A 1,083,014-nucleotide genomic window follows, 5' to 3' on the forward strand; every position below is an offset into this window, starting at 1 on the left:
TAATAATACCAGGCATTGTTTCTGATGATTGGGATATGAAAATAGTTGATTCTATGATGACTGAATTGCATTATTATACTGTATTTGAAAACGAAGATGTTTATCAATCTAAAGAAAATTATTGTGATATGTTTAGCTATAATTATTATGGGCACCCTTTTATACACAGAGCAAGTAGTCCCAAAACTGTTTTTAACTATACACAGTGGGAACATTTTCCGACTCCACCACAAGGGAGTTCAAAACGTATTCTGAAAAGTTTACATATTTTTCTGGGCATGATGTTAAAAATGCTGAGTCGTATTATTTTAAATTGGCACCTATGGAAAACATACGCATATTCTTGACAAATACGAAATTTATATATTTGGGTTCCTTTGTTTCCGGGTTGACTATAGAAGGCTATGAATATTGGCTGAAGTCAATTGACTTAAAAAATGTTGGGGGAACTAGACATTGGCAAATAAGGGGGAAGGAAGCTTTATTCAAAGCATGCCTGATACCTGTACAAATGATATTCTTAAATGAAACAGTACAACAAACAAGTTGTCTAGGCTTAGCAAAGATCAAAGAATTAAACACGCCCAGTATACCTGCCCTGCAAAATTCTATAAACGGCAAAAATATACAAATGCAACTGAAGATCAGCTCGACAAATGGTTCCAGAATGGTACATTTAATGTTTCGCTGACACGTACAGGCGGGTGGTTATTGTGGCCAGTAGATACCAATGGGTGTCACAAACATTTCATGAACTCCTTGGGGGGGGTTTAGAGCGAATAGGCCGCACCCTTGCTATATATCATCTGAACATGCCGGTATAGTAACAACATATAGGGGGTCATTCTGACCCCGGCGGGCGGCAGGAGCCGCCCGCCTGGCGGGAACCGCCGAATGACCGCACCGCTGTCAAAAGACCGCGGCGGCCATTCTAGCTTTCCCGCTGGGTGACCACCAGAAGGCCGCCCGCCGGCCCAGTGGGAAACCCCCTTCAACAATGAAGCCGGCTCCGAATGGAGCCGGCGGAGTTGAAGGGGTGCGACGGGTGCAGTGGCACCCGTCGCGATTTTCAGTGTCTGCAAAGCAGACACTGAAAATCTTTATGGGGCCCTGTTAGGGGGCCCCTGCACTGCCCATGCCAGTGGCATGGGCAGTGCAGGGGCCCCCAGGGGCCCCACGACACCCGTTCCCGCCATCCTGTTCCTGGCGGGAAAAACCCCCAGGAACAGGATGGCGGGAAGGGGGTCGGAATCCCCATGGCGCTTGATTCCCTGGGCCAGGGGTAAACCGGCGGGAAACCGCCGGTTGCCCTTTTCTGACCGCGGCTTTACCGCCGCGGTCAGAATGGCCCAGGAAGCACCGCCAGCCTGTTGGCGGTGCTTCCGCGGTATGACCGCCAGGGTCAGAATGACCCCCATAGTGTAGGGAAACTATGCCAGCAATCGTTAAGAACTTCCTCACTAAGGGGGTCATTCCGACTCCGGCGGGCGCCGCCTGCCAGGCGGAGACCGCCAAAAGACCGCACCGCGGTCAAATGACCGCGGCGGTCATTCTGACTTTCCCGCTGGGCCGGCGGGCGATCTCCAAAAGATCGCCCGCCGGCCCAGCGGGAAAGCCCCTGCAAAGAGGAAGCCGGCTCCGAATGGAGCCGGCGGATTTGCAGGGGTGCGACGGGTGCAGTGGCACCCGTCGCGATTTTCAGTGCAAAGCAGACACTGAAAATCTTTGTGGGGCCCTGTTAGGGGGCCCCTGCACTGCCCATGCCAGGATGGCGGTAAGGGGGTCGGAAGCAGCGCCGCCATGGAGGATTCCCTGGGCCAGGGGTAAACCGGCGGGAAACCGCTGGTTCCCCTTTTCTGACCGCGGCTTTACCACCGCGGTCAGAATGGCCCAGGAAGCAACGCCAGCCTGTTGGCGGTGCTTCCGCGGTCGGCGGGTCAGAATGACCCCCTAAATGGGGTTAGAGAACACCTCAGTCTCCTGTCCAATAATACTGATTTACAGGACTTCCTATTAGGCCCCAGAAAACATTGTAGAAAGCGTTTCTTATATGAAGTACATAATGAAATTTGAAAGCTTTCCCAACAAGAAGCAGCTGCCCGGTTAAGGCAAATAGACCAGGAAAAATTAAAAAAAGCATTAGCTGTCATGGATAATGGGATTAATACCCTGTCCGACCAAATATACACTTTTAATAACATTGGGGGTCATTCTGACCCTGGCGGCCGGTGGCCGCCAGGGCCACCGACCACAGGAGCACCGCCAACAGGCTGGCGGTGCTCCCACGAGCATTCTGACCGCGGCGGTTCAGCCGCGGTCAGAAGTGGAAAGTCGGCGGTCTCCCGCCGACTTCCCGCTGCTCGGGGGAATCCTCCATGGCGGCGGAGCGCGCTCCGCCGCCATGGGGATTCTGACACCCCCTACCGCCATCCTGTTCCTGGCGGGTCTCCCGGCAGGAACAGGATGGCGGTAGGGGGTGCCGCGGGGCCCCTGGGGGCCCCTGCAGTGCCCATGCCAATGGCATGGGCACTGGCATGGGCACTGCAGGGGCCCCCGTAAGAGGGCTCCACTGTGTATTTCAGTGTCTGCAATGCAGACACTGAAATACGCGACGGGTGCAAACTGCACCCGTCGCACCCCTGCAACTGCGCCGGCTCAATTCTGAGCCGGCGTCCTCGTTGCAGGGGCATTTCCTCTGGGCCGGCGGGCGCTCTTTTGGAGAGCGCCCGCCGGCCCAGAGGAAATGTCTGAATGGCCGTCGCGGTCTTTTGACCGCGGTGCGGTCATTTGGCGGCTCCCTCCAGGCGGGCGGCTCCCGCCGCCCGCCGGGCTCAGAATGAGCCCCATTGTCTCTTCTGCTATAGACTATGTACAGATATGTCTGTCTTACACCACGGACAGAGTCAGCTAAGGTCCATTATGCAGTTAGGTTGGACACTTCAAACACTGAAGGCAGGTCGCGTTCCCTGGCAGCATGTCAGCGCAAAAAAAATATTTTCTTCCTTTTATTTAACGTGACAACAAAAGCTAATGGCTAAGAAAGAAGCGACTTATGTAATGTTAAACATCGAGAATTTGGAACAATTGCCTTTTACTCTGGCCGAAATACCATCTGCTGAAAGGTTAATACGCTTGGTCATCAATCTGACTATTTCCACACTTCAGATTACCTCTTGTTTAAAACACATTCCAGTGGGCAGATATGAAAGGCTAGGAGATAGTTACATCCATGAGGTGTGGGAGCTTCCCTTCTCGTAAAAATGTCTCGGTGGCATGAAAGAGGTCTTTTTTAGCGGTAGTGAATGCAAGACTTTAGTCAGCCATTTCGATGGTTTGTAAACAGCTGTCTTTGCATGGGGCGTGTAACGCTTCTGCAGCAAATTTAGCTTGTAATCTGAAGGGAGTTCCTGTCCCCTTGATTAGACCTACGTTCCAGGTGCTTTCAAACGGCAGCGATGTTCTCCTCAATGGTGAAGACTGTTGTGGGATGCAAGCCAGATTATTTTTTGTTGCTTCGATCTTTAAGATTGTTACATGCTGCGGGAACGTACTGTTTCCTCCTACTAAAATAAAAGAGGTAGCAGACATTTGGCCTCACATTGCTACTTCTAATGTGAATTTTGACAAGTTGAGCAGACTCAAGGCTTTATTGTTTCAGAAGCATGTGGCCCTTACATCTGCACGCGAGACCTACGCACTTCAGGTGGCAAGGTCATCAGCAGAGATACAGTCCCTTTTAAGTACCAACTTTGCGAGACACTTTGGGTGCGTCCAGTACTACTGGAATCGCAAAAATGTTAAGGCTGTTCATTCTAGTTTCGTTCACACCTTCTCCTCCATATTCGGTTTAATACCATCAAGCATTCATAAAATTTTCTCCAGTATTTTCAGGGGATTTCTCAAATTTTTTTGCTATAATTGTTTGCATTTTGCTGTTGCGATTTTTTATGCGCAATGACTGTCCCGCCGCAACAAGGAGGAATGAAAGCGCTCTCATCAGTGCAGCTGTGTCATGAACGCATGATGCAGTATTTTGGAGCAACACTCCTGGAGCAATTGGAGTTTGACTGGTCTCTGTCATTCAGACCAGTTATACATTGTGTGTGTTAACGCGTCCCGTCTTAGATAGTTTACTTACACGGGGACTCGTTTTAGGCCAATGAACCTTTTGATCCTGATTGGAGACTCCTTAGGACGAGGTATCTATTCAGCATTTCAATCATTAAATCAATAACCTCATCATTATTCACAATAACAAATCAATCAAGTTAGTTAATAACATTAATAATAATTAAAACACAACATGACCTCTCAGCCATGAATAACCACACAACTTTAGTAAGATTTAGGATATTTATTACCTATTTGTTACACTCTACTAGCAAGTTTATTAGTCTCAATACTAGCAAACACATCACCAACGTTACAATATGGCAACTTGAATAAGACTTTATCAATGCAAAGATCATGAACATTAGAACAAAACACGACGTCAACATGAATCAACTTTACAGAGTATCATTAGCACATTATTCAACAAAGCAAAGATCTAGTCATTTGTCTATTTGCATCCGTTTTGGTGAATTCCTTAACTAACCTCTAATTAGCATCGGCATGTTGGGCTCATGCAAAACAATTTAGCAACACAAATTTGGAAACCATCTAACTATGGTCTCTATCAAAAGAGCAGTTGGTACCTAGAAAGAAAAGGCAAACAGACAATTACAATTTCATTATCATATAGTTACCCTCCGTAACGGGTCAGCATAGAGAGTCAGTCTTCGTCCTCAGGACATCAGTGGATTTGCCATCAGCCAGGTCCGAACAGCAAAGTCTCAGCAGGGTAGGGCAAAAGGCTCTTCCCTCATAAGGAGGAGAAGTAAGTATTGGGCAAGGCAAGGAAGGTGAGGATGGTTTGAAGAAGCAAACAGCCAAGACAGAGTCTCTCAAAGTAGCAAGATAATGACAAGTAGTGGCATCAAGGTGGCGAGGAAGAATGCCGATTTCTTCTTGTGTTACGTCGTTATATTGAATCTGGCTAACAAGTCTCTAATATCCAATTGGGCAATATTTGGTGCATCGTTATCTCTGTCCAATGATCCATCGCTCACTTTACTAGAATTTTCACCTCAGACAGTTCTCACATAGTTTATTGGCTCCTGTAATTGACGTCTTCAACGGGTAGAATGTCAGGTAAGAAAAGTTACACTTGTCGCTCCAGTCAGCAGTTCCATTGTCTTCCCTAGTACAGTCGACCTTGCACCTGTTGCAAATTACACTGTTGCATTCGGCAAGAATGTCTCCTTGAGCAAGTCGGGTCTCATGAGGAAGAATTTACTACGGTTACACACACATCTCTAGCTTCTGGAAAAGTACAGTTTCATGTCCTTCAGGAAGACAGCACATTGCACGTTAGGAAACCATATTTAATATGAGACCAGGCCGCTAAGCCCAGACCCTTGCTAACTAAGGCCTAGTGATGAATTTAGCAAAACCTTAACATGTAATCCTTAATGCTAATCCAAAAACATACATTAGTACATTATTAATTCATTATTAGTCAATTTCATTAATCATCGTATACATTGGTGGCCACTCCCCGTGGCTACATTTCAAACGCATACATTAGTAGCATATTAATACATTTTCTATGCAGTCTCATTATACATTTTTTTGCAAGCTTTTCATGTTAATATTGAATATAAAAGCTACATGTGAAGCCCGTGTTTCGGTGCCTCTGGTGCTCTTTCGAATACGCACTGGAAGTCTGTCTTTCTACGCAGCACTTGCTTTCATTGGACGCTGATCTGTTGATGTTCTCGCTGAGGGCTCATTACCAGACATGCGCGTTGAGGTTACGTTTGCTACGGGAAGCTACTTATGAGTTGCCCTTCCTGGAGGATGTGGCTCTTAACTCATCTATGGAACACAACTGCTCCTTGGTCATTCTTGGCGATGCCCTTCCAACTTTAACATCTGCCGAAGTGGAAGATTTCCTGTCCTCTATGGTTCCGGAATCAATTGGAAATTAAAAAAAATAACTTTGACTCTTGAAATTCGTTCTTTTTATGCCATGTGTACATGTTTTAAATTGTCCTTTATATGCTTCTGTGTCCCTTCGACTTGTCATGATTGACATACATTTTTTTATTACATATATGTCTTAGGTTGAGCTTTTTAGTAGCAATTTTATATCTAACTAGGCTTTGAACCACCTTCAACCGATGAGGGGAGGGTGTTGTGTAGCCATTTTAGCTATAGCTTCATGAACGTTATTTTAACACACTAGGCCATGCTGCTGTGCACTCTTACTTAGATATATTTTATTCAGCTTTATTTTATTATTGTTACAATAGCCACTTTTAGGGTCTTGTTTTATTTTCTGTTTATCTAACTGTTTTGCCTAGGCCAGCACTCTGTTCTCAAACAAGACATTCTTGCTCACTCTGTGCTTCTTCCAAGGCTACAGCAAGATAGGTTGGCAATGAACGTGGTATAAGTTTAGTCTCCAATATTCGTAGAAAACAGGTATCCTCACGCAGGGACATTTTCTTAGAACATCAGCTGTTTTATTATAAAAACACTTCCTTGTCCCTTAGACGTTAAAGGGAGATTCCAGCCAGAGAACCACGAGTGTATGCTGATTGCCGAATGCTTTGCTACAGCTGTTTTGCAGACTTCAGGCCTTTGCTCAGGTATGGGGGATAATGTCTTCCCAGGGGAACCTGAAGGGCAGAATTACAGCTAAACACGCTGTGCTCTATCATAGCCGAGGTAGAAATTAGTCTATTGACTGTAGTGACAATATGGTAGCGTTATTATTATGCTTCGTTTCCTTGTCACAATGTTAATACTGTCATGCTGTGTCGTCCTGGCTATTGCAGCTCACTCTTTGCTATCTAGGATGCAGTTGCTTCATTAAAATCATTATTAAAACATATACTGTCTCTGTTTGTCATTGTATACAGTATATGAGAATAATGTAATTGAGAGAAACGGATGAGACCTGAGTGACCACGGCTTCCATGAGAAACCAATTATGTCATGTGCTCGGCTGCCCAGTCATCCCTGCCCTCGGGTAGAAGTGAGGCACTGCTAGTTAGCCGGAGCAAAACCTAGTTTAGAGCAACAGGTGTCACCTGCAGTGGGTAAGACTTAGGCCCTCATTACAACATTGGTGGTAACTAACGCCTATCACCACGGCAACCAACATACCGCCGCCGTGGCTACCAGCCATCTAAGCATATCATGACCGCCGACGGTATACCGCCAGAATGCTGGCGAAACACCGGCGACGGTCATGGCGGCGGACGGTGGTAAGGTGGCACTACTGACAGCAGCACCGCCACGCCAGCAAAACACCGCCGACCGTATCATGTCCAATGATATGGCCTGGTGGTGTTTTGCTGGCGGACGCTGCTGCTGGAAGCAGTGCCGCGGACCGTCACCAGCCAGAGGACCCCCTGCAAGCCGGTAAGTCGGTTTTTCCTACTGGAGAGGGGGTGTTGTGTGTATGTGGGGGGGGCGTGTGTATGTTTTGGAATGCGTGCATGTGGATGTGAGTCACATTGGATGCATGCGTGAATGAGTGATTGTGAGTGTTGTGTGTTGTGAATGCATGTGTGTTACAAGGTATGTTGGTGTGTGTTGCGGTGTGTGGGTATGTATGTGTGCATGCGTGGGTGGTGGTGGGTATGTGTGTGTGCATGTGTGTATATGGGTGCGTGTGCGGGTGTATGTGTGTGTGGGGGCAGGAGTCTGGTAAGAATCAAAGGGCACACAATACAGGTGATGAAGGGGATGGGTGGGGGATGACTCTGGGGATGGGGAGGGGCGGGGGAGACCCCTATCAGTGCCAGGGAAGTGAGTCTCTTGGCACCCGTGGCTTTGGTGATCTTCACAGAAGAGCGCCAAAGTGGTAATGAGGGCCTTAATCTCTCCATGCCTGTAAAGTGCTCTGACAGCTTCTTTGGGTTTAAAGTAACAAACCGAATCAGAAAAGAAGTTCTGAAACCAAAGTGGATGAACACAGTTCTTGGGCCTTGGGACACTGATAAGAGTAAACACACGAGGAACAAGCATTGGCAAATGCAAGAAATAGTGCTATAGTCAATAGAAACGTAAGTGGCACACACAGGAACCAATGAAAAGGAAGAAAAGCCAGGGGACGGGATGCCCCTTTTAAGATTTATATTAAATACAATAGATTTCCCAAGCACAGCACAAGTGCTGTGCAGATTAAACCTAAAAAATTACGCAGCATGGCACTGCAAACCAGCTTGCTGCACCATGCTGCGTCATTAGGAAAGTGCAGGGATGCACCATATTTGCAGCAATACAACACAGCCATGTGCTTTCCTCTGTGCTGGTGCACAATTGGCTGCCTAGTACCAATGCAGGCACCCTTGCACCATGATGTAAGGGGACCTGTGATGCAGGGATGATGGTTTATGTGCAGGAAGGGACCCCTTCCTGCACATAAACAATCATAAATTGCGTTTTCTATGTGTGCTGCAGAATGCAGCATACATAGAAAGAGCAAAAAACAAGGATAAGTAAAGGTGTTTCTCCTTGTTGTGCCACTTTTACGCAACCCCTGGGGTAGCATAGGAATATGATGCATTCCTGGATTGGTAAATCTGGGATATACGGAACACCTCTTTTACATAGAGTTATGTGTGAAAGAGGGCCATATTTACAAGGCCATGAAAAGCCATGCAAGGTGACTTTAGGTGGCCTTGTAAATGTATGCGGACACACTGTGCCGCTGGAGCATCACACTGTTTTCATTAACATGGCATTTTTTTTACTGAGTCAGTGTGATGCCTTATAAGGAAGTGCATTATTTAGAGTGCCTTCAATATGTTTTAATATCAACAAGTGTGCATTTTTCTGTTGTAACTCTTCTAGCGCTTATTACCCCTATTGTTAGAAATGGGGTCTTTGGTTGGCAGCCAGGTTGCCCCCTGTCCAAGCAAGGACCCTCACTCTAGTAAGGTTAAAAGTGATTCACCCTCAGCTAACCCCTGCTTACCCCTTTGGTAGCTTGGCACGAGCAGTAGGCTTAAGTTCAGAGTGCTAGGTGTAAAGTATTTTATACCAACACACACAGTACCTTAATGAAAACACTACAAAATGACACAGCACAGGTTTAGAAAAATAGAAAATATTAATCTTAACAAAACAAGACCAAAATGACAAAAAATCCACAGTACACAAGTCAAGTTATCACTAAAAATGCAAAAGATTCTTCGTGTAATTTTAAACAAACACTAATGCTGTTAGCATGAAAATGTACCTTGGGTGCATCAAAAATAACCCTGCACGGGCAAGTGTGCGTGAAAAAGGGCTTGCAATGTGTCAATTTCACTCACTCACAAGACCTTGCGTTGTTTCTCCTTTATTCAGGTCAGCGTGAGTCATTTCTTCTCTCCGCAGCAATGTGTCGATCCGGTCAGCACTCTCGGGTCCGGGCAGGCCTTGCATTGTTTTTACCCACCCAGTGGTGTTTGCGTCAGAAATCCAGCAATGATCCAAAAACTATGCAGCGCGGGCTGCAATCTCACAAGCCTCCGTCAGCGATGCTGTGCGTCATTTCTCCAGCCCCGTCGATCTTCAGGTCGTGTTTCAGGTGAACGTCGATTTTCAACCACGAAGCCATCAGCATGTACATTTTTCAGCCACAGATCAGAGTTGTGTCGATCTTTTGTCCACACGGCGTTCGGTGCATGGATTTCTCACTCTTGGGCTGCCAGCTTCTCCTTTCAGGGTCCCAGGAACTGGATGGGCACCACTTGGCAGAGTAGGAGTCTCTCCAGAGACTCCAGGTGCTGGCAGAGACAAGCCTTTGCTGTCCCTGAGACTTCAAACAACAGGAGACAAGCTCTAAATCAAGCCCTTGGAGATCTTCACAAGAAGGAAGGCAACACAAAGTCCAGTCTTTGTCCTCTAGCATAGGCAGAAGCAGCAACTGCAGGATAGCTCCACAAAGCACAGTCACAGGCAGGGCAGCTCTTCTTCCTCAGCTCTTCAGCTCTTCTCCGAGCAGAGGTTCCTCTTGGTTTCCAGAAGTGTTCTAAAGTCTGTGGTTTTGGGTGCCCTTCTTACACCCATTTTCTCCTTTGAAGTAGGCCTACTTCAAATCAAAGTCTCTCTTGATTGTGAAAACCTGCCTTGCCCAGGCCAGGCCCCAGACACTCGCCATGGGGTCGAAGACTGCATTGTGTGAAGGCAGGCACAGCCCGTTCAGGTGTGAGTGACCACTGCCCCCTCCCTTCTAGCACAGATGGCTCATCAGGAAATACAGACTTTGTGTCACTGTCTAGTGAGAGGTGCTACCAGCCCAACTGTCAAAATGACCCAGACAAGGAATCCACAAACAGGCAGAGTCACACAAATGGTTTAAGCAAGAAAATGTTCACTTTCTAAAAGTGGCATTTTCAAACACACAATCTTAAAATCAAATTTACTAAAAGATGTATTTTTAAATTGTGAGCTCAGAGACCCCAAACTCTACATATCTATCCGCTTCCAAAGGGAATCTACACTTTAATCATATTTAAAGGTAGCCCCCATGATAACCTATGAGAGGGACAGGCCTTGCAACAGTGAAAAACAAATTTAGCAGTATTTAACTGTCAGGACATATAAAACACATTACTATATGTCCTACCTTAACCATACACTGCACCCTGTCCTTGAGGCTACCTAGGGCCTACCTTAGGGGTGCCTTACATGTAATAAAAGGGAAGGTTTAAGCCAGGCAAGTCGGTACACTTGCCAATTTGAATTTACAGTTAAAACTGCCCACACAGACACTGCAGTGGCAGGTCTGAGCTCTGTTTACAGAGCTACCAAGGCGGGTGGCACAACCAGTGCTGCAGGCCCACTAGTAGCATTTGATTGACAGGCCATGGGCACCTCTAGTGCACTGTACTAGGGACTTACTAGTAAATCAAATATGCCAATCATGGATAAACCGATTAACCATACAATTTGCACAGAGAGCATATGCACTTTAGCACTGGTTAGCAGTGGTAAAGTGCTCAGAGTTCAAAAGCCAACAGCAACAGGTCAGAAAAAATAGGAGGCAGGAGGCAAAAAGATTGGGGATGACCCTGCAAAAGGGCAAATTCCATCACCTATGCAATACTTTATAGCGCTTGTCTACAAATTGTTAGTTTCCTGCTACTAACGGAAATATCAAATGATGGTTGTAAAGGAGTGCTGTCCCGCTAAAAACATAATTCACATCTTGCTATAGTGGTGCAAATGTAAAATTTTATCATCGGCTGATAATTTGTTCTCCTCATTTTAAGCTTGAACCCCTACCCATTTCTTTTTGTGACTGTCCAAAATATAGCTTGTGGTTCTTTTCAGTGGTAAACTTGCAGAGGACTGCGATTGCAGCGTCAGAAGACCGTCATTAGAACTTTGACTAGTTGAGAGCTTTGCTAGTTATAACATTTGTCAATACCCTTGCAGTTTTTTTTTTTTCTTCTTTTATTCAGGTAAATAGCTGTTTAAAAATATAATTTCACCAATAAAATTAAGTGGTGAACAACGACGTGTCAGCAAAACTCAGAGGCTTACCCAAAACACCTGGAACAGTGACTTGCTCTCAGAGTAGAGTTTTGAAAGTCATTGCTTTAACTGGAATTATTGTATCACAATTAGATGAAAGCCACCTTGTACTGTGCACTAGAATTTTCAATTGAGCTTGATAGGCAGACTATTTGAGTTGCCCCTTTGCACTGCCAAGTTGCCAACTAATGGAGCATCAAGACCACAACTGGATAAATGGAAGATATGTTTAACCCAGCTGTAGATGTCACTTTCAGTGTAGCCACATGGACATTGTTGGAGATATTAACACGTTAGAGTTTGTAAACCTATGTAAGCCATATTGTAATGAAAAGTGTGGTTGTTTACAACAACTGACATGGTTGACAAAGCTGAAACCAAAGAAGTAGCTGCAAGGTTTGCTTCAGCCAATGATGTGCTGCCAACGTTTTTAGGGTCGAGCCTGCGAGTGCATGCACTAGCACATGTGTATCACTAACAAGACGCTTTTGTAGTTAGAAAAGGGTTTTGTGCCTTCCCGTGGCTTACCATTTGGTGGCTCGCAATGCACTCTTCTTTACATCCTCGTAATTCGTCACTGAAGGCCATATCATCATTTCCGTACGAGGAGCAAGGACCAAGCACTGATTGATTCAACTTAATCAGTACCCGTCCACTGCCCCCACCATAAATGTGGTACTATTTTCTTCTTTTAACTTCTAATGCCCTGCAAACAGAAGATGTGTGAGTAGCAAAAATGTGCCCAGCAGGACAAACAAAACTGCAAAGTTGTATTTTCAATAGTTAACGTTTTTTTATTTTGACAAGTCTTCTTTTCACAATTAACACTCATGTTTTTTTTTCTTCTAGTGCCCTGCAAACTGAAGTAGCATGACTTGCAAAAACGTGCCCAGCAGGACAAAAATGAACCCAAAAGGTAGTATTATCTATATTTAACTTTTTTATATTTCCAAGCTTTCTTTTCTCACTTTGCACTCATGTTCTGTTTTGTCTCATGGATGCTGTTCCCAAAAGATGATTATTATCTTGTTCTAAAGATCGCAAAGCAACATTGTTTCTTACTTATGTGTAATTTTCGAAATTATGCCTTAACACACAATTGTGCAGTAATCCAATCTGCCCCACTCGAATCCAATCCGCCAGACTCCAATCCAAATGACTCACCCCAATCCACTCCAGTCCACCACACTCCAATCCTCCCAACCCACCCCACTTCAACCTGCCTCACTCCAATCCAAAACAATCTGCTCCACTCCAATCCATAACAACTGCCCGCTCCATTACAGCAATTCAAAACAATCTGCCCCACTCCAATCCAAAAAACTCTGCTCCACCCCAATCCAAAACAATCAGCCTACTGCAATCCAAAACAATCTGCCCCACTCCAATCCAAAGCATTCTGCCCCACTCCAATCCAAAATAATCTGCCCCACTCCAACCCAAAACAGTGTGCCTCACTTCAATCTGTCTTGATCCAATCCAAAACAATCTGCCCCACTCTAAAACCATCTGCCCCACTCCAAACAGCCACACTCCAGTCCAGTCCAAAACAGCATGCCCCACTCTGATCCAAATAAATCTCTAAAAACAAGTAAATCTTTGGGAGTAGCTATATAACATTCAGGTGATCACTGGGCTACTGAATAGCAGACAAATTATAGGTAAAGACCCTCAAAGGTTGGTTCTGGACACCATGGTATCCATCCGCCTCACAGGGCAGACTGCGCTGTTCAATACAGCCGGGAAACTATGGAAACAGTAATGATGGACAAGCAGCCATGGAAATGGTTCAGGCCCCATGGTGGCCCATCCTGACAAATCCCATAGTTCGAAAATGGCATAGGTGAATAAATAATACCTTCATGTGAGTCTTCATTTTCTGCTGGACGGGTTTGCATAAGCCGCAAAGGACCTTTCACCAGTGCCACCTAACAGGGGCTCATTGGTTTCTCCTTGTTTGTTAAAAAAATCCTCCACCAGCAAAAATGCTTGGTGGCTGCTGCTGCAAGACTGCATCATATTCAAGGCGTGCTGTATCCCCTACAAGAAGACACGGTCACTGTACTTCCCCTTCTGGCATAACAACATATAATATTAAGAGCCTCAAAAAGACACGGAGATACCAACAGTTATGTTTAAAGATTGTAGGTAAGAAAGGAGAAAGACTTTCTCAAGCTATGCATCAAGAATTTAAAATAGAATACTATCATGTACTAAGTGCACCCCCCATATTACCCCACCCCTACCCAAATTAAAGAAAATATAAAATATATTATTTCTTGTGGACTAATGACATGATGTGTGGCAAAACAAAACAAGTAGCTGAGAGGACCACTGCACTCCCTCACTGCTTTCAACACAGAAATACCTTCTCTCCGATGCATCGCTGACGTCAGAGCAGGAGATGGCTTTGAGGACTTAGGCCCTCATTATGAGTCTGGTGGTCTTGAGACCACCAGACTCATGGTGGTGGTCGGGCCGCTGAGTTTATGGCGGTCCAACCTCCACATTACGACCGCCGACACGGCCAGGTTGCCATGAGCTGGTTGTAATCCACAAGGGCAGCACTGCAAACAGTGCTGCCCTCTGGATTACGAGTTCCCATACCACCAGCCTTTCATGGTGGTTCCACTGCCAGGGAAAGGCTGGCAGAAGGGGTGCCCCCATGCACCACCCCGTCGCACATTCCACTGCCCGCCGCACCGCCACATTGCCGCTGGCTCGATTACGAACTGGCTGCAATGTTAAGGCCCTGCAGTGAACTCCAAATAGGGCCGGCGGTGTTTGGACCGCACATGCGATCTCTCGGTGGTATGAGACAACAAAGAAGCACTGTAGTCGGTCCCTACTGGTGCCCCCGGGGCACTGTAAAGTGCACACTCGATCGGAGCAAAGGAATGCACAAAAACATAATCACCCGGACTCCAGAGTGCTGAAGGAGCAACTGTGGTGCACCGTGCTAATCAAATAAAAGGTGTGTGATGTTGAAACATGAAAGCGGCACTTTGATAGGATTTACAGGCGTGTTTTACTCTTGCTTGAAATGGAAAGGCAGGAGGAGGAGCTGTGTGTAAGGAGAGCTTTCCCATGGAGGAAGAAGGAAAGGCTTGGAATGCACAGCAAATGTGACCAGGTAAGATTAATATTTACAGCCCTGTTTACAGCAGAGCTCAGAAAGACGAGCACTCCTCTCAAGTGCTCCAGATGAAAGATCAAAGTAGTCCTTGAACACATCCTAAAATGGTGAACAGTGTATTTAGTTAGTTGTTGGTCTGATCTTCTGGGAGGAGACAAAAAAGAAAAAAAGTGGGACAAAGAGTAAGATTACCCAGTAGCAAGCAAGGATTTTTAAAGGACATTGGCAGAAACAAATCACAATGACTGGGTGGAGCTGAACCTCACAAACCATCCTCAACACGCCGCTAAGCGAGAGCGCATGCGCTGCCTAGGCTCATCCTAAAAATCAGCCCCACTACAACCCAAAACAATCTGCCTCAATCCAATCTGTCCTAGTACAAACTAAAACAATCTGCCCCATTCCGACCTCCCCACTACAAGCTAACACAATCTGCCACTGCAATCCAAAGCAATCTGCCCCACTCCAATATGCCCCATTTCACTCCAAAACAAGCTGTCCCACTCCACTCCAAAACATTCTGCCCCACACCAATCCAAAACAATCTTTACTTCTCTAATCTAAAACAATCTGCTCACTCCAATCTGAAACAATCTGCTCCACTCATATCCTCCTCCAATCTACTCTGCCCCACTCTAATCCGCCCCACTCCAATCCAGTCCACCTCACCATGATCCACCACAACTCATCTGCCTCACTCCAATCCACCCCATTCCAATCCGCCCCACCCCAATACAAAACAATCTGAGCTGTTCCAATCCAAAACAAACTCTCACTCCAATCCAAAACAATCTGCCCCACTCCAATCTGTCCCACTCCAATTGAAAACAATCTGCCTGCTCCATTCCAAAACAGTCTGCCCCACTTCAATCCAAACATTCCAATGCAAAATATTCTGCCTCACTCCAGGCTGCCCCACTCCAATTTAAAACAATGTGCCTCACTCCAGTCCAGAGCAATCCGCCCCACTCTAATCCACAACAATCTGCCCTACTCCAGTTCCAGTCCAAAACAATCTGCCCCACTCCAATACAAAAAAATATGCCCCACTCCAATCCACAACAATCTCTCCCACTAAAAACAACCTACCCCAAACCAATCTGCCTCGCTCCAATCTGCCCTACCCACTCCTAACCAAAACAATCTTCCCCACTGCAGAACAATCTGCCCCACTCCAATCAGCCACACTCAACTCCAGTCTCCCACACTCCAGCCCAACCCACTGCACTCCAATCCACTCATTCCCACTCCAACCCAGTTCATCACACTCCAATACTCCCAACCCTCCCACACTAAGTTGCCCTACTTCATTCCAAAATACCCTGACCCACTTCAATCCAAAACACTCTGTCACACTTCAGTCTAAAACCCTCTGCCCCATTCCAGTCCAAAACAATATGCCCTTCTTCTCCAGTATACAGTCTATCAGGCTCTAAAAATGTTGATTGTGACTAAAGTACATTATACTAACCCTTGTACTCTATAGAACAATCAATTTAAATGTTAAAATGCCTTCCAAAATTTTAAAATCCCAAAACAGAAGATTTTGTTTGGAGAGTTAAATGGTAAATCAAGGGATACTCTTGCTGAACGAACCATAAATTTCATAAAGAGGGGTTTCAACAATTTTTTCCTCAGTAGCAGCAAAGTGGGACAAACAAGACATGCTTTAGATCTAGATCAGTTAGACACAAATCACAGACATTCGAAGTGACACACCATTTATGAGTTAGACCCTTTAACGCCAGTATATTCAATCTTAATAATACACACAGACGCCTCACCCCATGGTTAAATAAAGTTGCATTTTTAAAAAAATAGTGAAATTAATCAAAACATCAATCTCTGCTTTTGGCTACCAAGCTTTAGGTCTGACTGATAACTTTTGCGCTATGTGGCATCCTTTAAGCACATTTTCAGCAGTGGTTGTGATAACACAAGAATTGTAAGGAGATCTAACTTCAGCAATTCTAAAGCATATTAAAATATTCTGAAAAACAGTGATTTTTCTCTCTGTGTGACAAAAACCTCTTTAGAATTGAGGTGCCTTAACGAAGATGCATCACTGTGAAATAAACAAAAGGCCCTCCAAATCACCCCTGCTAGGCATCTTGATACCAAACTCCAACCTTAAGCTCCCAGTGGATGCCAGAGTGTTGCAGGAAACCAAGCGTCTTAAAATTTGCCCTTCAGTTCTGTTCAGTCTGCTACATTTGTAAGTTTCACCACATATAACAATGTGGCGGGGATCTCCGCTTGGTAGACTGTCAGAAGGTGAACAAAGTGACACCTGTCAACAGCCTTGTAAAGTTCCCCTAATCCCAATGCTTGAGATCAAGCCTTACCCATGTCATTTGATATATGCTCAGAATCACTGAGGAAGCTTGTCATAATTTTCCCCAAAAACCAATAGGATTTTACTTGCTCTAGCATTTGGGGCGCACAAACTATGAAAAATATTTTTTTATGTGTTTTTCCCTAAACAATACACTACATGTGATTTTGTGGCATTTATCTTCAAATGATGCTGGTCAACGTAACAGTTAAGGACTGCCAGATGAGTATTCAGTCCTTTCGAAGTGAGATCAATGACTACAATGTCATCTGCATACAACAAACAGATCACCGAACGTCCTCCAATACTAAGCACAAAACCATCACTTTTCGATAAGTCAGTTGGCAAATCATAAATATACAATGAAAACAAAAACGGAGCCAATAGACACCCATAATGTAATCCATTTTTTGTTGAAATTTCAGTTGAAAAACCCGGTCACCACACATCAAAACTTGCACCATGTGGAAGAACGGAAGTCCATTATAAAATGTAACAAATTAGCTGGCATGCCTAAGTTGAGTAGCTTCTTCCACAAGATCAGGTGATCCATTTTGTCGAAGGCTGTTCAAAAGTCCATCACGGCAGCATAGACAATTGCACCCCAAATCATTACATATTTTTCATTTATTAACTGCAACGCTAAGATCTAGAGAATTATGACCCTTCCCAAAGCCGGACTGTTCCAACGGAAGGATCAAATGGCTCTCTGCCACAGTCTTCAGATGCCCTGATAAACTTTTAGCAAAACCTTACCAACAGCATCTAATATGGCCATTTGCAGATAATTTTCAGGGGCAGATCTCTCTCCCTGCTTATATAGAGGAATTATTACACTCCCAACTCATGACAACGGCACTATGGCAGTTAAATAGCAATAATCAAATACATGATGTAGGATCTTTTCCCAAAGCGTTGGTTCCTGCCTAATCACTGAGATTTGGACCTCATCGGGGCCCATTGCTCCCGAGGCCCACAGGGCCCCGATAAATGCCTCAACCTCAACTACTGAAGAGGACCATAGATGTCAATATCAGCATTACACTCACGCAAGATATCCTTTTTGCCAGATCGATATAAACGTTTTCCACATACAAGGAGAGAATATAACCTCTCCACGTTGCCTCATCTCTCGGAGGGGTGAAGGAACACTTCACAATCCACATCATTCAGAGATAATCACTTAGTATTTGCAAGATTTTTTTAACAGAGCAGCATTTTACAGATCAATCCATCTCCGCTCAACAATCTCCTTTCTTATGCCTGCATTCAACAGCCCTCTTCTCCTTTTTAACAGCAAAATCATTCTACCCCTTTCCTTTGAGAATGTGATACATTGTTGGCTTGTTAACCTGTTAATTATCTTATTCAAGAATAACACTGAAGGGCATGTTCTCTTATAGGATGGCCTAGGGCATACTGACTGATTACCCTTTACTATATTGCCCATAAACTCAGAGAAACAAAAGAGTGTGTCCCTACTCCAATCATCAATAAACAAAAAGGCCCTTTCAAGACATTTTTTTAAATGAGTTATTTTTTAAGGGACCCAACAAGTTCTTCCTGTATTCTTATTAAAATTAGTTTCTAGGCCATCACAGTTCTAGGCATCTACAGCTGACAGGCTCACCTTTAATGAGAGGGCAAGGATCTTATGATCACTAAGTGAGGAGTCGAAAACTATCAAATCCTCAGCAAATTGAGCTACAGTATAAGAAGCAACAAAACAATCAATTATGGAACCTCCTCGCTGGGATTTATGAATAGAATGGGCTGGTGAATCCAAAATAAATCTCCCGTTTAGAATCATGTAGCCATATTCCCTCATACAGTTTAAAAGAGTATATCCCCTTTTGCCTGTTCTAACAATTGGTGGAAACAATAAAGGGGGATATTAAAAACAGGTCCCCTCTCTGCATCCCAAAATAAAGTAATAGAGTGATTAGGCATTTTACAATTTAGGTCAGCCACTAACAACACGTCTCATTCTCTCTCATTCATCTCAATCGATGTGATGAAATTAAACACATCAGTTATAATTTTATCATTGCACTTATCTGGAGGAATATATACATTCACCACTAACAGAGGAACTCCTCTACCACCCTCTACAAGAGGCTTAGGGGCATATTTATACTCCGTTTGCGCCGAATTTGCGTCGTTTTTTTCGACGCAAAACTAACTCCATATTTATACTTTGGCGTTAGACGCGTCTAGCGCCAAAGTTCATGGAGTTAGCGTCATTTTTTGGCGTGAACACCTTCCTTGCGTTAATGAGATGCAAGGTAGGCGTTCCCGTCTTAAAAAATTACTCCCAGGCATGTGCGTGGTATTTATACTCCCGGGCAAAAATGACGCCCGGGAGTGGGCGGGGCAAAAAAACCCGCATTTGCGCCTCTTTTTAACGCCTGGGTCAGGCGTTAAGGGACCTGTGGGCTCAGAATGAGCCCAGAGGTGCCCTCCCCTGCCCCCAGGGACACCCCCTGCCACCCTTGCCCACCCCAGGAGGACACCCAAGGATGGAGGGACCCATCTCAGGGAAGAAAAGGTAAGTTGTGGTAAGTATTTTTTTTACTTTTTTTTTGTGGCATAGAGGGGCCTGATTTGTGCCCCCCTACATGCCACTATGCCCAATGACCATGCCCAGGGGACAGAAGTCCCCTGGGCATGGCCATTCGGCAAGGGGGCATGACTCCTGTCTTTGCTAAGACAGGAGTCATGTTAATGGGGGATGGGCGCCAAAAAAAAATGGCGCAAATCGGGTTAAGACGATTTTTTTGCCTCAACCTGACTTGCCCCATTTTGAGACGCCCATACGCCATTTTCCCCTACGCCGGCGCTGCCTGGTGTACGTGGTTTTTTTTCATGCACACCAGACAGCGCCGGTCGGCTAACGCCGGCTAACGCCATTCTATAAATACGGCGCCCGCATGGTGCTTCAGAATGGCGTTAGCCGGCGCTAATTTTTTTGACGCTAGACTGCGTTAGCGCAATTTAGCGTCAAAAAGTATAAATACGGGCCTTAAACTTTAGTACCTGATAGAGATTAGACAGGGCTAGAAAAATGTTCATATTCCTATTTTAACTTATTACTCAAAAGAATGGCAACTCCCCCTTTTGTGCAACCTTTTTTAGAGGGCCGCGCATTGCAGCACAATACAGTATAAACTGGACAAAAAAATGAGCTGTACACCAGGTATCCTGGATGCAGAATAAATCAGCACGCAGAGTTCTTAGAAAATCTAATTTTTCATTTGAATTCACAATTCCTGCTGCATTCCAGGAAACCACTCTAAAATGATTACTAGTGGCCAGAGAGTGGTGGGTATGCCCTCGCCTGAGTACTATTTAATGCTTCAGCTAACCAACACTATTTCTCCTGTTCGTCCTCCTCCTGAAGAGAGAAGGAGGGTGTATCACCCGACCCCAAGTATTTTACTTATCTCTCACCATTTGAAATAAAAACATTCAGATTTTTTAAAATGGAAGTAGATTGATCACGCATAAGGCTCAACAAACCCTCACACAATGGCAGACCTGGAAAAGCAACATGGCCACTAGGGGAAGACGTTTCATTCCACACTGGGATTATGTCTAAACCTCTACATTGCAGCTGATCACACTTTTATCAAATTTAATTTGCACCAACTTTAGAATAAAATCAAACTAGTGTCTTCAATACTAGGGCATGTGCTAAATGTACACAATAAATATCTTTACTTTGTATCAACTTTAGATTTTCAATATCTCTAAAACAAGATAATTGGAATGAGTGGTTCATAATAAAATCAGATTTGAATAATGCAATAACATCAAGACATACAGGACCTCCTTTTGACCCTTGCTGTCACCAGACCACCAGGGTCACGGTCGGACCACCGCCAAAGAGGTGGTGTGATCGGGACATTACAACTGTGACAAAAGATCCTCGGTCAAACCGCCGGCACTGCCACTTTTTGACCGCCAGACGGTCTGGTGGTGCCGGTGGTCCCAATCCACCATGGCAGCGCTGCAAGCAGAGCTGCCCTGGGGATTATGACCCCTCTCTCCGCCGGTGTTTACATGGTGGTTTGACCACCATGTAAATGCTGGTGGAGATGGGATGCCGGTGGCCCCGGGGGGGCCTGCACTGCCCATGCACTTGGCATGGGCAGTGCGGAGGCCCCCCTGGCCAGCCCCACCGCACAAATCGCTGTCTACTTTGCAGACAGTAATTTGCATGATGGTTGCTGGGGCGCCCGACACACAACAGCATTGCCGCCAGCCATTTTACAAGCCGGCATCAATGTTGTTGTGCGTTTCCCGCTAGGCCAGCAGGAAACTCATAATAGGGCCAGCGGGAAGAAGACCGCACTGGTGGTCTCCTGACCTGCAGGAGTTTGGCAGTCAGCCTTTTCCACCCACCAAACTCCTAATGAGGGCCATAGTGTCAGCGACCCCAAAAGAAAACTTTTCACTCTGCTGATGATGTGAATGAGGGTTAAATGACTCAATATTTGGATTAGCAACAACAGGGGCAGCAACAAAAGTATCAGCACTAGGATTCAATGATGAGGTTGCCACCAATCTGTCCTAGTCCAATCTTAAACTATCAATCTACTCCATTCTAAAACAGTCTGCCCCACTTCAATCCAAAACACTCTGCCCCACTCCAATCCAAAACAACGTTGTCTCACTCTTTTCTGCCCCACTCCAATCCAAAACAATCTGCCCCACTCTAATCTAAAGCAGTCTCCCCCACTCCAACCTTCCCTACTCCAATCCAAAACAATCTACCCACTTCAATCCGAAACAATCTGCCCCCACTCCAATCCAATCCGCCCCACTCCTATTGAACCCACTCCAATAAGTCCACCTCACCACAACCCACCCCAGTCCAATCTGCCCCACTTCAATTCACCCAACTCCAGTCCACCCCACTCCAATCTGCCTGACTCCAATCCAAAACAATTTGCCTCACTTCAATCCAAAACAATCAGTCCTATTCCATTCTAAAACAGTCTACCCCACTTCAATCCAAAACCATCTGCTCTACTCCAATCTAAAACAATATGCCCCACTACAATCCAAAAAACCTTCCTCACTCCCTTCTGTCCTAGTACAAACCAAAAATTCTGCCCCACTTCGACCTCCCCACTCCCATACAAAACAATCTGCCACTGTAAATCAAAGCATTCTAACTCACTCAAATCTACTCCTCTTCAATCCAAAACAATCAGCCCCACTCCAATCCAAAACAATCTGTCACCTCTTCAATCTGCCCCACACCATTCCAAAACAATCTGCCCACTCCAATCCAAAGCAATGTGCCCCACTCCAATCTGCCCCACTCCAATCCGAGCAATCTGCCCTACTCCAATATGCCCCACTCCAATCCAAAACAAACTGCCTGCTCCAATCCAAAACAATCAGCCCCACTCCATTCCAAAATGATCTGCCCCACACCATTCCAAAACAATCTGCCCACTCCAATCCAAAGCAATGTGCCCCACTCCAATCTGCCCCACTCCGATCCAAAACAATCTGCCCCACTCCAATCCAAAGCAATCTGCCCTACTCCAATATGTCCCACTCCAATCCAAAACAATCTGCCTACTCCAATACAAAACAATCAGCCCGCTCCATTCCAAAACTATCTGCCACACTCCAATACGAAACAATCTGCCCTACTCCAATCTACCCCACTCCAAACCACCACATTCCAATGTAACCCATTCCACCCCACTCCAGTCCAACCCACCCCACTCCAATCCAGCTCACCCCAATCCACTCTGAACCAATCCACCCACTCCAATCCACCCACCTCTCACTGGTCCATGCCAACTCCAGTCCAATCCACCTAAAACCATCCCAGTCAAATCCAGTTCACATTAATCCACCACACTCCAATCCAATACATCCCACTCCACTTTAATCTACTGCACTCCACACCAATCTAATCCACTCCAATCCAATTCATTCCCCTCCAGTCCAATCCTCCCCCAATCCAATCCACCCCTCAATTCAACCCAATCAATCCAATCCACCTCACTCCATTACTCTTCACCCCCTCCATTCTTCTCCACCCCACTCCAGTCCACCCTACTCCAATCCAATTCACCCCACTCAACCCATCTCACCCTGCACCAATCCAGTCCTCCCTTTCTCAATGTATTCCAGCTCACTCCAATCCACCTTACAACACCTCAATCCAATTCAACCCACGCCACACCAATCCAATCCATCCCACTCCAATCCATTCCACCCCACCGAGTCCACCTCACCCCATTTAAGCCCACCCCACTTCAATCCACTTCGCCCCATCCACTCCACCCCACTCTAATTCAATCCTACCCACTCTAATTCAATCCACCCCACTCTACTCCAGCCCACCCCACTCTATTTCACTCCACCCCTCTTTATTCCAAACCATCCCATACCACTTCACTCTACTCCAACCCACCACACTCTACCCCAATCAAACTCTACCCTAATCAAATACACATCACCCCGTTCAGTCCACCCCACTCCAATCCACTCCAGTTCATCCCACTCCAATCCAGTCCACCTTAACCCACCCCACTCCAGTGCAATACAATGTACCTTAATTCACCCCACTCTTGTCCAATCCACCCCATTCCAAACCACCTTAATCCAACCCACCCATACCCACACCAAATCAATCCATTCAACACCAATCCATTTCACCCCACACCAATTCAATCCACCTTACACCAATTAAATACACCTCAATCCAATCAACTACACTCAAACAAAGCCCCTACTCCATTCCAATCCACCCCACTCTAATCCAATTCAGCCCACTCCAGTCCAGTCCACCCCACTCCAGTTAAATCCACTACAATCCACCTTACTCAAATCCAGTCCACTCCAATCCAATCCAGCCCACTCCAAAAATCCATCCCCCTCCAAAAATCCATTCCCCTCCAATCCTCCTCATCCCACTGCAATCCGCCCCACCCCACTACAATCCATCCCACCCCAATACAGTCCACTTCAATCCAATTCAATCCACCCCAGTCCAATCCACCCCAATACATTCCACCCAAACCAGTCCACCCTACTCAATTCAATCCACTCCACCCACTCCATTCCACTCCAATCCACTCAATTCCACCCGACTCCATTCCACTTCAGTCCAATCCACTCCACTCCAGTCTAATCCAGTCCAATCCACCTCATGCCAGTCCAATTCACCTCACTTCAATCCACTCCATCCTAATCCAATCCACTCAACCTCACCCCAATCTACCCCACTCCAGTCTACTCACCTCAATTAAGCCCAGTCAACCCCACTCCAATCCACCCCACTTCACTTCAATCCACCCCACTCTACCCAATTCAATCCACACCATTCCAATTCATCCACTCAACTTCAGTCTAATCCACTCCACAATCCACTCTAGTCCAGTCCAACCCACTCCAGTCCACCCTATTCCAATAAAATAAATTCAATCCATCACACTGCAGTCCATTCCAACCCTCCCCACTCCAGTCCATTCTAATCCGCCCCACGCCAATTCACCCCCCTTAAAACCAACTCAATCCAATCTAACCCAACCCAGTTCTAACACTTCACTCCAATCCACCTCACCCCATTTGCAACCACCCCACTCCAATCCACCTCACTCCATTCAATCCACCCCACTACCTCAGTCCACTCCAACCCACTTCACCCTATTTCACCCCACACCTCTTCACACCATGACACTCTGCCACTGAACCATTGAACTTTACTCTTCCCCACTCAAATCTGTGACACTCTACTCCCCCTACTATACTCTACAACATTCTACTCCCCCACTAAACTCTACAACACTCCACACCACTAACTTTTAGCCATGCTCTACAACAGCCACACTTATGTACAACAAAGCAAAACATATTGTCAAAGCCAATAGAGCTTCTATAGACCTATTGGCTTTGCCAGTGCTTGTTTTTAAATATCCCCCAGCCCTGCTCCTCCATTTCTCCCTCACCCCTTCCCACTCACTATCCCACTTTCATGCACCTTCACCCCATAACTAAGTATAGGCTTCACTGCAGAGACCTAATGTCTTAGAGAAAGCTTGGCCTACACAAGTAGAACTAAACTCCTGCTCCAGGATGGGAAATGTTTTAGTGACCATGTGTGTATTGAAGACTACTACTTGAATTTTAGTCCAAGCTCTAACTGCGCATTAATATACTATAATTGTAATTGCATCTGGGCCTTGCAACCATATTGCCTTATACTTAGAAAAATACTTCTCTATTTCTTCTTCATTCACAGTGAAATCAGTTGTTATTATGGTGTGTAAATTAAGTTTAATTTCTGTCAATACTTCATCAGGTTGGTAGGTCCAGATTTACTATGCGTCATGCCTGTGATCATGCGGTACTAAGCAATACCAAGCATCTTGAAGCCCCATTAACCGCCTCAGACCACAGTGACAAATCAACTTTCATCTTTAAAAGCTATTGGAGCTGAAAAATGACTCTGGTCCTTTATCCAAATCCTTTTGAGCCATTACTTTGCTAATTTATGCAAGTGGCATGGCTGAGTTAGGCACTGTAAAAAAAAACTAACGTTTTGGATCAAATCCAGATTTACTAAAATAGGGAGATGCATATTTGACTCGAATTCAAGCATAAAAAACAGGTGCAGGCAAGACGTCAAGCGGTACATAGCCTGACATGACTGAATGTAAAGTGTCCTTTACCATGAAGCATACATCTTACATATTTGATATCTTTGCTACACGTAGGAACTTGTACTGGAGGGTTTACCTAGAGGGTTTACCTCCAGTTCAAAGCCTACGCTAGACCGTTCAGACTCGCTTCGCACAGTGTGAGTGAGGGTTTGTGTTATGAAGAACAGACAACTATAGCGCAAGCACAACTTGAGTGGCGTCATCAGCAGACGACTCTTACTAAACCAGGTACTGCACTTTTGTTGGCCTTTGGTGTAAGACAACAAAGCAATTTTTCACTGAGAACTCCCTTGCATGAAGGAGAGTAAATCAGGACCCAGGACTTTATACAGACCAGAAAAATAATCCCCCACTTCCTATTAGTGTAGCTTTTTCTGAATCTTATTTCTAGCAGATCTGGCACCAAGGTGCCAAAAAGCTTTCAAATTACAGTTTGATAATGCCTCACGCTTTTTTTTTAGAATTGTTTAAACATTTAGGGAGATTTGTATTTGCATAATTCCTCACTTACCATGAGGAGTTAATATATGGGTTGAAGCCATTTCGGCTGTGAAAATGCACCCCCCTCACCCCTAGATTATTTATAAAAGTCACATTATGAACCCCTGTTAGTCAATTCTTTAATTTAATTTAACTGACATACTGCTGCATGTAATCACAATTTGTTTAAACACAAACAAGAGCTTTGTGTTTAGGCAACCTGTCAGATTGTTAATCAAATTAACAAGTCAACAGTGGTTTGTACCCCTCTCTGAATAAGGTCCATAACTTTCAAGCATCTATGATATGTGCAAAAGCAACATGTAGGCAGTAGTCGAACCTTTGTTTCCAGATCCATGTTTGAGCACATGTCAAAGAAGCCATAACAGTGGCTCCAATTAATCAAAATCGTTGTGGAATCAGAACAGGCATCACGCAGGTTCTATCCCCAAATGACATTCCAGGAAGTGATATAAACAACCTTTGACACTTTTGACAGAACAGACAGGCACGTGTACCCTTGGTTTTAAACAACCTTTATCGAAAATTGAAGAAGGCCTATCCTCCATAAATAATTTTTGAGTTCTGCCACAAAAACCGAGTTACTGAAACTTTCCTAAAGCTAAATCCAGATTTACTTAAAAAAGAAAAAGTCAGCAGGCAGAATACGTTTTATCATAGTGGTTGCGAGCGCCACCCCAGGGTTTGCGATAATAAGCCTGAGACCTAGAAACTGCACTGCGCATTGAACCGGAACAAAGAGTGTTTGTTTAACTTGTACTGTCAGTGCAAATGTACTTCTTGCTGTGGTCGACCTTAAAATTGTATTTGCCCGACACTGGTCCAATCTTGCCCAGAACCAATTTATGCGATCGAGCTCAGTGCCTTTAAAACACAACTTGTGTTCAATAACTAAATATATTGCGTCAGTTTTAGATATTATCATTTTTAAAATTTTAAGACCTATGCCTATTTTAGGATTTTTCTCATGCTTTATATCCTATCTCGGCCTCATGTGTCTAGTTAGTGGTGAGTAAACAGCAAGCATTGCACACATGTGGCAGAAAATTTCTGATGGGCTGTGGGAAAATATGTGCCCTCGAGGGGGCCTAAAACATCTGGATTAATTAGGAAAAAGTTCATCTAAGGGGCTACAACTCTTTCACCAACAAACTAGTAGAGCTCTCTTAAAGATTTTCTAAATTTTTAGTGTGGGTAAGTTTGCTATTTTGTAGTCAACCTAGAAGTGATGTCACTTATATAACTAAAATGTATACTTAGTTAAGCAATCACTTAGAACACATTTCAGGAATTAAAGTAACATCTGTTTTAATTTAGTGGTTAACTGCTTCTGTTACTGGAGTATGTATTTCCGGTTGTCTGGCCGCAGCTATTTCGCGGAGTCATTTTACCACATTAGGGAAATGAGAATTCCATGTAAAAGAAAAGAGTCGTTTCTCATGAAAAGAAGCTAGTCAATGTTTTTCTGGTCGGTTAACATCCAATAAGAAAACTGATTGTGGGTAAAAAACACTTCCAAAAAGAGTGAATCAGAAAGCGGCACTACACGGTCACAGAGTAATACATATTATGAGCAGTATCAACTACATCTTGTTTTTGATCTGCAGGGGCATAGCTTGTTTGGGGTAGGGTGAGCTTCAGATGTCCCAACAATCACGCTATGACGTCTGGTAAACCATATTTTATGAGAAACGGGACATGAGTGGTGTAAAAGAGAGAGGAGTGAGGATTTTTAGGGTAACTAAAATGCAATATTTTTCAAACTAATCAACATTTTTGTAGGCCTTCAAAACACAGACGAGGGAGAGTGTGTGTGTTCTGTCAGTGAGGGCATATAAAAATCACAGGTGAAATCCGACAGACATTTCATATTACCGAACTGAAAACACTTGCATCCAACTGTAACACCCAACCGCCCCCCCCCCCCACCTCCACCCCTCCTACGGAGCCACGCCCCCATGTGCCTGATCCCCATTTCTGTGGCCGCTTAACGGTATTCTTAATATAAGGCCGGTGCTTCTATGATGAGGTAAAGCAGTACCTTCAGTACAACACCTACTCGAAGTATCAAATTACTACAAAGGACCAAAATAGCCTGGATTGATAGTTCAGATGTGATCAGACTGGATGTGATTAAATAAAAGTTTTCACTGTTTGCCCAATAACGCATCTTTAAACAGGTGTGCCAGGCGCAACCAGGAACTGTTTGCCCTCTTCCTAGTAATCCGCTGCCCCGAGGGCAGTCACATACTTGGGCTGCCTTTGTGGGAATACTCCTTAGTAGTTTGAACCAGTCGCTCTGTCTTTCCCTGTGTAGGCAGCACCCCTGCACTTAAAAGAAGGGAAAGAGATCCCTTGCAGGCAGGTACAATAAATGACTACACCTGCCTACAGAAGAGTGTATAGAGGGCCCATGGATCTGGGGGAACACTCTAGGGGCACACTGACTGTGTGTCATTTTTTTGTGGCACACGATCAGTGTACCTCCTGATGGCCTCTTTGCTTCTGCACTCACATCCATAATAGAGCGCAGCACAGTTGGAGTGTGTCTTTTAAAAGCAATATTAACATGAAAAGCTTGCAATATATTGTGTGATGAGCTGCATAGAAAATGTGTTAATGTGGAAAATAATGCACATGAAATGTGTCCACGGGGAGTGGCTACCAATGTATACGAAGACTAATGAAAGTTATTAATGCTGAATTAATTATGTACTAATGTTTGAATTTATAGTAGCATATCATAATTAGAGTCATGTATTAGGAGTTTGCTCATCAATCATTAGGCCATAATTTAGCAAGGGTCTGGGCCTAGCTGCCTGGTCTCATATTAAACTCCATTTTTCTAATGTGCATTGTGCTGTTTTCCTGAAGGACATAAAGCTGTTCTTTTCCAGAAGTTATGAGTGTAGCCGTAGTAAATTCTTTCTCATGAGACTCGACTTGCTCAAGGAGACATTCTTGTTGAATGCAACAGTGTAATTCTTAACAGGTGCAAGGCTGCCTGGAGTGGGAGAAAACAATAGAGCCACTGACTGGAGCGTAAAGTGTAACTTTTCTTACCTGACATTCCAACCGATGAAGACGTCAATAGCATGGGCCAATCAACGACATGACAACTGTGTTTTGTGGAAAATTCTAGTGAAGTGCGTGGAGAATTATTGGACAGAGATAACGATGCACCAATTTATTATCCAATGAGGCATAAGGAGTAAATTAGGCAGTTTTGATTTAACCGCATGATCTGAGGAGAAATCGGACATTCCACTCCAAGCGATCCTTTGCCATTCTACTGAGCCATTTTGGGCCATTCCTTTGAGACTTTGCCGTTTATTCGTTCTGATACTCTAAATCATCCTTTACTTATTCCTTTACCTGATACTTACTTCTCCTCCATATGAGGGAAGCTCTCGTTCCTTAGCTACGCCATACTGAGACTTTGCCCCGTCCTATCTTTGCTGATGATGAAAACAACTGATGTCCTGAGGACGAAGACTGACGCTGTTTGCTAATCTGTTGGATGGGTAACTATCTGATGCAAAATTGTAATTGTCTGTTTGCCTTTTCTTTCTAGGTACCAATTGCTCTTTGGATAGAGGCCACAGTTAGATGTTTTCCAAATTTGTGTTTGCTAAAATTGTTTTGCATGAAGCCCAACATGCTGATGCTAATTAGAGGTTAGTTAAGGTGTTCACAAATATCCCACGCAAATAGACAAATGACTGAGTTCTTGCTTTGTTGAATCATGCACTACTGAGACTTTGCTAAGTTGCTCTTATTGATGACGTGTTAATACTGAATTAATATTCTCTATGCATTGATAAATTGCATTCTAATTGCAAATCTAAAGAGTTACAAATGAGATGAATTGCTAAAGAGATTAACAGAATTGACATTAGATTGTAACTAATAGGGGAATAAATATCCTAACACTTAACTAAATTGGTGTGGTTATTCATGACTGAAAGGTCCTGGTGTGTTCAAATTATTGACTCTCATTAAAGGTTATTGATTAGCTTGATGATTAGTTATTGCGATTGTTATTGAGATATTGATCTATTGATCTATTGATTTGTGATGTCAAAAGACATCTCGTACCTTAATTTCTCCTTGTTACTTCCTCTTTCTATGTGCGCTGCATTCTGCCTCCAGCGGTTGTTTTTTGTGCAGGAAGGTGCCCCTTGACTGCACAAAAGCAATCCTGGATGCAAAGCAAGCACCCTTGCATCATGGTGCAAGAGTGCCTGCGTTGGCGCTATACTGACAAAAGGGCACGAGCGCAGGGAAAAACGCAGGAATACACCGTATTGACTTAAAATGGCTCCTTCCTGCCCTTTCCCTGTCACGCAGCACAATAAGGTGACTTGCTCCGCTGCACTGACAAACTTGTGAATAAGCCCCTTAGCATTTATCTTCAGCACAGTGTAGGAAGGCCATTTCTTAGAAACATTGCAGAAGGAAGTAAAGTAAATTAATATTTGAGCCTATCTCTTCGGAAAATAAACATTTTAAAAATACGTCAAGCTTTTAAGGATGACTAAGTCCATGCCACCTTATTCCTAAAAGAGCAGCTCACCCACATCAACAGTTGCACCATAAAATAGCAGAATATATTAAATAAATAGCAAATTAGTGACAAAAAGTTTTGAAACTGCTACATTTCATCTTGCCTTGAAAGTAAACAGAACTAGGTAAGATAAACAGCTTTCAAAGTATACTGTAAGAAGATATTTAGAACACGAAAGTGTACATCCAGAGGCTAGAAGGGACATTGATTTCACTTCAGCGCAACCAGGGATGGAGAAGGAAGGGCTGACAAAAAGAAATGATCTTCCATCTTGAGCAGGTTAGTACTGAGATATCTGCTATTCTTCACACATGATATCCTTGGTAGATCGTGGGGATTATCTGTTTGTGTTTTTCTGTTAGCAGCCTCAATCAGAGGCCGTTTGTGAAACCAATGTTTGGTGCAAGATGTTTTCCCCGATTTCAGATTCAGAATCAAGTGAAAAAATGCACTTGGTTTCAGTACTTCCCAGAGGTGTTTAGGTGCTTAATATTTCTGATGACCTCGGAAGGAGGGGCTAGAGGTCTTGAAGAAGTGGAATCACTGCTCTTTGGCTTGATGCCATTGGGCATGAGAAAGTATCTGTGAACCATCCAAGTCAAGTAATTCCCATCGTCAAGGCTTTGAGTCTGCATCTCAAATTGCTCCAGGAGCATCAATTTTAGGCTGGATTCTATTGTATTCTAGGATATCTGTTGGGCTCTGTGGCTTTACGTTATGGTTTATATTTACTAAGATGTTGTGCCTTGTTTGCATCACAAATGTGGTGCAAATAAATGCAAAATATTTTTTCCCAATGTGCTGGTAAAAAACTTGAAAGTAATGCAAAGCAGTGTATAGTGCTGCTTTGCTTTATTTAGCACCAATGGGCATTCCATGGGTGGTGCATGGATGTTCCCATGAAACCTCCTAATGATTTTGACGCAAAAACCTATTTCTAAAAAAAAGTAGGCAGGGTTTTGCGTCACAAAATAACACCTATTTCAAATAAGCACTATCATGGAGAAATGCTCTTTTATCTCCTTTCTTTTCTGACTCTGCATGTGTGCTGCACTTTACAGCATACATACAAAATAGGAAAAGTTTTAAAGTTAGTTGAAGGATTGCATTGTACTGGGAGGCACACAGAAACTCTTGCATTATTGTGCTAAGGCATGTACATGGCACACAAAGATGGGAAAATAGCAACATATCTTTGTAAATATGGTGTTCTCCTGCTCTCTTCTTCTCATGCAGTGCAGCACATCATTTTTAGCTGCTGCACTGTGCTACATGAAACTTTGGTTAATATAACCCTAATTCCTCTATCTGGGAATTGAGAGACAGTGGCATATTTATACTTGTTTTGCTCTGAATTTGCTTCATTTTTTTTAATGCAAATTTGGTGCAAAATTAACTCCATATTTATACTTTGACGCTGGACCCATCTAGTGCCAAATTTATGGAGTTAAAGTCATTTTTTGGACGTGGAAACCTACTTTGAGTCAATGAGATGCAAAGTAGGCATTCCCGAGCAAAAAATCACTCTATGGCCTTAGCGTCATATTTATCCCCATGCTAAAATCACGCATGGGGCAGGAGGGGTCAAATAATGGTGCAAAGCTTGCTTTGCACCATTATTTAACACCTGGGTCAGGGCAGGCTTTAGGGGACCAGTGTGCCGATTTCCATGGTGGAACACCATGGACTAAGCCCACAGGTGCTCTCCCCAGGCCCTCCCCAGGCCCCAAGGACACCTCCTCCCACACCAGAGGTACAGGTAAGTACAGGTAAGTAGTTCCTTTTTTTTTAAAGTGCCAATGGGGCCCCTGAAATGGCCCCCCCTACATGGCACTGGGTGCAATGGCCATGCCCAGGGGACCCTGGTCCCCTGTGCTGGACATTGGTGTGGTGGGCATGACTCCCGTCTTTTCTAAGACAGGAGTTATGTGGTATGGATGGTTTTGCATCAGAAAATGATGCTAGGCTGGTTAGAGTCTTTTTTTTTTACTCTAACCTGCCTAACATCATTTTTTGGTGCAAAACCCCCTTCTTCCATACCGCCAGCCCCTCCCGGCTAACATCATTTGTTTTACGCTAGCCTACCCTTTGCACCGGCTTGCACCATTCCATAAATATGGTGCTTGGCTGGTGCCCAGAAATGGTGAAAGCTGGTGATAAACCTTTTGGTGCAAAACTGCTTTAGTGCAGTTTTGCAACAAAAATATAAATCAGGGCCTTAGTTCCTTTGCTGGCTTCAATTCCTATTTTTGAATCCTTTTTTATTGTTGTGTGGCATCTATGTGGTAGGTTTTCAATGTCTGTTCCATGCCATGTTTGTGGATTCATGTCCCTGATGTTGCTGTTGTGGTAACATTTCATTATTGGTGTTACATGTAAATTCTACCCCTACACTGGCTAATTGTCTAGGTGTAAGTAAACAGGCCATCAGTTATATGGCCTCCACAAGTAATTGGTCCACATTTGCACTCCACTGGGAATCAAACACCCTATTGTAGACCTTCACCCTCTCAGGGAAGCAGAGCGGAGTAGTCAAAGGTCTACTCAAGGAAGGTGTGTGAGCTAGCAATCACCACTCGCTGACACACAGTAATAACACTCAATAAATAATTGTCCAGTGTGCTTTTTCTATAGAAAAGTAAAAGTACATTTATTAGTCAATGCTACATAGTAATTTACAAATATACATAAGTCTGGTGGAAATACCTCTGAAGACATTGCATAATCATCTCTGACACCCAAAGGGTCGTACAAACACATTAGAAAAAGTATATTGACTTGGTCAAAGGTATTTTGATCACAAAACATGTATCTATAAACGTCACCACTAAAGGGCACTGTACAGCATGCACCTTTCCATTGACACCTTCAGCCACATTAACTGTTACCACAGACTTGGTCCCTAAAGGGTGCTGCACTCCCATATGTAGAACACATGCCGCAGCCAGAGAACTGGTTGAAGAAAATCGTGGGTTGGTCCTTCTTTTGGTTACCCTGTAAATTTAGGGTCAGTTCTCTCTTGAAAGAGCTCCTCGGCCCCTTGGGGAAAGTTGCGATGCTTCTGCAATTCCTCCGCACTTTTCTGGGGTCACCACAAGCAGCAGATATGATTTAGTAAGTTTGAAGTCCTACAGGGCATTATGGGATGCTCCTCTGGAGCACTGAATATTTTATTAGCAGTTCTCCTGCTAAGCGGATGACTTAGCCTTGGTAATAGGCATATATTATGGAATTTGTAACTTTAAAGAATAATGTCTCCTTCTGGGCTTTCCTTGTGTTGGATCTCCAGATTTCATGGTTGGTAGTACATTCTGCCAACCATTATTTCCCTTTTTGACTCAACGTTCATAGATGTTTGCACTGGGAGGTATTCAGTTCCATGCATTTTTTATGTCATGTTTGTGTTTCAGAGAGCTACGAGGTCGCAGCTCATAATGTTTCCAGTTGTGTTTATTGTTGTTTATCCTCCTACATCCAATGGCTGTGATTGTGATCAGTGACACTCCCCTTCTTCTTCCAAACATTCTTGTCATGGCCATCCTCTTCTTCTACCAAACATTCTTGTCCTTCAGGTATGGAGAGTCTTTCTCTGGGAACATGACTTTGTGGATGATGTTTGGATTACCTTTCAATTTACTATGTTTTAGCGTTGCTGAGAGAAGCGCAGTACATAAAGAACGTTACAAATGGCAGTTTAAAAGTAACAACAAATTGGTGAGCACTGAATATTGTGAATGAAAGGCAAGACACACATTACAGTTAAGGTGCAATACATGCAAACTTTGAAGTAAATAGAGGAATTCGGCGGTGTAGCTTCTTCCCCAGCCCGGAAGCTTACAAATGAGTACGCCACACCTAGAGCTCTGTAGCAGACATCTTTACCCTTCAACATACTATTGTGCTCAGCTTCCATTGCGTTATAACTTTCGGAGCTACACCTTAACCTCTCATCAGATGACGTAATTCCTGTCTAGAGTCCACACAGGACCACAAGGGTCCTACTGTGCATGATATCAAAGACACTACATCTCTCTCTTTGTTAAATAAAAAGTACAAGCAACACTAGCATCATATTTCCTCAATGAGTCACTGAGGCACGTGCACTAGTCTGCCAGATTGGGTGGTATGAAGTAGTTGAGATCCACTGTCATTATGCATCAATGACATAGGCTCAGATGTGCGATCTGGACGTTCAGGCAGGGTTACCTCGCAGGAGCTGACGAACATTAAGGTAGGTGTAAAAAGTGCGATGAGTCCCGTGTGCTGGATTTTCCGGAATGATGAGCTGTCACCATGTGTCCTTTGCACATCATGACCCTCAAAAGGTCAATAGCAAATTGAGTGTCTGTTTTCCCCTTCTGTTTCTGTTTGACCAGTGCCCAGTCCCCTTTTGCAAAGACTGTTTGCTGGGCGAATCAGCACTGATAGCCATGTGCTTTCATTTTGCACTTTTGAGAAGTATCAGTGACACAAACCTGATCAGCATTTATCAATTGGTCTGATGTCGATTGTGGTACTTTGGTTCCGCTGGCTCTCCCAAATAGCAAACTGACAGGGCAATCACCAATTGTTGGGCGAGGAGTTAATTGTTAGGCATGAAGGGCTTGCCATTGGGCTTGGTTTAGATTGATTCTCCCCATTGATGCTCACTGGATTACCCTCTTGAGGGGTTCCCATAAATTGTTTAAGAAACTGGGGATGCCCCACGCTGCAAAGATGTCATCAAGCCCCTCAATTACTTTATCATGGGTTGCCCATTTTCTAGAGGCTTAAAGGAATCAACTGCAACTCTCTTCCAGGCATGAGCAGAAAGGTCAGATATTGTCAATGGATGCGGCGCCACCTTAGGGGATAAACAATTACAAAGGTGGCATGCTTTTACTTTCTCTCAACTTGTTTATCTAGGCGAGGGAACCCCTCTTGGTCTCATACTGCTCTTTTGGTGGTTTCAATGCCATGATGTCCTTCATGGGCTAACTCAATGACTGTCTCAAATTCTAAGGTATGAAAATTACTGAGCCTCTCAATATGATACCCCCTTGAGTGACAGATAGCTCATCATGTCCATTTCTGCATTTTTGGAATTCAACATCATCAGCAAAATGTCGAATGCTTTTCTGCCAGGTTTGCATGTTAATGAGGTTTTTGAAGATGAGCATGTCTTAATCTACTTTGGCAGCAGAATGGCTTGCTGGACCTCAAAATAAAGTTGAGCTGTCTTGGATGTTGAACTGTGGTGATGTAGCAGCACTCGTGAAAAGTAATCTGCAGGGTTTTTGACTTTCCGCGGCTTGTGTACAATTATGTAGTCATTCTCTTGCAGTCTTGCATCATAGCTTTCTGGTTTCCAAAGACAGTGAGCAAAGTCTGGTAGTCTGCAATTATAGTGAAAGATTTACTATTTAAAACCCATGAAAATGTTTGCAGGCTCAGACTACAGCCAGACTCTCCTTCTCCAGCTGAGAAAAAGGTGTTTCAGTTTCAAGAGGCTTCCACTGGCATAGGCCAAAATGTGCCTCTGGGTATTTGGATGGCAATTCTGTTGAGCAAAGATTGCCCCCACCCCCACTTTGCATCTACTGTGATCTCAATATGTATCTTGGGGTCAAAATAAGCCATTTCTGTTGCATTCTCAATTGCATATAACTCAAATGAAGTAAAAAGTGTGTATATACAAGAATACTTTCTGCAGGCAAGTAATCACACAAGGAAATGTGCAATGCATCAACAGTGAATGTATATAAAAGCTAAATAATCAAGATTTAAAATGCTTCACCAATGGGGTTTTCTTCATCTTCCTCGCCAGCCAGACTGGAGAACACTTGATCAGCCAAAGCAGAAGATCTAATTGGGGTCACAAATGAGATCCTGGGCAGCGCGTCCACTCCACATGAAAACATTCTCAGCCTTGTGCACTCATATCTAGTCCGCATCCCCCATAACATGTTCTAGCACGGTATGACCCTGTTCTGGTGAGCAGGGAAAAAACTGTTCTGTGTGGAAAACAGGTTTTGTGTGGAAAAACATCTGTGCTGCCCTGCAACCATAGCAGGGCACAAAATGGAATTACTCACACCAAATGGAGTTGCTGGTGAAACATGGAGTTGGTGGTTAAATACACACAGCATTACACTCCACCTTTTGACCACTGACTCTCATAGTATACTGGTTTTAAATCAACTTTTTTTGGGGGGTCGAAGCATAGTTATTAGATTAGGTATGTAGTGTTCACAGAAACATAGCATTACTATGATACAAAGCACCATGATTATGTGACCTAAAATAGAATGAAACTGACCAAGATATGGAATCCACCCAAAGAACCAGTCCCACTACCCTTTATCTACATCTTGTTTTACCCCCTTTACCAATTCATGCAAGTCTCCAATGTGAGACTGAATGGATTTAGAGTGGTCAGACAAGTTAAAACAACACATTCCTTCAAAATCTGAACATCCATGATTATGTTTCAAAAGCAGATAATCTATCTATCTGGAGTACAGCCTTTCTAGTACCTCACATATCTAGTAATAATTCTGCTAATACAACAGATAGATGGTTAATGTTTTTGACCAATAATCATGCTAGTTTGTTAAAAACATGAGTGTTATAAACAGCTAATCCTGGAACTCCCACTATAGACAGATCTACGCTTACATATTCTGCTTTAGATAATAGAACTATTTCAGAGTCACAAGCTTTACTAAGTTGTACTGTTTCCCTTGTATTTGTGTAATGGAAACATCATAAGTCCTAGCACATGGTCCTCCAGTTATATTTGCAGGGATATGTGATATTCCTACAAGAAAATAACCATCCAACTGGTAATTTAATATGCTTAATATGACTAGCATCAGACACTACAGCTTTGCAAAACAAGATATTATTTACATTTGTACATGTTTTGTCAGATCGTCTCTCACATAGCACTTGTTGTTCCCATGCGATTTCTCGAGGGGGAACCGTTGTCGCTTCGAGGTGCATTTGAGCGGACTTCACAATCTTTTTGGTGTCACATGTTAGATTATAACAAATGTCGCCCCTGGTGACATTGTAAGAAATGATGTGTGTTAGGCTGTTCCATTTATCATTGGTAGTTTCTTGACTAAACTGACAATATACATAGAGGGATAGATGAGTTAGTTCATCACTTTCTTCCACAGCCTCATCAGCTTTGGTATCATTGAATATTTGCAGCAAAATACTAGCAGGAGTCAGGATTGGCAACTAGGCAGGTGAAAATGACATTGGTGTTGCTTTTCATATTCATCATGCAAAAATCCAAGTTGTTTAGCACACTTTACGCTAGGTAGATCCAGATGTTTCCCGGCCGGCGCAGCACTGGTGTCGATTGGAGCTGCTAGTCAGTCATTTCTGAGCTGTGGCTTTCAGTCCCTCCCAACCCCACTCGGACACGCCCAAAGATGCTCCACCGACCACAGTCAGCACAAAGGCACCTCGTATTATGGTCTGTAAAAGAGACAAGTATGATCATTCTTGCAAATAACAATTATCATCTGGTACATGTTCCCATTTTTCTTGTCCTGGTTTCATGACTGACAGAATGTTATCTTTTCCTTTGGTGATGATTTCTACTGTTTCATGGAGACGATTTGTGGATTATAACCACACCTTAGCAACGGGATTCTGAGCAGTGGATCCAAAGCCTCCCTCCCCTCACACTGCAAGAAGGGCTGGGGCAGTATCCTTTATAACTATTTCTCCATTCACTGGAATGATCACAATTTGTGCTGTTCTATCTCCAGGTTGTATTATCAAATTAGCATCTCCACTGTTCAGAAATATCACTTTAATTTCGCCTTGGTAGTCTGCATCGATCACGCCCCCCAAGACCTGAATACTCTTGAGTGCCAGCCCAGATCAAGGAACAATCAATCTGAAATACTCTGGGGGAATTTGTATCCCAACTCTTGTGTCAATGAGTACTAGATCTCATGGTTTCAATTTGTACATGTTCAACGCATGCAAATCAAGACCTGCTGATTCTGGTGTTGCTCAGTATGGAGCTAATGCTCCTGGCTTTGTCTCCCAAATTGTAATAGTATTAGTTGCCACATGAGGTTGTATCTGTAATGCTGGGGTCAACATTAGCATCAAAGGGGTTTCTGCATTTGTCAAAGGTCTATTGTTCAGTATTTGCAATGCTTCATTTAAATGATCTCTCCAGTTTTTCAGTGATCCATCTGGTAACTTACGTAATTGAGATTTCAACAATCCATTCATTCTCTCAATCAATCCTGCAGCTTGTGGGTAATGTGGAATATGACAAATCCACTCCATATTGTGATGTGAACAGTAGTCTTGCACCAACGTACCTTTGAAATGTGATCCGTAATCACTTTGGATCTGGAGTGGAACTCCATAGAACAATATCAACAAGACTAGTGTCTTCATTGTATTGAACTGAGTAGCACTTTTACATGGAAATGTGATTAGATAGCCAGAATGAGTATCCACACCCTGCAGGTGCATTGGCACCCGTGACTGTTCGGCTCTGGCCTAATGTAATCAATCTGCCATAACTTCCCCTGCAACTTTACTCTTCCCTACTGACCTCTGACAGTTTGTGGGACAGATCTTTGTTGTGTGTGTTGACAAATAGGTCTCTGAATTATAACCTTTTTCATCACATCTAGGGGAAAGTGCACCCCTCTAATATGTGCCCACCTGTTAGTGGCCTTCTCTCCCAGGTGTCCACATTTTTGGTGATCCCATTTAGCTATCCCCACCAAGTCAGAATCCTGTGTCGCCATTTCTGCTTCCCAGATTTTGACGTTTTTGTCTGCGAAGGAATCAAACCATTGTTCTAGTGAGTTAGTGTAGTGGGACAATGGGCATCTACATGATATACAGTAATCATACTTTGCTCTAGCATTTCCCAAACTTCCTGCCACAATTCTTTTCCCCACACCTCTTGAGAATGTATTTGCCAGTTGTATGCATGCAACATAGGAAGCCAGGCGGCTAGCCCATTGGCAGCAGAATCAGTATAAATGTGACATTTCCCAGGTAATTCTTATTTTAATGCTTGGTATACAGCATACAATTCTGCGTACTAACTAATTTTCCCTTCTCCACTAGTGAAAAGCAGCCTTTTGGTTATGGGATTATATGACACTGCCTTCCAATGTCTTTTGGCCCCACATACTTTGCTGAACCATAAGTAAACCTCACATGCTTCTTATCCTCAGGGGACAAGGACTTGAATGGCTCATCCACCTCACTGGTGATTCTTTTACCTCTGGTACTTCCTGTAACATCTCTTCATCTTGCACGGGGACCTGTGCCACTTTTTCATGCAGGGCCATGGTTCCTGCTGGTCACACTGGGGCCCTGTCCTGTATGTACCGTTTCCACTTAATGATACTTGCTTTCTGTGCATGTCCTATTCTGTGAGTTTTGTGTGAACTCATCACCCACTGCATTATTGGGATCTCGGGCCTCAGAATCACACTATGCCCTGTTGTCATCTGCTCGGTATCCACCAGAGCCCCATAACACACCCGTAACTGCTTTTCAAATGAAGTGTACTGCTCACCAGCATCGGGCAACTTCTTAGTTCAAAATCCTAGTGGCACTCTCTGTCTTCCCTGTTTTAGCAACATACTCCAGTTTGCGTATTTCGCCTGGATTGTCACATGCAACTCAATAACTCCCTCCTATACTGGCCACAAGTCTAAAGCACATTGAATCATCTCCTTTGTCAATTCAAATGCACACTGCTGCTGCTCTCCCCATTCAAACTCCTGTTTCTTTTGAGTCATTTTGTACAAAGGGGCCAAATTCTGAGTCAAGTGAGGGATATCCTGATTCCAAAAGCCAAACAATCCAATGCATCACTGAGTTTCCTCCTTATTACGGTGTGTGGCAAATTCCAGTATCTTTTGTCTTACCTGAGGTAAAACCTCCCTATGTCCCCAATTCCATTAAATTCCTAGAAACTTCACATTTTTTGAGGATCCCTGCATTTTGTCTGGATTTATCACCCACCCTTTGCAAATGTTCCACAACCCTGTCCGATTGAGTCTGCACCTGTTCTTGTGTTTCTCCCTGAATCATCACATCATCAACATAATGAGACAGTTACACCCCTGGAATGACAGGTACTTCATTGAGGTGTTCTTTTACCAGCTGGTAACAGATTGTGGGGCTCTGCACATACCTCATAGGCAATTTTAATGGTTTAAATTGTCTCTCATTCCACAAGAACGAAAATTGCTCTTAATTCTCAGGGGCCAATGGTATACTGAAAAAAGCATTGGCAATTTTAATTGTCGCATACCAGGTCCCTTTGTGTCTCTGTATTTTTTCAATCAAAGTGATGGTGTCTGGGATGGCGGCAGTCAAAGGGGATATATGTTTGTTCAATTTGCAATAATTGAATGTCATTCTCTAGCTTCCATCAGGCTTGTGCAAAGGGCCACACAGGATTATTCCAAACAGTGGTGACCTGGGCCACCACCCCTGCTTCTACCAGATCCTGTATGATCTTACTTATCTCCTCATGCCCTACTGGAATCCTGTACTGCTTTAAGTGAACCACCTTGATGGCTAGGGGAACCCTTACTGGGGGTATCTTCAAATGACCCACCCTCACTTCTGCCGCTGAGAGATATCTCTTAGATCCGAATTGATGACACGGTTCATCTAAATATAAAGTCATTCCCTTTAGTATGTCAATTCCAAGAATATATTCAAAGAGGGGCACTATCATGACAGTATATTCTCTTTTTGGAGCTCTCCCTCTTCTCATTTGAACCTTGGTTTGCACAGCAGAGGTGTTCTTTCCGCCCAACACTGTGATGGTTGTGGTGCTGGCCTGTGAAATTTTTCAGATTTCCATATATCAACGAAGCCTCTGCTCCAGTGTCCATATGGGCCCTGACCTTTTGGACATCTCAATTTTTCCAATACATTTCTAAATCAACATGGGGTCTATTATCCTTGCAAGGCCTCCCCTGGACCGGAGTTTGGCCTATTTCCTAATCTGATTTGAACCCGCTGACTTTTGCCCAGGTTGTCAGGATATATACTTTCATATCTGTGAGGAGATTCCTCTCTTTCCCTGTTCTCCGCAGTCAACCAATCAGTGTCTAGATCTTCCTCCTCCTTCACTTTTGGGGAATCATTTTTCTCCCTCTTCTCTTCTTCCTCCTGCATCTCTGACTTGCCCTGACTCGCCCTTTTATTAGCCTGCTTATTCACCTTCCTGCTCCCCTCCTTTCTGTCCAGCCCTCGCTTGCAATACATCTCCCACATACCCTTGGTATCTATCCCATCTATCTGTTCTTTTTTTGACACCATCCTTCAGCAAGGCCATAAACATATCTCTCCTAACCCTGTTATTTCTGTGCGCCCTTCAGACCGGAAGTCACTTTCATGTTTCATCCACTCTCACAACTCTCCCAACTCACAGACTGCCTTAAGTACATCTTTCAATATGTGTTTTGTCTGGTTAATTAGCCGAGTCATTATCACTTGCTTGTAAGCTGGGGGATCTAACCAAATTATTCTGTTTCGCACTGACTCCATCAGTGGTGCATCCAACAAATTGTGAGCCTCATTCAGAATGATAGCAGTTTTCATACTTTCTTCTGTAAATTCTCTTCATAGCATCTCTCAATGTTTACCAGGGTTTATCATTTGGTGCCCAGTCTGACTCTGTATGATATTTATTATTACACCCTATAACTGCTAAGTTCAACAAATTAGTCGCTCTATCATCCTCATAACCCTTAAATTGCTCTTGTATAATGGGGTCAGTGCTAAAGGTACAAAACTTCCTTGCATCTTCCACATCCAACGTCACTCCAGAAGCTGTTGTGTCAAACAATCGCACCATCTATTTAAGCAACGCTCCCCCAGGGTTTTAACAAAACCTATCTATAATGTAATTTATTTCTTGTTGAGAATAATCTTCTAGGGAGTGCATCTCAACTTGTATAAAGGGGTCAGTGCTAAAGGTACAAAACTTCCTTGCATCTCCCACATCCAACGTCACTCCAGAAGCTATTATGTCAAACAATCGCACCATCTATGTAAGCAACGCTCCCCCAGGGTTTTGACAAAACCTATCTATAATGTAATTTATTTCTTGTTGAGAATAATCTTCTAGGGAGTGCATCTCAACACCCTCACCCCTGGATTTTGTGGGGTGCTTTGTATTTTCCATCTAAATATAGGCTGTGCACGAAACACTCTCTGTTCGTCTGACTCACCCTGACCACCACTATTCTAGCAACACTCTTTCCCGTGCTCTGAAAACTCTGAAGAATCCCAGATATTACCATCCCATTCATCAGAGTTCCAATCTAACCCTGCTGTTTTAGCAATAGCTAAATAAACTTTTCCCTTATTAACTCTTAACTGCCTTTTCTTGTATTCATACTGTGTCACACGTACTGCAGCTCTTTCATCTACAGTTTGGTACGTGTCAAATTTATCCTGTAACAATTTATTCTGATATGATAACATTGTGAAGGTATTCTCACTTTCCACTAGCTTCTTTTTTTAACTGGCCATATTCCTGTTCTAACTGAACACATTTCTCACATTTCTCTCATTTTACAATACGCACATATAAAGACCCAGCGTCTCTGACCTGAAATAGTAAATTATTTTCCTTTTTCTAACGGCACTTTCTGCAAACAAGCTAATACATTTGCTTGCTCAGCTTCTGCTAAACACAGATCCCAATTCTCACTCAAACCAGCACCATAAGCCCACTCATGTGCAAGTACATTGGAAGGAACTTTTTTCCAATCCAGTATTTCACTTGGCATCTGGGAAACTGCCTTTGTCTTTTTGCCAAGCATTTTTTCACTTTTTAATCTTTTAATTTGTAATCCTGCAAGTGACGCCAATTTGTATTGCTTTTGCACCAACTAGGAGGAAACAATGCCAAAGAATGCAGCACTCTTAATCTGAGTAATGAATTTATTAAGGCACTTCCCAGATATCAAAGAAAAGGCACAAAAATATATGAAGAAAAGCATATATCTCAAATGAAGTAAAATGTGTGTAAGTACAAGAATAATCACAGCAGTTAAGCAATCACAGAAGGAAATGTGCAATGCATTAACTGTGAATATATATATATATATAAGCTAAATAATCAAGAATTAAAATGCATCACCATTGGAGTTCTCTTCATTTTCCTCACCAGCCAGACTGGAGAACCCTTGATCAGCCAAGGCAGGAGACCCAGTTGGGAGCACAAGTAAAATCCTGGACAGCGCAGGTACTCCACAGGTGAGTTCCTTTCCTAGCACCAAGTCTCTCTGTCTTTTATACCTTAAAACAAGCTCAAGGAGAGATTTCTTGAAAAAAAAACTCATTTATGAAATAAAATGTGCTTCGTCTGCATAGAAAACACAAAAGAGAGCTAGCCAGGCTCCCCATGCTTATTTCTGAGGCAGAGCCGTACAGTCCTCTAATGAAAACATTTTCAGCCTTGTGCACTCTTACCTAGTCCGAATCCCCCATAATATGTTCCAGCATGGTATGACCCTCTTCTGGTAAGCAGGAAAAACCTGTTCTATGTGGAAAACAAGTTTTGTGTGGAAAAACATCCATGCTGCTCTGCAACCGTAGCAGGGCACAAAATATATTCACCCACACCAAATGGAGTCAATGGTCAAACATGGAGTTGGTGGTTAAATACACACAGCATTACACTGTGATTGCATTCAGGAGACCTCTGGAATGGAACATTCCACTTTGTTAAGTCTCTCAGTGGGGCACTCCATGTAGTAAAGTCACAAATTAACCGTGAGCAATAACTGGCCAAGGATGATCGTAGCGTGATTACATCTTTTGGGGGGACAGGTAGATGACAGTGCTTGCTTCTTAGCCTGGTCAGGAGTCATTCCTCATCAGAGAATATGTGCCCAATGAATTTAAGTGTGGTTTTGTGAAACTTACGCTTTGCTGCATTCAGAACGAGACCTGCATCAGCAAGTAATTGGCACACTTGTGTAAGTGCCTTGTCCTGTTCCTTTTGTGTTGCCCCAAATACCGTTATGAGATCAATGTAATTGAAAGCATGCATAACAGGATGAACAACTTGGTGAATAACATCCTGAAATATCTCTGCAGCCAAAGATATTCCAAAACTCAGTCTTTTGTATCCGAGCAAACCAACATGAGTGGAAAAAGTACTAATGTACATACAGTTCTTTTCCAGCTCGAGTTGATGGCATCCTTTGTTCAGGTCAAGATGAGAGAAGACTTTGGCTCCCTTCAGCGGCATGATCATGTCCGCTATGTGGGGACCAGTGTGTCTTTCTTTCTTGATTGCTTTGTTGGCTTTGCACATATCAACAGATATCCACACTGTACCTCCACTGTCCTTTTTTTAGCACCACAACTGCGGGTCAAACCCACAGCGTAGGACTGGTGGAGCATTCAAAGATGTGATGCTTCAACAGTGTTTCTATTATTTATTTATTTTTAACAGCTGCTTGTAAGTTGTGAGAAAACAGGGCTGATTGCAGAGGCCCCCTAACTTTTTGCCCCCATTTTCCACTTTTTGCTGGTGTTTTATTGACTCTGATGGTGCCCTGGGTACTGCTAACCAGTCCCAGGGCCTGTGCTCTCTATAAAAAGGATATGCAAATTAGGCTAATTATAATTGGCTAAGTTAACCTACCTATAAGTCCCTAGTATATGGAAGGGCATGTAGGTTTAGGGACCACAGCATAGGTGGTGCACACCTAGGTGCACTGCTGAGGTGCCCAGTGTCATTTTAAAGGCAGGCCTGCCTTGCTGGCTGCTTTTAAATTAAAGTTATATGCAAATTCGACTTTGGAATTAAAAGTAGTTCCAAAGTCTTAAACTACCTTATTTTTACATATAAGTCACCCCTAAGGTGTGCCCTATGTGCCCCTGGGGCTGGGAGCCATGTAACTATAAGCAGGGACTTTATAAAAATAGATTTATAAACCCTGGTGAGGTAAAAACAGCCAAATTCGTTTTTCCCTCATTGAAGTAAATGGCCTTCATAGGCTAGAATGGGGAGACTTTATTTTAAATTTTAAAGTCTCCTTAAATGTTGCATACCAAGAATTTGGTATCAAATTAATTGTTGTAATAAATCCCACAACTTCCAGTTGTGGGATTTAATATAACTTGTTCAGGTAAAGAGTTTTAGACTTTACCTAAAAAGTTGCCAATTTCAGCCCTGCATTGTTTTTGCTGCTGTGCTCTGATTGGCCAGCCTGCAGCAGCTTAGTCAAAGCTGCCTTGATGAGGTGTGAAGTGGCCTGGCTTCACACAAAGGAATGTGCTTGGGGGAGAGAATCTCCCCTCAGCAGATGGTGAGGCAGGAAGGGGGAGGGCTGCCAAACTGGTCTTCAAAGGCAGAGAAGGACATTTGGAGCAACCAGCAACACCCCCACATCCTGCAACCCCAGACAACTAGGTGCCCCCTTGATTAGATTAGGAGAGGGCAGGAGAGGGGTGTGTTTATGATTTTTAGCCACACCAGTGGGTGGGCTCAGCCAGATGTAACCTCCAAAAATCAGATTCAGCCATTTTGGATTTTTAGAGAATGTTGCCTTTTGGGATGGATTTTTGCCACACTTCCCAGGAAGTAGTCATCACAGGGGGACGACCCTGTACCTGATTGGAGAACCAGGACCCCCCTGCTTTTCACCCAGGAGCAAGGATAAAACTGGCAGACCTGCCCCCACACCTCAGATCCCCACCAGATTTCAACAAGAAAAGAACTAAAGGAGAAGAAGGACTGCCCTGCTGGACCCCTGGCCTGCACCTGGAACCTGCACTCAGAAGGACTGCACCAGCTGCACACTTGGGCTTCACCACAAGAAGGACTTTGCCTGGCTTCAACTGGTTCAAGGAGGGACTCCGTGTTTGCTACAGGTGAAAAATTGCTAACCAGAGTCCCCTGCACCAACTCCTGAAGAAAGCGACCAGCTGACCACTGCCCAGTGGCCAAAAAGGAGTTTGCGCCAGGTGCATTCTGGGAGTTGTAGTCCGCACCCCCCAATGACCATCTCAGAACTTCTGGACCCTTGGGGTGAGCTGTGGACCCCAAAAGAACCTTAAAAGAACATCTGGGTGAAGCCCCAGAAGTTTGGAGAAGATTTGAGAATTTTTGTAAAAAAGCTCCATAGAGGGACCGACCCGCCGTGGAAATTCTAGCCGGCTTGCCTCAACCGCGACCCGGCCTGACTTGGTGGTTCGTCCCGGTAAAGAAAAATATCCGAAAAAGAGACTAAGTCCGAAGGTAAAAGGTTGACCGGGACCTCCCAGCCATCGTATCCGAGAAGGGCTCCATGGACGTCGGATCAAGATCCAGGTTTACCCCGGTCGAAGGATTTTCACCTCGAAAAAACGACTAAGTCCGAAGGTAAAAATCTCCACCGAGGAATCCAGCATCGCGTATCCGGAGAAGGGCTCCAGGAGGTCGGATAGGACTGGCAGGTTCGTCCCGCTGAAGAAAATCTTCAAAATAAAGACTAAGTCAGAAGGTAACTTTTTAACCGAGGCCTCCCGCGACCTGTAGCCGAGCAGGGCTCCATCGCGGTCGGCCTGAAACTTTGACTTTGCCCCGGTCGAGGTGCAACCAGATGACCCAATTGGCGCTTTTTGTTTCTAAGCGCTAGAAAAATAATAATTCTTTAAAAATTCATATCTCCGGTTCCCTTTATCCGATTTTATTCATTTTTGTGTCATTTTAAAGATAAAAATATAAACTATTTTTCTAAATTGGTTTTGGATTTTTAAACTGTTTCCTGTGTTTTATTTAATTACTGTTTTGTGATATTTGAATGCTTTACACATTGTCTCCTAAGTTAAGCCTTGACGCTCGTTGCCAAGCTACCAAGGGTTGAGCTGGGGCTAATTTACTGAGACCTAACTGGACCTAAGTGGAGGTTAGTGGCTTGTTGCTAGGTGTAGGTACCTACCTACCCTTACCAATAACCCATTTTCCAACATTTTTGGTGGCAGCGGTGGGATCCTGTACTTGTGTTCAGTATCACGTTACAGTTTTGAGTAAAACAAATTAAAAATCCTTTAAATTGTCTTAGTGCAAAAATTGTTTTAAAAAAAAAAAATATATATATTTTACATTTTGAATTTGGATTAATTTCTATTATTGAATTTTTGTAATTTATAAAAATTATTGTTTCCAATTTTTGCAAAAAGTTTTTGTTGACACAAAACCAGGGAACCATGGAGCTTGATCTGGCTAGCCTACCCACACTGACAGTAGTCCAGCTTAGGGGGTTGTGTATTGAAAGAGGGTTGCCTGCAACCACTGATCTCAGGAAGCAAATCCTGATGAAATCCCTGACAGCATGGGCTGAGGCCCAAGAGGTAGACTCAGAGGAAGCTCCAGAGGAGGGAGAAAAAGGGGAGGATGCTAGCTCTAACCACTCAGGGGAGGGAAGGCATCTGAGCCTAAGTGAGGATGAGGAAGAACGGTCCTCAGTAAATACAGTCACTAGGGGCAGATCCAAAGCTAGTGGTGGGAAGGGGGTCCTTTCAGGAGGAGAGAACCCATCCATCAGAGAAAGAGAGCTGGAGGCCCAGCTAGCATACATAGCTTTGGAGGCAGACAAGCTGGCCCTAGAAAAGAAAAAGTGGGCAAAGAAAGAGAAAAGAGATGGTGGCAGCGACAGAGAAGTTGAGGTGTCCATGGGTGGGGGAGTTTGCCCCAGATTACCAAAGGGGGTGGTTCCTGCCTATGTAGTGGGGGATGACATAGATAAGTGGCTGGGGGCCTTTGAGAGGGCCCTCCAGATGAGGAGAGTCAAGCCTCAGTACTGGGGTTCACTTCTTTGGGAGTTAGTTCCCAACTCTGGGAGGGATAGGCTCCTAACCATGAGTGGGGAGGATGCAGACTCATACCCCAGTATGAAGAGTTGCTTGACTAAAAAGTTTGGTCTGACCCCAGAGCAGTATAGGATCAAGTTTAGGGACACCCAAAAGACAAGCACCCAGTCCTGGGTGGACTTTGTAGACACCTCACTTAAGGCACTAGAGGGCTGGATTATTGGTAACAAAGTAAATACTTATGAGGGGTTATACAATCTGATCATGAGAGAGCACATCTCGACCAATTGTACCCAAGAAAGGTTACGCCAGCATCTAGTGGACTCTAAGCAGACCAACCCTAGAGAGCTAGGGGAGGCAGCTGATGAGTGGTTGAGAACCAGGGTGGTTGTCAAGTCCCAGGGGGGGAGACTCCAAGAAGGGGGGGTCAGGTCCCCAAAAACCTAAGGAGGGAGGTGGTAAGCCCACCACAGAGACTCCCTCAGTACCCCAGAACCCTAAGAAGGAGGAGACTAAATCCCACTCCCACTCTGACAAGCAGAGACAGGGAGACCCAGGGTTAAAAAAGCTCTTGGACAGTAGGGCTTGCTTTGACTGTCAGCAGACAGGTCACTTCAGAGGAGATGCAGCCTGTCCAAAGAAGGTGGTTAGCACTGGGCTGTCCAGTGTAGCCATAGAGGAGGACTCCTCAGATGATGAAGTCCTCCTAGCATTGAGCTGGGAGACAGGACCAGATGGTAAGCTGGTGATCCCTGAGGGTGGGAGTAGGCACTTCCACCACATTCAAGTGAATGGGATCCCTACCACTGGCCTGAGAGACACCTGTGCCAGTCACACTATAGTGAGTGACCGGTTAGTGACCCCAGACATGTATGTCCCAGGAGAGACAAGGAAAGTCAGGATAGCCACAGGGGAGGTCACCACCAAACCTGTAGCCATAGTGCCCCTAGAGAGGGAGGGTATCCTTGACTGGTTTAGGGTGGTAGTCAGTGCTGACCTCCCCCTATATTGTATCCTGGGCAATGACCTCCCAGAGGTGGGTCTGGTCCCAGATGGGGCGGTCGCCCAGGGCGCCCCCCCAACCCAAAGTCCTGGGGAGTCAGTCCCTACAGTTAGGAGACAGGGGTCCCCAAGAAAAGGAAAGAAGAAAAGGAAAGGTAGGCCACTCTTAAAGAGAGTTCCAGGGAGCCAAAGGCCTTCTGCCCCAGTAGGGGGGAAGCCCAGAGTTGGCACTGGTGAGGCCTCCCCTGACCCCAAGGAAGTCCTGAGTAGTCAGGCAGCTGTCCAGATGCTGGGTGTTGCCCCTGCACTGACAGAAGGCAGAGTGGAAGGAGGGTGTCTGCCACATGAGGTGGTAGCCCCCCACTCTAGACAGCAAGGGAGGTGCCAGGACCCCACAATGGCCCCTAAAGCAGCTCGGCCACCTGTCAGTGGAGAGCTTAGGGTGTGGTTCTGGGTACTGACAGCTGTCAGTAGCCTCTGCTGGGTGCTAGCCTTCCTGGCAGCACTGTACCTGACCTGGGAGGCAGACCCCAGGGCCAATAGCAAAGTAGGCCCCCTGACCCTATTGGTCATGGTGGGGTTGCTCAAGTGTTGGGTGACCTCTTTGGGTAAGCTAGGTGTTGCCCTAGCAAAGTTAGGAGTAGGGGAGGTGGGCACCTCACTACCCAAGTTGGCAGAGAGAGAGGAGGAAGACCCCCCTAGAGGGAGGTTTCAGTTTGAGATGGGTCCTTTCACTGTTGGGATGGCTTCACTACCCAGAGGGAGTGACCCTGACAGGAGGATGTAAGGCAGAGTAGGCCCTGCAAAGGGACAGCCAGTTTTCTTCACTGTCTTCCTCGCCTAACAAGCCAGGAAGACTCTCCCAGGGTTGGGCTGAGTCTCCTGGGCGTGTGGGCTGGGGGGGGGGGGGCTTGTGTGAGAAAACAGGGCTGATTGCAGAGGCCCCCTAACTTTTTGCCCCCATTTTCCAATTTTTGCTGGTGTTTTATTGACTCTGATGGTGCCCTGGGTACTGCTAACCAGTCCCAGGGCCTGTGCTCTGTATAAAAAGGATATGCAAATTAGGCTAATTATAATTGGCTAAGTTAACCTACCTATAAGTCCCTAGTATATGGTAGGGCATGTAGGTTTAGGGACCACAGCATAGGTGGTGCACACCTAGGTGCACTGCTGAGGTGCCCAGTGTCATTTTAAAAGCAGGCCTGCCTTGCTGGCTGCTTTTAAATTAAAGTTATATGCAAATTCGACTTTGGAATTAAAAGTAGTTCCAAAGTCTTAAACTACCTTATTTTTACATATAAGTCACCCCTAAGGTGTGCCCTATGTGCCCCTAGGGCTGGGTGCCATGTAACTATAAGCAGGGACTTTATAAAAATAGATTTATCAACCCTGGTGAGGTAAAAACAGCCAAATTCGTTTTTCCCTCATTGAAGTAAATGGCCTTCATAGGCTAGAATGGGGAGACTTTATTTTAAATTTTAAAGTCTCCTTAAATGTTGCATACCAAGAATTTGGTATCAAATTAATTGTTGTAATAAATCCCACAACTTCCAGTTGTGGGATTTAATATAACTTGTTCAGGTAAAGAGTTTTAGACTTTACCTAAAAAGTTGCCAATTTCAGCCCTGCATTGTTTTTGCTGCTGTGCTCTGATTGGCCAGCCTGCAGCAGCTTAGTCAAAGCTGCCTTGATGAGGTGTGAAGTGGCCTGGCTTCACACAAAGGAATGTGCTTGGGGGAGAGAATCTCCCCTCAGCAGATGGTGAGGCAGGAAGGGGGAGGGCTGCCAAACTGGTCTTCAAAGGCAGAGAAGGACATTTGGAGCAACCAGCAACACCCCCACATCCTGCAACCCCAGACAACTAGGTGCCCCCTTGATTAGATTAGGAGAGGGCAGGAGAGGGGTGTGTTTATGATTTTTAGCCACACCAGTGGGTGGGCTCAGCCAGATGTAACCTCCAAAAATCAGATTCAGCCATGTTGGATTTTTAGAGAATGTTGCCTTTTGGGATGGATTTTGGCCACACTTCCCAGGAAGTAGTCATCACAGGGGGACGACCCTGTACCTGATTGGAGAACCAGGACCCCCCTGCTTTTCACCCAGGAGCAAGGATAAAACTGGCAGACCTGCCCCCACACCTCAGATCCCCACCAGATTTCAACAAGAAAAGAACTAAAGGAGAAGAAGGACTGCCCTGCTGGACCCCTGGCCTGCACCTGGAACCTGCACTCAGAAGGACTGCACCAGCTGCACACTTGGGCTTCACCACAAGAAGGACTTTGCCTGGCTTCAACTGGTTCAAGGAGGGACTCCCTGTTTGCTACAGGTGAAAAATTGCTAACCAGAGTCCCCTGCACCAACTCCTGAAGAAAGCGACCAGCTGACCACTGCCCAGTGGCCAAAAAGGACTTTGCGCCAGGTGCATTCTGGGAGTTGTAGTCCGCACCCCCCAAGGACCATCTCAGAACTTCTGGACCCTTGGGGTGAGCTGTGGACCCCAAAAGAACCTTAAAAGAACATCTGGGTGAAGCCCCAGAAGTTTGGAGAAGATTTGAGAATTTTTGTAAAAAAGCTCTATAGAGGGACCGACCCGCCGCGGAAATTCTAGCCGGCTTGCCTCAACCGCGACCCGGCCTGACTTGGTGGTTCGTCCCGGTAAAGAAAAATCTCCGAAAAAGAGACTAAGTCCGAAGGTAAAAGGTTGACCGGGACCTCCCAGCCATCGTATCCGAGAAGGGCTCCATGGACGTCGGATCAAGATCCAGGTTTACCCCGGTCGAAGGATTTTCACCTCGAAAAAACGACTAAGTCCGAAGGTAAAAATCTCCACCGAGGAATCCAGCATCGCGTATCCGGAGAAGGGCTCCAGGAGGTCGGATAGGACTGGCAGGTTCGTCCCGCTGAAGAAAATCTTCAAAATAAAGACTAAGTCAGAAGGTAACTTTTTAACCGAGGCCTCCCGCGACCTGTAGCCGAGCAGGGCTCCATCGCGGTCGGCCTGAAACTTTGACTTTGCCCCGGTCGAGGTGCAACCAGATGACCCGATTGGCGCTTTTTGTTTCTAAGCGCTAGAAAAAAATAATTCTTAAAAAATTCATATCTCCGGTTCCCTTTATCCGATTTTATTCATTTTTGTGTCATTTTAAAGATAAAAATATAAACTATTTTTATAAATTGGTTTTGGATTTTTAAACTGTTTCCTGTGTTTTATTTAATTACTGTTTTGTGATATTTGAATGCTTTACACATTGTCTCCTAAGTTAAGCCTTGACGCTCGTTGCCAAGCTACCAAGGGTTGAGCTGGGGCTAATTTACTGAGACCTAACTGGACCTAAGTGGAGGTTAGTGGCTTGTTGCTAGGTGTAGGTACCTACCTGCCCTTACCAATAACCCATTTTCCAACAAAAGCAACTCTGCCGTACCATTGGGCAAAAGGGTGAATGTCCTCATTAATATGAAGTTGCACTTTCATTTTCTTGAGTCTTCCGAAGGCACGAAACAATGACAGGAACTGATTCATAATTTCAGCCTGAGCATGGATGTTGTAGTTGAGAGATATCTTTGCCATGTCAGCAGCAGTGGCAAAGCTAAGTAGGCATGCAATAGATGAAGTTCCTGGAAGGAAATTAATTAGCATTTGCATTGCTTTATGTTGCAAGGTTGCTGTAAATTACCCTTGACTCTGCAATGGTTTAGAAGCAACCCAAGTGTATAGCTTTGTGCTTGAAGGAGAAAGGCATGCCACAGGAGACAGACTGTTGAACTTTTCTACTGGCATAATGTTAATCAATGCTCCACTATCTATAATGAATGTTATGGGGCTACTGTTCATCTTTAGTATAATTTTAGGATAGTGTCCAAATGTTTTATTTCACTTCTTTTGGTTATTCTTTTTACCTTTTGATCTCCTTTGCAAGCAGCAATTCCCACATGTGCATTGCTTTCCATAATCAATATCATCAACGTACATCGGTCTTCTTTGTTGGTGCTTGATAATGACGTTGAAGAGCCTTTATATGATGACCTAGACGGTGATCGGCTGTGCATGGTTTCTACTTGTCGTAACTGATGTTGCCTTTTGGCATTATTGGTGAGGCGAGGACGCTTCTGGAATCTTTTGGCATCCATTTTCTCTTCACGCTGTGATGCATTTGGTTTCTCTTTCGCTTTGGCGACCATTATGAAGTAGTTTTCTTTCCCGCAGTTTTTGCATGTCTGTCCTGTGGCTGGACATTTACCTTAATGGGGAAATGAAAACCCACAATAGAAGCAAAGGGTTTTCTTCTTCTGTGAAGTCGTCTTGTGTGCATCTATTTTGTGCTAATGCTTTCTTTTCATGATCAATGCTGATTCATTATGCACTGTTCCTGCTTCCATATCAGTAGCTTGTCAATCTGGTCACTTTTCTGTCCTTGGAGCCATTAACATTTTCTCTAAACTGAGTGGCTCCCTCAACATGTGTCTTTTGAAGGAATCTGAAAGGCAGACATTAGTAACTCTGAGACGCATGGCTTTTTCATACTTAAAGTTACAGAACTTACAGTGTTTAAGAAGTGTATCAACTTTCTCAATAAATCCATTGTTAACCACATCAGATTACGCAATTCCTGTCTAGAGACCACCCAGGACCGCGAGTGTCCTGGCACATATTATATCAAAGAAACTACAAGCCTGACAATTTTGAAGTCCCATCAATGTACTTTCAGGACCCATTTGATTCATGAAAGTGAATGAATCAAACATAGCTGTGTGGCAACATCATTTTATATTTCTATTATTTTAGCATATTTCTCTTCACTATGATTATTAGGGGAATTAGAAATGTTATTCTTATTGTTGTTCTGTGGGGTTTTCATTAGGTTAAATGGGTCCTGTAGTCATGGTTATTGTGAGGAAAGGGGTGTATTATATGGTGTGGTTGTGCAACCTTGCCACGAAATACACTCACTTACTGACTTGGATCCAGTCAGGCTCATTTGATAAAGGTTAGTTCAACCCTAATGGTAACTGTGGCTTCGAGCATTTAGGCTTAAACAGAGGAATAAGTGTAAAGCATATAGAAGTGCCAAATTAATTAATTAAAAAGTCACGCAACATAAAAGAAACCCACTACCAATTTATAAAAAATAGATCTTATTTTTATTAATTTTTAGATACCAAAATGAACAAAATTCACTGGAGGGTTCCTCAGATATGAATTTTTATAAATCATAACTCACAGCTTTTCGCTCAAAAACTCGAACAAGTATTGGTAACTGCAAAATTTTGAAACTTTGTAAAACTTGTAATTTAAAGAGTTGTGTTCAGCTACTCCAGCCTTCTTTGGGTGACCAAAGCCAATAGTAGGACGGTCATGGGAGTCAATGAGGAGTAGTAGGAAAGTAACTTTGGCACCAAAGCAGTCTGAACTCTAGTTCCAGGATCTATGGGTGAATTGCCATAGACTTTGATGAATGGTCTTGATGCAAGGCATACTAAAGATGCTGTAAGATGCAGAGGCTGCCATGAGGTCGACAGGAGTCTTCCTGGGGACACTCTTTGGTCCACGGTCCAGGTAGCAAATTTAGCTACAGGGGCCAATGTCACCCAAAGTCCTCTTTGGTCCAGCAAAAGTCTATTTACCACTAGGCTACTGGTCCCCAGTGACAGCAAAACCAGGGGTTTCCTTTGGTGAAGGCTAGTGTCCATCTTGGGCAGCCAAACTGACTCTTGCAGTTCCAGCAGACTCTGGTGTAACTTTTGAACATTGAGATTTCGTTGTCTGGGCTGCACATTGGTGGTCAGTGGCAATCAGGCAATTGTGCTTCTTGACTGGCCAGAGCGTGCTTCTTCAGTTTTTGTGGCCCTATTGCTGTAACAGGAAGTCAGCCAACGGACTCTTAGAGTTCACCTCTTATGTCTGGGGCTCCTGGAGCAACTTTTCAATGAGTCAGGTACCACAGACACTATCCTCTCTTTGCTAGCCCAGTGATTAGCTGGTACAGTCCAGCAGTCGGTGCAGCTTCTCTTACCAGGTCATGGAACTGTAGGGTTGTCCCTCTTCAGTCCTCTCTCTAGTCCAGATGTGATCTGAGGTATGGGTGCCCGGGGTGCCATGTTTATGCCCAGAAAGTGCCGTCAGGGATGGAGTGCTCACCAGCCAATTGGTTATCGGGACCCTCCCCACCTAATGGTGACTTCATGCAATGTGTGCCATCTAGCTATCTCAGAGTGCATTATGCTGCCAGTCACAAGATGGCAGAATCCCTCTCTCAATGTGTAGAGCTTGGTAGCTCTCCCTAGTGGTGTGGCTACCTGAGAGCTTCACACTCACAGAAAACCTGGTTTGGCTACTGGTCTCTTCTCTCTGTCCATGATGCCAACAGGCCTACCTAAAATAAAAGCAGCCCCTCTCATGTGTGTTCACCATTTGCCCTTCAAAGGTGGCTTACCCTTTGAAGCTCACATTTTGGGCTTGCCCCCAGTTTGGCTTCCTGCCAGGGAGAGGTGGCACCTTTTCCAACGGCATACCTCTATTGTTTGTACTACTGGGAGTTGTTCACATTTCTCCTCAGGAGGGCAGACAGCTGTTTTGTGACCAAGATCTGCCAGTGGCCACAGGAAGACTTAGGCAACAATTTGCAACTTTCTAAAAGTTGCATTTCTTAAAATGTAGCATTAAAATCAACTTGGGCACCAAGTTATGTTTAATGTAATGATTAGTTTGATACCTTGAAGTATGAACTTTAGTTGTCTCATTCAGAAGTTAGCACAGGTGAGTTGTCAGTGTGTAAAGCTGAACTTGCCAATGGGGATACTAATATTTCAACAATAAAAGCGACAATGTGGGGATTTACTGTTAGAACATAGAAAAATACATGTCCAACTCTTTACTGTACAGCACACGGTCCGAGGACACAATAAGACTCCTGTAGGGGTGACTGATATATATTCGAGAGGGGATTTGGCTTTTTCATTAGTTTCAATGGCAAAGTCAACTTAGAAGTTTAAAACGCCTCTACCAGTCTGCAGTGGCAGTCTGGGAGACATGTTTTCACATTGCTACATCCAGGGTAGCACAATAGGTGCTGTAAACATGGTGGGGCACTTTAACTTACAGGCCTTGGGTACAATTGCCACAATATGTTAGGGACTGATATGGAAGTAATGTTATACCAATTGGGTGTAAGGCAGTCAAATATATACTTTGTAGGGTCAGGACACTGGCAGTGAGTTCTGGTTTACAGGCCTCAGTACACTCTCAAAGTAAAAAAACACAGCAGCATCAGTACAAACCTTTGAGAGTGATCATGCAAAAAGAGGAATTTCCTTGCAGTCATTATGTGTCCCATTTGGATGGCCTGTGTCACGCTTGGAATCTTAGGTGGTTGATTAGTGAAGCCTACTGGTCTAACTCAATGAAATAAGGACTTGGACATGAAGGAAATGTGATGTGGTAACTGCTAAATCGCATATAGATAATATGAATGACTATCATGCCCTATTCTACCTTACCACAGTAATCATGGCTCCCATTCAGGTAATAGGCACAACTCACAGGATCAGGTTTTGCTTGGTTTGGTAGGAGCCTCAAAGTCAGACCACTTTCATAGGCATTGCAAGGGGAACCAGGACAGTTTAGTAAAGTGGTTTCACCCTGTAAATTAACGATGTGCTCCCATTAAAATTACATAAGGACTCTGAAGAGGAAGAAGAAGATTAGGAGTAATGATTACATCTATTTAACGGGACAATTAATAAGAAGGACGATTCTACAGTGACCTATTTGAATGGATGGACTTCAAGTGAAATTCATTTGGTATGTCTGATCTGCATTTCCTTATAAATCTCCAATCTAAATTTGGCAGTATTCCGCTATAACCCTAAAATATATTACTGTGATGTAATGCATTTCAAGGTGGGCTCAAGGCAAAAGTCATAATAAACATGAAGTTGATTTTACCTAACCATGTCTGCCATGCGAGAAGAAAATTAAAATGTGTCCCACACTAAGGAAAAAACTCTCCTTGTGTTTAGAGAAAACAAAATTCTGTTTTGGGATATAGTTTTCCGTAAACCAAAAAAGTTTGCCAGGCGGGTTCTTTAACCATAAAGACCACGCAGCAAACCTGCAATTTGATTCACAGCATAGAGATCCACACTGGACGGTTGGGGATCTGTAAATAGCGGGGGTCTCCTCTACTCTGGTGGTCTGGCACAATGTATGCCAGTTTCTAAGTGCCTCCTTTAGTACTGACTTGATAACCAAGTGGGGTGGGGGAAACTCGATCACTGATTAATCACAATATTCTGTTTCATGTTTCTTTTTTTTATAAAACCTGAGTGGATCCAATGGATTCTTAACAGCATTAGTCAAGCAGGTCTATTTATAGGCGAATAGGAGCACAACAGATGGTTCAGTAATAGTCATCCCAGTCCAAACGCTTCAGAAAAAAGATGTGTATTCAAATGTTTATTCGATTTTCTGAGATCCATCTTGATCTTAACATGCAATAGAAGTGAGCTTCAAAGTGTAAAATCAATCCTTCAAACCATTTGTGTCAACACACGGCCAGTGTAAGACTGTAACGCTAGGCTGACTTTCGAGCCTTTTTTCTGCAGTGGGTAGAAAAAGAGGTTATAGGGCTCTCTAAAGAGAGAAAAAGTTAAGCCTTCCTAGGAATCAGCACAAGGGTGCACAGTGTGCAACAGAAGGTGGGGGTTTCTTAACCATCATAAACTCTCTGAATAGATGTGGACAAGAAGTCTAAGGTTTAAACTCAAGAGACTGTGGGGCGAGTCTGAGTACTGTAAATACAGTAATTGAAGAGACAACAAATTATCAATAACCTGCCCAGAGTTGTGTATACAATACGTTTAATATTAACTTACACATTGAATATATTTATAGTTTAAGCAAGGAGGGATCAAATGGGAATTACACAACACATTTCCAAACAAGATGGTATACTGGGTCAGGGCTCTGATTGCGAAAATGACAACCTGAAGTAGGAGCTCTAAACACAAGCAGTTGAGTTGTAAAGACTAAACACAACAGATTATTAATGAAAACACCACTAGCTAACAATTATAAAATGATCATTAACAGCTCTACGCCTTTAATGTCATAATGCTTAATGTTCTGCTCTCAGTCAGGCAACACCATTGTTTCCCATAATGGCCTGGCAGCTGGTAAACCAAATGTGGCATACAGAAATATGTATTGCTCTAAACTGATCAAGTCTCATAATTGTTTGCTTTTCATGTATGTTGTATTTACAAATTATTTCAATAAACATTATTTGAACCCAACCCTGTTGATATAGATACAGTTCACTAAATGGAGGATAGAAAATACATTCCCACCCAATACTATGCATTTCTCAAATTACTTTAGATGTTTTCCATATTAGATGTTTCCAAACATAGATTTATGGTAATTAACAGCAAACGCAAGAGTTGCAGTATCACAGTTACCTGCTTGACAAGGGAACAGTATCTCAAAGTTTGTACTCACACATGGGGGCAATTGCCAGGGTGCCAATGGATTCCCCTGGGCAACAGCCCAAGAGCTCATAGGGCTCAGAGTGGACATCAAAGGTCTCAAGACATCACTAGCTGGCTAGTCAATCAGGTGCTAGACCACCTTGCTTAGCAAGGTCAAGAAAGCAATAATGTAAGTGATAACAATAATAGAAGGGGTGAAAAGAGGGATGTGCCCACCCGAGTTTGCTTTCTAAAGTACATTTGCAGGATCAATCTCATGGGCAACCCCTTGCGGTTGCTGGTTTTGGTCCAAGATGCTCAGCAGCTACTGTTGTCATTGAGGTCAAATGGATTGTGCCTCACATATGTCATGTGATGAGGAGCTCAACAGGCTAAGGTCTTTATCCGTCTCCCTGTAGATACATGACTCCTTGGAGGTATCTAGGGGCTTCTGCATGGATGATAGCAATGAAAAGGCTTGCAAAAAATAGCTATGACATTGGCTAGTCCTAGCATGAAGGAAGTTGGAAGAACTCACACTTTAAATACTGAAGACAGTTCCGCAGTATGATCTGATCAGGTTCCAATTCAGAAGCAGTTCAGTGCACTGCCAAGGAAGCTCTGGTTTATATACACAAATGAAGCCAGAAGACAACAGACCAGTATCTGGTCAGTACACATGCATCTTTACAATGCAAGGCACATGTCTGATAGAATATCAATGACAAAAATATTGTGTGGACAGAATATCGTGTCAAACATATAGAGGGCCAAAATACTGGGAAGGTAAGTTCAAATAGGTAAGTATTACTATCTTAAGTCCACTTCTACGCACCTTGAAGATATCTATATATATATATATATATAATCAAGGTATGTATATGGTAGTTAAGTATAGTTTGCTTTCTCATAGATACCTTCACAATATTTTTGTCCTCAATATTCTTGACACAATATTTTGTCCACATACCTACAAAGGTGCCAGCCAGTGAGGCATGTGTCATTTTTCAAACCTAGGAGAAGAATTTGGGGGGTCAGGGGCCTCTATCTACATGCAGAGCTCCTATTAAACCCTCTGGGCGTATGGGATTGTTCTGTATGGCAGCACTCGCCCTCCATCCTTTGATGATAATTCTTATATTCTGACAAATGTTTGCAGACTTTTATGAGGAATTCGTACTTAGTAAAACCGAGAATGCTCACAGTCCAGTAAAATAATTGTTACGCCCTATTATTTTTGCAAGGGGTCATGACAATGATAGCTGCACTTTGATATTCTCAAACAAAAGAAATATAGACACAGGAGGGGCTCCAAGTTGCCTCCAGTGGCATACAGAGCTCCTGGGTGAGTCTGGAGGTGGGCCCCTCCATGTACTGTGCATGTGGGCCCCCTCAAGTTTCATTACACCACTGGTTGACTCATTCCTACAGGCTTATACAGAGAAGAATAAGCCTGAAGACAGCTAAGAGCTGCTGCGCACAACAAAACACGAAAATCAGCTTGTCTACAACTGAGAATACGTTGGGCAGGAAAATATTGTTTTTTGTTAAAAAAAAAACAAAGGCACATATTTATACTTTTTTTAACACCGCATTTGCGTCGTTTTTTGACGCAAAATCGGCGCAAACTTCCAAAATACAATTGTATTTTGGAAGTTTGTGCCGATTTTGCGTCAAAAAATGACGCAAATGTGGCGTTAAAAAAGTATAAATAAGGGCCAAAGTATTTTTCTCTCGCCTACTGGAGACCTCAATAGAGTATGTCATAGGAGCTGGTGCATGAGAGGAAAATCATCGGGGCAAGGGTGATTTAGTTATGAGTCTGCAGTGAGGAAACGATCCCTCCCGAGCCATTTGCTTCCAGACAAGCAACTCACCAAAAACTGTTTGCTAGAAAAGTACATGGTGGAGGATGGGTTGTCTGAAGAAAACACTGCTTAACTTGAGAAACAACATTATGTATGTTAGGTACATGGCTGAATGTCTGTAAGTGTGCAACCTTCTGGACTCCAAAGTTTTTAATCCTCTGCAGTTTTCCAAATGCGGAGTCTGGGAGACCTAAAACAAGCATTTCACAATACCCAATATGAAAGAGCACATTGAAGGCAGGCAACAACATAAGAATTACATTTCTAAAGCAGAATAGTGAAGTATTTCCCAATAAATTAAGTGTGTGGATACAATAGGAGGATACCAAGTTAATTTGGGTATTTAAGGAAATATCCTTCTCAAAACGGTGCCCTTGGATTTAACCTTAGATTCCTCGTCCAGAAGGTTTCTTAAAGTGGAGAGCCATAGTGTGTCTTTTCAATTATGTTTCTGATTAAAAACTAAGGGGTGGGGTTCCGAGATGGCACGCCTTGCCTAAGCTCCTTGCCTGGGGCTCCCGATCATGCCTGACAACACTGCTGCCAAATAGGGGTTGTGGAGCTGGTGCTTGGCAGCCCATGTTTCCTGATTGCCGAAGGTCACACCGACAGAGGCCATAACCACTGCAACACTCATGCGGGAGGTCAGCACTGAATGCTCTTGTCTGGTCTCCCGCATTAATTGAGATTGGGGTGGCATCTCCTCTCTCTCCCTCCTGTCGTGCTGGGTCGAGGCTGCCTGTCCTCTTTGTATGTTCCATGCCGGGTGCCCCTAGCAGCTGCTGGGGCTCTATCTGCACCCAAGTGAGAAACAACATCAAGAAGGGTGAATAATTTCTGGCATCACATTATTATCGTCACACACCTGGATGACTACCTAGGGCCTGACAGACTTGGAGCCTGTTGCTGGTGCGGAACAGCCAGGGGGCACGCAGGGCATCATCAAAGAACAAAACCCTGTGGTCCTCCTCAATTGAAGATATGCTGGCCAGCACCAAAGCATCCAAGGATGGCAGCCCGGCAGAGGCCTGAGCTGAGTCCCCACTAGATGATAGCACAGCCTCATTTGATCTGTCTTCACCAGCTGTAAAACGGGACATCCAATCCCTCCTTCAAAAAATGAGAAAATATATTACAGCCAACCCCATGAACTTCACAAAGGCCCTTAAAGAGTTGGACCAGTCGGTAAAAGTAGTCGAAACTCACCTCGACCTGATTATGGCCACAGTGGCACAGCAGGACCAGGGGCAGGTTGCTCTGACGAAGAGGGTCGAGGCTCTTGAATCTCACCAACACACCATGGCTGATATCTTGGAAGACCATGAGAATCGAGTTTACCGGAATAACATCCAGATCAGAGACAGAAGTGCCTCTGTCGTGAATGCTGAACTTGAGGGTTTTTTGTGCAAGCTTTGTTTCACCATATTCTTCAGGACACTAATGGAAAGGACTTGGTCCTAGATCACACTCATCACGTCTTTTCTGCTTATTAACATCGGAATGGGCTCACACATGATGAACTTACCAGAGTAAATTTTTAGCAGGTCAAAGAGGAAATTTTAAGAGTGTCATGAAACGAGATACCATCTCTTTTTTGGGGCCGATACCCTAACACTCTTTCAAGATATCTCCTTTCAAACCCTGCGCAGAAGACATGAATTAAAAGATGTGCTGTCTCATCTGTGCTACAGGAAAATCCTTTACCGATGGGGATTTCCACTGCGTCTTGTCTTCACTATCGACAGCAAAGAAGTTGCAGTGCAATCACCAGACAAAGCTCGATTCTTGTTGATGATGGTGGTGGATGTTTCCTACACCTTAAGCTCTTCCAGAGTGACTGCATGGCAGCAAATTCCACTAACTACCAGAGATCCTTTAAGAATCCCAGCCAATGGCATGACCAAAAGCTTGACCTGCCTCAAATGGGGAATGATTAACCTTTGTTGGACTCTTGTCCATTGCAAGGGCTGGTCCTATTTTGCAGGTCCGTGGTGTCAACCAACTAACAGACTATATTGGACATTAGAGTTATCTGTATATGGTCATTGGTGATTAGTGCACAGGCCTTCACAAACTTGCTTTCACTGATCCAGGGTCTAAACTTCTCTTTACGGCAGACACAGCATAGATGCACAATGGTCCCTGCAAGTCACTGAAGGCAATACGAGGCCACGGTCAGATCCCTTATTCCGTGAAAGGGGGGTATTATGACACTAATTCTTCACATTTAAAGGATACTCCAATTAAACATACTCTTCTTGAATGTCCAAGGGCTTAACTCCATCAATGAAGTGGAAAGCACTCCTGAAATGGCTCCACACCAAAGATGTAGACATTGTCATGATCCAAGAAGCAGACCTTTCTTCTGACACTAAGAGGCTCCACTCATACTGGTTCCTGCTTCAGTTCCTTGTGGCTATCTCTACTAAGACCAAGGGAGTGGCCCTTCTTTTTAAGCGGGCCTGCTCATAACTGTGGACCAGAGTTATATGGGGACGGAGGGTAGACCGGTGCACTTGAGAGCCCAAAGGGGCACAAGCATTGTCATGTTTTTTTCTATCAATGGCCCTAATGACAATAGAGAAGAATTCTATGGTTCTCTGCTCCCCCTCATAGCAAACTTTACCGGGGGGACCTAAATATTGGGGGTAACTTCAACTCAGTAGTGAATTCGGATGTAGGTCACTCAATGGTGCACTACAACACATTCCCTGTACCCACAGCACTGACTCAAGATATATTAGATTTAAAGTTGCTAGATATCTGGAGGGAAACCCATGGTGGTGAGAGGGATTATACCTTCTATGCCAATGTACACAAAATCTACATGAGGATTGTTTTTTTTCTTATCTCCCAATCTTTCCAGGCTAGAATTGTAAGCCTCTATAGCAGGAGTCTCCATCCTGTCAGTCTTGAGCTACCAGTAGCTCCCAGGCCCCTTCAGAGTAGCTCATAGCCTGAAGATCACTTTTAAATAAGCACAGGTCACATAGTTCCTTTTAAAGTTAAGGAAAGACTGTGTTTATTTTACATTATTATCATCAGGCTGCAGATACGAGGGCCTAATAAGGAGCAGTGTTGGAGTCAGATGTATGACCCAGGGCACCCAGGTGAAGGATGGAAGCACTAAGGTATTTCACTCTTAAATAAAAGTTCTTTCCAACTCAGTACTGGAGGCAAGAACAAAATGATGCTTCTCAATGTTTTTAAATCAGAGAAAATGAAAATGAAAAATTACCTTTTATTCAAGTTAACTTTTATTGTTCTCATTTTTTTTCAAAGTGCTGCCTTTACAAATAGCGGGTCTTTTCCTCCCAGTGACCAGCAGAGCACTGTCATATTTATAACTGAAAAATACAGTCATTTTTTAAATGGGAGAAATTTAAAGTGCAGAAAAATGTTCCACATTATGAAAATGTATACACTTAAAATGTTTCCCATTTAAAAAAAATGGCTGTATGTGTTATACATGTAACAGTTCCATATGTGGCAAAAGTTATGTCCTGTGCCACAAGTACATTCGACACAGGCTCTTAGTTACCCATACACATATATTCCATTCTTAAGCACACATTCCTACATCCCCAAAGAACCATGCTCCCACTAACACACATGGCATCCCTGTAATAGAGGCCCTAGTGAAAGAATTTTGTTCATACCAAAGTATCTGGCTTGATGGGCATTAGGCTTAAAGTCAATGAAGCTGGACTTGAGGGTGTCTGGTAACAAAGCACAAGCTGTTTAGCCTTCGGTAGCTCACAATGAGTTCCACTGATCAGAAGGAGCTCATGCTACAGAAAAGGTTGGAAACCCCTGCTCTATAGGGATACAGACACTGTTGGATCAGGCACTGGTTTTTCTCCTCCTCAACATAGGTGCTGTTCCTCAAAGTGGGGGCCCAACATGGTCAGTCAATCAGTCAGTAAATATTCGGTTAAAACCCATAAAAGAATACAATTTCATCATCAAATTCTGCATTACGTAGATCACAATATAGTTAAGAGCAATACGCAGCAATTAAATGTGAGACATTTTGCTAATGATCCATGTGCAAATATGCAAAAAGCAGCAATCAATGGTAACATTGTGCAACCAGGATAATAAATCATAGTGTGATTTGTGCTTACTGATCATTATAATCACTCTCAAAATGATACTCTCTAAAATTTCAGAAGAGAGACCTCAAGACCATCCTGCACAATCCGCTAGGGTTAACATTAAATAACAAATAAAATGAATAAAAATGATGGTAAGGTAAGATCACATACCACTATACAACTCATACATAAATCCATGCAGGTCATGTAGATAGTTAAAACATTAAAAGCATTATTTTTGGCCTGACTGTACAAGTTTCAAAAAGCTTTGTCTCCTATCTCTTTTGGAAAGAAAACTTAATGTAGCAAAATAGGCTATTTGCCCAGCAGGTTGTGCAGCCTTCCTGCAGCCGCAATAATTCTTAAAAATAAAACATAAGGCACACCACATCAGATTCTAGCAATTGTAAGAAAAATAAAGCATGTCTGCATCTTCTGATATTGAGTAATCTCAGCAGAAGAATTAATATGCATTTCTTTGATGCTCTGTTTAATTCACAAGAGAAAAAGAAATGTAACAGAGACTGTGTAGACACAGAGTCACATGGGCAGGGAACCACATCCTTGTCACAGTAAGCTTCTATTGGGTAGAAGACCAGCAAATGGGCAATAGTAAGGCAGAATCTAACCAGGTAGTACCTTTGGTGACTCTGAAAGATATTTAACTCTTAAATAAAAGTTCTTGCCAACTCAGTATTGGAGGCAAGAACAAAATGATGCCTAGTGATCTTTATAAGGTTCTCTAAATATTGCAGACCAATTTCTATTTGACATATTGAGGTAGGTACACTTGCGGGAAGTCAAAGCAATCTGCACAAAAAAGTATTTTTATTGATCTGTAATTGTGCAATGTCACAATCTCCTCAGATGCCTGTACCAAATGAAGCAACCAAAACACATTTTTCCTCTTAAATTTTAATTATTGCCTCTAAAGGCGATGAGCCCAGTTTAGCAGCAAACTTGAATATTGCAGCCATTGACTGTTCAAACTGAAAACTCCTGACTCTCGCCAGATGTTCCAAGTACTATTATTATTGAAAGACACCCCCAAGAATGTGAAGGACGACACACAGGATAATTTGGTACCACTAACATAGAACGCCCTCCGCTTACTCACCAGTGGCCACAGACCACAGTAAAAGATTTTGATTTGTTAGTGTTCAATCCCAATCCATCCATAAACATTGCTTAATTGTCCAATAACTTTTGCAGGATTATCCTGGTTCTAGACAATAGAATGTATTATTGGCTTGCAAAAGTACCAGTGGGTGCTTAGTTCCCACCCTTGGTGGATCAGCCTCAATTTTTAGCAATGATGGCGCAAGAACATTAATATAGAGACTGAATAAGAAGGGGACATGATACAGCCTTGTCTGACACCCAGCCTGTACTTAATGGGAGGAGTGCACTCTCCATTCGATCCATATCTGATACAATCCTCTACGTTCTTGTGAAGTTTAGAGAGTAGGTACACAATTTCAGGAAGCTCTCCAATCACCAACACCTTCCTCCATAGCCTCCCTCTCTCAACACTGTCAAATACAGAACTGAGGTCCATGAAGGCAAGGTGTAGGCACCCCCCCTTTACTATCACAAACTGACTGACCAAAAGGTAGAGGTTCAGGCATTGATCTTAGGTTCCAAGGCCTTGACTGAAACCATACTGTACATTCTATAAGATACCATTCTCAGCAGTCCACGCCTCTAACCGATCCAGTATGATTCTACCCAACACTTTAGCAAAAGAATCTGTAAGTGAAATAGAGTGGTAACAGAATGGTTTGGCTCAATCCCCCTTCTTGAAAATTAAAACAAGTATCGCAATCAACCATGATTTGGGTGGGCCTGCTGTAAGTACACCACATAGCACATTTACTAGTAATGGTGCTCAAAGATCAGGATTGTTTTTGAAGTTTTTGAAGAGACCATTCCGGGCTCCATCTGAGCTAGGAGCTTTGTTGCTGGGGCTCCGTTCCACGGCTGAGATAACTTATTTTAGGATAATAGGTGGAAAACCTTCTTCCCCTGCAGTTGCGGTTCTTTTCACAATACTAAAGGCAGCATCTGCCACTGCTTTAGATTCATCAACCGTGGTGAAATGTGTCACCCACAGATGTGAAGGTATAGTCACATCGAGGCTTGCGCTACGGCCAGTTTAAAAAAAAGAAGAGTTAATAGTTCTCCAAATCAAAGACACCTCATTATCACCTCATCATTTAACACTAACCTTGCGTAACGGCTCTCATGTCTCCTGTCTTATCCCTTCTTTCTTGACCTTGATGTCATCTGTATTGTGCACCCAGTATAGCATTACTTCCTCAGTGTCTCTTGGTAACCTTTTTATGGCCCTGATTAAGAGGCCATGCGCTTGGGAGCAGGACCTGTCAAACTACTGTCTTTGCTTTGGCTCCCCTTGAAATGGTAGTGGCATGAAAAGACCAGAGCGGCCTGGCTCCGGCATGTAGGTACCCCCCATGGTATTCCCTTTGGAGTGAGTGTGACAACAAGGGAAACCCCCCCCCCCTGGCACTAGCCAGACCAGAGGCAAATCGCCCCCATCTCCGGGGTCTACCTCACCGTGAACTACCTGTTCAGGTAGGCCATGCACTATTCACTTTGAGCACCCTACTTATTACGTGTGCTCCGACCCTGACGAATGCCCCTGACCTACCAGCACTCAGTGAGGGCAGAAACATGTTGGTCTTGTCTGTTTCTTTTTAGACTCCAAGAGACATTATTCTCTAACGAGCCTTTCCCCTAAGTTTTAGTCTTACCAACATGCACCACCATTAAAACTAGCAACAGCTACTGGTGACATGTTCGGTAATTTTATTATTCACCCCGTCTGGATCACTGTAACTATCCAGTCAGTTTAAATTTCAGCACTCCCTCTGGTTCTTTTAACCAAGAGGTTGAGTCCGCCCGAGTAGTATCTTCTTACTTGGGTGGGGCTAGGTGGTCAAATGATGAAGCAAGACACTATTATGTGTGTGAGACCACCTAGTCCGTAGAGGAAACTCCCCACTACTCCTGTAGAACAACACAGCACCCCCTTGCTTGGACATTTTCCAACCATGATTTTCCCGCTTCAGGATCCAAAGCAACCTAACTGATACCGGGCACTGAATAAAGACTAACCCAGTTCTACCCTCAGTTCCTACTACCCCACACCTTTAGTGATTATATGAAAAGATATGCTGCAGATTTACTGATTTCACTGCAGCCCCCCACAATGCTTAATGAAACGTCTTTGTCTCCCAGGCAAACCTTGAAATGTTCATTACTTTTACCCAACAGATGAGTCATCAGAACCGCAGTATCAAAATCCACCCATTTCCAATGGATACCTTTGTTCTTAGTACATTCAGTAACGTGGGCAACATGTGTTTGTTGGAGTTGAGATGCACGTAAAAATAGGGAGAAAACTAAGGAGTTATGGTCACTCATGTAACACTGGGCAATAGTAAAGTTAGAGACCTTTTTGCCCAACCCTTTTGAAATACAATGAAATCGATAAGGCTGCCAGTACCCTTCCCCATAAAAGTAACTTGATTGATAACATCAGCCTGAACTAGATCCATTGTGAGACCTGGAGCCTGTGGGGACACAATTCTGTTCAATGCATCTCCACATGACCCACATAGAAATGGTTTACAGTTGACAACTGAAGTCCCATCCCCATATCGCTACAAAATCTCCCTAAAAGCTATCTATCACCACAATCAGCGCTGTCTCAAGTGAGTTTACCAATGAGGTATTCCTGTAATTTGAGTTACCATGATAGAAATTAATCAAAACAATAAGCAGTGAAGCAGCAAAGGAAAGACCAATTATCTGAAAATAAGGAGAATTTAAAAAAAGCTTTGCTTACCATGGCTCGAGAGAAACAGAGACTAGAGTTAGCGGATCTCCGCTATGATGACCAGATGTTGATGGAATGGCCCATGGCGTAATGAAGTAAAACCCATTAACATGCAAGATGCAGCACAACTTTGTCTCCTGTAAGCATGCAATATGACAATTCGTGATCACATTGATCCAATTGGCATTGTCCAGCTTGCTTGAAATGACAGCAGTATTCCAGAAGAGCAAATTGAGATCAGACATAGGGGACATAATCAATGTTTTATAGGTTGGGGCTTCTCTACTGTGTACTATATGAGCAGGGGTTTACTAGTCAATCTGCTTTGAAATTTTAGCAGACCGCATGTCACCATTATCTGCATTCGTATTAGTGTATTGCAGCTGTGGGTATTGAAAAATGACGTTGCGCGGTTGTACTCAGCTTTGTATAGGGATAGCTTGCCAGGGAGTTAAGGCCTATGGCCATTGAAGCCCTGCTGGCCTCCCAACTTATCCAGCCATGGTCTTGTTCATGCAAAGTCTAATTTCCTGCACCAGATAGTGCTTTATTGTATTCAAGTCAGTGAACCTGTGCTATACGGTTGTATCGATTATAGGTCAGCATGGTAAATGGTCTAAACTCAGGGGATAGCGGTGAAACTGGTTTGTAAAGAACGGCAGAATTTAGCCTTTAGAATTAACCTAGAGGGACAGCCTGTATATTGTACTTGTGTGCCAGAATGAGACAGACTGCAACAAAAACCCTACTGTCTGTGAGTCTCTAAAGTTGACAACTACACAGTCCCCTTTCTCTCTTTTTGGGCTATGGCCTATCCAGTCCATTCTGAAAGCTGCAATTATGTCTGTAGGGAACATCACAGTTAGGGTTCCTAAGCATTGAGCCCAACTGATGAACAACTTTATTTTAGTTGAAGATCATCCTCTAGTAAATTTGGTTGCAGAGCTGGTACATTTTTTTAGCACAACCATGAGCGGGTGTTGCTTCAGGAGGGAACTGCAGGGTTATAGGGTTCAAATTTGCACAAACAGGGTTGTCTTTTTTGGGTAAATTGATACCACGGCCATTAATAGGTGGGGGAACTTATCCTTTCTGATATTGGCAGACATTTCTTAAATTGCTTGATTATGTGGATCAGGTAACTTCCTTTGTGTCTGTAACTTTCTGCTGGTTCCCCACAGTTTCAATATCAACCTTGCTGTTAAGTACGCCTTGAACTTTCCCTGAACGCCCATGCCTTGTGTGGTCAAGAAAGTTATGGGCTATCTGTAAAAAGAACTCCTCAATGCCATTTCTATGCCTTTAAGTGTGGCAATTATGGGAATGAGCAGTGTTGAAATCACACCTTCAATACATTTAATGTTCTCACTGGTAAGAATATTCTTATCACTCCCTGTATTTAAAACTTCTTGCAGTAAAAAATCGGAAGCTGAGTGGCTGCTATCTCAGAGAGTATTTTTCACCTGCTTGTTTGACTTCTTGTTGACTGAGGGTTTGTTCCTAGATCCAGGATTTACCTGTTGTGCAGTATCTTTCTTCTTCCACGATCACCAAGGGAAACAAAGGGATTATTGGGCACATTCTCCTGCTTCCCTGTATGCACTCTACACCTATGTGAGCTGGCAAGGAATCTGGAGCATGGTCGCTGGCCAGGGCCATTGATAGACGCTTCTTTGTAGCTTCCAGTCTCTCCTCCACGCATTCAATTTCAGAATTAATTGTGCCCATAGCTGTCTTCAGGAGGCTAGTTATTGAAGCAGATGATGGGTCTTCTTTGGAGGACAGAGATTATAAAGCAGACTTTATCTTACCCTTTCTCTTTTGTAGATCGATGGTGTTCTTTAAGACAAGATTGGGAGTGCAATCAATTAGAAGCAGCCAGGCCAAGAGATGTGTCCTAGCTCAGCCTAGTTCAGCCACAGACGGGCACATATGGGTCTGCTCTTGGCCAGGTTTTGGCCCGGGCACAGCCGGGCACGTCTTACGATGTGAGGAAAGGAGTTGTGCTACATGCATAGTCATCTGCCCCTCCTTCTCCACAGGGTCAATTAGGAGCAGTGCAGCCTGGGCAATGTAGCACCCAGCACCAACAACAAAAACTCAGCACGTCCCCACATGGTATATCAATGAGGTAATCTTCCGCAACCTGACACCGCGTGACTCATTCCGAGAAGTCTTAGAACACTATTTTCTAGAAAATTACACCCGTGTGGCATCTTGTACTATGCGATGGGTTGCTGCCAAGGCAGTGCTGAAATGAGAGCTAATAGCCCATACAGCATTCTTCATTACCCTGGCTCAAGCCAAGAAGGCTTAGGACTTAGAGGCTTGTCTTTCCCTTCTTGAAGCCAGCCACAAAACCAGGGGCTCATCTAATGTCTATAGAGAATTACGGCAAGTTCAGGGGGAGTTAGAACAACTTTATATAACTGATGTGGGACAGAAGTTGTTGTATGTCAACAAGAAATATTTTCAGAAAGGGGATAAAGCTGGTAGGCTGCTGGCCTATAAATGAAGACAGAAACAGATGAGGAATCACATTTCCTCTATAAAGGATGAAGCAGGGGTAACAAGCCCAGACACCCCCGGCATCCTTGATCTCTACATGTCTATTTACTTATAGTTATACCAAGCGCAACACCAAGCTAGTGATAGTCAGGAACCATATCTCTGAGATTTGACTTTACCCCTTCTTGGTCCTGAGCTACATCAGGAATTGGGGACCCTATAATGCCAGGAGAAGTGTGGGCCAATTAAAAGCTAATAAGGCACCAGGGCCAGGTAGATTCTCAGTGTCCTTTTGTAGGGCATATTGTGATGTATTAGTAGAGCCCCCATAGTTCTTTAATCCTTTTCTAACCACCAAAACAGTGATGCCATCTATGAAAGTATCCATTGTTACACTCCTACTGAAAATGGAGAAGGATCCCACGGCAGTTCCTCTTATCCACCTTTTGCACTGCTGTACTTTTATTTTAAAATCTTTACTTCCATTTTGGCTTCCCACCTACACTCAATCTGGCCATTGCTGTTGTCCAGCAGTCAGTCCAGTTTTTTACTAAATAGGCAAGCTCTGGACAATGTGCGCTTAGCTGTGAAGTAATCTGGTAGAAGGGGCAACACTATGACGATCTTTCTCCTGTTAGACATAAAGAAATCCTTTGATTGAGTGGACTGGCAGTTCCTCAATGCCATCCTCTCAAATCCCAGGTTAGGCCCCTCCATGATAGCATGATAGCTTTCATATTAGCCAACTACAACGCCCTGGTGTCACGCATCAAGGTCAATGGCGCTCTATCTCCCCCGATTCCCCTTTATGGGGGCACCGAAACAGGGGTGCCCGTTTTCCTCACTAATATTTGTGCTTACAGTAGAGCTCCTGCTTCATCACCTAGAAAAAATGCCAGAGGTTCAGAAGCTTACAGTGGAGCTCCTGGTTCATCACCTAGAAATTATTCAAGAGGTTCAGAAGATTGAGGTCGATGGTGAGCACTACAAACTTGTCATATTAGCTGATGATGTTTTGTGTTTTCCGAGCTACCTGACACCTCTCTTCTCTTCACTTTCCTTGCCGAACTCCAACGGTTTGAGGCTGTCTCCGTGTTCCACATTATATATGTGAAATCCATGAGGATAGGGTTGGCGGGCCCCACTAATACATGCCAACACTTACATTCTGCTTCCAGACTGAGATGGAAAGCTGCCTTGCTATGCTACCTGGGTATTTTCCTTACTAATACCAATTCCACACTATACCACTATAATACACCACAAGTGTTGGACACTCTCCTGAAGGACCTCTACCGCTGGGGAAGGCTTGAAATATCATGGTTGAGTTGAATTAACTGCATAAAAATGGATTATCTACCTGGACATCCAGCCTGCCCATATAAATTCCCAAGGAGGTTATCTCCACAATCCAAAAGCAATTACTCCAATTTGTTTTGATTAATTTTGCTCCTACAGTAGCTCAACCCACACTTTATAAAAGAATGCTTAATGGAGGGCTAGGCTTCCCAAATATTATGCACTACATCCGTGCAGCCCAGCTGCAATCAACGCACAACTGGAATCATCTTCGGTACACTAAACCTTGGGCTCTTTTTTAACAGAGATGTGTCCCAACCCCTCTACTTTATGTTAAATGGATGAAGCCCCGAGATCGTTTCCCATCAACAATACAAAGTGGCTTAGGGGATAGGCAAGGTGCTGCTTTAAGGGTTGGATTGCCAAGAAATCTTAGGCCCTCTGAAACCAAAACCACCCTTGAAGGAGCGTCACAAAATGTTCTCATAGGCATAACTATGATTTGCTGATGCAGCAAAAGTAGGTTCCTGGCTAATATGTCAGACATTGACATGCTGCGATATTTAATTATTTCTCACCAAAAGTGCCTTTAAATAACCAGCACTGGCAATGCCAATAGGCTTGGGATTGAAGAAGCAAAGCACTATAGAATAATACTGATGTAGGCTAAAAGGCCAGGTGATAATTGCACTATCAATCCAACCTAAACATCCATGTAGGTTAATGATTGCCCTCCTTCCATCTGTGCTGCAGATGAGAGGAAAAACACCAGAAATTATCTAGTTCTGTAAGACACTTTAATAGCATTACAGTGTCATGTGTGTGCCCTTGAAAGATCAAGCTCCTGATTAAATAAACAAAATGGTCACAATTGTATGGAGAGCCCCCTTCTACTGATCCTCAAACTCTGTCCACAGCTGTGATGTCAAGCCAGGCCATTAAAATATTTAGAAAACAAGTTGTAAAAAGATCAACTCGCCCCACAATTGAAAACTGTTTGGTAATGAACCCCCTCACCGCCCCTCTAAGACACAAGAAGCAACCCCTATGCTATGGTCGAGGAGTGTCACCCCACTGACGAAAGCAGAAAAATAAAGGGATAATAAAAGTATTTAATTATGCCTTCATTTTACTGCCTTTATACGACAGGGCGGGGCCAGCCGCCACCGCGTAAAGTGGAGGAGGAGTGGTATGTGCGCTCCTAAGTGCGCATTTCAGTTTGGCCAGCCATCTGAGAAACTCTCTACCCGGCTCTTTTCACAGCCAGGTGGAGACCAAGCGCAGTACCCCACACCCTCCCGGAGCGTCATTTCTGCCCGCTCAGGCCAATTGCAGCACTTCTTTCATGCTGTGTAACAGCATCAGACAAGCATCGTCATTGGTTGGGAGGGAAACACACAAGGCGAGGTAGCTGGCAGGAGCAGCAGATCGCAGAGGGGCAGGTAAGTCTATTTTAATTATATTTATATTTGCCCCACGGTCCACCTGCTCCGTGCGCTGCCCATCCTTTCCTGGCAGCTGCTGCAACTGAAAAACATAGCAGTGGGTCAGACATTGTGTCGACTAAATCTAACATCTTGCGGTTTTTAAAACATTCTCCAAGGACACTCTTAGCTTCCAGTCCAGACCAGATCATCGTCTCCCATGTGCCACCGCCTATGCACGGCGTACTCTGATGCATCTAGCTAGTGCGCTGTATGAGCAAATAAAGTACAGAAATGAGCAAATAACTACCTACTGCTGTCCAGTCTTTGGGTCTTTCTAATCAGGTCTTGTACCTGAACACTGTTTGGTGCCTTGACTTCTGTATGATTAAACAGTTGTTAGTGATCATGATTTTGGAAAGCATCACTGCGCTAAACTACCAAAGAAAGAAATACGTAATCCTGGCTTTAATGGGTGAATTGCACTTAATTTACTAACTTCATTGTCGATGTGTATTGTATCCAGGGCTTCAACCTGAAGAAGGTCAGTGGATTGGCACATGTCCACCACTTCATTTTCATCATCAAACCTACGAATAAGGTAAATATTTGGATACCAATGAAACCTTCCACCATGCTAGAGCAAACAACACCCTGTGTGGTTGTTAATCTCTTTCTGTGTGTCAAAGGGTTGCTAAATACACAAAAGTGGAGCCAGACAGTGTACCCTGGATAAATGTGGTGACAGCACTGGCATCATTGTTGTTTGCTTGTTTTGGCATTTATCCCAATAGATTTTCTGCAAAACAAACTGCTGAACAACTTTGATTCTCACACCCAAGGTTTAATGTCTGTGAATAACTCCATGGCAATTATTCGATTAGTATTACAAAAACAAACTTGAAACCGGTATCAAATGTTTATGAGGTCTCTTTAGCCAAATAAACTTTCCAGTTGTCCAGGGGCCAGACTACAGAGATTACAGCACTACTGGTGCAATTCTGCACCAACATTTGCACTGTTTGACCATGGCCAAAAAACATGTTTTCCAGTTCAGTACAAATGTTTCTGCAAAATCGTTGTTTCCCATTGTGCCTATAACATTTTGTATTGGTGACTTTGGACCTGATTTAGATCTTGACGGAGGGGAACACTCCATCACAAACTTGACAGATATCCCATCCGCAGTATTACGATTCCATTATATCCTATGGAGATCATAATATGGTGGACAGGATATCCATCACGTTTGTGATTGAATATTCCACCCGCCTAGATCTAATCTGGCCTTTAGTCTGGTGTATATACTTTAAAACCTAATCTCTTTCAGATATTTTCAATTTTTTTTGTTATTTTGTACTTGTTGGCAAATGGTCATTGCACTTAAGTCAATAATCTATAAAAGTGAAATTAGTATTCCTCCGATTGTGCTATATCTTTTCAACCCTTAACTCTGTAGGCACCTAGGCACCTAGCCTGCCATTTCCCTGTGGTTTCCAGTTCCTGCTTGTTCCACCCTGATTCAGTTTGACCAAGTGACACCACCACTACCCAGGTTTTCCCACTCAGGAAACACTCTACTGAAATCTGGCGCCTCCCCAACAGCAACACACTTGGCTTTCTCTTCCTGATCAAAACATGGCTCAACTCAGCCTCCAACCCAGATATCCCCACAGCAGCCATCCCACCTGCCTACAAAATCATACACAAGGACCAAACCCACAAACCAGGTGGAGGACTCGCGATCATCTACAAAAACACGATTGACTGCACCAGCTCCACAGATTCAGACAACAACCTTATAGACCACACCTACTTCAAAATACCAACGGTCTACAAAGCCATCCTAAAGAGAACCCTTGCCTACTGTTCCCCTGGAATTCTGCAACCACATCAGAGACTTCATCACTCCCCTCCTCATCAGATCAACTAACTACATCCTCCTCAGGGACCTTAATTTCCATCTGGAAGACACCACAGACCCCAACTCACTGGCCCTCCTAGGCACCCTCAGCAATCTCAGACTCACCAAACTCACCCAGGACCAACCCACACAGCAGGCAATACCCTCAACCTTAGTTTGTCCTTCAACAACAGGATCACTGACATGACCCCGCTCACATGGTCCAACCGCTACATCACAAGTTTCAACATACCCGCCTACCAATCCACCCCATCAGAAAAATCCAAAGCTTCATCAAGACACTGGAGCAAAATATCTGAAAGAAAACTGTACCAAGACCCTAAATGAATGTCCATCCAATCACAATGGGAACCTCAATGTCGATGCCAAACTCTTCAATAAATGGCTCACCGACTGCATCAACACACCTCTCCCACCAGAAACAATACCTCCAAAAACAACAAATGACCCAGCTAGTACATGAACAACCTCGGGGAGTCCAAGCACCACTGCAAACAACTTGAGAGAAAATTAAGAAAATGGAGTGTTGACAAAAACACCACTGCAAGATTCACATAAAAAGCTGCCCTCAACCTCTACCACCAACTACAAGACACAGAGAAAAAGGCCCTGACTCTCAGCCCCAACAATGCCAAAGAACTCTTCCCCATCGTCAAGGAATTCTCCAACCTCACAGCTGCCCAAAACAACACCATCCCATCCCAAGCACTCTGCAATGACCTCTCAAACTTCTTTGAACTGAAGATTGCCAATATCTACAACATATTCAACTCTCAGCATGTCAACACAAATGCCCATTAGGATACCTCAAGCATTGTCAAACAGCATCTAAGTACCATGGAAGCCCTCTCGAATAAAGACACCATTGTTCGATGAATACCATTAACTCAGGAACCTCCCTCAGACCCATGGTCTCACTTCATATACAACCTTGAAAGAAGCATCATCTCCCCTGCGCTCACTACTATCATCAACACCTCCATAACCACTGCCACCTTCCTATGTTGCTGGAAAAATGCAGAAGTCAACGCCCTATTCAAGAAACCAACAGCAGACCCCAACACCCTCAGGAACTACAGACCCATCTCGCTTCTGCCTTTTCCAGATAAAGTCATGGAGAAAGTTATCAGTACCCATCTCACAGACCACCTAGAACTCCATCAACTCCATCAACTCCTAGTCAGCTCCCAATCTGGCTTTCGCACCAACCACAGCACAGAAACAGCCTTCATTGTGGCCACCGATAACATCAGAAGCATCCTGGACTGGACTGAGGTTAAACAGCTGGGCACATTCCTCTCGACCTCTCCACACCACTCAATATGATCTTCCATAACTCACTCATCAGAAAGCTTCAGCACTTGGGTATCTGCGGACCGGCCCTCAAGTGGATATCATCCCTCCTCATGAACAGAACTCAATGAGTTAGACTTCTCCCCTTCACTCCCCAACCCAAAAAACTCATCTGTGGAGTCCCTGAAGGATTGTCGTGCAACATTCTTCAATATCTACATAACGCCCCTCACAGACATTATTAGAGCCCATGAAATCAACATAGTATCCTACGATGACAACACACAGCTCATCCTCTCCATTTCCCATTCAACCAAAACTGCCAAAGCAAATTTTACCAACTGCATGGGCAATGTTGCTGCTTGGATGAAAAGCAACGGCGTCCATCTAAACACAGACAAAACGAGGTACTTATTTTTGGCAAGAACCACTTGCCGTAGGACACCTCTTGAAGGCCCACTGAACTTGGCCCCCCCACCCACCCCTGTGGAACATGCCAAGAACCTCAGGATCATCCTGGCCACCAACCTTTCCATGAGGAGACAGAACACCATCACCTCATCATGCTTCCACATCCTGCAAATGCTACGAAGCTTTTCAAGTGGATCTCACTTAACACTACATGAAATCACCCGACTCTTATCACAAGTAGACTTGACTACAGAAATGCTCTCTAACTCCAAATCACCCAGAACGCTGCTGCCAGTCTCATCCTGAACATCCAGATAAATTACCACATCTCAACAATCTCCACTGGCTCCCAGTCCAGGAAAGATGTAAGTTCAAGCTACTCACCCACACCTACAAAGCTCTCCACAACACCAGTCTAGCGTACTTAAACCACTGCCTCAACTTCTACCAACACACCATACGCCATTGATCTGCATCCCAGGCAAGGCCACACCTTCCTTGCATTAACACAACCAGAAGCAGAGGACGCTCCTTCTCACACCTTGCAGCCAAGACCTGGAATGACTTCCTTCAACACCTCAGAACCTTCTTTTCCCTCATGGACTTCCGAAGGAACCTCAAGACATGGCTCTTCCAGATGAAATAGGCATGATCTCCTCTTCCCCCCTCAAGCCTGCCTCACTCAGCACCTGGATACCCTCAGGGGTGATCAGCCACGCTCTACAAATTCACATAACATAACCGTTAGAAATTGGGTCTCTAGTTGGCAGAGGTATGCACCCTTGTCCATGTAGGGACCACAATCCTAGTCAGTGTAAGTCACAACACAACTCAAATTATCCTGTGCTCACCCTCTGGTAGCTTGATACAGAGCAGGCAGGCTTAATTTAAAAGGCAATGTGTAATTATTTGTGCAATAACTCATCCAGTAACATAGTGAAAACACCATAAAAATACAACACACCGGTTTAGAATAATAGCTAATATTTATTTGAATAAAATAAGGTCAAAATGATGAAAATCCAATGTACACAAGCAAAGTTATACGTTTTTAAAGATTAAATCCCACTAAAGCACTTAGAAACAAAATAGCTGCAACTGGGGCCATCACAGTGTCATTGACGGAGTCGTTCCCAATAATCCGATGCCACAGGCACTGGTCACGGAGTTGCACGGACCCCCAGGCACAGTACCTTTGAACACGAAGAATCAAAGATGTTGCATGGAGTCGTGGAGGTAATGTGTCGCTGGAGCCGGTGCAGCGCCAGTCCCTTATGGCGAGGCATGGGAGGCGAGGCATCGGTTCCATCTGGTTGCAGAGGGAGCTGGTACGGCATTGGTGTTGAGGCATGGGTTCCTTGACTCGGCAGGGTCAATAGATCCAGTCGGTCAAGACATGATGTGTTGACATCACAGTGTCGCAATCACACTACGGGACATCAGTGGTGTCGCAGCGTCATCAGACTTGCTTTGCAGGCTGCAGTCGTTGAATGCAGCAAGGACCTTGGAGCCGTAGCTGGCAGCGGTGTGGCATTGGGCAGCAGCGGCAGTGCTGGAGTCACTGAAATCGGTACTGGAGTTGCTGAAGTCGGTGGACTACCTTGAAGCTAGTAGGTGGAGTCTTTTTTGGCCCTGAGACTTCAGAACAGGAGGCAACCTCAATCCAACCCCTTGGAGAGCATTTTTGATCAGAATCTACCACTTAAAAGTATATGAGGGACGTTCTAATGCCAGTCTATGAGAGAAGCAGGCCTCTCAGTAGTGGAAAACAAGTTTTTGAGCTGTTCACTACCAGGACATGTAAAACACATAAGTACATGTCCTGCCTTTTACTTGCATAGCACCCTGCCCTATGGATTATTTGGGGCCTACTTTAGGGGTGACGTGTAGAAAAAGGGGAGTTTAAGGCTTAGCAAATAGTTTTAAATGCCAAGTCGAAGTGGCATTGAAACTGCACACACAGGCCTTGCAATGGCAGGCCTGGGACATGGTTAAGGGGCTACTTATGTGGGTGGCACAATCAGTGCTGCAGGCCTAGTAGTAGCATTTACTGGGGATTTACAGCTAAATAAATATGCCATTTGGGTAGGAACCAATGTTAACATGTTTAGGGGAGAGAACACATGCACTTTAGCAATGTTCAGTTGTGGTAAAGTGTGCAGAGTTCTAAAACCAGCACAAATAGGGTCGGACAAATGGAGGGAGGCAGGCAAATAAATTGGGGATGACAACCCTAAGGCTGTCAGGTCTAACAATAACATAACATTACATATCACGCCCCGGACAGAAGTACTTAACCTAAGTTATATGTTACTTAATTAAGCATTGGGCTCATCTAATTTGCCATGCAAAATATCAAAGTAACAGCCCATAGTGGTACTAAACTCGATATTCAGTTTATTGTAAATACAATGAAAATAGCATGTAGAAACAATGCTAGCACCGATTTTTCTGCATGTACTTGTGGCTTATGTAATGCCGTATTACCATAGTCATCTAAGTAATAGTAAAAATGTGCAGTAACAACCAAATTGCTCATAGCTGGCCATCTCTATATGAAAATGGCAGTCCTATAATGGATGTTTACCTTTGTGGAAATCTAATTTAACCTTTTAGACATGGTTTCTAATGGATCTAATTGTGGTATACGACTTTTCAGTCATTGGGCTATATATGATCATTGGAGAAAAAAAACGAAGGACACTATACTTGTTATATAAGAACACAAACTGAAACTAAAAGACTTCATCACTTGAATTCCATATTTAGGTTTTGCCTTTTGTGCACATGCATGTACTGTCAGCAAAAGCAATTGTAAAAAACCTTAAAAACTAGTTTAGTGCCCACCTAATATTTATCCATACTTACGATTGGTTGGCTTCCAGTTCACTCTGCTTTGCTTGCTTCTCACTCGTCACACCTCCTTCTTCCTGCCAGCTTTCACCTCCTCCTTCAGTCTTCTCCGTACTTGTGTCCAGGCCATGGACCCAGAACAGCTTCCTGTTTGCGGACAATGTCCTTCCACTGGCCACGTGCTGCTCTAGGTCCTTTTTTTAACCCTTGGCCATGCACTTTTATAGAGTGCATGGCCATGTATGGTCTTCCCCACCTTATTTTTCTCCTCACTCCCCTGCCGACTGTTTACCCACCAACACCCAACCATCCGTTCCCCTACATGCTCCGCCAGCTGCTTCCCCCAACCCCCTGTCCGTTTTCCCACTCTGTTTTCCCACCACCCCATCTATTTTCCCCCACCCCTGTCCATTTTGCCCCCACCTCGGTCCATCTAGCCCCCTACCCATTTTGCCCCCCTCCTGCTCAATAAGTGAGCACGGACGGGAGAACGTCGTAAACTCCACCAGCATAGTGGAATTTTTCGCCCACCCCTAATGTGCTCCCTGAAGAGTTGGAGCCAGTTTAGTGTCACTGGTGCAGTTCAGCGAATGACCCATGTACAAGGACGAAGAGACCCATGGACTGTAAAGTGACCCTCTGGGAGCGATTGCCATGACTACGGTAGAATCAGCTTAGATGACCCGTGCGATGACTATGAATGTAACAAAATACTCTCAGTTTTAGCTGCAAGGCATAGTTGCATTCCTGGAATTCGTTTTTTATCCCCAGCTAGAAAGGCAGTTCCATCCAGAGTAATGCCATTTCAAGTAGTACATGCTAGAATACTGCCTGCTTCCAGCATGATGCGAGTAATCAAATTAGCTCAGAGGGTTAGTGCACTGCTGTTTTAGCTGTAGTGTATGTACCCTCACTCTCCGTTTCCCCACTGCTGTTCGTTTCCCTCTACCCATGGGTCCGTTTTCACCTCACTGGTGTAACGAAACTGGAGGGGTCCTCTACAAAGATCATGAAGAAGGGCCCTCCTCTGGACTCACTCAGGCCCGGTGCTGTGCTGAGAGGGCCCCCTGGAGCCTTGCCCCACGCCCTCTAACCCCCGCACCACGGGAGTTTTGGGGTCCTTTGTTTCACCACCTGTCCATTTCAACCCACTGCCGTCATTTTTGCCCCCATCCCACTGCTTCCGTCCTCCCCACCCCTCTGCAGTGGCATAACAAAATCTGAGTGAGCCCCCTACAAGGTATGCCGAAGGGGGCACCCACACTCACATCAGTAGGGGCTGAGGGGGGCAATTCCAGTAAGAACAAGCCTGTCCCCGTGCTGCTACGGCCACCTCTGTTACACGACTACCCACTGTCCATTTTTTTCCAACCACCCTTTGTGTTGCTTAACCCCCCCCCCCCCAACTCACACACACACTGTTTATTCACATATTGCACAGCAGTATGAGCTGCTATGTAACATGTCTTAGAAAAAGAAAAAAACACCGTAACACGGTCAACACAGGCCACGTCATAAGGATATTTTTTTAACTGTAAGCCATGTTGTACGGCATTTAGCACTGATGTGCAACGTCTCAAAAACATTGACAAAACCAATAGCTATTGCAAAGGGGAAATCTGTTGGCTTTGCTAATGCTTGTTCTAAAAGAATTTGCCCAAATGGTCACATACCACTGCAAGGCATATCGTAAAGACTGGCGCCTTTGTTGGCATTTACATTTGCTGCCCATAGACTGAGTCACGGCCCACAAAGTCTCAGCAAAAGAGGCCTCGTCAATCAACTGCAGCCCTGCGATTACTGACTCCTCCCACTAATAATTACAGGTCAGGTTCTTGTAATGCAGGTCAATTTCACACACAGTAGAGTCATTCATAAAACTGCAACCTAAATGGAGTCTCGTTTTGAAACTGAAGTCTAAATGGGGACTAACTCTGAGTGATGAATGAGCGATGCAAAAGTGTTCCATGACATTAAAATTGTCCCTTATTTATGGCGATATTGGGGCCTTCCAGCGCGGTCGGTACTAGAAGAGAGAGATCGCGTTGATGCTACAGAGTTAATCCATACTATTACACAATACATATTGTGCTTGTTAACTTACTACTAATATACATGTTGGTACAAAAATATGCAAATACCATGATAAATGAAATAATTAAAAGTTGCGTGAAGCCATTCCCAAATTTTATTTTGTGTAACAGGAAGTTCTACCACTATGTTGCAGATTACTCGCATTCAGTACTGTTTGCCAGAATTACAACTTTCTTGTGCAATAGGCGATGTACAAGCGAGTTTATGTGAAGGCGCACATTGTTTATTAAGTGATCTTGGTCTCAATCTGTGTTTTCCTCCCTGTCTGTTCTTTCCCTATGGGTAGTTAATGTTATGTCAACGCACTTCTTCTTTTTTATAAAGTGTATATGGCCAAAGCTTTTTGTGTGCTTCAGTAGCTGGTTGTTTGTGGCTTTTATCACTGTCATTATACATATTCTGCAACCTCTAGTTTTTAGCAATCAGTAAAAGAAAAGGTAATTAAAGACAATTCAATAATTCAGATTAAATGAAGTGGCCCTGTCATCCTTTATTTGGTTCTCAGTAAATTTTCAAATATTTAATAACTCATCAAAGTAAAAAAGTTGGGGATGTCTATCTCTCCCCACCCCGCTATGATTAAGTTTGAATGGCACCTCTCAAGCAATGCAAGCACTGCCATCTGAATAGGTATCTGCTACAATTACCCAATGTCGCTCATTTTATGACCCGAAGGTAAGCGTCCTAGGTCCCTCGTGAGCCTGTATAGGAGATGCTTGTATCATGCCATGTGATATACCCAGTCCATAAAGGCCCTGATTAGGGACCAACAGGGGTCACTGCAGTGTCCATTTCCAGATGCCACTATCAGACAAATATAAGTGCGAGCAACCTATCGCCATCCTGCTGGGAAACTACTAATAACCAATATTGTATTTGAATACGGGTTATGGCTCCTCTAGTAGGAAATGTCCTGCAACTGATCACAGAGTAGAATAAAGGGGAAGCCTAAGAATCCATGGACATAACATAGCACACCAACCCACAAATAGAAATGAAGGTCAGTGTTGGCAACAGGAACCAGGCATTCCCAAAACACCATTCAATAATGGTGCCGCCGACCAGGAAAGACATCGCTAACATCCATAGCATTGTCCACTATGTTGGCAGATTAGCACCCCAGAGGCAGAGCACCAAACCATACACAAAACTGTTTAGAGCAGGGCTCTCCAGACTGTTAATCGTGCAGAAGAAGGCAACCGTTATGAAGGACACTGGATCGGTAGAAAGGGGCAGGGAAAAGTCCGACCATTCAGGCAGCAGATTTAATGATAATTTATTTGGTTGCCTTATCTAATGATATTGGGTCCTGGGCATTTGCGAAAATGTCAGTAGCTCATGGAGGAGGTGCAAATGATCGCATCATGAGTATCCCCCTCTTTGAGTAAGGAATAGCATTTCCTCATCCATAGTGCCACACAATTTCCAAATCCATTTCCTCTAAAAAATCTCCCTGCTCTGGATCCATGAGCCATTGCACCCTCGTGACTTGTAGGACAGTATCCCCAGCAGTCAAGTAGAAACTAAAAGTAAATATACTGCTGTGCAAACAATTATACTGGGTCCGGAGTTAGGGAAGACGTCGGATTATGATTATGGGGATTCTTTTTACACTGTGCAGAGTTAGGGATTAAGTAGAATTGTAATCATGAGGATTGAAACTGGGTTTGTTGTGTTAGGTACTGTGTAGCTTGCGATCATTAGAACTGTCCCTGGGTGTGTTGTGGCCACTAAAATGCTATTGTTGCCATCACAGGGATTGGTCTTGGAGTTTGCTGTAGTCAGAGAGGACTAGCATTGTGATCATAGTGAATGTATTTGGGGTCTGTTTGTGTAAAGAGGGATTCGGATCAATATAGAGATGTAAGACTGTGATCATGGGAATGTTTTTTGGTATGTGCTCAGCTGCGGCTCCTCACTGCTTCAGAGCCAGCAGCTGAAAATTAAAACAATATTTTATTATTTTATTTTTCAGCTGCTGGCTCAACATGTGTAGCATGTGCAGGGTGGGGCGGGAACTGTGCCTTGGAAGGAGGGAGAAAGAGCGGAGTGCACTTAAGTGCACATGTCTGCTTGGCCAGCCATCTTAGGCCGGCCAAACGGACATTGACATTTAGGTTTCTCCAACCCAGCTGAATTTGACAGCTGGGTTAGAGAAATAGCACAGACTTCCTGTGCCTGAGCGAGCGGTAAACCAGCCCGCTCAGGCCAATCTCAACACTGCTTTCATGCTTAGTAATTGCATGAGAGCAGTGTGGGGATTTCACAGGGAGTCTCTGATGCTGTCCCAGGGACTGCTTGGACTAGGAAGCAGACGAGCGCGAGGCGGCTGGCATCACCAGGTATGTCTTTTTTTAAAATTATTGAATCCCCTTGCGCTCCTCCTCTGGTACCGCCCCCGCCCACTCCACCCAACCCACTACTTTTAAGTTTTGCTGTGAGTACAGAGGAGGTTATGTTTTGCTTGCAAGAATTTCATGGGATTTGTTGGGGTTACAAGGAGGTTGGTTTGGCGTGAAAAACGAATGCCTGTTTTGGTAAACCTTACACCTTCGGTTTATCCAAGTGACATCCATGTGCTGTATGCTGTTTTTTATTACGATTTTTAGAAGGGTAGCTCACAAAAGAAAAGAAAGTATTGTTGTCATAAAAAAAAAGAAGAAAAGGCAATAATACAACGAAAAAAGAAGATACAAAATGGGCTGATATCCAAATCAATCCATGTTTTTTGACATGCGGAATGGGTTGCTTGACAACATATCAATAAGAAAAATTATGAGATACAAAAGTATTGTGGTCAAAACATCGTAGGTAATAGTAAAGTAAAATGCTAAAGGAAACAGTGAAGTAAATTAGGTGATCCAAGCAGTGCATGCTTGTGCAAGAATGTGGCGGGTGTCCACGTGTATCAATCCCCAAAGGCCACCTTCCCTGAAACATAAGGTGATGTCTTGCATGGAAGTGGAACATGTGCCCTTGTAATCTGTTACTGGCTCCGTGAGCCTCTGGATAAGTTGCTTTTCCCACACTGTCACCATGTGTAGGTCACAATGGTTATGCCCTGTAATTTGTGTTTGAATATGACGCAATTGCCACCTAGCTTTTAATTCTAAGGAATTTAATTATGACGAAGTTCTGTCTATGGTAGTGCAGAATAGACTAAGCTGCTAAAAGGGCCTAGGTGGCTGCTGCAAAACTGTGGAACAGCGTGCCCCAAAAATTGCAAGAGGAAAGATATTTTCCAAACTTATGAAAACAGTCAAATGCATAGCACTACCATGGTTCGCAGTAAATGGTTTAAGTCGGATGGTATTGAAAGAACGATGGCTAAAACTATTTGTTAGACCCAAAAGCACCACCAGTTAACTTTTGCACGTAATAAATAGAAAAAATGAATACATGAATGGATGAATAAATAAATAAATATAATGGGTTCCAATACTATGCATTTTACACAGGCCTGAGAGACGCAGCAAAAGCAACATACCGAATACAGGCACCTTTAGATCCTAAAGCTACCTTTAGACTGTTGGCGCATACACCATGCGGGTTAGGAAACTCTGGGGCAATTTATGAAAAGTGGACCTGCACCCAGTACAGTGCCACTTTCCATGCTTCACTTAGCGCCCCCTACCGTCACCATGTGTGCATCGTATTTAAAATACAGTGCACTGTGGAGCCAGGGTAGGGGGCAACAGTGTCAGAATCTTTATTGCTATTGATGTGCTGTTCAAGGTTAGGTCCAAAATTTGGGGGTTACCCTGAACAGAATACACGGGGGCCCATTGTAACCAATGGTGTACCCCCTTTTAACGCTTGCTCTGAGCAGCTGCTAAAAATGCTGAAAAAATGGCGCAAAGAAATTTAAAAGATTTATTTTTGCAGTTTTTTCAGCCCTCTTAATGGGGGGACGCCCCCCTTTGCATACATTATGCCTGGCGCAGGCATATTGTGGCACAAGGGGCTACAAACTTTGTAAATCTGGTGCAGTGATTTTGGCCTCGTTGGGCCACATTAGTGTAAAAAATTACTCTAATGCGGCGCAAGGATGTGCTAGGGGCCCTTAAATCTGGGCCTCTGAGCCACTGAAAGTCCCTTTTGTAGTTATATATATTTAATTTGCAAACACACTTCTGAAGCACCTCTTAATTGCAACACATTACACAAATCAGAAGAACATTGGCTAAACCGGGGGGGGGGGGGGGGGGGGGGGGGGGAGGATGGGGGGGGGGAGCCTCTGCCTACCTTTGTTTCCGAATATAACTAGGAAAATATTTACACTGATCTTTGTTGCTAGAGTTGCAGGCACCACAAGACAAGATTGACACCGGAAGTTGGTTTGGTTTGATGTGGAGCTAAGGAAATTTAAATGAAAGCTTGTGAAGTCGGGGCAGATGGCCAAGGTTATTCTTTCTACTAATGCCGTCGATGATACATAAAGATGTTCTAGTCATAAACCATAAGCATTTGGTCAAGTTTCACTTTCTGAATGACATTCCCAGCCTGGGCAAACCCACGCAAAACATACTTCCTCTTTTGATGCACATTAGAGAAGTGACGCTACAACCGCAAGCTTCTCTCCGAAACTCATTGTGAATGACGGCAGTTCATGGTTCTACCGTGTGATGCAATTCTGAGTGTAATAAATTACCAAGACTTCCAATAAGCAACTAATGAAAACTCCTTGGCTGTTGCAAACAACTACCATGTAATTCAGATAACAGCAAAAACTTTTAATAAAAAAACGAACAAGGGAAGGATCAATATCTGCAAAAATTGCAAGTGAAAGAAGATTTGATATTTTAGGTCGGAATGAAGTTGTAAATCTGCCAACTTCATTCATTTGTTTAACCATCAAAAACTTTTCTCTCAAACCCAGGAAGTCACTGCCCGCCCACAAACTATCATGTAATCTACTGGTATTTCAACACAGTGGGTTTAGGAAATGAGTTCAAAGAAAATGAACACATTTGCCCATTGTAGCTGAACTGCGTGACGAAATCGTCCTTTCTAGGAATGCCACAAGATGATGGCAAAATTAAGAATCATTTCTAAGAAACGTGTTTAGGTTTTGATATTCAAATACCCTTCATGAGATCACATGTTCTGTATAGTACTATAAACACTGAACATTGATTGTGAGGACAGATCCAATGCACCTTGTCCACTTCATCCCATTAGAATGTTGTTAAAAAGTGAATGTTTAATTTCTAGTGAGCAATGTTTTTTTCTAATCTACAATTAAATGGTGCATGCCTATCCTCTGTCTTACTGTGAACATCTTGCTGACTTTAGTTAGGTAGATTTTCACCTTTAATAGATAAAGGTTCTTTAATAAATGTTTGTGCACTAAAATCACAGGATACCAGCAGAGACAATTCGCATCTTTGAGCCCCAAACACATTTGACCACGTGTTAAGCCTGATAACGCGTCCAGCCCTTATAAATTTCTTGTACCTGGACACGTTGGAGGTCGGTGAACCTTTTAGCCGAGTTGGGCTCTCCTCATCCTAGAATAGTCAAATTGCTTAAACCAATAATCAATAACTATTGTAATCGATATCCAATACTCTATTTCTAGGTCAGAATAATACATTAGGGATCAATAACCGTCGGTATTTTGACGCAACATGACCTTTCAGTCATGAATAACCACACCAGTTTATTAAAAGTTAATGAGTTTATTTCCCTATATTAACAAAGCTAAAACAATATATATGAGTCTCAAAATCAAATGATATATGTATACGAACATTGCTAGCTGTCCATAATGGCGGAAGAAACGCAATCTACGCAAAATCTGAATTATAATACACTCGGTTACGGCAATACAAATCACTAATATGAGTAATTGAATTTGACTAATTGCATACATCGGTCAGCATGACAAGATTTCAATTCAACATGGTGCGTCAAGTGCATACCTCGACTAACCTCTAATTAGCATTGGCATGTGGGGCTTCATGCAAAACGAATTTAGTCAACACAAATTTGGAAAACTTCTAGCTTAGGCCCTATCAAAATAGCAGTTGGTGCCTAAGAAGGAAAACACAATGCATAATACAATTATCCTTTCATAATTACCAAATACAATCAGCATACAAGGAAAGTCTTCGTCCTTCAGGTACCGGTTCGATCAGCATGGGGCAGATTTCAAAGGGGCAGAGTTAAGGGCAAGTTTCCTTGCAGCAGCAAGGAGAATGGGACAAAGTTACTGCATGGGCAAGATGGGGCAATTTTAAAGTTAAAGTCTCTATGGTGAGAATTCTTAAAGTCTCTTTCTCTGGAATAGATAAAAGGGCATCAAGATGTCGTCCAAGATGGCGTTTGGCATTTGGCTTCAGAATGGCATCAAGGAAAAATGGCCGACTTCTCTTTGTCCGGTGGGTTTAAGTAAGAAACATTCCAAATTCTGCAGGGTCTTCCATTGGAGGGTTCATAGGGTGACTTCAATTTGACCAATGAATAGTGTCTTTCTCCTAGTACTCATTTATGCATACATTGTCCTTGGAGCCTTGGAACACAAGTTGCAACAAAGTTTGCCAATTATTTCGGTATCAGTACTTTTATTGTCCATACCTGCAGAGACTGACCTTGTATCAAAGGGGATGAGACCGGCCTAGCACGAAACCTTGGAGATAAGTGTATTAGTCATCTTCTCTGGAAAAATACAGAATAAGTCCTTTTCGTTAATAAAAGTGAAAAACACGCAGTTAAATTTGAGGCCAGGCGACTAGGCCAAAGCCTCTACTAAATTTAAGCTAAGCATAAAACAGTTTCAACAAGAAATCATAGCCCATATTTGCAATTATGACGGATTACTACATTTTTAAATTCTTCATGATTAATTAAGCGCGTTTATAATAATGGCGAACTTCTCCGAGGGCACAATTTCCCACGTACATTATTTTCTTTACTAAAATCACACTACATTATACGATTTTGGTTACATGATATATGAATATATGTTGGTCCTTCTTTTTCTGCGTCATCAATCCCTCCTCTGATGACTAATTATGTCATCACATCAAATCTACCCACAAATTTTATTCCATTAAAATTCTGTTTTAGTAATTTGGCACTTCAGTCAATTCCCTCTTCCTTTTTGTTCCCTTTGATTTTTCTCTGTATATTTCTATCATTTTATTTTATTCTTTCTCTTCTCTTTTCCTTTTGTTTCTTTTTTCAATATTTTAATAGATTTCCATATTCCCGAAATACCTAATAAACAAATTAATACTATTAATATTCCTTTTACTATTTTCAGTAACAATCCATTCCAAATGTTGCGGAGCCAATTATCCACCGAAGCAAATCCTTTTCCAACCTTCTCCCATACTCCTGGTTCTTTCAATTCTTTCAAATCTGTACTTTCGGTAGTTAAATTTGTAAACATTTTTCTAATTTGCCCGCTGTTGTCCGGAATATAAGTACAACAGTGACGTGTACCAAGCATTTTGCAAACGCTGCCATCCTTTGCTAAAAGAATGTCTAAGGCACGCCGATTTTGAAGAGTCATAGCTTTTTCTGCAGCAAGTTCAGCATCCATCAGGATTATAGCTCCTGAGAATTTTGTCAGCATGTTATCCACAATAGTAGACAACTTTCGTATTTTAATTGAATTCAATATGACTCCCACTGAAGAAATCATTGCTCCAAATTTATCTCCTATCACACCAGAAGCTGTCTCCCTTTTCTAGTCTTTTATCGGTTTAGCAGCTTTGTCTCAAAATTGGTTTCAAAGTCAATCAAGTTTAGCAATGTCTTAGCTGGTTTCAAAAGTCAAAAGTCAATCAGGTTGTTAATGTCTTATTCGATAATGTTCATGTAATTTTCACTTCTCAAGTGCCAAAGTGAAGTTCTGCTTCTTCATTCTCAAGAATGAGGGATAGGAATTCTTCTGACCAATCGTTAGTGGCTATGTATGCCCACTCCGGACCAGAATATCTTCTGCTCGGTATTCTTTTCCTTTTCAATTTTGCATCTCCTTTTGATTCTCTCTCTCTGGTACTTTCTTCTTTGGCCGGGTCTTTCTCTTCACTTGGTGTTGTTATTGCGACAGACACTTCTTTTCTCTTCTCTTTCAACTTCGGCCCTTCACTTTCGTTTAACATTTCTCTAGTCCTTAACTTCACTGGCGATATGCTTTGTCTCCGTTTCACACTGTTTTCACCTGATGGACCTGCAACTGGTTCTGGAAGAGTTTGAACAGTTTCACTCTGTCCTGTCTTGTCTTCTCCCTCTAGGAGGTCAATTAGGTTCTCCTTTTCCCTTCCTGTATCGTCTGCTTCTGTTCAGGCTCTCCTGCTCCTTCACCTGTCGCAGGCTCTTTGTCACCTTCAGGACCTTCGTCACTTCCTGAGGCTTCTCCTAGGTCCTCCTCAAATGAATCAGTTGTTTCTTCCTCAGAAAATATCTCTCCCTCCTCTATTTCTGCTTGTTCGCCTCCAGGTTCTCTTTGTTCTGTCTCGGTGCCTGGTACTTTCTTGTCAGTCACTGGCGATTTAAGCGCTTCAACTTCCTCTTCTGTGTGGCACGTCACCCTTTTCGTGTGACTGGCATGAATCCAGTTGGAAACTCCAGCACATTTCACAGCGGTGGTAGTTGTCAGAATAACTTGGAAAGGTCCTTTCCAACGGGGTTCCAGGCACGACTTCCACACGTGCCTCTTTATCACGACCCAGTCACCTGCTTTCAGCGCGTGTCCTGGACCTTGGATCGGTGGCAAGGTGGTTGCCTCCACCTGGTGAGAAAAAGAGCGCACCACATCAGCTAGACCTTTGCAGTAGTCCAACACCATATCATCTGTAATATTCAAAAGAGCATTTGCAGGAACTGCTGGAAGTCTCCTGGCTCTGCCCATGAGGATTTAATGCGGGGACAGTCCAGTTTTCCTATCAGGGGTGTTTCTCATTGACATTAACACCAAGGGCAATGCGTCAGGTCATTTTAAGTTTGTTGATGCACATATTTTCGCCATCCTCGACTTCAATGTGCCATTCATTTGCTCCACTAGTCCTGATGCTTCAGGGCGGTAGCTACAATGCAATTTTTGCTCAATGTTCAGCCCTGCACACAGTAATTTTATTACTTAGTTATTGAAGTGACTTCCCCTATCTGATTCTAAGGAGATCGGGAATCCGAAACGTGGTATTAGTTCTCTCAAGAGTAATTTTGCAACTGTGAGACTGTCATTTCTGCGTGTAGGGTATGCTTCAATCCAGTGACTAAAAATACACACAATCACCAACACATACTTCAAGCCTCCATGCACAGGCATTTCAATAAAATCCATTTGCATCCTGCTGAATGGACCTCCTGCCCTTCCAATGTGGCTCAAATTTACTACTGTTCCTTTCCCTGCGTTCATTTGTTGGCAAATGACGCAACAATGGCAAACTGCTTCAGCAACTTGACGGAATTTGGGATTAAACCAATCAATTTTGAATAGTCTAACCATGGCATCCCTTCCAAGATGGGCTCGTCCATGGTACAATCTGGCTAACTGTGTCAAAAGACTGTTTGGCAGAACCAATCTCCCTTCACTTGAAACCCACAAATCATCTAGTTTCTTTACGCATTGTGATTTGGTGCATGAGAGTGTCTCATCTTCACTAACATCGTTCTGTAAGGACTTTCATTCATTGATTGTATCTACAACCTTTAGAGCAAAAGCTTCACTTGGTTCAAGTTCTGGCTCATTTATCAAGTTCCACTCATCTCTGAGCAATATACAGTTCAATGCACAAAACCTTGCAACTTGATCCGCATATCCATTTCCCAAAGAAACATAGGCCCTCATTCCGACCCTGGCGGTTTCAAACCGCCAGGGTGGAGGGCAGAGGAAGCACCGCCAACAGGCTGGCGGGGCTTCCCGGGCCATTCTGACCGCGGCGGTAAAGCTGCGGTCAGAAAAGGGGAACCGCCGGTTTTCCCCTGGCCCAGGGAATCCTCCATGGCGGCGCTGCTTGCAGCGCCGCCATGGGGATTCCGACCCCCTTCCTGCCAGCCTGTTCCTGGCTCTTTACACCGCCAGGAAGAGGCTGGCGGGAACGGGTGTCGTGGGGCCCCTGGGGGCCCCTGCACTGCCCATGCCACTGGCATGGGCAGTGCGGGTGCCCCCTAACAGGGCCCCACAAGGATTTTCAGTGTCTGCTTTGCAGACACTGAAAATCGCGACGGGTGCCACTGCACCCATCGCACCCCTGCAAATCCGCCGGCTCCATTCGGAGCCGGCTTCCTCTTTGCAGGGGCTTTCCCGCTGGGCCGGCGGGCGATCTTTTGGAGATCGCCCGCCTGCCCAGCGGGAAAGTTGTAATGACCCCCGCGGTCATTTGACCGCGGTGCGGTCTTTTGGAGGTTTCCGCCCGGCGGGCGGCGCCCGCCGGGGTCGGAATGACCCCCATAGTCTTGTGATTTCGAGTGTGCACTGCATTTTACCACTGCTACTTCTCCTGGTAACTGGATGGCATGTAACAATTCTCTTATTCTTTCACCATTTTTCATTGATGATCCTGAAGAGGTCATGAAGCCTCTTTGTGACCACAACTGTCCAAAGTCATGCACTATTCCAAATCCGTACTGACTGTCAGTGTAAATAGTGACTTTCATTAATGCGGAAAGTTGGCAAGCTCTAGTAAGTGCTACCAGTTCCGCTACTTGTGCAGAGTAAACTCTTTGAAGCCAAGATGCTTCCAGAACACCTGTTATTGTACATACAGCATATCCTGCTTTCAATATTCCTAATGCATCTCTTAAACATGACCCATCAACAAAAATAACTTGATCGTTTTCTTCCAGTCGGGTGTCTTTGATGTCAGGTCTTGGTTTTGTGCAAAATTCAGTCACCTGAAGACAGTCGTGCTCGATGTCTTCAGCGTTCTCAATTTCGACATTTTCACTGGGAAACAAGGTTGCTGGATTCAACATAGTGCACCTTTTCAGCTGCACCTTAGGTGAACCCAAAATTATTGTCTCGTACCTTGTAAGCCTGGCACCGGTAATGTGCTGTGTTCGTGAACGTGTCAAAAGTATCTCAACTGAGTGAGGGACCATAACTGTTAAAGGATGTCCCATCACTATTCCTTCACTCTGGTTTAGACTGATACCAACTGCTGCTACCGCTGGCAAGCACCCTGGCAGTGTTGCTGCGACCGGATCCAAAGTAGCTGAAAAATATGCTACTGATCTGTTTACGCCACCATGGGCTTGAGTCAAGACAGACAAGGAACATGCATCACGTTCATGACAAAACAATGTAAAAGACTTTGTGTAATCAGGCATACCTAAGGCTGGAGCCCTGCACATGCATTCCTTCAATTCAATAAAAGCATCCATCTCATCTCCTTTCAGCTCTATTTCATCCAGCGCATCCTTCTGGGTCAGTTTCAACAAAGGTTTGGCTAGAGTTGAAAAATTGGGAATCCATTGGCGACAGTAGCTCACCATTCCCAAAAACTTTCTCACCTCTCTTCTCGTTTTCGGTGGACTCATTTGAAGCACACTTGTTATTCTCTCTTTCATAATTCTTCTCGACCCTTTCTCTCTTTGGTTACCCAAATATTTCACTTTCTTCTGGCAGAACTGTAATTTTGAAGGGGACACTTTGTGTCCGTTCCTTCCCAAATGGTTCAATAGGGCAATGGTATCAGCTGTACAGTCACTTTCTGTCTTGGATGCGATGAGCAAATCGTCAATGTACTGTACCAAGGTTGATTCAAATGGTAATTCTAATGATTCCAAATCTTTCTTTAGAATCTGATTGAAAATTGATGGTGACTCCGAAAACCCTTGAGGAATTCGACACCAACTCTAGACTCTGTCTAGGAATTTGAAACAAAAGAGAAATTGGCTGTCCTCATGAAGAGGCACAGAAAAGAATGCTTGTGACAAGTCGATGACTGAGAACCACTCAGCATCACAGGGAACTTGAAACATTATCACAGCTGGATTTGGTACCACCGGACAACATTTGACTATTATGTCATTTATTTTCCTCAAATCCTGAACAATCCGGACCTTTCCACTCGGTTTTATTAGTCCCATGATTGGTGAATTACATGGACTACTTAACACTTCTTTTAGTACTCCCTGTTTTACAAACTCATCAAGGAGTTGGGCTACTTTCATGAGGGCGTCTTGTGCCATATGGTATTGTGGTGTCTGGGGAAAATTCACATTGGGTTTTACGGTCACTTTCACTGGTTCTATTCCTTTGACCAATCCTACTTCTTTCCCTGTCATATCCCACACTGCCTTTCCAACTGTTTCCTGTAACTCAGCAGGAATATCTGCTTCAGTGAGCATTGGATAAAGAGTAACCAAGGGATACTCTTCATCGACAGTTTCCACTTCGTCCCCTCCTACACTGTCCTCTTCTTCCCATCACTGTTTGTCTGAATTTTAATTCCATCATTTGAACACATAATCGAGCATCCCAATTTATATAATAGATCTCTCCCTAATAGTGATATCGGGCTTGAGTCACACACCACAAATTTATGTGACCCTTGATAGTTACCAATTCTGACTTGCACTGGATCTGTGATTGGGTTTGTCAGGTACCTATTTGCTACTCCCACTACTTGAACTGTTCTCCCTGAAAGTGGCAAATCTGGTACTTCGATGCTTCTGACTGTAGAGCGTATAGCTCTGGTGTCAACCAAGAACGAAACACGGTGACCCATAACTCTTCCTTCCACATGCGGACCCTTTTGATCAACTTCCAAGAATGCTGCAAGCATACAATTTCCCTCCTCATCTGAACTTTCACTCTCCCACGCATCGTTTATTCCGTTCTCATTGTGTAACGGGAACTGGTGTACTGTGTCATTTTGGTTCATTCCTTGACCCGCGACCTGTTGAGGAAGCATTACTTGTTGCTGATTCATTGGTGCTAAGGGTATTTGCATTTGCTGATTAGGTACCATAGGGAACTGCTGTTGCATTGGCTGCAACTGTGCCATTTGTGCACGGGGCATTTGCACCTGCTGCGGTTGTATGGGTTGTAAACCCTGTATCTGATTTACATTTTTTTGAAAATTGGGATTTGGACCTCTCAATTTCGGTCCTCTCATATTCTGAAATGCATTGACATCATTGTTTTGCTGACCTACACCTTCCTGCACCATCATTGGGCACTCCCGTTTCCAATGCCCGATGATTCCGCACGTGTGACTTGGCATCACCTTCTTCATTGCCTGTATACCATTCGGAATCATAACAGTATTTAAATCAGGAGCATTATTTACAAAACCTCCACGGCCTCTGCCTCTCATTTGTGGCTGAAACATAGCAATTCCCTGCTGTTGCTGCTGCGGCAACTGCTGTTGAAAACCTTGTAAACCTTGCAAACCTGTCTGAGCTGCTCTGAGCTGCATCACCTTTTCTTTCAACCTTTTCTGCTTTGTCTCAATCTCATCACTGCAGTATTTTGCATAATTCAACACCTCATCAATCGACTTTGACTGCCAACAAATCAAATGCATTTTAATCATCTGGCTGATCTCGGGTCTCAACCCTTCCACAAATCTGAACACAAAATGGAGCATGTCCTTTGCCTCAATCGTTTCCGTGCCCCTGTAATTTTTAAACGCTTTCAACAATCTCTCATAGTATGCATGTATTGACTCTTTAACTTCTTGTGCCGTTCTGTCAATCCTCTGCCAATCCACATTTTTCGACGCAACCTTTGTTTTCAAGTGCTCAATCACCTTATGGTATAAACTCATTACCGTAGGTGATGGTGCACCAGTGTCCCTATCTCTTTCTGGTTCACATGTTGGCCAACCTACAGCCCTTTTACAATCTTCCCACAAATCTGCCGGAACCACAATTTCGAATAAGGTGTTCAGGTCTTCCCAAAGACATTTTGCGAGTTTCAGAAATCTATCTGTTTGTTGATACCACTCGATCGGTTTCTCTCTTAATTTAGGGAAATCATCCGTAAAGGATTGAATATCGCACCTGTGCCATGGTACATGCACAAGTTTTCCCCCTGCTGTTTCTCTCATTGGCAACATGGTTATCAGATCGTCGTTCTGTTGTGCCCTTTCACTCCGATCTGGGGTACTTTCTTTCTTTTTGTCCTTTTTCTTAACCCATCTACTTTCCCACATGTCTAGACATCTCCAGACCTGCGCGCTCTGCAGTATCTCCTTAATGTGTGTTTTCATCCCTGCAGATCTCATGTGTTCAAAATCTTTTGTTTCAAATCTAGCCTGTAACTTCTGCTCAAGTGTTTAGTCTTACCTATATCGATCTCGTTTCTGTCTGCAATTTCTTGTAACTTCTTATATATGCTGCTTACTTCTCTTGTAATCCTAGGGCACACGTATTTCAGCTCTTCTTCGGTGTATGATTCTAACCTGTTCAGACCCATCGTTCCCTCTACTAGTTCATCTGCTTCCATGCCCAATCTTATTTTATTCAGGTATTCTTCTCCCTTCCCGCTGGGTGTACTCTGTGGGGAGTTCAGGCTGTTGAACCATTGTGTTAGCTGTTGTGCGTTCAGTCCCATCAATGTTGCACTTACATCAACTGCTACTGATGGTTGCTGTAACACTTCAGTTTTTGAAGTTAGCGGTACTATTAGTGGTGGATTTGACCTTACCACAGTTGACGGAGCACAAATTGGAATTGGGCTAAATTCCGACAAAGACCCAGATCCATTTGGCAGTGTTCCTACCGGAGTCGTTCCTGGAGTGTTTTCTATGCATCTTCTCCCTGTCTCGCTTTGTGTCAGTACCCCCTGATCGCATACGTTTGGGTTTGCCTGTATATACAAATGCACTGGTGGACCCACAGTGATAGGCAGAGATATTGCATCTGGATTCTGTCTGTTCCCCGAATTCTGTGGCATGTTAATCCCCACATTATGGTTCATCATTGCTGGCATACCTAACTGGCTCTCTGCTACTCGAGTGTACCTCGGCACTTCTTGTACCTGGTTTTGAGGCATCAAAATTTGTGTTGATTCGGCTTGAATCAATGTCGGTCTTTGATAATTCTGTCCTCCCTGCGCTATTAAATCAGAAGTCATTCCCAGATTGTGCTCATCACAACAGCGCCTGATAATTATCGACAGGATTCAATTTAGGCACGTCAGAATATATCCTCTGAATTTGCGGTATTTGTGGTGCAAAGGGCATATCGGAACTGCTCTGCCTCTGTGATATTCTCAAATTCGGTGTCACATTACCTTGTATTGGTTCTGGAGGGGCAGTACTAATGCTTGAGCCATTTTCACTTTCCACATATGGTGGCGGGCGATCATTTAGCAATTGTATAATGAATTCCTCATCGTCTGACTTGTCTGATCTTTTCGAATTTCTGTTGTTTTCTCTATCTCTGGACTGACTCCTGTTTGTTTTATATGTAGCTTTCCTTCCTTCCGTCTCTGCTTCATCAGTAATTGCTGGAAACAATTTTATTCCCTGCAGTACGTCTGATCTCCAAACCTTTTGTGTGCTATCCCATCTAGCATCCGCTAGTGTCTTTTCTACTTTTCTTATTCTTGTCTCAAATTTCTTTTGTTGTTGGTTTCTAGCTATTAGCTCCCAAATTGCAAATGCCTCAAACTGTGCTGGTCTTGGAGGTACTTTCATGTCGTATAGCGCGAATCTTAGATTCTCCAAAACCCTTAGATTAAATGACACATGGATAGGGAACGCTACACTTCCATGTTTTTCTGTTAATTTGCACCATTGCTTTAGCCAAAGACATGGTGCGACACCCTTTTCTTCAATCACGATGTAAGCTGGTGTACCCTCAGGCGGTGTTTCTTCTCCTACATTTGCTTTAATATATACGTCTCCCCTCAAGGCACTCTTAAATGCTTTGAAAAATTTAATCTTTCCGTCTTTTATTTTTCAAAAATATGTAATCAATAAGTGACTTTAATTCCCGGAATACTCTTCGCTTGCCTTTCCCCACCAATTGCGCTTCACGGACTGCGTCCAATCCGTGCGCGACCCTTCTCACCAACCAGCCTATCCCAGCGCGGCTCCTAGTGACGTCACACTCACACACTGCGGCTGACAAAGTCCTGCGGCTTGTCCTCCTTCATTCAGCTTCAGTCAAAACTAATTTCCGCAATATATCGCGAGCACTAACCAAAAAGAAGAAAACAAATCTGTCGGTTTACTACAGGAAGGGTAATACAATCGCTTCAGAAACCTTAGGGATTTTTCACTAGCCTCTGCAGTTATTCCATCTTTCTCGGTTTCCCGCTCTCGCAAGCAAAATTTGACCCAAAAACTTTACTCTCAACTGATCAATGAACTATTCTAGTGCACCTTAGAATTCGTCAAATCTCAAAGTCGAACATTTTCTTTCATTCCTCAATATTTATACTGACTCGTTGACCAAGCCCGATCAACCTATTAAACCGAATAGATTACAACATCAATCAAGTGTCTCATACACTTTTCAACATACTCCGGAGTCTCTTGACCTCGCAGGGCCCGTCTCAACATCAACAACCACGTGGACAATTTTTCCTGCACAAAGCGCTACACACATGTGAAGTTCGACGACTTCCCTACTCTCACACTTTGGAGTAACACTCCTCTAAAATCTTTTAATTGGTGTTCGTAACCCCCTAAAATCTTCACTAACTTCTCAATTAATCTGCGGCAATTAGCTGTGCAAGCGCAAAACCCTAACTTCTCTCATACCGTCACTAGAAACGCCGGAAACATTCTCACACCTCCATTTCCTCCATTCGCAAGCTCTGAGATTCCGGGAAAGTCATTGGGGATTTAGGGCATCATCATCTCTCCAACTTGTTTTATCAAAGAAAATTCTAACTTAACTCCGTCTATTGTTCGGATGGGGTCCCAAAGGTCGAAACCATCAATCTCTGCTACCATCTACTGATAACGCGTGTACCTGGACACCTTGGTGGTCGGTGAACCTTTTAGCCGAGTTGGGCTCTCCTCATCCTAGAATATTCGAATCGCTTAAACCAATAATCAATAACTATTGTAATCGATATCCAATACTCTATTTCTAGGTCAGAACAATACATTAGGGATCAATAACAGTCGGTATTTTGACGCAACATGACCTTTCAGTCATGAATAACTACACCAGTTTATTAAAAGTTAATGAGTTTATTTCCCTATATTAACAAAGCTAAAACAATATATATGAGTCTCAAAATCAAATGATATATGTATACGAACATTACTAGCTGTCCATAACGGCGGAAGAAAAGCAAACTACGCAAAATCTGAATTATAATACACTCGGTTACGGCAATACAAATCACTAATATGAGTAATTGAATTTGACTAATTGCATACATTGGTCAGCATGACAAGATTTCAATTCAATATGGTGCGTCAAGTGCATACCTCGACTAACCTCTAATTAGCATTGGCATGTGGGGCTTCATGCAAAATGAATTTAGTCAACACAAATTTGGAAAACTTCTAGCTTAGGCCCTATCAAAATAGCAGTTGGTACCTAAGAAGGAAAACACAATGCATAATACAATTATCCTTTCATAATTACCAAATACAATCAGCATACAAGGAAAGTCTTCGTCCTTCAGGTACCGGTTCGATCCGCATGGGGCAGATTTCAAAGGGGCAGAGTTAAGGGCAAGTTTCCTTGCAGCAGCAAGGAGAATGGGACAAAGTTACTGCATGGGCAAGACGGGGCAATTTTAAAGTTAAAGTCTCTAGGGTCGGAATTCTTAACGTCTCTTTCTCTGGAATAGAGAAAAGGGCATCAAGATGTCGTCCAAGATGGCGTTTGGCATTTGGCTTCAGAATGGCATCAAGGAAAAATGGCTGACTTCTCTTTGTCCGGTGGGTTTAAGTAAGAAACATTCCAAATTCTGCAGGGTCTTCCATTGGAGGGTTCATAGGGTGGCTTCAATTTGACCAATGAATAGTGTCTTTCTCCTAGTACTCATTTATGCATACATTGTCCTTGGAGCCTTGGAACACAAGTTGCAACAAAGTTTTCCAATTATTCCGGTATCAGTACTTTTATTGTCCGCACCTGCAGAGACTGACATTGTATCAAAGGGGATGAGACCAGCCTAGCACGAAACCTTGGAGATAAGTGTATTAGTCATCTTCCACTGGAAAAATACAGAATAAGTCCTTTTCGTTAATAAAAGTGAAAACCACGCAGTTAAATTTGAGGCCAGGCGACTAGGCCAAAGCCTCTACTAAATTTAAGCTAAGCATAAAACAGTTTCAACAAGAAATCATAGCCCATACTTGCAATTATGACGGATTACTACATTTTTCAATTCTTCATGATTAATTAAGCTCGTTTATAATAATGGCGAACTACTCCGAGGGCACAATTTCCCACGTACATTATTTTCTTTACTAAAATCACACTACATTATACGATTTTGGTTACATGATATATGAATATATGTTGGTCCTTCTTTTTCTGCGTCATCAAGCCTAAGTCTTTCCACAGACTCCTGTTTGGTGACTAGGCCAGAGGTAGGGGAATGAATGGAAACCACAGAAAGTAAACAATTACTACTCTGTGTACATTCTGTCTCGGGCACTGGCGTCATGACCACTGGGACCAGGAGTAGTAGGAGCGGACAGTGGGGCACCAAAAAACAAGCCTGGGGTATCAGCTGATTCCTATGGCTGCTCCTCACTGATGGATTTTATTAACATTCGAAAATAAATATTACTAACACTCCAGTGGGGTTTGTGTTTCATGAAGACAAAACCACAGAACCAACTGGAATTGTTGGTCTTTGTGACCACAGCCCCAGTCTTGGAGTAATGTACTGTCCTTCACTTCCTGCCTATACACATATGTGTATATAACAAGTATAACAATTTGTGACAAAATCACAACCATTAGATCATGAAAACCTATATTAGATGTTCACAATATGTGCAAAGAGAGATAGCGATCTGGGGTACGGAGACTACGAATTTATGGAAGGAACCTGTCCAGTAACCTGCCTGTTCTAGGGGTTCTTTCATGCCCCCTGACTGATAATTATGGTAACCAAACTGAAAGAACATCATGACATGGCCTCTTCTAGCGTTACTGGGAGGTCCAAACTTCATGTTTGGGTTTGCCTGGCCCATACGCCCCCCTTTCCCTACACCACCCGCTAGAACCGGGCCTGAGTACTATGGTAATATATCATCTGTAAATAAGCTGGGAGGTTTACAAAATATGATAAAACTCCTATCAAAATGATCGAGCTTATTTAAATGTAAGAAAAATATAGTTATTTAATTGATTCCATATGTACTTAATTCTATTTTTTATGCATTTTTTTAAACATTTTTTTGTATAGATCTGCCACAACTAGAAAATTGCTTTAAGGTACGTGGCAAGGGTCGCTGCCCTGTGGGCAAGATTGTTTTGTATATTTCGCCCCCCCGGGGCTATATAGGCCATGTTTTTGGCCGAGCTTGCGCCCGGGGGGGAGTCGAAACCCACTAAGCCCCAGGGATTGGTGTGTGTTTGTGTGTGTGTGTGGGTGTTTGTGTGTTTTTTGTATCCTGGGGGTACCCCTTGGGCAATGGTTGCCCTCCCAAAAGGGACATGGGCACATGACTGATTGCCATTTCGGCCCCCCTTGTGGGCAGATCGATAGGCCTATTTTTTTTTTAGGCCCATCTGCCCCAAGGGTGGGGGGAAACAGCCACCAAGATGCAAGGGATTTTTTTTCTTTGTTTTTTTGTGTTGGAGGGTTGCCCCCTTTGGCAAGGGCCGCACCCCCAAAGGGGGCACAGAACTGTTGGCCATTTCTGCCCCCCTTGGGGGCAGATCGGCCTATTTTTTTAGGCCCATCTGCCACCAATGGGGGCAGAAACCACTAGACACCAAAGAAAAATTCAAAATGTTTGTTGGAGGGGTGTTTGTCAACTAGCAAAGTATTTGCATTTGTGAATCCACTTAGGCACCAGGGATTTTGTGTATGTGTGTTTGTGTTCTGTGTGGGGGCAGCCTGTTTGGCAAGGGCCGCGCCCCAAAGGGGGCATATTACTGATAGCCATTTCTGCCTCCTTTGGGGGCAGATTAGCCTATTATTTAGGCCCATCTTCCCCCAAGGGGGGGAAGAAGCCACCAAGACACCAGGGATTTTTATAAGTTTTGTACTTTTTTGTGTGGGAGGGCGGTCCCATGGGCAAGGGTCACCCACCCAATGGGGCAATCAACTGTTGGGCATTTCTGCACCCCTTGGGGGAAGATCGGCCTATTTTTTGTGGGCCCATCTGCCACCAATGGGGGCAGAAACCACCAGACACAAAAGAAAATTTCTAAGTGTTTGGTGGAGGGTTGTTTATCAACTAGCAAAGTATTTGCATTTGTGATTATAACAGTTTATTTCTCCTTTTTGTTCTACTTCAAAGCTTTTGCTTTCTTTGCTGTGGCTCCTTGCGGTTTTGGCAGTGGTTGACCTGCAGTTTGCGTAGTTGCATGTTTTAGGTAAAAAACAAAAAAAAAACAACTCCAAAAGAGTATTGTTGCCATGCATGAATGACATGTTTGTAGGTGGTGCACTAAATGCAGGATTGTGTGTGAAATTGTCCTTAGATTTGTGGACAATGATATTTGTGCTGTCTTATGTCTAATTTCTTTTCTTTTATTCTTTTTAGTGGGATATCATTGGTGATTGCTGTGTCTGTGCAGAGTAGTTGCTGGTGAGTCTAGCTTTTTCAGGCAAGTGAGTGGTGTAGTTTTTTAGTACAAAATTATTTGTGATAAAGCCACACTTTGTTTCTTACTTATTTTAGGCAGTGCTGGTTGTTGTTGGCACATTTGTAAAGTTACACTTCTTAGAAAGGATCATGGCTAGCCGCAGAGTCACCGCTCAGCAGGTTGTTGGTATGCTTTTTGAGTCGTCTTCTGATCATGATTGTGAGACTGACTGCACCTGAGGCAGAGGAGGAAGTGAGAGATTCTGACAGTGAATTTTCTGTCTGGGAGGGATCTTCTCATGAGGAAGCCTCTCTCAGTGCAGATGAAGGGCCTGTTTTAGAGGAGGGCACTGCTGTGCCAATTGTGCTACAGTCTGGAGCTGAAAGGTTTCCCATTTGGAAGACCTGAACTCTGGGACATGGAGATGCCAGAGTTGCCTGCCTTTACTGATCTTCTAGGGTGTAAAGTGAATACAGAAAACTTTTTGCCTGTCAATTTCTTTCAGTTGTTTATGGACGATGTATTTTTGGAAGAGATTGTTGAGCACACTAATTTGTATGTGGAGCAGTATTTGAGGGACAACGCTGCCAGACTTAGGCCACAGTCTAGAGCTGCCCAGTGAATTCCCACAAATCTGGAAGCGTTGAAAAAGTTCTTGGGTTTGACTTTTTTGATGGGGTTGATAAGGAAGCCTTCACTGGCTTCTTATTGGTCTACTAGTCCCTTGATGGCAACAGCTACATTTCCTGAAACCATGACTCGTAATCAGTATTTGCTTCTTCTTCGGATGCTGCATTTTGTTGACAATGCTTTAGCCTTGCCACAAGATCACCCTGATTATGACCGTCTTTTTAAGATAAGGCCTGTCCCTGATCATTTTGTAGATACGTTTTCAGAGGTCTATGTTCCAGGGAAAGAAATATCTGTAGATGAGACTTTGTTCCTGTTCAAGGGGTGTTTGGTTTTTAAGCAGTACATTCCTAGAAAGAGGGCACATTATGGAATAAAGAACTATATGCTGTTTGAAAGTAGTACAGGATATGTGTATAATTTCTGGGTCTTCACTGGTAGGGATTCCAGTATTGACCCCCCTGGTTGTCTGCCCAGTTTTGGATTTAGTGAGAAAATTGTGTGGGAACTTGATAGACGACTGTTGAACAGAGGTCACCATTTTTAAGTAGATAACTTCTACACTGGAGTGCAGTTGTTCAAGGAATTGTTCAGAGTGGACACTTGCTTGTGGCACAATCCGTTCTAACCAGAAAGGCTCTTGAAGGGAACTTGTCTGTAAAAAACTTGAGAGGGGGCAGTGCCTTGCATAATAATGAGCAGCTAGCTCTGAAATTTGTAGACAGGAGGGATGTGTACATGCTGACTACCATCCATGACGAGCGTACTTCCCCTGTGACTGTTTGGGGTCAGGTTGCCGATGTGCGCAAACCTGCGTGCATTTTGGACTACAATAAGCACATGGGTGGTGTTGATAGAGTAGATCAGATGTTGGAACCTTACAGTGCTGTTCGAAAGTCTTACGTTTGTTAAAAAAAAAATGCCTATACATCTCTTCCATTTAGCAACTTTTATTTCTTTTATTGTGTTCAAGGATTGTTCCCCTGAGTCAAGGGTGAAATTTGTTAAATTTCAGAGTCAGTGATAGAGAGCCTTATTGTGGTGCAACAGGCAGGAGTTCCTAAAGAAGCAGTGATGGAGGATGTGGCTTGATTGAAAGATCACAATTTTCCTGATCACATTCCTCCCACTCCCAAAAAAGACCTTCCCACGAAGAAATGTAGAGTCTGTGCCTGAAAAGGTATCTGGAGGGAGACTCGTATGTACTGCCCTGATTGTCCTTCAAAGCCTGGGCTGTGTGTGGCCAGCTGTTTCAGGAGTTACCACACCCAAAAGTATTTTTGGGAACTATAGTGAGCGTATACTGCCTATTTTATATTTTAATATGTTCAGATTCACGGTTGGCATTACTGTCATGTATTTAGTTAGATCTTTTGTAGTTTTGTACTTATTTATAATTAGCTAGTGGTTTCTTTGTTGTTTAAAAAAAAGTGATGGCGGTGTGCATGGAGTAGTGCTTGGCTGGTGGTGTGCGCGGCGTTTGGCTGGCGGTGTGAGTGGAGTAGTGCTTCACTGGTGGTGTAAATAGTGACGTGCTGTTGGCCACTACAACACACTGCTGGCCAAACGCCAGTTCACAGACTCCCATCAGCTAATGTGATTGCTGTATCAGGCATGTGGTCGTATGAAAGTGATGGGCCCTTGAATGGCGCTGTCTGTTGATACGAGTGTTGTAATGTGCTGGGCCAGCGGCTGGCAGCGTGAATGGTCTTGTGCATGTCATGTACGAAAGGTGTGTGCATGGACTGTAAAGTGGTTGGTTCCTTGTTGCGGCTTTGAGGCTGTGAGGCATGGGTTCCGTTTTTGGCCTGTCACTTATTAACAGTGCATCTCATTTTTGTGAAATCTCTTGTTAATAAAATGTGATCTACTGAACCATCACTCACCCTTGTGCCAAATCCAACCAGTATGTGTGATAAAAATGAAAACAAAAAACTGCTCCGCTGTAATCAGGTGTCAAAGCACACCTGTGACATGCTAGGTGTCTCAGGTGGGACTCCGGTGATGAAGCATGCCATTAACTTGGTTGGTGGGTGAGGGGTCTTTTTAACATAACCTAAGGGCATTTGTTTTCACAATTGTAGTGTTTGGAACATCACAGAAGAACGTAGACACATCAAAATGATCTATTAAAAACTACCTGTTTTTCCAGGAGGGGTTGGGCACTTGCATTTTTGGTCCTAAGTGCGGCGGTCATCTAGGGAAACCTACCAAACCCAGACATTTTTTAAAACTAGACACCAGTGTTTTTGCCAAATGTTGAGGTTTGCAACAGATTCTGGGTAACAGAACCTGGCAAGTGCCCGACAAGTCACCACATTCTGAATTCCCCTAGGTGTCTAGTTTTAAAAAATATATAGTTTTGTTAGGATTCCCTAGGTGCCGGCTGAGCTAGAGGCCAAAATCCACAGCTAGGCAGTTTGCAAAAAACAGGTCAGTTTTCTTTGGTAAAATGTGATGTGTCCATGTTGTGTTTTGGGGCATTTCCTGTCACGGGCACTAGGCCTACCCATACAAGTGAGGTACCATTTTTATTGGGAGACCTGGGGGAGTGCTGGGTAGAAGGAAGTTTGTGGATCCCCTCAGATTCCAGAACTTTCCATCACTGAAATGTGGGTAAAAGGTGTTTTTTTGCCAAATGTTGAGGTTTGCAAAGGATTCTGGGTAACAGAACCTGGCAAGAGCCCCAGAAGTCAACCCATTCTGAATTCCCCAAGGTGTCTTGTTTTAAAAAATGTATAGGTTTGCTAGGTTTCCCTAGGTGCCGGCTAAGCTAGAGGCCAAAACCCAGAGATAGGCACTTTGCAAAAAACAGGTCAATTTTCTTTCGGAAAATGTGATGTTTCCATTTTGTGTTTTGGGCATTTCCTGTCGCAGGCAGTAGGCCTACCAACACAAGTGAGGTGCCATTTTCATCGGAAGACCTGGAGGAACGCTGCGTAGAAGGAAGTTTGTGGCTCCCCTCAGTTTCCAGAACTTTGCAGCACCAAAATGTGAGGAAAAAGTGGTTATTTTGCCAAATTTTGAGGTTTGCTAACGATTCTGGGTAATAGAACCTGGTGAGAGCCCTACAAGTCACCCCATTCTGGCTTCCCCTAGGTGTCTAGTTTTAAAAAATGTATAGGTTTTCTAGGTTTCCCTAAGTGCCAACTGAACTAGAGTACACAATCCACAGCTAGGAACTTTGCAAAAAACATGTCTGTTTTCTTTAGGAAAATGTGATGTGTCCATGTTGTGTTTTGGGGCATTTCCTGTTGCGGGTAGTTAGCCTAACCACCCAAGTGAGGTACCATTTTTATCAGAAGACTTGGGGAAATGCTTGGTAGAAGGAAGTTTGTGGCTCCCCTCAGACTCCATAACTTAACAGCACCGAAATGTGAGGAAAAAGTGTTTTCTAAATCTTGAGGTTTGCAGCGGATTCTGGGTAACAGGACCTGGTGAGAGCCCAACAAGTAACTCCATCCTGGATTCCTCTAGGTGTCCACGTTTCAAAAATGCACAGGTTTGGTAGGTTTCCCTAGGTGCCCACTGTGCTAGAGGCTAAAATCCACAGCTAGGTACTTTCCCAAAAAAACGTCAGATTTCAATGTAAAAATGTTATGTGTCCATGTTGCGTTTCCTGACGCGGGCTTAAGGCCTACTTACGCAAGTGAGGTACCATTTCTATGGGTAGACTTGAGGGAACACATAATAGCAGAACAAGTGTTATTGCCCCTTGTCTTTCTCTACACCTTTTCCTTCCAATTGTAAGACAGTGTGTAAAAAAGACGTCTATTTGAGAAATGCCCTGTAATTCACATGCTAGTTTGGGCACCCAGAATTTTCCAGCAGGAAAAAGTTACAGAGTAAAATGTGGAGAGAAATTGATATTTTTTTGACCTCAATTTCAATTTAGTTTTATTTCAGCTGTTATTTTCTGGAGGAAAACCTTATAGGATCTACACAAATGCCCCTTGCTGAATTTAGAATGTTGTCTACTTTTCAGAAAAGTTTAGCTGTCCGGTATCCAGCATTGGTTTCAAGTCCATTTCTGTCACAAACTGGAAGGAGGCTAAAAGCACAACAAATAGTAAACATGGGGTATGCCCCAGTAAAATGCCCAAATTGTGTTGAAAAATGTGGTTTTCTGATTCAAGTCTGCCTGTTTCTGAAAGCTGAGAAGATGGTGATTGTAGCATAGCAAACCCTTTGTTGGTGCCATTTCAGGGGAAAAAACATGCTTTCTTCTGCAGCACTATTTTCCCTTTTTTTTAAAAAATGACATTTTTGCAGTATTTTGGCTAATTTCTTGGTCTCCTCCAGGGGAACCCACAAACTCTGGGTATCTCCAAAATTCCTAGGATGTTGGAAAAAAGGACACAAATTTGGCATGGATAGCTTATGTGGACAAAACGTTATGAGGGCCTAACCACAAACTGCCCCAAATAGCCAAAAAAAAAGGCCTGGCACCTGATGGGGAAAAAGGCTGGCAGCAAAGGGGCTAAAATCTGCAGATTATGGCCCTCATTCTGACCCTGGCGGTCTTTGACCGCCAGGGCGGAGGACCGCGGGAGCACCGCCGACAAGCCGGCGGTGCTTCAATGGGGATTCCGACCGCGGCGGTAAAGCCGCGGTCGGACCGGCACCACTGGCGGGGTCCCGCCAGTGTACCGCGGCCCCATTGAATCCTCCGCGGCGGCGCAGCTTGCTGCACCGCCGCGGGGATTCTGACCCCCCCTACCGCCATCCAGATCCCGGCGGTCGGACCGCCGAGATCCGGATGGCGGTAGGGGGGGTCGCGGGGCCCCTGGGGGCCCCTGCAGTGCCCATGCCACTGGCATGGGCATTGCAGGGGCCCCCGTAAGAGGGCCCCTACATGTATTTCACTGTCTGCTGCGCAGACAGTGAAATACGCGACGGGTGCAACTGCACCCGTCGCACAGCTTCCACTCCGCCGGCTCGATTCCGAGCCGGCTTCATCGTGGAAGCCTCTTTCCCGCTGGGCTGGCTGGCGGTCTGAAGGAGACCGCCCGCCAGCCCAGCGGGAAAGTCAGAATTACCGCTGCGGTCTTTCGACCGCGGAACGGTAACCTGACGGCGGGACTTTGGCGGGCGGCGGAGGCCGCCCGCCAAGGTCAGAATGAGGGCCTATGTGGCAAATACATAATTTTGCAGAAATGCAAAAAACACAGCAGAATCTCACAATTCCAGTGGTGCTGCATACAAGAAGTGCAGAGAGAAAAACTGTAGGATGCCAACTTGTTTTTAATACACAAACAATGTGATTACCTGTAAATTAACTGCACAAATATTTCAACATATATCAGCAGTTAGGAAAGTGCAAATGAAGCACATTTTGTTTTGTAATTCTGAAGTGTGAAGGAAACAATGATTTCAATAGGATCAACAGGAATCTTGGTGATTCACAAATGATACAATTGCATTTTATTGTAATGCAGCATTTGACTTACTGCACCATGTATGTCACTGAAGCTCTTATGTTCATGGGCAGCAAGCTACACCACATAAAAGGGTGTGTGGGGGGAAGCGTGTTGTCTTTGTTTTCTGGTCCTATTTGAGAAGTGTTTCCATGTTGTGCATATTGACCCCTGAGTTGCGATTATCATATTATGGGATGCAGCATGTAGCAGTGTGGTGGATGATGAGGTGTCAGAGAAACAGAAGTGTAGTTTATGGTTTTTCAGTACGCAGACAGCTTTGAAAACCGCTGCAGGTCCCTTTGTGATATTTCTTATTATTATAGTCTGCTTAGATAGTTACTGTACTGGTTTCTATCATCCCTTATCTGTGTGTCATTGTGAGATGTAAAGAAGTGGTCATAATGTATATATATTTGGAACTTGCGGTTGTAGGCTAGATTAAAGTCTTAAGATTGACCCACAGTGTGTGACAGATCTCTTCAATTATTCCATGCCTGTTCGTATAGTGATGGATGGTTTATTGGCTGCACAGTACTGGTGATAAACAACCCTTATATCAGATATGTCTTATTTAAGTATAAGAGGTGTAAGTTACAGTTGGCTGCAGACCTGTGTTATGGTATTAATATTAATGTGGGCCAGAAATGTCATATATGAAATTACATGGCTATGTAATATCCCGGCCCCAATCGGTGACTCCCCCTTAACTTACCTACCTATCAAAGTAGTTTGCTGGTTGGATTGTTTACACTGTGTATTGTAAATTGAAGATTGAGCTTCAGGGTGTGGCTGTCTTTAAGGCTGCTGAATGTGTGGTGCTGTAGTTGTTTTGGAAATACCCATGTTTTCAACTGTCTTCTGAAGAGTATATCCTCCTATATGTTTTGAATGTTGGCTGGTAGTGAGCCCCAGAGCTTGGCACATTGTACTGAAAAACAGTGCTTCCTACGGATTTCTTATGGTAAGGTGGTATAATGATAAGTGGAGAAGTCTGGAGCAGAGTTTCCTGTTTTCTTTGTATTGCTTGAATTTAGCTTGTAGGTATGATGGTCCTTTTACTTGGAGGCTCTGTGGATAATGCAAAGTGCCTTGAACATTGCCTTTCTTGCTATATGTGGCCAGTGGAGTGATTGCAAGACTGTAATTATATTTTCCCTTAATTGAAGGTGGAGAAGAAGTCTTGCAGCAGCATTTTGGATGAATTGTAGTTTGTGTATGATGAATGTGGGTGCGCCAGGGTATAGGCTGTTGGCATACTCACGCTTGGATACTACGAGTGTGAGGTTGGCTTGCAGTTTCTTTTGGCATCCAAGGTATGGGAGGATGCAACTTAATGTTTTCATTGTGTAAAAGTACTCTGTTTGATATTATTAACATGTGGTATCGTAAATAGGTCTGACTCCAAGGTTACTCCTAGGTTTCTGACTTCTCTTGATATTGTTGATGGGGCCTCGTGTTCCTTAGGCCATATAGAGGTAGGATGGCATTTTTGTCATTGTTGGCTGGCCACATTCTCTGTCTTTACAGTCCTTAATTTTTGATGATTATTCATCATCCATGTGTTTATCGCCCTAAGGCAGTCAATCAAGTTTTAAATTGTAGCGGTCTTCAAGGCCGCCCATTTTTAGAATTATTTGGGTGTCATCTGCATAGTTGTAACAGGTGAAATTGAGTTATTTATTCAGGATTGGTAAGGAGATTGGGTAGATGTTGAATAAGAGATCATAATATGGACATCTGAGGGATGCCACGGTGTTGTGTGTGAGGAGCCTATGTGAAAAGTGGTACCAACACTAATTCAAAGTCACAGCTGAGAGGCCAAGAATTCAATGGGCATTAGCTGAACTCCATCTCACCTCTCACATATGGTATGTCAAACAAGAATTTGCTATGGTAAAATATTAAACTATACAGGACATTGAGTCATGTTGTTCTTAAGCCATCAACTTTCATGATCTTTCCTATTCCTGATACATAAGTGGTTGTAAGTATCTTAACCTACAAACCATTCAGAAGCAATGTCCGATCAGGAAATTCCAGATCTCAATATGAAATAGTGCTTTCATTAGCCTGTTGTATTTGACACAGCAGTGACTCCTGAGGGATAGATTCTGTATATTTGCTTTAACAATAACACATCAAATATTATTGTGCTAGCATTGCACCTATTCCACATAATTCATTTTACTTAAATAATATTAATCATCAGACTCTGTAGAATATACACCTTTTTACACCACAATTACAAATCAACAAGACTCTCTTGAGCAACAATATAATGGACAAATAAACATCCATGAATGTGTGATGTCTAATCCTCTGTACAGTGTCCTTACATGCAAATATTTTACAAGTGATGACCAAATATAATGTCTATCTATAGTTCTTGTCCATCATACCAGGTAGTCCAGCACGAAGACACCATTCGCCTTTGTCCAAAGAAGAGCTCTATTGTACTATGGACTACAGGCTGATGGTCTTGTCGTAGTTGAACTCTTGTCTAGGCAAGACTGCTGGTTTAGGGATGACAGCACTTTTGTTTGTAGGTGACTAGGCCTATCCTACAACAAGTCACAACTGTCGGCCCAACCTTTCCGGTTCACAAGCAGTACCTCGCCAAAAACCCAAACAGTGAAAGGTGATTTGTGGCAACCTTTACGCATGGACTCAAGAGTGCGACATCTCAGGGGAGTTGTTGTTATACTGAGATTATCCTTTTCTCACATGAGCAACATGTCTCAGTCACACCTAGGAAATGAAGGAGATGCAGTAATGTTTTCAATAGGTTTTATTAACAAGACTGCAATCTACTTCTTTCATGGGCTGAAAAGATTAGGATAATGAGCAACGCAAGAAACAGAATTGTAAATATAAGAGTCATGAACGCAAAGACCCCCACCATCTTGCAATAACATGAGATGTAAAATAGATGAGAAATTAACCCTAAAACCTTAGCATGATGAACCTAATCTCTAACCTAAAGAGAGCTAGGTGTATTAAACCTAATCTGCCAGTACCATGTCCAAGGGAAGAGCCCCCCAACCATCATTACCTTGGAAGGAGGTCTCTAGATCATACTCCATGGTGACATGAAGGCTGGGTCTGCATCAAGGCGATGTGTAGCAAAGATAGCGTCAATGGCTTCTGGTAGGAATCCCTCTGGTAATCTTGTCTGTGTGAAATATATTTATACAGATCTTATAGGACCCCTAACGCAGGTATGTGCCCAAACAATATATAAGAAGGTATGTTTGGGGCGGCAATTATATAAAGAATTTCCTGAAAAGGTACACTATGTTACTGTCACAGGAAAGTGGGAAAGTACATGATATAAATACCTACATATCTAATTTATCTTTGACGGTGATAGTGACGCCTTTACACAGTGGCACTGATATGGTGAAACTAAAACATCTCTTTAACTATAAACATGGCAGCCACCTTCAAAGAAATAATTAAATAAATGTGCTAAAACAGAGGAAGCTAAGTAGGTTAAAAGTCACTATGTAACGGGGGCACAGGCCTTCAAGCCGGAAGGCTAAGCTGAACTCCTGATTCCCATTAAAACTAAATAGGATCCACTACACCCTCCCCATTGCTGGAACAAGTATGACTTCATAATGATGATGCCAGAGAAAGTGAATGAAACCAAGCTAAAATGCTTTGGACTAAAACAACCTAAAAGCATATTAAATAATGACAAAAAACTTGTTAAAAAATAGCTAAAACATACAAAGATACACAATGTCGATCATGACAAGCACAGCACGCCAACGTTGGAGGCAATGTTTGGCAAAAAACTTTGAAACTTTACAATAGGCCGGTGGTCAAATTTATGCGACAATAGTCATGATCTTGAAGAATGTCTTCAAAGCCATCAAAAGGAAAGGCCTTCAGGAAAGAAACCACATCGTTAGATGTTATATCAATGACAGGGTTGGAGACGGATCCACAGAGCAGCAGTGCGCAGCAGTCTCAGGCTCAGGATCTCCCATGAAAGCAGCACCATCCAAAGTGCCCAAAGGAGCAGACAGTCCACCAACGGCAGCTTGTAAGTTGCATCGCAAATCAGCCTCAGTCTCATGGGGCACAACTGTGAATGAACCCTCATCGGGAACATCATCAGTTTTTTGTCCACAGGAGGCACTGTCAGAACAGCAAGGCACGCCGAAGGTAGATGTTCATACAGGCACCAGGTGCAATGAAAGACTGGTTGCACACACCCTAGGACTGGTCAGAATGACAACGACCAATCATGCTCCAATTCTTCCAGCAACAGAGCGGCAAAGAACTGTACAATGTGATCATGACACTGTTGGGCTGGTGGGAGTAGCTCCATCACTCCACTTTGCTGGGAAGGCACAACCATTGCGTATCAAGAACAACAGCAGCAGTATCCCACAGATCAATGCCAAAGTCACAGGAGAGCTGCCAAACACACTGGAAAAGAGTGAAGGCATAGCTGATGGAATGACTCCGAAGACGCTCTGGAAGATGGACACAAATCTAGACCGACACCCTTAAAGAAGTACACAATCTCCGTAGTGCTCGAAGCGTTGAATATTCTGGATACCAGCTCTCCAAAGTGCTTGGGGAACTTGGTATTTAATAGGGATTGTATCTCAGCTGATGATCTCGCTATGTGGAGAGCATACATCTCTCTAGCCGATGTCAATGCAACTTGTTTCTGGAACAGTAGCACCTTCAGGGGGAGATTTATACTTTTTGTCGCAAAACTGTGCAAATGCAATTTTGCGTCAAAAAGTTTCACGCTGTCTAGCGCCATTTTTTAACGCCACCCGGGTGTCATATTTATACTATGATGCTGGGTGGCGCTAAGAATCGGTTAGAGTCATTGTTCCTGACGCTAACCATTGCACCTTGTCATAAGACAAAATAACATTAACGCAGGAAAAATGACTCCAATCCGGTTTATGACATGTAAACATGTCACATAACGGAAATGCGCCATTTTTGCCCGCAATAGCATCAAAAACCAACACTAACGGAGAAATCAGTGCAAAGGAGAGGCAAGATGAATCAACAAAGCCAGGAGAGACCCCAGGGAGAACTGAGAGAACCAGTAACCAGCCAGGAGGACATTGACAAGACCCAGGGGAGAGACAAGAAAAAGAGGAAGTGTCGCTTCAGCGCATAGGAGCATGAAATACTGGGGAGAGAGGTGAAGGAGCACCAACATCAACTCTTCATCACCTCTAAATTGCCAATTGGAAGGAGAGAGGCAATTTGGCAGCAGATTTTGGACAAGATTAACAGTGTGGCAGAGGTCAGGAGAACTGTCATTGAGTGCAAGAAACGCTGGCAGGACTGCAAGCGGAGGACAAAGGTGAAAATGGCAAGGAACAGGAAGGCAGCACTGTAGACCGGAGGTGGGAGTCCAGCACCACAAGAGGACCTGGACGACATAGAGGAGATGGTTGCATCGGTCATCCTGGAGGAAATCGTCACTGGTATGGCAGGACAGAGCAGACTACCAGGAAACAACATATATGCAGGGTAAGTTGCATGGCGGACAAAAATGCCAAAATGTCAAGTGCAAGAAGGGGGAGGCACATAGCTACCACACAATGCATGTTAGCCCTGCAAATCAGGCAGTGGAAAGGGCAAGGAGGAAGGGCATGGGACCCCCTGCACTACCCATGCCAGGTGCATGTGCTGTTCAGGGGCATCCAGGGGCACAGCACAACACAACACCAACAACCTTTGCATGGGGGTACACAGCCATGCCAAGGCTGGTGGAAATACTGAAGAAGACCGGGAGGGTAGGGTAGAATGTAATAGTGGCTGATGTCACAGGACAGCTGGTATTGTCAGAATGTAAACTGTAGGAAAATGCCCAGTGTCAGGCCACTGGCCCAAGGGGCATTCCCCATTGACAACATTTGCCATTACTACCGGTGCTGTTGGCACTGGTCAATTAGGAAATGGCAGTTAGGTGCCCATATAACAAACACACTTGAAATGAGGGTTCAGTATGACTATGTGATCAATCCCCATCAATCCCTATCCAAGTGCAACTCCTGTCAACTGGTCATCTCCATAGACTCAAAACCATCAGGCACTGTCACATACATAATGATGTACATAGCAGTAATCTCATACCCATGCTGGCCATCCCTGGGTTTAGCCCTGTGCCCGTGTCACATTAGCTGCAATGGCACCATGCCACATCTCAGGTATGATAGTGCAAAGACAACTGCATTGCGGGGGAGGACATATGTGTGTAGGAAGGCGAACACACCCGCACAGTCACAAGAGAAAACAGAACTCTGCCAGGTCCATCAGTGCAATGCAATGTAGCACACATACGCAAACATCAACATAAGGAACTAGCAATGGTAAGAAATGCATTGTCTCCTGGCAAAGCAATGCATGGGGTGGTGCTAGGTCTCAGCACCGCATAGGTGTATGTATAAAATGAAAGACTGGGACAGGGCCATATTGTGATGTGTGGTACTGTGGCATCAGCACACCAACACTCATTGCAAGGCCTCACCATGCAAATGGAAGCAAAGGGAGGGTTGATGAGCACATAAAGCTGGCAATCCACAAATTTGACAGAACCCACAAGTAGAAGATGTGACGCAGACAATTGCGCAAACTGTCCTTCACCACATGTGACATGCAGGTGGGGCATAGGGCTGAGAGACTGCCAACAATAAGGACAGGAACAATGCATGGGAACCAAGATGACAATGTACCACCAATAGGAAGTCAGTGACGTCACATTACAACTGCCACAACACAGACACACTAATTGTGCAATATCTCATTGCAGAGGACGATGGATCTCCTGTGGATCTTCCTGTCCTGGACTACCCTGATGACCTGGATGGCCAGCTGACAACCATCAGCCAGGAAACCCTCCAAGATGTCCTGGGAACCCTCCAGATACTACCTCCAGTCGCAAGGAGGAGCACCCATGTAGCAGCCATCCCAGAGGACCCACTCACTATCCCAATAGTACGACCTGCCAGCTCAAACTAAGCTGAGGACTCTGATGACACAGGGACCACCTTTGAGAGGACAGCAGTGGGAGTCCAGCAGGAGCCGGCCAAGGAGGTGCGGGTGGGGATGCAAACTATGGCAGCCAGCCTTGAGAGTATGCGCATGTGCATCATAACGGCCACTGAACAGACAGCAGCCAAACAAGGCACACAATCCCCACTGCATGGAGTCCAACAGTGTGTGAGGGACCTAACCACTGCCGTGAGGGAGTTGCCACAACACCTGCCCTCCCAATCTTGCTGCTGCATGCATGACAACAAGCAGGACTCCATGCACCGGGAACTAGCCTCTCTCAGGGCAGACAGGGCTGCCTACCACAGGGATGTTGCTGCCATACTCAATAATCAGCAGCTCCTTCTTGCTACAGTGATGCCATATGTAGTTCCACGGATGGCAGGTGCCGGGAATTTGGTGTCCACTTCTCCAACCACTGAAGCGTGTGTACACCCCTCTACCCCACCACCACCACCATCAAGGGCAGAGGAGACAACACACACATCAAAGGATGAAGATGTGGAACAGATCATCTTCACCTGTAGGAGTACCTGGTAGCATCAGACCATGCCACATGGGCAGTGATTTCCCTTTGTCCTGTACTTGACAACATGCCAGTGATGCTACAGTTGGTGACATGCACTCTTTACCGACACACTATTAACCTTTCCACTATGGACTGCAATTGTCTCTCACTACTCCATTGGCAATTCATGTTCCCCTGCACTGAATGACACTTCACCCCAGCATGTCCAATTACATGACCCTCAACCCTGCACTTGTGTTGTGTCACAATAAAATGGTTTACACAATGGGGGTCACAGACCTGGATAATTTAAATATTGCACTACAGCGCTTCAAAATAACCAGCACCTACACAACTACTTTGTCTCTGTGTAATGCGACACATCTACTTTGCTGGAGATTTGTGATGCGTGTAACATGTCTATAGTCACAGAGTGTCAGTACAAGAGTGCATAAATATTGTGGGCAGATATCTATGCACAAGGTACCTACATGATGAACGTCAATGCTGGCCACATCCCCTACAAGCAAGACACTGTGTATGTGACATTTGTTTAACACATATATTCCTCACCCACTACATACAGCAGGAATGGCTATGTAAGAGTGCTCGGCCAATAACATCAGCTGGGAGTACAAGTGCAACACATTGGTGTGAAATAGTTATTCTTGACCTCATCTGAATTTGGCACTGCTCAGTTTAGCAGTGTTGACATTAAATCAGGCTGCAGCCAGACGTCCCACAGTGCCCAACATTTTGACACAGGGACCCAAACAATGACAGCTTAAAAAGCACACCTACCTGTCCAATACATGGGAACCATAGTCACCTTGAGTGGTGAGTACATTAGATGGCAGATGCATGGAGAAGTGGATTTGTTGTAGCTGCCAATGTGACAGCTCAGTTGCAAGTGGGAATTAACATGTCAAGAGAGGGCTCTGGATGCAGGATGGATTCCCCAGGCCAACAGATATTTGGCACTGTACACTCATGCAGAGACCCTAAGCCCCAGGCATATGACACATGCAGTAAGGGAGTACCCACAGTTTTATTATATATGCAGAAATCTGAACTCAAAACTATGTTAAATAACTATACTAACCTAATCTATCCTACCTATACATTACCCACAACTGGCCCTAACTACCCTATGCTAAGCTTACTTACCACATTTAACAACACACTTTAAACATTGGTCCCCCACCCCCCTTATATCACGAGACACATGCAGGACAACATATACTAACCTAAACAGATACTATCTAATCCAAAAAAGTATATATTTTTTATTTTTTATATTATTTTTTTATACACAAATGCCCCAACATTAAACCCCACCCACCCACAAACTAACATGTAATAATATGAAAACCCACCCCAAATCTACTTATCATATCTAAACAACTACCCTACTCTAACCTATCACTAAACCATTTAAACCCACTACAAAACACGATGAAGAATGAGGATGGAGGGGACTGAACTCGGGGTGAAGGGAGGCATCAGTTCAGAGGTTGGCCCTCTTGAGTGTCCTCTTGATGGCCTTCTGTCTCTTTGTATTGCGGTCCACCTCCTTCTGTAGGTTATCCAGCTTTTTGAGGACCTGTTTCATGTCCCTCTGGAGCTCCTTTATTGATGACATGTCCATTGCAGCAGGGGTGGTGGGCTGTGGTGCTGATGTTGATGGTGCTGCAGGTGGGGCAGATGTGACGGTGGCAGCTTTGGTCCCCTGTGTAGTTGTGGTGCTCGGTCCACTCTTTGTGGCCAATGCAGGTCCCCCTTGGCTGAATACCCGCCAGTGGCTCACTCTTTTCGATAGCGTTGTGTCATCTTGTGGTACCCACACTCCACATCCAATATGTGGCGTTATCGCACTGCCCTATTCTGGAACACCCTGAGTTCAGCAACATCCATATTGGCAGCTGTAAAATTGAGACAGGAAACTATCAGTGTCATCATTGTGTGATGTATGTACAGATGATACGCTAACACCCTGCCTCGATTTACACATACACTCCGAATCACAGTCCAGATAATACAATGTTCCTGATGAATATAATGGCAACGCTGCCTACCCATCATGTCATTGACACCAAAGCAAAACTCAACAAGATTTGGATCAAATAAAGTAATCTGTGCATTGGGTTAGTGCAATGTGTCACAGTGCAAAGGCAGAAACTACTTCACATGGGCCAGGCCCACTAATCTTCATCATCTGAGTTAACTTCAAAGCACATATAACCAGTGACTAGTAGATGTAATTGGGAGTATGGTATGCAGTTGCTAATTATAAGGGGTCAGTGTTGATTGGGACACATGCAAGCCTGAATGAGATGAATGTCATCTACACTGTGACCATCACATCTACCTACATATATGTTGTTCCCTTATCCCAGTGCCTCAGGGGGGGTGCGCATGCAATACATCATCACAACTGTTGAGGTCAACCACAAAGGCATGTCCCTTATACATGGATTTAGGGAGTGGAACACATGTGAGGAGGGCTGCCACCTAGGAATAGGGTATCCATAGGTCATTCACATCTACATTCATGTGTCCCGGTGTGGACACCCATCAACACCTGATCTGCCAACACAATTCCCATAACACCCACATTGATGCCAGCACACATCTGGCCTTGACCTTCATGCACGCCTATTACATACCACATAAGTGTCACGTAATGGAGTACAACTTATGAGGCTACATGCTGGGGGACAGTTACACATCCAGTACTACATATGCATTACAATACAGGGATGCACCAATTTGTGTGGAGAACTGGTGCATCACTGTGTTGTGAGAATGACTGTATGTCCCAGTGCCAATATAATGACACTGGTGCACTTCCAAGACACATGTGGGCCTACATGTGGCTACTAATCACCTTGTTCACAAGACTCCCAAGATATGACTCTGCTTGTGAATGGGTAACCCTTGCTTGGGACACAATGTCACCACCCAGCCTACTTAGATATCTGATCATGAGGCAGCTCATCATATCTTGTAATGAGTGCAACACACAAGAGTCACTCACACAACAGCCACAATCACTACACAGGACAGACATTGTCACACTTACTGGATACATCTGGGTCCCGAAATCTTGCCACTTCTCCGATGGCATAGGGGGCAGGCCCACCTGTAAGACATGGAGGGAAATATATGCTCAATGTCATATCACTGTACATACGAGTGGACAACATATCACAGCATGTAACTACGTGTAACATTAAGCTAGTGATCCTGCATGAAAAGAGTACAACAGACATACCACTGCAAACTCACATTGACACTGACGCTCTGGTGATTGAGAGCCACAAATCTGCACACATGCACTGGGCCTAGCAATCATGTGGTGCTAAACCCTACAACAACCATATGTGCCTAATCCATTCAAGATAGTACTCAATGGCATGATTTGTATTTGGGTGAAAAATTCCATGGCACTTCCCTGGTGCACTGCAGTAAAAGTGACTCAGGTATTGTGGCTTGTGGATAAAGGTATCCTGAGTTACTGTGTGATGGACATGTGGCTCAATTTTCAGTCTGCAATAATCATGCGTTCAGTGGTCCGTGACAGATGTGGCACAATTGTATATTGGTTACAAATGCCCCATTGGCAGTGTCCCCTAAGGCGGGTATGCCCCCTTTGCCAACATAATGGCAGGGATCATGTGTGTGTAATGATGACAATGTAGCGCTAAACATGGATTTCCCACTTTGCTGTCAGGATCCAGTGAAATATGGTATGCTGACGGTGTCTTACCTGATCATCATTGACAGAATGCATGGACACAGGTGTTGCCATGGCACCTGAAATGTGTGACTAACGGCCAGATGTATGAAGATCAGGTTTTGTGAGTCGCAAATCAGAAAACCTGATGTTCAACACTGTCAATGACACTGTTTGCAATTCGCAATGGGGTAGCAAATGACCTACCTCATGAATATTCATGAGGTAGGTATCAATTTGCAAATCTATTGTGAATGGCGGCACTCACAGGGATGGTGGCCTGCTGGGTCAGCAGACTGCCATGTCTGTGACTGCTTTTAAATAAAGCAGTATTTATTTATTTTAAATGCAGCCAGTTTTCATTAAAGGTAAACGGAATGCATATCAAAAACAAAAATGATAACTTTTCTTTTCATTTTTTCAGAGCAGGCAGTGGTCCGTGGGACCACTGCTTGCTCCGAACCAATGTTTTTGCTTGCATTCACAAAGGGTAAGGGGTCCCATAGGGACCCTTTCTCTTTTGCAAATGGGTTAGCACCAGCTTGAAACTGATGCTAACTGCAGTTGTTTTGTGACGGCATTGGCGGTCACAAAACGATCATACACCGGACTGCGACTCGCAATTAGGAAGGGAAAGCCCCTTCCTAAATGCGACTCGCATACCCTTTTTGTGATTCAGTAATGTGATTGCGGAATGGCAAAATTGGGTTTGTGCATTGGAAAAAGCTTTTTTCTCGTCGCAAACGGCCCAATTCTGCAAACTGAGCCATTTGCAACGATAAAAAAGAGCTTCGTACATGTGGCCCTAAGTGATAGTGGTACATGACTCAACAAACCTCTGACCTGCATTGTTATCATGCACAGACATCTGGACTCCATCTCAGTACTGGGACACTAACACTTCATTCTGGTTGCATTCAACGTGGCCACAAACATTGCATGCAGCACGCCAACACATCTGCTCATTTCACTCAGGTGCATTCTACTTTATTGTACACATAAGTCAATGTGATCCTCACCAACAGGGCCACCGATCACCACACCCAGGTGGTCCAGCAGATCCTGCTCTCTGGCCACCAGGTCAGCCAAGCAATGCTTTAGCTGTTGCTCATTCCGGCTGGCATGGTACACCCTCTTCAGGTGGTGGAGCACCTTGCCCCACCGCAGCCACCTCGCCTCTGTGTGACACCCCTGTATCACCCTGCCACCCATCTCGAGCATCATGGGTAGGAAGTGGCACACCAGCCCCACAAAGCCCCCAAACTCCTCCTCCCCATCTGTGTCACCCTCGTCCTTCCTGACATGTCCCTCAACCACAATTTCAAACAGTAAATATTGAAAAAAAAAGAAAAGAAATGAGAATAAAGGAAACTTACTACCCAAACTTAAGAAACCCAACTAACCCAACTAATCTAACACCCAGACAGACACCCGACATTACAAATACAATATGAAACACAGTAAACTACACAAAATCACATACACTGGTACAAGTAACAAACAGATTTCATGACAGACACAACAAGAGAGACACCACAAGATACAGTATTTGCAATCAACACACCAGCAACACCGAGACGCAGCCACACAGTCAACAAATGCACAGACTGTAAAGTGAAAGTGAAAGTACACCCACTGTACCATGCTGTAAACAGGATTTTCTATTACATCACTTCCTGTCCCTTGTGACACGTTTTATGTTATGCGTGTATTTTTTTTGACGCAATCCGATATTGGCATGAATATTTTCGACGCATTACCTACATGTGCGGGAATATACAACGCACTACCTGTATACTTCAATTTCACTGGATATCCGAATGAGTGTGGTGCGCAGGTGGAATTCACACTATGGGCCCATGTATGGGTAGTTTGCGTTTGCGGGTGTTTTCGACGCATTAGCGTAAATTTATTTGACTCTATCTGTGATTGCGTGATTTTCTAATATTTAACATGGATGCACCCTGTATCAACATGAAGATAGGATGGTATGGCATGCAGTGTGTAATATAGTGTATGGCCAAACGTGGTAGAACATGCAACTTTGTGATTTGCGTGTGAATGGTCTGTAACAATGATGTGTGTGTTTCTGAAGGAATGGCATGCAATACTTCGGACGTAATGCAAATGTATGAATGTGTGCCAAATGTGTATCTACATTTGATGGCAGTCAGTGATCTACAACAGTCATGGTATGTGTTTGTAAAATGTGTTGACTCATGTGATGTGTGTAGTTGTTTCACTTAGGAGACATTACATTTCAGACAACAAACACAACTCAGGCATCATTGAGGATGGTTGATGGGTGCTACGTAGGATATGTTACCCCTCATATGTCACTAATTGTTGGTTATGAGTTAATTATGACTTGTGTGTGGACTACACAAATGTCTGACATGTCTACATGTTTGGTACGTACTGTGTTTTAAACACTGTGCCTAAATTCCACCCATAAACTGTTTTGTACACTACAGTTTGACTCATTACAATTAGCTATGTTACTTGTGTTGCTGTGGTGGACCTGCTGCCGTAGCTGCATGTGTTCACATATTTTCAGATGTGCATTCCACAGAAGTGGCCAGTCCAAGAGTGTGGGCATGTGTACCCTGTGTCAGGATTGGGCTCCATGGCAGTGGTAAGACTAATTTCCAGGGATGGACTGCACAGGGCACTTGTTGTAAACATTGCTTGTCATACCTGGGACAATCATGCTATCCATTGTCACAAATGATGCCCTTCTTGTCACTCAAGCTCCTTGCAGACATTGCAAGTGTCAGGAGTCTGTTCATACATTCCTGTACTTCTGACATTTCACATCCACTGCCTCATGTATGGGGCCCTTTGTTACCTCATGATTGGAGATGTCATAGTTGTGTGTCATGTGCTACAGTTGACCATGTTGGCAACGTGCATGTGACTCATGTGTTGTGGTCCCTTGATTGTGTCCTTTATTTGTGACATTCAAGAGATGAGTCTTTTTGTTCTGTGTGTGATGGTTGCTATACAATCATACGCATCACATGTGATGTTGCATCAGAAGTAGTCAGATTTGTATTTGTAACATGCTCCCTGGGGTAATACTCACATTGCTAAGGTACATGTGATGGAGAATGAAGACACCAGAGCAGGATTGTGTGATCAAGTAAGGTGTTGATTTACATATCTGAACAAGGTGTGTAGAGTGACTATAAAGTGAAAAGGTTGTGTACAATGTGCTTTCTGGGGCACATTCCTGCAGCTGTGTTCTGCTGCTCCCCCTCATTTTCCCTGCCACCATCCTCCTCCTCCTCCTCCTCCTCAGGCAATTATTGGTCTGATTCATATAATGGGATGTTCATCCTCACACAAATGTTGTGAAAGGTAGCACAGGTCAGTATTATTTTACATAAAATGTGTGGGGCATATAAGAGGCTGCCTCCTGGCACCAGGCACCAGAATATGGACTTCAGGATGCCAAAAGTCCTTTCCACAATGGTGCATGTCCTCCGATGTGCCTCATTATAGGCACACTTTGCTGCTGTGCTTGGGTTGGGGAATGGGGTCATGATCCATGGCTGGATCCCATAACCCTGATCCACTGCAAAAGATAATAGGAGTGAGTATTTTGTTAGAGCTTGCAACAGGAATGTCATGTAGCATGGCAGTTGATATCTTGTATTGTCTGTGACTCATATGTGTTTGTGGTATGGTGTGAGTTCTTGGGCTTCTGTGCGGTCTTCTCAGCACTGGGTTGTTTGACATGACGACTTGTGTTTGGCTCATTGACATGGGATTTATGATTTGGTTTCCTAACTGTTGGTCAGTATGTATGTACCATGTGTTGTGTAGTGTCCTATATGTATCAGTGTGCTTTCACTGGAGGGGACATGATACATCCACACACACAATGGGTTCAGATGTGGTGGTAACATGGTTGCACTACATGGCCTGGATATCCCATCCATTTAGACATATGTCATTGCAGATGAAATGCAACACTGAGGCCCTTTGAATTGGGTATTTGACAATGCACAACATATCTCCATAAGTTGGCAACACTGAGCTGTTCAGTATTGACAATGCACGATTGGCCCATGTGTGACTTGTTTTTAGGCAAGCCTTTGTTGTTCCCTCTGCCAGTCGCTCATGTTCAATCGTGCACCTACACCACCGAACTTGCTCCAGGGAACCTGGCCGACTGCCTTGTGGAGGTGGATGTATCTATGCAGGAAGGGCCATCTCCCTGTACATATGCTATTTTGGTGGACAATTGGCTCTTTCAGTGTGTGCAGCAGTGTGCAGTTTGCATTGGTGGCACATCAATATGAGTCATAGCACAGTCCACTTCCTTATGACAACCTGCAAACAGCATCCCAGGAGCTGTGTATGATGTTGGGACTGCCTCAGTATTTCCCTGTCACCTACCTGTTGGTCTGTAATGTTCTTGTGTGTGTTTTCCTTAAGTAGTGGTGTGTTTGTCTCATTTTAATGCCTGCCCTGACTCAGGTGTTAAAATTTGACGCAAATCGGGGTTAGCGTCATTTTTTGGGTCCGCCTCCCACCCTTGCGTCATTTTGCCCTGTTGGATAAATATGGCGCTAGGGTGTTTGAGTCTTTTTTTGAACGGGAATGCCTACCTTGCATCTCATTGACGCAAGGTGGTTTCATGCATCCTTAAAATGACGTTAACTCCACATTTTTGACGCTAGACGGATCTAGCGTCAAACTATGGGTATGGAGTTAAGCTTGCGCTGAATTTGCAAAAACAAATGACGCAGATCCGGCACAAACAGAGTAGAAACAGGGGCCTCAGTCTGCTCAGCTTGTCATAATCTACATTAGTAGTATCAATGTGAGGCCACATTTCTGCTACTCTTATTGCTTCTGTGGGGGGGAATAAAACATGTCCGCAACACGTTACGATCTTAGAGACTGAAATTGCATAGGCAATTCCTGGTCTCATACCACAACAGCTTGTTCATTCAGGACCACATAACTTCCATTCAAAAGTACATGAAATGCTGGATGAATCAAAGGGATGGGAGTACCCTTCAGAAGGCAGGCCAACTTTGCGTCCCCCTCATTGCAAAGGTCATGAAGGGACACCTGTTTGCAAATCATTGAATGACTAACAGGAGTCTCACATTCACTTCCACAAAGAAAGACCTCTGTTTCGCCATTCAGACATTTATATTCAAAGGGAAACTTCCACTCTTCTTTAATATAGCTGTCGTCTAGTCCCTCATATCTGTCCACGGCAAGATGTTTCAAGCATTTCAAAAAATAAAAGGTGGAAATGGGCAGATTTATAATTCCATGTACGAGCCATACTGTCAATGGACTTTCTGCAACTGGTAAAAGTCAACTTTTCTAGCTTTTCTATGTGAAGCATGGTGAAACTCGCTTCCCTTTTAGCCATTGTCTGTTGTTCCCTGGATAAATTAAAAGCAGCAAAAATGTCACTGCTATACTTCCATGGAACGTGGCCATTTTTCAGAATCTGTAATGTTCAACCTAACTGCATTATGGAACGCAGCTGACTTTGTCCATGGTGTAAAAAGGGCATGTCATTGTAAATATTGTCTATTGCAGATTGTACTATGGGGTCATTATGACCCCGGCGGTCGGTGATAATGTGGCAGTAGTACCGCCAACAGGCTGGCGGTACATACCACCACATTATGAGATTGGTGGGTTGGCTGCACGGGGCTGCACCAGCCCTAGACTTGGAGATGAAACTAATGCGTAACTGTGATGCAGTCTCCTCAATAATGCTAAGTAACATTAAAGGGGAACTGTAGCATTGGCTATATGCTAGTGGCTCCGAGAGATTCCACACCTAGAACAGGAGAAACAGCTCCCGAAAATAATTTCCAATACCTATACCAGTATAGGATGGGATCATTTGGGAGCCAAGCCAAAAACGCCTGAAATACAGGGTGCCACCCCTAAGGAAGGTGTCAAACAAGCACAGGAGGGTTCTAAAAAGCTCTGGGATTAAAAAAAGCTAATTAAAGACAGACAAAGTCAGAGAGCTGATTCTCCACACCTGGAGAACTCCGAAAGGAAATATAATCTCACAAATATAGAAAATAGAAAAGCCCCTGACAGATATACTGATTCACGTCCCTCTTGCTTCTTTCAGGATGCACCGGATAGACGTAGCGAGAGAGTGGGCCTGTCAGGGCGACGTCCTGACTACGTGAAACAGAAGAAAGACTCACCACAGTCTTCAGACAAAAAAAGAAGATAATTCTTCACAACAAAAGCCACAGTTTAAAAAGAAAAAGGTGCCAACACTGTCAATTAAAAATGTCAGTGTACTTGAGAACATTGCTGAAGAACAAAACGTGGGCAGTGACACTGCGAGACAGTGTGGCAGAGGTCACGATATGTCACCAGAGTCTGAAAGATCATCTGGATGCAACAGCAACTAGCGACTTAACTGCAGTTGAGACTGCAGATGGGTGTGTTCTCCCACCCGACAGGGTTTGTGATTTAAATATCCAAATTGAGCGAGACATAGAGCGCACCATTAGTGTGATATTCTGGGATTAACTTAGTTGTGATATCCTATTGTCTGAAAGGGGCTGGGCACCTGAGCACGTCTGTAAGGTCCCACATGGGGAAGATGTCATTTTGCCCTCATTCTCTGATCTTGTTCCAGAGGCGGTAAAACAAGCCTACACTGTCAACTGGGTTTTTGCACAAGCACCTGCAATATACTGCAACCATGTAGGTTGGGACAAGGATTCTCCTTACCATATAATACCCATTAGGTCTACACCTCAGCCACAATATCCTGTTAAACACTAAGCCAAAGCTCCATTGAGGGAGATCCTCATTCAGCTTGAGTATCAGGGAGTAATTGAGGCCTGTGTCTCTCCAATGAATAACCCATTATTCCACGTTGAAAAACCTGACTATTCATACAGAGTAGTCTTAGAATGCAGACACTTAAACAGTCATACTCACACATACGCAATACAAAATTCACACAGCCCAGCACTAATTAACAACATAGTACGTAAAAAATACAAAACAACCTTGGAAATCTCCAATGTTTTTTTCTGCCAGAACTTAGCACACAAAGGTCGTGACCTGAGTGCATTCTCATTTGGCTCACAAAAACGCTTCTGTCGTCTGCCCCAGGGCTACAGGAATAGCCCAGGACTATTTTCAGCTCATGTAACATCAATACTGCAAGATATTGATTTTGAGGCGTTGTCTTATGTGGATGACATCAATCTCACAGATGACAACCTCAACATTCATCTTGCCAGGGTTGATCAGATCATTCTAGGATTCGCAGCCCTTGGTTACAAATGTAATTTTAGGAAAAATAAAATAGCCTTTCTCAGCGTGTTGTTCCTGGGATGCAAGCTATCAAACGAGGGTAAAAGCCTGGCTCTGCACTTTTTTAGAAAAATGTACTCTACCCTAGCCACCAAATACTATCAAGAAACTGCATTCTTTACTTGGTTTCTTTAACTTTGGCAGAACTTATATTCCTGACTATGCACAATGCATCAAGCCACTCTATGACTTAATACGCCCTGATTTTTCCAGCAGACACTGGAGAGTAGAACACACTTGCATCCTTAGAGAATTACAACAGGACATGCTAGAAGCAAAACACTTGCACACCCATGACAACAAAACTAATTTGATCATCAGAATAATTGCTGGTGCCATTGGGTTCACATATGTCACCTTTAATGAAAGCAACACGGTACCCATAGCATATAAATTACATTTATATTACAATGCAGAACATCGCTTTGCACCCACAGAAAAAATTCTGACTGCTGTACAGATGGCTGTCATCAAGGAGAGACCAGGGGCGTGGCTACGCAGGCAAGATGTCGGACGTATAGTCCGAGAGCTCTGGCGGGGCCTATAATTATCCGCTCATAAGGACCCCTGCTCCGGAGCTGCCGGCGCAGCAACCGCGTGCCTAAGCGGTGGGAGGACAGTTGCAGAGCGCGCCGGGGGCTAAGCTGCCCCAGAGAGACAGTTAAACCTGAGAAGCGCGACGCGCGCCCGGAGTCTTCGTGAGCGAGCCGGGGACTCGGGTAGCTGTAAGGCGCGGCGAACCGCGGGCTGCAGCTGTGGGGCGCCACGGAGGGCGCCGGTACCTGTTTTGCTAGGGCCCCCCTGGTTCCAGCAGGAGGGGGCCCAAGACACCTGGAGACAGCGACGCCGGGAGCGGTGCAGGAGCGGAGGACCGCGAGGGAGAGCGGCAGTGTCTCCCTGTCCTCAAGGCCCAGACAACGATGTTATCCAGTGAGGGGGGCCCAGCCCGAGCCTTCTTCGGCATCAGCTGAGACATTAGCGCCAGGTACTCGGTTAGCCGCGAGGCGCGGCGAACCGCGGGCTGCGGCTCTGAGGCACCACGGAGGGGTCCGGTACCTGTTTCGCAGGGACCCCCCTGGTGCTGGCGGAGGGGGGCCCGAGTCGCCTGGAGACAGCGACGCCGGGAGCGGATGCAGGAGCGGGGAGCGGCGGACCGTGAGGGAGAGCGGCAGTGCCTCCCTGTGCTCAAGTCCAAGAAAACAAGGTGAGCCAGTGAAGGGGGGCAAGCCTGAGCCTTCTTCAGAGTCAGCTAAGAAATCAAAGCTGGTGAGCGGTGTGGCTGGGCCCTGCATCGGCCGGAAGGGTAGGAAGGCTGGGCGGTAACGCGGTCCAGGCAGTGAGACCAGGCCTTAAGGAGACTAGCAGGATGGCGCCTCTGCGGGGCCAGGAGCGGTGAGGAAATACCCATAGAAAGCAGGTGCGGAGGAGGAGACCACGCAAACGTGCCAAGGAGGCAGGAGGAGAGCCCGGTATGAGTTCTCCCTCCCAACAGATTGGAGTGAGGGTCCGGGGCTTGACAGCAGGGGGTGGTACTGTGCCCCTCCTCCGGGACATACAGAGGTGGCAGCGGAGGGCTGGGGTGACTTGAGGGTGCTCCCCCGAACCCTGAAGAGCGGGATGCGGTCCTGAAAGTGGGCTAGGAACATGGACTGTGCCTGTGGGCCACGAGCGGAGGATCTCTGTGGTGCTGTCCCCTCGTCCCTCGGTGCTATTGTATTTTGCATGTCGACTTCGGCTCCCAGCCCATGGCAGGGAGGAGGAGGATATCGCCCAAAAAGGGGCTGTGGCGAGCGGACCGCACGAGAAGAAGAGGCCCCATAGAACTCTGAAGTACGGCATGGGCCCTGTTGGAAGAATGTAGTGGCTTGAATGGACCTACGGGGTAGTGCCCCTAACTGAGGAGTACAGGTCACCCAGTTGGGCATCACGAGGTCGATCGGGGACAGGTGGCAACCGCAATGAGGTGAGCAGCGACTGTGGGCTAGGGGATTGACACAGTCCACGGTAAAAGTACACGTCAGAACAGAAGCCCCAGGGGAAGGTGGACTAGGGACAGACTACAGCAGCAGAGAGCCGGGTTACCGCTCTCCCAGCACCCATGAACACAAGACGCCGCCGCGGAGAGAAGAGAATGGACCGCCCAACAGCCAGTGAAAAGAAAAAAGAAGAAATGCAGCACATGGCGCAGCCCTCAGTGCAGGACACCTTGGACAGAATTTTAGGAGCTATAGCGGACACAAAAACCACCCTCCAGCGTGACATAAATCAGGTCGCAGTAGAGGTTGGCCTCCTCAGAGCGGACCACCAAAAATTAGCAGACAGGGTCAAGGACACGGAGACCACGTTAACAGACATAGGGGGTCATTCCAACCTTGGCGGTAAAAGGCGCTTACCGCCGTGCAGAAGACCGCCAGAACACCACCGCGGTAAACCGCCATGGCCATTCTGACCCACAACAGGCAAACCGCCAAAATACAGACATCCACAAAAGTCCACCACACCAAAGGGCAGCGGGAAACTGGCGATGACCAAACCTCCACCGTCACGTCAACAGAAATACGCCCATGCTATCACGACCCACGAATCCACGCGGCGGTCTTTCAACCGCGGTATTCCATTGGCGGTACACACCGCCGCGCTCAAAATACACACACTGCTACAAAACACCGCCACATTGGACAATTCGAAATACGCACACCTGATACACATACAAACACCACTCCCACACACCCAACACAACATAAAACACACACCCACATCACCCACAAACCTCCACTCCAACAGATTCGTGAACACGCACAGAGAAAAGAGATCCGAGCACCCAGACGCGCATTTAACTGTCACCCAGTAACATTACCACGCACTTCACACAACACACCAATACACATCACCACACTTAGCACCACACAATCCACCCCACACATCACCCACACCACCCCTTGGCACCGCAAAGACACCCCAGGTTTTCTGAGGATGAACTCAGGGTCATGGTGGAGGAAATTCTATGGGTAGAGCCACAGCTCTTCGGGACACAGGTGCAGCACACCACCATTGCCAGGAAGATGGAGCTATGGAGCAGAATAGTCGATAGGGTCAACGCTGTGGGACAGCACCCAAGAAATAGGGACGACATCAGGAAGCGGTGGAACGACCTACGAGGGAAGGTGCGTTCAATGGTATCCAGGCACAACATCGCGGTGCAGCGGACTGGCGGCGGACCCCCACCTCCTCCCCCAGAATTTACAACATGGGAGGAGCAGGTCTAGGCGATCCTGCATCCTGAGGGCCTCGCAGGAGTATCTGGAGGAATGGACTCTGGTAAGTCTCATCTTCACTACTTCATCCCCCCCCCCACCCCACCAGCATGCCAACTCATACCCCCACCCTCACCCCCATCACACCTACTCCTTGCAAATGTCTCACCACCACAACCCACCCATCCCAACACCAAGCCCTGCATGCGACCACAAAGCATGGACACCCATCACCAAAGCATGCCCACTGCACATACCCATCCCCCCCCAAACCACCGTCACAAAAGCCCCCACACAGGAATGCAAGCACTGGGGTACACGGGCACCCACCCATTGCACGCTATGGCACACACAGATGCAATAACCATACTTTTACACCCCTGCAGGACCCGAACGCCACGTCACCGCGCAGGAGGGTCCACAAATGTCCACTCCACCCCCAGAAGAGGCCTACAGTGATGACAGCACCTCTGTCGACCTGGATCTAGATTACCAGCCCGGCCCATAGGGGACCTCGGGACAGTCGGTTCTTCTCAGACAGCCACAGGCCACAGCAGGCCTTCCCCCCTCTGGGAACACCAGCACAGCACCCACCCAGCGGGCCCATACCTCTGTCCCAGGGACACGTCAATCAGCGGTGTGTCCACCACTACAGGGAACCCAGGCCAACCCACCACCCCAACAACAACAGGGACCTGGGGGCAGTGGTAGTGGGCACACAGTCCAGGGGACAGAGGACCAGGGAAACAGGGGAACTGGGAGGGCTGCTGTGCGACAGGGGGGGGGACAGGCCCAGGGAACCCACTCTCCACGAGGCCCTCACCTCCATCATGGGAGCCTACCATCATTCCCAGGAGACGATGGCGACGGTACTGGGCAGGTTTCAGGAGATCCAGCTCCTGCAGGAGGAACAGTATATGGGGTTCAGGGAGGAACTACGAAACATCAGTTCCGCCCTGGGCACCATCGTAGGGGCTCTGAATCAGGTAGTCACCACATTGCGGGACACTGTAGCACCACAAAGGGCCCCTGACACTAGCATGGACCAAGAACTGCCTACCACCTCTGCCGGCGCGAGTGGACAGGAGGCCCCGCCACAGGACCAACAGGCCACCAGCACCCCACCCCCTGCAGAAGGAGAACCACCCCGAAAGCGGTCCCTGAGATCCAGGAAGAAGACAGAGTAAGATGCCAAGACCCCCGCCAGGAAAGGATACCTCCCTGATTGTCATCCCACTGTCCCACATTGTCACCCTGTCCATCCTTAAACTGCCCCTGCTCCACTTTCCACAGGCATTTGGACAATGCACCTGTGATACTAATAGTCTGGACTCTGCCATGGACATTCCTCCACCATCACCCCTCACCGATTTGCAACCGCCCACCAATATAGAGCACTGTAATGAACACAGTTATTGCACAAAACAATCTGGAGTCTGGCTGTGATTTTGAACAAATGTATTAGACATGACCGTGCCAAAATGCTTATTTACATTGTGATGACAACATACCACTCTCACACAGCTGTAGTCCATGGGGAAACAAGGCAGATGTCACGCATTGGGGCCCACATCTCTGAAATCGGAAGGGAAATTCACAACTCAGTTACCATACACTGGGGGAAAAGATCAGAGAGTAGAGAGGTAGTAGTCTTTAAGTAAATGTAATATGCCTGTGTGGATTCTTACCTGTGTGTCATTGAAAATACTGCTGTATTACTGTGTTCCTGTTGTCTATGTCATCCTCTTCGGCTTCCTCGTCTTCACTCTTCACAGGCTCCAGAGCTGCTACAACACAACAATCTGGACCATCCTCCTGCAGAAAAGGCACCTGGTGTCACAAAGCCAGGTTGTGAAGCATACAGCAGGCCACGATGATCTGGCACACCTTCTTTGGTGAGTAGAATAGGGATCCTCCTGTCATATGGAGGCACCTGAACCTGGCCTTCAGGAGGCAAAAGGTTCGCTCGATCACCCTCCTTGTTCGCCCATGGGCCTCATTGTAGCGCTCCTCAGCCCTTGTCCTGGGATTCCTCACTGGGGTCAGTAGCCATGACAGGTTGGGGTAACCAGAGTCACCAATTAGCCACACACAGTGCCTCTGGAATTGACCCATCATGTAAGGGATGCTGCTATTCCGCATGATGTACGCGTCATGCACTGACCCAGGGAACTTGGCATTAACATGGGAGATGTACTGGTCAGCCAAACACACCATCTGTACATTCATGGAATGATAACTCTTCCTGTTCCTGTACACCTGTTCACTCCTGCTGGGGGGGACCAAAGCAACATGTGTCCCATCAATGGCACCTATGACGTTGGGGATGTGTCCAAGGGCATAGAAATCACCCTTCACTGTAGGCAAATCCCCCACCTCAGGGAAAACGATGTAGCTCCGCATGTGTTTCAGCAGGGCAGACAACACTCTGGACAACACCTTGGAAAACATAGGCTGGGACATCCCTGATGATATGGCCACTGTTGTTTGAAATGACCCACTTGCAAAGAAATGGAGTACTGACAGAACCTGCACTAGAGGGGGGATCCCTGTGGGTTGGCGGATTGGTGACATCAGGTCTGGCTCCAGCTGGGCACACAGTTCCTGAATAGTGGCTCGGTCAAGCCTGTATGTCAGTATGACCTGTCTTTCCTCCATTGTCGACAGGTCCACCAGCGGTCTGTACACCGGAAGATTCCTCCATCTCCTCGCATGTCTCAGCGGACGGTGCCTATGAAGGACAACAGCGAGCACAGAGTCAATCAACTCACAGGTACGTAACCACAGCTTGCACAGATCACGATTCCCAATGCATTGAATGGCTTGTATGAGTGTTGATGCAAGGCCTAGGTATGTGTGACGCAGTAGAAACTAAGCCATGTGGGCCCTTGAAATGGCAGCTGCCTGACCTATGAAGTGCGACAATGGGATGTGAGGTAATTGCGCTGGCGTGGCACACCGTGGCGGTAGGCGGTCGAAGACCGCGGCGCAAAGCAGCATTGGTTAACATTGAACCCTATGGGTCTCAGGAGCCAATGACGATGTGCGCCGGCGGTCGCGGTACGCACCGCCGCGGTACGCACCGCCACGGGCGTGACCGCCATTTTCTATCTGCCTAATCACTCGATACCTGATCTTCGACAGGAGAGGACCTTCACTGCAAGTGCTGCTGTGACCTCGTTCTGGAAGAGACAATGGCTCATGCTACTGGGGAAAGGGCCCCTGCCTTCACTGCTCAGGAATTGGAGAAACTTGTGGATGGGGTCCTCCCCTAGTATGCGCTACTCTGCGGTCCTCCAGACCAACAGGTAAGTACACTGGGACCATGCTTTGTGGGCAATGCCTGTGTTGAGTGGGGTGGATGAAAGATGGTGGGGAGGGGAGCGATTGAGGCATGCATCAAACGACGGATGAGAGCATGTGCCACATGGCAAGGGTAGGGATGGGGGGCCACTCACATTGAGCATGCAGTAGGTGATGACTATTTTTCTCCCCCTGTACATGTCACATAGGTCAGCGCCCACCAGAAGATCGATATTTGGCGTGCCATCGCCAAGGACGTCCGGACCCTGGGGGTCCACCACAGACGGGGCACCCACTGCCGGAAGAGATGGGAGGACATCCGACGCTGGAGCAGGAAGAGGGCGGAGGCTCAGCTGGGGATGGCCTCCCAACGTGGGAGGGGTGCCAGTCGGACTTTGACCCCCCTGATGTCCCGGATCCTGGCGGTGGCCTACCCCGATTTGGATGGGCGCGTGAGAACATCACAGCAGACACAAGGGGGTAAGTACACTCTAATCCTGGTGACTTTGCGCGCAGTGGAGGTGTCTGGGTGGGGGAGGAGGGCTGTGGGTATCCCTAGGCCTGGGCGATTTCTGTAGGCTAGGCCCCTCCGAAAGGCATGGCCCTGTGCCCCCGCCCCCCACCTCTGTAGGGTGCCAAGTACAGCTATTCATGGCCCTGTGTCATCTATGTGTGCAGATGTCGTCCATAGGCTTGTAGGCCATGTCCCACGATTGAGTAGTGGACCCCAAGTGTGCGGCGTAGTGCCGGGGGCTTCTGTGTCTGTCCTGTCCGCCAACGGTGTCGCCAATGCATGCACTCAACATGTCTTTATTTCCCCCCCCTCTTTTTTGTGGTCTTCCTGTTCATGTGTGCATTAGCATCATCAGGCGGAGGAGAAGTGGCATCGGAGCACGAGGGAGCTGCATCCCACATGGCAATGGAGGGCCATGCAACGGACTCGGAATTCACCAGTGGGACGGAGGTCGAGGGGAGCTCCACAGCGGGGACTCGTGCAGATATCAGTGACACGGACTCGTCCTCTGAAGGGAGCTCCCTTGTGGTGGCGGCAACATCTGTGCCCCCGCAACAACAGGTACAGCCGCCACCCACCGCACCAGCACCGCCCTCCCAGCAGCCCCTCAGCGTTTGCCCCGTGCCCGCTCACCCAGGAAGGTGGGCATCTCCTTCGCCCCAGGCACCTCAGGCCCTGCCCCAGTCACCCCTGCTGCCCTCAGTGAGGAGGTCATTGACCTCCTGAGGACGCTCACTGTTGGGCAGTCCACCATTTTGAATGCCATCCAGGGTGTCGAAAGAGAGGTGCACCAGAGTAATGCATACCTGGAGGGCATTCATTCTGGTCAGGCTGCCCTTCAGCGATCATTCAACACTCTGGCCTCAGCACTGATGGCAGCCATTGTCCCTGTCTCTAGCCTCCCCCCTCCAACTTCCTCCACCCATACCCTATCACCTGTACCTCTGCCTTTCCCAGACACACAATCAGACCAGCCTGCACACACCTCAACACCCAAGGGAAGCTCAGCCAGACATAAGCACCACACATCACACAAGCATTCACACAAGCAACATCCACATACAGACATACCAACACCCACTGCCTCCACTGTGTCCCCCTCCTCCTCGTCTCCCTCCTCCCTCCCTGTGACGTCTCCACTCACACCTGCATGCACAACATCTTCAGCCACTACGTCCATCACCAGCACACACACCAGAACCCCCTGCACACGTGCAGTCACCACCCCCACTACCATCTACACGTCCCCTGTGTCCTCTCCCAGTGTGTCTGTCACCCCCTCTTCCATGATACACAAACGCAGGCAGCCACCCACCCAACAGCCATCCACCTCACGACAGCCTCTAGCCCAAGCACCTGCACCCAAAGACACCAGACTTAAAACTCCTACAACCACAACCTCTTCCTCCACTCCCATACCCACTACACCTACCCGTCCCACTGCTCCTAAAAAGCTTTTCCTGTCCAAACTTAACCTCTTCCCAACAACTCCCCCACCCTGTCCATGTCATAGGACTCCAGTCAGCACCTCAGCCACCACAAAACCGGGCCCTGTCATGACAGTCTGCCATGGACTGTGGAGTCCCCCACCCTCAAGGGCAGCCAGTTCAGTATGGAGCCAAAGCACGGGCAGCCCACCCCCGGAGAAGCATCCGAAGATAGGCAGTGGCCGGCGCGAGAGGGTGAAAACACCAGGGACTAAAACCCCTACCATGGCTCCGGCAGGAAGTGTGGAGCCAGCTGGCACACCGCCCAAGGTGGTGAAGGGCCACAGGCGAACAGGGAAGGCTGGGAAGGGCAGCACACCCGACAAGACCACCATCAGCCCAGCTGGCCAGGAGTGCCCCGCCAGCCCCATCCCAGGTGGGCAGGAGGACACCAACAGGCCCTTCATCTCAAGCACCGCTGAACTGGGCACCGCCGTCTCAAGCACCGCTGAACTGGGCCCTTCATCTGAAGCACCGCTGCACTGGGCACCGCCGTCTCAAGCACCGCTGAACTGGGCACCGCCGTCTCAAGCACCGCTGAACTGGGCCCTTCATCTCAAGCACCGCTGAACTGGGCACCGCCGTCTCAAGCACCGCTGAACTGGGCCCTTCATCTCAAGCACCGCTGAACTGGGCACTGCCGTCTCAAGCACCGCTGAACTGGGCCCTTCATCTCAAGCACCGCTGAACTGGGCCCTTCATCTCAAGCACCGCTGAACTGGGCACCACCGTCTCAAGCACCGCTGAACTGGGCCCTTCATCTCAAGCACCGCTGAACTGGGCACCGCCGTCTCAAGCACCACTGAACTGGGCCCTTCATCTCAAGCACTGCTGAACTGGGCCCTTCATCTCAAGCACCGCTGAACTGGGCACCGCCGTCTCAAGCACTGCTGAACTGGGCACCGCCGTCTCAAGCACCGCTGAACTGGGCACCGCCGTCTCAAGCACCGCTGGCCCATTAGCGGCAGGGGTAGGCCCGCATCTGTGTCGGGCAGGGCTGCACGGAGCACTCTGGGCACCAGTCCCCCTCCAGAACCAGTGGAGACTGTTATCCACTTGTGAGACTGTGGCTTTGCACTCCCCAGGATGGTAGTGTGGGCAACCCACCCACTGTAGAGACTTGAGAGACTGTGGCTTTGCACTCCCCAGGATGTAACAGTGGGCAGGCCGCCCACTGTCTGGACTTGTGAGACTGTGGCTTTGCACTCCCCAGGATTGAACAGTGGCCATGGAGGCCCCTCGTGGATCTGGCGTCGTGGACTCATCTGGCTGAGGTGCCCCCTCTTCCCTTCCCCCTGAGGTGCCTGTAGTTTTGCTATCTGATGCCCCTGCAGTGTTCTCTCCATTGGAGTCAGGTATCCTGTGTGGGCTTTGCCCATGTGATTTGGGCCCAGTGGTCCACGGACAATGCCTGCTACAATGCTCGGACTTGTACATTTATGTATATTAGAATTTTTGATGTGTTATATATTTTTAAGCCAGTAATACAATTTATTTCCAATGTTTAGAATCATTTCCTTTTGTCTTTGCATTCTTCTGGGGGGTTTGGGGGGGGTAACTGTGATGTATTGCTATGCATTGATGTGTGTGTTGTAGTGGGTGAGGGTGGGGGTGGGTGTGTCGCGTATGTGTGTCCACGTAATTTTTTCCCCTCCCCTGTGTCGTAGGTGCAGTACTCACCGTTGTCTTCTGCGCCGGCGTTCGTGCTCTTGGTAGAGGAGCAGAAAGACTATCGCTGGGAGGATGTGGAGTTCGGGTTCCATGCTGTCCAGATTCCTCGTGGGGTGTATGGAGGTGAGCGTTTTCCGTTCGAAATGGCTGTTTCTGCCATGTTTTTATCGGCGGAGCTACCGCCCCGGAAAAGGTGGCGGATTGGTAGGTTGTGATAGGGTGGGCGGTACTTTGACTCCCGCCTGTCTGTTGGCGGGGACCGCCGCGCTGTTTCTTTGTCCCGCCGTGGCGGGCGGTGTGTTGATGTGGCTGTCTCTGTTGGCGGTTTCCGCCAGGGTCGGAATTCCATTTTTTTTACCGCCAGCCTGTTTGCGGTTTGGCCGCAGGTTTAACACCGACTGCCAGAGTTGGAATGACCACCTTAGTCCTGAGACAAAAGGACGTGGAGGCCACCATGTTGCACCTCACAGAGAGAGTAACGCGATTAGAGCAGAGGGCAGAAGATGCTGAGGGGAGAAACAGAAGGAACAATGTGCGAGTGGTGGGCCTACCGGAAGGAGCAGAGGGCACGAATATGGTTGAATATCTGGAGGAATGGATGCGTATGACTGTAGCCCGGGGCGCCTGACGCCGTTCTTTGCCCTAGAGAGGGTGCACCGGGTCCCAGCGAGGTCCCCAGTGCCGGGGAGACCGCCCAGAGTAGTAATAGAACGCCTACTACATTACAGAGACAGGGACATCCTTCTCCAGAGGGCCAGGGAGGCCGGCCCTTATAGGGTGGACAATAGAGAAGTGACTCTCTTCCCGGATTTCACCATTAAGGTTCAAATCAGAAGATCCTCCTTCCTGGCGGTGAAGAGGGCGCTGAGGGAGGAGGGAATACAGTACTCGCTCCTCTCCCGGCCAGACTGAGGGTGATGACAGAGGGCAAGTCCACGTTTTTTCAAAATCCTGAAGAAGCTTGGGAGTGGTTGGAGGCCCGGGGGGATGGGGGAGACGGGATGGGGTGCCAGATGGGGCCCTCCCCCGCCCTTATGGGTGTGGGGGGTGGCGGCGCCGGACCCACCCCCGTACGGAACCGTCACAATCCCAGAAAGACCTAGGCAAGAAGGAGGCCTTGAGGGCTGCGGCAATGATGGGCAAGGAGCCCTCCTCAAAGAGAACCGAAGACATTGAGTCGGATGACACTTCGGCATCATCCGTTGAGGACCCTAATGACTCAGAGGGCCTCCCAAAAGTGACCCCGCAGATGAACTGGGGTGAACAAGGTGCCGGCGAGCTTCGGGGCGGGGTGCACAACATGGGAGTTTGGCCCCAACGGACATATAATCACCCCCCTGACCAGTTTCTCATCCAGTCAGGTGGAATGGCGAGAACTAATAGTAATAGTTGGTGCATGTTATTTGATTGCTTGATTTTTATGGGCAGCCTACAGTTAGGGAGGCGCCCTGGGGAGGGGGAGTTGGGGTTATTTATGTTTAAAGTTAGATAGTGCCAGTGGAAATTAGGTTACACACATGAGGGTGGTGGGAACACGCAGAGCAGAGGCGAGGCCAGCGAGAACAGGTGGGATCCGCATTTGCTACAGAACATACCCAAATATCTGACTATAATCTTTTAACATGGAACGTACGGGGTATGGGCTCGCCTGCAAAAAGACATAGAATACTATCTCACTTATAGAGGAGGGGCATACATGTAGCAATGCTCCAAGAAACACACTTGACTGCGAACGAGGTTGATAAGCTTAGACGCAGATGGCGGGGGCAGGTATTAGCCACTAAGTACTTGCCATATGCAAGAGGTGCACTAATATGGATCTGAGCGGGCGTGCCCTTTGAGGCGATATCCATAGACATAGACAAAGAAGGTAGATTCGTAGTGGTGGAGGGGAGGCTCCACGGGGTCCCAATAATCATAGGAAGCGTTTATGCCCCCAACCAAGATCAGGCCCCCTTCCTGCAATGTCTTTCGAGTCATGTTACCCTCCAGCAACATGGGGAACTATTACTAGGAGGAGACTTTAACAGTGTCTTGGATGTAGACCTGGACCGTTCCTCACCCCCACTACAGGGAGCACTGACGCATAAAACTGCCAAGAAAGTGAGAGAGTGGGTGGAGGACTGGGGAATGGTAGACATATGGCGTGAACAACACCCGCACGATAAGGACTACTCGTTCTACTCTGCCCTGCATCAAATACACACTAGAATTGATAGGGTGGTGTGCACGCCTGGGGTGGCGAGAAATATAACTCACTCTGAATACCTAGTGCGCACCATCTCGGATCATAATCCGCTATTAGTAAAATGGAGGGCAACAGTGGACAGACCCCCTATACCGCTCTGGAGAATGTCCCCGACAGCGGTGGAAGACCAGGCATTTAGAGAGGCACTCCGATCTCACCTAACTGACCAAATTAACATAAATAAGGGGTCGACCTCCTCCAGAGGGGTTGAATGGAAGCCACTGAAAGTAGCGACGAGGGGCTTTAGCAGAAGCCAGACGATTGGCATAAAGCGGACTTTAGATCGAGAACTAATTAAGATAGAGAAGACGATACATAAATGGGAAAAAAGGGAGCAAAGAAGTGCACATGAACAGGAGGAATACGAGCAGGTGATGAAGTCCCACTCACAGGTGGAAGAACAACTTTGCTGCCACTGCTTTCTGAGACACCTGGCCTCAGTACAGTCGGAAGAAGGGAGATCGGGAAAGATGCTAGCCTGGCTGGTAAGGCCGGGTGGTGAGAGAGCGTCCATAGTAAGCGTACGGGACATGAAAGGAGACCATAGATTTAGCCCCGGCCCTATAAATGATGCTTAAAGAGTACTACACATTTATGTATAGCGAACCAGGAGAACTAGATGAGGATAGATTGAGGATGTTCCTGCGGCCACTTCCTCTGCCGACGCTGACCAGTGAAGACTGTGAAGGGCTGGGGGGCCCGGTGACCACGTAGGAGGTGCTGGAGGCGATTTCCCATCTGGCCCCAGGGAAGACACCGGGAACTGATGGGTTACCAATGGACTTCTATAATAAATACTCTAAGTTATTGGCCCCACAGCTAGTGGACCTCTATGCGGACGCATTACACCACAGCCTACTCCCGGACACACTTAGGAATGCGGTGGTGATACCTTTACCTAAGACCAAAATGGACGGAGCAACGGTTACTAACTTTAGGCCACTCTCAATGTTAAATAGCGACTTTAAAATCCTTAGTAAAATATTGGCTAACCGACTGCTTCTGTACATACCTACCCTAGTACACGAAGACCAAAATGTGTTTGTACCGAACCGTAGCACGCCACTTAATCTTAGGCGTCTCTTCGCTATTCTACAAATGCCAGAAGTAGTGAAGCCCTCTGAAAGAACGCTGCTAGCAATAGATTTTGAGAAAGCCTTTGATTCAATCCGCTGGGACTACCTGAGGACAGTAATGTTAAAACTGGCCATGGGAACTAAGTGGGTGGAATGGGTGGACCTATTCTATACAGCTCTACAGGCAAGAGTGAGGATGGGGAAAACCATCTCAAGTCCCTATCCCATATATAGGGGAACTAGGCAGGGATGCACCCTGTCGCCGCTGCTATTCGCCTTGGCCATCGAGCCCCTGGCTGCACATATAAGAATGGAGGGCGTGGGCAGAGGAGTGAAATGGGGAGGAATCAAACATAACATTCCACTATACGCGGGCGACATCCTAATATATCTCAGAGACATGAACACTGGGTTGCCTTGGGCACTACAGGCACTGGATTGTTTTGGAGACTTCTCGGGCCTACACCTCAACAGAGGCAAAACATATGTTTTCCCGATAACAAAAGGTAGTGCCCAACCCTCTACATTCCCGTAGGCTGTGGTGTGGTCACCTAACACATTTAAGTATCTGGGGATACAGGTGTTTCACGACCTGCGGGACCTGCGCGACCGAAACCTAGGCAAAGCGTTTGGCTCCCTCAGAGCATCAGTGGGATTTTGGAGATCACTGAAGCTATCCACAATGGCTAGGATATCGTTCTCAAAAATGATTATGCTACCTCGCCTCCTTTACTATTTCGCCAACCTACCAGTGCGGATTCCGGCGTCGTGGTTTAAAGAGTTGAATACGCTACTAAGGGATCTGGTATGGGATGGGGGCAGGCGCCGTACAGCCCAATCGATCCTATGTAGACGAACAAGCGAGGGGGGGCTGGGAGTCCCGAACTTCGAAGTATACTACCTAGCATGCCAACTACAGTGGGCCGCCAGATGGTTCCAGGGGGCAAGGAGATACTAGCAGCCATGATGAGCCAGAAGATTAAGCCACAAGAAATGAGCGCGCTGACGAAAGTGGTGTTGCACTGCTGGAAGAAGTGTATACAACGAACGGGTGAGGGGAAGCCTATTCCCCTGCATTGCCGCTAGGTACACTGAGAGTAGAAACGACGACAGAGAGCTGGGTGGACTCTGACCTGGGGGCATGGACGAAAGCCAGAATGGTGACATTAGAAGACCTATTTAACGGAGGGGTAATGAGCACCTTCGCCGATCTAACAAACGACAAAAGGGTCCCCAGAGGGCAGTTTCTCATGCTTCAGAGAATCACTCATATTGTACGGGAGCACTGGGCAACGATAAACACGGAACCCACCACACACCGGGCGTTACACCTGTTACTGACGGCAGGGGCAGACACCCACCTAATCACCAAAATATACAAAACGCTAACCGATGACACATTAGACCAGCTAAGACCACTAAGGGATAGATGGGAAGGGTCCATAGCACGAGAGCTATCAGGCACGGAGTGGAGGAGGTTATTGGCGTACCCCAAGATAGTGTCAAGGGAAACACGTCTGAGATATATTCAATACAATTACACATACAGGACATACCTTACCCCACAACGCCTATTCCAGATATACGGAGGTACCCCCATGGGATGCCCCAAATGCGGAGCTATGGATGCCTGCCTTGACCATATGATCTGGCAGTGCCCAGAGATCCAAGCGGGGTGGGAAACGGTAGTGAAGGACCTGGAGAAACTACTGGGAATGACTATACCGCAGACGCCGGCGGTGTGTCTGCTGGGCTTGAAGTCGGGGCTAAAAATAGGGAAGGTACAGGAGCGCTTCATGGACATTACACTAGTACTACTGTATACAGGAGACTCATAGCCATGGGCTGGAAATCACCTAGGAGCCCGAACATGACGGACTGGAGGCACGATGTACTGAAGTGGGCAGGAGCTGAACTACAGGTCCTAAAGAGTGAGGAGGCTAGAGGCCTGTGTAAGAGCCCCGGAATGGGAGGAGGTCTTGATAAAATGGAGGCGAATAGTGTTGGGCGAAGACAGCGACACAGGAGAATAGAACTGACAGCTCAGCCAGATAGCGCGGATGACAGAGGGTCGAACCCACAATAGTTATCGATAGAAAGGAAGACGGACAAGGGGGGCAGACAGTTACTGAAACATGGAAAAGGCGCAATAAGGGATGGTCATAAAGGGAAAAGTAGATGAGCAACAAAGGGATAAATAGGCGACCCAGTACACATGAAAGGACCACTGGGTATTGGACTAGATCTAACCAACCCAGAGGCAGTGTCCCACCGCAACCCAACACACAATTAGCTCACAGAGAACCATGGCACCATCACGTTTGAAGTTAATTTTTTGGTTTTTCTTTCAGTTTTATTCCATTGTTGGTGTGTGAACTGAGGCTTATTTGAGCATTGCAGCAGATTGACAGCGATATATGAGCAATTAGGAAGCAACACTTATACAAAAAAAAAAAAGGCATGGGTACGGAACCACAGTATCAGAATAAGATCAAGTGCAATGCAGGAGGGTACGGTTAATGACTGGAGGTAATTGAAATAAAGTAAGTCATTCGACTGCCGTCAAAAAAAACATAATAATAATCAAGGAGAGACCACTTGCCCAAGGTAAACACATTATTGTCGTTACCCCAGTGCCAGCCTTAGAGGCCGTCACCAAAGCAAGCGTTCCCAATGCTAAAGCATTACACCCACCCTGGATTCAATGGACAACATCCCTGACTGCCATCGATGTTGATTACATCTTTGACCCAAAACTTCAGACACAAGAATTTCTCCAATACGAACAGAAGTACCTCGCACCTCTAGACATCTTGCCACTTGACAGATACCATACTGTCATTTACACTGATGGTTCAGCACAACAAACCGTAGGTACTAAACATCAATTCTCAGCTGCTTGCGCAGCCGGGAGCTGAGTGATGAACGATGGTATACTCCACCCTCACCATACCTACATGCAACCCTGGGGGACTGCACAGCTCAGCTGGCTGAACTTAAAGCTCTTATCTTAGTGCTAGAACATACGGATCCAGGATAACTCAATCTGATTGTCTGTGATTCATACTACAGTGTCCAGTCCTACAATGATTATCTTAATAATTGGCAAATGAATGGTTTCAGAGACTCCAAAGGGAACACCATAAAGCACAGAACTCTGTGGGGCAGGATGGCTGATCTTAAGGATAGGCTACCAAGTGCTGATGGGCCACCAACATGTAGGGGTACACGTTATTGGCAACACTTTGGCTGATGAAGCAGCCAAATCCGCAATAGCTACTGATTCTGTTGCTGCAGTGACTCATTCTCAGAGGAGACTGAATAATGAAATTTTGGCTGCCGTGAAAGCTTCAGCTGAAGGTAAGCCTCTCCCAAAAGCATACCCTACAAAATATTCACACCATATCAGTGCACAGAATGCTGCTTATGCAACACTTCCTGGGGTTGGAGATTAAGTGATCCCCACCCAAGACCAGAGATTAGATCTACTAAAAGAAGCGCATGAGGGTGTCGCCTCTGCACATGCTGGTGTTTCAGCCACAATAACACTCTTACAGAGACGCTTCGGGTGGCCAGGTCTATACAAACAGACCAAGCAATATGTCCTTTGGGGTGACATCTGCCAGCAGATTAAGGGCTCAAACATCAAACGCCCTCCGCAGACATCCCTCTTAGTGTCCAATGTGGTTCCCTAAAACCTGATGGTGCATTTAAATACATCTTAGTCACTGTAGATTCTTGCTCTAGATTCCTGTAGGTATGGCCTCAGTGGTTGGCTGATGTTCGAACTGTTATAAAAGACTTGCTGATTGTTATTGGTGCATATGCAGCTGCAGCATGCCATTCAGACCAGTGCCCTGCTTTTGCCTCTAAGGCATTAAGGGACACCATGGGGACGATGGGTGTTGAACTCCATTTCTCCTCACCCTACCATCCCGAGGTAAATTTGCTTGTGGAGAGGAGGAATCGAGATCTAAAGCAGTCCTTAACAGCTAGAGTATTAGCTTCTGGTTGCAGCTGGCTTCATCACCTATATGGGGTCCGGAGAGCACAGAATAAACTTCCAAGAAGGTCCTTGGGAGGACGCACTCCATATGAGGTTCTCTTTGGGATACCTATATATGTGCCTGATCTAGATGGCCCAGGTTTGGTGGCAGCAGATACACATTTTGACATAAATGAACGTCTCACTGTCTTAAAGGAGCATCAGCAATTTCATGATGACAAATCATCTGCCAGTGCTGCCATATTAGGAATGAGGGATTTGCCAACAACTTCTACAGGCTGGATTCATATAATTGGGATCTGGTTCATCAGAAAATCGCTGTGAAGAAGGAATTCAGCCCATCATACAGAGCACCAGTCTAAGCCCTGGGAATACAAGGAACCAGAACTGACATCCTACCACTGCTGCCTGGTTCCAAAGCAAAAAGATTTGGCTCCATTGACAACATCAAACTCGTACCCCATGTGGCACAGTCATCCACTGAGGGCAAGCACATTGTAAGAGTTCTATGTTTTTCCTGTGGTCCCATATGGGGAAACACAGCTTCCAGCTGATTCGTTTTCTGGGCTATCCAGAACTGGATTTTCTCTCGTTGGGTGGGCACATTGCCCATGATAGAATGTACTGTTTGTGGATTAATTCCAGAAGTAGTCAATTGGTATCCAGCAGGTGCTGGTGGTGCTGGACGCACTGGTGTAGTGTTCAGAGTTCACATTATGAACTGAACAAGTTGTCTATATAATGTTACTAGCTCAATGTATAGATTGTGCAGATCTGCTGCCTGCATGTTTTGTACACCGAGTGAGGTGTATATGTGGCAAACATAGGCCACGTTGATCCTTCATTACCTAAGGGACCTAATCTCATGGGTTGAATTATGTGTGGTAGGGCGCCATTAAACCAGTTGTGGTGTTCTTGATAAGTGATCGGAATTTCAAGATACAGGTATGCATGATATCGTTGTGGTACGTTTGCAATTCTGTATGTGTGGAATGTGAATGATCTAGTGTCCTCCTAAGGAAAGGTGACCCGAGAGTAGAATGTTTCTGTTTGGTAAGCTTCACTAGATTCTACGATAAATGTGACATCCCCGCCCTCTTCTGTTGAACCATGCGCTACTAGGTGTAATGTTGATGCTTGTTTGGCATTCTCGGGAATGTTTATAGTGTTAGCTATATTGTGTAACGGGTAAAGAGATGGAACAGAAAGTGAAGAAAAAGTCCTTTTAATAGTTCGAGCTCAAACAACCTACAGCCTGATTAGGTGTTCCCTGTTCAGCTTAGGAGAATTTTCCCCAAGACCACGGACGTCTCCGTATAATGGAACTTAGGGTACCTGTTGTGTGTCAGACTGAGATACTCAGGACATCTGTAAATTATTGCCTAAACACCATCGTTTGTGACGGCATGTCCTAGTTGGACACTTGAAGAGCTCTCTTGTACTATGGACTACAGGCTGATGGTCTTGTCATAGTTGGACTCTTGCTCTAGGCAAGACTGCTGGTTTAGGGATGACAGCACTTTTGTTTGTTGGTGACTAGGCCAATCCTACAACAAGTCACAACTGTCGGCCCAACCCTCCGAGCTCACAAGCAGTACCTCACCAAAAACCCAACCAGTAAAAGGTGATTTGTGGCAGACTTTACGCATGGACTCAAGAGTGCGACATCTCAGGGGAGTCGTGGTTAGATGGAGATTACCCTTTTCTCACATGAGCAACATGTCTGAATCACACAAAGGCAATGAAGGAGATGCAGTAATGTTTTCAATAGGTTTTATTAACAAGACTGCAATCTACTGTAAATTGCATGGGCTGCAATAATTAGGATAATGAACAATGCAAGAAACAGAATTGTAAAAACGAGAGTCATGAACACAAAGACCCCACCATTTTGCAATAACATGAGATGTAAAATATATGTGAAATGAACCCTAATACCCTAATATGATGAACCTAATCTCTGACCTAAAGGGAGCTGGGTGTGTCAAAACTAATCTGCCAGTACCATGTCCATGGAAAGAGCCCCCTTAACCTCATTACCTTGTAATGAGGTCTCTAGATCAGACTCTGTGGTTGCATAAAGGCTGGGTCTGCATCAAGGCGGTCCCCCACCTCCTCCTCCACAACTAACAACATGGGAGGAGCAAGTCTTGGCAATACTACATCCTGAGGACCTGGCAGGAGTAGCAGGAGAACTGGACTCTGGTAAGTCAAATCTTTACTTCTCCCCCCTCTATCAATCCAGGCTCTGGCCTCCTCCCTGATGGCAGCCATTGTTTCTGTCTGTAGCCTCCCCCCTCCAGCTTACTCTGCCCAGTCCCATTCCCCTCAACCCCATCCTATCCCAAGCACAAATTCAGACCAGCATGCACCCAAGACAACACACAGGAGTGGCTCAGGCAAACACAAGCACCACACATCATCCCACAGGCACTCACACAAACACCATCCAGATGCAGACACACCAACATCCACTGCCTCCACTGTGTCCCCCTCCTCCTCCTCGTCCACCTCCCTCCCAGTAGCATCTCCACTCACACCTGCATGCTCTACATCCACATCCACTGCCTCCATCACCATCACGCCTATCACCACACACCCCTCACTGGCATTCACCACCCCCACATCCATGCACACATCCCTTGTGTCCTCTCCCACTGTGTCTGTGCCCCCTCCTCCCAAAGTACACAAACGCAAGCACTCAGACACCCAACAGCCATCCACCTCACAACAGCATCCAGCCCATGGACCTGCACCCAAACACAGCAGACAGACGCCCCCAACAACCACACCCTCTTCCTCCTCTCCCAAACCTTCACCCTCCTCTCACCCCAGTGTCCCTTGGAAGCTTTTCCTCTCCACCGTTGAACTCTTCCCTACCCCCCACCCCATGCTTCACGTTGGGCCAGGGTGGTCAGAACCGAGGCTAGCAACTCAACCACCCAGTCCACGACCACAGTAGTGTCGGCAGCTACTGCAGGTGTGAGAGGCTCCAAGGAAACACCCATCAGCACTGGCGGTGTGCCTGCACCAGATGCCAGGGCAAGGGCAAGGATGCACCACCAGCTTACAAGGGCAAGGGCAAGGATGCGCCACCAGCTTACAAGGGCAAGGAGGCACCACCAGATGGCAAGGGCAAGGATGCACCACCAGCTTACAAGGGGAAGGGCAAAGGGCCTGCAGCTGTAGGCAGGAAGGACAGGACACCTAGTGCTGGGACTGATTCTGAGCCCCCACCACCAACCATGGTGGTTCAGCCGTCTGAGGCTGAAGCGGAAGGGCTGGAGCCTCCCCCCACCACTGACATCCCCGACACAGGCACCGCCACCGGCCCCGCCACCAACACTGCTGCCAGCAGCCCCAGTGGCCAGCCGTCCGAGGCTTCAGCAGAAGGACTGGAGCTTCCCCCCACCACTGGCATCCCTGATACCAGCACCGTCAACAGCACCGCCACCTGCACCACCACCAGCACTGCTGCCAGAAGCAGCAGCCCCAGTGGTCAGCCACCCACTTGAGAGACTGTGGCCTTGCACTCCCCAGGACCAAGCAGTGGGCAAACCACCCACTAGAGAGACTGTGGCCTTGCACTCCCCAGGACCAAGCAGTGGGCAAACCACATACTAGAGAGACTGTGGCCTTGCACTCCCCAGGACCAAGCACAGTGCATGTTGCCCCCTCCAGGACCAAGCACAGGGCATGTTGCCCCCTACCATCTTCCGGCTGGGGTGCCCCCGTTCCCCCTCTCCCTGAGGTGCCTGTGTATTTTCGACCTGATGCCCCTGCAGTGTTCTCTCCGTGGTGATGCAGGAGTCAAGTGGGGCCTTGGCCTATGTGATGTGGCTCTGTGGCCCACAGACATTATGGACTGGGCAGTGTCCCTCCATTTGTATATCTGTAAATACAGTTTTGATTTTTGAGGACTTATTTTTAGTATTTTATCTTATTACACTCACTTTAATCACTTCCTTTTGTCCTTGCATTATTCCTGAGCGGTACAGGATGGATGTGTAATGTTGTTGCATCTGTTTGTGTGTATGGTGTGGGGGAGGGGGGTTGTGTGTGTGTGGCACTCTCTTTTTCCTCCCCCCTTCCTTGTGTGCTAGGAGGCAGTACTCACCGTGGTCATCTTCGCCCTCATTGGTATTCATGATGTAGGAGGAGGTAGACCAGCATGGGGAACACCTGAAGTTCGGGCTCCATGGTGGCGTGGTTTTTCCCTGAGTGTCCAGCAGTGAGTCCATTGCCTTCTGTGTTCTGTTTCTGCTGTGCTTTTGATGTCGTTGGTACCACCCCGGAAAAGGTGGCAGATAGGCCTGTTGTAATATTGTGGGCGGTACATTGTCTTCCACCTGGCTGTTGGCGGTTACCGCCACGGTGCTTGTTGCTACCGCCATGGCTGTCAGTGTGTTAAAGTGGCTGTCTGTGTCGGCGGTGTTACTAACGCTTTATCACCGACTGCCAGGGTTGTAATGATGGCCACAGTTATATATACATATACACATATAGAGATAGATAGATAGATAGATAGATAGATAGATAGATAGATAGATAGATAGATTTTCAAGGTACGTAGGTGTGGAGCTAGTAAGAGTAAATCTATCCTTCCCTATATGAACTTACCTTTCGATATTCTATCCTTGATATTCTTATATCATGGTATGCTGGGGGTCGATATTTAGTAGTACAACCAGTATTTGGTAAAGTATGCACCTATAGAATCCATTGTTAATGTTTGGTCAGAGAAAAGGGCCATGCCCCCCTAAAAACATACCGCTGGCTACGTGCCTGGCCGCCCTTAGCAAAATGCACATTCAATGCTGTAGCAGCCCACACACTGCAACTAACAAGTGTCCTTAACAGAAGTCATATGTTGCTTTCTTGGATTTGCGCCCTTCCAAATCCTTAAAAGAGGTAGTTGCATCTTCTAAAATCTTATTTTTATATACTGTTTTATATGGCATTAGTTCCAAAAGCGGGTAGTCATCTAACCTTTCAAATAAGAACATTTTTAAAATGCTCTCTATAACATACAATCGTTTCCGTGCATAAACAAAAACATGCCCATAACAATATAAGATTAAACAAAAAAAATAGTTTCAATGGGAATAACCAAATCAATAGAATCCGCTAGGTAACGTGCTACGCATGTCTGGTTACTTCCTCTATCCACCGTGAGTAACAATGGGAATTCCACCTTTCTGAACACGTCCATTGAGCGCGGTTATCACGGTCTATTCAGAGTGGCAAATACTGGTGCCCGAGCGGATGTTGTGCAAAGGCTGCCACTGTTGCGTCTTGCCGGAAGTAGGCCACAGCTTTTCCCCTTGTAAAACCATAACTACTCATCGCGCTTGGCAAGAATCGTGCGAAGAGCAGAAGTGCAAAATCATGTTTCCTTAATGTCAAAAATACAGCAATCCACCCACGCAAAACAGCGTTGTTGCTACAAAATGTTGATTCCTAAAATATCTCAGAAGTTACTCCCCCACCCAATGAATTTTACAGAAAACATTGTATGCGGCTCTAACATGATGTGTACTCTACCTCGTGACATTAATGAGCATAGTCTTACTAAGGAAATCTTGCCATTGAGATTAGTTCCAAATCTGGTATTTTGAAACCTTCATCTGCGAGTGCCAGTGTTGTAGAAAGTATGCTGAGGGTGTAATGGGCATTTGTACTACCTTTTTCCACGCCCTGAGTATTTTGGTATTAGAGGGGTGGACGCAGACACTTGTGCTGCCCCTTCTGTAATACAGATCCTATGGTAGGAAGCCAAGAAGGCATGGCCTGTTTTGTATGGTGGCACAGTTTCCATGCAAATGAGCAAATCCATTGTTTTTATTCTGACTCTGTATTAAAGATGCGGGCGCTTAGGCTAAGAGACAGCCTGGCATGGCACTAATTGCACCACTTAGCAGTGGCGCACAATTAGTGCACCTCCAACACTGCCCCTTGGGAACTAAGCACTAGGGTCCCAGGTATGACCCAAGCATCTCACTGCAGCTAGGCACAATCACTCATGTTTGCCACCTGCAGAGGGTCCTCAGCGCCAATATCAAATGCAAGGTGTGTTGCCACCTGGATTGAAAGGTGATGGGCGGTTTCAAAGACCAGGTCCACCTTTGACCCATGTGCTGGTGCAAATTCGCACCTGCATTGGGCAGAGCATTTAGGGGCATGGTTACAAGCCCCTAGCGCCTCCTTGCACCACATTACTGTCACTTTTTTCAGGCTAATGCGGCGTTAAGGAGACATTTTTGCTGCGCCATATTTGCGACCCCTTGCACCATATTATGCTTGCACCAGGCATAAGGTATGCAAGGGAGTGTTCCGGCGCTGGGAGTCCCGAAAAAATGGTGACGCCATTTTTTCCATCATTTTTAACCCCAGCTCAGAGCATTCTAACAGAAGTATTGTAAAACCAACATGATCTTGCAACTATCTATTATACCCATCTTCTGTAGCATATTAAAGTACAAAAACCGCGATAGTTTATTGAGAGGATTAAGCAAATTAAACATTGTATTTCATTATGTAACTACGTTATAGTAGTTCTTTATTTGTCATTCTCACCTAAAACACTGCTGGGGATTTTTATGTTGCAGTGGTGCTATGATTAAAATAAAGGAAATAGTGTGACGTAGATCACAGGTTTGCTGCTATCAAGTACATACGAGTTCATTCCGACAATCCTCCTGACCTGTGACGTATTTTGAGTCACCAGCGCGCTTCAAAACTCAAAGCCAACGCAATGTGCTGGGAGCTCGTGCTTTCGACCACTTACGCTCCGCTTCGCTCCTGCCTTGAGCCGCCACAAAGCAGGAAGGAAAGTCAGGCATCAAGTGCTCATGACTGTTTTCAATAAAAGTAGGATTTAGCAGCTAAACCTAACCACTTCAAAGTGCCTTTGCCACCTTCTGGTCACCAGCATACTTTAAACTAACAGATACGAAATCTCCAGAAGTCCCATTACATATTTTGGGAATCTGCAGACTTTTGGTGCTCAGACAAAATTAAAGAAATAATTTTCAAATGTGTTCTTGACGATCAGTGCTAATGGTGTGCACGCTTTCGCTGAGCGTAAATTGACGATAGTATCGAAAGGCAAGAGTTCCAGTCATGGTTACTTCATTATCTGTAAAAGTTGCTACTAATTCTTGTGAACCTATATAATGCATTTGCAACAAGTGCCGTCTGTGATGTGCAAAAAAAACTCAGAGGTTCGAGAACCTTCTACAGATTTATGTGTGTAAACTGGAAACCCCAAATTCCAGTCGCACCACCGACCTAATTTGATTTCAATTACATTCCGTTCTATTGGAAGTGGTTATTTTAAAATCCTGGCATGGATCTTGCCTTCTTGGACATACGTTGGACACCCTTGGTTTAATAGCTGATGTATTGCTTCAGGCTGTCCACAGGTTCTGTAAACATCTTTGTTCCTGTCTCAACTTGCTTGATTTCATGTCATGCCTCAGTTCTCGGTGCTGTTAGTTAGGACAGATCTTCAGGGCAGTGCTGTAAACCAAGCTGCCCTGTATTTACGATACACTTATGGTCAAGGTCACTGGAATTATGCTGTTGGGAGGACCAAATTAGGGAGCAGAGTTGACTAAATTATGTGGCAAAAGAAGGGAGGTTACGCAGCATAGTCATGGCCCCTGGAATTATGTGATTGTGCAGCTGCAGCGTTCATCGCATAGTTATAGATCTGCAGTTTTTGTCACATAATCCATCACCTGCTGGGTAATCTGCAGATTTTAACCAAAAAATGTGTTTCTACCTCAAACGGTTTAAAAGTTTCCAAAACACAGTGTCACAAGTTGCTGAAAACACAGCAACACTGGTTGAAACGCAGTGGAAGGCCCTTTGTAAATGTTGACTGGTCACCTTTCTGTTGCTTATTGCTATATTTCGGTGTTCAGATGGTACTAATGAGGTGCAACAAATGGCCAGACAGTGTTAGTAGATGTAAAATTGACAACATAATGAAGTAATACTCTCACAAAATGTGCCACATTACTCTGCATAAGTTTCCTTTTCTGGCTGCTTAATTTACTCAACCCTGCTCCATAATGTAACCTCCTCCTGCTTCATAATTCCAGTGGCCCTCATCATAATACACATATTAACAAGGCCTGGGCAAAGCTTCCACCTCAGTAGTACCAGTTTAGCATCAAAATACAACAATAAGAAACAGGAAGGTGACCAGTCAACCTTTGCAAATGGCCTTCCACTTCATGCAACCTGTCGCCACATTTTCATAAACGTTTGATGTGTTGGAGCTAAAAACAATCTTTTGTTAAAATCTGCATATTATGCTGCAGATGATGGACTGTTTAGCAAATGTTTGTAAATCATAATTATGCTGAACATGCCACAACCACAGAATCACATAATTCCAGTGGCCCTGGACTATGTTTTATGTAGCTGCACATTAGGTTAGCAAAGCCTATCCCTGACAGTGCCACTCGTCATTCAGGGGTGCTTGAGGTACAGTTTTGTTCCGACAGCTTTGCTAGTAGGTGACGTAGATCTTCAAATGTAGGAACAAGCTAGATGCTTAGTGCCAGAAAGACCCAAACATTCTTCCCTCACCATGATGCCTCTCTCTTTAATGATGGGAAATACAATGTCCAGATGTTGCAAGCACCCCTTACTTTTAAGTGACCTTCAGTAAGGCAACGTGGCCTCTGATCACTAAAGCTGGTTGTCTCTATAGTTTATTTCTTTATATGTTCTTCTATACTGAATGTTTAGAACCTAAATGCTGTGCCAAGGTTATTTTACAAGGAACAATGGAACTGAGTGATGGATGTTTATTATTGAAGCATTGTTTCTAAGAGAGATGTTGAGTTAAAAAAAGGGTTGAAAAGTTGTTACAGTTAAGTGTTGAAATGAGATAAAAAACAATATTTAAAAAGTAAAGAAACACTGAAATTCATCATACTTTAGTGAACTAACTATAACTTGCACCCCATCACGCACTGCTTATAACCTGACATATTACATCATTCAATACATGTTAAATGACATCAAGCATGACATTACTGATGAACTTACTAAATATGTCATCCATGACATTGGTATTCATATTATCCCAAAGACCATTACATAGCTTTAAAAAACAAAGTTGGTAGTAAAGGGCCTATAGTGATAATCAGCATATAATTACTGTGTGTCTGTATGTTTATAGAAGTAGGTGTGTGTGTGTGTGTGCATGTAGAAAGGTATATGGTGCACAGTTTACCAGACAGTAATGTTTTGAGTGTAAGCCTGAAAGCTGTACTCCCTGTTAAACAATGTAAAGGATGAGCACACCTGATGTGAGTTGCAGAGGGCATGTTTCAAAGTAGATTGTGTCAAATCCTCTTGCAGAAGTATCATGAGAAAATCAAAAGCTTTTGTTCACAATAGATTATTCACCAGTGAATGTGTAAGCATGCGCCCATCTTAAATAGTTGTTATATAGTGTTATAAACAAATGTATGCAAATAGGACGTTTATAACGAGTAGATGTTTCTTTCCATAATTTCACTGAAGATTTTGAGGCATTGCAGATTGTTTAATAATGTTGAATGTAGGGGTGACCCACTTAGAAATGGTTTAACCCAGAGTGTGAATATAAGCATGGCTCTAATTTTGTATGCCATTGGGCTTATCTCAAGAATGTGTATATCAGAGGAGAATGCATTTCTCTAATTCCTTGCCTATGGGGTCGCTCCCCCTGCGTGACATTGGCGCAAAAAAAAAGATCCCCAGTGCCTAGTTGTTTCTGCCCCCCTTGGGGGAAGATTGACCTAAAATCGGCCGATTTGCCCCCCAAGGGGAGCGACCCTTGCCTAATGGGTCGCTCCCCATCTCTAAAAAAAAAAAAAAAAAAAAAAAAAATTTTTTTGCCCTGGCCCCTAGAGGTTTCTGCCCCCCCTGGGGTCAGATCGGCCTAATAACAATAGGCCGATCTGCCCCCGAGGGGGGCAGAAATGGCCTAAAATTAATTTGACCCCGCCCCCCCAAACTCCCTCTGGGGAGCGACCCTTGCCTACGGGGTCGCTCCCCTTGCGTGATATTGGCGCAAAAAAAAAATCCCCGGTGCCTAGTTGTTTCTGCCCCCCTTGGGGGCAGATTGACCTAAAATCCGCTGATCTTCCCCCAAGGGTGGCAGAACTGGTCTAAATACAATTTGCCCCCGAGGGGAACGACCCTTGCCTAATGGGTCGCTCCCCATCTCTAAAAAAACAAACAAACAAAAAAAAAAAATTTTTTTTTGGGCCTGGCGCCTAGAGGTTTCTGCACCCCCTGGGGGCAGATCGGCCTAATAACAATGGGCCGATCTGCCCCCAGGGGAGGCAGAAATGGCCTAAAATAAATTTGCCCCCCCACCTCCCCACCCCCCTGGGGAGCGACCCTTGCCTACGGGGTCACTCCCCTTGCGTGACGTTGGCGCAAAAAAAAAGATCCCTGGTGCCTAGTGGTTTCTGCCCCCCCTTGGGGGCAGATTGACCCAAAATCCGCCGACCTGCTTCCAAGGGAGGCAGAAATGGCCTAAATACAATTTGCCCCTCCAGGGGAGCGACCCTTGCCTAAGGGGTCGCTCCCCATCTGTAAAACAACAACAACAAAAAATCCCCAGTGCCTAGTGGTTTCTGCCCCCCCTTGGGGGCAGATTGGCCTAATTATAATAGGCTGATCTGCCCCCCAGGGGGGCAGAAATGTCCTAAAATAAATTTACCCCCCAGGGGAACGACCCTTGCCTAAGGGGTCGCTCCCTTTGCGTGAAATTCGCGGAAAAAAAAAACCTCCCTGGTGTCTAGTGGTTTCTGTCCCCCTTGGGGCAGATTGGCCTCATAAAAATAGGCCAATCTGCCCCCATGGGGGGCAGAAATGGCCTAAATATAATTTGCCCCCTAGGGGGCCTAAAATTAATTTGACCCCGCCCCCCCAAACTCCCTCTGGGGAGCGACCCTTGCCTACGGGGTCGCTCCCCTTGCGTGATATTGGCGCAAAAAAAAAATCCCCGGTGCCTAGTTGTTTCTGCCCCCCTTGGGGGCAGATTGACCTAAAATCCGCTGATCTTCCCCCAAGGGTGGCAGAACTGGTCTAAATACAATTTGCCCCCGAGGGGAACGACCCTTGCCTAATGGGTCGCTCCCCATCTCTAAAAAAACAAACAAACAAAAAAAAAAAATTTTTTTTTGGGCCTGGCGCCTAGAGGTTTCTGCACCCCCTGGGGGCAGATCGGCCTAATAACAATGGGCCGATCTGCCCCCAGGGGAGGCAGAAATGGCCTAAAATAAATTTGCCCCCCCACCTCCCCACCCCCCTGGGGAGCGACCCTTGCCTACGGGGTCACTCCCCTTGCGTGACGTTGGCGCAAAAAAAAAGATCCCTGGTGCCTAGTGGTTTCTGCCCCCCCTTGGGGGCAGATTGACCCAAAATCCGCCGACCTGCTTCCAAGGGAGGCAGAAATGGCCTAAATACAATTTGCCCCTCCAGGGGAGCGACCCTTGCCTAAGGGGTCGCTCCCCATCTGTAAAACAACAACAACAAAAAATCCCCAGTGCCTAGTGGTTTCTGCCCCCCCTTGGGGGCAGATTGGCCTAATTATAATAGGCTGATCTGCCCCCCAGGGGGGCAGAAATGGCCTAAAATAAATTTACCCCCCAGGGGAACGACCCTTGCCTAAGGGGTCGCTCCCTTTGCGTGAAATTCGCGGAAAAAAAAAACCTCCCTGGTGTCTAGTGGTTTCTGTCCCCCTTGGGGCAGATTGGCCTCATAAAAATAGGCCAATCTGCCCCCATGGGGGGCAGAAATGGCCTAAATATAATTTGCCCCCTAGGGGAGCGACCCTTGCCTAAGGGGTCGCTCCCCACCTCAAAAATACAAAAAAAAAAAAAAAAAAATAAAAAAAAAAAAATGCTCCCTGGTGCCTAGAGGTTTCTGCCCCCCCTGGGGGCAGATCGGCCTAATTATAGGCCGATCTGCCCCCAGGGGGGACAGAAAAGGCCTTTAAAAAAAATGCCCCCCCTGGGAGCGACCCTTGCCCAAGGGGTCGCTCCCTCATGCCAATTTCATTAACAAAAAAAAAATCCCTGGTGTCTAGTGGGCGTTTTAGCAGCCGGATTGCTTGCAATCCGGCTGCTAAAACGCTGAGAGAGACTTCAAAGGGAAGGAAATAACTTCCCTTCCCTTTGAAGTCTCTCGGCCTCCTCCACCTGATCGGAAGAGAAATGCTTTTGCATTTCTCTTCCGATCCAGCGCGATGGGAGGAGGCCTTGTGACAATCAGAGCGCGATCGCGCGCTGACGTCACGGGGGGTGGCGGGCTCGGGGTGTAAGGGGAAGGGCTTCCCCTTCCATCCCTGCCTTGGGGGGTTGGGGGGGAACCCCAAAGAGGGAGCGCTAGCTGGGCCCAGAAGGGGTTAAGAGGATGATAGCATTAATGTTTATGTTTATTTTTTTATGTTTATATCATGCATACAGTGCAGACCTGCCAAACAGGGCTTTTCAACACTAATTAAGAGTGTTTGTAATTGGGTTATTAGATGAGGGAGGTGAGAACCCACCCAAAATAATAATCCCAATCCTTGTCAGGGTGAACCACAAACATCACTCAATAAACACGTGCTAAACCTCTGGTAGCATGGCACAAAGCAGTCAGGCTTAATTTAGAGGTATGTGAATAGTATTTTTGCAGCACACAAACAGCAATAAAGACATGGAATATCCCAAACCAATTTACATAAATACATTTTAATAAAAACAATGACAAAAACAAGTATTTAAGGTTTAAGGTAATAATAGTGCTAAGAGGGATAAAGTGCCAACTAGGGGTATCTGGTCATGCTGGACTGGGGCAAGTCACAAGTTCAGGTCAACCATGTTGGAGTGCAGGCTGGATAAAGGACCAAGTTCATCCTGCTGGAATTTTACCTTCTGACTTTGGTGCAATTTCTTCGTGGTGTTGCTTTGCGAAGCTGTGCATTGCTTTGCATTGGTTTTGGTGAAACTTTCAGTCGGAAGCTGAGCAGCAAGTCTTTGAGGGATTTAGCACCACTCGTCATCAGATCCTATGAAGTTTTCAGTTGGATCTGCTTGGTGTGACTATGGGGTTCTGCATCATTAAACATCAGATGCAATGAAGGCTTTGGGTAGGAGCTGCGCTGCTCTGCAGGGCTCAACATTGCTCAGCATTGGATCTGATGAAGCTTTCATTCAAGATCTGCGTGGTGGGCATCTGTGTCACTCTATGTCGAATCCAGTGAAGCCTTCAATTAGAAGCTCTGCGGGGCTATGTAGTACTCTGCATCTGATCTGATGAAAACTTCTGTTAGGTAGGGAGAAGTGCACTCTCGCTCCAGTTAAGGGTCTAAGATCTTGAGGGCAGGAGGAAATGCCTCTGGAATGTGCTGTATCCATGTAGTTCAAATGGAAGGCCAGCCAGCTGACTCTTGGAGTCACTTCTGGGGTACTGGGTTCAAGACAAACGACCCCACTCTTCCTTCAGACTTCATACAGCAGGGCAGACCTCCTTCTGAGCTTTCCTACATTCAGATGTGTTCTGATCTCAGGTTTTGAGGATGCCACTTTTAAACCCAGTGCCAGCGTGTGGGTGGGGGACACCCCTTTGTCTAACTTTAAACCTGGTTCTTTTCGGTTCTCCTCCTTCCCCTGGAATTGGCTCCATCTTATCTAGTGAAACCAAGGACCATGCCCAAGTAGTGAGCTGCATCTGACAGTGCCAGTGAAAGCTAGGCCTCTTCTGAAGTTAGGAAGTGGCTGCATTCAGCCCCCAGGTTGCTCTTGAAGTGCAGAACAGAGGCCCCGATGCTCTCCAACCATCCTTTCAAGAAGACCCATACATCCCCACAACCAGGTCCTTTGTTTGAGAACAATAGACATCACACCACTGCAGAGTCATTAACAGGCAGATGACCCTGGGTAATTGTTGAAAGGCACAATTGGCTTACACAGGATAGTGCCAACTTTGTAAAATAGGCATTTTCAAAACAGTAATTTAAAATCTGACTTGACCATGAGGTTCGATTTTGAATTACTATGAAACTAAGCCCTTGAATCATTTTTCTAGTTAATCCCAAACTAGGATTATACATGATAAGGTTTTAAAATGTAATCCAGTGCTTCTCTGTGGGTTAGTAAGCCTTACCCCAATGAAAAATGACTTTCGAAGTGTTTCACTACCCGGATATGTCAAACGTAAGGACACATGTCCTATTTTGTAAATACTGTGCCACATGAGCATTTAAGGCTATCTTGGGGTGGTTTATAAGCACTAACAATTATGTTGTAGAACTCGCAAAAGGTTTGTTTTGCCAGCTCAAAATGGCAGGCCTTAGACATGAGGCACAATGAGAGCTGTAGTCACGAGTAGCACTTCATTTACAGGCCCTGGGTACATGCAGTACCATATACTGGGTGCTTATAAGTAAAGTAAATGTGCCAATCATGCGTATACCAATTTTACCATGTTTGGAAGGGAGAGCACAAGCACTTTACCAATTGTTAGCAGGAGTAAAGTATGCAGAGTCCTATTCCAATGAAAACAGATATTCAAAAATATGGTGGTGAAGGCAAAAGTCTGAGGTGATCGTGCAGACATTGCAAATTTTTGGTATGACCCCCACCCAACTAAAAGCTAGTGTAGAATAATCAATACCTTGATTGGTTAGCAGGAGGAAAGTGTGCAGAGTCCTGCAGCCAACGAAAACAGATACAGCAAAAAATATTTTTATAAAGGCAGACAGGGCAAATTTTCAACATGGCCCCCACCTAGCCAAAAGCTAAGTAGAATAATTGATACCTTGATAGACTTCCCTGCTCTGGTGAAAGAAAATGGACAATTTGCCTCATCTGCTGTGCCAGTTGTCTGTACTATGCCCTTCTAAACCTAACTTTACCCCTCTGTCACACTCCGTCCTAGTGACTGCATCTGTGGACCACATCAGTGAGGCTCCTGATCTTAGTTTGCTCACAGATGCCTTCCAGGAGTCAGACGGTATCACCATGGTCAACATGGTGATGTGGCCCATTCCATACCTTTAGTTCAGACTTCTGTTCCCAATCCAGGAAAAACTCTGCCCATAAGGTGAACAACCAACTGAGGCCTGTGACGGTTGTCAGTGTCATTAGAAAGGCTTTGGGCCTTCCACTGCCAGGTGGAGGCTCCAACCTGGGACCTTTGGCAAGCCTCACTTCCAGCCTTTGGACTGGCACGGAGCCCTACTTCCTCCTGAGGCTTTTCTGACCTCTTAGGTTTCTCAGGCTAGGGGCAACAGCCTCGGGTGATGGGCACCCTACTTACACTCTTTCTCCTGCAACCTCAGTGGTGGTATCCTGAGACTGGCCTCTCAGTCTAGGGCCTGTACCCTGAGGCTGAACAGATGCCTGGCAATTCAGAACTTCCTGGGGGAACTACAACCTCCTCAAGAGTGACACCCTTTGTCTTGCATGGGTCTGTCAGGTGCAGGTCTCCTTTTTTCTGTCTCGGCGATAGCACAAATAGTAGCTCCAGGCCATAAGTGGCTTTTACCAGGGTTCGTCTTGGGGTTCTCTTCTCCCAGATCAGGTAACCCTTGACCCACAGTTCCAGCCACTGTGGATTTCCTCCACCTCCTACCCATTGCCCTCCATCTGGGCCCTCATATGCCCTGGTTGGGAGCAGTATCCCCAGAACCCTGAGCTTTCGGGGCACCCTGGGTAGCCTCTGCATTCAGCTCTTTTATCACTGTTGGTGGTTCATTTCTCAGGATGAAGTCAGTAGTTATCTGGGGACTGAAAATGACCATCACTTGGGTCACCATCCCTCCCCATTCTAGAGACACCTGAGCCATAGGGCAGGCAAAGTCCTGCTTATGTGCCTGGGTCACTTTGCTTACATGTCCTGGAATGAACTGTTCTGGTGAAACTATCCTTTCTATTACCATGGTCCTACTGGCATAGGTATCACTTGGAGCAGTAAGAAGAACCCCATTCACAGTGGCCTGGTGGAAATGATGACTGCCACCCTCAGAGATCACCAGCTTACCTCCCGGGGCACTCCCCAACTAATGAACACCAAGGTATGCTCTACCCTCTGCTCATGTGGATAACCTCCCCCAACTCCACATTCGCCCATCCTGTGGAGTTCCCACCAGTGAATGTTTTCTTGCATCCCATTGCCTGTGCCCTAACTGGAAACAGTCAAAGCACTTGTACTTGAAAAAAGGTGCCCACCAGTACTCCCTCCTTTAGTCTCAGAAGGGACATGGGAATCCTCCCCCAACACACAGGCTATTTAGGGACCCTTTTGGAACTTGTTGCTTGACCCTGGACCTCCCCTTCAAGATACTGAGGGTGATATGAACCACCCTTCTTGGCATCACTCCCAGGTACCTTATTGTGGGCCCTGGGACTCAGCCAGAGGTCCGCTTACTTTGCAAGCTCTCTGGGTACAGTGAGCTTGGAATCAACTAGGTGTTGGCCCAGCTCTGGAAAACAATTACTGAACATGTGCTCTATTATGAAATGATTTTACAGCTCATCTTAGTTACCCACTTTACTGCTCTCCACCAATTATCCAGTGCCTTGCTGTACTACTCCAAGAAATCTACCCAGGACAGGTTAGTCAGCTTCTGACTGTCTCTAAGCTTTACTCTTCTGGGGTAAGACCATATTTCACAACCAGGATTTCTTTTATCAAGGCATACTTCACCCAATCTCCCTTTCCAAGGGCAAGTAGTGTATTCCTACCTGAACTGAGCATATGTTCCTACAGACCAGCCCCCTAACCTTCCTCAGAGACTCAGTGCATCTCTACGCCCACCACATCAACCTCAAACCATTTATTAATATCACCCCCACCAAAAAGCCTGGCACCAGGACGTTTGGTGTATGGATACATTTACTTTCTTTAGCACTCCATTGTCGCTACCACTATTATCACTGGACCCTGTTGCCTTTAAGTCCAGCTCTTTTTAATTCTCTTCAACAGTCAAGAAGGTTTTTTTCTCCTCCAAGGTCAACCTTTCTCCGCTAGGGACCTGGCAGTGGATGCCTCCTCTATGGCCATCTCTCATTTTTTTTTTTCTTCAGCTCACAGTTTCAGTTTTTCAAGCTGCGGTTTTGACTCTCTCTCAGCTTTCCTGTCTTCCAACCCTTCAGGGGTCAGCACTGCTCCCTGCTCTTGATCTGGCTGAAGACATTGTAAGAGGCTGGCTCAGTATATGGTGTACACCTATAGGTGAATCACCTTGTACTGAGTCCAGGCAACCCTTAGTGATAGTGTAAGAGGTTCTAGATAGAGCTCTCAAAGGGTAGCTGCAGAGAGAAGCTAAGGCTTATCCAGAGGGTGTAAAGCAGTTGCAAATACCACACAGGTCAGTCAGCGATGTAGAAACAAGAAAGAACCACACCTGTGTTAGAAAAATACAGTGGTATTTACAAATACTAAACTAACTTTGGTATATGTCCTAATCGGAGATGTGAACATACAGGAACAGACTCAGAAATAGACAAGTACAGGCATAAAATAACATTGCCCCCAATGGGGAGGTCGAATCATAGACTAAGTAATGGAATGTGAAAATCATTACCAACCCATACTGCCACCCAAAGACCCTCAGAACTAGAGAAGCACTAGAACACAAAAGGTAAGTTGATAGGATTCCCCAGGCATCTGTGTGCAGAGACGATTACCAGGGCTAGGTGTCCATGGCATACCATGGGGAGGCTGCCGTTGGAGTTTTCAAGTTTTAGGAACGCTCCCAGAGGACCCTGCAGAAACCCATTGGGACAAGGAAAGTTCAAGAGTGCCCCAACCCATGGATACCCAGAGAAGGGGAGTACCTACACCAGGGAGCCCAGGTGCATAGGGTGAATTTGTGTCTGAAACGCCATTGAAGTCAATGGGAGCCTTGGTTGTCTAGCTGCTGTCATGACCCGTGGACCAAGTCAGTGGAACCCATGCATAGATTCCAGAAGAAGAGGACCTAAGTTAAGAGGGGACAGAGTCCAGACCACCTGGAGGTGCCCAGGCCGTGCAGGAGGGCAATGTCCACCCTTCTTGGTAATGCTTTCCTGTTCGATGGTGGTTGAAGAACTGCAACGCAACTGTGGAGTCCAGGCAATGCAGGAAGATCCCAGGAGATGTCCACAAGCTGTCCCATGCCAGTTGTTGGATTGCAGAGGGGTCAGTAGTCAGCAGAACCACCAACAAGCCTTGGCAAATGCATGAAAGCATTGCATGGAGTGTTGCAGGACTTGGGGACCAGCAAGGTCCAGGAGTCTCAGCCTTTGCAAGTAAATCAGGGCCAGCCTTCAGGAAGCAGGTGAGCCAGTAGGAATCATTGAAGCCCCAAGGAGGACCCTCTGGCAGCAGGCACATGGAGTCGCAGGGACGCCCCAGCAGCACAGGAAAGATGGATTCCCATATCGCAGGAGTTGCAGAGAGGATGTTGTTCTTGGAGCTGTGGCGTGCTAGAGGCTGGGGCTTCTTGTAGCTAGGAGGGCTGAAGAGCCAACAAGCCTTGGCTATGACAAACAGATGCGGTGTGCAGGGGTTCTGGCCAAACAGCTACAGTGAGGAACCCAGATTTCTCAGATGCAAGGAAGACAGGTCAGACCTCTGGAGAGCCACAGAACTACTACCTGTGTTGTAGAGGCTAGAAGAGTCCATGGGACAGCAGGATACACAAACCAGTCATCATCGCTGAGGTGCCTGCGGATGCAGGGGAGTGACTCCACTCAAAGGGAGATTCCTTCTTGCTTTCCTAAGTGCAGACAGGGTCCTTGTGACTCTGGAGGATGCATGACCGCGGAGGTTGTAGAATTCCTGCAGAACTTGGAAATAAAGTTGCAGTAAGGGCTCTCCTGCTGTTTACACTCTTGCTCTCAGTTTCAGTGAAGACCAGCAGCGGTTCAGGTGTCCAGGTTGCAGAAGTGTCTTACAGCGGGCCTTCAGACACTTCCAGAGATGGATCCACAGACGAATATAGGGTCCCAACCTCAGGGGAGCTCTTAAGTAATCCATGAAGGGGATTGGACACTTTCTGCAGTGACCCACCTATCAGGGGGTGTTAGGGACGTCATCCAGCTGGACTAACCAGTCAGTTGCTCCCAGGGGCCTCTGCTCATCCTATTTCCAAGATGGCAAAATCAAGTGGCCACCTGGTAGAGCTCTGGGCACCTCCCTAAGGGAGGAGCTGGACAGGGGGGTGGTCTCTCCCCTGTCCTTGGTGTGGTTTCGCACCAGAGCGAGAGCCGGGGGCTTCTGCACTGAAGTAAACCGGTTTATGCAAGGCAAGCCATACTACACCTGCTGCACCACATTGAGCCACAAATCACAGCCAGCCTGCAGACCCCACACAGTATACCACCTGTGACAAAGCTGCTAGCTGTCAGGTACATGCTGGCAAGTGGCTCATCTCAAACAACGGGTGCTCTGGTTGTTGGTGTGTCACAGCCGTCATTCTCTGTGTTCCTGCCAAAGGTGTGAGATGCAATAATCTCCCTGACACCCCACCACATCAGCTTCCCCAACACCCAGCAAAGGTAGCAGGAGATAAAACAGGGGTTCTACCAATTTCATGGCTGCCCGCATGTGCTTGGTGCAATTGACTGCACCCATGTCCGACTTGTGCCACCTGCAGCAATAGAGCACTTATACTGAAATTGCAAGCACACACATTCCATTAATGTGCAGGCCATAGTGGACCACAGGGGACTATTCACAAGCCTTTTGGCAAAGTATCCTGGGAGTGTCCATGACACCTTCATATTCCGGCACAGCAGGATCAACAAACACTTCCAGTATGGACAATATGGAAATGGTCTACTTGTGGGTAAGTCAACAAACCTGGCAATATACACACAACACACCAACCCTGTAGGACACACAAGACATACACCACTTCAAAAACACATGGCCAGGGTAACACAGATGTGCAAGTAAAAAACACAAATGCACCATGCTGCAGTACAGCACAATTAGTGCACACTACAAACACATTCTCCCACATGTAGGTAACACACCCTCAACTTGACAGGTGAAGGACAGGTGCAGATATGTACCCTTTGCCAACAGAAGAAATACACAAACCACTACAAGTGCCCACAGGTTGCTTACTACGTACACTTCACAAACAGTACACCAAACAAAGAATAGCGCACCAATGTCAATGGCATACACCATGGTCATGTTATGTAAATATCACATAGGCGCAGATCTCTCAAATAATGTCGTGCAAGTCACTGCCAGAACAAACATCAAATGCCAGCCAACTAGTGCCAATACCAACTACATCTCATCAACACATACTTTACTTACCTGTAGTGTGCATATACATCTGCCTGACGCATTGTGTCACACACATAGGAATACAAAATCAATGCTCATCACATACCATGTGCCAGATTTGTGAGAAGTGGCATTGCACCTTCTGTAGTGCCACCTCACATGCACCACTTACTGACCCACAACACCATCATGTCAGTACCATAAACAATAAATGGCCCACCACGGGGCAGAGTCTCTGTTAGACAGTGCAGATCATGGATGCCATAGTGGTACCCAATAGTAGTAATTAGGACATCACTGACCTTACATGCACTATGCCAAGGGACACATTTGCTCAGTAGCTGAACTCCATCCCATAGCCTGCACTGTGCATGTGTTGACAGTATAAATGCTGAAACATGTTTTGAAAGATAGGAGAGACACTGGTAGTAATGTTGATCATCCTGAAACAATGGGATACACACTCTTGGACACCTGTTTGCTGGCATAAACATAAGCTGCCACTCAGGATCACTAAGGGACCTATGTATGAGCCCCTAGTGCTATTGTCATGGCCTGCACTGTATGTATAAGTTGGCGGATGACCACTCTTGTGACTCGAAGCCACAGTGCAAATACGTCACCCTCCCACACAGCACTTAGAGTGGAAGGGACATGCAATGTGTGTTGCTGCAGGTCTGTCAACACAAGATACATAGCATGATGATGCTGACTCAGATATAGGTGTCACCTAAAACCTGAGATAGTGCCAACATCAAACACCACCCCAGGGGTGCCGTTTGCAGGTTGCAATACGGAACTAGACAGTGAATTGAACTTATATGAATGTGCAATCCAATGCATGCTGCATACTGCTGCACACATAGAAAGAGCCAATTGTCCATCAAACAACATATGTATAGGGAGGTGTCCCTTCCTGCACAGATATATGATGATGCTGGAGATGGGGGGGCCAGGTCAGCCAGGGCTACCGGACCGAGGCCAGGTGGCTTCGGTGGGCAAGGTGCTCCACCACCTGAAGAGGGTCTACAAGAGCACCAGGAATGAGCACCAGCTCAAGCATCGCTGGGCAGATCTGGTGACCAGGGAGCAGGATCTGCTCGATCATCTTGGTGTCGAGGTCGGTGGACCTGTTGGTGAGTCTCCCATTGGCATGCTATTTACTGTTCACTGCTCTTGAGCAGATGTGTTGGAGTGCTGCATGCAAAGCTTGTGGACAGGTTGCATGCAACCACAATGAAGTGTAACTGCGACAGTCTAGACATGGAGTTCACATGTCCTACCATTATACCAATGCAGGTCAAATGTCTGGTGAGTCAAGCACAACCATCACAAAATCACACATTTCAGGGGCAACAGCGACACCTGTGCCCTGGCATAGTGTTGTGTATGATACGCCAAGGCACTGCCAGCCTACCATACTTCCCTGAATTGTGTCAACAAAGTTTGGACAATGCATGTATAGTGCAACTTTGTCATCATTTCATGCACATGATCCCTGCCCCTCCCATTATGTCAGCAAAGGGGGCTTACCCGCCTTAGGGGAAAATGTAAATGGGTCATTTGATACCATCAGACAACTTTGCCACATCAGTCATGGATCACTCAACGCATGGTCATTGCAGACTTATAATTGAGCCGCATATCTATCACAAAGTGCCTCTGGGTGCCTTCCTGGACAAGCTTGAGTACCTGAGTCAAATGTCTTGCAAAGCACTAGGGTAGTGTTGTGTATTTGTTATACAACTCCCCCTTATACCATGGAGTTCCATCTTCTATAGATTGTCCACATATGGTTGTTGCAGGGTGTAGCACTACATGAGTCTCTGCCCCAGTGTAAGTGTACAGATGTGTGTCTCTTACACACCTGAGTGTCTGTGTCATCATGTGTTCGTAGTGGTGTGTTTGTTGCACTGTTTTACACTAGGATAACTAGCTCACTCCTCTAAAATAGTACACACTAAAATTTGTTGTCCACTAGTAGTGACTGTGATATGACACTAAGCATGGTTTTCCATTCATATGTTGCAGGTGAACCTGCCCTCTACACGATCAGCGAAGTGGCGCCATTTGAGGACCCAGATGTATCCAGTAAGTGTGATAATGTGTGAAGTAATCCAGGGTTTGGTGTGAGTCATGTGTGTTGCATACAATGCTAGATGTGATAAGCTGTCAAATTATCAGATATCAAAGTAGGCTGGATGGTGACATAATGTCCGATTGAAAGGATCCCCATGCACCACCAGAGGGTCACATCTTGTGAGACTCGTGGTGCTCAATGGCCAGCATCTTGTAAACAAGGTGATGACAAGCCACATGTAGGGTCATATTTGACTAAGAAGTGCAATGATGTGAGAATATTGGCAGTGGGGCACTCCATCATTCTCACAGCACAGGGGTGCACCTTTTTGAACCCAATTTGGTGCATCCCTGTATTGTCATGAATATGGAAGACTGGGCTGGCAATTGCCCCGCAGCATGGCACTCCATATTTTGCACTCCATGTATGTAATACTGATGTGGAATGTGATTGGCGTGCATGCAGGTCAAGGCCAAACGTGTGCTAGCATGGAAGGGGGTGTGTAAGGAATAGTATTGGCAGATCAGGTATTGATAGGTGGCTACACCTGGACACATGAATGTAGATGAGATCGACCAATGGATGCCAGCTTCCTAGTTGACCAGGACAGTTGAGATGATGGATTGCATGGCCATCCCCCCTTAGGCCCAGGGAGAGAGGAATACCAAATTTGTAGGTAGATGTGATGTTCACAGTGTAGGTGACTGTCATATTGATCAGGCTTGCATGTGTACCTATCAGCACGGATCCCTTATGGTTACCAACAGCATCCCATCCTCCCAATAACATGTTCAAGTTTACGCTGCCTTTGCTTTATTACATATTACGCAGAAGCAATGCACACATCGATCTGTGTGGGTCATAATCTTGTTTTGCGTCGCTTTGGTGTCAACGAAATGATGCTAAGGCAGCGTTGTCGTTACATTTATCAGGGCTATTGTCTTTTCTGGAATGTGAGTTGGAGTGCATGTGTAATTAGATGTAGAGTGTAAGCTAATAATCTGTACAAACTCCACACAATGCTGACACTGATGGTTGCCTGTCTCCATTTAACAGCTGCCAACATGACAAATGAGGAACTGCGTGCTTTCCAAAAGAGGGCAGTCCGCTACCGCCATATCCTGGCAGTGGAATCTGGGTTCCGGAGAATGGCTCGCCACTATTGTGCTGAGAGATCAACTGGGAGTGGCGGGAATTCACACAAGAGGGCCCCACACTGGCAGTGGCAACACAGAAGAGACCAAGCTCCACAGCAGTGCAGGCGGGGCCAGTTGCCACCACTTCAAAACACCCACAACTGCCACAGCTTCGACCTTGGTACAACAGCCCACACCACCTGCTGCCATGGACCCTAAAATGCTACAGGGTCTGCAGAGGGACGTTTCCCTTGTGTTGCAACGGTTGGACAGGTTGGAGAAGGAGGTGGCTGCCAGCACAAAGAGCCTCAAATACATCAGAAAAACCCTCAAGAAGGCCAAACTTTAAGTGGGATCAGTCCTGTCACCATCAAGTTCTGTCCCCTCCCTCCTCAATTTTATTCATGTTTTATAGTAGGTTTTAGGAGGTTAGTGTTAGGTTAGTGTAGGTATGTAGTTTAGATGGGATAAGTGGATTTGGGGGGAGGTTACTTTTTACAAGATAATTGGTGGGTGGGTGGGTGGGGGGTCATGTTGGGGTATACATGTGAGTAAAAAAAAAGGAAGAAAAGAAAAAGAAAAATACAGAAAAATATATATTTGTTTAGATTTAGTTAGTAGATGTGTAGTATAGGTACATGTTGTCCTGCATGTGTCTCGTAACTTAAGGGGGGGGGGGAGGCGAAATGTGTGGTGTTAAAATTGTTAGGTAGGTTTAGCATAGGGTAGTTAGCATTAGTTGTTGGTTAAGTATAGTTAGAATAGGTTAGTTTAGGTTAGGATAGGTTTTCTTGATTTATTTAGTTTAGTTACATACTTAATAAACATTTTGGGTACTCCTTTACTTTTTGTGTCATATGCTTGTGTCTCAGGGTCTTCCCATGGCTGCACAGTAGAAAACTGTGTGTAGGCCTAGAGATTCCGTCCTGCCTCCAAATTCCTCTCTTGACATGTTCATCACCTGTTTACAACTGAACTGTCGCATTGGCAGCAACAACACATCTACTTGTCCATGCATCTGCCATCCAGTGTACCCACCACTCAAAGTGACTATGTTTACTTTGTATTGGACAGGTAGGTGTGGTAATTCAGTAGTCAGTGTTAGGGTCCTGTGTAGGAATGTTGGGCACTGTGGCACATCTGACAACATCATACATTTAAAATCTAACCTGCTAAACGGACCAGTGGCAATTACAGATGAGGTTCAGTACCTCTGTATCACACCAATGTGTTCTACTAGTACTCCCAGTCGACGATATTGCCCGAGAACTGTTTCACAGCCATTCCTGACATGTACTGAGCGAAGCATACATGTGTTCTACATTTTTGACATACTCAGTGAATTGCTTGTAGGGGATAAGACCAGCATTGACATTTTTCTTGTAGGAACCTTGCTTGTAGATATGTGCTCCCATATTTCTACTCTCTTGTACTGACACTCTGTGACTAATGACATGGTTACACACATCACAATTCCTAAGCATAGTAGATGTGTCACAATACACAAAGACATGCAGCTTGTGTAGCAGATATTTATGTACAAGTGTCGTAGTACAATATCTACAATGTCCAGGTCAGTGACCCCATTAGTGAAACCCATACAATTGTGACACAACACAAGTCCAGGGTTGAGGGACATGTCAAGGGACATGCATGGGTAAAGTGTCATTAAGTGCGGAGGAACATGATTTGGCAATTTGTAGGTGAGAGACAATGACAGTCCATAGCAGACAGGTCAACAGTGTGTCTTCGAAGAGTGGACATATCCAACTGTGCTAACACTGGCATGATTTCAAGCACAGGACAAAGGAAAACACTGCCCATGTGGCATGGGCTGGTGATACCAGGAACTCTTACGGGTGAAGATGATCTGTTCCACATCTTTATCCTCTGATGTATGTGGTGTCTGCTCTGCCCTTGATGGTGGTGGTGGGGAGGTAGAGGGGGCCACACACACTTCAGTGGTTTGAGATGTGCAGTCCCAATTCCTAGCAGCTGCCATCTGTGACACTACATATGGCATCACTGTAGCAAGGAGGAACTGTTGTTTTCTTAGTATAGAGGCAACATGCCGTGGTAGGTAGCCATGTCTGCCCTGAGAGAGACCAGTTCCCGGTGCATGGAGTCCATCTTGTTTTCAAGCACACTGCTGTAAGTTTGGGAGGGCAGTTGTTGTGGCCTCTCCCTCATGGCAGCAGCCATGTCCCTCAGACACTGCTGGACTCCATGCAGTGGGGTGTGTGTGCCTCATTTGGCTGCAGTCTTTTCATTGGCTGTGACGAGGCATGTGCGCCTACCCTCTAGGCTGGCTGCCACAGTCTTTATCCGCACCTCCTTGGCCAGCTCCCGCTGGACTCCTACCACTGTCTTCTCAAAGCTGGTCCCTGGGACCTCGGAGTCCTCAGCTGTGTTGGTGCTGGCAGGTTGTACTAATGGGGTGTTGGGTGGAGCATCTGGGATGGCTGCTACATCAATTGTCCTCCTTGCGTCTGGAGGTGGTGTCTGGAGGGATACGAGGACTTCTTGGAGGGTCTCTTGGCTGATGGTTGTCAGCTGGTCATCCAGGTCATTCGGTAACTCCACGACAGGCAGATCAGCAGGAGAGCAATCATCCTCTGCAATGAGATGGTGTAAAATCCAATCATTATGTGTTGTAGCAGTTGACATGTCATGTCACTGACTTGCTATTGACGGCTCATTGTCATCTTACTTCCCAGATATTGTTCCTGTACATCATGGTTGCAGTCTATCAGCCCTTTGCCTCACCTGAGTGTCACATGAGGGGCAGCTCAGGTGGCACAATTGGCGGCGTTATATCTACTAGGTCTGATGTATATCCTTTATGTGGCTTGACACCATCTTGTTATGGTCAACCCTCCCTATGCATCCATTTGCATGGTAGGGCCTTGTAATGGGTGCTGCAGTAGTCAAGCCACAGCACCACACATGGCAATATGCCCCTGTCCCAGTCTTACATATTTCACATACACCCGTGCGGTACTGAAACCTTGCACCACCCCAGGGATGGCATTTCCAGGACACTATGCTATTGTTTCCTTTGATAGTTCCTCATGTTGATGTATGTGCATGTGTGCTACATTGCACAGCACAAATGGGCCTAGCAGATTTCCATTTCATCTTCTGTCTGTGCTGGAAGGTGTGCCTTCCTCCACAACTATGATCTCCCCCTCAATGCAGTCATCCTTATACTATGATCCAAGAGATGCAGCATAGTGGCAGTGCAGCTAAATTGACACAGGCATAGGGGTAGACCCAGGGATGGGCAGCATGGGTATCATTTTTTTATTTGTACATCATTTTGTAGATGACAGTGCCTGATGGTAACTTAGTTCATGGATATAACCAATTAACTGGAGTTGAACTTAGGTCAGGGCCTTGAGCTTGTTTGATGGTGATTTTACAGATAGTCATAATGGTCCCTCATTACAAGTGCAGCAGTACTATGACTACCTGACTGCCATTGTCTAAATGACCACCCCCAACAGCGCAGGTGGTGATGGCACATGCTGTCAATGGGGAATGCCCCATGGGCCAGTGGCCAGGCACTGGCAGGTTTCTAGCAGCTTACAGACTGGCAATGCCACCTGTCTTGTGAGACAAGACCAGTATTACGATCAACGCTCCCCTCCAGGTCTGTTCCTGCTTTTGCACCAGCCTTTGCATGGCGGTGAAACCCCCATGCAAAGGTTGGTGGTGATGTGGTGTGGTGTGCCCCTGGGTGCCCCTGCGCAACCCATGCACCTGGCATGGGCAGTTCAGGGGGTCCCATGCCTTGCCCCTTTGCCCTTTCCGCTGCCTGATTTGAAGGGCTAAGTGCAAGCATGTCCTGTCACACTCAATGCACCCCAAGACTGGCACTGACTATATTTGATCCATCAACAATGTTGTATTGAGTGCCCCACAGAGCTACCATGAGCAGACAGATTTCCACCCGCCATCCCATAGTGTGACTCATAATGTCATCCGCAAAGGGGTACACTGCACTGGCAGTCTTACAAACACCAGACTAGCCCATGCACAATCTCCCGCCCGTCACTGTGGAACACCATTATGTTCACAGTCATACACCATGTGTTGTATGTGTGTGTTTATTTCACCATTCCGATGTGTCTCACATGGTTGTGTCAGGGTAGTTGTGGGCTCAGCCTGTAACTGTTGTGACTTACAGTTTGCTATTTGTGGTACATATTTTCTGTAGTGGCACATTTCTGTTCAGCATCAAGATGTGTAGTTCCACACTACACCAGTTTTGTTGTTCTGGGTAGTGGCATGTTCCCAGTGATACAGGACCAGCCAGCTATTTCCCCAGCGCCTGCTCAGATTATTTTTCCCTGCACCCAGGGGGCATCCTCACTGCATGATGAAATGGTGGCTGCCTTATGTAGATGTGTTGTCAATGTGCGGGGTGGTGGTGCTACCGGCAGATGCCTGAGTACTGTTGGGATGGTTGCAATGAATTGTGTGCTGTGAGGTGCAGCACACATGTGTTTGGGCAATGAGTCAAGGCAGTTGCAAGGTGTTACTGCAAGGGACACCACCATCACGTAACCCCAGGAATGGTACTGACTGACTACCTCGTCTCTGAAGTCTTGGTTGTGTTGGTAGGGTTAATATGACTATATGCAAGGGATGTTGTGATGACACAACCAGGGGCACAACCATTATACATGCCATCTATCCCATCTGCTGCATGTGTACATGTAGGTATTTAGGCCTGGTGTTTGACATATGTCCAGGTTGTGTATGTGTTGTGGTGCATGGCACTTACAAGGCCTAGGTACATGTGTAGCTTACGTCAGCATGGTGCAGCTTGCTTCATGTGCAATGTGTCCCTCTGCGCTCCTTTGACATGTATTGTGTGAGTCCTATGTGCCTCCCTCTTCTTGCACTTGACAATTTAGCATTAATTTCCCCATTGCAACTTACCCTGCATTTGTGGTGATTCCTGGTATTCTGTGCTATCCTGTCCTGCGATTCCAGTGACCAGTTCCTCCAGGATGACCCCTGCAACCATCTCCTCCATCTCGTCCAAGTCTTCTTGTGGTGCTGGACTACCACCTCCAGTTTGCAGAGCTTCCTTCCTGTTCCTTGCCATTTTGAAATTTGTCATTCGCTTACAATCATGCCAGCGTTTCTTGCACTCTGTTATGGTTCTCTTCACCTCTGCCACACTGTTAATCTTGTCTCCTATCTGCTGCCAGATTGCCTCTCTACTGCCAATTGGCAAATTGGAGGTGACGAAGAGTTGATGTTGATGCTCCGTCACCTCTTTCACCAGTATTTTGTGCTCCTCCGCACTGAAACAACACTTTCTCTTATTCATCTCCCTCCCCTGGGTCTTGCTTGTGTCCTCCTGGCTGGTTCCTGATTGATTGGGGTCACCCTAGGGTCTCTCCTAGCTTTCTGGCTCCATTTTGCCTCTCCTTTGCACTGGTTTCTCCGTAAGCGTCTGTATTTGGTGCTAATGCAGGTAAAAATTATGCATTTCTGTTTTGCAACATGTTTACGTGTCGTAAAACGGGTTAGAGTCATTTTTCCAGCGTTAACGTCATTTTGCCTTACGACAGGGCGCAATGGTTAACGTCAAAATTTTTTACTCTAACCCATTTTTAGCACCACCCAGCGTCTTAGTATAAATATGATGCCCGGGTGACCTTAAAAAATGTCACTAGCCAGCGCTAAACTTTAAACGTTAGCGCAGTTTTGCATCAAAAAGTATAAATCTGGCCCCTGGTTCTAAAAGAGAGGTGATCACACTTCTCCTCTACAGGAAATCCTTCGTTCTGCCTTCCCCTGCCCAAATTAGGCTCAGCACCAGGAGGGCAGAACAGTGTCTGGGGTCAGCAGCAGCACAGGCTGGCATGCAGACCCTGCAAGGATGTACAGGCAGACATGGGGGATCGCCTAGGGACCCTCCCTCCAAAGTACACGGTATCATGCACCTAGCACTGGAATTGGTGTAGTTGCATGATTCCAACATGTTTGATACCAAACATGACTAGGTTTAGTGAAGTCACTATGTAGTTGGACAACTCGTGTTGACCACCCTCTACTATATGCTTCAAAATGGTTTGCCCACATGTACAAAGCCCAGCAAATTGAGTCTGGGGCTTGTAGGGGCACCTCTGCTCATGCAGGGGTGCCCTCACACTTAGAACCATGCAGCCTGCCCTTGGGCTGACGGGCCTACCTTAGGGGTGACTTACAGTGTTAGAGTACACTCACCATGATTTAAGGCAGTCCTTATATCTGGAATTAAAGGTGCATGCACTATTTCACACAGACTGCAATGGCAGACCTGTAGTCACAGTTTGCATGGGCTCCCATGAATGGCATAATACATGCTGCAGCCCCTGGGGTCCCCTGGTGTACCAATGACCTGGGAACCTAAGTACCATATACTAGGGACTTACAGGGTACACCAGTATGTCAATTGCAGGTGTAAATACTCTTGCCAACTAAATTTAGGGAAACAACACTGACACTCAGGTCCTGGTTAGCAGGTTTTCAGTGTACTACAGTTTAAACACAGTGACACCAGGAAAAAAGTGGGGGTAACTGTGTCAGAAAGGTGCTACTTTCCTACAGACCTCACTTCTGTGGGCCATCCTCCTTCCTCTGACTCTGAAGAAATGGCCAGGATATTCTCTCCCTCCTCCTCTATTTCATCCTACCCTTCTAAATCATCATCATCCTCTTTTTCCTGTAATGTAGACTGCAACATGCAGACCTCTTCCTAGGCTCTGAGGGCTATCTGTTAATCCAGTTTCCTGGAACCTGTTGCTAGCTCCAGCCCCCTCTCCTAGCACAACTGCTTCAGCTCTGCCACAGAGAAGCCTTCATTGGTGCATAGATCTCTCTCCATTCTTGCAAAAATCACACGTGCAAAGTTGAGGCAGGAATTCATATTGGAAAAAGGAAAAAATGCCCAATTAAAAAATGTTAACTTAGAGACAATTTGTAAAGTATTTATGAGCACAAAAACAGTAATAAAGTGAAAACAAAATACATGAAAAATCCCAAACTAATTGAGATAAATAGAGAATATTTTCATAAATGAAATGACAACGAAATGACAAAAAATCTAAACAGGAGAACAGGAGTTATGATTGTTTGAAGTTTGCTATAGAAATAGCACAAAGAGGTGCAAAGTGGGTATCTGGTCAAACTGGATGGGGGCAAAGTCACAAGTTTAGGCCGACATCTAAAGAGCATGGGCTAGATACAAGATAAAGTTCATCCTGCTGGAAGTTTTGCCTTCTGGCTTTGGTGTGAGGTCTGCATAATGTTGCAGAGCTCTGTGTTGGCTTGAGTGAAACTTTCAGTTTGTAGTTTCGCAGCGCATCTTTGCAAGGCTCTGCATCACTTGTCATTGAATCTGATGAAGCTTTCAGTCAGGATCCTGTGTGGTGTGGCTTTGCAGGGGTTTGTGTCACTCAGCTACAAAGCTTGGGCCAGACACTAAACCAAGTTCACCCTACTGGAAGCTTTACCTTCCGACTTCGGTGCAAGGTCTGGTTGGCATTGAGGAGCTATGCTTTGGCTTTAGTGAAGCTCTCAGTTGATAGTTGCATGGCATTTCTTTGCAGGGCTCTGCATCACTTGTCATCGGATCTGATGAAGCTGTCAGTCTGGATCTTGTGCCTCATGGCTTTGCAGGGCTCCGTGTCACTAAGCGTCAGATCCAATGAAGCCTTTGGATAGGTAGTGGCTCGGGGTCCCTCTGCATCAACTCCAGTGAAGCTTTCAGTTGGGATCTGCACAGTGTGGCTCTGCGAGGTTCTGCATTGCTGAACACAGGATCTGGTGGTCTTTGATGAAAAGCTGTGCTGCTCTGCACGGCTCTGTGCCAGGTATGTTGAAACCTTCACATAGTCAGGGAGAAGTGCACTCTCGCTCCAGCCAAGGGTCCATCACTTTGAGAACAGTATTTGGGGTCTGGACTCAGTGCCAAAGGCCAGCAGAGGGACCAGGTCAGGTTGGGTCTGCTCATCTGGAAAGCAGGGAGGGCTTTTGGAACTTGTTGTATCCCTGTAGTTCAAACAAGCCCTTGTAGTCACTTCTGGGGCCTCGGTTCGAGGCACGCAGATCCAGACTTCCACAAGGCTTTATCCTGGCTTCAGACAGTAGGGCAATCCTTCTTCTTAGTCTTCACGAGCCAACGAGTGTTCTGATTTCAGGCTCTGGGGATGCCAGTTTTGTACACAGTGCCAGGCTCTGGATAGGGGACACACATTTGTTCAACTTTAAAACTGGATATGGTCAGTTCTTTTTCTTCCCCTAGGTTTGACTCCAGCATGTCTAGTGAAACAAAGGGCAGGCAGGGCCTGGTGTGACCTTTATTTGCCAGTGACAGGATAGGCCTCTTCTGAAAACAGAAAGGGGCAGGGTGACCCTGCAGGCAGGGCAAATTTCCTACAAAGGGCCAAGGAACAAAGCCTTGCTAAGAACCAAGTTTGTAACTGTTTTCTAAAAACTGCTTTGCTCAAGCAATGATCAAGCAATGATCAAGCGTGGTGCGGTAACGAATAGGGAAAATGAGATAACGAACAGTGTTTTGGAGTGCGTTGGAGGTTTAAAAAGTAGGAGACCCACTATAGTCTGTGAGGACATTTTGGGGCATATTTAAGAGCCTCTAGCGCCACCTTAGCACTACCATAGCGTCATTTTGTGTACACTAAGGCAGTGCTAAAGTGTTTTTTTCCCATGCCATATTTCCAAAGTTGCGCAATGCATGCATTGCACCACTTTGTAAACCCTTGCACCACATTATGCCTGCACCAGGCATAATGTATGAAATGAGGGCATTCCTGCGCTATGAGGCCCGCAAAATGGTGGAGTGAAATTTAACAGATTTCACTGCTCTATTTTTGGCATCGTTTTTCATGCCTGCTCAGAGCAGGCGTTAAAATAACGCTCCAATAGAAAACTATGGGCCTCCTTGCACTTTGCTACACTAGCATCAAACTTTTTGATGCTAGTGTAGCAAATCGCTACAATAGCGTCAAAACTTTTTACGCTATTGTGATAACGACCGCCATGGTGCATTGTATTATTAATATGGCGCAAACCATGGTGTTGTTAGGTGCCAGTGGGGGGTCGCAGAAAAAGTGGCGCATCAGAGCTGATGCGCCATTTTTTCTTAAATATGGGCCTTTGTTTGTTACATGGGTAAATACCAGGAATAAGAGGGTAACATCCGCTAAACATGAGTGAATTAGCAGCCAGAGGTTAGGTACAATATTGTTTGATTGGTGATAGAAAATTGGGCACAGTCATGGCTTTTTGGATTACTTCAAGTCCCCAAAGCCTATTGCGTTCTGTCACACTAGGTGGATGATGTCACAGTGGTGTCATCAGTGATGTCATTTGAAATGTCATCAGTGATCACATCAATGGTGGCATTCAACAAGTCATGAATCATGTAATATGTGAAATATGTGACATCATAGGCAGAAGTAATTCATGTAGGCGTAATATATAGCTAGTTCACTAAATTATAACTGGTATTTGTAATTTTCAGTGAATTTCCGGCATTTTTTAAGGAAGTAAAAGATTATTACCATATCGTATTATAATGTTACTAACATTTTTTCATACCGAATATAATGTGCATATGAATTACACAGTGCAACTATGTAACTTATAGTTCACACTCGATTTACATTGAAAATGAATTTTATTGTTTTGCTTAAAGTGCTTATATCTTTGGAAAAGTTGGACAGATCTACCAAGTACAGGGATGTCAAGGTTCATTGAGAGCTGATAAGGCGGCACACCTTTCATCGTATACAACCACACAATTACTTTATACATCCTCACACCAACCAACCTACTACCAACCATAAATCTTCCCACAAATTCCCCATTTCACATATATGCACTCGTTTGCCCCTCCCCTGCCAACACATGACAACATACCCACCACCATACATCCAGACTTCCAACATCAAATAACTCTTTCATATTTTCCTTACAAAAAAACACACCTCTGAAATGCATTGAAAAAAACGCATATAAAAGACGTTCCTGTTCGTGTAGTGCATTGACGCAAAATAAGCCTTATAATTTAAATAAAATAATCACGGTTAAAGTGGTTTTATGTTTCAGATACAAAACCTTAAGACGCATGAGATATGTCAGTTCTGCTACACTACAAAATCCATAATTAGTGCAAATCAACCTATAACGTAGTTCACAAAAGTGTTCGGTTTGGACAGACGTTTTATCCTTTCATGCCATTTTTATATAATTCATTTTTGTGAAGGGTCACTTTTGCTTTTTTTGCAAACATATGCAGCCACTTTGAGATGACGACATTTTTTTTTTATTATTACATTTACAATTCGAATGTTTTTTGCAATTATTTGCAAAAAAACAAATACAACTTTGCAGGTTGTCCAAGGCCGGATCTACTTTGCCAATGCTCGTAAATTGATGATCTCGGTCGCCTTCTCTTAGTGTATGCCCCATTTCCATTTTGGGTGTTCCGCTGCTTTGTTTCTAAGAGGGCAAGTAGATATAGGGAACGGAATAGATCACCAAGTTCACGCATTGCACGTATAGGTCGCTTTGTCTATGAAGCGCTCCACTGGAAAAATTAAATTGTCTTGAACATGAATCTATGGCACCTTTGTTGGCCTGGCATAGTATTCACTGACGAGCTTTTGTAATTTACACTAAACCAAATTCCAGTTGCGGGAGGCTGTGATTAGAAGTATTATTCACAGAAAAATGGCCAGACTTTAAATTTCTATTGCAATTCATTGAATAATACATTTTTTGGCAGAGGCTGCAGCCTGTGAATTATGGACCCTGGTTCGAATCCTGTCTCGGCTCAGCATCATCTAGTTCTGTGTAAACTATTTTGTTTCCCTGTGCCTAAAGTAAAAGCGCACCATATTCTGGTGATATTAAGGGCCATATTTATACTTTTTGTCGCAAAACTGCGCTAACGCAGTTTAGCGGCAAAAATATTGCCTGTTGTGCGTGAAAAAAAAACACGTACACCAGGCAGCGCCGGCGTAGGGAAAAATGGTGTTTGGGCGTCCAAAAATGGGGCAAGTCAGGCTGAGGCAAAAAAAACGTCTTAACCCGATTTGCGCCATTTTTTTTTGGCGTCCAGACGCCATTAACATGACTCCTGTCTTAGCAAAGACAGGAGTCATGCCCCCTTGCCCAATGGCCATGCCCAGGGGACTTCTGTCCCCTGGGCATGGTCATTGGGCATAGTGGCATGTAGGGGGGCACAAATCAGGCCCCCCTATGCCAAAAAAATAAAATAAAAAAAATACTTACCACAACTTACCTTTTCTTCCCTGGGGTGGGTCCCTCCATCCTTGGGTGTCCTCCTGGGGTGGGCAAGGGTGGCAGGGGGTGTCCCTGGGGGCTTGGGAGGGCACCTCTGGGCTCATTCTGAGCCCACAGGTCCCTTAACGCCTGCCCTGACCCAGGCGCTAAAATCCGGCGCAAATGCGAGTTTTTTAGTCCCGCCCACTCCCGGGCGTCATTTTTGCCCGGGAGTATAAATCCGACGCAATAGCATCGGAGTCATTTTTTAAGACGGGAACGCCTACCTTGCATATCATTAACGCAAGGAAGGTGTTCACGCAAAAAAATGACGCTCATTCCTCATACTTTGGCGCTAGACGCGTTTAACGCCAAAGTACAAATATGGCGTTAGTTTTGCGCCGAATTTGCATCGAAAAAAACAACGCAAATTTGGCGCAAACGGAGTATAAATATGCCCCATTGTATTTTGTAGGTTTGCGCCGTTTTGCGTCAAAAAGCGGCGCAAATGCGACGCTAAAAAAAGTATAAATACGGGCCTTAATGTGTGTTTTTTGTGCAGGATAGGTCTGAAAATGCACTCCGCATGGTGGGATATTCGCATTTCGGATAACGATCATCCAATCTACGAGAGTTCTTCTTCACCCCAGCTTTCTGGCTCCCTTCCTTCCCCTCTCATCCGTGCAGTCTTTAGTCTCTCATGTCCTCCCCCGAGCACTTTAAAATGATCCCAGAGTGGTATAAAACACTACAAAAGCAACCGACATAACATTACCATAGAGCAAGTGGAATAAATAGTTCGAAGGAACAATTATTTCAAGTAGATTTCTCTGATGAACATTCATACAACATCCCTCAGACAGATAAGAGGACCGACTTGATGAAACATGCTACAGTGCGCTAAAAGGGTCATTGCAGAGGTCAAGTGTGGGGTACTGAGAACAATATTCTCAGCCATCTTTAGCTACGTTATCTTTAGGCTGCAATGTATGCAATGTTGTTTACTGTGTCTGCCAGTGGCTTTACACGACTGGAGTCCTTCCTCTCCTCGACTATATATATAATCAAGGCTGACTTTTATTTTCTTCTGGTCTCAGAAGAACACAATCCCACATGCACTGGCAGACAGCCAAGCAGTTCCCAGCAGTTCCGTTTGCAAGAATGGGAGGGTACTAGGGGACAGGGGAGATGTGGGTGGCGCATTCTACTCAGAACGTGGCTTCAAAGCACATTCACCGATAGCTCAACTAAGACAATTAGATGTAAATAAACAATGGTGCAGGGCCTAGACTGCAGTGCCTCTCTGAAGCCCATATAGATGGATCACCTGCCAACCTGTGCAAACAAGTTACATTTTCGTGCCTTCAATCAATCCGTGAATCAATCAAAAATTTATAAAGCGCACAGCTACTCAAGATGTTCTGGCGCTGAGGATCTTATATGCATATTCTCACACAATAGACACCGAAAAACTGTCTAAAAAAGGCAGGTTTTAAGAGCACTCCTGAACCAGTTTTCCTCCCTCAATGCACGCAAGTCCAAAGGGAGAGCATTCCAAGTCGTGGAGCAGGGTAGAAGAAGGGACGGACCATCTCATTTTTTCCCCATAGTTCTCGTTGGCTGAGCCAACCCCACATCAGAAGAGCGCTGGGTTCTAGCCAGGTGGTATTGGATGATCCTTGCGAAGAAATAGTTAGGGCCTATCTGATAAAAAGCTTTGCTTAGGATTTTAAACTGGATTCTTTCCTTCATATGGAGCCAATGTAGGTTCTTTAAATTTTAAAAAGGATGAATGGCATTCTGCTTAGGGATTTTTAATAGCATCCTCGCAGTAGGGTCATGAACCATCTATAACCTCCTCAACAGAAAGGCTCTGAGGCCCAGATAAAGTGCATTAGCGTAGTCAAGATGTGAGGTGATGAGGCCATCTATCACTGTTTTTTGGGCCTGAAAAGGGAGGAGATACAAACATTTTTTACCAATTTTAGAGGAGCCCGAAACAGGAGCCTCAAACATTCACTACCTGTGGACCTAAGGATATCTGGCAGTCAATTCTAACCCCTAAATTACAGACTACCGTCACTAGAGAGGGAGGTGGAGAAATACACCTTGGCCAACACTCCCTATCCCAAGTGGGTGGAGGTGAGTCAAATAACAGAATCTCAGTTTTGCTGACATTGCATTGTAAGTTACTAGCCTACTTTCACTGAAAGATGGTCGTCAGACAGCTCCTAAACAGCCTAAGGGCATCCAGTGAGTTGTTATCCGTAGTGAGGAGAAGATGTGTATCATCAGCATTATATCACCATCAGAATGAGCATCAGCCTTACCTACTATAAAAATTGCCATAATGAGGACACAAAGAAGTAGTATTAAAGAATTGCATATTCATTTTCTGTGCTGTGACTGATAATCGAATGAAGAGTTTTAGTTTGATATGAATCAATACAGCACCAATAAGTGATTTTGACATGTTGCGGCCAACATCCCCGCTGGGCCGGGGATGTCCAAATGGGCACCGCATTGGCGGCCGCATGGCGGTTACAGCTTGGTGGGCGGCGGTAGCCGCCCGCCAATTTTGTAATGACCCCCTAAGTGATTTTCTCAGAATCACAAGATGTTGAGCCGAGGCAGGGACTGGACCCTTGCTCTGCAGCTTTTTCAAGGGTACCTAGGGTAAAGGCATGTATGGGAGGTTGGGGTCCAGTAGCTGCATTAGGGTTTAAAAATCCTGGGGTTTAATCCAAGGTTTCGCATTTGGCCATGAAATATGATCAGGTACATTTCAGTTTATCTCTCCCCCAACACAGTTTCCTCACCTGCTGGACCTGCGTCACGCTAAGGGGGTTATTACAACTTTGGAGGAGGTGTTAATCCGTCCCAAATGTGACGGATATACCACCAGCCGTATCACGACACCCCATACCGCCATTCTGTTCCCGGCGGCCAAAACCGCCAGGAACAGGATGGCGGTATGGGGGTCGGAATCCCCATGGCGGCGCAGCAAGCTGCGCCGCCATGGAGGATTCCCCAGGGCAGCGGGAAACCGGCGGTACACCGCCGGTTTTCCGTTTCTGACCGCGGCTGTACCGCCGCAGTCAGAATGCCCATGGGAGCACAGCCAGCCTGTTGGCGGTGCTCCCGCGGTCGTTGGCCCTGGCGGATTTTACCGCCAGGGTCAGAATGACCCTCTAAGTCTTTTTCCATAAAAATGCCAGTTCCACTTGTATGACGTAAACATTCATCACGTGATGGATACAGTTAGCTGAGCTTGCCCGTGAGTTATGTACCAGTGATTTATGGAATAGGGCCATCTATTTGATGACATTTTAAAGAGTATTGATGTGGCAGGTTTGGCAAGAAAAGAAAGCAATGACCGGGCACGTGGTCCCCCTTTGGACCAATGACCTCTGAACCCAGACAAGCGTTGCTTCCTGTTTCCAAGCTGTGCAGTTCATGCACTAACTCGAAGATGTCCCACTGCAAACTATGCACCCCAAGCGGCATATTTACATTTAAAAGAGGAGCACGACTCTGTTCTATGCTTGTGTGCAATGTGTATGGCTCTAGCTACTCAACAGTGATGTTTTGATTTTCTTTTGACATGATCTTTTTTTGGCACCCAGATGTCAGTCGCCATATTAGTGAGGTCAGAGAGCATTGTGCCATTATGCGTTCCAGTATTGGAATGAAGGGTACTCAATGACACGCACAGTGTGTGTTCAAATGTATTCATGTAAACGTGGTGCACTGAAAGTGCACTTATAAGTAGAAATGTAGATAAGTAATGTGCAAGTCACATGTATGCAATTTTATTCAAATGCATTGGTATTATGATGTCTTAGTTAAACAACATTTTCACAGTTATTCTTCATTTTGAGAAATGCAGGTATAATCATGTATTCAAATGTACACTAAGGCCCATATTTATACTTTTTTAGCGCCACGTTTGCGTCGTTTTTTGACGCAAAATCGGCGCAAACTTACAAAATACAATTGTATTTTGTAAGTTTGCGTCGATTTTGCGTAAAAAAAACGGCGCTAACGCGGCGCTAAAAAAGTATAAATATGGGCCTAAGTTTTATGTTAAGTTGGCTGGAGTTAAGGCCTGAAATGTGTTTCGTGTTTAACTTTCAAAGTGGAATCTTGTTCCCGTTGCATATTTTTTTGTTTGCAGGTACGTCTGCACAAGTCCCTAGTTAATGAAGAGCTTATTGTTAGTTGTAAAGAGATATGGGAAGACAGGTTTCCAAGGACGGGAAACGTTAACGAGGAGCTGCGAAGAAGAACTCCCCTCTGGATTCCTGGACACAGAAGTAATCCAAGGTCATCCTGATGCTTGGACCGAGAGATGACTAAAGTCTAATGAGAGCTGCCATTTACAACTGTGCACAGACTTTGGAAATTTACTGGCATTGACATTGGCTACCTAAGGTACTGCAGATATTGAAGTGGTGTACAGTTAGTTAGAGGTTCAGATTCCATTTGCCCTTTCACTAGAGTGGACCTTTAGAGACTTAGGCCCAGATTTATGAAAAAGTGGCGCATCAGCTCTCATGTGCCACTTTTTCTGCACCCTCCCCCCCACCAGCCCCCAACGACACCTTGGTTGTGCCGTATTTAACATACAGTGCACCATGGCAGTAGTTAGAACAATAGCGTAAACATTTTTGAGGCTATTGTGGTGCTTTGTTACACTAGCGTCAAAAGTTTGCCACTAGTATAGAAAAGTGCAATGAGGCCCATTGATTTAAATAGGTGCGTCATTTTAACACCTGCTCTGAGCTGGCACTAAAAATGACAGAAAAAATGGCACAGTGAAATCTGATAAATTTCACGGTGCCATTTTATCGGGCCTCCTAGCGCTAGAACACCCCCTTGCATACATTATGTGTGGCGCAAGCATAATGTGGCGCAAGGGGTTACAAAGTGGCGCAATGCATGCACTGGGCCACTTTGTAAATATGGCATGGGGAAATGCCACCTTAACACCACATTTGCGTAAAAAAAAGACGCAAATGTGGCGCAAGGTGGCGCTAGGGGCTTCTTAAATCTGGCCCTTGGAGAGCTACAGACCTCTTTCGCCTTTGCTTTGGCTAACATGGATTTATGCTATGCATATATCTCTTTCAGAACTTACACTAAGGTTTCTGTGATGCTGACACTTTTGATTCATTTTCCATTTCAGTAAATTGGAGAATTCCTTAGATTTTCTTGTAGCTTATCAGAGTAGTTAGATTTGTTTAGATTTAATGGCTATACAGGGAAATCAAAGCTTGGATTTTGAACACCAAGGTGCTCATTCTGAGTTTGGCGGTCATTACCGAAGATCGCCGTGCAAACGGCAGCTGATACTCCACCAGCGATGGCCGCCACATTACGAGTGACCCACACAACACCACCAAAAATAGACCGAAAAAACAACACCGTCAGCCCAAACGACGGTATGAAGTAGGCGGCTGGATCACCACCACCGCCACGCCGAAAAAATTCCGCCCACCAAATTCCGAGTCACAAATCAGTATCATGGAAACCAACATGGCGGTAATACATTGGCGGTCCAAACTGCAGTGGGAAAAAAATAGCCACCACAGCATCAACACTGCACCAGATGGAATAACACCAATAACAACACCTGAAACACATACACACACCTGTCCACAGCACTACAAAACACACCCCCACACATTCCCAGAACCCTTTGCAAATAGAAACCCGACAGAGTGAGAGAAGAGCACACTGATAGGAGGCCCTGCACCTAGATACCACAGACACCATCATACTAACCACGCATCACACAATACACCACTGCACACAAACACCACAGAGCACTGCACATACCATTACACATATTCACAACTACAAACAGCACACCCAGAATCCCTGCACACCATACACCCCCACCTACAACACAACCACCATGGCACCACAAAAAAACCCAGATGCACAGAAGAGGAGCTTAGGGTAATGGTCGGAGAAATAGTCAAAGTGGAGCAGCGACTGTTTGGCGCACTGGTACAGCAGACATCCATAGCCCAGAAGAATGACTTATGGCAGAGGATAGTCAACAGGGTGAATGCAGTGGGGAACCATCCACACAAAGGGAGGACATTAGGAACAGGTGGAACAACCTTAGGGGGAAGGTACGGGCCATGGCTTCCAGGAACCAAGTAGCCATCATGAGGACTGGTGGAGGACCCCACCACCTCCCCCAGAAATGGCACAGTGGGAGGAGATGGATCTGGCCATACTACATCCGGAAGGGCTGACGGGAATTGCTACTAGACTGGACACTGGTAAGTCCACTGTACTCACAGGCCACCATTACCCTGTGCACAGCATGTACCCCCACCACCTTCTCACCCCCTCAAACCACCTGAATGTGCACAAACCCACTATTGGCCCTATACCCACCCTTGCATGCCACAGCGCCCCACTGACGCCATTCTCTCACAGCCCCACCTAGTGCATGTATGCCTCACACAGCAGAAAGTACCACAACTACCACAATGCAACACTCCCTACCCTTGCCAGACTGCTCCGTCCATATCACATCTCTGCAATTGCACGTTAAAACATGTCACACCCCATCACCAATATGTGGTAGGAATGCATATCAGTACATGACAATGACAGTAGCAAGACAAATGTAAACTGTACTCCAAAATAGGACCATTGCGACCTTCCACTGATGGGAACACAAGCAGTGGTCTGGAAACTGTCATTGGCAATACTGCCCTGCAAATACAGTGAATGAGGGAATACAGCCATTTGTGTCACTGCTACAATACCATCATCTGACACAATACTTCTCATCCCACAGGGCTCCTAAGCACTGACACACAGCAGAGGAGCCCAGTGACAGGAGGCCCAGGCCTGGATGCAGCACCAATAGAGGAGGATTCACTTTCAAGTCTGGATTCGGACAACAAACCTGGCCAATCAGGCATGAGTGGTCAATCCACCACCACCAGCCTCACCCTGCCCACAACTCAAACCACCTCCCCTGTGGCAGCCAGTGCACAGCAGAGCCCACCTTCACATACCTGTGTCCCAAGGTCACATCAATCATCAGTGTGCCCCACAGGACAGGGGCAGGAGTCAACGGTGCAAACCCAAGACAATGACCGGTCCTGATGTCAGTTGGAGGGGTCACACTGCACCAGGGACACAGGCATAGGGGGCAAGGGCAAGTGGGAGGCGTATCGTGGGACAAGGGATGAGGCAGGATCAAGACACGACTTGCCAAGATGCCGTCTCCAGAGTCCTAGGAACCTATCAGCAAACCCAGGACCAGTTGGGCCAGATGCAAGGTGACCTTGCAGGACACACAAAGGCTGCAGGAGGAATACCACCAGGAGGCCAGGCAGCAGTGGCAGGCACACAATGCCACCATGGCCTCCATATTTGAGGAGTTCAAAGAACTCAACTGCATCCTGCGGACATTCTCCACCCAACAGCAGGCCCCATCCAGTAGTCAGTCAACACCACTGCCCTCAACATCAGCACCTGCTACTGGAATGGAGGCACAGCAGGAGAACCCACAGGGCACCAGCACCCCTACCCCTGCAGCTGAGTCCCCCCGTAAAAGAGGTCAGCCATCCAGACATCCTGCAGAACCTCAGGCCAAGATCAATCCCCCCACCAGGAGTTAACCCCAATTCTGAAATGTAACCCTTGTGTGCCACTGTTACACCCTGTTGGCTATCCAATACCAAGGTCACATCATTCAGAGGAAAATGGACACAGGACCTATGAACCCAACAGCTGGACCACCCACTCTGATCATCACCTAGAACATTACCCCACTCTTCTGGACAGTGAAATTCTACACTAAATAAACACCTATTATCACAAATCATGGTGCATGTCTCTTTATTGTTTGCATTGCCAAATTTGTTACAGAGCAACAAAGGAATACACATGTCTGCACAACAATAATGTCAAAGTTACTGATGTAGTGGGATACTCCAGCAGGTGTGTAAGTACATCCATGTTGTTTTAACATCCACTGTCAACTATGCCAACAGGCAAATCAGCAAGCAGACTGCAAACAGATATGTCACCTGAAGAGGGAAAATACATGGAGTGAGGCACAATGTTGTAAGGAATGTAATCCACAGTCATACATCAATAGCAGTTGAACACAAACACAGGATGAGTGTCCCAGGAGCTATGTTACACCATATGTAAGGGTCTGCATTGGCATTCACTCACGTGTGGGACAGAAAAGATGAAACATAGGTAACATCCTCAATTGCACAACTCCGTGAGTAGTCAGGAACAGGTACTTGACACACAGCAGATGACAATGCATGACGTGCCTACGCAGCAGGACAAGACTGATAAGTCCCCCTAACATATGCCCAAACAGGCAGCCTGAGGACCCTAAACCTCTAGTACAACTCGAAGGTTGTACCGCAATGGCACCAGCATTCCACAAATGAACTTAGCAGCTGTGCATTTCCACTACCTCTCATGGTGAGCCAGCCTATTTTCAAGGTCGTTAACCAATATGTAAGACTCTAGTCCCCACACATACTTTGATGCATGCAAATGCTGGCTACAGATTGGTTTCAGCAGTACATCTCCCATGCGCAGATGATATGTAATGCAGACATACCTGTACATCAAGGAAAGTAGGTACAAATCATGTCAGTCCTGTTGTCATATGCCTCATTCTCGTCAACCTCCCCCTCAGCATCAGAGTCACCGGCCACAACCACTGCTCCAGCATTAATGTCCCCCGCCTCCAATAGTGGGATGTGCCTCCTGAGGACCAGATTATGAAGCATGCAGCATGCAACAATGATCTTGCACACTTTCCCTGGATTGTGCTTTAGGGCACCACCAGACACATGTAGACAACAAAATGTGTCTTTCAAGCGAACGAAAGTCCGTTCAATCACACGCCTCGTCTGGCCATATGCCTCATTGTATCTGTTCTCCCCTAATGTAGTTGGATGTCTCACAGGTGTCAGGAGCCAGGGCAGATTGGGGTATCTGGAGTCACTGTGTGATAAAGGAAACATGGCCATAGGTAACATTGCTAGGCAGAGTGCTGACTGTGTCATGAGGGGTATAAATGTCTGACATGCAGAGCAGTACACACACCTATGAGCCAGGCCCTTTCTCCCTGTAGCTGTGACATCATTGCAGAGAAACTGCTGTTCCTCAGGATGTAGGAATCATGTACTGATCCAGGGAATCTAGCGTTCATGTGTAATGTATTGGTCTGCAAGACACACCACTTGTACATTGAGTGAATATGTACTTTTCCTGTTTCTGTAGACCTGTTCATTGATCCTCGGAGGTACAAGGGCAATGTGAGTCCCATCAATGGCCCCAATTACATGTGGGACATTTAGATGTTGTAGAAGGCTGCTTTTACAGTGGTAAAATCTGGAGGTAGTGGGAACCTAATGTACCTGTGCGCATGCTTGAGTAGGGCATCCAGCACATCCTGCAACACCTTACAGAACTTGTGCTGCGAAAACCCTGTAGCCAGTCCCACTGTCACCTGAAAAGGGCCACTCGCCAGGAAATGCAAGACTGACAACACCTGGACTGTTGGAGGGATGGCATGGGGATTCCTCAAACCCGACAGGATGTCTGGCTTCAACGGGTGACCAGTTTCTTAATGCACAAATGGTTTAGTTGAGAGGTCATGATGATGTGGCGCTCTTCCATGGTTTCAAGATCTACGAGTGGCCTGTAAATTGGTGCATTCCTCATCACTCCATTGTGGCCAAATCTGTGCGGCAACACAAACAACAATCCTGCAATCTCTCACAATATAGGCTATTCAGTATGACACACAACAGTCAGTATGTAATAGTCATGCAAGTTGCCTGTCATGTTGTGGGAGTACACATTACTCCACCCTCCATACCAAACCAGACGATGGCACATAATTCCTGTGGGAATGGACGTATACAGGACATGTACACCTACACCTTCCCTGTGTTCCACTATACTGATCATATATGCTGACAATTGTTGTGACAAGTGTGGAAATGTCACTAGACATGCACTACATGTGTCTATATTTACCATGTCAGACCTGAAGTATGTATTTGTGACGACATGTAGGTAGTTACGCTGTGTAAACTCAGGAGAGCAATGTCACAGACTAAAATGGCATCCGCGTGTCCAGCATGCATTGGACTGCTGGAAGTGACTTCATTCGGCAGAAGTCATCATGGAGTGTGGTCTGAACTGCTGTGCAACTCCTCATTGGTTAACATTGATGTCAATGGGAGACTGGGACCAATGACGATCACCGCTGGCGGTGACGGTCATGACCGCTGCGGTTGTAACCGCCATTTTGTATGGGACAGCTCACTTGACTACTGGCATTTGGGATAGACAGACCTCCACTTTGTGTGCTGCTGTGTCCTGTTTCTTGGAGCAACGATGGCACGCACTGCAGGGGAAAGGACCCCAGCCTTCTCAACAGAGGAGCTGGAGAAACTTGTGGAAGGGGTCCTACCCTTGTATGGGTGGTTGTACGGAGCTCCAGGACAACAGGTCACTACAACGTCCTTTGTCCCACATGTTGAGCGGTGTTTTACGATGTATGTGTGCACATTGCCATGTCATAACTGATCAGATGTGTAGCATGCACATGATATGTGTGGGATGTTGCCAGTGTGCATGAGCAGTGTTTGTTGTGTGTCGCCAAAGCTTACTGCTGGATTGGTATCATTTACATCATGTCCCGCCTTTTCTCACTGTTTCCCATTCAGGTCAGCGCCTACCAGAAGAAAGTGTTGTGGTGAGCAATTGCCAAGGAAGTGTGGACCCTGGGGGTCAATTGCTGGCAGAGAACCCACTGCAGGAAGCGGTGGGAGGACCTGCAACGCTGGGCCCGGAAGACCACAGAGGCCCAGCTGGGGACGGTCTCCCAAGGTGGGAGGGGTGCACGTCAGACCCTAACCCCCCTAATGGCCCGCATGTACTGTAGTAGAATGAAGTGGTCATGATGGCACTGTATATGGGTAATGACAGGCATGTTAAGTAAAGGTTGCAGTTGCATCACTTCCTACATCAATGGATCTTCTGTACCATATGTACTACTCTCCTTCCTGTCAGTTAGTTAGTGTCCTGAGTCCTTTTCTGCTTAGATTAGTATCATCCTGTTATGGATGACATGTGGTTGGGTGTTGTCCTGGGCTTGATTCTAGGAGTAGTCATTTTGGCATTAATGGGCATGTAGTTGTCTGCAAGCAGGAGTTTGGTCTGCAGGGTTGAGATGGGTTTGGACATAGCTTGCATGACTCTGTTTGGGAATAATTGCTAATTGGTCTATTGTCTCGCAGGCAGGTGTGTGGGTTCTAATATTATCCTCCCTTTCTGTTTCTACCACCCTCTTTTTCTCTCTCCTCCTCTGTCTATGTGTGCATTAGCATCATTTGGCGAGGGAGGAAGGGCACTGGCGAGTGGGGATGCAACAGTCCACGGGACCCAGGAGGCGGTCAGCAGTGAAGCCGAGGGGACCAGTGGGACAGAGGGCGAGGGGAGCACCACAGGGGAGGCTGGAGCTACCACAGCATCCGATTCAGATGCCGCCTCCGTTGGCAGCTCCCTGGCAGTGGCGGACCTTTCTGGTACCACACCAACACCATTGTTGTCCGCCATCCCCTTTACAAGCATCACCCTCCCTGTTACACCCCACCCAGTTGCCCATGCCCGCTCACCCAGGAGGGTGGGCATTTCCTTTGCCTCAGGCACCTCTACACCTGCCCCAGTCAGCCCAGCTGCCCTCAGTGAGGAGGCTATTGACCTCCTGAAGTCCATCTCTGTGGAGCAGACAACAATTGTGAATGCCGTCCAGGGACTGGCATCCCAGATGCAGCAGACAAATGCGTTCCTGGAAGGCATTCACGGTGCCTTGTCTGGCCTACAGAGATTGTTTCAGGTTCTGGCCTCCTCGTTGACGGCAGCCAGTGTCCCTCCATATTCCGTCCCCCCTCCAGCTACCTGTTCCCAATCCATGAGCCCTCTCCCTACACCCGTCCATGGGACACCTACAGAAAAGGTGCGCAAAGACAGACATGGGCATTTCAAACATTCACACAGGCATGCACACACACAACACACATCTGTAGACACAAAAACAGACACTTCTCCCACCACCTCCTCCCGTACAGTCACATCTCCACTCCACTCCATACCTGCCAGCACTGCACTGGTGTTTTCCCTGCTCCTCCACCCAGCAAAAAATCCACCCCTTCCAGTGCCAAGGCCACCCCTCCCAAGCCTGAGCTGAAACGTGCCCCTTCCACATCCAAGCCTCCCCCACCACTTCACACCCCTGAGGTGCCTGCCTGTCCCATTGCTGACCCTATAAAGTGGGCGGCCTATTTTCAATCAGGAGTCAAGTTGGGCCCATATTAATGGACAATGTGACCTGCTGAAGTGGACACTGGACTTGCCATTGGCACATTTTGTATATAGTTTATTTATTGTTTGACTACAACTGCCCACATTGCTGTGGTTAAAAAACAATGCAGCTATACAGAAGGGACAGATATAGTATATATCCTTCTCTCAACAGTGAAATTATTAATTAATCGCTGGAAATAATTTTTATTATTTCATATTCTTCTTTTTTTATTTATGTTTATCTCTCTTTCTATCACACTCTTAATTAACAACATAAAACATACAAAAAACATCTACATATATAACTATGCACATTTCTGTCCGCTGTACATATGCTACTTGGCATTTAAAGTTCTTAAAAGTCTTAACAACACTTTCAAATCATTAGTTCTTAAAAATGTCTGCTGCTAAACCTTTTCCAGGTGCGCAGTCTTTTTAGATGAGGTAGTGCTCTTTAGTACTGCCTTTTTTAAGAAGATCGTACTAAACGATTACAAAGCCTAATCCGAGATAAAACAGATGAAGCACTGAGAGAAGGGTGGATCTGTAAAAAGGAGTATGAATTTTTAAATCAAAGCAATACACGTACACCTCTTATCTACATTCTCCCTAAGATTCATAAAGATCTAGAGAACCCTCCAGATAGACCCATAATTTCTGCTTGCGGATCAATTCTAGAACCTCTAGCACAATATGTTGATATCTTTTTGAAACCTATGGTGTGGGCCACACAGGCATATGTACGAGATTCTATGCATAAGATAAACACACTCAAGGGTAGTGCATTTGATGAACAAACACAGGTGCGCGTTACACTCGATATTGAGGCCCTATACACAAACATTCCACAAGATGAAGCATTGGAAGTCATGAGGATATGTGTAGATGTTTCTTGTATGTTTTATGTTGTTAATTAAGAGTGTGAGAGAAAGGGAGATAAACATAAATAAAAAAAGAAGAATATGAAATAATAAAAATTATTTCCAGTGATTAATTAATAATTTCACTGTTGAACAAAAGGATATATACTATGGCGGTCATTCTGACCGCGGCGGGCGGCAGTCGCCGCCCGCCATGCGGTCACCGCCGAATGACCGCCCCGCGGTCAAAAGACCGCGGCGGCCATTCCAACTTTCCCGCTGGGCTGGCGGGCGCCCTCCAAAAGAGCGCCCGCCGGCCCTGCGGGAAAGCCCCTGCAACAATGAAGCCGGCTCCGAATGGAGCCGGCGGAGTTGCAGGGGTGCGACGGGTGCAGTGGCACCCGTCGCGATTTTCACTGTCTGCTAAGCAGACAGTGAAAATCTTTGTGGGGCCCTGTTAGGGGGCCCCTCCACTGCCCATGCCAGTGGCATGGGCAGTGCAGGGGCCCCCAGGGGCCCCACGACACCCGTTCCCGCCATCCTGGTTCTGGCGGTGAAAACCGCCAAAAACAGGCTGGCGGGAAGGGGGTCGGAATCCCCATGGCGGCGCTGCAAGCAGCGCCGCCATGGAGGATTCCCTGGGCCAGGGGAAAACCGGCGGGAAACCGCCGGTTCCCCTTTTCTGACCGCGGCTTTACCGCCGCGGTCAGAATAGCCCAGGAAGCACCGCCAGCCTGTTGGCGGTGCTTCCGCTGCCCTCCGCCCTGGCGGTCAGAGACCTCCAGGGTTGGAATGAGGGCCTATATCTGTCCCTTCTGTATAGCTGCATTGTTGTTTGGTTATATGGCCCATATACAGAGGGGTTACAAGGGTCTCCCTAGATGGTATAGATGTTAATTTTCGCACCTCTTGATGCAAGGATTCAGTAATGTAAAGCAAGTACTAAGCTTTCAGCTGAGGTAATGTTTTTAGTGTATTGATTGATTGGTCTCTCTTTGTCCCACCCTCTACTTTGCCCAGGGTAATTATGGCAGAGCCATACACAGTAAGTTACACTGAAGCACAGATAAATCAACTATTAGGTCATCCCTCGCTCCTGAGTGGAGAACAATCAATACTAGATCCTCTGAATGTAGACAAGATTGAAAAATTAAAACAATTAAAAAAGAAAAACATCAAAACCCAACTTCACACACAGGTACTTTTAGAAGGCTTAAAATATAATACCATCCCTACAGGCTTACAAATCCAGAACGTACCAGTTATTTTTGTTCTAGACAAGACATACTTATTTCATTTTAGTGGAGTGGGCACTAAATGTTCACGGGATTGGTTGGCACTCTCTATAGAAACAGCGTTGAGAATAAGTGAAGCTGAATTTAAGAAAATTGAATTGTTAGAATTAGAAATTGCTCAGGACCAAGCAATTCAAGATGTGAAACTACTATTAGAAGCAACAAACAAAACCATACTTTATTTCAAAACACGTACGGTGAATCAAAAAACAACGAACGTGGCCAGAGATATAAAGAATTTCAAAATAGAAGAAGTGTACCCTTATTTGAAGGAAGATTTCTATAGATTCAATAACCCAAGCAATTTGAATTTACCATTCCAAACAAGATCAAGATGAAGGTTTATTACTTTTTCGGATACATCTTCCAATTCTGAGCAAGAACATTTGATAGGGTCAAGCTCTGGTTCACAGTATTCTATAACTCGACTTTTCTTTAATAGAGGTGGTCGTAGAGGAAGAGGAAGTGCTCCGAGAGGGACATCTCAATACCAAGAACAAGGTAGGGGTCATTTTTTAGAACTAGGAGAGTTTTGAACAAGGAAAAGAAAGTACAGAAGATAGATAATATGGGTAATCAGTCAAAAGTGATTATTCCCATATACAATTTGTCTAATTACAAACTTTCAGATATAGAATGTTCCGTATAAAATAAAGGTCTCTCCTTAGTACCTGCTAAAATACAAGATCCCGTTGATTCCAAGACAGAAATCTTACAGTTCTTGCATAAAGTTAGATTGAAAGCATTTTTTCGTGAGCCATTGGAAGATATAGCACCCACTACCAGAGAACTAAATGTGAGTGGTTTACAATTAAAATCTACATTTTACCCAGAAACAAACAGTACGCCAGTAGAAATCTAGATTTTTGAGGATGTGGTTCTAAGGGAATTTGATACATTGAACAACAAATTTATTTTCTTCAAGCAGAATTGTACAAATGAAGAAAAGAAGGCTATTGAAAAATTATCCCACAATGCGAACATTATCATTGAACCAGCAGATATGGTAGGACGAATTGTAGTATGGGACAAATACAAATACGAAGGTGAGATAATGCGACAGCTTAGCAAGAGAGAACATTATCGGCTTATTATGGAAGATCCTACTAAACGATTACAAAGCCTAATCAGAGATAAAACAGATGAGGAACTGAGAGAAGGGTGGATCTGTCAAAAGGAGTATGAACTTTTAAATCAAAGCAAGACACGTACACCTCTTATCTACATTCTCCCTAAGATTCATAAAGATCTAGAGAACCCTCCAGATAGACCCATAATTTCTGCTTGCGGATCAATTCTAGAACCTCTAGCATGATATGCTGATACCTTTTTGAAACCTATGGTTTGGGCCACGCAGGCATATGTAGTGCATTTGATGAACAAACACAGGTGCTCGTTATACTAGATAATGAGGCCCTATACACAAACATTCCACAAGATGAAGCATTGGAAGTCATGAGGATATTCCTGGAAAATAGAGATTTACCACATAGAGTTCCATTGTCATTTATCTTGGCCTTGGCAGGACTATGGGGGTTATTCCAACTTTGGAGGAAGTGGTAATCCGTCCCAAAAGTGACGGTAAAGTGACGGATATACCACCAGCCGTATTACGAGTCCATTATATCCTATGGAACTCGTAATACGGCTGGTGGTAAATCCGTCACATTTGGGACGGATTACCACCTCCTCCAAAGTTGGAATAACCCCCTATGTCTTAAGAATATTTTTTTCACATTTGGGAGAGATTTGTATTTACAAATCCAAGGTGTAGCGATGGGTTGCAGCTTCGCCCCAAAAATTGTGAATCTAGTGATGGATAGCTTTGAAAAAAGGTGGGTGTACGATAGATATAACCCGTTTCAAAAACAAGTAAAAAAATGGGTAAGATATTTTTACGATATCTTTATGATATGGGAAGGTGATGTTGAGTCATTGTCAACCTTCCATGAATGGATCAATCATTGTACACCAGATTTAAAATTTACAATGACATCCAATCTTAGACGAATCAATTTTTTAGATCTATGAATTGAGTCAAAAGAGAGCCGTATTGAGGTTAACTTATACAAGAAACTCACAGATAGAAATACTTTATTACATTTTTCTAGCTACCATCCACGGAACCTAAAAGAAAACTTACCATACAGACAGTTTCTGAGGATCCGCAGAAACTGTAATAATAAGTAAGACTACTTTAACAATGCAGAGAATTTGGTTACTAGACTGCTATAGAGAGGATACCCTAGAAAAATTGTGAAAGGAGCATGCAAGAGGGCTTGGTACACTCAGAGAGAATGTTTACTTACTCCAAGAGAAAAGAAAAAGGACATTCCTCTCACTTGTGTGTTGACGTATCACCCTAAAGCCAACAGGATTAAGCCCATTATAGAAAAAAAAAATTGGAAAATACTGCATCCATTAGGGATACAGAAACCTTTATTTTAGATTAAAAGAGGACATAACATATGGGATTCCTTGGTACACGCCTCTCTCCCTGGTGTGAAAAAGCGTAAAAACTATCTTAGAGAAATGTTGGATCTTCCTCTACTGATTGGTCACTTTAAATGTAATAACTGCATAGCATGTAAATACACAGAGAATACTAAGAACATAGAAGTGAATGGAAAAATACATCAACAACTTCGTTTCTCAAATTGCAATACAAGAAATGTCATTTATTGTATCAAATGTCCTTGTATGTTATTATGTATAGGACAGACAGTGCAACCAATGAAAGCGAGGATTCTACAACATATGTCAAGGATCAGATGTGAAGTACGGGGTGCAACAATGGTAGAGCATTACATAGGAAAAGGTCATAAAGATGAAGATATATAGTGGTCCGTTTTGTATGTAGCAGAAGCGACACAAGCATCAAATAAGTGTATGTCTATGTTAGACAGAATTTAGGCGAGATTGATTGAAAAATATGGCACAGCGAGATGAGGTTTGAATGACTGCAACAAAATGTGGGCTTTGATTGGTCAATAACAAGTAAAAGGTTTCTTGATACAGCTTAAATAACTTTTTATTTATGAGCCAACATGCACCAGTAAGATCTAGGGATAAAGTGAGGCCTGATATGTCCATCTATATATGAGCAGAGAGGTAAAAAGTGTCATTACATTATATAGAGATATGGCAAGATGGCTGCCAAAAAAACAGTTAATTAAGTGACTTATAAAGGGTATAGCCCTTTCACATATCAGCTTATAGTGAAGGATAAGCTCATGTATTAGCAGAGAATAGATGTATCTGAGAAGCGTTAGATTGTGCAAGTTTAATGGAAGAGGGTTAGAGATTCTAGCCAAATGTGAAGACGTGATAAAAAGATTAGATTGGAGGCATGGGTTTATAACGTTCAGACATATTATTTAAAGTAATGATGATCACGAACATTCTATAAAGTATGAGAAATGAATGATATCAGTTTTGAGGGTTCCATCATTGCACCGTTAGACATTCAAAGAAGGCCACCACCGAACTAGGATATCAAGTCATACAGGAAGGGAGGAGTTATCTCTTCGAACTTGATAGGAGCGGTTCATTTGAAAGGACTCTGAAACATAGAATACATGCTTACGGAAGAAGCGAGAGGCTGCCTCACAAGCTTTTTCTTTCACTCGATAGAAGTGAACCATTTGTATGGACGCTCAAATACGGAATACACGCTGGCGGTTGAAGGTTGAGGCCGCCTAGCGAGAAGATAGGTTTTGAACAATCTTACATCAAATGCAAAATGTAAGTTGAAGATGTTATTGGTGTTATGTATAATTCCACGAAGAGACAGTGAATATGAAATGATGATGTTGACATTTTTTGGTTACCCATCGATAACACTGTGAACAACGGGCTAATTGTACAATGACATTCGTGATGCTTGAAATCGCGTGAAAGTAATAACGACTCTTTGGATACAAGTTTTAAGGTCAGACAAGAAGCATGTGCATGACTAAATGAAATACAATAAGGGGCACACGTAAAAGTGGTGAAATATGAGGCACTGGGTTATAATGCATGCACCAATTGGGTGTTTTTTGTGGTTTCTAAAAAGAGTGATACTACAATAAATCACTAATAAGTACATAGATAATGAAATGTACATGGCAGAGATCCCCTGGGGTGAATTCAAAATTGTTTGTGGTGATTTAAGGTGCTTATGAGATAATAGTGGACAGGGTTTGTAAGGACCCTGGTGGTAATGTTGGATATGGCTTTGAGGCATTTAGAATTAGGGAGTAATATGTTGTAATATTGTACATATAGGCACTGTTTCCGATGTCCTGAGGAGGCCAGAAGTTGAAAGGCCGAAACGCGTCGACTATTTATCAGAGGAGTTTTGTGTTAATTGGTGAATGAAGGAGAAGAATAAACAGGACAGTACCGCACATTGCCATCAGGAACTAAGGGCCAGATGTAGCAACGTCCTCCCGTGATGCTCATTCCCAAATTGCGAGTCAGTACCGACTCGCAATTTGGGAATGCGACTCGCAAATAGGAAGGGGTGTTCCCTTCCTATTTGCGACTCGCATCGCAATTCAGACTTGCTTTGTGACCGCGAATGCGGTCGCAAAGCAACTTGCAGTTACCACCAGTGTCACCCATGGGACCTCTTCCCCTTTGTGAATGTCGACAAAAATATTTTTTTAGAGCAGGCAGTGGTCCTATGGACCACTGCCTACTCTGAAAAAACGAAACCAAATGGTTTCGGTATTTTTTCCATTTTGCAAATCGTTTTCCTTTATGGAAAACAGGCTGCAAAATGGAGAAAAAAAAATGCTTTATTTAAAAAGCAGTCACAGACATGGAGGTCTGCTGACTACAGCAGGCCACCATCCCTGTGAGTGCCGGGACTCGCTATGGGGTCGCAAAAAGCGACCCACCTCATTAATATTAATGAGGTGGGTCTTTGCGACCCCATAGTGAGTCGCAAAAGGTGTCTGAGACACCGTTCTGCATATGCTTTTGAGAGACTGAAATTGGGAGTCACACTGACTCGCAATTTCAGACTCGCAAAAGCATATCTTGCTACATCTGGCCCTAATATCCTTAAAAAAGGTGGTACTAAAGAGCACTACCTCATCTAGAAGGACTGCGCACCTGGAAAATGTTTCGCAGCGGATATTTTTAAGAACTAATGATTGGAAAGTGTTGCTGTAAAATACTTTTTAGAACTTTAAATGCCAAGTGGCACATGTACAGTGGACAGACGTGTGCATAGTTATATGTGTAGATGTTTTTTGTATGTTTTATGGTTTTAATTAAGAGTGTGAGAGAAAGAGAGGTAAACATAAATTAAAAAAGAAGAATATGAAATAAAAAAAAATCTTTCCAGCGATTAATTAATGATTTCACTGTTGAACAAAAGGATATATACTATATCTGTCCCTTCTGTATAGCTGTATTGTTGTTTGTTTATATGGGCCATACAGAGGGGTTACAAGGGCCTCCCTAGATGATATACACATTGCTGTGGTTGGCAAGATAAGATGTTTGTCCTGGTTTCCTTCTACCTGGTGGTGTGACATCTGTGTGCAAAGGTGTGTGAGGTCTGTGTGTGGATTGTTTCTGTGTTGTTGCATGCGCTTGCTAGATGGTTTGGGCCATGGGGATGTTGTGATGTGTGTCTGCTTGCTTGTGTGTTTGTATGGGGTGTTGTGTGCGTCCGTGTGTCTAGTGCTGCATGTGTGTATTTCCTTGATTGTTGGTTGCACGTGTTGTTTCACCTGTATGATTGTTTGGATGTGTGTTCACAGCTATTGATTGTGTGTCATTGCTACATGGAGTTCATGGTGTGTGTGTGTATTTGTGGTGTGGCACAACGTGCCTGTCTGTGCCAGCGTTGAGGTGTTTGTGGGGTAGTTGTCATTGTGTGGTTGTGAGGTGTGTTGGTGGTGTTGTTGTGCGTTGTGCTGTATGTTTGGCACGTATCTGCATGGCTTTGTGTGTGTATTGGGTATTTGGCATTGATGTATGTTGTGTGTGCGTGTGTGTGGCCTTCACTGTGTGTGTGAGGTATGTGTGTTCTGTGTGGGAGTGTATCACTGCCATTTCCTTTCTCTCTGTGCTAGGTATACTTACGGTTGTCGTCTTCGTCATTGTCGGTGGTCCTGAAGGTGTATGGCGAGGATCAACGCTGGGAAGATTAGCGGTTCATTTGCCATAGCAGCCGCGGTGGCGTCTCTGTGCCTGGAGGTGTGGGTTTCCTTTTGTACATTCTGTGTCCGCCAGGTTTTTCATGGCGGTAAGGCCCCACCAGATATCCTGGTGGAGTGGTTATTCGGAATATGCTGCCGCCTGCCTGAAGTTGCCTTCCCCCGGCTGATGCTGCTCGTCAGCGGTGGCGGTGCTGGCAGTGAGTTGTCTTTATTGCGTTGGGTTCACCGCCTTACTCGTTATTTGGCGGCCTGCACCACCACCCTGCCGGTGGTCACAAGACCGCCATCTGCGTAGCAGTTCGGTTACAGACACACTCGAAATGAGCACCCAAGTGTTGTTTCTCATCTTTCGGATTACCACTAATGAGACTCTGGTATGCCTTATGAGTCCATGAGTTAATTTGATTGGACGCTATAACTCATCTTTGGTGATTCTGTACTTATATATTATGGGGCATATTCATACCCCATTTGCGCCGAATTTGCGTCATTTTTTTAAGCGAATTCAGTGCAAAACTAACTCCATATTTATATTTTGACGCTAGACCTGTCTAACATCAAAATACTGGAGTTTGCACCATTTTTTAGATGCATCAATGAGATGCAAGGTAGGCATTCCTAACTGAAAAATTGTGCTAACCCCAGGGCCCCATATTTATCCCTGTGCTAATATGACATACGGGTGGGAGGAGGGCTACTTTGCACCATTATTTAACACCTGGGTCAGACCAGGCGTTAAGGGACCTGTGGAACCATTTACATGGTTGAACACCATGGAATGGGCCCACAGGTGCCCTCCTCAAGCCCCAGGAACACTCACAACAGAGGGACACCGGAGGATGGGGAACCCCATCTCAGATAAGTAGCGTGAGTATAGGTAAGCAATTATTTATTTTTTATAATTAAAGTGCCATCGGGGGCCCAACTTGGGGCCAACTGCATGGCACAGGGTGCAGTGGCCATGTCCAGGGGACACTGGTCCCCTTTTCTGGCCTTTGGGGTGGTGGGCATGACTCCTGTCTTTTCTAAAACAGGAGTCCTGTGGTATGGATGGTTTTGCGTCAGAAAATGACGCTAGGCTGGTTAGAGTAATCTTTTTTTGCTCTAAGCAGCCTAATGTCATTTTTTGGTGCAAAACCCCCTTCTCCCATACCGCCAGCCCCTCCCGCCTAACATCATTTTTTTTACGGTAGCCCACCTTTTGCACCGGCTTGCGCCATTCCATAAATATGGTGCCCAGGAATGGTGCAAGCCGATGCTAAACTTTTTGGTGCAAAACTGCGTTAGTGCAGTTTTGCACCAAAAGGTATAAATATGCCCCTCAGTTGTTTAGACTCATTTACACAAGTCTTGCTTTGAACTTGTAATAAAGCTTTGGAACTTTGCTTTCACCTCCAAGATTCAATGTGTGGCCAAATGGGTTGCACCGTAAATTGATTGGGATTGATTTAATGTATCTCTCCTTGCCCCTCGGAACTCCTAAAAAGGATTCATCTGAACTAGACAATTCGTGAATGGGCCAAATGCCGGATCAGCCGCATATAGGCGACTTGGCAGCGCCATCCCTTTGTCGCTGTAGTGACTTTCTGGTTGCTTATTTGTAATGCCATAATGCATATGTTCACTGTTTCCTGGACATTGTGACGTATTGTGCCGTCTTCTTATCCAAACAGCATGTTCATTTTATTTTTAATTTGATACACCCCTCCTCTTGCACATGAATGACTCGCCTTTTAAACGAGTGGAATAAAATAACTTTAAAAATGCTGATGGCAACGGAAATGTGGAGAGACGCACGTACATTGGTCTCGTGCTCCTGACTGCAACATGCGCCCTGCTCAAATGGAATGTTTCATATGTCGTTTCTTATGTTTTCGTTCTCTCTTTCTTGTAATCCTGTACTTTTTTTTATATAATTTCCTGCATCCTGTTCTCAACAACCACAGGAATGGCACTGTGCCAGTTCCTGTTGCATATGTAGTGTGATGACGTAATGTTGTCACCGAGCAATGTAACATTTATGAGCCAGTGGTGTTGTGCCACCTAATGGAGAAAGTTAGAAATGTCACCAAACTCCAATAAATAATTTTATTCGCTAGTTATCTACATTTCTATTAATAGTGTAGTCGATATGATATGAAAAAAAACATTGTTCTGGTGAATATTCTATTTGAAGAGTTACATATGGTTTCTACTGGATCCAGTTGTTATATATGAATTTGTCGAAATTGTAATCATCTTTGTCCAGTAACGTGAAGTGAAAAACAAATATTATCTTGAACCATAACTTTATCTCTCTAAGTATCTTATATTTCCGATTTAGAGGCTTCCTATCGTCGCTTTTACTCTTTCTAAGAATTTGTGCTATTAACACTTCTTATATAGAGGCTTCCCGCCCTTCGTTTTATTAAATGAGTTTATTTCCCAGTTTATATGTAGTAATCCGTCTGGCACAGCTTGCTTTACTAGGCCAAGGACCCGCAGATGCTCCTTATACCCTGTCATTTCTCGATTAAGGAAACAAAATGTACTTTCTAACTACCTTGCCCAACAAAAATGTAGTCAAATCACCTTCGCATGTTCCTAAATTAGGGCCCTGATTCCGAGTTTGTCGGAATCCACGTGCTTTACATCACACCAGATAAATAACAATGCCCTGCGGTATGTAATTTATCAGGCATTATAAATAGTCACTTATTATGTGATTTTAGGGAATTACTTAGATTTTGGTGTTTAGAGCACCAGAATTTGCGTGGTTCAGTAAATACAAAACACTTTTCCCTGCTAAATTCTAAGCAGATTTGACGTGCTGAAATTTAATGAAGAGTGGAATATTTAAGGCACCGCGTAATTAACGGATGAGGGAAATACCATTCAACTCGGATTTTTGTTCCCTCAGCGAAAAGGGCTTTACGGAGAGATCAGAAAACTCCAACCAACCCATAATCAGGGCCTAGGTGTCAGGGAACTAAATAGTTGATCCAGACACCTGGGGCCTTTCCCATGACTAGCATAACATATTTTGTGTATGGGTATAATTCTACCGAAAAGGCTTTTTGATCACTTTGGGGTTTATTTTATCTTCACATGAAAACAGCTGTATTTGGTGGAAATCATTGATACCAGAACTTAAGAAATGGCTCAAAATGGCCAAACATGGCTAGTTTTCAAATGTTTCGTCTTTTAATTATTTAAATAACTTGAACTACTTCTGTGAAGGTTATTCTTGGGAAAACTGTTTATAGCTCCTTTCAGTTCTCAGTCTCTCTGAAAAAAGTATAAAAACACACAAATAAATTAGCTTTTACATACAGTAACACCCCGAACTCTGAATTTCTTGCTACCTATCCATACTTTCACATATGGAACTTTATACAATGCAATTTTCTATCTCTTTATTATTTTCCTTGTACTTGTATATCCTTTCTATGTAGTTATGTATCTATATATTGATTATATTACTCCTGATGTATAAAGAAAAAAAGCCTTCAACTCCCTCCAGTATACTATTTTATGTCTCTTCCTATACCTCTCTCATAATATCCTCTACCTCCACTCCCTGGTTCAACCCAAACCTCACTCTACAACGATGCACTCCCTAAGACCCTTTATTGACTCTTTCCTCCCCTATCCCTCCCTGACTAACCCCAAACCTCATTTTACTATTACGATCTCCAAAGTAATACGTCCTGGACTCTTTTGTCCTGTATCCCACCTTTGACTCATCAGAAACTTCATTTTACTACTATGATCTCCCTAATAACCCTTTCTACACTCTCCCCTCCTCTGTCCCTCCTTTGACTCACCCCAAACCTCATCTAACTAATATGATCTCCCAAATAACACCATCTACTCTCTTCCCTCCTCTATCCCCCCCTTTATCCTATTCAATCAAACTAATAGACTCACAAGTCCACCGCTCAAATTAACCACTTATATTTCCCTATACTAATCCCCCACTAATATTTTGGGTTCCAGAGTAGTGTGCTACTCACTGAGAAGCACTTCAATGCCTTATCAGAAGTAGCAAGCACTATATTATTGCAGTTACAAATCCAATTTGCTGCCAGTCGCCCGCCAACTCACAACTCTTCAAATCATTTATAAACATCCTCCACCATTTCATGGATGACATCACTAATTGCTCAGCTAAGGCTGTTCCTATAATACTCTTTCTGAGGGTACACACACAGCAGTCACAAAGATGACATCCTTGCAACAACAAAAAATTACCCCCTAGTATGCTACAGGCATTGATGATAAGAAAGTACCTAGAGTACGGAAAACAGTGATATACAGCGCAGATGAGATTGCGGTCTCTTTATCTAACTATATTTCTTGCAGAAATTACCTAGAGCTTCTGCTTTCTAGGTGCTACATATAGCTGATTGGATTTTTACAGCTAGATCCATGCAAAGGGCCTGAGTGGTATTTATGAGAGAGCTTCTAGGGACATTGTCTAAAAAGCCCCCTTCAATTCAACTGACAACCATAATTTCTCTTCCCAGCATCTCAGCACTTTCTCCACTCATGGAATTCAGTCTTCCCATGCATGGTCACAGCTGTGGCAGGTGTCTTCCCTAAACATCACGAGCTGTGAGGTGCGGCTCCTCCGCCAGCAACAGCAGCTGCAAACCCTTTACTACAAAACGATAATAAACTGTGTTAATTATCGTTTTGTAGTAAAAGGGGGGTGGGGGGGGGGGGCAAGGGCTGTGACCAGCACTGAGGGCGAGTGCATAGCACTCTTCCTCATTGCTTATGTATGTTTGGCCGCCCGTCTCGGGCTGGCAACTGGCCATGTGCACTGTGCTCTCTCCAGCACGGCACTGTGTTGCCGGGCTGGAGAGAGCAGGCACAGGCTCCGAGTCTGCCTGGGAGCGCCCTGGTGTGAGCTGAGTCAGGATTGGCCACAGAGCAGGCTGGAAGCCTTTGCCTGCAGCAGACGAGCGGTGCGGTGGTGGCGGCAGCAGCAGCGGCGACAATGCAGGTAAGTGATTTTTTTTGTTTAAATAATTCCCCCCTCCTTGCTCCGCCCCTACAATGCACCGCGAGCCGCTCCTGCTAGCTGTGCCTTTCCGGTGCCAACACTTCTTCTCTTCAAAATGTGTGCTAAAGAGAGGCATAGTGGGGTCAGGAAGACACAGATGCACCGAACCTCTGCATCCCACGGTTTGTGACAACTGTGATAAGTATAGGATGCTGAAAGGTAAGATGAGACCCTTTTATCATTAGCTGCCCTCTTCTCCTAAGCAGTGCTTCTTCCTTCCCCATTGCGTTATTCTCTGACCTTCATCAGGGCTGTCAAGACATCCTCGTGTCAACTCTTGTAAACTTGTAAAACTGTAGGTCATGAGCCATTAGAAGAGTGCCCTTCATCTCTTTTATCCACCACTGGACCCCTTCCTGCCCCTCCATTGCATGGCTCTTCTTTAGTGACTGGACTCTGCTAAGAGACAGTGTCGAAAGTCCTTCTTTCCAAAGCTAGCGTTTGGGGGAGTGATCATATCCAGGAATAGGTCTTCTTCATCCAGATTTGTGTCTTATAGTTCGACATGTCCCTTGACTGGTGATTTCCTTTGGTATTTAAAATGCCATAGAGAATTCAGAAATCCCACTCTTATATAAACCCCTCCCACCTCACTGCATGCTGTTCTGTTCCTACTCCCTGGAGAGACTGTCTCTGATGTACAGTCTGGAGTGCACTTTGGCACAGCCATAGCGCCGAGACACAGAAACTATCTGCAGGCGGCATGACCCTGAGTTGTGTAAGACTCTGAAGAAAGAGCAGTGCAGAGTCTCAGAGTGTAAGCCAGCATCTCTATATATGCCATGAGCAGAGGAAATAACAGTAGGGGCAGGGAACCCAGTAGGACATCTGTTCTAGTTCTTAACACTTTTTGCTGAGAGTATTTGTCAGGAACTCGCTTGCCTACCTACTGGAGGCTTTTTACATGGAAAAGATGAGTGACTAACAACGGCCATCATGCTCCTTCCTGGTATGATGAAGTAGAACAGCCAGGAGCTGACTCTCTTGTCTTCTGCCCCGCCTCCTGCTGGTAGTGACTTCAAATGCTTTATCATGGTGCGCAGTCACGGTCGAATCGAAGAAAAAAGACTTCCTTTGTTATTGGACCTAACTTTGACCTACCCTTCTTGAGACACCTGTCATGAAATCTCCTCATCAGACATCTATGTTCCTGGGGGACTGCACAGTGCAACTATTGTACGTGAGTCAACAGAGGAAAGTGTGCCCAACCAGCTACATTCCTTTGAAACGAAACAATGAAGATGTTGTCATGGCAATCCACTATGTTGAGAAGTTGTTAGCCTTTTTGCGAACAGACTTGGAACCCCCATATGACTCCACTGAGTGTTCCCATGCAACCACCCATTGGTTTTGACACACATACCAATCTACAAATAATTGTAGACTGGAATTTGCACCAAAATCCTGTTTTTCCTTGAGGCAGGCAAAACAAGGAGAAATATTGTTAATTCTCCTAGTTTTTCCCTCTTTTCAAGTATGCTGCATTATACCGCACACATATAGAGTGTGAAAAGTCTTAAAGCATAGTTTTTGTGCTGAAAGGGACTTCTTTCTGTATAACAATGATGCTTACCACAACACACACATATTTGCCGTAATGGTGCAAGGGCGCCTGCATTGGTACATGGCAGCCAAACGTGCTCCAGCACAGGGAATGAGCAGAGCAGCACCACATCTTGGTAGATATGTCAGTGTTCTGCTCTCTCCCGCTCATGCAACACAGCGTGGCAACTTTACATTCCACGCTGTGTCGTGTGATCTTTTTAATCAGTCTGACCTATCATTTTCAGGAAAATTACACAAGCAGAAAATCTATCTTTTTCAACAAGCCCTCCCGCAGACCAGTAATAGCCACCAGTTCAAGAAACATGGTCTGTGCGCACAGGAAACCTACAGAGTTTGTTTCTCCTTGTGTTTTTTCGAGTCAAGGTTGCAAGATCCTTAACTAAGGGCCAGATGTATCAAACGAATTTGCATTCGCAAACGGTGTGAATCACTAAATTTGGCCATTTGCGAATGCAAAAACATGGTCTGCGATGCCTGAAAGGCATTCGCAGACCAAAAATAAGGAATCGCAAAAATAGCGATTTTTAGCGTTGCGACTTGGTTTTGCGTGTCGCATTTCGCATCTCGCACTTTGTGACATGAAATACCGAATCGCAATTAGCGATTCGGTATTTCAAGTCGGAAATTGCGAGGCGCAAAATGCGACTCGCAAAACCAAGTCGCAATTCGATGCATTGAAAAATTGCAAATTGCGATTTTTCCCAGAATGGCCTTTTGCACATGCAAATTACCACTAAGTGAAACCAGGTGTTAACCAGGTGCAACCTATATAAAGAGGCCCAGAATGCCTCAGACTCTTTTCCACAATGGCTGCACTCTATGTCATGGCGAGGAGAATGAGGATCTTGGCAGGTTTGAGGAGAGGGAGGAGGAGCAGGAGTGCATTTTCAGAGTGCGCATTACCCTTTCTGACCAGACTGAGGAGGAGATATATGAGAAGTACAGGTTGAGCTCAGCAATGATACTGGACCTGATAGCTGAGCTACAACCCATACTGCAGCGCACAACACATAGGACTAATAGCATACCCACCTATGTGCAGGTATTATGCTCCTTCCACCTACTTTGCCTCAGGGAGCTATCAAGGGGTCATAGCAGCAGCTGGAGGAGTATCACAGAGTGCACTCTCTAGATTTTTCACTGCATTTATCAACGCCATGCTGAGTAGGATACACCAGTACATCAGATTCCCCATACCCCACAGGAAATACAGCAGACAAAAATAGATTTCTACCAGATAGCACAGTTCCCCCACGTCCTAGGTGCCATAGATGGGACACATGTTGTAATCTGTCCACCATTGGCCACAGAGTATGTGTACCGCAACCGTAAATACCAACATTCAATGAATATATAGGTGATATGCAATGCCTCCTACATCATAACTGATCTCGTGGCCAGGTACCCAGGGAGCACACATGATTCATACATCTTTTGCCACAGCGGCATTCACACAAGACTGCTAGCTGGGGAGTTTGGTGAAGGATATCTACTAGGTATTGTCCCTCTGTACACTGGTGCATTGATGGCGTTGTGATGTCAGATGGCTCACTTACTCATTATATCCTCTGTTCCTTCCAGGAGACAGTGCCTATGCAGTGCGTACCTACATAATGACGCCCTACCTCAACCCTACAACACCAGCAGAACGGAGGTACAATGCAGCACACAGGGCAACCCGCAATGTGGTGGAGCGTACCTTTGGGCTGCTGAAGAGTCGCTTCCGGTGCGTCCACAAAAGTGGAGGGGCACTACAGTACAGCCCAGAGACGACATGTAGAATAGTGGCCACATGTGCAATCCTGCACAATATAGCTACCACCAGGGGCATACCTGTGGAAATATCTGATTCAGACTCTGATGAGGATGATGATCCCATACCCCCCCTACAGCCAGCAGACAGGACCAGTGCAGCAGAGGGCAGGCAAAGGCGTGCAGACATCATGCACAACCATTTCAGATGTAAGTAATGACAACACAACTTCACTGACGTGTACTGGTAGTTAGAACATTTATTACCTTAACGTCAGGTAACATAAGTTTCACTAGCAGAAAAAATAAAATAATATGTGTCTTAAAATAAGCAGATAACAGTATCTCACTATTGAATCATATTTTACTGTATCACACAATAAGCTAACAGTCCCCTGTGGCCATTACAGTCACTTTCTACGGCCACGCAAGCCAGTCGAGTGCGCAGTGGCCTCACTGGCACCTCTGTTATCGGCCTTACTGGCAGTGCTGTGCCTGGCACTGCGATGTCTAGGATCAGTGGTGAGCACTGCTACGCTGCTGAGGCTAGATGTGTCCTCAGGCTCCCCTAGTCCCAGTTCACTGGGTGTAGCGGAGCAGTTACCCAGCATATTATCCAGCACATTAGTGATCTGAACTAGTCCCTGTGCCACATCCCTACTGCTGTGCGCTGCCTCCACCTGTGCGGCCACAGCACGCTGTGATATGAGGGCTGTTGAAGTAGCGAGGCGATTGACCGAGTGACAGAATCCATCAAACATGCCCATAAAACGCCTCTCCTGCCTGCGGTGGCTGACTCTGTCGTGCAGCAGCTCTGTGCACAGTTCCCTCACTGCAATTGTCAGCTCCCTGGTGTTCTCAGAAGCTGTGATCTGTCCCTCATGCAGTTTTGTGATGTTGGAATTAAGGCACTCCAACTGCCGATGCAGCCCCCCATGATGGCATTGTGTGCCTGCATCTACCTTTGTATTGCTGATATTTTCCTGTTTTGCAGGTGCTGCTGTTTCAGCATAGCGGATTCCAGGCCACCGAAGACTGATGGGCCCTCTCCTGCTTACATGTGCTGTGCGCCTGCATACTGAGGCCTCCTGCGGGGTGTTGAGTTTCGCTGGGGCTGGGACTCCTGCATAACAGTGGATCTGCCGTCTGGGGAATGTGTGTGGCCGTCATCCCGCATGTCGTCTGAGTCCTGGCTCAATTCGGGTAGCGGTACAGCCCTAGCCCTGGGTCTGATAGGCGCAATATTCAGTGGCTCACTGGTGTTTGAGTCTGATGCAGGGTGGGTTTCGGCATCCCCCACAATGGCACTTGCAGATGCTGCTGGGCCTGGGCCACCTGCAACGACAATGTGCAGCATGTCAGTTATGTATGTATCACCAAAGGTTACACAATGGTAATAAATGTACTGTTACATCATATCACTATGTAGTGGGTGTTGTGTTCTTCTGGGTGTCGCTCTGCCTAATTACATTCTAAGTGCTACTTTCAGCTCTGGGTTGTGGACTACCACTCCCACAAGGCATTGTTGTGCCGCTTCTAAGATGTGGAATGGACTACTTCTCACAATTCTTTGCATTACTTGCTAATTCCTAAGGGGAATTTGTACATACACATATGGGGTTACATTTCAATATTGCCCTTACCTTTACTGGTGCTCGGTGTGCCGGATGTGTCTTTGTCAGTGACCCCACTGACAGCTTCTGGGAGGAGTGTCGACTCCACCAGGTCTGCGATCGGGGTGGAGGGTGTCTCGGTGGATGGTCCACCTCCTGTGCTCCTTGCCTCCTTTAGTTGTCTTGCCACCCTCTCTTTGGCACGGGAACGCAGGTCGTACCACCTCTTTTTGATCTGCTCCACTGAGCGCTGTGCAACTCCCACAGCGCAGATTTTTGTTTGAATGTCTGCCCAGAGTCTGCGCTTCTCACTCTCAGGGACCTGGAGTGAGCTCTTTCCAAACAGATGGTCATGGCTCCTCACCACCTCCTCATTGAGCACCTCCTGTTCCTGCTCACTGAACTTGGGTTTTCTTTTCCTCTCTCCCTTCTTCTTTCCCTGTGCAGAGGTTTCCATGGTGATGTGCAGTCCTGCCTTGTTCACAGACTTACTCCCTGTGGCTGGGCTGTGTCTCTCTTATTGCTCTTTGGGTGTGGCACCTGCAAACTGCCTGGGATGACTCACTTCCTCCTTGTGATGTCAACAGGCTCTGCCAGGTGTGCGTTCTCGCAATTTGCGATTTTTAATTACCGAATCGCACATTTTTTGTGGTTCAGTATTTGGGCCTCGCAAACCACAAATAGCAATTTTTAAGAAATCGCTATTTCCGAATCGCAAATATGTTACATAGCATATTGCGACTCAGAAATAGCGATTTCTTAAAAATCGCTATTTGCGATTCGCAGAGGGCTTTCTTCATACATCTGGCCCTAAATGTCCACACTATTTGACTTGATTTTCAAAACCAGAGAACACAGGGCTGACTGATAGTATTTTATTTTGATATCCTACATCCACATTGAATATGGTTCTCCTAGTAAATGGAACAAAATATACTGGAACTTATTAATTTAAGAGACTGGACCTGGGACATGGCAGAGTTCAGTTCAGTGTTCAGTTCAGTCGTTCAGGAGAACACTGGCAACTCTCAAACCACCCTTTTTGTAAGACAAACTGTTTTATTATATGCAGTCTTACTTCCTTTAAGGAAAAAGGCCTAAATTTAAAAAAGAGCATCTTTATTTGAAAACTGTCAGACATGGAGGTTTTGTGATCCTTACAGGCCACCAACCCTGTGATCGTGCCCAAACCGAATGAGCCACAATTGTGGCCTATCTGATGAATATTTCTGAGGCATGTCAGATTGTGACTCAATCCAATTCCCAATTTTGGGAACCAACCAATTAGTGCATAGTTCAGTTTACTTCTGGCCTACAGTTCAGACTTTGTGAATTATTTGATGCAGATTTGTTTTCTTCCCCAAATCATGTTTCCCCATGTATTTAGTCTGAATAAAAGCACATATATTGTTGCTAGACCACATTTTCGAAGCTCATGGGCAAGGGTCGCACAGAATTTGGCAGATGTTCTTATTTTGAAGGTTTTGTTGTCGGACAGAGACACTCATTGGTTTAGGAAAGGAGACTGCTGTGTGTTAATAAGCAACTTGCAATGGCAATACAAATAATTAGTGTAAAAGGGAAACTTTGATTCTGGTGGAGTTTAAAAGCATCTGATTTCTGATATCCTAGTTACATTTTTACCAGCCTATATAATGACATAACGAAAAGTGACATCATATGGCAATGGCATCACACGAGGTGACATGATATGACTTGCCAAGGCAACAACATAATAGGAATGATGTCACATAAATTGACCTTCAGGGAAGTGAAACAAATATACTGGTAGTTGTTAATTTAAGTGACTGGACCTGGGACCATGGCAAATTTCAGTTCAGTCTTCAGTTTAGTGATCCAGGGTACTACAGACAATTCGCAAACAGCCTTTTTTTAAAATAAAAATGTTTTATTAGACGCAGACCAGTTACCTTTAAGGAAAGTGGTCTACATTTTTACAAAAGTAATGTTATCTTTACCTAAAAACTGTCAGACATGGTGGTCTGTTGACCCTTACAGGCCACCAACCCTGTGATTGTGTCCAAACTGATTGAGTCACAATTTATGACCTTTCAATGAATATTTATGAGGTAGGTTGGGTTGCAATTCAATACGATTTGGAATTTTGTAAACCAACCTCTTACATCATGGGTTGGTTTGTAAAATTCTAAACTGGTCACATAAAACACTGGTTACAAATTGAGAACAGTTTTTAGCAATCAGTTTATAGTACTTTTGGCACTTTGTGAATTATTTGATGCAGAAGTTTTTCTCCCCCAAATCATGCTTATATATTATATATATTTGGTACCATGCAATTACATATTAGGCCCCTAGGAATGGGAATATAAATGTGGCCAGAGAATTACTGTGCACAATTCGGCACCATGTTCTCTCTTTACAGGGCTTTAACACTCCCATTTACTACATGCTTCTAGAAGGTGCTAAATGGGAGCAGGTACTTCTCTGTGGGGTGGGAGTGCAGGGAGGGCTCAAAGACGTCTTGGATACCAAACTCATATAGAATGGGAGAGGCCCAGAAGGTGTTCCACCATCACCATCAAGTTGTTGCAGTTGTTCCTGTGGGAAAGAGAGTGGGTCAAGAGGGTAAATGTCAGTTCTTTCCCCTTAAGTAGGGAGCTTCAGGTTCCACAGTTTACTCCAGGGATGAAACGCAGCAGGATTTCTTGAAGTTGACCAGGAAACTTAGGATGTGGAAGAGTTTAATGGTTGAGTCCAGGTGTTCGGACAGGTGTCTGGTAGATCAATGCGATAGAATAATGCCATTTGGAAAATTATGAAACAAATACCTTGGAACTTACCAAGTACAATCACCACACACAATACTTTGGTAAAACACCATTAGGCTGAACATAGGTTGAAGGAAAGACAATTAAACTTCTATATTTGATGTTTCCATTAGATTTTTAGAGAGTTTAGAAAGGGTCGATGTTGCTTGCAGATAGAAATGGGAAAATAAACATTCTTCCAGTCAAGTTTGGCCAGCCAATTTCTGAGAAGAGGAATGTCTGATGGAAGATGGATTCCTTCCATCCTGAAATGTTGACAGATTACCCAGTGTTGAATGGAGGATAAGTGATCTGAGTTATTTTTTTCTTTCTGTACTTGAGAACAACACCATTTATGAAGCCACCTTCAAAGTAGGCCTGAGCAATGGCACTGTTTGGAGACATTTTTAAGACTTCTTTCTCTACTAAGGAGGGTTCTTCAGGAAAAAGACGATAGGGAGAGGGTGTTTGTACTGATGGAGAAAATACCATAAGTCTGTGATAAATGGTTTGTAGAATCCTGGGATCAAAGGTATGGACTGATTATTGGGAAAGAATTGAACAGAACAACCCCCAATGCATAGGAGGAGGAAAGAAGAAGACTTACCTTGTTTATTTTGGGAGGAGAGTTGCTTGAATCCATGATTCAAGCCTCGGGTTGGGTGGCTTCCTTGAAGATGAAGTTTGACATTCAGGTGAGAAGGACCTCTGTAATATATTTGGAAGACTAGACATGTGAAGAATTGAACATTTCCTTGGCCTGAATGGCACCCCGAAGATCATGACTGAGGAAAAAATGTGAGATTTGTAGACAATTCTTCTTATGTTGGACTGCGCACTATCCAATGAAATTAAGGAGAAGATGCAATTATATAATACTTTAATTAACTTATTGCAAAAGAGGAGGCAGCCATAAAGGCCAGTAATGGGTTCAACAGAGAGTTTGGTGATCTTGAGATCAAGACAAAGCAAGATGACTCAGCATCTCTCTGTACTAGATGGAAGCGTGACCATCGCCAAGGCAAACGAGGGTGCATTGACCCCAGTCATGTACACCTTCAAGTGTTGTTTTACCGGAGAAAGTGGCATTCTGCTCAAGAGCAGCCAAGGGGCATATAAGAGGACCAGAAATATTGTGGATGCAATCCTGACTGTGCTGAAGGCATGTTGGACATCTCAGCCGGATCTCATTCAGAGTGCTGCTGGAGTGGCATGGGGTAATGGTTAATCTCACGGGTGGCACATATTTTGCCAGTGATGGAGCAGTAAGGGAATTTATATAAAAAAGTACTGTAAGCTGATTTCTCTAAGAGGAGGCCATTCAATTGCAAGCAAAGTGGGAGGAAGGGAGCCAGTCTTCAGAGTTTACGGTGTCTTATCTTGGAGAAGTCAAACATAAGTTCTGCCAGTAGATCAAGAATAGTGGCTGATGACCAAAGGAACAGATGTAGGTTTATCAACAGCATCTTGAGGGTCAGCACCAAACTCATCATTATCACTGCTAGTGAGTAAATAGTGGGAAGAGGTGTCACACTCATCAGCAGTAATATCCTCATTGTCCTCTCCAATTTGGAGCTCCGTAGAGCCTGGGACATCTTCCATGATCCAGTGCCTTGGTTTCTCCTAGAATGTTGTGCTGGAAGTTGACACCCCCTTTACCTGAGGAAAGGCCTCGCTTAAGTGTTTGTGCTTATAGTGATCTTTACCGTGGTTAGCTGTAGTAAATTTGGAAAGGGGTGACTTTTGAAGGTTACAACATGACAAGGTACCGGAAAAGGAAGAATGCTAATCAAACACTAAATTATCTAGGGTCAGAGAGGACCTGATATAGATATTATACTCATTATTTGCCTTGCTGGAGATGGCTTTGGGGGAACGGGAAGAAAGAGTAAAAGAGTCCCTGTTACAGCCCTCATCAGAGGCATTATTAATCCCAAAGTTGGAAGTGGGTGCCCTGTAAGGCTGAGATAAAGCACAACATAATAGTGCTGTAGGTTCTTTCTCCTATAATTTAATTTCTTACTATATAGTTCTCTGGAATGTTAATGCCACAATTTCACATTTTCCTCTCTCTTTTTTATTTTTATTGTGTAAGAAAGCACCTCTTGCATTTATTAATTGGACGTTATTAAGGTCCTTCATACTTGTCTAGAAAGGCAGGCTGACAATTACGTAATTACGTAGAAAGAGCAGAGAAGGGTAGCCACTGCAACCACAATCTGCAGCCTACTGCCAACGCAGCCACCCTTCCGCCATTGAGCGAGGGTGTCTGTGTTACAGGCAGGATTGTTTTTGTGCAGCACACATAGAAAAAGAAAACAACAAGGAGAAATAACAATATTTCTCCTTGTTGCCCCTCTGATAGTAAGGCATACAATTACGACACATACCCAGGTCTATCACTGTTGGTAAATATAGAAATGTTTAGAATATTTAGGTGGATGTGTGGGAATACCCATGCAATACCCCCATTATGTAGAGTTACGCAAGGCAGCAACTTGCGCTGCCTTCCGTTACTCCAGATTTACTAAGGCGTGCGAGCTGGCCTTGCATGGCTTGGTAAATCTCATTCTAGGTTTTGCATTGCCCTGCGTCCACTTGCGTAGCACAATGGCAATGCGAAACTTCTATAAATCTGAGCCCTTAGTAGAATTAGGGAAAGGTCAGAGGTTGTCTTTCCACCAATGCAGGCCCCACAAATGAGGCTGGTTGCTATCCAGTAGAACATCCATCTTATTTCCATTCAGTTTTATATATTTTTTCCTGATCTATCTTAAACCTCAGCCAGGCATGAGCTGAAAATTAGCAACCTTGTGCTATTTTTTGCATGGTACCACACAATAATCTGTGCGCCGTGTGCATACGAGAACAAAGTCAGACTCTAATGATCTTATATTAAATATGTGTTGCGATGTAACATTGGATTTAGTGGTTTCTGTATGTCTCAGGTCATATTGTGCAGTCCATCGATATATAGTCATCTATGTTACTGGTATTGATGGCTCTATTAGGTGGTTCATTGTACTGCCTACTTCTGCCAAATGGTAAAATTGGAAGTTGGATAATCCCCACCCACCTTGCCAACAGGGTTGCTGTAATGATACATGTGATCACCTGGGCCTTTTAAATCGGCATATAAAACCCACCACTACCACGTGTAGCCTCGCAAACTATGAATTCCTAAAGTAGATTGGGACATCTCTCAAAGGTTAGCGAGTCTTTGCCATGATAATCATCCTGATTAGGTTAAAATGTCCAATTACGTTCAAGCCAAATTACCCTAATTTTTTCAGAAGCCTGACACATTCCCACGCCATTGGCTCATACATCACTCCTTTAAACATTCAGATCAACTAGCCAATTAAATATGCCAATCTTTTTATTGCTTTCACATTATCTATATTAAGTTGATCAGTGTACAAAACTTGTGTCTTCACTTCTCAAAATGTAATTTATGTTCGTAAGCGCATCCATATTCCTATGCCTTTTCTCCCTTCTATTGCTTCAGCGGGATAAATTCCACAAATGAACACATCATATATCTGAATCACTTTTTACTTTTTTACCTCACTCTCCCAGTTCTCTTTCTCTCTCCCCTAACTCCCTGCCACCCCCACCCCATCCCTTAATCTCCTGCAACACATGCACCTTGGTGCATTCTCCTCCCAGCATGATGAGAAGACCATCACAGCCCCAAGAATGAAAATGTTCTCCTGTATTCTGTCAGGAATATGTGTTTTACAATTGATCATAAGGGCCCTTGTTTCTTTAATTAATATGCTGACAACACCCTAAGCAATAGCCTTAGACCAATATTATTATGTTAAATTAAGGTGAAACCTTTATTCACAGTACCCATGTATCTTTCTTAAATTATATAATAAAACCAACTATTTGCTCTTAAACTTATTTCTCCTTTTTTCTCATTTTTATACTTTTTTATTCTTCTTCCCTACAGCACTGGTCGGTGGCGTTAGCCAAGACCTTTTGATGTTACTGAAATTAAGTGTTTGTGCACGAACAAGCACGTTTGTCTGTGTGCGCTTGTGTATAACAAAAACAATACCTTTTCAGGCTTAGCATGTCACATAAATTATGCAAAAAAGTAGCAGAGAACTCTAGATAGTTTCAAAGTCTAGGTGCAGAGCAGTTCATTTCAGTTCAGTTCACCTTTATTCGATTATTAAAAATATAATCATAAAAGAGCAATCATCACATTAAAATACACTGTAGCTTCTCAGCTAAATTCATAAAAGAATTACAAATTAAAAAATTCACAGAATTGTGCCACCGCATGGCATTTTTAAAAGAGGCTCTACAGAAAAACACACACTAGGATCAGATAGATAATAAAATGCCTTTCTACATTGTCGGAAGTCCTGAATTCTTAAAATAGGAAATACACATTTACATCTAAAAGGTTCAAAGTATTAGCAAAAGAGGTTAAATTGCATCAACGTCTTTAAGGAGTTTCCATCACATGGACACGTTGAAATAGATTTTGTATCATATTGTCCCAAAAGGAAACAAAGTCTGCATCTGATAGAACCCAATTGGAACCTAGTCAGAAGTGATATTCCCTATACACTTTTGACCTGTGAAAGATAAGGTTTGATACCCTCACACATCTTAAACATAATATAAATTCTCATTGATGGTTTACCCAGTTCCTTCATCTCTCTAGCAGCAGATGCAAGCCTCAAAAACCCTTTCTTAACAAGACTTATCTCTCTTTTAGCCAGCAAATGTGGGGATAAATGTTGCTCCTGTCTTCCTAAAGTTTCTGTGATACTCCTGATGTAACTTCACTATGTAATTTTGTGGTTGTGCCTCAAGTCACAAGATAAGCAATCAGTAATAATTTCCTGATTAAAATCAGTGTGTGCATTCCCACAGACCATAATTCAGAGGAGAAGTGGTGCAAGCCTGATGCTGTCTTCTACATAACTTAACTTAAGCCCAATTCTTCATGCAAAAAACAGGGACTACCTGGTCAATCACCAAGCAGATGCCTACAGAAGTAATTCTCCTCTTGCTGTAGGCTTGAGCAGTCCCAATACCCCAAGATAGGTGCCCCACAGGTCAGAATCGGTAAGCATTTAAGATTGTACACTGCCAATAAAGAGAGGACCAGTTTATAACGACTCTAGATGCCAACCCAAACAATGCAGCCACAGAGTGGTTTAAGTGGAAGCAGTGTATTGAAATACAGGGCTGCCAGCTGCTACGGGAATCAGAAGTGACACACAAGTAAAAATACTCACTAACCCGCCCAATATTTTGTTCTTTAATCACATGAGTCCAGTTTTACATGAGTGCTTTCCACGCATCATGTAATGCATCTTTGAGTTTACTTCCAAATCTAGGTCATCCATATATATAACAAAAGCATCTATAAGACATTACAAGCCATTTGGAGTACATGAGAGCAGGACTGAATCATCGACGTAAAGTAAAGCTGGGACAAATATCTCTTTCATTTTGGGAAGTTCCTTACCCTGTTTGACTATAAAGGAGTACAGCCCATTAATATATTTTTTTTTAAATGGGGGCTAAAACACAGCCCTGGCAAACACCCCTAGACAAGCTAAAAGATTCAGTGCACTCACCCTTCACACCATACCTAACTGATGCACTGACCCGCTTTCATGGCCTGTAAAAACTACTGAGTGGGGCAAACCTAGCTTGGATAAATGCACCAGAGTTTAGAACGATTTATTCTGGGACACCCATACTGCACAAAGTTAAGAATGTTATTTTTTAGGTCCAGTCCTCAATCCTGTGTAAAACTATGGCCCTCATTACGACCCTGGCGGTGAGTGATAAAGTGGCAGTAATACCGCCAAGAGGCTGGCGTAAAGTACCACCAAATTATGACCATGGCGGTGATTACTCCCATATACAGCCAATGTACCACACCAACCGCCACGGCGGAAACAACAGTCACCACAGCGGTAGCCAGCATCAGCCAGGCAGGAGACAAAGTATCCCCCACCATATTAAGACACTGCAAACTGCCACCTTTTACGGGGCGGTACCAATGCCAACAAAACCCTGGCAGAAACAGAGCTCAGAAGTGAAAGGACTCACTATTGGAGACACAGGGAGGAACCACGCCGCCATGGAACCTGAACTGCAAGCTTCCCGATGATCTTCTATGTCATGCTCCACCTGGAACACCAACTCCGACGAAGACGATGATGGTGAGTACAGCCGCCTAGCACACAAGGGAGGGTTGGAACAAAATGAGAGTGACACACATACGCACAACACACACCTGACACACACACACCATACACACAACCAGCTGCACATGTAAACCAATAGCACATGACACACAGCATTATAAAACACGGACCACAATGCTGGAGTAATGACAATGTCTTAGCATTGCAAAATCCACCAGATGAACCAAATATATATAAATGTCCATAAAGGGCCGATGCCCAGTCCAAAGTCATGAGGGCACATAAGGCCACAGTCCAAGGCCCAACCTGTTTCCTGACACAGTTGGAGAGAACACTGCAGGGGCATCAATTTGCAAGTGGGAAGGTACCTCAGGGGGATGGGGGGGCTCCTCAGCCGAATACAGGAACATACCCACTGGTTCTGGATGGGGCAACATGCCCATTGCTTTGGCCTGGGGAGTGCAAGGCCACAGTCTCTCAAGTGGGTGACTTGCCCACTGGTTTTGGAGGGGGCAACATGCTCATTGCTTTGTCCTGGGGAGTGCAAGGCTACAGTCTCTCAAGTGGGTGACTTGCCCACTGGTTCTGGAGAGTGCAACATGCTCATTGGTTTGTCCTGGGGAGTGCAAGGCCACAGTCTCGCAAGTGGGTGACTTGCCCACTGGTTTTGGAGGGGGCAACATGCCTATTGTTTTGTCCTGGGGAGTGCAAGGCCACAGTCTCTGGAGTAGGTGACTTGCCCACTGGTCCTGGAGGGGGCAGCCCGCGCAGCAGCCCCTGGAGGGTGGCCTACATGGCGTCCGCCGGCAGTGACGGCTGCACTGTTGGAGGAGCCTCCTGGGCTGGGCCTGAACTCCATGATGGCTGCACTTCCACAGCTGGCGGTGGGGGCCTGTGACAGCTGGTGGTGGTGTTAGCCTGACAGCTTCCGCTGGCGTAGAGTGCCTCGTCTCCTCCTGTCCATGGGTTGTGGATCCCTTACCCTTCCTGGCCCTCTCTGCCTGGTGGTGCAGGCTCCTTCCCCTTCTTCACAGCTGTGCAGGCCCCTTCCCCTTCTTCACAGCTGGTGCAAGCTCCTTCCCCTTCTTCACAGCCGGTGCAGGCTCCTTCCCCTTCTTCACAGCTCGTGCAGGACTCTTTACACTCTTCCCTGTTGGTGCAGAACTCTTCCCCTTCTTCCCTGGTGGTGCTGGCTCCTTCCCCTTCTATGTTGTAGGTCTGGTGTCCTTACCACCACGAGTAGGTGGTGCTACCACTGTCCCCGTGGACTGTTCGGCTGAGGTGCTGGGCTGTGTCCTTGGTACCCTGCCCATACGTGCGTGACAGGGGGAGGGGTAAGGAAGAGGTTAAGTTGGGAAAGGAAAAGCTTTTTAGGGGTGTTGGGGCGGGAGGAGGGAGGAGTAATGGGAGTGGAGGATGAGGAAGTGGTTGTTGGAGGTATATGTCTGCTGGATTTGGGTGCAGGTGCATGGGCTGTATGCTGTATGCTGATGTGAGGTGGATGGCTGTTGGGTGCCTGAGTGCTTGCGTTTGTGTCCCTTGTGTCCCTTGGCAGAGACGGTGGGAGAGGACACAGGGGACAGTTGCATGGTTGTTGTGGAGGTGTCTGCCAGTGAGGTGTGTGTTCTGCTTGGTGTGGTAATGTTGATAGTGAATGTAGATGTAGTGCATGCAGGTGTGAGTGTGGACATGACTGGGAGGGAGGTGGATGAGGAGAAGGGGGAGACAGTGGAGGCAGTGGATGTTGTCATGTCTGCAACTGTATGGTGTTTGTGTGAGTGCCTGTGGGATGAACTGTGGTGCTTTTGTTTGCCTGTGCCACTCTTGTGTGTTGTGTTGTGTGCATGCTCGTCTGTATGTGCCTGGGATGGGTTGGGGTTGAGGGGAGTCGGACTGGAAGTGGTAGTTGGAGGGGGGACAGTAGAAATAGGGACAATGGCTGCCATCAGAGAGGAGGCCAAAGCCTGAATCGATCACTGTTGGGCCGCCAATCCACTGTGAATGCCCTCCAGGATTGCATTGCATTGCTGCATCTCGGGTGCCAGCCCCTGGATGGCATTCACAATGGTTTACTGCCCAACAGAGATGGATCTCAGGAGGTCAATAGCCTCCTCACTCAGGGCAGCAGGGCTCACTGGGGCAGGACCAGAGGTGCCTGGGGCATAGGAGATGCCCACCCTCCTGGGTGAGCGGGCACGGACAACTCGTTGAGTGGCTACTGGGAGGGCAGTGCTGGTACGGGGTGGCGGCTGTACCTGCAGCTGGGGTGGTCATAAAGGTGTCCGCCACCACCAGGGAGCTCCCATCAGAGGAGGTATCAGAGTCTGTATTTTCCCCTCCAGTCTTCACCTTGGTGCTCCTCTTACCCTCCATCTCACTGGTTATCTCGTCGTCAGTGGACTGTGCCTCCAGGGTCCTCTGGGATGAAGCTCCCTCTGTCGCCGGTGCCGCTGCTCCTCTGCCAGGTGATGTTAATGCACACAAGGACAGGATGACAAAACAAGAAAGGGGGGGAGAGAGACAAAGGATACACTGGGTTAATGACTGCACCAACACCACCGTTGGCGTACACAGCACCCTCACACACAGGGAACAGACCTACACAATATGCATTGCACTATCAGTGATATGGCTAGTCACCAAGGCATGATGAAGAGCACACACCACCAACTGCAGCACACCTGGGACCCACACAGCCCTGCCTAAAAGTGACTACTGACAAGCTAGGTTACCTGTATTTACCATGCAACCATTACCCTTCAGAGGACCTATGCTGCAATGTCTGGCCTGGCCTTAGGGGCACCCACTAACACACAACCACCACCCGGATAGCACCCCACTAGCCAAAATCTGTAATGATACCCATTGTACTCTCCCCCTTGTGACTGTTGTGATTCCCTCAAGCACCCATCCAGCTCAGGGTACACCACTGCCAGTATGCGGAACACCAGGGGGCCAGGGTCCGATGGGCACCCCTTCCTCATTGGGAGGCCATCCCCAGCTGGGCCTCCGCGGTCGTCCGTGCCCAGCATCTCAGGTCCTCCCACTGTTTCCAACAGTGGGTGCTCCACCTGCCATAGACCCCCAGGATCCGCACCTCCTTGGTGATGGCACGCCATATTCCCTTTTGATGGGCACTGACCTGCAGAGGCAATAAAGACAGGAGAACATGATTAAAATAACAGTCCTGGCTGTCACACACATGGCCCACCATACCTGTTTCCATCACCACTGGCACACACATTGCTCAGCGCACGACATGTACGCCACCAACAGATAATCCCCCCACACAATGCCTTCACACAAATCTCCATGTATCCATGCCACATGCATCGTGCCCACAGTATACTCACCTGTTGGTCTGGAGGCCCATACAGCAGTCTGTACTGGGGTAGGACCCCATCCACCTGTCCCTTTCCCCTGTCACACAGGCCATGGTAGGTTCCAGACACAGGTCACAGCAGCATATGCAGTGTAGGTCTTCTCCTGGTCAAGGTCAGGAAACAAGTGAGGAATGATTTAGAAAATGGCAGACACGTCCGCAGCGGTGTAAACCGTCACCGCCGGCGTACATCCCCATTGGACACTGTACTCCATATGGCCCAATATTATCCAATGAGGTTCACGACCGCCTACCGCCAGGACGCTCAATGTCGGCGGAATAACCTCACTTCCACCTGTCTCTCCACACAGGACAGGCGGTCGCCATTTCGGGGGGGGGTGGACAGGCCTATCGATAATTGCTGCATCACAGGATAAATAGGCACGTATTTTGGAATTTATACTGTCCCAATACATAATTGCACAATGTAGACTGCTGTTGTGGTTTAGTTGTTCAAATTGTGACAGTCTACTCACTCTTGTGTCCCTGAGATACCTACCACTGCAAATGAATAGGAGATGGAGACATACCCCCATGTACAGACCCCCGGTAGACTTAGCTACACTGGAGGATAGGCACATTATACTCACCTGTAGACTGGACCGGGCCACAATCACAGAGCTGTGTGCCCAGTTGGAGCCTGATCTGATATCAGCTTTCCGTCATCCCACTTGGATCCTCCCTCTTGTGCAAGTTCTATCAGTGCTCCATTTACTGGCAACTAGTTCTTTCCAAGCGACAGAAGGCTTGGCAGCAGGAATGTAGCAGCCAATGTTCTCAATCATGCCTGCAAGAGCCTTGTCTGCCCTGGTAAAACACATGTGCAGCTACATTGCTTTCTCCCAGGTGGAAGACTTAGCCACTGTGAAGGCTGGATTCTATGCAAGGGGACATATCCCCAATATTATTGGGGCAATTGACGGGACACATATTGCCTTTGTCCCCCGACCGCCAGAATGAACAGGTGTACAGGAATCGTAAATGTTTCCACTCCATGAATGTGCAGATGGTGTGCCTGGCAGGCAGTACATCTCCCACGTCAAGGCTAAATATCCTGGATCGGTGCATGATGCCTTTGTCCTGAGGAATAGCAGCATCCCAAATGTGATGGGCCAACTACAGAGGCACAGGGTGTGGCTTATAGGTGAGCCTTGGTCCACACCCGTTGTATGTTAGTGTATACTTCTGATGTTAACCTAATAGGATAGTGTGTGGCTAAATGTTGTCCCTCAATGCCTGCAGGTGACTCTGGCTACCCAAACCTATTGTGGCTGCTGACCCCTGTGAGGAATGCCAGGACAAGGGCTGAAGAACGTTATTATGAGGCACATGGGCAAACCAGAAGGATCATTGAGAGGACCTTTGTCCTCCTGAAGGCGAGGTTCAGGTGCCTCCATCTGACAGGTGGATCCCTGTGCTACTCCCCGAGAAGGTCTGTCAGATAGTAGTGGCATGCTGCATGTTGCACAACCTGGCCCTCAGACTCCATGTACCTTTTCTGCAGGAGGAGGTGACTGGAGATGCCCCTGTGGCAGCAGTGACCCTGAGGACAGTGACGATGAAGAGGCAGAGGTTGAGGTTGTGGACAACAGAACATCAGTTATCCATCAATGCTTCCAATGAGACACATGACTTCACATTTCTATGACTATTGGTGTATTTTGTGTGGCAATGACATGCTGGCATTACCCACTTGTTACCTCTACTTACTGTCACTTATGGATTAGCATTTTACAGATGTTGGTGATATGACAACAATGTCCTGATGTGATCACTACAGCCAGCCACAGGTCATTCTTTCTATGCTCTCACTATGTACAGTTCATTGTAATGGATGTAGCTGTTTCCATCATTACAAATTTTCAATACAAGAAAAACTAGTAGTCACATTTTTTCCAATGGTGTTCATTGTAATGCTAAGAAATAGGGGGTAAAGTGCAATGGAATGGGGTGATGATGGAGGAAAGTCCAGGGTATTGTTCCAGTCTGTTTGTAGCACAGGTGCAGTGTCCAAGGTGCCATGGGAAGGAGAGCACTGGCAGTTCAAGGTGGACAAGGTGACTGAGTCTTATTTCCTGGCGCTGGCCTTGGCAAATGTCTCTGGCTTCTGTCTGGGTTGCAGAGAACGTTTGCAGGGTGGTTCACCTTCTGCAGGGGGAGGGGTGCTGGTGGCCTGTGGGTCCTGTGGCTGGGAATCCTGGCCACTAGCGGCAGCGGAAGTGGAGGGCTGTTCAGTTGACTGGCTAGTGGTAGGGGCCCGCTGATGTGCTGTTGCCTCCCTCATGATGTTGGCCATGTCTGCCAGCACCCCTGCTATGGAGATCAGGGTGTTGTTAATGGCCTGCAAGTCCTCCCTGATCGCCAGATACTGTCCCTCCTGCAGCTGCCTTTTCTCCTGCACATTGTCTAGGATCTGGCCCATCGTATCCTGGGAATGTTGGTAGGCTCCCAGGATCTCGGAGAGTGCCTCCTGGAGAGTCGGTTATCTGGTCCTGTCCTCCCCCTGGAGCACAGCAGTCCTCCCAGTTTCCCTGTCGGCCTGTGCCCCTGTCCCTTGAACGGTGTGCCCACTGCCACTGACCCCAGGTCCCTGATTGTCTTGGGTATGAGGTGTGGCCTGGGGTCCCTGTACAGGTGGGCACACTGCTGATTGACGTGCCCTAGGGACAGAGGATTGGGTACGCTGGGCGGGCGCTGTGGTGTTGGTTCCTGATGGGGGAGGCTCTGTGGTGGCCTGTGTCTGGGCTTGGGGGACCAGCTGTCCAGTGGCCCCTGATGGGCTAAGGTAGGTCATCCAGATCCAGAAGTCCAGAGTTACTGTCATCAATGGGGGCCTCTTCTATTGAGGGACTGGATAGGGGTGGCACCTCCTCTCCACTGACATTGGCTAGGGTACCTGTGGGGATGTAAGTGATGTATTATGCTTCAAGTGTATGTCATTTGTACGTCCCTAGCTTCCCCTCTATGGTTGGTGTTGCCCTGCCAGCCTTTGCTTGTGTATTGTGATGTATTGTGGGATTGTTAGTTTCCCTATGCTGTGCATGCTTTAGTGATGGGTGTCCATGCAGGGCTGGGAGGGGTGCCCATGCATTGGCATGGAATGCAGGGCTTGGCATTGGGGTTAGTGAGATGTGTAGGTGCAGTGTGTGAGATGGATTGGAGTGATGGGAGTGAGACTATGGGTGTGAGATGGCATGCAGGTGTTGGGGAGGTGATAGGTAGTAAATATTGACTTACCAGTGTCCAGTCCTCCGGCTACTCCAGCGAGTCCCTCAGGATGCAGTATTGCCAGTACTTGCTCCTCCCATGTTGTGAGCTGTGGGGGAGGAGGTGGGGGTCCACCGCCAGTTCTCTGTATGACGAGCTGGTGTCTTGCTGCTAGGTGTCTCCCGTAGGTCATTCCATCTCTTCCTGATATCGTCCCTTGTGCTTGGGTGCTGTCCCACAGCGTTGACCCTGCCCACGGTTCTCCGCCATAGCCCCATCTTCCTTGCTATAGATATCTGCTGAACTTGTGCTCCAAAGAGCTGTGGCTCTGCCCTGACAATTTCCTCCACCATGACCCTAAACGCCTCCTCAGTGAAACGGGGGTGCCTTTGTGGTGCCATGGGTGTTGTGTGAAGTGTGTTGGTGAGGGTGTTTTGGATAATGTGGTGGGGTGTGTGATGTGGAGTGCATGAGGGGTGTTTGGTTGTAAGTGGTATGTGTGTCTAGTTGTCTCTGTGCTCTTCTTCTCAGTCTCCTGGTGGCAATTGGTGTTCGTAAGGGGTTGTGGGTAATGTGGGTGTGTGTTTTATAGTTGTGTGGTGTGTGTATGGGTGTCAGGTGTGTGTATTTGGTATAGGCCAATGTTGTGTTGTTTTGTTTGTGAGTGTCCATTCTGAGCGCTGCGGTATGAACCACCAATAGTTTACTGCCTTTGAATGTCTGCTGTGGTGGTTCGTGGGTCGTAATGTGATGGGCATTGCTTTGTTGGCGTAACAGTATGGGTTTTGTTACCGCCACTTTATCGCTGACATTTGGGCTGGCTGATTTGTGTATGTGGCTGTATTCCTACAGATTGGAGTGTGTGTCATAATACGGTGAACAGATATCCGCCACTGCGGTGGTGTGTTGGCGGCAGTCAGCGTGGCGGTAAGCGGGGTTTACCCCCAATGTCATAATGAGGGCCAATATGCCGCACAATCTTTACTATTAAATCCCGCAGAGAGAGTGGTCTGAAACACTGGGGGTCCTTCCTGTTATTTTTCTTAAAAACCAGTACTATACAAGCCGTTTGCCATGAGGCTGGTATTTTCTGAGATACTGCGTCATTAATAACATTGGCAATAATGGAATCTCACAGAGGGACGTTCTCTCTACAGAGGTCCATCTGTGCCCCATCTGGGCCCAGTGGCTTTTTGGAACAACTAACTAGAATGGTCACTGTGACCCAGTGGTTAATTTGTAAATAAAAACATGCTGGTGCCCAAAGCTCCTCTGAAACACGCAGCTGCTGCAATTAAACGTGGGAGCACAGAATACTGAGGCAGCATAAGCCGAAAGCCATCTCTGGCCTTTTTAATCTACTTATAGCAACTCCTGCCTCTTCAGCTCACTCTTGCAGTTTTCTGCTTTCTCCCTGGGTGATGCTTTTCCTTCTTTCTCTTCCTCTTCTTTCCCATATGTGTCTTTTGCTCGCAACGCCTTATGAAGAAAACTAAGCTCAGGCCCTCAAAAATAGGTGCTGGTGTCCCGCACTGGAAACCACTGGCTCAAATTCAGCCCTGCTGTGAGCACTTCAAAGTCAAATCTAATCTCCAGGGGGAGCGGTGGAGCAGCATCCATTGCAGTCTTTCCAGGATTTTCCCAAAAGGAGTAAATCGGCTTAAAAAAGATCCATCCATTCCTCAGGGCTAATATTGGACCAAAATCCCTCTATTATAGTGCCCCTTTATTTACAATCCCCCAGAATCTCGAGGTTCTTTTTCTGTACATACTTGAACAAGATTCTCCCACATTTCAGCCTTAATCCTGTATTTCCTACTTCTAAGGGATTATTTGTATTCCCACCTGGCAGCTGCTTCCAGCAACTTGTTCCTGGACTTAGAGTGAAGAGCTAGATGTAACCTTTTATTTGCAGCTCTACATGTATTATCAAGTCATCCTGCGTAAAAGCTCCTTGCTGATCTGCGCTTACTCTTAATAAGATCTCTAACAGAATTATTCAGCTTCCCAAAGGCTGATAGGATTTTAGGTAGTGGGGGGTTATCTGCTAATAGGTATTCAAAAATCAGGAATACATTGGATCCCACCTACTCATCACTAACTCACCCTAAGCCCATTATCCTTTATACTCAAATCTGTCTGCCTTAGGGGCTTGTATGATTGTCTACTATCAGGAAGATCAAGAACAATTCTATAGGTTTATGATCACTATGCTCATTAGCACTTGCCCCCCCCAAGAGAGAACCAACCAACCCAAAACCTCATTAATAAAAGTATAGTGAATAAATGTGCCTTGACCCGGACCCACCAAGATGGGCGTCTGTTTAAATAGGGTACCTGGAATTTCAATAGTATTGACTCCCCCTGCAATCAACAGCCTGAGTATACAATTGGTTATCCGTAACCTCAAATATGTTATTCATAGTGGTATTGGTGCCTATTTTAGCAATAAAATCTCCACCTATAATGGCATGAAATTAATTAGATACGCCAAGTGATCTATGCCTTAAAATAGTCAGAATCTAAAATAAAATATCAATTTGACAACCTAACTCACAGACTGAATTACAAGAAATAATAATGAAAAAAAATAAAATTATTAATAAAAATAACCCAAAGAATTAATGTCCCTTGGTGGTTGCAAGAAATTTGAACAAAGCTAAAAACTTTTAAACATGAATCATTGTCACCAGCCTCCCACCCCCTATGCTGTATGACCAGCTGTAACAATAGTGGGAACAGAAAAACTCTAATAGCTATCTCAGATAATATCTTCAAGTGTTCAAGTTTCTTGTAACATCAAATGTACTCATTACAGTTCAGATTTTGTAGCTTTGACTGATAGCCATCAACATTCCAGCAAACTAAATCAAACAGAGTGTGAACTATTAACAGTGACCAGGAGCAAGGACCTTCTATGACTCTCAGACGGGTTATGGTTAGATAAAGGTTAGTTCGTTTTCTCTAAGCCCAAGAGGGCAAAGAATCTGGTGTTAAAAAAGTGATCAACCATCCTACATCCTGTTGTTGAACAGTATTCGCTGGGGTACAGGCTCCTTCCTATGTTGTAAAAGTTTACAGAAAAAACCCCAGCGGAACAAGATTTATGTTCTTGGTCATTTGGCTCTGTCATTTGAAAGAGAAAATCAGGCTGCGAGCTAAACTTGAATGTCAACAATTTATAACAATAAAATCCTCTTACCTGAAGAACTCATCCATCTAACACTTCTGACAAATAGGATATCCTTAAATTCCATGACATGAAAATCGTGTTTAGACTTAACCAAAAACAAATTCTCATACAAACAGACTCCTCCAGCTTGAGACACCGAGGGATCGGAGTAGGCACTCTTTCGATATGCAGAAGGTGTAACATTAAAAGGTCCAGGGTCCATTATCTGAGCCGGCCCAGTCTGGATGGCTACATCATTAGCTGGCTCTGCTAGTACAGGTACAGTGCTGGTTGGCCCTGCCTCTTCTTTATTAGATCTAATAAAGGATTTAAAAAAAGTTGACTCCATGGTCCTCAGCCTCTCCAGCAAAGGGGCCACACTGGCCTTAATAATTACCTTAAATTGTTCAAGTAGCTGGTCCAAAATAGGTTTCATATTTTCATTAAGAGTAATCCCAGTGGCCTCAAGATCTACATGGGCTGAGGGATCATGCCCCCACATGGCTTACTATCTTGCTGAAGAGTAACAGGGGCAGTCAAACATTCACCAATCTCAAAGGAAAGACGCTGTTCTGTGAGATCTATCTCCTTAGAGACCAACCCTTCTGCTCTGGCAAAGAAAGGGTTCAGAGTGGTACTATGGGACTCTCAATAGCTTTTATCATGGTCTTTGACCCTTGTCATCCTTTTCTTTCCTATTGGAACTTTGATTTGATGCCATGAAGCCTCCTGTGGCAAGAAATATACCAATCCCACAGAGCACATTAATATATTAGCCAATCTGAGAAGAATTACTCTAACAGACATGATCCAGTTGGGGTTCAGGCATAAAAAAGAACGATGTCAAAGTAAGAAATAATGCCGCTTACCGCCTTGAATTTCCAAAACTTGGGCCAAGAGAAATGTCCCAGCTCAGCCTCTTCTGGCCGATGATGGGCAAAGATGGGCCTGCTCTTGGCCCTGTCTTTGCCCGGGCATGTGCCCAGGGTAGGTGTCACACTGCGAGACTCAGATGACTTTTAAACACCCGCCGGTGCGATAACAAGTTGCTGCCATCTCTGGACCTTAGGGAGTTATAGGGCAGGTAGTCCAGGCCCCCAGCAGTAGTAGCGGTTAAGTGTCAGTGCTCCCATTGCTGCAGGACTCTCAGCTGCCTCTTAAGCACCCACCGGTGCAATAACAAGTTGTGCCACCTCCCAACCACAGGGAGTTATGGGTCAGGTAGTCCAGGCCTTCTCAAGTAGTAGCAGGTAACTGTCAGCCCTCCCCATTCTGCAGGACTCTCAGCTGCCTTTTATGCACCCTCAGTGCAATAAAGAGTTGCAGCAGCCTCCCGACCACAGGGAGTTACATGGGACGTAGTCCAGGCACCCATCAGTAGTAGCAAGTAAGTGTCAGAGCTCCCCGTTTTGCAAGACTTTCAGCTGCCTTTTGAGCACCCACTGATGCAATCACAAGCTGTGGCCACCTCCTGACCACAGGGAGTTATGGGGCAGGTATTCCATGCCCCCAGCAGTAGTAGCAGATAAATGTCAGCCCTCCCCACTCTGTGCAACTTTCCACTGCTTTTTTTAAGTACCCACTGGTGTGAGAAACGAGAAGCGCCCACCACTCGACCACAGGGAGTCATGGGGCTGGTAGTCCAGGCCCCCAGCAGTAGTAGCAGTTAAATGTCAGCGCTCCCTATTCTGTGAGACTCTCATCTGCATTTTAAGCACCCACCGGTGAGATAATGAGTTGCGGCTACCTCCCGACCACAGGAAGATATGGGGCAGTTAGTCCAGGCCCCCAGCAGTAGTAGCAGGTAAGTGTCAGTGCTTCTATATATAGCACCCTACAACCCCAACAATACTGTGAATCTTCTCACCTCCAATGTCTGCTTTTCTAGCAAATTTTTAAAGCATAGGATTAGCACAGTGCCATCTATGCCAAGCTAGAATGGGGAAAGGTCTTGCTCCATTTCTGTAGCAAATTCTTTAAGCATGGGATTAGTACTGTTCTATCCACACCAAACTGTAAAATGACAAAAACCTTTTATCACTCCAGGCACAGTATTACAGCTTTGGAATGGTAGAATACCATCCAAGTCAACCTGGCATGAATAAAAGCAACACCTAAAGTGTTTCACTATCATTATAGCTCTTCAGAGAGGTTTAGCTTTGTCCAGACACACGGGAATACCCTCTATGAGTCGAAATAATGCAGCACTCTAAACCTGAAAGGGTATTGTTTTGACTTATACTGACTGCTCCCTTGTCTCTGGACAAAGATATACCTCTCTCAAGCGCTATAATGATGGCACACCTCAATGCTGATAGCGTGAAAAAGTTATTTAGCAGCAAATGACCTTACACATTTGTGCGATAACTCACCTTGCTCAAGGAATGGGTAGTAGCAGTGAAGAAAGACTATTTAAAGTCCTAGTGTGCTCAAAATAGAAAGAGCACTATGGCACAGGAGGAAAAATTAATTATGCATAGCACCATCTTAAAAGAGGAAACTGACATCGTATTGTACAAAATGCAAAGATAATCACCTGCAGCAATTAATTATGTTACTAATGCCCTTAGTTAACTTGACATATAAATCCAGAAGTTACTGAGTAAACAGCATAGTAGGTATGAGTACTATCTTCAGCTAACACCAACAATAATGCCGGCTCCTATGTTGCGGCCTCATCCCCGCTGGGCCGGCGGGCGCAATGTCGTAATGGGGGCCGCGGGAGTGCGGCCGCATTGGCGGCCGCAGGGCGTTTATCACTTACCGCCGCCTGCCAATGTCGTAATGACCCCCTATGTTTTTTATAGCATGAGCTGGGATGAAATTTAACTTGTGCCTTTCTTTCATTGGTGTTATTTGTGTTCACATCAGCTCCTCGCCAATTTATGGAATGATATACTTGAGACAATAAAAATATTTTTGTCTTCTGTTTTGTGCTTTTTTAATATTTTCGCAAATATTTGCTTTGCTTGAACCTAGCTAGGACAAAATGCAGGGAGCCAACAATTCCCAGATTTAGTTATGGTCCGCACTAGATGAGTTTCTTGGTTAAGAAAATGTACAAAATATGATACAAGTGTTTTGTCCCCAAGAGGCAATGGAGCCTGGTGCAGAGTTCTAGTCTCAGCTTTTTTTACTGTATTATAATTTGACTATTTCTCTCTTCAGCAGAAGTATAAAGCTGGAGTTTCAGGAGCTATTGTGATTGCACAAAGGCTTGCAATACCTTCATCCCCTGAGCAAAGTAGAAGAAGAGTAAACCCCTTCAAATGGCAGTAGGAAACATGGCTTTGTAACAGTAGATAGCTGCTGATTCAAGGAAAGATTGCTATAAATAAATCATAACATCTCTGACAGCAGTAACTGTCTTTCAAATGACTGGGGCGAAAGCCAAAGGCTCATATCCACTGCTGGAATGGGAAAACATTTTGGGCCTTATTACAACTTTGGAGGACGGTGTTAATCCGTCCCAAATGTGACGGATACACCACCTACCGTATTACGAGTTCTATAGGATATAATAGACTCGTAATACAGGTAATACGGGTAATACGGGTAAAACCCGCCAGGAACAGGATGGCGGGAACGGGTGTCGTGGGGCCAATGGCATGGGCAGTGCAGGGGCCCCCTAACAGGGCCCCACAAAGATTTTCACTGTCTGCTACTGCACCCGTCGCACCCCTGCAACTCCGCCGGCTCCATTCGGAGCTGGCTTCCTCGTTGCAGGGGCTATCCCGCGGGGCCGGCGGGCGATCTTCTGTCAAAATGACCCCCGCGGTCTATTGAGGTTACTTACTTAGTCGCAAAGAGGTTTCAATTTAAAATATCTTACAGAGTCAAGGCACTTACTGCATAGATCAATGTGTATCCAGCAATTTTGAGGAAACTATAATGGTGGTAAGACAACTCTGTTGGAGAACACACCTCTGGGACAGGTCTGTGTTATGTCGAGTCACAGTTTTGACTCATAATGGAGCATAGAAGGTTAACGTACCCGCTCCAAAGCACATTGTGTAGAATGCAGATCACATATGTGTACTTTATTTTGATAGGTAAGTGGCCTACGATCATTTTTTTACTTTCAGTTCATAAGTCGCAAGCCTTATGATGTAGCACAGTGATCTATTTACCAGCAACAAGGAGCTGAATGTGAAGTGTATGTCATGGGTTTAGATCCTTATCATCTTTTTCTCAGTATATTGTTATTGTAAGATTGCAAAGAAGGATTCCTTCAGGAAGTATTGACACCTACAATGACTGCTTTATGCTTCAAATACTGACTTTGTGCTTCTCCTGACCATTCACTTTTAACATTAAAAGTCAACATGTATAGATGATATGTAACTTCTTAACCTTATAACAATCATTGTCCTATTTAGCACTTCCTGTACACTAATTTACACAATTGTATGATTTATTGTGTCTCCATGTGTGATGTAAGGTGCTCTCACACACTACACTGGGATGAGTAGTAGCACTATAAAAGAATTAAATAAGAAAAATAGTATTTACCATTTAAATCAATATATGTGTAATTATTCATATAGACTGACAAATATTATATTCTTACGGTGAAAGCACATTTCTTACGATGGGAGCGGAGCAAAGTTAAAAACCTGCCTCTAAATCATGGTTTCTCTTACATTGGCACTTACGTATTAGACCCCAGATGGTTCTTGGCCAGGATGATACTTGAAAAAAAGGAGGACTTAAAGCCCTTTAAAAAGGGTATTTGATTTGGGCCTAGCTGGATGCTAAATTAAGAGAGCCCCATCACTGCCTGCAGGTTGCTGCTACAAATACAATGCAGACAACGTGCTGACACTGCAGGATTATCTCCAGGTATCAGAAAACAAACCCAGGACTCATTCAGCATGTTCCTCTGGTGTAGTGTTGTGTGTGTTGTTAATGACGGGACCCTTTTGGCTCCTGATGGACTCCATAGAAATGTGACGTAAGTGTTAGATATTGGTGAAGTAAATGCAGGTTTAGAATGTTGAGTTTGCAGTTACTCACCGGCAATTAAAGACATGTAATACTTACTCCATGTGTGGTGTAGTCATTAGTGGGTACCCAGGCTGGTAAAGATGCTACAACTGGTGACAAGATAGGGGATAAGTAACCCAAAGTTCAACAGTACTCTCCCAGGGATCTTGCCATGGTCCAAGCAAACTGCTTGTGTGTGCCATATGTGCTTCAGTTGAAGTGTGGAATCGCCGTTTGACATATTAGGAGTCAAAGGGCAACTCCAGCCGGTGTGAAGCACTTAAAAATAATGAAAGCTTCACTGACAGTCTAGTCTTCGCTTGCCAAGAACCTGCTGGCAAAACCGTAAAGAGAGGTACCGCGTTACATCGCAACATAAAAACTATACATCATACAGAGTGATAAGGCTGAAGGAGGATACAACCAGGTTTTGAAAGTGAGCAAACAGCGACAGCAAATTGCAAGATAATTTTGTGATTAGAAGCACTGTGAGGTAGAGATCAACCAGGTGGCAAAAAGCACAAAAAAGCGCCTGAAAAAGAACAATTAAGATAAAAGAAACAGTCATCTGCTTACCTGAACCAACTAAAGAGAGTCATCATACCACAGAACTGGGTGAAGTGGCCCAAGGAGATATGTTCAGGGTTGTGCTTATGGAGCCATCCACACCCAAAGCGACATGCCACCAAAGTTGCTGAGTGACAGCTCACAACAACTCCAGAGGGCTCAAGAGAAGTGAAGGGCTCCAACGGAGACAAGAAAGAGGTCACAGTTCCACAGACTGTCCAAGAAGACCCAGAGGCCAGCACATCACCGGGCCTTAAAGATTGCATGGAGGAAGGGGGACGTAGTGGACAGCAGACCGGATTGGAGAGGACTCAATTCTCAGTGTCAGCCCATCCCAAGAACAGTTATAATGCCACTGCCTTCTTGAAACCACCACCACAATTGGATACTGCCAAAAAGCTGAATACAAGCAATTGATGGACTGCTTGGATGGAGACATTTGATTATTTCATTGATGCTTTAGCAGAAAGAGATAATAAGAAGATTACCAAATAGTTTAAGAATCTTGCTGGTGAAGTTGTAAAAGAAGTCATAAGGAAAATACTGGGAGCTGACAAAGTTAAATGCCGTCAAAGAATCCTTGAATCTCAAATTCAATCCAATGCCATATGTAGATCATGAAAGGTACATTTTTAGTCAAGAATGACAGAGAGTTGGTGAAACCATAGACAAATTTATTGAGGGACCTGATACGATCATCAAACACTGTAAGTTCAATGAATTGAATGATGAGGAAGTGATATGTCTCAGCGGGGATGTGGGCCGCAACATGGGAGACGGCTCCAAATGGAGCCGGCGGTGTTGCGACCGTGCGACGGGTGCAGTTGCACCCGTCGCGCTTTTCACTGTCTGCATAGCAGACAGTGAAAAGCCGCATGGCGCCCTGTCAGGGGGCCCCACGACTCCCCGTACCGCCAGCCTTTTCCTGGCGGTTCAGACCACCAGAAAAAGGCTGGCGGTTGGGGACTCATAATCCCCTGGGCAGCGCTACCGCCGCGGTCGTAATATGCCAGGAAGCACCGCCAGCCTGTTGGCGGTGCTTCCGTCGAAACAGCCCTGGCGGTCTTGGACCGCCAGGGTTGTAATGACCCCCTAAGGCCCATATTTGTACTTTTGTAGCGCTGCATTTGTGCTGCTTTTTGACGAAAAAGCGGCGCAAACTTACAAAATGCAATTGTATTTTGTAAGTTTGCGCTGCTTTTGTGTAAAAAAATGACGCAAATGCGTTGCTAAAAAAAGTATAAATATGGGCCTAAGTTTCAGTGTGTCATCAGCTGCAGAGCATTTTTAAGATGTCATTTGATGTATGATACAGCCTGTTATGAATGCTTTCAACTATAGTGATGACATATTCGTTTTTGGAGCTACACAGAAGCAGCATGATAAAACTCTCAAACAAGTGTATTGTAAACTTGATGGTGCATGTTTAACTTTGAATACTGAGAAATGGGAATTCCATAAGACAAAGCTAAAGTTCTTTGGCCATAGCTTTTCTGATGGGGGCATGACACCCGATCCAGCTGAAGTGCAAGCATTGTCAACTGACAGTCCTCTACAAGACATTTCCATGTTAAGCTCATTCCTTGGCATGGTCAGTTACTGTTCCAGATACATACAAGATTTTGCCACCGTGAGTGCTCCATTGAGAGACTTGACAAAAAAAAGTTTCATTTCATTGTTAACAGGAATGTGAGCAACGTTTTAAGAGAATCAACCAAGCTTTCGAGAACACTACTGAAATGGCATATATTAATCCAAAGCTTCATACTGATTTTGCTGATGCAAGCATAGTCAGGTTTGGTGCAATCCTTGAACCGCACAGCAGACACCAAAATGCTTGAATAAATCTACTGTGGCATTTGCAAGCAAAAGATTGTCCCAAAATGAGGCCCTCATTTCAAGAACGGCGGTAAAAACCGCCTAACGCCACAGCGACAGCCGCCAAAAGACCGTCGCCACGGCTACCAGCCGTCTGCCATTTTATGTCCACAACTGGATTTCCACCACAAGAATGGCAGAAATGCAGATATGGCGATACTAGCGGATGGTGGTAAGGTGGCGCTGCCACCACCAGCAGCGCCACACCAGTAGACCGCCGCAAGCCGTATCAAGACACATGATACGGCTTGGCGGTGTTCTTCTGGTGGGTACTGCTGGCTTTAGCAGCGCCTCGTCCCATCTCCTGCCGGAGGACCCCCTGGATCCAGGTAAGCCAGGCCTCCGACAGGGGAGGGAGCAGGGGGTGTTGTGTCTGTGTGTGTGGGGGGGTGTGAATGTATGTGTGTGCATGACTGCAGGTGTATTTTGAGTGTTGAATGCGTGTGTGCATGTACGGACGTGTGAGTGCCTGTATTTTGTGAAATGTGAATGCATGTCTGTGTGTATGATTGGAAGTGTGTGCGGATGTGTCTGCGATTGGATGTACCATCCAATGGCGGTCGAAGTGGTACATTGGCATGTTGGCTTCAGCCAACCCGCCAATGTCATAACGTGGCGGTAAGTAGCGCCAGCCTGTTGGCGGTACTTACTGCCACATTATCGCTGACCGCCGGGGTCTTAATGACCCCCTGAATGTGTTTATTCACAACCTGAGAAAGAAAGTTTAGCAGTGGTGTGGGCTTGTGAACATTCCATGTATTCTTGTAAGGAAAGCTTCATAAACTTGTGACAGATCATCAAGCACTGTTGACCGACTTTGGCAATCCAAAGATCAAAATGCCTCCTCGCATTGAATGTTGGGGTCTACGATTGCAAGAATACAACTATACAATTGTGCAACGTCCAGGGAAAGATCTTCTCCAGAGTGCCTATACAATGTTGAGGTATCCCTTCTAAGACGACTAAATCCTACATAAATTTCATTGTGAAATCAAACACACCAGCTGCCGTTTAGTTGGAGCAAATTGTCGCTGCCACAAGTCAAGATAGTGACATGTTAAAATTGAAAGAAATTATTGGAACCAGCACACTCGACCTCTTGCCAGTGACAGTGAATACCAGAAGTTTAAAAATGTCATAAATGAACTGACCAAGACTCAAGAGGGAATCATCAAGAAAGTGTAAGTCTGATGCTCCATTCAATGCTGCACTATTCCAAGTCATAACCATCAAAGGACACATGATGACTGCCCAACATCCTGGGAAGTCCATTACATGAGATTCTTCACATTTCCAACATGTAGGTCACCACTCATCAGATACTGAAGTCAACATAGAGACTGGTTCTGAAAGGACAATTCAAAACCCCCTGACTGCTGTTACTCCTGCATCATCAACGTAGATCATGTATACCTCTATTGCACGTTTCCAGTCCCAGAAAGTGGGGCATGTGGGATAAGTAATCAGGGCACCATGAGTAAAGAACCAAGGGCCAGATGTAGTAACCGTTTTGCATGGCACAAACTGCGAAAATCGCAGTTTGCGCCATGCAAAACGGCCATCACTATGCAGATTCCCATTTTGCGAGTCGGTACCGATAATGGGAATGCGACTCGCAAATAGGAAGGGGTGTTCCCTTCCTATTTGCGACTCGCACCGCGATGCAGAATTGCTTTGTGACCGCGAACACGGTCACAAAGCAATTCGCAGTTACCACCAGTGTCACACTGGTGGTAACCAATTCTCAAAAGGGAAGGGGTCCCCATTGGACCCCTTCCCCTTTGTGAATGTCGCTATAAATGTTTTTCAGAGCAGGCAGTGGTCCAATGGACCACTGCCTACTCTGAAAAAAACGAAACCAAATGGTTTCGTAATTTTTTTGTATTGCAACTCGTTTTCCTTTAAGGAAAATGGGCTGCAATACAAAAAAAAAACTGCTTTATTGAAAAAGCAGTCACAGACATGGAGGTCTGCTGTCTCCTGCAGGCCACCATCCCTGTGAGTGCAGGGAATCTCAATGGGGTCGCAAAATGCGACCCACCTCACTAATATTAATGAGGTGGGTCTTTGCGACCCCCTTGAGATTCGCAGAAGGTGTCTGAGACACCATTCTGCATACGATTTTGCGAATCGGAAATTGCGAGTCGCACCAACTCGCAATTTCCGATTCGCAAAATCTTTTTTTGCTACATCTGGCCCTATGTGTATATATTTGTAAAAATCTTTTTTTTTATTTAACATAGGGGAAATGTGGTGTTGTGTGAGTTATTAATGACAGAAACTGTTTGGCTCCTGATGGACTTTGTAGAACCATGATGTAGGCGTGGTGAAGGAAATGCAGGTCTGGAATGTTGAGTTTGCAGCGATACACAGACAAATACTGTAAAGACATGTAATACCCAGCTTCGTGTGTGGCATAGACATTGGTGGGTACCCAGGGTTGGGGAGGCACTACACCTGGGATGTCCGGATTCCAGATCCATCCCAGAAAAGTCTGGCAAAACTGTGATCCAGCAGGGTCCCTCTACTTTCCAACGTTGCTCATATCTTTTTAGATAATATCGCTGGGAATAAACACAACCTCCGACTTGAATGAATTGCAATTCAAAAAGCTATTTTTTATCCATTTGTCCACAATTTCGAGTGCTAACGGAAATAGGCTAGTTACACTTAAATCCCCCCCTTGTGGATAGCTGACCATGTGTGACTTGAGTATGGTTAAGAATGAATTGTTGTTCAGAACGGAGTGACATGATGTCTCTGATAGTGTTAACTTAGAGGATCTGAAGTCTAGAGTGTTCTAGCAGACTTCATTCTGTACAATAACAGTGGCCTTAAAGGCGGTTCTTTTATAAATAGGAAACCAAATGTAGTTGTCTCAAAGTGGATGAAACATGATTGAATCACTTTAAACCTACAAATAGATCCCTTACATCATTCTGAATAAGATGGGGCAGGTTATGAGCTTTACTGGGTGCCGATAATCAGGCATCATGTCCTTTGTCTAGCTTGATTGAACCAAGGTTTTGACTACAGGAATGTAGATATGTCTGTCAATAAATAGGAGATGGCAATTCAGCAGCTTCAGTTGGTGAGAATAGGGGTGGGCAACTTTAGAAGAATGGGTGTAAAGTGCCAAGAGGGAATGTAAACAAATACCCAATTTGTGAAATGATGAAGTGCAGTGTTGAACCGTCCGAGAGGGCAATCAGGCAGTGCCCGATGGGCTGGTCTGACAGACAATTGTGGGCCAGATTTTTTAGCAGTTGTGGGACAGTTTTATGTCCAGCATGGCCAGTTTTTACTGTTGATTTTCCCAATATCACCACTTTTTAGATATTAGGTTCGCTAATTGGGGCCAGTTTTATTTTAGTATCTATTTATTTTCTCAGTCTCACCCTGATGAAGTGAGAGTGGGTGGAGGGCCTATCATTGAGGATCAATGAAGGTCTTCCACAGTCAAGTCTTGGTAAGTTAGGAGTGGTTGGTTTTAGTTGTATTCATCTTTATATATTTTGTCAACATCCACCAAGGGGGTAAGGGCATGATGCCTGTTAAGAGCAAAGTCCTACCCTTGTTTTGATTTGTGTGATAATCAAATAATGAGTTGACTGTCAGTGACATACATGTAGAATGTTACCCCATATCGGGGAAGGGTTTGGATGTATATGTTAAGTAAGGGGAGATAATTAATCCACGCTGGACAGCAGAATTGAGCAATTTTAATTGCAATGAATACAAGGAATTCCGAACAATTGTTGATGCTTGGACAGACATGAGATGAGCCCTTTTAGAACTGTTCCTTAGACAATTAAATCCACCTTCATACATAAATTACTCAATATAGAAACTACATCTAGTTCTGTACTTCTACCTCATTTTAAGCTGGCTTTGTAGAAGTATGGTAAGTTGTTTTGTTCCAGAACATCTGGAAGAGGAATTAGGATCAATATTTCCAGGAGCTTGGACACCCAAGGGAGGAAAGAGTTAGGTCAGAAATTTTTCAAATCAGAAGGATTTGTAGTAGCCAAAAACTAATGTCTGCATCATTTTTCTTGGGCATACTTCTAGAAGTGCACCTGTGGGTCGTTTTTTGTGAATGGTATCTAATAAAAGAATTTCTGTAATATGTAAGATTTTGTCAACAGTAACTAGGGAATTTGTAATATGAGTTAGGGTATTGCTTCAGGTTTAACTGGTAGTGGCCTCTGGCTTATGCTCTGATTATAAGTTATGCAAAGCAAAATTAATGCATGCTTCTATGCATTAATTTCATTGCTCATAATTATGCGATATTTTATTTTTCTTAGCCGGGTCTTACTGGGTGTGGAAGAACTAAACACAATTTCTCTATAAAATAAATCTTGCCTGCTAGAAAAAATGTCCCCCCTTCCCTCTTCCAGTGGCGGCTACTCTGCCATGGTGGAGGAGGGTCACCCCCACCCCACCAGCAGCAATCGCTGCAAAGCCTTTCACAAGGATGCCACGCCCTTGTGAAAGTGGGGGGCATTGGGGATGACGAGCAGAGGGTAGTGCACTGTGCACTCCCATCAAAGCGCATGTGTGTGTGGCCGGCCATCTTGGGCCGGCTAAACACACATGCACACAGGGCTCTCTCCAGCCCAGCAACACGGTTGTCGGGCTGGAGAGAGCCTGCACAGGCACTCAGTCTGCCTGGGGGTGCCCTGGCTGGGCGCTCCCAGCCAGTCCTGATACTGCTCTGAGGAGCATCAGGATTGGGCACAGGGGCTGTGTTTGCCTGGCCCAGAGACGACGCAGGATCGGCGGCGTGCGGCAGGGAGGTAAGTTTAAACATTTTTTTTTTATGTTATCAATTCCACCCTCCGTGCGCTGCCTACCCCCAGTAATTCCTGCGAGCCGCGACTGGCCTCTCTTACTCCCCTGATGGCCCCTGTCTCACTCCCTAATGACCCACCCACAGGCCAGAACCCAGCAGGCCACAGGCCAAGAGCAGGTGGTAAATATAAACAGTGAAACTGCAGGTAATAGGGGATTCCTTGCGGCTTGTGGTTTTAGGATTGGAAAAATTGACCCCACATGCAAATCCCCTATTTCATGGGGTCCTACTCATAATTGCATGGTACTGATTTTTTTTTTTACTGGGCATTAACAGCAAAAAACATAATGTGCAAATCTGTGTCAGGGTCTGAATATAATAGCTAATGGTGCACTTCCGTCTAATAATTTCTAATTTATTTTAGGTTTTGCTTGGAAAGAGTTCTGTCCTCCAGGGGCTGGAGGATGGAACCAATGAAGTTTGAACAGCAGTCGTCATATTCAATTCCCCTGCTTTCCTGAAGAAATCTTTAGCCAAATTAGAAGCTTTACATAAGTGCTGAGAGTGATATATCATTTTAGCTATCTTTAGTTATTTATTATATATTTTTTGCTTTCATTCAGCATAGTGTTTTTACGTCTTGTTGCATAATTTATTCCATTTCCTTTCCAGTTGGCCTGCTTCTAATCTGCTTTTATTCAATTCTTTAATGAACCAGGAAGTCCGTTTTGCTCCACAGATTTTATTTGCTCTTTGTAGTGAAATGGTGGCGTCTTGTGGCATCAGCAACAATGCACACAGCCACAAGGAGCTCTTCAACATCGTGAAGGAACTCTCCAACCCCAGCTCCAACGACATCCTGCCATCTCAAGACCTCTGTGACTCCCTAGCCTCCTACTTCTACTGCAAGATTGCAGACATCCACAAAAGCTTCAGCACCTAGACACCCCCAGCAACCACCAACACCACAGATTCACCTCTGACCAACCTCCTGCTCTCCTGGACCCCCATCAACAACAACAACACTATTGAAATCATGATCACTATCCACTCTGGCACACCATCTGACCCCTACCCTCACCACATCCTCAACAAAGCAAGCTCCGTCATCGCACCCCAACTATGGAAGATCATTAACAGCTCCTTTGAGTCTGCCACCTTCCCGGAGAGCTAGAAACACGCCAAGATCAACGCCCTCCTCAAAAAACCCAAGACGGACCCAAAGGACCTCAAGAACTTCCGGTCAATCTCCCTGCTCCCCTTCCCGGCAAAGGTCATCAAGAAGGCCGTCAACAGACAACTAACCTGCTTCCTCGAGGAGAACTGCACCCTGGACCCTTCCAATCCGGATTTCGCTGCAATCACAGTACCGAAACTGCCCTCATCTACGTCTCTGATGACATCAGAACCATACTGGACAACGGCGAAACCGCAGCCCTCATCCTCCTGGACCTCTCAGCCGCGTTCAACACCGTCTGCCACCACACCCTACGCTCACGCCTCAGCAATGCAGGAATCTGCGACAGAGCCCTGGACTAGGTCACCTACTTTCTCACCGGCAGAACCCAGAGAGTACGCCTCCCCCCATTCCGCTTGGAGGCCACCGAAATCATCTGCGGCATACCCCAGGGCTCGTCCCTGAGCCCGGCCCTCTTCAACGTCTACATGGCCCCGCTCGATAACACCGCCCGATCCCACAACCTCAACATCATCTCATACGCCGACGACACCCAGCTGATCCTCTCCCTCACCAAGGACTCCGCCAAGACCAAACTCCACGAAGGAATGAAGGCCATCGCTGAATGGATGAATAACAGCTGCCTCAAACTCAATTCCCTCAAGACGTAAGTCCTCCTCTTCTGCTCCACTCCCTCTGCATGGGATTACTCCTGGTGGCCTGCCTTTCTCGGAGCCACTCCGACTCCCGCCGACCAAGCATGCAATCTAGATTCATCTTGGATTCCTCATTATCCATGACCCAGCAAGTCAACACGATCTCCTCCTGCTTCAACCCCCTCCGCATGCTCCGAAAGATCTACAAATGGATCCCCACCGAAACCAGAACAACAAGCACCCAAGCCCTCGTAAACAGCAAACTGGACTACAGCAATGCCCTCTACACAGGAACAAACTCCAGAAGAGGCTGCAACGCATCCAGAACGCCTCCGCAGGCCTCATCCTTTACATCCCCTGCCACTGCAACATCACAGGCCATCTGAGAGACCTGCACTGGATTCCAGTCAACAAGAGAATCCCCTTCAGACTCCTCACCCATGCTCACAAAGTACTGCACAACACCGGACCAGAATACCTCAATAGACGGCTCCCCTTCTACAACCTGAACCGGCATCTCGGCTCCGCCAACCTCGACCCCACAACCACCCTACGCATCTGTAGAATTACAACCAGCAGCAGATCATTCTCGCACCTCGCCGCAAAGACGTGGAACACTCTTCCCACTCACTTGTGTCAGACCAAAGACCTCCTTACCTTCAGGAAACTTCTCAAGACCTGGCTGTGCGAGCAGAGGCAGCACCCCCCCCCCCCCCCACCTCAGCGCCTTGAGACCCTCACAGGTGAGTAGTGTGGTTTACAAATTTCAGATTGATTGAATGGCATGACTGTAGATCAATTTTTTTCCAGACTTTTAGGAATTATGTTTTTCCTGAAATGTCTTTATCAAGACATTTATAGGACAGAAAAATGGATTTCAAAGAATAATTGTGCAAAGGTGCTATTTCATCCAATGCTTTCTTTATGAGATTGTAATAATGGATTCAACTATAGTTACTGGGCCTGGAATCAAGCTGCATAAAAAGTATGTAAAACATAACTAAGGTTATCAACAATTACATCCTTCTATTGACATGGGTTAACCGTGCTGCCTTGTTGATTAATAAATTACAAAGATTGCAGGACAGTGACAAACGAAGACAGCAGGGATGAAAATGAACCCCCAAGAGTAGGATAAAGACATAGGGTCTGATTTACAGTTTGGCGGATGGATTACTCTGTCACAAATGTGATGGATATCCCATCTGCTGTATTACAATTCCCATAGAATATAATGGGATTGTAATACGGTGGGCAGGATATCCATCACATTTGTGATGGAGTGACCCCATCCACCAAACTCTAAATCAGGCCCAAAGTGTAGGTCAGTGGAAGAAGGATGCATGAGGTGAATTCAATACTAAGAGCATGATTTAGATCTTTGTGGAATCGGTCCCACCGTCTGATTTCCCCCTCTCTAGTTAGATGTTGGTGGTTCCATTGGTGAATGTCCAGCGACAAACCACTGTCACCACCAGGCTTGTACCTCCGTGTCAATGATGTCATAGGCAAAAGCGGCTGGCGGCAGGACTCCAGCCAGTTTTCCTGCCAGACCAATCACAATGTGCCTTCCCGTCAACTTAACTGTGGCGGCTAAACCTCCATGCCTGAGTTTGCGGATTGGGAGGTATATAAGCACCAAAATTACCTTTTATCAACTTTCTTCATTTCCTGCCACCATGAACCCAATCATACAAGTCCTACCTTTTCTGCTGCTACTGGACCATGACAAAAATCAACCCCATTGTCTCTGGAACCGAAGGTGAGTGACTGTTTTACCTGTAATCATCGGGATTGTCTGTGTACATTAGTTCTGGACTCGTGCATGTTTAAAAAATACGCACAAGCAATAGTGCAATGATGTCAATTCATATGTGTGCAATGTGGTAGTTAGAAAAACGTATAGAAACACACATCGATATATCATTGACACTCACCAGTCTGGTGCTAACTGTCTTCATGCCAATGGAGACCTAAACAAAATGTCACATCAATCCCTAAATCAAAATGTGTCCATATAGGCATTTGTGATCATATTTCATAAAGTGCCATATCATATACATAAACAGTACACATCATTGTAACTACAGAAATCCAATATAATGTAGGTAGGGGTCCTGTCACCTGCTTTGACCAGTATCCTGGCTCCCAGAGGTTGGTAACAGCAGCAAAAGTGGAAGAGTTGTATTTGGCTGCAGTGTTAGGAGGCAAGTGGGCTTTTTCGAGATGCTGCATACAAGTACACGGCACACGTGATCCGCGGCTGAGACAGACACAGCCAATGGTTTTGTGCGTAGCCATCACACGCATTAGCCTATGGCTGTGTCCATCATGGAGTACTACATCTTTTATGCAGTCAGCCGCTGCAGACAGCCGTCTGACTGCCAATGGCCTGACGTCAAGGTCAAGCGCCCTCCAATTTAGGATGTGAAAAAGTGTATTTTTAAGTGTAATGTGAGTCACCACCCCTCAAAATGGTGGCTAGTTTGTTTACAAATTAAAGATACATACAGCACTGTTATTTTTGAAGTTTTACACGTTAAAGTTCTAAATGGTTACTGCGTTTAACTTCTATAGTGATGCAATGTATTTTATACTTCTATATAAAATAAATATGTGTAAATAATACATTTCAAATGTATTATTTACACATTAATATTTAAAAAATCAGACGTGTAAAAAAATGTTATTCGAAGTTGCAACATAACATAAATATTATGTGTACATATATGCCACAAAAAGATATGTATTATTCCAAAAACTTGCGATGTGTATTGATTATCTAAGATTCTAGGGCCATTTTAAGTAAGAATTTGTTTTTCTTAAATGTAGACATATGAACCCGGGGGGGTGGTAGAAGATGACAGCCTCAAGTTTTCAGACTTTTTTCCAGACTTTGCCACTATGGAGGAAAGGAATATCACAAAAAAAATCAAATTGAACTGGCAAACAATTCTGGATTAATGTCACCAGCTGGAGCCTGATGTTCTGCCTCACAATAAAAATACAACAGCAATAACACCAAAAGTGAAAATCAATACTTCATTTTGTGGCCACAGGATCTTTCAAGTACACTGTGGCAGTATCTAGAGGCATGTCACAAACAACTTTCAAAAGTGTTCTACAAAAATTCCTTTCTTCATTGAACAGACACATCAACAGCATCTTCCAGTTTCCATGTCATTAGGATTTTGCCAATGTGAAGGGAGATTTTAATACTTTAGGTGGTATACCACTTGTGGTTGGAGCAACTGATGGCACAAATATTGCCTTGGTGCCACCACACACCCTGGAACAGGTGTACAACAATCCGAAGAACTTCCATTCAATCAATGTGCAAGTTGTCTGCTTACCTGATTTGTACATCTCAAGTGAGTGTGCCCATTTCCCAGGGTCAACACATGATTCCTTTGTATTACGCTACAGCACCATACCCCTGCAAATGTCACACCTTGGACCTGAGGGAGCCTGGCTTGTTGGTAAGCACAAAATGACATGAGGACCATTTGCCTTATTCACAGCTTTGCTCATTATATTTTTAAATTTCATATAGGAGACTCAGCTTGTCCTAACCGACCATGGCTGTTAGCACCGCTGAAGAATCCAACAACGCCAGGGAAAGTCTGCTTCAATGAGGACCATGGAAGAACATTGAGGCCAGTGGGGTGGGCTTTTGTGCTCCTGAGGGCCAGATTTAAATGTTTGGACAAGACCGGTGGAGCCTTCCTCTACTCACCTGATTAGGTGTGTCAAATCACAGTTGCCTGCTGTATATTACACAACATTGTCATGCAACGGGACATCCCAATTATAGCAGAGGATGGAGACCATGAAGAGCACTGGGTGAGGATGTTTAAGTGCCAAATGAAGATGACAGTGGTGAAGAGGAAGGAACTGACATACATCAAGATGTTATTGGAAATGTCTTTACCTGACTAACTGTAAGTTTACCTTTACATATTGCCACATCAAATGTCAGAACAACTTGTAACATAGTGAACATATCAGTCTGTGATAGTAATTTAGTAGTAATGGTTAGTTCAGGAAAGTTCAAGACAAAGATGTTTGTTGATCAAAGTGCTCATACATTGACTACTGTGTTTATTGACATTGATTATTTTTGCTTGTGCTAAATATAAGTGTCCACCTAACGTATCATTTGAGTCAATAGTCTTACATGAAATAATACATTTTCCATTGTTATTCTGTTTTAGGATCCTTCGCCATGTCATCTTCATTGGGCTATTTCAAAGTTGTGACATTTGCAGTGATATGTTGTTGTTGAAAGTACAAAGAGAGGTTGATCCTATGACAGACATACACTTTGGATGTACAGATCGTGTACAGAGACAATTTGCACAGTGATTGAATTTGTGTTACTAGCAGCGTTAAAGACATAGGGTAGCCTGTGCCTGAACTCTGGGGTTGCTGGACCTTTGTTTTTGCTTTTTCATTGCCCACTCGCTTATTCAAATTAACGTGCTGCAGTGCGCTTAAGCCAAGCCCCCCTGCCACACCCCCCTTGGATGGCGGCCTACATAAAGGGCTCCATATTGTGTCCGCTGGCCTTGCGGCTTTAGGAGAACCCACTTACTTTCTTTGTAGGCAGCTTGGCTGCCATATTTTGGGAGGTGCTTGGCTCCCTCACTTGGCTATGGGTGCTATACTTGAAGGATGTTCCCTTCTTTTAAAATTCTGTTTATGTGTTTTAACCTTCTCACCTTTATGTGTTACCATTAAAGTTCAAGGCACAGGGTAGCCTGCGTCTGAACTCTGGGGTTGCTAGGCCCTCGTTTGTGCTTTTTCATTGCCCACTCACTTATTCTGACTAACACGCTGCAGAGCGCTTAAGCCACACCCCCCTTGGATGGAAGCCTACATCAAGGGCTCCGTGTGCGGACGTGCGCAGCGGTCAAGCTGCTGGTGCAAGGCAAGCCCGTCTGCGCTCAGACCACACCTAGGGTCATACCCCTAGCCATATTAGTAAAGACTCTCATCTCATAGCTTACTGTAGACATGAATTGCTGGCACGGAATCTTGGTAAGAGGTCTGACTGCCCGGTCTTGGATCTTGCTACCTTCCTCCACCGATGGTATCTGCCAATGTCAAGTATGTGGCCAGTAGCCTCTAACGTGGGTCATGTCACCTCAGCCTCATGTACCCATCGGCCAAAATATAGCAGTAGTGTTACTCCTACAGGAAATAAACTATCAGTTGCTCTAGTCAACGCCAGATCCCTGGTTAGGCACAGCACTGAGTTCCTCTTATTTATGGACAAGCATATGCCCGCTGTTGTCTTTATTACAGAAACATGGGCTGATTCCTCTTCTACTCCTGATATCCTAGCGGCCACCCCGGAGGGTTACACAATTTTTAGGCAAGAGAGAGGACCTAAACGGGGTGACATAGCCATTATGTACCGAGAGGACTTAAAGATTAACTGCAGCCCAATCCCCTCCCCATATTGCGAAGCAGTTTCCTTTAAGATCGAAGTTACAAAAAAAAAAATCCTTTAATGGCAAGCTTATTTACCGGCCACCTGGCCCGAGGCATATGTTTGCACAGGAGAGTGGCAGCCTTCTCGAGGCTAACATTCCAGCCACTGATTTTATGGTCTTAGGAGATTTTAATTTTCACCTGGGGAAACAGCTTGACAAGGACACTGCTTCCTTGCTCCAGACTATGTCAGGCCTGGGCCCCTCGCAGAGGGTAGACGTCTCTATCCATTAGGCAGGGCATACCCTGGATTGGACACTTTTGAAGACCACCGAGAAAATCAGGGCATCACTTGACCAAGGCCATAGCCCAGCCTTCATCCTTCTCAATTTATTAGCAGCCTTTGACACAGTTAATCACAGGCTACTGATGGATCATTTAGCCTTTATTGGGGTCACAAGCAAAGCCTGGAAATTGCTGAATTATTTTCTCCTTCGCAAAGAACAGACTGTTCGACTAGGCAAATTCGTCTCCCAGCCTCTCTCCTTCCCTTGTGGGGTCCTTCAGGGGTCCTCACTGAGCCCCACACTATTTAATACATATGTCGCCTCTTTAGCAAATCTGATAAAACATTTTGGATTCTCTCTTACTTCCTCTGCAGACAACACTCACATTTTCATCTCTCTTGTATATCAACAAAGGGAACAGATTTTGAAACTGCCTTCAGGGGGTTGACTTGTGGATGAACAAAAACTATCTGAAACTTAATGCAGGGAAGACTGAGGTCCTATTGTTTGGTACCCACACCTCCTTTTGGACACCTAACTGGTGGCCACAGGACATGAGTCCTCTTCCCAAACCAGTTAAAAAAAACAAGAACTTGGGAGTCCTAATTCATGACAAACTGAGTACTAACCATCACATCAACTCTGTAAACTCCTCCGCATTCTGAATGCTGAGGTCTTAGAAAAAGATTTTCCCTTTCATCCCAGCTAACCTTAAAAAACAGTGGTCAAATCATTAGTCATGGACAAACGTGACTACTGTAACACTCTCCTTCTCACAACTCATCAATTCCTTCTGACCAAACTCAAATCCTGCAAAATGCAGCCACTAGACTCTTACTTCAGATCCCAAAACATCACTCAGTGTCTGAACCCATGAATAAGCTGCATTGACTTCCTATAAGGCAGAGAATCACCTTCAAGACACTGTGTATCATGTATAAGGCACTTCACAGCTCGGGTCCAGATTTTCTAAAACATTGTTTCAAATGGTACACCTCAGCCAGACCCCTACGTTCGAGAATGGCCAAACTTGCTGTCACCCCAGGTTGAAAAGGCCGACCTGGGGCGGTAGGAGTCTGACACTGAGGACTACTAAAGCCTGGAACGACTTACCCCAATATATCAAAGACTCTCCAAACCTCCTAGCTTTTAGGAAGGCCCTGAAAACCAGGCAGTTTAAGTCCTCCTAATAACACTCGGGACCCTACATTGCCATTTAAGCTCAGCGCCAAGACACCTTCGGGAATTTAAGCACTCTACAAAACCTATTAACGTTACATAGATTTAACATACTTGAGAGATTGTATTACATCTGTTTTCTGTTGGATGTTACCACCAAGGCAATATTTGCTGCTTAACTTACTCCAACCACATGTGTATGCCAAGCCATAGCATACTGATCTCCCTTTAAATTAGCTAAATCTTTTTGATTTAAGTGTATGAAGCTGTTGATGTGTCTCATCATTGTAGAAATAACTTTTTATAGCAGACCACTGAAGCTTGGTTGTGGCATTCCTCCAGATACTGCCACAGTACATTATAATGATCATGTGGCCACAAAATGCAGTAATTCCATGATTTGACTATTGGTGTATTTGAATTCCTATTGTGAGGCAGGATGTCAGGCTCCAGCTGATGGCATGAATACACAACAGTTTGCCTATTTAATTTGTTTATTTGGATTACTAACCTCGTCTTCCATGGTGGCAAGGTCTAGACTAATTGGGTTATGCATGGTTTGACAAAAATTTCTATATTTTGGACAAAGTTTTGTTACAAATGTATGACACCAATACATTGAGATTTCTGGGTTTTTTAAACTGTTTTTCAAATGGGAAATGGATAACCTAATGGTTAAATCTTAGTTTTGTTTGCATCTAATTTTTTAATAGTTTTTTTACAAATGATTGAGGAAGGAAGGCATAAAAAAGGATATACAACAATAAATACAACATCAGTCTTTGAATTTGTGTTATGTGATTGTTTTAATTAACACAAAATAACTAAAAATAGTTTGAAACAAAGAACTAAAGGAAAATGAAAACAAATGAAGTCCATAACGGTGGTTGGAACTATTTTTGATGAGCTAAGATTGTTAGACGCTCAATGTACATATTACAACTGTCCTCAAAAAAGTAACTGGAGTAATTTAGGTTCAGCATCTCTTGGAGGTGGTGCTGAAGGTCTTACCATTTGCTCTTGGTGGTCCGGATGAACATCCCTTCTGGGGGGTCCCCAGATGCAGTTACTGGGGTGGGTAGAGCAGTTTCCTTTTGTGTTAGGACCTCCCTGTCTATGGCTAAGGCAGATGTATTTTGTCATGATGTTGAAGGACCACAGACAGAAGTAGATGGTACAGGAAAAGCCCTGCACATATTTTGGTATATAACACACATCACCCAATTCAGGAGCCCAAATTGGTGTTTAGATTTCCCATCTCACAATTGTGCTCCTTCTGCAATTGCTTCATCTCCCAGAGCTCTATTAGGACCTGGCCCATCATGTCTAGGGACTTCTGTAATGCTCCCACGACTAAGTCTATAATGGTCTGGGTGACAGTTATTCCAGTGGCCTCACTTTTCTGGGCCACAAATTCCCTCCCATGGCCCATAACCCCACTACCCTGTGCCCTTGAGGCAGTGTGTCCCATCCCACTGGGTCCTGACACAACAGGAGGTGGTGGTGGTGGTTGATCAATAGCAGCCAGGACTTGGGGTGCACAATGGTTGTAATATTTCTCTGGACACAGGAAGCGGCGGTATCCTCAGGCTGAGGTGTTGTTGCAGCTGGGGTGAGAGGTGCAGGTGTGAGCCAAGTGAGACTCACAGGAGCTGTCTCCACAGACAGACCAGATGGACCAGGCAGCTGCAGGAGTAGTGTCCTCACTGAAGGCTTGATCCTTGTCTAGAGTGGAGGTGTTTTTATTTGCAGATGGTGGTCCCCTGGCTCTGGATGGTGGTCCCCTGGCTCTGGGTGTTGGACATAATAGGAAATACAAACAATAGGAAATTAAAAGTCTGGATTGTACCTGAAATATATATTCAGCTACAAATGGAGCAAACTAAAAGTAAACATATGATTAATGGGATGCCTAGGCCTTTGTGTGATTTGTTTGTACATTACAGATGCAAGTTAATTTACACAAATACAAATTTAAAAAAAAATGTTGAAGAGATGTCCTTAAATGAAAATGGCCATTTTGAAAGTGTCCATTACATGTACCAGACAACATGAGAACTAAACAATTCTTAGGCCTGGTAGGCTAAAAACAGACTATAGTACAACTTATTTAAATTAATGGCATTGGTCATCATATGAACGCTGTAAAGTAAATTGTGTATCAATAATACTTACATTCAGCGTGCCACAGAACATGATTGGAAATCTTTGATTTAACAGACTATGGATTATGAATGCAATTACATCAGTTCAGTGGAGTAAAAAGAAGGTGGCAACATACTAGATCAACACAACAAACACATTTTCATACATAACATGAAATGGTGATTGGCAAGTGCATAACACTTTGACGTATATGCAAACATGGAAGAAAAGAGAGGTTGAGCAACATCGTATTGCACTAATTTTTTCCAGAGACAAAAACAGGGCATCATGGCTCCGCATTGGCTGCCAATTATCTCTCGGTAAAACCTGGATTCCTCCTCCCTGCCATAGTGAGTAAAACTAATATCTAGTGCCCATAAGGTTGGTGAAAAATAAAAAGAAATGAGAGAAAAGAAAAAATGAACAAAGAGATGGCAAGAAAGAAATTGCCAGACTCCTGAGTGGCAAAATCAGCAGCACAATGGTGTTCTGCAGTGGAATGGCAAAGGGTCATGGTCTGAAATGGAGTGTGTTTTATATTGTGGTTTGCATGTGTTCACAATTGCCCAATATATTTCAGTTTTGTTCTGCTAGCATCCATGCAATAGCCACAGCCATAGATACTACAATGCTAAACGTGTTCCACAATGGACTCCCACCGTCAGGGGCCTGCAGCTCCTACACTGCCAGCAGGACTGTGAGATCTAAATATGGTTGGCACAATCCTGCTGTCCGATGGAGACAGAGTGCTATACGCCAGCATTGGAGTCTAGCCCCGTCGACAGCCGGATACCGCTTGTGCAACAGAGTACACTCCGTTGACGCAGACAGAGGTTCAACAGCCATAGATCTAAATATGGCTATCGAACTCTGTCAGCTTGATGGAGTACTTGGGTCCACCACCACTGCGGATTGGCGGTAGTCCTGCCAAGATCTAAATCAGGCCCTAAGTAGTCTTGGTATTGACACTCATGGTATTCAACAGTACCAGCCGCAGGCCATAAAAAATGTGTTCCTCAATAATATCATCATTATTATTATCATCATCATTATGTTTATTAATATTATTATTATTATTATTATTATTATTAACATTATTATTAACATTATTTTTATTATTGTTGTTGTTATTATCAGTTTGATTCAATTTAAATTCATTTAATTCAATGTAGAAATCAAACACTGATTACACCTGGGGCACTTTGCCTTGCCTATAGTCCTCGAGAGAAGTTATTTTTAAACTTCTAAAATGACAATGCAAGCTGGTAATGTTATATTAAATGATCACAAAAAAAGAAACGTTTATCTGCTGTGGATCCTTCCTATCCTTGCGGATGGCAAGCGGCGTAATGCCTTCAGCTTTGAAGTAGCAAACAAAACCTGGAGTCTGAATTGAAAGAAAATTGACAGGATAATTTGTCTTATATTACCATCTAGTGGTAATGTTCAATATATGTGTTTTGTCAAATTGTGCTCTAAACGTGTTCTGTGCCGAGAGAACGTTTCTTCTGTTAAGTGAAAAGCATGTAGCAGAACAATATAATCATGGTCCGGGGACCCGGGGCTGGGTGGAGAGAAGTACAAGGTTGGGCTTAAACCCAAGTTCTATTTCAGTGAGTAGAGTAGCTGCTCCATCTTCTCACTCAGGCCCATATTTATACTTTTTGACGCTAAACTGCGCTAACGCAGTTTAGCGTCAAAAAGTTTTGCGCCGTCTAACGCCATTCTGAAGCGCCATGCGGGCGCCGTATTTATGGAATGGCGTTAGACGGCGCAATCAGACCGGCGCTGCCTGGTTTGCGTGGGAAAAAACCACGTAGACCAGACAGCGCCGGCGTAGGGGGAAAATGGCGCATGGGCGTCTTAAAATGGGGCAAGTCAGGTTACGTCGAAAAAATCGTCTTAACCCGACTTGCGCCATTTTTTAACGACGCCCATCCCCCATCAACATGACTCCTATCATTGTAAAGATAGGAGTCATGCCCCCTTGCCCAATGGCCATGCCCAGGGGACTTCTGTCCCCTGGGCATGGTCATTGGGCATAGTGGCATGTAGGGGGGCACAAATAAGGCCCCCCTATGCCACCAAAAAAAAATATAAAAAATAAAAAATTATACTTACCTGAACTTACCTGAATGTCCCTGGGGTGGGTCCCTCCATCCTTGGGGGTCCTCCTGGGGTGGGCAAGGGTGGCAGGGGGGGTCCCTGGGGGCATGGGAGGGCACCTGTGGGCTCATTTTGAGCCCACAGGCCCCTTAACGCCTGCCCTGAGCAGGCGTTAAAAAGTGGCGCAAATGCGCCGTTTTTTGCCACGCCAACTCCCGGGCGTCTCTTTTGCCCGGGAGTATAAATACCACGTAAAGGCCTGGGAGTCATTTTTTAGACGGGAACGCCTCCCTTGCATATCATTAACGCAAGGAAGGGGTTCACGCTAAAAAATGACGCACATTCCAGGAACTTTGGCGCTATTCGCCTCTAACGCCATAGTATAAATATGGCGTTAGTTGGCGTTAGTTTTGCGTCGAAATTGCGTCAAAAAAAACGACGCAATTTCGGCGCAAACGGAGTATAAATATGGCCCTCAATTTCTTAGAAAAAAAATACACTGCCCTGGTAACAGAACCGTTATAAATAATATAGTATGTTTTGCTTCCACTAATATTAAAGTTATAAAAAATGATAATAAAAAGTAAAAAGGTCCCGGTGCAGTCGAGTTCAATTAAACATATCTATTCAACTGAGGAGTTGTAACTGAGGACCAATTTCCAGGTTTCCCCTGTGTCGGAAATGCCTTGCCTTTACTTCAGTTTATGCCTCATTTGCTAAATACCAGTATTTCATAAGAGCAAAAATATAGGTAATATTAACATGGGGCGCTCAGATTCCTCTTACATAATATAAAGGATAAGGTACATTATAAAGATATTGCAAGTCACGGAGGAGTTCCATAAGCATGTAAGGAACAAGGCCAAAAGCCATTATACATACGGTTATGGAACTCCGAGGTGACTTGCAATATCCTTATCATATATGCCAGGGCTACTTTATTCCATATAATACATGGTTACACCATCACCTTTCCCACAAACTACTTAGAACCTTGGTGTGGAGCTCTTTCATATGAAAGAGCAAGCATGTTTGAAAACATGAAAAATAAAAATGAAATCCCTACTGCAAAATTAAACACATCAAAAACCTGTTAGGTTTTTGTCGCAAAACAGATATTAGAAACAGATCACATCAGAATACTTTATTATATGATAAATTAAATTCTTTACAATTTTTAGAACTTATGGGAACTAGACCAATAAAACACATTATACTTCAAACCAGTAATAGCATAATTCGTCTGAGATTAAAATAGCGCTGCCAAAGCTCTTTAGGGAAGGATTAAAATGGAAGACCTAGAGAAATGGGACAGAGGAAATTTAGCTTTAGGAAAAAGATAGGAAAAGAAAAGGGTGCAAAATAAGCAATAACGTGCAGTATCCCATGTGGATACAAACTGAAATGATCCAGTGCTCGCAGGGTTCAGTAAGTATAGAAAGTTCTTATGGGTCAGAACAATGGGGTTGAGTCCCTGGTAACAAATGGCGGCCATTGGTGCTGTTTTCAACCAATTCCCAGGCAGTGTGACCCCTTAAGCTCCTCCTTTATATATTGTTATAGGAAGCTGATATATTTGCCAATTTTCACCAGTTCTAACGTCTCTGTGAGGGTGAGCGCAAGCCTTGTGGCCTTATTGTAAGTTTTTGTTCCATTCGCAAGAAAGTGTGCTTTTAATAATGTACGTCGAACATTCAGGAGTGCCGCGCAGCACCATAATAGGGGATCAAAGGATTCATACTTGTAAGAACAAAGTCTACAGTTAGAAGTTTTAATGAGTGACTGCCAGTTGGGGTTTACTTCTCTTGTTTGTAGGTCCATTAGCCATGCAAACATTATTTGTTTCAGGCATGCTTTCTGAAGGGCGGAACTGAGGTAGGGTCTGAGGCAGTCTGGTGGAGCTTTGGCATACGGTTGCCACACTGCTAGCAATAGTTTGTATTTACAAAGTTACAAAGTTTATCCATATCACTTGACTTGGACAGTGAATAAGCTGTAGACTGTCCAACACCGTCTAGTCGATTTGAAAGGTGGCAATGGATCTCTGAAAATATAGCTACCTGGGGCTCCCTACATGGGTGACTATGCTCTGGAAAATGGCTTTCAACGTGTAGGGTGAGGCCTTTTTGGTCCTATAGTAATAATTTACGTAGGACGCCACACTTGCCCATGCTTGGGCCTCAAGGCCAAATTCCAGCCTTATTAAGCAACTCCAGAGGTATGTGTTTAGTCTGAAGACCAGTTTGAATGCTTTAAACTGATACTTGTCCATGGAGTTGACTAGTTGGCCTGAATGTGCTTCATAGCCATACCTGAACACTGGTAGGAGGGTTGCTGCTATTGCTCACCTTATCGGGGTAGTAGAAGGGTTTTCCAGAGCTTTATTTAATTTGCACATTCCAGTTATGATTTCTTCCACCTTTGTTGCAGTTTGTGCAACATGCTTTTTGGCTCCTCCTTTAGTTGATACCAAAACACCTTGGTGGTTGTAACTATTAGAAACAGTTTAATACAAATCAACTTTTTTTTTAAAACAGAAAGAATAAAACTAAAACCTCTAGTGCAAAATTAAGCACATCAATAACATGTTAGATATTTGTTGAAAGCAAATATTAAAAACAGTTTGACACAAGTTAGTTTAAAAAAAAAAAAAGCTGCAGTAGCTCAGAATGTTTTGACACATGCAGAAAGATTCTGGCTTTTCTCTATCTAAGGAGGACAAAAAATAAATATATTCTCTCTGCTTCTCATTGTAAGCTATTTAAATAGAGCAAAAGAAAGAAAAGCAGCATTCTATTTCCATTGCTTTGAACAGCTGCTTCAATTATGCTCCATGACCTGACCTGCATTTCACCTCGGCTGGTGGCTCTGGAAACAGGCATTGTGACATCAGAACTCGACTGTTATAACTAATAACAATAGAGTTCTGGCATCCTTTCTTTATAATCAGCGACTGAGTGCACCACTAATCGACAGTATAAAGAAGTTAGAGATGTGCATTTAGACAGGGATTACAGAATCCCATTTATTATATTGGGATATATTCAATTTGCACCATCTGTTGAGTCAAAAAAATGTTGACGCAAATTCAGCACAAACCTAACACCATATTTATACTTTGACACCAACCCTGCGAACGTCAAACTTTAGCAGTGTGCGTCATTTTCTGGATGCGTGAAACCGCCTTGCATTACTGACATGCAAGGTAGGCATTCCCATCCAAAAAATTACTTTAAGGCATGTGCACCTTATTTATACTCCTGCGTCATTTTGATGCACAGAAGGGGGCGGGCCTTAAAAAATGGCACCCAGCCTCATTTGCGCCGTTTTTTAATGCCTGGGTGAGGGCAGGCGTTAAGGGACTTGTGGGCTCATTTTCATGGTCTCTGACCAGAAGTCCCCTGGGAATGGCCATTGGTCACGGGGGCATGACTCCTGTCTTTCCTAAGACAGGAGTCATTTCAATGGGGGTTGTGTGCCAAAAAATGGCGCAGGTCCGGTTAGAGCCATGATTTTTTACTCTAACGTGACTTGCACCATTTTTAGAGGCACAATCCCCATTCTTCCCTTCACCTGCGTTGCCCGGTTAGAGTCATTTTTTAAAACTTTAACAAGGCAGCAGCACTGGCTAACGTCAATCCATAAATAAGGCGCCTGCCTGCCGTGTTGGAATGGCGTTAGCCGGCAGTAACTTTTTTTACGCAAACCAGCGCTTGCGCTGGTTTGCGTCAAAAAGTATAAATATGGGCCTAAGTCCTTTTCCTCCTCTGGACTTTGTCACTTAAGCAAATTCTCATCACCATTTCTCACCTTCGCTGTCCTCTGGCACTATGATCACGTCCAGTCTATGTCACTATCTAGTTCATACTTGCTCCTTGCTAAAACATTTCACTGAGATTCCTGATGTTATCTTAGAAGCCAACTTTGTTCTTTTCATCACAAAGACCTGGCTCAGTGATAGCTCTATAAGCCTCTTCTATGTAAGATATAAAATGTTAACTGCCCCCATGAACTAGGTGCAGGCATTGCTATCATGTCTAGCTATATACTCTCTGTGGTCCCAGTATCTTTTGCCGAAAAGTCTTCTCTTTCATATAGATGTCTCCGCCTAAACATCTTGTACAAGCACTGTCATCTATTGACCCCTGGAGTCGGATCTTGAAATCTGTTCATGTTGTTAACATCTTATTTCCCTTTGGTCTCGAAGCCTCAAATATTTTTCTTCTTGCAATGTTAGTATTTGGATCAAGGGCATTCCGCACCATAGTACACTCACTCGCTGAACTCTTGCCAAGTTCTTGGTCTCTGAGTCCGTCGCTGTCCCTACTCATCAGTCTGACCTTTTATGGAAGCCTGTTTTCTCCCTCCCTGATCCCATTACTACCTTCCCGCCTCAGCCACATGCTTAAAGGAAATACTTTGGTGAACCTTTAGTATAAGTGTTCACTCTAACTCATCTAAGGTGAAAGGGTTTCCTTCTCTTCCAATGTCAGCAGAAGCTGGAAACGTCAGTTTTAAAGCGTTCTCATCTATACTGACCACATTTATTTCTGCCATGACTAATTTGCTGGACTTTATTATGCTGCTAACTTTGGCTTCTGGATCGCCTTTGTTGTAGACTGTCTAGCTCATCTCAAAACTCTTCACAGTTTAACAACATAATTTTTTTTAAAGCCAATTTAGTTCCTGATATGCTCCAGGATAGTCCCAAAACCTGATACCGAAGACCTTCACGGTTGATTCTCTGCATCACCGTGAATCTTTGGCAAATTGTACAGGACCAGCTCAAAATACCCTCATCCTTCACTTCCCCCAGGATAGTCAATATTTAATTTTAAGATCCGGAATCGTTGTTTTGATAGGTTTGCAGTTGGAGGTGGAATTAGATAACTGATGCATACTTTCTTGTCTATACTTGCTCATTTCCTGAAGGACTTTGGCATCCCTTTCATCCGCTGGCATGATATAAAACTTTTGTTTATCAGGCCATTCGGGACTAGCTTTTCTTTCTTTATTATGTTATACATTGAGGAGTCCCTGTAAGCTTTCTTATCGCCTTTGGTATCAGATTCTCAAAAGCCCATACCACCTTCGCCACAGTGGGTGACACAGGGTTAAACGAAGAAGGGGGCATAGGTCCATGGTATCTTGTCGACTTACATTCTGGGTATTCTGAAAGAACATTTTAAGCTTGATTAAGAGGGTGGTAAATGGCTCCTTATTGTAGGCACTTTCAGGGCATATGCTGCTTTTGGCTGAAAACATAGCTGCATTTGTTGACATATCTAAATTAAGCATAGCACGAGATCACATACATAACAGCACAATTTAAATATAATATGGCACATCACAGCAAAACCATTAAAACTGAACAGAACATATCAACATTCCATGCCACAGTCCAAATGTGCACAAAGATTCTTGACACATGCTATTTCCTCCAGAATACTGTTTTCATAACACAGTGGTAAAAAGGTGTTTAGAGCAAGCACAGCTTTATTAGCGCCAGTCAAAATTGTTTTGTGATCTGGCCAGAAGCCTCAATTCCGAGCTCCTGTTGCTCACTTTACGTGATACACCAGTGCAGTGGTCTTTAAACTGTGGGGGAGGGGAGGACACCCCAACGGTACCTCAAATTATCCCTGGGGATCAGCAGGAGTGCCAGGCTCTGGCCAAGAGAAGCATTATTCTAAGAACAAGGCTTTGTTTTAAGTTGAAAAAAAAGAGCAGCAGAAAACCGCACTTTAATGGGCCATCACTAACGTGTTTTGTCATTTATATCCAAGCTGGGGGTACGTGTCAAAAGGGAAGGGACCACAATTACGCTTCAAAACCCCCACTCCCACTTCTGATAAACACACTGTGTATACTTTCACATGACCAGATTAGTATGATTGGTATTGTGCATTTGATTACATTTTTAAAACAGTAACAGAGCTTAAGTTCACTGTTTAACCCCTTGGGTACCTAGGACATAACGGTTACGTTCTCATTTGCACCGCTCGGGTGCCGAGGACGTAACCACACCACTTAGGCACCAGGGATTGGTGTGTGTGTATCTGTGTGCTTTGTTTGGGGGGGCAGCCCCTTGGGCAAGGGTCAATCCCCCTGAGGACACAGAACTGTGGCCTGTCTGCCCCCAACGGGGGCAGAAAGCCCACCAGAGACCAGGGAAGATTTTTTTTCCAAAAAAGAGGATGCGGGTATAGCCATTATCCCACCCCAAATAAATGGGGCCAAAGTTGTTCTGCCGACCGGTGGGTAGATGGGGCAATTACCCCTGATGCACTCCCAGGGGGGAGGGCAGAAAGCCTACTAGGTGCCAGGGAATTTTTAAAAAAAATAGTGGTGTGGTGGCTACCAACCAGTATGGGCATGGTTATGCCCCCACCCCAACTGAATGGTGTAACAGTCTTTCAGCTCTTCTCCTCACACTAAAACATCTTATCCCACAGCAAGCAAGAGGATATTTGATTATTTTGGGTTTTTGTTTTACATTTGGGCCATGAGAGCTTGTCTAACTCTAAAAATCGTCCCACTTGGAATGGTGAGGGCTGCACTTTTTGGACTTTGGGATGCTGCCATGTAGAAAAATCCACAAGACCTAGACACATCTGAAAACTAAACATCTGGGTGATTCCAGGGAGGTGTGCTTCACATACACCCCGCACAATACCCTTACGCATAATGCCCTGCAAACCTCCAACTTTGCTGGAAATCACACATTTTTCCCACATATTTGTGATGGAACCTTCCGGAATCTGCAGGAATCCACAAAAATCCTACCACCCAGCATCTATACCTCTGCCCCACTTGTCAGCCTAAAAACTTTTTTTTTCAAACTGCCCTTTAGGACCCGCTTTGGTTCCCCCTCATTTTTGACATATTTTTGGCTCTTCCCTGTCATAGGCACTTGGCCCACATACACAAGTGAGGTATCATTTTTACCGGGAGATTGAGGGTAACATTGGGTGGTAGCAAATTTGTGCCGGTGGGGTGATCCCACACAGAAATGCGGGAAAAATATCATTTTGTAGCTACATTTGAGGTTTTCTGAGGATTCTGGGAAAGAAAACACTAGGGAATCCATGCAAGTTACACCTCCCTGGATTCCCTTGGTTGTATAGTTTTCAGAAATATTTGGGTTTTGTAGGGTTCCATAGATGGCTGCAGAGCCCAGGAGCAAAAACACAGGTGCCCCCGCAAAAACAGGTAGTTTTGTATTTGATAATTTTGATGTGTCCACATAGTGTTTTGGGGAATTTTCTTTCGGGGGAACTAGGCCTACCCACACAAGTAAGGTACCAACTTTATTGAGAGACTTGGGGGAACGCTGGGTGGAAGGAAATTTGTGGCTCCTCTCAGATTTCAGAACTTTCTGTCACCGAAATGTGAGGAAAAAGTGTATTTTTTTGCCAAATGTTGTGATTTGCTAAGGATTCTGGGTATCGAAACCTGGTGAGAGCTTCACAAGTCACCCCATCCTGGATTCCCCTAGGTGTCTAGTTTAAAAAAATGCATAGGTTTGGTAGGTTTCCCTAGGTGCCCGCTGAGCTAGAGGCCAAAATCCACAGCTAGGCACTTTGCAAAAAAACAGCCTGGTTTCTTTGGGAAAAAGTGATGTGTACACGTTGTGTTTTGGGGCATTTCCTGTTGCGGGCACCAGGCCTACCCACACAAGTGAGGTACCATTTTTATCTAGAGACTTGGAGGAACGCTGGGGTGAAGGAAATTTGTGGCTCCTCTTAAATTCCAGAACTTTCTGTCACCGAAATGTGAGGAAAAAGTGTTTTGTTTTTGCCAAATTTTGAGGTTTGTAAGGATTCTGGGTAACAGAACCTGGTGAGACCCCCACAAGTCACCCCATCTTGGATTTCACCTCGGTGTCTAGTTTTAAAAAATGCACAGGTTTGGTAGGTTTCCCTAAGTGCCGGCTGAGCAAGAGGCCAAAATCCACAGCTAGGCCCTTTTAAAAAAACAGCTCCATTTTCTATGGGAAAATGTGATGTGTCCACATTGTGTTTTGGGGTATTTAATGTCACAGGCACTAGGCCTACCCACACAAGTAAGGTACCAACTTTATTGAGAGACTTGGGGGAACGCTGGGTGGAAGGAAATTTGTGGCTCCTCTCAGATTTCAGAACTTTCTGTCACCGAAATGTGAGGAAAAAGTGTATTTTTTTGCCAAATTTTGTGATTTGCTAAGAATTCTGGGTGACGGAACCTGGTGAGAGCTTCACAAGTCACCCCATCCTGGATTCCCCTAGGTGTCTAGTTTTAAAAAATGCATAGGTTTGGTAGGTTTCCCTAGGTGCCCGCTGAGCTAGAGGCCAAAATCCACAGCTAGGCACTTTGCAAAAAAACAGCCTGTTTTCTTTGGGAAAATGTGATGTGTACACGTTGTGTTTTGGGGCATTTCCTGTTGCGGGCACCAGGCCTACCCATACAAGTGAGGTACCATTTTTATCTGGAGACTTGGGGGAACGCTGGGGTGAAGGAAATTTGTGGCTCCTCTTAAATTCCAGAACTTTCTGTCACCAACATGTGAGGAAAAAGTGTTTTGTTTTTGCAAAATTTTGAGGTTTGTAAGGATTCTGGGTAACAGAACGTGGTGAGACCCCCACAAGTCACCCCATCTTGGATTTCACCTCAGTGTCTAGTTTTAAAAAAATGCACAGGTTTGGTAGGTTTCCCTAGGTGCTGGCTGAGCAAGAGGCCAAAATCCACAGCTAGGCACTTTTCAAAAAACAGCTCCATTTTCTTTGGGAAAATGTGATGTGTCCACATTGTGTTTTGGGGCATTTAATGTCACGGGCACTAGGCCTACCCACACAAGTAAGGTACCAACTTTATTGAGAGTCTTGGAGGAACGCTGGGTGGAAGGACATTTGTGGCTCCTCTCAGATTTCAGAACTTTCTGTCACCGAAATGTGAGGAAAAAGTGTCTTTTTTTGCCAAATTTTGTGATTTGCAAAGGATTCTGGGTAACAGAACCTGGTGAGAGCTTCACAAGTCACCCCATCCCGGATTCCCGTAGGTGTCTAGTTTTAAGAAATACATAAGTTTGGTAGGTTTCCCTAGGTGCCCGCTGAGATAGAGGCCAAAATCCACAGTTAGGCACTTTGCAAAAAACACTTCAGATTTCAATGTAAAAATGTGATGTGTCCATGTTGCGTTTCATGTCGCAGGCAGTAGGCCTACACACACAAGTGAGGTACCATTTTTATCAGAAGACTTGGGGGACAACAGAATAGAAGAACAAGTGTTATTGCCCCTTGTCTTTCTCAACATTTCCTCCTTCCAAATGTAAGACAGTGTGTAAAAATGACATCTATTTGAGAAATGCACTGTAATTCACATGCTAATATGGGGACCCCGGAATTCAGAGATGTGCAAATAACCACTGCTTCTCAACACCTTATCTTGTGCCCATTTTGGAAATACAAAGGTTTTCTTGATACCTATTTTTCACTCTTTATATTTCAGAAAATGAATTGCTGTTTACCCGGTATGGAATGAAAATCCATTGCAAGGTGCAGCTCATTTTTTGGCTCTGGGTACCTAGAGTTCTTGGTGAATCTATAAGCCCTATATATCCCTGCAACCAAAAGAGTCCAGCAGATGTAACGCATATTGCTTTTAAAAATCTGACATCGCAGGAAAATGTTACAGGGTAAAACGTGGAGAAAAATGGCTGTTTTTTTCACGTAAATGTCAATATTTTTTATTGCAGCTGTTATTTTCTGTAGGAAAACCTTGTAGGATCTACACAAATGACCCCTTGGTGAATTCAGAAATGTGTCTACTTTTCAGAAATGTTTAGCTTTCTGGGATCCAACATTGGTTTCACACCCATTTCTGTCACTAACTGGAAGGAGGCTAAAAGCACAAAAAATAGTAAAAATGGGGTATTTCCCAGTAAAATGCCGAAATTGTGTTGAAAAATTTGGTTTTCTGATTCAAGTCTGCCTGTTCCTGAAAGCTGTGGAGATGGTGATTTTAGCACTGCAAACCCTTGAAAATGTCATTTTCAGGGAAAAACCACAAGCCTTCTTCTGCAGCCCTTTTCCCCATTTTTTTTTAAAACAACATTTTCATTGTATTTTGGCTAATTTCTTGGTCTCCTTCAGGGGAATCCACAAACTCTGGGTACCTCTATTGTCACGTAGGCTCTCATTATTCGAATGAGACTACTGGATTTGAGCAGCAGAATCGCCTGCGATGTGGGGAACTGAGTCTGACCCACTACAGGTTATACCCGTCGGCCTAATCCGGGTTTTTGCTCCAGCTAACTAGCAGTGCCTCATCTCTACCCGAGAGCAGGGATGATTGCGCAGCCGAGCGCATGACACAATTGACTCCTCAGGGAAATCGTGGTCACTCAGATCATATCCGTTTCTCTTGGTTATATTAATCACACATATACAAGGACAAGCAGAGGCAGTATATGTTTCAATAAGATTTTAATGAAGCAACTGCACCTTAGATAATAAAGCATGTACTGCAATAATCAGGACGATAAAGCATGACAGGATTAAAATTGTGACAAGGAGAGTAAAGCATAGAAATAACGCTACCATATTGTCACTAGAGTCAATAGACTAATTCCTACCTAGGCTATATTAGAGCACAGCATGTTAAGCTCTAGTTCTGCCCTTCAGGTTCCCCTGGGAAGACATCATCCCCCATACCTGAGCAAAGGCCTGAAGTCTGCATAACCAGCTGTAGCGAAGCATTCAGCAATCAGCGTACAGTTGTGGTCATCTGGCTGGAATCTCCCTCTAATGTGTATGGGACAGGAAAGTGTTTTTATATAACAGCTGATGTTCTAAGAAAATGTCCCTACGTAAGTATGTGTATGTTTCCATGAATACCAGAGACAAAGCGTTACCACGTTTACCGGCAACCTATCTTACTGCAGACTTGAGAAAGGCACAGAGTGAAAGAAATGTCTTGTTTAAGAACACAGTGCTGGCTTAGGCATAGGCCAGCTATATATAGAAAAATAAAACAAGCAAATGTGGCTATTGTTAAAATAATAAAGCTGAATAACATATATCTAGGTTAAAGTGCACAGCGGCAGGCCTAGTGTGCTAAAATAACGTTCATGGAGCTATAACTAAAATGGCTACACAACACTAAAATCTCTAGGACGTTGGAAAAAAAGGATGCAAATTTGGTATGGATAGCTTATGTGGACAAAAAGTTATGAGGGCCTAAGCACGAACTGCCCCAGATAGCCAAAAAAAGGCCTGCCATGAATTTTTTTTCCACTGGGCGGGTGCAGCATTAAAACGCTTGAAGACCACTGCACCAGCTGAGTTTAAGCTTTAAATGAGTCTGCAATAACCAATATGTTAATTAATTGTATGCCTGTTATTTGCTTGTGCTTCAAGAGCTCACAAGGAAAAATGCTCACAAAGAACCAAAACATGCAGTTATAATGACAACATGGCAGTGTTTAAGTTGAGCCGGTGGTTACCGGTGGGGGCCACCAGCACTCATTTTTGGTGACCAGCACTTATGTTTCTACATCAGACACTTACCCAGAGTAAGAGAGGGAAAAACAAAGTGGAAAGACTGCCATAAAAGGAGAAATCAGAAACCTGCAAGAGTGAGGTGAAGGGGCAGGGGGTGTCTGGTAGGGGATTAAAGAGGCATAAGGTGGACTGGGTCTTCATTAAGATTGTGGGATGTGAACTTCAGAGTTCCCAACAATCATGCTAGCATATCGTTTTAAAATACATTGCATGAGAGGCAGTGCATAAGGGGGCTTTAATGGAAGTGTTTATTATTAGAAGTACTTAAAACAACATTTTTAAAACTAACCAACAATTTTTAAGGCCTCCAAAACAAAGATGAGAGAATGAGCGTGTGTGTGTTTTGTCTGTGTGTATGTAAAAACCCCAGGTGAAATCCGACAGACATCACCATACCCAAATGAAAGCACTTGTACCCAACTATTTACTACAGAATACATTTTTAGTGCCGTGTAATTCCCCAAATACCTCCTTGAAGCTTTGCACCCGGATGTGAATTTCAGAGACGCAGCCTTGACAATGGAAGCACTGACATTTACTTGCAGCGGCCACAAGGTTCTGAGCAGAGGTTTGGACACTGGCACTCTTTCTTTTACACATTAAGGGCCTCATTTACAAGAAACTGAAACTGACACATCGGCTCCTATTGGCCCCGAAGCATCAGATTTCTTGAGCTTCCCAATGATTCCTTAACAACGCTATGGATGTGCTGTATTTACTATACAGAGCTCCATGACGCACTTTTTCATAGATGAGTCAGAAATTCTGACTCATCTTTGGCGATAAACTGACACATTTTTGGACTTGTGTCAAAAAAATGATGCTCCTCCAGCAATGCAAGGAAGGCTCTGATTGACAAAAGTTTGGCACAGTGAAGTTGCAGAATGACTCAGTGAAATGCTGTAAATTTCACGGAGTCAGTTCTGCGTGACTTTTTGCCTGGAAACGCCTACCTTGCATACATTATACCTGGTGCAAGTATAATGTGACGGAAGGGTTTACAAACTTTGGGCCCAATGCAACAATTTGTAAATCTGGAGCAGTATAAAGCACAGTGTAGCCTCGCCGCTGCATCAGAAAGTGACACAATGGTGGTGCAAAGTCATTGTAACTTAGGCCCTAAGTACTGCAATACGGTTGCCTTATTGTGCCCCATGCTGGATAAAGTAAATACATGCACAACGAACCATTGCAATATCATTAATAGATTTCCGTTAAACTGATGCATGGACGGTTTAATGGTTACGTGGGAGCATGCATTATAGCTGACATTTAAAAAAATACTTTGTATATGCAATAACATGCAACATTTCAATCTCGCATGAGTAAACAAAAATAACTCCTTCTACTGCAAAGAAAATGCAGGACAGCCTAGAACCACAGATCTAGCCATCACATTTCCATAATAGATGCTTCCACTCTTTCACAATACACCTATACAGCATCACAAAACCTTGGGAGACACTGCAGGTCAAATCTACAGCCAGTGCACTATAGTGACACTCTACACATGAACAGCAGTTCTATAGAGCTGTGACTCTTTAGTCTTAAATGTCCTCCCAATCACCAACAAAATACACCAATTCTCCACTTAATTTAATTAAAGGGAAAATGGGGAGGGTACAGGGCCGAATAGGCCTTTTATTGCATCATGCATTTCCCTGGTGGGCTGGAGCCCCTGGAAGCCTATTTAGGGCCACTACTGGTGCCTTTGTCACTTTTCCTAGGTTCCTGATGTTGATTGCAGCATGCAAAGGGGGAGGGAGGGCTTTAACAGAGAGAGGGAGGTGGAGAGAAGGAGTGAGAAGAGAGAATCAAGATTGTGATAGAGAGAATGGATGGAAAGAGAGACGAGGGTCACTCCTGGGGGTCTGACTGCCATACTATGACCCTGAAGGGCGGACTGCCAGTTGACCGCCGCCACCGCCAAAAACATGGTTCCGGCAGTCGGAGTTGTGGCTCCCCGTGCTGATCAGCCTTTTCTGTCAGCATTTTGATGGCATGGGTCACACCCATGAAAAGGCTGGTGGAAAGACAGTGCTGGGGCCCTTGTCGTGGGCATTGCAGGGGCCCCCTTGCCTGCACCCTTGGAATGTGCACTGTCTACTACGGAAGACAGTGAGCATGTTGAGGGTTCTGGGGGCCCTCTCTGTGAGAGAGATTTGGCCTCCGCTCCATGAGGAGCCTTGGCTCCATGAGGAACCTCCTATTATATAGGTTTCTGACGGTCAGCCCCGTGGACATATCGTGATAGGGCTGAAAGGGAGACCGCCAGCTCGCGGCGGTCTCCTCTCCACTGGGTTGGCAGGCCAGCAGTTGGCCCGCCAACCTCGTAATGAGGCCCAAAGTGAGGAAAGTGGGTCTGGTTTGAACATTTCTGCTTTGTTGCATTTGGTTCAACGTTCCAGCCAACGGTGGGTCAATAACTAAGCCAGTTGTTTAACTGCCTTACTTGAAATGAAATAAACCCCTATTGAAGACAGCTGTCTTGTTGGAAGGAGACAGAAATTGATTTTAGGTTTCTGTTGTGTCTGTCTAGCGAGTGCCTGACCTGCCAGTTCGGGCTGCATTGTTGTTACTGAGACACAAGTCTGATTTGAATTTGGCTGGTCCCTGTCTGGGGAGGTATAGTGGATAGCCTTACAGCAAGTACACAGAGAGCGCTACCACTTCACTCCTCTGCATCTGCCCATCTTTTTTTCCTGCATTGTTGTTGCCCCCTAGGGTGTCTGTTGATCCACGGATGAGTGCACAGCCAGGGCTTATGCTATTTTTCTGATGCACTACAAGCACCAGACAGTGGTTTCCAGTGCTTGGCAACAGCACTTATGATAGTCTGCCACATGGTGGTGCTCTTTGTCTTATTTAGAAATGAGCACAACAACAGTTGTTTGTCAATTTTGTATATCTTAAAATGACTAATACCTGCTCCTAAAGCCATTCCTATATCTTTGGGGGCCTGAAAAAGTCTGAATTGTCACATTTGAAAGAGTGTAATGCTTAGTAGTTGTTTTGGTATTGTCAATGGAAGCAATGGCAGGTGCAATGGGTGGTGCAAACTGCAGTGGACTCCGGACAAGGGACCAGCTCTTTTTTCACAAATGCAGCACTGGCACCAACTCTGGTCCATTCTCTCCCACTCTGTTTATAACAGAAAATGAGAATCTGGTGATTGCAGTGACACTAGACATATTCAGACCACAGCATGAGGAAATCCCCACTACCAGTAATGCCCAAAATGCATTTCCAAGTGAGCCCCTTCATCAAGGGGCTTTATTGCACACCACATGCCAAACTCCTTGGTTATACTCCGACTTGATACAAACGTCTTCTCCGACTCCACAAGTGAAAATCATGTGTACATGACTATGGTGGTAATTATGACCTTGGCGGTCAGGTTACCGCCACACCAGCGATAATTACAGGCAAATAATGACCAGGGGCAGGGTGGTGGGGTGGGTGTTGGTGTTGCTGCTTCTCACTGGGAGGGGGCTCCTAGCCCACTGGTTCTGGAGGGGGCTCCTTGCCCACTGGTTACTGAGGGGGCTCCTAGCCCACTGGTTCTCAAAGGGACCCTTGCCCACTGGTTCTAGAGGGGGCTCCTTGTCTGCTGGTTACTGAGGGGGCTCATTGTCTGCTGGTTACTGAGGGGGCTCCTTGCCCACTGGTTACTGACGGGGCTCCTTGCCCAATGGTTACTAAGGGGGCTCCTTTGCCCAGTGGTTCTGTAGGGGGGTCCTTGCCCTCTGGTGATGGAGGGGGCTCCTTACCCTCTGGTGATGGAGGGGGCTCCTTACCCACTGGTTCTTGAGGGGGGACCCTGCCCTCTGGTGATGGAGGGAGCTCCCTGCCCACTGGTTCTGGAGGGGGGTCCTTAGCCACTGGTTCTTGAGGGGGCTCCTTGCCCTCAGTTTTGGGAGGGGCCTCCTTGGGCTTAGTTTTGGCAGGGGGCTAGTTGTGCTTAGTCTTGGTAGGGACCACCTTGTCAGGGCCTCCCTGGGCTTAGTTTTTGTAGGGGCCTCCTTGACTTGGTCTCTGGAGGGGCCTCCTTGGCCTTGGTCTTGGGAGGGGTCTCCTTGGCCCTTGGCTTTGGAGGTGGCTCCATGGTCTTGGTTGTCTGTTTGGGAGGAGGCGGCACTTTAGCCCTCCGTTTTGGGGGTGGAGGAGTGTCCTTGGGGTGGGCAGCCGGCGTCGCACTCATGTGCCCCCTAGTGGCAGCTGGAGACTTTGGGGGTGGTACAATGTCAGACTGGGTGCTTGAGGTACTGGGCTGGGGGTGGGACCTTCCTTATCTGGGCAAGATGGGGGGATGGAAGAGGTGAAGGCGGGAAAGGAAAAGCTTCTTAGGGCCAATGGGGTGGGATGTGGGAGAAGGGATGGGAGTGGAGGTAAAAGGACTGGTTGTAGGAGGAGGAGGTGTGCTAGACTTGGGTGCAGGTACATGGACAGAGTTTGTGTGTGAGGTGGATGGCTGTTTCGGGTCTGAGTGCGAGCATTTGTGTGTCTTTGGAGGGGGGCAGACAGGGTGGGGGAGGACAAACAGGATGTGTGGATGGATGTTGTGGTGGTGTCTGCAAGTGAGGTGGGTGTGCTGCATGATGTGGTGATGGTGGGGGTGGTGACTGCACATGTGGTGTGTGGGATGCATGTCTGGGGGACTGCTGTTGTGGTGACTGTGGGCAAGGCTGTGTAGGTGGCAGGTTCAGGGACTGTTGATGCAGTGCATGCATGTGTGAGTGCGGATGTGGCTGGAAGGGAGGAGGAGGGGGAGACAGTGGAGGCAGTGGATGTGTGTTGATCTGTGTGTTGGCTATGCAAGTGTTTGTGGATGGAAGTTTGCTGCCTGTGTTTGTCTATGCAAGTCTTGTGATGTTTTGTGTGTATGCATGTCTGAATGTGTGCGTGGGATGGGTTGGAGGTGAGGTGACTGAGACTGGGAAGTGGTAGTTGGAGGGAGAACGGAAGAAACAGGGACACCGGCTGCCATCAGTGAAGAGGCCAGAGCCTGAAACGATCTCTGTAGGGCCACCAATCCACTGTGAATGCCCTCCAGGAAGGCATTGTATTGCTGCATCTGGGATACCAGCCCCTGGATGGCATGCACTATGGTTGACTGCCTTACAGAGATGGATCTCAGGAGATCAATAGCCTTCTTACTAAAGGCAGCAGGGCTGACTGGGGAAGGGTCTGGGGTGCCTGGGGTGCCTGGGGCGAAGGAGATGCCCACTGTGCTGGGTGAGAGCAGGCACAGGCAACTCAGTGGGGGCTACTGGAAGGGCGGTGATGGTGCAGGGGTGGCGGTAGAATCTGTAGCTGGGGTGGTCCCAGAGGGGTCCACCACCACCAGGGAGCTCCCATCTGAGGAGGAATCCGAGTCAGTGGTATCAGCTCCTGTCCCCACCTTGGTGCTCCCCTTGCCCTCCGTCCCACTGGTCCCCTCGGCGTGGTGGACTCTGCCTCCTGGGTCCTGTGGGCTGCAGCTCCCTCACTCGTCGGTGCCTCTGCTCCTTCGACTGATGATGCTAATGCACACATGGACAGGATGCCAAAGGGAGAGAGAGGGGGGGAAAGAAAGGGAGCGCAGGGTCCATCACAGCACCAACAGCACAGATGGCATTCACATCACTGTCACACACTGAGACTGAGAATGGGCACTATGGCCCACACTGGCATTCCATTGACCAAGTACCACAGCAGGCAGGAGCCAAACACTGCGACCTACACACCCACTGGGACCTACTAAGCCCTCTCTGCCATGGAAAGCCAGCTACCTAGCTATCAAAAACATACATTTCACCCTATTAACCTAAGCTGGACCATGCAGCAATGTCTAAACTGGCATATTGGGGCATCCACTGACTAGTACCCTGCACCCAAATCCCATGCGAGGCTACAGAGATGGTTGCCAACACACTGTACTCACCCCCTTGTGGCTGCTGTGATGCCCTCAAGCGCCCATCCAGCTCTGGGTAGGCCACCACCACAATGCAGGCCATCTGGGGGGTCAGGTTCCGACGGGCACCCCTCCCTCATTGGGAGGCCGTCCCCAGCTGGGCCTCCGCTGTCTTCCAGGCCCAGCGTCTCAGGTCCTCCCAAGGTTTCCTTCAGCGGGTGCTCTGCCTGCTATAGACCTCCAGGGTCCGCAGGTCCTTGGCGATGGCATGCCACAACTCCTTCTTCTGATGGGCGTGACCTGCAGAGGAAACACAAACAATGGGACACCATGAACTAGACAATCCAGCCTGTCACACATATGGCCTACAAACTGCATTTGCCCCTCATCTGGCACACACATGACCCGTACCCCTGTATTAACACTGCCACCAGCCATACCCCCCAAATGACACACTGCTAGCACACTCATACATCTACATGCAGCCATGTTGCATGCAACATACCCATGATGTACTCACCTGTTGGTCTGGAGGCCCATACAACTGCCCAAACAGGGGTAGGACCCCATTCACAAGCCTCTAAATCCTCCGACATGAAGGCTGGGGCCCTTTCCCCTGTTGCACATGACATGGCAGGTTCCAGACACAGGTCACAGCAGCACACGCAGTGGAGATGTCCTGTGGAAAGTCAGGAATCAAGTGAAGTGGTAGAAATAAAATGGCAGTCTCATCCGCGGCGGTGAACACCGTCACCGCCGGCATTGATCACCATTGCTTTCCATACTCCATAGAGGGTCATGTTAGCCAATGAGGAATTGCACGGCGTTGCAGACCCCTTCCTGCCATGGCGTGAACGCCTGCGGAGTGAGGTCACTTCCACCTGTCCCTGCATACAGGACAGGCGGTTGCCCTTTTCTAATGCTAGTACACACGTACAGATTAATAACGGTTCATTGTAGTCAATGTACTCACCTATACAATTCCAGTGTCACACATACAAGCATGTTCTGTGTACACTGCTATAGTGTGTTTATGGTTCCTGTTGTCACTCCCTTCCTACTTTTGGGTCCCTTAGGTACCAACCACTGTGGAGGAATAGGAGGAGAAGGCAAGCACCCGTGTACAGACCCCTTGTGGACTTGGCTACACTGGAGGACAGGCACATCATACTCACCTATCGTCTGAACAGGGCCACAATTACAGAGCTATGTGCACAATTGGAGCCTGATCTGCTGCTAGCTATGTGTTGCACAACAGTAATACCCCCTCTTGTTCAGGTACTCTCAGTGCTCCATTTCCTGGGAACTGTCTCTTTCCATGTGACAGTGGGCTTGGCTGCAGGAATGTCACAGCCAATGTTCTCTATTGTGCTTGCAAGGATTCTGTCTGCCTTGCTCAATCACATGTGCAGCTACATCACATTCCCCCAGGTAGATGATTTACCCACTGTGAAGGCTGGATTCTATGCAATGGGACATATACCACACGTAATTGGGGCCATTGACTGGACCCTTATTGCCTTAGTCCTCCCCAGGGCCAATGAACAAGTGTACAGGAATAGGAAGAGTTTCCACTCACTCAATGTCCAGATGGTGTGCCTTGCTGACCAGTACATCTCCCACGTCACTGCCAAGTATCCTGGGTCGGTGCATGATGCCTTTGTCCTGAGGAATAGCAGTGTCCCACAGCTGATGGCACAACTACAGAGGCATAGACTGTGGCTTATAGGTGAGCCTGAGTCCTCACCCAATGGATGTCAGTGTATACCTTCAGGAGTCATACCCCATGTCATTGTGCAGGGCTAATTTGTGTCCCTCACTTCTTTGCGGTGATTCTGACTACCCAAACCTGTCCAGGCTCCTGACCCCTGTTAGGAATCCAAGAACAGGTGCTGAGAATAGGTACAATGATGCTCATGGGTGTACCAGAAAGATTGTTGAAAGGACCTTCGGGCTCCTGAAGGATAGGATCCGGTGCCTCCATCTGACAGGTGGATCCCTATGCTACTGCCCTGAGAAGGGCTGCAGTATTGTTGTTGTGTGCTGCATGCTGCACAATTTGGCCCTCAGGCGGCATGTGCGCTATCTGCTGGAGGAGCAGGGTGACAATGCAGCCGTGACAGCAGTGGACATTGAGGACAGTGAGGAGCAGGAAGAGGAGGAGGATGTGGACAACAGGACACATATGATCCAGAAGTACTTCCAATGACACTCAGGTAAGACTGTTGAACTAAATATTCCTCCATTTCAGTGTTGTGCTGTGTGGCTGTAGCATAATGCTAGTCAGTACCTTTGCATCTCACCTAACTATCACCTATGCCTTCCCTTATTGAAGATGTTGCTGTGGTTATAACAGTGTAATGCTGTGATGTGTACAGACTGCTGAGACACATTTGTAGGATGGATCAACATATGACTGGACATTTACACAGGATCATGCAGTTCATTACAGTTCATCACATTGTACATTACCTTCAGATAAAGCACTATTACTCAAGTTGTATCCAAGGGTGTTTATTAAAAATGTGTATACAATGCAAAGTGCAGTAGAGTGGGGTTATGGTTGGGAATACTCCAGTGTAGTGGGCCAGTCTGTTTGTAGCACAGGCCCAGTGTCCAAAGGGCCATAGGAAGGGGAGCACTGGCAGTTCAGAGTGGACAAGGTGACACAGTGGAACACCATGGGGACATTCAGGAGGGGTTCATTTACTGGCAGTGGTCTTGGTCTTGACAACTGTCTCTGGTGCATGTCTGGGTCGCAGGGACCGTTTGCGGGGTGGTTCACCTCCTGCAGGGGAAGGGGTGCTGGTGGCCTGTGGATCCTGTGGCAAGGCCTCCTGTCCATTAGCTGCAGCAGATGTGGAGGGCTGGTCAGTACACTGGCTAGTGGAAGGGGCCCGCTGGTGTGCTGTATAGTCCCTCATGATGTTGGCCATATCACCCAGCACCCTTTCTTGATCTCCTGGTGGTGTTCCTCCTGCAGCCGCGTGTTATCCTGCATGATGTTTATCACCTGACCCATCTTGTCCTGGGATTGTTGTTGAGCCCCCAGGACATTGGTGAGTGCCCCCTGGACAGTTGGTTCCCTGGGCCTGTCCTCCCCCTGGTGCACAGCTGTCCTCCAACCATCCTTTGCTCCCTGTGCATGTGTCTCCTGAATGGTGTGCCCACTGACCCCAGGAACCTCATTGTCTTGCCTGTGAGGTGGGGACTGGGGTCCCTGTACAGGTGGGCACACTACTGATTGACGTGTCCTGGGACAGAGGTCTGGGCACGTTGGGCGGCTGCTGTGGTGTTGGATTTTGAGGGGGGAGGCTCTGAGTGGGCTGGGTGTGGGCTGGGGTAGCCAACTGACAAGTGGTCCCTGATGGGCCAGGAAGTTTATCCAGATCCAGAGCTCCAGAGTTGTTGTCATCACTAAGGGCATCTTCTGGTGGGGGACTGGGTAGCCGTGGCACCTTCTCGCCGCTGTGATTGGCTGGGGCACCTGTGAGGATGTAAGTTGTGTATTATGCTACATGTCTGTGACATATTCTGCATCAGTAGCTTCCTCTATACTATTGCTGTTGCCCTGCCACTTTTGTTTGTGTATGGTGATGGATTGTGGGATTGTTAGTTCTCTATGTTGTGCATGCATTGATGATGGGGGCGTACACGCAGGGCTGGAAGGGATGTGCATGCAGTGGGTATGGCATGCAGGGCTTGACATTTAGGTTTGTTAATTGTGGTGGTGCACTGTGTGGGATGGAGTGGGGTGGTGGGTGTCAGGGTGAGGGGTGGTGATGGCCTACAGGTATGGGGGAGTGATAGGTAGTAATTGTTGACTCACCAGTGTCCAGTCCTCCGGCTACTCCAGTGAGACCGTCAGGATGCAGGATTGCCAAGCCTTACTCCTCCCATACTGTCAGCTGTGGGGGAGGAGGTGGGGGTCCACCACCAGTACTCTATATGGCGAGATGGTGCCTAGCTGCAATGGAACGCACCTTCCCCCATAGCTTGTTCTACCTCTTTATGTCGTCCCTTGTGCGTGGTTGTAGTCCCAGGGTGTTCACCCTATCTACGATCCTCCACCATAGCTCCATCTTCCTGGCAATGGATATCTGCTGGACCTGTGCTCCAAACAGCTGTGGCTCTACTCTGACTATTTCCTCAACCATGACCCACAACTCCTCATTGGTGAAACTGGGGTGCCTTTGTGTGGACATGGGTGTTTCGGTGGTGTGTGTAGGTTGGGCAGAGGGTGATGTGTGATGTGGTGGGGTGTGTGGTGCATGTGGGATAAATAGGTAGTTGTGATATGTGTGTGCAGTTCTCTTTTGTATTAGTGTTGCAAAGTGTAGCAGTCTTGTCGTGTTAGAAAAGGATTGTGGGTGATGTGGGTGTGTGTTTTATAGTGCTGTTAGTGGGTGGGTGGGGTTTGTGTATTTGTGTAAGGTGTGGGTTTTTTCTTCTAGCCAATGTTGTCTTCTTTTGTATTTGGGTGGCCATATCCGCCGTGGCGGTGTTCACTGCCAATTGTTTACCGTGGTTGAATGTCCACTGTGGTGATTTGCGGGTCATTATTTGGAGGGCGTAGTATTGGTGGCATAACGGTATGGGTGGTTGTCCAATAGTTTATCATGTTAAGTGGGTCTGGCAGATTTGTGCTTGTGGCTGTTTTCTGTCAGTTTTGTGTGTATGTGTCATATTCTGGTGGACGGATGTTCTCCTCCGGGGCGCTATGTTGGTGGCAGTCACCGCAGTCGTATTCAATATTCACCGCCAATGTCATAATGAGGACCTATGTGTAAAACACTATTTATAGATGATTGATGAAAGGGCTCACCCTGACCTGCTCTAGGGCATTACTGGAACAGATTTGGGATGAAGAATATGCGTGCTTAAATTCATTTATACAAAACTGGAATAGCAGTCTCCTTTGCATGCTTCCACACCCTATGCATGCTCTGCAAAATCTTCAGATGGCTCCGAATTGACACCAGAAAGACTGCCACACAGGCCCTTGTCACCAGCAGATGGGACTATGGGAACACTCTCTACGTAGTAATCACCACACGTCTAATGAAGAGACTACAAACAATACAGAGGTCAGCAGCAAGATTTATCCACTACCTCCCCAGAAGGACCACATCACACCCGACCTCAAGAAGCTACATTGGCTCCTGATCCAGAAAATGTGCCATTTCAACATGTTGACCCACGAATACAAAGCCCTACACAACATTGAACTAACATACATCAACAAGCGCATTACCTTCCACCAACAAACCAGACACCTACGATCTGCCTCCCTCTTCCTCACAGAAATCCCGGATCTGCAGAGCCAACAGCAGAGAACGCTTCTTCTCTCATCTGGCAGCCAGAGCCTGGATCAACCTCTAATATCGATATAGGTGCACTGTTCCACAAGAGAGAGAGAAACAAGAAAACTAATCAAGTTTAGAAGTGGCGAATCTATACTGAGTATTCTTAGGAGGGCCCTCAAGCACCCACTTGGGTGACAGGTATCATCATCGGGCTTACTCCTCGCCAGACTGGTGCTGCAATGAATACCTGGCGGGCCTCCCAGCATTCTGGGTGGCACTCAGCCATTGTAAAATTGCTAACAACAAGGGTCTGGGAAAGAAACTGAATAAGAAACGGAGAGTGTAGAAAGAGAAAAAAAACTCTTAAAATTAGCTCTGAACCTGAGCCATTATTTTAATGCGATAGAAATTGGGTTCAGGCCAAGATTAAAAACAAAAATATAAGAGTGTTACTGGAAATAATGTACCGTTACACTCTATAATCAGGGAAGGTAGTTCACCTAATCCTACATGGTCAACATGTTTCGCGTCTATGGTTGGTCACAAAGTGATCCAGTGACGCTTCTTCAGGACCCACGAAAAAAGCCTTTGGTTATTAAACTACTTCTCCTATGTGTCAGTAATTAATCAAGTGCACATAAAGTCACTTACAGAGTAGAAGACAGAGTATGTCTAAGTCAGTTGGTCAGTACAGTCGCCCTGCATATAATCAAAAAGACACGGAACAATTAGTGTCTGTGGTCAACACAGAAAAAACACAATTAAAAACAATTATAGTGACAACCACCCTTAATCAGTGTATAATAAATAGAGATAAAAAGGTTTTGCGATGCTTACCATCCCATATTAGAGATTGGGCTCCCTAGGTCTGCGCTAGCATCAACCAAGGAGAACGAACTAGATAAAGATAATAATGATATGTAATAATGTAGAACCGCATAGTAGTACATGGAGACATGGTGTCGGACAAGTCTGAGTATTTCCGTCTGAATTATATTACTGAGTTCGATATTAGACACACTTGTGCACAGAGATGTATATGTACACATTTATAGTGTTTGTTAAAAAGCAGTTACATGGAAAAGAGTGTGTTCTAATGCACTTGGTGGCAATGTCTCTGACCTTGAAGGTGTTACTCCTATTAGCTGCACAATCATCTCAGAAGTAGGTTACCCTGTAAATAGTTTGGGGTCATATTGCCAAAAAAAACACATAGCAAACACACACCTATTTTATCTTGGCCCTTAATGACCTGTTGTACAAATAGTGTATGCTAAAAATGCCCCAGGAGGGCCTCATGCATATTGCCACACGTCCATTCTTTATTCTGAATGGGAAAACATAGTATATAACAAAGTGTAACAGGATCTAAATAAATCATGGTGGTCGCCCGGTAAAAGTAGAGGCACCATGAAAGTAATAAAGCAAACAGCGTGAGAGATAGATGGTCTCTTATGCTCGGAAGACACAACAAATATCGCCCGTAATCCCTTGCTTACTTCGTTTGATCCTCAGTTCGTCAGGAAACCTGCCCCCTGCCGCGCGCCTGTAGACGGCGTGTTGATGCGGTAGGGGGTTATTTAGGCTCGCGCTGTATAGCGCGAACAACCCGGAACAAACCAGCTGGTTGTTCCGGGTACTGGAAATAGAGAAAGGACTAACGTCTCAGCGGCCATCTTAAGGAGTCAAAAGACATCGAGTGATTGTCACATGTTGCTATTCCTGTCCAGGCATCAAAAAAGGGGAGGGGGAGGTGGGTTTGGGGGGTTACTATGGGGGCCATGTTTTATTAACAAAAAAGGTGACAAATGGATATAAAGACCATATAATGGGGCTAAAATGGCGAAGTAACCAGAGGCACCCTTTCTTTATATTGGAAAAACAACAATTCAAAAATAATTCAGCAATGAAAATTCATTCATATCATAATAAAAAAAGAAGTAAATCATCCATGTTGAAGAAAAAATATATATCGCCCGATCTGTTAGAATCTCTTAACTGGTTGTTTTAAAGATGCATTTCAATTAGGTATAGAAAAACTGGTAACTGTCAATCTGTCAAAGTTAAACGTAATGTAACTGGAATATAAGGACCCTTGCTCTTTCAAAAAATTAAGGTGTTAATAAATTCCAAGGTATGTCATCATTCAGTCCTTCTTTATGGGTTTTCAATCGGAAAACCCATCTCTGTTCGGTCTTGAATAAATAGTTTGGGTTGTTGCTGTCATATCTGGGTACTTGTAGTACTATCCACCACATATGCCGTGTTTTGCATCCAAAAAATGTGCACTCAGCTTTGTGGTAATGCGGGAGCATCTGATATTGCTCCGGTGTTCATTAATGCGTAATTTTACTGGACGAGTAGTCATTCCGATGTATTTTAAGTTGCAAGGACAGGATACACTGTCGTGTATTACAATTAGTGTGTTTGTTCAGATGCCAAATCCCGAAATGGTTAAGGTCAATGCTGTCTAAGCGTTTAGTGAGGGGACAGACATTACATGTGCCACATGGGTGGTGACCCATCACTGGAGGTAAATTCCATAATGTAGTTTGTTTCTGTGTCTCGTTGGGCATACGAGGGCGAGTATGAACAAGTAGGTCTCATATGTTTGTTGACCTTTTGAAAGCAAAAAGAGGTTTTGGAATTACCGTTCCACCACTCTGTAGTATGTTCCATCGTTTATTGATTAATTTTTTGATGGTATTGGACAATGGAGTGAAAGTAGAGACGCACGTCAGACGTGTTTCCGGATCTTTAGGTGTTGAAGTTAACAGAGCCTCCCTATGATTGTTGCGAGCTCTTTTATAAGCAGAGTTAATAATCTTGTTCAGATAGTGTCGATCCTGTAATTTATGTTTCAAATCAGGGGATTGAATATCAAAGGTTTGGGTAGTGCTACAATTCCGCCGTAACCTCAAAAATTGCCCAAATGGAAGATTATCCCGCAATGCTTTTGGGTGATGACTGTTGTACACAAGTAAACTGTTACGATCAGTGCTCTTATGAAAAGTAGTGGTGGTAAGTATGCCATTATCAATTTTAATCACCAGATCCAGGAATGATACTTGTGTGAGAGATGAGTGGGCAGTGAATCTCAGGAATGGGTCCAGAGAATTGATCCAAATAGTGAATTCGTCAATTTCATCATAAGGACCATTCCAGATAATGAGAATGTCATCAATGTACCTCTTCCATAAAGAAATCTTATTATGGAATGGATTGGATGTTTGTAATATAAAGAGTTTCTCAAAATTATACATATACAAACATGCCAGACTAGGGGCAAAAGTGCTTCCCATTGATGTCCCTTGAATTTGGTGAAATAGAGAATCTTCAAATTGGAAGAAATTGTTTTTCATTGCTAGAGTAGCTATAAAGTGGACTGGGGTAGAGGATGTCCATGTACTAGCAAGTAGGGCGGATTCCACTACTTGTAAGGTCGAGTCCTGTGGAATGTTCGTGTATAAAGCTTCCACGTCAAGTGTAATGAGGGCTTTTGCTTCATTAGATAAGTTGGTGTTCTCAATCAGGTTAAGAACATGAGTCGTGTCCTTCAAAAAAGTGCTTGATTCTTTTACCAGTGGTTGAAGGAAGAAGTCACAAAATACGGAGAGGGGTTCTAGAACAGATCCAATGCCTGATACAATGGGTCGCCCAGGAGGTGGGAGAGTCCCTTTGTGTATTTTCGGCAGGCAATAGAAGTATGGAGTCCTAGGATGTGTAGTATCTAGGAACTCGGCTTCCTTAGGGGAGATCCATGTGTTGTTCCTAGCCTCTTCTATCATATTTCTGATTGTTTTCTGTAAATCTGCAGTAGGGTCATGAGTCAAGTGGGCATAGTGAATTCTGTCGCTTAAAAGTCGTAGGCACTCCAGTCTATAATCTTCGGTGTTCATAATCACGATCGCTCCCCCCTTGTCAGCTGGTTTGATAATGATTGATTGATTAGAGGCTAGATCTTTCAGAGCCTTCTTCTCAATGGCAGGTAAATTCATGAACGGTCTGCTGGGACAAATGGTGTCTAAATCTGCCATGACAGCTTTTTCGAAAGTCAACACCTCGACAGGGAGGGAATGTGTGGGGGGAATGAAAGTGGATGTTTTTTTAAGGCCCGTATCATTGTTCCCAGAGAAAACCGGCCTATCTAAGAAGAAAAAATGAAGGCGTATTTTCCTGAAAAATTGCGCAAGTTCACAGTTAAGACGAAAGGGGTCTTCAGAAGGAGTAGGGACGAAGCCCAAGCCTTTGTTCAGGGCTGAAAATTCATCAATAGAGAGATTTCTGTTGGAAAGATTAACCACTAAGCTCTCGGTGGAGGAGGGGTTTTGCCCTGACTTCGGGTAACCATTTGAGGTTCTTCTCTGTTCCAGTGGACCCGTCTGCCTCTGCCTCTCCTTCTTCCTCTTCCTCTGCCCTGGCCGCGGCCTAAAAAAGGTACATAGGGTGGCATAGGGCGAGGTTGGAAGAAGGGGTAAGGTGGTTGCCAAAAAAGAGGTTGGTTGGGGGGGTATGGTGGTTGGTTATACATGGGTGGGTGGTTGTATATGGGTGGTTGCATCCCGTCATCAGTGCTCCATCCATCGGATGAAGAACTGTTGCTATAATTGCGAGTTTTTCTATTGGAAGTTGTAGAGTCATCAGATGAACGAGACTGTGTATCTGTATCGTAGTCCTCCTTAATATAAGGGTAGACTTTCTCACGATCGAATCTCCTAATGTCTTTCTGTAATTTTGTTTTTTTTTGCTGAGTTAAAAACTCCCTCATCTCATTCAGTTCTGTGTTGATTTCAAGAAGACGGCTTTTAAAAGAAGACAGAGTTATCGTTGTTTTTATAGTGCTTTCAATGCAGGTGATCTGTATCATAATAGATTCGGCCAGCCGCTTTGAAGCATTGATGATTAATACTAGCCAATCTCTGGTGCATTTCCAAGCGATCTGTGCCCAGTCTTTTCTGAATGCCAGATCGTGTAGAAAGATCCTGAGTATATTGGCAACCAAGAGACCGTTGGGAGCAATATTTGCTCTCAGATATTCTGTCATTATCGTGCCGTGCATGACAGTTTTAATTAAGTCGCGTTTGAGAGAGAAGAGTTTATCCCAGTCTTCTTTTAGACTACCTGTGGGATTGGCCCCATCATTATCAAGTATTGATGGAGCTTGTAGGATCGCAGAAACCGCCTCGTCATCGAAACTCAGGCCTTGGAAATTGTCCATGGTCCGATAGTGTAGAAGACAGGAATTGAAAGAAGGGGGTCTATTTATTCAGACTCGTATATAAGTCCCACAGCGAAGCTGCTGTGCTAAACTCTATAAACAAAAGTGGGGACTGGGAGATTACTGGTCCAGTGCACAGTCTCCCAAAATAAACCTATAATATCGATATAGGTGCACTGTTCCACAAGAGAGAGAGAAACAAGAAAACTAATCAAGTTTAGAAGTGGCGAATCTATACTGAGTATTCTTAGGAGGGCCCTCAAGCACCCACTTGGGTGACAGGTATCATCATCGGGCTTACTCCTCGCCAGACTGGTGCTGCAATGCCTGGCGGGCCTCCCAGCATTCTGGGTGGCACTCAGCCATTGTAAAATTGCTAACAACAAGGGTCTGGGAAAGAAACTGAATAAGAAACGGAGAGTGTAGAAAGAGAAACAAAACTCTTAAACTTAGCTCTGAACCTGAGCCATTATTTTAATGCGATAGAAATTGGGTTCAGGCCAAGATTAAAAACAAAAATATAAGAGTGTTACTGGAAATAATGTACCGTTACACTCTATAATCAGGGAAGGTAGTTCACCTAATCCTACATGGTCAACATGTTTCGCGTCTATGGTTGGTCACAAAGTGATCCAGTGACGCTTCTTCAGGACCCACGAAAAAAGCCTTTGGTTATTAAACTACTTCTCCTATGTGTCAGTAATTAATCAAGTGCACATAAAGTCACTTACAGAGTAGAAGACAGAGTATGTCTAAGTCAGTTGGTCAGTACAGTCGCCCTGCATATAATCAAAAAGACACGGAACAATTAGTGCCAGTGGTCAACACAGAAAAAACACAATTAAAAACAATTATAGTGACAACCACCCTTAATCAGTGTATAATAAATAGAGATAAAAAGGTTTTGCGATGCTTACCATCCCATATTAGAGATTGGGCTCCCTAGGTCTGCGCTAGCATCAACCAAGGAGAACGAACTAGATAAAGATAATAATGATATGTAATAATGTAGAACCGCATAGTAGTACATGGAGACATGGTGTCGGACAAGTCTGAGTATTTCCGTCTGAATTATATTACTGAGTTCGATATTAGACACACTTGTGCACAGAGATGTATATGTACACATTTATAGTGTTTGTTAAAAAGCAGTTACATGGAAAAGAGTGTGTTCTAATGCACTTGGTGGCAATGTCTCTGACCTTGAAGGTGTTACTGCTATTAGCTGCACAATCATCTCAGAAGTAGGTTACCCTGTAAATATTTAGGGGTCATATTGCCAAAAAACACACATAGCAAACACACACCTATTTTATCTTGGCCCTTAATGACCTGTTATACAAATAGTGTATGCTAAAAATGCCCCAGGAGGGCCTCATGCATATTGCCACACGTCCATTCTTTATTCTGAATGGGAAAACATAGTATATAACAAAGTGTAACAGGATCTAAATAAATCATGGTGGTCGCCCGGTAAAAGTAGAGGCACCATGAAAGTAATAAAGCAAACAGCGTGAGAGATAGATGGTCTCTTATGCTCGGAAGACACAACAAATATCGCCCGTAATCCCTTGCTTACTTCGTTTGATCCTCGGTTCGTCAGGAAACCTGCCCCCTGCCGCGCGCCTGTAGATGGCGTGTTGATGCGGTAGGGGGTTATTTAGGCTCGCGCTGTATAGCGCGAACAACCCGGAACAAACCAGCTGGTTGGAAATAGAGAAAGGACTAACGTCTCAGCGGCCATCTTAAGGAGTCAAAAGACATCGAGTGATTGTCACATGTTGCTATTCCTGTCCGGGCATCAAAAAAGGGGAGGGGGAGGTGGGTAATTGTGTAAAGTTGATAGATGCAAATCATAACCTATCTACATAGTCAATATTTGACACATCATTATGTTTTAAAATATATAGCTCAGGGATTTTTCAGGGCTACCGCAAAAACAAATTAAAACTATTTATCCATCTTCCTGCATATTAAAATGCCTTATCCAGAGACGCAAACACATAAATGAGAGTAAGCTATTCTGCACTGACCAAATATATTGATCACACTCAGAATATAACCATATTGCAATCATAGTATTCTTACACACACATTTATTGTTAATAAATATTCAAACGTTCCATTTGTTTGCTAAATAATAATGTGTAGAATTGCCTGCTTCCATCAGGTAGAAGTGAGCACTGCACATCTCCAGGAGAACATTCATGGCTGACATGAATGTGGGCTTAGACTATACTAAGATAAACATAAGGTTTGTTTCTTAGGTGTACAAATAGAATAGATAACACCAGCATGAGTACATCTACAAAAGAATGTAAGTGCAAATGTGTCTGTAATCTCAACAAAAAGGTACTTTACGCTTACTGGTTCTATAGCTCTAATATGAAGCTTAATATGCTCCGGGCTCACGATCTGTTTGCCATCATGTATATTCTAATGATTTTCCTTATAAATTATGCATTCTGGCATTCTTGCATATATTAGTGTAATGTACATCTTTTTCACTCAGCTAAATGTATGGTCCTGTCTGTGTGTGTGTATGTGTCATCTTGGAAATATTTTAGATCATCCACAGGTATAAGTGCAAAGTTCCATTCTTCATATTTTACAGATTATGATCTAAAATGTGATATGCATGTTTGTAATCTCCCGTTTACAAAGCTGTTCAGCTCAGATCTGGCAATGCATATTCAAGTCTTATCACTAGAAGTGGTGTTACTATCTTACATTATGTGTTAATCAGTGATATTACCTTTTAATTGCTGACCGGATTATTAGCTCTGGCTCATTTGGGTATGCTGGACATCAGTGCCTCCATACAGGTACCAGTATTTATAAGGGAGAAATTTTATGGATAAAACATTGTTGATGTGATAGATTCCTAGAAGCCAGGTCAGTTTAAAATTCCACATCTAAGCTGGAGTATCTGGGGCATAGCGTGGTGTTAATGCAATGATAAAAGCCAGCAGCAGTAGTTCGGTTAGGATACAGTATTAATGCTGGACGAGGGCACCTGAAGAAAAGATAGGTAGCAACTTGTAATCGTAAGGGCACCACAGGTCTGTTCAGTGCGCTTTTCCTGTTAATTGCCACTGTTCTTTTGCTGGCAATAGCCTGTGACTGAATTGCAATGTAGTACAGTGATAATTCCATTATAGACTCAAATCTGCATAAAAGTGAAAACTTTGATAAACTGATTATTGCTAATCTGTACAGATATGAGAGGCTTTTAACTGAGGAACAGGATCAAGAATGCATCATCAGTGTTATTCAATTACTTTGTTCCATTTGTGTGAGAAACACATGCAGATACGCCATGCTAAGATAACTTTTTTTAAAGGATGTCATGTGGTGAATTATTTGGCTGATCATTTCACGTTTGGTGTTACCTCTGAAATGTATACTTAGGTTGGTAATATTTAGAGAATAATTTCTTTTTTATTTCAATATAGTTTATTGAGTTGGACATAAAGAGAGTAAACAACACAAAGTATAAAAATAACAATGAGAAAGCTCTGGGACGCAAGGAACATGAGCAAATAATTCATGAGTCATCTGGATATGTTTGATGGCATGCATGAAGATACAGATTCGAGTTATGCAAAGTATCATTACAAAGATATTATAATCAGCTTCATTGTATTGACTCCCAAGAGTTGAAAGCAGCATAAAAGTGAGTAAAAATTAGAAATCAAGAGTGGTAGGCTGCCAATTAAATTCTACAGTCAGAGAGTAATATGATAAAAGAACCAATCAAATAAGGACTTGACCACTTCTTAAATTTGGATGGGTCATGTTAGAAAATTGAATCTGAGACGATTTGCAGGGATAATGATTAAACTATTAGAGAGAAACAGTGTGAGTAGTGTGTATTCTATTATCTACCTTGGCATATGTTTTCTACATAATGATCTAATTTCTACCAAATTGAACATCTAGCGGCAAACCATGGGGATTGTTGCAATGTTATGCTATCTGCACGTCTAATAAATGATACCATTTCCACCATGTGGGATCTGAGATATTTTTTGTTAATTTACGTTTACATAGAATTCTTGTAATACCTAGCCTACACATAAGGTCGATCAGTTGCGCATTCATTCTAGGCAAGTTAGCAATGACTGGTGACACTTGTGATGAATGCCACGGAGAAGTTTATTTGGAAGCTATATGTGATATATCTGAATATTTGCGTAATTCTTTTAACAGTACCACATCTCCAATCTCTTTATTGTGTTCTGGGACATAAGGTGTCATTTATTTAGTCAGTTTCTCAGAACTTTCTATGTAACAGCATAAATGTAGTTGGGCGAGAACAGGGGATATTTTTTTCTACAAGGGTTTCCCAAATTTAGCCCTGCTTGATATGAGGTTCCTTCTCCTGCTAAGGTGAAGTCCCTTCTCTGTGCACATTTGACTGTGTTACTGTAATACGTTTTCTATTGGGATGGGGAGAATACAATATACGTTTTAGACCACACAACCCTGTTTTTGGAGTCTTACTGTGAAATTGTGGCCCAATAGATCTATAACTGTGTTTGTTTGCTTGGAAAGAGGTCCCTTTAATTTCAGAAAGTTATAAAATTCAGGCTTGCTTAGATTGAAACTACACCTCACATTAGCAAATGTGCTTTGGTAATTTTTGCTACGAAGGTGTTTAAACCAATGAATGCCTTTCATGACCCAGTCATCTTAGATTACAGTGGATCTTTCAATGTATTTATTTTTTAAGAGGGGTCCAAGAGTTTTTATTCTATTTTTTAATTTACAATCTGTTATCAAGAGGGTGTATTGTTGTTTAACAGGGCCATTTCTGAGTGTTTTGGGTTGTATCCATATATTGAGAGAAGGTTTTCCAGTAATGTTTTTTACTTCCAGCCAATGTGGTTGGTTAGGGATCTCCGAGGTAAACCAAAGTGCATTTGTTGAAAGGTGGCTTCAGAAGTTTTGTTTTTATGTGTTTTGAAATTACAGTTTATGGATTTGTATTCATATGGACAAAAATAACATATTTTATAGTAATTTGTTTGCAGGGTAGTGTTCAATGGTGGGTTGATGGGTTATCTTCTTATCTTTAATAGCCGCTTCTTCTGGGTGGACGTGGTGCAGTGGCTACCAACAGTCCCTCAGAAAATAGCCAACAACCCAGGTAAGTATAAAGTAAAAATAATACAGTACTTGTTGAAGGGTGGGTCAGAAGTAAGGTTTTAAAGTTTGTTTTTTATGTGTTTTGAAATGATTTATTGATTTTGTATTCATATGAATAAAAACAATATCTTTCATAGTCTTTTAGTTGAGGGGTTTGATGGTGGGTGTCTGAGTTCTCTTCATTCTTATTATCTTCTATAACCTCTTGGCCTACCAATAGTCCCTCGGAAAACAACCAAAAACCCAGGTAAGTGTAAGATTAAAAATAATATACAGGACTAACATCACTTCAAAGTATGGTTCCACCTAAACTCTTGGGGAATATATTCCAGTCCTGTTCCAAATTGTTTTTTTCCTTCCTATCCCTTATTCTGTGTTTGAGGGGAGTCTTTCTGATATCAAGTGACAGAATCCCTCAAGTAGGCTCCCTTCTCATTTTGGCATCTTTATGAGCCGTCAAAAATAGCATGCCTCGGTCTTTTGTTGGTCTCTATCAGATTAGTGCAAACAAAGGAAGATGTTAACTCACAGGTTTACTAGGGTTGTAGGCTGACCTGGGAATAAGGGCTGATGTCTAGTAATTCTTGTTACTTGCAACCAGAGGTGAAGTAATCCCTATTACGCTACTTCTTTGGACCATCAGGATGCTTGGTTAAGGACAATTCACCTCATCAAAAGTAAAAACAGAAAAAAATGAACTGAAATACAAATCTTGAAACTCTTTTTCTGCTCTCTTCACCCTCACTTCCTTTCTATATTATCTCATCTGGATTGCCACAGTCCAGCTAATCGTTGCTTTTCCTTAGTTTTTCCCCAGCCCATCATGACCAAATCCCATTTCCCTTTCTTTTCTTTTCTCCTCTTGACGCTGTAAACTTTCTGATTCTAGGGTTTCTTGAGGCCAAACTGCTCACCAGCAGGAAGTCTCAAGTTCAAGTAAGTGATTTTCCTCCTCCCTATCCTGCACTCTCCCACAGCATCCTGTTTGAAAAGGAAGGTTGTTTGGAAGTATTTGAAATCTGCTATACTGGTGCATTTTTGAATTTTTGGCAAGGTGGAGCTTTCAAAATCTTAGTAGGGTTTCTTCCCCTTCCATAAAAAGTTGTTGATTAGGATGTAAAACTAAATGTTTGGATGCACCACCTAGTATCATTTTGATTAGGGAGTCACTCAATGATATTACCATCATTTGTATCATTTCCACTTTCCCACACAATGGAAAGAATGTAGGGAACCATCTTTCAAGAAGAGCTGAGGTTTTCTGTAATGGTTTTTATTCATTATGCTGTACTGATTTCAATACGTAATAGGTAAATTCTATACCTAAGTTGCTTTTTGGACAATTGGTTGTCATGCCAGTCAGGTATTACCTAGGATTTCTCATAAGCAGAGGATATTTAAAGGTCTGACTTCTGACTTCTCTTTGTTTAGATAGCTAAAAAAGATGGCAGCCCAGTCTTGTTCCTTGTTCTAGAGAGAAAGTCTTTGATATGGCACCTTTAGTTCTGACCTCGGCTTCAGGATCACTGTACAAGGTCATGACCATTACTTAGGTCAAGTCTATGGAGGACAGCTCAAAGGAACTGCTGTGAAATCTTGTCAAGGGCCTTTTCCACATTCAGGTCTATGTCTGAATAGCCTTGTATTGTCAAAAGGCGATCTTTTCTTCATAAAGCCAGTTTGTGCTAGGGCAGTTAGGTTTGGGAGGAATTGTTCTAATCTCTTTGCAGGAACTTTGACATATATTTTGTAGTGCATGTTTATGAGGGACATAGCTTTAAATGTTTCATTTGTGTAGGGTCTCAACCTTCTTTACGTATCGCAATAATCAACAACTCTGCTGTTGAACCTCTAATCTCACCTGTTTCCTCAAAATAGTGGAACAGATCAAGGAGGGGAACTTTAACGAGATTTTAGAAGATTTTATTGAATTGAGCTAGGAACCCATTCAGGACCCGAGCTTTCCTTACTTTAAGATACTCTACATCTTCGAAGACTTCTTCAGTGTGGATTGGGCTATTGGGCAGAGGGAAGCTTGAGGTGTGCAAGATATTATTCGCAGAGCCCCGTGTTTATCTTTAGGTGTTCGGTGTATAAATCTGTATACAATGCTTTGAATGTTTTTGCTGTCTGTTGTACCTTGGTGTTTATTATGATGAATTTATCTCCTATTGTAAGGAAATTATTGGTTGATTTTGTATGTTTTAGGTAAGATGCTAATGTTATGCCAGTTTTGTTTGCTTAGCAGAGTCTTACAAACTTGTGCTTAGTGATCCAGAGTCCAACTCTTGAACTTAATATTTATTACACTATTTTTTTCTATTCATACCTTGCTTCTTGTGTAATGACTCTAATAAGCCATTACTTTTGGATTATCTGAACTGAATTTCTACTTATTTAATTTCAGTATCAAGATTTGTATTAACCTCTTTATCATTTTAAAGTTTTAAATCAATTAACACTCCTCTGATAGTTACTCCAAATGCATCCCAAAAACAGTGGGGGCAAACAAGACATGGTATGCTCAGAAAAATAGTTTTTAACTGCCTTTCTAAGGGCTTCAACACTCTCTTCAACTTTTAAAGTGTTTTCATTCATTTTCCAACACTTACACTTATTGGGTGTTCTTTTTGCATCTCATTCTAATAAGATGGATACACAAGCATGATCCAAAACTAGAATTGGTTCTATCTGTGAATCCTCTAATGTAAGCAAGCAGGGTCCGGAGGATAATTAATAATTGATTCTGGAGTGCAATTGTTGTTGGAAGGATAGGAAAGTTAATTTGCTTGTGCCAAAGTTTTGTAAACACCATTCATGTCTCAGATCAAGACTTTCACATAGATGGCATTTTTATTAATTTGTGTGCTTTTAAAGGATGGAATTTGCATTTTGAGAGAATATCAAGGGCACCTTAAATAAGGCAAGTGGAAGTCACCCCCTAAAAAATGACCGGGAGTCATGTGCGAACAAGCTCACTTTTATATTCAGTCTTGACCAAAATGCTGGATCATCACCACTGAGAGAATATATAGATTCCATAAAACTCCATGTCAGCGTTACAAAGTATAGAAATAATCCATCTGCCCTCCTCATCAATTCCAGGAGTGATTACATACAGTTTTTATTTTTTTGGTAACATTGTAATTATTACATTTTTATTTGCAGTAGAACAGTTTCCTTCTTACCCAGACATGTATTAGTGACATGGATTCTTCCTCACTTATTTTTGTTTCTTGAAGGAATATAATGCAGCAAATTTTCAGCTTCTAAACTTGTTTTATGAAAATGTCATCTTTTTTTACCAGATATTTAATACGTTTAGCATTGACTGCTATCACTTGGTTTATGTTGTTTCTGCTAAATGTTGAGGTGCACAGATATAGGGGGTCATTCTGACCCTGGCGGTAATTACCGCCATGGCGGAGGTCGGCGGTAGCACCGCCAACAGGCTGGCGGTGCACCGCTGGGCATTCTGACTGCGGCGGTTCAGCCGCGGCCAGAAACGGAAAGTCGGCGGTGTACCGCCGACTTCCCGCTGCCCTTGAGAATCCTCCATGGCGGCGGAGCGCGCTCCGCCGCCATGGGGATTCTGACACCCCCTACCGCCATCCTGTTCCTGGCAGGTCTCCCGCCAGGAACAGGATGGCGGTAGGGGGTGCCGCGGGGCCCCTGGGGGCCCCTGCAGTGCCCATGCCAATGGCATGGGCACTGCAGGGGCCCCCGTAAGAGGGCCCCACGAAGAATTTCAGTGTCTGCTTTGCAGACACTGAAATTCGCGACGGGTGCAACTGCACCCGTCGCACCTTCCCACTCTGCCGGCTCCATTCTGAGCCGGCGTCCTCGTGGGAAGGGTGTTTCCCGCTGGGCTGGCGGGCGGACTTTCGGCGGTCGCCCGCCAGCCCAGTGGGAAACCCAGAATGACCGCCGCGGTCTTTTGACCGCGGTACGGTCTTCTGGCGGTTCCCGCTTGGCGGGCGGCTACCGCCGCCCGCCAAGCTTAGAATCACCCCCATAGTGTTTTGTGTGTTGTTTATAATAATTGGAGGATGCTGACCGATATTTATTACGTTTTAGGCCACATTTTAATGGTAACATTGTATGATAAAGGACTAATATGGTATTGTATGAAATTCAAAAGTGGTATGGCATCATACAGCCTAAACAAGGAAGTTAGCAGACAAACAAGGAGAAGAAAAATAATAAAGAAAAAGCACCAACCCAAAACCCTAGTATTTCTTTCACATTCCCCCCACCACCATCCCTTTGACATGGTAACTGTAAAGCACGTAGAGCATGAAGGATATGGTGTCCTCTTTCAAAAACACTCAAGCAGATAGTTAGATTGATGATTTTATCAAAAGATAGACAGTTGCCTAGCAAGATTATAATAGTTTTCACTATGAACCTTGAGTGCACTAAGCATGCTGCTCAGAAACTGCACCTATGTCAGATGCCAAATAAACTGCACATACAATGGATCCAACAAACCACTCTCAGATTCCATCTATCGAGGATTACTAGATTGCATTTACATTAACATGTATTACTCTTGCAAACTACCCAACCATAACCTGTTGTATTCTGAACTTTATAGAAAGCTACTGTCTAGGCTACCTTGGAACCAAGTAAATGTTCCATAGGTGAAACTTTCTCAATAGGCTTGTTGGAGAGCTTACTAGACATCCAAATTAGACAAACATTCATTAAGTAATTAGAACAGACTAAGCCACATTGGCAGAGCTAGGCTCCGATTCAGATTCCGAAATGTTATTGAGAACCTCAGACAGGTCACTGTGGTCTAGGAAAGCATATACCTTTCCTTTTAAGGTAAATCTAAATTTTGCAGGGCCTACAAATGGAACATGATTCATGTTTATTAGTCTTGGTCTGAGGGCTCGATAGCCCTTTTGTGTGAGGAGAGTGTCCTTGGATTAATCCAGTGCTATGTTGATTCTCAAGCCTTCTGATAATAATTGTATGTTATGAAGTAAACAGAGCTTAATTCGAGCCAGTGGTTCCTGATAGGGGGGCACACATTTGTGAGGCCTGGCACTCATTTTTACTTATTAAGCATTACTCAAGACCAAGAGAGGAAAAACACATGAAGGGGAAAGAAGAAGGAACACAAAGACGGAAAAAAATAAAGGGAGAAAGCAGGGACCTGCAAGAGTGAGATAAAGGGGAATGGGATGTCTGGGTGGGGGGGGGGGGGGGTGTTGGCCAACAGGGCCAAGATGGCGGACACTTTCTAAGTGAGCTCCAAGATGCAGCCCCCTTATCTAACAAAATTCTAGACATCAACTGACCCATCGGGCACCTGAGCGAATGGTGCTGCTTTGAACTAAGCGGATCACCATCGTACACAGCCTCGACTCAGACATTTTACCTCCAGGAGGCGTGCTACGACTGGTGTGATCAGATGTGGCCTGCACATGGGAGGCAGGCTACTCCTGCTGCTGCTTGCATTAACCAGAGAGTTGTGACTGTCTGCAGTGCGGCCCTGCCCAGGTTTTTCACCACAGGTGAACATTAGTAGTCTCTCCTGGAGTCGGACCATCAGCGGAGGCGACTTGGAGCATGAGGCCAGCCCTCCCGGGGTCTGGCCTACTTGGTGAGGGCCTGTGGCAGAGGGGCTGCTGCAGAGTGTGGCAGTGGAAGTGAGAGGTACTGAGGGGGCTCCTCTGTAAGGAATCAGGGAGCCCCTCATGTCTACCAGACGTTTGTGATGCACAGGGGAGCTTGAGCCCTATCCCATACCAGGGAGGTTGTGCCTCTGCCGTGGGTGGGTGGCCCGGAGTCATATCGGGCCCAGGCCTTCTCAGCACCTACCCTTCCACCCTAATGCAACTGAGTGCCATTGCCAACCACGTGCAGGCTAAAGCTGCACTTTGAGCATGCAGATGCTGTCAGAAATCTGAGGACTGGCTGGACGCCTTAGTTCGCAGATCCTGAGGGGGAGTATTGGAGTTATAATTACTGGTCAGTAATATTCCTTGGTTGCTGTCCTCTCCCTTCTGATCGGCTAGCCCCTAATCTGATAAACAGTTGCACAATCTCTGACTCTTGGGCAAGAGTGAGTATACTGTCACAGTCATGGTGCCCTAGACATGAAGCACTATAATCGGTGGCTACTCCACCACTGCATAGAGCTGCAAAACGGACATTATGCCAAGTCCAGACCTGCCCGCCCACCTATGTAGAGGCCCCACAACTAGACTCCTCACAGCCAGGTTCCCTCTATTTGTGCACTGTATGGTGGGGTAACTCTCAGGGCCTTCGAAGGTCACAAGCGCGGTGAGTGAGTCGTCTCTCATCAAATACTTGCTAAAGCGTTCCTTACAATCCACATCTGGTAAAACTCGATCACTTGCAAATTACACAACGTTGGTGCCCTTCTTTCCCACTGCCAGTCCTGTCTCAACTGGATTTGCTGTCAGAGCCCCACCTCTACTAGGCAGTCTTGGAGTACATTTGTCAACAATGGGCCACTCACATAGCAACGCACAAGGCCCAGCGGCGTATCAGTTGGCGGCCTCCTCCACTGCTGGAATGGGCAGCACACCAGAGATGTGTCCACCCCAATCAATGTCTCTAGAAAATAAATTTGACATTGTACTGGCTGCAATAGGGCAATTCAGAGTATCATTAGAAGCTAAAATTGACAGTGTGGCCTTTGATTTGACATTACAACATGCGGACCACCGCAAGCTAGCTGACAGAGTCGCGTTAGCAGAGCAAACCCTCATGAGCCTCCAATCGCAGACCAGCAATGCAGCCTCTTCCCTACAATCATTGCAAGATAATGTAAGAATTCTGGAGCTGAGAGCTGAAGAAGGAGAAGGGAGCTCAAGATCGAATATCATTCGTGCAGTGGATTTACTGGAGAATACAGAGGGACAGGAAGCAACACAAAACATTGTGCGCTGGCTGAGAGACCTTCATCCCCCACAAGCACTGTTACAATACTTTACCATTGAACTAGCACAACAGGTCCCAACTAGGAAGCCCCCAACTGGTGGTGGCCGTCGCCCTGGACACATACACCCCACATGCCAGTGGATCTTCTCCATCAGGCATATCTATGATTGAAGGAAAGACTGGTAACCACTGCCGTCAGTGCCGAACTGGTGGAGGTCGGCCTATTGCACCTAAATCAACACCAAACCTGGAGGAGATTATAACAGAACGCTGGGAGGCGCAGCAGTATGCTGCAACCATTGCAGATAAAACCCATCTATCTGGGTCTAAGAACAATGTGCTTCACTCCTCCAGCGATGAAAGCTCAGTGCCAACCTGGGCTTCTCCTACTGAGTCGGGCAACCCCCTGAGGTTGCCCCACAAACAGCAGATTATATCATATAGCCCCTTCCTTACCTTGCAGTGTCAACTGAATGCTTGCATAATGTTGCATGCAAACTTTGTCTGAAGTGGACTTTTCTAACCAAAAACCGTGTGCCTAAAGTGCTGTTTGTTCACCCAGTACCTTACTATCACTGCAGCAACGAAGTGGTGGGGTGAAGCAGCTGTTTATCTCCCCAGAATCGTATATCTTAGTATCTTAGTCCGTTGATGCTCTGTATAGTCAGTAATTTGGGTTCTGCATTATTAATACCTTTTGTCTCCTCCCCGGATCCATAGTATTTGAGTGAGACTGTTCCACGTTCGACACTCGCTGGTTTGGGTGGGCACTCAGTTGGTGTACTGCTCATATGGTTTTACCTGTTTTACATTTGTTTGCTGTTTGTTACATGCACTATCATGCACACGATAACCATATCCTCTGCTTTACTCCTCATCCCCCCTGCAACTCCGTCATCATGCACCGACACAGGGTTCTTGCCACACGACATGGTGCACCCTTTCAATACCGACTATCACTGTCATGGCATTCATTAAGGCGTTGACATGGAATGTTCGTGGAATCCACACTCCCAAGCGCAGATATGCCATTTATTCATAGTTCCGGAGACATTCCATTAATATTGCCTTTCTTCAGGAATCCCACCTGACTCACCAAGAAGCCTCTAGGTTTGACAAGGGCAAGTACATGCCACTTGTTACTCCTCATACTCCCACGAGGTGATTCTCTTAATTATGTCAGTCACTCAATTTGCTCAGATGAAGTGAAGGCTGCTATGTGTCCTTCAGAGGGAGATTGGCCGGCGGTCATATCCTCCTGAGAGGCATCTATGCCCCGAACGTGGACCTTTCCTGTAGTCGCTTCACAAAATCTCTCACACTGGAGTGAAATTCCATGGCTTCTCAGTGCGATTTTAACTGTGTGAATGACATAGCATTGGATCGCTGCTTTCCTCCGCGCCTCACACTGTCACCTCTTCTAACGCCCGCACATTGCGTGATTGGCTCCACAACTGGGACTTAGTAGACATCTGGGCCCATATTTATACTTTTTGACGCAAAACTGCGCTAACGCAGTTTTGCGTCAAAAAAATTTGCGCCGGCTAACGCCATTCTGAAGCACCATGCAGGCGCCGTATTTATTGAATGACGTTAGCCGGCGTTAGCCGCCGGCGCCGTCTGGTGTGCGTTAAAAAAAACGACGTACACCAGGCAGCGCCGGCGTAGGGGGATATGGGGCTTGGGCATCAAGAAATGGGGCAAGTCAGGTTGAGGCAATTTTTTCGCCTCAACCCGATTTGCGCCATTTTTTTTCACTCCCAACCCCCAAAGAAATGACTCCTGTCTTATCAAAGACAGGAGTCATGCCCCCTTGCCCAATGGCCATGCCCAGGGGACATCTGTCCCCTGGGCATGGTCATTGGGCATAGTGGCATGTAGGGGGGCACAAATCAGGCCCCCCTATGCCACAATTTTTTTTTTTTTTTAAACACTTACCTGAACTTACCTTAATGTCCCTGGGATGGGTCCCTCCAGCCTTGGGTGTCCTCCTGGGGTGGGCAAGGGTGACAGGGGGTGTCCCTGGGGGCATGGGAGGGCACCTCTGGGCTGCCTCAGAGCCCACAGGTCCCTTAACGCCTGCCTTTTGCAGGCGCTAAAAAACGGCGCAAAAGCGGCCGTACGTCATTTTTTTTGACCCGCCCACTCCCGGGCGTGAATTTTGCCCGGGAGTATAAATCCGACGCACATGCCTCGGAGTCGATTTTTTAGACGGGAATGCCTACCTTGCATATAATTAACGCAAAGTAGGTGTCCACGCTAAAAAATGACGCTAACTCCATGGACTTTGGCGCTAGACGCGTCTAACGCCAAAGTATAAATATGGAGTTAGTTTTGCGTCAAAATTGCGTCAAAAAAAACAACGCAATTCCGGCACAAACGGAGTATAAATATGCCCCCTGGTGTCATCTCAATGAAACTTCCACAATCTACTCATACAATTCAGCACCATACTCTCTACATGTGAGGATTGACAGGCTGGTGTGCACACATAGGCGGTCATTCCAACCGCGGCGGGCGGCGGTAGCCGCCCGAGATGCGGTAACCGCCATATGGCCGCTCCGCGGTCAAAAGACCGCTGGGGCCATTTCAACTTTCCCGCTGGGCCGGCGGGCGCTAGCCAAGTTAGCGCCCGCCGGCCCAGCGGGAAAGGGGCCTGCAACACTGAAGCCGGCTACGAATGGAGCCGGCGGTGTTGCAGGTGTGCGACGGGTACAGTTGCACCTGTCGCGCTTTTCACTGTCTGCTAGGCAGACAGTGAAAAGCAGGCTGGGGACCTGTTAGGGGGCCCCTGCACTGCCCATGCCAGTGGCATGGGCAGTGCAGGGGCCCCCAGGGGCCCCAGGACACCCGTTCCCGCCATCCTGTTCCTGGCGGTGAAAACCGCCAGGAACAGGCTGGCGGGAAGGGGGTCGGAATCAAGCAAGCAGCGCCGCCATGGAGGATTAGCCCAGTCTATTGGCTAATAGATATAACTCCTTATATTGCTCAACTATGATATCCACATCAGAGGATATTTCCTCCAATCTATCCACTATAACCCTTTCTTCCATCACCAGGGACCAGCAAGAGGAGCTGGACAGCCCGATCACACCCCTTGGAATACATGAGGCCATATGGACGCTGGTGACAAGTAAGACCCCGGACCCTGATGGCCTTCTGGCAGAGTTCTATAAAGCCTATGCCACACTGTTAACATCCTGACTGCACTCACTATTTGCTGAAGCATTGGACGCATCTAGGCTTCCAGCATCCCTAAATGAGAGGCTCCTTGTATCTTTACCAAAGGCTAAAAAGACCCCATAGCCTTGTGCTCCTATCGCCCATTGGCGCTATTAAATACAGATAATGAAATCTTGGAATAAGTGTTGGAGGAGTGCCTGTCCCCATTGGTGCTAAGCTTAATGCACTCTGATCAAAACGGTTTTGTGCCAGCCAGGAACACATCACTTAATCTGCAACGCTTCCTTCGTATAATGGAGTACGTCCCGGAGAAGTGGCCAAGGGCAGGATGTCTGGTCCTTGATCTAGAACAGGCGATCGACTCCTTGGAGTGGGAGTATCTATTTTCAATCCTCCATCAATATGGGTTTGGGGAAAGATTCTTGAAACTCATCAGCCTGCTATGCACATCACCTTCAGCCAGGGTGAGGTTAGGCCTGCTGATTTCAGATCCCATTCAAGTGGGTAGAGGCACACGTCAGGGATGCCCACTGCCACTGCTACTTTTTCCATTGGCAGTGGAACCCCTGGTGGCCCTCCTTCAAGAGCTGGGTTGTGACTGGGGTATACCTCTCGGAGGCAGTGTTCATGCTGTCTCACTTTACGCAGATGACCTCCTGGTGTACTTGAGGGGTACTTCAACGATCCCCAAATCGATCACTTTTGCCTTGCACCAGTTCGCTGAACTATCGGGACTAAAGTTTAATTGGGCAAAATCTTGCATATTTCCACTCTCCCAACATGTCCTGAGCCCTGATTCATCTCCCCTAGCGGTGCTCTTGGTCTGGCAGCCACACACATTCTGATATTTGGGCCGGCAAATATATCATGCATTGTTGGATTTGCTTGAAGGCAATCTGATACGTGCCAAGATGACCTTCTGGTAGACTTTGCCCTTCTCAATGGCAGGCAGGGTGGTGCTACTAAAAATGGTAGCCCTGCCCTGGCTCCTATATTACTTTGCTAACTTACCGTTGTATATCCGCACTTCCTTCTTCTGATCACTTGAAAAGGTCACAAGATGCTTTGTGTGGGTCAACTCCAAATGTCGCGTGGCACTTAGTAAACTGTACCAGCCTGTGGATGCAGGGGGTCTACCTATCCCTAATTTTTAACATTATTATTTAGCATCCCAGCTCAGTGGATAGTGAGATGGCTTGCCATAAGGCAGCTCGCAGAAACAGCCACATTGCTGCCAGCCTGGACCCATGATGGTGTGCTACAGCTGTCCCACACCTGTAATTGTCCTATTCTACTTCAGATAACCCAACTACTTGTGGTGTACTGATGCTTTAAGCGTAGTTTGTGTATCACCAAGTAGGTCATGCCTTACGCTCCAGCTCTGGTGTTGCAGGGTACACCACGGGCAAGGTGCTTCACTACAGCAACAGAGCCGACCCCGTGGGAGGAGGTGGGGTGCTGACAGTGGGAAATCCGTAGGAGAAGACGCTTATCATCCAACACACTGGCAGCAACAACAGGTCTACTCCCCGGGCATTTTTTGTTGCACGTCTCCCTTATTGATGCATTGCTGTGGCAGTGGGGCAGATCTCTAGCAAATCACCTATGCGCCTAACCATGCAATGCCTCCATGTCATGGGCCTGGGTCGACATTTAGGCACATATTTATACTTTTTTAGCGCCGAATTTGCGTAGTTTTTTGACGCAAAAGCAGCGCAAACATCAAAATACAATTGTACTTTGGAAGTTTGCGACGATTTTGCGTAAAAAAACGACGCAAATGCGGCGCTAAAAAAGTATAACTATGGGCCTTAGTGTGTTGGCTCTCTAGCTTGCTACGCACACACACGCACCATCACTTGCGTCCTTACGCGAGAAGTTGGAGTTGAATCTTACTCGTCCTTGCTATGATAAAGAGTGGTCTATTATATTGCAGAACCCCACTTATGCCCCGTAAAATGTGCGATTCCAGTTAATTTAGTTGTATATTGTGCATAGGGCATACCTCCCCTTTTTCACTATCAACAGGTACTTCAGCACCTCGAACGTCACCTGTCCACGCTGTGAATTGGTTGATGCAGAAATAGTGCATCTACTATGGGCCTGTTCGTACTTGCAGTCATATTGGGATGGGGTAGTGCATCATCTAGTGTATTGTACAGTCAGAATTAGGCCTGTACACCAGAAGCAAGAGACATAAACTCACATCTCGCTCTATCGATCTGGGACTGCTCCTAGCTAAGCGCTTGATCACATGCAGGTGTAAGTCACAGGATCCTCCACATTTGATGGCATGGCTTTGTTCATTCATGGCCACAAGCCGAAAGTGTGGCACTGCGGCATGAGGATACCATGGGACTATACAGGCAACCTATGGCTGGCGGGTGGGATGCTATAATGGTGGGCCTTCACACAGACTTCTCTGGTGCATCAGAACCGAATGACTCATGGCCGTCCACCACCACTATAGTTTAAAGGGGGGCACTAATATAAATTCTTCCTTATTCACCTACAATGCTCTCTGACATACGCTGGCGCTCCCTGCGTTACACCTGGGTGTTTTCTGTTATGTACTACTTAGATTATACAAATCCATTTCTATGCTACAGTAGAGGATAGCAATGTAAAGTAGCATGTTTGTTATATTTATGTTTCTACCTCTACAAATTAGGAATAGATCATTTGTAATGTTTCCGTTATACACACAAACTCCTGTATGTTGTTTATGTAACTTAGGGCCAGATGTAGGAAGAATAGATTTTGCGACTCGGAAATTGCGAGTCGCACCGACTCGTAATTTCCGAGTCGCAAAATCATATGCAGAATGGTGTCTCAGACACCTTCTGCGAATCGCAAGGGGGTCGCAAAGATCCACCTCATTAATATTAATGAGGTGGGTCACAATTTGCGACCCCCTTGCGATTCCCTGCACTCACAGGGATGGTGGCCTGCTGGAGACAGCAGACCTCCATGTCTGTGACTGCTTTTTTAATAAAGCAGTCTTTATTTTTTTGTATTGCAGCCCGTTTTCCTTAATGGAAAACGAGTTGCAATACAAAAGAAAAAATGAAACCATTTGGTTTTGTATTTTCAGAGTAGGCTGCCCTGAAAAAATATTTATGGCGACATTCACAATGCGAATCAGTTAGCACCCACTTGACATGGGTGCTAACTGCGAATTGCTATGCGAGCGCGTTCACAGTCACAAAGCAATTCTGCATCGCAGTGCGAATTGGAAATAGGAAGGGAACACCCATTCGTATTTGCGAGTCGCATTCCCATTTTGCGAGTCGGAACCGACTCACAAAATGGGATTGTGCATCGCGATGCGCGTTTTGCATGGCGCAAACTGCGAATTTCGCAGTTTGCGCCATGCAAAACACTTCGTACATCTGGCCCTAGATGCTGTACACCTATCCCTTCACTGGTAGATCTGCTTGGAATTGCTGTATGATTTAATTACCGCTCTGTGGAGTTATCCACTGCTTAGTAAGTGTAATCGGGTGGATGCAGGCACCTTGAACGGTACATGCACCTGAAACTGTTGCCTTATGCCCTGTTACTACTCACCAAGGCACAGAGTGTACATGTCAATTTCATACTGATATTGTACGGTATGTAAACAGATTTGAACAAAATAAAGGGGAATGGGGTGTCTGGTAGTGGATTAAAGAGGCATGAGATGGATTGGAGACTATGGGGGTCATTACGACCCCGGAGGTCGGTGGTATAGTGGAGGTATTACCGCCAACAGGCTGGCGGTACCTACCACTACTATTATGACATTGGCGGTTTGGCCAAAGCCAAACCGCCAAGTCAATACACTGACCGCCACTGCGGTAACTAGGCCACCCATGGCATTTTGACCCTGCCCACCGCCATGGTTTCAGTGGTTTCTGTACCGCCACTGAAACCATGGCGGTAGGCACTATCAGTGCCAGGGAATTTCTTCCCTGGCACTGATAGGGGTCTCCCCCACCCGCTACCCCTCCCCAGAGTCTCCCCCCACCCTCCCCCTCCCTCACCCGACCCCCTCACATATTTACACACATACACGCACATACATACACACCCATACACACAGGTGATACACATATTCACCCACACATTCATACATTCATACACACTCACAGCAACACTCACGAACATACATCCAGGCACACACACAATCTCATGACACAACATGCACATACACTCACACCCACTCATGCACACACGCATTACACATGCATGCACGCATTCACACACAGTCACACACACCCCCACACATGCACACAACACCCTTCACCACCCTCTCCTGTCGGAGAACCCAACTTACCTGCTTGCAGGGGGTCCTCGGGCAGGAGACGGGATGCTGCGCTGCTGCCAGCAGCAGCGTCTGCCAGCAAAACACCGCCAGGCCGTATCATGGAAAATGATACGGTAGGTGGTGTTTTGCTGGTGTGGCGCTGCCGCTGGCAGCAGCACCATCTTACTGCTTTCCACCGCCATGACTGTAGACAGAATTCCGCCAGCCTTCTGGTGGAATTCTGTCTACGGTCGTAATGCCATGGACAGTCGGTAGCCACGGCGACGGTATGATGGCGGCCGTCGCCATGGCGGTAGGCGGCATTTGCCGCCAAGGTCCAAATGAGGGCCTGTGTATGTATATGGTGCAGTGCTTCCAAGCACTGCTTTGGACACTCTCACTCATTGTTTTCAAACTAAGCACTGGGAGTATCTAGTTCAGGATAGCTTCTATGAATTAGAATCAAGAGAGTTCTCCATACTATGGCTCTTGAGCCTTTGGCATGCTGAGGTTTATGGTTAGATACTCTAATTCACAGCCCTTTGTAAAGCTGAACCCAAGTGCTTTCACAAACCCATTTTCCAGGAAACTTAAGCATGACTCGGTCTCACTTACAACTCCCTCTGACATATCAAAGATTCTCAAATTCCACTCTATGGTTGCAGTCTTCCAGCTTGGATATGTATCACTGTAGAGTATAAGATTTGGACTTAGCGATGGAGATTTGACCTTCACTTCAGAGTCTTCTGCGTTATTTTTCCTGATTTTTACTTCTGAGATCATTTCTGTATTCAGATTAATGTCATTACATAACCCACCAATGTCAGCTTGCATCAAATCTTTATTGATTTTGATACTCAATGTTAGTTTATACACCATCAATAGCTTTTTAAGGTTCCTTCTCATTGTGTGGTATCAGTGAATCCAGTTTGGATGGTTCTACTTTAGTGACTTTTAGGCTAGATTTTTGTTCTTTCTCCACAACATTGTATTTACTGACCATTAGGCTCTGATTGTTTTTTTAAAATTGTAACTATAGATCTGCGGAGTACGAGATACACATGTAATTTCTGATTGTAGAGTCATTTGACTAGAGTTGCTATAGCAGTCACATGGTTACATACCAATCACTGTGTTGGAATAGAGTAACCAATTTCCTAGCCACGTGCATAATCGTGTCTAGTTAGATGCTTTGTGTTCAGGCTTCTGATGATACACATTGAGGCTGTTTCCTGCTTAGATCATCCTAATGAGGGTATATAGGGAGATTGTCCCCATTGCAGTATTAATTATATCATACTGCAAAGAGAACAACTACCAATGATACAGGGTTTATTGACTTCAAGCAAAATTGCATAGAGAATGTCCCTTTGAGCCGGGGGAAACTGAACTATGGATCTCAAAGTAAGGAGAGCAGATGATGTATAGGGCCTGAAGATATAACCATTTCCTCTATCGTTCATGGGAAACTTTGCAGAAAACCCTCACTGAGAGGTGGGACTGCACTCACTCTGGGGATAATGTACAATTAGGTCACAAATGGAGGACCAATGGCCAACGGAGAAATCTTTTTAATAATTAAAAACTTAGGGGCCAGATGTAGCAAGGCATTAGCGCCTCGCAAACGGCGAAAAATGCCGTTTGCGAGGCGCTAATGCCGCACGCGATGCAGAAACGCATTTTGCGAGTCGGAACCGACTCGCAAAATGCTTTTCCGACTCGCAAATAGGAAGGGGTGTTGCCTTCCTATTTGCGACTCGCACCGCGATGTAAGTTGATTTGCGACCGCGAAAGCGGTCGCAAATCAACTCGCAGTTGCCATCCACTTGAAGTCGATGGTAACTCATTCGCAAAGGGGAAGGGGTCTCCATGGGACCCCTTCCTCTTTGTGAATGATCACAAAATTATTTTTTCAGAGCAGGCAGTGGTCCTATGGACCACTGCCTACTCTGAAAAAAAACGAAACAAAAGGTTTCGGTATTTTTTTCTATGTGCAGCTCGTTTTCTTTTAAGGAAAACGGGCTGCAGATAGAAAAAAAAACACTGCTTTATTTAAAAGCAGTCACGGACATGGTGGTCTGCTGTCTCCAGCAGGCCACCATCCCCGTGAGTGCCCAGACTCGCTATGGGGTCGCAAACTGCGACCCACCTCATTAATATTAATGAGATGGGTCTTTGCGACCCCATAGCGAGTCGCAGAAGGTGTCTGAGACACCTTTCTGCATAGCAAATTGCGAGTTGCAATTTGCGAGTCGCTCGGACTCGCAAATTGCAAGTCGCAATTTGCTGTCTACCTACATCTGCCCCTTAAGTCGTTCAGCAGGAAGTGAGAGTGCCTCATTACCTGAGGGAGGAAGCCAATAATAAAATGGACGTCTCAACATTATTAATAGTTAATAAGTACTTGTGTGTGGTCCCTGAGTGCACTTAGAGGTCCAGCCCCACTTTGAGCACCCCAGTATGTTTTTTACAAATCCCCTTGTAAATAAGGCCCAGTACATTCTCCTTGGCTATTGAATAAGCACAGGTTTGAACCAGCCTTGGCCGTAAAAAGAGACACACATGCCCCATTAAGCTCCCACAACTTACCGGGGATAATGCGTATCAGGTAGTTATTAAATCTTACCCAATAGTGTCAAGAATACATGTTATGTGGTTGTTGATTAACGGAACACCTTTCTCTGAAGGCACAAATGCACACACAAGTGTAGGAAGGTACCCACTTTTTGACATGTTACCCTCAATTTCTGCCTGATGTCAGTGTGTTGTGACTGTGTCACTGGGATCCTGCTAGCCAGTACCCCAGTGCTTATGTTTTTTGGCCTGCTTATCAGTATGTTTCACTGTTTTTGAAAGTATCCTTGACTGTGTCACTGGAGTCCTGCTAACCAGCACCCCAGTGCTTATGCTTTCTCTCCTCTCAAATTGATCACTACATGCTAGTAACCCAGTATTTCATCCCAAATTGGCATACTGGTGAAACATACTGACAAGGAGGCCAAAAACCATAAGCACTGGGGTCCTGGCTAGCAGGATCCCAGTGACACAGTCAAAACACAATGACAATTCTCTATTCTCTTCCTCCCAGCTCATATATATGAACATTAACAAAATCTCTAGACAGAATTTAAGAGTTTACTAAACTATGCACATGTGTACCTGCTCATAATGGTCATAATATTCTAGTCTGCTGCTTACCACTGGGCAAGACCACTCATTGTTTCTATTTTGTCAGTGTTCTATGAATACGCTAATAGTGCAGTACTGATGTGACCCTGTTGTAGACTGTTTGTCCCTTCTGGGATGTCTGAAGCTAGTCTCTTCCTGACAAACTCTTGCACAGACCTTATATATTATTTCTTAATATTATTATGAAAAAATGAGCCCTGTAATATGTGATGTTAGGTATAAATGAAAGAGGGTGGATTCCTTTGCACATCCATGTAAACATATTTAGACCTATTGACACACTATATTATGTAGTTTGGTTTAGAGTACTACAAAATGTTCTGCAAAATGCTATACACAAACCTATATTCAGATTTTACACCTCTTCAGTTCGTATCTTTTTCTTTGCACTTCTAACATCGCTACAGCCAAAAAGGGACCGAAAATGTTAGTAAATTACTCTAGCTCAGAGCTGAAGAAAGTCCAGGATTCCACATGGCCAACCACTGGGTACTGCAATGCCGTACCATAAAAATCAATGGAGTTAGGTTCTTAAAACAAAACCTCTTAGGAAATTATTTTCAAATCAAATAAAATACAATATAGGGGGACGTTCCATATACTTTGCCATAGGGAGATCTCCATCACAGTGGCAGAGATCGCCACATGTGAAAGTATAGGGAAATAAAAAAAACAAAGCACTCTTTGGACCTATGGAAGAAGGACAGCACCTTCCTTTTGAGACCTATGAGGAGAACTGAAGGGCTAGGCCTGTTCCCACTTGTACTTAATCCGGGTCGATCAGTCCCAGGAGGAAGGGTTCCAGCCTATTGGCAAGTATCTTAGTATATATTTTAGTGTCAGTATTCTAGAGTGCTATAGGGCGATATGAGGAGCAAACAGACAAATCCTTGCACGGTTTCGGAATTAAAATGGCAGTTGCAACAGCCCCCTCACCTCTTCGTGGAAGAAACTGCAGCCGCCAAATATGGATTTTGACGCCCGAGAGGTGGAGGAGTCCTGAGCCCCCACCTCGTTGGACCCACTTACTCAGGCCTACATGGATACCTTTCTTAGTGAACTGCAAGTTGAAATTTGATGTCTCAGGGCAGACTTCAAATTTTGTGTCCATGACCTCGGACGGTACATGGACGGTTTGAGAGAGAGGGTTATTGACATGGAGCTAGCCCAGCGGAAAAGTCACATCAACATTGAAGCCGGCCCATAATAGAGCCGTGGCAATGTTGATGTGCAGCGGGTGCAGCAGCACCCGTCGCGCAATTGCATGATGGGGCTGTGCCTGGGGGCCCCTGCACTGCCCATGCCAAGTTCATGGGCAGTGCAGGGGCCCCCAGGGGCACCCCGAGTCCCCCTTACCACCAGCCTTTCCATGGCGGTGTTTACCGCCATGGACAGGCTGGCAGTTGGGGATTATGAACGCCCGGCGGAAGCCTGGCGGTATAGTGGAGGGACCGGTGGTATGACTGTGGCAAATTTGCCACAGTCATAATACGCTGGCGGAACACCGCCAGCCTGTTGGTGATGTTACCGCCAGTGTTCCGCCCACCGCCAGGGTCGTAATGAGGGCCTAAGTCTACAAAGGACACACAATTCAACTGTATCAATTCCTGGCGCTTCCACCCTGCGATGTCATAGAGACTTTCGCCCCATCACAAATAAACTCTGAGAACTCAACATCAGATATCAATGGAGTCACCCGTTTGCCCTTACCTTCATGTGGGAGGGCAAGCTAAAAACCCTCTGCTCTTTGGAAGAACCTCAACGCCTTCTGAACATACATACTGCCTCCTGAGAGGTGGGTCCTTCTCATTCTGCTGCTCCGGAACAATCACCTCAACGGCTCGTGGAGCTTCCAAGAGACACAGAAATCGGCAAGCATGTGAATCCAAGAATGACATTATTCAGCATTTGCATAACAAGGCCACCTCCCCAGTACCTTTGGCCTTGGAAACAAACTCCTGAGGAATTGGGGCATCCTTTACAGTGCCCAGGTCATGGGGCCATCTGAGGGCACCCATAAGTGAACGCTACCCTGAGCACTGACTGCCATCGTGGCCTGCTCCATTTGGGGACCACAAGGAGGTTCCACTCTCCGTTACCTGCTCTCTTTGCTGTAAGCACCAGGACTGGCAGTCATGCGGCCCATCCCCGAGTCACCCCTCTATCATTGCCAAAATGGGTGTCAACCCCCCAATGTGACTCTCAATCTCTCTTAATCCCCACCACATTGGGTCCCTGGGAGGCTGAGAGTGATCATAGACTCACCATTGTCGCCAGCATGCTTCCCTGTTCCAGACATGCTGGGAGTGACTTCCCTTGGATGGCCAACGCTATCCAGCGCCGACCCCACACATTTCTGGTCACACTGTTTAGGCCACGTTGGCCTGTTGTGAATGCTGTTTTTACTATGCACTACCCTCTGTCTGCACCACAGGATTCCCTGAGCGTATGATCCCTCCTCATTCCCTGTGAATGCCGCGTTGCACACCTGCCCACTGTCCACTGGGCAATGAGACCTCAATTTAACCGGTTCTGTGCCGCGGACATAATGGTTACGTCCTGCAGCACAGTGCTCGTGTGCCCAGGGCGTAACCATTACGTCTTGGGCACAGAGCTCAGAGGGAGCGCTAGCGCTCCCTCTGTGGTCTTCCCTCCCACCCCCCAAAGGCAGGGATGGAAGGGGAAGCCCTTCCCCTTTCACCCCCGAACCCCCCAGTGACGTCTGATGACGTCAGCGCACAACATCAGAGGCCACTTCCCTATCGTGATCGGAAGAGCAATGCAAAGCACACATTTTTCCCACGTTTTTGTGATGGAACCTTCCAGAGTCTGCAGGAATCCACAAAATTCCTACCACCCAGCATTGTCTAATCTATACCGATAAAAATTCTGCTGCATTTGTCAGCCTAAAAATGTTTTTTTGCAAACTGTCCTTTTGGACCCCCTTTGGTTCCCACTAAGTATTGACATGTTTTTGGCTCTTCCATTTCACAAGCACTTGGCCCACCTACACAAATGAGGTATCATTTTTACCAGGAGACTGAGGGGAACGTTGAGTGGTATAAAATTTGTCCCAGTGCGGTAATCCCACACAGAAATGTTGGAAAAATTTGACTTTTTAGCTAAATTTGAGGTTTGCTGGGGATTCTGGGTAAGAAAACACTGGGGGATCCACGCAAGTCATACCTCTCTGGACTCCCTCGGGTGTCTAGTTTTCAGAAATGTCTGGGTTTGGTAGGTTTCCCTAGATGGCTGCTGAGCCCAGGACCAAAAATGCAGGTGCCCCCCGCAAAAACTGGTAGTTTTGTTTTTGATAATTTTGATGGTGTTTTGGGGCATTTTCTTTTGCGGGCAGTAGGCCTACCCACAAATGTGAGGTGCCATTTTTATCGGGAGACTTGGGGGAACACTGGGTGGGAGGAAATTTGTGGCTCTTCTCTGATTCCAGAACTTTCTGTCACTGAAATGAGAGAAAAAAGTGTTTTGGGTCCAAATTTTTAGATTTGCAAAGGATTCTGGGTAAGAGAACCTGATCTGAGCCCCACAAGTAACCCCATCTTGGATTCCCCTAGGTGTCTAGTTTTCAAAACTACACAGGTTTGCTAGGTTTCCCTAGGTGCCGGCTGAGCTACAGGCCAAAATCCACAGCTAGACACTTTGTAAAAAACACCTCAGTTTTCTGTGGAAAAATGCGATGTGTCCACGTTGTGGTTTGGGCCATTTCCTTTCGCGGGCACTAGGCCTACCCACACAAGTGAGGTACCATTTTTATCGGGAGACTTGGGGGAACGTTGGGTGGAAGGAAATTTGTGGCTCCTGTCAGATTCCAGAACTTTCTGTCACCGAAATGAGAGGAAAAAGTGTTTTTTTGGCAAAATTTTGAGGTTTGCAAAGAATTCTGGGTAACAGAACCTGGTCAGAGCCCCACAAGTCACCCCATCTTGGCTTCCCCGAGGTGTCTAGTTTTCAAAACTGCACAGGTTTGCTAGGTTTCTCTAGGTGCCGGCTGAGCTACAGGCCAAAATCCACAGCAAGACACTTTGTAAAAAAAACACCTCTGTTTTCTGTGGAAAAATGTGATGTGTCCACGTTGTGTTTTGGGTCATTTCCTTTCGCGGGCGCTAGGCTTACCCATACAAGTGAGATACCATTTTTATCGAGAGACTTGGGGGAATACTGGATGGAAGACAATTTGTGGCTTCTCTCAGATTCCAGAACTTTCTGAAACCAAAATGAGAGGAAAAAGTGTTTTTTGGGCCAAATGTTGAGGTTTGCAAAGGATTCTGGGTAACAGAACCCGGTCAGAGCCCAACAAGTCACCACATCTTGGATTCCCCTAGGTGTCTAGTTTTCAAAAATGCACTGGTTTGCTAGGTTTACCTAGGTGCCGGCTGAGCTACAGGCCAAAATCCACAGGTAGGCATTTTGTAAAAAAACACCTTTGTTTTCTGTGAAAAAATGTGATGTGCCCATGTTGTGTTTTGGGCCATTTCCTTTCGTGGGTGCTAGTCCTAACCACACAAGTGAGGTACCATTTTTATTGGGAGACTTGGGGGAACGCTGGGTGGAAGGACATTTGTGGCTCCTCTCAGATTCCAGAACTTTCTGTCACCGCAATGAGAGGAAAAAGTGTTTTTTTGGCCAAATTTTGAGGTGTGCAAAGGATTCTGGGTAACAGAACCTGGTCAGAGCCCCACAAGTCACCCCATCTTGGATTCCTCTAGGTGTCTAGTTTTCAAACATTTGCTGGTTTGCTAGGTTTCCCCAAGTGCCGGCTGAGCTAGAGGCCAAAATCCACAGGTAGGCACTTTGTAAAAAACACCTCTGTTTTCTGTGAAAAAATGTGATGTGTCCACGTTGTGTTTTGGGCCATTTCCTGCCGCGGGTGCTAGGCCTATCCATGCACGTGGGGTACCATTTTTATCGGGAGACGTGGGGGAACACAGAATAGCAAAACAAGTGTTTTTGCCCCTTGTCTTTCTCTACATTTTTTCCTTCCAAATGTAAGACAGTGTGTAAAAAAGACATCTATTTGAGAAATGCCCTGTAATTCACATGCTAGTATGGGCACCCCTGAATTCAGAGATGTGCAAATAACCACTGCTTCTCAACACCTTATCTTATGGCCATTTTGGAAATACAAAGGTTTTCTTGATACCTATTTTTCACTTTTTATATTTCAGCAAATGAATTGCTGTATACCGGGTATAGAATAAAAACCCATTGCAAGGTGCAGCTCATTTATTGACTCTGGGTACCTAGGGTTCTTGATGAACCTACAAGCCCTATATATCCCCGAAACCATAAGAGTCCAGCTGACATAACGATATATTGCTCTAAAAAATCTGACATTGCAGGAAAAAGTTACAGAGTAAAACGTGGAGAAAAATGGCTGTTTTTTTCACCTCAATGTCAATATTTTTTTATTTCAGCTGTTATTTTCAGTAGGAAACACATGTAGGATCTACACAAATGACCCCTTGCTGAATTCAGTATTTTGTCTACTTTTCAGAAATGTTTAGCTTTCTGGGATCCAGCATTGGTTTCTCACCCATTTTGGTCACTAACTGGAAGGAGGCTGAAAGCACAAAAAATAGTAAAAATGGGGTATGTCCCAGTAAAATGTCAAAATTGTATTGAAAATGGGGTTTTCTAATTCAAGTCTGCCTGTTCCTGAAGGCTGGGAAGATGGTGATCTTGCCACAGCAAACCCTTTGTTGATGCCATTTTCAGGGAAAAAACCCTGAGCCGCCTTCTGCAGTCCTTTTTTCCCATTTTTAAAAAACAAAAACAAACTTTTCACTGTATTTTGGCTAATTTCTTGGTCTCCTTCAGGGAAACCCACAATGTCTGGGTACCTCTAGAATCCCTAGGATGTTGGAAAACAAGGACGCAAATTTGGCGTGGGTAGCTTATGTGAACAAAATGTTATGAGGGCCTAAGCACGAACTGGCCCATATAGCCAAAAAAAGGCTCTGCACAGGAGGGGAAAAGGCTGGCAGCGAAGGGGTTAAGCACGAAACATGCTCCTACCTTTTTCCCTTCCCCCAGCCGCGCGCAGACCATTGGCTCCCGAGATACCGTGGTTACCTTCCTCCCATGGCTACTATAACGGGGTTCAAGCTCCTCATGCTCAATGTGTGGAGAGCTCAGCTCCCCCAACAAATGCAAGCAGATTTGGCGATACCTCCTTCAGCAAGATGCTGACATAATTTTCCTCCGGGAAACATACCTCCTGCAGCGCCACACTCAGCGTATGGTACACCCTGGGTAATCCATTAGACTCTGGGCTCCCGCCCCCTCCAAAGCTCCAGGAGTGGCTATCTTCTGTAAAACTTGATTCTGTGTCAAGCACATGCACATAGTTGTGACAATGAGGGTCGCTTCCCTGAATTTACGACACAACGAGGGCCCTGCTCATTCACCCTCCTCAATCTATATGCCCCTAACCAGTCGCAAGACAAATTTGTCCAATCTTTGATGAACAGAACTTTTTAATGTGGAAGAGGGCGATGTATCCTGGGGGGGGATTTCAACCTCATGTGGGACCCAAAATTGGACCATAGTGCAGCCATATATCAGGGTATGGAAGCCATGTCCACAGCCCTCAAAATGGATATTACTGCCTTGGCGTTAATCGATGCTTGGCGGGAGCACCACCCAGTGATGAGGGATTATTCAATTTTTCTCACATGTCCATTAATCTTACTCACGCATAGATTATCTCTTTCTTTTGCTCTCCCAGCTACCCCACATAGGGTCTACCCTCATCTCAGATATCTCGGTCTCTGACCATGCCCATGTGAAGCTGACCTGGAAAGCCTGGATGGGTTGTCAGCCCCATTTGCCCTGCTTGCGTATGCACCCGTCCCTCCAGAGTTGATTTAGATGCAATTCGTACCGCAATAACAAACTACTTTGCTCTTAACTCACACCCACGAATTACAGCTCATACTCTCTGGGATGGTTTGAAGGCCACTATCAGAGGAGAGATCACCTCTATCTCTATTGTGGTAAACATCATCTGGCCATATTGCGGGGCCAGATACGTACACACCACACCAATAAAGAGGAACGCACCCTTCTTGCCCTTAAACAAAGATATTAAGAGGGGGAAATAAAGGAGGGACCCTCCTGGCACGCAAACTTCGGCAGCAGCAGGCCAAAGCCCATATTTCGGTGATCCAGACAGCCCTAGGTGTCTGGGCATCAACAGAGGTGACTAAACAACAGACCTTCCAGGATTTTTATCAAGCCTTATACACTAGCGAAGATGCTTCCTGAGGTCCTTGCTACTCACCTTAATGAACTCTGCTGGGACCCAATAGATACTTCCCACACCAAGGCACTGGAGGCACCCGTTTCCCTGGGCGAGCTCTAGAGAGCATTGCATAGTCTTCCCCTGGGGAAAACGCACGGGACAGATGGCTCAGTGGTAGCCTTCTACTGCATGTTTCTCCTACAGCTGCAAGCTCATTTGTTGGCTCTATTTAACTATTTTACAGCTACCTCAGGATTCACCCCCACTATGGCTGAGGCAGAGGTCATTTTAATTCCGAAACCGAGAAAGTATTTGTCTCTGCTTGTCATATCGCCCTATAGGACTCTTGAATACTGACAACAAAATATATACTAAGATACTTGCCAGTAGGCTGGAACTCTTCCTCCTGGGACTGATCGACCCGGACTAAGTTGGCTTCATCCACAACACCCAGGGTGCAGACAACATCCGTCGCCTAGCCCATTTGGTGGAGAAAGCCCATCGCTATACCATCCCTGCCTATCTTCTCTTGCTGGATGTGGAGAAAGCATTTGATAGAGTTAGTTGGCCCCCTACATAAAGGCAGTCCTTTGGGAAGCTGGACTAGGACAGTGATAATAGTCAGGATTGTGGCCCCCATATACCTCACCAACAGCAAAAATACGAGTTAACAGAGGTCTGTATCAGACCATCCACCTACAAGAAGCACGTGACAGGGCTGCCCACTCTCCCCGCTCCTGTTTGCTTTAGCAATAGAGCCCCTGGCAATTACGATCCGCCTTACAGAGGCTATAGCGGGGATCCCCTTTGGTGGACACGTTCACAAAGTTGCCCTATATGCCGACAAGCTAATTTTGACTCTCTCACAGCAGAGTCCTCCCTCCTGGCACTTGTGTGAGTACTCCAAGAATTTGAAAGAGTTTCTGGCTTCAAGATTAATCTGACCAAATCGCAGGCCTTAAACCTAACTGTCCCCCAATCCGAATTACAAACCATCCATCCTCTTACCCCTTTCCAATAGGCCTCTGGATCAACCCAGTATTTAGGCCTCCACCTCACTCTCACCTTGAATACTTGGACGTCGGCTAACTGGCCTGTCTATCGAAAGTCCAGCCTAGACTATTTGCATTGATGGAAACCTCTCCAAGTTTCCTGGCTGGGCCGCTGAATGCAGTCAAAATGTCTCTCCTGCCAAAACTCTTATACCCCTTCCAGTGCCTACCTACATTAATCCCTCAGGATGAAATTCTTTCTCTCCAGCAGGATATCTGAGCCTTCATATGTGGAGGGCAAGCGTTCCTGCTTTTCTAACAAGGTATTGATGCTCCCTCGAGATCGTGGAGGGTTGGGTTGTCCTGACCTCCTAGGGTACTGTTAGACCTGACAGCTTTTTAGCATGTCTCCCCTGTCTTTTTGCCTTCTGACCTCCTGGTTTTGGACTCTGTTTTTGCTGGTTTATTGTCTCTGCGCACTTTACCACTGCTAATCAGTGCTAAAATGCAAGTGCTCCTTATATAAATTGTACTGTGGATTGGTTTATCCATAATTGGCATATTTGATTTACTAATAAGTCCCTAGTAACGTGCCCTAGAGATGCCCAGGGCCTGTGAATCAAATGCTACTAGTTGGCCTGCAGCACTGGTTGTGCCACCCACATTAGTAGCCCTATAAACATGACTCCGACCTGTCATTGCAGTGTGTGTGTGTGCAGTTTTAAACTGCCAATTCGACTTGGCAAGTGTACCCACTTGCCAGGCCTCAACTTTCCCTTTTACTACATGTAAGGTACCCCTAAGTTAGGCCCTGGGTAGCCCTATGTGGATGGTGCAGTGTATGTTTAAGGACATATACTAGTGTGTTTTGTATGTGCTAACAGTGAAATACTGTCAAATTCGGTTTTCACTGTGCAAGGCCTATCTCTCTCATAGGTAAACATGGGGGCTGCCTTTAAATATCCTTAAAACGCAGATTCTCTTTGAGAGGATATAAAAATGTGGAGTTTAGTTTCTCCGAGCTCACAATTTAAAAATACATCTTTTAATTAAGTTGGTTTTTAGATTGTTAGTTTGAAAATGCCACTTTTAGAAAGTAGACATTTTCTTGCTTAATCCATTCTGTGACTGTTTGTGGATTCCCTGTCTGGGTCCGTTTGACAGTTGGGCTGTTCACACCTCTTCTCTAGAGAGTTACACAAAGGGGGCTGGGGTGTAGCCTGCATATCTTGATTAGCCATCTGCGCTGGAGGGGAGAGGAGGAGTGGTCACTCACACCTGAAAGGACTGTGCCTGCCCTCACACAATGCCGTCTCCGACCCCCTGGTGAGTGTCTGGGGCCTGGCCTGGACAAGGAAGGATCTTGCAAACACTTGAGACTTTGCTTTGAAGTTTACCAACTTCAAAGGCAGAACTGGGTATAAGAAGAAGACCCAAAACCCTGGACTTTTAGAATCTTTCTGGAACCAAGATGAACCTCTGCCCAGGAGAAGAGCTAAAGAACTGAAGGAGGAGTACTGTCCCTTTGCTGTGTTGCTTTGCTGGACTAGCCTGCAGTTGCTACTTCTGCCTGACAAGAGTGCAAAGGTTGAACTTTGCTGTGTGTCCTGCTTGAGAAAATTCTCCAAGGGCTTGGAGTAGAGTTTGCCTCCTGCTGGAAGACTCAGGGACACCAAAGACTTCAGTTTCCTCAACCTGCAGCACTGGGAACTGTGTGTTCTGTGCTGTTCAAGAGGAGAAACCACTGCAACGCCACCAACGATGCAGCTGGCCAGCACCGTGACCTGCTGACGCCACAAGGAGTCGCAGTCCCCCTGCTTCGCACCGCGACCCTGGTCTCCTCGACGCCGTCATTGGACGACTTCACCAAGCCGCTGCCCACACTGTGACCTGTGAGCCCCGCACTCCGGCCTCTCCTTCTCACATCGCAGCCTGGGCTTCCCCGACGACGATGCTCCTGCTGACACCGGCACTAGCACAATCGATTCCTGTGTCTTCACCAGGCATCCTGCCTGCACCGTGGCCATTGGACACCGCTCGTGAGGGTCATGAAGCACCGTCCCGTCCTGCACCACTGGCTTGGGCCTACTGATGATAGAGTTTCAGCAACAACGACAACGCTGCCTGTGCCATGACCTGTGGACACCGCACATTGGACCGCCCCACTTCACACCAAAGCCCTGGTCTCACCGACGCCACTGGACGCTGTCACCGAGCCGCTGCCTGCACTGTGACCTATGGGCACCGCATGTCGCATCTTCCTGCTTCGCACTGCAGCCCCGACGCCATCCACGCCAGAGCTCCTGACTTCACCAGCCTGGAGTTCGAACTACAACACGTGTGACCTCAAGGGCCCGATGACTCCTGCACTGACTCTGGAACCGACACGTGACGTCAGTGACGCCACTATCTGGAGCTCACGGCGAGGATCACGATGCCCTGCAAACCCAAGGTACTGTTTGCGGGCCTTCCCGACACCGTAGCTGGCCCGCAATGCTGCGGCCGGCCTGAACTGTTGGTTTTGCTGATCACGATGCTGTGATAGCCCCAGGTGGGGCTATCGACTTCAAGGAACTGCATTTTTGAGTAAATCTTGCAGAATTCATATTTTTATTACTGTATGTTGTATTGTTATGGAATTAGGCCTTGTTTTATATAGATAAATATTGGCTACTTTTCTAAAACTGGTGTGGTGTCCTTTTGTAGTGTTTTCACTTATTACTGTGTGTTAGGTGCAAATGCTTTACACATTGCTTCTGAGATAAGCCTGACTGCTCGTGCCAAGCTACCAAGGAGGTGAGCAGGGGTTATCTGAGCGGGTATCTCCCTTATCCTGACTAGAGAGAGGGTCCCTACATGGACAGGGTGCAAACCGACTGCCAACTAGAGACCCCATTTCTAACAGGTGCTATTCGGCATCACATCTTAGGTTTCTGTCAGAGTGGGTAGTGCGGGAGAGTGACAAGCACTGGCTACACATGGATTGGCAGTGGCTTGTTGTCCCCTTTGGGACTTGGCGTGCCTCCCCAGATATGTGAGACCAGGCAGCGCTTACCTCGCCATCCCGATGAAAAAAGTCCTTGACTTTTGGGAAAAAATAGAAGTCAAGAGAGGACTTACCTTCTTCCCGTCCCCTAAAACCCCTCAAGTGCACAACCCTGATTTCCCACCAGTGTTACAACCTAACTCCTTCAGTCAATGGAGGGAGGGTGACTGTTGCACCCTCAGTGATCTCTTCGAGGGGGTGACCTTTAAGACCTTTGCACAATGCTGTCAAGAGTTTCACTTTACTGACTCTACTAAACTGCAATACTATCAAATCCGCCATTGGGCTCTCTCCTCTTCAAATATACAAGGGACCACCCACAAGCTGACTCTTTTTGAAACCCTGATACGATCCTTTAATTGGTCACACAGGCTCATATCCTGGACATACCAGGTCCTCCAAAACTTCTTGCCATCTCATACCCATTCCTTTCAGAAAAAAGTGGCATAAGGACATTGGAAAGGAACTGTCTTCAAAACAATAGGATAATTTGTGGTGTGATATACCACGCGTAATGAAAAGCATCCCTCAACGAGAAACTGCGTATAAAGTAATGACTCGCTGGTACCTTGCGCCTAACTGATTATTCACCATTTTCCCATTCATTTCCTCCTTACGTTGGCACTGTTCGCTAGCACCGGGAGATTTCTTGCATATTTGGTGGTCTTGTACAGGCATCACCATTTTCAGGAAGGAAATCCTTAGCCACATCAGGGGAACATTAGGTTACCCGATCCCTACAACCCCTGAGACTGTACGCCTATGCATTCGGCCCCAAACTTTACAGGCTATGACCCATGCGGACTGGCACCTAATTTTACACATGCTAGGAGCGTCCAAACAGTTGGTCGCCCTCCACTGGAACTAAGCTTCGCCTCCCACACCCACTCACTTCCACATGGTTCTCACATTTATGGCAAAGGTTGGCTATGGAATCACTAACTAGCAAAATCACCCACACAGAGGGGAGATTCAATTGTAAACGGCGACCCCTTGTGCAATACTTCACCCGTCTGGAATTCACATGCTTCACGCCACCCAGGCTTAAAGCCCTACAACTGTTTGATTGAACTACACCTGCTGGCCTGAACCACTGTAAACACTATAACCCACCCTCTCCCCTGCCATATCTTACCGACATGTCATTTTCCCAAAGGGTGTCTTGCCATGGCTTTACAGGCTGTCCTTAGACTATGTAATGATTCTTTGACTATTTTGTGTTTCATATTGATCCTCTTGAAGCACTATTGCTGGGAAGATGCCATTAGAATGTGCGGCTAGTACTTATATGCAAGCTGAGACCACTATGGCCCATATTTATACTTTTTTAGCGCCGCTTTTGCGCCACTTTTTGACGCAAAAGCGGCAAAAACTTACAAAATACAATTGTGGCCCATATTTATACTTTTTGACGCAAAAGTGCGCCGGCGCAGTTTTGCATCAAAAATATTACCGCCGGCTAACGCCATTTTGGTGCGCCATGTGGGAGTCATATTTATACTTTGACTCACGGTGGCGCAAACCACAGGTGGGAGTCATTATTTTTGACACACACCGCAGCGTCATGTCGTAAAGCAAAATGACGTTAACGCAGCGGAAATGACTGTGGGTCGACTTACGACCCCGCAAACCGGATATGCGCCATTTTTTGACGCAATAGCGTAAAAAAAAAAACGCGAACACCGTCATTTCACCAGAGGAGAGCCAAAATGGATCCCAGATACCACTACAGACCCCAGGAAGATGACAGCAGACCAGGAATCAGCCAGGAGGACCCACACAAGAACCAGGACACTTTTAAGAAGAAAACAAAGTGTTGCTTTAGTGCAGAGGAGCAGGAAATTCTGGTTAAAGAGGTGAAGGAACACCAGCACCAACTGTTTGTCACCTCAAAGTTGCCAATCAGTAGGAGAGAGGCTATATGGCAACAAATTGTCAACAAGATTAACAGTGTGGCTGAAGTACGCAGAACTGTCATCGAGTGCAAGAAACGCTGGCATGACTGCAAGCGCAGGACCAAGGAAAAGATGGCCAGGAACAGGAAGGCAGCACTGCAGACTGGAGGGGGGAGTCCAGCACACCAGGAGGCCCTGGACCACATGGAGGAGATGGTCGCAGGCGTCATCCCTGAGGAGATCGGCACAGGGATTCAAGGACAGGACAGCGCAGACTACCAGGAGACAACGCACATGCAGGGTAAGTCGCATGGGGAATTATAATGCAATAATGTCAACTGCGAGCGGGGGGATACCGACCACAAAATGCATGGAAGTCATCTAATACATGGAGTGGCATGGGTAAAGGGGCATGGCATGGGGGCATGGCCCGTTCGGAGAAGACCTGGGGCACACCATTACACAACACCAACAATAGTCCCATGGGGGCATGCTGTCATGCCAACGATGGAGCAAAGGGAAAGCCACGCCAGGAGGGAAGGGCACAACGTCAAACTGACAACCCGGCACACGTCAGCCACCATACCCCCTACATTAACTAGGGCCCTCTTAACAACCTCTAGCCATACCGACAACTGGAATGTAACTGTGACAACAGTTGCCACTACCACCTCTGCTCTGTGTGCAGCTCAAGTAGCCAATGGCAGTAACCTCCACATAGATCATACACACCTAAATTAGGGGGTGAGGATGACAACTTCAACAATCCCCAGAAACAATACAAGGGCCCTAGTACTCTCAAATGTCAATGTCCATAGTTTTCGCAAACATCAGCCAATGTAAACAACAATAGGAGCTACACAGCACTAAGGACACACCCATGCTGCATATGTCTGGGTCCATCCTGTGCCTGGGTAACAATGCAACATCCCAAATGTCATACTACACAGACAACAGCATTGAGGGGGGGACACATGTGACTGGTCACTGAAATACACCTGCACAGTCAGAGGAGGAAATAGGACACTGATACGATTATCAGGGCAATCCAATGTAACACACATTCCCCAACATCAGCAGGACACATTACCAATGTCAACATCCATATCAGATCATAACATTGCCATGCATAGGATATGCCACATGTCAATTACATTTAGGTGGATGTGAAAGATCAGAGATTGGGGCAGGTCCAGATTGTTAAGTGTGCTGGCAGGGCCATCAGTACACCCACAGCCAGTGAAAGGTCTCACCATGAGAATGGATGTAGACGGAGGGTTGAGTAGGAAAAGAAGGTGGAAATTCTCTATTTGGCATAAACCAACACCTAGAGGCGATGAGGCTGACAAGTCTGATAACTCAATAACATACATGTGACATGCAGGTGGGCCAAAGGCCTGGAAGAATGCCCATCTGAAGGACTGGAGAAATTAACACAAAACAAGATCACAAAGTGAATTCATCAAAAGGCAGGCACGTCACATAACAATTGCCACAACACAGACACACTAATTGTACCCTGTTTGATTGCAGAGGAAGATGGATCTCCTGCGGATATGCCTGTCCCATATTTCTCTGATGACATGGATGACGAGCCGATAAACATTCCACAGGAGACTATCCAAAAGGTCCTTGACCCCCTCCAGGCCCCACCTTCAGTCACAAGGAGGAGCACAGAACAAGCAGCCATCGCAGAGGATCCACCCCAATTGTAAGACTTGCCAGCTCCAATACAGCTGAGGACTCAGACGACACTGGCACCAGCTTTGAGAGAACTGTAGTTGGAGTACAGCAGGAGCTGGCCAAGGAGGTGCGGGTGGGGATGCAAACTATGGCAGCCAGCCTTGAGGGGGTGCGTTCGTGCATGATGTCATCTGCAGATCAGGCAGCAGCTATGCAAGCCCTAACATCCATCCTGCAAGGACTACAAGAAACTGTCAAGGAATTCACCACTGCAGTAAGGGAGTTGCCACAACACCTCGCACCTCAAACCTTCCACTGCATGCACGAATGCAATCATGACCCCCTCAGGGCCGATCTGGCTGCCTACCATCGTGATGTGGCTGTTATTCTCAAGATTCAACAAAAAAGAGGGATAGGGAGGATTCAAGGTCCAGTGTACATACTCCCAATACATGTAATCAATAATGAAAGTACACTGTTCCTAACTCTAGGGTGAACAGTTAATGTTTAGGAGCTTAAAACCCTCACACACCCGAAAGGGTGTCATGCTTCATCATCGGGAAGCTCCTCGTCAGACCGGCTGGTGCAATGTCTGACGGGCTCCCCTTTCGGGGGCTCTTTGCCGGAGATCTTTTTGATGTGGAGTGGCTGCTGTGTATTATGGAGGTCAGATACTCTGAATGGCAGGAGAGTGATAAAATTAAGATTGATTAGAAACCCCTAAACTTGTTCTGTTTAATATCTATCCAGAGGGGTTACGATCAAGATTAAAAACATAATTAAGTGGAAAATGAGAATGATGCTCAACCACTTTAGAAAGCCTGGAGTGCTGGGCAATTGTCACCTGTCCCCTAGGGTCTGGTCAACATGTTTCGCGTAATATTGGTCGTGAAAGATCCTCTAACGCTTCATCAGGACCTATAACAAACTAGACTTCTCCTGGCTATATATACAAAAATACACTATCTAATTACATCTATGAGAGTTATGTAGTAGTCACTTACAACATTTGTGTAAACTGTCTCGTCAATGGTCTGAAACAAAAAATGGTCGCCCCGCCCTCTGCATTCGGGGGGCCCCTTAGGGAGTAGCACGATTAAGCCTATAGCTTTTGTCTATAGGCGTCTACAATGCGGGACACCTACCCACGGTCGTGCTCGCCCTGGAGACGATTTTCAAGAACCAGCAGACCCTCCTTGCTGCAATACTGCCCTTAAGACCTTCACAGGGAGCAGAGACCAGGATGTCTGCCTCCACGTCTTCTAACGCTGAGGTGTGTGTTGCCCCTTCACAACCACCACCACCAAGGACAGAGGAGGCAACACACACATCAGAAGAAGAAGACATGGAACAGATCACATTCACAAGGAAAATTACCCGGAAGCACTAGTCCCTGCCACATGGCGCACATTTACCAAGGTCCTGCGCTTTGTAACTTGCCAGTCTTGCAACAACTTTACTCAAGCACTGTTCTGCAAACCACTGTATATCTTGTCACCAAGCCCAGTGATTGTCTCTCTCCTACTCTTTGGCAAATCCTGTCTCTCTGCACTGTCTGAAACATCAACCCCAGCATGTCAAAAGCATTTCCTTAACCCCTTGTGTAGGATCACAATGTAAGATGTCACTATAATGGACTCACAATCATGGACAGTGTACAGATAGCACTACAGCACTTTTCAATAAATAGCACTTGCACAACAAATCTGTCTCTGGGTAATGTGACATATCAACTGTGCAGTAGATAACTGAAATGTGCCTACTGTCAAATTACGTAGCTTGTCAATACAACTGTCCTGATAATATGTAGTCAGAGAAATCTGCACAGTGCCCATGATTGCATTATACTCTGCCCATGCTGAGGGACAAATCTGATGAAGTGAGAAACCATATACCATCATGCTGTGTTGGACAGAAGAATGCTTCCTCAGGGGATAACTAAGTCATCAAATAGTGGCCGCAAAATGTTGTCAACATGCAAAAATAACACAAATAACATGGCACACTAATCTAAGCAAACACTACAAAAACTGCATAAATGAAGGTGTCTGAGTTAACATACAAATCATGCTGAACTGTGTAACAAATGATGTATGAGGGTCATGAAGACAAGAATACAAGATTCCCAATGAGAGCTCATCTTATAAGAGTGTCCATGATCATCACACTGCAGTCAGACCTAAAACTGTTTCCTCAATACCAAGTCTGGAAGCACTTTGTGACTTTGAAAACACACTTATCAACAGAAAAACATTGTCATCCATATTAACTGTGATTGGTGGTTGCAACGAAGGGTCGACACTTTGCAGGGTAGCTCTGGGCTCGCTGCCAATCGTACAGCTCAGTTGGGATTTGTTTGTAGCTTAGGACACAGATGTTATAGTACAAAATTGATGTACACTGAATCCAAACCCACGATCAAGTACCATTCAACACATACTATTAAGGGTTAACCAAATATTTATTAAATGCTAATCACAGATGAGGAAACTGAGGGAAAAATCTTACTTATCCTAATCTACCCTGATTACTCATTACCCACAACTGTCCCTAACTAACCTAAACTACACTTACTTATCACATGTAACAAAACGTTCTAAACATCTACCCCCCTTATGAGACGGGACACATGGAGGACAACACATACTAACCTAAACACATACTATACTATCCTATACAAATATATATATATATATATATATATAAATTTTTTGGTAATTTTTTTGGGGGGGGATTTTTTTTTTTTTAAACACACAAGAACCCCAACATAGCCGCCCACACACTTAAGAAGTAAATATATAAAGATTGTGGACCCCCCACTCCCCACCCACTAACACTAACTAAACTAACAGCCTATACTAACCTAACACTAAGCCCGCTAGGCCCACTAACTATAAGAACAAGGAAAGAGGAGGGAGGGGAGGGAATCATGTCCATCTAAAAATGTCTAGAGGTTGGCCCTCCGGAGGGTCCTCTTAATAGACTTAGCACACCGGTTAATGTGGCGCACATCCCGGCTCAGGTAGCTCAACTTGCGCAGCACTTTGTCCATCTTACGTTCCATTTGGTTGAAGGCTGCAGGGTCAACAGATGGAGCTGTGGCAGTCTGGGTACCGGCGGAAGAGGTCTGTGTGGGTGTGGTGCCAGGCCTAGTGGGCTGTCCTGCACCGATGGCAATGCTGGGGCCTGAAAGTCCAGCAGATGTGGGACCAACAGTGCCAGCTGTGGGTGGGGCCACCTGGCTCGGATTGGTGGTTGTGCTGGTGGTGGCTGTGGTGGGCAAAGTAGGCCCACCCTGTGGGAAGGGTCTCCATGCCCCGGAGGCCCGTTCATGGCGATATCGCCGGGCCATCCTCCGGAACCCCGACTCCACCAGCAGGATGTGCTGGTATTGCATGGCCCGACGCTGAAATTCACGGACCTGGTCTGGAGTCATGTTAGCAGCTGTGAAGACAAATGCAGATATTCTACATTAGTAACTGCATTGTGTGAAATGGCACAAGAAGTTAATCAGACAATACATCTAGTGTACTTGTAACAGCTCATATTACAATACAGATCATTGAATGTCCCTGAGGAAGTACATGGCAGGCCAGACTACAAAGGTCACATCACACATAGCACATCCATAATCTACAAGATGGGTAACAACTGGCTTTGACTTGCAATCTGAGTTCTGCCAGTTATCAGCTAAGAATCATGCTGCATATCCTCCGCCAAGACCTGGGCTACAAATGTCAGTGTATGGAAAGCAAAACTAAAGCCACATGGTCTGCAAGTTGTAACTGGACTTGCCAGTATAGTACCAAGTGCCAAACCTGAGTGTGTATACTAGTTTGCAACCAAACCGTCACTTATTCACATGTATGTGTAACATACTGGTAGCATCAGTACTAGGTACCCCATTCACAAACCCATGCCCGTGTTTGAGGGTGGGGGGGTGTGTAAACAACTATAATTTGCCAACAACATGTACACCAAGGAGTGTATAGAAAACTCCACACATGTTTGTCTCTACAGACACACCACGGGTAAGGTCTATCAACAATTAGGAGTCAGCAAACCCTAGAGCACTCATAGGGCCACACATGTCAGGAAATGCAGAACTTGGTACACAACATATACTTCCAGTGAGGCCTGACTTACATCAGACACATAGGTGCTAGAACACCCATGATCATGAATTGCATGCACACCTAGGCCATTGCACTCAAGTTCCACATACTTGTAGCACTACATGTGGAAGTACATGCTGCTAGGAGGTTCTACCTACTGTTTCATAATTACGTAGGTAAATAGGGAAGCAGATGTCTATTGGAAAGCAATTTGCTGTACCAATCTTGTAGAATGTGGGTCTGACAGGCTGACTACATCGGAGATGACTTCCAGTGCGACTCTTGGTGATACAAGTGTCATCCACATGACTAACCCCTGTACTCACAGTGGGGCCTACAGGAATGGCCTACAATCCCTACATGATACCATTGGATACGCATTGGCCAACTCAAAACATGTAAGAAACTGAATTCCCACTCATGAAACAAGAGAAAAGCTTGCCCAATGCATCACACCTTGCTATGCGTCCAACTCACACGAGTCCATAACCAACAAACACAACACATAACAGACATATCAACACTTATTGGAGTGGTCGGGGTCCTCAAATGTCGCCACCTCTCCCACAGTGTAGGGTGCCGGTCTACCTGTAAGGTATGGAAGGAAGAAATGTGCTCAAAATCTGTGCACAGCGCAACAATTTCATAAACATATACAATGTGTAGGCTGAATAAGGAAATGGCAGCCATTCAGACATGATGGTACTGCATCTGATATATCTCCTGTGACAGTTACACACATATCTGCACACATACATTGGCCCTAACTATCATGTGGTTGTAAACATGCCCCGTAATTGGTGACCAGAATAAAATATGGAGTGTAATAATCTCATCATGTGCATCCAAGAGAGACATCCAAAGCCTGGTTACTTGAGGACTGCATTACCAGTCAAACATGCCTTGTGGCCATGACACATTAATGACACATAGGTACAATGTACAGAGGGAGGGGCAGAGACTTTTGTAAGCCATCCTGTTGTTACAGTTTATTCAATTGACGTGGCCCAGCTATGATGATTGCACCAACCATGGGGATGTGAAGCCATGTGCATACACTTGGACTGCCATCCATATTTGGAATGTGGCACAACTAACTCCAACAAACATTCTAAGATGTTATCTGAGGGCACCTTACACCTTTTCACAATGTTTTCAAATCCAGATCTGACATGTATCCAAAAAGATCAAGGAACACAATAATCCCACACATTCATAGTACTTCCGTGAACGCTTTCCTTCCACACTCACCAGACTCACATGAGACATATGTCTGAGCCACTTTGCTATTGTCAATTGATGTGAAGGCAGCACTCATTTTCTGCATCATGTAGTGATTCTAAAGTCAGTCTAGCAATTGTGTCAACAAAGTTGGCCTAAATGTTGGTACATCTGTACTTATCTGTCAATAGTACCCTATATAGACATGATTGGCTCCTATTTTGTTTGCTTTTCTGACAAAAAGGCCGCACCAATTTCCTTCATGGAAAAGTAACCTGTAAGTTTGCTGAGCACGTGCTACCTGACAGCTAGCAATTGTGATCATTGCCATAGTGCATCAATTATCCCTTTATGTTTCCCCAGCATTACACACAGTCAGCAAGTTAGCTGGCAGACATTGTACTAATACCCTTATGTCACTACAGAGCATTTAATCGTGCACATTAACATGATTCGTACTCACCAACAGTGCCACCAATCATGATTCCCAGGTGGTCCAAGAGATCCTGCTCCCTGGTGACGAGGTCAGCCCACCGGTGCTTCAGCTGGTGGTCACTCCTCTGGCTGGCATACACACGCTGCAGGTGATGCAGCACCTTTCACCACCGGATTCTGCGCGCCTCTGTTGGATACCCCTGTATCACCCTGCCTGGATCATGAGCGGCAAGAAATGGCACACAAGCCAGATGAACCCCCCCAACTCCTCTTCCCCCATCCTGCCAAGACGTGGCCTACCAGACACACTCTCTACACAGCCACACAGTCTAGAAGGATCATAGACTGCAAAGTGAAAGTGAAAGTACACCCACTGTACATGATCTGTAAACAGGATATCCTATTACATCACTTACTGTATGAAAAGTCCCGCCTTTTTTGCGTTATGCGTCATTTTTTGTTTACCAAAACTGTATTTGCGTCATTTTTTTCAATGCACAGAAGTGAAAATTAGCCCGCAGCCACATAATAGTACATGGCCTGTACAAATATCTGGATGCGGGCTAAATTTCACTCCTGTGCGTCAAAAAAAATGACGCAAATACAGTTTTGGTAGACAAAAAAATGACGCATAACACTAGGAACGTCAAAATTACAGTGCATTAACTGGTTTTAGGCAATTTTTCTTGTTTTTTTGTTATGTTACATTTGGGACACATCAGAGATAGGCTGATTGAAGACACTATGGTGTTGATGGTGAATGTTCACATGTGTGACATCATACTGCACCGGACCATGATCCGCTACTCCCTTCACAGTATTTTTACGGTTGGCTGACGCAATAGTTGGTCATAAGTGTGGCCTACATATATATGTTGCAGAAATTGTGCATGTTTGCCATAAGGAAAGGATAGCACAGTTGAGGCCATAGAAGTGAGCCCCAACTATCAAGTGGCTGTGGTAGTCCAGCATACGAGGCAGCAAGCGTCCACATATTTCCAGTGATCAATTGCACATAGGTGTCTTGTTCATGTGTGTGGTCCAATGATGATCCTGTATATTGTTTGGGGTGTAATTTGTCACAGTTCAGTCCAGGACTCATCATGAGTCATTGGCAGCTATTCCTGTATCTACTGAGTATCCTTGGTTGATCAATGTGAGTAAAGTGGATGTGTACACGTGAACCAACATGTGGATGGTCCCACCCTGTCACTAAAGACGTGTAAAGAGACAGTCAACAGGGCAACCTTGGTGTGCTGAGTGAGATAATGTCTCAGGTGTCATGTTCCAGCAGGTGTCATTACAACATTTGTACACAGGTTAGCCTCTGCAATTTCCACTGCATCTGGGAACATCATAGCCTCTGTGCTGATTATTCTCGCAGCTAATAACCACACATGGCCCATCACTATGTTGAGAGCACTGTGATTCTGTGTGTGAACTGTCATGGTCCTGACATTTGTGTATTATTCATGGACCTTATCAGAGGTTGCTGGTTGTGCTGAAAGCCCCGTACCCAATCCCTGCCTTCGGCCCTGGGACACTGTCACACTTTGTCATTCATGCATAAATGCAACCCAGACAAGGGATGGGCCATGAATTTTGCTTTTCCAAGCGGATGTAACTCAAATGGTACAGTTAAAAGGCAGATGATGCTATACAATGTATTTGTGTATGCATTGAAGAAGCCCATGCCCAATACCCCCTGATGAATGAGAGGTTTGCTAACGCAAGTGTGATACATATGTAGACACAGGAATACTTTAGTGTGACGCACAGACAGTTGCCAGTCAGGCTGACAGAATGCAAGGTGATTCAGGATCCAGCAATTTCACAAGTTACATAATCCGTGGTCTGACTAAGACTGTTTGGAGGACAAACTAGAGAGCTGACATGTCAAACTGTGTATGTCTTGTGTTTTTGAAGGTGACAAATGAACCCAGTGACTGTGTTACACAGCTTAATTAGTATCAATGCTTTACGGTGTATTTGACATAATGGCAACTCCTATGCTGTTCCAGGCATCAGCAGGGGCAGTGCTTTTTGAAATGGGTGGTGTGCATGGAGGTGATCACAGGTGTGGGCTGCATCTGTTTCTCACCAGTCCTGTAGGTGAGACTTGCATTCTAAGGGCCAACAGACATTTTCACACGGGAAGCAATCTACATGTGCTAAAAGGGCTTTGAAACTAGAAGACAGTGTATAAATTAACCTGACGTCCATGCAGTCAGATGTTCTATGACAATGGCATACCATAGGAAAGGGTGTAGCACACTGGTTTGCTAATGTTGGTCTGTGTGTGTAGAGGAGGGAATTTCAGGGTACACATCTTAGTATTCCAGGGACCTCTTCCGACAGGTGGGTTGTGACCAGGTGCATGGGTGTGTCAGGAGTTAGGAAATAGGCTGACATGTACATGGAATGTCATGTGTGCAATGCTGCTCATAGGTGTGGCACTTGTGCTGTCTATGTTCTGCTTCTATGGGACTCTGGTCACAGATAGTCCTTGCAAATATTGGATGCAGGTGGACTTACTGCTGTCAAGGGTCTGGTCAGGCATTCCTGTTACTGATGCCAACGCACATTGACTGCCTCATGTATGAGGCTTGTTTTCCCCTTATTGAGTGATGGTGTCATAGTTGTGTGCCATATGCTGCGTTGGCCCTTGATTTCAACATGTATGTGTGAAATAGTTGTGGTCCTCTGCTATTGGCCTTCAAAGGAGAAATGTACATGATATATGTCATTAACAGTGTGTGTGTGTATGTGACCATTGTATGTTAGGCATCACATTAGCTCTGGGATGTTCAGTGTCCTACTCAGTATATCAGCAATGCTCCATGAGACAACACTCTTATTATGATAAGTAGAGATGAAGGTGTGCAAAAAGGAATAGCCAGACCATTATATGGTGATTATAATAGGTGTTTATTTAAATTTGTTAACTAAAGTGCTGAAGGTGATCATATTCAAAAGAAATTGGTGACGATCTGTTGCCGCCTGCGTATACCAGCGGCTGTGTTCTGTAGTTCCCCCTCATGTTGCAGGCCAGCATCCTCCTCTTCCTCCTCTTCAGGCATGTGTGGCTCTGGTTCCAGGAGGGGAATGTTCCTTTTGATGCAAATGTTGTGCAATATTCCACATGTTAGGATGATCCTACAGACCATCTCCGGGGAATATAGGAGGCTACCACCAGTGATGTCGAGGCACCGGAACCTTGACTTGAGGATTCCAAAGGTCCTCTCGACAACGCTGTGTGTCCTCCTATGTGCGTCATTGTAGGCACGCTCTGCAGCATAACTTGGGTTGCTAAATGGTGTCATAATCCATGTCTGGATGCCATATCCCTGATCAGAAAATGATTGGGATCATGTTGATGTAGCTGGCACTATTGAAATGACCTTTCATGGCAGTAGTTGTCTTGTGTTGTCTGTGAGTCTTTTGTGTAATAATGTAGCATCCTAGGCTTGTAGGATGTACCATCTGCATTGTGTTGTTTCCTTGGCTGAAAGAGTGTTTGTCTGCTAACCGTTTGTCAGCAGAATGTTTTGGGAGGGGTGTGCCCTCCCTAGCATTGTGACTTGTGATACAGGTGTCCGTGTGTCTTCCGTGGGGGTGAGATGATAGTTCCATACACAGTTAAAATTGACAGTGTTGTTAACACGTTCATATCAATGTACCCTTTAGACTTAGGCAATGGATTAATGTAAAGGTCATTGGGACACTTACATTTTGCAATGTGACATTTGGGCAACCCACTCCACACGTTGTGATCTTTGACGTCTTAACATTAGGCTGTACAGTAATTTCCAATGTGTGACAGGTTCAATGGTGACCTAAGAAACATGGCTAGCGATGTCACAACCTCAGTATGTTCCTGTTCACATGTTGCTGTTGTGGTGTGTGTGTTGTGTGTCCTAGAGGGTTGCTGTGCAGTGTGTATATAAGTAGGTTTTTGTACTTACCAACAAGTAGTCCATTGCCATACCGTCCATCCTGGAAGTGTTCATTGATGGTGCAGTGACGGAAGATGTATGAGTCATGGACACTCCCAGCATATTTAGCCACGATGTTGGTGCTCAATCCCTGGTGATCGACTATGGCCTGCACGTTGATGGAATGTGTGTTCTTCCTGTTGCGGTAGAGGTGTTCAGTTGCAGAAGGTGGCACAAGGCATACATGTGTGCAGTCGATTGCACCAAGGACGTGTGGGAAGCCACTGATGAGGTAGAACCCTGTTTTGTTTGCTGCTGCTTCTGCAGTGTGTTAGGGAAGCAGATGTGGTGGGTTGTCAGTCCAATGATGGCATCCAGTACTTTGGGCAAAAAGGCGGAGAATGATGGTTGTGATATTCCGCTAACCAGGGCACCAGTTGTTTGGAAAGAGCCACTTGCCAGCATATGAAGTACGGCAAGCAGCTTTGTTTCTGTTGCGATGGTGTGGGGTGTCAGCAAAGTGGGGGCCAATTGCAGTTCAATGTTGCGCAGAATGGCCTGCCAGTTCAACCGGTACCTCTGGATGATGTTGTGTTCCCTGAGGCCCTGAAGGGTGGTTCTGGGGCGGAATATCCTCTCCTGCCTTCTGCGCTGCCTTTGGGGTCCCTGCTGGTGTTGTTGTGGCTGCTGTTGTTGCTGCTGGGCTCTGCGTCTGCGTGCACGCTGGATTAGAATCACCTCCATGTCTCCCTGTTGCTGCTCTGCTGCTCTGCTGTTTGTTCTGTGTGTTCTGATTAAATACAGGTGTGTTTGCCCCATTCTAATGCCAGCCCTGACCCAGGCGTTAATTTTTTACGCAAATCGGGCTGTGCGTCATTTTCTGGCTCCGCTTCCCAGCCGTGCGCCATTTTTGCCCGAAAGCATAAATACGACGCACGGCCGTTTAAGCCATATTTTGGACGGGAACGCCTACCTTGCATTGATTAACGCAAGGCGGTTTGCCGCATCCAAAAAATGATGCACACGGCGGAATTTTGTCATCCGCGGGCTCGGACGTCAAAGTTTAAATATGGGGCAACGTTTGCGCTGAATGTGCATTAAATTTTTGACGCACAATCGGCGCAGACGGAGTAGAAATATGCCCCTGTATTTTGTAAGTTTGCGCCGCTTTTGCGCCAAAATGTGGCGCAAATGCGGTGCTAAAAAAAGTATAACTATGGGTGTATGTCTTTATGATGAAGAATGTGTGGTATATGTCATTCTTTTAAAAGCTCTGGTGACTATTTATCTACTGTACCACACTTCTGTAACCTTTACAGAGGCTTGTAGAGGCAATGGCTTTTTCTGTTCTTCCTCAGTTGCTTGTTATTTCTTTCTTGCTCCTAAAATACAATAAAGAGATATTTGCAAAAAAAAACAATCTTCTCTAAAAAAAAACGGAGAAGCACCAAATAAACAAAAAGAGGTTTTCAAGGTAATGAATCAGCCTTAATCCTCCAAGAAAATTACCTGCAGCTTAAATTCTTCACAAGATTTCTGTGATCGGTTAAATTACTTTTTTATAAATAAAATAAAATTGATAAAAGAAAGTATTCCTAGGAATTCAGATGATCAAAGACAGTAGAAATGGATGTTAATTCCTTCCTTATCTCTTCTTTTCAACGTATAGATGAGGCACGCATACAGGAACTAATGGTAAAAATGTAATCGGGTTTGGACCCTTGCCCCTCAGTAATTATGAGGAACCTAGCAATAGAGATTCCAATAATAAACTTCCTGAATAAATCCTTGATATAGGACATAGTGCCAAAACTATTCAGGAACACCATGGTTATTCCGATGATAAAAAAAATCAGGTTGATGATTCTACTCTGTTGAAAACGATTGCCCAATATTAGTGCTTCCCTATCCAGCAAAAATGTTCAATGCTCATGTAGCTCATGATAGTTGAAACCATCCTCAAACGTTGGTTTATCTCAATCTCCTACAGGCAGGGTTCCGACCCTGCCATAGTACAGAATCAGTGTTTCTATCTGTAGCAGATGACTTAAGGCTGGGTGGTAATGAGGTGTAGGTTTTTTCCCTAGTGCTTCTGAACTTATTCGCTTCCTTTAAAACATTAAACAAAAACATCTTGGTGGACCGTGTGGTGGCCACAGGGCTCCAGGACACTACACTGGATGTGGGTAAAATCCTTTATGAAAAACCAAGCCCAAGAAGCCCATTTAACCCTATTTGTAGCAACTGCAGTAAACGTAAACTGTGGCGTTCCTCAGGCATCCTCTATATCACCTCATCTATTTAATATGTATGCCGGGCCCCTAGTAAAGGAGTTATCAGCAAGAGGCTGCAGATTGTACAGTTATGCAGATGATTGGCAATTACTCCTCCATTTAGATGGCACAATGACTGCATAGCACGAGCTCTAAAACACTGTGGCCCATATTTATACTTTGTTAGCGCCGCATTTGCGTCGTTACAAAATGTATTTTGTAAGTTTGCGCCGATTTTGCGTCAAAAAACGACGCAAATGCGGCGCTAACAAAGTATAAATATGGGCCTGTGTGTTTCAGCACGAACTGGATGAGTAACCATAAGATGAAACTAAAAAATTGAGATAGTAATTCTGAGTAACAGAGTGAACCTTTGGAACAACCTTTACTGGCCATCAGGGTAGGAGTGCTACAAGAGACTAGAACATTGGCAAAAGGCCTTTGAGTAACTGTGGGCATCTGCCTCTCTATAAAATCACAGACTGGAGTTGTGAGTTCTACATGCATATACCTTCTAAAAATAAGAAAGAAGATAGCTCCTTTTCTTCATGTGGAAGCTTTTAAAATGGGAATTGTGGCCATCATTATTTTGATACTAGATTATGCTAATGTAATCTATGTAGATTTCCCCAACACTTCTGTCCACATGTTACAGGTTGTTCAAAACAAAGCTGCCCGACTCATTTACAAACGTCTGAGAAATGTGCATGCAACACCTTCGTTGAAACATCTTCACGGGCTGCCAGTAAAACAAAGGATGCAGTTCAAGACCTTCTGTATCACTTTCAAAGCACAGAACGGTATGGTTCTCCGCTTTGTGGCTAGGAGGGTCAAGAAACATATTCCAGTTTGTGTTCTGACATCTCACCCTAATTATCTTATTATTCCTAGATACTCAAATAAATGTATGGGAGGGTCACAGTTTTTCTACGCAGGCACACACTCTCTGGAGCTCCCTTTTGGGCTATTTGAAACAAATGTATATTTTAACCAAGAATGTACATCTGAACCTACAAATGTACACTTGCATATTTGAAACAAATGTACGTGCAAACAGTAACCATACAGCATCACATTTCCAGGCTTTATCTCAACATATATCAAGTGAATCGACAATAAAGGAATGTGTATTTACTCGGATGAACTACATTTAAGTCGGTAACTAATTTAACCAGGTGGTTTGCCCGTGCTTGGGCCCGTATTTATACTCCGTTTGCGCCGAATTTGCGTCGTTTTTTTCGACGCAAATTCGGCGCAAAACTAACGCCATATTTATACTTTGGCGTTAGACGCGTCTAGCGCCAAAGTATTGGCAAATAGCGTCATTTTTTTGCGTGAACGCCTTCCTTGCGTTAATGAGATGCAAGGAAGGCGTTCCCGTCTAAAAAAATGAGGGCGACGCAAATGCGTCGTATTTATACTCCCGGGCAAAAATCACGCCCGGGAGTTGGCGGGTCAAAAAACCCCGCATTTGCGCCACTATTTAACGCCTGGGTCAGGGTAGGCGTTAAGGGGCCTGTGGGCTCAAAAAGAGCCCACAGGTGCCCTCCCCTGCCCCCAGGGACCCCCCCTGCCACCCCTGCCCACCCCAGGAGGACACCCAAGGATGGAGGGACCCACCCCAGGGACATTCCGGTAAGTTCAGGTAAGTATTATTTTTTACATTTTTTTTTTTTTTTTTTGGGTGGCATAGGGGGGCCTTATTTGTGCCCCCCTACATGCCACTATGCCCAATGACCATGCCCAGGGGACACAAGTCCCCTGGGCATGGCCATTGGGCAAGGGGGCATGACTCCTGTCTTTACTAAGACAGGAGTCATGAAATGGCGTCTGGGCGTCGTAAAAAAATGGCGCAAATCGGGTTGAGGCGATTTTTTTGCCTCAACCTGACTTGCCCCATTTTAAGACGCCCTAACGTCATTTTTTCCCAACGCCGGCGCTGCCTGGTCTACGTGGTTTTTTTCCACGCAAACCAGGCAGCGCCGGTCTGCTTGCGCCGGCTAACGCCATTCCATAAATACGGCGCCCGCATGGCGCTTCAGAATGGCGTTAGACGGCGCTAATTTTTTTGACGCTAAACTGCGTTAGCGCAGTTTAGCGTCAAAAAGTATAAATATGGGCCTTGGTATTTGGACTTGTCAACACCGGCACCTATGACTGTTTGCCATGTGGTGGCGCTGTTTATCCAATTTAGGAATGAGCACAAACGATGTTTGTTAATTCAATAGACATTAAAAATCACTAATACCAACTACCCAAACCATTCTTGTAACCTTGGGGGCTTGGAATAATCTGATTTATCACACTTGAAGGAGTGTGGTGGTTAGCAACTGTAAAGGTAGTGTAATTGGCAGCGTTGGCAGGGACAATGAGTGGTGCAATCTGCCGCTGTATCCTGACGAGGGCTGAGGCACTTATTATGTTTTTATATTTACAAATTAAATACAGATATAGCGTCTCCACTACACAAGAATACATTTTCACAGTGTATAATGCTGTACTGCGTGCTATATCACTTGCATTCACTGAATACAAAGTTTTCTATTGAGTTAATGGTACAGACGTTGCAAAAATAACAAGTAGGTATAGGTCAGAGGTACTGAAATCCATTGGTTGAACCACTTTTGCAAAAACGCATAATAGCACTACCCAGAATCCTTAACTAAATCGGAATGAATTGCCCGTATTTGATAGAAAACATACTATTCAGGAATAGTTAGGATATTTGCATAACCTTATTATGTGTTATCTTTGCAAAAGAACCTTAACTGATGTGTTTCCGTACACTAGAGACATGATATTTTTTTACGCGTACAGCAACTGTAGCTTTAACCAATTATAACGTTAACACCTTAAACTCAATATTGGTATGTATATAGGTTGTAACAAAGAATACCCTGAAGTCACGGGTATGAGGCACAGATGCCAAGCGAAGTTCCTTGGATGTTTGAACAAAGTCTGTATGTAGTTACAGGAACAATTATCTGCCGCTGGGATGCTTATACACGTGGGCAGTGTAGGGGCTATCTTCCACGAAAGCCTTTGTTTGTTCATAAAACATATCTATACGTTGTTTTAAGGAGTGTTTCCTACAACATATTTTGCCGTTTTCAGGTACAGTGCGTAGGGTTATTCAATTCAGCGATGCACATTATATCAGTCTCAGAAGAAAGAAATGCTGAGATGCTGTGCTGGCATTCAAACACAAAACCCTGTATAAGGTAGGTACAATCCTGGCATGCATGCTTACCTGCATGCTCATCCATACCATGTAAGTTAAGCACAGTGGTTAGCGTACAAGATGCAGCATTACTTTAGAACAATTCACACTCATTTGTTTTTCATACCACCAATAAAATGTATGTTCTGAATGCGTATTTGTATTTTTATTTCCTCGTAAAACATTTTTTTTTCAGACTGTTTGTAAAGTTTCACTGTTTTGAACTAAATGAGCTTATGCATTCTGCCTTTTGCTGTAGAGAGAGAAAAGAAAGGCACCTTGCTGTTCATGTGTGGTTCTGATGGGATGCAATAACATTCCCCTCCTGCCTTGCTGATTTCTTCATCTCTATGCATAGTGGTAATACATGCAGGCCACATTATTGCTTGTTGTGGCAGTGAGGTTATTAGGTCGAAAGCCTTGACCTTATAAGTACACATACAAATGATATTTAAAAAGGCTTCTCTTTCAGTGGCGAACGAGACTTGGTTGGACCTGGAGAGTCCATTTGGAGCAGGGATGCAGTGACGACCGGGACCCTCAACAAGATGCACGCCTACCCTCCACCAATCGGCCCCTCGTAAGCAGTCATGGAGACCTATCAAGCCCTACCTAATGTTATTGGTCCAATGTACATCCCTACATCTGTTTTACATATGCATCACTAACAGCCTCTCTCCGAGCATAGAGGTTATAACTAACCAAAAGTAACCTTAATACGAATAAAGTTTGAGCACACTGTTGTATGTGTTCTTGCATCAGATAATCACTTCTGTTCTATTTAAAGAGGAATAAAGTTTGCAAATGCTTTTTGTGCGTGGTGAAGTCATGTCATTGCCTCAGGGCTGTTTTCCGAGGACACACATATCTTCGGGTAGAATCTGGAGGAAATTGCAGAGGCAAAACTGGGATTGAGTGGGTTCTTGGTCACGCTGTCATGGGCACAAGGTCTAGAACCAGGCACCAAAAAGTTACTGCCCCTCTCCACTTTGCTCAGTACCCAAACATGTGAAATTGCTTTTCAGAACAATACCTCTAACAGGGGTGCAAAAACAACAAAGTGATAAAAGGTAACTCAGACACTGGTGGTTGCTCAGCTGCATTTCAGTTCACTGTTTTATTACTTACTACGCCATTCTAGACAGAGACCATCAAAATGCTAATCAGGCTTAGTCCTACTCCTATAGGACCAGTCTAGCTTGAACTGTCAGAACAGCACCCACAAAATGCTAACACAAGCCAACCCTAGATTGATTTCAACGTCTTCCAATGAGTTGAGGACAGCAGGGCCGTATTAGGAACCCAAAGCAGTCCTGGCAATGTTGTCAGCCCAGCCCGGGCCAGGATAGGGGGGGTGCAGGTGGGTGGTGCGGGGGGAAGAGTGCAAAGCATTGCTGCTTCTGTTAGTGGGGGCTCAATTTGCTGCACTATTGCAAAACCGGTCCCACCACTTCAAAACAGGACTCACCCTTGCAGTCCACTGTGAAAATGCCCGATGCCCGCTATGGCCAGTCTGGCCCTAGAGCCCAGGTGCCTTTTTTGACAATATGGTTCTGTCTTCCTGTGAAAGTGCAGCCCTGGGAACCAGACATACCTTAGAACCACTAATCATCAGCACACTTTTTCTTCCTCATATATCAGTGTATCTTTTGTAGTGTATTTGTTAAAGGCGTGCCTCCTCGTTAATGTGTTAGTCAAAATTGAAATGTTCAATAAAATGCATTGGACTGGATTAATGCTTTAAAGAGTCATTGACGGTACAGAACCCTTTTTAAATTAAAAATAAGGGTGAGATAGGAGTCAATATACAGATATGAGTTTCAAGAACCTTTGCCTACATTTGACCTAGGAAGCTCCTCCTTAAAACTTACAGCTGTAAGAGGTTGGTCCAGGTGTCAAGAGGGCCATGTGAGCCTGCCTTTATCAGACAGTCTGACCCAAGGCTACTTTTGACCTCCCCTAAATGACTGCATCCTTCCAGGGGCCACTAAACCCCCTCCCCCCGTGTCCCACCCCCGTACAGCACCCCATGGAGCTCACACTAGGCTTGTATTCTACAAACACATACATACAATGTTCGGTGTTTCTGACCATGTGTACAGAGACGTTTTAAGACATGGGCAAAGCAGGCTCTGCCTCAGGGCCCTGGCCTTTCATGGGGTCCCCTGACAGAGCCAACTCTGTTCTTCAGAGTCTTGCCAGCCTTTTCATGGCAGTTTCCCCACCATGGAAAGGTTGGTGGAGAACAAGTACTGGGAGCTACAGGGGGGGCCCTGCACTGCCTATGGCATGGGCTGTGCAGGGGCCCCCATACCAAGCACCATCAAATTGTGCACTGTCTGCATTGTACACAGTGCACATTCTGAAGGTGCTGGTCGCCCCCCTATGTGCTACGAGACAGCATTCGGCTTCTTTAAGGAAGCTGAGTGCTATCTCGTAGCACAGTTCCCACTGGTCTGACAGGCAGGAATGCTCTATTTCAAGGTCTCCGCCATTCAGCCAGGTCAGCTCTGGCTTTGGGACCACCAAACTTGTAATCCGCCCCTAAGACTTAAGTTTGGAGTGGGTCATAAGGCTCCTCATTAAGTCCTACACTTTTTAATATATACCTCATGTTATTGGCTGACTTATATTTCATCTATGGATTCTCCTTAATGCCTTGTGAACTAGACGCAAAGACTGTCAACTCGCTTGGGGACAGCTCCATAGCTTCTGCTAACAACTTCAACTCCTGCTTAACAGCGGTGTTGCCTTAGATGAAGATGCTCTTATTTGAACTGAATGGAGATAACACCTAGCTGTTTGTCCTTGCAGGGGCTCCTATGGTTTGGTCACCCTTACAAGGGGTGCCAAAATTGGGTAAGGTCCCGCAGCTCAAGGAATGTGCACAAAATCTGGATGAAATCATGGATGTAGCTCATACATTCACAAAACAAATCAATTTCCTTATGTCCTACTGCTTTTAATTTCGGCGTATGCTGGGCAAGGTGCTACCATTGTTTTCCTTGGAATCATATTGTACAGTAGTTTAAACCATTATTCTTTCCCACATTGACTATTCTATCTTTTTATATTTTGGGCTTCCTAAAAGATCAATCCAACAACTACAATAAATTCAAAATATTGCATAAGGGCATTGTTCTGTTTGCCTGCACATATCCCTTTCTTGCATTGGTAGCCGATACAGCAACGTGTGGTCTTTAAGTCTCTATGCATTTGCCATATAGCATTTCACAAACAGCTTCCTGTATTTGCTCAATCTAGAATTCATTGGTACATCCCTCTAGAGTGGGAGAGCTTTCTCTTACTTGGCGTTTTAGTAGTTGAATGCTTTGGCTATTAACCTGCACTCAAGCAGACTACTTGAAATACTGTAAAGTGTTCCACTATATGTGACTCTACTACTGCAATCAGCGCTTTGAAGCCTCTTTGGGGGAATGTGGCGATAACGTGAGCCACAATGCCTCTGATGACAGTGTTTATTTCTGCTGATGGTGGACACCAACAGTCAATGTAGAGCACTGGAATTATTTTTCTTCATCAGATTTTGATGCAGTGCAAGAGAGAGGAAGGCAGAAATAGAAGAAAAGTTGGAAGAGAAAGATAGTAAAATAGTGAAAAAGGGAGAACACTGGGACGTGGATGAAGCTCCTAAAGTGGGATAGAGTCAGAAGTGTAGAATAATGGAAGAAATAAGCATGAGGTAGAAATAGGATAAGACAGCCTTGGCATTTAGCAATGCCAGCCGTGGTTTCCTTTGAAAAACTTTCAACCCATATTTAGTGTCCTCGGGACACATTAGAGTGCAGCCCCCTTCACAGAGGCCTGTCCCTTACACCACGCCACAACCAAACCTAGACTCCTGTCTGCAGGTCAGGTGACTCAGCTAATAGGAGTTAGGCGCACGTGCCCTCCTTCCAATTACCAGCAGTACTATTGTCTCAGTGTCCTTCTTTCAGGCTGAGCAGGCGTCTCGGATTTGCTGGGACAGTCTCTGTTTTTGATCCTCTATCCCAGCAGATTTCACTAAATCCAGCAGTTGTCTGGGTCGACTGAACGAGCTTTTATTTGTTCCAGTGCAGGATTAACTACCACCCTTTTCAGAAATCAATTGAATTAGCAATGTGTTTTCTACGTTCGTGAGCGCAGTCTTTTAAGTGATTCTGCTCTTCTCAGTCAATGTGAAATTGTAGTTCCACTTCTATGTTTGTGAAATGTTCCGGTTTTTAGTTTTCAAAATCTGGTCTCCCTACCTTCTTTATACCGATGTGGACGTAGACCGGACGCTGCGTGCCTCGGTGGCCCTAGACGTGATGAGGCCATCTGCGGTGGCGGGAGGAGGCGTTCAGCCAAGGTTTATCCTCCTGAGGAGAATTGAAGAACTGCCTCGACAGCAACCAGGACCAGGCCTGTCACTCACACAGCTGTCTTGGCACCTCACCTGGAAGCGGCGGACATCCGCGGACATCCGCAGTTCACCTGCAGCGCACTTTCCAGAGCCTATCCACAGGGTCCACGATTTGTCCTGTCCTAAGCAGTGCCAGCTACAAGCACAGCAACCCACACCCACTGTGGTGCTAACTCTACCTTAGGAAAGCAAGACTGAGGTGCGCCCGAGTTTACCACCCCCTTATCGTGGCAACAGAGGAAGAGGTGGTGAAAGCGCTATTCGTTCTCTCCGCTGGACATACTTGGCCCAACCAAAGAGACTAACCTTAGGTAACGCTAAATCGAGCTCGTGCAGAAAGCCGACTGCTGCCACTGCCCCAAATGCGCACACAATCATGGGCACCGTAATTTATTCATTAAAGGCCCTGGTGCAGCGAGCTCAAAAACAGGTGTTATTTCACTCATGCTGCTAAAGGAACTCGGCATACCCTGCACTGTCCCAGACAGATTTATATCGAATGGCAGTCCTTGCCAAAATGGCCTTGATCATATTGATGCCCTTTCAGCGCGGCAGTGGTAATGCATCAATTGCTCGCTCCTTCACGTGCCATATAGAAAGAAGAAAAGGGCATGCGCTGCACCCAGTGCTTTCAACTGCCGGCCCCCCTCTGCCACTGAGAGGTTAAGGGGAAGAGAGGCCAATGTTATCTAGCCTTCTGTAAAACCAGACTTGCTGATATGACCCCCAAGCCGGAGCAGATTTCTCTTCACGTAGTTCCTCACAGTTCTCTTAAAGAAAGGGAACACAAACTAAAACGTGAGGACTCATTCTAGGAAGCATGCACACACAATAACTCGGCCTCGCCACCTCTGCGACCTCTCAACCTGCAGGAGATGGGCGATGTCCCCTCCTGCCAATGCCCTGTAACATGCCTCTATGGTCAAGGCAAGAGTGGCAGCAGAGCCTGCTGCCACTTCCCTATATGCATGGCTAGTCTGAGAGGAGGGTGGGGGCACCTGAGGCCCCACCCTAGCCACAAGTGCCTTACCACCTGTACCTTCAAGTCCCACTGTGCCCTGCTTACTAACCATACCTGATGGCTCCTGCCCCAAGGTACTGCACAGTCTCAATCATTGCCCACCCAAATTAATAAAGGGACTTTGAGGGAAGAGAGACTGCTTAGAGAGGTCCCATCCTCAACCAAATCCAATAGTCAGACTAGCCAACACAGCGTATGTCCATTTACCATGAAACTGGCCATCACCTCAATAATGCAAGACCACTCAGCATTCAGAGAGAGCCCCCAAGGCTGCTGCTATGTGCCTGCTTTCTTATGCACAGACAGTTCACCTGCCAATACAGTCTGTAGCCCCCTGAAAATGCAACACCTATCACACAGATTAGAAGCACCATTAGCTCTCTGGTGAGATCTAATGCCACAATAGACTGTTCTGCCTAGGAGGAAAGAGGATCAATGTATGTACAGCTTGTTCCAAAGACTGAACCAAATACTCAGAGCCTCGTTTGGACTGACCAAAAGACATTCAACTATCTAGAGGCCCCAATGGTCTGTCCCTAGAGGATGTGCACACCCAAGCTCCTAGAAGAAAGAGAAGAGACTGAACCAGCCAGAGGCTCAGATGGGCTATTCAAGAAGGTGCATGTCTGAGTGCCAAGAAGAAAAGGAGGTGAACTGCCAGTCCACACTGATGAATCAGAAGACGACTCCTGCACAGAAGAGATGATTAACCCTGCTACAGGCTCTGATCAGGCCTACCAGGTGACCACTACTGTTGCGTAGGCTCTCATTATTCTAATGAGACCACTGGTTTTTGAGCAGCAGAATAGCCAGCGGTGTGGGAGACTGAGTCTGACCCACTGCAGGTGACACCTGTCGCTCCAATCCGGGTTTTGCTCCGGCCAACTAGGAGTGCCTCATCTCCACCCAAGGGCAGGGATGACTGGGCAGCCGAACGCATGACATAATTGGTTTCTCAGGGAAGGCGTGATCACTCAGGTCTCACCCGTTTCTCTCAGTTACATTTAGCCTCATATACACAATGACAAACAGAGGCAGTATATGTTTCAATAATGATTTTAATAAAACAACTGCATCTTAGATAGCAAAGCGTGAGCCGCAATAACCAGGCCCACACAACATGACAATATCAAAATTTTGACAAGGAGAGTGAAGCATAAGAATAACGCTACCATGTTGTCACTATAGTCTGTAGACTAACTCCTACCTAAGCAATAATAGAGCACAGCATGTTAAGCTCTAATTCCTCTGGGAAGACATCATCCCCCATACCTGAGCAAAGGCCTGCGATCTGCAAGACAGCTGCAGCGAAGCATTCGACAATCAGCATACAGACCTGGTTCTCTGGCTGGAATCTCCCTCTAACGTGAAAGGGACAAGGAAGTGTTTTTATAACAATACAGCTGATGTTCTGAGAAAATGTCCCTACGTACGGATGTGTGTTTTCTACGAATGTTGGAGACTAAACTTCTACCATGTAGAATGTACCATGCTGTAGCCTTGGAAGAAGCACAGAGTGAGCAAGAATGTCTTGTTTGAGAACAGAGTGCTGGCCTAGGCAAAAACAGTTAGATAAACAGAAAATAAAACAAGACCGTAAAAGTGGCTATTGTAACAATAAAATAAAGCCGAATAAAATATATCTAGGTTAGAGTGCACAGCGGCCTGACCTAATGTGGTAAAATAATGTGAATGGAGCTATAGCTAAAATGGCTACACAACACTACCATAACCAACTTATACTGCACTGTGAGTGCTCTCAATAACCCACGACAGGCAGGCCACCAACATGCGGCAACAAGGCCTAGCTGGAGAACAAAAAACAAAGATTAAGATGCATGCATGTGTGAACAGTGTCTCTGTGCCTAGCTTCCCAGAGCAATTGTGCAGCCAATGGCCAGCTTGCAAGTCATGGCAAATGTGTCAAGAGCCACTGACACCTTGTACTGTCCTAAAGCATTCAGCACCTGCAACTAATAGATTCACTTGGATATGAAGTCTATCTGATTACTACCACACCAACCATCAACTTACCATGGAAGAACCTCTGAAACCTGTGAGTAAGCTGCTGATGACAGTCAAAGATTTCACCCAACAGGAAACACATCCTACCAGTTCCTTTAAATATGCATCACTGCTACCAACCGTAGAGCATTTTACAAGCTGACTGGAATCTGACAATATCAAACCAAAGTCCAAGAAGTATCCTTGACATGCCTAAGCAACAGCCAGCCAACCAGAATCTGCTCACCTTAGTCGTAACTTGGTCCAATTGTCAGCATGCCTTCACCATGACCTATCTACCCCTGGGTGTTCCACGCATTACTCTGCAGTGGCTCACCAGTGGTTTTGCAGAGGACCACAAACAGCGCACATGCTTTCCCAGCACAGCTCACATGCAGTCCTGCTGGCAACACGTCCAAGGCGCCCCCAAATGCAAGAGACCGACTTGACACCACTCTATTGAATGATACTGGAGTCGGAGGCATTGGTGTTGCAACCAGTGGTGCAGTGGCACTGGGGCCCAAAGCTCACAGGGAGCCCAGTCTGCCTTGCACCAGCTGCAGTTATTTTAGAACCTCCCTTGTCAGAATTTTGAAACATATGCCTGCGTGGGGCCTGGCTTCATGTTGACACTTTGGGGGGAGTGGGAGCAGGATGGGTACGGAGGGAGCAGAAGATAAGGGAGACACGGATGAGAAGAAAATGTGACAGAATTGGAGGAGCTAAGGATCACAGAGAAAGGAGTTAAGGACGAGTAAAAGGGGAAATAAAGGGGAAATAAAAGAGGAAAAAAATGGCAAAGAGAAGTGAAAAAGGAAAGATGAGAGAAAGATGGAGATAAAGAAAGACAGGTAGATGGGCACTGTGGAGGTCCATGAAAAGAGGTGCAGCTATCACTAGGGTAGCAGGTGCAGTTACACCAAGGACATGGGGTCTAATTGGCTCACCGCACTCCAATTATATCTTTATTTTAATACCGACTCGGGGGCCGTTTTCCTTGCGTATATTATAACCAATGATGCTCAGACAGGTTTTCAAGTCTTTCCAAGATTGTTTTTGAAGACTGAAGCAACACAATTAAAGTAAGCCTTTCAATGGAATTCTGCAACTCTCGTAAAGCATTGTTGGAACTTTGGACAGTAACTACGAACTGTTCCGAGCATCAGCAAAGTGGGCCAACTTTGTACTCTACAGTCATGATCCAGACGTAATGCTGTTAAACGTATCTGGACTTTTCTCCTTTTTCAATTTTTATGTCCTGCTCTGTCTCAGGTCAGGTTAAATTATGAACTCGAGCAACAATGTCACCTTGAAGGCTGCATCCTCTATTGGTCCACGCTGACCTGCTGGTTGACTTTGAGAATGATAGACTCACAGTGGTGTCTTGTTTATTTTCCACTCTTGCACTCTGACTTTTCTTTGGTTTTGTGGGAAGAATGTATAGTCCTAAGGACACATTCTGGCGCAGCCCCTCACAGAGGGCTGATCCTTACACCACAACGCACCCATATCTACACCTGTCAGCATGCCAGGTGACCAGCCTAATAAGGGGAGCTGGGCGTACTTGCCCTCACTCCAGTTGCCAGCGGCACAGTGTTATCTGTGGCTTTTCTTTATACCATACACCATAGAGAAACACACCATAAGGCGTAGGCTAAAGAGTAATATATGCTCCCTATTATGAGACTCCCATCTGCCTCAGAGACAATTGCGTAACACAAACAATGCCCCGCCCCTAAGCAGAATGTGACGAGGGCACGAGTCTCTCACAGATATTCATTGACTCTTGTCATGAATAGGGGCCCCATTGAATGGTTGGTGGGGAGGGGACTCAAAGTGAGAGGATGTTACACGCCTGCTCAGGGAACCTAGAAGGATAAGGGATGTCTGTGCCTCAAACAATAAAACGTTCTGCCTCAGGTTTAAGTTTGATTGTGCCCATTCTGGCACTCGCACATGTGGGGTGTGCATCAGTGAGGTGTGCTTGATCCCCTCCTTGTTCCTGGCTGTGTAAAGGACGCTTGGCCCTCCTAACTTTCTTTGGGGTGCGTCTGAACTTCACGCAGTAAGGTGCACTTCTGCTATACATTGATATTTGCTTGAGTCCCTGCAGATGTGATGCGCACGTGTCTTCAGTGTGAGGTGCGCGTGGCCCCAGCACGGAAGCCCCAGAAGTGTTTGAGCAGGGAGTGCAACCAGGTGTGTCCTGGCTCCGTGCACCTCCCTCCCTGGCACTGCGGGCTCCAGGACTGCGCGCGTGACCAGCCTCTCCCTAGTCCCCGGACCCCTCCCTCCCTGGGGCGCGCGGCAGATCTAGGCTGGGAGCGTCCGGGGGCCGCCTCCGCACACTGCAGCGCGGCCGGCGAGAGGTCGAGGGGCACCCACCACTTTTCCCATGGTGTGACCCGAGCCCCATCCGACACCGATATGGCCTGCTGCGGGGAATACCAGGTATGTAACCACCCCCTGTGTAGTTACTCCCCATGCCCAGCTGTGGTGTACTAGTAGGAGCCGCGCCTGATCTGCGTACGATGTATATATAAACTCTACTTGCTTCTCCAGGCCTTTACTAATCCGCCCCCGGGCGAGGACTGTGCCCACAGCCTTACCGCCCGTTCACCGTCTACATTCGCCACCGCAACTGATTTAGGGAGGACAACACTTCTGTTATTCGAAGCTCGCAATTGGCTAACTTCTTAAACTTTCACCCCCTTTGATGTGCTTCAGCCCAATGCGATCTGAGGAGAAGTGGGTGGGGGCACAACTCTTCTCGCTTTCTGCAGCAAGTGTGGGTGTGTTTCCACATCTTGACATTTGTGCGAGGAGTGGACGAGTCAGGAAAAAGAAGTCTGCAGTGTTCCCACTATAAACACAGCTGCTTCTATGCCGGTAGGGAGACCACCTTTGAAAGGGGGACATCCAGTATAAAGAAAACCATGCTCCTTCCCCAGTCATGCTTCTCAAATATTTGCCATTTACTCTGACGTTATTTGTGTTTTGGTTAGAGCACAATTACGCCATGTGGTGTAATTGATGATTGCTTTTGGTAAAAAAAAAGAAACATGTAACGGAAGCACCAAAACAATGCAAAGGGAGAGGATGCGCGTGACTTTTGTTCTTACCACTTGTTTTGTGCTATTTTTGTTTTAGTGCAAAGTGCATTCTCGCGACAATCTTGGCCATTAGGACACATTTTCCACTGGCCAATAGAGCAAAATGCCAGATATGTGTTCTGTGTAATTTCAAGAGATTTTGCAAAAAAATGCTTAATTATGTAAAAGACAATTGCGCCAGTTTAGTTCGTGTATAATTATAAACAAGGGTCTTCAGGTATGCATTCGTAGGGTTGTCGGGTGAAAAAAATAAATTTCCCTAAATTGATAAGTAACCCGTTGGCAGTGATGTGTCATTGTAATGTGTTGATATGAATTGCTCAAATCGTAATTATGGGGGTCATTCTGACCCCGGCGGTCAGAGACCGCCGGGGCCAGGGTCGGCGGGAGCACCGCCGACAGACCGGCGGTGCCCCGCAGGGCATTCTGACCGCGGCGGTTCGGCCGCGGTCAGATGCGGGAAACCGGCGGTCTCCCGCCGGTTTCCCGCTGCCCTGCAGAATCCTCCATGGCGGCGGAGCGCGCTCCGCCGCCATGGGGATTCTGACACCCCCTACCGCCATCCTGTTCCTGGCGGGTCTCCCGCCAGGAACAGGATGGCGGTAGGGGGTGCCGCGGGGCCCCCGTAAGAGGGCCCCACAAAGTATTTCAGTGTCTGCTTTGCAGACACTGAAATACGCGACGGGTGCCACTGCACCCGTCGCACCTTCCCACTACGCCGGCTCAATTCTGAGCCAGCGTCCTCGTGGGAAGGTTGATTTGCCCTGGGCTGGCGGCTGGCCTTTTGGCGGCCGCCCGCCAGCCCAGGGCAAATCCCAAAATACCCTCAGCGGTCTTTCGACCGCGGAGTGGTATGTTGGTGGGGGAAGTCTGGCGGGCGGCCTCCGCCGCCCGCCGGACTTAGAATCACCCCCTATATGTTTTAACACCGTGTTCTTCCCCCTCCTGAAGAGAAACATAGGGTGGTGGAGATGTCATACTCTTCATTTTTAACCAATCTTGTATATGAGAAGGAGCTCGAAAGAAGAGATTCCAACTCACAAGATCATATGATTTGGGGGAAGGGGTGGAGTTTGGATTGAGATTATAGAGTCTGGACAATACATTTTATAGTTTTACACAAATATTTTTGATCGATAACTACCCCAGAGCTAGATGGACACAGCCTTTTGTTTTGCTGAAGACTGAAATCTTTCTTAAGTTGTTTGTGTTCCCATCAAGAGGGGACCTGGTCTGGCGTCTTGGTCTGGAATATTCCTATTGGAGCAGGACCAAAATTGATGGACTCCAATTTGGCAAGAATAATTACCAATGGCTGAGATTAATTCAAGTATTCGGCCAATCGCTTTTTTGCACTGTACAGCCACTATGCCTGGCCTTTGACAAGTCCCAGCAGAAACTGGTCACAGCGCATAGACGTTGTCCCTAAATTGTGAGTAACCTAATCTGGCTAATGTCAGATGGGCTGTCGCATTAAAGACCTTACTGCCGACTCCTGTTGGAGTAAGGCTGGTACACGGTAGATCAGGACTGGTCACCTGCTGGTTGAGGGCCTTTCTCTCCACGTATTCACATGCCTCATTACCACCCCTAAAGTTAAATGTGTGTTTAAAGCTGAATTGCACTGGACCCTATATGCTGGAGGGCCTCCCGTTACCAGAGGTGGGGGGCAAATCCAAGCATCAATTCAACATCCTGTGATTCTGGGCAACTCACTCAATCTCCCCATGCCATAAAAACAAAAAAAGTCTGCTTTTTGTGTAAATCGTCTTAATGCCTTTGGGCTAAGATCGCACTATATAAATCTGCAAAAAACATACCAACTAGCCCTGCACATATGAGCCGAACTTGGCCTATCGGCACTTTACGTAAAATATGAAAATACTGATATTGTAAATACCTGCCTTACAGATCCCCCTCCCACTAATCAAACAACCCCTAACAGACCTTCAAGTCCCATCCCAATCAAATCAATTTGGTGAGTACAGACACTTCTCTTTTTCCATTTAAAGCACTGGGTGAATATAGCCATTTTGTGGGGAAATTACGTCTTTCACTCCCGTGAGGATTATCCAGACTCAACGCAGGAGTGCTCACTTTGTGCCACATAATCAAAACCAAACATAGCCTGCCAGATCAAAAATGATTAACTTGTCACTGTTTAAGTAGATTGTAAGTTAATATGTACATTTTGGTTCATGAATCTTCTGCGGAACAAAGCATGCAGTACCTAGATCCATCAACAGGGCTTCAGCTTAGAGTGAATTTTCATAATGTACTAACCTTGCGTCAATACATATGGAAAAATCTAATGAATGAAAAATGTGTGTGAATAAAAGCTATGCATTTTTTAAATGTGCCCAACAGTTCCTTTTAGTTTCAACCGTTCTGGGGAAGTAGTTATCTGGAGTATTTAGGCCATAGTTGGCCAGTTCTCAGACAAACCTTACAAACCCCAGACATATCTGAGAATTAGAAAACCACATACACTTAAAGTGGTGTGGCTTGTGTGGATCCCACTGTTTTCTGACCTAGAATGCCCTGAAAATGTCAGACTTTGACTAAAATCACAGATTTTCCTCAGATTTCTTTCAGAGAAAGGTCTGGAATCTATGGGGACTAATACAATTCCTACTACCCAGTATTTCCCACTGTTCTGATTAAAAGATTATCCCACTTTGTGTCACCTCTGACAGGAAAGAACCCAAAACAAAACGTGGAAACATCAAGATTTTCCTTTTCATATTCATTTATTCTGGAGATGTGGCTAACTGCATTATTTGGGATAGACTCTGCTGATAACCACCAAATCCTACAAAACCCAGATATGTCTGAAAACTAGATACTTGGGGAGTCCAGGGTTGTGTGGCTTATAAATATCACTGTGTTTTCTTACCCAGAATGGCTTACAAACATCACAATTTGGCTACAATTAGATTTTTCACACATTTCTGTGAAGGGAAGTTCTGGAATCTGTAGGAGTTGATAACATTCCTACCACTCAGCGTTCCCACTCTTCTCCAGATTAAAAACAAATTCCCACTTGTGTAGATGAGCCTATCACTGGCAATAAGAACCAGTCAAAGCTTGGACCATGTGAAGTCAATGTGGTCATAACATGGGTACAGAATTGGTCTGCTCCACTGATGTGCTTTAGGTCCACATGTGCATGATATCGGGCAGTCTTTTTAACTGGGAGAAGTGTGGGAACGTAGACTGACTATTTGCTGAAAGTACCTTTGTTTTTGTCACGTAAGTATGATGACAATAGTGTTTTTGATCCATACTTCAATGTCCCCAGGACATTCTGTGTAAGAAAACTTGTGGGAATCCAAGCAAACTACACTAACCAGGATTCCCCTCAATTTTGTGTGTGTTAGCCTGATGGGCTTTAAACACCTCTAGATGGGTAAATCTGCTCATCCTTGGGGTAGTCAGATAGCCCACCATCCCATGAGGGATGAAAGTGTGAAATAGAATGTGGGGTGAAGCTTACCCATCCGAGAACTAGACAGCAGCCTCCAGCCACACACAAGACAATTTTTCAGCCCCCTTGGAGTGAAGATTAGATGGTTCACCTAGCTTCCTGCCCAGGCGGCAGACAGCTCACTAGAAACCATGGATTTGAATTATAAAAAGGAGTGGTATGGGGCATTGTCTCATCTTGGCTTCGGGTCCTACCCCTGGACACCAGCTAGTCATTCTACCACATGGGAGAGGCAAATTTGGGGTGTTAACCATCTCTGCTGGTCCACATGTCAAAACTGCACCCAAAGAAATCTAGATTTATCTAAATTTCCTTCCGCTTGTCATGGTGGTGGCTGCCGTATGCGTGCTCAAATATAGGGAGGCAGAAATTTATTTTTTGACTCCAGGGGTGGGAGTGTGTAGGCCGATGCCACGTTGGACTGGGCACCATATTTAAAATAAATAAATACATTCAGGGCCCGAATTACACATAAGGCACACTGCCCAGAGCAGAAGGGCTCTTGGTTTCTAAAAAAATTTTTTGCCCTCTGCATACAAGCTAACTGTGACAGTTTGCACTTGAGCAGAGGAGAGTGAATTCGTAAAGAAGAAGGCCTCAGGTTAAAATTGTGGCTTAATTTTTCTCAGGAGGTGGTCCAGCCTCTTATTTCGAAGTGGAGGATGCCTTGGGGTCCATGGGATGTCGGTGACGCCCTCTCAAGTGTCAGTGTTGGGGGACGCACTGACTGTGTGCCACCTTTGTGTGGCAGTCAGTGCATCTCCGAACAGGCTTTTTTGCCCTTATACCAGTAATCTGTATTATAGCAGAAGCTCAAAGGCAAAGTGCCATGTGCTTGCAGGGAGAAGGCACATATACTATTGCGCCCAAGGTGCATTTTATGTTAGAAAGCCCCTCATATCTAGTGCACATTCTGTCCCCCTATGGAGGACATAGTGAGGGTAAATCCACCAATCTGCCTGTTCAGGGAGGCAGAGAGACAGTTGCCCGCAAGGGATAGTGGGCGTTGTCCAGTGTCAGGGTCTGTCAGCCCCAAATCTTCTTTACTTTATTTAAATTTCTATCCCTGGTGCCTGGTGGCGTTCTGTCCCTTATGATGAGAAGATTAGGGGCAAAACCCCAATATGTTCCCAGGAGCGCAGAAAAAGTGTATGTGCTCTAGTGGTGGGACATTTGGCCCAATGTCAGGATGTGCTTGCTCCAATCTATCCTTTTTGTGCAGTGGACCGATTAGGACCCCTCCCCCCTCCATTGCCCTCCACAGATTACCAGGAAAACAGTATCCTGGGTGGAGAGGATGAGAGAAAGGCCATGCCTGGTGTTCACTCCCCTCCCCCCACCTATCTTGAAGCCACCCCTGGTGGCTAAAGGGTGGATCCCTACTCGAGAACTTTCTTCATGTGGCAGTTCCAGAGCAGAGGAAGGTGCCATTCAAAAGAGGTAATTCTGCCCTTTCCCTTTCCAGGAGTACCTCCCATGTTGTGATTGGTACTTGAGGAAGCTGGGCTATGCTCCATCACTGTTCATATTAAAAGCAGCTTTAGCCTTGCAGCTGAAGATGGGAGCAACAAATCAAAATCCTTCTGGTCAAGGACCAGAAGAGTTGCCTACTTTTAGTGGGAGGTATTGGAAAGTTGTTCACAATACAGGGTCAGCAAAGGTCTGAGTAAATTAGCCCCTTGCTCAACCCTTGGTAGCTGTAACCGAGTAGCAAGGCCTAACTTAGGAAACAAAAGTGTAAAGCATTCAGAAACACCAATACACTAAATAAGTAAGACATTAAACACAGTAAAAATCTCACACCAAATTTAAAAAATAGGGTATATATTCTTGAGTAGATAGACACCAAAACGACAAAAATCCAATGTAGGGAACCTGAGAAAAGGAATTTTAAAAGAATAAACACATTCTAGTGCTTACAAACACAAAGTGTCGAATAGGGACATCTGTTAGAGGTAGACCGGCCAAAGTCAAAGTTTGAGGTCAAACGCGATGGAGCCCTGGTCAGATACACTAAGCGGGAGGCCTCGGTGAAAATGTTACCTTCACACTTAGAAACTTTTCTGAAACGTTTCCTTCCGAGGGCCCTCAATGCTCTTCACCAAGCCGGATTTGGTGAGGGATCGAGGCTTGATTTTTATGGAGCTTCTGGTCAAATCTTGGAAGTCAGACTTCCGGAGCTTTTCAGCGGGACAAACTTGAAATCCATGCCCGGTCGCAGTGAGGGTTCGCTGGCTTGATGTCCCAGGTTGACTTAGTCACCTCCTGAAGCGTTTTCACAAAAGTTCTCCAAACTTCAGGAGAAGTTTCCTGAAGACCTCATTGCATGTTCAGATGGTCCAAAATACAACTGCAAGGGTCTGAGATCTCCTGGATGCTCCTTGCAAGGCTGAGACCACAATTCCCACAATGCACCTTGCCAAATCCCTAAAAGTCCACTGGATACACTCCAGGCTGGAGACTCTTGCTGGAGATGATGCAGGTGGAACTCTGTTAACCTGTGGCTGCAGGGAGTCCACTTCTTAGTCCTTCTTGAAGCAAGGCACAGTCTCGAGGGCTGTATTACCAAATGGTGCAGCAGGTACAGTTCACTAACAAGTGCAGGCCAAGGGTGCAGATCCAGATTCCAGCAGAACAGTCCTTCTTTCTCTTGTAGTTTCAGGCAGCAGGACTGAGAGGCTATGCACCTCCCACATATTTATTCACAGCTCCTAGGCATCAGAAAGGGGGCACCCCTGACCAATAGAATAGAGGGTGACAGCCAGATGCATGACCACTTCCTCCAAAGTGGGGCATCTTCCTGTCCCAGAAACACTATTCGTCCAAAATCCATGATTGCTCAAATTTTAGCAGAGCACTCAGAGCTAACTAAACCAACGTCCAGTGTGGCTCATTTCCATAGCTGTCCTCCTCCTGACATCTGCAAATTCCTTCCTTGAGCCTGGTATCTGGCTGAGGGGCACATGATGTGAGGGTAGATTGCTTGGCATACCCTCCCTGTCCTGCTCTCCTTTGATGATGGATGGTTTATTATCCACCCCCTTGCTCTGGCATTTCTGTGCAGCTGCAGAGCTCCCTTCAGCAGATAGCAAACATTCACCCCCAGTCACAAAGATCTGGGTTTAATCCATTGTTTTTTTACTCACCACTCCACCCCTGTTTGAACCCAGCCTTATGCAAATCAGTCTTGACCCTGTTCCCAAAGGGAACAGTCCAGCCCAAACTACCAAGCAAGGTCCTCCCTGGACCGGAAACTGGTCTCAAGGTATCACCTTTCATTACCGTCTGTAATGTGGCCTTTGTCTAGATTGTGCTCTTGACATTTATTCAGTGAACTAGAAGGGCACAGCGTTCGGTTGTTCACAGTGGGTAATGAATTTAGAGCCTGCATCGGCCCCTGTATCATTGCATCCACTACATGTTTAGCTACGCATTGATGACAATAGACCCACAGTCTGGCCATTTGCAAGTTGCATGCCCACACTCCTCATTTAGCATGATCTGCGACTATGCGATCACATTGCAAATTTTATTTTTTTGCGAAAAATATTTTTTTCAAGATTCACTACAAAATTGTGCAAACCTCAATCTGGGTTTCGAAAATACACAACAAAAATGGAGGGTGTGTTTCTTTATTTTTGCAGGCACCCTCGCTAAGATTCTCTAGACATGCTTACTTGGTTCACTGGATTCGCCGGTTGCCTTCCTTGGTTCACTGGATTCTACGGTTGCCCCGTTAGGCCACTTGAGGAATCTTTTCAGAATGCAGATTTGGGACCTAGCATCCTGTATTGGCCACCAAAACCAACAGTTTCATTTTATACCAGCCAATCAGATCATCTGGATTTATAGACCCTCTATGGCTATGTGAACTAAAGGTCAAGATATATAATTGATTAACCCTTTGAAGCCTTGTTCACAGCCTTTTGTAATGCCCATAACTCATTTACACCAAACCACAAAAAGGTTTTATTCTGAGTAAAGTTGTAGCTACTTGCCAGCTTTGGTATTCATCAGGTTATGCTGAAGCAGAGGGAAAAAATCTTGTTGAGGCTTGAAAGGACACAACCTTTTTTCACTCCTGCGCTGATATACATGAAACTTAACATGCTCAAATGTAGCAATTTGTGCTGACGATCTGCCAAATTTTGTGCAGATTTGTAAAACTATGTCAAAGTTATCAGAAAATAAAAAACTGCCTAGTCAAAGAAAAATAACTTTCACGCACAACTATGCACATTCACTAACAATGTAATACATATATAAAACAGTATGTGGAGGGCAAGTAGACAGATTTGCCTAACCTTCTTCAACAGTGCTAATAATTGCTTACTACAGGATTTGTGAAGTTACTTTTGACTTGCATACATGCCAACAGACCTGATTTAGGCGGAGGCTCCTGATTTTTTAAGTCTGAAAGAGTTTTCTGTGTGAAATTGCCTCTCCTTGAGTAGAAGTCAATGGGGAACATGCATAATTCCGATTTCCTTTTTCTTTTTAATCGTCAAAATCTACCACTTTCATGGTCTAAAATGTTGGTGTGTATGGATTTGCGAGGAGGCTGAAACGTCAATAACTGCAGTGGTCAGTGGTGGGTATTTTGTAAGCGGCTACATGGTGAAGTGTTTATTTTGTTTGTACATTTCTTAAAAACAATAACTTCTAATTCATGATTTAGAAAATTTCGTCTTCAAGTAACTTGGGGGCCGTTTTAGAGTTGGATGGATGGAATATTAGCTACTAACTCTGCCATTCCCACCTCCCCAAATTTAGAATTATATGCCAATACAGTGGCTAACTCGTACATTGAAGGGAACCACCTTCACAGCAGTCCTTTCCCTGTTCAAAAAGTTTGCTGTATGTCTGGAGGTACACCAAACTTTTCAACACTTTTTTTCCCCAAAACAAACTAAGTTGAAGAACTAAAATATTATTGCCCTCACACTGTGGGACTTTTATCCCTAGGATTAGGGGGTCCTTATTTTGTACTGTCCCTCACAGCCGGATTTTAATTGAGCTAGCGAAGAGGGGAAAAACATTACATTTTACACCCTAAAGAGGCTGGACACTTATGTCCTTCGGTCGATGAATCTTACAGGGGGTTTGTCAAGGTAAATCTGTATGTCCTCCCAGCTGTAAATGAGGCGGGAGGACAGATGGTTTGGTGGACAATGTACTCCTTTGCATTATCAATGGAGTACTTTATCTGACAAACTCGAAACCAGGCCGTTGTCTTCTTCAAGCAGTGTTTTTAACTTTATTTATTATTTGCAGTTTTATATTACGCGAACCTGGCTCAAGGGCATTAAAACGCTTTGCATAATAACTAGATTACCGTACACACAGTTTTCGAAGGCACGGGGAGATTAAGTGATTTACCCAAAAACTCGGGATGTTAAACAGAGGCCAGGAGTCTGCCTGGTTCCCCCGTTCCAAAGTCGGCACCGCTAGCCGTTAGGCCGCGTCTGTACTTGTCGTGAGTTTTGGTTACTGTGTGTAGGCTGTAATTTGCTTTAAGTGCGGTTTGTTTACTATGTATAGGCTCTCAATGTAAGGTGCCTTCAGACAGGCACGCCTACAACAGAGCTGTGCGCACACTTGTTTATATTCGTGTATGACGTATGCAGCGTGCCGATCTCTGCTTCCCTGTCTGTGACTGACCCTGGTCTCTGCTTGGAATGTGAAGTGGAACGCCCTGTAACCATTAATTCGCAAGTGCAGGCCGCTGCTACTTAGTTTCCTCGTGTTTTAAGTTGCGTTCCTGGTGGAAAGCCAAAACAAATGCACAGTGTGCGAATTTAACAAACTTTCTTGTAAGGATTACTGTAAATCATTGACTGACCTGGACGGCTTTCTTGGTTCAGGGCAGAAGATTAAGATGAAAATGCGCGTGTTACTGCACTGCTGTTCTGCTGGCGTTTTATTGCGTAGCACTCTTACGCACCCAACACTGGGTTAAGAAACTCGAGACTGTAAAAACATTCCAGAAATCTCTATCTAGGCGGCTAGAAAAATTGCATCAAATCCACCGAGCCTGATCTGTAATACAGGGCAGTAGTGGAGGAGAAAAGTGTCCCTGAACCAAAGTGAAATTTGATTTCATGGCAGATAATGACTTCTCTGTAAAGTCAGCCTGATGTTTTCCAGCCTGTAGTAGGTAGTCCCACAAGTTCCACAGCACAGGAGAGGAGCAAACTCTTCACATGTAATTACTGTTACCGTACGGTAAAATCTCACCAGTAACATGCAATTATGAATTGCAATGATCTTTTTCTTTGGCATTATGCTGAGTAAATGATTGAGGCCAACCTTTCTTTTTGACCACAACGGAATTGCCCCAAGGAACCACTCTTTCTTCCTGATTCTCCTTTGTCTCCGCTATGTGTGGGTCCCAACAGGCATTAGCTGCTCTTTTCACTTTGCTAAAGAATCTGGCATGAATGTTTTAGTACTTCTTAATAAGATTCTCTTTTCTGAGATGGACAATTCCAAACATTAATTGTGTCTTGGAGAGTTATGTGATCGAATACACTTGAGTGTCCTTCCGTACATCATCTGTATGTGACCAATTAAATTTGTTCCTCACCTGCAGTGCCTTCTAGAGTCTCCTCTTCCTACATGTCTTGGAGAAGCACAGTGGACCAGTATCTGCAGATGATCTTCTGTTTGTCTCATCTCCTTTCACGTCTCAGAGGTATTCAGCCTTGGTAATGAGACAGGTAGACTGAAGGGTTACCTGTCCCTGGGTGACACTGCACCTTCAACTATTATTGCTGCAACCATCCACCTGGATCAAATTTTTACTTTATGAGGCAGTCAAAGGGCAAAACCATGGAAAGGAGGCTGCAAGAAGTTTGGAACTCATGATTACCTCGCATTGAGGCTGCATACATGACAATGTTGACATCCCCATACCTTAACAATGGTTCTTTCTCACTTTGTAATGATGGTATGCTTGGGAATAAGTGCTCAACTGATGAATTGTTCCAATCAAAGCCTTTCTCTGCCCCTTTGCAGCCAGACAGCTACAAGACTACTTGGGCTGAGCACTAATTCAATCTTTCTTTGCAGGACAATACATGACATCTTGGTGTCTGCAAGAAGGCCAGCCATGGTTGCTTGAGATTCATGTTTAATGGTAGCTTAAGATACAATTTGATCTATTTCAGTCTAGCTCCTTTCTATTAGTCTCATTGGAAGGATTCTAATGGGTTCCTGGACGTTGCCCAGGTTTTAGATAAATCTGCCAGAGTACATCACCCTACTCTGATATATTGGTAGGCAGCATTCAGTACCAACTTTTAGACTACTGTACCCCAACCATGATCAGGGTAGTGATGTAGCGTTCCTTTCTGATGTGTTAGTTTGAAAGTTTCTTGTCCATGCATAGCCTCATTTCACTAGACATGTTAGAATTTTGGTGATAGTAATATGGCATACTCAAGTTTTTGGACTGCTTAAATTTCCAGACAAGGTGCTGGAGTGCTAACATAAGAGCCTGCCAAATTCTTTAGGTTGTTATGCAGAAAGACAATGCCTATGATCTGAGACTGAAGCCCACCCAGGATGCAGCTGATTTATCAAGCCTAGGATAGTGAGTAAGTTACCAGGTGTGCTGCATCTCAGAGGGCGCACATGCTCTCTTTAACTACAAAGATTCTTGCTGTCACACCTGTACTCGTCATTCTGGTTTTCGGTTTCAAATATGCCTCGTAGGGGATGAATGAAGCTCCTCTGTAGTTATATAATTATTGTATGTGCTCCTTACCCCCTGGGTGCCCAGGACGTAATGGTTATGTCCTCGCCCGCACCGCTCGGGTGCCAAGGATGTAACTGTTAGGTCCTGCACCTGGCCCAAGGGGGGAGCGCTAGCGCTCCCCCTATAGGCCTCCCACCCCGCTCCCCTCGGCCAGAATGGAAGGAGAATCACTCTCCCTTCCACGCCCGTGACATCTGATGACGTCAGCTCGCAATCGCGCGCTGACCTCATCAAAGGCCACCCCCATCAGAAGAGAAATGCAAAGCATTTCTATTACGATATGGGGGGCAGAAAGAGGACATGAAAGGAAAGGAAAAGCCTTTCCTTTCATGTCTGTCGGAGCATTTCTGCAACCTGATTGTGAAGCAATCGGGCTGCAGAAATGCCCACTAGACACAAGGGATTTTTGTTTACTTTTGAAATGGACATGAGGGGAGCGACCCCTTTAGCAAGGGTTGCTCCACAGGGGGGCAATTTTTTGCTAGGCCTTTTCGGGGGTGGGCAGAAGCCACTAGACACCAGGGATAATTTTTTTTAAATTCTTTTAGAGATGGAGAGTTTCTGTCAGTTTCCTGCAAGGGGAGCAATCCCTTAGGCAAGGATCACTCCCCAAGGGGACATATTTATTTTAGGCCCCTTCTGCCCCCATGGACTATTTTAATTTGGCTGATCTGCCCCAAGGGGGGCAGAAACCACTAGGCACCAGGGATTTTTAAAAATTATTTTTTACAGATGGGGAGCAACCCCTTAGGCAAGGGTCGCTCCCCTGGGGGGCAAATTTATTTTAGGCCATTTCTGTCCCCCTTGGACACAGATCAGCCTATTTCTATTAGGCTGATCTGCACCAGGGACTGGTGTGTGTTTTGTTTGGGGGTGCAAGGGTCGCTCCACATGGGGGCACATTACTGTTGGCCCTTTCTGCCCCCTTTGGGGGAAGATCGGCCTATTTTTGTAAGGCCCATCTGCCCCAAGATTGGCAGAAATCCCAGCAGAGACCAGGGAAGGTTTTTTTTTTAAAAAAAGAGGTTGGGAGTGTGACCATACCTCTACCCAAATAAATGGGGACAAAGTTGTTCTGCCCACCGGTGGGCATATGAGGCAATTACTCCCAATCCTCTCCCCGGGGGAGGGGAGGGGCAGAAAGCCTACTAGATGCCAGGGAATTAAAAATAAATAAAATATAGTGGAGTGGTGGCTACCAACCAGTATGGGCATGGTAATGCTCCCACCCCAACTAAAGGCAATAACAGTCTTTCAGCTCTCCCCCACACACTAAAAGATCTTATCCCCATGGCAAGCGAGAGGACATTTGATTGTTTTGTGTTTTGGTTTTACATTTGGGCCATGAGAGGTTGTTTAACTCTCAAAATCATCCGAGACCTAGACACATCTGAAAACTGAACATCTATGTAATGCAAGGATGGGGTGCTTCGCATGGACCCTGCACCATTTTCTTACCCACAATGCCCTGCAAACCTCCAACTTTGCTTGAAATCACACATTTTTCTCACATTTTTGTGATGGAACCTTCTGGAATCTGCAGAAATCCTCAAAATTCCTACAACCCAGCATTGTTGCATCCATACCGATAAATAATCTGCCCCACTTCACAGCCTAAAAACGTTTTTTTTTCAAACTGCCCTTTTGGACCCGCTTTGGTTCCCCCTCTATTTCAACATGTTTTTGGCCCTTCCCTGTCACAGGCAGTGGGCCCACGTACAGAACTAAGCTATCATTTTTATCAGGAGTCTGAGGGGAACATTGGGTGGTAGGAAATCTGTGCCGGTGCGGTGATCCCACACAAATGTTGGTAAAATGTGATTTTGTTTTAGCTAAATTTCTGATTTTATGAGGATTCTGGGTAAGAAAACACTGGGTGATTCACGCAAGGCACACCTCCCTGGACTCCCTCAGGTGTCTAGTTTTCAGAAATGTCTGGGCTTGCTGGGTTTCCCTAGATGGCTGCTGACCCCAGGACCACAAAAGCAGGTCCCCCCCTCAACAAAAACAGGTAGTTTTGTATTTGATAATTTTGTAGTGTCCACATAGGGGGTCATTCTGACCCTGGCGGCCGGTGGCCGCCAGGGCCTCCGACCACGGGAGCACCGCCAACAGGCTGGCGGTGCTCCCGAGGGCATTCTGACCACGGCGGTTCAGCCGCGGTCAGAAAGGGTAAACCGGCGGTCTCCCGCCGGTTTACCACTGCCCGTTGGAATCCTCCAAGGCGGCGCAGCTTGCTGCGCCGCCGAGGGGATTCTGACACCCCCTACCGCCATCCTGTTCCTGGCGGTTCGGCCTCCAGGAACAGGATGGCGGTAGGGGGTGTCGCGGGGCCCCTGGGGGCCCCTGCAGTGCCCATGCCAATGGCATGGGCACTGCAGGGGCCCCTGTAAGAGGGCCCCGCTTGTATTTCACTGTCTGCTTAGCAGACAGTGAAATATGCGACGGGTGCAGTAGCACCCGTCGCACCTTCCTACTCCGCCGGCTCGATTACGAGCCGGCTTCATCGTGGGAAGGACGGTTTCCCCTGGGCTGGCGGGCGGCCTTTTGGAGGCCACCCGCCAGCCCAGGGGAAACCTCAAAATACCCACCGCGGTCTTCCGACCGCGGTACGGTATTTTGGCGGCTCCCGCCGGGCGCGCGGTGACCGCGCCCGGCGGGAGTCAGAATGACCCCCGTAGTGTTTTGGGGCATTTCCTGTTGCGGGCACTAGGCCTACCCACACAAGTGAGGACCATTTTTATCAGGAGACTTGGGTGAACGCTGGGTAAAAGGAAGTTTGTGGCTCCCCTCAGATTCCAGAGCTTTCCATTACCGAAATGTGAGGGAAAAGTGTTTATTTTTGCCAAATTTTGAGGTATGCAAAGGATTCTGGGTAATAAAACCTGGCGAGAGCCCCACAAGTCACCCCACCCTGGATTCCCTTAAGTGCCTAGTTTAAAAAAATGCACAAGCTTGGTAGGTTTCCCGATGTGCCGGCTGAGCTAGAGGCCAAAATCCACAGCTAGGCACTTTGTAAAAAACAGGTCAGTTTTCTTTGGGAAAATGTGATGTGTCCACATGGGGGCATTTCCTAACGCGGGCACTGGGTCTACCCACACAAGTGAGGTACCATTTTTATTGGGAGACCTGGGGGAACCCTGGGTAGAAGGAGGTTTGTGGCTCTCTCGGATTCCAGAACATTCCATCACCGAAATGTGAGGAAAAGTGTTTTTGTTTGCCAAATTGTGAGGTTTGCAAAGGATTCTGGGTAACAGAACCTAGTGAGAGCCCCACAAGTCACCCCATTCTGACTTCCCCTAGGTGTCTAGTTTTAAAAAATGTATAGGTCTGCTAGGTTTCCCAAGGTGCTGGCTGAGCTAGAAGCCAAAATCCACAGCTAGGCACTTTGCAAAAAAAAGGTCAGTTTTCTTTGGGAAAATGTGATGTGTCCATGTTGTGTTTTGGGGCATCTCCTGTTGTGGGCACTAGGCCTACCCACACAAGTGAGGTACCATCTTTATCAGGAGGCTTTGGGGAATGCTGGGTGGAAGGAAATTTGTGGCTCCTCTCAGATTCCTGAACTTTCCATCACCGAAATGCGAGGAAACTCTTTTATTTTGCCAGGTTTTGAGGTTTGCAAAGGATTCTGGGTAACAGAACCTGGTGAGAGCCCCACAAGTCACCCCATTCAGGATTCCCTAGGTGTCTAGTTTTAAAAAATGTACAGGTTTGATAGAATTCCCTAGGTGCTGGCTGAGCTAAAGGTCAAAATCCACAGCTAGGCACTTTCCAAAAAACACATCAGATTTCAATGTAAAATTGTGATGTGTCCATGTTGCGTTTCCTGTCGTGGGCATTAGGCCTACCCACACAAGTGAGATACCATTTTTATCGGGAGACTTGGGGGAACACAGAATAGAAGAACAAGTGTATTGGCCCTTGTCTTTCTCTACATTTTTTCCTTCCAAATGTAAGATAGTGTGTAAAAAAGACATCTGTTTGAGACATGCCCTGTAATTCACATACTAGTATGAGGACCCCGGAATTCAGAGATGTGCAAATAACCACTGCTTCTCCAAACCTTATCTTGTGCCCATTTTGGAAATACAAAGGTTTCCTATTGTTGACTCTTTTTTATTTTACCAAATAAATTGCTGTATACCCAGTATACAATGAAAACCCATTGTAAGGTACAGCTAATTTTTTGGTAGGGTTGTTGATGGACTACAAGCCCCATATATCCTCGCAACCAGAAGAGTCCAGCAGATGTAATAATATATTGGTTTTGAAAATCTGACATCGCAGGGAAAAGTTACAAAGTTAAACTTGGAGAAAAATGGCTGTTTTTTCACCTCATTTTCAATATTTCTTTTATTCAGCTGTTATTTTCTGTAGGAAAACCTTGTAGGATCTACACAAATGACCCCTTGCTAAATTCAGAATTTGGTCTACGTTTCAGAAATGTTAGTTGTCCGGGATCCAGCATTGGTTTCACACCCATTTCTGTCCACTAACTGGAAGGAGGCTGAAAGCACAAAAAATAGTAAAAATGGGATATGTTCCAGTAAAATGGCAATATTGTGTTGAAAAAAGTGGTTTTCTCATTCAAGTCTGCCTGTTCCTAAAAGCTGGGAAGATGGTGATTTTATGACCGCAGACCCTTTGTTGATGCCATTTTCAGGGGAAAAAAACACAAGCTTTCTTCTGCAACCCTTTTTTCAAATTTTGTGAAGAAAACAAACTTTTTGCTGTATTTTGGCTAATTTCTTGGTCTCCTCCAGGGGAACCCACAAACTCTGGGTATTGCTAGAATTCCTAGGATGTTGGAAAAAAAGACGCACATTTGGCATGGGTAGCTTATGTGGACAAAACTTTATGAGGGCCTAAGCGTGAACTGCCCCAAATAGCCAAATAAAGGCCTGGCACCCAAGAGGGAAAAGGCCTGGCAGCGAAGGGGTTAAGAAAAGCCAGGGACTAATCTTGTAAAACGTCTAAGACACCATGAAATGAATGTCATCTCCATGTTGATTGGAGACATCATTTGAAAATCTGCATTTTGGATGTGACCTTTGCTATTTCTGATCTTTTCCAGCTATTAGAATATATAAACAACCACTTCTAAAGCCAGTAGGTCAGGGCTTTATGGTGACAAGGGGGTAAATACAGGCATTCACAAATGCAGTTTGAATGTGTTGCAAGCACAAATGCTTGTTACATTACTGCCTCCGTCTATTGGTCTTGAAAATCCGGGGAAAATAAGTAGCAAAAAATGAGTGTTTTTTACCTAGACACATTAAGGAGATAAATATTTGAATGTGACTGACAGTGTGATAATTGAGTGGAAGTTTCAGGTGTAAAATTGTTCCTCATGCTTTCCAGTGAAAGCACTTCCTTACGCAGAATGATACACCAAAAAGCCAATAGAATAAAGTAAGACAGTAATACTTATCTGAGAGAAAAAGAAGCCCAACTATTAAGACCAGGTTAGACCTAAGATACTAATTTAGAGTCTGTGTCTTACAATATATGAGGTGTTCTCCTCCGGGTCTGCTTTGCATACTGCCTGTACCACCTTGATTTTCCAATTGCAAATCCCTTCTGTTTTGTTAGGCGGCTGGTTATGAAGATCCTAAAGCAAAAAAAAAAAAAACAAACTAAAACAGGTTCTTACCGGGCATTGTCTTAAAAACAATTTGAAAAAAACAGAGGGACTGCCTTCTAAAAGACCTCTGTGGAGTAAATTACTGCTGAATTCATAAAAATTCGTAAGAGAAATTCACAACAGTGGTAACTGTATGACTTTTCTCTTCGAGAATTTTGTGTTGATGAGCAAAAACTAACATTGAAGACACTGCATTGAAATGTGTGCCATTTGATTCTTCTTTGATGGATTTCGTTGTAGGCCGTTTGTACGTCTTCTGCTCTGAAATAGGAGAGTTCATGCATTCTGCCCAGGATGCAAGCCAGAACCATCCCTGCTTACTTTGGGATCATCTGCCCAGATTTTGCAGAAATTTTGCTTTAATGATTTGTGCTGTATCCTCCCTATTGGTACTGAGCAATTCTGTAGATACAGCAAATGTCACACCTCCATACATGGAAGGAGTCTGACAATTTGACATGGGCTTTTTTCATTTCGCAGGAAATACAGCGCTCATAATCCAAATTTACTTGGCAGCTCTGTTTACCTCTCTTGTGTAGTTTGTGAAGTCCACTGCTAGCAAAGTTCATCAAACACTGTGGGGCTGTTTCCACCTCTTTTGTGGCATCCAAATAATAAGACAGCCTGGCCTTGCCTCGTTTCTGTATGGGTGCCAATGAAGAGTGCTGTGAGGCATAAAAAGCACAGTTAAGTTGTGTTCCTCGCTGTGTGGTCTGAGGAGAGTTGCTGCATCCTGAGGTTGTATGTCACAATACGGAGATAAATAATATGTACTTGTATATATAGTGAGTCCATGGTATTGAGTACTGTGATCTGATCGTGGTATGCATCTGTTGGGAAGTGTAGACTTGCTGCAATGATATGTTAGTAGTCAATATTGTGGCATTCATATAAGTGAAGGTCGGCATTAAAAGTTGAATATTGTAGTAGAACAACCCTCCTGGACAGACTTTGTGAACACCACGATTCTGGTAGACTCACCTCAAAATGTAAATGAAGGATACTGGATTAACAGGAAGCATTTCTCAGAAAGGCCCCAGTAACATTAGGGAAAGCTGAGAGTGGTATAGCATAGCCAGACAGAATCACATGAAGAAAAGTATATCATCTGAATTGACCACCTAAGCATAGATGCCATCTTTTTGCAAGACAGCTCACTGTTCCGCAGCAGTTGCACAATAAAGGGTGTACATGTGTGTTGGTGCTGGTATGTGCAGGTGTGTTCATTCTTATAGGGTGCATATTACATCCATAATTTGTAGACAAAATAAGTCTTCTCAGTCTCACATTCTCTACTGTACATGTCTCCAAAAATTATTTGCCTTTGACTATTCCAAAAATGGCATCCAGTCAGAGATCTTTAGCATGTTGCATGTCAGAAATAACCTAAGGTATGCAGTAGAGAACAACCTCCTCTGTTGCTAATATACTTCTTACTATCTATCCCATCATTTCTGAGGAAGCCCTTAAAATTGCTCAATTGGGTGCTGTCAAATCTGTATCAATTACAATTGCAGGCAGAAGAAGATTCCTATAGGGCAGCATTGACCTGGGCTAAAGGAAGAGATTGAATCCTCACTTTGTAACACCAAGCGGACATCACTTCCTTTACATTTGATCCTTTGGCCCTTGAGCTTGCTTTCTTTGTTGTAGAGTTTAAAATTTTGTCCATATGTTGTGTCTCCATGTTTTTAGAAGGAAGTTGTGATGGTGTTCTATCTTTCCACCCTGAGGGATTATATATAGGGTGTCTGTATGTTAATTGTTTTTTCAGATACAAATTATAGTAATGAATAATAAAAAAATGTTTCTCTGTCTCTTGCACATGTTTTCTGTAATACAAGATGTTAGGTAATGCTTTAAATCATGAGTAGATTTATTGAATTTACAAGGGGCTTTTTTGTTGATTTTGATAATTTGCAGCATGGTCTGAAGCCAGCCTGGTAATCATACAGTAAATGGTTATCATTAATGTGATCCTGGAGTTGAACATAGACTGCATTTACAGTGATCCTGCTGATGGACAGTAGGTTAGTGATGGGGCTGTAGTTGGCGAGGTCCTCATTGTCTTGTGAAAATTTCTTTAGGGGGGATGATCTGGCTTGTTTTGAGAGCTTCTGGGAAGATGCCCTTGTGAGGAACACATTGGCAATGGTGAGTAGGGGTGAGAGAGCATCTTCAGAGAAAGCGTTATTGAAGGATGAGGCAAAGAAATCATCTTTATAAGTGATTTTGAGGAAGTAGTATATGTCAGCTGGATCTCCAACAGATGGTGTTTTGAAGGTTGACCATTGCATGAGTTTATAGGATGGGGTGGGCATAAGAAAAGAAGCAGGCTTCTTTTGTCAATGTGCTGTTGGGTCTTCTGTATCCTTTTTTCTTGAAGAAGAGTTTGTGGCTTCACACATTTCTATGGAGTGACAAATAGATGAGTTTGGCAATGGCCGATTCAGTGTTCGATTTTCTTGAAAAGTATTCTGCCAATGTTGGTGGCTTCACTGATTGATAGTGCTGGTAAAGTACTTTGCTTTGGCTGATCTGATGAGCTTTCACCATGTTGTGCTTTGGGACTTCAGTTCATGAGGTCATCAGGAGTTTTGTTTTTTCTATCATTTTCTTTCCAGTCTGAGGGTGGATCGTCTATTGTCAGCAAAGTCTTTAGAGTACTAGAGTGCCGAAAGCATTAGTTTGAACATGCTTGTTTTATTTGGGGGTTGGGTGTTCACATAGTTTTGCAACACAGTGTTGAAGTTGTATAGGAGGGTGTTGGAGTTGATAGGGTAAGAGATGAGTTCAAGCATTAAGTTGTGTATGCAGTCTTTGAAGATCTGAAGGTTTAGTCTTTGTTAGTTGATAGGATACAGAGAAGAGGGATGGGGATGTCAAAGTGGTTGGTCCAGTCCAGGTATATGGGTGGTTTGCATTGGATTGCTGGTGATGTTGAAAAGACAATTCATTAATTGGTAATAGGATTGTCTACTACTTACAGTGCTTGTAAACACAGATGTGTGGTATGAAGTGCTGTGTAAAAAGATGTTTTTATTGTTCAATAGAAAAATATATTGTGCTGGATGTTGTGTGTGCTGTTATACAGTGTAAGTGCTGTTACAAGCTTGATGACACTAACGATATGGTATGTCTGCACTGCATTTGTTTATATAGCATTATGTTAGTGATGAGTCTTGGTGTAGACCAATGTCCACCAATTAAGGCATGCCTGGCCCATGCTAAGGGGTAGTGTATTTTGTTTTCTGAGTATGCTATGATATTAATCTGTGGCGCCTCCCATGGAAAGATTATGATGGTCCTGCTAACCAAAGGTAAAACAGTAGATACCAGTACCCTCCCTCAGAGGTGAATCTTGTCCAGTGCAAATCCATCTGTTCCCCTGTTCCCATCTTTACCCCTATCACGAAGAGTGGGCAATCAATATAATGTAAAGGCGAATAAATAAGTCCTGGAATATCGAGGCGTAGCCAGTGGCGGTCCGACCATGGAACCGGGAAGTCCAAATATAGCAATAGCGTATCCTTGCACAATAGAAGGAAAAGGTATGGACACCTTAGGAAAGTTGCAAATAACTCTTTACTATCAAAAGATTCTGCCTCCCAACGCATTTCAGCCGTAGCTTTGATCACGGTTATTTGCAACTTTCCTAAGGTGTCCATACCTTTTCCCTCTATTTTGCAAGGATACTCTATTGCTATATTTGGACTGGACTGGTAGCTGGAGAGCTACCAGTAGCTCACGAGCTACTCATTGGAGAAGCCTGGTGTACACTAATCCAACCGGTTAGGATTTCAGTCAGCAGTACAAATTAACCTTCAGATATTTGGTATAAATATATATTTGGAGTGCAGTCATTGTGTCTCCAAAAATCAATTTTTGTGTATTTTGATATAAAATGCACCCTTCTTATTTTGAATATAACAGGTTACTTCCCAAACAAAAGCTTATGTTGTTCATGGAGATAAAGACAATTTTTGTCCTGAAGTAAAATGTTTTCATTTTTGGTACATACAAGTTTGCTAACCAAAAAACAGTTTATCGTTGTCATCAAATACTAACATGTACTACTGCCACACATTGATGGATTCTACCTTGCATAGCCATGTATCACCATTTTATGCTCTGATTGTCAGGAATTGCCACCATTTAGCTTCGGCTAGCAGAATACCACGGGCAGGCATTGTTATGATCTAGATATCCACAAGAAGCCAGGTATTATCACCATTATGTCAGTGCCAATACCATATCACGGGTGAATACCACAATGCCATGGATGACCTCAATAGGTTAAGAATCCCCCCCAGTATGCCAAAAAGAGTGGTTTACCAATAGAGTGGGCACCACAGTGCAAACATAAGACAAGATACAGCGCCAATGTGCTAGGGTAAATGTTTTTGCTGATGCCTAAATATGCCAGTGTTTAGCACTAGTGTTGTTAGGCAAACTACTTTTCCAACCCTCCTCAGAGTGACACAAGGAACACAAACACCAGGCAAGGCTCTGGAACAGATGAAATGTTTGTTGAGGTGCCAAGGTTTATTGGCAGGCCAAGGCAGAAGGCAAACGCACATCCCAGTGTTAAGTCTCACAAGCAAGCATCTTCTGCCCTGAGACATTTAAGTAAGGCAGCTATATATGTTAAAAAGTGCTGCCACAGCAAAACCCCAAAAGGGGACATAGTCCAAACATGGGCAAGCATCTACAAAATAGAAATGCTGCATTTACACAAAAACTTCAAGACCACAGAGTATAATTATACGTAATGGAGCATGGGCAAAAAACAGTGAACAGACAACAGGTGTACTGTAGGCAAAAAGGGGCTGGGTTACTGAGGGGCTGAACTTAAAGTGTGAGATGAGCTAAACTTAACAACTTGGCTTGAAGAGGTTTGTTTGCACAGCTGGCGTAGGTGTCAGAGAGGTCAGCAGGGAAATCTTGGGGCAGTGCTAAAATAGTAATGTGGATGAGGGGAACCATTCTGTGAACAAGAGGGGCTCACATGAGCAAGCAACTTGGTCAGAGAAAATAATAAATAGCTTACATATGGTTACATATATATATTTTCTCAACAAGTGTGTGAGGCCTTCATTTTGCCAAGCGGTGGGCATCAAAATGCTCTAATATGGCAAGAAGTACCACCATTATGCCTACTCTGAAGAACTAGAATTTTGTAAATGACGGCCACTGTGAATGCTGTGAATGCTCCACACATACCAGGCGCAGCATGTTGCCAAAAAGTGGGCATGTTCATGCCTTATAAGACTGCAATATACTAATAGCAGTTCACCCAGATACTGGTGGAACTCCACTGGCTCCCCTTGCTAGCCTGCAGCATCTTCAAAATCAGTTACACCAGTTATAAAATTTACAAAACTATTGTGACTTGCATCTTGACCTCTCTGGCTGATAAATTTGCCATCTCTGGTCTTGAGATCAATTTACATAAATTGGGCCATACAAGTCAGAAGGACCACATGCACCACACAAATATGCAGTCCATTTTCTTTGGCTACAATTTCCAATTCGCACATGGGACCGCTTGCCAGGGGGAAAAGCCAGATAGCAAATGCAGACCAAGCGTAGAAGTTGCTCTGACATATCTTATCCTCCATCTACATACAACAAACAATGGGTCTAGCCCATTGCTCAGTTTTGTATTGACTCCCTCAAGTAACTTAGGGCTGATTTAGAGTTTGCCAGATGGGATGCTCCCTCATAAACATGATGGATATCACTGTCCACTATATTACAAGTGCCATAGGAAATAATGCACTGGTAATATGGTGCACTGGATATTGGTCACATTTGTGATGGAGTTTTCCATCCGCCAAACTCTTAATCAGGCCCTTAGTCATGGTGAAAGTGGCCTGTTGATGTTAGTAGTCTACTGCCTGTAGACCTGTGCCTCTTTTTGAAGCATATTACCTTGAAGGGACCGTTTCTGTAACTGCTTATATTTCATTTCTACCCCTTCCTCAAGTTAGAGATGGAAGTATTAGTCAGTAATCCACAGACATGTAGCACATACACAGTAAAGTAAGTTCTGCTATGCAGAAAAGTGACATTTCTGTCCCCAGTCTTTATGGTGGCATCTTCTGTAGAAACCCTGCTTTAGGCCAGAGCTGCCTTAGGAGAATTGAAAATGCGGCAAGGACTCATTCCAGCACATGTGTTTGTGAATCAGGAGCCCTGCAGCACCCTGGGTTTGCTGCAAGAGCACAATGTAATTGCAATGGAAAAATGTGTAGCAGGCACTCAAAGCAGTTTGGGCACAGGCATCACCTTTTGTGTAGACACACATCTGCTCTAGCCAATGGAGCCAATTGATCCTTAATGGAAATAATTGACAGAGTCTGTGTTTGTCCTGGATCTGGCTGTCTTGAACCTTTGTTGGAACATGTTCAATAGATGATCCCTATAATAGTAAATTCATATAGGAACAAGTATTGGCAAAACCAATAGGTCTCACTTATGCAGCAGCTTTTGGCAACTTATTTTAACCATGTTGTACACCAGTGTGACTACTGTTCAACATGGCTAAAAGTTAGTGGGGTGGGGTAGATTGGCATAGAGTGAAGTTAGGGTAGAGTGGGGTGGAATTGAGTGGGGTGGATTGGGGTAGATTGGAGTGGGGTTGAATGGGGGAGTAGATTGGAGTGGGGGTTGGTTAAATTAGCGTGGTAAATTGGAGTGGGGTAGATTGAATTGAGGTAGATTGGGGTGGAGTGGGGTAGATTAGAGTGGAAAAGATTGGAGTAGATTGGAGTGGGGTACATTGGAGTGGGAAAGATAGGAGTAGGGAAGATCGGGGTAAAATGTGGTAGAGTAGAGTGGGATATAGTGGGGTAGATTGGAGTTAAGTGGGGTACATTGGGGAACAGTGGAGTGGGTTGGATTGATGTAATTGTAATTGTATTTATATAGCGACTACTACCCCTGCCGAGGTTGCGAAGCGCTTTTCTGTAAGTAGCACGCTACTCCGGAACCCAAGAGGAATTAGTGGTAGATTAGTATAGGGAAATATGAGTACAGTATTAGTATTAGTATGAGTTAATTTCAGCGGAGGATATGTGAGTTTGTTAGTTGGATTGACTAGAGTAATGGAGGGATAGAGGAGGGAAGAACCCAGAAGTGGTAATTGGGAGTTTATAGTAAAAGGATGAGGCTTGGGATGAGTAAAGGAGAGATGGAGGAGGGAGAAGTCTGTGGAAAGGGGTTAGGGAGATCATAGTAGTAGAAGGGGTTTTGGATGAGTCAAATGTGAAATAAATGAGGGAGAATTTAGTAGGGCTGTTTGGGAGAGCAAAGTAGTAAACTGAGGTGTGGGTTGAGCCAGAAGTGGAAGAGGAAGGAAGACCATAGGCCGTGTTATTTTGGTGATCAAAGTAGTAGAATGGGTTTGGGAAGAGTCAGAGTGGGGATGGAGGATAGATTGATAGAGACATAGGGTGATGGGGAGACAGAGTAAAGCTTACAAGAAAGTACATTGTATTTTATTTTTTATTTATTTATTTGTATGTATTTATTTTTTAAATGTATTTATTTAATTTTATTTATTTATATTTATTCTCTAGTACAGTAGGACTAGAGTAATAAATAAATAGATATGTAAATACATAGTAAGTGAATATATGTTCAAGGAATATAATAATGGGTATAATATTATGAAAGGTAAAGTTGTATTGTATAAACACAGAATTTCCAGATTTGTAATATATGATGTTAATTAATAAGTGTACTTTTCTAACATTCATTTATCTGTCCTCAATTTTTCAATAGCAAAATGCTTGCTGTTAAATAGTTTTTTAAACTTTGTTTATTGGTATTTTTCTTTGTGGAATAACAATTAGCCAAGTGTTATGTCCCTTAGCTCAGGGCACCGATTCAAACATATACATTGCAGCTGGTTCATGGACAGTACAGAATTGTGTCATGGCCCTTCCGGGTGCAATACTGGTATTCTATATATACAGTACTTTGGGTTACAATCACCTGGCCTTGCAACCTCTGTTCCATTTCAATCATATGACATCCACTATCGTCCTAGTTGTTACCATTTAAACTGTTAACACAACTAATGAAAACATGAGAACAATGTGCTGGAGGGGCGTTTCCGTGCTGCGGTGTGATTGGGGCATGCATGAGCTCTCCAATTTGGGGGGGTCTATATTTCTACCTCAGTCCTTACCCATTCCCGGTGTAGTGGTGGGGGTCCCTCCTGATGATCTCCATTATCATCCCCAACTGGACCGTGGAGGCCTTACCTATATGTTGGTGTTGGTGCAGCGGGACCCGGCCTACCACCTCAAATAATAGATTATCAAGACCTCTCTGTTTCATGTCGTATTTTGTTATTTGTGGTCCCCCACATCTCCTCTCCCCATCAAGTGGTGCCACAGCCCACCTCTAACAAGCCTTTGTCCTCTCCGAGTTCCCGCACCCCACCTACTTCTCATCTCTGTGCTTCCCAGGCCTCTAATATCTTGGTCCACAATGGGGCTATGCGACGCGTCAGCATCCCCCGGGCCTCCTCCCCACGTAATACCTTTAATTCGGCCTGGGCCCAAGTTGATACATCCCGTTTCCAGTCCACTAGGGCCAGGCCCGTAGGGTATTTCCAGGCCATGGCAATCCGACGCCTGAGTAGGACCAGTGCAAGGTCCAAGAACCTGCATCCAACTCTCTTAGAGGCAGGTCTGGTTTGTAAGCCCAGCAGACACAAGGAGGGATTTAGGTCCAATTGCATACCAAGTGTTCCCACCAAATCCTCCAGCGCTCTCCTCCAGCCCCTCTGTATATCGGGACATTCCCAGATCATGTAGTTAAAGTCTGAGTCTACAGCATTACATCTGGGGTATTCCCTGGGTTCACCACCATATACTACTCGGAGCCTGTGAGGGGTGAGGTATGTTCTGGGTACATAATTATATTGGATATATCGGAAACGTGTTTTAGGGGATACTCTATGGGGGTATGCCAGCACTTTCTGACACTCTGCATCCGTCAACTCCTTGCCTAACGTCCCCTCCCATTTCGTCCTTAGGGTCTGTAAAGACTCCAGGGTAGCCTTATTATGGGCTCTGTAGAGCCGAGCGATCAAGTGGATTGTCTTCCCCTATTGTCAGTAAAAGTTGTAGTATTGTATGTGTCTCTGGCTCTGTATTCACCATGGGCCATAGCCCACTTACAGCATGGATCAATGTCTGATACAGCAGGAATTGCCCCCCTGGGACTCCGCCCTCCTCCACTAACTCCGTGAATGGGAGCAAGACTCCTTCCCGGAAGATGTCACCCAAGGTCGTCACTCCTGCCTGGGTCCAAACCCTCATTTGATTCCGCAGCAAGGTGCGACTCGATGTCGCCAAGGGTTAGCCAGGTATCTCAGGGGAGTAGGCCAGTGTCACTCCTGTATGTCTCAAGCAACGTCTCCAGCAAGACAGAGCCACCGTCAGCATGATGTTTCGTGTTGGAAGGGTGATCCTCGAGCTGAGTATCCTAGCCAGTAACAGGTCAGTTCCTATATCACCTCGGGATGTGGTCAGATCTAGCTAGTTTTCACCCGCAAACCACCTAGCAACCCACTGGAGTTGGCATGACTAGTAATATAATTCAAAATCTGGTACTGCAAGTCGCCCCCATCAGTAGGGTGACGAAGGGTGGAGAGAGATGTTCGCTGTCAGCCCCCATCCCAGAGGAGCTCCCTAAGGAGAGCATTTAGTTCCCTAAACCAGCTCACCGATATAGTCACTGGGAGGTTACTGAAGTAGTATAAGTGGCAGGGTAGCATAATCATTTTGGATAATGACACCCTGGCCATCATGGAGAGCCTAAGAGAGCGCCAGAACGCCAAGCACAATCTTAAGGGGCGAAGTGCTCTACCTAGATTTCCATCTCGGTCATCTCATAGATTCTGAAATACTTGTATACCCAGATATTTGAAAGTGCAGGGGACCATGGGATATCAATAGGACAGGAGGAGGACGTTCCATGCCCGGAGTCAATGGAAAGATGGGCCACCAAATTCCCCTAGTAAATTGAGTTCCCAGGGAACTCCCGATGTACCATCCCACAGATAAATTAGTAGGTCGTCTGCGTAGAGTGATATGACATGTTCCATAGGACCCCACTGTACCTCTCTGCCACGCCTCTCCATTCAAAACTGTGCTGCAAGGGGCTCGATGGTGAGAGCAAACAGCAAAGGTGAGAGAGGGCATCCCTGCCTGGTGCCTCGGAATATGGGATACGTGGCCGACACCGCCAGCCTTTTCGCACCCTCGCCACTGGGAGGCAGTACAGTAGTTCGACCCATCGTATCCATTTCTCCCCAGGCCCATTCGAGTCATCACTGTCTGCAGATAATCCCATCTTAATGAATCAAAGGCATTCTCGAGGTCCACCGAGAGAAGGACAGCACTGGGGTATCGTTCATCATGCTGTATGTGTAGGAGAGAAAATAGTTGTCTCAGATTCAGGGAGGTGTTACGCTCAGGTATGAAATCATTCTGGTCTTCGTGTATGAGGTGGGGAACGTGTTGTAGCAGCCTATTAGCCAGGGCCTTACTTAGTATCTTAAAGTCACAGTTCAACATGGACAGGGGCCTGAAATCAGACACTGAAGCATCACGTGTTTTGGTCTTGGTTAGGGGGACCACTAATGCCTCCCTCAATGTCGCAGGGAGTATGCCTCTGTCGAATGCCTCCGTGTAAAGGTCAACCAATGTGGGTGCGAGAATATCTGCATATGTCTTGTAAAACTCCATAGGGAGTCCATCCAAGCCTGGCGTTTTGCCTGCTGCTAGTTGTGAAATAGCGGTTGTTACCTCTTCTAAGGTTATTACTTCCCCCAGGGGATCCCTAGCCTTGTGTTTTAAAGTTCTCAGTGGAAGGGACTGTAAGTGATATTCCAGCAACTCCGGTACATCTTCCTTAGGTTGCCTATAGAGGGACGTGTAGTATGATTTAAATACTTTGTTTATTTCATGATCGGGGCATCCCCCCCCCGGGCCGCACCAACCATGGCAGTAGCCTACCGGATTTACCCTCCTCTGCATGCAAGGATGCTAGGTGCTTCTGGTAGTTATGGCAGTTCAGCCTTTCCAGGGGTTGATTGAATGACTTTTGTTTTAAGGAGTCTCTGCTGTGCCATCGGATCCTCGCCCCGTTAATTATCCCTGTTATGTATTTCTTTTCCCAATCTTAACTCGAGCTCAAGGGTGCGTCTGATCTACCGATTGTCCCATACAGTGGCCACGTGTCATTAACTTTAACTTTAACTTTAAGGTTTCCCACTTTATGTGGCGAGATTCGGTGGAACCCTTATTAATGCTAATGTTCTCCAAGAAGGGGGATCGAAGACCTTCTCTATAAACTGGGTCCTCTAGTGCCATCGGTTGTAGCCTCCATAACGGAGTGGGGGCCCTTACTCCAGCGCATCACCAGTTAATAAGTAACAGGCTGTGGTCTGATAGTGTTCGACCCGGGTATCCGGAGTGAGCTATCTCAGAGGTAAGAGTTCCAGTGCACAGCACCCGATCAATTCTGGTGTGGATCTGGTGGAGGCCTGAGTAGTATGAATAGTCCCTATCCTGGGGGTGCTAGACCCGCCAGACGTCCTCTAACCCCCAGTGTGTCATCCACTCATTCAGGCCCTTTGTCCTCTTGTGAGCCGTTGCCCCAGGTAAGGGAGGGAGGGAGCGGTCCATTACAGTATCCAGTACACAGTTGAAGTCCCCCCCAATCAATAACCATCCACTCGAGGATCCGGCCAAGCGTCCAGATAAAGCCTGTAAGAAAGGCATCTGTTCCTGGTTAGGAGCATACACACAGCTCAGCGCTACATGTCTACCAAGCAGCCTTCCCTCCACTATTATGTAACGGCCATCCTGGTCTGTGTCTATGGATATAGTCTCAAACGGAACCCCAGCTTTCACCCATATCATGGCGCCCCGTACAGATGCTGAGTACGTGGTGGCAAATATCTGCCCTCTCCATCTACGTTGCAGCTTGTCCACTTCCCGGCAGGTAAGGTGTGTTTCTTGAAGTAATACTATATGTACCCCCTTCTTTTTAAGTATGCCAGGATCTTGTGGCACTTGATGAGCGACCCCATCCCCTGGATGTTCCAAGTTACCAGTTTGTAGTCTGTCATTGGATGGAGTCTGAATCGAGTAGGGACGCCCCAGCCCCAGTAGCAGCTGTTCTTCATCTCTACCTATTGGCCCCCAGTCACCACTATCAGGATTGGTTACAGCGTATCTAACCTCCTACGCGCAATAAAAACATATAACTTCATTCCCCAACCCCCATTCCCCAGGGCAACACTGCAACAGGCGGTTGCCCAGCATATGTAAACCAAACAGAACAATAACGCTAAGTCATATAGGTGGTCATTACAACCCTGGCGGTCGGTGTTAAAGCGGCGGTAAAACCGCCAACAGGCAGGTGAAAAAAAAAATGGAATTACGACCATGGCGGAAACCGCCAACATAGACAGCCACTTTAACACTCCGACCGCCAAGGCGGTACAAACAAACACCACAGCGGTAACCGTCAACAGACAGGCGGAGGACAATGTACCGCCCACAGAATTACAACAGGCCAATCCGCCACCGTTTCACCGTGAACAAAAACACAGCAGAAACAAGACTTGGAAGGGGAAACACTCACCTCTACACATCCCACGAGGAACCAGGAGGCCATGGAACCGGAACTTCAGATTCTTCCAGCCTTTATCTTCCTGCTCCTCTACCAGGAGCACGGACGCGGGCGGCGAAGACCACGGTGAGTACTGCACCTACAACCCAGGGGAGGGAAAAAACAGTGACACACACACGCAACACGCAACACTCCCACCCCCACCCTCACCCACGACAACACACACACTAATACATCATGATACATTACAGTTACACCCCATAACCACCCATGGAAGAATGCAAGGACAAAAGGAAATGAGTCGAATGATTGTAATATATCCAAAGACAGTAATCCAAAATATATACATATATAAAGATATTCACACTATAAACAAATATATACACCAAGAATACAAGTCCAAGGTATTCCACTATCATAGTCCGTGGACCACTGGGCCCAAAATGCATGGGCGAGGCCCACACTCAATACCCGAATAAGACGGAGAGAACACTGCTGGGGCATCAGATAGAAATAAAACAGGCACCTCGGGGGGCACCTCAGCCAGATGAGTGCACGATGCCAGATCCACGAGGGGGCTCCATGCCCACTGTTCAATCCTGGGGAGTGCAAAGCCACAGTCTCTCAAGTCTCTACAGTGGGTGGTTTGCCCACTGTTCAATCCTGGGGAGTGCAAAGCCACAGTCTCTCAAGTCTCTACAGTGGGTGGTTTGCCCACTGTTCAATCCTGGGATGTGCAAAGCCACAGTCTCTCAAGTCTCTACAGTGGGTAGGTTGCCCACTGCTGCATCCTGGGGAGTGCAAAGCCACAGTCTCTCAAGTGGATAACATTCTCCACTGGTTTCTGGAGGGGGATGTGTGCCCAGAGTGCTTCATCCTGCCAAGGACTGTGTGAGTGGATGTGATACTCCACTGGTTCTGGAGGGGGCTTTGTGCCCAGAGTGCTTCATCCTGCCAAGGACTGAGGTAGTGGATGACTTTCTCCACTGGTTCTGGAGGGTGCTTTGTGCGCAGAGTGCTTCATCCTGCCAAGGATTGAGGTAGTGGATGTCTTTCTCCACTGGTTCTGAAGGGGGCTTTGTGCCCAGAGTGCTTCATCCTGCCAAGGACAGAGGTAGTGGATGTCAATCTCCACTGGTTCTGGAGGGGACTCTGGCCCTCATCCTGACCTTGGCGGGCGGCGGAGGCCGCCCGCCAAAGTCCCGCCGTCAGGTTACCGTTCCGCGGTCGAAAGACCGCAGCGGTATTTCTGACATTCCCGCTGGGCTGGCGGGCGGCCGCCTTCAGGCCGCCCGCCAGCCCAGCGGGAAAGAGGCTTCCACGATGAAGCCGGCTCGGAATCGAGCCGGCGGAGTGGAAGCTGTGCGACGGGTGCAGTTGCACCCGTCGCGTATTTCACTGTCTGCGCAGCGCAGGGAGCTGAGGGAAAGTGGTCAAGGTTGGACAGGAAAAGTTTCTTAGGAACACTGGGACGGGTAGCTGGAGGGGGTTTAATAGTGGAGGTAGAGGTAGTGGTTGTAGGAGGTGTACATTTGGTGACTTTGGGTGAAGGTGCATGGGCTGGAGGCTGTCGTGAGGTGGATGGCTGTTGGGTGGGTGTGTGGCTGCGTTTGTGTACCTTGGGAGGTGGCCTCACTGACACACTGGGAGAGGACACAGGGGACGTGTGAAAGGTAGTGGGGGTGGTGACTGCACGTGAGCGGGGTGTGGTGGTGGGTGTGCTGGTGATGGACGTAGTCGCTGAGGATGTAGTGCATGAAGGTGTGAGTGGAGACGAGACAGGGAGGGAGGAGGGAGACGAGGAGGAGGGGGACACAGTGGAGGCAGTGGATGTTGGTGTGTCTGCATGTGTCTGATGTTTGCATGAGTGCCTGTGGGATGTGTGGTGCTTATGTTTGCCAGAGCTTCCCTTGTGTGTTGAGGTGTGTGCATGCTGGTCTGATGGTGTGCTTGGGATAGGCTGAGGTACAGGGGTTTGGGTCTGGGTGGAGGAAGTTGGAGGGGGGAGGCTAGAGACAGGGACAATGGCTGCCATTAGTGCTGAGGCCAGAGTTTGAAAAGCTCGCTGATGGGCTGCCTGACCAGAGTGAATACCCTACAGGTATGCATTGTTTGTTGCAACTGCCTCTCTACACCCTGGATGGCATTCAAAACGGTAGACTTCCCAACAGTGAGGGACCTGAGGAGGTCCCTTGGCCTCCTCACTGAGGACAGCAGGGGTGACAGGGGCAGGGGCTGAGGTGTCTGGGGCGAAGGAGATGCCCACCCTCCTGGGTGAGCGGGCACGGGACACACGCTGAGGGGCTGCTGGGAGGGCGGAGCTGGTAGGGGGGGTGGCGGCTGTACCTGTAGATGCGGGGGGCACAGATGGGCCTGCCACCGCAAGGGAGCTCCCATCAGAGGAGGAGTCCGTATCGCTGGTGTCAGCTCCTGTCCCCGCCGTGGAGCTCCCCTCGCCCTCCATCCCACTGGTAAATTCAGCTTCCGTAATGTAGCCCTCCAGGGCCATGTGGGACGCAGCTCCCTCCTGCTCCGGTGCCACTGCTCCTCTGCCTGTTGATGCTAATGCACACAAGAACAGGGAGACCACAAAACGTGGGGGGGGGCAGACAGAAGAAAGACATGTTGAGTGCATGCAATACCGCTGCCATTGGCAGACACTACAGACACAGAAGCCCCCTGCACTACGCCGTGCAATTGGAGTTCCCTATTCAATCCCAGGGACATGGGTTACAAGGCTATGCCCGATTGCTGCACACATGGATGTCACAGGAGCCTGACTAGGTATAGTTGGCACTGTACACAGGTTGGGTGGGGTGCCACAGGGCCTGCCTTAAGAAGGGTCCTTGCCTACTAAACTCACCCTGGCCTAGGGGAACCCACAGCCCACCTCCCCCACCCAGACAACTACAATGCGCGCTGAATCAGCAGAATGAGAGTGTACTCACCCCCTTGTGGCTGCTGTGATGCCCTCAAGCGCCCATCCAACTCCGGGTACACCACCGCCAGGATCCTGAACATCAGGGGGGTCATGGTGCGACGGTCACCCCTCCCACGTTGGGAGGCCATCCCCAGCTGTGCCTCCGCCGTTGTCTTGCTCCGGCGGCGAATGTCCTCCCATCTTTTCCGGTAGTGGGTGCTCCATCTGTGGTAGACACCCAGGGTCTGGACTTCCTTGGCGATGGCATGCCAAATGTCCTTCTTCTGTTGGGCGCTGACCTACAGGAATAGTACAGGGGAAAAATAGAAGTTATTACCGTCCGCACGTCACAGTCATTGGCCAGCATCCCTACCCTTGCCATGACGCACATTCACTCATTGTCGTTTCATGCACGCCTCATTCTCACCACCCCCATCTTTCATCCACACCACTCCACACAGGCATTGCCCATACAGCATGCTCACAGTGTACTTACCTGTTTGTCTGGAGGACCGTAGAGTAGCGTGTACTGGGGGAGGGCCCCATCCACAAGTTTCTCCAACTCCTCTGTGCTGAAGGCAGGGTCCCTTTCCCCAGACACACGAGCCATTGTATCTTCCAGACTGAGGTCACAGCAGCACTTGCAGTGTAGGTCCTCTCCTGTCGAAGATCAGGTATCAAGTGATTGAACAGAGAGAAAATGGCGGTCAAGTCCGCAGCGGTGCGTACTGTCACTGCCGGCGTACATCGTCATTGGCTCCTGGGACCCATAGGGTCCAATGTTAACCAATGCAGGATTGCGGTGCGGTCTTCGACCGCCTACCGCGACGGTGTACAACACCAGCGCAGTTACCTCATATCCCCTTGCCCCACTTTACAGGTCAGGCAGCCGCCATTTCATGGGCCCACATGGCATTATTTTGGACTGCGTCACACATATCTAAGCCTTGCCTAAACACTCATACAGGCATATGTCGATTTGCTAATATTTTCAGAGTAAGCTGTGTTTACGTACCTCAGAGTTGGTTGACTCTCTGCTCGCTGTTCTCCTCCATAGGCACCATCCGCTGGGGCATTTGAGGAGATGGCGGCATCCTCCGGTGTACAGACCGCTGGTGGACCTGTCGACAATGGAGGAGCGACATGTGATCATCACCTACAGACTTGATCGTGCCACAATCCAGGAACTGTGTGCCCAGTTGGAGCCAGACCTGATGTCAGCTATCCGCCATCCCACAGGAATCCCCCCTCAAGTGCAGGTGCTGTCTGTACTCCATTTCCTAGCAAGTGGGTCATTTCAAACTACAGTGGCCATGGCATCAGGGATGTCCCAGCCTATGTTTTCCAACGTGTTGTCCAGAGTGTTGTCTGCCCTGCTGAAACACATGCGGAGCTGCATCGTTTTCCCTCAGGTGGAGGATTTGCCTACATTGAAAGGTGATTTCTATGCCCTGGGACATATCCCCAACATCATAGGTGCCATTGATGGGACACATGTGGCCTTGGCCCCCCCGCAGGAGTGAACAGGTGTACAGAAACCGGATGAGTTACCATTCAATGAATGTGCAGATGATGTGATTGGCAGACCAGTACATCTCCCATGTGAATGCCAAATTCCCTGGCTCAGTGCATGACGCTTACATTCTGAGGAATAGCAGCATCCCTTATGTGATGGGGCAACTCCAGAGGCACCGTGTGTGGCTATTTGGTGAGGGCATGGACCCAATACAGTGTGAATAGTTGTCTGGGTCTGGGGATGTCCCTATGAGTTAGTGTGTGTCTAACAGTTGTCCCTCGACATTTGCAGGTGACTCTGGTTACCCCAACCTGTCATGGCTACTGACCCCAGTGAGGAATCCCAGGACAAGGGCAGAGGAACGCTACAATGAGGCCCATGGGCGAACTAGGAGGATTATAGAGCGGACCTTCGGCCTCCTGAAGGCCAGGTTCCGGTGCCTCTATATGACAGGTGGTTCCCTATTCTACTCACCAAAGAAGGTATGCCAGATCATCGTGGCCTGCTGTATGCTTCACAACTTGGCTTTGCGACGACAGGTGCCTTTTCTGCAGGAGGATGGTACAGATGGAGGTGTTGTGGCAGGTGTGGAGCCTGTGGACAGTGAAGACGAGGAAGCAGAAGAAGAGGACATAGACAACAGGAACACAGTGATCCTGAAATACTTCCAGTGAGACACAGGTAAGAAGACAACACTGCCTGCTACATCTGATTTAATTCTACTACCTCTCATCTGTCTGTCATTTTCACCCAGTGTATGGTCACTGAGTTGTCACTTTCCCTCACGATTTCACAGATGTGGGTCCCACAGTGTGACATCTGCTTTTTTTCCGCATGGACTAGAGCTGTGTGACATAGGTATGTTGACATTACATTTGATATAGCATTTTGCCACTGTAATTGCTAATACACAATTTCGAAATCACAGACAGACTCCTGATTATTTTGTGATTTAAGGGTGTTTATTTGAGTGCTCAATATTGGAGGGTGTTGTAAAATGGTCAGGGGTAATGTGGAGGAATGTCCATGGCAGAGTCCAGTCTATCAGTCTCACAGGTGCATTGTCCAAAGGGGCATAGGAAGTGCATCTGGGGCAGTTTAAGGAATGACAGGGTGACAAAGTGGGACAGAAGGATGACATGCAGTGAGGTCTCATTTCTTGGCGAGGGTCTTGGCATTGTTCTCTGTCTTTGTCCTGGATCTCAGGGACCGCTTGCGGGGTGGTTCTCCATCTGCAGAAGGGTGGGGTGCTGGTGTGGTGGTCCTGTGGGGGTGCCTCCTGTCCACTAGCACTGGCGGAGGTGGTGGGCAGTTCATCGTCCAGGCTAGTGTCAGGGGCCCCTTGTTGTGCCACAGTGTCCCTCCTGGTGTTCACGAGTTCCTTCAGCACCCCTACAATGGTGCCCAGGGTGGAATTGATGGATTTGAGTTCCTCCCTGAAGCCCAAATACTGTTCCTCCTGCAGCCGCTGGGTCTCCTGAAACTTGGCCAGTATCGTTGCCATCGTCTCCTGGGAATGGTGGTAGGCTCCCATGATGTTGGAGAGGGCCTTGTGGAGAGTGGGTTCCCTGGGCCTGTCCTCCCCCTGTCGCACAGCAGCCCTCCCAGTTTCCCTGTGTTCCTGTGCCTCTGTCCCCTGAACCGTGTGCCCACTACCACTGCCCCCAGGTCCCTGGTGTTGTTGGGGTGGTGGGTTAGCCTGGGTTCCCTGTAGTGGTGGACACACTGCTGATTGACGTGTCCTGGGGACAGAGGTGCTGTGCTGGTGTTTCCAGAGGGGGGGAAGCTCTGTAGTGGCCTGTGCCAGTGTGAGGGGAACCGACTGTCCTGAGGTCCCAGATGGGCTGGGCTGGTCATCTTGAGCCAGTTGGACAGAGCTGCTGTTATCACTGTGGGCCTCTTCTGTGGGTGGAGTGGACATATCTGGACCCTCCTGTCCGGTGACGTTGGGTAGGGGTCCTGCACGGATGTAAAGGCATGATCATTGCATCTGTTTGTGCCATGGTGTGCAATGGGTGGGTGACCGTGTACCCCAGTGGTTGCATTCCTGTGTAGGATCTTGTGTGATGATGGTTTAGGGGGGTGTATGGGTATGTGCAGTGGCCATGCTTTGGTGATGGGTGTCCATGCTTTGTTGTTGCATGCATGGCTTGGATTTGGGATGTGTGGTTTGTGATATTGGGACATCTGTGAGGAGTTGGAGTGATGGAGGTGAGGGCGAGGGTGGGGGTATGTGACGGCATGCAGGTAGGGGGGTGAAAGCAGTGAAGAGTGACTTACCAGAGTCCATTCCTCCAGCTACTCCTGCGAGGCCCTCAGGATGCAGCATAGCCAAGACCTGCTCCTCCCATGATGTTAGTTGTGGGGGAGGAGGTGGGGGTTCGCCGGCATTCCTCTGAACCGCAATGTGGTGTCTTGAGACCACGGAACATACCTTCCCCCGTAGGTCATTCCACCTCTTCCTGATGTCATCCCTAGTTCTTGGGTGCTGTCTGACTGCGTTGACCCTGTCCACGATTCTTCGCCATAGCTCCATAGGAGGAGTCCGTATCGCTGGTGTCAGCTCCTGTCCCCGCCGTGGAGCTCCCCTCGCCCTCCGTCCCACTGGAAAATTCAGACTCCGTAATGTCGCCCTCCAGGGCCACGTGGGATGCAGCTCCCTCCTGCTCCGGTGACACTGCTCCTCTGCCTGATGATGCTAATGCACACAAGAACAGGGAGACCGCTAAAAGGGGGGGGCAGACAGAGAAAGACATGTTGAGTGCATGCAATACCGCTACCGTTGGCGGACACTACAGGCCCTGTCCACGATTCTTCGCCATAGCTCCATCTTCCTAGCTATGGTGGTGTGCTGCACCTGTGATCCGAATACCTGTGGCTCTACTCGGATTATTTCCTCCACCATGACCCTGAGCTCCTCCTCAGAGAACCTGGGGTGTCTTTGCGGGGCCATGGGGTGGTGTGGGTGATGTGTGGGGTGGGGTGGTGTGTGTTGTGATGTGTGGGGTTATATTTAGAGGTGTGTTGTGTGAGGTGCTTGGATGTTGTGTGCGTGATGGTGTTGAGTGCCTGGGGATGCTGGTTTGTAGATGGTGGCGTCTCACTCTCGCCTTCAGTCGCAATTCTGATCGTAAGGGTTTGTGGGTGATGTGGGTGTGTGTTTTATATTGTATTGGATGTGTGGGAGTGGTGTGTGTATGTGTATCAGGTGTGTGTATTTGGAATTGTCCAATGTGGATGGGTTTTGTAAATGTGTGTGTATTTTGAGCGCGGCGGTGTGTACCGCCAATTGAATACCGTGGTTGAAAGACCGCCGCGTGGATTTGTGGGTCGTGATAGTGTGGGCGTATTCCTGTTGGCATGATGGTGGAGGTTTTGCTATCGCCAGTTTATCACTGACCTTTGGTGTGGCGGACTTGTGTGGGTGTCTGGATTTTGGCGGATTCCGGGCTGTGGGGCATAATGACCGTGATGGAATTCCGCGGCCGCGGTGGTGTGTTGACAGCCTTCTGCACGGCGGTAAGCGGCTTTTACCGCCAATGTTGTAATGACCCCCATAGTGTTCTTGCCATTCGATTAATAGCGGCCGAGAATCTGGATGGGGGTCCATGGCCGTCATGGTCCCAATTTCAAACAAGTGCCCTCGTTATGAGGTCGGGGTCACTAGGTAAGGATCATCCCAGATCTTCCGCAGTTTGGGGGGGTCACTCTTGGAGCCTCATCAGAGTGGTGAGAGTCTGAGTCTGTGGAGTGAGTCTGGTGGTCTGAGTCACCTCTGCTTATATCGCCAGTTGGTTCTGCCTGTCTTAGCGACGCCACTGCCTATAGGACAGCCCGCCTGTCCAGTGCATTCTGTGCTGGTGTCGGCCCTGCGCTCAGACAGGATCTGTTCCGTTGTCTCCTCACTCTCCTGCGTCCTTGCTGTGACAACAATCGTATTGTGGTGCGGGGGTCCCTTCCTGCTTTATGTGCTTCCAGCCACTCCCATGCTTCCTCCGAGGTTTGAAAAAAGTAGTATGCCCCTCTATGATCACCATCAGCCTGGCCCGGAACAAAAGCGAGTACTGAATGCCCGCGTCCCGCATTGCCCTCTTCACCGCTGCATAGGAGGCCTGTCTGGACTGTACCTCTGCCGTGAAGTCTGGGAAGAGGGTCACTGTTACATTTTCCATGCGGAAGGGCCCGGCTTCTCTGGCTCGTTGCAACAGTATGTCTCTGTCTCTGTACTGCATCAGTTTAGCCACCACTGCTCGTGGGGGCCGGCCTGGGGCAAGTAGTCTCGATGGCACCCGGTGAGACCTCTCCAATGCGAAGAAGGGGGTGAGTTGCTCTGGGGCGACCTCCAACCTCAGCCATTTTTCCAGGAAAATCACCATGTCATTGCCCTCGACACCCTCCGGAAGTCCGATAATTTGCACGTTGTTCCTCCGGTTCCGGCCTTCCGCATCTTCGACCCATCGTTCCAGTCACTGGATACAATCAGTCAGCTGCACAACAGTGGCTTTAATCACCTGATGTGCAGGAGTCAGATCCGTAAGCGTGGTCTCAGGGCATTGAACCCTGTCTGCTAATTTCTGGTGTTCCGCTCTCAGCAGGCCCAATTCCACTGACACCTGACCAATTTCCAGCTGAAGTATTGTTTTAGAGTCCTCTATTGCTCCCAGGATCTTGTCCAGCGTAGCCTGTAAGGAGTGCGGAATCGGGTTCGGCATGTTCGTTTGGGCCATGTCACTGTCTCGGCACCTCCCCTGTGACTTTGCCCTGTTCCAATATTTGGTAGTCATGCGGCTCAGCTGGTGGTAGCTTCAACAAGGGCTTGGCAGTGGTCCCGGCGGCCTCTCTCAGGGTCACTTGTCCTCTCCCCGGAGCGGGACTCATCAACGGAGGGTCCAGTATCGGGGCGGGCTATCGCCAGTGGCGACCCGCCATAGTTCGTCACTCACTCACCTCTAATGTGTCACCCAAGGGCGTGGGAGTATAGGTACAGTCCAAGACCATCAATGTCTATAGGCCTGATTATTGTCTCTGTGGGACTTCACAGTGGCAGCATGTAGTCCTCAGGGGCCGAGCAAAAGTGGTCCCCAGCCAGGTCACGTTCTGGGGGGTCTCTTCCGAAATCTACATGATTTTCACTATATCTCCGACCCTGCCAGCCCGTGCCACCATACTGCGCCCAGCCGGCCAGTGCTCTGGCAATGTCTCTCCCACTGCCGCACCATGCGGCATATACGCCGAATATTCTGGCCCAGCTGCTCCTCCAGTGTGCGCGGCTCTCTCAGGCCCTCCGTCGCCGCTTGTCTTTAAAATGCGGTGGGGCGCCGCACTCCATCAACGCCGTCCCGCACTGCCACAGTGCTCTCAGTGATCCCCCGTTGTGTGGCCCCCTACCGTATCAGAAGTGGTGCCTTCAAGCCCTCCAGGCCACACTGGTCCACCACGGCCCGGCCGCTCCCCTTCGTGCACCCGTCACCCACCTGCAGTGTCGAATCAGCCGCTGCCGGACTCCCCAGTCACCCGGCGTCCCAGTGGCTCACTCTCTGCGGTTCCAATCTATTTCAGAGACTTCTCGGCCGTGCCCCCATTCCTCCCTGCAGCTGGTGACATCCCCAACCCCTGCTGGGGTGATATAATAAGGATTTTTACCGGGCCTAGGTGGAGCAGATCACTCACTCGTCCGCCATGGCTGCAGGTCAGGCCACGCCCGCCACATGCTGTTGAATAGTTAAGATAACATTTGCTTATTTTGCTATTAAAAAAAAGCAGGGATTCATAAGTATCTAATATAACAACTTATCTAGGAGCTATGCAATGACCTATGAACAAGCAAAGCATAGAATAAAATACACACATGCACACACGCATACACATGTATATTTAACTGTGAGTAAATATACATTTGTTACACAGGCTTAAAAAGTATGTGTATAATTTAGTATGAAATAGTAAATATACATATTTCTTAAAGAACTATACATATCTCAAACATACACATAATCAGAATATAAATATTTATCAGCACGTGCATATGCAGTCCATTGCTGTTTGGATATGGTGGTCATGAAGGAAAGAGCCAACTCTTGAGTTTTCTTCTGAAGACATGATAGTTATCTGTGGATCTCATATTTGGGGGTAAGTAATTCCATAGTTTGGCTGCTTGAACAGAGAAGGATGCACCACCTAATGTCTTTTTCTTGTATGGTGGTGTTTGAAGGCAGGGTGCCAATCTTGAGTGGAGGTTTCTTTGTTGAATGTATTTGGTTATTTTGTTTCTGATGAAAAGCAGTCCTGTTCCTTGTATAGCTTTGTGGGTGATATAAAGCAGCTTGCAGGTGGATCTTCTGGCAACCGGTAACCAATGTAGTGCTCTCAAGGCAGGAGAGATGTGGGCTTGTGGCTTTACATGTAATAGTAGGATGGCAGCTGAGTTCTGAATATGTTGTAGTTTTTTCATAATAGATAGAGATGTTCCATGGTAGAGGCCATTGACATCATCCAGTTTAGATAGTACAAGAGATATGGTAGCCTGCACCTTGTGTGGAAATCCAAGGTGGGGGAAGATGCATTGCAGAGTCTTTAAGGTGATAAAACTTGATTGTGCTAATTTGCTCACTTGGGCATTGATTGTTAACTTGGAGTCCATGGTAATTCTAAGCTTTTTAACTTCCTTTGGTACCTGAGGAGGTAGTCTCAGATCGTCAGGCCAGGCGCACAGTGGGTCATAATTTTTCCACTCGCCACATGTGAGTATTTTCGTTTTGGAAGCATTCAGTTTGAGATGCTCCAAGTCATCCACTGATCAGCGGCTCTGTGGCAACTGAAGATTTGTGAGTTTTCAATGCCTTTGGAGCATTCCAATTTAAGTAATATTTGTGTTTCATCTGTATAGTTGTAGCATGTGAGTTGAAAATCATTGATCAATTCTAATAATGACATCATGTAGATGTTGAAAAGCATAGGTGAGATGATTGATCCTTCGGGGTAGATTGGGGTGGGGTAGACTGGAATGTCAGGTAGATTAGAGAGGAGTGGGGTAGTGTGGGTGGATTAAGTTAGGGTAGAAGGAAAAAGGCGTGTGGATAGATTTGAGTAAGTGGGATGAGGTAGGTTGGGGGAATGGGGTAGACTGGAGTGATGTGGGATAGACTTGGATGGGGTGGGTTAGACTGGACTAGGGTGGGGTAGAGTGGACTAGATTGAAGTAGAGTGGAGTAGATTGTAATGTAGTAGATAAGAGTGGAGTAGACTGGATTGAACTAGATTGAAGTGAACTAGATTGGAGTGAGGTAGATTGGAGTGGGGGAGTGAGTTAAATTGAATTGGGGTAGACTGGGGTGGAGTAGATTGGGGAATAGTGGAGTGCACTGGATTGGGGTAGACTGGATTGAAGTGGTTTGGAGTGGAGAGGAGTAGATTGGAGTGGAGTCGGGTGGATTAAGATGAAATGGGCTAGATTGAAGTGGGAGAGATTTGTGGATTATGGTACGCTAGATTGGAGTCTAGTGGGGTTGAGTGGACTGGAGACCAATAGAAGTTTGGGTAGTTTGGAGTGAGGTAAAGTGGGGAAGATTTTTGTGGAGTGGCATAGATTGGAATGGAGTAGTAGGGTAGATAGGACTGGGACAGATTGGGAGGGGTAGACCATGGTAGAGTAGTATGGGGTGGGGTAGATTGGGGGTGAGGTGGATTGGGGTGGAGTGGGCTAGATTTGAGTGGCATATGGTACATTGGAGTGATGTGGAGTGGGGTAGATTGGAATGGAATGTGGTAGATTGGGGTGGGTGGGGTGGGTGGAGTTAGATATACTGGAGTGGGGTGGAGTGGAGTTAGATAGACTGGAGTGGAGTCAAGATTGGAGGGGAGTTGGGCAGAGTGGGGAAAGATTTAGTAGGGTAGATTGGAGTGGAGTGGACAGGATGGAGTGGTGTAGATTGGGTGGATTAGAGTAGGGTGGATTGAAATGGAGTGGGTTACATTGGAGTAGGGTAGCTTGAAGAGGGACGATTAGAGTGGGGTAGTTTGGAGTGGGTTAGACTGGAGTGGGGTAGTGTGGAATGGATTGGAATGAGATACATTGTAGTGGTATGGATTGCTGTAGAGTGGGGTAGATTGGAGTGCAGTGGGGTAGGCTAGGGTAGATTGGAGGAGGGATTAATAGCTGGAGTAAATGAGATCTGCTATTCATAAAATGCATTAAATTGGTGAAAGTGATCTCAGAACTAGAGCACCAAGTACATAGTGATATGGAGTCCATTAACCTAAGTATCTTAACCTATTGCCTAACTCAATCTTTAAGTGAACTGTAAGAGTTTTGGCCTTGTCACATATAAAAATGACACTGGAGGGAAGCCACAAGGAATTCAGTTTTGCTAAGTTATTCTTACAATACATGCTTCAAGGAAATCCCGAATACACATGACAGGTGGAAAGGATGCGATTTCTGAATTGCCTGATATCGCTTAAATAACAGTCAATAAATTGAAATTGAGACTGAGATTAATATTATTAATACAATACCCTCTTTCTGCAGGTTTCTGATGACGTTCCCCGACCGAGACAATGGAGGCCTCAGATATACAGAAAATGCACGGACGTTCCATGGTTAATAGTCTTTTTTCTGTTTTGGGCTGGCCTAGTAAGTGGTTTTCCATTTTTATGAACTAAAGATAGCTATGTATTCACAAAATTATGTTGATATCATCAGACAGGTGAGGCAGAAACAATATTATTTTATTTTTATTTGTTTACGTTTTAAAGACAGGTTAAGTGTTTTTTCTTGTGTTTGATTTTAGTTCCCTTTGGTTGAGGGTCAGATACTGTAGGGAATTTGTATGAGAACTGCGGCATGCATATTTATGTTTGAATTTTCTTATAAATCTCTTTCATTCAAAGTTGTAGCTGTACATAGTGCAGAAGGACAGACACAAGAGTATAATAAAAGGACAATAATAAGGGCTCCAAGTTGAATATTTACATATTTACCTGATCAATACACACTCACTGTTTGTAGGATTTTTTGCTTTAAGAATGCAATAAAACAGTACAGTCGCCTAGAAATTAGCTTTCTAGTAAAAACAGTCACTAAAAACCCATCCACATTGTAGTACAGATACTTGATAAATCTGAAACAATGTAAACTTCGCTGTGGAGTGTCATCCGCTTTTTAAAATTCTCCATATGTCAACATATACATCGATTGGCACGGCAGTCAGGATTGATGGCCCCCAGTACCAGAATAAAAATTTTCCTAGCTTACGCGTCAAGACTTTTCAATTCTATTAAGGACACGGAGGCGAGGATGATGCTTCTCTCTCTTTACTGCAATAAAAGACAGCAAAACTTCAATAACTCAAAAACTACATTTCCCATGAAACCATGTAGTCCACTGTCCACCAATCATAGGGATGACCCCTGTATATCAGTCTCTGCAAACATAGTCCTTCCTCTTTCAATATGCCAATAATAGTCTTCTCTTGACGTACACGCATAAACAATATATTGGTTGGGTACGTAATCATTTAATCATAATGCGTAGCATAAATTCAATTAGAAAATTAATATATTAATATAATAAAGTATTTTCTCTCTGGGTAGGATAATCCTTGCCTCCGTGTCCTTAATAGAATTGAAAATTCTTGACGCGTAAGCTAGAATTTCTTTTATTCTATGTCAGGACCGGAAGCTTCGGATTATGCTAGTTCAAAGCTGATCAATAACTGTTGTAACTACGTCCACAATCGGTTTATGATAATAAAAAAAATTATGTGGAATCTGAGGACCAATCAGCCACTCTCATAATGTCCTCTAAACGAGACCCAACAGAGAACGCCTTAGAGGCCATAGCTCCTCTAACTGAAAGCGCTCCGAACATAGAAACATCTATACCAGCTTCCCCTAAAATCCACCTGACCCATCGTGCCAACGCAGCAACAGAGACAGGGCCAAAAGGCTTTTGAAGAGAAATCAACAATTGTCCTTGAAAATCTCTACGGACCTCACAAGTACATTCTTCATAAGCTTTTAAACATTTCACAATACACAATTTTTGATGGTGAGGAAAGGCTGGATAAGAAACAAATCTGGAAGCTGTCTTTGTACGATTGGAAATAGTAAAAGAAACTCCCGAAGGAGTAAAAACTCTACCTGCTATATCCAGTGCTCGAACATCTGATACCCTTCGACAGGACAAAAGACACAATAATATAGTCAACTTTGCCGAAAGCTGCTTGTGAGAAAGGTCTTCATTGCACGGCCAAGATTTAAAAAATCTTAAGACTATATCCACATCCCAAAGGGAAGAATACCTAAGCTGAGGTGGCTTAACCATTCGGACTCCACAAAGGAGTTTACAAACTAATGGGTGTTCCCCCACCGGTTTCCCTTCTATGTGGGGGAGGCCCGCTGAGATCGTCAATCTAAAATTGTTGATGGCTCCATAGGCTAAACCCTCAGCAGCTAAATCGGAAATACATTTTACAATCATAGCAATGGAGGACCCCAAGGGATCAACACTTTGTTCACTACACCAACACGCCCATCTGTTCCAGGAAGACTGATATATTTTGTGAGAGGAAAGAGACAAAGATTGGGACAAGAAAAACATTGCGTTGTCAAAAACTCCAGACACTTGCCAATGTCTCCGGAAATTCTCCATGCCATGAGGGACAACTGCCCCATCCATATTAGAGGATGTGGACACCCCAAAGGGTCCCATAGCAGTTGAGGATCCGGCAGGATCGCAATTGGATGAGCACACGACATGGACATCGCCACTGGAAACCATGGTTGTGCTTTCCAAATGGGAGTCACTAAAATTAATTCTGCTTTCTGTCTCCTCACCTGAGAGAGTACTCTCTGAATCATGACAAATGGAGGAAACGCATAAAGCATCCCCATTTCCCAAGACTGCAGAAAGGCGTCCGTCCCAAACGCCTGAGGATCCGGCCTCCAACTGAAAAATTTAGTAAATGAGCATTGAGTCTTGAGGCAAAGAGATCTATCACACAAGGACCCCATGGAAGGTTCAATTTGCTGAAGATTTGAGGATTCAGTTTCCAATCGCTGCCATCCCTGAGGAAGCGGGAGTTCCAGTCTGCAATCAGATTGGCTCGTCCCGGAATATATTCTGCAGTCACTGAAATGTGGTGTTGTAGGCAAAACTGCCAAAACTCTTTCACTATTTCCACTAGAACACGGGACCTGGTTCCTCCCATACGATTGATATACTGTACTGCTGAAATGTTGTCCGTCCGAAGAAGAATGCAACATTTCGCTTGACGAGGAGATAGGGAGCGAATTGCAAATGCTCCCGCCAATAGCTCCAGACAGTTGATATGAAGATTAAACTCCTCCTGAGACCATCGGCCACCTATCTGAATCAGACCACAGCGAGCCCCCCAACCCCAACGGCTGGCGTCCGACTCTATAATCACTATGGGGCTTGATACAAAGATGGCTCTGCCGTTCCATGTATCCACGTGAGCTAACCACCAATCAATCTCAGCTCTGGCTTCGTCCGACAGAGCAATCTGTTCTGCGGAAGATAAGCCTTTGCGAAGATGCAAAATCTTCAGTCATTGTAAGGCTCGATAATGAAGAGGTCCTGGAAATATTGCTTGGATGGATGAGGCTAGTAGGCCCACTAAACGTCTAAGGGTCTTCAATGATATAGTCTGAGAGGCAAGGGCTCTCCTCAATTCTTTCTTGATAGAACTCCTCTTTGCCAGAGGCAACAACAATTGGGCCTTGACAGAGTCTACCTGAAAGCCTAAGAATTCTATGACCCTGGAAGGAGTCATCACTGACTTGTCTGAATTGATAAGGAACCCCAGGTCCTGAAGAATTTGAATCGTCCAAGAAAGATGAAGAAGGACCGACTCTTCTGAATGTGCCATGATCAGAATGTCGTCCAGATAAATAATGAGACGGACTCCTCTTTCTCTGAGAAGTTGAACTACTGGTCTTAGGAGTTTGGTAAAACACCAAGGGGCAGACGAAAGACCGAAGGGAAGGACGGCAAATTCATACCAATGCTCTCGCCAGCAGAATTGAAGATACCCGTGGTACGGTTCAAATATAGGGACTGTAAGATACACGTCCTTGAGATCCAAACGCACTAAGAAGTCTCCTTCTTGAAGAAGATCTCTCAAAAGATGCATGCCTTCCATCTTGAAATGTCAGTAAACAACCCATGAATTGAAATCTCTGAGATTGAGAACCAGCTGAGAACCGCCTCCTTTTTTCTGAACTAGAAAAATAGAACTGACAAAACCTGTAGAATGTCAATTCAAACGGAAAATGACGCGTTTCCGAAGAAGAAGCGCTATTTAATCGTCCATGAAAGAGCTTTCTGCTTGAGAAAAAAGAATGGGCCATGGATGAGACCTCTGAAGAAGAGGGGCGTAAAATTATATTCTGTATCCCCGCACTGTCTGAAGAACCCACGGGTCTTGAGAGATACGTTTCCAGGCCATTACGTGATCCTTCAACCTCCCCCCTAGAAAGACTTCTGAAAACGGAATGATTCTTACCAGTGGAAGTTACTTTGGAGGAGTTGAAGCAACCTCTGTTGTTGCGGAAACCGCAACCTCTACCTCTATGGGCTCTCGTTGGATAGAACCCGATCTGGAGTAATAGTCTTGGCTCTGTTGACTGAAGCCTCCGGAGGTCTGGTTATATCCACTGCCTGATGATTGACCCCTGTAGCGTCCGGCCCTGAGAAAAAGGCCTCTGTTAAACATCTTCCGCATAGAGGATTGAGCCCTGTCTAGGGCGGAGAAAGTGGCAACGTATTTACCTAAATCTTTGACAAATTTATCGCCGAAAAGTAAATCATTCGCTAGCGAACCAGCGTCATTGGAAGCTAATTCTGCCAACTTAGGGTCAATCCGCATCAAAGAGGAACGTCTGTGTTCTGTTGACATAGCATAGTTTGCGTTGCCCAACAAACATATGGCTTGTTAAGCCCATTCTAGAACCGTCTGAGGGTCCAAGGGGGAATCAGATTCTTTGGCTTGCACGTCCAATTCTAAGATCTTCGTCATTGGACCAGAGATATCCAATAATTTATCTTGGCAGCCTTTCCATGCCAGGTCCAGCCCTTTAGTAGGATCTTTGGAAAATCTCTTCATAAAGGTTGTCATATTGGGGTCTAAATCAGGCGTATCTGCCACTTTGGTCAGGGCACACTGAGAATAAGGTGCTTCGTCCATCCCTGTCAAAACCTTTCCTGATGTGATCTTGCACATAATGTGCTACTTCTGCACAAGGAATCCATTCCAAAGAACCGGGATGGATTATGCTCTCAGGATCAAAGGAAAAAGTGCGGGAGGAAGAACTACGTTCCTGAGTATTATGAGATTTGCGTTTGCGTTTCCCACTGGGTTTAGGCTCCTCGTGATTGATATCCAAATCCGAGGAATGTGAAGCATACGAAGGGAGACCTTCAGTCAGGGTGGACAAATAAAAACCTGTTTCAGGAATCTCTAAATTACAAAAAGACCCATGCCCATGATCTTGCATCACGGAGGCAGCCATGAGCGCCAAAATATCCAGAGAGGATGTGAGGTTTTTTTTTAGGCTCCTCAGGCAAAGCCCACTTCTGAAGGCTGGTCTTGTTGTGAACCAGAATCAATTAGAGAGCAGCCTCTCAATTCACGCTGTCCAAAATGCATAAGGGGTTGTGCAAAGGGTTTTAATGCGTTAATAAGAGCCTGATTCACGGAGTCCTGGACATGATACCCCAGTGCCTCCACTAGTCTTTCCTCCATATGATGTTCATCATTTGCTTCAGGCTGATCCTGATAGTATTCATCCTCCGCAGCGTAGTACGCCAGGATTAATAGGGGATGTATGAAGGAGTTCAAATGGGGGGGAAGGCCCCAGCAGGGAGATATTGTGCAAAGTTTGATAAATATCACAGCAAGTCGTTAGATGTGGAGGGAGCCCTTGCTAATTCCCTAAGGCAAAGCCTTTTGTGCGTTTAAGCACCCCGTTGGGTGTTCTAAGGCTCGAGAAAATCAATAGATTCAACAACGTGGGCTAAATATAGCTTTTTCTCTGAAGTGCGCGCTGCGTTGACCTTGCTCCAATTGAAATTGGGAGATCGAGGAGAGCGCATGTGCATCGCTAACATAAAAAGAGGACTAGTCCTCTTTACGCGATCGCGGTCTAGGAGTCCGTGAGACTCCTAAGCTTAGTTGCTGGTCGCGCCCACCTTCTGTGAGCACTTAAAGAACCGCCCCGAGTACAACAGGGGCAGTTTCTTATAGCCACGAAAAATGATCGCGAAGAAGCGATCGAGAGTGCGGCTAATCAGAAATTCGAAGCACCGCGACGTGTGCAGAGCCCGCTTCCGCTCCACGCTGTGAATTAAAGTAGTGTCTTTACTTTATAAGAATAAAAAGTTGCAATAATACAGAAAAAGAAAAGACTTATCTATGGGCTGCAGCAGCAAAGAAAGAGGGAGGACTGTTTGCAGAGACTGATATACAGGGGTCATCCCTATGATTGGTGGACAGTGGACTACATGGTTTCATGGGAAATGTAGTTTTTGAGTTATTGAAGTTTTGATTGGCTGCTGTCTTTTATTGCAGTAAAGAGAGAGAAGTATAATCCGAAACCTCCGGTCCTGACACAGAATTGTTAATTCATTCTTATTCCCTTGCGTATGGATACATAACAGCATGAAGAGACACTCAAATGATGACTTAATTTCTGCTTTTTCGCCTAAAAAAAAAAGTAAGTACAGACAGTGAAATTGTTAGCTTAATGTTTGTATCTGTAAATATCCATTTCTGCTGTCAAGATCCGCCAGTGTTCTTATTGATTTTAGGGTAATTATCTACTGCTGCAGCGTTCTGACAGTTCTGGATGAAGATTAGAAAATCTCGTAGTTGACAGCTTTATGTACTTCCCAGGCAGTGTTGTTTTACAGGTCGTGGCCTTTGACCGGTATGGTTAAATACTTAAGTGTTGTTGCCATTGAACTGAAAAGGAAGGGTCTGTCTCTGTTCGTAAATCCCTTGGTGTGTCTCCTGGCACCAGCAATAGCAAATCGTAATCACTAGTGTGGCCTGCTTAGATGCCCACGACGCCAGGGCACTACTTTTTGCCAAATCATTGTACTTGGCACCTAAGTAAAATCGGTTAAATGAACAAAGACCAGAACGCTCTTAAACGTCCTGCACTAGAACGCGGACCCCAAGTGCAACGTTGCTTTTGGTCACCCTATTTTGAGAAGCAATTGAGGCGGCAACTGACTTGATTGAGAATGCAAGCACCTGCTCGTCTGTCAAGGTACTGTGAGCAGAGAGACAAAGAGAGAAAATTGTTGTAAATTTGGCAGAGAGTAAGGGGTGAGGCAATTTTGAAGTATATTACTGTTTGATGGAGTGACATTAGACAAATCCTTACTGCTCAAATCCGATTGGGTTACAACATCACTAATACTCCTCACATCTAATGGCTGCCCACGTTACTCTGTGGTAAGTCTATGTGAAGAGCTCTGCCAACTTTGGCTTTGTCTGCGTTATATATAACAACTTACATTAACAAATAAATACGTCTTCAAAGTACTAGATGCTGCCGCGTGCTTCTTTGATTACTTCCAAAACTTCTTAAGTTCAGTTCACATTGTGACTTTTTATTTGGCTCGGCTGGTCGACGATCCGGTATCAGGTATAGTGTGCTTTTGACGTATATGAGTTAAGTGGACTTCATTTACTGTAGTGAATTCTGGATGTATTCCACTGTTAGCATATACATCTACATTTATATTGAGTGACTGCTGTTTGGTAGACGTTCAGGCACCGAGACACCTTTTGCATCATATGTGATGACGTTGCACTGATTGATGTATATGCAGTATGTCTTAGAAGCTGTCTAAATGCTGCAGATGCGGAGGACCAGACATTATTTGTGTATCTCGAAAAGAGTTGGATACAAATATTTTTTTGCTGCTATAGCATAAAAAAATAATAGTAAATATTGTTTGCAATAGATGCGCATGCATCATTCACCAGCAATTTAAAGAATGAAACTGAATAGAGGGAAATATTTGTGCACCACATGAGATTTTCTCTTTCTACCACCTTCAACGTAGTTGCTCTTCTTGCCTAAAAAGAGATATTTCTCCCCTCTTTTTTTTATCAATGCAGACCTTTGGGTTTTACAGTGCTTTTAATCATGCTTTCCAGCATCAGTAAAAATATAAGCATTGGCAAAGCCAATAGGTCTTGCCCATATAAGAGATGGCTTGGCAATGTGTTTTTGCCATGGTGTACACCAACATGGCTGCTGTTCAGCATGGCTAAAAGTCTGTGGCATGGAGTCTAATAGAGGTGAGTGGGGAATAATGTTGTAGAGTGGATTTTTTGGAATAGGTGTCATAGAGTGAAGTAGGGGGAGTAGAGTGTTGAAGAGTTGAGTGCAGAGCAATAGAGTTCAGTGGTTCAGCAGAAGAGAGTGTGGTAGAGTGCAGTATCATAGAGTGGAGTTGAGTGGGGTGGAGTTCATTGAGGTAATCTGGTGCAGTGGATCGGAGTAGAGTAGAGTGAGGTGGATTGGATTGAGATAGAGTGGGGTGGATTGGAGTGGGTGTACTGGATGGGGTGGATTGGATTGGGATAGAGTGGGGTGCATTGGAGTGGGTGGACTGGATGGGGTGGATTAGATTGGACTGGAGTGGGGTGGATTAGAATGAACTGGAGTGGGTTGGATTGGCTTGGACTGTCATGGGGTGGAGTGTATTTGGATGGGTTGGAGAGAGGTAGCTTGGATTCATTGGATTGGATTAATTGAATGGGGTGGGATGAATTGGATTAGAGCAGGATGAATTGGACTAGATGGGAGTGGATTGGACTAGAGCTAGGTGGATTGAACTAGCTGGATGGATTGGACTAGAATGAGGTGTATTGAGTTGGATTTGACTGAATTGGAGTGGAGTGGACTGAGGTGGGGTGAATTTGGATAGAGTGGGGTGCATTGCAGTAGATTGGAGTGGATTTGAATGGGTCAATTGGATTGGGGTGGACTGGAGTGGGGTGGATTGGGGTGGGGTGGAATTGAGTGAGGTGTATTGGAGTGGGGTGGTCTGCATTGAGGTAGGTGGATTGGATTGAGTGGGGTGGATTAGATGGGTGGGGTGCACTGGTGTCGAGTGGATTGGATTGCAGTGAGGTAGATTGAATTGGAGCGAGGTGGATTGGATTTGGGGTGGATTGGATAGGGGTGGAGTGGAATGGGATAAATGTTTGGAGTGAGGTGGATTGGAGTGGACTGGATCTGAGTGTGCTGGATTGTTGTGGGTTGGACTGGAGTGAAGTGAGGAGAATTGGATTGTGTGGGGTGATTTGGATTGGTGTGGGGTGAATTGGATTGTGGGGGTCAATTGGATTGGAGTGGGTTGGTTTGGAGTGGGGTGGATTGGATTGAAGTGGGGTGGAATGGATTGGAATGTGGAGTGAATTGGAATGTGGTGGAATGTATTGGCATGGGTGGATTGGTTTGGAATGGGGTGGAATGGATTGAATGGGTTGGACTGGATTGGAGTGGGTTGGTTTGGTGTATTGGAGTGGGGTGGATTGTGGTAGATTAAATTGGAGTGGGGTGGAGAGGGGTGGCGTGGATTGAATGGTGTGAGATGAATTGGATTTGAGTAGGGTAGATTGGATTGGGCTGTATTGGATTGGAGTGGATTGTGGTGGATTGGGGAGGGCTGGCATGGAGTAGCCGGATTGGGGTGGGGTGGATTGGATTGGAGTGGGGTGGATTGGAGTGGGGCAGATTGGAGTGGGGCAGATTGTTTTGGAATGGAGTGGGTCATACTGTTTTGGATTGGAGTGCAGCATATTGTTTTGGTTTGAAGTGGGCACATTGTTTTAGATTGGAGTTGGGGAGATTGTTTTAGATTGGATTGGGGCAGATTGTTTTAGATCTGAGTGGGGCAGATTGTTTTAGATTGGATTGGGGCAGATTGTTTTAGATTGGAGTTGGGCAAATTGTTTTAGATTGGATTGGGACAGATTGTTTTAGATTTTTTGGGGCAGATTGTTTTAGAGCAGAGTGGGGCAGGTTGTTTTACATTGTATTGGGCAGGTTGTTTTAGATAGGATGGGGGCATATTGTTTGGGATTGTTGTGGGGCAGATTGGAGTGGGGTAGAGTGTTTGGGATTGGTGTGAGATAGATTGGAGTGGGGAAGATTGTTCTGGATTGGAGTGGAGCAGATTGTTTTGGTGTGTAGTGGGTCAGATTGAAGTTGGGCAGATTGTTTTGGTTTGGAGTAAGGCAGACTGTTTTGGTTTACAGTGGGGCAGATTGTTTTGGCTTGGAGTGGGGCAGATTATTTTGCATTGGAGTGGGCAGATTGTTTGGGATTGGAATAAAGCAGATTGGAATTGGAGTCAGATTGATTTGGATTGGATTGGGCAGATTGTTTTGCATTGGAGTGGGGCACATTGTTTTGTATTGGATTGGGGCAGATTGGAGTGGGCCAGATTGTTTGGGATTGGATTGGGGCAGATTGGGATTGGATTGGGGAAGATTGGAGTGGGGCAGATTGTTTTAGATTGGAGTCCAGCAGATTGTTTTAGATTGGTTCGGGTAGATTGTTTTAGATTGGATTGGAGCAGGTTGTTTTAGATTGGATTGGGGCAGATTGTTTTAGATTGGATTGGGGCAGATTGTTTTGGATTGGTGTGGGGGCGAGTGGAGCACATTGTTTGGGATTGGTGTGGGGCATATTGGAGTGGAAAGGATTGTTTGGGATTGGCGTGAGGCAGATTGGAGTGGGGTAGATTTTTTTCGGATTGTTGTGGGGCAGATGGGAGTGGAGCAGATTGTTTGGGATTAGAATGGGTCTGATTGGAGAGGGGTACATGTTTTAAATTGGACTGGGGCAAATTGGAGTGGAGCAGATTGTTTTGGTTTGGAGTGGGGCACATTGTTTTGGATTAGAGTGGGGCAGATAGTTTCGGTTTGGAGTGTGGCAGATTGGAGTTTGGCAGATTGTTTGGGATTGGAATAGGGTAATTGTTTGGGACTGGAGTGGGGCAGACTGGAGGGGGCAGGTTGTCTTGAATTGCAGTGGGGCGGGTTGTTTAGGATTGCAGTGGGGCAGATTGTATTGGATTGCAGTGGGGCAGATTGTTTTGGATTGGAGTGGGGCAGATTGTTTTGGATTTTGAAGATTATTTTAGATTGGATTGGGGCAGATTAGAGTGGCTCAGATTGTTTGGGATTGGAGTGGGGCAGATTGTTTGGGATTGGCGTGGGACGGATTAAGATTGACGTGGAGCATATTGAGATTGGTGTGGGGCAGATTGTTTGGAATTGGCGTGGGACAGATTGTTTGAGATTTGAATGGGGCAGATTGGGTTTGGAGTGGGGCAGATTGTTTGGGATTGGAGTGGGGCAGATTGTTTGTTACTGAGGTGGGACAGATTGTTTGGAATTGAAGTGGGGCAGATTGTTTTAGATTGGAGTGGAGCAGATTGTTTTGGATTGAAGTGGGTGGGGCAGATTGTTTTGACTTGGAGCGGGGCAGATTGTTTTTGTTTGGAATGGGGCATATTGGAGTTGGACGGATTGTTTTGGTTTAGAGTGGGGCAGAATTGCTTGTCTTGGAATGGGGCAGATTGTTTTGAATTGGAGTGGGGTAGATTGTTTTGGATTGAAGTGGGGCAGATTGTTTTGGATTGGAGTGGGGCAGACTGGAGTGAGGTAGATTGACTGGGATTGGAATGGGGCAGATTGCAATTGGAGTCAGATTGTTTTGGATTGGAGTGGGGCAGATTGTTTTGCATTGGAGTGGGGCAGATTATTTTGGATTGGGTTGGGGCAGATTGGAGTGGGGCAGATTGTTTGGGATTGGATTGGGGCATGTTGGGATTGGATGGGGCAGATTGTTTTAGATTGGATTGGTGCAAATTGTTTTAGATTGAATTGGGGCAGGTTGTTTTGGATTGGTGTGGGCAGATTGGAGTGGGGCAGATTGGTTTGGATTGAAATGGGTGGGGCAGATTGTTTTGGTTTGGATCGTGGCAAATTGGCTTGGAGTGGGTCAGATTGGAGTTGGACAGATTGTTTTGGTTTGGAGTGTGGCACATTGTTTTGGTTTAGAGTGGGGAAGATTGTTTTGGATTGGAGTGGGGCAGATTGTTTTGGATTTTGAAGATTGTTGTAGATTGGAGTGGGGCAGATTGTTTGCTGATTGGCGTGGGACAGATTGGGATTGACGCAGGGCATATTGAGATTGGCATGAGGCAGATTGTTTGAGATTGGAGTGGGGCAGATTGGGTTTGGAGTGGGCAGATTGTTTGGGATTGGAGTGGGGCAGATTATTTTGGATTGGAGTGGGGCAGATTGCTTGGGATTGGATTGGGGCAGATTGTTTTAGATTGGATTGGAGCTGGTTGTTTTGGATTGGTGTGAGGCAGATTGTTTGGATTGAAGTGGGTGGAGCAGATTGGTTTGGTTTGGAGTGGGGCAAATCGGCTTGGAGTGGGTCAGATTGGAGTTGGACAGATTGTTTTGGTTTGGAGTGTGGCACATTGTTTTGGTTTAGAGTGGGAAAGATTGTTTTGGATTGGAGTGGGGTAGATTGTTTTGGATTGTAGTGGGGCAGATTGGAGTGAGGTAGATTGACTGGGATTGGAATGGGGCAGATTGCAATTGGAGTCAGATTGTTTTGGATTGGAGTGGGGCAGATTGTTTTGCATTGGAGTGGGGCAGATTATTTTGGATTGGGTTGGGGCAGATTGGAGTGTGGCAGATTGTTTGGGATTGGATTGGGGCAGTTTGGGATTGGATGGGGCAGATTGTTTTAGATTGGATTGGGGCAAATTGTTTTAGATTGAATTGGGGCAGGTTGTTTTGGATTGGTGTGGGGCAGATTGGAGTTGGGCAAATTGGTTTGGATTGAAATGGGTGGGGCAGATTGTTTTGGTTTGGATTGTGGCAAATTAGCTTGGAGTGGGTCAGATTGGAGTTGGACAGATTGTTTTGGTTTGGAGTGTGGCACCTTGTTTTGGTTTAGAGTGGGGAAGATTGTTTTGGATTGGAGTGGGGCAGATTGTTTTGGATTTTGCAGATTGTTGTAGATTGGAGTGGGGCAGATTGTTTGCTGATTGGCGTGGGACAGATTGGGATTGACGCAGGGCATATTGAGATTGGCATGAGGCAGATTGTTTGAGATTGGAGTGGGGCAGATTGTGTTTGGAGTGGGGCAGATTGGTTGGGATTGGAGTGGGGCAGATTGTTTGGGATTGGATTGGGGCAGATTGTTTGGGACTGAGGTGGGGCAGATTGTTTGGAATTGAAATGGGGCAGATTGTTTTAGATTGGAGAGGAGCAGATTGCCTTAGATTAGAGTGGAGCAGCTTGTTTTGTATTGAAGTGGGTGGGGCAGATTGTTTTGGTTTAGAGTGCTTGTTTTGTATTGAAGTGGGTGGGGCAGATTGTTTTGGTTTAGAGTGGGGCAGGATTGTTTGGCTTGGAATGGGGCAGATTGTTTTTAATGAGAGTGGGGTAGATTGTTTTGGATTGGTGTGGGGCAGATTGTTTTGGATTGGAATTGGGCAGATTGCAATTGGAGTCAGATTGTTTTGGATTGGAGTGGGGCAAAATGTTTGGCATTGGAGTGGGGCAGATTATTTTGGATTGGAGTGGGGCAGATTGCTTGGGATTGGATTGGGGCAGATTGTTTTAGATTGGTTTGGGGCAGGTTGTTTTCGATTGGTGTGAGGCAGATTGTTTGGATTGAAGTGGGTGGAGCAGATTGGTTTGGTTTGGAGTGGGGCAAATCGGCTTGGAGTGGGTCAGATTGGAGTTGGACAGATTGGTTTGGTTTGGAGTGTGGCACATTGTTTTGGTTTAGAGTGGGAAAGATTGTTTTGGATTGGAGTGGGGTAGATTGTTTTTGATTGTAGTGGGACAGATTGTTTGGGATTGGAATGGAGCAGATTGGTATTGGAGTCAGAATGTTTTGGATTGGAGTGGGGCAGATTGTTTTGCATTGAAGTGGGGCAGATTGTTTTCGATTTGGATTGGGGCAGATTGGAGTTGGAAAGATTTTATAGGATTGGATTGGTGCAGATTGGAATGGGGAAGATTGTTTTAGATTGGATTGGGGCATATTGTTTCAGATTGGCTTGGGGCAGATTGTTTTAGATTGAATTGGAGCAAGTTGTTTTAGATTGGGTTGGGGCAGGTTGTTTTGGACTGGTGTGGGGCAGATTGGAGTGGGGCAGATTGGAGTGGGACAGCTTGTTTGGGATTGGTGGGAGGAAAGATTGTTTGGGATTAGAGTGGGTCCGATTGGAGAGGGGCATGTGTTTTACATTGGATTGCGCAGACTAGAGTGGGGCAGGTTGTTTTGGATTGGGGTTGGGAAGTTTGTTTTAGATTGGAGTGGGGCAGATTGTTTGAGATTGGAGTGGGGCAGATTGGGATTGACGCTGGGCAGGTTGAGATTGGCAGATTATTTGGAATTGGCATGGGGCAGAATGTTTGGGATTGGGGTGGGGCAGAATGTTTGGGATTGGGGTGGGGCAGATTGTTTGGAATTGGAGTGGAGCAGATTGTTTGGGATTGGAGTGGGGCAGAATGTTTGTGATTGGGGTGGGCCAGGTTGTTCAGAATTGGAGTGGGGCAGATTGTTTGGAATTGGAGTGGGGCAGATTGTTTTAGATTGAAGTGGAGCAGATTGTTTTAGATTGGAGTGGGGCAGATTGTTTTGGATTGAAGTTGGTGGGGCAGGTTGTTTTGGTTTGGAGTGGGTCAGATTGGAGTTGGGCAGATTGTTTTGGTTTTGGAGTTGGTCAGATTGTTTTGGTTTTGGAGTGGGGAAGATTGTTTTGGTTTAGAGTGGGCCAGATTGGCAAACTGGAAACACTATAACACAAGTGGTGGTCGTACCCAATTTTATATAATTTTTTACACCAAAATGAAAAAGAGCCTCCATAGGATTTTGGAGATACCGAATTTACAAGGTATGGTGAATCAACACTTTTTACTAAGCCATAAAAAAGCATTGGTAAATTCAACAAATTTGACAAATAGAAACTTTTTCAGGAAAAACTTTGGTATCAGTGTGGATACTTAGAGTTACTTTAGGCGACCAACTCTGGCAGGAAGCCACTAAGTGGGACCAGCAAAGCCCACAGAAACAGTTCCCTCCTATGGAAAACCAGTCTTCAGTTCAGGTCTAGTGTCAGTGGCTCTTTGCCATTGATTTCAATAGAGTGGTACTCATGCAAAGCATACAGGTTGCTGAAGATGTTGTGCGATTGGTGGTGGGGGTTCTTTATGGGGCTACTCCTTGTTTCACTGGCTTGATGCGGTGATCCTGGCCTCAGGGGTCGACATTGTTCAAAGTTCTCTTGCGCTTGGTAGAAGTCAATTTCCCACCGGGCTACCATTTGCTCTGCACAGCAGTTTCAGCAGTTTAATTCTTTTGATGGTAACTTACCTTCTGGGCGACACAGCTGCACTCTGACAACTCTTCTGGGTCCAGCAGACTCAGGGGCAACATTTGAGCTTTGGTTCATTATCCTTCGGGCTGCATGGCGGTGTGGACCAGCAATCAGGTGATCTGGGCTATCAACTCGCCCTAGTAGGCTTCTTCAGCGTTGTGGACCTGTGTTGCGAACAGGAGGTCAGCCAACTGACCCTTGGAGTCCCTTCATTCGACTGGGCTCAGGAGTCAACTTCACATAAGCAGGACACAGCAGGACACAGTCCATCTTTCTTTTCCATCCCCCAGGTTCAACAGGTACAGTCCATGTCGGTGCAGCCTCTCTTTGCCAGGGCCTTGGTGCAGCTGGGCAGTCCTTCTTCGGTCCTTATCTCCAGTCCAGTGAAATCTCAGATCTGGGTGCCAGGTGGTCTTTTTATGCCGAGAAAATACCCTTAGGGGAGGTTACTGTCACTAGTCAATGGGCTACCAGGTTCCCTCCAGCCTGATGACAACTTCCTGTGAAGTGTGGCATCTAGCTATCCAAGAGTACTCTATTCTGTCCACTCTCAAGATGACAGAACCCCTCTCTTGGCTTGCAGAGCTCCCTAGCCAAACCAGGGGGGTGTAGCTACTATGGGTGCTAAAAACCCCTGGAGTACTTGTTTGTCAACTTGTTTCCCTTCTTGCTCCCTAGTGCCGGCCTGTTTGTCCAAACAATAGAACAACTCTTTCTGTGTGTTTCCCATTTGCCCTTCAGAGGCGGCTTTCTGCCAGGTAGTGGTAACACCTCTCCCCTACGCAGGCTTCTATTTTGCCCTTTCCTGGAAGTCATTTGTCCATCTCCCCAAGAAAGCAGAAAGCTGTTTCAGGTACAGACCCCATGTGCAACTGTGAACGGGCAGAGAAGACTTTCAAGCAACAAAGTAGCAACTTTGTAAAAGTATCAAGCTGCAATAGGTTACATTAATTTCAGCCTGAGCATCAAGATGGGTTTAGTTTAATGTAACAAGTTGTTTGATACCCTGTAGTCCCAATTTTATTAATCTCAGTCAGACGTTAGCAAGTTTATGTGTCAGCATGTAGTTCTGCGCTCCTCAATGGGGTTACTAGCCTTCTCACCAACAAAAAAGTTAACTGTGGGGTTTTACTGTTGGAGCATGTAAAAATACATGTTCCACTTTCTAATGTAAAGCACCCTGCCTTAGGGCTCAATAGGCCTACCTTAGGGCTAACGGACATATATTAACAAGCATTGGCAAAGCCAGTAGGTCTTGGCAATGGCGGAGCTCCGAGCTTTTGGCACTGATAATGTGAATGCTTTTAAGCCGTATGTTTGTGAGGTTGCAGATGTGTTATGTGTGCTAGTTTTCAAATGTGTTATTGTTTTTGAGGGGGTGCCTATACGTTACCTAAAAACATGCTTCAATGGAGCTCTAAATGTTCCGCCATACAGAGCACTTTTCCAACCCCACCTCCTTTTGGTGGTTTTTTCTTCCTTTTGGCTTGTTTTATCCTTCTCCCTCTGGCTTTGTTTTCTTCTTTCTCCTCCCTCTGTGTTTCGTTAATTCCATTCACTTTCAGTTATGTAACATTCATCCCTGTTTTAGTTTCACATTGTCAAGGTCTCCATTTCTGTGCTCATTTTATGATTCAATTTTTTATTTTTTTCTCTCACACCCTCTGGCTGACCATTTTTGGCGTTATAAAATGCACTGGCAAACCTGGGGTTATTTGCGAACCTCTGCGACGACAGCTGAACAACAGGAACTAGAACGGTTCAGCGCATTACCGAGACCTCTGCTTGATGGTACAATGAGGGAGGCAATGCATGTGTTTGCGAAGCTGCTCACATTTCAAAGTAGAACCAATGGCGTGGCGGTAGGGCAGCATGTTGTCAGCCAATCCGAGCCTGCCCAGCCCCCAGGGCAAAAATAAAATGTAAAAAACACACCTCAACAGAAGTGCGACAGTCGTACTTTGAAGGGCGCACATGGTGAGTCAGTAATTCGGCCAGGTAAAAAAAGCACTACAGTAGGAGTGTTTGTATTACCAGTTTGTCTGGTGTTTTGGTATCTCGCAAGAAGTGTGCATTATGGAATAGAAGTAGCTTATCTTGTTTTTATGAATACACATTTGTTGAACTGCAGTGTGCACACTCTCCGAGGCTGCACAAATACTTTGTTAGGCTTATTCTGCACATGAAATGCAGGTAAAATCCTTCGAGGAAAAAAATGCTGAGATTGTGTTTGAAAAAGAGAATAAGACTATCAACATTTATTGGGTGATAGCCTTTAGTGCCTTTGCATTTAACGCAAGGCTTAACTCTAAGCAGGTGAAGTTTTGTTTGGTCCACATGCAAATGGAAACCAGATTCAGTGTAAACAGGAAATCATTGCAATTAAAACGCCTAATTTCGTGCTGACACAGCTAGAACTATGATTTAAATGGAGACCTTTTTGTTAGTTCAGGACGGGAAGAAGCGGTGCAAGAAACGAAGCCGCGTGCATGGGCTGAGCAAATCCGGGGGCGCTGTAAAGAAAAATAAAAAAATGCTTTGTAATTCTTATTCCGCACATGAAGTGCAGGTAAAACCCCTTGAGAAGTAAATGTTGTGATTATGTTGGGAAAAGAGAGTAAGACTGTCAACATGTATTGGGTGATAGCCCATCCTTCCATAGCTGCCTGTAGCAACTTGCATTTGGCCATTCATTTACATGTTTTGGGGCGAAATCATCCCCAGCATCAAATCAATCATGGGTGTCACCCTCCCACCACAACCCACAATATTCCTGTTGGGATACCCAGGTTAAAACAATATTTTCCCACTGACTATGCCCATCGGGAAACTCATCTCATTTATACTATTGGCAGTTAGACTACCTGTGGCCCAGGTATGGAAATTGCCTACACCTGTGGTGGAGAAATATACGGTGTACCTTTCAGATAGAGAAACTCTTGGCAGTTGTATGGGACACAGTTTTTAAATTTGACAGAACATAACATCCTTTTTTACCTACATAAAACGACCAGGTGATCACGGGTGACCCAGCAGTGCTATCCAACACTTGGACACTCAGGCATCGGTGAAATGTTACCTAAAAGTGGGATTGGAAATGCTGATAATGAATAATGTTATTTCCTTTTTAGTTGTTATTGTACAGACTTTTGGCTCTCTATGCCTCGGGGTTCAAGGGGCCCTAGAAAAAATATATCATATTTGTACTCCCACAGGTTTGGTCCAAATACAGCACTCAATTACCAATGTCCATGTAAAAAATGACAATGAAGTGGTTGAAAAAACACAAAAGAAGGATGCAAGTCATCCATTCAAAAGGTCGATAAAGAAGCTGTTCTCCATGGGAGGGATAAACTCACGAAGAGAAAGGAAAGCCATTAAATAAGAAACAAGCAAATGAAATTCACAAGATAGCCAAGCAATGATAAGTTATTGCTATTGTCTTCAAGTAGGCGAGACCTAAGAATGTCTAGTCAAATCTGTATGGTTTAAAAAGCTTATCTTTTAAAACAATAAGGCAGCACAAAATAGTCCTTTTTACCCTGCCATTTTCTATAGGACCGACCAATAGCACAAAACACAATTTTAGCACCTACTTGATAAGCCACTAGAAAACATAGAACATGGAGCACTGTGACCAGTGTTTGCCTTTGTGAAAAGCTTTGGTTGTCTGTGGCAGTCTTTATGAACTTTATAGTTTAGTACGGCTCTGTCTACTGTAGCCTGTCTGTGAGGCACAATTATCAGGTAGGATGCTAAAGTGTGTCAAGTTGGCAATGATAGGTCTGCTGTATGCTCTAGAGTCTCTGCAGTCTCTGGTGCAAAGCTGGACAACTCCATATGTTTTTACTTCAGTCACTGAGACTACTTCAAAAGCATTCTACAATCCTAGGACCCCACAAACACCACCACCCATTATAAACAGCATTCCCAGTAAAGTCACTGGTGTTGTTTTAGGGTGCCGCAGGGCCACTTCATAGAGTCCTGGTGCCTGTTTCACATAGCTACTGGGAATTTAAAATTTGGTGCCTGAGAATAGGGCTTGCAGTTCAAGAAGACAGAAGTTGAAGTCCAAGCTAGACAGAGTCACAGTTCAATAGAGGAGGCCTACTAGTGCTGGAGTTGGACTAGCTCCCACATTATCTCTCAGGATGTACCAAACTATTGTGATCTTATCTTTAACTTAGTAAGTGGCCTTGAGGATTTTAGTTGGCAATGACACCCCCAGGTCCACAAAGTGACTCGGAAACTGATTAAAGAGTTTTCAATATGTAATAAATTTGAAACCACAAGGACTAAGGTGGCTTGGGCCAAAAAGGTTTTGTGGACACCACTCTGACTTTCACCTCATAAATGGAAAATAGATCTCTGGGGAAGGGAAAGGCAGAATTTATCACTAGCTAGTAGCGAATCAATGTAGATGACTCTTCATGAATAAGCAAACTAGGTCTTGTGTTTTTTTAATTACTAATTACAGAAATTACTTTTATAGAAGGAAAGCAGGCCCTTTAAAAGAGCATAGCGAGGGTAAAGATCCCAAGATGCTCTCCAGTTCTGATGGCTCTGTGGCTATGAAGATAATTCCACCTTTTTTAGAATCAGGGTAACAATCATCAGTCAAGGGATAATTCCCCTAATGTTTACGATAAAGTGGAAAATCAACTTTATGCTCCTCAGGCTGGAAAGGCCAGATATGGGCTTTCTTATTGTCAGGGAAAGCATGGGCATGTCAGGCACATGAAAGGTGGCTACTGTTCCAAGACTCTTTTGATAATCCAAAGATTTGTGAGTATCGTCTGACCAGCTAGGCCACACAGTCATCAAGGCTTTTTCTTGCAAGATGACATTGGCACAGCATTTTGTAGACTGGGACATACTGTTTGTCCCTCTGGCCAGGAGCCTGCTTCTCTCCACTCAGTGTTCGAATGCAGGTCTTGGCAGCTAGAGTAGCAGCATCAGACACCTGCAAGGTCTCAGCAACAGAGCCAGAGGGATAGCAATATGGAAGTCAGACTCTCAAAGAGGGCAGATACACCCTGAAGGCAATTATAGTTTTGTGTAGGCACTAACCTGGACCTTTATGGGAGACCATATACTCTGCACATGGTCTTCCAGTGACTCAAAACATGTGTTACAGGTCAAACACACCCCATTGTGGTCAATAAGCAACCCATTTAGAGTACTACATGAATGTTTGAGGGAGAGAGTCTCTCCTCCAGGAGAACAAATTAAACACTAGTTGATGCATTCCTTTCAGTCTCTCCGTAGACATTTGTGAGTGTTTTGTATGGTGGCTGCACTCTTAATCAGCAGAGCCCTGTTGTCTGCCAGGGGGCATCAGGTAAATAGTGTCACGCTTCAATTCAACTCACATGTTGACGGTTCCATCGGTGGAATAACACAGGCAGGCCAGAAGAAGTCGAACTAAGCAGAGTTTTGCTGCTTTTCCGGTCCTGCAGGGTCTTAAATTCCTATATTTGGCACCTGATCCTACGGTGGAACTTTATATAGCCGCTGTTTGCTTAATCCATTTCCTTCAGGTATAAGGAATAAACCAGTGTCCATTGTATTTCTCTGCGCAGCGCTGTTTGTATTCCAGCACTGGGATTACCACTCTCAGTGTACACAGCGAAATTGTGTTTTTTATCCACGTAAAGCAAGTGTCATGCCTCAATCTAGTTTTTATGCCCCACACCTTTAAACCACATATTGTGCTGATGAAGTACCATTAACAAGTAATCAAGGTCAAAGGCAGGGCTAGCTAGATGACAAAAGCAACCCTCGCGAATGTTTTATTAATAGCTTGGCTGACTGTACTGACTGGTCAGACTGATGTAGTAGCAAATCATGTATGTGGAAATCTTGTTTCTGCCTATGAGAAGATTGTGTGCCGGTTCCTCTGGGCTGCTTTCACTGTTAGGCGGGATATGGTTCCTGTAGCCATCCAGTACTGGAGGCAGACGTCTGCCGACCCAATCTAGATCGGATTGCTTTATTTCCTAAAGTAACAGCAAATCCCAAATCAGAAGGGGTTAATCCTGGCAGCGAGATTCAAAATACAGCCTGAGGACCAATGTAGCTATGACAAAATGGACCCCAATGCTCACTCCAGCATTTTTAAGAGCTCCACATTACTTTTCTGCTGCTCTCTTGTTTTTCATTGGATTAAGACCAACTTTTCACGCCCTTTGGAAACAAATGCTAGATTTTTTTTCACTAGAAGTAAAACAGACAGAAAGAGTTTGTGTGTGTTTTTTATGTGTGTTTGAAGTAACCCACCTAGTGACCTTTGAACAATGTGAGAAACAAACATATGTGATAATGGAGAAATGTTTGGCTTCTGTGGCAGGTGTGATATGTCCAAGACAACTTTCAGCAACTGCAGTTCTCCGGAGACCTTTGGGTGTGGTCTGAGGAAAACTTTTAAATAAAGAAATCACGGAATTCTTGGGCTTTTACTGTTACAGCTGGTTACTGCAGATTTTCTAACTCGTTTCCAATCCCCCAGAGCTACGACTGGATCAGAATTCTGTACGTATAAATAGATGTGAAGCAGATAGACAGCTTCATGTTTTGTGCAGACCGTAGAAGACTAACATGTTCTTGATTTCAACTACACTGGCTCTTTATAGGTTTCTTTGATTACTCATTTTACTTATAAAAATAGATTCTCATTTTAAGAGTTGAGGGTAATGCAGCTCAGAGATAAAATATGCTGGAATATTGTATTGGGGGTATTTGACATTTTTTACCGTTCTGCTCTAGGTTAACACCGATGGTAACTGCAATGCCACCTCAAATAACTACTGTCACTGTTACCAGCAGCTAAACAGTAGTGCAGACTAGCTCTTTTGAGTTGTTTTATGACCTTCAGGTGTATGCCTGTCACGCCAGTATAGTTTTTGAGTGGTAATTCCCCAGCTACTTACCTTTATACTATTAGTTACTGCAGTTTTTCAAATGCGTCCGCTCAGTAAATCTCTACTTGCTTTACTAAGGGATAGTATGGGTCTTTCTTGATAGAAGTCTCAAGACAAGATGCTGTGATTTTAGCTTACAATCACCGGCAGCCAGCAGTAGAGATACCCAGTTCTGGTGCCGTTCCATGGGAAGTACTGGCTTGTTCTTCTTTATCTAGTTTACACCACACTTTATTCTTTCTGGATGTTTACCTCACCTTAATTCAGTCTAACTTGCATTTGCGAGATTAATAACATTTAGAGATAAACCTTGTTTTCCCAGTTTGGGAAGTGTTTAAATCCAGACTCTATTCAGGTGCAACCTCCGTGACTTTCGTAGGTGACCGCCAAAACAACTGGAATGTGAATAAAGTGAACTGATTGAACAGCATTGACTTGAGTATATTTTAGGAGAACGTTTGCAGCATATTGAGTGTGTGTTCCTCACCTGTGTCATAGTAACGTTCCATTCTACTTCAGCGTCCGTAGCTAAGGGCCCTTCTTTTTAGTTTAAAAACTAAACTAAATTCATTTTGTGTGATGTTTCTGTATTTAGATAACTATGTAAGGAGCTGTTAAGCCCTTCTGTTTCCCTTGGGTCTAATTTATATGTTGTTCTTTTTTTCTGTTCATATTTCATATGTTTGTTTTTCTGCTCTGCCAAAGGTAGGAGTAAGTAGACCCCATTTCTGTTTTCTTTTGTTGCTATTCTTTTGTGATTAGCTTCCATTTCCCTGCATACTCTCCAAACTATCTCTTCACCTCCATAGTCCTCTGACCACTTATTATCATCTATTTTTCTCATAATGCTGAGTTACAGGAAAGCCTAGGTGGGCAGCTGAGGCAGGACATATATGACAGATTGAATGCAACGTGCAACATTAAAATGTTGTGTTCTCTGTTGCTATGGCATTTATTTCAACCAACAAAGAGTAAGGATGCACTTGCACGGATTATTTAAGTCATTTTTCCTCCCTGTGTCTCTGTTTTCCAACTGACTCGTGTATGTTTGAATATTTCAGAGTAACCTTAACTCAGCCATTTTAGAGCCTTCCTTGCCAGGATCTGTATTCTCAAGCGTGAAGTTTTGAACAATCAGGCTGTCCCCTTTGTGCCAGTCTCAACGTAAGGATACCCTATTATCGAATGGATTCCTCACTATGATACCAGATTGCTTAAAGTACTGAAATGGACTGTGTTAGAATTTTCAATTAGCTTTGCTCTCTTTAGTTTCCTAATCTCTTGTATGTGTTCTCCTGTGATGGCAATTTCGCACTACCTACTACATACAGCATGTCCATGATGTGGGCAGAGAATGAGGGTACCGAAAATAAACTTTAAGAACTCCAAGCTTGTTGCATGGCCTCCTAATATTTTTCTCTTCGTTCTGCTTTGGAATCTAGATCTACTCTTGATCTGGGCCAAACGCTAACAAGCAATGGACGATGATTAGGATGTGGTATTCTACAAGATGAAGTGAGGTGATGGAAGAACGCACTCAGATTCTATTTTCTGATTGGGCATGGAGCTCTGTAAATAAGCACCATCTATCAATATTTCCCTTGGGATATTCCAGTTGAGAAAACTAAATGCAAGGGTAGGATGTGCTTGTCTCAGAGCTATGTTATAGCTTTCACTGCAAATGCCTTTACTTGTAAGTTCTTGCGCAATAAACATTTTGTTTCTATGTTATAATTGTTATTTGCATTCTCCTAGGCCATGAGTTTGAGTAAGGTGGAGCAGTATCTCTGAGAAGAGTACCCCTCCACCCGATTACAAAGGGGACCAGTGTTCTCAACCACTAAAACCGCGTGGAGAATGGCAGGCTGCAGGTACAAGCAAAGCTTGTACAGGGTCGTCTCACTGTGCCTGTGTCTCACCCTCTTCTGTTGCGATCCGACAGAGGATATGTGGCCGTGTGAGGAGAGACTGGCCATGAGCGGGCAGCATGGCCCCCAGTGGGTCAAAGGCCTCAAGTGCAACTGTAGGCCGGTCACAGCAAGGTGCACACTGCGGGAGGAGGGTGATTGTGGCAGAGGCCCGTACCCGTAAGGGGCTCAAGTGGCCGGCGCAGTAAACAGCGCCAAGGCCATGTAACGCCAGCCTGAGGATCCGATTAAAAAATGGTGGGGTGGGGTGAGGGGGGTGTGCGGAAGCAGTCCCAACCCCCTGTGCTGGACTGGAAGTGGAGGTGTGGCAAAAGAGTGCCTAGAGCCAAGGCGGGTGCTGGTGGCGCAAAAAGGCCGGCTAATGGGAGATTGTGCAAATTTTGAATCATGCCAGCGAGGTATTTTGCCCTTATAAGTGGTGGGGCACCCAAGGTCCAGACAAGGCTTGGGGCAGAGACAAGCAGCGGAAGAAGGAAGAGGACCTACCGTGGAGGACCCATTGTTCTGCTGCTGTGAGTTCCTGTGGGTGCCAAACTGAGAGCCGGCAGAAGACCGCTATGCTGTAGCGATGCAACTCTGCTGGGCAGGCACCATGTAAGGAAGGAACCTGGGTGTATTGGAAGGCAGCCATCCAGTGGCGGCGTGACTCCATTGGCGGGTCCGAGCAGTCATCAAGGGACCACATTGAGGCACAGAGACTCCGGCGGCACAATAGCGTTGTCTTCTGGCGTGGAGGGGAAGGACGGAGCAACGTTGGAGAACAGGACCGCGAGGCCTTAAAGGGGAAGCAGACATCGGCGGTTGAGATGGTGGAAAAGCTTCCCTGTCTATTTCGCTTCCCCCTTTAATACTGGAGAATGGCTCAGGGCAAATTAGCGGTGCAGTCCTGAGGCAGCTGGGTACCCCTGGGCAAGCGTGTTCAGCGCGTGGTGCAGAGCGGCTCCCAGGAGGCAAGTCACTCTCCCAAAGGTGAGCAAAGCCAGGGGGAGCGATCCCTGGGTAGTGGGTATTCGAAGGGCCGTGAGTCCTGCAGACAGTACCGGCAGTTGCACGAGCAGGAGCTGATCGGCCCAAGAGGAAGAGGCCCCTGAGCAATCTTGAACATTTGCGGGCCCAAAGATAAGCGAATGCTGTACGAACAGAACGTTTACAAACGTGGATCAAGAAGGCCAGGGGAACGGCCTAACTTAAAAAAAAAAAGAATATTAAACAAATGATGATTGTTGCCTGATAGACCTCTACAAATAGGAACCCACCAAATCGGCTGGGGACAGCCCCCAAGGAGGGGTGACACGAGCCAGGCCATGAGTTCAGGCAGAGTCAACTGTAAAGAACCCAAGGTAAATGAGCAAGCACCTGTCCGCGGCCCCTGGGTAGCGGGCAGTGCGTTTTTCAAACACGCCAGATCGGCTGGGGCAGACCCTGGCAGGGGTGACATGACTGAGGCCGGGAGAAAGGGCGAAGGCAGCCTAGTGGCTAGAGACAGCCCGCAAAGTGGGACGAGACCCAGGCCATGTTGAAAGACAAGCCACAATGTACCACAGGCACAGTCAACAGGTAGCATCAGACCTGCTGTTTAAATGGCAAACACAAGTAACATGCTGCAACCAGAAGACACAGAGGAGATAATAAAGGCAACAAGGGAGGCAGCTACCATTCATAACAAGGAGTGGCTACTAGCCAAATTACGGAGCGTGCAGAGTGGCCAGCACAGTCTGTAGGATCCTAGCAACAGCGGAGAGAGTGAGGAGCCCAGTGGGGGCCAAACAGAAGAAAGCAAAGAGCTGGAAGAGCCCAAGAAGGTTCACCGAGTTGCCGGCAAAGAAAGCAAAAGGGGGGTAAAGAGGAAGGCTGACAGGGTCAAACCGAAGACACCGCAGGGGGCAGCGCCCAGCGCCAGCAAGAAGTGAAGACCAACCGAGGGTAAGCAGATAAGTACAATTGTACAAGCCTATCTGCCACTGCTGTGTGCTAAATCTGGGGGGCCAGATTCACTGGGGAATAAAATTTCAGAGGCAAGCGGGGAGGCCACAGTGGGCCAGGCAGGAGCCATGGGATCGGAACCCACACCCCCGAACTCCACGCAACCAGTACCCACTGAGACATGGGGTAACAAATCAGGGGGCGGTATCCAAGGCTTAAACAGAGGGCCTGTCACCAGAGGCCTGCAAGAGGGGCACACTAGGTCACCCATTCATGGTTACAAGGGCCACAGGGTTAGCAAGTTCAATACCATTGGCAGTAAAGGAGCGCATTTGGCGCAAGGAGTTTATAGATATTTACTTTCTGTTGGAGATCCAGGTGGAGGGGCTGGATCTCGCCACATGCAATAGGAAGGATGAGGATCAGAGAGAGACAGGTCTTGGGTGAAGCAGAAAGGAATTTTGATAATTGGCTGGATGCATTCAGAATAATGGCCTGTGTGATTGTGGACAAATTCCCCCACTGTGCGAAAGATTTGTGGTTGTATGAGTCTACAATTCGTGAAGCCTACAGGCAGTTCGCAGGGAAGGCCTGGTTAGACTAAGATAAGAGCTTCAGGATAAAGATGCAGGCACACCCTGACATGGAATGGGACGAGGAGGTCGTGTCTAGCTATATGCATAAAATGATGGTAGCTAGGGACCCAGACCTGCAGCATGGAAGCAGGATAACCCCTTTGAGAAAGGCCATTTCAAAGGGTATCAGGACAAGCAGAGGTCATTTTTCAAACCGAAGCAATTTCAAGGCTGGAAAGGAGGGCAGCCTGGGAAGGTTTCCCACTCCATGTGCTACAAATATGACAAAGTTGACTGCACCTGGAGCCCGGCATGCATGTTCAGGCTGCAGGGTAGGGGGGCACCCAGCAGTCAACTGCAGGAGAAACAGGGGCGACAGGGAAAGGGACAGGAAAGATAAAGAAGTAGCCCAGCCAAACGGGGGTCGAACTCTGGTTGGGAGAGTTTTATGGTGGCCTTCTCCCCTACCAACACGCACTGATTAAGGGGGCTAGCCAAGTAATTGACAATAAATCAGATGCACGATTACTATGCAAGGGATTTGAAAACAGCTTTGGGATACCAGTAGTAAGGCAGGTCAGCTCCAGCGGACCCAGGAACCTACACTCTGCATTGAAACACCCTGATATTGTGTGCAAGAAAATATCCAAAGAGAGGGAGCTGGGCAGGATAGAGGGCCCACTAAGGGGAGGGAGGCCAGAAGGGCTAGTGGTTTCCCCCTGGGAGTGGTACCCAAGAAGGAGCAGGGCCAGTACAGGCTAATTCAACACCTGTCATTCCCTGAAGGAGAATCAGTCAACGATGCCATCAACCCTGAGGAGTGCGAAGGGCACTCTCTCTACTACACACACTATATATATGTCATCCTCCCAGCTACATGTTGGTGAATGACACAGTTGATCTGGTGCGATCCACAGGTCCATGGTCATTAATGGCAAAAGCAGACATTGGATCTACTTTTCGGCTCTTACCGGTTCATCCTGACAGCTACCACCTCCTGGGTTTCCAATTTGAGGGAGAGACATACTTTGAGAAGGCTGTGCCCCTGGGGTGTTCCATACCCTGCTCATACTTTGAAAAATGTGGACCCTGTTAGAATGGTCCCTGCACAAACATCACCCCATGGTGGGCAAATTGCATTATCTGGACGATTTCCTGTTCGTGGGTAAGGCGAGCAGTGATGAGTGTGGGAACCTCCTGGGGGCATTCCAAAAGCTGCCTGCTGAACTGTGGGTCCCGCTAGCAGCAGACAAGACAGTGGGTCCCGCCTCCAACCTCGTGTTCTTAGGGAGTGAGTTAGATTTGGTTGCCGGTACATTGCAGATACCGGAGGACAAAGTGCAGGAGATAGGGCAAAAAACTCAAGGACTGTTTAAAAAACAAAAAGCCATTTTGGGCGAGTTGCAAGAGCTAATTGGTAAATTGAATTTTGCCACAAAGGTCATTCCGGTAGAGCAGGTCTTCGCAAGGGGGATAACACAGCTGACCAGAGGGCTGAAGAAAAAGCACCACCACGTCGGGCTGAGCTCAGGAGCAAAACCAGACCTAAACACTTGGTTAACCTTTCTAGCAGATTTCAGTGGGGTCTTGATATGGAGGAAAGGTTGGGTCACTAGCAAGGAGCTAGCTCTGTACACAGACGCCGCAGGCAGCCTGGGTTTTGGGGAGATCCTAGGAGACAAATGGTGCACGAAGCGATGGCCTCTGGATGGGCGGAAGCAGGAGTAACTAAGAATGTAGCTTTTCTGGAATTATTCCCCATTATACTGGCACCAACCATTTGGAGCTCAAAATTGGGTATTTAAAGCTAACCATTTGGTTGGACAACCAGGCAGTGGTGCATGCCATCAATACAGGGGTGGCAAGGTGCCCAAGGGTGGTTAGTCTATGAAGGAGGTTGGTGCATCTGCAGCTGAAGAACAACCTGGAATTGAGAGCAAGGCATGTACAAGGGATCAATAATGCTCAAGCAGATGCTCTGTCTCGTTTCCAGGTGGAGATGTTCAGGGAGCTGGCGCCATCAGCAGAGAGGAGCATGACGCCTTTCCCAGTGGAGCTGTGGTCCCTGGCGGGCGTGTCCTGTCTCAGCTAGTCCGTCACGTGTTAGCACTCAAAACACCCAAGAGGTACGCAGCTTGCCAAAAAACCGTTTAGAGATGTTATGGGACACCAATCTTTTAATGACAGACAGGCCACTGAACAAGCAATAGAGCATTTTATCAAGTGGGCTTTTCGAGCAAAACCAGATTATGGGCCCAGGTACACCTAGCAGTGGTGGTGCACTGCGCAAAGTTCATCACCGGAGAGGACCCAACTTCATCACACAACCTGAAAGCAGGAATGAAGGGCTGGAGGCGCCTACAAGGGGACAAAGTTGACAAGAGGAGGCCCATCAAGTGCAGCACCCTAGCTCGCTTGTTGAGGCACTGCCTGCGGTATCCAAGGACGCCTCAGAGGTCACGCTGTTCAGGGCGGTTTTCACGCTGGCATTCTTTGGGGCTTTCAGAGTGAGTGAGCTAGTGGCCTCAACAAGACTCAAAACCAGGGGGTCCTGTCTACAGGGGCAAGATGTGCGATTTGTTTCTGGGTGCTTGGAGGTAACCATCAGGAGGTCCAAAACAGATCAGCAAGGGAAAGGCGTGGTGGTGATGCTGACGAGGTTACCAAGCAGATAGGTGTGTCTGGTACATTGGATGGAAGAATACTGGGTGATTCGTCCACCAAGTGGGGGGTACGCTGTACAAGCACAGGAATTTGTTTGTCTTAGCAAATTTCAATTCAGAGAGGTGTTCAGAATGGCTCTAGCAGAGGCAGGCCTGCCGGCAGCTGAGTTTGGCACTCACTTGTTCCGCATCAGGTCACCAACTATGGTGGCTAGGTGGGGGCTTTCTGAGGACAGCATCAAAGGAATAGGACAGTGGCGCTCGGCAGCCTACAAGTACATAATAAATGTTGTCACAGGATGGCGAAGCTTAGCAGTTGCTCCTCCCCCCCTAAAAAAAAAGAGGGATAAAAATAGGAGGGGGTGGAAGAGACGCCCACCAACCCAACCTATCGCCATTTATTTTGGCAGGTGAGCCAAGGAGAACTGTGTGGATGGTGGGACACTCATCCATGGGGAGAACAGGAGACTGGTGGAGCAAGGGAGGGGCACTCGGAAACCCAGGCCACTCAGCACCACCATAAGATGGGCGGCAATGCCAGGCATACGCTGGGACCAACTGCAAAGTGTTTTAGACAAGCTCTGCCGACAATACCTGGGGGAGCCAGATGTGCTGGTGGGGCACATTGGGGGAAACAAACTGGCACAGCTAGAGAGGAAAGAACTGCTGGAGACCATTAGAGGTGGTCTAATTGGCAATGCCAGGCTATTGGGCAGGGCAACCTTACTATGGTCAGAAATTGTTCCCAGGCAATGTGGATGGGTGCTAGGTCCACCAGTGCCCTAGAAAGATCCAGGGAAAAGCTCAATGTGGCAGTAGCGACATTCTGCAGGGCAAATGGCTGTGAAGACATCAGGCATGGCCTGATAAGTTTGAGGCGCCCAGAGTATTTTGCACAGGACGGGGTACACCTGAACGATGCAGGGTTGGAAGTATTCTGGTCCAACCTTTTGGCAGCCATGGTGTTAGCCGGTTATCAGTGAGGTAACCCAGGCAGGCAGGGGGAGCTGCCCGTGGACGTAAGCCCCTGTGCAGCATAGCGGCGAGAAAGACAGTTGAGCGAGCTTAGGGAGTTGGGAAGGCCACCAAGGGGTGGCAGATCAGGCACTTACATTGTGATGCCTCACGGCAGGGTAAGGCAGTCAGAGAGGAAAAGGGGGCAGGACACAGCACTCGCAGCCCGGCCCGCCAGTCGGCAGAACACAACAGATTATACAAGGTAGCGAGTTGGGCCTAAAGTTATGAGATAATGCAATACCCCTCCTCTCGATACAGACAGTAAAGCTCCAGCTCAACGACCCAATCACCAACAAGAAACGCCAAACTGACAAAGGCGTTAAGAGAATATTATTCTTCATAAAATGTATCCAAGTTGATTGACAGCTTAAGATGATATGTGAATGATTTATGATCGATTTATGACTAGGTGTCAATGTCACAGCATGATTTATGACCTGTAAGATGATTTATGACCTATTGTCAGTGCAAAGTGTTCGCGGTTGGGCATGGAGAAACAGTAGAACTGTTTTAACTGAAATAAAGCTGCGGCCAAGAGCTTCCACAATTAAAATGTGTAGACTTTGAATTGCATGTTGAGTGGGAGTGGCCGCGTGCAAAGTTTATGGCAGAGGCCCGCACCCGTAGGGGGCTCAAGGGGCCGGCGCAGTAAACAGCACCACCGCCCGGTAGTGCCAGCCTGAGGATCCGAGGGCAAAATGGCTCAGTGAGGCGGGTACATGCGGAAGCAGCTCCAACCCCTTGTGCTGGACTAGAAGTGGACGTGCAGCAAAAGAGCACCTAGAGCCGAGGCCGGCACTGGTGGCGCGAAAAGGTCGGCTAGTTGGAGGCCATGCAACTTTTGAATCATGCCCGTCGGACACTTAGCCCCTGGAAGCGGTGAGGCATCCAAGGTCCGGACAATGCTCTGGGCAGAGACAGGTGCCGAAAGAAGGAAGACCCACCCACCCATACCAGTCAACCAAGGTGTTGTCGCAGCAGAGTGATGGCGAGAAAGACAGTTGAGCGAGCTTAAGGAGTTGGGAAGGGCACCACAAGAGGGCCCTTACCTTGTGATGCCTCACAGCAGGGTAAGGCGGTCTGAGAGGAAAAGGGGGCAGGGCACGGCACTCGCAGCCCGGCCCGCCGGTCGGCGGAGCACAGCAGACTATACAACGTAGCGAGTTGGGCCCAAAGTTATGAGATAATGCAATACCCCTGCTCTCGGTACAGACAATAAAGCTCTAGCTCAAGTACCCAATCAGTAACAAACAAATGCCGAAATGACACAGGCGCTAAGTGAATATTAATCTTCATAAAATGTATCCCAGTTGATTGACAGCGTTAGACAACATGAAAAATGATTTATGATTGATTTATGACTAGCTGTCAATGTTGCACCGTGATTTATGACCTGTAAGATGATTTATGACCTGTTCTCAATGCAAAGTGTTCGCAGTTCGGCACGGAGAAACAGTAGAATTGTTATAACAGAAATAAAGCTGCGGCCAAGAGCTTCCAAAATTAACCTCTTAGCTGCTGGGCCTTCCCCCCCCCCTCCTCCCCCCCCCAGTGCTGAGCCCTTTTCTGGCTATTTGGGGTACTTTGCGCTTAGGCCTTCATAACTTTTTGTCCACATAAGCTATCCACGCCAAATGTGCGTCCTTTTTTTCCAACATCCTAGGGATTCTAATGGTACCCAGAGTTTGTGGTTTCCCCTGGAGAAGACCAAGAAATTAGCCAAAATACAGTGAAAATTTCGTTTGTTTTTTTTTTAAATTGGAAAAAAGGGCTGCCGAAGAAGGCTTGTGTTTTTTCCCTGAAAATTGCATCAACAAAGGGTTTCTGGTGCTAAAATCACCATCTTCCCACCTTTCAGGAACGGGCAGACTTGAATCAGAAAACGCAAAAACAACAAGTGATGGACGGAATGCTGAACATTGTCAAACACTCACCCCCAGTCATAGATCTGGGTTTAATCCATCATTCTTTTGCTCACCATGCCACCCCAGTTTGGACCCAGCCATATGCAAATCAGTCTTGACCCTGTTCCTCATGGGAACAGTCCAGACCGAACTGCCAAGCCAGGTCCTCACTGGACCGGAAACAAGCATTCTGGGACCGGTTTCGGGGTTTCACCCCTCATCAGCCAGGCTAGCTTGAATCCAGTGGCATGGGAAGCACGGGACCCACGTCTGGGCATACCCTTCCCACTTAGGGCGACAAAGCAAAAACAACAAGTGATGGACGGAATGCTGAACATTGTCAAACACTCACCCCCAGTCATAGATCTGGGTTTAATCCATCGTTCTTTTGCTCACCATGCCACCCCAGTTTGGACCCAGCCATATGCAAATCAGTCTTGACCCTGTTCCTCATGGGAACAGTCCAGACCGAACTGCCAAGCCAGGTCCTCACTGGACCGGAAACAAGCATTCTGGGACCGGTTTCGGGGTTTCACCCCTCATCAGCCAGGCTAGCTTGAATCCAGTGGCATGGGAAGCACGGGACCCACGTCTGGGCATACCCTTCCCACTTAGGGCGACAAAGCAAAAACAACAAGTGATGGACAGAATGCTGAACATTGTCAAACACTCACCCCCAGTCATAGATCTGGGTTTAATCCATCGTTCTTTTGCTCACCATGCCACCCCAGTTTGGACCCAGCCATATGCAAATCAGTCTTGACCCTGTTCCTCATGGGAACAGTCCAGACCGAACTGCCAAGCCAGGTCCTCACTGGACCGGAAACAAGCATTCTGGGACCGGTTTCGGGGTTTCACCCCTCATCAGCCAGGCTAGCTTGAATCCAGTGGCATGGGAAGCACGGGACCCACGTCTGGGCATACCCTTCCCACTTAGGGCGACAAAGCAAAAACAACAAGTGATGGACGGAATGCTGAACATTGTCAAACACTCACCCCCAGTCATAGATCTGGGTTTAATCCATCGTTCTTTTGCTCACCATGCCACCCCAGTTTGGACCCAGCCATATGCAAATCAGTCTTGACCCTGTTCCTCATGGGAACAGTCCAGACCGAACTGCCAAGCCAGGTCCTCACTGGACCGGAAACAAGCATTCTGGGACCGGTTTCGGGGTTTCACCCCTCATCAGCCAGGCTAGCTTGAATCCAGTGGCATGGGAAGCACCGGACCCACGTCTGGGCATACCCTTCCCACTTAGGGCGACAAAGCAAAAACAACAAGTGATGGACGGAATGCTGAACATTGTCAAACACTCACCCCCAGTCATAGATCTGGGTTTAATCCATCGTTCTTTTGCTCACCATGCCACCCCAGTCGTGGGTCCCGTGCTTCCCATGCCACTGGATTCAAGCTAGCCTGGCTGATGAGGGGTGAAACCCCGAAACCGGTCCCAGGATGCTTGTTTCCAGTCCAGGGAAGACCTGGCCTGGCAGTTCGGGCTGGACTGTTCCCATGGGGAACAGGGTCAAGGCTGATTTGCATATGGCTGGGTCCAAACTGGAATGGCATGGGCAGCAAAAAAACGATGGATTAAACCCAGATCTGTGACTGGGGGAGAGTGTTTGCATTGTCAGCACTCCGTCCATCATTCTTTTGTGTTCTTAATATTGCCCTAAGTGGGAAGGGTATGCCCAGACGTGGGTCCCGTGCTTCCCATGCCACTGGATTCAAGCTAGCCTGGCTGATGAAGGGTGAAACCCCGAAACCGGTCCCAGGATGCTTGTTTCCAGTCCAGGGAAGACCTGGCCTGGCAGTTCGGGCTGGACTGTTCCCATGGGGAACAGGGTCAAGGCTGATTTGCACATGGCTGGGTCCAAACTGGAATGGCATGGGCAGCAAAAAAACGATGGATTAAACCCAGATCTGTGATTGGGGGAGAGTGTTTGCATTGTCAGCACTCCGTCCATCATTCTTTTGTGTTCTTAATATTGCCCTAAGTGGGAAGGGTATGCCCAGACGTGGGTCCCGTGCTTCCCATGCCACTGGATTCAAGCTAGCCTGGCTGATGAGGGGTGAAACCCCGAAACCGGTCCCAGGATGCTTGTTTCCAGTCCAGGGAAGACCTGGCCTGGCAGTTCGGGCTGGACTGTTCCCATGGGGAACAGGGTCAAGGCTGATTTGCATATGGCTGGGTCCAAACTGGAATGGCATGGGCAGCAAAAAAACGATGGATTAAACCCAGATCTGTGACTGGGGGAGAGTGTTTGCATTGTCAGCACTCCGTCCATCATTCTTTTGTGTTCTTAATATTGCCCTAAGTGGGAAGGGTATGCCCAGACGTGGGTCCCGTGCTTCCCATGCCACTGGATTCAAGCTAGCCTGGCTGATGAGGGGTGAAACCCCGAAACCGGTCCCAGGATGCTTGTTTCCAGTCCAGGGAAGACCTGGCCTGGCAGTTCGGGCTGGACTGTTCCCATGGGGAACAGGGTCAAGGCTGATTTGCATATGGCTGGGTCCAAACTGGAATGGCATGGGCAGCAAAAAAACGATGGATTAAACCCAGATCTGTGATTGGGGGAGAGTGTTTGCATTGTCAGCACTCCGTCCATCATTCTTTTGTGTTCTTAATATTGCCCTAAGTGGGAAGGGTATGCCCAGACGTGGGTCCCGTGCTTCCCATGCCACTGGATTCAAGCTAGCCTGGCTGATGAGGGGTGAAACCCCAAAACCGGTCCCAGGATGCTTGTTTCCAGTCCAGGGAAGACCTGGCCTGGCAGTTCGGGCTGGACTGTTCCCATGGGGAACAGGGTCAAGGCTGATTTGCATATGGCTGGGTCCAAACTGGAATGGCATGGGCAGCAAAAAAAACGATGGATTAAACCCAGATCTGTGACTGGGGGAGAGTGTTTGCATTGTCAGCACTCCGTCCATCATTCTTTTGTGTTCTTAATATTGCCCTAAGTGGGAAGGGTATGCCCAGACGTGGGTCCCGTGCTTCCCATGCCACTGGATTCAAGCTAGCCTGGCTGATGAGGGGTGAAACCCCGAAACCGGTCCCAGGATGCTTGTTTCCAGTCCAGGGAAGACCTGGCCTGGCAGTTCGGGCTGGACTGTTCCCATGGGGACCAGGGTCAAGGCTGATTTGCATATGGCTGGGTCCAAACTGGAATGGCATGGGCAGCAAAAAAACGATGGATTAAACCCAGATCTGTGACTGGGGGAGAGTGTTTGCATTGTCAGCACTCCGTCCATCATTCTTTTGTGTTCTTGAATCAGAAAACCACATTTTTCAACACAATTTTGGCATTTTACTGGGACATTCCCCATTTTTACTATTTTTGGTGCTTTCAGCCTCCTTCCAGTTAGTGACAGGAATGGGTGTGAAACCAATGCTGGATCCCGGAAAGCTAAACATTTCTGAAAAGTAGACAGAATTCTGAATTCAGCAAGGGGTCATTTGTGTAGATCCTACAAGGTTTTCCTACAGAAAATAACAACTGAAATAAAAAAAATATTGAAAGTGAGCTGAAAAAATCAGCCATTTTTCTCCACGTTTTACTCTGTAACTTTTTCCTGCAATGTCGGATTTTTTTAAAGCAATAAACCATTACATCTGCTGGACCCTTCTGGTTGCGAGGATAGATAGGGCTTGTAGGTTCATCTAGATCCCTAGGTACCCAGAGCCAATAAATGAGGTGCACCTTGCAATGGGTTTTCATTCTATACCGGGTATACAGCAATTCATTTGCTGAAATATAAAGAGTGAAAAATAGGTATCAAGAAAACCTTTGTATTTCCAAAATGGGCATAAGATAAGGTGTTGAGAAGCAGTGGTTATTTGCACACCTCTGAATTTCGGGGTGCCCATACTAGCATGTGAATTACAGGCCATTTCTCGAATAGACGTCTTTTTTACACACTGTCTTACATTTGGAAGGAAAAAATTTAGAGAAAGACAAGGGGCAATAACACTTGTTTTGCTATTCTGTGTTCCCCCAAGTCTCCCGATATAAATGGTACCTCACTTGCGTGGGTAGGCCCAATGCTCGCGACAGGAAACGCAACATGGACACATCACATTTTTACATTGAAAACAGACCTGTTTTTTGCAAAGTGCCTAGCTGTGGATTTTGGCCTCTAGCTCAGCCGGCACCTGGGGAAACCTAGCAAACCTTGGCATTTTTGAAAACTAGACACCTAGGGGAATCCAAGGTGGGGTGACTTGTGGGGCTCTGACCAGGTTCTGTTACCCAGAATCCTTTGCAAACCTCAAAATGTGGCTAAAAAAAACACTTTTTCCTCACATTTTGGTGACAGAAAGTTCTGGAATCTGAGAGGAGCCACAAATTTCCTTCCACCCAGCGTTCCCCCAAGTCTCCTGATAAAAATGGTACCTCACTTGTGTGGGTAGGCCTGGTGCCCGCGACAGGAATAGATATCACAACGGTCAATGTTGGTCCTTACATGAGGCAGCTGTTGACCCTGGGGTGATCCATTCCTGACGCAGCCACTAGGTATAGGCACTCAAGTAGGGTAGTGTTTTTATCAGGACAGGCAAGGAATCACTGGGTGGTAGGAATTTTGTGGATCCCAGCATATTCCTGTAGTTTGTGTGACAGAAATGCGAGAAAAATAGAGTTTTTATTCAACATTTCAGCTTTGCAGTGTATTCTGGGTAAGAAAACTTTGGGGAATCCACACAAGTCACACCTCTGTGGACTCCCCCGGATGTCTAGTTTCCAGAAATGTTTGGGTTTAGTATGTTTCTCTATATGGCCGCCGAGCCCAGGACCAAAAACACAGGTGCCTGCCTTACAAAACCAGTTTGTTTTGTGATAGATAATTTTGATGTCTCCACAATACGATTTGGGCGGTGGAATTTGGGGTTGAACTAAATTGGGGAGCTCCCAAGAGAGCACTCTCTCTCTCTGCTTGCCGGCGCATTCACCTGCTCTCTGGGTTGGGCTAACCCACTATTACCCCGTTGCACAGACTGTGCTTGCGAAGGGACAGCAGGGCTGTACTCATCACCTCCCTCATAATTTACTGGAAGAGGAGTTATCGAATGAGACTCCTCCAACTGAAAAATCACTCCCAGAGTCTGCGCTATTGTCCTATCCCTCAGATGCTGTTTCAGTATCTGATGTCTCAGTCTCTGATCCTATGTCAGAGCTGTCCTCTATAACCCGAGTGACGGCAGCAGTCATCCATCAAGATGCCATCTCTGCTATTGGCTAAACTGTTGCTCTAAAACACTAGCCTACGTAGACAGTCACACAATAGATGGTGTGTGTGAGCTATGTGCAACAGTAGAGGCCACCTTACCTGCGCTTCTTCCCTCAATCAGCACGTTCTTTCAAGACAATCAAAAAACACCTTGTCACATACCATTCGTCACAGTCTTTAGCACCTCCTGTGCCCAGTCCAACAATCATTATTGGTGCTCCCACTCCCTCCTCGGATTCCCCCATTACCACCCAGCAAAATTGCCCTTCATCTCTCCATAGCCGCCCCCCACCCCGCACATACATTTCATTTGTATTATAGCGCAGGTAATGGCTGACTTTACTAATGTACTCAGCTATTTACATAAAATACAGATTTGCTCTTTGCAGTAGGCATATAAACCTTCTGCGCTTCTTTATGGCACTAAAACTGCCACTAGACAAAAGTCTGATCCTTTTGTAGCAGAAACATAATCACAATACTTACTTGACTTTTTTATTGCTGCCTTAAAGCTACAGTTGAAATGCGTCAGTTGAAGTATGTGCATTGCTTTGAAGACGCAAGCTGCAACTGCAAGACAACTGGTGGCAAATATATATATATATATATATATATATATATATATATATATATATATATATATATATATATATATATATATATATATATATAGATCACTTTTATATGTGGGTCTGGTTTTCCTGGGGGCCGATCGCAGCCCCCAGGGAAACCACACATGTATTGACAAAAGTGATATATATATATATATATATATATATATATATATATACATATATGCTACACATATTTTCTTATCCAATATAAAAAAAGGTCAAGACACAAAAGAGCAGTTGCAAAATATATTAACAGAAACGGTCTTCCTCCCAACGCGTTTCAGCCGTAGCCTTGTTCACATGAACAAGGCTACGGCTGAAACGCGTTGGGAGGAAGACCGTTTCTGTTAATATATTTTGCAACTGCTCTTTTGTGTCTTTACCTTTTCTTTATATTGGATAAGAAAATATGTGTAGCATGTTAATGGGATTCCCGTTCCCATGTCAAGACCGCTACTTCTGAGCCTCGATATTTCGGGTATTTTTGTGGACATATATATATATATATAGAGAGAGAGAGAGAGAGATCTATCTCTATATAGATATATCTATCCGTTTTCCAAGGGGGCTGACCCCACCAAGTGAAATTCCTGGTGTCTAGTGGTGTTTCCTGGCCCCTGATCGTAGCTGTGCTGCGATCGGGGGCCAGGAAACACTTTCAGGAAGGCCTCGTAAGAAAGGGGAGAGTCTCCCCTTTCTTATGAGGCCTTCCCGAACGTGGGGAAGGCCGATTGGGGCTGTTTTCACAAAGGGGCGTGTGGGGGGCGGGCGAGACACGGAAAAGCTTCTGTGTCTCCCGGGTATTAAAAAAAAAAAAGAATCCTCGGGTGCGACGCACCCGAGTATTTATTAACCCCCTCCCTGGTGTCAGCCACTGGTCATGACCCGCACCAGGGAAGTAGTGTGGGCGTCGCCCAGTGGCCGACGCCCGCATGTGTAGACTTTGAATTGCATGTCTGGTGGGAGTGGCCACGTGTGAAGTTTATAAACACCTCAGAAACCTTTTTTCAAAGGGACAGCTAGCTGTTTGCGCTGGATGAGGCCCATGGACTACTTCACTGAGAGGCTACAACACACACTGTGATAAAGGACATTGGGCCCCCAGGTACCTTGCATGAAAACAAATTTTTCTCGGAGCCTGGAATATTTTACCTAAGCCCCGCAAGCGACATCCTGGATGAGCCTCCGGTTTCAAAGTGAGAAAAAATGTGCCACCGGTATGGGACCTCCTTCCCTGAACTGTGAGACTAGGATTCACTTGTGGCTGAATGCACTATATATTAAGTCCTGCATTATTTAAGGATCTCTGGCATTGGCTGTAGGAGAGAACCCAGGTGCCACAGTTTCAGCCCACTGCTGAGCCCAGAGAACGTAGATGGTGGGTAGATGCGCTGCATGCTTGTGGCAACCTGAGGAGTCAGCGGTGTGGCAACTTACTTAAGTGGATTTCCTTCAGCGGTCTCCCTCCGAGGAGGAAAGGGGTGTGGATTGCCCTATAAGTCATCCAGGCACTGGCATTGTCGGCAATAGACATCTGAATCCGGCAAAGCAGGGTGAGAGACTTGTCCCTGGCTTGGACCCACTAAGGAGGCTTCTGAAATTAGTTAAGCTCCCTTCTGACAGCAGACGGCAGGGCTATCCTGATGCTCAAAAGCCAATAAAATCCTTAAATATCCCCAGACTGCGTTGCTTATGGGACCAACTGGAGACAATCAGATGATGGTAACGCAAGATGGTCAGCAGCTGCAGCCTTTTGCTGCCCTCTCTTTGGCAGAAGGTATGGCTGATCTCAAAGGCACCCGATCTCAATTGGCAACAGAAATAGACTCCATAACTATTGATGTAAATCTCCTGCTGCTGAATCTTTGTAAGATGGCGGAGAGCGTGACGACCACTGAGGAAAATGTTGGTGACTTGCAACGAGAAGTGGCTGTCCTGAAACCCACAGTAGTATCCCTTCAGAAAATTTCCAAGAGACTGAAAGAGCAAGTGGAAGACTCCGAAAGACGTTCCAGGAGGAACAACCTACACTTTGTGAGGTTTCTGGAGAAGGCAGAGGGGCAGGCAACGGAGGCCTTTTTGGAGGAATAGCTTCTCTTGGTCATGCCGTTGCAGGGGCTTTCCAGCTTCTTTCCTATGGAGAGGGCTCATCGGGCACTGGCCCCTACAACTATTCCTGGTGCATCACCGCTGGCGATTATTGCTCATCTCTTTATTTTCGGGACACTATCCTGCAACATATTCGGCTTAAGGGGCAGCTGCAATTTGAAGGCCATCCTATCTCACTGTTTCCTGATTACACTCAGAAAGTCCACACCCAGAGAAAGGCCTACCTGTTCGTTAAGAGGAGACTACAGGACTTAAATGTGCGTTACAGCCTGATGTTTATGGTGAAATTGAGGGTGGTACTTAAGGGTAAGGTGCATTTCTTTTCAACACTAGTGAAGCAAGCGACTGGGGGTACACGCTGCCCAGAGCATTTAGCATGGGGTTGGTGCAGAATCCCTGGCCAGCTCCAAAAGACAGGCCATTGCAACAGACATCCCGGACCTAAGGCAGACGAAAGAAGAACAAAACACCATCCCGACTGTCTGTTGCATACTGGTGGGTCCAGACGGAACTCTGTGGAGGCTTTGGCATTGAATGGTCCTAGTTCCTCCTACGGGGAAGGACAGGATCGCCCTGACTGCGGCACAAACAGTACAGCAGAGGGGTGATCCTGAAGACACTGGTAACAAGACTTTTGACCCATGGGTGGAGGGGAGGACAATGCTGAAAAACTTGAAACTAATCTAGTTCATATTCCATATAATACTCTGACGGGCTGAAGCGACTCAGGTGTTTAGGCACTGTGTGAGCCGCTTGAGTGCTACTGCCTCGTGGCAACTGCAATGTTTGGACCTCTAGCATAGCGTTGAAGCTACTCCATTTACGGTGTACTATTCGTTGAGTGGAAATACTTGTATAATGGGTATAAGGCAGGGTATGAATGTTTGCGCCCAGTCTAGCTGGGGCCTGGGTGTGACTGCTTGACTGCCCATGGGGTGAGGGGTGTTGGGTTAATGGTTGCGTTTTGTTGATGTTCAATGCATAAAGGGTGAATACTGTTTGTCTGAGTGTGGAAGGTGGTACTTGCAATGGTGGGCCTGACTCGGTAGCAGGTGTATGGGTGCATGGACAGGTGCAGTAGGTTGATTGCTGATTAACCACAGACACCAAAAATGACTGACATCTCCAAGCGTTTGACTTGGAATGTGAGAGTTTTGGCGTGTCTTGAAAAGCAGCGTAGGGTGCATGCTTGTCTCAAGTGATATCGATTGTCCATTGTGTTATTGCAGGAGACGGATGGGGAGGGGGGACAGCATACCTAGCCTTTAGAAAAAAGATTGAAAGGGCAAATGTACGCAATGATGTACTCTGGGTACACATGTGGCACACTGATCTGGATTGCCCCGGGGATCCCCTTTCAACATAAGGCACACATACTAGATCCGGATAGGAGATTTGTTATATTTTCTGCCAGCTTGGATGGTTGTGAAATCTGCCTGGTAGATGTTTATGCTCCAAATATCGATAGTGGGAGTTCTATAGTGGAGTCATGAATGTGGCTGCAGTGTTCCTATCAGTAGATGTTATCCTAGTGGGGTGCTGCAATTGTGTATTGGATGGTGGATTAGACCGAACACCCCAGATTACACTCTAAGCCATACAGACAGGGCAGTTGTACATATTCTTCAGGAGCTCAAATTGATTGACCCTTGGAGGCAGAAGCATCCGCAGAGCAGGATTTACTCATGTTATGCACCCACAACTGGCACCTATAGCAGACTGGACGACTTTTTTGTATCCAATACCCTGACCCAACAGGTGGGAGATAATTCATACCTCTCACATTAGTTATCGGATCATTCTCCCCGATTGATGAGTATAGGCAGGGAAGGCCGTCACATGGCAATTCCATTATGGCGACTAGGGGCAGAGGCCTTGATAGACCCCCCCTCTTTTGAATCTACACTCAGAGAGGAACTCTCACATTTGTTAGGAGAATTATTGAAATAGCGCTAGCAGTAGGTCACATGAATGGGAGGCGATGAAGGTGGCAATGAGATGAGTGTGCCTGAAGACAACTTATGGATTGCGGAAACAATTGGAAAGGGATATTACCCTTTGGGAGAAACGTTTGCAGGACCTGGCACAGGAGCTCCCATCTCAGCCAGATCAAATGGATGAGCTGTAACAGGCCCGACAGGAGGTACTCGATGACTGGCACCAATTGGAAAAACACACACACACAGCAACGATTACATGCAGAGGGGGTTAAGATGGGATCCATGTTAGCGCAACTGCTTAAACAACAGGAATATTGTGAACCCATAGTAACACTGCAGAACAAATGTGGAGCCTTGGTCTCCACCCAAACAGAGATTAATGAAATGTTCCAATCAAATCTGGTCATGTGTACGCAAAACATGGAGGGCCACTTTGTGATCATGGTATGGCTTTCCTGGCAGAGATGCATCTGCTGCTACTGGGGGGAGATGAATGGTCTGCATTGGATAAGCCCATTACTAAAGAGGAACCTATGGCTGCCATTAAATGCCTTAAAACTGCCAAAACGCTGGGAGGGGATGACCTACCGGTGGAATTCTACCAGCGTTATGCTGGTAGGTTGGCAGAGAAACTTCTTGAAGTATATGAAGAGGCACACCAGATGGGGAAGTTACCCGCCACCATTCGCAAGGAATTAATTGTATTACTCCCTAAACCTGCCAAAGACCCAGTTGAACTGTTGTCATATAGGTCGTTGTCCCTGTTGAATGTGGATGTTAAGATATTGAGTGGGTTTCTGGCGTCATGCTTACTCCCACACTTAACCCTGCTTGTTCATAAGGACCTGTGTGGATTTAAACCCCGCAGGAGATGCCTTCATAATCTGTGACGCCTAATGAACAAATACCATGCAGCACATGGTAGTAACGGACACTACAAGACATCGAACAAGCGTTTGACTCACCAGATTGGCACGATTTGTGGTTGGTGATGGAAAAAATGGGGCTTGGTCCACGGTAGATTGAGTGGGTCAAAATACTGTATACAAATCTAGCAGCACATGTGTACACGGGCACCTTAATGTCCGAAAACATTAGGATGTGGAGGGAAAGGGCACCAGGCAATATTGCCCACTTTCCCCTTTTTTATTTGCATTAGCCATGGAGCCCTTGGCTATTTTACTGCACCGGGCTCTGGGACCCTGGGGGATTCATGTTGAGATACCACCCATGTGGTGTCCCTCTATGCGGATGATACCCTGGTGTATCTCCAACATCCAAATTATTCTGCACCCATACTCTTGCAGGCTCTACAAGCCTTTGGAGAGGCATCAGGTCTATATATAAATGTCCACAAATTACACATAATTCCAATGGGAACGTTAGCGGGGACTCAGATTGACCTTCTCCCACAGGTCGGTCTCCCGTAGAGTGGCGAGGGGATCAGATACGTGGGTCTATGGCTTGCCTATACGGAACAGAATTTCTTAGATCTTAACATAGGACGGGTACTGGAGGGGCTAGAAGCATCAATTCACTTTTGGCAAACATTACCCCTGTATTTGATAGGGCGGGCAGCCGTGATGAAAATGGTTGTACTCCCTAGATGCTTATATTGTCTACAAAATACCTTCTTTGCCATACCCCGAAATTGTTTTAGCGACCTAGACCACCTGATCCTAGAGCTACTTTGGGCCAATAAGCGTATGAGAATAAGCCTCTCTATGCTCAAACAAATTTGGGAATGGGACGGGATTGAGATTCAGAATATTGATGTGTTGATACACAAATGAAAGAGGGCGGTTGCAAGCTCCTGGAAGACCTTTATCTAGGAGAAGCGTTCATTATGCAGGCAGATGCCATAGACTCATTTGGGTTGGGATCCTGTCAATATCCACAGTATGCCAAAATAGCAGTGAAGGCATGGGGTCTAGGGCCGTGCTTCCCAAAGGAATCACCTAACTTACATACAGTAACCACGATTTTAAACATGGCAGGGGCAGACAACTGATATCCCATCTTAATAAAGCACTTGAAGAGGATCTTCTCAAACTTGCACCAAAAGTAGAGAAATGGTGGGAGATAGCACTGGGTGAAACACTAACCACGCGAGAATGGCAAAAAGTGTGCATTGGGGCAAAAGAGGTTAGCTCCAATGCTCGCTTCAAATTAGTACAGTATAACTATCAGGCATACATGTCCCCCAAGCTTCTCCACCTAATATATAAACATAGGCCAGATAGATTCCCCCTATGTGGCACCTCAGCGGCTGACTTTCTACATATAGTATGGCACTGTCCATTGATAGCAAGTTTTTGGGGAAAAATAGTTCATTCTCTTGCTTGTGTTACTGAATGGGATATACCACTTACACCCCGAGTCCTACTATTGGGACTACTCCCTTCCCCGAAAAACAAGAAACTTAGTAGTAAATTTGTACAGTTGGGGATCATTCTTGCAAAAAGACGAATAGCCATTAGATGGCTAGACAAGATGGCTAGACAAAACACCACTCCAGTACACAGAATTGATGAGAGGCATCCTGGAAGGAGCTGTGGCCAACGAGGTGCGCATGAAGCATGTCCAGAGGGATGATGAGTTATCAGATGATCTGGTTGCATGGGCGCTGATGTTGCAAGAACTGCAGGAAACATCCAATGAGAGGTCTGGCTCTGTGGGAGCCAGTGAGGCGACAATGGCTGGCTCTCCCACACATAGTCAGGAATGCGATACAGGGGGCGATCAGCTCTTATGGGGGAATGTTTGAGGCAGCCAAGACACTCATGGATAGACAGAATACGCAATCTTCAGATATTAGATTGTTGCCGGCAGAACTGTCTCTGGGAGACCAACGACTTGTCAACTAATACATCCTTAATGTCACACCCGCTGCATATTGTATCATATGTGTAATATATATTAATTCACTACATATACCGCACTGTACGAGCACCTATGTTTTTGTTTTTTGGGGGTGAGGAGGGTGGAGGAATCTATTTTCTACAGAGGGGGATAAGTTGCACAATACGTGCTGGTATTGTGATGTTTAATCAACTTGTTCTTTGGTCTACATGGAAAACAAAAACCAATAAAGATAATATGAAAAAAACTGTTTTGGTGATTTTCCTTTAATCTTTTGACCAGGGACTCAAGACTTCTCTCATGTTGAATTTAAAGATCCTCTGAATCCTTATGGGAGTTCAGCAGTTACGGTCAATGGGTTGACTATATTTCCACAACAGTGAATCTCATAGCTAGCTCTTCTCCCTGGCCTTGTGGTAAAACTTCAACTGGTTTAGGAAGTCGGTACACACATACAGTTCTGTAACCTATCTTTAATCATAGGGCAACTCATAGCTACAGGTTGAGGGTGGTAATTCGGATATTCAAATAGATTATCCTTAAACAGGAAGCAAAATATTTGTGAATCTTTTTAGTCATAGAAATATACTGACTGGCTGAATAGATTTATTTTGCTCAAAGTCCCTTACAAGGTCTCTGAACATGGGTTTGAAATAATTGGTTCCGAACATGGTTTTCAGAGACTTTTTGCAGCCTAAGAGGGACTGAATTTGCCACATTTGAAGAGGAAGTGAGTTCTTATGTCAGGGGACCCCGAGTGAAACATGCCCTTTCAACTTCATAAGTAAAGATAAATCCGAGGGTAACCAAAAGGTCAAGATCTTTACTTTCAAGATTCCTGCACAGTGTGTAATGAAGAATTCTTTTAGCTAGGTAGCTTGGTTCCATATTATTGAGGTATCGATATTTAACGTGCTCTACTTTAAACTGAGTTCTCTCCTTAGTGGGAGAGGGTGAAGGAACTTGCTGGCTGTGGAAACATTGTCTCTTTTTGGTTAGCTCCTTATTGAGCCAAAGGGCAAACTTCTCCACACTCGCAAGCCTACAGATTTTACAAGCTGGGGACCTTTGTGCAACAAATTGCAGTAATGAAGCTGGGATATCTATTGGCTACTTGTAACACCAAACCTCTATGCACAGCGGGATGTATATGCCTTTATGCAGGTGTTTGAATTCGCAGCCTGCTACCAACCCTAGCATTTAGAGGTAGATTTGGTTCTAAAAGAAAATCCATTTTTTTTAAATGTGTCGCAGCTGATAGCTCGTGTCCCTTAAACTTGTGAATGGCGAGTGAGACAAGTGTTCTTCATTTAGACCCCAATATTAGAGATATTTTTTTTCTAAGCTGTTATTCACCATCCAAGATTAAATTTGAGATTTTAGCAAAAGCAGCAAGAGTTGTGTCTTGTAGTATCATTTTATATACAAGTCTACGTTTCTAACTCTATTTAGGGCTGCTCAAAGCTGCAAAAGAGCCTCCAATAGATATCTGAGTAAAAATGTGGTTTCTGTTTTAGCGGTCTGTGTCTAGCCTTTCCCATCACCAAGCTGCTAAGATCACTTCTACAACTAGAAAATCTTTTATGGACTGGTGCATAAAGTCCCTTCTTTCAATCAGGTTAATGTAAGTAAAATTTTGAAATATTCTAAATGCAGAGAGATTATGGCGGTCATTCTGACCGCGGCGGGCGGCGGTCGCCGCCCGCCATGCGGTCACCGCCGAATGACCGCCCCGCGGTCAAAAGACCACGGCGGCCATTCCAACTTTCCCGCTGGGCCGGCGGGCGCCCTCCAAAAGAGCGCCCGCCGGCCCAGCGGGAAAGCCCCTGCAACAATGAAGCCGGCTCCGAATGGAGCCGGCGGAGTTGCAGGGGTGCGACGGGTGCAGTGGCACCCGTCGCGATTTTCACTGTCTGCTAAGCAGACAGTGAAAATCTTTGTGGGGCCCTGTTAGGGGGCCCCTGCAATGCCCATGCCAGTGGCATGGGCAGTGCAGGGGCCCCCAGGGGCCCCACGACACCCGTTCCCGCCATCCTGGTTCTGGCGGTGAAAACCGCCAGAAACAGGCTGGCGGGAAGGGGGTCGGAATCCCCATGGCGGCGCTGCAAGCAGCGCCGCCATGGGGGATTCCCTGGGCCAGGGGAAAACCGGCGGAAAACCGCCGGTTCCCCTTTTCTGACCGCGGCTTTACCGCCGCGGTCAGAATAGCCCAGGAAGCACCGCCAGCCTGTTGGCGGTGCTTCCGCTGCCCTCCGCCCTGGCGGTCAGAGACCGCCAGGGTTGGAATGAGGGCCTATATCTTTTCTGTTATGAGCTTTAACGTGCAAAAATAAACATTTCCGTAAATGTCACATTAATGCTGGTCCTTGTTCTTTTCAGAAAAAGCTGATCAGAAGGACGAAATAGGAGTTGTCATTCTAATTTTTTAATCAAAAATAAACATTTCCGTAAATGTCACATTAATGCTGGTCCTTGTTCTTTTTAGAAAAAGCTGATTAGAAGGACGAAATAGGAGTTGTCATTCTCATTTTTTAATCCGCATCTGTAATCATGATCTGTGACCTGAGTTTCACCTTGACTGCTGGCTCTGGCATCAGGCTGTATGAGGTCACTAATCAACTGTATTAACTAACTTTTGTTATTTGAGCTGCTACGTAATTAAGGGTGACTAAATATGTCATAATTCACTTGTAATAAGAATGTTAGAAGAGAGCATTTATTCAGGGATTGCACGCTCCATGTATTATAAAAGAACAGTTATTACTACATGTGACTAGTGATGTCGCAATCAGATTGAAATAAGCCGTATACACGTTTTTATACATTTATTGCAATCAGTGTACTATTAGATAAACGAAATAAAGGTGCTTCTGCTGTACGTTACAATATTGCAAGTCACTGAGAAGTTCTGTCAGCATATAGAATTCCTTCGTAAGGTCATAGAATTCCAAGGTGAATTTATATATCCTTCTAACATACATATATTATTCCTTCCAAATACATCTTCACAAGTTACCCTTCTCCCAAAAAGCCTACCCTTTTAACTAAAAAAGTATACTTACAAGTATGTGAAAAAAAAATAGTAATGTTTTCACCAATAAACACCTAATAGTTTCTTGCAAAACATACGCATTTCAATGTGATTTTCTTTTTTAAAAAAAAGCTCTACTCATTACGTGGTAATGTGCAGACCGATTTCTGGTTCCTTATGATGAACTATAGCTTAGCAAAAATAAACATGCTGCACTATATCTGCTAATGACTTAGTTTCAGTAAAATAGCCTTCATTGTTGTTTTAACAGTTTAAACAGCAAGTGTATATCTTCCTCAGACCTGCCTTTCTGACTCTGACAGCAAGCATTTTGACAGCACAACTCAACTACAATAGTTATAACCTCCTCATTACTCTCGCTTAGATTATTCACCATATGAGGCCTCCGTACCTCTCCTGACACTTTTCAAAGCATAAAATCCCCCCCATTCTTCTCGTTTCTCTTTGTCATCTCCATTTTCCATTGGGCTGTGGTGTTTTCCAAGAGGAATTTAAGGACAAGCTTGTTTTCTTCGTCATTGTAATATGGAGGGAAAAAATAAATGATAAGTGATAGCATTCTCTCTCTACTTCTTTTGAAGGTGAGGATAGAGAGGTGACTTTTTGACATGGGGATAATTCTTCTGATGTTTGTGAGAAGTTGATGGCCCAGCAGGTTCTGGCCCTGATTGATGAAGTTGTGGTGAGGACCTTGGCTTCCTAACCTCCCAATCCTAAGACACTGGCATCAGCACATATAGATGTGGACTCTGATACTGCAAGTGACTCATTGTCTGGGAGACCCAGTGCGTTTGGTGGGGAGGGGTAAATTAATTTCCAGAGATGACGTAGGCTCTATTTTGTTGCATATCAGGACAATCTAGATTTGGATCCACTGCCTACTGTGGATGATGTTGGGTGGCTATTTCCACAATATGCCAAGCCTCCTGCGGTGGCTCTTCCTCTTCACTCTAAGATTAAAGATGATATTTTTCAGAGTTGGAAGGAGCTGGAATAGTTTTAGATTCTTTAGATTCCTGCAAAAATCCTATGCTTTGGAAGAGAGGAATGTTCTCCCTCCATCCATCAAAGTGGACTTGATTTTGGCACCCATGATTAGCAGGTTATCATCGAACCCTGATGCCTGTTCTTCTTTGGGAGAAAAGTGGACTCTGGCTTTAAGTGATGTTTTGGGGCTACAAATCTGGTGTTGGGGGTCGCATCCTATGTGTCTCTTGCTTCTCAGTCCTTGGCTATGGATTTTGACTTTCTGGCTGAAGCGATGCAGGAGGGGACTGATGTGTCTTACGTCTTGGTTCAGATGGAGCAAGAATCTAAACTATTGATGATGTTTCTTTGGATATAGTCAAAGCTGCATCCGTAGCCTCTGGCTCTGTGGTGATGGCCTGAAGAAATTTGTGCCTCCGGGATTGGAAGATTGATTTCTCAGAAAAAGCCTTCTTCTTAAAGCTCCCATTTGAGGATCACAAACTCTCGGGGATCGGTTGGATGACATGATGAGGAAATTGTTCAAGGATAAAAAACATTCTGAGTCCTATCGATCATCATCTGATAAGAATTTCAGATGCAGGACTCTGGAGACCAGTGACCATCCCAAGAGGGACTCTTAAATCATTCTGCACACTGTCTCAGGTACCACTCATGCAAACCTGGGAAGATATTGGACTGGTCCAGTAAAGCAGGGCCATTAAATCAGTGTTCCTGACTACTCCAGCCCTCTGGCCTTGGAATAAGTGGGAGGAAGGCTCATGGATTTTGTCCACACTTTGGAAACCTTAGTCATGGATTGATGGGTTTTGGACGTTGTTCAGAATGGATACTCTATAAACTTTGTCTCTCTGCCTCCAGACATGGGGTGCATCCCTACTCCCGTCCCCAAGACGCTGTAAAGAGGAAGGCTTTGTGGGATGGCGTCTTGGCCTTACAGTTCAAAAATGCAATTATTCTGTCCCAACAGACGAAATGGGTTGGAGGAGTTTGTATTCCATCTCCGTTTTAGTCCATAAGGTGTTGAGAGGCTATTGGCCAGTGCTCGATCTCAAGAGGCTCAATTGATGGATTAGAACTGTTCATTTTTGCTTGGTTACACTACAAAGCATTATTCTGCTAGTTTCTGTACAAGACTTTCTGGCAACCATTGATTTGCAGGATGCTTACTTGCACATGCCTATCTAGCAATGCTATCAGTGGTTTCTTTGATTCAAACTGGGAGGATCTCACTTCCAGTTTTGTGCTCTTTTGTTCGGGTTGAAATCCACCTCACAGGTTCTTGCTCCATTGATAGCACTTATTCATCATCAGGTTATATGTGTTCTGCCCCATCTTGACGATTGCCATGTGCTGGCCAAATCATCACCTCAAGCGACGGCACATGCTCATTTGGTAGTCCACATGGTGATATCTCACAGATTCCTCATAAATGTGTGAAATCTCACTTACTCTGGGAGCAGGATTGGGTCTTTTTAGGGACCAGTTTCCACACAGACCTGGCGGTTGTTACCCTTCCAGATAGTAGGGTGCAAGAGACTCAGTTTAATAGTCTGCATCTCCTAATGAGTGTCTCTCCCAGAGTTTCAAATTGGATGACAGTTCAAGGGGACTTGGCTGCCACTATGTTTTTGGTTCCATTAGCTCGGTTCCACTTAAACATGGTGATTTGCATTTCAGCATTGGGATCCTGCCTTGCAGGATATGTCTCTCTCTCTCTTTGTGTCAGAGACCATGAGACAGGAATGGGTGGTTGGACCCCATTCATTTTGTGAACTGGGGTCTCTTTGTGTCCTCCCCTTTCAAAGGTATTCACTACGGATGCAAACAAGAAATGGTAGGATGCCTGGATGTCCTCCCATCAGGTCCTGGGTCTTTGGACATCTGCCCAGAGCAATCTGTCCTCCTGGCTTTTCTCCTTTGATTCTTTACCACGCTATCTTAATTTGTACTGACAATACCACAGCAAAATCCTATTTCCTCTGGTTGAGGGAGGCGGGGGGAGTGGTGAGGGCCTTGTCCCTGTCTGCCGTTTCAAATCAGATCTTTCCTTGATGGCAGACAAGTCTCCTTTTTCTGTCACTGATTTATATTCAGGCTTTCCTGAAACACTCATGCGGACCTGTTGAGCAGAGGGATTCCCTCCTCCCACAACTTTTGTCTCTCTCCCCTGTTTTTAAATAAGAGCTGTCTGTTGGTGGATCCTTTTGTGTCTTCCCTCAGCACTCATATACCCTATTTTTGCTCCAGGATGAGGGAGGCTACAGCTTGGGGAATTGATGCTCTGTCCTGTCCTTGCCTGGCTGGTCTTCTGTTTGCTTTCCATTCTTTTCCTTTAATCCAAAGGTTTGTGATCTGGGTGAAGATAGAGGGAGCTCATGTGATTCTGATGGCTCCAAGATGGGCCCGCTCCCCTGGTTTCCTTTTCAAGTGACAATGAAGAGGGACAAGGAGTGGCTGTTACCTATGGTTCATTCTCCTATAGTAGTGTTCCCCATGCTTCAGGAACAAAATGGTTGGTCTGGAGACTGAGCGGGCAGGTTTGATTTATCAGAATTGCTCCGTCTCAGTCTCCTCATCAATTCAAGCATCTTGGAGGCTGTCCACAAGGGCTTTCTATGCCCGTCATTGGGTATCCTTTGGGAAATGGTGTGAAAAACATCTGTTGTTACCTGTTTCAGCTTCTCTTTCTCAGGTGTTGCAATTTATGCAAGAAGAGTTTTCTTTGGGTCTTCATCCTTTGACCTTGAAGTTGCAGTTGGAGGCTATTCAGGTGATTTCAGCTCTTTGGGGCACTTTAGAAGACCCTCAGGGTCTGGTGCCTAAGTTATCCAAAAGTGTTTTTTAATCTTCACCCTAGAGTGTCTCTGCTTTGTCCGGCCTGGGATCTTCGTATGGTTTTGCAGGCCTTTTGTTATCCCCCTTTTGAGTCTCTCCATTCTGTTATTATCCGGATTCTCACATTGAATGTGTTCTTTCTCGTGGCCATTACCTTGATGAGGAGGTTGGGGAAACTGGGCTCACTTTCTTATCAGACTCCCTTCCTGAGGGTCTTTGAGGATTGGGTAGTGTTGCGCCCAGGGTCTGGTTTCACTCCCAAAGTGAACTCTTCCTTTTGTGCCCAACAGGAGGTTATTTTGCCTGTTTTCAGTCCAGATCCTCGGTCTCCTAAGGAAGTTCCTATGCATTCCCTGGACATCAGGAGAGCTGTTCTTGTTTATCTGAAGAGTGTGGAGGCCTTCAGGCCAGACACCTCTTTATTTTACAATTTTGGACCTGCCTGGAAGGGTGGAAACCTCCCACTCAAAATGTGTGCAGGTGGATTTGAGCTCTGATACTTTTGGCCTCTTCCAAGTTTGGTGTTACATCCCCTTTGGGTGTTCAGGGGTTGTCAAGGTTGAGGTTTATCGGCTTCCCTTGCTGAGTATCAAGGTGTGCCTTTGTCTGAAATTTGCAGAGCTGGAAATTGGATGTTCCCCTCTACTTTTATCAAACATTACCAGATCGTTCTGGGTCCTGCTGTTTAGGATCTGTTAGAGCCCAGGGTTCTGTCTGTGGTGCTGTAACTGTAGTTACTTTTTGTTAATAAAGTGTGTTGATTCTGCAATCTGCTCAGTTGTCCTGGCTTTTCTTTGGCTTGAACACCTAATATGGTAAGGAATCTTAGCGATAGTTACGAGGAGGTAATGCTTTCATTACTCACCAGTAATTGTATTAGTCCAAGTCCTTTTCTCGCTTAGCTTCCTTCCTCCATCCCTCCCTCCCGGCCCTGCGAGTCCAGGCCAACTGTGTTTTCAGAGGCTTGTTGAAAAAACAGAAAATAAGTAGGGGCTTTTATGCTTTGGAAATGGTTGGGAGAGGCCTTGTACGATGAGGAATCTAAGCGAGAGAACAAACTTGGAGTAATGCAATTACTGGTAAGTAATTGAAGCATTACAGTTGAGAAGCTACATCATTTTCTTATTTCAGTGAACCTTGATGTCGCAACTAAACTGTAATGAGTTTGTGGCCAATTTTTCTACAGAAATTGGATTGTCCTATATTATAATGAAATACAGTGGATGGTTATCTCCTTACAGAGAACTGCCTCACTTGTGGTTTTAGCATGGTTTGATGTGATTACATTTTATTCATTTTTGTGTTTACTTTGTATTATTTCAATATGGTTTTGCAGAGAGCCGCACACCAGTGCTAGATGGCCGAGAGAATATCACGTTAGATGATATGTGTAAAACACAACTTGGATATTGCATTGCACAGCCCCTCCAAAAAGGTAATGGAAGGGATTCATTGATACAGTGCTCCTGAAAAGATACTACTATCAATCAACACAGACTATGCAAATTAGCCCATTGTAAATTTGATTAACAGAACAGCTGTCAAACAGATCTGGTGATAGCAATGTACATAAAGAGGTCTCTCGTTGCCCAGCCTCTTCCAGCCTCTAGCTTGAGACTTTGAGAATCATAACTTTGCTCAGCCCCTTATATTGTTATCTCTCACCTAATGCTATTTGCTGCATCAGTGTATCCAGCCCTCTCCACTTGAGTGTTTACATTGACCTGCAGAAGGGACTACTTTACAGGTGTAGTTCTCTGTCCATTTCTACTGGCTCCCTCCCATGTGTTTTGCACTTAAGTGCTATTAATGCATGCATTAGCACATTGAGCCCACACCTTTTGGCTTTTCTGGTGCTTATTAAAATTGGGATGTTTAGATATAGATGTAGGAGTTTGGCAACTCAGGGCTAGCAGTTTAGCCTGGTGATGTATATTTTTTATGATTATGAAGTAAATCAATACAAAATGAACATATGAGTCAGAAAGTATATACAATGATTGAAAGCTGGCCTGTTGTCTTCATGGTAGTTAAAGCAATATATTGCTGAGTATAGGAGATACGATGCAGCACAAATATATAACTGTAATGGTAAGTATGGCAATGTTACAGCAGCCGCAGTAAGAATTCTGTATAACACAACTGAAGGCAGTGTGCTGTGTGACCAATTCTATTCTCTCAAAAAGGCTGACTTAACTACATCTTATATACATATCATATCAGTTCTTAATTTTTCTATGATTGTTTGGAGATATGCACCAGTTATTGGCATTCATCATTTTAACAGTCCTCCACTGCCAGAGTAGCTCATCGAGACCAGGTTTTTTGCTTTGCATTCTGGGACTTACAGCCCTGATTTTTTAATATGATAAACAAGTTTACAAGTCCAACAACAAACGAAGAGCAAAAAACTGGCATAGATGAGTTCCTCATTCATTGACCTTGGAAATTTGACTGCAGCAAAAACAATTTGCCTGAAAATACTTGTATTGATGGATAAGCATACAAATGATACTGATGCAGATTGGATTAACCTGAACAAATGTGGAATTTTGAGTTAACTCTTGCTCACAGGGGGGCATATTCAAGATGGCAGCTGACAGAAGTGGAGTGAAAGAGCTCTTTGTCGCTAGTTCATCCAACATCATCCTGCCGGCTCTCACACCGCAGCACTGGTCTCACCGACGTCACAGGACACCGTCACCGATCCGCTGTCTGTACCGTGATCTGTGGGCACCCCACGTCGCATCGTCCCGCTTCGCACCACAGCCCCAACGCCATCCACGCCAGCACCCCTGACTTCATCATCAGCCTGGAGTTTGATCTGCAATGTGTGTGATTTCAAGGGCTCGATGACCCCTGCACTGAACTCCGGAACCAATGCCTGCGATGTCAGCGACTCCGCACTCCAGATCTCATCGCAAGGATCACGATGTCCTGCATTTCCAAGATACTGTTTGAGGGTCTTCCGGACACTGTAGGTGACCCGCGACATCACGGCCGGCCTGAACTGTTGGATTTGTTGTTCACAACGCTGTGATAGCCCCAGACGGAGCTATTGACTTCAAGGAACTGTATTTTTAAGTAATTCTTGCAAAAATCCGTATCTTTATTACAGCATGTTTTGGTCTTGTTTTACACTGATAAATATTGGCTTTTATTCTAAGTCTGGTGTGGTGTCCTTTTGTAGTGTTTTCACTGTATTAATGTGTGTTATGTGCAAATGCTTTACACAGAGCTTCCGAGACAAGCCTGACTGCTCGTGCCAAGCTGCCAAGTGGGTGATCAGGGGTTCTCTGAGCTGGGTATCTCCCTTATCCTGACTAGAGTGAGGGTCCCTACTTGGACAGGGTGCAAACCGACTGCCAACTAGAGACCCCATTTCTAACAGATCTCCACTGTCATATGCAATGTCAAAAGCCCAAAGTCCGTAGTGGTGCGCGTGTGGGATCTGTTCCCGCCTTTCCTTGTCTTTACTTTAGCCATCATAAGGTGAAACCGGTGTTCAGTGTCGCCAAGGAATGGCAAGAGATCTCTATTCTCATGCAGAAAAGAGTCCGCGTATGTACGTTGACCTCAGTAGCGACCAGTGGGCAATAAGTCAGTTCGGCAGAGATGACATTACCCGCCTTGGTACGTAACCCCCCTATGAGCGATAGTCCTTCTTCGTTGACTTGTATGGACAGTAAGTTTCCAGAGATAGCCTCCAGAAAATCCAGTAGATTATGGACCCGGGAAGAGCCCCTTCCCTCACACTGCTCACTCCCTGTGGGCTGTGACCGACACAGGCGGTGTCGCTAAAGTATGAGAGGCTCCAAGATAACTGGTCCAGGTGTGGCACCTGTGGCCACAGTGTTATTCTAGGCATATGAGTAGCAGGGACCCCCATCCTATAAAGCAGTTACACAGGGAAGTTCATATGAACCATCAAGGCTGGGTGAGTCAACTGTGCAGGTCAGGATGAAATAGTTCCCCTTGTAAAAAACAGGCTAAAGGTCAGACTTTGGGTCAAATCACAACCTCCTCGGACACTGCAGACAAGCGCTTCTTTCACAGTTTCAGCAGGGGAGGAGGGTGCCTGTGGAAATCAAGCTATACCACATAGAGAGCGTGGTGGGGCCATATGCCCTCCCTGGGCGACGTGCCTCATGTGCAAAAGCCCTATTTACAGTTGGTTCCCCACCCTTGCGAGCAACAAACTGAGTGGGGGACACCCGGTGACTCTGGACACTCCACTATCTTCTGTCCGGCTGCGTAGTGTGGAATCCCTGCAAGCTTGCTGTCAGGGGTCACAATGGATGTGTCTTGGCTCTGCTGACCTCACAGGCTGCCATCCGCAGCCCATGACTCCTGACAGCACCCACTCGAGCCTCCTCGTGCCGTTTGGATTCCCCCGATGTAGACCTTTGCAGCGCCTCCCTCCTCTGCTACTCTAGCAGAAGTCAGCCGCACTGAGGCCCTATATTCCGGCCACCTGGACCCTACAGAGTGTGGCCACGGCCTACGAGGCAAAAAACAGAGGTGTAGGCCGCGACTCCTATATCTCTTTCCGCGGTCTTTGGTGGCATCAAGTGGGATCAGGATGCGCGTCTTCGCGTTCCACTGGTATGGCATAGTCACCCACATCCTGTATCAGTGACGTGCAAGGGAGATGAAGGCGGATAAATTACAGCGGCAGATCAGAGCTTGCGATTAGGCTACTGATCCTACCACCACCTGACAAACATAACCAGACGGAAGCTGCCTGTCGATCCTCTGCAGTGTATCCTATGGATTTCAGTACACACACTCAAGAATAAGTATGTCATAACATTTATCGACTTAGCTTATGTTCTTGTAAAACACCACAGTGTCATGGCCTGAAAATCCCTGGATGCCCTCTTTACACAGCTTTGGCTGCAGGACTTGTCCAAATGGTCGACCACTGAAGTCACGGCCTGACAATGATTCATAATGCCCCAAGGGAAAACTGGCAGCCAAGACAGATGTAAGACCCCCTTGATGCATTGACCTCCTTTTCGACATCTGAGACTGCAGTACTAATGATTACACCCCCTCTAACACTGAAGGATACCACATTGAATTTGGCCAATATGCTTTTCTGTTCATTCCACTCCCTCCCTCGGAAGTGGGTCTGTGTCCAAGACATTATCATCCTACCCTTTAATGCCACAATATACCCCCACATCCTGACAGACCTCGAGAACTGTCCCCCCACTGTAGGAGATGCTAGACTAGATCCACGGATATAAAGTTACATAGTTCAAGCCCCAGTTGGGCACTTTAATAAACTACTAGTAGTAGGCTGCACGCAAAAGGCAATCAACTGTGGTGCCATTATTTTGATATGGGTTTTGAGAGCTTCACAATTGACACAATTGAGCTTCAAGCAGATGGGACCATTCCAACATGGAAATGCCTTCTCAAGCAAACGTATTGGAGTGGACCACAAACAGCCTAGGAAAAACTGAAGAGCCGCTGACTAAAAAGGTAAACGAGATGCCTTAGTGCCTGTACATACTATACAGAGAGTGATGTTGTAGTACAGTCTATTGTATGTACGTATATCGTGGTATTGTGTCCTAGCTATGCTAGGATGTTGGCATACTTCTTCAGCCACCGGAAAGGAAGAATAATTCTGAAATCAGTTTGGCAAGCATTTTGTAAGTGAGATATATGGGTGCCCTCTTTTGTCCATGATCAAGGGACCTGCAACATTTAACCGACCTAGTCTTGCACATAGGGCTGCTACACAGCGTTGCATAATTTTCTCGACCGAGCAGAAAGATCTGTACTTTTGCTGTGGACTTATTTTTCCTATCTACTGTTATGCTGTCCTTTCATTATGGTGTTCTTCAAAGAACGGTATCATATAATGAAATAGAGAAGGAGGATAGGTCAGGTCTTTCATTGCAGATCTGAGCCTAACATTTTATGAATGGAGCTAATCAGAACTAAACACTCTGAATAGCATACTACATTGGCCGTGGAACCTACCTTTTTATTGATACCACCGTTGAAAATATTGAATGCAGAGTTTGAAATTGAAAACTCATTCAATAGTACAATTGAATAAATAGATGTCTCCTGCACTCAGTTGAACTACGGAGGGGTGTATCATTGGTCCACAATGCCCAAAGCCACACTTTTTAGGATTACCGAGGCCTAAGTAAATAATTCACATTTAGATTTATTGATTTGTTTTACTGTACAGTATATACATCTGTCTCACATGGTAATCACAAAATCTGCCATGGTTCTATCCTTCTAGGTCGCAAGTTGAACACCACTGCTTTAAAGGGTATTACTTTTTATTTAAAAGCCAATTTAAGTCAGTTTAGCAAAACATCACGCCACCTCCTAACTCACCCAGTGATCTCTGATGCTGTCTACTCCAAAACCAAACACTGGGGTAGTGTTTAACTTTCAGGATGGCTCTTTAATTTCTGCATCCATCGGGAAGATCTTATTTTCACAGCAACCATGTGAGGCCATCCTAGTTTTTAAATCTAGCTGAAAGAGGAACACCCCATTCCACTAAATCAATCCTCTTTTAATAAATAATAAGCACTGTCTCGGTTTTGTTTTGAAACGTTTCTTCTCAATAAACTTTTAGAGTGTTCTTCGAAATCTGAGTAGTTTCAAAGCACAGGACGGCCAACTCAAAAATCGTAAATTTCCTTCGTCCATTGGTCTCTTACTTGGTCAGTCACTCACTTTCTTCTGCCCACTATAACTTAGAGCATGGGGCAGTGAGTCAGCCCAACTCAAGAATTGGCTACCTTTATGGTAAGTTATGGCATTATGTCCTTTCACAAGGAGCACATCCATACTTAAAGTAGTTCCCTTCAGTACTCTAGAAAGTTTTTATGACCAAAAACATTTTTGCTTTTAGCCAGTGTTTCTTGTTCTGGGTTTTTGGATTATTGAGAGTCCAGAAACTTCCACATCAAAGTTTTGCAAAGCTACGACAAAACAATCAAGAATTGGCATAGCCAGAAGGCTGGACGCCAATACCAGACCCATTGCCTTTGCCAATGGCTGATGTTTATGTTGCTTGCATCCAGTTCACTAGAAACGTATTCCCCTCAATGCATACACCTCCCCAGCCGAGTGGAACAAGCTAAAAAGGTGCGGATAGCGCAGTTGTGGCTTTCCATGTACTGGCCTGTGAGTTACTGGGTCATATGAGCAGCTTGACTAGCTGCTCTATGTCTACCCGGTCGCTCGCTGAAACCGCCGGTACTTAGAAAGATATGAAGGCTTTCTCAGCAAATTGGTAATATTCCCTCATATTTTTTTCGAATCAAATCGATTGAGAAGAGTTGATAGATATTTCATTATTTTGTTTTGTAGAATGTGTAATGATGCACGGGGAATAGTAGACACAACACACAGACACAGCCCCAGCCCACCTCACCCCACCTCCCTCCTCCATATATACGTGTGAGGAGGACCCAATACAGTACGAGGACCATGACCAGCTGTGGTTTTAAGTTTTTTAGAACGGGAGTTTTTCACAATTCTTTCAATCTAGCAAAACGTACTATAGCCATGCTCACAACTTATCCGGAACATCTGATTAGGCATGGGGTTAGAATAGTAACTACACATTTAATTGAAAAGTGTTTGTGATTAATATTTTTAGCTAATCATTTTCATTTGAAAACACCTGAGGGCATTCGTGGCAAGCCTGGAGTTATTATGCCGAGATCTTATGCAAAGATCAAGCCTTTCTAAGTAAAGGGCTGCTGTTTGGCAAAGCCAATAATATCAATTTGCTGAGTTTGCTGAAAAAAACAGCTGTTTCCCTAGAAATAGTATGAATAATGCACTCAATAAGTGGTGGATGTCCTGACCTCATATCCTACCCTGATCCCTTAGATGTGAGTCCACTGTTGCCTTGGCAGTAGTCTGAAGGTTATTATGTGAAGAAAGATAAGGGTGAAACACAGTCTTTCAGAACAAATATTCAGAACGTGACACACATGTATTTTTAATCTTATGAGTACTGGGTATGGGGTTGTTTAACCAGACACTCTGATGCAAACAATGTTTTTACTCACTAAGGGGGTCATTCCGACCCTGGCGGTCATGGACCGCCAGTGCCGGGGACGGAGGAAGCACCGCCAACAGGCTGGCGGTGCTTCAGGGGCAATTCTGACCGCGGCAGTAAAGCCGCGGTCAGAAAAGGGGAACCGGCGGTTTCCCGCCGGTTTTCCCCTGCCCCAGAGAATCCTCCACGGCGGCGCTGCAAGCAGCGCCGCCATGGGGATTCCGACCCCCTTCCCGCCATCCTGGTCCTGGTGGTAAAAACCGCCAGGAACAGGATGGCGGGAACGGATGTCGTAGGGCCCCTGGGGGCCCCTGCACTGCCCATGCCACAGGCATGGGCAGTGCAGGGGCCCCCTAACAGGGCCCCATAATGATTTTCAGTGTCTGCCTAGCAGACACTGAAAATCGCGACGGGTGCCACTGCACCCGTCGCACCCCTTCAACTCCGCCGGCTCCATTCGGAGCCGGCTTCATTGTTGAAGGGGCTTTCCCGTTGGGCCGGCGGGCGGCCTTCTGGCGGTTCCCGTCAGGCGGGCGGCGGGGTCCGAATGAGGCCCTAAGTGTCTAAATGTATGATGGGTTGGGCAGGTCCAAGGGAAGAGTGAGATATACAACCCTAAAAGAGGTTTACATGATTGTACAAAAGTGAATGGCTGAATAAGCAATCATATGCATTTATAGTGTCGGGTGCATAACCATCAAATGTGTTCTGTTTGCACTGACACCACGGCCCCAAGGTATGAGGCCTCATTGCAATAGTTGATTCAATAATCAATGGCATCAGAATGGTGCTATGGCCCCTTTGCAAACAAGGTAAATGAGGAAACTTCTCTCCCAGCAAGGTAGTAAAAGACTAGTATAATTGAAGTGCAGTAGTATACTCGTATCTGTGGGGCCCAGTGTGCCTACAACTGCCTAATTGATACATACGTCTGGTTCAAAACTGCCAACTAGAAATGGGTTTCGTTTGCTACGCAAACTGCCCCTGTGGAAACTACGCCTTTTCATAGTTTCCTGCGAATGAGATGGCACAAGCAACAGTTGTGGGTGATTGGGAAATGCCAATAAAGGTGTACATTTTCATTGTTTCTATTGTCTTTGGTTTCTCTTACCAAAATTGTGGCTTTTTGATGCTACCACAACGTGTGCGGTCCCACTAACAGATCCGAAGTTCTACTACCTGGGGTATGGTCTAGACATCGAGCATGGCAGCCGCTTCTTCGGGAGCTCTTCCACAATCCTGCTAGAATCCGGTCACTCCCCAGTCTGGAGGGACCATATTGGGCTTCTAGTCCCCATAGCAAAAGGGTGAGATGCTGAAGGAGGGGAGCAGGCTCCCTTCATGAGCATGGAGTGACTCCATCCGCCATCGTCATTGCTTTATGCCTGGCTGGAGGGGTGTGGCTGTGGCTCGGGGAGCAGGTCAGCTCTTCCCCAGGAGTAGGTGGAGCCTGGGGGCCTTCATATGTGGGCCCAGGCCTGATAGTAGTACCTGTGCAGCCCTGCAAAAAGAGAAGTGCTGCTGCACTGCGGCCATGGCCTCCCAATGCCATCTGGCGCTGCCAGGCATCGGCCCTCCCCCCGTTCAGAATGCTGCATATGGGAGACCCAATAGAGACAGAGGTGAGCTGGGGGGCTGGACTGACCTTCTCCCAGATTGGCTGCGGGGTCAGGGTGGCCTTTTAGGGTCACATGCATTGCCCTGTGGGGGTGTCTGAGGACAGCGGCACAGTGCAGCTGTAGGTGGAAGCCGCTCCCCTTGTCATCGGGTGCAAGCCGTAGTTGGCCCATAACTCCCGTCGGGAAATTGGATGTGCAGCTGGCTATCTCTGTTTCGGTTCCTCTCTTTTCTCTTCCACTAGGGAGCTCAAAGGTAGTACTTTGGAGTGTTGTGCACAGGAAAGGACAGGGGTGGCCACATTTCTGTCTTAAGGTGGGGCATCAGGCCCTGGATCCATTCAGGAGGCCTCCCCCCCACACACACACACACACATGCCCGGAATCCGACAGGTGATCGACCCTCCTCTACCACCCAGACAGGTCACTGCCAGTGACTTGTACAGGGTCAATGGGTCCCATTGCTGCTGCCTCTGGGGCTCCATGCGGCACGTGGCACCCGTGGACCATTACTTTGCATACTTCCCAACTGGCTGACCTTGTGGATACCAAAGGGGACTTGTTGCCATGCTTTGCAGTGAAGAGAGAGCACACAGGTCCCTGGCACAGAGGCCCCTGCTGGGTGCACCTCCTTGGCCCATAGTTATTCACATCTTCCACTTTGTGAACCAGAACAAGATCCTCAAAGCTGTTGCTTATCTGGACCAGCACACAGGGAGAAGTCTCCCTCTCCATCGGCAGCCGGTGGCACAGTCCTTGACGCTCATTGGTGCCTGGCCTCCAGCTGGACTCGATAGCTTTGTCGTTAAGCGTTGTCCTTTTTCTTTTCATTCTGTTTTAGTGTGAGTTGTGCTTTTAGAATTGCCTTAGAGCATAGCGCAAAGGAAGAATGTTGGAGTTTAGTCACCTAGCTGGTGGCAGTTCCTAGTTTATTTAATGACAGGTACTTCATGTTTTCAAGGTATGGGGTGGTGAGTGGGTTGTTTGCTTTTCATGCTCCTACACCAGACAACACCAAGCACACAAGGGACCAACACTAGACTTGGTCTGCCTCTCCCAGTGGGCCCCAGCATCACATCCACACATCTAATGACTGATTAAACTACCACTGAGATGCAGGGCATGGTCCGTCTTTTGACCTAAAACATTAGTGGTGTCTCAGATGCTGTTAAGCGAGGAGTGGTGCTGATACAGGCTAAACAATATGTTGCAGAAGTGCTCCTCCTACAAGAAACCCACTTGGTGGGCACTAGATTCCCATTCCTTGCTGGCAAGTGATACTGATACACAGAGATATATCATGCTGGGTTTACCTGAAGGTCACTAGAGACAGCCATCTTGTTACATGCTTCTCTCAGGTAGTTAAGGTTTGGCACAGCAACCTTGGCCAGTACATGCCGATACCCGGCTTTCTTCATGGGCACCTAATAGCAGTAGCCAGCATCTACACCCCCCTACACCACTCCTAAAAGACATCTTGTTAACTCTGGGGGCCTTGGTGATGCAGATTCCTAGAGGACACTGGGTCCTGGCGTGTGACTTAAATGTGATGTTGGACTTGAAGTTGGACAGGACATCCAGGTCTGTGGGTTCAGGCCATGGGTCATCGCCCCTTGCACAGTTCCATGAGACTATGGGCCTGGTGGAATTGGCTACATTCTTCTACCTGTTGTGGACTCTCACTGGGGCAAAGATGCATGCATACACGCTTGTGGCCTCTCTGACTGTTGTCCCTTGGAAGTGTGGCTGGAATTCGGGCTGCTGCCCTTATTGCACTGTTGGCACCTTAACTCATGGTGGCTACAGGACATTGAAACCAAGACTTGTGTACATGCTGTCAGTAAGGAATACCTAGAGAAGAACAATGGCACAGTTGAGTCTCTGGTGATGCTCTGGGAGGGACTGAAGGCCACCATCGGGGCAACATCGTTTGCCACATCACTGGCCTGCGCAGGAAGCACAGGCAGAAAATGACAGACCTGGGAATCGGTATCCAGGAACTGCAGGCAGCTCACTCCTCGTTTCGTTTCTCCACAGTGCTGACATACTCCTTTCACCCACATGAGGTGCACAACAGCTGCTCCTGGATGATCCCCAGAATGCTTGGCTTGCAACTCATCGCCGCATATATCAATAGGGAACAAAACTTGTAAGACCCTCCATTGACTTTGTATCAGTGTAGCGAGCCATCACCCATCTCATATATAACGGATGTGAGAGGGGCCAGGTGGATGGGGGACGTGGCCATTAGCCACTGTTTTGCCACTTATTACAAAGCATAATACACTCCACCGCTGGAGATGGAGGCCTTCCGGGATTGCATCAATGACATGCCTCCTACCCGATTTTGCAGCGGAGTCATGGACAGGGATTTCAAATGTGAGGAACTGGGGAAGACTCTGTCTTGGCTCCAGAGAGGCAAAACCAGGGCCCCAATGGCTTTCCGGTGGAGTTCTTTAAGTCAATTAGGAGACTATTCAAGGACATCCTCTGTAAGGCATTCACATACACAGGAATTTGGATCACTTTAACCCAGTCTTCATTTGGCGGAAATTGTTGTTATACCCCAAGAAGGGACACCCACCGGACAACTGCTCCTCTTACCGCCCCACTTAAGTTCTGAACATGGAGGTCAAAATATGGGTCGATTTCCACAAGGTATTTGAATCAGTTTGGTGAGACTATTTGTTCTACCTACTGCACAAACTGAACTTTGGTCCTAACTTTCGCAAATGGACATGCTCACTGTATGTGGATCTGCAGGCACAGGTCAAGGTGGGAGGTTCATTGTCTAATCACTTCCTGTTAAATAGGGGCATGAGGCAGGACTGTCCCCTGTCACCGCTGCTGTTCAGGATAGCGATTGAACTCGAGTGGGCTTCCTTAATTTTGGTTAGGAACTCATTATATGCTGACAACATCCGCATATTTCTTGACGATTCTTAAGAGTACGGTCTCTGAGTACTCCAGATCGAGTATTCCAGATCCTGGAAGTCTTCGAGGCCTTTACGGCTCTTGTGGTTAACAAGGATAAGTCATCCATTTACCCTATAGAGTTCCCCCCATCGGTGCTCGGTTGGGCGGACAGCATACTGATCCTTTGGGATGGCGTCCAGTATCTGGGAGGTTATGTAATTTATAGCACTAGTCAGGCCTGGGCACGCTGTATCCAGCATCACCTTGATCGAATGTTTCCGGGACTTCTGATTTTAGGAAACACTACTGCTCTCTGTACTCAGATGTACAGCCATATGTAAGATGATCATCCTGCTCCAGCTGCTATACCGGCAGCAGAACTATTCATTCTGTTCCCATCCTCCCCCTTGAAGAAACTTGAGTCATTACTGCAGAAGTTCCTGTGGAGCCTCCATATTCTGGGGTAGCCCTCAACAAATGTTACAAATCCCCATATGACAGTGGCATTGCGACCACGGACATGCTTTCGTACTACAAGGCCTCCCACCTCATTGTAAAAAAATGAATGTTGGTACAGCAATAAACCTGACCCCTTATACCATGTTGAAAGATAGGCAGTGCAGAAGCTACCCTTCCTAAATTTGCTATACAGGGGAACCCCTCCAGGAGATATCCAGTCGACAGTGATGGTAACCCTTCAGATATGAAAAGACTCACATAGGGCCCTTGGCTCAGCGGGATGCATGATTAAAGAAATCCCACTGTTGCAAGGAACTCGGATGCAGCAAGTCACAGTCCTGAAGGGCTTCCAATTGTGGACACCAAAAGCATTTCGACTTTGGGAGACATTGTCAGATACTACACTGAAATCCTTTCTGGAATTTCAGGCAGAATATGGCTTTCATCGCTCACAGTTCTTCCTCTGCGGCTCCAGCTCTGGCACACCCTTACCAAGTACTTCCGGGGGCTCAGACAACAGTACCTTGGAAGCCGATCAACTCATGGATGATCTGATTAGCCACAAAATCTCCCAGGTATACTGCGCACTGGTGATCAACACTCTTAATTCCTTTAATTGTCTAAGGAGTGTGTGGGAGGGAAACCTGGGACCCCTCGGTGATGATGACTAGAGGCAGGCTTGTGCATCCCCCCCTGTGAAACGACAGTTTCCTCACAGTTTTGTCTCATACAATGAAAATATGTGCACAGGGTCTATTGCACGCAGTAAAGTCTGTGGAAGATGGGGGTGGTAGCTTCTCTGGCATATTCACGTTACTTGACACAACATAGGGGCCAGATTCACACTGTTTGATCCTGTAAATGGGTAATCTCATTTTGGGTGGGGGTACTGTCATTACTGGACCGGGTGCTGAGGTGTGTTTTGCTTCCGGATCCCAAGCTGGTCTACTTTATGTCTCAGAGGAGATAGACTCAGACAGGTTCTGCATCGTGCTGTTGGGTTGTGCCTAGTGCTGGTGAAAAGGGACATTGCCAGGGCCTGGAAAGACTGCAACCCTCCGACCTTGGAGAGGTGGAAGGCTGGGCTAGACCGCTGGATGAGTGTGTACATTTCTCCCTACAAAGCTAGGGGTGGCCTCTCAAACATTAGAAAATATGGGTGGCATGGTGTCAGTATCATGGTATCACCCTCCAAAGGGTTGAAAACCCCTGTCCTTCCATGGATGAAGAAATTCAGACATATATACCAAAGGCCTGAGGCGTGGCTATGGGGGAGCGGGAGCCAAAGGAAGTCAGGCATGCTGTGGGGTGCTGGTCGGACTTGGAAAGAGAGGTTATATGTCTAGTACTGATTGCTGGAATGTTTAAATCGCTGGCTCAGTTGTCCGAGCGATTGCTGTGCTGCATGTTCAGATGAGTATTGGTATGGTGCTTATACTTTGTTTAAAATCAATAAAAAGATGTCATTAAAAAAGTTCTGCTAGCTAGTAAAACGTGAGCCATGGGGACACATAGCATACTCATTCTCAGCGGTGGCTCCTCCTTTAAGGCGGAGGAGCGTCAACCCACTGCTCTCTCAGCAGTAAAAACATGAAAAATACAATGATAATAGACAGTTTATTATCATTTTATTTTTCCTTGCTGAGTTGAGTCAAGGGTTGGGCTGGGCTATCCTGATGGGCAGCAGCTGCATCAGGGGAGGAGTGGTGGGCACTGTTGCAAGTGCGCATTTTGGTTTGGACGTAGATCTCTCCACCTGAGCTGTGGTGCACAGCCGGTTGAAGACCAAGCACAGGCTCCCAGGCCCTAACTAAGTGTCAACACAGCCCGCTAAATCACAGCGCTGCTCTCATGCTGGTAAATAGTATTACCAGCATATGAGCAGCGTATGGATTGGCATAGGTGACTCTTGGAGCCTTGCACGGACTACTGAGATTCTAGAGAAGAGGTGTAGAAGAGCACTGAGGCGGTGGCCGGCAGATAAGCACTTCTTTAATTTTTTTTTATGTTTCTCCCCCGCACTGCCCCCCGCTTCTCCTGTGCTGCCCCACCACTTTTGTTTCACAGCAGCCGCCACTGCTCATTCTGTGGGGTTTTCTGAAGTGCATTTTTCACACTCGAAACAATGTAAATTTGGGGCATCTGGTATGGTAGATGCCTGAATGTCGAGTTATACTAAATCATAGTTTCTCTGTAAGGTGGAATGGCGGAAACAAAAAAGACATGATTCACATTGTTTCCAGACACAGTCTTTCCCTTCTCGCACAGTTTTTCGTTCGTTCTGGGTTCTTTGCACCCATTTAGGACACAGTTACTCTGAAAGGGAAGGAAAGTATCCACCACACACATGCACTTTTTTGTTCTTCTTGCGACAAGGTTGGGCAAGGAGGAGTAGGTTTATTTCTGCTTTTTCACTACTGGGAATGAAGTTCTTCGAACTTGGGTAATGAAGAATAGGGTATAAGAAAGAGGGTAAAAACTCCTCTCAGGTGCATTGCAACGGGATGTGGGCCATAAAAAAGGTTGGAAAAGAATATGGGGAGAACGCTGCACTGCGTGCTCTGTGTGACTAGTAAACCAACCCACGCCCCTCACGGTCTTTGTAGTGCGAGTCCCACATAGGCGTGTAAAGAAAACTTGTTTATTCTGTATCTTACAAAGATGTACATTTAGAGCCAGATTTAAAAGGCCCTAGCGCTGGTGGCGCTATGCACTGCGCTGTATATACAAGGTGGTGTTAAGCCACTTTTGTGGCTTAACGGCGCCTTGTAAATACAGCCCCTTCACACTCAGCACTTTGGGTGGAAGGGGCGTGCAATGGGTGTTGCTGTGGGCATGCCACAGCAACACCCATTGCATTTTGACGCTGCCCCAGATTTACGAGTTTTTGTAAACCTGAGTCAGCGCCAAAGTCTAACGCAACTTCTCTAATGCTTTCATTCCTCCTCGTTTTTTGCTATTTCTATGTGTGCTGCATTCTGCAGCACACATTGAAAGAGCAAATCGCCATGGAAGATTGTTTTTGTGCAGGAAGGTGTCCGTTCCTACACAAAAACAAACTCCCACACCCCGCAGCCATCCTTGCACTATGGCGCAAGGGTGGCTGCGTTGGTGCTCTGCAACACATTTAGGCCCGTATTTATACTTTTTGACGCTAAACTGCGCTAACGCAGTTTAGCGTCAAAAAGTTTAGCGCCGGCTAACGCCATTCTGAAGCGCCATGCGGGCGCCGTATTTATTGAATGGCGTTAGCCGGCGCTAGCAGACCGGCGCTGCCTGGTGTGCGTGGAAAAAAACCACGTACACCAGGCAGCGCCGGCGTAGGGAAAAATGGCGTTAGGGCGTCTTAAAATGGGGCAAGTCAGGTTGAGGCAAAAAAATCGCCTCCACCCGATTTGCGCCATTTTTAACGACGCCCAGACGCCATTTACATGACTCCTGTCTTAGTAAAGACAGGAGTCATGCCCCCTTGCCCAATGGCCATGCCCAGGGGACTTCTGTCCACTGGGCATGGTCATTGGGCATTGTGGCATGTAGGGGGGCACAAATCAGGCCCCCCTATGCCAAAAAAAAAAAAAAAAAAAAAAAAATAATTATACTTACCTGAACTTACCTGAATGTCCCTGGGATGGGTCCCTCCATCCTTGGGTGTCCTCCTGGGGTGGGCAAGGGTGGCAGGGGGGTCCCTGGGGGCATGGGAGGGCAGCTGTGGGCTCATTTTGAGCCCACAGGTCCCTTAACGCCTGCCCTGACCCAGGCGTTAAAAAGAGGCGCAAATGCAGGGTTTTTTGCCCCGCCCACTCCCGGGCGTGATTTTTGCCCGGGAGTATAAATACGACGCATTTGCGTCGCAGTCATTTTTTTAGACGGGAACGCCTACCTTGCATCTCATTAACGCAAGGAAGGCGTTCACGCAAAAAAATGACGCTCTTTCCTCATACTTTGGCGCTAGACGCGTCTAACGCCAAAGTATAAATATGGCGTTAGTTTTGCGCCGAATTTGCGTAGAAAAAAACGATGCAAATTCGGCGCAAACGGAGTATAAATATGCCCCTTAGCGTCTGCACTGGGGAAAACACAAATATGCACTGTATTCTATTTAATACAGCGCATCCCTGTGTTTTAGAAATGACAGGGCGCGGCGCTGCCAAATGTGGCGCAGCGTCACGCTGCGTCATTTTCTTTTAAATCTGGGCCTTAATCTTTACAAGCTGACCAAGGTACCAAAAACAGGATTCTGTTACCACTATTTAATCGAATACTGTGGTACGTGTTCTCTATTTTTTGCACGTTTGTCTACTGTTACTACACTTTCTAATAGAGATATCTGTACAGAATCTAAAGGTGGACATGTATTACTCACACTCCATTTAATGCAGGCACTTGTGTAGCACTACGAAATATTATAATTCACGTGTTTCTACAACATCTCTGTACAGTGCTGCCACACGCATCATAAAGAGGGCGGTCTGAAGTAATTTCGCTTTTTAAAAGAAAGAAGTCACTAGTCCCCTGTAGCCACTTTATTACAGGTAACTAAATCCGCGCCAGTGCAGAGGCGACAAATAGCTGTGTTCCTCGTTTGCGCAGTGAATGAAAGCGAGATGAGGGGAAGGCAAGGGCGATTTCCCTTCATTTTGCAACACTAGCAAAGCAGAAACAAAAGAAACAAAAATTTCAAACTTTCCAGACAACATTGAAAGCTGGTCTAAATTTACATTGTTACGAGTGTGAGCGATTCACTTACGAAAGCCCTCAGAATGAGTGTGATGTGTTCCCATGGCTCGCGTGTTAATACCCAACAGAATTTATAGTCTGTAAGTACACGCGATGTAGTGGAATCAAAAAGCCACAATCATGGTGAAAGAAATCAAACATAACAGAAACAATTAAAATCTACAAAACTACGTGTTATATTTTTTGTGCACCAGTGATCAGCGTACAAGGTCCAATACCTTTATTGTTTTTGATTCTGCTAATTAGCAGTGTTATGGCACTTAGTCACTTGTATTAAAAAAGTAGCTAAACTCTCCAAACATTCCCATCTGTGCTGACAAAGCAAACATTCCAGACATCCCATTCTTGAGTCTCCAGATCTAAGACTAGACTGATGTGCAAACTGGGAAGGGCCTGTGTTTTTTTGACCTTCCACTGCTGACGGCATTGTAACGACCGCCTAGTGATGAAATGGCCACATTAGCTGGCCTTTTGATTTTAGGCATTCATTCCGTTTCTTTCTGTTTTTTTTTAACTAAAGGAGCGGTCGTTTCTATGTGCAGATATTGCAGGGGCGAACAAAAAAAAGAATGAGTTAAGCTTGGAAAAGAAGAACCACTCGAAGTTTTTAGGGAAGGGAAAACCTTTCATGAAATAATCGCTAGTCCCCTCTTCTCCCATATACTATGAAACTCAGCAACTGAACCTCTTATTTTGGCGATCAGGGATTCCAATTCATATGTGGCCGTTAGTTCCCTCTACCTTCATCATGTTTAGGTGCGTTCATTGCGTTCCACAACTTTGTTTGATTTATGCTGTTTTGTTCATTTGTCTTGTTTCTGAGTTGTCATGGTTCACATTACTTGACTTACAACATATTTGTTTTATATCCATTGTGCATATGACAGTTTTTTTGGATTGTCTTCTTTGATTGTGTTGTTATACTAAACATCTATTTTTGGTAGTGCTAAGCAGAATTATGACCCAATAATACTAAATAATTAAAAAGTTTTTCTTGTTACAGATGATTTAAGTTCGTTGTTGTGTAATTTTTAAACTAGTACTTGATTTACGGTTTTGAGAGTTTCTCTGTCTTGTCTATTTATAGATCTCTCCCCCCAAGGTGTCTTTATAGGATCAAAGAAACCACAGTATTATTATAGAGAAGGGTAGTGTAAACCTATAGTCCCTACTAATAAAATAGGAACTTATTTGCAAATATTCTAATAATTCATTATGGTGCAAAAAAACATTATTTTGTAAATCTAGCTATGGAATCTTCAAAAATGGTTTAATCTCGTACCAAACATTATTCGCATTCCTGATTGTTCTTATTTTAACGATCTTGAAGAACTTAAAGTTATCATATTTATTACTCCACTGCAAGGATCCCTGTTCCTAAATACTGCATACATTCAATTGGAAGCACTGTCATTATATAGTATTTGATATGATCGCCTATACTAGCCTGGAAATACTGCCTCCAATCTGGCAAAGCCCATCCTCCTCTGTGAATTGGCAGTTTCAGCGGTTTAATGATCTATAGCCTCTTGTTCTATAATGTTTAGGCTAGGATTAATACAGTGTGTAAACGAGAGTGTATCATCAGTGTATACTGTTAATGGAAATGCGATTGATAAGTTTGGAATAGTGGGTTTACACTTTTGTTAGTACCTACTAAATTGTTCCATGTATAAGGCATACAGAGCCAGGAATAGTATCCTTGCCTTTTGCCCTGGGTAATTAGAATGGAGGCAGTTAGTTACTGCTGTATACTTGTTTTAGCAGTGGGGTTCTGAAATACTGCCTTTATGCGCTTTGTGAATTTGCAGCTGAAGTTAAATCCTCTCTGCAATTCTCATATGAAAGCCCATGATACCGGAGTTTCACTGAGATTTGAATTCAGGTTGTTGGATAAAAAGTCTGAAGTGCTAATTACTACGGAACCGGCATTCATTCAGTTTCACTGATCACTGCTGTTACTATTGCTTTTCCATCAATGCCGCATCCAATGAATTTCTTGCCCCAGATATATTGTAAGTGGTAGCTGCCAGTCGGCCAACTGTAACATCCAACTAATTCAAGCCCTGCTAGCCAATCAGCAGGCAATAATTTACAGGGTCTAAGCCTCCACCTCAAAAAATTGATGACCTTATAAACACCCTGCTCTATAGTTTTGTTTACCTCTACATAGTTTTAAAGTTCTATGGTGTCTTTCTGAGCCATGAAGATATGCAGCTAAAGTCACTTCATGCTATACCTTTAAATGGAAACATAGAAGTGCTGGTAGTCACTTTTCAGAGTACCATGCATCACAATTCACCATTTATTATAAGTGCAACATGACAATGTGCAGTGTGGCATCAGTTAACATATAATGGCATGAAGTTAAACTCACTGAAAATGCAAGCATTTTTTCTAAGAGTAATCTTCCTCTCTGAGGAAAAGCTATGTGGCCATGTGGTGGCTCTCTTGTGAGATGAGGGTGTGGGTGGAGCAACACCAGAAATGCAAGCCTATAAACTACAGGTGATGAAACTGCAGCACTGTTTATTGCACATTGCAGGTGGTGGTGCCACTTAGCGTAAATTTCTCTGGCTGCTGTGAATGGCTCTGTCCAACTGCTCAAATGGAGACCATTGCCTGTAACCTTCTTAACAGAGCACTGTGCTCCCTCGTGCCTAAGTCCAGCCAGCCAATCATGTCACTAAGCAGAATATGATTGACACACTGTCTAGCACACACTCTCGCATCTAGTGTGGCTGATTACTCAGTCCTGGAAAACATGATCACATGGTCAGTTACAACGCGTCTAACCATATAGTCACTAGCAATGTTTTCCAAGCTCTGGATGGGCAGTGAGTGTGCAAGTGCGAATACGGGGGGTGCCAGTGGTGCAGCTGACATGAAAAATAGGACTAGAAGGAAAGCTTAGTGTAGCACTGATAGGAGCTAACTGCCAAAGTTCTGATCTATGTAAGGAATGGCAGCCAATCCTAGTACTGTTGTGGCGTTGGAGTCCCTGTTAAGGCCTGACTCACCAGACAATCTACCTCACCTTCTTTGGCCAAAAGCTGTGGCTCCAATTTGATAACTTAGTGAATGGGCACTAATTACGTATGGAGGATAGTGTGTGTGTATTTGCATGAGAGTGAGCATCATCCTATGTGTGTACACACGATGGTGGATGCCTGGTAAGGGTGTCAGGCCAATGGCTTAATAGCACCTTTCAGGATATATTTACAAAGGTTAGCTTGATATGAAGTGGGGACAAGCTGATGTTTAGAAGGCAAAATGGTGTGTTTTCATAATATATTTAAGGTGGTATTTCATTCATAATTATTCTCCAATCAAAGTTCAAATACCAATAGTACTGACTTCCTTCTGAGATCAATGAACAGGCTATCACTGAGTCGGGTAACTGACAACTTTATCAAGGTGGTGGGAGTTGGTTAAGGACCGCTGGTAAGGTATTTTTTCCCACATTTGGGTTGGGGAGGAGAGGCCATGTTATGTATGGCTCCCCATTACACCTCTGCCCCTGTGTAACAGAATAATGCAGGGGCAGATTATTTTGAGGCCATACATAACATAAAATTATAGATGGGTAACAGGTGATTACAGGAATGTATTTCACCTCTGGGTCCTGAACAACATCTTAAGACAACTCGATATTTATTCTTTTCACTGTCACCCATGTATAATGCTATATATAAAAGATGACTTGTGAAACACCCAGTTAGTTGCCTATTATAAAGTGACATAGTTGCTCACCTGAAGTAAAATATCACAGTTGAGTTCTCAGGTCACAAGGCCATCTGCAAGCTGCTGAGGAGAGAGAGAGATCAGGAAACAGAACATGTTTAAAGAACAGAAACAAACCATTGATTTTCTTTCTGCTGCTCTGCTTTTGTAGCTGAACAGTGACAAGTAGAAAGGAGATATTTATGGTAGCATGTTTATTTTTGTTTTTAGCATTCCTTATATAATTATAGAAAAGTTAGATTATTTCTGCATGTTTCTGCACATGCATAGCTACTGTGCCTTTTTATGAAACTGGCTTGTAATAAACTGCTTTAAGATCTTTTTGCAACAAATGTCTAAAATTTTTGATGTGTTTGATTGTGCACTAGAAATTATTTTTTTATTCGTCATGTTGCCAACCATGAACGTGCGTTCTCTTTCAAATGAAAGAGCTATGCATAAAAAATAAAAAAGATTTGTGGAAAACATAATTGGGTAACTGCATTATTAGGAGTAAAGAACCCCCTGCTATACATGACAAGGTTATTGCAAGTCTTTGAGGAGTTTCATGACCTTATAAAGGAACTCGTACCTCTATATGGTCGCCGAACTTCTCAGTGACTTGCAGTGTCCTTGTAATGTATGTCAGGTGATACATTATCCCATATATTAAATGCAGCTCGGAATGTGTTACTCTGTAAATTGTACAGTTCTTTGTAAATTTCATATTTCCTATTAGATAAAATCTTCTGCATATTTAGTTTATTTACAGCCTGTTGAACATGTTGCTATAACACTTTGCAGCATTGCCACAAGGAGGTTAGTTTTACCCTACTGGTTACGTGTTGCAGTAGTAACCTTGTTCAGTACGAGACAAACCGCAGATTCAGATATTTGGTGCATATACTTGACTGAGGAGCCAAAGGGACAAAGCTACCATCTGTGGCAAACACCTGGAAGTCAGAATTTCCCTAAATCATAACGTTTCTGCAGATCAGTTGAGCCTTGGTTGGCCTGAGATTGCCAGCCTCTCAACCACTGCATAAGGTCACATCCTTGGGCAATAGCATGTGGACGGAAAGATGCTGCCTACAGTGCCCTTAGTATACCACAAGTTTGTGGGGTACCGGTGCTAAAACATTCCTACATGCCCTGATTTATTCTTGCTGGAACTTTCTCATACAGCTTCCGCATATTACTGTAGTACATTATCGAAGCAGGCACCAGTAGCCGCCTAAATAATCTCTGCAGGCACTCCCTTCATGCATCCTTCTCCTTAAAATATAAATTACTCATTTTTGGGAATTTGAACTAAGTATGATTCCTTATCACTGAACTGTGTGTTCACTTTAGGTTTAGTGTAATTGGGAGATTGATCTAGTCCTTATGCTCCGTTTGAACATTAAACTATCCCACCCCGTTTTTTGTACTCTCATTTTATACCCTCAGTCCCATGCCTGTATCAAACGTTTATAGGCTGTTTTGTTTAGCTGCCTATTCGTTGTGTTTTTGCTTCTTGACCCAGTTTTCCCAGAAGGTCTTTTTTCTGTGCCGAACTCTGGATGCCATGGACGTACTGCGCTGCGTTCTGTCTCAGCTGTACATTTTTACCAGAGCTGTTTAGGAAATACTGATCCTTACCTAAACATTGTGAGAGACGTTCGTCTAACGAGTGTGTTATGTTCCACCTTTCACTGTCAGAAAAACAAGAGTTAAATCTTATTCACCCTGGGAGAGCAGACACTCATAAACTGTAGCTGCGACATTCCTGCAGTGTGAAGGAAAATCCTTTAAGGCTCTTCACATTCTTGGAATACCCAGAGACTTTTGTTAGCACAGCTATTCCCAAGGATATTAATGCTCTGGCAACCCGGAAACACTGTTAAATAAGCATGTAGAAGCAGTTTAACTCTGCAGATATTCTTTCTTAAGGGGTAGTGTAGCTCATACAACTGGCACCGGGAAATTTGTAGAAGGATTTCTCATGCCTTGATAGAGAACACAAAGAAAAACAAAATGGTTGATGAAATAATGAAGTGACTGTCTGTTACTAGTGTACAGAGCATTATGAAAGTAAAATGTACCTGTAATGTTCTGTGACATCAGAGAGGGCGAGACCTTTATGCATGTGATGTCACTGAATGCCCAGCTCCATGGAATATGCTACGCTCGCACAGTCAAAAGCATCCAGCTGTTTTTGACATAATAATGAACACTGCTGGCTGGTTTTTAGAGACACATCCTCTCCGATACTAACTTGGTAAGTACTAGGTTTCAGAGCAAGACCAACTGTGAGCCAGCTCATGTTTTGTTTACTTGTGTGGGGACGGAAAAGCCCCTCTCCATGGTAATAGGCGTTAACAGGGAGTTCTCAGTGCCCCAGCTTCAATTGGTATACAGTTTTGGTTGTGGGCAAACACGGATCATGCGTGTTCCCCATGACCTAGACCTCAGGCGCGGCCCGTCCTGTAGGGCGGAGGGGCAACGCCCCCCCACCTTTTGCCCCTCATGAAGAGTGTCTGTCAGGGTGAAAAAAGGTCAGCCTGACAGCCACTCTTCATGTTCAGGTCAGGCAGCCAGGAGCAGACATGCGCGATTTGCGCAGACTCCTGGCTGCCTGAGCTGAACTTTGCTGGGCTGAGGAGGTCACAGCTCCTATGGGCGTGACTTCCTCGGCTCAGCAAAGGTGCCTCGAGGCCCTCCCCTGGGTGACAAGGAAAGCGTCACCCATTGACTTCAACCTGGGCGCTTCAGGTTTAAGCCCTGAAGCGCCCAGGGCGAGTGTCAATCAGTAACACTTCCTCACAGAGTGGGGTGGGGTCAGCAGTCTCACTGACCCCATCCCACTCTGTGATGAGGCTGGGACTGCTGCCTTCCCTCATTGGCTGACCTAAGGTTAGCCAATGAGGGAAGGCAGCAGTCCCAACCCTCCTGGGACCTCCGAGGCTGAAGGTAAGTGTGATCTTTTAAAATGAATGTTTGGTGCGTGCGTGCTTGTTTGAATGTTATGAGTGTTGTTAATGGATGTGTGTGCATGCGTGTGTGAAAGAATGAGTGTGTGTGTGATCTTTTAAAATGAATGTTTGGTGCGTGCATGCATGTTTAAATGTTATGAGTGTTGTTAATGGATGTGCGTGCGTGTGTGTGTGTGAAAGAATGAGTGTAATCTTTTAAAATGAATGTTTGGTGCATGCGTGCATGTTTGAATGTTACGAGTGTTGTTAATGGATGCACGTGCGTGGGTGCGTGTGTGTGTGAAAGAATGATGTGTATGTGTGTCTGTGTGCTTCCCGCCCGCCTCCTCCCTCTTAAAGCTGCCAGCCGCCACTGCTAGACCTGTCTCATGGATTGCAGTCCAATTAGACTAGAAGGGGCTCACAACACGCTATCCTCATAGAGGTAAAGGGCTACTTCCCTGAACAAAAGCTAGGTATAATGAGCACGATGATGGCAGCATACCATTTTGCAATAAGTATTTAGTAGTATGACCAGGCATTTTTACCTGTGTCATGGGAGTGGGGCCTACTGGCAAACTGAAGTAAAGTTCCGCAGCTGTGTGCTTAGCCTACCCTTGGCCTACATCAGAATGGTTGGATTGCCGCGCTGACGTATGTGTGCCTGGGGTGCAGTACATGGAGGACTGCACATGTGTTGGTACACATCGCACTGGAATGTATGTGTGCCTGTGGGTGCAGTACATGGAGACCTGTGCATATGTTGTGGACAGCATGCTGGTATCTATGTAAGCCTGTAGGTACAATACATGGAAGGCTCCACACGTGGCAGTGGGCAGACCCTAAGGATGCAAGTGTGCCCATGAGTGGTAACCATGTTTGGTGACCAGTGTGTTCCACATTGGAACCTTCATGGACTGCTGGAGAAAGCACATGAAGGTAGAGAACCCTCCTCCAGCAGATTTGTGGATAGCTATATTCCTGAGATTTGGGTGGGACACACACAGTGGAGGAAGGGAGAGATAGGCCCTTTGTACACTTCAAAGGGGCTTTTTTAATCTAGAGGAGGACACTGGTCAAAGGGGATTGGGAACATCTCAGGAAGTAGGTGGGGCTGATAAGAGAATCATAAAGAATACTACTGGGGCACTTTGGAAATCTTTTACTGATCATATATCAGTGAGGCTGACATCCAGGTGTGAACCTCAAGACCCTTTCATGGCCTGTGTTATGGTACTATTGAACTTGGAGCTGCATCTGCTGCAATAGATTGCTTCCTGGATAAAAGTCAGGACAGAGAAGAAGCCACTTCAAAAGGAGCAATAGCCATAACATGAGTTTAAGAAACTAAGACACTAAGGCCCTCATTACAACCCTGGCGGTCAAAGACCGCCAGGGCAGTTTTGGAGTTTGTACCGCCAACAGGCTGGCGATACAAACTTGGGCATTACGACCGCGGCGGAAGCACCGCGGTCGCACCGCCGGGACCGGCGGTTTCCCGCCACTTTTGTCCCGGTGGTTGTAATCCCCCAGGGCAGCGCTGCTTGCAGCGCTGCCCATGGGATTACGAGTCCCCCTCCCGCCAGCCTTTTCATGGCGGTATGAACCGCCATGAAAAGGCTGGGGGAAAGGGGAGTCGCGGGGCCCCTGGGGGGCCCCTGCACTGCCCATGCCACTGCATAGCAGACAGTGAAAAGCGCAACGGGTGCAATTGAACCCATCGCACAGCCGCAACACCGCCAGCTCTATTTGGAGCTGGCTCCCGTGTTGCGGGCAGAAACCAGGTTTCCGCCCGCCCAGTGGGGATCTCAAAATAGACCACGCGGGAGTGCGGCCGCATTGGCGGCTGCCCGAGGGTTTCAACTTGGCGGGCGGAAAGTTGAAATGAGGGCCTAAATCACATTTGTGTCTGAAAACATATTAGAAAAAAGGAGAGATTGAGGCTTCCAAATTATCAAACTGAAGCTAGACAGCAGTGTAGAGAAGTTCAGCATGACTTCTGCCTGTTGTTACCAGGACTTGGGACTGAGGTTCAGCCGGTCTCCGTGCGTGGTGAGTGGACATCATCCATCAGGATCTAAACCACTCAACCTGTAGCATCATGTTCTTCCTGACTAAAGACCAGAGGATCCTGTGTGGAGAAGATTGCCTGGAGGGCGTGAGGTCCAGTGGGGTTCCTGCTGAGTGGATTCTTGGAGCGGAGTGTTAGTGTTTGGTCCATCAGGACCACCGCACCAATCGGGCCGTTTACCTATGTGCCGTGTTCATGAAAACCATATGCCAGGTAGGGTCTGTGGGGAAAAATGAGGATCATTGTCCTGGTGCATCACTGCAACAAGAAGATGACCATCTTCCTGTGCCATGCTGTAACCCTGCATGCCTCTGAGTAAGAGCAATGATTCAACTACCTGAATTTAGAAATACCCAAGCCTCCAGATTCAGGGAGACTTACTATGTGACCAGAGGAGAGCCGTAAACGTCTGCCGCCACAACCTCAACATCCAGACGTCTGCATCTCTGGGCCTCTGATGTGTGCCTGGGCCTTACACACTGCCACTCCAGCAAGAGCATTAAGACTGAATGGTAGGCCTCTGGAGGAACTTGTGCTGACAAATGTGCTACAGCGTGCAGACACATTAACTTTCTCAAAGCCATTGTAGAACTTCTGAGATTTAAATTCACTTGCAGGCCTTGTTTGGATGAATTGGGAATAACCACGGCCCTTACAAAGGGAAGTGAGACTCAAGAGCTGATCCAAGTAATGCTACCATGCCTTTCATATTAAGAATGAGTTTATTATTTGTAATGTGCCGTACTATACTTTTTGTTCTTATATAAATATGAAAAAATAAAACAAGTATGGAAGGGAATTTACTAATGTGGTAATAAAATTCCCATCTAACATAATTCAACATACAGAAATTATATTCTATATCTTCTGAGTTGACTAGATCATATTGATGTATTTATGTCTTTTGATATTTACCTTTTTCGTACCTATAGACTATTTAAATAGTTAGATGATTTGGTGGCTGCTGTTGACTACTTTTTGGTATAGATGTTCCATATTTTGGCCTATGTCATAAATAAATATAGCCTTTTACACAAAAAAAGTATTTTACTTGATGGTCATTTGGAGTTGCTGGGAGTATTTTCAGTTGTTAGCCTGTATTCACCCTGCACCTGCCTCCTCTTCAAGAAGTCTAAGGGTGCTCAACCCGTCGTACCACTGTAAATGCCAAAGGGGAACTTGGCCCCCTCTGTTACTCCGAGCCCGTAGTAGGTCAGGTCCTGGGACATCAGGAATGAAAGGATTCAACCACCACTGTTGGGCTCAGTAGCTCCTGCTTGCCCCGCATTCCTCTGAACAGGGTTCTGACACCTTGTAATTTCAGAGGATTGCATAACAAAATGGTATATTGTTATATAGCTTTTGCTGTAGCAATATCAGTTTCAACCGAAAAATATATAGATCTGTAAAATGTCAATAATACGTTTTTCTTCCACAGAGGAGTTCTGAGTGACATCAAATAGACAACGAGAGGGAGGCTTGGCTCACCAGTAGCTGAAAATAATTCAAACATTCCTTCCATTATCTTGTTTGGTGTAGTGGACAAAGTACAAAGGGTATGTCCAGACTTGTGTCCCATTCTACCTGCTGAACCTCACTGGCAAAGTCTAAGTAGGTCAAAATCATTCCTGGGTTTGTTTGTGTTCCCATCTGGAGGGGACCTAGACTACAATCTTTCTAATAGAACAGGACAGTTACTGATTTGCATGGGAAATGGCTTTTACATTGCAGATTTTACAGCACAGTGCCTTTACCACTCCTTTTTTACCACACACGTTTTTGCCATGCATATGCCTTTACCACACAATTACGGTAAGTATTATTGTTTGTGTGTATTTGTGTGTATGTGTGTATATATATATATATATATATATATATATATATATATATATATATATATTCAAAGTAAAAACAAAGGTTATATGGACATTATAGTTAGGTCCTGAATCTAATCATACAAAACCATAGAAATTCAGCAGTTATAGTTAGAGTTCTTTCAAGTTACTATAACTCGCACCTTAAGTTGTCTCAAAAATAATTTTATTGCAAATGTTGCTCTGATAATATGAAAGATGGGATAGAAGATGTAATCATTGATATAATATGTGGAGTAATTAGCTGTACATGGCGAAGGCGTGAGTTATAGTTACCTTATGGCACGAGTGTGACAGTCTGAGTGGGTGTGTGAGTGGGTGCGTAACTGTCTGAGTGTGTCTGTGAGTGGGTGCATGAGGGTCTGACTGGGCTGTGAGTGAGTGCATGAGGGTCTGAGTGGGTCTGTGAGTGGGTGATTGAGAGTCTGAGTAAGTCTGTGAGTGAGTACATGAGGGTCTGAGTGGGTCTGTGAGTGGGTGCGTGAGTGTCTGAGTTGGTCTCTGAGTGGGTGCGTAAGTGTCTAAGAGGGTGTTTGAGTGGGTAAAAGATTGAAAGAGGTAGAGAGAGTGAGAGGGAGAGAGAGAGTTTTTTTAGACTTTGATATATGACATACTTGGAATGAGAGATTTCTGGACAAATTACAAAGAAAAATGTATTTGTCATTTAAAAAGAGTAAAATTACCTTTCAATATGAGCCTTAAAGATTTGTAGTAAAAAAAAATTTTTTTTAAAAAGGGAAACAAGTCTGGCTGGACTCGAACCTTCAACACTCAGTTTGAAGGTCTGTGTCCTTCACACTGAGCTATTTTTTTCTTTTTTTTTAGCCCTTTATGGGCTATGTGGGACCGGGAGGAAGTCCTCAACGGCTCCCCCGCCATCTCTACATTTAAAAAAATACTTTTTAAATAATGTTTTTAATGTATAGCAAGCCCTTTACGGGCTATCTGGCGCTGCAGGGGAAGCCTCAAGGCCTCCCCTGTGGTGCCATTACTTCAACAAGTATGGAGCTGCTTTAACAGCAGCTCCGTGCTTGTTGAATCATTTCATCCCTGTTCCCTGCATGCATGCAGGGAACAGAGATGAAAGCTTCATTTTTGACAGGTCCCTCTGTCAAAAATCAAAGTGTTTGCTGTTGCTTGGCTGCAACTGCAGGCAAGCCACTGAAAACAGCTATGTCCCCCCACCCAGGACATAGCAGGAGCCGGCCCTAGGGGGAGGCAGCCCCGAGGGCCATCAAAGGCTCCCCAAGGGGAGCAACGCAGCCCCCTCTAACACGCACATAGCCCCGGGGAGGTGGTGACCCCCAGGGATTAGGGGTCCAAAAAGGACCCTCTTTCCATATTTTTATTGTTTGCCCATGTGAGGTGGTGATCCCTGGGGCTCTGGAGAAGGCTGATGGGCATTCCCCACGCACTTAAACCAATTTGCCCCGGGGAAGGTGGAGGTCCCCGGGACGCATGCACCCCCCCGCAAGGAGCGAAAAAAATGTCACCCCGGGGAGGTGGTAAATTATAAATCACCCCGAGACCTGGCCCACCTGGGGGCCTATCAAAAACAAATTCGGGAGCACGTGCTTTAAAAAAAAAATCGGCAAATTTTGCAATTTCACGGCAACAACATAATTTAAAAAATGCTTTTTTGCTCTGGGTGGTACGTCTGAGACCCCCACCACCAGACCTAAGGGGTGTCGCTACCCTGCCCCCTTTTCTTTTTTCTTTTTTTACTTTTTTACTGGAACTCGGCTCAAGCCGAGTCCCAAGATGGCTGCCAACACTTCCTGGTTTGAAGTGTTGGCAGCCAATCAGAGCTGTGCATTTCCCTGCACAAGCTCATCTTTGTTCGCGAATACTTTGTGGCCAGAGAAATACAAATTTGAATTTCCCTAAACTTCTCAAAAACTACTGAATGAATTTGCTCCAAATAAGCAAGAGCGTAATCTGTGAATGAAAAGCTAGATTTCTGCCAAATTCGGTGTAATTCCGTACAATCGGGTTGTAGATGTGTCTAAAGATCCTATGGGAATTAACATGGGAAACACAACTTTTTGACCCCCACCTTTTTGTGTGCCCCCACTTGACAGATCACCCCAAAACTTTCCATGGTCAGCAAGAATCACTGTGATACTTGTTTTGGAAAATTCCGTGAAGATTCCTCATTCCTCAAACAGAGCCAAAGATATAGGCAAGTCAAAAAATGCATTTTCTATGGAAACATAATGCTATATATATATATATATATATATATATATTTATATTTAAGTTTTTAGGGTAAAGTGGAGGTTGTAGGTTTAGAGTTGGATAGGGGTTTAGGGATGGGTAAAGGTATAGGTGGATAAATGGATTTTAGGGTTTAGTGATGGGTAGGGGTATTGTGTGCTAAGGGTATGTTTGATGACGTGTGCCTGTAGCTACACATGCTCTGTATAGTCCTGCCATCTAGTGTTGGGTCCTGAATTGTGCAAGTTCTTTTTCTTCAAAGAAGTCTTTTGAGTCACGAGGTCGAGTGACTCGTCCCCTCAGTGATAATGTTCATGGGCATTGACTCATTGTCAGATTTTTTTCCCGCAAGCGGGAATGAAAGGAGTGTACAGTACTTGTAAGTAAAGCGATGACCATACAAAATGCTACCACTTCGTGACTCTAAAGAAGGAGGGGAGGAGTGAAAGAAGGGACTGGATTGAGTGTTTATCACAGTAAATATGAAGTGGAGCAAGTTGACATCCAAAGGTAGCACCCAGTTGAATAGATGAGATAAATGATTGAGTTGCATAGGGAGAGTGTTTGAATGAACTAGGTGAGGGCATTTGATTGTTGAGGGCTCTCGAAGGATTGGTCTTGAAGAGGATAGCAGTTAAATTAGTTGGTGAGGTATAAAGGAATGCAGACAGGCTAGAGTTGGTTGAACGAAAAGCTGGTAGCATGGAGGAGTCTGCGGTTTTGAGAAAGTAGCTAGCTGAAATATGTTCTCATAATTTGGGTCTTAGTGGAAGCAAAGGTATCAACATCATTAAAAGTTGGCAGGGATTGTAGGATGAATGCTTGGAGTAAATATATGAGAAACTGCAAGTAAAAAGAGCTAATGTGTGTTGTGGTTAACTGTGCAATATCTGGATAAGTAGGTAAGATAGGGTGGGACCAATAACATTGTGTTATTGCTACACAATTGGACACAATTGTAAAAAGCATTTGCCCAACATCAGCTGTTAGGTAGAAATGGAAGGTAACCACTATTGTTGATCAAGATGGAGATCCCATGTTACTCATGATTTCAGGGACTGTATGTATACATTGATTTCATCCTTCATCAAATTCACATGTCTCAGCTGGGACAAGAATGTTTTCGGTGGTTAAATCACAGTGGCTAGAATGTTTTCTTGGTTTATCTCTCAACTTGTGTGGTTCCTTTCTTTTGTATCAATAACATAGAACCCCTGTCTTCCTGTTTTAGGTTTCAGGTGTATTGGTTAATGGAAATAACATTTTGAAAAGAAATGCAGCCATCTTTATTGTCTGATTTGTTCTTTGGGCAATGTAGAACCCTTAGACTCACATGATCACGTTTATTGTACTTGGTGTATCCTTTAAATGATATCACCGCTGTACACAGGTGTTCTTCATAGAAAAAAGTTAAATTGAAAATATATTGTCCCTCCCCTTGTTAAATGAAGAGTTTATAGTGATTCCCTTTAGTGTTTTGAAGAGAAGGGGCTCGATCTGCTCCTAGAGCATTCTTTGGAAAATTGACTTGAAAATGGCAGGCAGGCAAGGGCCAACACATGAAAACAGGGAGCCTGTGGGCCCAGAGTAAGGGGCCCCTTTCTTTAACAAGATGTCCATGAGGGAGTAACACATGATAAGCTACCAATAAAATGTTTATGTAGCAGTCATCTTTATAATGTTTTCACTGTGGGCAGAGAAGGATATTGCGGTATTGCTGCTCTCTCTTCAGGCATCACTTATGCTCCCAGTTGAGATTGTCACAAAGCATTGTGGTCCAACGCTTCCCCAGTATGACCTTCTGTGATGGTCAGGCAAATGTATGTCAGTGTTTTAAAACCATAAGATAATACATTACAAAAGTTAAAAATCGTACAAAAATAAAAAGTCGTGAGAGTATTGTGTACATTTTCAGATGAAAGTGCCCAATCTTCACTTTAAAGTTTGATGTTATTGAGGGAAATTCAGTTCAGTAAAGTGCAATCTGGTGGCAAAATGTGTTAACTCACCAGGTATGACGAGCTTGAGTAGGATCTCCCATGCAGCAAGTCTCTCTGAGGTAGAGCAGAGCGAAAGTGACCTTTTATTGCATTGTATGTGAACCTAGAAGGATGCACTAATATGGTGGAGGAGAGAATGGATGTCGACTTTGATGGGGTAGTAGATTTTCAGCAATCAACATATATTTTAAGATGTTCTATAATTGTTAGAAGATGCCTAATCTGTGAAGTTTTGATCTGTGTAGAATCACTTTAAGGTATGTGTTGCATAAATGTGGTTGTCATGGCCTACTGCTTATGGGTTGTTTCTGTGATGTCTGCAAGCATTGTGGTGACAGTGAAAATAATTGAGGGGCATTGCAAGTGTGGTGATGGACAGTGAAGTGACAGTGTCAATTGTAATCTGTTATCACTGTAGTCAAGGTTTCTAAACTTCCGTACATGTTTTGGCAGATGTTCCAGTCCCCAAAAGCCAAGACATTACCTCAGTGAGCTGAACACTAGCTGCTGTTATAAAGCTATCATTTGCTTATCACAAGTTCAGAACCCAGCAAGGCCATTTCAGTATTCCATTCTTTTGAAAAAAAGTATACTGAATAACATCAAACTGGGTATTAGTAACATCTGCTATTTACAGCACTTAAAATGACACAAGTGTGGTATGGAATGTTATATAAAAAGTGTGAGGATTTGGGTGTACTATAGAATATGGTTGAGAGGCCCTTCAAACTCCTCACCCACGCTCACAAAGCACTGCACAACACCGGACCAGAATACCTCAACAGACGGATCTCCTTCTACACCCCGACCCGACATCTCCACCGACCTCGCCCTCGCAACCGTCCCACGCGTCCGCAGAACTACAACCGGCGGGAGATCATTCTCGCACCTCGCCGCCAAAACGTGGAACACTCTTCCCACCTGCCTGTGCCAGACCAAAGACCTCCTTACCTTCAGGAAACTTCTCAAGACCTGGCTGTTCGAGCAGTAGCAGCACCTTCCCCTTCCCTACCTTCTCCCCCTCCTCAGCGCCTTGAGACCCTCATGGGGTGAGTAGTGCGCTTTACAAGTTCCTGATTGATTGATTGATTGATCATGAATTACACTCACAAATACTGTTTTGGGACCAGTCAGGTACTTAACCTTAAGCTCAACCCCGGGTAGCTGTGGCTGTGAGCAGTAAGGCTTAGCAAAGGGGCAATGTGTAAAGCATTTAACAGCACCAAACAACAGAATATGAAAGAAGTAAGATAACAGTTTAAAATAGATTTGATTATAGTGAACTTTTAGAGATGTTAAGCATTAAAATGCACTGGAGAGTTCTGCAGATACAGATTTTACAAGCAATAAAAGACTTTTATATGAACCGCAGACAAGCATTGGCCAACAAAAAGTTTGGAAACTTTTGGAAAGTTTGTAAAACTTAGTTCGGTAACTCTGGCCTGAGTTTGGTGACCACGTCTGGCAGGACAGAAATCCCCAGGGCCTGGAAGGATACTTTGAACAGTTACCTGGCCACCAGAGCATTTTTAAGGCAAGATCCAAACTTTACCGGACAACCACCTGTTCTGCTTCGCTTCAAACTAACAGGGAACAAGCTAAAGAATGCAAAGAATGCAGCACTCAGTCTGAGTAATGAATTTATTAAGGCACTTCCCTGGACTCAAACAAAAGTGTACAAGAATATTAACGTGAGCATTTAACTTAAATGAAGCAAAACACGTGCAGCTACTAAAATAATCACAGCAGTTGAATAATAATAATTAGAAAAAATGAAAAAATGCAATATATCAACAATGAATATGTATGCACATATATATATATATATATATATATATATTTATATATATATATATATATATATATATATAAAAATAAATATATATGTATATTTATACATGCACACAGCAAAGCTAGATAATTAAGAATTAAAAAAGCATCACAATGGGGATCAAATCTAACATCGTCCTTGCCAACGTCAAGTTGTGGAACCCTGGACAGCTGAGACAGGAGAAATTTTCCCCAGTGATTTTTCTGAGCAATGCATCCACCCTCAGAAATGAGTTCCTTCTGCCTCAGCGCCAAGCTTCCCTTCATTATATACCTTAAACAAACTTTAGTGGAAAGTTCTGGTAACCTCCCTCCCTCCCTTTGAGTAAGTTGTGAAATTCAAGCGCTGGCTGTACTTGGTCAGTGTTGAAAATACACAAAAGGATTGGCCAAATCCCAACGTGCATTTCCAAGACAGAGCCGTACCCTTCTCTGCTAAAAACATTCTTGTCCTTGTTCACTCTTATCATCATTGCATGCCCCATGTTATGTTCCCTTTCCTGGTGAGAAAAGCAAAAACATATTCAATGTAGGAAACAAGCTGTGCATGGAAAAATACCTGCGCCACCGATGTGACGCCATTTGAAGCTAAGCTAAGCACAAAATGGAGTCAGTGGTCAAGATGGAATCAGTGGTTAAATACAGATAACATTACACTCCACCCTTTGAACAGTGACTCTCATAACATACTGGTTTAAAAGTAACCCTTTTTAGTTTAAACATTGTAAGTAGATTATTTATGCATTGTACACTGCAAGATAGCATTATTATAATACAAATCACTACTAGTATTCTGCCTAAAATATTGCGTTATTGCCCAAAATCAGGTAACCAGTTAAATAACCAGTCCCACCACCCTTTGTCAACATCTTGTCTTACTCCTTTCACCAATTCATGTAAAGCGTCAATATGAGACTGGATAGATTTAGAGTGGTCTGATAGGTTGAAACAATACATGCCCTCAAACTCTGAGCAGCCATGATCACGCTCCAAGAACAAGTATTCAATGGCTGCCCTGTGTTGCAATGCAGCTTTTCTAGTGCCTCGTATATCCATGAGAAGTTTGCTCAAGGCAATGGAACACCTAATCCTGGAACTCCTACTATAGAAGTGCTTAAACTTGCATATTCTGATTTAGATAATGACTGAATTTCAGAGTCACTTCGCTTAATTGAACTGTTTCTCTTGGATAGCGAGTTTGTACAGGGTGAAATGGAAACATCAGGAGTCCTAACTGTGAATGAGCACACGGAACACCAGTTATATTGGCATGAATGTATGTATAAGTGGTATTTCCACAAGAGAACAACCACACCACCGGTGGTTTGACATGCTTGATGTGGCTAGCAGCAGTCACATGCTATTGTCCATATTCTTACAAGCTTGATCATTTCTATGCTAACACAGTACTCATTGTTCCCATGGGATCTCTTGAGGAGACCCCGTTGTTGTCTCCAGGTGCATTTGAGCTCATTTTCAGATTTTTCTGAGAACCACAAGTTAAGTTGTAGGAGACATCACCGGTAGTAATATTGTAAGTAATCACATGGGTCAGGTTATCCCATTTCTCATCTGTTATCTCTTGGCAAAAGCTACAGTATCCATACAAAGAAAAGTGTGCAAACACTTTACTTTTTTGATCTGCACCATCTTTGTTGGTGGCATTAGGGATTTGCAGCAAAACACTGGCAGGTGTTGGTATGGCGACCAAACAAGTAGAGATAACATCAACAGTACTTTGCATGTTAGACGACTCAGGCCAGATGAGTCCAAAGCATTTTCGGTCAAGTGCAGTAAAGGTGTTGATTGGTGTGGTCGGTCAGTCATTTGGGAGCTGGGGGCTTTCGGTCCCTCCCGATCCCGCACACCCGAAGGGAGACCACGTAGAACAGATAAAGACACCTCGTAGTATGATCTGTAAAAGAGACAAGTATGATCATTCTCGTAAATAATGTTTATCCGGTGGTATATATTCACATTTCTCTTGTCCTGGTTTCATGACTAACAGGACATTGTCTTTGCCCTTTGTTTTGATTTCTGCTGGTTCAGGAGGACGATTTGGGGATTCTACCCACACCTTAGCACCAGGTTTTTTGTCAGTTGAGCCAAAACCTCCCTCCCCATGCATTGTAATAAGATCTGGGGCAGTCTCCTTTTTTTATTATTCCTCCATGCACTGGGATAATTAGAATTGGAGCAATTTTATCTCAAGGTTGTATTATCAAGACAGTGTCTCCACTATTCAGGAGAATAGTTTTAAATTCTCCTTGGAAGTCTGCATTGATCATTTCCCCCCTCCAAGACCTGAATACCTTTGAGTGCCAACCCGGATCTGGGAGCAATCAATCCAAAATGCTCCAGGGAAATCTGTATTCCAACACCTGTTTCAAGAAGTGCCATGTCTCTTGGTTTCAATAGGTAGGTTTTTAAGGTGTCCACTACTGTGTAAGCGTATTGACACCCACGACTAGTCAGTAGTGGCCCAATGTAATCAATTTGCCATACGTGCCCCTGCAGCTTCTCTCTCCCCAACTTATCTTTAACAGTTTGTAGGACAGATCTCTGTTTTGTCTGTTGACAAATAGGACACTGCATGATCACGGGTTTCATCAAGTCTAGGGGAATGTGCATCCCTCTAATCTCTGCCCACCTGTTAGTGGCCTTCTCTCACAGATGTCCACATTTTTGGTGCACTCACTTAGCCATCCCCACCAAGTCAGAATCCTGTGTCACCACTTCTGCCTCTGAGATTTTGGCTTTTTGGTCTGCAAGGGAATTGCACCATCAATCTAGTGAGTCGGTGGGACAGTGGGCATTTACATGATACACAGTAATGGTACTTTGCTCTAGCATTTCCCAAATTTCTTGCTACAATTCCTTGCCCAACACCTCCTTAGAATGTATGTGCCAGTTATGTGCATGCCATGTGGGAAGCCAGGTGGCTAACCCATTGGCGGTAGATCAAGAATCAGTATAAATGTGACAGGTCCCAGGCAATTCTTGTTTTAGTGCCTGATATATAGCACATATTTCTGCATATTGACCACTCTTCCCTGCTCCTGTAGTGGATAGCAACTTCTTGGTGATAGGGTTATATGACACTGCCTTCCAGTGTCTTTTGACCCCCACATCCTTGGCTGTACCTTCGGTAGACCATACATGCTTCCTATCCTCAGGGAGCAAGGATTCAAATGGCTCACCCCACCTCACTGGTGACTCTTCTATTTCTGGAACCTCCTGCACCCTCTCATCATCTTGCACGGGGGCTTGTGCCACCTGTTCATGCAGGGCTGCTGTCCCTGCTGGTCCCACCCGGGCCCTGTCCTGTATGTACCACTTCCACTAAACTATACTGGCCTCTTGTGCATGTCCTATGCGGTGAGTTTTTGGTGAACTCATCACCCACTGCATTATTTGAATCTCAGGTCTCACAATCACTTTACGACCTAGGGTCATTTGCTCAGTATCCAGTAGAGCCCAGTAACAGGCAAGTAACTGTTTCTCAAAGGGAGTATATCGCTCTCCAGCATAAGGTCACTTTTTGGTCCAGGAACCCAGGGGCACCCTATTTCTTCCCTGTTTTTGCCACATGCTCCAATTTGCATATTGCCCCTGAATGGTTACATGTAACTCAATGTCTCTTTCCTGTACTGGCCATAAGTCTAAAGCCTGTTGAATTGCCTCCTTTGCCAAGTCAAACGCACACTGCTGCTGCTTTTCCCATTCAAACTCATGTTTCTTTCTTGTCACTTTGTACAAAGGGGCCAAAATCTGACTCAGGTGAGGGATATGCTCTCTCCAAAAGCCAAACAATCCAATGAATCACGTATTCTCTTTTATCCAAACTGATGACAACCAAAATCCAAGTATTAAGTCATCCCCTTCAGAATGTCAATTCCCAGTATATAATCAAGGAGATGCACAATCAAAACAGTATATTCTCTTTTGGTGTTCTCCCTATTTTCATTTGAACAGTTGTCTGCACTGCAGGGGTTTGCTTCCACCCAACCCTGAGATGGTCCATTCCTGTACAGGAGTTTTGCCTGTTTCCTAATCTGATTTAAACCTGTCAACTTTTGCCCACGTCAGGTCTGGATATATGCTCTCATATCTGTGAGGAGATTCCTCTCCTTCCCTGTTCACAGCTAACCAATTGCTGTCCAAATCTTCTTCCACTTTCTCTCATGAAGAAACATTTTTCTCCCTCTCTTTTGCTTCCTCCTGCATCTGTGGCTGGCCCCAATTCACTTGTTTATTATCGTGCTTATTCACTTCCCTGTTACCCTCCTTTCTGTCCAGTACATCTCCCACAAGCTTTTGGTATCTATCCCATCAATCTGCTCCTTGTTGACACCATCCTTCAGTCATGCAATAAACATGTCTCTCCTAGATACTCTTTTATTATCTGTGTGACTCTCAGACTTCGAGGCTCTCTCAGGTTTAGTCCAGTCTCCAAGCTCTCCTAACTCGTTAACTGCCTCCAGTACGTCTTTCAATGCCTGCCCTGTCTGATTAATTAGGAGAGTCATTATTGCCTGCTTGTAAGCCGGAGGAGCAAGGTGAATAATTTTATTTTGCACTGACACAGAAAGTGGTCTGTCTAACAGACGGTGAGAATCACCCAGGAAAATCACACTTTTCATTTCCTCCTCCTTAATTCTCTGCATTGCATCTCTTAAGGTGTACCAGGGCTTGTCATTTTGTAGCCAGTCTGATTCGGTAGGATACTTATGGCTACACCCCATGACTGCTAGCTGCAGTAGGGTGATATGTCAGTGACCCTGATAATCCCTAAACTGCTCATGTATTATGGGGTCAGTGCTAAGAGTACAAAACCTAGGAGTGTCTCCTATATCAAACATTACTCCAGAGGCTCCTGTGTCAAGTAATTGCTCCATCCATGTAAGTAATGGTTCCCCAGGTCTCTGCTTGAATCAGTCTATAATATCATTGACTTCCTGCTGTGTGTAATCTTCTAGGGAGTGCATCTCAACCCCTCCCCTAAGGTTTTGTGGAGTGCACTGTATTTTCCATCTAAATATTGGCTGTGCAAGAAGCACTTTCTGATCATCTGGCTAAAGCTGGCCCCCACCTTTCTTAACTGACTCATCACTGGAATCGGAAACATTGATTAAGTCCCAGATATTTGCATTCCAGATTTCTGGATACCAATTTAAACCTGCTTTAGCAATAGCAAAATGAACCTTCTTTTGATTGACTCCACCCCTACAGTTCCGATACCTGTATTGAGCAACGCGGACAGCTGCCTTCCCGGCGACAGATTGATAAGTATCTGCTGTATCTTGCAATAACTTATTCTGACAAGACTTAGCTTCAACTAGCTGCCTCTCTAATTGCTGATTTTCTTGTTCCAACTGAACATATCTTTCATGCATTTTTCTATAAGCAGATAACAGAATCCAGCCCCATCTGCCTAAATAGATAAATCACATCTCCGTTCTACTGGCACTTCCTGTAAACAGAGTAAAACTGCTTTTGGCTCAGCATCGCTAAGGCATCCGGCCCAATTCTCACATAATCCTGCTCCACAAGACCATTCATTCACAAGAACATCATAGGGTGCTTTTTCTCACCCTGGTATATCATTTGGAACATGGGAAACCGCCTTTCACTTTTTGCCAAACATTTTTCACTTTTAAATCTTTCACTTCGTATCCTGCAAACGACTATGCCAAATTGTTTTGCTTAGCTTCAAACTAAGAGGGAACAAGGCTAAAGAATGCAACACTCTTAGTTTGAGTAATGAATTTATTAAAGCACTTCCCAGGACTCAAACAATGGTATAAAAGAATATTAACGTGAGCATTTAACTTAAATGCAGCAAAACATGTGCAGCTACTAAGAAAATCACAGCAGTTGAATAATAATCACCATGGGGATCAAATCCCACATCATCCTTGTCCTTGCCAACTTGAAGCTGTAGAACCCTGGACAGCTGGAACAGGAGAAAGTTTCCCAAGTGGGACTCTGATTTTTCTGAACAAGGTGTCCACCCACAGAAATGAGTTCCTTCTGCCTCAGCGCCAAGCTTCCCCACCTCTGATTTTTCTGAGCAATGTGTCCACCCACAGAAATGAGTTCCTTCTGCCTCAGCGCCAAGCTTCCCCACCTTATGTACCTTAAACAAACTTAAGAGGAAGGTTCTGATAACCTCCCCCTTCCCTTCAAGTAAGTTGTGAAATTCAAGCGCTGGCTGTACTTGGTCAGTATTGAAAACACACTAAAGGATTGGCCAGACCCTAAGGTGCATTTCCAAGACAGAGCTGTACCCTTCTCTGCTATAAACATTCTAATCCTTGTACGCTCTTATCATTGTTTCATCCCCCATATTATGTTCCCTTCCCTGGTGATAAAAGCGAAAACTTGTTCAATGTGGGGAACAGGTTGTGTATGTAAAAATACCAGCACCACCAATGTGATGGCATTTGAAGCTAAGCTAAGCATAAAATGGAGTCAGTGGTCAGGATAAAATCAGTGGTTAACTACAGATAGCATTACACCACCATAGATATCAATGGAGTGGTTCTGATGCTGAGGGATCCAGGCAAAAAGAATCTCAAACGATGCTTCGGTTATGGTTTACAGGTATGCCTTTGTGGTGATTCCTCTGTCCATGGTTGAAGTGGGACAAACTTGCCCCCAGCGGTTGGGGTCCTTCAAAGTCCTCTACATTGCAGTAGCCCACCAGCCGATGCTGGGCCTACTGGTCAGTCTGCACTGCAGTTGCAGTGAAATCCATTGGTGGGGCTAGTGTCTCTTGGTTGTGATGAATTCTGTCCTTGATAGCACTCCTGGAGTCAGCAGACATGGATACAGGTTTTGACTATCTCAGATTTGTAAGCAAACCCTCTGCAGTGGGACCTAACTTTGCGACTTGGGTAACGTCAGGTCTTGTCTCCCTGGAGCTGGTTCCAGGAAATCAGCCGACTGATCCAATCTTTGCTAGCCCAAAGTGCAACAGATGCAGTCCTTCCAAACATGCAGCCTCTCTTTGTGCGGATCCAAGGGTAGCTGGGCAGTCTTTCTTTGGTTCTCTTCCCACTTCCAGCTTGATCTGAGGGTCAGTCTGTCAGGGGTGCCATATCTATCCCAGGAAAGTACCCTGAGGGGACCACGCAGTCCCTAGCCAATGGGCTACTGTGTACCCTCCTACCTAATGGCGAAGTTCCTGTGATGTGTAGCATCTGGTTATCCCAGAATGCCACATTCTTATGCCTTCCAATAAGACATGACCCTTCCTCAGACGTCAGGAGCTTGGTAGCCCATCCTAGAGGTGTGGCTACCTGAGGTCTACATGCCCACAGTAAAACCATTTTGAGAGTGAGTCTCTCCTCTCTGACCATGTCTCCATGCTGTATAAAGGAACAAAAAGCATCCTGCTCAGGGGTGTTGACTGGGCAGCCCATCAAAGGTGGCTCCCCCTTTTAAGCTCAGCTCTCTGGGCTAACCTCCCCAGTGGCCGTCCTGGCAGAGTTGGTGACACCTCGCTGCTGCATCACTGCCTTTGTTCCTGAGCCTAGGAGTCATTGATACATCTTCCCAGGCAGTCAGAATGCTGTCTGTGTGTATGTGTGTGGCTTTGTGAGGCTACTGGACAAGCAGAGCACAGAGTGGCAACTTTCTAAAGTTTAACAGTGACATTTATTTCTACCTGGCCATCGGGTTGCATTTATTGCCACAAGTAATTTAATACCTTACATGATCGAGTATGGTAGTCCCAGTCAAAAGTTAGTTGGGTGGGGATGCCATCAGGTAACTCGGTGTTAGCCAATGGGACTAAAAACTTTACCAATTGTAAAATTACAATTTGGAAGTGTTGCTGACAAGACATATCAGAAAACATATGCCTTACTTAACCAAATACAGCTCTCTGCCATTTGACTCTATAGTCCTTCCTTAGGGGAGACTTATATATAATGTTACGTGATAGGGTGGCTTTGCCTTTGGTTTGAATGACAAAGTGGAACTAACAGTGAAAAAGCTGTCCTCCAGTCAGCAGTAGCAGGATGGAAGCCATTTTGTATCTTGTTACATGAAGGGTAGGGTGGCACAAACAGTGCTGCAGCCCTGAGTGGAATCTCTGTCTTACATGCTCTGGGTACCGTATACCAGGACTTATAAGTAAGTCAGGCCTTGCCATTTGGGTGTATCCAATTCGACATGGACTTTGTATGGGGTTAAAACACTGGCACTGACATCTGGTTAACAGGCCTCAGTGCACTCTGAGTCAAAAAACAGCAGCTAATCATCCAAGTGGGGGCCAAAAGTGGAGGGTTAACCTGCAAAAGCCTGTTTCCTTACAAAAAGTTATTATTTAATGTTTTTAAAGTGCCTAATCTATCCTTAGGGCAGAAATTGTCCCTTTAGCCTGAAAGCTTTTGATTCCCCTTAGTACAGGCCATATTTTTCCAGCATTTGCCTTTTCCAGCTCATTTGCCATTTCTTTCTGCACATTCAGCCCAACTAGTAGCATTTAATTTACAGGCCCTGGGTAAATGATACCACTCTACAAGGGACTTACAGGTAAATTAAATATGCCAATTGGTGATACACTAATGTTACCATGTTTTTAGGGGAGAAGCATATGCACTTTACCAATGATCAGCAGTGGGACAGTGCTCAGAGACCTAAGGCCAACAAATAGATGCAGCAACTAAACAGGAGGTAAAGGCAAAAAGTCTGGGGATAACCCTGCAGGAAGGGACATGTCCATCACTCCCCTATTACTTTTCCTGACAGGGAGTCTAAAAAAATTGAGGCTTATGCAAAAAGGGTATTTTCTTCCTATGATCAGTGAATACTTTGTATCTTTTAAGGAGTTACCCTCATGCTTTGTGGGACAGGGTTTCGGTTGTGTTGCATGCTGTTCTGGAAGGCAAAGTTTGGTTGCTGATGGCCAAGATGCACTCAAACATTTTAAGTCGAGCCTAGATACGACTGATATTTTGGGAAGAACATTAGGTATGAGTATGATTGTTAGATACTATGGGGGTCATTCCGACCTTGGCGGTAAATACCGCCAGGGCCGGGGACCGCGGGAGCACCACCAACAGGCTGGCGGTGCTCCCTTGGGCATTCTGACCACGGCGGTTCGGCCGTGGTCAGAACAGGAAAACCGGCGGTCTCCCGCCGGTTTTCCGCTTCCCTGGGAATCCCCCATGGCGGCGCAGCTTGCTGTGCCGCCATGGGGGATTCCGACCCCCTCACCGCCATCCTGTTCCTGGCGGTTCCGCCCGCCAGGAACAGGATGGCGGTGAGGGGTGTCGTGGGGCCCCCGTAAGAGGGCCCCACTTTGTATTTCAGTGTCTGCATTGCAGACACTGAAATACGCGACGGGTGCCACTGCACCCGTCGCACACCCTCCACTCCGCCGGCTCCATTCGGAGCCGGCATCCTCATGGAGGGCTGTTTCCCACTGGGCTGGCGGGCGGCCTTTTGGCGGTCGCCCGCCAGCCCAGTGGGAAACCCAGAATGACCGCCGCGGTCTTATGACCGCGGTACGGTCTTCTGGCGGTTCCCTCCAGGCGGGCGGCTCCCACCGCCCGCCGGGGTCAGAATGACCCCCTATGTGTGGTTCTGTTCAACTGGTTTTTCATGGATGGCCAGCATTCATTGATGGTTCCAGACTGAGAAAAACCAGACTCCGCCCTTAAGAGGTTTTAGCACAATTAAGCTACAGTCTGCTCTCTAGATTTAGTGCCACCAGTTCGCCATCTTCTACAACAGCAACACCCCTTATAAGGCTTAGGGAGGGCTTACCTTCAGAAACAGGCAGTAATTGCTTCCGTCGCAACAGGGCACCCAGCCTTTCAGAGGGTGTGGTTATAGAGCAGGACAACGACACTCAGGACCCCAGGTGCAGCGTTCTGCCAAGACCCCAGACCTTTCTTCTTCCACCACCTCAAAACCTCTCTAGTTTAACCTTGGCACACCATTATGGTCTAGTAGGAGGGTGAATCACCTACTACCTTTCTGGATGGAAGAGCACTACATCGGATCAATGGGTGCTCCAGCTTGTGGACAATGTTATTTTCTACCTTTTCAGTCCTTTCCCTAGACATCTCACCACCACCACCACATCTTGTGAAGGCCCACTTGTCAATTCTCCGAGGAGAGGTTCAGACTGTCTTAACCAAGGTAGCAATAGAGAGAGTACCGGTTTCGGAAATCAGAACAGTTTGTTATTCCTGTTATTTTCTGATTGCAATAAAAGAATAGGGATATTCATCCCACCTTAGATCTTCGACCTCTGAAATACTTAAGGAAGGACAAGTTTGAGATGCATACCCTTGCCCAGGTTCTGTCTGCAATGGATCCATGAAACTGGAGCAGAATCTCAACTGGGATGAGATTCTGCTCATTTATCCTACTCCATTGTCTAGTTCGCTTTGGGGGAAAGGACAAGTGGGTCAGAGACTATGGGGGTCATTACAACCCTGGCGGTACAAGACCGCCAGGGCTGAAATGACGGAAGCACCGCCAACAGGCTGGCGGTGCTTCCCTGGTCATTATGACCTGGCGGTAGTAATCCGCCAGGGCAGCGCTGCTAGCAGCGCTGCCCAGGGGATTACGAGTCCCCCTACCGCCAGCCTTAACCACCAGGAAAAGGCTGGCGGTACGGGGAGTCGCAGGGCCCCTGGCATGGGCAGTGCAGGGTCCCCCTGGCAGGGCCCCATGCAGCTTTTCACTGTCTGCTATGCCATTTGGAGCCGGCTCCTATGTTGCGGCCGGCCCAGCCAGGATCTCATAATGACTGCGGCGGGGGTGCGGCTGCATTGGGCCGCCCGCCAAGGTCATAATGAGGGCCAAAGTGTCTGTCACCCTAAAAGTAAGAAGGTGATGATCTGTCCACTTGAGGGCCCTATTCTCCAGAAGAGCACAACTGTTGAGGCGAACAAATATTCCATCTAATAAATGTCCGGCATGATGGGTGGCTGAAGTAACCTTAAGGTGCCAATCGAGATTCGCCATGAGATTAAGGAACTCACCAGTGTTTGGGGTCCTGAGTGTCCTCAAGATGAATAATACAATCCCCCAATACAATACACTTGGAGGCCGTGGTGATAGGCTAAATAATGGCCGGCCAGTGTTGGAAAAAAGAGGTATTAGGGCCTGGTGGGTGATAAATCAAATGGCCCTCAAAAAACACAACATTTTTCAGGCGGACTTTAAAATAGGCACCTTCCCAGATATCTGGTTTAACGTTTATGTTTTCCCAGTGACAACAGTATTTCGACTTGAAAATAATAGCCAACCCACCTTCTCTGCCACCAGTTCTGTCAAGTCTAGAGAAAGTGTAGCCAGGTGGGGAGGCTGCTATAAAATCAGGCTAGAATCTTCTCTGTCCAAGTCTCAGAGATGAATAAGCAATCCAAGTTTAAGCACTTAATCATTTCATCAATTTCAGTCCTGTGTTTAATCAGAGAGAAGGCATTATTAAAGCTGCATGTAATCTGTTTCGCACTAGCGTTCTCTTTCCCATTTCAACTCCGCAAAAAAAGTCTTGCTGGGGGGCGCAGATAGAGCTTGTGCAAAGGCATAATCCCGGGTGCCTAAGAGCATATGGTGCAACTCCACTCATCCATCTGATCCGGGGAAACCCGAACACTGCCCCTACATCTCTGTCTCCCAGCTAACTTAGTGAGAGATTGCTGGGAGTAATGAATACGTACCAAATCTGACTTAGGAGGGACAGAATCCCCAGCCCCAGGCCCCGGTCGGGCACAGACGGGCGCAGACGGGCTTGCCTTAGGCACACCAGCAGCGCGGCTGCGCCCCCCTCGGTTTAAATACCGAGGGCCCGACATGCCATGAACACAGGTCAGCAGCTAGCCCACTGACCTGATTACCCTCAAGATGGGTGCCGAACTCTGGAGGGGAGGGCTCTAACAGGCCCAATCACCTGAGGAAAATGAACAAAGCAACAATTGTCAGTGAGCACCTAGCGTCCTAGAAAGTAAAATAAGGTGTCCCATAAGGAGCGAGCAGTCTGACTCACGAAGTAAAGTAAAATAGGCAGGAAATAAAAAATATGTAAAAACATAAGCCAGAACAAACACAATCATATTTTTTTTTTAAACCAACTAAAAAAGATGCACACTCACTGAAAAGCACTGCTGCACGGCCGCGTCCCTCTCGGTTTAAATACTGAGGGCCCGACATGCTGTGAACACAGATCAGCAGCTAGCTTGCTGACCTTATTATCCCCCAAGATGGGTGCCGAACTCTGGTGGGGAGGGCTCTAACAGGCCCAATCCCCTGAGGAACATGAACAAAGCAACAATTGTCAGCGAGCACATCGTGCCCGGTAAAGTAAAATAAGGTGTCCCGTAAGGAGCGAGCAGGCTGAACATCAAACTATGATCCTGATGTTTCAGTCTGCAGCCTGGGTCTTGATGAGAGCTGCTCTGAGGCTTCTGGGTCTCTTGGCCTCCTGCATCATGCTGATGGACCACACCAGGTGGCACATGCAGGCTTTACAGGTGTTGGAGACTATGGCAGACCTGCACTGGTGGCTACTCGACCGCAATTCAACCAGTGGAAGACCCTGCTAGCTACCTCATCCAGAACTGACAGTTGTAACAAATACATCATTACTGCATTGGGGAGGCCATTGAATGCCAGGACGGACAAACTCAACCAGTGTTGTCTAGTGGATCATGAATGGCAGTTAAATTCAGAGTGGCAGATGGCATCTTCCAAATTTTCCAACTATGGATAGAACCCTGGATAGATCTATTTGCCACCACAGCGAACGTACAGTGCATGACTTTCGCGCATTGGAGTTCCAAAGGCAGTCTTCATTAGGAGATGCTTTTCACCTACCTTGGGGGTCAGGACTCCTGTATGTCTAACTGCCCCTGCCTCTACTGCCCAGACTATTCAAGAAGATAAATAGAGACTGGGTCCAAGTCATCCTTGTGGCTTCAGACAGGGTAATGAACTTCTGGCCATGAGCACCTGTCCTGCAATCTAGCTGCCTCTTAGAGAGGATCTCCCGTCGCAGAAGCAGTGACTGGCAGTAGCTGATGGCATATGATCTCCCTCTTTAAGTTGTTGGGATCATTCCAGCAGCTATGCATTTTTCCATTAAAACAGTTTATGTAGAATGCTGGGAGAAGTTTGTGGTGTGCTGTTCTTCCCATCATATCCATCCCTTACAAGCTTCCTTTTCTGATATTATCTTGTTTTGTTTGTCATTGGCTCAGCTAGGACTTCCTGTTGCCACAGTTAAAACAGTTAAAAGTTACTTAGCAGCTGGCTTTTTTGCATTTACCAGATCAACCGTCTCCTTAAATCACTTGTGAAAATGCATTTAATTTTCAGAGGTTGATCCATACGTTCCGTCCTGTCCTATTTGTGATGCACTATGGAATTTGAATTTGGTCTTGACCTACCTAATATGCTTGCCCTTTGAGCCTGTGCACAGTTGTCCTTTGTGGTTGCTAACTCTGAAGAGTGTTCCTCATCTCCATTACATGTGTAAGGTAAGTGACTGAACTTCAAGCTTTGACAGATCGGTCCTGCGAATGAGGGCAGCATTCCTTAATAAGATAGTCACACTTTTTTCATGTAGGATAGTCACTTACTTTGTCTTCCTTTTATGCATCACCTCATCCTTCCAAGAAGGAAGAACAGTTACATCACCTAGATCACAAGAGGACCCTTAGTTGTTATATTGAAAAGCCCAGAGAATTCTGACAGGATGACCAGCTTTTCATTGGTTTCTCTGGAGCTAAAAAGAGCAAAATGGTACAAAAGAGGACCATCTCCAGATGAAATGTCTTTTGTGTCAAGATTTGTTATGGACTGGACAGAAAACAGTCTTAAACATCTCTCAAGCTGCTACATGGGTGTTCCTCCATACGTTCACAGAACTACCTGCCCTCCACACTATTGCCTCGATAGCCAAGTCCGGCGGAATGGGCATTTTGCCCATTCAGTACTACAGCATTTATTTTGTCTGAACCATTCCACAGACCCACCATCTATAAGCTACTGCTATGGTATCTATTCAAAAGGTGAGGAATCTTCAGTTAGAGGTCTCCATCAGAATAAAAAGTTACTTACCATTGGAAACGCTTTTTCTGGCAGAGACTCTATCTAACAGTAGATTCTTTACCTGCCCTCCCACCTTCCCATTCTGTGGAGTGGTCTTATGAAAATCTTTAGGTAATAATATTCCAATACTGAAAGTCTGCACACTCTTTTATTGATGTTTTTTTAAATATTCCAAGTCTGTTGGCACGGACGGAGTACAGAAAGAAACTGACATCAGTACGAGCAGGTGATGTGTGTGCATATATATTGATCATGACTACATGGCCACATGAGACAAAGCGGCATGAGGTGGCACAGTGTTGCATGATGCCACCTGCCGGTGCTGGAGGGAATTGCAATGCAAACGTTTCCAGATCCAGTCTGATTCCTGGGGGTACTCAAAAGGTGAGGAATCAGCAGTTAGATTTTGTTACTGAAGGTAAGTAACTTGTTCTTCATGGCCTGGCTCTATCACATTAAATGATTGTGGCAGTGTACCATGATTATAATCTATTGTGACTAGACCTTTTTTTTAATGTGAATGTGGCCTGCTCACTCCATTCAGGTAACGTTCTGCTGGTTTTCACATTACAGAACCTGATGCTGACATCCCTTGTGGATGTCAAGTGCTTTTGTGTGCAGAGCATTTGTAGCACAGGTATGTTAGTAGGACTCTGTGTTTTGTGTGAGCCTGGCTACTGGGGGCAGTGGGATCTATTTTATAATGCCGCTGGTTTAACATAGCACAAAATGGTGGATGAGGACATCTTTCCCAGATACTTGAAGTGTATTGCCTACCATCCTGCAGCTGGAGGATAGAGACCAGGCACTGAAGTGATGAGAATTGGGGAGCTCTCTTTAGAAATTCCATTAGTGCTTAGATAATAAAAGATTGCTGATTCTGCCTAATAGACGGTAGACGGAAAGAGTGGGACAGTTATTTTGGTTATCCAAAGTGAGGAAGTTTCTAGACAGGTCCTGTGATTTTGTCTGTTTCTGATTTCTGCTTCAGAAAGGCTGATGACAACAGGTGCAGAAAACTTACACTTCATTGTGCCCATGTTTTGGCCACTCCTGCTTGGAGCAAGCTCCATATTTAGCTGCAGTGATAGCCATCGCTTTTCATAAAGTCTGTGCCTGGAGAGCAATGTGAAAATGGCATTTGAAAGAGTAACAACTCAACTTGAACCTAGTTATGAAACCTCAAACAGGGAAGCCACATCCTCTGTCTAGAAGATATGTATAAAAGCAACAAGCCCCACTTTTTTTCAGTACCAGGTTTTTCATGACCAAAGAAAGGAGTGATCCGAGAGCACTCAAAGGACTGCTGTGCAGCCAGGGCTGGTTTCTGCATGACAGCCAGTCTCCCAGAGGTGGAGAGACATCACCTGAAGCTTGTCTTCCCTGCTGAAGGAACTTAGGGGGTCATTCCAAGTTTGGCCGGTGGCGGTTGCCGCCCGCCAAACTTCCTCATCGAAAGACCGCTCCGCGGTCAGAAGACCGCGGGGGCCATTTCGACTTTCCCGCTGGGCCGGCGGGCGCCCGCCAAGGGAGCGCCCACCGGCACAGCGGGAAAGGCCCTGCAACACAGGAGCCGGCTCCGAATGGAGCCGGCGGTGTTGCAGGGGTGCGACGGGTGCAGTTGCACCCGTCGCGATTTTCACTGTCTGCTAAGCAGACAGTGAAAATCATGCTGGGGCCCTGTTAGGGGGCCCCTGCATGGCATGGGCCATGGCATGGGCAGTGCAGGGGCCCCCAGGGGCCCCACGACACCCGTTCCCGCCATCCTGTTCCTGGCGGTAAAAACCGCCAGAAACAGGATGGCGGGAAGGGGGTCAGAATCTCCATGCAGATTTAGCCCAGCCATGGGTAATCCGGCGGGAAACCGCCGGATCCCCTTTTCTGACCGCGGCTTTACCGCCGCGGTCAGAATGGGCAGGTAAGCACCGCCAGCCTGTTGGCGGTGCTTTCCGTCGGTCACGGCCCTGGCGGTTTTTACCGCCAGGGTCGGAATGACCCCCTTAGTGTCTGCCTAAAATCCTGCCTGCCTGCTGAGAGAGAGAAGGCTGGCAGGAGGAAATCTGTTCAGAGGGAGAAGCCCAGCATGTTCCTGGAGTGGAGAAAGCTAGACACAGTGAGAGACTGTTTTATATGCTGTGGAGTAAGCCAAAAGTATCATGTGAGTGGAAGGGGTGATCCAGTCTCACTAAACAGTTCTTATTGTGAACTGAATCAAGCCTTCTCCATAAAACAACCAGTGTGTGAAAGTTGGCAGCAGCTGGAAGACTGCTGCAGCTGTCGTCATAGCCTGAGTGCACCTGAATCACTGAGGTGTGAACTTTGATCAGCCTGGAGGCCCCAACTGTCAAGACCATCTTTGTAGCTGAAATTGTCCCAGAGGCCGCACCTCCCAAACCAGTCCTGAGCATTAAGAGCTGCAAGGGCTCATGACGGTAATGTGCCGCAGGAAGCTGCCACGCCGAGTTTGCCAAAATTGCCATTTTCCCAGCAATGCCAGGATGCTACACCTCCAAGGTTGCCACTGGAGCAAAATTGCTGCATGTGTCTGTCCCACACCTAACAGGACCGCAGTTGTGGAAAGCAGGTAATCGTGGGGCTGCAGAGCATGTGTGAAAGGGAGACATGGAAACGCGTGAAAGACTTTTGGCTTGTTAATATCATATTGAAAGAAAAGCAAACCGAGCTACTAGTGCACATATTCCTTGGGAGTGACTGAGTGACTGCACTTGTGCCTTGTAAGCACGTCTCCGATTACATGACAGGGTTTAGTATTGACAAACTCTGTTCACAGATAGGTGGGTACAAAATGGATAATGCCTAGACTTGAACAGGATTTTAGACCTGGATTGCATTCCTTTAATGCTGCTGTACATTCTTGAGTAACTTTGTTTGAGTACTTTCTTCCCCTCAAACGACAGAACTGGACTGGACAACATAGTATTGTTTGTTGGTTGATTGTTGTGTTTGCTTTTCTTCCCACCCGCACTATATCCCTGAGAAGCCAGTGAGTATGGGTCCTGCTACCCTGAGAGTGAAGTGCAGAAAGGTTTGTATTTGGAACAGTTTTCAGAGCCATAGAAAACACCAGTGGCAGACAACCTCTGCCACCACATTTGGGACCCGGTAGACCATGTCTTCCCTGAGGCCCGCTTAGTGTGGATTGACATTAGCTGTCCTGGCCCACCATGCTGAAAAGTACTAAAGTGCTCTAGGCTGAAAAAAACTAGTGGTATTATTCTTGCTGTGGATCTAATGGATTTAATGTTTCATGACATGTAGACATTCATGTAATGTAGAGAAAGTATTGTACAACTGATTGTTGCTTAGGCAAAGAATAAACCCTGCATATTTAAAATATTCTATGCGAAGAAGACTGTATGCCAGTTTAACAATGAAGAGGAATCCATGAAGGCACAAGTAAAAATAGGTATTCAGATATATTCATCTGTATTAAGAACATCATAGATGCCCTGAAGAATGCAGTCTCAGTGGAAGAATACACAATTTGACAACCAATGATGAGCAGGCTTTAATAGGAATAAAGACTTGAGAGTCTGCCTTCTCATAAGCATCCACCCTGGTGGAAAGCAAAACCACGGTCCTCCCTCCAAAATTTGGTTGAGCGCTCCCAAACCATTTTCTGGCTGCCTGTCTCATAGATATATTACTTCTTGGACCAGCAGTGGACCCCTTGCACTAGGAAAGCAAGTCATAGTGGCTCACTTATGCCTATTCCTTCTGCCACAAATGACTGTCAAGCTGTGTCTCAAATTTAGATTAATAGAATGTGCAAGCCTTTGGACTGTGGGCCATAGGAAGCTTAACTTCAGTGGGTAATTTGCAGCCTATGAAAGAGAATTGAAATGTTAATTTAAAACTACATGAGGCCTAAATTGAATTTGTGTACTGATGAACTCAAACAAAGGTCATTGTATACATACCACCATACACTACCAAAATGCTGTGTTTTGATTGGCTCCTAGCTGGTCGACATCATAAATGACTGAAAATCCCATTCTTTTCCTTGCGTTTTTGAAACAGTGAGTTTTGTAACTGTTTTAATGCCTTTATGCTCATTTAACTAGGCTCCTTTTGGAAGGCTTAAATGTCAACAGCTCCTATTTCAGCAAGTTGACACCCAGGGGTGATTTGCTTTTCACCAATGAACGAACTGACAAAAATCTCTGGAATGCACTTCTTAGTTCAAAGACATTTAACATTTCACCACGAGGTTCCTAAAAGGAGATCAGCATGTTGAAAGCACATGTTTAAAAATAGTCACAGCAATGAAAGGAAAACATACCAAAATGATTCTCCACTGCAGTGTACACAGCAAATATATGTATTTATATTATAATGCAAAGCAAATAATGAAGTAAAAATGCATCACCATAGGGCCTGCCAAGTACTTCATCTTTCTCATGCCAGCAAGACAATGACCCCGTTCGACTGTGAAAGAGAAAGAGATCTCAACCCTCACTGGAAAGATATCAGGCATCCGACGTCTAGAATCCTGATTGAGGCCACTCACACTCTCACTGTCGCACTGGGTCTTTTTATATCTAAAAAAAACAAAAGGAGGTTTCTGGAAAAAAACACCTCATTTTGCAATTCAAACATGCTGGCTAGTTTAGGTATGCTTTGAAAATAACACGTTGGGGTTTGGCCACAATCCCAAGGTATCAAATCAAATCAAGACCGTTCCCTTCCATCTGAGTACATCCTTATCAACCAAAGCCCTTGGCACGAAAACAAGACAGAATGCACAGTTTACAATGTGGAAAATCACGGGCAGCTTTAACATGGCAGTGTCTAATGCTACGATAAAGTCAATGGGCAGCTAAACTGAATGCAAAATGTAGTCTGTAACTGGTGAACACTGGACAGCTAATCCAGGTGCAAAGTGGTGCAACACAAAGTCTGTGGTCAAAAACACACATTTCACTACAAGGAGTGCCTCACTTTTGTAGTAAATATATACATTTTTGCATAGTTGTTCAATAAAACACTGTGGTGAAGTTGCAGTAAAGCACTGGGGATCAACTGACAGAGTTATTGCTGCTGTTAGAAGTGCATGTTTTACTTGGTATGCTAGACATTTTTTGTCATGTGATGAGGAAGATTTGTGAATCATAATTTTAGCTATCTGTAGCACTCACCATAACACCCAGGGCCAAGCTCAACCCCTCATTGTGTTGATGTACTGCTGTCATATCCATAAGAACGGTTTTCCATTCTGTGTAGCTCCTATTCTAGCATCATGGTGTTCATTTGTACCTCACATTTGTCATGATTATGAAATGTATATGAATACATTTGTTTACATAAATGGGGAATATATTTGTGATTTTTTGTGTAAGCATGTTAGCTTCTGCAGCACTAACCATAGATTCCAGGAGGAAATCGTGTTTCCCTAAGATGGTTCATCAAGAATCGGCTCAGAATCTTCATTTTTACAGGGTGAAATTACCTTAGAAATTATCACAATCCCTAAAATCGCCATGGAGGCAGCAAGAAATGATTGTTATTTTTTGTAAATCTTTCATCACCCTCCTACACACCCTTTTCTATCATTTTATAAAACCAGCAATTCACTGTAGTGCATTTCCACTAGTCAAGTTATTCTTATAACATTCCACTCAGATACTACCATGAAAATACACCATTCAGCAAACCGTTTGTGAATTTCACCACACATTTTATGGTTCTGATTTAGAAAAGCAATATTGACTGATGCGGAGGATGTTCGCTGGTAGGGATGGACTAGGGCTCTCTGCTTCGACTGGGGCACTCTACCTCAGTCAATAACTATCCAATAGTGCCTTTCCTTTTGCCAGTATTGCTTAATCAGTACAGTCACATTGAAGCGTACTTATTTTTCTGTCTTAAAAAAAGTATAAATTGGACTTAATTGTGACCAACCTCTTGTCAGCTAGATATATTTGATCAAAAATATTTGGAGTGAGTACCGAGAGAACAAGTTCAAGTTTATCTGGGTTTTAGTATTTGCAATGCTGATGGTTAGAAGAAGCCATCGCATGAGGTAGTGAAATAAAACTGTTCTTGCACCTCCGTATCTCATGTCAGTTTACATCTACAGTTGCCCTCTAGGCTAGGTATATGGAACCCACACTGTAGGAAAGTACCATCTTGCCTGGCATGTTACCCCCATATTTCACTGTATATATTTTGTTTTAGTTGTATGTGTCACTGGGACCCTGCCAGCCAGGGCCCCAGTGCTCATAAGTGTGCCCTGTATGTGTTACCTGTGTTATGACTAACTGTCTCACTGAGGCTCTGCTAATCAGAACCTCAGTGGTTATGCTCTCTCATTTCTTTCCAAATTGTCACTAACAGGCTAGTGACCAATTTCACCAATTTACATTGGCATACTGGAACACCCTTATAATTCCTTAGTATATGGTACTGAGGTACCCAGGGTATTGGGGTTCCAGGAGATCCCTATGGGCTGCAGCATTTATTTTGCCACCCATAGGGAGCTCTGACAATTCTTACACAGGCCTGCCACTGCAGCCTGAGTGAAATAACGTCCACGTTATTTCACAGCCATTTTTCACTGCACTTAAGTAACTTATAAGTCACCTATATGTCTAACCTTTACCTGGTAAAGGTTGGGTGCTAAGTTACTTAGTGTGTGGGCACCCCCCTTGCACTAGCCAAGGTGCCCCCACATTGTTCAGGGCAAATTCCCCGGACTTTGTGAGGGCGGGGACACCATTACACGCGTGCACTACATATAGGTCACTGCCTATGTGTAGCTTCACAATGGTAACTCCGAATATGGCCATGTAACATGTCTAAGATCATGGAATTGCCCCACCAATGCCATCCTGGTATTGGTGAGACAATCCCATGATTCCCCGGGTCTCTAGCACAGACCCGGGTACTGCCAAACTGCCTTTCCCGGGGTTTCACTGCAGCTGCTGCTGCTGCCAACCCCTCAGACAGGTTTCTGCCCTCCTGGGGTCCAGCCAGGCTTGGCCCAGGAAGGCAGAACAAAGGACTTCCTCAGAGAGAGGGTGTTACACCCTCTCCCTTTGGAATAAGGTGTCAGGGCTGGGGAGGAGTAGCCTCCCCCAGCCTCTGGAAATGCTTTGATGGGCACAGATGGTGCCCATCTCTGCATAAGCCAGTCTACACCGGTTCAGGGATCCCCCAGCCCTGCTCTGGCGCTAAACTGGACAAAGGAAAGGGGAGTGACCACTCCCCTGACCTGCACCTCCCCTGGGAGGTGCCCAGAGCTCCTCCAGTGTGCTCCAGACCACTGCCATCTTGGAAACAGAGGTGCTGCTGGCACACTGGACTGCTCTGAGTGGCCAGGGCCAGCAGGTGACGTCAGAGACTCCTTCTGATAGGCTCCTTCAGGTGTTGCTAGCCTATCCTCTCTCCTAAGTAGCCAAACCCTCTTTTCTGGCTATTTAGGGTCTCTGCTTTGGGGAATTCTTGAGATAACGAATGCAAGAGCTCATCAGAGTTCCTCTGCATCTCTCTCTTCACCTTCTGCCAAGGAATCGACTGCTGACCGCGCTGGAAGCCTGCAAAACTGCAACAAAGTAGCAAAGACGACTACTGCGACACTGTAACGCTGATCCTGCCGCCTTTTCGACTGTTTTCCTGGTGGTGCATGCTGTGGGGGTAGTCTGCCTCTTCTCTGCACTAGAAGCACCGAAGAAATCTCCTGTGGGTCGACGGAATCTTCCCCCTGCAACCGCAGGCACCAAAGAACTGCATCACCGGTCCTCTGGGTCTCCTCTCAGCATGACGAGCGAGGTCCCTTGAACTCAGCAACTCTGTCCAAGTGACTCCCACAGTCCAGTGACTCTTCAGTCCAAGTTTGGTGGAGGTAAGTCCTTGCCTCCCCACGCCAGACTGCATTGCTGGGAATCGCGTGTTTTGCAGCTACTCCGGCTCCTGTGCACTCACCGAGGATTTCCTTCGTGCACAGCCAAGCCTGGGTCCACGGCACTCTAACCTGCATTGCACGACCTCCTGAGTTGTCCTCCGGCGGTGTGGGACTCTCTTGTCCAACTTCGGGTGAGCACCGTTTCACTCCACTTCGTAGTGCCTGTTCCGGCACTTCTGCGGGTGCTGCCTGCTTCTGAGAGGGATCCTTGTCTTGCTGGGCGTCCCTTCTGTCCCCTGACGCAATTGGTAACATCCTCGTCCCTCCTGGGCCACAGCAGCATCCAAAAACCCTAACCGCGACCCTTGCAGCTAGCAAGGCTTGTTTGCGGTCTTTCTACGGGAAAACACTTCTGCACGACTCTTCACGACGTGGGACATCCATCCTCCAAAGGGGAAGTTTCTAGCCCTTGTCGTTCATGCAGAATCCTCAGCTTCTACCATCCAGTGGCAGCTTCTTTGCATCCACTGCTGGCATTTCCTGGGCATCTGCCCACTCCCGACTTGATCGTGACTTTTGGACTTGGTCCCCTTGTTCCACAGGTACCCTCGTCTGGAAATCCATCGTTGTTGCATTGCTGGTGTTGGTCTTTCCTGCAGAATTCCCCTATCACAACTTCTGTGCTCTTTGGGGAACTTAGGTGCACTTTGCACCCAGTTTTCAGGGTCTTGGGGTGGGCTATTTTTCTAACCCTAACTGTTTTCTTACAGTCCCAGCGACCCTCTACAAGGTCACATAGGTTTGGGGTCCATTCGTGGTTCGCATTCCACTTCTAGAGTATATGGTTTGTGTTGCCCCTATCCCTATGTGCCCCTATTGTATTCTATTGTGACTATACATTGTTTGCACTGTTTTCTATTACTATTACTGCATATTTTGGTATTGTGTACATATATCTTGTGTATATTTGCTATCCTCATACTGAGGGTACTCACTGAGATACTTTGGCATATTGTCATAAAAATAAAGTACCTTTATTTTTAGTATATCTGTGTATTGTGTTTTCTTATGATATTGTGCATATGACACTGGTGGTACTGTAGGAGCTTCACTCGTCTCCTAGTTCAGCCTAAGCTGCTCTGCTAAGCTACCTTTTCTATCAGCCTAAGCTGCTAGACACCCCTATACACTAATAAGGGATACCTGGGCCTGGTGCAAGGTGTAAGTACCCCTTGGTACTCACTACAAGCCAGTCCAGCCTCCTACATTGGTTGTGCAGCGGTGGGATAAGTACTTTGCAACTACTTACCACTTTTGTCATTGTACTTTTCATAAGAGAAAAATATACAAAACAAGTTCAGTGTATGTACACCTAACCAAAAAGTTTTGCTTTTCTTCTCTCACTTCTTTTCTAAGTGCTGAAAAGTACCTCTAAACTTTCTAAAAAGTTCTTAAAAAGTTTTTTTTCTGTCTTTCAAAAAGTTCTGAAAAACTTTTTTCTCACTTTTTCTATCCCTTAAACACTGTCTAAAATGTCTGGTACAGGCCAAACTCTTGATCTGTCCAACATAGCTTATGAAAACCTTAGCTGGAAGGAAGCAAGGAGTTTCTGTGTAGATAGAGGTTTAGGGGTAGGGAAGAATCCCTCAAGACAACTGTTGGTTAATATGCTCATTGAACAAGATAAGACCTTAGGTGGCACTTCTGGTGAGAAATTAGCTGATGGTTCCCACTCTGATTCTGGGGCACCCCTAGCAAAAGATGTGGGAGGGAAGCTTTCCAACCTGCCCCCTAGCAAGCCACCTAGCATAGCTGGTACTGGTGTGAATTCATATCACAGTAAGAGTGTTGTCTCACATCACAGTAATAGTGTTGTTTCTCATCACAGTAGAAGTATCACTTCTGTAGGCCAGAATGTTAGTGTGACATCTGTTAGGGCCAGGTCTCCTTCTGTTCATTCTCACCATTCTTCTGTTTCAAGACATGCCCTACCCACCCACCCTGATGACAGAGTGTTAGAAAGGGAGCTCAATAGATTGAGAGTGGAACAATCCAGGCTGAAGCTCAAGAAGCAACAGCTGGATTTAGATAGGCAGTCTTTAGAAGTGGAAAGAGAAAGACAGAAATTGGGTTTAGAAACCCATGGTGGCAGCAGCAGTATTCCAAATAGTCATCCTGCAAAAGAGCATGATTCTAGGAATCTGCATAAGATAGTTCCCCCTTACAAGGAGGGGGATGACATTAACAAGTGGTTTGCTGCACTTGAGAGGGCCTGTGTTGTACAGGATGTCCCTCAAGGGCAGTGGGCTGCTATCCTATGGCTATCTTTCAGTGGAAAGGGTAGGGATAGGCTCCTTACTGTAAAAGAAAGTGAGGCCAATGATTTCAAAGTTCTTAAGAATGCACTCCTGGATGGTTATGGCTTAACCACTGAACAGTACAGGATGAAGTTCAGAGAAACCAAAAAGGAGTCTTCACAAGACTGGGTAGACTTTGTTGACCATTCAGTGAAGGCCTTGGAGGGGTGGTTACATGGCAGTAACGTTTCTGACTATGAAAGCCTGTATAACTTAATCCTGAAAGAGCATATACTTAATAATTGTGTGTCTGATTTGTTACACCAGTACCAGGTGGACTCTGATCTGACCTCTCCCCAAGAATTGGGAAAGAAGGCAGACAAATGGGTCAGAACAAGGGTGAACAGAAAAGTTCATACAGGGGGTGACAAAGATGGCAAGAAGAAGGATGGTAAGTCTTCTGAAAAGGGTGGGGACAAATCTAAAAATGAGTCTTCATCAGGCCCACAAAAACACTCTGGTGGGCCCAAATCCTCTTCAAATCAAAACAAAGAAAAGAAACCATGGTGCTATTTATGTAAAATAAAAGGCCATTGGACAACAGATCCCAGTTGTCCAAAGAAAAGCACCAAGCCTCCTACCACTACAACCCCTGCTGCTACACCTAGTGCCCCTAGTAATAGCAGTGGTGGTGGGAGCAAACCTACTAATAGCCAATCCAAGGGAGTTGCTGGGCTCACTTTTGGTAACTTAGTTGGGGTTGGTCTTGTTAGGGAGATCACAGAGGCGGTGTTAGTCTCTGAGGGGGCTATTGATTTAGCCACCTTGGTTGCTTGTCACCTTAACATGGATAAGTACAAGCAACTACCCCTAATAAATGGTGTTGAGGTTCAGGCCTACAGGGACACAGGTGCCAGTGTTACAATGGTAATAGAGAAACTGGTCCACCCTGAACAACACCTACTTGGTCACCAGTACCAAGTAACCGATGCTCATAACAACACACTTAGCCACCCCATGGCTGTTGTAAATCTCAACTGGGGGGGGGGGGGTTACTGGTCCAAAGAAAGTTGTGGTTGCCTCAGATATACCTGTAGACTGTCTACTAGGAAATGATTTAGAGACATCAGCTTGGTCAGATGTGGAGTTGGAGGCCCATGCAGCAATGTTGGGCATTCCAGGGCATATTTTTGCTTTAACCAGGGCTCAGGCCAAAAAGCAAAAAGGACAGGGTGACTTGGATCCTGGAAGAATGGACCAAGTGCTCCCTAAAGCTAGGGTTAGTAGAAGTAAATCACTACCTACTATCCCTCCCTCTACAATGGATTCTACTTCTGAGGAAGAAGAATTTCCACCCTGTGCAGAACCTACACCAGAGGAGCTGGAAGCAGACACTGCTGAGCTTTTGGGTGAATGGGGGCCTGCCAGGGAGGAGCTGAGTGTGGCACAGCATACCTGTCCCACACTAGAGGGTCTAAGGCAGCAAGCTGTCAAACAAGCAAATGGGGATGTCAGTGACTCTCACAGAGTTTACTGGGAGGACAACCTCTTGTACACTGAAGCAAGGGATCCAAACCCTGGAGCTGCCAGGAGATTGGTGATTCCTCAGGAGTACAGAAAGTTCCTCCTAACTCTAGCCCACGACATTCCCTTAGCTGGACATTTGGGACAGGCTTGTCCCCTTGTTTCATTGGCCTAGAATGTCAGAGGACACAAAGGAATTTTGTAAGTCCTGTGAAACCTGTCAAGCCAGTGGCAAGACAGGTGGCACTCCAAAGGCACCCCTTATCCCACTGCCTGTGGTTGGGGTTCCCTTTGAAAGGGTAGGGGTTGACATAGTTGCCCCCCTTGACCCTCCTACTGCTTCAGGCAATAGGTTTATCTTGGTGGTAGTGGACCATGCCACCAGATATCCTGAAGCAATTCCTCTAAGGACCACTGCAGCTCTTGCAGTGGCAAAGGCCCACCTGGGAATCTTTTCCAGGGTGGGCTTCCCAAAAGAGGTGGTATCAGACAGGGGAAGCAATTTCATGTCTGCTTACCTAAAGGCCATGTGGAAGGAGTGTGTTGTTACATACAAGTTCACCACACCCTATCATCCACAAACAAATGGACTGGTGGAGAGATTTAACAAAACTCTCAAAGGCATGATTATGGGACTCCCTGAAAAACTCCGCAGGAGATGGGATATCCTGTTACCTTGCCTCCTTTTTGCTAACAGGGAGGTACCCCAAAAAGGAGTGGGCTTCAGCCCCTTTGAACTCCTATTTTGACACCCTGTGAGAGGTCCTCTAACACTTGTTAAGGAGGGTTGGGAACAACCTTTAAAAGCTCCAAAGCAAGACATAGTGGACTATGTACTTGGCCTCAGATCTAGGATGGCTGAGTACATGAAAAAGGCCAGTAAAAACCTTCAGGCCAGCCAAGAGCTCCAAAAGCAATGGCATGACCAGAAGGCTGTTTTGGTTCAGTACCAACCAGGGCAGAAAGTGTGGATCTTGGAGCCTGTGGCACCAAGAGCACTCCAAGACAAATGGAGGGGACCCCACATAATTGTTGAAAAGAAGGGTGAAGTCACCTACTTAGTTGACTTAGGCACTGCCAGGAGTCCCCTTAGGGTGCCCCATGTCAATCGCCTGAAACCCTACTATGACAGGGCTGATCTCACCCTGCTCATGGCAACAGTGAGGGACAGGAAGAAGAGAGTGACCCTCTCCCTGATCTCTTCCACAGAACAAGATGCTCTAGTGGAAGGTGTAGTTTTGGCAGATTGTCTTACTGCTGAGCAGAAAGACCACTGCATAAATCTCCTGGGTCAGTTTTCTGAAATCTTCTCTACTGTGCCAGGCACCACTTCTTGGTGTGAGCACACTATAGATACTGGAGACAGCTTGCCTGTCAAAAGTAAGATCTATAGGCAGCCTGACCATGTCAAAGACTGCATAAAGCAAGAAGTGCAGAAAATGCTTGAACTGGGAGTGGTTGAGCACTCAGAAAGTCCATGGGCGCCTCTTGTGGTACTTGTACCAAAACCTCATTCCAAGGATGGAAAGAAGGAGATGCAGTTTTGTGTAGACTATAGAGGTCTCAACCAAGTAACCAAAACTGATGCTCACCCTATACCCAGGGCAGATGAGCTAATAGATACACTGGCATCTGCCAAGTATCTAAGCACTTTTGATTTGACTGCAGGGTATTGGCAGATCAAGTTATCAGAAGATGCAAAAGCAGAAACTGCATTTTCAACCATTGGAGGCCATTACCAATTCACAGTAATGCCTTTTGGATTGAAAAATGCACCTGCCACTTTTCAAAGGTTGGTGAATACAGTCCTGCAAGGGCTGGAAGCTTTTAGTGCAGCATATCTAGATGATATAGCTGTCTTTAGCTCCAGCTGGGATGATCACCTGGTCCACCTATGGAAAGTTTTGGAAGCCCTGCAAAAGGCAGGCCTCACTATCAAGGCTTCAAATTGCCAGATAGGGCAGGGGAAAGTGGTTTATCTGGGACACCTGGTAGGTGGAGAACAGATTGCACCACTTCAGGGGAAAATCCAAACTATTATAGATTGGATTCCCCCTACAACTCAGACCCAGGTGAGAGCCTTCTTAGGCCTCACTGGGTATTACAGGAGGTTCATAAAGAACTATGGCTCCATTGCAGCCCCTCTTAATGACCTCACATCTAAGAAAATGCCTAAAAAGGTATTGTGGACAGCTAGCTGTCAGAAAGCTTTTGAGGAGCTGAAGCAGGCCATCTGCACCTGTCCTGAAAAGCCACTGTTACTCCAAAACATTAATTGTCCAAACAGATGCATCTCAATTAGGGGTAGGGGCAGTCTTATCACAACTTAATTCTGAGGGCCAGGATCAACCTGTTGCTTTTATCAGCAGGAGGTTGACCCCTAGAGAAAAGCGTTGGTCTGCCATAGAGAGGGAGGCCTTTGCTGTGGTCTGGGCACTGAAGAAGTTGAGGCCATACCTGTTTGGCACTCACTTCATTGTTCAGACAGACCACAAACCTCTACTTTGGCTAAAACAAATGAAAGGTGAAAACCATAAATTATTGAGGTGGTCCATATCCCTACAGGGAATGGATTATACAGTGGAACATAGACCTGGGAGTACTCACTCCAATGCAGATGGACTCTCCAGATATTTCCACTTAGACAATGAAGACTCATCAGGTCATGGCTAGTCTTATTGTCCTTCGTTTGGGGAGGGGTTGTGTAGGAAAGTACCATCTTGCCTGGCATGTTACCCCCATATTTCACTGTATATATGTTGTTTTAGTTGTATGTCTCACTGGGACCCTGCCAACCAGGGCCCCAGTGCTCATAAGTGTGCCCTGTATGTGTTACCTGTGTTATGACTAACTGTCTCACTGAGGCTCTGCTAGTCAGAACCTCAGTGGTTATGCTCTCTCATTTCTTTCCAAATTGTCACTATCAGGCTAGTGACCAATTTCACCAATTTACATTGGCATACTGGAACACCCTTATAATTCCCTTGTATATGGTACTGAGGTACCCAGGGTATTGGGGTTCTAGGACATCCCTATGGGCTGCAGCATTTCTTTTGCCACCCATAGGGAGCTCTGACAATTCTTACACAGGCCTGCCACTGCAGCCTGAGTGAAATAACGTCCACGTTATTTCACAGCCATTTTTCACTGCACTTAAGTAACTTATAAGTCACCTATATGTCTAACCTTTACCTGGTAAAGGTTGGGTGCTAAGTTACTTAGGGGGTTATTCTAACTTTGGAGGAGGTGTTAATCCGTCCCAAAAGTGACGGAAAAGTGACGGATTTACCACCAGCCACCATTATATCCTATGGAACTCGTAATACGGCTGGTGGTATATCAGTCACTTTACCGTCACTTTTGGGACGGATTAACACTCCTCCAAAGTTAGAATAACCCCCTTAGTGTGTGGGCACCCTGGCACTAGCCAAGGTGCGCCCACATTGTTCAGGGCCAATTCCCCGGACTTTGTGAGTGCGGGGACACCATTACACGCGTGCACTACATATAGGTCACTACCTATGTGTAGCTTCACAATGGTAACTCCGAATATGGCCATGTAACATGTCTAAGATCATGGAATTGCCCCACCAATGCCATCCTGGTACTGGGGAGACAATCCCATGATTCCCGGGTCTCTAGCACTGACCCGGGTACTGCAAAACTGCCTTTCCCGGGGTTTCACTGCAGCTGCTGCTGCTGCCAACCCCTCAGACAGGTTTCTGCCCTCCTGGGGTCCAGCCAGGCTTGGCCCAGGAAGGCAGAACAAAGGACTTCCTCAGAGAGAGGGTGTTACACCCTCTCCCTTTGGAATAAGGTGTCAGGGCTGGGGAGGAGTAGCCTCCCCCAGCCTCTGGAAATGCTTTGATGGGCACAGATGGTGCCCATCTCTGCATAAGCCAGTCTACACCGGTTCAGGGATCCCCCAGCCCTGCTCTGGCGCTAAACTGGACAAAGGAAAGGGGAGTGACCACTCCCCTGACCTGCACCTCCCCTGGGAGGTGCCCAGAGCTCCTCCAGTGTGCTCCAGACCTCTGCCATATTGGAAACAGAGGTGCTGCTGGCACACTGGACTGCTCTGAGTGGCCAGGGCCAGCAGGTGACATCAGAGACTCCTTCTGATAGGCTCCTTCAGGTGTTGCTAGCCTATCCTCTCTCCTAAGTAGCCAAACCCTCTTTTCTGGCTATTTAGGGTTTCTGCTTTGGGGAATTCTTGAGATAACGAATGCAAGAGCTCATCAGAGTTCCTCTGCATCTCTCTCTTCACCTTCTGCCAAGGAATCGACTGCTGACCGCGCTGGAAGCCTGCAAAACTGCAACAAAGTAGCAAAGACGACTACTGCAACACTGTAACGCTGATCCTGCCACCTTCTCGACTGTTTTCCTGGTGGTGCATGCTGTGGGGGTAGTCTGCCTCTTCTCTGCACTAGAAGCTCCGAAGAAATCTTCCGTGGGTCGACGGAATCTTCCCCCTGCAACCGCAGGCACCAAAGAACTGCATCACCGGTCCTCTGGGTCTCCTCTCAGCATGACGAGCGAGGTCCCTTGAACTCAGCAACTCTGTCCAAGTGACTCCCACAGTCCAGTGACTCTTCAGTCCAAGTTTGGTGGAGGTAAGTCCTTGCCTCTCCACGCCAGACTGCATTGCTGGGAACCGCGTGTTTTGCAGCTACTCCGGCTCCAGTGCACTCACCGAGGATTTCCTTCGTGCACAGCCAAGCCTGGGTCCACGGCACTCTAACCTGCATTGCACGACCTCCTGAGTTGTCCTCCGGCGGTGAGGGACTCTCTTGTGCAACTTCGGGTGAGCACTGTTTCACTCCACTTCGTAGTGCCTGTTCCGGTACTTCTGCGGGTGCTGCCTGCTTCTGAGAGGGCTCCTTGTCTTGCTGGGCGCCCCCTCTGTCCCCTGACGCAATTGGTGACATCCTGGTCCCTCCTGGGCCACAGCAGCGTCCAAAAACCCTAACCGCGACCCTTGCAGCTAGCAGGGCTTGTTTGCGGTCTTTCTGCGGGAAAACACTTCTGCACGACTCTTCACGACGTGGGACATCCATCCTCCAAAGGGGAAGTTTCTAGCTCTTGTCGTTCGTGCAGAATCCTCAGCTTCTACCATCAGGTGGCAGCTTCTTTGCATCCACAGCTGGCATTTCCTGGGCATCTGCCCACTCCCGACTTGATCGTGACTTTTGGACTTGGTCCCCTTGTTCCACAGGTATCCTCGTCTGGAAATCCATTGTTGTTGCATTGCTGGTGTTGGTCTTTCCTGCAGAATTCCCCTATCACAACTTCTGTGCTCTTTGGGGAACTTAGGTGCACTTTGCACCCACTTTTCAGGATCTTGGGGTAGGCTATTTTTCTAACCCTCACTGTTTTCTTACAGTCCCAGCGACCCTCTACAAGGTCACATAGGTTTGGGGTCCATTCGTGGTTCGCATTCCACTTCTAGAGTATATGGTTTGTGTTGCCCCTATCCCCACGTGCCCCCATTGCATTCTATTGTGACTATACATTGTTTGCACTGTTTTCTATTACTATTACTGCATATTTTGGTATTGTGTACATATATCTTGTGTATATTTGCTATCCTCATACTGAGGGTACTCACTGAGATACTTTGGCATATTGTCATAAAAATAAAGTACCTTTATTTTTAGTATATCTGTGTATTGTGTTTTCTTATGATATTGTGCATATGACACTGGTGGTACTGTAGGAGCTTCACTCGTCTCCTAGTTCAGCCTAAGCTGCTCTGCTAAGCTACCTTTTCTATCAGCCTAAGCTGCTAGACACCCCTATACACTAATAAGGGATACCTGGGCCTGGTGCAAGTTGTAAGTACCCCTTGGTACTCACTACAAGCCAGTCCTGCCTCCTACACACATGACGGTAATTTACTCACAGTCTATCGGTTTCTCTGTTGGACAGTAGAAATAACATTGTGGTGGTGCCTGCATACAAGCTGTTTGTGATTTTTGATGCGCATATGAACTGAAACTTGAAATAGGGCCATAGAATAGTTTTAATTGATTCTTTTAGTTGTCGATTATTGGTTATTTTATGACAGCTGTGAATATATTATGCAGTATAAACATGTGGAACAAGGAAAAGGACATAAAGATTTGCCACAACCTTTTAATGAGTGTGAATGGCCCTCAATAGGAGGATAGAGATGTCGTGAGGCTGCTAGTGCGCAGTAGGAAAAGGTTTTGCTCCATGCTGTTGTTTCCAAACTTTTGCATAGGGCCTTGTGCACGATTTCCCAGGATTCAGAGGTTTAGGGAAAACATCTGAAGGACTGAGAATAATAATGGAGTGAGTGAACATGAATTCTGTCCTGCACAATCAATACAATTTTAAATTTAAAAAAACATAAAAGAAATCAAGATCGGTTTTCTACTATTGAGGATAATTGAAACCGACTCAATTTATGGAGTTTGCTCCTAGAAAGGAAAGACAGCTTCCATCAGATTCAGCAGCTACAATTTTCCATTTCTCCGAAGGAAATATTGTCTCCAACAAGCAAGGGGTGTTGAACAAATCTCGCCTCACACATGAAATAGGCGGCAATATTGTGTTGTCTTCTGCATGAACAATTATGCTTTCCAAATCTTATAAACTTTGGGAAAAAATCTAAATAAACATGTTTAGCACTTAAGTTTGCGCTAACCAAGTCACTTTGATTTTTTTAACAGATGTTTATAACTGGCTATGCAATGACAGCGGGAGCAGCGGAAAGACTTGTTTTTGGATACGATAGCTATGGAAATATTTGTGGGCGGAGGAATACTCCTGTAAGAAACGCCCCTCTGTCTGGGCAGGACATGTCTGACAAAAAGTAAGTATAGAAAATGAGACACTATTAAAAAAATGGGTACGAACACGTTTTTTACATTGTCATCCTCTGATACACCAGAACCGGGAATTACAATGAAGTATTTCAAGGAGATTTATGTGGCAATTAGCTTTGATCTGTCTGGAAAAAATACATCTAGCAAAGTAGCTTGTGTTGTGCTCCTGCAGTCATGTGAGCTAAAAAGATCAAGTCATCTCAAAATTAAAGATCCACAGGAAAAATAATCTGAATAGTGCAAGAGCAGACATGTCATTCTAACAGCTACGATGTGATGCATTACGAATCTGCCTAACCGCATAATAATGATTTCATATAAAATGAGGTAAGTGCTTTATGGAGGTACAGTAGTATGCCTCCAGTATGGTTTACCGGTTCACACTTTCTGTGGCTGTAGGGCTCATTTCAAAAGGCTCTTGGCAGTAGAATAATTTGACTAATGATGATCCAGAAAGCTCTCTGCCCCCCCACCTCATCTACTGTTCTTTTTCTTGAGTTTCATTAGCGAACAAAGCCAAGCTGTAGGTGTGCTAATTCCCCTACGTTGCACCCACCTATTAGCTTCGTTGATTTTTAAGCAAAAGCTAAAAGTAACTCCAAGGTTTGAAAGAAGCGTCACTTTAATGGTAACTTCACCAGCCAGTCACATATCTTATTTTGTTGTTGTTTGTTTGTGGCATTTGTATAGCCATTAGTATGGCATTATAAGATCTTTGTTCAACAAGATAGCTCAGAGAGATAAGAAAGTTGTTCAACAATATGGCATAGTGAGTTAACACTAATTTCTGACTTCTTATGTGACCTCCAGTTTACATGCCAGCAAGATTACTTTATACTCTCATCTTTCCAACGCTGATAAATTAATAGCCAATAAGTTGGGTTACTAGTAACGCTTGTAAAGTATTACTATCAAGTAGTATTTGAAAAACAAGTTATTCTTATTATCATAACAAAAAGTTAAAACAACTAATTATCCCTTGCCTGACTGGCAAGGTATAAAATAGAGAAAAGCCATATCATAATGCATTGGAGGAAAGGAACAATAATATACATTCACAAGCTCCCTGCAGCACAATATGGAAAGATTCCACCCGAGAATTGAGGCACGATTAGTAGCTGTGCTGATGAATAGTTATTTAACTGTATTGGTTTCCAGCAAACACTTATAATAATGTAATACCGGATAATAAATGTGTTTTTTTGAAACAATGATATGGTTCCCAACCTGTGGTCCAGGGACCTCTGCTTAGAAATTTAAATAATATTAATAGATTAGGTCCCCAGCTTTCAGTTATGACTTAGAGGGAGGTCCCTGGATTCCAATAATGATTCAGTGGGGGTCCCCGGGTTCCAGTAATGATAAATTGGGGGTCCACAGAAGTCAAAAGGCTGGGAACCACTGTTTTAAACCATAGAGTGTCCTAAAGCAAAGAAAGCAATGAAGTGAAACGATCTGCCTATGTATAGGACATTACTGTAGTAATGTTCTCAACTTTATTTAGTATTCAAAATCAAAACACTGACCCTTGATCGTGATGTATGTGTGGGTGTATATCTCCAAAGTCAGTGCCACACCTTCCAGACACAGAAACTCGCACTCCAGAGTCAGGTTAATGGTGATTTAATGGCAATGCGTTTCGATCTACACAAGATCTTCCTCACTGCCTAATACAAACAAGGTTGTGCACCACTCCCCTTAAAAATTGCCTACAACCACATGATAGAAATAAAGAAAACACTCTTACACTCTTAATTTCCCCAAACACCACATAGTTTAGAAAACATACTCTGCAACATTAGCAATTAAGGCCTAGTGGCCAATCAGAATTGTACTGGGAAAACATCATACCAGAGCAAATGTGTTCCATGTGCCAAACCTAGAAATGTTTAAGCATCTAGTGTACAAAAATAAAGGCCTTAATTGCTAATGTAATACGAATTACTACTGATTCATTTGGATTGGATATTTGATCCTATATACTGTCACCAGCTTATCTGGAAATTATGTCCATGTTTAATGGTAAAATTCATACTATATATTTTTTGACTCACACAGCATGCATTAGGAAATTGCTGCAGAGTAGATCCAAATGTGTTGCCATTAAATCACTGTGAACCAGACTCTGGAGTGCAAGTTTCTGTGTCTGGAAGTTGTGATACTGACTTTAGATATTTATAGCGGGGCCCGCAACCCCAACTCGCACTGACCTTGGTGGATGCAGCCAGAATTTGCCAGGATCTGTCTTTGTATCATACATTGCAACCTAGCTTCCCCCACCATTTGTTGACTTTCTGCACTATAGTAGCCCCCTGGGATTTGCGGGTAGAGCACTGGCTCTTGCATGTGCTGGCTAGAATGAGGAGGACTGGCCGATTCCCCACTGTGATTTGGAAACTGGTGGGTTCCCAGTGTAATGTGTTATGAAGTGGCAAAGGTTTGGCTCCAGTGTTTGATTGTCGAGAGGTGCGAGTCGATGGTTACTAGCATCACGCTAACAAAACAATGAGTTGCAGCAATTAAACTACTAAAATCCTCAGGCAACAACTTTTTCAATATGAGAGACTTTTAAGGAGGGAAATTAACCGCTGGTGGGAAACCACATCTTTGGATAATTACATCGAGGTGAGGAGGGAGCCACAGTGGTTACGCATCTTCATTACCCCCTATCAGAAATCCTAATCCTACATTTTTGGAAGAATGGTCAGCATTGGTGGCTTCAACCTGCAAGAAAATAATGGAACCTTTGTCTAAATATGCAAAAATTGAATTAGAGCAAATATGGGAAGAGCTTTCTAAGTTAAAGGCAGCTCTTGATCAGCACGAGAACATTCAGAAGTTTATTACCCACATGATACAGAGACTGGTCAATTATGAGGAGAAAATCCAAGCAATAAAAGGCACAAATTCTTGAGGGACAAGCAAGGTTATGCATCTGGTCACATTTTCACCTTCTGGAGAACGTTCAGTAGTGCTGTCAAAGAATACAAACAGCTGGGGGCTCTCAGACAAGAAGAACTGGTTACCTCTGACTCAGGCTCAGAAATCTATTCAGACCTGGATGAACAGCCCAGAATGAGCAATAAGGATGTGCCACCTCTAACTACTATGGACAAGTATCATTTTTTTGCAACAGAACTGAGGACCACGCAAAAAAGCACCACCAGAAAAAGGCTCAGACAGTGGAGGAGGAAGAAAACACGCCTAGGAGAGCAACAAAGAAAAAACACTATGCTGCATGACAGAGCAACACAGCAGACAAAGACAAATTATGAGTGAAGAACATTTAACTGTTATTAATTTATCCTCGTGTGAATTGACTTAGGGTGAACAGTCGCTTTAGGATTTGGGTTTTACTTTTTGTCCAGTAGCCAATATGAACTATAGCAGGAATCATATAGACGTGTTTCTATTCATTCGTAAACTTAAGCTAATGAAGATTTTCTTACAACAAGAGAACAAACGTGGTCCTATCCCTCCCAGTTCTTCTATTCATGATCATACCTTTGAAAACCTGTGTTTGGGATATATTGGAGGATTGGCTGCGTTGCATGAGTGTGGGAGGTAATTGGGCCACACAAAGAGGTCTGTTGTGCTCTTGAACCTTGAGTTAAATAGAACATGCATTAGTCCCTTTAAACTTAAGTCCAAATGCAACCCCACCACACCACATGACAAAACACCTTTCATACAGTAGTAACTAGAGACCTTTCGCAGGTCTGGGAAAACAGCAAAAATCACTATGCAGAGAACCTAACCTCAGAACAAAGGTTGGCCTTGAATTCCCTGTCACAGGACCCCAACATTGTCATCAAGCCCTCTGATAAGGGAGGGCAACGTGGTACTGTAGGATGTCCAAAAATATTTATGAGCGGCGGAGAGACAGCTCATAGGATCAGGAAAATACAAATCTACTACCAATGGGGCTTATAAACAAGCTACTTCCAGGTATCACACCTTGTTAGGTGAATTGAAGGGAAAATGTATTTTGGGTACAGAGGAATTTCAATTTCTTTATGTTCAGAAACCAGTGGCATTATGTTTTTACTTGTTGCCAAAGATACATAAAATAAAGTGAATCCACCAGCCAGACCTATAATTTTGGCTAACAGCCTCTTGGAGCCCACTTCAATTTATCTTGATTTCTTTTTTCTCCCATATGTACTTAATCTTCCCTCATACTGTAGGGACAGTACAGACTTTATCACCAAGATAGGTGAGATACTCTGGCAGTCTACATATCTATTGGTTACTATTGATGTGGTCGCATTATACATCTGCATAGACCACTCTTTGGGTATCCAAGCTGTAGGAGAGTACCCTCTTTTTGGCATGGTTACCCCCACTTTTTGCCTGCTATCAGTGTGCCTAGACTATTTTCACTGCGATCCTGCTAACCAGGACTCCAGTGATTGTGCTCTCTCCCTCCAACTTTGATTACCTTGAACCTATGTGCACTATTGTTGTCGCCTTATAAGTACCTAGTATATGGTACTTAGGTACCCAGGGCATTGGGACACCAGAGGTCCTGCATGGGTTGCAGCATGTATTATGCCCCCCATGGGAGCCCATGCAAAATGTGTCTGCAGGCCTGCCATTACAGCCTGCGTGAAAAGGTGCATGCGCTACACCACTACACCAGGTCACTCCTATGGTAGACCCTAACAGTCCAAAGGGCAGGGTGCAGGTCCCTGTGTGTGAAGGCACCACTGCACAAGCAGAAGTGCCCCTATGAACTCCAGTTCCAATGCTCTGGACTTTGTAAGTGCTGGAAAGCTATTTTACCCGTGTACTGGCCACAGGTCACTCACTACCTGTGGTCCAGCTACATAATGGTAACTCTTAATCTGGGCATGTTTGGTATCAAACATGTCAGAATCATACCCTAATACTGTTGCCAGTATTGGTTGCATGGTTCCATGCACTCTGCGGGCTCCTTAGAGGATCCCCTAGTATTGCTCCTACCAGTCTACCAGGGTTTTGCAGGCAGCCCATGATGCTGGAGCCCCTCAGACAGGTTTCTGCCCTCCTGTGGCAATAGGTGTTAGGAGGCTTGGGATGGGCCGCCTCCTCAAGCCACCATTAGGCGCCCTCCTTGCATAAACCGGTTTGCACCAGCCCAGGGACGCTCCCCTGTCCATCACCACCCCAGGGGTGGTGCCCAGAGCTCATCCAGGTGGCCACTCGATTCAGCCATCTTGAAACTAAGATGTGCAGAGGCCCCTGGGAGCATCTGAATGGCCAAGTCAGGCAGGTGATGTCAGTCACCCCCTCTGATAGGTGGTCACCGTGCAAAGTGCCCAAACCCCCTTTTAGGGCTATTTAGGGACTCCCTTGCTGGTGGGGCCCCAGATTCGGCGTGCAAGACTCCACCAGGACTCCCCTGCATCGTCTACCTCTGTTCCTGGCCATCGGAACCACAACGGGTCACTTCGGGAACTGACAAGACTGCAACTCCGGAGACGACCTCGTCTTGCAACATTGTTTCCCCAGCTCCTTCCAGCAACTGCAACATTTCCCTGGCTGTGCATCCTCTGGGGTAAGCAAAACTTCAGCTGCACCAAGAAGTAAGAAGGAATCTCCCTTGGAGTGAAGGAGTCACACCCCTGCATCTGCAGGCACCTACAGCAACGACGTCCAGCTGCATGGAGCTCCTCTCCTCTGGAACTGCGTGGATCTGGCATAACAGGTGGTGGTCTGAAGTGGTCCCTGTGGTCCTCTCTGCTTGTTGTCCATCTTTGGAGATGGTAAGCCCTTGCCTCTCCTTGCAGGACAGTACCCCTGTGCACTGTGACGCTTGCAGCAACCAAGGGTTATTGTCTCCTCCTCCAAGGGATCTTCAAGCTCAGAGTAGCCCGGCACCCAGCACTTCATCCTTGCAAGGGCAGTCTCTCTTCTGCTGCTCCAGCGACGTGGGACTCCTCTGCAGGTGCGCTGATTGGGCCTCACTGCAACTTACTATGCCTGCTGCCAGTGGGTTGCCTCTGGTGGCTGTGACTGCTTCTGCTGACTCTCCCAACTGCTGAGGGTCAGCCCGGACTTCCCTTCAAGGAACGAGACCCCTGGGCCTTGCTGGTCCTCTTCAGTCTTGCAACTTTTTTTTTTGCCTCCTCTTGCATTTGTCAAGGCTTGATGGTGGTTTTCCTAATCACTGGTTATCTCCCTTGGAGAGGGCCTGTAAAGTACAGAGGGTGCCTCAAAGACAATGGGCAGCAATCTTGTGGCTCCCCTTCTCTGACAAAGGCAGAGACAAACTCCTCACTGTCAGGGGAGAAGATGCAGATGACTATCAGACATTAAAAATGCACTCTTAGAAGACTTGGGGCTAACCACAGAACAATACAAGATCAAGTTCAGGGAGACTAAAAAGGAGTCCTCTCAAGATTGGATAGATTTTGTGGACTGCCCTGTAAAGGCTCTGGAAGGCTGGTTGCATGGAACCAAACTAAATGATTACCAGGGCTTATACAATCTTATTTTGAGAGAGCACATTCTTAATAATTGCATTTCTGATCAGCTGCTTCAGTACCTGGTGGAGTCAGATCTGACATCTCCCCAAAAATTGGGAAAGAAGGCAGACAAGTGGGTTTGCACCAGGGTCAGTAGGAAAGCTCCCACTGGGGGTAACCACAAGAAGAAGGATTCTGCAAAGAATCAGGACAAGGGTGGGACAAACATAAAGAAAATGAGTCTTCAGCAGGCCTACAACACTCTTTTGGAGGTGGGTCTAAGTCCTCTTCCTCTTCCCACAAGAAACCTTGTTGCTACATTTGTAGACAGAAAGGCCATAGGGCAGGTGACAGCACCTGTCCTAAAAAGAGCACCAAGCCTGCTACCATTATTACTACCACTTCTACCCCTAGTGCCCCTGGCAGGAGCAACAATAGTGATAGCAACAGTCAGTCCAAAAGTGTAGCTGGGCTCACCTTGGAGAGTGTAGTGGGGTCTGGGCTAGTCAGGGAGACCACTGAGGCAGTTGTGGTCTCTGAGGGTGGCATTGACCTTGCCACCCTAGCTGCTAGTCCCCTTAATATGGATAAATGCAGGCATATTTCTTTAATCAATTGTTTTGGGGATGAGGCCTACAGGTGCAGAGTCACAATGATGACTGAGAAATTGGTGGCACCTGAACAACACCTACATGGTCACACATACCAAGTGACTGATGCACATAATAACACTCAGTGCCACCCCATGGCAGTTGTTGACTTTAGCTGGGGGGTTCCTGGCCCAAAGAAAGTTGTAGTATCCACTGATCTACCTGTAGAGTGTCTGTTAGGTAATGACTTGGAGACTTCGAGTTGGAGGCCCATGCATCCATTCTGTGCATCCCTCAGCATATCTTTGCTTTCACTTGAGAACAGGCTAAAATGCAAAGGGAGCCAGGAGCACTGGAGCTTGGAACAATAGCCCAGGAAGCTCCTAAAAAGAGAGGCAGGCAGGATAAAAAGTTGCCCCCTGCTCAGACTTCCACGCAGGATTCCACTTGTGAGGGAGAGGAACCTACTTCTTGGTTGCAAGCCACACCAGAGGAGCTTAAGGCTGACACAGCTGAGCTTTTAGGTGCAGGGGGGCCAACTAGGGAAGAACTTAGTCTAGAGCACAGGACGTGTCCTACTCTGAAAAGTCTGAGGCAGCAAGCTGCAGCTCAGGGAGTGGGGGATGTCATTGGGACCCATAGGTTCTACTGGGACAGCAGCCTCCTTTATTCTGAGGCAAAGGACCCCAAACCTGGTGCCACCAGGAGGTTGGTCCTCCCTCAGAAGTTGAGGGAGTTCTTGTTAACTTTAGCCCATGACATCCCCCTTGCAGGCCACTGGAGCAAAGCAAAACTTGGGACAGACATGTCCCTCACTTTCACTGGCCCTACATGTCTGAAGACACAAAGGAGTTTTGTTGCTCCTGCGTGACCTTTCAAGCCAGTGGCAAGGCAGGGGGCACTCCAAATACCCCATTAATTCCACTACAAGTGGTTGGGTACCCTTTGAGGGGTAGGGCCCCTGGGCCCTCCAACTGCATCTGGGAACAGATTTATACTAGTGGTGGTGGTCCATGCCACCAGGCACCCAGAGGCAATTCCTCTTAGGACAACTACAGACCCTGCAGTGTCCAAAGCTCTCCTGGGAATCTTTTCTAGGGTGGGTAAAAATGTCATGTCTCCATACCATAAAGCCAAGTGGAAGTAGTGTGGTGTAACGTAGAAATTCACCACCCCTTATTACCATTAAACAAATGGATTAGTTGAAGGATTCAACAAAACCCTCAAAGGCATGATCATGGGACTCAAAGAAAAACTCAGAAGGAGGTGTGATGTCCTATTGCCTTGCCTCCTCTTCACCTATAGGGACGTTCCTCAAAATGGAGTAGGCTACAGCCCCTTTGAGCGCTTGTTTGGACATCCTGTTAGCGGTCCACTTCTCCTTGTGAAGGAAGGCTAGGAGCAACCTCTAAAGCCTCCCAAACAGGACACAGTGGATTAGGTATTAGGCCTAAGATCAAGAATGGCTAAATACATGAAGAGGGCATCTAAAAATCTTCAGGCCAGCCAAGAACTGCAGAAGCAGTGGCATGGCCAGAAGGCTGTACTGACTGTTTACCAGCCAAGACAGAAAGGGTGTGTCCTGGAGCCTGTACTTCCCGGGCACTCCAAGATAAGTGGAGTGGCCCCCACACTATTGTGGAGAGAAAAGGTGAGGTCACCTATCTGGTTGACCTGGGCACTCCCAGAAGCCCCCACAGAGTGCTTCATGTGAATCACCTCAAGCCTTGCTATGACAGGGCTGACATGACTCTACGCATGGCCACTGATGTAGGTGAGGAAGAAGAGAGTGACCCTCTCCCTGACCTCTTCTCCCACAACACAGTAGATTGGTCAGTAGAGGGCGTTATTCTTGCTGACTGCCTCACTGACCAACAGAAGGAAGTCTCTTAGAACCTTTGATTTGACTGCTGGATACTGGCAGATCAAGTTATCAGAGGAAGCCAAACCCAAAACAGCATTCTCAACACCTAGTGGGCATTATCACTTCACAGTGATGCCGTTTGGGTTGAAGAATGCCCCTGCAACATTTCAGAGGTTGGTGAACAAAGTTTTCCAAGGCCCAGAAAGCTTCAGTGCAGTTTATCTTGATGAGATAGCTGTCTTTAGTTCCACCTGGGAGGATCACCTGGTCCACCTTGGAAATGTACCGGAGGCTGTACAAAAAGCAGACCGCACTATCAAGGCATCAAAATGCCAGGTAAGGCATGGTAAAGTTGTGTATCTGGGCCGCCTCCTAGGTGGTGGCCAGATTCAGCCACTCCAGGGCAAAATCCAGACAACCTTGGATTGGTTTGCCCCTACTATTCAGACCCAAGTCAAAGCCTTCCTGTGCTCACGGGATACTGTAGGAGGTTCATTAAGAATTATGGCTCCATTGAACCCCCCTTAAATCATCTCACATCAAAAAGGATGCCCAAGAATGTTTTATGGATAACTAGCTGCCACAAAGCTTTTGATGACCTGAAACAGGCCAAGTGCTCTGCTTACATTTTAAGAAGCCCTGATTACTCCAAGCAGTTCATTGTACAAACCGATGCATCTGAGGTAGGGATAGGGGAAGTACACTCTCAACTAAATAATGAGGGCCAGATTCAACTTGTAGCTTTTATAAGCAGAAGCTTGAGCCCCCGGGAAAAGCGTTGTACAGCCATTGAGAGGGAGACCTTTGTTGTGGTCTAGAAGATGCCGAGGCCATACTTGTTTGGCACTCACTTCCTTGTTCAGACAGACCACAAGCCCCTTATATGGCTTAAGCAAATGAAAGACAGAAATCTCACATTGTTGAGGGGGTCCAGGAAATAGACTATAAAGTGCAACATAGACCTGGGAGTAACCACTCCAATGCAGATGTACTCTCCAGATATTTCCACTCAGACAATGAAGACTCAACTGGGCAAAATTTGTCTCATTGTCCTTCGTTTGGGGAGGGAGGGCTGTGTAGGAAAGTACCCTCTTTTTGGCATGATTACCCCCACTTTTTGCCTCTTATCAGTGTGCCTAGACTGTTTTCACAGGGATCCTGCTAACCAGGACCCCAGTGATTGTGCTCTCTCCCTTCAAATTTGATTACCTTGGACCTTTGTGCACTCAACAATTGGGATACTGGTGTCCCATTACAAGTCCCTAGTATATGTGACTTAGGTACCCAGGGCATTGGGAGGCCAGGGGTCCCCCATGGGCTGCAGCATGTCTTATGCCACTCATGGGAGCCCATGCAAAAGGTGTCTGCAGGTCTTCAATTGCAGCCTGTGTGAAAAGGTGCATGTACCCTTTCACTACAGGTCACTATACCAGGTTACTGTAAGTTACCCCTGTGGTAGACCCTTCCAGCCCAAAGGGCAGGGTGCAGGTCCCTGTGTGAGAGGGCACCCCTGCATGAGCAGAAATGTCCCTACGAACTCCACTTCCAATGCACTGGACTTTGTAAGTGGGGGAAAGCCATTTTACCCATGTAATGGCCACAGGTACAGCTACATAATGGTAACTCTGAACCTGTGCATGTTTGGTATCAAACATGTCGAGATCATACCTCAATAATGTTACCAGTATGGGTTGCATGATTCCATGCATTGTGGGGGCTCCTTAAAGGACCCCCCAGTATTGCTTCTACAAGTATTCCAGGGTTTTGTGGGCAGCCCACGCTGCTGCAGCCCATCAAACAGGTTTCTGCTCTCCTGCTGCTAAACCAGCTCAGGCAGGGGAAACAGAACATAGGATTTCCTGAGGGAGAGGGGAGGCAACACCCTCTCCCTTGGAAATAGGTGTTACAAGGTTAGGGAGGAGTAGCCTCCCCAAACCACCGGTTTGCATTGAAGGGCACATTTGGTGCCCTCCTTGCATTAACCTGTTTACACCAGCCGAGGGACCCCAGGTCTCTGCTCTGGAGTGAAACTGGACAAAGGAAAGGGAAGTGACCACTCCCCTGTACATCATCACCCCAGGGTTGGTGCCCAGAGCTCCTCCAGGTGGCCACTCGATTTTGCCATCTTGAAACTAAGATGTGCAGAGGCCCCTTGGAGCATCTGAGTGGCCAGGTCAAGCAGGTGACCTCATAGGTGTTCACCGTGCAAAGGGGCCAGACCTCTTTTTAGGGCTATTTAGGGTCTCCCTTGCAGGTGGGTCACCAGATTCAGCCTGCAAGACTCTACCAGGACTCCTCTCCATTGTCTATTTCTGCTCCTGGCCACCAGAACTGCAACTGAACACTTCAGGAACCGACAAGACTGCAACTCTCAAGACGACCTCGCCTTGCAACATTGTTTCCCCATGTCCTTCCAGCAACTGCAACAATTCCCTCGCTATGTGTCCTCTGGGGTCAGGAAGACTTCAGCTGCACCAAGAAGTAAGAAGGAGTCTTCCTTGGAGTGAAGGAGTCACTCCCCTGCATCTGTAGGCACCTACAGCCGCAACATCCAGCTGCGTGGATCTGCTCTCCTCTGGAACTGTGTGGATCCTGCATCACAGATGGTGTTCTGGACTTGTACCCTTGGTCCTCTCTGCCCGCTCTCGATCTTGGGAGATGGTGAGCCCTTGCCTCTCCTTGCAGGACAGTACCTCTGTGTACTGCGACCTTTGCAGCAACCAAGGCTTGTTGTCTCCTGCTCCAAGGGATCTTCAGGCTCTGAGTAGCCCCAGCCTCCAGCACTTTATCCTTGCAAGGACAGTCTCTCTGCTGCTCCAGCGACATATGACTCCTCTCCAGGTGTGCTGATTGGGCCTCACTACAACTTACTGTGCCTGCTCCAAGTGGGTTGTCTGTGGGGGCTACGACTGCTTCTGCTGACTCTCTGAACTGCTGAGGGTCAGCCTGGGCTCCCCTTCAAGAGTCGAGTCCCCCAGACCTTGCTGGTCCTCTTCAGCCTTGCAACTCTTCTTTTGCCTCCTCTTGCATTTGCCAAGGCTTGTTGATGGTTCTCCTAACCACTACGACGTGGCGACAAACATGGGACATCATCAGCAAAGCTCTAAGGACTTCTCTGCAACTCTGGGGCTCCACAGCTGATCTTCTCCTTTTGCATGTCGACCCAAATCTTCATCCACAGAAGGGTGGGCAGTGGATCCTGCCCCAACTGGACACTCCATCGTGGACTAGACTCTCTCCCCTTCTTTTGCAGGTCATCTTCTTCCAGAATCCACCTCTGGGTTTCTCTGGTCTGGTCCTGTTCTTGCACAATCCATTTTCTAAGTTCTATTGTTAGTGCTCTGTAAGACCACGTACTTACTTCTGCTCTACTGGTCGCTGGGGGTCACTAAGGTACTCACCTCTTAGGGTCATGAGTTTGCCCAGCTCCCACCTAAGTACTCCATATCCTTGGGTGGGGGACTTCACTTTGCATTCCACTATTTTAGTATATGGTTTGGCCCTCTCCTAGGGCCTTAGCTATTTTCTACAGTTCTTGCCAATGCTTGTTGGTTCCTATGTGAATCCCTAATTATATTTATATATATATATATATATATATATATATATATATATATATATATATATATATATATAGTGTGCACTTACCTAAACTAAGTAATTTAGTTCAGTGTTACCATAATAAAGTTCCTTTATTTTTGCAACACTGTGTGGTTCCTTTCAGGTGTAATAAGCTGCTTCGCATTCCACTATTTTAGTATATGGTTTGGCCCTTTCCTAGGGCCTTAGCTATTTTCTACAGTTCTTGCCAATGCTTGTTGGTTCCTATGTGAATCCCTAATTGTATATATTTATATATATATATATATATATATATATATATATATATATATATATATATATATATATATATATATAGTGTGCACTTACCTAAACTAAGTAATTTAGTTCAGTGTTACCATAATAAAGTTCCTTTATTTTTGCAACACTGTGTGGTTCCTTTCAGGTGAAATAAGCTGCTGTGTGACTGCTGTGATATTGTAAGTGCTTTGCACTCCTCCTAGATAAGTCTTGTCTGCTCATCCACAGCTACCTCTAGAGCTCCCTGGCTTCCTAGACACTGTCTTCGTTCACTAATAGGGGTTGCCTGGACCTGGTATAAGGTGCCAGCACTATAGTTGTACACCCCGCACCTGGCCAGCTTTCTACACAAGCTTGTAGGCATTTTTTTAGATCAAAGACCCACTAATTTATAAAAACAAACAGAAAAACAACATGCAGCACGCTCGTAGGTAACGCACTAATCCCTATGAGTGCCTAATTATCCACAATGCTGAGTGCAAAGATAATTATTTCTAGTATCAACAGGCGTGCAACTCCACCCATGCCCCTGCTGCATAGAGAGCCTCAGAGGCTGGACTAGCCCCAATAAGATAAACCCAAATAGAGTAAAAAGATAGTCCAGTACTCCAGTAGTAAAGATGAAATAAATCTTCCTTTTAATTCTTTTCAAGTCCAATATTTGGTATTCGCACAGTTCTGTAAATGTGGCATATGGTACAGAAAATAGACAGCCAACGCGTTTCGCCCACCAAAGGGGCTTCTTCAGGGCACAGTGGAACGCCGGTCCCAATGCGTGAAGGATCACTTCCGCCGGCCCCACAATTACTACAACTGTTGCTCTGACTGCGTTACTTACTACGAATTTAGCCCGAATTACACACCTGCCAGCTTTTCGGCATTTTATTTCTTGCTGCATTTTCGATTATTGTGACCGACTGGATACCATTGTGCCCTGAAGAAGCCCCTTTGGTGGGCGAAACGCGTTGACTGTCTATTTTCTGTACCATATGACACATTTACAGAACTGTGCGAATACTAAATATTGGGCTTGAAAAGAATTAAAAGGAAGATTTATTTCATCTTTACTACTGGAGTACTGGATTCTCTTTTTACTGTATCCAATGGTTTGCTTGTCTGGTGGTGCACCGCCTATTTGGGTTTAACCCATTAATTTAAATGGTCATTCCATGATGTTGTTAGACATGTTGAGGTTCTCTCCCGAGAATATTTTTTTTCCTGTTTAATGAATCCTGGCACAAGCAGCTAGTCGGGACTGCGATGGGCAGTTGCTTTGCCCCAAGTTATGCTTGTATTTTTATGGGCTGGTGGGAGGAGCAACATGTCTGGATTACAATTATGATTGGCCACTAGACCTTAATTGCTAATCTGATATGAATTACTACTGATTCACTTGGATTGGATATTGGATCCTAAATCTAATATCTGGAAATTATGTTTGTGTTTAATGGTGAAATTCATACAATATGTTTTTTGACTCACGCAGCATGCATTAAGAGATTGCTGCCAAGTCTGTTTTCTAAACTATATGGCATTTGGGGAAACAAAGAGTCTTTACTTTATTTCTGTCATGTGGTTGTAGGCACTTTATAGGGGGAGTGGTACACAACTTTGTTTGTATTAGGCCGTGAGGAAGATCTCGTGTAGATCGAAACGTGTTGCCATTAAATCACCATGAACCCGACTCTGGAGTGCAAGATTCTGTGCCTGGAAGTGTGACTCTGACTTTGGATATTTACAGTGGGGCCCGCACCCGCGACTAGCACTGACCGTGGTGGGGGGTGCAGCCAGGATTTGCCGGGATCCGTCTTTATATATATATATATATATATATATATATATATATATATATATATAGTAACATCTACTGTTATTAGCACTGTAAATAAATATTACCATGACTCAATGTAATTTTGAGAATTCAATTTCTTAATCTCTATGACTTGTCATTTTCACTTTTTATTTGGTGAATGCGACAGCACTGGAATCATGTTAAAAAAGGGAGTCTTGGATTTCCTCATTACAGAGGCCATTAATACCCTGTAGATTGCAGTGCTCAAGAAATTGGCCATTCCTTGTGGAATTCATGCTTTCTGCAGTAGAAATGGCAACAACATGAACAAGCATTGGCAATGCCAATAGGTCTCGCTTTAGGGGAATGTTGTATGGTAATGTGCTGCATTACAAGTAAATAGCTTGGGGATAGATATTTATTTGTGTGAAAGCAAAGAACTGTAGAATAATATTGGTGTCGTTTTAAAGACCAGGTGACAGTTGCACTGTCAAGTCAGACCTAAAAATCCATGTAGGCTAATGACTGCCTTACTCCCATCTGTGCCGCTGCCAGAGAAAAACAACATAAATTATCTAGTTATCGAAGACAGTTTAATAGCATTCCAATGTCATGTGGGTGCTTCTTCAAGTTCAAGCATAGTCAGCTGGATAAATAAACAAGATGATTAGAGCTGCATTGAGGGCTAACACTTTTTATTGAAGCACATAACTTCTCCCCAATCAAAACATGCACTCCTGGCTCCCAACATGTGGGTGGAGTCAATGCCCCTCTTTAGTGATGCTCACATAATTGTCTGCTGACAGCTGCGCTGTCAAGCAAGACCCTAAAAGCCAAGAAGCAACTGTCCTCTCATGAGTTCAATCTCTTTGCCTTAAATACATCCATTCAAATGAAACCTTAGCATTGTAAGTGTTTCACCCTCACCATTGTCTGCATCACAGATGCCACTTTGGCTTGTCTTGCTTCACCCCATGCTTTTCCATTTCATTTAGCAATTTGGCCAATCTTGTGGCTTATATTCAAATACATTTTGAATAAAAAATAACCTGCTACGGATAAACTTCCCTCCCTGCATGACAAGTAATACTCATATAGTCTTTAGTCACCTTCCTTCCATTCACAGAATATTTTCAGATCTCTAACAGTTTTAGATTGTAATGCTGAAGGTCTTTCATAGTGATGTTCATCCTAAAACCATTTTAAGGGTACACTCCAGCTTTCCATTAAAAGCGGTCCAAATGTAATTCTCTAATGCAGCCATGCTAAGAATGTGTGTGGCAGTGAGGTTGGATGTCCATCTTATTCATCTGTTTATCTGATTTATGAAGTCCCTGGCCATCCTGAAATTCTGACTTTGAGATATCCTTCCAGAAGCATTGATGGCCCCAGCCCTAAACGATGGCACTTTGAATCCAGAGAAATTGTTTTCCGTAGGGATAGGCAAAGTTGTTTGTTAAGTTGGTTGACTTGCAATTTCATGAAAATATTTTAAAAACTTTACCCAGAGGTGTAGTAGCACTGCGCGACAGTGGGGGAATGTTCCCACTTCCAACCTTGGCCTTGTTCAGGTCACCATTCAAGCACAACACACTGTTGTTCCCCACTTCTGGATACTCCATCTTAAGGGGGGTGGGACTTCCAGAACCACAGAGCAATGGTGTAACACGAAATGGTGAGGTACAAAAAGTGCAGAATGTGGTGAGAGGCGCTCTAGTACCCAATATCTCACAGATATTCATTGCTGAGTGGGGGTCTCTTGAAGGATTTGGGGCCACTTAAAGGGTTGGGGCCCCTCTGCGCTGTAGAGCCTGTGTTTCGTTCCTGACACAGAGAATGTCCAGTTCCTGGATGTGGAGCAGCCCCTTTTTCCTGTTTTACTCGCTGCTCAGCTGGGAATGCTAATTGCTTCAGCTTGATGTCTTACACTTACGTGGGAAAACAAATTATATGAAGTTGGTCCCAGATTCAAAGGTTTAGCTATGTTGCTCGCTCCAAGTTTAAAATAACTTTTGTTGATTAGTTTCCCATTTTACCACTGAGTATTCTTGTTAATTGTTGAAGCAGCAATAGAACACATTTCATTTTTGTATATATTTTGTCTTCCATTTTAGACATGTTTTTTTCTTAAACTCGTGCAGTATGGAAATCCGCAATCTTAAAATAAATTCCACAGCTTTGTGCGTGTCCAGTTGTCCTCAGAAGCAGCTCAGCTCCTTGGAGGAAGTTCAGTTGTTTGCCAAAAATAACGGTAGGTAGCAAATGCTGTAAAACAAGATGCAAAATAGTGCTTTTGAATTTATACTCTCCACTTTTGCCTAAATCAGTTAAACAACAAGAATGTGCATGCTAGCTGTTTGCCTATGACCACTTTAATTGTAAGAGCAGTTGTTGGACCTGCCTTTTTTATTTATTTATTTATAGCGTTTCCCCCTGAAATTAGGTTTTTGTTGCTGAACTGTTTTTTGATGGCATTAGAACTCTGAACTGTTTCCCAGTGGAAAAATGTTTGTGCTCTTTCCCTAAACATGATACAACTGGCGTCTACCTAATTAGGACATTTAATTTACTTGTATGTTCCTAATACACTATACCACATGTTCCCAGGGCCTGTAAGTTAATTGTTGCTAGTGGGTCTGCAGTACTCATTGTGCCACCCACTAAAGTAGCCTTTTTAAATCATGCCTTAGGTCTGTCACAGTAGCCTGTAGTGTAGTCTTAAACTGTCAAATCTGCTGCATTCTCCCAGCTCCTCAAAGCCTCCTCCACTGCAATGAGAACTTTTAGCGCTGGAATTTGAGAAGGTACGTTTTTCAGCTGGACTCACCTGGCCCCAGCCCAATCTCCATTGCAGTCAGCCTGAACTTGTGACTTTCTTCCGGTCTAGCACAATCCAATGACCTTTTTACACTGAAAAGCCAAAGGTTACAGGGATGTTATAGCTAGGCTCACATTTCACTCATACAAAACCTGCGAAATTCAGCAGTTATAGTTACATAAGATAACTCTAACTTACGCCCTCACAATGCACTGCTTACGACTTTACATATTGCATCACTCATGCCCTGGTCAGTGACATCACTGATGACATTAGGCCTTACATATAGGCCTTACATATAAAATCCCTCCCTCATATAAAATAAAGATTTATCGTCAGGCAGATGGCAGTCCCGATGGCACCCCCCCCTTCCTGCACAAACTAAGTATTAAACCCTGTAGAGGAGGCAGTCCCCTGAGCTGTGGGGAAGGCCGTGTGCGCCTCCCCATATAAAATGAAGACTTTGCCCCAGGGAGGTGGTGGTCCCCGGGGCATAGGGGGCTGTCCGGCCCCTAGCTCATTTTTGGCTAGTCTCCCCAGGGAGGTGGTAGTCCCTGAGGCTAATATAAGCCCTAGGAGTGGGAGAGTTGCGGCCCCTCCTTTTTTAAAGCCCCCATGACCTGGCTCACCCAGGGGCCAAATAAAAGAAGAGGACAGGCAACAACCTTTTTTTTTTTTTTTTTTTTTTCATTTTGTTAAAATCCGCATCTCTGCGGATTTGTCAGAGATGTAAAAAAATACATTATTTTTAGCCCTGGCAGTGGCTATAAGGGTTCCCTAGGCCAAGGCTAGGAGTTCAGGGTGAACCTACCCTGGCCCCTTTTCTTTCTTTTTAAAAAAACTTTTTTATGTGGGACTCGGCTCAAGCCGAGTCCCAATATGTTTGCCTTGTTGAAGTGTTGGCAGCCAATCTATCAGCACAGGGAAAGTTGACTGCACCTCCCTAGATATCAGTATTTTTTAATCTGTAATTTCTCCAAATCTACTGAACAGAATTACACCAAATAACAAAAAGCAAGCTTTCTGGATCAAGAGCTAGCTTTTCTGCCAAATGTGGTGTAATTCCATCCAGCAGTTCTGGCTATAGTTGTATTCAAAATCCCTATGAGAAAATGCATGGGGGAAAACACATTTTGGGACCAACCCCATTTTTCTCTGCCCATGCTTAATGGATCACCCCAAAGCTATCAACATAGCGGCTTAACCCACTGAAGTATAAGTTTAAGTATAAGTTTTGATAATTTCTTAAAGATTCATCAAGCAGCAAAGCAAAAGACACTCTTCCTATGGAAAACTATAACTACCTCCTGGTGACCACCAGTAGGTTTTATATATAAATACATTTAATGTCTCTGGGTGTTAGATTTTTCTTGTTCCAGCATCATTTTATTTTATAAAAATTTACTTTATTTTTTTCTAAATTGGTTTGGGATTGTTCACTTAATTACTGATTATGCGCTGTGTAAAAACTTTACACTTTGTCTCTAAGTTAAACCTGACTGTTTTGTGCCATCCTACTAGAGGGTTATGCACAGGTTAATGTAGTACCTTTTGTGGTTCACCCTGAGAAGGATTATGGTAGTTGTCTGGGTGATTCTTCCACCCCCTAAACTCATAACCCAATTTCTTACATCATTCATTTGTGAACCAACCTATTCTGCATATGTGTTTGAGCACTTGACACTTATGTTTCTGTTATCACAAAACAAAGATATTAAAACAATTGAAAAACACATATGTCACTATCATAAAACATTTAGACACCAAACAAAAGTATTTTCTCAAAAAGAATGTGTTTGTGTTATTTTCCTTGTTCTCATGGAGCTATGTGAGGAATTTATTTTCTCTGGATGAATATACTTGGATTAATATGTAAAGCTACAAGGGTAATGTAAAACAAGACATGGAAGTAGTAGTTAAATAAAATGAATACACGTTAATAGAAAAACACCTGACTCTGGTTCCTTCTCCCAATGTTATATACCATATAGTGTCTGCAAAGCTCTCCAATACCATCCAGAACTTATCCAAGGAATTAAAAATTCACTTTATATAATGAAATGTAAATTAGGATGAGTGACTGTAGGGTGGCCACCAAGCAATGTACAGTGATAAAAAAACTGAATACTGCCCAATGATTTTGATGTTAAATACCACAGATGAGATATTTGTTTGACAAAGCCAGGGCCTGGACACTTTACCGTGGGCTATTCTTGGTTATTAAAAAGGAGGAAAGCTAAGCAGCCTTTATTGTGCGGACTGTGTGCCTCAGATTGTGCACCAGGTTGTGTAAGCAAAAGTTATTAGAATGGACATTGTTAAGCTGTTGAACTTGAGTAGGTTGTTGACTACAAAGGAGAATCCCGAAAGACAATCAACCTTGTGCCTACAAGAAGGCACAGATGTCAAATGCACAAAGAGTGATTTTCTTAATTATTTGTTTCTCCCAATAGCGATGTACATGTTCATTTTTATATGAGTTTCCGTGCAAAACTTAAACTAAACTAACAAATCAGTAAATCTACAGCATTGTTTATAGATGTCCTGTATTATAAGTGAAAACTAATATCTACAGTTAATCAAAATCCTAGATGTTTAGGAACATATGTTCTAAATGGGCAAACCTTTTTCCCACACACTGAGTTGCTTGGCCTCCAAGTATCCCTTTCCTACATAGTGAAATAAAGTCACTATACAGTTGAATAAATCTAAAGATGAAGACTGGCAGGATTAGAAATAATGTTTTAAATAAAAAGAACTATGTTCTCTTTGATCATGTCACATCATCAAGTTCTCTCACTAAGTTTTATGCACATTTTGTCAAATCACTGGGAGTACCGGCCCAGACTCCAGCCCACATGCAAACAGATTTAATTAAAGCAAATTCTTCAAACATTGGGCTACACTCAACCAGTAAAAGTAACCTAATTTTTTGCAATAATCATTTATTTCAATCTAATGTCTCCATTTTAGGTTGCAGCTTGGAGACTTTCAGAAAGTTGACCTAGGAATGCATTCTGCTCATTGATTACCATTGGCTTTTTAGTTTGTAACTCACACTTTCTGGCTTTCCACTTGCTAGCTTTATTCACTTTAGACTCTCCAGTTTCGGTTTGTCCTTCCCATTACCTATACCATGTTTTCTGTATTCTTCCACAAAATGGCTTTTTGTTAACAGGCCTTTCAATCTTGTTCTTATCTCATTACATTTGCTGTGCGTTCAAAGACCAGGCTCTAATGTCAGGTGCTGTCTTCAAAGGGCATTTGTTTACTTTTCTTTGTCCGACTTCAAAGTGAGAGCAAAAAGAGTTTTTTATCTATCGTATAACAACATTTAAATGAACTGTGTAAGTATTTCAGCATATATTAGAATCATAAATGCACAAATGAAGTGTTTTTTTTGTTATTTTTGAAGTGCGTTGGAAACCAATACTTTAATATGATCGGACAAATCATTAAACTAGGTGATGCAATTTTCACCCATTTTTGCCTGGCTCTGTATAGTTTTATTTGGAAAACTGTATGTCTGTGCAAATGTATTGGTAGTTTCAATTGAAAATGTGTTGTCTGTAATGGCACTGTGTTACCACACCATGATACTCCATTCTAGGCCACTCTAATCTGCACCACTCCACACCACTGCACTCCACTCAGCACCACTCCATTTTATACCACTCCATGCCACTGCACTCTCCACCACTCCATGCCACTGTACTCTACCCCACTCCACTCTGTGCCACTGCACTCTATGCCACTTCACCCTACGCCTCTCTACTCTGCCCTGTACTACTCTACTCTGCCAATGCACTCTTCGCCACTCTACAACACTGCACTCTTCGCCAATGAAATTTACACCACTCCAGTCTAGGCCACCCCAATCTTCTCTGCACATCTCCACTCTACGCCACTGTACTCTTCGCCACTCTGCAACAATGCAGTCTATGCCACTGCACTCTTTTGTACTTGGCTTTACACCAATGCACTTTCCTCTGTAACACTCAACTCTATGCCCCTGCACTCTACACCAATCCACTCTACGCCACTCTAATCTACACTGCTCTAATGCATTCTATGCCACTGCACTCTACCCTACTTTACTCTACACCATTACAGTCTGTGCTACTGTAAGCAACTGCACTCTAGCCTGCACCAGTCTACTCTGTCACTTCACTCTACTCTGAAACAATCAACTCTACGCCTCTGCATTCTACGCCACTTTGCTCCACTCCACTTTATGCTATTGCACAATATGCCACTCTACTCTTAACCACTGCACTCTGCGCCAGTGCACTCTACACAACTGCTCTCTGTGACTGCACTTTATGCCACTGCACTCTACTATGCATCACTGTACTCTATGCCACTGAACTCTTTGCCACACTACTCCAGTCTACATCCTACTCCACTCTACACCACTACACTCTACTCTGCAATACTGCACTCTCTGCCTCTGAACTCTACACAAATCTTCTCCGCAGTACTCCACTTTACGGCACTGCACTCTATGCCACTGCAGTATATGGCACTATACTTTACTCTGCTGCACTCTGAGCTATTTTACACCAATCTGAGTCACTGCACTCTATGCCAATCTACTCTACGCCACTGTCCTCTGCATCACTCAGCTCTATGTTATTCCACTCTGCACCACTATATGCCATTCTGCTCTCTGCCACTTCACACTGCTCCACTCTGTGGCGCTCCACCCTGCACCATTCCAATCTGCACCACTTCACTCTGCACTGGTCCATTCTCTTATGAACCACTCTAATCTGTGCCACTGCATTCTACAATGCTGCATTGTATGCCACTGAATTCAATGCCACTGCACTCTACTCCCCTATACTCTGCAACACTCTATGCCAATGTACTTTACACCAGTATAATCTACTCTACGCCACTTCAATGTATGCTACTCTACGCATCTCAACACTGTTCCACTCCAGTACACGGCACTCTCTGCATTTCACTCTACAACACTCTACTCTACTCATCGTCACTCCACTGTACAATACTCCACACCACACTCCTCTATGCCACTAACCTTTAGCCAGGCTGAACAGGCACATAGCTGAACACCATGGATAAACACACTGGGAAAGCCAATAGCTCTTGCATATGTGAGACCTATTGACTTTGCCAATGCTTGTTCCGATTGCCTTTTTCTTAGTCAGGTTTTTTCTTTTAAGATATGGCCTAGAGACAACTTTTTCTGTCCCTCCAGGCTCATGTAATCAAACAAAATCTTAAATAAAAAATACATATGTAGGTATAAACATAGGGGGTCCTTGGGTCAGCCTTCGTAATCCATTGATCTGTTTAAACAACTTTTACATTGTGCTTCTGCCCACCACAGGATACATCATAGGACAATAAATCAGCCACTCGATCTCTTTCATTGTAAACAATGTAATTTTCACTTGATCTCATGCGCACATTCATCTACAAAAAGGTGCACTTTTGTGCCTGCACTGGCCAATCAGTGTTTTACTTTGAATGTGCTTCTCTTCATTTCCTTTAACCTTCTCATGATTGCAGTCCTTATACTTTAAAAGCATGACTTTCGATTGTAGTAGTTCAAAGCATCCTGTACCTTTTCTTTGCACGAGTAGGAATCATATTTTCCCGTGGTGTTATTTACAAATACAGTGGTTACTATACTTGTTTTAAGTGTGCATGCCTGCTAGGAAAACCCTTACTGTTCTATGCGATGTTTTAAAAAAATAATTTTACATTTTTAGTGCAAGCATGTAATCGTAAATATTTTTTATTTCATTTTTGTGACATATTCTTTCAATAAAAATACAAACAGGGAAAAAATTAAAGGGAAGCTATAAAACGAGACAATTAAAAGATATTGGAATAGCCAAGCAGTGCTGACACTAAAGTGCACTCCTTTCCAAGTGATTGTTCACACGTGATCAGAAAATAACCGATTACCAATATGGACTGAACCGTTAAGCCATGCAATACGCTGTAATTGATGGAAGCAGTATGTGAATGATGCTCTGATAGACCAATGGCAGAAGAGGGCTAACTCAAAAGCCCTTTATGTATCTGTATGGAAGTATCTTTATCTATGGATTTTTTTTATTTCAAAGAGGTTTTTACTGTTTTATAATTTTCAAAAAAACGAGGAAAGCAGTACACCAGTACATACATTATGTCTCCAGGGTATATGCATTGAAAAAAAATCCAATGTGGCTGTATATACGAAGCCCATGTTATATTAATCAAAGTGGTACAGAATGGACATGAAAAAGAAAAAAGCTAATAGTAATGGGAAGGAAGAGGGGAAAAGTGATTTTCACATGGGTAAGTGGAGTTGGTTGAATCAGGAGACTGCTGGAAAATATAGGTTGTTATACACATATCTTTGGGATGCTTAAGGGTTGAGAGTTCTTACTTTGTAAATTTCCTGTAGGGCGGAAGCAAGGTGTTTGTTCATGGTGGTTTATTGGAAGCAAAGTGTTTGTCCAAGGAGCCCCATATGTGATGCGAGTGCGATTTCAACGGAGAGTTCTGGAGAGCAGTATTGTCTGCTCCCCGGACTTGAGTTATCCAGTATAACCAGTGTGCAAAAGTAATATTATGTGTAAATTTCCAGTTAACAGTAATCGATTTGATTGCGGCCATTAATAAGAAGTCAAGAAGAAGGCGATCTGGTTGATTTTTTATGTTGGGGCCTAGAAAGCCTTTCATTAAATATAAGAAGTTCTCCTCGGGTTTAATGTGGAAGAGTTTAGATATAAAAGAGAAAACTTCATTCCAGAAGTTTTTAACCTGTCTGCAGTGAAAAATCAAATGAGGTAGGTCGCCTTTTTCTTCTCTGCAGTTCCAACATGAAGGTGTGTCTACTAATTTCATCCTGTGTAGGCGGGATGGAGTCCAGTAGATACTATGCACCGACCAAAACTTGGTTTGTGAAAGTATAGGAGTAACTTTATATGAAGTAACTGATCTCCAGATTTCTTTCAACTCAGGTTCAGAAAGTTTGGAGTGAGAGTGACCATTCCAGAAGTCTAGAATCCCCCCAAGATTTTTAGGTGTGTGTGGTTGGAGGAAATGGTAGATTTTAGATACTTGGTGGCCTAGTTTGGTAAATTTTGAGATCAGGGACTGGATAGAAGGGCCATCATTGTGAGATGTAGTTTTAGATAGCACAACTTTGATTTTAAGAAAATTGTAGAATTCATAATCCTCAATATGGTACATTGCTTGAGGATTTACGAAGGTTAAGGGGTTGGAGGTGGTGCCTAGTTGTTTGGGGTAGTATATACACCCTTATTTATCCAAGATGGCCCGTGTATAGTCTGGCCTTTATATTTGATGTTTGGGTTGTGCCAGAGAGATGCAAGATTTGAGGATTTCATTTTATACTGCAGTTTTTTGTCAATTTGGAGTAAGGCATTTTTGGTGTTCTGAAATATCTGTTTAGAGTATGCTAGATGTTTGTCAGTAGAGGTAAGGAGGGTAGCTGGGTCAAAGTTTTTCAATAAAGCTTTTTCCCACTTCCAGCCACAGCAGAGTATAGTTTTCTGGGGGTGAGAACCAGTAGGCTCCTTTTTTGGCTAGGAAAGCTGTTTGGTAATGTCTAAAGTTAGGCAGGTTGAGGCCTCCTAGGTTTTTAGGTAATCTTAGTTTATGTAACGCTATTCTAGGTCTTTTACCTAGCCAAATAAAATTGTTAATCATTTTATCCAGTTTACAATGGAAGTCATCAGTAAGTGTCAGGGGTAGCATGCTAATTAAGTAAGTAACAATGGGGGATACCATCATCTTTATCGTTTCAATGCAGCCCCACCAGGTAATTAATTTTGGTGACCAGCCATCTAGTAACTGTTTAATTTTTTGAAGGGTTAAGTGTTCTTTATGAATTAGGGTGTCACTCAAGTCTGAGCCATGCTCAATACCTAAATGTTTTATGTATTTCTCCTGCCAAGCAAGGCCTGAGTCACCTAGGAGGATTTTTCATCATATCGGGTTCAGAGATTTCACTTCATATTTGTCCTTATTTAATTTGTAGCCCAAAACTCTAGAGTATTGATCGATTGTACCCATCAGAGCCTGTATAGATGAGTGGGGGATGTCATAGAGAATTAAGATGTTGTCTGCATAGGCCGATAATTTCATTGTTTTCCAATGGAAGTCAATTCCTGATATCTGAGGCTTACTGCAAATGTCCAGAAGTAGGGGTTCGAGACCCAGTAAAAAAAAGTGAAGGAGAAAGTGGGCATCCTTGTCTAGTGCCTTTTTGAAGATCAAATGAGAGGGATAAAAGCCCATTTATGGAGATACGAGCTTTGAGGTTGCTATACGTGGGCATGATCATTTTTATAAAGCCTTCTCCAAGGTTAAAAGTTCTGAGAGACTATTCTAGGAATGTCCATGAGACTCTGTCAAATGCTTTTTCTGCATCCAAAGCTATTACTATAGAAGCAGATGGTGAGTTTTTAGCTCTCTCAATGATGTGACACGGAAGGTGGGTGTTATTGTTGGACATCCTATTTTTTAGAAACCCTACCTGAGAGTTACTGATCCATTTTGGGAGGAATAGTTTGAGTCATCTGGCTAAGATTTTGCATAAATGTTACAATCCAGATTTAATAGCGAAATTGGTCTATATTTTTTTGGTAATAGTAAATCTTTTCTTTCTTTAGGGATTACAACTATGTTTGCTTCAGGGGTCATACCATTGATTTTTCCAGAAGAGGCACAGTTGTTGTAAAAAAATTTTAGAGTGGGATGGAGGGAGTGAGCAAATGTTTTATGGAATTTGGCATTGAAGCCGTAGGGGCCAGAAGCTTTATCTTTTAGTGTGTTGATAGCTTCTGTAATTTCACCTGCGGAGATTGGTTTGGCTAAGAACATTTTATTTTCTTCTGAAAATTGACGGATTTGTAGCTTATTTAAATACTCTAGACATTGTTCTGTTTTAACTTGATTATCCTGAGAATATAGTTTTTCATAAAACTGTCCGAAAGTGTCTAGACTTTTTTGAGGACTGGTATGGGTGATATTCATCTTTTCTTTAATTGAGGTTATGTTCTTTTGATTCTGTTTGTGTTTAAAATATGATGCCAGCATCTTCCCAGCTTTGTCTATTTCACAAAGCTTAAGACCTTTGAATTTGTTGATCCATACCGCTATTTTGCTGAGTATTCTGTTATATTTGTATTTCTTTGTAGTACATTTGGTGAGGATCTTTTTTTATCTAATGTTCTAACATAGGTGGATCCTAAATGACTGATCTTTTTCTTAAGCTTAAGGAGGGACATGTTTTTCAATTTGTTAATCCTTTTTTTCATTTCTGTTAGTGTGCCTCTTAATGTCGCTTTAAGAGCATCCCAAAGAGTTTGTACATGCATGTCAGAGGAAGAGTTATCTGTGGGAACATTTTTATATTTTTTTGTCATTTAAGATCTCATTGTTGGAACACCAATTTTTATTATGGGCTCTAGAGTTAGTCCCAGTTAGAAGTGTATTAATACAGGCGTGATCAGAGATTACTCTTGGTGAAATATCTCTAATAAAATATTGGTCGATTAGATGAGCATAGGAGTTAGCAATAAGGATATCGACTATAGGATTGAGGTTGGGAATAAAAAGTATAGGGGGTCATTCTGACCCTGGCGGCCGGTGATAAAGCGGCGGCCAACCCGCCAACAGGCAGGCGGTCAAAAAAAAGGTATTCTGACCCTGGCGGGAACCGCCAACACAGGCCGCCACTTTAACACTCCGCCCGCCACGGCGGGACAGACAAACAGCTCGGCGGTCACCGCCAACAGCCAGGCGGCAGACAATGAACCGCCCACCCTATCACAACTCACCAATCCGCCACCTTTTCCGGGGCGGGAGCCCCGCCGATAAAAACTCGGCAGAAACAGACTACGAACGGGAAAACGCTCACCTATACACACTCCACGAGGAAGGAGGACAGCATGGAGCCCGAATTACACATCCTACCGGCTATTGTCTACCTGCTCATCTACCACGAGTACGAACGCCGGCGCAGACGACAACGGTGAGTACTGCACCTACGACACAGGGGAGGGGGGAGGAGGAAAGCTTACGGGCACACACATATGCGACCCCCCCCCAACTATCTACACACCAATGCAGAGCACCAAGTCACAGTGACACCACCCAAACCCCCCGGAATAATGCAAAGACATAATTAAAGTGAGAAACAACATTTATGTTTATAAGAGGTTCTTTGAAGTCATGGTAAAATAGCAATATGAATAGTAAAAAAACAAGTAAGAAAATAACGAAACCGATAAACATAGGCAATAAGTCCTGCACAGTCACCTAAATTTCCACTGTCCGTGGGCCAAAGTGGATCAACACATGGGCAAAGCCCACACAGGAGACCTGAGTCCGTTGGAGAGAACACTGCTGGGGCATCAGATGACAAAACTACAGGCACCTCAGGGGGAAGGGACAGCCACATGAGTCCACGACGCCAGATCCACGAAGGGTCCACCATGCCCACTGTGCCATCCTGGGGAGTGCAAAGCCACAGTCTCACAAGTCTCTACAGTGGGTGGGTTGCCCACCGTGCCATCCTGGGGAGTGCAAAGCCACAGTCTCACAAGTCTCTACAGTGGGTGGGTTGCCCACCGTGCCATCCTGGGGAGTGCAAAGCCACAGTCTCACAAGTCTCTACAGTGGGTGGATTGCCCACTGTTACATCCTGGGGAGTGCAAAGCCACAGTCCATCAGGTGGATTACAGAGACCACTGGTCATGGAGGAGGCATGGTGGGCAGAGTGCGTCGTGAAGGCCTGCCCGATACAGAACCGGGACTGCCAATGGGCCAGCGGTGCTTGACAGGACGGGCCCAGTGGAGCGGTGCTTGACAGGAAGGGCCCAGCGGAGCGGTGCTTTAGACGGCGGGGCCCAGCGGAGCGGTGCTTGACAGGAAGGGCCCAGCAGAGCGGTGCTTGACTGGAAGGGCCCAGCGGAGCGGTGCTTGAGACGGCGGGGCCCAGCGGAGCGGTGCTTGACAGGAAGGGCCCAGCAGAGCGGTGCTTGACAGGAAGGGCCCAGCGGAGCGGTGCGTTACAGGAAGGGCCCAGCGGAGCGGTGCTTGAGACGGCGGGGCCCAGCGGAGCGGTGCTTGACAGGAAGGGCCCAGCGGAGCGGTGCTTGACAGGAAGGGCCCAGCGGAGCGGTGCTTGAGACGGCGGGGCCCAGCGGAGCGGTGCTTGAGACGGCGGGGCCCAGCGGAGCGGTGCTTGACAGGAGGGGCCCAGCGGAGCGGTGCTTGAGACGGCGGGGCCCTCTTCAGCGGTGTCTTTCTGCACGGTGGGGCCCTCTTCAGCGGTGTCTTTCTGCACGGCGGGGCCCTCTTCAGCGGTGTATTTCTGCACGGCGGGGCCCTCTTCAGCGGTGCCTCTCTTCACAGCGGGGCCCTCTTCAGCGGTGTCTTTCTGCACGGCGGGGCCCTCTTCAGCGGTGCCTCTCTGCACGGCGGGGCCCTCTTCAGCGGTGTCTTTCTGCACGGCGGGGCCCTCTTCAGCGGTGTCTTTCTGCACGGCGGGGCCCTCTTCAGCGGTGTCTTTCTGCACGGCGGGGCCCTCTTCAGCGGTGTCTTTCTGCACGGCAGGGCCCTCTTCAGCGGTGCCTCTCTGCACGGCGGGGCCCTCTTCAGCGGTGTCTTTCTGCACGGCGGGGCCCTCTTCAGCGGTGGCTTTCTGCACGGCGGGGCCCTCTTCAGCGGTGCCTCTCTGCACGGCGGGGCCCTGTTCAGCGGTGTCTTTCTGCACGGCGGGGCCCTCTTCAGCGGTGTCTTTCTGCACGGCGGGGCCCTCTTCAGCGGTGTCTTTCTGCACGGCGGGCCCTCTTCAGCGGTGCCTCTCTGCACGGCAGGGCCCTCTTCAGCGGTGTCTTTCTGCACGGCGGGGCCCTCTTCAGCGGTGTCTTTCTGCATCGCGGGGCCCTCTTCAGCGGTGCCTCTCTGCACGGCGGGCCCTCTTCAGCGGTGTCTTTCTGCACGGCGGGGCCCTCTTCAGCGGTGTCTTTCTGCACGGCGGGGCCCTCTTCAGCGGTGTCTTTCTGCACGGCGGGGCCCTCTTCAGCGGTGCCTCTCTGCACGGCGGGGCCCTCCTCAGCGGTGTCTTTCTGCAAGGCGGGGCCCTCTTCAGCGGTGCTTGTCCAGTCATCCAAGGAATCAGACCTGGCCAGGACTCCCTGCTTAGTCGCCCTCCGACCGTGCAGTTGCTGGACCCTTCTGTGACGGAGTCCTGGGCCCGTGGGTGTCCTCCCTCACACCCGGGATGGGGCTTGTGGGGCCCTCCTGGTCCGCGCCCCTGCTGGCTGACTTCTCCGCCCTGCTGCTCTTGCCCTCCTTCGATGAGGCTCTCTGGCCCTTGCCTCCCCTGGATGTTGTGGCAGGTGAGGGCCCAGGACTTCGCTCCTTGGGGGCAGCCGTGTCAGTCTTCTTGCGGCGGCCCCTGATTTTACGGGTCCTCTTCCCAGGGGGGGGGCTGGCTGTTCCCTTACTGCTGGCCGATGTATCTGTGCTGGGAAAGGGTGGACTCCAAAACCCCTGCACAATGGTGACACTTGAAGCAGGGCTGGTGGTGGCTGAGGTGCTCTTGGGACTCTTAGCAGATGGAGGGGGTGGGTCAGGTGGGGCAAAGAGGTTAAGTTTGGAGAGGTAAAGTTTTTTAGGACCAATGTAAAGGGTAGGTGTAGTGGGTATGGGAGTGGAGGAAGAGGATGTGGTTGTAGGAGAGTCAGGTGTGCTGTCTTTGGGTGCAGGTGCTTGTGACTTAGGCTGTCGTGAGGTGGTTGGCTGTTGGGTGGGTGGCTGCCTGCGTTTGTGTGTCTTGGAAGAGGGGGTGACAGACACAGTGGGAGAGGACACAGGGGACGTGTAAATGGCAGTAGGGGTGGTGACTGCACGTGTGCGGAATGTACTGGAGGGTGTGCTGGTGATGGAAGTACTGGCTGATGGTGGTGTGCATGCAGGTGTGAGTGGAGACGTCACAGGGAGGGAGGAGGGAGACGAGGAGGTGGGGGACACAGGGGTGGTAGTGACTGTTGGCATGTCTGCATCTGGGTGTTGCTTGGGTGAATGCTTGTGTGATCTGTGGTGCTTATGTCTGGATGAGCTGCCCTTGGGTGTTGAGGTGTGTGCAGGCTGGTCTGATGGTGTGGATGGGATAGGCTGAGGAACAGGAGACAGAGACAGGGTGGAGGCAGATAGAAGAGGGAGGCTGGAAACAGGGACAATGGCTGCCGTCAGTGCTGAGGCCGGAGCATTGAACGATCGTTGATGGGCAGCCTGACCCGAATGAATGCCCTCCAGGTATGCATTGCTCCGATGCACCTCCCTCTCTACCCCCTGGATGGCATTCAAAAGGGTAGACTGCCCAATAATGATGGTCTGTAGGAGGTCAATGACCTCCGCACTGAGGGCAGCAGGCGTAACAGGGGCAGGGCCTGAGGTGCCTGGGGCGAAGGAGATGCCCGCCTTCTTGGGCGAGCGGGCACAGAGCGAAGGCTGAGGGGCTGCTGGGAGGGCGGAGCTGGTGCGCTGGGTGGTGGCTGTACCTGTAGAGGCGGGGGGCCCGGATGTTGCCGCCACCGCTAGGGAGCTCCCTTCCGAGGACGTGTCGGTGTCGCTGGTGTCACCACGGGTCCCCGTTGTGGTGCTCCCCTCACCCTCCGTATCACTGGTGACCTCGGTGTCCGTAGCATGGCCCACCGGGGCCTTGTGAGTTGCAGCTCCCTCGTGCTCCGATGCCAATTCTCCTCCACCTGATGATGCAAATGCACACATGCACAAGAAGACAAAGAAAAAGGGTGGGGGGAGAAATAAAAACAGGTTGAGTGCATGCATTGTCAACACCGTTGGCGGAGAGGACAGACACAGGAGCCTCATGCACTACGCCGCGCAATCGGGGTACACTACTCAGTACTTGTGACTAGGCCAACAGGTCTATGGACAACATATGCGCACATGGGTGATGCAGGACCATGGATTGCTGTACTTGGCATCCTACAGAGGTGGGGGGCGGGGGCACAGGGCCATGCCTAAAGGAGGGGACTACACTACAGAAAGCGCCCTGGCCTAATGTCACCCACAGCCCTCCTCCCCCACCCAGGCACCTCCACTGCGCGTAAAGATAGCAGTATGTGCTGGTACTCACCCCCTTGTGTCTGCTGTGATGTCTTCACGCGCCCATCCAATTTGGGGTAGGCCACCGCCAGGATCCGGGACATCAGGGGGGTCAAGGTACGACTGGCACCCCTCCTACGTTGGGAGGCCATCCCCAGCAGTGACTCGGCAGTCTTCCTGGTCCCGCGGCGGATGTCCTCCCACCTCTTTCGGCAGTGGGTGCCCCGTCTTGTGTGGACCCCCAGGGCCCGGACTTCCTTGGCGATGGCACGCCAAATGTCGACTTTCTGATGGGCGCTGACCTATTTGACATGTACAGGGTGGGAAAGGAAATTTCAACATTTTTCTGCATGTTAGATGTGATTGCCCCCCCTCCCCAACCCTGCCATGTGGCACATGCTCTCATCTGTTGTGCCTTGCACTCCTCATTCGCTCCCCACCCCACCATCTTGCATCCACCATACACAACCCAGGCATAGCCCATTCAACGTACACCCAGTGTACTTACCTGTTGGTCTGGAGGACCGTAGAGTAGCGCATACTGGGGTAGGACCCCATCCACAAGTTTCTCCAACTCTTCTGAAGTGAAGGCAGGGGCCCTTTCCCCAGTCGCAGCAGCCATTGTCTCTTCCAGACCGAGGTCACAGCAGCACTTGCAGTATAGGTCCTCTCCTGTGGATGATCAGGTCTCGAGTGATTAAGCAGATAGAAAATGGCGGTCACACCCGCGGCGGTGCGTACCGCGGCGGTGCGTACCGCGACCGCCGGCGCACATCGTCATTGGCTCCTGAGACCCATAGGGTTCAATGTTCACCAATGCTGCTTTGCGCCGCGGTCTTCGACCGCCTACCGCCACGGTGAGCCACGCCAGCGCAGTGACCTCACATCCCACTGTCACACTTCACAGGTCAGGCAGCCGCCATTTCAAGGGCCCACATGGCCTGATTTCTACTGCGTCACACAGGCCTAGGCCTTGCATTGCCACTCATACAAGCCATTCAATGCATAGCGAATCGTGTAATGTGCAAGCTGTGGGAACGAACCTGAGAGTTGCTTGACTCTGTGCTCCATGTTGTCCTTCCTAGGCACCGTCCGCTGGGACTTGCGAGGAGAAGGATGAATCCTCCTGTGTACCGACCGCTGGTGGACCTGTCGACAATGGAAGAACGACATATTATACTTCGATACCGACTTGACCGAGCCACTATACATGAACTGTGTGCCCAGCTGGAGCCAGACCTGATGTCCCCCATCCGCCAACCCACAGGGATTCCCCCTCTGGTGCAGGTGCTGTCAGTACTCCATTTTTTGACAAGTGGGTCTTTTCAGACAAAAGTGGCCATGTCATCAGGGATGTCTCAGCCTATGTTTTCTAAGGTTTTGTCCAGAGTGTTGTCTGCCCTGATGAAATACATGCGGAGATACATTGTTTTCCCTGAGGAGGGTGATTTGGCCACTGTGAAGGGTGATTTCTATGCCCTTGGACATATCCCCAACATCATTGGTGCCATTGATGGGACCCATGTGGCTTTAGTACCCCCAAAAGACAATGAGCAGGTGTACAGAAATAGAAAAAGTTACCATTCGATGAATGTCCAGGTGGTCTGTTTGGCTGACCAGTACATCTCCCATCTAAATGCCAAGTTCCCTGGGTCAGTGCATGACGCGTATGTCATGCGAAATAGCAGCATCCCTTATGTGATGGAACAGCTACAGAGACACCGTGTGTGGCTAATAGGTGACTCTGGTTACCCCAACCTGCCTTGGCTATTGACCCCAGTGAGGAATCCCCGGACCAGGGCAGAGGAACGGTACAATGAGGCCCATGGGCGAACTAGGAGGATTATAGAACGGACCCTCGGGGTCCTGAAGGCCAGGTTTAGGTGCCTGAATATGACAGGGGGATCCCTCATGTACTCACCAAAGAAGGTGTGTCATATCATCGTGGCCTGCTGTATGCTTCACAACCTGGCTTTGCGACGCCAGGTGCCTTTCCTGCAGAAGGATGGTCCAGATGGTGGTGTTGTAGCAGCTGTGGAGCCTGTGGAGAGTGAAGAGGAGGAAGACGACGGGGACGACACGGACAACAGGGACACAGTTATACAACAGTATTTTCAGTAGCACCCAGGTAAGAATCACCCACGCCATTTTACATTTACTTCTGGCCTCCTGCATCTCTACTTTCTGTGTTTCCCCCCAGTTCCTTTTCACTGAATTTTGACTTTCCCTTCCCTTTTCAGAGCTGTATGACCCACAGCGTGACTTCTGCTTTGTTTGCCCATGGACTAATGCTTATTGACACTGGTATGTTGTCATCACAATGTAAATTAACATTATTGCACCGTTATGTGTAATACATTTGTAAAGAATACAAGCAGACTCCTGACATTTGAAGTGCAATTGGTGATTTATTTTAAGTGCTGCGTATAGGTCCGTGATAGTAAAACGGTGATGGGTGGGGGTGGAGTAATGTCCATGGCAGAGTCCAGTTCTCAGTAGCACAGGTGCAATGTCCATATGCCTGTGGAAGGATGGATCAGGGGCAGTTCAAGGATGGACAGGGTGACAATGTGGGACAGTGGGATGACATCATGGGGTATCTTAGGCTGGCGGGGGTCTTGGCATCCTACTCTGTCTTCTTGTGTGATCTCAGGTTCCGCTTGCGGGGTGGTTGATCTTCAGCAGGAGGTGGGGTTCTGGTGGCCTGTCGGGTGTGGGGGCCTCCTGTCCACTTGCGCCGGCGGAGGTGGTAGGCTGTTCGTCGTCCGGGCTGGTGACAGGGGCCCTTTGGGGTGCCACATGGTCCCGCAATGTGGTGACTATCTGGTTGAGGGCCAGGACGATGGTCCCCATTGCGGTCCCGATGTGCCGGAGTTCGTCTCTGAACCCCATGTACCGTTCCTCCTGCTGTGCCTGGATCTCCTGGAACCTGGCCAGTACCGTCGCCATCGTCTCCTGGGAGCGGTGGTATGCTCCCATGATGGTGGTGAGGGCCTCTTGGAGAGTGGGTTCCCTGGGCCGGTCAACCCCCTCTGGCACAGCAGCCCTCCCAGTTGCCCTGTTTCCCCGGGCCTCTGTCCCCTGGACGGTGTGCCCACTACCACTGCCCCCAGGTCCCTGTTGTTGTTGGGGTGGTGGGTCAGCCTGGGTGCCCTGTAGTGGCGGACACACCGCTGATTGATGCGTCCTGGAGACAGTGGCATGGGCCCGCTGGGTGGGAGCTGTGCTGGTATTCCCAGAGCGGGTTGGGTCTGCTGCGGCCTGTGTCTGTGTGTGGGGAACCGACTGTCCAGAGGTCCCGATGGTCCGGGCTGGTCATCAGGTTCCAGGTCGACAGAGCTGCTGTCATCACTGGGGGCCTGTTCTGGGGGCGGGATGGACAAATCTGGACCCTCCTGGCCGGTGTGTTGGCGTTCGGGCCCTGCAGGGGTAAAAGAGTATGGTTATTGCTTCTGTGTGTGCCATGGCGTGCGGATTTGTGGGTGCCCTTGTCCCCCAGTGCTGGCATTCCCTTGTGGGAGGAGTTGTGAGGGTGGTTTGGGGGGGGGGTTGGGTATGTGCAGTGGTCATGCTTGGGTGATGGGTGTCCATGGTTTGTGTTGGCATTCAGGGATTGGTGTTGTGTTGGGTGGGTTGTGCTGGTGAGACATTGGCAGGGTGGAAGTGTACTGGGGGGTTGGGGGTGAGGGTGGGGGTGCGGGTTGGCATGCTGGTGGTTGGGGGGGTGAAGTATTTGGGATTAGACTTACCAGAGTCCATTCCTCCGCCTACTCCAGCGAGGCCAGCAGGATGCAGGATGTTCAAGACCTCTTGCTCCCATGATGTGAATTCGGGTGGAGTGGGTGGGGGTCCGCCGCCAGTCTTCTGCACAGCGATGTTGTGTCTTGACACCATCGAACGCACCTTCCCCCGTAGGTCGTTCCACCGCTTTCGGATGTCTTCCCGGTTTCTGGGATGCTGTCCCACAGCGTTGACCCTGTCGACGATCCTTTGCCATAGCTCCGCCTTCCTGGCTATTGTGGTGTGCTGCACCTGTGTGCCGAATAGCTGGGGCTCTACCCTGATTATTTCCTCCACCATTACCCTGAGTTCTTGGTCCGAGAACCTGGGGTGTCTTTGGGGTGCCATGGGGTGGTGTGGGGTGGTGTTTGTGGTGATGAGTGTGGTGTGTGTGGTGGTGTGTGGTGTTTTGTGCGTGGATGTGGTGTGGGTGATGATGTTGTGTTCCTCTGTGTGTTGGGGTTTGCGATAGCTGTGCTCTCTCTCTCTCTCTCTCTCTCTCTCTCTCTCTCGCCTTCTCTCCAAATTTCTAGTAGTGGGGGTTTGTGGGTGATGTGGGTGTGTGTTTTATAGTTGATTGGATGTGTGGGTGTGGTGTGTGTATGTGTATCAGGTGTGTGTATTTCGAATTGTCCAATGTGGCTGTGTTTTGTAAAGGTGTGTGTATTTTGACCGCGGCGGTGTGTACCGCCAATGGAATACCGCGGTTGAAAGACCGCCGCGTGGATTCGTGGGTCGTAATGGCATGGGCGTGTTCGTGTTGGCGTGACGGTGGAGGTTTGGTCATCTCCAGTTTATCGCTGACGCTGATGAGGCGGCCTTCCGTGGATGTCGGGTTTTTGGCTGTTTGGAAGTTGTGGGTCAGAATGACCGTGGCGGTTTGCCGCGGCCGCGGCGGTAGAATGGCGGACTTCTGACCGGCGGTAAGAGCCTTTTACCGCCGAGGTCAGAATGACCCCCATAATCTCTCGAGTTGGGATGTTGGAGAAACCATGTATCTTTAAGATTATGGGGGTCATTATGACCCTGGCGGTCGGTGGTAAAGCAGCGGTAAGACCGCAAATAGGCCGGCGAAAAAAAAAATGGAATTATCGCGGTCATCTGCCACTTCACCTTTCCGACCGCCGTGGCGGTGAAGAACGCAGGGCTGGAGATTGCAGTCTCCAGCCCTGCGGTCGTCACTAGACCGCCAACGGTATAAGGACCCTGCATACCGCCATGGATCTCGGGTGGTTGGGAACCACCATGAGATCCATGGCGGTAGGCACTATCAGTGCCAGGGAATTCCTTCCCTGGCACTGATAGGGGTTTCCCCCACCCCCGCTATCCCCCACGAATCCTTCCCCCACACCCCCCACCCCCCTGCCACCCCCCAAAGGTGGCACAACCCCCCTCCCCACCACGACCCCGAACATGCACATATACACACCCCTACACGCACACACCCCCAACATGCACATATACACACCCCTACACGCACACATACACCCCGACAACACATACCCGCACACATACAAACAGACATGCACACCGTCCGACCCGCACACATTTCCCATACACACAACACCCCCCCGCACGCATACACTCACTCACTCACCCCCTCTACACTCTCACACGCACACCCCCATGCACGCACACAACACCCGCCCACCCCCTTCCCTAACGGACGATCAACTTACCTTGTCCGTTGATCCTCCGGGAGGGGACTGGATCCATGGGGGCAGCTCCGCCACCAGCACACCGTCGCCAGAACACCACCACACCGAATCATGGGATGTGATTCAGTGGATGGTGTTCTGTTGGCATGGCGTGGAGGTTGAGCAACCTCCACTTTCCCGCCGTCCACCAGTATGGCTGCTGGCGGCTTTCCGTACGAAAAAGGACAGCGGGCTGCCAGCGGTCATAATACGCGGCACGGAAGACCGCCACCACTGGCGGTCTTCAGCACGGCGGTATCTCGGCGGTCTTGAGAAAAGACCGCCGAGGTCGTAATGACCCCCTATATTTGGATCAGATATTTTTCAGGATTTTATGAGATTTGTGTGGGCGATAGTTACATGTTGATTGTCTGTTGAGGTAGCTGGCCTATATTTTCTGATAGTGTGTTCCAAAAACCAGTGCTTCATTATTCTGGGCGTATACATTTACAACATGTATTCTGGACTCATCTTTTCTCAGTGTGGTTATGATCTATCTGCCTTCTACATCAGTGGAACAAGATTCAACTAATAAGTTTGCTTATTTGGAGATCAGTATAATTACCCCATTTTTTGTGAATTGCCAGGGAACAGTGTATATTACTAATCCAATTATTTGTAAGTTTGGAAGCGTCTGTGTCAGAGATCCTTGTTTCCTGGAGGAGGATAATGTCACCCTTAGCTTTAATCAGATAGTTCATTATTTTTCGACGTTTTACAGGGTTGTTTGTACTCTTTACATTCAGGGATATTGATATTGTTCATAATACTAGAGTTAGTCATGTTTATGTGGAGTATGCTGGTATTTTTGGATAAAGTACAATTAGGATAATTCTATTAGATGACCGTGTGGTAAAGTGACACATTTGGAGGAGCAGAAATTCACAGTTTCTCCTACAATAGAGAAATAATTTAGGTCATATGGCCTATCATTTTTATACATGAACAGAGTATGGATGTATTTTCCTGTCTTATGATTAAGTGAAGTATTCCAATGAATGTTGTGTGTGTAAGGTCTATAGCGTGTATCTTCTACTCTCCTATGCGGTGTATTCTTAGGAAGGGTATGATGTATTGAATAGTATAATTCTGGTGTGAATGTCTCACTTGTATCAACCCTAAAACTCACAACAAATATGGAAAGAGGAAAGGGAGAAGCGGGAGAGAAGGCAAGAAGAAAAGAAAAAATAAGAAGAAAAGAAAAAATAAAACCATTCCCACCCTCTTCTCCCTCCAACTCACCACCCAACCTTTCAAGATAGACATGGAGTAAGTGACAAAGAAGAGCGAGCAACTCTCGTCACAGAGCGAAACTTACAGGGTAATATGTCCAACGTACACCACTTACATAAAGTTTCAGAGGGAAGATCACGTGTATGCATCTAAAGTTAAACAGTGGTATTTGAACGATAGAAGCATGAAGGATGCAAGTAATACATATAGATTGATATAACATGTGAAAGAAGGCTAAATGGTATCTTTTCAAACATAACCTAATAACTAGCTGGTGAATTTCAAAAGATTAAACAATCTAAATGAGATAGTTAAGGCAGAATTTTGTCAGATGACAAGACTGGTAAAACGGCACTTGAAAGATAATATTTCAGTTTTACCCCCTTCTTAACAAATCCTTTGTAGAGAATGTAAACATGACGCTGCGTTAGACTGTTAGTGAACATTTAGCATTTATGAACGTAACTTTTGTGTGTAAGGAATATGTAAAAAGTCCCACATTCGGAGTAGGGGTGTCTAAAAACGGTTAAACTTAATCTAATGACACTCCAAATTATTCCAATATCTGGACAAATCTAGATATGATAGTGTTAGTCATTACATCAAAAGTATATGTGACTTGTCCACAGGTAATGTAGACTATGTGACTGTGTCAGAAGGTCGTGAAAAAAAAAAGAAGAAGCAAGGCAGAGTGCTTTGGTTCACTCAGGATCAATGAGATTGATCCACTTTAAGGATCAAGTGTCAGGTTTTCCTTTTGTTTGATGAAGCTTTAGAGAGTTCCGTCTCTTGATCTGACATCTCAACTAGGAATGTTTTTAGAGCATTATGTTCATCAAAGATGTGGTATTTCCCACCCACTGTGATTCTGAACCTTGCATGGTCTGCAAAAGAAAATTGTATTTTCATGTCCTTAAGTCTGTCATGGAGAGCCAGAAATCCTTTCTTTGTATCTACTGTTGTTTTGGAGTAGTCCTGTGAGATATAGATTTTTGATCCGTTCCAGTTAATATGGTTATTTTTATGCATGTAGAACAAGACTGCTTCGGCATGTTGAAAACCCAGAGATTTGCAAACTATTGGTCTTGTTAGACTCCTATTAGAAGGTTTGAATGATGGCACCCTACGTGCTCTTTCTAGTTCAATTTTTTTGGAAAATAGGAGGCCTGTGACTTGAGGTAGCCAGTTTTCAAGAAAGGAAATGCAAGAGTTAGGTGAGCCATCATTGCTTTCAGATCCTATAGGCAGTCAAAAAATTCTTAAGTTACCTCTTATATTTCGTTTTTCTAACTCTGCCTTTTTTCATAGACTTCATTATGAACACCGCGGTTCAGACCGCCATGCCAGCGGCGGCGGAAAATACTGCCACCGGAATGGCGGTCTGAACCGCCATATTATGAACACAGGGCCCTCCACCAGCTTCAGGCTACCGCTGACAGGCAGCCTGACGATGGCGGATTTCATTATCCGACAGGGCAGCGCTGCAAGCAGCGCCGCCCTCCGGATAATGAACCCTGTTTCCTTCATCCTTTCCCTGGCGAGTTCCCCACAAGATAAAAGGCTGGCTGAAGGGGTTCTCCAGGACACCCCGGGGGCCCCTGCACTGCCCATGCACTTGCCATGGGCAGTGCAGGGGCCCCCGTGCAGTGCCCCGTTGCGCAGGTCGCTGCCCGATTTATGGGCAGTGATCTGCACACCGGGTGCTGCTGCACCCGCCGCACCGAGGCATGGAGCCGTTGGCAATGTCCCGGCCCTGCAGAATGTTTGTAATTCGGCTGGCGGGGTCTCAAGGGTGCTGGCGGTCTATGAAAAGACCGCCAGCATGGCCGTGTTCATAATGAGCCCCTTAGTTATTGTTTGTAGAGAGAGACGATCCTTGGTAGATTTATGATTGACGTCTTCCAGACTCTTTGTTCTGCTTTTAATATTTTGCTGTTAAAAGTGTTAATATCTGCTCTGATAGCTGTCAGTTCAAGTTGCATTGAATCAGTATTTTTTTTGTAGATTTAGCAAGGTCATGAACTTCCTACAATTTTTTGAGGATCATATCCATCGTACTGTTTATATCAGCTTTAGTTTTGATGAGCGAGTCTAGAAAGGTTGGCTCTGCCTTGGAGCATTTAACATGAGGTTTAGGTTCCTTCTCAGCCATATTGAATTCTAACCTGCCTGTCAGATGTGACAAAATTATGTTAGAGATGGTTTAGCAGGCCAATAGTGAACTCGAGTAGCTTTAGTCTGATTTTGAAAGGAGTAGCTATCGAGGACTAGATAAGGGCATTGCGTTGATGCCACAATCTCTAAGGCTGTCAGACTCTGGTATCTTTTTAGCATCAGAGGACTTAAGCTTTACTAGAGCCCGTAGCTGAGCTGAAGACTGGAGCTAGAGAGTGCCAAATCTGAATTTAATTCCCCTTTGTTGAGTTATGTGGATGTGTTGTGTCTATTTTCGCTTTGTAACATAGACCGCAAAGTTATATATGGTGACAGTTCATCTGTGGCCTAATATTTTAACATTACACCTTGCGCTCACCATTTGTTTTCTGCACGGAAATATCTGCAGCTTTGAATTAAAAGTTGCAAGCAGAGGTGTGCTTGTTTGCACGGTTATTTAGTCAGCCTTGGATTGATATTGTGCCTGGTAGCTTGACGGGTACCATCTTAAGGTCAGGCATGTCGTGTTAGTTGCACGTAATGCTTTTCCTCATAGCAAGGCAATATACCATGAAAAATGATATAAAGCACTTTGGTTCCACAGTCTCATGAAGATAAGTGCAGAGCATGAAGCCTTCAATCTTTATCTTTTGAGCTTTATAGGGTGAGCGCCGCAATCAAGTTAATGTGTGGTCACTGCCATTTTAAGACGTGCATGCTGTTCCCGGTGAGAGGAAAATATATAATTTTAAAGTTTAGAGCAGATCTGACCTTCCCTCTGAGTACAGTATGTTCTGCAGAGCTCCATCCGGTGTCAGTATTTGTCTGGTCTTCAACTCAAGCAGTTTATAAAGTGGCTGTAATCATCCAATTTGTTCCGCGCTGCAAGGAGAGATGGAGTCAAGCAAATATGCGCCTGTCTGTCCAAGCCACGCCCCCCATCTATGGGTGTTTTTATTATAACATCCTTGCAGGCCGATAAGCCTGTCAGGAGATTAGACTTGGTGGAATACGACCTCAAACAATTGTCACTTCCATTTTATTGAAGTTCAGTCTCATCCAATTGTTGCTTATTCAGTAAATGACTCCCAATATACAATTTTGAAAATAGTTTTGTGCAGTAGCTAAGTTGCTGCCTAGCCTGAAAATAGCCTGTGTTATTTACATGGTCTCTAAATTCTGGATAGTAGGACATAAGGAGCTGAGCAAGAGTAGCACATGGAGGATGAAGAACAAAGGGCTTAGGGCCAGATGTAGGAAGCCTTTTGCAAGCCGCAAACTGCGAAAAATGCAGTTTGCGGCATGCAAAAGGCCGAACGCGATGCACAACCTCAAATCGCGAGTCGGTACCGGCTCGCAATTTGAGGATGCGACTCGCAAATAGGAAGGGGTGTTCCCTTCCTATTTGCGACCGCATCGCCATGCTGAGTTGCTTTGTGACCGCGAATGCGGTCGCAAACAAACTCACAGTTACCACCCACTTGAAGTGGATGGTAACTCATTCGCAAAAGGGAAGGGGTCCCCATGGGACCCCTTCCCCTTTGTGAATGCCGAAAAAAAAAAATGTTCAGAGCAGGCAGTGGTCCTATGGACCACTGCCTACTCTGAAAAAAACGAAACCAAATGGTTTCGGAAGTTTTTCTTTTTGCAACTCGTTTTCCTTTAGGGAAAACGGGCTGCAAAAACAAAACAAAAAAACTGCTTTATTAAAAAAGCAGTCACAGACATGGTGGTCTGCTGTCTCCAGCAGGCCACCATCCCTGTGAGTGCAGGGACTCGCTATGGGGTCGCAATTTGCAACCCACCTCATTAATATTCATGAGGTGGGTCTTTGCGACCCCATAGCGAGTCGCAGAAGGTGTCTGAGACACATTTCTGCATGCAATTTTGCGAGTTGCAAATTGCGAGTCGGTATGACTCGCAATTTGCAAGTCGCAAAATTTTACTTACCTACATCTGGCCCTTAATGAGGAGTTTGGTGCAATACAACTTGCTATGAACTTAAATGTAGATTGGTGAAATGGGGTGGGGGATGTATATGGCAACTGCTTGTGTACAAGATCCAAGAAAGGATGAGAGCTAGCCCAAGGCATTATCATGAATATCAGCCTCAATCAACCTTGGTAAGGGTATTGTGTGAGTCACAGTGTTAACAAGACTGAAGTAGCTCAAAACTAATCTGGGTGTGTTTGTGCTCACTTCTGAGGAGGACCTGGCTTGAGACCGGTTTGCATATGGCAGGCCTCATTCTAGAGTAGTTTAGTTCGTAACAAAAATAGGTCTAAAGTGTGGTCCTGAGTGATTGCCAGTGGCAGAGATAAATTCAAGCATACCTTCATCACCTTGTTACAGGATCAAAGGCAGCTGACACATCAAAAAAGATTATTTCAGCAGCGCTGCTGACATCTAGAATTAATCAAGTTGGCTTATGATTGAGACGAGTGCCATCTCATTTCCATGGTAAGATAGGTAGCCAGCAACACAAGAGTCAATCAGTTGTTTTTGATGATAGACATTTGAAGATTCACAAACCTTCAGCATAGCCATGAAAGGAAGGAGAGAGCTTGGCCTATAGTTAATGGGAACAGTAGGGTCAGAAAACTGTTTCTTCTTCAAAGATGCTACAAGGGCTTGCTTTCAAGAAGCAGGGACAGTGACATATAGTAATTATTACCAGTCTTGAAACAGCGAGGAGCAAGAAATGTAAAGGTAGAGGATAAATAGATGCTGGAGAAGGTTTGTAAGGAGAACCTGAGTTGGTAACTAGAATGGCAGATTTAGTAAGAGGAATGTGCAGTATGTTTGATTAATTAAGTATATGGGCAGTGTGTTATGTGTAGGTAGTAGTAGAAAAATAATTGTCAAAATGGATGAGACTAAGTTGGGCAAACGACAAATGAATGTGGTGGATTTTTATGAGAATAAAACCAGTGGAGAGTTGCATCATTCCAAGTTACAGAGGTGTTTCAGCATCACACATTATATACTTATTTTAACATTCTTGAAATGTTCACAAGTTGAATTCATGGAGGATATGTGATGTAAGATGATTAGAAGGTCATATGAACCTAGAGAAGGTCTTCCCTATATTTTGTCAAACAGATGAATAAACACATTTGACCTCAACAAAATAAGGGGTCATTGCCTTTCAATTACTTTGTATTTTCTTTTAGTACTAAATAAAGGTGGGGAACAGCAAGGTAAGGAAGGCATTTAAAGGGCAAGAAACAGTGGTGTCAAACGCATTGGTAATCTAAGAGTGAAGACCCTTAACAGAAATCTCAATGTTGCAATCAAAGGTATTAAGGGCCAGATGTACAATTCTTTTTGCACGTCGCAAACAGCTAATTTCGCTGTTTGCGACGTGCAAAAAGCACATCGCGATGCCCAATCCCCGTTTTGCGAGTCGGTAAGCTGGTTACCGACTCGCAAAATGGGACTGGGAGTCACAATTAGGAAGGGGTGTTCCCCTTCCTAATTGCGAGTTGCAGCGCAATGCTGTATTGTTTTGTGACCGCGGTCGCAAAGCAATCGCAGTTACCACCAGTGTCACACTGGTGGTAACCCATTCGCAAAAGGGAAGGGGTCCCCATGGGACCCCTTCCCCTTTGTAAATGGCAGGAAAAACATTTTTTCATAGCAGCAGTGGTCCTATGGACCACTGCCTGCTCTGAAAAAATGAAACTGAAATGTTTGATTTTTTAGTTTTGTAATGCATCTCGTTTTCCTTTAAAGAAAACGGGCTGCATTACAAAAACAAAAACTGCTTTATTTAAAAGCAGTCACAGACATGGTGGTCTGCTGTCTCCAGCAGGCCACCATCCCTGTGAGTGCCGCTACTCGCAAAGGGGTCGCAAATCGCGACCCACCTCATTAATATTAATGAGGTGGGCCTCCTACATTCTGGATTGCGACTCGCAAATTGCGAGTCGCAATCCGGATTTTTCCTACATCCGGCCCTAAATCTTATCAGGCAGGTGAGCAGAAAAGTTGTCCATCTGTCATTATAAAAGTTTTTTTTTTTTTTGGGAAAGTCCTAGTTTGGAAATAATGCAGGGACATTGTTGTAAATAGCAAAATGTGTAAATGAGAAACTGGTCATAAAATGTGTGAAAGTGAAAAATTATCACCGCATACATAAGAGCAATGTCTAGTTGTTAACTAGTACAGGAACAGCATTCTAATAAACTGTGAGACATTGACATTTTAATCATCGTCCCCAAATAAAATTATCAAGAGACATCTAAAGCAAGGGGGAAACAAAAACTAAAAGCTGTGTTATAAAATGTGTTGGTTGCAGGAAGGGTGAGTGGTACACCAGTAATCTGAAAATGTAATTGAGGAGGTGGAGCTAAACTCAAATGTAAAGAGATTATGGTCAGAAATAACATTGAAGATTTCTGTTTGGTTCTTAGGAAGAGAACAGCACCTAAGCAAAAGAGACTATAATCAATGGTTCTCAACTAGGGGTTTAGGTGCAGCACAACATTATGGATTACCCTGAGTAAATGACAGGAAAGAAGACACTAGAATTAGTTTACCTTACCTGCAAAATTAAGATGACAAAGCTTGGCATGGTGCAAGGCTTAAAGGAGAGTCACCTGAGATGTTGGAAAACAGCTAGTCCAAAGGCCAAGAAGCAGAGAAGTAGAGTAACCAATTCTGGTGTGTGAATTTGTATTGATTTAGCCAGAGATTGTGGATGTGGCTGCACACCAGGTGTGGGTGGGTGGAAACAAGCATGCCTTAGGTGCACCTTTGGTGCAACAGCAGTACGTCTGCTGCATGCATGCAGAATCCCTGGTCTGAAATACCTCACCGCACTCTGCCAAGCAACTAGCTGGAAATTGAGAAAATATGAGAGTAAAAGTTTTTTAAAAAGTGTTAAAATAACCAAGGATTAAGTCTGGAGCCACAAGGATGAGAAACATTGGCCAACTAAACATGGAAGGGCAGTAATTTCAATATATTTATCCCTGTTAGTGAAGTGTTTCTGATATGATAAATAAACACTGCTCTCTCCCAGAAGATTTTCTCTATAGCTTGCAGAAAGGTCACTCGTTTTGTGCGAGTGAAAATTAATTTCTCCAGACTATTTAATTAGTGGGTCCTCAACTGTTGTATACCACAAATGCTAAATGCAAACTACTGAGGTTTTTCTTTGAGATGACAACATTGGGCATCACTGACTCTATGCTAAGAGTTATCTCCAGTACCTCTGACATTGACATTGATAGTTACTCCCCATATTTGTTGGTCACTCGTGCCAATAAAAGAGTCCTGGAATGACATGCACTCTCCTGCTGAAGCTTTTGTCACATCAGGGCAAATACTTATGTTTGGGTTTGCAACCAATGCTTTCTCAGTGGTACAAATATTTTATTGATTTATTTATTTGCAGATTTACTATCCTGGTATTCACTTGGGCCCCAAGTGAATACCGGGATAGTTTACATCAGAGTAGTTTTGATACATAAGCACTTAGGTTTGTTTCCTTATATAGTTTTTAGGACAAATTACAGATTGCAAATAAGCAAGATAGTCTGTTCTAGTTCAGCGTTCTAGGCCTAGTGCAGGCCATACTGTGTGGCAAGAGGACATCCAGGCATGCATTCTACCCTTCTTCTAGGCAAGGAGCGACCCCTCTCCAGGGACATCCAACCAGTTCACACAGGCACACTTTCTACCTGGGTTGCTGAAACGATGCATCCAGAGCTTGAGCTCCATTAGATTCACCACTCAGTATTCCATCAGTTCCAGGCCAAGTCACTGGTACATCAGTTAAGCATGGTCGAAGATTTGTTTTCACTCTTAAACATTGCATCTATTTTGAGATCGAGTTGCTTGTCATTTACTATAGTAGGCAGAAATTTTTGCTTCCAAAACAACTGCCATTATTTGGTCATGTGACAACAGGCATGGGAGTATGATACATTGGCTTCTAGGAAACACGTGAGGAAGTAAGGCCATGGGTAGATGACCCACTCATAAACGTTAACAGATACTCTGGACATTTCCCATTGGAAACCATTGATCAGATCCAAAATCCTATATGTATGGGTGAAATTCTGCTTTTTACTTGCTATAAAATGTAATTGACAATGAGTAAACCTCTACTATTCTTTATTGTTTTACGTAGGTGTATTGCTTTGAATTCCCATTTATATTGCCGAAGTCAGGAAGGTAAAAAAAGTTATAAAGTGACTCAAGGAAATGTCTGAGGAATGCTGCCTTGTATTTTCAAACAATTTTATGTGCTGTGCGAGCCCCATGCTGGACCTGGCCACCCAGCTTAGGCATCAGGGGATGGGGTCTCCACGGTCAGTAGTGGCTCACACACACCCCTCCCCTTTAAATTAATTTTGGCCCCAGGGATTGGAGTCCCTGAGGCCAGTGTTGCCTCAGGAAGGAGGGCCGCACACCCCACCCCTTTAAATTAATTCAGCCCCAGAGAGAGGAGAGCCCAGGGCCAGTATTGTTTTAGGAAGGAGTGGGGGGGAACTGCACCTCCCCAAATTTTTAAAAATTTATAAATTACCGGCATCCAGGATGGATGCTAGCAGGGAAGTTGGCTAGGGCCCTGAACTTCCCTTGCAGCCCCCAACAAAAATGAAAAGTGGTGGATGTCCCAGGTAGGCCCGGGTCACCCACTATAATAATATTTTAAAAGGCAATAAGAGGGGACAAATGAATGATAAATGAGTGGTAAGGGATGCCTATTTATTATTCAGTGCTCCTAGCAAGGTACACCCCATAATACCCCAGAGACACATATTTTCTTGCTGGTGTGCCCATAGAAGAGCTTGGGGCATCATTAAACACTTTCTTTAATGAGAGGTTTTTGGCCCTGGGGACCACCACCTTCCCAGGGCTGGCCCTATGTGTGACACCGCGGGGACCTGTGATGCCCCACTTGCGGACCGCGGTCAGATCAGCGGTCCGTGTCCTGGATGGGCATTTCTGCCATGGGCCGCGTTTTGGGCAGCTGCCTATTTTTTGGTCCACAGCGCGACCGGTACATCATTCTTTGGGTGCTGCTTCGTGCTGCGCCCGCCTTTTGCCCTTATAATCTCTCTTACCTATTTTTCTGTCTTTTTTCTTTTTCCTTGTTTTCTCTTTCTTTGTGGTTTCCCTCTTAGTCATCTTTTCTTCTTCCCGGGAGTCTGTGTGTCCTTCCCTGCATGCTTTGCTTCCTCTTTTACACCATGGCTATTTTTCCATTCAATCTAATGTGGCTTTTCCCAATTCAAGATGGTGTCTTCGGAACTTCCTGTGTGTCACTTCCTGTTTGCCAGAATATGAGCACAGTTGGTCTCCGTTCTGGTGGTGCTCCTCGCTCCTGTATCCAGTGATTTTTTGGACTTCTCCTGGTGTTTCTTGTCTGCAGTTTTTGCTGTTTCCAGTTCATATTACGCTTCTCTTTTTTCTTACCTCTTTTTCAGGAGTTCCTTGCTGCTGGGATTTTTCCCACGATTGGGTTTTTTCCTCTGGGTTTCCTTCTGAAGGTCACAGTCTGCCTGGTGTTACTCTATCAGCAAGACAGTGGCTACTGGAAAGGGTCGCCCTTACCTTGGTCAGTCCAGAACCAGCAAGAGACCAGGTGGTGCCTCGAGATTGACAGATAACCGCGGTAAGAAGCATTCAGATCGTGACACCATGCTAAACAAAGGAGGGGGTGCCAGGCCCCTCTCTTGAGCCATTAATGAACCTGGGGACCACCACCCCCCAGGGCTGGCTCCCTATATACAGAACTGCCCACCCTCAGGACATAGCAGTTTGCTGTTGCTTGACAGGAGCTATCACAGCTCCTGCCAAGCGAGAGCAAACCCTAGGTCTGCTCTCAGAGGGCAGGAACAAGAAACTGCAGACTTTTCATCTGTTTTCCCGCCCGTTGTCAAGCAGGCAGGAAAACTGATAAAACAGTTTGTCCCGCATGCAGGGAGTAGCATTTTATGCTGCTCCCTGAGTGCAGAAGCAAGGAGACCCTGGCAAATTGAGGCTCCACCCCCTGCCACCGCACGGTCTACTTAAATCTCCTATGCAAAAACAAAGTCAGTCCTTCATCCTTTTAATTATGACAAGATATGCAAAAACGTGAAAATACCTGAAAGCTCCGTCCGTTTGGCCCCACCCCCTATACATTAGTGGAATGCATTGGTCTTCCTACCCTTTTCATGCTGAAGGATAGTTTACGAAAAAGCCCCCGAGCATTCCAGATGCAGAGGAATATGAGCACATCTCCACCAAACAAAGAAGCACTTACTTAATGGTCACTGGAGCAATTTTCTTGAGGACCTTTACATAGTGGTAGAGTAGAATGTATGCTATAGATCTATTCAACAAGGTAGCCTTTACTAATTATCCAGTAGAAAGTACTCCAGTTAAATAAACATTTTGCACAAACTTATGGACTCTTCTTGGATAAATAAGCAGGATCCATTCAGGCACTAATGCTTATTTCACAGAAATTAAACCTGAACTGGAAGCATTTACAAATATAAACATAGCAGGTGGCCCAGTTGAAGCTCCATTTCTGTAAAGGACAAATCCTCCAAACTCATTGAACTTATCCAAAGCAAAACAAGGGTGTTGTCCCTGCAATTCCACATTGAAAAAACACCTGTGGCCAACCCCCACAGCGCACGGCCAAAGGCTTAGAGGACGTTGGCTGCGGGGCCTGCCACAGGCCAGGCCCTGCAGCCAGCCCCTGCTGTGCAAGGAAGGATGCCTACAGGGGGTTGGCACAAGTTATTGTTACTTGAAATAACTCTAACAGCTGGATTTCTATGGTTTTGTACATGGAAATCCAGAACCTAACCCTAACGTCCCTGTAAACTTTGTTTTTTTTCAGAGAATTTATGTAAGCTGGCTCTGTATATACTATACCAAAATGAAGTATAGTGTGTACAGAGTACAAGGGTTTCCCAGAGGCTTAACAGAGGCTAAAGTAGATAATACTAATGCTCTCTTTTGTGGTAGTGTGGCTGAGCAGTTAGGCTTATCAGAGGGTAGTGCAAAGCATTTTTTGTACACACACAGACAATAAATGAGGCACACACTCAATGACTAACTCCAGGCCAATTGTATTATAGAGCAAAAATATGTTCTGTTACATTATTACTAGAACCAGAGGGTCTTTGTTGCAGGTAAGTACAGTTGTAAATAGATATCAAGCATATGCATCAAATGTACTTTGATTGTTTTTTGCAGATAAAGCAGTTTACAAGTAAGTAACATTTTCCAATTTCAAAAGTTGACACAGTGCAATTTTCATAGGAGTCAATAGAGTCTGGGGGGGGGGAGTGTTAGCACTTTTAACAGGTAAGTCTTCAGGAGTTAGGATGTCCACAGGTCAAAGCTTAGGCTGAACCCAGAAGTGCACCACCAGCAACATGGAGCTGTCTGGGTGCAAAGGTCAAAGTTGGAGTTGGGTTTGCAGTGGAATCCTGTGAAGACTGGGGGCGGTCATTAGAAAGCAGATTTCAGATAAGTACCCACGGTTTCAGAACACAGTCTTGGGGAGTTTAAATCAGCACCAGGGGGGCACAGATCTACACTAAACACACACCCTCAGTGGCACAGGGGTGGCCGGGTTCAGAATGCAAACATAAAGCTGGGCACCCAATGCTTTTCAATGGGGGGACGCAAGAGCTCACAAAAGATGCTACAGGCTGGGTCCAGGGGGTCGGCTCTGGGAAACCAAAGGCTGGACTGGCAGGAGAGGTTAACACTGGATGCTTCTGGACCATCTATCGGATTCCCCAAGGCCAGTGGGCTGCAGGTGCAGGGGTCTCCTTGGGCGTCGGGAATCTTCGTTGGCTCTAGTCAGGGTCGTCCTCTGTATTCAGGCTGCGGGTGTTGTTGTGTTGGCCAGGAGGGGTTACCCAGGGTGGACTCAAGGTCAGAATCGTCTGGTGACCTTCTCTGGACTGGTAGGCCACCTGGACTTGGGCTCCTCTGCGGGTTTGAGGAGGTCGATGGCACTGCAGGATGCATCACCTTTTTTTGAGCAGAAGTCTTGAAGTTGCAGACAGGCCAGTACGGCTTGGGCCAAGCTAGTTATCAGCTGGAGTCTTTACTGCTGGGGTCGTCTTAGCAATCCTTCTTTCTTCTTGAGGTCACCAGGAGTCTGGTGAGTAAGATTCATGGGTGCTCCTAAATACTAGATTTAGGGGCATTACAGGAGTCTGAGGGCAGTAGCCAATGACGGTTGCTACATTCTTCCTGTGCCCACTCCTTTTGGGGAGGGGGCACATTCCTATCCCTATTTGTCCCTTTCCTTCAAACCAAGATGGAGGCTTTTGCAAGGAGGGGGTCACATCAGCTCTGGACACCTTAGAGGTGGTCCTACCTGGAGTGGTCACTCCTTGTTTTGCCTAATTTTCCCTCTGGACCTGCTGGCAAAAGTTGGGGTTGGTTCGGGGGCAGGCATCCCCACTAGCTGGAGTGCCCTGGGGCACAGTAACAGGAGGCCTGAGCCTTTGAGGCTCACCGCTAAGTGTTACAGTTCCTGCAGGGAGAAGGTGTGAAGAACCTCCACCCAGAGCAGGCTTTGTTCCTGGCCCCAGAGAGCACAAAGGCTCCCACCCCATGGGGTCAGAAACCTGTCTGTTAGTGGCAGGCTGGCACAGACTGGTCAGCATTACACTAAAGAATTGGGTAGAATACAGAGGGCATCTCTGAGATGCCTTCTGTGTGCATTTACAATAAATCCAACACTTGCATCAGTGTGGGTTTGTTGTGCTGAGAAGTTTGATACCAAACTTCCCAGTCTTCAGTGAAGCCATCATGGAGCTACGGTGTTCATAGTGACAAGCTCCTAGGCAATGTTCTAAATATGGCCACACTGCACTTACAATGTCTAAGAATGGACTTAGACACTGTAGGGGCATATTGCTTCTGCAACTATGACCTCACCTGTGTTATAGTGCACCGTGCCTTAGGGCTGTAAGGGCTACTAGAGGGGTGACTCACCTATGCCACAGGCAGAGATCTGTGGGCATGGCATGCTGGAAGAGGTGCCATGTCAATTTTACCCTTTTCTCCCCACCAGCACACACAGTCTGCAATGGCAGTGTGCATGTGCTTGATGAGGGGTCCCTTAGGATGGCACAATACATGCTGAAGCCCTTAGGGACCCTCCCTGGTCACAGAGCTCTTGGTTCCACTGGTACCTTTTCCAAGGGACTTAGCTGTGTGGCAGGGTTGTGCCAGTTGTGGAAACAATGTTACAGTTTAGAGAAAAAACAGTGGTGCAGGGGCCTGGTTAGCAGGGTCCCACCACACACTCAGTCAAGTTAGCATCAATACCAGGCAAAAAGGTGGTGGGGGGTTAACCATGCCAAAAGGGGCACTTTCCTACACTCTCTCTCTCTTTTTTCTCTCCCTGCTTCATCCCAGTGGTGTTTCTTCTTAAGAGTGGGGGAGTTTCAACCTCTCTCTCCCAAGCAGCGCAGGAAAAAAATAAAATGGCAATGAAAAGATTGCATTGACATTTTGGTGGTCATTACAACCCTGGCGGACGGTGTTAAAGCGGCGGTAAGACCGCCAACAGGCCAGCGGTAAAAAAAATTGCAATTACGACAGTGGCGGAAACCGCCAACAAAGACAGCCACTTTAACACTCCGACCGCCACGGCTGTACAAACAAACAGCTTGTCAGTCACCGCCAACAGACAGGCGGAGGACAATGTACCGCCCACAGTATCACAACCTACCAATCCGCCACCTTTTCCGGGGGGGGATTCCCGGCGGACAAAAACACGGCGGAAACAGGACTCCGAAGGGAAAACGCTCACCTCTACACACCCCGCGAGGAATCCGGACGCCATGGAACCCGAGCTCCACATCCTGCCAACCCTCATCTTCTTGCTCCTCTACCAGGAGCACGAACGCCGGCAGCGAAGACAACGGTGAGTACTGCACCTATGACACAGGGGGGGGGGGAAAAAACAGTGACACACACACGCAACACCCCCACCCTCACCCACTACAACACACAAACGAATACAGCATGATACATTACAGTTACACCCCCCAAACCTCCCGGAAGAATGCAAAGACAAAAGCAAATGAGTGTAACCAATGTAATCTAATAAAATCCAGGACGCAAAAATATATATACACCATTAACAAATATTTACACCAAGAATAGTAGTCCAGATAGTGCTCCATTGAAGTCCGTGGAACACTGGGCCCACACGGCATGGGCGAGGCCCACACTCAATTCCCGAACATGATGGAGAGAACACTGCAGGGGCATCAGATAGCAATAAAACAGGCACCTCAGGGGGAAGGGAAAGGGGGGACACCTCAGCCGGTTGAGTGCATGATGCCAAATCCACGAGGGGGCCACATGCCCACTGTTCAATCCTGGGGAGTGCAAAGCCACAGTCTCTCATGTCTCTACAATGGGTGGGTTGCCCACTGCCATATCCTGGGGAGTGCAAAGCCACAGTCTCTCTAGTCTCTACAGTGGGTGGGTTTCCCACTGCCATATCCTGGGGAGTGCAAAGCCACGGTCTCTCAGGTGGATGCCTTTCTCCACTGGTTCTGGAGGGGGCCTTGTGCCCAGAGTGCTTCTTCCTGCCAAGGACAGAGGTAGTGGATGTATCTCTCCACTGGTTCTGGAGGGGACCTTGTGCCCAGAGTGCTTCTTCCTGCCAAGGACAGAGGTAGTGGATGTGATTCTCCACTGGTTCTGGAGGGGGCCTTGTGCCCGGAGTGCTTCTTCCTGCCAAGGACAGAGGTAGTGGATGTGATTCTCTACTGGTTCTGGAGGGGGCCTTGTGCCCAGAGTGCTTCATCCTGCTTGTGACGGACTGAGTAGCATCAGTGCTCTTGGCGCTCATGGGCCAGCGGTGCCTGTTGCGGAGGTGTCCTTGGCAGCGGTGTTTGCTGGGGCGGTGTCCTTGGCAGCGGTGCTTGTGGTGGCGGTGTCCTGTTCAGCGGTGCTTGTGGCGGTGGTGTCCTGTTCAGCGGTGCTTGTTGCGGCGGTGTCCTGTTCAGCGGTGCTTGTGGCGGCGGTGTCCTGTTCAGCGGTGCTGAGTCACTGCCGCCGGTCCTTCATGGCCCAGCGGGACTGGTGCTGGCGGTCCTTCATGGCCCAGCGGGACTGGTGCTGGTGGTCCTGTCTGTCCCATCGGGACTGGTGCTGGCGGTCCTGTCTGGCCCAGCGGGACTGGTGCTGGCGTCCTGTCTGGCCCAGCGGGACTGGTGCTGGCGGTCCTGTCTGGCCCAGTGGGGCTGGTGCTGGCGGTCCTGTCTTGCCCAGCGGGACTGGTGCTGGCAGTCCTGTCTGGCCCAGCAGGACTGGTGCTGACGGTCCTGTGTGGCCCAGCGGGACTGGTGCTGGCGGTACTGTCTAGCCCAGCGGGGCTGGTGCTGGCGGTCCTGTCTGGCCCAGCGGGGCTGGTGCTGGCGGTGGCCTCCTGGGCAGCTGGGCTGGTGCTGGCGGTGGCCTCCTGGGCAGCTGGGCTGGTGCTGGCGGTGGTCTCCTGGGCAGCTGGGATGATGGTGGTGGCCTCCTGTGCAGCGGGGATGATGGTGGTGGCCTCCTGGGCAGCAGGAATGATGGCGGTTGCCTCCTGGGCAGCGGGGATGATGGCGGTCTTCTCTGCCGTGCTGCTCTTCCCAGACTTGCAGACTTTCTTGTGGCCCTTCCCAACCTTGGAAGGTGTCACAGCTGACTCCACACTCCCACCTGTACCCCTGGGAGCGGCTTTGGTGGCTGGAGTCTTCCCCCTCTCCTGCCGGGCACTGGCCAACTTTTGATGTTTGACAGGTGGGGGACTGTCCGTGCTGTTCTGTTCAGCGGTGCTTGTGGCGGCGCTGTCCTGTTCAGCGGTGCTTGTGGCGGCGGTGTCCTGTTCCGCGGTGCTTGTGGTGGCGGTGTCCTGTTCAGCGGTGCTTGTGGCAGCGGCAGTGACTCAGCTGCTGGCGGTCCTTCATGGCCCTGCGGGACTGGTGCTGGCGGTCCTGTCTGTCCCAGCGGGACTGGTGCTGGCGTCCTGTCTGGCCCAGCAGGACTGGTGCTGGCGGTCCTGTCTGGCCCAGTGGGGCTGGTGCTGGCGGTCCTGTCTTGCCCAGCGGGACTGGTGCTGGCGGTCCTGTCTGGCCCAGCGGGACTGGTGCTGGCGGTCCTGTGTAGCCCAGCGGGACTGGTGCTGGCGGTACTGTCTAGCCCAGCGGGGCTGGTGCTGGCGGTCCTGTCTGGCCCAGTGGGGCTGGTGCTGGCGGTGGCCTCCTGGGCAGCTGGGCTGGTGCTGGCGGTGGCCTCCTGGGCAGCTGGGCTGGTGATGGCGGTGGTCTCCTGGGCAGCGGGGATGATGGCGGTGGCCTCCTGGGCAGCGGGGATGATGGTGGTGGCCTCCTGGGCAGCAGGAATGATGGCGGTTGCCTCCTGGGCAGCAGTGATGATGGCGGTCTTCTCTGCTGTGCTGCCCTTCCCAGACTTGCAGACTTTCTTGTGGCCCTTCCCCACCTTGGAAGGTGTCACAGCTGACTCCACACTCCCACCTGTACCCCTGGGAGCGGCTTTGGTGGCTGGAGTCTTCCCCCTCTCCCGCCGGGCACTGGCCAACTTTTGATGTTTGACAGGTGGGGGACTGTCCGTGCTGTGGCTCCGTGCCACACAGGCTGCCCTGGTAGCCGGTGCACTCCAGATTCCGGTGACTACAGGCACCACTGGTCCAAGAGATTTTGTGGCTGAGGTGCTAGGTTGGGACCTGGAGAGTCGGGCCCTAGGAGACTGACGGGGTGGGGGAGGTGAGGGAAAGAAGTCAATGTTGGACAGGAAAAGTTTCTTCGGGACACTGAGACGGGTAGCTGGAGGGGGTTTGGGAATGGAGGAAGAGGTAGTGGTTGTAGGAGGTGTTGGTTTGGTGACTTTGGGTGAAGGTGCGTGCACTGGAGGCTGTCGTGAGGTGGATGGCTGTTGTGTGGGTGTGTGCCTGCGTTTGTGTATCTTGGGAGGTGCCGTCGCAGACACACTGGGAGAGGACACAGGGGACGTGTGATTGGCAGTGGGGGTGGTGACTGCACGTGAGCAGGGTGTGGTGGTGTGTGTGCTGGTGATGGAAGTACTGGCTGTAGATGTAGTGCATGCAGGTGTGAGTGTAGACAAGACTGGGAGGGAGGAGGGAGACGAGGAGGAGGGGGCCACAGTGGAGGCAGTGGATGTTGGCGTGTCTGCATGTGTGTGATGCTTGCATGAGTGCCTGTGGGATGTGTGGTGCTTATGTTTGCCAGAGCTTCCCTTGTGTGTTGAGGTGTGTGCATGCTGGTCTGAAGGTGTGCTTGGGAGAGGGGATTGGGTCTGGGTGGAGGAAGTTGGAGGGGGGAGGCTAGACACAGGGACAATGGCTGCCATCAGTGCTGAGGCCAGAGTCTGAAAAGCTCGCTGAAGGGCCGCCTGACCAGAATGAATGCCCTCCAGGAATGCATTTGTTTGTTGCAACTGCCTCTCTACACCCTGGATGGCATTCAAAATGGTAGACTGCCCAACAGTGTGGGACCTGAGGAGGTCAATGGCCTCCTCACTGAGGGCAGCAGGGGTGACTGGGGCAGGGCCTGAGGTGCCTGGAGCGAAGGTGATGCCCACCCTCCTGGGAGAGCGGGCACGGGGCAAAGGCTGAGGGGCTGCTGGGAGGGTGGTGCTGGTAGGGGGGGTGGTGGCTGTACCTGTAGATGCGGGGGGCACAGATGTTGCCACCACCACAAGGGAGCTCCCATCAGAGGATGAGTCCGTATCACTGGTCTCAGCTCCTGTCCCCGCCGTGGAGCTCCCCTCGCTCTCCAATCCACTGGTGAACTCCGAGTCCGTTGTCTCGCCCTCCAGGGCCATGTGGGATGCAGCTCCCTCCTGCTCCGGTGCCACTGCTCCTCCGCCTGCTGATGCTAATGCACACAAGAAAAGGGAGACCACAAAAAGGGGTGGGATGACAGAAGAAAGACATGTTGAGTGCATGCATTACTGCTACCGTTGGCGGACACGATAGACACAGAAGCCCCCTGCACTACGCCGTGCACTTTGAGTCCACTGTTCAATCCCTGGGACATGGTCTATAAGGCTATGGCCGACATCTGCACACATGGATGACACAGGAGCCTGACTAGGTGTACTTGGCACTGTACACAGGTGGGGTGGGGTGCCACAGGATCTGCCAGAAGAAGGGGACCTAACTAGCACACTCGCCCTGGCCTAGGGAAACCCACAGCCCACCTCCCCCACCCAGACACCTCCACTGCACGCACAAACAGCAGAATGAGAGTGTACTCACCCCCTTGTGGCTGCTGTGATGCCCTCAAGCACCCATCCAACTCCGGGTACGCCACCGCCAGGATCCTGAACATCAGGGGGGTCATGGTGCAACAGGCACCCCTCTCACGTTGGGAGGCCATCCCCAGCTGGGCCTCCGCCGTCTTCTTGCTCCAGCGGCGAATGTCCTCCCATCTCTTACGGCAGTGGGTGCTCCGTCTGTGGTAGACCCCCAGGGTCCGGACGTCCTTGGCGATGGCACGCCAAATATCCTTTTTCTGGTGGGTGCTGACCTACATGAATTGTACAGGGGGAAAAGAAAAATGATTACCAACTGCACCGTCACAGTCATTGGCCCCCATCCCTACCCTTGCCATGTGGCACATGCACTCACCGTCATTTCATGCAAGCCTCAATCCCCCCCCCCATCTTTCATCCACCCCACTCCAGACAGGCATAGCCCATACAGCATGCTCCCAGTGTACTTACCTGTTTGTCTGGAGGACCGTAGAGTAGCGTGTACTGGGGGAGGACCCCATCCACGAGTTTCTCCAACTCCTCCAATGTGAAGGCAGGGGCCCTTTCCCCAGACGCACGAGCCATTGTCTCTTCCAGACTGAGGTCACAGCAGCACTTGCAGTGTAGGTCCTCTCCTGTCGAAGATCAGGTATCGAGTGATTGAACAGATAGAAAATGGCGGTCACGTCCGCGGCGGTGCGTACCGTCACCGCCGGCGTACATTCTCATTGGCCCCTGGGACCCATAGGGTCCAATGTTAACCAATGCAGAATTGCGCTGCGGTCTTCGACCGCCTACCGCGACGGTGTACAACGCCAGCGCAGTTACCTCACATCCCATTGTCCCACTTTACAGGTCAGGCAGCCGCCATTTCAGGGGCCCACATGGCTTAATTTCTAACTGCGTCACACATACCTAGGCCTTGCCTCAACACTCATACAGGCCAAATTTTGGGTTATGATTCGTGTTCTGTGTAAGCTGTGGGTACGTACCTCTGAGTTGGTTGACTCTGTGCTCGCTGTTGTCCTTCATAGGCACCGTCCGCTGGGACATATGAGGAGATGGCGGCATCCTCCGGTGTACAGACCGCTGGTGGACCTGTTGACAATGGAGGAAAGACATGTGATCATCACCTACAGGCTTGATCGTGCCACAATCCTGGAACTGTGTGCCCAGCTGGAGCCAGACCTGATGTCAGCTATCTGCCATCCCACAGGAATCTCCCCTCAAGTGCAGGTGCTGTCAGTACTCCATTTCCTTGCAAGTGGGTCATTTCAAACAACAGTGGCCATAGCATCAGGGATGTCCCAGCCTATGTTTTCCAACGTGTTGTCAAGAGTGTTGTCTGCCCTGCTGAAACACATGCGGAGGTACATCGTTTTCCCTCAGGTGGAGGATTTGCCTACAGTGAAAGGTGACTTCTATGCCCTGGGACATATCCCCAACATCATAGGTGCCATTGATGGGACACATGTGGCTTTGGTACCCCCCGCAGGAGTGAACAGGTGTACAGAAACCGGAAGAGTTATCATTCCATGAATGTGCAGATGGTGTGTTTGGCCGACCAGTACATCTCCCATGTGAATGCCAAATTCCCTGGCTCAGTGCATGACGCTTACATCCTGCGGAATAGCAGCATCCCTTATGTGATGGGTCAACTTCAGAGGCACCGTGTGTGGCTATTAGGTGAGCACCTGGAAGCAAGTCAGTGGGAATGGTTGTCTGGGTCTGGGGATATCCCTACAGGTTAGTGTGCGTCTAACAGTTGTTCCCCGCCATTTGCAGGTGACTCTGCTTACCCCAACCTGTCATGGCTACTGACCCCAGTTAGGAATCCCAGGACAAGGGCAGAGGAACGCTACAATGAGGCCCATGGGCGAACTCGGCAGATTATAGAGCGGACCTTCAGCCTCCTGAAGGCCAGGTTCAGGTGCCTCCATATGACAGGTGTATTCCTATTCTACTCCCAAAGAAGGTGTGCCAGATCATCGTGGCCTGCTGTATGCTTCACAACTTTGCTTTGCGACGACAGGTGCCTTTTCTGCAGGAGGATGGTCCATATGGCGGTGTTGTTGCAGCTGTGGAGCCTGTGGACAGTGAAGACGAGGAAGCAGAAGAAGAGGACATGGACAACAGGAACTCGGTGATCCTGCAATATTTCCAGTGAGACACAGGTAAGAATACAAACCTGCTTACTACATGTACTTTAACACTGCTACCTCTCAACTGTCTGTCATTTTGACCCAGAGTATGGTCACTGAGTTGTCACTTTCCCTTACGATGATTTCACAGATGTGGGTCCCACTGTGTGACATCTGCTTTGTTTCCTCATGGACTAGAGCTGTGTGACATAGGTATGTTGACATTACATTTGAAAGAGCATTTTGCACTGTAATTGCTAATACATTATTTCGAAATCACATACTGACTCCAGATTGTTTTGTGCTTCAAGGGTGTTTATTTAAGTGCTCAATATTGGAGGGGGTTGTAAAATGGTGAGGGGTGATGGTGGAGGAATGTCCATGGCAGAGTCCAGTCTATTAGCCTCACAGGTGCATTGCCCAAATGAGCATAGGAAGTGGAGCTGGGGCAGTTTGAGGATGGACAGGGTGGCAAAGTGGGACAGAAGGATGACATTCAGGGTGGTCTCATTTCTTGGCGGGGGTCGTTCTCTGTCTTTGTCCTGGATCTCACGGACCGTTTGCAGGGTGGTTCACCCTCTGCAGGGGGTGGGGTGCTGGTGTGGTGGTCCTGTGGCGGTGCCTCCTGTCCACTGGCGCTGGAGGAGGTGGTGGGCAGTTCATCGTCCAGGCTAGTGTCAGGGGCCCCTTGTTGTGCCACAGTGTCCCTCCTGGTGTTGAGGACTTCCTTCAGCACCCCTACAATGGTGCCCAGGGTGGAATTGATGGATCTGAGTTCCTCCCTGAAGCCCAAATACTGTTCCTCCTGCAGGCGCAGGGTCTCCTGAAATTTGGCCAGTACCGTTGCCATCGTCTCCTGGGAATGGTGGTAGGCTCCCATGATGTTGGAGAGGGCCTCGTGGAGAGTGGGTTCCCTTGGCCTGTCCTCCCCCTGTTCCTGGGCCTCCATCCCCTGGACCGTGTGCCCACTGCCACTGCCCCCAGGTCCCTGTTGTTGGGGTGGTGGGTTAGCCTGGGTTCCCTATAGTGGTGGACACACTGCTGATTGACGTGTCCTGGGGACAGAGGTATGGGCCCGCTGGGTGGGTGCTGTGCTGGTGTTTCCAGAGGGGGGAAGCTCTGTGGTGGCCTGTGACTGTGTCAGGGGAACCGACTGTCCAGAGGTCCCCAATGGGCCGGGCTGGTCATCTATATCCAGTTGGACAGAGCTTCTGTCATCACTGTGGGCCTCTTCTGTTGGTGGTGTGGACATGTGTGGACCCTCCTGTCCGGTGACGTTGGGCAAGGGTCCTGCAGGGGTATTCAAGGATGTTTATTACATCTGTGTGTGGCATGGTGTGCAATGGGTGGGTGACCGTGTACCCCAGTGCTTGCATTCTTGTGTGGGACCTTGTGTGATAATTGTTTAGGGGTGTGTGTGGGTATGTGCAGTGGCCATGCATTAGTGATGGGTGTCCATGCTTTGGAGTTGCATGCAGGGCTTGGTGTTGGGATGGGTGGGTTGTGATATTGGGACATTTGTGAGGAGTTGGAGTGATGGGGGTGGGGTATGTGATAGCATGCAGGTAGGGTGGGGGATGTAATAGTTAAGATTTGACTTACCCGAGTCCATTCCTCCATCTACTCCTGCGAGGCCCTCAGGATGCAGAATCGCCAAGACCTGCTCCTCCCATGTTGTTAGTTGTGGGGGAGGAGGTGGGGGTCCGCCGCCAGTCTGCTGAACCGCAAGGTGGTGTCTTGAGACCACGGAACGCACCTTCCCCCGTAGGTCGTTCCACCTCTTCCTGATGTCATCCCTATTTCTTGGGTGCTGTCCCACTGCATTGACCCTGTCCACTATTCTTCGCCATAGCTCCATCTTCCTAGCTATAGAGGTGTGCTGCACCTGTGATCCGAATAGCTGTGGCTCTACCCGGACGATTTCCTCCACCATGACCCCGAGCTCCTCCTCCGAGAACCTGGGGTGTCTTTGCCATGCCATGGGGTGGTGTGGGTGATGTGTGGGGTGGTGTGTGTAGTGATAAGTGGGGTGATATGTAGTGGTGTGTTGTGTGAGGTACGTGGAAGTTATGTGGGTGATGGTATTGTGCGCCTGTGGATGCTATTGTTCTTTCTGGTGGTGTCTCTCTCTGGCCTTCTGTCGTAATTGTTGACGTAAGGGTTTGTGGGTGATGTGGGTGTGTGTTTTATATTGTATTGAGTGTGTGGGAGTGGTGTGTGTATGTGTATCAGGTGTGTGTATTTGGAATTGTCCAATATGGTGGTGTTTTGGAGATGTGTGTGTATTTTGAGCGCGGCGGTGTGTACCGCCAATGGAATACCGCGGTTGAAAGACCGCCGCAAGGATTCGTGTGTCGTGATAGTGTGGCCGTATTTCTGTTGGCGTGACGGTGGAGGTTTTGTTATCGCCAGTTTATCACTGACCTTTGGTGTGGCGGACTTGTGTGGGTGTCTGAATTTTGGCGGATTCCGAGCAGTGGGTCATAATGACCGTGGCGGAATTCCGCTGCCACGGCGGTGTGTTTGCGGTCTTCTGCACGGCGGTAAGCGGCTTTTACCGCCAATGTTGTAATGAGGGCCTTTATTCTTACTGATGTGCACACTGCAGCAGTCCAGAGACATGCAGGGGGTTGGAGGGAGGAGAGGGTGTCCTCTGGTGACGATTGGCAGCATGGAAGACTGAAGTAGGGCTGACTGGATGCTCTAAAGTGCACTTGTCAGTTTGAAGCTCTCCGCCCAGCTGTCTTAGGCAGCTGAGTGGAGACCAAGCACAGGCCTCCGGGGCTTGAAGGAGCATCCAGCCAGCCGACTCCATCCAATCCAGGCGCTTCTCTCATGCTGTATAACAGCATGAGAGCAGCGTCTGGATTGGTTAGGGGAGTTCTTCTTGCATCGGGCAGCAGAAGTACACCGAGGAAGACACACAGCCAATGGGTAACTACCATTTTATTTTATTTTAAATGTGTAATGCATTTAAGTATAGTGGTTGGGCTTTATTTTGTAGTGAGTTGGTATGTTTTTATTTGGGTTTTTGGAAGGAGGGGTTATTTTATTTTGGGCGTTTGGGGGAGGGTGGTTTACTTTGGGGTTGTGGAGGGAGGGTATGTACGGGTGTTTTATTTTGTTTTTTTTGGTAAGTGGCCGGGCACTTCATTCACCCACACCACTTTCAAAGGGTTCCATCGGTCTGTTAAACTGACAGTCATACTTTACTGGGTCAGGCCATTTTATCTACATCCTTTACTTTCAGTGACTGTACACAGCCTGTGCACATTGTTCACTTCCACCAAAAACGAATTCCTATCTATTCATAGACAACTCTGGCATAACGAGTACTTTTCATTTTATTTTTTTTGTTATTGACTTTGAATATCAGCTATTTATTTCCTAAACTTTTGGGGGCCCAGTTGTATGGTGATTTGTTATGGGCCTCCTTCTTAAAATTTTAAAGTGATTAAGAAAACATGTATTTGCCTGCAATTTTTGTGCTTGGTTATGTGATGATTTATTCTGGACTCCTTGCCAACAAATAATATTAAACTGCATGGCACAACTAAAAGCCTTGTTAATTAAAAAACATTACTCGTAAAATGACCACATCAGTAAATGTTTGTTTCAATTAAACGTTTCAATGCAAGTTTGTAGCAGTAATGATTAGGAATTTGTTATTTTTTGTTATGTTTCATAAAAAAATTCTCACACCTTCCCTTGGCCAGACCTATTAGATATGTCAACGTTTTTTTCTTTTTCTGCTAGCAGATTTTTTGGTTTCGGTCGGTTTTTGTTTGCCTTTTACACTGCTTTCCTAGCATGCTGTCTTTCTCCTCGCATATTTGATAACTTTATTTCAGCCCAGGTTCATTGCACCGGCATTGTAGAGGCACTTCCGCATCTGCAGTCACAGTCTTTGGGTTGCTCTGACACACTGTGGTTCCATGGGATTATCGCTTGATCAGCAGATAGCCTTAGCTGCTGTTAGGCCACTTCCTAGGCCCTTATTACAAGACGGGCTGAATGGAATTACGGCATGGAATTCCACTCTGTCCGATCATAAGTGAGCAGGTGCTCCCATACACTGTTCATAGCTGCCAAAGTTTCAGATCGCTATCTGTGACATTTTCATAATTTGAGTGTAAATATGAGTGACAATTCAAGAACTTTGAGTGACACTTTTTCACGAGCCAAACACATCTGCCAATTTGTCAGATTGTTTTTGTGTCACATTTGCATGGTTTCAGTGTACCTGTGAGTGACACTGTACAGCCAAACGTGTGACAGTTCGAGTGAGAATTATAGTGCTTGTAATGCAATTTTAAAATGATGACTTTCATATTCGCAGTACCTTCTGAACCGTAGGCTGGGACATCATAGCACTATGAACATACAAGTAACTATTTGACACACAAATCTTAGACTGAGCACTTCACAAGACCACAAAGGCCTAAACGGTGCCTCTAAAAATAATATCAGTGAGGCCAAATGCCAAGTGACTACAATATCAATGTTAAAAAAAGGGTTGCTGTTTTCTGTAGAAATCCATTTTTATCTATTTAACACGGAAGGAATTTGGTGAATTCTCTCTGATGCCACTAGATGGCAGTAGCTAATTCTAAATGCTGAAAACGATCATTAAAATGGTGCTTGATGACAGCAAGCCTTAGGACCTGTTATACAAAAATGAAATGGTGTCTGTGGCATCGCACTGCAGTGGTTAGCTGACTTTCTAAAAAATCAGACCCAAATTACTACACAGGGTGCCTTTAAATCTCGGCAGGTTCCTCTCACCAAGGGAGTGCCTCAAGGCTTATCACTAAACCCAATGCTATTTAATATTTATGTTGCTCCCTTGGCACAGCAGAAAGATATCGCTGCCTGGATGACTGGAAACTGTCTTCAGCTCAACAGAGAGAAGATGGAGGTCTTGCTGTTCGGCAAGGCACAACAGCTCTGGTCACTGGACTGGTGGTCAGTGGAGCTGGGCACACCCGACCGCAAGCAACTCAGTGAAAAATGTAGGGATTAAAATTGACCAGGAAATGACAATGGCAAATCAGGTTGCTGCAGTAAGAGGGATTTGTTTTGCTACCATGTGCACCCTGAAGAAGATTTTCCATGGCTCCCTTCCTCGGCCAGGAAAACACTGATCCAGGTGCTGGTTATCAGTCACCTAAATTATAGCAATGCCTTGTTGATGGCAGCCAGTTACACTCTTCTTACGAAACTTCAGGTCATACAAGATACAGCTGCCTGACTGATCTGTAACCTCCCAGCGGGTTCTACTTTGGCTCCTATTTTAAATTCCTTGCACTGGTTGCCGGTCAGGAAGCGCATCCTTTTCAAGACTTGTCCTCTTGTCCACAAAGCCCTTGGAGGAAAATTCCCTTCATACTTGAAAAATAAACCATGCCATTACTTTCCGACACACACATTGAGATCCAGTGACAAAGCGCCCCTCTCTGTCCCTCGGATTTGGCTCTCCTGATGTGGAGGTAGAGCCTTTTCTTACACTGCTCCAGTGGCATGGATTTGCTGTCCATCTGTGCAGACTTTTGTCAATTTACAACGCTGTTGAAAACCTGGATATTCTAGATCTATGACTAGGGTTCCTGAAGAGGTTAACGCAGACACCTTTGGATGTGATTTTTGTGCTCTACAAATGGTTATCATATCATATCTGTTTCGGTGTTGCATGAACACCAAACCCATTTTTACTGGCCAGGGAACCAGCCTATTAAACCACTTGAAATATTGGCTTCAACAGTTATTAAGCCTCTGTTCCTGTCTCTGGTGAGTTATTTTTTCAAAGGAGGAGAGCTACTTGCCCTCCACCTGCTAGAACACTGCCCCCACCCTCTCTTACAACCCAGCAGAGAATCTTCTCCTTAGAACACATTTACGCCCTGATTACAGCATCTAGTCCACGGAACAGGGATTTCTCTGAGGTTCTACACCTGATAATATTGGGTCCTCACAGTTATTCCTTATTCCGAGGGCTTTAACTCCTAATCGCTCTGTATTGACAGGGTGTCACCGGATGTTGCGGATAATTATGGGTGCGCAGTTTGAAGCCCACCAGTACTATATAACTTTTAATAAAGTCCCCTAGTATCCACAGCTGTGGCATCCAATTTCTCCTGTTTGGCAGTTGAGTGTCTTCTTCTGCAGGTGCTTTGGGATATTAGGCTTCCTGGTATTATTTCTTACACCTCTTCCCAGGGTGTACTGGAGACTGGTATGATTGCCATGGAATGTACCCCTCTGAAGCTTCTGATACCTTATAGCTATGCCTGCTGAAAACCTTCCTAGTGGTTCTTCTCAACTATTCACCACCATGAGACTGCCTCGAAAAGGGAGCAGTCCTAAATGAATTATATACTTGTTGAGCATTTTTCTGCTCTTTAAGTTAGTGGTGGCCTTTGAATTAAAACTTGTGTTCGATTTCCATTTCTGAGGAAATATTAAATATAAGGGCACTAAGAAATATGGATCTATCGTGTACAGGCTCCTCCAAGAGTCATTTGGGTGGCAAGGCATGGGATGCACCTGCATGATTCACTGAGCTCCCTCTTCCTTTCGTTTTCTTACTCAAGGGCCTTGAAGTGGCGCCCATGTCCATGGCTAGGGCCGCTTCAGGAGAACTATACTTGCTGATAGGTCTGCCATGCTGTGTCCGCCGGGCATACCTGTCATCACCTATGTTATTTTTAAAAACGGATCCGAGTACCATCGTCAAAAATAACAAAACAAATATCATTCATGTACTGGCAGTTTTGTCCCAGCGCGTGGCGATAATTTCTGGACTTCTTTTCTGTCCACCAACGATGTGCGTGAAACGGTGGACACCGCCAGAAAGTAAGCCAGCGGCAATGCTTTTGAAGGGCTGCTCGATTTATGACCCACTAGAAATGGTGTGCCTAGAAGCATTCTGTAAAGAGTACAGAATGCTGCTTGGCACACCATTTCCCCTCCCCTGCCCAAACTTGTTGATATATTCTAGTCATGGAAAGGGAGCAAGTGGAATGTGCTAGTAATCCTGTGTGAAGCCCAGTTTTTCTTCCTTGTGGAATGAAATAGCTATTGTGAAAGTGAAACGTCCGGGTTAATCTTGATAATATGAAAGACTATATAAAGCATTATCTACAAAGTTTAGTAGCAGATGATTCTAGTGTAACCTAACGTCCTGTCGACCTCGGAAGGAGGAGAAGCAAAATCGGCCCTACTAGGATTGCTATGTGTGACATGTAGGTTGCACACTAAAGTTAGTAGCCAGGGCTTAAGCCCATGAGCTCTAGCTGCAAAGTTGAATATTGAAAAGTATTCCCGAAATTGTGCACTATTAAATTGAGCAATGTTATGCATTGAAAGACTTAGAGATAAAATAAAATATTTATAACTTTACCTGCAAATGTAAAAAATTCCATTTTGTGAAAATAAGTGCTTAAATAGGGACACTTTATTTTCTTCCTCGAGAATCTTCGAGGTTGAGCTCTGTGAGGTTATAGAGTATGTTAGTTAGCACTTAAGGTGGCGGTGTGCTAAATAGCCATAGCACTAGAGCAACTAAATACCAGCTTGTTCAGTGAAATACAAACAAAAGGCTATAATGCTTAGTATTAGTGAACATTTGTGCAACTACTCTAGTGTATTTAAAATGCCATAAGTAAATCCATGCATCAGTAGTCCCATTTGTAAACGTACAGAGTTTGCACAATTAGAGTGAGTAAAAGTACATATACACTAATTTATACTTGTATTTATGATGTGCTAAAATTTTAGTCTTATTGATATTGACTGAAGAAGCAAAGTACCATGAACTCATTTTTCTCAAAATGATGATTCGTTGAATTTTAAAGAAACTTTTTTATAGCTGTTAAGGCCTTAAATAAGAGGCTTATGTATATGCTCACAAGCAAAATACAGATTGGCAGACTGTTATTAATTGCTCACAATAATTAATCAGTTTAAATATTTTATGTGACAACCGAATCTGACACACCATTTCTTTATTTATATCATTGGCATAGGTTCATTTTTGTGCGTTTATAATTTAAACTACACAGACTACGCAAAAGATCCAAAAGCGGCTGAGTTGTGCCCTGATCTGCCCATTCCACCCAGGTAATGATGAGAGGTAATATTTCATATGCTTCAATTTCTGAGCTTCTCTTGGAGGGCTTTTAATGTTGGTGTGACTAAAACTAAAATGATTGCAGGTGTACCGGCAACCCATGCCTAATTTTAGGGCTAATGCATAATTTATATGAACATATATCCCATTTATATTGTTATTATGTATATTTTGTCATTGTGGTTACCCTGAACATGGGGCCTGGATTCAACCATCTATGTTCAGTGATACCTTAATGTAGAAAAATAAGAACCTTGCATAAGGTAAATATTCTCTAATACTAATGTTGTAATGGAAATTACTAAAACGAGTGTGTAAGGACTTAAAGATAAAATGGTCCATTAGGAACAGGATCAACACTGATTTGCATATGGCTGGGTCCAAACTGGGGTGGCATGGTGAGCAAAAGAACGATGGATTAACCCAGATCTGTGACTGGGGGTGAGTGTTTGCATTGTTCAGCACTCCATCCATCATCCTTTTGTGTTGCTAAAGTTGCCCTAAGTGGGAAGGGTATGCCCAGACGTGGGTCCCTTGCTCACGGTGCCACTGGATTCAAGCTAGCCTAATTGATGAAGGGTGATACCGTGAAACCGTTCCCAGGATGTTTGTTTCTGGTCCATGGAGGACCTGGCTTGGCAGTTCGGGCTAGACTGTTCCCATGAGGAACAGGGTCAAGATTGATTTTCATGTGGCTGGGTCCAAACTGGGGTGGCATGGTGAGCAAAAGAACAATGGATTAAACCCTGGTCTGCAATTGGGGGTGAGTGTGTGCATTGTTCAGCACTCCGTTCATCATTCTTTTGTGTGGTTATAATGGAGTATCATGTATTGTGAGGGTGTGATATTTCTAGCTTCCCCTTAACCATGTTTGACCTTGCCATTATGACACCACCACTCTTTCTGCTTTATGATCCTGTCCAGCCCCCATGGTGGAGCCTGAATTTAACTACTCTGTAAGACTCATAGATTTATATCTGAATGTCTTCGGCTATTATAGATTCTAGGAGACCAGTGGCAATGGGGAATTTTCAGCATTGGTAGGTTTAGACACACTGAAAGCATTCCTTCAGACTGCATATACACTGTTGTGGGTAAAGAAGTGTCCATGTGTATCTTGCTTGGAAATGTCAAGGTGTTGTAGTAGTGAGACAAACAGGAAGATTAGGATATTGCAATTCAGACATTTCAAGACCCAGGACTCTTCTAAAAGATTTCACTAGCATGAGAGCCAACAAATACTTTGTAAAAAGTAAGCAGTCCTTTGCACAAGGCGTGACCAAAAAGCTACTGGCAACTTTGGTCAAATATCAGCAGTATTCAGACGTGTTTGTTGTTTTTAAAACTGACCGACAAGACAAGACAGTAGGAGGTGCGAACAAAGTAAACAATTGGTGTGCCAACTATTCATCAAAATGATATGACCCATGCAATCATCATTAGCTTACGATAACATTCTTTTATGTAATGCCGATTTATACCCTGATCAATAAGGACCTTCTCACGCTACATGCTCCCATCATGAAAGATGAAGTCACATTAAGGATTCTGAAAAAGGGTAAGGCATTAGGTGGCAGAGGGGCTTGAGGGGTGTACATCCGATGATATTTGCGGAGAGTCATAGGCCCTAATGGTCAATGTCAAAGTTCACAAAAAAAATTAAAAAGAGATAATTTCGGACCTAACCACTAGATGACGGAATGATGGACAGCGCAGCGTGTGAATCCAGAAACACTTTCAAGTAAAGATTCTGATTCTCCATCTAAATTGCCATAAGTGTTCTAAAATGTTCTTCACAGTAGTTTAGGTGTGAGACAAAAACTATGCTTTTTCCAAGACCAAGTAATGATGACACTGTATTGGTTACTCAGGGCCAACACATAAATAAATTCAGTTGCCAAGTTGTTACATATTGAGACATATCTGCCATTGTTATCTCCTTAGACCCAGTTCATGTAGTAATATCATTAAACACCAAGAAGAATCGTCGTCACTTGGATTACATGTGGAAATCCAACAAAGCAGCTGGTTTAAAGGCCCCTCTGTATAAATAACCTGTATTTTTCTATCCACAACCAATTGTGTTTTCAAAATACAGAACGATCAATCAATTAAAATATGCCATGAAATGTTGGCGCAGAATGTGTCGTATGACAAGGCCTATGGTCATCATGCTTTCACATCTAGCCCTACATATTAGTAACATGCTGCCTTACAAGTTTGCAAGTGAAGATCCTGAAGTCACCAGGTTTTCATGTGATTGCTGAGAAATGTAAAACATTCCAAATGGTGACAGAAAAAATATGATCCATCTGTCGACCTGGTTGCTTTATCCCCAGACAATCTCTGTTCGAGGAAGGATTTAAATTTTACTGCTTTAGTTGACTCCCTGTATTGTTAAGACACATTAATGACTGACTAATGATTGATAAACAATATTGTTACCTTGAACGGTATGTTATTCAAAACCCCTACATGTACAATGCAACTATTTTTTTCCAAACTGCAGGCTGTGGTATAAGTAGGAATACAGTAAATACTGTCAGAGAGACAGTAATTTTCTTCATCAGAAACGTGACCATTCACTCACCTCTAAATGATGCAGGGTTCTCAAAGGTTTGGTGGAGAGTGAGGTGCATTGATATGTCGCTGGGCTCCCACTCCACCAAACTTCAAATGTGCCCCCGAGTCTCTTATTGAATCATAAATAATGTATGTGGTAAAAGGAGGCACGTGTAGTACAGGAACTAAACAATATTATATTTCTGTTGAGAAAGATTTATGTTCTAGTAATGGGAGTAATGTTTCTGCAAGCTGGACTGATGTAAGAGGAGGTGTAACATGTAAACAGATGGTCGAACAGTAGATGAAAGATTGACCTGAAGTAAAATTATTGGTAGAGAGGATGAGGCGAATCCAGTGGGACCACTCTGTACTTGAAAAAAAAAAGAACCCATAGGGGCTTTCCGAGCAGAGCGCCTTGCAGCTGTAGGGTCATGTGTTTTCTCCCCAACCACCTATTTTTGAACGATAGAGATAAAATTGGTAGTTATTCCTAAAGATTGGGAGATCCGTAGGGTGATTACATAGTATTCCTTTTTTTGTGGATCCAAGGTCATGAGACACACATGTCTTAAGTTAGGAATAAGGATGTCAGTAACTAAGGGACCCACAGATGGCATCTTAATGACAGAAATTAATGATTTGGGCAGAAAGGTTGCGAAGATGCCACTAAAAACCTCCCGAGAGATTCTTAATACCAGTGGTTCTAAACCTATGGCCTACGGACCTTTAAGATGCCGCAACGCCTACTCAGGGGGTCCATGACTATATATAAAAAAATAATTGTTATTAGCAGAATAATAAAGTACATTTATGCAAAAAAAGGTAAATTGGAAGATGCTCTCTAAATATGAAGAAATTTGAAGATAAAAAATTAAGTTGGTGTCCTTGTCTTGATTCGTGGGAGCAGTAGAAGTACATACAGCAAACGGAATCTATGATGGCCTCAATTGAAGCAGCACTGGTACGTGCCAACAGCATGAGATCATGTATTAGGAGCAAAAAAGACAGTGATATTTTTTAGTTTAGCATATTGCTTCTTCTTGTAGAAATAAAATGACACAAAAAGCTCCAACCTTCACATTAAAATTTCGACTTTCGCATGTTTTTTTATGACTGAATGTGGTCAAGAAAGGTGCCAAATTAAATTCAGGTGGATTGAGCTCCATATTTTAGTTGCAGACCCCTGGAAAAACGAATGGAATGTTTGTGATTCTTTTTTTATTTTAATTCTGTGTTTCCAGACCTACATTAGCTTTGCTGCAAAGATCACAGGACTGACAAGGCAGAATGATGTTGCAGACAAAATAATGTTTTGTGTGTAGCTTTCTACTTACCTTACTGTGAATAGCTTTAATGGGAAGTGAAACTGAGACCAGTACTAAAAATCTCCAGTGGGGGTGTGGTTTGGCCACGCAGAGAGATGGCCACTAAATTGCACGGCTCCGCGCGGGGTGGAATAGCAAAGGTCAGCAGTTCGACCATGGCCATAGGGGCATCAGCACTCATGGCCTCTTCACCCCCGATGTAGCAGGGGGGCCAGATCCACATTGCGGTGTCTAATGCGAGGTCTTGAGGCACTGGACACCCACCTGCCGGTATACCCGCGGGCCCCGCTGTACCAGACAACACAGACTAGGCCTGAAGCAGCAGCCTGTAGTACCACCTCTGCTTGCTTGCATCCACCCCAGAAGCGACGTCAGCCCCTACGCTGAGCGCCCTCTGAGGGGCCGCACTTAATTGTTCCAGCCACCCTCCCCCTGCACACGATTGCCCGGCTGCATCACCTGCTCACCTGCAACAGGACACCAGCCTTGACAGCCTGCAGCAGATGGAAGGCCCTCAATAGCAAACAAACTCTATGGGCCGGCCTACGAAGACCTGCACAGCTGCCCCCCACTTACCTCTTATCATGGCAGCATGAAAGGCAGAGGGGAGCAGCACGAAGTTGCGCATGGTCTTCATGACCTCTGTGGCTGGCTGCCAACTTGTCAGCCTGACCTGGAGTCACATGCAGAGGCCTGGATGGGGGAGCCTAAGCCACAGCCCCCACATAACACTGCGGCCTACCCAGACAGCCCCCCCACACCAGGTCTGACCAGGTGAGTGCTCTGGCCGGGAAGTCCCTTGCTCTGCTTGTGGCTTGCTGCTTCCCCTGATCTGAACTAGACTAGATGCAATGCTCAGCGACCCTTGACCTCGTGTCGCTGGACAGACAGGTATACAGCATGCATCTCCATGTCAACTTCTAAGGCTGTCTATGTTGTCAGTTTGTTATTGCATGTCGGCCAATAGCCACAATGTATTACAAATGATGTATTGTATTCTTGGTTGCACTGTTCTCTCTTGCTACAAGCATGCATGCTTCTGCATCATTCTGTGATGATTGCTGTTGTTTACCCAATTGGGGCTGTTCATGTTATGTCTGCCACACCTTCCGCGGGGCTGTGCATGTAACCCTGAGAGCGCATAACCCCCCCCCAAACACCTACCCAGTGACCTCCTACCTCTCGCTATTCCCCTGGCCTTGCGCCACCTGCCAATCACTCCCCCGACCACACACTCCAACAATCCCGACCTCCTCATCTCACTTGACAGGCCTGATGGACCACCCGACATGGGCCACCAATCTAGCATTGGCTGCCCCCCACCACAAGTCGGAATCGCCTGTCACCATCGGGATAACATGGGAAGTGCACCACGGCCTGATGTAGATCCACACCTCCCCCTTATGACCCAGTTCTGATCTCATCCTTGCATCTCAGTGAGTGTGTTTTTCCTCCTGCCCCTCACTGTGGCCCCTCCGGCATGCTAGTGCCGCAAGCGAAGACCTGTGGTTAACAGCTTTAGGCGTTCCTTGAGGCTTTCCTCTGATCTGGAGTTGGTTCATACTGCCCTCCTCCCCAAGCACTGGACAGCTCCACCCGCTTCATACTCTAGGAGCCCCTACACCATACTCTTCCCATCCCTCTCTCTCTTCTTTTCTCCCTCTCTACCCTCTCTCTCCCTCTTTCTCCCACCTACACAGCTCCATACCACCCCTTTCTTGCCTCAGATGCCCTATGACTCACCGTCATCCTCTTCCCCATACACCACTGTAAGGATGGAACGTCAAAGGCCTAACGCACTACAGAAAGCTCAAGAAGGTGCTCTCTTACTTGCAGTCCAAATGAGTGGACATGGCTGTACTACAAGAGACCCACCTCTCGCGCTTGGAGTCTAAAAAACTGCGACGTGACTGAGCAGGACTAGTGATTCACAGCAGCTGTCCAGAGGTGACTGCACCTTGGTTCGGCCTCCCAGGAAATGCAGCATTGAGATTCTTATATGAAAGTCCCTGCCCGTCACTGTCGTCAGTTCCTGGTCTGACCTGGACATTCACTACATTTTTTGCAAAATGGGGAATGGACGCTATTGGTTCGCTCTATACTCCCACGGGCTCCAAGTGTCGCTTCTTCTCACAGAAATCTGCGCCTTCCACCTTTTCACCGGGGTCAACTAAAACCTAAAGCGCGATGCAGTGATGGACCGCACTGGGCCCCTAGACTTTGGAAGCAACACAAACGGAGTCCTCCTGAACCTTGTAATATGTGATCACTCTTGACTGATCACTTGAGTCTTTCACATCCAGCAGATAGGGAATACACCTTCCTATCCACAGTACATGGCACCCAATCCAGACTGGATTGCTTCCTGCTCTCCCACCGAATGGTGGCCTATACCAGAGAATCACGGATCCTGGAGGCAGAGCTGTCTGACCACTCCACAGTCTTGCTCGTGTTGGACCTAGGCTTAGCCTCCCCAGGCCGCAAGCTGTGGCACCTGAATGTGGCTCGCTATTGTACCCCGCAGGGCAAAAAACAACTCTGCTCCCATGTCCCTGTGTACCTGATCAACAACAAGGGCTCGGTCTCTTCTTACAGGGTCTTGTGGGTGGCTGCGAAGGCTACTATCCATGGACAGCTCATGAGAGACATGGCCCTAGACAACAAACGATGGGCAGCCCCACAAAAAGACCTGAAGACAGAGATCACGATGCTCGAGTGCCTCTACACCACGAAGCCCTCCTCCGGCATCCGCCACCAATTGAAGAAGACACTCATGGACCTTAACACCCTGTTCACCTCTAAGGACGAGTACGCACTTCAGAGGCTTAAAGGCCACCACTGCGAACAGTGTGAGAAGTCTGGTTGCCTCCTGGCATCACAGCTGCGACAACAAAAGGCTGCACTTACTATCCCCACCATACACTCCGCAGGTGGCTCGCTACTCAAACGTCCACAGGATATATTAAATGAATTCGCCAACTTCTACCAGACGCTTTATACGCCGGAAGTGACAGCGGACCATACCCGCATGGAGGCCTTTTACGACAGCATATACCTTCCTAGACTTAACAATTCCAGCAGAGCTCTGCTAGAGGGGAGATCAGCAAGACCGAGATTGTGCAAGCCAACTCCAGCCTTTCCCACCATAGGGCTCCAGGGAGAGAGGGCTTCCTGTGGAGTTTTATAAGCTGGTGGGAGGAAACGTAGTCAACACCCTCTATGGTGCCTTCCGTGAAGCTGAACAGAGGGCTCCATTTGCTCCATCTCAAACAAAGCAGTGATAGCGGTCCTCCCCAAGCAGGGCAAGGATCCTCTCCTCTGCAGCAGCTACAGACCCACCTCATTACTCAACGGGGACATCAAAATCCTCACTGGTGTCCTAGCAGCTCGTTTTCGTAAAGTGATCCTGACCCTGGTTCACCACACACAGATGGAATTTGTCCCCTGCCGCTCCTCAGGAAATCTTCTCCGCACCCTTGGGCACACCCATTGGGCTTCCAATCACCTCCCGGATGAGGCACTCCCCCTCTTCCCTGGACGCCGAGAAAGTGTTCAACCGTATAGAGTGGGGATACCTGTTTGCGACCCTGCAATGGTTTGGCCTGGGGAAAGGGTTCATCTCCAAAACCCGTTAGCTCTTTGACACTCCCTCGGCCCAGGTCGAAAGCAGCGGCTTCCTGTCAGAGCAGTTTCTGTTTTGAAGTGGGTCCCCTGTCACCGCTGTTGTTCCTCCTAACGATGGAACCCCTTGTGGCCTCTATTCGTCAATCCCAGTTGCTTTCAGGTGTCCACATACCAGAAGGGACATCCAAGGTATATCTCTACGTGAATGATCTGCTACTCACCCTCACAGACCTCCCTTGCTCCCTCTCTGCCCTGCTGGACATCATCGCTGGTTTCGTGGCACTCTCTGGGCACCAAGTGAACTGAGAGAAAAGTGAAGCTCCACCCCTCTTGTGAATGACAATGTGTGTGGCGATATCTGGTAATCTCTTTCACTGAAAAACTTTGCACCTTAAATATCTTGGGGTCTATATCAATAGGGGGGGGATTCACATGATAACAGGTAACCTGGACCCCCTGATAACCCGCATAAAACCTTTACTTTGACAAATGGTCTGACCAAAGACTATCTATGTGGGGGAGAGTGCAGGCTGGCCAAATGGTGACACTACCGTGGTTCACCTACGTACTCAGCATGCTGCCCTTTCTGCTCCCCAGTGGTGCCACCCCACCCCCATTAGGGTAGAGAAGCTTCACCCCCCTGCTGCCAGGGCAGCAAATGTGAAAAAAAAATGGTAATAAAGTGCTCAGTTTACTCTACGCACTTCAGTTTGGCCGATTGTTTTGAGCAGGCCAGCCTCACATGCGCAGTGTAAACCTCTCCACCTAGCTGCCTTAGACAGCAGGGTGAAGAGCAGACACAGGCCCCCTGTGCCTGCTAGAGCACTGAGGCAGCTCGCTCCAGCCAAACCTGGCGCTGCTCTCATGCTGATACTTTCCAGCATGAAAGCAATGTTGGGATTTGGAGAAGGGAGCTGGCTGAGGCTCCATGATGTGCCATCGTGATGAGGAGCATTGGTAAATACATTTTTCTTTCTCCTTTTGGCACACTAACAGGCACTGTGAGAAACTCACATTGCCTTCAGCTTTAATTCCAGAGCCCCCAGTCATGGCTGGGCAGTTGTAATAATGAGCCATGATTGAGAGCTTTGGAATGTTAGCCTAAAGGCATTGTGATTTTTTTTAACGTGTCTGCCATTGGGCTGGCAGCCGGCTTGATGACCCTCCACTGTTGAGGGTCACCGGCCGCCACTGCTGGTCCCATTGATCATCCTGAAATTTGTGGATGGTGGCATCTGCTCTTTTGTTTGGGGGTCCAACCGTTCTCGCCTGGCCTGATCCAAACTCCTAGCACACTGTTTGTGCAGTGGTATGGGCATTCCTTCAGTAGAGCATTATGTCCTTGCTCTGCATCTATCCCACTAGCTTACATGTTCCCTGGTACTCCGGAGCTGACCCTGTGGGTTATGACAGAGGGTTCCCTCCTGGCTAGCCGGGAGGGTCTACAACCACTCTACAGGGACTGGGGACCCTAGATGCGCCCCACCAACCCAATTGTACCTTCCATGCTGAATATCTGGCATGGAGCCTACTGCCTCTTAGATGTGAACCCCTCCTGCACAAGCATGTGCCATTTATGGGGGAACGCAGGCCTTTGCATCTAGGGAAGGGTTCTGGGCTGCGATGCATGGTGATCGACAGGCACCAGCAGCCTGCACCAGGTTCTTGATGGAGGCGCTCGCAACCTGTTCATGGCTCTTCGCAATTAGGCCTAACCCACCAACAGTAGTGGAGATATCTCCAACTCCAGCTCTGCCTTTGGCGTTGCCTGGGCTCGCAACCTTGGACCTTCCCTGGTGGTTTCCCATTATAGGGCGTGGGGGCGCTTCCATAGAGTTACGTCTGGGTTTTACGGACTATTAAGCCAGCAACTTTTCTCCTGCCTCCTCCTCACCACCCTCAGTGTCAAATGGCAGACCCTGCTGCCAATGGAATACAAGGAGGAGGATTGGGCTGAACTCTTAAAGGCATTTGATCATGGGACAAGGGAGGCCCACCCAAAGTTGTGCCTCTTCAAGACTCTGCACAACTGGCACTGGACCCCCAAGAAGCTGTGAGCGGCAGGTTTGCTACCCCACTCATCTTGCTGACCCTGCCCTGAGGGCTGCTGCGATAGAGTGCAGATACTCTGCAATTGCCCATCGATCCAGCCACTTGGGAACGCGGTGGGGTCCACATTGCACAAGTCAATAAACCCCTTTCCCGTTCCCATGTAGAATGGTTATTCATATGTTGAGGGTAGTAGCTCAGTTTTCTTCTGCGAGACTGTAAATTAATAATCCTCTAGTTTGAAATGGTTCGATATCTTTAATACTCTGATCCTTTGGTACAATATAGTTCTTTATAGTCTTTGCTGAAGAAATCGAGCCAAAGGCTCAATTGCTTTGTAAAGTATTTTTCTCACATTGAGCCACTCTTGATATGTTCTCTATTCCCAAAATCCATCTCAAATGTTCAATCCATTTGTGTTGTGTTCGGGCCATCTGCTGATCCCTGAGCGAGGAGGTTGTTTGTTTGGCTACTAATAACAGATGGAAGATAAGCCAACCCTTCCTACCTTGAAGTGGGTAAATGTCCACGGCCGGGCATCTCAACAGTATCACTGCAGTACATCTTGCCAGCTTTGAGTCTGTAATTTCTTCTATTGTTACGAGAATGGAACTCCAGAATGGTTTTAATCATGGTCATGACCAGAGGATATGCATTAAAGTCCTATTCTCTCTATATTCTCTCCAAAATCACATTCTCACCCCCTTCCTCCCCCCCCCCCAGCCCCTCCGCTCCCCGCATCTGCCTCAGCCTTGTCTGGGTGTAATACCATCAGTAAAGTATTTAAGCATTGTCTCTCTTCCCCTGGTACAAGATACACAATTGTTTGTCTGGATCAGAATGTGCTCCCACTGTTTCTCATCAAATGTAGCTCTTTTCCCCAGGAGTAATGAAACTTAAATTCCTCACTCTCTAACGTTTAACATGCCGTAAATTTTGGAGTTAGCTTTTTTTCTCCAGTACAGCTCAATAAATATTTCTCAAAGGTAGTCAGGGTTGTGAAACCCCCCTTGTTTGTTTCTTGGATTGAGGAGCCAGTTACTTCATTGTAAATACCTGAAACTTGTTATTCCATAAGGGCACTTTCTTCATTCAACTGTTCAAATGCTTTGACAGTGTCTTGATCAAACATATCTTAGTGTCTTTCACCCGCTATCCAGCTATTTTTCAGGCCTGGTTTACCTTGTCTGAAACAGGAGCATTGGTTTAAGCATCCGAGGCTACGCCCTCAGCAAACAATTTGGAAGTAAAATCCCACTTTATCTCTTCTGTGACTGACCAGATTAGGTCGGTGGTCAGTTTGTGTTTTTTTTTTTCTTCAATTTAGAACTCTGAAGAGGATTCTCTGCCTATTTTTATTCCCCCACAAAGTAATGATTCTGAATGTCTTTATATCTTTTAGGCTATTGTAACGCAATGTAGCTTGACCTCCCTGCCTATTTCAGCTCAGACTTCAGTTGGGCTAGAAATATGCGAATAGACTAGCCCCTGCACTGAAGAGCCAGAGACCATATTTTGCCTTGGCTACTCTTTGCTGGCTTATGGTAAAGGAACATATCTTCAAATCACTTTGCTTAGTATATCACGCTGTACACTCCCCTAATTAGCCAATGCTTGAAAATAACTTCCTACTTTTATCATCCTCAAGCTTTTTGAGATCTATCTGTATTGGTGATGCCATGTTTTCAGTAGTCTTTGCTTTGAGGACGGACTTTTTCAATTGCAGCAGCATTAGGAAAGAGCAAATTAACCTTCTCAAATTTAGTAAAGCACTAAAAACCAGAGTTGTTATGAAAAGGTCATGAGGTGAAATGTGTAGGTCTGTTTGCAGGTTCACATTAAGGGCTTCATTCCGACGGCCGGCTGAAGCACCGCCAACAGGCTGGCGGTGCTTCACTCAGTATTTCGACCGCGGCTTTGAAGCCGCGGTCGCCCAGCCGGGTCAGGCGGTTTTCCGCCGGATTTCCCCCGGCTGGGGGAATCCTCCATGGCGGCGCTGCTTGCAGCGCCGCCATGGGGATTCCGACCCCCTTCCCACCAGCCTGTTTCTGGCGGTTTTCACCGCCAGAAACAGGATGGCGGGAACCGGTGTCATGGGCCCCCTGGGGGCACCTGCACTGCCCATGCCACTGGCAGTGCAGGGGCCCCCTAACAGGGCCCCACAAGGATTTTCACTGTCTGCATTGCAGACAGTGAAAATCGTGACGGGTGCAACTGCACCCGTCGCACCCCTGCAACTCCGCCAGATCCATTTGGAGCCGGCTTCATTGTTGCAGGGCCTTTCCCGCTGGGCCGGCGGGCGATCTTTTGGCGGTCGCCCGCCGGCCCAGCGGGAAAGTCGAAATGACCCCCGCGGTCTTTTGACTGCGGAGCGGTCTTTTGACGGGGTAACTTTGGCGGGCAGCGTCCGCCGCCCGCCAAAGTCAGAATGACCCCCTAAGTCTATTCGCAATTGTGTTTTCTTTTGCTAGTGCCAGAATACCTCTTCCAGTAGTTTTGTACTTTTTAAATACCAAATAGCATAATAGGTTTGATGTGAACACCCAAAAGGGATCAGATAGTGACACCTTTTATGATTTTCAAGGGTAAAATTCTGTATTTGGAAAACACATTTAGGGGGCATTTCCGTAATTTTGTCTTCATAAGGCTAGAGTCTGCACCGCACAGCACTGGTCTTCATCCAGGTGATAGCCTTTAATGTTTTTAAGCACAGGGACATGATACTGAAATTATTTTCCATGCCTATAATATTGAGGTTGGAGTTAAGAGTCAAGTATGATTCCCAGTTAATTTTCAGGAGCATGATTACCACCCATGATTTGAATATTGCCAAAGAGTTTAAAAACAGAAAGGAAAGTAGGAATAGTTTCATAGTAAAAATTCAATTACGTCTGGGTTCTTTTTTGAGAGTGTTCAGGACATCCAAGCCTGGTTAGACACCTTACATTTAGAGAGGGGAGCGTAATCTGGTCTTCAGAGGCTTTAAAATACAATAATGTATCACCCACATATTAATGGAATGAGATCCCCAATTTTTTATCATGCTACTTAGTGGTTCACTGAACATTCCTGGGGATTAGACAGAATCTTGAAAGTTTTCATAAAGCAGGGAGATAGGAGTGGATATAGAATTCACAATCTTGAAATCTTTAACTTGTTTTGCAAGAAAAGGTAAAATGACAGTGGCCATGAATGAAGTATGGAAGTGTAAAAAGACATGCATCTCATCAGTCATACATGAAGGAGACCCATAGTGTTATAATAGGAGGAGATGAGATTAACATTGTTTTTTGTCTATATGTTCGAACCAGGAACCAGTTAGGAAGTTGTCTAACAGCAGAAACAATGTGTTTGAGGTCTCTGGCCCAGATTTTGTGGCACATGAATTCATTATTAATTCCACATGTTTTTCGTGGTTCTCGTAAAAGGGATTGGGGGTAATCTGCCTGTCTCATGTTTGGAAATGACCTGGTTAAGAGATAATAACATTCATGATTGAGCTTGAGTGCGGGAGTAGCACTGTCTTCGGGCATTTTCTTCAAGAAGTTTGTAAAGTGAGTGTCTTTTTTCCAGAATTCAAGGGGTATCACCCCAGTGGCAAATTCCAGATGAAGATATTGTCACCAGATATCATCAGTTATGTTCTGATATATAGTTAATGCATTGTCCACAAGTAAAATCTTTAGAGGATGATGTATGGCATTGGGTTTGGAGCATTTTGAGGGAAAGATTTATTTTCAAATCAGGTTGGTGAGTATATCAATTTATGTAAGAGTTTTTGTGAATTATGCCTCTCCTGCCTCACAATCCAAGCAATGGTGGACAAATCTATAGGTAGCACAATGTCTATAATAGTGTAATATTATGCCCACGAATTGTGTCAACCGCCTTATTGTTATGTCCTACAGTAGACTTCAATAAGAAAGTATCAAAGGGCAGATAAGGTGGTGATGATGTGGGCTGTTATTATAGACAATTTATTTATTTGGATTAGGTTGTGAGATTAGGTTGATCAATCCCAGGAGAGCTGAAAGTGTAGTGAGGGTTTTTGCTAGCCCCCCCCAACATGGGCTTTTAAGGGAAAAGTCACTCCAACTGCTTTGAATGAACCTTGGCATGGGACTTGGAGGACTTCATAACTACTGCCACATTAAAGGGAAGACCTGGAATAGATCATTTGGGCAGACCCAGGTGGCATTGTGAGAAAGTAGCCTCTTTCTAGCCTTGTTACCCCCACTTTTGGCCTGTTTGTGAGTGTATGTCAGGGTGTTTTCACTGTCTCACTGGGATCCTGCTAGCCAGGGCCCAGTGCTCATAGTGAAAACCCTATGTTTTCAGTATGGTTGTTATGTGTCACTGGGACTCTGCTAGCCAGGACCCCAGTGCTCATAAGTTTGTGGCCTATATGTATGTGTTCCCTGTGTGATGCCTAACTGTCTCACTGAGGCTCTGCTAACCAGAACCTCAGTGGTTATGCTCTCTCTGTACAAATTGTCACTAACAGGCTAGTGACCAATTTTACCAATTTACATTGGCTTACTGGAACACCCTTATAATTCCCTAGTATATGGTACTGAGGTACCCAGGGTATTGGGGTTCCAGGAGATCCCTATGGGCTGCAGCATTTCTTTTGCCACCCATAGGGAGCTCTGACAATTCTTACACAGGCCTGCCACTGCAGCCTGAGTGAAATAACGTCCACGTTATTTCACAGCCATTTTACACTGCACTTTAGTAACTTATAAGTCACCTATATGTCTAACCTTTACCTGGTAAAGGTTGGGTGCTAAGTTACTTAGTGTGTGGGCACCCTGGCACTATCCAAGGTGCCCCCACATTGTTCAGGGCCAATTCCCCGGACTTTGTGAGTGCGGGGACACCATTACATGCGTGCACTACATATAGGTCACTACCTATATGTAGCTTCACAATGGTAACTCCGAATATGGCCATGTAACATGTCTAAGATCATGGAATTGCCCCCTCTATGCCATCCTGGCATTGTTGGTGCAATCCCATGATCCCACGGGTCTCTAGCACAGACCCTGGCACTGCCAAACTGCCTTTCCCGTAGTTTCACTGCAGCTGCTGCTGCTGCCAACCCCTCAGACAGGTTTTTGCCCTCCTGGGGTCCAGCCAGGCTTGGCCCAGGATGGCAGAACAAAGGACTTCCTCCGAGAGAGGGTGTTACACCCTCTCCCTTTGGAAAATGGTGTGAAGGCAGGGGAGGAGAAGCCTCCTCCAGCCTCTGGAAATGCTTTCATGGGCACACATGGTGCCCATTTCTGCATAAGCCAGTCTACACCGGTTTAGGGACCCCTCAGCCCTGCTCTGGCGCGAAACTGGACAAAGGGAAGGGGAGTGACCACTCCCCTGACCTGCACCGCCCCTGGGAGGTGCCCAGAGCTCCTCCAGTGTGCTCCAGACCTCTGCCATCTTGGAAACAGAGGTTCTGCTGGCACACTGGACTGCTCTGAGGGGCCAGGGCCAGCAGGTAACGTCAGAGACTCCTTCGGATAGGCTCCTTCAGGTGTTGCTAGCCTATCTTCTCTCCTAAGTAGCCAAACCCTCTTTTCTGGCTATTTAGGGTCTCTGCTTTGGGGATTCCCTTAGATAACGAATGTAAGAGCTCATCCGAGTTCCTCTGCATCTCTCTCTTCACCTTCTGCCAAGGAATCGACTGCTGACTGTGCTGGAAGCCTGCAAAACTGCAACAAAGTAGCGAAGACGACTACTGCAACTCTGTAACGCTGATCCTGCCGCCTTCTCGACTGCTTTCCTGGTGGTGCATGCTGTGGGGGTAGTCTGCCTCCTCTCTGCACTAGAAGCTCCGAAGAAATCTCCCGTGGGTCGACGGAATCGTCCCCCTGCAACCGCAGGCACCAAAGAACTGCATCACCGGTACCCTGAGTCTCCTCTCAGCACGACGAGCGAGGTCCCTTGAATCCAGCAACTCTGTCCAAGTGACTCCCACAGTCCAGTGACTCTTCAGTCCAAGTTTGGTGGAGGTAAGTCCTTGCCTCCCCACGCCAGACTGCATTGCTGGGAACTGCAACTTTTGCAGCTACTCCGGCCTCCGTGCACTTCCGGCGGAAATCCTTTGTGCACAGTCCAGCCTGGGTCCACAGCACTCTAACCTGCATTGCACGACCTCCTAAGTTGTCCTCCGGCGACGTAGGACTCCTTTGTGCGACTTTGGGTGAGCACCGTTTCACTCCACTTCGTAGTGCCTGTTCTGGCACTTCTGCGGGTGATGCCTGCTTCTGAGAGGGCTCCTTGTCTTGCTCGACGCCCCCTCTGTCCCCAGACGCAATTGGCGATATCCTGGTCCCTCCTGAGCCACAGCAGCATCCAAAAACCCTAACCGCACTATTTGCAGCTAGCAAGGCTTGTTGGCAGTCTTTCTTCAGTAAAACACTTCTGGACGACTCTCCACGGCATGAGGGATCTGTCCTCCAAAGGGGAAGTTCCTAGCCCTTGTCGTTCCTGCAGAATCTTCAGCTTCTACTGTCCAGTAGCAGCTTCTTTGCACCCACAGCTGGCATTTCCTGGGCATCTGCCCATCTCCGACTTGCTTGTGACTTTTGGACTTGGTCCCCTTGTTCCACAGGTACCCTCGTTTGGAAATCCATTGTTGTTGCATTGCTGATTTGTGTCTTTCCTGCAGAATTCCCCTATCACGACTTCCATGTCCTTTGGGGAACTTTAGTGCACTTTGCACTCACTTTTCAGGGTCTTGGGGTGGGCTATTGTTCTAACCCTAACTGTTTCTTACAGTCCCACCGACCCTCTACAAGGTCACATAGGTTTGGGGTCCATTCGTGGTTCGCATTCCACTTTTGGAGTATATGGTTTGTGTTGCCCCTATCCCTATGTGTTCCCATTGCATCCTATTGTAACTATACATTGTTTGCACTGTTTTCTAATACTATTACTGCATATTTTGGTATTGTGTACATATATCTTGTGTATATTTGCTATCCTCATACTGAGGGTACTCACTGAGATACTTTTGGCATATTGTCATAAAAATAAAGTACCTTTATTTTTTTTGTATATCTGTTTATTGTGTTTTCTTATGATATTGTGCATATGACACTAGTGGTACTGTAGGAGCTTCACTCGTCTCCTAGTTCAGCCTAAGCTGCTCTGCTAAGCTACCATTATCTATCAGCCTAAGCTGCTGGACACCCTATACACTAATAAGGGATAACTGGGCCTGGTGCAAGGTGTAAGTACCCCTAGGTACTCACTACAAGCCAGTCCAGCCTCCTACAGGCATCATCCATTCAAGTTATTTATTTGGAATTAGGCCTTAGTGATCATAGATTTCAAGCTGAGGAACCACAATGAATGTTTTGGTGAAAAATTATAAGGACGGTCCAAGGTTGATAAGCACTGAACCGTGGCAGTGCCTGGCTCTAAGATAAATGCTTCTAAATATGAACATAACATCTTAAAGTGTTCCATTTACCAGAACGACCTAAAGATCATTTTGAAAAGGTCAATCTTCATGCTTTCATTTTGGACTGTATATAGTCAACTGTAGCCCTTCTCATAAACACAAAGATGAACTGGGCATACCCTCGTATTTGTCATGAATGGATGAATGCATCTCAGCCTGTTGAGATTTTGATCAATAATTCTTCCAAATGCATGCAGGAGTCATGGTCTGCAAACTGGTAGATCAGACATGCAATTGTGGTCTCAATATGCTGGCGAGAGTACTTTGCATACTATTGTAAGTAAAGGGTTATGTTCCGAAGCCAGTATACTTGGAAGAACAAGGAAGGCTGGTGCCTTGCATCCTCTACCTACTATTTAGAATGGAGGCTGTGGAATTTGCTCTGCCTTTCACACAATTTTTGCTAATGGTCTTAGGGGCATATTTAAGAGCCCCCAGCGCCACCGGAGCGTCACTTTTTGTGACGCTCTGGTGGCGCTAAGCCCTGCACCATATTTACAAGGTGGCGTCAAGCCACTTTTGTGGCTTAACGCCACCTTGTAATTACGACCCCTTCACATACAGCCCTTTGCTGGAAGGGGCGTGCAGTGGGCATGCCATTGCATTTTTGATGCTGCCTCAGATTTACGAGTTTTCGTAAACCTAAGGCAGTGCCAAAATCTAACGCCACCCCAGGGTTGACATTAGCAAGGCGCAATGAGGAGAAATACTTATATTCCCCCTCATTTTTTGCTTTTTCTATGTGTGCTGCATTCTGTGCTGGCAGCTAAATTTAGCACCATCGCAGGTGACAACACATGGGTGCACTGTGTTCAATTAAATACGGTGGATCCCTGCGTTGTGAAAATGACTGAGAACGGTGCTGCCAATGTTGGTGCAGCGTCGTGCTCCTTCATTTCCCTTTATATATGGGCCTTAGTCTTCAAAGTACTCCGATGAGATCTGATTTTACAGTGATTACTTATGTGAAGGGTCATTAGTTCAAATGCACGTTTAAAGCCCCCTTTGCACATCTGAGATGTTTTAGAAATGTTATATACGTGGATTTTAAGTATTAATTGTGAATTGTTTGCCAAAATTAAGTGTGTTAATATTACAACAATTAAGCTAATTGTATTAAGAATGATTTTCTGGTACTAGTAACGGAAAAAGTTGTTGAAGCCGATAAGTTTGTGAGACAAGAGTGGCATCCGACCTAGTAATAGTGCCTGGAAGGGAATGAGATAGTTTATATAGGACTCGAATTGGGTGTTAATTGGTACAGATTTTGATTTTAAAACACCACAATTTTTTTTAGATTATACTCTTAAATGTAATAGTGTCTCTTGTTATGATTTCTAGTTGTATCCCAGTTTTGTCACAGATCCTCAGCTGTCTCAATCTAATATTTTGAATTGGCATGTACCTGCCAGTTTCATGTCGGCATGTGGTAAGTTAAAGAAAACAGTAGAATGACAGAGAAACTTTAGACCACGATGCACCTTTTGCGAACATGACGTAATCGAAGGAAAGTATAAACCAGTGGCAAAGCATCAAGGAAGGGCAATTATTTGAAGCAGCACACACCACACACGATTATGGATGTTCCTAGAAATGCTGACCGTTAGTGGACCACACACTTATTGCAACGAGTTAAAACGGAAACTGATAGCCCATTCCGTGCACACCTGCATGTTTTTCCAATGTGTCAGCTATCAAACTACAATCTGTACAGGTTACAGTAATTGAATTTACCAGTTTGTAAATGCAAGTCAAAGTGTACAAAAGAAACACATGGCGATAAACTGCTTCATTGATTGTAAAAGATGATTGCACAGCTTCAGGCTCAGATCTGTTGCTTGGTTTCTCCTGTTGGGGTGTTTCCTTATCTTTATTTGCGACAATGAGGTGTGGATGTATGAATACTTTACACTCTTGTAGAATGATGGGCATGTGTAGTGGCTCTTCAGGAGTAGCCGGTGTGTGCCAAAGTATGGTTTACGCCTGCTATTTGTTTGCTAAATCTATGGGCTTCAGGTGTGTTACTTGACCTACACAACTGCTTTTATGCCAAATGGAATCCAAGCAGACTAGTTTGCCACACCAGCTCAGGGTGCCACATCTTCGATCAAACTTCCTTTTCTCCTAAATGACATAGTAGGTCTGTTTGTAAATGATTGATATAGTGCACGGTTTGTTCGTTTGACTAGGTGCACCTGTACACACCCTTATATCAATGTAATTAAATATTGTGCTACAAAGAACATGAACTGTTCACCAGGACTAGCATACATACATTTTACACAACTGTTCTTTTCGATTTAGCTTGTTTCCGACTTACTGTTGTAACATGGAAAAGCAGATAAGTACTGCTTTGTCAATACAATATTCAGAGCATTCAACCACTTTATGGAAACTCTATTGCTCATGTGTAGTTCCATTCACTGAGCTTGAACCCAAGGGCTTATTTAGACCCACCTGGCAAATTGGGAGATAAAAGCTAGTCGCGGAGCCAAGACACGTCCTGCCTCACTGCCCTTTAACCTGCCTTCAATATTGCAAGAAGGCAGCAGAGGTGGGGGAAGGGCTACAATATATGCCTGCAAGTCCTAGAAAACCATAGCAAGATCTGTCAGTACCAACCTAGGGTGTGTGTGTGTGTGGGGGGTACACCAATGGTCTGAGTTGTGGACCGTTTCATGGGGTCACAAAGAAAGGACATTTTCCACACACGCTTCTAGACCATCTTGCTTGGCAAGGAGGCTGCAAAGCCACAGCCCTTTACCTCAGCTAGTCAAGGAGGAACCTGAGGCAGCCACTGACCTCAACCCAAAGGCCACACCAAGGAAACCTCTTTGTAAAAGGTGCTAACCTCTTGCTACTCCTACCCAGTGAGAGGAGTGATGGATTTAGCTCCATTGGCTTCTGCTCTGCCCAGGAAACCCACAGGACAGATGGCCCAGAATTGAAACCCATTTGTGAATACCTGACAAAAATGTTTGAATAAAATATTATTAGTAGTCTTGCAATTGGTGTAAAATAAAATGTTAATTATATTTTTCGGTAAAATAAATGTGGGTATTTTTTCTTCTTTTTTTTTCTAGTAAATCTTTCCCATTATTTAATCGGTGTGTCCCTCAAAACCCTGATTGCTACTCCCGCTTCGCTTCCATCCTTATAAATGTGGTCAACGAAGTTGATGTCTTCCATCGTATTCTGAGTGGAATAATGGCTGGCAGAGACAATGTGATTGGGCTGAGTGTCCTTGCAGTAGGTAATGCTATGTCTTTTATCTGTTTACAGATTAAAACCGATGATTGGTTGTAATGGACTATTTAATTTCTATTGTGCTCAAAGTATACACATGTTCTTAAACATTTACTAAAGGTGTAATTTGATCTGCTGCTCCTTGTCTTGTAAAAAGGTTCAGGAGCATGTAGAGGGCAGTACACAGCTGCCCTAGTGTTCTTTACACATCTGTGAGCAGGGCATTGTGGCAATTATGTACTGGCCCTGTCCTCCTTCACCCCTAAATATATTTGGGTGAAAGGGGAATGGCACAGCTGATGACTGCCCAGTGTGCTGTTGCAATCGCGAACAGCATATCGGGCAGCTGTATGCTGGGCCAGGACGCAGAAAGTGGGCAAATCTATCCATTCCTCTCCTTGGGCAAAGGCAGTGAAGTAGGCGAACACAGCATCTTGCCCATCCCTTGGATAATGCTGGAAAGAAGCATGGAATTTTGTATCATGACATCCCCTGTAGAGATTGAAAAAAGTGATAACTAACTGCTCTCTGCCCTATGACGCTTTTGCTTTCCACAAAGCATTATTAATTTAAGAAGCTAGAGACAAAGACGTTCTTTTCTAAACTTTACCATTTTCAAAATAGTGGCGTAATTCAACACATTTCATGGTGTTACTTTTTTTCTTGTAATATCTCCCGGTATTCTCAAACACCAAGAGAGATTTAAAAAAAAAAACACACCTATTTTCCTTTGGACTGATGTTGTGATGGTTAGGTTTTTTTGACTCAGGGACACTGCTAATCAGGGCCCGGTACATGTGTCTAAGCCCCAAAAGCAATTTTCATTTTGGAAGGGCTCTGGCTGTCCAATGGAAACTGGAGTCTAGAATAAATTATTAATTCTGCTATTACAAATTTGGGACCAGCTAGATAAATGATTCGGCCTCTGTTTTTTATATTTATTACAAATCCAATCTAATGGTAAAGCCGTATTTTGAATAAATATTTTAGAAAATAACTTTTAGAGAGTTACCTTTTCCCTGCTTGAACCTCCTGAAAGCTAATTTGCATTACCTCTCCTACAGCTGCCTACCCAGTACTTGGCCTTAATGAGGTATGAAAACTGCTCCCAGTGCAGGGACAATTGGCTGGGTGTGGGAAGGTGTTTTTCTTCCCCTGGCAGGTAGACTTGATAGGGGTGGACCCAGGTATTTAATTAACGTGTAAAGGGGGCTGCCTTTCACAAGTAAGTGCAAGGTGAGACCTGGAGAAGGATAACTTTTATGCCCCGCGACAAGCTGGCATCAAACCCTGTGGGAGGGGAGCTACACCCAGAACCAGTTTTTGAGTGACCACAGAGGAGGTCTGCTAATTTCTCTGATCTCACCTCTGATTGTGCACATAGGCTCTACAGAAGAAAGGAAGGGCTTTCTCCATCTTGAATTGTAGAACTGAGGTGCACTGCAGGATTGTTTGCAACAGGGTAAGCAGTAACTGCTGACAAGGTGGGTAGGGCTTCTCTTAGGTGCCTTTACCTGTTGGTTAAGGATGAGCCAGGAGTCACCCCCATGCACTAGCTGGTGCCCACCATAAGTAAGGCACTCTCTTGGAAGACCAGATGTAGTAATGCACTTACTGTTCGATACCTATGATGGGACCTGAAGGGTTGAACCTGCCCCCACTTGTACCCAGGATAAAGAAGTGAACTCCCAGCATCAGCTTCTAGAGTCAGCTGTGGTCGACGTGGCTGTAGGGGCATAATATGCTGCAAGAGGCCTTTTCCCTGTAGTAACTGGACCTGGACTAAACCCTGCTGGTGGCCTCTGTTGCAGTGAGTCTTGATCCCCAAATGCTGTACCCTAGGTCCTGGAAACCTTGATTGTGTGTTCCACTGGGCTTCTCCTAACAACTCTGAAAAGTTGGGACTTGGAAAATCTTTGGACTTTGAGACCAGTGGAGGACAGGGTCTAAAAGCCTCCCCCCCAAAAGCCATTCATATTCAGGTGGAACTTTGCTATGCTGAAGAAACAGGTATTCCCTGTTTGAGGCTTTTCTGCAGCAGCAAAACCATTTCAGTGGTCTCTCAGTGAGAAGGAATCCAGCCTGTGGAATTCCATATTGGACAGAGCCTGCACCCTTGCCCCATTGGAGGATTCTGAGCTCCAAAAAAGAGACTAAGGGCCTCTTTATGAGTGATGGATATCTCGCCCGCTGTATTATAAATTCCATTATATCCTATGCAACTTGTAATACAGCAGTCTGCATATCTGTCACATTTGAGACGGAGTAATCTCCTCCGCCACACTCATAATGAGGCCCTTTGTTGGAACTTAGAAATCTTAACCAGGCAAAGGCACCAAAAGTATACGGCTGACATGAGGACTACACTTGGTGTAAAATGTGAATTTTCCCACTCTGAGGTTTCCCACCAAACCCAATGCCTTCCATAGGACCTCATTCAACTGCTAAAGAGTACTGCTGTGCATACAGCCTGCAACCTTGCCCCACTGAAGAATTTGACTTCTGTTTCAAAGAATACGTTCCAAGGTAGAATCTCCAACTGGAGTGAACTTGGTTGGTGTATCCGGCCTGCGCTCCATCGTAGGTCGGCTGACATCACTCCCAGATCTAGGATAACTGCTACCATGGATTACTATTGACATTTCTTGGTTCTTGGCACTATTTTTACTTAAATCATCTAAAATTATTATCTCTGGTTCCTTTTATTGGATTTTTGTCAGTTTGTTGTCATTTTGCTTATTAAATGTTGTCTCTTTATTTCTAATTTGGAGTGATGTGTTTTTTTTATTTTTAAATGTTTTGGTGCCTCTGGATGCTTTAAACATTTTCTTTAACAAACTTTTCTACACTGTGCGATAGATACCAGTCGTTGAGCTTAGGTTTAAGTCACTGAAACCTTCAACTGGACCTACCAGGTTAGTGATTCTATTACTTGTAGTGGACTTAAATCCAGCTCAATTAAGAATTAACCTTTTTACAAACCATGTCTTCTCTCATAGACAAAATTTCATGTTCCCGTCGCCTAGGACCATTAAGGGTGATTACTGCCTCTGGGCATTCATGCTGATTGCTGGCAGTCAACATTAATGCTCATTACTGCCTGGGTATCATGATGGTTACTATGGGGATCCATTAATAGTTCATACTACAAGAGTTTAGGTTAGTGTCAGTGAGGTCATATTTAATAGCAGTAAATAACAGTCCATGAAACCTCATAAGGATATGACCAGACATACGCAAACAATCATTTCTGTATCCTTCGTGATATGGTTGATGTCAAGGTTGAGGTGATAAGTGCTGCCACTAGTGATGCCATCAATCATGTAATTTATGATGACGTGTGATATCATCTGTGAGTTCATGAGCAGTGCAGGGTGGAGGGAGTTATGGTTCATCATATCAGATGAATTAAAGTAGCTTTCTGATGAAAATCATACCTTTAACATATATTTATATAAATCTATCAAAACAAAACCCTTTCAGGTTAGAGTGATACATAAATTATGCAAAACAGAAGAGAAAACTCTGGGTAGTTTCCAAGTTTAGGTGGAGAGCACCTCCAGTATGGAGCACCCTGCAACACCAGTGACGCTCTATATTTGCTCACCTCAAATTTTTCTAGCATTGTTTTTAAGCATAGGATTGGCACAGTGCCATCCATGCAGAGCTAGTAAGTGACTAAGGCCCTCATTACAACATTGGTGGAAAAAACCGCCTACCGCCGTGGCGACGGCTGCCAAAAGTCCGTCGCGCGGCTACCAGCTGTCTGCCATATTATGACCGCAGGCGAATTTCCACAAGAAGGATGGTCGGAAATCCGGCTATGGCCATGCCGGCGGATGGCAGTAAGGTGGCGCTGCTGCCAGCAGCATCACCACGCCAGTATTATTACCATGTTACCACCGACCGCCGGGGTCATAATGACCCCCTAAGTCTTTTGCCATTTGTACAGCAAAATCTTTAAGCATAGGAGCGACCCAGTGCCATCCTTGCTGAGCTGTAAAATGACAAAAGCCTTTCACCACTCTAGGCACAGAATTACAGCTTTGGACTGGTAAAATACCATCCAAGCTGGAATGAGCGAAAGCAACCCCTGAAACGTATTTCGATGTTTCGATGTCATTACATCTCTTCAAAGAGGTTTAGCTTTGTCCAGACACAAGGGAGCACCCAGTATAAGTCAAAACAAAACCCTTTCAGGCTTGGGATAGGGTGACGCATAAATTATGCCAAACAGAAGAGAGAACTCTCGGTAGTTCCTATGTTTAGGTAGAGAACAGCTCCAATAAAGCGCACCCTGCAACACCAACGACACTCTAAATTTGCTCACCTCAAACGTCCGTTTTTCTAGTAAGGTTTTTAAGCATAGGATTGGCACTCCTTTTGTTTTTGTGTATAAATATGTGTGTGTGTATATATATATATATATATATATATATATATAGTACAGAGCCCTCTACATAGAACTACATTATTACAACTAAGTGTTTATTCAGTTAAACAATTGTTTTAGAACACCAATATTAGAGGAATATGTTTCAGAATCCTATTTCTCTGTTTCTGTGAGATTATTATCCTTTATCCACGACATTTATTGTCTATTTAACTAAACTTCTGACTGCAGCAGTGTATCACTGTGATCCTAAAAAATACATCAGACAAACATTTTAGACAAACATTGTAGAGCCTCCAGTTCTGTCATAGAAATAACCCATGATATGGCATGACATGACATGACATTTTACATGCTGATCATTTTGTTTCCTTTATGATAACGGCACCAACAGCCTGACTGTAACAGAACAAGAATAGATGACTTCTGTATGTGCTTTAGGTTTCAAAAATAAACTATAGTTATTACAAAATGTGACAATCCTAAAGCCAAACATTGTAACATTCAGGCAATTAATTTGCATACATAACGGTTTTCCCTGTGTGTTTAGATAAGACTACTAAATAATGGTTCTTTCAATTTACTTCTCACACAATGTTTCAGAAAGCACTAACGGTTTACTTTAAATCCAAAGGCATTCATCCACTCTTTCTTTCTTCCCGAAATCAGGCTAAGCACAGGCACACAGTTAAACATAAGGTGCACTGGGGCATGAGATTGTGGGGAACAGGTCAGTAGAATCTAAAGAGGTGGGAAGCACTAGATTGCTAACTGACACACTTTTAGTTGCACGAACATTCTGGTTGAGTTCAGTTCCGGGTCTTTAGTAGGGGTGGACAAAGAATTCTGCTCACTGGCGGAGTTCGCAGTTTTCAGCACTATGCGTTCTGCGTGGTGTTTCAAAAAGCTCTGCAGAGTGAAGTAGAGAGGAGTTTTTTCTCTCGCTCACGCTTGCCAGAGAAATCGCTAAGTTGGCAAGCGAGATTTCTGAACGCAAGCACTCGCAGTAGGCTGCGATCGCTCGTGATGAGAAAAGTGACACTCACATTGAGGAAGCTGCCACTCAAGTAGAAAATCTACTAGAGGATCAGAAAGAAGTTAGCGCCCTCTGGCACTCCACGTCATGTCGTTCGCACTGATTTTACAGCAATCAGTTTGAACAGCGCAAACTCCACCACTCGCGGAACTCCATGTTTTTTGGCACTTCGTGAGGTTTCGCGTAGCAGTACTCTGCAAACTCTGCTCAGGCCTGGTCTTTAGGGGTAGAGCTATATTTAACCCCATTACTGCTAGGCCCTTTCCCCCAAGGGCTAAGCCCTTTTTTGGCTATTTGGGGTAGTTCATGCTTAAGCCTTCATAACATTTTGTGCACAAAAGCTATCCATGCCAATTTTGTGTCCTTTTTACCAACATCCCAGGGATTATAAAGGTGCCAAGGGTTTGTGGATTCCCCAGGAGAGAACTGAGAACATAGGCAAAATATAGCATCATTTTTTGTTTTTGGAGAAAAGTAGGGAAAACATGCTCCAGATAAGTGTCTGTTATTTTTTTCCTAAAAATTGCATCCACTAACCGTTTGCTGTTCTGAAGTCACCATCTTCCCAGGTTTCAGGAACATGCAGAACTGAATACAAAAAAAAATGTTGTGCCATAGTTTTAGCATTTTTCTAAGAAGTAGCCTATTTTCACTTTTTTGTGCTCTCACCCTACTTCCACTTTGTGGTGGAAACTAGCTTTTCTGGGTGATCCAGAAAAGCTATAAATTTCTCAAAAAGTAGACAAAATTCTGAATTCAGCAGGGGGTCACACATGTAGATCCCCAAAGGCTTTCCCAAGGAGAATAAGTGTTAAAAAAATATATATATTGAAAATGAGGAGGCAAGAACGGTCATTTGTGGAATTTTCATCTGTAACTTTTTGTCACGATGGCAGATTGACAAAAGCAATATACCATTATGTCGGCATATTTAAGGGAAGTGGCGTTGCACCTAGTGTATGTATCTAAGATTGATGTACTCTGCAGCAGTAGTACCAAAATATTGGCGCTACTCCTGCAGAGTACATAGGGGCCAATTATAAACAATGGAAGCCCCCTTTTAACGCCAGCTTGGAGCCGGCGTTAAAAGTGCCGTAAAAAAATTACACAAGGAAATATGTTAGACACAGGAATCCACAACATTCCTACCACCCAGCATTGCCCACCTGTGCCAATAAAAATACTGCCCCACTTGTGTGTCTGGGCTTAGGGCCGCAACATGAAAGGATCCAACCAAGGACAATGGGAGCCCATGCATGGAAACTCCTACTGACCACGGTTCCTGTCGCTGGCACTAAGCCCAGCCACACAGGTAGGGCAGGGTTTTTATCAGTACATATGAGGCAATGCTGGGTGGTAGGCATTTTGTGGATCCCTGTGGATTCTGGAAGTTTCCATCACAAAAATGTAGGGAAAATGTGTGAATTCAGGCAAAGTTGGAGATTTGCAGGGCATAATGGGTAAGAAAATGGTGTGGGGTGCATGTGAAGCATGCCACGCTGGACTACCCCAGATGTCTAGTTTTCAGAAGTGTCTGGGTCTGCTAGGTGTTTCAAGGCAGCAGCCTACTCAAGCCCAAAACGTGCAGCTGTTCACTTTTGCAAGTGGGACGATATTGGGAGTAGGTCAAGTTCTCCTAGCCCATGTATAAAATCAACACCAAAAAGAGTCAAGTTTCATCTTGCTTGCTATGGGGATGAGATGCTTTAGTCTGCAGGGGGAGCAGAAAGACTTGCCCCCTTCATTTGAGATGGGGACATAACCATACCCCTGGTAGTGTGCAACCCTCTCCCCTCTTTTTCTAAAATATTACAGTCTGGTGTCTAATATCCTTTCTGCTCCCCCCCCCAACAGGGGGCAGATATGGATTATTTACCCCATCTGCCCCCTCAAGTGGGCAGAAAGACTGTGCCAATTTTTGGGGGGTTGAAGGCATTGCCATGCTCATTCTTGGCAGCTCCAACCCCTAGACTTTCCTAAACGAAATATTCCCTAGTACCTAGTGGGCTTTCAGGGGCTATTGGCCCCCATCTGCCTCCAGAGAGGCAGAAAGACCTTAGTCCCAATGTAATTTGGGTGGGGGCATGGCCTTGCCCATTGTGGGCAGCCCCCCACACTCCTCTTTTATTAACTAAACCCTGGTGTCTAGTGGACTTTCTCCAACCCCCCACCACACCCCGGGACTGGTAATAACCCCATCTGCACCCCAGGGGCCTGGGCAGAGTAGTGGCATTGGCATGCCCATTTTGGGCAGCACCCACCCCTGTGAGATAAAAAAAATCCTTGGTGCCTACTGGGCTCGGGGGCAGATCGGAGGCTAATGCCCCCACCTGCCCCCTGGGGGGGGGAGCAGAAAGACTGAATCTAAGTAAAAATGTAGGGGGTGCAAAAGCCCTTGCCCAAGGGGCTGCTCCCACCTTCCTGGTGCCTAGTGGAGTGGATCCCTGCTTGGGGATCACCCTCTTGTGGTAATCCCTAAGCAAGGATCCACTAGGGAAGGGTACCATTGGAAAGGGAAGATTCTCCCCTTTCCAGTGATAGCTCTCCCGTCTGCCTAGGTGCTCCGGGCTGAGATAGCACCTAGGCAGTGAAAGTGAAATGAGCTGATTGGCTAATTTCATGTTCATTTTAGGTGAAATGACTTCAGCGTACTGTGCGCGCTGATTATCATTTCACTGAAAACCAAAAACAGCCTCAGGAGCTGGGAAAGATCTTTCCCAGCTCCAGAGGTTGTTTCTGCCACAAAGGAAATCCCTCCCTCTGCTGTTAACAGCAGAGGGATCTACAGGGCATGTGCAGAGGATGGAAAGGTTACATCCTCCGCACCTGAGCCCTGTGGCTGAGGACAGAAGCGTTCCATCCTTAGCATGGAAGGAGTTAAGAAAACTCCTTACATACAGCCTTTGCCTGACAACGAGTTGTGAGTTATGGCATTTCACTTTGTTACCAGTTCACACACATTTTAAGTTCCTCACATTTGTTATTTTCTTCCCTCTTTGATCCCCCATGGTAGATTTCCCATTATGCTTCCTATTTTCCGATGTTCTGCAATTGCTTTGTACCTTGGTAGCTTTTTCTTGCTTAAGTCCTCAGCTTCTGCCTGAATTTGCTTGCAGTGGTGTCATGGGGCTCTCAGCTGGTATCCCAATCTGTTGAAGGCTCAACACAGCAACATCCACTGCTGAACACTTGTATTTTGTATGAGTTCAATGTGGATAGTATTCCCTACTCCCTTGTGCTCTGTCTTCCCTTCAGGTGGTCCCATGAGCTTCCATTCTTCCAGCACTGAGGTATTTCTGTGAGGAACATTTTCTAAGATGTCTCCATTGTGAAGAGTGACATCTGGTCTATGTTCTCTCTAACTCCCCCTTCCTCAGACTCCTACTGCAGCATGTGGAAATAGCTTTCCCACCTGCATAGGTCTTAAGGGATGGCTCTGGTTTTTCACCGGATCTGAACATCCAAAATTTGACATCTTGCCAGACCACCAATGGAAACATCTGAAAACCCCACTCCAGCAATGGCTCAAGTTATCACCAAAATTTGTGAGAAATTAGAGACTACCCATAAACGAGCATTCTCCCACTGCTGTTACTTTTTCTCACCATATAAAAAAATGCAGTGGCAAGTATTAACAGCTCACCATTTTTCCTTAGAGTGCCGCCCTTATAGTACAGGCTTTGTCTTAGTGAACCGCATATATAATTTTTAACACATTTTACATGTGGCTGCGCTTCTTCATTTAGTAGTAGACAATCCTCTTTCCCATATCCACATTGCAACTGGCAGCCAAAGGACTTATGCTGCAGGGTTTTGGGTCTAATTGTTCAGTTATCAAAATAAGCGCAAAAACGTGTTGTCCTTAACCCCAAACAATATGTCCTGGGTGTCACACTACAGTTATTTCACACCCGTTGGTGCAGGATTTGGAGCAAGACATGGAATTCCAGATCAGGTTTCATTGACTAAGGTGACTTGAACTATATAGCAACTGTATTCACTATCTGTTCCATAGAAAATGGCCCTAGAAACTTGAGTTCCAATTAGAGGATTTCTTCAAATGCAGATTTTCAGTGAGTAACCATAATTTCTCATCAACAACAAATCAAGGACCTTGATTTCACTTCTGATCAGTATTGAATTAGTAACTAGCTGTAGCTTTCTGCAGAGTGCCCTGTGCTTGTGTCTGTACTTTTGTCAAATCACTTAAATGTTCTTGCACTGGAGGAATTGTTTTCCATAAGGGCTGCTCCAAACGTATTATTCAGAGATGATAGCTAATCATGAAAAAGAAAGAAGTCATAGTAATAAACGAATATTCCATAGTATTGTATGTAATTTCTGCTAACAGCATCTTAGTGCAATCCTCATCTTGTAATAATTGGTGTCACAGAGATTGTAGAGATTGTTCAATACACTTATTTAACCACTCAGTCTGTTCATCTGTCTGGAGGTGATAACTGGTGGACTGACAGATCTCCTGTCTAACTCTTTGCATAAGGCAGAACTAAATTGAGCCCTCCAGTCCCGTCCGCAATCAAAACCGTTAGAATGCCATCTACTCTAACAATATTCTGTGTAAAAATATGTGCCAACTAAAAGTGGCCAGCCCCAGCTAAAGTGTTAAGTGACCCTTTTTAGTCAAATGATCCAACTCCACTAGAATTACTATATAACTTTGATACCACTGTGAAATCCATTGACACGGTGTGCCAGAGTCTAAACAGAACAAATGATAATCGGAATAAACCTACTGTTTTTTCTCATTAGCACTGTTATTCTGAGCACAAATGTAATACATCTGCACCTAGGTTTTCATATCTGTGAATTAACTTGACCACCATAATCATAGGTTGACTGCTGATAAACTCTTAACTGTCCCAGGTTGTGCCCTACTGGGAAGGGTATGCCCAGACATGGGTCCATTTTCACTGCAACTAAGCTATACCTGCCTGATGAGCCCCAACTAGGGCGAAACTAGTCCTGGGTTGCTTGTGTTCTGGTTCAGGGAGGACCTGGCCTGGCAGTTCAGGCTGGACTTTCCCATTGAAGCAGGGTCAAGACTGATTTGCATATGTCTGGATCCAAACCAAGGTGACATGGGGTCCAAAAAAAACATGAACTGGGATACAGCCTGAGTAATTACCAGTGGCTAAGATTAATTCAAGCTTTCCATCCATCACTTTTGTTTGTACTTTAGTTTCACGATGTGCAGTAGTCTTTTAGTAATTATGCCAGTTTGTGGCCTGCAGTTATCTATCTTGTTCATGTGTACCCTCTTGCTCCTTCACCCAACTGTCTTCATCAATTTACTGAATCTCTAAACCTACTTTTCTCAAAAAGTCTCCATTAGTCAAAGCAATAGAATGATCATTTGAATCTCAAGGGGACAAAAGTAATGGCGGTTCTTCAGTCATTGTTTTTTTTAAAGTTCTAGTTGATTTAAAAGATCATCAGCTTTACTATTTATTAGGACCTGGACTGTAATTTATTACAGAATCATACTCCAGAAAGAAGAGGTTCAATCCTGAGGTGTTGCTTGCTTGTGTCCCAGTTCAGGGAGGACCTGGCTTGGCAGTTCGGGTCAAGACTTATTTGCTTATGACTGGGGCCAGACTGAGGTGGCATAGTGGGCAAAAAACAATGGCTTGCGATGCAGACCAAGCGATTGCCAGTGGCTGAAATTAATTCAAGCATTCCATTCATCACCTTGTTGTTTTTGTATTTGACACTCCATGTGTACCAGGTATGCCCAAGCATGGGTCCTGGGGTTACTGGGCCACTGGAGCCAAGCTATAACTGGCTGTAGAGCCCTAACTAGAGTGAAACCAGTCCAAGGTTGCTTGTGTTCTAAGTCAAGGAGGATCTGTCTTGGCAGTTTGGGTTGGACTGTTCCCATAGGCAGCAAAGTCTGAGGTGAACCCATTTTATTTTTTTATTGGGACACATAAGTTTAGCTCAGCCTCTGGCTTGCAGGCTTGTGCCCCTGTTGCCTAGTGACTTTTAACCTACGTAGCATGCTCTGTTTTATTTGATTTATTTTATTATTTCTTCTAAGATGGCTGCCATTGTTTATAGTTTATAGACATGTTTTGATTTGCATTATCAGTGCCACTCTGAGAAGGCGTAATTATCAGCGTCATGATCAGTGATGTACGTAGGTATTGTTATGTCCCTTTCTCACTTATGTGTGATAGGAATATAATGTACACTTGTTGGGGATTATTTATGTAATTGCTACAAGTGTGCTTCCTTATCAGTTGTTTAGGAAAAATACCTGCGTCAGGGATCCTACATGATCTGTATAAATACATCACACACGGACAAGGTCATTAGAGGGGTTCTTTCCAGGTGCCCTCTTTGCTGCACATCACCTTGCTACAGAACTCAGCCTTGTGTCACCACGGAGTCTGACCTAGAGACCTCATTCCAAAGTAACAAGGGTTGGGGGGGCGCTTCTCGTGGACATGGTACTGGCAGATTAGTTTTATCATACCTAGCTCTCATTAGGGTAGAGATTAGGCATTCTATGCTAGGAATTGTATATCTCATGTTTATTATAAAATGGTGTGGGGTAATATATTCATGACTTTCATCTTCACAATTCTGCTTCGTTTACTGTTCATTATCATAATCTTTGCAGGTCTTGCATTTAATCGTAGATTGCAGTCTTTTAAATAAATATATTGAAAACTCTCCTGCTTCTCCTTCATTGCCTGTGTGTGACTGAGAATTGTTGCTAATGAGAGAAAAGGGTAACTTCTGTTCCACCACTACTCACCTGAAATGTCACAATCCCCTGAGATGTCGCAATCTAGAGTCCATGCATAAGACTGCCAGAAATTACCTTTGCTGTCTGAGTGTTGGTGAGGTACTGCTTGTGAGCCAGTAGGGTTGGGTCGACAGCTGTGACTTGTTGTAGGAGTGACTCAGTTGCCTACAAACAAAAGTGCTGACATCCCTAAATCAGCAGTCTCGCTTAGGAGTGAGAGTCCAACTATGACAAGTCAAGACTGATTTGCATATGGCTGTGTTCAAATAAGGTGGCATGGTGGGCACAAAATGATGGCGATTGGTATGCAGCCCAAGCGATTGCCAGTGGCTGAGATTAATTCTAGCGTTCCTTCTATCACCTTGTTGTTTTTTTCAAAGCTGTTAAACACATTGAGGCTGATGCAATAGAATTTGGCAAGGTCTCTGGCTATAAACTGAATACGAAGAAAACCCACATTGTGGTCAGTTATAATGTCAGGAAAAAAGAGTCAAGGTTTACCAAGCTGGTGGTATCTGTGGAGATTAAAATCACAAGCCAGGTACAAGATGGTGTCCGTTTAAACTATGAGTAACTCTTGCAACAAACTGTTGTGTCATTACATCAGTGGCACAGCTCCCTATTAGTTTAGTTGTATGTTGCAATATAATTAAAATTATGACACTTCCTAGGTTCCTTTATTTGTTTCAACCAATACCTTTATATGTCCCTAATATTTTTTATTTTTTAAGAGATTAGACTCTGCAATTAGCATCAATATCTGGTCTTATATAAGGTGACCACAAGGAGGAGGTTGAGCTCTCCTCAATTTTTAATTATATTATTGGGCTGGCTTTAGTGAACAAATGTGACTGTTAGTTTCCTATAAAGGGGACAGAGAACATTTTGGCATGTATTAACTTGTGTTAGGGTGGGAAGCAGTAGTGATTTTCTATCAACATTTTGAGTTTAATTAATTTGAGCGTAAAATTTACGGTCATTGCAGATGCTTTGAAAATGTGGGGGAGGGTGGTGTAAGAACTACTGCCTTAGAATTATAAATTTTTACTCAGAATTTGGGAAACTTTCTTTCCCAAAATTTTCCTTGACTCCATAATTGAGACCTGGGCTCATAAATGTTTAAGGACTTTTGGTCACCTATATAAAAATAAGGTGTCCTGTACCTTTTCTGAATTGCCGAAAAAAATGGTTTTACCACAGTATTCTTTCTTTAAATATCTGCTGCAGAGTTGTGATTATTTTCTAAGTGGTTTGAAGGGAAATAACATTAGTATTAATCTTGATAGATTGGACCGCTTATATCTCCTTTTTTTCTGAAACAAATACAATTACTTTTCAATAATTTGAAATTTTAATGTACTTTCACCCCACCAAGTATATAATCTGGATCTGCTAGGGGCTAAATGGACATCTAAGATTGGTCAAGAGCTTTACCTGGAGAAGTTTGAACAATTCTTCTCTTTGGCCAACACAGTCTTGATATCTACTAGGCTTAAAATGCAACACTTCAAAACGGTCAGCTTGCTCTACTACACTCCAGATAAAATATCTAAATAGAAAAGTGGGGGGCTGGCTTCAGGCCCAAGATGTTTTTTTCCAAAAATGCAGATATTGTACATATATTTGCTCAAGATTACTTAGGCGGTCATTCTGACCCTGGCGGTCAAAGACCGCCAGGGCGGAGGACCGCGGGAGCACCGCCGACAGGCCGGCGGTGCTCCAATGGGGATTCCGACCGCGGCGGTAAAGCCGCGGTCGGACCGGCACCACTGGCGGGCTCCCGCCAGTGTACCGCCGCCCCATTGAATCCTCCAAGGCGGCGCAGCTTGCTGCGCCGCCGAGGGGATTCCGACCCCCCCTACCGCCATCCAGATCCCGGCGGTCCGACCGCCGGGATCCGGATGGCGGTAGGGGGGGGTCGCGGGGCCCCTGGGGGCCCCTGCAGTGCCCATGCCACTGGCATGGGCATTGCAGGGGCCCCCGTAAGAGGGCCCCTAAATGTATTTCACTGTCTGCTGCGCAGACAGTGAAATACGCGACGGGTGCAACTGCACCCGTCGCACAGCTTCCACTCCGCCGGCTCGATTCCGAGCCGGCTTCATCGTGGAAGCCTCTTTCCCGCTGGGCTGGCGGGCGGCCTGAAGGCGACCGCCCGCGCGCCCGCCAGCCCAGCGGGAAAGTCAGAATTACCGCCGCGGTCTTTCGACCGCGGAACGGTAACCTGACGGCGGGACTTTGGCGGGCGGCCTCCGCCGCCCGCCAAGGTCAGAATGAGGGCCTTAATCTGAAATTAGTTGGTATTTATCAAACAAGTTTCAGGGTGATTTTGCTCTGAGCGTGGATAGGCCCTGCTAGGCTCTGCATTGTTCAAGAATTGAAATCTTCCAGTCCACCTTCCAAGAGTAATTAGTGGATTTCATTTTGCCAGCTTTTTAAGATGGAAGCAGCGATTGTGAAAGCTAGAGGGAAAAAAGGACAAAAGAGATTGAGATGTGGGAGCAGGGTTTTTTCTAAATGGATAACATGAATCATTTATTTTCTTAATTTTCAACGTCTTTTATGAATTTGTGGATATGGATTGATCTGCGAGATATAAGTTTGTATTGTGGGTGATTTTTAATCTGATATACACCCATTGAGATTTTAAAACATGCAATGGTTAATTTCTTGCTGATATTTTTTGAATAAAAAGAGTGCTGTCTACCACCATTTAACAGTTGGAAAATATTGGTACATTGCAGTGAAAATCTGAATTTATAAGGGGCACCCTGAACACCCCCCATCACACAGTGGTTTGTTATGCATTTCTAAACAAGTTTTACATTTCAGTAGCCATTTACCAAACCCAAAATGGGTTTAGTACATAACAAACATTTTGCTGTCACAAACCCTGTGATTTTGCGAATTGCTGGCTTTGCAACCACAAAATGGCTTTATACGTCTGGTATCAGATTGGTATATATTTTCAAATCTATGATGTGAGTTATTTTTCACTTTAGTCAAGGTCAAGCTACATTTTCCAATGCAATAAATGAAACAAATATATTTTAGGAGGTTTTCAGAAACAAATTTGCACAGTTTTTAGAAATATTTGAGCACAAGGCTCACTAGTCAAGATCCTACTATTCTAGTCTTTTTGTAGTCAATAAGAGGACAAGCACCCCAGAAAGAAGACTCATTAACTTCATCGCAAAAATCTATTGATCCTTTACCTGCTTGCTCATTTTAAGCATCATTACAGAGTTCTAATACACCTTGACATGTATGCACTTTTGTGCACAAAAACTCCAATGAGCCTCCAACCAGAGCACTGCAAAAAATGCATCAATGGTAGATTAACAAAATACATGAAAATTAAATTTCAAACATGAATCCTCTGCCTAATTATTCTACGGGTTTTGATAGAGAAAACAGAAGTAGGCTTACTATGACTCTTGTATACCTCTTTTATTCACAAGAAGCACTCTACAAATTTATTGATATAGTGATCAATTGCTTATATGTTTAGTGATCCCCCTTCGCAATTTTTTTTTAATTTCAACTAAAGATTGAGAACTCCTCATACTAACACTCGACCCATGCTATTAGTTTGATACAAAACCATGAATAAATATTTTTATTAATTATCATGTCACTTTTTACCCCAAACATATGGCCTGCACAATCTTTGCATGAGTCTCATTTTTTATTGGCAAAGTAGTTCAGCCCTCTTCTGTATATCTGCAATTGATTCATTTTCAAAAAATCATCGAGTGAAATTAGGTTTACCTGTAGATGTGAATGCAGCAAGTACCAGGTAGTGAAATCTGTTAATTACAGTTCTTCCAATGGGTAAACTGCCCCAATAAGCACCATATAAAAACAATAATTGTTATATTATTTGCCTGTTTAAACTGCTTAGGGGCCAGACAGATTGTTGTCAATCTTCTACTGTTTCTACCTCCATATTTCCTTCTGGGGTTGCCTAATCTCATTAAGTTTTGTTGATAGTCCTGAGTACACAGAAAGACGTATACACTTTTTAAAGAGTATACTTCTTTCTATGTTGCATCCCCTGAATATTACATATTTTTGTCTGATCTTACTTCTGGAAAAAAGAGGCAAAAAATTCTACCCTTTGTAAGTAGTCCTAAAGGCCTCTCTCTTTATATACTGAACAAGGTAATCAGGGATTTTTTGTGATAAAAGTTGATAATTCTCAGGTATGACAAGTAATTAAATTATCTGAGTATACTTTTATGATGGTTGCATTTTTTACAACATGCTGTCTCCAGAATTAACACATACATTTGCTCCCTCAACAGCGTATTGATGGCTATTCACTGGGCCAAATTTCCTTTCAGTCATAAGTCAAATTCTACTGAGAAGATACTCCAGTTTGGTACTGGAATTATATATATATAGCATTTTCAGTGATGGGCCACTACTAGATAGTCATTGTGGTTTTCTTATTCATAGGGCAATAATCTAATAATGATCAGGCACTCAATTTTGACAAGACACACACACAACCTTCTGAAACTATCTTGCCAAAATGGCCTTTACAGTGATTAAAGAAATTAACTATATCAATACATCTGTTTCATAGGAAATGGTTTTCAACTCAGATCCATAGTTTTACAGAAAATAAGATCTGAATATTCTTTGTTCCCATAAAGAGAAAGTATTCCATTATGTTATTTTGTTTGTTAAAATTGGCAGAGAAGTAATTGGGTAGGATAGTGTAGTAAAACTAATACACAAAAATAATATCACAAGGAGAGTGAGAAGAATAAGGGGTTCCTACACTTCCCTAGCTTTATAAACCAAGACACAAGAGAGAGAGCCCACTACCTCTGTCCTGAGTAACCCCTATTCAGTACCATAGGGACTCCTATTTTGTTTTTACAAGAACCCTTACCCACCAACATCTGTTAGTGGCATGCTTCATCAGAAGGTTCCCACCAGAGATGCCTAGTGCATCTGGGTGTGCTATGTCGCCTGTTTTACAGCAGAGCAGGTTGTTTTTTTGTCTGTGGGATCAAGATTCCTAAATTTACTTTAAGCAAACCCTGCCAAAAAGCAGGACTCACTTATGAGAATCTTGAGTAAGGTTAAACGCAGTAGCTGTGAACTGAGATTATTGCGATCTCTCACATCTCAGTCTACATGTTTCAGACATGTTGATATATGCCACCAAGGGTCAAATGATCCCTATTAAATTATGCTCATCAAACACTAGTGTACACACACATACTATTGATTGTACTCTCATGAGATTATGTCTTAACTTAAGTTCTTCTTTACATTTAACCCAGGATCCTGCCCTGTGAGTTCATCTGTAATGGTTAAGGCAAAAGGACATAGTTTTACATGTAATAAAACAATTAAATGGTAGCCATATAGATAATGTGTAAAGTTTCATCAGTATTAACCGCACTCAGTTTATGCAGTCTGCTACCGCATGATTCTAAATATAGTTTCCCCGTGACCTTGTCATTTATTGTTAGTAGTGTAGTACATGTATTTCATGCAATCACACTCAAAACAGTTCGGCCTGTTGACCACCGTAGTTTTCTGGATGGGGTAATCCATTCCACCAGGAAAAAATACCCCCTACCTCCCTCCCCTAACCAAAGGTTTCCTTTTTTAGACAGGGGAGGGAGAGTTAGAGGAAAGAAAAAAAGAGATACCCCAGTCCTGTGGGAAAGCGGTCCAATAGGGGTACACACAAGGAGCATGTTCAGAGAAGCACAACCAGGGACCAGCAGGAACACAACCTAGTGACTATGTTGACCTCTATGGATCTGACAGACACACAAATATAGGTATTAAATAAGGGATTGGGATTCGTCCCAATTGGCCGACTTGATAAATACTGTCATCATTGTGAATTGGCAGAATTCTATAGGAAATTGAAACTAAAAGCCTTTTTTGAGAAAACAGACAATAGGTGACAAAGACAAAATAGGAGATACAGGTTTAAAGAACAAATCCACCTTTTGGCCCCCCACATGCATCCATTCCAGTTAAGGTCTTGACCTTTGCACAGGCAGTTTCTAATGCAGTAGATACCCTAGAAGTTTAAAAACACTGACGTGTTTCACAACATGATTAAAGATGAGGCAAAGCCTTAAATGAATTACAAAACAATACTGAGCCCTCACATACACTTTACTACTTCCACAAAAACTGAGTCTCTTATACTTAGGACAGCCAAACTCCAACTGTTGAGCATTCAAACAGTGTGTCCATACATTTCCTTCCACAATGCCAAGTCATTTATATTCTCCCTGGTTTTCAGAAAACTTGACAATTTTTACAGCCTTAAAGATCATGTCCTTCTATACTCTGTCCTCCTTTGAAAAGGTACTAAACTTTGCCACTTGAATCCAGTATAATCATTACAAACACACATCTCAAACTATACTCCAGCCCTTAGATTTTCTCCCATCACCCAATGCTAGTTCGTGGAACCAAACCTAGTTCAGCAAGCCTAAGCTCTCTGCTTGGCTGGCAACAAGAGAAAATACATATAGAATATTCACAGCACTTCACCTCCCTGGTTATCTGCTGGGAAGATTGTTGTAGTATTGATTAATAAAATTAGATGAAATTCAGAGGTGATGGGATGCCAACAACTTTTTTTAATATGCATACATTAATTTCTTTAAATCATATTTCATCCACTTCTCATAGAACACAGAGAAAAAACATTTCTGATAAATGTATCTTCCAAATGTTTACTTTTCTTTAAGCGCCATGAAATCATCTTCACAGTCACCGATGTGTTTTGAGTAAACGCCAATTTTTCAAGACATCTGATCAGCTCAAAATATGCAGTGCACAGCCTTACTCCTACCAATTCCTATATTGTATAGTGAAATCCACTTCAGTCTAAATCTTCCATTTTGTCCTCAGGTTATGATCTTTCACTTGTAACTCTTAGTAGTAATCTATATTTGTGATTCAAGCAATGGAACGCCATGCAGTGAGACAGCGTTTTGGCTTTTACAAATGATTATAGCTTATTTTAAATAAAACTCTACAAATTTGCTGAAAGAAACAAATATAGTTATGTATTGAAATTATATAGCTATATTACATTTGTCCCCACCATGTACTGCTTATTGCCTCACATATAACAGCCGCATATTACATTACTCATAACATGTTAAATTATGTTAGAAATAGAGTCTCTAGTTGTCAGTGGTATGAATCCTGTCCAAGTAGGGACCCTCACTGTAGTCAGGGTAAGGGAGTCACACAGCTAAGACAACACCTGCTCACCCCTTGGTAGCTTGGCTCAAGCAGTCAGGCTTATATCAGAGGCAATGTGTAAAGTATTTGTATACACACACACACAGTAACACAGTGAAAACACCACAAAAGTGCCACACATGAGTTTAGAAGAATAGCCAATATTTAGCTGACTAAAACAAGACCAAAATGACAAAAATCCAAAATATCCAAGCAAAGATATACATTTTCAAAGATTAAACTTCAGTATAGCACTTAGGAACACGATATCTCCAACTGAGGCTATCACAACAGTCTGGTGCCACTTGCAAGGGTTTGTGGGCCGGTCACGGAGTCGTTGAACCCCAGGTACAGTACCTTTGCAAACGATGAAACAAAGATGTTGCACGGAGTCGGGCAGGTGAGGCATCGCTGGTGCCTGTGCAAAATCAGTTCCTTACTTTATACCGGGGAGGTGAGGTATCAGTTCCTTACTGCTTGGCAGGAGAGGTGTTGTGTTGTTTCCTTACAGTTGCAGGGGAGGTGATGCGGCATCTCTGTCCATGAATCCAGCAGGTCAAGATGCAAGGCATCGACTTCACGGTGTCGCAATCACACCACGGGGCCACAGGTGCTGCAGTGAAGTCAGATGTCCCGGAAGTCGGGGACACAGCACTCAGGACTCACACTGTGGTGGGACTTTGGTGGCGCTGCAGCAGCAGCAGTCATGGTTGTTGCATTAAGCGGGGACCACGGCTCTGCTGCAGGCAGCGGCACGGAGTCGAGAAGCGGTGCCAGTTCCAAAGTCACTCTGGAGACAATGTACTTGGTTTCCTCTTGGTTTCACCAAACTCACTTCCAAGGGCCCAGAGACTGGATTTGGCACTACTTGGCAAGTCAGAACTATCAGTAAAAGAGCCCAGGTGCTGACAGATGACGTTTTTGCTGTCTCTGAGACTTCAAGGAGGCAAGCTCAGTCCAAGCCCTTCGGGAACATTTGGAAGCAGGATGTAGAAAGCAAAGTCCAGCCCTTTCACTCCCAGGACAGAAGCAGCAAGCAGCAAGCAGCAGGCCAGCACAGCAAACCAACAGGCAGAGTTGCAGTCCCTACTACAGCATCCAGCTCTTCTTCCTGGCAGAATGGATTCTAAATTTGTGGTCTCTTGGGTCCAGTACTGATACTCATTTCTGCCTCTGAAGTGGGCAAACTTCAAAGGAAAATCTTTGTGGTGCACAAGACCCTGCCTTTCACTCCCTGGCCACAGACACACTCCAGGGGGTTGGACACTGTTTTGTGTAAGGCCAGGCACAGCCCTTTTCAGGTGCAAGCGTCAGCTTCTCCCACCACTCTAGCCCAGGAAGACCCATCAGGATATGCAGGGCACACCTCAGCTCCCTTTGTATGACTGTCTTGAGTGAATTCACAAACAGCCCAACTGTCATCCTGACCCAGACATGTATTCCAGCAGACAGGAAGATGCATAGAATGGTTAAGCAAGAAAATCCCCACTTTCTAAAAATGGCACTTTCAAATTTACAATCTAAAAACTAACTTCACCAAAAGATGTATTTTTAAGTTGTGATTTCATAGACCCCAAACTCCATATCTCCATCTGCTCCAATGGGAAATTACACTTAAAAGATATTTCAAGGCAACCCCCATGTTAACCTATTATAGAGATAGGCCTTGTAATAGTGAAAAATGAATTTGGCAGTATTTCACTATCGGGACATGTAAAACACACCAGTATATGTCTTACCTTTCAAATACACTGCACCCTGCCCACGGGGCTTCCTTGGGCCTACTTTAGGGGCAACTTACATGTAGTAAGAGGAAAGGTTTGGGCCTGGCAAGAGAGTGTACTTGCCAGGTCGAAATGGCAGTTTAAAACTGCACACACAGACACTGCAGTGGCAGGTCTGAGACATATTTCCAGGACTACTCCTGTGGGTGGCACAATCAGTGCTGCAGACCCACTAGTAGCATTTGATGTACAGGCCCTGGGTACACAGGGTGCACTATACTAGGGACTTACTAGCAAATCAAATATGCCAATCATGGATAAACCAATCACCAATACAATTTAGACAGAGAACACTTGCACTTTGGCACTGGTCAGTAGTGGTAAAGTGCCTAGAATCCTGAAGCCAACTAAAGTAGGTCAGAAAAATAGAGGAGGAAGAAGGCAAAAAGTTTGGCAATAACCCTGCAAAAAGGGCAATTTCCAGAAAATGACACCACTGATGACATCATTCAGTGGATGTGACAGTTTACTATTAGCTTTCCAAACTGGAAGGTATTCACAAAGCTACACCTAGGCCCAATTTTCTATCACTGCTGTTGTGCTAATGGGTGTAACCTTTTTGAAACATGCAGGACAGGACGCGTATATGTGAAATCATCCACATTTAGTAAATATTATGATCTTTTGTAACTAGTATTCAGATGTGTAAGAAATGTAATGGGTCTGTAGACCGTAAACGATCAACATACCATCTAAAAAGTGTTTGGTCATTATTTACCTTACTGAGAAGTGCCTGTTAAATACATCATCCGATATAGAATTTGAAGAGAACGTCTTCACGTCTGAACATTAGTCACTTATAAGGCCTGCACAATGAGGCCCTTATGCCAACTCTACATAGATTGTAAGAATACTGTATACATATTACAGAAATGAGCAGAATGGCATATATCGTTAGAACAATGCTAGCTACGACAGCTTAATCACTGTAATGTACAGGTGTGTCACCTGTTCATTATACATTCTTAAACAATGTAAAATGTTTTGGAATTTTCACTTACCTTCTGGAAATAAATATCAGCAACTTATAAATCTTCAGTTTATATAGAAATTGTCAATAGCACTACAGTACAATTCTAACATCAGTCGCACAAAAGATGATGAGAGAAATGCTTTCAAAGAGTCTAACCACTGGCAATCACTCACAGTAATACTCAAACCCATCATTTTCAACCCTCTGTGCCACTCTAGACAAAGGCCTGCCATATACATATCACTACTGACCCTGTTCTTTATGGGAACAGTCTGTTCCGAACCACCAGGCGCAGTCCCCTCCAGAAGGGAACACAAGCAACCCCAGACTTGTTTCCACCTTGTTAGGTCTGTCAGTGAGTTATAGCTTGGATCCTATGGCACAGTGTGCAAGGGACCCACAACTGGCATACCCTTGGCCAATTACGGCATAACATCAGTCACACAAAAGGTGATTGCTTTATGTATATTTAATGTAACACCATAAGTGGCCAAGGGTATGCCCTGACATTGGTCCTGTGCTCACTTTGCTGCTCTTATGCTCACTTTGCTACTGGACCCAAGCAACACCTGAATCCAGCTAAGCCAAAACTGGCCTTGGATTGCTTGTGTTCGTGTTTGGAGATGATCTGACTTGGCACTTTGGGATGGACTGTTTCTTTTGGAGCAAGACCAAGCTAATTTGCATATGTTTGGGTCTAATCTGAGGTGTAACTATGGGCAAAAAACCAGTGACACCCCAAGCGATTGCCAGGGATTAGACTATTTGCAACCATTCCTCCCATCATTTTTTGTGCTCCTTATGTGACGCATTAAGTGGCCAAGGTAGTCTGTGATGCGGGTCCTATGCTCACTGTATCAAGGTTCCACCAATGGAAGAGGCCGAGCTAGTTCCAAACTGGTCTTGGGTAACTTGTATTATGGTTTGGAGAGCACCTGGCTTGTCAGTCTGGACTGCTCCCTTTGGAGTAGTACCAAGGTTGATTTGCATATGACAGACTTAGCTGGTATCTTCCGAATAGGAATTTAAGATCCAGTAACCAATTGCTTTTATGTCCTTGACATATCCTTACAGCCAAATATGGGGGACAAGCTTTTTCCTGTTTAGGACCATTTCAATTAAATAAGCTGTCTTTGTACATTTGTGCATGCACCAGTCTAGCTGGTTACAAGAAACACTTGAAAACCTGGTTGTTGTAAGGCTGCTTATTAAATCATCCATCTGCCTCGCACAGGACTGAGATGTCCCTTTGGGGATGAGTCATGCACTATGCCAAGAATCATTTAACATTTATGGCTGTGTCTAAAGGGGCAACATAGGTAAAAAAGGATGTGGAATGCTGCATCAAGTGGTTGCTAGTGGTTAGACTAGTTGCATGCATTCCTTCTATCTCACCACCTTTTATGTCTTTGAACTCTTTACTATGTGTTTGTGCACAGAATCCTACAGCTGTAAAATGTAAGGATAAGCTTTAGTTTTTCTATTTTGTCAGCATGACTTTGACGTAAGCCAGAACCTATTTGAGAAATATATCTCTTACTAGGTTTACTCAGTCTTCACCTTGTTTTAATGAAGTACTGGTTGCACTTAAAATTTTACTTGTAACTAAATTGTGCAACTTTTATCATAATGAATTAGACTTGTCTGCAGCACTACACTACTTGTATTTTTTACATATACTCAATATATGCTGTATATGTGTGTGGACTATTTACTACCCAGTTTTTTTAATGATCTACCTGTAATTTGACGAGTAGTACCTTGAGTGATGTCATCAATAACGTAATTTAAAATGTCATGAGTGATGTAATGTGTGAGGTCCTAAGCAGAGCATGGCTTGGGGCAAAGTTAAAATTAGTTCACTGAATTATATCTGATAAATTTCAGTTATTGTTTCCAATATTAGTCTTTATCTCATTTCAGCACCTAATTGTAACGTCACTTTAATTTTAGATTTTCTTTCAGTACATTTCTAGAGTTTTAATAATGTGAACTAAGATCTTATTACCATACCTGACTATAATGTCTCTTCAACCTTTGGTTTTACAGTGATTTTGTTTTTAACATATTCCACCAACTCCATTGTTGTGCACAAACCTGGGGCCATGTGCGGTGAAGGGTTGGCTCCCCTAGCCAGGCTGTGTACACAGCCCTACATAGGTTGTGCCCAACCTATGGTTGTGTGTAGAAGAGATTAGATGCCTACTTATATTTTTGTTTTGTGTATTTTTTGTGTTGCCTTCCATACTTTTTTTTGTTAGATTTTTAAACTCATTTTTACAGTTTTTTAGTTATTTTAAAAATATATATATATATAACTTTTTAAGTGTTATTTTTAACATATTTGTACTTCTTTTTTCTAGAAGTGTTTGTGTACTTTGTGGATAGTGTCTTCCATGGCATTTCCAAATATTCTGTTAGTTTCCCCACAGGCCACTACTTTGAAACTGTGCCAGCAGTACATTCCAAAATGCTGCATCGTCCCATCACGTTCCTCTTTTTGTTAACGCAGCACTTCCTCTAGAGCAGTCATTTCTTCTTCAGCTGCTTGACTTTTCTGCATCTCAGCATGAAATATGCTTTTGGGTTACCCAGCCCTCAGCCAGGTGCCTCCACACCCCCTGGTTCCCATTGACTATTGTCCAGTCTTTCCTCTAAAGAGAACCTAGTGCCAGATGTATCAAAGGGTTTTACCCATTCCGTGTCTATGGGAAAATGTGTTCGTACATATGGCCCCTAGTTTCACAAAGTGTACAGAACCTCATGCCACTTATTTTGGTTTTTGAGCCAGATGGAAGTTCGTAAAACTGCTGCACCATGATTCACACTCACACTTTGGTTGGTGTCATACTGCAGAAGTGGATGGTATGACAATAATGTCTTCACCTTCGGCTGCACCTGTGAGAGGCCCAGTGGATGGTGCTCTTGGTGTTACTTGGGCCCATATTTATACTTTTTTTGTGCCGCATTTGCATCAGTTTTTGACGCAAAAGTGGGGAAAACTTACAAAATATAATTGTGTTTTGGAAGTTTGCGCCGCTTTTGCATAAAAAAATGACACAAATGCAGTGTAAAAATAATATAAACATGGGCCTTGGTGTTCCCCTTTTGCCTGAGCCATGATGGCCTCTGATTACATTTATGCCAAACTGCCTTTCTTAAACACCACACTAATAATGGTGGTCAGGAAAATCATTTGAGGCTCTTTTGAATGGGTGTGACCTTTTTTGAGTAGTTTTTCCCAAGAGGCCATTCAAATGGCTACTTTCATTTGTATTTTTATATATATATATATATATATCAAAACAAATCCCTTTCAACATTAGAGTGATGCATACATTTTGCAAAAATGAAGAGAAAACTATGGGTAGTTCCCAAGTTTAGGTGGAGAGCAGCTCCACTAAGGAGCACCCTGCGACTCTCTAGATTTGCTCACCTCAAATATCTGTTTATCTAGCAACGTTTTTAAGCATAGGATAAGCACAGTGCTATCCACGCCGAGCTAGGTAGGGCCAAACGCCCATATTTATAATTTTTGCCGCACATCAGCGCTAGCGCAGATGTGCGTAAAAAAGTTTACCGCCGGCTAACGCCATTCCAATGCGCCAGCTGGGCGCCTTATTTATGGAATGACGTTAGCCGGCGCTGCGGCCTGGTTAGTGTCAACATAAATGATGGTAACTGGGCAGCGGAGGCGAAGGGAAGTCTAGGGGTTGCGCGCCAAAGAATGGTGCAAGTCAGGTTAGAGTCAAAAATATTGCCTCTAACCTGACTAGCGCCATATTTTGGCGCACAACCCCCATGGAAATGACTCCTGTCCCAGCAAAGACAGGAGTCATGCCCCCCTGCCTAATGGCCTTGCCCAGGGGACTTCTGTCCCCTGGGCATGGCCATTGGGCACAGTGGCATGTAGGGGGGTCCAATTTAGGCCCCCCATGCCACTTAATAAAAAAAAAAATTATACTTACCTGCACTCACCATGGATGGGTCCCCCCATCCATGGGTGTCTTCCAGGGGTGGGTGAGGGTGGTAGAGGGTGTCCCTGGGTGTAGGGAAGGGCACCCGTGGACTGCTTCAATGGTCTCCCACCATGGAAATGAGCCCACAGGTCCCTTAACGCCTGCCCTGACCCAGGCGTTAAAAAGCAGCGCAAATCTGGCTGGGCGCCTTGTTTTAAGGCCCGCCTCCTCCTGTGCGTCATTTTGACGCGGGAGTATAAATAAGGCGCACATGCCTTAGAATCATTTTTTGCACCAGAACACCTACCTTGCATGTCATCAGCGCAAGGTAGGTTTTCACATACAAAAAATGACTCAGACTCCATAACTTTGGCGCTGGACAGGTCTAGTGCCAAAGTATAAATATGGAGTTAGGTTTGCGCTGAAATAAATGACGCAAATATGGTGCAGACAGAGTATAAGTATGGGCCAAAGTATTTTACCATTTGTACAGCAAAATCTTTAAGCATAGGTTTGACACAGTGTCAACCTTGCCAAACTGTAAAATGACAAAAACCATTTACCACTCCAGGCACAGCACTACAGCTTTGAACTGGTAAAATACCGTCCAAGCCAACCTGGAATGAGTAAAAGCAACCCCTGACACGTGTTTATTTCTCATTAGAGCTCTTCAGGGAGGTTTAGCTGTGTCCAGACACAAGGGCGTACCCAGTATAAGTCAAAACAAATCCCTTTCAGGGTTAGAGTGACACATAAATTATGCAAAAAAGAAGAGAGAACTCTGGGTAGTTCCCAAGTTTAGGTGGAGAGCAGCTCCAGTAAGGAGCACCCTCAACACCAGCAACACTCTAGATTTGCTCACCTCAAATGTCTGATTATCTAGCAAAGTTTTTAAGCAATGGATCAGCACAGTACTATCCACACCGAGCTCGATAGGGACAAAGTATTTTGCCATTTGTACCACAAAGTCTTTAAGTATAGGTTTGACACAGTGTCAACCATGCCAAACTGTAAAATGACTAAAGCCATTTACCACTCCTGGCACAGTATTACAGCTTTGGACTGGTACATACTGCCCAAGCCAACCTGGAAGGAGTAAAAGCAACCCCTGACATGTATAGCACTCTTATTAGAGCTCTTCAGAGAGGTTTAACTTTGTCCAGACACAAGGGAGCACTCAGTATAAGTCAAACCAAATCCCTTTCAGGGTTAGAGTGATGCATAAATTATGCAAAAAATAAGAGAGAACTCTGGGTAGTTCCCAAGTTTAGGTGGAGAACAGCTCCAGTAAGGAGCACCCTGCAACACCAGCGACACTCTAGATATACTCACCTCAAATGTCTGTTTATCTAGCAAAGTTTTTAAGCATAGGATCAGCACAGTGCTATCCACACCGAGCTAAATAGGGACAGAGTCTTTTGTGTCTAGTACAACAACGTTTTTAAGCATAGGTTTGACACAGTGTCAACCTTGCCGAGTGTCATGACCACACAAACTTGCCAAGTCAAATCAAAGAAGTGCATGAGAAAAGCAAAGAGATATCCTCAGTGGAGACAGCAAAGCCCAAACTGGAAGAAGGTTTGCAGAGTAATCTTGCGCTTATTTCAAAGGAAGAATCAAGAAGAGAAGATCCAAGATGGCCGCTGTGAGTCCTGAAGGTTAGTTACAGTTCTAGTCTTGCAATCGATTGGTTGCTAGGTTACGAGCTCTCCAGCTGGAAGCCTTGCACTTCAACTGAGGTCTGACAGGAATCAGCTGTGTGGAGAGAGAGCGCGCTTCTGAACAGAAACTCCTGTGAGGTAAAATTACATTTGAAGATTATATTACAGAAAACGGATAAATATTGTCAAGGTTTATTCGAAGAGTTTGATAGTAGACCGTTCCCGTGGAAGTCGGCAAGGCTACAGAGTTAATGTATGAATTAACCTTATGTTTACAAGGTTCTTGTTTAAGATATTAAAGTAAAAGAAAAAACGAACTTTAAAAGAGCAAGTATCTACAAATGTCAAGGTTATAAACAAAGGCCAAGTTTAAAGGAGAAACGAACTGTTAACAAATAAGCATTTACAAATTCAATGGTAATAAACCAAAATAGAGTTTAAAAGAGAAACAAACTTAAATAAACAAGCATTTACAACTACAAGTTATCGACAGATGTCGATGTAAGGAAGGAGAAACTAACTGTAATAAACAAGCATTTACAAATACAAGTTATCAACAAATCTCAAAGTAAGAAAGGAGAAACGAACTTTAATAAACAAGCATTTACAAATACAAGTATTGACAGAAGTCACAATAAGACAGGAGAAATTAAATAACATCAGCTGATTTGAAGAACGCATTATCACCAACTATATATATATATATATATATATATAGCAACATAAAACCAATCTCTAACAAAGGTTGAGAAGTTCTTCCAGAATCAGTAATAAGCATTTTTTTAAGAAGAGCTATCATTTATAGAGAGAAGCAAGGCTACAGAGAACTCAGGGTGAGTGAAGAAATAATAGAATTAAAGAGAATTAAGTGTTGAGAGTAGAAAGTGAAAAACTGATGTTGTATGTCCCTAGTAATTGCGACTGTGACTCTTGCAGGTGCTGTATCCAATCTTAGCTGTGAAGAGGCAGACTGAGTACTGGCGTTCATCATCTCTGTGGCAGTCTCTCTACCATCCCATTCCCCTTTCCCCCTCCGGGGTACTCAGCACGAAGGATTAATATTCGTTGGGAGTAGCTCGGGTCGGGACTGAGGAGTTATCTTCTGCTTCTGAGGAAATCGAATTGAAGTATCCTGACACCGAGCTGTAAAATGATGAAAACTGTTTACCACTCCAGGCACAGCATTACAGCTTTGGACTGTTAAAATACTGTCCAAGTCAATATGGAATGAGTAAAAGCAACCCCTGACACATGTTTCATGCTCATTAGAGCGCTTCAGAGAGATTTAGCTTTGTCCAGACACAAAGAAGCACCCAGTATAAGTCAAAACAAATCCCTTTCAGGGTTAGAGTGATGCATAAACTATGCAAAAAAAGAAGAGAGAACTCTGGGTAGTTCCCAAGTTTAGGTGGAGAGCAGCTCCAGTAAGGAGCACCCTGCAACACTGTAGATTTACTCACCTCAAATGTCTGTTTATCTGGCAAACATTTTAAGCATAGGATCAGCAAGATGCTATCCACCCAGAGCTAAATAAGAAAAATACTTTTACCATTTGTACAGCAAAGTCTTTAAGCATAGGTTTGATACAGTGTCAACCTTGCCGAGCTGTAAAATGATAAAAGCCATTTACCACTCCAGGCACAGCATTACAGCTTTGGTCGGTAAAATACCATCCAAGTCAACCTAGAATGAGTAAAAGCAACCCCTGACACATGTTTCACTCTCATTAGAGCTCCTCAGAGAATTTTAGCTTCATCCAAACACAAGGGAGCACCCAGTATAAGTCAAAACAAGTCCCTTTCAGGGTTAGAGTGATGCATAAAGTATGCAAAAATGAAGAGAGAACTCTGGGTAGTTCCCAAGTTTAGGTGGAGAGCAGCTCCAGTAAGTAGCACCCTGTAACACCAGCAACACTCTAGATTTGCTTACCTCAAATGTCTGTTTATCTAGCAAAGTTTTTAAGCATAGGATCCGCACAGTACAATCTACACTGAGCTAAATAGGGACAGAGTATTTTGCCATTTGTACCGCAAAATCTTTGAGCATAAGTTTGACACAGTGTCAACTGTACCAAACTGTAAAATAACAAAAATCCATTTACCACTCCAGGAACAAGGGAGCACCCAGTATAAGTCAAAACAAATCCCTTTCAGGGTTAGAGTGATGCATAAATTATGCAAAAAAGAAGAGAGAACTCTGGGTAGTTCGCAAGTTTAGGTGGAGAGCAGCTCCAGTAAGGAGTACCCTGCAACTTAGTCCCTGTCTAGCTTTCCACCTAAATTTGGGAACTACCCAGAGTTCTCTCTTCTTTTTGCATGTATATCTCATAATAATGTTCCTCAGCACTCCTATGGGGCTTACAGACCTAATAACAGAATGCTGCGTCTACTGTGGGGTCTTTACTTCTTTTTGAGGGTCCTGCGTGAGGTTCACTGTGAAGGTTCATATGAGCACGCTTAGAAGGAATTCCAGGTAAAATTTCATTTAGTCAGTCTTAACATGCACTGTTGGTCACTCCTTTGTCCGTTGGACTTAATAATCATGCACTGTAAGATATATCAAAAAGTGGTGGCGTTTCAGCGAGCACTGCTGTTTGGCACTTGTTGTGTCTTTTTTTTCCATAAGTGTGAGAAGGTAGCCTCTTTCTAGCCTTGTTACCCCCACTTTTGGCCTGTTTGTGAGTGTATGTCAGGGTGTTTGTCACTGTTTTCACTGTCTCACTGGGATCCTGATAGCCAGGCCTCAGTGCTCATAGTGAAAACACTATGTTTTCAGTATGTTTGTTATGTGTCACTGGGATCCTGCTGGTCAGGACCCCAGTGCTCATAGGTTTGTGGCCTATATGTATGTGTCACTGGGACCCTGTCACACAGCGCCCCAGTGCTCATAGGTGTGCATGTATATATTCCCTGTGTGGTGCCTAACTGTCTCACTGAGGCTCTGCTAACCAGAACCTCAGTGGTTATGCTCTCTCATTACTTTCAAATTGTCACTAACAGGCTAGTGACCAATTTTACCAATTTACATTGGCTTACTGGAACACCCTTATAATTCCCTAGTATATGGTACTGAGGTACCCAGGGTATTGGGGTTCCAGGAGATCCCTATGGGCTGCAGCATTTCTTTTGCCACCCATAGGGAGCTCTGACAATTCTTACACAGGCCTGCCACTGCAGCCTGAGTGAAATAACGTCCACGTTATTTCACAGCCATTTTACACTGCACTTAAGTAACTTATAAGTCACCTATATGTCTAACCTTTACCTGGTAAAGGTTAGGTGCAAAGTTACTTAGTGTGTGGGCACCCTGGCACTAGCCAAGGTGCCCCCACATTGTTCAGAGCCAATTCACTGAACTTTGTGAGTGCGGGGACACCATTACACGCGTGCACTACATATATACCTATATGTAGCTTCACAATGGTAACTCCGAAAATGGCCATGTAACATGTCTATGATCATGGAATTGCCCCCTCTATGCCATCCTGGCATAGTTGGCACAATCCCATGATCCCAGTGGTCTGTAGCACAGACCCTGGTACTGCCAAACTGCCCTTCCTGGGGTTTCACTGCAGCTGCTGCTGCTGCCAACCCCTCAGACAGGCAGCTGCCCTCCTGGGGTCCAGCCAGGCCTGGCCCAGGATGGTAGAACAAAGAACTTCCTCTGAGAGAGGGTGTGACACCCTCTCCCTTTGGAAAATGGTGTGAAGGCAGGGGAGGAGTAGCCTCCTCCAGCCTCTGGAAATGCTTTGTTGGGCACAGAGGTGCCCAATTCTGCATAAGCCAGTCTACACCGGTTCAGGGACCCCTTAGCCCCTGCTCTGGCGCGAAACTGGACAAAGGAAAGGGGAGTGACCACTCCCCTGACCTGCACCTCCCCTGGGAGGTGTCCAGAGCTCCTCCAGTGTGCTCCAGACCTCTGCCATCTTGGAAACAGAGGTGCTGCTGGCACACTGGACTGCTCTGAGTGGCCAGTGCCACCAGGTGACGTCAGAGACTCCTGCTGATAGACTCCTTCAGGTGTTAGTAGCCTATCCACTCTCCTAGGTAGCCACACCCTCTTTTCTGGCTATTTAGGGTCTCTGTCTCTGGGGAAACTTTAGATAACGAATGCAAGAGCTCATCCGAGTTCCTCTGCATCTCTCTCTTCACCTTCTGATAAGGAAACGACCGCTGACCGCGCTGGAAGCCTGCAAACCTGCAACATAGTAGCAAAGACGACTACTGCAACTCTGTAACGCTGATCCTGCCGCCTTCTCGACTGTTTTCCTGCTTGTGCATGCTGTGGGGGTAGCCTGCCTCCTCTCTGCACCAGAAGCTCCGAAGAAATCTCCCGTGGGTCGACGGAATCTTCCCCCTGCAACCGCAGGCACCAAAAAGCTGCATTACCGGTCCCTTGGGTCTCCTCTCAGCACGACGAGCGAGGTCCCTCGAATCCAGCGACTCTGTCCAAGTGACCCCCACAGTCCAGTGACTCTTCAGCCCAAGTTTGGTGGAGGTAAGTCCTTGCCTCACCTCGCTGGGCTGCATTGCTGGGAACCGCGACTTTGCAGCTACTCCGGCCCCTGTGCACTTCCGGCGGAAATCCTTTGTGCACAGCCAAGCCTGGGTCCACGGCACTCTAACCTGCATTGCACGACTTTCTAAGTTGGTCTCCGGCGACGTGGGACTCCTTTGTGCAACTTCGGCGAGCACCGTTTCACGCATCCTCGTAGTGCCTGTTTCTGGCACTTCTCCGGGTGCTACCTGCTTCAGTGAGGGCTCTTTGTCTTGCTCGACGTCCCCTCTCTCTTCAGTTCCAATTTGCGACCTCCTGGTCCCTCCTGGGCCCCAGCAGCGTCCAAAAACGCCAAACGCACGATTTAGGTCTAGCAAGGCTTGTTGGCGTCCTTCCGGCGGGAAAACACTTCTGCACGACTCTCCAAGGCGAGAGGGATCCGTCCACCAAAGGGGAAGTCTCTAGCCCTTTTCGTTCTTGCAGAAACCTCAGCTTCTTCTGTCCAGTCGAAGCTTCTTTGCACCCGCAGCTGGCATTTCCTGGGCATCTGCCCATCTCCGACTTGCTTGTGACTTTTGGACTTGGTCCCCTTGTTCCACAGGTACCCTAGATTGGAAATCCACAGTTGTTGCATTGCTGGTTTGTGTCTTTCCTGCATTATTCCTCTAACACGACTACTTTGTCCTTAGGGGAACTTTAGTGCATTTTGCACTCACTTTTCAGGGTCTTGGGGAGGGTTATTTTTCTAACTCTCACTATCTTCTAATAGTCCCAGCGACCCTCTACAAGGTCACATAGGTTTGGGGTCCATTCGTGGTTCGCATTCCACTTTTGGAGTATATGGTCTGTGTTGCCCCTATCCCTATGTTTCCCCATTGCATCCTATTGTAACTATACATTGTTTGCACTGTTTTCTAAGACTATACTGCATATTTTTGCTATTGTGTATATATATCTTGTGTATATTTCCTATCCTCTCACTGAGGGTACACTCTAAGATACTTTGGCATATTGTCATAAAAATAAAGTACCTTTATTTTTAGTATAACTGTGTATTGTGTTTTCTTATGATATTGTGCATATGACACTAAGTGGTACTGTAGTAGCTTCACACGTCTCCTAGTTCAGCCTAAGCTGCTCTGCTAAGCTACCATTATCTATCAGCCTAAGCTGCTAGACACCCTATACACTAATAAGGGATAACTGGGCCTGGTGCAAGGTGCAAGTACCCCTTGGTACTCACTACAAGCCAGTCCAGCCTCCTACAATAAGCTTCAATGAGTATTTGCTCAAAATGTTTTGACAACTCTATTAAAGACACATGTTTCAGTTTTTTGTGTCAAGTGAAAATAGCACAACAGAATACCACATTCACCATAAAGAGCACACATAGCACCTCACTAGTGACGTATGCATGAAAAACAGTTCAGGGAGGTGTATAAAAGTGTATTATTGGTTGACCCTGTTCTCTTTGCTTTTCTTTTGTTAAACTTTCACTCTCTGTATCCCATTTTTCTCTTTCTCCACAACCTTCACTTTATTTTCCAACTTTACTTATCAATATGTACTTAAATAAGTCTTTTCATTGCAATTGTACTTGAAAAGCATATATTAAAGCTCAGAGAATGTTTACCATTCTAACAACATTGAACCTTCCCCTAAACTGTATACCAGTGCCCTAGCAACAAAGTAAAACCATGTTACAAGTTTGTCATCAGTTCAAAAGTTCATCAAGCATAGTGTGCTTCACAGAAGGCTCCAAATATTATGATTGTCAATCCTCTTGTTCTGCTAATGACATTAAACCAATAATAGTTAACTCCACAATTGGCACTCCTTCTTTGCCAAGAAATGGCACTTACTTGCTACCTAACTTAGAGCCTGATTTAGATATTGGCGGATAGTTTACTCCGTCACAATGGTGACCGATATCCCATCCACCGAAATCTAACTTCCGTTGCCTATATCTTTGGCACGCTTGACGAATCTTCACGAAACTTTACAAAAGAAATTGCCAGTTCCGTCAGCTGCTGCCGAGAGCGTGAGTTATAGTTACCTTAGGGCACGAGTTATAGTTACTTGATTAACTATAACTATAACTGGTGAATTTCTGTGGTTTTGTATGTTTAAAATGTGAGCCTAACTATAACCTCCCTGTAACCTTTGTTTTTTTAAGTGAATTTCTACGTTTTTTTAAATTCTATTTCCTAACTATAACGTCCCTGTAACCTTTGTTTTTTTTTAGCGAATATAAATATATATATATGTGTATATATATATATATATATATATATATATGTATATATATATTTTAAAAACATCTGATGACATCCTGAACCACCTGAACCATGCAGATAATAATATAGGACTATTTTTCACATTGTCCAGTTTTTATTTGTATACTGCATATGGGTTTTGGGACTGTTAAACTGAAAACAGTGTTTTTAAGGAGACAGATGTTTATTGAGTATAGGTATATATTAGTTAGATGTGGTTGTAGATAAAGATTAGAAAAATAATTACATAGTTAAAAACATAGAATTGTACAAATAACTTTTGCTTTCTTAAAAACACACTCTGTAGAAGGGTGAACGTATTGAAGCTGTTTCTGAGAGGTTTGATTAACTATATACACTGATTGGAATTATAGTGTTCAGATTTTGTTTTCCTTCATGAATAAAATGTTGAGTAAACGATATACAAATATAAAGTTGTGCACAGGTACTTGGGCTGCCATAGGGGCCCAAGAAATATTTTCCTTGTTTCATAGAAACTTAATCATAGCAACAGCCTCTGCAGAGCCCCATTTTTGCAAATTTGTTCAGTTAGTGTGAGAATGCCATGCCAAACCACAGTATTCCAACCACATTGATAGCCATGCGATGCTGACAGTAGCTTCAGCAGTCTCTGTCTATTGTTAGGTAACTCATAATTAAATTCTTTTCTCTTCTTTTTACTATAGACAATTAGACAGTATAGTTCAATATTTTATTTATAATTTCCAATTAACATTGTTCCTGTTTGGATGTAATTTTAGATGTCGTCAGTGGTGTCACAATAGCACATGTCATGAGTGATGTCATATGTGAGGTCATAAGCAGGGAATGGCGGGTGCAAGTTATAGTTAGTTCTGCTAGCTATAACTGGTGAATTTGTGCTCATTTTAGTTCAAAATGGTTATGTTGTCACTGAGAAGTTCACCTATAACGTTACTTTAACCTTTGTTTTTTTCAGTGAAAAAAGATCCTTTTATCATGCCTAACTATAATACTAAATTGTTACTTTAACCTTTGTTTTCTTTTGGTGAGTATATATAAATATAAACTGACTACTATAACAATATTTGCTCTGAGAATGTTCATCGTCTTAGTTTTTGTAACTCACAAATTGACAACTTATACAGGCATAGTTTTCATAGTCTTTGTATCTGTTTTACATAAACTTCACTTTTATGTTTCAGAAATACACTGATCAGTTTTTCCTGCACTTTAAGCTATTTGTTTTCACTGTGAACCTCAATTTTTAAGGTGTATGATCGCTCTTGCAGCAGACTTGCCAGATCGAAGAGTTATAATTTCGTTCTAATCTATTGTACAGAGTTCTTTTTCATGTGGTCAGTTATTATTGAATGCCAATCTTTAATAATCGAGTCATTACAGTACGTATATTGTATTAATGATATTGTTTACAGACTTAATGGCTCTTGCAAGACGATCACAGGAGTCAAACTCAGTCCCCTTTGTGGACTACGAGTGGGTTGTGTTTCCTGTTCAGCTCTTGCGATCTGGTCCCGAGATCATACATTTAAAATTAATTTCATAGCATTGTATTTTTGTAGTTTTGAAGACGTAAGACATAAGAAGTGTTGTTTGAAATAGAGAAACAGTTAACGTATTGTGTTTGAGATATAAAGAAAATTCTCTATTTTTACGATCCCGCAAACCTCTCATGAGACACCTGAGAGAAGCCCGGGAGTGGAGAGTCATCATAAGAAAAGCTTGTGATTGATTCGTATGGGTGTTTTTGTTTAGCAAAGTAAGATTCGTTCCTTGTTGCTTTGTTTGGCTGCTGGGTTTTGCTGTGGTTAGACATTTTTTGGCTAGCTCTCTGACATTGCTGATTTTCTATCACCATAATATCATCCTCAGATGAGAAACCTAGTGTTGTTCCTGCAACTCAGCCAACGCACCCTCCTATGGTGTCCTTAGTGTGGCAGTTGTTTTAAATGAGACCAGGCAGGAAAAACAGTATCTGCGAAATATGAAATTTGTAAAATATGCAAAAAAGAGTTCAGTAGGAGCAGCCGGATCAAGCAATATAGCATGGCTACCACAGGGATGTGGTGACATTTGAGGGCACCCTCAATGCCTTGCTCGGGCTGAGTTAGCCCGTGCTGCAGAGCTTGATAACTCATCAGGGGTATCCACATCTTTTAAACCTAGTGATACTGTGCCTGCCTAAGTACTCAACGCTCAAGCAGATAACAACTTACTTGAACAAAGCCCTTTTTTGCTGCTTATGCAAGCAGATTATTTTGTCTTCTGGGGTGCACAGGGCAAGCTTTTCCAGGATCTTTAAAGCCTACCTAGGCAGTAGATTTTTTGTGTTTTTTTTTAAGGACTGGTTGTTTTTTTCACTCCCAGTTTCTTGCTTGTTTTTGGTGTAGCCTTTTAAAAAAAAATACAAAAAAGATAGATAAAAATGTAAAAAAACTGAAAAAATAGTTGTTCAAAAATGTTAATTAAAAAAGCTCTTTTCAGAGCTACCCTGTATTTTTATTATGTATGTTGCTTGTACTATGTTACCCTTTTTAGGATGAGCATAGCAGCGCGCAAGTGCTGCTTTTCTGACGTGTTGGCATGTATCTGGGCTTTTAACCAAGCCCACCGTACGCCCATAACTATCACTCGTTCATGGGCTTGCCTTTCAAAAATCCATTTTTGTTGGTAAATGCTTTACTTTTGTCCTTCCTATGGGAGGTTTTGTTACTGCCTTGGCCATCGACCCTGTTACATGGATAATTGCACGATTGCTGATAACTTTGACTGCGAGCAAACTTCTTTTCTTTTTATTTGTCTCTCCTTGGTGCCTAGGCTCATGGCAGCAGTGGCACTTTGAATCGGCTCATTTATGTCAACTGTTTTACTTTTTATTTTCAGTTTGTGCCCAAGAAAATTCCAGTTAGGAATTTACAACGCTAATAGCTCTAACTTGAGCAAATGCGAGACCCATTACATTGCAAATGCTTGTTTTGTTTCTTCTTGATGACTCTGGCAAGACATTCGCAAGAGCCATGATGCTTTCATACATAGAATGAGTGTCTCTCGCAAAAGGCTCACAAGATCTTGGTGCACAGTCCTCTGCAACCACTGTGAGGGGGCAGTGTTTGTTCCTTTACACTTACAAGCATCTAAAAAAAGTGTATTTTCATAATGGAATTCGTATTTTCATTGAACATATCCTGTTGCAATATGTATAATTTATATGCACCAGATTGTCGCTACTACCCTTCTTTCTTTAATATGATCATGCAAGACTCTTGCAAGATCATCAAATTACTTTATAAGGATGAGTTTAAATTTTCCTTCATAACACTTAGGGCCGTATTTATACGGCCCTACTAGCGCCAAAGGGGGAACACCTTTTTGTGACGTTCCTCTGGCCCTAAGCACAGCACCGTATTTACAAGGTGGCGTTAAGCCACCCTGTAAATACGGCCCCTTGCCACGCAGCACTGGGTGGTGCTGTGGGCGTGCCACAGCAACACCCATTGCATTTTGATGCTGCCTCAGATTTATGAAATCACGTAAACTTGAGGCAGCTCCAAAATCTAACAGGGCACAATGAGAAAAAGCAAAATGCCAGAAATGATAGTTTCGACACTTAAATGATCATTTGGACATGATGCTTTGGCACTTCTGTGTGTGCTGCTTTGTGCAGCACACACAGAAGTGCCAGAGCGCCATTAGTGATTGTTTATGTGCAGGAAGGGACACCTTCCCGCACATAAACAATCACACCCCTCAATGCAGACATCCTTACACAATGGTGCAAGGATGCCTGCGTTGGCTCTGGCAACTAAACTTAGCACCAGCGCAGGGAGAAACACAGGGGTGCGCCGTATTCACTTAAATACGGCGCATCCCAGTGTTTCTAAAGTGACGGAGTGTGGCGCTGCCAATTTTCGCTCAGCACCGTGCTGTGCCACTTTTCAATAAATCTAGCCCTATGTATCTCTTACAATCCCCACTGCTACACTATGGAGAGAGACTGGCCTCTCCACTGAGACCTTGCATGAAGATAACTAGTGTGTTGAATAAAGTGTAAAGAGACACTTGCCTGTCCATTCACACCTTTCCCCAGGCTCAGTAGTATACATAGTAGGGTGGGGATGGTACTCACCTCACATGTAAGACCTCACTATTCCATACTAAGTATAACATGTATTAGCCTCTCCACTGACACCTCTCCCTAGGGAAATAACCATATATATGTGTGTGTGTGTGTGTGTGTGTGGGAAAGGATTCCTCTGTCGACTTACAGCTCTTCCCAGCATGACAGATAAATAGAGCAGTATGTAGGGAAACGTGGTCATCTGCACTAACACTGGTCTCAAGTACAACTTGGATGTACAGTATGGTGTAGTAAACCAGTGGCCTGTGTGCTCAAATCTCTCCGTAGAGCAACATCTGGGAAGGGAGTCACCTCTCTGCTAACACATCTTACCAGGGCAAGAGGTGCCTGTAGCAGGGTTTGAGAAAAATGTATCTCTCTACTAATACATCTTCTCATGCTAACAGGCATGCATAATAGGCTGTAGGGGGAAACTGCCCTGTTTCCTAAGACAAGTCTTTTGAGTGATAACTCTGTGTAGTATAGTGTAGGGAGAGGCTGGCCTCTCTCCTGTGACCTCTCTCTTGTATAATGCTTGTGCAAATTAGAGTGTTAAAAGTGGCTTACCTTTCGGGTCACACCTCTCCGAGGAGGCCAGATGTCCAAATAAGGTATAGAGTTGAAATTACCTTTATGCTCAAATGTCTCTCTTGCATAAAAACTATAGAGAGTATGATATGAAAACAAACTGCTCTCTCAGGTGAGACTTCTGCCCAGAGTACAACATGTTCAAAGTAGGCTGTGGATAAAAACTGGTATCTCTGCACATACATCTCTTCATATCGATGAATGAGCATAATAGAGTATGAAATGGAGTATCCTCTCTGTTCAGAACTGTGTCTTGGACAACTCATGTCCATATGTCATTGTGGAAACATGCTTACCTCTGTTTCAAAGGCCTCCTAGTGGCAACACTTATATGTAATAGGCTGGCACAGCAGCTGATAGAAGTGTGTATTAAAGTATAAACATACATGTCACTCTGTGCCATGATCTATCTCTTGTATCACACTACTCTGTACTACAGCAAACAACACCTCACTGTTGCATGACAAGTAACCATAGCTGCAAAGTAAAATAATTGGCTTCTTCATCACCAAGTCTCTGTAGAATAAAAGATGTGCATAGTATTAATGACATACACACACGTGTAGTTGCTTATTCACAGCCCCAAACATGAAGCTGCCAGTTTTACTGAATATTGCAGTAATATAATTTACTTGAAATTTATAATATGTATGAAATAAAATACTCCAAAGTGACTTTTTTTATTGCAACTTAGCACTTTAATACAATACAAAACTACAACAACTACATTAACAAAATATATAAACAACTATAACACAAAGAAAACAAACAGCTTTAAAATACATAGGGCCTCATTATGAGTCTGGCGGTCTTCAGACTGCCAGACCCACGGTGGTGGTCCGATCGCCACAGTCCTGGCAGTCCAGGCAGTTGTAATCCACTGCCCTGGGGATTAGGAGTCCCCATATCACCAGCCTTTCCATGGCTTCGGGGGCTCCCATGCACAGCCTCGTCGCGGATTCCACTGCCTGAATTACAGGCAGTGGAATGCTCGATGTGTCCTGCTGCGAGCCGGCTGCAATGTTACAGGCCTGTTTCCCGCCGGGCTGGCAGGAAACTCAAAATAGGGCCGGCGGGGTTTAGCCTGCAATGGCAGTCTAAAGGCGGTATGAGTTTGGCAGGCGGCCTCCGCCACCCACCAAACTTATAATGAGGCTCATAATGTTGTTTCTGACTCTCATAAACAGGTCCTAAACACACCCCCTGCCCCCTTCGCTTTATTTGCCCACTGAATTTTGATCTTGGTAGCACTTCTTTTGCAGATTTTTAGGTACCTTAGCTTGCTAAAGATTCTCCAGAATCATGCTATGTCATGGCAGTCTAGAGGGCAAGAAAGTCACAGCAAAGCAGCATATATATATATATATATATATACACCACGTCTTTTCATTGTAGAAATAGCAATATCACTCAAACATTTTGTAGCAAGAGTACAGCTTGTAATATTACATTCTTTCTTTTATAATTTAAGATACACTGTCCTTTTAGTTACAAGTATACAAAATGTGTACATTTCATTTTGTAACACAGTCTGCAAACCTTGCTCACATCTCTGTACAATCTATTCTGTACCTCTCAAAACCTATATTAACACGTCTATACCTCCCCAAACAACATTTCACTCTGTAAACATTAAGTAGAATAAGTGTACCAACATTAGTAGACTTACTGACAATTCACGATAAAGTTTTTGAAAAATGTTGGTAAAATACTTAAAGTTGGAGTTCTTTCTTAAATCCAAACGACCACACCAGTCTCTTTCATCTTCAGTTAAATTAACTTCTGCTGAGCACAACTCAGAGACTATCTTCTCTACCAAAGCACCACTGAGATCTATACGATTTCACTAGATTCTCACAGGATCTTAAAACACCTTGTTGCAGTCCCAGTAATTTTCCATGCAAGTCTTGCAAGCTTGATTGAACCCCATAAAATGAACCATCTAATCATCACAGTACTTATCACTTGTACATTTTCTCTCAAAAACAAGCACCACGATATGGAATAAAACGAATGGAGTCTATGGAGAACTAATCTACCACTTTTTTCTATTTGCGATGCTGTGAGAGTCCAGCCAGATCATAAAAATTAGACGTTATCCCTCAGACACCACCTTTCTAAACTTAAAAGGTCAGCATGCCTATTTTCTGCCCCCTTATATAGCCTTTTTATTTAATTTACACAAAACGTCCAGTTTTTCACAGTAAACAATACTGGCAGTGATTTAATTTCTAGCATTTCAACAGTCCGCCAAACAGAGCACTTGCTAGACTTTCGGGACCATCTCACTTTCCCTAAAGCGTGAAGGCTCATGAGAAAAACTGGCCTCTCGACCAATTGCAGGGCTCCATTTTTTTATTTGCGCTCTGTGGAAGGCTGGTCAAGACTCTTGTGAGCTCAACGTCAAAAAAATAGAATTATTTTTGACCTTCTAATTTCTCAAAACACTACTGAACGGATTTACACCAAATCATGAAAAGCACAATCAGAGAATCAAGATCTAGCTTCTTGTTGGATTTGGTATAAGTCAGTTCAGCAGTTTTTGCTGTAGCCACGTCTAATGAAGTCTATGGAAAATGCATGGGGATTTGACGTTTTGGGACTGCCCTTTATTCTTGGCCCACTATTGACAGATCACCCCAACACTTTCCAGCAAAGAGATGAGGTGGATCAAACTTTTTTTGAAAGGTTTCATGAAAGATTAGTCAAACAGGGCTGAAGTTATTAGCCAACTAAAAAACACTCTTTCTATGGAGAAGCAGACCTAACTATAATTACCTAGGTGTTTTATATTATATATATTCACTGAAAAAACAAAGTTTACAGAGATGTTATACGTACGCTCACATTTCAAATGTACAAAACCATAGAAATTCAGCAGTTATAGTTGGTTATTTCAAGTAACTATAACTTGTGCCCTGAGGTAACTATAAATCGCCCCCTCGCCATGCACTGCTAATACCCCACTTACTACAGCCTTCGGCCGTGCGCAGCAAGGGTTTTCTGCAGGGCCTGGCCTGTGGCCAAACCCCTTAATCATCCAACCCCACGCTTACTATACATTAAACCAACTACCGTCGCGCACGGTCTTCAGCCATGCACATTGGGGGTTGACCGCAGGGCCTGACCTGTTGCCAGGCCTTGTGACCAACCCCTATAACCACCCATCCCTGCACCGCACATGGCTTTCAGCCGTGCGTTGTAGGGGTTGGCTGCAGGGCCTTGCCCCTGAGGCCAACCCCCATAACCACCCAACCTCACACCTGGTCACTTCCTGAGTGTGAGAATAGGTGTGTGAGGGTGTGTCTGGGTGTGAGGCTGGCTGTGAGAGTGTCTGTCTTGGTGTGAGAGTGTCTGATTACGCTACAATTGATAAAAGAAGCATTCATCTCCACAAAGGATTTCAGAGAGTTTTTCAATATAGAATCGTAGAGTAAACATACTTGCTTTGCCTTCACCAAACCCAGGTGTTAGGATCATTTTCCCTTTCCAGAAATAGAGCTAGAAACTGGGGCACCAGCTACGTTTATATTTGCAAGTGCTTCCTGTTGAGGTTTAGTTTCTGTGAAATGAACATCTAGGCCACAGAGGCCTGGACTTTTAATAATGTTTTTTTTTGGGGGGAGGTGCGCCATGCGGCTGTTTGACAGCTCTCGTTCACAGAACAAACAGGAGTGTTTCCTATGACTTGGCGGGAATTGTCAAAGTTCAACAGCAAACAGCTATGTCCCAGGGCTGGGCCCCCAGGTCATAACAGGAGTCAGCCCTGAGGGGGGCCACATGGCCTCCTTTAACATTTAACTCGGCCCTAGGGAGGTGGTGGTCCCCGGGGATCTGCAACAAACCCACTTCAATCTTTTATTGCAGCCCCGGGGAGGTGGCGGTCCCTGGAGCTCCGTGGAGGGGGTCATTAGTACAGACCCCCCCACCATCTATTGATTGATTGAGGTGCCGGTCGCCAGAGCTTTGGGGGAGGCCTGCCCCATATAAAGTAAACATTTTGCCCCAGGGAGGTGGTGGTCCCTTGGGGGCAGGGGGTAAATGGTCCCCGGCATATATTTGTGTAATTGCCCTGGGGAGGTGGTGCTCCACAGGGCTTATATAAGCAGAAGGAGGGGGCCACATGCACCCCCTCCTTTCTCAAAGCCCCTGGAAGCTGGCCCACACCAAGGTCAAATAAAAGGGAGAAAGACAGCTTTTTAAAAAAATAAAACTTCTCAGGGAAACCTACAGATCCATTTCCCCGACATTTAAAAAATAGTTCTTTTTAGCCCTCGTAGGGTCCGTCAGGGACCCCTAGACCAAGGCTAGGGGTTCAGCGTGACCCTACCCTGTCCCCTTTTCTTTTTTTTCACTTGTTTTTCCAAGATGGCTGCCAACACTACCTTGTGAAAGTATTAGCAGCTAATCAGATATCAGCACAGGGCCAGTTCGATCCGTGGAGGATCCACATGCCCAGATATCTATATTTTTTGCCCTTCTCTAAAGCTAATAAACAGATTTACACCAAATCACAAAAATGTTGCTTTCTGGACAAAAACCTAGCTTTTTGCGAAATTTGGTGTAATTCTGTCTAGCAGTTCGGGCTATAGTCGTGTTAAAAAATGTGAAAAATCACATTGACATAGAATAAGGAAAAAGTGTTTTGGGACCCCCCCTTTCTCTCCACCCCCCACTTGACGGATCACTGTGAAACTGTCAACACAGCAGCTGAACTGACTAAAGTATAAGTTTTGAAAATTTCCTGAAGATTCATCAAATGGCGCCAGAGTATTGGCAAAACAAAATATATATAGACACTAAACTCGGCGTACCTTGTCTGCTCCAAAGCATCGGTGGTGTTGATGCGTTACGCACGCCACCGTGTCAAAAATCTCCACTTTTCCAGCAATGTGCAGATAGAAATACAGCACTCCACAGCTGCTGAAAAATAATATTTATTGACACACTAAGGAACGTGTTTCGGCGTTTTCCGCCTTTGTGAACCTCGTGGTCGCCATCTTGGATTCTCTTTTTATACCATACAATTGAAACTTATCTTATCGTTACATAAAATTGATTCAATTGTAATTAGTCAACTTGATAGCCAGTATTCATTTGTTTGTCACATAATAATTCTTTAAAACAATTCCTTCATTTTTCCTCCTTCAATATATTCTTTGTAAATCAATCCAAACTAAGCACAACGATGTGGATGGCCATACAATTGCCCTTAAACATATCATAAATTTCATGCCAAATTACATATAATGGCGTCATAGCGAGACTTCAATACAATGTATATACATTATACCACTAACATCCCAGTATTTACAATATAGCAAGAATGAATTGCACCCTGAATTTTATATTTAATCGTATATATACAATATCACTGGGGTCCTGCTATACTGAATTACAGTAATAACAAACAATTACTAAAAATTACTGTGCAGGCTTCTACATACTATTTCACCAGTAGAGTTTACTGCAAATGTATAAACATTTCCTCGCTACTATTCAATCCAATTGGTTCTTTAGTATCCAACATAATTATATACTTTGACTCTAATGTTCTCAATTTCAGCTCTCTTTTGCCACCTCTAATGCCCTTAGTTATTCCATCAATCACACTATATTTGATTTGATCCAGATTTCCATTGTGTATATCATGAATGTGGTGCGCAACAGGGTAAGTATCATCCTTATTCTGTATTGCTCTTAAATGCTGCAAAATCCTATATGTAGGGAGTACTAAATTGCAGGTTCACAAGCGGATTTTGGATATTTATATATCCTGCATTATGTTGGCATATAACGGACGCCCAGCCACATCGGTCGGGGCTCATAAGAGGCCACCGCCTCTGTAATACTCCTTGAACAACCTTCCTTCTTAAAGATAGGAAAAACGAGCCACCTCAGCAAGCATCATTGCAGCACCTACTTTATTGTGACAAGAAAATCAGACAGAAAACATGATGCATTTCGGCCTACACGGTCTTGGTCACATGACCAGTACTCGCCATTACCCTCTTTTTAAAACAATATATCCGTCACCGTCAATAAACAGTGAAAATAGACTATAAACACAGCATAAGAAAATCCAAAACATTCAATTGTGCTCCCGATCTCTTTATCAAATCTATTTGCGTTTAATAATTAAATATTCCCTCCTTTAGTCACTCTGCATTGGTTCTAAATTCAGTTTTAGAAAATACCAGTGGTTACATTCATTAAGATCTCTGTATGTTTATGCCAAAGCAAAAATGACAACGGACTATAAATACTGGGTCCACCACGCTAAAATACACCCCATATAATGTTTGCAACATACAGTCTATATATATATATAAAAAAAGGCAAATCGCTGCACTCCCGGAAACTGAAACCATTGAAACTTTTATTCTGTTCATGAAAGAGGCAAGATCAGGTCCCACTGACACGTTTCGACTTCCGTCTTCTTCAAAGTGGTTTCAACCATCACATGGTTCGCACAGCATGTTGGTATTTATAGTTCTTACACACCATTTAATTGGGAATCATTTCAAAGGCACCCTATGTTGCGCACCTGTTTCCTCTTGCAGACTACCAATTAGGTAAGTGAAACTCCCAGTTTATCATCAGACATATTTCTTAAAGATTACTGCCTTCAGATATAAATTCGGCTTTCATCACTTGTTATGCAACTCGTATTTTCTAAAAATGCGATCATTCAGTAATTAACATACATCAAATATTATGGTGCCTTCACGTTGTAAAAAATAGAGATATTTTTTAAAGATAACTGCTTCCAGTGTCGTGGGGCCCCTGGCCACTGGCATGGGCAGTGCAGGGGCCCCCTAACAGGGCCCTATAATGATTTTCAGTGTCTGCTTAGCAGACACTGAAAATCGCGACGGGTGCCACTGCACCCGACGCACCGCAGCAACTCCGCCGGCTCCATTCGGAGCCGGCTTCATCGTTGGTGGGTCTTTCCCGCTGGGCGGGCGGGAGGCCTTTTGGCGGTCGCCCGCCCGCCCAGCGGGAAAGTCAGAATGACCGCCGCGGTCATTTGACAGCGGTGCGGTCTTCTGGCGGGGGAACTTTGGTGGGCGGCCTCCGCCGCCCGCCGAAGTTGGAATGACCCCCTCAGTCTCGAACATCACAGTTTGAATTGCCATTATACTTAAGTGCCGCTCATCTATCCCATAAACAAGGTGAGTTTCACTTTTCTTCAACGTGTCTGTTTTCTTTCTGCCTCCAGATAGAATTTCAGCTTTACAAGACATGTTGCGCAACACCAGTTCTCTTTTGAAATACGATCGTACAAAGTTGTTTTTATACTTTCACGTTGTAAAAATAACTGCGTTGTTATAAGCGTACTGCCTCCAATTAAATAATCGGCCTTACATACTTGTTCTACAAGGTGGAACTCGTCAAGTTAGTTAAACGATATCAGTCTCAGAATTCCCAGTTGAATTTTTCATGGTTATATATGCCGCTCGTACTCCTCTGCATGTAGAAAAACAGTGTTCCTAATCATAACAGTCTCCGGGCCCCGAATTCAGGGCCACATCAGCACTCATAGGATTGGGGCATCCACTCACCCTTTATTCTGGGATGAAACAATGCCATTCCCGAAGACAGAACTTGGCGCTTGGGAAGTACAGCAGTCATTGCCAAAAATACTTCTGTGCACTGTGCACACGCAGGAGATCAGTATCCCCTTGCCGACATCCATTCCAAATCCAAATGCCGGGCACCACCTCTGCACATAATATAATCCAAACAAACGGTCCTAAGCAGCGGTGTGCCTAACTGCCGGTGCAGCGTGAGGGCAAAGGACCAAGCACTAATATATCAAAAAAAGGCAAAACGCTGCACTCCCGCAAACTGAAACCATTGAAACTTTTATTCTGTTCATGAAAGAGGCAAGATCAGGTCCCACTGACGCGTTTCGACTTCCGTCTTCTTCAAAGCATATATATATATACACACACACATATATGGCGGTCACCAGTAGGTAGTTGTAGATAGAACCTAATTTCCATATAAAAAGTGTTTTTTAATTTGGGTAGATGTTTGGCACCGTTTGACGAATCTTCACAAAATTTTCCAAAAAAGTGTCCTTTAGGGTCTTGTTGTGTATGGAAAGTTTTGGAGCGATCTGTCAAGCAGTGGCCGAGAAAAGTGGGGGGTCAAAAAAAGTGTGTTGTCCTTGTTAATTTCCATCGAGATGTTAGGCATGACTACAGCCGATCTGTTGGATGGAATTACACAAAATTTGGCAGAAAGGTAGCTCTTGTTCTAAAAGGTGCGCTTTATGTTATTTGGTGTAAATCCATTCAGTAGTTTTTGAGAAATGAAAGAAAATGCAAATGTGTATATCTAGGGGCACTAAGGCTCCTTGGATTCCAGAAATCTCAAGCTGAGATATGTTGTCTGCCAACATTTCAACACAGAAGTGTTGGCAGTCATTTTGGGACTCTGCTTCAGCCAAGTCCCCCAACAAAACGCAAACACAAAGAAAAGTGGGCAGTATACAAATACCCTCATCCCCTAGCCTCGGTCCTGGAGTCCCCCTGGAAGCCCACCAGGGCAAAAAAGTATATATATATATTTTAAATGAAACATTCAGCAAAATCCGCTCTGGATCCGCCGATTTTGTCAAAAAAAAAAAATGCAGTTGTTATTAATGTTGCCCCTGGGCGGGCTATGTCCAGGGAGCATGCCAAAATTAATAACTAAGGAGGGGAGCACCACCTCCCCAAGGCTACAAATAACAAATATATAGGCGGTGGCGCGGACCCTCCAGGCCCTGGGGACCACCACCTCCCTGGGATACATACATAAAATTGTAAGGGGGGGTTGCACGTACCTCCCAGAGCCCTAGGGACCACCACCTTCCTGGGGATACAATATACATTAAAGAGGGGGTCCGTGCAGAACACCCAGACCTGGGGACCACCACCTCCCCATGGCCAATTACTTTTTTATAAATCATGGAGAGGGACGTATATGGCCCCATGGAGCACCACTTTCCCGGGGCACAGCCATGCAGAACAAAGAAGGGGGGACTGACCCCCCCCCCCAGGGCCAACTCCTGCTATTTCTCAAGGTGTCTACCCTCAGGAGATAGCTGCTTGCTTTTGCTTTGCGGGAGCTGTGACATCAGGAACTGTCAAAATGCTCCTGCTTGCTAGAAGTGGAGTTTTCATTTTTTACCTGCCCACAGACATCCGAGCAAGGAAAGAGATGAAAGTATTGCGCCCACACGCAGGGAGCTACATTTCCAGCAGCTCCCTGCGTGCAGGAGCAAAACCAGGTCCCGCAGGAGGCATGGAGACGTCTGGGACCGCTGGGGCCTCGAAGCTCCCTCCACGGTCCCCTACAAGATTAAAAAAAGAGAAAACATTGAAGTGTGTTTTTTCTTCAGTTCCACCTCAAAAAGTTATGTGAATAAAACACGAGAAACAATCACATTGGCAAAGTTACAGACACACAAGGTTAGTGGATACATTACCTCAGCGTCCTTTAACAGCTGTAGTGTAAGAGATGCACTATACATGTTCCCAACAAGGTAGTACTTACTAGTTAGCCAGTAGAAAGTACTCCATTTGGGTGGACATTCCGCAGAAAACGGTGGCCTCTTCTTGGATAAACATACAGGGCAGCATTCATTCTGGCATGATGGCCATGTCACAGAGATCAAACCTTAACAGGAAACATTTACAGATATAAAGAAAGGAGATGTCCAACTTCAAGCTCCACTTCTGTAAAGTACTAATCATCCTAATTTCTTGAGCATAGTTAAGACAAAGCAAGTTTTTTTCTCTGCATTTCCATCTTGAAACGTTATCCATAAACCTTGATGGAGGTGTTTCCATCCTTGCTTTTTTTCAAGCGCGAAATCTCATTTAGTGATTGTGACGAGTGTGTTATTTCTTATCATCTGCTGCTGAGACAGGTATTGTGTTATCCCTTTTAAAAACTACAAGCATAGAAGCCCACCCTTTTGGCCCCACCCTATATACATTAGTGGTATGCAACATCTTACCACAGTTATCCCAGGATGATGGACAGCTTACTGAAAACAAAAACAGCGTGTTTCTGCTGATTTTGGGGACGTGTTCTTGATGCACAGGAACATCTCCACCAAACAAAGAAGCACTTCATGATTTGCGTGGGGTTGATTGGGTATAGGGTGTAGACAGCAGGACCTGTGGCCAGCACCCACTGCGCACTGCCAAAGGCCATGCTAGCCACAGGGTTGGGTGTGATATAGAAGGTAGGAGCAGGGCCTGGCAGCAGCCCAGGCCCTGCAAAATATCCCCACCGCACATGGCCAAAGGCCATGCAGGTCATGGGGTTGGGTGGTTATAGGGGGTTGGCCGCAGGCCCTGGCCACAGGCCATGCTCTGTGGCCGTGTGCGGCAGTGATTTGATTAACGTAAAGTAATTAGATTTACTTTATGTAAAAAAATCCATAGAAATTCACAGAAAAAGTCAATGGTTACAGGGATGTTATAGTTAGGAAATTGAATTAAGAAAACCATAGAAATTCACTTTAAAAAAAATGGTTGCAGGGACGTTATAGTTAGGTTCTGAATTCAGTTGCACAGAACGATAGAAATTCAGCAGTTCTAGTTATCTCAAGTAACTATAACTTGTGCCTTAAGGTAGCTATAACTTATGCCCTCGCCATTCCCAGCTAATTAGGGCATCATTGACATTATCACTGAAAAATTTGCAATAAAACTGTTTATGAGAAAACTGTGCTTTTCGGAAGCGCGAGATATAGTTACCTTAGGGCACGCTTTATAGTTACTAGAAACAGCTGAATTGCTATGGTTTTGGGCATGTAAATTCAGAACCTAACTATAACTTCTATTTATACATATATATATATATACACAAACATACATACAGGCACTGAAAAAACTCAAGATTACAGGGCTGTTATAGTTTGGAAATAGAATTGAAAAAACCTCCCACTTATTTATAAGGCTGGGCTCCAGCGGATTGGATCCCCGGAGCTGAAATGGTCCTCCCCCTTTTTAATATCAGCTGGGCATGGGGTCCTCTGGGCCAAATGAAGGCTGGAGGGAGGGGGCACATGCACCCCCTCCCCTATATAAAATTAACAATTCCTCCCCAGGGACTGTGCCCAACCGGAGGGCTAAAAAACAAGCACGGGAGACTGTTCTTGTTCATTTTTATTTAAAATTTTGCTGGGAATCCATGAAAACTTGCTGCAAAATTTGAAAAAAGAAACATTTTTGGCCCTAGGCTTAGGGGATCAGGGTATTCTTACCATGCCCCTTGTGATTTTCTTTTTTTTTTACACTCGGGCGAAGTGGTGCCAGCCAGTCAGATCTCACCATGAGATTTGTTGGATCTGTGGACCCTCCGCATCACTAGATATACATAAGGTTTTTTTAAATTACTTACAAATGTCTAAACATATTTACACCAAATTACAAAAAGCACTCTTTTGGTACCAAGATATAACTTTCTGCCAAGTTTGGTGTAATTCCGTTCAGCGGTTCGGGCTGTAGTCGTGTTCAAAATCACTATGGGACATTGCATGAGGGAAATGCGTTTTGATACCCTCCCCTTTTTCCTCAGGCTCTGCTTGATGAATCACCCTGAAACCTTCCAGGCAGCAGGTGAATTGACTTGCACACTGGTTTTGGAACTTTTGAGAAGATTCATCAAATGGCGCCAAAGTTATTAGCAAAACAAAACATCGCTTTGCCTATGGAAACTAGGTCCTAACTATAACTACCTGCTGTTGACTGCCAGTAGTTAATATATATGAACAAATCTCCACAAAAAATTCCAGACCTATTGCCCCCATTATATTGGCTGAGGATGAAAAGGTTCACAGCATTTGGTTGAGGCAGTACAAAGAAAAAGGGTGGTGGGGGGGGTCATCAAAAACAGGTTTTGACCCAAGTGCATTTTACATAGACTTTGTGTATTGAACATAGCTGAAAGGATTGCAGTGAAATTTCTCAGCAATGTAGATTAGACTACCTAGATGATAATTTTTGCTACTGCAAGGGAGGTTAAGAAGTGATTATGAAGCTGTAAGGGTCAAAAACGTAGTGATATGTAGGTAGCACAGTGCTACTAAAAGTAGCAAAGCAGCCCAAAACATAAACTTCACTGAATACGTAGTGGTTCAGATTTACGATATGACCAACTGAAAGACCCATTTATGTCACATGCTAATGGAAACCAATGAAAAAATACATAATAAATGGAATAAATCTCAATCTACTAAAGTTTCCATTGCATGCTCTTTGGCTCGTACAATAAAACTGCCCAACAAACCAATCAAACACCATCTTCCTCATGCAATCCTGTGCAACAAAATGGAAAAGTAACCTAGCAGTGAGCTACACAAGCCACTATATAGCAGACAAAATAATTGGCCACTAGGAAAACTAATAATCTCAATTTTTATAACAACAGTGATTGGTTTTCATTCAATTTGGGCTTCATATGTAGCACAAGCCTATTAAAAGTTGCAGGGAATTCCAAAAAATAAAGGAGAATGCATTTGTACAACTAGAAGACACATTTATGGTCACATGATTTTGTAAACCAATAAACAAATACAATAGATAAAAAGAAAGAAATAACATTGAATCTGATAGCCCCTCTGTATTTCTAGTTAGGATTCTCAGAGATAGGAATTCCTTGAATTAACATTCCACCAATTTTACGAATCACTACAAAACTTTCCAGACCTGTAGCATTTTCCACATTTGTGATAATGTAAATTTCTGTGGTGAATCGATAAGGGGGTGCAAATATAAAGGAGGGTCCCAAACGTGTTTTCCTAGCAATGTATTTTCTATAGGCTACCATATTTGGCGTAAAACAACTGAACAGATTTACGTGAAATTTGGCAGGATTATGCATTGTGGTGCACAGATGATCATTTGTGTATGCTGCAAGTAAGTAGGGTAAATATTTTGTGAGTTGTAAGGCATTTAAGCTTATGGTATCTGTGACCGCTGTACTTTCACAGAATTTCACAAACTCTTGTGAATGTACCATGGTAAATGGTGATGACTAGTCATCTGATTGGATAATGACTGAATTTACAAAAGTCTAAAGCAACCATATTGTTTTAAGGCCACGTTGCCAGTGTTCTGGCTTAAGGCCTTAGATATAGGTATTATGTTTTATATTTTTCTCTACCCATTAGCACTTTAGTAAAGTGGTAATGGGCAGAGAAATATAATTATATGTTTCTGTATATTTAAAGAAAATAGTAGCGCACCCTGGTACTTTAACAAAAAAGGTACAAAATTGAAAAACAACGCTGTAATACACTATATTTCACAAATATTGTGTAGTACAGTGTATTACAATTTTAACAAATTGTGTTTACAATTTTAACATTTAATTCTGTAAAGAAAAAAGTGTATTGAGTAATACAGAAAAATAATATTCCTAAAAAATACTGTACCTACTAGGTACTAGCAAAGTTTTTCGTAAATGTAATTAAAAATATTTTTAAAAATACATACATTTCACTACCAATACCACAGCCATTAGCCGTTTATATACTGGATTGCTATTGACATGAACCATGGTATGCCACAAAGTTACTGCGGTATACCATGGTCCAAAATATAACTAAGGCCTAGCTGCATTATTGTATTGTGGTACTCTTGTGTCACACATGGTGTTGCAGGGGCAAGACAATACTTAAGTCAGATTTACAAAGCAATGCAAGGCTGCCATGCGTGGCCCTGCATCGATTGAGAAATATGGAGAAAAGCATGGCAGCAGTTTCCCCTGTTTTGCATTACTCTGCACACCATCATCTACACTGCTGCAAAATTTCACATACCTCTGTACGCCACTCCACCGTATGCCACTAAACTATATACCTCTCTGCTTTGCGTTATTCCAGTATACACCACTCCACGCCACACCACTGTATGCCACTCCACTATACGTTATTCCACTCTACCCCACTCTACGTCTCTCCACTGTATGAGACTCCACTCTACTCCACTCTACGCTATTACACTGTATTCAACTCTACTATACGCCACTCCACTGTACTCCACTCCTCTGGATGCTACTCCACTATAAGCTATTCCACTCTACGCTATCTCACTATATGCTACTCCACTCTACGCTGTTCCACTGTATGCTGCTCCTCTCTACGCCTTATCAGTCTGTGGTACTCCACTGTACACTACTCCAGTCTAACCACTCCACTGTAGCCACTTAACTGGATACTACTTCACTATACACTATTCCACGGTATACTACTCCACTCAACTCTGTTCCACTCTATGCCAGTCCACTGTACGCTACTCCCCTCTGCACCACTCCAGTGTATGGCACTTCACTCTACAGCACTTCATTCTATGCTATTCCACTGCACATCCCTCCAATGTATGCCACTCCACTATATGCTATTGCACACTACCCCTCTCCACTGTACGTGAATCCCATCTACATCATTCCACTACACTCCATGCCACTCTGCTGTATGCTATTCCGCTGTACCCCACTCCTGTCTGTGATACTCCACTGTAAGATATTCCACTCTGTGCTACTCTATAGCACTCCACTGTACTCCACTCTATGCTATTACGTTGTACGCAACTTCAAGCTGTGCTACTCTGCTGTATGGTATTCCACTCAACCACACTTCATTGTACTCCACTCCATTCTATGCTATTCTATTGGATGTCACTCCACTGTATGCTATTACACTCTACTCCACTCCACTGTACACTACTGCAGTCTACATCACTCTACTGTACACCACTCCTTTGTATGCTTTTAAACTATACGTTATTACACTCTGCCACTCCACTGTACAACACTTCACTCCACTGTAGCCAGTCCAGTTTACACCACACCACTGTACGTCACTCCACCCTATGCTACTCCACTATATGCTATTCCACTGTATACCACTCCAGTGTATGGCACTCCACTCTACACCACTTCATTCTATGCTATTCCACTGGCCACCACTCTGATGTATTGCACTCAACTATATGCTGTTGTACACTACCCACTCCACTGTACTCGAATCCAGTCTACACCACTCCACTCCATGCCACTCTGCTGTATGCTATTCCGCTGTACCCCACTCCAGTCTATGCCACTCCACTGTACTCTATTCCATTGTACGCTGTTCTGTGCCACTCCACTGTACGCTATTCCACTGTATACCATTCCAATCTATGCTATTAGGGTGTAGTCAACTTCAATGTGTGCTACTGTACTATATGGTATTCCGCTCAACCCCACTCCACTTTACTGCACTCCATTCTACGCTATTCTATTGGATGTCACTCCACTCTATGCTATTATACTCTACCCCACTCCACTGTACACTACTGCATTCTACACCACTCTACTGTATGCCACTCCTCTGTATGCTTTTACACTCTACGCTATTACACTTTGCCACTCTACTGTACAACACTCCACTCCACTGTAGCCACTCCAGTCTACACCACTTCACTGTATGCCACTCCACTGTATGCTACTCCACTCTGCACTGTTCCACTGCATGCAACCCCAATGCACGCTCCTCCACTCTACATCACTCAAGTGTACTGCCCTCCTCTCTCTATAACTTCACTCTGCAAAACTCTACTACACTCTGCCATTATACTAGTCTCTACCCCACTTTATCCCCGTACACTCCTCTGTCCAAATCTGTACTCAACTCTATGCATGTACACTCTATTGTACAACACTCTACTCCACTCTGTGACGGTTTCTAACAATGTACAACACAGCACTCTACTTCACTGCATGAGACCACTCCTATTTATAACAGTTTCCTTGACTGTAAACTATGCCACTTCAATGTATGTTATTCCACTATTTTCTAATTCACTATACCCTACTCCATTCTATGCCACTCTTCTGTACACCATTCCAATCTACGTTGTTCCACTCTATGCCACTCTACTCTTTAACACTCCACTGTACAGTATTCGACTGTTCGCTACTCCACTGTATGCTACTCCACTTTATGGTAATCTACTTTAAGCCACTACAGTGTACTACACTGTATGTCACTCTCCCACACTTTACTCCTGTCTATTCACCTACACTCCACGGTACAATGCTGTACTATACTGTATGCCACTATACAGCACTCTACTTTATGCTACTCCACGATACTCTAGTCCACTATAAGACACTACGCAACTGTTTTTATGCTACTGCACCTCACTTTACTCTATTCCACTACTTCACTGTACACCACTGTATGCCATTTCACTCTATAACACTATATGCTAATCCACTCTGTCATACTCTACAACACTGTACTGTACTCTTCATCACTCCACTCTACAAAATTCATCTAGACTGTTTTCCTCTCTACTCTACTGTAGTCTACAACACTTTCCCACACTGTATCACGCCCCACTACACTATACTTTACAACACAGAACTCCAATTTGTGATACTTTACTTGACTGTATGTTACACCACTCCACTCTAATTCACTCCACACCGTTATAGTCTGAAACCCCACTCCACTCTGATACTTTACTCCACTCTACGATCCTCCACTCCAGTGTACTCCACTCCATTATACTCTACTCTACTGCACTTTATCCCACTCTGTGCCTCTGAACCATACTGCTTTCTACAGTGCTCCACAGTACAACACTCTACTCCGCTGTAAGCATCTCCACTCTACAACACTGTACTGCAATGCATGCCACTCTCACATACTACTCCAGTCTATGCCCATCCACGCTTCACCACTGTACTACAGTTTGACAGTCAACGACTCACCACTCCTCTCTACGATACACCACTCCATTATATGACATAGAATTCCATGCTACGACACTCTACCCCACTATACTCTACAAACCTCCACTTGATCATACTCCACTCTACAACAGTCAGCTTCACCCTACTCCACTCTAAAATGCTACTCCACTCTGCCAGTCTACAACACCCTATTCTACTGTATGATACGCAAGTCCACTGTACAACTCTCCACTCCAGTCTACGATACTTGACTCCACTCCATTGAAATTGAATGAAGGAAATTATAGTTAGGAAACCTTTTATCCCTGTGCAAACCAAACTTAAACTACACAAACTTTATAAATTCTGAAGTTATAGTTATAGCTTTAATTTACAATTTATCCCCACCACCTGCAAATTGTTATAAGTATCACACCTCATTACACACTGTTTTCAGCACGCTAACCAGTCAACACTACTTATAACTCGCCATTCTGTCATAAACTGTGTCCTCACGAATAAAGACACTCCACTGTACAACACTTACCTGTACAAGACTCTCTGCCACTCTACTGTACTACACTGCATTCAACAAAATTGAACTGTACAAACTCTACTCCACTGAACTCTACTCTATGCCACTACACTCTGCAACACTCCATTTCCCAACACTCCAGTTGACGACTGTATGAAAGTGTCTCTTTTTCTCATGGTTACCCCCACTTTTTGCCTGGTACATGTGATATTGACTGAAAGTGCACTTGGTTCCTGATAACCAAGTCCCCAGTGCCAGATCTCTTTCTCCAAACTTTACAATTGTTTCACCAATTGGCAAATCCTTTAGCACCCTCTGTAAGTCCCTAGTAAACGATACCCCTGGTTCCTAGGGTCTGAGGTACTAAAGAGGGTCCCTAAGGGCTGCAGCATGAATTGTGCCACCCTAACGGACCCCTCACCAAGCACATTTCAGGCTGCCATTCCACTGAGTGCCTTGGTGCACACAAAAGTGAAAACACCCATGCCTGTGTGCAATATCCCTATCACTGCATGTAATATTTGTAAGTCACCCTACAGCAGGCTTGACAGCCCTAAGGCAGGGTGCTTAATACTACACGTGAGAGCACACCTGCATGAGCAGATATGCCCCTGTGCTGGTCAGTTCCATTACTACCAGTGCAAGTGACCAGAGAAGCCATTCAAAACCATGTACTGGACACTTATGAAAATGAGTCCCCCGGCTACATGATGGCTCCACTGAAAATAGGGATATTTGGTATTAAACATCGCACATTGATAAACACACACTGATTTCAGTTATGGATTAATCAATACATGCACCCAGAGAGCACGTTAGAGGTGCCCCCTGAAAACCTACCAGCCTCTGGTGTGCTTGCTGACTCGTTTCTGCCAGCCTGCCACCCGAGATACCATTCTGACCTCCTAGAGTGAGAGTCTTCTGCTCTTAGGAGGCCCAGAACAAAAGCCTGTCCAGGAAGAGGGTGTAACACCCCCTCCCACAGGATGATCTGCTGATTAGCCTTCCTAGGACAGCAAGCCTCAAACTGATGCCTCCTTTGAAATGGAAATCTGGTGCTGCCTCACAGGAGAGGAAGACAAGCCCGATGTCCAGAACCCCTTTGGCACCTCAACAGGCGGGAAAATTAGATAGTCAGGTAGGCGTGCCACCCTCAGGCTAGTTCCACCCCTAAGGTGGGTTAATCCGAAGTGCACACAATTTTTCAGTGGTAGCCATCTTTGTGATGGCATACTTAGGAATTCTGGGACAGGGTTATGCTCACTTCCCACAGAAAGCTTTCATATAGTTGACGCCAAGAGTCAGTAGCCCATTGGCTGCTACCCTACACTCCCCTAACACCCCCTAAATTCAGTATTTAGGGGAGACCCTAGCACCAGAAAAGCAGATTCTGATGACCTAAGAAGACTAAGGACACTGATGAGTCACAAAAGCAGAGAGAAGAGAAAAAGCAGCTGACCTGGTACCAACCCCACTGGCCTGTGTGCATCTCTAGTCGAAAACTGCACCAAAGTTGACTGGTCTGCAGCTGTTTACTCCAGAAACCCAGGAGGACTGCCTGTTTTCGATAAAGACACAAGACCTCCTGTGAACAGAGGGCTTCTTTTCCTGCAAACTCCATAGTAAGGACTCTGAGGCCTCCAGAACAGCCAAAAGCTGACACCTGAAGCCACCACTGCACACATCGCTTCCGGCCTGAGTTGAAGTGGGACACCGGTGCTCGTAAGGTCCCCCAGCCCTCCGGAGTACAAGTCTACTGTGGTTTCACCCCTCCTGGACTCCATTACAATGCATTGGACACCCGATGCTGTTTTGTACCCTGTACCTGGCACCCCCATGCCGCAGGTGGTGTACTGCTGGTGCTGCCTTGGACCTTGCCACTACTCACCTTAACTCCTGGAAATTGGTCCTGTAAGTCAGTATGCCCTAGCTGTTTGCAGAACTTGTACTTCCTTCTAGAATTTATATTTAAAAACTTACTTACCTGAATGATTTTTCACTGATGACAAAACATATATAAAGATACTTGCTATTTTCATAAATTGGTGTAGATCACCTTCTTGAGTCATGCATCTCATTTATTGACTATTGTGTCTATTTGTAGATGTCTTGCACTCCTCTGTGTTAAGCCTAAGGCAGCTTGACCACACTACCTCCTAACAGAGCTCTTTGAGACTGCATAGCAAGCTCCTGTCCACTTGTGAGGGAATCCCTGGATTCTTTATATGGTATATCTAGGTATTGATATATCATTTAAAGAGCCAGCTTCCTACAACCACACTCCACTGTGAAACACTGAACTCTTACTTTTAGACACACCAACACACTGTACAACATTCTGCTCCACTCTACAATACTCCACTCCATTATACGACACATCAAGCCACTCCACTGTATAACACTTTACTCTACTGTACACTACCTCCAAACACAGTCTTACCACCCCACTTGCCACACTACATTAGCTATAACTCATGACTTGTCCATGCACTGGGTATACCTATGCTTATTACATCACTTCTAGCATGTGAAATCATACCATTCACAACAACACTTATAATTTAGCAAATTACATAATTTGTCACAACACAGGTCTTGGTAGAGTGGCAAGTTATAGCTTGTGTTGTTTGGTTAGTGAGCTAAAAAGAGTGTTTAAGGAGGTGTGCTATTTATAATAATTTGAAGGTGATGGCTAAATTGTAAATGAAAGCTATAACTATAATTTTAGTATTTTTAAAGTTTGTGTAGTTTAAGTTTCGTTTGTAAAGTGGGAAAAGGTTTTCCTTACTATGACTAAGCTTTAACCTTTAGTTTTTCATTGAACATATATATATATATATATATATATATATATATATATATATATATATATATATATATATATAAAATAACTTTATTTAGACAAGAATAATTAAATACATAGAAGAAAAACTGAAAAACTAGTAACGGGCAAACAGTACATGGAAACTCTGCTCTGTTAATCAAGGCATGGGTTGAAGGGTTTTGTATATGTCCTTTGTGCCTTGTGGTGCTAACTATCCAATAATTACTACCACCCAGTAATTTAGACTGTGGCATGTATATTATCAAGACTATTCTAAGATCCCTCGTTTACTTGTACAATCTTGCAATAATAATTATTAGTTAAGTAAAAGTAATATGTAGAAAATAGTGAAATCAAATGACAACCACAGCCTTATCCAAGGGAGCACAAATAAATAACTATTCCATACATTTTATGAAACGAGGTTCCCTCCATTGCTAGATAAACGTTTTAATGAACAATGGAGGCGGTTCACTAACAATGCATGTTCTTGATGACCAGCAGTCAGAAAAAAATGTGTAAGTGACAAGAAGTTTAGCAAAGATAATGTAAAACTTTTTAAGAACGAGACATGGAATATTGCTTTGAGAAATAGGTTAGCACACATATTTATCACAAAGAAATCAGTATTTTAGTCCTTAACACAAATTCTTTTATTTTAAACAAAACATATCCAGAAAGTAGTATTCACCAATGTCTATTTGTAAAATATACGTGGGAGACTGCGAATTGTAAACAGCCATTTCAGCTGTGCTGAATGATTTATGGCTGTCTTCTTCAAGACCAAAGGGCATTTTGAATTCAGTCACATTGGCATAAAATGTATAAATAAACGAATTACATATCTATAGCATACAGTAGAGCAGAATGATATATAGAATTACGGATGGGTAACAGTGAGTTATGGGATGTTTTTCACTGAGTTCTGATTGATATCAAATAGACAACAAGAGCGAAGCTCGTGTTGTCTATATCACTCAGAATCCCAAGGTGAAAAACATCCCTGTAATTCACTTTTTACCCATCTATGGTTTCGTTATGTATCGCCTCCAAAATCATCTGTCACTGCTTTCAACTGCTACGCAGTGGCAGAGGAGTAATGGGGAAGTCATGCATAACATGACCTCTGACTTACCTGCCATCCTTGACCATTCCACACCACTATCTCTGCCTTCCTTCTTCAGCTGTGCTTTCTGCATTCAGTCAAAGGAGATCTGCGCTGACAGGCTTTCAGGGAGGCCTGTCAGCCTGGCCTAGAGCCCTTTATGACATCACAACAGAAGTTAACCAGTTTTGTTATCAACTGTTGCTATGTCACAACAGTGAATAATGAGATTCAGAAGCTGAAATAAACGAGGTTCTCTATGAGAGCCATACATTTAATTTTCTTTCAGTCACGTTCTGACAAACATCAGGCCGGTCATTAAGAATATAGGCTCTGATTGACCTGGATATCCCACAATATTACTCAAGAGGACTACTTGATTATCCAGAATCGGACTCACAATTCCCCTTACATCAATCAATTCATTAAGGTCCTTCCTCCAAGCCAGATCTTGCACAGTGAAACTCGAGGGGTAGCAGCGCCATCTAGGAGAAGTATTGGGGAAGTAAAGGGGATTTGTCTGCCTAAGAAAAACACTATCAAGGAGTTAAGTGCACATATTGCCCAGCTACTGCCTGCCTTCATCGCATACCTCATGTTCTAAAGCAGTGGTCTCCCAACGTTTTAATGCCACGAACCCAGTTGAATAATAACAATCATTGCACCCCCCCTTAAGATTTTTTCACAATAATTTTATAAAGCTGGCAATGTTTAGGTATGTCTAGACTTATTTAAACATTGCAGTTAAGTACTGTTACCTTTTTAAAAAATGCAGTAACAGTTTCTGCTTACAGCAAAGCCCTGTTACCTGTATAATGCTTCTTTTGTCCAGAGCCTGTCCCCCAGGATCACTAGAGCCCCCCCTCCCCCAGGGGGGCCCACCCCACAATTTGAAGACCCTTGTTCTAAAGCCTTTACTAAGTTCACTGCCATCTTAGGTATTTTCAGGGCCCCAGTTCGGAACAATTTAGAATTGTTCAACCCTTTCAGCTAATACAATCTCTAGTGATGCCAAACAGTACTAACATATAAGTTAAACTTTTAAAAACTCGGGGACTGGAAAACACAGCTGGAAATACAAATTGTCTGGTCTCTGCAGGCTAATCAGGTACCAAAAGAAAGGTTGAACCTGCAAATGTAAAGCCATTTCTTTTTGCCCTTTGACCTTTTTTTTTTTCTTCTTTTGGAAGTTCGTGTTTAACCAGCCAGTGACGTGGTATATGTGACTTGGTAGTCATTTCATGGAAACATGTGTAATAGTAAAATAAGACCTATGCATATAGTACTTGAAATGCAGCTTTAATTGCCAGATAGTTTTATTTACAAATAAACACCCCTTCACCCTTAGCATTTTCTATGGACCAGAAGAAATCAAAGCATTGTTCTCCGGATTTTTCCTTTCCATTGATTGACATCTGATAATTTTCTTCATTCGTTTTCCCTGCCTAGTCAATCCTCTCCTATTGCTGTATGTGCACTTATCAGTCTAGGTTGTAACCTCCGACTCAGCTATGCAAGAGAAATGGGAGCAGGTGGGGTGCAGCAGAAGGACAGAGAGTTAAAAAGAATTGCATAATGGAGGCGGTAACATAGAAGGCAAACGAAGATAGAGATAAAGATAAGGTAGAGATATAGGGGAGACACAAGGGAAAGAGAGAAAGGTGTGATAGCCAGAAAGAAAGGAGGAGAGAGAGCAAAGGAAAGGAAAATGTTGCTAGAGGGGTAGATTACACCAAGGTGTGAGGTAGGGAGTGAAGCAAGGTAAAACAGTAGCGTTAGAAAGATTTAGAAGCATAGAGTGGTAGAGGCAGACAGATAGTGAGGTGCAGTAGTAAGAGTTGTGTAGAGAGATACAAGATTCAGTCAAAGCAGTGACTTAGGAAGAGGGGCAAAATGAGAAGTGGTATAGAAAGAGTGGACAGTTAAAGAAAATAGTAAGGTAGGGAGAAAATAAGGGAAAAGTACAGAATGAGAGAAGAGGTGGGTTGAGAAATCGAGGTAATGGGTGATACAAAAATTGAGAAAGAGGATGAGGTAGAGAGTTTGTTGTGAAGTACAGAGAGCTGTAGTGATAGGCAGTGTCGATATATATAGATATGTATATTATCGATAGATAGATAGATAGATAGATAGATAGATAGATAGATAGATAGATAGATAGATAGATAGATAGATAGATAGATAGATCAGTAGTTTGAGTGGGTTGAAACAGACAGGAGCTTTCATAGAGAGGTAAACATGAGATGCAGTAATGATAGAAAAAAGGTAACAAAAGTGAAGTAAGCTAGTAATAGAGGTTAGGTACAGGAACAGAGGTAGAAAGAGGGAGGAGGTGAAGAAGTGAGGTAGGAGAGGAATTGTGCAGTAAATGTATAAGTAAGTATTGAGTGAAAGTGAGAGAGAGTTGAAGTATATACAAAAGGTAGTGAGATAGATGTAAGGTAGAGAGAGAAACAAAGTAGAGAGTTCAGGTAGAGAGCGGTTAGGGAGAGGGCTGAATGGTAGAGAGAGGTGAGGTATGAATAGATGCAGAAAGATAGCTCAGGAAAAGAGAGATGAGGCTTTGCAGTAGATGGAGGACACAGACAAGGAGGTGAGATAGAAACAATAGTGAGGTGCAGAGAATTTGAATTAGAAAGAGAGGTAGAGTTAGGCAAAGAGAAGGGTAGAAAGGGGTGACGCTGTGAGAGTGGCAATGAGAGAAGTGTATCGACAAAGAAGCCAGGTAGACATTGGTAAAAGAGAGGCAGTTGACATAGAGAGAGGGAAAAGGATGCAAAGTGATCTAGAGATATAGAGATAGGTAAAGAGGCAGAGGTAAATAGAGAGGGATAAGCTAGAAGGAGAGAAATGTAGTGAGGCACGAAGCATGAGAGAGAAATATTATTTTTAATGTAATTGCCCCTAGCACAATGATTGAGGCTATGCAGGATGAGCATGCATTCTAACCTCCTGTGAAAGGCATGCCCAAATATCAAAGTAAAAAAAAAGAATATGCCCTTTTGCACACTTTAATTACAGTGAATCTTGTAACTGTGTCACTCGCTTTATAGGGGGACCATTGGAGGGTGGAGCATTGTGCAATTGGCCATTTTGCCCATGCCGAAAAATATCTCTCAGTTTGCTATTGTGCTGATGTACCAAAGAGTGGCTGATGCTGCACCTTGCGATTAGTGAACGGAGTACTGCAGTACTGAGATGTGTTCACCAGAGTGTTGGTATGAAAGCTGTGCCAGGCTCTCTTCTACCCTAAGGTATATTCAAGGTAGCCCCTAGAGAGGCGGTACCTGTTGTGTTTCTGTTGGCTGGAACAAGTCTAGAAGAGTTTGTCATAATGAGTTCCCAAGGAAGCTCTGTGAGCTGAATATAAAGGAGGGGCACAATGTGGTGAAGCATTGACCGTCCTTTTGATGGCGGCTCTTTGTGTTGTTTCGCAGTTGACTTGAAGGAATAGTAACAAAGGTTTTCCAAAAGCAAAATGGAGAATACACACTTGTCAGAATGGTACAAGGTCCGCATAAGTTGTAAAAGAGAACTTAAGAGTACGTCAAAGCACGAGAGCAAATTAATGGAGCATGCTAATATAGGAAATGTGGTTGCAGGCCAAATAATTGAAATACATTTATGATATAATTCTGTGAATTAGCAGCCCTATTTACTGTAATCATTTTCTTTTTTTTCAGGTTTATCTGTGATCATGATTTTGATCTTCCGATGGATCACCACTCTGTTGGTTCATATCTTCATTACTCTGGTCATTTTCGGGTTGGTATGTAAGTATATTTTTTAAGTCATCACTTGAAAATGATTCATGTCCCCTTTATATTCACCTGAAATTAATGACTGAAGAATATTAATTTATGAAATTCTATAGGAACATTTAAAGTCTTAAGTGTGATAGAAAACCGTTCATTCAATATTACCTATGCAAATTGCTGTATTTAAATAGGGTGCTACTATGTTAATTCTCTTGTATCAGCTTTTTTATGCATGCCAATTTTATTTACAAACGCACACCCTTTGCTTCTTGACAAACAGGCAACAATGTCAGAAATAAACCCTTAAGTTTATCTCCCTTCGACCTACTTACCAAATCAATTGTACTGCTACTAAATTCAGCAAATGAGCAATCTTTAAGAAATATATCGTTTTGATATGTATCTTTTAACTATAGGTTCCACGGAAGAAAGTTGGGGCTCAAAAAGGCAAATATGGAAAAAGTGAGCCTCAAATGTCATTTGCAAACAATTGGCTGTCTCCTTGAATCCCAACAGTAGAACACTGAATCTCAAAGGGTACTTAGATCACTACTTAAATTCCATATGTTCATGTTACTGCCTTCATGCAAAAAGAAAGAAAAAAGGGGTGCACTCCTATTTGTGTTATACCCTTACATGAAGATTATTCTGATTCAGACTTCCAGAATTGAAACTATACTGTGTACAATTCAAATATTTATTGAATAATTCAGCTGTGTTTGTATTCAGTTGGAGTGCCGTGGCGCCTTGGATGAGTTATGTCTTTCTGATTAGACAGTAATTATAATAGGAATGCTAATCCCTATGTAAGAAGTGAATACTTGATGGAGCTTTGACACCTATTAAAAGATTGTCATCTCATGCCTGGTGGTAGATGATTTAGAGGCTCTGACTTACAAGTCGCCCCAAGTGGGAAGGGTAGGCCCAGACGTGGGTCCTGTGCTCACTATGCCACCAGATTCAAGCTAGCCTGGCTGAAGAGGGCTGATACCCCAAAACTGGCCCCAGGATGCTTGTTTCTGGTCCAGGGAGGACCTGGCCTGGCAGTTTGGGCTGGACTGTTCCCATGGGGAACAGGGTCAAGACTGATTTGCATATGGCTGGGGCCAAACTGGAATGGCAAGGTGAGCAAAAAAACTGATGGATTAAACCCAGATCTGTGACTGGGGGTGAATGTTTGATTTGGTCTACATTCTGACCATCAACTGTTCTTTTTGCATTTGTTGCCCCAAGTGGGAAGGGTGTGCCCAGACGTGGGTCCCATGCCCACTATGCCACCAGATTCAAGCTAGCCTGGCTGAAGAGGGGTGATACCCCTAAACTGGTCCCAGGATGCTTGTTTCTGGTCCAGGGAGGACCTGGCCTGGCAGTTCAGGCTGGACTGTTCCCATGGGGATCGGGGTCAAGACTGATTTGCATATGGCTGGGTCCAAACTGGAATGGCATGGTGAGCAAAAAACTTGATGGATTAAACCCAGATCTGTGACTGGGGGGGAATGTTTGATTTGGTCTACATTTCGTTCATCAACTGTTCTTTTTGTATCCCTCAACCTGAAAGTCAACATCAACGTCTCTGGGGATTCTCCCTGTGTGCCTTGTCCAACTTAAATTGTGGACATTTAGGCCCATATTTATACTTTTTAACGCAAACCAGCACGGCGCTGGTTTGCGTCAAAACTTTTACCGCCGACTAACCCATTCCTACGCGCCATGCGGGCGCCTTATTTAAGGAATGACGTTAGCCAGCGCTGCGGACTGGTCTGAGTAAAAAAAAATGACTCAAACCAGGCAGCGCCGGCGTAGGGGAAAATGGGGGTTGTGCGTCAAAAAATGGTGCAAGTCAGGTTTGAGGCAAAAATCATGCCTCAAACCGGACTTGCGCCATTTTTTGACGCACAACCCCCATTGAAATGACTCCTGTCTTAGCAAAGACAGGAGTCATACCCCTTCCCCAATGGCCATGCCCAGGGGACTTTTGTCCCCTGGGCATGGTCGTGGGGCACAGTGGCATGTAGGGGTGCCCAAATTAGGCCCCCTTATGCCACTTAAAAAAAAATAATACTTACCTCAACTTACCTGTACTTACCTGGGATGGGTCCCCCCATCCGTGGGTGTCCTCCAGGGGTGGGCGAGGGTGGCAGGGGGTGTCCGTGGTGGCAGGGGAGGGCACCTCAGAGACCATGGAAGTGAGCCCACAGGTCCCTTAACGCCTGCCCTGACCCAGGTGTTAAAAAACGGCACACATCAGGCTGTGCGCCATTTTAAGGCCCACCCCCTCCTGTGCATCAAAATAAAATAATAATAATAAATAAGGCGCACAGGCCTTAAAGTCATTTTTTGGATGGGAGTCCTACCTTGCATGTCATTAACGCAAGGCAGTTTCCTGCATCCAAAATATGACTCACACAGGAATTTTGACGTCCGCGGGCTCAGGCGTCAAAGTTTAAATATGGTGCACGGTTTGCGCCGAATGTGCGTCAAAATGTTTGACGCACATTCTGCGCAAATAGAGTATAAATATGCCCCTTATATTCCATGTAAAAAAATATTTTTTTTGTTGTCATTCAAAGAACATAGATAAAAATGTTGGGATACTTAACAACATATTTGAGTGAAAGTTAAGACCCCAGTATCAACAGGACATGTGTATGTATAGGCAGTAAAACTTACAGCCTGATTTATAGTTTTTGGAATGGGTGATTTATCACAAACATGACTGCTGCCTTGTCCACCTTAATTTTGATGCACTTGTAATAAGGTAGGCTGGGTCCCTGTCACATTGTCCTAATGTCTAAAGCAGCTCCTTAGCCTTTTTGAGAAGGATCGCCAGAGAAGTTATAAAGCTCATTTGCCTTCTTCTGTCCACTGATTTTGTCACTACCATACTTGAGACTCTGTTAGGAGACAACAGCCTTAAGGTTTCCTTTTTTAAGGCACAAAGGTCAAAAGCTTTTAAGTACTATGCTATGGAGCCAAAGATTTGCAGATTGCTTTAACATCTAGTCTTTTTTTAGAACACTGAAAAAGTATCAATGAAGTTTTCTGAAATCTCTTTCAATGAACGTAGATGACACAGAAATGACTCGTAACTATTTATTTCATAGCCAAATCCAGTGCTGTACAGGCAATGCATTTCTATTTGTAAAGTGTGATAATGGCGTTTCTACCTGAATATCCAATTCGAAATGATGTGCAACAAAAGTATTGTAGTTAGAACTAGCAATAAAAATTGTTAAGACATATAGGTTAGTATATATTTACTATGTTGAACTCCACATATATGTACATTGATAATCTATTTTTTTCAAAAATCTGTTCATTATTTTCTTTTCCAGCGTACTGTAACATTTTGACTTACATCAACACTAGGATAACAAATTTGTGCAATTACTAGTCGATTGTATAAGAACATAAGAAGAAGGTAGGCGTCGAAACAGTTGACAGCTAGACCTCCAATCGGAGTATTCAACCACACTCTGCCAGAACTTACATAGATCAGCATTAATTGACATACGAATTCTAAAGAAAAAGTCCATACACTAGAATCTTGAAACCCATGGATAGCTTGAAGGACAATAAATACCCCAGTGTCCCTTTAATCCGCACATGAAGAGCAGTGTATTCGTACAGAATTATGCTTGCAAGTATTCATCTTATGCAAACCACAGATAACAATAAGAACATGAACAGACTTTGGAGTACTATTCCTACAGTTAATAGATTTTGATTGAAGCGCGTCGCCGTGGGTGTGGGAACCTCTCTGTTCTATCCATATATACCAATATAGGACGGGAACGCATGCAAACCACAGATACCTGCCGCCTGGACAGGACCCAGCTACACCCCCAGAACCGAGGCTGGACCGGCTACCCAAGCTCCGGCACCCTCCGCCTCGCGCTCCCGCATCTGGAGCAGGTGCGCACCCACCACGGCAGTTGGACTAATTCCTCCACATGCGGGCCCTGTCCCAAACCTCGTAAGCATGCTATAATCGCTTCCCAGCTGCCTGATAACGGATACTTGTGTAGCCCTAGCGCATCCTCCCTTCCTAACGCCACTCCCTCCGCATTTGCCCAAATCTCAAATGAATATTTCCAGGCCCGCTCGGCTGGTGGGTCGGCTGACTTCCTCCTGCAGGTTATCAGCAGCTTAGCCGTTATCAAGCCTAGATCCAGAAATCTCGCAGCAGCTCTATGCCGCGTGCCCCTGGGAAAGAGGCCCAGCACACAAACCTCCCAGGTGAACGGAACCGAGCGCAACGTGCACTTCAATAAGCATCTTACCACCGCCCTCCAGAAGCGGTGCAAGGATGGACAGGACCATAGCATATGAATCATGTCTGCATCAATGTAGGAACAACGGGGGCAGGCTGCATTGCGACGAGCAAAATATCTGTTCACTCGGGCTGGAGTGAGGTATGCCCTATGAATGATATAGAATTGGATCAAGCGAAATCTGGAGTTACGGGGTACATTAACGTGGCTGGAGAGAGCAGATTTCCACTGCGCATCTGTGAATGAGGTGGTCGCATCTCTGTCCCAGGCCACACGCAGTGCATCGCATTCTAGGGCTGTGTGCATGCACAGCGCGTCAGTGAACCATCTAATCTGGTGTCGTCCCTGCCCCATCACCTGTATGTATGCACCAACATATGCGTGGGAGGAGCAGTTGACAAGTCGCCCCACTTAGGTGTTAAAGACCTCAACAGTGAATTATATAGCAGAAACTGTCCTGCAGGTAGGCCCGACTCCTGAACCAGTACGTGAAACGAGATCAGCTTACCATCAGCATAGAGGTCGCCCAGTGTATACAGCTCTGCCGCATGCTACGCACGCAGCTCGGGACCCGACGTAACCCTGGGGCCAAGGGGAGTACCCAGCAACGCCAAGGCCGGAGTAAATGGGACTATCCCCCCGGTAAGGCGCTGAGACCTGCGATAACAGCTATAAGCCACCTTAAGGAATATCTGTCCCGGTAATGCCACACGTGTGAGTGGGTGAAATAAATGCGACACTTGCATGAGGGACCAAGGGCCTTCCGTGGTCGCCGTGACTGTGAGATGAAGGCTCGCCAGCCATTTGGACACCCACTGGAGTTGAGAGGCCAAATAGTAGTGCTCCAGATTAGGGACTGACAGGCCGCCCCTCTCCAGTGGCAAATACAATTTTCTCAGCGCAACTCTGCAGCGTCCCCCATTCCAAATAAATTCCCTCCAATAAGACTCCAGGCTCCTGAAGAAACTGGGAGGGAGATAGTGCGGGAGGATAGAAAAGTAATATAATAGGTGTGGTAAGACTATCATTTTTAGCAGCGCTATCCTACCTGCCACCGACAGCAGCAACGTCTGCCAGAAAGCCATCTGGGATTTGATTGAGGACACTGCTCTCTTAAGGTTCCCATCAATTAGGTCTCCCTCATGGTGGTAAATACGGATGCCTAAGTATGTGAATGCATGGGGTTGCCAAGGAACAGTGCTCCGGAGAGACAAAGCTCTGGGTTCGAAATCGGGGGGGTCAAAAGGGAAGAGGCATGATTTAGACCAATTAACCTTGAGGCCAGATAACAAGGCAAACTGTTGCAACAGGGTCCCAACCTCTGAGGGGATTCGCGAAATATCCCTAAAATACAACAAAAGGTCATCAGCGTACATCGATACCACTTGCAGGCCATCTCCCAAGGCAATGCCCCAACCGGAACCCTTGTCACATAGAACCTCTGCCAATGGCTCCATGTCAAGGGAAAACAGCAATGGGGAAAGGGGGCAACCTTGCCTTGTACCTCTGCACACATTGATTGACTCTGATATAATGCCCCCCATCTTGACCCTGACCTGAGGATTAGTGTATAGCAGCTTAACCATACGAGTAAAGAGGGGCCCAATGCCAAACCGCTGTAAGACCCTGAAAAGGTAAGGCCACTCTAAGGAATCAAAGGCCTTCTCCAGGTCAAGGACAAGACATCCCGCCCGTGGCCAGTCCCGTCTCGTGTAGTGCATGACACGGAACAGCCGCCTGATGTTGTGTGACATATCTCTCGCCGGTACAAACCTGTTTTGATCCAGGTGCACCAGGCCCGGCGTTATAGGCGCTAGACGCATTGCTAGGGTTTTGGCCAGTGTTTTATAGTCCATGTTGAGCATTGCCAACGGTCGGTACAAGCCCAACTCTGCCGGATCTTTGCCAGGCATGGGAAGGAACACGAGCATCGCCTCCCTCTGAGATGTCGTCGAGCATCCCCTCTGTACTACCTCCTCATAGACACGGAGCAGCTTGGGTGCAAGGATTAAAGTAAATGCCTTGTAAAAGTCGTCCGGCAGACCATCCGGACCCGGCGTCTTGCCAGACGCCAGCTCGCGAATACTGGCCTGTACCTCAACGAGGTCAAGAGGCTCCTCCAGCGCACTTCTCTGGTCAGCCGTCAGACATGGGAGTTCCACCCCAGAGAGAAACTCGACGTAGGACCGTTCAGAGGAAGCCACAGCTGAGGCATACAGGGGGTCATTCTGACCCTGGCGGTCATGGACCGCCAGGGCCAACGACCGCGGAAGCACTGCCAACAGGCTGGCGGTGCTTCCGGGGGCATTCTAACCGCAGCGGCAAAGCGGCGGTCAGAAAAGGGAAGCCGCTGGTTTTCCGCCGGCTTCCTGCTGCCCCAGGGAATCCTCCACGGCGGCGCTGCAAGCAGCGCCGCCATGGGGATTCCGACCCCCTTCCCGCCAGCCTGGTTCTGGCGGTTCTCACCGCCAGAACCTGGCTGGCGGGAACGGGTGTCGTGGGGCCCCTGGGGGCCCCTGCACATTGATTTTCAGTGTCTGCATGGCAGAAACTGAAAATCGCGACGGGTGCAACTGCACCTGTCGCACACCAGCAACTCCGCCGGCTCCATTCGGAGCCGGCTTCCTCGTTGCTGGTGCTTTCCCGCTGGGTGAGCGGGCGGCCTTTTGGCGGTCGCCCGCCAGCCCAGCGGGAAAGTCAGAATGACCGCCGCGGTCTTTTGACCGCGGTACGGTCTTCTGGCGGTTCCCGCCAGGCAGGCGGCTTCCGCCGCCGGCGGGGGTCAGAATGACCCCCACAGTGTCTTGCAATGCTGCGTAAACGCAGAGTGTATTTCCCCAGGTGTATGTAACAGACGACCAGACTCTGAGCGAACCTCCATAATCGGGCCGTGGTTGCGATCACCTCTAATCAACCAGGTCAGAAGTCTGCCCGACTTGTCTGCTGAGGCGTGCGTTCTCGCCGAGTGAGCAGCGTAATTCAAGCAACGCAGGCATTCAAGTAGAGATAAGCGTTCAGCGCGGGCCCTGGATAACAAAGCCACCTCTGCGGGGTTTCGAGCAGCCTCCCTCTCAGGGCGCAGTGAGTCTCGCTCTATGTGAGCAAGGTCATGCTCGATCGAGCGGCACAAATTCCACTAAGTCCCCATACAGTGACCACGGATGAAGACCTTAAAGGCGTCCCATTCTAACAGGCCCGTAGAGGCAGTACCGTCATTATGCTAAAAATATTCAGGGATCGCTAAAGGTTGCATCCTCCAGGAGCTCAGATCTGAGTTTCCAGGTAGGGATAGCTGAAGGGGAGACATCCCAACCCAAATCTGTAGGTTGTTGTCTGAGTGCATACATCCCAAATAGTCTGCGTCTACAACCGCAGAGGTCAAGTTTTGCGTGCAGAGTATTCTATCTAGTCGTACATGCAGGGAGTGCGGGGCAGAATAATACGAGTAAACTCTGTCTGCAGCATTCTGCTGCCGCCATATAACTATCAGGTGCCAGTGCTGGGTCCACGTGACCAGCCCACACGCAGCTGGCACAGTAGGTGATGTGGGCAGTGGGGGGAAGGAACGATCTAAGTCAGTATCTAGGACACTGTTGAAGTCCCCTCCCAGTAACCAGGGGTATTTGCTCCAACCCGATAATTGATGGGACAGAGTATGTAGGAAGGAAGTCTGATCTGAGGTTTGGGCGATGCCGCCTACTCATCGCCGGCCTTTGAGGGGGTTCCCTGCTTCCCCTGCTCGTCAGATCCTACCGGGGTGGGGGTGGACCTGGGCGGCTTCATTGCCAGTGTCCCTGCAGCTCATCTCCGGCCCCTGCCTGGGAACTCTCACCAGAGGGGCACAGGTGCTGGCGCTAAGGGAGGCCTTGCTGGAGCACTGACCTATGGCTCGGGGCAGTGGTGCAGCGGCTGACAGGAGGCTGCGCACAGAAGAGAACTGCAGCCTTGGACGTGTGTGGCCTGTGTCTGGGCCAATAGCAGTGGCTGGGCGGCCCTCGACGGAAGTGTGTGTGCCTCCTCGCTTGCCCATGAGGGGCAGGTGGAGTGAGCGGGCCTGGTGGAGGACTTGGTTCATGCAGCGTTGTTGCCTTGTAGCCGCTGGGTCTGCTCTGTGTTGCCCCAACGGTCCCCCTATGATGGATTGAGAGACTGCTTACCTGTGGGGCAGCTGAGTCTCTGCTGCATGGAGGGGCCGCACTTGAAACTGGATGACCTCAGGCCTGCTTGTGCCCCACAGTGATAGTGCTAGGGCATGTTGGGGCCAGGTGAGCTGCGTGGTGCCTTCTTTGGAGTCTGCTAGCGCAACCCCTCCTTGCCCCCGGGTGGATGGTTGGAGACCCGGGGAATGAGATGATGATCTGACGGTGCGGGAGAGGAGGAGACCACATTTGGACGTGGGATCCCGCCCAATGATTGACATGAGAGGGTGTCTGGACAAGTGATTGTGGCTGAACCAGGTTTGTTGCAGCTCCTTTCCGCTGGTACCGCGTGCCCCCGGCTGCCATGGGGTCCTGCCTTGTGGCGCGGCAGGTCTGCTGCGCTGCCCAAGCCCTGGAGATTAGGAACCCCCCTGGACTGGGGTGTCAGTGGGCCTAGTTTTCCCCCCGAGGTGATTCTGGGGTGTGGCGAGGCCCGACAGAGCTTGCAGCGGACATCATTTCGACGAATATCATCCCCTCGGGGTGTTCCCTTGCCACTTGGATGTACAGCCTGTTTAGACGTATTACTTTTTGCCCTTCAGCAGGGGGTGGGCTTGCACACCACCGAGGGTGTAATCATCATGGGGAAAGTAGATCACAAGCAGATTAAACTGTCCTTTGATGCACAAAAGAAATTCGGGACCTTCAGCAGATAATACGATGACTATAGCGCTGTGGAGCACGGTTCGGAGGAGGTGATTCAATGTGAGTTGATTAAAACTATGTTCCTGGAACTGAAGCAAAGCTTCTCTAGAGTAGACTCTAAGTTAGATCAGCTTACTGACCGGATGGACCGCCTAAAGAACATGGTTGATGAACGTGACTCAAGACACGATCAGCTGGAACGGCAAACCTTGGACTTGGATGAAGGTCAGCGCATCTCTGACGAATGTCTATTTCAGATGGAGTAGGTTCTTGAAGTTATCCTGCACAAGAATGAAAATCTGGAGGCCCGTTCCAGGAGGAATAACCTCCGTATTGTGGGGGACCACGAATGGGGCGACTGGAGGATTATGTTCAGGATATGTTGTAGTCCCTGTTTCCCGAGGCACTGACTGTGATGGTCGTGGTGGAGCGTGCACATCCTCTCTGGGCCCGCGCCCTTCGTCTGGTGCCCCAGCTCACAAAATTATTGAGAAACTGCTCAATTATAGAGATTGGGATGCAGTCCTCCCCCTGGCGTGAGAGCAGTGCCCAGTTGTGTACCAAAATAACACACTCACTATTTTCCCTGATTATATCCCAGTGGTCCAGGCCGCATGCACAGATTTCCTACCGGTAAAAAGATCTTTGCTTCAAATGGCTGCTATGTATTCCTTAATCTATCCGGCAAAGGTGCAAGTTAAGTTTGGTGGATAACTACACTTCTTCACGGATCCTAAGGCAGTGGCTAATTTTACAAAAACACTTCCTAAAATACCCACCCCTGCTTCGCTTCTGGGAGAAGCTGAGGGCCCTGGCTGCCTCAGTGGCGATGACTGAACAAGAGAAGAGGCGGTTTCTCTGTGGAGACAGTAGGCACATCTTGCATTGATCGACAGTCCCTTCCGACCCCATAGTTTTCTAATTTCTCTCCCTAACCCACCCTGCCCCTTCAGAGGTGGTTGGGTACCTATGGTCACACGCCCGCCCCCTGGGATGAGTCCACAAGTGATTTCTTTCTTTCTCTTTCAGAGAAATGTTTCTCGATGTTGTAGGGCTGGGATTTGTGAATCTGATCTGATTGGGGGGCCAGAGTGCGTGGTTGGAGGAGGGATATGGTTTTGGTTGCTTTCTGACGTTTGAGTGGTTTTTTCCTCTCCACAACTAGACTCACACATGGTTAATATGTGTCTACATGTCGTTACACAACACTTTTAGCAAGCTGAAATGCCTATCATGGAACATTTGCGGGCTCAAAGATGCACAAAAAATGCTTCAGGTTTCAGTGTAGCTACAACGACATGGGGTTGACATATGCATGTTGCAGAAGGTACAACTCACAGCTGATACCAGGCCACGCCTGCAGGCTGGGTGGATCGGCCAATGTCACATAGCTCCCTACTCCAATTATGTGGAGTTGCAATACTCATTCAGAAAGGTCTCTCTTTTGCCACTTTGGGACAGTGCTGTGCGATCCAGTCGGGCGCTATGTGATGGTAGTGGGTGTGCTGTTCGAGAGCCTCTTCAACTTGTTGTCACTATATGAGCCAAAAGTGAATAACCCAGACTTTTTTTGCAGAAGCATGGCGCCTCAGTGAGACACTGAGACCTAGAGCCCTCTTATTGTGGGAGGGGATTTCAATGCAGCGCTGGACACACGCCAAATTGTGGGAGGAAAGGGAGACCTACGCACCCAGGTACCACCAAAGCTCTGTGCTCCATCATTTCTGTAAATGATCTGGTGGACTTATGGAGCGCCCCACAGACATTATAAGGAGGGTACCTGCATTAATACAACACACAACAGTTGGTCCCTCATAGATATGTGGATTGCCACCAGAGATGTAGACTCCTAGACTACCTTCACTCTTGGACCATTCTCCTGTGCTTTTGGAGATGCAGATTCCAGGTGGTGTACAGCGCTCATTTCAGTGGTGTCTCCCAATGGGGGCCTTGCGCGTCCAGGCTTGCAGGGTTGAGATACGGAAGGCCATTGTGGAATATTTTGAATGTAACAAGGGCTCCGTACAGCTGCCTGGGACTCTCCTGGGGGGCCTTCAAGGTTGTTATTAGAGGAGTCTGACTGGCTAAACAGCAGGGTATCCTCCGTGTGCTGGCGGTGTTGAAGGCTTGGCTTGGAGACTTGAAGAGATGTTACTATGACTCCAGGGATGTTGCACTCCTGGTGGCGGCTAGGGGTTGTCTTGATGAGTATGATGAGATGGCGAGGCATGAGGTATGCTTTGAGGGGTGGTCTGTGCGGGTCCGACGATATGGGGAAGGGGAAAGAGCTGGAAAAACACTCGCTAATCTACTGCGTAGACCATGGGTCAGCGATTTAGTAGTAGCAATGGAAGATGGACAAAGGGGACTACAGCTGGGAACAGAGGCCATGATGCAAACGATGAAGTCCTTCTTTGCCATTCTGTATTCGGTCAATTCTCCTCCCCGTGATGAAGTGTGTACTGACTATTTTGATGCGCTTCAATTGTTATGGCTGGATGACGGTCACAGACAATTCTTGGATGCCCCTTTTACCGAAGACAACATAGTCCAGGTCATTCGGGGAGTACCGGAGATAAGGCGCCGGGTCTGGATGGACTGATAGCTGCATTTTATAATGAATACGCAGAACTGCTGATGCCGCGTCTCCTGGAAATGTACGCTGAATCAATAGAGTGGGGCTTTCTCCCGCCCTCACTTCATGAGGCATTAATTCTAACAATCCTCAAGCCGGATGAGGACCCAGCTAAATGTGACCCATATTACCAATTATCCTTAATCAATGTAGACAATAAAATCCTGGCTAAACTTATAGTGTTGAGATTGCTTCCATTGTTCGGCCGGACCAATCTGGGTTTGTCCCTGGCAGGTCCACTGCTCATAATCTGTGGACCTACTTTACAGTGGCACAGACGCTTGACCCTGATGACCTCGCAGCAGCACTATTCCTGGACGCCTCTAAGGCATTCGACTCGCTGGACTGGTCATACCTTTTGTGCTCCTGGCCCGGTTGGGATTAAGCCCCAAATTTATAAGTCTGGTCTGCCTGTTGTATGCTGAGCCCTCTGCCAGACTGCACATTAATGGTTCGGTTACTGAGCCCTTCCCTGTTCTCAGAGGTACACGTCAAGGTTGCCCACTTTCGTCGCTTCTGTTTGAGGTGGCAATGGAGCCAATGGTTGCGTGCCTCAAACAGCTCCATATGCATAGAGGTTTAGCCTTTATACCAATCCTGGTGTCAATGTACGCAGATGATGTAGCACCTTATCTCCGTAACCTGCAGACTAATCTAGATCCCATTATACAAGACTTTATCTGTTTTGGGGATCTCTCGGGTATTAAAATTAATTGGGCAAAATCAGTGGTGGTGCCATTGACGGAAGATGCTGCACCGCACGCTTCGGAGTTCCCACTGTGCTGGGCAACAGAACCCATGAGATACCTGGGGAGTTGGCTGACCAGATGGCTATATGATTTGTGGGGAGCCAATTACAGACAAGCTATATCGTTGCTGGATGACAAGGTGAATTGCTGGAAATCGTTGCCGTTGTTGCTCACTGGTTGGATCACCATCACCAAGATGGTGATCCTCCCAAAATTTCTGTATTTATTCACTAATCTCCCGATGCCACTTAGTCAGTGTTTTTGGTGGAGATTGCGCTCCCTGTTGATTTCTTTTGTGTGGGTGGGTAAACAGTTGCAGGTGTCACAGGACTTGCTTAAGTTGCCCTTTGAGCAGGGGGGGCTTGTGGCACCAGACATGGACCTGTATTATGACTGTGCCCAGGCGCAGTTGGCACACTCCTAAATCCACCCAGTACAGTTCTCACCTTGTACCGCCCCACAGCATGATTTAGTGCGGCCCTCCCAACTATCAAGGGCCCTCTATCTGCTCCAGTGGAGGCCACAGACTAGATATGGTTGCATGCACTGTGATGGCATGGCATGATCTACGTCGCAGAACAGGAGTGGCTGTGCTATGCACACCTTCCATGCCTCTTCTGGACCAGCCCATGATCCCCATTACTAGGGACGCAGGCATCCAACAGAGGCTACAGGGAATGCAATTGATCTCTATGGGAGCCCTGTACCCAGATGGCAAATGTATTACTCCTGACCAGGCGCTACAGGGAGCTTCAGACACCCTGTTCTGTAGGCTCACTTATTTTCAGCTTCGCACTGCTATTGAAGCCCAGAATGTTGATTTTTGGAAGGCTGTATTGGTGCTCCAGGTACTGGCGACGCTTTACGCATCCTCAGCGCCACGTTGACTGGTAACTAGACTATACAAAATTGCGCAGTCAGCAGCGCCAATAGCTCACCCTAACTCACAGAGGCTGTGGGAACACGATCTGGGGGCACCCATATCAGATACTAGTTGGAATTACTGCTAGTTCACATTTGCGCCCATTCCCCAAACTATTGACTGCGGTTGATTAATTTTAAATGTATACACCGGGTATATTACACGCTGCTTCAGTTGCATTACAAGGGACTACGTAGTGATTCCTGTTGTTGGAGATGCTCGGCTACGAATGGGGGCTTTTTGCATTCAGCGTGGGGATATCTGGGATGAGCAGCTTCTGGCAGGAAGTGTTTGGAGTGATGGATGCAGTCACTGGTGTGGTTATTCCTCACGTGCCTTTTGTGGCCCTTTTGGGGTTTGTGTTGAATGTCCCAGCTGGGGTTTGAAAACTGGTTGGCATGACGCTTCTAATGTCCAAGCGTAAGATAGTCATGAAATGGGGCCGCAGCAGTCTCCCTTGAAAAGAAGACTAGCTGAGGGACACTGCATATTGACAGGAACAGCTCCAATTGTATTGGGATATGATGCCATTGGGGTCATTGCCCCCAAACATATGGGCCCTCTTGCTTAACTACTTACAGACGCAGGAGACTGCCACGGATGCACAGGAGACGGTGCACACAGATGGCTCCACCACAGAGGCAGATGATAATATGACACCTGTATAAAAATGACATCAATGGATCAATGCTGTTTGCGCTTTACGTGCTTGTTAATGTGGGAGTCCTTATTCTTTCTTGTTGCATATGTCATTGACCAAATATGATTGTTTCTTGTATGATATAACATACTGCTAATTAATTTTTAGGCAGGGGATCTGAAATATAAGATAATCAGGAACAAGAATTTGTTTCTACATGATGAACCTAGCTGAAGTGCTTTTGAGATGTTCCTAAATGTCAGTACATGGCCGACTATTCTGGGAATGCCTTTTGTTCTGTATCATGTATGTTTTATGTGTTACTGAAAATTCTATAAATAAATATATAAAGGAAAAAGTAACAGCATAGCACTAAGCACCATAAAAAAGAAAAGGGGCATAAGGTGGCAGGGTGAGCTTCCACTGATCTCCAGCCCATGTGTGAGGGCCTCAAAGGCCCCCTGAACTATATTAAAATGCAAACAAAAAGTTTTTTTTATGGAATTTGCAAATTCTATGCTGGACTCTCAGATCTCAAACATTCCCTGTGTTCCATGGAACCCCCCAAGTCCTAAGGAGCCATGAGTCCAGTATAAGATTGGCATGTCATGCAAAACAATTGAAAAATAATTATGTGTTAATGGAACTAATGTTGCATGTGGCAAATGACCGTATGTGGTGGGTTGCAGGAGCTCCCGCAGCTCACTGGATAAAGACCTGTGCAGCCAGGGTTGGGTGCTCAGAGGCCAAACTCTGCAGCCAACCACCTTTACACACAGCCAGTGACCATGCACAGTTAAAATTGTCTGCCCACAGACAGTTGGGTGCAGTGGCTGGCTGGAGGAAAGGCCCTGTCGCCAGCCCCACTGCACACATCAAAAGGCTGTGAGCAGTGAGGTTGCAGTCTGCAGTAGATTGGGCACAGTATGTGACTGGAGTCCAAGACCTGTGACAACCCCCCTCTGTGTTTGTCCAAAGGTCAAGTGCTGTGGGTTTTGGCTGCTCCCAGAGCATTGCACGCAGGGCACAAGGTTTGTTCGGTGGCCACCCCACCCATCGTTCACAGCTAAAGACTGTGGGCAGCTGGGAACACAGATACTGTCTATGATCTAAAATCTCCTATAATTCAGTAAAAAAACAATGGTTAAAGTTATTGTTGCCATTGGTTATAACACCTCAATGCTTGTTTTAAAAAACCTATATGTTTATGAAAATAACTTGCGTACCACAGGCAATACTTATGATCACCCAAATATTTTAAAAAAACTTAACAATATTTAAAAGTGAAATGTAATTAGACACCAAGTAATCAAACCAATTGTTGATACTACATTCATAGTGTCTGTCAAAGTGGTAAGAATAACGTGCTGTGTAAATCTCACCTGTAAAATGATTTACATTTGTAATTGCATCTGTTTCATTAAGCGTGAGGTTATGAGCATTGTATTTGGTGTGAGAGTTATGGCTTGCAAGTCTGTTGTGTTAGTTATGGGTTGTGCTCCTAACCACAACTTGGAAATTTCAGTGGTTTTTTTCGATTTTAATTTGTATCCATAACTGTGTTTTAACTGTGGTTTTAGGTGAAGTTCTCAGATTTTTCAGTGCTGAATTACCTTGCAGGATATTTAGATTCCCTAAAGAGATAAAAGTACGTGGTTCTGGGTCTGCAAGCTCTTTAAAACACCCAGCACAGGCCAGTGGAGCTTGCAGCTTATTCACGGCCCATGGCCTTGAAGCCTTCAATGTGTTTGCAAAAACAATAGTCCCATGGACTCCAACACAAAAATAATTTACAAATAAATACAGAATCTGGCCAAAAGGAGTTGGCTGCACAAGGTGGGTTACGCACAAGCCCCGCAGCCAGCCCCTGATGTGCACAGATAGAAGCTGTGTGCAGTGGGTTTTGGACCTCGTGGCAGGTTGGGTGGAGGGCCTGGCCAGTCTCCCCTTCACTGGACCAAAGGCCTTGTGCAGTGGGCTTGGCCACCCAAAGAGTGCTGGACAAACTCTACAGAGATCCCCCGCTGTGTGTGGCTGAAGGTCATGTGCAGTGGGGATGGGCTCCCAGTGAAAGGATTGGTAAATGATCTGGTGGTTGGTTGCTTGTGGAAGGATGGTTGCAAGACTTGTCCAGCAGCCATGTCCTGTGGCCAACCCCTGCTTGAAAGCTGTGGCAGCATGGGTTGTCTACCCACAGAGGGTTGAGTGCAGGGCCAGGCCCTACAGCCAACCCCACAAAAGGTTGGGTACAGAGCCTGCCATCACCACCACTGGCCAGAACTCTGTGCACAGTCTCTCACATTCTCACGTTCCCAGTGTCTCACTCATTCCTCCCTCTTCAAATCATCTGTTGGAAAAAAAAGAAAAATAAAAAAAAGCTGTGATTAAAGACAAAAAAATCAAAGCCTAAAAATAAATTAATGAACCCCATGCGACTCCGTAGGTTGTCTGCCCATAGTCATCAGTGATGTCATTTAACATCATGAGTGATTTTATATATGAAGTCATAAGGGGAGGGGTGCCACATATGTTTTTTTTATCAGTTTTATTTATTTGTATTTCAAATGCCACATATTATGATTCACGTTATATTAACATAATGTGTGGACATATCACTTCCGGTCCCGTTTCACATTTGGATTAGCTATTCTTACATTGTAGTGCATCAAATCAGAGCATCCCCTGTATAGTTCTGTATTCAAGTGTGGCAGTCTGCGATGCAGGCGTCAGGTAAGCTGCAAATTCACAATAGAATAATTGTGAGACAGGGAGTCAGTTTCCACTAGGTGAATCATACTTAACCCGTAAAATAGTTCTCCCCTAGAATACCAAAGAAAAATTAGGTAATAAACCATCCATGTAGCTTGGCTGGATATTTCAGACTTGTCCGTGTAGTGTGCAGGTGCAGTCCCCAGATCTCAGCATTGCATGGTCCCTAAAATATTTCCATAATTTTCCATATTAATGAGGCCCTCTGTGGTGGGGGGGTGTGGTGCTGTGAAAGGGTTTGATTAAGGTCCCCTGCCAATTGTGTAGAGTTGCAGGGGGGTGGGCCTGTGTATGTATCATACCTCTAACCTTTTCCGACTATAGTCCAGTCATACTCCTCTTCTGTGCTCTCCTCTAGGGTTTCGCAGGGATCCACCACCTCTGCCCACAGGGAAGCCATTGGTCTATGCCTCAGTCCTCTCATCTCTTCTCTCTGTAATGCCCTCGATTCTGCTCTCGCCCAATGTGTAACGTCAGTTACCCATGTATCCAGTCTGGGCCCATTTTTATTTTTCCAGGCCATCGCCACTCTCCTGCGCAATAAAACTAAAGCCAGGATGATGAACCTGTTCCCCACCTTTTTGGGAGAAGGCCTGGCAAAGAGACCCAGTAGACATACAGCCCGTTATCAAGTTGTCTATCTAATGCACTGTTGATCCGTGCAATAACTCCACCTCAATAAAGTCTTAGTGTTGGGCATCGCCAAGTCATATGACAAAAGTCAGCATCAATCAGCTGGCATCGGGAGCACTCCCCTGAATTCACTCTATAACTCCGATTAATCCTGTGTGGGGTGAGGTAGGCCCTATGGACGTAATTGTACTGTATATATTTCAGGCGTGTATTTCGTGAGACCTTTTGTGCTTATGCTAGGGTCCTAGCCCATTCAACGTCTGTCATGAGTCTATCTAGATCTGTGTCCCATCTATGCCTCAGTTCTCCCAGCGACCTCCCTGTCATCCCATTCAGTGCTCTATAAAGCCACATAACCAAGTGAGATCCCCCTCCAATAGTCAGCATGGTTTGGAGAACTGCAGCCGCGCGAGGTTCCTCACTTCTGTCACCCCAGAGCTCTTTCAGGGCTCATACTAGAGCCTCATATGTTAAGAATTGCCCAGAGGGTAGGCCTGTCTGTTCAAACTAGGTCTCCAAAAGGTATCAGCATCCCCCTTAGTAGCAGTCCCCCACAGGCTTTAGTCCCACCTCCGTCCAAGGTTTTAGTTGTCCATGGGTAAAATAAAACAGGGTTAGCTATGAGGCAGTCTGATTAGCGCTAGAGCTGGGGCATGGGGGCAGTCATGTGCGCTCTCTTAAGGGCTCTGCGCCAGGCACTTAAAGCCATTGACACCAATACGTTTGGTCTGGGAAGTATCCACCTTCCCCAAAGCAGTCTGGCCATAAATCCTTCCCCAAGTGCAGTCTCCCGCCCAGGGTCAGCACCGATAAGTCCAACCCACTGAGCCACAGGCCTGGCTAATGGAGTTGGGCCGCAAGGTAATATAACTCAAAGACGGAAACCACCAGACCCCCTCTGCAGGAGGCAGTCAGAGCGTCGCCACGCGATGATGCCCTCCATCCCATAACGGCTCTTGTAGGAGTATGTCCAGGGTTCGAAACCATGTTGCTGGGATAGCCAGCGGCAGATTAGCAAAATAGTAAAGGAGTCTTGGGAGCATCACCATTTTGGGAAGTGTGATCCGTGGCATGTTGGGCAGCCACAACGATCGCCAGAAAGCTACTGCAGCCCTCATTGTCAGGTACACTCCGCCCAGATTGCCTTCTCGCAGGTCTCTCAGGTCATGACAAATTAGGATTCCCAAATGTCGAAATGTTCAGGGAGCCCAGAGCTCAACTTCTGGGCAGGAAAGTAGGTGTGGCACCCATTCAACCATTGGAAAAAACATGTCTTCCACCTATTTAGCCATAGGCCTGAATGTCTGCCAAAATCTTCCAGTAACTGGAGCGCCTGGCACAGCAAGGCATCATTACCCCATAAGTAAATAAAGAGGTCGTCTGCATAGAGGGAGATAATGCATAACACCTCCCCTGAGCACCCCCACTCATGGCCTAAAGCCCTAAAACTCTCTGCTAGTAACACTGTAGCAATGGCAAATAGCAGGGGCGAGAGTGGGCAGCTATGTCTGGTCCCCATATAGATCTCATAACTACCTGAGATTGTGCGCCCAGTCTTCACTCTCACTGTGGGGCGTGAATAAAGTAAGTTGGACCATCTCACACGTCTAGGCCCCGTCCCATTTACAGCATGACAGCTTCAAGGTAGTCCCAGCTTACTGTGTCGAAGGCCTTTTCTAGGTCTACCGACACTATCACTGCTGCTGAATCTGGCGGATGCAGGTCGTCATAAAGTAGTGAGTAGAGCCAGCGTAAGTTATGTGACGTACTTTGTGTAGATATAAACCCATTCTGATCTTTATGATTGAGGGTCTGAATGTAGGGGAGTAGTCTAGTAGCAAGCGCCTTCCTGAGCACCTTAAAGTCAGCGTTGAGCATAGAAAGTAGGCGGGAGTCGGCGACTGTCGCCTCAGCTTGCTTACTCTTGGGAAGGGGTATCACCAAGGCCTCCCTGGTAGAGGGTGGAAGGTCTCCTTTCTCATAGGATTCCAGATACATCTCTACAAGTCTCTGCGATAAGGCTCCCACGAACCTTTGATAGAACTCTGGCACGGGAGTCCGTCAGTCCCAGGGGTCTTCCCCGACTTCGCTATTTGGTTCTGTAAGCATTCACAAATGCTGGCCCTCCAGGACATTTTGGAGCTGCCGGTGGGAGATTATATAGGGATGTGTAGTAAGATCTAAATTTGACATTGATATGCAGTGGGGAATTCAGTGTAGTCCCATCTCTCGACGTCAGGTAGGTAATCGGTGTGCCGCTGCCCTCTGTGTTAATCAACCAGACCAGTAATCTCCCCACCCTCCGCTCCTCTTCGTGCGCCCTACTCGTATATGCTTTATAATCAAGACAGCGGAGGCATTCCAGTGCAGTGCTGTAGGTCTCCTGAATTTATGAGAGTTGTTGTGGGGCCTCTGGGTCAATACCCAACACTGATTCCCATCTACGCAGGTCTGTTTCTAGTCGGATAATGTCAGTTTCTTGGCCCCATCGGATCCCCATTGTTTTTCCCAAACAGTGTCCCCTGATTACCTCCTTCAAGGCCCCCTACTCAATTACCCTTTTTAAAGGCTGTTCCCGAGTTCAGTGTAAGGTAGTCCATCAGTTTAGTCAATAATGCATTCCGGAAGACCTTATTCTTCATGGCTTTGGGACATAGACACCACGTTGGGATTGATGGGCCTTTCTCTAATGTCTGCATCGTCAGTAGCAGCAAGCTATGGTTGGACACTGTGCGGCTTAAAAACTCATTGTGGAGAAAAGCACCACTGAGGGAAGCAGATCAGACCATATGATCTATTGTAGTATGAATCTGATAGAGGGGTGAATAGCACAAGAATTCCTTGCAATGGGAGTGTTGAGTCTGCCATATATCTTCCATACCATACCCAGACATCCACAATGCCAAGCCGTTCGCCACCCTAACTGTCACCGCTCCCCACAATGTGGGGGGTGGAACAGTCCAGGTCTGGGTCCAATAAGCTATTAAAGTCCCCACCCCTTCCAGGAGATAGGGACCATCTATCCATGCAGGCTGAGAGTTGTGCAGAAAAGAGACCTGGTCCTCATTGGGGTCTTATATACTTCCCAAAATGATCAGTCGCCCGCAGATACATCCTTCCACCAAGACAAAGCGACCCTCCTTGTCAACATCTACTGAGATGGCCTTGAAGGGCACTCCCACCCGCACCTCACCAATGCTCTCCGTGCATATGCAGAGTAGGTGGTGGCAAATATTTTTCCCCGCCATCGTCTGCAGAGGCGGTCTGATTCGGTCCTGAGGAGGTGGGATTCCTGTAACATAGCAATGTGGCACTCTCTCCTCTTCGTGTACATCAGGAATTTATGCCGTTTTGATGCCTTGCGCATCCCCCGAATGTTCCAGGACATCAGTTTAAGAGTAACATTACTAGTAGGCATATGTTCACAATGTCTTGTGACTTGCAATCATGTCTCCTTCCCCTCTGCCACCCCGTGCACTCCTCAACTCTGCTGCCTCACACCAATTACATACTTGGGCATCAACAACAATAACAATAATCAAGCCCTAACTCCCCGTCCCCAGAGCAGTTCGGCAACGGTCGACCGCCCAAACCAGTAAAATCAATCCTTGGTGTTTCTTCACCCTTTGGAGGGATCCACGGGCAAGTGGGGGGGTGAGCATGAGTCTAAAATAGACCATTGGTTTTGCCCAGGTCAGCCTGGGCCTTCAGTTAAGCTGCTGCTTCCGGTTAAAAGTCATCCACAAAAGTGAGAGGTGTCACCTACTAGATAAGATCTTCTTACGTTTGAGGCGTCACCTGGGGGGTTTCTTCTAGTGCACTAGCAACCGATTTAAGGTCAGAGGTGTCCTCCATCTCGTGGACAATAGTGACAACATTTCTCTTCCTAACAGAGGTGAGCAATTCTGCCAGGGATGCCGTGGCCTGGATCGCCGCTATCTTCTGTTTGCTCGCCTGTAGTTGTGTAGGTCTCATTGCGCGGTCCATGCAAGGCTGGTCCTTGGGGCGGTGTCTCTTCCCTGGTACCTGCCTGCATGGGGTTATTCCATTCTCAGTCCATCCTTCCCCGATTTATACTTTTCAAGCTAGGTCCAGATGTCTTCTGGGTTCTGTCAGAAATGGGTGTGGCCATCCCACATTATCTTCAATTTCGAGGGGACTATCAAGGCATAACTGCTCCCTTCTGCTTGTAGTGTTTTCTTTACTTCCATATATGACCCCCGTTTAGCCTGCACTGCTGCTGTGTAGTCGGGTAACAGATTGACTCTACTGTTCTCTACCTCGAAGGGGCCTGCCTCTCACGCTTTCTGTAATAGTAGGTCCCGGTCTTTGTAGTACAGTAACTTGGCCACCACTGACCTAGGTGGTCTTCCCAGTGCAGGGGGTCAGGCTGGGATTCTGTGCGCCCATTCCAGTGCAAAGAACTCTGTAAAGTGTTGTTTGACCATGAGACATTTCATACAAGGTTCCATGAAGGCCACCATATCCTCGCTCTCGGCCCCCTCCAGGAGCCCAATAATGCGAACATTGTTACGCTGACTTCGACCCTCAGCATCTTCTGCACGACACTCTAAGCGCTGCACGAGGTCCGTGAGGTGGGATAATTAGGTCTTGTGGGATCATTGCGAAGCTCCCAGGCCAGTCAGTTCATTCCCTGTGTGTTTCACTCTATCTGATAGTTTCTAGTGGTCAATCCACTGGAGGCTCAATTTGGTCAACACCGTCCCAGTCTCCTATCGGAGGGTGTTCTTAAGAGCTCTCAATCACCTCCAGTATCTTTTGTAAAGTGTCTTGCATTTGAGGTGGTTGAGCTGCCAGTTCTGGTGTCATCAGTCCAGCTCATTGCCTAGGTTGGTCACCCCCTGCCATGAGGGACTCTTAGTGTCCCAACAAGCTGCGTAGTCTAGCAGTCGTGTGTAGTCCTGGAGCTTCTGGATCTATGTCCATGAATGTCTGTAAGTGCCCCAGGGTACCAGGCCTCAGTCTTGTCTTATCATTCAGGCCAGCATGGGAGGGGAAAAAACCATCCCCATTAGGTGGCCTCCCTCGTCGAAAGTCACAGTGGGCCCCCCAGGGGTCACCCCCACCCGAACCAGGGTCCTCCGTGCCCTCCGTGCTACTTCGTCCCACCTCGGCCAGTAAGTCCGTTCTTCCGTCCATCCCTCCAGTGAGCCGGATTACTCCCCGGTGTCAGCTCCTTTGCAGGGGATTGTTTCACACCCAACATTTCCCCCACATGGGTACTTCAGTGCCACGGCCCAGGCTCAGGCCCCACTCGAAGGCGCGGTCCTCTCCACACACCCTCAAGGGCCTTCTTCCTCCTCCAGGCCAATATGAGGCCGTACATCATTGCAAGCCCTCCGGTTTTGGCTCCCCTTCACTTGACCCCCCACAGCCATGCATCAGGAAACCAGTATCCCTGCGTGGCCTGTGTCCTTCCCAGGCACGCCGATGAGATGGGGTCTTGGGGCATGCACAGGCCCGGTCTCCATCCGGTCTCTCCTCACCTCTTCTACTGGGACCCCAGAGGTCCAGGCGCCCTGACTTTCCCTCTGCAGGCCTCCATGTGCAGTCGGGAGGCACCAATCACTGCTGTCACGTTTAACACCTCCGCTCGGCTTGCGCGGCCTTCAGTGCTGCCACGAGGCAGCCATTTTGCGGGGTTCCTCTGCATCCTTCCATGACATGCTCCTTCGAGCGGCTATTCCAGTTGGGGTCATCTCCCTCCCCCTCTGGCCAGCTCGTGCCATGCCTGTGGTCGGACACCTTCTTCTGGTCCTAATACCGGGTTGCGGTAAGAAAAGCTAACTATAACTGTACTTTACTACTTTAACCTTTGACTCTTTATTTAATATATATTTATAAAATTGTGTTGGGCCTGGCCCTTTTTTACAGAAAAAACAAAGTTAAAGTAATGTTATAGTTTGGTGAAAATTTCAGTGACAACAAATTCACCAGTTCTAGTTATCTCTAGTAACAATAACTAGTGTCCTAAAGTAACTGTAACTCGCACCTTCACTGTGCACTGCTAATTACTTTTTACATCACTCATTATGGCCCTCATTCTAACCCTGGCGGTGTAACACCGTCAGGGCAGAGGGCAGAGGAAGCACCGCCAACAGGCTGGCGGTGCTTCCAGGGCCATTCTGACCGCGGCGGTAACGCCGCGGTCAGAAAAGGGGAACCGGCGGTTTCCCGCCGGTTTTCCCCTGGCCCAGGGAATCCCCATGGCGGCGCTGCAAGCAGTGCCGCCATGGGGATTCCGACCCCCTCACCGCCAGGAATAGGCTGGCGGTAACGGGTGTCGTGGGGCCCCTGGGGGCCCCTGCACTGCCCATGCCACAGGCATGGGCAGTGCAGGGGCCCCCTAACCGGGCCCCACCATGATTTTCACTGTCTGCTGAGCAGACAGTGAAAATCGCGACGGGTGCCACTGCACCCTACGCACCCCTGCAACTCCGCCGGCTCCATTCGGAGCCGGCATCCTCGTTGCAGGGGCATTTCCGCTGGTGCCGCCGGCCCCGCGGAAATGTAAGAATGGCCGCCGCGGTCTTTTGACCGCGGTGCGGTCATTTGTCGGCGGGACTTTGGCGGGCGGCCTCGGCCGCCCGCCAAAGTCTGAATCAGGCCCTATATGTTCTATGGCTCCATTGATGACATCACTGCAACATCTGAAATTATATTATTGATGACAACACTGTCATATAACACAAGTGATGTAATATATGAGGTCATAGGCAGTGCATGAGGGGGAGCGTGAGTTATAGTTACTTTAGGCCATGAGTTATAGTAACTACAGATAACGATAAGTGATGACTTTCAGTGTTTTTTTTCTAGTTTAAAACGTTAAGTTGTCACTGACATTTTCTCCTAACTATAATGTTACTTTAACCTTTGTTGTTTTTAGTGTGTATATATATATATATGTATATATATATACTAGTGACATTCGCCAATGTGTAGTTAATGTAGTTAATTTAGGACCTAGTTACCGTAGTAAATGTATTTTTGGGTTTGCTAATAACTTTGGTGCTGTTTGACAAATCTTCTCAAAATTTCCCTTCCTTGAATGTTTTAGGGTGATCCATCGAGCATGAAATATTTAAAAAGGGGGTCCCAAAATGCAATTTTGATAGAGAATTTTAGATCCCATTCCAGGCAAAATGGGTGAACGGAGTTACTCCAAATTTGGCAGATTTGGCTGATTTTGGTTTAAATCAGTTCAGTTGTTTTTAAGAGATTATGGTTCAAAAGTTATAGAATCAAAATATATAGATATCAGGACTGTTAAGGTTACAGAACTGTCCCTCAGGCACACAGCATTAAATGATAGGGTGATCTTATTAGCTGAGGAAGCTTTTCTCCCATCATTTGCATTTCTCCTGCAAATCCATTGGGAGCCCAGGCACTGATTGGCTGGCCACAACATGAATAGAAATGTTGCTGCTGCTATTAGAGGACACTGAGACTTGGTCCCTGTGTCCTGAAAATGAAAAATAAAGTGTAAGGTTCCAGGGCAGGTAAATCCTGACCCCCTGCACCTAGTGGAGGGTCCCAAAGGCACTCTTCCTTGGGCCAAATTGCTTATTGTGTTTGTGGTGCTGTGGTCCCGTGAGGCCCAGCACAGCCCTCCCTGTGCCCTCAAGAGAGTTGTATGGGTGCCCAGGGATGTAGTGACTCTCACAAGAGTCCTGCAGTATCAAAAAAACATCACCTCATACATATTCACCAATTGCTGCAAAGCCCAAAGACCCTTAATTATTGTTTTGCTAGCAAATTGAAAGAAAGTGCCTCTTTTTGTATTATCACCCCTCAACTTTTTTGACTTGTGCTGCTGGTTTACTGACTCTGAAGAGGAGAGGGCCCCAGTGCAATGCTCTGACCCTTAAAGTAAATGTATATTTGACTAATCCCTGCTTGACATTAAACATACCTATAAGTCCCTAGTATGTGGTACAAAGTGTACCAAGGGCTAATAAATTAAATGTCACTAGTGGCAGTGTGCCACTACTGCAGTGACAAAGTGAAAACATGGCTCTGGTCAAACAGCTTTTAAACTGCCTAGATGACTTGGCAAAAATAAACTCTTTTGCTATGACAAATCCTTTATTTTTAATAATTATAAGTCACCCTTAGGGAAGGCCTTAGTAGCCCACAAGCCACGGTGCTAACAATTGAGAATAAGGACCTGTTTATTTTGTGATTTGCATGTCAGAACAGTGGGACCTTCAAATTATAATTTTCACTGAAGTTAGACCAGTAGTCCCAATGTCTAACACTGAGTTTCACTAGCCCACATGCTATTTGGGACCATCAAATCGAGAACTGTAAGGTATAAAATTAATGGTTAAAAAAACACACTGATTGCTGAAGTCAGATCTAAAGTAACTTTTAATATAAGGGTAACTTTATAATGTCACCAATTTTTTTGCCCTAAGCTATGATAGCCACTTCTGCTCCCCTACAACAATTATCGCCAGAGATAGTCTGCTGCTCTCCTGCTGGGTGGTGTGAAGTGCTCCAATGGGGAACAAAAGAGACTATTGGTGTGAAAAAGTGTGACCTTCTCAAACAGGATGGCCAAAGGACAGTGGCCACAGTCGGCCCATTTTAAAAGTGGCTACCACCTCAGAGAAGCATATACAAATCACACCTTAGCAGGTGCGCAGATGTGGGAAGAGGGGTTGATTATCTACGGGGGTTGACACAACATTGACTGTGGCCAGCCCCTGTGGCCAACCCACACAAGGCTGAAGCCTGTGCATTGCGAGGTGGTCACCCGTGTGGTGTTGGTTCTAAAAACATAGAAATTAACTGTATAAGAAAAACAAAGGTTAAATTTATGTTATAATGAGGTGAAAATGTCAGTTTAAACTTAACATTTTGAATTTAAAAAACACTGAAATTCACCAGTATTTTAGGTAATTATAACCAGGGCTACTGGAATTATGCAATTATGTGGTTACAGAGATTTTCACATAATTATAGATTTGCCACATTTGTCACATAATCCATCAACTGCTGCATAATCTGCAAATTTTAACAAAAAAATTTTTTCTAGCTCAAACGGTTTAAAAGATATAAAAAAATGTTGCATCACGTATTGTTGCGCAATGAAAGGCTCTTTGCAAAACTGGACTAGTCGCTTTTCTGTTGCTTATTGTTCTATTTAGGTGTTAAACTGGTACTAATAATGTGCACCCAATGCCCATACAGTGCTACAAAGTTTTAAAATTATGAAATGATGAAGTAATATAATTATAAAATGTGCCACATTGTGCTGCATAATTTGCGTTTTTCTTGCCACATAATTTACTCAATCCTGATGCATAATTTGGCCCACGCCTACCACATGATTCCAGTGGCCCTGACTATAAATCGTGCCCTAAACTAACTATAACTCTCACTAATTATGACCTCACATCTTACATCACTCATGTAATGCTCTATGACATCATTGATAACATCACTGATGATATCTGAAATGCCATTATTGATGGCAACACTGGTCGTGGCTAGGGCACGAGTTATTGTTTTTGTTTAGTAATTTAATGAATATTTTTGTTTGCAAATAGTAGTTCCAATAAATGTTCTCTAAATAAATAATGTAACTTAAATGTAGACATCCATATAATTTTTTTTAAAACAAATGTAAGGTGAGTTATACATTTTGTTGAAGATATATGTGTGGTTTAATATGCTTAATAGGTTGAAGGTATATAAATCTTTGTTGTTGACTGTGTGATAGTCTTATGAAACAAAACCTGGTAATAGGGATTCATGTATTCATAGTATAAGCCATGTGTTAGAAAACTATCAGTGAATAGGAGAGTGAAGGGTTTGGAGAGAGCCTCTAAACAGCACACAGTGATACAGTTAGTATGATTGCTGCTAAAAATTCACACAGGCCTGAAACTAACCTAGATATTGAAGCCCACACCCAGATTACTGTAGCACTGTACCATCACTGTCTATGTGATAGGTCGATGAAAGAAAACCTGTTAGGATGTGTTCAGAATGTTGTGTTTGCATATGTGTTAGAACTTTGACATACTCAAAGGTCCTTGAGGTCAGGGTGACACACCTTTAGAAGTCCTCGGTCACTGATTCTGTGAAATTCTTGTGAAACAAAAGTACTGTGATAGAGTTTGTGAAAAAAGATGTGTTATAACATTGTCACTTACCAGAGAACAGAGGACACTGAGGCATTTGAACAGCTATAATAAAACATAATGGGTGAAAGTATAATGGAGAAAAATCTAGTATGATAGAGTTATAATCACAATGGCTGGTACAGTGTGCCTCACGAGACTGGATGCCAGTCAGACAATCAGGTACTGACTTGGAGGTTTCAGAAAAGTCTCTGTTACTAAATTTGTAATTGTGTACATTATGATGCATTCATTATTGTTACTCTGAATCACATGCAAAAATATATTTGTAAATGTCATATTCTGCCATTTCCCCAAAGCATGAGCCATCCAGGTCTCATATTCATGCACCATTTCTGATTTCTATGACAGTGTAATCAAAATAAAAATAGTCTGATATGCCTAAAGTTTTCCACAAATAGCTGTACCAGAATAGTGTTATTCACCTTTACGGTCAGGGACTGAGTGACACACCAAAGACATTGTCCCTTACTGTATGAATGTTTATCGAAAGAAACAAGAGTATTGCGTTCTTAGACTCACATTTAGGGGCACATGTTTTGAGGCTGTCTTACACAAAGAGACTCAGTGAGCCACTGACACATCTTTAGAACTGTGGTGTCTGTAACTTTCTGATATTTTAAACTAAGAGTGAATTGAGAGAGATAGTTCAAATCACTGCAAACATATCAAAATCATCAACAAGACAATATTCTGGGTAGGACTGGTTACCAAAGATATCAAACTAATCAAAAACATAGGGACCAGGTATAACCCACCAATCATTTGCATAACTGCAAGCTCTTAGTGACCTCCCTGACTTGGACTTTTGACTATTGCTAAAACTCAGTTACGTTAAGCAAACTGGGTGGTATTCACAACTCTGACCTGCGAGGGCTACTTCTAAGGCTTAACAAATTAGGCCACTTATCTTCAAAAATCTGCACTTCTCTCTCATCCTTCAGTCTTCACTTTACCGATGTAAACAATATCCTCCTGGACCAGTCTCCACAGTACTGAAATGGGTTGCACCATCTCCTCTTCTGCCCAGACAAAATTCTGGAACTCCCCTTTCAAATGCTGAATCACACTGTTGACCAAATGAGAGTGTGGTCCTTAAATAATGCTTTCTGGACCCCGCGAAACTGTTCTAGTTAGGTCTCATTGACTCTAGCCTCAGTTGAAACTGCAAATCAGAACCAGGTGATATACCTTGCATGTTCTGCAATTGCAAATATATTTCCCCCTTATGGAATCAAATACAAGACGTCATTCACAGAGTTTTCAATGTCTATCTTACCACTGACCTTTCAATTTCCATACTGGGCATCTTGGCAGTGCCTAATATCCCTCAGCTGACTCAAAATGACCTCTCTCTTATCAACCTTATGCTGGTTTTGAGTAGAATGCTGAGCCAATTTGAGTGGAAAGCGCTCCGAATATTTATTTTCATACCTGGTGGAGCTGGCTCTGCTTCACTACTAGTGCTGACAACCTTTGCTTCCAAAAATTACACACACATCTCTTCACACAAATTATAGTATACCACTGATTAATATCTCCAGAAGAATTCACCATAAGATTTACTCTTAGCTCACCGTTACCTACCCTGTACACCCGTCCGTTTTGAATCCTCTCAGATCTCTCTGCAGGACAGTTTTTTCATAACACCTGGACCATTGCAAGCTATGCGGCCTTTTTTCTTATCTCTTCCTCACTATCCGTCATACCTCTCTTTGTTCTTTCTCTAAGCTATATGTCTTTCTTGCTTAGTTTTATTTAAAAAATTACATTTGTTCTTAGTTTACAGTGCAAAACTGCCCTACACACGTTTTCTAATTTGTTGTTCACTCTGTTCTTATAAGTTTCTTGGTTCTTTGATTACATATATTCATAAAGTCTTGTTTCAGCTTTATCTATGATGTACCTGCGCCGCATAACTCAAAATGTTCGGGTCTTTTATAATCAAGAATGTCTATTATGCTTTTGTACCTCTGATATGTTACAATCCTGAATAAAAAGTTTTGAAATGAAGAATCACTGCCTGAGTGAATTGTCATTAACCTTGAACTCACAAAGACACCCAGGCCCACAGAAATGTGTTGTAGAATTGTGGAATCACTGTCTACATGACAGCTTAATGAAGGGAAAACTCTGTGATGTTCATACAGTGCTGTGCTGGGAAATGTGTGAACAGATTGGCAGTCTCAGAGCTTTGAGGTGACAGTGTGAGACACGTTTAACAGTCTCCACTAACTGAATCTGTGAATGTCTTGTGAAGGAAAAGCGCTGTCATTCAGTTTGAGGGAAAGTTAGTGTGTTGTGTTTGGAGATTGTCATTTAGACGTAGGAGTGGCCCACTCCATCATCTGAACAAACTTCATCAAAACAGACTGAGTGAGCAGAGCCTGACAAAAGTCATGCTAGTAAATTTGTGATAGACAAATGACAGTAAGGGCATAATGATGTATACTGTTAGAAATGGGGTTGCTTGCTGGCAGCGGCTTGCACCCTGTCCAAGTAGGGACCCTCACTCTATTCAGGGTAAAGGAGTCACGCAGCTAAGATAATCCCTGCTCACCCCCTTGGTAGCTTGGCACGAGCAGTCAGGCTTATCTCAGAAGCAATGTGTAAAGTATTTGTACACATACACACAGTAACACAGTGAAAACATCACAAAAGGACTCCGCACCAGTTTAGAGAAATAGCCAATATTTATCTCAGTAAAACAAGACCAAAACTACAAAATCCAATATACACAATCAAAGATACAATTGTTTAAAGATTAAATGTAGTATTGCGCTTAGAAACACAATAGCTCCAACTAGGGCTATCACGGCGTCTTGATGGAGTCGCTTCCGACAGTCTGACGCCACTTGCGAAGGAGTGCAGACCAGTGAAGGAGTTGAATGGACCCAGGTACAGTACCTTGGAAAACAATGAGTAAACAAAGACATTGCACGGAGTTGGCGAGGTGAGGCGTCACTGGAGCCAGTGCGATGTTGGTTTCTTACTGCTACCGGGAAGGTGAGCCATTGGTACCTTACAGCTAAGCACGGTTGCCGGGGAGGTGATGTGGCATTGGTTGCGAGGCTTTGATTCCTTATGACATGGCAGCGTTGATGAATCCAGCAGGTCAAGACGAGAGGCCTCCACTTTGCAGTGTCGTGATCACATCACGGGGCCACAGGTGCAGAGTTACATTCGGGTGCCACGCACTTCAATGACATGATACTCTGGACCCGCGCTTTGGTGGGACTTCGGAGGCCTTGCAGCCGCATTTGGTCTGTGGCGTCAGTCGTGGTCATTGCACTCAGCAGGTACCACGACTCCGGTGCAGTCAGCGGTGCAGAGTTGGCAGCAACGCAGGTTCAGAAGTTGCTCTGGAGTCTGTGTGCCTGGTTTCTCCTTTGTTGCACCAGAACTCACTCCCGAGGGCCTAGGAACTGGATTTGCCACCACTTAGCAATTCAGGACTCTCAGCAGAAGAGCGCTGTGCTGGTAGGTGAAGTATTTGATGTCCCTGAGACTTCTTAACAGAAGGCAAGCTCAGTCCAAGCCCTTGGAGAACCTTTGGAAGCAGGATTTAGAAAGCAAAGTCCAGTCCTTTCACTCCTAGGACCGAAGCAGCAAGCAGCCGGCCAGCACAGCAAAGCAACAGGCAGAGTGGCAGTCCCTCCTACAGCATCAATCTCTTCTTCCCGGCAGAATGTCCTCAGTCCAGAAGGATTCTTTCTGTGTGATGTCAAAGGTCTAGTAATTATATCCATTTCTGTCTTTGAAGTAGACAAACTTCAAAGAGAAGTCTTAGAAGTGCACAATTCCATGCCTTTCCCTGTCCTGGACCCAGACACGCTCCAGGGGGTTGGAGTCCGTATTGTGTGAGAACAGGCACAGCCCTATTGACGTGTAAGGGTTGGCTCCTCCCACACTCTACCTCAGGAAGACCCATCAGGAAATGCAGGGCACATCTCAGCTCCCTTTGTGTGACTGTCTAGAGTGAATTCTCAAACAGCCCAACTGTCATCCTGACCCAGACGTGTATTTCACAGTCAGACAGAGGCACAGAATAATTAAGCGATAAAATGCCCACTTTCTAAAAGTGGCATTTTCAAACCTACAATTCAGAAACCAACTTCACCAAAAGATGTATTTTTAAATTCTGAGTTCAGAGACCCCAAACTCCACACCTTTATCTGCTCCCAATGGGAAATTACATGTAAAAGGTATTTCAAGGCAATCCCCATGTTACCCTATGGGAGAGACAGGTTTTGCAACAGTGAAAAACAAATTTAGCAGTATTTAGCTATCAGGACATGTAAAACACACAAGAACATGTCCTACATTTTAAAATCATTGCACCCTGCCCATGGAGCTGCTTTGGGCCTATCGTAAAGGTGAATTACATGTAGTAAAATGAACATTTTGGGCCTGGCAAGTGTGTGCACTTGCCAGGTCGAAATGGCAATTTAAAACTGCCCACATAGACACTGCAGGTCTGAGACATGTTTCCAGGGCTACTCCTGTGGGTGGCACAATTAGTGCTGCAGGCCCACTAGTAGCATTTGATCTGCATGCCCTGGACACACATGGTGCACTATACTAGGGACTTACTAGTAAATCAGATATGCCAATCTTGAAAAAAACAATCACCAATACAATTTAGACAGAGAGCACTTGCACTTTAGCACTGGACAACAGTGGTAAAATACCCAGAGCCTTAAAGCCAGCAAAAATGAATTTCAGCACAGGATCAAAAACAGGAGGTGAGAAACAAAAAGACAGGGGAAAACATAACTAGAGCTAACAGGTCTAACATAATACAGAATCACATCCAAATATACATTACACAGTGGGGTTGTCACGGTGTAGTTATAGTTAAATCAACAAAATTGGATTGGTTCGTAACCTGCAGACTAATCTAGATCCCATTATACAAGACTTTATCTGTTTTGGGGATCTCTCGGGTATTAAAATTAATTGGGCAAAATCAGTGGTGGTGCCATTGACGGAAGATGCTGCACAGCACGCTTCGGAGTTCCCACTGTGCTGGGCAACAGAACCCATGAGATACCTGGGGAGTTGGCTGACCAGATGGCTATATGATTTGTGGGGAGCCAATTACAGACAAGCTATATCGTTGCTGGATGACAAGGTGAATTGCTGGAAATCGTTGCCGTTGTTGCTCACTGGTTGGATCACCATCACCAAGATGGTGATCCTCCCAAAATTTCTGTATTTATTCACTAATCTCCCGATGCCACTTAGTCAGTGTTTTTGGTGGAGATTGCGCTCCCTGTTGATTTCTTTTGTGTGGGTGGGTAAACAGTTGCAGGTGTCACAGGACTTGCTTAAGTTGCCCTTTGAGCAGGGGGGGCTTGCGGCACCAGACATGGACCTGTATTATGACTGTGCCCAGGCGCAGTTGGCACACTCCTCAATCCACCCAGTACAGTTCTCACCTTGTACCGCCCCACAGCATGATTTAGTGCGGCCCTCCCAACTATCAAGGGCCCTCTATCTGCTCCTGTGGAGGCCACAGACTAGATATGGCTGCATGCACTGTGATGGCATGGCATGATCTACGTCGCAGCACAGGAGTGGCTGTGCTATGCACACCTTCCATGCCTCTTCTGGACCAGCCCATGATCCCCATTACTAGGGACGCAGGCATCCAACAGAGGCTATAGGGAATGCAATTGATCTCCATGGGAGCCCTGTACCCAGATGGCAAATGTATTACTCCTGACCAGGCGCTACAGGGAGCTTCAGTCATCCTGTTCTGTAGGCTCACTTATTTTCAGTTTCGCACTGCTATTGAAGCCCAGAATGTTGATTTTTGGAAGGCTGTATTGGTGCTCCAGGTACTGGCGACGCTTTACGCATCCTCAGCGCCACGTTGACTGGTAACTAAACTATACAAAATTGCGCAGTCAGCAGCGCCGATAGCTCACCCTAATTCACAGAGGCTGTGGGAACACGATCTGGGGGCACCCATATCAGATACTAGTTGGAATTACTGCTAGTTCACATTTGCGCCCATTCCCTAAACTATTGACTGCGGTTGATTCATTTTAAATGTATACACCGGGTATATTACACGCTGCTTCAGTTGCATTACAAGGGACTACGTAGTGATTCCTGTTGTTGGAGATGCTCGGCTACGAATGGGGGCTTTTTGCATTCAGCGTGGGGATATCTGGGATGAGCAGCTTCTGGCAGGAAGTGTTTGGAGTGATGGATGCAGTCACTGGTGTGGTTATTCCTCATGTGCCTTTCGTGGCCCTTTTGGGGTTTGTGTTGAATGTCCCAGCTGGGGTTTGAAAACTGGTTGGCATGACGCTTCTAATGGCCAAGCGTAAGATAGTCATGAAATGGGGCCGCAGCAGTCTCCCTTGAAAAGAGGACTAGCTGAGGGACACTGCATATTGACAGGAACAGCTCCAATTGTATTGGGATATGATGCCATTGGGGTCATTGCCCCCAAACATATGGGCCCTCTTCCTTAACTACTTACAGACGCAGGAGACTGCCACGGATGCACAGGAGACGGTGCACACAGATGGCTCCACCACAGAGGTAGATGATAATCTGACACATGTATAAAAATGACATCAATGGATCAATGCTGTTTGCGCTTTACGTGCTTGTTAATGTGGGAGTCCTTATTCTTTCTTGTTGCATATGTCATTGACCAAATATGATTGTTTCTTGTATGATATAACATACTGCTAATTAATTTTTAGGCAGGGAATCTGAAATATAAGATAATCAGGAACAAGAATTTGTTTCTACATGATGAACCTAGCTGAAGTGCTTTTGAGATGTTCCTAAATGTCAGTACATGGCCGACTATTCTGGGAATGCCTTTTGTTCTGTATCATGTATGTTTTATGTGTTACTGAAAATTCTATAAATAAATATATAAAGGAAAAAGTAACAGCATAGCACTAAGCACCATGAAAAAGAAAAGGGGCATAAGGTGGCAGGGTGAGCTTCCACTGATCTCCAGCCCATGTGTGAGGGCCTCAAAGGCCCCCTGAACTATATTAAAATGCAAACAAAAAGTTTTTTTTATGGAATTTGCAAATTCTATGCTGGACTCTCAGATCTCAAACATTCCCTGTGTTCCATGGAACCCCCCAAGTCCTAAGGAGCCACGAGTCCAGTATAAGATTGGCATGTCATGCAAAACAATTGAAAAATAATTATGTGTTAATGGAACTAATGTTGCATGTGGCAAATGACCGTATGTGGTGGGTTGCAGGAGCTCCCGCAGCTCACTGGATAAAGACCTGTGCAGCCAGGGTTGGGTGCTCAGAGGCCAAACTCTGCAGCCAACCACCTTTACACACAGCCAGTGACTATGCACAGTTAAAATTGTCTGCCCACAGACAGTTGGGTGCAGTGGCTGGCTGGAGGAAAGGCCCTGTCGCCAGCCCCACTGCACACATCAAAAGGCTGTGAGCAGTGAGGTTGCAGTCTGCAGTGGATTGGGCACAGTATGTGACTGGAGTCCAAGACCTGTGACAACCCCCCTCTGTGTTTGTCCAAAGGTCAAGTGCTGTGGGTTTTGGCTGCTCCCAGAGCATTGCACGCAGGGCCCAAGGTTTGTTCGGTGGCCACCCCACCCATCGTTCACAGCTAAAGACTGTGGGCAGCTGGGAACACAGATACTGTCTATGATCAAAAATCTCCTATAATTCAGTAAAAAAACAATGGTTAAAGTTATTGTTGCCATTGGTTATAACACCTCAATGCTTGTTTTAAAAAACCTATATGTTTATGAAAATACCTTGCGTACCACAGGCAATACTTATGATCACCCAAATATGTTTAAAAACTTAACAATATTTAAAAGTGAAATGTAATTAAACACCAAGTAATCAAACCAATTGTTGATACTACATTCATAGTGTCTGTCAAAGTGGTAAGAATAACGTGCTGTGTAAATCTCACCTGTAAAATGATTTACATTTGTAATTGCATCTGTTTCATTAAGCGTGAGGTTATGAGCATTGTATTTGGTGTGAGAGTTATGGCTTGCAAGTCTGTTGTGTTAGTTATGGGTTGTGCTCCTAACCACAACTTGGAAATTTCAGTGTTTTTTTTCGATTTTTATTTGTATCCATAACTGTGTTTTAACTGTGGTTTTAGGTGAAGTTCTCAGATTTTTCAGTGCTGAATTACTTTGCAGGATATTTAGATTCCCTAAAGAGATAAAAGTACGTGGTTCTGGGTCTGCAAGCTCTTTAAAACACCCAGCACAGACCAGTGGAGCTTGCAGCTTATTCACGGCCCATGGCCTTGAAGCCTTCAATGTGTTTGCAAAAACAATAGGCCCATGGACTCCAACACAAAAATAATTTAAAAATAAATACAGAATCTGGCCAAAAGGAGTTGGCTGCACAAGGTGGGTTACGCACAAGCCCCGCAGCCAGCCCCTGATGTGCACAGATATAAGCTGTGTGCAGTGGGTTTTGGACCTCATGGCAGGTTGGGTGGAGGGCCTGGCCAGTCTCCCCTTCACTGGACCAAAGACCTTGTGCAGTGGGCCTTGGCCACCCAAAGAGTGCTGGACAAACTCTACAGAGATCCCCCGCTGTGTGTGGCTGAAGGTCATGTGCAGTGGGGATGGGCTCCCAGTGAAAGGATTGGTAAATGATCTGGTGGTTGGTTGCTTGTGGAAGGATGGTTGCAAGACTTGTTCAGCAGCCATGTCCTGTGGCCAACCCCTGCTTGAAAGCTGTGGCAGCATGGGTTGTCTACCCACAGAGGGTTGAGTGCAGGGCCAGGCCCTACAGCCAACCCCACAAAAGGTTGGGTACAGAGCCTCCCATCACCACCACTGGCCAGAACTCTGTGCACAGTCTCTCACATTCTCACGTTCCCAGTGTCTCACTCATTCCTCCCTCTTCAAATCATCTGTTGGAAAAAAAAGAAAAAGAAAAAAAAGCTGTGATTAAAGACAAAAAAATCAAAGCCTAAAAATTAATTAATGAACCCCATGCGACTCCGTAGGTTGTCTGCCCATAGTCATCAGTGATGTCATTTAACATCATGAGTGATTTTATATATGAAGTCATAAGGGGAGGGGTGCCACATATGTTTTTTTTATCAGTTTTATTTATCTGTATTTCAAATGCCACATATTATGATTCACGTTACATTAACATAATGTGTGGACATATCACTTCCGGTCCCGTTTCACATTTGGATTAGCTATTCTTACATTGTAGTGCATCAACTCAGAGCATCCCCTGTATAGTTCTGTATTCAAGTGTGGCAGTCTGCGATGCAGGCGTCAGGTAAGCTGCAAATTCACAATAGAATAATTGTGAGACAGGGAGTCAGTTTCCACTAGGTGAATCATACTTAACCCGTAAAATAGTTCTCCCCTAGAATACCAAAGAAAAATTAGGTAATAAACCATCCATGTAGCTTGGCTGGATATTTCAGACTTGTCCGTGTAGTGTGCAGGTGCAGTCCCCAGATCTCAGCATTGCATGGTCCCTAATATATTTCCATAATTTTCCATATTAATGAGGCCCTCTGTGGTGGGGGGGTGTGGTGCTGTGAAAGGGTTTGATTAAGGTCCCCTGCCAATTGTGTAGAGTTGCAGGGGGGTGGGGCTGTGTATGTATCATACCTCTAACCTTTTCCGACTATAGTCCAGTCATACTACTCTTCTGTGCCCTCCTCTAGGGTTTCGCAGGGATCCACCACCTCTGCCCACAGGGAAGCCATTGGTCTATGCCTCAGTCCTCTCATCTCTTCTCTCTGTAATGCCCTCGATTCTGCTCTCGCCCAATGTGTAACGTCAGTTACCCATGTATCCAGTCTGGGCCCATTTTTATTTTTCCAGGCCATCGCCACTCTCCTGCGCAATAAAACTAAAGCCAGGATGATGAACCTGTTCCCCACCTTTTTGGGAGAAGGCCTGGCAAAGAGACCCAGTAGACATACAGCCCGTTATCAAGTTGTCTATCTAATGCACTGTTGATCCGTGCAATAACTCCACCTCAATAAAGTCTTAGTGTTGGGCATCCCCAAGTCATATGACAAAAGTCAGCATCCATCAGCTGGCATCGGGAGCACTCCCCTGAATTCACTCTATAACTCTGATTAATCCTGTGTGGGGTGAGGTAGGCCCTATGGACGTAATTGTACTGTATATATTTCAGGCGTGTATTTCGTGAGACCTTTTGTGCTTATGCTAGGGTCCTAGCCCATTCAACGTCTGTCATGAGTCTTTATAGATCTGTGTCCCATCTATGCCTCAGTTCTCCCAGCGACCTCCCTGTCATCCCATTCAGTGCTCTATAAAGCCACATAACCAAGTGAGATCCCCCTCCAATAGTCAGCATGGTTTGGAGAACTGCAGCCGCGCGAGGTTCCTCACTTCTGTCACCCCAGAGCTCTTTCAGGGCTCATACTAGAGCCTCATATGTTAAGAATTGCCCAGAGGGTAGGCCTGTCTGTTCAAACTAGGTCTCCAAAAGGTATCAGCATTCCCCCTTAGTAGCAGTCCCCCACAGGCTTTAGTCCCACCTCCGGCCAAGGTTTTAGTTGTCCATGGGTAAAATGAAACAGGGTTAGCTATGAGGCAGTCTGATTAGCGGTAGAGCTGGGGCATGGGGGCAGTCATGTGCGCTCTCTTAAGGGCTCTGCGTCAGGCACTTAAAGCCATTGACACCAATACGTTTGGTCTGGGAAGTATCCACCTTCCCCAAAGCAGTCTGGCCATAAATCCTTCCCCAAGTGCAGTCTCCCGCCCAGGGTCAGCACCGATAAGTCCAACCCACTGAGCCACAGGCCCGGCTAATGGAGTTGGGCCGCAAGGTAATATAACTCAAAGACGGGAACCACCAGACCCCCTCTGCAGGAGGCAGTCAGAGCGTCGCCACGCGATGATGCCCTCCATCCCATAACGGCTCTTGTAGGAGTATGTCCAGGGTTCGAAACCATGTTGCTGGGATAGCCAGCGGCAGATTAGCAAAATAGTAAAGGAGTCTTGGGAGCATCACCATTTTGGGAAGTGTGATCCGTGGCATGTTGGGCAGCCACAACGATCGCCAGAAAGCTACTGCAGCCCTCATTGTCAGGTACACTCCGCCCAGATTTCCTTCTCGCAGGTCTCTCAGGTCATGACAAATTAGGATTCCCAGATGTCGAAATGTTCAGGGAGCCCAGAGCTCAACTTCTGGGCAGGAAAGTAGGTGTGGCACCCCTTCAACCATTGGAAAAAACATGTCTTCCACCTATTTAGCCATAGGCCTGAATGTCTGCCAAAATCTTCCAGTAACTGGAGCGCCTGGCACAGCAAGGCATCATTACCCCATAAATAAATAAAGAGGTCGTCTGCATAGAGGGAGATAATGCATAACACCTCCCCTGAGCACCCCCACTCCTGGCCTAAAGCCCTAAAACTCTCTGCTAGTAACACTGTAGCAATGGCAAATAGCAGGGGCGAGAGTGGGCAGCCTTGCCTGGTCCCCCTATAGATCTCATAACTACCTGAGATTGTGCGCCCAGTCTTCACTCTCACTGTGGGGCGTGAATAAAGTAAGTTGAACCATCTCACACGTCTAGGCCCCTGTCCCATTAACAGCATGACAGCTTCAAGGTAGTCCCAGCTTACTGTGTCGAAGGCCTTTTCTAGGTCTACCGACACTATCACTGCTGCTGAATCTGGCGGATGCAGGTCGTCATAAAGTAGTGAGTAGAGCCAGCGTAAGTTATGTGACGTACTTTGTGTAGATATAAACCCATTCTGATCTTTATGATTGAGGGTCTGAATGTAGGGGAGTAGTCTAGTAGCAAGCGCCTTGCTGAGCACCTTAAAGTCAGCGTTGAGCATAGAAAGTAGGCGGAAGTCGGCGACTGTCGCCTCAGCTTGCTTACTCTTGGGAAGGGGTATCACCAAGGCCTCCCTGGTAGAGGGCGGAAGGTCTCCTTTCTCATAGGCTTCCAGATACATCTCTACAAGTCTCTGCGATAAGGCTCCCACGAACCTTTGATAGAACTCTGGCACGGGAGTCCGCCAGTCCCAGGGGTCTTCCCCGACTTCGCTATTTGGTTCTGTAAGCATTCACAAATGCTGGCCCTCCTGGACATTTTGGAGCTGCCGGTGGGAGATTATATAGGGATGTGTAGTAAGATCTAAATTTGACATTGATATGCAGTGGGGAATTCAGTGGAGTCCCATCTCTCGACGTCAGGTAGGTAATCGGTGTGCCGCTGCCCTCTGTGTTAATCAACCAGACCAGTAATCTCCCCACCCTCCGCTCCTCTTCGTGCACCCTACTCGTATATGCTTTATAATCATGACAGCGGAGGCATTCCAGTGCAGTGCTGTAGGTCTCCTGCATTTATGAGAGTTGTTGTGGGGCCTCTGGGTCAATACCCAACACTGATTCCCATCTACGCAGGTCTGTTTCTAGTCGGATAATGTCAGTTTCTTGGCCCCATCGGATCCCCATTGTTTTTCCCAAACAGTGTCCCCTGATTACCACCTTCAAGGCCCCCTACTCAATTACCCTTTTTAAAGGCTGTTCCCGAGTTCAGTGTAAGGTAGTCCATCAGTTTAGTCAATAATGCATTCCGGAAGACCTTATTCTTCATGGCTTTGGGACATAGACACCACGTTGGGATTGATGGGCCTTTCTCTAATGTCTGCATCGTCAGTAGCAGCAAGCTATGGTTGGACACTGTGCGGCTAAAAAACTCATTGTGGAGAAAAGCACCACTGAGGGTAGCAGATCAGACCATATGATCTATTCTAGTGTGAATCTGATAGAGGGGTGAATAGCACAAGAATTCCTTGCAGTGGGGGTGTTGAGTCTGCCATATATCTTCCATACCATACCCAGACATCCACAATGCCAAGCCGTTCGCCACCCTAACTGTCACCGCTCCCCACAATGTGGGGGGTGGAACAGTCCAGGTCTGGGTCCAATAAGCTATTAAAGTCCCCACCCCTTCCAGGAGATAGGGACCATCTATCCATGCAGGCTGATAGTTGTGCAGAAAAGAGACCTGGTCCTCATTGGGGTCTTATATACTTCCCAAAATGATCAGTCGCCCGCAGATACATCCTTCCACCAAGACAAAGCGACCCTCCTTGTCAACATCTACTGAGATGGCCTTGAAGGGCACTCCCACCCGCACCTCACCAATGCTCTCCGTGCATATGCAGAGTAGGTGGTGGCAAATATTTTTCCCCGCCTTCATCTGCAGAGGCGGTCTGATTCGGTCCTGAGGAGGTGGGATTCCTGTAACATAGCAATGTGGCACTCTCTCCTCTTCGTGTACATCAGGAATTTATGCCGTTTTGATGCCTTGCGCATCCCCCGAATGTTCCAGGACATCAGTTTAAGAGTAACATTACTAGTCGGCATATGTTCACAATGTCTTGTGACTTGCAATCATGTCTCCTTCCCCTCTGCCACCCCGTGCACTCCTCAACTCTGCTGCCTCACACCAATTACATACTTGGGCATCAACAACAATAACAATAATCAAGCCCCAACTCCCCGTCCCCAGAGCAGTTCGGCAACGGTCGACCGCCCAAACCAGTAAAATCAATCCTTGGTGTTTCTTCACCCTTTGGAGTGATCCACGGGCAAGTGGGGGGGTGAGCATGAGTGTAAGATAGACCATTGGTTTTGCCCAGTTCAGCCTGGGCCTTCAGTTAAGCTGCTGCTTCCGGTTAAAAGTCATCCACAAAAGTGAGAGGTGTTGCCTACTAGATAAGATCTTCTTACGTTTGAGGCGTCACCTGGGGGGTTTCTTCTAGTGCATTAGCAACCGATTTAAGGTCAGAGGTGTCCTCCATCTCGTGGACAATAGTGACAACATTTCTCTCCCTAACAGAGGTGAGCAATTCTGCCAGGGATGCCGTGGCCTGGATCGCCGCTATCTTCTGTTTGCTTGCCTGTAGTTGTGTAGGTCTCATTGCGCGGTCCATGCAAGGCTGGTCCTTATGGCGGTGTCTCTTCCCTGGTACCTGCCTGCATTGGGTTATTCCATTCTCAGTCCATCCTTCCCCGATTTATACTTTTCAAGCTAGGTCCAGATGTCTTCTGGGTTCTGTCAGAAATGGGTGTGGCCATCCCACATTATCTTCAATTTCGAGGGGACTATCAAGGCATACCTGCTCCCTTCTGCTTGTAGTGTTTTCTTTACTTCCATATATGACCCCCGTTTAGCCTGCACTGCTGCTGTGTAGTCGGGTAACAGATTGACTCTACTGTTCTCTACCTCGAAGGGGCCTGCCTCTCACGCTTTCTGTAATAGTAGGTCCCGGTCTTTGTAGTACAGTAACTTGGCCACCACTGACCTTGGTGGTCTTCTCAGTGCAGGGGGTCAGGCTGGGATTCTGTGCGCCCATTCCAGTGCAAAGAACTGTGTAAAGTGTTGTTTGACCATGAGACATTTCATACAAGGTTCCATGAAGGCCGCCATATCCTCGCTCTCGGCCCCCTCCAGGAGCCCAATAATGCGAATATTGTTACGCTGACTTCGACCCTCAGCATCTTCTGCCCGACACTCTAAGCGCTGCACGAGGTCCGTGAGGTGGGATAATTAGGTCTTGTGGGATCATTGCCAAGCTCCCAGGCCAGTCAGTTCATTCCCTGTGTGTTTCACTCTATCTGATAGTTTCTAGTGGTCAATCCACTGGAGGCTCAATTTGGTCGACACCGTCCCAGTCTCCTATCGGAGGGTGTTCTTAAGAGCTCTCAATCACCTCCAGTATCTTTTGTAAAGTGTCTTGCATTTGAGGTGGTTGAGCTGCCAGTTCTGGTGTCATCAGTCCAGCAGATTGCCTAGGTTGGTCACCCCCTGCCATGAGGGACTCATAGTGTCCCAACAAGCTGCGTAGTCTAGCAGTCGTGTGTAGTCCTGGAGCTTCTGGATCTATGTCCATGAACGTCTGTAAGTGCCCCAGGGTACCAGGCCTCAGTCTTGTCTTATCATTTAGGCCGGCATGGGAGGGGAAAAAAACATCCCCATTAGGTGGCCTCCCTCGTCGAAAGTCACAGTGGGCCCCCCAGGGGTCACCCCCACCTGAACCAGGGTCCTCCGTGCCCTCCGTGCTACTTCGTCTCACCTCGGCCAGTAAGTCCGTTCTTCCGTCCATCCCTCCAGTGAGCCGGATTACTCCCCGGTGTCAGCTCCTTTGCAGGGGCTGGTCTCACACCCAACATTTCCCCCACATGGGTACTTCAGTGCCACGGCCCAGGCTCAGGCCCCACTCGAAGGCGCGGTCCTCTCCACACACCCTCAGGGGCCTTCTTCCTCCTCCAGGCCAGTATGAGGCCGTATATCATTGCAAGCCCTCCGGTTTTGGCTCCCCTTCACTTGACCCCCCACAGCCATGCATCAGGAGGCCAGTATCCCTGCATGGCCTGTGTCCTTCCCAGGCACGCCGATGAAATGGGGTCTTGGGGCATGCACAGGCCCGGTCTCCATCCGGTCTCTCCTCACCTCTTCTACTGTGACCCCAGAGGTCCAGGCGCCCTGACTTTCCCTCTGCAGGCCTCAATGTGCAGTCGGGAGGCACCAATCACTGCTGTCACGTTTAACACCTCCGCTCGGCTTGCGTGGCCTTCAGTGCTGCCACGAGACAGCCATTTTGCGGGGTTCCTCTGCATCCTTCCATGACATGCTCCTTCAAGCGGCTATTCCAGTTGGGGTCATCTCCCTCCCCCTCTGGCCAGCTCGTGCCATGCCTGTGGTCGGACACCTTCTTCTGGTCCTAATTCCGGGTTGCGGTAAGAAAAGCTAAGTATAACTGTACTTTACTACTTTAACCTTTGACTCTTTATTGAATATATATTTATAAAATTGTGTTGGGCCTGGCCCTTTTTTACAGAAAAAACAAAGTTAAAGTAATGTTATAGTTTGGTGAAAATTTCAGTGACAACAAATTCACCAGTTCTAGTTATCTCTAGTAACAATAACTAGTGTCCTAAAGTAACTGTAACTCGCACCTTCACTGTGCACTGCTAATTACTTCCATTTTACATCACTCATTATATGTTCTATGGCTCCATTGATGACATCACTGCAACATCTGAAATTATATTATTGATGACAACACTGTCATATAACACAAGTGATGTAATATATGAGGTCATAGGCAGTGCATGAGGGGGAGCGTGAGTTATAGTTACTTTAGGCCGTGAGTTATAGTAACTACAGATAACGATAAGTGATGACTTTCAGTGTTTTTTTCTAGTTTAAAACGTTAAGTTGTCACTGACATTTTCTCCTAACTATAATGTTACTTTAACCTTTGTTGTTTTTAGTGTATATATATATATATATGTATATATATATACTAGTGACATTCGCCAATGTGTAGTTAATGTAGTTAATTTAGGACCTAGTTACCGTAGGAAATGTATTTTTGGGTTTGCTAATAACTTTGGTGCTGTTTGACAAATCTTCTCAAAACTTCCCTTCCTTGAATGTTTTAGGGTGATCCATCGAGCATGAAATATTTAAACAGGGCGTCCCAAAATGCAATTTTGATAGAGAATTTTAGATCCCATTCCAGGCAAAATGGGTGAACGGAGTTACTCCAAATTTGGCAGATTTGGCTGATTTTGGTTTAAATCCGTTCAGTTGTTTTGAAGAGATTATGGTTCAAAAGTTATAGAATCAAAATATATAGATATCAGGACTGTTAAGGTTACAGAACTGTCCCTCAGGCACACAGCATTAAATGATAGGGTGATCTTATTAGCTGAGGAAGCTTTTCTCCCATCATTTGCATTTCTCCTGCAAATCCATTGGGAGCCCAGGCACTGATTGGCTGGCCACAACATGAATAGAAATGTTGCTGCTGCTATTAGAGGACACTGAGACTTGGTCCCTGTGTCCTGAAAATGAAAAATAAAGTGTAAGGTTCTAGGGCAGGTGAATCCTGACCCCCTGCACCTAGTGGAGGGTCCCAAAGGCACTCTTCCTTGGGCCAAATTGATTATTGTGTTTGTGGTGCTGTGGTCCCGTGAGGCCCAGCACAGCCCTCCCTGTGCCCTCAAGAGAGTTGTATGGGTGCCCAGGGATGTAGTGACTCTCACAAGAGTCCTGCAGTATCAAAAAAACATCACCTCATACATATTCACCAATTGCTGCAAAGCCCAAAGACCCTTAATTATTGTTTTGCTAGCAAATTGAAAGAAAGTGCCTCTTTTTGTATTATCACCCCTCAACTTTTTGGACTTGTGCTGCTGGTTTACTGACTCTGAAGAGGAGAGGGCCCCAGTGCAATGCTCTGACCCTTAAAGTAAATGTATATTTGACTAATCCCTGCTTGACATTAAACATACCTATAAGTCCCTAGTATGTGGTACAAAGTGTACCAAGGGCTAGTAAATTAAATGTCACTAGTGGCAGTGTGCCACTACTGCAGTGACAAAGTGAAAACATGGCTCTGGTCAAACAGCTTTTAAACTGCCTAGATGACTTGGCAAAAATAAACTCTTTTGCTATGACAAATCCTTTATTTTTAATAATTATAAGTCACCCTTAGGGAAGGCCTTAGTAGCCCACAAGCCACGGTGCTAAAAACTGAGAATAAGGACCTGTTTATTTTGTGATTTGCATGTCAGAACAGTGGGACCTTCAAATTATAATTTTCACTGAAGTTAGACCAGTAGTCCCAATGTCTAACACTGAGTTTCACTAGCCCACATGCTATTTGGGACCATCAAATCGAGAACTGTAAGGTATAAAATTAATGGTTAAAAAAACACACTGATTGCTGAAGTCAGATCTAAAGTAACTTTTAATATAAGGGTAACTTTATATTGTCACCAATTTTTTTGCCCTAAGCTATGATAGCCGCTTCTGCTCCCCTACAACAATTGTCGCCAGAGATAGTCTGCTGCTCTCCTGCTGGGTGGTGTGAAGTGCTCCAATGGGGAACAAAATAGACTATTGGTGTGAAAAAGTGTGACCTTCTCCAACAGGATGGCCAAAGGACAGTGGCCACAGTCGGCCCATTTTAAAAGTGGCTACCACCTCAGAGAAGCATATACAAATCACACCTTAGCAGGTGCGCAGATGTGGGAAGAGGGGTTGATTATCTACGGGGGTTGACACAACATCGACTGTGGCCAGCCCCTGTGGCCAACCCACACAAGGCTGAAGCCTGTGCATTGCGAGGTGGTCACCCGTGTGGTGTTGGTTCTAAAAACATAGAAATTAACTGTATAAGAAAAACAAAGGTTACATTTATGTTATAATGAGGTGAAAATGTCAGTTTAAACTTAACATTTTGAATTTAAAAAACACTGAAATTCACCAGTATTTTAGGTAATTATAACCAGGGATACTGGAATTATGCAATTATGTGGTTACAGAGATTTTCACATAATTATAGATTTGCCACATTTGTCACATAATCCATCATCTGCTGCATAATCTGCAAATTTTAACAAAAAAATTGTTTCTAGCTCAAACGGTTCAAAAGATATTAAAAAATGTTGCATCACGTATTGTTGCGCAATGAAAGGCTCTTTGCAAAACTGGACTAGTCGCTTTTCTGTTGCTTATTGTTCTATTTAGGTGTTAAACTGGTACTAATAATGTTCACCCAATGCCCATACAGTGCTACAAAGTTTTAAAATGATGAAATAATGAAGTAATATAATTATAAGATGTGCCACATTGTGCTGCATCATTTGCGTTTTTCTTGCCACATAATTTACTCAATCCTGATGCATAATTTGGCCCACGCCTACCACATGATTCCAGTGGCCCTGACTATAAATCGTGCCCTAAACTAACTATAACTCTCACTACTTATGACCTCACATCTTACATCACTCATGTAATGCTCTATGACATCATTGATAACATCACTGATGATATCTGAAATGCCATTATTGATGACAACACTGGTCATGGCTAGGGCACGAGTTATTGTTTTTGTTTAGTAATTTAATGAATATTTTTGTTTGCAAATAGTAGTTCCAATAAATGTTCTCTAAATAAATAATGTAACTTAAATGTACACATCCATATAATTTTTTTTAAAACAAATGTAAGGTGAGTTATACATTTTGTTGAAGATATATGTGTGGTTTAATATGCTTAATAGGTTGAAGGTATATAAATCTTTGTTGTTGACTGTGTGATAGTCTTATGAAACAAAACCTGGTAATAGGGATTCATGTATTCATAGTATAAGCCATGTGTTAGAAAACTATCAGTGAATAGGAGAGTGAAGGGTTTGGAGAGAGCCTCTAAACAGCACACAGTGATACAGTTAGTATGATTGCTGCTAAAAATTCACACAGGCCTGAAACTAACCTAGATATTGAAGCCCACACCCAGATTACTGTAGCACTGTACCATCACTGTCTATGTGATAGATCGATGAAAGAAAACCTGTTAGGATGTGTTCAGAATGTTGTGTTTGCATATGTGTTAGAACTTTGACATACTCAAAGGTCCTTGAGGTCAGGGTGAGACACCTTTAGAAGTCCTCGGTCACTGATTCTGTGAAATTCTTGTGAAAGAAAAGTACTGTGATAGAGTTTGTGAAAAAAGATGTGTTATAACATTGTCACTTACCAGAGAACAGAGGACACTGAGGCATTTGAACAGCTATAATAAAACATACTGGGTGAAAGTATAATGGAGAAAAATCTAGTATGATAGAGTTATAATCACAATGGCTGGTACAGTGTGCCTCACGAGACTGGATGCCAGTCAGACAATCAGGTACTGACTTGGAGGGTTCAGAAAAGTCTTTGTTACTAAATTTGTAATTGTGTACATTATGATGCATTCATTATTGTTACTCTGAATCACATGCAAAAATATATTTGTAAATGTCATATTCTGCCATTTCCCCAAAGCATGAGCCATCCAGGTCTCATATTCATGCACCATTTCTGATTTCTATGACAGTGTAATCAAAATAAAAATAGTCTGATATGCCTAAAGTTTTCCACAAATAGCTGTGCCAGAATAGTGTTATTCACCTTTACAGTCAGGGACTGAGTGACACACCAAAGACATTGTCCCTTACTGTATGAATGTTTATCGAAAGAAACAAGAGTATTGCGTTCTTAGACTCACATTTAGGGGCACATGTTTTGAGGCTGTCTTACACAAAGAGACTCAGTGAGCCACTGACACATCTTTAGAACTGCGGTGTCTGTAACTTTCTGATATTTTAAACTAAGAGTGAATTGAGAGAGATAGTTCAAATCACTGCAAACATATCAAAATCATCAACAAGACAATATTCTGGGTAGGATTGGTTACCAAAGATATCAAACTAATCAAAAACATAGGGACCAGGTATAACCCACCAATCATTTGCATAACTGCAAGCTCTTTGTGACCTCCCTGACTTGGACTTTTGACTATTGCTAAAACTCAGTTACGTTAAGCAAACTGGGTGGTATTCACAACTCTGACCTGCGAGGGCTACTTCTAAGGCTTAACAAATTAGGCCACTTATCTTCAAAAATCTGCACTTCTCTCTCATCCTTCAGTCTTCACTTTACCGATGTAAACAATATCCTCCTGGGCCAGTCTTCACAGTACTGAAATGGGTTGCACCATCTCCTCTTCTGCCCAGACAAAATTCTGGAACTCCCCTTTCAAATGCTGAATCACTCTGTTGACCAAATGAGAGTGTGGTCCTTAAATAATGCTTTCTGGACCCCGCAAAACTGTTCTAGTTAGGTCTCATTGACTCTAGCCTCAGTTGAAACTGCAAATCAGAACCAGGTGATATACCTTGCATGTTCTGCAATTGCAAATGTATTCCCCTGGAATCAAATACAAGACGTCATTCACAGGGTTTTCAATGTCTATCTTACCATTGACCTTTCAATTTCCATACTGGGCATCTTGACAGTGCCTAATATCCCTCAGCTGACTCAAAATGACCTCTCTCTTATCAACCTTATGCTGGTTTTGAGCAGAATGCTGAGCCAATTTGAGTGGAAAGCGCTCCGAATATTTATTTTCATACCTGGTGGAGCTGACTCTGCTTCACTACTAGTGCTGACAACCTTTGCTTCCAAAAATTACACACACATCTCTTCACACAAATTATAGTATACCACTGATTAATATCTCCAGAAGAATTCACCATAAGATTTACTCTTAGCTCACCGTTACCTACCCTGTACTCCAGTCCGTTTTGAATCCTCTCAGATCTCTCTGCAGGACAGTTTTTTCATAACACCTGGACCATTGCAAGCTATGCAGCCTTTTTTCTTTTCTCTTCCTCACTATCCGTCATACCTCTCTTTGTTCTTTCTCTAAGCTATATGTCTTTCTTGCTTAGTTTTATTTTAAAAATTACATTTGTTCTTAGTTTACAGTGCAAAACTGCCCTACACACGTTTTCTAATTTGTTGTTCACTCTGTTCTTATAAGTTTCTTGGTTCTTTGATTACATATATTCATAAAGTCTTGTTTCAGCTTCATCTATGATGTACCTGCGCCGCATAACTCAAAATGTTCGGGTCTTTTATAATCAAGAATGGCTATTATGCTTTTGTACCTCTGATATGTTACAATCCTGAATAAAAAGTTTTGAAATGAAGAATCACTGCCTGAGTGAATTGTCATTAACCTTGAACTCACAAAGACACCCAGGCCCACAGAAATGTGTTGTAGAATTGTGGAATCACTGTCTACATGACAGCTTAATGAAGGGAAAACTCTGTGATGTTCATACAGTGCTGTGCTGGGAAATGTGTGAACAGATTGGCAGTCTCAGAGCTTTGAGGTGACAGTGTGAGACACGTTTAACAGTCTCCACTAACTGAATCTGTGAATGTCTTGTGAAGGAAAAGCGCTGTCATTCAGTTTGAGGGAAAGTTAGTGTGTTGTGTTTGGAGATTGTCATTTAGACGTAGGAGTGGCCCACTCCGTCATCTGAACAAACTTCATCAAAACAGACTGAGTGAGCAGAGCCTGACAAAAGTCATGCTAGTAAATTTGTGATAGACAAATGACAGTAAGGGCATAATGATGTATACTGTTAGAAATGGGGTTGCTAGCTGGCAGCGGCTTGCACCCTGTCCAAGTAGGGGCCCTCACTCTAGTCAGAGTAAAGGAGTCACGCAGCTAAGATAATCCCTGCTCACCCCCTTGGTAGCTTGGCACGAGCAGTCAGGCTTATCTCAGAAGCAATGTGTAAAGTATTTGTACACACACACACAGTAACACAGTGAAAACATCACAAAAGGACTCCGCACCAGTTTAGAGAAATAGCCAATATTTATCTCAGTAAAACAAGACCAAAACTACAAAATCCAATATACACAATCAAAGATACAATTGTTTAAAGATTAAATGTAGTATTGCGCTTAGAAACACAATAGCACCAAGTAGGGCTATCACGGCGTCTTGATGGAGTCGCTTCCGACAGTCTGACGCCACTTGTGAAGGAGTGCAGGCCGGTCAAGGAGTTGAATGGACCCAGGTACAGTACCTTGGAAAACAATGAGTAAACAAAGACATTGCACGGAGTTGGCGAGGTGAGGCGTCACTGGAGCCAGTGCGATGTTGGTTTCTTACTGCTACCGGGAAGGTGAGCCATTGGTACCTTACAGCTAAGCACGGTTGCCGGGGAGGTGATGTGGCATTGGTTGCGAGGCTTTGATTCCTTATGACAAGGCAGGGTTGATGAATCCAGCAGGGCAAGACGAGAGGCCTCCACTTCGCAGTGTCGTGATCACATCACGGGGCCACAGGTGCAGAGTTACGTTCGGGTGCCACGCACTTCAATGACATGATACTCTGGACCCGCGCTTTGGTGGGACTTCGGAGGCACTGCAGCCGCATTGGGTCTGTGGCGTCAGTCGTGGTCATTGCACTCAGCAGGTACCACGACTCCGGTGCAGTCAGCGGCGCAGAGTTGGCAGCAACGCAGGTTCAGAAGTTGCTCTGGAGTCTGTGTGCCTGGTTTCTCCTTGATTGCACCAGAACTCACTCCCGAGGGCCTAGGAACTGGATTTGCCACCACTTAGCAATTCAGGACTCTCAGCAAAAGAGCGCTGTGCTGGTAGGTGAAGTATTTGATGTCCCTGAGACTTCTTAACAGAAGGCAAGCTCAGTCCAAGCCCTTGGAGAACCTTTGGAAGCAGGATGTAGAAAACAAAGTCCAGTCCTTTCACTCCTAGGACCGAAGCAGCAAGCAGCCGGCCAGCACAGCAAAGCAACAGGCAGAGTGGCAGTCCCTCCTACAGCATCCATCTCTTCTTCCCGGCAGAATGTCCTCAGTCCAGAAGGATTCTTTCTGTGTGATGTCAAAGGTCTAGTAATTATATCCATTTCTGTCTTTGAAGTAGACAAACTTCAAAGAGAAGTCTTAGAAGTGCACAATTCCATGCCTTTCCCTGCCCTGGACCCAGACACGCTCCAGGGGGTTGGAGTCCTTATTGTGTGAGAACAGGCACAGTCCTATTGACGTGTAAGGGTTGGCTCCTCCCACACTCTACCTCAGGAAGACCCATCAGGAAATGCAGGGCACATCTCAGCTCCCTTTGTGTGACTGTCTAGAGTGAATTCTCAAACAGCCCAACTGTCATCCTGACCCAGACGTGTATTTCACAGTCAGACAGAGGCACAGAATAATTAAGCGATAAAATGCCCACTTTCTAAAAGTGGCATTTTCAAACCTACAATTCAGAAACCAACTTCAGCAAAAGATGTATTTTTAAATTCTGAGTTCAGAGACCCCAAACTCCACACCTTTATCTGCTCCCAATAGGAAATTACATGTAAAAGGTATTTCAAGGCAATCCCCATGTTACCCTGTGGGAGAGACAGGTGTTGCAACAGTGAAAAACAAATTTAGCAGTATTTCGCTATCAGGACATGTAAAACACACAAGAACATGTCCTACATTTTAAAATCATTGCACCCTGCCCATGGGGCTGCTTTGGGCCTATCGTAAAGGTGAATTGCATGTAGTAAAATGAACATTTTGGGCCTAGCAAGTGTGTGCACTTGCCAGGTCGAAATGGCAATTTAAAACTGCCCACATAGACACTGCAGGTCTGAGACATGTTTCCAGGGCTACTCCTGTGGGTGGCACAATTAGTGCTGCAGGCCCACTAGTAGCATTTGACCTGCAGGCCCTGGACACACATGGTGCACTATACTAGGGACTTACTAGTAAATCAGATATGCCAATTGTTAGACCTGACATGCCTTAGTGTGGTCACCCCTAACTTTTTGCCTGCCTCCCTCCACTTTTTGGACCCTGTTTTGCTGGCTTTTAGACTCTGCGCACTTTACCACTGCTAACCAGTGCTAAAGTGCATATGCTCTCTTCCTTTTTAAACATGGTAACTCTGGCTCATACCTGATTGGACTATTTAATCTACTTATAAGTCCCTAGTAATGTGCACTACATGTGCCTAGGGCCTGTAGATTAAATGCTACTAGTGGACCTGCAGCACTGGTTGTGCCACCCACTTAAGTAGCCCCCTTAACCTTGTCTCAGGCTTGCCATTGCAAGGCCTGTGTGTGCAGTTTCACTGCCCCCTCGACTTGGCATTTAAAAGTACTTGCCAAGCCTAGAACTCCCCTTTTTCTACATATAAGTCACCCTTAATGTGGGCCCTAGGTAACCCCTAGGGCAGGGTGCTGCTGTAGGTAAAAGGCAGGACATGTACTTGTGTAGTTATATGTCCTGGTAGTGTAAAACTCCTAAATTCGTTTTTACACTACTGTGAGGCCTGCTCCCTTCATAGGCTAACATTGGGGCTGCCCTCATACACTGTTGAAGTGTCAGCTGCTGATCAGAAAGGAGCAGGAAGGTCGTATTTAGTATGGCCAGAATGGTAATACAAAATCCTGCTGACTGGTAAAGTCGGATTTAATATTACTATTCTAGAAATGCCACTTTTAGAAAGTGAGCATTTCTTTGCACTTAAATCTTTCTGTGCCTTACAATCCACGTCTGGCTGGGCTTGGTTGACAGCTCCTTGTGCATTCACTCAGACACACCCCAAACACAGGGTACTCAGCCTTGCATACATCTGCATTTTGAATGGGTCTTTCTGGGCTGGGAGGGTGGAGGGCCTGCTCTCACACAAAGGACTGCCACACCCCCTACTGGGACCCTGGCAGACAGGATTGAACTGAAAGGGGACCTGGTGCACTTCTTAGCCACTCTTTGAAGTCTCCCCCACTTCAAAGGCACATTTGGGTATAAAACAGGGCCTCTGCCCTACCTCATCAGACACTTGCTGGAGAAGAAACCTGAACCAGAAACTACATCCTGCCAAGAAGAACTGCCTGACTGCTCAAAGGACTCACCTGTCTGCTTTCTACAAAGGACTGCTGCCTTGCTGTTGCCCTGCTGCCTTGCTGAACTCTTGTCTGGCTGTGAAAGTGCTCTCCAAGGGCTTGGATAGAGCTTGCCTCCTGTTCCTTGAAGTCTCAGGACCAAAAAGACTTCCCTCTTTTACTTGGACGCTCCGTGCGGCGAAAATTTCGACGCACAGTTTGTTTCGCGGCGAGAAAAATGCTGCACTCCGACGCTGATCGACGCGACGCTCTTGGGACGATCGAAGATCCGACGCACGGCCTCGCAAGGACAACGCCGCCCGACCTCTAGAGGAGAAATCGACGCGACGCCTGCCGTGAGATTGTAATTTCAACGCGCAGCCCCGCAGATCGAAGTCTAGAGGAGAAATCGACGCGACGCCTGCCGTGAGATCGTAATTTTGACGAGCAGCCCCGCAGACCGATGCGCAGCCGGAGAACAAGCAGGAAAATCCACGCACAGACCCGGGACATCTGGTAATCCCCGCAATCCACAGAAAGAGACTGTCCGCGCGCCGGAAAACGACGCCGACTTCCCCGCGTGGAAAATAACGACGCAAGTCCGTGTGTGCTGGGGAGAAATCGACGCACACACCCTTTTTCCACGCACCTCTTCTCTTGTGGCCCTCTGAGGAGATTTTTCCACTCCCAACCAGGTACTTGTGCTTGAAAGAGACTTTGTTTATATTCTAAAGACTTAAGACACTTTATATCACTTTTCCGTGATATTTCTACAATTTTCCATTGCAACCTTATTCTTTTTGACCTACAATTATCCTGATAAATATTATATATTTTTCTAAACACTGTGTGGTGTATTTTTGTGGTGCTATATGGTGGTATTGTATGATTTATTGCACAAATACTTTACACATTGCCTTCTAAGTTAAGCCTGACTGCTCGTGCCAAGCTACCAGAGGGTGGGCACAGGATATTCTTGGATTGTGTGTGACTTACCCTGACTAGAGTGAGGGCTTTTGCTTGGACAGGGGGTAACCTGACTGCCAACCAGAAACCCCATTTCTAACACCAATCTTGAAAAAAACAATCACCAATACAATTTAGACAGAGAGCACTTGCACTTTAGCACTGGACAACAGTGGTAAAATACCCAGAGCCTTAAAGCCAGCAAAAATGAATTTCAGAACAGGATCAAAAACAGGAGGTCAGAAACAAAAAGACAGGGGAAAACATAACTGGAGCTAACAGGTCTAACATAATACAGAATCACATCCAAATATACATTACACAGTGGGGTTGCACGGTGTAGTTATAGTTATATCAACAAAATTGGATTGGTATTGGTTCCATTTTAGAACCACTGTCTATTTTTTGCGATCATTTCCTTCAGCCACTTGTAAGGGGATCTTCCACCTGTTTACAAGATACCAAAGAAGTTCTGAATTTGATTGAGACTATCAATAACACAGTAGACGTCCATGGTTTGATTACCCTGGATGTTGAGGCTCTCTATACAAATATACCCCAGGATGCAGCATTGCAGGTAGTGGAGACAGCACTACATGAAAACACTGGCAACCTGTCTTCCCCTGTCTCATTTATTATGCAATGTGCAACATTAGCAATGACAGAAAACTTCTGTCGGTTTGAAGATCAGTTTTACCATCAGATTAGAGGTACTTGCATGGGGAGTACGTTTGCACCAAGCTTGGCTTGTCGCTACATGTATAGTTTTGAAAAACAATTTATTCTTCCAACTACCAATCCTTTTTCTAATAACATCAAGTTATGGCGTTGTTACATCGACGACATTCTGGTATTGTGGCATGGTTCCCTGACTACTGTTGACTCCTTCACAGATTGGGTTAACTCACTCAACCTGTACCTGAAATTTACTTCCACGGTGTCAACTAAGGAAGTTAACTTCTTAGATCTTCTGATTACTATCTGTAATGGTAAATTATTCACTAGCACATATTACAAATCTAGAGATCGCAACAGTTTACTCACATATGACAGTCATCACCCAAAATCCTTACGTGACAACCTACCGTTTGGCCAATTCCTACGGTTAAGACGTAATTGCAGCTCATCACAGGTGTATGATACTCAAGCTGATGACTTACAAACTAAATTACTCACACAACACTATCCACTGCCCATTGTCAATCAAGCTTGCAAGAGAGCCAGAAATAATAACGTGAAGCCTTGCTTCAGTCAAACAATAAGGATCCCAACAGGCGGTTAACTTGTGTTTCCACGTTTACCCCTCTATCTAATGAGATCAAGAAATTAATCAATAAGAGATGGTCAATTCTTACAAGTGGGGGCAATAAAATCCCTAGACCTCTCTTTGCTTTTAAGCAATCTCAAAACATTAAGGATATTATTATACATACCTGTCCCAGAGGCAGATCCCAGACTAATACTCAAACAACACTTTGGAACCTTCCCCCTGTGGTGGGGCACTATCCATGTGGACATTGCAATGTCTGTCCACTGACCAGCCATGTCAAGACTCTTGACTTGGAACCTATAGGGCAGTGGCACCTCATCAAACACACCAATTGCAACACAAAGAACTGCGTTTATATGGTGACATGTCCCTGTGGCCTGCGATATGTTGGGATGACGGCTAGACCTGTCAAAACACGAATCAATGAACACAGGAGCAACATCAGGTGTGACGCGTCACCACCAAATTATGCGCACATTTTTTGGACGCACCCCACAGTCCTGACGATTTAGGATGGGTGGTTTTGGATGCCCCCAAGTTTACAAATGACTTCTCAAACTCTCTGATCAGGCTTGAATAACGTTGGGTGTTTAAACTCCATACCAACATTGATGGATTGAATGACGAAATTACGTGGGTTACACTGTCTCATTAATTTTACCCACATGAACTGTGGTTAGATTGGTGATTAACTACTTGTTAATTTATCCCCTTTCCCTTGAGTCCCTTAATCAATATTGTCTCCCGTGACCTCACTGATTACAAATGACATGTTTCCTTTGTGCCTAATACTATTAGGGGTGTACAACATCGTCACGTTGCCTGATTGATTATATGAATTTTAATTGATTTATGTGTGCTATGGGACGATATTGTTTCTTTTTGTTTTTGTTTTTCCAATTTTTCATTTTTATTTTGTTACCTTATTTCTTGGTAATTCGCTCTAGTACACAGAGACACTAAGGCCCGTATTTATACTTTTTGACGCTAAACTGCGCTAACGCAGTTTAGCGTCAAAACTTTTTGCGCCGGCTAACGCCATTCTGAAGCGCCATGCGGGCGCCGTATTTATTGAATGGCGTTAGCCGGCGCTAGCAGACCGGCGCTGCCTGGTGTGCGTGGAAAAAAAACACATACACCAGGCAGCGCCGGCGTAGGGAAAAATGGCGTTAGGGCGTCTTAAAAATGGTGCAAGTCAGGTTGACGCAAAAAAATCGCCTCCACCCGATTTGCGCCATTTTTAACGACGCCCAGACGCCATTTACATGACTCCTGTCTTAGTAAAGACAGGAGTCATGCCCCCTTGCCCAATGGCCATGCCCAGGGGACTTATGTCCCCTGGGCATGGTCATTGGGCATTGAGGCATGTAGGGGGGCCCAAATCAGGCCCCCCTATGCCAAAAAAAAAATATAAAAAAAAAAAATGTATACTTACCTGAATGTCCCTGGGGTGGGTCCCTCCATCCTTGGGTGTCCTCCTGGGGTGGGCAAGGGTGGCAGGGGGGGTCCCTGGGGGCATGGGAGGGCAGCTGTGGGCTCATTTTGAGCCCACAGGTCCCTTAACGCCTGCCCTGACCCAGGCGTTAAAAAGAGGCGCAAATGCAGGGTTTTTTGGCCCGCCCACTCCCGGGCGTGATTTTTGCCCGGGAGTATAAATACGACGCATTTGCGTCGCAGTCATTTTTTTGGACGGGAACGCCTACCTTGCATCTCATTAACGCAAGGAAGGCGTTCACGCAAAAAAATGACGCTCTTTACTCATACTTTTGCGCTAGACGCGTCCAACGCCAAAGTATAAATATGGCGTTAGTTTTGCGCCGAATTTGCGTCGAAAAAAACGACGCAAATTTGGCGCAAACGGAGTATAAATATGCCCCTAAGTGCTTATCGACTACAAAAAGGATTCACTTTTCAACATGGCCCCCATTGATTTTTATTGAGTGTCCTTCTTTTATTTTTTTGACTGCCTCAGGAACAGGTCAGTCCTTTCTCGATTTCTATTGATGCCCCCACGTAACGCGGAAGTACGTTAGATCTGCATCTCCTTTGTTTAAAAGGATTCCCTGGCGCCCGGTTCCCCCATATACGGGAGAACGTGCCAGGGTAGGTGTAAGAAGCCATGACAGGCACCACACAAGTAAGTGTTCATTACGGATTACCGCGTCTGACGAGCGAATTGCACAGTTAGCTCGTAACTGTTTGCGGTTCGGGTTTCTTGTTGATATGGTCGCCTACAACTATAAATAAATTACAGTGACGCAGCTTGCCAACTGGTTTAGTTACTTTGTGGGGACCGATGAGGACAGACTCCGCTAGTATTGCACATTAATATACATTACGGATTATGGTCTTTAACTTGACTGCTGCACATTAATATGTATTGCTGGGAGTGTTATGATGTGGGTGATTGTTTATTCTATTTGTATTTTCCTTCATCCTTCTGCCATGTATTTAACCAAACGAGACAGGACCCAGCGATATAATAGCCAACACTGGTGGCCAGGACTGGAGTGTATCCTTGGTCATTGAATTGCTGCTGCATGGTTGTACCCATGCCTAGTTGAATCTGTATGATCCTAATTGGATTGAGTTCCTTATAAATTTTGTTCTTCCCATTTATTTTGATCTAGTAGTGACCGTTCAAGGCATGTTTCTTCCCAAGGGGCCCTTCCTATGACTGGGGATGGTAAGCATATGATTTTGCTCATATCTGTGCATTATGGGTTACCACCCTTGTTTTCACTGGTTTATCACGGGTGATCTGGACATTAATTATGTATATTGATATTATGACTTATTTTCTAGGGCAACCTTTTTGGTTCTTTTTTGACTGACAGTTTACTTGAATGTAAGTGACTGTTTACTAATACATACAGGGAGTGCAGAATTATTAGGCAAGTTGTATTTTTGAGGATTAATTTTATTATTGAACAACAACCATGTTCTCAATGAACCCAAAAAACTCATTAATATCAAAGCTGAATATTTTTGGAAGTAGTTTTTAGTTTGTTTTTAGTTTTAGCTATGTTAGGGGGATATCTGTGTGTGCAGGTGACTATTACTGTGCATAATTATTAGGCAACTTAACAAAAAAAAATATATACCCATTTCAATTATTTATTATTACCAGTGAAACCAATATAACATCTCAACATTCACAAATATACATTTCTGACATTCAAAAACAAAACAAAAACAAATCAGTGACCAATATAGCCACCTTTCTTTGCAAGGACACTCAAAAGCCTGCCATCCATGGATTCTGTCAGTGTTTTGATCTGTTCACCATCAACATTGCGTGCAGCAGCAACCACAGCCTCCCAGACACTGTTCAGAGAGGTGTACTGTTTTCCCTCCTTGTAAATCTCACATTTGATGATGGACCACAGGTTCTCAATGGGGTTCAGATCAGGTGAACAAGGAGGCCATGTCATTAGATTTCCTTCTTTTATACCCTTTCTTGCCAGCCACGCTGTGGAGTACTTGGACGCGTGTGATGGAGCATTGTCCTGCATGAAAACCATGTTTTTCTTGAAGGATGCAGACTTCTTCCTGTACCACTGCTTGAAGAAGGTGTCTTCCAGGAACTGGCAGTAGGACTGGGAGTTGAGCTTGACTCCATCCTCAACCCGAAAAGGCCCCACAAGCTCATCTTTGATGATACCAGCCCAAACCAGTACTCCACCTCCACCTTGCTGGCGTCTGAGTCGGACTGGAGCTCTCTGCCCTTTACCAATCCAGCCACGGGCCCATCCATCTGGCCCATCAAGACTCACTCTCATTTCATCAGTCCATAAAACCTTAGAAAAATCAGTCTTGAGATATTTCTTGGCCCAGTCTTGACGTTTCAGCTTGTGTGTCTTGTTCAGTGGTGGTCGTCTTTCAGCCTTTCTTACCTTGGCCATGTCTCTGAGTATTGCACACCTTGTGCTTTTGGGCACTCCAGTGATGTTGCAGCTCTGAAATATGGCCAAACTGGTGGCAAGTGGCATCGTGGCAGCTGCACGCTTGACTTTTCTCAGTTCATGGGCAGTTATTTTGCGCCTTGGTTTTTCCACACGCTTCTTGCGACCCTGTTGACTATTTTGAATGAAACGCTTGATTGTTCGATGATCACGCTTCAGAAGCTTTGCAATTTTAAGAGTGCTGCATCCCTATGCAAGATATCTCACTATTTTTGACTTTTCTGAGCCTGTCAAGTCCTTCTTTTGGCCCATTTTGCCAAAGGAAAGGAAGTTGCCTAATAATTATGCACACCTGATATAGGGTGTTGATGTCATTAGACCACACCCCTTCTCATTACAGAGATGCACATCACCTAATATGCTTAATTGGTAGTAGGCTTTCGAGCCTATACAGCTTGGAGTAAGACAACATGCATAAAGAGGATGATGTGGTCAAAATACTCATTTGCCTAATAATTCTGCACTCCCTGTATACAAAGCAGTGTTGTATTTGACTTTAAAAAAAAGTCTAAGCCCCCTTAACTTATTATGAGTCAGGAGAAGTCCTGTTTACATGATGGTCCTGAAGAAGCGTCATAGGATCTGTATAGACCGTCGGACGCGAAACAGGTTGACCAGTTTTTAGGGGAAAGGTGATAATTTCCCCAACCCCCTTTATCGTTAGAAAGTGGTTGAACATTAATCCTCAAATTCCACTTTCCCTGTGTTTTTAATCTTGGTCTAACCCCTGTTGTTCAGATATATTAAATAGTGCTGGTTTCTGTGGGGTATAGAACCAATTTTAACCTGCTACTCTCCTGCCAGAAATAGTGCCTGACCCTAATAATTTCTAGTGAGATTTACCATCACAGCAGTCACTTTAAAAAGATCTCCGGCAAAGAGCCCCCTAACGGGGAGCCCATCAGACATTGCAGCGCCGGTCTGATGAGGAGCAACCCGATGATGAAGCATGACATCCTTTAGGATGTGTGAGGGCTCTTGCTCCTGAACTATTAAGTTCCCCTAGATTTATTCTTTCTCTGGAACAGTGTACTCCTTTTTTGTGTGAGTAGTTATAGTTAGTCAGACGTTCCATTGGAAGAGTGTATTTTGTTTTTGACAATAACTTTGACACCATTTGGCAAATCTTTATCCACCTCACCTCCTTTCTCCAAAGTTTCAAGGTGATCTGTTAATCAGGAACCGAGAAAAACTGGGAGTTCTCAATATCCCTTTTCCCCAACCATTTTCAATAGGGAAAATTAGACAATGATACAGCCAAAAGAGCTGAACAGAATTACAACGCATTTGACTGAAAGCCTGATCTTTTATCTAGAATGTGTTCTTTTTGTGATTTGGTGTAATTCTGTTCAGATGTATTAGAGAAAGGCTCAAATAGTATAGATATCTGTTGCCGCAAAAGTCCCGCAGGATCACATGAGAAAATAGTTTCAATTGGCGGAATTTGCGAGAATCCCACGAGACAGAGTGGTGTGATTGGCGGGCGCAACGTGAAGTAAAATGTTGCAACTGCCATTACGGGACAGAGGGACTCCGTCCACATGTCCTGTATTTAAATTATAAATAGTACACTAGGCATGGATAGGAATTACCTGAACCCCTTGCAGTTATTGGGATGTTGGGAAGTCTTAGAGGAAATCCTGTATTGGGGATGATAAAAAAAATCAGTGACTGGTCTTGTGGGACTTCCATGACAGCACAGGGGTCCGCTCTGGTTCTCGTGGGACACAAACAGACTAAGGTGACAAAGCACCTACTACAAATACCCCATGAACTGTACAGAAGACTTCATGGAGAGCCATACCTTAAAGACATCCACACCCCATTAGGTGCTCAAGCTTCTACTACGCACATCCTTAGCTGTGTCCCAAGCTTTTTCTGCTTAAGCAATCTCTCAAGAGCAATCCATGAGATTTGAGTGGCCAAGCCTCTACATCACACAGCCTACTCCCCTCTACACAAGTACATTTAATGAGCTATAATTCTTAAATGAGAAGAGCTAGATATGTCACGTGTACTACCTATGGAATTATAATGATAACTCCTCTTTAATGGTGAAGTCTGATTTATCATTACAGTGTTGAAAATGCACTTTTAGAAAGTTGGCATTTACCTGCCCTTAGCCCGCTGTGCCTGCAGGGAGGACCAGTTTGGACTTGACTGTTCCCTGGGGCACAGGATCGAGACTGATTTGCATATGTTTGGGTCCAAACTGGAATGGCATGGCGAGCAAAAAAACTGATGGATTAAACCCAGATCTGTGACTGGGGCTGTATATTTGATTTGTTCCACATTCTGACCATCATCTGTTCTTTTTGCATTTGTTGCCCTATGTGGGAAGGGTATGCCCAGACATGTGTCCTGAGCTTACTATGCCCCCAGATTCAACCTAGCCTGGCTGATGATGGGTGATACCCCAACACCGGTCCCAGGGTGCTTGTTTCTGGTCCAGGGTGGGACCTGGCCTGGCAGTTCGGGCTGGACTGGTCCCATGGGAAGCAGGGTCAAGAGTGATATGCATATGGCTGGTTCCAAACTGGAATAGCATGGTGAGCAAAACAACTGATGGATTAAACCCAGATGGGTGAATGTTTGATTTATTCTGCATTCTGTCCATTGTCACTTCTTTTTGTTTCTTGTCCTAGGTCACATGTCTGGGTGTAGGTGACAGACTTAATGAATTGCTCCCAGACTGTCACACAATAGTATGATTAGCTGAGCCACAATGGACCATCATCTGGCAGGATGTGGTGGGAGAGGGCAGAGCGGAGCACAGCCCTACTTGCACCTGAATAGGCTGTGTCCTGTTCCCTCACAATAGGCCTAACAGCCCTGTATTTTCAGTGCAGCCAGCTTGGAGCCAGGGGAGGCAGGAAACTCCCAGAACGTCAAAGAACCTTTCCAGAGACTTCTCACACCTTCTCGGAGCAGGGCACCAGAGTATAAAATCAGGATTCTCAGACTCACTCTTCAGTTTACTACTGAACTTGCAGAAGGACTCTCAGAGGAGTGCCTGCTGCTGTGTTCTGCTGTGCACTCTGCCAGACTGCTGTTGTGTGTTGAAGGACTGCTTTGCTGCTTGGAGCCTGGCTTGAACCTTCATCTACACATGCACCCACGGCTTCCAGAAGTGACTCCAAGGGCTGGTTTGCTGGCCTCCTATTCAGAGCCATAGGGACGAAACAGGCTCCCACTATATTTAGCCCACAGCTGGACCCAGCTTGAGTGAGTCCTGAACCCCCAAGAGGTCCCATCCATTCCTGGACCCTTGGTTTTGGTGCTAAATGTGCCCAGGTGGCCATTTTCTAAAGCTGAGGACTTAGACAGACCTTGTCCAAAAAGTGCTCTGAGATCTAGGAGGAGACCGGGACCAACCTTCTGGCCTATATGCTTAAGTTGCATCGCCGGTTGGATTGACTATCCTGCTTCTCCTACTACGTTCTTCTCCACAGCAGCAAATCTGTGTCAGCGGTTCTTTGCCAAAGTGGTGTTGAACCTCATGAAACTGTCTTCAGCTACAGACTTCTGCTTCGTCCTCCTGGAGATTCTCGACTTTCATCTCGACGACTAAGTCCGAAGGTAAACATCTTCACGGCAGCTTCACTTCACAACTATCTGGCCTCGCTGAACTTCTAACTTCTCAGACATTATCTCTTTAAATTTGTTCTATGTCCAAAGGTAACATTTTCTAAGTCCAAATGTAAGTGCTAACCAGGCCAATCCACTTCTTGTATCCGAACCATGTGCTATCTCGGTCGCCCTTAAATTTTGACTTTGCCCCGGTCAGGCACAACCAAATGTCCGTGGTTGGAGCTTTTATGTTTTGGATGCTATTTTGAAACTGATGTAGCAGAAATTGTAGTACTGTCCCTCATGTCACAGTGATTATCTAGACGTGACAGTTTATGCATTATGTTAATCCAAGTATTAATAGTTTGAATGGAATATGATGCACTAAGAAATTAAATTAGTGTGCATTGACTTAGACTAGTCACTCAAACCTATGTGGTACAGACTTCAAATTACATGTTTGAAGAATTAGGGCCTCATTATGACCCTGGCGGGCGGCAGGATGCTGCCCTCCATAATACCGCTCCGCGGTCAGAAGACCGCGGAGGGTATTATGAGTTTTTCCCTGGGCTGGCGGGCGGTCTCCAAAAGACCGCCCGCCAGCCCAGGGAAAAACTCCCTTCCCACGAGGATGCCGGCTCGTAATCGAGCCGGCGGAGTGGGAAGGTGCGACGGGTGCTACTGCACCCGTCGCGTATTTCACTGTCTGCTACGCAGACAGTGAAATACTAGCGGGGCCCTCTTACGGGGGCCCCTGCAGTGCCCATGCCATTGGCATGGGCACTGCAGGGGCCCCCAGGGGCCCCACAACAATCCTTACCGCCATCCTGTTCCTGGCGGGCGAGCCGCCAGGAACAGGATGGCGGTAAGGATTGTCAGAATCCCCTCGGCGGCGCAGCGAGCTGCGCCGCCTTGGAGGATTCTTAGGGGCAGTGGAAAACCGGCGGGAGACCGCCGGTTTTCCCGTTCTGACCGCGGCCAAAGCGCCGCGGTCAGAATGCCCAAGGGACCACCGCCGGCCTGTCGGCGGTGCTCCCGCCCCCGTTGGCCCTGGCGGTTCTCTACCGCCAGGGTCATAATGAGGCCCTTAATCTGTTATTATGTCATATTGTAGAGTTTAAACTAATAGTCTTCATTAAAACAATATTAGATTTCTGATAAAGTGTTTCAAATTTGTATACAAAAATAGAGAAATGCAGTTCTGCACCATATTGAAAGAAATGTATTAACAGGGTCACTTTGTTTAAAATTATTGTAACATGAATGCTAATGAAGGTATATTAAATCTGAATTTATAGTTTGAGTATTAAAAATGTTTTAGTTGAATGTATTAATGTGTTGATTTAATTCATTTGCATTAATGTAAGTGAGGCCTGCTAGGCCCTGTCTTCGTGAATATGCAGAAAATGTTAAGTCATCTTGCTAACATGTACCTTTCTTTCAGATTTAGTTCCCAAGAGAATGCTAGCTTGGTAATAGCTGTCTATTGTTTTGCACATTGTTAGTTTAAGAAGTCGACCTTGATGAATGGAATTTTTAGGACTGTGGACTAACAAATTATATAATTCTTGCAATTTTGCATGGAAGAGAGCCGATGGAAACCGTTTTCATGACAAACCTGGGAAACCATGCCAATGTTTCAAGTTGGAGTCGCATGATCGATTTCTGCTGAATGTTACTCCTTCAGCATTAGGTGGACTGATGAACTGACAAATCATTTTGTCCTGTGAACTTTAATTTACCAATCCCCAGTTGGACTTTGGCCAGAATCACCAAAGACAAGAAGCAAAATCCTTTGCCTTTTATCCTGCTTGCTGAACCCCTCGGACTCTGAGAGGCATTGCCCTCTTTGCCATTGCCCCCTTGAAATGCCTTGCTAAGACTTAGAGATTTTTCCCTAACTCAAGAAGAAGGTTCTTGATCGATCTCTTGAAGTGCTGACCCCTTCCCTTTTATTTATTTTTGCCCACCTTATTTAGTGACCTGTTCCCCGAGATGTCCTTTTTCTAAATTCTTTCTGTTGTTTTTGTTCTTTTTATCTTTTGCCTGCATGTGTTCCGTCCAGCACCTGTTATTCCCTGATTGGCTAATCTGTAGGGTTTTCTTGGTTGAAATTAGCTGAAACTGGATGATTTGAATGGCCTTAATGTTTATTAAAACTGAGCAATGCTTGTTTTCTGTTCATCAGATAATTTTGTTGATGATTTGTATCAGAGTTGTAGAGTGCTTAGTTTTGTTAATGTTAGTTTGCCTGAACCTATTTCATCTCTTTGGTCAACCCTTGGTGATATTATTGCGTTATAAATTTAGGCCTGATTTAGAGTTTGGCGGAGGGGTTACTCTTTCACCAACGTGACAGATATCCCGTGAGCTGTATTACAGTTCCGTTATAGCTTGTGTAACGTGCAATATGGCAGATGGGATATCCGTCACATTTGTGACAGCCTAACAACTCTGCCAAACTCTAAATCAGGCCCTTTGTCTTGAGAATTGTCTGCATAACTTTGAGCTTACATTTGTAATAAAACCCCTTAACTTTCTTCCTGACTGGAGTTTGAGACTGTTGCTTGACCAAGGCTAACACTCCAGTCAAACAACAACCCAATTTCTCACAAATATTTTTTTGCAGTTTATAATTTAACATGGAGCCATTCTGTTGCAGTCTGGTGCCCTCTTGTGGTTATTTGTGGTGGTGTCTTAAGGCATCTGCAGACATGTAGCTTGGGTATTCAAATTGGTGCTTTTGTATTCGTATCAAGCAACGAGGACCAAGTTGAAAACTTACAAAAACTGAAGAAACTGAAGGTTGCACAACAAACATGGGAACAATAAATGTGGACTTTAATGTGATTATTTATTTCATTGTGTTGAATTGCGATCGTGATTTTTTCAACCTACAACTATCTGCAAGTTTCAAGTCTGGGGCTCAAGCAGGCCATCATACGATTAGTCGGGTTACCTTTTTGGTTCGTTTCTGGCTGTAATGAAGCCGTGTTCATTTAACATTGTCAGCTCGCAATAGGGCACTAACCATATTTATACTTTTTTAGCGCCGCATTTGCGCCGCTTTTTAACGCAAAGGCGGCGCAAACTTTCAAAATCCAATTGTATTTTGTAAGTTTGCGCCGCTTTTGCGTTAAAAAAGTGGCGCAAATGCGGCGCTAAAAATGTATACATATGGGTCTAATTCTTTACATTCTCAGTCATCCTCACCACTGCACCAGACCAGGTGTCAGATTGATAATTAACATCTATACAATGCACCCCCACGTTTTAAGGTGCATGATCAAAAATCTGTACTTTGAAAACGTTTTCTTCAGAGGTTTCTGACCTTTTTCACACAATTTTAAGGAACAGCTCTTCTGCATGACAACACCTAGATGTTTTGATAGTTAGCACTACAGATGGGCAAATCTCAATTTCAAACAAGGATCACTTCAAAAATAATTTCTTTAATGTGCGCAAACACCCTGGGTGTGACATTTCATGAAAATCTGTTTAGGTGGCGAGCTACTGATAAATTGGATTGAACGCAGATAACCAATTTTAATGTTAAGCACACTGCTTCATGTGCTGAGCAGCACAGCATATTTGTAGTAAGGATCTAATACTGCTGCTGCTACCTTTTTAAATGTAATTGGAAAGCGTGTTTGAGAACTGCTTGTGGATCTACAGAAAGCTCAGAAATACTAACATGAAATAAGTCTAATGTTGTCCTCCTTATTCTCTGCCGGCGTTTGTAGATATGAGCAAGTTCTTGCACGTTTTTTCAAACGTTACACTCTTTGTACGGAGGTCAGTTGCCTACAATTGTTATGGTGGTGTAGTTTGTTCTTATCCATCATTTGTGATCACTATGCTTGTTGCCCAGCAACTTGTGCACCCTAGCCATTCTTACTCAAAAAAGACCATAACCCCGTTCTTAAATCACTTACTTTTTATTTCAGAGAGGAGATTAGAAGATTACCTCTGACAACATTGCCGTGGACCAAACTAAAAATAGAGCTCTGTCAAGTTAAAGGCATTAATTAGAAGGTGCAAAAACGCTGGCCGCAAATTTCTTGGTACTGCGCCGGGTCTGGGCATAGCTAAGTGGTTGTCCCTAGAGTCATCTTGTTTCAGCCAAGCCGCACCTTCTTCTTGGTTGCAGTTCTTATTACCTGGTTGAGGTCACTTACCAGTTGTTCAAAATCAAGGAGGTATTTTCTCTCTCGAAGTGCAGTTGTTATCGTCATTAGGTATATTGAACTTTATCTGACATCATGTTGTTCTTACTAATATTAGATTTGTTCCCACACCATCACCACTAACCTCCCTCGTTCATGCTAAATTGGTTCTCTTTCTAATCCAATTAGAAATCTGCCAGGATGTGGATAATCGAATTACTCTGCAAGCTTCGAGGCCATCTGTGACTTTTGAATTTGCCTGCTACTGCCAATATGCATTTAAGCCAGCAGTGCCTTTTCGGATGTGGGTGGGAGGGGGAAGGTTGGTTTTCAGGACAGTCAGGAATTGTGACAGCATCCTGACTTGCAGATGTAAGGAAGGAGATTGTGGCATAACTTGGCTATTGGCACATTTGCACCTGGCGTTACATTGTATCTACTTATTTACATTCATATAAAAAGCAAGGGACCCTGCCATAGTTAGTGCACTTAACAGGTTAATCGCTGAACAGAGCACATATTATAAACATGTAACAGAAGAGGAATTGCATTTGAGGGAAACGTGACATATCGGCACTTGAAAGGAATTAATGTTTGGGGTCACCGTGGGAGTGAAGAATAAAGAGGAAAACATTATCCTGGCTTATCATCTGCCCATACTAGTGTTGGGAGGCAATGTACGTGATGTTTTGTGTTCCGAGGTATTTATGACATAGTTTTTGGTTAGCGACTAGTGTATTTGCTGTACGAATTTTTTGGTGCCTAAATTTTCCTTGTAGAGGAAAAATTTTATTTATTGAGGACTGCTGAAAAAAGATTAAGGATAGGGGAAGGAGGGCAAAATGCTCGACAACAATGTTTATGAAGGTGTCTAAAGGGAGTTTATTGTTGGAATAAAAAGTGGCATAGGGGTGTGTGGTTTTCTGATAGTGAAAAGTATCATGTCATAGACTGACTAGAGAGTAAATGATCGACCGGCCAAGATCAATTGACCCTTATTGAATGTTGATGATCAGTTAGCCGGCCTTCTTGTGGGATGGGTTCCGGACAAAGGTTTCAGGATATTTTGTTGGAATGGGTTGATGTGTCTTCCAATCAGGAGTTAACCTCCCATGATTTGAAGTTTATGATCATATCAGAAGGGAAGAGAAGTCCTCCACAAAGCTGATAGGGAGCCAGAAGGGGGTAGTAGATTGAGGATACTTTGGTCTGGAATCGGGTTACTGTGAGTTAGCACCCACTTCCAACTGTGAGGTTAAGGAAAATGGTATAAAAACTAATCTCAACACGTGCGTCAGAGGTATGCACTGCCACTGGGCAAGTGGTAATTACATGAACTATATTTATTAGGGGGGTAGACATATGTCTTTTATCAAGCTCTAAATGAATATATCCCTCGCTTTTAGGCACTAATTTAAGATACTGTTTGCTGATCAATAGATTAAATAATTGTTTGTTTTTATATATAAATAACAGTTTACAAACATTGGCAGTTTTTTCTAAATCTTCCAGAAGTGTATTTAAGAGATTCTTGCAGATAACTTGACAGTGGGACTGTTCCTTCTCCTAGGTCAGATAGATTATGACTGTTTTCGGTTTAAGCAAATCACTTTATACGATGATGACTGCAGGTTTCCCAAATCAAATAGGTTAAAGTAAATCAATGCTTATATTCCACTTTATACGATGATGACTGTAGGTTTCCCACTGCTTTGTGCAGTAAATGTGTGTTACCACCGTTACAGGAGTTGGCCTCAACTCTGACACACCCACAGCCTCACTTGGTGCAAACGTATATCAGTTTGTATTTCAGGTGTGTTTCTAAATGTACGGTCTTCTAAAGTCTGTGCCTGTCCCACTGCTTACATCCACTCATATGTTCAGGTACTAGCCCACGTCTAGGTCTTCACCTCAGTAAGACAACATCCTCATGGACTGGCTGATGCACTTTGCTGATGTTCTTTAGGAAAGACTCAGGCCCATATTTATACTCTGTTTGCGCCACATTTGCGTCATTTTTTAAAATGCAAATCTGGCGCAAACTTAACTCCATATTTATATTTTGACACTAGACCTGTTTAGCGTAAAAATATTGGAGTTAACGTAATTTTTTGTTTGCGGAAAACTACCTTGCGTCAATGAGATGCAAGGTAGGCGTTCCCGGGCAAAAAATGACTCTAAGGCCCTTGCGCCTTATTTATCCTCCTGTCCTAAAATCACGCACGGGAGGAGGGCCTTAAATAATGGCGCTAAGCCTGCTTACCGCCATTATTTAACGCCTGGGTATGGGCAGGCGTTAGGGGACCTGTGGGCCATTTTCCATGGTCAGAGACCATGGAAACAACCCACAGGTGCCCTTCCCTGCACCCAGGGACACCTCCACCCACCTGCACCCACACCTGGAGGACACCTAAGGATGGGGGGACCCATCCCAGGTAAGTCCAGGTAAGGTTTTGATTTTTTTTTAAAGTGCCACAGGGAGGCCTAACTTGGGCCCCCCTACATGGCACTGTGCCCAATGGCCATGCCCAGGGGACTTAAGTCCCCTGGGCATGGCCATTGGGCTAGGGAGCATGACTCCTGTCTTTACTAAGAAAGGAGTCATGTCCATGGGCGTCAAAAAAATAACGATAGTCAGGTTAGAGTAATTGTTTTTACTCTAACCTGACTAGTGCTATTCTTTCCCGCACAACCTCCAGTTTGCCCTACGCCTCCCCTACCCGCTTAGCCTAATTTATTTTGACGCTAACCGGGCCTGCGCCATTCCTTAAATATGACGTCCAGCTGGCGTTCTGGAATGGCGCTAGCCGGAGCTATAATTTTTGACGCAAACCTGCGCTAACGCAGGTTTGCGTCAAAAAGTATAAATCTGGGCCTAGGAGTTCATCAGCAAATATAAATATATACAAGTGTCTGTTACTCAGAGCCTAGTTCTAGGTGCCATCTCTGTATGTGTGAATCGAGAGTTTGCAGAACCTATTTCATGATTTTTTAAAGGAATTTGTAGTGCCCTTTTCAACCACTCGAGGGAGGGGGGCAAGTGCTGATAATGCTTTACATGAGATACTCTGTTATCAATCAGCAATATTTTTGTTTTCAGGCACTTACATGCCATTAAAATGCTGGGATTATTTATTTACATTAATTTGTATATTTCAAAGAACATTTTCTGCCACGTATCTATTCCACTCCAACCACAACTTCAATAAAAGTGGTTCCATATCGCTTCTTTATATATTATCTATTTAAATGAAATACACCGTAAATACATTTTGTGTAATTTTAGAGCTCCACGAAGATGTTGCTTGTGTGATTGTTCACTCTGAGCTTTGACAGTTCCAATAAATATATAATATACAATCAAGTCCAAGCTTACGATTTTAGTGTATTTCCTATTTAAATCTGTTGGTGTTAGAGGAATAAGAACACTGGTTTCTTTCTCATAAATAATCGGAATGTCCCATGTCTACCATCTGTCGCACCTACCTATGCAGATGAGGCAAAGAATGGTGTGTGAAAGGAGACTAGCGAAATGGGTAGACAACTTGATAGTAGGAACAGGTGTACTAATGCTTCCTGTGGAAGTTGCAAACAATAGCCACTGGATAAACACATTACCCAGACTGATTGAGAACATGGCTGACTCCACTGCAGCAGCACTGGGGAATATTACAGAGGAGTTAACAGCTTTGAGGACAGTGATTATCCAAAATAGAATTGCCCTCAACATCATCCTAACAAAGGAGTGTGCCAGGTCATACATCAGAGAAGCTGCTCCTACATTCCTGGTGATAGTGATAACATCAAACAGGCTATTGGAAACATAAGGCAAGTGGAACAGCAAGCACATGGCATACAGGGAGGAGAGACATGGGCTTCCGTCTCATCCTGGTTTGGGTCCTGAGGAAGCTGGTTACTCGAAGCTTCAGTGATTGATGTTGTCATACTGATCACCCTGTGTGTTGTGGTCCAGATGCTTCCAGCCTGCCTGTTCTCCATTACCACAAACTGTTTCTCCGGGATTCCTCCGACACCACCTGCACGCTAGTACATGGAAATGAGGGCAATATATCTGAGACCCTACCCCACAGGAGCCGGGACATTGATGAGAGAGCCAACAGACAGGGAAGAGGGGCAGTATAACAAGGAGAGTATGGACGTTTAGGATGAGAATAGGGATCATCATTATTTATCAGAGGAGTGGATGTGGAAACTGGGTTGTAGAATCCATTTTGTATTTGTCCAGGTCTGTCCTGGCCTGTGATACTCAATGAGGTACAGGCCTGCAAAACATATGTAAGAGGTGGAATGACCTTTAATAAACCAATGTATTCTGCTAAAACAGCTTGTAACGCAAGGCTTGCTCATAAGACACATCACAGGATATGCAAGTGCCTCGCTCACCCAGCAACAACCATTTAACCCATAACTGTATATAGCTTGATCCCAAGGCCTGCACTTGATTGGCCAGGGGTTCTGAAGAAATTGTTTTTGAAAACCCTGGAAAGTCCTAGCTGTTAGGGCATGAACACATAACACCTTGTGCCATATTGTATCACGATATTGGTTCTCTTACCACACAACCTATTCTCTGATGTTGATTAGTTGGGTACATACTGTTTGTGTAACCTTCACATCTCCCGACCAACATCACGCCATGTATTTGTTCATAATGATTAACAAATCACTGTCTGTGTTTCATGATTAGATAATGTATTTTCACACCTTTGTAGTTTTTTATTTATAAAAGACCTATGAAGAGTCTCTCATTGAACATGCTGTTTTGCTAAAACACATGGCCCCGTGATCACAAATATACTGCTTATGAACCTGACTTTGCCTATGTCTCTCTATTTTGAGGAGCTTCCACACATTCTCTTTTAAGAAGCATCACACAGCCTATGTCCACAAGAATATCAGTGTGTTATACATCTCCCATTATCATGGTGACTTGACATGGCTAACTCATTATCTTACAGAATTTTAACAGTCATGTCTTCTGAGTTTTAAGTTAAGCAAATATTACTTGATACCTGAAGTTGCTGGCCATGTAGCTATAATATTGTTTAGGACATATGTCTCTCTTTGATATAGACAAGGGGATAAACAGTTTCCAGTGATGCAATAAGTCTTACAATGGTCAATGTAGTATTTTAGACATTCTGCAATTCTACCTCTTTAATTCCATCCATGTTTCTCTTGTTTAAATGTAATTATAATATGGGCTTCTGTTTTTGAATTACAGTACATCAATACAGCCTTCTTTTGGGTTTTTCTGTACCATCAGTAGATGTTGTCCACTTATGTACTGTTCAGTGTGATTGTTTAGCTGCTGCTAATTTATATTCAACTTTGGATCTATGTTGGATGATTCTATTTTTGACTTCTTGGATGGTTTGACAATGTATAGTAGATTCCATGGACATTATACTATAAACTGCATTGTTTGTGTTTTAATATGTGAAATTCTTGTGATGAACATGTTGTCCTTGGTATTTGTATTCTGTCATTACAATTACGTGGTTGTAGAATGAACAGTTTCTACATCTGTTGACGTCCTGCAAGGATGGTAAGTTCTGTTGTATTGGTCCTTTAGTGTCGGGTTAGACACCCAGGTTTTAGTTAGTTTCACGGTCTGTGCCTTTAAATGCACACATATATTTTATTCATTGTCATTTATTTAGCAGAGCTTGTTTTTAGTGCATTACTTTATATTTTTTAGTCAGCTGACTCCTTCTAGGAAGACAGAATACCTACTGCACATTTTTATCAGCCTTTAACACAACACGCATTCTGTGCCTTCTCCAAGGCTGTTACATTTGGTACATGATATGCCAGCTTGGATTGTCATCTCAGAAGACTTTTCCAATCCTCTGGATGTATCATGACATCAGTCTTACTTCCATGAACTGTGTAGGGTTTATTATATAAACATCACATAGGCCTAAAGAGGACAGAGGGCATTCCAGTCATGGCCGTCCTCAGGTGTACATCATCTTGCAGCCAGCTTTGCCGATCCTGACACTGACTCTTCAGCTCACTAGAGGATTGCCATCCAGACAACAGGCAGACCCTTGCTATCTAATTCAAGTATAGGGTCGGAGTCCTCCCTTAGATTGGGACTGGCAGATGGGTTACTACCACTATGCTCTCAAACATAGAGGTTAGACAGAAATCACTAGACTTTCTAGAACCATACACAATGATGGGGTTGTTTATCATTTTCACGCTCATTGTTATGATGATTACAGTTTCTTCCCTTGGCATGTGTGAGTCTTCGAGTAACTGAGCGAAAGGGTTGTGATTTGTTCACCACGACCTCCCTGAGGAGTCTGAGTGTCAAGTTTAGGTTGCTACAAATCAATACCAACCTAATTGGGGTAGGTGAGGTACTGCGGGCTAGCCAAGCGTTAGGCAACAGCTTCCAGATGGTGTGGGGTTGACTCAGTTTCCCACCCTCGGTAGTGCCACCACCCTAAACACGCAGTCTTATTATCATAATAAGAACCACAAGGCAGTTCAGTGGAATTAGGTCATTAGATTGTTAATTTCTATCTGATAAATAGGGTCTCACTAGTTCATCTCATATATTTTTCTTTCGTTTGCTGTAGAGATTGGCATTTGTAGCCACTACTCTGATCTCTAAGAGTCTATTCTTATTGACAATGTTTTTCACATTATTTGTACTTCTAATTTGTATGCAGTGTGGTTTCCTTTTTGGTTTGTGTTTCAACAGAACCATCCCTTCTCCAAGTTTTTTAGCATCTTAGGATAGCATCTGTCCAGAATTTAAGTTCTTCTGGGTTTGTGAAGTAATCCTCTTTTGAGCTGCAGTGTTTAATTTTAGGAAGTTACGTAAAAAGCAGATTATCCTTGAAATGAAAGTTCTGTTAGCGTAGCAAGATGTTCCTATCTTTGTTCTCCTGATGTTCTTATCTATAATCTTCATAAACAGTGATGCAACCAGGTGCCCATTTTGATTTCGGACTCAAACATCCTCAAAGTTTGTTTGTTCTTTGATGGCATTCCTTACTAATGTAATGTCTAGCGAGCATTAGTTCGGTCATTGTACACATTGATTCAGTGCCACCAAAGTTCCAGTTAAAAAACATTGTTTATGTCTTTTTCAAAGTATGTATGTCCTGCATTTGTGGAAAATTCACCTTTCTTCATATTTCTACATAAACAATTAGGTAATTTCTATTGCTAATAAGAGCCCATGTCTGTCCCTTCTATCGGGCAATAGTAATTATTTTAGAACATAAAGTTCTTCTTAAGAGCTGGACTGACTAGTTCCGTTAGAAATTAGCCTGGTAATGTAAAAGGTCTCTTTGGGGGTCATTCTGACCCTGGCGGTAAAATCCGCCAGGACCAACGACCGCGGGAGCACCGCCAACAGGCTGGCGGTGCTCCCTTGGGCATTCTGACCGCGGCGGTACAGCCGCGCTCAGAAACGGAAAACCGGCGGTGTACCGCCGGTTCTCCGCTGCCCTGGGGAATCCTCCATGGCGGCGCAGCTTGCTGCGCCGCCATGGGGATTCCGACCCCCATACCGCCATCCTGTTCCTGGCGGTTTTGGCCGCCAGGCAGAGGATGGTGGTATGGGGTGTCGTGGGGCCCCTGGGGGCCCCTGCAGTGCCCATGCCAGTGGCATGGGCACTGCAGGGGCCCCCGTAACAGGGCCCCACCAAGATTTTCAGTGTCTGCCATGCAGACACTGAAAATCGCGACGGGTGCTACTGCACCCGTTGCACCCCTTCCACTCCGCCGGCTCCATTCGGAGCCAGCATCCTCATGGAAGGGTGTTTCCCGCTGGGCTGGCGGGCGGCCTTCTGGCGGTCGCCCGCCAGCCCAGCGGGAAACCCAGAATAACCGCGGCGGTCTTTTGACCGCGCAGCGGTATTCTGCCGGCGGGACGCCGCCCGCCAAAGTCAGAATGACCCCCTTTGTGTTTCCAAGAATAGCTCAACGCTTATTTGTATTTAAGGGTTCTATTTATAATGTGATAAAAATGTGGTCTATTAAATTGAATGTGTCGTCCTCCACCATGATGATATGAGCTGCATCTTTCACAAAGGCCCTTGATGTGAACACAAAGAGATTCTAAATGGAATCTACATATTTGACGTAGAAGTCCAGTACAGAATCACAGGCTGAAAAAATTAGTCACCTTTGTGGGTAGCGTAAACGTTTCTGAATTTGAAGCAAAGTATATATCACTAGATATGTCAGTCTTGTCCTGGTGTTTTGTCCAGGTACTGGCTAATGTTTAAATTCTGCATAGTGTATGCATGTGAAAGCACATATGCCTATGGCTTCCATGTTTGGATTTAAAAGTACGTTTATTTTACTGTGACTCTTTGTGATAATGTGATGATTAATTTATATTCTTTTTTTTTTCAGTTGTGTCAGGTGTTTTGTGGTGGCTTTATTATGATCATATCAGTGATCCATCCATTGAATTGGAAACAGCAAAAGAAAATGCTAAGTTTTTGCTTGGATTTGCTATTATCGCAACATTGGTTACGGTATGTGCCTATTTGATGTGTGTCTTCTATGCTCACGTATGATAGCAGAGCCTAAAAAATAAAAAACGATTGTTTCTCTATTGAAAATATGTTTTTTGCTCAATAGCTAAAATTATGATATAAAAGGAAAGACCTTTTAAGCACTTCTTTGTCTCAGTCTGTGCAGACGAAAATAAGGGAAAATGTGCGGTTTTCTACCTTCATATCAGAGAGGGTGGGAAAGTATAAACCCAAAGCTGAAGGTGAGTGAGTGGAATGGTGAAGGGGCTTATTGAACTAAATAAATAATATTCTTTCTTTGGTAGATTTGGCCATGAGAGAGGCTTCTTTCAGACCTATTGTGAAGCAAGTCTCCACTATAGTAGAAACAATAAAACACAAAAGGATATTATGCCAGACTATTTAGATCAAACTTACAAGTCAAAATGTAAAATGATGTATTGAATGGTCTGGCATTACCTTTTTTCTCTGAAACATTAGTATACCATATTGTCTGATAAAACATCTAAGGTCTATCAAACAATGTCACCCTGTCACAAGACCTCTGCATCAGCCTCACTGACTTCTTCCATGACAAGATAGCCACAATCTACAGAAACTTTAACCCTCAGCCCAAAACATCTGACTACAATAACCACCCCACCACCAGAATGACTTTCGCAAAGCTAACCGACTGAAGCTAACTCATCCACCAGGTGTCAGTCACCAGATCCTCGGGGTCTGCGCACGCTCCCAACATGTCCACCACAAGACAGCTCCAATACTCTGATTAGAATGTCACAGAGTCTAAGATAGTCCAAGTGGGGATAAGGGGATTAGGTAGGGAACAGCTGGGAAGGAGACCTGTAGGAAGCAAAAGGTTAAACAGCACAATGTCCAGATATAATCACATTGAGAGTCATAAAAACTCTCTGTTGAATCTAGGGTTCAATGATACTCGGAACATGAAGTAACACTCTGTTGAATCTAGAGTTCAATGATACACGGAACATGAAGTAACACTCTGTTGAATCTAGAGTTCAATGATACTCGGAACATGAAGTAACACTCTGTTGAATCTAGAGTGCAATAATACTCGGAACATGAAGTAACACTCTGTTGAATCTAGAGTTCAATGATACTCAGAACATGAAGTACACTCTGTTGAATCTAGAGTTCAATGATACTCGGGAACATGAAGTAACACTCAAGGCTGAAAGAACATGAATGGCCTAGCACTAGACTCTAACTAGGCCTCAAGAAATCTAGGTACCTGGAAATGAATCAAGGATGATTAATGCAATGTTTCATATGAGCTTTTCATAACATGGCACATAGGCCCTCATTACAACCCTGGCGGTCGGTGGTAAAGCGGCGGTAAAACCGCCAACAGGCCGGCGGAAAAAAAAATTGAATCACGACCATGGCGGAAACCGCCAACATAGACAGCCACTTTAACACTCCGACCGCCACGACGGTACAAACAAACACCGCGGCGGTAACCGCCAACAGACAGGAGGAAGACAATGTACCGCCCATTGTATTACAACAGGCCAATCCGCCACCTTTTCCGGGGCTTGGTAGAGAAAACGCTCACCTCTACACACCCCACGAGGAACCAGGACGCCATGGACCCAGAACTCCATATACTACCTGCCTTTGTCTTCCTGCTCCTCTACCAGGAGCACGAACGCCGGCGGTGAAGACCACGGTGAGTACTGCACCTACGACACAGGGGAGGGGGGAGGGAAAAGAGAGTGACACACACGCAACACGCAAAACACCCACCCCCACCCTCACCCACTACAACACACACACAAATACATGTTGATACATTACAGTTACACCCCTCAACCCCCCTGGAAGAATGGAAATGATTGTAACGATCGTAATCAATTAAAATCCAGTACTCAAAAATATACATATACACTATTCACAAATATATACACCAAGAATACAAGTCCAGGTACTGCACCATTTATAGTCCGTGGACCACTGGGCCCAAAATGCATGGGCGAAGCCCACACAAGATACCCGATAAAAATGGAGAGAACACTGCAGGGGCATCAGATAGAAATACAACAGGCACCTCAGGGGGAAGGGGGGCACCTCAGCCGGATGAGTGCACGACGCCAGATCCACGAGGGGGCTCCATGCCCACTGCTGTATCCTGGGGAGTGTAAAGCCACAGTCTCTCAAGTCTCTCCAGTGGGTGCTTTGCCCACTGCTTTATCCTGGGGAGTGCAAAGCCACAGTCTCTCAAGTCTCTCCAGTGGGTGCATTGCCCACTGCTTTATCCTGGGGAGTGCAAAGCCACAGTCTCTCAAGTCTTTTCAGTGGGTGGTTTGCCCACTGCTGCATCCTGGGGAGTGCAAAGCCACAGTCTCTCAAGTCTCTCCAGTGGGCGGTTTGCCCACTGCTGCATCCTGGGGAGTGCAAAGCCACAGTCTCTCAAGTGGATAACAGTCTCCACTGGTTCTGGAGGGGGATTGGTGCCCAGAGTGCTTCATCCTGCCAAGGACTGAGGTAGTGGATGCCTTTCCCCACTGGTTCTGGAGGGGGGTTTGTGCCCAGAGTGCTTCATCCTGCCAAGGACTGAGGTAGTGGATGTGAATCTCCACTGGTTCTGGAGGGGGCTTTGTGCCCAGAGTGCTTCATCCTGCTCGTGGTGGCCTCAGTAGCGGCGGTGTGTGCGGCTCTCATTGGCCTGCGATGCTGGTGGGTGGCTCAGTGAGCGTGCTGCTGGCGGCGGTGTCCTGGGCAGCGGTGCTGCTGGCAGCAGTGTCCCTGGCAGCGGTGCTGCTGGCGGCGGTGTCCTGGCAAGCGGGGCTGCTGGCGGCGGTGTCCTTGGCAGTGGTGCTTCTGGCAGCGGTGTCCTTGGCAGCAGTGCTGCTGGCTGCAGTGTCCTGGGAAGCGGGGCTGCTGGCGTCGGTGTCCTTGGCAGCGGTGCTGGTGGCGGCGGTGTCCTGGGAAGCGATGCTGGTGGCGGCGGTGTCCTGGGCAGCGGTGCTGGTGGCGGCGGTGTCCTGGGAAGCGGTGCTGGTGGAGTCGGTGTCCTGGGCAGCGGTGCTGGTGGCGGCGGTGTCCTTTGCAGCGGTGCTGCTGGCGGCGGTGTCCTGGGAAGCGGTGCTGGTGGCAGCGGTGTTCCTGGGAAGCGGGGCTGCTGGCGGCGGTGTCCTTGCCAGCGGTGCTGGTGGCGGTCTTGTCCGCCATGCAGGTTGGCGGCGACTTCCCTTTCTTTCTGTGCCCCTTCCCCATCTTGGATGTTGGCGCTGCTGTCTTCCCACTCACAACTTTAGTCCTGGGAGTGCCCTTGGTGGCAGGTGTTTTGCCCTTCTCCCTCCGGCCAGTGGCCAACTTCTTATGCTTCTGAGGTGGGGGACTGTCCGTGGTCTGGCTCCTTGGCACACTGGCTGCCCTGCTGCTTGGCGCACTCCAGAAGCTGGTTACTGCTGGCACCACTGATCCCGCTGATGTGGTGGCTGAGGTGCTGGGTTGGGACCTGGAAAGGCATGCCATAGAGGACTGAAGGGATGTGGGAGGTGAGGGGAAGAGGTCAAGGTTGGACTGGAAAAGTTTTTTAGACACACTGGGACGGGTAGATGGAGGGGGTTTGGGAGTGGAGGAAGAGGTAGTGGTTGTAGGAGGTGTACGTTTGCTGACTTTGGGTGAAGGTGCATGTGCTGGAGGCTGTCGTGAGGTGGATGGCTGTTGGGTGGGTGTGTGACTGCGTTTGTGTACCTTGGAAGGCGGGCTCACAGACACACTGGGAGAGGACACAGGGGATGTGTGAATGGTAGTGGGGGTGGTGAGTGCACGTGAGCGGTGTGTGGTGATGGGTGTGCTGGTGATGGACGTAGTGGATGAAGATTTGGTGCATGCAGGTGTGAGTGGAGATGTGACAGGGAGGGAGGAGGAAGACGAGGAGGAGGGGGACACAGTGGAGGCAGTAGATGTTGGTATGTGTGCATGGGTATGATGCTTGTGTGAGTGCCTGTGGGATGTGTGGTGCTTATGTTTGCCAGAGCTTCCCTTGTGTGTTGAGGTGTGTGCATGCTGGTCTGATGGTGTGCTTGGGATAGGCTGAGGTACAGGGGTTTGGGTTTGGGTGGAAGAAGTTGGAGGGGGAGGCTGGACACAGGGACAATGGCTGTCATCAGTGCTGAGGCCAGAGTCTGAAAAACTCGCTGTTGGGCTGCCTGACCAAAATGAATGCCCTCCAGGTATGCATTGGTCTGTTGCAACTGCCTCTCTACACCCTGGATGGCATTCAGAATGGTAGACTGCCCAACAGTGAGGGATCTGAGGAGGTCAATGGCCTCCTCACTGAGGGCAGCAGGGCTGACAGGGGCAGGCGCTGAGGTGCCCGGGGCGAACAAGATGCCCACCCTCCTGGGTGAGCGGCCACGGGGCACACATTGAGGGGCTGCTGGGAGGGCGGTGCTGGTAGGGGGGGTGGTGGCTGTACCTGTAGATGCGGGGGCACAGAGGGGCCCACCACAAGGGAGCTCCCATCAGAAGAGGAGTCGGTGTCGCTGGTCTCTGCTCCAGTCCCCGCCATGGAGCTCCCCTCACCCTCCATCCCACTGGTGAATTCTGACTCCGTAGTGTCACCCTCCAGGGCCATGTGAGATGCAGCTCCCTCCTGCTCCGGTGCCACTGCTGCTCCGCCTGATGATGCTATTGAACACAAAAACAGGGACAGCAAAAAAGGGGGGGAGACAGAAGAAAGACATGTTGAGTGCATGCAATACCGCTACCGTTGGCGGACAATACGGACACAGAAACCCTCTGCACTACACCGTGCACTTAGAGCTCCCTAATCCCAGGGACACGGGGTACAAGACCTATGCCAGATTGCTGCACACATTGAAGTCACAGGAGCCTGACTAGGTGTAGTTGGCTCTGAACACTGGTGGGCTGGGGTGCCACATGGCCTGCCTTATGAAGGGACCTTGCCTACTAAACTCGCCCTGGCCTAGGGGAACCCACTGCCCAGCTCCCCCACCCAGATACCTCCAATGCGCGCAGAGTCAGATGGATGTGACGGTACTCACCCCCTTGTGGCTGCTGTGATGCCCTCAAGCGCCCATCCAACTCCAGATACGCCACCGCCAGGATCCGGAACATCAGGGGGGTCATGGTGCGACGGGCACCCCTCCCACGTTGGGAGGCCATCCCCAGCTGGGCCTCTGCCGTCTTCTTGCTCCAGCGGTGAATGTCCTCCCATCTTTTCCGGCAGTGGGTGCTCCATCTGTGGTGGACCCCCAGGGTCTGGACATCCTTGGCGATGGCACGCCAAATATCCTTCTTCTGGTGGGCGCTGACCGAAAAGGTACAACATTAACCGTCCGGACCATCACAGTCATTGGCCCACGTTCCCACCCTTGCCCTGATGCACATCCACTCACCGTTGTTTCATGCACGCCTCATTCTCCCCCCCCCATTTTCCATCCACACCACTCCACACAGCCATTGCCCATCCATCATGCTCACAGTGTACTTACCTGTTTGTCTGGAGGACCGTAGAGTAGCGTGTACTGGGGGAGGACCCCATCCACTAGTTTCTCCAACTCCTTCAAGGTGAAGGAAGGGGCCCTTTCCTCAGACACATGAGCCATTGTCTATTCCAGACTGAGGTCACAGCAGCACTTGCAGTGTAGGTCCTCTCCTGTCCAAGATCAGGTATCAAGTGAGTGAACAGAGAGAAAATGGCGGTGACGTCCGCGGCGGTGCATACCGTCACCCCCGGCGTACATCGTCATTGGCTCCTGGGACCCATAGGGTCCAATGTTAACCAATGCAGGATTGCACCGAGGTCGTTGACCGCCTACCGCAACGGTGTAGAACGCCAGCGCAGTTACCTCATATCCCCTTGTCCCACCTTACAGGTCAGGCATCCGCCATTTAAGGGGGCCGCATGGCATCAATTTTAAATGCGGCGCACATGTCTAGGCCTTGCATACACATTAAGACAGGGACATAGCGGACTGAAAAATGTGTGAAATTAAGTTGTGTTTTCATACCTCAGTGTTGGCTGACCATCTGCTCACTGTTCTCGTCCATAGAGCACGTCCGCTGGGGCAGGTGAGGAGATGGCGGCATCCTCCGGTGTACAGACCGCTGGTGGACCTGTCGACAATGGAAGAGCGACATGTAATTGTCACCTACAGACTGGACCGTGCCACAATCCAGGAACTGTGTGCCCAGTTGGAGCCGGACCTGATGTCAGCTATCCGCCATCCCATAGGTATCCCCCCTCTAGTGCAGGTGCTGTCAGTAATCTTTTCAGACAACAGTGGCCATAGCATCAGGGATGTCCCAGCCTATGTTCTCCAACGTGTTGTCCAGAGTGTTGTCTGTCCTGCTGAAACACATGCGCAGCTACATCGTTTTCCCTCAGGTTGAGGATTTGCCCACAGTGAAAGGTGACTTCTATGCCCTGGGACATATCCCCAACATCATTGGTGCCATTGATGGGACACATGTGGCCTTGGTACCCCCCTGCAGGAGTGAACAGGTGTACAGAAACAGGAAGAGTTGCCATTCAATGAATGTGCAGATGGTGTGTTTGGCCGACCAGTACATCTCCCATGTGAATACCAAGTTTTCTGGCTCAGTACATGATGCTTACATTCTGAGGAATAGCAGCATCCCTTATGTGATGGGGCAACTCCAGAGGCACCCTGTGTGGCTATTAGGTGAGGACATGGACCCTATACAGTGTGACTAGGTGTCTGGGGTTGTCCCTAAGAGTTAGTGTGTGTCTAACAGTTGTCTCTTGACATTTGCAGGTGACTCTGGCTACCCCAACCTGTCATGGCTACTGACCCCAGTGAGAAATCCCAGGACAAGGGCAGAGGAACGCTACAATGTGGCCCATTGGCGAACTAGGAGGGTTATAGAGAGGACCTTCGGCCTCCTGAAGGCCAGGAGGCCAGGTTCAGGTGCCTCCATATGACAGGTGGTTCCCTATTCTACTCACCAAAGAAGGTGTGCCAGATCATCGTGGCCTGCTGTATGCTTCACAACTTGGCTTTGTGACGACAGGTGCCTTTTCTGCAGGAGGATGGACCAGATGGAGGTCTTGTGGCAGCTGTGGAGCCTGTGGACAGTGAAGACGAGGAAACAGAAGAAGAGGATATCGACAACAGAAACACAGTGATTCATCAATACTTCCAGTGAGACACAGGTAAGACGACATCACTGCCTGCTACATCTGATACACTTGTTCTACCTCTCATCTGTCTGTCACTTTCACCCAGTGTATAAACCCTGAGTTGTCACTTTCCCTTTCAATTTCACAGATGTGGGTCCCACTGTGTGCCATCTGCTTTGTTTCCTCATGGACTAGAGCTGTGTGACATAGGCATGTTGACAATACAATGGATATTGTATTGTTCCTCAGTTATTGCAAATACACATTTTCGAAAGCACAGACTGACTCCAGATAGTTTTGTGATTTAAGGGTGTTTATTTAAGTGCTAAATATTGGAGAGGGTTGTAAAATGGTCAGGGGTGATGGTGGAAGAATGTCCATGGCAGAGTCCAGTCTATTAGTCTCACAGGTGCATTGTCCAAAGGGGCATAGGAAGTGGAGTTGGGGCAGTTGATGGATGGACAGGGTGACAAAGTGGGACAAAAGGATGACAATCAGGGTGGTCTCATTTCTTGGCGGGGGTCTTGGCATTGTTCTCTGTCTTTGTCCTGGATCTCTAGGACCGCTTGCGGGGTTGTTCTCCATCTGCAGGGGGTGGGGTGCTGGTGTTGTGGTCCTGTGGCCGTGCCTCCTGTCCACTAGCGCTGGCGGAGGTGGTGGGCAGTTCATCGTCCAGGCTAGTGTCAGGGGCCCCTTGTTGTGCCACAGTGTCCCTCCTGGTGTTCATGAGTTCCTTCAGCACCCCTACAATGGTGCCCAGGGTGGTATTGATGGATTTGAGTTCCTCCCTGAACCCCAAATACTGTTCCTCCTGCAGCCACTGGGCTCCTGAAACTTGGCCAGTACTGTTGCCATCGTGGCCTGGGAATGGTGGTAGGCTCCCATGATGTTGGAGAGGGCCTCGTGGAGATTGGGTTCCCTGGGCCTGTCCTCCCCCTGTCGCACAGCAGCCCTCCCAGTTCCTCTGTGTTCCTGGGCCTCTGTCCCCTGAACCGTGTGCCCACTGCCACTGCCCCCAGGTCCCTGGTGTTGTTGGGGTGGTGGGTTAGCCTGGATTCCCTGTAGTGGTGGACACACTGCTGCTTGACGTGTCCTGGGGACAGAGGTATGGGCCCGCTGGGTGGGTGCTGTGCTGGTGTTTACAGAGGGAGGAGGCTCTGTTGTGGCTTGTGCCAGTGTGAGGGGAACCGACTGTCCCGAGGACCCAGATGGGCCGGGCTGGTCATCTAGATCCAGTTGGACAGAGGTGCTGTCATCACTGTGAGCCTCTTCTGTGGATGGAGTGGACATGTCTGGAACCTCCTGTCCGGTGACGTTGGGTAGGGGTCCTTCAGGGGTGTAAAGGCATGATTATTGCATCTGTGTGTGCCATGGTGTGCAATGGGTGGGTGAGCCTGTACCCCAGTGCTTGCATTCTTGTGTAGGACCTTGTGTGATAATTGTTTAGGGCTGTGTGTGGGTATGTGCAGTGGGTATGCATTGGTGATGGGTGTCCATGCTTTATTGTTGCATGCAGGGCTTGGTGTTGGGATGTGTGGTTTGTGATAGTGGGACATATGTGAAGAGTTGGAGTGATGGGGGTGAGGGCGAGGGTGGGGGTATGTGATAGCATGCAGGTGATAGCATGCATCCCTTCAGGGGATGAAGTAGTGAAAGCTTTGACTTACCAGAGTCCATTCCTCCAGCTACTCCAGCGAGGCCCTCAGGATGCCGTATAGCCAAGACCTGCTCCTCCCATGTTGTTAGTTCTGGGGGAGGAGGTGGGGTCCGCTGCCAGTACTCTGAACCGCGATGTGGTGTCTTGAGACCACGCAACGTACCTTCCCCCGTAGGTCGTTCCACCTCTTCCTGATGTCATCCCGTGTTCTTGGGTGTTGTCCCACTGCGTTGACACTGTCCACGATTCTGCACCGTAGCTCCATCTTCCTAGCTATGGTGGTGTGCTGCACCTGTGATCCGAATAGCTGTGGCTCTACCCGGATGATTTCCTCCACCATGACCCTGAGCTCCTCCTCAGAAAACCTGGGGTGTCTTTGCGGTGCCATGGGGTGGTGTGGGTGATGTGTGAGGTGGTGTGTGTTGTGTTGTGTGGGGTGATGTTTAGGGGTGTGTGTTGTTTGGCGCGTGGATGTGTTTGTGTGATGGTGTTGTGTGCCTCTGTATGCTGGTGTTGTCTTTGCTGTGCTGTCTCTCTGGCCTTCATCTAAATTTCTGGTCGAAAGGGTTTGTGGGTGATGTGGGTGTGTGTTTTATATTGTATTGGGTGTGTGGGAGTGGTGTGTGTATGTGTATCAGGTGTGTGTATTTGGAATTGTCCAATGTGGTAGTGTTTTGTAAATGTGTGTGTATTTTGAGCGCGGTGGTGTGTACCGCCAATGGTTTACTGCGGTTGAAAGACCGCCGCGTGGGTTCGTGGGTCATGATAGTGTGAGCGTATTCCTGTTGGCGTGACGGTGGAGGTTTTGTTATCACCAGTATATCACTGACCTTTGGTGTGGCGGACTTGTGTGGGTGTCTGGATTTTGGCAGATTCCGAGCTGTGGGTCGAAATAGCTGTCTCGGAATTCCACGGCCGCAGCGGTGTGTTAGCGGTCTTCTGCACGGCGGTAAGCGCCATTTACCGCCAATGTTGTAATGACCCCCATAATGTGCAGAAATACAAGAACCTTCTAGAATACCGCTTCAGAACAAACACTGCCTTTTCAACGTTGATAACACACAAATCATCCTCTCCCTCTCAGAAGATCCCACCAACACCAGGAACAACTTCCACAGTTGCACAATCAGCATCACAGACTGGATGAAGGAAAACTGCCTGAAGGTCAACACCAACAAGAAAGAAGTGCTTCCCCTGGAACGACTCCTGGTGGCCTCCAGAGCTCGCCCCTACACCAACTTGACTGAGCGTGCCTGAAACCTTGGAATCATCCTCGACAGCAAACTTACCATAGCCTCACAAGTCAACGCTGTCACATCATCCTGCTTCTTCATCCTGTGTATGCTACGCATGATTTTCTAGTGGCTCCCACTGGACTTAAGGTGCTCCATCACCTCGACCCTTGTCACAAGCAGACTGGACTACAGCAACGCACCCTATGCGTGAGTACCAGCCCACCTCCTCCAAAGACTCTAGACCATCCAGAACTCCACCACCAGACTCAGTTTGGACCTCCCACGACATAGTCACATCACTCCCCACCTAAGGAAACTGCCCTGGCTCCTGGTGCAGGAATGTCAATTCAAGCTACTCACACACGCATTCACAGCTTTGCACAATACCAGGCCCTCCTACCTCACCATCCTCCTCCACTTCCAAAAACCCACCAGACACTTTTGCTCTTTCTCTCTCGCCCAGGTACCCCGCATACACAGTAGCAGAGCAAGGGGCCGGTCCTTCTCTCACCTCAAGGCTTAGTCTTGGAATGACCTCCTTCTCTACATCAGGACCTCCACGTCGCTGGTGAAATTCTCAAAAAAGCTGAAGGCCATCTTTACAGCTAGCACTCCTGTCCCATCACCGACCACTGCTACACTCCGTTTTCACCTGCCCACTGCCTGGATACCATCATGGGCGATAAGCCGTGCTCTACAAATCCACTAACAGTAGCATACCATGGCAGTTTTTTTCTATTATCTGTTTAATGATAGGCCAGCCACTATTTTTCTTTGTCCACCAAATCAGTGTCGAGTAGATTCCCTTAGTCAATGATTCTGCGCCTTCTGGATGGTTCACGCATGCATACTGCACAGCTATCATTAAGCAAGAGCTAACCAGCGTGGAACAGGGCAAAATAGACCAAGAGATAGCACTGATGCAATCACATTTCATTCACAAAAAAGTATGCTCCCAGGTAAGGATTATCGGATCTCTCTGTACGCCGATCTGCAGATATTGAGTACTGTTTTTTCCTTTTGATAGCTATTGTGCTAATCCAGTTAATTTAGTTGAAGTAAATAACGAGTGCAATTTACAAAATGTATTGGCTTGCTTGATGAAAGCCAATTACTGGAAAATTATGTTATGCACTCAGCGAAAACTCTGACAACTGTAATACAAAGTGACAGGGCTGCCTTTCTGAATCATTTCTGGTTATGAGATTTGTATAACTTTTGAGTTTTCGTCCCCTCCATTTCAAGCTGATTACTAGTATCTATTTGGAAGGGCAACATGGAAAACGTAGTAAAGAAAGACGCTATGTATATCTTGATAAATAATAAACTATTTGAAATTGCATAATCGTATATTTCACTGCCTACAATGTATATAGTTCTTAAGCTAATTTTGAGGGAAAGTATTTTGCCTACCATTTTTCAAAGGCATCTCGAGTATGGTAAGCCTATTAATCATGTGAGACAATAAGGTTTGTCTCGAACATAACATAATTAATGGAGTATGTCATTAGTGTTAAAGGAAATTGCATACTCCCATTCTTAACTGTCTGTAATGCACTTAGCTCTTAAGCATATTTTTAGGAAAATTGTTTTGCTGCCATTTTTCAGACTTCTGGATTAGGGTACACTCCAATAATACCATGAGACTTAAAATCTTGAACACCACATAATTACTAGAATATTCAATTAGTCCCTGTTCAAATCCTCTGGATTTGTACCACACTTTCTTGAAAATTGTGCGGTAAATTTCATGATTTGGCACAGTTTTTTTCAAAATAATTTGAACCACATCTAAATTCCCTCTGAAAATCATTGAGCTTGTTCACACTTTCATATTCAAAGAACGTATTAATCTCCCAACTCTGTTTCATAGGTGCTTCCGATGCTAACACCACAGACAGTGGGCAGTCCCAGTAGTGAAAAAGGGTGATCCCAACAGTGGTAGTGCCCTTCTTATAAACATGTTGTATGTGCCCTTGGTCTTTTTATAATACATTGGGAAGGCTAGTGACGCAGGAAAGGGTAGGTGGCCCTTTCCCTATAATTATGCTTCACAGAGGTAGCTGACTACTCCTGTCTGGGCCATAGCCAGCTTCTTGCATTGTTCATTGAGCCCTGCATCTGCTGCTCTGTTTGAAAATCTCCAAGGCTGTTGGATCCTGAATAAGCAGACGTGTTCCCTATGCAAAATACAGGACCAGCAGGCACTGTGGCTTCAATAGGCCTTGCCAGTGCGATGTACGTTTGATTTTAGACTCCTTGAGTCACAAATGAGCGCACCAGCCTGGCCTAGAAATTTGGGCCAGACATTTGAGGTGAGTTTGGATTGATGTTTATATGTATGGCTTGTTCCTGTAATAGAACAAGTAAGCTAAAATGGGAATGCAGACTGGGGCATGACCAGTGATTTAGAATTGCTGGCTCATGAATTTCTAGCACATTCTTTGTTTTAGTGGCACATTTACCACCACTCCCCCAACTTTAGCTTTCCGTCCATTGTGGAAACTCTAAAGTGATTTTTTCCAGGATATTACCCTGCACGTCTGGTCTTCCAAAGATGTCTGGGACTCAGCTTGAGGATTGTGCATTTGGCAGCACTTAAGCTTCCTTCAGTCTGTTACTCTTATCCTCATGGTGATGTGCCCAACATCAGTGACATGTGGTTACATGTAAAGTTCAGGCTAAATGCGGAGGGGAAGAGAGAATTATTGGTCCAGAACACGTCCTCCATTACAAAGTAATCTCATTTGCACTGTGTGCAGTTCCGGAATAGTAGTTTGAGCTATCTATTGTGATAGGTTGAACATACAGAGGTCATCAAAAGCAACTTTGTTGTGAAGCACAAGTCCTGACCCACCAACTGATTCAATCAATCAATCAATCATAACATTTGTAAAGCGCACTATGTACCCGTCAGGGTTTCGAGGCGCTGGTGGGGGGGGGGTGAGCTGTTAGCGGTCGAAGAGCCAGGTCTTGAGGAGTCTCCTGAAGGCGAGGAGGTCCTGGGTTTGGCGCAGTGAGGTGGGGAGAGAGTTCCAGGTCTTGGCGGCGAGGAAGGAGAAGGATCTGCCGCCGGCGGTCTTGCGCTGGATCCTGGGGACGATGGCGAGGGCGAGATTGGCAGAGCGGAGTTGACGAGTGGGGGCGTAAAAGTTGAGTCTGGAGTTGAGGTAGGTAGGTCCGGTGTTGTGTAGAGCCTTGTGAGCGTGGGTGAGGAGTTTAAATGTGATCCTCTTGTCCACGGGGAGCCAGTGGAGGTCCTTCAGGTGAGGGGAGATGTGACATCGGCGGGGTATGTCAAGGATCAGGCAGGCGGATGCATTTTGGATACGCTGGAGTCGTTTGATGTCTTTTGTTGGGATGCCTGTGTAGAGTGCGTTGCCGTAGTCAAGTCTGCTACTGACGAGGGCTTGGGTCACCGTCTTTCTGGTTCCTGTTGGGATCCACTTGAAAATTCTGCGGAGCATTCGAAGGGTGTTGAAGCAGGAAGAGGAGACGGCGCTGACCTGTTTGGACATGGTGAGGGCTGAGTCCAGGATGAAGCCGAGGTTTCTTGCGTGGCTGGCTGGGGTGGGTGGGGGTCCGAAATCGGTGGGCCACCAGGAGTCGTTCCAGGCCGAAGGGGTGCGCCCGAGGATGAGGACTTCCGTCTTGTCGGAGTTGAGCTTCAGGCGGCTGTCGTTCATCCACTCGGCGATGGCTTTCAGTCCCTCGTGGAGGTTGGTTTTGGCGGTGAGTGGGTCTTTGGTCAGGGAGAGGACGAGCTGGGTGTCGTCGGCGTAGGAGATGATGCTGAGGTGATGTTGGCGGGCCAGATTGGCGAGGGGGGTCATGTAGACGTTGAACAACGTAGGGCTGAGGGAGGATCCTTGGGGGACGCCGCAGATGAGGTTGGTGGCTTTGGAGCGGAAAGAGGAGAGTCGGACTCTCTGGGTTCTGTCGGTGAGGAAGGATGAGATCCAGTTGAGGGCTTTATCCTGGATGCCGGCTCCATGGAGGCGGGTCAGTAGGGTGCGGTGGCAGACTGTGTCAAAAGCGGCTGATAGGTCGAGGAGGATGAGGGCCGAGGTTTCGCCGTTGTCCATTTGGGTTCTGATGTTATCTGTGGCGGCGAGGAGAGCAGTCTCGGTGCTGTGGTTTCGTCTGAAACCGGATTGAGAGGGGTCTAGGATGGAGTTGCCTTCAAGGAAGTGGGCGAGCTGTGTGTTGACGATCTTCTCGATGACTTTTGCTGGAAAAGGGAGGAGAGAGATCGGTCGGAAGTTTTTGAGGTCGTTGGGGTCAGCCTTGGGTTTCTTGAGGAGGGGTTGGATTTCTGCGTGTTTCCAGCTGTCTGGGAAGGTGGCGGAGTCGAAGGAGAGGTTGATGATCTCGCGGAGTTTGGGGGCGATGATGGCGTTGGCTTTGTTGAACACGTGATGAGGGCATGGGTCCGTGGGGGAGCCTGAGTGGATGGTGTTCATGGTTGTTATTGTTTCGGTGTCGTCCACGTGGGTCCAGGCGGTGAGGTGGCAGGCGTCTGTGGAGATGTCAGGGGTGGGGTCTGGCGGCGGAGTGGCGTTGAAGCTGTCGTGGATGGTTGTGATTTTCTGGTGGAAGAAGGTGGAGAGGTCGTCGCAGAGTTTCTGGGAGGGCGGGATGTCGTTGGAGTTGGCGTCGGGGTTTGAGAGTTCCTTCACGATGCCGAAGAGTTCTTTGCAGTCGTGGGCGTTGTTGTTGATGCGTTCAGTGAAGTGGGCACGCTTGGCGACTCGGATCCGTTGGTGGTGTTCACGGTTGGCGTTTTTGAGGGAGGCGAGGTTGTCGGGTGTGCGCTCTAAGATCCACTTCTTCTTGAGCTTCTGGCAGAGGCTTTTGGAGGCGGTCAGTTCGTCTGTGAACCAGGCTGGTTTTTTCTTTCCTTGGTTGGCGGTGGGTTTCTTGAGTGGGGCTAAGGTGTTAGCGCAGTCGAGGATCCATTGATGGAGGTTGATGGCGGCAGTGCTTGGGTCGGTTGAGCCGGGTGGAGGGTCTTTGACGAGGGTGCTGGTTAGTTGGTCTTGGGTGATTTTTCCCCAGCGGCGGTGAGGAGGTCGAGGGATGCGGTGGTGTTCGGTGATTTTCGTATAAGAGAAGTGGACGCAGTGATGGTCGGTCCAGTGGAGTTCGGAGGTGTGGCTGAAAGAGATGTGGTTGCTAGAGGTGAAGAGGGGGTCAAGAGTGTGTCCGGCGATGTGGGTGGGAGTGTTGACCAGTTGACGGAGTCCGAGGTTGAGGAGGTTGGAGGTCAGAGATGCGGTGTTGACGTCGTTGTTATTTTCCAGGTGGTAGTTTAGATCTCCCAGGAGGATGTAGTCTGGGGACGCGAGGGCGTGGGTGCTTGCGAGGTCGGCGACGGTGTCGCTGAAGGGGGCTCTTGGTCCTGGAGGGCGGTATATGAGGGTTCCTCTGAGGGTCGTGTTGGGGTCCGTGTGGATCTGGAAGTGGAGGTGTTCGGCTGTCTTGAGGGTGTCGTCCGTGTGGGTGTGGATTTTGAGGGTAGATTTGTGGGCGATGGCTATTCCGCCGCCGATTCCGTTGGTTCGATCTCTTCTGGTGATTTTGTATCCCTCCGCTATGGCGATTGCGATGTCCGGGGCCGAGGAGTCGTTCCACCAGGTTTCGGTCAGGAAGGCCACGTCAGGGGCGGTGGTGTCGAGTAAGTCCCAGAGTTCGATGGCGTGTTTTCGTGCGGAGCGTGTGTTGATGAGGATGCAGTTCAGGTGGTTGGTGTTGGGAGTTCTTGTTGTTGGCTTCGCCTTTCTGTCGCAGGAGAAGTTGCAGGTGCGGCAGGAGAAAGGTCCTTTTGTGTGCTTCGGGGTTGCAAGGAAGCACTCTGCGGAGGGGCCGGGGTTGAGTGCGCGAAGTTCGTTGGTTGAGTAGCGGACGCGGGTGATGCGGGGGCGTGAGGACCAGGGGGGGTGGCGCTGGGCGCGGTCCAGGCGCGGACGGGCGCAGACGGGCTTGCCTCTGGCGCACCCGCTGCGCGGACGCGCAGCGCCAGCCATTAAGAAGGGAGGAGGGAGGGGGGAGGGAGGAGCAGCTGGGAGGCGGGAGGCGGGAGGGAGCGGCGAATGGGGGCGCGAGGGGGGCGGGGCCGCAGGGAGGCAGCGGCAGGGATCGGAACGCTTGGGGGAGCGCACAAGGGGCAAAAAGCACAAAAAACGAGCAAAATTAAAGGCAATCACAATAGAAAAACACACAGTATGAAATACAGTAATGGCACAGTACACGATCGGGGAGACAGCAATCAGGGGGGCACAACGGGGGCAGAAGCGCCGGCGGCGAGGCGCAGAAAAATCGGAAAAACAATCAGAAAAACAGGACGTCGGAAGCGGCACACGGGTCAAGTGGAGCTAGGCAGAGCCCACTAGACACCAGGGATGAGGCGCAGGAGGATGCCTGCGGGTGGAGGAGGGCCTCGAACACGCAAACAGCAGCGTGGTCGGGGGACAGAGGCAGGAGGCAGCAGGTTGGTGCTGCGGTCGTGGGGGGCGAGCTCAGGACCTGAAACAGGTCAGAGGTCGCTCACTCGCGACGCGCAGCGCCAGCCATTAAGAAGGGAGGGGGGAGGGAGGAGCAGCTGGGAGGCGGGAGGGAGTGGCGAATGGGGGCGCGAGGGGGGCGGGGCCGCAGGGAGGCAGCGGCAGGGATCGGAACGCTTGGGGGAGCGCACAAGGGGCAAAAAGCACAAAAAACGAGCAAAATTAAAGGCAATCACAATAGAAAAACACACAGTATGAAATACAGTAATGGCACAGTACACGATCGGGGAGACAGCAATCAGGGGGGCACAACGGGGGCAGAAGCGCCGGCGGCGAGGCGCAGAAAAATCGATTGCATGCTTCATCAATGGACAGTGCTCCTCGTCAAGCTGGTGCTGCAATGCCCGAAGGGCCCATCAAGATGGATCTTTCCTGTAATTCTTCTCAAAGTTTCCAAGTTCGAAGTCTCAGAGAGGGAAAGTTAAAATTAATTAAATGGCCTTCCCCTAGGCAACCTTGAATCACAGGAGGGCTGGGTTAACATCAAAAACAGCAGAGACCTCGATAAAAAATAATGTTCCATGAGATCAAAGCGTGGGCCACATATTTCTTACCTGTGTTGACCCTAACAGGATCAGTGGCAATTTTACAGGACCATCGTTCAATTGCTTAATTAATGTGAGGAGCTCTGCTTAATTCAGGTTATATTACTGTACCATATGGATTGACCCACACCTAGTGTCACACTCTTTGTAAGTCTATTTTAATAGAGGAAAGCCTCACACCGACCCCCCGTCTTCCCCAAACTCTTTTGTAGCCAGGTCCCTTGTGTACTCATAAAGAAGAAACAATGCTAAGAAGGTCAAAGCATTTGTTTTTTAAATTAAATTGAGGGTTAATGTGACCCTGAATAAAGATTCTGAAAGTGTTTCTCATGAAAACCTCCAGAGTGTATAATGGCACTCACGTAGCGACTACAATCTTTGTGCGGAGCATAGTGTGTAGTGCCATTGGTACCTTTGGGGTAGTCAGGGGTACCCTTGAGAGATCAAAAAATCAAAAACTGTTATGTTTAAATTAATAGGCCATCCCAGAGTACCTCATGAATATTAGAAAGGTATGCTGACATTGTGGTCATTTATATTAATGGCGGGCAACGAAAGTGTTCATGATTGTCAGATATCACAGTCCCCAAATTACATATGCAATAGAAGGGATCATGGAAGGTCATCATTGAGTCCCTTAACATCCCCTGTAATTTGGAGACCCATCTGTTTTCTTTCTCAAATAAACAATCTTTGGTATTTGCATTATCCTCGACAGTCTCCAGGATCACAGCTCATATCATCCAGGGTGTGTTTGAACTTGAGGAAATGACTGTTCAGCCTCATAGTTGTGCGTCCACAGCAGACTTCTGTGTTCATTAATACCAGTCTTGTGGTCATGCCTACATATCAAAGGATGCATGGGAAAGTGTTTAGGTACACACAGTTCTTGGTGTTACAGTTGGCATGTTTGGTAAGATGCCATTTTCACAATTGTACTTGTTGGCCTACTTCTGCTTATTTTGTTTGAATTGTGAGGTTATATACATTACAGTGGCCACATGGATGCGGGCCAGGTACGGGGGAGTCTCCACAATGTGATGTTCATGGCCTTCTTCCTGAGTCTGGTGCGTACCAGCATGTCTCCTAAGTTGCTTGAGCTCTTAAAACTCAAGACGGCAGGTCTTCTCTTTATAATTTTCTTGATGTTATTCGACATAGGAATAAAGTTAGTCATGCAGGCCACTGTGTTCAGTACAGCATCAGCATCTGTTGGTATTCTTCTCTTGTTTTCTGGCTCTACCAATGATAGATATTGGGTAATTTCCTTTTTTGAGTTTCTCTGTAATGTCCGCTGACTCTGTCTCAAAGTCCTCAACATTGCTGCAGTTTGTACAAAGGCACAAAAACCGGCCAAAGGGTAGGTTCCTTCTCAGTGCCCCTTTGTATGGTTGCTTCTATAAAGTAGGAGAATATTGGTGTATGTCTTCTTGAAGGTCATAGTAGACAAAAACATTCTAAATCCTAATCACCAACCCAAAAAAGGAATTTATTCTGCAGATCTAGCATGGGTGAATCTCAGGTTATTAACCCAATTGACAAACTCCTTGTAGCAGTCCCTTGAGCCTCTCCCTACAATCGTAATCCTGTCAGTGTACCAAGGCCACAGCTGGATTTCAGTAATATAATGATTGGTGTCAACCAAGATAAATTGCTTCTCAATATGGTACATGTATAAGCCAACCAGAATTTAGACGAAGGTGTTGCCAGTTGAGGTCCCTTAAGTTTGTAAATAAAGGATCTCAAACTGAAAATAGTTTATTTTTAGGGCTAGAGTCATGCATGAGAATTCCAGTCCGAATACCTCAGCATGTCCTCAATAAGCTTAAGAGTCGCTTCCTGCGGAACACTGGTGTAGTGGGCCTCTACATGTACTGTCATCAATAATTCTTTTCTGACATATTCATTAATTATTTTAACCAAGTTCAAGACATCCTTAGGCCCATATTTATACTTTTTTAGTGCTGCATTTGCCCTACTTTTTGACCCAAAAGCGGCGCACACTTACAAAATACAATTGTATTTTGTACGTTTGTGCTGCTTTTGCGTCAAAAAGTGGCACAAATGCAGCGCTTAAAAAGTATAAATATGGGCCTTAGGGGCATATTTATACTCCGTTTGCGCCGCATTTGCGTCGTTTTTTTCAATGCAAATTCGACGCAAAACTAACTCCATATTTATACTTTGGCGTTAGACGCGTCTAGCGCCAAAGTTCCTGGAATTAGCGTCATTTTTTTGCGTGAACACCTTCCTTGCGTTAATGATATGCAAGGTAGGCGTTCCCGTCTTAAAAAATGACTCCGATGCTATTGCGTCGGATTTATACTCCCGGGCAAAAATGACGCCCGGGAGTGGTCGGGTCTAAAAAACCCGCATTTGCGCCGGATTTTAGCGCCTGGGTCAGGGCAGGCGTTAAGGGACCTGTGGGCTCAGAATGAGCCCAGAGGTGCCCTCCCAAGCCCCCAGGGACACCCCCTGCCACCCTTGCCCACCCCAGGAAGACACCCAAGGATGGAGGGACCCACCCCAGGGACATTAAGGTAAGTCCAGGTAAGTATTTTTTTCATAATTTTTTTGTGGCATAGGGGGGCCTGATTTGTGCCCCCCTACATGCCACTATGCCCAATGACCATGCCCAGGGGACAGAAGTCCCCTGGGCATGGCCATTGGGCAAGGGGGCATGACTCCTGTCTTTGCTAAGACAGGAGTCATTTCAATGGGGGATGGGCGTCGTAAAAAAATTGCGCAAATCGGGTTAAGACGATTTTTTTGCCTCAGCCTGACTTGCCCCATTTTTAGACACCCAAACGCCATTTTTCCCTACGCCGGCGCTGCCTGGTGTACGTGGTTTTTTTTCACGCACACCAGGCAGCGCCGGTCGGCTAAAGCCGGCTAACGCCATTCAATAAACACGGCGCCCGCATGGCGCTTCAGAATGGCATTAGCCGGCGCTAATTTTTTTGGCGCAAAACTGCGTTAGCGCAGTTTTGCGTCAAAAAGTATAAATATGGGCCTTAGTGTCTTTCAGAGAAGCTGGTGAATTCTGCATCAAGGGTCTTTAGAAATAATCACAGAATTTCAACAAGGGTTCCAGGACGGACTCAATTCCAGAAACAATGGGTGTCCTGGTAGTGGAAACCTCTCCTTCTGGATATTAGGGGGCATATTTATACTCCGTTTGCGCCAAATTTGCATCGTTTTTTTCGACGCAAATTCGGCGCAAAACTAACGCCATATTTATACTTTGGCGTTAGACGCGTCTAGCGCCAAAGTTTGAGGAATGAGCGTCATTTTTTTGCGTGAACGCCTTCCTTGCGTTAATGAGATGCAAGGTAGGCGTTCCCGTCTAAAAAAATGACTGCGACGCAAATGCGTCGTATTTATACTCCCGGGCAAAAATCACGCCCGGGAGTGGGCGGTGCAAAAAACCCCGCATTTGCGCCTCTTTTTAACGCCTGGGTCAGGGCAGGCGTTAAGGGACCTGTGGGCTCAAAATGAGCCCCCAGCTGCCCTCCCATGCCCCCAGGGACCCCCCCTGCCAGCCTTGCCCACCCCAGGAGGACACCCAAGGATGGAGGGACCCATCCCAGGGAAGTTAAGGTAAGTTCAGGTAAGTATAATTTTTTTTTTTTTTAATATTTTTTTTTGGCATAGGGGGGCCTGATTTGTGCCCCACTACATGCCACAATGCCCAATGACCATGCCCAAGGGACATACATCCCCTGGGCATGGCCATTGGGCAAGGGGGCATGACTCCTGTCTTTACTAAGACAGGAGTCATGTAAATGGCGTCTGGGCGTCGTTAAAAATGGCGCAAATCGGGTGGAGGCGATTTATTTGCCTCAACCTGACTTGCCCCATTTTAAGACGCCCTAACGCCATTTTTCCCTACGCCGCCGCTGCCTGGTGTACGTGGTTTTTTTCCACGCACACCAGGCAGCGCCGGTCTGCTAGCGCCGGCTAACGCCATTCAATAAATACGGCGCCCGCATGGCGCTTCAGAATGGCGTTAGCCGGCGCTAATCTTTTTGGCGCAAAACTGCGATAGCGCAGTTTTGCGTCAAAAAGTATAAATATGGCCCTAGGTTTAAAAATAGCTGATAAGGGCAGAGCTGTGCTCATCTTGTCCACAAAGGATTACAGACAGGAGTGTCTTCGCTTAGTAAGAGATACCAAGAGTTACAGGATTATTTCCCAAACTCAGTATACCATAAACCCTAAGCTAAAAGAAAAGCCAATGCAGTAACCAGCTAAAAGAACTGTGATCCTGAAAAATTTCAGAAAGGTACCTGCATAACTGTTCAAAGCTGCCAACTTACTGAAAACCATAAACTCTGTGTTTGTCTCTCACACTTCTTCATACATTGCTGTGCTAAGCACTGTGTCCTGTAACACAGTAATCATCACACACTACATGGAAACACATCCCAAAAGGATTTTAAAAAAAGACAACACCCTTCCGAATACAGTCCTACACAGTGTGGCATGCTACCCATGTGGGCAAGTGTTTCAGCACCACAGGCAGCGAAAGGATGCAAATATATAAAGGAGGTCGGCTAAGGTCAGGAGGAGACGCTTCTCACTCACTCCTATGTAAGTAATATTACTAGAACCCCTAGCTATGATCATACTGCCTAAAGGGGGAGCTTGGAGTAAACCTTAAAATCCATATGAAACTCCACTGTGATACTGACACTGGGCTGTAGCAAATAAATCATCTATCCCCTTTCGGTTGTAGAGTTCAACAGCACATCCTTGATAGAAGTATAACATAGAGAAACAAGTTGGAGACCAGAAACAGATGTTATAGACATGAGCCATAAAGCAAAACTCCATGTATACTCTAAAACCACGGTAGTACCATACCACCATGTCATGAAGACTCAGTTACAGGAGATCAGAACACAATCTGAATAGTCTCAAATGCCAGCGAGGTCTCAATAGTAGTAACAGTTTCTATTTGCAGGTCTTAGGAATTGTAAAACTAGAGTATTGAGAGCAATGTAAAACAAGGTAATGATAGTTTCCGTGACACCACTTCCCCACTGCATGCTGGACAAAATTGGTTAAGCCACTTCTAGATACACAGCATCTAGATGGTAAAGAAATTCTGTGGCTGGGCTCTGAAGCACAATGAAGTAACCCTTCAAGCAAAATGACTGCACATTATGGTGTTGCAATACTAAAAGGTTTCTGAGGTCTTCACTGATCTTCCATTGCTGGGGAGGGATAGTCAGATTGTTTAACTTGTTAGGCAATATACCTGCTGAGGCATTGGTGTTACAGGTGAGTAGTTTCTTGTGCGTTGTCCAAAAAATCTAAGTCATACCAGTACTGATTATCAATGTAACCTATATTTTTGTATTAAAGGCTGGCTTTGGTTTTCTTTGATTAGGTTATTCTTCTTAGCCTGATACTTGTGCTAAGGAAACGGATACAGATGACAATTCAAATATTACAGATAGCAAGCGACTTTATAAGCCGAGTGCCTTTCCTGTTACTCCAGCCACTGTGGACCTTCATCATTCTTATTTTCTTTTGGGTCTTCTGGGTGGCTGTGCTCCTTAGCCTAGGAACTGCAGGTACGTGCTATTGTTTGCAGTGCTTGTTTAGTAAATATGTGCTTAAGGTGCATGTCTGCATTGCAGCTTAGTTGTCATTGCTATTAAGAGTTTAAACTGGCAGGTGATGCACTGTTGGTCCACATGCAAGCTTCTTGCTGTGGGCCGTTTCATTGTCTTTATTTATCTTGCAACTCAGTTACTGATCCCTTTGACAGTCAGGATAACACCACCACTCTCCCAGTAGTTTAATCATCATTGACTTTTAAAAAAATGGGTTGCTATTACTATTGTTTTGGCTAGTATTATATTCGAATCATGTCAATGAACAACCATATGCACCTACCATTAACTGACTTTACATCCACTTACTGATTTATTTATAAATACTTGTCTTTTGTTGAATTTCATCTTGTTTACAGTTACATATTATTAACCTTTACAAGTCTTTGAAATATCCCAAAACTGTGTCAGGGATCTAAACTAAAATAATTTCACTCATAGGGTCCTGCTTCGAATTCACTGAAACAATATTGATTAACACTGTGGGGGTGATTCTGACCGCGGCGGACGGCGGTCGCCGCCCGCCAAGCGGTTCCCGCCGAAAGACCGCTCCGCGGTCAAAAGACTGCGGCGGTCATTCTGGCTTTCCCACTGGGCTGGCGGGCGACCGCCGAAAGTCCGCCCGCCAGCCCAGGGGGAAACACCCTTCCCACGAGGACGCCGGCTCAGAATGGAGCCGGCGGAGTGGGAAGGTGCGACGGGTCGGGTTGCACCCGTCGCGAATTTCAGTGTCTGCCAAGCAGACACTGAAATTCTTCGTGGGGCCCTCTTACGGGGGCCCCGCGGAACCCCCTACCGCCATCCTGTTCCTGGCGGGAGACCCGCCAGGAACAGGATGGCGGTAGGGGGTGTCAGAATCCCCATGGCGGTGGAGCGCGCTCCGCCGCCATGGAGGATTCTCAAGGGCAGCGGGAAGTCGGCGGTACACCGCCGACTTTCCGTTTCTGGCCGCGGCTGAACCGCCGCGGTCAGAATGCCCAGCGGTGCACCGCCAGCCTGTTGGCGGTGCTACCGCCGACCTCCGCCATGGCGGTAATTACCGCCAGGGTCAGAATGACCCCCTGTGTGTTTAAACAAATAGCTATTTGTATTCCACATTCTAAGATAAAGGCTCAATCTCTTTCACGACTAGATTTCTTTGTTTTAGTCGCACACAAAGGCTACCTTTGTGAGAGTCATTCAGTACGTCTTCTGGTTCATGCCTAATCATAGACCCATCAAAGTGAGAGGGTGAACTGCTATTTTTAAGTATCCAAAGTATTGGAACTTAAAGTTGGAAAGAGGGACATCTTAATCAAGTAAATGAAGCGCGTTTGTTGTGGAGAGGAGGGGCAGGAGCCCTTTAAAAACTGGTCGTGCTCCCGCCGTCGCGGGAAGCGCGTTTGTTGTGGAGAGGAGGGGCAGGAGCCCTTTAAAAACTGGTCGCGCTCCCGCCGTCGCGGGAAGCGCGTTTGTTGTGGAGAGGAGGGGCAGGAGCCCTTTAAAAACTAGTCGCACTCCTGCCGTCGCGGGACACGCACGGGCGGTGCCCGGGCGATGCCTGGGCCAAGGGCGGGACCGTCCTTGCCCGTCGTTGCCAGGAAGAGGCAGGGCAGGGCCACCCCCCTGATATCCACCCAAAAGAAGTCTGGATCAGTTAGCCCAATGGACAGGGCTACCTAAAGGTACTGTGTCAGTGATTATTCCTTAAAATAAAAGAGGGTCTTCAGGAAGCGCGCTTTTGGTGCTGCTGTGAAGGAGCACTGATTTCTAGTTTGAAGGACGCGCCCCCTCTCACGCAAGGACTGACATAGGCGGTTTACGCGTAAGGCGTAAGTCAGGCCTATAACCCCATAACTGCAGGGGACTTGGTGTGGTTAAAGGCCGTGACTGGACATCTGAACCAACTAGGGTCTGACTATAATCTTCCAGTCAGGGGATCTGAGTTTGATATATCCGTTAAAGTAATTTACAGTGCCCTATCTTGGACAAAGGGACTAGCCTGTCAAAATGGGAAAACGTAAGGGAGATAATGGGGGAAGGGAACCCACCCAGGAGGGCCCCCCACCCAGGCTAATAACAAGCTACCTAACGTCTGTAATGGGTGCCATTGAGACAGAGATAGGGAGGGTGGAAGCTTCCCTGGAGTCGTCTCTTGAGAAAGCAGGAAAGGTTGGGGAGGGGGGACGGAACCCGTCGGCAACACTGCTGCCGAGTAAGACCCAGAAAAGAAACCCTTGTGTAATAACAGAAATTGATTTAATCGATTTAATTACTCCTACAACTCCAGAGAGTCCACCCTAAAAAAAAAGCAGGCAAATAATCCCCTCCCAAACGGCAGTAACCCCCATACACCAAGTCGGACTTCCTGTAGATAGGGAAGACATTGGAGAGTCCTCATCAGGAACTAAGAAGACCAAGAGCAAATGTCCTTCTAAAACCCAAAAAATAAAACAAACTATAGGGAAACAACCAAAAGACAGTAAAAATCTGGATTTAATTAAAACCTGTTTTTTGCAAATTGAAGACCAACTTAGAGACATTAAAAAGCTATGCTCGTCAGTTCTGGAGAAAGTGGCCGTTCTTGAACACAACGTTGAATCTATAACGAATATAAAACCCGAACCACCGAAGGTAGAATCTCAGAACATTCATTCCATTCTTGAATATTTACCAGCTCCACCTACTCATCAGCATCAGAACTTTAGAATATCTCCTGCCCAGAACCCAATCCAAAAACCCCTGAATGTAGAGGCCTCACAACATTCTACAAACCCACAATATCAGTGGGGCACAAATAAACGGGAAGGCCGCCAGGGCCAGGAAACTATAAGTACTCAGGTAGCCTGCCCAAGGATACCTTTGGCATGTAACCCCTATGTTTTAATCTTGGAAAACGCCCCTATATTGGAAAGCACCCACCCCGAATCCCATATGTCTCTACTGAATAAAGTGACTCATTGGGTAGGAAAACACACGGGAGGGCGGGTTGACTTCCGTAGGGACATCTTAACTGTAAGAAGGGTACCTTGGGTTGGCTCATCCCCTAAAACATCACCTGGGGATTGTATTATAATAAATTTTAGGACCCCCGGACCGTTAATGCTCTGTTTCATCATCTCTCACCTATGACATCATCTGTAGGGCCTATAAGAGTCCAACGTTTGACTAAGTTTATCCATCCGTTATCAAACCCATGCCATCCTGATTCAACCTACTCTGGGATTCAGAATCCCAATACCCTTGGTCTCTCTAACCCCTCTGACACTGCTTTGACATTATCTAATAGGTATGAGACCCTGACCTCACTAGAGCAGTTAGATTGACAATCACTAATTGAGCCATCCTTGCAAGATCCTCTGGAGACAAATGTACTCTCACAGTCCCCCTTAGAATCTAAAAGAAGGCCTAATATACGTGATATACAGGGTATGACACCCCTAGGGATCATTTCATGGAACGTTGCAGGTCTAAAATCAAAAATTGGAAACCCCGATTGGATAGATTTAGTGATGGGAAATTTTATTATTTGTTGTCAGGAGACCTGGCTCACAGAATCACCACATATTAATGGTTATACCACATATTATGTCCCTGCAACTAAGGTCCATGCAGGTCGAGCTAAGGGCGGTCTGGCCATCTTTTTATCTGTGGAGGCTGGAGGGATGGAAGCACGTGTTGTAGGTATATCGCCTTTTTTTCTGGCCCTATCTCTGAAACTAGAAGAACCATTCGATATACTACTGATCAACTATTATAACAACACCTTTGATAACTCAGACACTAGCGTGGTCAGTAGTTTGGAGACCCTAATACATAAGGTAACAGCATCCAGTAAAAAGGACACAAGAATAGTCTGGGTTGGTGATTTTAATGCCCATCTCTGCGAGCCAGAACTCCTTGACTGTTTTGGACTCCTGGATTAGAATGACATTCCCATTCAACACTTCAAACATTCCCCGTATGGGAACGCCCTTAATTCTTTGATAACAGTAAACTCCCTTTCCTTTCCCACACCCGCTACCAGAGGGATACCAACATTTGTAAGGGGGGACATCCACACCACTATTGATTATATTATTTATCCTAGAGAATTGTCCCCTATTACAGGTCAATTCAGGGTTACCCCGACCTGTTTTAGTGATCATAATCCCTTATCCATTATGATTAATTTAGATCTGATAAATGATTCAAGAAGAGGGAAGCGACACCCTGCCATTAAGCACTCATCCCAAAAAGGGCTTACAATCAAATGGGGGAAGATAAACAATAAAAAAAAAATTAGAGATGTTTTTTTGAATAAATGGCCAGACGTTATGACATCCCTGGATGAAAATAAGGCCCCACATGAAATTATTTGTGCATTCTCCTCTCTGACAAATTATATGGCGGAGAAACTACAGCCTCAATGAGCTAATAAAGTCCATGGCCCAAGATGGTTTAACCACACATGTACCTCATCTTTAACCAAGCTAAAAAAAAAAGAAAAAAAAATCAATGCATCTCCCAAAGATCTACAAGCAATTAAGATTGCCAGGAAAAAATATAAAGAAGTTCTTGCCAAAAGGAAAGTTGATCTAAGTGAATCTGCGTGGGAGGAACTGATGGCTGCAAGCAAACTCAAAGATACAACTGCATTCTGGCGTGTGGTTAACTCTTCACTATTGAGTGATAACTTTGAGACGCCCATGGACACTGTCATTCCATCCAAGACCTGGGTGGACAATTTTTAAAAAACTTTCGCCATAGAGACAAATTCCCAATCAGAAATGCTAAATTGTCTAAAACCTCCAGGAAATGATCAGCTAAGCTTGGCTTTTAGTAACAAGTGTGGATGATGTTAAACAGGCAATCCAAGATAGTCCATCTGAGAAAGCCCCGGGTCCAGACAGAATTCCTGCTGACTTATATAAAGCACTTCCAGACTTCTGGGGCCCACTGTTAACCAGTGTCATGAGATTGGCTGTGGTAGGCCCTTTAGTAGATTCTTGGAAAGAAGCGATCATCGTCCCGATTTTTAAGAAGGGAAATAGGGCAGACCCTCTGTGCTACCGCCCAATCTCTTTACTGGACAGTTCCGTCAAAATTTTGGGCCGAGTAATCTTAAATAAGCTAGAAGAATGGGCGACCGATACTCACTCCCTCTCAGAGGTACAATTTGGCTTTCTCCCAGGGGTGGGCACAGTCGAACAAACTCTTAATTTGACACTTATAGTCCAGAAATACACTAAAGCCAAAAGGGGCTGTATACATTTAGCATTTATGGATCTCTCCTGCGCCTTTGATACAGTCAGCAGGGAGAAACTGTGGAAGGTGATGCTGGGTATGGGCGTGGATAAACACATAGTTATATTACTCAGTAAACTTCATGCCTGCACAGAGGCTCGGGTCCGTTACTCTCGGGAGGGAGGCCTGACAGAGAAATTCCCCTCACAAAAAGGGGTCAGACAGGTTTGTGTTCTTGCCCCTTTCCTCTTTCTCTTATATATAAATGGGTTGGAGAAATTTCTTTGCGATTTAGGGAAAGACTCCGCAGTTATTAATAACACTCCAATCCCTGTACTTTTATATGCAGATGATGCAGTACTAATTTCAAGAACAGCGAACGGCCTCCAGATTTTATTGAATGCTTTTAATACCTTTATGAGGAATCTTGGTCTTACAATTAACAGAACCAAGTCATTTGTTATGAAGTGTGGTCCTAAATTAGCAAAAACGAAAAAATTTACTTTAAATGGGCATGGGATACTTAAGGTCCCACATTTTACGTATCTGGGGGTCCCTATTGATGTAGATTTTAATTGGAAGTTTTTAGTTAATACACGCTCAATACAATTCCAAAAAACCATTGAAGCTGTTTTTAGGTTTGCAAGAAGACTTCGACATAAACCTGTTAAGGAAATGATGACTGTCTTCACTTCTAAATGCCTTTCCGTCGCGACATTTGGAGCTGGGGTCTGGGGGCTTGCAGAATGTACAGGGCTCCAGATTATAGAAAATACATTTCTAAGAAGGCTACTATCAGTCCCCCAATCTACACCAATAAAGTTCTGTCACAAAGAAGTAGGTTTAAGATACATATCTAGCTATATAAAACTTCAACCTCTTATACTGTGGATAAAAATCTGGACTAAGCCTGAAACGCTTCTATGTAGAAAGGTGATACAGGACTGTCTCCTTCTGTCATGATTTCTAGATATACCCTGGCTTAGATATGTTTATCTTTCTCTCCTATCATTAGGATTAGGAGATTTTTTCCTTAAACCAGATACTTTAACAAGACAGGACATTAAGAAGGTTAAAGACATATTCTGGCAGAAAAATCAGGATATGGACCCAGCCTCTAGTTTAATGAGTCAACGGACAAGCTATGAGACACAACAACCTCAACCAAAGTTGTACTTGACCATCATTAATCATGAGCGACAAAGGTTTTTACTCACAAGACTACGTCTAAACACCTTACATTATCTGGTAGCATTCCCAGTTGCTGGAACCTGGTTTAAGATCCTCCCTCCCTGTTGCTCCGATGGAAAGACATCTCAAAGTACATTACATTTTATGCTTTTCTGCACTTTATATACTGTTCCAAGAAAAAGGTTTTTACGTCCGCTATTCCAGTCTAACATTATTAGAACTAGCCAACTTGCTTACTCCCACTTACATGATTTGGGAAATATGGACATAATCCAGGCTGTGCTAAATTTTATACATCCTGCTTTTGGTGTTCGGAAAATGTATTAACAATGCTTTTAGAAGTTTTTATGACTGTGAAATTCTGTATGTTATTTATTTATTTTATGTCTTTTATGGTCTTTTTGCACCGAATAAAGTAAACTAAAGAAAGAAAGAAAGTAAATGCTGAATACTAAGGTCATGAATATCACTGTTGTGTTCTGTAATAACAAAATTGAGAGCTCAGTGTAGAAAAGACAGTAATATATTCTCTTAGTTACAGGTTACATGTAAAGACCGGTACATCACCAGCATGCCCCACCAGGTGTTGGCTTCCACACTGTCCCTGATTTAGCCATTTATGCTTGGCACCAGTAGAGCAGACAGAACCGTCACCATTTACTCACTCAGGCATAATATGTTAAACACAATATGATAAAATTCATATCCTTCATGGAGGCAAGACGATACACATCAATTCTACACAACAGCTAAACTTAAGAGCATCTACACCAGTTGGAATAAAGGCAACAGTCACAAACACAGACACACCTCCATTGCCTTAACACTTCTCCATTCTTGACCAAGGCACCCACATCACCGTGATGGCACTATCCCTTGCCAATTTCAAATGGGGCATCAACTTGAGTTCAGAGGCCTCCAATAGCATAGAGTGGAGGAATCACACACCCTTCGGCAATTATAAATGGGGTCACATATTTCCAACAAAGGTAGGAAGGATCATAAATTCCCACACAGATAGATACCCGTATGAGTAATCAAATATCCTGAGGAATAGTAATAGTAATCCCCACGTCCTTATGAACAGTTGGAGCAGTCACACATTCTCACATATCGGTTTCAAAATGATGCGAAAATACTTACTCAATTTCAGCAAACATAACACAGGCATCACAGAGAAGAGTCCTGCCCACCCTGAAAAGAATCTATTCTACAGAGGTGCACTGAAAGTTAAACATCCGGACAAGCAAGTATTTTTAGAAACAGCACATCATGACTCCTCGTCATCCAAAATTAACATAATGTACTGACTTGTAATTATGCACCACATAAGACATAATGCACAAAGACATATATACAAGTAAATTGTTTGCCCACGGCAAAACCAGAAACCTACAACAATGTAAAATGCATGCATGGTGATCAGAAAGCATTTACCAAAGCATTCTTTCCAGCCTTCCCTCTAGGAAACTGCTTAAAAGTACAGAAAACGGAAGCACAAAACATGGCAAATGACCTCCCAACACAGTACCCATCCATAGAAAGCTTTCCCTCTAACTAAAACGTTGAAGAATCCAATCCCAAATCCACATAGCACAAACGGATTCCAAATTAAACACCGACATAGAAATGTTTCTTTAGCAGCACATCGGACCATAAATCACAGTACCTTCCATCGTCTGAACACCGTTTCTACATCTTGGCTTATTGCAGTGGCACGTCTCACCAAGAGCCAACAAGAGTATGTCAGAAGTCACCTCAGAATGTGCTGTCCAGGTAGCAAGCAATGCAAACATTTGAAAGCTTCCACAGTTTTTGTGAACAGGCACCAAAGTCAACTGACATTTATCACTACTGAAAACCATAAAAACACACTTTGAGCGAGCACCGAAAGTTTTTCTATCTCCAAGGAAACCCATAGTGCTGAACATTCACAGTAAAATAGTTGTGAAAGTCCTCATAAAGGGCTGTGTGAAAAATATAGGAAACATTGATCTCAGCTTGAATGTGATAAACTTTGTATCATAGGGGCCAGTTTGGCTAGATAAGAAGTTTGGCCCAACCCTGTGTCAGTAACAAAAAGAAAATCGATGTATGTTTCCAGTACCCATTGAAAGACCTCTGTGCAATGTGTAGCGAGGAAGCACATACTAAGAAGCCTGCCTTTAAATGAATAGGTAGCCTTGCTGGAGGGGGAGATGCAACCTAGATTCAAGGCAGGAGTAGGAGGACTTGGTCCCAATGCCCAGTGCAGTTATCTGCTAAATGGTTTCAACACTCACCTGTGACCTGACCTGTATTATATCTTTCAGCTTCTTTGAAGTGTAGTTAAGCAGCTTTACAGGATTCATTAACACAATGACAAGTCGGATTGGCACAGCTGTGGTTAACTATAGTGCAGAGCAGAGCTGCTCCTACCAATATGGCAGCTGTTGACTGCCAAGAGCATTTAAGGACAACAGCCAGAAGTGCTAGTGAGCTTGAAACATGCAAAATAATCTCCAACCAGCCACAAACTTTATCAAGTAAGTTACCACACAAAAGCTACATGCAGACTTCAGAAACAAACACACAAAAATATTGGCAGGTAGAGGCAGGAAGCACCTGACATGGAAAATGACTGAAAGGTGTGTTAGTGTTTGCTAGGTAGCCCAACAGTCTGTTGTGATGTAGACCAATAGAATTCCTTAAGCAGAAGGCTTTCTTGGTTGACATAAAGTCTCTGTTCCTATGTAATATGCCCACTCTTTTGCTCTATAGTGAGTTGCCAATCCTCTTGGCAGGCTACTACTTGTATGTAGTAGCTCACCATTGCTTCCTTGTGGTTGGCTGTGTACATATTAGTAGGATTGCCAGCAGTCTCCTTAGTTGATTGGCATCCGTTCCTTATTTGGTGTCTCATCAACACTTCCTTTTAGCTGGCATTCTCCGTTGCTCTTGTGGCAGTCTTCAGTCCCATGGTGGATGATGCCATGATCCTCATTGAAGCACACAGTGATGACACATAAAACATTTCATCATCACCATTATAACGAAGGTCTCAGGCCAACATAGAAAAGAGGATACTTTTTTTTGTTATTTTCAGGGTACATTTAAAGACAAAATACATCCCGAATGGCTAGCATCGGCAGGTTGTGCTGAACCTCAGCACTCCCACTTCACAGCATCATCTTTCACTTATTCAGCCATATCATGCGAATCATTCACAAAGAACACAAGGCACAGCATTTACTTCTTATGCAAACATCATTTTCTTAGCCATAGTTTTGCAACCAATTCTATTTCTGTTTATGTGAATTTCGTCTTCCTCTTTTTCTTGCTAGCACTGTTATCACTTGGATTAGCACAAAATGCATGTATATGATTAGTGGTGTGTACAGTATGCAAAATTAATGTGAAGTGTTTTGGAGCTGTTTTAGCACTATTTTCGAAGGTATAATTTTAATTAAATTTATTTTTCTGTAGGTACTGCTCAGGTTGTTTCGAAAGGACAGGTGGAATACCAAACCCTTGCTGGCATTCGATATATGTGGTGGTATCATTTAGTTGGACTGGTGTGGACTAGCGAGTTCATTCTTGCATGCCAGCAAATGGTTATTGCACGAACAGTGGTTAGTCTGTACTTTAACAGGTAGGTACACCCAAGATCACTTCACTTTCTGTTGTCACAGCAAATCACTTGTGTTATGTATCATTCATAATGGTCCAAGAGAAAGCCCTGGAAATCCAAAAACCTTAAACATCTTTTGGTTAGGAGATTATCTTTGATTTTTTAAGTCGGGCTGGAGAAAAGTGCAGATAAAGATTAGATATTGTGTCAGTGTTTACTGCATAGATGTATTCACTTTCATAATTTCTTCAATCATACGTTCTTTAAAATGTCAAGCTTATTTTGGAAAGTCAATACTGTTTTATGGATCTTGACACCTGCCCAAACCCTAATATATTGCAAAATGGGGTGGTAGTTGGATTTCATACATGCTATCAGGATTCATCTGGTGTATGGTCTGTCTTTAGGCTTTTAGACATAAACGCCACAAACCCCACCAATGTTTCTCATGTGTAATGGTAAACCTGCTAATTTAAGCACAAAAGATAGCTTGGGGAAAAAGCTCAGTCTGCAGAATTCATTGGGATAAGAAGCATTATGAAATTTACACATCCATGTTTTAAATCCTTGCAGCGTTGAAAAATCTAATGATGCTGATAAAAATGATTACTGTTAATTTAGGAATAATAACACCAGATATTGAAGAAGGCTCATTTACATTTGTGTTGCTAGTCTTGTAGATCTTATTTGATTTTACTATCTCAGTGGTCTTACTTTTTATCATTAAAATTATTTTCATTGTAATTTATTCTGGTCGTATTTTTTTGACTTTGTTATCCGTCATTATAATTATCACTATTATGTGGACCTTTGTATAGGAATCTACTGAGATGAAGCCCCATGTAACCTGCAGAACTTAAGCAAAGGATTTCAGCTTCGTTAATGAGGAAACATTATTGTCCTGATGAACTTGTATCAATCTAATGAGGCTACTGGCGCCTCTGAATGTGGGTCTTTGCTTGTTTTCTGGTCATCTTTCTACACCTACCACCAAATAATCATCCGTCAGAGTAATATGAAACACTGTTCTCTGTGTCTCAATGCATTGTGTTAAAACAGTGAGTAACTCTGAAACCCATCTAAATCCTCATGTGACCCGAAGCTAAGACGTTTATCCGAATTTTGAAGCTTCTCAGTAATGAGGTAATTGGGAATTTGTGAGCCTGCTGAACTGCCTCCTATTTTCCACAGGTTTACTAAGGGGCTGAGGGCAAAGTTCTTCCTCAACCTTGCAGAAAAAATACAGTGTTTTTGCAGAAAAAATACAGTGTTTTTGCAGAAAAAATACAGTGTTTTTGTTCTTACAAACCCTGTTTGAATGTGCTTACCTAATCTCCTGATTCACCAGACTGAAATGCACCGGCGAGGCACACTAGGAAAGAGAAATACATTCTTGTTTGCACTGAATGGGGGGGGGGGGGGCACTCCTCTTACCCATAGGATTGTAAAAAGAAACATGCAGTCCCTGACGACACCTTTTTTCACTTTAAATCCTGTCAAAGTTTGTCGGCGAAATCGGTAGTCTCTGTGAACCCAGACAACATTTTTTGTTACCAATCTTTTTTCCCGGAAGTCTAAGGAATATGGGTCACAAGCTTGAATCTCCTTCATTCATTCTTTCTACATGCCTATTTGTCAGCTCCAGAGCAAAATCCAACCGCTGGCCAAAGCGGTCAAGAATTTCAATCAAATATATATACAATTACTGCATTTTTTTCCACTTTTGGACAAGGTTATGCACTCTGATAAAATGAGCTCCCTAAATATGTAATGTTTGCTCCTATTTTCCCTCTAGCAGCGAGGCCTTTTTTCGCCACAATTAGACTAGACAATACTTTCAATCTTGATGGCGAGTAAACAAGAAGATGATTTTGAAGCCTGACATTAATGTTCCTGATAATTTCGTTTTTACATATAACAATTCTCCAAAACTCAAATTTAACTGTAGTGCTACTTCATTGCTGATGTCACCAGATAATTCTCGACAGTGAGCTGTAATAGTTGCATAAAATGAATGTTTTTATGTGCCAAAAGAGAAAAATTAACCAATCTGTGTCCTCACTGAATAGCAGAGAATTAAGTACCTTGAATTTCAATCAAAGAAAGTTATACTTTTCTGTGTCCCTCAGACATAAACTTTAGATGCAGTAAATATCTTTACTTGGAATTCATAGTTACGTTTTATTACAAAACCCAACTGTCCTCCAAGTTCTCTATCACATTTGTAGAATGATTTATTTTAAGGGTGTCTCTATTGCAGACTGTCTTTGCAGTGGGTGCCCATTTAAGGATGACAGAGGAGTACTCCAAATAATTATGAATAGCTATATATTTTCAGCAATTTGATTTTCATATCGCCTGCTTCCCTAAAACCTAACAGCCTAAAAGCCTACCACATGAGTTTGAGACTGCAGTGTGTCATTTGTGGCTACAACATTAATTCTGTTTCCTTCAATGGCTTGTGGACAGCCAAACCCACATAGGTCAAACTGTTAGAAAACCAGAAACCACACAAAGCACTTATTTATATATTTTATTAATTCTGCATAGCACTCTCATTCAAGTCGTTTTGACATACATTCTCGAAGTACAATGTCCAAAGAGCTGTTTCGAATTCAGTCTTGACATCAACACAGCAGATTCAACGCTGGATAGTAGTTAGTGAGAAACAGCAGGGCTGGGCTCACTCTTAAATTGTTTGGAATAGGCTGTTATTTTGTACCTAATACATTGCATTACCCCGGGCAGGGTAATTTACTGGGTGTATTAAATACATCATAGTTGGAGTTTTCCTCATGGACCTGATACATAACATGGAAACATTGCGTTTCCCAATACATTTCAGCAGGTTTGATCAGCCGAAATCTGTCGCTGGAAAAAAGCAGCCTGTGTGTGATAATTACCGCTCAACTCGGAACTGTGCTCCCTTCTCAAATTTGTGTTTGCACGGGGATCGTAGTTTAGCCCTAAACTTGTAATCTGGATTCAAGCCATTTCTGGAACGCAGGAAGGGGGACAGACAAATACCAGTGGAGGAATGTCCCTGATATTTACATCTAGCAATCTACAAGAGCGAGTCGAGCCTTAAGGGGGAGTGCAGGACCAAGACAAGAAAGAAGACCAAGGAGCAGATATTCCATAGGTTCTGGTATAGAATCAGTGACTGAGCAAGAAACAAAAGAAGACCTGGCTAATGCAGACTTTTGAAATTGCTGCACTGTTAGGGGAACTAAAAGCTATTAAAAATATATTTAAAAAAACAATTGTGCCACCATGTGGCTGCACTTAAAAGCTTGGCCACTCCATTTGTATGAGCATCACGAATACAAAATACAGCACAATACAACTTTAAAAATCAAAGGGTCCTGTAAGTAGAATACAGGTCTTTCAAAGCAACATTGAATTCTCTTATCGAGAGGAGAGGGCAATGCAGATAGTATTCCTAGTTGTCCACAGCTCCACCTCCTCAGCAAAGAAGACTATGGTTGTCAGTGGATGCAGTGTGGGAAAAGGAGAAGGTGCGCTTTCTTTAAATGTCATGTGCCTTTCATGGTGAAGGTGTTGGGCTCAAACAATTGTCTGTGAGTAAAGCAGGCTTCCTGCATTCTGTTAATCATTCATTCAAAATACTACGTGAAAGTTTTGCTAACTTGAATTAAAGTCACGCACAGGAGATCCACACAAGGAAATCCACACCTAGTTGTCTACGAGGTAGATAAATTACTTGATTTTAAAAGGACCTCAGGAATTTAACATTTTTTTAATCTTCTCCTCTGTGATGATTGCCTCTGAATTGACTTACTACTAGTCTTTGCTCGCATTCATATATTATCTCATTGGAAGGAAGCAAACGTAATATTCTGCACACACGGAGGACTTAGATGTGTTGTGTTTATAGTGGTGATAATCTGATATTGGGTAAGGGGGATTTGGTAAGCAGTACAAAGTCTTTTAACTCTATACTTGCCATCCATCTTCAACATATACATTAAATCTTTAGCCTTGTCCTGGATGCAATGTTCCTATGGATAGGGACCACTTCTGACACAAGTTATATGAAAAGGGCCGCTTTATTGGAAGCAAGCTGAGTTCACAACTACTCCAACCTTCTGCTTAGGTGCACACTGTAAATAACACTAACAACCAGAGCTGGACTGGGAACCCAAAGCAGCCCAGGGAAATGTTGTCAGACCAGCCCCGTTTGGTGCATAGTGGGTGCAGCGTGTGAGTCTGACCACTACAAGGAGGGTGTTTGGGGGGACCTGGAGGGGAGGGGGAGTCCTCCGAGAAAATTGGGAAAAAATGGTGCATTATGCAACACATTTTCATTATAAATTAAGTTGTATTAGCTTTTAAAGCATAGTTAATAATTACCTTACAGTGCATTAGGATACCTGTCACATTTACTATCACTCTCCAGCAGGGCCCCTCATCTCTCATTGCCAGTCTCACATGTATTTCATTTGTTTTATAGCGTCTCTCTTTATCAGTGTAGGGTGTCTTGAGCTCTTCACGTCACACACACATACACAGAAAACGAATCATACATGTGTATATAAAAAATGTTACATAAAACAAAGGTGACTACAAGGTGTAGGGTCAAATGTCAACCATACTTGTGGGCATTTTTTAAGACTGCTTGGTCTGGAGAAGCACAAACACAGGATTCAAAAGATAACTCAGTGATTAGGGTTGGGTTTACTATTAATAATTTATTTCTACCCAAACAAACCCTTTTTAGCAATATTAGGATAAGGAAAGACGGGGGTAAAAAAACTAAACTTTCTTACTTGTATCATGCAGTTTCTATGCAGCTCTTTGATGGCAGTTCATAGCTCACTGTGCTACATTCCGATTGTAACTTAGTAACTGCAGGTAAAAAAATATATTTATGACAAAAGCAGTAACCTACAGAGCTATCCATATAAAATACAGCTCTGTGATCTGCGTGGGTCTTTGCAGCAGGCATGCTAACCCTCTACGCTACTTTAGATGAGTCAAAACTGCTTCTAGACAAATCTCCGATCCCTCTACAATAACAGCATTAATCACCAGAGTTATCTTGACATTTGTATTGTTGCCTGAAAAGTGCAGGATATAAAAGGAGCTCTGCAGTGTGTGTTTTTAAACAATTAGCAAATTACAGTGCCCCCTACCCTGAGCTCAGCAATCAGGCGGTGGGTTGGCACATCAGGTCCATTTTAAATAGTGCCACAGACATGCGCTCAGTCTGCACTTAATATTTCTGGTGGTACTGAAGCTGCCTGTTGAGGGAGAAGAGCACGGGGGCAGGAAAAAATAATGGTAAACGGCCAGGGCCATCAGTTACCACTGGCAGCTTCTAGTAATTGGCTCATGTGGTAGCTGTGCCTGGCTATCTGCACCAACCCCAAGCACCATGTAAGGAATTGGAGATATGACAGGACGGAGTGCGCAGGGGCAGGGCAAAATTATTTATGCCATTATTGGTAGCTTTTTCTTGTGCTACTACAGATTGATGGCCCTGTGAACAAACACACACTAGGGTGGATGGTGGTCATGTGGTGTTACAATTTTTTGGGACAGCACACTCACATGCACATGTGGCTTGCTGTTTGACCACCAAGAAACTGGAAAAGAAAGTGAATGGATTTGCTTGCGGGTTAATTTTGTTACTGGGGGGCGATATTGCATCAGTGCAGCAAAAGTGCCCGCCAGTAACAAACCCGGCCCCCAGGAACAAAACTGGCCCCTAACCTTCCAGCCTCCTGTGATTCTACAGCCCCTTTCACATTCCTTCATAGTCAATGTTCAACCTTTTAACACACTTTCATTGAAACATCCCTCTTTGTAACATTTGTCATCAACTCTCCTCCTTTTCTTCGCTGCCTTCCTGCATCAAGCCCAGGCCACTTCCTGCTCCATTGCCCATCATATCTGCCAGTTGTCTTTCTCCACAGTCCTTCTCTCCTAATCTTACCCTCTCCTCCCTGCCTTATTCTGAGTGCTTGCTTTCTCCCACCAGAAACACCCACTTCTGTGCTGTTCTTTCTGTCCCCCAACCACTCTCTTCTACTACTCCCCCAGTCCTCCAGCGCCTCAATCAACTTCATAATTTAAATGCTATTGCCCAGTGGGACATATGCACCCTTTCCTGCTGAAACACAACAAGCCACTTAAATGCAAAGTTCATATGGCTCACTATCCCAATACAATGATTTTTGCACGATCCCAACACCTCCCTCTTCACTTCATCCTTTCTTTGCTGATGGTGGCCAGCTTCCTCATCTGCCCCCACTTGCCAACTACTTTGTCCACATAACTTCCGCCCTGTCCTATCTTTCACAAACCATTTCCAGTTCTTTTTAATCATTTACAACAACTTCAGGTCCTTTAGTTACACCAAGTAATTTTCCGTGAGGTGGATTGACAGGAAGAGGTCCCTGAACCCTATTACTTGCCTGATAATGCCCCTGGGGTGTGGTCTCCTGTCACTTGTGGCCATCCATACTCCTATGAACAGAAAGAGAAATGAACTGTAAGAAGGGGCAGGAAACTACAAGCAGCAACAAACAGTAAAGATGGACTACTCTATTTTTAGATAGAAAGGCGCGGCCACGACTATTAAAGACCAATCAACAGAGAGAAGGGGCAGACAACAGGAAGATGCTGAGGAGAGCTGTGTTGGAGGAACAGAGAACCGCGAGGACGTGAGAAAGTGACACAGCCCTAGTGAGCAACGAAAACCTCGACATGCCAAAGAAAAGGGGAGGTCGCCACTATCCACGACGAGTGACCTGAGACGTGTTCTGAGGTGTGGTGGACGCCACTGGAGGACACCATCCGGCCTCAGAGAGTTGTGGCTGTTGGGTTGAGTGGATCGGGGGAAGGGAGCGGGAAGCATTGGTGGTGGTTTGTTTTTTCACAGGCACACGCGGGAGGGAGGACGACGGGAACAGTGGGAAAACCACTACCACATTGCGGGAGACTAACAATTGTGTTCATATTTATTTTGGGGCTTGTTTTGAGGCATTGAAGAATTTTCTCAGTGTTGAGTTTGCACTTTGGTGATTACTTTGACAGTGAAAATGATTACCGAGGACACTAAGGAGTGACGCTGGTTCAAAGTATGTTTTATTTGTTTTGAGATGCTGGTTGGGGAAGGAGGATAAAATACATTCTTGGGTGAGAAGGAAAACCTGGAACTTGGAATACAAAAACACCTGATAGATTGTAACCCACCCTCACTGATCTGGTCTTTGTACCCAGGGTATATTGTGCTATATTTTTGCATGACACTACTGACTTCCACAGGTGTTGGTATGTGGCTATATACATTATATTCAAACATCTCACTTTTTTTCTCCAAGAGCACTGGTTGTGCCACCCGTGGGAGAACCTAAAAGGAGAGGAGCGAGAGAGCCATCATTAAGAACTTCACCTATTCCTGAAATGCCTATCACCCTGGGAAAACTTCTATTTGTTAAGAATTAATAAAACCCTCAAAATTCAGAAACCAACTCAGCCTCAGTGTCAATATATCCGCCCATCCCTCCTACATTTGGTGTCAGAATTGGGATACAAGGATATGGAGGATGTGCTGAATCAGGTGGCGGAGATCCAGCAAAAATTGGAGAAAGTTGTGAAACAGTTCTTGGCCATGGCTGCTAAGGACAGGGAAAACCTACAAAAGGCCTTAACCACTCAAGCTCAATCACAAAATACAGCTGTAGAGAGACTGGATGATATCCTGGGGCAACAAAGAGGACATACCGCCCTACCCTCTGTGGTTCTTCAAAAACGTATGTAGGGAGAGAAGACCCGGATTTCTTTTTAAATAGTTTTGAGCATATGGCACAAGTGTAGCATGGCCAGCGGATCGTTGAGGTGAAGATTTAGGCCCTTTGCTTTCAGGGAACTTACTAACGGCCTATCAGGTGGCAAATTCACAGGGAACTACCTCCTACATAGACATCATGAGGAACATTCTCGAAAGATATGGGGTAGATGACGAGACATAGAGTGCACCAGCTGCAGATAAAAGAAGGGGCACAGGAGGCTCCCCGGGTTCTTTTTTATAGGGTCAAAGATATGACTGACCGATGGCCGAAAGCAAGTACTGCCACTAAGGAGGAAATCCTCGAAGATATACTTGGGGCAATATCTAGCCTCTTTACATCCCTCTGTACAGAGATGGGTGCACCAGCACAGTCAGTTGAACTTGGAACGAGCTGCTGAAATTGCAGACAAACAATACTCGGGCACAAGAATTATAACAGGGGTGAGATGAAAGTGGTTGGAAAAATATGGGCCCTAGTTCGGTAAGACTTCACAAACCAGTTTCTACTAGGAAGACAGAGGTAGTGACCCTAATGCCCAGGTCTGCTCCCAGACCTCCTTTTCTGGGTCTGGGTCCCCAGTGTTTCCATTGTGGAGGAATGGGACTCATAGCTTGACATTGCCCCCAGAAGGAGGAAGCCATGAATGTCAGCATGGCCAGATCTCTCTATTTTGCTTTATCGGGTGCTCATCCTATGTATCTCTGGCAAATAAAAATTAATGGAGAGCCCATTTCAGCCCTATTGGACACTGGTTGCCACCAGAGGATCATGCGACCACAACTGATCCCAGGAGGAGTAGGCAACCCTTCTGGATCAGTCAACATCCAATGTGTCCATGGGGGGCAAAAAACTATATACCCTAACTGAGGTTCACCTACAACACAAAGAGTCCATGGTACGCCGCAGGTGGATTTAATTTCTAAGCTAACCAAACCGTTCATTGTCGGTACTGATTAACCTGATTTGGAAACATTGCTTCAAGAGTCTTGAAAGAAATGGGAATCCTGGTGGGCAAATGCCCCATTTTCTCAGATGAAAGATTGTGAATGGTCTGAACCTAAAAAAGGAAAAAGTAGGAAACAAAAGAGAGAAGAGGAAAAAAGCTATATAGGCCGCCATGCCGGCTTATACTGAAGATTTGTTTGGAGCTCTGATTGTAACTTTCGAGCAGCCCAACGAGAGGAACCCCAATTTCAAGATGCCTGGACCACGACCTCTTAACAAGAGGATCTTGAGTAAGTATGTCCCCAGTTTTTCCTACAAGATAAGGATTGCTGTACAGGAATGGTAGAAAACCCCAACCCCCACAGTTATTAATACTCAGACCTATTAGAGAAAAAGTGGTGTTCCTAACCCATAGCCATTTGTTAGAGGGGGGCACTTTAGCTCAGAGAAAATGGAGAAAAAAAAATCTTGAAAAGTTCTATTGGCCTTGTATATATAATCAAGTACAGTAGTATTGTAGAGACTGTCCAGTGTGTCAGAAGAACAGTAGCTGTTGCCCTTAGCAGGCCCGCTTGCTCCCAATTCCTGTAATTGAGGAATCCTTTTCTAGAATATGGATGGACATTATCGGCCCCCTACTTCCTTCCCACAGTGGATGTTACTACATCTTTGTCTTGGTGGATTATGCCACCTGTTATCCCGAGGTTGTGACTCTGAGACAACCTAACACCAAACAAGTAGCAAAAGCTATGATAGAACTGTTTTCTCAAGTGGGATTTCCTAAAGAAATCCTAAACAATCAAGGTACCCTGTTTGTTTTCTGCTTGATGAAACAGGTATGTCAACAATTGGAAATCAAACAAGTATACATACCGACGGTTTAGTGGGAAGATATAACGCCACACTTAAGAGTACCGTAAAAACATTACCGAATCTGGAAGTAAGAAAACGGGAGGACATGTTACCTCTGGCTGTTTTTGCCATTAGATGTAAAGTTTAAAAAAGCACAGATTTTTCTCTTTGAGCTACTACTTGGCAGTCAACCCCGCTTCTTACTGGACATAACTAGAGAGGAGCGGGAACAAGAAAAAAATGACACCAACGCCCTTCCAGAATATGTTGTGAATCTCAAAACACACTTGAATCAGATAAAGAAATAGTAAAAAGTAATTTGGAAAATGCACAACAAGCCCTGAAGCATCAATATGATAAGACAGCAAAAGTACGGGTCTTGTCGGCAGGAGATTTAATCCTGTTAATGATGCCCTCTTCAGAAGATAAATCACTAGAACAATGGCAAGGCTTCTATAAAGTACTGAATCAAGTGACTGTTTATTTATCATATAAAGATAAACACAGAAAAGAAAGAGCCCCAGGTTTATCATATAAACCTTTTTAAAAAATGGAAAGGACCACTTCTGGTTCTATTTGGAACCCCAGATGGGAAAACCTCCTTATTTGCTCAATGAATTGACCCTGAACTTCCAGAAACTCTGAAACAAGAATTGGAAAGACACTTGCAGCCTCTTCAGTAGGTATAGTCCCTCCCCCTGGCAGGACCAACATAATAACTCACCCCATAAGCACATCCCCAGGGGACAAAGTGCGCTTAAAACCGTATTGGATCCCAGAGGCAGAGAGGTTGTTGAGAAAGAAGTAGAGAAAATGTTACAAACTGGGGTCATCAAACCCTCTGTTAGTGAGTGGAACTCACCAATAGTTCCAGTACCTAAACCAGATGGATCCATTTGCATTTACATAAACTTCAGGAAGTGGATACAATTTCTAAATTTGATGCATTTCCTCTACCCACAGTAGATGAGATGATCAAGAGATTGAGAAAGGCCAAATATATCAGCACACTGGACCTATGCAAAGGCTATTAGCAAGTTTCCCTCAGACCTCAACATAAGGATAAAACTGCCTTCTCTACACTAGAAGGTATATACTAATTCATGGTGTTACCCATTGGGCTTCATTGGGCGCCTGCGACATTCCAGCTGATAATGAATACTGTCCTGAAATCCCATGAAATCCCATGAAAATTACGCTGCCGCCTTAATCGATGATATGGTCACCCATAGTCCTACCTGGGAATCACACATAAAGCACCTCCAAACCATTCTTTGTGCCTTGAGAGCCACTGTTGGACTTAAGGTAAACCCATCTATGAGGCATTTAGCCACCAGAAAAATAAAATATTAGGGAGAGGGCCACATACGACCCCAATCAGAAAATGTGGTTGCTATATCTAAGATATGCTTTCATACAACTAAGAGAGACCTCAGGGCCTTCATTGGTCTCATTGGATACTACAGATGATTCATCCCTTGGGTCTTTGACTTGGCGGCCCTCTTCACTGATCTCTTTAAAAAATCCAGAGAGGCAGAAAAAGGAATTAAAACATCCTTCCCAGTCTACTGTAAATGTCTTTCTGAAGTTGAAATGCTCCCTTACTGCAGAACTCCTGCTTATGTGCCCTGATTATACTCAACCCTTTGTTCTCCAAACAGGCATTTCTGGTGTAGGTCTTGGGGCTGTCTTGTCGCAGACTGATAATACAGGAAAGGAGCGGCCTATAGTATATATCAGCCAAAAGTTATTCCACCAGGAACAAAACTATGCAGTAATCGAAATGGAAGCCCTGGCAATTAAATGGGCCATAGAGCCCTTACAATATTATTTGGAAGGCCAGGAGTTTTCTCTATATACAGACCATGCTCCCTTGAATGGATGTCCCGTAATTAAGGAAATAATGATCGAACACTAAGATGGTTCTTGTCCCTACAACCCTTTCGATTTCATACCTATCACTGAATGGGGGTAGAAAAGACTAATGCTGGCTATCTCTCAAGATATCCTCAGGTGTTATTTGTTACTCGTAAGAAAGTAAGGAAGTGGAGATGTGAGGAAGAGGTTCCTGAACCATATCACTTACCTAACTCTGGGGTGTGCTCTCCTGTTACTCGTGGCCATCCATATTTCTGTGTACAGAAATAGAAACTAACCATAAGAAGGGAATTGAACTACAAGCAGCAAGAAACAGTAAAGATGGAATATTCTGTTTTGGGACAGAGAGGCAGGGCCACGGCTATTAAAGACCAATCATCAGAAACAAAGGGTGCAGACAACAGAAGGACTCTGAGGAGAGCCTCATCTGACAAATGGAGAACGGCAAGGATGCGAGAAAGAGGCATAGCCCTGGTGAGCAGAGGAAACGCTGAGACACTGAAGCCCGAAGCCAAGAGGAGGTCGTCATCAACCACGACACTTCCGACTTCCACTGGTGTTGGTGACCTGCTTTATCAATTATATTCAAACATCTTACTTTCTGTTCTTTCTTTCTCTGAGGCCACTGGTGGCGCTACCTATGGGAGGACCTAAAAGGAAAGGCTAGAGATAGAGAGCCATCATTAAGAACTTCACCTATCCCTGAAATACCTATCAAACCCTCAAAATTCAGAAACCAACTCAGTCTCCAGGTCAATAGATTCACCCATCCCTCTTACATGGATTAAAATCATGTCAGCGCTATGCCGGCTTGCTCTAAGTTCATATAGCATGAGCTGTAGCTGGCCTCACCTCATTCCCCTTGCACCATATCATAGCACTGACACCTTGCCATCTTCCAGTCCCAACTCCTGGTGATAGTATTGTTCTTTTACGTGATTCTCGCCCACTTTACAATTGAATGGATGCCTATCTAAACTTGATGGTTCATTCCCAGGGCCTGCCTACCACCTTGAAGGCAGGAGGCAATAACCAGTATGACTGCTTTCCCCCCTTCATCTCCCCACCTTACATACCCCATATCCTTCCCAATTTCCATCTCCCCAGGCTCTTCCCTCATCCCATCTCCATCACTATCCTCTTCCTAAAAGTGTGTGTCCCCGTATTTCCTTCCCTGCTGTCCACCATGTTGCAAATATTTTCAGAGTTCTAATAATACCGGCAAGCTGTCTCACATCTGCCATCCTCATAAATGAATACCATATCAGTCACTCTGCCCCTCATCTCTCGCTACCCTTTGTACACCCTCAACAGGGAAATTCCAGCTTTTCCTGATTTTCTCTGATCCACCCAGCATTCTTTCCTCTTTTGGGCCGTCTGGGTCCTCCCTATATTCACCATTACCCTATTTCCTTCCAGCCTCACGTCTTGTAGTTGTAATCTGTGATGCATCTTTGCCCCCACTACATCTGGCACCCGGAAGGTCCAAAAAAACATAATGAACAATATGGCTTCAAACAAGCCTGTCTCTGAGGCAGAAGTGCATGCATGCAATTATCTTTTGCAGCATTACCACTATAATGTCATTTCTGATGTCCTCCAATTTCCCTTTTACTCTCACAAATCCATCCACTTCCCTCCTAACAAACTCTTCAACCGCTCAGCTTCTATAGGGGGAAAACACTTTCTACAGAACACTATCCCTGCCAGTCTCTCTGCAATGTTTACTGACGACAACCTTCTCTCCACCAATATCAGTGGTTCTAATTTTTCCACTGGCAGCCTCGACATCATCCCCTCCAAAGCTAGCTCTGTGCCCAGGGAGGTCAATGTTGTTGCCGTCCCTTCAGTTTTCCCTGGTGCCTGCAGGATACTTAACTCCTACGCTCCGGGCTGCATCGCCATCAGTTGTGCACACTCACTATACCCTCAGGCCTAGCCTACAAAAAGGGAGTTGTCAAGATATTGTCTGATCTGATCTGCTACCTCCCTCACCATCCATCAAGGAAATTGCTGAACCTTTCTAAAACAGCTAAGGCCACTGGGAACCGCATTGGAATTGCCTTGCCACAAAATAATTGCTCCTGAACTGGATTCCCAACAGTGAAAAATCTGCTGGGTGAATCAGCAGTCATGTGAAAGCTGACTGTATGTGTGTGTTTTCCATTTCTGCTGTGATCCAGCTGTTCCTTATCATGGCAATTGCTTCGCCAGTGCTCGTTTAGCACACTGAGGTTTCTTCAGCCGCTATGATTTAATTCACCAAATCTACCTTAGGCCATGACAAATGATGAATCATCCGGTATTCACCTTTTTTATCTCTTTGACAGCACACCTGAATATCATCAGGTCCTGGATCAGCATCTCCTAAAAGGGTTCCTCCATCCTGCTTACCACCACTTCCTTCTGCAGCTGCCTTACCCAATATGTTAGAACTGTCTGATGGACTTATGGGAACCTGAAACAGCCTCCTTTGTTGTAGATCCAGCATACTCACACTGTTTCTATTCTGTATTTAGGACTCACCCCCATCCTGTAGTGCCTGTAAGGGCCCAAGTGGTAACGGTAACCCACTTGCTGTGTAGACAGCCATTGTTGACCTTGTTAGAGTCATGTACTGTAACCATTGCTCTTGGTGATTTCATCACATGATTTGTACAGGTCTAAGTTCCTCCTTGTTCTGTACTCATTGTGTCTAATCCACACTATTCCTCTGAAACTGATGTTTGCCATCCTAATGAAGTTTCTATCATTGTTTGCCTTGCCCTGTGCCACTTTCCCAGCCTCTGTTTCCGTCATCCCTTATTTCACTTCTTAAAAGACTCTCATCACTCCGGCACTCCCTTTCTGCACTGGTTCCCCTCGTGTAGAAGCGATGTTCAATATAACGCCCTGATCTCCATTGTCCCTTTCACCCACTTGCATCTCCCCTTGCTGTCTGGCTCTTTCTCTTCCATCCCCCGCTGTCCTGTTGTCGTGATATGGGCCCAGAGTTATGAAAAGTGGCGCTGCACCTAGTGCAGCACCACTTTTCTTACACCCCTTAGCACCTTCCTAATGCCACCATGTGTGCACCGTATTTAAAATACGGTGCAACATGGTGGTAGTCAGGGGGACTGACGTCATAATTTTTTACGTTAGTCCGGTGCTTTGCAAGACTAGTGTCAAAAACTTTGAAGCTAATCCTGGAAAGCACCCAGAGGCCCATTGAACACAATGGAAGCCTCTTTTTAACACCTGCACTTAGCAGTCATTAAAACAATGCTGATAAAAATGACACAAAGTAACCTCAGAGATTCCTTTGCGCCATTTTTACAGCCCCCTAGCGCCAGAACACCCCCCCCTTGCATACATTATGCCTGGGGCAGACATAATGTGGTGCAAGGGGTTACAAAGTTACGCAATGCAAGCATTGCGCCACTTTGTAAATATGGCGCAGCGTTTTCGCCTTTCCAACGCCTCATTAGCATTGAAAAATGACACTAGTGTGGCATTGGAATGGCGCTAGGCCGACATTAATCTGGGCCATGGTTTCTAGAATTCCTACTACTTCAACTGTAATTGCTCAAATTGACCCTGTTGCCACTTTTGCATCCTGTCAGGCCTCCTCCTATCTTCACCTTCTTGATCCCAACACTCATCCATCTGCTCTTTCTCCCCAGTTGCCAACCTTTCTCCCACAAATTCACCGCCAGACTCTGCAACCTGTGTTTGCAGTGACTTCATCCATCTTGGTCTCTTGTTCCCTGCATCATACTTCTCGGACCTCACTCCCACTACAGTTGCCTCTTCTATCTGCTGTGTCTTCTTCACAACCAATGCATGCTGCAGTTCAATGCCCATCTTCCTTATCTTCCACTCCTGCTCCCTTCTGATCCTTCCATTCCTCTGTCTTACTGCATCCTTGGTACCACCACCACAGATGACATTCTCTACCCCTCCTCTACCACTGTTGGTAGCAGCTCACCTTCCTCATCCATACTCTCCTCCTCTGTTCAGAACCCCCTTAGCAGCCACACCAGTTCAGTACCCATCGCAATGCAGCCCCATGACTCATTAGTGGTCCTCCTTCCAACAGTGGGTCTCTGGCACTCTTGCCATAAACTGCCTGCCTGTACTGGCTTCATCCCTCTTGGCTCCAATGCCTCTCTCTCTTCTACACAGCCCTCACTCCATTCCTTGCCGCCACCACTCACCATCCTTTTTATGCTACCATCACCTCTCTGTACAATCTGTTTCTCCATGTTGGGTTCTTCATTCTCCTCTAAATGAACATACTTGCTGAGGTGCATACCCCATTTTCCCACCCAACACAAAACTAGGGGGAACCCTATAACCCTAACCTGCCCAGGGTAAATACAACATAAAAAGGCAAAAAATGACAGGTAGGGACAAATTTAGTACTAAGTTATAAGAACAGTCCTTAATTCTGTTACTTCTGGCTTTGTTTCTTTTTCATATTTATTTCAAAAAGAATTTAATATAGCAAAAAGGATCTATGGTGATATAATACAAAACTTAAAACACATTACATAAATACGTGTACACAAAATATTACTCACAATACACAAACCATGAATTACATATAAAAATTTTAACAATATAAAAAAAGAGAAGAAACCATCTTGAGGTGGTGCCCTACGTATTAGAAATGTGGTCACTATTATGTCACTCCACATGTGATCCACTGTTATTTGCTAAGCCACTGGGCTTTTCGTGCACTTAACTATCACTGCCTTGTGTATTTCTTTCACACAAGCGTGATATCGTGCATCTCAATCCTTACAATATAGTCCATTAATTAGCAAGCCCAGTCCACTTGCAATACAAAGAGGTCAACGCGTTTCGGCCAACTTATTTAAGGCCTCATCAGGACTGGAGAAGGGCAATCATAGTTCTAGAAAAACAATCAAACAAACCTATATCAGGTATACATTCATATATACGTTAAATAAACAAATAAAGGTGTATATTACATGCCAACAGAAAATTTAATATTATAATATTACCCAGAGGAGTAATTAGATTCGGTCTAAGAGTATCTGTGGTGAGCGTTTTGTTTGTCACAGTAAGATATAAAGGTATCATTAGTTTGCTTGCTAAGGAGGTAATTTATTTTTTAAAATGGAGCTAATATTCTCTTGATAAAAGCTTTATATAATATCAAATTTTCTGTTGGCATGTAATATACACCTTTATTTGTTTATTTAACGTATATATGAATGTATACCTGATATAGGTTTGTTTGATTGTTTTTCTAGAACTATGATTGCCCTTCTCCAGTCCTGATGAGGCCATAAATAAGTTGGCCGAAACGCGTTGACCTCTTTGTATTGTAAGTGGACTGGACTTGCTAATTAATGGACTATATTGTAAGGATTGAGATGCACGATATCACGCTTGTGTGAAAGAAATACACAAGGCAGTGATAGTTAAGTGCACGAAAAGCCCAGTGGCTTAGCAAATAACAGTGGATCACATGTGGAGTGACATAATAGTGACCACATTTCTAATACGTAGGGCACCACCTCAAGATGGTTTCTTCTCTTTTTTTATATTGTTAAAATTTTTATATGTAATTCATGGTTTGTGTATTGTGAGTAATATTTTGTGTACACGTATTTATGTAATGTGTTTTAAGTTTTGTATTATATCACCATAGATCCTTTTTGCTAAATTAAATTCTTTTTGAAATAAATATCAAAAAGAAATAAACCCAGAAGTAACAGAATTAAGGACTGTTCATATAACTTAGTACAAAATTTGTCCCTACCTGTCATTTTTTGCCTTTTTATGCCATTTTCCCACCCAGGCTCACCTGACGTGGTTTCTATGCCATCCTGTCCACAGTGTAATCTCTACATCCTTTCTCTTGCCCATCTTCACCTGAACCTTCCCCCTTAATGCCTTATTTCTGAATTCAGGGGACTGCAGCTTGGACGCCAATCCTCAGTGGCTTCCCTGATAAAATGAACACTCTAATTGTATCAAGATTGAATAGAGGTAAAGAGGAACCTGGCTAATAGAATTCAGTTAATTATACAATGCATGATTCTATGCTGTTCTTACGTGCCCCATGCATGGTTTCCCTAAAAGTACACTAATGCAGAAATTCAAAATCCTTCTCAATCGTAGCCATGTCGACTGATGACCCATCCTTTAAGACCCAAAACATGAAATCGGTCTCATAAACAACAAGTGGATAACCAACTGGTCGGCTTTATCTGATTTGAAGATAACTAACCAAACCACAGCAAATAGGGTGTCAACCCAGGCAAAGCTATATCACACTGAAACATAATAGTTCCTAATAAACGTCTTCCTGCTGCAAAGGTCTAGGCAGGTGTTGGTTCTGGTAGCCTCAAAGGGTAAGCATTTTTTGCCAATCCGAGGGCACCCCTTTACACCGCAGCCTTCAGCTTACCAAACCCATGGATGCAACCTTAAACTATCTATCTGATCCCTAGGTCAGTAGCAAAATATCTTCGGCATTGTAAGACGTTTTCACTGACCACCATATTTAGCAGGACGTCTCTGCTGTCTATTCTTATAAGCTTTTACCACATCACGATTGGAGTCCATTAAGGGGGTCCAGGTAATCAATGTTATGTATACACTTCAGAGTATCTATATAGAAATGCTCACTGACTTTTTAAGGAGTTTTTCTTGACAAATCATGATAAGCATTTTTGAAATACTGTCCTCCAGGAAACTGCTGACTGCCTGTGCTTAAGGTATACTCAGATCGCTCTGGAGGTCGACTCTTGCCTGATGAAATACCACACATTAGTTGACCTGGAATAATGTCATGTGGATGGCCTCATGTTTTGCTGGGGACACCTAAATCCACCTGATTCCCTCAGTGAATCACTAATGTAAATTGAATACAGGACTGGGGCTAGTAGCTGGGCCTGTCTGCCTCTGTTATTACAAAAACTTTCTTAGAAAGAGATACGTATAATTAGCTAAAGATGAATCTGAATATCACTGTACAGATATCTCACAACTTGGAGAATCCAGAGTGGAGCACCAAAATCAGTTGCCTTTCTCCAGAGTCTTGCTCCATTGACCTTGTCAAATGGAGATAAACAATTGGCAAATGCAGAACTTAATAGGGGAGTTCTAGATCTAACAACATGTAATGCCACAGTAGGTTATGGCACCATATAGTAGGTAGTCAAGATTCATTCTCTAGATTCAATCTCCAAGGTCTAATACATGATAAGTCACACACTCTTCCGCTCAATACTTAAATGATCTAGACTGAGATATTAAGGTGTTACATTTTTGTTTTTATTCTTATTCACTACCTAGCACAGCTGTGTTGGCAGTGGTGGTGGATATTTCAGTCACCTTTAACCATAGCAATAAGTTCAGTGACAGTAGATATTTGGTATGACTCTGGAATATCCATCAGCACTACAAACAGAATAAACAAAATTAAATTCCACCCATTTGCTATTTCACTACTCAAAGGTATATTGAATTGAACGTATCAAATCATATATGTGCAGCATAGTATTAATGGTGTTTGTTTTTTATTCTCTAGGGCAAAAGATAACCCAGCTCCTCACCCAATTCTGAACTCTCTGTCTGTCCTGTTTTGCTATCACCAAGGAACGGTTGTCAAAGGGTCTTTTCTGCTCACATTGGTGAGAGTTCCAAGGATTATTTTCATGGGTCTTCTTAACCTCCTGAAGGAGAAGGTAGGTTCTTGATAATAATTTCGCTTTTCAATTTTATGGCAGAAGATTAGATTTTTGAAAGCCACTATGTAATGTGAGTCAGTAGTCTGAACATATATAGGCTTGAAAGTTATTTTGCCCATTTGTTTCTGCAGACTAAATTGTGAGTTGTTTTTAGCAGTGAAGTAAAAAGTTATTTTCCTACTGCATCCTAAATTGACTAAATTGTGAGTTGTTTTTAGCAGCGAAGTAAAAAGTTATTTTCCTACTGCCTCCTAAAATAACCTGCAGAAATTAATTCAGTTAAAATATGAACAAATCCCGTTGCAAAAACATGGGATGAGCTCAGATACACATAAAAACACAATGTAAAAAATTCATGCTGCATGAATGTTTGAAGGATCAGTTCACTTAAAGAGAACTTGCTCCCAAAGTACCTATGCCCTCTGTTAAACAGTAAGGCACACATAAGAAAAATATACCCAATTCAAAAGGAAAATGCAAGTGTTATTTATGAGCATATGCGTGTTCCTTGTGCACTAAAGAAATGCATATCTTACTCTTATCCTACCAGTGGTCACAAACATGTTGGCCTATTCAGGAGAGTGTCAGAATAGTGATTAAGGGTATTAATTGAAAATGATGGATTACATCTACGCATTGGTGTATTCAGTACCAATTGCGGTGAGTCCTATCCAGATTACTCTAGTACATAAATGCTCTTGATCTAACCTAGCGTAATTCTGGGATTTTACCTTGTCAAATTAGTTTTCCTAGAACCATGTTTGATGACTGCATTTCTGAAAGGGAGGACAAGCCTGCTGTTTCCTCTTATTTCATTTCACAATATTAGAGCAAGCATGCTTATCTGCCCCTTGGAGAACTGTGAAGCCAGGTGCGGTTCTACACAGCTCCTGATAATACTCATACTTGTGAGGAAGACCGGTCTTTTTTTCAGTCTTCCTCAGGGCACTTCAAACCAAAGCAAAGCTCTCAATTTGTCACTGCTTAGGGGACTTCATTCAAGGTGAAACACAGTAAAGGGACATTCATAGTGAAACACTAAACCAACAACTGCTGTAAGCAGTTACAACAGAGCACATGATATCTTCAGGATAATTCTTGCTTATTGTCTCATGGGATTTAGAGTCTGCCTTCTTGAATGAGGATGCCGAACAGCATGTTTCTCTGCATTTAGACTAGATAAACATGCCTCCTCATACAAACAGATACTTGCTTTCAATCTCCTTACTTCTGAATGCCCAAACTCCTAAATTCATAAAAACGCCACTCACCTTGCTGCTTTTGGTAGTGGCTGATGCTAATGACCTTTTATGTTTATCGGGCGGAGGGAATGAGAAGCAATAGCTGGGGATACTGCCAGCTTCCCATTCTAATTTTACCAAGAGAGGACACTCCTGTTATTATTGTTCCTTTTCACTTACGTCCCAAAGACCATTGTGGTGGGGTAGAGAACCCTGGCATCTCATAGATTATATAAAAGGATCCACACCAACTACCATCAGTACTAGTACCACCAGTGGCATGCTTCATCATCGGATCCTCACCCACTGCACCTAGTGTGTGGGGGCGGGCTCAATGCTGTTTGTAAGCAGAGTTCTTATTGCTAAGGGATCTGTGGTAAAAATTGCCTGCAGGTTTCTCCTATCACAGCTTATTTGATTTCTTTATTCTGCATACCTTTGACAAGATTAAAAACATCTAAGAGAGGATGTTAGTAGGGTATACTATGTACCCAAATATCTTAGGTCAGCATGTTTCAGCCATATTAGGTTGCCCCGAAGGGTCAGAGGCATTCTTCAGGACTGAGGGCCTCATTATGACATTAGCGGTAAATGCCGCCTACCGCCTTGGTGACGGCTGCCAACATACCGTCGCCGTGGCTACCAGCCACCAACCGCATTATGACAGTCGACGGAATACCGCCAGAAGGCTGGCGGTATTCCGTCGACGGTCATGGCGGCAGACTGCGGTAAGGTGGCACTGCTGCCAGCAACAGCGCCACGTCAGCAAAACACCGCCTACTGTATCATGAGCCATGATACAGCCTGGCGGTGTTTTGCTGGCGGGCGCAGCGCCGTGTCCCGTCTCCTGACGGAGGACCCCCTGTAAACAGGTGAGTTGGGTTCTCCGACAGGAGAGGGGGGTGTGGGGTGTTGTGTACATGTGTGGGGGTGTTGTGTTCCTGTTTTTGTATGCATGCATGCGGGTGTGAGCATGTGGAATGCGTGCGTGAATGAATGAATGTGAGTGTACGTGTATGTTGTGTGTTGTGAATGTGTGTGTGCTACAATGTATGTTAATGTGTGTTGCAGGGTGTGGGTATGTATGTGTGTGTGTGTGCGTGGGTGGATGTGGGTATGCGTGTGTGTATGAGTGTGTATGTGTGCGCGTGTGTGGATGTTGGGGGCTCGGGAGGGAGAGGGTGGGGGAGGACTCTGGGGAGGGGGGCAGGGGAGACCCCTATCAGTGCCAGGGAAGGAAGGAGTTCCCTGGCGCTGCTAGTGCCTACCGCAATGGTTTTCAGGCGGTAGATTTGCCACGAAAACCATGGCAGTAGGCGGGGTCATAATCCTGAGGGTGGGATTGTGACGGCCGCCTGGCTGGAGACCGAAGTCTCCAGTCCAGAGGCTGTTACCACCCTGGCGGATGGAGTGGTACATTGGCGGTTTGGCTTGAGCCAAACCACCAATGTCATAATTTGGGAAAAAGTACCGCCAGCCTGTTGGCAGTACCTTTCCCCAAATTACCACCGTCCGCCAGGGTCGTATTGACCCCTTGAGTTTCCTCTAGGTCATGTGGCACTCACAAACTCAAACACATGCATAACATTACAAACCATTACTCAAGAATCTTCCTATTTATGTCTGGAATGATACATAAAAAGAAACAGACATTAATTAGTGTTTTTTTACGCTCATTGTGTATTGTTGCATACAGTTTGTTTTCGCCAAATGAAGTATTCATGTAATCTTTTACTTTCATTGGTGAGCACTTATGTTAGTCCCACACGAAGCAGTGAGCAGTAAGAACACTCCTTGTCAAATAATGTTGTGATTGATGTACAATCATGTGGAAACACACCCTCATGGAAGAAAAATAAACATCTAGACCTACACTGCCCATACGTATGTATTGCTCTATAGGGTCTCAGAGGTAGGCGGACCCTGTAGTCAAACAGTATGGGGAGAAGAATATTTGTTGTAAAGATGGCTCCTTTAGATTCAGTTAAGAAATGTAAAGTAATATAAGCGCCCGAGAAAAAAAATATGCCAGTAAGACTTACTTCATCAAGGGTTCACACCTGCTGGTATACCTAATAACATCATCCAAACCATGCATGTTAAAGGTCTGTCATGTATGGCAGAGTTTTTGAGCTTGTTCGTCAAAGCTCATGTGTATGCGTCATCGTGCTGCTCCATGCTACCTGGGATGTGTAATCCCAGTCTCGGCGAAACAGGGTGATCTGTGTTTCAGGAAAGGATGCACATGTATACATCAGAGTGAAACATGGGATTCATGGGAAATGTCACTCGATTTTGAGTTTCGGGCACAAGTGAATCATACTTCATAGGAAATTACACTCCATGTCACTTGACTCTAGAAATAGAGCGTGTGGAACGTGTGCCCCACCGCCGTGTGTCTATGTCGGTGTGTGGGGTTCCTGTTCGTTGTGGTCCAATTTCCTACTGTTGTGTTATAGCGAGGATATTAAAGTATACAAATCCTCCTTCCTGCATGTGAAAGTAATGTATTTCTTTTGCTATCATATCGATATTCCAATCTCTCATTGTCCACAATATCTTAGCATGACCCAGGAATGCTGGGAGATGGAGCACTTTTATGGAAGAGACTGTTCGGAGGGGCCTCATTGCTTTGCCTTTATTGTAACGGTGTCCCGACCCTTAGGGGCATATTTATACTCCGTTTGCGCCGATTGTGCGTCAACAATTTTGACGCACAATCAGCGCAAACGTTGCCTCGTATTTAAACTTTGACGCCCGAGCCCGTGGATGACAAAATTCCACCGTGTGCGTCATTTTTTGGATGCGGCAACCCGCCCTGCGTTAATGATATGCAAGGTATGCGTTCCCGTCCAAAAAATGGCTTAAACGGACGTGCGTCGTATTTATGCTTTTGGCCAAAAATGACGAACGGCCGGGAGGCGGAGCCAGAAAATGACGCACAGCCCGATTTGCGTCAAAAATTAACGCCTGGGTCAGGGTAGGCGTTAAAATGGGGCAAACACACCTGTATTTAATCAGAACACACAGAACAAACAGCAGAGCAGCAGAGCAGCAACAGGGAGCCATGGAGGTCATTCTAATCCAGCGTGCACGCCGACGCAGAGCCCAGCAGCAGCGACTACAACAACACCAGCAGGGACCCCAAAGGCAGCGCAGAAGGCAGGAGAGGATATTCCGTCCAAGAACAACCCTTCAGGGCCTCAGGGAATACGACATCATACAGAGGTACCGGTTGAGCTGGCAGGCCATTCAGCAGCTGCTGCGAAACATTGAACAGCAGTTGGCCCCCACTTTGGTGACACCCCACACCATACCAACAGAAACAAAGCTGCTTGCCGTACTCCACATGCAGGCAAGTGGCTCTTTTCAAACAACTGGTGCCCTGGTAGGCGGAATATCACAACCACCATTCTCCGCATTTCTGCCCAAAGTACTGGATGCCATCATTCGCCTGACACCCCGCCACATCTGCTTCCCTAACACACTGCAGAAGCAGCAGGAAACTAAACAGGGGTTCTACGCAATCAGTGGCTTCCCACACGTCCTTGGTGCAATTGACTGCACACATGTACGCCTTGTGTCACCTGCTGCAACTGAACACCTTTACTGCAACAGGAAGTACACACATTCAATCAACGTGCAGGCCATAGTCGATCACCAGGGATTGATCACCAACATCGTGGCTAAATATCCTGGGAGTGTCCATGACTCATTCATCTTCCGTCACTGCACCATCAACCAACACTTCCAGGATGGACGGTATGGCAATGGACTACTTGTTGGTAAGTACAAAAACCTACTTATATACACACTGCACAGCAACCCTCTAGGACAAACAACACATACACCACAATAGCAACATCTACACAGGAACACACTGAGGTCCTTACATCACTAGCCATGTTTCTTAAGTCACCATTGAACCTGTCACACATTGGATTTTACTGTACAGCCTAATGTGAAGACATTAATGAGTGTGGTTGCCGAAATGTCACCTTGCAAATTGTAAGTGTCCCAATGACCTTTACATTAATACATTGCATAAGCCTAAAGGTATGGGATGTCCAGGGTACTTTGATATGGACGTGTTAACAACACTTACAATTTAAACTCTACATTGAATTGTCAACTCACCCCAAGTGAAGACACAAGGACACCTGTATGACAAGTCACAATGCTAGGGAGGGCACACTGCACTGAAAATCCCAAAACATACTGATGACAAACGGTTAGCAGACAAACACTTGCTCAGCCAAGGAAACAACAAAATGCAGATGGTATAGCCTACAAGTATAGGATGTCACATCACTACGCAAAAGAGTCAAAGACAACACAAGACAACTACTGCCATGAAAGGTCTTTTCAATAGGGCCAGCTACATCAACATGATCCCATTCTTTTTCTCTTTCAGCTGATCAGGGGTATGGCATCCAGCCATGGATTATGACACCATTTGGCAACCCGAGTACTGCTGCAGAGCGTGCATACAACGAGGCCCATAAGAGGACACGCAGCATTGTCGAGCGGACCTTCGGCACCCTCAAGTCAAGGTTCCGCTGCCTCAACATCACTGGTGGTAGCCTCCTATATTCCCCCGAGATGGTCTGTAGGATCATCCTCACATGTGCAATATTGCACAACATTTGTGTCAAAAGGAACATTCCCCTCCTGGAACCAGACACATACATGCCTGAAGACGAGGAAGAGGAGGATGCTGCCCTGCAACAGGCGGGGGAACAACCAAACACGGCTGCTGGAGTGAGTAGGCGCCAACACATTGTGAACAATTTTTTTTAAATATTATCACCATCTCCACTTAATGAACTATTGTAAATAAACACTGATAACAAACACCACATCATGGTCTGGCTATTCATTTTGGCACACCTTTAGCTCTAAATATCAGAAGAGGAGTGTCGCCTCATGGAGCATTAATGTTATAACAATCAGGACACAGAAAAATACACTACAAATGTGATGCCTATCATACAACGGTCACATACACACACAATGTAAATGACTGACATCCTGTACAGTTCACCTTTGAAGGGCAATAGCTGAGGACAACACCTATTACACACATACATGTTGGAAACATGGTTCATCGCAGCATATGGCACACAACTAAAACATCATCACTCAACTAGGGGAAAACAGGCCTCATACATCAGGCAGTTGACATGCTTTTGCTTCAGGAACAGGAATGTATGACCAGACTCTTGGCAGCAGTAATTCCAACTACATACAATCTTTGCAATGACTATCTGTCACTAGAGTTACACATAAGCAGAATATACACAGCACAAGTGCCACACATATGACAAGCATCCAGCACATCACATCCCATCTACATGTCAACCCTTTTCTAAAAACCTTACACACCCATGCGCCTGGTCACACCCCACCTGTCTGAAGAGGTCCCTGGAATGCTGATATGTGTACCCTGAGATTCCCTCATCTACACACACACACTCACAAGAGTCATCCAGTGTGCCACACCCTTTCCTATGCCTACCATTGTCATAGTACCATCTCACTGCATGGACGTCAGCTCAAATAATACACTGGCTTGGAGTTTTTAAGGCCTCGTATCACCTGTAGATTGCTTCCCGTGTGAAAGGTACTGTAGGCCATTTTAAAGCAAATCTCATCCAACAGGACTTGTGTGAGAAGGTAGCCTCTTTCTAGCCTTGTTACCCCCACTTTTGGCCTGTTTGTGAGTGTATGTCAGGGTGTTTGTCACTGTTTTCACTGTCTCACTGGGATCCTGATAGCCAGGCCTCAGTGCTCATAGTGAAAACACCATGTTTTCAGTATGGTTGTTATGTGTCACTGGGATCCTGCTGGGCAGGACCCCAGTGCTCATAGGTTTGTGGCCTATATGTATGTGTCACTGGGACCCTGTCACACAGGGCCCCAGTGCTCTTAGGTGTGCATGTATATGTTCCCTGTGTGGTGCCTAACTGTCTCACTGAGGCTCTGCTAACCAGAACCTCAGTGGTTATGCTCTCTCATTACTTTTAAATTGTCACTAACAGGCTAGTGACCAATTTTACCAATTCACATTGGCTTACTGGAACACCCTTATAATTCCCTAGTTTATGGTACTAAGGTACCCAGGGTATTGGGGTTCCAGGAGATCCCTATGGGCTGCAGCATTTCGTTTGCCACCCATAGGGAGCTCTGACAATTCTTACACAGGCCTGCCACCGCAGCCTGAGTGAAATAACGTCCACGTTATTTCACAGCCATTTTACACTGCACTTAAGTAACTTATAAGTCACCTATATGTCTAACCTTTACCTGGTAAAGGTTAGGTGCAAAGTTACTTAGTGTGAGGGCACCCTGGCACTAGCCAAGGTGCCCCCACATTGTTCAGAGCCAATTCACTGAACTTTGTGAGTGCGGGGACACCATTACACGCGTGCACTACATATAGGTCACTACCTATATGTAGCTTCACCATGGTAACTCCGAATATGGCCATGTAACATGTCTATGATCATGGAATTGCCCCCTCTATGCCATCCTGGCATTGTTGGTACAATTCCATGATCCCAGTGGTCTGTAGCACAGACCCTGGTACTGCCAGACTGCCCTTCCTGGGGTTTCACTGCAGCTGCTGCTGCTGCCAACCCCTCAGACAGGCAGCTGCCCTCCTGGGGTCCAGCCAGGCCTGGCCCAGGATGGCAGAACAAAGAACTTCCTCTGAGAGAGGGTGTGACACCCTCTCCCTTTGGAAAATGGTGTGAAGGCAGGGGAGGAGTAGCCTCCCCCAGCCTCTGGAAATGCTTTGTTGGGCACAGATGTGCCCAATTCTGCATAAGCCAGTCTACACCGGTTCAGGGACCCCTTAGCCCCTGCTCTGGCGCGAAACTGGACAAAGGAAAGGGGAGTGACCACTCCCCTGACCTGCACCTCCCTTGGGAGGTGTCCAGAGCTCCTCCAGTGTGCTCCAGACCTCTGCCATCTTGGAAACAGAGGTGCTGCTGGCACACTGGACTGCTCTGAGTGGCCAGTGCCACCAGGTGACGTCAGAGACTCCTGCTGATAGGCTCCTTCAGGTGTTAGTAGCCTTTCCTCTCTCCTAGGTAGCCAAACCCTCTTTTCTGGCTATTTAGGGTCTCTGTCTCTGGGGAAACTTTAGATAACGAATGCATGAGCTCAGCCGAGTTCCTCTGCATCTCCCTCTTCACCTTCTGATAAGGAATCGACCGCTGACCGCGCTGGAAGCCTGCAAACCTGCAACATAGTAGCAAAGACGACTACTGCAACTCTGTAACGCTGATCCTGCCGCCTTCTCGACTGTTTTCCTGCTTGTGCATGCTGTGGGGTAGTCTGCCTCCTCTCTGCACCAGAAGCTCCGAAGAAATCTCCCGTGGGTCGACGGAATCTTCCCCCTGCAACCGCAGGCACCAAAAAGCTGCATTACCGGTCCCTTGGGTCTCCTCTCAGCACGACGAGCGAGGTCCCTCGAATCCAGCGACGCTGTCCAAGTGACCCCCACAGTCCAGTGACTCTTCTGCCCAAGTTTGGTGGAGGTAAGTCCTTGCATCACCTCGCTGGGCTGCATTGCTGGGAACCGCGACTTTGCAGCTACTCCGGCCCCTGTGCACGTCCGGCGGAAATCCTTCGTGCACAGCCAAGCCTGGGTCCACGGCACTCTAACCTGCATTGCACGACTTTCTAAGTTGGTCTCCGGCGACGTGGGACTCCTTTGTGCAACTTCGGCGAGCACCGTTTCACGCATCCTCGTAGTGCCTGTTTCTGGCACTTCTCCGGGTGCTACCTGCTTCAGTGAGGGCTCTTTGTCTTGCTCGACGTCCCCTCTCTTTGCAGGTCCAATTAGCGACCTCCTGGTCCCTCCTGGGCCCCAGCAGCGTCCAAAAACGCCAAACGCACGTTTTGCGTGTAGTAAGGCTTGTTGGCGTCCTTCCGGCGGAAAAACACTTCTGCACGACTCTCCAAGGCGAGAGGGATCCGTCCACCAAAGGGGAAGTCTCTAGCCCTTTTCGTTCCTGCAGAAACCTCAGCTTCTTCTGTCCAGTCGAAGCTTCTTTGCACCCGTAGCTGGCATTTCCTGGGCATCTGCCCATCTCCGACTTGCTTGTGACTTTTGGACTTGGTCCCCTTGTTCCACAGGTACCCTAGATTGGAAATCCACAGTTGTTGCATTGCTGGTTTGTGTCTTTCCTGCATTATTCCTCTAACACGACTCTTTTGTCCTTAGGGGAACTTTAGTGCACTTTGCACTCACTTTTCAGGGTCTTGGGGAGGGTTATTTTGCTAACTCTCACTATTTTCTAATAGTCCCAGCGACCCTCTACAAGGTCACATAGGTTTGGGGTCCATTCGTGGTTCGCATTCCACTTCTGGAGTATATGGTTTGTGTTGCCCCTATCCCTATGTTTCCCCATTGCATCCTATTGTAACTATACATTGTTTGCACTGTTTTCTAAGACTATACTGCATATTTTTGCTATTGTGTATATATATCTTGTGTATATTTCCTATCCTCTCACTGAGGGTACACTCTAAGATACTTTGGCATATTGTCATAAAAATAAAGTACCTTTATTTTTAGTATAACTGTGTATTGTGTTTTCTTATGATATTGTGCATATGACACTAAGTGGTACTGTAGTAGCTTCACACGTCTCCTAGTTCAGCCTAAGCTGCTCTGCTAAGCTACCATTATCTATCAGCCTAAGCTGCTAGACACCCTATACACTAATAAGGGATAACTGGGCCTGGTGCAAGGTGCAAGTACCCCTTGGTACTCACTACAAGCCAGTCCAGCCTCCTACAACTTGTGAGACACTGATGGAGGCCACACCAGTGATCCCCTCCATGCATACCACCCAAATTTACATGCCCCGTCCCTGCTGATGCCTCCTACAGCATAGATGTTGTCATTTGGGCAATTACACCATTAAGCATTGCTACTAATGTTGTTACAACTCTGTCGTCCCACTTCTAGGGGGCGCTGTAAGGGGACTCTCCGTAGCCTGTGAATCACCTTGAACACTTATCTAGAGTCCCTTGCTGACTCCTGTTTGTTTCTTTTTTCACCATGGTATACTTGTGTAGTACTACATTTGCTTCCTGGGACTGAAAATCCCATAATGCACAGCCTGGTAGTCAGGAAAGCCTAGATTCTGTTTCCCATTGTTTTCTATGGGAGAAGTCCAGTTGCTTCTTTTCCCTGGATCCTCTCCTCCAGGACTTGCAAGTGTCTGGAACTACACACACCTGAGACCTCTCCTGTGCAGCCCAACTTGGAACTGCTTATAAGCAGCCATTTCCTCGGGGGGCGTGGCCAACTGCGAGAGATGGCGCACGCTTAATCATCTCGCTCCGGAGGGGCCGCTTTAACGTATACCGGTAAGCGTGCCGTCTCCGGGCGATTCAGCACTTAAAGACTGCTGCTGATCGGCGGCTGGAGCTTGGAAGCGGATGGGCTCCCCGCTTCGAACTCGGGATGTTTGAGAAAGCGGGATCGGCTCGCTGGCGCCAGAGAGGACCTGTGGCCTTCTCTCCCGCGGTGAGCCGCGGCCTCAGGTGAGGCAGAATACTGTGGACGGGTGAGCTCGGCCGGCCCGGGCCGGAGAGGCGCACCCGCCTGAAGGAGCCCTGCTACGGGGGACGGGGAGCCGGGAACCCCCTCTGAGGGGAGGAGAAGCCGAAATTGAGCCGCGCTCGGTCCCGAAGACGCAGCGCGAGCTGGAATCCCCCAGTGGAGGGGGATCGGAACCGCCATATTATTGGGAGAGTGACCGGGGCTCGAGGGACGCTCCCGCGGGAGCGTAGAAAAGATACTGAGCGGCAGGAGACCCCCCAACGAGACATTACCCACGGGGGCAAGTAAACCGTCGGGGGGAGAGGCAAAAAAAAAAAAAAAAACATGTGAAAGAATCCTGCTGAAAAGGAAAAAGAAGACAGTGGGAAGAGGAAAAAAAAAAAAGGTAATAGAAGAGTGGCAAGACCCAAATAGAAAAGGAAATAATAAAGGAAAAAGACGCCGCCCCAGCGAGAGAGAACGATTAACCCTGAGGCTAGAACCGCCCGGGGGCAAACGCCGTAGTAGACGAACACAGAGCCCAACAAAGGACAAAGGGGGTGGACGTACGGGCCCACTCTGACACCCATCCAGGGACTGAGACTGGGTCTGCACCTGCCGGAGCGCGAAATCACAGTGGAAAGAGGGCCTGTGAAGAGGCTTGGGCCTACGCCTTTGGGGCGCGGTCTCCCCTGCGCAGCTTGGCTGATGCCCCCTAGAGCCCGTCACAAGAAGAAGGTCATGGACATGGCGCCCCCTCCAACACGCAAAGAAGTGGAAGAACGATCCAACTCGCAAACAAATGTACAGGAAACCCTGGACAGAATACTGGGGGCGATTGAAGACACAAAGACAACGCTACAACACGAAATCAGCCAAGTAGCAGTTGAAGTAGGCCTCCTAAGGGCAGAGCACCACAAACTGGCGGACAGAGTCAAGGAAACGGAATCCATACTGGCAATAGTTGAACCGAAACAGAAGGATCTAGCAGCTGAGGTGACCTCCCTGGCCGCTAGAGTAACACGACTAGAACGAAGGGCTGAGGACGCATAGGGCAGAAATAGAAGGAACAACGTGCACGTAGTGGGCCTTCCAGAGGGAGTCGAGGGAACTAACATGGTGGACTTCTTGGAGAAGTGGTTTAGTACAACGTTGGCACCTGGATGCCTAACGCCCTTTTACACGCTGGAGCGAGTGCACCGAATGCCGTCAAGACCTCTCGCCCCCGGTAGGCCTCCTCGTGTGGTAATTGCCAAATTGCTGCACTACAAGGACAGGGACACTCTCATACAGAAGGCCAGAGAGATGGGCCCTTTCAAGATAGCGAATGGAGAGGTGACGCTATACCCGGACTACACTTTGGAGGTTCAGAACAAGCGAACCTCGTTCCTGGCAGTCAAAAGGGCCCTTAGGGATGAGGGGATTCAATATTCATTGTTGTATCCGGCCAGACTGAGAGTGATACTGGAGGGGAAAACCACCTTCCTCCAAACTCCGGAGGAAGCATGGGAATGGCTCGAGAAACAAGGGCTCCAAGTGGGACGACCCAGTGGTGAGAGCACGACTGTGGGCAGGGCTCGCCGAGCTCCGGGGGCGCCAACACCCGGGATCCGACCGAAGTTGGCGCCAACACAAGCGCAAAAGGAAAAAGATAAGAGAGCGGCTCTGGAGGCGGCGGCCCGAGTTGGAGGTGGAGCCTCACCTCCGGAGGACTCAGGAGAAGATTCAGTCGGTACAATGGTATCTTCGGCTGGAGACTCGACCTGCTCGACACATGCTCCCAAGGTGACGCCGCGGTCCGCGGATGAACTTGGATAAACATTGCACAAGCTGGCCTGGCGTAGCGGCACAACAGAAGAATATGAGGCCCCTCCGGACCTGACCGCCCCGCGGACCAGTAGCTTGCTGGACTAAGCTAGTCTGGCGAGAACTGTAGCTATATGTTTAAATAAGTTGCACTGTTGCGTGATTTTCTGGGCTGCCTGCAGGTTGGTAGGCACCCTGGGGAAGGGGAGTTGGGTTTTACAGTTATTAGTTAACTTGGCTAAGTGGGTGACGATATACGATAGCAGTAAAGATTTGAACATGGGTGGGAATGAAGCGGTACTCTGGGGGCGCCAGGGACGCTATTATAAAGTTAACTTATTAACATGGCAAACTATAATCTTTTAACATGGAATGTTAGGGGGATGAGCACTCCGGCCAAAAGACACAGAGTCCTCTCCTACTTGAAAAGAAGAGGGGTGCAAGTGGCAATGCTACAAGAGACCCACTTGATAGCTGGAGAGGTTGAGAAACTGAGACGCAGATGGAGGGGACAGGTGTTTGCCACAGAGTATTCGGCATATGCGAGGGGAGCATTGATATGGGTCAGAGCTGGGGTCCCACTGATAATAGACTCAACTGACATAGATCAAGAGGGCAGATTTGTGGTGCTAGAAGGGAGATTACACGGTATCCCAGTTGTTATGAGTTGTATATATGCTCCCAATCAGGACCAAGTCCCCTTCCTGACCAAATTATCAAGCCACCTCACCCGCCAAAGCACAGGAGAATTAATAGTGGGAGGGGACTTCAATGCAGTAATGGACATTAACATGGACAGATCAACCCCGCCACTACAGGGCGCAGGGTCCACTAGAACAGCCAAAAAACTCTGTGAATGGCTGGACGCCTGGGGGCTGGTGGATGTATGGAGGGAACAGCACCCAGAAGACAGTGACTATTCTTATTATTCAGGACTCCACCGACTGCACACCAGAATTGACAGAATGACATGCACTGCGGGCCTTGCGCGTTATGTAACCCACTCAGAGTATCTTGGCCGCACACTATCAGACCATAACCCCTTGCTGATCACATTGAATATTATAGAGGACAGACCCCCAATCCCATCGTGGAGACTGTCCCCCACTGCGTTAGAGGATCAGTCGTATAGAGAGGCCCTTCGAAGTCATTTGGCAGAACATATCAAAATTAACAGTGAATCTGCCACAACCAGAGCCACAGAATGGGAAACACTTAAGGTAGTAGCGAGAGGATTTTGCCTGGGTCAGACAGCGGGAGTGAAATGCACACTTGAAAGGGAATTGACCTCCTTAGAGAAGAAAATACACAAATGGGAAGTGAGACAAGATATTGGACCTCAGGAGAATAAGGAATACAAGCGGGCCCGCAGAGAGCATTCCCAGATCGAGGCACAACTTAGGTGTCACAACACACAAAAATACCTGGCATCAGTGCAATCAGAGGAAGGTAGATCGGGAAGGCTTCTAGCTTGGCTGATATGCCCAAGCGGAGGGGAAGAGCCCATCACAAGTGTACAAGACAAAAATGGAATATGCAGGCGAAGTCCAGGCCCAATCAACGAAGCTTTTAAGGGATACTACATGCACTTGTATAGGAAACCCCACAACGTGGGGGTAGAGGCCTTCCGGGACTCCCTACAACGAATCGCTCTCCCGGCCTTGGACCATGTCGGGAGGGATAGCCTAGGGGGACCTGTAACAGTGGAGGAGATAAGTGAGGCTATAGCGCAACTGGCTCCTGGAAAGACTCCCGGTACCGACGGCCTTCCAATGGACTTTTACAAAAAATATAGGACATTGTTAGTACCCCAACTGGCTGAGGTATACGCGGAGGCATTATGCCGAGGGGAGCTGCCGGGCACATTACGGGAGGCTTTGGTGATACCACTACCTAAAACAAAAAACAGGGAAGCACCTGTGACCGACTTCCGCCCATTATCAATGCTGAATAGTGACTTTAAGATCCTCAGTAAGGTCATGGCTAACAGGCTGATCCCCCTAATGACCACACTGGTGCACACAGACCAGAATGGTTTCGTCCCTGGTCGCAGCACTTCATTGAACCTGAGGAGGGTCTTTACCATCTTACACATGCCAGCAACAGAGAAGCCTCCGACAGGGGTTTTACTAGCAGTAGACTTCGAAAAGGCCTTCGACTCGATCTGGTGGGACTACCTAGGGCTGTGATGCTAAAGATGGGACTAGGTGAAAACTGGGTGAAGTGGGTGGACCTACTGTACTCCTCCCCATTGGCTAGGGTGAAAACGGGCAGAACAATATCTGACACATACCCGGTGTATCGAGGAACCAGACAGGGATGTCCTCTATCGCCGCTGCTGTTTGCCCTGGCAATTGAACCCCTAGCGGCCCAAATGCGACAGGAAGGAGTCGGTAGAGGAATTAACTGGGGTCCAAGCGAGCATATTATTTCCCTATATGCGGACGATATTCTGGTGTATTTAAGAGACGGAACCAGTGGCCTCCCGTGGGTTTTAAAGATACTGGAGAGCTACGGGGAATTATCAGGACTTCATCTTAACCGCAGCAAAACATTTGTCTTCCCCATACTACCAAATGTCGTGCGCCCTGAAACATGTCCGGAAGATATGAACTGGGCCCCTCGGACTATCAAATATCTAGGGATCCAAATATTTCATGAGCTGGCTGACCTTCGAGATAGCAACTTGGGTGGGGCGCTCCGATCCCTTCGCGCATCAGTTGGGTTTTGGCGGTCGCTCAAACTAACAACAATGGCCAGAGTGGCATTGTCTAGGATGGTGATGCTGCCCCGCCTCCTCTACTTCTTTGCTAACCTACCGGTATGGGTCCCCCCTGCATGGTTCCGTGAACTGAACACCCTGCTCCGGGAATTAGTATGGGATGAGGGCCGGAGGCGTACAGCATTGACAACCATGTGCAGACCGATGCGAGCGGGTGGATTAGGGGCTCCTGACTTTGAGGCATATTACTTAGCATCTCAACTGCAGTGGGTGGCTAGATGGATGGTGGTCAAGGGGAAGCTGGACCTAATTAACCCCCACAGTTCGATGGACATAGACCGAATAATAGCACATATGGTGGGGAAGAAGCTGCCCCCCATTAGAGACAACCTAATGACTAACACCGCAAAGTTGTGCTGGAAAAGATGCGCGAGCAGGACTGGAGCTGGTCCACCCTACTCCCCGGCACTACCGATTTCAGTATTACTCGTGGAACCGAAGGAAACTGGGGCTGGGGGCCGGGGATTGAGCCCATGGAGAGACGCGGGAGTGGTGACGGTGGGGGAGCTCTTCAGGGAAGGTAAACTACAGGGCTTCAGTGAATTGGTAGGGAAGGGGGTCCCTCAGTGTCAATTCTTGATATACAGGAGGCTGGTGCACGCTCTGAAAGGCCATTGGGATACGATTAATGCAGAACCCGGGACCCACGGAGTGTTGCACCTCCTGCTGACTTTGGGAGAAGAATCCCACTTAATCACGAAAATATATCGAGCCCAGATAGAATCTGCATTGGATCCCCTGCATTCACTCAGAGAGAAGTGGGAGAAAACGATCAGACATATACTGTCTGAGGCAGACTGGAACAGAGCTCTGGCTTATCCCCGGAAGATATCGCGTAATACCCGGCTACAATATATCCAATATAACTACCTGCATAGAACTTATCTTACCCCTCACCGATTATTCCGAATATATGGGGGAACCCCTAAGATATGTCCCAGATGTGGTGAGGGTGAGGCAGACTTTGACCATATGATGTGGAAATGCGCAATGTTACAAACGGGCTGGAGGGTAGTGATAGAGAGCATGTCAAGACTATATGACACGGAACTACCGTTCGCCCCCGATGTCTGTCTGTTGGGCCTAAAGACAGATATCCAACTAGGGAAGATTGGGAGTCGCTTCCTGGATCTTGCCCTGGCCCTCTACAAAAGATTAATTATGAGGGGTTGGAAAGCTGCTAACCCCCCCCCATTAGCTGAATGGAAAAATGACGTCAAGAGGTGGGCTGGAGCAGAATTGCAGGTCTTAAAAACTGAAGAAGCAAAGGGTATCCGGCAGACCCCCGTGGCCTCAGGTTGGGAAGAACTACTGTTGGGCTGGAATAGCACAGGGGAAGAACCATTAAATCCCAATACAGCACCGACAGAAATGGAAACCTAAACAGATACTGCAAGGAAGTAAGGGATAAACCTAGGAATCACTGCTAGCGAGAGTGAGAAAACATAACAATGAAATAGCTAGTAAAGAACAAGAACAACTCATGATAAACTGCAAGGGGCAGAGGTGAGTTGAGTACAAACGCACACAAGGAGCAGTAGGAGAACGCATATAGCAGATGACTATCCCTCCAGATATAGCCCCCACAGGAAGCGACTTTCTCCGCCTAACACAAAAACCACCCACAAATAGCCATTAAGTATGTACATAGTTAAGTTCAAGTTGAAGCTGTTAAATGAGCATGTAAAACAACTGGGTAACAAAGAGACAAGGAATTAGATACCCAAGGAAACAAATATAGAATCCAAGAGCTAACAGGCAACAGAAACTGGATATAGACCTGGTTATGCGTTGAAACATATCATGAGACATCTGTGAGCACATGCAAAGTGAAGTATCCTTTAACGTGTTGCGAATAACGTGGATTATATGTTCCCATAAATGTAACTGTGAAAAGTAAACAGCGAAATATTAATAAAAATATATTTAAAAAAAAAAAAAAAGCAGCCATTTCCTCAAGATCCCCGTCATGCACTGGAGTTCGATTCCTTTGTGTTACAGACCCCTTATCAGATGGTGTTCCAGTTTTGTTCTGCTCCAGCTTGATCCTGTTTCCTGTTTCTCTGCCCTGCTCCTGATTGTTCCAGCCAGAGTCTGCTTCCTATCTCTTAGCCTTGTACCTGTTTGTTTCTTCCAGAGCCTGCCCCCTGTTTCTCTGTCCTGCTCCTGCCTTGTTTCAGCCTGAACCTGCTCTCTGTTTCCCAGTCCTGTTTACTACTCATTCCTACTCCCTGTATTCCAGTCCTGTCCTTGCCTGTTCCAGCCAGAGCCTGCTCTCAGTTTCCCAGTCCTATCTCTGTTTGTTCCAGCCAGAGGTTTGCACCCTGTTTTCAAGTCCTAGTCCTGCCTTTACTTCAGCCTGAGCCTGTTCCCAGTTCTTTCCTCTGCCTCTTTGTTTGTTCCCTTCTGTTTCTTCTTGGTTCTGTGTCTGGTAAGTGTTCTATCAGTCTTCACCAGTGTATAAGTGTCCTCCTTTGTACTGGGGTTGGCTCCTGGTTTCCAGGAGGCAATTCCAGCCCCTATCCTTGTCTAGTGTTATACGTTGTCGTTCGTGCCTAACCGTGACAGTGTGCTATTGCTGTTTTCTCAGGAATCGCCACTGTGTTTCCAGCTGGACCCACAAGTGTGTGTCCTGTGTATGTAAGTACTATTCTTGTTTGTGCTCTAGGGTCCAGAGACAGAATCACTTCTGCTGCCTCCTTTCTATGGGGCTGGCAGGGTGACTATCTGTAAGAGCAAACTGCACAGAGGCATTGAGATTCCCTGTCACTGTGGGGGGTTCTACGCCTTACTCTGTGTACAACCCCAGCGTGTTTCTCCACTAGTAATCTGTTTCCTATTTGTTCACACAAGGGTTGCTCTGCTTTTACTTTCCTGTATCCTGTGTCTGTCCATAGCTGTCCTTTCCATGTATGCCTTTAGCTGCTGTTCTGCCCCAGTACACTACCTCTTTAGGATATTCGGTGACCTCAAGGGGTGTCCCAACCAGAGTCCTGATCAGACCCGCCCGAAACCGTGACACATGTTGCCGTGTAACACTTTATCAGGGTTCATGTGTCACCTTCAAAACAACACAGGACATACACAGTGTGACATGTCAACTGTCTACTGCTCCCTCTGACCAGTCCTAGTCAGACCACTGATCATGTCATTTGTCAAAGAGCTGGCTCCTGATTGACCCAGCATCCTGTCAGCCTGACTGGCATCTGTCCGTGGGTCACCCTAAAGATACCCGGTGGCCACATATGGACCACACTTGCTGTCCAAAACCTCTCTTTCCTCAGAGGCTAATTTGTAATTTGCCTCATCAATGTATACTCAAATACATTGTATTGCATCATCTGACTTTTATTTGTATCACATTTGTTACAGTGCCCTTGAATAGCGAATTCATGCCCCAGCCGTTGTCTGGGCCTCATTAATGCCTAAACTACAAAGTGTGACAGTGTACCTGGGCCATAGCCTTTGATGGTGTACGTGGCCTCCAGCAGAACCAGCAACCTCAGATAATGTCCATGAAAAGTCGACACATATGAGGACCCTGACAGTTCATACGCTGAGTAACATTGTTCAAATAATAGAGATGGCTTGTGTGTGGTGAATACCAGCCATTTAATTCTGCACAGAGGCTATGATGTTTCCTTATGCATTTCCATCCACAGAGGCCAACTTGAGTACAATTGTTGCAATGACACATACCGGATCCAGACACCTGAGACATTCTCTCACTCAGCACACCACGGTTGCCCAGTTGAAAGTCTCATTACACGTCTTCAGTGACAGAGTGGGACCATCCACGTGTAGGTTACCATGTCCTCAATGACTTTAGTCACATTTAGCTACAAACGATACTCATTAGATACACGATTAGCTGCCAATAACTCATGATGAGACCTGGACGTTACAGTGACAACATACACCTTAACAGTTGATACTGGATCAACATTGGACCACACACATGTACATGTACCATCCAATCAACAAAATGGTTGCAAGCAGCCTATCACAGTAGTGTCCCAGTTGTAACCTAGCAGGAAGATTGAAACATGCCACTAAACCTGGTAATGCATAAAGGGCCACATACATCAAAAACCTATTTGCTATCATGACATAAGGAACGTTGAGAATTTGCTATTAAATCAATGCTAAATGGTATGTCAGAATTCTCTAAAGAAGTAATAGGGCAAACTTCAAATGGGCAAATGGTATTACAGATTTGCAAAAAGAGAATAATACTCAATTTGCATCTATGGGCCTGCTGCCAATGGTTTAGCATTACTGAATTTGGGAAAACCTTTGATAAATTTGCAAGTCAGGAACAGCAAACCCCAGGGTGCTGGGGGCCTAAGTCCCCCTCTGCTGCACCCCAATTAGAAATTTTTTAAGGACATGTGAAGCACACACATGCATAAGGGGCATGTGTTCCCTACATGTCAATAGTGAAACATATTTTAGCTACATTAACTCGTAATTAGCACATGGTTACTCCCAAAAAAAGTTTAGGCGACAATTGCATTATCTAAATGACCATTTTGCAATTTGGAATAGCTTGATACATGTGCTCACAAATTAGCTAATGAAGACATCCTGTTAGCTCTTTCATATTTTGAAAGTTGCAATCAGCAATTACCTACATGTGTGCGCAATTATGAGTAATATCCATTATGGCCAATCATTACTATTGCACTGTGAATACCTTCTATACATCCTATAAGGGACATTTGCTTCAGCTAACCCCAGTGTTTATCACTTAGCACCGTTTGGTCATGCAAAATTCCATTACTCATTTGGACAAATGAAATACATATTTGTCATTATGCATCATATTTTCACGCATACAGCTTGTGCGTCATAATTTCTGACGCACAGGAGTGCAAATAATGCAGAGTCAAAAAAATGTTTAATAATATTTGGCTGAGGCTTAATTTTCACCTCTGGAACTGTAAATTATGCCGCAAACAAATATTATTTACCAATTATTAAAAATATTTTGACTCTGCATTATTTGCACTCCTGTGCGTCAAAAAATATGACGCACAACCTGTATGCGTGAAAATATGACGCATAATGGAAAAAAACGGCGGCCATGTTATGCAGGATGTGATGTAATAGGATATCCTGTTTACAGAATCTGTAAAGTGGGTGTACTTTCACTTTCACTTTGCAGTCTCTGATTATTCTAGACTGTGTGGCTGTGTGCAAAGTGTTGTCCTGTGAATTTGTGCTTTTGTGTCCAGAGTGCCATCTTACTTGTTGTTTTGTCATCAATATATTGTTGTAGAATACTGTCTGAGTGTGTGTTGTATAAATTTGTTCTGTCCAGTGTTGTATTTATTGTCTGTGGGAGTCTGTTGTGGGTACTGTCATATAGGGGATAGTTGGGCTCTTCTATTTGTTAAGTTTTCTTTGTATTTCCTCACTCAAACTTTCCCCATTTCCCCCTTTTTTTTTTTTTTTTCTACTACTTTTTCCCCTTTTTCTGTGCCTAAATGTCTGGTAGGCCACGTCTTTCCAGGATGGGTGAGGAGGAATTGGGGGGGTTCATATGGCTGGTTTGCCATTTCCTCCCACTGATGCTGGAGGCTGGGGGTAGGGTGATACAGGGGTATCACACGGAGGCCCTAAAAGTCCGGTGGGGGAAGGTGCGCCATCACTTGGTGCGTCTGTATGGGAGCCAACGGAATGAGCATCAACTAAAGCACCGCTGGGATGACCTGATCTCCAGGGAGCAAGATCTGCAGGACCTGGGAATCATGATTGGTGGCCATGTTGGTGAGTACAGATCATGTAAATGTGCACAATTAAAAGCTGTGTAGTGACATGAGATGATTGGTACCCAATCTGCCAGATAAGTAGCTGACTGTGTATAATGCTAGGGAAACATACAGGGTAATTGATGCACTATGTGAAGGATGACAAATGCTAGCAGTCAGGCAGCTCATGTTTTCCACACTTACAGGTTGCTTGTTGCTGAATGTGATGTAGTGCCGCCTTTGTGTCAGACAATCGAAACATTAATGACGCAATCAGGACTCTACAGGTCACAATTGCCAGTGAAGTATGGATGTATTAACATCATACCTACATATGTTGACGCTATAGCTAGACTGACATTGGAAACCCTACATGATGCTGAAAATGAGTGCTGCCTTCACGTCAATTCATGATAGCAATGTGGCCCAGACATATGTCTCATGTGTGTCTGGTGAGTGTGTAGGGAAAGTGTTCACGGAAGTGCTATGCCTGTTCGGGATAAATGTGCTCCTTCATATTTTATTGATACATGCCAGATCTGAACATGAACCATATTTGTAAAGGAGTCAGGTGCCCTCAGCTAACATCTTAGACAGGTATTTTTTGTTACTTGTGCCAAAATCCGATTAGGGATGGCAGTCCAAAGGTATGGACTAGGGTGCAAACATCTATGTTTGGTGCCAATCACCATTGTTTGGACACATCAATTTATGAAACTGTAACAACATGAGGTATTGCCAAAGTACCTGGCCCTCTGTACCATGTACCTAACTGTCACAAATGTGTCATGACCACATAGGCTGTTTGACAGGTCATGCAGTCCTCAAGTAACCAGCTTTTGGATGTCTCTCTCTCTTGGATGCACATGATTAGATGAATACACACCTATATTGTTGCTGCACACTAATGGAGGTGCATGTTTGCCCCACATGACAGTCAGGGCCACTGCATGTGTGTAGAAGTGTGTGTAACTGTAGCAGGAGAACCATCCTATGTAAATGTTGCCTAGGAATTATTCCATGCAGTATGAGCATGTCTGAAAGTGTTTCATTACTCATGTCAGCTTATCACATTGTATTTGTATTTGAAATTGCTTGTCAGTGCACGGATTCTGAGCATATTCTTCCTTCCATGCTTTACAGGTGGACCTGCACCGTACACAGTGGGAGAGGAGGCTCGTTTTGAGGACCCCAACACCTACAGTGAGTGTTGACATGTGTGTTATGTTTTGTGTTTGCTGGTGATGTGTGATGGACTCCTGTGTGTTGAACACATTGCAAGGTGTGATGCGCTGCCCAATCATTAGTCTTGTTCCATTAGTGGGATTTCAGTTATCACATTATTTTGAGTTGACTAATGCTTATCCATTTGTCTGATCTTGGGTTTGTAGGCCATTCCTGTAGGGCCCGCTATGGGAACTGGGGTGAGTCATGTGGAATACACTAGTTACAATAAGAGTTGCACTGTGACTCGTCTCGGACTGAGTCTGCATGTCAGACTGACATTCTCCCAGATAGCTTCTGCAAATGGCTTGTCTGAAGCCTGCTGCTTCCCTATTAACCGATGTACTGAGTACACTGTAGGTTGGATCTTCTGGGAGCATGTACTTCCACAAGTTGTACTAGAAGTGTGTGGGACTAGAGTGCAACGGCCTAGGTGTGCATGCTATTCGTGATCATGGGTGTTCTTGCTCCTCTGTGTCTGTTGAAAATTATGCCTCACTGGAAGTATGTGATGTTGCCCTAGGTCAGTACATATTGACATGTGTGGACCTTGGATAGGACAAGGTTTAGCTGACTCCAATTTGTTGATAGCCCTTACTGGTGGTGTGTGTGTGGAGCCAAAAACATGTTGAGCTTTCTATACACTCCTGGGTGTGCATCTATTTTGGGATTGTTTGTTGTTCTTCCCCCCCCACCTCAAACACAGGCATGGGTTTGTGAATAGGGTACCTAGGACTGAAGCAGCCAGTATGTTACACATACTTGTGATTATATGAAATATGGTTTTGAACCTAGTGTACACACTCAGTTATGGCACATGAGTACTATACTAGCAAATCCCATTACAAATTGCAGACCTTGAAGTTTGTGATTGTTATCACATACACTGACATATGTAGTCCAGGCAATAGGCGGAGGAGGTGCAGCATGATTGTTAGCTGCAACTGTCAGTACTTTGATGACAAGTTATTGCCAGTTGTTACCCATCATGTAGATTTTGTATGTGCTATGTTTGAGATGACCTTTGTAGGCAGGCTTTCCATGTACTTCCTCTGAGACTTTCAATGATCTGTATGGTGATATGAGCTGTTACAAGTACAGTAGATGTATTGTCAGATTGACCACTTGTGCTATTCCACACAATGCAGTTCCTATGGTAAATAGTTGCCCTTTGTCTTCACAGCTGCAAACATGACTGCCGCACAGAAGCATGAATTTGAGAGGCGGGCCATGAGATACCGACACATCCTGCAGGTGCAGTCGGGGTTCCGAAGGATGGCCTGTAAATACCAGTCGGATCGGGCCTTCGGAGCATGGTGGGCTTCACCACAGGGTGGCCCAAGGTTGCCCACTACAGCCACCACCACCACAACCACCAGTTCTCCCCAAGTGGCCCCAGCCACAGCGGGGACAGTTGTCCCTGCCTCTGCAGCACACCCAGGCCCCAGCAGTGTGACAGCTGCAGGACAGTCCAGTGGGCTAGGCTCAACACGCCCACAGAGCACCTCTGCCGGGACACAAACAGCAGCAGCACCACCAATCGACCCTGCGGCATTCCTGGCTTTGGAACGCAAAATGGACAAAGTTATAAGGAAGGTGAACAATCTTAGCCAGGATGTCGGCTACATCAAGAAGCGGTCAGGTCTATCAGGCGGACCCTCCGGAGGGCCAACCTCTAGGAATCATGTATTCAATGGACATAATTCCCTCCCCTCCCTCCTCTTTCCTTGTTATCATGATTAGTGGGCTTGGGGGATTAGTGTTAGGTTAGTATAGGTTGTTAGTTTAGTTAGTGTTAGGGAGGAGGGTGGGGGGTCCTAATTCTTTCTACTTTTCCTTATTAAGTGTGTGGGTGGGTGGGGGTCAATGTTAGGGTTCCTGTGTGTTTAAAAAAAAAAACGAACGCACCCCCTCAAGGCTGGCTGCCATAGTTTGCATCCCCACCCGCACCTCCTTGGCCAGCTCCCGCTGTACTCCAACTACAGTTCTTTCAAAGCTGGTGCCAGTGTCGTCAGAGTCCTCAGCTGTATTGGAGCTGGCAGGTCTTGCAATTGGGGTGGTGGGTGGTTCCTCTGCGATGGCTGCTTGTTCTGTGCTCCTGGTTGTGACTGAAGGTGGGGTCTGGAGGGTTTCAAGGACCTTTTGGATGGTCTCCTGGGGAATGTTTATGGGCCCGTCATCCATGTCATCAGGGAAATCTGGGACAGGCATATCGGCAGGTGATCCATCTTCCTCTGCAATGAAACAGGGTACAATTAGTGTGTCTGTGTTGTGACAATTTTGACGTGACGTGCCTGCCTTTTGATGAATTCACTTTGTGATCTTGTTTTGTATTGATATCTGCTGTCATTCAGATGGGCATTGTTTCAGGCCTATGGCCCAAATGTGTGTCACATGTATGTTATTGAGTTATCAGACTTGTCAGCCTAATCGCCTCTAGGTGTTGCTTTATGCCAAATAGAGAATAGCCAGCTTTTTGTCCTACTCGACCCTCTGTGTATATCCATTCTCATGGTGAGACCTTTCACTGGCTGTGGGTGTTCTGATGGTCCTGGCAGCACACTTGACTCTCAGGACCTGCCCCAATCCCTGAGCGTTCACATTGACTTAATTGTAATCGACATGTAGCATATCCTATGCATGGAAATGTTATGATGTGATATGGATGTTGATATTGTTAATGTGTCCTGCTGATGTTGGGTAATGTGTGGTACATTGGATTGCCCTGATAATCATATCAGTGTCCTATTTCGTCCTCTGACTGTGCAGGTGTATTTCACTGACCAGTTCCATGTGTCCCCTCCTCAATGCTGTTGTCTGAGCAGTATGACATTTGTGATGTTGCCTTGTTTGCCAGGCACGGGATGGACCCTGGCATATGCAGCATGGGTGTGTACTTTGTGCTGTGTCACTCCTATTGTTGTTTACATTGGCTGATGTTTGTGACACCTATGGGCATTGACATTTGAGTGTACTGGGGCCTTTGTCTTGTTTCAGGAGATAGTTGCAGATGTCATCCTCACCCCCTAATTTAGGTATGTATGTTCCATGGGGAGGTTACTGCCATTGGCTACTTGAGCTGCACACAGATCAGAGGTGGTAGTGGCAACTGTTGTTGCAGTTACATTGCAGTTGTCGTTTTGCATAGAGGATTGCTAATAGGGCCCTAGTTACTGTAGGAGACATGTTGGCTGACAAGTGCCAGGATGTAAGTTTGACGTAGTGGCCTTCCCTCCTGTCAAGGCTTTCCTTTTGCTCCATTGTTGGCATGACAGCATGCCCCCATGGGACTGTTGTTGGTGTAGTGTAATGTTGTGCCCCAGCTTATGTTTGTGCAGGCCATGCCCCCCTGCGGTACCCCTTTACCCATGCCACTCCATGTATATGATGACTTACATGCAATGTGTAGTAGGTATTTCCCCCCCTGCTTACAGTCAATATTATTGTATTTTAATCCCCCATGCGACTTACCCTGCATGTGCGTTGTCTCGTGGTAGTCTGCGCTGTCCTGTCCTTGAATCCCTGTGACGATTTCCTCAGGGATGACGGCTGCGACCATCTCCTCCATGTGGTCCAGGGCCTCCTGGTGTGCTGGGCTCCCACCTCCAGTCTGCAGTGCTGCCTTCCTGTTCCTGGCCATCTTTTCCTTGGTCCTGCGTTTGCAGTCATGCCAGCGTTTCTTACACTCTGTGACTGTCCTGCGTACTTCAGCCACACTGTTAATTTTGTCAACAATTTATTGCCATATGGCCTCTCTCCTACTGATTGGCAACTTTGAGGTGATAAACAGTTGGTGCTGGTGTTCCGTCACCTCTTTAACCAGGATTTCCTGCTCCTCTGCACTGAAGCAACACTTTCTTTTCTTTCTATAAATGTCCTGGTTCTTGTATGGATCGTCCTGGCTGGTTCCTGGTCTGCTGTCATCTTCCTGGGGTCTGTAGTGGCATCTGGGATCCATTTTGGCTCTGCTCTGGTGCACTTGCAGTGTTCGCGGGTTTTTTTGACGCTATTGCGTCAAAAAACGGTGCATATCCGGTTTGCGGTGTCGTAAATCGACCCACAGTCATTTCCGCTGCGTTAACGTCATTTTCCTTTACGACTTGACGCCACAGTGTGCGTCAAAAATAATTACTCCCCCCTGTTGATTGCGCCGCCGTGCGTCAAAGTATAAATTTGACGCCCGCACGGTGCTACGAAATGGCGTTAGCCGGCGGTAAAAAAAATTACGCAAAACTGTGGCGGCGCAGTTTTGCGTTAAAAAGTATCAATATGGCCCTTAGTGTGTTGAGCATCCTGAGCTCACACCCTATAAGTACTCAAAAATATTTAAGGGTGCGTTGGAATTTATACATACATTCAGCACTGTATTATGTTATCCCCAAGGGATTTTGATTTTCTCATTTAGCTCTTGTTTGTGTGATAAACGTTTGTATATCCATCGTTGTTCCTTTTCAAATAGTATCTTTCTAGGTTCCTGCTGTTACCATCTATCTATTCAATGACTACCCATCTCAAGTGTTTTATCATGTGTCCTGCAGAGATGTAATGTTCTGCCATCATTATGGTGCTTCTTCTGAAATGTGTGTTGCTACGGCACTGGCAAATTCTAGTTTTCCCTTTACCGACCACCATGTAGGAGGCTGACCTGGTTTGTAATGGGTACCTTGGGTACTTACACCTTATACCAGGTCCAGTTATCCCTTATTATTAAAATGTAGTAGTGTTCTAGGAGCTTAGGCTGGTAGAGGTAGCTGTAGCAGAGCAGCTTAGGCTGACCTAGGAGACATGCAAAGCTCCTGAAATACCACTATAGATGCACAGTACTTATACACAAGTAAATACAATACTCGGTGTTACCAAAAATAAAGGTAGTTTATTTGGGTGACACAAGGCCAAAAATATCTTAGAGGCAATACTCCTTCTGGAGGTAAGTATTATACACAATATATACACTAGATACCAAAATAGGGTAGGTAATTAGACAGAGGATAGTGCAAACAATAGGAAATGCTATAGAATGCAATGGGAGAAAATAGGTCTAGGGGCAACACAAACCATATACTAAGAAAGTGGAATGTGAATCACGAATTCACCTCCAGACAAGTGTAGTGTGTAGAGAATCGCTGGGAGAGTAAGAAAACCACAAAGGTGAGTAAAATACCCCACCCCAGAGCCCAGGAAAATAGGAGTAAAGTACTGCGAGTTTCCTTAGGACACACTACAAGTTGTGATTAGAGTTATTGCAAGAACCAAGCAAGACTGCAAACAACAAATGGTGGATTCCTGGGCCTGACGACCTGCAAAGAGAGGAGACCAAGTCCAGAAGTCAGAAGAAGTTCCAGGAAGGACAGGAGCCCAAGGCAACCTAGAAGAGGGTGCAAAAGAAGAGTCCCCTGTTGGACGAAGACTTCAGAAATGCACCAAAGGAAGATGGTTGCGGGTTCCTGCATGATGCAATGGATGTCCCATGGAGAGATGTTGGATGCAGGCCGGTATCGGCTCTGGATTCGTCCAACAAGCCTTGGTTTAAGCAATGTCACGGATTGCGTCAAAGTGGCACTGCCTGGACCCAGGAGGGACCTGGAGGCCTCAACTCGGACTGAGGAGGCAGAGGGGGTTCCCAACATTGGAGGAAACCCACAGATGACCAGGCAGCACCCACGGAGGTCCCAGGACACAGGGACAAAGAAGGTGCAAATTGCGGTTGTTGCAGCACTACAAAAGAAGGTCATACGCCGCTGGAGGACAACTCAGCTGGGTGCTGGGGACCTGGGCCAGGCTGTGCACGAAGGATTCTTGCAAATAGTGCACAGAGGCCTCAGGAGGTTAAGATGACGCAGTGCACAGGGGTACTGTTGCAAACGGGGAAGACAAGCTCCTATCTCCTCCAAATTTGGACAGCAGGACCTTAGGACAGTCTGTGTCGGAGGGGTCCACCACCTGTGTTCCAAGGAGCACGCTTGTTGCTGGGAGAGGAGTCCAAGAGAACCGGTCGTCGACTTGAAAGGTACCTGCTGGAGCAGGGAAGTGACTCTGTCACTTCACTGGAGATTTCTTCAGTCCTTCCGGTGCAGGGTGAAGACAGGGAAACCACAGAGCGTGCACACAGTGGAAACTGTTGCATTTGCTGGCTGGAGCTAAAGTTGCAGAGGAAAAGTAGCCCTTCTGGATACTTTGTTGTGTTACAGCGGTTCATGGAGCAGTCTGCGGTCGATCAGAGATCAGAGGATGGAAACCTGCAAGCAGAATCTGACGAGAAACCCACAAGATAGACCCTAAATAGCCTTGAGAGGTGGATTGGCTACCTTATCAGGTATGGACCTATCAGGAGGGGTCTCTGACGTCACCTGCTAGCATTGGCCGCTCAAAAGGCCTCCAGAGTGTCCCCATACCTTGGAAAACCAGATGGCTGAAGTCAGGGACACCCTGGAGGGGGTCTGGGCACCAGCCCTGGGGTGGTGATGGACAGGGGAGTGGTCACTCCCCTTTCCTTTGTCCAGTTTCACGCCAGAACAGGGACTGGGGTCCCTCAACCGGTGTAGACTGCCTTATGCAAGGAGGGCACCATCTTTGCCCTTCAAAGCATTTCCAGAGGCTGGGGAGGCTACCGCTCCCCAGCCTGTAACACCTATTTCCAAAGGGAGAGTGTGTAACACCCTCCTCCCAAAGGAAATGCTTTGTTCTGCCTTCCTGGGACTGAGCTGCTCTGACCCCAGGAGGGCAGAACCCTGTCTGCGAGGGGGCAGCAGCTGTAGCTGCAGTGCAAGTCTCAGAGAGCTGGTTTGGCAGTACTGGGGGTCTGTAGTGGAGCCCCCAGGATGCATGGAATCTGCTCCCCAATACCAGATTTGGAATGGGGGGACAATTCCATCATCTTAGACACCTTACATGGCCATATTCGGGGTTACCTTTGTGAAGCTACATATAGTTATTGACCTGTCTGTAGTGCACACTTGTAATGGCGTCCCGGCACTCACAAAGTCTGGGGAATTGGCCCTGGACTCCGTGGGGGCACCTTTGCTAGTGCAAGGGTGCCCTCTCACTTAGCACCTAGCCTTCAGTAAATGAAGGTTAAACATATAGGTGACTTATAAGTTACTTAAGTGCAGTGAAAATGGCTGTGAAATAGTGTGTGCACTATTTCACACAGGCTGCAATGGCAGTTTTGTGAAAGGGTTTGTCTGAGCTTCTTATGGGTGGCAAAAGAAATGCTGCAGCCCATAAGGATCTCCTGGAACCCCAATGCCCTGGGTACCTAGGTACCATATACTAGGGACTTATAAGGGGGGTCCAGTGTGCCAGTTGAAATTGGTAAATTAAGTCACTAGCCTAAAGTGACAAATGTAAAAGCAGAGAGATAATAAGCACTGAGGTTCTGGTTAGCAGAGCCTCAGTGACACAGTTAAGTGCTACTGACAACACACACATTAGGCCACAAACTATGAGCACTGGGGTCCTGACCAGCAGGATCCCAGTGAGACAGGCAAAACATACTGACATACAGGTAAAAATGGGGGTAGCATGCCAAGAAAGATGGTACTTTCCTATACATCATGCCTGTGTATTAAAGGCCACAGGGGCAGGTGATCGTATAGATCATTTTCTTGGACTAACAATTGCCATACTGTGGCTAGGCTTGTCTTTGTAGGGGTCGGATGTTACATTGTCCACATGGGCAGTGTCTTCTCACTGTGGTAAGGTCCAGCTGTTTATGCATGGTATTTTCTGTAACACCTGGTCTGTTTGGTCTAGTGTGGACTAAGGTATCTTTTAAACTTCCTGACCTTTTGTGGGCGAACAAAGGATAGTCCGACATTCCGGCCCGGTGTTCAGAATGTGCCAATTTCTTTTGATGGTCTTTTTTACTATGTCTGACTCTACATTGAAGATTTACACAGACCAGGTTCACCTCTTTTTCAATTCTGTTTGAACCTTCCAGGACGGCTTCCCTATTTTGGTTCCTAGACCTCTTTTTTACATTTCTCTATTAACCTCTTCGGATAGTCGTGGTTTCTCAACTTGTTGGCCAGAAGTTCTACCTGAGCCATGTAATCTGAGATTCTACTGCAATTTCTTACTGGCGTAGGAGTTGCCCATTAGTGAGATATTCTCTCAGAGGTTGTGGATGAAAATTATCAAATGTAAATATTTTTTTCTGTAGGTCTGTGGTGCGTGTCTGTCTTTAATGTTCCAAATTCCATGAATATCCTCACATCCAAAAAGTCAAGCACCTGTTGCTTTGATGTGTGTGTAAATCTTAGGTTAGCGTCCCGTCTATTTAGCCAAGTTATGAAATGGATGGTGAATTCTGTGTCTCCTGACCACATGACAAGGTTGTTGTCTATGTAATGTTTCCAAGTTTTTATATGTTGCTTAAATGGGTTTGACTCACTCAGAAAATGTTTTCTCACAAAATTATAGACGAAAAGTCTTGCTGCACTGGGGGCAAATGTGCATTCCATAGATGTACTGTGCGTCTGTAATAAAGACTTCCCTCAGACTTGAAAATGTTCCTGGTTAGGGCTAGTCTGGAACATTCCACAACACATTTTCGTGGAGTAGGATGCATCCATTCTGTGTCCTCCAGTGTCTCTTGGATCACCTCTATGGTGTCTACCTGTGGTGGACTTGTGTATAGTTTCTCTATGTTTTATGTGTATTAGCAGGTCATTTGCAGAGTCAAAAGGTATGTCTTTTATATGATTGAAAACGTCTGCAGTGTCTTTTATATACGTAGAAGTCTCCTGGACTAGAGGTTTTAGAAAATAAACACAGAATTTGGATAGGCTTCTAACAACTAACCTATCCCTGATACCATGGGCCATTCTGGAAGGGGGATCCCTGTTTTTGTGTATTTTATGAAGGATGGATAAATAAAGGGACACAGTGTTTGAATTACAAGAAAATCCGCTTCATGTTTAGTTATCCAACCCTCACACTCTGCTTCTTCTACCAGTGTATGGATTTCTCTGGTTAGTACTGGTGTGGGTTTTGCCTTCTAAGAGCATTTTGTTCTGTCTGTCATCTAAGAGTCGTTGACACTCCTTCTTATAGGCAACACTTTTCTGGTTAAAGATACCTCTTCCCTTGTCTGCTGGTTTGATGGTGATCTCTCTGTCTGATTTGTGTTCCTCCTGTGCCTGTCTCTCTGCTTTTATCATGTTGTGGAAGGTATAATGCTGTTTGTTTTCTTTGTGTCCACTTCTTTGAGCACTGCTTGTTCAGAGGCAAGAATCCCTACTGGGGTAATATTTGTAGAAGGATAACAATTAGGTTCTTTACAGAAACCCATACTAGTCCATTATTCTGTCTGTTGCTGGTTTCCAATGTATTCCTTCAATCTAAATTTCCTTTAAAAAACCTGCTAGTTCGCAATGTATATGGAATTTGTTAAAAGTATGGGTGGGTGCAAACCCAAGTCAATTGTTGAGTACCTCAAGTTGAGTATCAGCCAGTTCTTTCTCAGGTTGGTGTACTTGTGCTGGGTAGTGGGAGTGTGTTTAATATGCTCCTTGTATGTTCCCTGGGTTTGTCAGTCTCTTTTTTTCTTTCTGCCCTGATAGCCTTGTCCTCTCCCAAAAAGGGTGGCTCGAAACTCTAAGGAACTATTTGGGGTGCCATCTGGATGTAGGGATTACCCCGACCCATCCTTCGTGGTGGATGGGGGGGTGTTGTTGAAAGAAATGGGGTACTTATTAAAGTAATACCATTGTCAAGCATGATTTTCTATTGTTTGTGGTTCTCTGTCTGCCCTTTTGCTTGCTTGCATTCATCTATGCATCTGAGTCAGGCGACTTTCCTCCTGAGTAATTAGCATCTGACTGTTCATCCTCCCTTTCAGTGGTTGCTTTGTTTTCAAGTGCTGAAAATAGGTATGGTTTATTAAAGGAAAACCTCTTAACATCTTTCTGAATGTTTTGTATTTTTAATTGTGTAAGAGAATCCTAATATTCTGTAAGCTCCTTTATTTCTTCCAATTTGAGTCTTTAAAGCAGTCACATTTGTTTTCAAATGGTTTTCACTAGTTATTATTTCAATTATGTTTGCCTCTGATAATCTTTCACTGTCTTAATTATTTAGATGAGCCAATCCCCTGTACAGTGCCAGGATATCTGGGCCCACTCTTTTCTTAAAGTGGCATCTTCTACGAAGATGCGTGGGGCCTTGGTGACCCATAGCCCTCTCACAGCTGCGTTTCTCTCTCAAGTATTCAGTCATGATTACTCCATATAGTATTGTTCTAACATGATTTTGTTTCAGTTCCATCAAGGAGTTCAAATCCTGGGTTATCGTGTGTGCTACGTTTAGGTCGCTTAATAGTGATGGACCTGATAGGATCTAGTTCACTGTGAGTCCCAAATGTTCAGCCATATTTAAAGGTGTTGACAGAATATGTTTATTCATATATATTCCAGTGATTCCAGGGTTCTATACTCCACTACCAGGGTCTTCTGGGACGTAAGTTAAAAAGAACAATAATATACAGGAGTGCCCTCTCATGGTGAAAGACTAATGCTAAAGATCACCTCCTTTTCACCATATCATACCATGCTTAATTGTCTCTGATAGGACTATGCAACTTAAGAACAGCATTGGGTTTTGCTAATTTGTAAATCCATTGGGGATAGCAATACATTGCAACCCATCATGAAGCACACTAACAGACAAAATCACTCTATGCCACTAGAATAGAGCATACAGAAGAGCCATTAGAACCACAAAATTACAGTTCTACTCCACAAGCATAACGGAACATGCTGCCCTTCTAAGGAACTCCACATGATTCTAGGAGAACTCCACAATTCAGAGTGCCAAAACACAGAAACATCACAATTGCAAGAGTTTTTTTTACAAAAATCCCCATTAAATTGATCTAAAAAATTTGAAAGATAGACAGTTCCCTTAAGGAAAACACTGACAACACCATGGCCTAAACAACATACAAATATATAAAAGTAACCTTCCACCACAACATATTTGCAATACCATCTTAGAAAATAATTTCCTTGACATTATCACAGCAAGCAAACTATCAGGATAACCTTCAGATGCAGCACCTCTAAAAACCTTTATGGATAACTTTCGTACAACCTGAGCATGGGAGGTAGCTAGATGCTTAATCAACAAGTCTCTCAAACTAGGTTCAATCGACTGAGTTGCTAACCACCTATGTTAGACCAGTACTCAAAATGAAGATCCTTGACCCATGAAACTACATGCCTATTTCAAATGGACCATTCTTAGGAAAAATATTTGAGAGATAAGTCGACTTACAAAATTTAAAGCAGAAAATGACTTAATGTCAAACCAACAGTCCAGCTTCAGATCAGGCAGAGGCAAAGAGTAAGCCATTAAATTAATTTGGAATGACCTAGGATTATCAATGGATAAGAACTGAATGCCCACAGTATTGCTTCTGGTTTTATCAGCTGCATTGGACAATGTCTACCACTACACACTATTACAAAAACTTCATCATCTTTAAATACATGAAAATGCTTTAAAATTGATAAATTGATTGCTTCCTACCTCAGAGACTAACAAAGTCTAGTTTATTTACCACTTTTCACATCCCCTCCTAAGACCCAACAGTGTGGCATCGCTCGGGGGCCAACATATCTCTACTATTATTCAATGTCTACCTAATGCATTTATCAAATCTGATTAAATCATTCAAACTCACTTGTCACAACTATACAGATGACATGCAAATCATTCTAAGAATGGATGGCTCGGAAAACCTCTACAACTCGATACTCGATGACTGCCTTCGTGGCATGGACACGTGGATGATAAGTAACTACCTACAACTTAAAACCACAAACATAGAAATCATGACCTGTGGACAACAGCAAAAATATCCACCTACTATGTGGACCAAGGAATTTGAAGCCCTTCCAATAACATCAACAGAAATCCAAAACCTGTGGATAATTATGAATTCAAACCTATCTTTGATACCACGTCAACAATGTTACAAAGAGGGCCTTGTACAAAATGAAAATGCTGTGTAACTTCTTCCCATGACTTTGATACTAACAAAAACGAGCCACCCTCAGTCTTCAAGCTTTACTATGCCAGAAGCATATACCTCAGGGCATGAGGTTCATTATATGCAAAATACAAATAATCCAAGATGCTTCTTCAAGACTCTTTCTCCACCTTCACCTAAGAGGATGCATGGCTTCAGTTATGCAATCCTTCCACTGGCTACTTATAACTATATCTGTAGAAGAGCAATGTTCCTGGCACTCTGCATCATCCACAGAGCCTCTCAAAGAAAAGTGGCACTATACCTTCAAGTTGAATTCAGTCAGTACCAACTAAACAGGACTATGCCCTTCAGGCTTGCACCACAAATCGTCAGACCACCTTAACATTAGGAATCTGTAGGAGACACTCCTCTCTACCAGCCAAGGTTTGAAACATCCAGAAGCGAATGCACTTCACCACACAGTTATTTCTAAGATAACGACATTTTCCCACTATCCGTGAACTGAACCAAGAAAGATAATTGCACCTTTAAGTTCAATGTGCATTTTACAAGCCACAGATATTGAAGAACCCAACCAACACACTACTTTCTATATCCAGGTAAGCTACAAAGGGCTTGACTTATGGTCAGCCTGAATCTTCTGTAGTAATGTAAATTCATATGTATGTATGTGTTCTAGCCCACACTAATACTAATACCATAACACTTAACAGTCAGCAGCCAACCATTGCTTAATCATCTAACATTCGCAAAAGATCTATATTCTACGGGTGTAGTACACCACCCAGTACCATTTTAGCCAATAATCCAGCCATCACCAACTGAAAAGGCATGTAATAAATGAAGAGATCTGTCACATACTGTTGGTCAATCAGAGGACTCATATATAGACTACTACTGCATGTCTCAACTAGCTACACACTATGGGGGTGATTCTGACCCTGGCGGTCCAAGACCGCCAGGGCCACGAATGACGGAAGCACCGCCAACAGGCTGGCGGTGCTTCCAAGCCCATTCTGACCGCAGCGGTAAAGCCGCGGTCGGAAAACCGGGGCCGGCGGTGTCCCACCGTTTTTGCCCCGGCTTTGCAAATCCGCCAGGGCAGCGCTGCAAGCAGCGCTGCCCTGGGGATTCTGACCCCCTTACCGCCAGCCTGTTTCTGGCGGTTTTCACCGCTAGGAAGAGGCTGGCGGTAAGGGGTGTCCTGGGGCCCCTGGGGGCCCCTGCACTGCCCATGCCACTGGCATGGGCAGTGCAGGGGCCCCCTAACAGGGCCCCATGAAGCTTTTCACTGTCTGCCTAGCAGACAGTGAAAAGCGCGACGGGTGCAACTGCACCCGTCGCACCGCCGCAACACCAGTGTGTTGCGGCCCCCATTCTCGCAGGGCCGGCCGGCGCTAACTTGGTTAGCGCCCGCCGGCCCAGCGGGAATGTCAAAATGGGGGAAGCGGTATTTTGGCCGCATGGCGGCCAAATGCCGGTTCCCGCCTGGTGGACGGCCACCGCCGCCCGCCAGGGTTGGAATCAGGCCCTATATCTGCTCTTTCCATCTCACAATGACATTCAGACATGGCATGATAATAACAAAGTCCATCCCAGCAAATCTCCTTCATCATTGCTCCCTCCAACCGTGCCTGCTCAGAACTAAAAACGTTAAGCAAAATGTCAGGTTGGACAACTCAGTGTAGTAACCAGATAAGGAGACTAGGATAATAAATATCATTAAGGGACCAGCAGAGCTGCTCAAAGGTGCTAGCCTATTGAAAAACATAAACTGTGTGTCTCTATTTCTCACACCTCTTCATCCACCACACTACTATGAGCTGCACCCTATAACACTATGACTGCACCCAGCGGTCATCACGCATGACATGGAAACACTTCCCAAATAGGATTAAAAAAACAACCATGTAACCACACATTGTGTTAGATATAGGTTGCTGCCCATGTAGGCAAGCACTTCAATGCCCCACACAAGTGCAGTAAGTGCTATATAAATGATTCAGTACAATGCACTACAACCAATAACACATAGAAACAAGAAGAAAGCAATATGTAATTCACCTCAAGACATTTCATCCAATCCATCCAATGCAACCATAATTATGGCTCCTGTAACAAATACATCAGTAGATCTTGGAATCATAAACAAAGAAACAAATAGAAGGAGTCACACCATCATTATCTAGTGAACATTTCCAGAAAAGATTTTAAATGGTCACTTAGAAGAAGCTGCCCGACACCAATTCTTCTGATATCGACACAAGTCTAAAAACCAGCTGGATCAAAGTAGAATGTATTTTATTTTCTTAAAACCAGGCACCAGGCACTTAGAAATACAAACATAATTGATCACTTATTATGGTGCCTTGATCATTGATCTTTAAGGAACAGATACTGACGGGTGCACCAAAATGAAACAAGATCTCAGATTATCAGTAATTTACAATCCTGACCTAACAGTGGGCCTCATCAGCACTCACTCTGATCAGAAATACTATGCTGAGATTCCAGACCTTACCAGAAAAATGTCCCAAAGGTAATTTAATTACCAGAAACATGGAGGCAGATTTAAAAGCCCCTAGCGCCTCCTTGCAACACATTAGTGTAATTTATTTTACGCTAATGTGGCCCAATGAGGCCAAAATCGCGACGCCATATTTACATGCATGCATTGTGCCACTTTGTAACCCTTAACACTACATTATGCCTGCACCAGGCATAATATATATTCAAGGGGGGCGTTCCCTGTTAGGGGGGCCAAAAAATGGTGTAAAGAAATCTAAGAGATTGCTTTACATCATTTTTTTCGGCACATTTAACGCCTGCTCAGAGCACATCATTGTTTACAAAGGGGCTCAATGGGATTTGCAGGATTAGCATAAAACTTTTTGACGTTAATCCTGCAAAGCTCCAAACTAGCGTCAAAATTTATCACACTAGTTCCCTAACAACTGCCATGGTGCGCTGTATCTGGGGGGCACTAAGGGGCACAAGAAAAGTGGCGTTGCACAGGGTGCAGTGTCACTTTTCTTAAATCTGGCCCATGGTATGTTGACAGCTGTCACAATCTATGATGAAATGATGTCCCAAAACGTACAAATGCTTAGGAATAGGGAAGTCTAAAAGTTCATGGATTTACCTTTATTTATAACTCAGAATCTATCTATAATGAAATACCATTTACATTGTAGACCTTCTTTAAACGTGTTGTAGCTTGAGCTATGTCCACTATACCAACTCAACCATTTTGGTAATAATTGGAGTAGTTTGTCGCCCACCAGGGTACAGGAGCCTTTTTAAGACTAGTTCCTTGAACTAGCCCTGTATATATGAAATTATCAAAACATAAATTTAACTTAAGAAAGTGGATTATTTGAGATAGGCTACTGCCCTCCTCAAGGAAAACTATCAGTTGTCAGGGTGAACACTCAAAGCAATTAAATTCACCTGAGCTTAACACCGTAGTAGTAGCTATGGTGCCGAGCAGACAGGCTTAACTTAGGGCAAAGTGTAAAGTATATATAAAGTGTTAAACTGGTAATAAAGTCAACACACCAAGTAATAAAAATCCAAACCCAAATTAGAAAATAGAGTAAAATTTAATTAGCAAAATGGCATAAAAATGACATAAAACAGTAAAGGCAACCTAAGAGATTAATTTTGATAGCACAAAGTGCCAATGGTGGTTGATGGAAACTATATCCTAGGCACAATTTGAGGGTCACCACGTTGGATACACCAAATGGATTGGTCCCAATGACTGTTTAGAAGTCCATATGTTCGTAAATGTTTCAAAATCCCACTTCTTTATGGAACATTGTCACTTTTTTTTAGAAAAACTTTGACATTTCTGCTAACTCACAACACAGAATCCTCCGTGTACGGGAAGACAGCAGCAGATTCTAGTCTAGGTATAGTTCTGGTCAGCTTGGCACTTCAGGGAAAAGATCTCCTACAGTTTGTTGTGTCCTTGTAGCTACACAGAAGGTCAGCCAGTTGATCCTTGCAGTCCACTTTTTTGTCCTGGTTACAAGAGAAAGCAGATCCAGTCTTTCAGGGCTCCTCTCAGGTCACAGACCTCAGATCCAGTCTGCTTTTGATCTTCCACAGGTCCAGTAAGTGTTCTGAGGATGGTATCTGGGAGTACCACATTTATACCTGACATCAGCCAGTGGGTGGCGGTGACTTCTGGCTTTTCCCTAACCAATGGGATAAAAAAATCCCCAACCCACCTTTGCAGCAGTTCCTGCTTGCCCTACTGCACACTATCCCACAGTGCACCTTTTATTCACAAAATGCGCAATGTGGAAACCTGCCTCCTGTTGTGCCCAGCCTGTGTGCCCAATCAGAGGTGTGACCATTGAAATGAGCAGTCCCCTTCTTTGTGGTCACTAAAACCGGTTGTGGGGTTAGTTCTCATTCAACCGGGTTTGCTAGCCAGTGGGGACAAAGACTAGGGCCCTCATTACACCCCTGGCAGTCAGTGATAAAGTGGCAGTAAGACCAGCAGTAACAAAAATGGAATTATGACCACGGCGGAAACCGCTCAGACAAACATCCACTTTAACACACCGACCGCCACGGCGGAATCAACAAGCACCACTTCGGTAACCACCAACAGCTAGGCGGAAGGCAATGTACCACCCACACTATTATGACTGGCCTAGCGTCACTATCTGGGAGGAGCAGGCAGGGCAGGAGCCCTTTAAACTTTGGATAGCGCTCCCGCCGCCGCGGGAAGCGTGTCACTATCTGGGAGGAGCAGGCAGGGCAGGAGCCCTTTAAACTTTGGATAGCGATCCCGCCGCGCGGGACGCGCGCGGGCGGCGCCCGGGCAAAGCCCGGGCCAAGGGCGGGCCCATCCTGCGCCCGTCATCGCCCGGAGGAGACTGGGCTGGGCCACCCCCCGAAGTTCTGTTCTTTTGAAATTTGGTGTGGTATAGAGGCCTCAGGAATTTCCTTTGCATAGTTTGTCTGGTATTACTTGACCTCGAGCTCCACTTAGCACCAAAGGGGCCAGTGGAGCAAGCTACTACTTCCTCTCGCTTCTAGCGGCTTCTTTTCTTCCTGATACCACTTGTACTTGATACTAGGAACCAGGGCTGGGCCATCTTTTTCTTTCAGACGTGTTTGAAATTTTCTCAGCTGGGCCATTGGATAGACGATATGGGGAAGAGGAAGGCCGATGATGTATCAGTACCCCAGTCTCGGGTTACAAAAACCCAAGAAACGTTCTGTTGGGAAAGTGGAGGGATGTCCTACTACAAATCTACAGCAATTTAAAACAATCGACTCATTGTTTGAAGAGGTTGAGGCTATACTGAGGAGTCCTTCTGTTGCAGGTCTTTCCATACCGGATACCATTCCTCCCAAAAAGATTCCTGACCTCTTTAAGAAAAAAACTCAGATGCATAGAATAGAGGTCAAGGCTGATTTACATCCCCCTCCCCACTCCCAGGGTGTAATTTCTTCACTCTTGGAGATTTCACCATCCTTGGTGGAAACTAATGGATGTTTATCTGTAGAAGGTGCACCTTATTTGAGGTGCACGTCCCCACCTCCTATTGTCATTCCTTGCTCAAATAGGTTTTCGGTTTTGTCCTCTGATTCTGTAAGTTCTGGACATTCACAAACCTTACTTGTAGAAGGAACTGACAAAGACTCTCTGGATGGAAAGATGAACAACAACGAAGCTTCTCAATTGACTATCATTTCTCAGAAAATAGATGACGTTAAGTGTTTGTTGGTATCTTTGATGAACAAAATTGCTGGACTCTATGATCAAAAGTCTTTTTGTAATTGCATTGTGCCACATGAGTCTGTTCCTTCCTCTGATTTATTGATGGAAACTAAAAAACCTAGTCCTCCTACCGTAGGTGATAAATTGACATCTTCTTCTACACAAAACATCGCTAGGGGAAGAAATGGTAGCTCCCCAACGCATGGTAGGTCTGCTTGTCAGACCATGTCTTCCACCCATGAGCGAGTTCCAAAACTAGGTGTAAACAAGTGTGGATCCATCTCTGGACGGGGGGACAAAGGTACTCCTCGCCCAATAACCTCTCAGTTATACCCAGGAGGATTGCCCTCTGCAGCAAGTTGTTGTGTTATTTCCCGTTCTGCCACTCACCCTGATCATTTGTCACTCTTGCAGACCTGTGACATCAAGGGAAGGTTAAGAAGGAGGAGGGAAGATGCCACCATATATTTGACTAGGGTGCCAAAGCTACCTCAGGGCAATAGAGAGTCGAGTGACTCTCTAACTAACAAAGTCATTCATTGGATACGCTCCCAGAGGAACTGTCTCTCTATTATCCGGTCTGATATACATGAGGCACACAGATATAATCAGTTAGGGTCGGAATTTGATTATATTTCGATTCTTTTTAATGATAGTAGTCTAGTTAATGATCTCCTGGCCTTTGATACACGGACAGGTACATTATGTATAGGTAGGGAATCGAATCTTAGACTTAGTAGTCAGCCGCCTGGGGCCCCGCTATGTAGAGGATGTTGTACATCTGGAACTATTGTAGCCGGGGTTATTTCCTCTTCAGATAATTCTGCAACATCTAAATCTGAGAACCCTTACCCCTTACTTTCTGAATCAGACTGACTGATTACCCCCTGTATAGTACTTCCTAAAATAGCAAATGATGAGTGTCACCTTATAGGGACTCCATCTCCCGCCTCTCTAATGAGATCCAAATTAATAACTACGCCTCCTAAAATCAATATTATATATTGGAATGTAGCAGGAATCAAGTCAAAGTTGGATGACACGGAATGGGTAAGCCTTGTTAATAAACAAGATATCTGTCTTTTTCAAGAAACCTGGACTGCAGAACAGTTATCCATACAAGGCTTTACAACCTATTTTTCTGCTGCCCAACCTGCCTCCGGTGGCTTTGGAAGACAGATAGGAGGGTTAATGATTTTATTGAACAACAAGCTAGAATGTGACCACTCTATGATAAAGTTTAATTCTTATGATCTGCTGGGTGTGCAACTTACATTCCGACCTGGATTCAGGTTGATAGTTCTGAATACCTATGCAAGATCCGTTCCCCGTGGGTCAGAATCAATTGTTCTCACCCAGTTGACGGACTACATAGAGCTTCTGGACCCTTCAGATCTTCTGATCATAGCAGGCGATTTTAATTGTTCCTTTGTGTTGGACAATACCATCAGCAATCTGACTACTGAAGAGGACGAACATTGGGGTATTCCCCAATCTAAGGAAATGGCGTTTTCTCCCGTTTCCTGTGTTGCATCTCAGTTGTCTTCCCTTTGCCTGAAATATGGCCTGAGAGAATGTAACGGCCGCACTAAATCTGATTCAGAGCGAGCCATCACTTTCAAGCGAGGGCTTTCCTTTAGTACTATTGATTATATCCTGGTGGACATTAGGCTATGGTCAAGTTCACTGGACATGGAAATTTTACCTCGCTTGGATAGCGATCATAATCCTCTGTGCCTTGTACTGACCAACCACGCATTTTTAAGAGTCCAGCACACAACGATCACTAATGTCCCACTCCCTTACCTGAACCATAGACGTTCTCGGGTCTGTTGGCCAAAGGTTGAATCCAATCCGTACTTGATTGGGGAAATATATTCATCATTTTTAAAACTCTTCGTAGATTATGAGGAACAAGAAGCCTCTGACATTCCCATTATGGCTATCCACATTAAATTGGTGGATTCCCTACAGGGTATCTTCTATAGGGAAATCCCTTCCAAACCGAGACCTGCTGATACCCCCCGTAGGGATTGGTATAATCAGGATTGTGTGCGAGCAAGATCTAATTTAAACGAGGCTGTAAAAAACTCTACCCAAGTGGCTATTAAAGAGGCCCGACGTAGGTATGCTAATGCCCTGAAACAAGCAAAAAAAGACTGGGATAATGAGATATGGCAGAAGCTGCTTGCAGCAGTCAAATACAAAGATGATAGTTCCTTTTGGCGGCTGTTGACCTCTAGTTCGAAAAGGGGCAATGATGACATCGGTATGTACATACAGCCCGAAAGATGGGTGTCCTATTTTTCTGGAATATACGCTCTGCCTGCACCGCAAGCTCCGGAGGATCCTGGATACGATGAGTGTTGGGCTGTTAACATGACTTCAACTGAGAGCATTGTTTTTACCTTAGCCGAAACAACAGCTGCAATCAATTCTTTGAGGCCAGCTAAAGCCCCTGGTCCAGATAAGATCCCAGGGGACCTGTTTAAATCAGAACCAAAGATATGGGCATGGTACATCAATTTATTGTCTAATGCCATAGCAGCTGGTAGCCCTATTCCAGATTCTTGGCGTGGCGCAGAAATAATACCGATTTATAAAAAGGGTGATGTAGGTTCACCTGTAAACTACCGACCAATCAGCCTTATTGATATCCTTCAGAAGACGTTTGCTAAGCAAGTCTTAGGTAGGCTTACCGATTGGATCCAAGACAACCAAATTTTATCCCCCTTACAGGCCGGTTTTCGGCCTAAAACTAATACCATGGACCAAGTCTTCAGACTGTCATTACTATTTTGGAAGTATGTTACCCTATCCAAGCAAAAACTTTATGTTGCCTTTGTAGATCTGAGATCTGCATTCGATCTTGTCCCAAGAGAGAAACTTTGGGGAGTATTAAACAAAATCGGTATCCCAAGAAACTTAGTGCATTTAATTAAAAGATTACATGAAAAAACATTTGCACAAGTCAGATGGGGTAATCAGGGGGAACTCACCGACAAAATAGAGATTAGGAGAGGAGTGCGTCAGGGCTGTGTTCTTGCCCCAACGCTATTTACATTGTTTATCAATGAGGTGGTGCAAGTCGTTACCAACTGCCAAAATGATGCTCCATCCTTGAATAACCACAAAATTCCAATTTTGCTATTTGCTGATGATTCCCTCCTGATCTCCAGAACTCCTATGGGTCTCCAGGTACTTGTGGATAAGTTTAGTTCGTTTTGTGTTGACTATGGGCTTGAACTCAACCATAGCAAAACTAAACTTATGACCCTGTGCTGTGGCCCCACTAAGAGATACTCAATTTTCTATAATGGAACCCCCCTAGGTATGGTAAGCTCCATAGATTATTTGGGGGTGAGAATTAGCAACAACCTGCATTGGGGGCCCCAAATCGATAAAAGCTTAGCTCTTCTGGCACAGAGATCTGGGGCCATTTTACGCTTCCACAAGTCTACCTCTGAGAGAGTGATTACTCCAACTATTAAAATTTACCGAGCAAAGGCACAGAGCGCTGCGGTCTACGGGACAGAAATTTGGGGGTCCTCGAACACTGGCAAGCTAGCAGTGGGGGAAAACAACTTTGTAAGGTCAACCTTGGCCTGTCCTCGCAGTACCCCACTGCTGCCAATGTTCTGGGACCTTGGCCTTCCACGCATCTCAGATGTAATTGCCCTACGACCATTGCTTTTCTGGGTCCGTGTATGGACCACCCCTGAGCTATCCACATACAAGGAGTCTATTCAAGACATTCTAGATAGACCAAATGTACTTACCATTTCCTGGTTTAACCACATCTCAAAATGGTTTCATAGATTGGGTCTTAGTGAGTTTTGGAGTCATCCTGAAAGTATAAGGAAGGATCAGAAGAATCATCTGAAAACTATTTACTGGATACATGTCAGGGAAAACTACCTGCTGTGCTCAACACACGGTAGATTGACGTCACAATTCTTTGATTTTAAATGGTATCCATATCTGGAACCATTTATGGATACAATTCTTGATCCATTAAGTAAGAGTCTATATATTCAGTTTAGATACGGTTGTCTGCCTCTTAAATCCTATGGCAGTACGCGGAGTGTGACCCCAAGTCCTGATACTTGCCCGAGTTGCAATCAAATTTCAGAATCTATTGTACATTTTATGTTTATATGCCCTGCTTATTTGATTGCGCGACGGAAGTGGTTACGATCTGTGTGCAGTAATATGGGGGTAAGACATTGTATTGTTGCCTTAAGGATCATGATGAGGGAAACTTCTCTCCCTCTATCTTGTGCGGTTAGCAAGTATATTGTAGCTGCTTGGCATATACGTACTAAATTTTTTGGGAAATAATGATGATGAGGACCAAATGTTTAAAAAAAAAAAAAAGTGTTTTAGTTGCTAAATTTTAACTACACACCTAGACTGATATCAAACCCCATGTTTAATTTAAATGTTAGGTATTAGGGGGTTAGGTGCTTTTTCTAAGGAAAATAATTTTATGTGTTTTAAGGCTGAAATATATGTTTTTATCTTATTCTTATCCTTTTTAACCTAATTTCTATTTACTTTTTCATTCAAATGTTGGTTGTTTTGCTTTTATGGTTGAAAGTAACCGAATATAGCTATGTGTTGATGATGATGACTGGCCTATCCACTACCTTTTACGGGGCTGTACCAACTACATCAAATGCCTGGCGGAAACAGATCACAGAAGTCAAAGGACTCACCTGTGGAGACTCAGAGAACAACCACAATGCCATGGAGCCCGAGTTGCACATATTCCCCATACTCGTATACCTTCTGCTGCATTATGAATATCAACGCCGGCGGAGACGACCACGGTGAGTACTGCCGCCTAGCACACAAGGGAGGGAGGAGGAAAAAGAGAGTGACACACACAAACAACACGCAACACCCCCAACACCATACACACAAACAGATGCAGTAACATTACCTATACACCCCGTGCCCCTCAGGAATAATGCAAGGACAAAGTGATTTGTAGAAAGTGTGTGTAATAAGAAAAAATACTAGGAATAAGTGCATCAAAATCCAAACGTATATACATATTTACAAACGTAGGGACACTGCCCAGTCCTCAATGTCCGTGGGCCACAGGGCCACATCACATAGGCCAATGCCCCACCTCACTCCTGCAACAACACGGAGAGAACACTGCAGGGGCATCAGGTCAGAAATACATAGGCACCTCAGGGGGACAGGGAATGGGGGGGCACCTCAGCCGGAAGATGGTACAACGCCACTGGTCCTGGATGGGGCTACATGCCCACTGCTTGGTCCTGGGGAGTGCAAGGCCACAGTCTCTCAAGTAGGTGACTTGCCCACTGCTTGGTCCTGGGGAGGTCAAGGCCACAGTCTCTCATGTGGGTGATTTGCCCATATATTCTGGAGGAGGCAACATGCCCTGTGCTTGGTCCTGGGGAGTGCAAGCCCACAGTCCCTCAAGTGGGTGATTTGCCCACATGCTCTGGGGGGGCAACATGCCCTGTGCTTGATCTGGGGGAGTGCAACGCCACAGTCTCTCAAGTGGGTGAATTGCCCACATGCTCTGGAGGGGGCAACATGCCCTGTACCCTCTTGATCCTGGGGAGGCTGGCATTGGTGGGTGTCTTACCCACTGGTTCTGGAGGGGGCATTGTGCCCTGTGTGCTGAATCCTGGGAAGGATGGGGTGAGTGGATGGCTTCTTCCACTGGTTCTGGAGGGGGCATTGTGCCCGGTGTGCTGCATCCTGGAAGGATGGTGTGAGTGGATGGCTTCTTCCACTGGTTCTGGAGGGGGCATTGTGCTCAGTGATGCAGATCCTGGGAAGGATGGGGTGAGTGGATGGCTTCTTCCACTGGTTCTGGAGGGGGCTTTGTGCCCAGTGATGCAGATCTTGGGGAGTGCTAGGTCACTGTCTCTCAGCTGGGTGTCAGACCCACAGGATTTGCAGTGCCCAGGCTGCACAACAGCCCATGGATGCAGGACTACACACTGCCCGCAGGATGTGATGGCTGCTCAGTGGTGGCAGTGGCGGTGCTGGCAGTGGTGGGGGGAGGCTCCAGCCCATCCCCTGCAACCTCGGACGGCTGCCCACTAGGGCTGCTGCTCCTGGTGGTGATGCAGGTGTCAGTGCTGGCAGTGGTGGGGGGAGGCTCCAGCCCATCCCCTGCAGCTTCGGACGGATGCCCACTGGGGCTTCTGCTGCTGGTGGCAGGGCTGGTGGCGGTGCTGGCAGTGGTAAGGGGAGGCTCCAGCCCAACCCCTGCACCCTTGGACGGCTGAACCAACATGGTTGTTGGTGGGGGCTCCGACTGAGTCCCAGCACCAGGCCTCTTGTCCTTTTTGCCTGCTGCCGGGGATTTCCCCTTGCCCTTCCCTGTAGCAGGTGGTGGTGCCACCTTGACCTTCCTAGACGCAGGTGGTGGTGCCTCCTTGCCCTTCTCTGTAGCAGCTGGTGGTGCTTCCTTGCCTTTCCTAGATGGAGCTGGTGATGCCTCCTTGCCCTTCCTAGACACTGCTTGTGCAGGCACGCTTTCAGTGTGGTTGCCTGGTGCCCGGGATCCTCTCCCACCTGCAGTAGCTGTTGACAATACTGTGGCCGTGAACTGGGTGGCTGAGGTGCTCGCCTGGGTTCTGACCACCCTGGCCCAATGTGAAGGGGGGGAGTGGTAGGGAAGAGATCAACGGTGAGTGTGAAGGTTTGGGAGTGGAGGAAGAGGAAATGGTTGTAGGAGGTGTCTGTCTGCTGATTTTGGGTGCAGGTGCATGGGCTGGGTGCTATTGTGAGGTGGATGGCTGTTGAGTGTCTGAGTGCTTGCGTTTGTGTCCTTTGGGAGGAGGGGCACAGACACAGTGGGAGAGGACACAGGGGACGTGTGCATGGATGTGGGGGTGGTGACTGCCAGCGCAGGGTGTGTAGTGATAGGCGTGATGGTGGTAGTGGATGAGGATGTAGTGCATGCAGGTGTAGTGTAGACGCTACCGGGAGGGAGGTGAATGACGAGGAGGGGGACACAGTGGAAGCAGTGGATGTTGGTATGTCTGATTCTGTATGGTGTTTGTGTGAGTGCCTGTGGGATGATGTGTAGTGCTTGGGTTTGCCTGTAGCACTCCTGTGTGTTGTCCTGTGTGCATGCTGGTCTGCCTGTGTGCTTGGGATAGGTTGGGTTTGGGGGGAATGGGATTGGGTAAAGGAAGTTGGAGGGGGGAAGCTAGAAACAGGGACCAATGGCTGCCATCAGGGAGGAGGCCAGAGCCTGTATTGATCTCTGTTGGGCTGCCATGCCAGAGTGAATACCCTCCAGGAATGCATTAGTCTGTTGCAAATGGGCTGCCAGCCCCTGGATGGCATTCACAATGGTCGACTGCCCAACAGAGATGGATCGCAGGAGGTCAATAGCCTCCTCACTCAGGGCAGCAGGGCTAATTGGGGCAGGGCCTGAGGTGCCTGGGAAACACGCTGAGGGGCTGCTGGGAGGGCAGTGCTGGTACGGGGTGTTGGCTGTACCTGTAGTTAGGGTGGGTGCTGAGGTGTCCGCCACCACCAGGGAGCTTCCATCGGAGGAGATATCACTGCCCGAACTGTCCCCTCCAGTCTGCGCTGTGGTGCTCCCCTCGCCCTCTGTCCCACTAGTGCCCTCACCGTCAGTGGATTCGGCCACTTGGGCCATGTGGGATACAGCTCTCACTGTCGCTGGTGCCTCTGCTCCTCCGCCAGATGATGCTAATGCAGAAAAGCACAGGGTGACAAAATAAGGGGGAGGGAGAGACAAAGGATACACTTGGTCAATGGTGGCAACAACACCACCGTTGGCATACACAGCACACTCACACAGGGAACAGCCCTACGCACTAGGCAGTGCACTACCAGTCACAATGCTAGTCGCCAGCCCATGGACAAGGACACCTAACGCCAATTGCAGCATACCTTAGACCCACAGACCCATGCCCAGTAGTGGATGCCTACTAGCGTGGATGGAGGTATTTTACGTCAGAACCCTGCCCAAATTGGGACCTACCCTGCAATGTCCAGCCTGGCCTAGGGGCACCCACAGGCCCACATCCCCCACCCGGATGCCACTCCACCACACGCAAGTAGTAATTGGGGCACTGTACTCACCCCCTTGTGGCTGCTGTGATGCCCCCAAGTGCCCATCCAGCTCCTGATAGGCCACCACCAGTATGCGGGCCATTGGGGGGTCAGGGTTCGACGGGCACCCCTTCCTCATTTGGAGGCCATCCCCAGCTAGGTCTCCGTGGTCTTTCGTACCCAGCGTCTAAGGTCCTTCCACCGTTTCCGACAATGGATGCTCCGCCTGCTGTAGACCCCCATGGTCCGCACGTCATTGGCGATGGCACGCCTAATACCCTTTTCAGGAATACACATAGGAAAAGGTATCAGTCAGATCGTCCTGCCTGTTACACTCATGGCCCACCATAGTCCTCACATCCCATTACGCACAGACATGGCCCACCATACATGCAGCACGCTGCTCAGTGCCCTTCCACCAATCCCTCCCCCTATACGAGGCCTTCACACACACCTCTCTATTCATTCATGCCCCATGCATCGTGCTCACAGTGTACTCACCTGTTAGTCTGTAGGCCTGTACAGGATTCTGTACTTGGGTAGGACCCCATCCACCAGTCACTCCAACTCCGCCACAATTAAGGCAGGGGCCCTTTCCCCAGTGACACGAGCCATGGTAGGTTCCAGACACAGGTCACAGCAGCACATGCAGTATAGGTCCTCTCCTGTTGAAGGTCAGGTAGCAAGTGAGTGAACAGATTTAAAATGGCGGGCACCTCCGCGGCGGTGCGTACCGTCACCACCGGTGTTCATCACCATTGTCCACTATAACCCATAGGGCCCAATGTTAACCAATGAAGAGATGCACTGCGGTTTACGACCGCCTCCCGCAACGGCGCACAACGTCTACGGAATTACTTCATTTCCACATGTCCCTCCAAACAGGAGAAGCGGAAGCCATTTCAAGGGGGGGGGGGTAGGCCATGGCACCTAACTGCGTCACAGTACACATAAGCACCATTTGGGCCTACCCAACAATATACTGTTACAGTCACAACATGCAATGAAGTGTAGTGTTTGGAAATATGGAATACTGACCAGCTGCTTACCGTTTTGCCCCCTAGATTGCAACCGCTGCGGATGAATAGGAGATAGAGACATCGCCCCGTGTACAGGCCCCTGGTAGACTTGGCAACAATGGAGGACAGGCACATTATCCTCACCTATAGACTGGACAGGGCCACAATCACAGAGCTGTGTGCCCAATTAGAACCTGACCTGATATCTGCAATCCGTCATCCCCCACCCCCCTGGGATCACCCTTCTTGTGCAAGTGCTATCAGTGCTCCATTTCTTGGCAACTGGTTCTTTCCAAGTGACAGTGGGCTTGGCAGCAGGAATGTCAAAGCCAATGTTCTCAATAGTGCTGACAAGAGTGCTGTCTGCCCTGATTAAACACATGCGCAGCTACATCGTCTTCCCCCAGGTGGAGGATTTGGCCACAGTGAAACCTGATTTCTATGCAATGGAACATATCCCCAACATTATTGGGGCTATTGATGATACACTTATTGCATTTGTCCCCCCCACCCCGGAGAAATGAACAGGTTTTCAGAAATCGAAAGAACTTTCACTCTATGAATGTGCAGATACTGTGCCTGGCGGACCAGTACTTCTCCCACATCAATGCTGGGTCTGTGCATGATGCCTTTATCCTGAGGAATAACAGCATCCCATATGTGATGGCTCAACTCCAGAGGCACAGGGTGTGGCTAATAGGTGAGCCCTGGTTCCCACCCAGTTGATGTTGGTGTAGGGGTATGGTGTGGGCCCTAAGGGGGCCCTAAGGTTGAGTGTGTTTTTAAAAGTTGTCCCTCGATATTTGCAGTTGATTCTGGTTACCCCAACCTCTCATGGCTACTGACCCCTGTGAGGAATTCCAGGACAAGCGCTGACGAACGTTATAATGAGGCACACTGGCGAACAAGAAAAATCATAGAGAGGACATTCGGCCTCCTGAAGGCTAGTTTTCGTTGCCTCCATCTGACAGGCGATTCCCTGTGCTACTCACCCAAGAAGGTCTGCCAGATCATCGTGGCATGCTGTATGTTGCACAACCTTGCCTTACGTCGCCAGGTGCCTTTTCTGCAGGAGGATAAGGCTGGAGATGGGCGTGTGGCAGCATGGACCCTGTGGACAATGAAGATGAAGAGGCAGAGGATGAGGATGAGAACAACAGAAGTGCAATAATTCGACAATACATCCAATAACACACAGATAAGACAGTGCAACTTCACATTTAAATGACTGTTTGACATTGTCACTGGCAGGCTGAGTTTCCCACTTCTATGGCCACTCACTGTACCCTTTGGCATCTCTATTTGCAGATTTTTGTGCCCCACTATTGTTCCTGGTGTGTTGACTGCAGCCAACTACAGGTCATTCATATGTATACATTACTATACAGTTGTATTGCAGTGTTTAAAGCTTGTTAAACGAATATATGGTTCAATCATTTGACAGACTCCATACTTGTATCTCTTTTCAAATGGTGTTTATTTAAGTGCTAATGAGTAGAGGGGGATGTGCAATGGGCTGGGGTGATGGAGGAGGAAAGTCCAGGATAGAGTCCAGTCTATGTGGATCACAGGTGCATTGTCCAAGGGGGCATAGGAAGTGGAGCATTGGCAGTTCAAGGTGGACAGGGTGACAGGGTGGGACACAAGGATGACAATCAGGACAGTCTTATTTCCTGGCAGGGGTCTTGGCAATAGTCTCTGGCTTCTGCCTGGATCGCAGGGACCGTTTGCGGGGTGGTTCTCCTTCTGTAGGGGGAGGGGTGCTGGTGGCCTGTTGGTCCTGTGGAGGGGCCTCCCGTCCACTAGCGGCAGCGGAGGTGGATGGCTGGTCATCAGTCTAGTGGTAGGTGCCCAGCAGTCCTCCCAGCTTCCCTGTTGTCCTGTGCCTCTGTCCCCTGAACCGTGTGCCCACTGCCACTGACCCCAGGTCCCTGATCGTCCTGTGTTTGTGGGGTGGCCTGGGGTCCCTGTAGTGGTGGACACACTGCTGATTGATGTGTCCTGGGGACAGAGGTATGGGCCCACAGGTTGGGTACTGTGGTGGTGTTTCCTGAGGGGGGAGGCTCTGCAGTGGTATGGGACTGTGCCTGAGTTACTGACTGTCCGGAGATTCCTGATGGGCCAGGTTGGTCATCCAGATGCAGGCGTCCAGAGCTGCTGTCATCACTGTAGGTCTCTTGTGGGGGGACTGGATCTTGCTGGCACCTCCTCTCCGGTGGCGTTGGGTGGGGGACCTGTGGGGATGTAAATGCAGTGTTATTGTTTCTGCGTGTGACATCTTGTGCATGGGTGTGTTGCCCTCTAAGGTTGTTATTGCCCTGGCAGCTTTGCCTTGAGTGAGTAGTTATTTGGTGGGCTTGCTGTTTCCCTCTAGTGTGCATACTTTAGTGATAGGTGTCCATGCAGGTCTGTGATGGGGGTCCATGCATTGGTGTTGCATGCAGGGCTTGGTATTGGGAGGGGTGGGTTGTGATGGTGGGGTGTGTAGTAGGTGATGGAGTGATGGGAGTGTGGGTGAGGGTGTGGGTTTGTGATGGCATGCAGGTAGGGGGGTGATAGCAATAGAGATTTGACTTACCAGAGTCCAATCCTCTTCCTACTCCTGCCAGGCTCTCAGGATGCATAATTGCCAAGACTTGCTCCTCCCATGTTGTTAGTTTTGGGGGAGGAGGTGGGGGGTCCACCACTAGTCTTCAGTACAGCTATTTGGTGTCTTGCTGGTGTGTAACGCACCTTCCCCCATAGGTCGTTCCACCTCTTCCTGATGTCATCCCTTGTTCTGGGGTGCTGTCCCACGGCGTTGTCCCTGTCCACGATTCTCCGCCATAGCTCCATCTTCCTAGCAATGGATGTCTGCTGCACCTGTGATCCGAATAGCTGTGGCTCTACCTGGATGATTTCCTCCACCATGACCCTCAGCTCCTCCTCAGAGAATCTGGGGTCTGGTGCCATGGGTGTAGTGTGAGTGGTGTGGGTGAGGGTGATGTGTTGGGGTGTGTGATGTAAAGTGCATTGGTGGTGTATAGGTGATGGTGGTGTGTGGCTGTGGTCTTGTCTGTGGTCTTGCTATCTCTCTTGTGGCACTTGTTTGTAATGGTAAAGGGTTGTGGGTAATGTTGGTTTGTGTTTTACAGTGGTGTGGGTGTGTGTATGGGTGTCAGGTGTGTGTAGTTTGAATTGTCCAATGTAGTGTTGCTTTGTATGTGTTTGTGTATTTTGAGCGCAGCAGTATGTAGTGCCTATGGTTTACCACCATTGAATGTCCACCATGGTGATTCATGGGTCATAATGTTGTGGGCGTAGTTCTGTTGGTGTAACAGTGTGGGTTTGGATACCGCCAGTTTATCACAGACCTTTGGGCTGGCGGACTTGTGTGTGTGGCTGTATAGTGACAGATTGCCATGTCTGTGTCATAATATGGGTAGCGGTGATCCGCGGCGGCGGTATGTTGGCAGCAATCAGCTTGGCGGTAAGCGGTACTTACCACCAATGACATAATGAGGGGCTAGGTCTTTTGCGATATGACCTTAGATTTACTTGTAACATTACAGTCCCCTTTGAAGAAAACTAAGTTCCTTGGCCCATCCCGACTGGTTTTCCTGCCAGGGGAACAAAAAACTATCAACTATCCCTACCCCACCACCCCACCCATCCTCCTTGGTAATTGTCCCAGTTTTTACACCTAATTAAGGTCAAGCACTTAAATGACAGTAGCTGTTGAGCTAATGTAAAGTAGCCTCTTGAAGCATCATGCACCACTGAATTGGACTTTTAGCCAAAGCAGAAGCTTGATTTTGGAAAACTAAAAACAAATTGCTCCGAAACCCTGGAAGTTCTCCCCTATGGTACGATGTGTTTCTTTCTTTTTATTGTCCCCCCCCCTGCCTACTTTAAATAGGGGAAGCAGTCAGGTGGCTCAGAATTAGGCGTGCCGACCCATATTTGGTGGACAGTGTACTCCGTTGCTGCTGCAACAGAGTACCCTCTCTGCCAAACTCTAAATTGGGCCCTCACTCCAGTGGCGGCTCACGGAGCGCAGAATGGGCGGGATGGCGCACGGAGACGGGGGGAATCAAAATTAAATTAAGAAGAAACATTTTTTTACCTCCTCACCGTTGCACTGCTCTGCTCTGCTCTGCTCCTCCGTCTTCTTGCTTGCAGGCACAGGCTCCCAGCCTGCCCTGCGTCTAAACCTAACACTGCTCAAAGCAGCGTCAGGATTGGCTGGGAGCACCCAGCCAGGGTGCTCCCATGCATACTGGGAGCCTGTGCAGGCTCTCTCCAGCCCAGCAACCAAGACAGCCAGCCAAACCAGCCAAACACACATGCAGGCTCTCTCCAGCCCAGCAACCAAGACAGCCAGCCAAACCAGCCAAACACACATGCGCTCTGAAGGGGAGTGCTGAGCACTCCCCCTCACTGCTCATCACCCCTGTGGCCCTGCTCCTTTCAAAGAAAACGATAATAAACACAGTTTATTATCGTTTTCTTTGAAAGGTTTTGCAGCTGTCGCTGCCTGGCAGGTGGGGTGGGGGGGTTGCTCCTCCGCCCTAATGGAGGAGCCATCCCTGCCTCACTCTGGAAAGCATTGTGGAAAGAAAAACTTCATGCTGAAATTCTGTTTTCCAAACGTGAGATATATGAAGTGTTTTGCTGTATGGAGTCTTTTTTCCCTAAATGTAATAAGTCAGTTGAACAGAGAAAAGTTACCTAATTTTCTAATCTTCAAATTAATGTTTTTTGGCTATGGAAATACGCTATCAATCCAATTATTCTTACACCTTATGCTGCAGTCAAAGTCCATATCCCAAGCAACCATGCTTGCTACAGGTAAAGGTTGTTTTACAGGTAGCCAGGCCCTGCCTCATAATGTTTTTGTCATTTAATTGAAATTCACTGGATCGGACACTTCAGCACACCCTTACAGATTACATCCTGGCACCCACAAAGAGCACTGAAGTGCTGACTCCTGTGTTGAACTTTGCGGTCATGAAACATTTTGGATTTCTAAATTTGATGGTCTTTGAGGTATAACTGTTTCATCAGAAACACATATTATTAAGATATGGGATAAAGTATCTTACTCCTTAGATTATAAAGGATATTGTAAGTCACTGAGGAGTTCAGTTACTATAAAGAGGAACTAGGTCAAAGTCTGAGTTTCTTTACAAGGTCATGTAACTGGGTGAGTTGGAATATCTTTATAACATTTGGCAGATGGTATTCCTTTTTTATACATGATCACACTTTTGCCCTCCAATTTAAAAAAAATACATTTCCAGGGTGAATTCGAACACACCAGTTTCATCCAGTAATTTATTTCAAAAACATATCATATGTAGTTTAATGTAAGTTGCTTTCAAAAATGACTTTGATTCATATCATAAGATAACATGCAGAGATCTCTGCTTTCCAGTAAATGAACTATAAGTGCAAAAAGGTAAATATACTTCTGTCAAGGTCTCCTTTTTAGGTCTTGCCGATAGACTGCTTTCAGAAATTCCTCTTGTCAACCATACTACAAACAAACAAATAGCTCTGTGCCAGCCCATTTCTTTACCTTGTTTGGCTTTCATGGTACTCTCATTCGCTTGCTTCTTATTTGATGACTTTCTTTCCTCTTCTTAAGCTTGTGCTTAACTTGGAGCATAGCGTACTTACCAACCTTTTGACTGGATGACTTGTATTCGTTCATTGTTCACATTCAAGGAACTCCTTTTTTCTTTTTCCTTCATCATTCAATGACAGTGCATGTTTTCTTGCTTTCTTTCTAGTGTGCTGCTTCCCCTCTCAAATATGTGCCTTACCCCTCCCAGCTTTTCTGTGAAAGTACAGCAATAGGTAAATTTTTGCTGCAGCATGACAAAAGAACAGAATTTTGAGGGTTGTTTTTGTTTTGTCTGCACTGCACATAGCACAGGCCTTGACACACACAGGCTCTTATGGTGCTCTAAGGGGGACTGTCTGCTGTGCTCACTCAACTGGCATTTGAGACACAAGGCGTATTAGCTATGATGACTGAAAAGTAGATGTCTCTTGATCTGGATACCCATTAATCTGCTTGCAGAGCTAACAAGGTCAAACAATTGATCTTTCCGCCTTTTTGAAAGTAAATTAGGCTATGGCAGCCTTTTCCTCTATTCTTTTTTAATTCTGTTCAAAGAGTGAAGATTTAAGTGGACCATTTATAAAGATTGAAAATATTGAATTCAGTGTACTGTTTTGAGATACCTTGACATATGTGTTTGCTTTCATTCAATATTTTGAAATGTTTGTTTTTTTCATTTTAGGTTTTTTAAAATGCTTTGCAAACAAGCATTGCCAAAGCCAGTTGCATGGTACATTAGGAAGGGGAGATGTTGCCTATGCCAGTGCTTGTTGCTGTTGACTTCAGATTTCAGGGAAACAAATCAGAAGAGTTGGAAAGCTAGTTCATCTTTACCTTGTTTAAACAGCATATAATATTCACTTAAATGCCCTGTCTTTCACTGTGTCTGGTGCTGTGAAAGGGAGTTATGACATCACAGTAAACTGTAATAAGTTCTTAGCTACACAAATTTGTTATTACAAATGACTAGTGGTCTTCTAATTAGAATGTATAAAACAATAAGAAACAGGTTTTATAAAGGACATCCATGTATTGTATCGATTGTAATAACTTGTTATATGTTGCAGGAGCAGAGTAGATTGGATGTTATTACAATGCAAGAGTCAATGTTCACTGGCTTCAACTTTACTTAAATGTTAAAGAGGGATTCTTACCATTCAACTTTAGTCCAATCTGGCATAATATTCTCAATGAATAATTCACACTGGAGTCATACAGCCTGGTACCTTACTGTATCATATGCAGTGCTTTTCTCATCGCTTCCTGTACCGGGTGGTGTGATTCCAGTTGAGGGATAATACATTTGGCGGATAAATTTCCACTGCTGCTGATTGGTCAGAATAGTATGGAGGCTCTTATATAAATAGTGTAGGTTTTGGCTCCACCCTAAGTAGTATTTCACACTCACATCATCGTTTTGGCTCTTTGGTGTAGCATTCATCCTACAGTGTAGTGCTGGCACTACAATGTACGAGGGTCTCTTTTACATCCCAAAAGAACTCTGAATCATTATACACTAAATTATTTATCTCGTAAATGGATCGTATGCAGAAAGCAACTTTTTGCTTTGTTTTTTCACGGCACTAGGCCTCGTTAATGATTTAGTCAGCATGTACAATGCAAGCCGTACCTGCTACCATTGCCAATGCTTATTTTAATGAAGGTCACTGTTTTATTCTGCACATCACAACTTCCCATGTCTCATTTGTATGATGACTAAATATGCATCAGTAAATCATACCATTCAAATGCCCCCTTTACCTCCAGTGAAAATTGTTTAAATAATGTAGCCGAAGTCTATCTTGTTTAGACACTGAACTGACCAGATGTGCTTTTCAAATGCACATGGTGGCTCTATTATTTCATTAAAAACAATTTGGGGACATATCTAGGTCCTATTTTCCGATTTCTGGTAGAGCAATCCGTTTTCCATCAAATTACTTGAGAGAATGATCCTTTTAAAATGCACCATTCTGCACCTATCACTTTCGTCCTGCTCATTGTGCTCTCTCCAAGACTATGGAAACATTGTTTGGTAGTGCTGTCCTTCCGGGTGCTGCTGCACATTTCAAAGTCTTGAGAAGCACCAAGAATGTACAAGTATGGGTAAAATAAATAAATGCAATTTTACTTTGGATGTATGCAATTTCTTTTTGCATGATCTTTACTGTTTGCTTTTTATGCATCTCTTCAATTTTTACACGATTTCTGTAGTATTGCAGCATTAATATAGCGTTTACTGTCCCTATGTGAGGCGCTTAAGCCCTTGCCAACACAGGTAGCACCCTACACCATGTAGGATGTTTGGTGGGAAGGATGTTGTGTTTATCCTGTGTGCAAGTGTTTCCATTTCATGCATAATGACCACCGAGGAGCAATTATCGTGTTATGGGACGCAGTGTGGTGGATGGTGAAGTGTGAGAGATAGACACAGTTTTATGGTGTTTAGTAGCTTTGAACAGCTCTGAAGTTCTCTTTATTGTATTTTTATGACATATTATATCTGGTTACTGCACAGTGTTGTCTAATCTGATATTTTGTGATTAGTTGTGGTCCTAAGCTCGTATGGTTGGAGGGATAGAGAATAGGAGAGATCTGTGGGGCTGGTCGTTTTCATTATCATCCCCCATGTGAGTGTCTTTATTAGTTGTAAAGAAGCGATCAGCACTGGCAATTTTAGGAGGGAAGGGTGCAGGCAGGGCACACATGCACACTCACACTCATTCATTCACACACACAGACGTGGCACACGCAACCATTCACAACACTCATCATCAAATATTCAAACATACATGCACGCACCAAACATTAATTTAAAAAAAAAAAACACACACACACACACACACACTTACCTTAAGCTCTGCCTCAGAGGTTCCAGGAGGGTTGGGACTGCTGTCTTCCCTTACTGGCTAACCTAAGGTTAGCCAATGAGGGAAGGCAGCAGTCACAACTCGTCACAGAGTGGATTGGAGTCAGTGAGATTGCTGACCGTTAAAACTGAAGCGCCCAGGTCCGAAGCAATCGGGGACATTCCCCCTCGCCATGAGGGGGAGGGCTATGAGGCACCTTTGTTAGGCTGAAGAGGTCATGCCCACAGGGCTATGATTTCTTCAGTCCAGCAAAGTTCAGCCCAGGCAGCCAGAAGCCTGCGCAAATAGCACATGTCCAGCTCTGGCTGCTTGACCTGAAAATGAGGAGTGTCTGTCAGGCTGACCTTTGCTCAGCCTGACAGACACTCTTCTTGAGGATCAAAAGGTGGGTGAGTGTGGCCCCTCAGCCCCAAAGGATGGGCTGCAGCTGGTGATCAGATTGTAAAGGTATTTGGGACCAGCAGTGAAAAACTAGATTGAAGTTCACATTGTACAGCAATCAATGACAGTACATTTGATGTTTTGTTTTTTGTTGTACAGTGCTAGTGATGAACTTCCTTCATAGCAAATATTCTGTATGTGAATTTAAGAGGTACAAGTTACAATTTGCTGCTTGCTGCTGCATATTATGGTCTCATTATGATTGTGGGCCATAACTGGTATAACGTATATATCAAGTACATAACTATATAATGTTATGGTGAACCACAGGCCAGCCCTTCTTAGCTTATCTGCATATTGAAAGGACTTTCCTTGTTGAGTTGTTTCTAATTTATGGGTTGTAAGATGAGGACTGTCCTTGATGTTGCAACTGTTTTTTTGGCTCTGTTGTCAGGGTGTGGGTGGTGCAGTCATCTAGGAAAAAGCCATATTTTTAACTGTCTTTGGAAGTCTATATGCTCCAGGGTGCTTCTAATGTTGGCTAGTAGTGAGTTCCAGAGCCTGGCAGCTTGTACTGAGACATCAGTGCCTCCTTAGGATTTCTTATGGTAAGGTGGTATGATAAGTGCTGAAGCCTGGATCCCAGTGTTCTGTTTGGTTTGTCGTGCTTGTCTTGTGCCTCAAAACACTGAAGCCAGCTTATTTTGCAAGCCACCTTCTCTGCATTATTTACCTATGTTTGGAGCTTAGATTGGAAGTGTTGGGGCACAGTGGTTACAGTACACACATTAGCGCATACCCCCAGTAACTACCTATCTCACATATTCACTTGTTTTGCAAGCGGCAATCCTACTAAATGAGAAGGATATTCGAACAATGTTAGTAAAGTCATCTGGACTCACAGTTCGTCTTATGTTCCGTTCTGTTGATTTGTAGAGCACACTTATTATCTAAGGGACATGCGGGCGCTAGATTAGTTGAGTAGGCTGTTTGGGCTCCTAGTCAAATAGTCAGATCTTCAGTTTCTTGAGGAATTTGAGAAGGGATGGGGAGGTCCTTATGTGGTGAGGTAGATAATTCCAGGATTTGACAGTGATGTAGGAAAAGGAGTGTCCTCTTGACTTGCTCCTGCAGATGCAGGCTACTTCTGCAAGGAGGAGTGAGGACGTGCACACTTGCCCTGTGGGTTGATGGAAGTTGAGATGGTGGTTGAGGTAGGCAGGTCCAACGTTGTGGAGAGCTTTGTATGTGAGTGAGCAGTTTGAATTTGATTGATTTGATTTGCAAAACTTCTAGAGCACACGATTGCCCTAGAGCGTCTTGGGGCTAGTGAAGTGAGATCCAAACCAGTAACACTGAATTGGCATAGCTTCTGGATTCGTAGCCAGTGTAACTCTCTGAGGTAGGATGTGATGTTTAGATTGTGGTGGATGTTGAGGATGGATGAGTCTGGAAGCAGTGTTCTGGGTAGTCAGGAGTCTTTGTAAGAGCTGAGTTATGATGCTGGTGTAGAGTGCATTGTCATAGTCCAGTCTGCTGGTGATGAGGGCCAGGGTGACCATGCATCTAGTGTCAGTGGGGAGCCAGTGGAATATTTTGTGGAGTATGCGTAGGATGAAGAAAGAGGAGAAAGTAACAGTGTTCACTTGTTTGGCCATTATGAGTCTCTCATCACAATGATACTGAGGTTTTTGGCGTGGTCGGTGACTGTGGGCGACTAGCCACCAGTAGGGATCCCATGGAGACTTCTTGTTGCTGAAGATCAGGACTTCATTTTAATTAGTGTTGAGCTTTAGGTAGTTCTGTTTCATCTAGATAGCTGCATTGGACATGCAGGGGTTGAAGTTGCTCCTGGTGGTGTGGTGGTTGTTTGAGAAGAAGAATATGAGTTGGGTGTCGTCTGCGTAGGATACAATGTTGATCCTGTGGGATTTTATGATGTGGGTGAGTGGTGCCTTACAGTCGTTGAAGAGGGTAGGACTAAGTAATGTTCCTTGGGGGACATACAGATGGGGTTCTTGGCTTCGTAGGTGTAGGGCAGCAATCTAATTCTCTGGGTCCGGTTGAAGGGGAGCATATTTTCCTAAATTGCTCACCATTTTCAGCCAAACTACAAAACTTGTCATTCCAGTTCAACTGAAAATTATTATTTTTTGCCCGAATAGGACTCCTAACGAGAGCCTAAGTCTGACACATTCTCCTACTAAAGGCACATTCCTTCAACTTACAAACACCACAACTCCCATACCTATTACGACTGCGGTCTGCAATGGAAACCGCTGACCCATTTGCAAATTTATCCTAGGGCTATCAAAAGTGCTGCAATGCCATACTAATGGTCGGTTGTGTTGTACCTATTTAGGGTGAAAACCAAATATCAGGACGTTCCACAAACCTGGAAGTAGTACCTTAGTATGATGTGCTGAGATTTGCCAGGACAGATGGGGAAAACCGGGACTGTGGCCATTCTAGATTTATGTATGTTGAACAAAAATAGCAAGATATCCTGCTAAGATGACTCAGTAAGTAAAACATTAGCTGCTAATGTCTGTGGTTGTCTGCAGGGCATAGGACTGAAGCATAGCAAGGCCCACTGTGCCTTTCTGTATTTAGTTTGTTGCTGAATTGAGTACCATTAAGTTGGGTAATACTAGCAGCTTTTAGTTAGTGTGTTTACATGTGGCAAAACTGTGTTATGAAGTGCTATATGAAAAGGTACTTTGTTAAGCTATTATTATCAAATAAATGTGAAGCCTCTGATTCACTGGAACCAATATATATTGCACTTCTGCATATTTTCTGATGTCTCACCATCTCCTGGCCTTTCGCCTTGGGTTTTAATATTTTTTTCCTTCAACTTGCAACAGAAAGAGTTCGTTACTTCGAAGGTCTCCAACTGTCTCCAATGTGTAACTTTTCAACTTGTAGGAAAATGTTTTATGCTTATTTATTTTAACTTTCGTTAATAAATTGTTCGCTTTGTCAATGCACTCCGGCCTGAGGTTGGACACTTTTTGGCATCGCCTGTCGGGTTAGTGTGATAAGTCTAATTGGCTTAAGTGATAGAAAATGCATCATAGCCAAAATATGTAAGTGTGTAAACATTATTTCCTGTTATTTCCTGTAGCTGGTCGGTCAGCTCCGGGTTATTGCCCTGCAGAGTTTCATCCACAAGCAGCTGTTGGCTGACGAGTTGTTTATGTCCAAGTGAAATGTTTCACTTTCTGTGAAAGATTATCTTGCCAACTTTCCAATCTATTAGGCATTAATATGTGAAACAGAAATGAATATACATGCTAGCTTAGTGACAAGAAAGATTTTTTTCTGTAACATTCATTTTGGAGTACTCAGTCTATTTTCTCTTCTCTAGGGGAACTGCTGCACAAGGTGCATATCTAAGTGCTGTTCGTGCTGCCTCTGGTGCCTTGAAAGATTGTTACTGCACTTAAATCAGGTAAAGTGACATTTGAATCACTATACATTGTAAAAAAAGCCAAGAAGATACTACAGCTGATGTTTGTTTTAGGTTTACAGCAACACGTTTGGTGCACTTATCATTACTTCATGTAAGTCACCATTTTTTCCCACACAGATCATACTACATTCTTACGTTCTTCCAAAAATGCCCTATGAGTTCACACTTGTGACAGACGCGTGCTGCACAAGTTTCATATTTACATGATAATACATCTCAAATTTACCCTGTAAAATGCTTTCTCTACATCAAAAGAAAGCAACAATGATGCTGTGTTTTAAACTTGTCTTACACAGTGGGCAGTCTGCATAATATCATGAAATAATTCCGAGCCAAGGAAAATTTAGTCTGGTCTGGATCCCTAATTGGAGTAAGCACGAAATATATTGTTTTTGGGTTATATACATTATTCTCAACGCTACTGAAAACCATTTCATTTTGGTTAATTATCACAATAGGTCTATAAGTTATCTCTCATTTTAGATCTTTACTGCGTTTAGAAATCAAAGAAAGGGTAAACCTAAAACATATGTTCTGTGTAGCTTATCAAAAGAGATAAAGTTATTGCTAAGGGGTGAAGTAAAAACGTGGACCATGGACATGCAGTTTTTCTGTCCTCCTTCAGGCTCTTCCTGGTGAAATATCATCACAGTCCAGTCGAACTCTACCAGTTGTTTCAGTTGACATTTTCACACAATTTAACCTTTTTTAAATGTATAATTTTAAATCATACCAATGTCGCCTGTGAGCAATTTCTTATGAGTAGTACTCTGTGCAAGCTGACCTCGTCAACTAGAGTATAATGTATTCCAATTACTTGTGCTCTCCTGATTCTCTTTCTCTTCCATTCTTGATGTTAACTGTAAAACAGTTGCTTAAGTCTCTGAACACTTTGGTTTGCTGATTTGAAGGTCCTGCATTCATCACATGTTCCTTAAAAACTGAGGCCTCTCATTCATTGGTTACGGAGCGTACTTAGTGAATTTGGGAGTAGCAATTAGTTCCCTCTCATCGGGGTAAAGGGACTGTAATGTCACTTTCCTTTTATTTCTTTTCTGGTCAAAGTATGTGTGATCTGAATCTAATTTACCCAGTGATTGTGATTGAATGTTGCCATCATCTATCTGGACCCTGAATTCAGTCAGATGTGAAGATTTAAATGCATCATTTCACTTGGAAGACGGGTGAATCAGTTCTCATTCAAATGTAAATTTTAAAAAATCAGAAATCCTTAGGGGCATATTTATACTCCGTTTGCGCCGAATTTGCGTCGTTTTTTTCGACGCAAATTCGATGCAAAACTAACTCCATATTTATACTTTGGCGTTAGACGCGTCTAGCGCCAAAGTTCCTGGAATTAGCGTCATTTTTTTGCGTGAACACCTTCCTTGCGTTAATGATATGCAAGGTAGGCATTCCCGTCTTAAAAATTGACTCCGATGCTATTGCGTCGGATTTATACTCCCGGGCAAAAATGACGCCCGGGAGTGGGCGGGTCTAAAAAACCCGCATTTGCACCGGATTTTAGCGCCTGGGTCAGGGCAGGCGTTAAGGGACCTGTGGGCTCAGAATGAGCCCAGAGGTGCCCTCCCCTGCCCCCAGGGGCACCCCCTGCCACCCTTGCCCACCCCAGGAGGACACCCAAGGATGGAGGGACCCACCCCAGGGAAGAAAAGGTAAGTTGTGGTAAGTATTTAAAACAAAAAAAAAATTGGCATAGGGGGGCCTGATTTGTGCCCCCCTACATGCCACTATGCCCAATGACCATGCCCAGGGGACAGAAGTCCCCTGGGCATGGCCATTGGGCAAGGGGGCATGACTCCTGTCTTTGCTAAGACAGGAGTCATGTTAATGGCGTCTGGGCGCCCAAAAAAAATGGCGCAAATTGGGTTAAGACGGTTTTTTTGCCTCAGCCTGACTTGCCCCATTTTTGGACGCCCAAACACCATTTTTCCCTACGCCGGCGCTGCCTGGTGTACGTGTTTTTTTTTCACGCACACCAGGCAGCGCCGGTCGGCTAACGCCGGCTAACGCCATTCAATAAATACGGCGCCCGCATGGCGCTTCAGAATGGCGTTAGCCGGCACTAATTTTTTTGGCGCTAAACTGCGTTAGCGCAGTTTTGCGTCAAAAAGTATAAATATGGCCCTTAATTTTTATTAGGCAATAAAGACAATTCTCTTTTCTTCTTTTCAGTTCGTTTTTTCAGTATTTCAAATTTAAGATCAGTTTTGACTTGAACTTCTAACTTAGCAGTGAATATTTTGACCTAAGAGGTAGAAGATTATTCCACTGGCCCCGTTGCTAACAGTACCCTTTTAAGGTAGGTCTTGAGTGGTGGCTCTATATAGATTTAGTTTTGTTCACTTAGGAATATTTCCAACTTGTTCTTCATAACCAGTCGATAATTTTATTTTGGCTGAAATGTCTACAAATGTGCCCCCAAATATTACTTAGAAAGCATCCCATCTTGTTGTGATAGGTACCTTTGCCTTTTTAGTCTTGCCTGAGACACCGCATTTGATGTTTCTTACGATACCTTTTATTTATTTAATTAATCCTAAAGGGGGCATAGAGCTTGCCCATTACTTCCTATTGGTTGGCCTCATCGTCACTCTCATTTTCTTGCCTCTCATTGGTAAGCACATGCCAGTTTCACTTTGCCTTTCAGTGTTTGTCACTTCCCTGAAGCATGGACCAAGTGCTGATCAATTTCTTTACTAGTGTTCCTCCACTTCTTGTGGTGGTTCAACAACTTGTGACAGATCTCACTGTGAATGTTTTTGAACAGTGAGAGACACTGATTTAATGTACAAGATAGAAATGCATCAGCAACTTCCAAGACTTGTGTGTACGTTTCAACATTTTCAGCTGTGTTGGTGTGTAACTTATGTGGATTTTACCAGACAAGTTAATTCTGTGTGGATAACCACATGCACTCAGTGGGGATCTATGAAACGAGAAGGTAGTGCAGTAGGCTGTATCCTTACTTATAACTACACAATATGTCAGTGTCACCAGTCTTTCATCCATGTGAAGCTGATAGAACAAACCTCATTTTGTTGCTTACTTGCAATGCCCACTGATATGTTTTGTAGCTAACCATCCATTGACGATTCAATTAGGCATTTATATTTTATTGAATTCTTACTGAGCTGCATGACTAGAATCATAGGGAGTACATCAGGTGAGAAGTTCTGCCCCATGGTTTTAAAGAGCCATGCAGAGAATAAAATAACCAATCTAATTCTTCTTGCCCATTCTCAGTCACCAACAATAAAACCTTTAAATTTGTTGGGTGAAGTCTTGTTAAGAATATGGGTGTCATTTCGTAGACTGACATACAGGTCAAGAAACTATGGGGGTCATTCTGACCTTGGCGGTCTTTTCGCAAGACCGCCGAGTTACCGCCGCGGTGAAGACCGCCGACCGCGGCGGTATGCCGCTGTGCGCATTCTGACCGCAGGGAGCGTTCCGCCGGAAAACCGCCAGCAGCCACACTGGCGGTCGGCGGAAAAGTGGAGACTGGTCAACCTCCACCGCCACGCCAGCAGAACACCGCCCACAGAATTACGACCCACATTTCTGTGTGGCGGTCTTCTGTTGGCGGTCACCTCCCCATGGCTCCTGTCACCTCCCGGAGGACCAACGCACAAGGCAAGTTGATCGTCCGTGAGGGGAGGGGGTGGGGGGGGTGTTGTGTGATGTGTGCGTGCATGGGGGTGTGCGTGTGAGTGTGTAGAGGGGGTGTGTGAGTGCGTGCATGCGGGCGGGGAGTGCTGCTGTGCCTATGGGCAATGTGTGTAGTTCGGCGGGTGCGCATGTCGGCATGTATGTGTGCGGGTATGTGTCCCCGTTGTGTATGTGTGTGTGTAGGGGGTGTGTATATGTGCATGTTGGGGGTGTGTGCATGTCGGGGTGCGTGTATGTGCATGTCGGGGTGGGGGTGGGGAGGGGGTTCGTACCACCTCTGGGGGGTGGCAGGGGGGTGGAGGGTGTGGGGGGAGGACTCGGGGGGGCAGTGGGGGGTGGGGGAGACCCCTATCAGTGCCAGGGAAGGAATTCCCTGGCCCCGATAGTGCCTACCGCCATGGTTCGCATGGCGGTTCCCGACCGCCAGAAACCGCGGCGGTAAGCAGGGTCATGATACCGTTGGCGGTCTTGGGTCGACCGCCGGACCGGAGTGCGCAGACTCCAGCCCGTCGGTCATGACCGCCGTGGCTGTCGGAGTGGGGAAGTGGCGGTCGGTCGCGGCGGTGACCGCCGCGGTCAGAATGCCATTTTTAATACCGCCGGTCTGTTCGCGGTCCGACCGCCGCCTCTCCGCCGACCGCCAAGGTCAGAATGAGGGCCTATGTCCTTGCGGACACCTAAGGAGCACCTTTCAAACAGCAGACCAGTTATAAGCAAAACGGGAAGCCTCTGTTGAAGGCTGTCCCTATTATTTTGATACATCTTGATTTAAGTCAGCTATATTTACATGTTCTACTCCTAAAACAAAAGATCACACATCGTAGGTGTGCTGGTGCATCTGCCCAGTACCTTTGGTTCACATGAACAGAGACTGAGAGCCTAGAAGTGTTTCCACAGTTGTAAGGCACCTACAGAAGCAAATGATTGTCTACTATATCATATCATACCTTACTATAAAATGACAAGCAATACCATACAATGCTGTCCTATGACATGCCACACCGATGCATACTATACCATACTATGACAGCCCACACCATATTATATAATCACAGACCACACCATACCATAACATACAATCACAAGCCAGACCATGCAATGCCATATCATACTATACAATGATAGGTCATACCATACCATACCATACCATACCATACCATACAATGACAGGCCATACCCCCCCATACAATACTGTACAATGACTGGCCCGAGTCCAGGGACTCAGGCCAGTCTTTCACCAGTCCTCCATTTGAGACAATGCTTGAAAAGATGGATGCTGGACAGCAAAACCTTCATATTCAAGAAGGCACAGGCCGCATCATAGCCTCCCCTTTCTCTCCTGCGCTTCCAAACAGGAAATTTACTTTTGAGGAAGCCGTGAATGTTCCTGTTCCTCCAATGAAGACGACAAAGAACAAGGCTACTAGCCCAGCTCGCCAATCTTCTCCACCACCTCCACCTCCTTCCTCTCTCCACTTTCCACCTCAGTCACCTATATAAAGGGATGACACACCTCAGTGGTTACCGCAGTCTTACACTGGGGGTTTGAAGGGTCTTCCTGATAGTCCAGATCCGTGGGATGTTTATGACCCTGATCCCATTACACAGAATGACCTGGATCTTTACCCTGCTCACCCGTCCCCTCCAGAGGACACTTCCTCTTACCAACAGGTAGTTTCTAGGGCAGCAGCATTCCACCATGTAGGGCAGTACAAAGAGCCAATAGAGCAGGACTTCTTGTTCAATACTCTTTCCTCCACACATAGGGACATGCAATTTCTTCCTATGCTCCCCGGTATGCTCAAATATGCAGAGGACATATTTAAGGAACCTGCACGCTCTAGAGTGATCACATGGCGGGTGGAAAAGAAGTATAAGGTGGCCGCTTCAGACCCACTTTACATCACCGCCCATAAATGGGCTAATAGTCACCGGGGACTCTCCTCTCCCAGAAAAGGAGAGTGAACGAATTGATGCTGCAGGAATGAGGATGGAGGCACAGGCCGCAAATCATTGCCAAATGGCCAATTCTCAAGCCCTTTTTGCCCAATGCTGTCAGGCGCATTGGGATGAGAAGGAGGAATTGCTATTATACCTCCCTGAAGAGCACTGTAAAAGGGGGCAACAAATTGTTTCTGAGGGCCAACTTATTAAAAAACAACTCTATCCGGTGCGCCCTGGATGCAGCGGGCACAGCAGCCAGGGGGATCAACACCAGTATCCTCTTGAGAAGCAATGCTTGGCTTCGGTGTTTCGGCTTCAAGACAAAGGTCCAACAGACAGTTTTAAACATGCCCTTTAACAAGGAACACCTGTTTGGACTGCAAGCCAATACATCACTTGACAAGATGAAGAAGGACAGCAACTCCGCCAAGGCAACGTGCACCTTACAAACTCCCACACAGAGACGTTCCTTTCGTCATCCAGGGTACAGTCCAGACCATGCCATACTATGTCAGACAATATCCTACCATACTATAAAATGAGAACCCATACTATTCTATACAATCATTAGCCATACCATACCACACTAAACAAAAGACAGGGCATTGTGTAGTACAGTATACTATGACAGGCCACACCACACCATATTATGCAATGACAGACCATAGTATACTATACCATATAGTACCAAACCATACTGTACTACACCTTATACATTAACAGGCAATGCCATACCATACTTTACAATGACATGGTATACGGTACCATAGTATACAATAGCAAACCATACCATACTATACAATTGCAAGCCAAACCACACTATACAATGGCAGGCCAGATAACACAGTGACAGGCCATACCATACCATACTATCCCAAACTATACAGTGACAAGCCATGGCGTACTATACAATGACAGGTCACTCTATACCATATCATCCAATGATAGGCCAAACCATATCATTCCATACTATACAATGAGAGGCTACACCATACCTTACTATACAATGACAGACCATGCATGCCATACTATACAATCACAGACCATACCATACTGTGCAAAGACAGGCCATAACAAACCGTTTCACACTATACAGTGAGAAGGCTTCTCCATACATTACTTGCAAATCACAGACCATACAAAGCTATACTCTACTATACAATGACATATGGTAAAATGCTATACAATGAAAGGCAAAACATATCATACTTTAACATAACAGTCCATACCATACCATACAATGACAAGCAATAATATACAGTGACAGGCCACAACATACCATACCATTCTATACAATGGCAAGCAATACTATATAAAACAGGCCATACCATAGTATACAATTACAGGCCTTATCATACCATAGTAAAGATTGACAGGTCATACCATACCATATCCCATACCATACTATATAACAGGCAATAACATATCATACAATGCTATACAAAGACAGTTCACACTACACCATACCATACTGTACAACAGACCATACCATATTATACTCTACAATACAATACAGTCTGGCCGCCATTGTGTGGTATGAGGTGTCATACTGTTGTGTAGCCATTTTAGCCATAGCTCCATGTACGTTATTTTAATACACAAAGGCCAAGCCGCTGTGCACTCTAACCTAGATATATTTTATTCGCCTTTATTTTATTATTGTTACAATAGCCACTTTTACGGTCTTGTTTTATTTTCTGTTTATCTAACTGTTTTTGCCTAGGCCAGCACTCTGTTCTCAAACAAGACATTCTTGCTCATTCTGTGCTTCTTCCAAGGCTACAGCACAGTACATTGCCGGTGAACGCGGTATAAGTTTAGCCTCCGACATTCGTAGATAACACACAACCTTACATAGGGAAATTTTCTCAGAACATCGGCTGTGTTATTATAAAAACACTTCCCTGTCCCTTACACGTTAGAGGGTGATTCCAGACAGAGAACAACGACTGTATGCTGATTGCCGAATGCTTCGCTACAGATGCTAACGCAACCTACATGCCTTTGCTCAGGTATGGGGGATGATGTCTTCCCAGGGGAACCTGAAGGTCAGAATTAGAGCTTAACACGCTGTGCTCTATCATCGCCTCACTCTCCTCGTCACAATTTTAATACTGTCATGCTGTGTCGTCCTGGTTATTGCAGCTCACGGTTTGCTATCTAAGATGCAGTTGTTTTATTAAAATCATTATTGAAACATATACTGCCTCTGTTTGTCATTTTATATATGAGACTAAGGTAACTGAGAGAAATGGATGAGACCTGAGTGACCACGGCTTCCCTGAGAAACCAATTATGTCATGCGCTCGGCTGCCCAGTTATCCCTGCCCTCGGGTAGGGATGAGGCACTGCTAGTTGGCTGGAGCAAAACCCTGATTGGAGCGACAGGTGTCACCTGCAGTCGGTCAGACTCAGTCTCCCACACCGCAGGTGATTCTGCCGCTCAAAATCCAGTAGAGTCACTAGAATAATGGGAGCCTACGCGACAATACCACACAATGGGAGGCCATACTGTACAATGGCGGGCCATACCATACCATACCATGACAGGCCATACCATAGCATACTATGCTATACAACAATGACAGACCACAGCATACTTTAAATTGCCAGTCTATACATTACCATACCATACAATACTATGCAATGAAGCCCATACCATTCCATGCTACATTACCTCTGGCCATTCCATTCCATACATTGAAAACCCATACCATATACCATACCATACTATACAAAGACAGACCAAACCACACCATACCATACAATGACGGACCATGCCATACAATACTATTCTATACAGTGACAGGTCTAGCCATACCAGATTATTCAATAACTGGCCATAGCATCCCGTTCTATACAATGACAGATCACACATTGCTCTACTACACAATTGGAGGCCACATCTTAGCAAGCTATACCATATTACACAATAACAGGTCATACCATACAACACAATGAGAGGTCATACTTACCATAACATACCATACAGTGTCAGGCCATACCATACAATACTACGAAAGGCCTTGCCATAGCATACTATACAATGACAGGCCTTACCATACCATACTATATTACAGGGTATAACATACCATACCATACTATAAAATGACAAGCTACATCATACCCATACTGTACAATAGGCCATAACATACCACACTAAATAATGACTTACCATACTATACAGTGGAAGGCCATACCTTAGCATACTATACAGTAACATTCCATACTATACAATGACTGACTATACCATACTATACAGTGACTGGCCATACCATACCATCCTATTCAACAATAAAAGGCTGCATCATACCATACTATAAATTGTAACATCATAAATTACCATGCCATGACAGGCCATACCATACACATACAGGCCATACCATTCTATAGGACAGCCAATACCATATCATACTACACAAAGACATGTTAAACCATACCATGCTATACTTTGGCAGGTTATACCACATAATTATAGGCACTACCATACTATAAAATGACAGGCTACAAAGGGGGTCATTCCAAGTTTGGCGGGCGGCGGTTGCCGCCCGCCAAACTTCCCCCGTCAAAAGACCGCTCTGCGGTCAGAAGACCGCGGGGGCCATTTCGACTTTCCCGCTGGGCCGGCGGGCGCCCGCCAAGGGAGCGCCCGCCGGCCCAGCGGGAAAGGCCCTGCAACACAGGAGCCGGCTCCGAATGGAGCCGGCGGTATTGCAGGGGTGCGACGGGTGCAGTTGCACCCGTCGTGATTTTCACTGTCTGCTAAGCAGACAGTGAAAATCATGCTGGGGCTCTGTTAGGGGGCCCCTGCACTGCCCATGCCAGTGGCATGGGCAGTGCAGGGGCCCCCAGGAGCCCCACGACACCGGTTTCCGCCATCCTGTTCCTGGTGGTAAAAAACGCCAGAAACAGGATGGCGGGAAGGGGGTCAGAATCTCCATGGCGGCGAGATTCAGCCCAGCCAGGGGTAATCCGGCGGGAAACCGCCGGATCCCCTTTTCTGACTGCGGCTTTACGGCCGCGGTCAGAATGGGCAGGAAAGCACCGCCAGCCTGTTGGCGGTGCTTTCCGTCAGTCACGGCCCTGGCGGTTTTTACCGCCAGGGTCGGAATGACCCCCAAAATATCATGCTATACAATTAGAGGTCATAATATAGTACAATAATAGGTCATACCATACTATACATCAAGAGGCTATACCTTACCATAACACACTATACAATGACAGGCCATACCATGACAGGCCACACCATCCCATACTATACAATGGCAGGCCACACCATAGTATACATACAATACATCAATGGCCAACTACACCATACTATGGCCCTCATTACACCCCTGGCGGTTGGTGTTAAAGCGGCGTTAATACCGCCAACAGGCCGGCGGTAAAAAAATTGGACTTCATCCCTGGCGGTAACCGCCATCAAAGACCGCCATTTTAACACACCGACCACCAGGGTGGTAACGGCCCGGCGGCCGTCACAATCCCACCCTCAGGATTACGGCCCGGCCTACCGCCATGGTTTTTGTGCCAAACTTACCGCCACGAAAATCATGGCGCTAGGCACTATCAGTGCCAGGGTATCCCTTCCCTGGCACTGATATGGGTCTCCCCCACCCACCTCCCCAAAGTCCTCCCCCAGCATCCCCCTCCTTCTGCTGCCCCCGTACATGTACACACGTGCACCTATATACACACACGCGCACCCCTATACAAACATGTACACCCGCATACCCACCACCACACACGCATGCACACATACATACCCACACAATGCAACACATACCAACATACCTTGTCACACACATGCATTCACAACACACAACACTCACAGTCATTCATGCACGCATTCAACGCGACTTACACCCTCATGCACGCATTCCAAAACATACTCACACACCCCCACACACATACACACAACACCCCCCCACCCCTCTCGCCTGTCGGAGAACCTGACTTACCTGCTTGCAGGGGGTCCTCTTGCTGGAGACGGTCTGCTGCGCTGCTGTCAGCAGCAGCGTCCACAAGCAAAACACCACCAGGCCATATCATTGCTCATGATATGGTCGGCGGTGTTCCGCCAGCATTCTGACGGAATACCGTCAGCAGTCATGATACGCGTAGACATCTTGTAGCCACGGCGGCTGTATGTTGGCGGCCGTCGACGTGGCGGTAGGCGGTAGTTACCGCCAATGTTGTAATGAGGGCCTATATGTTTTTAGATCATACCATGCCATGCTATACCATGCAGTAACAGGCCCTACCATACCATGCTATACAATTATACTATGCAATTCTATACAATGACAAACCATACCATACTATACGAAGAGAGACCAAAACATACTATACAATGAAAAGCCATACCATGTTATTCAACGACAAGCCACAACGCTCCATATTATACTGCTAGGCCATACCATACTATATATAGAAAGACAGGCCATGCCATACCATTCTATACAATGGCAGGCCAGGCAATGCCAAACTACACATTCTCAGACATTACCATATGATACTGTGTTATATAATGACTGGCCATACCATACTATAAAATGATAGGCCATATCATACCATACAGTTCTATACAATGACAGACCACATAATACTATACTATATAATATCAGGCCATACCATACCATACAACACGATCGGCAATACCATATTATACACAGACAGGCAACACCATACCATGTTACATAATGACAGGCCAAACCACAGCATACTATCAACGACATGTCATGCCATAATATACCATGCTACACAATTACTGTCCACATTCTACCATATGCAATACATACTATACAAAGAAAGGACATACCATATCATACAATACAATGACAGGCCATACAATACAGTACAATGATAGGCCATAGCATACCATGCCATACCATACTATCCAATGACAGGCTACACAATATTTTACTATACAATGTCAAGTCATACTATACCATACAATCAAAGGCAATACCATACTTTACATTGACAGGCCACACCATGCCATACTATACAATCAAAGGCCATACCATAGCATACTGTCAATGTAATGTCGTGCAATAACATACCATGATACGCAATGACTGCCCACGCCCTACCATATGCCATACATACTGTACAAAGGCAGGACATATACCATAAAATGACAGTCCATACCATACAATACAATGGCGGTCCATAGCATACTGCACCATACTATACAAGGACAGGCCATGCCATTCCATACTATACAACAGTGACAAGCCACACAATATCTTACTATACATTGTCAGACCATACCATACCCTACATTAGCATACCATACTGTACTATACAACGACGGACCATTCCATACTATACAATGACAGGCCAAACTGTACCAAACTGTACAATGATAGAACATACCATACCATGTCATACTATACATTGACAGGCCTTGCCACACCATACCTTACTATAACATACAGTGCCATACATCCTATAGAACGAAAGGCCACACCATACCATGCCATACTATATACTGATAGACCACATCATATCATACCATGCAATGACAAGTCATGGCATACTATACAATGACAGACCACACCGTACTATACAGTGAAAGGCCATACCATATCATACAATGACAGGCTGTGCCATACCATACTATACAATGACAACCATACCATACAATGATAGGCCATACCATACCATTCTACAGAATGGCATTCTATACTACTTTAAAAGTAAGAGAGGCCGACCTTCATATTGCATAATTTTGCCTGGATATTCCTCTTTGGACAACCTGAGGAAATCACTGTATTATATGCCCTTTCAATGTTAATTTCCAATTTTCCTTTGTTTTATGTATTAATGTATGTTTTATTGTTTGTTTTGAATTATATGTCTAGAAGGGTTGATTAGTGGGGTTATCAAAAAGGTTCCATAAATGTTACATATTTGTAAGACTTTTTGCAAGAACCATACAAAACCATACCATACAATACAACTACAGGCCATACCATACAGTACAAAGACAGGACATACCATACTATACAATGTTGGACCATACTATACCACACTATAAAATTGCAGGCAGTACCATAACATACTATACAATGATGTGCCACACCAAGCCATGCCTTAATATAGAATGATAGATTATAACAAAGTATACTATATATTGACAGGCCATACCATACAATACTTTATAATGTCAAGCCACACCATACCTTACTATACATCAACAGGCCTTACCATACCAAATCAATGACAGGCCATAACATACAGTAACAGGCCATACCATAAAATACTATACAAAGATAGGCCATACCATACCATCCAATGACAGGCCATGCCATACCATATTATACAATAACAGGGCATATCATTCTATATAATGACAAATCACACCATACCATACAATACAATGACGGGCCACACCATACCATGCTATACAATGACAAGTCATCACATACACTACTATGCTGCCATAATACCATGTTTACAATTTAAGCACTCTCTCTGCAAGATTAATGTTTTTGATGTACTAGATCCAGTGTGTTTAAATGTAATCTCCATATAATCACAGTTTCTAGCTCAAGGGGCACCTTGATATTTTGTTGCTCTGTTTGTTACCCCATGCCCTTGTGCTTATCAAAAGGTACACCATATTCAGTTGTATTTACACATTGGCAAGAACATCTGCGTTAGCCAAGAGGGGGTGCTGTTAAGTAGTTTACTGAATTGTAATTGCTTACAACACTGAATAGGAAATTCTCTCAGGTGCACGAAAAGTTGATGAATACTTGTTCTCTCACCCCTAAATGAAGCATGGAAACCCGATGTTTGTGGGGATGGGAGCTTTGACAATTTTTGACAGACTTTCCACCTTGCGTAACTCTGAATTACCCCCAAAGTTATCAGATTCAGTGTCCCAGCATGAAACTTAATGCCAGCTCAGAGATAATTCCCCAACTGATAAAACGCCTTTTCCCCTTTAATGGTGTAATTCATCTTAAACCTAAAAAGAGAAAAAAACAAACCTGATTCTGAAAAACTAACCAAGAACTCTTGGGAAGCAAAGTAAACACTCACTTTCCTACTATCACAATGCCACAGTCACAAGGTGATGACTATTTCGAAATTCCTCCCTGAAAGGCAATATATGTACAAACACAAGTCAATACAAGGTATGCAACCAGCCTCGGATTTACTCTCATGTGCCAATTATTCTTAAGAACCATTCAAGAAACTTAGGGGGTCATTACAACCCTGGCGGACGGTGTTAAAGCTGCGGTAATACCGCAAACAGGCCGGCGGAAAAAAAAGGGAATTATGACCCTGGCGGAAACCGCCAACAAAGACAGCCACTTTAACACACCGCCCGCCACGGCGGTACAGACAAGCAGCGCGGCGGTCACCGCCAACAGACAGGCGGAAGACAATGTACCGCCCATAGTATCACAACCCGCCAATCCGCAACCTTTTCCGGGGCGGATTCACCGTGGATAAAAACACGGCGGAAACAGCTTTTGCAATGGGAAAACGCTCACCTGAACACATCCCACGAGGAACGAGGACTCCATGGACCGGGAACTCCAAATACTCCCTGCCCTTATGTTTCTGCTCCTCTACGACCATCATCTACGTAGGCGCCGAAGACAACGGTGAGTACTGCACCTACGACACCCCCACCACCTACCTCGCATAATACAACATACACACCAATGCATTCACAAAAATCACAGTAACAACCCACAATCCCCCCGGAAGAATGAAAAGACAAAGCGAAAATCGGTCAAACATTGTAATGTGGCAATATACACGTCATACAAAAATATACAGAAATATATGAAAATCAGTCATACTTATATACATTACGAGAAGTAGTGCAGATATGTACATAACAATGTCTGTGCACCAACAGTCCAAAAATGCATGGGCGAGGCCCACAAAGGATACCTGACCACAATCGGAGAGAACACTGCCGGGGCATCAGATAGAAATACTACAGGCACCTCAGGGGGAAGGGAAGGGGGGGCACCTCAGCCGGATGAACGCAAAGCCAGATCCACGACGGGGCTCCATGCCCATTGATGTATCCTGGGGAGTGCAAAGCCACAGTCTCTCAAGTCTCTACAGTGAGTGGCTTGCCCACTGTGCCATCCTGGGGAGTGCAAAGTGTAGGAAAGTACCATCTTGCCTGGCATGTTACCCCCATATTTCACTGTATATATGTTGTTTTAGTTGTATGTGTCACTGGGACCCTGCCAGCCAGGGCCCCAGTGCTCATAAGTGTGCCCTGTATGTTTTACCTGTGTTATGACTAACTGTCTCACTGAGGCTCTGCTAATCAGAACCTCAGTGGTTATGCTCTCTCATTTCTTTCCAAATTGTCACTAACAGGCTAGTGACCAATTTTACCAATTTACATTGGCATACTGGAACACCCTTATAATTCCCTAGTATATGGTACTGAGGTACCCAGGGTATTGGGGTTCCAGGAGATCCCTATGGGCTGCAGCATTTCTTTTGCCACCCATAGGGAGCTCTGACAATTCTTACACAGGCCTGCCACTGCAGCCTGAGTGAAATAACGTCCACGTTATTTCACAGCCATTTTACACTGCACTTAAGTAACTTATAAGTCACCTATATGTCTAACCTTTTCCTGGTAAAGGTTAGGTGCTAAGTTACTTAGTGTGTGGGCACCCTGGCACTAGCCAAGGTGCCCCCACATTTTTCAGGGCCAATTCCCCGGACTTTGTGAATGCGGGGACACCATTACCCGCGTGCACTATACATAGGTCACTACCTATGTATAGCTTCACAATGGTAACTCCGAATATGGCCATTTAACATGTCTAAGATCATGGAATTGCCCCCCCAATGCCATCCTGGTATTGGGGAGACAATCCCATGATTCCCCGGGTCTCTAGCACAGACCCGGGAACTGCCAAACTGCCTTTCCCGGGGTTTCACTGCAGCTGCTGCTGCTGCCAACCCCTCAGACAGGTTTCTGCCCTCCTGGGGTCCAGCCAGGCTTGGCCCAGGAAGGCAGAACAAAGGACTTCCTCAGAGAGAGGGTGTTACACCCTCTCCCTTTGGAATAAGGTGTCAGGGCTGGGGAGGAGTAGCCTCCCCCAGCCTCTGGAAATGCTTTGATGGGCACAGATGGTGCCCATCTCTGCATAAGCCAGTCTACACCGGTTCAGGGATCCCTCAGCCCTGCTCTGGCGCGAAACTGGACAAAGGAAAGGGGAGTGACCACTCCCCTGACCTGCACCTCCCCTGGGAGGTGCCCAGAGCTCCTCCAGTGTGCTCCAGACCTCTGCCATCTTGGAAACAGAGGTGCTGCTGGCACACTGGACTGCTCTGAGTGGCCAGGGCCAGCAGGTGACGTCAGAGACTCCTTCTGATAGGCTCCTTCAGGTGTTGCTAGCCTATCCTCTCTCCTAGGTAGCCAAACCTCCTTTTCTGGCTATTTAGGGTCTCTGCTTTGGGGAATTCCTTAGATAACGAATGCAAGAGCTCATCAGAGTTCCTCTGCATCTCTCTCTTCACCTTCTGCCAAGGAATCGACTGCTGACTGCGCTGGAAGCCTCCAACACTGCAACAAAGTAGCAAAGACGACTACTGCGACCTTGTAACGCTGATCCTGCCACCTTCTCGACTGTTTTCCTGGTGGTGCATGCTGTGGGGGTAGTCTGCCTCCTCTCTGCACTAGAAGCTCCGAAGAAATCTCCCGTGGGTCGACGGAATCTTCCCCCTGCAACCGCAGGCACCAAAGAACTGCTTCACCGGTCCCCTGGGTCTCCTCTCAGCACGACGAGCGAGGTCCCTTGAACTCAGCAACTCTGTCCAAGTGACTCCCACAGTCCAGTGACTCTTCAGTCCAAGTTTGGTGGAGGTAAGTCCTTGCCCCCCCACACTAGACTGCATTGCTGGGAACCACGTGTTTTGCAGCTACTCCGGCTCCTGTGCACTCTTTCAGGATTTCCTTTGTGCACAGCCAAGCCTGGGTCCCCGGCACTCTAACCTGCAATGCACGACCTCCTGAGTTGTCCTCCGTCGTCGTGGGACCCTCTTTCGTGACTTCGGGTGAGCTCCGGTTCACTCCACTTTGTAGTGCCTGTTCCGGCACTTCTGTGGGTGCTGCTTGCTTCTGAGTGGGCTCCTTGTCTTGCTGGACGCCTCCTCTGTCTCCTCACGCAATTGGCGATATCCTTGTCCCTCCTGGGCCACAGCAGCATCCAAAAACCTTAACTGCAACCCTTGCAGCTAGCAAGGCTTGTTTGCGGTCTTTCTGCACGGAAAGACTTCTGCACGACTCTTCACGACGTGGGACACCCTTCCTCCAAAGGGGAAGTTTCTAGCCCTTGTCATTCTTGCAGAATCCACAGCTTCTACCATCCGGTGGCAGCTTCTTTGCACCCACAGCTGGCATTTCCTGGGCATCTGCCCACTCCCGACTTGATCGTGACTCTTGGACTTGGTCCCCTTGTTCCACAGGTACTCTCGTCAGGAAATCCATTGTTGTTGCATTGCTGTTGTTTCTTGCAGGATTCTCCTATCACTACTTCTGTGCTCTTTGGGGAACTTAGGTGCACTTTGCACCCACTTTTCAGGGTCTTGGGGTGGGCTATTTTAATAACCCTCACTGTTTTCTTACAATCCCAGTGACCCTCTACAAGGTCACATAGGTTTGGGGTCCATTCGTGGTTCTCATTCCACTTATAGAGCATATGGTTTGTGTTGCCCCTATCCCTATGTGCCCCCATTGCATTCTATTGTGACTATACATTGTTTGCACTGTTTTCTATTGCTATTACTGCATATTTTGGTATTGTGTGCATATATCTTGTGTATATTTGCTATCCTCATACTGAGGGTACTCACTGAGATACTTTGGCATATTGTCATAAAAATAAAGTACCTTTATTTTTAGTATATCTGTGTATTGTGTTTTCTTATGATATTGTGCATATGACACCAGTGGTACTGTAGGAGCTTCACTCGTCTCCTAGTTCAGCCTAAGCTACTCTGCTAAGCTACCATTTTCTATCAGCCTAAGCTGCTAGACACCCCTCTACACTAATAAGGGATACCTGGACCTGGTGCAAGGTGTAAGTACCCCTTGGTACTCACTACAAGCCAGGCCAGCCTCCTACATTGGTTGTGCAGCGGTGGGATAAGTACTTTGCAACTACTTACCACTTTTGTCATTGTACTTTTCATAAGAGAAAAATATACAAAACAAGTTCAGTGTATGTACACCTAACCAAAAAGTTTTGCTTTTCTTCTCTCACGTTTTTTACTAAGTGCTGAAAAGTACCTCTAAACTTTCAAAAAGTTCTTAAAAAGTTTTAAAAGTTTTTATTCTGTTCTTTAAAAAGTTCTGAAACTTTTTTTTTCTTTTTCTGTCCCTTAAACCTTTTCTATCATGTCTGGTACAGGCCAAACTCTTGATCTGTCCAGCATAGCTTATGACAACCTTAGCTGGAAGGAAGCAAGGAGTCTCTGCATAGATAGAGGTTTAGGGGTAGGGAAGAATCCCTCAAGACAACTGTTAGTTAATATGCTCATTGAACAAGATAAGACCTTAGTTGGCACTTCTGGTGAGAAATTGGCTGATGGTTCCCACTCTGATTCTGGGGCACCCCTAACAAAAGATTTGGGAGGGAATCTTTCCAACCTGCCCCTTAGCAGGCCACCTAGCATAGCTTGTACTAATGTGAATTCACATCACAGTAATAGTGTTGCTTCTCATCACAGTAGAAGTGTTACTCCTCTAGGCCAGAATGTTAGAGTGCCATCTGTTAGGGCCAGGTCTCCCCCTGTTCATTCTCACCATTCTTCTGTTTCAAGGCATGCCCCACCCACCCACCCTGATGACAGAGTGTTAGAAAGGGAGCTCAATAGATTGAGAGTGGAAGAATCGAGGCTGAAGCTCAAGAAGCAACAGCTGGATTTAGATAGGCAGTCCTTTGATTTAGAAAGAGAAAGACAGAGGTTGGGGTTAGGACCCCATGGTGGCAGCAGCAGTATTCCAAATAGTCATCCTGAAAAAGAGCATGATTCTAGGAATCTGCATAAGATAGTTCCCCCTTACAAGGAGGGGGGTGACATTAACAAGTGGTTTGATGCACTTGAGAGGGCCTGTGTTGTTCAGGAGGTCCCTCAAAGGCAGTGGGCTGCTATCCTATGGCTATCTTTCAGTGGAAAGGGTAGGGATAGGCTCCTTACTGTAAAGGAAAGTGATGCCAATAATTTTACAGTTCTTAAGAATGCACTCCTAGATGGTTATGGCTTAACCACTGAACAGTACAGGATGAAGTTCAGAGAAACCAAAAAGGAGTCTTCACAAGACTGGGTAGACTTTGTTGACCATTCAGTGAAGGCCTTGGAGGGGTGGTTACATGGCAGTAAAGGCTCTGACTATGAAAGCCTGTATAACTTAATCCTGAGAGAGCATATTCTTAATAATTGTTTGTCTGATTTGTTACACCAGTACCCGGTAGACTCTGATCTGATCTCTCCCCAAGAATTGGGAAAGAAGGCAGACAAATGGGTCAGAACAAGGGTGAACAGAAAAGTTCATACAGGGGGGGACAAGGATGGCAAGAAGAAGGATGGTAAGTCTTCTGACAAGGGTGGGGACAAATCAAAAAATGAGTCTTCATCAGGCCCACAAAAACACTCTGGTGGGGGTGGTGGGCCCAAATCCTCTTCAAATCAAAGCAAAGAAAAGAAACCATGGTGCTATTTATGTAAAATAAAAGGCAATTGGACAACAGATCCCAGTTGTCCAAAGAAAAGCACCAAGCCTCCTACCACTACAACCCCTGCTGCTACACCTAGTGCCCCTAGTAATAGCAGTGGTGGTGGGAGCAAACCTACTAATAGCCAATCCAAGGGAGTAGCTGGGCTCACCTTGGTAATTTAGTTGGGGTTGGTCTTGTTAGGGAGACCACAGAGGCTGTGTTAGTCTCTGAGGGGGCTATTGATTTAGCCACCTTGGTTGCTTGTCCCCTTAATATGGATAAGTACAAGCAACTACCCCTAATAAATGGTGTTGAGGTTCAGGCCTACAGGGATACAGGTGCCAGTGTTACCATGGTAATAGAGAAACTGGTCCACCCTGAACAACACCTACTTGGTCACCAGTACCAAGTAACTGATGCTCATAACAACACACTTAGCCACCCCATGGCTGTTGTAAATCTCAACTGGGGGGGGGGGGTTACTGGTCCAAAGAAAGTTGTGGTCGCCTCAGATTTACCTGTAGACTGTCTACTAGGGAATGATTTAGAGACATCAGCTTGGTCAGATGTGGAGTTGGAGGCTCATGAAGCAATGCTGGGCATTCCAGGGCATATTTTTGCTTTAACCAGGGCTCAGGCCAAAAAGCAAAAAGGACAGGGTGACTTGGATCCTGGAAGAATGGACCAAGTGCTCCCTAAAGCTAGGGTTAGTAAAGGTAAATCACTACCTACTATCCCTCCCTCTACAGTAAATTCAACTTCTGAGGAAGAAGAATTTCCACCCTGTGCAGAACCTATACCAGAGGAGCTGGAAGCAGACACTGCTGAGCTTTTGGGTGGAGGGGGGCCTGCCAGGGAGGAGCTGAGTGTGGCACAGCATACCTGTCCCACACTAGAGGGTCTAAGGCAGCAAGCTGTCAAACAAGCAAATGGGGATGTCAGTGACTCTCACAGAGTTTACTGGGAGGACAACCTTTTGTACACTGAAGCAAGGGATCCAAAACCTGGAACTGCCAGGAGATTGGTGATTCCTCAGGAATACAGAAAGTTCCTCCTAACTCTAGCCCACGACATTCCCTTAGCTGAACATTTGGGGCAAATGAAAACTTGGGACAGGCTTGTCCCCTTGTTTCATTGGACTAGAATGTCAGAGGACACAAAGGAATTTTGTAAGTCCTGTGAAACCTGTCAAGCCAGTGGCAAGACAGGTGGCACTCCAAAGGCACCCCTTATTCCACTGCCTGTGGTTGGGGTTCCCTTTGAAAGGGTAGGGGTTGACATAGTTGGCCCCCTTGACCCTCCTACTGCTTCAGGCAATAGGTTTATCTTGGTGGTAGTGGACCATGCCACCAGATATCCTGAAGCAATTCCTCTAAGGACCACTACAGCTCCTGCAGTGGCAAAGGCCCTCCTGGGAATCTTTTCCAGGGTGGGCTTCCCAAAAGAGGTGGTATCAGACAGGGGAAGCAATTTCATGTCTGCTTACTTAAAGGCCATGTGGAAGGAATGTGGTGTGACATACAAGTTTACCACACCCTATCATCCACAAACAAATGGACTGGTGGAGAGATTTAACAAAACTCTCAAAGGTATGATAATGGGACTCCCTGAAAAACTCCGCAGGAGATGGGATATCCTGCTACATTGCCTCCTTTTTGCTTACAGGGAGGTACCCCAAAAAGGAGTGGGCTTCAGCCCCTTTGAACTCCTATTTGGACACCCTGTAAGAGGTCCTCTAACACTTGTTAAGGAGGGTTGGGAACAACCTTTAAAAGCTCCAAAGCAAGACATAGTGGACTATGTACTTGGCCTAAGATCTAGGATGGCTCAGTACATGAAAAAGGCCAGTAAAAACCTTCAGGCCAGCCAAGAGCTCCAAAAGCAATGGCATGACCAGAAGGCTGTTTTGGTTCAGTACCAACCAGGGCAGAAAGTGTGGGTCTTGGAGCCTGTGGCCCCAAGAGCACTCCAAGACAAATGGAGTGGACCCCACATTATTGTTGAGAAAAAGGGTGAAGTCACCTACTTAGTTGACTTAGGCACAGCCAGGAGTCCCCTTAGGGTGCTCCATGTCAATCGCCTGAAACCCTACTATGACAGGGCTGATCTCACCCTGATCATGGCAACAGATTAGGGACAGGAAGAAGAGAGTGACCCTCTCCCTGATCTCTTCTCTTCCACAGAACAAGATGCTCTAGTGGAAGGTGTAGTTTTGGCAGATTGTCTTACTGCTGAGCAGAAAGACCACTGCATAAATCTCCTGGGTCAGTTTTCTGAACTCTTCTCCACTGTGCCAGGCACTACTTCTTGGTGTGAGCACACTGTAGATACTGGAGACAGCTTGCCTGTCAAAAGTAACATCTATAGGCAGCCTGACCACGTCAGAGACTGCATAAAGCAAGAAGTGCAGAAAATGCTTGAACTGGGAGTGGTTGAGCACTCTGAAAGTCCATGGGCCTCTCCTGTGGTACTTGTACCAAAACCTCATTCCAAGGATGGAAAGAAGGAAATGCGGTTTTGTGTAGACTATAGAGGTCTCAACCAGGTAACCAAAACTGATGCTCACCCTATTCCCAGGGCAGATGAGGTAATAGATACACTGGCATCTGCCAAGTATCTAAGCACCTTTGATTTGACTGCAGGGTATTGGCAGATCAAGTTATCAGAGGATGCAAAAGCAAAAACTGCATTTTCAACCATTGGAGGCCATTACCAGTTCACAGTAATGCCTTTTGGATTGAAAAATGCACCTGCCACTTTTCAAAGGATGGTGAACAGAGTCCTGCAAGGGCTGGAAGCTTTTAGTGCAGCATCTCTAGATGATATAGCTGTCTTTAGTTCCAGCTGGGATGATCACCTGGTCCACCTATGGAAAGTTTTGGAGGCCCTGCAGAAGGCAGGCCTCACTATCAAGGCTTCAAAGTGCCAGATAGGGCAGGGTAAGGTGGTTTATCTGGGACACCTGGTAGGTGGAGAACAGATTGCACCACTTCAGGGGAAAATCCAAACTATTATAGATTGGGTTCCCCCTACAACTCAGACTCAGGTGAAAGCCTTTTTAGGCCTCACTGGGTACTACAGGAGGTTCATAAACAACTATGGCTCCATTGCAGCCCCTCTTGATGACCTCACATCTAAGAAAATGCCTAAGAAGGTATTATGGACAGCAAACTGTCAGAAAGCTTTTGAGGAGCTGAAGCAGGCCATGTGCTCTGCACCTGTCCTGAAAAGCCCCTGTTACTCCAAAACATTCATTGTCCAAACTGATGCATCTGAATTAGGGGTAGGGGCAGTCTTATCACAACTCAATTCTGAGGGCCAGGATCAACCTGTTGCTTTTATCAGCAGGAGGTTGACCCCTAGAGAAAAGCGTTGGTCTGCCATAGAGAGGGAGGCCTTTGCTGTGGTCTGGGCACTGAAGAAATTGAGGCCATACCTGTTTGGCACTCACTTCATTGTTCAGACAGACCACAAACCTCTACTTTGGCTAAAACAAATGAAAGGTGAAAACCCTAAATTGTTGAGGTGGTCCATATCCCTACAGGGAATGGATTATACAGTGGAACATAGACCTGGGAGTACCCACTCCAATGCAGATGGACTCTCCAGATATTTCCACTTAGACAATGAAGACTCATCAGGTCATGGCTAGTCTTATTGTCCTTCGTTTGGGGGGGGGGGGAGGTTGTGTAGGAAAGTACCATCTTGCCTGGCATCTTACCCCCATATTTCACTGTATATATGTTGTTTTAGTTGTATGTGTCACTGGGACCCTGCCAGCCAGGGCCCCAGTGCTCATAAGTGTGCCCTGTATGTGTTACCTGTGTTATGACTAACTGTCTCACTGAGGCTCTGCTAATCAGAACCTCAGTGGTTATGCTCTCTCATTTCTTTCCAAATTGTCACTAACAGGCTAGTGACCAATTTTATCAATTTACATTGGCATACTGGAACACCCTTATAATTCCCTAGTATATGGTACTGAGGTACCCAGGGTATTGGGGTTCCAGGAGATCCCTATGGGCTGCAGCATTTCTTTTGCCACCCATAGGGAGCTCTGACAATTCTTACACAGGCCTGCCACTGCAGCCTGAGTGAAATAACGTCCACGTTATTTGACAGCCATTTTACACTGCACTTAAGTAACTTATAAGTCACCTATATGTCTAACCTTTACCTGGTAAAGGTTAGGTGCTAAGTTACTTAGTGTGTGGGCACCCTGGCACTAGCCAAGGTGCCCCCACATTGTTCAGGGCCAATTCCCCGGACTTTGTGAGTGCGGGGACACCATTGCACGCGTGCACTATACATAGGTCACTACCTATGTATAGCTTCACAATGGTAACTCTGAATATGGCCATGTAACATGTCTAAGATCATGGAATTGCGCCCCCAATGCCATCCTGGTATTGGGGAGACAATCTCATGATTCCCCGGGTCTCTAGCACAGACCCGGGTACTGCCAAACTGCCTTTCCCGGGGTTTCACTGCAGCTGCTGCTGCTGCCAACCCCTCAGACAGGTTTCTGCCCTCCTGGGGTCCAGCCAGGCTTGGCCCAGGAAGGCAGAACAAAGGACTTCCTCAGAGAGAGGGTGTTACACCCTCTCCCTTTGGAATAAGGTGTCAGGGCTGGGGAGGAGTAGCCTCCCCCAGCCTCTGGAAATGCTTTGATGGGCACAGATGGTGCCCATCTCTGCATAAGCCAGTCTACACCGGTTCAGGGATCCCTCAGCCCTGCTCTGGCGCGAAACTGGACAAAGGAAAGGGGAGTGACCACTCCCCTGACCTGCACCTCCCCTGGGAGGTGCCCAGAGCTCCTCCAGTGTGCTCCAGACCTCTGCCATCTTGGAAACAGAGGTGCTGCTGGCACAGTGCACTGCTCTGAGTGGCCAGGGCCAGCAGGTGACGTCAGAGACTCCTTCTGATAGGCTCCTTCAGGTGTTGCTAGCCTATCCTCTCTCCTAGGTAGCCAAACCTCCTTTTCTGGCTATTTAGGGTCTCTGCTTTGGGGAATTCCTTAGATAACGAATGCAAGAGCTCATCAGAGTTCCTCTGCATCTCTCTCTTCACCTTCTGCCAAGGAATCGACTGTTGACCGCGCTGGAAGCCTGCAACACTGCAACAAAGTAGCAAAGACGACTACTGCGACCTTGTAACGCTGATCCTGCCGCCTTCTCGACTGTTTTCCTGGTGGTGCATGCTGTGGGGGTAGTCTGCCTCCTCTCTGCATCTCTGGAATCTTCCCCCTGCAACTGCAGGCACCAAAGAACTGCTTCACCGGTCCCCTGGGTCTCCTCTCAGCACGACGAGCGAGGTCCTTTGAACTCAGCAACTCTGTCCAAGTGACTCCCACAGTCCAGTGACTCTTCAGTCCAAGTTTGGTGGAGGTAAGTCCTTGCCTCCCCACGTTAGACTGCATTGCTGGGAACCGCGTGTTTTGCAGCTACTCCGGATCCTGTGCACTCTTCCAGGATTTCCTTTGTGCACAGCCAAGCCTGGGTCCCCGGCACTCTAACCTGCAATGCACGACTTCCTGAGTTGTCCTCCGGCGTCGTGGGACCCTCTTTCGTGACTTTGGGTGAGCTCTGGTTCACTCCACTTCGTAGTGCCTGTTCCGGCACTTCTGCGGGTGCTGCTTGCTTCTGAGTGGGCTCCTTGTCTTGCTGGACGCCCCCTCTGTCTCCTCACGCAATTGGCGATATCCTGGTCCCTCCTGGGCCACAGCAGCATCCAAAAACCCTAACCGCGACCCTTGCAGCTAGCAAGGCTTGTTTGCAGTCTTTCTGCACGGAAAGACTTCTGCACAACTCTTCACGATGTGGGACATCCATCCTCCAAAGGGGAAGTTTCTAGCCCTTGTCGTTCTTGCAGAATCCACAGCTTCTACCATCCGGTGGCAGCTTCTTTGCACCCACAGCTGGCATTTCCTGGGCATCTGCCCACTCCCGACTTGATCGTGACTCTTGGACTTGGTCCCCTTGTTCCACAGGTACTCGCGTCAGGAAATCCATTGTTGTTGCATTGCTGGTGTTGTTGTTTCTTGCAGGATTCCCCTATCACGACTTCTGTGCTCTTTGGGGGAACTTAGGTGCACTTCGCACCCACTTTTCAGGGTCTTGGGGTGGGCTATTTTTCTAAACCTCACTGTTTTCTTACAGTCCCAGCGACCCTCTACAAGGTCACATAGGTTTGGGGTCCATTCGTGGTTCGCATTCCTCTTCTAGAGTATATGGTTTGTGTTGCCCCTATCCCTATGTGCCCCCATTGCATTCTATTGTGACTATACATTGTTTGCACTGTTTTCTATTGCTATTACTGCATATTTTGGTATTGTGTACATATATCTTGTGTATATTTGCTATCCTCATACTGAGGGTACTCACTGAGATACTTTGGCATATTGTCATAAAAATAAAGTACCTTTATTTTTAGTATATCTGTGTATTGTGTTTTCTTATGATATTGTGCATATGACACTAGTGGTACTGTAGGAGCTTCACTCGTCTCCTAGTTCAGCCTAAGCTGCTCTGCTAAGCTACCATTTTCTATCAGCCTAAGCTTCTAGACACCCCTCTACACTAATAAGGGATACCTGGACCTGGTGCAAGGTGTAAGTACCCCTTGGTACTCACTACAAGCCAGGCCAGGCTCCTACACAAAGCCACAGTCTTTCAAGTCTCTACAGTGGGTGGGGTGCCCACTGTGCCATCCTGGGGAGTGCAAAGCCACAGTCTCTCAAGTCTCTACAGTGGGTGGGGTGCCCACCGTGCCATCCTGGGGAGTGCAAAGCCACAGTCTCTCAAGTAGATGCAGGTCTCCACTGGTACTGGGGGGAACTGGTGCCCAGAGTGCTTCATCCTGTGCAGGACAGACAGAGTGGATGCAGGTCTCCACTGGTTCTGGAGGGGGACTGGTGCCCAGACTGGATGAGTCTCCCCGTGAAAGTTCCTTTCCTGTCACTGTCCCAGCTGCACATGGGATAAGGATGCCTGATGTGGCGGTCTATTAATTCCTACCCGGTGCTTGCCCTGTTCAGCGGTGTTTTGCCATGGCGGTCTTTGCCCTGTTCAGCGGTGCTTTGCCATGGCGGTCTTTGCTCTGTTCAGCGGTGCTTTGCCATGGCGGTTCAGGACTGTTCAGCGGTGCTTTGCCATGGCGGTCTTTGCCCTGTTCAGCGGTGCTTTGCCATGGCGGTCTTTGCCCTGTTCAGCGGTGCTTTGCCATGGCGGTCTTTGCCCTGTTCAGCTGTGCTTTGCCATGGCGGTTCAGTACTGTTCAGCGGTGCTTTGCCATGGCGGTCTTTGCCCTGTTCAGCAGTGCTTTGCCATGGCGGTTCAGGACTGTTCAGCGGTGCTTTGCCATGGCGGTCTTTGCCCTGTTCAGCTGTGCTTTGCCATGGCGGTTCAGGACTGTTCAGCGGTGCTTTGACATGGCGGTTCTGGTACGAACATTGGTGTGTGGCATGACGTTCCCTACACTGGGCATTGGTGTGTGGCATGACGTTCCCTACACTGGGCATTGGTGTGTGGCATGACGTTCCATCATAGCCCACCTGGGCTGTGGCAGCCGGGGCCCTCCTGGGCACTGACTCCGGCGGTGGCGGTGGTCTCTGGACCAGTGATGATACTTGTGCCCTCCTGGGCACTGACTCCGGCGGTGGCGGTGGTCTCCTGACCAGTGACGATACTTGGGCCCTCCTGGGCACTGACTCTGGCGGTGGTCTCTGGAACAGTGACGATACTTGGGCCCTCCTGGCTGTGACTCCGGCGGTGGTCTCCTGACCAGTGACAATACTTGGGGCCCTCCTGGGCTGTGACTTCGGCGGTGGTCTCCTGACCAGTGACGATACTTGGGCCCTCCTGGGCTGTGACTTCGGCGGTGGTCTCCTGACCAGTGACGATACTTGGGCCCTCCTGGGCAGTGACTCTGGTGGTGGTCTCCTGACCAGTGACGATACTTGGGCCCTCCTGGGCAATGACTCTGGCGGTGGTCTCCTGACCAGTGACGACGGTGCTGGCGGTTGTGTCTCGTCCGCCGGAAATGATGGCGCACTTCCCCACCGTGACACTCACAACAGGCTGGGCAGACTTCCTCTGGCCCTTCCCCACCTTTGGTGGAGTCACAGCTGACTCTCCAATCCCCTTGGAACACATGTGAGTTGTTTTCCCACCAGGAGTCTTCACACAGTCCCGTTGTCCACTTTCCAATTTTAGAGCCTTTACAGGGGGTGGGCTGCCAGTGCCTTGGCTCCGGGTCACACTGCCTGCCCTGGTGGCCGGTGCACTCCACAAACCTTGAACAGGCACCACTGGTACTGGAGGCTTTTTGGCTGAGGCGCTACGACGGGACTGATGAATTGGAGGGGGGGTGGGGGCAAAAAGGTCAACTTTACAGAGGGACAGTTTCTGACGAACACTGGGATGGGTAGTTGGAGGGGGCCTGGGAGTGGAGGAAGAGGAGGTGGTTGTCGGAGGTGTCACTTTAGGTGTTTTGGGTGCAGGTGCAGGTACTGGAGGCTGTCGTGAGGTGGATGGATGTTGGGTGAGTGATTGCCGGTGTTTGTGTACTTTGGGAGGGGGCGTCACAGACACACTGGGAGAGGACACAGGGGACGTGTAAATGGGAGTGGAGGTGGTGAGTGCAGGTGAGCGGCTTGTGGTGCTGGGTCTCCTTGTGCGATTCATGGTGCCTGTAGATGTGGTGCATGCAGGTGTGTGTGTAGATGAGACTGGAAGGGAGGAGGGAGAAGAGGAGGAGGGGGACACAGTGGAGGCAGTGGATGTTGCTGTGTCTGTACGTGGGTGAGGCTTGCGTGAGTGCCTGTGGGTTGTGTGGTGCCTATGTTTGCTTGAGCTACCTGTGTGTGCTGACTTGTGTGCATGCTGGTCTGTAGGTGTGCTTGGGATGGGCTGGGGTACAGGAGATTGGGTCTGGGTGGGGGAGGTTGGAGGGGGGAGGCTAGACACAGGGACAATGGCTGCCATCAGTGCTGAGGCCAGAGATTGCAGGGTTCGCTGAAGGACAGCCTGACCAGAATGAATGCCCTCCAGGAATGCATTACCGTGTTGAAACTCTCGTTCTACACCCTGGATGGCATTCACAATGGTAGACTGCCCAACAGTGAGTGACCTGAGGAGGTCAATGGCCTCCTCACTGAGGGCAGCAGGGGTGACTGGGGCAGGGCCTGAGGTGCCTGGGGCGAAGGTGATGCCCACCCTCCTGGGTGAGCGGGCACGGAGCGAACGCTGAGGGGCTGCTGGGAGGGAGGTGCTGGTAGGGGAGGTGGCGGCTGTACCTGTAGAAGTGGAACGCACAGATGGTGCCGCCACCACAAGGGAGCCCCCATCGGCGAACAAGTCAGTGTCGTTGCTTGGTGATCTGGTGGCCGACGTGAAGCTCCCCTCGCCCTCCGTCCCACTGGTGCATTCAGAGTCCGTGGTGTGGCCCTCCATGGCCATGTGGGATGCAGCTCCCTCGTGCTCCGGTGCCACTGTACCTCCGCCTGATGATGCTGATGTACAAAAGGACAGGGAGAGCAGAAAAAGGGGGGAGACAGAAGAAAGAGAGTTTTAGTGCATGGCATACCGCTACCGTTGGCGGACAAGACAGACACAGCAGCCCCCTGCATTACGCCGTGCTCCTGCCCTCTGCACATGCAATTTCTGGGATATGGCCTACATGACAATGGTGGACATCTGCGCAGATGGATGCCACAGGGGCAACTATACCTCGACTTGGTACTCTGCTGAGGTGGGGTAGAGTGCCACATGGCCTACATTATGGAGGGGCCTTGCCTACCGAACTCGCCCTGGCCTAGGGACACCTACAGCCCACCTCCCCCACCCAGACACCTCCACTGCACGCAAAGTCCGCAGAATGAGAGTGTACTCAACCCCCTGTGTCTGCTGTGATGCCCTCAAGCACCCATCCAACTCCGGGTAGGCCACCGCCAGGATCCGGAACATCAGGGGGGTCATGGTGCGACGGGCACCCCTCCCACGTTGGGAGGCCATCCCCAGCTGAGCCTCCGCCGTCTTCTTGCTGCAGCGGCGAGTCCTCCCATCTCTTACGGCAGTGGGTGCCCCGTCTCTGGTGGGCCCCCAGGGTCCGGACCTCCTTGGCGATGGCACGCCAAATGTCCCTCTTCTGGTGGGCGCTGACCTACATGACATGCACAAGGAAAGAGGAACAGTCATTACCAACTGCACCGTCGTTGTGAGTGGCCCCCTCCCTACTCTGGCCATGTGGCCCATTCAATCCCATGCATTAATGTTCTATGAACTCTGCCCCCTTCCCTCTTCCATCCAGCCCTCTCCACCCAGGCCTAGACCATACAACGTGCTCCCTGTGTACTAACCTGTTGGTCTGGAGGACCGTAGAGTAGCTATCTGTAGCAGTAGAATCTAGTGATTGAACAGATAGAAAATGGCGGTGACGTCCCCGGCGGTGACGTCCGCGGCGGTGCGCATCATCACCGCCGGCGCACCTGTTCATTGGCTCCTGGGACCCATAGGGTCCAATGTTAACCAATGCAGCATTGCGCCACGGTCTACGACCGCCTACCGCGACGGTGTGCAACGCCAGCGCAGTTACCCAACAATCCCATTGTCCCAGTTTAGAGGTGAGCCAGCTGCCAATTCAGGGGCCCACATGGCTTAATTTACCTCTGCGTCACACATAGCTAGGCCTACACTCAACACACATACAGGAAGGGTTTTGTGAGTGGTGTAGTCTTGTGTGTAACTGTGGGTACATACCTGGAGGAATAATGACTGATTCTTCACTGTTGTCCTTCGTAGGCACCGTCAGCTGGGACAGTTGAGAAGATGGCGGAATCCTCCGGTGTACCGACCGCTGGTGGACCTGTTGACAATGGAAGAGCGACATGTCATTGTCACCTACCGGTTTGACTGTGCCACAATCCAGGAACTATGTACCCAGTTGGAGCCAGACCTGATGTCACCAATCTGCCATCCGACTGGAATCCCCCCTGACGTGCAGGTGCTGTCAGTGCTCCATTTCCTTGCAAGTGGGTCTTTTCAGACAACAGTGTCCATGGCATCAGGGATGTCCCAGCCTATGTTTTCCAATGTGTTGTCCAGAGCGCTGTCTGCCCTGCTGAAACACCTAAGGAGATACATCATTTTCCCTGAGGTGGCAGATTTGCCTACAGTGAAAGGTGACTTCTATGCCCTTGGACATATCCCCAACGTCATAGGTGCCATTGATGGGACCCATGTATCTCTGGTCCCCCCCCACAGGAGTGAACAGGTGTACAGGAACAGGAAGAGTTATCATTCAATTAATGTCCAGATGGTATGTTTGGCAGACTAGTACATCTCGCAGGTAAATGCTATGTTCCCTGGCTCAGTGCATGACGCCTACATCCTGCGGAATAGCAGCATCCCTGATATGATGGGTCAACTCCAGAGGCACCGTGTATGGCTATTGGGGGACTCTGGTTACCCCAACCTTTCCTGGCTATTGACCCCAGTGAGGAATCCCTTGACCAGGGCAGAGGAACGCTACAATGAGGCCCATGGGCGGACTAGGAGGGTGATCGAACGCACCTTCGGCCTCCTGAAGGCCATGTTCAGGTGCCTCCATATGACAGGTGGATCCCTATTCTACTCACCAAGGTGTGCGAGATCATCATCGCCTGCTCCATGCTCCATAATTTTTCTTTGCGACACCAGGTGCCTTTTCTGCAGGAGGATGATCCAGATGACGGTGTTGTAGCAGCTGTGGAGCCTGTGGAGCCTGTGGACAGTGATGAGGAGGAAGCTGAGGAAGAAGATAACGACAACAGGGAGTCAGTCATACAGCAATATTTCCAGTGACACACAGGTGAGAACATTTTCATTTTAACATTACATTAACTTTCACACGTCTACCTCTATCCTGTTTGTCAATTTCAATCACTATTTGGTAACTGAGTTGTACCTTTCCATTACGGTTTCACAGGTGTGGTTACCAACATGTCATCTGCTTGCATCCTTCAAGGACTTGTGATGTGTGACATAGGTATGTTAGCCTTACAATGGGAAACGCATTATTACACTGTCATTGATAATACATATTTAGTAAATCACAGACTGACTCAAGATTGTTTTGTGTTTCAAGGGTGTTTATTGAAGTGCTCAGAAATGTGAAGGGGTTGTAAAAAGAGGATGGGTGATGGCGCAGGAATGTCCATGGCAGAGTCCAGTCTATTAGTCTCACAGGTGCACTGCCCATATGGGCATTGGAAGTGGAGCTGGGGCAGTTTAAGTATGGACAGGGTAACAAGGTGGTACAGTGGGAGGACAAACAGTGTGGTCTCATTTCCTGGCGGGGGTCTTGCCATCTTGCTCTGTCCTGTTCCTGGATCTCAGGGACCGCTTGCGTGGTGGTTGTCCGTCTGCAGGGGGTGGGGTGCTGGTGTGTTGGTTCTGTGGCGGGGCGTCCTGTCCACTAGCGCCGGCGGAGGTGGTGGGCAGTTCATCGTCCTGGCTAGTGTCAGGGGCCCCTTGGAGTGCCAAGGTGTCCCTCATGGTCTGCTGTATGTCCTTCAGCACCCCTACGATGGAGCCCAAGGCGGAGCTGATGGTCCTGAGCTCCTCCCTGAACCCCAAATACTGTTCCTCCTGCAGGCGCAGGGTCTTCTGCAACTTGTCCAGGACCATCGCCATCGTCTCCTGGGAGTGGTGGTATGCTCCCATGATGGAGGATAGGGCCTTGTGGAGAGTGGGTTCCCTTGGCCTGTCCGCCCCCTGATGCACAGCAGCCCTCCCAGTTCCCCTGTGTACTTGTGCCTCCGTCCCCTGGACCGTGTGCCCACTACCACTGCCCCCAGGTCCCTGTTGTTGTTGGGTTGGTGGGTTATCCTGGGTTCCCTGTAGTGGTGGACACACCGCTGATTGACCTGTCCCGGGTAGGGAGGTTTGGGCCCGCTGGGTGGGTGCTGTGCTGGTGTTACCAGAGGGTGGAAGGTCAGTGTTGGGCTTTGCATGTGCAAGGGGAACCGACTGTCCTGAGGCCCACGATGGTCCGGGCTGGTCATCAGGATCCAGTAGGGCAGAGCTGCTATCGTCACTGTGGGCCTCTTCTGGGGGTGGAGTGGTGTTGTCTGGACCCTCTGTTGTGGTGACGGTCCTTCGGGTTCCTGCAGGGGCATAAGAGCATGATTATTGCATGTGTGTGTGTAATGGTGTGCAATGGGTGGGTGTTTGTGTACCCCAGTGCAAGCTTTCCTGTGTGTGGGTTTGTGTGATGACGGTTAGGGGGTTGTTCTGGGTATGTGCAGTGACCATGCTTAGTTGTGTCATGCAGGGCTTGGTGTTGGGATGAGTGGTTTGTGTTATTAGTACATTAGTGAGGAGTTGGAGTGATAGGGGAGGGGGTCAGGGTGGGGGTGTGTGAGAGCATGCAGGTAGGGTGGGGGATATGATAGTTAAGATTTGACTTACCAGTGTCCCATCCTCCACCGACTCCTCCGAGGCCCTCTGGATGCATGATGGTCAAGACTTGCTCCTCCCATGTTGTTAGTTGTGGCGGAGGAGGTGGGGGTCCGCCGCCAGTCCGCTGCACTGCGATGTTGTGCCTGGAGACCGTTGAACTCACCTTCCCCCGTAGGTCGTTCCACCTCTTCCTGATGTCCTCCCTATTTCTTGGGTGCTGTCCCACAGCGTTGACCCTGTCCACTATTCTGCGCCATAGCTCCATCTTCCTGACAATTGATGTGTGCTGTACCTGTGAGCCAAATAGCTGTGGCTCTACCCGGATGATTTCCTCCACCATGACCCTGAGCTCCTCCTCGGAGAAGCGGGGGTGTCTTTGGCGTGACATGGGGTGGTGTGTGTGATGTGTGGAGTGGTGTATGTGGTGATGAGTGTGGTGATGTGTAGTGGTGTGTGGTGTTTGCTGCATGGATGTTGTGTGGGTGATGGTGTTGTGTGCCTCTGTGTGATGGGGTTGTCTACTCTGTGCTCTCTCTTTGGCCTTCGTTCGTGATTTTTTGGTCGTAGGGGTTTGTGGGTGATGTGGGTGTGTGTTTTATATAGTATTGGGTGTGTGGGAGTGGTGTGTGTACGTGTATCAGGTGTGTGTATTTCGAAATGTCCAATGTGGCGGTGTTTTGTAGAAGTGTGTGTATTTTGAGCGCGGCAGTGTGTACCGCCAATGGAATACCGCAGTTGAAAGACCGCCGCGTGGATTCGTGGGTCGTAATAGCATGGGCGTGTTTCTGTTGGCGTGGAGGTGGAGGTTTTGTTATCGCCAGTTTATCATTGACCTTTGGTTTGGCGGAGTTGTGTGGGTGTCTGGATTTCGGCGGATTCCGAGCTGTGTGTCATAATAGCTGTGGCGGAATTCCGCAGCCGCAGCGGTGTATTGGCGGTCTTCTGCACGGCGGTAAGCGTCTTTTTCCGCCAATGTTGTAATGACCCCCTAAATGCCTCTCCCCGTTCCATGTCGGTACAGCCATAAAATAGCACTTCTAGACAGTGTGGGCCACAGAATGATAAATTTGTACAACCTCATAGGATATTCTAATCTGTGACTAAACGTGACTGGTTATCCCCTTTAGAAGAAATTATAATCTTGACACTACTAAACTGCAAAACCTCAGATATTTTTTTTAAACAATTGTGTCCTTTTAGGTTAATATTTGAAAAAAAGCTGTGGCCTATTTATCTCACAGACAGCTTTCACCACTACAGCCATTTCAGAACCTTAAGGTCTTTTGTTGCTTATGTGTTGAAGATTCCCTGGGTGTAATGGGCTTGGAGGGGTGGTCGCTCACTCACACTTCTGGCATTGAGAGCATAGAACCATCTCTCTTGGCCTACCATCAAACCGCAGTTCTGGAAACAGCTCAAAACATGGTAGTTCACAGACCTCGGAAGATTATCCTTCTTGCATTGGTAACTTTTTGTCTTAGTGCCAGGATGCCCTCTCTGGGCATCTACACATGCTTTACAAATCATTTCATTCGTTCATACTCTTTCCCAATGAAATGGAAGGAGTATTAGCATCCTGAACTAATGGGCATATTTACAAGGAATTGTCCTTGGGACAGCACTGCAAGCCTGTCTGCTGCGATGCCCCACGTCTATTTGAAAGGGCAGAAATGCACCATATTTACAAGACACAGTGCATTTGTGTTCTTGCACCCTGCACTGGCGCACAAATTGCTGCCTAGCGTGAATGCAGGCACCCATCCACCATGGTGCAAGGGATTCTATGTTGCTGGGAGAATTGTTTTTGTGCAGGAAGGGACACTTTCCTGCACAAAAACAATCCAGAGTGGCATTTTCCTCTTTCTATATATGAAACATAGAAAGAGGACACAACGGGGAGAAATAAAGCTATTTCTCCATGTTGCGCCTGCCCTGGAGATGCTTTCAGTTTTTACGCATTCCCAGGTTTACAGATCCTTGTAAATCTGTGAATGCACCAAAACCCATGGGTATTGCTTGGCAACATCCACTGCAATGCCCATGGTATGCCTTGCTGACGCAGTGTAAGGCAACACAGCAACTTGAACTGCATTGTCTTACACCATATCTACAAGGCCATGAAAAGCCAGGCAAAGTGGCTTTGCGTGACTTGTAGACATGGATCTGCACTATGCGCCTCCAGTGTGTCACAGAAAGTGGCATTCCAATGGGGCACAGGGCTTGTAAATATGCCCCTAACTCCTTCATTTGGAGGTCTGTAAGATACAATTGGAGCCCTTCAGATCTGTTGAGTGCCTTTGTGGCACATACTGTCACCCATAGTATTGAACCTATTTAAATGGTGGGAGACTGAGCCACAGAGTAGTAAATGAGTATTCACTCATTTTCAAATGAAACCTAACTCTATCCTGTGGCCTCCCCTATAGACAGTTCCCATACAGTGAAGATGTGTGTTTACTGGCCAGAGAAAGGCGTGGCTTCTTTCCAGTTTAAACTAAAAACACCAGGATTTTCACTGGTATAGTTCACACACTGAACGTGTTGAATCGGTACTTCCAAAGAACTAGGATAGAGGCAGTTCAATCTTTTCATTTTATTTTGATGCTCGCCTATTGTTGTAAATGTAATTTCATGTTTTTGCGTTTCATTAGAAAAGAGGGTTTTTGTAATTTGGAGGTTTGCACTTGCTGATAAAGGTAGCTGCGATAAAATAAAACAAAGCGTAGGTGCACCCCACGGACTCTAACAACCAGTTGACCTTCCCCCTGCTCAGATGGATCCTTTAAACAGTCCACAGCGCTAGAGCATACACTGAGCATGTTACACCCTAAGCCAGGGGCACTGTGGTTGATGCATTCAATCAGTAAATTGTACTCACATTTCGACAGTATTTACATTCAGGCACTTGCTCAGCATATTTTGGAAATCTGATGACGTGCTTAATAGTTTGTCCTTTCCACGTTACAAGTTTGGCACACGACCAATTCTAAATATTTTCCATCAACGTTAGTCACTGAGAGCCATTCCTCCACACGTTCATCTTGGGTGTCATTAGTCATTAGCACCAACCTGGACGTTCATGCCGTTGAGCTTTAATTATGACTTACACATCCTGGGCTGGATATCCCGATATATTATTTGTAGATCTAGTTAGGAGTCATCACCATAATGATGGATCTTATGTTCCTATCAGCCAGGAGAACTCTCATAGACATGCCTTTGTGTTTTAACCTTTAGTTATCTGCTTAGAGGTGGCTGATATAAGAAATATGGCCTGTGAAAAATATACAGAGAGTTTCTGTTCGTAGCCCTATAATTTGCACCAGAAGGTCTAAGTATCGTACTCAGAATCTTCAAAAGCAAAGAGTCCTGGTGGGCGTGAAAGCAGGTTGCAACAGACGGCTTTGGCATTACAATTGGTCCACAGAGTACACACCTGAGTTCTTTTTCATTAAGTAAACCTGCAAAATGAAAGGCAGTGCTGCTTGTATGAAAACAAGGGGCTGGTTGATATACTACAGATGTGTCTCAAAGAAAATGGAAATGTCATTTTCTAGTAAATTACCTTTCCCTCTTTTTTCAGGACGCATACATTGCAACAGCTATAAATGGAACCAACTTCTGCACCTCAGCAAAGGACGCCTGTAGTATTTTATCAAAGAGTTCCATTAGTGTTGCTTCCCTTAACTGCTTTGGAGACTGCCTAATTTTTCTAGGAAAGGTGAGGACAATATTTTATAATCTGCACGGAGTGATGCATAAAACTGAGCCATGTTTGCAAACGTTTATCTCAATAAACAATATACAACATGCTTAATGTCGTTTTTTAAAGTATTTTCTTTTCTTGGGCAGGTATTTGTCGTATGTTTTACGGTTTTTGGTGGTCTGATGGCATTTAATTATCATCGTGAACTGCACGTCTGGGTCATCCCGCTACTTCTCGTTGCGTTTTTTGCCTACCTGGTAGCACACAGCTTTTTATCCGTGTTTGAAATGGTAGTTGACTCGCTGTTTCTTTGTTACATCATTGATATTGAAACAAATGATGGCTCTACAGAGAAGCCATACTTCATGGATGAAGGATTGATGGTAGGTTCTCAACGTTACCAATTTTCTTGAAATGGGTCGTAACTTGGCATTATTTTTCTCCATCCCTCTAAAGTAGCAATTTACATACAAATGTTTCTATATCATATAGTTCTGAAAATCTTGCTGTGTGCTAATTGCTGGCAAATTATAAGCATGTCGCGCTCATGTATCTCAATTTTTCTTCATGTGGTTACATATTCACAAAAATGTAATTGTTTTACATGTAACATACAGTCTCTCTGACTTGATAAATGTTTATAAATAGGGCTCATTTAGTATAGGCAATTCTTCATAAGTTATACAAGCTATATAAGCTTTAGTCCAGCTAAAGCACAGACTATTTTTAAGGAAAGAACTTCTTTTAAAACCAGATCGATTTAAATATTGAGGCCCTTATTTATGAAAAATGGCGCACAACTGCACTAGTGAAGTTGTGCGACATTTTTTTTTAACGTGAGCTAATGCCATTCCCTAATGCCATCCGTGTGCCATATTTATATAATGACACACAATGGCACTAAATAATGGCTAGCATCTAAAAAAAGATGCTAGCTGGTGACGGATGGCTTTAGCGGAAATAGCGCTAGTGGGTCAAAAATGACGTTAGGCTGAAAAGCTGCAAAATAGCTGCTGCTAGTCAACCTAGCACCATTTTTTGACACACAAGCAGCTAAAAATTACTCCTGTCTAAGTATAGACAGGAGTCATTACCATTATCCCAATGCCCACCACAGAGGACCAGTGTCCCCAGGGCAAGCCCAACATACCCAGTCTCAGCCAGGGGGCCCCATGTAAGGGGCCCCAAGTGGCACACCGTACACACACACTTACCTGCATCTTACCTGGAATGGGCTCCTTCCTCCTGTCGTGTCCCTGTGGTGTGGGTGGTGGTGATTCTGGGTGTTGGGGTGGGCATCTTTGTGCCCATTCTATGGTGTTTTCCCATGGAAACAGGCCTACCAGCACATAAACGCCTGGTCTGACCAGGAATTAAATAATTATGCTAATCGGGCTTAGCGCCATTATTTAGGCCCACCTCCTCATTGCGTGTCATTTCTGCGTCGGGTGTTAAATATGGCGCTGGGGGGGCTAGCATCATTTTTAGGAAGGGAACGCCTACTTTGCATCTCATTGACACAAGGTGGGTTGGTGCTTCCTTGAAATTGCTAGTCTAGCGTCAACATATAAATATGGAGTCAAATTTAAAAAAATGTCGCTAAGGCATTGCTAACTGTCCATATATAAGGTTTAAAAACAAAAATCGGAATTACATCAAGATTCTAACAACCGCATTGCAAAGACTCCTTTGTGAAGTCATCCAACTGTATCGCTTTTCTGGAAAAGAGATTTGCTGAATAGCTATCAGTGTCTTCTTCAACAAGAGGCTATCAAAACTCCTTCAGATTCTGGACACTTAGGCCCATATTTATACTTTTTGACGCACAACTGCGCCAACGCAGTTGTGCGTCAAAAATTTTAACGCCGGCTAACGCCATTCCAAAGCGCCATGCGGGCGCCCTATTTATTGGATGACGTTAGCCGGCGCTGCGGACTGGTGTGCGTCAAAAAAAATGACTCACACCAGGCAGCGCCGGCGTAGGGGAAAATGGAGCTTGGGCGTAAAAAAATGGGGCAAGTCAGGTCGGAGGCAAAATTTTGGCCTCAACCCGATTGGCGCCATTTTTTTTTACGCCCAACCCCCATTGAAATGACTCCTGTCTTAGCAAAGACAGGAGTCATGCCCCCTTGCCCAATGGCCATGCCCAGGGTAAGTGTGTCCCCTGGGCATGGTCATTGGGCATAGTGGCATGTAGGGGGGCACAAATCAGGCCCCTATGTAAATATACTTACCTGAACTTACCTTAACTTCCCTGGGATGGGTCGCTCCATCCTTTGGTGTCCTCCTGGGGTGGGCAAGGGTGGCAGGGGGTGTTCCTGGGGGCATGGGAGGGCACCTCTGGGCTCCTTCTGAGCCCACAGGTCCCTTAACGCCTGCCCTGACCCAGGCGTTAAAAAACGGCGCCCATCAGGCTGGGCGCCGTTTTTTAAGGCCTGCCCCCTCCTGTGCGTCAAAATTACGTCACAGTATAAATATGGGGCACAGGCCTTAAAGTCATTTTTTAGAAGGGAACGCCTACCTTGCATATAATTAACGCAAGGCTGGTTCACCCTTCTAAAAAATGGCGCACATGGTGGAACTTTGACGCCTGCTGCGTCGGACGTCAAAGTATAAATATGGGGCAGTGTTTGCGCCGAATGTGCGTCAAAAATTTTGACGCACATTCGGCGCAAACAGAGTATAAATATGCCCCTTAAAGACTAATTACTAGGGAAATCTTAAAGGAAATGTGTTTGCTGCACCTAGTAAAAACCAATACCCCGTAAATTGGTATTTACCAGGTGTGGAAAACACCTCATATTCTGAGTTTTCTTTTGGAATATGTCCAATCTTTTAGTTTTTTGACACCGAATTCCGCATGGATCAGTATTCACCCCACATTTGACTGTAGTACAGTTTGATTGATTGAACAAGTGGAAATTTATTAGGGGAACATTTCTGGATGATTACTCAGAATTCGATCCCTGAACCAATTCATGTTTGACCGCAGGTCAGAATTTACTCTCGTCCACCAACACTGCGTATTCAGTGCCATATTGTATTGCTTAGAGGGTGTTGAGCTGCCAAGAGAGTCTAGATTTCATGGGCTGTTTGAGGTGATAAGTGTTGGCAGTGCCACATAACTTACCAAATATTCTATGGTAGTGCAATTGTTGGCTCAAGAACAGACCAATGTGTGCAATCTTCAAACCAGAAAAAGATTACTGGACTTAAAACTAGATACATGATGACAGATACTGCAGAAAACACAGTACTGAAATATGGCTACTCTAACGGTTATGACATCACAAGAATTACTGATGATAACATAACATTTTTTTTAAAAAGACTCCAAGCAGGAATGAGTCAAATAATCAGTGTGCTTGTGTATATTGTCTACCAAGGCCAACTAAGATTTATGCGGACTTAGTGCAGGCCCCATTCTCTATTTTTTATTATAATTACCTCTCCTTTTTATTTTTTTCTATTTAAAGCTTTAGGCAGGTAGTGAGGTGACTTGCATGTATATAAGAATATTTGTTTTTAAACCTGGGATCAAGCATGCATGCCCACCTGTCCATTAGTAGCCTTGCTCCCATGCACCCGTTTGTCCTGAGTTGCTCTTTCTCCGCTGCTGCTAAGATCCAGTGTTGCATCTGTAATTAAACCATTACTGCTTCAGTTCTTGACACTTCAGGACTTTTCGGGTTATACACAGTGAATTGTTGACTCCTGTTCCAAACACGGGTTGCTTGTGTTAAGTGCTGGCAGTCCAGCAAACACTGGTTGCTGTCTGTAATGAAAGCTGGGTGCATGTCCTCTGACCACATTTTCTCAGGAGGCAGTTATTATTCAATAACATTTCGGAATCAGTAAGTGATTTAATAACTGGTGAGTCGATGTGTTTGGTGAAGACAAACAATACAAGGGTAGTTCCTCAATATTGTGTCCTTCTGGCCCTTGCTCAGGTGTGCATTTGTAAATATGTCTGAGTAGTCCCCTTGAGATTGGAACTCATAACAACAAACTGTTCCTTTTGGATGGCTCGTTTATGTAAGGTTGCTTACGGAAAACTCCCTGTCTTGACAGAAAGAAAGACTGAATGTAAGTCACCCTCCACCTTCTTGTAAACGTGAAAAGTGTACATATGTACACTGAGTGCACCTGGTGCCAGTCAGTCATGTGCATCCAATTGACAAAGGAACAGTGCCGTGTTCAGTGTAATAGGCAAACTCAGCATTTTAGAAAATGTGCTCGAGACAGCAAAGCACAGGAACATGAAGTGCATGCCACACGTCTCTTTGTGCTTTATTACAGGTGCCATCCCTGGCCTATCGAGAGGGCTCTCAGTTCATTCATCATGGTGGTTGCAGTCACAAAGACCACCCCCTAGATCAAAACTTCAACCGATGGCTGCTGTGTGCACTGGTTGAACTGTCACATTGACAGTGTTTCTGCAGAGGCACCCTTGTCTTCTGAAGTGATGGAGGTTGTGCCGACTGTGAAATCCCCACCTGTAGAAAGTGCATGGGATTGGAATGTCTTACCTTCAGTTTGTGCCCTGGTAGGGTATTGGAAGTAGGGTGAAAGGCATGCAATTTTCAGTTCCCCTTTGTATGGATCTGCTTTATTCTTCTTAATGCACGTTTTTTGGGACCGGGCATCAAATCACCAGCCAATGAAGAGTGGATATGATTGCACAGTGGTGGAATGATGGCTGGAACCAGAATTTGCATTATGGCTGTCTAAGAGAGATTACATTATTCTAAACAGAGCTTTGTTTAATGTAATGTTTATTTAGTAAAGGTAATCAGAGGCAAATTGTCTAACCATAACGTCACTTTAACCTTGGTTTTTTTGAGTGAATTTCTGTGGGGTGGGGTATTGTAACATAAGTTAAGGCCTCAGTACCTAACCTAACTATAACATCACATTAACCTTTGTCTTCTTCATTGAAAAAATAATTTTGCCCCCGTTTGATGAATCGGCATGAAACTTTCGAGACCTATAGCTTTTTCTACATTAGTGGAGTATGGAAAGTTTTGCGGTGATTGATGAAGGGTATACAAGTCAAAGGGGGGGGGTCCCAAAACACATTTTTTCACCAACACAATTTCCATAGACTTTAGTATCTTGCGTAGCACGAAAACAGCTGAACAGATATACATGAATTTTGGCAGGTCTAAACATGGTTTGCAGATGATCCTTTTAGGTACTACAGGTATGAAGGGTAAGTATTTTTAAATTACAAGGCCATTTAACTTAGTGATATCTGTCACTGTAGTTTCATCAAATGTTAGGGTATTTCACTGAAGTACTGTGGTACATAACAACGACAAGGCATTATGTGATTGGCTAATGACTGCCTTTACAAAAGTTAAAGGCAGCCATGTTGTTTTTAGGTGTACTTTGGCTGTGTTCTGCATTACGCCCATAGATTTCGGTAAGTATTAGGTCTGATATTGTTCCCTACCTATTACCACTTATTAAGGTGATAATAGGTAGGGAAAGTTAATTACAAGTTTCTGTATATTTAAAAAAAAGTACGGAGTACCGCAAGTACTTAAAATACTTTTTTTTTTAAATCACTGTACTACCCTATATTTTACAAATATAGTGCACTACAGTGTATTTTCTTTTTTTTAACATATTTGAATCTTTTTTTAAAAAGTCTATGAAACAAACAAATGCACTATACTCCCTAAATTGCTGTAAAAATATATAGAAAATAATAAATACATTTCTCTTCCTATTACCACTTTAATAAGTGGTAATGGATAGGAAATAACTGTAAAAACTACCACTTATATATAAGAGCCTAACCTAGAATACAGCGAAAAGCAGAATGCAGCCAAACTCCTGAAAACGACATGGCTGCCTTTTACCCTTGTTAAAAACAGCTATTAGCCAATCACATACTTCCTTATCATGTCCATGTACCCAGTATACCCTGAAATTACATCAGTATAACATGGCACTATATGTAACTATGTATTTTAAAACTTAGAACTTTATCACTATTTACCCTATTCACACATACTACCAAATATTACCATGTACTATTTTCCTGCCACATTACATCTACATCCATACACATATTTTCACACTGCATCTGTTTCAATTACCTCCCTCCACTTTAAACAACTCCACTAAATGCTGTTACACTCTGCCCCACTCCACTCTATGTCATTCCATTCTACGTCACTCCATTTTATGACACTCCAGTGTACTCCGCTCCACTGTACGCCCTTTCTCTCTACAGTCCTCCACTGTATGCAGCTCCACTCTACGACGCTACACTCTATTTTACTCTATGGCACTCAAGTCTACACCACTTCAGGGTACCCCACTGCAAACTATTTCACTGTATGTCACACCGCTATACACCACTCCACTATACACTACTCTAATCTTTGACAATTCGCTGTACGCTATTACGCTGTACATAACTCCACTGTACATCATTCCATCATTTCACTGTACACTACTCCACTCTACCCTACTATATGCTATGTTCTTCCACTGTACGACACTCCACTCTGCACCACTCTACTCTATGCTGTTTTACTATATGCCACTCCATTCTATGTCACTCCACTGTACGCCAGTAACACTCAACCTTATTCCACTCCACTGTTAGGCCACTACTTTCCACACCACTACACTCTTTGCCACTACACTCTACCCCACCACACTCTGCCCCACTATACTCTGTGCTATATGCAACTCCATTCTACAATGCTACACTCTATTGTACTCAATGCCACTCCAGTCTACACCACTTCAGGGTACACCACTGCTAACTATTCCGCTGTACAACACCCCACTCTATGCCACTCCACAACATGCTATTACACTTTACGCCACTTTAGTCTACCCCACACCACTCTATGGTATTCCACTGAACACCACTCCACTCTAGGCTACTTCACTGTATGCCACTTCACTCTACTCTATTCCACTCTATGCCACTCAACTCTACCCCACTCTACTGTACGCCATGCCACTCTATGCCACTCCACTCTGCTACTCCAATTGCTGCCACTCTACTCTACCCCCTCCACTCTTCACTATTCCACTTGCTACTCCACTGTATGCTTTTCCACTGCATTCAGTTTAACTCTCGCCACTCCACTCTATGGTTTTTTACTTTATGCCACTCCTCTCTACACCATTCCACTCTTCCCCACTCCACTGTATATCACGCCACTGTACACCACTACACTGTACTCTATTCTATTCTACACAACCCACTCCACTCTGTGCTGTTCTGATGTATGCCACTATATTGTACCTCAGTCTGCTGCATGTCACTCCACTCTGTGCCACTGCACTCTACCCTACTCCACTGTACACTATTACACATTGCCACACTACACTCTTCCCTGCTCCACTCTATGCTATTCCATTCTATGCCAGCCAGCCCACGTTATGCTACTCCACTGAAACCCCACTCCACTCTATGCCACTCTACTATCCACTATTCCACTATACACAACTGCATTCTACAGCACTCTTGTGCATACTACTCCATTGTACACCGCTTCATTCTACACTACTCCACTCTATGCTATTTCAGTGCACGTTACTATACTGTACGCTATTCCGCTGTATGCCACTCCATTCTACACCAGGGCAGTGAACGCACTCCACTATACACCACTCTATGACACTGTTTTCTAAGCTATTCTACTGTATGCCACTCCACTGTGCTCCACTCAGACAACACTACTCAACTCAACAGCAGCCTGTCCCTCCACTGTACCATACTATACTCCACTGTATAGCACTACACTGTGCAACAATGTACTCCTGTCAACACCACAGTACATCATTCTACTTTACACTATAGCACTTCACGACACTCTACAACACTCTACACAACTCCCTCCATGCTGCTCCACCACAGCTAATATAATCTATTCTATGAGACACTATTCCACTGTACTCCACTACTGCACTCAATGCAACTTCACTGTATGCTGCTCTAAGCCACTCAACTGTATGCCAGTCTACCCCACTGGACTCTACCATACTGTACTACACTCTACTCTGCTCCCTGCCACTCCACTGTACAATTTAATACAATCTGTGACACCCTACTGCACTCTACGACACTTTCTGACACTCTATAACCCACCAGTCCACTCCACTACCACACATCACTCCACTCTACAACACCCTTTTCCACTGTATCCTACTCCACTCCACTTCACACTGTGCTGTGCCACTCCACTGTACTGTATTCCACTGAACAACACTTTACCCTAGTCTATGATAATACCATCTTTCTTTGCATGAAAATAAACGTTCGAAATTCACAGAAAAAACAAAGGTTAAAGTGACGTTATAGTTTGGTGAAAATGTCAGTTTAAACACAACGTTTTAAACTTAAAAAACACTGAAATTCAACAGTCATAGTTATTTCAATTAATTATAATCTGTGCCCTCACCACGCACTGCTTATGATCTGACATATAACATATCATATGTTCTGTGACATCATTGATAACATCACTGATGACAACTGAACTCACATCTTTGAGGACTACATGGTTGCAAGTTTTAGTTACTTGAAATAATTAACTGTTGAATTGCAGGGTTTATGTAGTATTGTAGCCTGCTTCCAAGGGCTATGCCGGTTATTAAAGGACCTGAACCCGAGATATTTTGACGGATGAAAACCTTTAACAACAAGTGCAGCTGGAGGCAGAAGAGCTATAAGGCTGTTAAAACATTTCACTCACTAAGGGTAGAATGTTCTAAATTGAAAAGGGAGAAACAGCAGGACAAACATAAGAATGTTAGAGCAAAAGACTTATACTGGCCATCATAAGCACTGAGCCACTCCATTGTATCCGGTGAAGCTCTCAAAATTCCAGTGTTCTAATTTAGTTAAAGCATTGTGTTTAAACATTTTCATCTAACTATAACACCACCTTAATTTTTGTTTTGTTTTTTAGTGAATGTATATAGTACTATACAAAGGCATTTAAACATTTTAAGCAAACACATTATATATGGTAAGTCAGCACCGATTTAGAAAGTACAGGTCTTATTTAAAATGATAGATGCTATTCCTTTGTTAATTTTAGGGATATGAATAACTGGTCATGATGTTTACCTTAATGATTAGCAAGGGCTGTAGAAGGGTTCCAAGAGAGGAAACCAATCAGAGCAGTATATATTTTTACATGGAATGTTAGGATAAAAAAAAAAATTAAAACAAAATCAATGTTGCTTATTTTAGTGGTATTTATTATTGTATTTAAAATATATGTAATGAACTCTACTACAAATGCAATCAACACACAGGTTATAATCCAATGTGACAACAGCGGTGTCTGCATATTTTGATATGTCAGTTGGTAGATGCTTTTTTTTTATCAAGCTCATGTAGATCCTGATGGGTTACCAGAGGCCTGTTTAAGGATCTCATATATTAAGTGGGTCCATTTGGTACCTGTGAAGCCCACATCATAACCACCAAAGAAATTATAAGGCAAGGGAAGGTTATGACTTTACATACACAGGTTCTCAAGATTCCCAGGTCAATGCATGAGTAGCTCATTTAGTCATATTTTTTCTTTGTATTCTGAGATTTGTAGTCCTGACTTTACTGTGGGATAAATTGGACAACATTCACAATATGGAGATAACAAACCTCAAATTGAAAAGTACTTACTCATACACCCGGGGAACTTTAGACCTTTGTGCAGAGGCTGTTTAGAAACAATGCAGGTGTTGGTAATCCATTACATTGCACATAAGGGGATAATGTTTTCATTCTTTCTCACTACAAGATCTTTGAATCTACTTGCATTAAAGTGCCACTCATACATTTGAGAATTGTCACATTGTCGTGATTAGACTAACACAAATTGTTTTTTACCACATCACTACGTGCCCTAATTGTCATTAACATTTAAGCATCACATTCATTTATCAGCCTGGTCAGTGCCAGTCACTCAAAATTTAAAGTATCCCTGTGCTGACTCTCTCCTAACATTTACCTGCTGTCTGGGATCAAGGAAATGTGGTTGCCATGTTAATGAGTTGAACTCCACCACAAAAAGCAAAGAGTCACGAGAAGCTGCACAACTGGTCTAAGAACAAAGAGGCAGTAGGTGCAGGCTGAGCAGGAAAGGTTCACAGGTGTACCATGGTAGGAATCTAGGACAAAACATTTAGTGTGTGTACTACTGCTGCCACAGACTGGGACCAGGAGTAGGTGACTTCCGTTTTTAGGTATGACTCAGTGCTGTCAGGCAGTGTGAGGAAAAAGCAGGTCGTCAAAGAGAAAAGGGAGCTGACTACATCCCCATAATGGGAAAAGACGAACAATAACCTTAGGCACAGGATGGATATCAGTACCTACACCCTTGACCAATGTTCCTGCCATGTGTGAAGGCCTTCACCACACCAAAACAGCTTAACAGAGTGGGAGCAGTAAGGCACAGTTACGGATTGTGGATGCTAAAACCATTCCACAGGACTCGCAGGCAGTTCATTGGGGAGGTAAACAGTACTACTGGAGAAGTTGCCTGCCTTTACCTGATGTCCTGTGAAGCACCTGTAGCACTAGCAGAAAATGCCCTGAGTATAAGACTCACTCCCCTTCTCATAGATCTATCCCTCCACTAACTGAACCAGTGCATGCAGACACTCCCTTCTGCCCTTTACTACCTCTCCTTTCATTTAAGGCCAGTGTTAGCACCAATGCTCTTTATATCCTGTGAGGAAAGCAGCTTATTAAATGGTGTGGTTGTGAGACCACATCATGTAATAAACTCACTACCTGTACTCGGTCCAGGACGATTCATTTGAAATGTTTTTGCTCGACCTTGGGTAGCTGTGGCTCAGAGCAGTCAAGCTTTATCAAAGGAATACGTGTAAAGAGTTAGGAAGTACCAAAACAGTTGAATAAGATACAATGAAAATACAATGCCAATTTATAAAAATGGGTTATATTTTTATCTTTAAATGGTCCCCTCAACAACAAAAATCCACAGCAGAGTTAAGGAGATATGAATTTGTTAATGGAAGTTGCAAACTACTACTCCAGCCTGCTTTTGGCAACCAACTCAACCAATTTAACAGTTTCCTTACAGTCAAAGCAGTGTCCAGCCCACTTCCAGATTCTATTGGTGAACCGCCATAGACTATAATGGAGTGGTCCTGATGCAAGGGATCCAGGATGCTGTTCCCGTGACAAGGATCTTCCTGGCCTACTCTTCGGTCCACGATCATTGTGGTGTGAAATTGGCAACCGAGGTTGATGTCCCTCAAAGTCAGATTGAAGCCCAGCCACAAACCAGCTGCCACTAATCTACTGGTTTTCCGTTAGAGTGAAACCAGTGGTCCCCTTTAAACTGGTAGTAACTCCTTTACTGGCTGACCAAACCGCACTCTTACAACTCTCCAGGAGTTCTAGGGAGGTCGAGGAGACTCAGTGAAACTTTTGAAGATAAGGACTCCGTCTCTCAGGCTGCACTTCGGTGTGAGGCATTCTTGACTACAAGTTCACCATACCAACTCACAAAGGCAGGCACCTTCAGCTTTTGTGGCCCTGTAGCAGTAACATGAAGTCAGCACCTGCCTCTTGGAGTCACTTCTTTCTGAGGGTTGGAATCACTTTTGCTCGAGCAGTGCAGCACAAGCATACTCCTCCCTTTGTTAGCCCATGGAGCAGCATATGCAGCCTGGTCTTAGGGAAGACTCTATTTACCAAGTCCAGGGAACAGCAGGGCCATCCTTCTTTGGTCCACTCTTCAGTACAGACATGATCTGATGTCTGGGTGCCACTTTTATGCCCAGTTTGTGCCTTCAGCTGGTGTGGCAAATACTAGCCAATGGGCTACCAGGCCCCTTCCTTATAGTGATTACTTCCTGTGAAGTGTGGCATCTGGCTAGCCCACAATGCACCATTCTGCCTACTTCTTGATGTAGAACTCCTTTCTTGGTGTGTGAGCTCCCTATCCCATCCCAGAGGTGTGCCTGCTTAGGGGCTACATGCCCATGGGAAAAAAATGGGTTGGCAGCATCTCTCCCTCATCCCAGATGCCGGCCTGATTGCAAGAAACAAATGAGCAGCCCCTCTTGTGTGTTCACCATTTGCCCATCAAATGTGGCTTACCATTTGGGCTCGCCTTTAGGGCTCACAGCCTGTCTGGCCTTCCTGCCAGGGGAGGTCACACCTCTTCCCACAACAAACCCATTGTGTTCCTTCCCTAGAGCTGTTTACACCTTCCCCCAGGAGAGTAGAAGGCTGTCTGGTGGGCAGCAACTGTAAACCGTCACTGGAAAACTTGTGGCAACTTTCTAAAGGTGCCATTTGTGCAAACGTTACATTAAATTCGACTGGAGCAACAAGTAAGGTTTTAATGCAACGATTGTTTTGATACCTGAGGCGCCAACTTTAGTATTCCTATTCACAAGTTAGCACTGCTGAGTTGTCACGATGTAACCCTGTACTCACCAGGGGGCTACTAGCCTTTCTACCACAAAAATGACAATTTGGATTTTTTACTGTCAGGACATGTAAAAAAACATGTCCCTCTTTTTAACGTACAGCACCCTGCAGTAGGGCACAGTAGGGCTAACTTAGGGGTGACTTACATATATGAAAAAGGGAGGCTTGGGCTTTGCTTTTACTTTAAATGGCAAAGTCGAGTGAGTAGTGTAAAAACTGTTCTACCTGTCTGGAGTGGTAGGCTGGGAGGCATACGTTTGCGTTGTTACACTTGTGGTACCATAATTGATGCTGCATTCCATGAGGGACACTTTAACTTAAAGACCCTGGGTACCCGTTGCCCCATATACTCTGGACTTATAAGAAAGCTAACAAGACAATGTGGGTAAGCCAATCAGACATACATGTTTGAACGTGCACTGAGTCCTGTCAATCAGGCTTTGGTGCTAGTGCCCTCACCCTTAAGAGTCGAAAATCCAACAGCATCAGTCCAAAACGTTCGGGTGATTATGGAAAAAGAGGCATTTCCTTACAGGCCCCATCACCAGAATTCCATCCCTCTCTTGTCCATACCCTCCACCAGACGATTTCTCTTCCAGAAACCCAGAGCTCTGCTTCCCTTAATCCATGGTGCCCACACTATACCCTTCAAGCCTTCTGTTAGCCCTCTCACCATTGGGCCCTCAGTCAACACTCATTACTCCTTAAGGACCCGTCATTGGCACTCTCTCTGAGTGCAAGTACTCAGTCTTTTTGGGCCCTCTGTTAGCCTCCACTAGGGCCTTTGGCTTGCCTCGTGTTCTCTCTAGACATTGTGGCTCCTGCTAGCTCTCATGCTGCACAGGTCCCCATGTCACCACATACTCTTTCCCTAAAAGCCCAATGTCAGTCCTCCATCCAGCTAGTCCCCCAGTGCTATTGCTTCCAATCATGCACTCTGATTCAAATCCCCTCATCCTTTTAAGCTGTCTGCATTAATTTCCTCCAGCTCTACTACCAGTACTCGCTCTTTCTCTCTTCAGGTCCCAGTTCACCGGGACACTCTTCTGAGTAGCTGTGCACTCTATAAATCTCCCTCATTCATTCATCTCCAGGACTTTTTATACCTCCCAAAGTAATTCCGTTCACAACTTTTACCAGTATCTCCTCCCTTTATGCCCTCTGTCAGCACTCCCTCCTGGCCAGCATTCCATCTTTTTTCCAAATCCTCTGCCTCAAGAAACAAGGAGAAGTAACACACAAGCAGTTGGAAAACTTGGCAGGTGTTTTTTTGTTTAATTTACCTTGCGAATGCTCCTTACTCACTGCTGCACACACATTATTTTCTGCTTTATACTTGACACTGCTGTGACTTGCAGAAGCTTAGAGAGTGTCCCCTCTGTGACCTTATGTTCCCTGCTGCACGGCTTCTGCTCTGGTTTGCCTCACCTGCAGATAGAGCAAACTGCAAATGGGCATACTCTGAATCTCCTCTACTCGTCGTGCTGGGCAGCCTCAGTGGTGGTATTGCTCTTGTGTGCATGAAGAGGCAGGGCCATGGAGAATGCCTACCTAAAACCAGACTCTCTGCACCAGCATTGTCTTTTTGGCTCTGGGAGCCTGGTGGCAGCAAAGGCATGGGGGAGGGTGTGCAATAGCCAAAGCCGTCCACACAGACAAAGAGAATTTTGGGAACCAAGGGCCTCATTTACAAGGCCCGTGCGGCACACTGCACCACCAGATCATAATTTATTTATTTATGCGCTCCGGTGGCGCAGTGTGCCGGCCCATTCTTACAAGGCCACGCATGGCTTTTCACAGCCTTATAAATTTGGCCCCCTTCATGCATAACTTTGCCTGAAAGGGGCATTCCATGGGTGTTGCTGTGAGCGTTCCCTCGTAACACCCATGGAACCTGACTGAATCTGACTCATTCCCAGATTTACAAGGCTGGGAGTGCATCAGATTCCTACGCCATGTGGCGAAATATTATTAATTCTCCCAGTTTTTTCCTCTTTCTATGTGTTCTGTATTCTTCAGCACACATAGAAAGAGGAAGCACCATTAATGATTGTTTATGTACAGGATGATGTCCCTTCCTGCACATAAACAATCATCCCAGCAATGCGGGCACCCTTGCAACATGGTGCAAGAGTGCCTGCATTGGTCTTAGGCAGCAGTTTGTGCCCCAGCGCTGAGGAAAGTACAGGGATGCATCTTATTTCTGTAAATACGATGCATCCTACACATTCAAAATGATGCGGCGCTGTAAGCTGGCTTGTATCACCGTGCTGCGTCATTTCCGCGCAAATGAGGCCCTAATTTTCCAGAATTCCAGGTTGGCCTCTGCGCAGTGTGTGTGCAGCAGCATTTAAATGCTGTGAGTGTAGAGGGCTGGCACTTCTTTTACTTTCACAGTGGTTACTGCTCACTGTAAAACAGTGATTTAAATGGGCAGGTACAGTCGGGTACTGACTACCTGCACTTATTCAATTTGAAAGGGCAAGTACCTGCGCCTTCCAGCTCTGCTGTAGTACTTTTATGAGATAGTACAGGAAAAGACGTTTTAAGGTATGGGCAAAGTGGGCCGTGGCCCAGGACCCCAGCCTTTCAGGGGGCCCCCTGATAGAGCCAGCTAATGGGTGATATATGAGTATATTACAGAAATTTTGCAGAGAAATGTGTTAATGTTTCATGCATCATCAATAAAAAAGTTCTTTTAGATCAAAGCAGGACTTCACATATCAGAAATGGGAGGGTGCCACTGAGATTATTTGCAGTAATATTACTGAGCAGCTGCTGTATTACAATTTTGAAAACACAGAAAACACACATCACTAACCCTGAATATTAGATGTAATCATATGTTCAGAATTTGGACCAGTGTGCCTGTGCACTGTCAGTGACCTGTCCAAAGAGGGCATGAAAGAGCTGCTGAAATTGGATCGTAAATTCAAAGTTGTTCCAAAAGTTGGTCCTCAAGTACGTTTGGCACAGGGGCCCCAAAATCCTTACAATGTCCCAGAGTGCAAGCATGCTTCAGTAGCAATTAGGTACTCTGAATAGAGATTACCAGCATTTCTGTATTTCCATTTAAAGTACTGCTGTAAAAGGTACACCGCTCCTGTGTTTGCAACCCAGCACCCACTTCCTTTCTCAGGCAGCATACCGATGTCTGTTTTAGCTGATGTAAATTAGGTTCCTGCATGTATTTCAGTTTTGCACAGGAGCGTGGCTGCCATTGGTGCAGCAGCTGCACTGCACTTGGGCCCAGAGCTCTGATTTTCCCAGTGAGCCCTGATATTTGTTGTATGTTACGTGCAATAATAGTGAAATGCGCCATTTCCCTTGCTTGCACTAGGACCTGTGGCATCAATCTACTGTACTGGTTTTGCAACGTGGATTACAGAGGTCAGTATAGGTTAACCCTTGCTTTAAGACATGCACCACTCTCATGGTTTGGTTCCCGTTGCCCTCTTCTTGCGGAAAGATCATTTTTTGCTATTTTTAGGTCAAGCACACAAGGCGCTTTGACCTGCTGTAAGTATTCAGGGTTTTAACCACGCACATGTCATGCCCATCACTTTCACACATTTGTGGGCTTGCCTTTCAAAAATCACTTGATGTCATTGGTAAGTACTTCACGTTTGTCCCGCCTTGAGGCTGTTTTTGTCATGCCTTGTAGACTGTCCCATTTACATGGATTATTGCACGATTGCCGATATACTTAAGCATGGGCAAACTATTTCTTATGTCCTTCCCTTCGTGCTGCATGGTGGCCATGGCGCTCACAGCACAAACAGGCACAACAGCGTGAACTCGATCGGTGGTATTTAAGCGCTGGTCACATTGTTCACAGTTACCGAATCAGAGTAATTTCTTGTGGCTCTCCCCTTAAAAGTCTTAAAATTGGTGAATGGTTTACGTAAAACAGAAATCCTCAAACCGAAAGCGGCTCTCCCAGCACAGCGGGAGAGACGATATTACAATATTCAATTCACTCAGGAAAACTCGCCCCATAATGCTTTGAAGGGCATTACTTTTACAAAACATTTTTGCTCATAACTCAGCCTCTGCTGGTCCTAGGAGAATGGGCCCATCTTGAAAATACTCTTGTCCACATAATCTCTGGGTCCCCACACAAGGTTAGTGGGTACCCCAAAATAATAGCCCCTCCCACATTCAGTGTCTTTTAAGCTTTCTTATGGCTACAACTTTTGTTTTACAGCTGGGAGAAGTTTTGTTTTTAAGGCCTTGTTTGTAATAGCATTGTAGTAGGCCTACTAGCCCTAGAAATGCCCTCTAGGGGCTACGTATATGGTTGCAGTGCATTACCTTCTTCCGTTTGTGTTTTTTATGCGGTTATCCTCTATAGGGGCTAACAATATGGTTACATGACCATGTTTCTTACAAATTATATTTTTTCTATGGTGCCCTCTAGGGTCTGGTTTTAGCATTACAGTCTAATGCTAAAAGTTTATTTCTTATAAAGTTTTATATGATAATTGTATATGTTTTAATAATTTCTCCTTATGACAGTTATGACCATAAATTAGGCCAACTAACATCCTTATTACACCATAACTGTTTGAACACTCTTGATATGTTTAGGTTGACCCTTCTAATTTATTTCTCCTCTGTGGCTACCTTGTGTTTTTTTGGGGGGAATTGTGTTAGCCAGCCATCAACTCTGATGGTAGGGTGGTGAAAGTGGTATTTATTGGAATTAGCATGGCAGATTTAAATTAGGATGCTAAATGGCAACATTTTCTTTTTTTGCTGCAGATAGAGGAAGAAGGTAAATGGAAGCACTTAAATTATATGCAGAACCACCGGAATTATATGTCAGGAAAAGATGAAATTATAACGCAGGGTTGACCAATTTATGTGGCAAGAAAAGTCCAGTTATGAATTTACAATGCCAATAGCTCTAACTCAAATAAATGCAAGACCTATTGCATTGCAAATGCTTGTTCTGTTTCTATCCCTGCCCAAATGCAGTTTAATGAATGCCTTTCTCCTAACGACCTTGGCTGTAAATGTAATTCTTGTTATAAGTAAACAATAAAGTGACATATTCCTGATAAATGCTCTTTATTATTTAATGAAAGTTTCTGTTTTGCAGACGTTGGTCCACCAAAGCAGTAAAAGAGCCAAGAAAATGCAAAATGAAAACAAATCCCCGAATCACGCAGACATTACAGAAATGCAGCCGATGAAAGCAGAATGACCACCTACTGCTAGCACATTTTTTTTATCACAGCGATCCTTAAGTGTACACAAAGATTGTGTGTTAAATATATTTTTGTAGTTTTTAAAATATTTCTATTTGTTAAGATGTTAAACTACACCTTTTGTGTTTACACTGCTAATAAATGACACTGCCGCGTTGATTTTAATCATGTAGCTTTGATTTTATTTAATCTTAATGTGCTTGAGACCAATGGTAAAAACTAATACTTGGTTTCCGATAAAATTAATGGAAAAATATATACCACAAGCTGTACATCATAAGTTCTCTCTATACCTCCCGACCTTGAGTGGTTATTTGAATGCAAGTTCCACGGTTGGTTCATCCTTTGCTGTTCTAAGTAATTGAGCAGCAACTGACCTATTCTCCCAGAATGTGTTGGTAAGTCTGGGAAGGTTACTTTTTAACCATACTATGTTCAAGCAGTTTCCAAAATAGTATGAAATCTTTGGTGTGTAGAAAACTTTGTATTGCATGTTTTTAAATGCTGTTGTTTCCTTTTAAGCACATTGTTAACGTCTAGAAAAGAAGTCTCCTTGTATAATTGTACATTGCTTGCTGTAAATCAGAAGTTTTAATTTGTTCCTTTTCACACACCTACTCAGTCACCATCCAAAATTGCATCCTTAGACCTAGCCACCAATGTACACCTGCTTTCAACTGTGACTTTTCCTGGAATGTTCTGACTTCTTAGGTATAAACACTGGATTGGCCAGTTCACCTACTGTTTGTCACTGTAAAGTCTCTAGCCATTCTCGAATTATACTTATGTGCAATTTGGACTTGGGTTCTTAATTCTTGCTAGAAGCAATTATTTCCAACAATTTTGTTACCTTTCTCACTGTTCGTGACTGAGACGTTTTAGAAAAAGGAATCGGAAATTTCTTTGGCTTGAGGCCAAATGTGAATCGTTTATATAGACTTCGAAGCCCAGACCACATAACTGTGGTATTGTCACTGCATAATCTTTTGACAATTATGTTAATCCCTTTATCAATATGAATAGAGCAACTTTGCAGATAGAGCAGTATCTATCACTATGGTTTGTCTAGACATTTCTTCTGCCTTTGAGCCCATCTCTCATCCGTCTCTAATTAAATGGCTACTAGTGGTGGCAGACTCTTATTCTGGTCACTGGCCTTTTTCAATGACATCCTCAGTTCTCTGACATCCTCACTGTTCTCCTTCTAGTCTACTTCTCTGGTGAGTACTCCGGGTTATTCAGTTTGCTTGACTCTATTTAATGGCTGTGTCTGAGCACTTACTATACTCAATCAGGTTCCAGGTTTACATCAGCGCTAATGATACCCATCTCACTATCGTGTTGGATAGTGAGGGAGGTACTGCATCATAGCACTTTAAAGCCTGTTTTGTTTTCATAGCCAGTGAGATGAAGACTAACTCCTTACAACTGAACTAAGATAAAACAACAAACATGGCTACATGGTCTGACATCTGCCTGATCCTTTTCATGGCATGGCCCCTACCCTTGCTAAATTGCTGAGAAAATGTTTTGATTTTGTTTTTAATTGACAACGCTTTACTTGCTGTGATTAAGAGGTAAGTGTGAAGGTTTATTTTATTCTGAAGAAACTTAGGCCCATATTTATACTCTGTTTGCACCGAATGTGCGTCAAACATTTTGACGCACATTCGGCGCAAACTGTGCACCATATTTATACTTTGACGCCCGAGCCCGCGAATGCCAAAATTCCGCTGTGTGCATCATTTTCTGGATGCGGGAAACCCCCTTGCGTTGATGACATGCAAGATAGGCGTTCCCGTCCAAAAAATGACGTAAACACCCGTGAGCCATATTTATGCTACCGCGCAAAAATCCTGCATGGCCGGGATGCGGAGGAGGAAAATGACGCACAGCCCGATTTGCGTAAAAAAATAACACCTGGGTCAGGGCAGGCGTTAAAATGGGGCAAACACGCCAGTACTTAAGGAAAATACACACAAGCAACATCGCACTTCAAAAGGAAAACATGGAGGTGCTATTCATCCAGCATGCATGCCGACGCAGAGCACAGGACCAACAACAGCAGCTTCTACAACACCAGCAGGGACCCCAATGGCAACGCAGAAGGCAGGAGAGGATATTCCGCACCAGGACAACCCTTCTGAGACTCCGGCAACAAGACATCATCCAGAGGTACAGGCTCAACTGGCAAGCCATTCAACAGCTGCTGCGCAACTTTGAGCCACAGTTGGCACCTAGCTTGCAGACACCCCACACCATTCCACCAGAAACCAAGCTGCTAGCTGTACTCCACATGTTGGCAAGTGACTCCTTTCAAACCACTGGTGCCCTGGTTGATGGGATCTCACAGCCCTCATTCTCTGCCTTCCTACCTAAGGTACTGAGGCCCGTATTTATACTTTTTGACGCTAAACTGCGCTAACGCAGTTTAGCGTCAAAAAGTTTAGTGCCGGCTAACGCCATTCTGAAGCGCCATGCGGGCGCCGTATTTATTGAATGGTGTTAGCCGGCGCTAGCAGACCGGCACTGCCTGGTGTGCGTGGAAAAAAACCACGTACACCAGGCAGCGCCGGCGTAGGGAAAAATGGCGTTAGGGCATCTTAAAATGGGGCAAGTCAGGTTGAGGCAAAAAAATCGCCTCCACCCGATTTGCGCCATTTTTAACGACGCCCAGACGCCATTTACATGACTCCTGTCTTAGTAAAGACAGGAGTCATGCCCCCTTGCCCAATGGCCATGCCCAGGGGACTTCTGTCCCCTGGGCATGGTCATTGGGCATTGTGGCATGTAAGGGGGCACAAATCAGGCCCCCCTATGCCAAAAAAAATTATTAAAAAAATAAAAAATTATACTTACCTGAACTTACCTGAATGTCCCTGGGATGGGTCCCTCCATCCTTGGGTGTCCTCCTGGGGTGGGCAAGGGTGGCAGGGGGGGTCCCTGGGGGCATGGGAGGGCAGCTGTGGGCTCATTTTGAGCCCACAGGTCCCTTAACGCCTGCCCTGACCCAGGCGTTAAAAAGAGGCGCAAATGCAGGGTTTTTTGCCCCGCCCACTCCCGGGCGTGATTTTTGCCCGGGAGTATAAATACGACGCATTTGTGTCGCAGTCATTTTTTTGGACGGGAACGCCTACCTTGCATCTCATTAACGCAAGGAAGGCGTTCACCCAAAAAAATGACGCTCATTCCTCATACTTTGGCACTAGACGCGTCTAACGCCAAAGTATAAATATGGCGTTAGTTTTGCGCCGAATTTGCGTTGAATAAAACGACGCAAATTTGGCCCAAACAGAGTATAAATATGCCCCTGAATGCCATCATCTCCCTCACACACCGCCACATCAGCTTCCCCAACACACAGCAGAAGCAGCAGGAGACCAAACAGGGCTCCTACCAAATCAACGCCTTCCCACACGTGCTTGGTGCCATTGACTGCACACATGTACGCCTTGTGCCAACTGCTGCAACCAAACATCTATACCGCGACAGGAAGCACACACACTCCATCAATGTGCTGGCCATTGTGGGTCACCGGGGATTGATCACCAACATCGTGGCAAAGTATCCTGAGAGTGTACATGATTCATTCATCTTCCGTCACTGCTCCATCAATCAACACTTCCAGGATGGACAATATGGAAATGGCCTACTTGTTGGTAAGTACAGAAACCTACTTATATACACACTGCACAACAACCCTCTAGGACAAACAACACATACACCACAACATTGACACATGGCCAGAAACACACTGAGGTTGTGACACCGCTAGGCATGTTTGATATCCTCACCCATTTGGATACACACCTATGGACAAATGACAGAACCAAATAACAACAGATGCCACTCACAGACACAAGGGAACAATTTAAAACAACACAATGACAATGACATGGCCTTAACTGGCAGTCCAACTTAGAAGATTAATCTTTCAACATACATCAAGAACACGAACATGAAGGTGACATGGAATCATTGAGGCTGTACCAATATCTCACATAACTCCTGCTCTGACATTGCCCACTACCAATAAGCAAGTGGACTGTGCTATGAACACATATTGATGTGACAATATTGAAAGTGCACATTCCTACACATATGGATTGAGACAATTTCACACACACATAACAGATGTACAGGCATATGGACTTTCTGACACTCAAAATGACAACCTCTCAACCAAGTTAGCCAGCTGAACTAGAACATGTTCAGAAGTATAGGTACACGTTTGAACCTGAGTCGACTTGGCAAGGGCAGAGAAATAGGTCTGCAGAGAATTTGTCACACATGATATATTTGTGCATAGTCAATTGTCAACACGTCAGTGCTGACAACTTATGGAGATGTGTTGTACATTGTCACCTTGCCAAATCTATGGGTCTCACTGATGTTTAACTAATTCTATTGCATATGTTAAATTGGATGGGATGTCCAGGCCATATAGATGCAACCGTGTTACTACCACTGTGGAATTTAATCTGTGTAAGGAAGTATCATGTCACCCCCAGTTAAGACACATAGACACCTCTTTCACATGGCATAATGCAAGGGAGTACACAATGTACTGCAACTCAAAAAAAATACTGCTGACATCCAGTCAATCAGCCAAACACCAGTTCAGATAATGAAACAACCCAATGCTGATGGTACATCCTAGAAGCCTAGGATTCCATACAATAACACAAATACCGATGAGTCAAAGACAACATGACAACAACTGCCATGCAAAGTGAGAATCATGGTGCAAGCAACATCAACATTTTCTCACTCATTTTCTCTTTCAGCTGATCAGGGGTATGGGATCCAGCCATGGATCATGACCACATTTGCAAACCCAAGCACAGCATCAGAGCATGCCTATAATGAGGCACATCGGAGGACACGCACCATAGTCGAGAGGACCTTTGGCATCCTGAAGTCAAGATTCATGTGCCTCAACATCACCGGAGGCTGTCTCCTATACTCACCTGAAATGGTGTGCAAAATCATTTTGACCTGTGCCATCCTGCACAACATATGTGTACCTGACCCACAAATGCCTGAAGAGGAGGATGCTGTCCATCAGCTTGAGGGTGACCATCCAAACACAGCTGCAGGATTGCGTCGGCGACAACATATTGTCCAAAATTTCTTATAACTCTACTCATTAATCACCACTGTCTTACAATATGTCAATAAACACCTATTCTATTCACTATATCATGGTCTGGTTCATCATTTTTGCATAACATTATCCCTAATAATCATAATCAGAGTGTAGCCTCATGGAGCATTGCAGAAATACAGATTAGGATACAGAAAAATCCACATCATATTTGATGGGTATGAATGTACACCCAACTTCACACACACTGTAAATTACATATATCCTGTCCATTTCACATGTGAAGGGCAATATCAGAGGAGCACCGCTATTTCACACATACATGTTGGCAACATGGTTCATTGCAGCATATGGCACACAACTAAGACACCATCATTCAATATGGACAAAAAATACCTCATACATGAGGCAGTGGATGTGCCATTGCATTGGAAACAAGAAGGTATGACCAGACCCTTGACATCAGTAAGTGTTACATCAGCTATCTTTGCAAGGAGTATGTGTGACAAGAATTCCATATAAGCAGCAAATGGATAGCACGAGTGCCCCAAGTATGACTAGCATTGCTTACAAGACATCCCCTGCACATGCCAACCTAAGTCATAAGTCCTGTCACTGCCATGTTCCCTGTCTCACCCCACCATTCTTCAGAGTGCCCTGGAAATTGAATATTTGTACCCAGATAATCCCTCTTCTACACACACCCAGACTCACATTCTGAATCCAGTGTGCTTCCCTCTTTAGTATGGTATGCCATAGTTATTGTTTTTCTGCCTGCATGGACTTCTGGTTGAATAATGCACTGCCTTGTAGTCTGTAGGACCTGTAATCACCTGTACATTGCTTCCCATGTGAAAGGTACTGTTGGCCCTTTCAACTTGATTCTCACCTACAGGACTTGTGAGAGACTGAAGCTGCACACACCTGTGAACACCTCCATGCAGACCAACCATTTGAACATGCACTGCCCTTGCAGCTGCCTGGAACGGCATAGAAACTGCCATTGTATGTATAACACTGTTATGCATTGCCGTATAAATCACTTGTGTAACACAGGCCTTGGGTTATTGTGTTACGTTCCAACACACAGGACAAATACAGTTTTCATTTTCTTCAGTGTTGTTCCAGCTTTGACCAGTCTGTCTGGTCACTGTGTATTTGCCTTGTTCATTTTTATTCCTGATTGACCCTGCATCCTGTTAGCCTGACTGGTTCCTGTCTTAGCGTCACCATAAAGGTTCCCTGTGGCTACATTTATCTCATAGTTGCTTTCCATGCCCTCACTTTCCTCCTGGGGTATTGTGTCATATAGAGGTATGGTGCCTCCAGCACAACAAACAACGTCAGATAATGCGCATGAAATGTCAACACATGTTAGTACTCTGACAGTCCGCACACTGATTCACATTGCCCCTAACATATTGATGGGGCTTGCGTGGTGAATAGCTGTGAGATTAATCAGCACAGAGGCACTGATGTTCCCAGCTGCAGTGAGAATTTTAGAGGCCACCCTATGTACAAATGTCGTGAGGAAACCTGCCGGTTTAAAATTCCTGATCCATTAACTTTGTAAGCACACCAAGGTTGCCCTGTTGTCAGTCTCATAACACATCTGCAGTGCCAAAGCTGGACTATCCCCATGTGTGTTCTCAATTCCTCTTCGGCTTTCCTTCAATTCAGCTGTGAAGGATACTTTGTAAATGCAGGAAATGGCTCCACAGACTCATGACTAGACCTGCACGTAACTGTGACAACATGGACCCCAATAATGACTCAGGCTACACATGGCACCACACACTTGAACTGGACACCTTTGTGCAATTAACCACTGGAAATATGTGCACATGTGCTGCTTGGTCTGCTGGTCCTCCACTGCCACAGAAGAAACATGGCTCCTTTATATGACTCAAACTGTGGCGTGACATGACATTTGTGGATTGTTTTTGGGACTCAGGCCCGTATTTATACTTTTTGACGCTAAACTGCGCTAACGCAGTTTAGCGTCAAAAAATTTTGCGCCGGCTAACGCCATTCTGAAGCACCATGCGGGCGCCGTATTTATTGAATGGCGTTAGCCGGCGCAAGCAGACCGGCGCTGCGTGGTGTGCGTGGAAAAAAACCACGTACACCAGGCAGCGCCGGCGTTGGGAAAAATGGCGCTAGGGCGTCTTAAAAATGGTGCAAGTCAGGTTGACGCACAAAATCGCCTCCACCCGATTTGCGCCATTTTTAACGACGCCCAGACGCCATTTACATGACTTCTGTCTTAGTAAAGACAGGAGTCATGCCCCCTAGCCCAATGGCCATGCCCAGGGGACTTATGTCCCCTGGGCATGGTCATTGGGCATTGAGGCATATAGGGGGGCACAAATCAGGCCCCCCATGCCCAAAAAAAATATTTAAAAAAAATATATATATACTTACCTGAACTTACCTGAATGTCCCTGGGGTGGGTCCCTCCAGCCTTGGGTGTCCTCCTGGGGTGGGCAAGGGTGGCAGGGGGGGTCCCTGGGGGCATGGGAGGGCAGCTGTGGGCTCATTTTGAGCCCACAGGTCCCTTAACGCCTGCCCTGACCCAGGCGCTAAAATCCGGCGCAAATGCGGGGTTTTTTGCCCCGCCCACTCCCGGGCGTGATTTTTGCCCGGGAGTATAAATACGACGCATTTGCGTCGCAGTCATTTTTTTAGACGGGAACGCCTACCTTGCATCTCATTAACGCAAGGAAGGCGTTCACGCAAAAAAATGACGCTCTTTCCTCATACTTTGGCGCTAGACGCGTCTAATGCCAAAGTATAAATATGGCATTAGTTTTGCGCCGAATTTGTGTCGAAAAAAACGACGCTAATTCGGCGCAAACGGAGTATAAATATGCCCCTCAGTGTCACAAACACCGTACCCACATAGCATTATCAAATGCCCGACTCATGGGCAGTATACAAACAAGTGCCTAGGAAGTGGTATCCAACATTCCAGGACATGTGATGGCTTAGTCTTGGAACATTGCCATGATCAACCGTATTCTATCTATCCTGTGCATGGTTTGTCATTGGTGATGCTTATGTCCCAAAAAACCTGGAAGTTCACACAGCATTTGTTGCTACGTGTATGACAAACACATTTCCTTTCTCATTTCCACACTGAATAGCATTTGATGGTTGGACACATTGACTACACATGCATACAAGCAGATTTGAGAAAATGCGTCTTGTGATGTTCACACAGTGGGACAACTACATTAGTAAGAGCCAATTCACACACATTGACACACAGGCATTGAGTTACTGTATTGAGTTGCGTAGCCTTGCTATCTTCTATTGACGCAAAACATGCCCAAACTGGGTAATACTTATTTGTATTCCACACGTTTGGCCATCTATTGCATCAGTGAAGAGTGCAAATCTGGTACAACAACTAGAGGATCATCGTCCACAGTAGTATGATCTGTCACATGTGCCCATACACCGGAATGCACAATGTAGGTGAAAACAGTCTATCTGTGTATTATCACACATGTCATGTACTATTAAAAATGAGAAATTACCCAAATCCAGTCAAAGACAGAAATTTTGACGCATATGCGTCGAAAAATGACGCTCATTGCCATGATACATCCCTTGGCCCTGAGCGGTAATTCCCACACTGTACCCCATGAAATTGGTTAAGTATGAAAAATATTAGAAAATATGGATGCAGGGTAATTTCTAAGCATGTGCGTAAAAAATCATGATGCACAGACTGTAAGCGTTATAATATTTTGACGCATAAGAATAAAAACGCACTGCATTTGAGGCAGGAAGTGATGTAATAGGATATCCTGTTTACAGAATTGGTACAGTGGGTGTACTTTCACTTTCACTTTGTAGTCTGTGATATTTCCTGACTGTGTGGCTGTGTTTGACTTGTCTCTCTGTGCATTTTGTGAATTTGTCTCCTGTGTGGTCTTTAAATTGTCTTTTGGTGTTTCCTAAGTGTCTGTGGTATCCTGTGTAAGTGTATTTTTGTCATTTCTGGTGTATTAATTTGTCATTGTACTGTTGGGAGTCTGTTGTGGGTAGTGTTAGTTTGGGGATAGTTGGGCTGTTTTGTGTTGATTTGTTTTCATTTCCCTCTCCTACTTTCCCTTCATTATCCTCTGTACCCCTTTATCACATTTTTTTTTGCAAGCATGTTGGGTAGGCCTCATCTTGGCAAGATGGGAGAGGAGGAGCTGGGGGATTTATTTGGCTGGTGTGCCATTTCCTGCCTTTAATGATAGAAGCAGGTGGGCGTGTGATACAGGGGTATCACATAGAGGCAAGGAGGCTCCGGTGGACAAAGGTCCTGTACCATCTCAAAAGAATCTACAACACACCGTGCAACGGCCACCAGCTGAAACACCGTTGGGCTGACCTGGTTGCCAGGGAGCAAGACCTGCTGGACCACCTGGGGATTGTGATTGGTGGCCCTGTTGGTGAGTACAAATCAGAGTAATGTGCACATTTAAATGCTCTGTAGTGACAGTAGCAGATTTGTTCATATCCTGCAGGCAATGTTTTTGGACATGTGGGACGCAAGTTAAACATATAGTTGCCGTGAGTTACACAATAATTCCTACACATTACCGTCATTTGTTGATGCAACAGCTGCACTAAGTTACAAAACACAACTGGAGCCTGTAAATTAGTGCTGCCTTCACGTCAATAGATGATTCAAATGTGGCTCTAACATGTTTTATGCATGGTATGTGAGTGTACCAGGAAAGACATGTTTTTAATCAGATATTTTCCAGAAATAATGTGTCCCTCAATTATTTCGGATACATGTCTGAACTGAATTCTGACACATAAGTAACAAGTTATAGCTGACCTCAGGTAACATCTTAGACTGATATTTGGACTTTGTTGTGTCACAATTAAATTAGGGATGGACACGGGTTCATATCAAAATGTTTGGTGCAACTTACCTTAGCTGTGGCACATTAAATGAAGCAAATGATACAAATTGAGGGGTAACAACTATCACTGGCCCTCTGTACCTTTTACCTGTGTGTTTTACATTGGTCTTAGTCACAATAGCTGGGTGACTGGTATTGCAGTCCTCCAGGAAAGTGGCTTTGCATGTCTCTCATGGATACACATGATGAGAGGAATACACTCCGTGAATGAGTCTGCAAACAAATGATGGAGCATGTTTGCCACCACATGATAGTTAGGGCCACTGCATGTGTGCAGATATGTGTGTATCACTCATTGGAGTGCCCGAGTCTGTACATGTTTGCAGTGGTATGTCAGATGCAGTATCATCATGTCTGAGAGGCTTGACTTTCTGATTTAATCTTACACACAGTAATTGTATTTGGAAGTGTTGTACAGTGCACAGACATTGAGCACATTTCTCCCTTCCATGCTTCACAGGTGGACCTGCCCCCTACACTATCAGAGAGGTGGCTCGATTTGCGAACCCAGACATCTCCAGTAAGTGTTGATATTTATGTTCTGTGTTGTGTTTGCTGCTGTTGTGTGATTGACTCCTGTGTGTTGGACACATAGCAAGGTATGATGCTCTGGTCAATAATCGGATATGTTCCTTGAGTTGACTATCATTTTGTTTCCATCTTTGAGTTGGGCAATCATTAGTGTATAGTCATATTTTGGGATTGTAGTGCAGCCCTGTAGGCACGGCCATGTGAATAGGGTGACTTTTGTGGATAAAACTTAAATTAAGAAAATGTAGCAGAGGACCATATTTGTGATTTAGTCAGCAAGTCAGACCCTGATTCTCAAAGAATAGGGATGCCAAAGCCTTACCCACAGACTTGAGTGTCCCTATTCACTAATTAACATGTTTGACTGTATGTTTGACTTCCTAGCAGCATGTAGCTCCACATGTTGTGCTACGTGTATGAGGCACTTGAGTACAATGGCCTAGGTGTGCATGCAGCTCATGGCCAGATGTGTGCTTGCATCTATCTGCTTGTTGTAAGACAGGTATTAGTGGTATTAAATGATGTTGACAATTGTCTGCATTTACAAACATAAATGTGGATGGGATTGTCCAAGGTTTGGGTATATCCTAGTTGGACATCCTCCTCACCTGTGGTGGACTGCCCAAACCCATGTACAGATGTCCAAAGCTTCCTGGGTGTCATTGATGTTTGAAAGTATTTGTTGCTTGTTCACCCACCCTCCCACCCCCAGGCACAGGTGTAGGGTTATGAAAAGTGTACCTATGTCTGATGATCCAAGTTTAGTACACAGACATGTAAATCTGTAAGTCACTTGTCCAAAACTAGGATACCCACTCATGATTAGCAACTGCATTCTATCCCGGCAATTCCATTTACAACTCACAGATCTTGTGGCCCTTGATTGTCATCCAGAAGTTAGTCATTAGTTGGCCTGTCACATGTGGAGGACTTGCAGCATTTGTTACGTGACAAATGGCTGAACTATGATGCATAGGTCATTTAAGTTGTTACCCATCTTTTAGAGTATTGCTGTGCTGTTTGATAGGACACGTGTAGGCTGCATTGGAATGTACTTCCTCAGGGACAATCAGTGATCTGTATGATGATATGGCCTGTTTCTCGTACATTAGATGTATTGTCTGATTTACTTCTGGAGCCATATCACACAATGAAGTACCTAATGTTTGGTTTTATATTTGTTTTAACAGCTGCCAATATGAATCCCATCCACATTCGGAAGTTTCAGCACAGGGCGATGCGTTACCACCACATTCTGGATGTTGAGTCTGGGTTCCGCAACATGGCAAGGCGTTATTGCCATGAAAGAGCCTCCGGAGTGTGGAGGGCATTTGCCCACGGGGGCCCTTCAGTGTCCACCACAGCCACCACCACCAGCACCACCACTACCACCCAGGTGGCACCAACCATAGCAGACACCTTTTCTGGACCGTCAACCTCCACTGCTGCAAGACCTGTCACAGCACCACCTGCACCTCCTCCTACAGACATGGAATTGACAAGGGGACATACATCTTCAACTGGCACCCAGACCACCCCTGCTGCAGTCATTGACCCAGCAGATGTTCAGCAGATGCAACAGAACATTGACCGTATGTTGAGGAAAATGACCATACTGCAGCAGGAGGTGGCACAAGTTAATAGGAGAGTGCGTGCCATAAGGAAGACCCTGCAGAGGGCGAACTTGTAAACATTTTTCCCTCAGCCATGATTCCCTCCACTCCCTCCTCTTTCATGGCTCTTTTCATTAGTGGGTTTAGGGGGCTTAGTGTTAGGTTAGAATAGGCTGTTAGTTTAGTTAGTAGTAGTGGGTGGGGGTATGATACTTTAAATATCTGTTTTTATTATGTGTTTTGGGGGATGATGTTGGGGTGTTGGCGTTTTAAATATATATAAATTATAAACTAGAAAAATACAAAAATATATTTGTTTAGTATAAGATAGTATGTGTTTAGGTTAGTATATGTTGTCCTCCATGTGTCCCATCTTATAAGGGGGTGGGGGGTTGATGTTTAGAGTGTTTAGTTAATAATGTGATAAGTAAGTTTAGCTTAGGTTAGTTCGGGCCAGTTGTGGGTAATGTGTAGTTAGGATAGGCTAGGTTAGGTAAGGTGTTTCCCCTGGTTTTAGCTTCTGTTTTTACTGTTAAATAAATATTTATTAACCCTTTACAGTATGTGTCACATGCTTGGGGATCAGGGCCTTGGCATGGGTGAACAGTGTCTCTTTGGTATTAGCTTTTGTGCCCCACTTTGCTAAGATTCTGCCATTTATTGCACCCACCACTCAAGGTTACTCTGTATCCCATATTTGTACGTACACTCATACACATCCATTCATGCAGTATGGTGTGTGTTAAGTAAAATTTGGGTCAAATGTCCCATACGTAAGTTTTGGCTTGAAGAAAAAGGTGAAGGCAATAATTTTTGGCTTAGACATCCCTTGAGGATGCATTATTTTTTCCAACACAGCATTATGGTGTATAGTTTCTATTTTCCTCAGAATTAACCCTCAGGAAGGGAAAATGATTATGCAATCCAGACCACAGTGCATAGTTATCAGCCAACATTCTTTCAGGTCAGTTGTATTGACAATCTATAATCATTGACCTGAGGTAAACATCACTGATGGCCATCACGGTTGATATGTCACATTACACAGAGACAAAGTTGTTGTGTAAGTGCTATTTATTTGAAAGTGCTGTAGTGCTATATGTACATTGTCCATGATTGTGAGTTCATTAGTGTGACACCTTCAACTGTGATCCTACACAAGTGCAAAAGGACATGTCATTGGACAAGCTGGGGTGAAGTGTCAGACAGTGCCGAGTTACAGGATTTGCCAATGAGTTAGTGAGAGACAATCACAGGGCAGGGTGACAAGAAAAACAGTGGCCTGAAGAACAGTGCTTCAGTGCAGTTGTTGGAAGACTGGCATGTTACAAAGCCCAAGACCTTGGTTATAGGTGGCCATGTGTCAGGGACTAGTGCTACCGGGTACTCTTATGGGTGAAGGTGATCTGTTCCATGTCTTCATCTTCTGATGTGTGTGTAGTCTCCTCTACCCTTGGTGGTGGTGGTTGTGAAGGGGCAAGACACACCACAGTGTTTGAAGACATGGAGTCAGACATCCCGGTAGCTGCCAACTGTGGGGCTATTAAGGGCAGTACTGCAGCAAGTAGGAGCTGCTGGTTCTTAAGTATAGCAGCCACATCACTGTGGTAGGCAGCCAGGTTGGCCCTGAGGAGGTCAATATTGCATTTGTGCACGCGTTGACAGGATTGTTGTTGTAGGTGTTGTGTCAACTCTCTTACAGCTGTGCTGATTTCCTTCAACCTTTTTTCGAGTTCCTGCAAGATTGATGTTCGCCCTTGCATGGCTCCTGCCTGTTCTGCAGTTGACATCATGCACGAACGCACCCCCTCTAGGCTGGCTGCCATATTTTCCATCCCCACCCGCACCTCCGTGGCCAGCTCCTTCTGTACTCCAACTACAGTTCTCTCAAAGCTGGTGCCAGTGTCGTCAGAGTCCTCAGCTGGGTTGGAGCTGGCAGGTTGTACAATTGGGGTGGTGGGTAGGTCCTCTGTGATGGCTGCTACTTCTGTGCTCCTCCTTGTGACTGAAGGTGGAGTCTGGAGGGTGCCAAGGACATCTTGGAGGGTCTGCTGGCAGATGTTTGTCAGCTCATCATCCATGTCATCAGGGAAGTCCAGGACAGGCATATCCGCAGGAGAGCTATCGTCCTCTGCAATGAGATATGGTACAATTAGTGTGTCTGTGTTATGGGATTTGTAATGTGACGTGCCTGCCTTCCTATTAGTTGCACATTGTGATCTTGGTTTCTGTTCATTGTTCCTGTCTTTCATATTAGCATTCTCCCAGGCCTATGCCCCACCTGCATGTCACATGTATTGTGATCAGTTTGGGGACTTGTCAGCATCACATCCTATAGGTGTTGGTTCTGGCCAATTTGTGAAGTGCCACCTTTTTGTCCTACTCAACCCTCCGTCTACTTCCATTCTCATGGTGAGGCCTTGCACTGGCTGTTGGTGTTCTGAAGGCACTTGCACCACACTTAACATTCTGGAACTGACCCAGTCTCTGATATTTCACATCCACCTATATGTTGCTGAGACCTAGCATATACTATGTATTGCATTGGCATGGGACAATATGGGTGTCAGCATTGATAGTGTGTACTGCTGATGTCGGGAAATATGTGCTACATTGGATTGCACTGATGGTCCGAGCAGTTTTCCAGTTCCTCCTCTGACTATACGGGTGTATTTTACTAGCCAGTTACATATGCCCTCCCCCTGAATGCTGTTGTCTGAGCTGTATGACATTTGGGATGTTGCATGGTGTCATTGGAGCTATTGTGACCCAGGCACAGGGTGGACCCTGACATATGCAGCATGGGTATGGCATTAGTTCTGTGTACCTCATAATGTTTGACAATGGCTGATGTTTGTAGCAACTATGGACAATCACATTTGACAGGATTGGAACACTTGTATTGATTTCAGGGGATTGATAACTTTGTCATCATGAACCCTCTAATTTGGGCGTGTTTGATTCATGGGGACGTTACTGCCATTAGCTATTTGACCTGCACACACAGCAGAGGTGGTAGTGGCAACTGTTGTAAATGTTAAATTCCACTTGCAGATATGGCCTGAGACTGTTAATTGAGCCCTAATTCATTTAGGGAGAATACCAGCTGACGTGTGAGAGCGGGCCAGTTTTATGTGGTACTCTACCCTCCTGGCCTGGCTTTAAACTTTTCAACATCATTGGCATGGCAGCATACCCCCATGCAAAGGTTGTTGGTGTAGTGTAGTACTGTACCACAGGGTTCCTCTGAACGGGCCATGCCCCGTGCTGTGCCCCTTTACCCATGCCACTCCCTGAATATCATGACTTACAGGCATTGTGTAGTAGGTATGCCTCCCCGCTTGCAGTTAACATTTGTGCATTTTAGTTTCCCATGTGACTTACCCTGCATCTGTGTTGCCTCCTGGTAGTCTGCGCTGTCCTGTCCTTGAATCCCTTTTCCTTGGTCATGCTCTTGCAGTCATGCCAGCGTTTCTTACACTCAATGACTGTTCTCCATACTTCTGCCACACTGTTTATCTTGTAAACAATTTGTTGCCATATTGCCTCTCTCCTACTGATTGGCAACTTTGAGGTGACAAACAGTTGATGCTGGTGTTCCGTCACCTCTTTCACCAGAATTTCCTGCTCCTCTGCACTGAAGCAACACTTTCTTTTCTTCTTCTCCCTGTCCTGGGTCTTCTGTGGGTCCTCCTGGCTGGTTCCTGGTCTGTTGTCATCTTCCTGGGGTCTGTGCAAGCATCTGGGATCCATTTTGGCTCTCCTTAGCACATTTTGCTGTGTTTGCGCCGCTTTTTGACGCAATTGCATCAAAAAACGGCACGTATCCGGTTTGCGACATCGTAAACCGGCTCACAGTCATTTTTGCCGTGTTAACATCGTTTTTCTTAACGACGTGATGCATTGGTTTGAGTAAAAAAAAATGACTCACACCAGTGGTCTGTGCAGTTTTGCATAAAAAAGTATAAATATGGCCCTTACGGTGCTTGGCACTGGTAGGTTCTGGCCACTCCTACCACCATCCAGGAAGATCAAAATCCCGAGGACTGACAGGCTCTCTCCTCTCATTGTAAGCCAACCAGAGTGTATTATGAGTGGAACATAAGGTTCCAGACAAAGGTGATTCCAAGAGCTAAAGTGTAGTCACTTTACTGATTGCTTTACACACAACTGGACACCATTCCAGAGAGGCAGCCACAGTAGGTCTATTTGGAAGTCCCGACTCGTGATGAAATACCATTGACTAGATAGCCTTAGTATGGCACCATTTACACAGAAAAGATAGTAACTTGTCCTTCTTTGCTTTCATGGTTGTCATACAATAGCATAGAAGAAACTGATATTATTTCACCCTTAGCCATTTTAATTCCTCAGTGGGTTTCCATGGAGACCCAGGAAGCTCTACTGTTCATGTTTGTTGGGAATCGTAGCTAAGGGATACACTCCATCGTGAGCTGTGTGCGATAAAAATATGCATATCATAAAATAACACAATTGGGACTGTGCTAGACTTCAATACCCGTCCCCAGTAAGAGCTCCACACAAAGTGGATGCCCATACACACCAAAAAAGCCGAATCTCAGCGAGGTGAGAAGTTGACTTATAATGAAGCATGTAATCAAGTGAGATATATTTAAAATCAGTCAATAACTACCTAGAAGTGCACTCTTGGATAATATTATCATTATAAATTAAACCCTTATATTTTGGAGTGAACGTCACAAAATTGTTTGTTAGATTGTGTGTTTTACTTAATACGATGTACTTGGACGATTTCATGATGTATCCATGTAGGATTTTTTTTCAATGCTAATCTACTTTTGCCTATTGAAACTCATTGTAGTGAATGCCTGGTTTTCAGTAGCATAAAATGGAGCATAGAGGAAGGTTGATAATGGATCATAATAAAAATATAAATAATTTATTAATGATGCCACACTAGTTTTAGGAATTCTCTACAGTTCCGAGGTGATCACACCCTGGTAAAAATGCCGATAATTTTCTGGAATTCGATGAACCATCTTTGAGAGGAAATGATTTTGTCTCATGATTTTTTTCTGAAATTATGGTTAGCTCTCCAGAAGCTAAACTAAGAACACATTTTCTATATGTTCACAAATATCTCCTAAGCCTGGCATGCTCAGCAAAACACTGGGCCAGATTTACAAGGCCCTAGCGCCACCGATGCATCACTTTTAGTGACATTCCAGAGGTGATATTCACTGCACCATATTTACAAGGAGGCATTAAACCACTTTTTAAGGCTTAACGCCGCCTTGTAAATATGGGCTCCTCCAATGCAGTTTTCTGTGGCAGAGGGACGTGCAATGGGTGTTGCTGTGGGTGCTCCACGGCAACACCCATTGCTTTTGACGCTGCCCCAGATTTACAAGAAATCGTAAATCTGTGGCAGCGCCAAAAACTAACGCCACCCCAGGGCATGGCCCAGCAAGAAGGAATACTTTTATTCCTCTTCGTTTTTGCTTTTTCTATGTGTGCTGCGTTTTGCAGTGCACATAGAAAGAGCAAACGGCCATGAATGATTGCCTGTGTGCAGAAAGTTGTCCCTTCCTGCACATAAACGATCATTTAAAAATGACGATTTGGAACTTCTATGTGTGCTGCATCCTGCAGAACACATAGAAGTGCCAAATCACCATTGTAGTTTGTTTATGTGCACTGAGTGACACCTTCCTGTACATAAACAATCATACCCTTCTACACAGACTCTCTTGCACTGTGGTGCAAGGATGCCTGCACTGGCACTGGCAGCTAAATTTAGCACCGGCGCAAGGAGAAACACAGCGGTGCGCCGTATTTTTGTAAATAAGGCGTATCCCTGCATTTCAAAAGCGGTGCGGCCCTGCAAAAATGTTGTAGTCGCTGCGCCACTTTTTGTAAATCTGTGCCACTGTTTCCAACAGCATCAATTCCTAGGGTTCTTCTGCAGCTTCACTGTGGACCTCTAAAGGGCAACCAGAATGCTAACATTCACTATTCCTGACAAATATGAGGCACACATGAATACCACCTGGCTGGAATTTTAGCAGTACCATTTTGAGTGGCTGAGACTCCAGTAAATGAACAAAATGAGGTTTAATTTTGTGATTTAAATCATGGTTAGTGTTTACAAAGCTAAAATGTGGACGTATTTTGTAAAATGACTTAAAAACATTTATTATGGTTGTTAGAAAAAAAAAGTCTGGAATATTGGGTAAAATATATACTTCAATCAGGGGAAGCACTACATTTCCTAGTGCATTCCTTTAGCTTCATTGCAGACTTCCAATGAACTAATCGAGTGCAAACATTTAATGCTCATGACAAAAGTGAGGAACGTCTGAATGCAGTATTGCTAGAATAGGAGTTTTGGAATTAAAAAAAATGTCTTTTATGAGTGAGCAAGCTGAAATAAATGAGTATGGAAGGGTTAATTTTGATAATGAACTACAGATTTCAAATGTGAGGGGCTGCATCGTTTTCTTGAATAATTTGACATTACATATGTCATAGTTTTAAAATTGTTAATGAGAGAAACTCCTAACTCAGTACAGTATTCCCCTTCTGCGTCTTTCTATAGACTAACCATTCTGTCACTTACTACTTGATACTTAAGAGCAACATTTTAGTAGACATGTTTTTAATTTGGATAGATATAGATATATGCAGTGTTGCATGCCCCTTTTGCAGACAGCTCATACTTAAAATAAATAGATTTGTGCTCCTAGTGAGAGGTAGTCAGACCTTCTAAATGAGTTGTTGTTTAATTTTTCTTTTTACTCCTGAAATTTCCATTTGTCAGTAGTTATATCACTCTGCATTAAGATACACTGGCTTCAAACTCATTCTATAGTGATTAAAATATAAGAAAACATGATTTAAAACATATATTTATTGTCTATAACAATATTTTTATTTGCTTTATAAATGACTATATTTAAAGTTAATTAATTAAAAAGTACTTTGAAATAAGCAACATTGTAAATCAGTCAGAATAATTTGGAAAATATTTTAAAAACACTGTCATTGGACTACATAGTTTTCAGTGTCCAGGAAGATTGAGAGGGGTCACTGAATCCTTTAGAACACTATTTAGACCCTACTTCATTTGACTGTAATGAGGAACTAGGAGATGCCAGTGGACTGGACACCTCTCCAGATTCTGGCTTGCTCTCTCCCCCTACTGTGACTACTGAGGAAGGAGCTTCTTATGCAGTGGTGGTGCAGAGAGCAGCTGGAGGTCCTTGGCCTGGACCTGCCCTCAGTTGATATTAAGATTAACCTCTTGACAGAATTGCTTCAGCCTGAGGCTTCCTCTTCTGAACCCCTTTTGCCCTTTAAAGAGGCACATACTTATCTGCCGCTGGGAACCTGGACAAAGCCCAGCACAGGGGCTCCTTTGAACAGGACAATTGCCCGCCGCCATCGCCCTGCACCGGGTGATCCTTGTTTCCTCAGCCCTGAGTGCTTGGTAGTCGAAGCCTCAAACTCCCATGGTGCTTTCCCTTCTGCTTCCCCGGACAGGGAATCCAAGAGGCTAGACCAACTTGAGAAGAAAATGTTTTCTTTCACCATCAAAACACACTATGGAAAAGGTGGAATAATACTACTCCTATTGAGTCAAGGGGCCCTTAATGGAAAGACGCATATTTCTTTTAAAAAATGCCCTCACCCACTAATAGTGGCATGCTTCATCATCAGGCCTGCTACAACATCCCTGCGCAAACCAACGTCAGGGATGGAGCATAAGGGATTAGGGAAAACAATACACACGCATATATATAAATATTGGGATCTACTCTGCAGAATGAAGAATTCAGGTAAAGCTACCTCAAAGTAGTCCTCCTTCCTCTTTATTATTGAGACTCCTGGATAGGATTAAAATCACTATAGGTGATGACACAGAGATATTAATGCCCCTTAATCCCTCCTGTCTGCTCTCTTGTTGACATGTTTTAGCTATTTTAAATCACCTCAAAGGGTCGTTGGGCCTTCCTCAGGCCCAGAGATCCTACTCCTTCAACCCCCTAAATAACTAGTCACAATATGGGGGAGAAAAGGAAACCTTTATCCAAGGAGAGATGACCTTAATTCGCCATCCATCCGTAACCACACTCTGGTCATTCGGAAATGACAAAGGCCCACATTACAACCCTGGCAGTCGGTGGAATAGTGGAGGTATTACCGCCAACAGGCTGGCGGTACCTACCTCCACTATTATGACATTGGTGGTTTGGCCAAAGCCAAACCGCCAATGTACCACACCCACCGCCATGACGGAAACGACCGCCGGGCTGAAAACGTCCGCCCATGGCATTATGAACCCGCCCACCGCCATGGTTTCAGTGGTTTTGGTACTGCCACTGAAACCATGGCGGTAGGCACTATCAGTGCCAGGGAATTCCTTCCCTGGCACTGATAGGGGTCTCCCTCGCCCCCCTCCTCCCCAGAATCCTCCCCATCCCTCTACTGACCCCCCGCACATACATACACCCCATACACACACGCATACACACATTCACCCATGCATTCAAACATTCATACACACTCACAGCAACACTCATGAACATACATCCAGGCACACATGCAATCTCACAACACAGCATGCACGTACACTCATACCCACTCATGCACACACGCATTACACACGCATGCACGTATTCACACACTGTCACCCCCACCCATGCACACAACACCCCCCACCTCCCTCTCCTGTCGGAGATCCCGACTTACCTGCTTACAGGGGGTCCTCCAGCAGGAGACAGGACGCGGCGCTGCTGCCAGCAGCAGCATCCGCCAGCAAAACACTGCCAGGCCGTATCATTGAACATGATACGGTCGGTGGTGTTTTGCTGCCGTGGCGCTGCAGCTGGCAGCAGCGCCACCTTCCTGCCGTCCGCCGCCATGACTGTCGACGGAATTCCGCCAGCCTTCTGGAGGTATTCCGTCCACTGTCATAATGCGTTTAGCGGCTGGTACGCCCAGCGAAGGTATGTTGGCGGCCGTCGCCGTGGCGTTAGGCGGCATTTGTCACCAATGTCATAATGAGGGCCAAAGTAATTTAAAATCAACACCCAAAACTATGAACCAATGCTTTAATCCAAGACTCACAAGATACAACCCCAAACCTATTCCTTTATAAATATTATATTATATATCCCTGTCTGTGCTTATTTGAGGAAATTCCTTCTGCACAAATTATTATCCTCCCAAGGGGAGAAACCACCACCTCACTCAACTGTCACCTGGAGAAAACATGAAGGTCAAGGGGCATACATGTGGATTATTAATACTGCTTATGAAGTTTCACTAAGAATCTCCCTGAAACTGAAGCGCGACCGGGAGCGTCTCCCTGTAGTCACACACTATTACAGAAATCAAAAAACATGTAATGCATCTCCCTGTTATTGTAATAGTCATGGCTTCCTGACCCTTCACAATTTGTGTCTATGCTTCCGTGCACAGTTTATCAGGCATTGCTCATCTATGTTCATACCCCGGGGTCAAGCGCGCTTCCGATGGCACTACCAACCTGTCATGTTTATTAGACACCCATTTACCTGGTTGGTCCTGCTGTCATCTGCTCTATGTTTTTGGCTGCACATGTCCACAACGGTCAACTCCCTACCCATTCGCAAATCGAGTCTCTTCATAAGTGTGCAGACTCATCTGTGCCCATGTCTCGGGGTCCGGCACGCTTCTGATGGCACCACCAGCCTGTTATATATGTTTAGGTGCCCAATTACCAGGTTGATCCTGCCGCCGCCCGTTTTATATTATCGTCTCCCCTTGTCAACAAAGAACCACCCTGTTCGATTGCTTATGGCAAGAGTAGATGTTTAGCAGAATTGTTCGTAAGTGGCCCGCTGTCCAACCCAGAGACCCCATTACTCACTTTGTCAAGGGAAGCATGCCATTAATTCATGCTGGTTGCTGCACCATGAAGGTAAAAGCCTGAACTGTAGTACTTCCTTTCTTCCTCCTCCTTTACTCGTGTGCGCCGATGTTTCAAACATGTGGTATGTTAAATGTTGGACCCTTGCAGTCCTGTTTTCATATCATTATTTTACGCGCCTTCTTTAAAGAGGTCCCAGCGGCTCTTGTTCATGTGCCAATCCTTGCAGCTACTTCATTGAGATGTGCTGTATCACTCTCCAGAGTGTCCACACGTAGGGCCAGATGTACAAAACGTTTTGCATGGCGCAAACAGCAAAATACGCTGTTTACGCCATGCAAAACGTGCATTGCGATGCTCATTCCAATTTTGCGAGTCGGTAACTTGGTTTCCGACTCGCAAAATGGGAATGCGACTCGCAAATAGGAAGGGGTGTTCCCCTTCCTATTTGCGATTCGCATCACGATGCAGAATTGCTTTGTGACCGCAAACGCGGTCGCAAAGCATTTCGCAGTTAGCACCCATGTGAAGTGAATGGCTCAGAAAATGTCTCCATCTGTGGGATGTTGGTACACAGGGACTTAGGGACATATATATGAAAAGTGTGGCTGCACCTAGTGCAACGCTACTTTTCTTGCACCCCTTAGCGCCCCCCTAATGCCACCATGGGTGCACCTTATTTATTATATGGTGCACCGTGGCAGTAGTTAGGAGACTAGCATCAGAATTGTTGACGCTAGTTCAGTGCTTGGCAGGATTAGTGTCCAAAATTCTGACGCTAACCCTGCAAAGCGCCCACAGAGGCCCATTGTAAACAATGGGAGCCTCCTTTTAATGCCTGCTTTGAGCAGGCGTTAAAAGTGCCGAAAAAAATTACGCACAGAAATCTCTTAGATTTCTGCGCCATTGTTTCGGACCCTACCATTTTCCTTCTGTAATTCCAAAGTAGGATCCCCTAAGAGGTCTTTATAGTTATGTCTGTCTGATAATAAATCTAGGCACTCCTGTTCATAAGCTATCTTGGTCTAGATTACTATGGTGCCACCCTTATCAGCAGGTTTGATAACTATATTGGGATTCTGTGTGAGTTCTTGAATGGCTTGCATTTCCAGTCTTGATAAATTCTTGAAAGGGTGGTTCATAGTCTTGCCCATTTCCCCTACATCATATATAACCGCCTGCTCAAATGCCACCATCTCAGGCAGTAGTTGGGAAAGCATAGGTACAAAGGTGGATTTAGGGCGAAAGGCCATATCCCCATTAGGTAGAGACTTCTCATCAGTCTCATTGAAAAAGACCTTTGGGCGTATTCTCCTGAAAACTCAGCTAATTCCTGTCTCAATTGAAACATATTCAGCACATTTATAGGAGCAACCCCCAGCCAGTTGTTCAGGACTCCCTTGATGTTCTGAAAGTACTATATCTGTGAGATTCATCACCATATTCAGTCCATGCTCCTACCGGGCAGGACTTCCCTGGTCATGCTCCTGGTCACTCTCTGATTGAGGTCCTCCCATTTGGACTCTCTGTTTTCGATTTCTGTTTTCTCCCTCCTCTGCTCCTGCCTCTGCCTAAAAAAGAAGGGGGATTCTGTTGGAGCTAGAAGGGCTGCATAGATTGTACCGATTGCATGCGTCGAAATACCAGTGGCCCGCCATATTCCTGTCCCAGGGGTGCCGAGGGTGGGGGTTGAAAAACAGTGGCTGTCCTTGATAGAACGTTCTTCCTCTTCCTCTTCTCCTCGGTCTGTAATCATAATCACCACTGTCTTTCCCTGAGCTCGACGTGCCACCCTCTCTAGCTCCTGTTAGATTCATTTTCCTAGTGTTAGTCTCCTTCTGTCATACATACTCATCAGTGGTATAAGGATATGCTCTTACTTTAGAAAATAATTTAAAACCCTTCTGAAGTATATTCATTTTGTATTGCATGATGAATTCTTTGTATTCCGCTGCTTCATTATTTGCCTCCAATTCCTTTTCATACATGGTAAATATCACTTGAGTTTTATGGCTTGTTCATCTGACTGAATTTGTATCAATGGAGCTTTCAAGATTTTCTTTGCTGTATTGATAATAAGAATTAGCCAGTCCCTGGTACATTTCCAGGTGATTAATGCCCAATCGTGCCTGAATGATGCATTCTCCAGAAATATTAGTGGTTCATTGGTCACCAATAGGCCCCTGGGGGCAGAGTTTGCTCTTAAATATTCAGTGAGTATTGTCCCATTTAGAATCTTCCACCGGCCTGGCATTGAGGTTGGTTCATGCTTATTGGGCAGTTTCTCGCACACCTTATGGGATACAGTTGTGCAAATGCTAGCCAGGTCCTGGAGGAGACCCAGGCCATCCTCTCCCAAGGAGTGAAAGATGGAGGGCTGCAGCAAAGTTCACCATTAGGTGTGGTCTGGACACGACTGACTCGCTGGGCAGAGCGGTTTCATCGATGGTGGCCTTACCGCAGTACGTCTTGCTGAGAACATCTGGCTTCTCAGGGGATGTCCGGGGCAAACCTTTTGGACATGCCCTTTGACGCAACTCTTTTGTTTGGCAGATTTCTGTGCTGGAGCGCTCTAAGGTCTCTCGGGCTACCACCAATTACTAGAGGGTCTGGAAGCCAGAAGTCATCTGCCGCCCAGCCCCTGGCAGCTGCAGCCTCCGCGCCCTCCTAGTTTGATTCTGCAGGACCATGCTTCTCTAGTTGGAGGGAGAATTCAACATCATCTCCTCCACTGGCAGTCCATTACATTGGATGCTTGGGTCTTGCAGATCATTCAGAAGGGCTACGCTCTCTCGTTCCAATCCTTTCCTCTACCAGTACTGCTAACATACGAGCGGCTAGCTGAGCATCACTTGATTTTGCTTCAAGAGGAAGTTATGGCTCTCCTGGGCAAGAGAGCCATAGAAAGGATTCTGTTGTCAGAAATAGGCAGTGGTTGTTATTCCCGCTACTTTCTGATACCCAGAAAGAACATGGACCTTCACCCTATTCTAGACTTACGGACCATCAATTTCTTCCTCAAGAAGGAGAAATTCAAGATGTTCACTTTAGCTTAGTTCTTGCCTGCCCTAGACCAAAGAGACTGGCTGGTAGCGTTGGACTTGAGGATGCATATTTCCACATCCCCATCTTGCCTGTCAACAGACATTACCTGTGGTTCAAGGTAGGCCTAGAGCACTTTCAGTTCACTGTGCTCCCCTTTGGTCTTGCCAGCACCCCTCAGGTATTAGCCATGGTAATGGCAATGTTTGCAGCTTATCTGTGCAGGTTAGGGCTTTCAGCTTTCCCTACTCCGACAACTGGCTGTTGAAGACGAGCTCACCCCAGGCTGTTGTTCCCCAACGCCAGACTACTGCGAACCTCCTGCATTCACTGGGGTTCGCTATAAATGTGCCAAAGTCACACCTGACTCCTTCTCAAATCCTCTCTTTCAGCGGGGCAGTTCTGGACACAGTGTAGTTTCGGGCTTATATTCCCGAGCAGCGAGTCCAGGATATTCAGGTTATGGTACTGATGTTTCGGGCTCTATCCTGGGTTTCAGTGAGACTGACCCTGAGGCTGCTAGGTCTCATGCCCTACTGCATCCTGCTAGTCAATCATGCCAGATGGCATATGTGGGCTCTACAGTGTGACTTGAAGTTCCGATGGGCGCAGCATCTGGGGAATCTCTCCGACATGGTCCATATCTTGGATCTGCAGTGGTGGCTTACAAACAGGGATTGTGTCAAAGGCAGACTCCTCTCCCTTCCCCAACCAGATTTCACAGTAGTGACAGATGCATCACTTTTGAGATGGGGCAGACATCTGAGAGAGGTGGCCATTAGAGGACTCTGGTCTCCAGCGGAGTCGGGGCTCCACATCAACTTGTTGGAGCTCCATGCGAGCATTTCTTCCTTCTGTCAAGGGGAAGGTAGTGCAGGTGTTCACAGACAACACCCCCACAATGTGTTACTGCAACAAGCAGGGCGGTGTAGGGTTGTAGATCCTTTGTCAAGAGGCCCTGCATCTCTGGACATGGCTGGAACAGCAGGCCATAACCCTGGTGGGTTAACACCTAGCAGTTTCTCTGAACGCCAGGGCAGACTAACTCAGCCTTCGAAGCCAAGCGGATCATGAGTGGTGTCTCCATTCGGAGATGGGGCAATGACTCTTTCAACAGTGGGGGAGCCTTGATTAGATCTGTTCACCTCCGAAGAGAGCACACAATGTCAGAGGTATTGCATGTTGGAGTTTGCAAGGTGGCAATCGCTCGGCAACGCTTTTCATCACAAATGGAGTTCAGGCCTCCTGTATGCCTTTCCACCCATACCACTTCTGCCCAGAGTTCTCAAGAAGATCAAGAGTGACCAGGCCCAAGTAATCCTTGTTTTTGAAAATGAGCATTGAGTCTCCCATCAGGCTGCCCCTTTGGGAGGATCTTCTGTTGCAGCAGAAGGGGTGGGTCCTCCACCCGAACCTGTCAACTCTACACCTTCATGTGTGGAGATTGAGTGGCAGCAGTTGACAGCCTTCTACCTTCCTTCCGACATCTGTATTGTTATTCTGCCACCCAGCCGTTCCTCCATCAAAATGGTATACACCTGCTATTAGCAAAAACAAATTCTGCTTCTCTATCTGATGTTCTTCTTTTCATTCTGTATCTGGCCTAACAGGACTCTGATCTGATCTGATCTGATCTGGACACTCTTAAGGGCTATCTGTCTGCTCTTTCTGCTTTTCTGCGGCTGCCTGACAAACCCTCTTTATTTAAGTCACCTATTGTAAATAGGTTTCTTAAATGGCTTGTATGTATGTTTCCCCTTTCTCCCTTCGTTATACCTCAGTGGGACTTGAAACTGGTTGTTACATTCCTGATGTGTGCTCCTTTTGAGCCACTTCATAATTATCCCCTCAGGCTGCTAACTATCAAAAACGCATTTCTCGTAGCCATACCGTCTGCCCGGAGGGTGAGTGAGCTCTAGGCTGTAATCCAAACCTCCATATCTCACACTGTTTCCTGATAAAGTGGTGCTTCGCACCTGTGCCTCTTTCTTTCCAAAAGTGGTAAGCCCATTTCATTTGGGGCAGGCTGTCATGCTGCTCACCTTCTTTGCTCCCCCGCATCCTTCTAAGGAAGAAGAGCGACTCCACCAACTGGACCCAGAAAGAGCATTGTCGTTCTACCTTGACTGCACAAAAGAGTTCTGGGTGGACGGCCAACTTTTTGTGGGATATGTGGGAGCAAAGAAAGGTCAGGCCATACAGAAACAAACCATTTTGCTCTGGGTCATTCTCTATAAACGTATGCTGCGCAATGGCTAAAAAGCATTCTCCTGAGGGCCCATTCTGCCAGGGGTAAAGCTGCGACCACCGCGTTGGCACATGGTGTTCCTGTCCTGGACATTTGTCAAGCAGGAACGTGGGCATCACTGCACATGTTTGCAAAACATTACTGCCAAGACTGTCGGTTATCTATTCAAAGGTAAGAAATCTGCAGCTAGAAGTCTCTACCAGATGAACAAGTTACTTACATTCGGTAACGCATTACCTGGTAGACCTATGGTGGCAATTTCAACATTGGCGGTAAAAACCGCCTACCGCCGCGGTGGCGGCAGCCAAAATACCGCCACTGCAGCTACCATCTGTCTGCCATATTATGAGCACTGCCAGACTTCCACCGCAAGAAGGGTGGAAATCCTGCAGTGTTCATGGTGGCAGACGGTGGTAAGGTGGCACTGCTACCACCAGCACCGCTACCCAGCAGAACACCGCCAGCCATATTATGACAAGTAATACAACCTGGCGGTGTTCTGCTGGTCCCACTCTGCTGACGGTAGCAGTGTCCCTTCCCGTTCCCTGCCGGAAGACCTCCTTGCGCAAGGTAAGTCAGGCTTCCGACAGGTGTGGGGGGCGTGTTGTGTGTTGTGTCTGTGTGTGTGCATGAATGTGTGGATGTGTGGATGAGTGTGTGAATGCGTCTGTGTGTGTTGTGTTGTTTGCGTGGTTCTATGCGTGTGAGTGATTGTGTAAGAATGTGTGCAAGCATGTCTGGAAGTATGCGTGTATGAATGTGAGTATGCAAGTGTGAGTGATTGGATGAATGTGTGGTGCGTGTCTGCGGATGTGTGCGTGTATGGGGGTGTGTGTGATAATCGGAGGGGTGGAGGGGTGATAATCGGAGGGGGTGGTGGGTGTGTTGATCGGAGGGGGTGGTGGGTGTGTTGATCAGAGGGGGTGGGGGTGTGATGATCGGAGGGGGTGGGTGTGTGTGTGTTTGGATCAGGGGTAGGGGTGTATTTGGATGTCAGGGTGGGGGGTTGGTGTGTGTATGGGGGTGGGGGGTCTTTGGATGGAGGAGGGTGTCAGGTGTGTGTTGGGGGTGGGGAGCCACCTACTGGTCCCAAGATGCTTGTTTCCGGTCCAGGGAGGACCTCGCCTGGCAGTTCGGGCTGGACTGTTCCCATGAGGAACAGGGTCAAGACTGATTTGCATATTGCTGGGTTCAAACTGGGGTGGCATGGTGAGCAAAAGAATTGATGGATTAAACCCAGATCTGTGACTGGGGGTGAATGTTTGATTGTTTCTGCATTCTGTCCATCATTTGTGTTTTGCTTTGCTTTTGCCACCATAAGTGCGCCGGGTATGCCCAGACGTGGGTCCCGGGCTCACTATACCACTGGATTCAAGCAAGCCTGGCTGATGAAGGGTGAAACCCTGAAACCGGTCCCAGGATGCTTGTTTCCAGTCCAGGGAGGACCACGCCTGGCAGTTCGGGCTGGACTGTTCCCATGAGGAACAGGGTCAAGACTGATTTGCATATGGCTGGGTTCAAACTGGGGTGGCATGGTGAGCAAAAGAATTGATGGATTAAACCCATATCTGTGACAGGGGGTGAATGTTTGATTGGTTCCACATTCTGTCCATCATTTGTGTTTTGCTTTGCTTTTGCCACCATAAGTGCGCTAGGTATGCCCAGACGTGGGTCCCGGGCTCACTATGCCACTGGATTCAAGCTAGCCTGGATGATGAAGGGTGAAACCTTGAAACCGGTCCCAGGATGCTTGTTTCCGGTCCAGGGAGGACCTCGCCTGGCAGTTTGGGCTGGACTGTTCCCATGAGGAACAGGGTCAAGACTGATTTGCATATGGCCGGGTTCAAACTGGGGTGGCATGGTGAGCAAAGGAATTGATGGATTAAACCCAGATCTGTGACTGGGGGTGAATGTTTGATTGGTTCCGCATTCTGTCCATCATTTGTGTTTTGCTTTGCTTTTGCCACCATAAGTGTACCGGGTATGCCCAGACGTGGGTCCCGGGCTCACTATGCCACTGGATTCAAGCTAGCCTGGCTGATGAAGGGTGAAACCCTGAAACCGGTCCCAGGATGCTTGTTTCCGGTCCAGGGAGGACCTCGCCTGGCAGTTTGGGCTGGACTGTTCCCATGAAGAACAGGGTCAAGACTGATTTGCATATGGCCGGGTTCAAACTGGGGTGGCATGGTGAGCAAAGGAATTGATGGATTAAACCCAGATCTGTGACTGGGGGTGAATGTTTGATTGGTTCCGCATTCTGTCCATCATTTGTGTTTTGCTTTGCTTTTGCCACCATAAGTGTACCGGGTATGCCCAGACGTGGGTCCCGGGCTCACTATGCCACTGGATTCAAGCTAGCCTGGCTGATGAAGGGTGAAACCCTGAAACCGGTCCCAGGATGCTTGTTTCCGGTCCAGGGAGGACCTCGCCTGGCAGTTCGGGCTGGACTGTTCCCATGAGGAACAGGGTCAAGACTGATTTGCATATGACTGGGTTCAAACTGGGGTGGCATGGTGAGCAAAAGAATTGATGGATTAAACCCAGATCTGTGACTGGGGGTGAATGTTTGATTGGTTCCGCATTCTGTCCATCATTTGTGTTTTGCTTTGCTTTTGCCACCATAAGTGCGCCGGGTATGCCCAGACGTGGGTCCAGGGCTCACTATGCCACTGGATTCAAGCTAGCCTGGCTGATGAAGGGTGAAACCCTGAAACCGGTCCCAGGATGCTTGTTTCCGGTCCAGGGAGGACCACGCCTGGCAGTTCGGGCTGGACTGTTCCCATGAGGAACAGGGTCAAGACTGATTTGCATATGGCTGGGTTCAAACTGGGGTGGCATGGTGAGCAAAATAATTGATGGATTAAACCCAGATCTGTGACTGGGGGTGAATATTTGATTGGTTCCGCATTCTGTCCATCATTTGTGTTTTGCTTTGCTTTTGCCACCATAAGTGCGCCGGGCTTGTTTCTGGTCCAGGGAGGACCTCGCCTGGCAGTTCGAGCTGGACTGTTCCCATGAGGAACAGGGTCAAGACTGATTTGCATATGGCTGGATTCAAACTGGGGTGGCATGGTGAGCAAAAGAATTGATGGATTAAACCCAGATCTGTGACTGGGGGTGAATGTTTGATTGGTTCCGCATTCTGTCCATCATTTGTGTTTTGCTTTGCTTTTGCCACCATAAGTGCGCCGGGTATGCCCAGACGTGGGTCCTGGGCTCACTATGCCTCTGGATTCAAGCTAGCCTGGCTGATGAAGGGTGAAACCCTGAAACCGGTCCCAGGATGCTTGTTTCCGGTCGATGGAGGACCTCGCCTGGCAGTTTGAGCTGGACTGTTCCCATGAGGAACAGGGTCAAGACTGATTTGCATATGGCTGGGTTCAAACTGGGGTGGCATGGTGAGCAAAAGAATTGATGGATTAAACCCAGATCTGTGACTGGGCGTGAATGTTTGATTGGTTCCACATTCTGTCCATCATTTGTGTTTTGCTTTGCTTTTGCCACCATAAGTGTGCCGGGTATGCCCAGACGTGGGTCCCGGGCTCACTATCCCACTGGATTCAAGCTAGCCTGGCTGATGAAGGGTGAAACCCTGAAACCGGTCCCAGGATGCTTGTTTCCGGTCCAGGGAGGACCACGCCTGGCAGTTTGGGCTGGACTGTTCTCATGAGGAACAGGGTCAAGACTGATTTGCATATGGCTGGGTTCAAACTGGGGTGGCATGGTGAGCAAAAGAATTGATGGATTAAACCCAGATCTGTGACTGGGGGTGAATGTTTGATTGGTTCTGCATTCTGTCCATCATTTGTGTTTTTCTTTGCTTTTGCCACCATAAGTGCGCCGGGTATGCCCAGACGTGGGTCCCGGGCTCACTATGCCACTGGATTCAAGCTAGCCTGGCTGATGAAGAGTGAAACCCTGAAACCGGTCCCAGGATGCTTGTTTCCGGTCCAGGGAGGACCTCGTCTGGCAGTTCGGGCTGGACTGTTCCCATGAGGAACAGGGTCAAGACTGATTTGCATATGGCTGGGTTCAAACTGCGGTGGCATGGTGAGCAAAAGAATTGATGGATTCAACCCAGATCTGTGACTGGGGGTGAATGTTTGATTGGTTCCACATTCTGTCCATCATTTGTGTTTTGCTTTGCTTTTGCCACCATAAGTGCGCCGGGTATGCCCAGACGTGGGTCCTGGGCTCACTATGCCACTGGATTCAAGCTAGCCTGGCTGATGAAGGGTGAAACCCTGAAACCAGTCCCAGGATGCTTGTTTCCGGTCCAGGGAGGACCTCGTCTGGCAGTTCGGGCAGGACTGTTCCCATGAGGAACAGGGTCAAGACTGATTTGCATATGGCTGGGTTCAAACTGGGGTGGCATAGTGAGCAAAAGAATTGATGGATTAAACCCAGATCTGTGACTGGGGGTGAATGTTTGATTGGTTCCGCATTTTGTCAATCATTTGTGTTTTGCTTTGCTTTTGCCACCATAAGTGCGCCGGGTATGCCCAGACGTGGGTCCCGGGCTCACTATGCCACTGGATTCAAGCTAGCATGGCTGATGAAGGGTGAATCTCTGAAATCGGTCCCAGGATGCTTGTTTCCGGTCCAGGGAGGACCTCGCCTGGCAGTTCGGGCTGGACTGTTCCTATGAGACTGATTTGCATATTGCTGGGTTCAAACTGGGGTGGCATGGTGAGCAAAAGAATTGATGGATTAAACCCAGATCTGTGATTGGGGGTGAATGTTTGATTGGTTCTGCATTCTGTCCATCATTTGTGTTTTGCTTTGCTTTTGCCACCACTGGTAGGGCCTACCGCCATGGTTTTCATGGTGTTAGCAACGCCACAAAAACCATGGTGGTAGGCAGGTTCATAATGCCGCCGGCAATACTGTGCCGGCTGCTGGGCTGCAGATTGATATCTCTGGTTGCGGCTGATACCGCCATGGTGGTATGAGTGGAGAAGTGGCGGGTTGGCTGCAGCCAACCCACGACTCTCATAATGTGGCGGTATTTACTGCCAGCCTGTTGGTGGTACTACCGCCACATTTACACTCACCACCGGCGTCATAATGACCCCCTATATCTAACTGCAGATTCCTTCCACCCACCCATGCCTCCCCGCTTTGCTAGGGTTAGGGTGATCCCTTTCAGGGCCCTAGTTTGGACACACAATCGTCAGTTCATTTCATGGCTCTGCACTCCTGGCGTGGAAAACCGTGAAAAAAGTAACTGACGTCCGCACGCCTGGGTAGCGTCTATATAGGTGACCGCAAAGTCCCATCTGGTGCCGACTAAGCCATGCGAAACCGAATAAAGCCACCCAACATTGCACGCAGGGGTACTGCACAAGCAAAAGTTTCCAGATCCTGTCTTACTCCTGGGAAATTCAAAGTTAGGGAATTTGCAGCTAGATCTAGTCTCTACCAGATAATGCTTTTCCGAAGGTCAGTAACTTTTTTTTTTTTGTAGTGGAAGGGTCTCTTTTAATGAAAAAAATATTCTTTAAAGAATGCTCACAACCTTGCACTATTGTGCAAGACCTCTACAGGGCACTGATAAAAACGTAACATCATGCAAGTTTTGAAGATCACTGCATGTTCTTTATGTTTGAAAATATACATTATAAATGGTATATGTACATGCATATATAATATTGCCAAGTGTTTTTTCATCAGCTCTGATTGCAAAGGAGGGAGAGATAAGATCATCAGGTGAATTAGATTGGATTGTGGTGGGGTGGATTGGATTGGGACGGGGTGAATTGGATTGAGGTGGATTGGACTAAGGTGGATTGGACTGGAGTGTGGTGGATTTCTGGAGTGTGTTGTATTGGAGTGGGGTGGATTTGATTGGGGTGAATTGGATTAGAGTGGGGTTGAACCTGATTGGGGTGGTTTGGATTTTATTGGCTTGGGGTGTGATAGAGTGGAGTGCATTTGGGTGTATTGCGTTGAGGTGGTGTGTATTGGATTGGAGTGGTGAGGGTTGGATTGGAATGAAGTGGGTTGATTTGGAATGGGGTATGTTGGACTGGAGTGGTGTGGATTAGAATAGAGTGGGTGGGTTGGAGAGAGGTGGATTGGATTGGTATTAGGTAGATTAAATTGGTGTGGGATGGATTTGATGGAAGTGGACTGGATTGGAGTGGCGGACTGAATTTGGGTGAAGTGGATTGAACTGGAGTGGGCTGGATTGGGTTGAGTGGAGTGGGGTGTATTGGAGTGGATTGGTGAGGGGTGTATTGGGTTGATGTGGAGTGGATTTGATTGGTGTGGGGTGCATTGGATTGTTGTGGGATGGATTGAATAGTGGATTGGTGTGGGGTGGATTGGATTAATGTGGGGTGCATTGGACTGGAGTAGAATGGAGTGGGGCAGATTGGTGTGAGGTGGATTGGGAGTATTGGGGTGGGTTGATTGGATTTGGGTGAGTGGTTTGGGGTGGGTTGTGGGTTGGGTTGGAGTGGGTGGATTTTTTTGGTCTGGGTGGATTTCATTGGTCTGGGGTGGAGTGGGGTTGATTGTATTGGAGTAAAGTGGATTGGATTGGGGTGGGGTGAATTGGATTGGGTTGTGGTTTGGTAGATTAGAGTGGGATAGGACGTATTGGGGTGGGGTGAGCTGAATTGAGGTGGATTGGACTGGAGTGGAATGGATTTCTAGAGTGGGGTGGATTGTATTGGAGTGGGGTAAACTGGATTGGAGGGGTAGATTTTGGTGGACTGAATTTGATTTGATTGGAGTGGGATCAATGTGAGTGGGGTGACATTTGGATTTGGGTGGATTAAGGTGGATTGGATTTTTGGGGTGAGGTGGATTGGATTGGATTGGCATAGGGTGGAGTAGATTTGGGTGGGTGGATTGGAGTGAGGTTGGATTGGAGTGGGGTGGATTGGATTGGATTGGAGTGGGGTAGGTTGTATTAGAATGGGATGGAATGGATTGGAGTGGGGTGGCTTGAATTGGGTTGGGGTGTGATGGTTTGAAGAGATATGGATTGGATTGGTGTGGGGTGGATTGGATTGGTGTGTGATGGATTGAAGTGGGGTGGACTAGAATGGAGTGGGGTGAATTGTGGTGGATTGAGGTGAGGTGAAAAGAATTGAAGAATGGTAGATTGTATTGGCCTGAATTGTAGTGGGTGGGGTGGATTGGGTTGATGTGGGGTGGATTGGATTGAGTGGGTAGATTGGAGTAGGGCGGATTGGATTGGTATGGATTAGAGTAGGGCAGACTGGAGTGTGACGGATTGATGTGGGGTGGATTGGGAGGACTGGAGTGGGGTGGATTAAGGTGAGGTAGATTGGATGGGGTGGGTTGGATTGGAGTGGGGCAGATTGTGGGGCGGGTTGGATGGTCTGGGGTGAGGTGGATTTGATTGGGGTGTGTTGGTGTAAAGTGGATTGGATTAGGGCAGATTAGTTTGGATTAGATTGTAGTGGGGCCGATTTGGGTGTACTGTTAAAGCATAACTTTGGAAATTATACAAAAAGAAACAATGTTGCTTTGCACTTTTCATAAAAAGATAATCGTCATCTTTTGAAAACAATCCCTATGAGTAAAAACCAAAAAACAAGTGCCAAGTAAGAAATGAAAACTTGGCAAAATAAAAGAAAATTGCAATGTTTTGTTTTCTATAGTTACCTGTTTGTACTGCTGGGCATGTTTTTGTCAGTCACACGCCTTCCTCAAAAACATCGGGAGCAGTGGACAAGCACTGATTTAAGTTTAATCAATCAGTGCTTAAGCCCTGCTCCACAAAAAGGAACAGAAATTATGCTTGACCTGCAGTGACCAATTATGAGGCTGTAAAAAAGAGTGCTGTGCAAGCCAAAAATGGTAAATAACGGGCGGGTCCATTTTGTTAACAATAGTGCCTTCCAAGTGAGATGCATGCACTAGCGCATACACTCGTAGGCTAGTCCTTAAAAGGGACATGTGTTTTTGAGAACTTAGCATGTCCTGATAGTAAATATCCCACATTTCCATTTGTACTGTAGTAAGGCTAGTAGCCTCAGTGGAGAATCATCACATGCTGCAAGTAAAAGCCTGGATTGGCACCTCATTTAAAAAATAGCCTGGGTTGGCATTTCATATGATTTTGCATTTTGAAAGTTGCACTGTCTGAATCAGTGTTGAAGACAAACATTGAAGTATGATCAACTAATGAAAATGTGGATTACATTTTATTTAAAAAATTGTGCATAAAGGACCATGCATTGTTGACTTTATTGGCTGATGCCAGGTGGTTATGCATCCTGGGTATGGTGCACCGTTGTGCACCAACTATAGCTATACTTTTAGAAAGTTGCCAGTTTGTTGCCTAAAGTTTTCCCATAGCAGTTTTCGGTTGCACACAGCTTCTATCCTTCAGACAGCTTCCTGCTCTCCTGGTGCGGGATGAGAATGACTCTAAGGAAAAGTGGCAAAGGACCTGCCGAGGGAAGAGGTGTGACCGCTTCCTAGCAGGATGGCCAGAGTAGGTGTGAGCCCAAAAGGCAGGGTTCAAAGGGGATGCTGCCTTTGAGGGGCAAATGGTAGTTACACTAGGAAGGTGCTGCTGTTTTATTTAGGCCAATGTGCTGGTGTCTCAGGCAGAAGGAAAATCTTTTATCAAACTTCTTTTCAAGGTGAATGTAACCTCCAGGTAGCCACACCTCTGGGTTGAGCTATTGAGCTCCACACACCAAGAGATGCGTCTCTCCATGTTGGGAGTGGGCTGACATAGCTAGATGTTACATTTCACAGGAAGCCATCACTAGGCAGAGGGGACTTGGTAGCCCATTGGCTAGTTAGTCGTACATCTCTCTAGGCTCATAGCAAGCATAAAAGTGGAACCAGACCTCAGATCAAGTCTGTACTGGAGAGAGGCTGAAAAAAGGACTGCCCTGTTCCCTGGATTCAGCTAAGAGAGGCTGTACCACAGTCTAGACAGCACCTGCTAAACCTTGGACCCGCAGAGAGAGGACTGTGCCTACGGTGGTCCAGTCATGGAAAAGTTGCCTACCTGTGCCAGGCAGAGAAAGTGATGCCAAGAAACTCCTGGAGACTAGTAAAGTCGAAATGTAACTGTCCCCACGGACCTGATTGGTCCCTGTGACTGGCTCCCTATCGGAGTTGGCAAGCCCAAGAGTGCCCATACTGCTGTTTTCAAGTTGCTTGTCCTGGCTAACCATAAACTGTTATTGCAGTAGATTACAAATATTTATTGCATTAAGTGTAAAGCAGTGATCTATTCTCTCTTTAAAAAATGCATATCTCCAAAACCCTGTTGTGGATTTTTGTAGTGAAGATGTCTATTTAAAATACAGCCTATATTTCTAAATTGCAGTCGGATTCTTATTTTACTGTTTTGGAACTTCAGAGTGCTTTACACTTGTTCCTTTGATAAAGTTCGACTGTTCTGTGCCACAGCGTCTAAGGACTGAGCTCTGATTTTCCAAATAAACCTGATTGAACCTGACACAGATTTGCGACATTTTTACACGGTGACGTCGCACAACCACACCTTATAATAATCCATATACATCAAAATATATGTTGCCTTTTTATTATATGGACCTTGGTTTGGTTGTGTAGCTGGGAGTATCAAAACTATTTATATGGTTGCATAAACCCTATGTAATATTTCCTCTAATTAAGATTACCATTAACCTGTAAACTATTGGTGTACTCACTGTTTATACCATACAAAACCTCTATAAAACTAAGCAGGTTTTTTTTCACGACCGCAAAACCCTTCAATTCACAAAAATCACAGAGTTTGTGACTGCAAATGGCTTTTTGCTATGTTTAAAACACATTTTTGAGTCAGAGTTGCATTTCAGACTAGAAAATTGGGTTTACTGCCCATACCGAATCGCAATCAATGATTTGTGACCGCAATTGCAGTTACCAACACCTCAAAAGATGTGGTGAATAATTTACAAAGGGGAAAGCACCCCCTTGAGGCACCTTCCCTATTGTAAATGGGGTTCACAGTCTCAGGGAGAACAGGCAGTGATGGCCTACAGGAGCACTGACTGCTCCCATCAAAGTTTCCTCAAATTGTAAACTTTTTTTTTAAAGCAGCACCAGTTCCTTTAACCTTCCCTGTATTTGTAGCTAATCACAGGAGATCACAAATAGTGATACTCATTAAGCAAGTTGTTTTGAAATTGGTCATTTAGTGATGCAGCCTAATAGTACATCGCAAAATTAAAGAGTTCACAACTTGTCTTTTCATACACCTGCCGTAGGAGCTTAAAAAGGAATATCTTATGCATAGATTTTTTTCTACATACCATTAGCTTCATAAGTGAGATTCAGGATGGCTCAATGTTGGATGCGCATCAAGACATCCTTCACCACTCAGTTCACTGATGATATATTACTTTAAATTTTTTATAACACAAAGCATTTCCTATTCAGTTTGTAGTGTGGTTTGCATTTTTTCTGTTTTCCTTGCATTTTTTTATGTTTACTCTGGACAGTCTTGTGCGCACCATCTGCTTAATGCCTCGTACATAAAGGGGCATATTTATACTCCGTTTGCGCCAAATTTGCGTCGTTTTTTTCGACGCAAATTCGACGCAAAACTAACTCCATATTTATACTTTGGCGTGAGACGCGTCTGGCACCAAAGTTCATGGAGTCAGCGTCATTTTTTTGCGTGAACACCTTCCTTGCATTAATGATATGCAAGGTAGGCGTTCCCGTCTTAAAAAATTACTCCGATGCATATGCGTCGGATTTATACTCCCGGGCAAAAATGACGCCCGGGAGTGGGCGGGTCTAAAAAATCTGCATTAGCGCCGGATTTTAGCGCCTGGGTCAGGGCAGGCGTTAAGGGACCTGTGGGCTCAGAATGAGCCCAGAGGTGCCCTCCCCTGCCCCCAAAGACACCCCCTGCCACCCTTACCCACCCCAGGAGGACACCCAAGGATGGAGGGACCCACCCCAGGGACATTAAGGTAAGTCCAGGTAAGTATTTTTTTTAAAAAAAAATTGTGGCATAGGGGGGCCTGATTTGTGCCCCCCAACATGCCACTATGCCCAATGACCATGCCCAGGGGACAGAAGTCCCCTGGGCATGGCCATTGGGCAAGGGGGCATGACTCCTGTCTTTGCTAGGACAGGAGTCATTTCAATGGGCGTCGTAAAAAAATGGCGCAAATCGGGTTGTGGCGATTTTTTTGCCTCAGCCTGACTTGCACCATTTGTGGACGCCCATACGCCATTTTCCCCCAACGCCGGCGCTGCCTGGTGTACGTTGTTTTTTTTAACGCACACCAGACAGCGCCGCCGGCTAACGCCGGCTAACGTCATTCAATAAATATGGCGCCCGCATGGCGCTTCAGAATGGCGTTAGCCGGCGCTAATTTTTTTTACGCAAAACTGCGTTGGCGCAGTTTTGCGTCAAAAAGTATAAATATGGGCCAAAGTTTTATGATGCAATTCCCTCTTGTGTCCCTCTGGAATGACAACCTAACGTGCCTACTAAGTAGTTTTCTGCAACAGGTTACGTGCTGTACTGTACCGTGCTCCCTCTCTGCAGCATTTTTTCCTTCCACTTATTAAAATATTAAGGGGCAGATTTAAGAGGCCCATGTGCAACAATATCGCCACATTGCCTTCCCTTTTTTGACGCTAACGTGGAGATATTATGTCAAAAATGCTGTGCCAGATTTACAAAGTGGTGCAATGCATGATTCGTACCACTTTGTAACCGCTTGCCCCACATTATGCCTGCTCCAGGCATAATGTATGCAAGGGGGCATTCCCCCATTAGGGGTGCTGGAAAAATGGCACAAAGAAATCTAAAAGATTTCTTTGCATCATATTTTTTGGCATTAAAAGGGGGCACACCATTGGCCACATTGGGCTCCCATGTACTGTTCGGGGTTAGCGCCAAAATTATGGCACTAACCCTGAACAGTACATCAGTAGCATTAAAAATGATGATGCTATTTCCCCCTACCCTGAACCATGGTGCGCCAAATTTTAGTGTCATATCTACAAACATATGGCACTACCCTGCTCTCTCCATAGTGCTGGTGCATAATTAGGCTGCCCCTGACACACACACCTTTGTGTGATAATGCAATGGTGTCTCCATGAATCTACCATAGGTTTTGTACTGTACCCGTCCAGTACAAAATACTATGCCTAGTTTAAAACCTTTGCCACTTTAGATGTGTGCTGTACAATGTTCACACATTAAAGTGGGAAAAGTTAGAAGAAATAAAAGCATTTCTACCTTTTAACACCTGCATTTACGTGAAAGTAAGTACATTTGTATTTCTGATAGTATTGATTCATATTTTTATTCAGATGTTACTTTTTTATTGTGCATTTATTAAACTGCCCATTTGTATTTTATTTCCTATGTGTTTTTATGTGTTTTTATGTTTTATGGAACTTGTTTTCTGAAATAAACATTTAGGATGATGAGAAAGTGGCATTATTTTATGGCTCAAACCCCTGTCTACTGTTGTTAGTAGATAGGCCCTTGCGCCAAAAAACATCGGTGACTGCATGGGAACGCCCATCTACCAAACATGGAATGGCCCCTTGGCGCACAATAACATAAAGGAGTGATTTCTGCTGGGTTGTATTGCAAAGTGAAAAAAAAAACATTTTGGGTAGGTTTGCCTTACTTTTGTGATTTCAACCCAGGGCAAGATGTTTGTTAATCAGGGGCATGATTTTTTGTCGCAAAGCCTGTGATACCATTGTTAGTAGATAGGGCTCTGCTTTAAAAAGAAACAATGAGCGTTAGTGTGGAATTGCCCATTTACTACCCATTGGATTCCCCTTGACGCAAAGCAGTGCATCTATGTTTAGAAATTAAGCACTGCACCAGCCTACAGATTATTCTACGGGTAATGCCTAGTGCTTCAAATTGGAAGCTTAGCACAATAAGAAGCCAATGCATCTTGCACAAAATTGATGGAAAATACTCAGTTTGTGACTCAACTTACAATTTGAGTTGCTGCTTTTTTTAGATGTTGCAGATTTTGAAAATTTCCTTTGAAAGTTCCCAGAGCTAGAGCATTGTAATTATTCAATTTCTCCCCAGTAATAGCTCTTGTTATCCTAGTCTGGTGCATGTTTTATGAAGGAATGTGAAAGTCTTCTCAGTAGTTTTAAGAGGTAGTTGACAGATAACTTGGTGGATCTGATCTATGAAGGGCAATTTGATTAACACTCATCTCTAAGGTTTTGACTGTGTGAGGAATAGATGAAAATTCCCCATAATCTTCCATGTACAAAACAAGTTATTTTCGCTAGTGTATAAGAAGTAGATTTAGTACAGATTCAGTTATATTCCATGGAGCCAAAGTTATTCTATCCTCACTCATTTTTGGATTATCAAGAATGCTGAAGCAAGAACTTTCTGGTTCTGTTTATAAAATCTCATCATCGTGAAAGTTGAATAGCTCTCAGCATATCATTCTGGGCTGTACATAAATGTTAAATAACTAAGGCGAGAAAATACCCACGGGTCACCTAATAGCTGACACACTTTAGAATGGAATGTTCTTTATTACCCAAGCATATGGTGCGCAAGAATGACTTGAATCATCTCTCTTTTTGATCCGACATCTGCGCCTTTTGCAGCATATATAGATAAGATAGCAGGTTAATGGGTGTCTATGGCCTTGGACGGATCCAGCAGCATCTTCATTGTGTCTTTGGCCTTGTTAGATGTACAGTGCTCTATCTTGAATATCTTGAATAGCATCAATTATTTTCCCCATTACCTCTAAATTCGGATTGTTCATCTCCCAGAATTGTATTTGTTTCTAAGAACTCCTTGGGTTATGAGGTGGAGATCTTTGACAGGGTCTTCACCAGCAAAGGAACTGATATGCAAAGGCCATATTTGAACAATTAGTGAGTTCCACATAAGGTATCTTTGTAATCAGTAGCATCATCAGGCATGTTCTAGTTTAGTAGGTATGTTCTTTATTGTATTGATTAAAACAATTCACAATAAAATGCATTAGTACAACAAATTAAATTAAGCTAGGTTGCATATACTAACCATTAGATACCATGGTAAATTATTTAAAACATATTGTCCCTCCTCTTAATCCATGCAAAATAAATTTAAAAAATGATCTCAGAAGATTCAAACTGAGTCACCATAAAGATGGTGCTGACTTGTCATAGAGATGGTGCTCTACATGACTCAAGGTTTGTGCTGAAACAAAGTCACTTAGCACCACCTATTATCTTATGGCCAGATTTGTTAAACATGAGGCGTACTAAGGGCCTGATTTATACTTTTTTAGCACCGCATTTACATAATTTTTTTACGCAAAAGAGGTGCAAACTTACAAAATTCAATTATATTTTGTAAGTTTGTGCCGCTTTTGAGTCAAAAAATGACACAAATGCGGTGCTAAAAAAAGTATAAATCAGGCCCTAACTTTCTTAAATCGAGTAAGGCTGGACAAATCTGAATAATTTGTTCTATTGTTTCAAAGGAAACATAACATTAGTGACACAAACTATTTTTGTCCCTCAATTCTCATCATGAGCCGCCAAATTGAGAAATTGGAATCTAAAATTTAAAATGCAAAAATGTATTTATTACTATAAAAAGCCTGGTTAGAATAAGGGTAGGGCTGCCTTTTCTCTGCATATGTGTTTTATGTAACTGGAATTTTTATAACAATAAGCCTAAGTCATAATAAAAACTATTGCTTTTTATTGTAGATTTTTAAAAATACCTAAACACAAGAAACACCATAATGGCAATCATATCGAGGGATGTTAATTGAAATTCTCTTATTACTGTTTAATACTCTTTTTATGGGTAGCTGATTATCTCGATTTAATATGAAAATATCTTTATAAAGAAAAAATCTTTAATTGCCTGATTGGATTGGATAAGCTTTAGTACAGTTACAAATATAACTAACTAACTGGATTTTATCTAGGGACTCTAAAGAAGTTAAATATCAGCGCAATCTGCAGCAAAGAGCAATTGACCTTAGTTTAAATAACAAATGGATTGCATAAATAATGTCAAGAGAGTTAGTTATCACTAGAGAGGTGAGCCATATAAGAACACTGGAACTAATATGCACTTAACTGCATTGGTGGATGGTCTCAGCGTTCTTCTGCCATATTTAATCACAATTTTTTAATGGCAGTGATTATATCCATACTTCTAGATGTAAGGATCGCTATGTGTAAGCTCCAGTACAGTTTTTGTTTATCTATAGTTAAACCCAAATATGAATAATTTGGTACAAGATCAAATGTTGTGGAATCAATCTTCCATTTCAAGCCAGGTTTTTGCGAGGCAAAAACATAATCTTTTTCGTTTTCATGCGGTTGTTTTTTAAACTATTGAGTTTGTAGTATTCTTTGTGATGCGCAGACAGTGCCCTTCTTGACTGCTTTTATGTCTCTGCGCCAAAATGTTTCCCTTATTTGCATGGGGCAACGCTACAAAGGCAACTCTATCAGGAACTGCAGTTGTGTCCTATCTCTATTTTCAATTTATAACATAAACGGTTTATGTGTATTTGGCCAACAATTGTGGAATAACTGAAAAAGCAAACAAGAGCTTGTTAAATGATCTTCAGTGAGATGCCAATAGTTTCAAAGTCAGGTGCTATTACAGTAGTATGATGGGTGCTAAATCCAGTTTGAGTACATTTAAGCAGTCCTTTTCTTCATGCCTGTTCAGAATGTTTTGCAAAACGCCTACCATCAAAGTCTAATTATGCATTCAGATGATAGTTTGTTGGGTCAGTCTTTTGCCATGCCTATGGAATGATTGTAGGATGGAGCCTTTCCAAAATGAGGGCACAACTCCAAAGTGGTATACTCTGCTAAAGAAAATAGTTACAATGCAGCCTCAACACGTGGGAGTATCCTGAGGTACAGTAATTGGAGTACCATTTGGGCCTGGAGCTCTCGATTAGCGATTTTCTTTTTTTTTAGCAACATTTTGCTCTTATTTATGACGACATGTTTTAGTTCCTCATGAATAGAACCCAATGGATAAGTTCCTCTAGAGATTTCATAACCCCTGAAAGACAAGGATCACGTGCGAAATTGGTGGGATTTAGGTCAGAGACTTTTTCGTGAATAATCTTCTCTCAATTCTGGAGAAAAAAGATGTACCTGCTTCTGTTAGCTTCTGCGTAGAGGAAGCTGTGTTTTATTTCATACATAAACGGGCTTTGTTTCTGATCCAGTTTCCTTTTCAATTGCAGTTAAGTCGTTATCAAATTCTTCAAAATACCAGCTAGATGTCGCGACTTCATATCTGTAAAAGGAAACTTTAACTTTACGAAGTAAAATGATGCTTTGAAGATCAATCTACTAAACCTATTAAAGAACTTTTGTCTGGCTTTGTAACGTGCTTTTTGTATTCCCTCTGATAAGAAACTGTCTGCTTGTAACAACAGTATTGCTACTTGAATATTTTTAGAGACGCATGCTGAACATTTATCCCACCATCAAGTGGCTGAAGTCAGAAAGTGCTATTTGTGTTAAAACCAAACTTTTCTGTCTTCGAAATGGGGTGTCTGAAATCAGACTCCTCAAAAGATCGTGAAAGTGAGCGGACATGTGTTAAATATTTTCTTTTCAGCATGGAAGTGCTTTTTGTGCTCTGATATTTTGTAAGCTTGCCTAGTGTAAAGACTACGGGCCTGATTCCCAAACTGTAATTTGTAATATGTTTTGTAGTACTACTAAACCAAAACGTATGTGAAAGTGCAGTTCACAGACTACATGTGGAGCTTACGTCTCCGCATTACCTATACTTATGCGTGCATAGTTCTCTACACATATAATTGTAGGTTTTAGTAGTAAATGTGTGCGTTACACAGGGGAGTGACTTAAAAAACAGGCAGACTTACTACAAAAGGGATGGGATTATGGAGGAGTAAGAGTGTTGCAAGGATGGGATGTCATCCATCCACACAGGAGTGTGACAATTGCTTTACTCAGGGGTTGGAGACATGTAACCTTAACTTTTGCAGTACATTCACACTCTGAATTAGTGAATACCTAACGCCAGTAAACTTACTCAAAAGTCTAAGTAATGGTGGCCAAGATAGCAGAGCAGTGAGACACATCTCTTTATTGCTCCTGCAGACCAGACTGTTTTTGGCATCATCCAGTCTCCTAATGTGCTACAAATAGCCATGAGTTGCAAGGAGCTGCCTGATGACTGTACTGCTCACGGTTTGACCACTTTTTTTTTGTGACTGAGTTTGAGGCGCGTGGCCCAAGGAGCTGGGGCGGCTCTTGGACCGGGTGGGCCATGCTTGCAGACTTATTCTTGGCACCTTTGGTGAGGAGTGCCCAGCCTCTTGTAACCAGGACGCCCGGCCCTGCCAGAGGGGAGGCGCTACAAAGTGGCAGCAGGAACCAGTTGATGATGCCCACAGGGCCTAGGATCATAGAGATTCAGAAGATGGGAGTGTGAGCCGTGGCCCATGGTGAATGAGGGGTTTGGCGTCCGAAGCCATGTGTCTCCTGGGACTGTGAATTGCTTAACCAGATGGAGCTCCTGAAGAACCCGACCCCTATGGGGAAGAGCTTATTTCTTGTGAGGTATGGAGTTTATGGGGAGCCGTGGCTGCAGGGGTCTGGTGATAAATTCTTGATGTCAGAGCACTGGAGGTGGTGGAGGAGCACCTATGCTTTCTTAAACTTTAGAGCCACATGAAACTGTCCCCAGCACTGGGGGCGGGAGCTGTGTTATGATGTTCCTGGTTGCCTCTGCCACAGATTCCCTGGCCTGCTGAGTCAGGGCCCTCTGTGTGATGCTAAGGAGTGGTCTTCCCCTGAGAAGATGGCCCTTCCAAGAGAACTTGGTGAATTCCTGAGCAGCACCCTGCACTGTGTGAGCCATTCGCTGAGCACCGACAGTGCTCTTTGGTTGTGTGGGAGACCTGCTGTGCCTGGCGGGTGGGAAAATATCCCCCCTCAAGCCCACTAAGAAGAAAAAATCCTCCAGTGGCAGGCTCCTCAACTACTTGGACTGATCTGGCAGCGACCTGTGGTCCCTTAGGTTCCTAGGGTTGCTCCCCCTGACCCCAGGAGCATGGTCCTGTCATGGTGCTTACCAAATAACATTTGCTGGAGAGCCCCCCACACCTTCAACTCTGAACTCCAGGATGAACTTTGCCAGGATTTTGTCAAAGGGCTGACGGACCGCTGCTCAGAACTGGGATCTAAGATAACCGAATTGAGTTGTTGACTCAGTGGGCCAGTGGAGCCTAGAGGTGGAGGGCCAAGGATCAGTTTGTAAAAAACCTCTATATTATATTATTTGCGTGCGATAAAGGGGACATAACAAAGAAATCCCATCGCACATTAACCTCGTCCATCTGAAAACTAGTCAACATTTCAATCTCGAGTGTCAGCAGTATGCAAGACCGTCCTCAGGACCATGTTGGTTAAAGGACTTTGGAGATGACCCAAAGAAAAATCGACTTGTAAACACGTAAAAACAGTGCTTGTATAAAATTAGGTGGATGAGCTTAATAGCTAATTATTTAGGGGTTAAGCAATCAGGCAGTACAACTCGCATAACATGTGGATGATTTCAATTTTATAATAAGCTCTAGACCTATGACTAGATCCAAGACTGATAGCTACCTGATGGTGTAGCCATTGGATCTTATTTTAAAATTTGAAATCAGCTTAATGTTGCAACTCAGTTTTGAAATCAGCTTAATGTTGCAACTCAGTTTTTATTGGGGTCGTCTACAAACTCCTTTAATTGACTCAGATCTGAGGATGGTCTCACATACTGCTGACACTGGAGACCGAAACATCAACACTGAGTCCACCACTTTCGTTTACATTTCTGCATCTTCGTCCTTGGATCAACAAATGTATTTATATAACAGACTGATACCATTCAGACAAAGATTGGACATTGCAGACATTATTCTATTTCTTTAGGATATTGACTACTAGATGGACATGGTTAATGTATGATGTGATTTGTTTTTGCACCCTTATCACATGTAAAGAATAAAATATAGAGGTTTTTGACAACCTGATCCCTGTGTACAACTGCTCCCTTAGATTTATCTATAGATATATTAATGCTTTATGTTTAATTCGGAGTCACTTTTAGAACAGATTATCTAGTCTAAACTACAGGAATCACATGTCTAAATTACTTCATTGCCAATTTTCCAGGGATGAAGTAGGTCAGCAAATCGCTAACTACTTTGAACTTAATGAAGGCAGAGGGGTTTCTGTCACTGGATTCTTGGATGCCATTAAGGCAGTCATTACGGGATGCTTTGTGGCAGCCACGACAGAGCACGCTGGCTGGAGTTCCAACAGCTGGAATGAGAAACTCAGGAGCTGGAGTGAGATAGACTGCAGGAACCCCTCTCACCGCGTTACCTGTGCTTTGGTTAAAGTCAGAGGCCAACTTCTTATGTACTTCCCCATTAGGGCAGAGCTTTCCCTTTTTCACCTTAAACGCTCATATGTCATGAGGGACAGGGTGTGCACCCAGATGGCTAGGGCTCTGAGAAACAAGAGTGAACAGGAGTATATTAGAGAGATCCTCAATGATTCCGGGGCACCTAAAGTTGATAATGCAGAAAATGCTGAAATGTTTTGGCTTTTTTATGTGATTCTCTCCTATCGGAACCCCCCTCCCTCTATTAGCCAGAAGACCTTTCTGGGGTAGGGTACAGCTCCCCAGACTCACAGAAAAACAAAGAGAATCATTGGATGGCCTGATTCAAACTGAGAAGGTCAAACAACTTTTTAAATCCCTGAAACTTAATGAAACTTTGGGTCCAGATGGCTTCACGGCCCAATTTTTCAAAATGTACTCAATAGGTTAGCTCAAATCTTGCTTCCCTCTTTAATTACTGTGTTGACACAGTCTCTGTCACATCCACAATGGGCGAGGTCGTTATTACCGTCCTCTTAAAGGCCAATAAGGATGTCAGGTGATGTGCCTCCTCCTATCGTCGGATCGCTCTCTTTAATATCTTAAAAAAATATCTTTAATGCAAAACTATGAACAAAAATCCTGGCCACCTGCCTTGATTAAGTACTTTTGACTCTGATACACCCTGACCAGAGTAGATCTGTCCAGAAGCGCCAGGCACCATGGTAACATCCAATTGGTCATTCACCTAATGGATAAGGGCTCTTTTAAGGGCAGTCCTACTATCCTTCTATCCTTAGGCAAAGAGAAGGCCTTCAGCAGGGTGAACTGGGCTTTTCTGAGTCTCATGTTCTGAACGATGGGTCTTTCCCCAAGGTTCTTGAAGATGATCTATTCGAACTATGCACACCTTACAGCCAGGGATGCCCTGAACTGCCATCTTTCGAATCCCATTTCTCTCTGTCTCTGGAGGTACGAGACAGGGATGCCCCCTATTGCCACTTCGGTTTGCCCTCTTTGTTGAACCCTTAGCCTATTTAATCCAGCAATCTGCAGCTGTGACAGAGATTATTCTTGGTCCACAGGAAATCTAAATTTCCCTGTACATCAAAGACCCTGGGTTCTCTGGGCAATTTACTCCCAGTGGTAGTCGACTCGCTTAGGGCATTCAAGCGGATCTCGGACTTTAAGATTGACTATGATAAGTCAGAAGTTTTGGGTGCTAAGGTGGCAGATAAACTGACCACTCTTTTCCCATTCCTGTGAGCCAGAACTTCTATTAAGTACCTGGGAGTTCCACTTCGAGAACAATTGGGGGACTTTTTCATGCCAATGATCCCCCCTGGTGGCAGTTATTACAAAAGTGAATTACTGGGTGGCCCTGATGCTTTCATGGCTGAGCGATAAATGCAATTAAGATGAATGTCCTTCTGCACCTCCTTTCAAGCACTACCGAAATGGTTGAACCCTACTTACTTTAAACTACTTCAGCTGTGACTGATGTCCTTCATCTGGAGGTGACGGTCTCCCAGGATCGCTCAGAAATGAATGATTCAGCCAGGGCGGTTTCTAGTGTTCCTCACTATTACACAGCAGCCCAATTAAGAGTGGCACTGGAGTGGCCCATGACGGCATCTGAGAAGAACCGGTGTCTGATGGACCATGCCATTGTTAAATAACCTTTCTCGGACTTGATGTGAATGGACAAGAGTAGCATCACGAGGCCCGGTGTCATATCTGTCCCCCTATTTTCCCATTCATTCCAATATGGCTTTTCCCCCTGCTCAAGAGGGCCAATCCTTTCACAAATGAAGAGAGGGAGGCTGTACAATGATCTCTGATATGTATGACAATGCTACTCCCAAGACATTCCTGCAACTTAAGGTACCACTTTACCTCCTGCAGTCTGAGCAGCTTCGCTATACTCTGATACAGTACTCTTTACACACCCATCCTTCTATCCTGGGGACACCAGAACTAAGATTCCTTTTGAGACTCTGTTCTCTAAACTGGTAGGCACCAGTAGTATGATTTCCAACCTTTGTAAAATCTTGCCTGTGCATGACACCCAACCCACGTGGCACCATAATAGGGAGTGGGAACGCATTTGGTGGACTCTGCTCATAGATAAACATTGGGAATGCATGGACAGAGATATCCACTCCTCTTCCACTTCATCGCTGAGGTAGGAAACGCGCTGCAAGGTTTGGTATGGCTGGCACTATATCCCCCCACTTAATACATCACATGTATCACAGTGCCTTCCCCTAGATGCTGGAGAGGGTGCAGAGCATTGCGAGAGGTGTTCCATATATGGTGGGACTGCCCAGCAGTCATCCCTTCTGGAAGAAGGTCCCTAGCTGCATTCACAGCGTTTTGGAATACCCATACCCTCATCACCAGAGGTGATGCTTTTTGAGCCTTAAACCCACATATTTACAGGCAGTGACCATGATGGCACATGATGTTCCAGTGCCTAGGGGCTGCAAAGCTGACCATAACCCAGGATTGGAAAAATGAGAGTCTCCCTCCCTCACTCATTGGTACCATACTTGCTATGGAACACTTGATTAGTAACAGAAATGGCACACATTTACTGTTTGAAATCAAATGGAAACCAATATATGTTAAATTGAGTGGTGGTCCTTCTAGCTCGGTCCTTGAACCAGATTGGACAGCCCTGGATCTGTTTCATTGATGTGACAAGATGGATTTTTGTCCTTTTGGGGCTCCTGCACCGAGGTGTGCGTTATTGTATACAGAATGACCTTATTTTGCGTTGGGTTTCATCCTTAGGTAGACTCAAGTTGGGATTGCCAGAAGTTAGGGGGATAAATGGTGAAAATGGGGACCCAGCTCACTTATAGTCTGAAGGGGTTTTTTGTATTGCTCAGTCAATGTGACCACTGTAAATACCAATTGAATGTGGCCCAACATGAACTGTGATTTTGTGGCTGGCAGTAAGTTCCTTTTTCACCTAAAATCTTCATTAAAAAGTTATTACACAAAAAAGGAGTGTTACTTTCCCTGTAAGCATCTATTCATAGCTAGTAGTGCTGCACAATTGACATGCTATGCAGACTTCTGACATCTACTTTTGGGATCAGACTCTACAGCTTGTTTTTCTTGAAGAGTCTTTTGTTGCTGACATGGTGTCAAGACTCCTTCTCTTCAAGTGAACGTACATGATAAAAGGCTCCATCTTTAGATTGTTTATTTATTCCCATCATTGTGGTGAGTAAGGATGGTACTAGAGAAGGTACAGAAATGACCAAGTATTATATGTATAAGCCTAAAATATAAGCGCATGACTATATATACTATATAATCCATAAAATCTGACACCAAAGAATGCCCGCTGGGGAGGCGGGAGGGTGCATGTTAATCCGCAGCACTAAATTCCACAAATGTATGCTTACAGGGTGACATACTCCACTTGTAGCATGTGTTGGCAACATATATGTATGCTATACATAGACAGTAAACCAATTCTCTTCTTGCTGCGGCTCTAGGCATTTGACGGTGCAGATGCCTGGAATAATGTTCCTAATACTGTTTGTCCAACAAGATCTTGTTGTCTGGCTTGGACATTCAATTAATAGTGTTTAGTGGAGGTGTGTGAGTCAATGAAGCTGTTTTGCAAATGTCTGCTAAAGGAATGTTACTTAGAAAAGCCATAGAAGCACCTTTCTTCCTAGTAGAATGTGCTAATGGAACTGTTGCTAATGTTCTCTTAGCTTCAAAAGAACATATCTGTCTGTATCTGATTATCCATCTAACAACACCTGCTTTGGCAATTAGGTTTCCTTTTCCAGGATTTGTAAAAGCAACAAACAACTGTTTTGTTTTCCTAAAGGGTCTAGTCCTGACAATATAATATATTAACACTCGCTTGACATCCATTGTATGGACTGAAGCTGTCTCCTGCTTTGGGAAGAAGACTGGTAGATCAGTTGTCTGATTAAGGTGAAAAGGTGACATGACTTTAGGAACAAACTTTGGGTTTGTTATAAGTCGAACCTTATCAGATAAAACCTGATTGTAAAAGGGTTGTATTTTGCTAAACCTTCTAAGTGAAGTGACATCTACAAGGAAAGCAACCTTCCATGACAAAAATTGTAATGGACAGGAATGTAATGGCTTAAAAGGCATTGACACTAGCCTGGTAAGTACAACACTTAACTTCCATGACAGGGCCAGTGGTGCCCTTGGGGGAATTACTCTTTTTAGCCCTTCCATAAAAGATTTAATGACAGGTATACGAAAAAGGGACTTGCGTTTTCTGTCTTGCAAGTTTGCTGCAATAGCAGCAAGAAGCAGTCTTATGGCAGTGTATGCTAAATAAGATTTTTGTAAGTGTAATAATAGCATACCAGCAGTTGTACTGTGGGGGCACAAGAGTCAATGTACTGAGCTGGACAGTAGTGGACAAATCTTTTTCACTTAGCTGCATAACAGAGCCTATAGGTGGATCTTCTTGCTTCTTCAAAAATGTCCATAAACTGGAGCTAACTGCAAGTACCCAAACTCTCGGACTTCAGGAGCTGAATTACGAGGTTTAGTTGTTTGGGATTAGGATGTCTGACCTTACCATTGCTGTGAGTGAGAAGGTGTAGGGCATTAGGGAGCCTCTTGTGAGGTACTAGGGACAACTCTAGAAGTGTCATGTACCAATGTTGATGTGGCACTGTTGGTGCTTGTAGAATCATCTCAAGAGATGTTTGTCTGAGATTTCTGGCAAGATATGAAAAGAGTGAGAGAGGTGGACAAATGTAGGCAAAATCCCTGACCAATTCATTCATAGTGCATGGCCTATGGACTGTGGTTGTTGATACCTACAGACAAAGTTTTGGCATTTTGCATTTTCTGCGGTGGCAAAAACGCCCACGTTCAGGATCCCCCAATGCTGGAAATAGCAGTGGAGGACTTTGGGGTGGAGTCCCACTCATGGACTTGGTTTGCATCCTGCTTAATAGGTCTGCCACTGAATTATTCACTCTGAGTGGTATTTTGCAGAGAATTGGATGTAATGGCGAATGGATCAATCACAGATCGCTTGTGCTATGCAAGACAGTTGTGTTGAGTATGTCCACACATGTTTAAGGATGTAATGCATGGCAGTCAACCTTGTGGGAAATGTTTGTACTAAAAGCTTTAAGAGCTAACTGAATCAACATAAGTTCAAACATGTTGATGTGTAGCGTTTGTTAGTGACTGGTCCACCATCGCTTGATCATCATGTCCCCCATATGCACTCCCCATCCTGTGAAAGATGCATGTGTGGTAATAGTCATCTGTGGAATTGGGTCCATAAATGGTCTGCGTTTAAGGAGCTTGTCTGTTTTCCACCACTGTAATGAGTGATGGACTTGGGCAAAATGAACACTAGATCCTCTAAATTGAATTCTGCTTGTGACCACTGAGATGCTATACACTCCTGCAGTGAGTGCATGTGAAGCCTGGGGTGGGTGACAACCTTTATGCAGAAAGCCATAATGGCCAGAAGACGCATTACCATTCTGACTTGCAGGCGACGACATCGCTGAAAATGAGCTAGTTGGTTCTAGTGATTTAGAACCCTTTGGGGATTGGGGTATGCTTTGGTTGTGAGAGAATTGCTCCCAGGCAATGTTCCCTCTAATTATTTTTCTGTGTGTTTGGCAACAGTATATTTGTGAGTGTCCTTTTCTCAGCTGTGTGCAGAACCAAGACGTAGGTGGGAGTATATATTTTTGGGGGATATATCTCTATTATAAACAACATTAGAATAGATCTGGTTCTATAAAATGGCACTGTATGACAAGAGTCTGAAGCAGGATATTATTTTTTGGTGTTGCGTGTTAGATCTGATAGACGTGTAGCTGCAGATTTCTTACTTTAGGTGCAAGACTGGATCCAGAAACCTTTTTCCCATAGCACGTCCATGTATCAGAAGAGGGCGTCGTATGACTCTGTATCGATGTCGTCCACCAGATGTAACAGCAACTGAGTCCATAAAACCCCCTTCCTGACATCAGTTCCTTCTTTTCTGTGCTTGCAATGCAGATCCGGTAATGGTTGGTGAGGCCGTTTTCAGCCTACTTCAACAGAACAGTGTGCTTTTTCCTGTCCATGTCTTTTGGGTTCAAACCCTGTGTGTTCTATGGATGATAAATGTTGACTATGGACCCCCACTCGATTTGTATGTGATGCCTAGGCGAGCACCAAGACGCCGAAGAGTTCAAATCTTGTCATCAACTGCGTCCGAAAGCTCTGCGGGAGCATCACAAGAAGCTACCGGCGGTGTGGATATCAGAGCCTTCTCAGACTTCCCATTGACCACGGTCTCCTTCGCATACAGCTGTCCATTTGTGAGACAGTTCAAGGAATTGTTCTTGTGGACATCTCCATCAACTTCACAAGGTAAGTTACATCGCAAGCGGTCGAAGTTGCGGAAGCTGCTGACTTCACGACGTATGGCCTCCCACTATTCCTCGGTTGAGGAGTCAAGGTCAGAATCTAACCCATGTTTCTCTCCCTTTCCAGGGCCCGGGGTGACTCTAAACCAGATGCGCAAGTATTACATTTCACTTCATGCTATCTTTTCGAAATCACCTTCCTTTGGAGCTCCTGTGGGCCCTAAGGAGGTGTAAGGTGCCTTGACTGGGTCCACGTCGGCAGGTTCACCCTCAGCTTTAGTTGGGCCTTCAGCTTCAGTTGACAAAGCTGTTACCACACCAGTACATAGCCCTTCAAGGTATCCAATCAGCCGAGTCCGGCGACTCTGCTATTAGTGCCGATCAACACAGAATCCCTCTCCCTGTCTAAAGTAGAAATCGACGTTGAGGAATCACCTTCTTGGCACCGGTTGACGGCGGGTACGGGGCCAGTCATGCCAGTTATCTCTGACATCCCTCCACATCCTGGGGAGACGCCTCAGGTTTATAGTTCTGAGGGACATGGTTGAGAGGCTGTGGAATAGGTGGAGGATATACCACCCATTTCAAATAATCATCAGCCTCATAGAGAGGGCAGCTGGCTGATCTAGCTGCAGCTAGGTGCTTGGACTCTTCCCCATCCTCAGGCCCAATTCCCCCCCTTTACCCCACCCAGCCTTGCTCCGGAGGCGAGTTCCTCTCTTGCTCACATGCTGAGAAGGGTTGCTGTAGTTTTGGATCTAACACTTACGTCAGTGGCATTAAATTCAGATCCTCTAATTGATGCCCTCTGTCAAGGCAAAACAGGGATTGAACCAGTGATTCCTTACAGTCAAGCCCTATATGATATTTTGTTGGGGCCTTGGACTAAGCCTGATGCAGAGGCCACTTTTGATCAGGCTATATCTCACAGGCACCAGCTTGCCCCTGGTGATCTTGCTTGTCTCCTAAGACATCCCACACATCGAAGCTTGGTGGTACAGGCTGCTTTTGCCACCCAGAGTATTGAGTCTCTCCCACATGTCCCATCTGATCAAGATTCTGGGAGTCTAGACGTTTGTGGCAGACATATTTTTTCCTCCACAAGTTCCGCTTTACGCTCTATTAATACTTCTTGCGTTTTAGGACCTTTGTCACATTTACTATGGGACTCATTGGCAAGCATCTTGCCTACACTTCCAGATGATATCCGGAACACTCTTGCCCCTATGACTCAAGATGGTCAGCAAGCAGCTAAACTAATCAATTGTTGTGGTATGAATACTACTGGCTCTGTGGCTTGGGCTACGCTTCTTCAGTTGCACTATGTCGCCGTGACTGGTTACGTACCTTTGGATTTTTGGAGGCAGTTCAAGCCACATTGATTGACATGTCTTTCGATGGTGCCCATTTATTAGGTGCACAGTCTGATTCCACTTTAAGGCATTTTTGCAACAGTAAGGGTGGAACAGCAAATTAGCCTGTCTCTTCTCTACCCTTTGGCCTAGTTAATACCTTCTGTACTGGCTTGTAGGGGCTATTTGTATTTACTGATTTCACAGATCAGCCATGCTTTGGCAGTGCCATGAGGCTTTTTCAGTTCTTGGTCTGTTCCACTCAATGGTGGAACCCGGTGAGTGTTCCTGGATTCAGCAGGTGTTAGTTTTCCTTAAATTGTCAAGGATAGATTATTGGGGTGTATATTACCATGGGACCCTATGGAGGTTTCCTGCCTGATGCTTCAAGGCTACTTTAATTATTATTATTCTTTATTGCGTGGGGTGAAAGTGGTAGATCTCCATTTCAAGTTTGTCAATTAGAGCTTTTTAGCTGTTTCTCTTTTTGATTCTTTACAATACTTGATATAAAGGTGGTACTGTTTACTTTACTCTGAAGAAGAGCTTGTGAGTAAGAGTTGATACCTTCATGGTATGTATCTTACACTAAGTGGAGTATTTGTTTTGTATGCCCAGTGAATGAATATATATATATATATATATATATATATATATATATATATATATATATATATATATATATATATATATATATATATATATACACACATATATATATTTATATATATATATATATATATATATATATAGATATAGCTTCCAACACTCCCTCACATAACAGGAGACCCAGGACACCTCCAAAGTGCAATTCAATTTAATACAGCACAAACATCCAACGCGTTTCGGCAACAGCCTTATCCATGTGTGTGTGTGTGTGTATATATCTATATATATATATCTATATATATATATATATGCACAGTCTGGATTCCTTAGTTTATGGGCTATTACACTTTCATTTGGCGGTAGAGAGGCCCATATTTATACTCTGTTTGCGCCAGATTTGCATCATTTATTGTGGCGAAAATTCAGCACAATCCTAACTCCATATTTATACTTTCGCGCTAGACCCGTCTAGCACCAAAGTTATGGAGTTTGAGTCATTTTTTATACGTGAAAACCTACCTTATGCTAATGACATGCAAGGTAGGCGTTCCCATGCAAAAAATGACTCTAAGGCATGTGCGCCTTATTTATCCTCTGGCGTCAAAATGACACACAGGAAGAGGCGGGCCTTAAAACAAGGTGCCCAGCCGGATTTGCACCATTTTTTAACGCCTGGGTCAGTTCAGGCGGTAAGGGAGCTCTGGGCTCATTTCCATGGTGGGAGACCATGGAAGCAATCCACAGGTGTCCTTCCCTGCACCCAGGGACACCCCCTGCCACCCTCGCCCACCCCTGGAGGACACCCATGGATGGTGAGTGCAGGTAAGTGCAGGTAAGTATATATATATATATTTTTTTTTAAGTGGCATAGGGGGGCCTAACTTGCCCCCCCTACATGCCACTGTGCCCAATGGCCATGCCCAGGGGACAAACGTCCCCTGGGCATGGCCATTGGGCAGGGGGGCATGACTCCTGTCTTTGCTAAGACAGGAGTCATTTCAATGGGGGTTGTGCGTCAAAAAATGGCGCTAGTCAGGTAAGAGCCAATAATTTTTACTCTAACCTGACTTGCACCATTCTTTGACGCACAACCCCCAGTCTTCCCTTCGCCTCTGCTGCCCGGTTACCATAATTTATTTTGACGCTAACCAGGCCGCAGCGCCGGCTAACGTCATTCCACAAATAAGGCGCCCGGCTGGCGCATTGGAATGGCGTTAGCCAGCGGTAAACTTTTTGACGCAAATCTGCTCTAGCGCTGATTTGCGTCAAAAAGTATAAATATGGGCCAGAGTTTCTCCCTCAGCAGAAAGTTATTTTTCTAATTTGTGAGATCATGAATTTATAAGGTCTAGTATACCTTATAAGGAAATTGTAATATTAACAGCTCCATGGGAGTGTCAGTATATTATTTAATTTCTGTTCACATACTTATTTAAAATAAATCTTTTTTTATTCAGGGTCATTGTGAAGAAGTGTTTCTTCTTCTTCTAATTGATAATGGGCGACCTTAGGTTTCTTTATAAGGATTAAACAGCACTAAGGGTGTCTGTTTACTAAGTTCTTCTTGTACTATCAAACAAGATAGCTGTTGATCTACACCATTTGTTTTGTACGTTCTTTTACCTATGTTATAGGAGTATCAGTTTTCTACTTTTGGAAGATTTGATACATTAGAAACCAGAAAGAATCAACTTGGGGACTTTAAGACTTTCTTTGTTTTGGTCTTAAAGGTTTTATATCAGATAGATTTCACAGTTTGATGGATTTTTTACACTTTAGTGTAGACATTTGTACGGTTTCGACATGTTCTTTGAACATTATTCCTTTATTTTCCTGGCATATGTCAGGTTATCTTGGGTCTCCAATAAGACATATCTCTCTGTAGACTCTGTTCATTCTGTTGTATAGAATAACTAATGTATTGACTATTTAGGAGCTGTTCTGCGCTTTTGCGTTTGCATTTAACACTTCCTTCTTTGGATGAGGTTAGATGTTTGCCTCATCTAGACACAACTGTTTGCATTATTTACCTCACTCTAGTTGGTGTAGATTGGATTCAAACTTTGTGAAGTGTTGTCCTAAGATGGAATATACAAAATCAGACAGATTCTTTTTATTTCAGAATCCTTTAAAGTTTCATTTTTTAAGTATTTGAGAACTTTTCTAGTTCATCTGTAGATGGGTCTTATTCATATATAGGAGTCACATATTCACCTTGATTTCCAGCACACTGCCAAGGTTTCTTTTTCATACTTGCTATTTCATTCAACTTTATATATATATTATATATTTAAAAAATTAAGAGAAATATATATTTCATTTGTTACTACATGGGCATTTGTTTATTTTACTCCTATGTCAGTATATATTTTAGGAATATCTTGAAGATATTCTTATCATCTGTGGTTACTTTTCTTTGGGAAAAGTCTATTTCTATGCCAAATGGTTGGTATTGTTGTCTTCAACTTCTTTTAAAATAGGGACATTTCATGTTTCTCTACCAGAGATAGACATTCTCTATGTTTATTACAGGGCAGATGAGGTTAGGATATACCTTTACATGACAAGAGGTATGAAATGTTAGAAATGGGGCCTTTGGTTGACAGTCAGGTTGCCCCCTGTTCAAGCAAGGACCCTCACTCTAGTCAGGGTAAAAGAGAATCACCCTCAGCTAACCCCTGCTTACCCCCTTGGTAGCTTGGCAGAGCAGTAGGCTTAACTTCAGAGTGCTAGGTGTAAAGTATGTGTACCAACACACACAGTAACCTAATAAAAACACTACAAAGTGACACAACACAGGTTTAGAAAAATAGGAAATATTTATCTGAACACAAGACCAAAACGACAAAAATCCACAATACACAAGTCAAGTTATCAATTAAAAATCAAAAAGAATCTTTAAGTAGTTTTAAACACACACTAACACTGTCAGCGTGAAAAAGTACCTTGGACGCGTCAAAAATAACCCCGCACGGGCGAGTGTGCGTCATAAAGGGCTTGCGAGGCGTTGATTGAACTCACGAGCAGGACCGTGCGTCGTTTCTCCTTTCACTGGGTCGGGGTGCGTCATTTCTTCTCTCCGCAGGAGAGCAATACGTCGATCTGGTCAGCACTCTCGGGTCCAGGCAGGCCTTGCATTGTTTTTCCACGCACAGCGGTACTTAAGTCGGAAATCCAGCCGCACGATGATCCGGAAACCCCGCAGAACTTGTTGTGATCTCCCAGCCTCCATCAATGATGCTGCGCGTCGTTTCTCCTGCTCCGTGTGTCGATTCTTCGGTCGCGTTCTCTGCGAGCGTCGTTTCTCAGCTACGGATCCGGCGGCGCATAGTTTCTTCAGCCGCAGATCAGAGTTGCGTCGATCTTTTCCCCGCACGGCGCTCTGTGTGTGGATTTCCTGGTCTTTAGGCTGCCAGCTTCTCCTTTCAGGGTCCTAGGAACTGGATGGGCACCACAGGGCAGAGTAGAAGTCTCTCCAGAGAGTCCAGGTGCTGGCAGAGAGAAGTCTTTGCTGTTCCTGAGACTTCAAACAACAGGAGGCAAGCTCTAAATCAAGCCCTTGGAGATTTCTTCTCAAGATGGAAGGCACACAAAGTCCAGTCTTTGCCCTCTTACTCTGGCAGAAGCAGCAACTGCAGGATAGCTCCACAAAGCACAGTCACAGGCAGGGCAGCTCTTCTTCCTCAGCTCTTCAGCTCTTCTCCAGGCAGAGGTTCCTCTTGTTTCCAAAAGTGTTTCCTAAAGTCTGTGGTTTTGGGTGCCCTTCTTATACCCAATTTCTCCTTTGAAGTAGGCCTACTTCAAAGTAAAGACTCTTTTGAATGTGAAATACTGCCTTGCCCAGGTCAGGCCCTAGACACTCTCCAGGGGGTTGCAGACTGCATTGTGTGAGGGCAGGTACAGCCCTTTCAGGTGTGAGTGACCACTCCTCCCCTCCCTCCTAGCACAGATGGCTCATCAGGATATGCAGGCTACACCCCAGCTCCCTTTGTGTCACTGTCTAGTGTGAGGTGCAACCAGCCCAACTGTCAAACTGACCCAGACAGGGAATCCACAAACAGGCAGAGTCACAGAAATGGTATAAGCAAGAAAATGCCCACTTTCTAAAAGTGGCATTTTCAAACACCCAATCTCAAAATCAACTTTACTAAAAGATGTATTTTTAAATCGTGAGCTCAGACACCCCAAACTCCACATGACCATCCACTCCCAAAGGGAATCTACACTTTATTCAGATTTAAAGGTAGCCCCCATGTTAACCTATGAGAGGGACAGGCCTTGCAACAGTGAAAAACGAATTTAGCAATATTTCACTGTCAGGACATATAAAACACAGTACTATATGTCCTACCATAACCATACACTGCACCTTGCCCTTGGGGCTACCTAGGGTCTATCTTAGGGGTGTCTAACATGTAAGAAAAGGGAAGGTTTAGGCCTGGCAAGTGGATACACTTGCCAAGTCGAATTTACAGTTAAACCTGCACATACAGACCCTGCAGTGGCAGGTCTGAGACATGATTACAGAGCTACTTATGTGGGTGGCATAACCAGTGCTGCAGGCCCACTAGTAGCATTTGATTTACAGGCCCTGGCCCCTCTAGTGCACTTTACTAGGGACTTACTAGTAAACCAAATATGCCAATCATGGATAAGCCAATTACATACACATTTTGAAAAGGAGCACTTGCACTTTAGCACTGGTTGGCAGTGGTAAAGTGCCCAGAGTAACAAAAACAGTAAAATCAGAGTCCAGCACACATCAACAACCTGGGGATCAGAGGCAAAAAGTTAAGGGAGACCACGCCAAGGATGAAAAGTCTAACACTCAATCACATGTTATGCTGCTCTGTGTTCCAAAAGTGTAGAAAATGCAGGTCTACATATAAGAACAAATAGATGTATCTTAAGTACGAAATTTGGCAATACTGCCCTACTGTCATGGGTAGGATTCTTTACCCATGTTTCATTTGTCTTTATAACTTTCATTGCTGGGGTCCTTTTCCACAGTACTTATGGGGTGCTCGTGCATGGGTTTGGGTCCCATTAAGGGAGCGAGTAGTTTGATATTCAGTCTTTTTGAACTGTTCTAGACCAGTTTTGTTCTAGTGAGAGATTTTTGATGGTCTTGATCATGGGTGATGTCACCTCCATGCTCTCAATGTTTTTGTGACTTTTTCTTACTGTGGTCCTTTACACAGTTCTTTTAGTAAAGAGTATGTGATTACTCATATGAATTCTTATGAGTGCATGGTTAATTTCTCTAGTTCTAGACCGGTTTTCTTCTGGTAAGAGACTGTCAATATTGTTGGGTTGCTTCTGACACATTTGTCATACTAACATGGATGAGCTTATTCCCATGTTTTTGAAAGTCCTATAGTTGTATTTACCTGTGGTTCCTTCCACAGATTCTTATGTTGTAGAATATGTTTTTACTCACCTAAATTATGATGATTGGCCAGTCTTTTTCTCTTGTTCTAGACCTTGTTTTGTTCTACTTAGAGATATTTTTTTTAAAAGGTCTCAGTTCACAGTCTTTCTTCCGGGGTTAGTATGACTTTGGTATCTGATTCTAAAGTAAGGAATCTGCAGCTAGATGTCTTTATCAGATGAACAAGTTACTTACCTTCGGTAACACAATCTGGTAGAGGCAGGATGTAGCTGCAGATTCCTTAATAACCCTCCCATCCCCCCGCTCTGCAAACTGAATCTTCTTTGTCTCAAAGATGTTGTTATGGATATTGAATTGAGAATTAAGGGCCATATTTATACTTTTTGACGCAAAACTGCGCTAACGCAGTTTTGCGTCAAAAAAATTAGCGCCGGCTAACGCCATTCTGAAGCGCCATGCGGGCGCCGTATTTAATCAATGACGTTAGCCGGCGTTAGCCACCGGCGCTGCCTGGTGTGCATGGAAAAAAACGACGTACAACAGGCAGCGCCGGCGTAGGGGGATATGGGGCTTGGGCGTCAAGAAATGGGGCAAGTCAGGTTGAGGCAATTTTTTCGCCTCAACCCGATTTGCGCCATTTTTTTCGACTCCCAACCCCCATGGAAATGACTCCTGTCTTAGCAAAGACAGGAGTCATGCCCCCTTGCCCAATGGCCATGCCCAGGGGACTTCTGTCATAGTGGCATGTAGGGGGGCACAAATCAGGCCCCCCTATGCCACAAAAAAAAAAAACACTTACCTGAACTTACCTTAATGTCCCTGGGATGGGTCCCTCCAGCCTTGGGTGTCCTCCTGGGGTGGGCAAGGGTGACAGGGGGTGTCCCTGGGGGCATGGGAGGGCACCTCTGGGCTCCTTCAGAGCCCACAGGTCCCTTAACGCCTGCCTTTTGCAGGCGCTAAAAAACGGCGCACATGCCTCGGAGTCGATTTTTTAGACGTGAACGCCTACCTTGCATCTCATTAACGCAAGTAGGTGTCCACGCAAACTCCATGGACTTTGGCACTAGACGCATCTAACGCCAAAGTATAAATATGGAGTTAGTTTTGCGTCGGAATTGCGTAAAAAAAAACGACGCAATTCCGGCGCAAACGGAGTATAAATATGCCCCTAAGTATTTGTTTGACACAAGGGTGTCTCTTATTTTAGCACACCGGTTCGATAGGCAGCTTCTATATGTGGCTCCAAGTTTTGAGTGCAGAAAATAGTTACAGAAGAAACAGACATCAGCAAAGGGGTTAAATGGACTCCGTTGACATCATATATGGTGGACAAAGTCGATACAGAGACGCACAACATGCCATGGGGAAAAAAGTTTCCGGATCCAGTCTTGCATCTAGGGAAGATTCTAAAGTAAGGAATCTGTAGCTAGATCCTGAGCAGATAATGTGTTGCTGAAGGTAAGTAACTTGTTCGTCTGGGGTTAGCCAAAACCTTTTCATTTTAATCAAAACATATCTATCAATATATACTTATTGGGACTTGTAGTCAGCCATATTAATTCATTGTGCTGTTATAGTGCCTTTCACCTTTTTCTTCAGCTCTCTACAGCATACTACAAAGTAAAATTGGGCTGCTACATCAGCTATTGTCTCTCGCTCTGTGAGTGACAGCATTCTGCCAAAGCAAAACTTTGCCACTCATTTAGGACATAGTCCTCTTCTTCAGTGCTTTGGATACGGCACATGCATACTTGGAGGCTGCCATCCTTTAATGGTTTTTGTAAAACTTTATTTCTAAAAATACTTCAAATGCCTCTGTCTGCTTGTGCACGTGTGGGTAGACATTTTTAATGTTTGATTTGTGCTATTTTATTTAATGTGTCCCATCTTCACCTCATTGCATAAACCTAGAAAAATCACCTCACCTCTCTTGGCTTCAGTTCCCATCACCTGAGTGATGCACTAAATAAACTTACATGTATTAAGTTTACCCTTTCTATCCACAGCAGCCGGGTTCCAAAAACTTCTTACAAAGCGGTGAGTATTTATCCAGGTGAGAGCTGGTAAAAGAACTGAGGTGACTTGACACAGCAGTCCTCCTCATCAGTACTGACGTGCACTGGCAGATTAGTTTATGTTCTGTGTGCTGGGAAAGTGAACGAGCTGCAGGTGAGGGCTAAAGTACATTCACAGAGCAGTAAGCAGTTTTAGGATGGAAAAGCTACATTTAGCATGAATCACCAGGAGAGAGCAGTGGCAAAGGTGTTACCAGTCTTATAAAACTAGTTTGGAAGTATCACCTCTCCTTTGAACCACCTCTTTGTCTTCAGTATATTTTAGTAAAGTGTTAAGAAATGTTACTTAAAAACAAACAGTATGCAGAAGAGGACACTATATGAAAGACCTAGGCTATTTATCGTACAACAATAGAGACATTAAAATGCATTTTTTTGTTATAAAGAAACCACTTTCAGGTCAGTCTTCATTCTCAAGTAGCCAGGAACACGTAGCGTTAACTTCAGAAATTAAAACATGTTAAGCTGATTTTACCTTGCAAGGCTCTTGAAACTAGCTATGCTGTCTTTCGTGTCTGCTCTTTATTTCATTATTTAATCACATGTGAAATAAAAGGAAAATGGAATGTATATCAGCTTAAACAAACAAAGGCTTGTATACGTTTCTAAATGAAGAGTGTGCGCGCTGCAAATGTCTCCCTGCGTGGCATCAAGAAGATAGATGAGCCGCCACACAAGCGTGCATCCCAGAGGCACTAGTGTTCCCGGGTATGTCTGTATAGGGAGAGACTGAAGGTGAGATTATGTGGCATTGATCGTGAACCCTAGTTGGTGTAAAACAAAAATGATGGTCTGTGTGTCTTGTAGACACCTCTGTCTGCTACGACCCTTTCTCATCCAATTGTCTGGATATGGGAAGACATGAATGTTGTGTCATCGTAAATGTGCTAGCACAACTACAAGACATTTAGGGCCAGATGTAGGAACCAGTTTGCGACTCGCAAACGGCAAAAAAAGCAGTTTGCGAGTCGCAAACCGGAGTTTCCTATGCAGAAATGCATTTTGCGAGTCGGAACCGACTCGCAAAATGCATTTCCGACTCGCAAATAGGAATGGGTGTTCCCTTCCTATTTGCGACTCGCAGTGGGATGCAATTCCATTTGCGACCGCGTACGCGGTCGCAAATGGAGTCGCAGTTACCATCCACTTCAAGTGGATGGTAACCCACTCGCAAATTGGAAGGGGTCCCCATGGGACCCCTTCCACTTTGTGAATGGACCCCAAAATATTTTTTCAGGGCAGGGAGTGGTCCAAGGGACCACTCCCTGCCCTGAAAAAATACCGAAACTAAAGGTTTCGTTTTTTTTTTTAAGTGCAGCTAGTTTTCCTTTAAGGAAAACAGGCTACACTTAAAAAAAAAAAACTGCTTTATTGAAAGCAGTCATGAACATGGAGGTCTGCTGACGACAGCAGGCCTCCATGTTTGCGAGTGCCTATACTCGCTATGGGGCTGCAATTTGCGACCCACCTCATGAATATTCATGAGGTGGGTCATTGCGACCCCATAGCGAGTTGCAGTCGGTGTCTGAGACACCGTACTGCATACCAATTTGCGAGGTGCAAATTGCGAGTCGCATGGACTCGCACTTTGCACCTCGCAAATTTTTCAGTTGCTACATCTGGCCCTTAGACCCATATTTAACGGAAAATGACGGAGCGCGATGCTGCTTCAAAATTGGCAGTGCAGTGCTCGTCATTTTCACAACTCAGGGCTGTGCCATATTTAATTGAATACGGTGCACCCCTGTGTTGTTCCCTGCCCTGGCGCTCAATTGAGCTGTCTGGCGCCAAAGCAGGCATCTTTGCTTCATTGTGCAAGGATGTCTGCGTTGAGGGCTTTGATTGTGTATGAGCGGGAAGGTGTCCCTTCCTGCACATGAACAATCACTAATGACGATTTGGCACTTCTGTGTATGCTGTCATTTTGGAATTATTCTTTATGTGCAGGAAGGAACACCTTCCCGCTCATACACAATCATGTCTGGCATTTTGCTCTTTCTATATGTGCTGCAGAATGCCAGGTGTTGTATGATCAGGGGGCATGTGAGGCTGTTGCGTAAGCTATGACTTTGGCATAGCTCTACAAGGGGTGCTTTCCCTTGGTTCAATACATCTATTTGTGTGAAAGACCGGTTATTGTAGCCCTGCAAAGCCCTACTTAATAGAGATATTCATTTTGGGATGCTAACAATCTCAGAAAGGGACCAGGGGCTCCTTGGTAACAGGAACAAACTTTATTTCGTTATTCACAGCATCACACACACAATGTACCAAGAATAACACTTAGGAATAACCTGTTTCTCAGTACATCTCAAACAACTACGCAGGATATTATAAATACAGCAAACAGATGTTATAAAATAAGAGTAAAATTAATATTTTTAATATGGTTAAAATATCATCTAGAACCTATGACTCTAATGCCTACTTTTTTGTGCTACACTCAGAGAGCATGGAAGACAGAACAACTTTCAGTCTAGAATTTCTTAGGGAAACAAGATGCACTGCATTCCTTGATGACAGTAAAGGCTGTCTTTATCATTGGAGATGCCAAGACAGTGTTGCCCGCGAAGGGCAAAACCATGCTGTGGTCTTCCTCTGGACTCAGCATTATCAGCTTCAGCCACGATGTAGCATCTGCAAAGTGTGCCGGCAGAACGTGAGACTGTCTCTGGCAGAATCTTGTGTGATAACTTGGGTGAAGGATCTCCCTTGACAAGCGGTAGTCCTCATATACGAAGGGGCATATTTACAAGAAAGTGGTTCATCAGCTGTGATGCACCACATTTCTTGTGCCGCTCTGCGTCCCCCTAACATAACCATGGTAGCACTGTATTTACAATATGGTGCACCATGGCACACGTTAGCACAAGAGCATCAAAAATGTTTATGCTATTGTGGCGCATTGGTCGACTAGCACCAAAAATTATGGCGCTAGTCCAGCTGTGCGTGGTGAGGCCCATTGGAAACAGTGGGAGCATCACTTTAACACCTGGCTTGAGCAGGCATTAAAAATCACAGAAAAATGGCACAGTGAGATCTTGTAATTATCACTGCACCATTTTTCTGGGCTTCCTAATGGGGGAACACCCCTCTAGCATACATTATGCCTGGCGCTGGCATAAGGTTGAGCAAGGGTTTACAAAGTGGTGCAATGGTGCAGTTTTTGGAAAGCAATTACTAAAAAGTCATTTTCCTCCTGAGTGGTGTACATCTGGACCTTATGGAACTCAGCTGCACACTGAATCACACCATGTCATGATGAAGGAGGTGAAGCTTTGACTGAGACCAGCTCTTCCATGTCTGGTTCGTGAGGATTATTATCATATTCTTCCTAAGGATTGGGGACGTCTGGGTGCCCCCTCCCCAAACTCATCACCAGTAGAGTAGTGAGTAGGGCTTCGAGGGTCTACATCATACGAGTTTGTGGACACAGGTATTATAGATCTAGGTGTTGACATTGTATCTAATGGCATAGGACTGGTATCTTTATACTAAAGTCTTCCTTTCATGAAGACTGAGATCCGGCCTCTTCCTTTTATAGATTAACTTTCCAGTTACTAGTTCCACCTCAGAAGCTTAACTTTGTCAGTGTGTGTCTTTTCGGGCTGATGCTCCTGTGGGGCATCGAAGTTTTATGCCATTGTCTTTGATGTTGATTACTTTTTCTGCACCGTTGGTTGGGATGGTGCCAGTGGCATACATTGAGTCAATGACTTGTGCCTGATTGGCTCCAACAGCTTCTCTGCCACCAAAGGGGTGCACGGTGCCAATGGTTTGGAGACCAATTTGGACTGACAGGATTATCATACTGTCTTAACACCGAGGGGTGCTCTCGGTGTCAACCAGAGCCATCGGCTGTGGTGGGGGCAAGGGTCTGATGACCCGGGGTGCTCACAGCCCTTGGTGTGGTCTTCCTCTTGGGGTCAAATCCTGTAGGAATAGGCTCTGCAAGGCGTTCCATTTTCAAAGGCCATGGCCCATTTTGATCCTCCTCTTTGGGATGTTCAAATTCATTGGAAGCAATGTAATGCAGACTGCACAACATGGTGCCCTCTTCCTCCTCCTCTCCGCCAGTGCTGACCTGTTCTTCTTCATTCTCACGGAATTCGACCTAAATCTCCATATTGTGCACTAGATGTAGGTCATGTCATGTCATTTTGTTCTTGAACAGGTTGCAGGCTGTGCAATTCTGTTCCTTATGCTCCGGTGACAAAGAGGTTGTAGACCTTGGCCCATATTTATACTTTTTGACGCTAAACTGCGCTAACGCAGTTTAGCGTCAAAAAATTTTGCGCCGTCTAACGCCATTCTGAAGCGCCATGCGGGCGCCGTATTTATGGAATGGCGTTAGACGGCGCAATCAGACCGGCGCTGCCTGGTGTGCGTGGAAAAAAACACGTAGACCAGGCAGCGCCGGCGTTGGGAAAAAATGACGTTAGGGCGTCTTAAAATGGCGCAAGTCAGGTTGACGCTAAAAAATCGTCTTAACCCGATTTGCGCCATTTTTTCGACGCCCAGACGCCATTTCATGACTCCTGTCTTAGTAAAGACAGGAGTCATGCCCCCTTGCCCAATGGCCATGCCCAGGGGACTTGTGTCCCCTGGGCATGGTCATTGGGCATAGTGGCATGTAGGGGGGCACAAATAAGGCCCCCCTATGCCACAAAAAAAATAAAAAAATGAAAAAAATTATACTTACCTGAACTTACCTGTACTTCACTGGGATGGGTCCCTCCATCCTTGGGTGTCCTCCTGGGGTGGGCAGGGGTGGCAGGGGATGTCCCTGGGGGCAGGGGAGGGCACCTGTGGGCTCATTCTGAGCCCACAGATCCCTTAACGCCTACCCTGACCCAGGCGTTAAATTCAGGCGCAAATGCGGGGTTTTTTGACCCACCACCTCCCGGGCGTGATTTTTGCCCGGGAGTATAAATACGACGCATTTGCGTGCGCCGTCATTTTTTTGTGTTGGTCAGAGGAAGTGCGTTTTGTTCCACACTCTGGGCACTGTCAGAAATGTCTCTCCTTCCCTTCCATCACCCCAGAACTGGAAATTCTCGTCAACGCGGGGAAAAGGTGCACACGACCCATCCATCTTGGTTGATGAAATTGTTGAATTCCCTTGCAAAACTCAAAGGGCGATGCAGTTGAGCAAGTATTGGGCGTAGAAACAGCTCAGTGTCTGTTTCACATCAGAAGATGTAATGGACCAAAGTCGCACTGACCACCGGTCCTACCCATCCAAACCTGATGGAATGAAAATGTCAATCTAATGATGGACCCAATGATCATGCTCATTCACTCAAAGAGGAGTCTCGATGCCATGTCTGCAACAAGAGAATCTTTGAGAAAAACAGGTTGCACATTCTGAGACCCACACTAGATGACAACAGTGTGCATAGCATGTGTATCTGCAGCCAACAAATGCTACGAATAGTGTAAGTGACCTTTATGAATCAGGTCTAGTATCTGTTGCCAATCATGAAGTTTTGTGTACAAATTGGCTTTTAAACCTCTTAATTTATCATTGTACTATGTATAGATCTTTCCACTTTATTTAATTTTATGGATTTGTTAGGGGCAACCATGTCTAAGACTTCGAAAAATATGGTGTTGTGAGCTTCTCACTCTCTCACAGTATTATATTGCCTTTTTGATCATAACCGTGTGTGTCTATATATGTTAATTTGGGGTTTGTGATTTGTGCTTTGACCACCTTGTGACCTAGTTTGTAAAATAGTGCAGTCTTATGTTTCCAATCAAAATTTGGTGTTTGAATCTCATTGCATAGGATGTTAGCCACAACCTGCCAATCCAATATATGCACTTTGTCATAGGTCAGTAGAGTAGAATATTTAGTAAGCATTGTTCCATTCATCAATTTCCAATCACCATGAAGCTCCTTGTCCTGTTCCTCATTGTGCCCTAAACTAAAGTCCCAATTATCATAATTTTCCTCATATATTTATTTTTTAAAAGCAATTCCGTCAACATTGACAGGTCGAAATTTAAAAAAAGCGGTCCTGGTGGGTGGCGCACAACAGACATGGTAAACACCTCTGTCAAGGGTAGCAGTAATTCAACAATATGTGAATTGTAAGTCAACAATGAACATAATGTTTGTGCTGTGGTTTAGTTAAAATTACCACTAACCCTCTTGATTATGATCTGTTCTCTCAGATAATGGTATAATCTTCCACCAGAACTCCGGTGAGCTGGGGGCCTGCCACATAAGCCATGTTTTTGTGATAAGCAACAGAGCTAAGATGCCATTCAACTAACGGACATCCATCTAATATGCTGACAAGGGACGTGTCTTGATTAATGTCCTTCTAATTGCAGATTACCAAATCCCTTCATTTTGGGCATCTCTCCTGCTGCTTAAATATATATATATATATATATATATATACACACACAAGTGATTCTACCACCTCTGATAATCATATCCTCCCAAGAAAGACCTGTTATTGCATGATAAAGTTAACATTTCCTAAGAGGTTCAGGCATGTTGTTGTTGAACTGAGCACAATTCTATTCTGGCATGAGCCCATCCTTGTAAACAAATGCTAAAGGTCGGTCACTAATCCACCATTTCCTATGTTTAGTGCAACCTTCTCTTATGACTTATGTTTAGTTACTCTAAAATTCACTTTTCCCAAAACTCTCAATGGTGCATTTTCATAATGGCTGCTTTGAGAGGGTAATTGAGAATGACCTCCCCTGCAGGAGACTGCATGCATTCCACCATTAGGAAATTTCTACCTGTCCCCCAACTGCCTGTAAGTATTCTTTTCTCAGTTACTTTTGAAGTGACCCATAAGTATTCCGGTAAGGAAAACTATCGGAATGCAAACTGCCCTCATACACAGTCGTTTCATCACCTTCCTTACAGTGAAAAATTGTGGTATGTGAGATACAGGAATTTTCCTGTGGAAAGGGCCTCTCTGCTCCAGTTCCCCGCCAAAGTCCAGAAGAAAGCCATCAACCTCCAACTCACCGAACACCTGGAGAAAAACAACCTGTTAGACCCCTCCCAATCAGAGCTCTGATCACTGCAACAGACATTCACACCCTGTTCAACGGAGAAGCAGCTGCCCTGATCCTGCTCGATCTCTCCGACACCTTCCTGCACATAAACGACCATTAATGGTGTTTTGCTTTTTCTATGTGTGTTGCAGAATACAGCACACATAGAAAAAGCAAAAATGAGGAGAAATGAAAGTATTTCTCCTTGCTGCGCCACTTTAACGCCACCCCAGGGGTGGCGTTAGTTTTTGAAGCTGCCTCTGATTTACGATTTACCGTACCTCTGGAGCAGTGTCAAAAGCAATGGGTGTTGCGTGGAAACCCCCACAGCAATACCCATTGCATGTCCCTCTGCCAGAGAAAACTGCTTCGAGAGGGCCCATATTTACAAGGCGATGTTAAGCCACGCAAGGTGGCTTAGTGCCGCCGTGGATCTAGGGCTTGTAAATAAGCCCCTGAGTGCTACAAAAGATGCAGTTCACAGAGAAAAGCAGATATCAGTTTAACAACTTTCAAGGGGTATAGATCACTTGTTTACCACACAGTTTGCAAGCAGCTCTTTGATGGCAGTTCGTAGCTCAATGTGTTAGATTATGATTGTAACTTAATAACTGCACAGTACCAAAAGGATCTCTGTGACAAAAGCAGTATTCCACTGAGAACTGCACATAAAATACTGTTCTATGATCTGCACAGTACACGTTCTTTGCAGCAGGCAAATTAACCCTCTGTGCTACCTTAGCTGAGTTAAAACTGTCACTAGACAAATCTTTGATCTCTATCCAGCAGGTACATTAATCACCAGAATTATTTTGGCACTTACTGTTTGTTGCCTTAAAACTGTTGGATATACAAGGAACTCTGCAGTGCTTTTAAAGCTTCTATACTGCTACTGGTACTGCTGTAGTGGGGTCACGTTGCTGATGATAAAAGGGATCTTACAACTTGGATTTTTTCTTGGCCAAGTAAACCCCACCGACCCCACGTTAGGACAACAATCTCTTGCAATAGTGGTGAGTAATTTGAACTTAGTAAAGGCCTGTCTGTCACAGAAGTATCGCCTCCTGCAATCTGGATTCCCCCCACAAGGAGACTGTGTATGTGGGTCAGGTCTCTCTAGTGCATTGATGTTTCTTGCATCAGCTTCTTAGAGGAACTTGCATGCAGAAAGGTACCAGAGCTTGTTCTAACCCAGGGCGGATTTGATTCAGCTCACGCTGTGGGGCATTTTAAGGCTTTTAGGGACATATTTATAAGAAACTGGTGCATCAGCCCTATGCCCCATCTAACGACACCATGGATGCGCCATATTTACAGTACCATGGCAGTCGCTAGGACATTAGCGTGAGATTTTATTACGCTATTGTGGCGCTTTGCTGCACCAGCCTAGTGCAGCAAAGTGTAAGGAGGCCCATAGGTTTCTATGGGTATCATTTTAAAGCCTACTTTGAGCAGGCGTTAAAAATTACGCCAAAAATATCACAGTAAAATCTTGTAGATTTCACTGCACCATTTTTGCGGGCCTCCTAGCGTGGGAATGCCCCCCTTGCATGCGTTATGCCTGGTGCAAACATAATGTGGCGCAAGGGGTGCAAAGTGGTGCAATGTGAGCATTGCACCATTTTGTAAATACAGCACGGCAGAAAAGCCTTCCTAACGCCACATTAGCGTAAAAAATGGAGCTAATGTGATGCAGGAAGGCACTTATAAATGTGCCCATTAGACTTCACCCTTGCAGATCAGTGTAAATCCTTCCCTTGTGGTGCCTGCACAGCATTGGTCAATCCTTCCTCTGCTGCAGTATGGCCTCTCCCTTACTGAGCAGTATCTTCAATGTGCAAGGGCTCCTATAAAGTCCCGCCTGCATAGCCAGTCAGCTCTTTCCCCAGGCAGCGCTACCTATCAGTCTTAGTCAAAGTTCCCAGGCTTCTGATCCCAAACCTGGGAAGGGAAGTTAGAGATAGCAACCAGAACCATGGAGCTCAGAGCATTCTAGCCTCCCCACCCTCGTCAGCATTCTGGGGTGATAGTTCAAGTTTCATGATCTTGGTGAAATCTAACCCAAGGAGCAATCTCTGGGATAGAGTGTTATGGGTACTCTAGAAATTGGTGGAGGCAACTGTCTCAGGGAAACTCTAAATCTAGGAGATACTGTGAGGGATCAGTCTACACTCAGGGGACTCAATACATCTCTCCACAGTACTGTCCTCTGGGGTGTCTTCTCCCGAACCATCCACAGTTTCCTGGAAAATGATATTTGCCTTTGAGGGACAGTTTCTTCCATTAATCCATCATGAAATCAATAAACTCCATATCTTTGAGCCTAGGAGCTCTCCACCCCATATGCCATCTAGGAACTCATTTTTTAGACTTGCTTCTTCCATTTACCATTCTTTTGTGCAGGATGTGTGTGAAACATTGACTTATTAGCTTTTAGTAATGTTGATTGGTGCTGGAAATGAATGATCCATCACCGCTTACCAACAATTGTGGGGACTTTTTTCATGAGCCCCAGGGTATTCAGTGGTTAAAGAGCCAACATTTGCCCCTAGTTATTAGGAATTAACCTTACGATGAACACTCGAAATTGACCATGAAGAAACACTTTTAGCACTTACCTTGCATTATTATCGGTTTCAACTTGGCCACACAGTTCACTTAATGAGGATAGGACTGTCTGTGCTCCGGGCCTGCCAACGCAATCACGGTCCGGGAACTCCAGTGCCTATAAGTACTGGTTCAGATCAGTGATGGCAGCACTGACACGGGCCGGAGACGAGACTGTCCTACTCCAGGAGATTTTGCATCTTGGGTCCCTCCTTGGTCCAATAACAAAAACACACCACCCAATGCTAGATACCCATCCCGGTCATAGCAGTGGATACTCTGAAGTTGATGCAATCTTCAGCGCTGCAGTAGTATGTTCTCAAAGCACTTTGGCCTGTATTTATACTTTTTGACGCTAAACTGCGCTAACGCAGTTTAGCGTCAAAAAATTTTGCGCCGGCTAACGCCATTCTGAAGCGCCATGCGGGCGCCGTATTTATTGAATGGCGTTAGCCGGCGCAAGCAGACCGGCGCTGCCTGGTGTGCGTGGAAAAAAACCACGTACACCAGGCAGCGCCGGCGTAGGGAAAAATGGTGTTAGGGCGTCTTAAAAATGGCGCAAGTCAGGTTGACGCTAAAAAATCGTCTTAACCCGATTTGCGCCATTTTAAACGACGCCCAGACGCCATTTACATGACTCCTGTCTTAGTAAAGACAGGAGTCATGCCCCCTTGCCCAATGGCCATGCCCAGGGGACTTCTGTCCCCTGGGCATGGTCATTGGGAATTGTGGCATGTAGGGGGGCAAAAATCAGGCCCCCCTATGCCAAAAAAATTAAAAAAAAATAAAAAATGTATACTTACCTGAACTTACCTGAATGTTCCTGGGATGGGTCCCTCCATCCTTGGTTGTCCTCCTGGGGTGGGCAAGGGTGGCAGGGGGGTCCCTGGGGGCATGGGAGGGCAGCTGTGGGCTCATTTTGAGCCCACAGGTCCCTTAACGCCTGCCCTGACCCAGGCGTTAAAAAGTGGCGCAAATGCGGGGTTTTCTGCCCCGCCAACTCCCGGGCGTGATTTTTGCCCGGGAGTATAAATACGACGCATTTGCGTCGCAGTCATTTTTTTGGACGGGAATGCCTACCTTGCATCTCATTAACGCAAGGAAGGCGTTCACGCTAAAAAATTCCGCTCTTTACTCATACTTTGGCACTAGACGCGTCTAGCGCCAAAGTATAAATATGGCGTTAGTTTTGCACCGAATTTGCGTCGAAAAAAACGACGCTAATTCGGCGCAAACGGAGTATAAATATGCCCCTTTGGATCTTTCACAGGGTGACCACGGATTGCTACTAGGTTTCTGCATCACATTGATGCTTCTTGGAGCAGCTTCTTATGAGGAAATCCTGCAAAGTTGACTTCCACAATACCCTCCATTGTGGGGTGTGCAGGATTGATTTCACACTATACAGACACTACAGTTCTTGCAGACCTCACAAAGTGGTGCAGCAAACTGCCTCATCTCCTGTACATCCCCTTTTCCTTCTCAGCAAAATCTTCCTAGTGCAAGGTCACCTCGAATGTCCCTCCTGAGCAGTCAATAAGCCCTTTCGCTTAAAGCAGGGTTCAGCTACGCTTAGCCATATCTCCAAGGTTTCTGATCCTATGCCAGCTGGGGGACTTTACAGTAGAGGACCTAACTCTGGAGCTTGGACGGTTTCAAGGTCAGCACTGGTGTGGAGACACCAGTTTCTTTGTAGGGAAATCTTGCCACACTGGATGGCAGTTCTTGTCCTAGCTTTACGCAACAATAAATACAGGCATTACCTGTGTTTTGCAACAGTCAGTTTGGAGACTGGTTCTGGTCAGTTCTTGTCTTTTGCTTATTTCACTCAAACTAATCCAGCCACTTACTTTGTCAGCTGCTAGCAGGAAGGTAGAGTGACGCTGGGGGGGGGGGAGCACTGTCATTAACATTGTTGCCTATGGCTTTCTACAACCCTCCATCTTAGATTTCATTTGGAGGTAAGCCAAACAAAATGGATTTGAGTGTGGCTTGGGCCACAAACATCACACACACATTCTACACAGCAGTAATGCAGACAAACAACACCCATGTCCCAAATGGTTGGGCGAAGGATCTGCTTAAATGGTATTAGCAGATCAATGTAAAAATGCAGAAGCTGCCAGTCACTGAGGGCCATATTTATACGTTTTGACGCAAAACTGAGCTAACGCAGTTTTGCGTCAAAAAAATGAGCGCCGGCTAACGCCATTCTGAAGCATCATACGGGCGCCGTATTTAATCAATGACGTTAGCCGGCGTTAGCCGCCGGTGCTGCCTGGTGTGCGTGGAAAAAAACAACGTACACCAGGCAGCGCCGGCGTAGGGGGATATGGAGCTTGGGCGCCAAAAAATGGGGCAAGTCAGGCTGAGGCAAATTTTTCACCTCAACCCGATTTGCGCCATTTTTTCCGACTCCCAACCCCCATAGAAATGACTCCTGTCTTAGCAAAGACAAGAGTCATGCCCCCTTACCCAATGGCCATGCCCAGGGGACTTCTGTCCCCTGGGCATGGTCATTGGGCATAGTGGCATGTAGGGGGGCACAAATCAGGCCCCCCTATGCCACAATTTTTTTTTAAAAAAATACTTACCGGAACTTACCTTAATGTCCCTGGGATGGGTCCCTCCAGCCTTGGGTGTCCTCCTGGGGTGGGCAAGGGTGACAGGGGGTGTCCCTGGGGGCATGGGAGGGCACCTCTGGGCTCCTTCCGAGCCCACAGGTCCCTTAACGCCTGCCTTGTCCAGGCGCTAAAAAACGGCGCAAAAGCGGCCGTACGTCATTTTTTTTGACCCGCCCACTCCCGGGCGTGAATTTTGCCCGGGAGTGTAAATACAGCGCACATGCCTCGGAGTCAATTTTTTAGACGGAAACGCCTACCTTGCATATCATTAACGCAAAGTAGGTGTCCACGCTAAAAAATGACGCAAACTCCATGGACTTTGGCGCTAGACGCGTCTAACGCCAAAGTATAAATATGGAGTTAGTTTTGCGTCGGAATTGCGTAAAAAAAAACGACGCAATTCCGGCGCAAACAGAGTATAAATATGCCCCTGAGTCTCCCTGGCAGAGACAGTGAAAAGACCTAACCCGCCACTACCATCTTATCACTGCAACTACGGACAGTCCTCCACAATCCAATGAGCTGACAATAGTAATTTTGAGTAAGGAGAGTGCACATGATATGCCTCTCAACTACAGAGCTACATTGCGAGTTGCAATCCAGGTCACAGAAAAGCCCTTTTCTCACATAAGATTGCCCTTTATGCTAAGGTGGGGGTCACACCTTTGCAGATCTTGCGAATATGAACATGAGGTGGGGTTTCTTACTCTCCAGAGATATGCAGGGCCCCTTTCCGTATCAAATCCCAACACACCTATTTGACTGTTGAGGTATGATCCTTGTGTGTTTTTTTAAAATACACGTATTCCCTCCAGTTCTCACGTTGTAGCAGCCATTCAGGGGCATATTTCTACTCCGTTTGCGCCGAAATTGCGTCGTTTTTTTTGACGCAATTTCGACGCAAAACTACCTCCATATTTATACTTTGGCGTTAGACGCATCTAGCGCCAAAGTCCATGGAGTTAGCGTAATTTTTTAGCGTGGACACCTACTTTGCGTTAATTATATGCAAGGTATGCGTTCCCGTCTAAAAAATCGACTCCGAGGCATGTGCGTCGGATTTATACTCCTGGGCAAAAATCACGCCCGGGAGTGGGCGGGTCAAAAACTATTTGTGCCCCCCTACATGCCACTATGCCCAATGACCATGCCCAGGGGACAGAAGTCCCCCGGGCATGGCCATTGGGCAAGGGGGCATGACTCCTGTCTTTGCTAAGACAGGAGTCATTTCAATGGGGGTTGGGAGTGAAAAAAAATGGCGCAAATCGGGTTGAGGCGAAAAAATTGCCTCAACCTGACTTGCCCCATTTCTTGACGCCCAAGCTCCATATCCCCCTACGCCGGCGCTGCCTGGTGTATGTTGTTTTTTTTAACGCACACCAGACGGCGCCGGCGGCTAACGCCGGCTAATGTCATCGAATAAATACGGCGCCCGCATGGCGCTTCAGAATGGCGTTAGCCGGCGCTAATTGTTTTGACGCAAAACTGCGTTGGCGCAGTTTTGCGTCAAAAAGTATAAATATGGGCCTCAGTTTTTAACTCAATAACAGAGGTCAAGAACTGTCGCCACTCATTTTTCCCAACACAGCTTGCTCATAAAAAGTGCTAGACTACACTGCCGTTTCAAAGTGGTTTTACTAGACCCTAATAGCGACTGAAGCTTTTATTGCTTATTCGATTAAAAATGTTAACCACTCACTTGCAAGAAGAAAACAAAGCTACACAGATGACATCAGTGCTCACGTCTCAGAACACGAACCATAAGTGACAAAGGGGGTCATTCTGACCCTGGCGGCCGGTGACCGCCAGGGTCACCGACCACGGGAGCACCGCCAACAGGCTGGCGGTGCTCCCTCGAGCATTCTGACCGCGGCGGTTCAGCCGCGGTCAGAAACGGAAAGTCGGCGGTCTCCCGCCGACTTTCCGCTGCTGGGGGGAATCCTCCATGGCGGCGGAGCGCGCTCCGCCGCCATGGGGATTCTGACACCCCCTACCGCCATCCTGTTCCTGGCGGGTCTCTCGCCAGGAACAGGATGGCGGTAGGGGGTGCCGCGGGGCCCCTGGGGGCCCCTGCAGTGCCCATGCCAATGGCATGGGCACTGCAGGGGCCCCCGTAAGAGGGCCCCACGTAGTATTTCAGTGTCTGCAAAGCAGACACTGAAATACGCGACGGGTGCAACAGCACCCGTCGCACCTTCCCACTACGCCGGCTCAATTCTGAGCCGGCGTCCTCGTGGGAAGGTAGATTTGCCCTGGGCTGGCGGGCGGCCTTTTGGCGGCCGCCCGCCAGCCCAGGGCAAATCTCAAAATACCCTCAGCGGTCTTGTGACCGCGGAGCGGTATTTTGTCGGGGGAACACTGGCGGGCGGCCTCCGCCGCCCGCCAATGTTAGAATCACCCCCAAAATAACAATAAGTGGGCTTGTCCACCTAACTCATTGCTGCAATTTAATACACAGTGGGCCAAGTGAAAGCTACAGGCAGAAAGAAGAGAGCACCGAAGACAGGGGAATACAAATTATTTCAGACAAGTACATCTGAGTTTGTATTATACATAGGGCACACTGGCATCATTTGCGCCATGACACACCTTCCAAATAGTGACCAGGATAGTGCGCCCTATTATGATGAATACAATGGCCTTCGGGCAGCTGCAAACTCACAGCTGCCATGGGAACAGCGCATTCAATGCAACACGGAGCAGCTACTTTAAAGCCGCTCCATGTTTCGAAGTGCAGGCAGTCAACAGGCTTGCGCTTTAAAGAGGAGGCAGATAACTCCCTCCATGTGCATCAGAGCTTCCAGAATTACAGAAAGGGCCGCACAAGCATCTGCGGCTCCTTTTGTAGCACCATGGGGATGCGCTAAACAGGCGCACACACCGGTTGCTCCTCCGAGGCCCAATGCATACTACAGCTTCATTAGTATGAACCACCACAGACTTCACGCTCCCCTCCCCCGGATTAGAATTGGTCCTGTCTGTAGGACTACAATGTAAAAGTCAGTTTGCACTATTCATAGGAATAGGAGTGTCCTGCCTTCTATATTGTTATATTAATGATGGGCATCTTTTTTGTTACTGGGGCATGACCAGCGACGGCTCCTCCGCCATGGCAGAGGAGAGTCAATCCCCCTGCAAGCAGCTGCAAAACTTTAACAACGAAAGGAAAATAAACTGGGCTTATTATCCTTTCGTTGTTAAAGGGGCAGGGCCAATGGGGACGAGGGGAGTTCACTATTCACTCCCCTTAGTGCACATGTGTGTTTGGGTGGCCAAACACACATTTGCACTGTGCTCTCTCCAGCATGGTACTGTATTGCCGGGCTGGAGAGAGCAGGCACGAGCTCCCAGTCAGCCTGGAAGTGCCCTGGCTGGGTGCTCCAGCCAATCCTGACCCTGCTCTGAGCGGCATCAGGATTGGCCGCAGAGCAGACTGGGAGCCTGTCCCTGCAGTGACCAGAAAAGAGGAGTGGCGTGGCAGAGGAGGTACGTTTTTATTTTATTTTATGTTACATTTTTGTACACACTCCACACAGCCCGTCAACACGCAGCGAGCCGTGACTGGGCATGACAGAGTCCATGATGGATCTAACAACTGGAACATCACACCTAACATGATTTAAGGGACTAAAAATGACATTGGTGTACATTGTTTGTCTCTCACCTTATTCATTATTTGATTGGGATGAAACAATCTATTATTCACCTTTTCACACGTCATTTTGCTGTATATGATTGAAAATTTCTCTTTTCATTGTAAATCATTTCTGTTTTTCGATGTTGATACACCAAAAAAACCTAGTAATTTAAGAAATATAGGTAGCTGTAAAGTAACCTACCAGAGATTTGTGTAAAATTGTTTTGAAAATCCCCATAAATATTTCCCTTGGGGAATCCATTTTTTATGAATAATGCTGCAATCACTAACAAATATTTTCTGAACGCAAAGAAAAGATGTTTTGCTAAAGGGCAGAGAGCTAAACCAGAAATGATTTGGACCCACTTTGAGCTGTAGGTTTAACTTGCATTTCTCTGATCGAGATTAAAATTAGCGCCCTTTGGGTAAATGGTTGTTATGAAGTCACTTTCCATGATGAGTTCTACAAGATCCCACAGGTTGATTTTTTGATGCTCAAATCTGTCCATTTAAACTGCTCTCAGTCGTAGTTTTGCGTCTTTTTTGGGTATGCTATATCATAATTCTTGGCATCTTTACTGTAATGGTACTTGTATAGCTCCGGTTGTTAGCAACATTGACAATTCTTCCAACAGTAATACAGAGCGGTTCTTGTGAATGGACAGCAGCTGATAAATCTTTGCACATGAGACAAAAATATTTTACATTCCCCTCCCCCTCCCAAATATGATGATGTGATCAGGAATGAGAGGAAAAAGGTGAAGGGGGGAAGAAGCAATTCACAATTACCAGGTGTCAGGTCTTCCATCTGGTGCCAACACTACATCTGGGGCCAGATGTAGCAAACATTTGCGAGTCGCAAATGGCCCGAATCGCAATTTGCGACCCCGCAAAATCGGAAATGGGATGCAAAAACCCCATGTCCGAATCGCAAATTGTGACGTGAGCCATTACCGACTCGCAAATTTTGCGAGCCCATTGTGTGACTCGCAAATAGGGAGACGCAATTTGCGAGTCGCAAACCATATGAAAAAGCCACTTGCAAATTGCGACTAGTCGCAAAAAGCCCATTTTGCACACCCAAATTACCACTAACTCAGAGCAGGTGGTAACCAGAACCAAAGTATAAAAGGAGACCCAGAAGGCATCTGGGTTACTCAAGATGGCTGAAATATATGTGATAGCAAGGAGGAGGAGAGTCCACACCGCCCAGCAGAGGAGGAGGAGGAGCCAGAGACAGGAGAGGATATACAGAACCAGGCAGACACTATTCCAACAAACTGAGGAGGAGATTTACGATAAATACAGACTCAGCAGTGCAGCAATATTAGGATTAATTGATCTACTCAATCCGCAGCTTCAACGACAGACTGTGCGCGGCAGCGCCATCCCCACACATGTGCAAGTGCTATGCTCACTGCACCTCTTGGCCTCGGGTAGCTATCAGGGGGTCATTGCTGTGGCAGGTGGGGTATCCCAAAGTGCACTTTCACGGTTCTTCAGATGTTTCTTAGATGCCATACTCACACACGTCCAGATACATATACCTACCTAGGAATGAGGCAGTAATCAACAGCACCAAGTTGGAATTCTACAGAATTGCCAACTTCCCACATGTAATAGGGTGTGTGGACGGGACACATATACAAATATGCTCTCCTGCAAATCTGGAATATCTGTTCCGCAACCAGAAGTGTACCCACTCACTGAATATCCAGGTGGTATGTGACGCCCATTATGTCATCACTGACATGGTAGCCAAATTTCCAGGGAGTACACATGACTCATACATTTTCAGGCACAGTGGGATACACCAACGCCTAGAACGTGGGGAGTTTGGAGACGGATATCTCTTAGGTATTGCTGCAGACACCCTGAAGCCATACACACAGGTCACTGTAGAAACCATCCATGCCCTGCTAACATTGTTCATTTTTGCCACACAGGTGACAGTGCATATGCACTAAGACCATGGATACTTACCCCATACCTAACACCCAGCAATGAAAATGAGAGGCGATATAACAGTGCACATAGGAGGACCAGAAATGTCATAGAGAGGACCTTTGGACTGTTAAAGGCGAGATTCCGATGCCTCCACAGAAGTGGAGGTGCGCTCCAGTATGCCCCAATAACAGCTTTCAAGATAGTTGGCGCATGCGCTATACTGCACAACTTTGCCACCAGACGTGGGCTACATCTCACCCCTGAAGACCCAGATTCGAAGGATGACGAGCAAGAGCTACCACATCGCCAGCCTGGGGATAGAAGCATTGCAAATCAAGGCAGACAGAGATGGGACCACATTGCAAACCAATACTTTGGAAGGTACGTGGTAACTGTCACCACACACTCTAATGTCACACACAAAGAGCCCAGTTGTGAAGTGGAACAAACAATACTTTTTATTAAGTGAACCTAATTAGTAACGGACTAAACTTTTGTTAAGGGGCTGTAAATGTCCACCCTCCATGAGGACACATTCACTCCATGTGCCTCATGTGTCCTGCAGTGCTTGGGCCTAACACCTCCGCCTGGGACACCCAGCATGGCTTGTGCTAAGTGTGTCAGCAGACCGCTGACGTGCACTGCCACTCCGCAAGACACGTGTGTCTGTGGCAGAGGCGCTGCTGATGGTGGACCCCTCCTTACTGTCCTGAGGTGTCTCTGACGTGCCCCTTGCCACTTGTCTAGCCTCCAGCATGTCCACAGCGTGGCTAATGCGACTCAGTCCCCGAGCCACATCCCCTGCAAAGTGGCCCAAGTCCACCTGCAAGCTCACAGTACGGCGTGACAGCCCTGTGGTGTTCACTGCGAGACGGACGATGGATGCAGCCATGTGATCCAATCTGTGTACCAGTTGCTGCTCACGGCGCCTTGGACTTTGTCTCTCTGACACCAGTTCTGTCACCAGTTGCCGTATGGACTGAGCAAGGTCACCAACATTTTCGTTCAAATGTGTGAACTGTGTGTTCACTTGTGCCAGCCCATTTGTGAAATTATGCTCCATCCGTTGCATTGCCCCAGAAATGATTCTCATCTGCCTTGTTTGCAGGCGCTGACCAGATATGAGGGCTGCCTCAGCTGCTATATGGATGAGTCACCTATATCCTCCTGTGATACTGCTTGGACATGGAGTCTGCGACTGCGACGCGGTTGTGCTTCGGGGTCCTGCTGTCTGACACTGTGGCTGGGACCAGGTGCTTTGTCCATTTCCACCATGTCCATTTGATCATCGGCAAGGACCTGTGGTGGTGTGGTGCTGGGCCCTGTAGTGGCTGCTGCAGACTCCTGCCCTGCCTGTGGGCTGCTTTCTTCACCCTGGACGGTGTGGCTGGTTGGGGTGTCTTGTGGGAGACCTGTGGGACATAGGGAACACACTGTCAGTATCTAACATCTGTTGTATGCCTCCTATTAAACAGTTGCCTATAAGCTGACTACTGTACTACATTGCCCATAATGCACCATTCTGGTGGTTGCAAGTCTGGAATGGAGCTAGTTTGGTTGTGCATGCTGCTGTGTTCTGGGTGGGTGGGGGTATAGCATTTATGGGTGTACATGCATGTTTCATGGTACTCACTTTTTGATGTCCCTGGCGCTGACATGTCCAGTACTCCCATTCTTGACACTGCCTCAGGCTCAAGGGTCTGTTCTACCAGTTCCTCCATGGCTGTGGGTGGTGGGATGGTGGATGGGCCTCCTCCTGTGCCCCTCATCTCCCTGAGGCGCTCTGCCACCATCTCCTTTGTCCTGGAGCGCAGGTCATACCACCGTTTTTTGATTTCATCTATACTTCTGTGGCTCACCCCTATGGCGTTGACCCTCTCCTGGATGTCTTGCCAGATTCTCCTCTTTTCTGTGTCTGGAACACTCAGTGCAGCCTTTCCAAACAGCGGATCATGGTGCTGGCAGCATTCCTCTGTCAGCACCTCAAGTTCCTTTTCAGAGAACTTCAATTTTCTCTTCCTGCCTGCACTGGCTGAGTCTTCCATTGTTGCTGCTGTTCCTCCAGGTGGTTGCTCAGCAGTTAAAAAAAGGGTGTGGTCCTCCCTCCTCCCAGGTGTATTTGATATCTTCCTGGCTGTGATGTCATCAGCAAGAGCCAGGAAGTGTTTTTCCAACTGTTTTGCTGCACCTGCATGCAGTTTGTGGCACAGTCGCAATTTGCGACACCCACTCACAATTTGCGAGTCCGTTTTTAGCGAGGTCGCAAAAAGCGACCTCGCTAACAGCGGACTCGCAATCTGTGGTGCGACTTCATTTGCGAGTCGCAAAATGAAGTCGCTTTTTCTTGTTGGATACCATTTTGCGAGTCGGAAATTGCGAGTCGCAACGACTCGCACTTTCCGACTCGCAATTTTTTGGCTTCCTACATCTGGCCCCTGGTTCTTTCTGCATGTTCTCTGTTTCGTACCCAGAGGGATGGTAAATGTTTGTAACTGTGGCATACCATAGTCCACTGGTAACACTGGCCAGCACTTTGGACAGGCTGTCTTTGCGTAGGAGGATTGCCAATGGTCTCCTTGCAGCAAAGATTTCAAAAGTAAACACTCAAATTGTGTGTTCCATTTCTTTGATTTTTTCATGAGTCTTGCTACCTTAAAACGGATGCAATATGCAAATAAAGCAGAATTTGGAGTAAACTAGACACGCTTAGCTCAGTTTCAAACAGATTGTTCCTTAGATTTTACTCATGGCTCACTAAACTGTGTCTGATCTAGTGAAGTGTTATTATTGTGTTATGTTTTGTACATCACTGGCAATTTCGTCTTCTTGCTCACAAAGTTTGAGGGTCGGATACTGCAGCAGTTTCCATCTTCGGTTTTGTCATTACTGTGTATCTCATACAACCAACTAGTGCAGTCTACTCTGCCGGAAATTAGATTTTAGCTTACTTGTTTCCTAACCCCTTCAACTTTCTACTCTCCTCATCAGGCGTAAGGACAGCTACAGCGCCTTCATTAGAGGATCTTTTCCTGTCTGCAGTGACAATTGAATCAGATTCTGGACACCGTTATTGCAAAGGGTTTTTTTACTCATCAATTCTAGTGCACATATTTAGAAGTGTCAGCTAAGAAAACACATATTTGCTTGATTATTTGTATAGAATAGTTTATGATAGGCATTTGCTGTTGAAGAACACTTTCAATCAAGAAATGCCCCCTCCTCTAGCTCCGTTTGAAATGGTGTGGTAGCTGATACATAAATATCATTGATTTTCTTATGTTGAGGAGCTAGAAGGATGTTCCTCCTACTCCTCCGGCAGGAACTCTACACTTTGCTCAGCCTCCAGTTATCCATAAATGAGCGTCTTCCTTTGTGATTAATAGCCTTCTTCCACCTCTGGGGTTAAATCAATACAGATTCTCTTGGAATAGTGTACTCTACTAAGATCTTATAGGAGCTGTTGTATGATGGAAACACACATGAGGCAACCACGCATGCCTGAACAACGCGATCGGAACAACGACCGCGTTGTTTCCACGCATGCCTTTACCACGCATTCCTTTACAACAATTTTTCGTTGTAAAGTCAAACATAGTAAAAGCATGGGTGGAAACCGCATGCGTGTTTGTCGCATGCCACCCCTCACCCGAAAAACAGAAGTACCCCAACCTCCACCCTTAAAAACTACCCCGATATCACCCCACCCCCAAAAATAAAACAACCCAATCCCTAAAAACAAAAATATACCCAGAGCCCACCAATACAAAATTACCCCGACCCACCACCCCCACACCTAATAACCCACTCTTAATACAAAATTACCACAACACCCCACCCCTGCCCCTAAAAACCCGACCCCCACCACTAAAAACCTACCCCCCATCCGCCCTAAAACATAATTACCCCAAACCCCAAATACAAAACTACCCTGACCCCCACCCCACCCCTAAAACCCCAACCCTCACACCCTAAATACAAAATTACACCAACCCCCCACCCCGCCTCTATAAACAATCGTACTGACGCCCCACCCCTTAAAAAAAATTAAATAACTTAACCACCCCAACCCCTTCACCCTTTGCCCCACCCCTAAAAACTACCCCGAATCCTGCCCCAGCCCCACTTACCTGACCATGTCCTCTCCCAATGGATCTTCCTTTTTCTCTGCCTTAACCACGCATGTGCGTTGTTCAGCACATGCATGGTTAAGGCAGAGAAAAGGGCCTGCGTTGTTCAGGCAAGTGTCGTTCCGCAGGCGTGGTGCCGGACACGTTGTTCCGGATCTTTCCCTATAGGAACTGCCGTCTTACTTGGTAGTTTCAGTTAAATGCTATAGATTTTGGCCCGTATTTATACTTTTTTTAGCGCCGCATTTGCGCCGCTTTTTGGCGCAAAACGGCGCAAACCTCCAAAATACAATGGCATTTTGCACGTTTGCGCCGTTTTTGCGTCAAAAAACGGTGCAAATGCGGCGCAAAAAAAGTATAAATACGGGCCTTTGTTTTTTGGATGCCACAGTTTGTAGAAACAATTGGAGCCCTTCAATGACTTCAACCTCTTGTAGCACCATAAGCTGTCTGCCTTCTCCCTGTCAAGGTCAATAACAACACCTTGAGCAAAGTGCTACTGTTGATGCAGCAATGTATTTGCAGCGTAGAAAAGCCCTTTAGCTCCAGTTCCTAGTTGGAGGACTATTCAAAGTTCCATCATAGGTCACCTTTTTTTTTTTTTTTTTGAAGTGTTTGATATTTTTATCTTTATGTAACTCTGTGGTCTACATTGACTTTTGGTAAACAGTAACAGAGGGGAAGCCAGAGAAATCCAACAAATACGGTTTATTGCAGTTCACAAATAAGTCTCAAAACGAAAACATGTCTATGTACGGTGGCCTGTTGAGCCCCACAAGGACTGATTTTTAGATATTACAGGAAATTAACTCTAGTATCTGTCAATCAACTTTTTGGGCTGTCTTCCCAGAGTTTGACTCACACTTCTCCAACATCTGCACAATGTTCACGCCCCCCACAACATAGCCAGAGACTAAATGCTTGCATTCCTACCATGCAGTATTGGCAGTGCAGATGAATAACTGAGAACAGCTTGTGTTTGGCCCCATATTAACCATGGACAGGGTTTCCAGGTCCAATGTGCTTTAGCGTGGAATTCTCATCAACAATCTTCGTCCCCTAGATGTATTTTTTGGCCAGTTCCCTGCAGTTTATGAAATCACCGCCCTGACAAATGAAGTCAGGAAAGATCCTGTGAAAGCAGTATTCCTTGCAATCAACCCCCTTGTCCACCCTGCACAGAACTCTCATGTGTTTGGCTGTTTTTGGGCAATTGCGGAGTTCAATAATGATGCAGCCCATGAGTAGGCAATATCAAATGAACTTAAAGAAGACTTAAGTTGCCCATGGCTGTTATGTAGGTTGTGTTAAGTAGGTGAAAGAGCAGCAACTGTTTATTTGCTTCAAATCTCATACTTGGTTGAAGACTCAAAGCCAGTAGAGGTGATCCCAACTTCAGGCGGATTCGTGCCTTCCATCTGTCAGTAGTTTCAATAGTCCATGTTTTCATCTGTGAATCCTTGGTCTTATTAAATTTTTGTAATCAATTTTTGTTTGTCTACTTGGCATCAGTGGATCGTTGAACAGAAAACTGACGTGGCGGTACCTTCATGATTCCACCACTTATCATTTGCAGTTCAAGATCCAGATGAAAATCGGATCCTTCTATGCCTAATGGCACAACACACTTTCTCCCTCTCCTTAGCCTTAAACTTAAACTGCCTCTCTGTAGACAGCATCTTTTGATGAGGCTTTGTGATGTACCCACTTTGGAGATGTGGGCATCCTGGGTTATAAAAATCAGATTGCCTCTACACCTTTTACTTCTGTGTAACTGTTTTGCAGATTGAGACAGTTCTACATTTGAATAATGTGCATTATGCTGCCATTTAGAGGTTGGGCATGGAATTTTCTTTGGAAAAAAACGTGTAACTTTGGGCATTGACCATAGGTGAATACATCACTCTACAGTGTTTCAGAGGCAGGCCGTGGCCAATGTTTCTGTTATGTAAGTGCCTCAGATCAAAACCTACACAAACCTAACTCATTCCTCATAATGGTCTAAATGTAAGCAGTGGATACACAAGAGGTTTATCCATGAGACACATCCGCAACTTCCTGGGCACAAGTTAAAAGGAAAATATCACTTACCCAGTGGACATCTGTTCGTGGCATGTAGTGCTGAAGATTCACATGCTTTGCATGTAGTGTTGCAAATTATTTTTGTTCAAATAATCTTTGAGTCACAAGATTGAGTGACTCCTCCTCTCGGTGATAGAGCGAAAGAGCATCAAGTCCTTTGTTAGATTGTTTTCCCGCAGGCGGGTGAGGTAAGGAGTGTGTGTGTGTGTGTGTGTAGGTATGTATGTATGTGTGTATATATATATATATATATATATATGTAGGTTTAGAGAGAGTATATATTAAAAAGATGTCCATGCAGTGCATACATATGTACAATATTTGTAGAAGAATTTTAGTACAATGGCCACAGGCTTCCAGGGAGGAAGGAGGGCATATGTGAATGAATCTGTAGCACTACATGCCACGAATAGATGTCTACTGGGTAAGTAACATTTTCCGTTCAATGGCATGTGTGGCTGTAGCTACACATGCTTTGCATAGACTGTAAAGCCGTCCCCTTCAAGTAAGCGGGGGCTGGCCTGTAGGAGTTGGAAAACAGCTTGAAAAAGTGTCTCAAGCACTGCCTGGCCAATATTTGCTTGTTGGCAAGCTAAAACATCTACACAATAGTGCTTAGTAAATGCTAGACCAAGTAGCAGTCTTACCAATATCTGCCATTGGAATGTTTCCTAAAAAGACCATAGAAGCACCTTTTTTCCTGGTAGAGTGTGCTCTAAGAGCTGAAGGTAATTGTCTTTTAGCTTTGAGATATGTTTAAATACACTTGACTATCCATCTCGCTATTCAATTTTTTTAATTGGATTGCCTTTGTGACGCTTTGAAAATGTTACAAAAAAGCTGTTTACATTTCCTAAACCTTTAGTCCTATCAATGTAATACATAAGAGCTAAATTCAGGAGCCATATTGCAAGATTGAGTGTCTTGGGGTTTGGATGCCTGATTTGACCTTGCTTTTGATTCAGAATGTCTGGTCTGTTGGGAAGTTTCTGGTGGGGAATAGTGTTGTCTACAAGGTTGACATGCCCATGTGGGGGCTAGAAGGATCATGGTGAGTGATGTTTGTCTCAGTTTGCAAACCACAAATGGAATGAGTGGGAGAGGTGGAAAAGCATAAGCAAATATTCCTGACTAATTCATCCATAGTACTTATAGATCACAGAGGGTAACCCATAAACCCGAAGGGGCTGGGTAGAAATCAATTATCAAATACTACAATGCCCACAAAGGAAACCAAAGTTATTTACAAACATTATGAACAGCATAGGTACACAAATAAATAAAGAAAAATTATTTAATTAATTCACATATAAACATTAAAATCCTATTTATGCAATCATTCAGTAGGAACAACCCAACACAAAAACGGAAGGAAAAAACAGTGCGAAAAGTGAATGTGCTCGTGATAAACAATAAAGAAAAAGAAATAGTCAATATCCTAAAAGTTCAAAACCTATATAAAAATAAAAAAGCAGCCGGTTGGTTCCTTTTTCAATGCATTGAATCAGTCTCAAGTTTCTTTTTGGAGATATAAATCTCCTTATTGAGTCCTTCCTTGGTATCTCAAATAATACCCAATCCAGGCTGAAAAATTACATCAACGTTTCAACCCCTTTCTGTCCAGGGCCAATTCACCGCTCCATACTTGGTCTTCTTCAGGACTAAACTGATGGGAGTCCCTACAATAATGCCAAAGAGTCAATCAGGAGAGAGATCAATCAGGGAAAAACCCATATCAAACTCTAACCTATGCTATCTTTCCTTTTCAAATGTACCTACCTTATGTTTTAAAGTCTTTGGGTTACTTATTTCATTCCAAAGTTTAGACTTGCCGATCAATTGAATCTGAAGAATTAAATCAAACACCAAAAACAAATAAGTCATTCCATTCCTATTCCATGCATATGACTATGTCCTTAATCTCAAGAACGCTTACCTTCTGTCGAGAAACCTACCAATTAGTTAATTCAGAGGTTAGTTGTTCCTATATCCCATAGGCGACGCATCTATCGTCCAATTAATTCAATCTAAAATACCAAATTACAACGTATTACCACAAAAACATTCAAAATATCTTTCCTACTCATGTCCTTATTTTATACCTTTAAAATTTGATAAATAATGACCTAAAAGTCACTAAACACAATGCAGAACCGCATGTGTTGTCTACTTATTTTCACAAATCATGTGTCACTCTTCCAAACATAAAAAAGGGAAACACCGTTTATTTTATGAAGCACGATCATATCCTGCTTTCATCTACATCCTATAACAGAAATGCACTGAAAATTCTTAGTTCGTGACCTCCTCCATACACACACATGGGGAACACTATTTCCAAAAGGAAAACAAGCCTGTTTCTCTCAAAGGAAATCAATCTATGTAACGCGCTCGTGTCTTTTCTATACCGTGCGTTCTAAAGGTAAAAGTGTTCTTTTCTCCTTTTCTCGTAGCCCCATTTACACATGCAATAATAACGTGCTCAAGCCTATGTATACTGCGCGTGCTAAAAATAAAAGTGTCCTTTTCTCCCTTTCTCAAACCCTACTTCGTACATGTCGTAACAAAAGCGTCAGGGAACACCCTTAACTCCGAGATTCAAAAGAGGCACAGAGCAGTCTACCTTCAACCGGGTCATAGCCTCTCCTGAGTTCAATCAATAATGTCAAGATGCGGCGTCTCGAGAGGCGTGTTTTTAAGACGTCTTCTCAAGTACACCCATCATTAAGAACCCCAAGAATATCAAAGAGATTGACGTCTTCAATAATGCATTAGTCAATTCTCCACTCAGGGGCATAATATTACTGCACGTAAACGCGGCAATTCACTGTTAGTGTAATATCATTCAACATGTTGTTTTCTAGCCGCTCCAAGATTAACAACGATCGGCTAATCTATTTGGTAGTCCCATGGGTATAAAACAGGGCGCATTAACTGTAGAGATCCGACGTCCTCCAAACCTTCCAAGAAATATCAGGAGCCCAGAGCCCACTTCAAAACACTTGTCTCCATTGTCCCTTATTCGGACATGTGATCTAATGCCTTCATTGTTCTTTAGTGTACCCTTTTAAACACCTCATGTCAAATTGCTCCGTGTGGATAATAACAACCACACTATTGTAATATTATCTGTCCGCATGGAGCACATATATCCCAATATTAATCCTAGCAACCGCTTGCTCATTTAATTAGCTCTTAAAACATCCGTTCGATAGTGTAACGCCTGAGCTGAAGCAGGGATCCTAATTCACAGGTTAAAGTGCCTATATTTCAGCATACCATTTTCTGAGGTCAATCAAACAGTTGTGAACATATATATATTATAACAAAGAAGATAACGCAAAACCTCAATCACGCAAATGTATCACAACAGAATGTTATAAAACAGTCTCTCTATTCAAGGATAACCGCTCTCAAATCCATCTTCAGCTAGTTTCACTACACTTCGACCATTGGCCAAACTCACTGTTTGTCTAGCTATTTCCTCATATTCATTCAGGCCTTCATCAACTGAATTCAAAAGATGAATGCATTTGCATTCCCTTAGATTCCAGGCCTTTGTAACATCCCCCCCACTAGGGTTGGGGTTGATTTTCTCAATCACCATCCATCTTAGGGAATCAACAGAGTGATTCAATGCAGTGAAATGCTCCAACAGAGGTGCACCCTATGTTTTGCATCTGATCCGACTGCAATGTTGTAGAATCCGTGCTTTAATCTTCTGTTTGGTCTGACCTACATATAACAATTCACATGGACATTTGATAATATAGATTACATTACTGCTATTGCAATTCGTATGTTCTTTCACAGTTACAGAGACATTCTTATATCGAAATATTTTCATCTCTATACATTGTATGCACGCCTTGCAAAATCCACATTTAAAATGACCTACAATCCTTGGTAGATTTAACATTGATATCAAAGAGGGTTTACTGGGTTCGAATAACAATGAACTGACCACCCAATCTTTTATATTTTTACCCCTCTTGAATGCATGCATGGGTGGTTCATCTATTTCAAGATCATCAGAAATCATATTCCAATGTTTATTAATAACTTGCCTTATCTCTGTATTCCTGGTACAGTAAGTTGTAACACATATCAATATGCTATTTTCATTTTCTGATCTATCTCTTGGTATCAGAAGGTTCTCTTGATGACAAAACCAAGTTCTTTTACGTGCTTTTCTAATCAAGCTTCTCGAGTATCCACGTGTAACTAGACAATTTATCAAGTCATCAAACTCTGAAAAATAATCTTGTTTGCGAGAACAGTTCCTCTGAATTCAGAGAAATTGACCATAGGGTAAATTATCCCTCAGGTTCCTTGGATGATGGCTAGAGTATTGCAGTGAAGAGTTTTTCCCACTTTTATTTCTATAAAGAGTCGTATAAAGGCGATGTTCATCTACTTTAATGGTTAGATCCAAGAAGTCAATTTCAAAAGAACTATACTTGATAGTAAATTGAATGTCATTTGATCGATTATTTAACCATTCGTGAAATTCCACAAGGTCTTTTCACATTGTTGTATTAGTACAATATGGTAATGTCTCATTAAAGATATACCGCCGTTCAAAAGCATCCATGAATAGGATAGCTACATCCGGTGTAAAAGTAGCACCCATCGCAACTCCTTTTGTTTGAATATAAAAATTACCCTGGAAATAGAAAATATTCTTTTTTTTTAAATGTGTTTTTATTATTTATTATCACACAACAAAATTACACAAGTGAAAGCTGACAATAAGAGTAACATTTGCAACAGGTTCGTTCATCACATCACCCTAGACGGCTTATGTACCATGACTGGGCTATGCTGTGCTTCGCCCACTTCCGCGCCACTGCCAGAGAGAACGTGTTGCCACGGGCTGGAGCAGGGGGGGGAATAGTCCTGACTGGACATCATATTAAAGCATCCTGTTGCATTGGAAAGAAAAAAAAAAAAAAAAAAAAAAACAGAAAAAAGAAAAGAAAGAAAGAGAAAGAGGGGAAATACTGTGGGGGGGGGGATAAAGGCCGGGGGGGGCCCTCAAGACGGAGGAAGCGGGGGCAGAGGAGGAAAGGAAGACACGCGCGCGAGCATTGGGTCATGCGTCCCTTTGTGTGCTGGTGTTATTGCTAGTTGGTTACCGCCTATTAGGTTATACAATTTCATGTTGTCTACCCCAGCTCCTGTCCGCCTTCCTCTATTTGACATTCTGATTCGAGCCTGATGAAGGGTGGTTGCGCGCTATCACTGGGGGATTACAGCTATTTAGGACTATAAAATGCAGATTTTAATGTTCGTTGGGGGGATCATTCAGGGCGGGCGTTCGTCATCTTTTCTTTCTATTATTGCTACGAAAGAGTTCCAGGTGTCAAGACCTTTGACCAGAACACCCTTTGTTGATAGGAGCTGCAGCGTGTCGGCTTCGGCCCTGGCCCAACGCCGCAGCTCCGATCGCCATTGTTCAATGCTCGGCGCGTCTGGTGCCTTCCAGTGCATGGCTATGAGGCGTCTGTACAACACCAGTGCCAGCGCTATGCATCTTAGGGTTTGTTTCCGTCTTTTAAGGCTTGGACCTACACCCAGCAAACACAGCTCCGGGGTGGGGGACATTTCAACAGCTGTCCAATCAACAAGCAGTACTATTATGTCTTCCCATACTTTCCGGATTGGAGGGCATTCCCAGGTCATGTGGTAAAAGGTGGCTTCGGGGGTGGCGCATCTAGGGCATGTTTGCTTTGAGTGGGGGAAAATACGGGTTATTCGGTGAGGTGATAAATATGTTTGATGTAAATAATTAAACTGGGTATAGCGAAAACGCGGGTTGCGTGATACTTCTTTTGTCATTGTCAACGCCTGATTCCAAGCGGGTTGTGGTAGAGGCTCTGCTAGCACTGCATCCCACTTGTTCTTTGATTGTACTTGTTTATCTTCAGCGCAAGAAGTTAAGATTATGTATGCTCTTGACACATTTATTGAATCTTCTATGCTACCTAGCAACTCATGCAATCTAGGGGAGATATTTGGTTCTGAGTTTTCATTGCCCCAGCAAAACCTTAGTGTCTGGCGTACAGCTCCATATGCTATAAAGCTTCCGCGCCCCAGTTCATATTTATCAATTAGTGTATTGAAAGTTAGGAGGCGTCCTTCACTATAGATGTCGCCGATGGTGCGTATTCCCTTTTCTGACCAACTGTTCAGGCCGACTCTAGCTGCTATGTTGGCTATTTTCGAGATGGCCAAAAATGGGAGCCTGGGGGAATATTGTGGTGTTTTATTGTTCATGATCACATGGTGGCCCCATATCCAGTGCGCAATTTTCAGTAGTATGTTGCGTGGGTGTTTGGGGGATTCGCGATTCATCAAGTATTGTATTAAGCCCCTGTTCCCCAAAGACGAGTGGATCATCTGTGATTCAGCTCCGTCTGGACGGCTTAGCCAGGATGAGATCCATTGTAACTGGGAAGCTGCGTAGTACATTTCGAATCTAGGCGCTCCCATTCCACCCATTGTTAGTGGGTGGTGTAATTTTGTTAGTGCCACTCGTCATCTGCCGTTGCCCCATATGAGATTTATTAATAGGCTATTCAGAGGTTTAAAGAAAGAGGCTGGGAGAGTCAGTGGGAGGGCCATGAAGAAGTACAACAATCGGGGCAGGATCACCATCTTCGCTATGGCTACTCTGCCCAATGGTGATAGAGGGAGTGAGCACCAGAAGGGCAGGGAGCCTCTAATGGATCGAATCGCCTGCCCCAAGTTGCCGTCCCTGAGATCTCGTGCGTCGTGATATATGTTTACACCCAAGTATTTGAAAGTGGTGTAACACCATTTCAGTTCGCCAGGGTTGGAGGATAATCTGTGTGCTTCAGGGACAGGACACATAGGGAATATGCACGACTTAGACCAATTTACCTTGAGTCCGGCCAACGTGCCAAACCTGTGCAGTAACTTCAGCACTTCAGGTAGGGATTTTTGGTGATCTCGTAAGAAAATAAGTGCATCGTCTGCATATAGCGACACTATACGGTGTGTGTGGTCGTCTCGGATGCCCCATGCAGGGGCTACCGCTCGTAGGTGAGCTGCTAAGGGTTCGATTGCGAGGGCGAATAAAAGCGGGGATAATGGGCAGCCCTGCCTGGTTCCTCTCTCTATTTTAAACGGTTGCGAAATCGTGTCGCCCGTTTTGACTCTTGCAGAAGGGTTAGTGTAGAGTACCTCTATCCATCTGATGAATGTTCGACCGAAGCCCATACGGTGCAACGTCTCCATCAAAAAGGGCCAACCCAGCGTGTCGAATGCTTTTTCTATGTCCAGTGATACTGCCACTTGAGCATAGTCATCCGTTCGTGAGTTCGCCATAAGGCGCAATAAGTTTCGGATATTGCTAAATGTGCTCCGGCCAGGTATAAATCCAGCCTGGTCGTGATGTATCAGGTCCGGCATACATGGGAGCAAGCGGTTGGCTAGCAGTTTACCGAGTAGCTTACAGTCTGTGTTCAGTAGTGATAGTGGTCTATATGAACGTACATCCAATGGGTCTCTCCCCGGCTTAGGTAGCACTGCTATCAGCGCTTCACGGCATGTGTCTGGTAGTTGTCCACGCTCTAGCGCCTCCGTCAGCATCTCTAGATATGGGGTTAGTGTTTGAGTCGGGAACATGCTATAGTATTCAATAGGCAGTCCATCGTTGCCTGGTGCTTTGCCATGCGGCAATTGTTTTAGGGCCTGCTGTATCTCATTGATATCAATTGGTCTTTCCAGGTCTGCAACCTGAGCGGTCGTTAGTTGTTTCAGCTCGATATCAGTAAAAAACTCGCTCAGTGATGTTTCGGGTGGGGGGACGGGAGCTTTGTATAGTGTGCTGTAATACTCCTTAAAGGCTAGGTTGATATCGGCCTGTGCATTTACTATTAGTCCTGTTTCTAATCGGATGGCTCCTATGGGGGATTTCCGGCCACCATTGTGTATGAGCCATGACAGTAATTTACCCGATCTGTCACCCTCTGCGTGGTTACGAGCTATGTAGTGTCGATGATCAAACAGACCTAGTCGTCTATCAGCTTCGTACCATTGTGCGCGCTTTCCAGCTAGTTCTGTGTGTGTAATCTCGCCCCTGGCGAAGTCTTTCTCAAAAGAATGTACTTCCTTTTCTAAGTTACTAAGCTCATGTGCTAGTGTTTGACGCGCGCCGACTGTTGCTGAGATGCATGTTCCTCGTGTGACTGCCTTATGTGCGTCCCATTCTGTTGATCTAGAGCCCGTTGTCCCCTTGTTTTGGATGAAGTAAGAGGATATGTGTATGGCTAATTCATCTCGGAAAGGGGGGTCTTGTAGCAATCGGGTCTGGAGGCGCCAAGTTGGGATGCATGCGCGCGGGCTGCCCCATCTGAAATGAGCGATGAGAGGGGAGTGATCTGAGATTACCCTAGCGGTGTAATCAGCGCTAGTGATCTTGTGGGTGATGTCTTGGGAGATGAGGATAAGGTCTATGCGAGTGTGGAGGAGGTGTACTGGGGAGTAGTATGAGTATTCGCGATCATGGGGGTGTATATGCCTCCAGGTATCTATGAGACGGTGGTCTACCATCCATTGACGCAGCATCTGCGAATTTTTGATTGCTTGGGAGGCTGCTATGGGGGGGTGTGATCTATCCGTGTCTATATGTGGAACGCAGTTCATATCCCCGCCCCAGATACATGTAGAGGGTAGGTCGTTTGAGAAGTGTGAGATTGTTTTGTGTAGGAATTCACTTTGTCCGACGTTCGGGACGTACAGTCCGTTCAGTGTTACTGGTTCCCCATCTAAGTGGCCTGTTAAATGTATGTATCTGCCCTCTATGTCAGAAACGCCGCGCCGCACAGTGTACGGGACCCCCGGGGCTATCCATATCAAAACCCCTCTTGCGTATGATGAATTTCCCGATCCGTGGACCTGCCCGCCCCACTTTCTTTCCAACCAGGGAATATCTACAGGGGTAATGTGCGTTTCTTGGAGAATGGCTATATGAATATTGTGACGCTTTAGGTGCGCGTGTATCCTATTGCGCTTTCTTATGCCCGCCATACCCTTAACATTCCACGTCATTATATTATATGTTGGTTCCTTTTTTGTCATGTTAAGTTAGGTTGTTGCACACCTATTTTTTTGTACAGTTGGGTCAATCCTGTGATGCGTCCAGGGACTGCTGTTAGTCTAGTGCGCGCTGCCCACCCACGTCTCCCCTCCGCCACCAGCGCCCGCCCACCAGCCCCCCCAGTCCCACAAAACAACATTATCAAAAGAGAATAATAAAAATGAGAGCAAAAAAAATAATAGGCAAAAGGATATTTCGGGTAAAGCCCGGAGATAAACATAATGGCACAACTGGTGCCTAAACTGCAAACTGCGAAGTTAAGTTCCATTCGGGAGTGACTTGGTTGTCGGAGAGCGTGGTTTTGGTATAGCCGGGCGGGAACCGACCCGTCTCCAGGATAATTTTGTCCCTGCTCGGTCCAAATTGTAAGTACAACCGCTTTGGTTACCCTGTTAGTCTCAGTCAAGGAAGCTAGCGGCCAGAACCCATCCCAAAGAAACCACCAAACACCGCTCTAGGCCGCATAAGGGCGGAAGGTCGCGTGTCCCAACGCCGGACTCGTGTCTGTGGCGCAGTTCATATTCCCTCACAAGGCCTAGAGATCATCCGCAACGCGCGGTGTAAGGTCAGGGCCGGCCAGTAGGAAGGAGGAGGATGCACTTGATTCCCCTCCTGGGGATCCGCTGTCTGTGGCATCTGTGTCACTTCGGGTTTTGGATTGTGGTCGAGTGAAGGAGCTAGTTTCCCTTAATATTTGAGCTTGCTCTGATTCCATTTGCGATTTCGTTGGGCGCAATGTGGTCTTGCTTTGTTTTTTTTTCCTCCTGGAGCTGGGTGTTATCCAGTCCTCAGTTGTTGTCTTTTCCGTTGGCGGGCTGATCAAACCTTTAGCGTGAATCCAAGTCCATGCATCCTCTGGGGTAGGGAATATGAGCGTTTTCTCATCTATGGTGATACGCAGGCGGGCTGGGAACATGAGAGAATAAGTTATATTATTTTGTCGCAAGATTTGTTTGATCTTTACAAAGGTTGCTCTTCTACGTTGTACTTCCAGCGTATAGTCCGGGTATGCAGATATGTTATTATTTTCCAAGCTGATTTGACTGGAAGATCTAAAGTGTTGAAGAACAGAATCTCTGTCTCTGTGGTTAAGAAATCTAGCTATCATGGGTCGGGGTGGCGCTCCAGGCCGAGGGGGTCTGCCCGGTATTCTGTGGGCTCTCTCTATCATTGGTGATTTCGTGGCATCCTGAGTTTTCATTATTTCTTTCAGCCAGTTTTCTAAGAAATCCTCGGCTTTGGGTAGTTCCAATCGTTCTGGGATGCCAATGAATCTGATATTGTTACGTCTTGAGCGCCCCTCTGCTTCTTCAGCTCGGCGTTGTAGCTGTGCCAACTCAGTTTCCATCTGTTTGAATTTGCTTTTCATGTCTTTCATTTCCGGGTGAACCGTTTCTAGCGACAGTTCAGCATTATGCACTCTGTCAGACAGTTTGCGGTGGTCAGCTCGGAGTAGGGAGACCTCCAGCACTGCAGCATCAATTTTCCCTTCTAGCGAAGTTTTGGTTTCCATAATTGCCTGCATAATTTTATCAAATTGCTGGGAGTGTGCGCGTAGCGTCTCGCTCAGTTGAAGTTGCGTTGTCTTTTGCATGTCCAGTTGGCCCATGGAGGGGGGGGTTTCTCCCTCCGCAGAAGTCCCTGTTTTGGATTGCTTAGGCTTGACCATTGTGACCACTATGCGACCGGGGAGAATTAGGCCGTATGAAATCAGCTATGTGTACTGGTGGGGCGAAGCAGAGCCACGCACGTCAAAGTGGGTGATTTTAGCGTTATCAGTGGTCCAGGCGTGGTTGCTTATTTTCAGGGATATTAGGAGTTAGTATGTTAATTTGTTGACTGAGGCCCTCCTCGTTACAAGGCAGAGAGCTGAATGCCACTGGCCTGGTACAGGTGCGTTGGGTTTTTCACTTACTTGCTTGTGGCTTGAAACTTTGGTGACCCAACGTGGTTGTTTTATGTGCGTTTAATTTATTCTGTGCCAGCGCTCACAATCTACTTGCTTCAATTTCTTTATCTTCTTCCTGTTTTTGTTTTTTTCATTCTTTTTTTTTTTTTCTCTTTTTTATTTCTTTTTTCCTTTATTCTGATTTTATTGGCTCCTCCTCTCTTTTTTATTTATGTATTTTTATTTTATTTTTTGTAAATTTTTTCCTTCTTCCTTTCTTTCCCGCTCCTCCGCCTCTGCTTCCTACTTTTTATCTTCTGTGCTGGGTGCTGGTGCTTGAGGGTCGTTGTCGCTGGCCCAGTGCTCTGCACGGGAGGAGAGGCCGAAGGTCCCCCCAGCCGGTCCGGTACACTCCACCAAAGGCACGCCGGGGCCCCCACTCCACCCGGGCACGCGTCCGCCGGCCGCCTCCACAGATCAAGGGCGGAGTGCCAGGGCGAGCCAGACGCCCGTTCCCGGCGCCGACCCGTCCAAGGCCCGACCCCGCAAGGAAACACCGCCCAGTGCTCTCGCCGCGGCGTCACCGCACGACGCTGCTACCAGTTCTTGGTAGGGGGGCCACGTGGAGCTGTAGGGATGCTAAGCCATATCAGGGGGGGCTCGCTCACTGCCGCGCGCCCCCCGTGTTTCTTGTTGCTCCGATGGAGCGCGGCCGAACCGGAAGCCGCGGCGTCCCCCAGGCCGCGCCCCAGCCAGCAGGCCCGCTCCCAGGGCCCACCGCAGCCCAGGCCCAACAGCCCTCGACCCCCCCGGCGATCCCACGGGGAAGCCGAACGGGGCGACCCGACCGCCGTGCTCACGTCTCGCCGGCCGCGGGAGGGCCGCCTCACCTCCCGATCCACAGCACCAGGCGCGTCTTGCTTCCTCGAATCCAGCAGTTGATCACGGGGCCATCCGCAGCTACTTTTGTGTCCTTGAGGGCTGCCCCCGGCACTGGGGGGGTAGCCTCAGCATTTTATGGCCGACCGGGAACCAGGGACCAGGATATTCGGCAAGAAGGAGGGCCGCGAGCGGAGCTCTTTTCTCAAGCGTCCGCTCCGGCCGCCATCTTGGCCACGCCCCCGAAAATATTCTTAACCATTGCAATTTCCAACAACTCCACTAAAAAACTAGTGGGTACTTGTGTAGGTTGAGCTCTTTCAACGAGTGCTTCCATGATCACTTGTAATGCGTGTTCTTGGGGGATATCCGTGTATAATGAGACAATGTCCATCGTCACCAGGAGTTGGTCTTTGCAATTAAACTCCAGGTTATCAATCAATTTGATGGCTTACAGTGTATCTCTTATATACGCTTGAGTTCCATTCACTAAGGTTTCCAAAAAGAAATCAACATATTTACAAACAGGCTCTAGAATTGATCCACATCCCAATATAATCGGGCAGCCTGGGGGTTTTAAGGGATTTTTATGGATTTTTGGAAGTGTATAGATAGTTGGAGTACGGGATTCTTCCTGTTCAAGAAGTCATATTCTAATTCTGACACAAAATCATTAGTTAGTCCCACACTAGAGGCTCTCTTAATCAAAGTAGCCACCTCCTTGGTGGGGTCACGGTCAAGTTTGACATAATTTCCTGCCTCTGCTAATTGCATAAGTATATCATCCTTGTAATCATCAAAATTCTGTACCACTATAGCTCCCCCTTTGTCTGCAGATTTAATGGCTATATCCTTATTTGCTCTTAAGGTATACAGAGCATCCTTTTCTGCTTTAGTGGTGTTATATTTTACATATCTCCCCCTCATAATCAGGTTCATTGTATCTCTCATAACAACCTGTTCAAAGGCTAAGATCTTATGTGACATCGCATGGGCGGGAGGTGTAAACGTGGAAGGGGTCCTCAAACCAGTCACAGAAAAAGGAGCATGTGATGGAGTCTTGTTAAAAAAATATCGCAATCTAATCTTCTGGAAAAACTGGTATAGCTCTATTTTCAGATTAAAGGAGTCAGGTAAATTCGTAGGGACAAAAGATAGACCTTTAGATAATGCTTGACGTTCTACCGGGGATAACTGATGGCTGGATAAATTAATTACCGGATCTAATACCTTCACCATCTGTAATGTTGTCTCCGTGTTTGTATTTCCCCATGTTCCTCCTGCTGGAAATGTACCTGTCTCCTGCCCCTGTAGCGGGCCTCTGTTCCAACCCCGTTCTCTGGGGAAACCCCTGTTCCACGGGCGTCCTCCCCCCCGGGATTGTGGCCATGGTGTGGGGCCTAAAAAAGGACCAGAGGTTAGATCCAACTGTTGGAATTCCTGATCTCGAGGGGCTGCGCTAGTACTAGGTTGCTCAGTATCACTATCTCCTCCACTTCATCCATTGAGCATTGCCCTTGGACTGAGGATGTGGGTATCTGGACCCAAAGTTTTGACATTTTTAGTTTTCTACAGTGGTGAAGTGATCTATTTCTGGTGTTCCCCAGAGGTGAAAGTATTGGTGAAGTACTTGTGGGATAAGTTCCTACTTGTTGACTTGTTGCTGCATCCTGCTTAGGAGGTTTGCAAACTGATTGTCCATCCCTGGGAGATATTCTGCCAGTAAGTTCAATGTGATTGTGAATTACCCACTTCCAAATTGTCTGCGCTAAAAGGGAGAATTCAGATGACAGTGACCAACCTCTCTCCCCCAGCCTCCCCCCCCCACCCACGGCTCTGCAGATAATACATAGTTGACATGTCTGTATGGACTAGAACCACTTTTGTGGCAGAAATGCTTTGAGCGCTAGAAAGAATGTTAGTAACTCCAAGTACTTGATGAAATAAGTTTATTGGATCGATCCCATCCGTCTTGTATTGTGAAGTTGTTTAGGTGAGCTCCCCAACCTATCTGTGATGCATCTATAGTGAGAGTGATCTGAGGCACAGAGTCTTTAAAGGGCCGTCTTTTTGAAAGGTTGGTGGGATTCCACCATTGCAGAGAGCGGTGAGTCTGGCAGTCCAACAACACTAGCTCCTGGAGATGACCCTGTGACTGAGACCAATGATGACAAAGACACTGCTGTAATGGACGCATGTGCAGTCTGGCATGAGGTGTAATGCAGGAAGCCATCATCCCTAATAGCTGCAACACTAGTCTGACTGTGTAAGTCTGGTTCTCCTGTAATTGAGACAGAAGAGTTTGGAAAGCTTGAATCCGTGCTGGGTTTGGATATGCCAACCTTGAGTGAGTATTGAGAATTGCTCTCAGATAAGGCTGTATCTGTGATGGCCGGAGATGTGATTTGAGAAAGTTGATTGTAAATCCCAGGGTGTATAGAAGGTTTACTGAGTATGTTTCTGACATTGTTGGGTGGTATTGGCTTTGATGAGACAAGCGTCAAAGTATGGGAAAACTTGAATATGTTGTCTTCTGAGAAATGCAGCAACTAACTGTAAGCATTTTGTGAATATCCTGGGAGAGGTTGCTACCCCAAATGGTAGAACCTTGAATTGATAATGTTTTCCCGCAGCGACCAATCGGAGATATTTGTGATGTGCTGTTTGTATGGGGATGTGGAAATAAGCATTTCTGAGATCTAATGCTGTCATGTAATCTTTTTGTTGTAGTAGCTGAATAACATCTTGAATAGTGACCATACAAAAACACTCTGAAATTATGTATAGGTTGAAAGGTCTGAGGTCCAGAATTGGTCTTAATGAGCCGTGTTTCTTTGGTATAAAGAAGTACAGGAAATATACTCCTAACCCTTGCTGGGATAGGGGAAACAGGTTCTATAGCCCCTTTGAGAAGAAGGGATTGTACCTCTTCCTTTAAGAGAGTGCGATGGGTTTGCAAAGGTTTGTGAGTGCAAGGGGAAGTATTGGATGGAATGGAATAGAGTTCTAGACAGTAACCATGTTGAATAATTGATAGAACCCATTGATCTGTAATGATATTGGATCACTGAGGATAGAAATGGAATAGTCTTCCCCCTGCTGAAGAAGTGTGTACTGGTGGAAGGTCGAGACAGTCACTGGTATGCCTGAAGCAGAACCTCTAGAGGTGGATGCTTTTCCTCTACCTCTATTACTGGCAACTGCAAAGGAACCCCTATTTTTAGAAGTGTGTGCCTTGTTTTGTTTGGGAGGTGGAAGGCTCAGTAAATGTTGTTTTGAAGCCTCCCCTAAATTGTGGGTGATGAAAAGTACCCCTTTGTGGTGTAGTGGAAAAGAGCCCCATGTCCTTTGCTGTCTGAGTCTTTTTTCAGTTTTTATGTAGTGGTGTCAACCTGTTGCCCAAATAAATGTTCCTTGTCAAAAGGCATATTAAGTACTGCCTGTTGCATTTCCCACTTGAACTCAGAGCATCTTAACCAAGCATGTCTTCGATTAATAATGCTAGTATTAATGCCCCATGCGGCTGTATCAGCAGCATCTGTGGTGCACCCAATGGCATTATTGGAAATGGTGTGGCCCTCGGAAACCTTCTCCTGTCCCCTTTTACGGTGTTTTTTCTGGGAGATACTGGAGAAGGTCTTCTATCTCATCCCAGTGGGTCCTATCGTATCATGCTAGAAGAGCTTGGGAACTGGTGATACCCCAGTAATTGGCTGCTTGTGCCACTAGCAGTTTACCTGCAGCATCTAATGTCTTACTTTTCTTATCAACAACAAGTGTTATTGATTCTATACTTAATTCTTTTTGTGCAACCTCAGAGGCGAAACTTATTACACTGATTACTAGGAAGCTCGATTGCTTTTGTAATGACGTGACCAGCACTTTATCTCATTTACTTAAGCCAGGATCAGTAAGAACGGGAAAATCTCACAACCAAGACCCGGCTCATTAAACCAACCCTCTATCTACATTGTTACCTCAAGGAGCAAGGAATCCCTTGCCCGATTTACAGACCATTTCTGGCCAAAGAAACACAGCAGACGATTCTGTACAGGGGCTGACCAGGGAAGTCTGTTCCTCTAGGTTGCATGCTACGGGTCATAATAAATTTACAAACTATGCAGATTCTTTACATCTACCCCCAGATTGCAATCCGTATGTATTGGTTTTATCAAATGTTCCCCCTTTGGTGAGTTCCAAAATAGAAGATACCCAATACCTAATCAGGAGGGCTGGTCACTGGTTGAAATCCAATATTAAACCTAATTTTCATCATAATGACAAGATTCTTATGGCCGCAGAGTGAGGAGGGTTGGATATTCAAAGAAAATGGAGGAAGGAGATTATGTTGTTTTAAGTTTTGCAAACTCTTGTTCAGTGGACTACTTTTTGACCAACTCCGTTCAATGCAATAAGGCATGCAATAGGATCCAAATCCATCCTCTGTGTCAATTTTATGACCCCGTGCTCCTACCACCATGCTCTGCCATTAACCTAACAACCCATATGCCCGACCCAGCAAGGTCCCAATTGCAGGTAAATGTACCCATTAGCAATCGGTTTTCGGCTCTCAATCATTTTGATGAAAACGATTGACAGATGGCCTTGATCTACCCCTGCCCTATTAACATGGCGAGATCCATGGCGGGGAAAGTATACAATGAATGTACTAGGGACGCAGGCAAATCTGCATCGGTTTTGTCAACTCCTATAAATACTAGAGTTTCAACGCCATGTCCTGGGTTTAGACCACTAACTCTGCTCAGTTGGAATATAGCGGGGCTGCGGTCTAAAACTGATAACCTGGAGTGGAGGAGCTCCATTTCTTCTTATGACATAATTTGCCTACAGGAGACCTGGTCTAAGGATACGCTCCTTCTGAATGGATTTACCTCTCTGTATCAGCCGGCTATAACCTCCCCAATGGGGAGAGCACGTGGCGGCCTTGTAGTTCTCGTATCCTTACATCTCCCTCTATTAAACGTGTCCTTAATCTGGTCTTCCCTTCATTTTATGGCTGTTTTAGTATCTATTAGTGGACAAAAAGATATCCTGATTTTAAATTTTTGTAATAATATCCCCCGAGGTTTCCTTATGGGACCCTGGAAGAGGTAGCAGAGTTTATTGATTCATCAAATGTTTTACAGGATAGCGATATTATCACATTATGGGTGGGCGATTTCAACACACCTTTGTGTAGCAAGGAACTCACGGAACTGTGTCCCTTCCCTGATGAGGGCAGAGAGTCATCCATCCATTTTACTCACACTACTGAAGGAGATGCCTTAAACTATTTTATATGTAAGTTTGATCTGGTACACGTTACAGAGAAACTATCTGCTGACGCTTGTAATATACCAACCTTCACAGGGAACTCGAAGGGGACCATCATTGATTATATACTCATTGGTTCCTCTGATTATCATCTTATTCAAGAATTTAAGATCACGCCTCATTGCGCCAGTGACCATAATCCCCTCAGCATTAATCTGGATTTAAAAAATAACCAGGTTCCTAAGAATAAAAGCCTGAGAGCCAGCACTGTTTACAATCCAAATTGCGGTTTACGCTTAAAATGGGACAAAATAAATCCAAAATCTTTTAGTCAGGAAATCATAAGAAGTAGGGCTGACTCTATTAATAAGTGTCTATCTCAGCAGTTAGAGCCTGATTGTATAGTCCATGAATTTGAATCTTTAAGTACTAATATCTTGCGAGCCTTGGTGGTGGACAGGCCCTTGAAGGGGCGAGTGGCCCATAGATGGTTTGATTCTGTGTGCTCTTCTGCTCATAAAAAACTTAAAGATGCTCTTAAAGTAGTTCCCCCCTCCCGCCATCTAGTTAAACTTGCTAGAGCCGAGTATAAGGCTGCTCTTGAAGAAAGGAAAACAGAAATTAGGTCCAAGGCTTGGGATGAACTTCTGGCTGCCACTGAGCTGAAGGACACCTCTAAATTTTGGAAGGTGATAAATCACCTCTACTTTTCAGATAACAACACCAAGGCCGATGATTGCCTTATTGCAGAGGATGTATGGGTGACCCATTTTAGGAAAGCATTTTGCCCAGGAAACGATGACATTGATAACCTGTATACAGAAGATAATCCTACTGCATATTCCATTTTAGACTCTAACACCAAGGCCCCAGACATTACCTTTGACCTCTATGAGGTCTTATGCGCCATTAATCGGCTAAGGCAGGGAAAGGCTCCTGGCCCTGACGGGGTCCCCGCTGATCTTTTCAAATCCGAAATTGACCTTTGGGGTCCTTTAGTCACAAATGTATTGAATAGCGCGGTAAATAGTAATGTACCTATTTCATGGAAATCGGCGATCATTGTTCCCATCTTCAAAAAAGGAAACAGACAAGATCCTTCCTGTTATAGACCTATTTCTCTTATTGATTCAATGGCAAAGATTCTAGGAAGTGTGATCTTAGCCCGGCTATAAGATTGGGTGACTAAGGCCCAGATTTTATCCCCAATCCAATTTAGTTTTAGACCTGGTGTCGGCACAGTTGAGCACGTTTTAAATCTGCATCTGATACTTAGTATATACGTGACAGCCAAAAGAGTCTATTCATATGGCATTTATCGATCTAACTAGTGTTTTTGATATGGTTAATAGGTCTAAGCTATGGCAAATTCTGGGAGCTTTAGGTTGTGACACGTCCCTCTTGGAGCGTATTAAACGCCTACATACAGATTTAACGGTTTCAGTTCAGACTGGTTTATATGGTCAGAGAACTTCTCTGATTCCGTCAACAAGGGGTGTAAGACAGGGATGTATCTTAGCACCATTTCTTTTTTTGATACATATCAATGGGCTCTACGATTCGCTGGTAAAACATGGAAAGGATGTACCAAAGATGGGCCAGAGTCCGCTTCCAGTTTTATTTAATGCTGATGATGCAGTTTTAATTGCCCGTACCACAAATGGTTTACAGGGACTTTTGGACCTATTTTACAATTTTATGTTGAACCTTGATCTGAAAGTAAACTACCCTAAGACTTTTGTTATGACATGTGGCCCACGTAATACAAAGTCTAAACAATTTATAATGGGAGGACATACTTTAAACAAGGTAAAACATTTTTGTTATTTAGGTATGTACATGAGCTCCTCTCTGTCCTGGAAGACACACATTAATTTTAAGTTCCAACAGTTGGCAAGGAACAATGAAGCGATTTTTCGCTTTACTAGTAAATTAGGCTACAGACCTCCTGCACACATGAAAACATTTTATAATTCCAAGTTTGCTGCAGCAGTCCTATACGGGCAGGAGTTTGGGGCTACAATAAAATATCCTCTTTCCAAAGTGCCAAAAACAAATTTCTACGTAGACTACTGACGGTTCCAAAATGTATAGCAAACATCATCAGTCATGAGGAAACTGGTCAACGTTTTTTGGAGGACAGGGTCGCTATCGCTCCTCTACTGTTCTGGATCAGATGCTGGCTGAACCCTGCGGCAAAACTTGTTCAAGACTGTATCTCGGACTGCTTACATTTGGACAATTCAAATAGGACTCCCTGGCTTGTGTTTCTGCGTAACTCCTTTGAGAAGCTAGGGCTTAGGTACATGTTTGAAGAACCCCAACTGTTAACCACAAACTCTAGGTCTATCTTGAAGTCAACTTATTTTGAGCACATATCAGAGCTGAGATTTTATAGCTCCCTGAATTTGAAATCTTTTTATCCTTATACCCGGATTATAACTGTCCCATGTCTTGAACCTTACTTGATCTGGTTTTCAAGTTCTAGAAAATCCTCTCACTTAACTTTTTTTAGATTTAATATAATTCATTTTAAGGTAGCCTTTCCCGAACCATGTATCTGGAAAAAGGACCTACCACCCTGCCCTTGTGATTCTAAATCAAAGCAGAGCACCTTACATTTTTTTCTCCTTTGCTCTTTATATGCTGCTCCTAGAAAGGCTTTTATTTTACCCATTTTATGTCATCTTAGACCTATCCATTATAAGGAAGCTTTATTATATTTTCAGAGATTGCCAGATATCCAAACTTGTTATCATGTACTAAATTTTGTTACAGCTTCTTTAAGCATTAGGAAAAGGTCTATTCTATTTTAATCTCTATATGTTTGCGAGAGATTTCTATTCGGAGACAATATTTGTAAACTGGTGTTTTTGTGATTTTTAATCATGTTTTAGTATATTTTTTGTTACATGTCAAGGGGTCTTAGACCGGATGTTTACACTGTGTTTTTAGTATCTGTTTTACAGTTTCTAATTGTGTTTTATACTATTTATAGATTCGTAATATATGTCTTTTGTATGCACTTCTATGGCAACTGCCGAATAAAGTTCTTTGACTGACTGACTGACTGACTCTCCTTGTGGGTGGAGGTTAGTGTGTCAAATAGAAAATCTTCAATTGGCCATTATGATAGGCAGCTGCCCGTGCTATGACCTGCTGATAAGATGTTGTATCTTCAGGAGGTAAACATGCAGGATACAAATCAGGGTAATTTGGTAGTGTGGCATCTATAACATAAGAATCCCAAGGGTCTATGTCCTGGGGAATGTCTTCCATGTCATCTCCCTGAGGTGTTGGTGAACCTTGTTGTGAAAATGGTGGCTCCACAATGGGTGGAGAAGATTGTGGAGGTGGAGGAGGAGTAGGGGGAAGTACAGGAGAGTATGGAGGAGAAGGCCTAGGTTGTACTGGAGCCTTGTCTTTGGAGACCTTCTTAGGTGGAGGAGCAGTGTCAAAGTTTCCTGGAAGGTAAGTCTCATCTTAATTGGAACTGGAGGAACTGTTCTTTTTTTAATATGAAGCTGGCACTGACGAGTATCCTTTGTTTGAAGGATAGGCTCCACTTTTAAGTCTGAGGAAAGACTTGAGTCTTTTGAAGGAGGGATTTTCGATTCCGAAACCCTGAGCCTTTTCTCAAATAGAAGCCGTCAACTCCGAAACAGAGGTAGATGGTTATTTGGTCGGAACCAAAACACTCTGGCCGAGGGTTTGACTCGATCTCGAGGCTGAATGAGGTGTCAAATTAGAGGTTGATGCTAAAAGCATTTTAGTCTTGGCTATTTTCGGTGCCGAGTCCGAAGATGGGGCATCTGAATGTAATTTTCGGACCCGGCCATGGCCCGAAGGCAGTGGTGGACCGACGACCATCTTATATGACTTCTTTAAAGTCTTTACAAGGGAGCTTGAGATAGTACTCACAGGTTGCCACAAGGTAAGAGGCTGGCGTTCGATGTTCAATTGCACATCAGAGTCTGAATCCTCTCCTTAGTGGATCTCCTCTTACGCATGCTCTTCCCCGAAGATGTCAGGGGTGTCATCTGGCATCTTCGATGACATCTCCAACCGATGCACACTTCTGTCTTATAGGGTCTTTTTGGAGCAGAAAGACCAACAGGCGTTGCAGATTTCTTCTCTGTGGTTCGGGGACAAGCAGAGGTTACACACCTGGTGATGATCCGTGTAAAGAAATTAAAAATGGCATTGAGGTAGGGTGACCAGGCGTCCCGGATTTGCCAGGACAGTCCCGGTTTTTCACCAGCTGTCCCGGCAGATTTCGGGAAATTTAGCTCATGTCCTGGTTTTTAAAGAGTCGCCTGAAAACTGTAAGAAGTGATTTTGTTGTTTTCTAAAGCAGAAATACAAAGCAGGTGTTATTGGAAAGCTACTTAACTAACAGGCATTATACTGGCTTTAAAAATGGCATTTGATTTGTGTTCTTAGTGCCTCACTGTAATTCTGTGGTGATGAGCGCTGTCATTCTCAGCGCTCGGTTGAAGAATACTTGTTGTCCTTCTTCTATTTTTGTGAAATGTCCCGGTTTTTGGCTTTAAAATTCTGGTCACCCTACATTGAGAGCTAAATCGAAATGGAGTGTATTCAGTTAGCCCTGCATTTCTCGACACCACATGGAGTAATAGGCCCGAGATGGGCACTGGCACCCTGAAGGGCAGTTAAACCGACCCAGACGTAGGAGTTCAATTCGAATGCGTTAGATGGAGACTAAGAGATTGAAATACAATACCGTCACTGAAAGAAAAAAGACTGAAAAAAAGAGTTTAGAATAGACCAAGCCGAAGAAGACCGGAGCAAGCGGAATACACGTCCGAACTCGGCTGTGGAGAGAAAACAATCTAACAAAGGATTCGATGCCCATGTACTCTATCACCGAGAGGAAGAGTCACTCGATCTTGTGTCTTGAAAAGATTCGTCAAAGAAAAACAACTTGTAACACTGCAAACCCAACACTAGATGGCGGACTTATGCAAAGCATTTGCATCTACAGCCACACATGCCATCAAACTAAGTGTTTCCCTAATCTAATGCTAGGAACTCAAAACAAAGTTTCCAAACACTCTCATGCAACCTTGTTCATTATGGATTACAGAAACAAATTGGTCTGCAATCATGATACTGAATTCTGGTCTTAAGCATTTTCCTTATTTCTCAACAGCAGGAAAAACAAACTAAGAATGATGCCAAGGGGCAGTCATTGAGACCTAGTGAAAGGCACTCACTGAATTTTATGGCAGACACCCGTTGTTGATACAATCAAAAGACAAATTAAAAGATATTTGCAACCAACTACTTGAAAGTAGAATATTAAAAACAAATCTATACTGATTCATTCTGCTAAAACTGTGATCCCTTCCTCATTTGCAGTCAAGACATCCAATAAATCTCAAGGTGGGTTAGGACAGTGTTTAGTCTTACTACTTTAACTTGTAGTAGAGTACATGCTTCCAACCTTTGGTTTAGCCACATTAGCACTGGTCTGTACACATGTGAAATGTAGGCTAAAACATGATGTCAATCAAAGGGCATACTTACAACATAACAAACTTCTAATTTTGACTTTATTTAAAGGACAAGTTACTTACCTTCAGTAACGCCTTCTCTGGTAGAGATTATATCTAGCTGCAGATTCCTTACCTATGAATTCCCGCAGGCACAAGACTGAATCTAGAAGATTTTTGTGAGCAGTACCCCTGCATGTCGTTAGGTGGCATTGATCAGCTCAATGTCAGTCACTGAAAACATCTGTAACAGATACGACATCACAGGTGCTATAGGAGGTGCCACCCAGGTGCGCCGACGTCAGTATCGTTTCACAACTTTCCACGCTAGAAGCGCAGAGCCAGGAAGAACACTGGCTAATGGTGCGTCAAAATTAAGACACTGAAAGGGAAGTCCCTGCCCCTAGAAATCAGTTCTCAGAGCGGGAAGGATGGGTGGGTCAGTAAAAAATCTGCAACTAGATATGGTCTCTACTAGATACTGTGTTACTGAAGGCAAGTAACTTGTCCATCTGATAGAGACTTCTCGCTGTAGATTCCTTACCTTTGAATAGGTACCCAAGCAAGAACATCCCTGAAGGTGGGTCCGTGAACCAAGTTCAGACTAGAAAGTCCTGCAGGACCGAATGGTCAAAGTACCCATCCCTGTTCAGGCAGTATTATTTTGTAAACATGTGCAGAGATGCCCACGTTCCTGCCTGACAGATGTGAAGGACTGGAACTCCTTGTGCTAATGCAGTGGCCGAAGGGTAGAATTTGTGTACTAACCCTCAGGGGGTTGCTTTCTGGCCAGTCCATAGCAGACCTTAATGCAGAGTACGACCCTTCTGGAGATGGCCCGCTTCTGCACTACTCGACCTTTCTTCGCACCCATGTACCCAACAAAGAGCTGGTCATTAACCCAGAACCGTTTTGTATGATCAAGATAGAATACGAACACACTTTTTGGGTCCAGGTGGTGGAGTCTCTCTTTTTCCTTGGGACGATGTTGGGGTGTGTAAAAAGTAGGCAAGGTGATGGATTGACCTACATGAAAGTGCATGGTCACTTTTGGCAGAAAAGAGGGTCTGGTGCAAAACACCACTTTGTCAGGATAGATGGAAAAGTAGGACATCTTAGATGAGGCCTGCAGCTCACTCACTCTGCGGGCAGATGTAATTGCCGCAAGCACAGCTGTTATCAAGGTGAGAAGACAGAGGAGAATTGTAAAAAGGCTCAAAAGGAATGCACATCAGAAAGGTCAAAAACAAATTCAGATCCCAATGGGGCATAATGAGTGGGGGTGGAGGAAAAAGTTGTCTAACACCTTTAACGATCCTATGTACAATAAGAGACTTAAAAAAGGAAGGTTGGTGACGCAACCACAAAAAAGTAGAAATAGCAGACAAATATCCCTTAAGAGTGCCCAGAGCAGAGCCCGACTGGGCAAGGGAAAGGGTGAACAACAGGACTTAAGCAAGAGGGGCAGAAAGGGGGTCAACAGACTAGTCTGTGCACCACACAACAAATGTCTTCCAACAACAGGGATATATCATTTTGGTGGAGGAACGCCTGACTGCCAAGATTACATTAGACTTTGGGAGGAAGGTCAAAAGCTGTCAACTGAGGCTGCTCTATCTGCACACAAGAAGGAGAATGGACAGGTTTGGGATCAGAACCCTCACTTGCCGCTGTGAAAGAAGATCCTCCCAAAGGGACAGTCTTAATCAGAGGATTGATAGACATGCTCAGCAGCTCAAGATACCAGAGTCACTGTGCCCAATACGGAGTCAGAAGGATTACTTGGACCCGGTCATTCCTGATCTTTTTAAGAACTCATAGTATGAGTGGTATGGGTGGAAAGGCATACAGGAGGTCTGAACTCCACTTGGAACAAAAAGCTTCTGGGTGATTGCAACCTTGGAAACTCCAACGTGCGAAACTGCTGACATTGCAAACTCTCAGTAGAGGTGAACTGATCTAACCAAGGCTATCCCCCCCTGCTGCAAGAGACCTTGTACCGCCTCTGGCTGGAGACACCATTTGTCATTTCCTAGGCATTTTCAGTTGAGTTCATTTGCTTTGGTGTTGAGAGCCAGGTAGATGTTGAGCCACCATGGCTATGCCCTTCAATTCCAGCCAGGTCCAGAGGCACAGAGTCAATTGACAAAGGGACAACAACCCCACCACGCCCTGTTTGTTGCAGTACCACATGGTGGTGGTGTTGTCCCTGAAAACGTGCACTATCTCTCCCTTTATAGATGGAAGAAAGGCTTTCAGTGCCAGCCATATCGCACGGAGCTCCAAACGGTTGATGTGAGGCCCGTTTCCGCCACAGACCAGTTGCCTCTGATCTCCACTTCTCCTAGATGGCTGCACCATCCTCTGAGTGATGTATCGCATAGGCTCACATTATTCTAACGAGACTACTGGATCTGAGCGGCAGAATAACTTTCAGTGTGGGGGACTAAGTCTGAACCCACTACAGGTGACACCTGTCGGCCTAATCCGGTCTTTGCTGCGGCTAACTAGCAGTACCTCATCTCCACCCAAGAGCAGGGATGATTAGGCAGCTGAGCAAATGACACAATTTATTCCTCAGGGAAATCATGGTCACTCAGATCGAATCAGTTTCTCTCAGCCACATTAGTCTCACATACACAAGGACAGAGGCAGTATATGTTTCAATAAGGTTTTAATGAAGCAACTGCATCTTAGATAATAAAGCATGTATTGCAATAACCGGGATGATGAAGCATGACAGAATTAAAATAGTGACAAATAACGCTACCATATTGTCACTAAAATAATTAAAATAATTCCTACTTAGGCTAAGTTAGAGCACAGCATGTTAAGCTCTAGTTCTGCCCTTCAGGTTCCCCTGGGAAGACATCATCCCTCATACCTGAGCAAGAGGCCTGTAATCTACATAAGCAGCTATAGCGAAGGGTTCAGCAATCAGCATACAGTCGTGGTCATCTGGCTGGAATCTCCCTCTAACGTGTATGGGACAGAGAAGTGTTTTTATAATAAAACAGCTGATGTTCTGAGAAAATGTCCCTACATAAGGGGGTGTATGTTTCTATGAACACTAGAGACTAAGCGTTACCATGTTTACCGGCAACCTATCTTACTGCAGCCTTGAGAAAAGCACAGAGTGAAAGAAATGTCTTGTTTAAGAACGCAGTGCTGACCTAAGCAAAGAACAGCTAGATAGAAATAAATAAAACAAGACTGCAAATGTGGCTATTATTAAAAAAATAAACGGAGCAGAATAAAATATATCTAGGTTAAACTGCACAGCAACAGGTCTAGTTTGCTAAAATAATATATATGGAGTTATACCTAAAATCGCTACACAACACCCTCCTCTATATATATATATAAATGTCAATAATGACAAGTCAAAAAGACACTTGAGCATATATAAAAGGGCAATCTAAAAATGTTAAGTGTGGCTTAAAAAACGCCAAATTTCAAGAGTCAGTCATTTTGGAAGTTGCCAATCAAATCCGGGATAATTGAAGACAGGAAATCTTCCACTTTGGCAGGTGGTAAAGTAGGAAATTCATCACCAAGAAGAACCAAGGCACTTTTGTGTTCCAAACAATGAGCTACAGCCAAGGCAGCAGCATTCCATGGTGTGCCCAACAATTAAGTTAGAGCTGCATCCCCCATGAAGGGCAACTCATAAGCAGCTTCCCGTAGCAAACGCACCCTCAACTCGCATGTTTGGTAATGAGCCCTCAGCGAGAACATTAACAGATCAGCATCCAATGAAAGCAAGCGCTGCATAGAAAGACAAACTTTCAATGCATGTTCGAACAAGCACCAGAGGCACCGAAACATGGGCCGCACACAATGCAAAACCGGTCTGAATGACAGAGACTAGTCACACTCCAATTGCTCCAGGAGTGTTGCTCCAAAGTACTGCATCATGCATTCACAACACAGCTGCGCTGGTGGGAGCACTTTCAGTCCTCCTTCTTGTAGTGGGACAGCCATTGCACAGGAAAAGTAGCAATAGCAAAATGCCACCTATTACAGCCAAAGTTATCGGGAATCCCCTGAGATTACTGGAGAATATTGAGTGGATGGCTGATGGTATTAAACCAAATATAGAGGAGAAGGTATTAACGAAACCAGAACCAACAGCCTTAAAGAAATTTGCGATTCCAATAATACTGGATGCATTACCCACAAGCTCAACAAAGTGTCTCGGAAAGTTAGTACTTAAATGGGACTGTATCTGTGCTGATGACCTTGCCACCTGAAGCAAGTAGGTCTCACGTGCAGATATAAGCGCAACATGTTTTTGGAACAATATACAATAAACAATAAACAATAAAGCCTTGAGTCTGCTCAGCTTGTCAAAATTCAATTAGTAGTAGCAATATAGGGCCAAATCTCAGCTACTTCCTTCTGTTTTATGGGAGGAAACTATCCCAGCTCGCTTCCCAAAGCTGTTTTCACTATTGAGGAGGACATAGCTGCCATTTGTGAGCACCTGGTACGCAGGTCTAATCAAGGGGACTGGAACTCCCTTCAGATAACAAGCCAAGTTCGCTGCCAAAGTGTTACATGCCCATCCAAGGACAGCTGTTTACAAACCATCAAAGGGCTGACAGAAATCTCACATTCAATAAACCGGTAAGAAAGACCTCCTTTATGCCACTGAGACATTTGTACAAGAAGGGCAGCTCCCACACCTCATGAATGTAACTATCTCCTAGCCTTTCATATCTGCCTACTGGAATGTTTTTTAAGCAGGACGTGAATTGGAGTGTTGAAATAGGCAGATTAATGACCCCGTGAATTAACCACTCAGCAGATGGTATTTCAGACACAGTAAAAGGCAACTTTTCTATATTTAACATGACGTAAGTCGCTTCTTTCTTAGCCATTAGTAGTTGTTGTCGTCACGTTAAATTAAATGTGGAAAATATGTCCCTTGCGCTAACGTGTTGCCAGGGAACGCGACCTGCCTTCAATGTTTGACGTGTACAACCCAACTGCATAATGGACCTTAGTTGACTCTGTCCATGGTGTAAAGAAGACATGTAATTTTGTATTATGTCTATTGCAGAAGAAACAATGTTGTTTAAGGTGTATACCCGGTCAGACAGGGTATTAATCCCATTATCTACAACAGCTCATGCCTTCTGTAAGTTTTCCTGATTTATTTGCCTTAATTAATTAAAGCAGCAGCTTCTTGTTGGGAAAGCTTCCAAATTTCATTATATACTTCGTATAAGAAGCGCTTTCTGCATTATTTTCTGGGGCCTAACAGAAATTCCTGTAAGTCAGTGTTATTAGACAGGAGACTGAGGTATTCTCTAACAACATCTAATGAGGAACTCTTCAACCATTGCTGGCATAGTTTCCCTACACTGTATGTTATTACTAAACCCGCATGTTCGGATGACACATAGCGGGGGTCTGGCCTACTAGTTCTTAAACCCCCATGGAGTTTATAAAACATTTATGACAACCATTGGTATCTACTGGCCACAATAACCACCAGCCAGGACGTGACCGTGAAGCATTATACTGCCATTCTGGACCCATTCATCGAGCTGATCTTCAGTTGCATTTATATACTTTTGCCATTTGTAAAATTTTGCAGGGGCTGGAATACTGGGCGAATTCAAATCCTTAATTTTTGCGAAGCCTAGGTAACCTATCTGTTGTACAGTTTCATTTAAAAATATAATTTGAACATGTATCAGGCATGCTCTAAATAAAGCTTCCTTCCCCCTTATTTGTCAATTTCTTGTTCCCAACACACTTTTTAAGTCTATCGACTTCAGTCAATATTCATAATCTTCAATTGCCAGCCGGGAAACAAAGGAATCCGCATAAATGAATTTCGTATCTGTCAATAATATATGACCATTTTCCATCAATGGCAATTTGAAATAATATGACTCAGCATTTTTAACAGTGTGCCCAAAAAAATATGCAAACTTTTCAGAATATGTTTTAGAACTCTCTTGTGGTGGAGTCAGACAATGTTCCCATTGTGTATAATTAAAAAGTGTTTGGGGTACTTGCTCTGTGAATGAAATGGTGCCCAAAATAATGATAGCACAAAATATCACCATAATTCTCATTAGATTGATAAACATGCTCACTTTCAAATACTGTAAAATACTGCAATTCAGTCATCATGACATCAACTGTTTTCACATCCCAGTCATCAGAAACAACTTCGGATATTATTACATCATTCATTGAAAGTTTAAACACATATGGTATTTGAATGACCTCTGTGGGGTCATATATATCAAATGTGACTTTATTCCAAACAAACCCACCAGGAATAGGTATAGCAGAAATGTTCACAAAAGAAAAGTCTCTGCGGACCTTGTGAGAAGAAAAATGGGGTTCTAGGACCTCATCCACCAGTTCAACTGTTGATCTTTCAGGAAGAAAATGATCATGTAGTAATAGAAAGAATATTCTGACAAAGCCAATCCAAAGGAGGAAAGCTAATGCAGTCAAGGAAAGCCACAGATAGTTTCATGGGAAAGTAAAGTAATTTGTTTTAAGCCAGTTTATCAGCTTACGTGTTTTTGGCAGTTCAGATGTAGAAGAGGCAAATGAGTCTGAAAAAGTGTTGTTGATATCGGCAAAGTATCCAGAAGCAGTTCATGAAAAAGCTGGAGCCATATTTGTGGGAGAACAGGTAGGGGTCTCCCATGGTGGTTTATAGTAAATGACGCCAACTGTTTATGTTGACGTTGGGTGAAATCGATCAGTAACTTCAGTATTGTTTGTTTAAAAAGATGTTAGTGGAACTAATGCAAGATCATTTTCCACCCTCCCCAATCTTGGAGAGGTGTCAGCATTGCTGCTCAAAACTTGTAGAGGGAGATCTTGACCAGAAGTGAGAGGGATAGGGGAACTACTCTCTGCTCCTCGGTCTGCTGTGCAGGATCAGCCACATGGTGTAATTTGACATTGTCGATAGATGCAAAGCATTTTTCTTTAGCACCAGCCAACGGTGGTAGAATAACAGTTCTGGTACTGTGTATTCCCAAGACTGGGACCGGTGCACGATTAGAAGGACCAAACTCCTTTTTCACAGCAACTTTTTCATGTACTAGATCACCAACTTTTGGAATCCAGCCGGTAGGTGTTATTAGTACATCCTTAATTCATGCGGAGGCAGCACTTGCAGAAGTGTTGATGTCACAGAACTCTTGTAATTCCTGCAAGACAGTGACACGTTCATTTATGTGAAAAGGTGGTTCTGCCACCTCCACTGCAGGACCATCAAGTTCTGGAACACACATTCGAGTTCCAAACAGGCACTTGTATGAAGTATGACCTCCCCACAGGACCTTCTAGGCAGATTGTTAAGTGCTCTCTGGACTCCATACAGGTGATTAAGCCAACTACCCCCGAAGACTCTGGCTGTTAAGGACTGCTTTAAGTCATGGTTTTGTCACTCCATGACACTATTTCCTTCGGGATGGAATGGAGACGAGTAATGGAGTTGGACCCCTAACAAAGCCATGGCGTCCCTGAAGGCCATTGAGGTGAAAGCAGGGCCCTGGCCGGAGTGGAAAGCCACAACTGCATATGTGCTGATAAAGACTTGCAAATCTTTAATAACAGTCCGAGCATCAGGCGAACATTGTGGCCACACCCATAGAAATCTGGAGCAGGAGTCAACAGCGACTAGGATGTATTTGGATGCACTGTCCAGTGTTAGGGAACCACAATGGTCCAAGTACACACATTGTAAAGGTTTGTTGGAAACTAGGAGGGTTGTCTGCGGTGGGCATTTGACGGTAGAACCCTTAATTTGTTGGCAGATGTCACAATAAAGGACATACTGCTTGGCCTGTTGTATAGACCTGGCCACCAATAACGTGCTTGCAATAATGCTATTGTAGCCACCACACCAGCATGGGCAGATGCAACCCCTTCATGCGCTGCTTTAATCAATTCTGATCTCATGTCTTTGTTGGGAATTACTCGAACCCCCACACCAGGTATTTCTTATTCGGCATCAAGGCAGCCTCCCATTCGGTAAGAATATTTAGCGGGAAATGCTTTTGGATAGGGCGCGCCTTCATCCGTGTCTTTCACTGCAGCCCGTATGTCATCGTCCGGTTTCATTCCAGAACGGATTACTGCAGCAACAGCAGCTGTAGCTACTGCTGATTTAGCGGCTTCAGCCAGTGTATTTCCAGAAACGTGTATTCCAAGGCGCAGGTGTCCAAGTGTATGTACAACATGGACTTTTAGTAGCGTTTCATCAGATCCGCTTCTTGCCCCCACAGAAGTCTGTGTTTGATGGTGTCTTTAGAATCTCTGAACCCATTCTGGTGCCAGTAATGCAGGTATTCATTGAAGGATTAGACACACTAGTACGAATCACAAACAATCAGTGTTAACTGTGCAGGATCCGTATGTTCCAGTGCCATCACCAGAGCCTTTAGCACTGCTAGTTGTGCTGTGCAATCCCCTAGGGTTCGCATGTATGTATGCTGGGGACAAAATGTATTATCCTCCATGTAGTCACTTATGACTGCGCAAGCAGTGGAGTATTGATGTTTTGTGCCTATTGCTGGTTGTGCTGAGCCATCGGTGTACATGACTCTTTGCTATTGATCGATAGGCAGTATATTTGCCGGAACTAGGTATTCTAGTTTATGTTGCAAAAATTCTTGCATTTGTAATTTTGGGTCAAAAATGTAGTCTACATCAGTGGCTGTCAAAGATACTGCCAATTGAATCCAACGTGGATGTAATGCTTTATCGTTTGGAATGCTGGCTTTGGTAACAGCCTTAAGGGCTGGAAATGGAGACACAACAACAATGCATTCCCCCTGGGCTAGTGGTCTTTCTTTAATGACATTCATCTGAACAGGAGTGAGAATTCTTTCAGTGGGAGCAAAGCGTTGTTCTGCTGCTGAATACAAATGTGATTGTATGCAATCGGGACTGTCTCACCCTCATTGAAAGTTACATAGGTGAAACCAATGGCACCAGCAATTACTTTGATGACCAGATGTTTTTTGTTGTCCCTTGTGTGTAGGTTTTGTGCTGCAAGCATGTCTGCTTGCTAAGCTCTGAGAATGCGTGTGTTTGACTGTCCAAAATTTACTTTAAAAGTCAGGACGTATTAAATCATATAAAGGTTTTGTGTGTGATGCGTAATCAGGAATGTAGTTTTTTCATTGTATTTGGAGGTTAGAACTGTATGCATTTTTCCAAGAATTGTGGCGCTAGGATCTTTCCTTCACTTGATAGCTCTTATCCCAGAAACAGGATCTAAGGAAGGCTGTTTTTGTTTTTCTGAAATTGAATTTGTAGCCAAACTCGGAAATCCCACAACAATGCGGGCTACCCGTCTTAAATGTTGCAGCAATTCATCATCCATGAGATAAATATAATCTACATAGGACAATGCTTCACAGTCAATGTCGTGCAATATTGAAGTCACACGAGCCGCGAACAGTCCTGGGCTGTTCTTATACCCCTGTGGTAAACAACTGAATTTTTTCTGGGAGCCTAGTACACTGAAACTTGTTAAGTCTCTACTCTTGGGTGCTATATTTTGGCAGAAGAAACCATTGGAAATGTCCAGTGTTGCTTTGTATTTTTTTGCACACTGTGTTATTCATGAGTGCTGTGCCATGTGAGTTTTGTATGGTGTATGTGCGTGTATGACTGTTTAATCGTCTGTAGTCTAAGACTATTCTGTATGAATGGTCCGGTTTAGCTACTGGGAATAAGGGATTATTCATTGGTGAGACATAGGGTTCAATTACTCCCTGGTACTCTAGTTGTGTGAGGATTTCCCGCAGGGGTGCTTTAGCATCATGTTTTATTGGATATTGGGGTTGAGTTTTAATTGGAATTACATGATGGGGGAATCTTTATTCCATCCTACGTGGTTGCGATATAATGCGGGTGCCTGCGCCAATGACCAATCGATGGCATAGGATTCTGCGAGCACCTCGGGAACAAGGGGGAGAAAGAAGGTTTGATAACATCTTCCCCATATGGGGAGGTACGGACAAATTCAGGTGGCCAATCTCTTTCCGCCAGTAGAATATCATATGTTTACGATGCGGTCCCAAAAGATTGCGTTGATTGTGCGCTCAATGTCTCCTAACTGTAACGTTACTTTGTACACCCTATCAGGCGTGGAGACATGCCTGTCCACAGTTTCAACTCGTAAGAAGTCATCAGTTGCTGTCACACCTCCAGATGCTCTAGAAGATTCCGGCAAACTATTGTGACCACTTCTGCGCTGTCTAATAGCACTTATGCCCACTTCTTGTTATTCAATAGAGCCCTCTTCTTGAGTGGCATGTCTGACTGCAACTGCTGTCACCTTTTTCTTTTTGAATTGGGGTTTTCGTTGGGGAAGTTTCTCTTCTTTTTTAACAGAAACGTCTGTTGAGCGTTGTGATTCTGGTCTCGGTTTTAAGTACTCAGTTCTTCGCTCTGAGCGCCCACCTCTCTCACTGCGTTTTTCTTGCAACTCCTGAAAGGAACGAGATTGGCGTGTATCAGTATATTGATATCTGTCAGGCGTTTTTATATTTTCTCTATTTCTAAAATTAAATCTATTCTGTGGGGTCTCCGTATGCAGAGATTCTCCCTTTTCTTTTTTAGGTGTTTGTTGTTTTTTATACCAACATTTCTTAGTTCGCACAGGAACATGCTTGGTAGTATCTTTATTTGATTTACTCTGGAATTGTGGTTTTGTAGGTCTGGCCCCCAGACTTCTCAACCAATGCTAGAGTAGGTCTCCGCGATAATCTTTGGCAGCTCACGTTCTTGATCCTGTGGAGGAACATCCCGGAGCCACATGCGCACTGATTGTGCGACTGCTTCCCCTTTAAGGTTACTGAGGGATACTGTGGCAAAATTGCCCACTAGTTGCATCCCCAAGTCCAGGGCCGGGGTAGTCATGTATTCGTCTTGAATTTATTACAATACTTTCTGTAAAATGGCAAGTGTCAGTGTACCATGTGCGGTAGTATAGAGTGTGGCAAATACCGTGCCCCAAGTATTACAGTTATCTATAGTGAGAACAATCCCAAATGGCAAGCACATAGTTAATATTCTATGCTTATGCTGAGGTCCTGTATGGCGAAATACTGATTCCAGTGCGTTTATTTTTTTAGTTCACTAAAAGGGAATTTCTTCATGTTTGGTGGGTATCTTACCCATGATCGAATGTACAGTCGCAGGATTAATGCCTGGCATTACTGCATGTGGTGTGCTTTTTTTCTCCAAATGGCCCCTCTCAGAGCGCGCTCCATTGAGTCGGTGCTCGTGCCAGGGATGGGCCAGCCCTGTGAATACTTTCCCCACTAAATGACACAAGTTCAAACACGGCACACACAGGGAACCTTGTGTTTGAAAAATGTATTCTTCCAACAAAGATGAGTAACCCAAACTGAGTTTGATCGAGGAGGCAAAGATCCTTTTGGCACCTGATTCTCTGTTGTACGACATCAGGCTATGTGTCTGAGACAGCGATTACAACAGGGATTGCGACGTCCATGGGCACGAACAGCGGCAGGAGCATGAGGACCGGAGTTGGAAAATGTTGAGGTGGCACGACTAGTGCCGGTCTAGATTCCAGACTGGATCCCAAGGAGTTCCTCTGCGCCAAGGCTGAAGCTGCTGGCGCAGTACCCAAAGGGGCCCCCTCCACCTCCACAGGGCCTGAAGGTGCTGCAGTGGGGTTGGGCTGCCCAAAAATGAGGTGCATGGCCTCCTAGAACTCTTGAAGTTGAGTAGAAGTTGCTCCGGCTCTGGAAAACTCAGGGAGACGTGGAATAGGCTGAGTCGCAAGTTCTGCAGAACGAGGCCTAGAGGGTCGATGCTCCCTCGAAGAGCGCTTGAACTTCTTGAATTTTTCTCTTGTGCCTTGACTTACCCTGTCATCCAGAGGACATTGAGAGGGACAATGGCTACTTCGGACTCCATGACCGATTCTGGGACCTTCCTCTCGATCAGGAACTCGACTTGTGGAGTCAAGCACCAGCTGCCATCAGCTTTAGGAACTGCTCTCTCAAAGCCTTCAGATGCATGGCCCGGCACTCTGAGCATGACTTTGGGGTCATGGTCGCGATCCAGACACCAATGACACACGAGGTGCAGAATAGTCACAGACATTGCCCAATGACCAACAGTGCTTGAATGCTGTCTTACTAGAAGACATCCCTACATGTGCCAGGATAAAACGCAAAAAACACTCAAAGTAAAAAAAATAAAAAAAAAGCCTGTCAAAAATTGACTGAGGGGTAGGTCTCTTCAGATCAGTGCATAGCTGGTATGGAAAGAAAAGAACAGACGTTAGCATCCCTGGGTGTTGTCTACATAGGACCAACAACATCATATCAGCCAAGGATGATGTCGACGATGGATGTGGAGCCAATCAACATCACCTAACAGCACAGGGGGTACTGCTCATGAAAATATTCTGGGTCCAGTCTGATGCCTAGGGAGAACTGAAAATTAAGGAATCTGCAGCGATAAGTCTATCAGATAGACTGTTTCAATATCCATTTCCATATGACTGTTTTAATTTTCAAAATACATTCAAATGATACTTTAGATTACCTCTTAGGAGTTAGTGACCGTGAATGCAGCAATTTTTCTTTCGGGTGGAAGGTGTAACCATGATTAGGCCACAGAGGAGCATTCATGCAGACAGGTGACAGTAATTAAAATACAACTGCCAGACTCTCCTAAAACTAGACTTGACTATTCAAAATTGTATAAGGGGGAGTACACCTTCCAGAATGGTATATCATAAGATTTGATCTGGGCTACGGCTTTTTTCCATAATACTGTATCACTTCAGAGGTAAACCATGCTGACTTGCAAAAGCAGTGGGCATGGGTTCAGTGACAGAACACCCCCAACCCCTTTCGATACCACTTCTTCCGGGATTCAGGATTTTCATTCAGATTGTACAAGACATGGGTAAGAAAGAAATACTTTACACAATGGATTAATGTAGGCACCATTCCATTCCTGCACAGCATTCAGCAACTGAGAGTTAAGGGTTTTCACAAGACATTCAGTGCATCGTCAATAAATGAAGTCAAAGAAACCACCAGAAGACAACTTATTAGGCCATTGTGTTTTGATTTTTTGTGGACCCTCGAAAACATGGTCTATGTTCTTGGAAGAGGACCAAGAAACCACAATCGTTTTCTTTAATTCTACACTATGTTAAGATATGCTTATTAAACAGGGTTTGCGGCACCATTTAGCATCTGATGGGAAGCCTAAATAGTATATTTAGCTGAGCCTCCAACGATTCATCATATTCATCTCACACTCATCAGAACCAAAGGCAAAGCTTCTTTTTTTTTTTGGGTGGGGACTTGCAATATGGGAGATTAATATCAGCAGGAAGTGTGTTGCTGCTATCCCAATTTAATTACTGGAAGACACTATGATTTAAGACAACTTTCCTTAATTAATGGCCTTGTACCAATTCACATTTATGTTTTGTTGCACATCCAACAGAACCCAGGAATAATAAAATGCCCATTTAATTGATTCACAGCTTCTATCATCACATGTATATGAGGGTATTTTGAGAGATGGAAATAAAGATATTATGCACTAGACACTGGCCTACAAGTCCCAGTCACTGATGAACAGTGTCAAATTAAGGACATCAAACAATAGTAAAAAGCTTCATTCTAAATTTATTAAACAGGCTATTACTCACTGGTGTAACTTACATTCTTGGTCTGCAATACAGACACAAAATGAGCATGTTGCCATTACCCAGAATCTGATGTTATGGTCCTGGCGTGGACATGCCTTTTGATATTAGCCTACTGGCTCAAGATCTTCGAAAATAAATAAATATATATATATATATATATATATATATATTATAAAAACAAAAAAACAAATAGTAGATTGTGTGGGTTCTTCCTCACCATTAGTGGCCCTACAAGAATAAGTTAAACACACATATTTGAGCTGAAATTGATATGTTCTGCAGGCTCTCTCATTGGCCAAAAGAGTAGCTACAGGATAATGTTTAGCTATATTACCAAAAATGAAGGAATGGTTACAAAACTGGATATACATTTATTACCTCAAACCTCACAAAACGAAGTTTTTGAAAGCCCCCCGGGGTAGATGGGGAAGAACAGCTGTAAAAGCAAATACTGTAATTAGTTCTGTTGTATTACTTGGATATATGACTCATGCTGGTAGCCCTCCAGGCAAGTAATGAGGTGCTCCAACACTATGATGGGAAAACCAATACATTAGTAAAATAAATTAATTGTATTAATTTGGATTGCATTGTCGTTCACCACAATATTAGGATTCACCTGATGCTTTCAGATCAAGTAACTGTGCAACTGTCCATGTGCAAATTCGGGAAGGTAAAATGACACTGATGCTATGTAGTTGAAAGGATTCGTGTTTTAAAAAAAACAGGGTTTGCTGGCATCCTCCACTCCTCCGGGGAGCTTTTCTTCTGATCTGCTTGGTCTTTTGCACCTGAGGCTTATGTTTCTATCATTTACTATCTGGAATGGCGGGGGGAGTCTGTTCCTTGTCAGTCCGAGGGGTGGGTGGGATTAGTTATATTGGCCCCAAAATTGCAGGCAGTTGTTCTCGTGCAAACTTCATCTAAAATAATTTTATTATCTTTCACTTTGACCGTTCTAATCAAATCCTACAACTTTTGTTTCCAAGGGTCCTCCTTCCAGCTAGCTATAGAAGCTGCGACTGAGCTATGAATACCATAGCAACACTATCTCCTAAGAGGTATATATAATTTATTTAAGGCAACTTAATTTATCTTTCAGTTCAGATTTAAAGATTAAAAATAAAAGGGCAGGTCTCAAGTCCAAAGGAAGAGCATTCTATACTCGAAGATTCCCAGAGAAGGAGCATTTGAGAGTGAGGGTCTTTTTGGAGCACTGTAGCTTGAGCTAGAATACATTTCAACTACTTATTGTCCTGTTTTTGCCGAAAGCTATGTTTTTGTGAGGGGGTAGTTAGTGAGTTGTAGGGCCTTTTATGTTAGAAAGGTACTCTTGTAGATTAGATCGATCTTGGAGAGTTAAGGGCAAAGTGTTATTTTTGGTCCAATGATCAGTCTGGCAGCAGTGTGAAGGATGGCTTTGAGCGGGATGTCATGATTTAGGTAGGCCAGTTACTAATAGAGGTGACCTAGCAAATTAATAAAGGGAGTCGAGGTTCTGGCTTGGCTCTAACAGCCAGTGTACATGCCGAGCCTTAAAAATATTTGCCATAAAACAAACCGTATGTAAAAATATAACATGTTTTCAAAATTCAAAAAAGTGTTTCTTTTACACGCATAAGCGTTTCACCTTAGTAGATCGGATTATCTCACTCACTGCTTTGAGAGGTATTTATTGAAAGTGGTAGTTTTTAAGGCACTGCTCCAATTCCAACTCCATCCCACCTTGCCAGCCTGATGACAATGCCATTAGTGAGCTAAGAAGTTAGTCAGCTGTCCTATGCACCCTGTAGCGTAAAAATAAAGTATTTTAAAATCAAATATGATGTTTTTGTGCAGTACACATCCTGAATGCATCTATTTGAAGAAAGACAATCTCACATGTGATAATTAATCAAAAAGGAAACTTGGTGGAATAAAGTATTTGCCTAGGCGCACAAAATTTGGGAATCAAAAGATAGCTCCCATATTTCCTGGTGTCAGTTTATGCAATTCAGCCACTAAATGACCATCGATTTCTTTCTGTTTTACATCAAATGTTGATACTTTGGCCCATATTTATACTTTTTGACGCAAAACTGCGCCAACGCAGTTTTGCGTCAAAAAAATTAGCGCCGGCTAACGCCATTCTGAAGCGCCATGCGGGCGCCGTATTTATTGAATGACGTTAGCCGGCGTTAGCCGCCGGCGCTGTCTGGTGTGCGTTAAAAAAAACGACGTACACCAAGCAGCGCCAGCGTAGGGGGAAAATGGCGTATGGGCGTCCAGAAATGGTGCAAGTCAGGCTGAGGCAAAAAAATCGCCACAACCCGATTTGCGCCATTTTTTAACGACGCCCATCCCCCATTGAAATAACTCCTGTCTTAGTAAAGACAGGAGTCATGCCCCCTTGCCCAATGGCCATGCCCAGGGGACTTCTGTCCCCTGGGCATGGTCATTGGGCATAGTGGCATGTAGGGGGGCACAAATCAGGCCCCCCTATGCCACAAAAAAAAATACAAAAAAATACTTACCTGGACTTACCTTAATGTCCCTGGGGTGGGTCCCTCCATCCTTGGGTGTCCTCCTGGGGTGGGCAAGGGTGGCAGGGGGTGTCCCTGGGGGCAGGGGAGGGCACCTCTGGGCTCATTCTGAGCCCACAGGTCCCTTAACGCCTGCCCTGACCCAGGCGCTAAAATCCGGCGCAAATGCGGGTTTTTTAGACCCACCCACTCCCGGGCGTCATTTTTGCCCGGGAGTATAAATCCGACGCAATAGCATCGGAGTCATTTTTTAAGACGGGAACGCCTACCTTGCATATCATTAACGCAAGGAAGGTGTTCACGCAAAAAAATGACGCTAACTCCATGAACTTTGGCACTAGACGCGTCTAACGCCAAAGTATAAATATGGAGTTAGTTTTGCGTCGAATTTGCGTCGAAAAAAACGACCCAAATTCGGCGCAAACGGAGTATAAATATGCCCCTTTGTCTTTAATTCTCCGCACGTGAGATTAGAAAGTGAGCCGCAAGAACAAGATACATGAAAGCTAATACTGTTGTGGGCTCGAGGTTCCGAGAGGGCTTGGAGCTGAGCATGAGCAGGCATCTGGCTCGAGCTTTCAATGTTTCACCAACTCGAGTTACTAAAGCATTTCCATATTCAATGTGAGACACTCCAAGTACTTGTAAAGCAGTTTATATATATATATATATATAGATATATATATAGATATATATATGGAAAATGTCACTTACCCAGTGTACATCTGTTCGTGGCATTAGTCGCTGCAGATTCACATGCTGTGCACATCCCGCCATCTGGTGTTGGGCTCGGAGTGTTAAAAGTTGTTTTTCTTCGAAGAAGTCTTTTCGAGTCACGAGATCGAGGGACTCCTCCCATTTCGGCTCCATTGCGCATGGGCGTCGACTCCATCTTAGATTGTTTTCCCCCGCAGAGGGTGAGGTAGGAGTTGTATATGCTAGTAATAGTGCCCATGCAATGGAGTGAATACGTATGTACATAATGTAGTTTAAAGTATTATATATATTTACAAATATACAGATGTTTAAGATCAACTTCTAAACGGCTACAGGCTCCCGGGGAGGCAGGTGGGCGCATGTGAATCTGCAGCGACTAATGCCACGAACAGATGTAGACTGGGTAAGTGACATTTTCCGTTCGATGGCATGTGTAGCTGCAGATACACATGCTGTGCATAGACTAGTAAGCAGTTATCTCCCCAAAAGCGGTGGTTCAGCCTGTAGGAGTTGAAGTTGTCTGAAACAATGTTCGTAGTACTGCTTGGCCTACTGTGGCTTGCTGTGTTGTTAGCACGTCTACACAGTAGTGTTTGGTAAATGTATGAGGCGTAGACCATGTAGCTGCCTTACATATTTCTGTCATTGGAATATTTCCTAGAAAGGCCATGGTAGCACCTTTCTTTCTAGTTGAGTGTGCCTTTGGTGTAATAGGCAGTTCTCTTTTAGCTTTAAGATAACAGGTTTGAATGCACATAACTATCCATCTAGCAATGCCTTGCTTAGAAATTGGATTTCCTGTATGAGGTTTTTGGAAAACAATAAATAATTGTTTTGTTTTGCGAATAAGTTTTGTTCTGTCAATGTAGTACATTAACGCTCTTTTGATGTCTAATGTATGTAGTGCTCTTTCAGCTACAGAGTCTGGCTGTGGGAAGAACACTGGCAATTCTACTGTTTGATTTAAGTGGAACGGTGATATGACTTTTGGTAAAAATTTAGGATTTGTTCGTAGAACTACTTTATGCTTGTGTATCTGAATAAATGGTTCTTGTATGGTAAATGCTTGAATCTCACTTACTCTTCTTAAAGATGTGATGGCAATTAAAAATGCAACTTTCCATGTTAAGTATTGCATTTCACAAGAGTGCATGGGCTCAAAAGGTGGACCCATGAGTCGTGTTAAGACAATGTTGAGGTTCCATGAAGGAACTGGTGGTGTTCTTGGTGGTATAATTCTCTTTAGACCTTCCATAAATGCTTTTATGACTGGTATTCTAAATAGAGAAGTTGAGTGCGTAATTTGCAGGTAAGCTGAAATTGCTGTAAGATGTATTTTAATGGAAGAAAAAGCTAGCTTTGATTTTTGCAAATGTGGTAAGTATCCTACGATGTCTTTGGCAGATGCGTGTAAGGGTTGAATTTGATTATTGTGGCAGTAATAAACAAATCTTTTCCACTTATTTGCATAGCAATGTCTAGTGGTAGGTTTCCTAGCTTGCTTTATGACCTCCATACATTCCTGTGTAATGTCTAAATGTCCGAACTCTAGGACTTCAGGAGCCAGATTGCTAGGTTCAGCGATGCTGGATTTGGGTGTCTGATCTGTTGTTTGTGTTGCGTTAACAGATCTGGTATGTTTGGTAGTTTGACATGAGGCACTACTGAGAGGTCTAGTAGTGTTGTGTACCAAGGTTGCCTTGCCCATGTCGGTGCTATTAGTATGAGTTTGAGTTTGTTTTGACTCAGCTTGTTTACTAGATATGGAAGGAGTGGGAGAGGGGGAAAAGCGTAAGCAAATATCCCTGACCAACTCATCCATAACGCATTGCCCTGAGACTGATCTTGTGGGTACCTGGATGCGAAGTTTTGGCATTTTGAGTTTTCCTTTGTTGCAAATAGATCTATTTGTGGCGTTCCTCAACTCTGGAAGTAAGTATTCAGTATTTGGGGGTGAATCTCCCATTCGTGGATCTGTTGGTGATCCCGAGAAAGATTGTCCGCTAGCTGGTTCTGAATTCCTGGAATAAATTGTGCTATTAGGCGAATGTGGTTGTGAATCGCCCAATGCCATATTTTCTGTGCCAGGAGACACAACTGTGTTGAGTGTGTGCCTCCCTGTTTGGTTAGGTAATACATCGTTGTCATGTTGTCTGTTTTGACAAGAATGTGTTTGTAGCTTATTATGGGTTGAAATGCTTTCAGCGCTAGAAATACTGCCAATAGTTCTAAGTGATTTATGTGAAACTGTTTTTGGTGAGTGTCCCATTGTCCTTGGATGCTGTATTGATTGAGGTGTGCTCCCCACCCTATCATGGAGGCATCTGTTGTTATTACAGATTGTGGCACTGGGTCTTGGAAAGGCCACCTTGGTTTAAATTTATACTGTTCCACCATTGAAGCGAGGTGTATGTTTGGCGGTCTACCAACACCAGATCTAGAATTTGACCCTGTGCCTGTGACCACTGTGATGCTAGGCACTGTTGTAAGGGCCGCATGTGCAAGTGCAACCTTGCGTTTGGGACAATGGCTATGCCCGAGGACATCATGCCTAGGAGTTTCATCACCTTTTTTACTTGTATTTTTTGATTTGGATAAATGGGCTGTATTACATTGTGAAATGCCTGAACCCTTTGTGGACTTGGAGTGGCAATCCCTTTTGCTGTGTTGATTGTCACCCCTAAGTATTGCTGTGTTTGACACGGCAGAAGGTGTGACTTTGTGTAGTTGATTGAGAAACCTAGTTTGTGTAGGGTTTCTATGACATACTTTGTGTGTTGTGAACACCTTTCTAGAGTGTTGGTTTTGATTAACCAATCGTCTAGGTACGGGAACACATGTATTTGCTGCCTTCTGATATGTGCAGCTACGACTGCTAGGCACTTTGTAAAAACTCTTGGCGCAGTTGTTATTCCGAATGGCAACAGCTTGAATTGGTAATGTGTTCCTTGGAATACAAACCTTAAGTACTTTCTGTGTGAAGGATGTATCGGTATATGGAAATATGCATCCTTTAGGTCTAGTGTTGTCATGTAGTCTTGTTGTTTGAGTAGTGGGATTACGTCTTGTAATGTCACCATGTGAAAGTGATCTGATTTGATGTAGGTATTTAATGTTCGGAGATCTAATATAGGTCTCAGAGTCTTGTCTTTTTTGGGTATGCGAAAGTACAGAGAGTAAACTCCTGTTCCTTTCTGGTGTTCTGGTACTAATTCTATTGCTTCTTTTAGTAGTAATGCCTGAACTTCTAGTCCTAGAAGATCTATATGTTGCCAATGTTTGTAAAATTGTCTTAGTCTCCCCCCCCACAGGTGTTATGTGTTGGGGATGTGGGACTTGGAAGTCACTGTTTGTTTTGAGGGGCTTTGGAACTTCCCTCTATTTTTTTGGAATTGTGCCCCTCTATATTGCCCCCAAAAACTTCCCCGCTGGTATTGGCTTTGATAAGTGGGCCTTGCTTGTGAGGTTGTGGCCTCTGTAGGTTGACCTCGAAACCCTCCCCTAAATGGTGTTTTGCAAAATGTGCCTCTGCTTTGTGGGGAGTAGAGTGCGCCCATGGCTTTTGCAGTATCAGTATCTTTTTTGAGTTTTTCAATAGCAGTGTCGACTTCCGGCCCAAACAACTGCTGTTCATTAAAGGGCATATTCAGCACGGCTTGTTGTATTTCCGGCTTGAATCCTGACGTACGCAACCATGCGTGTCTCCTTATTGTTATTGCAGTATTTACTGTCCTTGCAGCTGTATCTGCTGCGTCCATTGATGACCGTATCTGATTATTGGAGATACTTTGTCCTTCTTCTACCACTTGTTGTGCCCTTTTCTGGAACTCTTTGGGTAAGTGTTCTATGAAATGCTGCATTTCGTCCCAATGAGCTCTATCGTATCTTGCCAAAAGTGCTTGTGAATTGGCAATACGCCATTGGTTTGCTGCTTGTGCTGCAACTCTTTTACCCGCAGCATCGAATTTGTGACTCTCCTTGTCTGGAGGTGGTGAATCTCCCGAGGTATGAGAGTTTGCTCTCTTGCGAGCTGCCCCAACAACCACAGAATCTGGTGTTAATTGCTGCGTAATATAAACAGGGTCTGTTGGTGGTGGCTTGTACTTTTTTTCCACCCTTGGAGTTATGGCTCTGCCTTTAACAGGCTCCTGAAATATTTGTTTTTAATGTTTTAGCATTCCTGGGAACATAGGTAAGCTTTGGTATTGGCTATGAGTGGAGGAGAGTGTATTAAATAAAAAGTCATCCTCAATTGGTTCTGAATGCAAGGTGACGTTATGAAACGCAGCTGCCCTTGAGACCACCTGCGTGTAGGATGTACTGTCTTCAGGTGGCGACGGCCTTGTAGGGTAACAGTCTTGGCTGTTATCTGATACAGGAGCATCATAAAGGTCCCATGCATCAGGATCATCTTGACTCATTGCAGTATGAGTCGAGGATTGCATCAGTGGTGGAGTGGCTACCGGTGATGTGTGCATTGATGGTGGTGGAGATGGTGGTGGAGTTGTTTGTCTTGCCACCTTTGCCTGTGGCTGCTTGTCCTTTTCTTGAAAGGCAAGTCTTCTTTTCATCTTAATTGGGGGAAGAGTGCTTATCTTCCCTGTGTCTTTTTTAATGTGGAGCCTTCTTTGAGTGTAGTCTGGCTCAACAGATTGAATTTCCTCTCCGAACTTATGTCCTTGCATCTGGGAGGACAATCCCTGTTCCTCTGTGTAGGAACCTGTTTTCGGTTCCGAGGCTGGATGTTTCGGAATCGAAATCTTTTCGGTCGCCTTTTTGGGCTCCGAGGCAACCTTCTTTATTTTCGGCGTCGTGGTTTCTTGGTGCCGAACCATTTCGGTGCCACTGTCTCGGTGCCGAATCTGTTCGGAGCCGCTGTCTTGGGCCCGAGATTGCTGTGTGGCGGTATCTCGACCGGAGTCGGATGACTTCGCCACATGCATGCCCTTTTTCGGTGCCGATGATCGGTCACCTATTTTTCGGGTTAAGCCATGGCCTGTTGGCGGTAGCGTCCCCTGGTCTTTTGTTATCTTCTCGTGAGTTTTATGTTTCGACGTCTTACTCACGGTTTTCGGCGTTTCTTCGGGATCGAGCTCGTCCGAGTCCCATTCATGGATGGAGAAGCTTTCTTCTGCCTCCTCGAAACGCCCTTGTCCTGTGTGCGCCGACGCCATCTGCAGTCTTCTTGCTCTTCGGTCTCTTAATGTCTTCCTCGACCGAAATGCTCGACAGGCTTCACAGGTATCCTCCTTGTGCTCTGGAGACAGACACAAGTTACAGACCAGATGCTGATCTGTATATGGATACTTGTTATGGCATTTTGGGCAGAAGCGAAATGGGGTCCGTTCCATCAGCCTTGAAGAGACACGTGGCCGGGCCGACCAGGCCCCGACGGGGGGATCGAAAAAACCCCGAAGAGCCACTGGAGCTCTTCAAAAGTCGGTGTCGATCTGTTATAACTAACCCGATACCGAACACAAACAATAGCGACGATTTTTCCGAGATTCTAACTAACTTTCCGACCCGAAACACGGAGCAAAAAGGAACACATCCGAACCCGATGGCGGAAAAAAAACAATCTAAGATGGAGTCGACGCCCATGCGCAATGGAGCCGAAATGGGAGGAGTCCCTCGATCTCGTGACTCAAAAAGACTTCTTCGAAGAAAAACAACTTGTAACACTCCGAGCCCAACACCAGATGGCGGGAGGTGCACAGCATGTGTATCTGCAGCTACACATGCCACCGAACATATATATATATATATATATATGTATATATATATATATATATATATATACCCAGTGTACATCTGTTTGTGGCATGCTCCGCTGCAGATTCACATGCTGTGCATAGTCCTGCCATCTAGTATTGGGCTCAGAGTGTTACAAGTTGTTTTTCTTCAAAGAAGTGTTTTCGAGTCACGAGATCGAGTGACTCCTCTTCGGCTCCATTGTGCATGGGCATCGACTCCATGTTAGATTGTTTTCCCGCAGAGGGTAAGATAGGAGTAAGAGTTTAAAGAAAAGAGATGTCCATGCAAATGGAATAGAGATATATACATATGTACAAACAAATGTTGTAACAAACGGCTACAGGCTCCCAGGGAGGCGTGGGGGGGCATGTGAATCTGCAGCGGAACATGCCATGAACAAATGTACACTGGGTAAGTGACATTTTCTGTTCGATGGCATGTGTAGCTGCAGATACACATGCTGTGAATAGACTACAAAGCAGTTTTGCCTCCCATAAGCGGAGGTCAGCCTGTAGGAGTGGAAGTTCTTTGAAATAGTGTTCTTAGTACAGCCTGTCCTACTGTGGCCTGTTGTGTTGCTAACACATCTACACAGTAATGCTTGGTAAATGTATGGGGTGTTGACCAAGTGGCTGTTTTACAGATTTCTGTCATTGGTATATTTCCTAAAAATGCCATTGTTGCTCCTTTTTCCTGGTGGAATGAGCTTTTGGTGTTACTAATAGCTGCCTTTTGGCTTTTAGGTAACATGTTTGGATGCATTTTACTATCCATACTGTATAGCTAGTCCTTGTTTTGAGATAGGATTACCAGTATGTGGTTTTTGGAAGGCCACAAATAACTGTTTGGTTTTCCTAAATGATTTAGTTCTGTTAATGTAATACATTATAGCTCTTTTAATGCCCAATGTTTGCAGCGCTCTTTCTGCTACAGAGTCTGGCTGTGGGAAGAAGACTGGGAGTTCCACTGTTTGATTGATATGAAACGGTGATATTACCTTTGGTGGAAATTTTGGGTTTGTCCGAAGTACTACTTTATGTTTACGTACTTGTATGAAGGGTTGTTCAATAGCGAAAGCTTGTATTTCACTAACTCTCTTTAATGAACTAATTGCAACTAGGAATGCTACTTTCCATGTTAGGTATTGAATCTGACATGAATGCATGGGTTCAAATGGTGGACCCATGAGTCGTGTGAGTACAATATTTAGATTCCATGAAGGCACTGGGGGTGTTTTTGGTGGTATGATGCGTTTTAGTCATTCCATGAAGGCTTTAATAACAGGGACTCTAAATAGAGAGGTGTGTTGTATATTTTGCAAATACGCTGAAATAGCAGTGAGATGTATTTTGATGGACGAAAAGGCTAAATTTGCTTTTTTGCAGATGAAGCAAGTAACCTACAATGTCTTGTATTGATACTGAAAGAGGGGCAGGCAATCTGTTTAGATTGACAGTAAAAAAACAAACCTTTTCCATTTGTTCGCATAATACTGCCTGGTAGTGGGTTTTCTAGCTTGTTTAATTACTTCCATACATTCTGTTGGAAGATGTAGATATCCAAACTCTAAGACTTCAGGAGCCAAATCGCTAGATTGAGTATTGCTGGATCTGGATGCCTGATCAGTTGTCTGTTTTGTGTTAACAGATCTGGTCTGTTGGGCAGTTTGATGTGTGGTACTACTGACAGATCTAACAGTGTCGCGAACTATAGTTGACGTGCCCACGTTGGTGCTATAAGTATGAGTTTGAGTTTGTTTTGACACAGTTTGTTGACTAGAAATGGAATGAGCGTGGGGGGAAGCGTAAGCAAGTATCCCTGACCAGTTGATCCATAGAGCATTGCCCTTGGATAGAGGGTGTGGGAACCTGGATGCGAAGTTTTGGCATTTTGTGTGTTTGCTGGTGATGAATAGGTCTATGTCTGGCGTTCCCCATTGATGAAAGTATGTCTGGAGCACTTGGGGAGGAATTTCCCACTCGTGTGTTTGTTAATGATCTTGGCTGACCGCATCTGCTAATTGGTTGTGTATCCCTGGAATGTATTGTGCTACAAGGTGAATGTTGTTGTGTATTGCCCAATGCCAACTTTTTTGTGCTAGAAGGGACAGTTGCGATGAGTGGGTCCCTCCTTGTTGTTTAGGTAATACATTGTAGTAATGTTGTCTGTTTTGATCAGAATGTGTTTGTGAACGAGATGAGGTTGAAAGGCTATGAGTGCTAGGAATACGGCTAGCAATTCTAGGTGATTTATGTTAAGTTATTTGTGTTTGTTGTCCCATTGTCCTTGAATGTTGTGATTGTTGAGGTGTGCTCCCCATCCAATCATTGATGCATCTGTTGTAAGTGTGGTTTGAGGCACAGGGTCTTGAAAGCGATATGTGTGTTTGGCAGTCTATCAACACTAGATCTTGAAGTTGACCGTGTGCCTGTGACCATTGTTTTGCAAGGCACTGTTGTAAGGGCCGCATGTTTAATCTTGCATTTGGGACAATGGCGATGCATGATGCCATCATGCCCAACAGTTTCATGACAAATTTGACTGTGTACTGTTGGTTTGACTGAATTTGTGCCAATACATTGTGGAATGTTTGTATTCTTTGTGGACTTGGGCTTGCAAGTGCGGTTTGCATATTTAGTGTGGCTCCTAAATACTTTTGAATTTGCGCTGGCTGCAAGGTGGATTTTTGGTAGTTTATAGAGAACCCTAGAGTGTGTAGGGTTTGTATCACATAATGTGTATGGTTTTGACACTGTGTATGACTGTTGGATTTTATTAGCCAATTGTCGAGATATGGAAAGACATGGATGTGTTTCCTTCTTAGGTAGGCTGCAACTACCGCAAGGCATTTTGTAAATACTCTGGGAGCTGTTGTTATCCCGAAGGGTAACACTTTGAACTGGTAATGTTTTCCCTGTATTACAAACCTGAGATATTTTCTGTGCGCTGGATGGATGCGTATGTGAAAATACGCATCCTTGAGGTCTACACATGCCATCGAACACACACACACACATATATGGAAAATGTCACTTACCCAGTGTACATCTATTCGTGGCATGAGGCGCTGCAGATTCACATGCTGTGCACATCCCGCCATCTAGTGTTGGGCTCGGAGTGTTACAAGTTGTTTTTCTTCGAAGAAGTCTTTTTCGAGTCACGAGATCAAGGGACTCCTCCCCTTTCGGCTCCATTGCGCATGGGCGTCGACTCCATCTTAGATTGTTTTCCCCGCAGAGGGTGAGGTAGGAGTTGTGTATATAGTAATAGTGCCCATGCAATGGAGTAAATATGTATGTACATAATGTGTTTAAAAGTAATATTTACAAATTTACAAGTCTAATTTTTTCTCAACTTAAAACGGCTACAGGCTCCCGGGGAGGTGGGAGGGCGCATGTGAATCTGCAGCATCTCATGCAACGAACAGATGTACACTGGGTAAGTGACATTTTCCGTTCGATGGCATGTGTAGCTTCAGATATGCTGTGCATAGACTAGTAAGCAGTTATCTCCCCAAAAGCGGTGGTTCAGCCTGTAGGAGTTGAAGTTGTTTGAAATAAAGTTCGTAATACTGCTTGTCCTACTGTGGCTTGCTGTGTTGTTAACACATCCACGCAGTAATGTTTGGTAAATGTATGAGGCGTAGACCATGTGGCTGCCTTACATATTTCAGTCATTGGTATGTTTCCGAGAAAGGCCTTGGTAGCCTTCTTTCTAGTGGAGTGTGCCTTTGGTGTAATAGGCAGTTCTCTTTTTGCTTTTATATAACAGGTCTGAATACATTTAACTATCCATCTGGCAATGCCTTGTTTGGATATTGGATTCCCTGTATGAGGTTTTTGGAATGCAACAAACAATTGTTTTGTTTTGCGAATTTGTTTTGTTCTATCTATGTAGTACATTAGTGCCCTTTTAATGTCTAATGTATGTAACGCTCTCTCAGCTACCGAATCTGGTTCTGGAAAGAATACTGGGAGTTCCACTGTTTGATTTAAGTGGAACGGTGATATGACTTTAGGTAAGAATTTAGGATTTGTTCGTAGAACTACTTTATGCTTATGTATCTGAATAAAGGGTTCTTGTATAGTAAATGCTTGTATTTCACTTACTCTTCTGAGAGATGTGATAGCTATCAGAAAAGCTACTTTCCAAGTTAAGTACTGTATGTCACATGAGTGCATGGGTTCAAAAGGTGGACCCATAAGTCGTATTAAGACAATGTTGAGATTCCACGAAGGAACTGGTGGTGTTCTTGGTGGGATAATTCTTTTCAGACCCTCCATAAATGCTTTTATGACTGGGACCCTGAATAATGAAGTTGAGTGCGTAATTTGCAGATAAGCTGAAATTGCGGTGAGATGTATTTTAATGGATGAAAAAGCTAACTTTGACTTTTGGAAGTGCAGTAGGTAGCGCAGATGCGTTTAATGGTTGAATTTGATTATTATGGCAGTAATAAACAAATCTTTTCCACTTATTTGCATAGCAATGGCTTGTGGTTGGTTTTCTAGCTTGTTTTATGACCTCCATACATTCCTGTGTAAGGTCTAGGTGCCCGAATTCTAAGACTTCAGGAGCCAAATTGCTAGATTCAGCGATGCTGGATTTGGGTGTCTGATCTGTTGTTTGTGTTGAGTTAACAGATCTGGTCTGTTTGGTAGCTTGATATGGGGCACTACTGAGAGGTCTAGTAGTGTTGTGTACCAAGGTTGTCTTGCCCAAGTTGGTGCTATTAGTATGAGTTTGAGTTTGTTTTGACTCAATTTGTTTACTAGATATGGAAGGAGTGGGAGAGGGGGAAAAGCGTAAGCAAATATCCCTGAACAACTCATCCATAACGCATTGCCCTGAGAGTGAGCCTGTGGGTACCTGGATGCGAAGTTTAGGCATTTTGCGTTTTTTTTTTTTGCAAATAGGTCTATTTGCGGTGTTCCCCACCTTTGGAAGTAAGTTTTTAGTATTTGGGGATGGATTTCCCATTCGTGGATCTGTTGGTGATCCCGAGAGAGATTGTCTGCTAACTGGTTTTGAATTCCAGGTATGAACTGCGCTATTAGGTGAATGTGGTTGTGAATCGCCCAATGCCATATTTTCTGTGCCAGGATACACAACTGTGTTGAGTGTGTTCCTCCCTGTTTGTTCAGATAATACATTGTTGTCATGTTGTCTGTTTTGATAAGAATGTGTTTGTGGGTTATTATAGGTTGAAATGCTTTCAGCGCTAGAAGTACTGCTAGTAGTTCTAAGTGATTTATGTGAAACTGTCTCTGCGGAGTGTTTCCTTGGATGCTGTGTTGGTTGAGGTGTGCTCCCCACCCTATCATGGAGGCATCTGTTGTTATTACGTATTGAGGCACTGGGTCTTGAAAAGGCCGCCCTTTGTTTAAATTTATAGTGTTCCACCATTGAAGCGAGGTGTATGTTTGGCGGTCTATCAACACTAGATCTTGAAGTTGACCCTGTGCCTGTGGCCATTGTGATGCTAGGCACTGATGTAAGGGCCGCATGTGCAATCTTGCGTTTGGGACAATGACTATGCATGAGGACATCATGCCTAGTAGTTTCATCATTACTTTTACCTGTATCTTTTGTTCTGGGTGCATGGCTTGTATTACGTTTTGAAATGCCTGAACCCTTTGTGGACTTGGAGTGGCAATCCCTTTTGTTGTGTTGATCGTTGCTCCTAAGTATTGTTGTATTTGACACGGTTGTAGGTGTGACTTGTTGTAGTTGAGTGAGAAACCTAGTTTGTGAAGGGTTTCTATGACATAATTTGTGTGTTGTGAACACAGTTGTTGCGTATTGGATTTGATTAACCAATCGTCTAGGTACGGGAACACATGTATTTGCTGCCTTCTGATATGAGCAGCCACTACTGCCAGGCATTTTTTAAAAACTCTTGGCGCTGTTGTTATACCGAATGGCAACACTTTGAACTGGTAATGTACCCCTTGGAATACGAACCTTAAGTACTTTCTGTGGGAAGGATTTATAGGTATATGGAAATATGCATCCTTTAGGTCCAGTGTTGTCATGTAGTCTTGTTGTTTGAGCAGTGGGATCCCGTCTTGCAGTGTCACCATGTGAAAGTGATCTGATTTGATGTAGATGTTTAGTGTTCTGAGATCTAATAAAGGTCTTAGAGTTTTGTCTTTTTTGGGTATGAGAAAGTACAGGGAGTAAACTCCTGTTCCTCTTTGATGAATTGGTAATATCTCTATTGCATCTTTTTGCAACAACGCTTGGACCTCCAGTTGTAAAAGTTCCATATGTTGTTTGGACATGTTGTGTGTTTTCGGTGGGACATTTGGAGGGAATTGTAGAAATTCTATGCAATAACCATGCTGGATAATGGCTAGGACCCACGTGTCTGTTGTTATTTCTGTCCAGTGTTTGTAGAACTTTGTTAGTCTCCCCCCCCACTGGTGTTATGTGTTGGGGATTTGCGACGTTAGAGTCACTGTTTATTTTGTGGAGTTTTGGGACTCTGGAACTTCCCTCTACTCTTTGGGAATTGTCCCCCTCTATATTGTCCCCGAAAAGTTCCCCGCTGATATTGACTCTGATAAGTGGGCCTTGTTTGTGAGGTTGAGGGTTCTGTGCTCTGTCCCCGAAAGCCCCCTCGAAACTGTGTCTTCCGAAAAGTGCCTCGGCTCTGTGGGGAGTAGAGTGCACCCATGGCTTTAGCCGTATCTGTGTCTTTTTTGAGTTTTTCCGATAGCAGTGTCCACCTCCGACCCAAACAACTGCTGTCCGTTAAATGGCATATTCAGTACGGCTTGTTGTATTTCCGGCTTGAATCCTGATGTACGCTGGTCACTGCTGTATTGACAGTCCTAGCAGCTGTGTCTGCTGTGTCCATTGCTTACCGTATCCGATTGTTCGAGATACTCTGTCCTTCCTCCACCACTTGATGTGCTCTTTTGGAACTCTTTGGGCAGGTGTTCTATGAAATGCTGCATTTTGTCCCAATGAGCCCTGTCATATCTAGCCAGCAAGGCCTGGGAGTTCACAATGCGCCATTGGTTGGCTGCTTGTGCCGCAACCCTTTTCCCCGCAGCGTCGAACTTGCGACTCTCCTTGTCTGGAGGTGGTGCGTCTCCTGAGGTGTGTGAGTTCGCTCTCTTGCGAGCTGCCCCTACTACCACTGAGTCTGGTGTTAATTGCTGTGTGATGTACACAGGGTCTGTTGGTGGCGGTTTGTACTTCTTCTCCACCCTTGGAGTAATGGCCCTGCCCTTCACAGGCTCCTGAAACACCTGTTTGGAGTGTATCAGGATTCCCGGTAGCATAGGGAGACTTTGGTACTGGCTATGTGTGGACGATAGTGTGTTAAAAAAAAAGTCATCCTCGATGGGTTCTGCATGCAGGGTGACTTTATGAAACGCCGCTGCCCTTGACACCACCTTTGTGTAGGCTGTACTGTCCTCAGGTGGTGACGGTCTCGCTGGATAACAGTAGGGTCTGTTATCTGATACTGGCTCATCATAAAGATCCCATGCGTCGGGATCATCCTGACTAATTCCGGTATGAGTTGGGGACTGCATCATTGGTGGAGTGGCTACCGGTGATGGTTGTGGTGAGCGTTGTGGAGATGGTGGTGGGGTTACTTGTTTTGCCACCTTTGCCTGTGGCTGCTTGTCTTTCTCTTGGAAGGCAAGTTTTCTTTTCATTCGAATTGGGGGAAGAGTACTGATCTTCCCTGTGTCTTTTTGTAGGTGGAGCCTTCTTTGAGTGTAATCTGGCTCTATTGTCTCTAGTTCCTGTCCAAATCTGTGTCCTTGCATTTGTGAGGACAGGCCCTGTTCCTCTGTGTAGGAACTTGATCTCGGTTCCGAGGCCGGATGTTTCAGTATGGAAACTTTTTCGGCTGTCTTTTTCGGTTCCGACAACACTTTTTACTAATCTTCGGCGTACTGATCTCTCGGTGCCGACTCATTTCGGTGCCGCCCTCTCAGTGCCGAGATTGCTCTGACCCGGTGTCTCGGGGTCGAGTCTGCTCTGTGCCGGTATCTCGACCGGAGTCGGATGACTTCGACACATGCATGCCCTTTTTCGGTGCCGATGGTCGGTCACCTACTTTCCGGGTTAAGCCATGGCCTGCTGGCGGTGGCGTCCCCTGGGCTTTTGTGCTTTTTCCGTGAGTTTTGTGTATCGACGTCTTACTCAAGGTTTTTGGCGTCTGTTCGGGATTGACCTCGTCAGAGTCCGAATCCTCGATGGAGAAGGTTTCTTCTTCCTCTTCCAAGTGTTTTTGTCCTGTCGGCACCGACGCCATTTGTAGTCTTCTTGCTCTTCGGTCTCTTAACGTCTTTCTGGACCGAAACGCTCGACAGGCCTCACAGGTATCCCCTTTGTGGTCTGGAGACAGACACAAATTACAGACCAGATACTGATCTGTATAAGGATATTTGTTGTGACATTCGGGGCAGAAGCGGAATGGGGTCCGTTCCATTAGCCTTGAAGACACACGTGGTCGGGCCTGACTAGGCCCCGCCGGGGAATCGAAAACCCCGAAGGGCCACCGGAGCTCTTCAAGATTCGGTGTCGATCTGTTGTAACTAAGCCGATACCGAACGCAAACAATACAGTCGAATTTTCCAAGATTTTAGCTAACTTTACGAACCGAAACGCAGAGCGAAAAGGAACACGTCCGAACCCGATGGCGGAAAGAAAACAATCTAAGATGGAGTTGACGCCCATGCGCAATGGAGCCGAAAGGGGAGGAGTCCCTCGATCTTGTGACTCGAAAAATACTTCTTCGAAGAAAAACAACTTGTAACACTCCCAGCCCAACACTAGATGGTGGGATGTGCACAGCATGTGTATCTGCAGCTACACATGCCATCAAACATATATATATATATATATATATATATATATATATATATATATATATATATATGGAAAATGTCACTTGCCCAGTGTACATCTGTTCGTGGCATGAGACGCTGCAGATTCACATGCTGTGCATTATCCTGCCATCTAGTGTTGGGCTCGGAGTGTTACAAGTTGTTTTTCTTTGAAGAAGTCTTTTCGAGTCACAAGACCGAGGGACTCCTCCCTTTCGGCTCCATTGTGCATGGGCGTCGACTCCATCTTAGATTGTTTTCCCCGCAGAGGGTGAGGTAGGAGTTGTGAATATACTAAATGTGCCCATGCAATGGAGTAGGTATGTATGTACATAATGTGTATTAAAATAATATTTATTTACAAATTTACAGTTTTTATCCAACTTCTAACGGCTACAGGCTCCCGGGGAGGTGGGAGGGCGCATGTGAATCTGCAGCGTCTCATGCCACGAACAGATGTGCACTGGATAAGTGAAATTTTCCGTTCGATGGCATGTGTAGCTGCAGATACACATGCTGTGCATAGACTAATAAGCAGTAATCTCTCCAAAACGGGGTGGCTTAGCCTGTAGGAGTTGAAGTTGTCTGAAATAATGTTCTTAATACAGCTTGTCCTACTGTGGCTTGTTGTGTTGTTAGCACATCTACACAGCAATGCTTTGTGAATGTATGAGGCGTAGACCAGGTGGCTGTCTTACAAATTTCTGTCATAGGTATATTTCCCAAAAAAGCCATTGTGGCGCCTGTTTTCCTAGTGGAATGTGCTCTTGGTGCTATAGGTAAATCTCTTTTTGCTTTATTATAGCAAGATTGAATACATTTAACTATCCATCTGGCAATGCCTTGTTTGGATATAGGATTACCTGCATGAGGTTTTTGGAAGGCTACGAACAATTGTTTTGTTTTACGAAATTGTTTTGTTCTGTCAATGTAATACATTAGTGCTCTTTTTATGTCTAATGTGTGTAAGGCTCTTTCGGCTACAGAGTCTGGCTGTGGAAAGAAGACTGGGAGTTCCACTGTTTGGTTTAGGTGGAATGGTAATATAACCTTTGGTAGGGATTTGTACGGAGAACCACTTTATGTTTATGTATTTGTATAAAGGGTTCTTGTATAGTAAATGCTTGTATCTCACTTACTCTTCTAAGTGATGTGATAGCTATTAGAAAGGCTACTTTCCAAGTTAAGTATTGCATTTCACAAGAGTGCAAGGGTTCAAATGGTGGTCCCATGAGTCGTGTTCATACAATATTAAGGTTCCACGAAGGTACTGGTGGTGTTCTCGGGGGGTATGATTCTTTTTAATCCCTCCATAAATGCTTTGATGAATGGGATTCTAAAGAGCGATGTTGAATGTGTAATCTGCAGATAGGCAGATATTGCGGTGAGATGCATTTTAATTGAAGAGAATGCTAGCTTAGACTTTTGTAAGTGTAATAAGTAGCTTACAATGTCCTTTGTGGAAGCATGTAGTGGTTGAATTTGATTATTGTGGCAGTAATGAACAAATCTTTTCCATTTGTTTGTGTAACAGTGTCATGTAGTAGGTTTTCTAGCTTGTTTAATGACCTCCATACATTCTTGTGTAAGGTGTAAGTGCCCAAATTCTAAGACTTCAGGAGCCAGATTTGTTAGAATTCATTTTGAATTGCTTCGTTTCTTTTACACGTGTAAGTTTGAGCTTTTGTTGTCTCTGAACGCACTGTCTATCACATATGTTATCTTATGTATATTTGTTTAGGTAAAATAAGCCTGGTTCCACGCCATAGGCTTGCAGCTGGTTTCTTTCCCTAACTGGGGCACTGTATTCATTATAATTGTGTGTTCAAATAACTAACTGACCTCGGCTGTGGTATTTTGGGGAGGGAAAGGCTGATATCTATACCTTTGAACCACGTAATCCTTTGAAGGGTCTCAAGAATGTGGGGAGTCAGGCAGCTGCAGAAGGGAGGCAAGGACAAGGCTGGAAATGGAACCAGTGTGTGGAAACTGATTAACTCCTTAAAATATCTGTATGACGTATATCATTAGTTACACATTTTATGTATCCTTTGATGTATGAGTATAAATATCACTGTTAAACGCTTTATGGCAGCACACTTTACTTCGGGCCTGGGATGCCAGTGGTAAACCTGTCCTCTTTGCTGCAGCAAAAATAAACAGACCTTTGGTCATTGATTTTTCACTCCGGCTCTCCGTGTCAAAACTCCTTTGTAAATGCATTTGTAAGTATCTGCAAATATGTGCATTTGACAATTTGGCGCCCGAACAGGGACCTTCCAGTGGATATCTTCAGTAGCTCTGTCACGAGACGTGCTGCCAGTGGGGGGACGCCGTTCCGGAGGTGTAGATTCCAGGGGCCCCTGCACAAAGACTTAGTTTCAGAAGCAGCTGCATCTTATCCACCGGGCAGGTTTCCCCCCGCTTTCTCATGATGTCCCAGCGAAGTCCCTGAAACATCGGTGTTTATCTTGACGGATTAGTCTGACACGGGCGGCCGGAGAGAAATCCAGGAAAAAGCAGATAGTCAGGTAAGACTGTTCCTCGCTGGCTATTTGTCTGCTTTAACTTGCATTTGAGAGAATAATTGTTTTTGGATAACTTATCATTTTTGGGAATGATTAGTTCTTGGTAAATTTGCATTTGTACAAGGTACCATTTGACAATTTGTATTACATGTGTTTTTCTTGTTTGAGTAATTTGCCCAGGCCTGGAGCAATTTGTAAGTTGGTAAATATTTGAAAAGGTTTTCTTTGGTGCACATTTGAAAAAGGGTTTCTTCGGTGCATGTTGCATTTTGAAATTTGGTGCGTGTTGCATTTTGAAAAATTAAAAGGTTAGATATGGGAAATAAGAAATGTTGGCAAGGGTTATGTCTTTGTTTTCGCCGAAATCATGTGCCACGTTTAGATAAAAAGCAACCCATTCCAAAAGAGGGAACACCAGGGTGGGACATGTTAAAGGATTATGGTTTAGAGAATAATTTGTATAATAGTATATGGCGCAAATATACTAGACATTGTCCTGACCTCCAGTGGCCGGAGGATGGGTCTTTTGATTTAAAGAAACTAATCTACCTACAGGAATGTTTGTTTCATAAAAAGGCTAGACAACATATGTTTGAAGTATACAGAAAATGGGAAATTGAGGCCACCAAAAGAAAAACGAAGTCAGATAAACTGTTAGAGAAGGAGAACCGGAGAACCATCATGCAGAAAGCCGCCCTGTACCACCATTCCCAAACCCAGAAAAGAATTGAGTCTGAAGATAGAGTCCATAGGGCCCAGGTGGAGGGAAGTTATGTATCAAAGCCAACAGAACCCAAACATGCATTAGAGGAAGATGAGGTAATGCTACAGCTATTAGATAATAGCCCTACTGCACCTCCACCTTACACACCCCCTGCAGTAGCCCAACCTATCATGGGGGCACAGCAACAGCAGCAAGGGCAAGGGCACAATTTGGGAAATCCAGGTGCACCACTACAGCAGCATGTGCCACAGCCACCACAGCCTCTAGCCCAAGCCACCCAAATAGCCCAAGTCCTAATCCCTCCGCCACCTGCCCCACCACTACCAGCCAACACTGCAAGGTTACCAATAATGTCCCCTGCCCCTAATACCCCAAATGGACAACGCCGACGGTGCACAGCCACTCACTCACTTTCACCCATATGGAGCACACCTATGAAGTCGATTTCGCCCCCTAGTACCCGCTCCACTATTGGGGATTGGGAAAAACGGGTTATCAAGGATCAGTCAGATAACTGGATGTCACATCTTATTTACACCCACACCGATATTATGGACACAATACAACAGATGTCACATTTTGGACAGCAATTAGCACTGCTGTATATGATTGAAAAATTGGAGAGGGATTGGAAGTCTTGTATTACAGATTCTACCCCTCTCCCTTATGAACAAGAATTAAACCAATTATGGCGGGACAGTAGGGCTTGTATTCTTGATAGTAACAGCATAAATGAGGGAGTACGCATTTGTGTCATAGCCAGGGAAGATGTTCTAAATAGATATGACAAGGGGTACCCAATGAGGGAAGTGCACCCTGATATGCCCACTGCAGCTGCAGTCGCAGCAGCAGCTGCCGCCGGACAACCAGCTCCCGTGCCGGTGGCCCAATTTGTTCATATACCATGGAAAAGGGAGGAGGTAATGGCTATAAAGAAAGACTTGCCAGACCCTCGAAAGAATCCAGCTGGATTCTATCGGGACCTTAGAACTGCCATTTCCACCACAACCATGACACTCAAAGACATTGACTATTTTTTTGGTGTTTTATTGGGTCCTGAAGTTTGGCATAAAATTAGAAGAGTAGATGATGCACCTACTTTGGGAAATACATGGGGGGGTTTAGAAGCACGTGAAGCACAAAGGGCACCAGGAACCCTGCCGCATCAGGATATTTTAGATTTACCTAATCGGATATTGACTAAGTTAGAAACTGTTATACCTCTTCAGACTGTGGATTGGGGAAAGCTTGCCACTTATAAACAGAAAATAGGTGAAGATGTCCCAGATTATTTTACTCGAATTGAACAAGCTTTCATAGATTTTAGCGGTCAAGACCTCGCCACCGTAACAGGTGTCACACTATTTGTAGAACGCTTTGTTAATGGCCTTCTACCTGAAATATCACAAAAATTAAAAGCAACAGAGAGTTCGTGGATGACGAAGGGACAGGCAGAGATTTTGCAGATGGCGCAATACTATGAGAGCAGGTACAAGGAAGAATTAGAAAAGAATGAGAAGTCAGTAAAAGAATTGAAGAAAAAGGTATTATTACAGCAGGCATACCCTCAGCGGGATGCAACCCCTCAGCAAAGGGGTGGCCCACCAAGGGGACGGGGAAGGGGTCGAGGCCGAGGTGCATCTGCACCACCCCAAGACCGCCGATTAAATATCAACCAATGTGCCTACTGTAAGCAGGATGGACATTGGCGTGATACTTGCCCATTACTGGAAGGAAGACAAAGTATGTCACTTCATAGAGGGAACGCGGCAGGTAATGCACGAGGACGAGGAAGAGGTAGAACTGATCAGAATTCGCAGAATGAGAATCAGGTCCCGCGTAACACTAATATTTTTGACAATGCATTTGAACGACAATATTATGCTGATGATTTCTTTTCTGAATCCTACAATTATTAGGACAGCCACAGACAGGGCCAGGGGCGAGTAAGTATTCCTGTAGATCAAAATGGTCCCTACATTGATGTAAAAATCGAAGGAGAGGGCCATAAGTTTCTTCTAGATACTGGTGCCACCAGAACATCTATTGCACATTCTGCAGTCCCCGGGGCTCCCCTGTCTGGGCTTCATACCACATCAATTGGGATTTCTGGAATCCCCGTGGTGAGCCCCATCTCAACACCTATGAGAGTAACTGTAGGCCCATTTACAGTACACACGCCACTCTCTTTAACATCAGGTTGCAATGAAAACTTGTTTGCATTAGATTTGTTAAAGAAATTAAATGCAGTTATTCACTGTTCAATGGATGGTGTCTATGTAACTATGGATAGTGTTTCCCCAACTCGGTGCATGTTCTCACAGGAATACGACTTACCCCCAGAGCTACAGGAAATAGACCCTCGCTTATGGGCCAAAGGCAAGAATGATGTAGGCATTATGGATATCGACCCTATTGTAATAAAAATCAAACCAGGTGCCCGGTTACCTCGTGTTCCTCAATACAAATTACCTAAATCAAGCGAAAAAGGGCTCAAGGCAGTCATATCTGATCTTGTGCATGCAGGTGTCATAAAGGAAATAGTGAGCAGCCCATGTAACAGTCCAATCCTTCCTGTTGTAAAGAAACGAAATGATGCTAATAGATTAGATGGTGAGCAATCATTTACTGATAACACAGTATATCGATTAGTTATTGATCTCCGAGAAGTTAATAAAATAGTAATTCCCCAGTTTCCCGTGGTCCCAGACATGAATAGTCTTTTCACCATGATCCCACCCTCTGCGTGTTTTTTCACCGTAATCGATTTGAAGAATGCTTTCTTTAGCATTCCAATTGCCGAAGAATCTCAATATTTGTTTAGCTTTGCGATTTTTGGTAGATCATTCGCGATGACAAGAATTCCACAGGGCTTTGTTGAGTCCCCGAGCATATATAGTCAATGTCTTAAACGTCAATTAGACCAATTCAATCCACCTACAGGCTCTGCGTTGTTGCAGTACATTGATGATATTTTAATTGCCTCAGATTCCATGACACAATGTAAGACTGATACTGTTGCATTATTACATCATTTAGCACCTCTGGGCCATAAGGTGTCCCTTCCAAAATTGCAGTATTGTAGAGAGGAGGTCACCTATCTAGGACACCTCCTCTCTAAGGAGGGAAGGAGATTACATCCAGACAGAATTAAATTGGTTCATACAATGACTGCACCACGCACCCCTTCTGAAGTCCGAGCATTTTTGGGATTTACATCTTTTTGCAGACAGTGGATTCCAAATTTTTCACTTATAGCGAAACCATTGACTGCTCTGACACTTTCAGATGTGCCCTCTCCTGTACCTTGGACTGACAAATGTGAGGAGGCTTTTCAAGAATTAAAAAAGGCGATGTGCTCTGCTCCTGTATTGGGTAATCCGGATTACAGCAAACCATTTGTTTTATTTGTGCATGAAAAGCATGGCTGTACATTGTCTGTTTTGACACAGGCCCAAGGTGGGAGACAACGCCCTTGTGCATACTTCTCTTCCACCTTGGACACTGTGGCGCAAGCTTTGCCTACTTGTCTTAGAGGAGTGGCTTCTGCAGCAGCTGCGGTGAAACAAAGTGAAGGGTTTGTTGGTGGCAATCTGCTCACTGTGATGGTTCCTCATGCCGTTGATATTTTGTTAAACAAGACACAGACGCAGCACCTCACCAGTGCTCGTCTAACGGGTTATGAATTAACATTGTTCAGTCCAAATATTACTTTGAAGCGGTGCAATGTCTTGAACCCAGCTACGTTACTACCCCTCCCTCAGGACAATGTGGAATTTGATCATAATTGCATTTTTGCCACTGAGGAAGAAACTAAGGGACGGGTAGACTTGACAGACACTCCCCTATCTGACCCACAGGGAGAGCTGTTTGTAGATGGGTCTTGCTTCAAGTTACCAGATGGTACGACCACTGCAGCCTATGCCGTCACCACAGTCAAAACAGTGGTTGAATCTCATAGAATCCCGCAAAATTCGGCACAGGCTGCAGAATTAATTGCCCTCACCAGAGCTTGTGAAATAAGTGAACATCTTAGTGTTAACATCTACACTGATAGCCAATATGCGTTTGGAGTAGCTCATAATTTTGGGCGACTCTGGGCGAATAGAGGCTTTATCACGTCACATGGCACTACCATCCAGCATGGCAACTTGATTGTGACACTTTTGACTGCTCTCAGTCTGCCCCGTCAGGTCGCAATCATTAAGTGTAGTGCCCACAAAAAAATTACTGATGATATAGGACGAGGAAATGCTTTTGCAGATGCTACAGCGAAAGCAACAGCACGAGCACCATTTGACAATGCATATGTTGAGAGTAGCATCAAGGGAGAGCCCCAGTACGAAGTATTAGAAAATACCATGCAGTGTGTGAGAGATATTCAAGCAGAAGCAACAGCAGAAGAAAGGGAACAGTGGGAGAAGAACGGTAGACTAGACAGTGAGGGTTGTTACACAGATGACACAGACAGAAGAAGATGGATGTTACCTAATTGCTATGTACACGCTATGGTTACTATGGCCCACAGTCCTGCACACATCAGTGCCCAAGGCATCAAGACAACTTTGGACCATGTTTGGAGTAATCCTCTGATATCCAAAGCTGCTAATAACCTGGTTAAAAGTTGTATGGTGTGTGCAGTGCACAATGCAGGAAAAGGGACCCCTACGCCCCCTGGCCACTTTGCCCCTCCTGATCTCCCTTTTGAAGCTATACAGATGGATTTTATCCACATGGAACCGTGTAACAAACTGAAATACGTGTTAGTGGTAGTATGCATGTTTTCAAAATGGATAGAGGCCTACCCATTAAAAGACAATGGTGCTCTCTCTACCGCCAAAATATTACTAAAAGAATATTTTCCTAGATACGCCTTGCCACGATTAGTCTGGAGTGACAATGGCAGTCATTTTTCTAATGAGGTAATGGAGAAGGTCTGTACCGCCCTTAACATCAAACATCGATTTCATGCTGCAAATCACCCACAATCAGCGGGCCTTGTAGAAAGGTATAATTACACCTTGAAGAGCAAAATAGCTAAGATTTGTGCTGAGACCAACTTAAAATGGCCAGATGCTTTGCCCCTAGCATTAATGTCCATCAGGATGACTGCCAGTAGCAAGTCACGATTATCCCCCTATGAAGTTGTCATGGGGAGGCCAGCCAATATCTGGGGGGTACCACGACCAAAGAAGCTTTCTGAAGTGCAATATCCTTTGTTTGTAGATTACTGTAAACAATTGACTAAAGATTTGCGTTTGATCCACCAACAGGTCAAGGCCAGCCTACCGACTCCTCTTGAAGGCCCTGGTCACCCTTTTAAGCCAGGGGATTGGCTTATGACAAAGAATTTTCAAAGAACCAACAGTCTTCAGCCCAGGTGGCGGGGGCCAGCCCAGGTACTGCTTGCAACACAGACAGCGGTGAAAGTGGAAGGAAGGAAAAACTGGATACATGCTAGCCACTGTAAGCGTGCACCAATTCCACTACAGAGTACTCTAACAGCAGAATTACCATTGTCTCCTGATTACAGCGAAGAAGGGAGACAGGAAACACCTCCACAGGTTTCAAGTGCTACTTCTGCTCCTGCGGTGACACAGCAGCCCAGTGACGAAGAGTTGCTGTTTGAAGATCAACAAACTCATCGATACAACCTGCGTCCTCGCCCATCCAAATGAACAGAATTTTGAAGGTGCGTAAGGTGGTGACCCCTACGAAAAGCTACATTTACATCACCCTGATAGCTCCTAGCTTGGAATTGCAAACTGAGGTCTCTTCTGAATGGCCAAGGAATCCTTTGCTCAGCAGAATACGGCACGCCTGCCTTCGTGAAATACAGTTCCCCGCTTTCACCGCCACCGGCATTTCCGATGCCATTGATGTACCAGCATTAAAACGAGCTATCCTCACTGTTGTTACGCACACTTTGGGTGACGAGGTTGTAAATGACTGTGATGACTAAAATTCCAGCATGAACACGGGTGACTAGCCTGTGCAACGACACCAGAACATTGGTCAGAACAATTGTCTCAACGAGAACACAAGTATAGTGGGATGCAGCTTGTGCAACGCTATTCAATCAGTGGGTAAATGGAGTTAACAGTTCTGTGACTGGCGAGAAAGAAAAAAAAAAACCAAGTACCAGTTCTACGGAAGCGGCCAGCCATTAGGGTTGGTGCGGTTTGTAGTCCCAGCGGTAAAAAAAAAAAGGTGCCCTTTTTCTGTTTAATACCCAAGCACATCACTAATCTGGTTGAAAAATTGCTGGCCTCCGCCCTCATTTTGCTGAGACACTGAACGAAACTGACAAACTATACTGAAGATTAATTTTGAAGTATTGCGACTTACTCACTGGGAGTTGAGACTCACCAGGAGTTAAAACTTGAAAAGGAGAAGCTAAGGGACCTAGGATCAAGCCAACCTCTATTGTCCTGGATCAACCAGTGCAGCCTAACTGCTAGAGTGGAAAGCACGGCGGTGCTGAACCCTAGTGGGTGTGAACATTGAAGGAAAAATTCACTTATCTGTATCTATACGTATATGATTATTAGTATAGTGATATCAATATTTTGCATTTACATATTTGGTAATTGTGTGAGTATATTTTTGAACACGCGTAGGCGGTTGAGACGAGTAAAACGGTATCATAGAAAAGTTGTAGGACCAAGAAGAAGAGCACAATAAAATTATGAAGATATATCCATTTGGCAGGACAAATATCCCTCTAGAGAATAGGGAAGAGTGGCCTTATAACTATTTCTACAAAACCATAATGAAGTACCTAGTGACCCTTATGTTAATATGTATAATGTCCAGTGGTGTTGCATCATTGTTGCAAAATCCTACCTTACATCCATTGATAAAGGTTCATGGAAAATTAGCGGAGACATTAAGTCTCACTGACTGTTGGATTTGCCGGCACTTGTCTAGACACCCCGAGGATCCTATAGGCCTTTATGAAGTACCAGTATCACCAAGCGAATATGAAAGAGGGGAAGTGTGTCTTGTACCAAATACCACTTGGAGATGTGACCAACAAGAATATCAATGGTACCCTAGGTGTGCGGTGCTCCCTAATACCCAGGCAGAATACAAGCTCTCCCCGATGCCTGGAGAGAATGCCACACTTAAAATGTTTCCCATATGTTTTGGTACCTATTTTTATGGGCAAAACCCAGAGGCAAAATACATGGGAAAGATCCCTCCTGAACAGTGTGTTTACACTTTGTTATTTGATATAAAAACAGGGAATTGGGATCTTGAAGGAGAGGAGAAAATAGACAGAAATTGGACAGCGTTAATTAATGGGACTCATCAAAATTACACTGTGAATTATTGGAACCTGACTGTGGGAGAAAATGAGATTCTAGTAGATCCAGAAGGATTGTTATATGATCCCTCCAGAGAACAAGATAGAAATGGGAAAAATTCACCTGTAATATTGTCCCGGGTTTTCCTTGGCCCCCTCTGGACGGCTAGATGTTCATATGTTGCACCCTGGGCAAATGTATCATTGCTAAATACAATCTGGGAAGATTACAAATATTGCAATAATTCTGAGCATGACACCCCAGAGGGTGTAGGATTGCCTCGAATAAAATACAGCATTATCAATTCACAAATCCAGGGAGGCATGTACTTCGTATGTGGAAGAACTGCATATAAAGTACTGCCTCTAAACTGGGAAGGGATATGTTCACTGGCATATTTGGCACCCAACATTACTGTGATATCAAATATATCATCTTCCCAGCCCCTTAACATGGGGAGTTTTGCACATAGGTACAAACGAGGGACACCCATACTGGAGGAGCGAAAGAACTGGGTATTTCAAGTATTACATGTTCTTATTCCCGGATTTGGAATTTTCGATTTACAACTGGCAATGATGAATATGTCAGCTGAATTAGCCATTGCATTTAATGCCACCAGAGAGGCCATAGGAAGTATACAGGTAGAGATAAACTCTGCAGCCCAATTGGCGATACAAAATCGGCTTGCCCTAGACTTGATTACAGTACAACAAGGAGGAGTATGTGTTTTAATCCAACATCAGTACCAGCAAAAGTGCTGTTATTTTGTCAACAAGTCATCAGAGATAGAATTGGATATTGGGAAAATAAAAGAAGCAGTACAGGTATTTGAAAAGGGGGGCCAATATGAAGGAGGCGATTGGAGTTTATCATGGTTATGGTCTTGGTTTGGGGGGTGGGGCTGGTTGTTTAAAGACATACTTTTTATAATAATAGCTATTGTATTAAGTTGTTTATTAGTGCAGTGCTTACCTGCTCTCTGTTCCTGTTTAAAATTGTGTAAACTTCCGCCAGTGAAAATACTAGAAACCAATCGAGCTATGATGCAGAGAGAAGAGATAACTTCCCTAATGGCTATTGACCCCACTGTCCTCACTACAGATACTGGTTGCTCATACCCATCGGTTGTTTATGTCCCCATGAATGCAAATTTCAATGAAGTGGGAGTAAAATTCAACATATATGAGGAAATTTAGAACTATTCAAAACGTTTATTATGTTCAGAAGAAAAAAAAACTCAAAAAGGGTCGATTGTTAGAATTCATTTTGAATTGCTTCGTTTCTTTTACACGTGTAAGTTTGAGCTTTTGTTGTCTCTGAACGCACTGTCTATCACATATGTTATCTTATGTATATTTGTTTAGGTAAAATAAGCCTGGTTCCACGCCATAGGCTTGCAGCTGGTTTCTTTCCCTAACTGGGGCACTGTATTCATTATAATTGTGTGTTCAAATAACTAACTGACCTCGGCTGTGGTATTTTGGGGAGGGAAAGGCTGATATCTATACCTTTGAACCACGTAATCCTTTGAAGGGTCTCAAGAATGTGGGGAGTCAGGCAGCTGCAGAAGGGAGGCAAGGACAAGGCTGGAAATGGAACCAGTGTGTGGAAACTGATTAACTCCTTAAAATATCTGTATGACGTATATCATTAGTTACACATTTTATGTATCCTTTGATGTATGAGTATAAATATCACTGTTAAACGCTTTATGGCAGCACACTTTACTTCGGGCCTGGGATGCCAGTGGTAAACCTGTCCTCTTTGCTGCAGCAAAAATAAACAGACCTTTGGTCATTGATTTTTCACTCCGGCTCTCCGTGTCAAAACTCCTTTGTAAATGCATTTGTAAGTATCTGCAAATATGTGCATTTGACAGATTGCTAGATTGAGCGATGCTGGATTCGGGTGTCTGATCTGTTGTTTGTGTTGAGTTAACAGATCTGGCCTGTTTGGTAATTTGATGTGAGGTACTACAGATAGGTCCAGCAGTGTTGTGTACCACGGTTGGTGAGCCCAGGTTGGTGCTATGAGAATTAGTTTGAGTTTGTTTTGACTTAGTTTGTTTACCAGATAAGGAATGAGTGGGAGAGGGGGGGGGGGAAGCGTAAGCAAATATCCCTGACCAACTGATCCATAATGCATTGCCCTTGGATTGAGGGTGTGGGTACCTGGATGCAAAGTTTTGGCTTTTTGCGTTTTCTTTTGTTGCGAATAGGTCTATTTTTGGTGTTCCCCAGCGTAGGAAGTAATCCTGTAGGATCTGGGGATGAGTTTCCCATTTGTGTCTTTGCTGGTGATCTCGACTGAGATTGTCGGCCAACTGGCTCTGAATGCCTGGGATGTATTGTGCTATTAGGCGAATGTGATTGTGAATTGCCCAATGCCAAATGTTTTGGGCTAAGAGACACAGTTGTGACGAGTGTGTCCCTCCTTGTTTGTTGAGATAATACATTGTTGTCATGTTGTCGGTTTTGACAAGAATGTGTTTGTTGTCTATTAGTGGTTGAAATGCTTTTAATGCTAGAAACACTGCTAACAGTTCTAAATGATTTATGTGGAGTTGTTTTTGTTGATTGTCCCATTGTCCCTGTATGCTGTGCTTGTTGAGGTGTGCTCCACACCCCATCATGGAAGCATCTGTTGCGATCACATCTTGAGGCACTGGGTCCTGGAATGGCTGCCCTTTGTTTAAATTTATAGGGTTCCACCATTGAAGCGAGAAGTGTGTCTGGCGGTCTATCAACACTAGATCTTGGAGTTGACCCTGTGCCTGTGTCCATTGTTTTGCTAGGCACTGTTCTAAAAGCCGCATGTGTAATCTCGCGTTTGGGACAATGGCTATGCATGAAGACATCATGCCTAGAAGTTTCATTACAAACCTTACTTGGTAGTGTTGGTTTGGATGTATGTTTGATGTTATATTTTGGAACGCTTGTACTCTTTGTGGACTTGGAGTAGCAATCGCTTTTTGTGTGTTGAGTGTTGCTCCCAAGTATTGTTGTATTTGGGATGGCTGCAGTTGTGATTTCTGGTAATTTATAGAAAATCCTAGTTTGTGGAGTGTTTCTATAATGTATTGCGTGTGAAGACACTGTTGTTGAGTGCTGGTTTTTATTAGCCAGTCGTCTAAGTATGGGAATACGTGCATGTGCTATCTCCTTATGTGAGTGGCTACTAATGCAAGGCATTTTGTGAATACCCTTGGGGCTGTTATCCCGAACGGTAACACTTTGAATTGATAGTGTACGCCGTGTATTACAAACCTTAAGTATTTTCTGTGGGAAGGATGTATGGGTATGTGAAAGTAGGCATCCTTGAGATCTAACGTTGACTTGTAGTCCTCTTTTTTTAGTAAGGGAACCACGCCTTGAAGTGTTACCATGTGAAAGTGATCTGACTTGATGAAGAGATTCAGTGTTCTGAGGTCTAATATAGGTCTTAACGTTTTGTCCTTTTTTGGAATTAGGAAATATAGTGAGTAGACACCTGTTCCTTTCTGATGTTTGGGTACTAACTCTATTGCTTGTTTTTGTAATAATGCTTGGACCTCTAGTTGTAATAGGTCTAAGTGTTTTTTGGACATATTGTGTGCCCTTGGGGGCACATCTGGCGGGAAATTTATGAATTCTATGCAATAACCATGTTGGATAATGGCTAGGACCCATGCGTCCGTAGTTATGTGTGTCCAGTTTTGGTAGTATGTGGTAAGTCTCCCCCCCACTGGTGTTAAGTTTTGGGGTTTTGTGACATTGAAGTCACTGTTTGGTTTGACTTGTCTTAGGTGTTTGGAATTTTCCCCTTCCTCTTGGGAATTGTCCACCTCTGTATGAGCCATGAAACCCTCCTCTCTGGCATTGTCCCCGATAGGTAGGTCTGGTTTGCCAGGTGGAAGGCTCTGGTGTTTGCATTCGAAACCCCCCTCTAAATTGTGGCTTTCTAAATGTGCCTCTGCTCTGTGGGGAGTAGAGCGCGCCCATGGCTTTGGCCGTGTCCGTGTCCTTCTTTAATTTTTCAATTGCTGTGTCCACTTCCGGCCCAAACAATTGATCCTGGTTAAAAGGCATGTTTAACACAGCTTGTTGGATTTCTGGTTTGAAGCCCGAGCTTTGTAACCATGCATGCCTGCGAATGGTTACCGCAGAGGTGACTGTACGTGCCGCTGTGTCTGCAGAGTCTAATTCATACCTTATTTGGTTGTTGGATATTGCTTGTCCTTCTTCCACAACCTGTTGGGCACACTTTTGGTGTTCTTTGAGCAAGTGCTGTATAATGTGTTGCATCTCGTCCCAGTGTGCGCTGTCGTAGCGAGCCAGCAGGGCTTGTGAGTTTGCGATCCGCCATTGATTGGCTGCCTGTGCTGCCACACGTTTGCCCGCTGCATCAAACTTCCTACTCTCTTTGTCAGGAGGTGGTGCATCTCCTGACGATTGAGAGTTTGCCCTCTTTCTTGCTGCTCCTACAACCACCGAGTCTGGTGTAAGTTGCTGTGTTATAAACACAGGGTCCGTTGGGGGAGGTTTGTATTTTTTCTCCACCCTAGGCGTGATAGCACTTCCTTTAAATGGGTCTTGGAAGACCTGTTTTGCATGCTTAAGCATGCCCGGGAGCATTGGCAGACTCTGGTATGAAGTGTGGGTGGATGCCAAGGTGTTGAATAGGAAATCATCCTCTATTGGCTCTGAATGCATTGCTACATTGTGGAATGTAGCTGCCCTTGATAGTACCTGCGTATATGCAGTACTGTCCTCTGGAGGTGACAGCCTTGTTGGGTAACAAACTGGGCTGTTGTCTGATACTGGAGCATCATATAAGTCCCATGCATCCGGATCATCCTGTGTCATCCCTCTATGAGTAGGTGACTGCATTGGAGGTGTTGTTACCGGGGACAGCTGTGGTGAGTGTAGTGGAGAAGGTTGTGGCGAAAACCTTGGTGGTGGGGTTTTATCTCTTGCCACCTTTGCCTTCGGCTGCATTTCTGACTCATGAAATGCCAGCTTTCTCTTGGTTTTAATTGGAGGAAGAGTTTGTATTTTTCCAGTCTCTTCCTGGATATGCAACCTCCTTTGGGTATGGTCTGGTTCCCCCATACTTATTTCCTGCTCAAATCTGTGTGTATGCATTTGGCTGGAAAGTCCTTGCTCTTCTGTGTAAGAGCTTCTTTTCGGCTCCGAAGCCGCTTTTTTTGGTACCGATGCTTCCGATAAAGTCTTTCTCGGTTCAGACGTTACTTTTCTCACCTTGGGTGAGTCGAACTCTCGGTGCCGAGATCGTTCGGAGCCTGAATCTCGACCGGAGTCGGATGTCTTTGGCAATTCTTTGGCCTTTTTCGGTGCCGATGTTTGGTCACCTTCTTTTCGATGGGTTAAGCCATGGCCTGCTGGCGGTGGCATCCCCTTGGCCTTAACGACCTTTGTGTGAGTCTTGGACGGGGCAGTTTTAATCACTGTTTTCTGCATCGTCGTGGGTCGCTCACTTTCGGAATCGTCTGAGTCCGTCCCCTGGATGGAAATTCTTTCCTCCTCTTCGACGTCGAGTTGTTCTCTCGGTGTAGACGCCATTTGTAGTCTTCTGGCTCTTCGATCCCGTAGGGTCTTTTTAGATCGAAACGCCCGACAGGCCTCACAAGTATCCTCCCTGTGTTCTGGTGATAGACACAGATTACAGACCAAGTGTTGGTCTGTATAAGGATACTTCGAGTGGCACTTCGGACAGAAGCGGAAGGGGGTCCGGTCCATTAGTTTTGTCGATGGATGCGGTCGGTCCGACCAGGCCCCGCTGAAAAGCGGAAGCCCCAAAGGGCCGCCGGAGCGCTTCTTCTATCGGTGTCGATACGCTAACACTAAACCGGTACAGAGCGCGAACAATACAGTCGAATTTTCAATATTTAGCTAACTTTCCCGATTCGAAATACGGAGCGAAGAGGAACACGTCCAAACACGATGGCGGAAAGAAAACAATCTAAGATGGAGTCGACGCCCCTGTGCAATGGAGCCGAAAGGGAGGAGTCCCTCGGTCTCGTGACTCGAAAAGACTTCTTCGAAGAAAAACAACTTGTACCACTCCGAGCCCAACACTAGATGGCAGGATAATGCACAGCATGTGTATCTGCAGCTACACATGCCATCGAACATATATATATATATATATATATGGAAAATGTCACTTACCCAGTGTACATCTGTTCGTGGCATGAGACGCTGCAGATTCACATGCTGTGCATTATCCTGCCATCTAGTGTTGGGCTCGGAGTGTTACAAGTTGTTTTTCTTCGAAGAAGTCTTTTCGAGTCACGAGACCGAGGGACTCCTCCCTTTCGGCTCCATTGTGCATGGGTGTCGACTCCATCTTAGATTGTTTTCCCCGCAGAGGGTGAGGTAGGAGTTGTGAATATACTAAATGTGCCCATGCAATGGAGTAAGTATGTATGTACATAATGTGTATTAAAATAGTATTTATTTACAAATTTTCGATTTTCATTCAACTTATAACGGCTAAAGGCTCCCGGTGAGGTGGGCGAGCGCATGTGAATCTGCAGCGTCTCATGCCACGAACAGATGTACACTGGGTAAGTGACATTTTCCGTTCGATGGCATGTGTAGCTGCAGATACACATGCTGTGCATAGACTAATAAGCAGTAATCTCCCCAAAAAAGCGGTGGCTTAGCCTGTAGGAGTTGAAGTTGTCTGAAATAATGTTCTTAATACAGCCTGTCCTACTGTGGCTTGTTGTGTTGTTAACACATCTACACAGTAATGTTTTGTGAATGTATGAGGCGTAGACCATGTGGCTGCCTTACAAATTTCTGTCATAGGTATATTTCCTAGAAAAGCCATTGTGGTGCCTTTTTTCCTAGTGGAATGCGCTCTTGGTGTAATAGGTAGATCTCTTTTTGCTTTAATATAGCAAATGTGAATACATTTCACTATCCATCTGGCAATGCCTTGCTTGGATATAGGATTACCTGCATGAGGTTTCTGGAAGGCTACAAACAATTGTTTTGTTTTACGAAACTGTTTTGTTCTGTCAATGTAATACATTAATGCTCTTTTTATCTCTAATGTATTTAAGGCTCTTTCGGCTACTGAGTCTGGTTGTGGAAAGAAGACTGGGAGTTCCACTGTTTGGTTTAGGTGGAATGGTGATATAACCTTTGGTAAGAATTTGGGATTTGTATGGAGAACCACTTTATGTTTATGTATTTGTATAAAGGGTTCTTGTATAGTAAATGCTTGTATCTCACTTACTCTTCTAAGTGATGTGATCGCTATCAGAAAGGCTACCTTCCAAGTTAAGTATTGCATTTCACAAGAGTGCATGGGTTAAAATGGTGGTCCCATGAGTCGTGTTAATACAATATTAAGGTTCCACGAAGGTACTGGTGGTGTTCTCAAGGGTATGATTCTTTTTAATCCCTCCATAAATGCTTTGATGACTGGGATTCTAAAAAGCGATGTTGAATGTGTAATCTGCAGATAGGCAGATATTGCTGTGAGATGTATTTTAATAGAAGAGAATGCTAGTTTAGACTTTTGTAAGTGTAATAAGTAACTTACAATGTCCTTTGCGGAAGCATGTAGTGGTTGAATTTGATTATTGTGGCAGTAGTAAACAAACCTTTTCCATTTGTTTGCAGAACAATGTCTTGTAGTAGGTTTTCTAGCTTGTTGAATGACCTCCATACATTCTTGTGTAAGGTCTAAGTGTCCAAATTCTAAGACTTCAGGAGCCAGATTGCTAGATTGAGCGATGCTGGACTCGGGTGTCTGATCTGCTGTTTGTGTTGTGTTAGCAGGTCTGGCCTGTTCGGTAACTTGATGTGAGGTACTACTGATAAATCTAGCAGTGTTGTGTACCACGGTTGGCAAGCCCAGGTTGGTGCTATAAGTATTAGTTTGAGTTTGTTTTGACTTAGTTTGTTTACCATATAAGGAATGAGTGGGAGAGGGGGGAAAAGCGTAAGCAAATATCCCTGACCAACTGATCCATAACGCATTGCCCTTGGACTGAGGGTGTGGGTACCTGGACGCGAAGTTATGGCATTTTGCATTTTCTTTTGTTGCTCCCCAGCGTAGAAAGTAATCTTGTAGGATCTGGGGATGAATTTCCCATTTGTCTGTTTGTTGGTGATCTCGACTGAGATTGTCGGCTAACTGGTTCTGAATGCCTGGGATGTATTGTGCTATTAGGCGAATGTGATTGTGAATTGCCCAATGCCAAATTTTCTGTGCTAAGAGACACAGTTGTGATGAGTGTGTCCCTCCTTGTTTGTTGAGGTAATACATTGTCGTCATGTTGTCGGTTTTGACAAGAATGTGTTTGTGGGCTATCAGTGGTTGAAATGCTTTTAATGCTAGAAACACTGCCCACAGTTCTAACTGGTTTATGTGCAGTTGTTTTTGTTGATTGTCCCTGAATGCTGTGCTTGTTGAGGTGTGCTCCCCACCCTATCAGGGAAGCATCTGTTGTGATCACGTCTTGTGGCACTGGGTCTTGGAATGGCTGCCTTTGGTTTAAATTTATAGGGATCCACCATTGAAGCGAGAAGTGTGTTTGGCGGTCTATCAACACTAGATCTTGGAGTTGACCCTGTGCTTGCGTCCATTGTTTTGCTAGGCACTGTTGTAAGGGCCGCATGTGTAATCTTGCGTTTGGGACAATGGCTATGCATGAGGACATCATGCCTAGAAGTTTCATTACAAACCTTACTTGGTAGTGTTGGTTTGGCTGTATGTTTAATGTAATATTCTGAAACGCTTGTACCCTATGTGAACTCGGTGTGGCAATCGCTTTTTGTGTGTTGAGTGTTGCTCCCAAGTATTGTTGTATCTGGGATGGCTGCAGATGTGATTTTTGGTAATTTATAGAAAACCCTAGTTTGTGTAGAGTTTCTATAACTTATTGCGTGTGAAGAAGACACCGTTGTTGAGTGCTGGTTTTTATTAACCAATCGTCTAAGTATGGGAATACGTGCATGTGCTGTCTCCTTATATGAGCGGCTACTACTGCAAGGCATTTTGTGAATACCCTTGGGGCTGTTGTTATCCCGAACGGTAACACCTTGAATTGTTAGTGCACGCCTTGTATTACAAACCTTAAGTATTTTCTGTGCGAAGGATGTATGGGTATGTGAAAGTATGCATCATGGAGATCCAACGTTGACATGTAGTCCTGTTTTTTGAGCAAGGGAACCACATCTTGAAGTGTTACCATGTGGAAGTGATCTGATTTGATGAAGAGATTGAGCGTTCTGAGGTCTAATATGGGTCTCAACGTATTGTCTTTCTTTGGAATTACGAAATATAGTGAGTAGACACCTGTTCCTTTTTGATGGTTGGGTATTAACTCTATTGCTTGTTTTTGAAACAATGCTTGGACTTCTAGTTGTAACAGGTCTAAGTGTTGTTTGGACATATTGTGTGCTCTTGGGGGCACATCTGGCGGGAAATTTATGAATTCTATGCAATAACCATGTTGGATAATGGCTAGGACCCATGCGTCTGTAGTTGTGTGTCCAGTTTTCGTAGTATGCAGTAAGTCTCCCCCCCACTGGTGTTAAGTGTTGGGGTTTTGTGACATTGAAGTCACTGTTTGGTTTGACTTGTTTTAGGGCTTTGGAATTTTCCCCTTGCTCTTGGGAATTGTCCACCCCTATATGAGCCTCGAAACCCTCCTCTCTGGTATTGCCCCGGATAGGTGGGTCTGGTTTGCGAGGTGGCAGGCTCTGGTGTTTGCATACAAAACCCCCCTCTAAATTGTGGCTTTCTAAATGTGCCTCTGCTTTGTGGGGAGTAGAGAGCGCCCATGGCTTTGGCCGTGTCTGTGTCCTTCTTTAATTTCTCAATTGCTGTGTCCACCTCCGGCCCAAACAATTGTTCCTGGTTAAAAGGCATGTTTAACACAGCTTGCTGGATTTCTGGTTTGAATCCTGAGCTCCTTAACCATGCATGCCTGCGAATGGTTACCGCAGTGTTGACTGTCCGTGCTGCTGTGTCTGCAGAGTCTAATGCAGACCTTATCTGGTTGTTGGATATTGCTTGTCCTTCTTCAACAACCTGTTGGGCACGTTTCTGGTGTCCTTTGGGCAAGTGCTGTATAAGGTGTTGCATCTCGTCCCAGTGTGCCCTGTCGTAGCGAGCCAGTAGGGCTTGCGAGTTTGCGATTCGCCATTGATTGGCTGCCTGTGCTGCCACTCGTTTGCCCGCTGCATCAAACTTCCTACTCTCTTTGTCAGGAGGTGGTGCATCTCCTGACGATTGAGAGTTTGCCCTCTTTCTTGCTGCTCCTACAACCACCGAGTCTGGTGTAAGTTGCTGTGTTATAAACACAGGGTCCGTTGGGGGAGGTTTGTATTTTTTCTCCACCCTAGGCGTGATAGCACTTCCTTTAAATGGGTCTTGGAAGACCTGTTTTGCATGCTTAAGCATGCCCGGGAGCATTGGCAGACTCTGGTATGAAGTGTGGGTGGATGCCAAGGTGTTGAATAGGAAATCATCCTCTATTGGCTCTGAATGCATTGCTACATTGTGGAATGTAGCTGCCCTTGATAGTACCTGCGTATATGCAGTACTGTCCTCTGGAGGTGACAGCCTTGTTGGGTAACAAACTGGGCTGTTGTCTGATACTGGAGCATCATATAAGTCCCATGCATCCGGATCATCCTGTGTCATCCCTCTATGAGTAGGTGACTGCATTGGAGGTGTTGTTACCGGGGACAGCTGTGGTGAGTGTAGTGGAGAAGGTTGTGGCGAAAACCTTGGTGGTGGGGTTTTATCTCTTGCCACCTTTGCCTTCGGCTGCATTTCTGACTCATGAAATGCCAGCTTTCTCTTGGTTTTAATTGGAGGAAGAGTTTGTATTTTTCCAGTCTCTTCCTGGATATGCAACCTCCTTTGGGTATGGTCTGGTTCCCCCATACTTATTTCCTGCTCAAATCTGTGTGTATGCATTTGGCTGGAAAGTCCTTGCTCTTCTGTGTAAGAGCTTCTTTTCGGCTCCGAAGCCGCTTTTTTTGGTACCGATGCTTCCGATAAAGTCTTTCTCGGTTCAGACGTTACTTTTCTCACCTTGGGTGAGTCGAACTCTCGGTGCCGAGATCGTTCGGAGCCTGAATCTCGACCGGAGTCGGATGTCTTTGGCAATTCTTTGGCCTTTTTCGGTGCCGATGTTTGGTCACCTTCTTTTCGATGGGTTAAGCCATGGCCTGCTGGCGGTGGCATCCCCTTGGCCTTAACGACCTTTGTGTGAGTCTTGGACGGGGCAGTTTTAATCACTGTTTTCTGCATCGTCGTGGGTCGCTCACTTTCGGAATCGTCTGAGTCCGTCCCCTGGATGGAAATTCTTTCCTCCTCTTCGACGTCGAGTTGTTCTCTCGGTGTAGACGCCATTTGTAGTCTTCTGGCTCTTCGATCCCGTAGGGTCTTTTTAGATCGAAACGCCCGACAGGCCTCACAAGTATCCTCCCTGTGTTCTGGTGATAGACACAGATTACAGACCAAGTGTTGGTCTGTATAAGGATACTTCGAGTGGCACTTCGGACAGAAGCGGAAGGGGGTCCGGTCCATTAGTTTTGTCGATGGATGCGGTCGGTCCGACCAGGCCCCGCTGAAAAGCGGAAGCCCCAAAGGGCCGCCGGAGCGCTTCTTCTATCGGTGTCGATACGCTAACACTAAACCGGTACAGAGCGCGAACAATACAGTCGAATTTTCAATATTTAGCTAACTTTCCCGATTCGAAATACGGAGCGAAGAGGAACACGTCCAAACACGATGGCGGAAAGAAAACAATCTAAGATGGAGTCGACGCCCCTGTGCAATGGAGCCGAAAGGGAGGAGTCCCTCGGTCTCGTGACTCGAAAAGACTTCTTCGAAGAAAAACAACTTGTACCACTCCGAGCCCAACACTAGATGGCAGGATAATGCACAGCATGTGTATCTGCAGCTACACATGCCATCGAACATATATATATATATATATATATGGAAAATGTCACTTACCCAGTGTACATCTGTTCGTGGCATGAGACGCTGCAGATTCACATGCTGTGCATTATCCTGCCATCTAGTGTTGGGCTCGGAGTGTTACAAGTTGTTTTTCTTCGAAGAAGTCTTTTCGAGTCACGAGACCGAGGGACTCCTCCCTTTCGGCTCCATTGTGCATGGGTGTCGACTCCATCTTAGATTGTTTTCCCCGCAGAGGGTGAGGTAGGAGTTGTGAATATACTAAATGTGCCCATGCAATGGAGTAAGTATGTATGTACATAATGTGTATTAAAATAGTATTTATTTACAAATTTTCGATTTTCATTCAACTTATAACGGCTAAAGGCTCCCGGTGAGGTGGGCGAGCGCATGTGAATCTGCAGCGTCTCATGCCACGAACAGATGTACACTGGGTAAGTGACATTTTCCGTTCGATGGCATGTGTAGCTGCAGATACACATGCTGTGCATAGACTAATAAGCAGTAATCTCCCCAAAAAAGCGGTGGCTTAGCCTGTAGGAGTTGAAGTTGTCTGAAATAATGTTCTTAATACAGCCTGTCCTACTGTGGCTTGTTGTGTTGTTAACACATCTACACAGTAATGTTTTGTGAATGTATGAGGCGTAGACCATGTGGCTGCCTTACAAATTTCTGTCATAGGTATATTTCCTAGAAAAGCCATTGTGGTGCCTTTTTTCCTAGTGGAATGCGCTCTTGGTGTAATAGGTAGATCTCTTTTTGCTTTAATATAGCAAATGTGAATACATTTCACTATCCATCTGGCAATGCCTTGCTTGGATATAGGATTACCTGCATGAGGTTTCTGGAAGGCTACAAACAATTGTTTTGTTTTACGAAACTGTTTTGTTCTGTCAATGTAATACATTAATGCTCTTTTTATCTCTAATGTATTTAAGGCTCTTTCGGCTACTGAGTCTGGTTGTGGAAAGAAGACTGGGAGTTCCACTGTTTGGTTTAGGTGGAATGGTGATATAACCTTTGGTAAGAATTTGGGATTTGTATGGAGAACCACTTTATGTTTATGTATTTGTATAAAGGGTTCTTGTATAGTAAATGCTTGTATCTCACTTACTCTTCTAAGTGATGTGATCGCTATCAGAAAGGCTACCTTCCAAGTTAAGTATTGCATTTCACAAGAGTGCATGGGTTAAAATGGTGGTCCCATGAGTCGTGTTAATACAATATTAAGGTTCCACGAAGGTACTGGTGGTGTTCTCAAGGGTATGATTCTTTTTAATCCCTCCATAAATGCTTTGATGACTGGGATTCTAAAAAGCGATGTTGAATGTGTAATCTGCAGATAGGCAGATATTGCTGTGAGATGTATTTTAATAGAAGAGAATGCTAGTTTAGACTTTTGTAAGTGTAATAAGTAACTTACAATGTCCTTTGCGGAAGCATGTAGTGGTTGAATTTGATTATTGTGGCAGTAGTAAACAAACCTTTTCCATTTGTTTGCAGAACAATGTCTTGTAGTAGGTTTTCTAGCTTGTTGAATGACCTCCATACATTCTTGTGTAAGGTCTAAGTGTCCAAATTCTAAGACTTCAGGAGCCAGATTGCTAGATTGAGCGATGCTGGACTCGGGTGTCTGATCTGCTGTTTGTGTTGTGTTAGCAGGTCTGGCCTGTTCGGTAACTTGATGTGAGGTACTACTGATAAATCTAGCAGTGTTGTGTACCACGGTTGGCAAGCCCAGGTTGGTGCTATAAGTATTAGTTTGAGTTTGTTTTGACTTAGTTTGTTTACCATATAAGGAATGAGTGGGAGAGGGGGGAAAAGCGTAAGCAAATATCCCTGACCAACTGATCCATAACGCATTGCCCTTGGACTGAGGGTGTGGGTACCTGGACGCGAAGTTATGGCATTTTGCATTTTCTTTTGTTGCTCCCCAGCGTAGAAAGTAATCTTGTAGGATCTGGGGATGAATTTCCCATTTGTCTGTTTGTTGGTGATCTCGACTGAGATTGTCGGCTAACTGGTTCTGAATGCCTGGGATGTATTGTGCTATTAGGCGAATGTGATTGTGAATTGCCCAATGCCAAATTTTCTGTGCTAAGAGACACAGTTGTGATGAGTGTGTCCCTCCTTGTTTGTTGAGGTAATACATTGTCGTCATGTTGTCGGTTTTGACAAGAATGTGTTTGTGGGCTATCAGTGGTTGAAATGCTTTTAATGCTAGAAACACTGCCCACAGTTCTAACTGGTTTATGTGCAGTTGTTTTTGTTGATTGTCCCTGAATGCTGTGCTTGTTGAGGTGTGCTCCCCACCCTATCAGGGAAGCATCTGTTGTGATCACGTCTTGTGGCACTGGGTCTTGGAATGGCTGCCTTTGGTTTAAATTTATAGGGATCCACCATTGAAGCGAGAAGTGTGTTTGGCGGTCTATCAACACTAGATCTTGGAGTTGACCCTGTGCTTGCGTCCATTGTTTTGCTAGGCACTGTTGTAAGGGCCGCATGTGTAATCTTGCGTTTGGGACAATGGCTATGCATGAGGACATCATGCCTAGAAGTTTCATTACAAACCTTACTTGGTAGTGTTGGTTTGGCTGTATGTTTAATGTAATATTCTGAAACGCTTGTACCCTATGTGAACTCGGTGTGGCAATCGCTTTTTGTGTGTTGAGTGTTGCTCCCAAGTATTGTTGTATCTGGGATGGCTGCAGATGTGATTTTTGGTAATTTATAGAAAACCCTAGTTTGTGTAGAGTTTCTATAACTTATTGCGTGTGAAGAAGACACCGTTGTTGAGTGCTGGTTTTTATTAACCAATCGTCTAAGTATGGGAATACGTGCATGTGCTGTCTCCTTATATGAGCGGCTACTACTGCAAGGCATTTTGTGAATACCCTTGGGGCTGTTGTTATCCCGAACGGTAACACCTTGAATTGTTAGTGCACGCCTTGTATTACAAACCTTAAGTATTTTCTGTGCGAAGGATGTATGGGTATGTGAAAGTATGCATCATGGAGATCCAACGTTGACATGTAGTCCTGTTTTTTGAGCAAGGGAACCACATCTTGAAGTGTTACCATGTGGAAGTGATCTGATTTGATGAAGAGATTGAGCGTTCTGAGGTCTAATATGGGTCTCAACGTATTGTCTTTCTTTGGAATTACGAAATATAGTGAGTAGACACCTGTTCCTTTTTGATGGTTGGGTATTAACTCTATTGCTTGTTTTTGAAACAATGCTTGGACTTCTAGTTGTAACAGGTCTAAGTGTTGTTTGGACATATTGTGTGCTCTTGGGGGCACATCTGGCGGGAAATTTATGAATTCTATGCAATAACCATGTTGGATAATGGCTAGGACCCATGCGTCTGTAGTTGTGTGTCCAGTTTTCGTAGTATGCAGTAAGTCTCCCCCCCACTGGTGTTAAGTGTTGGGGTTTTGTGACATTGAAGTCACTGTTTGGTTTGACTTGTTTTAGGGCTTTGGAATTTTCCCCTTGCTCTTGGGAATTGTCCACCCCTATATGAGCCTCGAAACCCTCCTCTCTGGTATTGCCCCGGATAGGTGGGTCTGGTTTGCGAGGTGGCAGGCTCTGGTGTTTGCATACAAAACCCCCCTCTAAATTGTGGCTTTCTAAATGTGCCTCTGCTTTGTGGGGAGTAGAGAGCGCCCATGGCTTTGGCCGTGTCTGTGTCCACCTCCGGCCCAAACAATTGTTCCTGGTTAAAAGGCATGTTTAACACAGCTTGCTGGATTTCTGGTTTGAATCCTGAGCTCCTTAACCATGCATGCCTGCGAATGGTTACCGCAGTGTTGACTGTCCGTGCTGCTGTGTCTGCAGAGTCTAATGCAGACCTTATCTGGTTGTTGGATATTGCTTGTCCTTCTTCAACAACCTGTTGGGCACGTTTCTGGTGTCCTTTGGGCAAGTGCTGTATAAGGTGTTGCATCTCGTCCCAGTGTGCCCTGTCGTAGCGAGCCAGTAGGGCTTGCGAGTTTGCGATTCGCCATTGATTGGCTGCCTGTGCTGCCACTCGTTTGCCCGCTGCATCAAACTTCCTACTCTCTTTGTCAGGCGGTGGTGCGTCTCCTGATGATTGAGAGTTTGCCCTCTTTCTTGCTGCTCCCACAACCACCGAATCTGGTGTCAGTTGCTGTGTTATAAACACAGGGTCCGTTGGGGGAGGTTTGTATTTTTTCTCCACCCTAGGCGTGATAGCCCTTCCTTTCACTGGCTCCTGGAAGACCTGTTTTGCGTGCTTGAGCATGCCTGGGAGCACTGGCAGAGTTTGGTAGGAAGTGTGGGTGCATGCCAAGGTGTTGAATAGGAAATCATCCTCTATTGGCTCCAAATGCATTGCTACATTGTGGAATGTAGCTGCCCTTGATAGTACCTGCGTGTATGCAGTACTGTCCTCTGGAGGCGACGGCCTTGTTGGGTAACAATCTGGACTGTTGTCAGATACCGGGGCATCATATAAGTCCCATGCATCCGGATCATCCTGTGTCATCCCTGTATGTGTCGGTGACTGCATTGGGGGTGTTGTTACCGGGGATAGCTGTGGTGAGTGTAGTGGAGAAGGCTGTGGCGAAAACCTTGGTGGTGGTGTTTTATCTCTTGCCACCTTTGCCTTTCTGACTCATGAAATGCCAGCTTTCTTTTGATTTTAATTGGAGGAAGAGTTTGTATTTTTCCAGTCTTTCTGGATATGCAGCCTCCTTTGGGTATGGTCTGGTTCTCCCATACCTATTTCCTGCTCAAATCTATGTTCATGCATTTGGCCGGAAAGTCCTTGCTCTTCCGTGTAAGAGCCTAATTTCGGCTCCGAGGCAGCTTTTTTCGGTTCTGAAGGTTTCAAAACAGTCTTTTTCGGTTCTGAGGTAACTTTTTTCACCTTGGGTGAGTCGAACTCTCGGTGCCGAGATCGTTCGGAGCCTGAATCTCAACCGGAGTTGGATGTCTTCGGCAGTTGTTTGGCCTTTTTCGGTGCCGATGTTTTGTCACCGTCTTTTCGATGGGTTAAGCCATGGCCTGCTGGCAGTGGCATCCCCTTGGCCTTTACGATCTTGGAGTGAGTCTAGGACGGGGCAGTTTTACTCAGTTTTCTGCATTGTCGTGGGTCACTCACTTTCGGAGTCGTCCAAGTCCGTTCCCTGGATGGAGATTCTTTCCTCCTCCTCGACGTCGAGCTGTTCTCTTGGCGTCGACGCCATTTGTAGTCTTCTGGCTCACCGATCGCGTAGGGTCTTTTTCGATCGAAATGCCCGACAGGCCTCACAAGTATCCTCCCTGTGTTCTGGTGATACACAGATTACAGACCAAGTGTTGGTCTGTATAAGGATACTTCGCGTGGCACTTCGGACAGAAGCGGAAGGGGGTCCGGTCCATTCGTTTCGACGATGGACGCAGTCAGGCCTACCAGGCCCCGCTAAAGAGCAGAAGCCCCGAAGGGGCGCCGGAGCGCTTCTACTATCGGTGTCAATATGCTAACACTAAACCGGTACCGAGTGCGAACAATACCGTCGAATTTTCGATATTTAGCTAACTTTCCCGATTCGAAATACGGAGCGAAGAGGAACACGTCCGAACCCGATGGCGGAAAGAAAACAATCTAAGATGGAGTCGACACCCATGCGCAATGGAGCCGAAAGGGAGGAGTCCCTCGGTCTTGTGACTCGAAAAGACTTCTTCGAAGAAAAACAACTTGTAACACTACGAGCCCAACACTAGATGGCAGGATAATGCACAGCATGTGTATCTGCAGCTACACATGCCATCGAACATATATGTATATATATATGGCAAATGTCACTTACTCAGTGTACATCTGTTCGTGGCATTAGTCGCTGCAGATTCACATGCTGTGCACATCCCGCCATCTGGTGTTGGGCTCGGAGTGTTACAAGTTGTTTTTCTTCGAAGAAGTCTTTTCGAGTCACGAGACCGAGGGACTCCTCCCATTTCGACTCCATTGCACATGGGCGTCGACTCCATCTTAGATTGTTTTGCCCGCAGAGGGTGAGGTAGGAGTTGTGTATGCTAGTAATAGTGCCCATGCAATGGAGTGAATGCGTATGTACATAATAAAGTTTTAAGTAATATATTTACAAATGTACAAATGTTTAAGATCTACTTCTAAACGGCTACAGGCTCCCGGGGAGGCGGGTGGGCGCATGTGAATCTGCAGCGACTAATGCCACGAACAGATGTACACTGGGTAAGTGACATTTTCCGTTCGATGGCATGTGTAGCTGCAGATACACATGCTGTGCATAGACTAGTAAGCAGTTATCTCCCCAAAAGCGGTGGTTCAGCCTGTAGGAGTTGAAGTAGTTTGAAATAATGTTCTTAATACAGCTTGACCTACTGTTGCTTGTTGTGCAGTTAGCACATCTACACAGTAGTGCTTGGTAAATGTATGAGGCGTAGACCATGTTGCTGCCTTACATATTTCGTTCATTGGAATATTTCCTAGAAAGGCCATGGTAGCACCTTTCTTTCTGGTTGAGTGTGCCTTTGGTGTAATAGGCAGTTCTCTTTTAGCTTTAAGATAGCAGGTTTGAATGCACTTAACTATCCATCTAGCAATGCCTTGTTTTGAAATTGGATTTCCTGTATGAGGTTTTTGAAAGGCGATAAATAGTTGTTTTGTCTTTCGAATTAGTTTTGTTCTGTCGATGTAGTACATTAGTGCTCTTTTGATGTCTAATGTATGTAGTGCTCTTTCGGCTACAGAATCTGGCTGTGGGAAGAACACTGGTAATTCTACCGTTTGATTTAAGTGGAACGGTGAGATTACTTTTGGTAAAAATTTAGGATTGGTCCGTAGAACAACTTTATTTTTGTGTATTTGAATAAATGGTTCTTGAATGGTAAATGCTTGAATTTCACTCACTCTTCTTAGAGATGTGATGGCAATTAAAAATGCAACTTTCCACGTTAAGTATTTCATTTCACAAGAGTGCATGGGCTCAAAAGGTGGACCCATGAGTCGTGTTAGGACAATGTTGAGGTTCCATGAAGGAACTGGTGGTGTTCTTGGTGGTATAATTCTCTTTAGGCCTTCCATAAACGCCTTTATGACTGGTATCCTAAACAATGAAATTGAGTGCGTAATTTGTAGGTAAGCAGAAATTGCCGTAAGATGTATTTTAATGGAAGAGAAAGCTAGGTTAGATTTTTGCAAATGTAGTAAGTATCCTACTATTTCTTTTGCAGATGCGTGTAAAGGTTGAATTTGATTATTATGGCAGTAATAAACAAATCTTTTCCACCTATTTGCATAACAGTGTCTAGTGGTAGGTTATCTAGCCTGTTTTATGACCTCCATACATTCCTGTGTGAGGTCTAAGTGCCCGAATTCTAGGATTTCAGGAGCCAAATTGCTAGATTCAGCGATGCTGGATTTGGATGTCTGATCTGTTGTTTGTGTTGTGTTAACAGATCTGGTCTGTTTGGCAGTTTGATATGAGGTACTACTGAAAGGTCTAGTAGTGTTGTGTACCAAGGTTGCCTTGCCCATGTTGGTGCTATTAGTATGAGTTTGAGTTTGTTTTGACTCAACTTGTTTACTAGATATGGAAGAAGTGGGAGAGGGGGAAAAGCGTACGCAAATATCCCTGACCAGTTCATTCATAGTGCATTGCCCTGAGACTGATGTTGTGGGTACCTGGATGCGAAGTTTTGGCATTTTGAGTTTTCTTTTGTTGCAAATAGATCTATTTGTGGCGTTCCCCACATTCTGAAGTAAGTGTTCAGTATTTGGGGGTGAATTTCCCATTCGTGGACCTGTTGGTGATCCTGAGAGAGATTGTCTGCTAACTGATTCTGAATCCCTGGAATAAATTGTGCTATTAGGCGAATGTGGTTGTGAATCGCCCAATGCCATATTTTTTGTGTTAGGAGACACAACTGTCGAGTGTGTTCCTCCCGGTTTGTTTAGGTAATACATTGTTGTCATGTTGTCTGTTTTGACAAGTGTGTATTTGTGGGTTATTATGGGTTGAAATGCTTTTAGAGCTAGAAATACCGCTAACAGTTCTAAGTGGTTTATATGAAACTGTTTTTGGTGAATGTCCCATTGTCCTTGGATGCTGTGCTGATTGAGGTGTGCTCCCCACCCTGTCATGGATGCATCTGTTATTACGCATTGTGGCACTGGGTCTTGAAAAGGCCGCCCTTGGTTTAAATTTATACTGTTCCACCATTGAAGCGAGATATATGTTTGGCGGTCTATCAACACCAGATCTAGAAGTTGACCCTGTGCCTGTGACCACTGTGATGCTAGGCACTGTTGTAAGGGCCGCATGTGCAACCTTGTGTTTGGGACAATGGCTATGCATGAGGACATCATGCCTAGGAGTTTCATTACTAATTTGACCTGTATCTTTTGGTTTGGATACATGGCTTGTATGACATTTTGGAATGTTTGGACTCTTTGTGGACTTGGAGTGGCAATTCCTTTTACTGTGTTGATTGTTGCTCCTAGGTATTGCTGTGTTTGACACGGCAGAAGGTGTGACTTTGAGTTATTGATTGAGAAACCTAGTTTGTGTAGGGTTTGTATGACGTAATTTGTGTGTTGTGAACACTGTTTTTGCGTGTTGGTTTTGATTAACCAATCGTCTAGGTACGGGAACACATGTATTTGCTGCCTTCTGATATGTGCAGCTACTACGCTAGACATTTTGTAAAAACTCTTGGCGCAGTTGTTATTCCGAATGGCAACACTTTGAATTGGTAATGTATCCCTTGGAATACAAACCTTAGGTACTTCTTGTGTGAAGGATGTATTGGTATATGGAAATATGCATCCTTTAGATCCAGGGTTGTCATGTAGTCTTGTTGTTTGAGCAGTGGGATTACTTCTTGTAATGTAACCATGTGAAAATGGTCTGATTTGATGTATGTATTTACTATTCTGAGATCTAGTATGGGTCTTAGAGTTTTGTCTTTTTTGGGTATCAGAAAGTACAGTGAGTAAACTCCTGTGTTTAGTTCTTGTTTTGGTACTAACTCTATTGCTTCTTTTTGGAGCAATGCTTGAACTTCTAGTCCTAGAATATTTATATGTTGTTTTGACATATTGTGTGTTTTCGGTGGAATGTTTGGAGGGAATTTGATAAATTCTATGCAATAACCATGCTGGATAATTGCTAAGACCCAAGTGTCTGTTGTTATTTCCTCCCAATGTTTGTAAAACTTGGTTAGTCTCCCCCCCACAGGTGTTGTGTTGGGGATTTGTGACCTTGAAGTCACTGTTTGTTTGGAGGAGTTTTGGGACTTTGGAACGTTCCTCTGTTCCTTTGAAATTGTCCCCCTCTATATTGTCCCCAAAAACCTCCCCGCTGATACTGGCTCTGGTAAGTGGGCTTTGTTTGTGAGGCTGTGGCTTCTGTGGTTTGCCTTCGAAACCCCCCTCGAAATTGTGTTTTTCGAAATGTGCCTCTGCTCTATGGGGAGTAGAGTGCACCCATGGCTTTGGCCGTGTCAGTGTCTTTTTTAAGTTTTTCGATCGCAGTGTCCACCTCCGGCCCAAACAGCTGCTGTCCGTTGAATGGCATATTCAGCACAGCTTACTGTATCTCTGGTTTAAATCCTGATGTACGCAGCCATGCATGTCTCCTTATTGTTACAGCTGTGTTGACAGTTCTAGCAGCTGTGTCTGCAGCATCCATTGCTGACCGTATCTGATTATTTGAGATACCCTGTCCTTCTTCTACTACTTGCTGCGCTCTCTTTTGGAACTCCTTGGGTAAATGTTCAATAAGGTGTTGCATCTCATCCCAATGGGCCCTATCATATCTGGCTAGCAAAGCTTGCGAATTTGCAATACGCCACTGGTTTGCTGCCTGTGCCGCCACCCTTTTGCCTGCAGCATCGAATTTTCGACTTTCTTTATCTGGAGGTTGTGCATCTCCTGAAGTATGCGAGTTGGTTTTTTCGCTCGCTGCTCCCACTACAACAGAGTCTGGTGTTAGCTGTTGTGTAATGTACACTGGGTCTGTTGGTGGCGGTTTATATTTTTTATCTACTCTTGGAGTAATGGCTCTCCCTTTAACAGGCTCCTCAAACACTTGTTTGGAGTGTTTTAGCATTCCGGGTAGCATAGGAAGACTCTGATATTGGCTGTGTGTGGACGACAGTGTATTAAAAAGAAAGTCGTCTTCAATGGGCTCTGAATGAAGGCTGACATTATGAAATGCAGCTGCTCTTGCCACCACTTGTGCGTAGCCTGTACTATCCTCTGGTGGCGATGGTTTAGCTGGATAGCATTCTGGACTATTGTCTGACACTGGTGCGTCATAAAGGTCCCATGCGTCAGGGTCATCTTGACACATTCCTGTATGAGTTGGGGATTGCATCATTGGTGGAGTGGCTACCGGTGATGGTTGCGGAGAGTGATGTGGGGATGGTGGTGGTGTTACTTATTTAGCCACCTTTGCGTGTGGCTGTTTGTCTTTGTCTTGGAAGGCAAGCTTGCGTTTTATTTTGACTGGAGGAAGAGTGCTGATCTTCCCTGTATCTTTTTGAATAAAGAGCCGTCTTTGTGTGTGAGCTGGCTCTATTGGCTGTAATTCCTGTCCAAATCTATGTGTCTTCATTTGTGTGGACAGTCCTTGTTCCTCAGTGTAGGAACTTGTTTTCGGTTCCGAGGCCGGATATTTCTGTACCAAAACCTTTTCGGCTGCTTTTTTCGGCTCCGACGAAACCTTTTTTTTTTTACTTTCGGCGTCGTGCTCTCTCGGTGCCGACCCGTTTCGGTGCCGGTGTCTCGGTGCCGAATCTTCTCTGAGCCACTATCTCGGGCCAGAGATTGCTGTGTGCCGGTATCTCGACCAGAGTCGGGTGACTTCGACACCAGCTCGACCTTTTTCGGTGCCGATGAACGGTCACCTACTTTTTGGGTTAAGCCATGGCCTGTTGGCGGTGGCGTCCCCTGGGCTTTAGCGCTTTTCTCGTGAGTTTTTGTTTTCGACGTCTTACTCACGGTTTTCGGCGTTTCTTCGGGATCGATCTCCTCAGAGTCCGACTCCTGGGTGGAGAATGTTTCTTCCTCCTCCTCGAAACGCCCTTGTCCTGTCGGCGCCGACGCCATTTGCAGTCTTCTTGCTCTTCGGTCCCTGAGTGTCTTCCTGGACCGAAACGCTCGACAGGCCTCACAAGTATCCTCCTTGTGTTCTGGTGAGAAACACAAGTTACAGACCAGATGTTGATCTGTATATGGATACTTGTTATGGCATTTTGGACAGAAGCGGAATGGGGTCCGTTCCATCAGCCTTGAAGAGACACGTGGCCGGGCCGACCAGGCCCCGACGGGGATGGAAGAAAACCCCGAAGGGCCACCGGAGCTCTTCTTAATTCGGTGTCGATCTGTTGTAACTAACCCGATACCGAAGGCAAACAATACCGACGATTTTTCCGAGATTCTAACTAACTTTCCGACCCGAAACACGGAGCGAAAAGGAACACGTCCGAACCCGATGGCGGAAAAAAAACTATCTAAGATGGAGTCGACGCCCATGCGCAATGGAGTCGAAATGGGAGGAGTCCCTCGGTCTCGTGACTCGAAAAGACTTCTTCGAAGAAAAACAACTTGTAACACTCCGAGCCCAACACCAGATGGCGGGATGTGCACAGCATATATATATATATATATGGAAAATGTCACTTACCCAGTGTACATCTGTTCGTGGCATGAGATGCTGCAGATTCACATGCTGTGCACATCCCGCCATCTAGTGTTGGGCTCGGAGTGTTACAAGTTGTTTTTCTTCGAAGAAGTATTTTCGAGTCACGAGACCGAGGGACTCCTCCCTTTCGGCTCCATTGCGCATGGGCGTCGACTCCATCTTAGATTGTTTTCCTCGCAGAGGGTGAGGTAGGAGTTGTGTATATAGTAAAGGTGCCCATGCAGTGGAGTAAGTATGTAAGTACATAATGTGATTAAAAGTGATATATATTTACAAATGTACAAGTTTCATCAACATATAATATACAGTTTTTATCAACTTAAACGGCTACAGGCTCCCGGGGAGGCGGGAGGGCGCATGTGAATCTGCAGCGTCTCATGCCACGAACAGATGTACACTGGGTAAGTGACATTTTCCGTTCGATGGCATGTGTAGCTGCAGATACACATGCTGTGCATAGACTAGTAAGCAGTTACTCCCCAAAAGCGGTGGCTTAGCCTGTAGGAGTGGAAGTTGTTTGAAATAATGATCGTAATACTGCCTGTCCTACTGTGGCTTGTTGTGTTGTTAACACATCTACACAGTAGTGTTTTGTGAATGTATGAAGCGTAGACCATGTGGCTGCCTTACAGATTTCTGTCATAGGTATATTTCCTAGAAAGGCCATTGTGGCGCCTTTCTTTCTAGTGGAGTGTGCCTTTGGGCTAATAGGCAGGTCTCTCTTTGCTTTCACATAGCAGGTTTGAATACATTTCACTATCCATCTGGCAATGCCTTGTTTGAATATTGGATTCCCTACATGAGGTTTTTGGAAGGCTACAAACAATTGTTTTGTCTTGCGAAATTGTTTTGTTCTATCAATGTAATACATTAGTGCTCTTTTGATGTCTAATGTATGTAAGGCTCTTTCGGCTACTGACTCTGGTTGTGGAAAGAAGACTGGGAGTTCCACTGTTTGGTTTAGGTGGAACGGTGATATAACGTTTGGTAAAAATTTGGGATTTGTGCGTAGAACCACCTTATGTTTGTGTATTTGTATAAAGGGTTCTTGTATAGTAAATGCTTGTATTTCACTTACTCTTCTAAGAGATGTGATAGCTATTAGGAAGGCTACTTTCCAGGTTAAGTACTGCATTTCACAAGAGTGAATGGGTTCAAATGGTGGACCCATGAGTCGTGTTAATACAATATTGAGGTTCCATGAGGGAACTGGTGGTGTTCTTGGGGGTATGATTCTCTTTAGACCCTCCATAAATGCTTTGATGACTGGGATTCTAAAGAGTGATTTTGAATGTGTAATCTGCATATAGGCAGATATTGCTGTGAGATGTATTTTAATGGACGAAAAAGCTAGATTTGATTTTTGGAAGTGTAATAAGTAGCTTACAATGTTTTTTGCGGACGCATGTAGTGGTTGAATTTGATTATTATGGCAGTAATAAACAAATATTTTCCATTTGCATAACTATGTCTTGTAGTAAGTTTTCTTGCTTGTTTAATAACCTCCAAACATTCTTGTATAAGGTCTAAATGTCCAAATTCTAAGATTTCAGGAGCCAGATTGCTAGATTGAGCGATGCTGGATTCGGGTGTCTGATCTGTTGTTTGTGTTGAGTTAACAGATCTGGTCTGTTTGGTAGTTTGATATGGGGTACTACTGACAGATCTAGTAGTGTTGTGTACAATGGCTGGCGAGCCAAAGTTGGTGCTATTAGTATTAGTTTGAGTTTGTTTTGACTCAATTTGTTTACTAGATACGGAAGGAGAGGGGGAAAAGCGTAAGCAAATATCCCTGACCAACTCATCCATAACGCATTGCCCTTGAAGTGAGGGTGTGGGTACCTGGACGCGAAGTTTTGGCATTTTGCGTTTTCTTTTGTTGCAAATAGGTCTATTCATGGTGTTCCCCAGCTTTGAAAGTACGTTTGTAGAATCTGGGGATGAATTTCCCATTCGTGGGTTTGTTGGTGATCTCGACTGAGATTGTCGGCTAACTGGTTTTGAATTCCTGGGATGTACTGTGCTATTAGGCGAATGTGATTATGAATCGCCCAATGCCAAATCTTTTGTGCTAAGAGACACAGCTTTGATGGGTGTGTCCCTCCCTGTTTGTTTAGGTAATACATTGTTGTCATGTTGTCTGTTTTGAAAAGAATGTGTTTGTGGGCTATTAACGGTTGAAATGCTAGAAATACTGCAAGTAGTTCCAGATGATTTATATGAAGTTGGCTTTGTTGAGCGTCCCATTGTCCCTGTATGCTGTGCTGGTTGAGGTGTGCTTCCCACCCTACCATGGAAGCATCTGTTGTGATCACGTTTTGAGGTACAGGGTCTTGGAATGGCCTCCCTTGGTTTAAGTTTATAGGATTCCACCATTGAAGCGAGGAGTGTGTTTGGCGGTCTATCAACACTAGATCTTGAAGTTGACCCTGTGCTTGTGTCCATTGTGTTGCTAGGCACTGTTGTAAGGGCCGCATGTGTAGTCTTGCGTTTGGGACAATGGCTATGCATGAAGACATCATGCCTAGAAGTTTCATCACAAACCTCACTTGATAGTGTTGGTTTGGGTGCATGTTTAGTATTACATTTTGGAATGCTTGTACCCTTTGTGGACTTGGAGTGGCAATCCCTTTTTGTGTGTTGATTGTTGCTTCTAAGTATTGTTGTATTTGACACGGTTGTAGATGTGATTTTTGGTAGTTTATAGAGAACCCTAGCTTGTGAAGGCTTTCTATGACGTATTTTGTGTGTTGAAGACACTGTTGCTGAGTGTTGGTTTTTATTAACCAATCGTCTAGGTAAGGGAATACGTGCATGTGCTGCCTCCTGATATGAGCAGCTACTACCGCAAGGCATTTTGTGAATACTCTTGGTGCTGTTGTTATCCCGAACGGTAACACTTTGAATTGGTAATGCACGCCTTGGATTACAAACCTTAAGTATTTCCTGTGTGAAGGATGTATGGGTATGTGGAAGTAAGCATCCTTGAGATCTAATGTTGACATGTAGTCCTGTTTGAGCAAGGGAGTCACGTCTTGAAGTGTCACCATGTGAAAGTGATCTGATTTGATGTAAAGATTTAGTGTTCTGAGGTCTAATATGGGTCAGTGTTTTGTCCTTTTTTGGAATTATGAAATACAGGTAGTAAACACCTGTTCCTTTTTGATGGTTGGGTACTAGTTCTATTGCTTCTTTTTGTAACAACGCTTGGACTTCTAGTTGTAACAGATCTAAGTGCTGTTTGGACATGTGTGCTCTTGGAGGCACATCTGGTGGTATTTGTAGGAATTCTATGCAATAACCATGTTGGATAACGGCTAGGACCCACGAGTCCATAGTTATGCATTTCCAATTTTGGTAATAATGTGTGAGTCTCCCCCCCCCCCCCCACTGGTGTTGTGGTTTGTGACGTTGGAGTCACTGTTTAATTTGTGGGGTTTTTGGGCTTTGGAATTTCCCTCTTGTTTTAGGGAACTGTCCACCCCTATATTGTCCCCTAAAGCCTCCTATTTGGTATTGGCCCTGGTATGTGGGTCTGGCCTGTGAGGTTGACGGCTCTGTGCTTTGGGCCCGAAACCCCCCGCTAAAGTGTGGCTTCCTAAAAGTGCCTCTGCTCTGTGGGGAGTAGAGCGCGCCCATGGTTTGGCCGTGTCAGTGTCTTTCTTCAGTTTGTCTATTGCTGTATCCACCTCCGGCCCAAACAATTGTTGTCCGTTGAAAGGCATATTCAGCACAGCCTGCTGGATCTCTGGCTTAAATCCGGAGGTACGGAGCCACGCGTGTCTCCGAATGGTGACCGCCGCGTTTACTGTTCTGGCCGCCGTGTCTGCTGAGTCCATAGCCGACCTTATTTGATTGTTGGAGATGGTTTGGCCCTCCTCTACAATCTGTTGGGCACGCTTTTGGAACTCTTTTGGAAGGTGTTCAATGAAATGTTGCATTTCGTCCCAATGTGCCCTGTCGTATCTTGCCAATAGAGCCTGCGAATTGGCAATTCGCCATTGATTGGCTGCCTGTGCTGCCACCCTTTTGCCTGCAGCATTGAATTTCTGACTTTCTTTGTCGGGTGGTGGTGCGTCCCCAGAAGTTTGTGAGTCTGCCCTTTTCCGGGCTGCTCCCACTACCACTGAATCAGGAGTCAGTTGTTGCGTAATGTATACAGGGTCCGTAGGGGGAGGTTTATATTTCTTTTCCACCCTAGGTGTGATGGCTCTGCCCTTGACTGGGTCTTGAAACACCTGTTTGGCGTGTATTAACATGCCTGGTAACATTGGCAAACTCTGATATTGGTTGTGTGTTGATGACAGGGTATTGAATAAGAAGTTATCTTCTATAGGTTCTGAATGCAATGCTACATTATGAAAAGTAGCTGCCCTGGAAACCACATGCATGTAAGCAGTACTGTCTTCTGGTGGTGATGACCTTGCCGGGTAGCAATCCGGACTATTATCAGAGACTGGTGCATCGTACAGATCCCATGCATATAGGTCATCCTGGCTCATCCCTGTGTGCGTTGGTGACTGCACCATTGGGGGTGTTGCTATTGGGGACAGATGTGGTGTGGTTGGTGATGATGGCTGTGGAGAAAACTGTGGTGGTGTCTTTTCTTTAGCCACTTTTGCTTTTAGCTGCATTTCCGCCTCATGGAATGCGAGCTTCCGCTTCATTTTAATTGGGGGAAGTGTACTTATTTTCCCTGTGTCTTTTTGTATATGGAGCCTTCTCTGGGTATGGTCTGGCTCTCCCATCCCCAGTTCTTGTCCAAACTTGTGGCCTTGTAGTTGTGAGGAAAGGCCCTGTTCCACCATATAGGAGTTTTGTTTCGGCTCCGAGGCTGGGTGTTTCAGCACCGAAACCTTCTCCGCAGTCTTTTTAGGCTCTAAAGAAACCTTCTTGGATTTCGGGGTGCCGATTTCTCGGTGCAGAGTTTGGTCGGAGCCGGTATCTCGGTGCCGAGTATATTCTGAGCCGGTATCTTGACCGGAGTCTGATGTCTTCGGCTGCTGTGTGCCCTTTTTCGGTGCCGATGCTTGGTCACCGTGCTTTCGGGTAAAGCCATGGCCTGGCCGCGGTGGCGTCCCCTGGGCCTTCATGATTTTCGAGTGAGTTTTTGCCGGGGCCTGTTTACTCACGGTTTGTTGCCCTGTCGGCTGCGCACTCTCGGGCTCGTCCGAATTCGGGATGGAGAATGTCTCCTCCTTTTCGACGTCGGTGTGTCCGATCGGTGTCGACGCCATTTGAAGCCTTCGAGCTCTCAGGTCGTGCAGCGTCTTCTTGGACCGAAATGCCCTACAGGCCTCGCACGTATCCTCTTTGTGTTCAGGGGACAAACACAGATTACAGACCAAATGTTGGTCTGTATAAGGATACTTAGCGTGGCATTTGGGGCAGAAGCGGAATGGGGTCCGCTCCATGAGCCTTGAAGACGCACGCTGTCGGGCCGAGCAGGCCCCGCTGAGGAGTGGAAGCCCCGAAGGGCTACCAGAGCTCTTCTTTTCTTCGGTGTCGATTTGCTATCACTAACCCGATACCGAGCGCAAACAATACCGTAAAATTTTCCGATTGTTAACTAACTTTTCCGAACCGCAACACGGAGCGAAGAGGAACACGTCCGAACCAGATGGCGGAAAAAAAACAATCTAAGATGGAGTCGACGCCCATGTGCAATGGAGCCGAAAGGGAGGAGTCCCTCGGTCTCGTGACTCAAAAAGACTTCTTCGAAGAAAAACAACTTGTAACACTCCATGCCCAACACTAGATGGCAGGATAATGCACAGCATGTGTATCTGCAGCTACACATGCCATCGAACACATATATATATATTTGTTTTTTTTTAAGGCATGAAAGATCTGATGGCATGAAACAGCTTCTGCTCTGGTAGGAGGTCACTATTCAATTCAAAACTATAGAGAGCGTGTAGGGGCACGTATTTAGACCATAGGTTATTGGCTA

At 45.4% G+C, this 1,083,014-nt stretch overlaps 1 protein-coding gene and 1 long non-coding RNA gene across 2 annotated transcripts; both read left to right on the forward strand.

Moving 5' to 3' along the window:
- Nucleotides 1–345,532: 345,532 nt before the first annotated feature.
- Nucleotides 345,533–902,137, forward strand: SLC44A3 (solute carrier family 44 member 3). Its single transcript, XM_069231480.1, has 15 exons — nt 345,533–345,726; nt 388,905–389,009; nt 507,322–507,464; nt 524,148–524,284; nt 574,286–574,379; nt 594,501–594,670; nt 658,837–658,926; nt 734,156–734,280; nt 756,814–757,000; nt 766,904–767,069; nt 786,093–786,249; nt 847,692–847,775; nt 884,183–884,320; nt 884,452–884,688; nt 901,864–902,137. Exons 1-15 carry the CDS (start codon nt 345,703–345,705, stop codon nt 901,966–901,968), a joined length of 1,962 nt encoding a protein of 653 aa, XP_069087581.1. The 5' UTR covers nt 345,533–345,702; the 3' UTR covers nt 901,969–902,137.
- A 142,340-nt stretch (nt 902,138–1,044,477) lies between these two features.
- Nucleotides 1,044,478–1,055,215, forward strand: LOC138292743 (uncharacterized). Its single transcript, XR_011202782.1, has 2 exons — nt 1,044,478–1,045,373; nt 1,051,368–1,055,215. It is a non-coding gene; the product is annotated as an uncharacterized lncRNA (long non-coding RNA).
- Nucleotides 1,055,216–1,083,014: the final 27,799 nt, after the last annotated feature.

Source organism: Pleurodeles waltl, chromosome 4_2 (assembly GCF_031143425.1).
Source record: "Pleurodeles waltl isolate 20211129_DDA chromosome 4_2, aPleWal1.hap1.20221129, whole genome shotgun sequence".
Taxonomy (NCBI): Eukaryota; Metazoa; Chordata; class Amphibia; order Caudata; family Salamandridae; genus Pleurodeles; species Pleurodeles waltl.

Bases quoted from the DNA above. Each gene is read 5' to 3' on its own strand.
- SLC44A3 (XM_069231480.1), top strand. From the start codon at position 345,703: ATGGCCTGCTGCGGGGAATACCAG. The intron at 574,380-594,500 runs GTAATGATGAGA...TTTTTTTTCTAG, and splicing joins GATCTGCCCATTCCACCCAG to TAAATCTTTCCCATTATTTA. The intron at 884,321-884,451 runs GTGAGGACAATA...TTTCTTGGGCAG, and splicing joins GCCTAATTTTTCTAGGAAAG to GTATTTGTCGTATGTTTTAC.